The sequence below is a fragment of the Rhinolophus ferrumequinum genome, chromosome 6 (genome assembly GCF_004115265.2).
Source record: "Rhinolophus ferrumequinum isolate MPI-CBG mRhiFer1 chromosome 6, mRhiFer1_v1.p, whole genome shotgun sequence".
Lineage (NCBI taxonomy): Eukaryota > Metazoa > Chordata > Mammalia > Chiroptera > Rhinolophidae > Rhinolophus > Rhinolophus ferrumequinum.
The window spans coordinates 70,060,249-71,213,681 of NC_046289.1; the positions used below are offsets into that span (position 1 = coordinate 70,060,249).

At 39.3% G+C, this 1,153,433-nt stretch overlaps 22 protein-coding genes and 8 pseudogenes across 31 annotated transcripts; 14 read left to right on the forward strand and 16 right to left on the reverse strand.

Moving 5' to 3' along the window:
- Positions 1-300: 300 nt before the first annotated feature.
- On the reverse strand, positions 301-23,317 carry LOC117023147 (transmembrane and coiled-coil domain-containing protein 5B-like). The gene is made up of 11 exons (XM_033107628.1): positions 23,265-23,317; positions 9,135-9,284; positions 8,709-8,826; positions 8,410-8,460; positions 7,780-7,848; positions 6,671-6,727; positions 6,126-6,185; positions 5,476-5,540; positions 2,452-2,527; positions 1,630-1,673; positions 301-499 (listed from the first exon to the last, which is right to left on the reverse strand). Exons 2-11 carry the CDS (start codon positions 9,275-9,277, stop codon positions 301-303), a joined length of 882 nt encoding a protein of 293 aa, XP_032963519.1. The 5' UTR covers positions 9,278-9,284; positions 23,265-23,317.
- A 1,364-nt stretch (positions 23,318-24,681) lies between these two features.
- Positions 24,682-28,879, reverse strand: LOC117023148 (ATP synthase F(0) complex subunit C2, mitochondrial-like; annotated as a pseudogene).
- Positions 28,880-59,427: 30,548 nt separating this feature from the next.
- On the forward strand, positions 59,428-539,216 carry RYR3 (ryanodine receptor 3). Its single transcript, XM_033107698.1, has 103 exons — positions 59,428-59,693; positions 205,508-205,627; positions 237,310-237,417; positions 260,902-260,976; positions 263,243-263,321; positions 269,468-269,580; positions 270,880-270,979; positions 274,211-274,304; positions 278,839-278,913; positions 281,570-281,726; positions 292,785-292,958; positions 297,231-297,352; positions 306,632-306,800; positions 308,158-308,293; positions 310,339-310,434; positions 311,902-312,020; positions 317,768-317,901; positions 319,746-319,987; positions 329,269-329,461; positions 339,775-339,991; positions 343,663-343,767; positions 345,377-345,480; positions 346,692-346,775; positions 348,424-348,583; positions 349,960-350,107; positions 351,253-351,458; positions 352,049-352,223; positions 359,595-359,803; positions 361,445-361,620; positions 362,510-362,546; positions 364,190-364,350; positions 367,131-367,296; positions 373,459-373,545; positions 373,954-374,180; positions 375,614-376,409; positions 378,614-378,814; positions 383,463-383,565; positions 384,352-384,489; positions 400,135-400,408; positions 401,963-402,077; positions 403,617-403,746; positions 404,911-405,014; positions 407,946-408,081; positions 419,051-419,231; positions 420,552-420,660; positions 423,427-423,547; positions 431,552-431,721; positions 434,060-434,280; positions 437,791-437,881; positions 439,523-439,663; positions 440,889-441,052; positions 443,583-443,661; positions 447,290-447,379; positions 448,361-448,507; positions 448,692-448,754; positions 449,891-449,966; positions 450,081-450,204; positions 452,805-452,920; positions 453,466-453,533; positions 454,398-454,519; positions 457,219-457,268; positions 457,653-457,713; positions 459,639-459,877; positions 461,280-461,361; positions 468,888-469,018; positions 475,348-475,668; positions 477,820-478,060; positions 484,991-485,078; positions 485,184-485,276; positions 492,349-492,519; positions 492,817-492,876; positions 494,384-494,515; positions 494,955-495,067; positions 497,965-498,061; positions 499,720-499,826; positions 500,226-500,277; positions 501,263-501,319; positions 502,218-502,317; positions 502,468-502,547; positions 504,015-504,091; positions 506,203-506,276; positions 506,523-506,540; positions 506,966-507,046; positions 507,490-507,578; positions 508,864-508,992; positions 510,903-511,007; positions 512,745-512,826; positions 513,487-514,817; positions 516,743-516,801; positions 517,484-517,655; positions 518,607-518,693; positions 519,904-520,104; positions 522,996-523,126; positions 526,364-526,406; positions 526,881-527,008; positions 527,444-527,504; positions 527,824-527,970; positions 531,813-531,947; positions 533,242-533,398; positions 534,618-534,682; positions 535,124-535,224; positions 537,671-537,722; positions 538,575-539,216. The coding sequence occupies exons 1-103, from the start codon at positions 59,643-59,645 to the stop codon at positions 538,668-538,670; spliced, it is 14,595 nt and encodes a 4,864-aa protein (XP_032963589.1). The 5' UTR covers positions 59,428-59,642; the 3' UTR covers positions 538,671-539,216.
- Positions 120,115-120,710, forward strand: LOC117024052 (ferritin heavy chain-like; annotated as a pseudogene).
- LOC117023261 (60S ribosomal protein L23a-like) lies at positions 208,090-208,558 on the reverse strand (annotated as a pseudogene).
- Positions 539,217-539,687: 471 nt separating the features above from the next.
- On the reverse strand, positions 539,688-681,632 carry AVEN (apoptosis and caspase activation inhibitor). The gene is made up of 6 exons (XM_033107696.1): positions 681,052-681,632; positions 647,682-647,856; positions 549,603-549,673; positions 544,091-544,186; positions 540,962-541,322; positions 539,688-540,189 (listed from the first exon to the last, which is right to left on the reverse strand). The coding sequence occupies exons 1-6, from the start codon at positions 681,295-681,297 to the stop codon at positions 540,074-540,076; spliced, it is 1,065 nt and encodes a 354-aa protein (XP_032963587.1). The 5' UTR covers positions 681,298-681,632; the 3' UTR covers positions 539,688-540,073.
- CHRM5 (cholinergic receptor muscarinic 5) lies at positions 627,327-697,862 on the forward strand. Of its 3 annotated transcripts, none has more exons than XM_033107693.1 (2): positions 627,327-628,166; positions 694,969-697,862. In XM_033107693.1, exon 2 carries the CDS (start codon positions 695,049-695,051, stop codon positions 696,645-696,647), a length of 1,599 nt encoding a protein of 532 aa, XP_032963584.1. In that variant the 5' UTR covers positions 627,327-628,166; positions 694,969-695,048; the 3' UTR covers positions 696,648-697,862. The 3 variants fall into 3 exon arrangements, with proteins under 3 accessions (XP_032963584.1, XP_032963586.1, XP_032963585.1); XM_033107695.1 differs by having other exon boundaries at positions 694,972-697,862; XM_033107694.1 differs by lacking the exon at positions 627,327-628,166 and adding an exon at positions 689,417-689,459.
- Positions 641,707-642,951, forward strand: LOC117024053 (lupus La protein-like; annotated as a pseudogene).
- Positions 697,863-711,640: 13,778 nt separating the features above from the next.
- Positions 711,641-724,178, reverse strand: EMC7 (ER membrane protein complex subunit 7). The gene is made up of 5 exons (XM_033106904.1): positions 723,860-724,178; positions 719,822-719,941; positions 716,202-716,340; positions 714,786-714,866; positions 711,641-712,104 (listed from the first exon to the last, which is right to left on the reverse strand). The coding sequence occupies exons 1-5, from the start codon at positions 724,090-724,092 to the stop codon at positions 711,952-711,954; spliced, it is 726 nt and encodes a 241-aa protein (XP_032962795.1). The 5' UTR covers positions 724,093-724,178; the 3' UTR covers positions 711,641-711,951.
- A 6,678-nt stretch (positions 724,179-730,856) lies between these two features.
- KATNBL1 (katanin regulatory subunit B1 like 1) lies at positions 730,857-795,445 on the reverse strand. Of its 3 annotated transcripts, none has more exons than XM_033109302.1 (10): positions 795,292-795,445; positions 770,924-771,054; positions 769,978-770,018; positions 768,424-768,703; positions 765,379-765,497; positions 764,618-764,668; positions 764,438-764,527; positions 764,002-764,091; positions 763,105-763,198; positions 730,857-730,957 (listed from the first exon to the last, which is right to left on the reverse strand). In XM_033109302.1, the coding sequence occupies exons 2-10, from the start codon at positions 771,038-771,040 to the stop codon at positions 730,946-730,948; spliced, it is 894 nt and encodes a 297-aa protein (XP_032965193.1). In that variant the 5' UTR covers positions 771,041-771,054; positions 795,292-795,445; the 3' UTR covers positions 730,857-730,945. The 3 variants fall into 3 exon arrangements, with proteins under 3 accessions (XP_032965193.1, XP_032965194.1, XP_032965192.1); XM_033109303.1 differs by lacking the exon at positions 730,857-730,957 and adding an exon at positions 736,274-736,949; XM_033109301.1 differs by lacking the exon at positions 730,857-730,957 and adding an exon at positions 756,871-757,836.
- An 11,393-nt stretch (positions 795,446-806,838) lies between these two features.
- EMC4 (ER membrane protein complex subunit 4) lies at positions 806,839-812,159 on the forward strand. Of its 3 annotated transcripts, none has more exons than XM_033106990.1 (5): positions 806,848-807,039; positions 807,351-807,465; positions 810,756-810,909; positions 811,228-811,388; positions 811,609-812,159. In XM_033106990.1, the coding sequence occupies exons 1-5, from the start codon at positions 806,954-806,956 to the stop codon at positions 811,642-811,644; spliced, it is 552 nt and encodes a 183-aa protein (XP_032962881.1). In that variant the 5' UTR covers positions 806,848-806,953; the 3' UTR covers positions 811,645-812,159. The 3 variants fall into 3 exon arrangements, with proteins under 3 accessions (XP_032962883.1, XP_032962881.1, XP_032962882.1); XM_033106991.1 differs by having other exon boundaries at positions 806,853-807,039; positions 807,351-807,473; XM_033106992.1 differs by lacking the exon at positions 811,228-811,388 and having other exon boundaries at positions 806,839-807,039.
- Positions 811,856-898,434, reverse strand: SLC12A6 (solute carrier family 12 member 6). Of its 3 annotated transcripts, none has more exons than XM_033106987.1 (25): positions 896,795-898,434; positions 850,021-850,065; positions 836,806-836,900; positions 835,466-835,597; positions 834,320-834,466; positions 832,700-832,754; positions 832,076-832,206; positions 831,088-831,329; positions 828,902-829,116; positions 827,922-828,080; positions 827,644-827,742; positions 827,332-827,389; positions 825,299-825,473; positions 824,883-825,001; positions 823,624-823,722; positions 822,256-822,375; positions 821,381-821,485; positions 820,796-820,964; positions 819,155-819,350; positions 818,457-818,626; positions 817,792-817,923; positions 816,950-817,057; positions 816,563-816,747; positions 816,044-816,177; positions 811,856-814,903 (listed from the first exon to the last, which is right to left on the reverse strand). In XM_033106987.1, the coding sequence occupies exons 1-25, from the start codon at positions 897,063-897,065 to the stop codon at positions 814,812-814,814; spliced, it is 3,453 nt and encodes a 1,150-aa protein (XP_032962878.1). In that variant the 5' UTR covers positions 897,066-898,434; the 3' UTR covers positions 811,856-814,811. The 3 variants fall into 3 exon arrangements, with proteins under 3 accessions (XP_032962878.1, XP_032962880.1, XP_032962879.1); XM_033106989.1 differs by lacking the exon at positions 896,795-898,434 and adding an exon at positions 880,233-880,466; XM_033106988.1 differs by lacking the exon at positions 850,021-850,065.
- LOC117022818 (protein Hikeshi-like) lies at positions 853,352-853,948 on the forward strand (annotated as a pseudogene).
- Positions 898,435-901,522: 3,088 nt separating the features above from the next.
- Positions 901,523-902,338, reverse strand: NOP10 (NOP10 ribonucleoprotein). The gene is made up of 2 exons (XM_033108710.1): positions 902,200-902,338; positions 901,523-901,901 (listed from the first exon to the last, which is right to left on the reverse strand). The coding sequence occupies exons 1-2, from the start codon at positions 902,251-902,253 to the stop codon at positions 901,761-901,763; spliced, it is 195 nt and encodes a 64-aa protein (XP_032964601.1). The 5' UTR covers positions 902,254-902,338; the 3' UTR covers positions 901,523-901,760.
- Positions 902,339-904,114: 1,776 nt separating this feature from the next.
- Positions 904,115-914,482, forward strand: NUTM1 (NUT midline carcinoma family member 1). The gene is made up of 7 exons (XM_033109223.1): positions 904,115-904,145; positions 905,850-906,555; positions 908,644-908,772; positions 909,893-910,032; positions 910,521-910,810; positions 911,086-911,202; positions 911,548-914,482. Exons 1-7 carry the CDS (start codon positions 904,130-904,132, stop codon positions 913,504-913,506), a joined length of 3,357 nt encoding a protein of 1,118 aa, XP_032965114.1. The 5' UTR covers positions 904,115-904,129; the 3' UTR covers positions 913,507-914,482.
- Positions 914,483-914,559: 77 nt separating this feature from the next.
- On the reverse strand, positions 914,560-922,185 carry LPCAT4 (lysophosphatidylcholine acyltransferase 4). 2 transcript variants are annotated; one of them, XM_033109224.1, is made up of 14 exons: positions 921,924-922,184; positions 920,489-920,631; positions 919,933-920,153; positions 919,448-919,560; positions 919,265-919,325; positions 918,915-918,973; positions 918,687-918,721; positions 918,080-918,134; positions 917,845-917,927; positions 917,463-917,588; positions 916,996-917,128; positions 915,689-915,787; positions 915,207-915,363; positions 914,560-914,933 (listed from the first exon to the last, which is right to left on the reverse strand). In XM_033109224.1, the coding sequence occupies exons 1-14, from the start codon at positions 922,035-922,037 to the stop codon at positions 914,779-914,781; spliced, it is 1,554 nt and encodes a 517-aa protein (XP_032965115.1). In that variant the 5' UTR covers positions 922,038-922,184; the 3' UTR covers positions 914,560-914,778. The 2 variants fall into 2 exon arrangements, with proteins under 2 accessions (XP_032965115.1, XP_032965116.1); XM_033109225.1 differs by having other exon boundaries at positions 914,578-914,933; positions 918,915-918,958; positions 921,924-922,185.
- Positions 922,186-925,831: 3,646 nt separating this feature from the next.
- LOC117023149 (zinc finger protein 639-like) lies at positions 925,832-927,274 on the reverse strand (annotated as a pseudogene).
- A 36,391-nt stretch (positions 927,275-963,665) lies between these two features.
- Positions 963,666-964,604, forward strand: LOC117023757 (olfactory receptor 4F3/4F16/4F29). The gene has a single exon (XM_033108911.1). It carries the CDS (start codon positions 963,666-963,668, stop codon positions 964,602-964,604), a length of 939 nt encoding a protein of 312 aa, XP_032964802.1.
- A 13,159-nt stretch (positions 964,605-977,763) lies between these two features.
- Positions 977,764-978,729, forward strand: LOC117023150 (olfactory receptor 4F3/4F16/4F29-like). The gene has a single exon (XM_033107630.1). The coding sequence runs from the start codon at positions 977,764-977,766 to the stop codon at positions 978,727-978,729; it is 966 nt and encodes a 321-aa protein (XP_032963521.1).
- Positions 978,730-987,439: 8,710 nt separating this feature from the next.
- Positions 987,440-988,369, forward strand: LOC117023840 (olfactory receptor 4F15-like; annotated as a pseudogene).
- Positions 988,370-996,877: 8,508 nt separating this feature from the next.
- On the forward strand, positions 996,878-997,816 carry LOC117023770 (olfactory receptor 4F3/4F16/4F29-like). The gene has a single exon (XM_033108929.1). It carries the CDS (start codon positions 996,878-996,880, stop codon positions 997,814-997,816), a length of 939 nt encoding a protein of 312 aa, XP_032964820.1.
- Positions 997,817-1,009,754: 11,938 nt separating this feature from the next.
- Positions 1,009,755-1,010,699, forward strand: LOC117023151 (olfactory receptor 4F15-like; annotated as a pseudogene).
- A 27,241-nt stretch (positions 1,010,700-1,037,940) lies between these two features.
- LOC117023792 (olfactory receptor 4F6-like) lies at positions 1,037,941-1,038,879 on the reverse strand. Its single transcript, XM_033108962.1, has one exon. The coding sequence runs from the start codon at positions 1,038,877-1,038,879 to the stop codon at positions 1,037,941-1,037,943; it is 939 nt and encodes a 312-aa protein (XP_032964853.1).
- Positions 1,038,880-1,060,650: 21,771 nt separating this feature from the next.
- On the forward strand, positions 1,060,651-1,061,586 carry LOC117023868 (olfactory receptor 4F15-like). The gene has a single exon (XM_033109087.1). It carries the CDS (start codon positions 1,060,651-1,060,653, stop codon positions 1,061,584-1,061,586), a length of 936 nt encoding a protein of 311 aa, XP_032964978.1.
- Positions 1,061,587-1,073,171: 11,585 nt separating this feature from the next.
- Positions 1,073,172-1,074,098, reverse strand: LOC117023857 (olfactory receptor 4N5). The gene has a single exon (XM_033109061.1). The coding sequence runs from the start codon at positions 1,074,096-1,074,098 to the stop codon at positions 1,073,172-1,073,174; it is 927 nt and encodes a 308-aa protein (XP_032964952.1).
- Positions 1,074,099-1,086,866: 12,768 nt separating this feature from the next.
- On the reverse strand, positions 1,086,867-1,087,805 carry LOC117023841 (olfactory receptor 4L1). Its single transcript, XM_033109036.1, has one exon. The coding sequence runs from the start codon at positions 1,087,803-1,087,805 to the stop codon at positions 1,086,867-1,086,869; it is 939 nt and encodes a 312-aa protein (XP_032964927.1).
- An 11,013-nt stretch (positions 1,087,806-1,098,818) lies between these two features.
- LOC117023782 (olfactory receptor 4K14) lies at positions 1,098,819-1,099,754 on the forward strand. The gene has a single exon (XM_033108944.1). The coding sequence runs from the start codon at positions 1,098,822-1,098,824 to the stop codon at positions 1,099,752-1,099,754; it is 933 nt and encodes a 310-aa protein (XP_032964835.1). The 5' UTR covers positions 1,098,819-1,098,821.
- Positions 1,099,755-1,106,406: 6,652 nt separating this feature from the next.
- LOC117023812 (olfactory receptor 4K1) lies at positions 1,106,407-1,107,463 on the reverse strand. Its single transcript, XM_033108990.1, has one exon. The coding sequence runs from the start codon at positions 1,107,403-1,107,405 to the stop codon at positions 1,106,470-1,106,472; it is 936 nt and encodes a 311-aa protein (XP_032964881.1). The 5' UTR covers positions 1,107,406-1,107,463; the 3' UTR covers positions 1,106,407-1,106,469.
- Positions 1,107,464-1,124,742: 17,279 nt separating this feature from the next.
- Positions 1,124,743-1,125,721, reverse strand: LOC117023152 (olfactory receptor 4K2). Its single transcript, XM_033107631.1, has one exon. It carries the CDS (start codon positions 1,125,694-1,125,696, stop codon positions 1,124,743-1,124,745), a length of 954 nt encoding a protein of 317 aa, XP_032963522.1. The 5' UTR covers positions 1,125,697-1,125,721.
- Positions 1,125,722-1,134,193: 8,472 nt separating this feature from the next.
- Positions 1,134,194-1,142,648, reverse strand: LOC117023153 (olfactory receptor 4K2-like). The gene is made up of 2 exons (XM_033107633.1): positions 1,141,764-1,142,648; positions 1,134,194-1,134,286 (listed from the first exon to the last, which is right to left on the reverse strand). The coding sequence occupies exons 1-2, from the start codon at positions 1,142,646-1,142,648 to the stop codon at positions 1,134,194-1,134,196; spliced, it is 978 nt and encodes a 325-aa protein (XP_032963524.1).
- Positions 1,142,649-1,153,433: the final 10,785 nt, after the last annotated feature.

Here is a 1,153,433-nt window from a genome sequence, read left to right on the forward strand (position 1 = left end):
TTATTTTATCTCACTTTAAGTGCAGCTTTTCTTAACATCACAGGGTGGTACCTAGTAAGGCCCCAGGACTCACAGACGAAATTCACAAACACATGAACTCTGGTCAAATATATTCTTTATTGGGAAGGGATGCACTCCAGAGGGAAAGCAAGGGAAGAGAATGAAATGAAGAGGTCAGGCGTCCGAGTAGCAGCTTTGAGTCCAGGCTTCCACGTCCTTCCTGGCCCATCCCCCACACAGAGCAAAACCATGTCCCCTCTCCACTGAGGCGCCATGAGAAGCCCCCCAGGTCGCCCAAAACTAGTGTGGTAGAACTTCTTCCACCTCTAGGGTGAGGAAGGGAAATAAGATGTCCCTCAGCCTGTGCAAGGTGTCCCTGCTCATCATCAGGGGAAGCACATCCACGAGGAGGTCTGGGTTTATGTATTGCAGGTGGAAAAGCACATAACCCAGCAGCCTAATGAGGATCATGACCGTGAAAACAAGATACTGGAAATGCCTGCAAAAGGACATTCATCATTAGGAAAGAGATCCAGTAGGAGGAGGGGAGCCTCCCACTGGTAAATGACTGGCGAATAACTTACTTCAGGCAAAACTGAGGGGGAAGTGGGGGATGGAGACACCAAAGGTAAGGGGAGGAGACAGGTGATAACGGAGGAAGATTGATGTAACGGTCAGGAATTGGATCTAGTTCTCTTGACATTTAAGCCCTCCACCTGCGCAGATGTCCACATAGAAAAGTGAGAGGTGCAAAGAGAAGACGCTCCAGGTGCTATACATGGGGGAGGCCTTTGGGGGATGTCAGAAAATGTCCGTGGCCATCACACTTGGGAGTCTCACAACAAGCGGCCCTCTTCAGGTCCACGATAGCAAGCACTTCTAGAATTTGAAATAAGACTGGCCAGCTCTGACATTGACACCCAGGGGAGATGATTAGGATTGGCTTTTACTAAACATCAAATGACGAAAGAGACCAACTGAAACTATAAAAGGGGTGTGTGTGTGTGTGTGTGTGTGTGTGTGTGTGTGTGTGTGTGTTGTGTGCGCCCAAGAAAGTTCCACCCTGAAAACTGTTTTTTTCAGTCTTCAACTATATCAAAATGTCATAAAGTGACTCTTTTCATTAAAGTGCCACATGTAGCATTTTAGAGTCAGTCTCCTTGTTTCATTTTTTTTTTTAAAGGCACAGAGTTCGAGTGATTTTTTTTTTCCTAAAATTTTACAGCCTGCGGTAAAAATACTAAAAGAATTAAGGCACCCTCAACTTTCTTCCCAGCAAAGCGTTTAGCAGGGATTATCAGGTTCAGGACTGAAAAATAGAAAGGGGCCATACCCAGGACCATAAGAATGGAAAGTGACAGTGAAACGCAACCTGCAGCCTTCATCTTGAACTTCCCAGACATAGACACTTTCTCCAATGACCAAGTCTTGAATAACTGTGGTGTTGAGAAAAAGGAAGGAAGGAAGGGTTGGGAAACATCTGAGGCTGCCTGATATTTTCTGGTTAGTGGCTGTGTTTATCCTTATTCCTTTTGCCCGTATTAAGCCATTCACTTCTATAGAGTGAATGTGGCCTAGACTATGGAAAGGAAACAAACAAGCACAACAAAAAAAGATTCTACCACTTACCGGTACAAAAAGATTCTCCTCTGTTTCTTGGTGATGGTCCTGTCCTGTGGGAAGCAACAAAAGCCATAGCTGTGCCTGTCCACGTGCTCACACGGCAGGCTGGCAGGGTGGCTAAGAGCTTAGACCCAGTGAAGTAGGTATATTGCTGTGAGTCCCCAAATCATGCAGTGGACTTTTGAGTGAGTGGGTGCCGGGATCCTGTCTCTGAGACCAAAGAATGGAAACACGAACCCAGGAGAGGCAGAGTTTTAAAAAGAGGATAGTTTATTGAAAGCAAAGTGTCAGAGCTCCCAAGCAGGAGGGGGTCCCTAATAGGGGTGCCCAGTGACTGAGGCAAAAGCTCTTTTATACGTTCCCTTGCCTATTTGGGGAAGGGGAGCTGGCACCTTCTAATGAAATATGTCCACCAGGTTTGTTCTGCTTGCCCATCCTGAAGGAATTAGCAAAATAACCCACTCTTATCTATCAGATCTGTTCCGTTTGTCAGGCCAAAAGGAATCTTATGATTAACTTCAAGGCACTGTTACATTTTGTCCTGGAGCGAAGGAGTGATTTTAAAACCTAGAGTTTTAGGATATGGCTGTCTTTGTTTATTCCACCAGGGACCTCCCTGTCTACCTAGCAACACACTAACTAACCTGTCTCCCCAGGAGTCAGGCTGCCTGGGTTTGAATCCTGGCTGTCCCATTGTATAGCTGCCATGGAGTGGGGCACAGTACTGAACCTCATTAGTTCCTAACTCTAGAGTTGTTACAAAAGAGAGTGGGGGGCAGGGGAGGAAAGGGTAGAGGAAAACTCCAATTTGGGACAAGGAAGGCTTACCGTGTTGTTTTGAATGGTCTCCACCAGAACAGACCCAGGTTTCTCTACTTGGGAGGAGTTGTTTTGGGCTTTGAATCTGGATAAAAAAGATCAGATCTAAGAATTATGTAACGTTAATCTGAGGGGCTGATGAAAAGTAGTGTTCATAAGTCATGCAAAATCTATGATTATGTCCTAGATACTTGATAACATTCACAGTGCTTGACATTCAAAATTCATAATGGCTCGGCATACAGAGAACCAGAAAAATGTGTTCCAATCTCAAGAGAAAAGAATCAATGAAGAATAGCCCTGACCTAACCCTGATGTTGAATTCAAACTGCAGAAAGTCTATCTCTTGGTGGCAGTTCAAATCTCAGGTCAGGTCTGATATCCTCAGCTGAGCTACTCACAGACTGCCCTGAGCGTGCATGGTTTAGAGGTCAGCCTGCGATTTGGGCAGTTTAGACACAAAATGTGAGACTCTCCATCTCTGGCTCTTTTTATCCCAGAGCTTCGACTATCCCGAAATCTGTCCTCTATTAGCTCAGAAAGACGACAGGTTTTCTCCCAGTGTTTTGTCTGCCCAGTTTAGCCTGCCCTCAGGCTGATAGTGACAAAAATGGGGGGATCACCCCCTGCTATTCCCTTCTTCCAAGTGTCAGCTCCCCTCCAGGATCTGCCTGCTTTTATTCACTCTCCAGTGCCTTCTGATTGTTCGGTTCATTTGTTTTGTTTTGTTGTCCAGAGTTTAGAACTGTTTCCTGCCAGAGGGTCAGACCCAGTACAGCTTACTCAGTCTTTTCATGGAAATCATCAAATAGGGGAAGAAAGGGAGATGTGTTACGGATTCCAAAAAGGTTTTGTTGTCGAAACTGAAAAACTAATTAAAAATTTATATGGAAATTCAAATGGCCGTCAATAGTCAAGATAATCTTAAAGAACAAAAAGTTGCAGAACTTAAGCTACCATATAGCAAGACTAATTGTAATTAGTAATTAAAACAGTGTTGTAGTGGCACAAGGATAGAGATATAGACTAATGGTATAGAATAAAGTATCCAGAAACAGACTCACACCTGACTTATAGGGTCACCTGACTTATAACACAAGGCACCATTGAAAATTCATGGTTTCTTCAATAAATGGGGCTGGGTCAAATGTTTATCCATCCCCCGCCTCCCCCGCCAAAACAAATGGATCTTGATCTCTTCCTCACACCACAGAAAAAATAAATTGTGGATGCATATAAACATAAGTGTAAAACATAAAACAATACGATAATTATAGGGGAAAGCATAGGAGAATAATTTTATGACCCAAAGAAAGCACTAAGCAAAAAAGGATTGATAAATTTGATGGATTATACTTCCTTAAAATTAAAAATTATTGTTTTTCAATAGATTCCATTAAGAGACTAAAAAATGAGAGGCATAGAGTAGACTGTAATACTTATACATGACAAATGACCTTATCAAAAAATATATATGAGGAACCACAAATCAATAGGAAAAAGACTGACCATCTCCCAAATATAGGCAAAAGACATGTCACAGAAGAGGATATTCAAATTTCCAATAAGCATTTGAAAATAATACATCGTCATTAGCAACAAGTAATAAAATGCATTATTAAAATCAAAATTGGGTATCACTACACTCTTGCCAGTATGGTCAAAATTAAAAAGACTAAATATCAAGTAAAAGTGAGGATGTAGAGTAACTAAAACCCGTATACATTTCTCATGGGGGGAGATATTGGTACAGCAACTTTGGAAAATTGTTTGGCTTTATCTAATAAAGCCAAAGATACGTACTGCATGACCCAGCATTCCACTGTTTGGTATACACCCAAGAGAAATGAGTGGATATGTCCAAAAGACATGCATAAGAATATTTGTAGCAGCTTTATTTGAATAGCCCCAAACTGGAAATAACCAAAATGTTCATTTATAGTAAAATAGATAAATTGTGCCATATTTATACAATGGAATACTAAACAACCATGAAAAAGACAAAACGTAGCCACATGTAGTAACATAAATGAATCTCAGTAAGAGACTCACAAAAGAGAACCTACAGAATTCATAGAAAGTTCAAGAACAGACAAAATCAATTAAAAAAGTGATATAAGTCAGAATAGTTACCTTTGCAAGGAGAATTAACTGAGAGGAGTGCACAAGGGAGCCACCTGGGGTACTCAAATTGTTCTACCGTGTTTCCCCGAAAATAAGACCTAGCCAGACAATCAGTTCTAATGCATCTTTTGGAGCAAAAATTAACATAAGACCCGGTATTATATTAATATTATACTATATTATATTACATTATATTATACTATATTAAGGCCCGGTCTTATAGTATAGTAAAAGAAGACTGGGTCTTATATTAATTTTTTCTCCAAAAGATGCATTAGAGCTGATTGTCCGGCTAAGTTTTATTTTCAGGGAAACAGGGCATATCTTGATGTGAGTCATGTGTACACATGGATGTATATGTATAAAAATTTGCCAAACTATATACTTAAGATTTGTACACTATGTGTGTTATGCAATATGCTCCGTAATACAGTTTAGAAGTATAAACAAACAAAAGGCAGGTGTGTCAATTTCTGAGCCATAGGGAAGTCTATAGATACAGAGCATACATAAAAGGGCATCCCCGGGGCCCCAGGCAATGTATCAGATCACCATGTCCTGGGAAAGTGGACAGCACAGATATGCGGAGAAGCATTGCTGGGTCTTCTGACCTCTTTTTAGTAGAATCTTTCCGCTTTGAACCTAACCTGAGTCAGTTTTCATGAATAAAACAACGGAGGACACATGAAAAGAACATAAAAAAGAGACCTTTTAAACCCTGATCGATGAGAAATGCAAGAGAGAAGCCTGAGTGCTGATGATTTTCCCATCTAGATCCTGGAGCGGAGGCTGATTTGCTGGAGGCCAGTTTATAGTGACACAAACTGGTCTGAGAAGTACTTTGCTTTTCAAAGACCACCTGGGGACTGTCACTTCAGTCCATCAGGGAGGTCATCTTTTCAAACTTACACTTCTTTTTCAAGAAGCAGCACCTCCTTTTCCTTTTCCATCTGCCTCAGGATTTCCTGGTATTTCTTCCCATGGAAATTAAAAAAAAATAAAAAAGAATTGTCAGCATCAAGACTTTCCACATATTTCATTACAATGTCATCGATGAAAGATTATCCTAAGACTAATTCCTAATATTCCAAATGGAGCATGCATGAGTGTGCACGCACAAGTAGGACAATACTCCAATAAAAAATTAGGAGATATTAGTGACCAGATGAATATATATGGAAAAAAACAGGAGCTCTCTCTTTGAATCTTGCTCATGTTCAAATCCAAGCTCGGACGCTTACTAGCTGTGTTCCTAGAGAGCATTCCCTAACTCCTTCAAACTTCAGTATATATCCTCTTGACCATAACAGTATCACCCCCATAGAGTTACGGGACAAAATGATTGAGAAAGGTACCATATTTTGAGTGTTTAAAAACACCCTATGTGCCAGTACCTGGTACAAAGTAAATCTTTAATAAACAACTGTGTTGTTGTTGCTGTTGTTTGAAAGGCATTTTCGTTTTTTCCCAGGGGCAGATTTTCTCCTGATGAGAAACCAAGGAACCCATGGCCTTGGAGAAATTATGCCACTACTGACTTTCCCCCAGAGGCAGTGTACCTTTATGTAATGGGCCTGGTCCTCACAGAGCTCATACACAGACTGGTAGTCACTCTCTATCTAGAAAGAGAAGAAAAACAAATCTCCTAAGTTAAATCAGAACCAACATTGGCTGTTCCCTGAGACCCTCACCGGTGCATTGGACGTTTGACTGGTTACCTAGCAACCTCTTACTTGAAGGGGACAGTACCCACATCACAAAGCAGTGATCTCATCATCCTTGGGCAGGATCTAATTTTGAGCAAAGGAAATTCCCCAGGTTGTCATATGCCTCTCAGGTGAAACGTCAGATCTTTCAGGGCACTTAGATTTGGGGTTCAACAATAGTATGTGAGATTTGAGGTAGAGGGGTGTTTAAGAAATCGTACGACCGGTACTTTTAATATAAGCTTTCTTTCTCTTTACCTGCATGTGAATCAGAAATGTATTTGCCAGAGGTTCTTCCTCCCCCTCCCATGCCTCAAGCTATTCTGTCCCTACAACCTTCGGGTATTCTCCCCTTAATATCCTGGACAGACCCTCAATAGAGAAAGTACTGCCTCTACCTTGACTAATTCCTTCTCTTGCTTTGAACAGGACTCGGTTGATGTTTGGAGTCTCACCTGTGGAAGACAGTGAGTGAAAGCGGAAAGTTAGTAGCATTCTTTGTGGAAAACGAATGGGTGATGATCACCCTCTCTCCAAACCAGCAAGGATCCTGATAATAATTTCTATCGCATATCAAGGACATAGTATAACAGTCTGGGATGGGCACTGTTATAAAACCCATTTTACAGATGAGACACAGGAAAGGAGAAGTTAAGTGCATAACTTGTTTCAAAGTCACATTGTGGCAGAGCTGACATTTTAGCCTTGGTGGCCTGACTGCCCAAGTCAGGGGACCTCACCATCCGCCTCCTTCCAGTTGACTGACCACAGTTCAGCAGCCTGTTTCTCTCTTATATTCCATAGGGTGCACTCACATACCATCTGAGTCACGGAGCAAAAGAAAACTCCTGTGCCCAGGGCTCTGACATGGTGCGTTTGACCAAATTGCCATATTTGCCACATAATCTGCAGAGAGCTTCCCGATAGGGTTTCTGCCCTCTGTTGGACATCCAATTCATTCATTCATTCCACAAATATTTATTGGGCATCTGCTATGTGTCAGGCAGTGGAGAAATAGGAGTGAAAACATAGACAAAAATTCATGTCCTCATTGGATTTACCTTCTAGTAGAAGAAAAAGATAAATTGAAAAAAGAAAACGAAAAGCAGATAAGATGGTTGACACATCCCTGTATAACTGTGGAAGTTAGTGTTCTCCTCCTCCATGAATATCTGCATTTGTGTATCACTTAGACAATAAACTTCTTGAGAGCAGCCCCCAGTGGGCAGGTCCCTGTGTTCTGTTGCCTGATGGACGATGAGGTCTCTGGAGCAATTCCATCCACTTTCTCATCATTGCAGTCACCTCTGCCACCAGTGTGACTAATACTGTTATGGGAGCCCTACAGCCATGGGGTAAAGTCGAGGGAACAAAGGACTTTGGCTCAACTACAATAAGCACACACAGACATCCCTCGCCTGGGGGAGTCCTTGAAAGCAGTTCCTCCCCAAACCTAGAATTGACACAGTGTCTCCCAGAAAATCTCTAGGTTTATTTTTCTACTCACCTTCAATTCTGCCAACATCTGCTTTGGGCTTCCTTTATCCAGGTCACCATTCTTAAATCTCCGTGAAATCTGAAATATCCCCCAAATCATAAACCGAAAAAGGCACAGCCATGAAAACCTGGGAGAGTGGCAGACTTGGGGGTCTCAGGGCTGCAGAATGGTGTTTAATGAATTTAGATCCCAGCTAGAAGCTTGAGAGAAAAGTGGCTCCTTCTCCCTACGGAAGCTGGCTGACTTCCTGCTTGCTGGACAGACGTTTTGTTCTCACAGTCAGTGGAAACAAGGCCAGCCGGCCACAAGGAGGCAGGGAGAATGAGGAGGGAGGGAAGAGAAAATGGGGGAGAGTGGTCGGGCGAGGGAGGGACAAATCTTTCCTCCCTCTACAGTCCTGTGGCTCTCACACTGCCCACCTGTGATTCCCAGAGAACAAATGGTGGTGTTCATCAGAGTTTGTTCTGAGAGATTCAGAAGGCTGCAGGGAGGAGGGAGCACACAGATTTTGCTGGTAGCTCCTTCTCCCGTCTGACTGGAGAGTTCAGGAGTTCAGATGACTCGTGGTTCCTAAGCAATGAGCCTCCTTCCAAGAGTGGTCTTATCCTTGGGTCCTTGAAAACCCAGGGCCCACCTTACCTTCTTCTGAAGCTCCACCACATTTCTGCTTAAAATCTCATTACTTCTTTCCTGTGAAAGAAATAGGTAAAGTGGACAAACTGCTCTGCACTGTACCTTCACCCTGATTGGGCCACTGAATTAAGATCTGGGGATCCATACAGAGGATCTGGGGACAGAGTCCATATGGAGCGCTTCATTCCTAGAGCTGCCATTAAACTGCTGTGATTTCTACAGACACAGAAGCCATGACCACACAATGGTGATCCCCTGGGAAAGAGAGCTGCAAACTGCAAGTTTTTCTAGGATGCTCCCCTTACCAGCTTTGCTGTTTCTAATTCCAGGTCCTTCAGGGCTTCCTCCTTCTCAGATGGGATGTGGTTCACCTCCTCCTGCTCTTTGGCTCCTCCTAGTGACAGGGCGATCTCTCTTTCCAGACTGAAAAATAGTTACCCAGGTATGGATCAGTCCTGAGGAAGCAGCCAGGACCCCAGCTTGGGAAGCTACTGCCAAGGTCTCAGGGAGCCAGAGCGACAATGCAGTGGCAATAAAACATCAACCTAATGTGGAGATTTAATGCAAAAATCTATACATAAAGCCTTTTGAGGGCATCACAGTTCGTGTTTCAGAATTTCAATAACACGCCAAGATTCACTGACAAAGAAGTAAACCTTCCTCCCACCTTCTGTCTATCCCCAGGGGCGTTCAGATGAGAAGCCCTTCCCTCACCCGCTGCAAAGCCTGACCTTTGAATAGTTCCTTCTTTTTCTTGAATTTTTCTGAGAAGAACCTGATTTGCCTCATCCAGTCTCTGCATGTCCTTTTCAAGGTCTGAGTTCAGGTAGTTGAGGTTCTGTTTTGTTGCTTCTAATTCCGATATTTCCATCATCTCCTGCCTACAGGAAAATCATCTTCATTACTGAACTTAAGACAGGAAAACAGGAACCCTAAGAAGGTTTTTCCCATAATCTCATTCATTGCCCCATCTTTTGTTGTTACTATGCCTAACCGGCCCTACATTGTAATTTTCCATGATTAATGAATTTCTACAGTATTTTGCATCAAGTAAATTCCTGGATTCAAATCACAGTTTAATTATAAATATTGTAAATGGAACCCATTAAAACACAAATCTTTTATGAAGCAAGATAAATGTATTTTTATACGAATAATTATATCCTAACTTTCTTGTTTTGAAAAAATTTATATGCAAAAACTTATAAAGAACTCATAAAACTTAACACCAAAAAAAACAAACAATCCAATTTAAAAATGGGCAGAGGACCTGAACAGACATTTCTCCAAGAGGACATAACAGATGATAAATAGACACATGAAAAGATGCTCAATGTCACTAATCATCAGAAAAGTGCAAATTAAAACCACAATGAGATATCACCTCTCCCCAGTCAGAATGGCTATTATCAATAAATCAGCAAACAACAAATGTTGGAGAGGATGTGGAGAAAAGGGAACCTTCCTGGTTGTTGGTGGAATCACAAATTGGTGCCATTATGGAAAAATAGTGTGGAAGTTCCTCAAAAAATTAAAAGTAGAACTACCTTATGACCCAGCAATTCTACTTCTGGGTATTTATCTGAAGAAATCCAAAGCACTAATTCAAGAAGATATATGCACCCCCATGTTTATTGCAGCAATATTTACAATAGCCAAGACATGGAAGCAACCCAAGTGCCCATCAATAGATGATTGGATAAAGAAGATATGGTACATATATACAATGGAATATTACTTGGCCATGAAAAAGAATGAAATCTTACCATCTATGACAACATAGATGGACCTAGAGAGTATTATGCTAAGTGAAATGAGTCAGACTGAGAAAGACAAATACCATATGACTTCACTTATATGTGGAATCTAAAGACAGAATAAACAAACAAACAAAACACAAACAGACTCATAGATACAGAGAGCAGAGTGATAGTTGCCTGATGGGAGGGGGTTGTGGGGGTGGGTGAAGCGGGTAAAGAGAGTAAGAAGTAGAATTGGTAGTTACAAACTAGTCACAGGGATGTGGAGTGCAGCATGGGACATACTGTCATTAATGTTGTAATAACTCGGTGTGGTGCCTGGATGGTACTGGACTTATTGGGGGAGATCTCTTCATAAACTGTATAGATGTCTGACCAATGTGCTGTCCACCTGAAACTAGTATAAAATAACATTGAATGTCAATTTTTTAAAATTTTATGGAGTATGCAGAATCCAAGCCACACCTATAAAGCATTTAAAGATCTGCAAGGGAGAGGATTACTCTAGCCCCCTTTTATTATAGTCTCCTAAGGAGTTTATGTTGAATATTTTTCTACCCAGTCAAATAGGCACGTGAACTAGGTGGGGGCAGGGATGAGAAGGGATCTTTTCCCCAAATGAGACTGATTGGCTTTTTGAGACATTAGCTGTCTCTGAAAACCTCACCATTATGACGAAGTCCAAAGAACTAAAAACAAAAATCTTTTCTCCCCAGGCTTGAGGAGATGACGTCCCACACAATTATTCCCTTCCTTATTGGATTGTTGTAGACTCTTCCCACAGTAGCTCCTCTACTGAACTCTTTCATTGTTCTTATTACTTACACATCATCCAATGGGTCCTGTCCAACTTCTTCCATTGTCTATTCCCTAAAATGCCAATACAAACATTTATTATGGAAACAAAGTCCCTAATGTCCAACACAATAATTGGCCCAGGAAGGAGCCGGCAAAAGGTTTGTCCAGGCAAGACAGCCAAATAGAAACCCAGGACTCTTAGACCCTCTCACTTTCCAGGACCAGTTGCTATATTTTGCTGAATTTCAGTAAGCCAGATCACATTTTAACTTAAAATCTCATACATGAATCCTACTGAAGTACAAAATTCTTTTTGTTTTCACAAATTTTCCCACTTGGGCTACCTTTCTCCTTCCTGGCCTGTATTTACCGAGTCCCAAGGCAAGTACTAGGGATACTCAAGCCTGTGTCTATTGGCAAATACACTGAGACTTTATTTCTAGCCCAGACCTTTAGGGCAACTTAGGGAGAAAAATAATAGAAGAGTCAGAGGGTACCAAAAAGTGGGCTGCCTGATTTCTCTTAGCGCCATCCTACTTTCTAACAAGCTGGAGATGTTACAGGCTAAGTTGATCCTGAAATAGCAGCTGAAACAGCAATATGGACAGCAGGCTACAATTACTAGAAGGAAGAAACAGATATGAGTCTCTCAAGGATGGCATCTCCTAACCATTGCACCAAAAGTAAAGTTCAGAACCAAGACCAATCTAAGAAAAAGTACCAAAACTCCTCCTTTCACATTCTAACTGCTCTTCTTTTCTCTTCCCTTTGAAATTTTTTGTTTTAATTCCCTTTTTAATTCCTTATTCCACCTTCTCTTTTCATAGTTCTCCCTGCATGTTCCTGTTCTTTACTTTCTTTACACACAAGGCATACCAGCCTATGATGCTGTCCTCTGAGCTCACCTGTCTCTTCCCAGCGGAGATTTCTCCTTTTCCCCACAAGATTTCCATCTAAATGTCAGAACTTTCAGAAAAGGTATCTCCTTGCTGATTGAGTTCTACACATATTGCTGGATCTGTCATCTCTAGCTGGGTGGGGCAGCGTGTCATAGTGGGTGGGGGTGGGAGGATGGCAAAAACTCCTCCTCATCCCTGTAGACAGAGTGGGAGCAGAGTTCAGAACGTTAGGATAGCTTAATTCTCCTCCTAACCAGCAATTAAGATCTATGGAATAAATATCTGGACACAGTTTAAATCTCTTCTGAAATAGCAGTCAGCTCTATGGAACACAGTTCCTCATTTCCCAGATCCCTAGGCCTAGTCGTAATTGAGATCACTCTAATTTTTCTTCCGTGATCTCTGTGTGGTATGTGTGCAAACATCTGCACCCAGATCTAAACCGTGCATCTCTATTCAATGTATCCAAGAGGTACGGGGTAGTAAAGTCTGAGAGCTGCCAGGAAGAATCTGAGAGATACCTTATTGAAGAGCCAAGCAAGCCCTCCTTCTGACCGAGTTAGGTTCTTGGGGCTGCAAAACAAGTCCCTTTTTCCTAAACTGGCACTGCCAAGACATTGGGAAAGAAAGGCCTCCTATTTCAAGGATGGAGTATGTGGAGGTGGAGCAGGAAGGAGGAAATAGGAGTGTTAGGTCCAGAGACCCAACTCTACTGCCCACTCCTTCAACATTCCCTCTTTATTTTTTGAGGTCTTAAGTTACTGGAACAGTAGGTGAGATTTTACATATCAGTGTCACTCCACTAAGCAATTCTGGATTCCTCTCTGTGTTGATTGAGAAGATGAGGCAGGCTACAGAATGGGAGAGAGATCAATGATTGCAAATCTGTCCACTTCTGTTCCTTATGCTCAATTCACTCCTCTGTGAGTAAGTCTAACTTTTCCCAGGTACATTGTTCTCATCTCTGGTCCCCGGGAAGGCCCTTTAGGACATACCCTGTCTCTTCATGAAAACGTCTTTGCCACATGGTAATATCTGTCATAATCTTCTCCATTCTTCTCAGTTCAGCTCAAATTCTGCTTCTTCAACCCCTTCCAAGCCCCCAATCCTGGCAGAATTAATCCCTCCAATCTCTGTTCTCTTCTTTTGGTGTTTTAGATTGTTTTTAGGAATGTATACACACTGGTCTTCATTCCACAATGAGGGTATGAACCCCTTGAGACTGTGTGTTTTAGTTAAAGCCATTTTGATTCACCCGGTTGTGCTCCTAGGGCACCATTTACACAGAATTCAATGGGAATGGTGCCCCCTGGAGTTGTTCAAGAGGGAAATGGCCCTGGAATGGAGAGTGCAAGTAGGTCGCATTAGCTACAGAAAGCACCTAAGTTTCATTCTATCCTGGCACTTCAAAGTTGTGTTACCTTGGGCAAGTTACTTGATCTCTCTGAACCCAAGTCTTGTGACCTGTGAGATAGGCATTATTTCTACTTCACACAGTTGTGGTGTAGATTAAATGAAATCATATATGTAAAGCTCACAATACAATATATGGCATGCAGAAGTACTTAATTTTCATCCATTCTCCAACACTTGTTTAATTTTTCTATCTCATAAAACTTTTGCACGTGCCTATGCTGAATGTTTTTTTAGAATAAATGAATAAATAAATGACTCATTCCACTCCCTTTATCTAGAATAGGTGTTATTCTCCCCTTCCTTCCAGGACACCTGAGAGACTATCATTGGTGCACTCCCGTTAGTACACTCTCAGAACAGCACAGTACACACTATAGCAGAATTCTCAAGAGAGGACCGTGTTCCCCAGGAGGCTGATATGTAGTCATCAGGGATGCAATTTGAAAGCCTCTGTTAAATGTCCCAGAGTAGTTGCCTCTGGTTGAGAAGCACTGATGAAGAACATATTTTCTCCTTTCCTTAAAGACATTACACAAATTTACCCTCCCCATGAAATCTTCCAAAATGAATACTTTTTAGGTTATTGCCCCAAGTAGACAATGTGCACGTTGAAAGTGACCATTTTTTTCTTTTTGGTTTTGACATCAAGAAGAAAAATGCCACATTTGAAGCTCCTAATTTCACTTGTTAATTGTTGGTATAAAGGAAAGCAATTGACTGAATATTAACCTTATATCCTGCTACGTTGCTATGATAAATTGCTTATTAGTTCCAGGAGTTTATTTTTGTTGATTCTCGTGAATTTTCTACATATATGATGATGACATTTGCAAACAAAGATAGTTTTATGTCTTCCTTCCCAGTCTGTATAGCTTTCATTTTCTTTTCTTGCCTTATTGTATTGTCAAGGACTTCCAGTACAAAGTTGAAAGGAATGGTGAAAGGGGCTATTTGTGCCTTGTACCTGAACTTAGTGGGAAAGTTTCACGTTCTCAACATTAAGTAGGATGTTTGCTATATTTTTGTAGATAGTCTTTATCAAGTTGAGAAAGTTTCCTTCTGTTCTCACTTTGCTTTTTATCAGGAATGAGTGTTGGCTTGTCATTATTATTTATTTTAGTTAGTTTAATAGATCTGCAGTAATAGCTCATTATGGACTTAATTTGCATTTCCCTAATGATTAATGATGTTGAACATTTTTATATTCTCAATTCCTGTCTGTACATTCTCTTTAGTGAAATGTCTCTTCATGTTTTTTGTCCATTTTCTACTAAGATTGTTTTTTACTGTTGAGTTTAGGGGATTCTTTATATATTTTAAATACAAATAATTAGTCAGGTATACTATTTGCAAATATTTCCTTCCATTCTATAGCTTTTTTTCTTTCATCCTTTTAACACAGTTTTCACAGAGAAAAAAATTTTAATTTAATGTAAGTTTATAGATTTTTCTTTTTTTTTTTTTTGGATCACGATCTTCTTGTCATGTCTAGGGCTCATGTCATGTCACCAAGCTCTGTCCCTAAAACTTTCCCCTATGTTTTCTTCTAAAAATGTTATGGTATAAATTATACATTTAAATATCTGATCCATTTTGAGTTAACTTTTGTGTAAGTTGTGGGGTTTATTTTGTGATTCATTTTCTTGCCTATGAATGTATAATTGCTCTAGCACCATTTATTAAAAAAACTATCTTCATGAATTGTTTTGCACCTTTGCCCAAAATCAATTGGCCAGATGATGGTCTTTCAACAGTTTTAGCTGGGTTAACCCAGTTGTGGTGATACAGCATTTTGTTTCCAAATTTCGTGCGTGAATGCTGTTGTAAGTAGAAACTTTTTTTTTCCAATGGCATAGGCAGAATACAAATATGTAATTAAATATATTTTTCTTGGCCTGTCAAGTAACTCTATTAGCCCTTAGCTAATACATATGTATGGCTAATTAGCAAAGTGTTTGGATCTTTCTATGGCATACGAGGTCTGACAGTTAAGTTCATGAACTTTATTGCAAAGATGTTGCTAACCTTTTTTTGATATCAGAGGGATTATTCATTATGAATTTGTACCAACCGGGCAAACAATCAACCGAGTTTACTATTTGAAAGTGCTGAAAAGCCTATGTGAAAAAGTTATGTGACCTGAACTTTTCGCCAACAATTTATGGCTTTTGCATCACGTCAATGCACCAGCTCACACAGCACTGTCTGTGAGGGAGTTTTTAGCCAGGAAACAAATAACTGTATTGAAACACCCTCCCTATTCACCTGATCTGGCCTCCAATGATTTCTTTCTTTACCTGAAGATAAAGGAAATATTGAAAGGAAGACATTTTGATGACATTCTGGACATCAAGGGTAATACGACGACAGCTCTGATGGCCATTCCAGGAAGAGAGTTCCAAAATTGCTTTGAAGGGTAGCCTAGGTGTTGGTGTCAGGGCATAGCTTCCCAAGAGGAGTACTTTGAGGTGACTGTGGTGATTTTTAGCAATGAGGTATGTATCACTTTTTCTAGGATGAGTTCGCAAACTTAATTGTCAGACTCCATATAACATATTTTGAAGTTATGGCTATATATTTATATAATATATAAATATATGTGTGTGTGTGTGTGTGTGTGTGTGTGTGTGTACATAAACTTTTAAAAGTGTGGACCATGTGTTCTTTTTCCTTGGTTTATCTCTGCACAGTGCCAGTGCGTAACCCATGAGTATGAACCATTTGCTGTGAATACATGCCCACTTGCCTTCTTGATACAGTTCCATTCATGTCACTCTAGCAAATAGAATGATATTATATATGTCAAGATGACAAAGTCCTTTTTAACACCTCAGTTTTTTTAAAACAAGATAAGTCTGAACAATCAGTTATTTGGACTTCCCGTGGCCCTCCCTACACCTAGCAGTACACCTGTAATGATGCATCAGGGAGCGCTAAGCTGCAGCAGCTCAGGGAAACAAAGAATTGATGGCTCCTATTTACTGTCCTGAGTTCTGACTTTTTATTCTCAACAGCTTAGTTTTATTGAGAACTGCTCCTGTTTTGTTCCAGTACCAGAGGCTATAGAGGAAGTCTATGCTAATTTGCATAACTGCAGAATGCAGTTTTAACCTTTTTGTTAGAAATCCCACAAGTCTGAAGGATTTGTATCATGCTATTTTAGTTCTCTACAAATATCACATTATCACATCATGGCAAGACAAATTGTTGCAGTGTCAGGAATTAACTCTGTTTTCTGATTAAAGAGAGTTAGTTTTTAGATTGAATTGTATATTTGGAAGAAGGTCAAAAATGTAGATTTAATGTGTGTTAAAGACCTTGCATTCCTCGTTTTGCATGCAAATATATGAAAAAAATAAATCTTTTGAGATTTAGAAGAGATCCACTTATTTTGCATTTTGTATAACTTTTCATAACATTAAGACTAAGTTGTCAATCTAAACTAATAGAACAGAATAAAAAATTTTTTACATCATTAAGAGAGAGAGTTGTTCACAAGGTAACAGTGGAATTGCACAGTTTATAATCGAAGTTTATAATAATACCAGGATAAAAAGATAATGAATGCCTTTATACCAAATTTGGTATAAAGGCATTCATTATCTTTTTATCCTGTATTATTATTATATTATATTGGTGTTTATATATATATATGTGTATATATATATATAGTGCCAAAAATATATAAATGCATATATGGTGCCAAAAAATGTATATACATTTTGAGAAAGGAAAACTGTATTAAAATTGTAATACTCAATATATTCCAATAACAAAAGATGAATACAAATCATGTTTGACTTCTGCAATTGCAAGAGGTGCTCAAAGTGGTTACCATCAGCAGCCAGATACGTCTGATTACGACAAACTACTGCTTGAGCAACGTTGACCAAAGTGTCCACTTATATACATAATTTTGGCACCCCCACTATATATTCCTTCCAACCCATCATGGTAAAAAAAATTTTCTCATGATATTCTTAATATCTGGGAAGGATCTATACCCCAAGAGTCCCTGGATTATTTCTAGGACACTGTGGTCATTTATGATCAAAACAATGACAACATTGGATTCTTGAAAACTCTAAAGTCTGATTTCTCCTCTGTAAGGTCACCTATAGTAGAGAGTGCTGTTGAAAACTTTGCTGGTGTCCTGCCTTTTACATTAGCTGGATTTACTGAAAAAAAGAAGATTTCTGTTAGACCATGTTAGGGATGGTCTGATAACATGCACAGCCCCAAGAATCTTACACACTGTCAGTGTGGTGTACACAGCCATGTAAAACAGTTTGGAGGAAACAACCACTTTTTGGACAACGGGTTTTGGAAAACTGTAAATGGCAAAGTAGAGCAGGTACCCATCCTACAAGCCGGTAATGCGACTATACAACATACCCTAGAAAACTCTTGCACACGTACCCCAGGATAGAATGACAATAATTTTTACCCAGGCTTGTTAACAGCAGACACACTGGAAGCAGCCCAAATGTCCATCAACAGCAGAATGGAGAAGTAATTTGTGATATGCAGCAGAAGAAATAATTGTCAATTATACTCAGTAACAGGGATGAATTCCCTAAATATAATGTTGACCAAAGAGGCAGACCACGGAAGAATGTGTGCGTTCTAATTTGAGACATACAGAGTTCCAAGCAGATTAAACTAAACAATGTATTTAGAGTATATATGTAGGTACTACATCTATTAAGAGAAACGAGGGAATAAGTATCACAAAATTCATAATAGCGTTAATATTCTGGAGGAGTGAGGAGATGAGATCAGGATCGGGGACGGCAGACTTCTGGAGTGTATTTTGTTTTCTGGCTGAGGTACGTGAGCGTTGGCTAATTATTATTACTTAAACACTACACATGTGGTTTTGTACTACGTGTATTGTGTGCTTCACCATAAAACATACAGAGCAAAGGCACCGGGGCTTTGGTTTTCTTTTTAAATATCTGAGTTCCCTCACCCCTGAGAGGTGTGGGCGATGAAGGAGAGGCACGCACGGTTCACAGCTGAAAGAAAGAGAGAGAAATGGCCCTTCCGCAAAAGGCAAGCCCCAGACAGACTTCCTTCCCTGGTCCAGGGGTGAGCTAAGCCTGTTGAAACAATCACTGTGGATCTCCTAAGATGGGAAAGGAATGGCCGGCGCGGTTTGTTTTACTTACGTATGGATGGATGGATGTATATGTGTATTTATTAAATTTATTGGGGTGACATTGGTTAGTGAAATTACATAGGTTTCAAGTGTAAGCAGGTGTGGTTTTAAGCAGAAGGAGGAAGAGGCCCATTTCCAAAAAGGGGGACCTGGTTCTGGGGCTCCGAGTTCACAAGACACCAGTGAGGAGGTGGGGATCTCAGTGATCAGGCCCCACCTGCACATGTTTATAATTGTTTTAGCTCATTGGTAACAACCTTGAAACAGATGATTTCACGTGAAAATCTTGAATGTCAGGTCCTCTAGAAAACAAATTTCATGGCATTGGATGCTATTTAGATGGAACATTTACTCTTCAGTTCAGCACAGTCCCTGTCCCTCCCTATTGGCTTACACTGAACTTGCTAATTGACATGAATGGACCCATGTCTGGAGGCGTGCGAAACACCTGGTTTTCGGGTTCTGTGAGTGGCACGAACTGTGGCCCTTTTGCTCCCAGTGCTCCTGAAACAAGACTGGACATAGCAGAAGCCTAGGCAATGCCCGTGGCAGCCAGACACTAAGTGACAGGGTCTCTGAAGCACCAGTGAGGGCCCCTGGGGCCAGCTCACCTGGATCTGGCGTGGAGGGACTGGGCTGGGTGGATGTGGCCAGAGCAGCCATGGCTGCTCCTCAGGCCGCACAGCAGCCTGTATAGGGATCCTGGTCCAACACAAGGCGGTGGGAATGAGGAGGGAGGAAGTCACGGAAACATGTTGATATTGGGCATCTCATTGATCTTGACAAGGTAGGCTCAGAAACAGACTTGATTGATAAAGAAAGAAAAAGAAACATGATCTTCTTTGCACCTTGTTTATGGTGGAAACATTCATTCATGCCTTTTATGAGGCGTTTTACAATTACCTTTTCTTATGGGAGTTAAAAAAAGATTATATTATCAATGTTTCCAGTCTCTCTCCTCCCACTCAGAAAAGTGAATCTTGTATTTGCTGGTACATCTTCTCTTTGCTTATTGCTCCCAGAGCAGCTCCTTATGACAGGAGGTGGGAAAAGAAGGAAAGAAGCCAATTTAAGCTTCATAATAAAGAGCAGTGATATAGGGAGGGAGAGAAAAAGTGGACTAGGTAGAAAGAGGCTGGAAAGTGGTCTAATTGGTAAATCAGTCTGAGGGCCAGGTGGTGAGCAAGGAAGTTGTGGAGGACAGAATGGTAAATACAAGAGTCACGTCAGTCATAAAATAAGTGGGACTCTTTTAATTAAATTTTACTTGATGACAGACACAAGACAAAGATTGGAATTGCTTGCTATTTGGCAGTAGCAGGGGTGGGAATCTGAATTCTTTGAATCTGATGACACTTAGAGAAACAGGACAATGAGGGTTTAGGACTCATAAGGGTCCCGCCATAGTGTGGGATCCAACAAACCCAGACTGTCTGGAGTAAAGGAGGGGACTTTTAATTAAGAGGGACCTGTGCAACTTTAGAACAGGGCAGACCAAAGAGCAGACCCAAGGGAACAGACAAAACGTGGGCAAAGTCCTACTGGAAGGGAGTCTGCAAGGACAGGGAAGCAGTGAGGTGAGCGGTCAGTGCTAAAGCAGATGATGAGTATTCGCTCTTTATTTTTCTACTGCCTGCAGGGGCGGGAGGCTCCATGGGCAGGGAAACCCTGAGCTTAGTTGCAGCTGGAGTCACTAAAAGTTGCCTCACTATTTGAGGAGAATATTTGGTTAAATATTTTCCATTTATTTGCCTAACCTGACCGTGACTTGCTGGGTATTTATTTGGAATATGAACAGTTGTTGAGTTTTATGATTGTGTGCTGTCCATCATGTCACTGTAAGTATTACAATCCAAGTATTTAAAATTAAACTCATTTAAATTCGATGCCATTTGCATACTGCCTATTGTTTTTATGGTATTTGAGTTTTGTCCATTGTGCCAATAGTGTTCTTTATAGCATTTTTCCTATATCTAGGATCCCACCCAGGATTGCACCTTGCATTTACTTGGCATGTCTCTTTAGTCCCCTTTTATATGGAAACAGTCCTTCTGCCTTTTCTTGTCTTTCATGACATTGATATTTGAAAAGTATAAGCCAGTTGCCTAGAATGTACCTCATGGGACATAATATATACTCTTCTTAATACTAAGAAAAATACTCAGAGAGAGAGAATCTTAGCGCTCAAAGGACCTGTGAAATTATCCCACAATGCTTAATTTTAAAGATGTAGTTAGTCTGCAAGCTAATTTAAAATTAATTTTAAAAGAGAAAATTCAGCCCTTAAGTTTTCATTAGGCAGTTGGCATATAAACAAAGGTTTGGTGAGGGCTGTAGTATATTCAGAAGGTTCCATGGGGGAATCAGGAAACGGAGTGTTGGGAGGACTGGAATAGAGAGAACACAGAGCCTTATGAACCGAGTCCATCTCAGTGGCAGATTACATTTTCTACATAAATGAACATATTATTAGCTCTTTCTAGGACCTGGTTATTCCTTTATCAAGTGAGAAGTCCTGGTGCCTTCCTTCTTGAATTGGGCTGAACTTCTGACTGTTTCCAAAAGTAGAATGCAGTAGAAGTGACACTGACTGCCTTCTGAAGCCAGGTTAGAAAAGGCCGCTCAGCTTCCACCTGATTCCCTAGGAATCCAGCCACCATACTTTAAAGAAGCTCAAGTAGCCCATGGAAAACATCAGGCCCATAGGCCTGGCTGAGCATCTTGGTGACAATCATTGCTAACTTTCCAGCCATGTGAGTGAGAAATCTGGAAGGTCGGTCCTCCAGCCCCGAGTGGAACAGCTCCAGAAACATTATGGAGAAGAAAGTAGCTATTTCTAGTGGACCCTGCCCAAATTATAGGTCTTTGAGGAGAAAAAGAAAATACTGTAACTATTTTACCATCTAAGCTTTGAGTGTGGTTTATTGTTACATAACTGTAGATAATAGCTGTAGTTTAGTTACAATGCTGTCTAACTTTCAGGTGTCACATGAGGAAGAGGCCAGAAACCAAGAGTGAGGTGCTTAGAATCCTTTCAGATAAAAAAACAAAAACAGCGTTCCAGTTCAAGGACACTATAACTGAAAGGATCTGATCAGAACTTTAACAGCGGGCTTCCTACATCTACTGGACCTCATAAGCAAGAGACAGCAGTCACACCTGAATGGCTAAAGCTTAAACACTGACTGGCACCCCAGGCTCACAGCATTGCTCCAGGGAGCTTTCCTGGATTAGCCATTCAACCTCCTGCCCTTTATCCTAGTCTTTCACACTAAAGACCACATCTCAGCTTTGTCCTGCTTCTCTGATTTGTAGTGACCGTCTTCCATCCACTCTCTACCTCACTGTGAGGGCTTAACGCCAGGTACTTGAAACTGGGACACTTGAAAATGTGAAACCTCTACAGCATAGTTCCAAAGTTAACAAAGGCAACAATAGCTATGGTGCCTAAGACCAGCCCAACTCCACAAGAGTCGCTGCACAAAGGACCTAAATCCAGAGATTGTCCTAGGAAAATAAGATCTACTCTATGATAGACATCCCAAATTTGGGTTAGGATTTTCTCCCAGAGGTTGATAGTGGCCCCTGACAGACATAGAAAGAGCTTTCATTCTTTTCTAAAATTTATTAGCAACTCTTTTTCCTGTTCTCAAGTACACCTAGGGAATAGTTGGAAGACTTAATTGTAATTGATAAACTAGAATTAGGTTTCCCTAGAGTTGAGGGCCAATAGCTACAGAATCTTATTAGAAAATGTAATTAATGTATTTCCACTACATTTTCACTTACTGGGCAGGATTGGGGGGAACCAGGACAGTGATGAAAGGCTTTTCATAGAAATTTTTAAAAAATTAGGTAAATTACCATTTTTTTAAGCCTCATTATAAAAGAAAAACACTCTTTTAATATAGTCTTGTTCATCTAAATGAGTAAAAATGTGTCTTGGCACTTTTTTTTTTAATTGCCATTCCTCTTCCTAGCTTTCAAGCAAATTAAGATTTAAGAAAAATATTCCAACTTCCAATGAAATCAGTTCATCATGAAATGGGGAAAATGTAATCTTGATTATAAATGACAAATGGAACAAAGATTACCGTGGCTAAGAGGCAATAATAACATCTGGTTTCTCAAAGAAGAGATCATATTTCACATAGTCCTCTCCACACTATTCTAACAGATGTTACTGCACTGAACTATATCCCCACCAATCTAGTAAAATTCCATAAATTCCAAGTATTCATTTATTTGTAGGAAACCTTTTGGGATTTAGCATCAACCTTTTAAAATATTATTATTTCTGGAAAGAGTGCTGTATCAGTTATGATCAGTTATTAAGGATTTTATCTTGGACCTTTTGAAATAAAGAATCATTGCCGTGGAAAGCTAAAGCAAATGCTCTGAGTAAAGGAGGATGCAGGACAGATACATTTTGAAGTTGAAGAGCAGTCTCCTCTTCATTTTCCAGGGTCGGCCCTCATCTTTGGTGGTAGAACCAGAGTAAACTAGATTGTGATTCCTTAAAAATAATTGCCGAATTAAATGTCATGAAAGTTTACCCTGTTTCCTCTTTATCTGAAAGTCCCCGGCATTTCTTTCCCTGGCAAACACCAAAGTATTTTCTCAAGGTTTAGCTCCTCTGTTAAGCCTTCTGTAAACCCCCAACACCTCGAGCAATTAATTGGCCCATCTTTTTAAATCGCACAGCGTTTTGTATATACCTCCATTATAAATGTATAACCCCTGTTAGAACACGAGCTCCTAGAATGTTGATGGTGTCTAAACAGAAGGCTGTCTTAAAGGTTAAGAGATGAAAGAAGAAAGTGGCACCTGTAATTTCTGTGCAGTGGGAGAATTCTTTTCCAACTCCAGTGCGACCCATATGCTATTTTTCCTGCAGAGGCTTTGGGAACATTCAGAATAGAGACAGAAAACAGCAGCTATATGCAAATCAAGAAACTATTCCCAGTTAATGAGTATATATGTTGGCAAGCATTTTGCCAAGCTTACTTTACAAAGCAAATTTCCTGAGAAAATTAATGGTGACTCTGTTATATAATATCTGAACCTGTACATTTTTTAAAATTAAACTTTATTGGGGTGACAATGGTTAGTAAAGTTATACAGGTTTCAAGTGTACAATTCTGTAATACATCATCATATATCTCACATTGTGTGTTTACCTCCCAGAGTCAGTTCTCCTTCCATCACCACATATTTGATCCCATTTTGAACCCTTACATTTTCAAATCAAAAAACAGAATTCTCTAAAATTGGCAACAAGGACCTTGATACAAAGAAGCAGCCATTTAAGGCCAGACCAGCATGGAGCAGAAATCACTCTCAGAATCTGAGTGAGAAGAAAAAGAGTCTGGAAGTGAAGAGAACTAATTCACTAATTTGTAGTAAGGATGGGTTAGAAATTAATACCCAAACACCAGGTTATATCATTTTTATTTATTCTATTTTGATCTCCTTATAGATCTATCATTTAGCTATACTTAAGTTGACTGAATAGTAAACTATTGTTCTTGCTTATCAATGTGAGGTCAGTCATTCTGAATCCTTTGATTAACTTTACAATAATTAGAAATAATCTCTCAAGTATTATCATAGATAGTAACCTGAATCAAATCAACCTATCCAAAAATTACGAAGATAATCAATATTCTGGTGCTCAGAATGAGTCTACCAGGTAAGCATTTTTCCTTATAGAATTTTCCCTTAACAAAGCCTATTTCTGTGTGAGTGTACTACATACCCTCTAAACACACATTCACCCTCATTTTGTCTTCTCAAGTTACAAGTACAGTGACAGACATATAGTAGGTATTCAATAAATATTTGTTGTATAAATAAGTGAAAAGGGGTTTTCACTTTCACTTTCTCCTTTCAGCTATATCCTCAAAGCAAATTAGTTGAATGTTTGGGTAGTGGATACACTATCTTTCTGTTGATAAATGTCATACAATGAAACTATTGGTACAACAATGACTTCCATTAAATAAGTTGTTTTTTGCTTGTGTCTTTACATCATTATGCGGAATAACTGAGGTGAATGCTGTCTTTTTTTTCTGACAGTGAATAGGGTTTCTACAATTTTTTTTTATTATTAATCAGTATTTATTTGTCTCCTCTGTCAAACCCTGAGCCAACTACTGACCCCAGGCTGGGGAGGTATAAGAAAAGGAACATACATGGCAGACCGGACACGGGAACAGAACTATGGGAGGTGGGGACAGATCCTTCACAGGTTGAAGAGAATGAGAAAGGCCATCAGCAGGCAAAAGAACCCTACTACCTCTGAGAGGGCAAAGCCCAGAATGGCATAGAAGAGCTGTTGTTTCAGAGAAGGGTTCCTGGCATAACCAATGATGAGGCTCCCAAACAGTCCCAGTTCCAGGCCCTTAGCCAGCCACCCCTACTGTGGCAGCCCCATCCCCAATGAACTTGGCTGCTGTGTTGTCCCTTGAAATGGCACTGGTTTGGAAGCTGCGACTAGCAATAAGTGAGATCAGAATATGTGGGGCTACTAAGCTGCTGAGGCTCTCATTTGTCAGTATCTCTGGTCATTTTAGCACCACTGCAGACAGTGATGGGCGGAGCCCTGGGAGCAGCTCTGACCAAGGAGGGGGCGGAGACAAAGTTGGTGCAGGCGCAGATTTTCAGAGGACGAGGGGCTGTGGCAGGAGATAGGCTCCGAGGGCAGAGAAGGCAGAAAGAGCTATACTTTATTTTATTTACTTATTTTTTAATGTACTTTGGCAAAGCAGGAAAAAACTTTTCTAAATCTAATTCAGATTGATTTGGGTGGATGTCTCACAACCAGAATCTGTCAGATTTTAGACTGCTTTAAGCCGTAAAGTACTATCTTTCCTTATGTATTCCTTTAAAAACAGAAAAGTAGATATTTCCTTGTCTGATAAAGACATGCCAAAGTCATAATTGCTACTTGAAATGGGGGAACATGTTAGAAAAATTGTTTTAGTTTAATACTTGGCAGATATGCGTGGTTACACATATTTTTGATTAAAGTATTTGGAACTAGACTGAATGGCAACACAATCAGCTGTCACCATTTCTACTGACACATCAAAATAAAATTGTAACTCTGGGATCAAGGAAAAGTAATGAATAGTAACAGTAAAAAATGTATTTATTAATTGGTAAATTGAGTTGTAGACAGAAACCTTTTCTCAGATTAGAATCAGAGACGTGGTTTATGCAAACATGATCACCTTGAAAGACTGAAATGGTAAATATTTCAATTTATTTTAATTTAATTAAAATAGCCTCTTTTATTCCTTAGGAAAGGTCCTTGTCTTTGAGAGACTATTTTTGTCATTCTCATGCAATGCTTTTGTGCAGTGACCCTAAGTAATAAAACAGCTCTTGAGCTAGAAATAGAAGTATGCTAGCTTGTGCAAAGTCTAACCAAATTCGAACCAAGAGGCAGGAGGGCTCAGAAATGACCTGTTAGATGTAAATGGAACTCCTGTCTCATACCATACAATCTGACCATCAGAGAGAGTGATTTTAATTATACTATGCTAATTAGACTCTTTATTATATGGAATGGAGCCTCAGTCATTGAGTTAAGTGGAAAAAAGTGAATCATAAGGATCCACAAGAACCAAATTTCAAGATCTGAAGCAGGTCTATTAACCACATACTCCTTGCTTTCGCTGTTGGCTAGTGAAGCCTACTCTCATGAGGTCTTGCTTTACTGGGCATATCTATTTCATGGGCCTTTTTCCTTATTTATGAATGAGGAGACTAGTTCCTACTTTATAGGGCTATTATTGTGAGGATTAATGAATTAATTAATAAGAAGCACTTAGAGCAAGGGTACTTTTCTTTAATCCACTCATTCTTCCTTTCCCTTTAGAGCAAAACTTGCAGAAAAAATTGCTTAGTCTGTTTGCCATTCCTCTTCTCACGTACTATCTTGAAACCACCCCCATTAAGCTTTCATCGCCCCATCACTCCACTGAAATTGCTCTTGTTGAAGCTTTTAATACTTTCCACACCGCCAACCCCAATGGTCTCCCTTGGTTGTCTCAGTGTTTGACACAGTTGACCCTTCCTACCTCCTTCACTTCTAGTTTTCCTCCCACTTCTAGTTTTCCTCCCACTTCTAGTTTTCCTCCCACTCCTAGTTTTCCTCCCACTCCTAGTTTTCCTCCTACCTCACTGGGTTCTCGTGCCCAGTTTCATCTCCTGGTTTTTCTTCATCTCCCTGATCTCTAAGTAGTGGTGGGACCCAGGGATAGTCTTTAGACCTTTTTACTTTTCTACCTAGTTTCTCCCTAGATGATCTTCCATTTTACATGCTGACAATTCTCAAATATATGCCTGAAGGACAGTTATCTCCTCTGTTATGTCTAATAGGCACCTCAACCTTATGTCTAAACTAAACACCCGATTTTCCTCCCATCACCTACTTTTCCCATGGTTTTTCTTGTCACAGGAAATGACAACTTTATCTTTCTGGTTGCCCTGTCAGCCTTGAGTCCCCTCTTTCTTTAAACCCCATTTCCAATCTGTCAGCCAGTCCTGATAGTGCTGTCTTTAAAACATATCCAAACCTTGCTACTCACCTCTCACAATTCCCATTACTACTGCCTCAGTCCACGCCACCAGCATCTTTCCCCTGGAGCATTACCGTGTTTCCCCGAAAATAAGACCTAGCCAGACAGTCAGCTCTAATGTGTCTTTTGGAGCAAAAATTAATATAAGACCCGGTCTTATTTTACTATAATAAAAGACTGGATCTTAATAGAATAGAATAGAATAGAATAGAATAGAATAGAATAGTCCAGATCATATATTAATTTTTGCTCCAAAAGATGCATTAGTGCTGATAGTCTGGCTAGGTCTTATTTTCGGGGAAACACGGTACAATAGGTTCCCATCTATCCTGGGCCCCCAACAGTCTGCTCTCAACACAGCAGTCAGAGGGGTCTTGTTAAAAGGAAATCAGGATATGTCACTCTCCTATTTCCCACACCCAGGGGCTTCCCATTTCACTTAGAGTAAAAGTTAAAGTCACCAGAGTGGCCTATAAACAAGGCCCAACACAGACTGGCCCTTCCTTATGCCAACTAACCTCCAACCTGCCATCATAGTTAGCATATCTGAATTCTGCCCATGAGAAGATGCTGAATTGTGAGCTCCGCTTGCCGCCTCTACCGTGTCCCCAATTTCTCACCCAGAACTAGGACATATGCCTGGTTGGGGATGGGGGTAGGGGGCAGGGGCTACTGTGCTCAGAAAAGATCAGAACAACAACTGATAAAAAACAAAAGAGTCTGGAAGAATCACCAGGTTGTTAACAGTAGTTTTCTCTGGGAGGGTGGTTTTTGTTTTGTGTGTTTTGTTTGTCTCAATTTTCTATAATACACAAATAGAAGAAAAAGGTTTGAAAACTTTGTTTTGTAAAAATGAGGACAAAAAATTAGATGTAGAGATTCTTATGCCAGCAGTGTGTCTCCCAAATGTCCAGATAGGAAGCGCCCCACCCCAGGCCTGGGACCTGCTGACCTGGGGGCAGTTGTATTCCTAGAGAGGGGGCAAAATGCATCCATCCCAACATCAATGGGCATTAGGTTCACCCGACTATGAGTAGTTGCACTTGTTGTAATGTCATGATCACCAAGCAACTTTCTGATAATTGAGTGTCCTAGGAAAATTGCCTATAGGGAGAGGGTGCGCTCCCCAAGCATGAGCATGGATCTGCCTGCTGATTACATTTTCTTCATTAAAAATGAAAATACTAGTTTTCTGGGATTGGTTTTTAAGATGATGGAATTTTTTTGCAGATCCTAGCTGAGAACAACCTATAGGTTGTTCTCAAAGCTATCCCATTCAAAAATCCTATTTTCGTCTAATGTGTTTGCCCTCATGTGTCCTTGTGTGGACTCGGGCCCTGAGTCATCTGGTAGCGAGAAGCGGATCTGAATGTTCGTTAATAACGGTAACCAATTACTGGGGCTCATGCAGAAAAACAAATATTTTGTCAAAACTATGGCAGGGAGTAGGAGGGAGAATCCACTGAAAGAAGCAAGTGTGCCTGACAATGACAGTGAAGTAAATAAATCTCTTTGGTGGATAGCTACATGTTAAACATTTATTTCATGCCTGCAGCTGCAAATTTAAATTTTCTCCTTGGAGCGTGAATGACAGGATTTATGCCTGATAATGACTCAACAATTTTATTTGCATAAAAATCTCCTGGGGAGCTTCTTTAAATTGAAATTTCAGGCCCCACTGTCGGACTCTCTGCTTTAGGCCAGCACCCACAGAGAGTGGTCCTAACTGGACTTTGCTGGACTGCTGTGTTACGCATTTGCTAATCCAGTAAGGCTCAGCCACCTCCCCTTGTCTGCTTTCCTCTGTTCTTGTCACTCACTTACCTCTGGCCTGTTTGTCCTACACTTCCCCATGGCCCCTTGGAGCTAGTGCCTGTCAAGCCTCCTTCAGCACTGAGCTCAGGCTTCTATCTTTGGCCCATCCTTACTCCTTGGAACCCAAGGTTTGTGATCATCCCATAGATATTGGGAGCCGTTTTACCATAGGCAAATGTATTCACTTTCAGAATCCAGGAAAGAAATAAAGGCCTCATAATCTGCATTTTCAAATAAGAACTCCAGGAGGTTATGATATGATATGATATGTATGCATGTATGTATGTATGTATGTATGTGTGTGTGTGGGTGTGTCTTTGGATCACGTTTTGAAAACCATTTTTAAAGGCAGTATGTATTTTTCAAGCTATAGATCATAATCCACTAGAGCATCATGGCATCAATATAATGGGTCATTACCAGCTTTAAAAAACAAAATAGTAAAACAGACTAGGACAGAACAGAATAGATCAGAGTACATCACAGAAAATAAAATGTATTTCTGATTATGGATTGCAGTAGAAAAACAAAAGGAAAGACCCCATTAAGGGATAGACTCAGAAATTAGCATAAACATTTATTGAATGCTGATTTTGCTTTCTGTACTGAAACAGTAGGTGACTTTTCCCTTTCTTTCTATGACTATACTCTCTCCTGGGCCAAAGATGTATCTCAAGTTCAGTGTGTAGTTTGCTGTTGCTATGGTGATTTTGATATTGGATCTATCCCACTGCAATTCCCCAACAAACTTGGCCTTCCTTATTTTCTAGGTTTAATTTGAGATTTAATTAGACAAGTTTACAGAACCTTCTTCATTTAAATTGTATTTATTCAAAGATTATCTTGTAGCATTTTCAGTTTAATTCCTTAATGTAATAATGGAGATAAACAAAAATTTGCAAGACTAATTTTAACTGTTCATCAAATTGTTGAGAAAGGATTTATAGGTCATCAAAAAGCCCAGATAACGTGCTTTTTTTTTTTTTATCTTGGCAATGAGGCTACAGAGGGAAGAAGAGGATGGGCAGTGCACTCTGTTTTATTGGGTAGCTGGAGGGATGCCCCTTTAGAGGGTCTGCATTCATTCCCTAGTATTGAGCGTGCTAAATATACGGGGGGGCGGGGGGGCCAAAAAAATGTATACACATGACTTGTATTCATCTTTTGTTATCAGTATATATTGAGTATTACAATTGTAATACAGTTTTTTCCTTTCTTAAAATGTATATACATTTTTTGGCACACTCTGTATGTATATAATATAATTATATTTACTATATATATAATTCCATAATTTTCTCTAAACAGAGAGATATAATTGATTTGTTGTCACTTTTTCTTTAAGTCCAATATTCTATGGTCTCCTACCTCTAAGCAATCTTGAGGCTCATTGTGTCACATGAGAAAAAGGTGGACACTGCATAGGAAAAAAGAGATCATTTTTATTTCAAATCAGAGAGGGTTTTTTTGTTTGTTTAAGCAATTTAGTAAATTCAAAAGTCTTAAAAGAAAAGCTTTATGGCAATAGTAAAGGGATGTCTATATAGCAAATCTCCCTTCTTTCACAGATCAACGTTTTGATGAAAGAATGTCCAAACCTATAGAAATGTTTTGTAAGAGTTTATTTGAGCCAAAACTTGAGGATATGCCCAGAAGCAAGATCTCAACAGATTGAAAAAATAATCCAGAGAGTGGCAGGTTTGCAACTGATTTTATACTATTTGAATCAAAGGAGAAAACGTAAGGAAGTTACATGAAATATATTGGTGGTAGATTAGGGAGGCAGGAGAAAGCAAAATGAAGAAATGTCTAGGATTGTATAAAAAGCAAAATGAGGAACACACACTTCTTTTACATTGGTGAGTACAGGATAGTTAACATTGAACATTTATAGTAAATAGAGGTGGTATGCAGGGAACAAGATAATAAGGAGGGGTTCTGTGGTCCCCTGCTCTGGTGGTTTTGTGCTCTGGTACCGGTGGTTGTGCCTTTGAGGGGTAGGAAAAGAAAATTAGTCTGACATTTCAAAGATAGTATGTTATCCTAGATGCATAAGAACAAAGGCCAGAGCTCACGTAAGGTAAAGACTCACCTTTGCTAAGGAAGTTATAGGCCTGGGATGTGACTACCTGCTATAACTTGCCCAGTTAGGAATCTGTGATCAGACCATCCTGTGTGGTTACTTTTGGTCATGAGTTTGTCGGGCCTGCCATGTGGCCCCCTGAGTTTGTCAGGTTTATTGCGTAGCCTCTTTTTCATTCACACATGCCTGGTGTCTTGATCAAATAGTCTTAGGTGGGGGAAGACCTGTGAGATAAGATGGAAAGTGATAAGCCAGAACTTTTGAACACCTACAGGTTTGTGAAAAGAAGAAAGGAATTGATGGTAAGTCCGGAGGGATTTTGTCTTCTTCTGGAGCCCAAGCCTTTAGTGGGAGTGTGGGGACATTGAGGTAGGTATTGAGGCATCCACAATTCTGGGGCTCAGGGCTGCTTTCCTGAGAGAAGCCTGGAGGAGGCTGCAGGCTTATTGGGGAGACCTGGCCCTCTGGTCTCCAACATGGTGTCAGAGTGATGGAGCAGAGTCAGCTGACTAGACAGGTGAGCCTGGGGTAGTGCTCCTGGCTCCCCACTAGCTTCATCTTGCTGCAGAGGTACCACCTGCCCTGCTGAAGGATTAGAAAGTGCTTGGGGAGCAAGGGCAGTAGGCTAAAGAGGCTCCTATAAAAGGGGTCTTCATGAAGGGGCAAGTGGCTGGGACCACAGACTCCAGGGATGGGTCCCAGGACATGACCGTTCTAGATCAGACGAGTGGAGACCAGCAAGCCCCCAGAGGACACCCACTACAGGAACCCAGTAAGATGCCTTGTGCACCTCTTAAGAAAGAGAGGAGGATTAGAGCATCACCCTGAAGGTTGAGAATTTACCCAAGAGACCAAGTCATCCAAAATGTATGATTTATACCAGCCCCACAAGAAAACTGAACTTTGAATAATCTAATTGCTAAAAGGAGGTTGTTTAAACCCTAAGAGACAGACACTTTAAAAAGCAAGTTAATTAGCAAGGTTCTCTGATACCTAGTGAGGGTGGAGTCTTATAGAAAATTAACTAGATCTTCTTTGTATGTATGAGTATGTAGCCTGTGTTATTTGTTACTCTGCTATATTGGCTGAGAAAACACACATGAAACCCCAAGGAAAGCTTTTTTTTTTTCCTTCAGTTTTGCTTTGCTTGCAAACTATACTTAGGGAGGCAAAGGGCTGCGTGGCCCGTCTACCTGTCACCCCACGTCCTGCCCAGGAGCTCAGGCTTTACTGCCCACCCTTTAAGGTTATGCCCGGTGGACGTTCCTCTCACCCTGCAGTGAATCACTCTCCTGGACCTCTATCTCTTCCCCAACATCTAGTGATGAAATGATCATGTGTGATCTTCCATAACTGAAGTGCAGAGGCTTCAGGCTTGTTTCATTCAGTGGCTCAACAATGCTACCAAGGCCTGGTTTTGTTCCACTGGCTTTGTTCCATCGCTTTGGTCTGTTATCACAGTGTCATCTCAACTCTCAGACTGGAAGAAGACGGCTGAGGCAGCTCCAAGAGTCACATGCAGGCATAATGTCTTGAGGGAGACATTATTCTTGCTGGGCGAGACTAATTCTTCCTGTGTTACCCCAAAGCCCTCTGCAGATTTCTCCTGAGTCTCGTTAGCTGGATTTTGTCACCAGCTTATTCTTAGCCGAATGATGGCAAGGGTGATGGAATTACAAAGGTAAAATTAAACTAATTATCTTCAATGAAATTGGTATTGTGGGATCGACAACAGATATCCACTAACCGTCCCCCATTTTTCCAGATCCAGTGATGGAGGATTCATTTCTTCCTAGTCCTTAAAGTCTTAGTATATTCTTGGAGGGAGGTCCCCAACCTCTTCTGAAACTCTCAAGCTGTTACCATGAAACTCTTTGAGCTTCACTGTGCTGAAGATTCCAGAGCTGAGTGGAGAGAGGCAGGAGCTTTAGGTTCTGAGGGTAGAACAGTGTGGGAACACCACTGAGGAGGTCTGACTCCAGGCACTAACTCACCATATTTTTCTTCTTATCTTGATATAATCTTTTTTTAAAAAAGGAAAAGGCACGCCTCACTGTGGGAGCTAATCTCCTACCTAACTTTTAGAGCCTATTGCGCCAAAAGAGCGTCGCCTCCTTGTCTGGGTTGGCTTGACGAGGTTATCTCGTAACTTCCCTTGCCTTTCCCTGTTTAGCCTTAGGTTTTGGTTTTTCCTCACCAGCTTGACGGAAGGATCAAATTGTCACACTGACTGTTACATATTTACTGTAGTAGAAGATGCAAAGGCTCAAACAGTGGACAGGGAAGGAGTGGGATCTGTGTGCAAGTGAGGACCCCGGAGATGAGCTCAGCAGGAGAGAGGAGCGAAGCGCCTTGTCTGCGTCTGTGCAGTTCCTAAGTTCCACAATGGGTGGGGCTTGCCTGGTTCTCACTGGTAGTTGGACTCTAATAATTTGGAGTCCAATAGGAAATGACTTGCGTTTTATTTGCAGAGTATAGCTCACTTCGCAGCTACAAAGGTCTAAATATAATCTTTAACGGTCCACTCTTATTTTAATTCCTATTACGTAGGTACAAAATATAAGCCCTACTAGAATGTACATATATTAACTTAATGACCAGAAGAGAACATTCACAAAAATTAATTTTTTCAACTAATAATGTAAAACCGGTACTTCACTAAAAGTGTTCTTTTTGTTGGACTAATACACAATGAGTATTTTCATTTTGTTATTATCAACGGTTGTCTTGCTGTTGGATAGCCACCTGGGTGGGAGCATTATTCATTTAATTACTACATATTGGGAATTTGCCAGTTGTCAGGCATGAAGGAACCAGTGGTGCACCAGACAGACATGGTGTCTGCCTTCAAGGAGTTAGAGTCCAGGAAGGATGCCCACCTCTAAACAGACAAGTAGAACATAGAGCCCTTATGGCCATGCATGACTGGAGTGCATAGAGCGCCCCCTGGCAGCACCGAGGGGGCATTCTAAAACCAAAGTGGGGAAGAGGAGGCAGTTGGAGAAAGCCTCCCAGAGGAGGGTTTCTAGGCTAAGAATGGAAGGACGAGAAGGAGTTGTCCAGAGAAGAAAGCAAGGGGTGGAAGTGGGGGGTGAGGTATTGTAGTAGAGGGAATGGTACATGCAAACTCAGGAAAGGCAATGATAACTCAGAGTTTCCTGTACTGACTGAAACCACGGAGTGCTGCTTTTGTGTTCACAGTTGTTTACTGCAACCCATCCTTCCCATTTAAATCCTGAAATAAAACTTGTAGTTCTTGTCCCTTAGTAGGCGTTCAACTGAATAGACTTTTATTTCTGATATGTTTTACTAACAGCGTTCCTAACAAGCTTAGCTGTACATTGAGACTTAGCACTAACTTGGAACCTTTTTTCCCCCATAAAACAATTATACTCAAATAGCTACATGCTGACTTAAATGAAAATCCCAACAATTGGTTTGATCTACTCTACCACAGAGATGTTCCATGGCGTAGAGGGATACTTGCCACGGAGCTTTTTGTTTTTTCTTATGTCCCATTTTAATAGCTTTTAATCTCTTTTCCCCTCAGAATGTCAGCTGTCCCTTATCAGTGACGTTGATGTTCCTGCTCATAGCACTCCTCTCTTTCTTCACCCAGATGTGGCCTTGAAAACCATGTGACCATGTTTGTTAAAAGTGCACGCAGTGTAAGAAGCATACAACTTTGGAGTGAGGAACTCTCCTCTGGGTAAAACATTGCTGCTCTTGGGCGTGACTTTAGGAGCACTTATGATTGTCACTATCCACAATCACTTTTCACTCCATTTCAGTTGTGTTCTAAAGAGAAAAGCTTCCTAAATTACTGACTGTCACATTGGTAAAGTTCTCTGTGTTCTGAATACAGCCCAGTCACCTCATGTTTATTTTCTCTCCTGCGGGCCTGTAAATATCCAGTAGGGAGGAAAGTGGCAGGGTAAAGCTATGATGGTCAGAGATGGAGGTGGGGTGACTAGAAACCATATGATCCACAGAGAGAGGGTGGCTTATAGGGGGAGGCCAGGGAGGGGAGAAGAACCAGAGCTCAGTTCGGAAGCCAGCTTCATAAGCATCAGACCCCAAGTGTGGGTGAATAGCTGCAAACCAACTAGATGAGACACTGGTAGTTAGGTGCTCACCACTTTTTGTTGTGATTATGCTATGCGGTTACCCCCCAAACTACCCCCCAAAAAATCCCCACAAAATTCAGTGGTTGCAACAGCAAACCCTTATTTCTCCATCATATGTCTATTATGTCACCTGTGGCTCTGCTTGGCTTGCCTGGACTTGGCTGGGTTTGTCTCGATTTGGGTCCAGGGTTTGGTTCCACATGAAGGAGGCTGAAAGAGCAGCCATTAGTTAGGGTATGTGGTTCTGGCAGAGGACAGGAGGACAAGAGGGAAAGCAGAAACAGGTGATGTTTCTGTTCAGAACTTGCACCTGTCGTTTCCTCCGTGTGGCCCAGCCCAGAGTCAATGTGCGGGGAAGTCCACTTGATAAACAAGGGCAAGAAGAAAGAATTGCGAACAAATCATACACTCTACAACAATAGTTGAGAAGAAACTTGTTGGGAAAAGCAAAGAGGGTGGAAGCTTAACACTTCAGGATACGAACATGTAGTCAAGAGGGTATCAGGAAGCTCTGTTCATCAAAGGCTTCTGTTAGTTAGCCTGGTCATATGAGTAACCTATTCAAGTCACAGAGTTGGGCAAAAAGGAAAAGCTCTAGGAGAGGCCTGTGTTTCCGAGAGGGATGTTTGGCCCAGCCCAGCACCTGCCCTGAGTTTGGAAAGCTTATCTCACAATTGTGGGGCTTGCTTTTTCATCTTTAAGCACTCAGCCCTCTTTTTATCTTCACTGGGGGTTGATGAAATTCTTTTCTCGCTGGTTGCACAAAGAAAAATTCACCAGCTGGACCACAGTTAAATGTAATTGGATACTTTAACAACAAAAAAGTGTTCAACTTACCTATTTAGCGTTCAGTGATTTTACTCTGTCCATGTTATTTCATTCATGCCTCTTTTCTAGAGTTATAGTCTTTTTATTTTGAAATCTCATCAGTAACTCTCTACCATGATCATTAAGCAAATGTTTCTAGCTGTAAAGGTGATGACATTCTCTCTGGCAATCTGACTTGAAAACTCCAAGTCATCTGAGCTCTTATATCTTATCTGTTAAGTTGTGGAATTTCTTGTGGAATGCTTCTTTTTCCTTCTCTCCATTCCTGCCATCACCTGGCACTTACCACCTCTCACCTGGACAACTGCACTAGCCTTTCGAGAGCCACCTAATCAATCACTACACTACACTCCATCACTACATTATGTTTTCATTTAGCTTTTATTTTGATACAATTTTAGTTCTACAGAAGAGTGTCAAGAAAAGTACAAAGAATTCCAGAATATCTTTAACCCAGATTCCTCAAATATTAACATTTTATCACATTTGCTCTTTTATTCAATAGATAGATAGATAGACCCCATATATGTGTAGTTGACATATATACACATATGACTGTTGTACGTGTGTGTTTATATCCATATTTCTGAACCATTTGACAGTTGCAGGTATATGTCATTTGACCCCTAAATGCTACGGTGTACATTTCTGAAAAAGAAGAGTATTCTCATACATAAGCACAGTGCAATTATCAAAATCAGGAATTACATTGACCTACTAGTATTTTCAAATCTACAAACCTTATTCAGATTTTGGTAATTAATCCAATAATATCCTTATAGCTAAAAAAAAAATCCAAATAACATGTTGCATTCAGTTGTCATGTTTATTATTTTCCTTTACTTTGAAATAGTTTCTCAGTCTATCTTTCATGTCATTAATACTTTAAAGAGTACAGGCTAGTAATTTTATAGAGTGCCTCTGATTTGCAGTTGGTTTGATGCGTTCTCACTATTTACATCACTCTTTTGAAAGCTCCACTCTGACCAGGAAAATACCTTCAGTTTCTGCTCATTATATCCCCAACAAGGCTCATATTCTCTGTTCTTAAGTATCTGATTCTATTCCTCTCTCCAGTCCAACGTTTTATATCCTAGTTAGACTGGACTAAATAGTTGACTATCATCTTTGACTGTTTTTTTTTTAATTTTTTAAAAAAATTTTTCAGTTACAGTTGACATTCAATATTAGGTTCAGGTGTACAGCATAATGTTTAGACATTTATATAACTTACAAAGTGAGTCCCTCTCCCACAACTGACTCTTCTTAAGATGTGCCTTCATACTGAATCATTCTCTCTACTCCCATTCTACCAATTGTTACCTACTACTCTTCATCTTTCAAGAATAAATGCAAATACCACCTGAAATGACTCGTATTTATTTACTCCTCAAACATAGAATCATGCTCACCCTTTATTGAAATTCTCTTGGCTTTGTTTAGGGTTTTATCTGATTCCCAGCAAAATTAGGACGGATTATGAAACACAAACATATGAACACTTAAAATAAGCAAGCAGTAATTCCTAGGAGCCAGCTTCCCACAGTGAAGGCAAGCTACATCAGCAGGATCTCATTCCCTTTTGTGATAAGACTGTAAGACTGAAGGCTCAGGGAAATAATAGAAGCATCTCCATCTGAGCAAGGCATATGACCAAGTTCTGCAATGTGGACCAGGTATAGAAGTACGAGCTGCTTGTTACTATTGGCATAGTGATTTCTGGCCTCGAGAGCCCTCCCTAAACCTGGGGTCACTGATCCCAGCCTTACTCAGTCTCCAGACAAGAGATTATCGGGCAGTCTAGCCCAGGTCACACTTGTGACCAGTCCAGCTCTGACTCTGTGCTACATTTCTAGTCTGCTTTCTTGCTTCTGAAACCAAGTCTCACTTGGTGTTTTGATAACGAGATCCAGTACTTATTGGCTTTCTGTGCCCTAGTAGTAATCTTTTTTACATTCTTGGTCTTCTTTTAACCTTCTGGACTATGCTTTGATCTTACTATATCTTCCCCTGGGAATTGGAGTCCTGCCCATGAATTTGACTAACACCTGGGGTTCTTCTAGATCATAGACTGTTTTCCAGATGCATAACGCCCCCCAGTATTTCTTGGATCTGCCCTATCACTCTGTCCCACTCACCTTTTGGAATAAGCCCACTAGGTTACATAATCCTCATTCTCTACCTTCCCCAGTTGGCAACTTGCTTGTTTTCTGTTACCATCATTTCAAGATACTGGCTGCTGCCTGGTGGACTGGGTTCCCTCCAGCAGTGACACGTGGATCTGTCTTCTGATCCTGGCCTCCTCTTTGGCTGGTGCACTTTTATATCTGGATCCTTTCCAAGGGATCCTAACCTGCCATTCCTGGCTGTAGGTCACCATACTATCTCCCATTACTGCAGAGCATTAGCTAATTAAACAACCATATGCGTGGGCTGTTGATTGCTGGGTCAATGTCAATTTGGCAGGACATCTCTAGAGAATACGAAAGAGCTCTGGACTTGACGCCATTCCACTTCTTTTTTTTTTTAAATCAAGGACTAGAAGGAAGCTAGAGAAAGAATGTTCATCAAATTTTCAGATGATCTGTAACCTGGAAAAATAGTGAATATAGATAGACCTTTGATACTTTGAGAATATTCTAAGACTACTATGAAAGAGCAAAACAAATATCAATGTTAAAATTAATAACTGTAAAGACCTTTACTTAGGCTCTAAATGTAACTCTCTAGAACAGGAAAGGAAAAATCTGATTTACAGTGATTTACACTTGACAATCCAGCAAGAGAGAACTATAAGTGGCTTCTGTTCGCATCATGCTGTTTCTCATTCCTGGGCCTTCATTTGACTTTTCTCTTCCATCTAGAAAGTCCTTCCCCAATCCTTTCATGTGCCCGACTCCTCCTCATCATATAAGACCAGACAATCACCTCCCTCAGAAGTCTAGCTCCTTTTCTGTGTGTTTTGCCGTCATTGTACTGGCCGTATTATGAGGTAGGTAGATGGCCTGTGTCCATGTCCCAAAGGAGACTGTGAGAACTCTGACATCTGGGCATAGGTCTTCTTCATCATTTGTATGCAGAGCTTAGCTCAGGGCATGGCACATACCGTGTTTCCCTGAAAATAAGACCTAGCCAGACCATCAGCTCTAATGAGTCTTTTGGAGCAAAAATTAATATAAGACTGGCTATTATATTATATTATATTATACCTGGTCTTATATTATAGTAAAATGAGACGGGCTCTTATATTAATTTTTGCTCCAAAAGACACATTAGAGCTGATGGTCTGGCTTGGTCTTATTTTCGGGGAAACACGGTAGTAAATGCTGGTTAAGTGAAGGCGCTGGAATGGAACAGGCTTGGTCCTCTCGAGAGCTTCCTCTTCTTCTCTGGGCTTACCCCTGGGAGAACTAAAGTTGTTTCAAGTTACCTTTCTGGATTCCACCTCTGAAACCTACTTTTCATCCTGCTTGTTCCTTACCGAAGCTATTTCACTACGTATCTTGATTTTTAGCTTGACTTGCTCCTTAGGTGTTACATTTCTAACTTTTCCTTGCTTTCTGGCCTCCCCTCATTAGGACTCCCTTTTTTATTTTCTCCTTACCCTGGGCTTGGAGACTCCTCTGTCCACAAGCCCAGATTCTGTTCTTGAGACCTAGCTAGCTAGCCAAAGAGGCATTTCCTTGCTTAGCTCTCCCTCTCCCTCTCTGCCCTCCCACAACACACCCTCTTCCCCTGGCCAGGATAATGGCTGCAGCAGCAAGATCTGGGGCTTTAGTTGACTTCAAGTACAGTACACGTCATAGGTGTCCCACAGATGCTACAAAAGCACATACTTTTGTATAATTCAGTAGAAGTATTACAAATACCATGAGATGAAGTAGCCCCATTACTTGAAACAGATCAGATCCATTTCAGGAATCGCATTAAGGACAACACAAATTTAGTTCCTCCGGAGGAGGCAAACCAGAATGCAGAAAGATTTTCAGGCCCTCTCCTGGGACATACACAGCCTAGGGGGAGATGAGTTCTTTGTTAGAATATCTATCATAGAAAAAAACTTTTTAGAAATTGTTAGCATAGCTTTCGAAATAAAGACTCAATTAAGTGAAGATTTTATTTGCTTAATATCAGGAAGAATGTATTCTCAGTGAAAACGGTTCAAATGCAAAATGGGCTGTTTTCACTATATATTAATACACACACACACACACACACACCGGGGGTGTCAAAAATGTATACTCATTTTAAGCGATGTTATCTATATATTAACCTTCGAAGTTGAATTGAACTTCATAGCAACGTGTAGTATGATGTTCACTCTAAAGATGGTGTTAATCAAATGAAGGCTAGCGTCATTCATTGTGTTACAATTTTAATTTTTTCCTTTCTTAAAATGTGTATACATTTTTTGGCACCCTATGTATGTATACACACACACACACACACACACACACACACACACACACACATATCTCTCCTGGGTCATTGCTCAACACTCTTAATATATATTTTAAGAGTATTAAGAAATGACCCTAGACACCAAATATTCTATAGAGTGTGCACTATGAGAGAAGTTGAACTGCATAATTTCTAAGGTCCCTTTAGCTTCTAAAATTTTAATCCTATGACTTTTAAAAGAACCCATTTCAGCCTATTTTCTATATTTATACATATAATTGTCTGATTGGTCCCACTGTATTGCAAGCTCCTTGAATACAGCAATATATTTTATCTTATTCACCTTTGCTACCCTTATAAAAGTACATACCTAATACACAGATTTGTTCACTAGATATCTGATGAATCAGTGTATGGGTAGATGGATAAATGGATGGACGGATCAAACAAGAACTATGTGGACTCTTCTAGGAGTTTTTCTGTGACCTTGAGAAATTCCTTAAATAGAATTAACAATTAACACAAACTACCAATCCTACTCCCTGCATGTTAGAGGAAATAGCTAATGTAAGACACTGGCAACAGAACTGTTAGGCAAAAACATAGTAAAAGAGTATTTTATCAATGATCTTTGCTCCTGTCTATTAAAATTGACTTTTTTTTTTTTTCAAATTATGGAGTTTTATAGCAGACATGTCAGGCTCAGATGCATTTTTACCTAAGAGTTTATTATTATTATTATTATTATTATTATTATTATTATTATTTACTGTGCTATATTCCTTGAAATGAATCTTTACAGGGTCATAAAGCTATTTTGTGTCATGTGTTAGAATACACTAACTGAACAATACAGCTTGAGTTTTACTACCTAAATTCAATGAAATAAATAAAAAGTATCCACTCCGTTATTAATTGTTAACAGCAGCAGCAGAAGCATAAACACATACTTACCAAGGGTCAAAGCAAGAGATTATTCGCCTTTTTTGGACTAATATAAGTTTGCCCTTGTGGTAGACATCTGTTGAGTTATTTGCCCCAGCCCCTAGTTCCATCCTATGTACCTTATTCACATCTGTAGTTATATAAACCTCAGTTGCCCTCAGACCAAAGCTGGAGTTATCATAGCATCTTTCTCCAAAATCTGAGCTTGCGATTAAATGTCAGGCTCTCTCCTTATAGCTGTGTCCATACATGTCAACTTAGCGCTTACTTCTGTCACATTGCCCAGTGTCTTCTAAATATCATAGAAAAATTTCCTCAGGCATACATTGTTTTCAATTGTCTTTATAATGTGTATGCACATATTATTTGGTCTATGCTGACTGCAGTCTCCTGGAAAGTATTAATATGGAGTGAATATTAATTTAGTTAATATTTGGATTGCAAGTAATATTTGAGGTATTTTAAGAAAAAAATAGGAAATTTATTTCAAGACTATTCGAGTATCTAGTGAAATCCAACAACGCAGAAATAGATAGCAACAGTATCAGGATTAAAATCCTGTTTGTTGATCAAGTGTGTTGCTTGGACAATTATTGAAATTCAATTATTGAAGTTATTAAAATTTTTTCTTATCCCCTGGATATTTTCTATAATTGTTGGTCTTTTTTTCTTTTCAGTTTCATTTCAAGTAGGTTTATGAAGGTTGTCCAGTGTTTTATTTGCCATCTAACGGTGAATGCTTATTTATCAGACAGTCTATCAATCTCAGTACCACAGAATCCCTATTGATGACACCTCTTTTAATATAATATTACAATGAACTTCACTAAGGTTCTTCAAGATCCCAAATTGCTTTCTGAATTCTTTACAAGAAATTAAACAGAAATTATAATTAGATGTTCATTGTTTCTTCATTCTGTAAAAATTTTGTGTTTGTATTTGCTGCATATGAAAACGCTATTTACCAAACTATTGAATAAACAGAGGGACAGCAGGGAATACAAAAGCTTTATCAGAAGCTAGATTAGCTCCATGCCACCAGAGGGCGACCTAATCTCATCACGCAGATGTGTGACTCTCAGGAAGGGCGACTTAGAATGTGAGTGAGCCCCAGATCGTTGAGGAGGGAACATTACAAAAAAGGACATATACTTGGAAAATTAAAATAAGCATACACATGCCCCAATCTCCAACTTTTTCCTATTCATACTTCTTCGTCCCCCCACCACCCCACCCCTCAAAAAAATTCATTCACTAAGGACATATTTATTCTTGGCTGCTTGATATTTTTATTTATTGCCTTGATTATTTTTTAATTCCTGCTATTGCCTCCTTGCTGTCTGAGATAATAATGGAACTATTTCTTTAGGTCAAAAGGTTATGTAGAAAATAATACATTATAATATTTCAACTCATTGCCTAAGATAGAAAGGCATTTGGAACCCATAGGGACCCCTTCCTGTTTTAAAGATTCACTGAGACATTTGTTCCATTATCTTCCCTGTTTCCCTTCCCACTGTTCCTAAAGGAGCAGAGTTTTCATGGTCTAACCCAAATTCCTAACCATGGATTAGAAACCCACTCCCCACTCCTTTGTCCAGTAGTAATGGAAAGAGCTTGTTAAACATACAGAAAGTTTTGTTATGTCCTTTCCTTGGTCTTTTACTTTTCTAGTAAAATATTATAATATGCACTTTTTTTAGCTTCTTTTCAGACATTGCTTAGTATTGCTACCCTGTTTCTCCAAAAATAAGACCTAGCCAGACAATCAGCTCTAATGCGTCTTTTGGAGCAAAAATTAATATAAGACCCAGTCTTATTTTATTATAAGACTCGGTCTTTATAATATAATATGATATGATATAATATGATATGATATGATATGATACCCAGTCTTATTTTACTGGGTATATTACTTATTTTACTATAAGACTGGGTCTTATATAATATAAAATAAGACCGCGTCTTATATTAATTTTTGCTTCAAAAGACACATTAGAGCTGATTGTCTGGCTAGGTCTTATTTTTGGGGAAACACCATATTTTCCAACTTTCCTATGTTTTTGGTGCCCTCTTCTAAAACAAGTAGGTTGTTTGATTTCCTTGTCAGGACTCTCTCGTCCCAAACCCCCTGCATCAGTTTGCCTCTGATGGAGCCAAGTACATCATTGGTGAGGTGGTGGGTGTTTTCTTGTTTACTTTGGTTTTAATTCAAACACACACAAGAGCCATTCAGTTTGAAATCATGCTGATTTCTAGTTCTTCAGCAGAACGTGAAAACAGTAGCCTGCCCTTCCTTGGGTCTCCTACAAGCATCAGATTATTGCCTGAAATCAGCCCTCTGATTCTCAAATTCAGGTACCCTGCAAGTCACGATCACCTCCCTGCTGAAAGATCTTTTCTGGGCAGGCTGCCTCGCAGCCCAGCTTGCAGGGGACTGAGAGAGGAGGAGCCTTTGAAGTTAGGTACTGCTGTCCTCAGGTGCCCATCGCTCACTGCATTCATCACTAATAATATCTCATGAAGACAGTCTTTCTTGGGAAACAAATCAGATGGCCACTGCAATCTGCGTGACATTGCAAATATGTGGGCATTAAGGACTATGTTTTCCTGGCTCCAGACCTGAAAACCAACTCTGCCCTGAGACTTAACCACCAGCCCGAGGACCAAACAAACATGCTGTCTGGTCAATGCTGTGTCCTTTCCGCTCCAGCAGAAGCTCCTGTTAAATACAAATAGGATCCTACTGGATTGAAGGGAATCGTTGCAAATTCAAACACAGCAGGAAGTCAAAGTGGAAGCATGTTCTCTTTAGTGAATGAGTGGCTTTCATGGTTGTCATCGTCATTGTCCTCCTCCTCCACCTCCTCAGTTTCCTCTTCTTCCTCCTCTTCCTCCTCCTCCTGTCCTCAAACTTTGGGCTTTCAATTCGAATGAAAAACGAAGGAAGATAAGATGTGTTGTTTCCCTTTCCATTCTCAGCAAGCACTGTGAGAAACAATTAGTCTCTCTAGTGCTTAGCATATTAAATATTAACTACCAAGTAAGAACAGCAAATTTATTTTCCAGCCCCTCTACTCTTCCTAACACAAGAAATATTAGCTATATAGTTGTAGTAGCAGTAATAGGAGTAAACATGTTTTTTTAGGTCTTTTTGCTGTGCCAGATACCTGTGCTAAACACTTGGCATATATCATTTAATTTTCACGACAACCTTTTCAGGTAGTTTTACTATTATTCCTATTTTACAAATAGAGAAACTGAGGCTGGTAGAGTGGTAGATATTTGCTCAAGATCTCACAGCTTTGACTCAGCACTTGAAACCATACTCTAATCTGGACTTAAACACTGTACCAGAATGGAGCATGTAAGCAAGCAGTACGTCTTGGGTTTTATATCACCCATGACTCATCTATAGTTCATCTAAGAGCCCATGCTGTGAAAATAGGCATCAAGTCCTACCAGTTTCTCTAGCCAAAGGCAAACTTCAAAATCTCCTGGACTTGGTGATGCTATGAACTGAGGAAAGGTTGCAGGCTGGAGAGATCAGTTCTGGCTTCTTGAGTGCAGACTGGACCTCTCTCCTGTCTGTATCCCCCAACCCTGGACTCACGTAATAGCTGCAATAAGCTGAAGGAGGGTGGGTCCCCCAAACTGCTCAGGTTTTAGCCCTTGAGGTTAACAGTAAACTTCTTGAGCCATATGGCAACTATCTCATTCTAAATTCATACATTTTACACAATTGAAGATCAACAAAAATCAATGAGTACATGTACGTGTGCGTGTATTGTGTGCTCACGGTCCTGCTGGCCACTATAGGACATAGAGAAGGAATATGAAACGTGGCCTCTGATGTAGATTTGGACATGAGCAAAAGGGACAGACTTGTGGCTCCATGTCACTCTAAATTGCTCCTAATTCCTGGAGCCAGCCAGTCACTACTAGGGGTACACAGCACTTCCTGGTACAGCAGAAATATAACCAGTGATTTATAGCAACAGTTTTTCAAGCTTAAAAATTATGGAGGACATAGAGAGTTTTGTTTATGTGTGTTATATCTAATGACGTTTATCATATTTGAGATTAAACCAGATAAAATTTTTAATAGTTATTAATTCATTTAAAAATAATAATAAACTCATTACATATAACATTTTATGAAAAATAACTGCATTTTCCACTGAGAAAAATGGCATCGTTTTGCTTTTTTTCAAATATCTTTAATGGATGACTTAATAAAAGAGCATAATTCTCATATCTGCTTCTTCGTTTATAATCTGTTGGGATATGTTGTTTTGACTGAAGGATATGAAGAAAATACAGCTTCACACAGATACGTAGCTGGAAAAGGAGGACCTAAGAGACCCCTTGAAAGCGTTTTGGGGACTTCTAAGGGTCCTCGGACCACACTTTGAGATCACACAGTGATTTTCATGTAGAGTTTGGGCACAGACAGCTTGCATGGCCTGATGGATGCCCAGGATTGCATGTTGGAAGAGGTACAGAAGTGTAATATGACTATGGGTGGCCAATTATGCAGTTACCCGCGTGATAGGATTTGAGAAGTATGAAAAGATGCTCCTGCCCTAATCGTTAGTCCTATCTTTGGGTTAAGACATTGAATGCTTCTATTTAAATGTAAATTTATCAGTCATCTTTTAAATAAACCTATATTAAGTGGCATAACCGTGCAAGACTCAGAGCTATGAGCATAAATGTGAATAAAACAGAATAATAGAAAAATTTATTAACACGTAGTTCCCTGGCGAATGGAAAACATGACAGGTAAGTTTTGATGGGACAGAGAGTGGCTGAAAAAGTCTGAAGAGGATATTATCAAGGACTGATTCAGTCCAAAATTGAGGTAGCCGGCATGGTATAACTTGAAGGACATCTAGAATTCTCATCTGGAAAAGAAAAGTACCTCTGAATATTTATTTCTTGGAGTTATTCAATTCTTTTCAAATGAAAGTGTGCCTCTTTCCCGGCCTGTCAGAGCTATTGGACATTCCCACCTGTCTTTCAAGCTTCCACCAGTAAAACAGAATCACTAGATTATTTATTTATTATTTTGTTTGTTTGTTTGTTTGGTACAATGTCACCACCCCGTAATTAAGACTAATTACTGCCCCTTAGGTAGTTAACCCTAAATTTTCAACATTAACTTACCAAGCTCCTGCTAAACCTAGATCTAAATATATATCCACATATATATTAATACATTATATATATATATATATATATATATATATATATATATATATATATATATATCTACCAATTTATTGAAAGAACTGGACTTATGAGATTGTGGGCTAGGCAAAACCAAATTCACATAGCAAGTTGTCAGGATAAGAAAGCTGGAAATTGTGGGGCAGGAGCTGATATCATAGTCCACAGGCAAAATTTCTTTTTCTGCAAGGAAATCTTAATTTCAGCTGATTGGATCAGGACCACTCAGATTATCCGGGATAATCTCCTTTAGCTAAAGTCAACTGATTGTAGATCATAATCATCATAATCATATCTATGAAATATCTTCACAGCAACACCTCGATCAGTGTTTGATGAAATAACTGAGTACTATGGCCTGGACAAGTTGACACATAAAATGGACCAGCACACCACTGTTTAGTGCATTTGTTTGATCAACTTCTTCCTTCTTAAAAACTTTTTAGGGCAGCCAGATGGCACAGTTGGTTAGAGCGCGAGCTCTGAGCAATAGGGTTGCCCGTTCAACCGTGGAATGGTGGGCTGCACCCCCCACAACTAGATTGAGAAAAGGAAAAACAAAACAAAAATGGTGACGACTTGGAGCTGAGCTGCGCCCTCCACACCTAAGATTGAAGGACAACAACTTGACTTGGAGCTGATGGGTGCTGGGAAAAAAACACACTGTTCCCCAATAAAGTCCTGGAAATACACATTGTTCCCCTTCCCCAATAAAAATATTAAAAAAAAAAGTTTTAGAAATTAAAATTAAAAACAACCTAGAGACTAAGAAAGATAAAGAATAAAGAAAAGTAGAAAGCAAGAAGAAGATAGGAGGAGAAAGCTGCTCAGGTGGGAGTGGAATGGAAGAGACAGAGACACAGAATAAAAGCAGAGAAATTGCCACAGAGGTGTACATATATACAAACAAAATTAAGAGGGAAAGACAAAAAACAGGAAGAGAGAGGAAGAGGGAAGAGTGACTGTTCTTGAGTTAAAATGCTCCCATCACTAACTTTAAACTAGGAATTAGGGAAATAATCATTATTCACAACTCTTCATTTTCCTTACTTTGAACTAAATGGCATGGCTGTCACTGTTTGCCAGGGAGGGAAATACAATTCTTGAGGCTCAAGTGACCTGAAACTTACTAACTTTAGATCCTGGCTGGAGCTGGCCCTTGGGCTATAATTTCCCCATCCCTACACTTTTTGTTGAGATAACGTGTTTCCCCGACCTGGTCAGGGCCTTAGGCTCTATGGTCAGGCTGTGTGGGAGGCATCCTTTAAGGTGGCCCCCAGTGATCCTGTCCTCTGGTAGTCATGACTTTTGTGTTATCTGCTCTTTTGGAGTGTGGGTGGGACCTAGTGAATCACTTTTAATGAATAGAATATGGCAGAGTGATGGGATGTCACTTCTGAGATTAGGTTTCAAAAGATTGTGACTTTCTCTCTCTCTCTCTGTCTCTCTGTCTCTCTCTCTCTCTCTCTCCCTCTCTCTCGATCTCCTTGCTTACTTGTTCTAATGAAGCAAACTGTCATGTTGTAAGCTTCCCTGTGGGGGGGAGGCCCATGTAGCGAGGAACTGAAGGCAGTGTTTGGCCAGCAGTCAGAGAGGAGCTCAGGCCCTCGGAGCAACAGTTCACAAAGAACTGAATCCTGTCAATAGGCACGTGAGAGATGTTGGAAGGAGATCTTTCCCCAATCAGGCCTTCATATGACCAGTCCTTACTGACACTTTGAATGCAGCCTGTGAGACTGAGTCAGAAGACCCACTAAACTGCACTCAGACTCCTAACCCACAGAGATAATAAGTATTCAGTAAAGTCACTAAGTCTGGGGGTAATTTGTTATATAGCAACAGATAACTAATACAGACTGCCTGAATTTAAATCCCACCACTTACTAGCTATGTGACCTCAGGCAGGTGAGTTGAATTCTATGCCTCAGCTAAATCATCTTAAAATGTTGGCAAATAATAATAGCACTGTCTGCACAGGGATACGTATTATAACTAAATGATATATGCGTGCATGTGTATATATATGCCAAAAATGTATACACATTTTAAGAAAGGAAAAAACTGTATTAAAATTGTAATATTTAATATATACCGATAACAAAAGATGAATACAAGTCCTGTGTATACATTTTTTTTGGCACCCCCGGCATATATATTATTAGGTTGGTGCAAAAGTTATTGCGGTTTTTGCAATTATTTTTAACCTTTTAAACTACAATTACTTTTGCACCAACCTAATTATATAACAAACAGTGCCTGCCATGCAGTAAATGCATAGTAAATGTTAGCCTGCTATTGCTACTATTATTACCATCATCGTCATTAAAAGTTTAGGGAGGAATCACTGTACATATGCTTCTAGAGAAACACAATGCCTGGCAATTAAGACTAATTGCTGCCCCTTAGAGAGTTAGCCTTCAGTTTTCAACATTAATTTCTAAAGCTCCTGCTAGCTTCGTGCATTTCTAAATTTGAAATGGCATGTCCACATACACAAGTGGTTTCCCCGAGAGCCTCGTGTCTTGCTCAGCCCAGAATATCCTAAAATATTTCTGAAGTATTTGGGAAATGTCTTCCACTGCTGTCTTTTCATATTTTATTTCCTTCACAGTGATGCAGTTTTACCCAAGGATTTTCAGTGCCCAGTCATGGAATTTCCTGCTGAAAAAATGGAGAAGACCTCTGGCCTCAGGGATTGGCGAGCCATCACTTAAACAGAACACAGAGCAGAGCCTGTGATCTACTCCAGAATCATGCAGAGCTTTTTCCACTGGGGATGCTGACGGGGTCAGAAGGAGGGGAATGTCTGCAAAAGTGAAAGACCGAATGAAAGGGTCATCATCAGTCATGTCCTTCCCTTACCTACAAACGAAGGATAATATTTTACCCTTTCTACTTTTTTAAGCTGTCTTATTAGGAATGAATGAATGAATGTATGAATGAATGAACCAATATCTGAATGATGGTGTCTTCAACACATCTGTTACAGCGAAAGGAAGCTTCAGGTAAGGAGTACATTGATTTTTTTAAACAAATTGTTAACAGATGGAATGCTAAGTACTTGCTGTATGTGTTTCGCAATTTGCAGAAATGGGGCTAAACTCAGATCTCAAGGAATTCTTCCATTCCTAGAGATCCAAGAATGTCACAAATGCACCATCTGTTGACCAAGGCCAGGAAGCTGTCGCTCAAATGGATTTCAATCTATTCTCTTTTGTCCCTTCCCAATTTGTTTTCCATAAGCATGCAGCAGTTGCTGTAATGGATGTAGCCTTAGAAGAAATCCCATAGCTGTGCTGATACTGAGGGAGAGTAAATCTATAAACACAAGTGCTTTGGATCAATCATAGGATCTAATTTGACTATCCCAAATTTAAAGTAACTAAGAGTTCTTTTTCTTCTCTTTGTTTGAACTGGAAGCATCAAAGCCAGGTGACTCGGTCTGGCTTTGAGATCAGATACACTAGGGTGCAAATCCAAGTATAGCTGTGAAACTGTAGGGAGATTCTTTAGCCCTTATTTTCAATCTCCTCATCTATAAAATGGTGATAAAAATGCCTCCATCACGATTGTTGATAGCTGTTATTATGATATGAGAGATAATATTTAAGATGGAAGGTCTGTTCAGCGTTGGAAAGAGAGACTGAAAGCCCACTCTGCCTCTGGGAATGGTGGTTTGAGGAGAATGACATTGCCACTAGAATAAGGCACTTTGCATATTACAGGAGAACCAAGGAATTGTGTTAAGCAGCAGTCCCAGCTCCCTGGCCTTCAACAATGACAGCCAATTTCTAGATCAGGGGAGCCCTTGGCCCAATCAGTGTATTCTTTACTCCTGCAAATGCTACCCTGCCTCTGTTCTTCCTGATCAAAAACGAATCATCCTATAGGGCTGAACTTAATCCTGTTGACTCCATGCAGCCCATTCTGACCGCCACAGCCAGTGGCAGTCTCACCCCTCCAAACAACTTCAGCTCCAACCACTGGACACAGCGCAAGTCCTAACTTCCATTGCTATATTGCTTCCTGTACTATGTTTATACAATGTCTCTGAAATTAAGTTCCAGTTCTTTCCTCAAAGGGAGCAGATTTTTACCTTTTCCAAATCACTCCCAATGGTAGGCACCACGAATTGTGTTCCATGAACTGCTCTTTGGATCTCTGAGTTTGTAGAGGTGACTGAGATATGTCACCTGGGATGACAGAACTGGGCTCTCAGCCAAATCTTGGGCTCATCGCCCCCACACTTGCCTACCAGTTTCAGCCAGAAGAGCCTGTTTTTCACCTGTTTTGCCTTTGGACTTCAGTGTTGATGACGACAGTAGCATATTTATTGAGCATGCTGGTAGACAATGTCCTCGTGTATCTTCTTGGTCCCTACCATTATAGGGTACTTGCCAGCTCAGTTTTCAACTTCCTGAGGGCTCTTCCTGGCAGCCAGAGTAGGTGGTAGTGCCAAAGAATTCACCACCCTGAGAACAGCCTTTAACACTGACTGACTGGAGATAGTATATAAATACCCCAGCTTTCTTGTCCTTCTGGGGGTTGACTCTGAAATGGGCGTTTCTCACTGACTCCCAGAGTTCCTCAATGAAATTAGGCTCCACTTCTTCACAGTGGCAACTGGTTTAATAACTCTCCCCTTACTGACTTCTTTTCCCTTCTCGGTCTCATTTCCTCACTTACAGGTATTTCCTGGAATCATCTCCCAAATCCTTGTCTCATTAACTTAGCATCTATTCATTACCAATCAAGGTTCTAATAGCTTTATAGATATTGACTACTTGTATTCTTTAACCACCCTATTCAATAGTTTCATTTTACTTTTGCTTTGCAAATAGAGAAATTGAGGCAAAAGAAGGTTAGGTGTCTCACCTGAGTTCACAAAGCTAATGCATGTTGATACCAGGATTCAAAGTATAACTTCCCATAATGAAGGGACTTTGAAATTTGTGGATCCAGGTAGATACCCTGCCCATTGGATAACAATCACAGCCTTCTCCAGAAGTCCTTGGCAAAGCTCTTTTTCTCACAGTAACTCCCGGATCTTGCCTTTGCTTTAAATTTTTTTAAGTTTAGGTGACCTTGGTGTGTAGTTTGAAGGGAAGTCTTTACTGGAGGCATTACTTTTATGTCTTACACACCAAACTCTGTTATGGAGGCCAAGCAGGGGTAGTGCAACAGGGAGAAGCAGCATGTCCTGATACCTTGACTCGTTATTTCTACTAGTTCCCTTGCCAGTGTCAGTGGAGGAAGAAGGCCATCGCTCTAGTAATTGTTCCTCCAAGGACGGTGGGACTAATAATAGAGATAGAGATGTTGGGAGGGAGGAGAAGCCAGTTGGTGGGGAAAAGGAGAGTTGGGGGGCGGGCCTTACTTATGGAATGAATTCTGTTTTAGTCATGTTGTGTTTGAAGAAATGGTGATACACGCAGTTGGAAATATTCAGTATGTAGTTAGAAAAATGAGTTTGGAACTTGGAAGAACTGGTAATAAAGATCTGGCCATAAAGGTGGTGGTGGCTGAAGTCATCGAAGAGGATAAGACTTGAGTTTACAGAGAATGAAAGAGATTCAAGGATGGAATCTTAGGGAATGCCTATGTCTGATGTTGGGGTAAAGAATAGGCATAGAAGGAGACCCAGAATAGTGCCATGATTGTCGGGAGCCAAGGTTTCTTGTAACTCTGGCTCTTGCAGACTGGCTCGGTTTGTGATTAACCTGCTTTTGCTCCTAAGGCATTGTCTTTGCCTGCGCCTGGAGGGTGCTTACAAGCTGCTGAGGAATGGGATGGGAGTGGCCGGTTCCTGGACACAGAGGACTGATGATTATCAGGATAATTGGTGGGCTTTGTCATGAGAAAATGACTTTGGGGAAGTTTCAGTGATTTTGTAGTTTCTATGTAGAAGTTAAAAATTTACTTTCAATGAGGTAATGCACACTCGTGATTGTTAAGCTGCACGTACACAGGTGGTATAAATTGGTAAAGGAAAGTAAACTCCGCGCTTCAGGATCACTGAAGACCGGCCGCATCATCATTTTGTGTGAGTGTCTTTTTTCATTCCCACTCCCCCATTCAGGTACTGTTCGATTTGTGGCGGCTGGCACGCCACACATGATATGGACCCCAAGGATGGAGAGTAGTTCCGAGAAATAGTAACTAATCAACAGGGTCAAGTAGTACTTCAAGAGTCAAGTTAGAGAACGAGGACCGAAATTAAAATGTCTTCCTTAGGATGTCTCTCTTAAACTTCGAGGCCTATGACTAGAATGCTGAGGTAGAAATTAAGGAGAGGGAAGGTATGGAAGCTGTGAAAGTGGTATGTAAGGCATGCAATTTAATAAATCAGTCCTTTGTTTTTGTGAAGGCTATTCTAGAACCACCCAGTGTATGGGCTCCACCAATCCCAAAACCTCCTTAACATACTGTTTTAATGTTTAAGTGAGGAATCTTTAAGATGGACCTCAACCTTAACTCTCTGCATTTGGTTTGTTTGTTGTTGTTAGTTCGAAAGAATAGTAAGTAATCCCTGAGAGAACCAGTACTGTAGCGAGTCAGTAGAGAATTCCCACAAATGTGTTGTTTAAAAGAATAAGACCATAGCAAATTCACTTAACCTCACAACTTTATAGAAGACAAAATCATTGTATTTGATGATTAAGAAGACACTCCAGGTTCTTCCTGTACTTCTGGGCCATTACCCTGAATTTCATTACAAAGAAGGCAGAGAAAATAAATACTAGACAAGGAGCCAGGATATCTGGGCTCTAGTCCCAGCTTTCAATCCAGTTCAAGCTCAGAGTTTCCTCATCTTAGAATGAGAGTCATCTTTGTGATGATTCCCAAACCAGCGCTGGTCTCTGAAGATGTTTTCATTTCCTTTGCAGTAAAGGAAAAAAAAGGAAGAAGAGAGAGAGGAAGAATGAGACAAATTGTGTAGTGAATTATTCATAAAGTCAGATTTATATATTTTTAATTCTAAGATTTGTCCTTTCTACTGTTACGCTAAAATGTTCTTTTATAAAATAATAGGCATCAGCAGTTGGATTTTTAATGTGCTTAAATAGCAACCTAAAAAGTTGGCAACCTCATGGTACTGCTGAAAATTTTCTGTAGATTTTTACAAGTTTATGGACACACTGGGCTAGAATGCCTATTTCCTCTTCAATTCTAGATGGAATGTCGTGGGTAGAGTTTTAAATCTTTGACTTTTATTTGGATCTTAGATGAGAGCAACAGGAGTCACCTAGCAACACTGCCTGTCTCCCCAGCTCTTAGTTAGAGTCTGGGAGCATCCTGCCATACTCATACTTGTCAGCAACAGTGACATTGGGAAGTAATTTCAAAAGCAGAACTCACATCCCAGGACACTGGAGCTCTGAATGCCAACAGAAAAATGTGCATCCTTGTAGAGAAGAGACAAAAAAAGATTTGCTTTGATAAATTTCTTGAATCATTTCACCAGCTTGAAGATACTGGAAATGAGATCTGCTCAGAAGAGGCTGTAGAAACAAATTGAACCCAGGGGTTGGCCATAGAAACATTACCCTAGAGCCAGAATAAAGTTATTTACTTATATTTTTACCTACTGAAATGTAGGTCTTACCCTGGCAACTGAAATAAATGACACAAAACTCCATTCATCTCCTTCCCACTGTGTGCCTGCCTACTTCTGCAGGAACTATTAAAACTGTAGCAGGTCAGAGGGAATCGACGCTGGCAGCAGCCTCAATAAATCTGTGCCACTGAACTGCAGGAAGAAGTAAAATGCAGAAATTAGAAATCAAAAGCATTGAGTTTAGTATGAGACGTATCTGATTAAGTATAGTTTCATAAACTGCTAGATTTCAATCTCATAAAGCCCTAGGGAAAACCTGAGGGGTGTGAAGCCATGAATTTCAATATGCAACAGAATACCTTTCTCATTAAAAATGTGGACACAATATAGCTCAGACCAAAACTACCTAGGAAACAAACACTGAAAAGTGGCATTGGTGTTCACCATTAACTTACAAGGCATGAGAGATCTTCCCAGAATGTTTTGCTTATTGGGGCACAAAATTATTTCCTGAAATCAAAAGACATTGTCGTCTTTTTGTGTGCATGTGAGTAAAGACCTCAAGAAAAGATAAATGAGACTGGAACTTCAAGAGAGGCAGGAACAAACAGACCGGAAGAGCAGGCATTGGAAACCAATACAAAGGAGGAAGAGAGGGACTGATTTGCAAGAGATAGCTCAGCATCTTATACTTAGCACTTTTACAGGACACTCTGCTAAGCATTTTCTGATTACTGAATTATTTAATCCTTAAAATTACCTTGAGAAGTAGATATTTTCATTGCCATTTTCCAGAAGATGAAATAGGCTCCGAGAGTTTGAGTCACGTGCTCAGGGTCATATAATCCTTAAATTATACTCTTACTGGGGAGTCATGTCCCAAAGTCAAAGCCTGTGCTACACAATATCCACACTGCAAGTTTGAGGTTAAACAGTGATTGACCTGGTGGCAAATGCAAATGAGCTATGAGACTTTTGGTGGCTCCATCTATTGCTCTAACACACTGTTCCAGCTGGAGTTGCTCTGAAGAAGAATCAGTTCAATAGATGATACATGGTGGGAGGATGCACCTACCAGGCTCCCGCACATGTGTCCAGCCTGCCTCCATCTCTGCTAAGACTCAGAGTCAAAAACCCTCTGGGACAGAGCGCCCTTTTTCAGTGGGTTAGTTTCAGGAGCACTTCACCAGAATGGCATATTAACTCTGACCTTGTTATGTAATCTTCCAATTTTAAGGTGTCAGGGAAAAAAAGACATTACCAAGTGTTCAGCTACAAGAGGTATCCTTAAGTATGGATCCTTGCCTGTTAAATGGTTGTGAAGTCTATAGCTTTTATGAGAGAGATAAAACAGAAAAATTCATCAGAAAGATAAAAATATTTTCCTGCACCTGTCCTCTTCCTAATGAAGAAAGGAATTCAAGTCAAGGCTTTTTGGTATGGCTTCTAATTCCTTGGACCAAAGGAACAATACATTGACTTAGTAGCTTATTGCAATGGTCTTGGAAACTAATGATAAACATTTCTTAACATTAGCAAAAACGTCTTCTTACAGAAGTGTATGCCATCCTTCCAATTGGCACCAAATCAAAGGCAGGTGTCCGTTTAGGAATAATTTCTGTTCAATACCTTAACTGGTGACAATACCTCTTTCCTTATCCCCAGTAAAAGAACTTCACAATTTAAACACTTGAAGAAAAAGCACAGAAAGGTGTTTTTTTTTTTTCTCTTGGCTAATGGAAAAATAAATAAATCTTTAGTCAATATATGGACAGCACTTATGGATACGGTAATGTATCAAGAAAGATGGCAACTAGCAGAGGTCATCCCCCTCACCTCTATAGTTATTCTTTCATTGCCTTTTATACTTTCCCTAGGCAGAAAGTGAGTCAAGGCAGAGCCATGGACACAATGAACAACAGAAATCTATTTTCAGCAAATGGATGACTCCTGCAGTTGAGAGGAGAGGCTGAAATGGATATTGAAGACAGATTCAGTGTTGTGTAGAGTTTAACATATCTTCAGTAATCTGGTGAAGGGTATCTTTATCCAGTGTGTCCTTTAGCTTCTGTGTCTCTGAGCCTGGTAGGTCTTAGTTACCAGGCTTGGGCCGGCCTTCCCTAAGGCTAAACCAGCAAAGATTTATGAGGCTCTTGTCCACAGCGAAAGGAACAGGGTCTTGGGCCAGCAAATAGAATGAAGCTCACGGGCCCTCCTAGAATTAAAAGCACAACCCTGGCCTCATTAACACCACTTGGGCAATTGGCCACCATGAATAATAAAACAGCAAATGAGATACTGAATTATATGACGGCAGCCATTTTTCATCAGTACTTTAAAGCTGTATCAATCTTGCTGATAAAACACACAGAAGAGGCCTGGTTATATGAGAAAATCCTAAGGACCAATACTTCATTGGAGAAGCTGTCAGAGGAGAAAATAAATACATAAATTTTGCTTCAATAATCAGCCTTCAGATTTTGTCAGGCCTTTAAAAATTATATATGTAAAAGGTACAGCAGTGCTGAAAAGACAAAAATGAAAAAATTCTAACGTGGCCCCCTAGGCATAGGGTTGTTTTATGTGCTTTCCAGCCACTATTGGCATTGACTGCATAGCACTTCAGCGTTCAAGGGCTGCCATTTTTTAGGGCTAGTTTTAAACAACTTGAGCATCCCAAAGCTATTTTGTTGCTTTGTGGGCACCTCACCGAAGTCCTGGTAATAGCTGATGGCTTTCTCTAGGGGTTTAGAAATCTGGGAGACTTGTTTTTTGTTTTGTTTTTGTTTTTCCCGATGGGACTGTAGTAGCTGCTTTATCCTCTAAGACCTAAGGTCCCAGTTTTCTAGCACTCTACAGAGTGACTGGTTTTGGGAAAGACTCAGTTTTGAATCTGACATTTTCCCACTTTGCTGTCCTAAAAGTAATGTGGGGTGTAGTGTAAAAAGTACTGGAAAGTATTAGGCTTGAAGTCAGACAATCCAAGTCTGAATGCCAGCGCTGCCACCAACCAGATGTATAAATTTAGACAAATAACTTAATTTTAGTTTTATAATCTCCCAGACTTGAGGGGATAACTGATAACAAAACATATATCAAAGCCCAGTGTCTATCTATCTTATCCTAGTTTCCTGTCTTCCCGCTTTTTCTTTCAACTATTCCTGAGGATAAGGACTTTGGCTGTCATATTCAATGTTATATCTTCAGACCTGGATGAATTAAATCCTAAGGTAGTGAAGTAATTTGAACACCTGATTACAGCATCATTATTGGTGAATTTTGGGGAAATCTTAGAAAATGGAAGAGGATTTCACATAGTGGTAAATGTTTTACTTTCCCCAAACTGTAGGCTGAGAAACTATAGGCTGAGCCCCAGAATAAATCTTCCACTGGGTAATTAGCTCTCTCTGAAGCACACTAAAGGAATGCAGGAGTCATCAAACATCCACGTGGGGGTCCTAATGGTGCTGCAGCACTCCTTTCCCAGGAGTGGGGTTACCTGACTGCTAACACAGGTGGTATCTCAGCTCACGTATCTTGATTTCAGTAAAGTATGTGAAAAAGGCATCTGTGGTCTCCTCATGAACAAGGAGAAAGTTGGGCTGCAAAATAATAGATTTAGATAGGTTACTTACCTATTAAATAATCTTAAACAAAAGTATGAAAGTTAATCCAAGAAGCTGTCTAGTGGTATATACCAAAGGTATGTCATATCATAATTTAGTGATAATTAGCACTTTGGATGGGACACTCTAGATCCAAAAATATCTTAAAGGATCATATATAGATAAAACTAATAAAATAAATTATAATAGGGAGAATTTTTTTTTTTAAGCTGGTACTGATGTACTTGGACATAACCCAAATGGGGAAGACTTGACTTCGGTGTTTCATGTGGGAGAGAAAAAAAAAACAACTAGAAATTCTAGTTAAATGCAAATATAGTAAATTTCACTGGTGCTGCTCCATAGCCTATCCAATGTTAGGCTGCATGTACAGACTGTCCAAAAGAAGGGAGCAAGGGAGGAGAGCACTACAATGTAGGAGGAAGAAGAAAAACTGGAATGCTTATAATAAGACCATCAGAGAGGATGTAGGTGCTGAAAACCATGTAACAGGGGATGGTGAGGGGAAGAGGAGTCTTCAGCCAGGAGCAAAGATTTGGATGGTGGGTCACAGAGGTGAGCATGACAGATGTGCTCCAATATGTGGAGGGTCACAGTGAGCAGATGGTTTGGCACATTCTAGGCAGGCCTCAGAAGAGTCACTAGGACCATGATGCAGCTTCAAGAAGGAAGCAGTTTGGGTACAATCTAAGAAAAAACACATTATTTTTGCATTTCTGATGTCCAGTAGGAAATGTGGGACTGGAGCTCAGGAAAGAGGTCTTAAGGCAAAACCAAGAGAGAAGGTGTGAACTTGGTTGGAGTTTCCAATGTCCTCTGCCACCATCAGCCCAGAATTGCCTTCTGGGATACTCTTCATACATCTTCTGGGTTATTCTTCATCCTAGGTGTCCATCTCCTCCTGATGCCCCTTCTTTTGAATGCTTCTCTTGCCCTGGAGCTTCCTGGCCAGCAGACAGAAGGGGGCACCCTCTGTCCTCAGCTTTAGCAATGATGGATCAGACAGCCTTCAACCCTGGAAAAGGACCTAAGGCTAAGTGGGATGTCTGCAGCCCAAGGAGGAGGAAGGGGTCCCAGTCTACATACTCCCCTCTTTCCCTTTATGGAGTCTACAGAGCTGGCACCCTGAAATTCAGAATAAGTTTAGGAGATGAGGGGTAGCAGAGAGAAAGTGTTCTGATGCCACCTGACCTCCGCATTGCGGATGGAATGGGGAGCCCGGAAGCTTTCTGAGGTAGAGAGAGAAGTTACTCTGTCCAGCAACAGTGGGCAATCGAGGGCTTTGATGAGATGTCCTGACTGGATTTTGAAGGGGAAGGGGCTCTTTCAAGGTGAAGAAAGGGCTATCCAGGGAGTTGTAAAGTTTGTTATAAATGGACAAACACCCTCATTGTACCTTTTCCTCCCTGCCACTCAGAAGGCCACAGGCACACCCCTCAGCCTTCCAAGGTACTCGGGTGGGAGCAAGGCGTTCGAGTTCAACACACGCACGTAAAGTGGGCAAAGCAAGAAGGTCGGTGCTCAGTCTCAGCGCGCTGGAGCTAAGCAACTGGCCTTTGTTTGTGGATCCGAGCAGGGTAGGAGGCACCCTCCGGTCGCCGCGGGGTGAGGGCCTCCGCGGAGTGTGCGGCGCGGCGCGGCGCGGTGCGGTGCGGTGCGGGCAGGTCCACCCGCCCCTGCCCAGGTTCCCCGCGCATCCCAGCCGGCTGCGCGCACCGGCTCTCCGCTGAGCCCGTGGCCGCCGCGCACTTGGCTTGGGCGAGAGGTGAGAGGGGTAGGCGGGTTGCTTGGTTGGCGCTCTGCAGTGCAGTGGAGTGTTAGCCCAGCTCCCTATATGGTTGGGGATTAGCTCGGTGCTGCTGAGGCTGAGCTGGAAGCCCGAAGAGGAGGAGGAAAAAGGAAGAGGAGGAGAGAGAGCGCGGCAGTAGCCAGCGCACGCTGAGCGGCTGCGGGGAAAAGCAGAGGCGCCGGAGGCTGGGGCAGCGCCGACGCCGCGGAAGTCATGGCCGAAGGGGGAGACGGCGGCGAGGACGAGATTCAGTTCCTGCGGACTGTGAGTCTCGGCGGCGGGGCCAGGCGGTGGGCAGGTGGGGAGCAGCGCGGGAGCGGGCGAGAAGGGGCTGCGCTGCTCCGCGGTGCCTCGTACCCAGTGGGTTCTCTGCACCCGTGGGCTGCGGAGGCGGACCAACCACACATCCGCGTGGACACGAGGGGCTGCGTGGCGACCGGCTTCTTTTCCTGCCTGTCCCTTCTTTCCCTACCGCCGTCCCCACCCCAGACCTCCACCTCCACCTCTACCGCTCTCCTGGCAACTTGCTACTTGATCTGAAACCTTTGATGCCCAAACTTTCAGCCAGGGCTGGCTCGTGGTTGCCCTGACCCGTAGGGTCAGAAGTGGAAGATCTGCACCCAGAGTCGGCCGCTTTGTCACCCCCGACACTCCACCCCAGCTCCCTGCCTCAGAGGGGCCCGGGTGCACTGGGGAACAGCCAGAAGGAACCGGCGGGCCAGGGGTGAGCGTGGTGAGCCCAGCGCGAGAAGCGGGCGCAGGCGCTCCATCCCAGTCCTGGGATCGCTCGGAATTCACCCAGCGTTGCCCCTCGGACGTTAAGCACCAAGGCGGCAACTGCTGCTGGAGCGTTGCTTGGCTGCCCCCGTTTAAGAGCAGTGGTTTCTGCTGCCGGCTCCTTCAAGCCACGCAGGTCAGGGAAACCCCCGTTTGTGGCTCCGCGTCACTCAGGTCCCCTCCCTGGCACCGGAGGGCGCTGCTCTGCCCCAGATTTTAGGGGAAGTGGCACGGGGAGGAAGAAGTCTGTTGTAGACACATCAACCTTGTCCTTTAGGAGTTAATGAAAAGCCCTTCAAGGTGGACGACGACCAGGATGGGTGGGAGGCGTTGGGGTGCATCCCAGCTCTGATTTCAGCCAGGTGACCTTGAGAAAATCGCATATTCTGCCCTTCCTAGCCTCAATTTTCTCTTGTGTAAAATGGAGAAACTATGACCAGCGTTTGAGAGTGATAAGGATTAAATGAGATAGTGAATGTCATAATGTTTTGTAAACTGTAATTTGCTCTACAAGTGGCAGATCCTTTTATATGTACCTTTTAGCTCACAGGAATTAGAATGAAATTCTTTCTCTCCCACTCTTCTTCTGCTTGTGTCCCCTCTGACCTAGTCTCTGAAGATCACAATTTAGCTCTTGTCCATCTTTCGGACCATTCCTTCTCCTTCGTGACGTGCTTCCTTACTTCATTCCCTTTCTCTTCCAAACATGGTTCCACTGTCATCGCTGGACCTCCTTCTCATTTGGGAGATATGGTAGGACCCACCACCCTTCTGCTACTGAACTAGCCATCTGATCTGCAAATCCAGACCCCATCCCCCTCTGTCACAGTGCACACAAAACAGCCACACAATTGCCCCTGTTCAGAGCCCTTTTCTTGTCAAGAAGCCTGTTCCCACAAAGCCCTGTGGAATTCCTAGGCTGTCTTTCCAACAGGTGTATTGGATGGGTGGCAGCTCAGGTACTCCTTGCTTTGTGCCCTCCTCAATCAATCGTTTCTTCTGCTTATTTTTAATGATCTTCCAGACATTGTTGATTGAAGAAATTCCCTCTCTGACAGATAGGGTCAGTGTTGAATATATGACCCAGGTGGTCAAGTCAACCTGGTGGTTTTCTTGAGATCCCCCTATCCTAAGAGTGTCTCTTTGCTTCTGTTGCCACCTTCCCTGACTTACATCCTCTACCAGGCAGTATAACTATTTCTTGGTATACCCATCACTAAGGCTCACTGTAGAGAAGTGGTTCTTAAGTTTTCTGTTTCGTGGGCATCCTGCCCCAGATATGAAAGCCCATCCATGGCCCCCTGAGGGGTTCAAGGACCAATGTTAATAACTCCTGTTGCAGAGATAGTGCATATCAGATATGGCTTTGAGGGAGACCTGAAAGTAATCATGGGGCGAGTGACTCCAAATGTGACATTATTGATTCTTTTCTTTCTAGTAATCACCTTAAGTATTTTTTAGGTGTGGTCCTCTGTAACACTGTAAAGCAGCTTAACTTCTTCATCTTTGACTTACTGGGGAGAAATGGGATTATTGGCAGAAAAATAGGTGATGAAACTGAGGAATAGGTGATGAAACAGGAAATCAAGTGACTTGGCCATGGTTGTCCCACAAGGCACTGATAAATGTCATCACATAATTTTAAATTACCACCAGAACCTGGCACTGAGCATTGCTCCAGAGGACATAGTCTTAAGAACACCCTGAGATGAGAACTGTGGCTTTCTGAACTCTGACACTCTCCCTCAATACCCATGAATAGAACAAAATTATTTCTTCGAACTTAATCACCATAAGTTTTGATCTGCATAAAATTTTGACCTTATCTTGCTGCTTTTATGGGAGTCCGGAATCATGGGGTTGTGCTAGCAGAGAAATTTTCTCACCTTTCAATATGCCCGGGTTTGAGAAGTTATTTCAGTTTGAACTTCCTCACCTGCCTTTACCTTAGGGTTTCTTTCTTTCCCCAAACAGTATCTTTTAAAGCATTTTGGCCACGTTCATCATGTAATGCCTCCTCACCTTAACCTTGTTCTGGACCAGAAAGTGGTTGATATTTGACAATGAAATAGAATCCTATCTTTGCAACCATGAACTTTACAGGATTGCCACTCCAGAGAGCAGAGGCTTTTGAATGCACTTTTAAAAAAATAGACCATAGACTAGCATTGTGTCGAGGCTCCTCATCGGGTTGGTGGTTACGGTGTCCTGTGTATTATGATACTGACAAAAATAAAAGCCGCTAGAACTATTGATGCCATGAAATGGGCCAGATTTACCGCAGTAATGACTATAGGTGTGTGTAATGGGGCTTTAGACAGTTGCGAGGTGGTGGTGTTCTCCTTGGTGGCATCCTCTGATACATTTGGAACCCTCCCTTTTCTAGGTAGGGGGCAGGCTCTCCTCAAGGGGTTTGGAGGTGGAAGCATCTCATGTTAACTAAATGTTCCTGTACCGCAAACCTTAAAATGGCTGTGGAAAACATGTCCTCTTCTGGCTTTCTGAAATCACTGGCGGTCATTGAAGTCAGTGAGAGAGAGTCAGTCAGACAGACCTAAGAATTTTCTTTACGGCTAAAATGTTCCCTCCCACTGCTGCTGGCAGTGACATCAGCCTCCCTTCTGATTGCTCGTGCTGACGTAGCCAGTGTCATTGACGTGGCTTTGAAGCGGCTCAGACCTGCTAGCTGCTGATTTGAAAGCAAGAAGTTATGGTGAGAAGAGTTGACAATTACCTTATCTCCAGACAGTTGGTGGAGCAGCTGGCACTGCATCATGCTTTGAAAGTGCCAGGCAGAAGATGTTTTCTCCCCCCAACTTTTCCCCTTAGACGATAGTATCCATTAAAAAAGAAAGAAAAACCTCCAGGCCTCAGCTTATTGTTTTCAAAATCTCACAGCCTTCTCCTTGCCAAACCCCTCTTCATCACAAGGTTAATTGAAACAGAACTCAAAGTGACATAGACATTTGTTTCTATTAATTGCAATTAAAGATTGGTCACAGGTGCCTAATTTAGCCCTCCCTATAGAAAGTTGTCTTCCTTCATACTAAATTCGCAGCTCTCAAGGCCCAAGAGAAGGCACTTGGGCTGAGAGTCAAGACTGCCCCCATTGTTTTGGGTTCCTCCCCACAGGGTGACTAGGACAAATCCCTGATTTGAGCTGTGGCCCTAATGTGAGTTCATGTCCTTCCGGAGCACTTTGTCCCAGGTTGGGATGACAGTGAACTTTCACTTGGTGGTTTATAGGTTTGTGTCTTCCATCAGCAGTCTACTTGCATAACAGCTGCGTGATGCCAGTGTCGTGCTTTTGGTAGCTTTTCCTCAAGGAGGCAGGGGGAGGAGGTGGACATGAGTGACTTCTTCCTTCAGGCACAGTGGCTCAGTGGCACAGTGACAGTGAATAATAATGGAGGGAATGCTAGAATGCAGGCCCCATAGGCCCAGGTGTATGTTGTTGGAGAGCTGGACTGGGCTGTCCTGCTGAATTAGGTTTAATGGTTAAAACGACAAAACTCAAGACTATTTCCACACTCTGAGCCTTCCAATGTCATTTCTCCCCTTCTCAGTCTCTTTTCCATTGGCTTCGGAGAGCTGATCTTATTAAAGAGCCATGTTAGAGTAGCTGGGCACCCAATATCCCCTTCTTTCCAGGGAGAGGCCCTGGGTGGATGTGAAAAGGAAGCTAGATCCTTCTCATAAAGAAATTAACTTGTCAGAAAGGCCATATCAGCACTGGGGGTGGGGGGTGAGGGGGGCAGGGGTTGTGGCTCATGCCTCGGAGGCACTGACTGACCCTGACCAGGGAGGTCCTGAGGGATTTGAAGCTGCTGAGTTCCAGGGGAAGGAGGTGATCATGGTGACTGTGAACTTGGAAAGATTTGGAATGTGTTGTAGCCCAGGGTAAAAGCAGTGAGACTAAGAACAGGTCTGTAGCTCAAGAGGTGTGTCTGATATCTGTGCATCTTTTTTCTTACTGTGTTTCCCCGAAAATAAGACCTAGCCAGACAATCAGCTCTAATATGTCTTTTGGAGCAAAAATTCATATAAGACCCGGTCTTATTTTACTATAAGACTTGGTCTTATTTTACTATAAGACCAGGTATAATATAATATAATATAATAGCGGGTCTTATATGAATTTTTGCTCCAAAAGACACATTTTAGCTGATTTTCCAGCTAGGTCTTATTTTATGGGAAATACGGTATGCTAATATGAATATTAGCAGGACGAGGACATTGCAGGGAAATACGGTTTTTAACAAGTCTTTCTTCCATTTTCAATATTGATTTAGAGAGAAAAAATATTTTTCAGGTTTCTTAGGGTTGACCTGAGGATAAAAAATGTTAAAGAAGAAAGGGTGAGAGGAATTTATCTGGAGAGCCAAATACTCTGATGATTATTTTTGAAGGACTTGTATTAAAATTATGTCTGTTTATTTGCCTCTTTTGCCTGTTTTGTGATCATTTGTTTTCACTTGTTTCTGGGAAGGACATTTTATTTCATAACTTGACTTGTCCTTTACTTTACTACTTACAGAGTTTTTAGTTTAGAAGCTACCAGTTCCATCATTTCTGATTGACTTGGCATCCTCCTGAGTGATTTGTACCAATCTCTTGTATAGGCCAAGGAGGTCCCATGTCTTCAGAAGCCAGTACTTTTTAGTTCATTTCCCATAATTCCACATCCATATAAATCCTTTTAAATCAGCTCTGTCTTTAAGGTACCCATAATACAAGATTCATCCAGTAGGAGTGGAATGATGTGATAAAAAAAATTGAACTTAGAAGCAGGAATTCTTATTTCTAGCCCTAGTTCACCGTGACCTTGAATGAGTCACTTCAGAAAATGGAGGTTTTATTTCCCCCACTGTATGAGATAGCACCTGCTTTAACAGCTTCACAGAAGCGCAGTTAGAAGCAACAGTAATTCTAACAGCACCCCGAATGAGAGAAGCGGGTGTGCTTCATAGAGTATTATCCTGTGTTTCTCCTGCACTGGGAAATCAACTCTGTTTGTGACTGAATCTTGTTGTTGAAAAAGCACCACATTGTCCCTTTCTCTCATATGTTCTCTGCTACAGGTCCTCGCCCTCATCCCAGTGTTGTTAGACCATTTCCAATGTCAGTCCAGCCCCACTGTACCTATCTGGGAAATTACTTGACTAAAGCAACGACCAGCTTTTCTCAAACAACATTACTAACAGACTTGATTGAGAAGGCAGGTCAGTTGGTGCCATAACCCTCAAAAAGCCAGGTAGGCCCACAGTATTTCAGCCATGAAATAAAACATTCAGAGTTATTTTTTGTCTTCTCAGAAAATTACTGGAGCTATTATTTCCCATAGGACCACCTTTTCTTATTGAATCCCGAGTCTCTTTCTTTCAAAGCTATCCTTCCCGTTGCTTCCCTCCCATTTCTTTTATGAGCCCATTCTTCCTTTCCGTCAAAGCACTGGGGCCAGCTCTCCTGTAAACCAACCCTGCTTTTCCTCCCAGGGATTTTGCTGCTTCAGTTACGTCTGTTTGGGGAATCATGGCCTTTGAAAAGTTCCTGTTGGCTGCACTTCGATGAAGCAGATGCTTTTGTGGTGGGAGCCCAGCCAATGCTGAGGCTGCAGGGTACCACTTCTCCCCAAGGAGCCAAGTCTAGTCTTCAGGGCTTCAGGCTGGTGTGTGTCCTCTCTGCCATCCTCTCGTTTGGAAGTCCGTGGGGTATTTTAGGGACAAAGACATTTCCAGCCACTGCAGTTTCTTTTGCTTCAGTGAGTTTTGCCATCATAGCACCTCTTCAGTTCAGAGAGAGGGAAGAAAAAGTTCTGGCACCTTAGTGCTGATCCTGCTTCAGGGATGGGCCTCGTAAGGTGCCAAGATTATTTTTTTTCCCCTCCTTGTGTCATTTCTGATTCCCGATTGTTAGAATACAAAGTTCAGATCAGCTCCTAGACTGATGATGCAGTATTCAAAAATAAAAGATCTGTGCCTCCTCTCCTCACATGCACGCCCTCCCTTCTCTAGCTCAGCACATTGCTGACTCCACAGGAAGATGTTGGGTTATTGTCCTTTAGGTGGGACACAACCTTACAGGTAGGGGACAGTGAGGTACCAGACCCGATTTTCCTGTGTTGGTGGTGTTGTTGTTTTCTTTTTCTTTCATCTTCCACCTCCTTAGGCAGTGAATTCCTCATTGGTTTTCGGCCTTGTCTACTTAAGGAGGTCTTATTTTTATTGGACTCGTGCCCAAAAAGAAGGTGAGCAAACATTATATCCTAAAATCAAATTGCAAAGAGATTCAGAAGTTTCATTCAACATAAGCCATCCTTCTGGAGTGACAGCTGCTTGTTGCTGCTTACTTTATGAGTGCCAAGAAGGCAGGAGAGAGCTCCGGAGACAGAGTTTCTGTTGTCTGTGCAGAATCTTGATGTCCTGTGGACATCAAAGTCTTACAGGACATCATCAGTTTCTCCACTGAGTTCAGTGTATATGTCATGTTATACTATGGGAACCAATCAGTGGATGAGCAAGGCAGTGTAGCTTTAAGGAAAGTATAAGAATAAAAATCTGGGATGGTATTGATTTCAGTGTGACCCATGTACAGAAGCTACCTTTCTCCTTGGTCTTCCTCTGGGATAAGGCATTGATTCCAGAAATTCCTTCTACTAAAATACTGAAATGCAAAATTGTTATCTCAGTGGGTACCATTAATGATTAGCATCATTAACAGCTGAGCTGAACCAGTTCCTGAGGGAATAGAAATTGAATTGGTGACAGATAACAGAACTTGGGAGCACTCCTGAGAGGACAAACCTAAGTGAGCTCTGCACTGGTTCTTGGAGAACCTGAGTAGGAAGAAGAAGCAATGGAGCAGAGAAGTCTGTATTCTGGGGGTGGTGCCAGACAGACTCCATTTTTCTCTACTCGTGACCTTTGATCAGAGGAGAAGAAGCCTTGAGCGACATAGGAGGAAGTGGCCAACCTCATCGCAGCACCGAGAAGAGCACTATTTGCAGCCAGGACTGGTGCTCATGAATACTTTATTTTAGATAATTCAGAATCAGAGATAACAATTAGAAAAAAGAAAGTCTCAGATTTTTATAAGATGAGCTGATTCTACATCAAAGTGATAACTAAGGTGTCGCCTTCCTGAAATAGAAAACTCCACTATCAGTTATATTTTTTATTGCGTTAGGCATCGTTATCCTAAGCAAATGCTCCAGAGTTCCTGAAACCAGCTTAGAACAGTTCCCACAGAAAGAGAGAGAGAGAGAGAGAGAGAGAGAGAGAGAGAGAGAGAGAGAGAGAGAGAGAGAGAGAGAGAGAGAGAATGCCAAGGAGATTCGTATATCTCCCAACACAGCAAATAGGAAAGGCTCTCACTGGAAGGTACAGGCTTCTCAACAGACCAGTGAGAGGGCCTGACATTTGCTCTCTGATAATTTCACAGTTGAGTTCTCTAATGGGCCTGAGGAGTGAGAGCTAAGTCAGTGGGACTACAGGAAGAAATGGAAAATTCTCCATCAATGGCGCATAAATGTCCACAGTGTAAGAAGTATTGATTGCAACGGCTGCACTCTAAGCCGTGGAGCAGATCCAGACTAAATCATACTAGGGCAGTAAGAGAGATCCAGTTGACCACAACTCCGCATTCAACCTAAAGCTGAGTCCAAGAGGTCAAGTCGAAATAGGGCAGCTGGAAGAGGGTGCGACCCCTTCATGTCTGTCATTAGGACACATCGTCATTATGCTTCACTTCAGCAGTGGTTCACCTCCAAGCCATCCTCTCTTCTGTCCAGGCTGGCTAAAAACAAGGAGTCCAAGACTATGTCATTATGATGTCTTGAACAAATCTTATTTCTTTGCAAGAGTCATTTTACTATGAAAAACACACCAGAGAACATACCAGTCAAGTGGGTAAACTCAGAGCTGAAGTAATTGCTCTATGTGGTGGCATTTTCATTGCCAGATACCTGTAAAACTGTCATCCCTTCTCTGGGTTTTAGTCCATCCATTTAGAAAGACATGGTCACGATGATTACATCTCAGAGGTGCCTCGAAAATGGGAGTGAAGGGACTCTGAGGTCTCTTCCAGGAGAACTAGGCATGTATATATGGAGGGAGTAGCTTGGAATAAAAGTTGTTGAGTTGCCCGATTGCCTGAAAAGGTTCCTATCAACCTAATAGCATGAGCCATATATTATAAACTCCAGGGGTCCAGGGGCCCAGGAACGTTCAAGTCAGTCAATTCCAAATCCCTAGGTACCTATAGATCAGAGAGAGCTCCCAAACTTAAACACTTTTGGAGCCAGGCAGGTAACAAAATGTGTGAATTGGGCTTTGTGTGTGTGTGTGTGTGTGTGTGTGTGTGTACGCAAAGAGAGACAGGCCTGATCTACACATTCCAAAAAAAAAAAAGAATCTTAAACACTGCCAGCCAAGCAAAACACATCTGCAGCAGGATTCTGAGCTGCCTGCCAGTTTGCAGGCTTGGATGGAGCCTCAGATTGTTTGAGTGAATGCACTCCCTAGAATGCATGAATATTTTTCTGAGTAGGATCAGGCTTACAATACACATCAAGGTCCTTGGATGAAAATGTCAACATAAAAGACAATGTATCATTTATCACAGTGTATAAAAGAGATTGGCGAGCAGACAGATTAATAGGCTTAATAAATGATAGACTTGATCATCAAAATGAATTCAGATTGTGCTATCTTTTATACAGCCTTTAAAATTGTCGTATGGATATAGATATCATGACATTTAAAGTAAGCAGCATATTCATTTATTGACCAACTTCTCTGTGCCTGGTCCTGAACAAGTTACCGGGAGTGTCACACAGATGAATATGACATCTTAATGTTCGATTACTCCACTGGCTGAGGGTCAAGAGGGAGCCTAGTCTTGTTTTGAGGTAGCAAGGACATCAGTCACTTCAGATGAATTTATACCATTTAATTCAACTTTTTCATATTTTTATGGTACAAAAATTGTATTTTTAAAATATGTGACCTTGGGGAAATTTTTTAACTTCTATGCTTGTTTCCTCATGTGTTAAATGAGAGTCGTGCTTGTCTCAAAGGGTTGCTGTGAGGATGAAATGAGTTCATCCAAGTAAGGTGCTCAGAAGAGAGCCCAACATATAGAAAGTCCTCAAAAAATATGTACTAGCTATTAATATTCTCTCAACAAACAGTGTAAACATTGACATTAGTCACACTAGCTACTCCAAATGTCATTGCACATTCATTTTATAGATGACAAACCCTGTGATTACTCTGTGTTTCTGGTTCCCGACGTTCTGCTTAACTCTAATGTGACCAGGCTTTGTGAGGGGAAATGAGTCTAGAATGTACATGGTCTCAAGAGCACAGATTGCTTGCTCAGTTCTCAGAGGGTCCACTTTGCAAAGCCTCTTGGTGCCAATTAACTTTTCCTCTGGCAATTTTTGATTACCCACATTGATGGATGGGCAACATGATTTGGACAATCGTAAACACAAGTCACCCATTGTCTGTTTCTTTTTTTCCTTTTTTGTTTTTTAACCTCTGTTTTAAATATGGAAATTTCTCTTACTGGGAATTCGCTGTGTTTTCAGCAACACAAGGTCATCCCACTGTACAAGTCTGGCTATGCACCTTTCGGATCTCTGCTCATGTCTGCAGATGTGAAGCATGAATCTAAAGTATGATCCTTGGTACATACTTGAATGCCCTCTCCTCTGAGGGTCCAAGCCTCTGATTCTTACCCCCTCCTCTCAATCGAACATTATTCTCGTCTTTTTTTCCTCTCTGCTTTCCATGGAATTAAGTTGGATACTGTTGGCTTTTTGATCCCTACTAACAATTGTCCCTTCCTTGGTTGAGAGTAGATGTTTACATAGTTAGCATACTCTGCTCCTTGAGGAGTGACAGGTGAATAGTGAAGTCTAGGCTTATGGGCTAATGGTGCCTTGGTTTTGATTCGGTTGTATCACTTTAATTGGCTTTTCATATTCACTCATAAAGCTGGTCCCCAAAACTGAAAGCTTAATTGGGCTAAGTGGATGGAAAATTTTGTTTGAACAATTAATGTGAGATTTCCCCCCAAAGATAGAGAATAGGTGGGCTTTTGATTTCATTAAAGAAAAAAGGAGCTTTCTTTGGTGCTAAATTTTGGTGTTTTGCTAGCTAGCAAGAAGTTTCACTGTTTTAGTTGTGCATAGAAAACTAAACTGTATGGTTGAGTTATTTCATCTATTCTAGCCTCAGTTTCCTAATTTATAGAATGGTGCAAACCATAACTAATTCACCAGGAGGGGTCAGGATAAAACAGTCGTACCCCAAGATTCTCCAGAGCAAGTCCCTGATTACTGTTGGCTGCCTCTTTCCCCACAACATCTGATAATGTCTGGCACTACGGATGTCCCCAGAAAGCACACTTTATAACGTATGAAATGCTGTGAAAATGTCACACATGCATATAAGAATCTGGGCAACAGTGAAGTCTGATGACATATGTATAGAACTCACTATTCTATTCAAATCAATTTTAGATCAAAGTTATTTTGACATATTTATTTTGGTACATAAATGTTATTTTATTGGCTCATAATTAGGCATAATTGTATACAATTCATATAAATGACGATAATTCGTACAAATTTTGCCTACTCAGACCAATCTTTTTTTTCCTCCTTTTGTCAACATTAAAGTCGATGGTTTCTCTGATGCTACATACTATTTTCGGATCCCCATTTTCACGGCCATCGGTGTCAATACCATTATCACATGTAGTCTCTATTAAGAGAGTAGTTAAGAGCTTAAGGTAAAACCGACTTGGGTGTGAATTTTGGATTTGTCGTTTGCAATCTGCGAGAAACTGACAGTTCCTTCATCTCTAAAATGGGGACATTAATAACTTTTCCTGTTACTGTCGACATAATTAGATGTGGTAATGTTTGTAGAGCTGCAATGAGCACAGTATCTAGCTCATACTATGCGTATTTTCTCTTCTGTGCTGCAATATATGATGTGATATAATACATATTTTAATGGTAGAACCTACTCCCCAGTGGCTGGGGATTCCCTTTGCAATGCCCATGCTCAGCCCGAGCTTCTGCAAGATACCTGGGACCCTGAAGCAGCTGCTTTTGCGCGATATGGGGATGTTTGGGAGGTGGGGGTTGGGAGGTAGAAGATGCACTGAAAATGTTTATTTACTATAATTTCAAACTCAATTAATTGGCAGAAAACTTAAATAGCTCTTCCACCTGCTCCCTAGAAGCCTTAGCCAAATGAAAACTTGTGGGTGTACACGTGTTCGTGCTTGATTTTCTGAATGCATGAAGGTTGCAGTCCCAAATCATGCTTTTAACGAACAACAGGGACCTATGCCTGACTCCCAGCTGTCTGTCGGTGATGACAGTACGCTGACTGATCCCGGGGCTTTGCTCTGGTCTCTAGCTGTGCTGAGTGTATGTCACTCATGTTCATGTCTCACTGAGGCTTCCAGAATACACATAAGAAGGCAAATAGCTCATTAAGCTAGGCTTCCAGAACTAGTCTAAACTCCCCAAATCAAATGAAAATTAAAAAGTAGATTTATTGGGGTTTCAGAGTAAAAGATTGAGAGTTAACCTCTCTCTAGCCCGCATTAGGTGTAATATATCCTTGGGGAGGATGTGACCTCTCTGTCCCAGACTCTCTGTCATCATGTGACAAGGCGCATGGAATTCCTGACATTCAGTATACTCCTTTGGGATAAGGCATTATCTCCAAGGCAAACGTATTTGTCTGGAGTGAGAGAGTGAACTTCGGTATTGCTATATACCCCATTTTGGGTTGTCAGATTATCTAGAAATAAATTCTTGATCTGGTAACATGACATTTGGGCTGAAAGATAAGGCATGGTCACTAGGGCACAGGCAGGTTCAATGCTATAGTACAGAACCCTGAATCTCCTAGAGAAATAGAAAGAAGAGAGGGTACATTTAAAAAAATAAAGATGGCGCCTAAAGGATAAGGGTAAGGAGCAAAGAGGCCAAGCATCACTACTGTCATTTTCACCCCAATCTTATTTTGTAGATGCCAGTACCTTAGAAGGGACTCAGTGTTTTCTATTAATAGAGGAGTGATTCTAATGTGAAACTTCTCTTTCTGCACTGCATACGTTTCTTCATCTTTGGCACTTACCCATCATCTAACACTCTGTATTTTATTATCCTGTTTGTGTCTCCTACCACTCAATGGCCAGAATTGTCTTTTTTTCTTTGCTGTATTCTCAGTATTAAGGATAGTGCTTGGCACACAGTAGGTGACTGTAAATCGTTGACTGAATGAATAAACCCTCACACGCTGGCCTTCCAGCCCACATCCCTACCTCACTGAGTCCTCTCTACCTAAGTTCCCCTTTCTGTGCTCTTATGGTTGGGGAGACTGATGTAAGTGAAATGTTTGTTTCCATGAAGATAAAACCCCAACCATGGAATCATCCAAGCTTGGGGATACAGGGACTAATGTCTCAGTTTCTGACCTCAGTGATTATATGATGTCAGCTTATGAAAACTGAGAAATGAGGATGGCTCTGATGTCACATATTTGTGTGCCCAACTCTCAGGACTAAACACACTGATGGGACAGTTCTAGGTCCTTATGGAAATAGACAATGGATTGGGGGCAATTCCATATGAAGCATTTGCTCTATGTATCATTGCTGTCAGTTTGATGACTATTGATATTTTTGTAGTTTTTGTGCATTAGGTGTTTGCAAACTGATCTGTATTTGAGAAACTCAGTTGTTTTGATGTCAGTTTACCTTGGAAAAGATTTCTGTGTGTTTTCAAAATCTCTAGTCTGTACCATATATAAAACAGAAACCATTCTAGATGGCCTCTTTCTTTCCATGAGATTCTTGAGTGCTATAGACAGCAGATGCCGGCCTCCACCACCGGTAGGTGAAGATGCAGTTTTGGAGCAGAACTTAGCCATCATTCAGACATGAAGGGAAGCCATTTTATTAACGGTTCAAATTATTAAATAATTCAGGATTGATTTTTGTTTGGCTTTGAAATGTACCTTACTACTTTCATGTTGCTTAGCTTGCTTTTTACTTTTATATCATCCCTCTTTCTCCCTAGTTCCATTCCTCCTTTAGGACCGAAAGGTTCTTCTAAACCTTCTTCTGAGATTTTCTCCTGCAGGATTCTGAATAGGACTATAATGAGATTCCTCTTTGTCTCTCATAAAAGTCTGTCGAGGTGCTGTTTTCCATGTCTACTAACCTAGATAAGAACTAATACCTTTATAAAAGGTTCATAAGTTATTTATGATTATTATTACTTTTATGATTTAGTATTCCAGTATGGATCTAGGTAAAAACCCATGGCAATCAACTGTTAATTTTTGTGTAGGGAAGCTGGGATGCTATGTGTTATTGAGTCAGCCAGCCAGCCAGTATTTGTTGAGTACTTACTATGTGAAAGGCATGTGCTAGGAGATTTAAAGTTGAGAAAAATATATAATCCTATTCTCAAAGATCTTATAGTAGGAGAGTTAGACATCTAAAGAACTCACAATAAAGTAGGACAAAGAATAAAGTAGGGCAAATAAAGGCAAAAGTTATGCATTCTAGAAGGAATAGTTAATTTTGATTAGGGAGTCAGGGAAAATTTAAAGAGGAATATTAGAACTGGGTGAGTTCTGTAAGATGTTGATCAATGGAAAATGGGCTGAAAAATTATATTTTGGGCAGAAGGATCATCATAAAGTAAAACCCAAAGTTGTGAAAATATATGACATGTTCAGGGAACTGTAAAGACTAGAGCATAAGGGGTACATGGAAAACTCTTGGGAGGTGGGACTGGAAAGCTATTTTGGAAGCAAATCAGGATGATCTGGCCTCCGTTCTTTAGGTAATGAAGAACTAGGTAACATAAATTCAGTTAATGTTAAAGATTTCAAAAAGATATGCTTATGTTAATTTAGTACTGCATGATTTTGGTAAAGTAGAAATATAGATATGGATTATGTAAGTGTGGTTTTTATGTTGGTTTCTTCAATTCATAGTTGGATATCTGATACTTTGAGACTCTAGTTGGCCCTTTAAAGGACAAATATAGCTCCCTTGAGTAACTGCATCTGTAAAGACTTGACTTGAGACATCTGAGACTGTTAGTAAGACAGCACCTCTGCTAACAGGGATCTGGCCTTGCCCCTGGGATGGAAATGAAAAAAAGAGTCTCATGTTGCACCTAAACTACTTCTTCATGGGGTGAGAACTACTCTATAGCCTCAGAAGATGATTGACCTTGGCTTGGGCCAAGGGGTTTAAGATGACAGAAAAAGAAGTAGGAACTTCCAGAACATCTAGAAAATAGAAACTGACTAGTACCACAGGGCTGTAGCCCTGCTAAAGGCCTTATTGAGGACTCTGGCTGTTGAATGTGTAAGTACCAGCAGTGCCCCTCTTACACCAGACTGTTACACTTTGGCTCCTGCACTTCTACCAGAGGCCATCCTTAGCCCATGGGGCACACGAGCCCTCTAAAGCCACTAGGGGTAGAGGGGTAGTGTGATGCAACCTGTTCTCCAATAGACTCTATATCTCTAGCCCTTTGGTGACCTACCATTTGTTCACATCTAATAGTAAGGAAAACTAGGAGATCAAAAATCAAATCAACGCATTTGGATGCTTTGCTTAAAATTTTGCTAAAAGTTTAGTGAGGAATAAGACTGGGAAGTAATTGTTAATTATTGTTGTCTGGACTAATTAATCTGGTTCTTGATCATGTTGTGCAAACTCTGTCTCCTGATACATAACTCTCCCTTTCTCCATAAGACTGAACAGCTCCCTGGAGGCAAGGTCTTCTTTACTTAGTCAGTTTGATCCCTTACAGTTCCTGTCAGTGCTCAGATTCACATAAACAATGGCTCAGTGATTTCATGAATGATTCTTTTTATTCAATGTTTCTACACGATCTCATTGCTTAGACTAGGTGTTCACCAAGTGTTGCTTTAGAACTTTAATGTGTGTTCTTAACTAGTTACTTATAGAAAGGGACTCTATTTTCAGAAATTGCAGGTCCCATTCTGAATTAGACAATGGGAACTTCTAATGGGAATGACTCTTTTTCCATAGTTTAAAAGGTGTGTGTGTGTGTGTGTGTATGCACAAGTCTAAGATTAATCAGAAACTTTAGATTTTTGTTTTTGTTTCTGATATCTCCCCAAGGCCAGCACCACACAGCCAATTGCATGTGCTGAATAAACATTTATAGAACAAGCTAATAAAACAAAATGGAGAAAACAGGAGGAAGCATAAGTTTCTTTCAAATCTGATACCTCATGTTCCAACTAAACTCTACCCCTAGGTCCACCTATGTCATTGATGCCCCTGTGTGGGATGTGATCAAACATCTTTATCTTTCTGGAGTGCTTTTCCAGCTTACCATTGTTCCTGTGTAGGAATGCTTAATTAAGAGGGCCGTTCATCCTAGCGTCTTCCTTCCATCAAATCTTCAGTTATTGCTTCTCAGATCTCATTCTTCAGTCAAGGTCCTGTGCTACTGTTTCAGATGGGACCCTCCTCTGTTACTAATCTACGTGGGATCATTAACACGAGTGCCCCAGATAATACTCTCTTTGCTTTCAGCAAGAGCTTCGTTATAGTTTTGGGGACATTACATATATGCCCGTAGGAGTGCACATATTTCTCAGGTTGTAGTGAAGATTGATCTGCAGCCTTCCTTCCCAGGTGTTACAGTTGGTGCAATTGTGATCTTGGACTTTGGTTTGTGGATCTAATATTGCCCCTCAAATGCCGGAATCATTTTGCAGCTTTTTAATAAAACCAGACTTAGCATTCATTCATATGCGTCTAAACCTGTAAGACTTTCTTTTTCCTCCTCCTTCTCATGCTTATGTATCCCTTTTCCTTCATGCCTTGCTCCCTTTTTTATCTCCCCCCCACACACAGCCAACTTTTTATCAGCTGCTTCTCTGTTTACACATTTCTAGCTCTCTTTTTGCAGTCTTTCTCTGGAAATAAACATGAGTACAAGTACTAGGAGTATCCCTACCTGGAATACTAATGTAAGCCAACTGAGCTCCAGTAAAAGAGATGGAAGGTCAGAGCAGCGGCCGTTTCCCTCTGCTTAGCGACCTTCTGTGGTGTCCACCATGTCGGGGCTGCAAGCTTAGGGACTGTCTCCTGCTTCCTCTTCTTGCTAAAGCCCACTTCCTCCCTCTTGACTTAGAGAAAGTTTCTAGAGAATATGTCAAACACATGGGCTGGTGAATTTTTTTCTCTATTTTATATGTAGGTCAGACCTGGTGTGTAGTTCTAAGCAGGGTTTCCATGAGTGGGTCAACATCAAATATTTAACTTTGTCTCCTCTAAGAAATTGAAAATTTTATGTCTCAGGGAAGCCACTGGCTGAGGGATATGAGTGATGCTAATAAAAGTTCCAAAAGATTTATATAAAAATAAAAAAGTCAGGCTTCAAGTTTACCAGGAGAAATTACTTGGCTCAAACCTATTATCTATGTAGCGTTTTAAAGTTCATTAAACTGATGAGTGAAGAATTAATGGTGAAGGAAACTGATGTTTCTGAAAGGATATTTGTATCAGGCTCATTCATTTTAGTGTGTGGAGAGGTATTGTACTTTGGTGCATTTTGGTCAGAATTGGAGCACATATTACATACTAGAAGCTGGAGCCACATTAGTAAATGCTTACTTTCCACTTCTCAAAATTCTCAATTTTCTTAAGAACAAAACTTTTTGCCATTACAACATTGTCTGTTTCTTACAGTTTGACAAATGGTAGTCTATTTTTCATTTAATGCCTGACCACAAGACAGGTCTCTGCCCAGTGTAAGCAACCCACAAAATGGCACCCACTTGCAGGAGACTCCACAGTCCACTGCACAGAGAAATGTTAGTCTGAGGTTATTTAATGCCAAGAAGGAGATATTTATCAGAATCCAGGTAATAGAGCCAAAAGTTGGGGGTTCGGAAGGTGACAGTTGCTAAATGAAGATGGCAGTTCAAATGGACAAAAGGAAGTGATCCTTGATGTAAATATAAAGACCCTGAGGGCCATTCAGGGCAATTTTCTCACAGAGGCTTGAGGCATTCTGGGCCTTAGTCAGGGTGGTCAGTTTCTGTGTTACGTTCTATGGAGGCACCATCCTGACCAATCAATCTCATAAATAACTTATCTCAAGGTGATGATGCTTGTTGACTTCATTTCAAGGTAACACTTTCTTTGTCCCTAAATTATTCGGGTACACCCTTTTATGGACTATAGTCTCCCATTCACCAACCAAACCTACCTCTGCTCCTTCTTCATGCCTTCTATTTATCCCCATAAATAAACTTACATTAAATAAAGCTAAAAGAGGAGTTTCTCTGTTTTCATTTTCTCTGTCCTTGTAGCTCCCTTTCTGAAATAGTCTCACAGGAACAGTTGCTAGAATGCCATTTTTTGCTACCCAGCTTTCCTCCCACTGACTGACTGTACCTTCCTACACACGTATGGGAAGTGGGAGGTGGGTGATGTTCATAGTCTCGCTCTTCTGTCCTCTGACGTCTCCTACTCTTCTTTGCAGAGTCTACCTGCCCAGTCTTCCTTCACGTCATAGTTCTGTTTGGTATCTTGTGACTGTTTCTACAAATTAACTTGAGCTCGGGTAACCAAGACTGTGCCTAGATAATTTTATTTTAAAACCAGTTTTCAATGTTTTGACTCATGGAAGTGGATTAATAACTGGAATTTTCAGCATGCGAGTAGCAGGATGGCATGGATTGTAGCAGCAGTAAGAAGAGTTGCTCAGAACCAACCTCGCCCCAGGGTATCAGTCTTATGGATATAGTTGCACAGAATTAAACTTTAAACGAGACACCAGTGAAATATTAGTTTTCACAGGGTTCTCTCTTTAAAAAATACCCACTCGTTTAACATTTGTAATCTTCGTTCTGTCAGTAGTTTGGCAAACTTGGGCTATTGCTCATTCATCTCTAATATGAATGGGGCTAGATCATTTTTAAGTTCAGTTCCAGGTCTAATATTATCTCACAATTGTAGTAAATGACATTTTATTTATGAAAAACTATATGCTCTAGTAAGCATTTCATTTATTCTAGTATTTAACAAGAATTTTTTGAGTTCCTGCAATAGACGCTAGGGATGTAATAGTAAACATAACAGTGAGTTCCTGCCCTCATGAAGCCTATGCTGCAGTTAGGGAGACAATGAGCATAAAAACAATGAGTAAATATAATTTTATAGAGAGCTAACAGTTATGATGAAAGTAATACATAATCAGGGGCTAGAGAGTAACAGTTTGTGGAGGTCTGCTGGTTATTTAAGGCAAAATAATAAGAAGGTACATTTTAGTCGAGTTCCGAATGGTACGAGAGGGAAGTCACAGAGAACGTAAGAGAAAAGAGAGAGAGAGAACAGGTCAGAGGCCCTAAGGCTGAAGAGGCTGGTGTGAAATGAGCAAGGAGAAGATGAGGTTAGAGGTAAACAGTCTCTCTAAATTAACTTGAGTTAGGGTATTAAAGATTAACAAATACTGTTAGATCTAACAGGGTCTTCTGAGGCAATTTAATATATCATGTGGGGGTTACTATTCTAAATTATTTATGTATTAACTCATTGAGCCCTCACTTCAACCTTATAATGTAGGTAGGCATTGTTATTATTTCCATCTTACTACAAGGAAACTAAGACTCAGAGGTTAAGAAACTGGTCTAAGTCACACAATCTGTATGTGACAGAGCCAGGTGGTCTGGCTCTGGCTCCAGGGTCTCCACCCTTGACCAATGTGTTCACTGTCTTTAAAAAGTAGGGAGTTGGGATGTTGGTCTGATGAGAAGCCCTTGGGAGGTTTTAACAAGGGAGTGACATGGTTAAGAGCTCTGGCTTCTGTGTAGTAGGAAAGGAATGGAAACTGGGAGAGCTGTTGGAAAGTGACTGCAGTGGTCCAGGTGAGATGGTGGCTTCCACTAAAGTGTGAGCCATATTGGAGGCTGTGTGTGTGCCTCTTCATCTTACTGTATACATGTTCATACATTAGACTTAACCACTTTTTTCAAGACCTTTTTCAAGACCTATACTTTGGACCTTTGAGAAGAATCATCTTTTAAAAATTGATTGATTCTCTTTCAAATAACTTAAAAATTGTCCTGATGTCTACCGCCTTAGGGAACAGTCACATAGTTAAGAAGGCAAAATAACCTGTCCTTACACTCATTCCACCTATTATCTTATAGCTGTTTAATTTGCTGGTCTTCTTATAAAGTAGATCACTAGCTAATTCCACATTTTGGGAAGATGTACTGAAGCATAGTCTGGTTTAATTAAGTAATTATTTGTAGCAAATTAGAAATAGACTCTTAGCTAGAAAACAAAACAGACTCTTAATAGTTTAACTATTTAGAAATAGACCTTTAGTTTCCATGATTTACTTAGTAATGACAATGCTTCTAGTTATTCTGCTGTGACAAGAAATATACACATAATATATATTTACATATTCAATATAATATTTATATAATTCTTCTAATAAATATATAATTAAATAATTCTACTGTGACAAAGAGCATATACTTACAATATATATTTATATATTAAGTGCTGAAAATAAGATATTCAGTGAAATGATCTTTTAAGAGTAAAAACATTCACCTATAAAACAAATCTAGGAAAGTTTGCTACCAACCGTACTTCATTACAAATGTACTTTATGAGGAATAAAATTGATTCCAGAAAGAGGGTCTGAGAAGAAATAGGAAATGGTAAGGAAAACAAAATAAACGAAGTAAACAAATAAAAATGGTAAGCAAGTCTATATTGAAATAGTAGCAATAAGTAAGTTTTGGGATTAAATAAATCAATATATATTCAAAATTCTGAGCAATAAGAGCATATAAACAAGGAAGGAAGTCATTGATTATAAAGAATTCTTAGGTCCTTTTATTGTTATATGAAGGTAAAGATATTAATTTTAGACTTTAAGTTAAATATTCAAGTTAAAATTTCTAAATTAGCCTATAAAAATGTAGAGGTTAGCAAACTTTTTCTATAACAGAGTAGATAGTAAATATCACTATGTACTGTTGTCACAACTCTATTTCAGTTACTCAACTTTGCTCTTCTAGTACAAAAGCAACAGTGGACAACATGAAAATGAATGTGGCTGGATTCCAATAAAACTTTACAAAAACAGGGGGCAGTTTTAGCCACCGCTTTTGGTTTGCAGACCTCTGCCTTAAAAGCTGACATTAGAAAAAGAGAATGGCTGTAATGAATGAATTAATCGCCTATCCTAAGAACTTACAAAAAGAAAACAAAAGAGGAACAACAGAATAAACCCAGAGAAAGGAAGAGAAAGGAAATGATAAAGACAAGAACGGAAATAAATGAAAAGAAAGACCCATAAAACAAAGCCAAAATCTGCTTATTTTAAAAGACTGCCTTAGCCTGGGTGCCCCAGAAACCAGAACCTTAGATAACGACTGAGGTTTCTAATATAGTAGTCCCCACCATTATCTAAGGTTTTGCTTCTCACAGTTTCATATACCTGTGGACAACCACAGTCCGAAAATGTTAAGTGGAAAATTCCAGAAATAAACAATTCATAAGTTTTAAATTGCATGCCATTCTGAGTAACGTGATGAAATCTCTTGCTGTCCTGGTCCATCCCTCCTGGGATGTGAATCATCACTTTGTCCAGCATATCCACACTGTATATGCTACCTCCCCATTAGTCACTGAGTAGCCATCTCAGTTATCAGATAGGTTATGAGAGAGAGAGAGAGAGAGAGAGAGAGAGAGAGAGAGAGAGAGAGAGAGGGAGAGAGAGACAGAGACAGAGAGACAGAGACAGAGAGAGACAGAGAGAAACCACATTAACATAACTTTTATTACAGTATATTGTTATAATTGTTCTATTTTATTGTGAGATGTTGTTAATCTCTTATTGCCTCATTTATAAATTAAACTTTGTCATAGGTATGGATGTATAGGATAAAACAGTTTATGTAGGGTTCGGTACTATCTGCCGTTTCAGGCCCCTAGGAGTCTTGGAACATATCCGCTACTTTTATGTGGGAGATCCAAGCCCAGGGTGCGAGAATGGGTAAGAAGAGTAGCAAAAAGCATAGGGAACTCTCAAATGGAGAGTTCACAGCATGTTGCCTGTCAGCACACTCACCCTGCTGTGTGATTTTTCATCCAAGTTTGACAGTGGAGGAGTGATTCAGAATAGGTGGGCTCCGTGCAAGAGAGAAAAAGAAGAATGTGACACATAAGGTTCGTGTTGCAATACAAAGACTAATAATGCTTCTCGAATTCTGGAAAGACTGATGTAAACTAAAAAAGGCATGAGTAAACAATATTAGGAATAATATGAAATCTGTGATGCAGTAGGAATTTAAAAGATAAGAGAATATTATGAACCACTTTATGCCAATAATGTTGAAAACATAGGTGTTACATCAAATTCCTAAAATAGCATACATTTTCAAAACTGATTCAAGAAGAAGTAGAAAATTGGAATGCTCCTACAAACTGTTAAATAAAATGAATCAACACATTTTTTAAAATTTCCTTCCAAAACACAGGGTTTAGGTAATTTAAAAGGCAATTCTATAATAGCCACAAAAGATCCAGCACCTGATACCTTGCAAAGCCTTTTAAAAGAATATAAAGAGAAGAAACACTCCCAGATTGATGTCTGAAGCCAGCACAGTCTTTAAACCCAAATCAGTCAATGATTATTATTTTTTATACCAATGTTTTATTAGTTTCTGTATCAATGACTATTTAAGAAAGGAAAATTACCAAGTTCACTTTTAACATAGATCCAAAATCCTAAACAGAGTATCATCAGACTGAATTTATCAATAGATGATAAAGATAGTACATCTTGACTGTCAATTAGTGCAGCCACTTTGGGAAAGAACATGGCGCTACCCGACAATATGGTCGAGTTGATCATACGCAAACCCCATGGCTTGGTAATTTTCTTAGATAAAGCCTCTTAACTCATGCACATGAACATGAACATGTGTTCAAGCATGTTCATAGTGTTTAATAACTCACACACCCATCAGCAAAAGAATGGGAAAAAGTATGCATTCCATACATATATGTTCGAGTATCTATACTTATCTACATGTTAATGAATTATCTACAGTTACCTGCAGCAATGTAGGAATATCATAGTGAAAAACGCTAGTCCTCAAAAACTATAAACACTTGGTTTTTCTTATAAACAAGAAAAGCTAAACAATATATTATTTATGGGTATATATACATGTACTAAAACAATGAAGGAAAGCAAGTGACTGAAAAACCTGCAAATTAATGGCAGCTGTTACCTCTGGCAGATGGAACGGGGGGGTGGGGGGGTGGGTGTGGGTGAAGTGGGAGGAGAGGGCTTCCTGAGATTGGTAATATTGTTTCTTATTCTTATATTGGAGGAGGGAACACAAGGGTTGTTGTTATATCGTATATGACATCACACACACACACACACACACACACACACACACAGAAGTATTTTCCAGAGGGAGTTGGGACCACTACATACAGACCCAGAGGGGTGAAGGAGTGTGCGGGGTTCAGGACTAGGGAGGTGAGCTGCTGCTCAGCTTGTGGAGGTGATGGGGGTGTGGCTGAAGCGCAGACTGGGGGGGACACATAGGATACCTGTCCCTGCCTTCTGTCCAAAAAGGATTTTAAAAAAAAATCAAAAAAATGTTAGAGTTCAAAGAGATTGTAAGTCATTTCTAGACCAGATTTATATTTTTTCAGAGGAGGCAAGTGAGGTTCAAGGATGACCTATCCAAAGCCACACAGCAAATTAGTGGCAGGGCCGAAACCAGAATTTAGGTCTAATGACTCACCTGGCCAATCCAGGTGCTCTACACCTACTTAGCACACTAAACAAATGATTCAGCGGGGGAGTAAGAGAATCAACCTGGGAATGGATGGGTGGGCAAGATTTGTGCGTTCTGGGTGAGTAGCAGGTCTGCCCCGCACCCGTGGTGGGTGGATTACTTCAGCATTTAGGAAGGCGGCATATGTTACCTGAGTGCTCCTGCTGGGAGCCTCCCTGACTTCTGGCCCCCGCCATCTGCAAATTTCCATAGTGTGGGCTTTAGAAAACTGACAATTAATGTCGTGGCCTCAAAACTCAAATTTTACGAATTGGGAATAAAATTCAAGATGATGAAAGTTATACACGTAAAAGAAATTTTTTTGCCTGTTGAAAGTTAAGACATGTTCATTCTTCTCAGCTGCACTGGGATTTGGTATTAATTTCTTGAACTAAGCTCTCAGTCCTTGATGCCAGTCTTAGTTTCAATATCTGCTTGATGGCTTGATATCCACTGACTAAGGACTGAAAATATATAATAGGTGGAATTTCCATCATCTGCCATAGTTTAAAAAATAATTTTCAAGGAAAGCCAGTCTCTAGTTCCATGTCCACAATATTTCTAATGATCTTGTTTGTTCTAGTTAAAGCTAGTTTGTATCAGTCTGTGTCCTCTTTCAGAATCCTTCTTCCTTCCCCCAAATTCAAAATCAGAAACAAAATGCCTCTCTTCAAAACTGCATGATTTTCATTTAAAAAAAAAATTTGTTCCACTACCTGAATCTATGTCTCAGATTTCTGGGTTTACATTGCTATTGTAATCAAACTATAAATTTCCCAGCCATACTCGGAGACTTCACCTCACAACCATTTCCAAGGGAATTTCTTATTCATACGCACAGCTCAGAAGTTCTGTTCAAACTCTGTCCCCTAGATCCCTCCTCAAAGGTAATGTTGGAGGACAAATTGCGATCTGTGACAAAGTCTCTAGGTACAATGCCTTATCTCATGGGACTCTAAAGGAACGAAGTAGAAGGCTTTGCAAAAACCAGAGTTGGTGGTTTTTAATGTTCTGTCTTGCTTCGATTAATTAAGACAGATATGAACATGCACAGCAAAGCTCCTTTTTATCATAGAAATGAGAAATTGGCATCAGGGAGCATGATTTTATTACCTTCTCACCTCCTTACTATTAAAAAAAAAAACAAAAAAAGCAGCCCGTGAGCTGATGCATGGAGCGTCATGGTGTAAGCAGAGAGAATCTGTTCCCACGGGTCCTCTGAACGTTCTTCGTTCCTTAAAGGCATGGGGGGTGGCTCTTTGCTCCCCCACAAGCTCCCCGTTTCCCTAATCTGCCATTCTGTGTCAAATGCAAAATTAAATTTAAAAAATCCTTTATCTTTTATCCATTTTCTCTTTTACAGTCTAACAAACACCTCCCTTTGTGTTTCTCTGTGTGGTCTCTTCTTTGTGGTACATACTGCTAAATCTCACAAGAGAATTCCTGTTGGGTTATTTTGTCACGATGTTGTGCTTCTCCCCACCCCCGTTTGACTTCCCAGATGCCCTCATTTCACTGTCTTTTGAAGTTTCCAGCCTTTTGCATCTTCAGAGCAATTTGTGATCATCCTTACTTAATTTTTCACTGTATCAGGAAAAGAGATTGTTGTTATCAGTGAAAAAACATTTCGTTTTCTTTAGTGTTATTTCCTGTCCGCACAGCTTGATATTTTCAAAACAGTTTGCCATTAGTATTATATTCAGTCCCCATTGTTTTGATTCCATTTTTTCAGATGAAGTAAGTTAAGAACAAAGTGGAAGGTGTCCCGCCCTGGGAATGGAAGCAACCTTTCGCTTCGGTTTCTGATTATCTGGTCCAGTTGCAGACAGCTTGACTACTTAGTGATGCAGAAAGCTGGCTGGGTATTTGCATTTTTCCTATACAGTAGTAATTCTTGATATCTTCTGGCTTTAGAGTAGTGATTAGTGTAATGGAGAAAGGTTAAGAAGATTTCCAAAGATGGCAGCTTCTAGCAAGCTTATTTTAAGATTCAGACAATTTTCTGCCAGAGGAAGTCCTAAAATGCTGTCGCAAGCTGAAATTCAAAAACATATATTCACTTGCTGGAATTTTTGTTGTTCCTTTTTACAAAGCAGTTTTACTGCAGAGTAATGAGAGGCTACTGTCTACATCAGCCAAAGAGTGAAAACTCTCTTCCTTCCCTGAAGGTGAGGTTTCAACCCATCCTTGTAAACCTGCACTGAAAAAGCAAATTCCCCTGTTGATGATATTCAACAGCTTGTACCTCGTACCCTAATCGGCCAAATGGTTAAACAAATGTGTTTTAGTAACATTGATTTGAGCCATGAAAAGTCAGTCATTTCTTCCTAGGAAATATTTCCCAGGACTGACTGATCACTTGCCAAATTAAGGATAAACTTAGGAAAATTAGATCCTACCATGGCTGTATCCACTCTGGTATTTCCTAATAAAGCTTTCAGTTCTCCATTTGCTTGTCTTTATATATTAATTCTTAGTGGACGAAATACTTCTTTTCCCCCATAAGAAGTTTTGGAATCAGCTAATTCATATAGATGAAAAATGTGTTGTTGTTTTTTCCCTCAGGTAGATTGTTTTTTCTGGGTGGTTCTTAAAACCACCACCTTCAAAATGTTTCTCAAATGTTTCCACTCACCTCTAACTGTGTTAAGTCTTTTGATGAGTATAATAATATAAACATTTTGAGGATGGTTTGTTTAGGCAATAAGATCTACGTTCAGTTCATTCTATTTTCAATCGGGTTATCAAATCTCCAGCTGTTAGAAAGCTGAAATTGTGGGAGTAGGGAATGTAACTTAATACACAAAATAAGAGAGCAAAACATAAAGGTCATATTTAATAAGTATAATTGAAAAGTCCTGGGCTTAGGCCTGAATACTCATATAGGATGGCAGCAGTCCTGATGCTATAGCTTATTTTCTGAATTTTATTGCTGAAATCCGCGTTCCCAATTCTCCCCACATTTTACTGGTAGGAAAGAAGTGTTCAAAAATGTGAAATTACTTCCCCAAATTTGCAAAGCCAATAAATAGCATAACCAGAAACAGAACTCATGTTTCTTGGTTTCTAATCCATTGCTGTTTTGCAAGTTCAGTATGAAGTAACTGAGTGATAGAGTGGCCAAAATATATGATGCGAACTCAGGTAAAAGAATTACAGAGCTGAATGTAAGCGCACCTAGTCTGTACATTCAATTAATATTAATCAAGTAGCTGCTCCATGCCACTTATGGTGCTAGGCACAGCATTAAAATGGCTATTTAGGATGCCATTGAACATTTATAATTTTAAGCAGCATTTAGAATTTTTTTTTTTTTTTGAAATATCGAAAAACTCCTGATAATATGTCTGTCATGATGTAGCATGGTCCCTGTATCCAGCCAGCCTCTGGGTAACCAGGTGAGGATTCAGCACAGCGTTTCTTCAGTGAGTGGACAGTTGAGTGAGATGGCCTCTAAGGTTCTTTACAGCTCACAAGTCTTCATGGTTCCTGGACAGTCTTCTATACATGCTTTTATAATAGTGTTGGATATGGACTGAGCACAGGAGAAGGGGTGGGTAGCCTAGGACTAAGAAGGTCTCAGACTTCGTTCTCTGCCATGCATGGGCCCAACCTGGGTGCTGGCAAGATTTCAAAGGGAAGGGTGCACAGCTCTCCCCTGAGTTACCAGCACCTCATTGCATCGGGCCACAGGATATTCAAAAGGAAATATATAGACATTTTTTTAATATTGAAAAAATTTCAAATTATGAAATTGGTATACTCTGTTTATAAAAGTTTGAACATTACATGAAAGTGAAAATCCTTTATCATACCCTCCTCCCACAAAGCAGATTGGAATGCGGTGGATTTGTTAACATCTCATTTTTTTTAATAAAAATGGAATTATGTTTACTTAGTTTACAACTTTTCTGTACTTAGATACTTTTTCATGTTAGTATATTCACTTTCAAAAGGTTGTGTAGCATTCCACAGAAGGGATGTATTATAATTTTAAAGTATCATTTACATTTTTTTTCTCTTTCTCGAACAACAATACCATACCAACTTCTAAAGGATACTGACCTTTCAGTTTTTAAGGTAAAAGTGGCAAGTTATTCTTGGAATATAAGAGAGATACCAAATGTGGAGTGGAGGGGTGGAATGAGGGAGACATAGCTACTGGGGAATTGGGCATAGAAACGTATGGAGAAAAAGGAGATTGCAATTTCTCTACAGACAACACTATGACATCCTATTGTTCCTACATACTGACTTTACTGACTTCAGTGGTTTCAAAAGAGTACTACTGAAATGAATGGGGGAAATCCGCTTCTCTTAATTGTGTACCTGAATCTTCAAATAAAACTTTCACCAAAGTATGGCAGTAACCCCTGGAGCTATACCAGGAACCCTAGAACGATTTCGGAGGGCAGTACAGTGGTTTATATGTGGCTTCACCTGCGAATTGGAAAAGCTATATCCAGAGACATCTTTCAAATATTGATATCCAAATGTATTAGGTTGGTGCAAAAGTAATGGCGGTTTTTGCAATTTACTCTTTTAAACCGCCATTACTTTTGCACCAACCTAATAAGAATTGACATGTATTTAACTGCTTTAGAAGTTCAAAATTTTTCAAAATGCCCTATTTTGGAGGGTATCTTGTCGTAATTAGAAATCCTGTTGATATCAGAAAAACTGGTAGGCATGGTTCTTCTGTGACCCTCTCTTGCTAAGACTCCGGAAAGAGCAGATGACAGCCAGCTTTATTTGTGAAGGTCCTAAAAAACAGCACATTAGCATACAAATTGATAATGCTGATTTCTTCTATTAATAGGATTTATTTTTCAGAACAGTTTTAGATTTATAAGAAATACTGAGCCGATAGTACAGCGTTCCCATGTTACTTCCTCCCGCTTGCTGCCTCAGTTCCCCTGTTATTAGCATCTTACATCAGTATGGTCCATTTGTTACAGTTAATGAACTGATGTTGATATATTATGATTAACTCATATCCATAGTTTATTCAAATTTCCTGTTTTTAACTAACGTCCTCGTTCTGTTCCAGGATCTCATCCATTATACCACATTACATTTAGTTGTTATGTCTCCTTGGGCTCCTCTAGGCTGTGACAGTTTCTGCGACTTTCCTTGTTTTTGATGACCTTGACCGTTTTGAGGCATACTCATCAGCTATACTGTAGAATGTCCCTCTGTTGGAACTCGTCTGATGTTTGTCTCGTGCTGAGGCTGGAGTTCTGGGCTTTGGGGAGGAAAATCACAGAGGCAAATTGTCATTTTCGTCACATATCAAAGGCACATACTATCAACATGACTTACGACTCTTGGTGCTGACCTTGATCACTTGGCTGACGTAATGTTTGTCAGGGTTCTCCACAGTAAAGTTGTTTTTCACCCCTTTCCCACACTCCCCTCTTTGGAAGAAAGAAGTCACTGTGTAGCCCGCACTTAAGGACTGGGGAGTTATGCTCCACCGCCTTGAGAGTAGAGAATCCACATAAATTATTTGGAGGTCTTCTGCATAGGAGATTTGTTTCTTCTCCCCTTTCATTAATTTATTTGGTCATTTATTTATATCAGTATGAAATCATGGATATTTATTTTACACTTTGAGTTGTAATCCAATATCACTTTATTTTGTTTGTTCAGATTGTTCCAGCTTTGGTCATTGGGAGCTATTTCAGTTGGCTCCTGTATCCCTTTCATACATCTCCATCCATCTTTTTTATTTTGAGCACTTCCCTACTTTCTGGCACCTGAACATGTTCTAGGTTCATCTTGTGTGTTTCCTGCCACAGTCCTAGAGTCAGCCATTTGTCCTTTCATTGGAGAATGGTATTAGAAACAGAGTTCCAGGTGCTAGATGCGCTTGCTGCTAACTGGCATTTTGCTTATTTTAGGTTCTTTTAACTGACAAAGAAATATATGTGTGTTTACTAAACTTTTTATGCACATATGTCTATAAATATTCTGATATAATAATCCATATCTATATTAAGTTAAACATGAGTGCTTATTGATGTCTCCAAATCTAATACATTACCACATGGATCGTTCTAGGCTTCTCCCTTGCTTATCTGTAATTTCCACTCCCACAGTGAGAAACTTGCCTCCCACCGTCTGCAATCCATTAACTTTATTGTTCAGTTCCAGCCTACGTGTATAGCAGTATCAGAACTGTTTACCCATAACCCTGTGGGAAACAGCTAAGTCCACAGGAGTGCTGGACTGTATGCAGTTGATTTTGTCATTAGTCTTACAGACTTCATTCATTTACGTAGTTACTTAGGTTAGTATTTCTTCCCCTCTCCCTCAGTGAAGTTGTTTCATATATTTATAAATCAATTAGACTCTCTTATCTTCATTCTTTTCTGAGTTTATCTGATCTCCTAAAGGATTTTTTACAAATTGGTGTGCTGTAAAGTTCTATGAGTTTTGACAGATACCCATGTACCCACCATTGCAAGTATCTCACAAAATAGTTTCATCACCATAAAAATTCCCTGTGCTCCATCCTTCTCCTCCTTTCCCTGAGCCCCTGGCCGTCACTGATCATCTGTCATTCTCTATAGTTCTTCCTTTTCCAGAAGGTCATACAGTTAGAATCATACAGTGTGTAGCCTTTCCACACTGGCTTCTCTTGCTTAGCAATATGCACTTAAGATTCCTCCATGTCTTTCTGGCTTGATAGCTCATTTTTTTCTGAATAATATTCAATTGGATGAATGTATCACAGTTTATTTATCCACTTGCCTATTGAAGGACATCTTGGTTGTTTCCAATTTTAGCAAGTATGACGAAAGCTACTCTAAATAATATTCCTGTGTAGGTCTTTGTGTAGATGTAAGGTTTCAGCTCAACTGGATACATACCTAGGAGCATGGATGCTGGAATGTATGCTAAGATAATGTCTTCTTTATAAGAAACTACAAACTATCTTCCAAAGTGGCCTTACCATTTTGCATTTCCAGCAACAATGAATGAGTCTTCATGTCGCCGAGCATCCTTGCCAGCAAATGGTATGTCAGTTTTCTGGATTTAGCCATCCTAATAGGTATGTAGTGACAGCTCATCATTGTTTTAATTTACAATTCCCTAATGACAAATGTTGGGCATCTTTTCATATGCCTTTTGCCATCTGTGTATCTTCCTTAGGTGACTATACAGATCATTTATCCATTTTTCAATTGGATTGTTTGTTTTCTTATTGTTGAATTTTCAGGGTTTGTTTTTTTTAATATATATACTTTGGATACATGTCCTTTACCAGATATGTTTTACACATATATTCTTCCATTCTATGGCTTGTCTTTTCATCCTCCTAACAGCGTCTTTCATGTGTTGTTAATTTTATTATCATTTTCTTCACTCTCAAATAGTAGCTTTAAGGCTTTAGCCTTCTGTTGGTAGACAAGATCAGTTGTTCCAATATAGCCAGTACTGTCTTCCTCCCCTTCCTATCGTGAAAACCATTTTTCTAGATTTTCACTTAACTAGGTTGAAACAATGGGGAGGCAGGTGCACAGAAACCTATGCGATTTGGTGCTTAGTTCTGGCTCTGCTGTATATTGGCTTTAAAAAAACAGTGGTATTTTTCTGTACCTCAGTTACTTTGGATCTGATACTCTTTCAGCTAATGTATGAGATGTCATTCACAAACAAAAGCTTGAGTGTCAAACCATTTGATTGTTTTCGCTGAAGTTCACCATTAGCTACGACAATGACCTGTTCAGGCCAAAGCCTATCCCCACCTCTTTTCACTCACTGTGGTCATTTAGAGAGTCAGTGGTAAGCTGTGACTGGACCATTTCTAGAAAATATGTACAAGCAATTCCAAGTGCCTCACTTAACATATGAGGACTTTGTGGACCCGTTTGCTCTTCTGTTAGTGTATCATAGTTACCCTAGGCTTTGAAATCTTCCCTAGGCCTACCATTAGGTCTCCTTTGGAATGTGCTTGCCACGATGGAAAACCTATCCTGTGAAGTCTTCTTCTGACATTTGTTATACCAAGCAGAAAGGTTTAGAGCAGCAAACCCAGTGTTGTTTCATCTTCTTCAATCCTCTTAGGAATATGAATGTGCTTTGTTTTTTTGTTTTTTTGTTTTTTTTTAGTTTGAATTTCAATAAGAACGACCTAAAATGGCTATGAAGAAAATAGTAATGTACAGCCGAGTATGATTTCTGCCTTAGTAAGATATTTCTAAGTTATTCTATTTGCCAAGGGAAGCAATGGAAAGTTTTGAAGGAGGATATTGATGTGATTTGATCTCCTTTTTGAAGAGATTACTCTTGATGGTGTATACAGAAGAGATGTTAGGCAGACAAGAGTGGAGGTGGAAACACCTGAGGGCGTGATTGTGATAAGCAAAGCTAGAGAATAGTTTGAACTGGGTGACAGCAGTGGATTTGGAGAGAAGGCATCAGAATCGAAGGGAGTTAGAGCTAAATAGACTTGCTGATAGGTTGAACGTGATTGGGGAATAAGACAACTACTGGCGGGTGTGCTCAAGATTGTCACAGTTTTAACACAAGTCACAGTAGTGGGGGATTACCCACTCTTGAAATCAGGGATTAGATTCACAAATCATGAAGGTTCTTTTTAGCTCTAAAGTTCTAGACTTTTGTGATTCTATGAAATACTTCAGCAGAGCAATTTTCCTCCAATTAATGGAAGGTTTAATGGCGATCTTGGTATGTTTTTTCTGCCAGGGCCAGGGCAGAAACTTCAGAAGAAGACATTCTCTATAAGAATAATGCCTCCCATCCTTATGACATCTATGTAAAGAGAGTTCTTTACAGGTAGGGGACATTTAGCTTCTATAAAATAATTTTCTAACTGTATAGCTCTGAGAAATGGAGTCCTGTGACTCCTCCCCTTTGAAAGGTATTTGAAGAGCAGACTGGACATCGATTCATAAGGCTGCCCAGAATCAAAGGAAAGGTTGACATGACCTCTTGAGGTCATTTGTGTGACTCTGGCAAATGGTTTGAGTTCTATAGCAAAAGAAGTTGGCAAATGCAAATTTTAATGAGTATTTATTGTTATTACCTAAAATAACTGTATAACCTTTCATTTTCTCAGATACAGGTGGCCTTGATAAGAGTCCCTTAGAAACATATTCAATCCTGCAGCTGTTAAATTCAGCCTCTTTGAAGCACCTGCCAACAAACCACTTGTAAAGCAACCATGTAGTAAGATGCCCATTTGTTAGTTCCCATTCACCCCAATTCTATCTGTCTTTAGAATCTGGTCTGCACTTCCCCCACTTCTGCTGTAGCTTTGCCTCCTATTTGCTTTTTCTTTCTGCAAACTACACGCATTAAATACAAACATTTCGACTAATGCCACACCTGAAGCCTGGAACCTACCCACGGGAAATACCAAGAGTCTTTTCAAAACCTGTAAATGAGAACATCTTTACAAAACAGAAAAACTGCTAAGAGTCAAGTATCACTTCATAATGCAGCTCTTGACTTCTTATTATTGAAGAATGCCAGTCCTTTCATCTGCTTTGCAAACCTTGTCTATAATTGATTTAATCAGTTTTCTGAGCATGGCATGGAGTTATGGTATAGGAGGGAGGGTAGGGAGTAGTTTCTCACTAGCTATCACATATACTCTTCATAAAATAAGTAGATCTTTCTTTCAGGGAATAGTTTATCAAGCCTGGTCTAGAAGCACGCCCTTTTTTCTGACCCTCAATTTTCTTAGTAATTCACAAGTAAAGTAGTTGGATTTCATTGGCCAATCTATGTTAGACCCACCTTCCAGCAGCATTCACTATGTATCCTGAAAGCCAAGATCAATCATGTCATTATTTGCTTTGGGCAGGTTTGTCATCCTTATATCTTCCAAATGAAGCATGGGATTAGGGAAGATTGTGTTTTCAATATTTAATTATGAAGGTTTCTAACTTGCAGCCATTTAATGGCAAGGAGAATAAGACTCACGTTTATAATAATAGTTAATATTTGTTTAGCATCATGCAATACCTCATTTAGCAGTCTACTACCAGCCCTGTGCGGTGCATATTATTATCCCCATTGAACAGATGAGGAAATGGAGGTTGGGAAATGTTAGATGTTTGTGCAGGCTCACATTGCTGGTAAGCATTAGAGATGGATACGCTACTACCGCGGACACCATAAGACAATCAAAGCCATGATGTTTATCTTCGGACTTCTCTTCTGCCACATGTCCTCATGGAATCTTAAAGAACCAACCTGTAATCCAGTCATAAGACATCAGAATGTTTAGGTCTCCCTGGCTGAGGTTGCTCCCAGCGCAGCTAGCTCCATAGTGTCCCTTTGTCACTCGAGCTCCAGAGGAAATGGCTGCCTCTCACCCCTGGTTGGCGCGGATGCCAGTGATACTCTAGATCTAGAGTGCCCAAGAAGAAAGCTTGGCATCTCCCAGTCCCTATACTGTCCAGGTCCCCGCCACACCACTTAGCTTAGTTATTGGACTTTATCCCTTTTATTGTTTAAAATTCTTTATTTATTTATTCAAAAATTGTTATGAAGTGCCCACTTCGTGCAGGATCCTGTTGTAGATACTGTGAGAGAAACAAAAGTATAAGACCTTCAGCTAGGACAGTCAGCTAGAGATGTCCCACAGATAGATAGCAGAGTGACACCTGAATTTGGGAGATAGATAAGGCCTTTCAGTATAGATCTGGGAGTCATACATATAATGAGGTTCAATCTAAGTACAGCAGCATGGTTTATTGGAAAGAGACCAGAATTTGAAGTGGGAAGGTCCGTGTTATAATCTCATTTCCAGATGCTTGACCTCTGGCAAGCTATGTAACCTCAACTAAGCCTAAATCCTTTATCTCTAAGGCAGAATAACTACCATTCCTGATTCACAACACTGTTATAAAGATAGCAATAAAATATTTTGACAGGCTTTGTAATTTGTTATTAAAATTTTAGTTGTTGTTATTATTATTATTATTATTATTATAAACAAGTGAGTAAAACAAAGTAGGTGGGGCTGGATCCAACATGGAACTGAGCCCTGGTTACTAGCTGCCACTTTAGATGTAAGCTTAGAAGTCTGAATTTGAAGTTGTGAACTTTTCCCTTTGGACAGATGCCATGGCACAGATGGAAGAAACACTGATAGTTCAGAACATAATCAAAATAACTACAATTATGTATGGGAAAATGTTGAATCGCTTGATCTAGCTGAATCTTGGTTTCTCCTTCAATAAAATGTAAATGATTATATAAACATCATAGTTTATTTTGAGGATTAAATAAGATTTAAAAAAAAGTTTGTACAAAACTCCTCAGCATAGCCCCTGGCACAGAATAACCAGGCAAGAAGTTGGCCCAATGACAATTGAGAAGCAGCCTAGTGTTGTGATTGGTAAGCCCTGCCACTTACTGGGACCATTTACTCAAGTTTTCTTCCTTCTGCTCCCTCATCTGTATGTAGATGGGACAGTGGCTGGCACATAGTAAGCATCCAATAAATGCTACCATTTATTACTAGCAATAAGTTTATATAATGAGTTAGTAGTGGATTTGAAACCCATAGAAGCTAAATATTTAGGCAGATGGGACCAAATGGGAATTACCCATCTGTTCTTTCCATTAGTGAGAACCAGTTGTTGAGACTGGTTAGGGCCTGTTTCTCACCATTCTGATGTTCAACAGAGCTAGAGACAAAGGATCTAGAAAAGACAGGTGGACATGGAATTGCCACAGGTGAGCTATTTATAGGTAAAAGTGAGAAGTAGAAGTGGAAGCAAAAATCAGCTGAATTTATTGCCTAAAATTACGTGGGGAAAAGGAGAGATCAGCTCATTTTACTCACTTGAAAGAATGTAACCAAATAAAATATTACTTTTATGGGCTTATGGATTCATTAACTTCAGCAAACATCGCAGTTAGTCTGTCCAACAACAAAAGCTGTTAACTCCAAAACTATAATTAGAATAATGGATTGTTATGATAAGTCACAGTTCATCAAAAATAATTTACAGAAGCCATTGTTACAAGCTTATGTAAGGAGTCTTTAGTTGTATTTGTTATATAAGAAGCACTAGGGTCTTTCTGGGGGCTTACTATTAGCAAATCTGAAAATGCTTTTGTTAAAATCTGGTGATTTGGTGATTTCTGAAATTTAAGTCTATGCAGTCGTCCACTGGAATTGATGGAATAAATGATAAAAATATTAATACTCTGTAAACCCAATCTGTTTTTAAGAGGTGTCATCTTGGATTAGATTATCCGCTCTAGCCCACCCTTGACTGCAGGAAGATTCACTTTGGAAGTGAATTTAATAATAGCGCCATATGCTTCCTTTGTAATTCCATATGCCGATATCTGTGATTATCTGTCAACACTGGCAGAGAGCTCCCCTTCTACACAAGCAAGATCAGGGCTCTAGGCCCAGCTTTAACTCCTGAGGCCCTAGGCTGAAGCCAGGGGTCAGGCAGGGATGACCACAATACATGGATCAAGGTGACCTTGGAGGATTCTGGGAGTGAGGTGGAAATCAGAGGCCCTTTTGAAGAGGCTCCGAGGAGGTTAAGAGACAGTATGGAGGCCAGGGATGCAGGCTAAGATCAAGAGGGTATATAAACCTGGATAGGGAACGATGGAGGAAGAGGTCCCTGGACTTGCACGCTGAAGTATTAAATATATCTTAAGTGATACTCACAAGACTTCACTCCAGCTCTGACATCTGGGAAGCAAAAATTTCTTCCAAGTCTTAAGGAAGTTGTTCAGTAGGACAAGATTGAGGTTTGCTCTGCAGGGACCACTGCAGTATTTAACTTCCCTCTAACTTGGCTTATAGTAAGCATCTAATAAGTGGTAGATAGTAATAGATAGTTTATAGCACGGACAAATAGGACTTTGGGGGCCATAGTTCAGCAAAGTCATTGATTATTAGATAATCTAGCCTCGGAGCTTCTTTGGAAAGGAATGATTCTTTGTGGCTCATGATGTGTTCTCTGACTCTCCTGGAAGTGTCTAGGAAGTAGAAGGTGTGGTGTGCCATTCTTCCCTCCTCTATCCTGCCTGCCTTTACCTGTCTGTTTGCTGCCTCTGCCTTTGCTTTCTTACCAGGTGGCCTGGTACCGGCCGGATACGTGTGGTGTTTGCAGCAAACAGAAGTCTAAACATTTGAAAGGACCTAGAGCTACTTTTCTGCCACTTACCAGACCTAGATTATTTAGGCTCCACTGGACTTCTCTAAAATATCTTCATCTCTATTCTTGAATGATCTGAGAAAGAGTTCCTAAAAGCAAACAAACAAACAACAACAAAAACACACTGCCCCTTTAGGGACTTAACTTGTTTTAGAAAATGTAATTGACACATTGGACCAAGAAAAAAGGTAAGGCTATGCAAATGAGAGCATGACCTGTGTGTCACTCTCATCCCTTAGTGACACACAGGTCACTCCATATCACCCTAATCTGTCAGGACCCCAAGGCCCTCCTATATTTCAAATCTTCTCTGATGTTCAAAAACCTTCAAGTTTTAAAATCAGAATCTAGTTCTCCAGGCTCACCCATACAGATTTCCCAATTTGCTACATTTTTGTCCTTTATGTTATTGTATAATTCCTGTTTAAAATGAGCAATAGTCTTTATAAGTATGCTGGAAATTTTGGAATTCATTTATGAATGCTTCATTAAATAAGCTCTCTTTTCACTAATTTTTAATTACCATTTAAAAACAAATGTACAGGGTATCCTCCCACTCCTGTCATCACTCTTGAACCTGATCATGTTTTGGATCTTTTAAATGAGAAATATTTCCCATGAATGGCAAAATTGTATCGGACCAGATGAGAAAACTTCACTCAAAGGAGAACTACGTCCAAGCTCTCTTTACACCAATATAACTAGTAAGTGATATTTGAAATTGACAGGGGCAAACGACTACACTGCTGCTGCAGAGGGACTCTCCCTCTGATAATGTCCTTCTGTGCTGGCAGATTCGAGTAATGGAAAGTATGGAGTCAGGCTGGGTCCCAATTCCTGGCTGAGTGACCGTTGCCAATTCATTCATCTGTTCTGAGCCTTGCTTTCCTCCTGGGTAAAATGAGGATGCTGATGGGACTTCTTGGACTTGTCCAGAATTATCACAGTGTTGGTCAAGCTATGAGGCCCACAGGAAGTGCTGGTGTGGCCCTCGTGATGGGCACTACTGCCCACCTGTGGTCTCAGCCTCTAGCAGTAATAAGGGAAGCATGCCCAGGGTTTCTCCCCTGGCAAAATCTCTTGGCCTCCATTTGGCTTACTTGAAATTTGTTTGACAGTATCTCTAGCTGACCCATAAAGAGAGGGATTTAGACAAGGCTGAAACGCATCAAATTTCATCCTGTCTCCACAAATAAAAGCCTTTGTCGTGCTAATGTGTAAAAGGGCTACAGAAACATGGTGACTTGACATGATTCAGTCCAGGACCAAGACGGAGCTGTGGCCCTCAATTCCTGCCCAAGTCTAACATTCACAAGAGTTTTGACCTAATTTCCTTGTAATGACTGTAGAAACAAGGGTAACAGTTAAAAATATATATATGGAAAAACAGGAATTGTGTTAATTTTAACACTTTGTTAAATTTTCCTTCTCTCACAGTCCCTAGCACCTTAGCAATAATTCAACTTGTGTAGGTGAGGCCCACTGTTAACCCTTTGGCCAAAAAATATGAAGCTCTGCTTTCTCCTGAGGCATGACGACTATTCTTCTCCCAGAGAGGAGTGACAGTCCTTGCTCACGTGGCTGAGTACTGAACTGTGTGCCAGGTGCTATTCGAAGCACTTTTCAGGGCCGTAGCATATTGTAAGCACACTTTAGAATACTCTAAGTGCTATTCTAAGCAATATTTCCGGCGCTTAGAGTATATGAAGCACTTTTCAGTTTTTCCTCAGAGCCATCCTAGAAGGTAGATACTCTTTACTCCCCAAATTTGCTCTGAATACCTTCTACCACCTTCACGGTTACACCCTAGTCCAGGTCACCATCACCTCTTGCTTGGGGACTATGGTAACCTCAGAACTTGCTTCCATCTTTACTCACTTCCACCTCTTCTACACATAGGAACCAGCTGATGCTTTTAAAACATAAATCAGGTATCAAATCGTTTTCCTTCTCATTATAAAAAGGCACAACAAACAAAAGCCTCCACTTAATTTCCAATGTACTTCATTTTGAACTCCTTACACAATCTTCAAAGCCCCTGCAGGATCAAGTCTTTACCGTTCCACTCTCCACTTTACTCACTTGGCTTCAGCCATAATGGTTTCTCAGTCATCCCGGACACAGCTCTGCCTCAGGGCCTTTGTACGTCCTCTCCCCAGTACTTGGGATGCGATGCTCTTCCCCCATCTTCCTCTTTTCCTCCTCCTCCTTCTTCTCTCTCTCTCTCTCTCCCTCTTTCTCTCTCCCCATTGAAGTTTCTACTCAAATGTAGTTTCTTCAGAGGGACCTTCTCTGAGCCTCTATAGCAAATTGCACCTCTGTCCCTTACCTTGCTTTATTTTATTTATGGTATGTAGCACTACAAATTGAATCTATTTTTATGCATCAATTATCTGTCTTCCCTCTTTAGAAAATAAGCTTCATGAAGGCAGGGACTTTGTTTTGTTCATTGTTGTATCCCAACAGCTAGACTAGTACCTGGCACACGGTAGTGCTATATATAAATACATTTCCTTGAGGTGTTATTTAAGTAAAATCAAATGCACCCATTTAAATGAACACTTTGATGAGTATTGGCAAGTGTATAAACCTGTGAGACTACTACAACAATCATGAGCTAGAACAGTTCCCTAAAAGGTTTCTTCCTGGCCTTATCTAGCAAATCCCTACCCACTGCCCACCCCTTGGCCCCAGGCAATTGCCAATCTGCTTTATATCATTATAGCTTATGTTTGTCTTTTCTAGAATTTCCTATAACTAGAATCCTATGGTATGTACTCTTTTGTGTCTGGCTTCTTTTCTAAGCCATATATATATATATATATATATATATATATATATATATATATATATATAATACATAGATTCACCTCTGTTATTACAGGTACCAGTAGTTCATTCCTTTTTAGTACTGAGTAATATTGCATTATATGGTGCACCACAGTTTATCAGTTCACCTGCTGATGGATATCTGGGTTGTTTATTGTCTTTGCCTATGATAAATACAACTATTATGAACATTTATGTACAAGTCTTCTTGAGGCTATTTGTTTTCATTTCTCTCTAGCAGATACCTAGGAGTGGCTTAACATATATGTGAATGAATTTTACAAATAGGGAATTGGAGTCTTAGAGGGGACAAGTGACCTTCCCAAGAACACACCGCCAGGGAGTGTGGGAGCTGGGTGTGCAGCTGGCTGGTTCACTCCAGAGTGCCCGAGATTTGCATCTTTCCCTGAAGGTTTCTAGCCCAAGGCAGCTAAAGAGTCTCACCCATGTCTCAGAGCAGCCAGCTCTCTGCATTTGGACAGAACAGTAGATTGGGGTTGAGCAGAGGTTGGACACCCACCTTTCTCCTTGATTCCTTTCTCTCTCTCTACTCCCCTTCCTGCTCTTCTCCCGTAGCTTTCTCCTCTGAGCACAGAGCAGTAATATTCAAGGGAAAGTGGCAGCAGCAACTCCTATTCTAACTGGAGCATGTGGCATCATCCCGGCTGACTGGAGGCGTCTCAGCTGCACGCAGCCGGCCAGCATTGCTCATGGGCCTGGACGCAGGTCCCGAGCTGGGCTGGTGTGGCTTTGCTACTGCACCTTCCATGTATATGGTGAGAAATACACACCAGATCTGAGTTTTCCTGTGTGGTAAAGATGTCTTTGTCTTCCGCCCCTGGGAGACTTGCCCAACATGTGACACAGAATGATTACAACGGAGAGACTCCCTTGGCCGTCTACAATCAAACTGGAAGGATGATGAGCAAATATACACCAGGGCGGTTTTTGCAAAAGCAGGATTAAAACTACCTGTCCACACGGGGCTTTCTCCGGTCTAGCAGTGTGGGAATTACATGGTGGTATCAATAGATGTGACTTCACAGAAGAGGATGAGGAAGAACAAATTTCAGGGGTTTCTGTATTATACCTTTTGAGGAGTAGCCAGAGTAGAGAAAAGTAAGCTGCCAGGTTTGCACGTGCCCGGGTCTCAGGCAGCATCATGAATGTAAAGTATGGGCTAAATAAGCAGCAGAAAACTTGCTTCACTGTGAAGTTAACAGTTCTCCAGCCATGGGAAGCCCCTTTATTTTGTGGGTTTTCCCCTCTAGACTAGGAGTGACTTGGCCAGTGGATTAGCCTGTGGTACCCAGTTCCTAGTATGTGAGGAATAACCTGGTGGTGGATTAAAAACACAGATTCCCGGAACCTAGCGATTTGCAGTGAATCAGTCTGGAATGGGGCCCAGGAGTCTGCATTTTAGCAATTCTCAGACGATTTGCATGCTTGCTGTCAGGGACCCACACTTAGAAAAAGAGTGATTGAAACCCAGCATCGTCCTCTGTGAGCAGGGTTCCGTGGGAGCCCCGGGAAGGTAACTGATTGGAGACCAGCTCTGCTCTGGGAGACAGAGCAGTGACGGGGCTTAGCCACCAGCCATCTATGCCTCGTCAGTTCTCACCTTCTTCCGACCATCTTGATGGCATCCCATGGGAAGGGAACCTACAGGTTAATCTTCTGCTACTTATAACACATCACTCCTGCCTCCTGCAGTGTGTCACCTCTTATTTTTTGTACCAAATGCTCTGCAGCCCTTGTAAATAAGAACTCCCTGTTGGCTTGTGTTACTGCATTTATTGTTTGGTATTTTTGTCTTCTGTTCTCTTTTGTCTCGCTGTGTTCCAAAAGGAACAGCTTAGTGTTTCCCCTTCTCCTCTCCATAATAGGGTTGTTGGGAGAATTAAATGAGATAATGCGTGTAAAACACTGAGAAGAGGGCCTGGCACACATAATTACTTAATAAATATTAGTTATCATCATCATGATTATCATCATCATTTCATGAGGATAAACTTGCTTTGTATAAATACATACATATGTTTATACCTTCTGTTCAAATGCCTTTATGGATCCTAGTGTTCTACTTAGCCTGTTTCCCCGAAAATAAGACCTAGCTGGACAATCAGCTCTAGTACGTCTTTTGGAGCAAAAATTAATATAAGACCCGGTCTTATTTTACTATAATATAAGACCAGGTCTTATGTTATATATAATATAATATCATATATATAATATAATATATATAATATAATATAATACCAGGTCTAATATAATACTGGGTCTTATATTAATTTTTGCTCCAAAAGACGCATTAGAACTGATTGCCCGGCTAGGTCTTATTTTCGGGGAAACATGCTAATAGGGCCCAACTCCTAGCCTGACACTGAAGGCCAGCTTCGGCCTTCCTCGTCAATTTTAGCTTTCTCTTTCACGCACAGAGTGTTTTCAGTGAGCTGAATTGCTCGGTGTTCCTTAACATGTTTTCCCATGTGCCTTCTCACACGAGACTTCATGCTTGCAAAGCCCTTTCCGGAAACATCATACACCATGACCATCCTTCAGTGTGCAAGACAAAACACTAAAGTCAGTCCTCCCCCAAAGTTTCCCCCTCCTTCCTGGACAGTATTACTAGTTCCGTCCTGTAGAATCTCAGAGGGTTACCTAATAGTTTATCTGACTTCCCTCAAGCTACCTACACTTTCTACCTTGTGGTAGAATCAGTTAAGCTTGGGTCTTCTGTCCCCTATTAGATAGTAAGGGCAGTGGCTTTCGGACAAGGCTGGGATTTATCTACTTCTTTGTATCCTCACCCTGTCCTAACTGTCCTTTCCCCACCACAGTGACCTGCATATGGTGGCATCTCTATGCACACGGGTTGAACATCACAAGGGTGCCAGGTGTTATCAGTCAGCCTTAGGCACTAAAAAGAAATCAAGTAGCTTATGTAGTTCTTGCCTTCCTTTTCACCTCTCTTCTTGTTTTGCAGAGAGGCTTACTCAGGCTATGTGGCCTCGGCTCCAAATTCTCTCTCTCATCCCTGCTCCGTCATTCCAATTATAACGTCTTGGTTCTGTGTTGTTGTTTGCTTGCTGACATTTGATAACCAATTTCTATGAGTATGTTAAAGACTGATAATGGCTCAAGAGCTCTCTGGTATTTTAACCAGTACTAATTTCTAGAGCTCAGTTTTGGGGAGCAGGGGATCCTTTGGACAGTGGATTCTAGCTTGTGGTATGAGTCCTCCTGAGGTATGGCAGGAGTCACTATGGTGGGTTTCCACATGTGAGTGAAGAAGTGTGTAAAAACATGGGCACAGGAGTGGGAGACATGCAAGCTAGAGTAATGGTGGGAGACTTCAAATATTTGGGCCTGTTTAGGCAGACTCATTTAGCTGAAAAACAGAGTGCCAGACAAGGCATCCGCATGCTCTGCTGTAAAATCCATCTCCTAAGATGTAGAAGAAGTGACAAGACAGAGTTCTTTCCAACAAGGAAGAGCCAAATTGATGAGCTGGAGAAGAAAGGGGCCCTAGAAGAAAGTGATTCTATCCTTGGACCTCATCAGAAGAGATTTAAAGAAGACTTGAGCAAAGCAGGCTTCAGAAGTGTCAGAAAAAGCAGTAGATGTGATTCCATGACATCTAATTCTAACAGGAAGAGGGCTCAGTGATGTTAGGGAGGTCTCAAAAAGTACCTCAGCCACTTGCAAATGATCTCAGCAGAGAATAACAGAAGATTAAATATATATATATATATATATATATATATATATATATATATATATATACACACACACACACACACACACACACACACACATATTCCTAAGATTATTTGCAGTTGCATTATGAATGCCCAGAGAGCTTCCTCAACAGCCCAGAGGCAAAGAGGACACATACCAAAGATGGACAGAAAGACATGTAACCAAAAATAGTATGACAAAGCAGCAGCAATGTGTGAGAACAGTTCCCGGAGGGCTGAGGGTTCAGATCAGCTGATGCTGGTGAAAAATAATGGCAACACTAAGAACCACTTTTAATTAGGTTGGTGCAGAAAGAGGAACCAGAAGAGACAGGCTGGATGCATCTTGAGGTCACAGTGCTGATCTTTGTCTTACGTTTGGGAGAATGAACATTAACTAATAACAGGTAATTGAGAGCTCATGTCTTCTGGCCTCGGTGCATTATATCCCACGGGACCAAGAAGCTGTTAATAAGATCATTGAGTTTCTGACAGAATCTTTAAGAGACTGAAAAAAACAATAAAGTGTTCAGGACTTGGGGGAGAAGATGTGAGTTTTCAGATTTAAAATGGGAAGAAGTAGATTGTAAAGACTCTGGGATAGTGAGTTCTATCAATTCCAGGTAATACTCTAGTATAATATATATTATGAAGAGGGTAGTTTGTGAAAATCAGAAAAGCTATCAATGGTCAGTAGGAGCCAGTTTAGTTCACCAAAAGTACGTCATATCAGAGTAGTTGACCTTAATTTGTTAAGACTGGCATAGTGTTTTACAGATATATATATATATATATATATATATATATATATATATATATCTGCAGATATACATATCTGCAGTTCATAAGACACTTAATTAGGTCTGTTGTGAACCAAATTAAGAAATGTGAACTGAATGATGTCAGAATTGTGCTTGGTAACTAACACCCATAATGAAAGGACACTGGTCATTTATTACTTGCTGGAACGAAAACAATTTTTTCAATGAATTAGGAAAAGTTAACAAAGACATGTTTTTCAATTTGCAGATGTCATGATGTTTTTTTGGGAATAGCTGTTATATTGGATGGCAGAATACAAAATAAAAAGAAAAGAAAGATCTTGACAGTTAGGAATGATGGACCTCATCTAAGAAGAGGAATTTTAATAAGGAATTAATGGAGGGCCCTGCACTTAGTTTCAAAAACCTAAGAGAACCAGCAGCAATGGTACCTGTGAACAGGTCTTAGGGGTTTTAAACTGACAGAAAATGCAATATGAATCAACAGTGTGGTGTGCCTGATGGAGAGCTAATGTGAACACGGGCTACAATGAGATAAAGGTAAGTAAATTAGAGGAGGGGGTTGCTAGGAAAATGACAGAGCTGTTGAGCTACTTTGTGCTCTGTGAGCTAGAAGGAAGCATTGGCCCTATGGGAGTATGGAGACTGGAGACACAGTAAATGGCTTTACTCAAAGTATGAGAAAATTGTGCTATATGTGAGAAACTTGCTATACATGGCCCACATGGGGAACCATTTGACCAATAAGTGGAAAATAAGGGAGATGAATTTCAGCCCATCAAAAGGAAGCGTTTTCTAACAGCCAAGATAAAATGGAGTATCTATCAGAGGGGGAGACAAGCCACCTCATCCCTAGACGGATGCAAGGATATCTGGATGCCATTGGGTAAATTTGGTATCAGAGAGGTCATTCTAGCACTGGGAATATAACGTTTTATTCATTCATTCATTGGAATGCTACTGCAGATGATTTAAGAATTGTGAAAAATAAATAACAAAACATTACTTTTATTTTGTAAGTAAATTATTTTCAGCAGCCAAAGGCTGTGATACCACCTAGTGGTTATGTCATCAAACCAGAAAATATGCAGTTTATTGCCAGATGTTAAATCCGTCACATTGCATTTCTGAAAAATGTTCACAGAGTATAAAGAAAAAAAAATAACCAAGGAATGTTTTGCTATTGAGTTGTGTGAGTTCCTTATATGTTTTGGGTATTAACCCCTTATCAGACAGATGGTTTGCAAATATTTTCTCCCATTCTTTTTATTTTATTTCCCCCATCCTTTTAATTCTGCTGATTATTTCTTTTGCTGTGCAGAAGCTTTTTAGCTTGATGTAATACCACTTATTGATTTTTGCTTTTGTTGATTGTGCTTTGATGCCATATCCAAAAAAAATCATGCCAAGATTTGTGAAGGAGCTTTTTCCCTGTTTTCTTCTAAAAGAAGAAAGTTTTATGGTTTCAGTACTTCCATTTAAGTCTTTAATGCATTTCTAGTTAATTTTTGTGAGTGGTGTAAGATAGGGATTTGATTTCATTCTTTTGCATGTGAACATCCAGTTTTCCCGACACCATTTATTGACAAGACTACCCTTTCCCTGTTGAGCGTTCTCTGCTCCCTTGTCAAATACTAGTTGATCTTATATGCACGAGTTCCACCCTGTCCCCTCCCCCACCTCCCTGAGTTCTGTATTCTGTTTCATTGATGGATGTGACTGTTTTTATGCGAGAGCCATGCTGTTTGGATTACTATAGCTTTGCAATATAGTTTGAAACCAAGAATTGTGATGCTTCCAGCTTTGTGCTTTTTTCTCAGAATTGCTTTGTCTATTTGGGGTCTTTTGTGGTCCCATATGAATTTTAGGATTGTTTTTTCTATCTTTGTGAAATATGCCATTGTAATTTTGGTAGGGATTGCATTGAATCTGTAGATGGCTTGGGCAGTATGGACATTTTAACAATATTAATTCTTCTGATCCATGAACATGTATGTCTTTTCATTTATTTGTGTCTTCTTCAGTTCCTTTCATCATTGTCTTACAGTTTTTAGTGTACAGATCTTTCACCTCCTTGGTTACATTTATTCCTAAGTGTTTTATTGTTTTTGATGCTATTGTGAATGGGATTGTTCATTTCTTTCTCAGATAGTTTGTTGTTGTTAGTGTAGAGAAACACAACTGAGTTTGGCATGTTGGTTTTGTGTCCTGTAACTTTACTGAATTCATTTATTAGTTTTAACAGTTTTCTTGATAGAGTCCTTAGAATTTTCTATATAAAAGATGATATCATCTGCAAATAGAGGCAGTTGTACTTCTTCTTTTCTGATTTCAATGCCTTATATTCTTCTTCCTGACTAATTTCTCTGGCTGGGGTTTCCTGTAGTACATGAATAGGACGGGTGAGAGTTGGCATTCTTGTCTTGTTCCTAATCTTAGCAGGAAAGCTTCGAGTATAATGTTAGCTGTAGGTTTTTCATGTAAATTCCTTCTTCATCTAATTTGTTGAGAGGGTTTATCATGAAAGGATGTTAAATTTTTTCAAATGCTTTTTTTGCATCTATTGAGATGATCATATCATTTTCATCTTTTATTCTGCTAATGTGGTGTATCACATTTATTGATTTGTGTATGTTGAATCATCCTTGCATCACAGGCACAAATTCCACTTGATTATGATGTATAATCCTTTTAATGGCTATTGAATTGGATTTGATAGTATTTTATGAGAATTTTTGCATCTTATTCATCAAAGATATTGGCCTGTAGTTTTCTTTTCTTGTAGGTCCTTATCTGGCTTTGGTGTCAGGATCATACTAGCCTCAAAAAATGAATTTGGGAATGTTACTTCCTCATTGGTTTTTTAAAGAATTTGCTGGAGTCCTTGGGTGAGCAGGTTTTGTGCCTGGGGCCCCAGGTGGGCAGGCCTGGTGCTTGGGTACACAGAGACCAGCCTGGCACCCAGGTCCACGGGGATAGTCCTGGATCCCGGGGTCACTGGGGCAGGCCTGGCATTTGAGTCTGCAGTCTTCACAGGTAGACCTGGGTCTTGGGGCCACGGGGGCCAAACAGGAGCTGGGGACCACTGGGGTGGGCCTGGTATTTAAGTCCATGGGGGCCTAGTATTGGGACAGGCTGGGAGTTTGGTTTCATGGGAGCTTATGTTTCAGGGTGGCCAGCTTGGCAGGAACTTGGGGCCTCAGTGGTTGACTTGGTATTGAGCCCAGCTGGAGCCTGGGTTTGTGGGTACTCCCCTGGAGCCTGGGTTTCCGGGAGCTGATTGGGAGCCTGGGACCACAGGAACCACCTGAATCCTAGAACCTGGCCAGTGCTGGGGTGTGCTGGGTACCTGGGTTTGAGGCAGCACACTGGGAGCCATTTTGGGTGGCAAGAGCTGGCCTGATGCTGGCGAAGGCTGGTGGTGCAGGGGTCTAAAGTGAAATTGGGCACACACTTCACTCTCCTACAGGGAAGGTGTCTCTCTCAGCACTGCCTGGACTTGGGGGCGAGGTGATGGGGGTAATGTGAAACCCCTTTCTACCCTCCTCAATGTGTTTCTTCATATTTTTTTCACTTCACCCAGGTGCTATAATTCGTCACCCGCAACTCTTTGATCTTGTGAAGGTATCTTCACGCACGGATAGTTGTTCAAATTGATGTTTCTAGGGCGGGGCAGGGGCTAGACATTCCTATACAGATTGGCCATTTAAATGGTGGGGGAATCCGATAGAATTCATAGGAAAACCAGAACAATAGGACATTTCATCACAAAAAGAGCTTTTCCAGTTGCAAGCACCTGTACACAGATAGCCATCGGCCTGGTGAGGACCATTTCTAATGAGTGCAATTGTTGGTTGGGTAATACGGGTGCCAGGAAAGGGCTTCTAAAATAACTCTATGAGCCCCAGTTCTTAAGGAGCTAAACAATGCTTGCGTACACTCTGATTTAAAAACAAAACAGCGAAGCCCTTTCTTCATACCTAAATATAGTACAATAAGTTTCTGAGCTGCTTCTGGATCCCTGAAACTATACCCAGTAGCAGAGTTGGTTTGTGTAGTGACAACAAATTCCCCTAAGTTTCCAGATACTGTGCTGCCAGGAACCCAGGAAATCTCCCCGTTCAGCTCACCATTTTGCAGACGTGCAAATCAAGGCTGACAGAAGTAACTGACTGAAATAATTGAGTCATATGGCTTCTCTGGCACAAGCGATCTTTGACATCAGAAGTTGTCCTTCCTCTCACTTAGGTGACACATATTTTCCATAATGAAAGACTATAGGTATTATTAGCAGTATAGGTAGAAAGAGGCAATAGAGGCTTAAACTGAAATAGAATTTTATTTCTATTTCATTATTCTGCCAGTAAATTGCAAAAGCCCTTTAACTTTCTGCCTAATCATCCCATTTGGAAAAACTAGCCTCGCTGCCAATGACAAAAAGACGTAAGGACCCAGTATGAGGAACAAACAAACCCCTGCCGAGTTTGAATTACCTCAACTCGTCCAAATATATAAGTTAGACTAGATTCTGGGTCATAGCCTGGTTTTCCAGCTTGAGAACGAGAGGTTTGTCTCCTTGCTGTAATCGTGCTGTTCTTTCCCGGGCTGGTTCCTTGTCGGGAGGCCTGGCTAATTGCTTTGCAGCTCTCCTTTTAAAGTCAGCAGGGATCGTAGCTGAGAGGGGCAGCAGGGTACAGCTTTCACAATGGTCTGTTAGGCCACATCTACTCCCGGCTTTGCCTCCGGGGCCTACCTGAGGCTGTTTAAGCTGCACCTGCAGGAAGTGATGAGATGGATAACTGCCTCCTGGTCCATGCTAGTGGTGCTCAATTCAGTAATCATGTTCAATAAAACATGGGTGCATCATCCCAATGAGCAACATTGCTTCCAAGAGAAATGCCGTGAGTAGTCTCCTGTTCTACCTCATGGAATGCAGTCTCTTGACCTGCAGCCTCCACAGCAGTCTGTCCTCAGCAGAGGATCAGCTCCTTCAGCAGGGAGAGCAACGGGAAGAAGCTTCCATCTGCTGTGGGGCTGAGGGCATTGACATCTGACTTGCAAGTCTTAAGGTCCAAACTTACGGCAGGCTCTAGAAGAGAAGATTGAAATCTGAAAGAATGTAGTGTCCTGAAAGCTTTCCCTTCCTCAATTTACCTCAAAACAATGGGGCTTTTCGGTCATCATCAGGGACGGTCATCATCAGGGACATTTCCCAAGGCTTGAGGGAGGACCTGAGGGAGCGCTTGCTTTGCACCAGCACTGTCAGAAGGGCTTTACCTGGAGCAACTCCTCTGCTCAGTGGTAGGTAACATGCACTGCTATGTGCCAGATACTACTTTACCCCTTTGTATTGTATGAAATCATGTACTCCTTAAAATAACTCTGTAAGTCCCAGTTTGCAGAGAAGGAAACTGAAACACCAAAATGTTAAGGCATTTGCTGAAGGTCACACGCCTAGCAAGTGGCCACACCAGGCAACCTGGTTCCCAGATGAAGTCCTAACCCCTGTCCTCTGCCTCCGACCATGCACTTAGTTAGCTTCCTCCTTCTAGCACTCTCCTTCCATTCTAGCCAAACCCAGCCACTCTATTGTCCACAGGTACCACGGGCACTCTCCCACCTCTGTGCCTTTGTCCAGTTTCTTGTCCTTGGATGCCCTTGGCCCTCTCCCTGTTTGTTAAAACCTACTCATCATCCATGGCCAAGCTCGCTTACTGCCTCCATGAAGCCTGCACTTCTCTTTCCAGCTATAATAATTTCCCCCCTCCCTGCTCAAGGAGCACATTTATCATAGGATCTTGTCTGTCACCTTCATGACAAGGATCAGTTTGTAATTTCTTTATCTATCTATCTATCTATTTATCTATTTATCATCTTCGCCATCATTTATCTCTATCATATACTGCTCAGGTCTCTCCCTGCCCTACTGTGTAGGAGAAGGAATCCTGTTTTGTTTTTGTTTTTTTTTCTTATCACTGCCTACCCAGTATGCAAATATTCTTTGAATGAATAAGTAAATAAATGAATATATTTGGTACCATTCCTTTAGTAGCGATCACATTCTGCCTTAGGTTTTAGTTCTCTTCGTGAAATGTTTCTTTGCAAACTTCATTATAAACCCCTTGGGCTCAAAGGCTTAGAGCATCGACAGTATCTTATTCACCCCAGCGTCCATACCACTCCTAACATAATGTGCCTGGCACATAGGAAGTTCTCGTCAATGTATGTTTGTTCACTTGAATGAAAGGAACCTCGTGACACTTTCAGCCATCACACTGCCACTTATTTGAATATTTCAAACAAGTGTTTGAAAATGCATCTTTTTCCCCCTGTAGGATCTTTGGTACCATGGCAACCAAATTGGTTTGACTTGGAAGTATGTCTTAGTTGCTGAAGGCTTTTCCTTCTACCTGCTGCTATTAAAACCAGGCACTGAGACACTTTTTAAAAAGGCTGTTGTTCCCATCTGAGCAGATTTGAGTGGGTAGAGCCTTTCACTCTGCGCCCTGTGACATGGTTTTTACCTGGTCGGCACCACCTCCACCTCTCACCCTGCTACTGATGAGTTATTTTGAATCCTGTAATCATGATGTCAGAAAATCACCAGTGATAATTCCCTAGGTGCTCTCATTGGCTCAGAACTCCAAAGTCTAGAACTCTAACGCCAGATGTGCTGAGAAAAGCAGCTGGCAAGTTGTGCTGCTTACAGAATAGACACAGCTGGCCATCAAGGGTGCTGATTCTCAGTTCTTGGCTGTGGTTTCTCATCTTTCACGTAGGTAATCACTATTGTGGCCCAGATACAAAATAAACTTATTGCTGTTGTGATATGTACCCATTTTTCCATTTTCCAGCTGGGCATTTTATGGGAATTATTATGCCAGGATGTTGGCAGCTTGGAGGCAAGACAAGCAAGGCTGTGCGCCAGGTGGAAAAAGTCAAGTAAAATATTCAGAACTGCAGAGAAACCTGGAACCCAGGCAAAGTCAGGTTTAAAGCAACTTTAGACAGGCAGAGAAGAGAGACCTAAGACACTGAAATGAAGATAACTCATAACCAGAGCAATAGCTGTTAGAGAGGGTGCAGCCACACTGTCCATCATCTACATCCTAGGGAGACTTAGGCCCTGGACCATAAGCACCTTGGGGCAGGCAGCGATTTGGGTTTACTTTGTACCCTACTTGACAACCCTCACCCCCAGCTGCAAGAACGGTTCCTGGTACATAGAGGGTGCTCAGTAAGTACTTGATCAATAAATAAATGAGCCCAGGACTGTTATATTCTATTTAATATTTACTTCGTAACTTACATTTAGCAAAAGCATCCATACACAGTAATCTCATGTGATCTTGCAGCAGCTCTTTGAGGAGGTATATTAGCTTGTTTTATGAATGAGGGAACAGGCAGAGAGTTAAAGGGTCTGAGGGACAAAGTGTTGCTCCGCGGGAAAGTGGCATTGCAGGGTGGTGGCCTCAGTCTGGAGCTCCTTCTGCCACTTGGAGTTAGCTGCTTCTCAGAAGACAAGACATCAGGGACCAAGAGAGCTGGGAGCTAGGGACAGACTGACGTCTAGCAGGAGGACTTTTTTTTCTGGGAACCACTGACCAATTCTCCAAGCAGGGCTAGAAGTGAAGCAGTCCCCGATGCTTTGCAAGCTTTGACTAGGATGGCCCCGGTTCTAGACTGCTGCCCATGAGTCCAGGGTCCGCTGGGGAAATGGGGAGCTTGCAGAGGGCTGGGGAGCTGGGCCAGCACTGAAGGCTGGCTCTGCCAGGGCCTTCCAGAGAAGCCGCCCGTTTGTTTACTGTGCATTTCTGCCAAGAAGTTGAGGCCTGGAAGGCGACAGTCGAAGCTTACTCACCCTAGCCACCGAGGCATTTGCCTTCCTGAAACTGCTGTGCAAATGATACATGACACTCACTGAAGCTAACCGGGTGCCAGGAACTGTGCTAACTGCCCCCTATGAGGGTTTCCGGTCAGTGCTCACAGCAGGCCTGGGAAGGTACCATTGCTGTTCCCAAGTAGATGAGGAGACTCGGGCTTTAATAGTGGCGCTGCTCTGCTCACAAAGCTGTGTCGGCTCTTCCCTGCACTCAAAGATTAAACAGCTCGAAGGTCCTGTCCTCATTATGAAGAGGCTGGCCTTGCACTATGTGTCTCCTGCTTCTCCCCATCCACTGGTGACCCAGGGCATAGCTGAGGCACGTCCTTTCCCTCTCTCCTCCTCTCACTATGCCTTTTGCTGGCCTTCCACCTGTAAGGCCCTCCCCTTTTTGTCTCCTCCCACAATTCAAAGCTCTGCTCAAGTTTCACCTCCTCATCAGCCTTCCTGATGACTCCAATCTGAGTTAAAGTTTGCCTTCTCCAAAATCATAAGACACCCTTGCATAACAATAGACACCCTCACATCGCTCATTTTCTCTGTGTTTATATTGGCACCCGATCTGGATTACCCCTCTTTGCAGGCAGGGACATTGTGTCAGTCTGCTCAGGCTGCCATAACAAAACTCCAGAAACTGGGTGGCTTCAAAACACACAGATTTTTTTCGCACATGTTCTGGAGGCTGGAAGTCTGAAATTGGGGTGCCAGCAAGGTGGGTTTCTGGTGAGAGCCCTCATTTTGACTTGTGGCCAGCCATCTTCTCAGTGTGTCGTCACATGATGGGGAGAGAGAAAAAGAGAGAGAAAGAAAGAATTTGAGACAAGAGTTTTCATGATAAGGGCACTAATTATAAAGACGCTAACCCCATCAGGATAAGGGCACTAATACCCCCGTGAGAGCCCCACCCCCATTAACTTCTCCAGACCTACTTCCTTCCCAAAGGCCCGCCTCCTAATATGCATACCATCCGTTACCTTGGGGGTAGGGCTTCCATGTGAATTCTGAGGGGACGCCATTGTCAATAGTAGACAGGTCGCCAGAAGCTCGTGGGGATGTCCAAGAGAGGACTCAACCTGGAGCAGCAGTGACCACACGAGAAAGTCTTCACACGAGAAAGACTTCAAGAGCAAGACAGACGCTGGAACGCACAGGGAGCTCACTGCAAGGAAAGTCCACACTTGAGAGGGAAGTGTGGGCAAACTCAGAGGTTGAGGCGAGCAGAGGAGTCCTGACCAGGGGTATTTATATCTCCTGGGGGCAGGTTTTGGTAACGTCCGATTGACCAGGCTTGTCAGTTTCCTCCCAGTAGTGGGGTCCTCAGTTTCCCTGCTCTTTCTTCCTTATTTGGTTCCTCCGGAACTGTCATGGCACCAGATGCATGCTGGGAGTCACAGTAAACTCAATGCAAATGAGATTATTAGCTCATTATTATTATAATTAGCTAAAGGTCAGGTCCTGGTCCAGGGGATTAACCTATCTGGATGACACAGGTTGTTGTTCTTCTCCAGCTGCAGGTGCTGGATACAGTCATATGTTACTTGTGTAACCAGGGAGGCTCCTCACATTGTATTCTGAGCGGGTTGTCAGTTTCCTAGGTGACTTATCCTGCCTCAACACCATTTCATATTTTTCCATATGTCTCTTTGCCATTGCTCCTTCCTATCGGTGAATTTACTGAGTGGCCATTCCCTTTGAATTAGTTTTCCAGGAATGGTGGGTGGGTTTATGCTGATCAAGTCTTCTCCTTCCTGATCTCTCTTGAATTCACCAATCTGCATCTGCAGGTGGCTAACCTGGGGCATCCTGGTTCATCAACTGCTCCCCGAGGAATACATGGTCATATGGTGTTCTTAGAATCCCTACTTGTTTTTGCTTTCTTTTTCCACCATCTGTATAGAAATCCCAGAGAACGTCCAAATCACGTGCTGCATTTACTCCTAGTTCACCCACCAGATGACAGACTTTCAACAAGTTATTTAACTTCTTTGACCCTTATTTCTGTGTCTGTAAATTCAACTGAGTAATACCTATTTCATAAGGTTGCTACAAGATCTAACAAATGATTCATGATGTAGTAGATGCTCTCCCTATTTTTAGGATAAATAACCGTGTTCATGATACACCGCTGAGTTGAATCTCATCATATAGTATATTGCTCGCCATTTGTCAGATACTGATGTAGCAGCCACTTGATGTTTTGTTTGGTTTTGCTTTTTATCCAGGATAAGTTTCCAGGAGATGACTTGCGTTTTATATTCTGCTGTGTTTTAAATTGCATACAATCTTAGTAAAAGGCACCACCACAGTGCTTCGTTCTGCTGCAGACCCACAACAATTAAATTGGATGCCCTTGAATAGCTCCAAAATGATTAAACTGGGGGCTGTCGGAAGTAGTGAACAAGGAGGAGAGAAAGGCAGTACACGGCCTCACAGTTGCCGTGGTTACGTGAAGATGCAGTTGGTCTCCAGGGTTGGCATGGAGAGTGAGACAGGGAATTGTGTTCTTGAGAATAGTGCTCCCCACCCCTGTGAGCTATGGGGCACTACAGCAACAGGGATGGGCTGTCACTCTCAGAGCAGAGGATGTTCCAAAGTGCCCTAACAGCTTAATTTATAAGCAGCTTAAATGGTATGTGGGGCTGAAAACATAATGTTTCCTTTAAAAATAGCCAAGAGTTCTGACATTGCAACCTTTAAAATACAACGTACCTCTCAAGGGGATTAAGCAAACAGCTATTTCACAGCGAGGGATTTGGTCCTACACCGTATCTGTTTCTAAGTCCAAATACAAAGTGTTTAAGATGTGACTCATGCCTTCCCCCCAACAGCTGCCAGTATTTATGATATTTTGTGAACTACAAGACAGATAAAAGGGAAGTTAAAAACCAAATTTTAATATGTTGGGGTAAGAATAGAGAATAAGGGACCAGCAACTAGAAAGGGTAATTGAAATGTACAGATAAAGAAATCTTATTTTACCCCACGGCTTAAACCACCTTCCTCACAATGACTTCAATCAGGGATTCTGTCGGAAGACGAAATTGGCTGGTTTAATTTGGTATCTTTCTATTTAGTTTGTCAAATCTCTAGTGGAGCAACTAATCAGTAGTGAAACGTTGATAAGATAGGTAACTAGAAAGACGAAGATGTGTAACAACAACAACAAAAGAAATTAAAGGAAAAAACCCTAAATTTTAGACCCTGGATCCTCAGCATCCAAATAATCAAGTAATAACCGTGGCTGCCTCCCCAGCTGACTGACATGTACTAGTTTTAAGCTCATCTCTCACGTGCCTCACAAAAGGAAGTGGGAAATATCCACACTTTGGGCTTCAAGAAAGATTTATCAACCTGCCAGATTAAACATACCCTTTTTGGACAGTTTGAAGTTGTGTCTGGTGGCCTGAATTGAATCTCACTGGGGTTTTATAAAATCGACAGCAAATTTGTGCTCTGAAAGGTAATGAAGTAATGTTATAATTGAGAGCCAGTGAAATATATTGCACTGAACACTCAGTGAATAGAACGTAATTGTGATAGCATGTGTTGGGGCATTTTGGAAGTCTCCCAGAACTCTCCAGGATGTTCAGCAGCTGTATTCAGCTGCTTCATGGCCATGGTCCAGCTGAGTTTTACCTGGCTTCAATCGGAGCTGTAACTTGATACCCTTTGTTTCTAAATAACAACAACAAAAATGCTGTTATTTATTTTTAAAAACTATCTTGGATATTTATCATAATCATTGCATTTATTTATAAAATATTTTATTAAAGCAACAGGTATTTTATTAAACATAGAAGCAAACAGTGTCTAGCAGAGAGGACCCAGCTTTTGGAGTCAGACAGATTGGCTCAATCAATATGGATGAGTTGCAGTTTCTTTAAATCTCAAATTTTTCATTTGTAAAATGGAGATAATAATACCTACCTTAAGGTGTTGCCCTGTTTTTAAGTGAGATAATGCATATGCTCTAGACTGAATATTTGTATTCCACCAAAATTCGTAAATTGAAGCCTAATCCCCAATGTGATGGTTTTAGGAGGTGGGGCCCTTAAGAGGTAATTAGGTCATGAGGGTGGAGCCATCATGATTGGCATTAACACTGTTATAAAAGAGAACCCAGTGCTCTCCCCTTTCTGCCGTGTGGGGTTACAGCAAGAAAGACGTACCATATTATCTCACTTATTTGCGGATTCTAAAGAAAAGAATAAGTGAATGAACTAATCAGAAACAGTTTTGGAGACAAAGAGGAAAAACTGAGGGTTGCTAGATGGGCGGGAGGGGTGGGGGGTGGAGGGGAGGGTGAGGGGATTGGAGGGCAGTCGGTGACCACAGGATGGCCACGGGTTTGAAAATTAATCTGGGGAACGTAATTTGGTGGTTATCAGAGGGTAAGGGGGTTGGGGGGTGGGGGATGAGGGTGAGGGGGATCAAATGTATGGTGATGGAAGGGGAGCTGACTCTGGGTGGTGAACACACAGTGTGATTTATGGATGATGTGATACAGAATTGCACACCTGAAATCTATGTAATTTTACTAACAATTGTCACCCCAATAAATAAAAAAAATAAATAAAATAAAAAAAAATAATTGACATATTTACATATAAAAAAAAAAAAAGAAAGAAAGACGTGCCATCTGTGAACCAGGAAGCAGGCTCTCATCCTATACCACACCTGCCAGCACCTTGATTTGGGACATTCCAGCCTCCAGAACTGTAAGAAAGAAGTGTTTGTTGTTTGTAAGCTACCTAGTCCATGGCATTCGGTTATAGCATCCTAAAGTGACTAAGAGGAAACAAAGCATTGAAAACACTGCTTGACCCATAATAAGCACTCCGGAAATGGCAATTATTGTTTTGCTGCTGTTATTGTTATTAAGTCTTCATTGTTCTGGGGATGGAGGAGAGGTTGATTCTTAAGCTGGTAAAAGAATGAGTCTGGCCATCTGAACTCAGAGATGGAGCATATATGGAGAAGGGAGTTGTTACAGTCCTCAAAGAACCTTAAAACTCCCAAAAGAGGGAAATTCAGCCAGATATGAATAAAATGCAGAAGAGAATGAAAGCAGAGGGTCAGCTTTCCAAGTGAAGCCATATAGGGAATTTTCAAGGATTCAGACTCAAACATGGGAGTCGTGTTATGAGCCAGGCTTTATGTATTTATTTATTTATTTAACATTTTTTAAAATTAGTTTCAGGTGTACAAAACAATGTAATAGTTAAACATTTATCATTTATATCCCTCACGCAGTGATAACCTCCCTCCCCCATCTACTACCCCTCTGACATTGCACACAGCCATTAAATTTCCACTGCCTCTATTCCTAATGCTGTACTCCGCTTCTTGTAACCATTTAAATTGCAGTTGACATTCATTATTGTTCAGCTTCAGCTTCAGGTGTACAGTGCAATGATTAGGCATCTGCATCATTCCTGAGGTGTTCTCCCTAATGAGACAAGTGTCCATCGGATACCCTACAAAATCTTTACAATGTTATTGATTACATTCCCTAAATTGACTTTCGTATCCCCATGGCAATCTTGTGGTTACTGATTGTGCTTTCTAATCCCCTAACCTTCCCCCTTATCCCCACCCGCCCATCTAGCAACCCTCAATTTTTCTTCTGTCTCTGAGACTGTTTCTAATTAGTTCATTCATTTATTCTTTTCTCTAGATTCCACATATGTGAGATCATATGATATTTGTCTTTCTCTGTCTGACTTATTTCACTTAACATAATGTTCTCTAGGTCCATCCATATTGTTGCAAATGGTTAAGATTTCTTTCTTCTTTATGGCTGCGTAATATTCCATTGTATAAATGTACCACAGTTTCTTAATCCAGTCATCTACCGATGGGCATTTCGGTTGTTCCCATGTCTTGGCTATTGTGTATAGTGCTGCAATAAACATAGGAGTGCATAATTTTTTTTCAAATTAGAGTTTTGGATTTCTCCGGATAGATACCTAGGAGTGGAATTGCTGGGTCATAAGGTAGTTCCATTTTCATATTTTTGAGATACCTCCATACTGTTTTCCATAGTGTGAGCCACTCTTTAAATCCACTGAGGTGGGTGGATTTAAACTATGATAGATAACCCTGCCCCCATGTGGGGGTGAGAGAGCAAGCCCAGATGCAAACATTTTTTAAGATTAATCTTCATACAGGAAAATGCATAGATCTTGAGTGTAGAGTTTGAAGACTTTTGACAATTGCATACATCTGTGTAACCACCATCCTGATTAGAATATAAAACATTTCTATCAACCCAGAAGGTTTGTTTTCAAGCAACTTCCCTCTCCCCACCCCAAAGACAACCACTTTCTAATTTCTAGTATCATAGTTTTACCTCATCTGGTGTTTCATATAAATGGCATCATACCATGTGTATTTTTGTGTGTTTGGTTCCTTTTGCTCAACCTAATGTTTTTAAGATCATCCATGAAATTGAGTGTATTAGAAGTTTGTTCGTTTTTCATTGCTGAGTAGTAGTCCCTTGTGTGAATATCCCACAATTTGTTTATTTTCCTCTGGACATTTGGGTTTCCAGTTTGGGACTGTCATGAATAAGGCTAATACGGACATTGACAAGTAAGTCTTCTTGTATGTGTGTTTCCTGTTTCATGGGATAGTCCTTCAAAGTTGTCTCAGATTGGGGCAAAGGGGCGTGTCTTTATATCCCGAGTTTGATCGGTCATTGAATGAGGGCTTTCCCTAGGGACAGAATGTAACTGTGGTTGAGGCAGGTCCCTTTTGCTGGGGAAACTTCTGGAGACAGTTTCAGCTATGAGCTCAACAGCTCTCACCTGCGTCTGGGGGAATGAGGGTCTTGGTCTAACTTGGGTGGTACCCCGCAGCATCTACTACAGCTGTCTAAGGAATGTTCTCTGACTCAAATGTCATGTTGGCTCCTGTGTTTTCTTCTAGAAGTTTTATGATCCTTTTTCATTTATGTCTATACCCCACCTCAAATTTACTTCTGTGTATGGAGTGAGTTAGGGGTTGAGGTTTGTGTTTTTATATACAGACATCTAGTTGTTCCATTACCATTTGTTGAAAAGACATTCCCTATTGGATTTCTTGGTTCCTTTGTTGAAAATCAATTGACCAGATATGTGTGGATCTATTTTTAGATTCTCTGTTCTATTTCATTGATCTGTTTATCCTTACATGAGGCAATGTTTTGAAAGAAATCTAGCACTAACAGCAGAACTCTTTTTGTTGTCAGGAAGGTAACTTGTTAGCTTAGGGAAGCATGGAAGGCAGCCTGGATTTTGCAGGTTCATTTAGGCAGATGTAGACAATAAAGGGCCCAAATAATTAAAACCTGAAGTAAATTGCATGGTTTGTAAATTAAATTGCTCAGAATTGGCTAGGTTATGCCAGAGTTACAAACCAGTTTTGGAATCTTAGTGGCTTCCTCAGAGCTCCAGCAGTGCTTGTCCCAGAACTGGTGTGAGCTGAGTGGCCCTCTGGGCAGCTCTTCTCCAAACAATGCCTGGGACACCTCAGCTGCTTCCATCTTATAACTAAGTCACCTGGAATTTGTGCCCTCCAAGGCTCCATGGATGGGGAAGAGGGAGCTGAAGGACTGCACAGGACATTTTTAAAGCATCCAGCTTAGATAAACTCACTTCATTTTCACTCATATCTACCTGTCCAGTACCCAGCCACAAGACCCAACCTAACTGCAAGGAAGGCCAATGTCACGCAGGGTGTCATGCAGGGTCTCAGCTCCCGCTCCCCGCACAAGAACGCAGGATATGGTGACACCAAAAAGGAACACCAACAGAGCCATAGATAGGGGAGTCATACCACTATATTCTCGCTGATGGCTGGGTTGGAGACACAGGAAACAGGAGCCACACGATCTGCAACCTGCCGTCCTTTTCTCTGCCGACCGAACCCACTTGCTAGCTGCAATCCGCCGTGCTAACTACAATCTGCCGCTTGCTAGCTTAGCCACGGCAGTTATATTAGTGGCTAATGGATAACCGGTAACAGCTGATGGCCATCTAGTCACAGCTGATGGCCCTGTACTGCCCGAGCCAGCACCTTTCCACGTGAGGCCAAGAGCCTGGAGACTGCTCTGTGGGACTCTGTCCCCACAGCCGAGAAATGTAGTCTTTGTTAAACATGAGCATTGTCTCTACCATAGGTGAGCCTGGGAAGAAGTGGGACTAGAGGCAAGTTAGAGTTTGGTAACCTTCATTGTGGGAGGCTTTATAACAAAGCTGTTAAATGCACGAGCTCTAGAGCTAGATTCCTCCAGGTTAAAACCTCCCTCTGCCCCTTACTACATGGGTGACCTTGAGGAGGTCACATGCATTTCCTGATACCTCAGATTCTTTATGTGGAAAATGCAATGGATAAGAATACCTAAGGGGTTACTGTGAGAATTTAAAGGATTAGTATATACACAGTCTTTGCCCAGAGTTACTGCAGTTTCCTACTTCAACAGTGCTTGTCCCGGAACTGCTGCTCGTCCCCCACCCCGGCCGATCCACAACTCCTCACAGTGCCATCAGACTTCCCCTAGACCCCCACTGATGACACCTTTCCTTAGCCACGGGCCATGATGACCATGTCCTCCTCGCAGAACTACCACCAGGACTCGGAGGCCGCCATCAACTGCCAGATCAACTGGAGCTCTGTGCCTCCTATGTCTGCCTGTCCATGTCGTAGTACCTGGACCACGATGATGTGGCTTTGAAGAACTTTGCCAGATATTTTCTTCACCAATCTCATGAGGAGCGGGCACATGCTGAGAAACTGGTGCAGCTGCAGAATCAGCGAGGCGGCCGAATCTTCCTCAGGATATCGAGAAACCAGACTGTGATGACTGGGGAAAATGGGCTGAATGCAATGGTGTGTGCGTTACACGTGGGAAAAAGTGTGAATCCGTCACTACTGGAAATGTACAAACTGGCCACTGACAAAAGTGACCCCCGTTTGTGTGGCTTCATTGAGACGTATTACCTGAGTGAGCAGGTGAAATCCATCAAAGAATTACCAACTTGGCAAGATGGGGGCTCCCGAATCTGGCACAGCAGAGTATCTCTTTGGCAAGCCACCCTGGGAGACAGGGATGAGAACAGCCTTTGGCCGGCTTCCAGTAGCCACAGCAGTGATTTCCCTGGTCACCAAAGCAGTACATGCACGGTGGGGTAACCTTTCCCTTTTCTGTGAGTTGCAACAGATCATCTACTTATGTTCTTTCATTTGTATTATTTCTCCAAATAAAGTAATTTAGTACCCTTCCCCCTCCCCCAAAAGAATTAGTATAGCCCACCCCTAGCACAGTGCTTGGCATAGAATAAGTATTTAGTAAGTAGTAGTTATTATGTACATCCACAGGCATTACTTGAAAGAGTTAAGGTCCAGGGAACACAGTCCAACCCAGCTCCTCCCCCTTCTATTCAGGACTGTATTCCACAGATCCTGAGAACTTTTGTAGGGATCAGAACATCAGAACCGAAGCAGCTCTGTGTTCCTTCTGTCTGTCTCTGAGCCTTATACCACTTTAAATTTTTAAGAGCTTTCTGGAAGAAATGTTGTCAAATGGGTAGAAGCCATACATAGCAGAATTTTGAAAGGATTTCTGGTCCCACATATCTTGGATTATAGATATTTTGAGGCTTACTCTTCAACTTTGACAGAGGTGAATGTGGTTGTTGATTAAGCTGGTTTGCAGTGACAGCCAGTGAAACCCAAGTTGTTTAAAAGAGAAGCAAGTGAGGACAGAGGATCTAGTGCTTCTTTATGGAATAAACTACAAAAGTGTTGATACCCTGAGCATTTGGCTTTTCAGAAGTTATCATCAGAACATGAAGTAGATTGAAAATATGTTTTAGTAATACATTTAATCCAATTGAAAGACTTGCCTGGTGTGCTAAACATATTCTTTTCTTCCTTCTGAGTGGCTATAAATAAATTACTTCACCCCTCTGGGTGTCGATCTCCATACGCATATAAAACGGAGATGGTAAAAGACAGCAAATTCTGATAGTCTCTGGTCAGGAAAAAAATGAGTACCAGCAGTTCTGGCTACTGCTTGGTAATCACAGAAAAGTAGAGAAATGTTTATCCATGATATTGTACAACACTGGCTTTCAAGAATTTGAAAGGTTGCTGATATCACATTCTGAAATAAGAGTGAACAGGACACTTGGTGAATGATGACTAATCACGTGACTATTCTTTATTAGTTTCGAAGGAGTGAAACTAAAGGACCATGTTGTGGGGATTGGGACAGAACAGGCTGAAAAATGCAATTTGGCTTGGTTTAATGTCTGGCAAAAAATGTCTTTTGTCATTATTCTGTTAGTCAAGTCCACTTGACTTTGACCTGAATTATCCTGCCACCCTAGATTTAATCACTCTTCAGTTGGTGTTTTACCCATTTGGAAGCGAACAATGGAATCCATATGTCAGGAAGAATAGAACTGAGACTGAGTCATTGATTTCTGCTCTGATTTCTACACTGGTGACTTCTCTCCCTGAGGACCTTACAAAAAGAAGCTCCCTGCACCCCAGGCTTAGCAAAGGAACGGAGCAGAGAGCCTGCTCCTGGAGGCAGGAGGTAGAACTCAGGATGGGGGTCCTTAAGCCAGTGCCTGTTACTCACACCAGAGAAATCCTCGCAACATTCTATTTTAAGGCATTTTCTGGCAGGGGACATTTATCTTTGAGTGGCTTCTAAAGTTCTTTTATCCAAGGGAAGGCTGAACTAGAGATAGCTGAGCGATTAACTACTAGGGGTGATGAGCACTCTAGAATTTTCTAGGGAGAGGGCTAAAGATAGCAAATTGCACATGCTGTACTTATTTTCAGGACACCAGGGGAGACAACTCATGTTACTTGGGCTCCATTCATCTTACACAATATAGGCAGTCATAGCTAAACATATTGTCAAGCCATACTCTGCATTGCATTTCACAGCCGGTACAGGCTGTACGGTATTCCTCTGGCATGCACGCCAGTCCTTTGGAGCTCATGAAGCGACACGTGTACACTTAAGCCCAGTCTTATACAGAGATCCAAAATTGCCTTCAGCCCGCAAAGCCCTCCCCAGTTCTGCCAGTCTTGGTTAGTACCATGGCTATGAGACCTTCATAGCTGGCTATTTAATAAAGCCAATATTTTTAGGAAAAAGCAGTTTATTCATAATTTATCAAATCGGTGCTGTTGACTCATGATTTTGACTCTTAGGACATATGTCTGAGGCTTTATCACCTTGTAAGGATCAGTTATCTCCTAAATTGTTTATAAACTCCCGAGTTCTCTCTTCTGTCCTTATTTTTTCATACCAATATCCCTAAACCTCCTAAATCTTGAAAGTGTCCCCATATACACATTAACAAAGGCTCTGCTGTGACCAGATTAAGGAGTCCAGCTTGCTCAGCGCACCATCATCTGGTTCCACAAACATTTCCAACCTCTTCCTATTAATCTTAGAATATTGGAGAAGGAAGTGACCTTAGAAATGCCCAAGGCCCATATGTTATAAATAAGAAGGCAGATATACAGTAAGGTGATTTGTTCAAGGTTACACTGGGGATTAGCATCAGAACCCCTGGAATAAAAGCCCCACGAGGTCAGGGATTTTTATTTTGTTTACTGTTGTGACACTAGTGCGCAGAACAGTTGGGGATTCAATAAATACAAGTATTTATTGAATGAATTCATGAAGGAACCAGGCGTGGACCACCAGTCGTCAAAATCTTGGTTCAGCCCTCTTTCCGCCTTCCTGCTCCCCTCAACGAATCTTGCCTTCGCCAACATAATAGGTGTTTGCTCATAGTGTTCGTCCTACCTTGAGGATTTCTCTGTCTGATTCTTCTTTCGAGGCTCAACTCTATTCTTGCAATCATTCCTGACAGCCCCAGATCTCCGGTCTCTCGCTCAGTGGGCTTCCCGTGACACCTGCAGTATTCATGGCTTACTTAACCCCAGGCTGCCATGTTGTCCCCGTGAGGACGTCCTACTGTGCGCCCCCTGCAGCACCCTCCACTGCAGAAGCTTGGTTTGCTGCTGGTGAACCTGGCAATGTCACAGAGTGTGAGGATGGCGATTTTTATTCAGGTTCCTGTAGGCCTCATCCCATCTTTTCAATCCTGTAAATCTGTATTCTTTCACTTAGTTGTATGCCTGCCTTCGTCTATCTCGTGTCTTGAGTACTGGGCAGTGGTAGGTATAATTATTTCCAGAGTTCATGGAGTATACTGTAGCGCAGGAATCAAGGCAGTTCAGAAGGGGGAGGCGGGGCAGCAAAAATTAGAATAAAGTTTGAGTGCTTTTAAAAGATTCGTGAACATTGGCCAGACAAAGAAGAGCAAAGAGAACATTACAAGCTAATGTATCCTACTGTGTTTCCCCAAAAATAAGACCTAGCTGGACCGTCAGCTCTAATGTGTTTTTTGGAGCAAAAATTAACATAAGACCCAGTCTTCTTTTAATATACGACCACGTCTTAATATAATATAATATAATATAATATAATATAATATAATATAATATAATATAAAATATAATAATACCAGGTCTTATATTTTTGTTCCAAAAGATGCATTAGAGCTGATTGGCCGGCTAGGTCTTATTTTGGGGGAAACATGGTATGAGCATGTCAGAGCTTCAGGACATACATAAGAGTAGGGGAGAATGTAGCATGACTGCTAGGTTTGTATTGTTTTAGCAACTGGCTATCTGGTGTTGCTGTCACTAGAGAGGGCACATAGGAAGAAGCCCCCTCTCCCCCAAATGGCTGCAATTTTGAGATATGTCACAGTTTGGGGATATGTCACATTTGAGGTGCCTCTGTTAGGCACTTAGTATTCTTTAACTAAGAGGTCCTTGTTAGTGTCTTCCAAAAATGTCCTTCTTGATTTCATACCCAATAACATGGGTTAACACCCAGTACTTTCATGGTACTCACAGCACCTAGTTCTTTTCCATCCAACTACAATGGTCTAGTGAGTCTCCAGTCAGTGGGAGCGTGGCGGCAGAAAAACCAAAGCAACGTTTGCTCTGTGTGCTCTGCCCTTGTTTGATAAGGGAAGTAAGTGGTGCCTTTTAGGTCCTAAATCTAGGTCTCTCTTTAGGAATCTTGTCCTTGTGAATATGTAAGATACAATTTTTGGATCCAGACTGAAGAGACATGGCTTGACTGCTGATGTTCTTTCATAAACCTTCAGAGGGCCCAGCAACCTAGATCATCTGCCTCGTTATAGGCATTTGAAAGAGTAAAGTGGAGGAAGGAGTTTATGATATAATGCAGGGCATGAGCGTCAGGGTGGGTTTGGCCTGAATTATCTGAATGAAATTCCTTTGCTCCTTTGATCGTAATTCAGTTTTGGGGACATAAACTGAGTACTTTGCATTTGTTTTGACTAATGGTTTGGTAAAGGTTGATTAGGGGTAGTTTGGAATTTCTAACTGCTATATCATCAGCATTTAAAGGTGAAGGGTAACTATGGAAGGAATAGTAAAATAGAACTGTAATATATTAGCCTCAATGTTTTATCTCCACCCTTAGATGGTCCCCACAAAGTATAGAAAGAAGAAAGCTAAACTGTTTCCTGGGAAATTTGATGTAAGACCAGTTGCTCTGCTTTTATTTTTATCCCCCAACCTTTTTATCTATATTAAGGGTTGTTTATTTTCTGGATTTGTACAACACTTGCCATTTCACTCAGAGAAAAGAGATGCTGCTTGATTCGTTAATAAGTGTTTATTGATTACTTCTGGGCCTCTTGGCAGAATTGAATTGGAGCCAGGTGCTATCCCTTTGTGCTCAATGGTAATTTTTTGGGTTTTTCTGAGGTTTCCTTGTAGAAGACGGAGAAATATGTTCCTCTGGCTAACAATAGTGATAATGGTAATTCTCTTTTTTATCCCTGTAAATGCCAGGATACTTAAGCTAGACTGATTATTTTTAGCTGAAGGATGAGCAGTGTGATTCTAGTCATTTGGTTCTGTAGCTACCTCCACTACTGCTTGTATATGTATAGCAAAGAGACCCTGAAATTAAAAAGTGCCTGCGTATCTTCCTAAATTCAAAAACAAAAACAAAACCTTAGAGTGCGTTTAAAATCTGAATGACAAAGCTAAACATTCATCTTTTATGTTATTACTGATTTGGGTCAGGAATGACTTGCCTCTACATCAAGAATTTTCAAGAAATATGCTGACACCAATACCCTTTTTTTCTCTAAATATGTCTACTTTTTAAAAACAGAAACAATATTATTTTTTTTCAGAATAAGAGAATTTGTGGATTTAAGAAGGCTGAACACTTTAGAAAAATCGTTTTACCTTCTATGTCAGTTTTTTTTTTTTTTTTTGTAAGTTGGCAGCGTTTAATTTTATCCAGATAGCCTGATTTTTTTTCCTTCCAACACCACCTGCTTGGCTTGCTTTATGTCTTTCTAGAAGATGTGAATTATGAAACAGAACTCCTGAGTTCTAAGTGGTGTCTTCCACTAACTGTCGTTTTATTCCTTGAAGCCTCAATTTCCTCATAATTAATGACCATTTCCCAATATAGAACAACTTCAAAGGTGTCAGAGAGGCCGTTCTCCTAGAGAAAAATGTTTATATGAATGTACAATGTTAATAATGAGCATTATCACATCCAAGATTGATGAAATTGCCATGAACTGGAACATTCAAAGCTAATGGAAATAAAGCCAACGTGGGCTGAAGAGATAATTACTGGGAAGGCATGGGAAGGATCCCAATGCTTCTGCTACAGCTCCCTGTCAGTTTTATTTTTTAAAACCATCTTAACTATTTTTAAATGTACAATTCAGTATCATTAAACATATCCACATTGTTGTGTGACTAGCTCTGGAACTTTTTCATCTTGCAAAATTAAGACTATGCTCATTAAGCAGCAATCCTCATTTTCCCCTCTACTCAGCCTCTGGCAACCACTATTTTACCTTCTGTTTCTATGAATTTGATTATGTAGTACCTTCTACAAGTGGAATCATACAGTATTGTCTTTGTGACTGGCTTGTTACACTTAGCTTAATGTCTCAAGCTTCATTCATGTTGTAGCATGTCAGAATTCCTTCCTTTTTTAACATTGACTAATAATACTTCCTTGTATGTATATACCACATTTTGTCCATCCATTCATCTGCTGATGGACACCTGGGTTGCTTCCACCTTTTGACTAATGTGAGTAATACTGCCATGAATGCGGATGTAGAGATAACTCTTTGAGACTCCTGCTTTCAATTTTGGGGGTATATATCCAGAAGTGGAATAGTTGGATCATATGATAATTCTATTTTTTAATTTTTTGAGGAAACACGTACCCTTTTCCAAAGCAGTTGCACCATTTTACATTTCCATCAACAGTGCACAAGGGTTCCAATTTCTCCTTTTTCTTGCCAACACTTATTTTCTGTTTCTTTAATAGTAGCCATCCTGAAGGGAAGAAGTGCCTGTAAGCTTTTAATTGATTGGTTCTTATATTTGAATAACTAAGGATCACCAGATATTTGAAGAAAGTTTGAAAAATGAAAAAAAAAGAGAAAAGATGAATACACAGAAAAAATGGCCTTATAGGAAACAGAAATAAGGCAAATACAAATGTGAACAGATACTGCATCTATAAAAGAAGATGCTCTAAAAAATGGAACAAACAACAAAACATTTAAAATATGACTGTTGAAATTTAAAAAAAATATTGAAAGTGTGGAAGGTAATATTGAGACAACTTCTTACAAAGTAGAATAAAGAAAGACAATGATGGAAAACTTGACAGAAAGGTAAGTTAGAGAGAATAAATCCAGGAAGACCAGAAAAAGGGAACAAAAAAGAGAAAAGAAAATTATCAAAGAAGTATTTTCAGATAATTTCCTAAAATTGAAGGGCCAGAGTGAAAGAATTCACTAAGTGTCCAGCACAGATGTATAAAACACGATCACACTGTTTCTGCAAGTTTGGAATACGTGGGATAGACAAAAGCTTTTATGAGCTTCTTAGAATGAAAATAAAACAAACATAAAAGCAGGCCATCCACAAAGAAACAATCATAGTAACAAGGGATGCAATATTTTAATAGAGTTAAAATCTCGAGTTTTTGATTGAAAATTATTTTCAATTTAGATTTCTGTGTCCAGAAAAACTATCTGGCAAGTGCAAGGGCAGAATACAGATATTTTCAGATGTGTTCTAAGAGGAGGAAAGAAAAAAAAAGAAAAGAAAAAGAGAATTTGGAATCATGGAAATGACAATTTCAACCCAGGAGTGTAATGAAGGAGAAACCCAGGATGATAGTGGGATTGTACTGACTGATTAGTAGCAATTAGTCATGATTGGAGCAGGAGAAAAAGTGCTTCAGGAGGGAGGTATCAGACAGTAGGGATAGGTAGGGGAAAGAGATTCTACAGATGCATTACTACCTTCAATTCTTTAGATAATATAAGGATGTGATATAGAAAAGCAATGTAAGAGGGAAAGCAAATGCTACTAGAAACTCCAGGAAAAATAAAAAGCTGTACAGAAAGGAGGTATAATCACATGGTACAACTTAGCTCTAAAAGTGAACAATATTTATAGTGTCACCATTCCATAGAGAATGTTTATTAATTTCAACTTTCAGAATTATAGACAAAGCATATGGAAGATAGTCATGGCTACAGAACCCCATGTAACAGGTATCAATCTTACACATGAAAGCAGAAGTTCAGAATTGGAAGTTGGGGAGGAGAAAAGAAGGGGAGGATAAGGGAACTCATAACTCTTCATTCTCACAGAGTGGGAACCTATACATAGAAGAAGAAATAGAGGTACAGATGATATCCAATTACAAAGAAAAAGAATAAAGAAACTAAAAAATATAATTAATAGATAATTAAAGTCATAACTTCATACAGTACATATGCATATGAACAGAGACCAATAGGTAATCTGCATATAAAATAGGGATTTTGTGTGAAATTCTGAATAATTCTCTTTGTAAAATTTTCTTAATGTTTTTACATTGCTTGTTCAAGGATACAGCTTCGAATTTATGGGCTATTATTCTATGCAGCTGTTTCACCTTTCAGGAATATTTATGAAAATGTAATGTGACAGTGAATTACATGAGAAAATAGCATCCTATAAATACGCTGCCTTAGCACTAAGAAAGGTCACTTTGGCTATAAAAGAGTTACAGTGCAGAGGACCATTTATTTAGGGTATGCTGATCAGTTTCCAATTTCTCCAATTTCAGATATGTAAATTATTGCTGAAATTGTGGTTTATGTTTGTGGTAAATGGATTTTATGTCACTGGATGAGTTGGCTTCATTACTGGAAATCTGCATTTTTATTCCAAGCAGAGTCTTGCTGTTGGGAGACAGGAAAAGAGATGGTCTCAGTATTTAATGTGTTTTTCAAATGAAAGCAATCGTTAAGTATAGCCTAGTTGTACTGTCTATTCAAGACTTACAAAATAAGAGGTTTTGGTTTGTCTGTTATTCTGGCTTTGCCAAGACTGGCTTTAATACCTGTATACCTAGGGGTGCCTAAATCTCACCTGAGCTAGTTACCACCGACTTTCCCAAACCACTCAGGACCAAGTTGCTGCAGAAGAAAATTCCTATAGCATGTTCTACTAAATTGCTTATTTTTAATCTGTTGATTTTATGATACTGAAAATAGGGAAAAGTTTGGTCCATTTGATTTCACAACTTCTCCTTTGCAGGGGTTCGCAACCATGCAGAGAAGAGTCAGCATAGCAGACCTGAGGCCTTCTTTAGAAGGGCCTGCCTGCAAAGCGGGCCCTTGGCTGGCATTTGGGAATTTAGCACTTGTCTCATTTTCTAAGACATGAGTGGTCCATTCTGCCTAAGACTATTTGCACAAACAATATGATTATGCTGAGCACCTGCTTAGTTCCGGGAATCTAAAATAGTGGTACATGCTAGGAAGAGCATGATAAAATAAAAACTCAACACATGATTATTTTAACTCCCAAATGAAATGAAATAGTCCTTGCAGTTTCTTTAGGATCATTTGCCGAATTTGATCATTCACAAGGGATTGGAATAGAGTGAGGGCTCTTCCAGAATGCTCTAACCCATTTGTCTTCTCTCTGCACGTTGCCTCCTTAAGCCTCAGGCTTTTATTCATGCTGTTTCCTCTGTGTGGGATAGTATTCCACCCACTCTTAATTTTTTTCAATTGGAGTTTATTGGGGTGACAATAGCTAGTAAAGTACATAGGTTTCACACATACAATTCTGTAATACATCATCTATACATCACATATTCTACCCACTCTTTACCTTGCTCACTCCTACCTATTCTTTAGTCTTTGGCTAAAAACTGCTCCCTAAGGGAACTCTTCTCCCCAACATAGATGAGTCTCCTTCTACACTCTGGTTGTGTTCTGCACTTAGGCTTCACAACACGCATCAGTTAAATCTGTACTTGTTTCATGTCTGTCTCTCCTGTTGGACTACAACTTGAATGAGGATGGTGTCTTGTTAAATCTTGCAGCCTTAGGATCAGGCAAATGGTAAGCCTTAAAAAAAAAAAAATCTGTTGAAAAGAGGAATGAAGGAAGTCTGTCTTGTTGCAATGGTAAACCTTTTTGGTCTCATTGCATATGTCAGTGTCTTAAATTATACTGACTCATGAGCGTATCCTGAGATGAGATTGGAGTACACATAATTTGTTTGGAAGATGATACAAGGAAGTGTTGATAGGAGAGGTAAGTGAGGCAGGGCAGGGAAGGTATCCAACACAGGATTAGTAGATAGAGGTCACCCCTGTGGGCAGCTGGGACTCAGTCCTGCTCCAGGCCTGGGAGACTGTGTAGACTTGTTTCAACTGAGGGGTGAGGAATTGGGTATTTATTCACTAATTCCCTTTATCTTGTTTGAAGGCTACTCCCTGGATCATTAACTCCCTGATACTTCCAGCCTGTTCCACTTGAGGGTTTGCCGGCTCCTGTAACTAGACAAATCCCTTAGGCAAGGAGTAGAAAATGCTTGTAACAGTAAGACCTCAGCCCCTACTGGAATGGTGTTGAGAGGATACAGGCGAATCACCAACAGCATCTGCTACAGTCAGAACCCCAACTGGGATTGAAGCAAGGAGAACTTATAATTGTATTATATGTTGAAAATGAAAGGGAAAAAAAACTCCTTTATATATATGTCTGGCCCCATATATATATGCAGTTATTATTGCTTAAGCATATTGTAGAGTGCAAGGGCAGTGAATTGCATGAGCAACGGGCACACTACAGATATATAATTGTGGCAATAGCAAAGGTCACATTAGGTATAGAGTTGGGAACTGCAAACAGGCTCTTCTAAGGGCTCTGAATGAGTGGCTGGTACCACCTCACCTCTGTCACGTGGAGCTACCTCTCTCAAGAAGGATACTATGGACAGCATCTTGTCTTTGAGTACGTTGTTTTGTAATTGTCTAAACGTGTTTAGGAAACAATTCTGCTGGGTGGGTGTTAACAGGTAGAATCTGTCTGATAGCTGACCTGACTTCAACAAGGAACTGAAACGTCCCAGGACTGAAGTGGAACTGCGGAGTATTGTCCCATAATCATTACTTGTTTTCAGAACTTCAGCACAAATACAGAGGGTGCCAAAAAAAAAAAAAAAGTATCGACATTTTAAGAGAGTAAAAAACTGTATTAAAATTGTAATACTCAATACGTACCGATAACAAAAGATGAATACAAGTCACATTTCACTTCTGCAATTACTTCTGCAAAAAATAAGAGTTGCTCAAAATGGTTACCATCAGCGTAATTTTAATGCCGTTTTTTCCTTTCTTACAATGTGTATACCTTTTTTTTTGGCATCCTCTATATTAAGAGAATTTTCTCCTTACCTACAGACCTTCCCCTCAGTGCAGCAGTTTTATTTCTACAGCAAGGTTGTTATAAAGACCACAGGACATGCTGAAAACTTACATAACAGGTGTGAAAATGCAACATTCTCCAAGCCATTTCTAGGAAGAAAGGAAGAAGGAACCACACATTAAAAAATGGAGGAAATAGAAAAAAAATTACCATTATAGTGAGGGAAGCGGTTACAGATTTGGAGGACCATAAAAATGAGCCCACTCAAACCCATTATGATGGAGGAGCAAGATGTGAAAAATTTATGGGGTATTTATAAATTTTTGGGGTAGGACTTCAGGCTTAGGAACCCTGCAAATGGTTTTTAGGCTTGGCAAATTGCCAGTTTGGGAAGTTTTGGGAGCCACTGTGGGACACTGGTACAGGATGATAATCTTGAATTCCAAACCAGGCAAACTCCCAATCTTGGATCTTTGGAGCACAACATAGGCTTTCCTGTTGGCTTTCCCGAGCTACGCCAGGGGAAAAAACTAGCAGCTACTAAGCCAGGACTGTGTGCCAGACACAATGTTAGGTGTTTTACAGTATGGTGTCTCTTAACGCATCTAGCAGCCCAATGTGGTAGATGTTGCAGTCCCCTTTTCAGATGAGGAAACAGACCCAAATTAAGCAGTTTTCCGAAGGTCAGTGAACTAGTAAGTGGCAGATTCCAAAGTGTGTGCCTTTGTCCAACCCCAGGTAGCGCAGCTATCTCTCCATTCTCCCAGCAACCTTGGGAAATCAGTTGTGCTATTATCCTCATTTTCCATATTCGGGAATGTGGAAGGCCACACACTTAACACCATGGCAGTGTCTCCTTTCTAGAGTAGAATAGCCCTTTGTATTGGCATGGTGGCTGAGACAGGGGGCAAGGAAGCAAGGCATTATGGGATATAGACTTTCCACTTGAAGTTAACATTGTTTAAAATATTTTCTGCAGAGCCCAAAAGAGATGGGAAATCAGTATCAGAGCATGTTGTAATCTGAGTCTGGTGGTCAGAGAGAGAAATGATTCATATTTTAACTTCTAAATTTCTGTGCAGTTTACGTTGACCCAGATTACAAATCTTTTGTTTTGGGGCCTGGGGCAGGTAGTGGGATATGAGGCACCCTGTTTTGGGGGGTTTCCCCCCCTTTTTTTTTGAATCTTGTTGAGTTTTTTTTCTATCTCGTTGAGTCACAAGTTGTCACTTTGGCTGCTGAGCTGACTTTCCCCTTAGTATCTCTTTGGAGTGCTATCCTGTGAAGAGAACTGTAATTTCAGTGGAAGAATCCTTTCCTTCATTGAATGGGATTCTTGGCTGAAGACACAAACTAATTTGATTCTGAAATGATGCCGCATAGAAAAGCTCATCTTTGAATCTCTGGGGCTTCCACTAACCAAAGATGTGCTGATTCTGTTTTTTATTAAGTCAAGCTAATTTCCAAATAATATAGTAACCAGTGAGGACAATAACAAGAGGAAGGGAAATTAATTTTGAAAAGCCAATTCTGAGAAATGAATGGCAATAAATTTGAAATTTGAAAGGAAGGGAGAGCCAGACTGGTATACAGTATACCACTAGTCGTGAGGAATTTTAAGAAATACTGATGCCATCTTAGAGTTTCTGGTTTAATTGATATGATACTGGGTGCAGCTTTAGCATTTGGGATTTTGCAAGCTCCCCAAACTTTGAGAACCACTGGACTAAAAAATAACATGTATTCTCCAAGGATTGTGGTGTCAAGATAAGTTTTAGAGGACAAACAAGAAATGTTGCTAAAATGCATGAAGAAGGAGGCTTTCGGGTCCAATTGTGAGAAACTAGTGTCCTTGTCCTAGCTGTGCACACAACAAGATGTACCTTTTTATATTAGTCACAAAAGAGGGAATCTAGCCTGAGCCGGTCCCTCCAGCAGTGAACTGCTTCTGAGAGATACTTCTAATGCAGAGATGGTGTTCTTATGCTTTCTTCCTTTCCGGTAGCTCCTGGAGCACTATGTTTATGATAGTTTCTTTCAAAATGAAACTTAAAAGGGCCCTGGATGGATTCCATTTTTATCTCCAACGACTGCTAAATAATGCAATGCACAGAAGTAGTTCAACACTGGGCGTTTTAGCATGTCAGGCTAGGCTCTCAGATAACTGACAGGCAAAGCAGAGGGACAGGCTGAACATAAAATTTGAGCTGGTGATAGAGTCCGTGCCAGACCCATGACTGACAGGCTGCCAGTGACTTATGCAGGAGCTCTGCTAAGTCCTTTCCCTGTAGCGGGAGCCCTGTTTGTCAGACATCCTAGAAATCATATCCGGCTGCTTTATGCGGTGACGAACATTGACGTGATTCACTCTAAGGATCCTTCTTGTTAAGTCTTGTCTGGTTAGCTAAGTGATTTATCTTGGGGACCGCTCGCCTTGAAATTGAGTTATCTGTCCCGCTGTGTCTGTCCCCTCTGGATGTCTGGCCCAAGTGAGTGGGTGGGAGACTCCATCCACCTGTGTTTTCATTCAAGGACGCAGACAGTTTGAATTTATGTCTTTTCTCCAGTGCCTGAAGGGATATAGGTATTGTCTGAAGTGATCCCATATTCAGTTGTTGGCCCACTTGAGTAATTCTGAAAGCTGGACTTAATTCTGTCCCAGAATGACACGCCTCACTAAAAGAGCACTGCACAGGCCCTTTGGGGACCATTCTCATGTAGATGCAAAGTTGGAAAATATATCCAGTCTGGGTGGGTCGGCAGTGGAGGACCTTTCAACTCCTTCTATGTTCTATGGTTGACTGATATATCTGGGAGGGGCATATTTGACCCCTCCCCAGTGGGGGCAGTTGTGGTTGTCACCTCAAGAGACCAAAGCGTTTCAAGACAAACTGTAAATACAGACTATTGTATGAAATCTCCCAATTTTATATGTTGACCACAAATTCATGTTTTTAAAACTCTATTTGAGGCAGACAAAAACTTCTGTCTGGGGCTGCCGTTTCCAATCTCTGTCGGAAGCCACCTCTTTCTATGCCTTTGGGTCTCTTTAGCCTCCAATCCCCACCCCTGTCTCTCTGTCCTTCAGTTCTACCGTGTTTCCCCAAAAATAAGATCTAGCAGGACCATCAGTTCTAATGCGTCTTTTGTAGCAAAAATTAATGTAAGATCCGGTATATTATATTATATTATATTATATTATATTATATTATATTATACCCTGTCTTATAGTAAAATAAGACCTGGTCTTATATTAATTTTTGCTCCAAAGGATGCATTAGAGCTGATGGTCCAGCTAGATCTTATTTTCGGGGAAACACGGCACATACATACGGTAGCATGTATGAGGGATCTAGCCCTTGTGTCAGGTCTCCCTGGTATCAGTGAGATAACAGATGACCTGGGTCCAGAGTCCTGGGAGATTTTTGCCTTTCACCCTTAGATATCTCATTCCATAGGAAAGAACTCTCAGAGAGGCACCTTCCTCCCTCAGTCCCCTTTATAGACTTTGAAACCCAGATGAGTAATGCTTACATGGGCAAATACCACAAACCGACCTCTTTATTTCCTTGGTCAAGAAACTAAACCAGATATATTTTATTAATACTGCTGTAATAAGCAAGGAATAATGTCTGCCACAAAATTGGGCCTTATATATCTTAGAGAAGGAAAAATAATAAATTTAATTTGTATGATATTACATTTGATATACCAGGCTTTTGGTATATCTATAAAATAGCATAATCTATTTCAACTCTTTCTCTAGTGTTCTATCAAGATAAAATATTCAGCTCAGGGCTTCTTAAAAAAATGATCCCTTATAAATTTAAAATAGCTTTAAATAAAATGTATGGCAAACACACGATGTTTACAGACACAATTAAGGGAACTACCTTTCTTGAAACTATTTTTTTTCCCAGTTATATAGATCCTGTAATGTCACTGGTGAAAACCATGTTGATAGCTTTTGTTCTTAGAAACTCTGAAGGTGGCCATTCATCCACAGCATCTGTACCTCGTCGTAGCTGAAGTGAGAGGAATTTTGTGACTTTGTAGTATCTTTATTCTCAAGAACTCTGAACGGTGTTTGGTAACCTCACAGTCAGAACACTAGGGCTCAGAGTCAAAGGCGTTAACACTGAAAATTTGGGTAGTACTAAATGTGCTATCCTGATAGATCCATTTACCGTTTGAAGACCTTCTAGAATAGTTTCACTCTGTATGAAACAAGAGATTTCTCTGTGCACGTGATTTTGAGGGAGAGGAATTTGTCCCATACTATACTCGCCGAGGCAGGAGGGGCTTTGGTTACCTCCTGTAAGAGTGAGGTGGTGACATTAGGAGCCCTGTGAAGCCCCAGAAACTGTGGCAGGGATCGCGAGCTGAGGGGGTGATGGGTGGTGTGGACCCACAGGGGCAGACTTGACCCAGTGGCTTAGGTCCAAGGAAAGTGAGGTCCCAGTCTGGAGGGGCTCACTCACATGGCAGGCTGTGGGTGTTTCTGATGGCCAGGGTACCTGGGTGCCGATGGGGATTGTCACCTGCCCACAGTATGCTAAGAATGGACTTCCCAGATTGTGTTGACATTTTTTGGTTCTCCAGATTGAATGTTTAGTTTCTCCAAACTGTAGCATTATATGTAAATTCAGAATGGTGAGACATCATGGTTATGAGCACAGGCTTTAGAATCCATCACACCTATGGCCAAATAAATCCTGGTGTCACCTTTGTTAAGTGCCCTGCTCTTTCTAAGTCTCTATTTCTCCACCAGAGAAATAGAGCTACATTATAGTGAGATTTATGTGACATAATTTGTATTTGCTTGTTAGTCAATTTAAGGACAACATTTATAGTACTTTTAAGGGCTGCACTGTTACAGTTTAATAAATTAGTGGCTCCAAAGCCAAGCCCTCTTTCACTATATTCAAAAAGATAGCCTGAATTGTTTGTGCGGCACATCTGTACTTGTGCCTTCCCAACCCCCCAGGCAGTGAGAAAAGTGACACAGCAGTTGATAGTAAAGTAAACCTGAAAGAAAGATATATCTATAGCTATCATTATAGTTATAGCTGAAGCTATAGAGATGAGTGTGTATATACACACACGTGTAAAAACAATCAAATAGTAATGCTTCCTTTTTAATAAACTTCTAAAATTGAAGGACAAACAGCAAAATGCACACATCCTAACAGTACAATAAATTACCACAAAGTCCATACACCACCCCAGTCAAGAAATTGAATATTATAAGACCCCCCCCAAGTGCCTCTCATGCTCTTCCCCTCCCCTTCTCACCTCCATCGCCCCAGGAAAATGCTAACCTGACTTGTAACCCCACAGATAAGTTTTACATGTTTTGAAATTTACTTAAATGGAATTGTGTATGTATTGTTTTGTGTCTGAATTCTTCCACTCAGAATTGTATTTGTGAGACCCAAGTGCAATAGTGCTTGTCCTAACACTAAGGTAACCGGAGGTAAACTGGGACCATCCTAGCTTATGTTATTGCCTTGTAATTATTTTTAGCACACCTTTGCATTCTTGAAAGGGTCCTGATGTGCGTAATATATTGAATGACTAACGCAATTTGCCTACCACCAAGGCAAAGAAGTGAAATCCTTCCTCCCCCTCATCCCATAGGCTGCCCTTTTGCAACATTTCCTTTAAGCCCACCCCCGATGATGAAGATAACTGACTGCTCTTTATATTCATGTGCTGGGGGAAAGTAGGTGAGGCCTGAGTGATTTTCCTGCTTAGAGGTCTGTGAAGACTGCAGAGGGCTGAGTTCTATCACTAATTTAACATCTTCATAGAGTGTCTTCCTTCATAAGGAACTGTACAGAACAAGGTAAAGAAACAGGCCAATTTTGTAAGGTTGTGGAGGAAGAGTGCTCGATTTTTTAGTCTTAAAAAAAGTTGGCTTCCATAGCAAGGTGCCTGAGTTGCCCTCCACTGGGTAGTGCTACGGCTAATATTATCACTCTTTCCCTTTCTCCCCTCTCCTCCAATTCATAATTCAACACATTCAGCCTAGAATCTGAACAAAAAAAATACTCTCTGAACCTTCCTTTGTGAATTTTTTGTACCCTTTTCTTACCTCTGATCTCTGAGCTACTATTTGGATCAATCATACTCACTAAAGCCAAGGCAACCTGGGCAGGGACATTTTAAATAAATGATTTGCAAGGCCAGCAGCATGCCTTTGCCAGAGATTTTCCTGGTGACCAGGACATGTTAAAGGCATTGGCAACCCTGGGCCAAATAGGAACTAAGGCTGTTCTTCTCTGTACCGTGGGAGAGGTGTGTCCCTAGAGAATCTTATTTGGCAATCTCTTCTGTGCGGCTATTCTGAGGTCTTACCAATCGTACTGCCTTGTAGGAATGACCATCCTGAAGGGTAATAGAGTTAAGAAACCCCAGATGCCTTCCTTAAGATGATGGAAGCACTAAATTACATTTCTATAATATTTTTAAAAAATATATTCAATTCATTTGAACTTAAAAAAAAAGAGTTCACTCATTTCTCCCACACTCCACCCCCGCCTCTTGTAAACACCAATTTGTTATCTATTTTTTTAAGATTCTACATATAAGAGAGATCATACAATATTTGTCTTTCTATGATTTATTTTATTTAGCATAATGCCCTCAAAGTCCATCTGTGTTGTCGCAAATGGCAAGATTTCTTTCTTTTTATTGTTGAATAATATTCCAGTGTGTGTGTGTGTGTGTGTATCGCAATTTCTTTATCCATTTATCCATCAATGGACACTTAGCAAAGTACTCTATGTATTACATTTATAGAGTACTTTAAACTTCTCAAATCGCTTTCAAAAAGTGTTAATTTTATCCTTGCAATAATAGCCTTGGTGAGGATGAGTGTAACTTTCTTGTTGTGTGAAGTGTCTGTTTTCCATATATATTGCATAATTTTAAGCCACCTGGTAAAATACTGCAGCAGACCTTCCAGAGATTATATTCAGCTCTGTTCGTCTCCCCAGTTGACTACTATATAGCCATTAAAATGGTGTAGAAATTCTGTAATTTCTGACCTGTAGAATACTTTTTTTACATGGAAAAATGTTCACAATATTTTACTTAAGAAAATGGATTACAAAACAGTATGTTTAGTGTGATGCCATGTGGAAAAAAGATTGTTACATTTCTTTAAGACTAAGAAATGTTGTCCTTAAGACTAAACACATTTTTTTCAATAGTTGAATATTTTTGAAATAAGGACACATCTTATCATGTGTGCCCCACCCCAACAAAGTTCTTATTATACGATAAATCTTATATGTGATAGAATCTTGGAATCAATCATTATGATCTCTCTCCCTCCCTCTCCAATCTGTATCTAAATAATTTGAAGGCTATCCACCAAGATGTTAACAGTAATTAAATCTGGGTGGGGGCCTTTGGTGATTTAATTTTCATTCTTTTTATTTTTATCCTTTGTGCTTTTCAAATTTTCTAAATGCATGCATATTAAGTTCAACAATGACATTTTTAAGAAAGATAACATACAAAGCTCAAAGCCCCCTTAATCAGGGCGGTATGCTCTGAGAAAAATGAGGTTCTTCCTCACGATTATTAGGAGTGGATGGAATGGTGAAGCAGCTACGACTAAGTTCTGCAGAAACAGTTAAAGGGGTTTAGGGAGAGATTGGTTTCAGAAAAAGGAAATAGAAGTCAGTTTAAAGGTTGTCTTTCAAAAACATTTTCTTGGTCATAGATATTTCTGTACAATGTAGGAATACCAGATAGGAAAAAAATGATGGAAAGGAATGACACTAATACATTCATACTTGCATCTGTGGTCGATTTCATTCAGAAGTGCCTTCCTGGGAGAACAGGGAAACTAATGGTTTCCATTGTATAGATGAGGAAGGGCGATGAACAGCACCGCTGAAGTAGTCTGAGTAGTAAATGACAATGGAATTTAGGTTTCCTGATTTGATTTTTACTCCCAAAATGTTTTCATAAACCAGTTGCATCAAGTATGGGAAAAGCGCTAATTGGGTGCTTGGTGATTTGTCATAATTGTGTAGAGTCACAGTGTGCCGGGATAAATATCCTTTATCAGCTTAACCTCTAAGACCAAGCCCGATTTATGGTGAAAATATAGACAGTTAGGCTGTTGTTGCTTTGGTTAATATTAGGCTGGATATTAAACAGCTCCGCTAGACTTAGGCCACCAGCGTCAAAGATGTCCCCTTCAGTGTAAATCCCGCACGGACTAAGCGCATGTCAGTCAGAACTGCCCTTAGGCAGGAGGGCTCCAGGGACTACTCAAGGACTCCGAAGATTCACTGCTAGGAGATCAAGTTTGTGTTTTGTCAAGTCTCAGTACGACTTGGTGTTATTTGTTGTTATGAAATCGTATGCCTGATAGGTCCGAGACTAATTAGGTTGACCGTGGTGTCAGCTGCAGAGACGCGTGCAGTCAGCTCACCACAGATGGATTTGGGTGGGCACTGCCTGCCTCAGCCACAAACCTGCCATGTATGACCCAAGTCCACCATCAAATGACTACAGACAGAATTAGTTAATGGCATTTTGCTTCGGTATTTTATTTTAGTTTGTGTCTATTATGCAGCCGTGTAGAAATGAATGAGTGGCGGCAACAGCTGATTTGGACATGAAAAATCTTGATGACTTTGTTTTTGAACCAGGACTCTATCAGGAGTTTTGAAACCCTGTATCTGAAGACAGATGTCTTTAGCATGTCTTAACTGTTTATGTTGGTATATACTCTTTACCCAGGCGTAGGTAGCAAAGTAAACCTGTTTGTGATAATGCTTTTTGTTTTTTAAAAACTTTGAGCAAATATATTTAGTTAGTAAAGTATTTGGGTTTGTGAAGATAAGCAAATCTAAACTCTAAGTAAGATACGTGCTTTTAGCCATGAAGCTAACTCTGAAAAATATACTGAGAAATGCTGGGATTTGTTTTTTCTATTGTTGGTGTCAGGTGTTTTTAGTAATCAAACAGATAAATTGAAATGCCTTTAAAGTATTAACAATACATTTTACCCAATAATGTATATGCCTGATACCTATTAAATATAAACATCCTTACTATTTAAATGTACATACACATACACAAGAAATGAAGATGTGAGTCTCTTCAGTACTAACAGGTTTGATGAAATCTTTGAAGATTCTTCTAGCTCAAGTTGTAAATTTCACTACAGAATAATTCTATAACAAAACTCTCAGTAAATATGTATGAGGATGCATTGACCTAAATTAATGTAATTTTAAAAAACATAAAATGAATCATTTTTCTTTTTTCAGTGAAGTTAATAGTCATAATTTTGTCTCCCATCAGCTTCACCGCTAGTAATTATATTTAAGTATTTCTGTGTATCTATGGCATACAGTGCTGAATTTACATGGTTAATAAGTGGAATTTGTGCATAATCCACTCCACTGGTTTCTCCAATTTCTTCAAAAGATCTTTACTCTCAGTTGGATTTGGCTGCATTTGTCCTTTAAATCTTGGATACTTTCCAGATTAAAACTGGAAGAGAGACTCTTAGCCAGCCACAATTTCAGAGGAGTTGTAAAAAATAAATACAATTACCAAAAAGCATATGGGATGTCTTGTCAACTCCGAGATAAACAGTTGTTTCCCATGGCTATTTCTCACATATAATAGCAGGCCACATGTTCCCGCTCTTTCAGAAATGTTCCCTCTCCTTCTCGGGTGATTGGGAGGCACAAGGATGGTTGCTTGCATCTGGAGTGGTGCCTTTCATTAGTAGAAAATGATGACAGGATGTAAAATCAGAATATGCTTGTGCTGTTGTTTTTTAGCTTATGCTGTTGACTGTAAATGATTGCAACATATTGGTGATCTTGAAAGGGAAGGAACTCACTTTTATTGAACATTACATGTTTATGTGCGACATGTTCATGTGCGATAATCTTCACAACTGCATGGTAAATTCTTAGCCAGTTTAAAAAATATGGGCCTCAAACCTGCTAAGTAACTGGGCCAAGGTCACACAGACGGGGCAGCTGTGACCTGAAACTAAGTTTATCTGATCTCAAAGCTCATGTTTATTGGGCTAGACCATTCTCTTTAGCCGGCTGGTTGTTTATGCACAACAATCATTGAAATAGCTAATTCATTTGGCACAATTAGCGTATCAACAAAATTGGAACCTAGTTATGATTTTTAAATGAAGAATGACTATTTATTGTTCATGACTTTTAAATGTCAAAATTGGAAAACACTAGGCATGAGTCACTGTAAAAAGTGTACAAACCAAGCAAATTATGAAAAACTGAAAAGCATTAACCATTATAACAAAGTCTTAAGGCAAATGAAAAATAGTTAAAAGTTTGTTATAAGTTCATAATAAAAGTATAAGCAGACTGACACTAGTTGAATTGATTTTTGAAAGCAGCAGACTGATTTTTGTTCTTTCTAGATAGAGCATATACCTTTATACATATAATACTTAAGTTTAAAATCTGGTATTTTTTGTTTGTTTTTGATATCAGAAGTCAAGTATTCTAGGGACTATCTCCTGGGGAAACTTGGAAGCACAATGAAAAGAGCGTGAATCCTTAAGTCAGGTGACCTGAGTTTAAGTCCTGGTTCTGTCACTAGCTCTGTGACCTTGAGCACATGGCAACCATGGAAAACCTTGTTTGTCTCATTTGGAAGATAGGAATGATAACCCTTACCTTTAGGTTGCTCCAGTGAGATAATGTTTATGGAAACAGTGTAAATACATAACATGTTCTCTGAGTCAAAGGTGATGAATTTTTTTTTTTTTTTTTTTTTTTTTTGGTCAAACAACAAAGAAAACTTTGGTCTTCTTGGGTGGGTGTTTTTAATATGGGAGGTGGCTTAGCAATCTAGACAAGCAGTCATGGTTGATTTTCATTTTTTAAGGCCACAGTCCTAGCATCAGAGACAGAGGCTGTAAACCACTCTCCTGACACAATGCATTAAGTATGTGGCTTGGAGCTTACCCAGATAAGATGTGACCTTATAAACTCTCTTGTGTCCACTCTCTAGGGATGTTGCTAGGCCTTTTCACTGAGTTATTTGGCTAAGATTCTAGGCCAGAGGTGATTTTGGGACCATGAGGGGTTTACCTTGGCTTTCATAGTAGGAAGAAGAAATAGGGTTGAGCAAATCTGGAGAGCCATGAACACTCTGATGTATTCTTTCAGCCTGTATATATTATGTGCTCGGTAAATAGCTTCTCTGGTAGAAACCATAGAGGTCAGATTAGACTGATGCCTCTCTGATACAAGCAGGTAAGGCCTGTAGGTAGTAATGATATATATTAACAATGCTCATTCAGTTGCAAGTGTCAGAATCCCAACTCAAATCAGCTTGCAAAGTGGGAAACTTATGTGCTCATATAACTGGGTAGTACAAGCGGTGCTGTTGGCTTCAGACCCAGTTGATCTGAGGACTTAGATAATATCATCAGTTCTTTGCTCTACTTCCTTTGGTTGCCTCTTGCTGTCCTCTGCTCCATCTTCAGGCAGGTTCTGTCCATGGGAGAAAGAGGCCATAGTGGCTCCAGACCCACAGAATCCTCACTGCTGAGTATCCTGAAGAAAAGAATGTGTCACTCTCTTCGTCATTCATACTAAATTTGTCAAGGACCCTCAATGGCCCTACTTAGGTCTTGCCTGCCCTTGAACTAAGCAGCAGACCAGGACCGATGTTGCAGCCTGAGTTACCAGCTCACCCCTGAGTCTGGAATGTGTGTCTAGTGTCGGGGGTTGGGGCAGGAAAAGTATCCCAGTGTTTGATTAGAGCACTTTCTGTGCTTTGTCATGGATATATGGAAATAGGAGTCCCATGGGATGCCAATGAAATGCTTTCTTCTCGTTCTACCTTCTCTGATTGAGATGGGTGGTTAGGGACGAAGGAGAGTCAAGGAGTGCATCAACTGGTAACAAATAGGCTAGCTCCCTTTGGCCAGACAGCTGGGCCTTTGGGCGTTCCAGGTCTGCTCTCAGAAATCCTCTATTTTTCCTCCACCTCTGACCTTACCCCAATTCAGTAAAACGTCTGTGATCTGTTCAATCAGCCTGACAGTGAAAGTGTTGACCAAATGATCATCCCAAGAACATTGAGACTAGAGATTTTTTCAAAGATAAGCTTTTTAAGAGCCAAGGGGTAAGAATTATCATGAAATAACAAACAGAAGTTCTCTATTTGGGATCAGGCAGCCCTGACCTGCAACTCCTCAAATAATGCCATGTAGGCAGCCACCTAACCTGCTTCAACAGGCTCCAGCCCTGTGTTCTGAAGAACCAGTTTGGACATCGCTGAAAGTTAGACATCAGATGAGGGAATGCTAGTTGAAGAGTGGAGAACCACCTTAGGCCAGGCCATTGATTCCTTCAACAAATGTTTATTGAATTCCAAACACACGCCATGTTCAAGTCTAGGTTCTGAGGATACATCAGTGAGCAAAGCAAAGTTCCTGCCCTGATGGAGTATTTATTCTAGGACAGGAGAGAAAGTGACAATAAATAAATAAGCAAGTAAATATGTATGTCAGAAGAGAAGTTAAACAGAGTGACAGGTAGGCTGTATATTGGGGGAGGTGAGGAGCTTCACTGGTCCTGATGGAAGAGAGAGAGTGAGCCTTCGAAATATCTGCGGAGAGAGTTCCAGGAAGAGGGAACAAGAAGGGCATGGTCCTGAGGCAGGTCATGCTTGGAGTGACGAAGAAACAGCAGATGAGGTAGTGGGAGCCAGATCACTAGGGGCCTTGGAGCCACTGTGAGGACCTTGGCTTGTACGCTGAGGGACATGGGAAGGCACTGTAGAGATGACGTGCCATTTCATGCTGGTACTAAGACCTGAGTTTGGTAACTTTGATTTTGTGTGATTAGATGGCGTTGAATGGGATTCACATAGCTTCAGACTAGCTAAGTAGAAACCTTGATCCATGGTAGTGGAAGACATGACTAAAGAGAAAATGGTAGGGTCTGTAGAAAACAGGAGTGTAAAATCTAGAGAAAGGCATTTACTCCCCACGTGGCCACTGGATTCCAGATTAGCCATGTGTTATGTATAGTTGTCATCTCAGTAGTGCCTGCACCATGTGCATTCTTTCCAACCCCTTTTCCCTCATTCAGAGAGTCAAATCTAGTAGTGGTATTCTGTATAGCATTGCGTGAGAGTAGGTTTGCCAGATTTAGAGAAAAAAAAAGACACCCAGTGAAACTTGAATTTCAGATAAACAACAAATAACTTTGAAGTGTAAAAGTATTTCCAAATGATGCATATCATCCTATAGTTTATCTGGCAACCCTACTGGCCAGAACAGAAATTGTAGTATTTCTGTTCTGAAGCTCAATTGTTGTTTCTGTAGATTGGAAGAAATAGGTCTTTAAGATTTATAGTCATCTACTTACTCAGTTACCTGTGCCTAGAAATGTGCTCCTCACAGATTTGACAGAAATCCATACTCTGTGCATGTGTCTCCAGATGGGGGTAAAAAAAACCACAATGTAAACATCACTTTTTCATAATGAGCAGGGCTTCACTTTTTGATTGCTAACCCGTGGCCTTTCTGTCTTCATGTACTGACAGGCAGACAATTTCATTATCCAGTTGGCTTGGCCAATGGCCTAGCTGACTGCATTTTGCTTAGAAATACAGGACAGGCTTTCTTGTCTCGGGACACTACCTAGAGTCCTCTCTCTGGCACTCTGTTCTGTGAACACTAGATGCTTTGATCTTTCCAGGTTCTTAGCTCTGTCTCCTTCACTCAGGCTCCCCCTGGATCTCCTCTCCCCCACAGCCCAGCCTGGGACCCCCCACGGCAGAAAGCTGGGGCAGTTGTAGGGCTCACCGTCTCTATTAACTGTTATCCAGTATCTTGAAATCGTCATTTCATAAATAGTATCTTCTTTTTTTTTTTTCCTGTTCTTTCAGGCGGGAGCATAAATCTGGTCCTTTTATCCATTGCGGCCAGAGATGTACAAGTGACAGTATCTTAGGAATTTCTCACTTCTGGAGTTCCAGCTATTCCTTAAAAAAAGATCTGAATTAAGACTCACCTCTTGGAGAGAATCAAGATTATCTTATAGACGAAAAAGGCCTGTATTAGAGGAGGATGTTTACCTGACAGAGTCCTGAAAGAACCAGGGTCCAGTGATCCTGGGATTCAAATTATGTTCCTAGTTTAGAGTAGTCCAATGCAGGTATAAACCCCAAAATGTAGAGGTCAGGTTAAAAGAGATTCTGTTTCCTTTTTTTCATTGTTTGATATTGGACGTGGAAAAATTGTGCATCCCCCGTATAAGCACAACCTGGGGTTTTGTGTACAGTGGTAAATGACAGTGAGAGGAATGGTGTGTACCAAGAGGCTCACACATTCCAGCCGTCTGGGGAATACATGTCCCAGCATTGATTGAGCAGATAATTTGGCCTGGTCTATTAGCTCATCAGACTCAGTGGCATTATTGCTCCTCATGTATTTTTAAATGATACTTTGCTTTTTCAGAACACTTGACATGACAGGCCCAGGCTCCCTAATTTGGAATCATTTGGGATGAATTGAAACGAACAGGCAGGTAGCCGCCATAGTGGAAATCAATTATTCACTACATGTCAAGATGTTGAAAGTGATTTGTTACAAGTTTAGACAAACTTTTTGTCACTAAAGTTCATCCTCATTATTCAAACACAGGACCAGCCATTTATAATGGATTCAAGAAGAAAGGCTAGTCAGGTGAAGGAAGCCAACTGCCCAGGAAGCAATGAGCAGTCTGTGTGTACCTGGTTGCCGTATGTTCATCTAATTGTTGGAGAGAGTTGGAATTGAGATGTCAAGATCTCTCAGAGAAGTTCGTTCTCCACTGTAAATTCTTTTCGGCTTTGGAGTGGTGTCCCTTCTACCTGTCCTTCCTCTCCTCACCCCCTGACCCCCACAGCACAGCAGTGGTGGGAGGGCCCAGCGGGAGATACCATTGCCCACCATCCACCCATGGCTTAGAAGCTGACTTGCTGCTGGCACTCCACTTCTCAGCCCCCTATACCTGGGTTTTTCTTCCTCTGGCTGTTTGAAAGTCTGCTTCCCTAGTGCTGAAGTTGTCTTTCTGAGCCCCTGAGAAAAGTTATGAGATATCCAGACTAAAGTTAAATAATATATTGTTCTTGTCTCTACACAACACATGGCCTTCACCCTGGCATCTTTGGGGTATTAAATGATGCAGGCAAATGTGTTTTGTGTCTTTAAGAATTACGAAGACAGACATAGACATTTGTAATTACAAGGATAGAAGCAAATGAATCTACACGTTTTATTCAAATGTACATAGTGAGAGGGGCGTCTATGGGCATGAGAAGGAATAAGATATAAGGGTGGTTTAGAAAGGAGACATGCACTCTAATTAAGCAGCACCACCTCTTCCCTGGGCACGCTCTGTCTTCAAAATTATTTTTTTAAGTTATTTACTATTATGGCATAGCTGCCAAAATCTGAATCGCAAAACTTAACCACAGTATCAAGTTCACCTTAAAAGTTAATCTCCCTGACTACTGACACAAAAGATCACGAGAGCGTCCGAGGTTTCATGCTTTCTGAGAGGCTGTGTCTTTGTTAGGTAATTGTGTTTCTGAGCAGGTGTCTTCCCTTTGGCTGTACAGTGATGGCTTTTCATGTACCATGCTGGTCGCATCACCTCGGCAATAAACATCGAGAATAGGGGAAAACTGTTTGATACTTTGCAAATGTCTGGTCTGTCTTTTTCATCTTTGGATGTTTGGTGTAGCAATCAGCTCCATGAAGACACTTTAGGGCCACTTAACCCCCGAGAAAGAATTTGTCACAGGTGTCTGTCAAGAAATTTGTATACTGTTGAATGCAATATCAAATTTATGTTTGTTGTGTGTCAGCTACTCCTACTCTTGCCATTCACAAGGCTCTTTAGTGAATAGTTTCTAAGTTAATTAGAATAGCTACTCAGGCATATAGATTATAAATATGACCAATAAGATGCAATAGACCCATTCCTCTTTCAGACATAGTAGTTTCTGGTGAAGGAATGCAGCTTTTCCATTTAATAACCCCTTAGGTCTGAGGCTAGGAAGGGACATGTTGTTCTGGGCACTTGTCTTGCTGTTGACCTCTTCCAAGTGCCAGAGGTATGGTCCTAAGCTGGATCTGGGATTTGATGCCACTCCCCCAAGGGGAGCAAGCTAACAGCCAAAACCCCAGCTCTTTAAGGTTTTAGGAGAGACAGTACACGGTGGTGTATGTTTCCATTAAATAATTTGGTTGTCAGTAGTAGGATCACATTGTAGCCACCCTAACCAACCGTCAGGTCAATGTTTGTTGGCAGAGATCTTCCTGCCCTCTGAGGAAAGGAGAGGAAAGCCCCATGGTTTCCCTTTGGGGCCTAGAGTTTGTCACCAGGGCTCAGGAGGATGGGACTAGGGGGGTACGAGTTTGGTTGGAACTCCAAAGCTGAGCAGTGTGGCTAAATCAAGCTCCTGCTCCAGTTTGCCTTTTCAGAACTGTCCTCCGGTTTTGCATGTTTCACACCCTCCCACTTCGGCAGTTTTCCTGTTTGCAAAACACATTTGCTTGTTAAATGGAGGAAAACCAAGTTTGTGTGCGTTTGTGTCAGGGAAAGTGGGGAGCACAGCCAGTCTTCCTGGGGGAAGGCAGCTGGGGTTACTCTTGATTAAGAGAAAAGGATTCTGTTTAAGAAAATAAGATTCCCTAGGCCAGTTGCTCCATCTTTTTATTCCCTGATGGTCTGCCCGTCTCTGGGCCTGAGAAGCTAGTGTACCATCTTGATAGTTATGAGTTTTTAAAGTATCAAGGATTTATTTTCATAGATGAAATGACTTCTCTTTTGAAGAAAACAAAAATGAGGCATTTTGCAACTTCTTAAATTCTGGCATTTGTGCTTTGGGGTGGGAGCGGGGGGGGGGGGTTGTTTTGCCCTTTAAGGAAAGAAAGATAACTTGTATTTCCTAGGAAACTTGGTCAAAACACATTTGTATTGTCCAAAAATTCTTCACACTAACGTACATGATTCTCAAAAGATTTATGTCTTGGGCAAGAGTTCATCACATATTAGCAACTGTCTCAAAGGATGGACATTAGACAGAGGTGGTATAACACGTGTGATTTCTAAAAAGGCATGAAAGAACTTTGAAACCAAAGTAGAGACTGCTCATTGCTAGCGGAAGAACCATGCTGTTTGAGAGATGAGATAATCTTCTTTTAGAAATAATAATTACAGTGCAGTATGTTAAGTGTTGCAAGAGAGAAGTGCGGTAGGGGCTCAGAGGGAATGGTCACTGCAGCCGGCGGGTGAGAGGAGTTGGCACTGAGCCAGTAGGTTGGTGCAAAAGTAATTGCGGTTTTTGCAATTATTTTTAACCTTTTAAAACGCAATTACTTTGCTCCAGCCTAACAGATATTAAAGAAAAAGTGGAAATAGAACAGGTGATAAAAATCAGAGGAACATATTCCACATAGCGAGAACAGCGTAAAGGAAGACAGCATGACATGAAAGAGCTGGACAGAGTGCATTCTAGCCAGAATTCAGTGTGGCCAGATCAAGCAGAGGAAGATGATCCCAGAAAGACAGTTGGAGAAACTGGACTTTTATCCTATGGAATAAGCTAGACTACAATGATACGTCATGAAAGGTTTTTGAACAGAAGGTGACACCAGATTTGTATCTTAAGACAACTCGCTCTGGAAGCAGTGTAACTGAGTAGTCTGGGAAAGGCAAAAACAGAAGCCCTCAGGCATAAGGCCATTGTCAAGAGATATGAGGGCCTTGACTTGAGGCCCTGGGAATAGGGATGAAGACAAAGTGACATATTCGCACAATATTTAGATGGTATAGAAAACAAGATTTAGAAGTTGAGGCTGTTGAGGAATCAGGGCAGTCTGCTAGCATGGTGGGGCCAGAAGCCAGAACACAGTGATTTAGGATGTAGGTGGAGCTAAGAAAGAGGCAGCCATGAGGATAGATGACTCTTTATTTCCAAAAGCTTGAAAGTGCAGGAAAAGACGGAAAGGTGTGTAGTCTTGGGTGCGGGGAGGACACAGCCATCCTGCTATGTGCTTCGTGATGAAGGAAGCTTAAGCTTTTGGTGGGCAGGTGGGTAGTACCCTGAGTAGATAGAGAGAATAGATGTATAAGGTGTGACAATTAAGTTCGTGAACTCATCCTAGAAAAAGTGCTACATACCTCATTGCTAAATATCACTATGGTCACCTTTGAAGTACTCCCCTTGGAAAGCTATGCACCGATGCCAGTGCCTAGTCCACCCTTCGAACTTTTCGAACTTTTTCTGGAATGGCCATCAGAGCTGTCATCATACTACCCTTGATGTCCTGAATGTCATCAAAATGTCTTCCTTTCAATATTGCCTTTATTGTCAGGAAAAGAAAGAAGCCACTGGGGGCCAGATCAGGTGAGTAGGGAAGGTGTTCCAGTACAGTTATTTGTTTACTGGCTCAAAACTCCCTCACAGACAGTGCCATGTGAGTTGGTGCATTGTTGTGATGCAAGAGCCATGAATTGTTGGCGAAAAGTTCAGGTCGTCTAATTTTTTTCATGCAGCCTTTTCAGCACTTCCAAGTAGTAAACTTGATTAATTATTTGTCCAGTTGGTACAGATTCATAATGAATAATCCCTCTGATGTCAAAAAAGGTTAGCAACATCATCGCAACAAAGTTCGCGAATTTAATTGTCTGACCTCGGATAAGAGCAAGGGGATAATTAGTGGGGAAAGTTTCCTCAGGAGACGGGCACAGGCTGGGAATCAAGAATTAGGTAAAGGAGAGAAATCAAATTTGAAAGAGTTGCTCTGACATCCTGAGATTCCCGAAACCCTCAGTTCTCTGTCTTTTGGTTACATGCCCAATAGACTTAAAATTCTTCAACTTGCAACAAGCATCTTAGAGGTGTCAGTTCCGTTTCTGCTTGCTGTTGACTTTCCTGGAAGGGGCAGGGAATCCATTTCAGCGGAAGTCAGTATCAGTTGTTGGAAGTGGTCTCTGTGCCACAAAACCATCAGTTGGATATTAGACTCTACTGTTGGTAAGCCTAACACTGAGCTCCTCTCCCCCCACCGCACCCCCCTTTTTTAAATCTCTGTGCTTTCCCTTGGACTTTAGTTTGAAAAGATATAAGGAAATAAAGTATCTTTCTGGTGAAGGGCTCTATCACACTTAATGGAAATAGAACCTTGACCTGAGAGTGTGACCATGTGAAATGGATTTTCTGGGCTTCATTTTTTTGTTTTTTAGTCTTATTTTCCCAATTACAGTTAACATTCAATATTATATTCGTTTCAGGTGTACAGCAAAGTGGTTCCCCATTTATATAACTGAGAAAGTGACCTTCATTTTTTTTTTTAATCTCTAAAAGTCCTTAGGCATTAGATCTGATTATTGCTAAGGCTCTTTTAATTCTGAAATTCTGTGGTGGTGTGGTTCTAAGTTGAATCGGTGCCTATTGACAAGATGTGAAGCCGAAGGAAAAAGTGATCGAACGTGTGTTCAGCAGTGAGGGAGGGGGTGTCGGTGGACTGCCTATGTGTAAAATCTCCAGTCGCTTCCTTGGGTGTCTGCAGTACAAGGACGTTTTGCCTGCATACACAGTGAGTGTTTCAGCTCAGAGTATGTGCCAAGCACACTTGAGAACTTTCGGATTTTGCAGCTGAGTACAACACAGCTGGCCTCCTAAATGATTTAAAGTCTTTCTCTCCACCAACAGAATTAAAAGCTAAGAGGCTGTTACGATGCCTCTAAGGGAACGGAGATGCAACCTATAATTATGAATTTATCAGACAATAGGTGACTTTCACAGCAATCCTTAACGTGTTACCCTAATCACACTTTCTCCTTTGGAGAATCCAGCCTTGTTGTCAAGTATTTGAGTTGCATAGAGGGTGGAAACGGGGAAAAGATGTGTCGCTCATCCAACAGTACTGAAAAATAAAATTTCCTGGGTGTCCTCTGTACCTGCAGCTGAGCAGCCCAGAGGCAGAAGAATCGGAGTGTCAGGGGGAAGGGTGTTCAGGTGACCTGGGGGCATCTCAAGACCTGGTTCCTGTGTAAACGCCCCCACAAAAGCTTAATACGTTCTTGTACATAATGTTACTTTTATGGCTATTTAAATTTCGCTAATATTTTTATAACTGCGTATAAGAGCAAGGCAAATCTGTTGTCTTTCTTGTAGGCCGTTCCTTTCAGAGTTCAGGTACCTTCACTTCTCTTCTTATTTGTTCTTGCGACATCCTGATAAGTAGGGTTTATTGTCCTCATTTTGCACATGAGGACGTTAAAGCACAAAATAACCAATTTCAGCTAAAGCAGGTCAGGGACAGGTGGGACACTAGAATCAGGCCTCTGAATATGCAGCACGTTCTTGTCCTTCCCTTTAGAGAGAAAAAAAGAATTAAAATTTGAACCAGTGTTTGCGTTGTGTGCCTAATTCTTTGCCTACCTTATAAGAACGGAATCTATTGGCTTCTGATAAGCCCCAGGATAAATATGCCCAGATACAAGAATTTTTAAAAAGCAAAAATATTCTGGATCAGCACCCACCATTGGTAAAATGGAATCCCATTATGCCCCTTGCCTATATGTTGCAAATGGTAAGTTGTCATTCTAGAAGCATTCGTAAGCCACCCGCGTTGTGCCAAGCAATATACTTGAGACAGGATACATGGGAACAAAAGATATGGCGCCTGCTCTCACAGAGCTCACAGTCTAGTGAGAGACAGAAGTAAGTAAACAGATGATTCCAATTGTATGAAAAATGCTATGGTCACAGCAGTACAAGGTGTCGCGGGAACACAAAAGAGGAGCCTCTAACCCACTTCTTAGGAGTAGTGCTTAGATAGGGAGAATTTCCTTGAAAAGGTGAGTGAGTGAGACCTGACAGGTTAGCCAGGTCAACCAGTGTAAAGCTTTTAGAGAGATTGAAAGGGATTCCCTCGCTATCATTCTATCTAGGACACAAATCTGGAGGTAAGAAGGATCCTAGTGAGTTGGGGGAGAAACTTAAAGCTGAAATTTAGAGTTGAGAATGGTGCTGAGGAGACGGGAGAAAGAGGCAGGGAACACTTTATAAGACTTTGCAGGCTGTGTCGGATACCTTGCAAGGGCCTTATGCAGGGGAGTTTATCCAATCAGGGCTAATTTTTATCGGTCCCTCTGGCTCTAATGATAGGTTGGAAGGAGACAAGGCTAAAGGCAGAGAGACCAGTTTGGAGTCTGTTCACACTCCAGATTAAAAGTCAGGCCTGGACTAGGAGAATGGCAGTGAGAATGGAAGCCATGTGGATGGTTTGGGAGGGACTCAGTGCAGCTTGGTAATGACTGGATGTGGAGAAAGAGACAAAGGAGGGAGGATTTGAGGAGGATGTCTGGGTTTCTGGTTCTGGAAAGGCAAATGGGGAGGTAAGGAACAGCGGAGGAGGTGGTAGTGACTTTGAGGGGTGGTAGGAGACAACAGGCTCACTTTTAGATACTTTTAACTTTTAATTATTTGTAAGAAATTCAAGAATAGATGCGCATGAATTTGGATATATGGAGTAGAAGCCCTTTTGAGAGATTTAGGTTGGAGATAAAGATCTGAAACTTTGGCTGGGGAAGCGAGGCCTTTGGAGGAGATGGGATTACCTGGACGCCAGTGGACAGTGGAACGAGAACGGCAAGCTGTGTGCCATAGAAGGGTAGGAGACTGAGGTGATGAAAATGTTTTAAAACTAGATGGTAGTGAAAATTTCATACTTTCTGTGAATATACTGAAACCACTGAATTGCACACTTTGAAAGCGTGACTTATATGGTATGTGAATTATATCCCGATAAAGCTGTCCTATCAAGAAAAGAGCTTCAGTAAATCAAGAACTTAATTACGGGCGAGGAGTAGGGTTAATGCCGGGTGGGGTCGACTTTCACCTGCTTCTCTTGAAGTCCTTCAGTAATCAGGCTGAACCCATGACATTTCACAGAATTGCTAGTGTGTAGAGTTCATGCTTACAATTCAGTAAGTTAAAAACAACAGACCCACATGAGAAGGACATCTCATTTTCAAAACACACAGGACTGTGAAAAGTGTTTTCTTTGGTATAATAAGCACAAAGCAGCCAACAGCATAAAAGGACTTGGAGGCATCCACGGCCTTTGAATTACCATCATTTTCACATCACTCCTGAGTGAACAGTGTTATCTTTTTTTATCTTTTATTTAACCACAAAATAAACAGAACTTATTCTTGCAAAAATGCCAATTTAAAATCTTTTGACTTAAGTTGAGTGTTGTTTTTTTTTTCCAATATTGCATCCAAGGGCTTGGTCTCAGCCCTCAGCCTCCCAAAGACCCTGCTGAGCTGCTGTCTCCTTGTTGCTTCAATTCTGCCGAGCCCCCCGGGGAGTAAAACGGGTAAGTTAAAGTGGAAGCAATGCAAGGAAAATCCAACCCCAGCCAGTAGCGAGAGCAGATTACACGGGCAGCAGATTGGGGAGAGCCAGGCTCAGAATCCATCTTAGTAATTAGTAAAGTTTAAGTTTTGGGCCTTTATGTTTATAATGATCAGTTCTTAGTAATACTATTATTTTTTTGGGGGGGGGCAGCTTTTCAAATGTAAAGGGTTTATGTGCAGTGTATTAAAACTGGGAACGCAGAGGCTCAAAGGAGTGAATAACACATGGATTAAGTCAGGGAGCCAGAATGAAACCAAGGGCTCCCCTGGCCTGTGGACCTTGCATCTTTTCTTGCTGTGGCATCAGCTGCAACATGTGTCCAGCCGCCCGGTGTGAGAGATGGGGAGCACATGTGTGAAGACTTACGAATTGGACTTGCTGAAGGTCATGTGGAGCCTTAGGTGGAGGCCAAGCCATGTCCTTCCGAAATGAGCACCTTAAAAGCCTCTATGAGTTTCTGATGAAATGTGGCCAAGACCTGGAGGTAAACTTGTCAATAGGCCACTGGGTGACTCAAGCACGGGCAGAGGCCAGGCTTGTTTTGTTGGATACCTACCTCACGAAGACCAGCAAGGCAAGCTGCTGCCATGTCAGGATTTGCCTCCATGAGAGAGGACCCAGGGCCCTGGTCATTTCTGAGGGCTGGGTAGGGGCCCAGGCTGCCAGGATGGAGCCATGTCTCAGGCTTTTCCTTGGCTTACTGAAGAAGCTCTGAAGAAGCAGAAGAGTGAGATTTGGGCATTCGTGTTTAATTCTCTGCTCTGTAGAGGATCAGCATGCTGGTAAAACTAGGCTTGTTAGCAAGAGCAGAGTAGCTCAGGGGCATAGCACAATACGCACTCTTCCATGGTGGCTCCTGTCTAATCAGGTCATGAGTACTCAGTAGACTTTTAAGTTGTAAGTGGTCAAATGTTTACTTTAAAGCTTGCTATTAGGGAAGTGGAATGCGTTTCCAAATGAAATAATGGTGTAAAATGGGAGTCGTTTAGATAAACAAAAATTGAGCTGGAGTTAACTAAATAATGAAAAGAGGGAAATCTAGGGGCATAACAACTAGGCAGTCTGTTGGAGAGGAGGAAGAAAGGAAGTGACCGGGAAGAGGTCATGCTTCTGTGGACGAAAAACATCCCGCCTAAGAGAAAGCTCGTAAAAGTTTATTTGAGCCAAACTGACGACAATTTCTGGGAAGCAAAATCTCAATGGATTGAGAAAATGCTCCGCGAAATGGTGGTTTGCAGCTTATTTTATACATAGAATCAAAAGAGGAGGGTTACATGAAGTCCATTGGTGATAGGTTAAGGAGGTATGAGAAAGCAAAGTGGGGGAAACCTCTGGGATTGGATGAAAGTAATTGGAGAGACAGGTACTTCTTTCACATAGGCGGGTACAGGATAGATAATAGTTCACATAGAGATGTTAATCAAAGGACAAGAATAATAATGAGGGATTCTGTACTTTCCTGCTCTGGTCCAGAAAAAGGGGTTACTGACATTCCAAAGATGTCATCTTACCGTGTTTCCCCTAAAATAAGACCTAGGCCAGACAAATCAACTCTAATGCGTCTTTTGGAGCAAAAATTAATATAGACCCGGTCTTATTTTACTATAAATTAAGACAGGGTCTTACTATAATCATCACTATAATAATAGATAGGGTCCTTTATGTATGCTATAAGAGCCGGGTCTTATATATAAAAATAACATAAGACCAGGTCGTTATATTACATTTTTGCTTCAAGAGATGTGCATTAGAGCATGATTGTCCCGGCTAGATGTCCATTTTCAGAGAAACAGGGTAGGTGCAAAAGACAATCGATCAGGCCCAACTTATAGGCACAGATATGAAGGAAGCTTTTGGCTAAAGATGTGACTTTCCACCATGGCCCACTTGGTTATGGAATTTTTTTATGTTTACGCCGTCTTATGTGTTATTTTCAGACCCCTGAGCTTGTCAGGTTTATATATGGCCCTTTTTCATTCACCCTCATATAAACCGCCTTCAGCCATAAAGAGTGCTGTAAACCTGGAACAATGTCATTCCTAGCGTTGGATTCTCAGATCTAAGACCAAATGCTCACTTTTAATTCCACTCATATAGGGCTGATTAGGCCCTAATCATGCCGATAAACCTATCAGAGTTTATTAGAGTATCAGTTTATTTTTACTTAGAAACATATCTTTCTGATGACTGGAAAACCCCTTATTTGTATCAGTTCCATCCGTTATGTAGAATTTCAGAGTAACCTGATGATCAGATGTATTTAGAAGCAGAACAAAGGAAATGGGGTGGATTTTAAAGGAGGTTTACTTTAGTCATGTGCAATGTGAAGGTTTTCTGCTTGGAAACAGACATGTTTAGTGACAAAAATATGAAATTACTTATTGGAAGTCGTAGTAATTGGATGATTAGTAACATTTTTATTCTTCACCTTCAGGTTGTTTCCCTCTGTTGCGATGCAGCTTCAGTGCATCTTTATAATTGAACAATTCTATTTCATATGGAGCACGTTTTGCATAAATTGCTTCTCATTTGCCTTCTCAGAAAACTTCCTCAGGCTCCAAACTGTGTGGAGTCCTTACAGTCCCACAGGTGTGGGTGATTCTTTCCATCTTTTCTGACTTTGATTGTTTTATGTTTAACTTAGTATCGGGTATTCATCATGAAATTTGGTGTCCACTGAAGCACCTGGAGGAAGCACCAGTAACTAACTGCTCCTTAGAATTTGGGGGATCTGAGTCTTCACTCCCTGGCTGAGTGCTGGGCTTACTATCTTGCCTGCTTATTAAAGAACCACTTATGGAATACTAGTCCCTGCAGAGAGAAATGAAGTGGCATATTACTGTTTTAACAAACATCATGGTCCAGTAGAATAAAGACATGCTAATAAGCAATTGGAATATTATAATTGCTATGCATAGGTATCAAGAAATAGAGGCAATGGACCATAGGTAAAGAGCCTCGGGAGTCTTGGGGAAGGCTTCAGGGAACTACAACCTGATTGATTAGGCATTTGCTAGATGATAAAAGTTGGGGGTGGGAATAGGAGTGAGCTGTTTACATGCACATGGAAGAGCATGGGCAAACAGAGGCAGGAGAGAACCTGGCATGTCCTGGCACTCTTCATTATAAAGGTCATAGAAAGCAGAGGCAACATAGAAGATGAGCTTGGACTTGGACAGGTAAGTGGGAGCCAGATCAGGAGAGGCCTTGTATCCCCTGTGAAATAGTTTAAATATTAGCCTATAGGTTGTAGGAAGCCACTTAATTATTTTGAATAGTATTTTGAAGGCACCTAGTTCTCGGTTCACTTGCATATATTGTCATTCTTCCCTAGCATTGGGGCCAAGTTTGACATAGGTCTACAGACAGGAAAAGTTGCATTTATTCTCTCTGGCAGTGGTTGAGGCAACTCTGCACATTTGTTTTGGTTTTGTTTGTTTTTTTCCTTTTGGGGGTGGGGAAATTTTTTATCATGGTAATATATATAACATAGAATTTTCTGTTTGAACCATTTTTAAGTGTACAATTCAGTGACATTAAGTACTTTCAAAATGTTATGTAACCTTTGCCACTATCAATTTCTAAAACTTTTCCATCATCCCAAATAAAGACTTTGGGACCATTAAGCAGTAACTCCCCGTTCCTTCGAATCCCCTGGTAACCTCTAATCTACTTCTGTGTCTATGAATTTGCCTTTTCTAGATAGCTCATGGAAGTTGAATCACACAATATTTATCCTTCTTTGTTTGGCTTCTTTCACTTAGCAGAATTATTCCAAGGTTTCATTACGAGTCTGTTGTAGCATGTATCAGAATGCCATTCCTTTTTATAACTGAATAATATTCCATTGTATGAATAGATCCTGTTATATTAACCCATTTATCTGTTGGTAGGCATTTGGGTTGTTTCTACCTTTTGGCTATTATGAAAAATGCCACAGTGAACATTGGCCTACACGTATCTGTTTGAATCTCTGCTTTTAGTTCTTTTGGTTGTATACCCAGAAGTGGAATCACTAGGTTATATGATAATCCCATGTTTGACTTTTCGAGGAATCACCAAAATGTTTTCCACAGCATCTGTACCATTTTACATTCTCACTGGCAATGTACAAGGGTTCAAATTTCTTCACATACTTGCCAACGCTTATTTTTCTTTTTTTGTTATTTTGGTTGTTTTGTGTTACTATATCTATCCTAGTGGGTGTGAAGTAAAAATCTCATTGTAGTTTTGTGCCCACAAGTTTGGAGATGTTTTCTAGTGAGCAATACCAAGCGTTGAAGATGTTTGCCTCCTAAGATTAGTGTTCGTGTTTTTGCTATAGAAGGTGATGTTTGATTATAGTCTTACAGTGTTTCCAAGTGAAGGCTTGTAGTTGGAGCATTCTTTCAAGTTTTTTTGTTGTTTCTTTTTTTTTGGGGGGGGTGGGGGACGTTTAAACAGAAAATCCTTTGCACTGAAATACCCTCTAAAGCATTTAGGATCGGTTTGTTAAAACTACAGCTCCTGGCTGTCACAGAATGCCTGGCTACACAAGTGCTACTTTCCTTGCCCTGCTTCAGACCCTCCTTGTCTCTGCCTGGACTAGGGCTGTGGCCTGCCTGCTGCTCTTTCTCTCTGTGATCTCCTCTCCTTCTTCTTCTATGAGCACAAGTGTCAGAATCAGACCCTGGTCTGAGTCCCGGCTCTGCCGCTACTAGCTGTGACACCTTGGACAAGTCATTTAATCTCTCTAAAGCCTGTGCCCTTGCCTACAGAAGGGAAAACAATCATGTCACTTGATTGGCTTGTTGTGAGGACAGTGCATGAATGACAGCCCTGGGTACTTTTGATCGCATATATAGCCTGTGCAGTAATTGTTCATTGAGGCCTGTTACACGGTCTGCACACCCTTACCTTTCTAAAAAACCTGATCATAGAACTTGTCCTACTAGGATTACTTTGGATTTCTACTTGCTCAAAACAGAGTTCAAACTGTGTGGCAGTACATACAAGGCCCTTCATAGCCCAGGTTTGCTATCTCGTTTGCTGTCTCAGGCCTTCTCCTCAGTCCTCTGAGCCACTGGCCAGTGCCGACCAGTGCATTCATATGACCAGAGCTGAGGCCACGTTCTTTCCTCTGCCTGATTGAGCCTCGTATAAGGAACGAGTCCTTCACTCTCAAGCCTCTAGCAAGACCTCTTCTGTATGAAGCCCTACTTGGCCTACGGGGCTGGGTCAGGGCTTACTGATCTCTGTCACCAGTGACACCAGTTGTCACATGGGTGTTATCGCATTGGACTCCTCTGATTTCTCTCATTTATCATAGCCCAATTTATATCATGCACACTGTAAAAGATTTGCTCAAGATGTGAATATGGGAATTATTTCACCTACACAAGTTATTTACAGAAACCAGCCCTACTCCCTTCCCTTGTTGTCTAGCTTGACATGGTTGGTCCGGATTGTAGCAGAATTTCTGTGTCTTAAAACTTACCTGTCTGTCTGTTCATGTGGCCATATGGTCATCAGACAGAATCCTTAAAAGGGAACCATGGATGAATCCTATTTGCAGCTATTGACCTTGACAGTGTTTTTATTTATCAACTACTTTATTGAATACCCAGTTTGTGTGAGTCACTTAATAGCCGCCCTAAGGGAGACATAGAATTGCACAGACATTTCTGTTAATGAGGCTTCTGAAGATAAATGTTCTTACTCACCCCGTGGCTTTGAGGAACGTAAAATCTAGTAGGAGAAATTGCAGTCCCTACTATTTCCTAGAGAGGCCTCGGGAAAGTCTGGCTCCTCGTGGCATCATTGTACTTTCCCAAATAGTTCATCCTTCTGGGGGGGAAGGTGGGGCCATTTGCAGTCCTGACTCAGCTCCTGAATTCCTCGTGAAATCTGAAAAAAAACAAGAGAAATCCTTGTACCAGTTTCCCCGAAAATAAGACTTAGCTGGACAATCAGCTCCTAATGTGTCTTTTGGAGCAAAAATTAATATAAGACCGGTCTTATTTCATTATAATGTAAGATTGAATCTTATTTAACGTAATATAAGACCGGGTCTTATATTAACTTTTACTCCAAAAGACGCATTAGAAGCTGATTGTCCAACTAGGTCTTATTTTCGGGGAAACACGGTATGTTTAAAGTCAAGAGGGAGCTCACAATAGGCAGCAATTCAGAAATAAACACTCAGCAAAATAACCCTGGTCTACAGTGAGTTTTCTGATGCCAACTGTTTTGTCTGAGGTTCTACTAGGTTGAGACTCATTCATTCATTCATTCATTCATTCATTCATTCTTTATAACCTGCCTTCCTGACTCGCATTGTCTTAATAATAAAAGCTACACATTTAGTAACATTCTTTTGAAAAGACATTAATGAAGGGAGTGGTGGGGGAGGAGGTGTGCGTCAAGAGAAAAGTTCTAGCAAAAAGCATAGGCTAAACATTCTTTTTAAAACTAGACCTAAAACTTAGTTCTGAGCTTCTTGACAGTTAAGGCAAAAGAGAATAATAAAGTAAATATTGGGGTCCAAATTAACACTTTGAAATACTGTGATTTCAAAACTCTGAAATCACTTAGTTGAAGCTTTTCCTTTGTGTTTAAGAAATGGGGATTGTAGGCATCCACTGTGCTTCCTGATGTGCTTTAGCTTTGCTTCCAGGTTTAAGGTCGTGTTGGATCCAGCCTTGGGCTTTTGTTCCTGAGTTTGAAAGATAGCAAGCTGCAGTCCCTCACTATTCCACCATTTTTTACCTACTTATTAAAAATGTTGCCCCTGGAAATGGCACCTTGCTGTCCTTTTGGTGGTAAGAGTGTAATGTTTTTAAAGGCAGTTTAGTAGGTACAAATACTCCACAAGAGTTACATGGTTTATTAAAGCTTCTACATACATTTAATTGTATTCAACCTTCCAAATAATCCTCTAATGTTTTATTATCTCCTACATTTAACAAGGATAAAACTGAGACTCATAAAGTTTAAGTAAATCAACAGCTGATTGGTGGCAGAACCAGGGTTGGAAACCAGATCCTAGAATTCTCAGGCTTCATTTTTTTCCCACTCCACCACTCAACAATTATTTGCCAGGTTCCATAGTAACTGGATAGACAGTGGCTCTGATGGATGGATGCGAGGGTCTGGAGAACAATACACAGCAAAGCACTGAAGTAAGTATATGGGTATATGAAACAGTGGATGTTCATTATAAAAGTAAAGTAGTGTCAAAACGTAGTGTTCTACTCTTTCTTGAATTCAGCCCCAGTCTCGTTTTCACAGAGCCACGGTCATAAGGTATTTCTGGTTAAGGATCAACAAAGATTCAAACTGTGATGATTGGTAGTAATAGAGATCTCTGCCCGTAGCTATAATTTTGTGTGATTATGAGTGTTCTCTTCAGTGCATATTTGTGACTAGTGTTCTTTCTTCCTTGAAAAATACATTTTGGGACGATGACTTAAAACAACCTGGATTTGATTTTCTGAAACTGGATGTGGTATGGTAGTGTGTCACTGAAAGTTCCTTAGTGAGTCTGTCTGTCACTAAGCACGACCAGTCGCCAATCAGAGACTTCAAAACAAGAGCCAGAGGTGGAAAGGGAGTAAATAGGCCCAGATTCATTAATATTTAAAACATTAAACTGGAGTCTAGCATTAAAGAGGTATCATAGCCACGTATTCCCTTCCTTTATCCCTGCTAGGAAGTCTTATTCTGGAAAGGAGCTCTGCTTCAAAGAAAATAAATAGCAAAGGTGGCAGGTCTCGAGTAGACTGGAAATGCTGTGTTGGTGAAGCCTTTTGAAATCCACTCTTTCCAGCCAAAGAACTCTCTCTGACCTCACCTCTTCCCCTTTTTCTGTCCTAACCATCAGGTGTAAGAAGCTGCCACGTATTGTCCACTATATTTTATAGAGTAAGCGCCTTGAGGGCCTTACCTCAGACCCACGTCTTTGTCCTTGGCTTGTACCCTGTTTTCCCGAAAATAAAACCTAGCTGGACAATCAGCTCTAATGCATCTTTTGGAGCAAAAATTAATGTAAAACCCAGTATTATATTATATTATATTATATTATATTATATTATATTATATTTATTATATTATACTGGGTCTTACATTATAGTAAAGTAAGAGTGGGTCTTATGTTAATTTTTGCTCCAACAGACACATTAGAGCTGATGGTCCGACTAGGTCTTATTTTCGGGGAAACACAGTGGTAGTAGAAGGCCACCCTGATACTCCTGAGCAATCTGGAATTTTAGGTAAAACATATTGTTCATCATACAGATAGAACTACGGTACATTTCCTTCTTTTCCTACTTCTGTCTTCATCTCTTCATCTCTTGTGTTGCATTAGAGTGAATCAGCTAAATACTGTATCAAATGACACAGTGACACTTAACATGTAATTAACAATGACAGGCACTATCTCAGGTTGAACAAGCTCTGCTCCAGGAACACTTTCATTTTCTCTCCCTTAATTTCCTTTATGAAGATTGTCTTTGTGCAGATATTAAGCTCTTACTTTATAGATTTTAATAATCCTCACCGAGATATTTCAAGTAAACAAACTCTTCTATATTGAACAAACGAAAAACAAAATATCTCAGACCCCTGGTTCTGGGTCTTCCTACATCCATTTAAGGCAAAATAAAATGCCCATTTGGAAGCAAAACGCTAATCTAAGTTTCTTAAGGTTTTTTTATTTTTTCTTTTCTTTCTTTGAAGAGGAAGATGAGTAGGAAAACTCAGATCCGTTCCAATTCTACGATTATTAAATTCATTATTCTTTTCTAGCATTCACATAGACCCAATTAATTCAGACAATTGTTTCTGTGACTTGACTTTTTAAAGTGAATAATAAATAATGAGTTGTAGTTTAGAGGAAACATTTTACTGAAAAAAAGCCAATATTGTTAATATGATTCTATAGGATACTATTTTAGGATTTTCACTAAAGTTTTTTAAATTGAGATATAATTTAGATATATAACATATTAGTTTCAGCTGTACAACATAATGATTCAATAAATACACATATTGCAAAATGACCACCACAATAAGTCTAACATCGATCACCACACATAATTACAAATTTTTTATCTCTTATGATGGGTACTTTTAAGATCTACTCTCAGCAGCTTTCAAATATACAATACAGTATGATTAACTAGAGTTACCATGCATCGCTATGATATTCATTTTATATCTGGAAGTTTGTACCCTTTGACCAGCTTCTCCCATTTTGCCCACCACCCACCCCCAATTCTGGCAACCACCAGTGTGTTCTCTATATCTGAATTAATGTTTTTCATTTTTTTAGATGCCACATATAAGTGAAATCATATGGTATTTGTCTTTGTCCAACTTGTTTCACTCGTGTTATTGCAAGTGACAAATTTCATTCTTTTTGTGGCTGAACATTCTAGTATGTATGTGAAGGTGTGTGTGTGTATACGTATGTGTGTGTACACGTACATATATTTGTAAATATATACATGTGTGTGTATACACAGACACACATACACACACATATATCACATTTCTTTATCTGTTCATTTATCAATAGCCACTTAGGTTGTTTCCATACCTTGGCTATTATAAATAATGCTGCAGTGAATATGAGGTGCAGATATCTTTTTGAGTTAGTGTTTTCATTTTCTTTGGAGAAATCCTCAGAAAAGGAATTGCTGGATCATGTGGTAGTTCTATTTATAAGTTTTTGAGGAACCTCCATCCTGTTTTCCATAGTGGCCACACCAATTTACATTTCCACCAGCAGTGTACAAGGGTTCCCTTTTCTCCATATGCTCACCAACACCTTTTTTTATAAATGATAGCCATTTTACAAAGGTGAGGTGATATCTCACTGTGGTTTTTATTTGCATTTTTCTGAGGGTTAGTGATGTTGAGCATATTTTCATGTACCTCTTGGCCATCTGTATGTCATCTCTGGAAAAATGTCTATTTACATTCTCTGTCCATTTTTAAATCAGATTTTTTTTTGCTGTGGAGTTGTATGTGTTCTTTACATATTCTGGATATTAACCCTTTGTCAGATCAATAGTTTGCAAATAGTTTCTCCTATTGAGTAGATTGCCTTCTCATTTTGTTGAATGCTACCTTTGCTGTACAGAAGCTTTTTAGTATGATCTAGGTTCACTTGTTTATTGTTGCTTTTGCTTTTGATGTCAAATCCCAAAAAAATCATTGCCAAGACTCATGTCAGGGAGCTTATTGCCTGTGTTTTCTTCTAGGAATTTTATGATTTCAGATATTATGCTCAAGTCTTTAACCCATTTTGAGTTAATGTTTGTGGATGGTGTCAGAGGTCCAGTGTCACTCTTTTTCATGTGGCTGTCCAGTTTTTCCAAAAACATTTATTGAAGAGACTGTCCTTTCCCCATTGTATAATCTTGGTGTATTTGTTATGAATTAATTGACCATATATGTGTGTAGGTTTATTTCTGGGCTCTCTCTCCTGTTCCACTGATCTTGGTGTCTGTTTTTATGACAGTACCATACTGTTTTGATTACGATAGCCTTGTAGTATAGTTTGAAATCAGGGAGCATGATGCCTCCAACGATATTCTTCTTTCTAAAGATCACTTTGGCTATTTTGAGTCTTCTGTGGTTCCATACAAGTTTTAAGCTTGTTTGTTTGATCTATTTCCATGAAAATGCTATTAGTATTTTGATATGGATTGCATTGAATCTGTAGATTACTTTGGGTATTTTAGACATTTTAGCAATATTAATTTTTCCAATCCATGAGCATGGAATAGCTTTCCATTCATTTGTGTCTACTTCAGTTTCTTTAATCAATATCTTACACTCTTTAATATACAGGTCTTTCACCTCCTTGGTTAAATTTATTCCTAGGTATGTAATGGAGATGTAAAGTGCAGCATAGGGAATACAGTCAATAATATTGTAATAACTATGTATGGTGTCAAATGGGTACTATATTTATTGGGATGATCAGTTCATAAGTTACATAAATGTCTAATTATTACATTTTATACCTGAAACTAATATAATACTGTATGTCAACTGTAATTGGAAAATAGAAAAAAGCATCTGAAAAATTTATTCCTAGGTATTTTATTCTTTGTGATACAATTGTAAATGTGATTGTTTTCTAAATTTCTCTTTGATAGTTTACAATTAATGTATAGAAACACAACAGATTTTTACATATTGATTTTGTGTTCAGCAACTTTACTGAATTTGTTATAATAGTATCTTAGAGTCTTTACAATTTGCTATATATAAAATACCTTCTGCAAAGAAAGACACTTTTACTTCTTTCTTTCTCATTTTGAAGTGTTTTATTTTTCTTGCCTAATTGCTCTGGCTAGGATTTTGAATGCTATGTTGAATAAAAGTGGTAAGAGTGGGCATCCTTGTCTTGGCCCGATTTTAGAGGAAAAGCTTTCAGCTCTTCACCATGGTATAATATTAACTGTGGGCTTGTCATTATGTTAAGGTACATTCCCTGTGTACCCACTTTGTTGAGCATTGTTATCATGAATGGATCTTGACTTTTGTTAAGTGCTTTTCTGCATCTATTGAAATAATCATGTTTCTTATCTTTCATTTGTTGATGTGGTGATCACGTTGCTTTGTGGATGTTGAACCGTCCTTGTGTTCTTGGAATTAATCACATTTTATCAGGGTGTATGATCCTTTATTGGATTCGGTTTGCTAATATTTTGTTGAGGATTTTTGCATTATTCTTCTTCATGGATATTGGCCTATAATTTTCTTTTAGTGTCTCTTTCTGGTTTTGGTATCAGCATAATGCTGGCCTTGTAAAATGAGTTTGGAAGTGTACCCTCCACTACAACAATTTGGAAGATTTGGAGAAGTATTTGTATTCATTCTTCTTTATATGTTTGGTAGAATTCACCAGTGAAACCATCTGGTCCTGGGCTAAAATTTTTACAAATATCTGAGATACTGCGACCTCATACCTGAGAGTGATTGGAACATCTGGTGATTTCTGTTCCTTTAAGCTAAGGACATTCTTTACTGTTGAAACCTGAGAATTTTAAGGCAGCATCTGCACAAGAACCTTGTCTTCTAGCTGTCAAAGTGGCCAGTGGCTTTGACATCTTGGGAAAGAAACGATAATTCATGTTTAGGGATGAGATACTGCTGGAGTTTGTTTCGTCTTTTCTACCACTGACCCCTTTGTGTTTTCTAATATTCCCTTGAAATAGTTGTTGAACCAGATGATGCAGGAGGCCTAGGAGGCTACTCATTCAATATGTCTCAAGTGTTTTTAAGAGTTATGCCACCAGGTACCCCAGAGTGGTTATAATTTTCTTTCTACTCCATTATTAGGGGTTGATGTGGAAATTTTTGAGGAAGCCAAGGAAACATTTTTTTCAACCCAATGCATATCCTACATTAGGAAAGTGGAGGAGTCACTAAGGCTCCTCGTATAGCTCAAAGAGATTTAATTTGTTTTCTTATAAACTACCTCCCTTGCAACAGTAAAGTTAGCCTCTTCTGAGAAAGGTTTTCAAAAGTGAGATAATAAGTTGCAAGTATGTAGTGCTGTAGGATTCCACTCTTTCTTACTCTTAGGTAGATTCTGGGAGGCAGACCTTGATTATCAAATTTGAGCTTTTAATGGTGCTCCAACGTACTGGTTAAGATGTGCCATGGATGTCACTAATGTTTTTATTGTGGTTTTAATGAAGCATTTTGAAGACAAGGAAAAACTCCTCAAAACTCTGAATGCTTCCCCAACACGTCTCTGCATCATCTCTCAAAACACTATTTTAAGGTACTTCTTTGTACATTTTGCTTAAATGGATTTATTGAGAACTTCTTAACTGTGTATAGGAAAATCACAAAAATCCAATGAATTTAGGATGCTGCTTAAAGTGAAAGCGTTGGCTCTGACAGTTGGCTTTTGGGCAGGCAGAGGTCTGTTAAATATTGTATGACAGAAACAAGATTTCTTTTCAAATATGGGTCATTATCAGTGTTTCTTCGGGAAATGGAAGTAACAGCAATGGGATAAAGCTGTTTTTTTGTGTGTTTTATGATACTTTCAGTCAGAGGTTCTCCAGAGCGCACAGGGCCCTCTGGCTGGGTATTCCTAGGTTGGATTAAGATGAGAGGGGCATGTGTGCAAGTGAGTGAGTGAGATTTCCAGCCAACATAAGGAAGAACTAGGAAAGAGGAGGGGTACGTTGTTGTTTTGTGAGATGCGACTGCGAATAATCTCATGAACTGCTGGCAGCCTCAGAAGAGTGTCTAAATTGCTCTCTTACCACTCCATTTTTTTTAGGCCCGTTTTCCCTATCTCTGCCCAGAAAAAAATGAATAAACACAGGTCTAAAAAAGAGTGGGTCAAAGTGAAGTGCCCTAAATAAAATTATTGACAATATTAAGAATAGGTGAGAATGTGGGGTAACTGACACGTTGCTGGTGGGACTATGAATTGATCCCACCACTTTAGAGGATGAATTGGAAAGTTGTGTTCAACCCAGCATTTCTATTTCAGTGTATCTTGCAAGAACTAAGCATGAAAGTGTGCCCTGACAAAGAACAGAAGTATTTCCATACCATGGGAAACTATGAAGCTGTTAAAAGCAGCGAGCTAGATCTGTCCCAACTCAACACAGAGGAATCTCCAAGATGCACTGAGAAAGGAAAAAATGTTGACATATATATGTGTTTTATGAGGTACCATAGAGTTTCTGCCTTTACGTACAGTCACACACAGATATGAGTGTATGCCTATGTGTGCGTAGGTATGTCTGGAATTTGGCTTTTTCTGAAACTCCAAGAAGGCTTAATTAAATATGTGTTCATGTATTACTGATCTAATTTAAACCTTAAAACAAAAAGAAGAGCATTGTCCCTTTTGTAATGGGACTAGGGAGTTTGTGGTGCAAGGGGAGGTCTTTGCATCATCAAGTGGTCTGTCAACATACTCGTATTTGAGACAACAAATGACTTATTGGAGATAGGAATTATTTCTAATGCTAAGTCAACGGGTTACCCTCGCTCATATTGCTTTCCTTGGCCTTACCTCAGATTTGGCTGCTTGGAAAATGCTAATGTAGCAGCTGGCTCTTGTTTAACTTTTAGGTACCTCATAAGTATTAATTATGCAGTTTCGGATGAGAATAAGTTTATATTTTCTACATGGCTAAAAGAGTTTTTTAGAGAAAGCCAAGATGAATGTCACAAGTAGGAACTTGTAAAAATCATAGGTGCCAATGTAAAAAGGTAACTAGTAGAGCAGGAAAAAAGCCAAGTGTCTGCTCTAAGTTAAAAGGAATAGCTTGATATCTTGGGAGTAGAAAGGATATTATTGAACTACACCAACTTAGTTCTGAAAACAGCACAACTACATTTAACCTGCCACCCCACATCCTGTATCTGCATCATTTGTTTGAGAAAAATTGCTGTTCCAACACTTTTCCTTCCCTCTGGGCTCTGAAAGTTCCTGTCACTTCAGATTCCCACTCCTGAGCTTTGCAACAATGCTGCATTTAAGTCTAGTTTTTTAGGTGACTATGAAACTAGTCTTCAAATAGTGGCAACCATCGTATCCATCAATTTTTGACCATGGGAGCCACTTGTATTCTACTAGATGTGAAGCTGTTTCTAGTCCTGATAGTTCCACATTGAATTAATTGGTTTCTCAATATCTGGCTTATATGAAGTGAGGATAGAAAAATCAATAGACTCCAACTCTTTGGCCTAAATTAATCTAGTCTTACAGCCCTGGAAATAATGCCCATCATGTTTGCTGTATCAAATTAGTTTAACGATCAACCCTTTAACCTGGTTTGTCCATTGTCTGAAACCTATATTGACCTTTTCATCAGTTTTTGACTCATGCAAGCATTCTGGAGGAAGATACAATGGGATTTTCCAAAACATTGCTATCTGTTGTATAGAGATATATTTTATGCTGTATATAGTCATGTATGTATTTTCTGTTAGTGTGTGTAGAGCATAAAACTGCCACTTGGGGTTGGACCCAAGACAGCTCAGCTTGCTGTCTTCCACAGGAAATCCATTGTTACAGAAGAGCATCCTTGTGAGAGTTTCTTTTTGTAGACATTAGCATCAAAGGTTAGGCATGTCCCCAAAACCCTTTATTCCATTATTAGACCATTAGTGTACCTTTAGATTGAACTAAAGCTATTTTGGTCATTCATCATTTCATTTAATAAGTACATAGTAAGTGCTCAAAACTTGTCAGTTACCATGTGCTGGACATAAAAGATGAGAAAGAAGTAATGATACTCTCAAAGAGTTTAAAGGACACTACAGAAGATTAATGTGTAAGTAAATGAATGCAGTGGTAGAAGTGTGAACAAGGGTAAGAAAAGATAAAATGAGAAGTAGCCCACTTAAATATTGATTCTGCAGCATCTTTTGGACTAGTGAGTTTCACATGATTACTCTGTAAAAACTACTTATAGTGTTTTAAAAATAAAATTAGTGTGTGTGAGAAAGCACCTGTCTGAGTAGCTAGTACATTTCAGGCTTTCAATTTATGGTGGCTTCCTCTTTGGATAAATTGATACATTTCAGTTACATTTCTTTTCAAATCTCATTTTACAGATTAGCTTACTCTTGTGTATTTTAGTGTGACTTCCTTAGACAAAACCTCATCCTCTTGATCCCTATACTTAACCTTTTTGAATCTTCTCCAGATCTATTACATTTTTCTTCAAGTGCAACAACTTGAACTGCACACAATGTACCAAATGCAGAAGGACCCTTGTTCTCCAAATCATAGGATAATGTTTTGTATCTTTTTTATGGTAGATGACATTTTGTTGGCCATTTTTTTTTTTTTTTAGGCAATAGCACATGAGGTCACTGTCTTTAAAAATAGTTTGTGATGTCATCAAGTCCTCTTTTCTAACTTGTGCCAGAGAGACAACTCATCAGCAAATAGTAGAATATGGATTATATTTTCAGTAGAAATGTTGTCTTGTGCTTGCCCACAGTGAAATACACCAGTTATTTGTTCACTGATTGTTTGCCGGTCACAGCTTCAGAAGTTATTATTAGCTGCAAGAATTTTGTGCCATCTGCACATTTAAAGATTTCAAAGTATACTTCCTCCAGAAGGTTTTAGAACCCAGTTGAATCCATTTATTCCTCCCTGTATGTCCATGTCTCTAAATCTACCTCTCCTCTATAATACAGAACAACATTGACCAATTCTATGGCAACATTTTTGAAACTAGTTTGACCCATGGAATCCTGGCAACTTTATGAACTATTTCATGCATATAAGAATATATAGTATCTAGATGTAAGGAACAAAGAATAATGATAGAGTGAACACTCATGTACTTGCTATTCAGCTAAAGCAACAAGACATTATCAATAACTAAATGTCTCTCCCTAATTACATCTTCCCTTCCTTTCCAGAGGTAACCTCTGACCAAAATTTTGTATTTGTCATTCTCTTGCTTCTGTTTAGGGTTTGCTACATAGAGATTTTTCTCTAAATACTAATAAACAATGTTAAGAATTGAGTGAGTATTTGTTACAGTGGCCTGTTTCTGAGCTATACTTTTCCATTGGTCTGTATTCTTATTTCGGGCCCCACACAACATTACCTCACTCACTATTAACTTTAAAAGTGTGTTATGTAGTAGGGCAATCTCCCTTCCTTATTCCCTACTATTCTTTCAAGTGTCTTCATTATTCTGGCTCCTTTTATCTTCTATATACTTTTTAGAATTCACTTATTAAGTTAAACAAACACACTGTGTTTTTGTTGTTTCATTGTGATGAATTCATAGATTAATTTGAGGACAGTTGACATCTTTATAATGTCCTTTTATGTCTTTGATCATGGCCCATTTATTGAAGTCCTCTTTAATTTCAGTGAAAGTTATTCTTTTCTCCTGAAATTGATAATTTAAAACAATGATAACTAAAAGAAAGAATGGAATAAATAAGTAGCACATTACCATTTATGTCGGATAAATATACATGCACATAAAACAGTAATCTACACCTCACAAGGACTCATACAAAGGGATGGATACACATCAAACATATTAGGATGTTTTGCCTGTCAGTTTTGCGGAATTGAAGCAGGAGGGAAATTGAATGCTCTAATATTGATTTATGGGCCAAGAGATGAGGAGTGGTATTAGCTTAAAGTTCAAAATGTTAAAAAAATTATATAAGCCCTATAACCTTTCTATTAATATATTTTCCTCATTTATTTGTGGTTGCTGTTGATAATTTAAACCTGGTTATTTTTTAAACTTTGTTTTGTAATTCTTTACTGCTGGGATATTTGCTTTTATGGATGTTGATCTTAGAACCAGCACCTTGTAAAACTCTTAATATTTCTTTTTGCCTTTGGATTAATTTGGGATTTCTATGCAAGAAATTATACAAACTGTAAATAATGGCAGGGTTTTTTCGTTTTGCCGTATTGCACAGTACAATGTTGAACAGTACTAATGATAGTGGATATACTTGTTTTAATCTTTAAAAAGATTTCTTGCAGTGTTTTATCATTGAATGTGACTTAAACACAAATTACCTTTACTTCTTAGTTTGTTCGGGTTCTTTCTTTCTTTCTTTCTTTCTTTCTTTCTTTCTTTTTTTCTTTCTTTCTTTCTTTCTTTTGTTGCTGTTGTTTTGTGAATACATATTCTGATGCTTTTTTTGCATCTATTAAGATCATCGTATATTTTTCTACTTTTTTCCATTAATATGATTGGTGCAAGATCAGAAGGTTATTTATGTACTCAATCTTAAAATCCCTGGAGTATGCTCAATTAGATTATGATATACCTTTTTCTTACTCTATTGGATTCAGCCATTATTTTGTCGTTCTGTAAATTATACTCACAAATGAGAGTAGTTTTTGTCTTCTCCCCTATTCTCTGTATAATCTCATAAAATGAGTTATGGAACATTCCCTATTTATAATCCCTATTCAAAATGTTTTAAGACTAAATTGACTACAACCATAAAATGGTTGTGTAATCATGGACAAGTTATTCAATCTCATTAAGTCTTTCCTTATAAATGAAGTGGGGATGATAATATTACCATCGTCATGGGGTGTCATGGGGTTACTGAGAGGATTAATAATTCAGAAGAAGCATTTAGCTCATTGGCTGACATACAGGAAGCAAGCATACAAAAATGATAGATATGGTCATATTATTCCATTGTCCCTTCTCATCCATAAACATAACTGCTTGTCCTTTCCTTATCGTAAACAGGTGGCCTTTTGTGTGTTATAATTACACAAGAATGGATATTTGAAACCACTAAATGCACTAGGATTAATTCCCTTACACCATAGTTAGAATAACCAAGCATCCCAGGGCAGGTCTGTGGGAGCAGGGGTTTGACCCTTGATTTAACTCTCTTTTGGTCTGGTTTGATGTTAGAGCAACTAGAAATAGGTAGCTCAAAACCAAGTCCCTTTAAATTGTCAAATTATAACTCTTAACAAATTGAGTCCAACCTCATGCAAGGTATTATGGGAAATACAAATAAATATGAGACTTGGTATGTGGAGCACTGCCTTGCACCCGTTTAAACAAGGAAGCGCGTAGGTAAAGATGTGAGGCTCACAACTTCACTGAGGCAGTTCTCTGAGCGGCGGCCCCACATGTGTTTAAGGTTAGACTAGCTCACTGGTTTTAATCCAGGGCTGATTTCCTCCGCCTCCGCCCCCTCCCCCGCCACCTGGGGACATTTGGCAATGTCTGGGGATGTTTTTAGTTGTCAACAACACAGCTGTTGGTGGTGCTACTGGCATCTGGTGGGTAGAGAGGCAAGGGAGACTGCTGAACAGCATACAGTGCACAGGGCAGCCCTAGTAACAAACGATTGTCTGATCCCAAATGTCAACACTGCTACCTTTGAAGTGCACACGTATCAACGTGACTCTCCAAGTCTAGCATCTCTATGGATCTTTTGTGTTTCTTCTTCAAAATTCTAAAATTCCAGGCTCTACCCTTAAAGAATCTTTCAACTTGGTTAAAGCCCTCAAACGTGGATTTTTAAACATGCAGGTGTCGGCGGTCCTGGAAGTTCACCTTAAGAAATACTGAAATAGACCCCGCGAGAGCATTTTAGTAAATGATGCATTTACCAAGTACATAGAGGGCAAAAGGGAAAGAACGGTAGCGCAGCCACAAGAGTGCTTAGAGCTCTGGATTCAGGAGCAAGCCAGACCCATTGGCTTGTTCTTGTAGGAACAATGACTTCTCCAGTCTCTTGCCCTTGTACAGCAGTGGTTTCTTACCCCAGTTGCATGCACAGCACAGCTGAATGGTTTCTATCCATTCGTCATTATGCAGCACTTTGTGCTCGGATAGCCACATCTTCAGGGTCACTTCAGTGAGAAAGATCTGCCATCATTCTGGGCAGCCTGCAAACAAGGCTGAGTATTGTGGATTAAATTATGCTACTGTTCACAGAAATTCATTTATTGCAATCTGGTCTCAGTTAGAGTTGAGAATACCAAAAGGAAATTGCACATCAAGTTTTTTTCCCCCTCTATGTGCCAAATTGTTCTGGCTTTCTGACCATCCATTTCAGCCACGGCATTAATGCCACTTTGACCAAAAACCCATTTGTAGAGATCACCTTTGTATAAAAGGTGCTTTTAACCAATACTTAAATAGCACTTACAATTTTCCAGGAATTATGGTAAGTCCTTTAAATGTATTAGGTGATTTAATTTGCACAATAACCTCTTGAGTAGGTGCCATTATTATCCAAATTTTAAGTGAGGAAACTGAGGCAGAGGGGGATAAGTAATTTTCTCCTGATCACACAGCCAGTATAAGATATTCTTATTCCCCAGCCCATGCTCTCAGCCACTTGACAAAACCAACCCTCCCAAATGTTTTCTGTGATCATAGAATTTACAAAACGCTCATGCCATAGAATTTCATTGCTTAAAAGACCTCTGCTTTTAACTGAATGCTCTGCTTTATACATTTGGATTTTTAGTTCTACTTTATTTCTACAAATGTCCTAAAGCCCTTACTGCTATTCAGTATGAAATATCTGTCCTAGATCCTTACATGGCCACCACATTGGATTCCACAGAGAACCTCTTGCTGGAAACAGAATTACTAATTTCTTGAGAGCAGGAGAGAGAAGAGAAATTAATTGTACAGAAAGAAAGTAGTTTTTGGACATAGCATTGGAATATCATTCAGCAAATTCTCAGTTACTACTTTTGGGAGTATCCATAGAAATCTCCAAGTTTCATTATCTGTGACACGCAGGCTGTTGACTGTAGGATTAAACCAGAGAGAGGTCAAAGCCAGTAACTGGGGTTAGTGTCAGTGAGTGACTTCTGAGTATGTCCCTACAAAATAGAAAATGTTTGATTTCTCAACTTGGTATTATGGGTATCTGTTCCCTATACTTGTTATTGGAAAGTTGACTATAAGGATTAAAGTAATCAATGTAATGTTACCTTTTATTTTTCCATCCAAGAGTGGAAACACAGCTAAAAGATGGTTGTGAAAACAACATCAGCCAAGCAGTTGACATTTCCAGTGTGATGTAATTATATTGTTTCATGCCATTTCATTTTTATATTCTCTGGGAACCAAGTTAGAATTTTTTATACAACTTATTTTTGAGCATTTATGTACATTTTTTTAATTTGGCTTAATATTAGGTAGTTTTCAAATTTTAAATGTATTTAATGCCTTCTTACTTTGCTTCTAATTTTTTTTTAATTTCAAATAAATATTAGATTTGAGGATATCAATGTGAAATGGTTTTCTATGATGCTACTGGCAGAACTAAAGAAGGGAGTGAGTTGGCAAAGAAGTGACATTCAACCATGGTGATGCTGATAACAGACAATTAGCAACACAGGTTATAACTACTGATGATATCAACAGATTACACATGGCTTGGAAATGTCATATTTATTTCGTTTCCTCAAACCAAATAGGTTTTAGACAGAAATTTCAACCATAGCAGTACTTCATTTATCTGGAGGTCACTTATCCAGTATCTGTGAACATTTAAAATATAATTGGTAATCAAATAATAAGCAAAGGCCTCTGAACAGCCAAAACAGATGTCACAAAGCCAAAACATTGAGTGCATGTATTTATTCATGGAAAAGGGCCGTAATTAGCGTGTATTTGTTCTTAATTTAGAATAGTTATTTTAGTAATTAGGATTTCCAGACCACAGCACATTAGAAGGTGGGAGAAAGGAGGAAACTACAACTGTGTAAACAAAAGCAAAGCATTTCTAATTGACAACTAGAAAATGAACCAAATCCTGGAAGTCAGAAGAATTCAAACAGCAGTGCTCTGAGTGTTAAGATAGGCTGCAGACAACATTAAAGACACAACCTAATTACTTAACTTGATTACGATGAGCCCAAGTCGTTAACAACAGTGGACTAAATTATGTTTCATATAGGCTGTTTAATAAAGCAAAAGTTTATAGTCCATTTAAAAAGAGATTAACCCTTTTTTTCCTGAGAAATTAGCAAACAGCCCCTAATAACATGACAATATCACATCAAAAGTGTTGCTTACTTACGATGGTTAAGAAGGTTTGGTGTTGTTCAGAGTAGTCATTGTCAGGGTATCAAGTCCTTTATTGTTTTGCAATACGCAGGGACCCTCCAGTCTGGAATTGGTGGAGCAGGCACAGAATAAACATGCCCACCTTGCTCGTCCACTCAGGAACTCACCGGCCGTGCTGCAGCTACACTCACACAGCAGGGGACGCTCTTTACTGCATTTTCCTGCAAATTCCCTCTTGTTTTCTCCTTTCATCGAGCTCCTGTTACCTTTGGTGATTTCAGCCTATGTGTTGACAATTGTTCTGGAGTTCCATGTAAGACAGCCTGAAAATCTGTTCCATCCCAACACAGCACAGTCCCTGGAGGAGGCAGCCTCAGCATGCAAATGTTATCTCACACCCTGTAGGTTATATTGGAGTGGTAATTGCTAGGTGCCCCGTGTGCCAGGGATGCATTTGAGGGCTTTGTGCTTAGCATTTTTTGAAATTAAAAATTTAGAAAACCTAAGTTGGGTCTCACAATAATAAAAATGTGGTGGGACTTTGCTTTATGTCCTGGCCTGCCAATGGCGTCCATGCCGAAAGCTGGGACCAGTCGGCTCTCGCAGGCTTAGTACAGACAGGGAAGTGACACAGTTATTAGGCTCTGTGAGTGGGAAACTTGTCAGAGCAGGAAGTTTTCTTAGCAGCAGCTCTTCACATTAAGTTGACTTGCATTTTAACTTGCCTTGTGAAAAATAGAAAGTTTAAAAGTATTTCTTATTTTGCTAATTCCAGTTTCAGAGCAATAGGCAAAAAGTGCCTCGTTATGCTGGGTTCAGTGTGAAACCTCCACAGCCCCTACTCTGAGGTCACATTTGTTCAGTGGCAGTTTACCAAGCACTGGCCATGAGCAGAGCACGTGGTCGAGGCAGAGGGACAAAGAAGACAGAACCTCTCCGCCCTCGGGGAGCTTACAGTCTAGTGAGGAAGAGACAGATGAGAAAGCATGTGAATAAATATGGATTGTGGCAGGTGCTCTGAATATAAATACACATGCATGTGCTTGCGTGTACACACACACACACACACACTGGGGGGTGCCAAAAAATGTATGGAAGTGGTCGCTTTAGTCAATGTTGCTCAAGCAGTATAGTTTGTGGTAATCAGAAGTGTCTGGATGCTGATGTAACCACTTTGAGACCCTCTTGTAATTGCAGAAGTCAAATGTAATTTGTATTCATCTTTTGTTATCGGAATATATTGAATGTTACAATTTCAATAGTTTTTTCCTTTCTTAAAATGTGTATACATTTTTTTGCATCCTGTGTGTGTGTGTGTGTGTGTGTGTGTGTATGTGTGTACTAGCAGTGATGTGAACGAGAGTAAAAGCCAAGGACTCTGTCAGCAGTTACATTTGAGGTGTAGACCTGAGGGTGAGTAGCCAGCCACACACAAAAGCTAGTAAGACAGCATTGCAGGCAGAAAGAAAGGAAGGTTCAGAAGCCCTGAGAGGGAAAGGGCTTGTCCGATTCAAGGAACGGAAATAAGGCCAGTGTCAGTGGGTGCCGGTGACATGAAGGGAGCATGATGGTGGCTGAGGTGGAGGTGAAGGCAGCTCGTGCTGGCCTTTGTCAGACAAAAGCTGTTTGGATTTATCTGAAGAAAAAATGGAACTATTGAGGGGTTTTCAGCAGAGGAATGGGGTGATCTTTTGTGTTTTGAGAAGATTCCATTTGACTGCTAAGATGACTAGACTGGAGAGAAGAAGAGTGAAGCAGGAAGGTGAGGTAAGAAGCAGTAGCAGCGGTCAGAGCAGAAGTGGTGAGAGCTTGGGCTGGAGAGTAAGCAGTGAGAGTGCTGTGAAATGGAAAGAGAGGATATGCTTTGGAGGTGGCAGTGATGGGACTGGCTGAGGGATTGGATACTGGAGCGGGAATAAGGGCGAGGGTGGAATCAAGAATCAATCTTGGGTTTGAGGTTTGAACAACTGCGTGAATGGTGGTATTTTCAGCATTGAGGATGAAGGAGAGGAAATTAAAAGATCTATTTTTGGTATATTTTCATTGATGCTTACCAGCCATCTACGTAGAGAGATTTAGCTGATTTTTTCTGATCGCGGTCTCCTCTAGGGAGTGTGGCAGAAGCATGGCAGGCCTTAGGTTTAGTAAACAGCCTTACATTGTGGAGAACAGAGAGCCTGTCTCTCAGTATTTCAGTCTCACATAGTGAATGTCAGTTCCTGTCTCTCCTTGTCTCATTTTGCCACAAAAATAAATATGCACACATACGTATATGTGAAAAGCCTTTTGAGACTCAGAGAAGAAATTCCAGGGGAGAATTCAATGAGTATTGTTTTGATGAAAGTTAAAAGTCAACATCATTGATCCTTATTCTGTACTGGGATGCTGGATTTGGACATTTTTATCAAGGAAAATTAATGTGATTTCTAAGCAGTCATAAATAACGGCAGAAAGTGTTTTAATTTGGATACTGAAGACCAGCTGAGATTCTAAAGGTTCTGAGCCCGGGAGTCACCTTAGTAGGAAATGTAGCAGACTTGCTTTTCTGAAGTCTTTACATGAACTCGCAGGAGTGGTTTCATTGTCATTGGCCAGAGTGGAGTCCTGAGGACAGTAGAGGTGATTTCTGAAGAATATCCCCACTCCTAATATCTATTTTCTATACGAGAAAATTCAAGAATGGAAATTAAGAACCTGGAGAAAATGCCTTTAATTACCATTGGCCTCACTAACTTCTGTTTTCCGGATTCTCTTGCTCAAATTCGTGTTCCCATGAGGACCGGGCAAAAGAGAAGGGTGTAAAAGGTTTTCTTTTAATGTCAAAGACAAAAGAACACTAAGCTCTTCTCTCCCAGACATGGACGCTTTAGAACATGTGCCAACACCTCTTTATACGAGTGAAAATTGGCATAAAAATAGGTTTAATATATGAAGTACCACAGACTGAGTGGATTAAGAAAGAAATCGATTTTTTTCACAGTTCTGGAGGCTAGAAGTCTAAGATCAAGGGCTCAGCAGCGTTGGTTTCTTTGGAGGCCTCTCTCCTTGGCTGTCTTTATTCGGTGTCTTCACATGGCTTCCTTCTGTGCTGCTTTGTGTCCTAATCTCTTCTTCTTACAGGGAGACCAGTCATATTGGATTGGGAGCCAGTCTAATGACCCCTTTTAAGCTTAACCATCCTTTTGAAAGACTTATGTCCAAATACAGGCACATTCTGAAGTACTGGGGGTTAGGACTTCAACATATGAATTTGAGAGAACACCGTGAAACCCATAACAGTATTTCGATGTGATTTAAAACCTCTCTTCCCACACAACTCATTCTACTATAGAAACGTCCAGCCTTTCTTCGAGTGCCTCAGTATTGTTAACTGTTGTTGATTCCCCATTGCTGCTCCTTGCCTCCGCCCGCCCCCCCACCCCCCTCCTGCACTAGTACAGATGTCTTCTAACTCATCCCCGTTCTCCAGTCTTGCCCTCTGCCCAGTCCATCTCCCACACAGCATTCAGAATGATCTAGCACACGACTCTCAGTGTTGCTATCCTATTTGATATCCTTCAGCAGTTTCCCATTTGCTAAGAGATAAAATCTCAACTCCTTCGGATAGCCTTTTGTGTTCTAACCCCCACCTACTTTCCATGTTCCACCCAGATGCACCCCCTCAGTGTCGATCAAGAGCTGTTGAAGCTGCTGAAAGGTGTCGTGCGCTGTACGTGCCTCTTCTCTGCCAGGAGCACCCTTCCTTCCCTTACACACTTTGGAGGAGGCAAGTTCCACAAGGCCCTCACCACTTTGCTCAGCTGCCTCCGACACTGACTCCAACAAAAGCAGTTGATGACAGACCCTTTTATGCCACCATATTGTACTTCTTACCCTGTACAACAATTCTTTACTTGCACCTCTAACTTTGATTAGAATGAGAGAAATGAGGTCAAGAATTATCTTAACTTTATATTCTAGTGTTTAGCCTGGCATAATATCATAATAAGTGCTTAGTAAACAGGAAGGGGAAATACATGCAGGTTTATTAGAGAATCGGAGACAACTTACATTTCACATAGTGGCAATAATCTATTGTTCATTGCTTAGAACTTGGTTCTGATTACTTTAAATACCCATGTTCTCCTCAGCTTCACACAGAGAACCCCCTGACTTCATCCAGCCAGTAGCCATTAAGGTGACTAGATGGTAATGATAACTGAGTACAAAATGACCAGATTCTTCAGAACAGCTGCAATTGAATACCCTATTAATGGTAGGTCAGATGCACAGTCTTTGCCAGAAAAGAACTTCCCTCTCTCCCATGCCCATTTACAAAGTACGTTTTTCTGAGCAAGACTGGGCTCTTAAACTACTTAAGAGGTCAAGTTTATCTTTTGCAGTGCTCTCTGGTCAGTGCAGGTAACCTACTAGTGCTACCTGTGGGATGGACGTGAGAATGCTATGCTTACTTTTGGATGAGATATTCCTCTAAAGCTGCGTTGTCCCATATGGTAGCCACTGGCCATATGTAGCTATGTAAAGGTAAATTTAAAAAATTTAAAATTTAGTTCCTCACTTAATGCTAACCACATTTCAAGTTCTCAATAGAGTGACTAGTAGGTACCATATTAAACAGCACAGACTATAAAACATTTTAATCATCACAGAAAGTTCTCTTGTTCAGCATGGCTCTAAAGCTTAGGTCACAGCTGTTAGTTGGTCATTTGCTTCAGTGGATGATAATCCTAATAAGTACCATTTAGTATGCACTCACCATGTTTTACACTCTATTAAATCTCAATTTGAGCATGTAGAAATGGAGGCTCAGTGAATTAAGTAATTTTCTCCAAGTCCCCAAATTAGAAAGTAGCAGAGCTAGGGTAATAATAAAAATATATTATTTGAAAAATTACTAATTTAATACATATAAAATGTTCCTGCACTATGGTTTCAACTTGCATGTCTTTGGCAGTGAAGTTAAATAGTGCAAAGCTAGTCCTGTGAAGAGGTTGTGTCTCATAGTATGCTGGCTTCAGGTTCCTGCTGCCCACTTTGTCTTGGTGCCCAAGGCCTTGAGGGGGCTGAGTCTCCCATTGAGGGGTCCCCCAACTATTGGCAGCCCCTCAGGAAAGCAGAAGTCTGCCTAGCTGCTAACTACAAGAGAACATGGAGGCATTTTCCTATCCTGACAACTCATTTAGAAGGAAAGGGTTGAGTTCCCTGGTGGCTTTTTCCTCCCCTCGTTTTTTCCAGGTCCAAATTATGTTTAATTGGGACTAAGAGTAGGATAAGACTAAATAGAAGACCCTTTACTCAGAGGCAACCCAAATACCATTGAAAAGAGGCACTGGTTGAATGAGAAAAGACTTACGGAGGCCAATATTTTATTCATGTTTCCATGTGAGTTGTAAAACACCCTGACCGGAGGAGCCTGTTAGACTTCCAAGAGAAATGAGTAAGTATTTCTCAGGAAGGGAACAAAGGAAAAGCCTTTAAAGTGAGATTTGAAGGTGGCTGAACACTCATAAAATAAGGGAATGTACGTAAAATACCAATCATGGGCTGGAGTCTCTACAGATGGTGACAAAGTAATGAGGGGCCTTTTGCTGATGGAGCAAAGGTGAGATTTATCCAGAAATCAATTCTTTCTATAGTTTTACTCTTTCTGAGTAGTTGGACTGCTGAAGAAAATCAGCGAGTAAGGGAACTAAGGCCACAGGAAGCTGATTGTGGGCCCCATTAGGTGACATGTGATAGCACTTTTTTCATGTAGTCAGCTCCTGAGGACAAATGACTTTGTCTTGGTGGCCCAATCTGATTGATTGGAAGTGGCTGCCTGGAGTGTAGGGAGAGAATGTGGTGATGAGTTATCTGCCTCTCCCACAGGTTCCGAAAGGGAAGAGGTGGTACAAATGTCAGGTATTTTGACTCAAGGGTCTGTGAAGAGTGTCCTGGGGAGAGTTGCAGTGCTCAAAACATCTGATGTACAGGGTAATGTGTTGGCTGTTGTATAACAAATTACCTCCAAACTCAGGGGCTTCAAACAACAAACATTTATGATCTCCCTGTTTCTGTGCATCAGGAATGTGGATGTGACTTAGCTGGGTCCTGTGATCCAAGGTCTTACACAGGTTGAATCAAGGTGTTACCAGGGGTGGTAGTGATCTCATTGTTCATCTCAGTGTTTGACTTGGGGAGGACCCACTTCCAAGCAGACTCACCTGGCTGGTACCAGCCTGTGATCCTTGCTGGCTGTTGGCCAGAGTGAGCAGTTCCTGACCACATGCACCTCTCCAGTGGCAGCTGTCATCCACCATAGAGAGCAAGAGAGCACACACAACATGGAAGCCACAGTCTCTTTGTAACCTATCCTTGGACGTGATGTCACACCATTTTTATCTATATTCTTTTTATCTGAAGGAAGTTACCAGGTCTAGTCATACTCAAGGGCCAGGGAGTCCATGAAGGTGTGGGTCCCAGGAGGTGAGAATCATGAGGCCATCTGAGAGGCTGTCTACTGGACAGGATTTTGAATATGTTACAGAAATACGGGGGATGCCAAAAAAAATGTATACAGGTGGACACTTCGGTCAACGTTGCTCAACGAGTAGTTTGCTGTCATCAGAAGTGTCTGGACACTTATGGTAACCACTTTGAGAGCCTCTTGTAATTGCAGAAGTCAAGTGTGAGTTGTATTTATCTTTTGTTATCGATATATATTGAGTCTTACCATTTCAATACAGTTTTCCTTTCTTAAAAATGTGTATACATTTTTTTGGCCCCCCTGTATATATATTTTCTCAGCAATATATTTTAAAATGTAACAATGCCGTGTGTAGTCCCATACTCAATATAAAAATAACACAAATGTCATAATAAAAATGGAAGAATCCTGACAGTTCCCTAAAGTTTAATCAGATTGCTTTGTGTGATACCATCAAGAGCATGGAAGTTTTGACAAGGTGTGTAGGAGTAGGTCAGCAACTTGCGAGCATGGGTCTCTTTGTTCCGAAGACCGACTGTCCATGCTGGCACGAAAGGATTCAGCCAGAGGGAAGCATAAAGACACAGACATTTTGGGAAGAGACAGACAAAGGGCAATCAGAGAGGGAAGTGGGCAGAATAGGTTCTGTATAAGGTAGGAAAATACCCAAAAGAAAATTTAAACCTGCTTTAAATTTGTGCTTAGGGGCTGTCCTAGCCGTCCCTACTGAGTAAAGCATCTACAAGTTCTCTTTCCTTTCTGTCCTCTTGGCCCAGCCCTCACTGTGACTGAAGCATTGAGACCTACAGAGAAGATGAAGCTGCAGCAGTGAGCTATTTTGTTGTCACCTTAGCAGGATCAGTCCTCCAATGGAAGAATGCCAGGGCATCATTTACCCTGCGCGGCTTGACCCAAGTAGGGGTTAGAGGACTCACGTGTCTGACCAAGAATCTGAGACTCTGCGATGCCCTTCTGCACAAAGAAAACATTCTGCTAAATAATTAGATCTTGAGTCTACTGGCTAAGAAGAGTCTGATGATGAGTTTATAACACATAATTGATTCCTAAGACTTGGAGGCAGAGAGGGGAGGGACTGGATACACCAAACCCCAAGCCATGCGTGCTGTAGCTTTGCAGGAGCAAGAGTCGTCCATCTCCTGCCCTCATCTCAGGCTGCCCTAAGTCAAATGTTTCCCCAAGCAGTTTACAAAGACCAGAGTGCTGATGCGAAACTGTGGAGCAGTTGCCTATTACTGCCCAGAGCTCTGCATTCCCTGGTTGTTTTTGTTCATTTATTTGAACACAGTGTCAGTTTATGGACGAATATGTAACCTTTATTCAGACACCAGAGCCTGCCGGGGTCCTTATCTTTGCAGAAGCACTGTCTTGGTCATGCCCAATTCACATGCACATGCAGATGTCAGGAAAGATAAGGTTTCCAGAACACGTGCTTTGAGCCACAGAAAGCAGAACAGCACTGCACGTCTTCTCTGGTAGCTTCTCACCGCTCCGAGGTAGGAGACATACATGGTGACTTTCCAGCTTATAAATTCGAGTGCATATTCCCATACCTTCTGGGTTTTGCAGTGATCTCTGAAAGCCACAGGAAAAAAAGATGCCGGGTAGCCCTTACTGGAAACTTGTTGAAATGGCTGAAACAACCTGAAATTGGCAGGGACAAAGTACAGAGGAGTTGACTTTTCTCTTGATCTGCTCCAGCAGACCCATTTTCTCATTTCAACCCTACCGCTGTGTGGCTTTGGGTAGACGACATATACTCTGAGCCCTATTAGTCTTCTCACCTTTAAAATGCTTGTGAGATTGTTGTCAGTATTTCATGAGGTGCTGTTGAGACAGTGCCTCACAGAACTGGCACTCAGTAAAGGGTGGCTTCCTCCTTCTTTTCTCCAGTGGATAGCAATGGCTGGCAGTCAGTACCTCTATTCAAACCTGCACCCTATTCTCCTCTCCCTCCCTTCTCACCTGCATACACCTTTCAGGATAGTAGCAGTTCCCATTTGCCTAGTAAAGGTTCAAATATAGAAACTGAATGGAAAAGAAGGCCCACTGGCTGCATAACTTTATTAGAAGTTGTCAGGATTTTCAGGAAAGACTAGCCAGAAACAAGCAAACAAACAAAAAACCTGGGGAAAATTATACTGCACATCAGATTAGTGAGGCAGAGAAGCAGGTTACATTAACTCCAGGATTATTAAGTCATCTGTGGCATCTGCAGTGTCCTGGGTGGAAGAGAGTCCTGAAGACCTAGAGGCCAAAGGTCAAATCCAGACAGGAATTAGGGGTAACGTAGCAAGGACGTTAGAGCCACGGGGAAATTGGGAGACTAAAAAATAAAGGCTAAGAATTTGGCTTATTAATAGTTGTTATCATCATACCGTGTTTCACAGTTTGCAGAATGCCTCTACACGCACAATTGTGTCACTTATCACAAGAGCCTTTGGCTGAGGCATTATTACTGTCACTTTATAAATAAGGCTCATAGAAGTAAGGACGTACCCAACGCCATGCAGCCAGCGAGTCATCCAATCAGCACTCAAACCGGGCACTTTGGAATTTCATTTTGGTACTTCTGTTAAATCACCCTCATAGACTGTCTAGGGCCCTAGGTTGAAGGACAGGGAAGGGCTCTGTGCTCTGGCAACCAAACTAGAATTTGAGAGTGGGATGAAACCTTACGGGCCAGGACATGTTTATTTTCTGCTTTCCCAGAATCAGAATTGGCTTCAAAGAATGGGAAAGATCCAACCTTTCTTTGGAGTAAGTGAGCAAACTTAGTGATGGAGTCTGAGAGGGGGCCGAAGGGGAGTGGAACAAGTTGTTTCTGGTTGTTAGGATCAGTCTCGCTGATCAACCAGAGTGCTGACAGTTCATTGCAGGACAGAAATAAGACATTTCTCCCTTAACTTCCAACTTCAAAACACAGGGCTGATATTGTGGGTTTAGATCAGTAATCTGTTGGGGGTATTTTAGATTGTCTAGGTTTCAAGTGGCACCTGAGTTGTCAGAAGAGCAACAACAACGAAATATAGATCATTTTTTCCTTCTAAATCATGGTTGTAACTTTAGAGATGTCAGTGTTATGTCTGTGAAGATCAGAGTTTTCTATTGCTATAAGGAGACATAGGCCATTGAATGATGGGTATTCTTAAAGGACTTCTTGAATAAAATCATAATAGCAATATGAACAAAATACCATTATCCATTGAGTTCTTGTTATATGCAAATACTCTTTGAGGAAGTTTATATTTACTAACTCATTTAATCTCAAACAATGCATGAAGAAATTATTATTTGCATTTCACAACCAGAAAAAATAAATGAAGCATGAAGTTAATAAGATTTGCCCTAGGCCACATGGCTAGATTCAGAGGTAAGATGCCAACCTAGCCACTCTGATTTCAGAGCCTGGTCCTCTCGACCACTCTGCTGTAATGGATTTTATGTGAAAACTGAAGTAGCAAAATCAATCAATGCACAAGACAGACATTTAAAAAAGCATCATAATGCTTTCACCATAATTACATTAAAACCTGCAGCAATGTGTTAGTGCCAGTGGAGGTTTTATCTCTCTGAATGTGTAACTTGTCAGATAATCTCTCCGGAGTCCCAAGGCCAGCAGCATTCTGGCTGTGTCTTCTTTCCTCTTTTCAAAGACTCCAGCGAGGTTTGCTGCTACTGAAACTGGGATTTTCTTCTTAGGGGCAGTGACTTGAATGGTAGGTTATAGCTTCAAAGGGGAATATAGTGAAGCAACAAGTTGTATCTCTAAGCTCTGACTATCCTAAGACCTTTACTAAAACATCCATTTGTCAATTTAAACTGAAGAAAGTTGAGAAGGTTAAGTGCCATCTTAAAGCAAGATTTGTAGAGAAAAAAATAACCTTAACTACTACTTAGATGTCTTTTAGGTATTCTATATCCATTTACCTTTGATCTTGGCCCAGACACAGCTGATTCCACAAGCTTTTTCCAGCTTTGTTGATGGTTACCTTTAGCTATTTGGGCCTTTTATATCTTTCTCCTCTAGAGGAATCTCTCCATAAAACATCTGACATTACATGTGGTAGAAAGAGACAGCATCTGCTTCCATGATTGCCTGGGTGAGAAAGTTCCGCATAGTGATTGCTTGTCCATAAAAAAGCAGAAATCTAGAGTGGGACGTACGACATTCCATAGGTTTAGTGAGAAAAGGACCAACTGGTATACTATAAAGAGAGACAATTTAGCCACCCTAAAAATGTGCATCTCTATGCAAATGTTGACTGCCATTATATCACAAACCGTGTTGTACTTGGAAAATGAGCAGCTGGTTATACATTGTCTTTCTATTTTTGCAACAGTCCACAGAGATTTTAGTTCATGACTCTTTAAAGAGAAAGAAATGAGGACGTTGTTGCTAAAGGACGTATTAGTTTCAGAGGGGCAAACATATGCTTAACATACACACAAACAAAGGAGCTCAGACTGCACAAATTAACCCTTTGACTCAGTGGGAGAGGAACAGTGAGTCAGACGTAGCCTCCCCTTCTCACTGGATCCTTTCTGAGGCTTCACAGGTAAATGAGTGACTCATGTGAATTAGTTGTTGCTGGATGCTTGGCAGGCTGAGGCTGGGGAGATGGAATTACCCCTGATAATTGGCAGTAACTCAAAATCTGAACAACTGGCCTCGTGGGAATTTGGCGTAAGGCTGGAGGATATCCCCCCGGTCTGTTCCTTCAGTTCTTTCTGAGGTGGAGGTTCACTTGACAAAGTACTATGAAGATGCTAGAGTACTGAAAACCGTGGCTCCTGACATCAAGGAGCTTCGGTACAGAGAAGACGGAAGGCTAAGCAGCACTGTTGCTGAGCACACTCACATCAAAGTAGCTGGCCCAAGAAGGCAGTGAGGCATTTGCTTCTAAGACTTTGTTTAAACCAGTCTGTTACTCCATTGCATGCAACGTTGGCCTTTTGTTTCCACCTCTTTTCCTACCCAGTGGCCTGGCCTAGCCAATAAAAACTAGAAATTAAACTGTGACTATATTGGTGTAATATGGCTGAATTTAAACTTAAGACCCTGGGACAGCTAAATAAACTCAGGCATCCTTTCATTGGGTATTTTCTTCGCACTTTCTCCGGGCAAGGCCTTGTTCTAGGCACACAGATGAGTCACACATGATCCCCATCTTCAGGGATGTTACAGCCAGTAGAGGGAGGCAAACAAAACTGTGGTTAGAGAACACGGTGATAAATGCAATCCCAGAGGTATGCAGGGAGCGCCGTGGAAGCACGGGCCGCGCCAGGTTAGATGACGTGTATGTCTTAGAAAATGAGGAATGTGACAGAGACAGACATTCTAGGCCAAAAGAATGGCATATGTAAAGGTTCAGAGGTGAGAGAAAAGCGTGACACTTCAGCAAGTAGCTACAGAGGGCTGAAGTTTAGCATTTGGATGAGGGCTGAGGGGAGATGAGAGCAGGAGCCAGAGGACGAAGAACTTGAACTCCCTCCCCGAAATCTGAAAGTTATGGGCAAACCACTGAAGAGTTTTAAGAGCTGAAGTGAAATGGTCACATTTGTCTTCTGGTGATACCACTCTGTCAGGAGCATGGAGGGTGGATGAAGAGGGAAAAGGAAGGAAGCTGCTGTGGTCACCCTCAGGGCCCCAACTAAGGCAAGGACAAGGGCAGTGGGGCTGGGCAGGAGAGGAGAAGAGAAGGAAATTCTACTTGGCTATGAAAGCGAGAGGTGTTGTGGATGACTTCCAGGCTTCTGCCGCGGGTGTATGCGTGAATGATGATACCTGTCACCCACACGGGGCATGCGGAGGGAATAAGTCTGGGAAAGGAAAGATAATGGATGAGTTTTAGATGAGCTGACTCACAGTGTGTCAGCGACATCCAAATGCAGATGACCAGCAGCCTTCATCCCAACACGCGGGTCTGGGGCTCAAAGAAGAGAGACCGAGGAGTCATCGGCGAAGGTGGGAGTCGAAGCCAGTCTCTTGGGTGGAATCACTCAGTAAGTAATCTGAGCAGAGCAGGGGCCATAGTCTGAGTGGAGCAGGGGCCTGAGAACTCCCAACTGCCGAGTCTCAGAGAGGCTGAATGAGAGGTGAGAAGATGGGAAGACAACTGGGAGAGGAGTACATTGCTTTAGAAGCCAGAAGAGAAGACCGTCTCCAGAAAAATGAAGAGATCTGCAGTGTCCATTGGCACATAGAGAGGTCAAGAAAGACAGAGTCAGAAAATGTCCCCAGATATGACAAATTGGAAGTTGCTGGTGACCTAAAGTGAATGCAATTGGCTGCAGGAGCAGAGATTATATCACACATCATTGAACAAATGGATAAGGCTTTGTCACAGTGTCACAAGGGACAGACCCCAGGATCCTGATCTCAGGATATTGGTTTTAGAAAAGAAAAAAAAAAAAAAAAAACTAGGCAAAACAGTTTACCTTGTTATAACAACGATCAGCAAAAATACTCCATTGCCTATATATTTGCACATAATGCCATGCTAAACAGAGTAGAGGGAGAAGTAAGCACGGTTTAAGCATTCATGGAGCATGAGTATCGAGACTCTAAAATTGAGTCAATTGACCCAAAATAATCTTTTTTAAATGACTGTTTTCATAGAATGTGTTCTCACAGCAGAATTTCAACCGCGAGATGCTTTAAAGATCCCAGAGAAGAGAGTTCTGTAATCCATTTGTAAATAACTGTAATCCAATCTTGATAATTTATGGTAGTGTTTAACCCTCACTTTCACTGAGTCCTTTCTCATATCTCATTTCAACTTCTTCTGCTATATTTTTAGGGCTGTCCTGTCTTTTCCTGACCTCAGCGGATAACAGATGGTTACCATCTTCTGTATATCAATCCTTTCCATACTTGCAGATGAATAATTTCCTTTCTGATACAGCCAGCCCAAAGAATTGATCTTGCAGAAAGCCAAGAAGAGCATTAACTAGTTAATGGACATCGTAGGCAGAACAGACAAGCACATGACAGCAAGTTCTTAATTAGAAAGAGAAGTGTGCAAAATAGTATTACAGCTTGCAGCTGGTTTTATGCTTCCGTTGGTTTGTATGGACGTTTTGGTGCTTTCCATGTGAATCCCTTGACATTTGTATGGATGAACTCCCAAGAGGTTTGGATTCAACGACTCCTGACTTGCTCCTCTTCTAAATATTCTATGGTTCCACATAGACCATTTTCCTTCCCTTATCTTGGTTTGGAGGTATATTTGCTCACGGGAACCTGATAAGGGCAATGCAGAAGAAGTGAGGTCATGAGCGCTTTCTTTGGATTTTGCTGGTAGAGATGAATAGTGTTTTGGGGCTGTTACTGGTGTGGTCAGTTCTGTACTGTTTCAGTTGGTCAAGGTTGAGTCAGAAATCATCAGAGCTATAATTAGTTGTCCTCTAGGATAAAATAGGGGTCTCTCTGTTTCATTGATCTTCTTTATATAAAAGGAGCAAATATTGATGCTTAGTTCTAAACTCATTCAGGGATTTGCAACCTAAGATTATTAAAGGAAAGCCTTTCAATCCCTGGGGCCGCGAATATTTCATAGTGACTAGAAGTTGGCTGTGTTCAACGCATGGATAGGTACCAATAGATGAGCCATGATTTCAAAAGCTTCGAGTACATTTACTTCTCAGTCACACATGTGCGATATCAATTGTATATATTCCCCACATTTTTTTTAAAGAAGACTAAAATTGCTTTCAACATGTGCGATATCAATTGTATATATTCCCCACATTTTTTTTAAGAAGACTAAAATTGCTTTTCCTATTTCCAGGTAAAAATATGTGCCTAAGAAAAAGTAAGTTGGAGACATATTAACTCTGGAACATTGTTTAAGTATTCCGATTCCTGTCACTGAGAAGGAAAAGTGTTAATGTAGAGAGATGGAGAGACCTTGATTTTTCTTCCAAAATGTACCACTGTGCCACGATGAACAAACAGTTCCCTTATACAGTCTGAGGCTCAATTGACCCCAGCTTTGAAGCACTTCAGTTTCTTCAGGGATTCTAAAGAGTGTTATTCATGCAAAATAGTTTTACTTGCTCTCCTTGGAAGTTACCAAAAAGTCGTCTACACTTGCCCAGGAGGGGTTGGGAGTGGGCTGGGGAAAGGAGAGGAAGAAACCTCAAGTATGACAGGTAGTGCCAGGTCCGCTGAGGACATTCTGCAAGTACTTGCTGGCTGGTTGGCTAGTTTTCTGTTTTAAACTTCTCAGTCCATTGCTAATTTATGGTCCCCTAGTTTTGGAAGAGTTTGTGAGATAATGAGTTTCTCCCGCTGCTTGACTTAATAGCTAACAAATCGTCTTCCTAGTCCCTGTACTCAGGGGAAGAAGTCTCATGAAGCAGCATTATATTAAGGCCTAGAGAAAAAAAGAAAAGATAATCAGGCTGTGTTCCAGAGGAGTACACTTAACGAAGGGACCGCACACGGTAGCCTTGGGCATTGGAGGGTCTTGGGTCAACAGTGACCTAGCCTTTGGGTTCTTCATTAAAAGGACATCGGGGCCCGATACCTGATCTTTTCCCCACCATTTTCCTTTTTATCACATCTAAAGCTCACTTAATTTGCCTTGTGATTCCATACCTACATCAGAATACCCGCTAGCCTCCTCTGATTTCTCCAGCTATTATCTCTGACCTGAGTCTGTAGAGGAGCTCTCTGTCCACACTGTGCCTCCGTCACCTGGGGACACCTTACACACCTGCACCCAGAACTCTGCCCCACAGGTTCCTGTTCCGTTGGACTGGGGTAGGGCCCCTGACGTCAGTGTGTTTTAAAAGTGCTCTAGATGATTCTCCTGTTCACATGGGGCTGAGCCTCACTGCTGTATAACAGAGCCAGGTTTATTTATTTGTTTTTTTCCTTATCAACTCATCCCAGTGAGAAAATTTCAGAGGAAAAACCTAGACTACAAATGAATTATCTCTTCCTTTGCTTTCTCACCAAGACAAGCAGGGCTTTGTGTCTTGGAGCTCTGGGGCTTCTTTCACCCTGGGGTGGAGCTGAGACTTCTATGTCCCAAAGTCTCTCAGAGGTGAAAATGTGGGTGGTCCTAGTGGGGAGTGGGCCCTGAGGTTTGCCCAGGGTGAGGCTAGATGGCCAATCCTAGGAAACCCTTGCTTCAGAGGATGGAAGGAAGGGCCTGGGGGCTTAACAGGTCCCAGAGACCTGCAGCCTTGTCCCTGTACTCTGCCTGGGAGACGGTGGTCCTCTGAGAGCCAAGATGCTGGCGGCCTGGGCGCTGTACCTGAAGCGCAGGACCTTACGGACAATGGCCTCTGTGGCTAAGAGCAGTAAGGAAGCAGTGGGTACCTGCCATCAGATGGACCACACAGACTTGGACAGTGGACATCTTGGCAGCAATCTTGATGGACTGAAGACCAGCTGCTTTGCTCCAAGTTTCATGGAATACAGTACAGAAATCTCCTGGGATTATATGCAGCTGTAGGGAGGGGAGGGAAAAGTTTCCCCAAACGTGACTGAAATTGAAATTCCTGCAAGTAAGGATTCAGAGCCAGATGTTATTATATTTATAAAAAAAAAAAAAAAAAAAAAAAAACGATAGGCAACATGGAGATTTTTTTTCATCAGAAGGATAGTGAGTAAATTCTAGTCTCTGTAACAAAAGGAATCCAGCAATCAGGCTTACATGAATTGACTAACCCCATCTCATGTGCTTTTACTTTTATTGGTTTCTTATTAGATTTTGGTTTGGCCAAGAAGAGCTCTGAGGACTTTTTCCTGCAGGAGGATAGTCCCATTTTCTGAGCCTGCTCATAGGATGTAGTGGTTGCTCAGGAATATTTTATGGCAGGGCTTGGGGGCAGCAGTGTTGTCATAATAGGGTGGGGGTGGGGGGGGTCGAGTGAATGGCCCAGGGGTTCGAAGTTGTGTTCTCACTTGACATAACATTGACAGACAATTGGATGTTTATCTTTTATTTAAGAAAAAGGCAGCCCCTCTTCAATTAAAGCTTTCTAGCCAAAGTACCCCCCCTCCCAGCACCAGCCCCAATAAGTTGAGAAATTGAAAAGCAGCATAGCTAAATGGGAGTGGTGACTGAAGCTACTGAGATGCTTTCTTCACAAAGGAGCCTTGGTATAGTGGGAAGAACTTGGGTTTTGGCGTCACACAGAACTGAATTTCAACTGCCACTTAACTGGCTTTGATGGATTTTTGTATTCTTGGGACCTAGCAGTGCATGGCTTATGGCAGGCACTTAAAGGAATGCTGAATAAATTAATGAATAATGGATGAACAAAAGAAATAGCCATCGGACTCCTTGCAGTCACTTAGCATAGCTGAGCCTATGCCCAAGTGTCATACCTATGGAGTGGTATGGGGCAGCTTTTTCATTTTCCGTGTGTGTTTAAGGAATATACATTGGATTTTTGTTGTTTAAGTCTAATTTCTGTTTCGTCTTGTTAGGAAGTCTTTAAGTCTAGCTGTTACATCATTTTTTCCCCTTTTCCTTCTTAAGTACTAGGCAATTATACTTTCAATGTCCTGATTTTTTACAACATCTGCAAATGTCTGAAGGCAAATAGGAAGGGGTATGAGTGAGTGGACTTTGATTTTTGTTCTATTAGGTTGGTGCAAAATTAATTGTGGTTTTTGCAATTTTTTTTTAACCTTTTAAACCACAAGTGCTTTTGCACCAGCCTAATAATTTCTGTCCTTCCATTTTATTAAGGGAGCCTTAATGGCTAGCCATGTCATCAGTATGAGACCTCTCACAATTTTTTTTTTCTTTCCAATTCAAAGGATCCATTGTCTGACCACTGAGAAGTATGTATGATCTATTAATCATAATAGCAACTCAAACCAATAATCCTTTTATGGCTTAACCAAAGACACAAGAGGCATCACATAAGAATGAAAAGGATGCAGCCCTCAGAGCAAAAAGTTTATTCCCAGAGTTAGCCTAAGAAGGGGACAGGGGAGGAGGGTGGGGGGGCATTTTTTAAATAGCTGGGAATCATGTGTTCTCTCTCTATCCCTCTAACAGAATAAGGTTGGTTGGTTGGTTGGTTGGTTGGTTTCAATTCTCTAAACTCAGATTTACAGTCTGTTTGGCGGCTGCCTGGTGCATATGCATCCTTCACCTGGGGGAGATACCGGAAAACAGTGATGTCTCTGGGACTGGGACAAAGGGAACCAAGAGAAAACAATAGTACTCAACTCAAATCTTTACCAGAGTTTTGTTTGCCCAAGGAACTAGTTTTCACCAATATTGTCTCCTGGCTAATCTAAATTTAGAAAGAGACAATTTTTTTTTTTTTTTTTAACTGAACCAGCAGATAGAGATCTTTGGGGGCTGAAGAAGGTGAGAAAAGCTTACCCGTTTGCCTCCTTGATCTCTTAGCTGCAGTCAGCTCAGTCTCAGAAAAAGCAGCTTTCCAGCTGGGAAGTTCTGACAGGCTCACCAAAACTATTGCAGAAGGAGGGAATTCCTCCCCCCCTACAGCTGGACTAATAATAAAATGAAAAAATTGGCACAAGACTAGATCAACAGGAGAAAATGCACATGGGAAAATCATAATAAGATGCTGAGATCATATAATAAGCCTCAAAGAAATGATTGAACCAGGTACCTTTTACTACTATTTTAGACAAATAATGAATTTGTGAGAAACAGTAGTAGTAGTAGTAGCAGTAAAATCAGTAAAGGCATTACAAGGTTTGTTTACACAGGCTTTTTGACTCTGGGTCTGTCTTTTACCTCTTGTGATTAGGTTGTCTATCTGCCCTTAGGAGCAGGGAGGCCACCTGTCATGGAGATTTATTTCCTGCATTTAGAGAGACAGAGGAGAGTCAGATAGCTCTTCCTGCTCCCGCTGCTTCTCAGGTGATTTTAATTCCAAATAATCAATATGCCACATGGGGTGGCTTGCTCTGGGCCTCGATAATGGGCATACTGATAGCTAGATGAGATTTTGAGGATTTCATGAAATATAAAGTGTTTCACCGGTGCCTGGTGGGATCTCCTTATATTTGAATTGCCTGCTGGCACATGGCTTCCGTTAGTGCTGTTTATTCATGGTGTTCCGATAGAAAGAGCTTTGCTGAATTGAAATCTTCAAGTATGGAAAGTCACTGCACACCACAGCTGACTTTTAGGCCCATAATAGACTCTGAGAACTAAACCCTGCGTCCTGAGATAGGAGGATGTGTTTGAGAATTCCTATCAGCAGAAGCAGGCTTGGCTTTCAGGGGTCATCTGTCTCTTCCTTAGGTGTGGCTTAGCATCCCTGACAGTGGCTGGTTTTGATTCCTGACGTTTGCATACTCTTGGTCTACAGTTTTTCTCTCAGATTTGACCCACCTTCCTGATCCACTGTTTCTCCTACTAACCTTCATTCTTTTTATTCAACAAACATTTATAACGTTTGCCGTATGGTAGGCATTAGGGATACAAGACACATGAGATGGATGAGCAGGCTATAATCCTTGCCTTCTAAGTAGAAGAATTCTGGTAAGAGGGCGTTTAGACAGGAAATCCAAGAGTTACAATACAGAGGGGGGAGTTCTCTGATAGAAAAATGTACACAGGAGCTCTTCCTGGAACAGCAAAGGTGTCAGACAGGAATGAGAAATAGCTCAAACATCCCTGTGTTTTTCTCTACAGCTCAGATTCTTCTGGTCCTGTAATATTCATAGCTCTGCAAACCACTGCAGCCTAAAGCCAGTTTAAGCCCATGTGTTCAATGAGATAGGAAGCCCCTGGAGGGCAGATGCCTCACCTGCTTTGTTCACAACTGTACGTTCGCCCAGACCGTCAGACTGAGTCTGGCACGTCAGTAGGCACACAGATATTTCTTAAATGAATGTGTGGCTTAGTTCTGAATGGAGCTGGGAGAAATGGATGAATTTTTTTTAAAAACAAACTGGTCCTGGACAGTTCATAGGGCTTTGCGTACCATTAAATTATGGAAACACTTCTTTTGCCTTTAAGTGACCTGTTTTCAAAGACTCACCCATCTAAATATCAGCCCATACATTTCATTACAGTTTACTAACTTCATCAGGCATCCTTTTTCAGAAAGGCACAGTGTTCCTTAGCTATTAGATTTTGCATGGAAATGGCTGGATGCTTTGTTCTTGCCTTCAGATTTTACAACATATGTCTGTCAATTGGAGTGATTATGCATATATACAGAATAGTTGAGTGTGTTCTACATATTGGGTATTTTAGTTTTGGTTACTTTTTCTACAAATCTTAAAGGAGAAAATTCCAGAAAGTACTCTGTCTGAGGCACTGCCTTATACAAGTAGAAAGAATCTCAAAACTTAGTTCATTCCCCAAAAGAAAAGCAGGTGTGCCACTCTCCTGAGCATAGATACTGTTAGAAACCTGGCTAAAAGTGGGTGGGCTGTCACGGGTGGATTGCATGGCCCAGGGAAGGAGTTATGCCTCAACTCAGAAGCCAAAGATCCCAGAATCGTTGATAAAAGCAAAGGAAGTTGACTGAGAGATAAAGAATAGATCTAATAACATAAAAATGCAGGATTCAATGCACAATTCGCCAAGGTCTCTCAGTAGTGCCATAGTGGAATCAGAATCAGAATCAGAATCGGATGCACTTTGTGTCTTTCTGGGGTCACAGTGATTTCGATTGCATCAAGATGGAGACACAGTGAGAACTTATCAGCATTTGTAATATGAACTTGGGAAGTTGAAGTGTCCTGGTCACCTCTCCTTTTTTAAAATTAGGTTCAAAGCAATGTTAGATCCAGAGACCTCGATTTTCCTTCCATAACTTTATTATTGACCTTTGCTGCCTGTTAGGTTAGATATGAACATTGTAATTTGCTTTAGTAGTCCAGTTTTTTTCCTCATTCATCATCCTTCACCCTGGCTCATGTGCTTAAAGGAGAAAGAAACCAAAGTGGTATGTGCATACACGTACGTATGATCACTCACCTGGCGTGTTCTCATTGGGTGGGAGAGACGTATTCCAAATACAAACATTACAGTATTGTAGAAAACCTTTTTGTAGGAGCTGGAAGAAATGGGTGCTTTTTTTTTAAGAAAAAAAACTTATGGGGCCTGAAATTCTTTGGTACCAACTAGGTCATTATTCTTCCATCCTATGAGACTAGAACATTTTAACAAATTGACCATTATTTATAGGAGAATATGTCATAGGTCACTGCATTATTCCATGTCAGATAGTGACATGTTCTATATGAGAGGGAATTAATTGCCTATGTAAACCCTAATGCCTGCCTGTCTCCCTAATCAATTTAGGGAAAGGCTTATCCCTTTGCCCTCTTCCCTGCAAGTTCCAAAGGGACCAAGATGTGGGGAGACTGAGTAGATCTTATAATCAAGCCCCAAACTCTGCCTTCTTGGCACTGGGGAAAGTTATTAAGAGGGAACAGAACACTCCTTCTGGTTGCTGGAGCAGAAATGGTGCCCCACAGGCTGCAGGTGCCTCTTTTGTTTGTCAGCTTCCAACATAAGTTCCCAAGAATTCTAGCTGAGACTGAGGACTGTCTGGTCACTTCCTGCAAAGGAATAAAAAAGCTTAATAAATTCATAAGTTATTGTAGGCACTGTATTTAATAGGAAATAAAATGACTCATCTGTCATTCAGTGACAACTTGAGTGCCTGTCATGTACCAGGCACTGGGAATATAGTGGTGAGCAAACCAGTATCCATGAGGGTTACGTTCTCTTGAAGGAGTGGAGTGATAAGAAGTATAGATTCTTAGGTGGTAAATGCTAGTTGGAAAAGACGGAAAGGTGGGAAGTGCAGAGTGGGGTTGGGGTTGTTATTTTATATTGGGCAATCAGGGAAGGCCTCTTTAATACGGTGACACTGAGCAAACCCCTAAAGGAAGTGAGGGAGGGAGCCCTGCAGGTATCTGGGAGAAGAGCATTGTTGGCAAAGGGTTTGAGGGAAGATCATGCTTCAAAAATTTAAGCTCCTAGAAAGAGGCCAGTGCAGCTGAAACTAAGCAAACAAAAGACTGATAGAAGAGAAATTGTAGGGAGAAGGGCCTGCTTTTAGGACCTCATAGCCCACAGGAAGAATTCCGCCTTTGTCCTGAGTAAGACGGAAAGCCACTGGAGAGTTTTGAGCAGTGGAGAGACATGAATTCAGTTAGATTTTAAAAGCCTCCCTCTAGCTCCTGTGTAGGGAAGAAATGTGAGTGGGAAACAAGTTCAGGGGTGATTACAATAATCATGACAAGAGATGGTGGCATGAGCCAGGCGGCGGTGGTGGGGATGAGGCAAGGTGGGCCACTTGGCTGTATTTGAAGGTAGAATGAGTAGCATTTGTTGCGGATGTGAGATAAGAGAAAAAAAACGTTGTGAGCAACTTGAAGAATGGAGTTGCCATGTCCTGAGATAGAAAAGGCTACAGGAGAAACATACTTGGGAGAGATGAGAAGGAGTCAGGTGTTGGACACAGTAAGCTTGAGATGCCTATTGGACATCCAAGTAGAGATGATGAATACGCAATTGGAGATAGAAGTCTGGAGCTCAGAAGAAGTGTATTCAAATTTACAAATGTGGGCGTCATTAAGATACATGTGGTTTTCAAAGCCGTGAAACCAAAGGAACTCACCAAGGAGGGCTGTACAGGTAAGAAGAGAACTCTGAGGAATAGTTCTGGACCACGAGTCCAGCATTAGAGAAGACAAGACGGCAATATGCCCGCCAAGGAGACTGAGAAGGAGCTGCCGTTATGTAGTAGGAAAAAGCAAAAGCAAGTGTACTCTACAGCCAAATAAGGAAAGTATTTAAAGGAAGGAATGATAAATGATATCAACTTTGTCTCTTGGGATCCTGAAATTTCCATCTTATTGAATTTTACAACAGTCAATGAGTAGTAAGGAACCAGAAGTAGGAGCCATTCCTGGTTTTGGACAGACTTAAAAACAATAAGTTCCAAAGGTATCATAATGCTAACACTGAAACTGACAACAGCAATCGCAAAACCCTGGAGATGTCCCAGGGACACCACATAATGCCAGCTTCTGAGGGTTGGACCATGCACTAGTTAGCCTCCTCCTCAGTCTAGAACCTTTGGCTTCATAATTTTAAAAATGAGTTTAAGAATATTTGTATGTCTCATAGGGCCATTGTGAAAGCAAACAGGTTATCATAGATCCCTTTATATAATCCCAACTATTTCCATGTTGACATCCCAGATCCTATGAGTAAGAAAATGCAAAAGGATCTTTATTACACAATTTTGATGCATAAGCATTTTTGTTAATTTTATTAGTCGTTTTCAAAATACACAGTTCCGTCATTACGTTCACAGATATTTGTGCTTTTCTACTCAATGTTAGGCACTGAAGATTTATAGGGAAATGAGTGGTTCCTGCCCACAAGGAGCTTAGAGTCTAAGGAAGCAGATAGTCAAAATGATTGCAATTTAGATCATAAAAGTAAATCACCAGTGTCATTAATCCTTGGGAAATACCTGTGGATGGTCTCGTCATCTCAAAAGCCCACTTATTTACTTATTTATTTATTTGTTTTTAGTTAAATTTATTGGAGTAACATTGGTTAATAACAGTATATAATTTTCAGGTGTACAGGATTTCAATTTGTCATCGCTGTGTTCTATTTCGTGCTCCCCACCCTAAATTTAGTTTCCTCCTGTTACCCTATATTTGACCGCCTTGATCCACTTGGCCTTTCCCCTCCTCCCCTCTTTCCCCTCTAGAAGCCACTGTTGTCTTGTCTGTACCAATGTATTTGCTTGTTTCCTTTTGGGTAAAGCCTTAGAATGAGCTCTCTCACCCGTGTCTTTACATATATTTAGTGTGGTATAGCTCTAACTGTATCAATTCCCTGAAATAGTGCCTGAGGTTCAAGACGAGTGGCTAGGACACATCTTCCTTTTTACAGCAATAAATGGTTATAGATTTTCCTCTGCAGTACTCTCTGCACTTACATGTGGACCATGAGATCTGCTGGCCTGCATTCTGTTCCCCGTGCTCCCTGCTCACGAGCTTCTGGGCACCGGTGATGTGTAGCTCTAACTAGAGGGCTGTCATCAGCTGCCTACTGATCTACTTTAAATAGGGCTGTCAGCCATTTTGTTTGGTTCCAAAGAGTTCTTTGCAAATGACCTAGAGAGAAGAGGGACAACCAAGGTGCCCCAGTCATCAACTCAGTGGTGGTAAACATGGTCATTCCGGCCCTTGGGCTGTGCGTCAGGGTGTAAGAAAGAAGTAACAGGGAGAGACTAGGCAAGCCCCATTCATTTTCAAGTTAAAAATTCTTTAGCTGAAGGAGGAGTATAGAAAGAACTTCATTTTGTCAGACATGATCTGTGATAATAATATGAAATCTAAGCAAAGAGAGCCAAAGGCTATATATTCTCGTTCCAGGACAATCACTCAACACCACCACAAGCTGAACCTATGACAGGAATAGCTAGCGCTTATGAACTGCATAGCGTGGAGGGATGCTGACATATGATATACCTTGGATTTTAATCATTTTTCCCTCTCTGCTACAAGTTTTGGGATGATGTTCACTACTTCCAGGGTTGTAGTCATTGGAAACAGAAAAAAAAAATTGTTTTATGGGATTTTTAGCTCTCTGGCTGTTCTCTTTGGCATTGTGCTCTGTGATTTGATTACTTTTCAGTGTTGTATGGCTATGTGAGAGACTGGGAGCTGTCTGTTTTTATTGACACCCTCACCATGGGCCCTAGAGTCAGGAAGACATGAATTCAGACCTGTCGTTAAGGGCAGTCTCTTGGGCTAAGAGAGACAGTTTAGCGCCATGGTACAGAGGACTGGCGTAGGTTCAGATAGTCATACGTTCAAGGTCAGGATCTATTACTTACATGCTGTGTGGTGCTAGGCAAGCTAATTAACCTCTCTGTGCCTCAATCTCTTTATCTACAAATAGAGTGTATTAATACCAACCTTATAAGGTATTTGTAAGGATTATACTGAAATGCTGTAGTGGCACATAATAACTGTTCATTAAATATTCATTCATTAAAATTGCCTAATTCCTCTGAGCTTTGGTTTCCTCATTCTTATGATAGTTGTATTGTCGTGAATGCTAAATTAAATAATCTAGGGGGAAATCTCAGCAGTGTCTGGTATAGAATGTATAGTTGATATTATTATCAATAATAATAATTAAGAAACAGAAACTAGAAACTTTTGAAATGGACCCCAAAGCCTCATTATTGCTTATTACTCATTATTTTTTATGTCAACATCTGTTCTTTCTTTCTTTTTTTTTTTATTCAGTTCTGACTTGTCAGTGAAACAGTGACCCTTTCTACAAAAACTATTGTTCTATGGCTCAGAGTACAGAAATCTCTTTTTTAAATTTGATTCCATGTCCCAATCTGTCAACATGTGTTTACCAAACACATTACGTTCCCGACTTGGATGAGGAAGCAGTTTTCTGTGCTACCAGAGTTTATGCTTAAGTGAGGTTACCAGGTAAAACTCCACCTATTCACTAAATTACAGTTGGGTATGTAATATGCATAATGCACCATGCTAGCGAGGATTCTGATAGGTGTAAACATGAACCAGATGTGGACTCTGCCTTCCAGCGGTCCAAAGGCAGCTGAGAGGAGTGGGAGAGAGAGCACGGATACAGACTACCTGGACGGCATCCCAGCTGGGCCCCTTGCCACCATGAGACCTTAGGCAAATTACTTAACTGTTCTATACAGGGGCTCCTCATTTGTCCAATGGTGGTAACGATAGCACCTACGTCATAGTGTTGATATGAAGCTTAAAGGGGTTATTGTACATGAAGTACAGTGCCTGTCAGGTAGAGGTCAGTAAATGGTAGCCTTTTCAAATTATGTAATATGGTGGGGGTAAGACATGTATATAAATAACCATCGTGCAAAAGTATGGTGATAGGGCTATGAAAATTCAGGGAGAAGGGAGATTACTTGGGCTTCTTTAAACAACGTGGTATTTGAGATCCGTTTGGGAAGAGAGGTAATACATGAATATGGAAAAATAGGGCAAATCGGGGCAGCTTTAGAATGAGAGACAGCATGAGTAAATGCGTGGAGGTGGAGGAGGTCAAGGAACTCTGCAGGGAAGACGGGAAAATGGGTTGGGAAGTGAAGGTCCTCCGATGCTAGCTGAAGAAATTTGTATTTGTTATGTGGACAGTGGCGGGAGAGCCATTGTGGATTTTCAGCACGCAAATGATAAGGTCAGAGCTGGGCCTCTGGTAACAGACAAGAGGAAGAATACTCTGGTCTGTAACCCCCTGGTCTTGGTCTCTAGACCTCCAGTCTCTCCTTCCTCTGGCCCATTTGCTGTAGGATGAGGGGGGTGAAGACTCAGAGACAGGAGATGATGATTTCTGAGCCTGTGTTGCCGAGAGGTTGGCTGTGTCATTAACAAACCTCGGGACCATAAAAGCAGATTGAAAAGGAAGCCTTTTGGTGCATTTGGGGCATGTTGAGGTGTTGAGAAGTCTATGGATTAAGTTAGGAATAGGTGGAGGTCTGGAACATTGGTCTGGAAGGTTGGAGGTGAAGATGGCATAACAACTTCTGAGAATACAACTGGAAGCCTAAAGAATGGATGAGATTGCTAAAGAAAAAGAACCTAAGCCTACCCTTGGGCAATCTTATATTTATAGATGGCAGGAGATAGAGAACATGACAAGGCTCCATCATAAATGCAGGAAAACTAGGAGACTACAATGTTGAATAAAGGAATAGAGGGGGTTCACGAGGGAGCATTTTATGGAGGCTGGACAGTAAGGTAATAGGAATGAAGGAGAGAACAGCCTAGAGTTGGAGGAGACAACTCAGCTGGGTGGGGTGCGCTTTAAAAGTCAGGCAGAGACCTTTTGACTTATGTGGTAGAAAGCCCTTGTGATCCTACAGATATTCTTTCCTGGGGACTTAAACAATTCGCATGCCTCACTGTTAAGGACGGAAGAAGACAGATCTCAAAGATCTGACCATTACTGATTATTGTGCCTTCCAACCTAGCACTTTCTTCTCTTTAGTTTGTCTCTCTTTTCATGTTGATGGGAAGTGTGGTTATTTGATATTGACTGAGTTGAATCTGCTGGGAGCCCTATAAAAAAGGGAAAATTTTATGGTCTTGTTCAAACGAGCTAAAAATGGATTATAAAAAAAACACATAAACTTTTAGTGGAATAAAACCTCAGAGTTATGTTATTTTCTCTAGGAAATAATGGAGATGGCAGTGCCTTCTAGGAACTGGAAGTCTTTCTTTTTTTTTTTTTAATGACTTCTGACATGAAGACAGTCCCTTGGCGCCCCAAATTGAAATTATTTTTTTAATATATATTTAAAAAATTTTTCAATTATGGTTAGCATACAATGTTTTTTATTAATTTTGGGTGTACGAAATAGTGATTAGACATTTATATACCTTACGAAGTGATCCCCCCGATAAGTCTAATACCCATCTGACACCATCCATAGTTATTATAATATTGTTGACTGTATTCCCAATGCTGTACTTTACATCCCCATGAAGGAGCCGGTAGTCTTGATGGAGAGCGAGAATAGCGATAGAGAATGAGAAAGCGAGAAAGAGAAGATTGGGTTCATAGAGTAAGATGGTCTAGTTTGGGAATTTAGAATTAGAATTGTTCTAGGGAATGTTCGTGATAGTGTGTTACTATAGCAGAATGGAAGTAATTAGGTCAAGGTGTTTGCTTTGAACAGCTTGTCCACATAAGCCTTGAAGTTGCTCAAGATGATGGCGAAAGTGGAGTGGAGAAAGGCCATGAGCTGGCCTCTCAGCCATCAGCTCCATTCTCACGCTATTTACAGATCTTATAAAACCTGGTGTACTTTGTAGTATCCTGGCAGAATGCTTTGTCATTGGCAGGTGGTCAATAAATATGTGTTCAAGTCACACCAAAATTTTTATCAGATTTTTTGATTGTCATTAAATGTCAGATAAGGGGTGGGAGATGTATCTAGGCTGTTGATAAACTGCCAAAGAAGACGTGGAGATTGACTATCACCTAGCTCAAAATGTAAGAGTTTTTGCACCAGAGTAAAAGAGGAATAGTCTGAATTTGGCACTGGAATATGTGGGGAGAACGCGAGCTTATGGGGAGAGGAGATACTAAATGTGGCAGCGTTTGCAACCTTTAAATAAAGGGGCTCCCTTGGAAATGGTATTCTCTGGAATTCCCAGGCTTGATTTAAAGCAGAGAGAGAAAGGAAAAGAGATAAGGAGGGAAGAAAAAGCATATCAGTACAGGGATGAGCAAACTAGGTAGGGTTGGTAACTGGAGGGGCTTGTGTTCTGTGTTTTACTAGGGAGTGAGAAGTAATGAGACGGATTGAATTAACTCATCTCATGATTCCATACGGGACTTCGGTGCAAAGATTTCAGTGTCAAGCAGTCGAAGGCTCCAGATGTCTGTCTGTTGAAGGTTTGTGGAGATCATAGCTGCTGTCTGGAGTGAAGGCAGGTGCAAGCTGCCACTCCAGGTGGTGTCTGCAGCCAGGTCAGCACTGAGCATACAGTTCCAGACAGCAGGTGGAAAAAAGTGAAAGTGTCTGGAGAGGGTAAATCTGGCTCTGAGTCCCACAGGCTTCTGTGTGTCGCTCAGAGTGCTGGCCTAGGAAAGCGCTTGTGCTGGGCTGCCCTTCAGCACATGGTTATTGGGCAAGGGACGGTCCGTTTATTGCATTAGTTGATTGGCAGCCTAGGTGATGAGGATGTGAATTACAGGACAGGTAAATTTCAGAAGACAGAGACTCCGAGGCAGCTAGTGCAAGGTCAAGCTATGAGCACCTTTCGGTGGTAAGGGCGTGGGAAAGCGGATCATGGAAAGAGACTCCAAGACAAATATTGAAAACTTTTCCGACTTTCACCAGATCATGAAAAGTCTGGTTCATAATCATGCTCCCGTGATTTCCAAATACCTGTTTTTTACTGTGAATTATATGTAGGTGGAAGACATTTAATATTTCTCAATAGGGGGTCCTGTTGACAGTTTGGACTGAAAGATTATGTTTGGAAGACTGCCTCTTGCCATACAGTCCATTTAACTTGTGAGGCCCTGGTTTTGCAATGTTATGTAGCACTCCTCAGCATTCTGATAACTGGAAGTACCCCCCAAGCCTGCCTGTGCCCCTACAGGATCTGGTGGAGACTCCACCTGGAGAAAAACTTCATTACATTCAGAGATTTCACTGAGCTCATGTTTTGAAAGCAGTGCTATTCTGGAGTTTTCGTCTGTCTCAATTCAAATGAAGACCATGAATTCTGACTTTACTCTAAGCAGAGCCTTTTGAATTTATTACTAACTCAATTTAATGGTGAACAGTGACATTTCAATGCTAGTAAAAATGTGGAGCTTTTCTTCTTCCTCTCAGTCTTCTTTTTCTGTCTGTGATTTGTGGCTTCTCACATTTCCATGTAGCCGCTGACCAATCTCAGGGCAGCAGCAGACAACTTTGGTGGAGTCTGTTGCTACTGAATCTTTTAAACTTCCCACTGGGTGGAAGGATTTTATTTTTCCACATGGCTAGGTACACTGCAGACACCATTTAAGAAAAACCCCATTTTTATTTAATCTACCTTTTCAATACTCTGGGACAAACACTAACACCAGGGGACCTGGGCATCAGACAGGAGCAGGGGAGTGATTGCTAAGGAGGAAGCTCCAACTGGCTCTTCTCTGGTTACTCCTTTAACTTAAATGCACCTGGAAATCTTTCTGGTGTTTGAAGCCCGAAGTCAAGTGATGGTGGAAAGAGGGCATGTACTGAAAGACTGGAGGAACAAGAAGGGAGGAGTTGGTAAGGAAAGTGTTCTCCTCCCAGCCTCAGGCAGGGTTGTGCAAGAGGTGAGCATATTAGTGTAAATGGAGATCAGCCTCGTATCTGGACCATCAACACGAGGATTGTCATTCCAACAAAGTCTCTGAAATTTTAGGAGGCTGCTTTGGGGAATGATGCATAGGACAGCTCCCCGCTCCTTGGGAATTCAGAATGACTCTTCTACTTCACTTCTAACCCTTCCTTCCGATCTGAATCCTCTAGGTGTCTTTTGATCTTCCTTTCCCATGTGTCTAAAACTCATCTCCTGTTACCCTCCGGGTTCCTTCTGTCGTCTCCGGTAAACGTGCTACCCACCACATATACCCCTCCCTGGACAAAACATGACTCTTGCCTCCACTACCCAACACTAAATGGTCTTTCTTTCCCTGCCTCCCGCCTCCCTGTGATCTGTTGTATTCTCTGTTTCCTCAATCACACCTTACTGTTTTATTTCATATCTGGAGAGATTGCTTAGGTTTGCTTTCATGTTCATTCAGTGTTACCATTATCTGCTCACCTGGGTTGTGTGCATTGTATACATGTCTGAAGTGAGGCCCATGCCGTGCATGTATGTAGTGCATCCATGCCATATACTTGTCCCCAGGAGCCCCATATTCAGACTCTACCTTCAGGGAGGAGCTCTGTTATGTCATGTGAATGTGCATGCAGGCGTGTGAATAAAAAAGTCTCCTTTATCTGTATAATATTCAAAAGCACGTCTCTCCGCGTACCCGGTAAAGATACAGCAAGGTGACTCGGGGACCTGGTTCTGCATGTGGAGGCAGGCCCTGGCTGCTTACCTTTGTGTCTCTGTTTCCCTGGCAGGAAGATGAAGTGGTTCTCCAATGCATCGCGAACGTCCACAAGGAACAAAGGAAGTTCTGCCTGGCAGCCGAAGGGCTTGGGAATCGCCTGTGCTTCCTGGAACCCACGTCAGAAGCCAAGGTGAGATGGATTGCCTGGCCTGCCCTGTCCCCTTCGGCCTCCCAAACACTCATTTAAGGGGCGGGGCTGCTGGACGATGCTGAGGAAGGTAATGAGGAAGCAATCTGGAAGGACATATTTATTTTTATTATACGAGTTTCGGGCGTACAACATTATAATTCGACATCTATGTACACTACCAAGTGGCACCTCCAAAAGTTGAGTTACTCTCCATCACTGTCCAACTGACCCCTTTCACCCCTTTTGTCCAGTCCCCAGCCCCTTTCCCCTCTGGTAACCACTGATCTGTTCTCTGTATTTACAAGTTTGTTTCTGTTTTGTTTGTTCATTTAAGAAAAAAAAAAAAAAAAACAAGGAGGACCTACTTACTTTTAAAATAGGAAGCAGATCAGATTTAAAACATCACTGTCCCCAGCCCAGGGAACCCAGAGCCGTGTGAAGGAGTAGAGGGGCTTGCCTGTCAGTGTTCACCAGGGCACAGGGGCAGCATGGAGGTCACTGCCAGCCTTCGTGCAAAAGGTTCTTTTAATGCTCTCAGAACACCTTTTCTTGTTGTTCATTCCTAGAAATCTGAGTGCATGTCCTTAATGCCCAGCTGTCATTTATTGCTCCGGGACTCATGTGTGTGGGCTTGTGTTTCGCAGCGAGCACACCATTTTGAGTTCCGACTCTGCTGAGGTTGTTGGAACTATCTGCCTGCTGTGACCTGGGGACAGAGAGGAATATTTGCACGGTCTCTGCCTATGTGATGACATGGAATGGCTTATCTCTTCCGCCAAACTTTTCTTCCTCCATTATCGGGCTGTTTCTGCTTTTCATGATCTGTGTGTCAAGTGGATCTGTGTGCTCAGCATTCTCAAAGTTCTTAGCAGTCCTGGCAAGATGCTTGTATCAGTCAGGGTTCTCCAGAGAAACAGAACCAATAGGATCTCTCCCTCTTGATAGATAGAGATGGGAGGGCAGGCGGGCGGATGGATGGATGGATGGATAGATAGATGTGGATTTATTTTAAGGAATTAGTTCATGCAGTTACAGGGGTTGGTATGTCTGAAATCTGTAGGTCAGATCAGCTGGAAGTTCAGGCAGGAGTTAATGGTATCTTGAGGCAGATTTTCCCCCCCAGTTTTATTCTTAAGGCCTTCAACTGATTGGGTGAGGCCCACCATATTATCGTGTAATCATCTTTAAAGTCAACGGATTGTAGATGTTAAGAGCATCTACAAAGTATCTTCACATCAAAAGCTAGATTGTCATTTGATTAAACAACTGAGTACTGTAATCGAGCCAAGATCACACATAACTAACCATTACGCCCTCCAAGCTCAGTTTTTCTCACAGAACCTTTTTGTTAATCAATCAGAAAACATTTTCCAATGGGACCAGCTGATTGGCATGTCATTTTGCTGCATGAACATCCCACCACAAACACACATGCAGAGCTTGACGCAATCCTAGAACACCATATGTGCACACACTACATGATGGCCGCATCTCCCAGAAGGCCCTCTCCTCTCGTCACTCTCCCTCTCATGTAAGTCACTGATCCATGAGTACAAACATCTGTCAGTGGCACATCTGGCCAGTACCAGTAGGACAGAGTCACATTAAAATAAATGGCAGGGCAAAGAGACAAGGAAGACTTTTATCTTTTTAAAGGTCTTAGACTTGATTTCCCTGAGGTCTTTTCTCATTTGCTTTTGTTCTTAGCTGGGTATTTTTCTTTTCATTCCCAGCAGTCTGGGTTAATAGGAAGATCATTAGATTAGAAGTCAAGAAGTTAATTCTCAGCCATTAGCTTGTCATGTGGCCATGAGCAAGTCACTCAGCCTTGTGTTCAGTTTTCTCATCTGCAAGATGACGTGCAGCCTGGTGCAGTAGAAAGAGTGTTGACCTGAATTAGAAACCAGTGGTGCCATTTTCTAGTCATTCATTGAGTGGGACATGCGACAGTGGTTTAGGGCACAGGCTCTGGGGCCAGATTGTCAGAGTTTGAAGCCTGTATCCACCACTCACCTGCTCAGCCAGGAGCTTGAGCAAGGTACCTCACCTTTCTGAGCTTAGTTCCCTCATCTGCTTAATGATAATTTACTAGTAACTACCTAGACTGTCATAGTATTAAATGAGTTAATACATGTGAAGTGCATAGCACTTGTAAGTTGCCTAGCACATTGTAAACTGTATATAACCATTGGCCATTATGATTTAATCTTACCTAAACTAGATCACGTAAAACAGATAAAAAACAACTATATATCATAACTTAAGAATGCTTTGTAGTCCCCAGTTATAAAAATAATCATTCATGGTTATTAAAAAAGTTTCATATATGTGGTTTTGTTGGTGTACTCTTGCTTCCTGGAGTAAATGTCCAGGAGTAGAAGTAATGGTGTTAGGAACATGAAGGGTAGTTTTTTATTTACAGTGAACAATTTTTATGTTTAGAACTAGCCAGCTGACACAGTTTAGATGCTCCCAATTTTGTTGGCAACATCCAAAGCATCATAGTCAGAACACAGCCGAACAAGTGCCTTCTTTTCATCATCAGGCCTGATCAGGGTTGACCTTGGCTGTGTCAATGTCATAGAGCTTCTTCACAGCCTGTGTGATCTGGTGCTTGTTTTGGCCTTGACATCCACAATGAACACAAGCATATGTTGTCTTCTATCGTCTTCATGGCTGACTGGGTAGTCAGGGGGAACTCGCTGATGGCACAGTGGTGAAGCTTGTTTTTCCTGGGGGCGCCCTGCCCAGGGTATCTGGGCTGCCTTGGGAGCACAGTGTCTTGGGCCTTCGGAAGGTGGGTGACGTCCAGATCTTTTTTTTTTTTGTGGCTGTGGACACCTTTCAGGACTGCTTTCTTTGCCTTCAAAGCCTTTGCATTGGCTTCAGCTTTGGGAGGGCAGGGGCTTCCTTCTTCGCTCTTGGTGCCATCTTTGTAGGAGCATAAAGCGCATTCAACTGCTTTCCCAAAAGGATACGGGTGGTTACGCCCACTATCATTTCATGAGCATATGTCTCTTTTCTGCGTAGTGTGAGGAAAGTGCACCATAAGAGCTCTTCACAGAGAAATAGGGTCAAGTTCAAAGAAAGGCTAGGGTAGGTATTCAAAATTTCCTGTTGCCATTCCTGGGAGCAGACGGCTAGAAGAACCCATTTTCTGTGGCTTCAGCATTTCCTGCAGTCAGCTGTAGCTACGCATACATCCCTTCTGGCCTGTCCCCTCGCTTTACACTAAATATTTCACCAAATTTTCTACTATCCAATTTCACAGCTAGTTGTGCTGTTCTTAGATTCTTCGAAGCTAACATAAATCGTGCAAGGGAGTAAGAAGATGTATTCCCAAGCCTGGAACTGGACATGAGGCATAGGCCTCAAATACCACTCTTATCAGGCAGCTATAGAGCCAAACAGTGACTTTGGAGTTTCCTTGTCAAGTGTATTTCAAGCTAGATGAAACACAGAGATAGAATTGAGATGCACTCTAAGGAGAAGACAGACCTCAGAGAAAGCAGATATGAGATAAGGTACTCAAAATATATTTTTAGTGTACAAGCCCTGAGAAAAGGAAGTCATATTGAAGTGAGAGTAGAAGAATAAGAAGCAAAAGTATAAGACTATCAACACTTGCTGTAGACAGGGATATTCTTTAGAACTTTGGAGAGCTCTTATGACTTTGATTCCTGCATGCCATGGCCTACCCTTCTTTGAAGGTCTCCTGAAACTGCAGATACTAGCGGACGGAAGCACCGTTATTCAGCATCCCTTTCAACTAAGCACAGCTCCAGGAATTGAAGGGCATCTTGTTTTGTCTGAAAGACTCATAATTATAACCAAGGACCAGAAAACATGGAGAAGAAGCATTGTGTCTTTATTTATAATCGCAGCAAATGTTTATTTATTGTCATTTTTAAGTGTGTTCCCAGGAACCAGAATTTACAACTTTTCTAATTTTCCTCTAGTTCTTACTATATATATGTGTGTGTGTATATATATATATATATACACACACACATATATATAAAACATATATATTATACACATATATATCATACACATATATATTATACATATATATATTATACACATGTATATACACATACGAGGTCTGACAATTAAGTTTGCGAACTTGTTGCAACGATGTGCTAACCTTTTTTGATATCAGAGAGATTATTCATTATGAATTTGTACCAACTGGACAAACAGTTAACCAAGTTTACTATTTGGAAGTGCTGATAAGGCTGCGTGAAAAAGTTTGATGACTTGAACTTTTTGCCAACAGTTCATGACTCTTGCATCACGACAATGCACCAGCTCACACGGCACTGTCTGTGAGGGAGTTTTTGGCCAGTAAACAAATAACTGTATTGGAACACCCTCCCTACTCACCTGATCTGGCCCCCAATGACTTCTTTCTTTACCCAAAGATAAAGGAAATTTTGAAAGGAAGACATTATGATGACATTCAGGACATCAAGGGTAATACAAAAGTTCTAATGGCCATTCCAGGAAAAGAGTTCCTAAATTGCTTTGAAGGGTGGACTAGGCACTGGCATCGGTGCATAACTTCCCAAGGGGAGTACTTCAAAGGTGACTGTAGTGATATTCAGCAATCAGGTATGGAGCACTTTTTCTAGGGTGAGTTCGCGAACTTAATTGTCCTACCTCGCATATGTGTATATCATCTGTTTTGTATCTGCAGTGCCCATCAGGCGTTTTGGGTTCCCCTTAACATCCAGACTCGTGACTCTCATAGACCGCTTGGCACCAGTCTGCTCAGTAGGACAGGAACCATGGCTTGCCTGCTGGGAAATGTCAGGCAGTCCTGCAGGAATCCTTATAGTGGTCCGGGAGTTGGCTTCTGAATCCCCCACCCCAAGAAGACAGGTCAGATGCCAAGAGACGAGGTCCATGTCAGGCAGGTGTAATAGTCCCCATGGCTTAAAAGCCTCGTGTCCCACAGGAGCCAATGTCTCTTTTAACAACTCTACAGTCATAGCTTTGGGGCTCCCCACAAAGGACCACAGCAGCTACAAGAGTCTCCACACTCGGGAATTGCAAAGATATGGCTTCCTATCAGGTGTCGGTAGTGTTCCCAGTCCAGATGCAGGGTTGAACTCATCAGGGTTCATTTTTGCCATAAGCAGTGTTCTCTAACAGCATAATTAACATATCGATTTTATCAGGCTGTCCCCAAAACAAAACTGAGCGGCTAACTGAAGGTCATATTCTCACGCAGAAGGAGAAAAGAATTTCGTAAGCCTGTATCCCACAGTAATCTTTCTTCACTGATAACAGCTCTTTAACTACTGTAGCCTTGTCAGATGTTTGTGGAAGCCCAGTACCTTTCCAAATCCTGACTTCTATCTCTTTAATTATAGGTCATCATCAAAAAGTAGGAAGAGTGTAGGAACATTTTGTTTAAAATCAGTTCAACAGACCAAGATTTCTTTGTTTCACTGATTTTAATGATGATGAAACTGAACTTGGAGAAGTGAAACAGCTTACCCTAGTGCCCTTCAAAAGTCAAGGGCATGTGTAAAGTCTGGCTCCAGGTGTCACGGAATGAAGTTCTGCCCCTCTCTTGGGGAACACTTTGTCTTACTGATTATTGTTTATTTGAAGTAAAAATTACAGTTTCAAATCCAATTTTCAAACTGAAAATTTCCGGAGAAATTTCATTCCTGTTGTTTTCACCTTCTCTTCTGAAAATGAAAAATATTCTACTGTGGTTTCTGAACAGTTGTATAGGCTCTTGAGACCCAGTATTAAACATCTGTGATTGTTCAAACATCATTATGTACATGACATAAATTAAGATAGTATTTTAGGCTAAAAATAATCTATTTTCTATTATTATTATCTTTTGCACGGAAATAGATTTATTTACTATTTAATCCTAAAAAACTAAGCCTGTACAAATTTGCAGAGACAGAGGCTCAGCCTGAGGTTGTATTCTCTTCTTTGAGCTTCTGGTGGATGTTTTAGTGTGTATTATTTTCTATGGACTTGAGATCTTAGTAAAAGCCAAACTAGTATAAAACTTATTTCAAAAAACTCTCTGGTCATTTAATATAAAGAGACTTATAAGTTGAAATTTTGAACTGTTTTTTCCGCATTTATCAGACATATGTGCACTATGCAATGTACAACAGTGGGTTCTTATTAAGTTGGTGCAAAAGTAATTATGGTTTAAAAGGTTAAAAATTGCAAAAACTACAGTTACTTTTGTACCAACCTAATACATCCTCTTGCGTAATTTTTACAACCCTGTAAAGCAAACACTGTGCTCATTTACAAAGAAGGGGACAAGAATTTAGTTAAGTGACTTTCTGAAGATTATTCATTCCAAAATTGAATTCCTGTCTAATGTCTATAATACTCAGCAATAAAACTATCATGGATCCAACTTACGTAAGGATAAAGAAGACATATTTCTCCACGTGATTGGATTTTAAGAATACTTGGGCTTATCTCCATACCTCCTTTCACAACCTTCCCTCATCTGTCCTCTGAATGCCTGACATTCCAAAGTTAAAAATATGTATGTTGCTTAAACAATTAAAATGCAAATGCTCTGAGAGAGAACAGAAAGCAGTGTTAAAATGTTATAGCTAATTTTCTATGGCATCAATGAAATTATTGTATATTTTCTAGAGAGTAGTTTATAAAAGGGGATAATGCAGATTACTAAATGCCTCTATTGGAATATAAGCATGGAAATACTGTAAACAGGAGTCAAAATATCTGCACTGAAGTACCCATCCCGTAGGATCATTATGAAGATTCAATTACAAGAATTCATAATTGTACAGTTGACCCTTGAGCAATGTGAGGGTTAAGGGCGCTGGCCCTTTACCACACCAGAGTCAAAAATCCACATATAACTTTTGACTCCCTCCAAAACTTACTGTCGAACGGGAACCTTACCGATAACATAAACAGTCAACTGGTAAATATTTTGTATGTGTATGTATTATATACTATATTCTTGCAATAAAGTAAGCTAGAGAAAAGAAAATGCCAGGAAAATCATGAGGTTGATCTGCGAGTTTTTCCAAATTGTTGCAAATCTCCAAAAAAATCTTCCAATATATTTATTGAGAAAAATATGCATGTACCCAGTTCAAACCTGTGTTATTCAAGGGCCAACTGTAAAGTATTTAGGATAGTGCTTGACACACCCAAAGTACTATTAGTATTTAAGCAATAGCCTTTATTGTCACCAGCAGAGGGCCAGACAGGTATTAGGGCCTCGGGAACTCAGGAACTGTTGCTTGACTTCAGTTACGTTTCCCATGTACTGAATTAATGAATTAAATAGTTTAAAAGCCTGATTTGAGGATGAGGAGGACATTTGTGACCTTTAAAAGTGAAATAAAAAGGAGAATCAGAGAGAGTAAGTTCGATGAAAAGGGTTAAGCAGTGAGTGAATGGTTTTCAAAAAATAAAGTGAATCAGTGAGATGTAGATTTTTGTTATTGATTTCTAACTTAGCTTTAATATGGTGAGAGAACACACTCTGAATGATTTCAGTCCTTTGCAATTTATTGAGACTTATTTTATGGTACAGCATATGGTCTATCTGGGTGAAGGTTCCATGTGTACTTAAAAAAAAAATCCAAAACTATTCTCTAGTTGTTGAATGTACTTTTTATGACTTTTGAGATGGTTGATAGTGCTGTTGAAATCTTATATATCCTTACAGAGTTATACCTACTTGTTCTATCAGTTACTGAGAGAGAGGTGTTAAGTGTGATTGAGAATTTACCTATAAATCCCTTTAGCTTTATCAGTTTTATTCCATGCATTTTAAAGCTCTGTTTTGAGCTTATATAATCTGAGCTTATATAATTTTTGAGCTAATAAGATTTTTTTGTGTGTTTTCTTGATGAATTGATTCTTTTGTCATCATCAAATGTCCCTGTTTATCCTCGGTCTTATAGTATACGTTGACGGATGTTAACATAGCCACAGCTTTCTAAAGTTACTATTTGTGTGATATATCTTCTTTCATCTTTTTGTTTTCAATTTGTTTATGTCTTATATTTAAGACGTTGTTTATCTTTATATTTAAAGTATGTCCCTTGTAAACAGCATATAGTTAGGTGTTGCTTTTTTGCCCTCATTAACCTCTGATGTTTTATTGGAGTATTCAGTCCATTTGCATTTATTGTAATAATTGATACTGTTGGGTTTTAGTCCACCTTCTTGTTATTTTTTGTTTGTCCCTCTGGTTTTTGTTCCTCTGTTTTTCCTTTTCTGCCTTCTTTAAGTCAAATATTTTTTAAGTATTTCATTTTATCTCCTCTATTGGCTTTATAGTTCTACCTCTTTGTATTTAGTAATTTTAGTAATTTTTTTTTAGTAATTTCTCTAGGTATTACAATATAAATTCTTAACAAGATCTCCCTTGAAGTAATATTATACTACTTTCCTTATATCCTTTGTGCTATTACAGCATATATTTTATTTCGATGTTATCTAACGCACAATACTTTATTATTTTTGTTTCAAAGAGTCAATTGTCTCTTAAAAATTAAGAAAAGGAAAAATAGTTTTTTACAATATCCACATATTTACCATTTTCAGTGCTCTTCATTCTTTCCTGTGTATCTAGATTTCCATCTGGCAGCATTTTCCTTCAGTCTGAATCATATCCTTTAGTATTTCTTGTAGTGCAGGTCTACTTGAGACTAATTCTCCCAGATTTTGTTTCACTGAGAATGTCCTTATTTTTTCTTTATTTTTGAAGGATGTTTTGTCTATATAAAATCCTGGTTTGACTTTTTTTTTTTCTTTCAGCACTTTAAAGGTGGTATTTTGTTGTCTTTCAGCCTTGTGGGGTTTTTTCGTTTGTTTTATTTGCGGGGGAGAGGTTGGTGAGAATTAGCTGTTGTCTTCTTGTTTCTCTGCACATAAGTCTTTTTCTCTGGAAGGTATTAAGAATTTTTGCTTTATCTTTTATTCTCAGCAGTTTAAATGATATTTTTCAGGGTAATTTTCCTTGACTTTACCTAGCTTGGATGTTGCTGAATTTTATGGATCTCTTGGTTTTTAGTACTTCTTTTTTTATCAAGTTTAGAAATTTTGGGGCCACATTTCTTAAAGTATTTTATCTGCCACATTTATTCTCTCCTTCTAGAACCTCAATTACTGATATATTAAACTATTTTATATTGTTTCATAGGTCATTAAAACTTGTCATTTTTTTCTTCAAGTATTTTTCTCTTTTTTCTTTAGTTTGAATAATTCCTATTGACTTATTTTTATGTTTAGTGATTTTTCTTTGATGCAAATGTACTATTAACTCCCTCCAATGACTCAGATATTATATTTTTACCTTACAAAATTTCTACTAGTTTATTCCTAAGCTTTTACATATTCTCAAATTCTTATTCTCTCCTCTCATTATTTCCTTTTTTTCAGAAAAATTCTTTAACACATTTATAATAGTTTTAACTTTTTGACTATGAATACAAATATTTGAATTGTCTGTGAGTCTGATATAATGACTAGTTTTTCTCTTGCTTATAAGTCTCATTTTTCTATTTATTTGAATATCTAGTAATTGTATGCTGAACATTGTAGGTGATACTTTGTAGTTATTCTGGTTTGTTTTATCTTCTCCTGAAGAATATTGTATTTTGTTCTAGCAGCTTGGTCTATTCTATAATAGTTTTGCCTTTAGTTCTAAGGTATAGTCATTGGTCTGGGGATATAGCCTTCCTGGGTTTTAATGAAAATCCTGAAGTGCTTCCTAACCTCCTCTAGATAGCAAGATTTGAACACCAAATTCTGACATTCCAGAACTGGTAGCTGCTGAAATTTTGGCTCATTTTTAGCATTCCAGCTATTGGTTTCTGTTGGGTATCTGGAATGTTGCCCTTTACAACTGGTGAGTTGGCTAAAAATCCAAGGGGAATTTGTATGCTGATTTGAGATGGTTCCCTTCTTTTCAGCCTTCTCCCCTATAATTTCTAGACATGCTGACAGCCCTAAACTCAGGCCTCTGACTCCACAGAAGTTTTGTTTTTGTCTATTTTTTTTCTTGAGATCTATCCGCCATGGACCCCACGAATAGAGGAATGCTCTCGGGAAAATTAATTAAATGTGGATATCACCTAGTTGGCTTCTCATCTTTCAAGAGTCATAGTTCCTCAGCTTTCGGTTGGTCCTCACTGCCTTCAAACAGTTATTTTATAAAATACTTGTCTGGAGTTGGTAATTATCATTATCAGAAGGCTTATTCTGTTGTAAGCATCTCCATCATTACCTGAACCAGAACCTCATCAGTGAGTGTTCACTACTCTTTGAAGGAGTTAAGTGATAAAAGGAAGAAGAGAAAATTTTGAAGCAGAATCTCAGTTATAAAGGGCTTTTGATGATGAGAGACACAGGCATATTTCTAGGAAGAGAGGTAGGAGGGTCTCGAGGAGATATTGAGGTTGTGAAAGAGAACTAATAGATGGCACTATTAACGAAGGATTAAATTGAGTGCCGCTTTGGCACATGCAACAGAAAAAAGAGGAGTTGAGCATACAGATTTGAAATGGCAAGGATGGAGATGAACACAAACCGGCTTATTGTCTGAAGGAAACATGAACTTGTAGAAGCTGCATAGGTTCCTCATATGTAAAAGAAGATGAACGGACTGGAATTAAATTTAATTTAGCACAGTTAATGGAATGCATCGGATGGTGAAGGGATTAAGGTGGGAGAAGTCAAGTGCGACTCTAGAGTTAGGAGCTTTAGCTGCTGTAGAACGCATATTATTTACTAAAATGGGGTATATTGAAGAAGGAATAAGTTACAACAGAGGGTGGTGGTGATGCTTGTGAACTGAATTATGGACATAGTGAATTCAAAAGGCCTTGAAGACATCTAAGAGGAAATTTTGATAGACATTTGGATATATGGATCAGGAGTTTAGAAAAAGAGGTTGGGGTGGAGGTGCTGTTGGCTTAAGGATATTAATCATGCTATATGAATGAGTGGGGAAAATATGGATTAAGAAGAGAGGAGGGCCTAGAAGATGACAATATTTAAAAATTCGTGGAGGAAGAGAATCCTGAGAGATCAGAGGGGAAATAGAAACGTGTGTGATGTCATAGAAGCCACAGAGAGAAAGGGAAGAGTGTCAAGAAGGAGCGTAATCAGTAGGGTAGAATGTCACTTGGAGGTCAAGTAATAGGATGGAACGTGTCTGTTAGATGCAGTGAGATTGAGGCCAATGGCAACCTTGGTGAGAGCTCTTTCAATGGGATGATGAGGGCAGAAGCCAATTTAGTGGACGTGGAGAGTAAGAGGAAAGTAAGAAGATAAAGATAATATTCAAATATTCAAATCACCAGGGCAGACATCTCTGGAAGCGAGAGGGATAGCTGCAGAGGGTCTGACAATGGAAGGATTTTTGTGGCAGGAAAGACTTAAGCATGTTTAAATGTTGGTGTGAAGGTACAAGTGGAGAAAGAGAAGAAAGAGAAACAGATGTGGGAAGCGATGGTTTAGAATGAAAATTGCTAATGTAGAGGAAAGGATTGGTATTAAGAACAGCGATGAGGAAGATAAGTAAAGGAGGAACTCATATTCTATTGAATAGGAAGGAAGAAGGCAAGGATGGGAGTAGACCCGTAGGTTTTGTGCAGAAAGCTTTGGAGAGCAAGCTGCCTTGAGAAGAGTGTAGAATTGTTGAGCTGTATAAGGGCCCAGCACTGAGAAGCAGTCGAGGTGGGTAACCATGGATTTTTAGTGCTACCAATTTTCTGAATGTCCCGTTTTCTGCAGCAGCCCTCACAGTCCCAGCACAGTCAGGGTCAAAATGTTGCCAGGTGAGTATAATAAACCACAGAGGGATAAGATTGTTTAGGAGATTGGACCATGAAATCTTGGAACATAAACTGAATGGGGAGAGAACCAAAGTTAGGAGGGGACTGGTAGTGAAAAGGTATAAGCATGTAAAAATGAGAGTAGTTGAATGAGCAAACAAGCTAGAAGATGAGCGGATGGGTAGACAGTGGAGTGTGTCAGAGCTTTCAGAGTAGAGCATTTTGGCTGAAAATAGTCCTCAGTGTATGACCGTGAAAGAGTGGCTGAACTGAACAGTAGAATATCACTGATAAAGAGGAAGTAAAATAAATGAGAGGCCATGGTATGGTAAGTTATTCATTCATACAGCACGTTACTTTCCTACAGTACCTATAACGAATTCCCACAAACTAGGTGGCTTCACACAACAGAAGCATATTCCATTACAGTTCTGCATGGTAGAACGTGCAATCAAGGTGTTGGCAGAGCCATGTTCCTTCCAGAACCTATAGGGGAGGATCTCTCCTTGTCCATTCATTTCAGTCTTTGGTGGCCCCAGGTGTTCCTTGGTTTGTGGCAGCATAACCCCAATCTCTTTGCCATCTCCACATGGCCCTTTTTCTCTGTCTTCACGTGGTAGTTTCCTCTCCTAATAAGGCCATCGGTTATATTAAATTCGGCTCTACCCTAATGACCTCATCTTGACTTGATTACATCTGTAAAGACCCTATTTCTAAATAAGGTCATATTCAGTTACCAGGGTTAAGACTTCAACATCTATTTGGGGCAAGTGGGGGGCATATAGTGCAACAAATAACAGTGTGAATATTCAAATCACCAAGAGCAGAAACGAAAAGGAGCCCGAGATTTCGATGAAGGTGGGAAGGTCACAGCACAAAGAGAGGGAGTGGACGGTGATGTTACAGGTATAGGGAACTTAAAGAAAGGAGCTAACTTGTGGAAGAGAGATGATCTCGAAATAGTTCCGGATGGGAGAAGGAGGCCAAGTTACCTGAGGTGTGAGAAAATGAGCATCCTGTAGTTGGGAGATTCCCTAAGGGAAGCAGGGTTCTTCAGGAGGAGACAGGTTTCATCTGTTCAGGCAGTTTTCAGGGAGAAGGCAGGGGAGGAGGATGGAGAGTGTTGATGGTGGAGTAGGTGTTCCGGCAGATTTGGACGGGGGAGGTGGGCCAGGAGACTGGAGGGTGAGTGCATTACGGAAATGAGATTACAAAAGAGGACAAATGAAACAGCAGAGAATTTACACGCTGTTAGTTGTCTAAAGAAAACAAAGGTACCAGCATTGGTGGATTTAGTCCTGCAGTTTTCCCGAGGATGGTGGCCATGCAGTGGCACGCAGAAAGTGGAGGCTGGGCAGTCATTCTGTTGGACCAGACATTCTTTTTCTCTTAGCTGCCAGAGTACCTGTTTGCAAGTTCAGGCCTTGCTGTCCAACATGTGGGGGTGACCCAAGGTGGCTGAAAGTGTTCTGTACAGTCCCTTATGTGTGGTGGGTTGGCCCTCTGGTGGTGTCCTGGGGACCAGGACAGCCTCTGTGCATGGAGCAGCAATGGATTATTGTTCAAACTGGGCCAGCGATCATTACTGTTTTGTGCAAACATGACAAAAAGGCTCATTTTATGTTGCTCTGTATATGAATTGATCAAGCTGAAGGGTTGGAACACAAATCCTACTACTCAGATTCTGAAAAACATGGCTGCACATTCCGTTTCTTCCCAATTAGCAGTTAAACTGTTTTCTTTCCGCAAGTTGTATTCCCATTTCTATATCCACATTGAGCCTCATGCTCTGTTATTTCTAGCAGTCAAGAGATGAGAAGGGAAACAGGAAAACAAATATCCAAAGAAATAGCATAAAAGTCAAGTGCAACACAAGTCAAGTTTATTAATGCATTTGTCATTTGCTGGATCCGAGAACCTAGTTAAAGAGAAAATGTAAAGTCCAGCCTTTTAACCCCGGGATCTCTCCTCATCTATATTGCCCTCCTTCCTACTTGAGTTATTTAATACTGTCATGACAACTTATCTGCTTGAGGCAGTATCAGTCCCCTCTTTTTAGTTAAAGACAGTCTGTACCTTCGTGGTGGGAATCTTCACAAAGAATTTATTCAGCGAGTGAAGAGGCACCATCGCTCCCCTGTTCCCTTGTCATTTACTTGCTCACAGCAGCCAAATGGCCCCAGGTGAATCATGAGTAGGTAGTATTCACAGCCCCCTCCTCTGCAGGCTTAGTGCTTTGCTCTTCAGACCTCATAGCTGCTATTTTCGTCTCTGTTAGCAGTATTTTTTCTTCCTCCACCAACTCCTGAACTTGCTAATTAGATCACAGAGATTTGCCCTTTTTCCCTGTGATTAGGAGAGCGTCTCTTTTCCAGTTGTTGCTTTTCCATGGAAGAAAAAGGCTGCATTGCCTTTGTTTTAGAACTTGAGACTTAAGGACCAAAACCATGTCACCTCTCATTTTTATTCCTCCTGAGTATCTTAAAACCTACGGATGAAACTTAAGGCACGGTTATGACCTTTTATGTGATCTTTTGAAGTTATGTAAATAGTCATAATTCAGAGATCAAACTATATTGTTTACAAAGAACACACTGGATAGTGATTCAAGAGATCTGATTTTGCTCGCCCTCTAACTTGCAATAAATCGTTATGCTAAATTGCCTCTCAGGTCTGATTTGCCTATCCACACATAACAACAGTTTTGTAAAGGAAATGCTTACAATTTTTTTTTAGAAGTTAAGAGTTTCAGACGTTTAAGTTGACCACTTTATTTCTCCTTTTCAGTAGTTCATTCAGTTATTTTATTCTTTTTAAAAAGTGACCTGAACAAACTATATGAACGGAAACATTTTATGAATCATTTGTAAACAATATCTTGTCTGTTCTTAATTTCCCGATGTGCAGCAAATAGGTGATTTTAAATATTTCAAAACACAGTGGAGGACTATTTTTTTTTCTCCATCCAAATGATTTCAGAGAATGATTACAAAGTGTTCCTAATGCTGTCATTCCAGGATTTAGCTGCTTTCTCTCTTTGGAAAATTTCAAATCATGTTTCTTCCATTTCACTTAAACTCAGCTGAGCTTTATCCAAAGCCTGCAGAAGATGAGCACAACTTGTAAAAGAAAGCTGTTTGTAAGCCTCCCTGTCACACAGCTGTTCCTCAGCTATGGAGTGGTTGACAAAATTAAAAACAAAACAAAACAAAAAAACCCTTGACCCAATGATTCGTTTCTTACTGGAGCACTTTCATGAAGGAAGTCTGCCTCAATTGCTACTTTAGCACTTCACTGTACATCCCAAGATATTTCTACTTCAAAATAGAACAGCTTATCACGTGTTCAGGATAGTTCAGGTACACTACTGCTTCGCAGCACAGAGGGTGGAATAATTGATCTCTACCCCACCTCTTCCATCCCAATAGCAGTCACTTGAGATTTGAAATTTGAATTATTACTCTGATAACCTGTGAAATCTAGGTTCACACAATTTCACTTCTTTTACCTAAAGATGAGAGTTTTTAGAATTTAATTCAAGCTCTGAGACTCAGTGAACACAAGAAAGTCTAATGTTATCAACCTCTGTTGTAAATAGCTACAGAATATTCCTTTTTTTGGTGAAAAATACAGACAACAAAGATGAGAACTTTTTGATGTTGGTGAGAAAGTTTCCACAACCTCCTCAGATCCCCCTTCAAGTTGGAAATTGAGCACCGTGGTTTTGCTCACTACTTGATTTCCCAGGTAAATTATGTCAAGAATGCTTTATCCTTAAAGTTGATACACCTGCCAGCATGGGGTGGAAGGCATGTGCCATAGAGCTTACCCAGAAGGCCAGTGGTTCTCAGACTTGAGCGAGTGTATCCTTCAATCCCCCCATCCATGCCTCGGGTAGGGCCAGAAATCTGCCTTTATTTCTTGAAACCAACTCCTGCATGATTCTTCTGCAGGTAGTTCTCCGACACACTTTCAGAAGTGGTGTCGGGGCTGAATTTGCAGTCATTGGCTTTACACACGTGTTTCCTTGTTTGACTGAGTAATGACAAAGTAACCAGCCAGTTTGGGAGTGCAGAAGTCATCACAAAGGAAGCAAAGCTCCTCCTTTGTCTTGGTTAGCATCACTTTCACTTACCCACAGAATGCCATGGAAAGTTTTCAATCGCTATAATAGTGAATGAACTTGCTTCTTTCCCAAAATGTGTAAGTTTAATAGGAAACCAAACATGGCTTTCCCCTCCATCTTGTTCAATGAGAACATAAGGACAAATGCCGCTGGAGATTAAGTGGCTAATGTGAAGCATTCATCTTCATAGGATCTGACAGCCTTTGCTAAAGTCACCAAAAGCAAGGACTTTCCTTTCTGAGGTATGGCGTTTCCCCATCAGTTTCTATCAATGTGTTCATTCTCTCTCATGGTGCCAAGTGAACTCATGCATAGTTAACCAAGTTAACTCCTGGTTATCCAGGAGGGGAGAGGAAAGGAAAGGTCATAATCTGTCCTGTACCACTATGCCCTGGCCTCATCGTGGATGGGGAACCTCAAAACCTGGGTTAGTTTCTAGGCAGAGCTGAAGGAAGGAATTCAGGGGAAGGCCCAATCGTGTGAACTTGGATGGTTGAGCACAGGAAATACTTGACGTGGTATTTCCTGGCCAGCTTCACCAGACGCTGAGTGGTAGGCTCGATTCAAGTAGGAAGAGACTGAGTCTCTTAATGGCTTTCTTGTGGCGATCAGAGCTGACTCATGCCCTGAGTGAAAGGTATCAGTGACTTCAGTGGGAGAAGGTTTGAAGAGAGGGGTATCCCACAGATCTCCACAGGTCAGGGAGCGTTTTCATGATTGGCCATCTTCCACACTGAGCATGCTTCCTGGTCAGGGCAATGCTATTGAAGAAGGTAAAGCCTCAGGAGGGGATGGGTCTCTCTATTGTCACGCCACTGAAGCAGTGCTTAGTATTAAGTGAATGTTTTAAGCAGTGCTAAATCTCTGCTTTATGTAGATATTTTAAAATAGCTGTGATGAGTACAACAGGCCCCCATTTGCAAGGAGGCATGTAACACTAATCTTTGCAAATGTACACGTCTAGTGGTGGAAGTTGAGCTCAGACATTGTGAGGCAGTTGGAGGGGATGCGGTGTAGTTCCCTAGGAGGACTTTTTCATATTGGAGAAAAATATTTACACCTGTTATTTATTTCCACAAAGACTTTCAAAAGTGCAAATTTTATGAACCTCTCTATCATGTATTCCTGCCCCCATTTTTTATAAATCCAGAACTTATTTTATAGTGATATGCTTATTTCTATCAAAGCAAGAATTGCATATAGGGGGCAAAAAATAAACACTGCATTTCCACTGTAGAAGTTGGACTCAATCTGACCGTGGGAAGGAGATACTTGGGAAAAAATATTAAACCGTTTGGAGGCCAGGCTGTTGTCCTTGCCCTTCGTCGCTCTGAGCTTTGTGCCCACGTCACATCCTGAGTCTATGAGCCTCGTGGAACTGGTGCTGCAGTCACAGAGGACCCAGTACACTGGAGGTTCTCCCAAAGAAGTGATGCGGATGACAGTTGCACGGAAGGGGACAGCACCGCCTTTGGGCACCCAGTGTCTCTGTTCTCTCTGTCAGCCTTCAGTTCCAGCTTGGCCTTTGCTCAGCTCTCGTGGGTGCCTCATAAGCTTTCCTCCATCTTCCCCTTCCTGTTATGCAATGAAAAGGCCAAGAGTTGCACATTCGCCCATCCTGCAGCTGCTGGATGCCACTGCCTTGGTAACACAGAAAAGCCTCACCATGGTTTCCAAATTCTCTAACAACCACATCATCGGCGAACAGGGCGGAGAGAGTAAATGAGATAGAAAGGAGTGTGTGGGAGATACATGCTGATCAGAGTTCCTTCCACCACAACTAAAGTAAGCCAAGCTCAAAACTCAAACATCACCATTGAGACTAGACTTTCCTACCGGCCCACCCCAGTCAGCTTCCACCTCATCTCTTGATGTCTCTGCCCACCACACCTCCTCTCACTCTGCCATCCTGGACCCTGTGCTCTCCCTCTAGCGGATGCTGTCCCCCTGCCTTATTCATGAACATGGACCACGCCTGCTGACTTCATTGCCTTTCTGACACGCTGCCTTTCCTCTTGCCCCTTCTCTGCTATTTTTCTAATACCCAAGCTCTTCAGAATAACAACTTCACAGTTTCTCAGGGCAACTCCCATTGAAAACTGGGGATTTCGGGGACCCATTACTTATCCACAGAGCTTGTTGTATTGCCTGTGCTACTCGTTAAGCTAGAATTTTGTTTGTGGCCATATTTTTAGGACCATATCAAGAGGCATTGTTTCATTTTTCTCTGCCCATAAACAGTAGGTATTATTTGCTGCCCCTTTGTGTATAGTTTATTTTTCCAGGCACAAGTGTTCCAAGTTTCCACCTTTGGGCACCTTTGTTATTTAACAAGCTGACCATACCAGGCAGGGAGAAAAGCTTGGCTCAATTAAGAACCAAATCTACCATCCAGCCTGTTAGTGACTCTTTTTCCCAGCAGGCAGATTGACAAGCCAGCTGCCCAGCGTTTTGTCTCTTATTTTTTTTTTTTTTTGGCTGCCCCTTCTTCCTTATTTTAAAGAACACATGCTTCACAGCACTAATTTTTGCTAGGTTCTTGGTAACTTCTTCTTCTTCCTTTTTTCTTTCCATTTGTATTTATTTTTTATTAAATTTCTTGGGGTGACATAGGTTAGTAAGAGTATGTAAGTTTCAAGTGTACATTTCTATAATACATCTATATATTGCATCGTGTGTTCACCACCCAGAGTCAGTTCTCGTTCCGTCACCATATATGTGATCCCCTTTTCCCTCTTCTACCACCCTGCCTCTTTACCTTCTGGTAACCACTAAACTGTTGTCTGTGAGTTTCGTTTCTTTGTTTGTCTTGTTCCTTTGTTGCTTTATATCCCACATATGAGTGAAGTCATAGAGTTCTTGACTTTTTCTGTCTGACTTATTTCGCTTAGCATAATAATTTCCAGATCCATTCATGTTGCAAATAGCAGTATTTCGTCTTTTCTTATGGCCAAGTAATATTCCACTGTGTATATATATATATATATATATATATACACCACATCTTCTTTATTCAATCATCTATCGAAGGGCACTTTGTTTCTATGTCTTGGCTATCGTAAATAATGCTGCAGTGAACATCAGGGTACATATATCTTTTTTTTTAATTAAAATTTATTGGGTGACAATTGTTAGGAAACATATATCTTTATGGTTAGGGTACATATATCTTTATGGATAAATATTTTCATATTTTTTGAGGATTCACTATTTTTAATTTGCCAGAAATAATGGATGCCTGGCAGAAAATAGGTTTCTGGGGTGGCTTAGAGTTATTTTTGGTTGGGGTCATATCAGGCAAGGTCATAAATACAACAATTGTGTGCATTTCAAATTAGTGGACTACTCATTTGAGAGAGATTCTTATATTTTAATGAATTCTTTAATGAAAGATCTAGAATAAGAATCAGTTACTCTCCATGGAACTGATTTTCTTTGTTTGGTCCAGTTGCTCTGCAATGTCTCTCAAAGAGGGGTCAGAGACCTCCTATTTTAGAATCATCTGGAATATTCTTTTAAAGTACCCACCTGGAGAAGAGTCCCAGGAATTTGAAATGTTAGCAGTCTTACCCAGGAGATTCTCGAGCCCCACCATGTTTCTGCATTATTTGCTTCCACAGAAAGCTTGTGAATAATCTCTGAGCATCATTAAAAGGATAATTGATGTTGCAAGTGTTGCTCTCAGTTGTATAAATAAACATTCTCTCTAGGAGGGGCTACACTGTAATGGATCTGTTGATCAGTGTTAATTAAACAGACAGTATCTGGGCATTTGAGAGACGGGGCAAAGGAACAGTGATTGTCGGTGTTTCTAGTTCTTTACCATTTTGGGTTGGCGTTTCTCAGCAAGACTTTTGCCAAAGGACAATTTGTCCTGCAATTTGGATTTCCTGCTTCCAGGTGGCAGTGGTACATCCCTTACTTATATAGAAAATGTTTCCACAAGTATTCTTCTTAAGTAAATATTTAATTCCCTAATAGAGGCCTTTTATTTTATTTTTTTAAAATACCAACACTTTTCTATGACTTGATAACCTCTCCCTCTTCCTGTGCATAATCAAGTCCTTTCATCCTTCCCTTTCCTTCTGAATACTGGCTCTTATCTTGGAGTACACCTCAGACCAGCATAGCTGATGCTGTAATTTCTCTGTTCGTAGCTGTGAGTATTTCTGCTTCGTACGTCTCCTTGCACTGTGATACAACAGTATAATGGTTACCAGAGGGAAAGGGTGTTGGGAGGAGGTAGGAAAGGGTAAAGAGGGTCAAATATATGGTGACTGAAGGAGATTTGACTCTGGGTGGGGATCACACAATGCAATTTACAGATGACGGATTACAGAAATGTACTCTTGAAACCTGTATAATTTTATTAACCAATATCACCCCAATACGTTTAGCAATTTAAAAAAAAAAAAAAAGGAACTACTGAGAGACTGCTCATGCTGAGAGAATCCCATCCCTGTGGTTGATTCCTCTGGCATCAGAAGGGACCTTTTTACTTCATTCTTTTAAAAGATATTGACATCTTCTTCCTCTTCTCCCCAAAAAAGAATGTTTTCCAACCGTAAGTTTCAATTTTCTGTACTTTACTGTTTACATATAATGGCTTTTGTTAGCTAAGTCCAAGTGAAAATTGGAGTTCACCTCTTTTGAATAGTTTCCATGTATATTTTCAGAAAGACCCTCTATCCTTTCCTATAGCAAAATATTAAAAAATAAAAAACTGAGGCAAGGTTGCATACATTTGACCCTTTTCCATGATAACAGCTCTGAACACAGATAAGTGAAGTCATTTCCCTCAAAATAGTTAAAATCTGTATGTACACGTGTTTAAAATCTACACACATAAGTCCTTGGCAGACACTTGCCCCATCCTACCCAGAGTCAAATTGCCTTTTAGAAGGGAAAGCTTACGTGGCAAGTCAACCTCAGGTTTTAGAAGTGCATAAAAAGATAGAAATGATCTCACCCGATAGAAATCTCTATTTTTATAAAGCTCTTGATCCCTGATAATCGCACTAACTTGAGTCTGCCGTCTTTGCATTCCCAGTGACCATTCCAAAATACAGAACTCTTTCTGAAATAGTCAAGAACCTAATATAAAGTCCTTAAGTTTTTATTAAAGTATGAGTTGGGAGAGGCCGTAGCCTAGTAGGATGAGAATTCTGCAACCTTGTTATGGGGCCAGGAACCTTCTCTGCAGGCATATTGACGCAGTATGAGTCAGAAAGAGTTGAGATTGAAATTCAGGATTTAAATGCTATTCAGAGCATGTGATTCTAGAGAAGTGTTTCAAGCTTTCTGAGTCTCTGTTTTCTCATCTGTAAAATGGCTATAATCTCTTCCCCAGCAGGGTTGAGGTAAGGGTCAAGTGAGATAATATTTAAAAAGCATTTAGCACAATACCTGGTACAATTATATAGATAGGTAAATAGATACATTTCAAATGTGTATATGGATTCTATCGTTTCTCCATGTGCCCATATAAGTTTTACCTAATTCTTTTGCGTCTCAGTTGAGCCACCTCTAAAATGGTTATAAAGCCATCATCTATTTTAGTAGAAATCCAGAGACTGGGCAACAGCTCGAGATTTAAACATTCACTGTATAACTTCCTTCATTATAATCTAGCAACAGCTTAGCAGAGGTGGCCATGGTAGGTTTAAAAAACATTTAACTGTGTAAATACTTAAAAACCTGGTTGGGATGGGATGTGGGTATTAGTTTGGTTAAGGAGTTGCTCAGCCATTGAAGTATAAACACAATACAAATAATTATGTATTATCAGTAATAGATAGGAAGTCTGTAAATGAGCTCATGTCTGCTGTAGGTGGATGAGATAATGTCTATCAGGGAAATACAAATTACATGTGCCATCTCTGGCTCTCCTGATGCTATGCCATAGGAAATGGATCTTAGCCAACGCCACACTGTACACAAGGGGGCCTGTTTGACCTGGAACATTTTCTGGAGGAGAGAATGATTTTCTGCCCCAGAGTGCTTGGAAATGGAAAGTCTTCTCATCCATGGTCGCTGAGTTGGATTATACCAAGCCATCATCGGGAAATGGTTATCAGTCCTGTTTGGGGCAGTGAGATGAAACGGAACAAACACAGTGCATGGAGAAATCAGGCCCCTGGAGACTCAGTCCCTCTCTGCCTGTTACCAGCAGACATCGTGACCTTGGAGAAACAAGTTCCCTTTGTACACCCAACTTGAAATCTAGAGCCATGAGAATGAACACCAGCCATATTTCTTCCCACATTAGGCAGTCTCAAGCAGCATTAATAATAGAGTATGAAGGTGGGACAATTACAATATTGCCGTCCTTAATAAAATTCAGAAGTTTCAAGGCTTAGCCCTGAATAGAGGTATCCTGTTGGTGAGGGTTGGCTAGTCAAGGACGCCCAACTTTGCCCCCTGAGTTTTGCTGCTGTCTTGTGGTTCTCCTGTTTAATTACCCCCATTTCCATCTTGTTGGTCACAGGGGAGCACTTCACTCTGTTTAATGTTTTGGCTCACCTGTAGACCAAAATTTTTTCCTCACTATACATAATCCAACCAAAACAGGCTAGAACTTCAAATTAACTTTCTTCTCTTTTTTTGGTTCACTAAGGAATAGCACTAAGGAATCACTAAGGAATAGCACAAGAACAGTAAAGATGGAAGAGCCAACGTGTTCCAACATTCTGGCTTAAATTTTCGGATTCTTACACAATTAACATGCTCACTGCTCTTGTCCCTATTTACGTGAAACCCCAGATGAAAGGATGACCTGCCCAAGTGCCTTATTTCCTACCTTCAGGCCTGTCATTGTTTGGATGCTTCTGTAACATCTACTGTCCAAGAAGACCCCACAGGCTGTGTTGACTCTCCAGAATGTGGATCCAAGAATGTGAGATTCCCTTCTCCCAGCTACCTCAGTTCTGCTTCCTTAGCTCTGGCCTCTTTTCTCATAGTCACTTCCTTTCCCCCAGGTGACTGACATTAGAAATTCACCTTGCAAGTAAGACTCTGCCGCCTACCCTGGCAGTAGGGCTGAGTCCATGTATATCCATCAGCCCACAAGTATGATACAACATCAATGGCATTTATCTACCTGCTCAGTCCTGGGACTGGAGTGGGAGGCATAGATAGAAAAATTAGTAAACAGGAATTATCCACTACTTTCTCTTTCCTTTGCACATTTTCTTTACAGACTTAATACTTGACCTTTTTCTTTGGGGAGTTGGGTGAAAAAGCAAAGGAAAGTAAGGAAAGCGGTTCTGTAATGCTGTTTCAACTAATTGAATTTTAAACAAAAGGGAAGAATGCATACAGTGGAAAGAAAGTGGAAAGAATAACTATTGCATCTTGTTCATTCATTAAACAAAAATCCGAGTCCTGGCTCTGTGCCAGGAACTCCCTGCCCACATAAATCATGTTCAGGCCAAGGCTGGCCTTTTCTAGTCATAACATCCTTGAGAGGAATCTGGGTCCTGCAGGACGTATAATTCATACACCTCAATTCAGCATCGAATCAACTCTTTTGCATTGTTTCCTAAAGTCTCATGTACAGAAAAGCTCTCTCTTCCAATAGGTTAAAAATTCCTTAAAGGATAGAAAACATGTCTTACTGTTCTCTTTTGTTCCCCACAGACACTAGTATAGTACTGAATGCGTATTGTTCTCTAAATACTGGCTGACAGCTTGATGGACATAGGAAAAGAAAGTGAGGTTAATTGAGCTGACATTGGTTGCTAGGTCTCCACGAATTCTCCTTTCATGGTGAATATGTGTCATTCTCTCAGATTCTTCTTCTTCTCCCAGATGAGCCTACCTCGCTGACTTCTGCAGGGAGACCTAAACGTAGTCCGGAGACTTCTCCACTCTCTCATCATCATTTTGTTGGCCTGAATAGGAGATTCCAGTGGACAATTTGCCAAGTGTAATTACTGTCTCTGTGTTCCTTCTGACATTTAGTGTGGCTTTTTCTTGATGAATCCTATCTTTTTTGCACTCTTTCCCATCCAGTAGAAAAAAATGATCATCTTCCACTCCTTCCTCGTCTTCTCCCATGTCCAGTTAATCACCAGGTCTTATCCCTCCTAACTTCTCAAGACATTTCAAATTCATTCCTTTCTCTTCATCTCCAGTGCCATTACTGTAATTCATGCCATTGTCACCTCTTAACTAGTTTATTGCAGCAAGGTCCTGATTTGTTTCTCTGCCTTGGTCTAACCCCCTTCACACTGGACCTACAATGATCTTTCAAAGATGCAAATTTGGTTACGTCACTTCTTGCATAGCTTCTTTTAATGGTGCCCCATTGCTCTGAAGATAAAGTCCAAGCTCCTTGACAAGGGGACTCAAGACTCTTCTCAGTCGAACACCTACTTCTTCCTCAACCTCACTTCTCACCTCCCTTTGCTTGCTTGCTTCCCTTTCCTCCTCCTGATCTCCCAAATTGACCATTTGCTTCCCCAACATTCCACTAGACCATACAACTCTGAAAGGCAGGGATTTTGCCTATCCTTACACAAAATAAGAATTTCAAAAATATTAGATATATAATGAAAATTTAAGTGAGTTATTGATGTTTTGATTTTACTGCTCTGTGTGGGATAAAATCTGACATCTATGAGTATTTACTATCACCAGACTCTGTTTTAAGCTCTTTAAACATAAAAATGTAGTTTATTCTGAGAAATAGGTACTATCAAATCTTTATTTTACACATGAGGAAACTGAGGCACAGAGAGACTAAGTTACCTGCCTAACTTCATTAAGCTAATAACTAGTTAGACAGAGATAGGATCTCAGGCAGTCCTGCACTATAGGGTTAACTCTTAACCAATATACCCTATATTGCTTTTAATTAAGTGCCACTGATGCACGTACACGATGTGTCACTGAGGCATGGTTGGGTGAGAGCCACAGGGGTTGACAGAGAAGCGGGACAAGACCCATGATAATGAGAAAAGAAGGGTCTCTTGAATCATAAGCAGGAGATTTGGGGAAAGGACATAGCCAGGCAGGTGAGTGCTCAGTGCAATCTTTCTGCCACCACAGCTACCATCAGCCATATATTCTCAGATAGTGTTCGAGGACACAGAGAATCAGTTCAAGAAGACTTGAGTTTGGCACTTGCTGTTCTACGTATTGGGGATACCAAAAGTAGACTAAGACATAGATTTTTCAAGATACCCACAGTCCAGTGAAACAGACTACATTGCATGAAGCACTGTCTAAGACAAAACAGACTGCGGTTCACAGTGTAATAGAGGGATATCAATCCCCTTCCTTGTAATTAACTTCCCTCTTCATTTCCCTGATGGCTTGACCAGTACAGCCCTGGGTGCTTATTGTGGGATGCTAGGTAGAAAAATGCTAAATGAATCCAGTAATAGAAGTATCAGATTCCCACCATCTTGGATTTAATAAATCCCAGAAACATAATTGCATTGCAGTGAGGAAGATGTTACATATACTTATGGAACATGAAAGATCGTTCCTTCCACTGTTCTTTATATAGTGGAGTTAAATGAATACTTAGTTCCTGGCTTGCCCAGGGCTTTGGCTTTTCAAGGTTTTCTGTAGGACATTTGGAAATGTACGTAGTGCTTCTCTAAGCTAAAGACAGGGCTGGGGAGAGTGATGAGGAGCGACTTCAGAACAGATGTCAACAGAGCAGTTCTCTCCGTGCTGAGAATCATCAAACACATGCCCCATGCCTTCCAGGCAGTGACTGAGGCACCGGCTCCAGAGCGTGGAGACAATGAGCTGGCCTCCTGGGGACTCTCACGCTGAAAACAAATTAGCTGTGATGGACGAGTGGCCTTTGCTCATTCTTGGGGAACGTGGAGGAGGGAGCTCAGGTTGGTGTGGAGTTTAATTAAGGATGGCAGCTGGCATAGCAGGTCAGATGGCTCTGTGCTCTGCACTCCATTGATGTCACAAGTTGCTAGTTGCATTTTGTTTTTCTCCAGATATCCCTGTTGCCCTGTTCCCTCCCTTGCCACTGCCCATATGTTTTTTTCTACATGCAGTTGGAGTGATATGCCCTTCTCCCCAAGCATAGAAAGTCCAGGCAGGGACCACACTCTAGAGGTAGAAAACCTAAACTGTAAGGAAACTATGCAAATGAGTGGCAGACCCAGTGCTCCCATATGAGATTCTTGCTCCCCCTGCTCACTATCCCCTGTTTAAATGTACACATTTGTACCAGTAATTACATTATGACCATTATGACCTTGACACTTTTCATAGCTGGAGGGAAAGAAAAATATCACTGGCTCATGCCTGGTGTCCCTGTTGTTGGTGGTCCTCCATCAGGATGGGTGAGGGCAGTGTTGAGAGAGAGCTCCTGTCTTCTGTTCAAGCCAACCAGACACAGGGAGGAGTGAAAGCTGGCTACAAATCACACAGTCTCATGGAAGGGCAGGATCTTGAGCCCTTGGAACTGTGAAAGTTTCTGTCTTAAAGGAATAAACTAAACATGATTTCTGTAAAAGTGAGCATGAATGTTGAAATCATTTGATTAGCCAAAAGGCACCCTTTACTGCAGACCTTCTGGAGTAGGAAAAAACCATAATGCAGACATTCATGAATAGAAAATCTCCAAATCACATGCTCTAGTGAAGTGGAGGAAGAAAAGAAAACACTCAAACCCAGGCTTTTTTGGCTTCCTATTCTGGTGACGTGAGATCCAGGTAGACTAAGAAGTGGTGGGAAACACCTCTGCAAAATCTGAGATAGCATCATATTTTGCGAGACAACGTATGATATATGTTTATGGCCTAAGGTCTTTAGGGAAATGCTTTATCATATTATCGTATGCCACTTGTAACGTACATGCTATATGTGCTCTAAAAACACTTCCTATGGAGACTGCTCCAGGTTCTAAAGGTGACTTCCTCATTCTCTTTACCCCACCTTTCCAAATTGTCACTTGTTACAGACAACATAATTCTTTATGTAGAAAAACCCTAAACAATCCACTATATGAAACAATAAACAAATACGGTAAAGTTGCAGGATCTAAAATCAATGTACAAAAATCCATTGTGTTCCTATATACTAACAATGAAATTTCAGAAAAAGAATTAGAAAAAACAATTCCTTTTTTCAATTGCAACTAAAAGAATAAAATACCTAGGAATAAACTTAAGGATATGAAGAACCTATACACTGAAAACTGGAAAACATTATTAAAAGAAATCGAAAACACAAAGAAATGGAAAGATATTCCATGTTCATGGATTGGAAGAATCAGCATAGTTAAAATGGACCATATTGCCCAAAACAATATAGAGAATTAACGCAATCCCCATCAATATCCCAATGGCATTTTTTAAACAAATAGAACAAAAAATCATCAGATTTGTATGGAATCACAAAAGACCTCGAATAGCCAAAGCAATCCTAAGAAAAAAGAACAACGCTGGAGGTATCACACTTCCTGACTTCAGTTTGTACTACAAAGCAACAATAATCAAAGCATCATGGTACTGGCAGAATAACAGACACCAAGACCAATGAAACAAAATTGAGAACCCAGAAATAAACCCACATAATATGGGCAAATCATTTTCAACAAAGGAGCGAAAAACATACAACGCAGAAAAAGCCTTTTCAATAAATGGTGCTGGGAAAATTGGAAAGCCATGTGCAAAATAAGAAACCAGACTGCTATCTGCCACCATATACCAAAATTAACTTAAAAAGAATGACAGACTTACAGTGTTTCCCCGAAAATAAGACCTACCCGGACAATCAGCTCTAATGCGTCTTTTGGAGCAAAAATTAATATAAGACCCAGTCTTATTGTACTATAATATAAGACTGGGTATAATATAATATAATATAATATAATATAATATAATATATAATATAATACCGGGTCTTATATTAATTTTTGCTCCAAAAGACGCATTAGAGCTGATTGTCCGGCTAGGTCTTATTTTCGGGGAAATACAGTAACTACAAGACCTGAAATAATAAAATACATAGAAGAAAACATAGGTACTGAACTTATGGACCTTGGTCTTACAGAGGATTTTATGAATTTGACCTCAAAGACAAGGGAAGTAAAAGCTAAAATAAATGAATGGGACTATATCCCACTAAAAAGCTTCTGCACAGCAAAAGAAACCATCAGCAAAAGAAAGAGGCAACCAACAGAATGGGAGAAGATACTGCAAACAACACCTCTGATAAAGGGCTAATATCCAAAATATATAAAGAACTCATACAATTCAACAACAAGTACAAAATAATCCAGTTAAAATCTGATCAGAGTACCTGAACAGACACTTCTCCCAAGAAGACAAATAAATGGCTAACAGATACATGAAAACAATGCTCAATTTCAGTAGCTATTAGGGAAATGCAAATCAAAACCACAATGAGATATCACCTCACATCTGTTATCAACAGGACAAGTAATAACATGTGTTGGAGAGGTGGTGGAGAAAATGGACCCATCATACACTGCTGGTGGGAATGTAAATTGGTGTAGCCACTGTGGAAAACAGCATGGAAGTTCCTAAAAAAATTAAGAATAGAGCTACCATATGACCCAGCAATCCCTCTCCTGGGTATCTACCCCACAATTTTGAAATTTATCCATAAAGATATATGAGGTCGGACAATTAAGTTCACAAACTTGTTGCAACAATGTTGCTTTTTTGATATCAGAGGGATTATTCATTATGAATTTGTAACAACTAGACAAACAGTTAACCAAATTTACTATTTGGAAATGCTAAAAAGGCTGTGTGAAAAAGTTAGATGACCTGAACTTTTCACCAAAAATTCATGGCTCTTGCATCACAACAAGGCACCAGCTCACACAACAGTGTCTGTGAGGGAATTTTTAGCCAGTAAACAAATAACTGTATTGGAACACCCTCCCTACTCACCTGATCTGGCCCCCAATGACTTCTCTCTTTACCTGAAGATAAAGGAAATATTGAAAGGAAGACATTTTGATGTCATTCAGGACATCAAGGGTAATGCAATGACAGCTCTATGGCCATTTCAAAAAAAGAGTTCCAAAATTGCTTTGAAGGGTGGACTAGGTGCTGGCATCAATGCATAGTTTCCCAAGGGGAGTACTTCGAAGGTGACCATAGTGATATTCAGCAATGAGGTATGTAGCACTTTTTCTAGGATGAGTTTATGAACTTAATTGTCATATCTCGAAGGTACCCCTATGTCCTTTTCAGTATTATTCACAGTGGCCAAGACATGGAAACAACCAAAATGCCCTTAGATAAGTGATTGGATAAAAAAGATATGGTATATATACACATTAGAATACTCTGCCATAACAAAAGATGAAATATTGCCATTTGTGACAACATGGATGGATCTTGACATTATTATGCTAAGCGAAATAAGTCAGACAGAAAAAGTCTAAGCACCATATGACTTCACTTATACATAGGATGTAAAACTGAAAACAACAAACAAACAAGCAAAAACTCATAGACACAGACAATAGTTTAGTAGTTACTAGCGGGTAAGGGGGGAGGGGGAATTTTAGAAGAGAGTAAAGAGGGTCAAACATATGGTGATGGAAGGAGAACTGACTCTGGGTGGTGAGCACACAATGTGATATATAGATGATGTATTGTAGCATTGTACACTTGAAACCTATATAATTTTATTAACCAGTGTCACCCCAATAAATTAAATATATATATATATATGTGTGTGTATATATATATGTGTGTGTGTATATATATATATGTGTATATATATATGTATATGTATATATACATATATATATATACATATATATTTTTCCTGAATATGAAGCTCGATCCTGCATCACCAGCTGTCTTTACTCAAGTCCCAGACAAATGAGTTAATTACCTGCAGCAAGAATAGACTTTGAAAACAAAGCAAAAAATAAAGGCTGTTGTCTCCTCACGTTACAGTTTCTCCTTGGTTACATCATTTTCATAAAGAGAACTGGGCAACTTCCTGTAATACCAGAATTCTGGGAGGACTCGGTTTTTTCAGAATTTCTGACAGTAGAGACCATGAGTAGAACAGTTATTTAAGTAGAAAGTACTTAATATGTGAGTCACCCACAGGGCAGTAGCCTTTGCGATAGGATTGTCCATTCTTAGCTTACGGGGTCTTAAAACTTTAATGAAGGGAAATAGTAGGCAGGTCCAGCAAGTGAGACATTTTATTTTTGAGGCCACTGAGGTTGGGGATGGAGAATGAAGAATGTACAAACACTTGAAAATTAAAGGGAGCTTAAAGATCGCCAATGCCATCATCTGTATTTTTAAAATGATGCTGTTGATGCCGAAGAGGTTGTCTGTGCCTTAGGAGCAGGCGTGCTTTAGCTTTTAAATTGGAGCTCCATAGAAACAGCTGTACCTAGCTCAGAGTGTTAGACATAGCTGTTGGCGGCTTCTGTCCCTCATTCCTCATCCTGTTATTCTCTTGGTGTCAATGTTCTGCCAATATGTGGGAAACAAAGGCTTGGTATGCAACAAGATTGATGACAAGCGTCAGTCCCAAAGAAAACAGTGTATCGTGAAACTGGATTGTAAACTCCTGGAGCAATGATTTTTGTTTTGTGTGTCTTTGTATCTTTCTCAGCGCCAAGCACTGTGGTTCACATCAATGTAACACTTAAATAGTTGCTGATTAAAAACATTTTAATTGTGGAAAATATCTTTAATATTTTCATCAACAGCAGAAACAGTGTGCATTTAAGTATATGGATTTTGGAGACAGACTGCCTGGATTTGAAACTCAACAAAGTATAAACCATGACCTTGGGCAGGTGACCCAACTTCTCTATGCCTTTGGTTCCTTGGCTAGCATATTAATCATCCCTACATTATAGGGATGTTGTGAGGATTAAATGAATTAATACCGTGTTTTCCCAAAAATAAGACCTACCCGGAAAATAAGCCCTAGCGTGATTTTTCAGGATGGCATCCCCTGAACATAATAAGCACTAATGCATCTTTTGGAGCAAGGCCTTAATGTAAGACCCGGTTTTATTTTCAGGGAAACATGGTATATGCAAAGTACTTAGACAGTGCCTGGTGGAGAAAGTACTCAACCAGCATTAGCTATTACGAATCAGTATTCAGAGAAGGCTGTCTTTAACTGTTGTTGACAAATGTTCCAGAACGGCATTGAATATCATAATATTACCTGAGCACATAATTAGAATGATTGTTGTATGGGTCATCAATTCTTATAGTTCTAGACATTTCTTTGTTTAGACCTAATATAGCTCTTAGTTTCTTTTATTGCCTCGTTTTACACTGTGATATCCAGGTTTTTTTAACAAGTAAGTGGATTTCCTGTTCTGGTCACCATTGTCTAGAGCCATGTTCTGGTCTGTCCACTGACCTCTTACAGATTACTGGTGATGAGATCCCAGTGGCTTTCTTCCTTTGGTCCCACCCAGCCATCTGTGTAGGTCAGCCTACCCCTCCTATCTTCTCTTTTAAATGGGCCACCAGCCCTCACTTAAATGATCCTGACATCTTGGTCCCTGTTCTCTTGCAACTCGGGGATTTTTTTTTCTCATCCTTTAGAATCCAGCTTGAAAGTCATCTTAACTTGAATAAATCTACCGTTTATAACCTCATTTATGCATTCGTGTAACTGTCATTTTCAGTCTAGGCTCTTTGTCTTTGAGATGTTATTGCATGACTGACCCCCCACTGATATGAGTAGGTATCCTCACTCTGGTTTTATTTCCACAGTACGTTCCGCCAGATCTCTGCATCTGCAATTTTGTGCTGGAACAGTCCCTGTCTGTCAGAGCCCTGCAGGAAATGCTCGCCAACACGGGAGAAAATGGCGGCGAAGGGGTGAGTACCTGAATCATGACCTAGGTGGGGACTAGGACACACCACAGCCCTAAAGTGCATACTTCATGTTGTTCCTCCGGCTTGGAACTGCAAAACCTTCAGGTCCCTGAGATGACCCATGTATAAAGATAGTAAATCTTTCACCTTGCGTTTAATTCTAACTCTTATTTAGCAATTCTAATTCTGCTTCCTTTGGATTAACCAACTTCCACCACCTTCCCTAGTCCTGTTTCCTAACCCATAAACCACCAGGAAATGTGGGGAGTCTGAGAGGGCCGAGAGATGGAAAATGCCTTTTAGGCAGGTTCTTTTTTCTTGGGACAGTCTCATTAGAGATTTGTGATTGCCCCAATGGAGCACAACCAGATTACAACAGGTTGGAAAGAAATTCTACAATTTACTGTAGAATTCAGTCTTTGACATGTGCCCAGAACTCCAGTTTCACTCATGATGAGCAAATACAGAGCTGTCTTGAGTTTCTATTGTCAGTAAAATGGTCCCTAAGTATTCAGCTGAGGGATGATGTACCATATCTCCTGTCAAAAGTTCTTTGGCCAGAGACTTCAGAAAAATTTTTGACTCTCTCTTTCCTTAATGACCCACATCTACCTATAGCCATTTATCATCAAGTATTTTAATTCTATAGCCTGAATATCTCGAATGCAAACACCTCTTTCCATCTCCCATAAGCACTGCAGTAGATGACTGTCCTCTACCAGGTTACTGCAACAGCCTACTACCTGCTTTGATTCCTTCGGTATTAGCCCACCACCACCATTTTTCACTCAGTGGTTGTAGCGTACTTGATAAAACTCAGATCCAATCATTATACTGAACTGTTTTAAAACCCTTTGTCATCTATTACCTTGAGAAAAATTCCAAATTCCTTAACTAGACATAATGCCCTTCAGGACATAATGCCTTTCCTGCCCCTTCTCTCCCCACAGCCCCCCAGGCACTCAGTGCCCCAACCACACTGAATTCCTTTCACTTCCTCAAACAGGACAGTTCTCTTTTGTCTCTGATCATGTGTGTGAGCTAATCCCTCCACTTTGTACTCCTCCCTTCCCTTAGGTAATCTCTACTTCTCCTTCAAGGAGCCAGTTTAGATATTAGATCTGCTGAGAAGCCTTGCTGACCCTGCAAGTCTGGGTTTGGTGCCCTTGCTGGAGCAAAAGTCAGTAAATAGTTCCTATTCTGTACTCAAGTCTAATTCTGTACTGCAAGTCTAATTTTTCGCTTCTTGTATTGGAGAGTACACTACATGTGGGTAGGAACTATGTGCTATACCTACCACAGATTATTCTTAACTTGACTCTAATGAACTCATACATAATAAAGAAGTGTTTCATTGGTGGTAGAAGAGGCAATGACCATAGGCTCCAGAGAACCAATGTTTATGTTTAGGCCGTCTTCTAACTCTTTATGGGAACTCCCAAGTCTTCTAATCTCTTGAGGCCAGTGTGTTCTCATCTATAAAATTAGGATATTTAGTTCGTTTTCTAGAGTCCTTAATACCAACGTTTGTCATTCTTCACTCTTTTCGATTAGAATAAAATACTTTGTCAGCCAACTGAGAATAGCTTTGTTTTCTTCCGTAGAGCGTTAACACCGGTGAGTTTCTGTTCTTTTGATGTTCACTGAAGGCTGTGTGCACTCCCCCTTGCATGGACCTCAGGACCCCATGCTTTCCTCCGTAGGAACACACCCTCAAACATTGCCAGTTCAGTGGAACAAATTTATTTTTAATTGCTCACTCTTTTTCCAAAACTAAGAACTCATCATTTACAGATGTCTTTGGTGAGAGAGACCAGGTTGATTTGGAATATCACTTTCAATGTCAACCCTGCCTACTTATGGCCCTCAGATAGAAATTGGGAAGATACAAGCTATGTTAACTGGAGAATTATCTCTTGGGCATTCTGTTTTGTTCAAAAAGTGCATTTCAAAGGACTTTTTTCTTTATCATTTAGCTTGAGTGGTCCAAGGAGTTCTGTAGATGACAAAGTATATTCAAAAGTTCTGGTTAAAATCCTTGCTGTTCTTTGTTGCTAAGAACTTAATAGCCTTAATTTGGTTTGTCTTTAAAAAGAATAAATAATAATTCATTTTATAAATAGAATGCAAAGACCAACTTAAGACTGAATACTTCATTTTGGAACATAGAATAAGACCTCCCTTAATTACCAGCCATGTTAAATCACAAGTTACAGTTATTTATTTCAGGGACCATCTTTAATTTATAATATTTTAAAAGCAAACCATTAAATCTTATTGGGGATCCATTCTCTTTGAAGGCTTCAGTCCCAAATAAATGATCCATGACATTTTTATTATTAAATATTCCTTGGATAACAACAATCCCAATATTGGGCCAGACTCTGAAATTTCCTGTGCAATATTGCCTTTTTGTGCTATTTTGCCAAACAAAGAAAAGAGAAATCTAATAGCTATTTCCCATCTTGATACATTTATTATTATTATTATTAACTAGAGCCCTTAGAGCTAGAAGGAAGGGACTAGAAAAGAGAGCTGGAGTATAAATGGGACAGTAAATTACTCCCATCTGTGAGATTGGGACTAATTTAAATTAGTAAGATTTTATTATTAATTGGTGACTCCATTAATTAGTTACCTAAATAGCAGCTTCTCTTACTACGTATAACCCTCTTAGAACTTTCTCACAATTCCATCTGGGCTGTCCATCTTTATTATAAGAAATAACATTTTTTAGGGAGGGCCGGTTAGCTCAGTTGATTAGAGCGTGGTGCTAATAACACCAAGGTTGCCGGTTCTATCCCTGCATGGGCCACTGTGAGCTGCACCCTCCTTAAAAAAAAGAAAAAAGAAAAAAGAAATAATATTTTTATACAACCTCTTGAGTTTCATTGTTTTGCCTTTCTGAAATGATTGCTCTGCACATTTACTGTTAGTACTTAATTTGATTTTAGATGATAGTATTCAGCAGGGAAGAAAGAAGAAAAAGAGGAAAAATAAAGGAAGCGAGTTAAAATGACAGACCATAATGATTCTCTGGAGAGCCTGTGGATGTTTGAATGGGATGATGCCTCCTTTGTATGTCAGTCCATTCCGTTTGAAAATAGGCATTTACTGCTTTTAAATAGGTATTATGTTCACTAATGATCGTGACTGCCCACAAACGGGATGCTTTGAAGAGTGTAATTTTTCCTTCTAGCCATAAATTTGTCCTTGTGTGGTGTGTCTGCTCACTGCTGTGCAGCAACTGAACATTTTTAAAAAATGACTTCAGTTTGTTTATTCACGTGATGAGTGTACACAAGTCCTTTTTTGAGGGTTTACAATTCTGCAGCAATCCTTCTCGCTAACAAGGAAAACAGCTTAGTTTCACAACGGAGAGTTTATTATTGAAATGTGGGACCCAGGCTTATGTTGAAAAGGAGAATACATAATGAGGAGAACCTGGGGGCAGAGAACATTTGGGGCCGCGCAGAGTCCAGTCTAGCTAAATGCATCCTTGGGTTACTTTACCTCGGATTCAACGTTATCTGCTTTTATTCTGGGGGAAATTGCCAAGAGATAGATGCTTGGTACTGTGGCCAATTAAATGGCTGAAGTTTGAAGTACAATCCCTGCTTGCAAATATTGAAGTAGCTTTACATTTTTTGATTGGTTGGACTTACAGTATGTGGTATACCCAGCCACCTTCAGAAGGACATGGGGCTAAAGGAGATGTCACCATCTCCCTCTGAGCTCTCAATCCCCACCATCCCATGTAAATAACTTTGAATAGAGAGCAAGTAGCATTTGTAGTGAGAAAAGGTCAGTCTTTGGAGTCTGACAGATGTGTTTTCAGTCCAGGCTATACCAGACCAGGTGCCCTGCGGGGCAAATTATTTCTTCTTTCTGTATCCTACTTTTCACATCTTCAGCATGCAACCTACCTCATTTGTTTGGGTGAGAATTCGATAAGTGCCTACAAGTTCCTGGAGGGGCGGAAATGAATATTGGTTCCTCTTTTCTTCTCTGGTCCACTTCCTCCTGTCACAGATCCTTCAGGCATTTTCAGTGCCTCGAAGGAAGGAGATGTCCATGCTGTATGGTCAGGTGCATATTGAATCTCGAGCTGTATAACTACAAATGGGTTTTTACAGGAATGGGCATACTGCTGCTAAAAAAAGAAAGGCCTTGATTAACACAATTACCAGCTGCATTCTCACTGATAAGGGCTCTGGTTTTCTGTATCAGTAGGCTTAATCATTGTCAGACTTTTATCACTAAAAAAATGAAATTAAATATACGTGTAAAACTAATTAATGTTATGGCTGTCACATTTACGTTACACTTTATGTAATATCATGAACCCATAGGATCACGCTTGACTTGAGATGCTAAAATATCTAGACTGGTAAAACATCATCTGCCTTCTAAACTTGACTGGGAAATGTGACCTGGAAAGATGTTATTTCTGCAAGAATCTTTCTCACAGATATCCTCACTGAGAGGTGGTTCTTCAATTCCCTGTATTTCTGTGAAAATCCCATAAACCCTAAAAAGAACTTTGGGTTCCTTTGATTTGCCCCTGTGTTGAGGGTGGGGAACACTGGACACAACACAGTTGCTAGAGAAATGTACACATACGGTATGGCACATTTGTCATGCCTGAGGACGACGGGCCTGGCCCATGCCTTCGGAGAAGGTAGGGTTTGTCTCCTGGTGTCATGTGACCTTGTAAATGGCCAGTGAGGCATATGCACTGTATTCCTGTAGAGGTCCTTCAAGGACATGTTATGAGATACTTACTTTGCAGCCAAATACGTTCAGGACATTCATCCATCTTATCAAGTCACAGAAAAGGTGACTTTTACACCATTAAAAATGAATCTGCTAAAGACACATCGACCCTGACATTGTTAGGTAATGAACAAATCGAAACAGATGATGAGGAGGGGATTAGGAGCTTTTTCTAAAGTTTGAACTCCGGCCTGCCCAGATTTAGAGCTCTTGTGCGAACTCATCCCGAATGAAGAGGGCTGTTCGGATCCCTCCCTCTAGTCCTGGGGCCTTGAGCTCCCACTGTCAGTTCTATGTGATGGAAGAGAAGGGACACCCCCATCATCCAGATTTAGCCTCCTAACCTGAGGTTTCTGCCTTCCCTTCAAAACTGTCCGAAAGGGGCCCGAATGAGAACTTATTTTGGTATGTGTGTGGGGAAGGAACAAAACTGATGGAGAAACGATGTCCATAATTCTAAATAAACCTCATCCCCATTGACTTTTTTTAAAGACTGCATTCTTTTAAAGAGAAATCATTGAGTGATTCAAGTCTAACAGTAGGCACCAATTACTTTTAGAATGGGACATAAGATTTCCTTTGGAGAAAAAGGACCCAGTCATGTCTGCAGGTAGCGTGACATTAAGTTCCAGGACCTGCTAATATGAGCTTTAACGCCAGTGTAACTGGATGCAGCTAAATCACCCCATTAGGTGTTCAAGTCTGAACTTCCTTTGCACCAATTGGTAAAAAGCCACTGCATCAAGCTCTCCGTATACCTCCGTGGTGCCCCACTCGGGACTTCCCCACCCAGTGCCAGCACCCAGCAGGTTGTTTGCTCATCCCCGGGGGGGATTAGCCCCCATACTGCCTAGTCCGTGAGAGCTGGATGCCATGGTATGAACTTCTCAACCTGCTTTACTTGACCCTGCTTTTTCTTTTGAAAGGGAGAAAAATAGCATTCTGATATTAGATGCTTCCCTTTCTTTTTTTAATCTATGACTGGTCCTCTACACCTGCTACAAAAATAATATTTTTGTATTTACAATATACCAACCAAGTCTGTTTTACAAGCTCTGACATGTAAAAGCTTAAGGCAGTTATATGTCAAAAACTACCCTTCAAAACCTGTCCTGTGTTCAAGTTCACCTTACAGATATGCTCGTGGGACACAGGCTGTTCTGTGACAAAGCTGCGGGTCAGGACGTTTAGATTTAGTCCTAGCACTGCCACCAACTGGAAATTTGACTGTGGGCAAAGCTTTTCCCCCTCTGGGCTTTGGTTTCACCACCTTTAAATGAGGACATGACTTACATGCAAATGCACTTTCTCCTGTGAAGTTCGCATTGCACCAAGTGAAAATGTTAACATGTCCCCACCTCACTTCCTCTGGAGTGTCCCACTGACGATAGCCGATCACCGCTTACCTATGGAAATGTTAGCCTGTTTGTAGTAGCCATTATTCTTGAGACCCTGGCTCCCGTAATTTTAGGTAGAATGAATCAGTGTGTTTTTTCTTTCTCTGTCTTGGTGTATGCAAAGAGAATTTTCCGAACTCCATCTAGGAGAGCAACCCTAAAGCACTGAGTGATGACTATTTAATTTTAATTATTTTGAGACATGAATCCTCTATAAATTTCCTCATGGAAGAATATGGGATGTATTCTGTAGTGTTACAGAATTTTTCTTCAAAGAGCCAGACATTATTTTCAGAAATTAAATAATGAGAGGCCTCCAAACTAAGGTTTTTAGTGTGTTTTTTCACAAACCAAACTGTCATTAAACATATGTCTCTTCTCTTGCCCCTGTTTCTCCCTTCCTTACAGTTCTTTCTCATGTTGTGCTGTGGTTTGAGGATTTTAACCTGTTATAATGGATTTTAATGTTTCTCTGATAAGCTGATACTTATAAAAAAATGTATGCAAATACTTCATATTTTATTTTGAACTGGCCTTTTGATAACAGGATATTTAATCAATATCTAATATGCCATCTGGAAGACCTTACTTTGTGGTAGGAAAGCACCTCTTCGGTATAAGGAAAATCCCGTTGGCTGCAGTATTTCTAAAAAAAAGAAATCCCAAATTGCCTGATGTAGGTACTGACCATTTCCTTTGCATGGACTTTCTTGCATAAATGTAATTAAGAAAAAGTGCTACAGACAAATTTAGACTCTAGCACATTGGTGGCTTGCAAGTTTCCTGATGACATCAGCACTGTACTGGGGAAAAAAAAAAGTACAAACAAACTTTTGCATCTAATGCCACTGCTAGCTTCTCGCTAAAATAAAACACTCACCAGGTGGGAAATCCACTGTCTTTATTCTTATTGAGTTCTTTTTCTGTGTAGTATTAGTAGATTCCTCAAGTTCCTTGAAAGTTTTCAGCAAGACTTGCAGCTCCTGAAATATCCCTTGACTGTTTTGTTTCTGATTTTGCTAGTTCAGTGACCTCTCTGAATGTGTATGTTATTCACTCCTTTAATGTACATGTGCTTTGCATGGACAACTGACTCCAGCTGTATTGAATAAACTGGGCCTTTCACTTGTGAGTGTTCAGGGCAATTTCCATCCTTTGCGCCTCTTCAGTTTAAGACAACACCACTGCCCCATACACGTCAATCTCGTGGAATTAGAGATAGCTGCACACTTAGAAATCCGTTGCCAAGAAGCTTATGTTGAACCGCTACTCTGCAATTAGGAGAATAGCCTTGCGGGTAACTTCTTTTTTTTTTTCCTTCCGGACATTGAAAATTGTTGTAAAAGTCTTTTTTTCTCTCAATATGGTCTAGGTGGCCTGTGGCCGTAGGTTTCCTCTTGGTCAGATGACGAGTGTGCGGCCTTGCCTGAATCCAAGCTCTCAGTGCTTCCAACGTCTCCCAGAACTATAATATTATGCAACTCCAGCTCTGCTCTTCCGTGAGGCTGGAATTCATAATAAAAATGGAAAACACTAGTTTGATATTTTCCATTTCTCAGGCAACATCCCCAAAGTGAACCAGCCAAAGAATCAAATGTTAATTTCAACAGTGAAGAATAACCTTAATAAAGCTATTAAGCTTACATAGCTTTTTGCATTTCTTCATTTCCTGAGTAGAAGCATCTTCAAGTGAAAAGAACCCACAAAATTTTTTTAAACCTCGAGACTGTATCGGGTCCCCCCGCTTTCTGAATATAATGCTTCAGCTTTTGTGGAATTGCCTTTCCTTTGGTGGATTTTTTTCATTCTGAAGTCATTGCTTCATGTCCAAAATCAATATGGCTGTGTGATTCTGGTGTCGTTTGACAAATGTGATAGCGTAGAGCTTCGCTAACATTACACAAACCATGAGGTTCTTTTCATTCTTGCTGTGACCATCAGATGCTCTGTTAGTGTAATTATGTCATAATGACGTCAGTCATCTTAGAAAGCTTGAGTTTTTTTCCCCATGACTCTACAAAAGATGGGGTTTTTCTGTATGTTTGTTTTTGTTGTTTTGTTTTACATTTTAATTACAAAAAACATGTGAATACTTGAATCTTTATTAAAGTATCTTAGAGTTGTGAGGAGGGATTGGGGCGTCTGTGCTTTCCCTAGTAGATGCTAAGTAGGTAAATAGTTCGAGGGGGGCATATTTTGATGAGAGATTTTGCTGAATTTTTTTAGAAAAAATAACTCCAGCTGGGGGGCAGGGGCAGAAATGGGTTATAAAAATGGATTTCAGCTGCATTTTTAGAAATATGTTATCCTAAATCGTAAGATATTTGGATTTAGGAGAAATCTTTTGTTTTTAACAAAGGAAGTCCATTTGGAATTCAAGAAATCCTGGGAGAATAGAAACCCTTCAGTTTATTTATTAGACTTTTCTTTTGATCATATAATTTACTTTTAACAGCTACCAGAATTTAAATTGCATATTTATAGGGAAAATTGAATGAACTTAGGGAAAAAATGCCAACTTATCTCTATTTCATGAAAGTTTAATGAAAGCACCTATTTGGATATTCTGGTAAAGAAAAATGAACTTGGTGCCAGAAAAACCCTGATCTCCACTGGCATTTTACTCTTCACTGGAGTACAAACCCTGTAGCCAGCACCATAACTCTATGATAACTACTGTCTGGCTTTAGAATGGAAGGACCTGGAATGACCAAGTGACATAAATAGAAAGAAAGCAAGAATAAGAACCAGAAGATTTAGGGGGTCTGTGGGGTAAGAAGGCCTCCTGCTCTGTAGGGGGCTAGAATAGCCCCCTGCAGAGGAAGAGGAGGAAGGCTACTGGAGAAGGCTTTTGTTTTTTACCTGGTGTCTTCTGTGGCTGATTCTTAGGCTCGTACTGAGGTGGGAGAGGGGAAGGTGCCCCCTGAGTCTGTTCCCCAGTCCCAAGCTGCTTCCCTGGATGGGAGGGAGGAAAGTGCCGGACCAGTGGGGGCTGGGCATTCTGGCCTGAGCATTGCCACTCTCTAGGCCTTGTCCTGCCCATCTGCAAAATGTGGGCTCGGAATTACATAAGTGGCTCCCAAACCTCTTAGGACACTGTCCCGGGCCCAGTATCTGTCCTTGGGGAAGGATTCCTAAGTCATCAGGGAAATAAGGAAAATAAAAACAATTTAGGAATTGTTTCACTGAGCAAACTTTATAAATGGAAAGATCTCCCTTTTTTCTGTGATTGCCATTTTTGGTAGTTTTATCGTATAATAGTAATAAAGTTGGTTTATTTTCTTTTCAGAAATTACAGTGACAGTGTAGGTAACAGCTTTCTTTCGTGTTTGTTTTTTTTTTTAATGCCCTTTTTGAGTAGAAGGTAAAATTGACAACTATGTTCAGTTTTGTTCCTGTTGTTGAAATTGCACCAGTTCTGGAAGTTGTTAGCCCCTAAGGCCTGTTTGGGGCTTTGTGAGCTCCATGTTTTAAGTAGTTTTACCCAAACACCAGACACATGGTTTGGCTTAAAAACTGTTGCTTTACAAAAAAAATTTTTTTTGATGAAACTCAGATACAAGTCGGCACTCTGGCTTGTTGTAATTATTCACGTCTTTCTTGGCGATCGAATCTCTCTCTGAGTCTCTAGGTGCCAGTTGTGCCTCCTCCTGTTTTTGTTGCGGAGAGAAAAGTGGAACCAGCACGTTAATAAGAATCACCTGCTGCCATCTCATAAATGACATGAAGCGGGGTTCCCCGCGCCCATTTTTCTGCAGGTCTTAAGCTTTTATAGGACGTGGGCGGTGGGCACGAGAACTGGGATGTCGTTCTAAAGAAGGAATACAAAGCTGTCCCAGTGTCGGTGCAGCCGGCACAGGATTTCTGCTGAGGAGCAGAGTAGGAATTTGCTTGAGAAGGTGCTTCCTCTCCTGACTCCCTGACTCCGCTGAGTCTGGCAGAGGCGGGGTTGATGGAAACCCATGGTGTGAGCACTCCTGAAAATACCTGTTTCCATGTCTTTGCTGAGATATTAGATAGGTAAGTTGAATGCATTACTTTTTGTTTGTTTGTTTTGTTTTTAAGAATGAGTGCATCTTTAGGTGGGTTTTTTTGTCGGTTTTTTTGGTGTTTTTTTTCCCCTAAAGTTTGTGACTTGGTATTCGAAATTTTCAGAACTGCTGCGGGGGTACAAAAATCTCCAGATTTTATCTTATCAGTGGGTACAAGTAACTGAATTGTAATTACTGAGGCACCCTTAACCAGTCAAGCAGACAGAGCTATGGTGCTGATTCTGTAAAACTCAGGGCAGCACTCTGCACTTCCCGTTTGGGACACAGTGGCAGATGTGCTTTGCCCCAAAGCACATCTTAGAACTGTCTTCTCATGATACAACCCTGGTGACTTTATGCCCTGACCTCACAGGAATTTTCTCATGCCAGCTTGTTAAAGGAACTGTTTGCAAACCCTAATGCGACATTAGGATTTACACAAATTTCGGAAATAATGACCTTACGTAGTATAATATCTCAAAATCATATTTTTTCTTTCAGCCTTTAAATGAGTGCAATTACATGTTTCTACACCAATTTAATCCAGAGATTTCCAGTAGTGGGGAAAATGGAGCGTGACTATTTAACAAGATGCTAGCATTTCAGAAAATCGTCTCCTCTCAGGGCTGTAAACTTTGTGACAGTCGACTCCCAGTTTTACTCCTCCACCCCTCCCCTTGGGCCTCACTCCCAGAGTAACGCTAAGAGCCTGGGGAGCAGTCTAAGCAGTAGGACCCACAGTCCTCTGACCCCAGGCAATTGACCCTGGTCACCAAGAGAAGGAGCAATGCTGTTTCCCAGTTCATTGTTCCTCTGGGCAGCTGCTTGGATGTGCAGGGCAAAAGGGATAGACATCCATAATTTATTAGCTACACTGATTTCAGTGGGAGAAACAAAAGAACTTCCCAGGCTTGCTCAAGAATGCAGCCTCGAGTTAACCTGTCTACGCAACTCCAATTCCTTGTCTCATAGCCTCAGTCTTTTCCTGTGGCACAAATCCCTTTTAAACTCTTTACGGTGTCTCTCCCAGGTGGAGCTACCTAGGCCATAATTGCTTCACCTCTAACACTATTTACTGTATTTCCAGTCTTCTTATTAGATTGAGCTGTTCCCAAGGCAACCAGAAGTGATAAGTTAACGTGCTGAATGCTGGTGCTAATAGGTCCAGTTCCAACTGAATTCTTGTCTCACCTGATTTTTCTGTGCTTGCAGGAATGCAGAATTCTCCTCAGCTCTGCCATTCCTCCCCCCACGGTCTGTCTGTCCCTACGGACTCATTGACTTATGCACTTAAAAAAAAAAAAAAAAAAAAAAATATATATATATATATATATATATATATATATATATACATTTAATTGTAATCCTATTAATAAACCTTGGCATTTTTCTTTCTTGTGAATAATAAATATCAGTCAATATTTCCCCACACTTACGGTTGTCTTTCCAAACTTATCCCCCAATGTAAAAGGAATCTATTTGTGTCGATCCTTTTTATTTCATTTCTTTTTCCCCTATGGTGCTCTGCTACTAAAATATAATTCTAATAGAAGAAAAACAGCCTCTATTTTAGTTTCTTGTATTAAACTATGTTAAAAAAAAAAAATCTCAGCGGCCCTAATCCCTTCTTCTGAAGAGTAATGTCCCAATTGCTATATCTTGCGAAATGTGCCAACATAATTGAGATTTCCATATTCAACATTCACCCATGACCTATCCAATAAGGGCTACTTTATCCTCAGGTTCTAGCACAAAGCACAGGTATACCCAGCCCCAAATGATCCTGTTTTTAACATACATACATATGTGTGTACCTCCAAATCAAAGACTTGAATATCTATAAGATCTGTTTTAAATGTACGCATTTGACCTGGGAAAGGAGTCTATGGCTGAATCCAGCTTTCCCCGACAAATCAGAGGGGAGGCTGAGACAACACGTCACTCACTCCTCATGTCCCCAGCCTCACTGAAGCTAGGGCCACCTGGATCCAGGCAGTCCAGAGACGTCAGGTAGCATTCTGTCCCAGATCGAGCTCCTACAATTTTTCATAATTGATTTTTTTAAAAAAGTGATCCCCATGGTAGTTCACCACTAAGGGACAACCTGAGTTACCCTGTTATCAAAATTGGTGGCAAGATCCAAACACATGACCAGTGTTCTTTCACCTTCTAAATAGCCTTCCTAATTTATGTCCTTATTTAATAATCTAGTGTTTAAAAAATAACATCGATATAGGACTATGATAATTTGAACTAAGAGTCACTGCTTTAAGACTATTGGAAACTCACGTGTCATTACAATGACCTTTTCGCTTACTGTGTCACCCCATTCCCGCTTTGGTATCATCTTACACTCACATCTCTCTTTAGATACCCAACAACGTATTCCAAAATACAGTCATCATTTTCTCTGTGATGCTCAGAACCCCTCTGCTTGGTCAGAAGGAAAGTACGTTAGCCTCTTTCGAATTACTGCTGATGTCTTGGAGACCATCCTTACTTCCTTGCAGCAACAAGGCAGCCCAGGCCCGTCGTAATGTTTCTGTCACAGATATGAAATTGAACAACTCTTCAAATATCCCTGGGTCCATTTCATGGAGAATAATGTCAGAGGCCAAACTCTGGTGACAGGATGTACAGTGCGTTGGCCCTACTGTGACTGTGGGAGGAGATTGTCGCATGGTACCAAAAGGGAGATTACGTAAAGCTGTTAGTAGTAGAGACCTTATTTTTATGAAGAATATGAATTTAAAGGTCACAATAACTCCAATATACTTCCAGCCTCACTTCTGTTTTCCTGCCTTACTTAAGTATGAACACTTATTAAACTTTTTTTCTCTTTATGGGAACACACTTTCTGTGGTCAGCAGTTACATTGTGCTGTCCTTTCTCTCTTTATTTCAAAAGCACTTAGGGAGTGCCTATTTATTTATAGGCACTATGGAGTATGTCCTTTCCATCCTCTGGTTTCACGGCACAGTTTTCTAGTGTGTTAAGGAAGATCTTCCTTATTTCTTCAAGCTGCATAAACAGCGATAGATACATATTAATTACTAAACGGTAATAAGCTACCAGGAATTTTTATAGCTGCCCTGCCTCAGAAAGGTAGGCTTTTTAAAGCAGCTGTGTGAATAGCACTGCCCACGTGTTAGATGATTCATAACAATTCTAAGAGACACTAACCTTGCAGACAGAGAGAAAAGTAGAATGTTGTAAGTAGGAGTACACAGTGCTGAAGTGTCCCCTTAAAGGCAGGGGACACAGACACTGTCCAGCAAGATCATGACTGGGAACCGTGCAAAGGTGGTTAGAGGATGGAAGCAAATAGAAGTTGTGTTGATAAAGGACATCCAGAGAGAAAACATAGGTTAAGGAGTGCAGGAGAGAGGGAGGAAGATCAAAGAACAAAATGTAATCGAGTTTATCTTCTTCTTCATCGCCCACATGGGTAAACATGTTTGCACACAGTAGGACTCAACAGTGATTTTGTTTTTAAAACTTTCTCCTATTTCCTATCCCTAGGGTGGACAGTGAATGTTTTTCCTAGAGACATAATAAATTAGAGGCAATGTCTGATTTTTCAGGTCAAGGTACTCGGACCTTTCAAACTCTTTGTAGGAACTGTTCATTATATTTTTACCTTCGGTGAAAGAAAATGATTGACACTCTGTGGCCACCGGTCCACCATGTCATCAGAGTCCTGATGAGTGCGGCTGGTTCAAATAAAAACTAGAGCAGTGACTGGAAAACAAATCTGGCTGACAGGGTCCTTTTATGTAAAAAATGAATTTGGCAATGTCAGTTTCTTAGAATTCGGTTAGCTGTGGGAGAAAGGGGAAAAATTAATTCAGAGAAGAAAGGAATTCACCTCTTCTCAAAGTATACTTCTCATCAATCTACATGTCATTAATACCCTGACAAATATCTCCTGCCAACTTGCTCTCTTAAAAGACACTGTAATAAAAAACGTGTGTTAGAGCTGCCATTCTGGCTGTCTCGTTTCCCTGTGGCATCTCTGTTCAAAGAAACGCACAGATGCGTCTAGAATGACCCTGTGTTCAATTTGGAGGCATCCCAATAGCCACCTCTTCTCCCTCAATGGAGAACACTTATCCTCCTATTTCAGAATCACTGTTTGTAAAATTCCAGGCCTAGTGGGGAACCTGTAAGAGTCATTTAATTCATTCCCCAAACACCGTGCATTGGGAAAGAGGGAAGGGAAAATGGTTGCATAGGTCTGCCAGTCTCATAGATCAAAACCTCTTATTTTTCAAGACTTTAAACGCAGGAGATTCCTCAGTTGTCTTCAGTTATGCGTTCAGGATTAAAGTCTGCACCATCCAGGGTCTTTTCCTTCTCATGGCTTTGCGTGCTCACAGGAAATAACAAATTCAGGGTCACCACAAGGGGTCTGCTATGATCCCTAATAAATCTGAGCCATCTCTCAGGTTTTATTTACCCTGTGGACCAAATCTGTGCAAAAAACAAGCCATGCGGGCATTTTCCTGGGAGCAAACACCTTCGTGCTATGCAGGTTCTTGCTAGATGATGCTCAGGACCCAGAACTTCCAGTTTGTTAAATCAGGTTCTGTCTGGCCTTGCATCCTATTGTCCTGAAATACTTCTAGGTGGCTGTGAAAGTAATGACATGAACAGAAATGAGATTGACAGAATCTTCTCACCCAGGAAAAAGAATTCCTGGGTGCTTCCAAGAGGGTGTGTTGGCTGAATTCAGTGAATTACAAACCATGGGAATGGTAAATTTGGCCTGTGGTGGTGGGTGGTTGGGGGATGGATTGTTTGGTTTATAGTTCCCTACTTTAAAAAATGAAAGAAAGAAAGGAGAAGATCCTTTGTCTTTGTGTACCACTTGTGGAGCATTCCCTGCTTTGGTCTTGTGATAGGCAGTGGTGGGGTGTGAGCAGTGCTGAGGGGATGAGAGATGAGAGGTGGGGCTCCTTCCCTGAGTCATGGTCAACCTGCTGACCTTGCAGCCAGAGCATGGCAGTACAGGGAGCAGTGACTGCCATGGGCCCTCTGCCCACCAGGTTCAGCCTTTCTCCTTGGGGTCCTACTGTACTTCCCAGCCTCTGATATGTGGGCCTTCTTTTCAGTCAGGCAATTGGGGAGACTGCCATGATCACTGAATTTGGGGAAGTAGGTTGTCAGCTGCCACACCTTCCTCTTTTTTTCTGAACTTTATTAAAATTCTATTTCGTGATTTCAGCTTTTGACAATATCCCAAGAGGCCTGTGAGGGATTCCAAGAAGGCTCATTTTTTCTTTCCTTTTTTTTTTTTTAAATGTGCGTTTATCTTAAGGGCCTCTACTGTCGTGGTTGGGTTGCCTGAAACTCACTTGAAGGGTTTCTTACGGGGAAACTTCTTCATGAGATCCCATCCTGATGGTGTGGCTTTCTGTAGCTGATGGCTCAGGTATTTCTGAATAAGAGATTTAGATCCATATTAACCATCCCATTGCAAGTGGAAAATTGAGGTGTCAAATTTAAAGAATGATACCTTGTACATGCATAGCGTTTTTATATCCCAAGGTGGAGAGCCCAGGAAAAGCTGAACTTGGCAATGGCCTAGCTGAAGAGTAGAGTATCTGATCTGGAAAAGGTGCTGAAGATAAGGATTTAGTGTCCTGAGTTGGGCTCGTCAGAATTTCCCATGTCGTAAGGGAATTAGAATGGCTAGAATGTTCTTACTGGATTTCTGTTGTCATACTGCCTGGTTCTGATTCCAATCACAAGTCCAGCTAACCTGTGCATGCGCCCTCCCACCCATCCCTGGACTACACTTTCTAAGTTCCAGTGTGCCACTTGAATGATCATTAAAGAAGGAAAAGTGTCCCTGTTACTATGAGTTTACAATCCAACGTTGCTTGGAAAATGCCCCATTAAGTTCCTCCAGTGCCATTTGAGCTGGGGAGTCCCATCTGTTTACCCCTCCTAGAAAAGTGGGGTGCCTGAGCGTGGCATCTTGAATTTAGCCAGAGGGGAGTGTTGGGCTGTAGCATCAGGAGAAACTAGAGCTGGAGTCTGACATCTGAAGGAGGCAGACTTGAGAAGCATGGAATAGTGTAGAAACCAAGGATCCAGGAACAAGGGTGGGATCCAAGATGAAAGGTATGCAAAGGTCACTCAGAAGAGCCAGAATGTTTGGGATCCAAGCAGGAATGACCCCTGCGGCAAGAGATTTTCCCTATGGAGTCCAGAGCTGGGCCTCAGGGAACTAGGAGGGGATCAGAGGTGTCCTGGATAAAAGCTACCTCTTGGATAAAGGTTACCATTCAACACCAGCGTAGGGCTGGATTCTGGATTCAATGCGTAAAAGCAGGCACGTGAGATACGGGTTGCCAGCCATCTTTCAGGCAGGTGAAGTCATTTACTGAGGATTCTAACAAATGATTGACACCTTGAGCAACTGAAGTTTTAATGACTAGTCTCACTTTCATAGCACTCCACTCCCATAAATACACACAGCATGTTGTTACCTCCACGCAGACACTTTTTGTTGACATGATCATGCGAGGATAGTGTTAAAACTTTGGAAAAATCCAGCCAAATGGCTATTTCATTTGTATAGGTTTCCTTATCATTCTTGCATATGTCATATTTGCATATATAAAATCGTTGGAGGCATTTTGCATTCTGCCTTTTTCACAGTGGTATATATCAAACATCTTCTGTGTGTATTTCCATTAGCCTTTGTAATTGTCTAATGGTTGCAGGATGGAACCTCCTGAAGAAAACTCATGGGTCACTAGATGTTATTTAGGTTTTTTCCCAGGTTTTTTGTTGGTCCTCATTATAATTCTCTTATCACAGCAGTGTGCACACTTTTTTTACTTCTTTTGAATTATTCCCAGAAGTAGAATTACTACAGTAAGATTAGGTACTTCTTACGACTCTTTTATAATTACCATATTGCTTTGCAAGAGTTTTACTCAATGCCATCTTATATTAGATCGCACTGGCTAACTTACAACTCTGACAGAATTAGGGTTTCCCCCCAACACACATTTTTTGCAAGTTTAGTTGATGTAAAATATCAAAGTTGCTTTAATTGTCATTCTTTTCATTACTAAAAGAGATAAAATCTCTTCCATATGTTTTAGTTTTATTCCTGATATGAATCACTTATTCATATCCTTTGCCTATTTCTTTATTTGATGCTTATTGGGTTTTTTCCCCCTACATTTCAGTGAGATGTCAACCCTTTTGTCAAAGTAATACAAAGACTATCTGTAGTCTATTAAATGTTGGTGTTTCCATTGTTCTGAAGTTTAGTAATCTTGGTACAATCTGTCTTTTGTTTTCTTGAGTTCATCTGTCACTTCAAAGCATGGATAAGTATTAGGTCTGTAAAGGAATGTGGACTATTTATTACATGATTGTTGTTTTAGAATTTAATTTTAAACTGAAATATCTAACTCTATTATTCATTCAGAATCTAGCTTTTATATTTCCTGTAGATCTTACTGAATGCTTTTCTGATTTGCTATCCACATGTCATAGAGATGTTTGCTCAATAATCTTGCCTTCCACCCATTGTGCTAAAAATCTGCTATATCATATGCTACGTTTCACATTTGTTTGCGGACTACTTATATTGTGCCACAATCTTTTTGAAGCATTATCAGAATGAATTAATTTTGCTCCATTTACTGAAACTTGGTTCCTTTTTAGAATAAAAACTTCTTACTGTTTACATTTCCAGATTAATTTTGTTAAATTCCAAAATACCCTATTGGAATTTTTATTACAAATGCATTAAATCTATAAGTTAAGTTTAGAAGAATAATCATTTATAAATAATACTAGTATTCTCATTCTGTAATAAAGTAGATCTTTCCATTTCACCAAATCAAATTTGATTTTATAGAATAAAGGTTTATGGTTTCATTTTGAAGGGTTAGCTCATTAAGTAAATTCCTAAAAATGTGATACTTTCTAGCAGTGGCAAATAGAATCTTTCATTATGTTTTCTAACTGAAAATACTGGGTTACTTGTTTTTGTTTCTATTATTAGGTGTTATTGTTGTCTTTTCTTACATGGCGTCATTATTATTTAGTTGTCACTTGTGTCAAAATAAACATCCTGGGCAATGGAAATGGCCTCCAACATGTTCAAGAAATGTTGCTCTGTGACCTTCTAGAAAGGCTTCTTTTTTTAATAACCTAAAAGAGTGGAACAGAAATGGGGTAGGGAAGGAAAGGAAAATGAAAGCACATATCCAGAAAATGTCGACATGCCCTACAAGTCCTCCCGTGAAACTTTCATGGATTATGATAAATTCAACAAGGAGCCTTCCTAGAGCCTGGGACCCCCAGTATGGAATTTGGGGTTCCAGATTATAAAAGAAGGTGGTTTAGAGATCTAATAGTCTTGAAACACTTGCGTATGTCTGGAGAGAAACAGAGTAGTCCTCCTTCCTTTGCTACTACATCAGGATTGTCTTACTGTGAGGCAGTGTCCCCTAGGAACCACCAAAAGAAATATCAGTGACAGAATTTTGAAATTACAGGCAAGATTGAATTAACGATGTAGTGGAACATTTTCCCTCTGGACATGGCATCAGGACACACCACCAGCTTTACCCTGCCCCACGCTATCCTGTGAAGTAGTTCTATATATTCTCCTGCTGCCAGTGGTGACAGCCAAGGTCGCTTGTGGCAGGGACACGAATGCCATCCCAGTAAAGTCTCATGGTCTTGAGGTCTGGATACCCCCTCGTGAACTGATCTGTGCAGGCTTCTGTTTAACACATCCCATCTTTCCTGGAATGTTATTCTAGAATTAGCATCAAATAGTAAAAAGGGTTAGTGGAATTTGTAGTTAGACCCAAATTCAAATCCAAGCTCACTGCTTACAAGATGACCATGGGAAAGTTTCTTTTTTCACATTTGTAAAAGGGAGACAAAAGGACCATGTTCTCCCATTATTCCTCATTCATTCAGGACATGTGAATATGAAATATGAAAATGAGTGCCTCTTATTTGCCAGGCACTGATAAAAGGGATGTTGATGTGGCAGAGAACACAACAAAAACTCCTGGCACTCATGCCCTAGGGAGAGGGAGGGTAAAGACACATCAAAAATAACATGTAAATTCGTATCAGCTAATAATGAATGCCATGAGAACAATAAAGCAGAAAAATGTGGCAGAGTAAAGGTGATTGTTCTTTTAGAAGTGGCAATAAGAGAAGACCTCTCTAATGAGATCTGAGCACAGCCCTCATAAAAGGGTGGGGATGAGCTGTGAGAATATTGAAGGAAGAGCATCCCGGGCAGTGGGGAACACATGTGCAGAGATCCTGCAGAGAAAGTGTGCTTGTCTGATGAATAGATGAGAGCCCATGTGGCTGGAGTAGAGGGAGCAATGGGGAGCATGCTCCTGGTAAATAATGAAGGTGGAGAAATAGAAGGGAACCAGATCCGTAGGGCAGGGATTTGCAAGGACAACCAGCAGGCCAAGTCCAGCCGATGGTGTGTTTTATGATATAGCCCTGTAGGGTAAAAATGGCTTTTAAATTTTGAAAACGTTGTTTAAAATAAAGAAGACTGTAACAGAGACCACATGCATCCTGCCAAGCCTGAAATATTTACTACCTGGTCTTTTATGGAGAAAAGTGGCCAACTCCCGATCGCAGAGCCTTAGAGTCCATGGCGAGGATGGTACCTCCGAGTATGAAAAGAAGTCATGGGGGGTGGGCGTGGTCAAACAAGAAAGCACCATGATGGGATTGACATTGACAGTCTCAAAAAGACAGCTCTGGCTGCTGTGTTGACTCAGACTGCAAAAGGAGGAGGGCACAGGAACAAATATACTTAGGAGCCGTTTTCATAGTCCAGGTGAGGCGAGGCAGTAGGATGGACTAGACTGGTAGTAGCAGGGTGCTGAGTAATTGGATACAGAATATATTTAGAAGGAGGCACCAAGGGGGCTTTGGATTGACTGTGGAGTATGAGAGGGAGAACGGAGTAAAGGATGATGCCAAGATTTTTGGTATACACGCGCTTCTTATGTTGTCGTGGAAACTGAGAGAATAACCTTTTCTGCCTCTAGGGTTTGAGACGTCCAGTTTCCCCACCATTTTGCAGCAGGGTTATCTTCCTAAGACAGTTTTGAGTGTGACACTCTCCTTTCCAACACCTACACCAGTGTCCCCTTAGCTGTGGAAGACTCATCGCCCTTCATCATCTGACCTCCCTGCACCTGTGTCCTGATTTACGACCGGCTGGTCCCATTCATGGACCCCAACACTAATCACTGAAATATCTGCTGGTCCCCACATGCACTTCATACTTTCCACCTCCAGGTCTTCCCCCAAGTGGGTTCCTCTTTCTACGATCGTTATAGGTCAGCAGTCCTGGCAGACTGTTACGGCCTACCTTCTCGATAAGGCTATTCCTTAATGCCCTCTTTACCCTCCTGGTCTATTCCAGTGCATTGTGTCTGCAACTCTTTTAACAGAAATATCACTTCTATTTGTAACATGGTTTTTGATACACAAGTCTTATCTCCCCTACGAGATGACACAGGAGCCAATAGAACATATGGTTAAGTCCCTTGTCTTTGTTAAATCCCAGTGCTGCACTTGGAACCTGGATGACTTTAAGTAAATGACTTAATCTCTTTAAGCCTCAGTTTGTGTTGGCTGTAAAATGGCGATAATTACCATAGTGACTTCATAGGACGAATTAAGAAGATGAAATGAGTTGATTCATGTACAACGCTTACTGTAGCTCTGTGCCGGCCATGCCAATTAGAGCTCATTTAATACCAGCTATATCAATTCCCCTGCATTAAGGAGCTGAGGAAATATCTTTGTGTCCTATTCTTTGGTGCTTTGTACAGTGGTTCTGTATGCAATAGGCTAATGAATACATTATGAAAAGTAGAGGGAAATGAGCTCCAGTTCTGGAGTTAACGCGGAGTCCAATTCCCAGCACCACCCATTCAGCTGTATGACATGCAGCAGGACACCCACTGTGAGCTCCAAATTCCTCACATCTGAAATGGGGGAAACCATTTCTACTTTGAAAAGTTACGAGAATGAGCCATGACGGCATGTAAAGCACCTGATTCATAGGATGCGCCCAGAGGTAGCTCTCGCCAGCATGATGATTCTCAAAGCGTCTGCAGAAAGAGCTCCTGGCCCTTGGAGCACTGAAGCTGCATCATTCCTTAAAGCAGTAGTTCTCAAAACGTGGTTGCTGGACCAGCAACGTCGGTGTCCTTTCCCCTGGAACTTGTTAGAAATGCAGGTTCTCAGGCTCCCCTCCAGGCCTACTGACACAAACACCGTGGAGTGGGGTCAGCAACCTGTGCTTTAACCGGCTGATGTACACCGGCTTCTGAGCACACTGCAGTAGCGGAGGGAGGAGTTTGGCTGAGACACCACCAGGGTTTTGCACAGTGATGTCCCACTCAGTCCCAGTGGGGTACTGAAGTCGTGCTGCTTTCCTGTTGTCACCATCGTAAAGGACACGAGGGCCAGATCTTTCTAGTAGTGCCAGAGAAGGGGAGGAGCACAGGCTCTTCAGTGCCACTTTTTGGGGTCAGCAACTCTTGACTGTTTACTTATGATTATTCACAGCATTGATAGAAACGAAAGGGTGACCCCTGGTCAACACCAGGAGATATACTTTAGTCTGTAGTTCAGTTTGAGACATAGGACTAGTTTGGGAGCATACACCTACAACATAAGCCATCGCGAGCTATCAATTCACTTGTAATAACACAAATGTACAGGGAAAACTTCAGCTAGACTGACGAGATGTGAAAATTCTTTAGTATGACTAATTTTAATGTAAGCTGTTGACACATTTGTAAATATAGCAACTAAACTTAGTTCAAATGATTTCAAGAAATTCGGAAATATTGTGAAGAGCATTTAATTCTTTCATAGTATTAAAGTCTGGAGAGCACTTAAGTACTTCCATAGCTGTGGAAAAAGCACAGCCACAGTTGTATATAATTATCAGCTTTCTTTTTTAACATGATGCCACGTTTCTCTTTTTTCTTTTCTTTAGGCTCGTTGTATGACGTAAAAAATCATCCCCTTGATGGAGGGATTCTCTTAATTCATTGCTCATGGCTGTGATGGAGGGCAGACACAGGAGAAGGGCGGAGCCTCAGACCAGCCCCTTAGGCTGTGGGTCTGTAGCTCTGAATAAGATGCGGTACATAAAAGGTGCCCTTGGCATACAGAAGGAAAATGTTAGAATTTTTCTTTATGATTAATTTTAATCTCAGGCTTTGGATTCTCTTTCTGTGTGTATTTGGGGATGGGGGCCTGTGTGCTAATATTTTTTTCCTAAAAGGGGTGTGTGGTCAAAAAAAATTCACTGTCTCTGAGGGCAGGTTAACGTGACAGGGAGAGATTTAGGTAAAAGGTTGAAAACGTCAATACCAAAAAAAATTCTACAGTTTTCTGTAGATTTCAGTTTTCCATGTTACCTACTCACCTATAACGAGAATAAATAATAGTTTTGTCTCATATCATGGACTGTTCAGTTAAGATAGTGATACGTGAATTAGACTAAGGGGGGGAAAAGTAGGAAGCAGACATCAGTGGCTTTATGGTGGGTGTCACTTGTCATGTGTGTCCCTCTCCTTCTGGTTGGGCTGCTACTGAGTGAATGGCCAAAGTGGAGCTGCCCAGTGAGGCTGTAAAGGTACTTAAGGTAGTCACTTGACTGAATTACCTGTCTCTGCATAACTTGCCCTTTTAGAGTCCCGATTTCAGAGCCCTTTCTCATTGGTGAGAGCTGGATAAATAGGACCCATTTAAGTGAATGGGCAGAAGGCATAAGACAGAGTTTTGAAGGGAAAAGACTGCAAGGCAGAATGTGATCAGATGCCTGCCCCAGCTGCCTTTCCATTGCTAGGCTGTAGTTACAACACATTTGTTTCTCTCTCTTCCTCTGAATGCTCCTGAGAAGTTTCAAAGGAAGGTAAGCAGTACCTGTCTCATTTCCATGCTTCTCTGATAGAACAGCCCTGGGTTTCTGCTGATCCCAGGCAGGGGCCATTTTGGGGAAGAGGTCTGGCCCTCTCCCAGCACTCTCTCCCAGGACGTTGCATGGCTGTGGTCATGAGTGTACCACCTCCCACAGGCTGGCCACTCGCTTTTAGAATGAATTCCTTGGGAGCTTTGCAATGCGTCTTTTCTTGGTAGTTTGTCCTCTAGAATTCTTGTGCTGCTTGGCTCTCAGAGAAGACACAGCTGGCCCAGCCCATCCTGACATTTTTCCTCCTCCTTTCCCACAGGCAGCACAAGGGGGTGGCCACAGGACCCTGCTGTATGGCCACGCGATTCTCCTACGGCACTCTTTCAGCGGAATGGTAAGCACATTCGGGTGTCGGCTTTCACCATTCAAGGAGGAGGGGGAAGATGGAGAGGGGAGAAAGTACAGGAAACCAACAAGTGTCTAGGTCAAGTTAACAGCGGGAGTAATACGGAATGTAAATAATTAGAGCACATTATTGTCTTAGCATTTCCTTCTTATAACTTACTTCCATTTGCAGATATGTTTGCATTTGCATGTCTGACCACTCTCTTCCCCACTCCATGAGGAAAAGGACCGTGTCTCTTGCTCTTTTTTTTTTAATTTGAAACCTAATCCCCCCAAGTGCAGTACCTTGACATACTAGATGCTCAATAAAGATTTGTTGAGTTGATGATCAAATAAACTATGGGATAACTGGTTTCTTGAATACACAAGGATAACCAGGAGAGAAGACAAAAATCAATCAAATGGGATTTTTGTGTGAAATGTCTCCTCTTTTACTAGCTAAAGGAAGTGGGATGGTACCTGTTGTTTTCAGTCCTGGAAGAATTTGAAGGTATTTTATTATGTCAATCCAGAGGCAGGAGAAAGCTGAGCCAGGCTATAACTAATTAGAGATCTAGAACCAGCATTAACCCAAATGGTGATAACTCAGTGTCACTTGAAAAGCTTTTATCAAGTTTTAAATAAATTTGTAAAATGCAGGTATTGCAGATCTTTGGCAGGGAGAATTAAGGAGAATACTGTGATCTGAAATTAACTGTAATATGTGCCAACTTCTAGTAACGTTTACTTCCCTACACGTATCCTCCTCACTCGCTGTCAGTGTAAGGAAGGTTTGCCTTCTTTCTCTGGCACTAGTGGAAAACTGTTCCATTCATTCAAGACTTCGTTTTCACACACTGACACCTGCAGCGTGCTGCAAAGTTCATCTCAAAGCCTGAGCTATCATATTGGCAGCGGGAGCCGTGGCTGCCTCGTAAATAATTTACTTATTGCAGCATTTCTTCTCCTGAGTGCTGGTAAGATGTTGACCTTTTCAGCACGAACATTCATCTGTTGTAGTCCTTCATGACAAAGGACAGAGAACAAAAATGACCAAGTGGAAGATTATCCGAGGAGGAGATGGTGAGGGACGTTTAGCGTGGGGAGACTTTGTACCCTGCCAGTCTCAGAACTGAGAGGCAATCATTTGTCTTTCAGAATCTGGTGCTTATCCATAGCGTAGTGAAACCTTAGTGTCTCTCTGTTTCTACCAAAATAGAATAAACAAAGCCTCAGATAGCTCGCTTCTCCTGGCCTTGAAAACTCAGGCTAACACTGTGGTAGAGATGTGAAGGCTTACATTATTTATCATTAGATTTACTGTCCCACGCCTCCCCAGCCCCAAAGATTCCCGTCACAGTTAACCTAAACTCTATACTGGCTAGTTCCTTTTAGGAGCAGCACTGAGGATAAAGCCTGTGTGATATGACTCTGTACAATGCAATGATTCTCCATTTTCCTGCTGCAGAGAACTAGGAATATAACCCAGAAAGCACGTTCCAAGTGCATATCTGCCTCCCAGTATAATTCCAAGGTCAGCGGCTGTGCCTTTCACTAGAGGAGACCGAGAACAAGCCATGGGGTTTTCTTCTTATTCTTCTTTCTTATGCTATTTTAAAAATCATTGTTAAGTTTTGCATGCACATGTATTTTTATAATTGGAAAAAACATATTATTTGAGAAGTTTTAAAGCTCATAGAAAATTTGAAAACCAGAATAAACAGAAATGGAGGAATCATCAGGATCTTCCCCGCTGTCCAAAGAAAACTTCTGTTATCAGTTTGGTGTACTTTCTTTTAGCCTGGTTGCTAGGCATTTAAATTTTGCATACATGTTAACTACACAAACATACTATTTTGTATTCTGTGCTCTAACACACTTGATAAACACAATTAAAGGTAATGTAATATTCCATAAAATGAAGTACCGAAGTTTATCAATCCTTCCGTTATTATTGGTAATTTATGTTCCATTTATATTGTTCCCAATTTAAAACTTTCTCAGAGTATCTTTGAACTAAAGCATATTTAATATTTCAAACTTATTTCTATAACATACAGCCCCATAAGTTAAGTCACTGGGTTATCAGGTAAGAACATCTTTGAGGTTTTAAGTATATTATAAAAGTATATTCCAAACCATTATAATGATGAACAAGATAAGTCCTGGGCCCAGTCACTCAATGTTGACATTGACAACTGGAAGCCAAAGAGTGGTGAGATGCAAACAACTGACAGAAGAGTATGACTTCACTAGCTTCTGCTCTTGTTTCACAGTATCTAACATGTTTGACTACATCAAGATCGCAGACAGATAAACTTGCCTTTGATGTAGGTCTACGGGAACATGCCTCAGGTAAGTCAACATTCCCAGATCTCCTTAGTGGGGTCTTGGGAGAAGGACTTTTGAGAAGGACCCTGAATATGTGATTCGTTGGGGATTCCAAACCAACTAACCAGTAGGGTCAAGAAATGGGTCTGAAAAAATTTTGGAGAATGATAAAGAATGTATGATGGAAACAGAAACTAAGAATAAGAGAACATAATGCTTTAACCGCAGTCTGCCAGTCTCAAAGAAAAACACTTTTTTAGGGTTTTTGAAAGTAAGTAGAGAAGTTATTCCTGATAAGAACCGATGGTCATGCATAACTGCTAAGAAAACAAAGATAGCATAATAAGTGCTGACATGAATGAAGCATAGTGACTAGCTCAAAGGAGTAATCCCATTTTGTTTTACCTATTTTTTTTAATTAGTTTCAGGTGTACAAAACAATGTAATAGTTAGACATTTACACTCCTCACAAAGTGATAACCTCCCTCCCCCAATCTACTACCCCTCTGACATCGTATATAGCTGTTACAATTCCACTGACTCTATTCCTTAAGCTATACTCCACATCCTGTGACTATATATATATATATATATATATATATATATATATATATATACATATATATATATATTTAATTATAGTTGACATTCAATATTATTCAGCTTCAGGTGTACAACACGGTGGTCAGACACCTACACAGTACATGAAGTTGTCTCCCTAATAAGACAAGTGCCCATCTGATACCCCACAAAATCTTCACATTATTGATTATATTCCCCAAACTGTCTTTCACATCCCCGTGGCAATATTGTGGTTACTAATTTGTATTTTTTAATCCTTTTACCTTCTCAGAGATATAGAGGAGTAGCCCCATTTTATTCTCAGTGAACCAGCTGTTTCTAAAGCAGCGTTTCCGGTGTGCATCGATGACGTCCACCGTCATGGTTTTTGCCCTTCCGATGCATTGCCTTTACTCTCATTTACTTAATATTTTTCTTTACATGTACTTACTTTTATACTTAAAATTTTAGAGATAGAACATATAACATTGCTATAAGTGGAAAACTGGTATTACTTGCCATAAAGGTAAATATAATGAAAAGAAATAATTCATTAAATAATTGAAGAGATGTTGGCAAATATTAGAAAAGTGTTAATGATACACACGCTCCAAACTTAAAACTTTCTCTGATAGAATTAGAAGGCTTAAAAGAGTAATACTTGTAAAAAGAAAATACAGTTCTCACATATGATTTAATGTCATTTGTTGTCTTTTACCACCAGTACTATATGTCATATACTTTTTTTTAGTGTAGTCAAAAATATTGACACTCAAGATAACTACAGTTCTATAAATAGTTATATTCATATATAGTTCTATTTATAGTTACAGTATCAAAGAAGGGACCGATTTGCTGTTGGTTATTCCAAGGACCATTGGATCAGTGAATAGAAGTTGAAAGGACATAAACATTTCACCTCAGTGAAGGAAACCACTTTGTCATATCTGCAGTTATCCAGCAGAGGAACAGGTGGCCTTAGGATATAGGGTGCTCCCCGTGCCTAGAAATATTCATGGGCAATCTGACCATCTGTCAAGGGCATTACATATGGAATCTCCACTCAATTTAGAGGTTGGGCTATGTATGCATTGATCAGGTTTCTTGGTGGCACACAGCAGAAACTTATTCAGGTTACCTCAAGCCAAATGATCATTTACTGGCAGGATGTTGGGTGGACCTGCGCTAAAGCTGAAGCCCCAGGCTTGGAAAGGGGGCAGGAGCAAAGTGAGCGCAGGGAAGAGAAAACAGCCCAGGTCTTACTGCAGGAAGAGTCTAACTTGGATGCAGTCTTTAATGTCTTAACATTTTCCCCAGAATAGGAGGAGATTTCATTGTTGGATAGCCATACAAGGACAGAAGTCCATGTGGATGTTCTAAAACTGTGTCAGTTCATACGGGAATGATCCACGTTGGCTGATTTTACAGAGGATGTAGAGAAAGAACTCTGCAGTTTAAACCATATGCACCTGCTGTTTCTGCAGCATGTGCAGTGGTGTCTGAGAATGCCTGAGGAGAAACCCTTTCTCTCCTCCCCTTCTTTGTACAAAGGCAGATCTGCCTCTGCCCACTATGTTTTTTTTCTCCTACAATAAAATTACATTTGAATTTGATTTGAGGTTGCTTTGTTTTCAGCTAAAGCGTTATTCTTAAAATATCACTTTAAGTTGTTGTCAACCTTTTCTGAAAATTACGAAATGAGTGAAGTACCATACTCTCTGTAAATTAGCCTCTAAATATAAACCAGCTGTCAGTCTTGGAGCACATAATCAGAAAAGTCATATGTGGTCATTCTATTTGCATCAATAACATGACTTTAGACTTTTTGAGAGTTGGGGAGAAATTGAGAAATACCACTTTCTAGTCATGCGTTCAGGAAATATGTTTCATTTAAATATTAGAGCCTCCAGTAAAAACAGAGGGAAAATTACAGCAGAGAATGTTACTCTTTCCAGCACTCTTTTCTAAATACCTGAAAATCACATTTGGTATGAATTCTGCTGACAGACTAGAGAAACACATGAACCAACCCAAGTTCAACTTCGCTGATCAGAAGCTGACTCTGGCAGAAGAAAGGTAGCAAGAGTTGACCAGGTGTTCATGAAAAGCTGAAGCCTAACATAATGTATTTTACCTCCCTCACCCCTAACCCATTTCATATTCTCCTTAAAGAAGGCTAACTTGGTATTTGTGATGGAGAAGGAGAATGCATGTATAGCTCAGATACGTTTCAGTATTGCCTGGAATGGGTCTTCTTACTTCAGGAGATTCACTCAGAAGCCAACGGAGTCGCATTCTGTTTTCCTACCAGGTCATTCTATCAGTGCACGCTTAGGTCAGAAACTACTTTCTGAGTTGAAAACAAGTGAAATGCTCAATAGCTGAGTTGAATCTCAGGAGAATGTGAGAAGTTTGGAGGCAGTTTCTTGAACAATTCTGGTATTCCCCCTGCATAGTTGGTAATAAATGGTTTGACTTACTTAACAGAACTGGTGGTCATTTTGCCTTGATTTTGGTTACTGAGTTCTTTCTTTTCTCCCTTTAAAGGTATTTTGTGGTGGTGTCGCTTTTAGCATGCAGACATAGCTTTAGAATTAGATTTAGGAGGAAAGAAATATGAAAAAATAAAAACACTGATAGTGCTATTATGTGTTTTAAAGTCATCAACAGGTCCATGTTCTGTTGATTCTGGTAACAGTGCTGTACCCAGGAGAGGGCAGGAGAACAAGTAGACTCTTCCCCGTGTGCCTCTTTAGGACCCACTTTATCCCAAATGCCTGGGTGGCCCAGAGTACATAATGCATTTAAATACATTTTCCCCCTTCAGATGTCTTGTCATGAAAATTTTAATTTAATCAAAATTTAAGCAAAACAATCATCAGTATTTAGTCAAAATAATGCCTGTACATAGTTTAAAGAAATAGTGTTCCTAGGCTTCTTGAAAAGATCAGTCTCCTGCCCTGCCCTTCGCTGTTCTAGATGGCTGCCTCTCTCTGGGGCAGCTACTGTCAGCTGCTCTAGTATTGTTTGCCACTTGTTTATGAATAATATAGTGTACTGGTCTTTAGTTATTCTTTTCATATTAGGTATTATCTATTGCTGGTCCTAAGTGAATAATAAAAATTTAGTGCTTATGGTCCCCACTCTTCCCTGTCTTCTCTTTCCACCCTCCCAATATATTTACATCTATACTTTATGTAACTACCAAATCAATATTAACTACTTACATTGGTATAACTATGACTTTTATTTGCAAATGAGACTCATGAAATACGATGATCAGTTCACTTTGCTGTATTACTTTTGAGTTTTCCAGTAGTTAATAATTGCCTTATTTGTTTTATTTTCTGTGACCTAAACATTTATTCATTTCTAAACTCTGAAACTTTCCCCTGATTAGATTCAATCACATTAGCTGTTCTAGCAGTTTCATCTTCTCAGAAACATCCACCATCATCCAAGAAATTCCCTTTGCCGCTTTCCTAGATTCCATGTTTCCTAGAGCTCATGTTTTTCTCCCTTCTTGGTTTTACACCTCACTTCAGTAGCTTTTACAGAAAGGATTTATGGGAAAGTTTCTTAATTCCATCTTCACAATTAAGTCATAGTATTCTACATTCGAAAATAATTTTTTTCTCAGCAAGCCTAAGATTTTCTTTTATTTTCTCCTCTTCTATTTTCTCCTAGCTTATGGTTTGGCTGTTGAGATATCTGTACTCTGATTCCCGATCCTTTGTGTGTGACCTTTTTATATTTTTCTGAGAGCTACTTAGATCTGTTTTTCCCCGATGTCTGTAATTCCACAGTGGTACGTCTGGACATGGATCCTTTCTGTTCTAAGTCTCACGGGAATGGAGCCTGGCGTGAATCTCTCTTCTCCACTGTGCTGGGCACTCTGTAGGGCTTTTCAATCAGAAAATGCTTGTCTTTCAGCATTGGGAAAACTTTAATATTATTTCTTTGTTAATTTCCTCCCTTTTTCTGTTCTTGCTTCCAGGAAAGTCTCTAGATTGGTTTTCTAATTTTCTTTTTGCTTCTATTTCTAAACTGGTTTTTTTTTTTTTTTCTTTTTTGGGAAATTTTTCAACTTGATGCTATAACTCTCTTTTCTTTCTCTCTTTTTCAGGATCAAAGAGTTTTTCTTTTTCTCCAAAGGAATCTTTCATGGATACTTTTACAGCTGCCTCATAACTGTAACTTTTTCTTATCTCTGAGATGATGAATTATGATCTCTTAAAATTTTTCCTTTGGATCTGTAATCTTTGTTTTCTCAAAGGCCCTTCCTCCTGTTTTTGTTTTGTTCCTGTTATTTATGTTAGACTTTCTTCAGATGTCAGGTGATCCTTTGTCTTCATTCAGGTTTAGATCAAGGCTAGACGCGCTGTGTGTGTGGCTATGGCTTGCCTATGTGTTAAACCTCACTTTCAGGTAATCTGGCAGAGACCTAAGCATTTTACTGGAGACACCCAAACAGCAGTACCTTTTAACTTGGGTATTTGGCTTCCCTAAAGAGTAATCCTCAAACTAGGTGGGGAGCGAGGAGGGAGGTTCAGTATCGCAGCTGGCATTCTGGAAGCTGAGGGAAGGAGGCAAAGAAAAGGGAGCTTGGGTTTTACAAATCAGGATGTTGAATATTAGGTATTGTCTATTTTCAGCAATACTCTTTCCTTCCTTGTTTGACAGTGCCTGGTGTTTCCAAAACCAGACCTCTGATGGTTAAAGTCCATGGATTTAACTTCTAATCTTCTGTAGGATGGAAGAGGAAGAGTTGCCTGTCTGATGATACAAGACAGAGAAAAGGATGCAGAAAGCTAAATGTTCCTTTAAAACTGTCAGCCAGTCCTCCTGTTTTCAACCCCATCCTCTACTGTTACCATCACAAGTAACTGTTAGCTCCAGTTCCAAAGACTTTACAGGAAATATGCAGCAGGAATGGCCTGATTTCTTGAGAGTAGCTTCTCCTCCATTCTCTTACCCAAAGCCTTGAGTTTTAGCTCTTTCTTTGCTAAAAGCACCTATCTGCTTTCCTTTTTCCAAGATGTCAAGTTCACTTCATTACTGTCAACTTCACACCTGCTGTCTTAGTCTTTGTGGATTTAGGCCTTGTGAAAAATCTCTGATTATTTTTAGTAGAAGTACTGGTGTTTTAGTAGAATTTCATGGGGTTGGAGGCAAAGATAAAAGTCTATAAGTAGTCAGTCAACCAGTGAAGTCAATTCTTAAAGATTTGTTTCTGTGAAGAAAACATTTTTTCTATATGTATTAAAAATACTCAAAGGTTTCTATATTTTGCCGCCTCCAATAGTCTTTCCCAATATTGTCTTTCTGTCTCGAGAGAAAGTGAAAATAATACACAGAGGCAAGAGCAGATGTGGAGCTAACTAGGATTCTTATAGTTAAATAGAAATTGAGGTCTAGAGTATGTGTGGACGTTTGCACATGTGTGAGAGGGAGAGAGAGAGAGAGAGAGAGAGAGAGAGAGAGAGAGAGAGAGAGAGAGAGAGAGAGAGAGAGAGAGAGAGAGAGAGAGAGATTCTCATCAGAAGGAAGGTGAATAAGGGACACTGGCTTCTATGGAGCAAGGACTAACTCAAGGAGATTTTATGTAGGAGAAGCCTGTTGGTGGACCATACATCCTGCTTCCAAACAGCGGTCTGAGGGAGAAAAAGTTCGAATTGGAGATGACCTCATCCTCGTCAGTGTATCCTCTGAAAGATACCTTGTAAGTATCTCCTAACACAGGCGTCTTTCATTTTCAAAATACTTCCCATTAGGAGTGGTTGGCCAAGGCTGACAGTCACACAGGATGCATAGGACAGTGTCCTTAAGCAGTGATTAAATCTTTTACCCTGCCAGGTGGTCATGGGGCCTGGAATTTAACTGTGAGTTACCCTTTCAGATTAAGGTACTACCATGTTTCCCCGAAAATAAGACCAAGCCGGACAATTAGTTCTAATGCATCTTTTAGAGCAAAAATTAATATAAGGCCCAGTCTTATTTTACTATAAGACCGGGTATAATATAATATAATATAATATAATATAATATAATATAATATAGTATAATACTGGGTCTTATATTAATTTTTACTCCAAAAGACGCATTAGAGCCGATTGTCTGGCTAGGTCTTATTTTCAGAGAAACACGGTATGCCCAGCAAACTCTCCTAAAATGCCCTAGGTTCTTCCAGAGAAAGCCAACTATTTACACATTAGCTACCACTACTGTGAATTCATCACATTGTTTAGCTCTTGTCCAGTGAGGAACAAGCCCGAAAGAATGGCATATAGGAAAATAAACTTACATAGGAGATAGAATATTTTAAATGTTTCAGCATGTGGCATGTCGTACCATGTTTCCCTGAAAATAAGATCTAACCTGAAAATAAACCCTAGCATGGTTTTTCAGGATGACATCCCCTGGATATAAACCCTAATGCATCTTCCGGAGCAAAAATTAATATAAGACCCGGTCTTATTGTCAGGAAACACGGTAGTGGTGGGAAGATGCAGGTGAGATTTTGTACCTGGGGATGAATGAGTAGCTATGCAAGCATTACTGACACCAAGCCTTTGGCTGGTGTGTGTGTGTGTGTGTGTGTGTGTGTGTGTGTGTGTGTAATGCCTGAAGATCAGAACTGTCAGGGCTAAGTTTTTCAGCTTCTTAGCACCAATCCTGTTGACAGATTTAACATTGCCTAGGCCGAAGGCTGGAGTAATTTTTCCCACTTGTGAGTTCCCTTCTCCTACCAAGGATAGACATTTCATAACTTCCTGTTGAATCAGAGATCCACCTGAAAAGATGAAGTCAACATTTGTCTGTCACCTCTGTAGCTTCCCTGAATAAAGTGTGCCCCATTGAAGCCGCTATTAGATTGGGTGGAGAAATCTCCCACAGCTATGTGAAAAGAGCCAGATGACAGTACGGCTGTTTAATTCAGTCCTCGAAGTTCTAGGTGAGCTGCTTCCGTCAGAACCGGCCAAGTGATGGAAAGGCTGTCTTATTTCTGTTTCTGCCACAGCATCTCTCAGTATCAAATGCTAACATACAAGTGGATGCCTCCTTTATGCAAACACTCTGGAACGTACATCCTACGTGCTCAGGAAGTGGCGTCGAAGAAGGTGTGCTGTTTTATATGCATGCAGCCCTCAGCCTGCCAGTCTGTCGTGTGCTGTGTACCTTGACATGTTCCGCTGCTTCCCACCTCCCACCTGCATGTCTTGATACACGGTTAGCATGATTTTAGTTCATCCTTTCTCTGATGTTGGTATGCATTATTTTCTGTCCTGGTTTCTGATTACATGAGCGTTCCTGGAATTACTTTTAATCCTTTAGTGCTCACTATTACTTTAGCACTACATGCATTTAGACCTGGAATATGCATTTTGCCTCACCCACTGACTTTTCATTTTTATTTATGGTTACTGGTAATAAGGGTACAGCAACTTCCATTTTAGAGGAGATTATTTGCCAAAAAGGTGATATTGTTAATATTTCTCCCCAATGTATCTCTCCATACAGGAGGGAGAAGGACTTTCTCTATACTAAAGTGCATTTTGCCATTTGTTTCTACTTATAGAAAACCACTTAAAAATAGTAAGTGAAATATTCTTAGTATTTTATTTTTCCCTTGAAGTAAGATCATCAAACTGTGTTTGACATATCCTATTTCTTGGAGCCCGGCAAAGTCAGTGCACCTTTCAAGTTATGTAATAAATATACTCGCCTTAGCTTACTCAGGGGTACGATCACAACTAAGCAGAATAATCAAATGTCAGTGACCTGTGGGTCACTGCATTACATTCTAGCACTTTGTAGGAGGATCAAAAACATTTTTAAATACTCATATCACAGGGCGTAAGACTATTTTTAATCCCGAGCCTAGTGGTTTCAAACTGGGAGAGCCATCCTGTGATATGATGTTTGGAAATGGCAAACTGAGAGTGTCAAGGTGATCCCCAGTTTCAGAAGGCATCATAAGTAAACTGAATAATCAGGAAACAACAGATTTTTTACGGCTTTTGGCAATTCGTGAAAGGCTTTAAAAGGGCAGGATATGTTTAGGCCTCTACTTTGATGACAAAATTAACCTTCAATCATTAGGTAGGTTACTACCTAATGATGTCTACTGTCCATCATTCCCTTTCTATGAGAAATTAAATCTGGGTTTACATCCTTCCCGAGGAAATTATAACTGAATCTTTTCCATGTTAAATTTTTCATTGTCACTGTAGGAATAAAATTATTTCCCAATCCCAACAGAGGGCTGGTGGAGATTCATTAAGAAGTGTTTGCAAATTAGGTCAGAAAGATCCTTATGGAAGTGTTGAGTGCCCTTGTAATATAACCCGGGTAGCTCATCACTTGAGTCATGAGCCTGTCGGCAATGGCCTTTCAGCATCCACTGGCGAGAAACCCACTTTAGCCCCGGAGAGCGTAAGTGATCCTCACTGTGACCCTTCTTCCCTGACTCTTGCCCTGATATATTTCAATGAAGAAACGTTGTGATGCACCAGCACTTGGTAGTTTTCTCTGTGTGAGCAGAATATTGATTGGAAGAGCCTGAGCGCTGTAAGTGATGAACTTCAACTGGGGCGTGACCTTACCATCATGAGATGATAGAGAGTTTAATCAAGAGCAGGATCGTGGAGGGTTTCAATTTTCTAAATAAATTGGCTGTTAAGAATTCCCCTACAGTATGTCATGAATTACTTGAATGGAAAAAAAAAAAAAACAGGATGCAACTGGAAATATTAGTACAGTGAGAGGGAAATTGGAAAAAGACGTCTGAATATTTGGGGGAAGTTTAAGAAAAACTTGCCTTACCTGGATGAAAAAATAAATGAACTAGGGCATATCAGACTGTCCCTGTACAAGATACACTGATAACACCCTTTTCTTCCCTGGCATGACTTCTCATTCCTATTGTTTTCAACCAACACCTGAAATAGTTTGACAACCCCTAAAGTGATCTAATTATGTGATTAAAAAAAAAAATCTTAATACAGACATTGAGCATATTAAGTCCACATGTTCCCGGAGAAAAGAATAGCCCAGAGAATTTTTTTTAATTTAATGGGATAAAAAAAAAACAACACCATTTTTTTGTGCAAGGTGAAGCTCAGACTGGGGTCCCTATCCTGCTACTATGCTCTTTGAATTAAGGCTCAGAGTTTATGACAACTTAATTGGTCATCATGTCCTGGAATCTCATTGTTTCCTATCTATCTTTGTACTCTATGGCTATTGAGATTCCTTTCCTTATTCTAAAAGCCAAGAGCTTACCGATAATGACATCTATGTTTGTCCACTTAGGAATACTGGAATGTCTTTCTGCCTTTCCCTTAATGCTGTAGGAATAGTGCCCAGGTTTGATCTGTGTTTGTCAAATGCATTTGAAAGCTAGCTTCTCCTAAGACAACTCTTAATAACAGTTTGCTAGCCCCCTTCCCAGCACCTTCTTTCTTTGCATGATTGCAATCTGATTTGGATTTTGCCACAAAGTATACACAGTGAGATTGTAAGAACTTATCTAGGAATCTGGTGTCAGATGTATTTACATCATAAGCATTTGGAAAATCCTTATCTTCTTTTTTTTTCCACTCAGCCTCCCAGAACCCCTGCCATCTGGCAACCATCAGTATCTATGAGTCTGTTTCTGTTTTCTTTGTTTATTTTGTTCTTTAGATTCCACATCACATATAAGAGGGATTATATGGTATTTGTCTTTGACTTATTTGACTTAGCATAATATCCTCTAGGTTCATCCATGCTGTTGCAAATGGTAAGATTTTGTTGTTGTTGTTGTTGTTTTTTTTTTATGGCAGACTAATACTCCATGGTATAAATGTACCACATCTTTATCCAATCATTGATGGATACTTAGGTTGTTTCCATATCTTGGTTGTTGTAAATAACTCTGCAGTGAACACAGGGGTACACATATCTTTTTGAATTAGAGTTTTGAATTTCTTCGGATAAATACTCAGAAGTGGAATTGCTGGATCATAAGGTAGTTCCATGTTTAATTTTTTGAGGAAACTCCATGCAGTAGCAACTTAATTTTACTTTTGGTTTTTAATGATATGAATTGACACTATTTTCACCTTATCTTTTGATGTTGGACTTGCTCATTTCTGAAACTCTTTTTAACTTTCAATGTTAGAATTATTTTGACATTCTTGTCTTTTCTGCCTGAGGCCTGAATTCATGGAATCTATAATTTCCCAAATGCCTTCTCTCTTGGTGTTTTTCATAATTGACTCATACCTGCACGAATTTTCCCTTTTAAACATGGTATTCTCTTTATTAACCATGCCATCAGTTCATGGTAGAATCTAATTCTCTTATAGGATACCTACTTGGTGGGCATGTAGTACGTCTTTTCCATGGTCACGATGAGTGTTTGACGATACCATCTACAGACCAGAATGATTCCCAGTACAGGTAAGCCAATAGCTTCTTCCTCCTCCTACATATCTCCAGTCTCAGGTGATACAGACAAAAGAGTTTGCATTTGGAGGTGGCCACGGATGAATTCTGTAAGTGGTGGCCACTGGCAAACCCCACTCCAGCCATGGGTTGCAGTTTATAAACAGGAATGGCAGGACTCTAGAGTTGGCTCAGAGGAATCTCTATATACACGTGCTGCTTCTTCAGCAAGCGGGTCTGTAATTCTCTCCAAATCTCTTCATTTTCTTTGGTTGCTCCTGTGTCTGAGGAGTTTCAGGTAGCATTAATTGTAGACTGAAGCACCATTTTGGTGATGGAAATCAAGCTAATCATTGTAGTAGGTCTGTGCACTTACACAAATTATCCACCAGGCTCTTCACCGGCAAATCCCCTCTATTATTCCCCTTTCATGTGCTTAGTAGTGAAGGTGGAGTCTGCTGATTTTCTTTTGCTTGTTACCAAATAGGACTGGAGAAGCCCAATGTCAGTATCCAACTGGAGCTGGATTTAGCACAGGGGATAGTGCCAAGGGCAACATTTAGAGGGTGCTGCTTTCTTTGGTCCTCTAGTTGACCCCTCAGTGAATGTTTTTCAGAAATTCAAAAACAGAAGATGGAAGACATTAATACAAGTCTTAAATTAATACTGAAGCGTGCTTTCGTATTCTGTCTATCATCAAAGGAACAGAGCATAAAAAAGCTTGGCCCTTACAACGATAGAAATCTTATATACATTTGTAAAAATCTTAGATCGAAATTAGACTGAATTTGGGACAACAGTGAGTCTGGTTTCCTGGAGGTGATACATTGTCTTTGTGCCATGCCTATGAGAACCCTGTATAATGGTTTCTTCTACTATATCAGAAACATGGGACCACATCCACACAATTTAGAAAATCTAAGTCAGGCTTCTACCCAGATTGCACACTGGCTGATTTCAGATGGGAGCCTAAAAGCCAGAGCTGCTGCTTCTCCATCCAGGGCTGGTTCCTTATTTGATGTACTGAAGGACTCCCAGGAACAATGAGCTTGAACAAATAATTGCACATCTGAGAAACTATCCATTGGCAATATGTATCCCTTATTCTGAGTCTTTTCCCACTTGTTCTGTCCTCTAAATATCCTTCATGGGAACGAGATGTGACACAGAGCAGTGTCTAGGACACAAAGAACAGACCTATGGCAAGTGCCTGATTACTTCACTCACTGCCTCCCTGGCACTGGTCCAATGGTTGACTGTTATCTCTGACTAGGGAAGTTAGGAAAACCTGGCTTCCCGTAGAATTAAGGATTCCTTACTCTAAATAATGCTATGTGATCCTATTCAGTTGTGATTTTCTTTTTCTTTTTCTAACAGTGAAAATATGCAAAAGCCTACTACATACTTCCTGTTTAGTGTCTTATTCGGTGTCAGGGGAAAGTTTGCAGGGGGATAAAGAATTGAGTTTTTTAGGAGTGACTTTGGCAGAGTTCTCTACATATAAGATGGAACACGTCAAAACTCACTAATTCCTTCTTCCCATTCCTGTTCTTCTTTTAAGGACAGGAATTTGGAGAAAATGAAATACTAACCTTGTGTAGGGCTTTTACACCACCCCATCCCCACCCACCCACACCTGTCATTAAATTTAGAGTCATATTAGAAGCAGCCTGGGAGAAACTATACTGCTTGGAGAGGCTTGTCGTTTGGTGGGCATTCCTGTTGAGGGGTTCAACAAGATCCTGACTAAAAGGAAATGCTGGACAATTATTTGAACAGAGGTACTGGCGAGAGTGAAACAGATAGAAAGCAATTCCCAAAATGGGTACCATGAAGCAGGCTTGCATGCCATCATTGAAATAAGAATGAAGGTGGTCTTCCCTTAGCTGAGGAGGATCCCATGAGATCTGATTTGTATTTTTTTTTGGGGGGGGGGAGAAAATCAGAGTTAAAAATAAGAATGTCTCATCCTTTCCTTTGTAAAGCATCATGAAGGGGTGAATAAGCAGCTATTCATTATACCGGAACTTGAATTTTTGTGTCAATTGGTCTCTTAAAGCAGGGTGCCTTAGCGTTATTTGATGTCTAGATAAGGTGAATGATAAGGCTTATCACTGTCTTGTGTCATCAGGTAAATCCTCAGAACTGGAAAGGATGGCCAGGAATACTGAAATCCGGGAGAGGACAAAGGAATTGGAAATAGAGAACACACTAGAATAGCCCATGCAAATGATTCCACTGTAATGGGGCCGACTTTCAGGAAGAAATCATTGCTAGTCCTTCTAAAGCCTGAGAGCAGTGATGCTAGATAGAAAAGCTGACTGTCTAGGGTGCAAACCCAAAGTCAATAACCTGGCATTCTGAGCTCTGAACCTCGGCTCTGCCTCCAGCTTGTCAAGCACCCGGGGATAAGTCACTTAGCCTATTGAAGTCAAGGCTAAGCTGTCAGCCAGCCTTTCAAAAGTGCCTCAGCTCACCACCCACTTGACTGTTCTCCTAGGGTGATGATTTGAGAGAACGGGAACAGGTTGTTTCAACTTCTGTAACCTTGTGAGAATGCACAGAGCAAACCACTGCATTTCCTAAGTGGGAAGGACTAACCTTCCAGAATTCTTCAGATATCAGAGGGAGAGAGTTCTCTAATCCTACCACTTAGGGTGAGCCTCTCCACCCTAGAGGTCTCTCCAGCCCTCACTGAGGAGCGAGAAGCATTAGTGAAAATCTCAGCACATTTTTCTGCATCGCTAGGAGGTTAGTGCAGTATCATTACTATTCTGGGCCTGGCACAGAGACACCTTGGGTGTGTGAGCTCTAAAGCAATGTGGGATTTCTTTCCTAATATTTACTACATAGTTCCCAATAATGTGAACATTTGAAAATATTTAGAATGTCTTCTATAATCCCACCACCCAGAGATAACTGCTATTATTATGGTTTTTCATTGTATTTCTGTGCCATTCAATGTATTTTTCTATGCATGTTTACAAGCATCTGTATTTAAACAAAATTTGGATTAATATATGCTACATAGTATTTTGTACATCTGGGTGCATCTTTGTGATCGTTAATTACTTTTTAAAAACACATTGAATTCTCACAGCTATTTTGTGATTCACGTACCCTGATTAGATGGACTTTACAGATGAGGAAACTGAGGCACAGAGAATTTAAGGGACTTGACCAAGATCACACAGCTAACAGATTCAAACTCAAGTCTGCCTTACTCCCAAGCCCATATTTCAGCTACCTCATAATTATACTACTTATTCAGAGAAAAAAATAATAATTACACATTTCCTCTTCACCAATTATCTCAAAAATCTAGATCAAGGTTCTACTGGGGCCTGAGTGATTCCATTGTGATATGTACAAATCCTCTATGGTAGAGGAATGACTTAAATTAGTGAATTTAAATGCAGTGAAATAATCCGTCTTGATTGAAGGTCTCAAGATTCTCAAAAAGTGTCTGGATTCAGAATATCAGGTAATCCAGGGATCACTGTTCCTGAGACATACTCTTAGACTAGAATAGTTCATTTAATTTCTCACAATCTGTGATATAGGTAGGTTGGACACTATTATATGGATTTAAAAAACAGACTTTGCTAATAACCAGATAAACATCAGGCAAACCCAAGTCAAGGGACACTTTACAGAATACCTGACCAGTACTCTTTAGAACTGTCAAAGTCGTGGGGGAAAAAGGAGATATAAGAAATTATAACAGACCAGAGGAAACAGGGGAGACATGGCAGCTAAATGCCTTGTGGTATCCTGGAACAGGAAAAAGAAAAATGGAAAAACTGGTAAAATCCAAATAAAGTCTTGAGTTTAGCTGGTAATGATATACTGATGTTGGTTTCTTAGTTTTGACAACTGTACCATCATAATGTAAGATGATAACATTAGGGAAAACTGAGTGAGACTATGTGGAAGCTCTCTGTACTACCTTTGCAACATTTTTGTAAATCTCAAATTATTCCAAAATAAACATTTCATTATTTAAAAACACATTAAAAGATTATCCTTATTTCAGGAAAGGAGACAACAGTACAGTAAAACAGTAATGAACACTACTGAGCCACTGAGCGTAAAGGTTCTTACTCCAAGCTTCCTAGAACCGTGGAAATGAAATCACACTGTACTGCATATATGTTTGAAAAGTACAAATGCATTTTAAAAGATGTAAACCATCAAGGCACTTAATCTGAAAGAATTGGAGCATTCAGTGTCTGGTTTGATCCTGTGTGACTGGGCTGCTTTGACTCCTGATATGGATATGGAGATGATCCTTTTCATTTTATACCTGATGGTCCGTGAGTCACCATGACATGTATATGGCAAGCAGTTCCCTCACCTTTAGCACTTTTTTCCCTTATAAGAGAAAAGGGGTAAGTGTGGCTCGCTTTGACTCTTCCTTTTCATTTTGCTGACACCGTGAGGGCTTAGAAAAACAGGGGCATGTGAGCAACCTCCGCAGGGAGCTGTTCCCTGCCCGGTGCTGATCAGTGTCACACACAGAGGAGCTAATCTCGACCTCTACTCACAGGAGGATATTCTATGAAGCTGGGGGAGCTGGGACACGAGCCAGATCTCTGTGGAGAGTGGAACCCCTTCGGATAAGGTAGGAGGGTCAGGGTGGTGCTCTTTTCAAAATTATTTCCTTTCCTGTGCCGTCCATTCTCTTAAATATTTCATTTGTTCTCTATCATTTGGCAAACTCTCAAAAATTCCTTGGCACACAGCTAAATTCTGAAATGTCTGTGACTTTGTCTTTAAAGAAACACACACACACACACACACACACACACACACACACACACAATTTCCAAGACCTCTGTTTTGATTCTGAAGCCAGAGAGCTCTGCTGCCCTGAACCCAGCCCTTGGCAGTGGCTGAGTTAAAAAGGGCAAGTTCAGACATAGCTACTAAAAGCCATCACTGTTCTTCTCACATTTGTCGTCTTAAACAGATTCTCTAGAACCCAGGTAAGTCTTTTCCTTCTCAGTAGCTTTGTTGGCTCCAGTGGACAGTTAGCTTTAAATGACAGAGTGGTGCTTTTGATGGCATGAGGTAGGGAAGACTAAAACATCATTGGAAACACAGCTATGAAGAAACAGTATTTACTAGAACTTGTCAGAAGCAGTGTTGTACCTGCATGGACGGAGCAGGAGGCTGAGACTTGGGAGCCATATGCTTGAGTAAAAACAGGTGGTCTCTAAACATCAAACTACTAAATAGAGGATGTAGTTAAGCTCTGGACCTTTGTTTTGCTGAGAGAGATTCAAGTTAGGATAGAGTTAAATGGCTTAGGATGAGAGAGAAGTATCAAGTGTGACCATCTCGGTTTTCCATCTCTGCCTTTCTCTCTGGCTCTCTGCTCTGTCTCTCCCTGAACACATGTTCAAAATAAAAGTCTTTCACGTGAAGGGTATATGCCCCGAGGGGCTTCTCAAAATTATCCATTAGAGATCAGGAGAAAAATATTACAACTGTTCTTGCAGATACACATGTACATTTAAATTTTTACTGAGAAACTCTGGAGACTGCTGGTTTAAAGAATGCTGGTTTTAAGGAGCACCCACTTGTTAGCTGGCTTGGAGCATTTACATTCTTTTTCCAGCCTTGTTAAAAGTCATACTGTTATTCTCAGGATATTAGGCTGGGTTCTTGCTTAATGGACTTTTATTGTATAAAAGTCAAAATAAGTATGTATATGTAGTTCTAGATACCTAGCATCCTAAACATGAAGAATTTAAGCCTTTTAATAATGTACTTTGGATTCATTGGTTCTCCAAAGAGTTGGATCAAAAGAAGAGTTATTTCAAAATTTGGCACATATATCTCTTAAATGTTTAATTCAAATATACAAGGTAAATGCATTACAGATTATTCAGTGGATAATTTCTCCCTGACACTTATCATAACTTGTTGAATGCCGACCTTTTGATGTAGGACCGTAAAAACGTTGGCATTCTACATGAGATCTCCCTTCTCACAATCATCTTATCCTGCTTTACTTTTTGCCATAGAATTTATTGCCTTCTAACATATACCACAATATTTATTTATTTATTTACTTACTTACTTACTTATTTATTTGGCTTGTTTTTGTTTGTTTGTTTACCTTTTATTAGCATCAATTTGATGCTGAATTTACTCCCGGGCCATAAGTTTTTGTTCCTTCAGTTTCTTCTGGGAGAGCTTTTCCTTCTGTGCAACCTCCTCTTCTGGTTTAGGAACAATAACAATCTGCTTTTTCTCAGTATCATCTGACTGTGGCGGGGGGAGCTCATGTGTGGGTTGATCTGCCCGTAAGCTCTGTAAGTTCTGTGCCACATCCTGGGAACTTTGCTTACCTGGATGTGCTCAGGGACCAGAGCATCTACATCTATACCCTTAAACTCAGCATTACTCTGCATTTTTAAGCATGTGCAGCACTCATTTTGGGCCACCGACCATGGGTCCAACCCCACTGTTCGGCCTGGGCACACTTCCCAACTCCACCATTGTAACAACAGAATGGTACACATTGCTTTTGTAATGTGACATCCTTTAGATACTGGGTGGCTTTTCAGATGTGCTTACCCTTGATGGCCTGGGCAGTTCCACGAGTGTTCTTAAAATGAACACGAAGATTTGAACCTCTCGATTTATATGATTTTGTAGGGTCCTCTGGGTGGAGCAAATAGCGAACCATTGTCAGAGGTCACCACAGGCCGCTTACAGGAAGAGAGGTGACTTGTTTTCTTTGTTTTTTTGTTTTGTTTTGTTTTGCCTGTTTCTAGCAAGTGTAAGCTGCACCAATATTTTTACTATTTCTCTTGATGATAGTAAATTTCTCTTTGTGGTAGTAAAATGTTTGAGTTTAGAGGGCACATTTGGAAAGGATTTGCTTTCCCAGAAACAAGTTCCCCTTAAAAAGCAAGCTTCCCATTCTTTTCGTAGGTTTTTGGTTTGTTTTTCTTTTTGCATTAAGACACTTCAGTAGCATGAAGGAAAAATTGGAAGCTTAAGACTTTCAATTACACTAACCATTGCCCTACCCCCGGGATCATGTTCTTTATTGGTATTCTTGAGAGAGCTCATAAGAGAGTGCCATGCTGTGTTGTAAGCAGACAGGAAATCCTAGAGCAAACCAGGAGACTGCTGCTTTGTCCCTTAGGGGATGAAACCCAGAAAATTATAAGTCTTCTACCATGTGTCAGCAAGCACAGGATAAATATTGAAAAGGACTTATTTTCATGTAAATGAATTTCTTGTCTGTTTCCTCTGTGCAGCTGGAGTGGCAGTAACATAAGATGGGGCCAGGCTTTCCGTCTGCGACATCTCACCACCGGCCAGTACTTGGCCTTGACAGAGGACCAAGGCCTTATGCTGCAAGACCGGGGAAAGTCAGACACCAAGTCCACAGCCTTCTCTTTCAGGGCATCAAAGGTAAGGTCTGATGAGGTGGACTTTGACCTTGTTCTAAAAGCGAAAGCTCTAAAACCGCCAGGTAGAACTATGACTGAAAAGAAACTAGGCTGGAGCAAAATGGAACTGGAAATTAGAGCTACGATAATCACTTTCTTCTTGTGTCTTTTGAATTGAGTTCATAGAGGAATGTATACATTAGATGAAGGATGACGTCTTAAGAGAGACTTTGAAGGAGGGTGGAAAGCTCTAGGGAAAAAAAAGGATCACAGGACTGGACATTGTTGCTCAGAGGCTAATGGAAAATGTTGTTGTTGTTTAATACATTCTAAGTTGTGTTCAATACTTTTAAGTTATAGGCTTCATTTCTATAAAGCATCATGGAAACATGAGGTGTCAGTGCTACATTTGTTTGAATCAGGAAGTGATTTCTTTCAGAAAGATGCAAAGAAGGCATAATTCTGGATATGACATCTTCTTGTAGTTGTTTGTATTATACAGTTACTCATACTTTCCTCATCTTTTTCCTAGGTCATCTGTTCTTTCCAGATTTCTTAGTTCTCACCTATCCATCCCCAGCATTCATTCACAGTGAATCCTGTTTTTGTTAGGTTAACCCCAAATGTGTAGTTTTGCCATTTGACATGTATATGGACAGCTATTTTTTTAAACCCCTATCTTTAACATTCAGCCAGGTTTTGACTCCTCATAACTGGATCTAATCGGATGGTCGGGACTGCATGCTGAGCTAACTTCTGACACACAGTTGGGTGCTCTGTCGCTTCATGGTTCTTCTAGAAAGATCATTCATGCATAAGAAAGGCTCCACACAGATATGTGCATGGCTGTCAGGGAGATGGCACCTCCTGAGAGGACAGCACAACATCTCCTTTAGGAGTTTCCTCTGTGGTTTCCTTCCTCTTTGCACTTTTCCAGAAATAGATCTTGATTTGTGTTCTCAACACAATTTCAGTAAAGGGTTGTTGATGATTCTGTTCATGTAGGACTCCGTGTGAAGCTGATGCTGAATTTTCTATGGGGCATCTCTGCTGTTTGAATCAGAGGACCTTTCAGCACTGCCCGTTTTTGTGCAGGCTGTCTGACTCCTTTTTCCCCCTCCGTTTGCAGTCCTTTATTCTTTTTAGGCAGCACAGTTCTTTGGCATATACATGTTTCTCCACCAAATTGCCCTATATCAAAGTTAGACTTTTCCCACACCATATTTTAAACATTGAAAGGGGGCAGCGTCGTCCCCTGGATTCGCCTCAGACGCTATTTTTTACGTGCTGCTTCTCTCCCAGTGGCACATTGGCTCCTTGACTTCTTCCTGGTTTGGTTTTCCGAGTGCATCTCCCTCATGCTCCTCTCACTTTTATTTTTTAAGATTCCCAGCACAAGAAGGATTTAAAATTCAAACGGATATCACATAATAAAACACTGTGGCCTCCAGGAGGTGGTTTAGGGCAGTGCAACTTGCTAAAAGAATCCGTGAAACAAAGGGAAACGTCCTAAGAATAGAGGCAAGCAAGATCACATTCTTCTCTAAGAGACAACTTGATCCTGGTGTATCTGCAGAGGGTGAGCCGGTGTGGGAAGAGGAGGAAGTGGAAAACAAGAAAAGACTCATCATGGCTGATGACCAAGTAAATGCCTTTCTAAGAATGGCAGCTTGCCCTTTTCCGTATTTGAGCTCTACCTCACAGGAAGCTCTATGCTGGCTTCCTCAGACCATTCTAGGTGTCCTGTCTGGGGACAGAACCGTGACACTGAGGTCTTTACCATTTCACAAAGGGACTCCTCTTATGACAGCAGACCAATCAGGCGGCCTTCCAGGCAGCTGGCAGGATTTTATTCCAAAGGGACTCTTCCATTCCATTTCTTTCTTGGCTCAGCCTTGTGGAGCATGGCTCCGCACTGAGCGCCGGTCTCTGGAGAAAGCGGGAAAAGCTCAGAGCACCATAGAGTCCTCATCACACTCCTTCTACTTGGCATCACTTCTGGCCTGTGGGCACATTTTACCCTCAAAAAAGCCCATTCTTATTGTCCCAAGTCCCTCCATTTCTATGCACACGGAGGCAAGCAGCTGATGGCTGAAAGTCATCAAGGTATCATGGGGGCTGCCAGCAGAGTGGAGCTGGATGTAAAAGTCACCCAGGAGTCGCATTGTCCTGTGTCCTTGGCAATGTGGTTACATTTCATTGAAGTCACTATGTTGGAAGTTTTAAATAACTCAGTGCAGCAGTATGCATCCCAGCTACCTTCATTAATTTGAAAGAAACTGAAATTAAAAGGGCCTAGGCTCTGTGACAGGCCAAGATATGGCTGTGTTCCCACAAGAGATCAAGGCTCCCTTGGGACATTTTGTGAGCAGGGCATTTGGCATCTTAACTGTGAAGCTACGCAAAAACAACGTGTGGGGAATGCACAGTTCTGCAATGCCCGACAAAGAGCTCTTGGGAAAGAATGCTAGAGATGCCTTGATTTCTCTAGGACTCCAGATTCTTCCTTAGTAAATGTATTTTTGCCTCACTTGGTACAGGCTCTTCTCCTTAAATGGGCTCTCCAGCACGCTTCCCCTTACTGGGGAATAGTGAGTTCCCCAGCAGAAAGAAGCTATGGCTCCATTTCTCAACAGGGTGAGGGCATGGAGCCATCTTGCCCATTCTTGCCTGTTCTAGGTGTTATGTGATAGAGCAGAGAGCAGACCATGTCTGAGATAGCAGTTCTGGATCTCAGTGGTGGTGCAAGGGTTCGGGGAGACTCAGCAAGGATGCTGGGGGATGGAGATTGTGTGTTTTTTGTGCCTTTGTGAATGAGGTTGGGTAGGGTATTCATCTGATCCTCTCTCTATGTTGGAGAATCTAGGAAACAGGAAAGAGTCTCCCCGAGGGGCACTGTTTAGGCTCATGTGTTCAGGGAGAACACTGGACTAGCTGACTCATTTGGCAGCAATGGGCTTCCCGCTCCATGTTTCCTGGCAGGTTGCATTAGGCTTTGACAACTATGACTACTAAGTTAGGGGCCAGGGAACCGCTGCAAGTGCGTGTTCACATCCTTAGCGAACTGTGCTTAGGAAGAAGATGGCAGGTGAACCTTGTACGCACGGCTAAAACAGGGTTGTGACTGAGCCCTAATGGAAGATGGCCGAGGCCAAACGTGCTGCAGTCGTTGGCCTGGCCTGGCTCAGAGCGAAGCAAACGGAGGTCTTGGAGCAAGCTGTGGGAAACATGCAGAATGACGAGCAGAATGTGATCCTGGTCAAGATTTTTCCCCCTGTCTTTTAGCGAGATGATCGAAATCAAACTGGAGGTCTGGAAAGAATTGTTCCCTCCAAGCTGTAGCATCTTACGTTATTCCTGTACTCTGGAAGGGGTGTGGTATAAGAGAGAGTGTGACATCCGGGTCACGTAGATCTGGCCTTGAGTCTCATCTGTTCTCTGTGAGACCTTGAACACCGTTCTTAATCTAGCTGCAACTCACTGGAAGTTTGTCATAAAAGATTACTATCTGACCCCTTCCTGCCCTTCCATCATATCTGTCGCCACTTATTCACTGTTTGCTTGAGCTCTAGCATATTAATTATCAGTCTTCAAACATGTTATTCTTTTCTCACTGGTAAACCTATACATGCGAGGTCAGACAATTAAGTTCGTGAACTAGTTGCAACAAGGTTGATAACGTTTTTGGTAGCAGAGGGATTATTCTTTATGAATTTATAACAACTGGACAAACACTTAACCAAGTTTACTATTTGGAAGTGCTGAAAAGTCTGCATAAAGAAGTTAGATGACCTGAACTTTTCACCAACAATTCATGGCTCTTGCATCACAACAATGCACCAGCTCACACAGCACTGTCTGTGAGGGAGTTTTTAGCCAGTAAACAAATAACTGTATTGGAACACCCTCCCTACTCACCTGATCTGGCCCCCAGTGACTTCTTTCTTTACCCAAAGATAAAGGAAATATTGAAAGGAAGACATTTTGTTGACATTCAGGACATCAAGGGTAATAATGACATGAGCTCTATGGCCATTTCAGAAAGAGTTCCAGAATTGCTTTGCAGGGTGGACTAGGCAGTGGCGTCAATGCACTGCTTCCCAAGGGGAATACTTCGAAGGTGACCGTAGTGATGTTCAGCAGTGAGGTATGTAGCCCTTTTTCTAGGATGAGTTCGCAAACTCAATTGTCTGACCTGGTAGAACCCCTTTTACCCCTGCATGCACACGCCACCATTAGTGAAGTCCTTCTCATCCTTCCAGACAGGCGTCAAATGCCCCTTACAGGAGGAAAGCTCTGCCACTATCCTCCAATAGGCCCCTGTCCATGATTTCACCATAGCCATCATTAGCTTGACAGGGAGCCCCGGATGACGAGAACCACACAGACCGCTCCCCTTATTTTGCACCCTGGCACCTAGCACAGTGTGTAGCAGGTAGTAGGTTTGAAATTTGCTTATTGGCAGGATATATAAATGTGGTCATGCACTAAAATACAGAGTGAAATCCATTTCATTTTTACCCCCATCATCTTTATAAAAGTATTCTGTTATTGTGTAATGATTTTGGATCGTAACACTATCCCTGTAAACATCCAAGGAGAGAGATATTTTATTTTAAACATCTAAGTCAAATTTCTATGAATTTAATTTCACATCATCTTCCCATGGTCTTGACATTGCAAGGCCATTCCCCAAGGATTGTCAGATAATGTGATTTAATATTTACTCTGGTATAGCAATACTGTCTATTTAGATGTCATGTCTCAACATCAGTTTACAACACTGAATTCATTTCAGAGAAGAGTGAATTACCGTTAAAGCAAGCCTTGTAACATGTAGCCATTTATTTTTTATCTATAGTGAATGACTATAACATAAGTCTTGAATGACTGAAATAGAATCCAAATGTTGCTTATTTTGTTGCGTAAGGTGATAGAGCTATCACTGTTCCCCATTAGAGCAAATGTTTCCTCATTGTATATAAACATTAAATTCCATTTTGTCAACATTTATCGAATATCCCCTATGTGCTAAGCGCTGTGTTCTTGGCCAAACATGACTTCCCTGCCTTCTGTTGAGAAGTGCTCACTGCCCTCTGTGTGTGCACAGATGCTCAGACTGTATCCGCACGTGCCCTTTAACCTCAGTGGCCCAAAACAAGATGGCAGCTAGCCTCATGGTCCATCCCTCTGTGAAAAGATCGGTGCTGACAAAGCGCTGTTTGTGCCAGTCTCTTCGCTCTATTTCCTCACCAAGTTATCAGTTGCGGAAAGAGAGGGTATGGAGCAAAGGAGGGTGGGAGAGAGGAAAAAACATGTAACTTAAGATTCAGTCATCTAGAGATAGCACCACTTCCTGCAGTTTCGTTTTAATAAATCTACAAAGAATTTTTAAAATTTGAATTGATCATTTCCCAAGTCTTTATTGTTCTAATAAAGCCGTCTTTATTATTCACATAAACAGTCAAGGAAAACCATGGACTTCGAAGTAGAATCCTGGCTGTGTCATTTGTTGTTCAGCTTTAATGTCCTTTCTTATACAAAAAAATGGGGATGAAGAAGTGTATCTTGAGAGATTGTTGTGAGGATTCAAACAACAAGAGACCAGGAAGATTATCTGGGAATCTTTAATCCCTTATCCATGAAATGGCAATCGTGCTGCCCACCTGAAGATGATGGTGTGGGGATTAAATGAGGAAGATGGTGGAAAGGGCCCGGTCCAGTGACTTCTACTCCGGAATTGTCTAATGAGGCAGACTAATTCACTTTCTCAGCACACTATAAATGGCAGAGGCTTTGCAGCTACCCAGGCTCCAGCAGTGTCTTGCAATGTGTGATTTCTTTTTTAAGACCTCATATTCAAGGTCATAAATTCAGAAGGGGACTATATTGGTGAGGAAGTGAATCCAAAGATGATTTTTCAAGTTTCTCCAGAGATACCTAGGAAAGAGTGGGCTACCTAGGGCTTCCCTGATGGCTTACTCTGGCATCCATAAATGGGCCCCATCTTTCCACATCTATTTTTCTTATGAAATATTTTTGTGTGCTTACAGTCTGTTGAAAAGAAACTTTCTTGTCCTCTGTGGGCACAGATAGTTTACTTGTGTCAAATAACAACAAATCTAACTCTAATTAGTAAACATGAATTAGGACCTACTCTGTTCCAGATATCATGCTACGTAGCTACTAATGCTATAGCTGATAACTGACCCATCTCCCCTTGCTTCTTTTCTTTTTTTTTCTTTTAATTAAAGTGTATTGGGATGACAACAGTTAGTAAAGTTACATAGGTTTCAAGTACAATTTTGTAATACATCAACTTATATATCACATTGTGTGCTCACCACCAAGAGTCAGTTCTCCTTCCATCACCATATATATTGGACCCCCTTTACCCTCATCTACCACCCTCCTCCCCCCTTACCCTCTGGTAACCACTGAACTATCGTCTGTGTCTATCATATGGTTTTCAACTTTTTCTGTCTGACTTATTTCACTTGGCATAATAATCTCAAGATCCATCCATGTTGTCACAAGTGACAGTATTTCATCTTTTCTTAACCTCCGAATAGTATTCCATTGTGTATATATACCACATCTTCTTTATCCAATCATCTGTCAAAGGACACTGGTTGTTTCCAAGTCTTTGCCACCATAAATAAAGCTGCAGTGAACATCAGAGCACATATATCTTTATAGATAAATGCTTTTGGGTTTTTTGGGGAAATACCTAGGAGAGGGTTTGCTGGGTCATATGGTAATTCTATTCTTAATTTTTTGAGGAACCTCCACACTGCCTTCCATAACGGCTGCACCAGTCTGCATTCCCACCAACAGTGTATGAGGGTTCCTTTTTCTCCACAGCCTCTCCAACACTTATTATTTGTCTTGTTGATGATAGCCATTCTAACTGGTGTGAGGTCATATCTCATTGTGGTTTTTATTTGCATTTCTCTGATGATTCGTGATGTTGAGCATCTTTTCATATGTCTATCAGCCAGCTGTATGTCCTCTTTAGAGAAATGTCTGTTCAGGTCCTCTGCCCGTTTTTTCAATTGGATTGTTTGTTTCTTGGTTGTTGAGTTGTATGAGTTCCTTATGTATTTTGGATATTAGCCCCTTATCAGAGGACTTGTTTGCAAATATCTTCTCCCATTCAGTTGGTTGCCTCTTTGTCTTGTTAATGGTTTCTTTTGCTATGCAGAAGATTTTTAGTTTGCTTTAATCCCATTCATTTATTTTAGCTTTTACTTCCCTTGCCTTTGAGGTCAAATTCATAAAATGCTCTTTGAACCCAAGGTCCATATGTTTACTACTTATGTTTTCTTCTATGCAGTTTATTGTTTCAAGTCTTATGTTTAGGTCCTGGATCCATTTTGTGTTAATTTTGGTACATAGTGACAGATAGCAGTCTAGTTTCATTCTTTTGCATGTGACTTTCCAATTCTTCCAGCACCATTTATTGAAGAGGCTTTCTTTTCTCCATAGTGTGTCTTTTTCTCCTTTGTCAAAAATTATCTGTCCATTTATATGGGTTTATTTCTTGGTTTTCAATTCTATTCCATTGGTCTGTGTGTCTGTTTTTCTGCCAATACCATACTGTTTTGAGTATTGTTGCTCTGTAGTACAAACTGAAGTCAGGGAGTGTGATACATCCTGCATTATTCTTTTTTCTTAGGATTGCTTTGGCTATTCGGGGTCTTTTGTGTTTCTACACTACACGTCAACACATATTAGGACAAGTAACCTGTTCCTTTTTGGAATTAGCATATCATCTAACATAGGGAATATTGTACAGATGAACAGACAAATTGATGCCCACAGACCAATAAAACAAAAACATATTATTTGCACCTTATTTTAAGCAGAGCATTGTTTGGGATACAAAGACAAGGAAATCCCAGTCTTGCTCTTGGAGAGTTTTCAACCTGCAGGGGACAGGAAGTATATCAGCAAAGGATTCATATTGCAGAACCTTGAGAGGGGTGAAGGAAAATGCCATAAGATTAGAGAAAAAGCAAAGGTGGATTTGAGAAGACTTGATGGATAAGATGTAAAGATACAGATATGAGGCAAGAGAATTCCAAGAAGAAAGCATCATGTCAGTAAAGACCGAGAGGAAGGGAACACTTGATATATCAAAGGAACATCATCCAATTTGGTTAAAGGATATGGGGTATGAGAACTTCAGAAATAAGAATTGTATTCTGTATGAACGAGGCAGTTATTGAAAGGGAGTGATTGGATTAGCTCTATCCTTTAGAAAAGTTCCATTTCCAGCAGTAGAGTGGATACATTTGGGGCTATATTGAAGTGTAAACAGAGAGGAAAGTATTAGTTAATGCTCAAATCAGAGGGAGATCACCAACCTGCTTTCAGCCAAATCAGGCTTCTCTATCATATAGCACTCTCATTTTCATGATAATGTGTCATTGTTGTTGTTTAGATTTAGGTTAATTTGGCTTTAGTGTCAGTTTGTATGTCTTAGATTTTGTTGTTGTTGCTCCTGTTCTTTCAAATTAGAAGTGGCCACTACAGTGATTACCATAGAACCTTGGGTGTTGATGCTATTTTGTAAAAGCAAAGACACAGAGAGACACTCCATCTATAAACAGTAATGATCTATTTATCTCAGAGACTCTAGAAAAACAGACCCTAGAATTTATTTTCTTTCGGCGAAGTCATTTTTAAATCAATGAAAAGTGAAAAAAATAAATGAAATGACCATCATCATTGATAATTTGGGAACATGCAATATTCTAATTGTGAGCTCTTCGCAATTACCATAATTATTTATATTTAACTGTTGTAGTGCATATTATTTTTATTTTGCTGCATTGCCTACGGTTAAAGAACAGGCTGGAGATGAAAACTTTGATATATTTAAGTCTGTTACTTGCCTGAATGTCTACAGAATTATGGATATTTCTGAAATGAAAAGCAAATATATATTATTTTGTAGAACAAATGCATTCTTAACCACTTGCCTATTAAAAAACATCGTAATATAACAAATTCTATTTTCCCATTGGCTTTTGTTATAAAACCAGAAATAGTTTCTTTTGGAAATGTTCACCTTGAAAAATAAGTCATATTTAACAATCCAGGAGATGTTTCAACATACATTTTAAATAAGAATTTCTGGTAAAGTGTTAACATTGCTCAAAATGATCAAATGTGTGCAAAATAACTCATTTTGCTTTTATGAAAGTTTGAAGAAAAAGAAATAAGAACTAAAATGAAAAATATATTTGAAAGAAAAAATTACATACACACACACACACACACACACATATATATATATATTCCTTCAATATATGTTTATTAAGAATTGATAGGTGCTGGAAAAACTGTATTAGGAATCCAAAATTAACTTAAATCCGGCCCCTGCCCTTGATTCTTTTTTTTTAAAGATAAATCATGTTTATTTTGTCGGTTAATGTTGGTAGGAAAGCAAATTCATTAGAGAAGAATGAGGAAATAGGTGGAATTCTTTTCTAAGGAGACTATGTTATCTACGTGACTCTTAGGTGGAAAAGGCCTTTTGTTTTTCTATGTCTAAGTTTACTCCCAAACTTTGGATTTGCCTTTCTTTAAGGACGCAGTACCCCCAGTACTGCTCTTAGTGTGTAACCATAATTAGGAGCTCTTTTGGTTCCCAAATCGGGCGAGATTTCCTTAAGTAACACTTGGCAGACACATAGAAGAAAGAAAGGTGGAGAGAAAAGTTATAATGCAAGAGACTCCGTGGGTACGTGAAACAAAGAATCCCTTGATTCTTTTATAGTCTGGCGAAAGGAGAGTGTCAGATAAACAAGCACTTTTGCGATTTGAGTCGCTAATTGTTCAGTAGAGGAATGAGACTGTGCCGGGGAAGTACAGCAAGAGGACTAACTGCCTGCACAGAGAAGGTGACACCTGAGCAGGGTATTGAAGGGTGAGGAGGAATTTGAGCCATGGAATTTGAGCCGGGTTTAAATCTTGGCTCTTTCACTACTTAGTGAGTACTTTGAGCAAATTACTTATTTCTCTGTACCTTTATTTTCTCCTCTGTATAACTGGGATAATATTTGTAGCCACAACAGAGACTGCTATGAGCAGTTAATATGCGCAAATAACTTAGAACGCTGCCTTGTCCAAGATAAGCAGCTCAGTATATGTGCTGCTCTTGTTCCATCATTAAGAATAAGAGTAAAAGTTGTCACAAGCAGAGGGAACAGCATCTACATTTTTTATTCTATAAAATATTCAAAATGCTGCCTAGCTAATGGCTTTTACAAATGAGCAACTTAATACAAGATGCGGAGAAGAAATGGAAATTGGGTAGAACCATTGAGAGGCCCTGATTGATGACAAAGAGACAGAGTTACCGTGCACCACGGGTCTACTTCCGGACTCACCCTGTGACAGGCACCTCAGGTTTTCACCAAGGGGACTCCTACTGCCCAGTAACTCCTTTTTTCCATACTGGAGAATAAGTTTAGTGCAACAGTGTCAATCAAAGAATGAAACCCGTTAACTGCAACACACAACTGAGGCAGCCATAAGAGACTAATATACTGGTTACTACCTTAGACTTAAGGCACAGTAGCCCCTACCAGCTCAGTCAGTTTCTCTGCTGATTTCTATAAAAGATATTTTAAAGATATATTTAAAGCCCCTGAGCCAGATCAGTAATATAAGATAACCAATAAAATTATGGCAGGTACAACTTGCTGAAAATAAGTTAATAGGCCAGTAAAGTGTTAGTCATTCAAGTATCTAAGTCTGGACAAGGAAAGTAGAAAATATAATGAAGAATTCTACAAAATCAGAAACAGAAATCTACCAGCTTCCAATTTTTGCCATAGATTTCAATATCACTAAAGTAACCGAAACTTGAAATCCATTGATTTTACAATTACCAGCCGATAAGGGAAGCAAACCTTTCAGAAATATTGGCTTGGACAGACACATCATGAGTATTTTGGTAATCAATTCTCTGGCTTACAAATTCAGTATAGGTGATTTGTTTTATATGTTATGTTTCTGTTTAATCAGACATGCCTACATTTGGTTTGTTTCATTTTCTGTGAAATAGGAAATCAAGGAGAAATTGGATTCTAATCACAAGCGAGATATAGATGGCATGGGAGTTCCAGAAATCAAGTATGGAGATTCCGTCTGCTTTGTCCAGCACATAGCCAGTGGTCTGTGGGTGACCTACAAAGCACAGGATGCCAAGACATCCCGCCTTGGACCTCTGAAAAGAAAGGTGAGGGGTCAGAAAGGCTGCCCAGAATTGTTTTATACAGTTGGAAGCAACTGGTCAGAATCCGATGGATGTGATGTATGTTCGGTTACTATTCTAAAGAGTTTTTCTGTCTGACAGATTGTACAGCCTAATGTGGTTACTTTGACCTCATATTCAATGCAAAACAAAAGTTCAGTAGTTGGCAAATTTGTGACGAGGGGGTAGAATTTGTTCAATGGACTCTAAAACCTGCACTAAATACCTTGGTGCTATGGTATTTGGGGATTAACCACATCATTGCTCCCTCCATTTCTGTGGATAATTGAGTTACTGTGCAGTTTTCATAATACAAACTAAAGAGAATATCTACAGAGAAAAAGCAAATCGCATGACAACAAGCCCACAGGAACCAACGTGCAGAAAAATGAGAGATTGTGGACTGTTGCTGTCTCCACAGAGAATGTATCCAGATTTGAGTGGTCTCTGACAGCCTGCTACAATGGGAAACTGGCTTAGATACCCACAGCATCTTTTTACCAGAAAGCCAGTTGCCATAAGAGTGTTTCTTTTCTTAAGAACCAAGAAAATAGATGCCAAGGGCATGGTGCTTTTTTTTTTTTTCTTGAAGAACCCTTGCAAAACACAAGTTTGAGTAGTGAAGGAGTCCCAGAATGAGGTCCTAGGAGGCATTGTACATTGGAGTTTGGGTATATCGGCCTAATGTGGAGATGATGAAGAGTCCCAGAATGCTGGTGACTGTAAGAAAGGAGGTTGGGAGCGAACCATAAAGGTAATACTATTAAAGTAAAACATACCGGGAAAACATCCAGAAAAGGGAAACTAAAATTATAAAGAAAAGATAGAAAATAGAAAAAATAAGAGGCCACACAGACTAGCTTGCATGAGCCCAATGCTTCCTCTGCAAACAATTATGAAGACTGGATAAAATACAAAAACAAAACAAAACAAAAAAGAATCGTTTGAAGGTTTCAGCAACCAGGGCACCCAGGACATGAACGCTATAAATCCCACATAGAATGTAAGTGCACTAAAATGAGTTGCACCTTTGTTACCACTTTCCCCTCAGCGTGTTTACTGAGTGTAGCACCAAGGATTAGGGTCTTGTGTTAGCTTCACTGGGCTAGAGAGACACATTAGAGTAAGGTCAGCCAAAGTTCCTGCAACTCGAGGGGCCAAGATTCCAGAGTGAAGGGAGCTGTAGAAACATGAACCTGAAATTCTATATGCAATTTCCCGTGAACGGAATCTTCAGCTGACCATGGATGGGGTGTGAAGCTAAGATAGCAAACAGATAGTGGCACCTGTGAGGGAGAACAGCGAAGCAGAGACATGAACAGTATGACAGAACTAGGGAGACAAAGGTTGGGGATCACGGCCCCTCAAATTGGAATGACTCTTGAAAATACAATAGGCTTTCAATAAATCCAAAAAGGGCTCTACCCCAGGAGTAAGGACTGTATCCTGGAAATAAGGGCAGATTGAAAATAAATGCCAACAAGCCATCATTTACCCTACCAGCCTATCAGAAGAAAGTTAAATCCTCTATAGAATATAATAATACCATGTGGAGCCTTCACAACTTTTCATACCTACTAAGGTATTGATGACATTTAAAGAGAATGAAATTTGTGGACCTTGGCTATAACTTTGGATGGGAGGGGACATACTCAAAGGATCCTGTCTGCTAGTGGAGACCCCAGTTTGTGAGGTTGATTTATTGTGCCTGTCCCTGCTTTTCTGTTCCAAGACCAACATCCCTAGATCCATTTAACTGGTAGAATGGGCATTTGAATTTGGAGGGTGCTGTCCGAAACTCTGTATAAATGTGTAGCCCTTAGTAGGGCTGCCCTTCTCCATTTCGTGAGAAGCAGGTTAAGTTCTCCTCTAAAACTACAAAGGACGTCCAAGTCTGTGTTAAGTATTTTATGAAACAAAACGGGAATCTAGAAAAACCAATAAAGAACAGATGCAATGAAAAACCTGATGAGCAGTGACTCACCTTAAAGGAAGTGCCCTCTCTTTCCGTTCATACCTCGGGCTTCTGCTCTCAGCTATTTGGCTATGTGATTCCTCCGAGAGAAGCAGGACCTTAGGAACCTGTCTGCAGCGATCAGCAGGGCACATCACAACAATATTCCATCAGCTGCATCTCCCCCCATTTCTCATTACTTTCTTATTTGGCTGGCCAGTTTGAATGTGTTATCAGTACAAGCAAAACCTAAGGATTTTGGTCTTTAGGAACCAGAAAGCTAGGGCTAAGATCAAAGTAAACCTACTGGCAAAATATTGCCCAACCTAAACGCAATATTGTTAACCAGTTGCTAGAATGTTGTGGCTAAGTAACATTTTGAAATGGTGACTCCAATGGTAAGGGCATCCTTTGGAACGTTTAAGCTGTAGTGTATAGATGGAATGGAAAGTCTTTTTTCAAAAATGAATATATATTTTTGCAAACCAGTATTCTACTTCCTGTGTGGATTTATTATATCAGGACATACCTTCAGAAGAAAATAATGATAATAATAGTAATAATAATAAATAATAATAATAATAAAGAGATTTTCACATGGAAAGGAAAATAAGTTGTTTCTTCGTGCTAAAAATGAGAAAGACCAAAAATCCTTATTCTAAAAATATTTTGTGAAGCCATATGCTTTATTTATTTGATATAGACGGACCATCAGCCGCCTCCCCAATCACCCAGGACCTACAAATGGTCTTCTTTAATTTACTCACATCAAGAGGAAACCATGCCGGGTACTTGAATCAAGATTTGACCCTGACTGACACTAGAGTCAAACCATCCCAGTTAACATCTGTGCATATTTGACTCTTTTGAGGGAAAAATTATTGACCTCTATACCAAAAGTTGCTAGCTCTACCCAAAAAGGTGATCAATAAGTATGAGTTTGGACAATTAAGTTCGCGAACTCATCCTAGAAAAAGTGCTACACACCTCATTGCTGAATATCACTATAGTCACCTCTGAAGTACTCCCCTTGAGAAGCTATGCACCAACACCAGCACCTAGTCCACACTTCGAAGGAATTTTGGAACTCTTTTTCTGGAATGGCCATCAGAGCTGTCATTGTATTACACTTGATGCCCTGAATGTCATCCAAATGTCTTCCTTTCAATATTTCCTTTATCTTCGGGTAAAGAAAGAAGTCATTGGGGGCCAGATCAGGTGAGTAGGGAGGGTGTTCCAATACAGTTATTTGTTTACTGGTTAAAACCTCCCTCACAGACAGTGCCGTGGGAGCTGGTGCATTGTGGTGATATAAGATCCATGAATGGTTAACGAAAAGTTCAGGTTGTCTAACTTTTCATTCAGCCTTTTCAGTACTTTCAAATAGTAAACTTGGTTAACTGTTTTTCCAGTTGTTACAAATTCATAATGAATAACCCTTCTGATATCAAAAAAAGGTTAACAACATTATTGCAACAAGTTCGTGAACTTAATTGTCAGTCCTCATATGCTTAGCTTCCAGATAACTGATTTGAGATCAATAAAATACTGCTTCTTATAACATTCATTGAGTATCTCTTGTATTCTAGGAAACATGCTAAATGATTTACATGCAAATCATCTAATCTTCCAAACAGCCCTCTAAGTCCATTTGTCAACGGTGTAGTTGAAGCAAAGAGAGGTTAAGTAACTTGTCCAAGGTCACACGGGAGAAGCACATAGCAGGACTAGAACTCAGGTTGCTGATACCTGAAGGTTTTCAAACCTTCTTTCTAGCCCCCTTAAGAAGCAATCGTGTTCAGTTGCTTCCCCACTTTTACAGTAAGTTAACCCAGGGTGGCTGTTCTTAAGGAGAGAAATCCAAGTCTGATCCCAGTAGAGGGTTTTGCTTTAACATGTCTTTCTTCTTCCTCAATTTATCTCTGAAGGCAAAGGCTCTAACAAAATGACTTGTTTCATCGCCAAGAGTAAGGTTTTGTGTTCACTTTGAGAGAAAAATCTATTATAAAGTATGTTTTCACCCTTTCGAATTGGCCATCTAGGCCCAGGGAATTTATTGTAATTCATACCACGGTGGCACATAAAACTTTATTTTCATCAAAGCATCATGTCTCAAGAATGATTCATATGTCAGTCATAGGGCATATGGGCAAAATAACTTTGTTAATGTCCCATTTTCAGAATGGACCCAGGAGATCTTGGTCGCGGAGGAGGTGTGCCAGGGTTGAGGGAAACTATGAGACATGTTGACTGCCCAGCTGTGGAGTCACGTGTAACCTGAACCTGGTGTGCTTGCTCTGTAGGTCATACTCCATCAGGAAGGCCACATGGATGATGGATTAACACTGCAGAGATGCCAGCGTGAGGAGTCCCAGGCTGCTCGGATCATCCGGAACACAACAGCCTTATTCAGCCAGTTCGTAAGGTACGTGAGTTCCTTCCCTTGGTGTGCCTGGTCGTTTCGACTCTGTGGCCTTCCATTCACACCTACCCATCCCCTTTTAATACTGTAAGTGTTTTCAGAAAATAATTAAACACCAGCAAAGAGTTTCATGGGAGAGAGCTTGGGACTGAAATCTATTTCCCACCGGGGGACCTCCTACTGCCCCCTCTCTTTGCACAACAAATGGTCAAGCCCCGTTAGTTATTCAGCTTGGTGTCAGGAGCACCCAAGGTCTTCTCAGGAAAATTAAGTGAAGACAGCTGGAGTGCTTTAAGTCCCTTTTGTAGTAGTGTGAAGAGGGGAAGAGAGGGTAGGAGAGAAAAGAAACAGATCCACTCCCTCTCTGCTCTTGAGAAAGGCTTTCCACATCATTCAGAATCATTGCTGTAGCTTGTATCCAAGTTAATTTGCACTGGAAGCCTTGAGTTATCCAACTACGGCTGAGACTTAAAGTAACTGAACTGCCTGCTTGTATCATAAACCCCACCCCCACCCCCCAGCCTTAGCCACGCTGCCAGAACCAAACTCTTCGGATTGTGTTCACCAATTAGCATGAGGAATGGATTCTGTTGTAAACAGTGCGATGTTCCAAACCATCCTTCTCTTGTGGGAAAATATCTCCAAAGCCAAGAGGGTGTAAATTTCTTGTGTGAATTTGCATGAAATAAGGGGAAAAAAAAGTTTGTTTTTTACTTTTCTTCTTGTAGAAACACTATGAGCCAAGGAATGTGTGTTAGTTAAGATATAAGCTAAGTTGCTATTGCAGTTCAGGATAAACTTTTCTTTTTCTTTAAAGTAAAATTATAGGGTAGATGAATGTTTTAATGAAAATACTCTGGCCACTGGGGCTCGGGTTCCTTCTGTGTTGCTGCTTTGAGATCTCCTACAGGTTTTTATAGTTGTGAAATACAAATTCCCCAGTTTTCTCCCAAACCTACTGAATCAGACACCTGGGAATGGCACCCCAGAAAATCATGTATTAATAAGCCTTCAAGTTGGTGCTGATACATGCTAAGTTTACAAGCCGCTGCCCTGGAATAGAGAGGTCTTAACTTTGGCCCATGTTAGATTCATCTTGGGAGTTATTGATACCCTGATACCCAGGTGGCACCTCAAACCAATTACATTAAAATCCCTGGGGTGAAATCTGAACCCCAGCTTTTTTTTTTAAGATTTTTTTCTAAACGTTATTTTTCAGTTATAGTTGCCATACAGTGTTATAGAGTTTCAGGTGTACAACATAGTGATTAGACATTTGTATAACTTAGTGATCACCCTGGTAAGTCTAATACCCACCTGACACCATACATAGTTATTACGTATTACTGATTATATTCCCTGTGTTGTACTTGACATTGCCGTGACTATTTTTATAAATGACCATTTGTATTTCTTAGTCCCTTCCACCTTTTTTGCCCATCCCCCACCCACCCATTAGTTCTCTGTGTTTATGAGTTTGTTCTGTTTTGTTTATTCATGTGTTCTTTAGATTCCACATGTAAGTGAAATCATATGGCATTTGTCTTTCTCAGTCTAACTTATTTCACTTAGCATAATACTCTTTAGTGCAGGGGTGTCCAAACTTTTTTCAACGTTTTTCACCAAGGGCCATATTTGGTAAAATACACAAACAGCCAGCCCACTCACTCTAGGTGAAGTATGCATTGCCTCACCTGGTTTATTTAAGTAAACTAAATATATTTTTGGAATTTGGGCCAATTAACAATGGATTGCAGACTGTAGTTGGCCCGAGGGCCGCAGTTTTGACACCCCTGCTCTAGTGCCTTCTATGTTATCGCAAATGGCAAGATTTCATTTTTTATGGCTGAGTGGTAGTCCATTGTATATATGTACCACATCTTCTTTATCCATTTATCTATTGATGGACACCCATATCTTGGCTATTGTAAATAACGCTGCAATGAATATAGGGCTGCATGTATCTTTTCGAATTAACAAACACCAGCTTTTAATTAAAGCTCCCCAGGTGATTCTAATATTGAGCCACAGTTGATAACCACTGTCCTGCTATGTTTTCTTTATCCACATGATAAAGAATAGCCTATTGGTATCAAGTCTGAGATCTGTCCTGCAAAAGGGGGAAGAAAGAGAAAGTAGAGGACAACAATTTCTTTTATAAGAGCTATGATCCAGAAGTAGATCATTTTATCTAGAATTCTATTGACTAAAATTTAGTCACACAGCCACACCTAGGTGTGAGGAGGCTGAGAAATATAATCTCTGGTTGGTTGGCCTATGTACCCAGCACAAATCAGGGGTTCTGTTACTAAATTGGAGAAAGTAGGAATAGAAATATGTCTGCCAGGGGATGGAACTGAAGCAAGTCAACCATCCTGTGTCTGCTTTTGGCTCTGACCCTGGTTTCCTGTGATTCCTGAGCAAAGTATTTCTTCCTATCTATGCCTCATTACATCCAGACAGGCCCTTCTTCTTCAAAGAAAAGTTAAAAGAATGAAAGGCTTGATATAGGCAGAAAAAGATAGCTACATCCAAACATGAGTTTTTCATGTAGTCTAGACTGTTACTAGAAGCATCATTTTAGAGGTGGACAGTTTATTTATCTGGCCCCCTATTCTCTCAACCTATGCCCCTATATCTTTCTTAAAAGACAGTGGCCCTTACCTCACACATATACAAAAATTAATTCAAAATGGATCAAAGACCTAATAATAAGACCTATAATAATGAAACCTGGTAAAGAAAACATAGGCTTAAATTTTAATGACCTTGGATTAGGTAGTGGTTTCTTCAATATGATACCAAAAACAAAAGCAACAAAAGAAAAAGTAAATAACTTGGACTTCATCAAAATTGAAAACTTTTTTTGCTGCCAAGGGCACCATCAAGAAAGTAAAAAAAAACAACCCACATAATGGGAGAGGATATTTGCAAATCATATATCTGATAAGGGACTTGTATCTAGAATAAAGTACAGTCACAACTCAACATTAAAAAGACAGATGGACCAATTTAAAAAATGAGTGAAGGATCTGAATAGACATCTCTCTGAAGAAAATATACAAGTGGCCAATACGCACATGAAAAGATGTTCAGCACCATTAGCCATCAGGAGATTGCAAATCAAAACTGCAGTGAGATAACAGCACTTTAGTCCCACAAGGATGGCTATAATCAAAAAAACTATTAATAAGAAGTGAGGGACAGGATGTGGAGAAAGTAGAACCCTAATACAATGCAGGAGGGGATATAAACTGTCACAGCCGCTTTGGAATATAGTCTGGAAATTCCTCAAAACACTAAACATAGAGTTACTATATGACCCAGCAATTTCACTCCTAGGTGTATGCCCAAGAGATATGAAACATAGGTCCATGCATAAAGTTGTCCACAGATGTTCAAAGTAGCATTATTCATAATAACCCAAAGGTGGAAACAACCCAAACATTCAACCGATGAATGGATAAATAAAATGTGCCATATGCAAACAATGCGATATGATTCGTCCATAAAAAGGAATGGAGTTCTGATACATACTACAACATGGATGATCCTTGAAAACATTATTTTAAGTGAAAAAAAGCCAGTCACAAATGATCACATTGTATAATCCCGCTTATATGAAATGTCCAAAATAGGCAAATCTATAGAGAAAGAGAGATTTGTGGTTGTGTAGAAGCAGGGGTAAGGGGAGTGACTATTAATGAGTGTGAGATTTTGGGGGAAGCTGATGAAACAGCTCTAAAATTGATTGAGGTAATGATTGCACAACTCTGTAAATATACTAAAAACCATTAAACCATTGAATCGTACCCTTTAAATAGATTATTGTATATAGATACGTGAATTATGTTTCAACAAAGCTGTTATTTTAAAAAAGTAAGTAGGAGTTAAATGCCTGAAAATGAGAAAATTATTTTTAAACAGCTTTATCGGATAATAATTTACATATCATAAAATTCATCCTTTGGAGTGTACGAAACCGTGAATTTCAATAAATTTAAAGAACTGTACAACTGTCACCACAATTCAGTTGCAAACATTTCCATCACCCCAAAACAATTCCTTATACCCATTGCAGTTTATACTAGTTGCCACCCCAACCTTAGGCAGGCAATTAATTACCTACTGTCTTAATACATTAAATTGATAAATTAAATCATACAATGTATGTCTCTTGAATTGGGCCTTTTTACTTAATATTATATTTTTAAGGTGCATCCCTGTTACAGCTCATAATGGTGTTCAGCTCCTTTTTATTGCTTAAGAGTATTCTTCATGTATGTCTACCAGATATTGATACAGATACACATATAAACACATGTATGTTTATATGTATGATTGTGTGTGTGTGTCTAAACACAGAAGAGAGATCTATACATGTAGATACCTCTATAGCGAAAGACAGATACAAACACACACACACTTCACATTCTCTGTATTTGTCAATTGAGGAACAGTGGGTTGTTTCTATTTTTGGTTATTCTCTGTAATTCTTCTATGGATATTAGTGTATGTTTTCATTTCTCTTGGGTAAATACCTAGGAGTGGAATTACGGAGTCATATGTAAATTTGTTTACCTTTTTAATATTTTTGTGGTAAAATATACATGACATAAAATTTACCATTTTAACCATTTTTAAGTGTCCAATTCAGTGACATTAAGTACATTCAAATTGTTGTGCAACCACCACCACTCTCCATCTCCAGAACTTCTACATGATCTCAAACTGAAATTCCATATCAATTAAACAATAATTCCCTATTCTCCCCTCCCTCCAGCCCCTGGGAACCACCCTTCTACATTCAATTTCTATGAATTTAACTATTCTAGGTACCACGTATAAGTGAAATCATAGAATATTTGTATTTTTGTGTCTGGCTTATTTAACTTCATAAAAATATCTTCAAGTTTCATTTATATTGTAGCATGTGCCAGAATTTAATTCCTTTTAATTCCTTTAATAAGGTTGACTATTATTACACTGTATTTAAACATCACATTTTGTTTATCCATTCATCCATCAGTGGACATTTGGGTTGTTTAACTTTTTATGATTGCACTGGCTACATGCACTACAATGTGGAATAAAAGTGGAGAGAACAGGCATCCTTGTCTTGTTCCTAATCTTAGCAGGAACACATTCATTCTTTGACCATTAAACATGGTGTTAGTTATGGGATTGTTATAGATGCCCTTTATCAGGCTGAGGACGTTCTCTTCTATTCCTGGTGTGTTGAGAGATTTTATTTTTATTATTATTGTTGTTGTTGTTGAATGAGTGTTAGATTGTGTCAAATTCTTTTTCTTTGTCTATGGAGATTAACATGTGGTTTTATCCTTTATTAATAGAGTTCAGTACATTAACTGATTGAGAAAGGGTATTGAAATCTCTGTTATTATTAAATTGCCTATTTCTCACCTAACTGTCAATTTTTGCTTCACATGTTTTGAGCTCTGTTTTGGGGTGCTTATATGTTTATAATAGGTATCTCCCTGATAAATTGACCCTTTTATAATTATAAAATGTCTCCCTTTTTTCTCTATGAACATTTTTTGTCTTAAAGAATGTTTTTAGAGCCACTCCAAATGTCTGTGTGCAGATTATGGTTACCATTTGGCTGGCTCTTTTTACTTTCAACCTATTTGTGTCTTTGAATCTACAAAGTATGTCTTATAGATAGCATACACTGGATTTTTTTGATGTAGTTTGACAATCTTTTCCTTTTATTGGTGTGTGTAACCTATTTATAGATAATGTAATCATTCAAATGGTTGGATTTATGTCTGAAATTCTGCTATTTGTCTTTTATGTCTCATGTCCATTTTGTTCCTCTGTTCCTTCCTATTGCCTTCTTTTGTGTTAAATATTTTCTAGTGTATCATTTTAATTCCTTTGTTGAGTTTTTTGTTAACTGCTTTTTTGACTTGTGTTCCTAGTGGATACTCTAGGGAACTCAGTATGTATTTAACTTGAAAGAAATTAATACAAACTTAACAAGTAAAATAAAGCAACTTTGCTCCAATATTGTTTTATTATTTCCCTGCTCCTTTGAGATATTAAGTATATTACATCTTCAAGTGTTATAAGTCCAGCAATACAGTTTTATAATTATCATCTTATTCGTTTTTCAAAGAGTTACAGAAACAAAAGAGAAATAATATATATACTTATACTGTCTGTCATAATTACCTACATGATTTCCTTTATCAGTGCTCTCTATTTCTTCATGTTGATTCTAGTTACTGTTTGGTGTCATTTTCTTTCAGCCTGAAGGACTTCCCTTAGTATTGCTTATAAGGCAAGCGTGCTACCCAGGTGTGTTGGATAACATGTTCAAGTTCAGGCAGTTTTAAATCTGTCCAAGATTTTACTTTCTGTTTCACAAGGAAGGCCTAATGTTCAGCCAGAGATAAGTAGATAGCCAGGTTCCTTTCTGGTCCTTCCTGAGCAGCCTCGCACATGGTCTTCGCACCCTGTTTAAACTTTGCTAAGAAGCTGGGGGAGGGCATGGGAAAAGCCTCCACCTGAAACACCATAGACTCCCACTGTCCTTACCAAGCTTCATATTTTTTTTAATGCATACTCTCAATTTGTTGTATGCCTTTGGTCAATTTCCAAAGTCCCACAACGTTACTTTGGATGATTTTGTCCAATTTTATCATTATTTTATGGGAGAGATTTGCTGAACTCCTCATTCAGCTATTCTGGAAGTTCCACCCTCAATGGAGAAATTCTTGATTCTCCCAGCCACCAGGATGTTTTAGAAGAAAGGAGGAATAATGAAAAACCAGTGCAGCAAAGGTAGGGGCTACACAAGCCATAGTACTTGAATTTTGCAAGAGCTGGGAAGAGAAAGATTAAAAAAAATAATAATTTGGAAATACGTCCTCTCCTCCCATCTGTTTTGAGAAACCGACAGTACATACTGTGTACAAATGGAAACCAGAAGAAGAGGGTGGCCTCCTGGGAGAGCACATTAAAGTTAAATGAGTAGGGAAAGGGCAAGAAAAAACAGTGAAGAAGAATAGGTTAATGTTTGCATGTGCTGTCTCATCCTCTGTACAGTTGCTGGGAGCTATCCAATACAACAGATGAACAATGCAAGAGATGAGGGAGTTTCAGAAATCCTACTGAGGAGAAGATGCTTGCCTTCTGACCTCTGAGTTTAACCTGAGGAGGCAAACAATATAAATAGTGGTTTTATGGCAATGATGTGGTAAATATTCAGCATCACCGGAGGTCTTACTTGAATTGAACAAAAGAAATCCTTGGCAAAGGTTGGGAATGTAGTGGGACAGTGTCTGTAGGGAGTGGGAAAGGTTGGGACGAGATAGGTTCCGATTGCAGTGAGTTCTGAATTGCGATATTATCTTGTTCCTGTCCCTCTGCGTCTCCTCTCTAAGATTCTAAAGTGGGATGTGAGCACCATGAAGCCATTCAGAGGTCATGTCTATTTTCACTACTGTCTCCAGCGCCAAGCATGTGGGATATGTTCTATTTTGAAGGGAGAGAGGCATTTGCCTCAGTCCAGTGGAGGACTGTTGTACTGATGCTTTTTCCAGGGGCAAGATGAAGCAGTGAAAACCCACAGAACCAAAAAAAAAAAAAAAAAAAAATTAGACCTAGAAGGACCCTGTCGATCATAAAGTGTACCTTTCCTATTTTCCAGGTATAAAGTAAAAGACCGGGGGCTCAAAGGCACTCCAGATATCCTGTGGTTAATGCAGTGACTGTACAATGGGTTTCTCAACCCTCTATGTCGTTGTCCTTTCAAGCTACCAAAAATGCCAACAAACCTCTCCTTTTCACTTTTCATTTTAACACATGAAGAAACACTGTGTACTTTACTGGCATCAATGTCTCTAGTAAACTCAGAGTGGAGAGAGAGCGAGAGATAAAGAGAGAGAGACACAAACTCTGCAACTGAACCAAAAATATTGAGGAAAACGTATTCATCCCTTCACTGAATCTAAAATTTGGAAGTCATTTCTGATTGGGTTTTGTAATCCCAAATCGTCACCTCATGGCCTCATGGCATTCTCTTCGCCACCCTCTTTGTGTCCAAGAATATCTCAGATAGTTACTAACACACATTTCCTGAGCACCTACCATGGGCCAGAGTACACATGAGTGAGAAGGACTTCCCTGCCCTCATTGTACGCACTTGGCATGCTTTTCCACAGATTTGGAATTATTGCCACCTCATAAACCGAGTGTTTTTAGGACTTGTTCAGCCTTTGCTTTAGGCCTAGATAACAATCTTTTCTTTGCATGTGTCCAGTTTAATGTATAATCAGATACCCCGTAAATGCAAAGGGAAACTCATTAGAAATTGACCCAAGGAAAACCTTGAGATTATTTACACACTCAACTTATTCTCAGTCCCCCGGGCCAATGATTCAGTTCCACAGCGGCTGGGTTCGTTTTCCCCTTCCTCTTCTTAGCCTTTGTCCTCAAGGCAATGGGAAAAGGAAGGCTCATTTTGCCATCTGTGGAGGTTTTTGATCTCTCTGTGTTCATGGGATTAATTCCAAGATTTTGGGGGAAGTTATGACAGAGTCAGTGAGACAGAGACCCATTCAGAATAAGGAGGAACACGACAGAGAGAGTGAGAGATGGCGGGAGGGGCACAGAAGGAGGCATTGAGACAGAGAGAAGGATGTGGAGAGATGGGGGGTGCTGAGAAAGAGGAAGGGAGATACGGAGGGAGAGCACACACAGGAGTCAGAGGAGAAAGAGACAGGAGCGTGAAGGAGAAAGACATCCACATGTGGGATGGGGAAGCAAGTGTGTGTCTGCACACCATAGAAACTTGAAGAGAAAAACACACGCTGAGGTATCAAAAAGACACATGGAGAGAGACAGAAGACGAAGATATAGGTGGAGGGGCCAGTGACAGAAACTAGTGACAGAAACTCTCCCAGCCTTACATTTAACCTATTTCAAGAAGAACATGTAATAATACAAAAGAACTATGGGTTAATAAGTTTATTATTTTTAAAAAGTGTTTTTTATTAAAAAAGGGAAAGTGTGGCAGACAGCCAGGGGTCACTCCTCTTTATTTATGAAATGGCTTTAAAATCGAATCAGACCAATGGCCTTCTGTTGCTCTGTTAGTTGGCCAACATCGATTTGTGGTCTTTCGTACAGAGACCACCCCAGGAGCAGTGCATTGTGCCGGGTGTGGGGCAAGTGGGAACCAGGACCTGGTGGATACTTGTCAGGGTCCCCACTGGAGGCCTGGTGCCCTAGCCATGTCCACCTTGTGTTTTTTAGTGGAAACAATCGCACAGCTGCCCCCATCACCCTGCCAATAGAAGAGGTCCTGCAGACCCTACAGGACTTGATTGCCTACTTCCAGCCCCCAGAGGAAGAGATGCAGCATGAAGACAAGCAGAACAAGCTCCGCTCACTCAAAAACAGACAGAATCTTTTCAAGGAAGAGGTAAGTCCAAAAAATTAGAAATTGAGATTCTCTTTTTGTCCTGAGCTGAAATATCCCTATATATCCCAGACACCCTTAGCCTTGTCTCCATGCCTGCACGTGTGTATGAAATGACAGAGAACAAGAAAGCGAGGAGGCCAGGAAGAAAAAGACGAACTGGAAGCTGACCTTCACTGTCAGCCGCCCCTGGTTACACTGGCGGTGGGTGTGGTCACCGTATACATTGGCACATTCTAACCAGATTGTATTTGAAAGCTTCCATGCCACATGTGTATTCAAAATCCATTTTCAATAAATCTCAGCTATTGGACCGTGGCACTGGCTGTGATTCCCAAGTTTTGGAAGGTGTCAGAATTACCTAGGACACCTGTTTGAAAAATATAGATGCCCAGGTTCCACCACATCAGAAATAACTAAGGAGCTGCTTTGAAAGCTGCAGGTGATGCTAGGTCTTAGGTGAAATCTGGGTCCCTAGGGATGAGGCTGGACATGTGGGAAACACTACCTTGGAACTCACGGGGTCCTCGTTCTGGCTCCATCCTTGGCTGTGTGTGACCTCAGACAAGACACGTGCCACCTCTGGACGTGGACATGATGATTTGGCACTAACAGGCCATGGTTGTGCTTCTGTGGTCCCTTGTTCCCAGGGACAGGTCCTGTCCATTGGGAATTTCCAAAGTTAGTGACATGAGATATAGACCCATCCCAGCTGAGTTTTCTGATCTAAGCAGGCTGGCTCTGGAGACATTATTCCTTACAGGCTACTGGAAGTACGTTGCTTTAAGAATAGCTAGGCACAGATGTTTTTACTGGGTGGCATAGTATAGTAATTTAGATGAAACTGTAATTAAAAATACTCTTTTGGTCTTATTGTCTCTAAATCCCACTTTTTTTGAGGGGGTGAGAGGGAGGAAGCAAGCAAGGTTTTCTTCTGTATCTGAATGGATTTACTTGAACTTATTTGAGATTTAAGAGAAGAATAGGTACTATATCCAGGGCTATTTCTGGGTGAGTCAGAGTCATTTCACACCCCACACAGAGCAGGCATTTGTGAGACTCATTTCCGCTCCCTCTTCCTCAGTCTGTCCTTGGTTTGAGGTAAACACGTGGGGGCAAGCCTGTCAGAGGAGACTGCTGACTCACTCCCGAACTGATGCTATTTAGGTATCCGAGACATAAAAATGCATATTTTGTTTTGAGGAGGTGAAAAACAAAACCTAAGCTGGCACCATGATGTTCTATTTGCGTGTTAGCGATATCGGCCTTAAAAAGTGAATGATATGGGAGAGGAAAGAACAGAAGTGATCTGCTTTCTTCACCAGGAATTTTCACTTTTCCCCCCGACTTGCCTTCACAGGGAATGTTGGCCCTTGTGTTAAATTGCGTCGATCGCTTAAATGTCTACAACAGCGTAGCACACTTTGCAGGGATTGCCAGGGAAGAGAATGGCATGGCCTGGAAAGAAATCCTGAACCTCCTGTACAAATTGTTGGGTAAGCATCCACGCAGCCTCTTCCTGGGAAGATTTCCAAGGGTGGTCTCTGTGGGATCTCCACTTCACAAACCAGGATGGTCCTCTAGCCTCATTCTTCGGAAGCCTTTTGCTAACCTAGCCATTCATTCGGTTAACTTAAGTAACTTATTGTACTTTCCAAACTTAGAGCAAGAAGTCAGCAATAAGTGGAAGCAGATGGTACTCAGTTTTGCCAAGACTACCTGTGAAAGCCTTACCGCTCTCTGAATCTCAATTCCTCATCTTTAACGTGAGGGAACAAAACTGAAACATGTGTCTGGCGCCCTCAAGTTCTAGACTTCTGACACACCCACTTTAAGGGTGGCTACTTTCTTAAACTGTGTCCTCCCACTGTCCGCTTATTGGTCAGTGATGACTCCTGCTTATTTTATTGTGGTGGGGGAAAAAAGGTGGTGAGGAAGGATGATCCAGCACCCAGCCGTTCTTCTCATGACACTGAGCGTGTGGTGATGTCCTGGTGCTTGCTATAACCAGTGCCACCACATGGGCGCAGACAGCCAGGCCATGGGAGGACAGTGGTGGACAGTAAGGTGGCCACCAGTGGTGGCTCAGACATGGTGATGAGGCAGCATTGTAGGGCTTTTCTCTGAAGTCTATGTCCCATTAAAGGAAATCCATAAAAAGTTCCGCAGGCCAGAGGGGAGCCCAGAGAAATCAGGCTGGACCCATTCTCAACGTCAAGGGTTAGACTGACTGGACTGCCCCTGTACTGTGTGACCCTAATATTTTGTGATTATGTAGCTCAGACTCAGTAGTAATTATTATAACAATAATAGCTCACATTTACTGAGCTCTGTATGCCAAGCAGTGGAATATCTCTTTTTGATCCTCAGAGCGGCACTTTGAGGTGTAGGGACTACTCTTATCCCCTTTTTATTGAGGAAGAAACTGATGCTCAAACATGCTCAGGGTCACACACGTTGCAAGTGGTAGAAACTCAGGCTTGATCCCAGGCAGACTGACTCCCTAAGCTTAAGCTGACCTGAAAAGCAGTTGAGGAGCTCAGACCAAATTCTGCCCTCCACTAACTGGGTAAGTGCAAAGCAGGGGTCCGGAAGCAAACTGTTCCTTACCCAAATACCTTATAAGCATCTGTAAAACCCCAGTCTTTGAAAATCTGCAACGTGAAGAGTAAGGTACTTGGGACTGACCAGTTTACATGGACTTGTTCCAAAGTTGCATCTGTCACATTGGCCTACGGAGGGAAGGTTATTTCTTGGTCTAGATGGGTGAAAATCGAATGACAGCATATTCTCTCCTTCCCTTAGCAAAATCATCTGCCAATGGTTCTCAAACATGAGCAGGCATCAGAACCAACTGGAGGGCTGGTTAAAACACTGCTGGGTCCCATCCCGAGTTTCTCATTCATTAGATCTGGGATAAGGCCAGAGGATTTTCATTTCTAACATTCTCAGCTAACACAGACATTCTGGTCCAGGGGAGCAGACTTAGGGAACCCCTGCCATAGACTGATGGGTTTGAGATATTTTGGAGTTTCGTGTTTAATTGTTACTTACCTATTAGTTTAACCAACCTTTCCAGCTGTGTTCATTTGGGTGCCTTCCTTTAGCACTGAGAAATAAATTTCTAGTGTGGTTTAAGAAGACATTGCAAAGAATTGAGTTCTTAAGCCACTAATCAAGCAAATATTATTTTCTTGCTTATCGCTATTTGAAGGAATTTTATTAATTTGTGTGTTTATTGTCTCTCTCCTACTTCACGAACGCCAGAATTCTGCTATCGTGTTCCCACTTCTCTTTCTCCTGCAACTAGACAGGTGCCTGGTACATAGCAGATGCTCTGGAAATCTTTGAGTAAATGCTAGATTTTTAGTTTTCTAAATATAGAAACAGGATTGTGTCAAAGGGCTAGGGAGGGGAAGATTGCCATTCCATTCCTTTTAGTTGCTAAGCATATGAAGTATATTTAACAGTTTCCCAAGTTCTTAGGCCCATCACCCTTGTATCCTTTAACCTGTATGATCAAACATTTCCTTGTTTGCAGCTGCCCTCATTCGTGGAAATAGAAACAATTGCACTCAATTCTCCAATAACCTGGATTGGCTAATCAGCAAATTGGACAGACTAGAATCTTCCTCAGGTAAGCATTGACAGGAAACCAGTGGACAAGGTGGCCTTCTTTTCTTTCTGTGAAAAAGAAAACAAGGTTGGATCTTTGAACACTTCTTTTCTCCACTGAATTGCAAATAATGACTTCAGCAAGGACAACAAAAAGGTGCCAAGTCTTCCTTGCACCCCCTCACTTTATTTAACAACTCTAACCAGACTTCAAGAGTCTCTCCTCTCATTTTTCACTCTGTGCTTTCATCTTCATCCCCTGGGTCCTTTAATTGCCTCCCACTCAGGGTCGTGGTCTCCTACTTATTACTACTTGGACTCTCTTTCTCTGGGTTTCCAAACCCTCTCTGGGCGTGGTCCAGCTAACACTTTGGGTTAGAAGCAAGACTGAAGGATGACTGTGGAATGAGAGGAAAGGATGATCCTCCCACCTCCTGAGTCACCCTTGACATCATATCTAGAGCCCTTCATGACTCACAGGGACTTTGAGCCAAGAGAATAGTCACTGTTGTTAAGTGACCAAGTGACCATGCCATGAGGCTCACCGGTTGGCTTCCTTGGAGATGAGTGAACATGACAGGTGTCAGCCCCACTCTGGGAAGCTGAAAGGTTTTGATGCTTTTTGCCATTATCTCCATTATCTCCATTGTCAGGAGCTTGGGCAAGACAGGCCAAGGGAAGTTTTCGCCAGGACCGTCCACCTACACATGCCTTCCTAAGCCTCTGTTTTCTTCAGTAACAGCTCCTTTGGCCCAGGCTACCTCCAGGGTAATTTATGAAAACTTTAAAAAAACAGAATGAAGAGGAACTTTCTCAGTAAAACCAATGAAAATATTGGCCAACTACTTCTGCATTTTCATTATGGTGTTACCCTTATAGAAACCAGGCTGCAGGGGCATCCACTAGTTTTTCTTAAGCCTTCACTTAATACAGAAAACCATCCAGTGTGCCTAGAAAAGGGTGCAAAGCCAAATAGTCTTTATTTAGAGAGCTTGCAATTTATTTGCTACTCCAGGGCATCTAAAATAAAAATAAATTCCAGGACGATTCCTAGATATACTTTTTTTGAGGAACACTCTAAATATTGTCAAAATAACCTGAATGGCCTTTAGAATTTATAGTACACAGGGCATCTAGTTTTCTATCTATTTTTAAATTAAATAGTGCATGGTTCGGTCAACTTAAGAATTCCATTTTATAGCTGCTTCTCTATATTTTGACACAGAAAGATCGTGTCTTCGTCTAGGAAGAGGGAAATGGGGTTAGTACTGAATAAAACGCACCTCTAATTACAGATAGCTTGACCCCAGAGGCTCCTGAGGTTTACCAGAGTGACTGCATCTTTTTTCTGGCTGGAAATATTTAACAGATTCAGAGAATTGATAATATTCTGTGCCCTGAGAATGGTCTTTTCATTCTCAGCTTTTTAACTTATGGTCAATTTGGCAGGTTATTTAATGTCCCGATGACTTCTGTGGCATTCTTGTAGGTATCTTGGAAGTTTTGCACTGCATCCTGATTGAAAGCCCAGAAGCCTTAAATCTGATAGCAGAGGGCCACATCAAGTCCATCATCTCCCTATTGGATAAGCACGGGCGGAATCACAAGGTGGGTATGGAAAAAAAGAACCCAGATGGTGATTGACTTTACCTGTCTTTTCCCTTCCTGCCACTTAGTAACCATTGTGTGTTAGGGGGAGTGTGCTGACTGCTCTCTTTCTTGGCTTTGATAAAAAACAAACATACAAAACCTTGGGAAATCGAAGTTGTGAAAGACCCTTCCTTGCCTAAGAACACACTGTCAGCCAGTCACACTGGATCTTGGATGGTCTCCCTTTATTTCCACCACTTTCCCAAGTCTTGATCATATCATTAGCCCTCAGCACACAGCTGACTGTGTGAGACACTGGGCTGGAGTCCATGCAAGGCCAGCTGCAGGATCCGCTCCCATCCTAGGGTCTAGGAGAGTAGTAAGGAAACAGTTAACACCAAGCCATATAGAGAAGGTATACAAACATCAGATAAAAATTGTGTAGAAAGGAGATGTACAAAACTCAGATAAAAATAGTGCAGAAAGTCACATTATTAAATGAAATTAGATTTACCATGAGTCAAACCAAGTAAAGCAAATGAATCTGCATAAGCCAGGAAGAGGACTGAAGCTGTGTGTCTCTTCCTTTCATACAAAAAAAGCTGTGTGACTTTGGGTCTCAGTTATTTCATCTGTAAAATGGAGATGACTACAATCCACTGACTAAGGTTTCCACCTGCTGTATCAATTTCTTGAGGTCTCTTACAGCTCTAACATCTCTCTCTTTACGGAATTATATGTTGAAAGACACCATGATCTTTGGGAGAAGTCTATTAAAATATGTCTGATCCTGACCTTTCAACATCGGCCCCTCATGCATGAGAGTGCTGCACGGACTAATTAGGCAAGTGCTCTAAGGCTGAGGGAGTGTATTTCAAGAACAGAGGGTATGACTGCACATGAGAGACAGCCGTTGGGCTTCTGCGGAGTGGAGAGAACTCAACTTGATCACTGTCCCTCTCTGCTTCCCATAGTTTGGGGGCACTGCACATTTGAGACACATCTCAGGGGATCCAGGAGAACGAGCCTCTGCAGTATTGCCCACTTAGATGATATGTATCATCCTTAGGAAGCAAAAGATTCATGGTCCTCAGCATCGTGAAATTGCTTGGCAAACGCTAGGAAGAAATATGTGGTCTCTGTAATTGCTTTCCCAAATGTAGTAAATCAAAAGCAGGCATGAGGCTCCAGCTCCAGTGCAGCTTCTGTATGTTCCGACATGTTTCTTCCCATCTGCAAAGTGTAAGGAGAATAATTGATGAGTACCCAAGTAACACATGGCCTGAGCCATGAGCTGCATGCAGGTGTCAAGTGGAAAGCTGCTGTTATGTCGTTGTCCCGGGGTTTCTTTATGATCACACCACATAATGCACTTAATAACCAGCTTTGTTGGGGCATCTTTTAGCCAAAAGCAATAAAACATTTAATGGCTGTTGCTTGGAGGCAAGTTGATTACATTTTGCCCATTCTGCTGTTGAGAAAACTGAGGCCTAATAAGTTCAGTAGTTTGCTAGGAATCAATACGTGGCCTGATATGTTACCCGAGTGCACTAGCAAAGTACTCTTTAATCTTTGAGAGCCAAGACACTGAGAACTTCTGGCAGTGTTGTCAACGTTCAGGCAATGTGGTCTTAGTACGTAGAGAGTCTCCTCAAGGAGGTCCCCTTTTTGTCTTTTGATAGAGTTTTGGATGAAGGCTGACTTGCCATGAATGCAGTTCCTCCTCCCTTAGATTGGATAACTTTTATTTTCAAAAAGAAGCCGGTCTCAGATCATCAGCAGGGGTATTTGCAAAGAATGTGCTGGGTGCAGGCCAGACTTCCATTGCAACACTTTATCTTTGATTGGAAAATGCCACGGTAATATTTTTCTATCCAGGCTGCTCTTTTTCTCCAGTCCTAGGTTTTCAGGTGTCTCTGACCCATTCACTCAGTCTTCCTTCCATGAAGACAGTGACTAAATATATACAGAAATTGAGAGCCACAAGGCACCTCCCAACTCCTCCACCGACACTGACAGTAATAATGAGGACGATGATGGCTCACATTTATTTTCCATTTGACAAATTCCAGGTACTGTCCTCAGCGTTCACATGTATTTTCTTTAGTCCTTGCTGCAATGCCATGAAGTAGCATTGTCCTTAGGTTGATGCAGAAGTAACTGCGGTTTTTGCAAGTATTTTTAACCTTTTAAACCGCAATTACTTTTGCACCAACCTAATATTATTTCCACTTGACAGAGGCAGAAACAAGGCTGGGACATGGCTTTGCGGTGTTAAGGCACTTCCAGAGGCCACAGGGCTAGTTAATGATAGACTAGGACCAGAATTGAGGTCTCCTAACTCCAACTCTAGTGTTCCTTTCAGGGGTCTTAGGCTGAAAGCTGTGACAGTGTTCTTCAGGGTCCACATGTTCTGTGAGAATATGTTTCTTTTTGTGTTATTTTTATAGTTATCTAAGTACAAAACTCTTTGCAGTGAAGAATTCACAATGAGAGGGCATTTTCCTATGAGAAGTTCATGTTTCTAAGACTGGCGTTTGAGGGTCCGTGAAGGTGGTCTTCAGGGTCATGACATTTTTCTTTTTAAAAGTGTTTGTACATCTCATGGGATTGAGCAATGCCTTTCTGTACCATGCTTCCTGCAATCACAGGCTTGGAATGGAGAGTGTTTATGATAGTGGCAATTATTACATTCCCCTTCCTCTCTAAGAGTTTTCAGGTGCTAGCTCTATCCCCACCATGGAAAGGATTGCCACTCATCTAAAGCATGATCACATTTGAGGTCAACAGGTTAGAGAGAAACACAGTCTTTGCAATGAGAAATATTTCTGGCAGAAGTGGGGTGCACTGCCCACCCCAGATTTTCTGAATGCACTCTGCCTCTCACTCCGTCAACATCTCCTCACCTCCTACTTTTCCAAGACACATCAAAATTCTATCTTCCGAACTTAGTTCAAATGCCACTTCGTCTATGAAGCTTTTTCTTATTCCAGTTGGACACGGTCTCTTCTCTTCCATCCTTGTACAACGTGCACTCTGTTCTGTGATGGTTCCACTCTGCCTTTTATTGTAGTTATGTTTCCACACACATTCCTCTCACAGACTCTAAGTTCCTTCTCAGCAGGGATCCTCTTTGTAATCTCCATAATGCCAAGCTCACATGTTAAACACGGCAGGCATTTAGTACACATTTGTTGAAGGTGTAATAAATGAGTAAAAGGAATGAATTAGTAAAGCCAAAATACACTCCCATCTCACCTTGCATGGATGGAAGCTCATGTACGTATATAGATCTAGATACACACACATACATACACACACACCGGCCTCGTCTCAGTCTGAGGCTAATCGGTGGGAGGGCTCCATTCTCTGGTCATTCAGAAACATGGGTTCCTTCCATCTAGCAGCTCCCCCACCCCCTAAGACAGGGCTTGACAGGCTTAATGGGCTTATGAATCTCCTGGGGATCATGTTAAAATGAAGTCTCTGATGTGGTAAGTCTGGGGAAGGAAGGGTGATGTCTGAGCTTTGGTATTTCTGGCAAGCTTCTCGGTGATGCCAGGGCTGCTGGATCACACTTGGAGTAAGGAGACCCTTGGGATTTGTAATCCTTCCTTAGATCTCTACATCCAGCTGGGAGAAGAGACAGTGCATGGAAGACTGTGTGGGTTTTTAGGGACCATTATATCACTAAAGCAAAGTGCCACTTTTCATTGGCCAGAACTCAGTCACATGAGCTCACATTCCCGGGGAGGCTGGGGAATGGAGGCTGTTGTGTGCTCAGGATGCGAAGGAAATGGAGTCTGGTGGCCACTCAGCAGTACCTACCACAACAAGCCACACATGCCAGAGGTTGCTGAGATGTTCCCTCTCCATGAGGAAGTACAGATGACCTACAGGCACAGCGCCTGTACTCCCATGGTGGCCTGGCGCTCTCTACACGTCTTTCACTTTTAATAGAACCCATTTAAACTTTTCAGAAAAGGAGCTGTGTCCCCATTCCCCATTTCACCCAGAGATACGCCTTCTAAAACACAGCCTAAACAATGTCAGCCACAGTTCTTTATGGCACCATTTATTTATAGGTGAGGCACCACTCTGTTAGGCTGTATGCTTTTCACGGAGCCATTTTTCTATTTGTGAGTCTTATTATATGTGGATTAAGCTCTGTTCTTCTCCTGGCTGTGACAGCAAGGCTCTGTGGCTGTCACTCCAAGGCAAAACAGGTGAAAACACGTAATAGGTTGGATAAGTATTTAATATCCTGGTCATTTGTGGCACTTTACTTAGAGTAAGAAATTGTCCTCTGGATTTCCAGTTCCACTGCCCATATGTTTCATGCAATGCTGATGGTAAGAGTTCATAAAACCGCCTTTGGGATTCGTTTCTGCTTGTCCCATAAATGTGCTTTGTGTGTATCTGAAACAGAATCGACACTGGGAAAGTCAGGTAGAAAATTGGTTTGTGAGAATTATGGATACAGATGCCACGAACAACCTGCAGCCATCCAACCTCACTAAGCATTGAGACTTCAGGGGCCACTTGGAAAGACTGAAATGCAACCACCCCCCTCCTGTGGGTACAGCCTGCCACAGTCCTGGCTGTTACTTATACTCTGCTGTTCGCACATTCCTCCCCGTTGGGGAAAGAGGGAGTAGCAGTGCCTGGCCCAGCCACAGTAGCAGCACAAAATCTGAATGAAAGAGGACGCTCGCTGCACAAAGAGACAGGCTGGACGAGAGGCCAGCATATGGTGGGGGCAGCCGGGGCTATTCCCACTTCCCAGGCAGCTGGGAAACAAAAAGGAACAGGACAGGCTTGGTGGCTGGTCTCATCGATTCAGGGGCCAACTGTGCTCTTGCAGGTTTGCCCTCACTCTAGAGGGGAGAAGGAGAACAGGTGAAATGTTTTTGAATACAGATTTTCAGGAACCTAAGGGTATCTTAATGAATTTTGATAATATCACAGCGAGAGACCCACAGACCGGAATCTGCCCTTCTACCGTGTTTCCCCCGAAAATAAGACCTAACCGGAAAATAAGCCCTAGCATGATTTTTCAGGATGACATCCCCTGAACATAAGCCCTAATGCATCTTTTGGAGCAAAAATTAATATAAGATCCGTTCTTATTTTCGGGGAAACACAGTATCACCTCTACCCCACCCACACGAGGCTCCCAAACCTGCCGCACGCGAGGGACCTAAGCCAAGTGGGCATCGAGTGCCTTCTGTGAAGAGCCGTCTGAGTGCCTGCCGCTGGTGGTGCAGAGGGCTATCCAGGCTCAGTGGGAGCATGCGCTTCAGTTTGTGGTCAGTGGGAAGCTTTCCAGCCCATACCCCTGCTCTCGTACAACAACGAGAGGGAATGACGCCTGGATTTTGTATGCTAGATGGCTCACCTCATCCTAGTTTTGTCCCTGGGTGGGACATTAATCTAGGCAGTTCGTCTTCAGAGCCCAGACTCTTATCCACTTTATAAAACAGTAACTACAGGTGACCTGCACAGTTTGGATGCAAGGAGCACAAGATAAGGGCAGAGGGCTGGAAGGAAGCCCAGCCTCATTTCCCTAAGAGGCAGAATGCTCTGGGGCATCACTCACTCATGCCTGGTGATGGAGGGGAGGCTTCTTTGATGCTGAGCAGGTCCTCCCACCTGTCACCCAGCCCTGACCCTGTACAACGCCTACTGCATGTATCCTGTCAGTCAAGTCATGCCTACATTTCCCCTCTGGAGAGCCTGAGGTTTGGGGGTGTCCCCTGCTGCAGGTTCTGGATGTGCTGTGCTCCCTCTGTCTCTGCAATGGAGTCGCAGTGAGAGCCAACCAGAATCTGATCTGTGACAATTTGCTCCCCCGGAGAAACCTGCTCCTGCAGACACGGCTGATTAACGACGTGACAAGGTAAGGCCACCACCGTTATTCCAAAATGGCCGTCTTGTCTCCAGACAGGGAAGGAAGAGGGCTGATCTGAACTCCAAAGCCACCCATCCATCATTTCCATGATGATTTGGACACATCAGATGAGAGCAGGAAAATGTGTGTTTGTACTCCAAGCCTTTCAGCAGAGTTTCTCAACCCTTTCTCCTGAAATGGCCAATGGTGGAGTACATGTCCCACCTGGAGGCTGAAGAATTTACCGTGTTTTATTTTAAACATTAATGCAGATCTTGTGCCTTCTTCATAACATACTCATTTTTATTTTGATATACCAACTTTTTTCTTTAAAAAATCTCTTATAGAATGATGTCCCATGTTGATACTGTGGTTTCTTGTATCCTCTGGCACATGGCCACCTACCCAGGAATATCTGTGAAGGTCAGTGTGAAAAGGGTAGGCCCAGGCAGAACCCTAGGCTGCTGGTCCATTCATGCAGTCGCATGTGAGTCGTGAACTCACTGGGCCTGGATTTGGCCGGCCTAAGGTTCTTCAGCAACTTTCCACCTAGACCCACTTCCTAATTTACAATGGTGAAAGAAGAACCTCCTCCTCTGAAGGGTAGAGCAGTCAGAAGACCTGAGCCATCCACACAGACTTTCTTCTTCTTAGCACCAGCCTGATTTTCCCTGCCAACCCATAATGGGACATCGCCCCCAACCGAAACAGTAGACCTCTCAGAAAAACTCCAAGAGTTTTATCCCAAGCTCTTAACCATTTTGTTGGATACATTAAAACCTCCAGCTCTTGACAAGGTTGCCTAAGAGTGACTTCTTCTTTCATACCTTTTTCTGTCATTTAGGTTGAATTTTATTTTTTTTCAGCTTTATTGAAGTAAAATTGACCAACAATATGATGTTTGAAATGTATAACGTGATGATTTGATATGCATACATATTATGAAAGAATTCTCCCCAAAGAGTTCATTAAGATAGTCATCACCTCACTAGTTGTTTACCTTTTTCCTTTCTTTTCTTTCTTTCTTCTTTCTTTTTTTGTTTTCCTTTTTTCTTTTTTTTTTTCTTTTTTTGTGAGGGGGGGACATTTAAGTTCTACTCTCTTAGCAAAATTCACTTATGCAATATAGGGTTACCAAGTATAGTCACCATGTTTTAACATTAGATTCTTCCTCGGACCCTATCCATTTTATAACGGAAAGATTGTGCCCTTTTCGCAACCTCCCTCTATTTCCAACAATTCCCCCCTCCAAGTCCCTGGCAACCACTTTTCTACTCTGTTTCTATGAGTTGAACTTTTTTTTTTTTGGGGGGGGGGTGTTCCACAAATAAGTGATACCATGCATTATTTGTCTTCTCTAACTGGCTTATTTCTAATGTGACTTCTTAATGCTTTTAAGAGACCATTGTTATTAATAATGCTTGGGTGACAAAGCTGCTGATATGAAAATTGGGGTGATTAAACCAATTTACCAGAAGATAGAACTGGAGTAAGTCATTTCTTTCACTTGCAATAAGAAACAAGGGTTTGTAAGCATGCAATTCTACATTACGTTTTCAACATCTTTATCTATGGTTGCCACTCAGTAAATGTTGGTTGCCTTGAATGGAACATTTCAATACAGAGAGAATTTTTAGATTTTACAATGGAATTAATGTTGCCCTGACACCTCCCACTAAGCACTTGATCAAATGTTGGAGGCTCAAAGCTTATCATACTTTAGAACAACATGAAAAACACAAAATTGCTCTTGCAATGAGGTTTCAGTGGGCCAGTGCCTCATGGTCTGGTTCAATTTGCTTTCTCAGTTCTTCAAAGTCTATAAAGGCCACCTGTCCCATGTTTAATTTCAGTATTCGGCCGAATATCTTTCTGGGAGTTGCTGGGGGCTCAGCGCAGTACAAGAAGTGGTACTTCGAGCTTCTTATCGACCAGGTGGACCCCTTCCTAACGGCGGAGCCCACACACCTGCGGGTGGGCTGGGCCTCGTCCTCAGGCTACGCTCCCTACCCCGGAGGCGGAGAAGGGTGGGGAGGAAATGGCGTCGGTGATGACCTGTACTCCTATGGTTTTGATGGACTTCACCTTTGGTCAGGTGAGTACCTTGCCAAGGCTTTGGCCCCTTTTACCGGGGATGATTGAGGCTTGAATTGTTCGAGTGGAAATGGTTCCTTTCTCTTTAAAAGATAATAGATGTAAGAGTCTCAACTAAATAGATGGTTAGGTGAGAAGAATGTCAGATTGAAAAGAGACTGTCCTGATTTTAAACCATGGCACTGACACGACCAGCTGCATCATCTAGTACAGGTCACTTTTCTCAAATTCAATGTCTGTATCTGTACAATCCTAATCGCATAAGATTTCAGGATTATATGGGCAAACAGGTTAGGAGAAAGAGACTCAGCGTTTATTTACTGGACAGTGAGCTATATACCTTTTAAATATTTTTTCTCTCATTTTTATCTTTACAATGACCCCTTAAGATAGATGATACTGACCTCATGTTACATACATGGAAACTGAGGCCCAAAAATAGTTAAGGAATTTATTCACAGTCATGCTGGAAAGGATCTGGATCGGGCTACAAGTCCAACATCTTGTCAGTGCAGCATATTGCTTCACGATACACTATAAAATGTCTGAATCTGTACCTGACACATAATAGATGCTAATCTCTTAAAAAGAATCCAAAGCTTCCTTTTCTAACGTGCACATTAATGTTTTCCCCTAAGTACGACCATGCTTGTGCCTGGGGAGGAATGGGTTGGCTTCTGCCTAGGTGAAAATGCAAGAACACTCATGCTTTCATCCCAGAATCAGAGCTCTACCCCTGCTGTCCACAGCATGTCTTACCTGCATCTTTTGCAAAACTGCAATTGGAGACATTGTGTCCCATATAGAAATCCCTTATATAAGCATTGTGCTGTGTGCCTCTTGCATAAGGAACCATGACACACATTTTCCCTTAAATCCAGTACGAGGGAAAACTTTGTTTCTAAAAGACAAAACTGTATATTTTTCTTTTGTAACTGGGAAGCCCTCACGTTTTCCTTCTTCCCTTAGCTTTCAGGCTAAAGCTGTTAGCTCAAGCCCTGATGACATGCTTCTTGCAGTTGGTCTTTATTTTCAATTGGTCAGTATGGTTGTGTGTATGTGTGTGTGTGTGTGTGTGTGTGTGTGTGTGTGTGCTGTTTTACATTCATTTTAAACATTTTAAAACTTTTAGGAATGGTGTAAACTTAGTTATATACTTATTGGTCCTGGGTCATTTGAGGGAAGAAAAAGAAAGTCTCTGACCACATTTTGTGGGTCCAAAGGACAGCATGGTACAAACAAAAGCAGATGCAAAATGGCAGGATGATGGGTTAGAGTAAGTGCAAATCTTGTCTTGTTGTTCTCTTAACCTCGCAATTTAATATTCCCTTGTTCTGTCTTCAAGGAGGATAGGGGTGGATCTTCTCAGAATCCCATTATGGGGCCACCAAAGCTGTGGCTGTACAGGAGTAACCTTTAGCTTAGGATATCATCAGATGTTATAAGGTTCTCAGAAAGTTGCCTCTTGGGAAGCGATTTGAGAAGAAAGAGTTGTCGTGCTCACACACATCTGCACCTCCTGAATCTGGTAGGATTGAATCTGTGAAGGAATGAAAGGGATTGACCGGAGAAGATTTTTACCCCACTGTGTGCTGATTGCTGCTCATCTCCTGCCATCTTATCACTATATCACAAGATTATTTTCTGGGCCCAGTCCATACCTGAACAGAACTCCATGTGGGGACTGGTTAAGGAAATATGAAGCACACCCAGGCCCTTGGATGAAACAAATGGGACTCTCATTTCAAAGATAAATTAACCATCCTCAAAGAAAAAAAAATATTGCTCAATCTTTTCCAGACTTTGCAGCACTGGATGGGGCACTTAGCATATCCTTTTGTAAAAATTGCAGAATGAATGCACCAATCAGTCAGGAGGCAGAGAAGCCACTTATCATGCATCCAGGAAGGGTTGCTGTCTGTGCATTTCAGGACCTGAACATCCGTCTAATTGTCTGTCATTCCGGGAGCGCACAGTGCACAGGTGTGGGCAGTGCCCCCCTCACCCCTCTTGTGCTGCCTACTCTGAAGGCCAGGACGGTGACTGTGCCAAGCTCACACCAATTGTCACTAACAGTGGCTCTTATGACTGCACTCAGGGGAAGGAGGCTTGGGACTCAGCTTTTCCAAAGCTGACTGTCTCTACATTACCCACACTTAGTAATAGAATGTCGTACCTGTGCATTCAGGGGAGAAGCCAGTGACTGTAAGATTTATAGCTTTCATGCTCACTGAAACACAAAGCTTCCTTGGATCTGGGCCTTATTCTGAATTCTCCAACCAGCACCCAGGGAACATATATCTTGCACAAGACAGTGCAGGTAACTATGTCAGCATGTGCTCCAGCTGAAGAAATAAGATTTTCCTTAACGGCGCCCACCAGGGCAGCAGTGAATTTCAGACTATCTGATGAAAGGGCAATTATCTGATGAAGAAATGAAATGAGAGTGACACTCCAACTTACCCGTTGTAAGAGAGAATGGAGGGTGCCTTGAGAGAGAGATTGGAAACTGGTGGTGACAATTTTTCTCGTTTTCCTCGAGATATAAATGCCCTGGTCCATTAACTTTAAACTTATCTGTGTGCATAAATTAAGACACTGCCTTGAACTGGTCTTTAATGTTGCAGTCGTTGGGAAGAATTGCAGGGTCCCTAACATTTGTAATTGGAAAGAACCAAGAAGAAACATCATGGCTTTCGAGTTATGCCTGGGTTTGAATCCCCGCTCCTCCACTTTACTGGTTTTTTGACCTTGGGAAGATTACTTAACCTCTCAGGATTACTTGTTTTCCTCAGATAAAATGAAGATATGCTCTATAGCTCTTATAAAATTTAAATGAGATAAGGGACACGAAGTTCTTGACACACACTTGATACCCAGTAGACATGATTTTCTCGTCCCTCATTGTCCATGGAGTCCACTAAAATCATAAAGTCTAAGTCCAGAGTTCTGGGTACCTCACTCGCGACCCTGAGAGTAGCCCCATCCTAAGGGGATAACCCAAGTGTCATGCTAAATGGGAAACGAAGTTTCAAAGTGACATCCTAGGAGCATCAGTGAGCTTTTGCTGTCTAGCAGGACCGTAGCCTTCATAGGTCTATTTAACCACCAAAGCCTATGAATTCACTTTCAAACATCAGCTGTAGAAACATCCCCTTCTCGACCCTGCCCAACCTTCTCTACAGAATCCTGAGTCAGCTCAGCCACTGTGATTTTCCTTTTGGAAGAATGGCTCTTTTCTTGTCGTGGCATCACTTTCCCTCTGCAGACGTGGCCTTCATGCAGCCGTTAAGATCTGAAGTTGGAGGTGATTTGGGAGCAGGGCAGCCTATAGTAGGTTACTGGCTACGGAGCAGTTCCATAGGAGAAATCACACCTATTCTTCCCTTTTAACAACTTTTTCCCTTGCAAAATTGGCATAAGCAGAGGCATTTACCTTCCCAAGAGATAAGTGGTACAAGAAGCAAATGAATGGAGTAAAATTGTGCCTCCTGATTTGTTATGACGTCTGACTCATGAAGATAATTTATCTCTATAGTCAAATTTGTATAAGAGGGTCTTTACCTGTCTCCCTCCTAAGATGGATCCCAGGGTATTGCTATGTCTATCGAAACACACACCACTGTGACTCGGACCTTTTCAGCCCCCCTGCTGTGTGGAGGGGGTATTTGGCTCCGCTCTCTTTCCAGACGCCTAAGTATTTGTGTTTATGTTATAATGCCAAGCTCTGCAGGGCCTGGGGTGATGGAAATGCTGAGTATCCGTCTTTCCAGTCGCCTACATTACTCATCAGAATAGACTAATTCCCACGGGAAAAGATTCTTCAGTAATTTTGAAGATGTGCAGCCAATGATAAAAGAGCTTTTCCCTTGATCTTAAAATGCTAGGCTGAGAATGGCCTTTCCGAGCTCCCAGAGGCCTTTAGATGGGCCTGAACCTCTAAGGCAGGGGAGGTTTCCTCTGACTAGCTATGGGACTCCCCATCCTGTCTCAATGGGGGTCTCTAGGATGACTCAGAGTTCCTAATATCTTGAAAAGCAGTTCAGGTGACTGCGAAACACTTTCTGCAGCAACTTTGCTTTTCCTTGCTAGAGCATCCCATTTCTGTCGGTTGTTTGAAAGGGATCAGAAGCTTATTTTTAAACATATTTGAAAGTGACTGTTTTTGAGCACTATTTTTCAACAAAGGGACTTATTGATTTCAATAACTCAATAAGTGATTTTTTCAAATCACTTCCTGGACTCAATACTATGATTCTCCATATTGGTTTTTTCCCTAATATTACAAGAGACATAATATTCCTATAATGTTCTGGCAGGCTTATCTACTATTAGCCTAGGAATAAAGTTTCTGGAGTTACAAATACAATAATAATAGCATCTATTTTAGCTTACAATGTGTCAGGCACTCTTCTAATCACTCTACATGGAATGATTTATTCAAAACTCACAACAACCCCACAACATTATTATTTTTATTTGACAAATGAGGCAACTTGAGTCCACATAGGTAAGTGAATTGCCGAAGGTCACACAGTTAGTAACTGCCAGAGCCAGGACTCAAGCCCAGGGAATCTGGTTCTAAAAACATCTCTTAACTGGTACACGTTACTGCCTCTTGAGTGGTATACAGGACATTAGTCATTCATTTCATCAAAAGCTTGGGAATAATAGTTGGACCTTACAAACAGTTATTGACGGCATTATGTGGACATCACTGTACCCATTTTACAGATGTAGAAACTGATTTTTAGTAAGATCACAGGTCTAGTTTCTTGTAGCAGATAAAAACTTGTGATTTGAACTCAGCCTTCATGTCTTCAAGACACTTCCCAACCCTACCCCCATGCTATCTCATTACAGAGCAACTGGAAGGACATGTATTTTATTTAAATGTGAGCTACAGGACTTTCCAAACCCTTTAGAGCCTTGAAAGCCCTCATAGGAGCAGCGGTTACTTCCTATAGATGACAATGGATTTATAAAGCAGCCTATACAAAGCAATCTCACAATTCCCTAATTTTCTAGTTTCAGAATCTTCACACTATTCATATTTTAAAACTAGATATACTTTATCAGATGAGCTTTTATAACATGAATATTATATGAAATGGATTCTTTTTTATTCAAAGAGACATCCCATTACATTGCCCTAAGTGCTCGCTAAGAATATGCTTCCTATCCAGCGATTAGCAACAGTCTCTCTTTAGTTTCTAGATAATGTTGGTCTCAACTCTGTGTTCTCTACTGCATATGTTTTAAAAATAGGTTCAGATTATGAGTTCAGTTTGCCTGTGGATGATCTTAGCAAGTGTTCCAATAGCAACTTCTCCTTGGCACCCAGTTTCTTAGGAAAAAAGAGGTACAAGGCAGTGTCGTTTACCACAAGGACACACTTGCTCTTCCTGGTGGTTGTTTTCGACCAAGAAAGAAAGGCCAGACAGAAGAGATTCTTCCAGCCACTGTTTCTCAGAAAGACGTTTGGCCAATATGGCGTATTGAAGGCTAAAGAAATAAAGCTCGGAGCTCAGCCTCTGATGGCATCGAGGCACGGCTATGGATGGAGAGCATCCCCCACGAAAGCTGCTCTTCATCTCTATGGGCCAAGGCTTGGGCTGGCATAGACGCCAACGGTGAGCCCTGAAGGGTAGGAGGGAGGGCCCTGGGCTTACAATTCAGCACTGTTAGTTTTCTCCAAGTTGATATGAGCACAGAAAGGTACAGGTCCTTCTAATTGGTATTTTTAAGGATCTGGATACTTTCAAAGGTAGTTGTCCAACCTAGGGTTTCAGTTAGTTTCTCGTTTTCTCAAATTCACAGAAATCTGTGACTTTGATTGCAGTGATATTGTCCAGAACTTAAACTAATTGACAAAGAAACAATTGAAGCAGGAAGGATTGGTGTTTAATGGGAAAATAAGCAATCTTAAGAGTGAGACAATACAGCAAGATTTGCTGAGTTTTAATATCCCAGGTTCCTTTCATAACAGACTTGCATATGGTAAGGAAAAAAAAGACGCTGGAATCGGGGATGCCTAAACTCCATAAAAGGAGCTGAAAGTAATCAGTCTCCTCAAATGGAGAAATTGGAAATGTGTCAAACCCACGCACTCTTCAAGTTTGGCTTAGATTTGTTCTGTTTTAAATAAGGTTGACTGTAGGTGCTACAATGAGGAACTTGCTCCTCATTCTTCGTAATGAAACAAGGTGTACAGTTATAAAACCAGAGTCTGGGGCCACTGCGGGCTGATTTGCAAACATGCGTTGAGTGTGTTGTGTGCGGTTGCATTGCCGAGAATCCAGGTTCTGTGTTCTGGTCCAGCTTTACTTCTTCACCGCATCTCGTCATGAAGCCCCCACATCAGTCCCCACATTCCAGCCTCACCAATCTAGCATTTGCCTACACAGCAGGTCTTCAAATAACATTATTTGGTTCAACATCACTTTATCATAATGTTGATGAGAAAATAAATTGGTTCTCGGCTGGGGCCACTGCCTGTGTGGAGTTTACACGTTCTCCCCACATCTGTGTGGGTTTTCTCCGGGTACTCCAGTTTCTGTCCATATCCTAAAGCTGTGAGCATTAGGTGAACTAGCGTGCCTAAATTGTCCCGTCTGAGTGAGTGCGGGTGTGAGTGTGAGGGCGCCTTGCAAGGGAAGGGAGTCCTGACCCGGGTGGGTCCCACCTTTCTCCCTGAACTTCCGGAGGAAACTCTGGCCACCTGCAACCCCACACTGGAATAAGTGGGTTGGAAAATCATCATCTTACTTGTTTTTATTAATCTTTCATAAATGCATGTATAGCTCATCTTTATTTCAGTGTTTAATATTGGAAGTGTGTAGGGTCTTTATTTAGAAGTTTGGTGATGTTTTTGTGACCAGAAATATGCCATAGAAACTTAACTCTTATGTGTATCAGTTAGCCGATGGTAAAATTGGCTTCCTTGTATGTCATTTTATTTGAAGTTGGAATTTCCAAAAACCCATGGACCATGTTAATTGAGAGCTTACTGTATGTCATACACTCCTTTTGCATAAGCTGTTCCTTCTGTCTGGGATGCTCTTTCTCATTTATCTAGGGAAACTTTCATTCTTCAAGTCAACTTGTTCCATACTCCCGAACCAACTTGATATCCTCTACCTCTAGAAGGCATCTCCTTCATTCCAATACTTACACTGAATTTTGATTCTTTATTTGAATGTTTGTTTCCCACAGACTATGGACTTCTTAAGGGTAGAAACTAGGTCTTCTGTCTTTGATTCCAGCCCCAAGCACAGTGTCTGGCAGTGTTGAGCCTCATTACTGTTTGCGGAAGCATGCCGGGGGCAGGAGTGGGGAGTTAATACAATATGGTTTTGTCAATCACCAGAAGGGGGCATCTAAATTTATTATTATTATTATTATTATTAATTATTATTAATTATTATTATTATTATTATTATTATTGAGAGTGTAGCAATTTTTACTATTTTAAAATCCATTATTTAGTTTAAAATCTATTACTAGAATAGCAATAACCACTGAAAACATTAAATAATAAACAGTTTAATTCTAAGCTGGGAATAGAATAGATATATGTACAAAATTTATAAACAACTCACCCATCATAAGGGGTTGTGTTTTTTTAATTAACTTTTCATGGCATAAAGTCATTAAAATCCAGTTTCTAATGACTATTTCATTATACAATAAAATGTTCATAATATGGTAAGTTGAAAAATCAAGTTATTAAATACTATCCCAGTTTGGACTAAAAGTGTAAGTGTGTGTGTGTGTGTGTGTGTGTATGAAAGAGAACTGTTTATTATTGAGTAACAATTTTTTCTTGTTCATACTTTCTATATATATATGAGTATAATGAGCGTTTATAATGAATGTGTATTATTTCTATAATCAAGGAACAAGATATATTAAAAAGATTTTTTTCCTGAAACCCCATGTTAATACCTAACTTTTGCCTCTTTGTTACTCTCTTCTCAGTAGATTTGTAAACCTGTTAGGGGGTGGGGGAGTAGTTATGATAATTTAGTTATAGAAATTTCAGAATGGAATGGTGTGACATAGAAAAGAGAGGTAATTTTTTTCACTACTTTAAGTTATGTCAGGAAATGGCAAACCATCTTATGAAGGAGATACGCAACAATAGCGAAAGAGGTCACCAATACAGAGTATAAGTGACTGTGTTTCTCTGCCTATCTTAAGTAATAAAATTCTTTAAGACAAACAAGCAAACTGCTGCTGCATAGTGTAACACCTAGATGGCCTTGCTGTTCTTCACGTTGACGGCCCTGCATCCCATGCTAACGTGCCCATATCACTACCCCTGTGAGGGTTTTCAAGGCTCCAAGTGATTCAGACGAGTCCTGCTTTGTCCTTCCAGTTGGGCTGTAACAAGATGGCACAGGGTGGGTGTGGGGACAGGTCTTGAAGTCATAGAGGGCTGAATTCAAATTGCAAGTCTTTACCTGCTACATGAACCTGTGATTTTAGTAGAAGCTCAGTTCCTACATCTGTAAAATGGGTACATTGATGCCCACAGTGATGCTATCAAGAGTGGTTGATCAGGTACCATTATTATTCCTATGCTTTTGATGAAGTGAATGACTGATGTGCTGTATACCACACAGGAGGTAATAGCACGTAGCAGTTAAGGGGCATATCTAGAACCAGGCCCCCTGGCCTTGAGTCTTGGTCCTGTCACTTACTAACTCTGTAGCCTTGGGCAAGTCACTTACCTTTGTGGACTCAAGTTTCCTCATCTAGCAAATGAAAATGTTGTCAGGTTGTTGTGAGTTCTGAATGAATTTATTCCGTGTAGATTGGTTAGAAGAGTGCCTGACACATTATAAGCCACAAGAAATGCGATTATTATTGTTTTTGTTTCCATAACTTCAGAAACTAATTACTAGGCTAACAGTAGTTAAGCCTGCCAGAACATCATGGAGAGGAAACAGAAGAGAGCAAAAGCAGTCTGTCCATTATTTTCAACTCCAGGCCAGAATCTGGGCACACATTAAACAGGTCGAATTCTTGTTTGTTCTCATTTCTGACAGCTTGCGAGTTTCCTCTGAGACTCATGTCGTCTCAGACGGCCCACTCACCATCTTAGGAAATCATTTCTCATTGCTTGTCTCACACAGTTTCGGAAAGCGCAGTTGCATTTCAAAGGTAGTAGCCTGTCCAGACCTCCTGTGTGCCCTCATACTTCTCACCTCCCACTGGTGGCCTGTGAGCGTTTCTTCCACAGGTCCACATTCCTTCCTGTTGTTCTTTGCTCACTAGGCCGCATTCCCAGAGCCGTGGCCTCCGTCAACCAGCACCTCCTGAAATCAGACGACGTGGTGAGCTGTTGCCTCGACCTCGGAGTGCCCAGCATCTCTTTCCGCATCAACGGGCAGCCTGTGCAGGGGATGTTTGAGAACTTTGGCACAGATGGGCTCTTCTTCCCTGTGGTGAGCTTTTCAGCAGGTGTCAAGTAAGTTATGGCTGTGATCTCATGGAGAGTAGCCGTGACCCCACCCCCCACCACTCCTGTGAGCTGGGGACTGTGATTATCCCCTCAGGGCTTCAGCACCCTCAGCCCAACTCCACCAAGAAAGTGATGGTGAAAAGCGGAGAGCAGGGCAGGGTCATTCACTCCGTACAGACTTGTTGAACACATACCTCCTGCCAGTGGTTACATAATATCTTCAGATAATAAGATAAGTCCTGTGTAGAAAATGACGTTGATAATTACAAAAAGTATTACATGCTCATTATAAAAAATTTGAAAGATACAGTTATAAATAAGACAATAAATATCACCCATGATCCCAACATTTAGTTATAATCTCTATTGGTATTTTGGTGTCTTTTCTTCAAGTCTTTTATTCTACAAATATTGTCTTTTTTAATTGATATCACACTAAATAGGAAGTTTTATGTCTCGATTATTTTTCATTCAGGAATATGTAGTAAGCCTTTTCCTGAGTCATTAAGTATCCTCCTCCAAATGATTCAAATGGCCATAGCGTATCCTTTTATTTGGCCCTCCCGTAATATAGCCATTACTTTGTTGTTAGACTGTCATGCTGATTCCATTTTGTTATAAATTACTATGAACATCCTTCAGCATAACTTTTTGTCTGCATTTCTGTTTAGTTCCTCATAAAAGTAGGTCGAAAGGTATGAACTTTTTAAAGTTTAAGTTTAAAATTACATGGCTGAATAGATTTTCAGTAAGATTGTATGAACGGTTCAGAACTCATTATCAATAACTCTGAAATCTCAAAAGCTCTGAGAAACATAAATTTGTGCGTAATTCATTTCATCACAAAATCTGACCTGAACTCATTTTGTGTGAAAACTGCCATGAACAGAAATGAGGCTATTTTTCGTCTTTTACTTATTCCACTTCTTGTGAATATTTCCATGTTTAACTGTAGAAATATTAATGTGTTTGATTATGGAATACAACCCCTGACTGGAGCGTCTATTTAATATATATTATATGTACCTTCTTTCTTTTTTAAAATCTAAAGAATTCTGATGTCTGAAACATAACTCCAAAAATTTCAGATAAAGGGTTTGGGCTTCCACTCTCATTGTGAATGGGAATACACAATTGATTGGGAACTCATGAACTTTTACTATTATTAGTTATTTTTCATCTGTGCTAATTTGAGGAAATTGCATCTTAAAGTTTTAGTTTTCTATTTGACTACAGATGTGGTTAAGCATTTTTTTAGGCTTGCTGTTTTTACAGATTATTTTAACCCAATATTTTTTGTAAATTTTGTGTTTTCTTCCTTTCTGGTATTAATTTTTTGGGTCAATCTGTTTTAATATATTAAGGTTTGAACTATTATTGGTTTTAAATATTTTTCCCTGTTTGTGATTTACCTTTTTGTACTTCGGTTTTTTTCTATTTTTTTTTCCCTTTTATCAAAGTAATGCAAGTCAAAGAAAATAGCAAGAACTTATAATCGTACCACCCAGAGATAATCATATTGCCTTTTTATTTATACATCTCAATATTTTTACCTTAAATTGGGCTTCTACTCTGCATGCTGTTTTTCTTGCGTTCACTGCTCTGCCTCCTTTCCTTATATCAGTTGGAGGCTGTATTAACTATATTAACTATTTTAATCTGACAATACATTTTAATATCTACAAGGCAAGACCTTATTATAACTTGCCTTTTCCAAAACTTTCTTAGCCATTCTTAATCTCTGCCCATTAAAGAGATCACAGTCAATTGAGTGGGAAACGACATTCAACACAGTTAGGATCTCTCTGGTTTCCATGGTTTCCATGGTTTCTGGTTTCCAAGACAGAGCCTTGAAAAGAGGAGAGTTGTGGAGAGCAGGACTTAGAGCTGGGACCATAAAGAAATGACCTCGGAGCTCCAAACATCCAAGTGATGGGATTTCCAGAGTGACACCACTGCGATAGACCTCAGCACCTCAGGAGATTGATAAACTAAGACATGTTCCCATGTTTTCTAATAGAGCATAAAAATTCTGTTTAAATAAACTATTTAGGAACAAAAAATCATCCTTTGTAAATGATATTCAACCTTTAGAATTTGACACAGATATGCAAACATACACAGCACACAGTAATTCATGTTTGCAAACGTGCATAATGACACAGCATACACATACATATACACAAATCCACACATGCATACTTATAAGTATTCTCATGTAGGTGGATATAGCATATTGAAATTAAACATCATTGTTGGAGATTCTTGTAAGAAATGGAGAACCACCATTGTAAAACTTTGGTAGGGTTGCAACTCTACTCATCACAAACTCAAGCCAGAGAATTTTACATCAGCCCCCATGGACTATATACTAAAGAGTTGACAGTTCTTTACCTGTGTTTCTCTGTTCAGAGGATATTTCCGTGAGAATTTTATCCCAATTCTCCCTTTTTATGTGTGGTGTAACATATTCCTCGTTGATATCCACAAGGAGTATGTAGAAAACAAGGAGAATTATAGAAAGACAGAGGCGTTATAAGCACAGAGAAAACTGATTGAAATAAAGACCGTCTCTCTGGCAATCAGGGTGGGAAACCAAAGTAAGCCCAGTTATACATCTTCCCCACTCCATTCCCTGGAAATAAAGACAATGAATAAAAATCGAAACACAATGTAACAGCATTTGGGTCATCCACCTGATGACTCAAGGCCTTTCTTCTGGGGAAACTGCTCACTCTGAGCAGCCAGTTCCCAGGACCACATTTGCCTGGATGGTTAATGGCCTTTGCCACCCAGCATCAGTGCCCTTCCCTTCTTTATTTTGACCACATCCTGCTCACTGGATTTTACTCCTCATCTGAGAAAAATACTTAGCTAGAAGTCAAATCTCTGAAGAGAGGTCTTTTCCAGTCTGCTGCCTAATGGGCTTTTCTGAGTATTATGTGTTTAGAGAATAGTACATCCAGTCTTGCAAGTTGCATAATGATTTTTAATCATTATTAACTCATCCATCCAATCTTCCTCAGAGCTGTGAGATAGGACTTTTGAGTGTGTGGGATTTTTTGTTTTGTTTTTGTTGTCTTGATGGTTTTGGGTGGGGATTTTTCTCAAATCTTTTCTTGGAAAGAACTGCAGGTAGCAAATGAAGAAATAGGTGACTGAAATGCATCCACATGTGGAGGATGTTTCTAGCATCTTGTCTCTAGGTCAGCAGATCATGCAGCCTTCTCAGTGCATGGGAGAAAGAGAAGCAAAGTTCCAAGATAATAAAAATGAGATGTCTAACCCATTTCTAAGGCACAACTGCTGAGAGAATTTAAGAAACTGAACTGTCCACATGTGTTAACTCGAAAAGTTAACACCGTAGATGTGAGAGATTCTTGCTTAGCGCAACTGAAACAGCAAACCTGAGAGCTTGGTGCCGGAAGCTTGATGTCTCTCAAGCCTCCTCTCTGTCAGGAAAATATCACGAGATATTCCTGTCTTTGGTTCTCAGAACAGGATATGATCTGAGGAGAGATGGAATCGCAGTTGGCCTGCATACTTGAGAAATAACACTTTATTAAAGTACATCCAGTCTGTCACAGGATGTCATTGGTCAGTCAGTGCTGGTCCCATGTTGGAGAGTAACCAGTTTGTTTCTTTTCCCTTAAGAGTAAATGGAATTGATAAACCAATACTTACTCTTACATCAACTGGTCAAATATGATTTGGTGCCGAAACCTAGCAGTTCCTCTGTCTACTACTTTAGTTTGGTTGTGCAAAAAACTAGACAGGGAAACCAGGAACCTAATTCCAAGTTAATTAAAGTATCTTATTGAAAATAAATGTGTGTAATAATAAAATTGAAAAGAAATTATTTCCAATATAGTAGACTATTTGCCTGGTATATAGTGTCCCTCCCAGCAAGGTACAAGGTTACGCCCATCGAGAGAAAGATTCTTCTGTCACAGGAGGATTTAGAAATGTTCTCATTTTTAACTTCTGTGTGGCCTCTAAATTAGATTTCTCTTTTACAGCCCCATTTCCTCCTACTTGCTGAGGTTGTAGTCTTGACTTTGCGACCCCACAGTTATTTTATAATTGCAAACTATGTTGTTAATAACACCTGATTAGCATGTGCCTGCCAGCAGTCATCAAAGAGCAGAAATCTTTTCCAATTAGATTTTCCCGCAGTGAAGTCAAAGGCAGCATGAGTAATTACTAACAAAATCCACAAATCAATATGTACTCTCTTCTAACTGTTATGAATATGCTTTCTCAGTTTTATTCTCACTGTGATTTATGACCGGTATGATTAGTGTAGCAGGGCTTTGATGTAACAGCCCTGTCCCTTTTGCGACAGAATTTTGGATGAGGCATATGTACCTTGGAAGCCACCCAAAAGGTTGAGTTACTCAGGTGCCAGGAAGGTCTTCGTAAAAGGTGGTCTCACCCTGCAAAAAGGCATGATGGCATGGACCACATGGAGAACATTACACAGAAGCTGCAATATTTAGTGAAACTTGGGTGCTACATTTTGGTTTGCAGAAAATTGATGAATTAGTCACTGTAGTAGAATGTATGTTATAGCGATAGTTGAACTTCCCCATAGGTTATTTTCTCATCTTAACATATCTCTTTTACCAGCCCGTTCTAATTTATAAAAACAATAATATCCAAAGATGGTTGGTGTTTGCGGTTGGTGTTTGTTTTCTGTTAGTATCCACCAAGCTTGGCTGAAATTCAGGGAACCAACAGCTTCGCCATTTCCAGCTTGCTGTGGTCGATGCTGTGGAAATTATTGCTGAGATAAATATATTTCTGTGAAGAACATGATGAGCACTGGCTGGATTGCCCTGAGCTTTCATCAAACACTGGCCAGAAAGATTACGAATATGGGAACGTACATAACTCAGATTCTTCTCCCATCTTAGCAATATGGACTAAAGATGCAATTGTGAATCGTGACTTATAAGTTAAATTCAGGTCAGCAAAAGCTTGCTAATTCTTTGTCTTCTTAACCACAGCCTGTATCTTTTTGTTCTTTGGGACACCATCCCAAGTCTCTGGTGGGGAGGTGGGTAACTCAACAGCAGATAAGAGTAATGAGACATCTAGTAACTAAGACTAAAGTGACTTCATATGTTTGCTGATAAGGTTTGAATAAAGAAACCTAGTCAGCCTTTCTGAGCATAGTAAAGCTTTGATTTTACTGTACTTTTTTAATTCGTGGGTCAGTCTTTCAAATCTGGGAATTTGCACCAGGTATTCTCATCTCTTCTGCAAACTGGCAAGCAAAAATGCATACATTTCAAAAGATGAAACTGAAAGTGCTAGAGAGGATTTTTCAGTACAATTTGCTCTGTTTTCAAAATATTAGTCAAGTAAATAGAAAATTCCTCTACACATCCCAAAACTTCACTACTCCCAGGTGACTATTACTGAAGTTGTTGCTCATTCTGAAGTGGGGGTATCTAAAGACACAGCTGCTTGCTGTAATCATTTTAAGAAGCAAAAAAAAATACCTTCTTTGAGAGCTGATGGAATGTCTGAGTTATAGGAAGAACCCCAGAAGATGATACAAGTGCTTTAGTGAAAGAGATTAAATTGAATAATGAAATTGATTTTTAAAATCCATCAATATAGAGAAAAATCTGAGGATAACAAACTAATTTTAATGAACTCAATTCTTAATTTTTTGTTTAAATTTAACCTTTTTTATGGTGCTGGGAGGGTTCAGTGGAACCCAAGGAGCAGGGAAGAATACACCTAGAGAAGAGAGAGTTATATCTATTTGGAAATTTCCCATTTATGAATGAGGCAAAAGATTTAAAAGGCTAATATTAAGTACTAGATAATGGATTTATTGAAAGGAGCAGACTAGGTAGGTGTAGCTTTGTGGTTTCTCCTTCTACTCTTTCAAATGCACGCTCTGGACTTCTGGGTAAGTTCTTGGGCAGGTTCCATAGCCATTATTACTCCTGTTAAGAATAAAAACAAGAGCTATCTTGTCAGTAATTTAAAAGTTCCATCTATTTGAATATGAAAACTCCAGATTTGTATCCAGTTGATGTTTGAGCCTTGCCCCACTTCAGCCTACAGCTTTGAGGCTGGTTTCTTGTCCCTGTCGGTGGAGCTTCGCCCCAGTTAGCCAGCTCCTGTCTCAGATGCCTCGAGAGTGGAGTCCAGGGGGAGAGACGACTGTTGGAAAGGCCCATCCTATGGAGTTGGTGAAGCTGTCTTGTGGCATCAGATCTTTGTGTAGGAGTTGTATAATTGCTGCTTCTTTGTGTAATGGTTGCCTCTTTCTCTTCTGGGGCCCTTCTGTAGTTTTTTGTTTGCTTGTTTGTTTGTTTGTTTTTGGAGAGCCTCAGACTAGGAGTCTCTGACTGCAGTTCCTTGGACACCAGCGTTACCACCTGTGCTGGTTGCTCCCTCAAGCTGACCACACACCTCCCTCTGTATTCCCCCTCCCCCTGCATAGGCCTTTCACCTCCCTCAGCCTATGGGTTTCTCATCTCTGCTCAGTTATTTGCCCTCCTGGGCATAATTCCTTTTGTGGTGGCTGGCATCTGGCTCACCTGGCCTTCCAGGAACACAGTCATTGGCCCTACTTCTGTCCCTTTTTCCCATGAGCCTCCTCCCTCCTTCCCCGCTCTTTCCCCGGGCAAATGTGTCCCTCACCAAATTTCAAGGGACACTTCTAAAGCTTCTGAATAGTTCCTTGAAGCTCGCATTCTTTGACTTCAGGTAGGAGAACCTCCCGCCTCCCTGTCTCCCTGCCAGTTCTCTCCACATGACGTCTTTACCTTCCTTATCCTCGTGAAGGTGTGCGGTGGGCTAAAGCTGACAGAACTGCTTTCACAGTTTTGGGTAGCTCCTCCATAGTTGATCCAGCACCTCACTTCAGTGTGAAAATATTGGCCTTCACTGAATTATCCACCTTTGGGGATTCTGCTCAAAACTCCAAGACAGAGGGGAGGCCAATTTTAATATTCTCAAATAAAGTGGATTTCAGATTTTTTATTTCTTTCTTTTGATATTCCCTACAAACTTATATTTTCTCCCTAGTTCTCTCCTTTGACCTGGTCAGTTTGGATTGCCCAGGAAGGACTACGAGCAGGACCTCAAATGGTGGCAGTGGTTTGTTGGAACAGTCTCTGGGCAGCTGCTCGTGGGCAGTGAGGGGAGGAGCCGTGGGCAGTGGGTGTGCGTGGCACCAGCTGCTGGGAAGCAGGGCTCCTGTCTGGCAGGGCTTTGGAAGCAACCCAGGACTGTTCCTTCTGCCCACTGAAGCACGGCATAAGGCCTTTGAAGATGATGCTTCATTCAGTAAGCAGTCAACACGGATTACTGGCTATGTTACATCATTGTTTTACAGTGTGTGTGGCCATTAGAGGAGATAAGATTAAGATTTATAACCAAACTATCATTCTCCTTTTAATAACTGGATATAAAAGCAGAAAGCATTGTTCTCCTTAAGTGCTACATGGAACTCTACCTTTCTTGATTCGTTATCTGTCCAGAGATGACAGCAGATTTTAAAACGTAAGAGAAATTTTAAAACTAAACAGAACTGGCAAGAGAGCTCATGAATAATTAAGTCTAGAAGTCCTCGTAGGCCATTTACTTGTTCTTGGAATCCATACACTAGTGAGGAACAAAGACTGCATTTGCTGTACAAGCTCCCCGTTCAGCTTCTCCCAAGAAGGATGTTCAACCAGAAGAGGAAGGGGGAAAAAAAGTCCCACGCACATTCTTTGCTCCAAAAGATCCAGTTTTATCCCATAGTTTCAACATGTCAGTAACACAATCTGTTGTATCGCAGCTGAATGGGGAAGTTCTCAGAAAATAATTTCAAGGCTTAGTCATTATTTCCTGAAGTTTCACTAAATTAGTAACATGGCAGGCTAATGATTCAATTTTGTTTTAATGTCATTGTCCATATTTTAATATACATAGATTATGCCCTATTGCAGAGCATTTTATGCAGGAACATTCACAAGAGATTATTGTGGTTCTAATTGTATGTCATTGTTGTTTAGTTCTTTAAAACGGGAAAGTGGGAAGTTTCATATAATTTCTATAATTAATTTCACAACAGCATTTTATAAAATGCTCTTTGGATAAAGAATTTGTATTGGGAGGGGGGAAAAAACCTTAATATCTCTCAGTTGAGAAGATTTTTATTTTCCATTTTCATAATTAGGCATTTCCACAATCATAATTACTCAGCCAACACTGAGACTCTCTTGCAAAGCTGCCCTACCAAAATACTATGTTTCCCCGAAAATAAAACAGGGTCTTATATTAATTTTTGCTCCAAAAGACGCATTAGGGCTTACGTTCAGGGGGTTAGGGCTTATTTTCCGGTTAGTTCTTATTTTCGGGGGAACACGGTATTTCAGTTAAAGGAAGTGAGGCCTGGTGGGAGAGCGGTGCTGTGAGAACTTTGCTAGATCGTACTCCTTCCCCCATATACCTCATCCCCCTCCACGCACATGCCCACGCTATCAGCAATTCCTAACATTCCTAATTCCAAAACAAAAGTGGGATCTGGCTGCTGTTCCTCACCTTCGCCATCATCACCTTGATCCAACCTACCCTCATCTCTCACTGTGACTAGATGCATGTCCGGTGCCTCCAAGCGCTTCCTCATTAGTTGTCAGGCCTGTCTACATAGAGCAACTTGAAAAATATGACATTTCTTCTCCTTAAAATCTCTCAGAAGCTTTCCACCCGGAAGAAAATCCCAACTCCTTGCCGTGGCTCACAGACCCTGCCTGCTCTAGGCCTGGAAGGGTCCAGCCTCATCTCCTGCCCCTTGGTTCTCCTGTTCTCATCACACCACCCTCCACCCAAACGCTTCCCTACCTCAGGGCCTTTGCATGTGTCATTCTTCTGCCCAGAATGTTCCTCCTCCAGATTTTGAACTCATTGTCTTCACCTTATCCCTCACAGGATTAACTCACCCATTTCCTCCTCAGAGAGGCCTTCCTTGTCTCCAATACAGGAGCAACCCCCTGCCCTGAGTTATTTTATATCTCCCTCTTTATTCCCTCATCAAATGCCTCCCAATCGGTAATTAGGTCTATTTGTCTACCTGGATGCCTGCTGTATGCTTTGTTCATTGCTGAATCCTTAGTGCAGAGGACATCGCAAGTCATATGGGCTCAGTAAATAGTTGTTCAAAGTTGTGTGCAGGTACTGTGTGTACAAGTGTGCACTGATTTTTTTTTCTGTGTGCAATTGTTGACCCCGCTGGGCTACATATCTTTGCATGTTTTAATTACATAAAACTTCAGTCATATTTCCTCATCAGTTTAATGGGGTTGCAGTTGATTTTGCAAAAGCGATATTTCTAGTTACAGACCTAGGAGCACATGAAGTTATCACTTGGAAATAGTTCACTTGCACTCTCTCCTCCTTGCAGGGGGAGCTTTGGGGTCTAGCCCTCATCCTAACCTAACCTATAGGTATGGGGCTCACTTTCAGCCAGAATGCTAAATTAAAATATTGAAAGACTTCAGTGTATTGGTAATGAGTGCGGGCCATTACTATGAGCCCCCAACTGTCCTTTCCTTCCTTGGGAGGTCCCTGCGGGCACTGCTGAAGTGGGCCAGGGTGGAGGCCAGCAGGGCAGTAGTACCCCTGAGAAAGACACTGACACAGTAGTGAGCAAACACTTTGCTCCCATTTGGCCCCTTAGGGTGGTGGCCACCTGCTGCTGCTTCCTCAGAGTCGCCCTCATATGGCTGCTTTGGGGAACTGCAGCCTCTGGAGAGTCTCATTTCTATTCAGGTCTCTTGGCCTGTATACCATTTGTGTGTTAATACTCTGGTGTTACTTAATCTTTTGCCTGCGTCTTAAAATAAGAAGTTCCAATTTCCCTCACATCGTTATATCATGCTTTCTTTAATTGGTGTGTGAGTAATCTCCCTCAAATAAAAAGACTTAAAGTTCTCGTGCTATAATGCCAGTGATATTTTCAGAGAATAATGTTATCATCATCACTGTTATTCTTTTTAATACTCTAGTAATCATATGTAGAGGAATGATTTACCTACTAGAGTAAGGACCATTTTTTAAAATGTAGTGGTATTAACATTCAAATTAGCTTGTTGGAACTTAGCTGACATGAGTCCACTGAGGATCTGATACTTGATCCTCTCTCCACTGCTTTGTTGCCTACTTTAGAATGTTTGCTGTGCTGAATCTAAATTGTCACTTCCCAACAAAATGATTTTGGAGTGGTGAGAACTGATCTTGAATTTTCACCTACATGGGCTAGGATATTTTTGTAACCTCTCTCTTCCTGGTCTCTCCAAATGGCACAGAATACGTTTCCTGATGGGTGGACGTCATGGAGAATTCAAGTTTCTGCCTCCCTCGGGCTATGCCCCTTGCTATGAAGCCTTACTTCCCAAAGAAAAGATGAGATTGGAGCCTGTCAAAGAATATAAACGCGATGCTGAAGGCATCAGAGATCTGTTGGGTACCACCCAGTTCCTCTCCCAAGCCTCTTTCATCCCATGCCCCATAGACACCAGTCAGGTAGGTTCAAGCTGCCAGCAGGAGGTCATCCTTCTTTCTGCGTTGTCCTTGTACCATTCTTACTATACATTCTGTAAAACTGTCATGTAATATGAACAATCGCTGTTCCTCATGTTTCCACCGTATGTGTAGCTTGAGCTCTTTAGGGATTTCTCAGCCAATGAACAAGTCAAGTACTTGCTGCATGCAAGGCATTGTACTAGGCTCTGTGAAGCATAGGCAGCAAGATCTCAATACTCTCTGGGAATTCATAACAAGTTGAAGAGGTAAGGAGCAAATGTATTATCTTTTTAAAGTCTAAATGTAATAAATGCAGACTGAAGAGTATGCACAAGTAAATGCTAGGAATGCCCTTTGGGCTATTATATTTCTAGAAGTCTGTGTTAGAGAGGATAGAATTCAATCAGGACCTTTAATAAGCTTACCTGGGGATGGACATCCAGGGTTGAAGTAACCGGAATGGGATCAATAAGGGCTGAGAAGTAAAAACAAGAACTAGGTACAGGTGATAATGACTATTCCCACCTGACTGGAGGAGAAGGAACATTTCAGAAAAGAGCTGGAAGTAAAACAGAAAGAAATGGGATAGCGAGGAGGACTTTGAAAGTGCTGATAAATGAACATTTTTTTCCCCTTTCCAGAGTCTTCATTTTGGGAGAGACACATTCACGTGGTTATGACGAGATGCATACAACAGCTTTCAGTGTTTCCTGCACACTAGTGCTACTCAAATTGTTATTCAAGATGTTAGAGAAATAAAGGAAAAGGGACCTTGTCTCGGAGGCACTTGGGTTCATAGTTGATAGGAATATAAGTCTTTTCGCCTGTAGATGGTCTCGAGCATGTATTTTGCCACAATATTCGTATTTGCGAATATTATGTTACATTCACCTGTGTGTGCATGTGCATGAATTTACTTCTTACCTCCTGCGGTTCATGCTAGTGAAGTCCCGTGGAATAGAAACTGCAGCATTTCTCTGCCTGCCTCATAGAGCCTAGTACAGTCCCTGGAAAGTAGTTGGAGCTGAGAATTTCAATAGGAAACTGGGGAGGCGTTTGTGAGCCAGAGGTCATCCTAGGACTCGGTCATCTGTTTCCTGTGTATTCTAGATAAGAAGCCGGAGGGACAAAGAATTCTTTTAGCTTTTTCATGGACACAGGCTGCTAGGGTCCAAGCAGGGAGAGAACATGAGCAGAAGTGCGATTCCTGCTTCTTCACGCTGTCCTCCCCACTGAGTTGTCATAAAAGTATTCGTGACTCAGAAGAGGCTTCCCAGGAGAAAGGGGCCTCTAAGAGAGTTCCAAAGATGAAGGGAAGTTTTGATGAGGGACGAAAGGAAGGCTTGAGCAAAGAGTGACAAGAGTTTCTAAACATGCAGAACCGAATGTTTGGAAATCAAAGAATGGCGATAAACCTACACGCCAGAAGAACGTAGTTGTCTGGACCCAAAGCTAAACTGGTGTGGATGCTGGAGCTAGGGAAGTGTTGCTGGAAAAATCAAATCATGGGGACGTTCTCGTTGGAAAAGTACACTGTATTATCTTGAATGAGACCTTGTAATATTTTAGAGTCTATAATATGCTGGGAAATTAGTGTCCAAGGAGGAGTTTTAAAAATCGCATGCTCATACAGAATCAACTCCAGGCTGCCGGGAGCACATCCACCAGTTTGTACATTAGGTATCGCTCACTGGAGCTCTGTCCTTACACACGCACAGTGCTCAGTGCTTGAACCACCCCCCTCCACACCTCCACCCGGCCCCCCCGCGCCCCTGGCTGTGCACCTGCTGGAGAGAGAGGAGCCCAGCTCTGAGCAGCCCAGCCCCCACACACCCAGGAGCCAGTTATCAAGCAAGTGTTATTCTGCCCCACTCGTCACCCACTGAGCTCACCGAAATTGTAATTCCGGTTATTTGTGCCAGCCCCTTTCCACAGTTTTTCCTTTCACTGATTCCTCTGACATGCAAATCTAATTTCAGACTGTGATCAACTAAGGAGCACTTAGTTTAACAGATTATCTTAGCTAACCAATAAAATCCAAATACGGTTTGTAATTTGTTTTACTCTTGTAGTAGTTACCTTGGGCTCCCAGTTTGTGACCTCTGTGGAGTGATATGAGCAAAGTACCAGGGAAATACAGAGAAATTCTCCCTGAACGTAACTGAGGAAGACTTCCTAGAGGTGGTGACAGCTGAACTAAATTTAGGCTAACTATTGAGGGTGTTTGTTTTTAAACAGAGCTGGACAGCCAGTAATGCAGTAAAAACAAATGTCACTTAGGAGCTATTGCAACAGGGGAAAGGGGACTCCAGTACCGAGCTGGGATCAATTCTAAATGCAACAACAAGTGGGGATTTCTAACCAAGGAGCAGATTGGGGGTGGGGTGGGGGTGCAGGTCAGTGAGGGAAAATTACCAAGGGGAGAACATCAGGGGCTGGGATGGATTCTTGCTAAACTGACCGAACAGGATTCTAGCCGGAGGCAGGCCAGAGTGATCTGCTGTCACCTGGGGGATGGTAGGGTGTGAGGAGATTTGATCAGACATGGAAGGTGATCAAATATCAAGGGTGGAGGATTCTCGCTAAACTGATTTAGCAGGATTATGGCTAAAACTGGGGTCTTGAGGGCAAGGCCAAGGACAGAGCCTCGTCAAAAAAGGGCTCAGAAGCGCCTAAGTAAAGTCTGGTCCAAGAGAGTCTTTGTCGTTTGCCACGTGGCTTGGAGGGGTGCATGTATGTGAACATATTACGTGTGTCATGGGAGCTATTAATAAGGTAAAGGTTACATATGGAAGGGCAAAGGACTGTGGGACTCTGTGACCTTTTGGAAGGATTTTTGAGAGATCTGAAGAAGAGTATTGTATGCTCGGGTAAGACATCTAGTCTGTGTCTTAGGAGTATCAAGGAACACTTTGGGACACTCAGGAGAGAGTTCCAATGTGGTTTTGTTTTTTATAGATTTATCACTCTGGCCACAGTGTGGAGGATAGATCGGTGGGGTATTGGGGAGACCGATTGTGAGGCTCTTGCAACCGTCCAGGGAGAAAATAATGAGGTTAGTGATGTAGAGGCAGAGATCCTTCAGAAAGATGCTTAGGAAAGTAACATGAAAGATTTTGTGATAGATTAGACTAGGGGCGTGGGGGGCAATGCCAAAAGGGAAGGCGCTAGGATGACTTCCAGGTTTGAAGCAATGATGGGGCCATTCAACAAAAAAAGAGAAGAAAAACAGGAAGAGAGAAAGACTTTAAAGGAAAGACAATGAATTCATCATTGCGTAACACGTTGAGTTCACTTTGGTGGGAAAATGCTGTAGGCAGTTGGAACCATGGGCCGGAACTTCAGGGGAGACCATAGCCGGAGATGTACTTACTTTGGAGTGACCAGCTATGGATGGGTGAGCTCTCCCAAGGAGAGAGCATGGAGAGAGGGAGGATAGGCCCCGGGAAGCATTCACATGTGAAGGACGTGCAACACGCATATCTGCAAAGAAGACTGAGAGAGGGCAGGCAGCGAGGAAGTCAAGAGAGGAGAGAATCTCTGGAAGCAGCTCCTCCTGGGTGATGTGTAGAGAATTCAGGGGGGCACCTGATCCATGTAGATTTTAGGATAGATTGCGGTACAATTGGCTCTTGCGGTTCTGACTTCCCACTTGTTCCTTTTCCTTTTAGGTTGTTTTGCCGTCTCACCTAGAGAAGATCCGAGACAGACTGGCTGAAAACATCCACGAGCTTTGGGGAATGAATAAAATAGAGCTTGGCTGGACTTTTGGCAAGGTATGTGTTCCAGTGGCCAGGCCGAGGTGGAGGGTTGGGTTGCCTTGTTCCCTGGAAGAGTTCTCCAAAGACTTGAATGAGGAGGGGAACCTTGTGAGCCAAAGCTCACTCCTGACTGCCACCTGTCCTGCTTCCGCTGCATGCACAGCAGGCTTGCTTGGTTGTTGTTCTAGCGCAGTCAGGAATGCCAAGAAGACCAGCTCTGCACAGACACACCCAGGAATCAATTTAGTCCCTTCTTACTTCCATATGCTGGTTTCCTTTGTTCAGGGAATATTGAGGGTGGTCGTTCCTCAGCCCCTGCTTTAAAACCCACACGGCCCCCTTCCCTTTCCGAAACAGCTGTCCTCGCTGCATGGCTGGTGAAAAGAGGCTGATGTTCTTGTTTTGAATCAGACTTTGTTTAACATGATTTTTCAGATGTATCACTAAGATTAATGGACACTCAAGGGAGGTTAAGGAATCTCTTTCACGAGAAAGCATTTTTCAGAGAGGCTGTAAATTGACTTTGTTCTGTGATTTGTGCAAGGTCACATCCGAAGGCAGAAGGATAGGGGAGTCCTGAAGCCTCCTATGACCCTGACACTCTCAAATCATGCACGGTCCAGCTTAGTTACTGAAAAGGGTTCCTGCACTCTGACACGTCTGTATTGACAGAGCTACCATGAAATACTCTCCTTAAATCTGACCACCTCTCTGTTGTATGCTCTTATAACACCACCAACCTCTCCTTTAGAGAACTAAGCACAATTGCAATTTTACCTTTATTTCTATGATTCATTTATTATTGTTCCCTGCCCCCATTAGCCTGTGTACTTCCTGAGGCCGAAGCTATTCCAGCTCACCTCTGAACTCCTAATGTCTAGCTCAGTGCCTGCCACATAGTAGATACTCAGCAAATATTTGTTGAATGAATGAACGAATGTCTGGATCTGTGCTGTCTAGTACGGCAGCCATGAGCCGCAGGTGGTTATTGAGTACTTGAAATGTGACTGGTCTGAATTGAGATGTGCACACCAGATTTTGAAGACTTACTATAAAAAATAGTATAAAATGTCTAATAAATTATGTCTTCTGTTAATCACTACAATGGTAATATTTTTGATATATTGGGTTAAGTAAAATAACACTGTTCAAATTCATTTCACCTCTTTCTTTTTGCTTTCCTAATATGGCTACTAGAAACTCTGAAATGGCCAATGTGGTTTACATGTGTGGTGGACTTTATATTTCTCATGGACAGCATTGATCCAGATTTCATAGTCCTTTATGTTCTGGAAAATACTACCATTCAGTAGCATTATGGTTCTATGAATTTGGGGCAGGCAGGAGCAGCTACCACATGTAAAATTGCTTCTCTGGGAAAGTATGTTCTGAATGCAGGCACCTGACTGTAAACAAATCCACAGAAGCACCAGCCACTGGCAACTTGGGGACTGTATGTATCATTTACTAGAGAGAAGATCATCTATTTGCCTATCAGCAAATGGCTGTCTTTGTCTTGCTTGATCTAGATTGTCTGGGCTATGTTTCAAAGTGTGTCCTTTCCTGTTTTCTGCAGCAGTGCCAGCTGTCATACTTAAATTACACTCTTTATGTTGTCACCTAGATACGGGATGACAATAAAAGACAACACCCCTGCCTTGTGGAGTTTTCAAAGCTGCCCGAAACTGAGAAGAATTATAACCTACAAATGTCAACTGAAACCTTAAAGTGAGTGTTTAATTGAGTTGAATTTGGACAAATGCGTGGATGATTTAATGCCTTGTAACTAAACTGCAAAGATATGTCTCTTGCCTGGAAAACATGATGCATTCTGATAAATTAGAGGGTGATTACTCATGCCACAAAAGGATTTGGCATAGTGAATAACTATGATTGTTATAAAGTGAATAAATATGATTGAATAACATTGATTGTTATTTATATATATATATTTCTTTAGAGGTTGTTTGCGTGTTGCCAGGGACAGGGGAAATGGAGGCAGAAAAAAAGAAGAGAAGCTTAGAATCAAAGGATTCACTGCCTCTTGTAGTTCAGGTTAAATCAAGAACCAAAGATAAAGCATTCTAAAAATCAATGGGAAAACACAGTTTGATTCACTAAAATTCAATTGAAAAACAGCTTTTAGTTTCTGTGTGACCCCACCCAAGGTTAAAAGCCTAATTTGGACTATAATTATTTTAGCCCAAGTTGGTATCTCCCATCTTGAATTCCTTTTGTGCTTGTTGCTTGTTCTCTCTGTGTTGTATTTTTGTTCTCTGGTTGTCAGTGTAGAACATGTTAACACTGTGGTTTGTTGGCATGACGATGCTCTGTCACGATGCCCTGTCTCAGGCTCACACATGTGATGTCTTCAATGACCCTGAAGTCACTTGAGGGTGCGGCTCTGATATCTCACAGTGTTAAGCACCTGTGCATACAGGGAGCACACAGTAAATACTTGCTGACCTGTGGATTTGCTGTGAGGATCCTATCTGTTCCCTGGAATCAGAGAAGCAGGATACAATCCTAATGCAAATTCGAAAATGTCCCTAAGTGGGGCTATTAATGAGCTTCTTTTTTTATATTTTTATGCTTGCTATCGTCTAAATCTGGAGCTGGCAAACTATCGCTCATGGGTGAATCTGACCAGCCACCTATTTTTGTAAATAAAGTTTTACTGTAACAGAGCCAATCTCCTTGGTTTGCATGTTGTGTTTGGCTGCTTTTAGTCTATAATGGCAGAGCTCTGTAGTTGTGAAAGGCATATGGTCCACGAAGCATAAACGTTTACATTCTGGCCCTTTACAGAAAAAGCGTGGTGGCCCCATGGTCTAAAGGAATGACTGTTATCTGCTTTTATCAGCTCAGATGCGGGGTAGGGTTCTTGCTGTCCTTTACCTTGCAGCTGACCCTTTACCTTTCCCTCTGTTACGTCGCAGGACTCTCCTGGCCTTGGGGTGCCACATTGCTCATGTTAATCTAGCTGCTGAAGAGTCTCTCAAGAAGGTCAAACTGTCCAAAAAGTAAGTGATTTCTTTAATGGTTCAAGACGTGAATGCTTCAGTTTGAATTTTTAAACTGGGAGAATGGGAGCCCATGCATGAAGGCAGGTGGCAGCCCCAGGTGCTTGCTAGCACCAGCTCAGGATGGCTCCTGTGGCCACTGAGACTGCACCGAGGCCCCCAGACAGAAGCCTGCTGACGGCAAGTGTCCACAGGCTTCCCCTCTGTCCCGACCTACAATACTTTCGTTAGTTTTGAGCCAAAAGATGCGGCCCTCTCAGATGGATGCGCTCTCTTTGGTCTGTAAAACTAGCAGTTGGCCCAGGAGCTTGACAATGGTTGGTAGTCACAGCAAAGATTCTCTCCTCTGGGATTGGGCCAGCCTTATAACTCCGTTGTGGGAATGGTTGTCTCTGCCAAGATGTGATTTGGCCCCCTAAATCTGGACCCGTATGACTCTTTCTCTCACCCGCACATTCACAGAGTCCTATGTGCCGGTACATTCAGATACGCGCTCACTGGAGCATCCCCTGACTCGCGTGCACACTCTCCCTCACAGGCGCCAGCCTTTGGGGCACACACATTCACAGTAGTGTCATAATTAGCTACGAGCCAAGGCAGTGCCAATGTTAATCGCATGCTTCTCTTCTCCTTCTTCCCCGTTAAACTCCCGAGCTTCCAAGCTCCACTCTCAGCGGCTGAGTGCAGCACAGCTGAGAGGCAGCAGCGGGAGGTACCCCTGCTGGCCAACCTGCAGGTGTCAGTGCTCCGCAGTTAATGCCTATTGACGCTGCCCAAGGACAGGCATCCCGAGAAGGTGCCTGAGGGGCAATAGCTTATGCCTACAGTAGACCCTGAATCTCACTCAGCTTAGAGCTTCCTGGACAGAGTGAGCCTTGGTCTACAAGTCATCACTGCTTTTACTTACCAGCCCTGGTCTGGGCACTTAGTGGCCCTGGAGCCATGGCCTCTGGACTCATGTTGCCACATGGCCCTGATCTTCTGCTCTCCTGAGAGTCACTCCATTGTGTGCCCTGGTCCTCTCCATGCACACCGTGCATCCTCCTGCGCTCGTGCTGAGCTTTTTCCCATCTTCACAATATCGACCAAATTAAAAACATTTGAGGCTCTGACTCCTGGACTGGACACACTCAGGTCAAGTGAAGTTCACAAATTCTCTAACGCCATGATTTTTTCTTTTAATTCCCCAAGTAAAGGTTTAACTTTCTAAGACCGAACAGTAATTCTCTGCTCATTTATAAGAAACCATTTGGCTCAATGTCCTGTCCTTGTCAATACGATTAGGACCTTTTTGTCTTTTGAAATGGAATGAAGGAGCCTCTGGTAATATTATAGCTTACTAAATGTGCCCATTATTTGTAGGGCATGTAAGTGTTTTCTTATAAATAAGGATGGATTTACACTGACCATCCACTTTCTCCGACAGTCTCCTTTGAATCTGTCACACACATTGGTGAAAAGGATGGTAGGTAGGTAAGAGGCATATCCATGAACTTCAAACAGAACTGAGCTATCCATTCTGCAACCTGTGACCAGCTGTAGCCTCATTTTCATAGTGTTCTTACCATGTGCTATTGGTATAAAATCTGCAATGGGGGAGGCATACAGATCTGTTCAAAATACTTCTTTTTTTTCCATTTACTTGTAGCTACATGATGTCCAATGGCTATAAGCCAGCCCCTTTGGATTTGTCTGATGTGAAGCTGTTACCTCCTCAGGAAATTTTAGTGGATAAACTGGCAGAAAATGCCCATAATGTTTGGGCAAAGGACAGAATAAAACAAGGATGGACCTATGGCATTCAACAGGTGAGAAACGCTGGGTCAGGCCTGCTGGAAAAGTTAGAAGATGTGATCATCCGTCACCATGCCATTTTTCTTTGGTGGGTGTTAGACTGGAAGGTGGAGGTTGTCCTTGCACTCTGTCCCTCCTGCCTCAGCACATACATTATTTATAGACTCGTGGGACTGGACAGCATTCGTAAGGGTCACAATCACGTGAACTTCAGGAACAATTCCAATTTTGCAGAAAAGGGTGGGCTTACCTTTCCACTGTTAGCCTGGTTCACTTGTGATCGTGTTGCCCTGTGTATGTGCCCACTGGCTGCTTCTGCTCTCATTTCCTCCCTGTCTTGCTGCATGCTTTGTGGAGAGATGAACTTTCATGCCACTCTCCAAGGCCAGGATAAGGCGCGAACAGATCAGCATCACAGCTTAACAGTATTTCTGAGATGTTCCCAAGTATCTACCCCAGAGACTGAAAAGCAAGGATGCTCGCCCAGGAGAGAGGCAAACCAGCCTTCCAAGAAGCCAGTGCCACCTTACTACAGGCCATCAGGCCAAGATTGCTGTGCAGCCAAGATTCTTAGGTTGAGCAGGAGGCAGCCTAAGAGCCAGAGCGCAGCGAGAAATTAGGTGGAGTTTAGAGCCAGGGTTCAGCTCCCAGCCATCTGACACACCTCTCTTCATGAAATGCTTCCCTCATCTTGATAAGTACCAGGGTTATTGTCAGGGAAGTTCAGGGGTAGCTGGGCGCACACATTTTCTTTCATACCTTAGCCTCTGAACCTACGTGTGTGGGATGCAAGAAGACCACAACGACGGAAACCATGGCAGGGAGGAGAGGGAGGGGTTCAAACAGCATGTCAGGCATATTTATGTACAATGACTTATCACTGCAATTGTCACACTTGCCTTCTTAGTCCTCCCTAAGGAGCTCAGGAGGACTCTAATGCAAACATGTGCCAACTGCAATGAAATGGACCCACTATCGCTCTGCCACCTTTTCTCATGTTTCTCTGTGATGTTTCTGTGTTAAGCTTACATTGTGGCATGATCTTCCATACGGGTTTGTTACATGAATCCCCATCTGCCTTGTCTTGGGAATGGAGGTTTCCAACCAATTTTATGCACTTCATTTTATTCATAGGCTGGCATTATTAAAATGTGGGGTTTTTTTAATACTAGCTTTGAACATTAGTACAAATTTTCCATTTATACTCATTTACTCCTGAAGAGAAGTAGTAAACAGGTATGTACATTGCTCAATATCAGGGCCCTGGGGAAAGAGCTAGTAGACTCCAATGAGGAAGCCAGGACTGTTCCCAGGAGTGTGTGAGTGGGACAAGCTGTTTGTAAATGCAAAGTGTCTTTTCTCAGAACCTCTTTTCTCTGGCTTCACGTAGGATTTGAAGAACAAAAGAAATCCCCGTCTGGTGCCATATGCATTACTGGATGAGCGTACCAAGAAGTCCAACAGGGACAGTCTTCGTGAAGCTGTTCGCACGTTTGTGGGTTATGGCTATAACATCGAGCCCTCAGACCAAGAACTAGGTAAGGAGTGGAGATTGTTCTCGCCCCAACTTACTAAACAGGTCCTCTTCTGAGGAAATGCTAACATTGGGTAGGTCTGACTTGCACCATTAAAAATTATATTAGTGCTGAACAGCACTAAACTAAATGGTGTGTTTTAAGAATCGGCGGGGGGCGGGCAGGTGAGGAGAACTGTGTTTGATAATAAAACATTGTCTCATTGACAGATGTATCTGTGACAAGCATGTCTATAACCCAATCTTGCAGGGAATAAGTTATCCTCCAGGGTAGCTGAGCTTTCCAACTTATTTGGTCACAAGACCAAGTTACCTTCATTTCTTGTATTTTCCAAACATGTGAATATCATTAGCTTACTTTTGGACCAGGTAATCTCATCCTTAAGTAAAATTCTAACACTGATTAAAATCACCAGTTTATAATTGGTGAGTATATCATTGCTATCCTATACCCCAGCTGGGTCAGTATTACAAGTGGTTAATTGGATGGATCTAGAGTACGACAAATCCTTGCTCTCCTTGGTTTATTGGCTCGGTGACCTCAAACAACCTCTGAGCCTCAGATTCAACCTCTCTGAGCCTCAATTCTTCATCTGTAAAATGAAGACAATATTACCAACCTCATAGGATTGTTGCTAGAAAAAACTGAGATACCGTGTTTCCCCGAAAATAAGACCTAACTGGACAATCAGCTCTAATGCATCTTTTGGAGCAAAAATTAATATAAGACCTGGTCTTATTGTACTATAACATAAGACCGGGTATAATATAATATAATATAATATAATATAATATAATATAATATAATATATAATATAATACTGGGTCTTATATTAATTTTTGCTCCAAAAGACACAGAGACGCATTAGAACTGATTGTCCGGCTAGGTCTTATTTTCAGGGAAACACGGTACAGTCTCTATAGGATCTACTACAAAGTAATTACTCAGTGAATGGTAGCTTGTATTGTTATTATATGATGAGAAAAATGATGATTATTATATGGTGAACAGAATGTCATATTAGATAGGGGGAGATCTATCTATCATCTTTGTCGTCAAATTCTATTGAGGAATGCTACCTAATTATTAAAGTTCTGTGTGCTCTTTTTCCCTCCTGCACTCTCTACTCCCTTTCCTTCTCTCAATAGCTGACCCAGCCATGGAGAAAGTCAGCATAGACAAGATTCGATTTTTCCGGGTAGAGCGGTCTTATGCAGTAAGATCTGGAAAGTGGTATTTTGAGTTTGAGGTGGTGACCGAAGGAGACATGCGTGTCGGCTGGGCCAGGCCAGGCTGTCGGCCTGACATTGAGCTGGGGGTCGATGACCAAGCCTTTGTGTTTGAAGGCAGCAGGGTGAGTCTCGACAGTGTCCACACATCCTCAGTCCGTTTGTTTTTTCCTCCAAACATTTCCCCGGAAGTTGGGAGTACTGAGTGTCTGGGTCTTGGGCTTCAAAATGAGTGGCCGTCACCACTAGCTAATTTAAATCACTGACTGATCATTACCTATTGATTGTCACTTTGCTCTTTGCTCTGGTGAAGGGGAGGACTGTACACCCAAGTACTTTCTGTAATCACTTGCGTATTTATCATTGCACTTAAGCCCATTGCCTCCACTCCAAAGGAGGTTCACAGAACACTATACAGCCAGTATCTGGAGAAGTCTTACCACTTTGCCCTAGAGGGAGTCCTGCTTGCTGTCATAGCTAACTAGATATTGGGAGACTTGGGCCACCTTTTCTGATGAGCCTTCTGTATGACAGTTTCATTCATCTATAAGTTAGATCACGCCTCCTTGTGACTTGTCCTTGGTAGAGAGACGAGTGCCCTGTAGAAACCAGGTACCATTACCATTTAGGAGAAATTGCTCTTTGGTCATTTCTCCAGCAGTCCGGGGGCTTCTAGGACCTCCAGTTCTCTAAGCCCTGGGGTCTTGTTTCCTAGGGCCAGTGTTGGCATCAAGGGAGTGGGTATTTTGGACGTACCTGGCAGTCAGGAGACGTGGTTGGATGTATGATTAACCTGGACGATGCCTCAATGATCTTCACACTGAACGGGGAGCTGCTGATCACCAATAAAGGCTCTGAGCTTGCCTTCGCTGATTACGAAATTCAGAATGGTAAGTCCACCTACCGCCTGCCCCCATGCCAGCTCCATGAGTGGGAGGAAAATCCAAGGAGAGCTGGGTGAGTTTGTCTACTTCCTTATTTAGGGTGCACTGTCCTTTGCACAGGCCTTTGGTGAAGACTAGCCCTTAACTATCATTTTTGAAGAAATCAAGACAAATAATAGGGATCGTTGGTTATGTACAGCATAAATATAAGTTCTGAACTTCCAGATAAATTGATTAAGAAGTTCTCCTCTCATTCCCTGTCCTGCACTTTGGCAGTTTAAGCTTCCCTAAGTTTCCTAGTATTACAAAGGAAATGCTAATTGCATAAGAACTAACATCCCTGGCAGAATAGAAAAGTCGGTGAATTAAAGAATTATCCTGTTATTCTGATTTGAATTGTCAGTCTGCACGTTTGTGTCCTTGAACTTGTTGCTTTGATGAGAACCAGTGACACAAAAAATTGCGACTTAGCTGCTTGCTTGAATGAAAGACAGTTTATTTTGAAATTCACACACGCTGTGAAACCCAAGCACAGTTGTGCTTATTAATGGCCATGAGTAGACCGCAATCAGGGCAGTGCTTCCAGCTACATAAAGGAGCAGTGGGCGCTTCTCGTTTCCTGTCTACAGAACCACATTGTGCACAAAGGTTGTTGGCATGTAGGAGAAGGAGCACTGGACGGTGAATCAACTGACTCCCTCCTAACCAGCCGTGGGGCTCCCAGAGAGTCTTGGCTTGACTTCTCTGGCTTCACTGTCTTCATCTGTACCAGAGAAGAAGAGGACGAAGCTGCATGAGTTCCAACATCCTTCTCAGATGTAAACTTCTGTGGCAATGACTTAATACCCACCGTGCACACACTGCTGAGCTTTGTGCTGTGCCACCCACTGCTGCTCCGTGACAGATGAGGAGGCAGGGCGCTTTATAAGGGAAGAAGCTGCTCTGCATCACCTGCTCTGCAAGACCTGGCTCTCCTCCCACCTCCGCCCCTCCTAACCTGTGACACCTTGGGTGGACTTGATTCAACATCTTTGCATCTCATTCCCTCTCTGTAAATTATTGGGGCTCCTGATAGCTCCAAGTCTCTCAGACTTTACAAAAAGAAACAGTCCCTGCCTAGAAATCTAAAAAGGAGATAAAACGACATAGGCAAAAGAGCAGCAGATATACAGAACACTGTTTATATAATAATATAAATATTCCCTGTTTACAGAATATTTTTAGCTTTATAAATCACTTTCACACTTTTTACAGATACCTATTATCTGAAACATGCATTTCCAAATGTACCCTAAAACAGCTTTAACAATTTTTCTGAGAGTCGCATATTTGGGGAAATAGAAAGGGTGCAAGTCAGTGTATTTTCCTAGACAGACAGGATAACTAAAACCAAATGGGGTCATATTTTAATGCCTTCTGAAAAGGTTTAAAACCAGAGTTTTAAAGAGAGAATCCTATTTGGGGAAACATGTGGGAAAGATGTTGCCGGCAGAAAGAAAGCTTTGTGGGCTGGTTCACTGGCAAAGGAGAGGAAATGTATAGGTGGACGTGAGGGCAGATTAGATGACCCAGCTTCTGACACTGCTCTTAGGAAATCCCTTTTCCTAAGGTAGTTACCGAGCCCCCACTACAGACAGTGCTCTCTTCTTGAGGCACGAAAGAAAATGAAAAACTGGAAGGTTCAGGCTCATCCCAAGGAAATGAGCTCTGTATGGTAGGAGTCCAAAGCCGGGAGACTTTTTCCTGGCTGTCCTGTACATGAACCAGGGAGGTTACCTACCTGTGAGGCTTTGTCTCAATCTAAGGAAGAGAGAAGAATCTTGTCGGTTGGGCAGAATGATGAGGACTTTGCAAAGTCCAAAGCCTTGCTACTCAAAGTGTGGTCTACTCATTAGAAATGCAGACTATCAGCTCCACCAGACCTACTGAATCAGAAACTGCATCCAGACAAGAGACGCTGCTGGTTCGTAGGTATATATAACTGCAAGTAGCAGCTGTATTAAAGAGTGCATTTTCTAGTTGTAAAAATAAATAAAATGAAAATATGTAAATGTAACTAATAATGTGGGTTAGAAATGGCAAATGACAAATACAGAATTAAAAGCCTATGAGAATGGGATTGGCACTGAATGTTAAATAGAGAATCTGAAATGTCTGCTCCTCAGAAGGGTATTCCCCTCAGAGGATATAACTAGAATATTGCTGTGGAATCAGGAAACTGCAAGAAAGGCTGGAACCGATTGGAAAATTTGCATGTGGAATTTATGGAAGACGAAGCCGGAAAGATAGACAAGATGGCGTTTACAGTCTCGAATACGAAGACTCAGTCTTTTCGTTCACAGTAGTCTTGTCTAGTGTAGGCCAAGCACCCTTGGACTTCACTCTCTCCGACTTGGGATGGGGGGAGCAGCTGTTGTAGGGTTTGAGCAGAGGACTACTATAAAGCAGAGGAACATTTTAGGATAACTCTGCTTTTAAAGATGATCTCTATTGTAATGGAAGAGATGCCTCAGACACTTTTTGTGTACAGGGACATGATTTGACCTTCCGAATAACCAAGTCTATACAAGGAAGCTGTTTTATAGCAGAATTTTTCTGTATTATGCGAGCACATGACATTGTAGTATCGTATCGCACTTTAGTAACAGAGACAGGATAAGGAGGAAGCTCTTTCAGTTCTGTGATGGCTCAGGAAGGCAGCTGAAAAGAAGTACATGTCATTTTTTTAAATAACTGTAGCCCAGAGGCCTGGAATAACCAACCATGTAGCATTTCTCTGTTCACCGTGGAAAGTGGAAAGAGGCAGCAATTCTTGCCTTGAGCTGTTAGGAAGAGCATCTGTCGAAAAGAAAACATTTTGTGCACTGTAGCCCCCATAAAGCAAAATCCCCTATGTGTTTGCGCTCTAGTCTCCAGCTTCCCAGGTTTGATGCAGGCCATTATCCCAGTGGGAGTTGTGCTGTGGGAAGTTTTTAGTCCTTTGAGAGAAGGAATGGGGCAGGCATTAAAATTCACGGCTGTTTTTCTCTCTGGGTTATTTATACATTATCTCTCTCCTCTTCTGTGTCATCGACAAAATACTCTTATCTGTCTCATTAGAATTTTTCTAATCATCGTTCGCTATCCGAGTGCCTGGCCTGGACCTTTACAGCTCTCAGTGTGGTCACCTAAAGGCGTCAAGAAGCTCAGAAGCTTCCACGATAGAACCTTTGCTATTAGTCTTCTCTGTTATTCCAGTTAAAGGAAAGGAAGATAAAATCCTGTACATCCTGCCAGAGACTTCCGAATGTCATGTCTGGAGGAGGCCGTAGTGCCAGGGTCCTGTTCTGCCTCTCTGCCAGGCACTCCCCTGGGGGACGTTCTGCTCCTACCACAGCTTTGGTGTCTGCACGGGCAGACTCCTGGACTCTTACTGCCATTGGCCTGTTGGAGTTTAACAGCCCCCCCAGCTCTGCTGGCAGCTCTTCTGTAGGCAGCAGATGAAACTTTCCAGGAAGTGCCACTACCATCTGCACGCAAACACACTGGTACCAAGGGTCCCCCTGTCATTCTTTCTCCAGATGGGTGTTATGCTTCAGAAAGTGGCTGTAGCGGAGGAAACATGCCTCTTGTTTCCTGTGTTTTCTGCAAGACTTGTGACGATCTCAGTTCTATCTCTGAACTCTACCTTTGTGAGGCTTAGCAGGCAATGAAAATTAATGGGTTAAGTACATGCTGCTGGATTGTGATTGTCAGAAATACCCAGGCAGTCACCTAACCACCTCTCTCCAAGATCTGTTCTTCCATTACATAGTTGTGATTTGCTCACATGTTTTTCTTCAGTTTGAAATGGATTGAAAATAGACCCATGGTTTGGATTTTCTAGAGAACTGGTTTCTTTCCAAACTCCTGAAAAGGTGACCTCTTGGATATCCCCCTTCCTTATCACAAAATCGGTATGAGGCCTGGTGATACCACGTTTATCAGAACCTGGGGTCCCCTACAGGATTTAAGTGCATTTGTTCTTGCCATTACCTTCCTGGATCAACAACTCTATGCACATCTTGGTTCCAGGTAAATGCCATTTGCAGATTTTCTCCTCAAACCTCTTCAAAAATGTCTGCAGAATTGCATCTCTTAGCCTGCATGTAGGGAAGGGATATTTCTGTTTCCCTTTATTTTTCTGTCTTCTTCCTTCTCTAGTCTCATTTGCAGCTATGGGTTCATGGGGTTGTGTGCAAAGTGTAAATCCTTATTTATGAGCATCAGTGCTCACAGTACTGCCACGTGGCCTTACCAAATGGAAATTTTTATCCTGATCAACTTCCGGGAGCCATGTGGCCAATTGTGACAGGTAGCCCTTTTCCTCTAAGTCTGGAGTCTTTGGTCATAGGTCTTATGGTCGTGGGTCTCCAGCTGCCTGATCTAGAGGCAAGCTGGTCAACTACATGACACTTAGGAAAATCATTTGAAAAGTGAAGAAGGAAGAATTCGAGCAAGTCATTGTGGATGAGAATTAGAAAGCAGGCATCCTGGCCTCAGTCCCCAGTGCTTGCTCTAGACTGCTCCTCAGGCTTCCTGTTCACATGCTGGCTCTGCAGCTCACTAGGTGAGAGATCTTGAGCAAGTTTTCAACTTGCCAAGCCTCAGTTTCCTCAGCTGTAAAATGGGAATAATAATGAGGTAAATCTCTAGAGCCCTAAGCCCAGTTTCTGATACTTAGAAAGTACTTGATAAATATTAGCCATTGTACTTTACCATCATTGTTATCCCTTATCTATTATACAGAGTTGTAAAGTTATATGAAGTTTTAATGCCTCAACTAAAGAAGTTTTAGAAATGGAGAGATCGTTAGCTGGAGCCCCTCGAAGGCCAGGCGTAAGGAGCTAATGAATTGTATCCAGTTATCAAGTATTCCCCAGGACAAAAGGGCTAGTGCCGTATGAGGACTTAACCTTTGCTGTCAGTCCTATTTGGGTTTTCTCTTTTCTAACTTAAGATTTGGATTGAGCTTCTCTGCCACTGTTTTACAGAGCTGTCCCAGCTGTACCCAGTTAGCCCCGTGGAAGTCGCCGACACTCTTCCCCTATTTTTGCTTTCACATCCATGACTTCTCATGCAGTGTTCAGCTCTCCCCTGCAGAGACAGGGCTTATACCCTGTAGGGACAGCACTTTAGAATGAGTGCGGCCCTCTGCCCTGGAGCATTACTGCAGTTTAAATCTGTGTCATCATCCACTGTAACACACACACACACACACACACACACCCTTGCACACTGACTGGCAGCTGGTCTATGAGTCAGAGGGTGTGCAATCTTGTTCCAATTTGTCACTTGCCCTTCTCATGACCTTGATGAAGTCTATTAGCTCCTCTGTTTTATCCTCAGTAAAGTGCTGTCCCTTCTGCTGATAGCTTAGGAATGAGGCAGATCCCAAATCCCTGAGAAAAAATGGCTCCATGCAAATACTGCCTTTTTTTCCCTTCTGCGTGTATCCTACATTGTCAGTAGGTCTGTGACTAGGAAGTTATTCATATGACCTGAGTTACTCAAAAGTCCTCATCCCTGTTTCTCCATGGAAGCTTTTACACCTGCTGCTCACTCATTCCACCATTCAAGTTAATAGAGAAGAAAGGAGAGAGCTTTTCTTAAAATATCCTGTCTCTGCTCACATCAGGGCTGGAACGCTTCATGATCACGGCTCCATGGGGGGTGGTTACCTGCCACCCCCTAGCGAAAACCAAAATACTGTCTTGGAATGTTTTACAGTTCAGCATTCGCTCTTCTATATTCCATTTGTCGTTTTCATATCTATAAGTTCCTGGGAATCAGGACAGTTTCCTCTCCTTGCTTCACATCTCCAAGCACATAGCAAAGCCTTCTGTCCCAAAGGGGACTCAAGAAATTGGCCAAAAAGCAATCCTAATTTCAAACGGGAGTCAGATTTCCAAAGGTTCCTTATTTGTGAAAACCTGTGTCTATAGAAAGGAGGTGATTTCACATACCAGAGTCACTAGTGCAAAAATGCCACGAGCACAACCGTGCTCAGGAGGTTGCATGAATAGAGGCTTGTCTGCTCAGCGTTCCCGAGGGCCGTGGCCATGGCCACCCATCTGCTGAGGACTGAGTGGCTCTGAGAGCGGCTCTCTTTATAGACAGCACCCTCATTCTGCTAGGACTGCACTGAAGCTCTCTTATTTAGAAATTACATTCAACAGTATTACATAGTGCCCTAAATGAGTTCATTGCTTCTGAAAGCAACCAATTCAGCTTGTGAGGGATTCTTTTCACTTTCCTGACTTGCTTACATAGAAACTTTGTGGCCTACATAGCACTATATAAGCACTGGTGCTAGGGAACAGTGGTTTTGTCTCTGGTCTCTATGAACGAAACTCTTACTGTTAAAGGTCAATTATCCCAAAACTGGCCTTTAAATTACCCCTTGAATAAACACTCCTGTCCTAGGAGTGACACGAGTTTTCTTTGTTGGGGTGCCAACCTCTGCTTTAGGTACTGGCCTTGGAGCCCTTCCTCCCCTTCCACGTGCTCTGAGCCTCCCAGCCTCCTACACCCTCCCAAATCCCGGATAATTAGTGCTTTCCCGGCTCTGCTGATTTGTTGGTCCACAATTATGATTTATAAATAGCCCACAAAGAAGAACACCAAACAATTTGAAAATCTGCTTTGGTCTGTTCTGCATGGCAGTTTTTTTAATATGTTGAAGCTACAGAAGCAAGATTGAAGAGATAAACTCTAGGAGGGAGGTGAGGCATGTTTGATGGCCGCTGCTCAAAAATCGCATCTTCCCATTTAACAGAACAGTAGGTGAGCGGGGAGGATGGGCGTTTGTAAATGGTGTTTTGTAAACAATAAGTCATAGTGTTAGCATTTAAAGCTTCTTAAAATCATCTTCTCAAATGGGAAGACACATTAGAGCTCTTATTTCCCTGGGGAAGATGCTGAGACCTAGAAAAATTAGGCAATTTGCACCAAGTCGTTCTTAGACTTCTTGTTGTTGTTTTGGGCGGTATTTAAAATTTCCCAGGGCCCAGTAGCAGTTTTAACTAAGGCACAGATGAAGAATTTCACTTTTTCTCTTACTGGTTTTACTTTTCCAACTGATGATTATTTACAGCTTAAGAATAATCTTGGCTGGATGATTGTTTTTCCCCAGATCATTTTGAACGAAGCTACTTTTCTTTCTCATACATCAAGTACAGCCATAGCCTCCACATGGCTCCTGTTGTTGAGTTTATGTGCCAGGGAGAAAGATGAAGGATGGTGTCCCATCTTTCCGACCGGGACTCAAAGCTTTTAAGGAAGCAGAGATTTGGCTTCCTCGCAGCTTCCCGGATGGCGCTGCGGGCTGAGGCAGGGCTGTCTTTCCCCATTCTGCAGGCTTTGTGCCCATCTGCTCTCTGGGACTGTCTCAGATCGGCCGCATGAATCTCGGGATGGATGCCAGTACCTTCAAGTTTTATACCATGTGCGGCCTCCAAGAGGGCTTTGAGCCTTTTGCTGTCAACATGAACCGAGATGTTGCCATGTGGTTCAGCAAGCGCCTGCCAACGTTTGTCAATGTGCCAAAGGATCATCCGCATATAGAGGTAACCTTACACGTCGTCCTGGGTGGCCCTGGCAGCGCAGGTAGGCCAAGGCACTAATAAGCCACTAATGCTCCTGTCATCACTCAGCTGCCTACCGATGTCAGGCTCTGGCTGCTTCCGAGCCACCTCCCCCTGGCCCACAGAGCTGCAGTTGCAAACATCTTAATTGGGGCAGCTTAGTGGCATCTTACAAATGGCAGCCACCTTTCAAATACAACCTTGCAGATCAGCCCCCAAGCCTTTGGGCCACTGTGTCTTCTCCATACGTTCCTGTACCGATATTGTCATAGTACTACAATATTCAGAGACCTTAAGTGTTGTTTCCCTAAGAAAGTTCAGTACCTGTACTTAAGATGATATGTCCTAGACATGATTCTTCTACGCTCAGATTTTGATGTTTTTTAGGCCCTGTTTAATTTCTACAGAACCATTTCCAGCATTTTAAGCTGAGGTGTCCTAGTTGATGATGATGGCTTCCATCTTGCAGGGGGAGCTGAGTGGAGCCAAAGCTTATAAGGAGCCTGATTTGGGTTCTGGTTCTACATCCACTTGCCTCTGTTTGGCCCGTGCCCACCGTGGTTTTCGTGTGGTGTGTATTGGGGAGGAAGGGAGGCTAATGGAAAATCAGACAAACCAACTCCATTGAAGCATTAGATTCAGGGGCTTCCGTCCACCTGACTATAAGTTCCCTTAACTCACCTTCCAATCTAAACTCAACAAACATCAACTCTTAATACCCCCGCTTTCCCCCACAGTCTGACACCATAGAGACTTGTATTTCTGACCCCTGTCTGACCATTACTTTAGAAAGCTGGCTCATAAACTTTGGGAGATCATGAACCCCTTTGACAAACCGATGGAATCTCGAGACCCTCCACTTAGAAAAATCTACAAACCACACAAACATATTTAAGCATACTCAGACCCCAGGATAAAAACTAGCCTCCAGAATGCAAAGAGAAATGCTTAGATCATACGCACATTATTATTATAAGTTTCGGTTGACTTCTTCTTCCCCACACACACACTTTAAAAATCCAGTTTAAATCTTTCTTCCTCCAACCACTTTCCCTGTAATGCTTGTGCCCTGCCACTGGGAATCTCCCCAGTACTTGGAGGGGCCTCGGGAAGCCTCAGCAGTCAGGCTGTGGCTGTGGCAAAGGTAGGAAATGCATTGGTGGGCGACACAGCCCCCCGAGGGAGCTGTGATTTCTCTTTTGAACTTTGGGCTTTCTGGCTTCCTCCCCCATAGATATTCTCATGCCTGCTGACAAGGGAAATCTTTGGGAGGATTCTCTTCTTTAGCCACTTGACCCCAGACCTCAAAGGTCAGCCTCAGTGGACACCATGCTGCATCATCCAGATACTTCTCCCCTGTCTTGCACCTACTTGTTCTCTACCGTTGACATTGCTGAAAACCCAGTGTACATGTCTTTCCATTTCTAATTTCTCTAGACAGAGGCAGATCTGTTATGTTCCATAGGGCAGAGTCCAAGTGATGATAACAATGGTTTGGTCGTCACTGGTGTCAACTTTTATAATTCGCAAAAAGCCTTGACATATGTAAGGTCACTGAGGGAAGGATGGTCAGGGTCAAGGTGAGGCCCTCAGGTGTCAGGTAAGGACCCATGGTGTTTCCAGGTCGTGAGGATCGATGGCACCATGGACAGCCCTCCATGCCTCAAGGTGACCCACAAGACGTTTGGCACCCAGAATAGCAATGCCAACATGATCTACTGCCGTCTGAGCATGCCGGTCGAGTGCCACTCTTCCTTCAGCCACAGCTCCTGTCTGGACAGTGACGCTTTCCAGAAAAGGTGAGGGCGAGACAGAGGTGTTCCTTGTGTCTGCTGTAAAGTTGGCTTTCCGTCTGTCTGTGTCTTACTCTACCTCAGCACAACTAGAACTCAGAGGGTAGGGTGCTCTCTGCTTCCAGTCAGGTAAAGAAATGAGGATGAATGTGTACACCCACGTGTGCATGCACGTGCATGTGTGTTTGTGCAGTGCACAATTAGGGGGCCAATCAGGCTAAACAGGGTGACATCTCGTGGAAAAGTTTCTACTCTTCTTGAGCCCTCTGAATTCCTCACTTCCTTGCAACCTACAATTACTGTTTTTGGAGTAAAAGGAGAAGATGCAATTGTTGTTGCCTTTATGTGAAATTTGAAGCTTCTGGAGGCAAATGCTGCCTTTCTTGGCATAACTATGTCCGATGTCCAACCCAGCAGCTGTGTGACTCTTTTGAGTAAGGTGGCTTCTTCCTTCCTGATAAGGGATATATTCCTTGATGTCTTTCTTTCCTTTAATGTCTTTTTTGTAATCATTAATGTACGTCTGCCTGTCTGGAGCTGTCTGGTCCAGGTTTTCTCTAGAGTTTCACTATCTCTCAAGCTTTAAACAAGCAAAGCTGCCTGAGAGAATGGGAGAACGTATGCAGAGGTATCCCTGCCTATGTTATTACAACTCCCCAGCCTCCCCCAGCTCGAACTTACCACTTGGGCTGCAGGACAAGAGTTAGAAGTCATAGCCCTGGCTGGTGGTAGCAGTTTACAGAGGAACAAGTCCCAAGACCAGCTGGAATCACTCACGTATTGAAAATAGTTTCCTAAACTTGCCTCTATCATTAAAGGTAGATCATTTGCCTGTCAGAATTGTGGGATTCTCTCTACAGCTTAACAACTAAAACATGGATTATCTTCCCCCCAGGAAACAGATGCACGAAATCCTCTCTCAAACAACAACAGTAAGTAAATGTGCTCAGTTATGATTTTAATTATTTGAGTCTTTGCAGTGCTTGATAATATGCCTCTTACAGCAAAGACCTATCTAGAGATCCTCTTTAATTGTCAATTACTGTGTCTTTTAATATCCATCTTGATGCTTCCAAAACTCGTCTACAGCATTTCTCAAATGGGGGAAGAAACGACAGATATTCAGTACAAAACAGAAGCTCTACCTAGAGCATCTCATTGGGCATCACTGTGTACTTTTGCCCGTTTGCCACCAGGGGCCCAGCACTGCCTTTCTGATTAAAATGAACATCATTTGGGGAGGGTGGGATCTTAATTTAATCCATCTGTTTGCTTCTTTATGTGAATTTCCATAAGTCAACTCTCCCTCTCTCTGAGCAGTGCCAGGAATAATGTTGAAAGCAATCCAATGAGAAGAAGGAGCCAGGGACCCAGCCCAGAAGATGGAGATTGCTTTTGGTCCCTTTTCTATAGCTAGACAGTGTCCGAAAACAACACTTGCTAACTTCTTTTTTCTTCTTTCACATTCTTCTTTTAACACCTGACCTCCCCCCCAAAAAAAAAATTCTTGGGAAGACGTGCATGTCACTCCTTCTATAAAATTACCCTGCAATCCCGAGTTCATAGGTTAGCTGCCATCAGGAAAAAGATCTTGCAGCAGCGGTCACACAATCAGAATGTGCAGGGCATTGCGCTGGGCCCATTGCCTCAGCTTCCCACTCAGTTCCCACAGCAACCCCATGAGACGGACGATCTCATGCCCTCTGAGGCACAGAGAGGACACATCCCTCGTCCAAGGCCACACGATTAATAGCTGCCAGTGCCAAGGTTCAAACCCCATTTTGTCTGGCTAACCCTTTTATCTTTTAATCAAATATATATATACACACACACACACACATACATATGTGTGTGTATATATATATATATATATATATATATATATATAACCAACTACAAATAAAAGTCATTTCACTAAGAATAAATATGCTCAGTTTTATAAAGAAAATAATGAGGCAATCACTTACCTTAGTTCTTTAGTTAGAATTATAACATAGGGATACATTTCACAACTGTTATGACACCTGCCAAAAACTGCTGTAATTCTCAACACTTTGTCGTTGAGCCTGGTGACCATACAAATCATGTTTGGCCACAATATGGGCTTTCTTTTGCAGCATCTTTTTCAAGACTTTCAAAAAGAATATCCTGGACTTTCCTGTAGAAGTGGAAAGTATAACAGGGGTTCTCTGAGCCTCGACTTTCTCTCTCTGGGGGCCAAGACAGTGCCCAGCTCTCCCCAGCAGCCCAGGTCTGCCCTGAGGCCCAGGAGAGGGTTCGGGTCCTGTGCAGGTCATTCTGAGAAACTACTGTTTATTCCATCAGCAGTACTTTCTGAGAAAAGGGTGGTAGTTTCTCTGGATGCTAAAGCACAACGGTAAAGAGAAAAATAAGGAAGCCAAAGTCTCTAGTCAGCCCTTCCTCCAAGTCTATAGAGTGCGATGCAATATACCTCTAGAACCACGTGTGCTTTTTAAGAAGAAAGGGCCAAGTGGGCTGCAGCATTATTTCTTCCTCCTGAGCATGCGCCCCCTGACTGGGGGCCACTCACTCCTCTGTGGTCTCTTTTCAGCAGTGCTACTACGCAATCCGCATCTTTGCTGGACAGGACCCCTCCTGTGTCTGGGTTGGATGGGTGACTCCTGACTATCACTTATACAGTGAAAAGTTTGACCTGAGTAAAAACTGTACGGTGACTGTTACTCTGGGGGATGAAAGAGGCCGTGTCCATGAAAGGTAAGGGGGCTTCTCATTCCCCCAAGCAGTCTTTTTCTCTCTAATCCCCACACCCCCAAAGAAGGAAACATCCAGCATCTGTTAAAAAGGGAAAGTGAAGCACAGGCTTAAAAATCCTTAAGTAAACGGTGTAGGGTCAGGGGATACGATGACAAGAGAAGTGTTATTAGAGAAAATAGCAACTTCATCACATATATAAAGCACAACCCAGGGATGGGAGATATAAATGGACAATGGGGAGGTCTGGACTCCATCTCAGACTCTTCTCCATGATTTCCTGGCAAGCCCCAATTTCTACAACTTCCACATAAGACAGAGAAAGATCCCTGGGTGCTTGAGAGTAGTCACTTCAGAAGAAATAAAAAGATGTACCACATCACACAGCAACTGATCAAGTCAAAACTCCACATCCCAAGAGTTTGTCATGGCTGAAAGCATGAAGAACATGAAAGAGACATTACAAATTCATGAATAATAACCACTGAATAGAAGTTAGGCAACTTTAGGGAAAGCACATTTATTTAGGCGTACCCATGCCCTCCCACCAGTCCATTGGTGCTGCCACCAGAGAAAGAATTCTTGGCCAGCTATGCCCCAGAGGTGACCCAGAAGACCATGCCTTGTTTCCACCTGACATTTAATAGACTCTTGCGACATGCGGATATGTGTAGAGATATAATAAGTTGTTTCTCAAGATGACCTTTCTCCCTACAAGGTCAGGAATGTTTTTGTAACCAGTGCTCTTTAGATGTCACTGCCTCATCAAAGGCCAGGGGTCAGGTAACTCGCTATGTCGGGGACCACTGTGGGCAGGTGGTGAAGAGCACAGACTCTGGAAGCACACTGCCAGGGTTTTAAACTGGGTTCCAGTACTTAGTAGAGGTGTGACTTTGGACCAGTCACTTAACCTCCCTGGGCTCAATTTCCTCATCTATAAAATAAGAAAAATAGTTCCAGTTTCATAGAGTGTTATGAGGATTAAATGAGATAATACACAAAAATACCTAGAACAGTGCCTCAACCCATGCGCTCAATAAACATTAACTGCTATTATTACTGTTACTGCATGTCTGTCATGTTATGAGACCCAGAGCAGATGCTATAAACAACATCTGGTTTAGGTTGGAAAGCAAAGTATGTGAAAGTAGTTGACCACTCCAGACTTTCCTCTTTAATCAGAAAAACAAAAGGCAGATGTGCCCATCCCCACTGGATCGATTTCTCCAATTTGCTGGCTGTGCCACGCCAGACAGATTGTTTGAGTTATCTGAGCCTCAGTGACAGCATTTATGGTGAAAACTAACTGACACAATTGGCACCTAGAATAAGACCCAGTACATAGTAGGTGCTCAGTAATTCTTATGTCTTTTTTCTTGTATAACAAGAAATAAATACAGGATCGATTTTCAGGCATTTCAATTTGGGGCCCTTTAAAATACGACTGAAGTGTAGGCGTGTACACGTCACACTCCTACAGCTTTAATACATTATTAATTGAATTGCGTAGTAGACATCAGTGTACTTAGTACTGTAATCACTAAACAGCAGTAGGAACATGACTGCCGTTTCACCTTTATGGAAAGCTAGCAATGGCTATCACTCTTTGCAAGGAGCAGCTTGCGCTGGCCCTGCCTGGGGAGACTCACACTGAGGCATCCGCCTGAGGGGACCCCAGACAGGAGGGGAGGACAGGAAGTGAATATGTTTACAAAGGGGATTACCAGTCACAGGGAAAAGTGATAGACTTCTAGAGCAGGAAAGAACCTTGGAGAATTCTTATCAACCCTTAGTTTTCCAAGGTCAAATTAGATTGACCTTACCATGTTTAGAGGGGCTGCTCTAGTATCACGTAAAGTCCCTCTCTCATTTAACCTGAGACAGATCACTTTGTATTCCTTCAAGCGACTGGGTGCCTCAGAGGGCACCCCCAGGGCCTGACTTAGGAGGAGACCAAATTGACTGCTCCCTGCCCACAGCCCTTGCAAGGGGTTCCAGGATCACCTGGTTCATGGTGCCACTTCTCTAAAGCCCACCCAGGATTTAAAATCTTACAATGAAGGTATCAGGCTTTGGAGCCTTAAAGGCTTTGGGGTTATTAGAGTTGGCTTTTAAATCTAAATAATGGCACCTGTGCTAGAGTTTACATTCTGAGGGTTGGTAGACAGCCAGCTGAGAAAGGCACCCAAGCTGGTAGTTAGGGGAAAATGTAGGGGGGCAGAACTCCAGGGAGCTGGGAAGGGCAGGATGCTGTAGGTCCGGGAGGTGGGAGGCCATCGGAGACAACTCCACCTACTTTGCAAGTCTGCCCAGGCCCAGGCCTGCCATCCTAAGGAATGTGGCTTTGAGTTTCCAAGTGTCTTACAGACTTTTTGTCCTGACACTGGACTAGGACTCTGAACACAGGTTTTTGTTTCTGCCTCTTACACCAAATGCCTGAGTCCGCCTGTGGAGGTCACCCTCTCTGTGCCTCCATTCCCCATCTCTGAGGTGGGAATACTACCGTCCCCATTATCTGTTTCAGAGGGGTGGACTGACGTGGAGTCTAGAAACAGATACCTGAACGTTACACTTTTCGGACCGAAGTAGCCCAATAGATCGCCAAATCCCTAAACTGAGTTGTTCATGCCTGAGGAAACTGGGTTGAAGCAGAATGAATTCATTAAAGAGAAAAAGTTATTGGGGCAAACTGGAAAGCCTGGGATATGTCATCCCCGAGTCCTGATTGCAAACTGCCCCAGTCCCAAACCTGATTCTGTGCCTTTCATCTCTTTGGCTCCTAGTGTAAAGCGCAGCAACTGCTACATGGTCTGGGGTGGGGACATTGTGGCCACTTCCCAACGATCAAGTCGCAGCAATGTGGACCTGGAGATCGGCTGCCTCGTGGACCTGGCAATGGGCATGCTGTCGTTCTCGGCCAATGGGAGAGAACTTGGCACCTGCTACCAGGTACGGGTGGCTTCTCAGGCCCAGACAATGACGTACGTCCCTGGCCTGGGTGCCTAGGGCTCTGCTCCTCGTTCTTCTCCATCCTCAGCATCCCCATCAGAGCATGCAGGGGATGAGCCCGTGGGGCCCCTAAACCATCTCGGGACACAAACACACAAAAGAGCGAAGTGGCTTCGTTTCAGTATGGAACGGGAACAAACGGGGGAGGGGCAGGTGTCATATTTATTGGTTGATCAGATACGCTGGTCCTCTTTCTAGAAGATAAGCAGTTTTTCCGTGGTGGGCTCTAAAAAGGTTGTGCATTTATTCCATAAATGGTTCTTGTGCAACTTTTATTTTACCTGCGCTATAGAAGATGTAAAGTTTAAAAGGTGAACAGAGGTACTCCCCGCTTTAAGGAACACCGATGCTCAAAATATAGACCCATAGAAACTGATTAATGTGCCAGGGAGTATTCCCTTTGCAAAAGGTGATTGTCATTCCCTATGGATTTATATAAATATGCATTTATATAAATAATGTTTCCCTATTTCGTTGACTGTGAATTCTGATAGAACTACTCAGGAAAACCATCAGTTGTACATCATGTCAGTTTACCTGTCATTAAGCACGAGAAGCCTGATTTCCTTTAAGCAGGATCTTTGTCTTTGATGGCCAGGTAAGCTTGGGAAATTACCACATATTCTGAATTTCCCACATTTTGAAGTTTTGCAATAAACGTCAACTTTGAGAAATACTTTAGAAAGAAACCTGCCTAACCAGGCTCTTCTCAACTTATTGAACCAAAAAACAGCTTTTTTGTTTGCTTTTTTTTTTTTTTTTACTTTAACAGTTACTAGTGTTCTATAAGCCTAGAGTTCTACCAAGCATACCTGGGAAGAGCTAAAATAAGGAGTTAAATTTCTATATTAAACCTTCTTGACACTCCAAGGGTAGAGCGGAGAGTCTCACGTATGTGTGGACAGATAGTGTTATCCAAGTTCAGAGAGGGAAGAGCTCTCCTCCGTTGAGAGTGGTCTGGAAAGTGTTCATGACGGAGAAGTCTTGATTTTGAAGCCGGAAAAAAAAAAAAGAATTCGTCCACATGGAGAGAGGGCAGTATACTAGGTTGAAAGAATGGCACAGGAAGCATTAAGGAAATAGGGAAGCAGACAGTATTATGTGTGAGGAACAGTGGACAGACTAGTGTGAGGCTTTATGATGAGTGGTGAGAAAGTCATTTAGAAAGGTAGGGAGGTAGGGACCGGGAATGAGGAGCTCCGGGAAGGTTGCTGACCCAGGACAATGGTACGGCAGTAGTGAAGGAAGCTTAGCTAGCTACAGCAGATAAAAAGCATCCTGCTATGTAAATGGATGAACCCCTAAATTCTAGGATTAGCCCCAGGTCACAGCCTCCAGGCTGTAAAGCCTCTTGGCAGTCATTTCTCTGGCCTGTGGTTGGAGAGATGGCATCTGGAGGGGAGAGATAGAGTAGTTGCCCCAAATCTGAAATGTTTGGTGACAAAGAACAGAGAGACCGATCCCTTTTGGGGGCCCGGGGACAGCCTGGTGGTATGGAGGCAGCTGCCTCCTCTCCAGTACCTCCTTCTCCTCCTGGCAAAAAGTGGAATCATCAACCCATGCAGCAGGCTTGGTCCAGCAGCTGGGGCCCCACCAGCTGTTCCCAGAAAAGAGACCTTTTCGAAACCAGACATTGAGGCTGAATGTAAGATATCCTTCTAATACTTGCTCAAGATTCTACCTTCCCCCCAGTCCCGTGAGAATGCTTACATACATTACTGCTGTCCTTCAGAATCCATTAGCTTTTTTCCCATTAACTTCTGAAATGAGTTTGACTGAAGGGTCCTCCCTGAGCTGCAGAGAGCTCTGAGGCATCTAATAACTTTTAAGGCTAGTTGGGCTTCAAAGGTCCCTAAATAAATAAATAACCCATGGCGTTCACAGCAGCAGTGCCTGGCCTGCCTCAGGGAAGAGATATTCAGGAGATGTTACAACAAAGAGCAGGACACTGCTGCCAGTTTCATTCTATCTTTCACAGTAGTTTCTGGGTGACATTGGGATAGTCACTTGTTTTCTCTGAGCTGCGTGTTGGCACCTACTCCCGGGACACCTGCCTCTACTCCATGCATATAAATCCTGATTTCTCCATTCGGCTTCCTGCCTCCCACAGAGGAATGTGGCTGTGAGTGCAGAGCGTGAGCCAGGCCTCTCTGCACCAGAGCCCTGGGGAGGTTCACACCCAGCCAACCCCCTGTTCATTCCAGGCGTCAGGCGAGACGCTAAAGTGTCCAGCTGTGCCTCTGGTCCCCCAGCAGTGGCATAATTATTATTCTGCAGCGATAGCCATTTTCATTTTTCAATTATCTCGAGAGGAGCAGAGCAGCAATATTTATACACTGGCTTTCTATTCAGATAGGGCCAGTAACCAAAATACTGAGAGACGGATTCTCTCCAACAATATTTTTTGAGTTCCCCATTAAATACTGCTATGTAATTTGAATACCTTTTTCTGTCCCTTGTAATGTAATCATGGGTGAAATGAGAAATAAAATGTATGTTCAAGAGATACTATTCCTCGGTTATTGACACCCAAGACACACTGCTCTGAGAGGTTGGCCGGCTGTGAGATTCAGATTTGCAAAGGGGTTAGCTTTCAGTTCGTGCCAGTTAATATACCCTGATCTTCACACTTAATTAGAAACAGAATGTCTAGATCAGCCAGTGATAAAATGTACCTAAACACAAAGGGAAAAATATCTGGTACTTCACAGCAGCCCCAAATCTGGGCTCACTGCTCATTCCATTAAAATGTAAGTTCCCCATCCAGCGTATAAAGTCCTTGAGGGCAGAGGCCTTTTCTCACGTTCACTGCTGCATCCCGTGTAGGTGAAATACCTAGTGAGTGTTTACTAAGTATTTGTTGTCAAACTGCCCAACTCAGCTATGAAGCCACTATATTCGTTTTTTAATTGCTGCCTAACAAGTTACCACAAAATTAGCAGCCTTAAAAAGCATCCATTTATTGTTTCGCAGTTCTGCAGATTTGACTGGGTTTTCTGCTTAGGTCCTCACAAGGCCAAAATCAGGGTGTTGGCTGGGCTGAGCTGCCTCTGTCTGAGGCTCTGCAAGGAATCCGCTCCAAGTTCGTTCATATTGTTGGCAGGGTCCTGTTGTGGTTGGAGACTGAGGTCTGAGGTCCTTGTTTCCTTGCTGGCCATCAGTCAGGGCCACTCTCTGCTCCCAGAGGTACCCACATTCCCTCTCACATGGCCTCTTCCATCTTCAAAGCCCCAAGGGCGTATCCAACTCTTGTCATGCATTGAATTCACTGACTTTCCCTTCTGCCCCGAGAAGTAGACAACACCTGCCTTTTAAGTGTGCATGTGACTAGATTAAGCCCACAAGGATAATCTATCTTAAGGTCAACTGGTGAGTAGCCTCTCTTATCTCTGCACAGTTCCTTCTGCCATGTAACATACATGATCACAGAAATAACCCCAGGAGTCAGGAGGGCCAGCTAGGATTCTGCTTACCCAGGCACCGGCTTTAACCTTGTGTACACCACCATGAGCCCACACTTCTGTTATCTTTCTATTATAGTGACTGAAGAAAAAGTTCCTTGGTTCGTCGTGATGCGGTTATACTCTGCAGGATAGAAATACACCTACCCCAGGGAATCCTAAAGGCTTTCAGAGCACGTCCTCTTTGCAGGGAGGTTCGAGGAGGGCCTTGGCATTTGGCTGGGTAGTTTATGAAGTTTGCAGGATCCAGTCCCGAGGAACCTGAAAATGGGCCACCCTCTTCAGCCAGTAGCACTCTGTACCAGTATGATTTAGGGCAGCACAGGCAACTTCCAGCTGAATGCACCTCTCTCCCTGTGAGCACAGACTCATGAGCTGGTCCAGGTGAAATTTTCTCAGCCTCCAGAGCTCCCCTTGCATCAAAGTGTGATGACTTGAGGTTTTCGCAATGTCCTAGATGCCACACAATGGGTATTTGAGAAATCTGGGGCCAGCCCAGGTGGATTTTGGCCACCTTATGGCCAAAGTCCCGCCAGCATCAGATCAGAATTTCCTATTTATATCTCTCACCACAGTAAACCCAGAGTCTGGCACAAAGCAGCTGTATGACAGGCACTAAATAATCGTTTGTGGAACATCCTTAACAAAGCTTCTTTCAGACATAGCGAGGCAGTTCTAGCCGTCCTGTCCCTATACTTTGGTTTTACAGACATTTATCCACTCTTATCACCCATGGGTACCTGAAGCTTTGGGGATGAAGTAAATGTTTGCCCCTGAACTATGAGCCCACGGCAGTGTACTGGAATGACCGTGATGGATGCAAGGCTGGGGTTTAACCAGTCTTCCCTGCTTCTTTTAAGTTGCAGCCCTTAAAATGTGTGTTTTTAGAAATCGTATATCTAAATGCATCGAGGCAGTTCATTCTGTAAAGGAAGCCTGTAACAAATACCCTGACAAAAAGAAAATTCACTGTATTCATATTTTATTACCACATAACAAATTACCATAAACGTAGTGACCTAAAACTGCATTCATTTATTGTATCATAGTTTCCACGGGTCAGGAGTCAGGGCACAGCTTGGCAACGTCCTGTACTCAAGATATCACAAGATTGCCATCAAGGGGTCAGCCTGGCTTTGTTCTTTTGCGGAGCTCCAGGTCCTTTTCCAAGCTCACGTGGCTGTTGACAGAATTCAGTTGCTTGCATTTGTAGAACTAAGGCTCCATTTATTGCTGGCTGCAGCCAGGGGCCAGCCATTCTCAGTCTCGTGCAATTCCATGGAATTCCTTCTCACATGTTCCTCTCACAACATGGAGTTTACTTCTCCACGGCCAACGGGAGAATCTTTCTTTCCATTCTGCTTAGATGGAGTCTGATATAATTGTGACCTAATCAAGGGAATAACAGTCCTTTCACTTCTGCCGTATTATGTTTGCTAGAAATAAGACAGGTTCTAGGGGAGGAGATTAGACAACGGGGTAACTCACGGAGGAGGTGCGGCACCTTAGAGTAGGTCCACAACGTCCAATATCCCCTAATTTGGTGAGTCGGGAGAGCTGCAAGAATTTCCTAATGTCTGAATTTGCTTAAAGGCAAAGTACGTCAGTTGGTAGAATTAACTGAACTCCTTCCTCCATGACCCTCCAAGTCTGATCAACAGCCCTCCGTCAAAGTGAGCAAATGATAAATGGAGCCCCAATGTCATAAATAAATAAATCCACATGCCTCATCTAAGTGGCAGCTAAAAGACAGTCAGTGATCCACACCATTTACTGTAAGAGCTAGAATCATAAAGAGAGAGAAGGGGGTGGAGACAAGTCCAGAGGAACCAAATGAAAGGAGGGGCTTTGAGAGAGGAGACAGGCTCTGGAGGCAGCCTCTTCCTGTTATTCTAGGGAAGCACCTCCTGGTCCCTGCCTGCACAGCAGCAAGTCTTAAGCTTGTGGGTGCTTTCCTTTTCCAAGGACATTTGGCAATCTCTGAAGATATTTTTGATCATCATGACTGCAGTGGGGGTGGTGGGCACTCATGACATCTAGTAGGTAGAGGCCAGGGATGCTGAAAATATCCTGCAATGAACAGCCCACACAGGAAAGACCCAGCCCAAAGCATCAGTAGTCCCAGGGTTGAGAAGCCCTGCTATAAAAGGCCTCCTGTGCTTGCCTGACCAATGTCTATTCGCCTTCAGAAATAATACTGAAGTCACCACCCCATCTTTAATTATTAATATCACCTCCTCTGGGCAGGTGTCTCATGCTCTCTGAAGAGCCAGTACATCTCATTGTTCCGTGACCAGGCATCGCCTTTGGTGGCAAGTTAGTGGCTCCCATCTGTGACTGTCTTCCTAAGCACTGGAGAAAGCTGTTGGCTTCAGTTTCATGAATGAGAGAATGAAATGATGTGAAATGGTGCAGCCCCAAGCAGAGAGAGGGAGAGGGTGTGGAAGATGAGGAGCAGTGACACTACCTGCCAGTAGGTACCAGGTGTCTGAGAATTTCTGAGCAGTGGAGAATGACCAGCCAGTGAACTGTCCTCTTGCAGCTTAAGTTAGAGTGAGAGCATTCATGGAAACACCCAATGACGTAGCCACTTATGATTTTATAATTTGGGGCAAACCTCTCCATTTGTTTTGGTTTCCAGGTAGAACCCAATACAAAAGTGTTTCCGGCAGTCTTCCTGCAGCCTACAAGCACTTCTTTGTTTCAGTTTGAACTTGGGAAGCTGAAGGTATTTATCTGTCCCCTCCTCTGATGGCCATGACAAGAGAAGCCATACTGACCATTGGGGGGGAAATCTCAGGACTCAGAAAACAGGGGAATCTGTCACTCCCTCACTTCTCCTCCCACCCCCACCCCCAGACTCCTACACTTGCCTGTAAAATTCTTATGACAGAACATTGGTTCTCATTTTCCCCTTCTCCTTCTGTTGGGTACTGAAATAATTCATCAAAGCTCATATAAACTGTTAGGAAAGGTCTTAATTAATGCTGGCAAAGTCCTTACCGGTCCCTGGATACCTTTGTCTCTCTCGAATTTATACTAACCCTAGTGCTTGTCATGGGCCAGGCACATTATCCAGCCCCAGAATGCCTTGCATGCGTGTTCTCCTCTCGAATGCCTTTCTGCCTTGCCCCAGAACGCGATGCCCCTGTCGGCGGCCATATTTAAGAGTGAGGAAAAGAACCCAGTCCCACAGTGTCCCCCTCGGCTGGACGTCCAAACCATCCAGCCCGTGCTCTGGAGCCGCATGCCCAGCAGCTTCCTGAAGGTGGAGACCGAGCGTGTGAGCGAGCGCCACGGCTGGGTGGTGCAGTGCCTGGAGCCCCTGCAGATGATGGCACTCCACATCCCCGAGGAGAACAGGTAGTGGAAGGGCCCGCGAGGACGGGGCAGGCCCGGGAGGCAGCGAGGCAGGGCCCAGCAAGCCCCGAAGGGAAGGAGCACCATCCTCATTGGCCCAGGGCCCTGCTGAGTCCCAGGATGACTGTCGATTTCCCCAAAGCCTCAGTGCGTGTCCTTTCCCTTCCCCACTTCTGGTCTTGACTCAGAAACAGCAGGATATTCACTGGGATGTGTCTGCCCCAGGGCCTCACTGTAGCTCCGGGTGCCTGCACTCAGGAACACTGCCATGCCTTTAATTAAAAACCCTACTGTGACTGAAAATACATGTTTATTGATGGCAAAAAGGGGACGGATGGGGCATACCTCGCTTGCTTAGAGAACAAAGAATCAGGCTCCCGGCCTTCCCTCATTAAGAAGCCCTCTTGGATCATGGCCTGGGTTCAACCCTGGCTCTGTCATTTTCTGGCTATTTGGCGTTGGGTAAGTTAACTTCACGCACTCCACGCCTCAGTCTCCTCATGGATACAGTGGGATAAATGCCCACCCAAAGGATTGCTGGGAGCGGGGGGAAAAAATGAGATTGTATAGGTAAAAATCTAGCACAGTTTCTGTGTGTAGTATGAAGCAAGTTCTATTTTTATGGATATTACCCCTTGATCTCTTGGACTAAAAAAATAAAGTAATAGAGGGTAGAGGTATTTGATCCCTGCATAGTTCCCTTTTAGATATTTTATTGGGTCACGGGCAGCAATAGGACAGCCATGTAAGCTAATTGTAAAGGGTCTCCAGATCCAGGGGGAGGAGCAAGACAAAAGGGAAAATCTAAGCAAAGATCAGAGCCCCCACAAACGAGGGAACAACACACAGGCAGACAGATCTCTAAAGTCAGGAAGGAGCAAGTGAATGGATTGTGTTCCCTCTCTGGACAAGAGTGCAGTGTGTTTGTTTTCAGGGGAAGGGAAGCCCCAGGAATGATGGGAGAGTGGAGGTTACACAGGTGATGTAGAAGGCAGACTGATGGAGGGCTGCAGCTACATCCTCTGAGGGCCTCTTCCGTCAGGAAACAGGGGGTCCCCTTGAGCCTACAAATGAAAGGACCAACTCACCTCTGTCATATACCTCAAAGTTTTTCAGTGTTGAGATTTGGGGTTTTCCCTAATAAGGAAGACTTTAATGTTTGGCAAGCTAATATCTTTTTTAAGTCTTACAAACTTTTGAGACCCTTCAAGTTAAACATGGTGGATTATCAGGAACTGGGATGTGGCCCGGAACTGGGAGAGGAATAATGATCTAGAAGGGAAAGTGGGACGGAGACGCCTCCATCCTTCTAAACCCTGAATAGAGTAGAAGGGGTTGGGTGAAATCCCTGGGGGATTCATAGAGCAAAAACCCTGCTGAATTCTGGCATTTTTCTCCCTGTGGAGTGGTTGATTGCTTGTGTCATTCATTGTCAGGTGTGTGGATATCCTGGAGCTCTGTGAGCAGGAGGACCTCCTGCAGTTCCACTACCACACGCTGCGACTCTACAGCGCTGTGTGTGCCCTGGGGAACAGCCGAGTAGCCTATGCCCTGTGCAGCCACGTGGACCTTTCCCAGCTCTTCTATGCGATTGATAACAAGTACCTCCCCGGCCTGCTCCGGTCTGGTTTCTATGACCTGCTCATCAGCATCCATCTGGCCAACGCCAAGGAGAGAAAGCGGATGATGAAGAATGAGTACATCATCCCCATCACCAGCACCACCAGGAAAATCCGCCTGTACCCAGACAAGTCCAAGAGGCACGGGCTGCCTGCAGTCGGCCTGAGAACGTGCCTCAAGCCAGGATTCAGGTTCTCCACCCCTTGCGTTGTCAGGACCAGTGAGGAGCACCAGAAGCAGAGCCCTGAGATCCCCTTGGAGAGTCTCAAGACGAAGGCACTGAGCATGCTGAGAGAGGCTGTGCGGTGCAGTGGCGCTCACATCCGGGACCCTGTTGGGGGGTCTGTGGAATTCCAGTTTGTGCCTGTGCTGAAGCTCATTGGAACCCTGCTGGTCATGGGGGTGTTTGACGATGATGACGTTCGGCAGATCCTCCTCCTGATCGATCCCTCTGTGTTTGGAGAGCACAGTGGGGAGCCCGAAAAGGGAGCAGAGAAGGAGGAAGTGACTCAGGTAGAGGAGAAGGCAGTGGAGGCTGGGGAAAAAGCCAGCAAGGAGGCTCCAGTCAAAGGCTTGTTACAGACCCGATTACCGGAGCCTGTCAAGCTGCAGGTAACTTGGGGCCCTTGGAAAGAGCTGAGGAGGGAGACAGTACAGCCCAGTGAGGAGGCTGGGACTGTGGACACTGGCCTGAACCTGGAGGGTAGCAGAGATGTTCAGAGTACCCATCGGTCATGCTCATTCCTGAGACGGAATGTACTCCCTAAGTCTCCCCAAGACAAAGTAAAGATGCCAACCCTCGTCAGTGAGGCCTGCACTGTAGAATTGTCTTTCGGGTACCAGTGATGGATTTGCCCTGGTCTTATCTTTTACCCTTTGGGACTAAAGGGTTCATTTGTGAGATCCTGTCTAGAGAGGGAAAGGAGCCTTTGGCCGTGGAGCACACCAAAGGAACTGGCTCAGCGAGTGACCACACTCATCACCTGCTCTCATTTATTACCAGGCTCTGATCACCAAGCTGATGTTCCACTAGCACTGAAAGAAACTGCCATGTGAGCTAAGGAAAAGGTCAGGCTCATGCAGAGCTGTCCCCTGGGCATCACCGAGGAAACCTCAACACTTCCTAAAACACATTCTTATCAGATGTAAGCTAGCGTCAGGGACGCACTGAAGACAATAACTTTAGTCTTCTGGGCACTGAGAAAAGAAAAGAGAAGTGAAAATGAATAGAGTAGAACAGTCTGCCTCACAGAGTGAGCCTGGCTCAGGCATCTCTGGATTTCAGTTTCTCTCCTCTGCCCCTCACCTACCAATATAAACTTGCCTAGTCAATAGCCATGAGAGCCTTAGCTTTATGATTTGTGACATGTAAATGATACTATAGTAAACCACTAGATTAAAATGCATTTTTATAAAATATTGTATGAAAATGTTTCATAAAATGTACTACAGTAAAGTAATCTGCAGTTGAAGCTCTCTGATCCAATGTGGTTGGATTGGTAGGTGGTCAGTTAATCAAAACATTGAATATAGAAGAGTAGCATAACAAATTTTACACATGTACCTTAAACCTTGTATTAAAATACATAAATGTGCTATTCTACTATAGGGCCAGGACCATTTCTCTAATGTGAGTCTCTGACTGGCAAATAGTCTTCTCTTGTGCATAGATGACACCTGTCATGCACCATCTACAATTGCCTTTTGGGGATCTTTAAAGTAGATTGCACATTTAGAGGTAATTGGAAAGCTGAGTGCAGAATGCTTCTAGATTTTTATGATTTCCCATAATTTGTTGTAGTTGCCTACCTCACACCCAATTTTTAGCATTCTTTTTTTAAAAACTTGCCTTTCACAGAGGTCCCCTAGTCATTCAACTTAGTTTTCCTATTTCATTGGCTCATATAATTGTTTTTTCTCTTTGGAAATTTATTTATTTTTAAGAATTTTATTAAAATACAGCTAACATACAATATTATTTTAGTTTCAGGTGTACACCATAGTTATTCCACAGTCACGTACCTAAAGAAGTGATCACCATGATAAGCCCAGCGAGGCTCATATAATTTTAAGTTAAATGTTGTAATTATAATCACAAGTATGACGCATAGGCTCTGTGTCCCCGTTCACCTGGCGGGAGCAGAGGTGTGCAGAGACTGTGCAGCTAGGGGAGAGTCCTTCATCACCCAGACTGACTAGAGAGAGTCTGGATCCCGTGAGGGTGAAGTGGAGGTGGGTTAATAGAACTTTAATAAAAATATCAGGAATGCAGTAAGGATTAAAGGAGATGAAGTACGGCAAGTGCCTGGCAGAATGTCTGGCACCTACTGCTCAATAAGTTACGGCTATTGTTTTTCTTGTTAGTAGTCTAATAGTGATAAGATTAGTAACAACAATCCTAAAGATCTAATCACAGAAGAACAGTGCTGACAAACAGAAACAGTGAAAGCTGGAAGATGTCAGGAAGGAGCCAGTGCTCGCAGTGCAAGTTGGCAATGGTTTCTGTGCTGAGCTTAGAGCCCTGGGAGGACACTCTCTGAGAAATGCTGTTCACTCTCTCTCTGCAGGCAGGTTTACTCTGTCTTCAGGGAGCTTATTTCCCTGTTGTCCTCCTGGCCCTAGTAGTGAAGAGCTGGACTCTGGATTCAGGCCAACTCGGATTCAAGTAACAGCTCTATGCTTACCATGTGACACCGAACAAGCTGCTTAAATCGCCTAAGTCTCAGTGTTACCATCTGTAAAATGGGGATGTTAGGTGATTCACCAGTTCACATGAAGTATGATTATATTAGCATTTATGTGCACTTTTGTTCCAGATGTGTGAGCTCCTCAGCTACTTCTGTGACTGTGAGCTGCAGCACCGAGTGGAGGCCATTGTGGCATTTGGCGACATTTATGTCTCGAAGCTCCAGGCAAATCAGAAGTTCCGCTACAATGAGCTCATGCAGGCCCTGAACATGTCTGCAGCTCTAACCGCCCGGAAGACCAAGGAGTTCCGCTCACCCCCACAGGAGCAGGTGAGAACCCCTTTCTGAGCCTCTATCCCATTCCTATGGGAGAACTTGAACCCTACGGAATAGGGCACATGAAAGTTTCATGTGCCTGGGGTAGCCACGAGAGCTGTAGGAGATGAAAGACCCAGCAAAACACCAGGAATCAAGCCTAGTCCTATGCTACTGACCTCTGAGGAGCGCCTGCCAATTCCTTTTTGAGTAGGAACATATCCTTCCAAACAAAACTTCACGTGGGGCAGGGTTTCCTTCCTCCCCTCACTCGCTCACACCTATGTCCCTATCACGCAGTCAAATACCAGATCACTGTCAGGACCCAACTTGTGCCCCAGCAAGGATCCACCAGTCAGAAAAATGTCTGTCCAATCCTTCCAGAAGTCACTTACTCTCTTTCAGATCAACAAAATATGGTCACCGTTTCCCAGCGTATAAGAGTAGGTGCACAGTCTTACTCATTTAAGTGCCTAAACCTCCTTGCCCAGTGACTGAGGCCCTCACAAAGCCCCCCGGCCCCATGAAGCCCCCCTGTCCCATGAGTGGGACTGGGTAAGTGAATCCCTTTCTGTAAGGTGTTGCCCTTGTTCTGTGCAATACCCCATCTTGTTGTCAGCCTTGCCCAGATGAGAAGGCTACTTTAAAGAAACTCAAAGTGCTGGTGAGAAACTTGCAAATGAGAGAGGGGAATCTTGTAGAATAAGAGTTGCCATTTGTCCCACTGTTCAGCCGCTCGCGTATATCCTGCAGGCTGCTTGGCCACAGCTCCTTAGGTGTTCAAAAGAGAAGAGAGATCTTTCAGTGAAGAAATTCATTTTCTGTCTCTGAAACCAGATCTTTGGATCTTATCTACATTTCATAATGTAAGCAGCCTGTTCATAAATTGTTGCCGACGTGACTACCACCTTTTTATATTCATGGCACAACTTGGTCCAATTACTTTCCTAACCTATTTTATAGAACATACATATTTATATTGGCTTAAAAATGGACCACATATCTTGGCTTTTAAAAGATTCACTTGAAGGATACTGGCCTTGAAAAGAGCAGGCAAAGCTTATCATCTCTTTGCTGGAGGCAAAATGAGAAGGCCAGTTGGATTGATGGGAATAGGTAATTTTTACTGTGCTGAGGAAAATGTGGTGGGCTTGAATTACTCTCGAAGGCTTTACAAATGTTGTCAGACTGCGGTTAGAATGGCAACAAGTGTGAGCATTCCCCGTTTCATTGGGAACTCGTATTTGTGAATAATGAAAAGGCAGATAATGGGATTATAACAAAGGTGACAGGCTCAGTCCATGGCTCCCATTCAGGCGCCCCTATCACTGGCTGTATGGCCTTCCTTGGGCACATCACTTCACTATACCACAGGGTCTTCAGCCACAAAAGGCACATAACGTTTGTGTCTCCCCCCTGCACCCAGGTTCTTGTGAGGATCCCAAGAGATAATTCATTTAGATTGGCTAGCAGGATACTTGCCATACAGTAAACATTTTTTAAGTACTATGAGCTGTCATTCATTTTAGTGTTAGAGGTATTTGCAGTTGCCTCCTACCATGTTCTGTGACCTTCTGTCAGTGACCCCGTCAGTAGAGTTTATGTATGTTTGCTGGTATCTCCTTATCCCAGCCAGCACTGGGTTTGTCCATCTAACCCCATTCTCATGGATGTAGCTCACGATCCTGACTCCTAGAAGGATCATGCTGACTCCCACCCTTTCTTTCCCCATTCTGCCTTCTTCCCTTCTCTTCTGCCTTCCCAGGGCCTGCTGTCACTTCCGCCTTAGGCTTCTAAACAGTCCACTGAGCAATCATTTCAGACTCATTTCGGAAGGCTGTAACTCAAGAAATTCTTCCCTAATGTGTTAGACCAATGATTCTTGAGCCAACATCAGAAACCCCGGAAGGGTGTAATAAAACACAGATGGCTGGTCCCACTGCAGGGTTTCTAATTCAGTAGGTCTAACATGAGGCCCAAGAATTTGCCTTTTTAGCAAGTTTCCAGGTGATGCTGATGCTGCTGGTCTAGGAATGAAAAGAAAGGGACATCAGTGCTGTCAAACTCAGCTGTCCCGTCTGCCACTCCTCCTAGAGAATGTATTTCCAGAAGGAACCTATCCATAAAGCTCTCTAAATAATTAAGAATTTAATATCCACAAAGGATACGGAGGATTTAGATCAGGTTCAAGGGAGAGCAATGCAAAATCACCTGAAAAATAGGATGCATAAGAATTAGAATGTTAAAACAGTGGTAGGATTATCTCATCCTTCTGTAACCTTTGAGGAGAAAAATAGAGGTTATCAGCACCATATCCGTACAGTATTCAGAGAGATAGAAAAAAAATTAAAATCTTGGGGGATGTAACTAAGGACAAGAATAGGTAAAACTAACATTAGTCCAATGGTGGTTGGCAAATTAGGCAAACATAGTTAGCAAGGCTTTCACTTTGAAAAGCGTGTCATTAAAGGGTACATAAGACCTGCAGCAGAAAATTCGGCTCACTCCCCTTTTTATTATGTTCTGACGTTGGTGGGCCATGGCTTCCTAAGTGTTCCCCTGAAGGAAAAAATCTGTCAATAAAGAAATTAATTTTCTGACTCTGAATCCAGATCTTTAGATCTTATTTTTATTCAATAAACCTATTGATGTATGTTGTTGATATAATTACCATAATTTAACATTGTGGAACAACTACAAAAATTGCTTTCCCAACCTGTTTTATAAATTCAATGTTATTACAAACCATATCGCTACATTCGTCTAAAAAATTGTTTACAGTAGAAGCTTTGACTAAGGGTCTTCCTAACAATATTCAATAAGGGGAGAGTTTAATAAACAATTGTGAATTTTTTAAACCTAGAAACCTAAGCAGAAGGAGAAAATATCCGTTTGCCTGGGTTTTGGGTTTCACTGCCTGAGGCAGCAAAATGGAAAAGATTGCCTTTGTCCATTTCAATCCCTCCAGGTATTCACTAGCCTGGAGTCATAGGTCTATGGGAAGAATTCAGATGTCCAGGAATCTGCATGGGAAATGAATGACAGCTCTATTTTTACCAACTTTTCATTAATCTCTGATACCATGTCTTTCAGTTATTAAGTGAGGCAGCAAAGCAAGTACCTGACTTTGTCACCATCAGAAGTTGCATATTTTTTCATATCCTATTAAAGTAGCTGTAATACCTTGAAATATCATTTACATCCATCACCACTTCAAGATCACAGTGGGTGTGAGACCTGCCACCAGATCCTTTTGTTTAATGAGTTAATAAGCAAGTATATATGTTACTATCACAAATTCGTTTCTTATGATCTTGATAACAAGGTTTCAATATGATTGTTTCTCTTTGTAATCCTCTATACTTTATTTTAAGTATTTAAAATATTAATCAGAGAAGGAAGGAATCATATCATGGATTTCACTAGACTGTCAGTGGTCCATAGTACAAAAACAGTCACGAATCCCTGAGACAAAACTACAATGACACGATGTGGTATATAGAGGATGTATTACAGAATTGTACACTTGAAACCTATGTAATTTTACTAACATTGTCACCCCAATAAATTTTAATTTAAAAAAAAGAAAAAGATGCTAGATTGACTGCAAAACATAAAACCTACATATCAAAAAAAAATACATAAAAAAAATGAAAAGCTCACTGAAAACTGGAAAACGTATTTGGAGCATATGTTACCAGGAATTAATAGTCTAGAAATGAGCAAAGTGTTAATTTTTAAATTAATTTTTTTGATTAATTTTTAAAACAATAATGACCCAACAGAGAAATGGAGGAAGATCATAGAGGAGATATTTATAAAATGTGAAATAAAAATGGTCTTTACGTTTGGTAAAACAATGTTCAACCTCACCAATTAAGTGCAAATTAAAGCAACAGGGATCTGACATTTTTCACCCATTAAACTGGAAAATATTTCAAAGTGTGTTAACTCATATTATCATAATGGAGATGGCAAAGAAATACTCTTGTATAAATTTGGTAATATTAATAATACAAATTGTTGTGAGCTTCCTGGAGAGCAATTTGGCAATTCATGTCAAAAACCATTTAAATATGCAAACCTTTGATCTAGTCATTTTGCTCCTAGCAGTTTATCCTAAGAAATGGTCAGAGTTTGAACAAAAATTATGTAAAAGGCAGTTAAAGTCAACTTTATTTATAAGGATAAAAAATGAAAATAGCATAAATATAACAGGTCACTAAATTTTACACACATTGCTATTCATCCATATGATGGGATACAGTGTACCTATAAAAATCAGGTTAAGGAAGCAAGAAAATGCTCAAGATAAATTGTTTAGTGGAAAAATTGAGTTTCAAAAAATGTTTATATAGGGTATAACCTCAATCTGCATACACAAAAACTGAAAGCTACTAAAATATTAATAGTGGCTATCTTTGGGTGGTGAGATCTCAGTAAATTTTCTTCCTTGGGTATTATCCCAATTTTGTGCAATCAGTAAACTACTTTTACAATCAGAAAAACAGTGCAAGCTACCTTTAAAGATTGACCGTTTAAAAAAAAAACAATTGAGTTCAATAAAATTTGCAAAGAACAGTAAGTGTCTGTCTAAGGCAGGATCTCAGCTTTTGGGACCGACACTGAGAACCAACTAGCCATTCTGTTTTGTCCCTCAAAGATCAACATGCTTCTTAACTTTCAACTGGGAGAGAACTGCCCCTGCCCAGACGCGATCCGAGAAGAGCTGTATGACTTCCATGAGGACCTTCTCACTCACTGTGGTAAGCTTCCGGGATGCAGCTTTATCCAAGACAAGCCTGTTCCTGATTTCTGCATTAGAAGCTAGTGAGGGAAGCGGGGGCCCGGACTGGGACATTATTTTTCTATTTTAAAATTAGAATACTAATTATTCAAGAAATGATTCTATCCAAACCACTTAGATCAGAGAAGATATAGGAAATAATCCTGGCATAATTCATGACTGAAATTCTTTCCACCCAGAAGAGACTTTGCTGAGGTATGAGAAGGAACAGGTTCTATGAAGAAGGAAAGCAAATAACTGATCCTTACATAGACTTCACCCAATTTACTTAACATTAGGTAGTTGGGACTCTACTCCCAGCTGAGCCAAAATTCTGATTCTTTTTGCTTTGCAGCTTTTGCAGTGACATGGTATTATAACTCCTGCCCTTAAGGACTCTGAGCCAGCAGTCCCTACACTGATCCATGTCTGCTGGGCTTAAGTGGCTCTTAACCCCAGCTACTTGTACATCAGTGGATGGAGTAATATATTGGATAATAGATGGTATTTTCATTTGAAATATCTGAATCTAGAGACTCCAGAACCCTTTGGGGGTATAGATTAGAAAGAGTTAAGTCTTGGGATTGAAATTGCTTGATGGTCTTGTATACAAGAAACCATGTTTTTAAAAAATTTGCCAAAAGACATCATATAGGTAAATACTTAAAGTTCCAGAAGGGTGGGAAGCAGAGTTTTCAGGTTCTTTCAATCATATGGTGGTTTCATATACTATTTGAGATTTTCACTCTGTTCTGTGATTTGCTAGGGGTTCCCTTGGAGGAAGAGGAAGAGGAGGAAGAGGACACTTCCTGGACTGGAAAACTCCGTGCCTTGGTGTATAAAATCAAAGGCCCTCCCAAGCCAGAGAAGGAGAAGCCAACAGAGGAGGAAGAGAGATGCCCTAGTAAGTGCCAGTGCCTTTCAATCCTAATACTCCCCCAACAGGGTGCTCTTCTAAGACTTGACTAAAGGCACTGGCTTTCTAACAAACGCCATCAAATAGAGATGGCCTGCTTAGCTTGAAGGATGCATCCGGGCATTCTGTTATAATTGGTGATATTTCCTGTGTATTTGGGGCTATGCTTTTCTTCTGATTTAAGGAATTTGCTTTCAGAGTCTTCTGAAAACTAGTTTAAAATGCCCAGAAACAGATTTCTGTTCTTTTTTCTTTTATGTTTCCATAATCTTCCTCTCCTAACCCTTATTGCTTATGACAGTTTTGCTTGTGGTTCCTGAACATTGACAATTGTCTCCTGTGGAAATAAAATAATAAAAGGGAAGTAAAGGAAATAGGATGTGAGGGTTGAAGGCGGTTGTTTTTAGTTTTTTGGCTGCGATTTTCATAATGTAGCATCCTGGAAGACTTTGACCTTTTGCAACAATGCCAAACCTTGTTCAAATTCATTTCTGTAATCCTTATAGTGTAGGTGACTCCTACGATTTGACACGTGGAAACAAGATCATAATTTCTTCTACAGGGCAGTTTATTGTCTATAAACCATTAACATTTCAAGAGGAAGATTGTCTGCATATATATATTATATATAATCACTCTGCTTTATAGTATCAGAGTCTGCAAATATTTCATTTGTCTAAAGAAGAAGGAAGTTCCCAGGTTTAATATAGTTGCCTTTTATCTTGTTCCCTGTTCCTATCCATTTTAGAATATGCTTTCAAATCATAGACTAGAGCAATAGACTGTCAAGATATGATTGGTTTGTCTGAAAACACTACCCTGGGGTTCATACATCTTATTGCCCTTTATATTGACCTTCTATCTTTGTTAGAGTCTCTCTTAAGAGAACGAATCCTCACCATTTATCAACAGAAGTGTTGAAGCCTCTGGAATAGGGGTGTAGGATACTTGACAGCAGTTGCACTAGTGACCTTTGATCAGTCCCATCGGTCACCATGGAAAGGGTAGGGTGGGTATTTGGTGAGGATATGCCAGCAGGATTCTAAAGGCACAAAAAAGTGAGTTCCGACTCCCTTTGTGGTTCCTGCCAAAGCAGAACTAGAAATAGACCGAGCTGACCTGTATTACCTGCTGAGAGTCTATTTTGAAAGTGGATGTTTCTAATAGAATATGTCACGACTAGGTGTCCTCCAGGGCGACCATTTCATGTGAGGTAAATGGAGTCAGTCAGATGAAGTCACCTGGCTCTGTGAAGTCTCCCTAACTCTAAGAACAGTGCCCAGGCTCCAAGCATTGCAGGCTTTCGCACTGCTGCCGCAGGCCTCAGGCAGAAAGACCACATTCTGTCTCTTCTGGTAGAACTTGCAAGTTTGAGAGACCAACCCTGGGTGAGATGCCATGTCTTCATCCCATGCTGCTTCCATTCCACAAGCAAAATTATGAGAGGTTCAAGCTTTGTGTTGTAAGTCTTCTCTCCTGGAGTCCCAGAATTAGAAATAGAAGTTGGTCAAGCATATGTGGTTGTCAGCATATGGGTTCCCTGCCACATGTTCCAGAGACTCGGGCCGGCATCTTAAGAGAAAAATCTTAGGAATGGTTTAACTGCCACACCCCCGAAATTGTTTTTAACTTGATCAAATGGAGACAGTGTTTCTGAGTAGCTAGCCAGTTGCAATAAAAGGGTCAAAAATTCCTGAAAATTTTGGCGACTTTTTCCATGTTATTGCTTATCTGATTTCTCTTACCTTTGCATTTAAGGCAATATTAAAAATATAGAAAATAACATGCTATAGTGAATTAACAGTTTACCAAATACTTCATATAAACAGTCAGCCCTCTGTATCTTTGGGTTCCACTTCTGTGGTTTCAACCCACCGTGGGTCAAAAATATTTTTTTTCAAGTTACAGTATTGCTGACACATACTATGCAATTTGACCTAAGATGTTGCCTGTAACTGAACATGTGCAGACTTTTTTCTTGTCATTATTCCCTAAACAATACAGTTCAATAACTATTTGCATAACATATACATTGTATTAGATGTACTAAATAGTCGAGAGATGATTTAAAGAATGCAGGAGAATGGCATAGGTTATATGCAAGTACTGAGCCACTTTATAAAAGGGAGTCAAGCGTCTAAGGATGGGCGTTCCGGAACCCATCCTGCACAGACACTGAGGGATAGCTGTATTAGTTGACTGCTTTTTTTACTCTTCCATTGTGTAGCTGAAGGAAATAGGGCTCAAGACTTAAGGGATGCTTTCATTTATTGTTTCCACACTTACCAGGTTCCAGAACAATTTGTAAGTGACTGAGTGTCACCAGCCCAAGGCAATCAAGATGAGTAAAGCTGCGATTTGATTCAGGCCGCCTGACTCTGATTCCACATTTTTTCCACTGTGTCATGAAGCTTGCCAGAGAATTTGTCAGCATATATACCAGGAGCCCCCAGCATAAATATTACAAACAAAATGGTTTTTTAAAACCGTCACCTTTTTATCTTACTTACTATGCCTGAGAGGTAACTCACTACTTGACTTATTGTTATACGTAGGAAATCTGAACCCAACAGAAGTCAAAATTTTTACATCAGAAAAGTCACCCAAGCCAAAGAGTTTTCAATTTCAAGGTGTTGCATTCTTGAAGGTGTTCATTCTTTATGAGCAATTGATGTCGACCAGATGACCTGTGGGGAAACCTCAACTTTTCTAGGAAACAGGAAGCCACAGTGTCCTCATGAGAATCCCGCTAGCTGGCTCAGTGTTGCAGGGATGTGCCTAAACTAACTCAAGCCATACTGAAGATGAAAGCTGTTACAATCTTATCACAAGATTATATGATAATGAAGGTAAAATCTTGTAGTAGCAGCCCAGCCCACCATTCTAGGTCACACTTCGATTTCATATCCCATCCAGTAAATTCCTTAGAAAATCTTTTGCCTGTTGGTTCTAGGCCTGTGTTTCTCACACACTACAGTTTAAGCAGAGTTTCCTTGACTATAAATGTGTAGTCACTGAGTTATTCCTCCAGAAGCATCTATCAACGTACCTGGCACAAAATAGGTCCTCAATAAACGTTAGATTTTTTCTCTCCCCTGACAACTAGACTTGGTGAGCACAGAAATGGGTCAGACTTCTGATCTACGGAAACGTAAGGCAGTAATATGTGGGGATTTTTTGTTTGTTTTGTTTTGTTTTTTTGTCACTAAGTTTGTGGCGATTTGTCACAGCAGCAATAAAAAACAAATATGGGTGTAACAGCGAAACATGAATTCTAGGGGTCAGACACATTATAGAGGTAGGCAACCAATTAGAAATGTGAGGAAGAGGAGGGTATTGTAGATGGTTTTTATGGATCCTTACAAGATGGCAATTGCATTAGCAGATATAAAGGGGAGGGGTAGAGCCTTACTTTTATTTAGCTCCTTAAAAGTTGCAAGAACGTTTCTCACCCCTGTCTCTTTCACCTGGATAGCCCTGCATGGCAGACAAAACAGGCATCATTCGTCCTAGTGTAGAGATGAGGAAATGGAGAAACTGAGGCATGAGGAGACTCCCCCTCATGGATGGCAAAGCAGGGATCAGAACTCATCCTCATGATGCAGGGGCTCCCAGGCCAGCACCCCTCAGCAATAGTTGCATAACAGGTATCCTGCATCTATTAAACAAGCCAGTGTCAGGCCTGCCGTTTGGTAGCCTGTGTTTTAGTGATGAAGAAGAAAGCTTCGTTGTCAGGGGAGAGGAAACCTAACGTTTACTGGGCACCGGCTTTGTACCAGGTACTGTGCTAGATGCTTCACATTCCCTCATCTGATTTTATCCTCACAGCAAACAGGCAGACACAGGGACAGCCAGGTTCCCATTTTGCATACCAGGCAGCTAAGTCTGAGAGAAGCAAAATAATGTGGACAAGGTTCTTGAAGTAAGGAAGAAAGAGAGCAAGTTTGGAATCCTGTTCCATGGCCGGGGCCCCTGCTCTTTCAAAACACTGTGCAGCGCCAGCTGGGAGGGAGCTGCAGGGGTGGAGGGAGAGGACGGCGAGGCATAGAGATTGAGGATGTGGGGCCAGCAGCTTGCGTCATAATCAGATTACTCTGCATACTGAATAAGCATAGAAAGTAAAATAAAAGCAGTTCAATTACTTTCCCCCCAAAGCGAAGACAGAGACCTCAGTGCCCGGAGTCCTTTGCTGTCCCATTTCTGCTCCGTCTTCATTTCAAGGCCATCCCTCCCTAACACATCAGCCACATCATCTGTTTTCTCTCTGCCCTTTTCCCCATTGTCATCATCGGTCATTTAATCACCTGAACATTCTTGAGAAAGTGATTGTGAGGCTGGTTGATTGATTTCAAAAACAACAGGCTAATTATCTCCATATGATGGATGAGACCCCAGGGGGCTGTGGAGATGAACTGGCAGAATCCGCAGCAAACACCAAAGCATCATTTTGCCGGTGGTGTGCAAGGGTGCTTCTGACAGTGAGGGGGCATCCAGTGGCCATAGAAACAGTCCTGGGAGGGGGGCACTTTGCTTCCCCACTGGTCTCCATCCTCCCAGGTAGGGAAGCTCTGGCCAGGGTAGAAAACACTGAGGGAGGGAAATTTAGAAACAGATTTAGCAGAAATATCCAACTGCCATATGACTCTCCATACACGGCCAGTTCTGAGAGCCAAGCTCAAGGCCAGACAGACTGAGGCGATTTGTAGGGTCCACGCCAGTTACAGATCGAGATAGGAGGCTCCATTTCCATGCTCCTTCTCCTGTACAGCCCTCACCCCCGGGGCTGTCTCAGCAGACCTCACCTCTTAACAGGAACCTTGGTTTGTTTAGTAAATTGAAGTGTTTCTAACTAAAGTGAGGATTAGTCTAGCAATGACCATCATTGCTGAGGAAACTCAGTTCCTGCCATGTTGGTTTTTTCTATTCTTACATGGCGGTTGTGAGGGTTAAATGATCATTCAGATGCAGTGTTTAACACACGCTCTGAGACATAGGAAGCTCTTAGTAAACAGTGGCTACTATTATTGTAATAAGAAGTAGAATGTTCTAGCAAGTAGCTTGAACTTTTACCCTTATTCCCCAGCCAAGAAAGCCAGTAGAGAAGGAAACAAGCGTATATATCCAAAAATTAAATATAGAGCTGGGATGAATGAGAGCTGGGTGCCTGCTCAGATGTTCAACAATTTGCTGGGCCCGGTGGTCTCTGCACACGCCTGTGGGGGCCTGACAGCCAGTGCCTGTTCATTGGGCCCTGAGGACATGTCGTAAACAGAGCATTCTTTCTTGTCATGTAGGAACAGTGGTCCTTGTTGTCTTCGCAGGCTTTTCCTTTCAGGTCTTCAGAGCCTGTAACCTTGTTCTCAGTGATTCTGACGGCATCCTTGTTCTGGTGAAATGAGACAGGTGGTACGTACCTATTGCTTGGCCTGGGCCAGAGAAGCCCCTGAGGCCCCGGGAAAGCAGAGAAATTAGCGTGATGAAGTTTCCAAGTCTCCTTGAAGTCAGTGGATTTCACTTTCTCCCTGACCTTCTGTGCTAATAAATAGTAGGTATTTGGCCACTTTGTAACACAGACCAGATTTTCAGACCAGAGGAAGCGCTGGGACACAGAAGGCTTGGGACCTTCCCCAGTAAGTCTCCCCAGCTAAATCGACAGGCTGTTGTGCCATCCTACCCCTGATATAAGAAGCGTCCTTCCTCAGCCAGCAGTCACCACAGCTCACCTCCTCAATGTAAGTGGTGTGTGGTGATGCTTTGATAATGACCACTTACCACTTACCGTGGTCAGTAACCACTGGAATTGTAAGATTTTATTTCTCAATCTCAGCTTTTACCGTTCGTAAAAGCAAGCTGGGTAATGTCACGATAGGGCCGGTTGGCATCAAAATGTGGTAGTAAAATTCTTGGTGCTCATCAATTTAACCCAATGAAGCCATAGGCATTCATTTTAATAAATTAGTACAACTTTTTCAAGAGCTCAGTGAGTCGAATAGACATAGAATCCTAGAATATTAACTTCATAGAAGTGGATAGAGACACAGGGAGGTGAATCAACTTTACCGAGGTCACACAGCCAGAGCTGGAACAAAGGACCCAGCACCTTTGTCACTGAACCATCCTACATTCATTTTCTTCAACATGAATTTAATATTACTAATTTCATTTTATTGGCGAAGAAATCGAGGCTCTAGGAAAGTGAATCATTGGCCCAGTTCAGAGTCAGTTAACAAAAGAGCTAAAGCTTTATGATACTCAGGATTTATTCCTGAACCCATTTCATAGTTTATTAAGAGAGCATCTAGACAGTATAATATAAATTTAAAGTGTTAATAAAGATAACTATTTTTCTGAATTTTATGAAATTGTTGAAAGTACGCAGCTCTAAGATGATAAAGTAGATGGATTTAAATTCCAGCCATGGCGGTCTGAATCCTAGCTCTGTTGTTTACTAATTGTGAGGTTAGGCGAGGATTCGATACAATGATGGTCAATTTTATGTTCTAGTCCTTAGATATTTATATACCTCTCAACTTTTGAAGTGAATATACATACAAAGTATAGCTCATAAGAACTTCATCTCCACATTTGTCATTTCTGATGCTTTCAGCAAAAAAGAAAGAAAAATAAACCCAACTCAGGTAGACTAGCTGATAAGAACTTTACTGACTGGTGTACCTGGAAGTTTAGAGATGGAACCAGTACCAGCTTGAGTTGATCCCACACCTCTGCTCACTCTTCCCAAATTCTCCTTGCTCCATGTTGCAGCTTCGCCTTCAGGCTGGTAGCAAGATGGTGGCTGCAGGGCTGGGCCTCACATCCATGCACAACAGGGTCTAAGGGGAAAGTGCAAACATTTCTCCTGCCCTGGTATTCCTGAAGTAAGGATCCTGAGATCACCTTTGATTGGAGAGCTTGATCACAGGTCAACGCATGAACCCATGAGCATGACTAGAAAATAAAAGGCTAACTTAAGTCAACGGAGCCCCCTTTACAGTGGGGTTGCACCAGCTTTCACTGAGGACCATGGGCCATGAGGTAGAGAGGCAGATATCGCTACAAAATCAGGGTTCTGTTCAGAAGGAAGAAGGGACAAATGAATGCTGGATATGTGGTCAGGAATATTCATTATGCCGTGATGTTTATCATTGTCAGCATTTCATATACTCAACGGTTAACATTGAAATGTAGACGTTCCTAACCATTGATGTTCATAGGGAGAGTAGAGGCCAAAGAGCTGTGTCCCGGAAACTACAGAATATGCTGTCTGTGCTCTGTGTACATTATCTAATTGGCCATTGCAGTTCTGCAGTAGGCGCTTTCTGCTTTTGATGTTCTGGCTTGACAGAAGCTCTGGGCTAGATCCAGGCAGACCTCAGTTGTGTCAGCATTCTGTCACTTCAGTTGCCTCAGCAAAAACTTAGAACTGGATCTCTCGCAGGTCCCTCCTTCTGGGTGTGCTTTCATAGTAGCTTGCTCCCTGAGACCCCACAGTGACTGATGGGTAGTTGTGGGAAAGGACTCAGATAACCCAAGACTTGCTATCAGTGGAAGTACGTTAGTTTCCTATTGCTGCTATAAAAATTATCACAAACTTACTGGCTTTAAAACAACACAAATTTCTTATCACCCAGTACTAGAGGTCACAGATCTAAAATGAATGGGTTAGTAGCATTGCATTCCTTCTGGACGCTCTAGGGGAGAATCTATGTCTTGCCTTTCCCAGCTTTTAAAGGCTTCCTGCATTCTTTGGCAAGCGCCCCTTCCAGCAATGGTATGATTCCCACCTCTGCTCCTGTCATCACATGTCCTTCTTTGCCCTTGATCCTCCTGTCTCCCTCTTATAAGGCCCCTTGTGATTACATTGAGCCCACCCAGATAATCCAGGACAGTGTCCCCCACTCGTGATCCTTAACTTAATCACATCTGCAGAGTGCCTTTTGCCATATAAGGTTTCTTGGTATTCACAGGTTCGGAGAATTAGAAGGTGAACTTCTTTGGGGAGCCATTATTCAGGGAGGAAGAAAACAGAGGTCAAAATACACTTGTTCTTTTCACTTGAAAATGATCTGCCACCTGTTAATGCCTCCAGAGCATTCACAGCATACCACAAGCTGACTGTTTAATCATCTAGAATTTAAAAATAAGTGTACATAATTTAGGTGCACATAATCATTTTTCTTTTCCAATTGTAAGTGTGGGCATTATAAATTGCTTTCCAAGTTCAAGCTAGGTACAGTGCAGTTTTGTTTATCCCCTTTCCTTGATGTAATCAAAAGACTTTTTCCTCCAAACTGACCCAGATTTAAGAGCACACTTGCAGAAATGTAACACCAGCATAGGTTTGCAATCTGCAAACGACAGGGATTTGCTTTGCCAGTGGCCAACATCTGCTCTTTGATAATAAGTACGCACTTCATTGCATGATGGCCACTTGGACGCTGATCTAAATTTAGAGATAAAAAGAAAAGATTCTTTCCAGACCCTTGGAACCTAAAAGTTTAAACCTACACCATGAGAATAAATGACCTTTCTCTTATTATTGTTGGCACTGCAACGCTGGTAATTTGACCATTTTAAAAAGAGTTACACCAAATATTGTGGGTGACTCTAGAGAATTTTCTTGTAAGGTTCACAGAATGGTGGGTCCTGAAGTCCAATAGCAGGTTACAAAACAGCAAATGGAAGAGAGTAAACAACTTAACAAATAATACCTAGGCTCCCAAACTGATGTATTAAGGCTAGGTCTAATTTAAAGACACTCTATTCTTCTTATGTGGAATGTGTCGGATTAGTCCAGAAATCATGTAGTGAAGTAGCTATTTTTCTTTTAAAATACCTTTCAGGCATCAAGTCTTCCTAAATAATACAACGCCTTAGAAATATTTCCATGCTGAGTTAACCTAGACAATCATTTAAAATGCCGTTTCTAGATCATATATTTGATATAATTGCCTAAATGTGACTCTCCCTAATTACACAAATTGCAAAAGTGGAGTGAGCTAGAATGTTAATAATTTCATAAATGAAGCCATTTATAATTGTCAAAGAAACCACATGACTAGCTTCCCTAAGGCATTCTGTTTCCTAGGATTAATTTTGTATCTCAGCAGAAAAGAAGTGTTTGGTTACACATATTTCTTTTTCCTTTTGGAAAAGAACACTATAGCTTTTCCAAAATCACATGAGCTGAACCATCTCGTGCACTTGACAAGGCTTTCATGAGTCAAGGAAATCAGGGGGTAGAAATCCTAGAGTTGCAGCAAAGACTGCAGAAGCAACTTCATTACATTTGGTATAGGCTCTTAAGTGAAGTATTTAGGAACATGTGTGTGTGTGTGTGTGTGAGAGAGAGAGAGAGAGAGAGAGAGAGAGAGAGAGAGAGAGAGAGAGAGAGAGAGAGAGAGAGAGAGAGAGAGAGAGAGAGAGAGAGAGAGAGAGAGAGAGAACGTACATTATGGCAAATGGTAGATTTAAGCTCCCCACCTAACCCTTTTCTTTCTCTTGGAGTCTGTCCCCCTTCAGGAGTCATGCTTCCTAAATGTTTTTGTGTTGTTTTCTTCTTTTCTCTTTTTCAGTGATTAAAGGGTAGCATTTCCAAAGATGAACTTAGAAAAGTAACAGAAATGAAATCATTGTTTAGTTGTAACTGTTCTTAATATATCTGTCTTTCTTTGGTTAAAGAAGAGGTTTAAATTTATCTTGCGAACTGGCTGACTCATTTTGCTGTTGAAATTCCTACCTAAATGTCAGCATTCCCCCACTGATACCAGAAAAAATAAAAGTATTTACTACAGGGACTACTTGTGTGAGCCATCTCTTCAAGGAAAACAGCATTCCAAGTTAGTCGTAGCCAAGAGTCGTCTTTTCCATAAGATCAGTTCATTCATCCCTCTTAACTTCATGATAGAGCTTTTCCTTCCCTACTTCTTTAGTCTCCACGTAATGTGGACCTATTCTAGAAATAAAGACCTTTAGATAAATGACCCATTGGGGGGAAAATGAGCAAGGAAGATCTTACCATTTATTTTCTCAATTTCTATTGAAAGTATTACTGGAGATGTTGTACCTTCTAATGAATTGTCTTATTTGTCTAATGAATTGTCTTGGAAAATACAGTTTTACCCCTTAGTTTTTACACTATTTCTCATTAAATGCTCCACATATATATATTTAGTTTCCCCAACTAGGCTGCTGTGCATAATAATTGTGTCTTGAAATAGTTTAGTTTAGGGTACTTAACCCAATATTGGACACTTATCAAAAAACAATGTTTGATTAATAAACTATTTAGGAGGGACACAACTGGAGGTATGAAGTATGATAACAAAAATATGGTGAATGTTTAAATTAAAAAGAAAATGTATTACAGTAAAAGACACATTACCATTAATCTCCCTCAAAGTACTTCCGCTCACTTTGAACACACTTATCCCACCCATCGTTCTTGCCACTTTCTGAAGCAGTTCCGGAAGTCCTCTTTCATGAGTTCCTTTCGTTGCACTGTCGTGGCTTCCTCAATGTGCTGCCTGAATAGATTCAAAACGTTTACCTTTCATGGTCATTTTGACTTTGGGGAAGAGCCAAAAGTCACACAATGCCAGATCCGGTGAATAAGGTGGATGAGGACACACTGTAATGTTTCTATTTGACAGAAATTGCCGTACCAAAAGTAATGTGTGACACAGAGCCTTTCCATTGTGATCAAAAACTGCAGTGAATGCTGCTGCCAAGTGCCATCCAATGAAAAGGCAGGGCTCTTCAGTATGGGAAGCGGCACGTCAAACAGTAACTGTAACAGTGTGACAAGCTTCAACTTGTTCGGTGTAGTCAGTTGGGTGTGCGCTACAGTTGAGAAAAGGTGTGTTTTAAAGTGTCCCATAAATCATGGATCGCGAAAAATGCATTAACATGAAATGGGTAAATGGTTCCATCCTCCATCATGACAGCACTCCGTGTCACATATCACTTCTGGTATGGCAATTTCTGTTAAATAAAAACATTACGGTGTGTCCTCATTCACCTTATTCACCGGATCTGGCACCATGAGACTTCTGGCTCTTCCCCAAAGTCAAAATGACCATGAAAGGAAAACGTTTTGAATCAATTCAGGACATCGAGGCAGCCATGACAGCGCAACTAAAGACACTCATGAAAGAGGACTTCCAGAACTGCTTCAGAAAGTGGCAAAAATGATGGGATAAGTGTGTTCAAAGCGAGGGGGAGTATTTTGAGGGGGATTAATGGCTATGTATCTTTTAGTATAATAATTTATTTTAAACATTCACTGTATTTTGTCATCACACCTCATAACTCAGCTAGTAAGATGAGGACAGGTAGAAACTTGTGAATGAGATATGTCCTGAGGCTTTGACTCCAGAGCAAAGCCCTCTGTAGTTGACAATCCTGGTTTCCAGTATGAATGAGAGTAAAGTCATTGCTGAAGAGTCAGCCAATGTCAGGGGCAGAGAATTAAGTATCCCCACTCCAGCCTGCAGTGTACCTTTTCTCTCTGTGCCCCATTGTACTAGCTGCAGAGAAGGCTAAACAAGGCCACCCAGCCTCTATGTAGAAGATATGCTACTCCCCTCTTGCTCTGAAGATGATTGATCTTAAACCCAAATTGAAGAGAAAGCATATAGGGCCCTTCAGGCTGGTGGGAAACACTGTGGCAATGAATGAATAATGACCAGGACCCTTGCTGACTGCCAGGATTCAATTTTCAAAATAATGATTCTTTAATCTTCTCCTTATTTCTCAATGTGAGATGTAATACATTTCTTATACTCACATTTGGTCTACCTCCCATCTGGAAACAAACATAGAAAGCATCCTCAGCTGCAGCTTTCAAGGTTCAGGTCTCAGTACTTGATTAGGATCACACAGCCTAATGGAACAGAATTTCATCTTAGCTGGAGGAAAAGCTTTGCCTTTCAATCATGGTCATTACCTCAGTTTAGGCTCTTTAGGCTCTGTGGTTCCCAAACTTTGACACTCTGAGAAATTATCAAAGACCCCAATAAGCTTTACCTTATGTGGATTATATCTATCAATATTACTAAATTCGAATTTAAAACAAATTTTTGGACAATTATTTATTAAAAAATAATAACCCATTACATGTTATATAAATAACATACTTTTATTTAAAAAATAACTAAATTCTTCAATACAAAAAAAGGATGAGGAGAGTGACATTGTTTTGCATTTTTATAAATCTCTTATGTCTGACTTAATAGAAGATAGCTGGATTCTTAGACCTGGTTAAAGGATAGGAAGAAAGTTGACCTCAAACAGATATATATATATATAATAGTTAGAAATAGGAGTATTTTAATAGCTTTTTCAGATAATTGTGGAAATTTTTCTTTAATACTAGCTAAAAACTCAACAAATAGTGGTTTCTCAAAAGTTAATTGCCATGTGGAATCTGAAACCATACTAAAGACATTTTTTTGAACCCGGTTATATAAAAATCCATTGGTGTATCTTGCATGTTGAATGAATCATTTTACCTATGAATGTTTTTGTAACATCATGCATTTTGTCATTGGGAAATTATTGGTTCACGAAGTTATGCAGAGCTTCCAGATGTTGACATCTTTAATTATAAAATGTTTTTAAAATCACATTTGTTAATATCAACAATTTAATAAGAAAAGCCTTTAAGTATTGGAAGGCTGTCAAACTCATGGTGGCAGATAAACTTTTTCCAAAATTCTAGTTTTCACTTGAAAGCTCAAATTATATTATGGCAACAGATGCTATCGACTGTTTTCCTTGAAGTGACAGTCTTTCTTCCTTCATTTTTAAGAAAACTCCTGTCAGTTACCCAAGACTGCTTAACCATAGTTTGTCTGTGGTTCTTCGAATTAAAAATGTTATTCCGTGAAACAAGCGGCAGTTTAGCTCACAGCTCAATCACACAAGTGCTTTCCCTCAAGAAAACCGCTGTCCTTTGACATACAACAGGAGTGCTTTAAACATAGCTCCCATTTTGTCACGTAGGATATTCAAACAGTGTATACTCGAGTTTATTATTAATAAAATTAATAATGTTTATATTTCCTTGAAAACATTCTTATGTGAAACTGGGCGTTTTCCTGGGGATGTGGCAGTGACAAGCAGAGGTCGGCACTCCTGACGTGATTCATGCTAAGACCCCAGCAGCTTTACCCACCATTGCTTTTGCACCATCAGTGCAGCTACCAACACAATGAAAAAGACAAATAACATCTTAGCATTATTATGAAAATACATTTGGCCTTGAGAACTGCCTACAGGATTTTGGGGACCCCAAGTGTCTGTGGACCATACTCTTTATAACTACTGTTATAGATAATATAGTAGTTAACCCTTACAAAGCCCCCAATATGTGTCAGACATGGTTATATGTATTAATTATTTTAATCATTGGATGCACAGGATATACAGAGAGTCTCCTGCCTTCTAGAACATGTGTTTTTTTAACTTCTTGGATCTGGTACCTTTATGCGGCTCTGCCACTGTTTCATGGAAGCTAATTAAAGTCTGAGGAATTTCCAGTAGCATGGCTGTCAGGGGTAAAGCTTCATTTTTCTCAATTCAGTCTAGGTTTGCTTGGTGGGTGCTACATCTCTGGCATATGTCAGGCCACAAAATACACTGTGCTTTTCAGGGCTCTTGAAAATGTTTCTTCCCTCTCCCCATAGTTTTCTTCTCATTTCCTTGTCATTCTTTCTCTCACTTTCTAGACCTCAGTCTCGTGTTTGGAAACCCTGATCAATAAGAATGGCCTTAAATGTCATGCCTTCCACTGAATTGCACCAGTAACACCAGGATGATGGATCTTGCTTTTTCTGTCATGATCTTGGGGTCACATTTTTTTTTAATGAGCTTTAGCTTGGTCACACACATATTTATTTATCTCATTCTCTTATTCTTACCTTGAAGGCTAGTCTGGACAAAGAACCTGTGGGGTGTTTCCTGCTCCATCCTTTCAGGCTATAGGGCTGTTTTCTTTCCCATTTGCTCTCAAGTGAGATGTTTGACTGTAAATGTTCCACTGTCTAGACTATAAATGTTGATTTGGATGTTTAAGTCATTGTGAGGCTAACAGCTCACCCAAATCCTGAATTCATCTGAAAGTCAGGTTAAGGAAAAGCTAATACTCACTTCATTTCGTCATGACTCTGTACAATTCCCTGTTAGAAGGAAGATAGACTTTGAGCTGATTAACAATTCTGACTATTGCTTTTCATGCATGGCAAAGACTGTAATGATGTGTATAAACTCTGCAGAGAATTTGCTTGTTAGTGGTGAGAACTAATTTTTTTCGGCCAAAATATAGGCTAAAGAGGGAATTGTACTTATAGGACTAGAAAGGCTTACATTGGGTCCAAGAATGTCTACGTTTTTGTCTTTCTTTAGGAGAAATGGGAACTTCTACATTTGGCTACTGAGGAGACAGGTCCCTGAGAGAAACTCAGTCTAGCCCATAAATAACTTTTCCCCGCAGGGTTAACATATTATCTAACCTAATAGCTATTAGTCAGCAATCCCTGCGTAGAGAGATCTCTTAGGAACATCTTTTAATGGTGCTTCTCTCTGCCTTCGGTATCCTTTTTTAAGCTTTTTTGGCAAATGTCTCCCTTCTGAACCTAAAATACCCACGGGGTTGATAGACACAGCAGTACGTCAAGTGAATCCTTTATATCTAGATCTCTTCTGGAGCTCTACTTTATGTCCTTATGATGAGCCAGGACTGAATGTAGAGCAGGCATGTGCCATATGTAGTATATGGAGGTAGAAAATTCAATTATTAGAGATGGCACCAATGATCCAAAGCACCCATCTGAGTTCATTCCCAATCCTTTCTCTGATGGACTGTAGGACCTTCATTGTCCCCTGAGCTTTGCCTTTATCACAGGTCTGAATTAAGGATCCCGGTGCTATCCATACCTTACAGGAAGGTGATAGGCAAAGCCAGACGTGGATGCAATCATAATTTAAAAGCAGCACTTCTCACCTCTGTCATGGCACCTTCTGGAACTGCGTGCATCATGATCTGGGGTGAGAAGTGCCTTCCGGGCTGGCCTGGCAGGGTACCTTCTCCTCTGTCCTCCTGCTCAGGTCTCTCTTCTGGTCATCCTCCCACACCACTGCCAGTACTTTTCAGGGCCGTGGAGTCTAACCTCGGCAAGTCCCACAGCTGGTTTGAGTCCCACGAGTGATCTTTACTTATACAGCCAGTGGTATTTCTGTGCAACCAGTAGGAGCCCTGAGAAATTCTGAATTCAAAGTCTTACTGTTTTTCCTCTCAGAGCTTGGAAGGTAGTCCCTGGTGCAGTGCCAGCTGAGTCCTGCCAGAGATCCAGACAGCGCAGTTCAATGCCTGAGGGTCAGGTGTCCCACTGCAAAGCCTTTGGCCCTACCAGAGTATCCACCTCCTATTCTTTTCCTGTAGTATGGCTCACATCTATGTCTTCTGATAACATATTCTACTTGTCTACATGCCATACCCATCCTTAAAAAAAAGAACTTTTTTAGCCTTGACCAACCAATGATGTGTCTTATCGTTGAATGAAGTAGCTGAGGTACGCAGCTCTCCCTGAACCAGGACGGCCACCGTACTGGTCCTTCATATTGTCCTTCTAGCGACACTGAAGGAACTCATCTCACAGACGATGATCCGCTGGGCCCAAGAGGACCAGATCCAGGATGCGGAACTCGTCCGGATGATGTTCAGCCTCCTCCGGAGGCAGTACGACAGCATCGGGGAGCTGCTGCAGGCACTGCGGAAGACCTACACCATCAGCCAGGCGTCTGTGGGCGACACCATCAGCCTGCTGGCTGCCCTGGGCCAGATACGCTGCCTGCTCAGCGTCAGGATGGGCAAGGAAGAGGAGCTGCTTATGATCAATGGCCTGGGGTAGGTCACCCAGTCACGTGCAAGGCTGTCAGGAGGGCTTCCAGTGGGAAAACGGGCTTACGCTGCTGAGTGGCTGTTCCAGAATCCCATCGTGTCCAGTCTCTGTGTGTCCCTCCTGTGGGCATACCCTTGCCACATCGGTCACCTTTGATAACCCAAGAGACCATACCTGCTAATCAGGGTAAAGGGACATTACCAGAAGAAGTAGGGAGGAGTCTTTGAGAAAAACAGTTATTTAGCTTGAATCTGATGAAAATAGCCTCAGGAAGGCAATGAAAATATTCGGAGCAAGGGACAGTGTGTTCACCCCAACAAGAAAGAACCCCTTTGAGCATTCCTGCTTTCGACTGGAAATCTTCTGAAATTCCCTCTGAAACGTTACTACCCACTCCTTCCCTTTTCTCAGCACTATCCTAGAGGGTCATTTCTGTCAACTCTGAGGCACCTTTACCCATAACAATAGCTTGCGTCTCTTCCTTAGAAGCCGTGTTGTCAAAAAGATGGCACTTTAGACATCAAAAAGATTTCTTTTAATTAGATATTGTAGCACTTCCATTTTGCAGATGGGAAAACCGAGACCCCAAAGGTTCACTGAGCAGCCCACAGTTTTACCTAATTAAAATCAAAAACTACAACAGCAGCCTTCCTGCTGCCGAGTATTCAGCCCTTGGGCCAGCAAATTAAATGAGCATCTATCACCAAAGCCCAGAACAGGGACCTTGAGGATACCCAGGTTGGTGGGGGGTGCACACATTCCTCCAATTCATTTCCCTAGGGGAATCTTGTAATAGAAATAAAGAGATTGTTATGGGAAGAGAAAAAAGCAACCGAATTAGCTTCCCCCTCAGGCCTTGCAGTAGACATAGCAGCAGTGAAAGCTGGTGGCATCTCCTCTTGGTGGCTGCAACACTCGGGGGCAGGGGAGTGGAGGCGGGGCAGAGAGCGAGCACACTGCCGGCCTTCACACATCCAGGTCATGGGCTGCTTCTGTCGGTGGATTTGCCTGCAGCTTTAGTTTGTATTGAATGACTTAAAAACGTACTTCTTTTTTTTCATTCTGTTGGTGATTGCATTGGTTTCTGAGGCCTGCTGTCCCAAAACAACATTGGTACCGAATGTACAATTGTCGTAAGAAATGGGTACAGCCTTATCACTAAGAGAACGGAAGTACACAGAGACAGAGATAGAAGGCAAGAGAAGGAAAAACATAGAGGACCCTGAGTACCTGGAGGAAGAGAAATCCAGTGATTTGGGCTACCTTAAAACTATCGCAAGTAACAGGACCAAGGGGCAACCGTTTAATGTCATTAAAATGTTTCCAAGACAGAAAGCAAGTACTTAGTAGAAAGGAAAGAGCCCAGACTATTCCTACCAGCTGAAAACGGCACTCCACCTCTGTTCCACATGACCTAGTGCCTTCTCATTATCCTTTCAGCCTGTCACATTTATATTACTTTACCCTTAGCGGGTGTGTGCATTGTGTGTTCTCAGCCCTGAATTTCCATAGCCTTGAAATAAAAAAGTGCTAAAGTCTCTCTCCGATCCTTACCCTAGAGACATAATGAACAACAAGGTGTTTTACCAGCACCCCAACCTCATGCGAGTCCTCGGCATGCACGAGACAGTGATGGAAGTGATGGTGAACGTGTTGGGTGCAGAGAAATCTCAGGTAATACTACAAGGAAAACTTAGCCAGAATTTGACCCCTGGCCAACAACTCTGGAGGTGAATTGTTTACAGCCATATGGCTGGTGCCCATTGCCTCAGCCACTCTTCCCAGGGAGGGGGAGGGACGGGCACAATGCCAGGAAGGGGCGGAGAGGTGGGATGAGGCTGCCGAATGGCATCCAGCCCGTGTGAGTATCTCGGGGCCTTTTCTGTCTTATTCCACTGGGCTGCATTTACCGGACTCTGCAATCCTGCTCCTTCCCAGTTGGAATTCCTCTGGGCTCCACACAGGAGCCTGGTGTGTTTTGTGCTGCCTCAGGAGAAGGCTGTTTTAAAAGAAAACAAGATCTTAATGATGATCCTGGCAGTGTTCCCTCAGGAGTGTGCGTGTTTCCTCTGTGAGCCAAACTCCTGATGATGTCTTTGCAAGCCCCCCGCCCCCCACAAGGCACCTGCTGTCAAGGGGAGCTCCCGCTGGCAAGGGGAAAGGAGTGGGGATAGGGCCCACCTTGCGTGGGGTTCTCCTCAGAATCAGATAGCTTGTGAAGGCAGTAGATGGGGTATGTCCTCAAATATTGGAAATTCCAGAATGCCTGGGTCCTAGGAAAGCATTGCCACCAGTATTGACAAGCGGGGGTGTGAAGGAAGAACAGAAGCCAAGCTCACATTCTCCCTCCCTTGATTTCTTCTGATCTCTTGGGAAAGTGGACTCTCTCCAGGAGATCCCCGAGCAAACATCTGGATGCCTCAGCAGGCACGCGGACTCTAGGTTTCAGAACTTTACTTCTTCAGGCACCCGCCATGATTCTAATGGGGGAAATCGAGGGCTTTCTAGGATCCCGAGCAAGGTGAACACCGACACCATTTACTGAGCATTATTGGATCCAAAATAAGACATGGCCAGGCCCTGGAGATGCTAATTACTTTGTGAAGCAGAGAAGCCAAACACAGAAAACTAATACATGATGGCATCTCAGTGCTAACTTGTATGAAGTAGATCACAAATGCTGTAGGAGCCCACAGGAGAGCAATTATCAAGGACAGAAGGGGTTGGGGGAGGCTCCCAGTCCGAGAGCTTGATGCTCTTGAGGCTTCCACAACTGTAGGGGCCAGCCCTCACCCAGAGGACTCAGGTTTGGAATACTGCCGGGTCTAGTTGCCGATCACCCATGTCCCTTCTGAAATTTTCTATCAGAGTTCTGTCCATTCTCCTCCTAGTGAGAAACACTAGTGTGGTGCAGGGTTGTGCAGTTTCACGTGACCTCTGAGGATGACTCGGATTCTTGTTTGACATTTATTTCCTTGGGAAAGAAGATATTACAGGAACTATAATTTGCTCACAGCATTTTGGGAAGCCTCTTCTTAGGTGTACATGCGCTATCTCTCTTGTGAATACGTCTTGGAACAAACTGGAAGTAAGGAGAAAATATATTTTCCAAACTGTTGGCAGCTTACAAGACTTCAGTTCTTTGAAGTCAGACTTTTCAGAAAAACCTCATGATAGATTCTTTTCCTTGACACTTCCTCCTTCTTCCTCCAGATTGCCTTTCCAAAGATGGTTGCTAGCTGTTGCCGCTTCCTTTGCTATTTCTGTCGAATTAGCCGGCAAAATCAGAAGGCCATGTTTGAGCATCTAAGTTACCTGCTGGAGAACAGCAGTGTTGGCTTAGGTATGTCATGTTATAACTTCCATATTTGGGTTCAGAGGTGACACTACCCCTACTGACCACTTAGGATATAAACGGAAAGAAGCCAAATGCATGCTGTGGGATTTTTAAATATAAAAAGGACCCTGCCTTCTCTAAACAAGAGAAATAATTATACCAGGTCTCCAACCTAAGTAGAGATGTTGCTGCCAGAGAGCACTGATGACAGATTTGTGTTGCTGTAGTCACACAATTTTACCTCATCTCTCTTGGGACCATGGGCTCATAGTTCATAAAATGCTGTTTGAAGTTGAAGATATAGTGTGGGAATATAGTTCTTCCCGGCCCACTCAGCTGACCAGGAATCATTGCTAATGAGACCAAGGTCATGGATCCAATCTCTTTCTGGCAGGCTGGCTGCAGGCTGCATGCTTGTCCCATCAGCCAACCAGCCAGGGCTTCCCATAGATGCAAGGCAGACTAGACTGGCCAAGAGCAACTGTGGATAAACAGTGTAAATCCATCACCACCACTAGAAAAGCAACACGACACGTATGCCTTGCTCACTGTTCTGAATGTAAACCAAATGAGCTTGTGGAAGACGCAAATACACTCATCTGTGCACGTGAAATCTGAAATCTCAGATTTCCTGTTTATCAAATGCAACCTCAGGCTACCAACCTTTTTGCAAAATGCCACCTGAAGTTTTTCTTAATTCTAGCCTAAGAACTAGACAAGGAAAACCAAAGACAACATTGGATCTGATCACTGTATGAGCTAATGCTGTTTGAGGCTATTTTTAAATTCTAAGTGGTGCCCCCAGAAATGGGCAAGTCATTTTAGCTTAGTTGTTCAAGTGACATCTGAGGCTTTGAAGTGATCATCAAATGGGGGCCGCAAGAAGTTTCATGTGAGAAAAGCACTTGAAAATACGTGTTCCCAGCTGGTCCTGTGAACTGATTTTCAAACTTAACCCGTACTCACAATCAGTAATGAGTGTGGAGAGGAAGGATAACAAATAGAACTGTTCTTAAATTGTTCGGGCAGTCCCCTCGGAGAATAGCGATGACACAGGTTGAGTGTGTTTGCTGCCCTCTTCTGGCCAATTGTGTGCACTGCAATCTCAGCTCAGAGAGAATTGGTCTCTTTGCCCCTTTCTCACTCACTCCTTCTTACCTCTTTCCTCAGCCTCCCCATCCATGAGGGGATCCACTCCGCTGGATGTGGCAGCTTCCTCCGTGATGGACAACAATGAGTTAGCGCTGGGCTTAGAAGAACCAGACCTCGAGAAGGTAACTGGCCCTGGGGAGGCCATGTCCCTACTCTTTCCTGCCTATGGTGCCACCCAACCAAGCAAATGGAGAGCAAAGACTGAGCTCCCATCAGAACCTCTTCCACACGGGGTGGAAATGGGATAGGATGTGCGTAACTGGCAGCCACGCGATAGCTAGAACCAGCGCGTCTCCCATGGGTACGTGGACATTTGTGTATGTGGAGGCTCAGCTTCGCGGGTCTACATGGAACACTACCAGACACACCTGTGGTTCCCAATAAGTTCTGGGCCATCAAATGTATAAGTTCACATACTAAAGAACGAGGCATGACAGAAAACTGTATGACCAGTATACAGGTAAAGAATGCCCACACGTGTCCTGTCCACGCACAAACAAGACAAAGCTGAGCTGCCCACACTGGGCCTGTAAACTACAGTCTGGGTGGTGGTGATGAGCGGGGGCGGGTGCACCTGACCTCTCCCCAACCCATCATGGGACTGTGTCCTGGACCGGATGGCTGACAGAGTAACAGTGCACTTTCTGAGGTGGAGAAGAGCGTTCTATTGTGGGGGAGGAGGACGAGTGCAAGGTCACCCAGTGTGTCGTGGGTTTCACAGTGCGTGGGAGAGAAGCCCCGAACTCTGGCCTGGGGTCGGGAAGGTCACGGAGAAAAGCCAGGAGCTGAGGGGTGAGCAGAAGCTACTCGGCCCCTTTGTTGGGAAGCGCATGCAGGGAATAGATGAGATTCGGAGAGGAGAGCAAGGTGTACTTGAGAACGAGAAATCTGCGTACGACTGGAGCACAGAGTGCTTGCGGGAAGTGTGAGAAATGAGGAGGATTTGTAAGGAGTTGGACGTTGTGCTACCATTACTATTAATAATGGAAGTGCATATGCCTACAGATTCCTACAGAATCACTGTGCACCAGGCCCCATTCTGAATTAACTCACGTGACCCTCAGAACACGCCTTTTTGTTATTGCCCTCAGTGATAGGAGAGCAAACTGAGATACGGAGAGATTAGGTAACATCTTCAGTGCCGTGGGGTTTGTAAGTGTCAGAGCCAGGATTCACGCGTTTGGCCCCAGAGGCCGTGCTCTTAGCTGTTCCGTTACAGGACCTCACTGTCGAGCCAAGAGCAATAAAAACCATTGGAGGGATGTAAGCAGAGGAGCAACACACCATGATTGCATTTTAGAAATCACGACCTGGTTTCAGTGAGAAGAACTGATTGGAACAGAAACAAGAGGGCCTCCCCATATACACACAGACTCAAATGCTATGCCACCAGCAGTATATTGTAACAAAGCTGTTTCCCAGATGCCGTGTATATTCCTCGGCTCTGCTACTCGTGGGACAGACTTCAGTTAAACTCTATCATCCGTGCACTTAAACAGAAATCAATAACACAGTGTTCTCGGTGGTGAGATGACAACTGATGCCTGTATATAAGAGTGGCCAGTGGTTCTCTTACAACGGGACAGTGACACAAAACTTAGTACTCAGCACCCCTCCTCAGCTGCAGTTCATCTTTCCAAATGACACCGCTCCACAAAGACCCCGAGTGTTCCTTGGAAGATGCAAGTATGACAAGTGGAGGCCGGGGGGCTAGGAAAGGGGAAACTCAGGGGCTCAGAGAAATGTGTGAAGGGGGGTGAGGAGGTTCGCAGCCCCCTTTTCAAGTGGTTCTGACGGCTCAATCTAGTGCACAGACTGTATTCAGACCAGTGTCAGGAAATCACCCAAGTTTGGTTCCGTAAGAGAAAGGGGAAGGACCAGTAAATGCTTCTGTTCCTCCCTTCTATTGACCACAATGGAAATTAGAACCTTTAATATTGAACAACGACCCCACCTGCCCCCACCCCCCACACAACACGTACACGTGGGTACTTATTTTAGTGTCTAGTGAAATGCTCTGTACCTGTAACCCTGAAAACTCTGCCAAATCCTGCCTTTATTAATGTTTTTCCTGCCATTTTAAAGGCCACATCAAATCTAAACTTCAAGCAGAATAGTATCCTTACTGGTTTAAGAAGGAAAAAGTGTGACGGTAGTTTATTACTAAGTTTTGACTTAGATTCGTTATTCTTGCAAAATGACTTCGAGTATTTAACATCAGCAAATACATGATTCATTTGACAAACATTTATTGAGCACCTAATATGCACCAGGCCCTGGGGATTAAAAAATGAAAAGACATCATTCCTGACTAAGAGCCTTTTGCAGCCTAGTGGATTCTCCTCTTCCCCGGTATACATATCATAAGAGTAAATTAAAATAACAACTGTATTTCAAGCAACAGTCTATGTTTGCCAGGCTTTTGCCTTGACACCTTCTGAAGCGTAGGCAGATTCTAATATTTTTCACACAATCACAGAGCTGAGCTCTTGTGGCAAGTGTCTGGTAACCTGGAAGCAAAGAGAACACTACCAATCCTAGTCCTTAACTGGCCGTGTCCTCTTCACTAGTCACCCCAACCTTAACATCCTGACTTTTCACTTTGGACAACTGTTGCTGTAGAACTTGAGTACGTACCCCTGAGTAGTCAAGGGCCCACCGACTGTCACCCGTGACTGAATATTTGGTCTTGAGATTCCATGGCCAAATGAACATGGCCAGCCTACATCCACCATTACCTCCCCAGACACAGCCTAGGCAGGCCTATTTTTAAATGGCAGCTCCGTCTTACCAGAACGAGGAAAACCAGACAACTGATAGGAAATGTATATTCCTACATAGCAGTGATCATCAGTCTTGTTGATGATTTGGAAACAAAAATGAATTCGAGGTTCTGGCTTCAAATCTATTAAGTTATATACTTTAAAAGTCTTGGACTCTCTCTAGCTTCTAGGGAAATGAAAGCCCTTCGGGTCCCAGAATTTTGCAGGCTTTACAGCTATCTTTTAAAAAAAACAAAACTTGGGTGCTTACTTTTGTACTGTTCTTGGCAGGTGGTGACCTATTTGGCAGGCTGTGGCCTCCAGAGCTGCCCCATGCTTCTGGCCAAAGGGTACCCTGATGTTGGCTGGAACCCCATTGAAGGAGAGCGCTACCTGTCCTTCCTGAGGTTTGCCGTCTTCGTGAACAGTGAGTGCCAAGTGCTCCATGCCCTCCAGACCTAAGATGGCATAATCGTGGGTACATACAAGGAAAAGGGCATCCTTTACATTGCTTCCTATCCATAAATATGACCAATTCTGCAGGCAGGTGGCAGCTGGTAGAAAAATCTCAGGGAGAGTCAGGCCAGACAAGGACCAAGAGTAGTGTCCAGTGAACAGAGTACTGAGCTCTAGTGGCAGATTCAGCAAGAAACTCACTGCATAGGCTTGGGCTGATCACCTCTCGGGACCTCTTCTCCTGTCAGTAAAAGAGGAAGCTTATAAATATCTTTATCTCACCTATTTCACAGAGTTAAATGCAGCTGAGCCTCCAGATGCTTAGACTATTAAAGGGAGGAAAGGAAGGAGGGAGGAAGGGGTGAATGAATGAAGGAAGGAAGGAATGAATAAAAAATCAAGAATAACTGAATAGTTATAAAAGGTAACTAAACTCTCTCAAAAAAAAATGTTGTAGCAATCCTAACTATTATTCTTCTTAATACAAGTCATCTCCCATTTATAGTAAATTCCAAATCTACAAATTCTGTGGTTGTCCTAGTATAATGTGCTGAAACTACTTTCTTGAAAATGTAACTTGTCTCCTAAGATTCTGTTAAAATACTAATTCACTTGTATTTATATTATAGTTATGATCTTTCTGCCTTCCCCAGTTTGAAGTTCCAGGCTAACAAATCCAGCTGGGCTGGTCAAGTGAATTCAAAAAGGCATTCCATGCTACATATTAGCACCTCCCACGCCTAGTGATGTGTTCAAACAAATTAATTTGCAAAAAAGCTATTGCAGCTAATAAGCAATCATGGCAGTTGGTCTAAGTATGAGAATTTACCTCAAAATATATTGACATGAAGTGACCATTATATTTCCATCTGCTTTTATGTCCCCCATACCTCTTGCTTACTTTTCTACACTGTAATATACTCTATTTTTAATATTGGAATGATTTTCATCATCCTGGTTTTTCCCTTTTCCTGCCTGGGTCCCAGACTTTGAGATGTCTGTGTTTTGTTTCCCTTGGTCTCACCCAGCCCGGTTCTTAATTACCTGTCTTCTGCTTCTCTGTGTATATTCTTCACTATCCCTATCTTTTCGTCACCAGCATCGCTAAACTCTATTTCCTTTGAGGCCACTTTCAAGGTATCCTTTAATATTCTGTTCCACTTCCTATCCAGATAATCACATGTCCAAAATTAATGCAGAGTTACTATGGTAATAGAGAAATTTTTTTGTAAAGTGGATTTTAAAGATTCATAAAGCTCACCAAATGATATAAATATGCTGTATGGCACAAACCAAATCAAGTCAGTACCAGTTTATTCATCTTGCTCACCTTTGCAGTCAGCATCAAGAGCTTTATGAGTCATTTAATGGGACTGCCACTTGGGTTATGAAGGTGAAGGAATCTACTGCTATGCTCCTGTCTAGATCTCTTAGGCTGCTTGTGTATGACCATACTTAACTTTCGAACAAAATGTTTAGTCTGTCCCCTTTGCTTTCAGGGTCTTTTATGCCCTTTTAATATATTCTCTATAGTATTATTTCATAATGCAACAAGCTCTAGCAAGTTCGCCAATCAGAAGGTACACATGCATTTTGATTTAATGTTTGTGTCTCTGTAAAATAAAGACCACATTTGGTTTTGCCAAAGGATGTTAGCTTCTGCTTTCAAAGAATTCACAGTCTAGTAAGGGGAGCAAGACATGGACAGAAGTCATTATAAGTGGAGTAAGGTGGGGACAGAGTGCTGGATGGCTTCATGAGGAGAAACTCACATCCTGGAGAGAAGATCAGAAAAAGCTTCGTGGAGGAAGTGATGTGAGAGATGAGCTTGGTCCAATTCCCAGATGCAGAGAGGCAGAACAGTTGATTCAGTGGGGCAGCAGAATGAGCAGTGCCCTGAGCTAACTCGTGCTGTACTCAGGAAACACAGTGGTCTGTGGGTCCGGATGATAGATACATGAATGACAGTGGTGACAGACGAGGTTTAAAAGGTAGGTAGGAGATCCAACTGCCAAGCTGTAAAGTTGAGTCTTGATTCAGTGTGCAGAGAGCTGGGGAATCTTTTCAATAGAAGAGAGACTGATGGGAACCACTGGGAACTTCTGTGCCCATTTTAGGATAACGAGTTTCTGAATTATAATAGTGGTAGTCGGAGTGGCATGGAGGAGATGCATCTGAAGGAAATTCCAGAGGCAGAATTTATAGATCTAGGTGTTGATGATGATTATGGTGGCTGGGCTTGAGTATGTGGAGAGAAAGAAACAGAAGTCACATTGAAGCTTAGAGAACTAAGGGTAGAGAGAAAAGAAATAAGGATGTGAGAAGGAGAAATTGTTTGAGATAGACGATCATGCACTTGGTTTGGTTCAGGCCATGTTGATTTTGCAGTGTGTGGCCCCCCAAACGGAGATGCCCTTAATTGGGGTTATAGGATAGAGATCAATCAGTCAGCAGATTGGGACTGAGCAGATATGCAGATCATCTGTAATTGAAGTGGTGGGAGTAGACTGTCACGGGAAAGAGCATGCACAAGAGAGACGGAGAGTATGAGAAAGAAAATGTTAGAATCACCTCAACAAATAACACCTAAAGAATGAGGAAAAGGGCTCCAGTACAGCAGAGCGCTGTGCAAGAATTTGGGCTGGAGGATGGGGTCTCTTGGGTTCAAGTACAGCTCTATCGCTTACTAACTTTGTGAATACAGGCAAGGTACTAAAACTTTCCTAGTCTCAGTTTTTTAAGTATATGTAAAATAGTGCTAACAATAGCACATACCACACAGTTGTTGCGAGGCTTAAATGAAATAATCTGTTGAAAACTTAGACTAGCACAGTACCAGAAACATGGTATGCCTGCAGTTGTGTTAGTTGTTATTGTGGTTCATGATCCTTACAAGAGTATTAGGTCATCTGAAATAGGAAGACTCGAATTAATAGATTCTTTGAAATCTGAAAGCCCTTTATAAGTCTTCATGTCTAAGAGGTGATCGCAAAGGACTTCCTGGCCACTTTTGTGGCCTCCGCTCAGCAGTGAAGGGTGAAGGTGTTATGGGTGATCGCGGTGGGTGATGGGGATGGTCCTGAGGGGTGATGATGATGTGAGTCGGGATAGGGGTGATGGATGGTGACGGTGGGTGATGGTGAGTGGGCGGGGTGGTTAGAGATGATACTGGGATATGAGCATTGAGTAGCTGTCATAGCGGGTTTTGGGGGTGAGTGAGAGGGATGGCGGGTAATGATGGTAGGTGTGGTGCTAGTGAGTTGTGGGCAGTGATGAGCAATGGTGGCGGTAGTCACAGTGGTTGATGTTGGGACATTATGGTTGGTGGTGGATGATCATAGTGGGTTGTAGGGATGACTGTGGCCGGTGGCAGCGAGTGGTGATGGAGTTGATGAGAGCGGTGGTAAGGATAGTGGTGGTGATGATAACTGCTCACACTTACTGAGCACGAACCGCATGCCGGTCACTGTTCAAAGCACTTTTAAGTGTATTTACTTACTCACATAATACAAAAATACAATGAAATAGAGACACTTATCTTCCTCATTTTACAGAGAAACTGCCTTGCCCAGAATCACACGGCTCATAGGAGTTAAAGCCAGGATTTGAACTAGAGAAGTTTGGCTCCAGAGGCCAAACATTAGTCAAACCATTATGCAATATTGTCTTGCTAGCACTGTCTCCCTGATCAACAAGGAGAAACAGCATTTTCTCCTTTGAGTTTGTCAAAAGCTTTGGCATTATTGCATTACTGTTCAGTGCTAATGTTTTTTTAAACACTTTTTAAAAACCCTAATCAAAAGCTCTTGCTCTATCAAAATAATAAAACTGGAAATTCATTTCTAACGTTTTCCTAGTTTTTCTTAATGTTTGTATTAAATCTTCTTAAACAAGATTCGTCTTTAAAAGAACTTCTTAAAGCATATAATTTTCTCCACTTTATTTTTATTAACTTGCTGGTAGCCTTGGGGTGTGTTTAACTCTGAGAGTAATGAAGTTGAGAAGCTCCTATTTACCCAGCAGTTGTAAATCCTATAATCAGTTTAGACACAGATATTTCTGGGTGTCTGATTAATCCTTTCTAATGTAGATTCCAAGAAGGGAAAGATTTCTTACCACTCCACAAGAAGAAGGGAGAAAGCTATTCTGTATTCCCTTTGAGTCCTTGGAGTGTTTCAGTGATATCTTCCCCAGGCTACAAACTTGGTTGTAAAGAACACACAATATCTCCTAGCTTTGCTGAATTTCTCTAGGAAGATTTATCATCAGTGACCATAACTTGGGCACCCATCCTATGACCTGTAAAGAATATATGAGAAGCTGTGAGAAGTGACAAGAGACATGCTCTAGAAGGACTACCCTGAAGTCATTTACAAATTAAAGCAGGAAACAGAGCAAAACTAAGTAGAAGTAACAGAAACATACAAGGAATTAACAGAAACATACTAAAACTTCTGTAATCAACCACACCTACCTCCATATTGACACGTGTGACTGTTGGCAGGCCAGAAATGATGGTTCTTACTGGAATCTGGTAGAGTGAATCTAACAATGCCTGGGTAAGAAGGCAAGTGTTGAATAACACGTTGAAGAAAGAAATGGACATAAATTAGCAGTAATGTGGGGAGAGCCTACTGATGGGCCTTTGAGCTGAGAGACATAAATCTTTTAGGATATGTCAATTATGTCACAGTAAAGCTGGAAAAATTATTTTAGGGTCAAGAGTACAAAGTAGCACGTTAGCTTTGAAGGGCATAGTCAATAAAGATGCTTAAAAAATCCGCTGGTTTATTTCTGTTCATGTATTCATGTTTTTAGAATCAGAAAAGATATAATAATCATTCTTCAGTGTGATTGGTACTGAAGACTGGGGATAGTTCTCAAATGTACAATACAATTGAAAAGTTCAGCAAATTTTCAAAGAAACCAATGTTAAAAGATTTAAATAACAGTTTAAGACAGTTATGAACAACATTGCAGTGTTATACTCACAAGACACTTCAGATTAGGGTGGTGAGAGCAGAAGGTAGAATGTGAGATACATTTGAAATATGGCCAGTGGGAGTTGGGTACTTAACATCTGTGTTATACCTTCTCAAGGATTATAAGGCGTGTGCGATCTATTCTTCCGCACCTTCTTCATTCTCCTACTGGACCTTCCTGAATCTCTATGCCTGAGAAGGGGAAGGAAATCAGTCAGTGGGGTGAGGTAAAGGGTTATAGAGACAAAGGCAAGGAAATCTGTAAAAATCTCCATCTGTGAAATCTCAAAGTGAAACAGCATCAAAGCCCAGAAATAAATAGTCAAAACAACACAAGTAATAGAAAATAAATTACGCAAAGAAGCCAATGGCAAACCAATGCTCAGAGCACCAAAATTCGGAAATCCGCCTAAGTGAAAGGACGTTTGGCCCTGTTCTTTTCATGCTCAGTAAATTGTTCATCAGTTCTTCTCTATGGCTCCCTGTTGGGTCCCAGCAGCAGTGCTGACTGCGCTTCTTGGCAGTGAGCTCAAGTGTCCAAAACTCATATATATGTGGATTCCTTATGAGTCATTTTATTGATAAGAAAAGACAATGAAGTCTGATACCTAAATAAAATTGCAGGTTTTAGCTGACATAGTAAAGCATGGCAAAACCTGCTTCATCGACATTATTCACACAAAATGGCAGTATTATGAGCCTCGTGCTCATCACAAGTTGATTTTCATCAGCTCGATAAGAATGCCTATATTTAATGGGTGGGCTCTAGTCTATCTGAGCACCTCAGCTCTGATTCCAGGCTTTAGTATCACGAAAGTTTTATTTCACATATTCATGAAAAAACCATAGACCCAAAAATTCTAGATCCATGGACATAATTGTAAAATGATTCTGATATTCAATACTGGTCTCCAAAATGCTTGGGTTACTGTGTCAGTCCACCCTGAAAGATTTTCATTTAGTCCCTTGGCTTCCAGTTCCACCTGTATGCTGATCATCCACCAAATGTACATTTCCATCCTTTTCCTCTTCCCTAAGCCCCAGACTTGTGTATCCAGTGGCCTACTTGATGTTTCCACTTGGCAGTTGAACCAGGCATCTCAAATTTTGTACATCTTGTGGCTGAATTTTAATTATCTATCCCACACCTGTACTTCTTGAGGATCCCCCTCTCCCTTACTAGCACAACCAACTTTGCAGATATTCAGATCAAATCTTAGATGGCATCCTTGATTCAACCTTTTTCCTTATCGCTACATTCAATCCATCAAAAATTCTGTTGATTCAATGTCTAGAAGATATCTGAAATTCATCTACTTCTGTTCACCTCCACTGGCCACATCCTACACCAAGATGTCATTATCTTTCACTTGGATGACTACAGTTGCTATAGGATTGACTATACAGATGACTATAGGATTGGTTTCCTTGCTTATATTCTCAGCCCTATATCAATCAGCCTCTGCTGCACAAAAAATAACTTCATAATCTCAGTGGCATAGACTAACAAGCGTTATTTCTTGCTCACTTAGCTGCAAGTTGGCTGGGGAACTCTGCTGCAGGTCTGTGGATCTGTTTGGGGTGGCTCTGTTCACTTGTCTCATTCTGGTGTCCAGGCTTGACTGTCTTCTTCACTACTTGTCCTCTGTTCCTGGATCAGCGACTAACATGTAATAAAGTCTCAATGAATGGTTGAATTAATGAGCAAATTGGCAAACAATCCCTGGAATGTTCTCTGTGCTGTCACGGTAGTTTATCGACATATTCTCAGTTCCCTTCCCAGGTTAGAAGGCACTAAGGAGGAGATCCTATGTCCTGACCTCTTGCAATAACTTGTTTATACTGGTTGGCTACCACCATGTTAAGGTTGGCTCTTACCCAAAAAGAGGTATGGAGTCCTGGCCATCACCTCTGCCTTGTAGTTCTCTAACTTAACTAAATGAGAGTATCTGTAGACTCATTCAGGCTGGGCTCCCAGTGCTCTCCCTATTGCACTAGGACTGGACTGGGAATATGTTCATTTCCTTAGGATTAATTGAAATCTGAGAAATTAGTCTCTTGGAAACAGAGGCTAACAATTGATCCAGTAATGTAGTGATGGATAGTCACCCTCAGCTTTCCATCCAATCCTTTCATGCATCTATTGAGTCTCAATGGAGTCTATTTCTTTATTCAGAAAATATTTTGAATGCCTGTTATATGCCAGATGTTAACAAGATGCTTGAGCATACAGGGTTAGATAATTCAGACGTAGGCCCTGTTCTTATTAAATATACAGCCTAGTGAAAAAAACCGACACACACAGATACAAGATTCATTGCTTATACTTGTGTTCAAACGCTTCAAGGAAAAGGACAATGTGTTTGAGAGGACCAGGTTCTTCGGGACTTCTAAGTTGAAGCTCATCCAAAAGGATGAAGTGGAGTTACCTAGGTCAAAGGTTTATGTCAAGGGAATGGGAAGGAAAAGAGCATTCCAGGCAAAGGACCTTAAAACATGGACTGTAGGTAGAATAGAGAAAGAAAAGCAATGGGCTGAAAGTAAAATCATTTCATCCCTACTAATAGTCCCTGTGGTGAAAATGACAGCTTCAGGGTAAAATGGGGCCGAATCATTCCATTTCCTTCAGACTTCTCAGGAATGTGGAAAAGAAAATAGTAATTTGAAGACAGTGTTGAGAGCCTTTGAGGAAAGGTGCTGTGAACATTCACACTGTTATTAAGCTCATTATTCATTTTCCGAACTCAAGCAAAAGCATTGTTGTAAGCCCTTGGGCAAAAGTAATTTACCTCAGATCTCTCTCCCCCTTGAAAAATGCCCTCAGGGTCAACATTCAGCTTCCCTACAGTGGATTTGGTTGACAGTGCAGCCTGCTGAGCTACAGGTAATTAAGAGGAGAATGTTCTCTCTCTTCTAATCATGCCAGTCCCTGTACCTGTGAAGCCTTTGGAAATTCTTTTCATGGTCCCCTCTCTAATTGACAGCAGTGATTGTACCTCCGTTCCTTCCTCTTGCAGCGTGCCCTCTGTATCCCCGACAAATCAGTAATCAAGGAATGGCTTCTGGGTTAGTTGGTGGAGCCAACTTAATTAGCTGAGGTCTGAAGACCTGAGCTTCAGATAAAATAAGGCTAATGTGGCAAATAAATTTTCAATAGCACACTCAGTATAGAACTCATAGTCTGGGTTTCCAATTCTGTTGCATACCGTGGCCCATGTCCCATCAAACTCCATGACGCATGGCTGTGGGAAGCGCTAAGTTGAATTCAGCATGCTGGTAAAGACTCTGGCTGACCCACAAGAGTTTCCATCCTGAGAACTGAAAGAATCAGAGCGCAATATTTAAATAAGCTGATTAACAGGTTTTTTTAACACTTAAAATTTCAAAGTTTTAGCTTCATTATCCTCAAAATGAACAATGAGAAATAATAGGGTGGGTATATGTGCTGCATGGTAAGTTTGGGGGACCAAAAATATTTGAAAGCAGTTAACTATGAGTTTGTAACTAAGGATATTTGCTTGCAAGTATGTTGATTCTCCTGGTGTTTTTCTTTAAGTAGCCCTCCTGTGATTAATGTCTGTCAGGTATAAATGTTAGGATCAGCTTATAGGAAAGCATGGCGGAGGACTTGGCATCGGCACTTTATCTGAGCTCTTCTACAAACTGCACAGTGTCATTCAGCCTCTCGTTGGTTTCTCTTTTCATCAGTTCTTTCTACTGCACCATTATTGTGATTTATTTTACCCTTTTACCATCTCCTGAGAATTTTCCTGACATGGATGTTGGTTTAATAAAAACGAGTTCTTTTTTGATGTTATGTATTAGATGAAACTTGAAGAAAACCTTCCTTACAAAAACTGTAGTCTTGAAGGATTGAACTATAAAGCAGTGAAGGCATACTGATGGGCTGTTTAAATGCAGTTTAAGAAAAATTCTTCTGAATCAAGTACACAATTCTAAAACTTAAAGAGGTATATATGTACAATCTTGAATTTTACCTGCAATGCAAACGGCCACGTGATATAAAAAGGGTATCAGGGGGCCAACCCCTAGACCAGGACGACGGCTGTGATATATGGTAGGCTCTCCAGGGCTGTGAGACAAATCGAATGTGTTCGAGTATGAGTTTGGTGAGAGATGAGCACAAGTTTTAAGCATTTGGATAGCGAGCTCAGCTCCTCTGAACCTCCAGATGTGACGGGAGAAATCTCTGCATACAGGTTAGACCAATATACTCACTCTAACACTAGAAGAGGCATGACTATCTATCTTAACAGGGCAAATAAAGCCCAGTGAGATTATTCAGTGTGCATACTTACACAGCGATTTGCTAAAAAGCTGGACTGAAAAGCCAGATTTTCTGGGTTCCCATTCTAATGCTCTACTCACAACACTCCTAAGTCGATTTCATTAAAATTTTTATTAAACAGACCTTAAACTCCTGTGATGGTTTTAAAATACGTCTGTAAATTCATCAGTGCTCCTCCCTCCTAAAAGTGGAGTCTCATTCTTCTGTTGAGTGTGAACTGGACACAGTTAATCCCTTCTAATGAATAGGATGTGGGCGAAGTGATGATATGTGACAGAATTGTAAAAGGCATTGCAGCTTCTGCCTTAGTCCCTCTCTTGGAGCATTTGCTCTGTGGGAATCCAGATGCCGTGCCACGAGAACCCCCAAGCAGCCCTATGGGGAGGTCTACATGGTGAGGAACAGAGACCTCCTGCCAACAGCCACGTGAGTGTGGAAGCTGATTCTCCACATCCAGTCAAGCCTTCAGAAGACTGCCCCTTGTCAACATTTTGGCTGCAATTTCAAGGGAGGTCCCAAGCCAGGACCACCTAGCTTAGTCACTCCCAAATTCCTGACCTACAGAAACTGTGAGATAATAAGTATTGATTTTGCCTGTGAAGATTTGAGGTAATTTTTTATGCAAGCATAAGTAATGAATACAAAAGTATATCTCAAATATAAGTGCAACCTCTATTATAGATCTCAGTCCTCCAAGAAATATCTAATGATTTTGTGGAAGAGTTTTTCTTCAGGCTTCATCCAAAGTGCAACATCAAAATAGTCCTATTTGTGAGTCTTGGTCGAGAGATAACTTCTCAGACACAAATTCAGCTTTTATCTGAGACAGAAGGTGTGTTTTATGAAGTTGATTGAATAGCTGTAAAACTGCTTTTGACTCTGAGTATTAGCTCTGAGAGGCACTGGCTGTCTCTCTCTACATGTGACAGTTCCACTGCTCAATCTCTTCATTTCTCAGGAAATGAGATCCTGTCTTAGTTGTCTATGGTTCTTCCAAAGAGAAATACCAGGAGAATACAATTCTCCAATATTTAGCTTCCCACAGAGTTATTTTAGGAATAACTAAGACAGCTTTACCAAGTAGGTTTTCATCTGGAGAAATGATTTCAGAAATGCTCTGAGGTCCATCCACACAAACCTGATTGTTCTGGAGTAGGTATTAGACTATGAGAATATAGCTCAGGAGCTAAGGTGTCACTTCACCAGATGTTAATTGAGGTTTGAGTTACCATTCTACCTCCTCTCCAAAAAGGAAGGAAATATCTTTTAAGCTCCCCCTCATGGAGTTAATAAAGATATAAAGTATTTTATTCTCTAAGTCACCTGTGAATTAACCAATAATCAGTGGAAGACTTGGTAGTGTATTTTTTGCCCTTTGAGGACCTAAATATCGTTAAGTAATATGAACAGCACAAATTCCTGAACTGAGAAATAAGATTCTGATTTATATGGGTTAGTCATAATACTTCAACTAAACAGATTCTGACCCAAATTAGCAAAGCTCACCTCTGTCCCCATTCGTGTTACCTCCTAATCTTAAGAGTGAGTGACCAGCTGAGTCAAGCGCTATTCTCCCAGCCTCATCAATTAGAAATAAATTCTGGGGTTGTCCTTTCCAATGAGAAGGAAATAATGCCTCTTTTTCTTAGGTGAAAGTGTCGAAGAAAATGCTAGTGTCGTGGTCAAGCTGCTCATCAGACGCCCCGAGTGCTTCGGCCCGGCCCTGCGGGGTGAAGGCGGGAACGGTCTGCTGGCAGCCATGCAAGGTGCCATTAAGATCTCTGAGAACCCAGCCCTCGACCTCCCCTCTCAGGGATACAAGAGAGAAGTGTAAGTGAATGAAATGGCCTTCTGGCACGGATGTGATTGGCGAGCTCCCAAATATTGTCTGTACATGGACTGTTCAAGAATTGTCAATAACTTCCCCCTGACAGAGAAGGCACAGGTGATTCACAGTTGTGCTGAAAACATTTTCAATCACTTTGTCAAGCACGTTGTTGTCTTGACTCTCCCAGTAAGCCTAGCAATCAATATCACCTTCACCCCCTTTCACTTTCCCTACTCCAGTTAGACGACTTGGCAAAATCAAGAAGCTGGCAAGCTCTTTTAGCAGCACTGCGCCCCCTACAACATGCCACGGGAAGAAGCTGTATAGAGGCTAAAAGACCTGGACCAGCAAGGTCATGGTCACTGGCTAACTCCAGCCTGTTCCCTTCAGCATCTTAAACCTTGGTATCTCATCTCATACCTCACTTTTATTATAAAAAGCGATAGTACTCTCCACTTCCTCTTTGGAAAGTGTTTTGGTTTAATTCCTCAGGTTAAAAAGAGCTGCAGGATATGAAAAATCACAGCATTACTAATCTTGGTATTGAAAAGTTAAGGTGATAGTTGATGAATTAGTGGATTGCCTTGTGCCTTTCCTTTCGTTATGTCTTATGACCATTTCCCTTTCTTTTATCACAGCCTTAGACTAGACCCCAGAATCTAGATAATGGGTATAACTCAACAGAGGTAACTCTCCAGTGGATTGGCTTTTTTGTTTGTTTTGGGGTTTTGTTTTTCTTTAGTTTGGGGTTGTGTGTGTGTGTGTGTGTGTGTGTGTGTGTGTGTCTGTGTGTGTGTGTTTCTTTATTTGTCCTGGCAGGTGATCTAGTAGAGCTAGAAAGAACCTAAAACATAAGCTGTCCCAACTTCCTCATGTAACATAAGAAAAATACTGAGGCCCAGGGTCGCACAGCTTGTTAGCAACCGAGCCAGGACATGGTCTTAGCCCTCCTGACTCCTTGTCCAATGTGCCTTCCATGTATATTCAGGAAGAAAAGGGGAGTGAATGGTTGGTAGGAGCTGTGGGGATTGCGGTATCTCTCCACGAGTATGTATGGTCTAAATGATCAGCTGATGTCAGAACTTGGCCTTAATGTTCATGAGCCCCTAGGAATGTCATGGACAAATACTTAGGTCCTTTGAACTTAGTGACTAAAACCACCTGGTTGACTTCTGGAGAGAGGGCAGGGATCCAAGGGGAAGGACGCCTGATGCCCAGGATGAGCAGGGTAAGTATTTCCAAATCAAGCAGCTCGTGTCTAATGACATGGCCATCCCTGCCAGGCTTTCTCACACCTCCCTGTGTTGGTTCTTTCTCAGCAGCACGGAGGACGGTGAAGATGAAGAAGAGATCGTGCACATGGGCAATGCAATTATGTCATTTTACTCGGCTCTTATAGATCTCCTGGGCCGCTGTGCTCCTGAAATGCACGTAAGTGATAGTGGTCCCAGAGAGCAACTTTGAGGGCGTGAGCCAAAAGCACTTCTATTCTTCTATTTCCCGAATGTAGTTTCTTCTTCTGTCTCTGGCTTTCGCTGACTTGCCTTTCTCTCCTTTCCTTTTAGCTAACATTTAAAGTTGTTTCCATATCTGATACCTGATTCCACAGCTTTCTAAGGAATGTGTGTGTGTGTGTGTGTGTGTGTGTGTGTGTGTGTGTGTTACGTGTTGTTGAGTCAGCTCCAATTCCTGGAGCCCTTCTGACTGAGTGACGTACACAGAGCCCGGCTCAGCTCCTGTAGACTCCTGCCTATGGCGTCTTTTACGAAAGCAGTCCATCTCGTATCTGGTCTTCCTCTTTTCCTTCTGTCTTCTATGTTTCCCAGCGTTATTGTCCTTTCCAAGGAACCCGGCCTTCTCCTGATGTGCCTGAAGTAGGGCTAAGGAATAACTCCTAGGCAAATCCCTGTATTATGTGATTTCTCTGTGGTACCAGTTGGGCACATATTCTGTTTCAAAGTCCCCCCAAAATTGTGACCCCTATGCCTCAATTTGGTCAAAATGTGACCAACTTGGTTATGGCCATCAGGCTACTCCACATGGAAAATCCTTTTTTCTTGATGACCATGGCGTTAGGTACCAAAAAGTAGTCTCTTCCCATGGTTCGTGTTTGATTATTTCCCAGTGGGAAGCTTTGCAGCCATACTGAAAAGAATGCGTGTATTTTTATGGGATGTCTTCTCAGACTTCCAGTATTGACCTAAAAAGTTGTGTTCTTCCTCTTCCCTTTTTCTCCTCTGCTGGGAGTTGTGAGTGACCTTATTTCACATAAGGCTTCACATCGTAAGTGAAAGGAAATAACTGCTTTTTACATAAAACAGAAAAGATAGTCTTTTAAATTAAAAAAAAATAATACTTGGTAATTATTTTGTAAAAAACTGCTTGATTTGCTCATTCAGGGCTCTGGCGCCTGCCTGCCTCGCTCTGCAGTGCTCACTGCATTTGGATTATTCCAGAGCATCTCCCAAAAGCACCTGGAATGCAGATTGAGCTGATATAAACAGTGGTATCTGATGCTGATGAGGTGGTGTATCTGGTCACTGAAAGTTAATAGCGGGTGTCTTATACTTTTTAATTCTAATGTAAAAGCCATTAAAATAGTGGCTTTCAAACTTTTTGACCAAAACAATTTGTTTTGACCATGGTAAGAAATATCATTTACTTTGCCACCTCGTATACCAGAAACAAAATTTACCCTTACTACAGATACTGCACTCTAATTTTTTTTTCTATTCTATACTAATCTATTGCATGCTCTTGAGTGCTAGTCACAACCCACTAACTTGATTGTACAACCCACTCATTGGTCATGACCTGTAGTTTAGCAACTGCATTAAAGCATCTACTCTTATGTTTCTTCCAGTCTGTCGTAGTCTTTCCTAATACCCAATCTAGCCTGTTTTCAAATCCATTGACAAGCGTTTAGGGAAACTATTCCAATATGGAAGAACCTAGATCAAAAGCACTACAGATAGAAGAAAGTCTAAATCTTGGTAAGATATCAGAATGCTTAGGATTCTAGTTCCAACTGTGAACAAGCAGCCTTACCCGCATAGGTGCATTTTTCTATTTCTGCACCTTTACACAAATGAAGGAAGCTTGAAAGGGAGCCAGGGAACTACGAGGGTGTTCCACACCCTTGGGAGGAGGGGAATCCGTTCCCCTGATCACCTGTCATCACTGCAGAAAGCAAGTTACACAGTTTGCTTACCCTCAGGAAGATAGCAGCACGGGATGGCTAAGCCATCAGAGCCCCACCTGGGAAGGAGTGTCTTCCTTACTGCCCCTCGGGTCCAACACATCACATGTCACACATCACACGTCACACATCACATGTCTCACATCACATCTCACACACACACACACACACCCTTTGCAGAACCTCTCCCCTGGACGCCTGCTCTGTGAGTGGTGGTGAGAGGGAAGATGCCATCATCACTGACCCTCTACCCACAGGAGTGAGAGGTGACAGCCAGGGTGAATGCACAGGCATTCTTTCCCTGGGACCTCCGAGCATCATGTCCCAGCGTGCCATCCAGCTGTCCTGGGGGTAGATTCGATCCTGAGCTAGTGGCTACGGGCCTGTGCCCAGAAGCATACCTGCTGTGCCCACGTGCGGGAGGATGTGCCCCCTTACTCACAGGGTGGCCCATTCATAGCTATAGGGATCACGTTATGCATCCCAGAATAACTCCACCGAGACGCTCAAATTCTCCAGGACATTCTCTACATCCCTCTTGCCTACCCCGGTCCCAGTATTAATCAAACTTTTAGGAAGCTGAAATTCATAAACCTTTCTACAGTTAGCAGAATTCTTGATCCTGGAATTATAGCTACATCGTCAAGGCTTCTGTCATGGCCGCTGAGAGCTCCCAGTATTGCAGTCACACTGAGAGTCACCAACAGGCTTCCCCTATGCTGCCGAGACGTGACACGATGACTGCATGACCGTTGTAATCACAGCAAAGGAATCAAATGCCTCCTTGGCATGAATTATTCCCTTGGTAGCACCACTTTGAGAAAATCAAGAGAAAACTCCTCTCTTTCCCCATGGCCTTAAGTGTCTATGGCAATTAGGGAAATTTAGGAGTGTACTCACCCCTTAAAGAGAACCATTTCATCAGCAGAGATCTGGAGGTGGGGTGGCGTGGGGGTGTGACGGTTTCCTTTACCTTATTCTCCACCCCTGCGTTGCAGCTTATCCAGGCAGGAAAGGGGGAAGCCATCCGGATCAGGTCGATCCTGCGCTCCCTCGTCCCCACCGAGGACTTGGTTGGGATCATCAGCATCCCCTTGAAACTGCCCTCCCTGAATAAAGGTAAGAGAAGCGGCTGAAGGCTGTGCTGCAGTCTCCCCAGGGGCCACTCTCTCAGGGTCGGGACTCTGTCCACCAGCTCATGCTCCTTCCAGGCTAGTACGGCAGGCAGGCAGCAAGGGGAAGGTCTTGTCCTTTTTCTGGTGAAGAGTTCTCTCCTCCTGGCTCCAGCCAGCTGCTCTCTCCTCTGCTCCCGTGTCACAGACTCCCGTCCCCTACGTCCCATCGATATGGACTGTCCAGCCCTCACAGTCCTCCGAACAGTCTAAGCTCTGGAAGGAGGCTAATGGGATGGGAACAGTGGAAGCTCTCACCATGGCCTGCCTTCTCCTGCGCCGCTATGTCCCCCAGATTGTACAGCCAGCTGGGGCAACAGACAGGTAGGGCCTGACACAGGCTCCCTTCTGCCACAGTCCTGTGTGCCTGGTGGCCATGGATCATAAACAGTCTTTCCCCCAATGCCACTTGTGACATTTGGCATCAGTCAATGTTAATTTTGCAAAACCTCTACACTCCCAGAAGCGTTCAGTTTCTCCGTGTCACTCCACCTGCTATCCAGGCGGTTTCACTGAGGCAGATGGAGGAATTGAAAAGATAGCATGACTCTGACTGTTACAGTGTTTCCTGAATTGGTGTTCTGCGGAACATTTTTGGAGAAGATATTAATTGGTGCACAAGGGGTTTGGAGTCAAATAAGTTTGGAAATGCTATGCAATGTATCACATTTTGTTCTAGCTTTACTGACATATAACTGCTATAGAATATTTATGTAAGTTTAAGGTATACAATGTGATGATTCAGTACGCACAAATATTGCAAAATGTTTAACACATTAATGTTAGTTAACACATTCTTCACATAATTACCATTTTTGTTGTTCTTCTTATGGTGAGAACATTTAAGTTCTACTCTGCTAGCAACTTTCAAGTATATAACACAGTATTGTTAATGGTCATCATCGTGCCACACATTACATCCACAGAACTGATTCATCTTACACCAAAGTTTGTACTCTCTGACCAACAGCTTCCCATTTCTCCCACCTCTCCCAGCCCCTGGTAACCACCAATCTACTCTGTTTCTATAAGTTCAATGTTTTTAGGTTCCACATATAAGTGAGATGACAGTATTTGTCTTTCTCTGTCTGAGGTATTTCATTTAGCATAATGCCCTCAAGCTCCATCCATATTTTTGCAAGATTTCCTTCTTTTTTATGGCTGAATAATGTTCCATAGTGTGTGTGTATCACACTTCCTTTATCCATTCATTAATCAGCGGACACTTAGACTGTTTCTATGTCTTGGCTATTGTGAATAATGCCACAATGAACGTAGCGGTGCAGATATCTCCTCCAGAGAGTAATTTCATTTCCTTCAGATATATACCCAGAAGTGGAATTGCTGGGTCATATGGTAGATCTGCTTTTAATTTTTAAAGGAACCTCCATACTGTTTTCCATAGTGGCTGCACCCAGTTTGCAGTCCCACCAATAATGCACGAAAGTTTCCTTTTCCTCCTCACCAGCATTTGTTATCGTTTGTCTTTCTTATAATAGTCATTCTGACAGGTGTGAGGTGATCTCCTTGTGATTTTGGTTTGCATTTCCTGATGATTAGTGATGTTGAGCACCATTTTGTGTACTTATTGGTCATTTTTCTGTCTTCTTTGGGAAAATGTCTATTCAGGTCCTTTGCCTATCTTTTAATTAGATTATTTGCTTTTTCGCTGTTGAGTTGTTTGAGTTCCATATATATTTTGGATATTATCTCCTTGTCAGATACATGGTATGCAAATATTTTCTCCTATTCCATAAGTTGCCTTTGTTTTGTTGATTGTTTCCTTTGTTATGCAGAAGCATTTTTGCATAAGATTGATGTAGTCCCACGTGTCAATTTTTGCTTGTATTGCTTAACGTCATATCCAAAAAATCATTGCCAAGACCAATGTCAAGGAGCTTACCCAGTGTTTTCTTCTAGGAGTTTTCTGTTTTAGGTCTTATGTTTCCTTAACTTCTATTGAGTTAATTTTTGTGAATGGTGTAATATAGGGGTTCATTTCATTCTTTTGCATATGAATATCAGTTTTTCCAGCACCATTTATTGAAGATACTATCCTTTGTCCTTTGAGTATTCTTGGCTTCCTCGTCAAATATTATTTGACTGGATATATGTGGGTTTATTTCTGGGCTCTTAATTCTATTCCATTGATCCATTGTGTCTGTTTTTATTCCAGTACTATACTGTTTTGATTACTCTAGCTTTGTAATATAGTTTGAAATCAGGAAGTGTGATGCCTCCAACTTTGTTCTTTCACAAGATTGCTTTGGCTATTCAGGGTCTTTTGTGATACCATACAAATTTTAGAATTGTTTTTCTATTTCTGTTAAAAATGATATTGGAATTTTGTAGGGATTGCATTGACTCTATAGATGGCTTTGGGTAGTATGGACATTTAAACAATATTAACTTGTCAGGTCCATGAATACAGGTTTTCTTTCCATTTATTCATGTTTTCTTCAGTTTCTTTCATCAGCGTCTTATAGTTTTGGGTGTAAAATATTTCACTTACTTAGTTAAATTTATTTCTAGATATTTTATTGGTTTTGATACTTTTGGAACTAAAAGTATCTTTATTTCTTTTTTATGTAATTCATTGTTAGTGTATAGAAACACAACTGATTTTTATATGTTGATTTTGAATCCTGAAACTTTACTGAATTTGCTTATTAGTTGTAACAATTTTTGGTGGAGACTTTAGGATTTTTTATATACAAGATCATGTCGTCATCAAACAGAGATAATTTTACTTTTTCTTTTTGAATTTGGATGACTTTTATTTCTTTTTCTTACCTAATTGCACTGACTAGGATTTCTAGTACTATGTTGAATAGGAATGGTAATAGTAGTCACCCTGGTCTTGACCCTGACCTTAGAGGGAAAGTTTTCCATCTTTCAACATTGAGAATATTAGTTGTGGGTTTTTCTATATGGTCTTTAATATGTTAAAGTATGTTTTTTCTATAGCCAATTTGTTGAGAGTTTTCATCATGAAAGGATGTTGAATTTTGTCAGATGCTTTTTTTGTAACTGTTTAAATGATCATGTGATTTTTGTCTTTCATTCTATTGGTGTGATATATCACATTTATAGACTTGTGTATGTTGAACCATCGTCGCATTCCAGGGATGAATCCCACTTGATCATGGTGCATGAGCCTTTTAATGTGCTGTTGAATTTGGTGTGCTAGTATTTTGCTAAGCAATTTTGCATGTACAGTTGACCTTTGAACAACATGGGTTTGAACTGTCTGGGTTCATTTACACTTGGACTTTTTCCAATAAATATATAATCAGCCCTCTGTTTCTATTGGTTTTGCATCCATGGATTCAACCAATTGTAGATCAAAGACAGTATTTTTGATCTGCAGTTGGAAATCTGTGGATGGGTAGGGCTGACTGTAAGTATTGTTTTATACCATTTTATATAAAGGAGTTGAGTATATGCAGATTTTGGTATCTGTGGGGGATCCTGGAACCAATCCCGTACAGATACCAGGGGACAACTATTGTTAAATTTGCGGGAAGTCAAAGGTTATGTGTGGATTTTGAATTCGTGGGGAGCTGAGCACTCTTAACACCTACATTGCTGAAGGATCAACTGAATATCCATCAGGAACATTGGCCTGTAGTTTTCTTTTCTTGTAGTATCCTTATCTGGCTCTGCTATCAGGGTATTGCTGGCCCCATCAAATGAGATTGGGAGTGTTCCCTCTTCAATTTTGGAACTTTGAGAAGGATTGTTATGAATTCCTCTTTAAATATTTGGTGGAATTTAACCATGAATTCATCTGGTTCTAGGCTTTTCATGTTGGGAGGGTTTTGATTACTGATTTAATCTCTTACTCATTATTGGTCTGCTCAGATTTTACTTTTTCATGATTCATTCTTAGTAGGTTGTATGTTTCCAGGAATTTAACTATTTCTTCTTGGTTGTCCAATTTGTTGACATATAGTTGTTCATAGTAGTCTCTTATAATCCTTTGTATTTGTGTGATATCAGTTATAACATCTTTCATTTATAATTTTACTTATTTAAATTGTCTCTCTTTTTTCCTTGGTTAGTCTAGCTAAAGGTTTGTGAACTTTATCTTTCAAAAAGTTTACTTTTAGTTTTGTTTATCATTTTTACTGCTTTTCTATTCTCTATTTCATTTATTTCTGCCTTGATCTGTGTTATTTCCTTTATAGTATTAGAGTATTGTAGATCTGACTGTATACTTACCTTTACCAGTGTGTTGTGTATTTTCATGTTATTAATTAACATCCTTTTATTTCAGCTTGAAGAACTCCTTTCAGCTTATCTTGTAAGGCAGGTCTACTGGTGATGATTTCCCTGAGCTTTTGTTTGTTTGGGAAAGTATTTCTCTTGCCTTCATTTCTGAAAGACAGCTTTGTTGGTTAAAGTATTCTTGTTTGGCAGTTTTTTCTTTCTTCACTTTGAATGCACCATCCTACTCTCTCCTGGCCTGCAAGGTTTCTGCTTAGCAGTCTACTGATAGCCTTGGGAGGGTGGGGGGGGGTTCCTTTGTATGAAAATTTTTTTCTCTTGCTGCTTTTAAAATTCTTTCTTTGTCTTTGATTTTAGACAGTTTTATAATAATGTATCTTGGAGAAGATCATTTGGGATTGACATTTTGACATGACCTATTATTACCTTCATGAACTTGGATGTCCAGCTATTTCCCCAGGTTTGGGAAGTTCTCAGCCTTTATTTCTTTAAATAACCTTTCTATCTCTTTTCCTCCTCTCCTCCTTTGGGACTCCAGTGATGTATAGATTGTTTCTCTTAATGGTGTCCCATTAGGCCCATAGTCTTTCTTCATTCCTTTTCATTCTTTTTCCTTTTTACTCCTCTTGCTAGATAATGTCAAGTGATCTGTTTTTGAGTTCACTGACTCTTCTGCTTGGTCCATTATATTGTTGAAGTTCCCTATTGAATTCTTCAATTCAATCATTGCGTTCTTCAGCTCCAAAACTTCCATTTGTTTGTTTTTATGTTTTTAAAATTTTTATCTCTTTGTTGAACTTCTCATTTTGTTCTCATATTTTTTCCTGATTTCATTAAATTGCTTTTCTGTGTTCTCTTGTAACTTTCTGAGCATCTTTAGAATGATTATTTGGAATTGTTGGGCAATTCATGTATTTTTATTTCTTTAGGATCAGTTACTAGAAATTTATTATGTTTCTTTTGTGACGTTGTTTCCTTATTCTTTGTGATACATGCAGCCTTGCATAGGTATCTGCACATGAAGAAGCAGTCATCTATTCCAGACTTTATGGATTGACTTTCACAAGGAAAGACCTTCACCTGTGAATGGGGCACATTGGATTATGTAGTCACCCCACATCTAGTGAAGCAAGGTGCCACCTGCAGGGGTTTGTGGCAGCTTTGGGTCCAGGGGTGAGGGGTGATGTATTGTCAACTCAGGCCACCGGGATCCACAATATTGACAACTGTGTAGTCTTTTGCAAGAATGTCAGGAGTGCACAGTGGCTGCAAGAGCTGATGGGGTCCTTAGCTGTGCTTCCAGGTCTAGCGACTAGGGACCAGGGCAGGCAGTGGTGGTGGGCCTGGTATACACAGACTCAGCTGCAGAGACTAGCTGCAGGTACCTGTGTAGTGACCCAGGCCAATTGCAGACACACACATAATGACAATGGCCAGGGCCAGCGGCAAGAACCAGGGCCACCTATGGGTGCACTAGTAGCTTCAGGGACCCTGGCTGTCAGCATCTGCTCCTGTGGCTTCAGAATTTCACCCTATACACAGAAGTGGAGGCCAGTGGCAAGACTCTGGCCAGTGGGGTGCATGTTCACCACTGAAGATGCTAGCTACTGGGGAGCCCAGCAGTATGGACCATTGGCAGGAGACAGGGCCAAAGTTGAGCCCACAAGCAGCTATGGGGCCCTGGCTGTCAGTATGGACTCCCGTGGCTACAGGGTCTCACCAAGGGTGTGTGTGTGGCAATAGAGACTGGTGATGGTAGTCTATTCCCGAATGCACACACGTCAGTGGGTATCAACTTCAGGGTCTAGGCTGGTGTCTTGAACTCACACAGCTGCAGAGGCCAGGGCTGCCTGCGACTGCAAATCCTGGGTTCCGGCAGTAAAGGGGATGGGAATGGAGAGAGACACAGGCAGCTGGACATTTGCAAACATGAAAACCTGTGAAATCTGCCAGGGTTTCATGGTGGCTGTGCTGGCTGTTGCTTTCATCAGTGGCAAAAGCTACTGAGATCCTCTGCAGAGCAGCTCACTGGGAACCGCACTGGCTCCCGCTGTGTGACTGATACAGGTAGCCTCTGCCTTCTTTCTTGCCCTTAGCCACCTTCAGACATCTCAGCTATGCTAGTCTCTGGATGGGTGGAACCAAAGCAGTTCCTTCATGTAGTGCCCTAAAAGGCTGGAGGAGCTGATCACTCACCCCACTCTTCCTTTACCAATGGAGGGAACTCTTTCTAGCCGAGGCGTTCCCTCTTGGTACTGAGCAGTGCCAGCCTGGGGCAGGGGATGATGCAGGCAAAATGAAGCTGTTCTTCCTTCCTTTTTTGTGTGGTTATTCTCAGGTGTTTTGTTCCACTGTGTTGCTGAAGTTTCTTAAGTGGCCTCCTGATCTCTCCCAGTGCTTTTTTTGTTCACAGATAGCTGTCTAATTGTTGATCTTTGTGGGGGATGGAAACAGGGGTCTCCTATACCTCAATCTTGGCCATGCCACTCTCAAAAATATCACATATGTATAACTTCATAATTATTAAGATTATAGAGCTTCTGAGAAAACGTGGTAAAGAAAATAAATGTTGAACTCAATGTTTCCCAAACTTTTTGAGCACAAAACTCTTATTAACATTAAAAATAATGTTCCTCAGAACACCAGGTGTGTCTGAGAGGTTTATCCAGCCTTGGCTGTCCAGATCCAGCTCCCCCTGGTGCTCAGGAGAGGAAAGGCAGACCGCTTCCAGTCGTAAAGGTACCCTTCCCTCCTTGCTTACCCAAGTCTTACACTGGTCACCGGGCTAAAGAAGGTTCTGGGCTGGGTAGTACTACATCTCTGCAGGTCTCAGGGTACCTTATGAAGTACGGTATTTAAATATGCTCTGAGTATGGCTTCATCATTTAGGGGCTGTCTTTCCTAGTTATTTGATGTTAACAAAACAGTAGGAAGAAGACTGTTTTTCTTTTTTATCCTTTTTCAAAATCCTGTCTTTATTCTCCAAGTCAGGCAATTTTTATTTTCTTCGTGTTATTCCCCACTTCATCTTTGAACCTCTTTATTAATATAAAGTTAGAATTATTGGATAATTTGATCTAAATTTCACCTAACTCAGATAATAATTTCAAAATACTAGAGGACTATTCCCTCAGTTTTGTGCTGTTTATGATATAATGGCTATGGAAGTTTATTCTGCCTTACATTTTCTCTCTCCCTTTCTTATGTCTTCCATCAACAAAGCAGGAAATCAAGCCCTGATTCCTGGCATTTGCCCATTAGCGTGGTGTAAATACTCTCACTATGGTTAATTTCAAGCTACCAACATGACGTCACTGAGCACAGAGTTGGAAAGAGAAGAAGACACATAGCACACCATTATATTGCCTTTCCAACATGCAAATACAATAGATGTAAACAACCTCAAGAGTATATGGCTTATAGTAAAATAATTAAGAAGTAATGAATTTTGAGTACTTATTACCTTTTAACATATAATGTACTTAATTGTAAATTTTACATTTTAATAATGGCCGTGTCTAACAACTGGCTCACAAAAGTTCCCAAAATTTTAGCAACCAGCTGTTCCAAGCCAGTATAAGCTGGACCCAGCACAATATTGCATGATTTCCAAAATTCCTATGGCTTGTTAGGATAACGAGACATAGACAAACTCTTTGTCGCCTTTGAGACTGTGAAGATACAAAAGATAGAGAAATGACATTCTCTGTGTGTCTTTCAGATGGGTCGGTGAACGAGCCCGACATGGCAGCCAACTTCTGCCCTGACCACAAGGCACCCATGGTGCTCTTCTTGGACCGTGTGTATGGCATTAAGGATCAAACGTTCCTGCTCCACTTGCTGGAGGTCGGATTTTTACCGGACTTAAGAGCCTCAGCCTCTCTCGATACAGTAAGTGACTAAAATAAGAACAAATATGTTTCCTAGCATTGTAAGTTAGTCCCATTGGATTTAGAAGTGAGTATTTTCTATCTACTCACAAATTACATCTTAGTAGCTTGCTTTAAAGAGTGAGAAAACAGAGGCACCAAGAAATGGAAGGTCTTAATTTACTGACCAGACACTTACAAGTAGATGTAGGGAAACTTGACCTCAGATTTTCAATCCAGCTCTCATCATTTCAGACGTCTCTCACCTTGAGCATTACTTGTTGTGAGCGGCCATCCTGTGCGTTGTAGGATGTTTAGCAGCATCCCTGGCCTCTATCTACGAGATACCAGCAACACCACCCCCCAAACCAATTCTGGGTTTCACCAAATGTTTCCTGCGGGACAAAATCACCCTCACGTGAGAACTATGGCTCTGTGGCTCATAAAATCAGCTGGCTGGCAGCATGATAGTCTGGAAATAATCTTTCCACCCTCGCTCGTAAGTTTAATGCACTGACCGTCAGGAAGAATAGTCTAAGCTCAGGGCATGACAAGAGGCCAAGGGCAAATCCAACTTTGGAAGTCAAGTGTAAGGTAGAATAATCCAACATCAATAGACATCAAGACAGGAGGCCCCAGGAGTTAAAGAGCATAGATGCCTGATGCCCCGAGTCCTGACTAAACAGAAAAACAGTGCACCAGGAGTACTGGGTCCAAGGAGAAAAGACAAATTAAATCAGCTTAATTCCAAAAGCATTTTGCCAGCATGCGGTTGTTTTGAAAAAGCCAGAGGCATATAACTCTGGATCAGTCAAAAAGTTTCTCAAAGGCGCCACCTAGTGTCCAAGGGAGATAGCATTCTGAGCTCTGTGATGGTGTCAGCTAGCCAATACCTTGCCTGCAATGGATTCCATTTGAATGGTTCCTCAGAAATGATGGGCTTACCTAAAAATGGAAAGCAGTACCAGCCCCGATCTGAATAAGAGCTCCATCCCTGTCTGTGGCTTGGGATTAAGAAATGGTATATCCATGAAGGTGTTAGGGGCATGTGATCCTTTTGGACAATGAAAACAATGCTTCCACAGCTAATTTTGTTTTCAGCTTTTCTATAAATTCCTTGATTAAAAAATATTTTTTTTAATTATTGGACATTCCCTAGGTTCCTGATCAAAGCTTTCAACTTTTTATAGATCAGATAAACAGGAAATGCTATTCTAGCATTCGGTGTCCAAATCACATGCTTTTTCAAAGCACCGTTAACAACAGTAGAAGTTTTATAATCAGTTCCTCAACACACATATGTTCATGCATTCTCTTTTGAAAACTGTTAAGCCACTGGACTCAAAGCTCTTGTCCTTCCTCATTTTAACAACTCTCTTATGGTAATAAATGTGAAAGATTAGCTATGTCTTTCAGTATGATTACTCAGGTTTCTAGAAGACAGACTTTTGACAATTAACAAGAACACTTAGAAATGTATACAGTTCAAAGAAAGCAGTTTATCAAATCACAAGTTATAGAAACTATGTTACAGATATAATTACTTTGATAATCACAGAAAATAATAATTCATCTCTGGGAATCTCAAAGTTTCTTTTAAGTTTTGCAGTTCTTAGGGATGGTAGTTAATATGCTGTGGCTATGTTTAGTGTCACTAAGGGGGCCTTCCTTGAATCTAGGCTGTCTGAATGAACACTGTGAGTGAGAATTGCAGCAGTTTTAGAGAAGGTCCTAAGTTTCCTTGTGCACTTTTTCCTATGCAGAGTTAGGTTCCCTGTAGTGAGGTCTGCCCTCGTGTTGTTTATCAGATTGTCAGTAGCTCATGATGCTCATAAACTAAGGGATGGAAGTCAGAGCTCCACTGTCTCTCTGCAAAACTCTCACAAAACCAGCGTGTTTGAGAATTTAATTGGCCTATAACCATTTACTAATCTCAAATCGCACGAGGACAACTTGCGAGTGTCCATCAGGTGAGAAAAGAGAGCTAAAACCGGAATAATAATGTAGTAGCTTGACAGCTGGACTTTGCAGATTTCAAGGATGTCGGGTTAGACTGCTCATCAGCTGATTTTTAATAAGGGTTTAGTTGTGGTTTTTTTTTTGAGAGGAATGGATGTTTATGGATCATTTGAAATGAGTTAGGACCAGCCAGCCTTTGCTTTTCTGTTCATTTTTCCTTTTAACCTGATTTTTTTCATTTAAAATGAGAAAAAGAAATTGGTCTGCTGAGAAGGTGCAAAGTTGTTTGCCCTGTTGCTGTGAAACACGGATATGTGGGAGCTCATGGAAGCTCCGTACATGGGGTAAGCTTTGCTCTCCTTCCCAGAAAGATTAACCAGTGCCCCCGTGCCCTCTCCTAGGTTTCCCTAAGCACCACAGAGGCTGTGCTGGCACTGAATAGGTACATCTGTTCTGCGGTGCTCCCGCTCCTCACGCGATGCGCTCCTCTCTTTGCCGGGACAGAACACTATACCTCCTTGATCGATTCTACACTGCAGACGATATACAGGCTTTCCAAGGGACGCTCCCTCACCAAAGCTCAGAGGGACACCATAGAAGAATGTTTGCTTGCCATTTGCAAGTAAGTACCCCCCTCCACGTTCTTCACCTCTGTGTATTAATCCATGCCAGCTGCATTTCATTGTGTAATCTAAAAACTGGTGAACCCAGTCTAAGGAAGCTTCCAGGCCTTTGCCATATACCAGCCCTCCCCCAAAACATCTCCTCTTAGGATGTGCTCCCCATTTGCTGCAGGCTCTTTCTGATATCTGTGGGGGAGTGTGGGGTACAGCTCAGGCTCTGGCCCTTAGGGTTGGTGGACTAGGTGAGACTGTCTTTCAGGCCTGAAGTATTCAGATTAAGAACTAAAGTTTTAGCTCCTACGGTAGAGCCAGAAGCAGGTTTTTCCCCTCTACATGAGTGGACCTTTACACCGAGGCCACACTCTAAGAGTGTGACACAAAGCAACCGCCTCTAGACCTCACAGAATGGAAGCAAAGAGAAGAAGGAATCTCCAATCCCAGTGGGGAAGTAAGGGCAGTAGTTATCACCACAGCAGTTAGGCATCAGAGCCAACCAAGGACGGAGGGTAAAGTCACCCCAAGAGCCTTGGCTCCTCAGGAAACTATGTCAGGTCTGGCAGGGTCAAAGGAAGAAAGGCTCTTTCAATAGCAGCTCTCAGCAGCTGGTCCAGGACCAGGGTCTCCTCCTTTCAGCCAGTGGTTTCCCGCATCAGCTGCATATTAGAATCATCTGGGGAGCAACTAAGTTAATACCGCAGTGCCCAGGCCGCACCTCAGCCTCCAAAATGGAACCTTTGGGGAAGCGACCCAGGCCTCTATCTCTTGAAGGTGATTTCATAATGCAGCCAAGATTGAGAACCTCTGCTTTTGGTTGTCCTGGAGACAGGACCCACCGGCATCCCCTTCAGCGACCAGCAGGATGTGGTCTCGATTCTTATCAAATACTCGATTCTTGTGTGTTTCCTAATCACACAAGAGATGACTATGTATTGAGAGGCTAGGGCTACCTAGAAAACAAACAATTGATTGGTCCTTTTAGAACATCAAGCTAAAAGGCTATCTTACACTCGTATTTCAAATAGAGCAACGGTCTTTTATATTTAAAATTAAGCTGTGTCTGCTGTCTGTCTATCGTCCAAAGCCTGAAGGCTTCAGCTATTGTTGAACAATGCCACAGGGGACAAGCTGTGTCATTGTACAACACTATTTGCCTGGGGTGTGGAGTGGAGGGTGGGAGGGAGGCTTCCATCAAGGCCCCATAAAAGGGGCTTCTTGCTGAGATCTCTACCAAAGGCATTCATTCCAAGAGTAGTATAGCTGGCAGAGAATTGAGTTCTTTAGAATTTTTTGGTCTCGAAAGAGAGACAAAGTTAGATAGATGCACTTACAGGCCCCTAGGAATCCAGAGAGTCCCGAGGGTTTCCACGCTGCCACTTCAGAAGGAAGAGTAATGGCCCCGTTACTTGGGCATACGTGTCTCTACTTTTCTTCTCCACGGTGGCAAGGAAATAAATAATGAGTTTATGCACAAAGAAATCCTTCCTGTCGGCATCGATTCTGAGATTGGCTGGTAACTGCATCAATAGCTGCTGCGTATCTTATTCTGCCTTTTGCTCGATGTGAACTCAGCAGGTCTCTTAAAAACCAGACCAATCAAAGAGCCCTGTCTCCCAACTTAAGCTATTTCCTAGTAATAAAGTCATGTTGGTGTGACAGACAGGTATTAGCTGCAAATGCTTTTAAGGAATCAGACCTTGGGGAAATTAGAATTTTTACATCAAAACAAAAATTGAGCTAACATCCCTGTTACTACACTCGTGGGAGCTGCCACACTCCTGTTGGCCCGTATGAGCTCTAGATATAGCAGACAAACTAGTACTCAACTAGGTATGTCATTATTTAGTTTTCATAAGTCAGGAATTAATAGAGTTAGAGATTTATTTTATACCTGGATTTTATTCAATTTAGTCAGTCTTAGGTGGTACTATTAGTAAGCTAAGCAACAATGTGAAAAGTTCAGGAATTTTCCATTACAATGATTAGAGTTAGCAACAAGGCCGTTTTTCTTGCTGTGTGGGTTGACGGACCCTTTTCACTCCAGGACTTTTAATCACAAGACCAGCCCTAGGAAAAGTGTGAAACAGTTAAGATTTGTTGTCTGTCTCCATTGATGTCCATCCTCCTCGTTGTAGATGCCTCCAAGGTTTTCTTTCTTGGCATTCCTCAAACGTATAAGCTTTAACCTCAAACGTATAAGTTTTGACTCCATGGCTCCTTAGGCATCTGTGGAGGAATTCAGGCGTTCATGAACTGAACTGACACGCCAAATTGTGTGTGTTGCATATGTGCACTTTTCTCTGGAGAGGATCCAGAGGTTCCACTAGGTTTTTAAAAAGTCTGGCGATCTAATTTGCAACAACATGGATGGACCTAGAGGGTATTTTGCTAAGTGAACTAAGTCAGAGAAAGGCAAATGCCATATGGTCTCACTTAAATGTGGAATCTAAAAACCAAAATAAATGAACAAACAAAACAGAAACAAACTCAAACACAGAGAACAAACTGATGGTCGCCAGATGGGGAGTTTGAGGGGATGGGCAAAAAAGGTGAAAGGGAATAAGAAGTACAAATTGTCAGTTACAAACACAGTCCTGAGGCTGTAAAGTACAGCGCAGGGAATATAGTCAATAATATTGTAATTACTATGTATGGTGTCAGGTGGGTACTAGACTTATTGGGGATCACTTCGAAAGGTATATAAATGTCTAACCACTATGTTGTACACCTGAAATTAATATAATATTGTATGTCAACTATAACTAAAAAATATTTTTTAATCATAAAAATAAAGATTTTAAAAGTGTGGCAATCTAAAAATAAAGGCTAAATCAATGTTGCTTATTTCTCCCTTTTCTATCACAGAATTTACTTGCACCAAATAAGGCATGAGCACTTCGATGATTGTATAAATCGTTCTCTAATTAGTTAATGCACTTGCCTTTTAAAGGAGTTTTCTTTTTAACCCAAGAAATGGTTCCAATAATGAGAATTTCAGGGATCAGATAGTAACTCAGGGGGCCTTAAAAGTTCCCTTCAGATCACACCAGTAGGTGGCCTCAGATTCCACCTATGCAGCTGGTCAACACTAGCTTCTCCCTTTGCAGGGTTCAAGGAGAAGGTCAGTCCTGAGAGATGCCATAAAGCACCTGCCCCTTCTCTCTGTGACATTCTTTGCACACAATCAGTGGCAATATTTTGAATGTGCATGGACCCTAAAATATATTGTCACCTGGGGACTAGAATTTAACCTTAGACACCTCAGTTCATTAGCCATGTGTCCCTCTTTCTATATTTTAACTATAATCAGTCTTTAAAGTGTTTTGTAACTGACTGTGGTTTACCCAAGATCTTGTATTTTAGGAACTAATTGCTTTGAGGCTTAGTTCTAACTTACGGTTATTGCTGAGTGTTTCTTTCTTATTTTATTTCGTTCCGGTTGGGTTTCGTTGTGTTTGTTTGTTTGTTTGTGTTTCATTCCTTCCTTCTGGTTTTCTTCTTCCACACTGCAGTCACTTGAGGCCTTCCATGTTACAGCAGCTCCTACGACGTCTTGTTTTTGATGTACCCCAACTCAACGAATACTGCAAAATGCCTCTTAAGGTAAACCTGTCTGTTGCTAGACAAATGCAGTCCATGACACAGGAAATTTGCCTGCAAAATGTGATGTCTTCACAATTTGGGGAGCAAATTACATGTTAAATGGGTTTTACTCCTTTGTGTTGAGACCTACACAAAATCAAACTCCTTCTTGAGTGTCCAGGTTGAAGAGACTAGATTCTCTGGATTCATTAGCTGCTCCAATTTTCTTTAATTGCTTATCCCCCAACTGTTTGTTTTTTAGCAGAGGTTAGTGAGGGGACTTGGATTTTGTGCCTTCCCACCCTAATTAGGTTTTCAGAACATTTTCAGTCTCAAAAAGCTTTGACAGCCCTGTGATTATTCACGTAAGTACAGAAACTAAAATGTCCCTTTTCTATTTCATACTGTTTTATGCTTTTTTTCCTCTTCTGTAACAGATCTTCTTTTTTGGTTTTGTTTTGTTTTGTTCGCTTCATTATTGAAAAGAAAGGCCATAGAGCCCTCTGGTTTTTTGTTGCTTCCTTCCTGATTTTCTCATAAATTACAAACATTTTACACTAGCACTGCAAGCAGCTGGGCCTGGGTGGGAAGGCACCAAAATCAGCTGCCCACACAAGAGGGCAGTGTTTCTTTTTTTCAATCTTTTACCTCTGAAGCACCGGACATATTTGCATATTCAAAAGTGTCAGCCCTGGCCAGCCACACCTGAAAATTCTGCCTAGTGATTTTAACAGAATTTTTCCTTCTTTTCAGAAATAGTCCAAGCAAGGATTTGAAGAAGCATTTTACTGGGATAAACAGAATTCCCAGAAGCCTTTAGTTCAATCCTGTTTCTATATACCAGTCAGAAAACAGCTTGTATGTTGTCAGGGATTCCACAGCCCTCCAAGGGCTCATTTGTCTCTCTAGCCCTAATGGTCCCAGTTCTAATCTTACAAGGTACTGTAGCTGAAAACCACAGTGTTCACAGGTGTTGCTTCCTTGGCAGGCCTGTTCTGTGAGCTGGATTCTGGTTCCTGAAGAGGCATCATAGATAGTCCTCAATAAGCTCACTTTTTTTTACCCGTTACATCAGCAGGGCTTTTTCTTAGATATGGATCCTACCTGCTGGGATGGGAACATTGACTGTTCACTTCTACCCTCTACTGGCCATAAGTGGAACTGCTGTAGCATGGCTGGGCCATCCCAAGGCTCAAGAGAAAGGAAAGGAAGCCATGGGCATTAATCAATGTAGACAAAATCTTCAGCCCCACAATAAGCTACCCGCCATCCCCTCCACATATCAGCCTTACCCAGGATCTTCCAGATTTATATGCAAAGGTCTCAGAAGAAACGCTTCCCCTACCCCAACTGCCTGCAACAGCACACTGTGACAACTCTCAGAGGGCAGCATTTTCTCATTTGGAGTAGAAATAGTTTCTCTCCATTTCCTAATAACTGCAAAGGGCACATTAGGAGGCACAAGAATGAATTAGGCTGGAGTCCATTAGGCAGGAAAGCAGACCATTCCCACTGGTATGTGAGGGCCTCTCTGTAGACATCCTAACTGTTTCTAATGTTGGTTTCACTCGCGTGATGTTTTATTCTTCCCTGTGTGTTGCTGGTGCCTGTGGACCTTCTCTACCCCACGCCCCTGGTGGAATCCTGCTCGGAACCGCCCAGCTTCTGACGAATCACTATGAACAGTGCTGGAAGTATTACTGTCTGCCTTCAGGGTGGGGGAGCTACGGTCTTGCTGTAGGGGAAGAACTGCACCTGACAGAGAAGCTCTTCTGGGGGATTTTTGACTCCCTCTCCCATAAGGTAATGGCAGTGTTTCTTGAACAAAAAGTGACCCAAGCACCTACAGATAATGATAGCTAATCTCTAGTCAGCCTATACCGTGTGCTGGAACTGTGCTAACTACCTCACAGGTATATCACATTCATCCTTACTCCAACTCCCTGAAATAGGAACTACTCTGATTCTCATTTTACAGGTGAGGAAAAGTCTCAGAGCAGTGGAATAACTTGCCAGACGCACAAAGCTAATCCAGGGAAGAGCGACAACCCCAGTAAATTACAAAACTGTTTCCTGGTTTCAGTCTTGACGACTTCCCCTGCCACCATTCCTTTCTTCCTGCCATTGTGTGGCCCCTGTTAGCTAGCCTTCACCAAGGTCAAGCCTGGAGCACAAGTCCTGACATCTCTGATGCTGGGATGTGGGGTATCCAAAAGACTCGAAGCTACCGTCGGGGAGATTCTTCGCGGCCACCTGTGTGAGGAGGAGGTGGAGGGAGAACTGACGGCCCTTGAACCCAGAGGCTTCATGGACCGTCTGATTGAAATACAGCTTCAACCCTCAGACTTGCCTTCACTTCCCGTAACCCAGTTTGTTTAGAGTTTTGAGGTCATCAGCTGTAAAGGTTGAAAATGAGGAGATCTGGTTTTCTTATAGAAGCCTAGAGCATGTGTATAGCTTACTCACCTGCATTTAAACTGTCGTTATTCCCGTATTCCTTTGGTCTAGTATAAGCAGATCAAAAACTGTCCCTAACCCCATGTGAGGTGGCTGAAATGCCTTCCTGGCCAGATTCAAGAGAGAATGGATGTGATACTGAGCAGTCTGCTGATGATGTCAACATATGAGGGGCCTGGCAAAGTTTCTTATGTCCTCTCCAGTCACAGGTTGGGTCAGTTTCTATAAGCATCTATAGCAGATAAGTTTACAGACATTTCTGGCCTAGTGAGAACCAAGTTAACCCTTAGATATTCTTGAAATTAACTATTTAGGAGATTGATTTAAACCTTGATTGACCGTTTTTCAACTTAACGCAAATGGTGGCTTGAGGGCTTTACAGATTATCATGTCATCCTCCAGGGGTCCCTCAGTGTCCAGCAGAATGTGTCAAAGGGCTCACATGTTCCCCACGTTGGTTAACCTCGACAAGTGAACGCATTTTTTTTTGTTCAGCTAATTGATGAATGGTTCTGCTGGGTGGCCGTGGTTCTGGTTTCTGTACTAACATGGTCTTTGCTTTTCCTCACAGAAGTATGACCCAGATCTTTTCCGAATGGCCCTGCCTTGTCTCAGTGCTATAGCGGGGGCCTTGCCACCAGATTATCTAGATACCAGACTCTCGGCCACGTTGGAGAAACAGATTTCAGTGGATGCAGACGGCAACTTTGACCCGAAACCTATCAACACCATGAAGTGAGTCCAGAGTCATCTCTGAGCTGGTCCTGCATTTCACCCAGTGGCCAGTATTTCTCTCTCACAAGGTAGCAAGAAATTTAAGTGTCCCTTCCTTCCCTCCACCAATACTGCTTGTCACTGCCCTTGACACTACAAGTCACGTCAGGCACTGGACTGCCTCCATTCCTGAAGGATTCCTCCACCCACGTCTGATTATACACTGTAGTATTATACTCCAGGCTTTTTTTGGAGGGTGGAATTGGTTTAATATAAGAGATGGGTGCTCTCCACAAATAAATGTCACCTGAGGCATTGCAAGAACCACTCTGACAAATGAGGTGATTAATTTATTAATGGTTTTTTTGGCAAAATCTTCAGTCTTTGTGAATTAGGCCTTTACAGTTCTAATAACATCAAAACAGCTCCATAAATAATATTCGGCTGAGCTCCAGCAAGGCCTGAGGATATAATGGCAGAACAGTATGGGGTCCTTACCTGAGAGAGTGGACCTGCTCTTTGCCACGCCACGGGATGCTGGAACTTTGGAATAACCCCACAATAGCACCTCTAATTTCACCGTCTGATTGGCCAGCATTCCTCACTGGTGATGATTAGGTCATGGATAAAACATATCCTCAACTTGGGCTGGTGGCAGTTCTGCTCCAGTTATGATTATGTGTCGCGAGGCAGATAGTCTTCCTCTCCAGGTGCATTTTAAATGAAGAGCTCCAGAACTTCTTTCGAATGAGCAGGGAAAGTAAGGCATCCTATATGAGCCCCTTGGACTTGAGGTTTGTGGCATTAGTCCTCAAATGAGAGCCATAGCCTGAGCCCTTCCCAGGGGCTGTCAGCTTTGACACCATGTAAAATTCGTCTTTGGGAAAATTAAGTACACATTCCATCAGACGGAGCCTTTAGCTGAATGGATTGAACATTCCAAACAGAATTGAACCTGTGGTAAGGAAGAGGTAAGAGGCGTGGTAAAACATCCAGCTGGAGTCAAAGATGAAGCAGGTATTGGCTTTGGACACCTTCACCCTATGAGAGTGGAAGAGTGCCGAAGGATAACAAGTAGTGGAATAAATAACTTGGATGCTTCTGTAAACATAGGAGGCAAGGCTATGTACTCTAGCAGTTGTGTGGTAAAGATGAGTGGTTCCATGCTGCCTTGGGAGTTCGGTTTTATTTACGTATACTTCTGATACCAGTATGGTTCTTCGAGTAATGGAGTAATAGAGACCGACTCTGGCTCTGGTAGGCAGAAAAGGCCTCTTTGCAAAAGGGGTCATTATCAAAACCTAGTGATCGGCTGATTAACTCAACCTCAGCAAGGACAGGAGCCAAGGCAGAATGGCCAAATGGACAATGTTCAGGTGTCCCCATGAGGTGACTCTCCTTGAAGAGTCTGCTGTCATGGTCTCACCCAACACAAGATTCAACTTCCTGGGAGAATGAGTCAGAATGGCCAGGTCAGATGCCCCTTCTCAGAGGCAATTCACGTAAGACTACTCAATGCAAGACTTGGTCCTTACAGGAAAAGTGTAATGCAGGGTCTCTGGTCCCGCTCTTGGCTGGTGGACAAAGAATATGGTGAGGCTGAAAAGGAACACCAATGGAGCCATAGACAGGGGAGTCATACCACTATATTCTCGATGGCGGCTGGTCATGACACAAAAGAAAATATCTGCCAGTATCCTAACAAGGAGTCTTTCTGTACCCCAGTCTCGCTGGCGGCCGGGGGAGACACAGGAAGTAGGATCAATATGATCTGCAATCCAAAATCTGCTTGCTAACCATACTTGTTAGCTGCAATTTGTGCTTGCTAGTGTAGCCACAGCAGTTATATTAGTGGCTAATGGCTAACTGGTTACAGCTGATGGTCATCTGATCACAGCTGATGGCCATTTGATCACAGCTGATGGCCATCTACTACCCGAGCCAGCACCTTTCCACGTGAGGTCGAGAGCCTGGAAACTGCTCTCTGGGACTCCGTCCTTACTGAAAGGGAGGCACTCTGACCAGCAGAAGGGGCAAAAACTGCTGGGCCAGCAGAAACCACACGTGCCTACTATACTTCCAAAATTCTAGTATTTAAATAGGAACCACTGAACCCACAAAGGTAGACAATCACTATTTTGTAACATTTAATCCTCTAGCTACCCATTCCTGCCATTCTCAAATTGGAGCTATAAGATGACAGGCCAGTGTCTTTGGATGGAGGGATTCTCCCTGCATAACCTGAACAGGTCTGGCCCAGGAGCCAAAGTGGTTCCTCAGGAGTCACAAGAACGCAGAGCAGCTGGAGGGAGCTATCCTGCAGAGACACCCCCTGATTAGACATGGGTGTGTCTGTGACCCAGCCGGATGGGCCACACCTTCAGCCCAGGAAGCTCACTGTGTCTGGAGACCAGCTTCAGCTTTGGGTTAGCTGGTTGATCAAATCCAACTTCTGAAACAGTTGATTGTTGTTGGTTCTGGCCATCTTTTCAGCACATCCGGCTGAAGTGTTTGGGTGGGTTGTCATTTGTTTTTTTCCTCCTCATTGCAGTTTCTCCTTGCCTGAAAAATTGGAATACATCGTCACCAAGTACGCTGAGCATTCACATGATAAATGGGCCTGTGACAAGGTAGGGATTAGCATCCAACTGACAATTGTCAGGGGGCAAAAACAGCCCCAGAACATTAAAGGGTCCAATCCTGGAAATCTGCCTGATTCCTAAGTGACAGACTGGCCACGCCGAGAGCATTCATTATTTCTGAGCAGCAATTTCCCAGGGTTGGTGGAGGTCAGAGATATAGGCGGCAGCAGCTGGTGGTGCTGCTTTTTTGTATTTCTCCAGAAAATGATCGATTATAGGAGTGTTAACTTTTTTCTCAACATTGCATTTGCTGAAGTTTGCTCCCAAGCATGTGCTTGCGTGTGTTTGACATAAACGCTTAATGCAGTGCAGGAGGAGGCTTTTATTAATACTTTTCTTTGATATTTTTTTAAAGGGAAAATGAAATTGAAAGCATTAACTTTTGCATTTTGCCAGGAAGTTGGACTTTATTCTAGGGAGGGAGGACACACGTCTTCCTATGACGGGCAGCGGTAGACGTCCTAGACACTCCCTTATTAATACTAAGCCTGTCCATCTGGTGTTTAAAATTCCTCACCACATGAGGTCAGCCTGCTTAATAAGTTTAATTGCTCTGTCAGCCCTTTAATGCTGGCAGGCAGAGTGGGAGGAATGTGCCAAAGACATCCAGGATTCCTGTGGGCAGCCATTTAAGGACTGGAGCCATTGCTCAGCTGCGGCTTACACCATGGAACAGTGGACCACATCCCCAGCAAGGCCACAGAAATCACCTCTAAGCAGTGTGCCCTGGAGAGGGGACACCTTGTACCACCGGCTCAGCCTCCGTATCAGTCTGGGCTCAGCTCTTATTCTTTTGTGGTCCCTATTGGGGGCTGAGGATCACGGCAATCATTGTAACTGTGGAACGAGCTAATACCTCACAATTCGAGAGCAAGGGTTGACAAAACTTTTCTGTAAAGGGCCAGATAGTAGGCATTTGAGGCTTTGTGGGCCAAGCAGCCTCCGTTGCAACTCCTCATCTCTGCCCTTGTAGCACAAAAGCAGCCACACACAGTGTAGAAAGGATAGAGCTTGTCTGTGTTCCAGTAAAACTGTAGTTATAAAGCAGATGGTCGGCTGGATTGGGCCCAAGGGCTGCAGTTTGCTGACCCTTGCACAAAAGCATCTGTATTTTCCCACCACGCTTTACATCTGCCATTTGGCCAGCCTGTGAAATAGGGAGAAGTGACACCCCCATTACTTCATAGCAGTGTCCAATTCGTCACTAAGCCATGGGGATTTTACCTCCTTAGTCCCTCTTGGATTTGAATAGTTCTCTTTATCCCTATGCCATGGCTTTAATTCAGGCTACAGTCATCTTTTGCCCAGACCTCCTAACTAGTCTGCCCACGTGCATTTTCACCCATCTTCATGCTGAAGGCAAGTGATAGTTTCAGGATGCAAATTCGGTCATATCCTACCACTGTTCTCCCATATAGCCCCATCTCCTTGTTAAAATCCCTTAAGAGCTTCTAAGTGTTTTTAATATGAAGATCAAAATCCTTAACATGGCCTGAGAGGCACTGCCGAGTCTGGCCTCTGCTGCCATCTCTAGCCTCATCTCTCCCTTCACCCTCTGCCCTCCAGCCACAGCCCCTCCTTTTACCTATCCCACACACACACACACACATGCACATATATGCACACACGACATGTGCCTGAAACCATCTGTCTGAGCCAGGTGCCCATCTGCACTCACACATGTACACACAGCATTCACCAAGTCAGCCTTCAAATACCCGTCCAAGTGTGTATTCCTCGGATGGCTCCTCCCCAGATTTCTCAGATATAGGATCTCTTAGCACCTCACTCTTTTCTGTCCTAGTATTTTTATAGCAATATCACGTAGTTCTATTTCTAATACTTCTACAGTTGTACTAGTTATCAGCTATACATTCATTGCTGTAGTATTTGATTAATCTCTCTTCCACTAAACTGTAAGTTTCATGTTTTTAAGGAAATATGTTTGCTCACCATTGCCAAGTGGGCATTGATTATCTAACAAGAAGAGTATTTTCCTTGTCCTCAAGGGCCTTACAGTCTCGTGAGAGAAACAAAATATACTAGCCATGGTGGCACAAGGTATTCATTGCTGCAATGAGCTTGAGTGCAGGCTTAGAGTACATAGGAGGCGTGTCTGATCCAATATTGGGGGTCCAAGCACACTTCCTCGAGGTGGCGACATCTACCGTATGTGATAAAGGATGGGTCGTTGTTCGGGCACAGAGAAACGAGTGCATTGCAGGCCATGGGAGCCGCAGGTGCAGATCCACAGAAGCAAGAGACCATTTGGGGACTTTAGGGAACCAGAGTTCAACATGGCATGACCATGGAGTAGGGCAGGGAAGCAATGGAGAGAGAAGTGTAGAGAGGTCAACAAGATTTTCGCTGTGGAGTTTGCATTTTACCATGATGGCAGCTGGGAGTCAGAAAATTTTAAAGCAGTGGAGTGCCCTGACAGGTTGATTTTATAAATATCATCTGGCAGTGGTGTACAAAATGGAGTCAGAGAAAGATGGCAAGACTGGTAGCAAAGAGACCATGTAGGACACTGTTGCAGTAATCCAGGTGACAGCTGATGGGGACCCGAGGAGCAGGGCAGCTGGGGAGAGGCAGACAAATGAATAGGTGTGAGAGGTTGAACACAGGTGAGAAAGTGCAGAGGAGAAGGGACTGTCAAGGAAGTTTCCCACATTTCTGACTTAGAAAGTGAGTAGAAGCTGGTGCCATTCACTGAGATAGAGGGAGCCCAAGAGGAAGGGCCACTTAGAAATGGAAAGTGCAGGTTCTGGGTCAGACATGTTGAGAGGTACCTGTAGAAACCTCCAAGCAGAGCTTCAGTAAGTTTGGAAATTAGGAGAGAGATCTAGTCTGGAAATACTGATTTGAGATTAGTCCTCTTATGGACCATAGGCCTAGATTAGGTCACCCAGGGAGAAAGTGCCCCGTGAGAAGGGACAGAAACTTGAGAAAAATACACATTAACAAATGGGCAGAGACAGAGATTGAGAAGGAGCAGCCAGGTGCCTTTGAGCTGTGACGTTACAGAAATCAGGGAGTCTTACTTATCTCTGTATCCACAATGCCTAGGGCAGAGTCTGGTACCTACTGTAGTAGGCATTCAGGCAATGTTTGCTCAATGGCTTTTGAAATTCTTCAACTTCTGTGACTTGAGGAAACATGCATTGCTCCAGTGTCACTGTGGGTTTGGCGGGCGAGGGGTACAAACAAAATCAGCCCCCTCCATGCAGTGGGCAGGGGGTCCTGTCCTCAGTTGCCTTTACCCTTGACTTCTGTGCCTGCCTGTGAATGGGACACACTGACCTGACAAGCATTGTTCTCATGTCTTTTGAAACATCCTGCTGTCTGTAGTGAGCCTGACACACAAGCAAGTAAGTGGAGGGGACAGCAATTAAAACAAGAAGAAACAAAGGAGCAGAGTTCAAAATTCAGGGGGCAGAGAGCCTGATGGCCTTAAAGGATTAATTAGACTTTTGTGGGGGGAGAGGGGGGTGCATTTCCAAGCTCTGTCACATTCCATTATTCCATTCGTTCAGTGAAAATCGCAGCAGAGATATGGGTCAGTAGCAGGGCTCTTTGGGTGCTGAGGATATTTGAACTGAGAACATTTCCACAGAGTCAGAATGGATGGAAATACGGGATTTCCCTGGATGAAAATGTGAAGACACATCCATTGATTAGACCTTTCAAGACGTTAACAGAGAAGGTAAGGAACAGGCCTCGGTAACCCCGAGTGGCCGAGCTGGTTGTCCTGCCGTGGGAACTTTATCAGATGATCAGAGGAGTTCGCGGCACATTCATTCTCCAGTGTCTTAGAGACTTTCAAGGACTCAGTAAACCCCCCAGGAGCTCACCACTGGGCACCAGCCCCAGAACCAGTTTCCAAGAGCCCAGCCTCACGATCTGTCTGTTCTTTGGCTCTGAGAGCCCTTTGGAGAAAGAAGCACCAGTCAGCACTTAGAGGCTGGGCCAAAATGCATTTGCAGTTCACTTGTAACTGAAGTAGGAAGGGCTTTTTTTTTAGATTGTTGGGATGGGGGGAGAGGAGAATTGCTGAAGAAAACTCAGAAAGAAATGATTTCCAGTCATGGAAGACAAAGGGAGCAGAGAAGAGCGTCCCCAAGGAACTATGGATAGGTCTCCTGGGTTTTTTTTAATTAAGAAATTTACTTCAACTCAACTCTGAATTCCTATCTTGCGATCAATGAGCTCCTTGTAAGCTTTAGGCCTAGTGTCACAAGTAAAGGATGGCATGTGTCTCTCTACGTGCATATTGACCATCTATCAAATTGTGCATAGCTCTACAGAGAATTCTAAGTCTAAGGAATTCTATTTCCCAAGCTCAAGGGAGAGCTTCGTGAAGACATGTTTTGGCAAATCCTCTCTTAAACAGCTCCTGGAACAAAAGGAGTCACTCTGTTCTTGCTCCTCTTTACCCACAAACTGGATAATGTCTGAGACATTCCCTCTGGAGGCAGGAGACTGTGGGGCCCTGTGTTTAAAAACATCAGAAAGACTGATTACGTGTTTCAGCTAGGGCGCTGCAGGGGGTCTTCTGACCTTGTAAGAGGAAGGTGAAGGCAGGTAGCACCCCATCCACTGTGAGATCCAGCTTCCACAGAGAGACAGGCCTGGCAGGGTGTCGGGGCAAGCTCTGCAAACCTCTTCTGCTCAAATTTCCTTCTAGGAGAAGGAAATTTATCGGTGGCCGGCCAGAGAGTCCCTGAAAACCATGTTAGCTATGGGCTGGACTGTGGAGAGGACCAAAGAGGGAGAAGCCCTAGTTCAACAGCGGGAAAATGAGAAGCTTCGAAGCATGTCCCAGGCCAGCCAGGTATGACGAAGGCCGACACTGGGCCAGTAGAAGCCATGGAGAATCTGGGAAAGCTCTCCCTGGGGTTTCAGACGCCATGAGCCCTGGGTTCTTTCAGTATCCATCTTTGGCAGCTGATGTCAGGATGTTGGTAAGAATGAGAAAAATAATGGCAACCCCAGTGATTCTGCCTTTGCTTTCCTAGGGCAACAGCTACAGCCCAGCCCCCCTGGACCTCTCCAACGTGGTGCTCTCCAGGGAGCTCCAGGTCAGCGTTGATACTTTCAGAACAGTGTAACTTGCTTTCTAAAACCCCTCATGTGCAGGCTATGTTGCCCTCCAAAGAGTTTTCTTTTTTAAGAGAGAGAGAGAGAGAGAGAGAGAGAGAGAGAGAGAGAGGGAGAAAAGAATGCCAAGAACATATCACCACTAAAATATCAAACTGAAGAGGGCCATACTGCACAGAGCTGACAGGGAAAGTCTCAGCAGAATTAACCAATCATCTAAGAACGTGAGGCTTTGTACTTCTAGCAGGGACATCATAATAACAAATTACTATAGCAAAACCCAAAACAGAACTAATAACAGGAGAAAATCTGTGAAAAACCCCTGGGTTGGGGTGCTTTCCTGGTCCCAGTAGGTCCCCCCAATGATAAGGAAACTTGCATAGCTGGTTGGGATTAACTCGAGTTCTCCATAATGGTGCAGACAAGCAAGCGTTGCAGGATTTGGGGGTATACCTCCAAGAGGATGCAATTAAGAGCCCTAAGTATCTACCTCCCACTCCTTCCTCTTGCACACACTGGTGGCCTAGACGGGCCCCAGCCAGGTGCTGTTACTCCTTGGAGAGTCCATCTGACCAACCCTTTGGACCTTAGAGAGCGTTTCTTTCCAAAGTACACCCTTCATTCCAGGTCACTGTTTTATGAGCTTTATAAAGATAAATTCTATCTGAGAAATTTTGTTTGCAGCGGTTTTCCCCAAGATGTGATTATTTTTCATTTGCTACGCTAAAGGCGTTCAGGGATTCTCGACTTTTCCTGCACCCCCACTTCCAGTTCCCTAAGCTCGGGTCAGGAGTAAGATGTTGAGCTCCTATGACAAATGAAGTGCCACCAGATTGCACTTTCAAATGGAAATGTGTGTTGCTCATAAATGCATCAAACTGCCAGGATAATAAGTTACAAGGGAAGGACAGAATTCGAAATTGTTTTCTGTGTGTCTGGGAAGATACAAAACTAATGAGGTGCATAAGCACAGACTAATTAATGATGAGAGACACTCAGCAATGTGCTGTTAGCATTTGGTGGTCCTCTGTTCCCAAGGTTGCCTGAAATAGCCTGGCAAATCTGAACCCGTTTTTCTTGCTTCCTCTCTGACTATTGCCTCTTCGTTGGGACACAGGGAATGGTGGAGGTGGTAGCTGAGAACTATCACAATATCTGGGCCAAGAAGAAGAAGCTGGAGCTAGAGAGCAAAGGTAAGCCTGGTTCACAGCATCTTGCCAGAAGGTGAGCTGGGGGGCAGGTGTGTTTCCCCAGAAATGCAAAGGAAGAGCCAAATATTTTGTCATCTCTTGCTTTACTGACCCCAGGTGGTGGCAGTCACCCTCTTTTGGTACCATATGACACCTTGACTGCCAAGGAAAAGTTTAGGGACCGAGAGAAGGCACAAGACCTGTTTAAATTCCTCCAGGTGAACGGCATTGTGGTTTCTAGGTAAGTCATCTTCCAGGTGATGTTAGCAGGAGCAAAGCTGGGCTTGTGGGTGTGGTCTCCCCTCTGCAGGTAGTTGCTCACCTGCCTACATAACAGATCAGAGTAAGGACAGTGGTTGGGCCTTTTGAAATAAGAAAATGTTTACTTTGGAGGATGAAGCCCTCTTTCCTGACATAAACAGGACTTGTCAGTAGCAATTTTTCAAAATCAGTTACAGCATTGAGTCGTGATAAATTATACACACAGACCTGAAACATTTAATTTTAACTTAAAACATAAACATGCATTCATTCCCAAATCTTGTGCTGTAGGCCAATGCCTTTTTTCATATGTTGTCCTGTCAATTGGAATTATAAAACGCATCCATATTGCATCCCCAAAGCTTTGGAATTTGGGCTTTCTTAAAGAGTAGTGAGAGTTAAGGCACATACAAAACAATGTAAATGTCTTAATTGAGTATTCTTCTCAATGACTTTTTTTTCTTCCCCTGTCTTTTTCCAGTTTTGTCACCCATACCTACTCCAAAAACAATGGGTTTGGAAATTTTGCAATTGGAAGTCTTTGCAAAATACGCACCTTAGTTCTCATAGAATCAACAGTTCCCTTTGCACCTTTTATTTTGTTGTTTTATATGGTGTGTAATTAAATTGCATAATAACAGTATAGTAAGCATAACTGACAGAAACAGTCTCTCTGAACGAAGAGAACTAAATGATTCTTATGAAGACGCAACTCCACTGGGGAGACTGAATGAGTCATGATCCCCAATGTTGTTTTATCTCACCCTTAGGTTTGTCAGAATTATGTAGGGGAATGTCTTGAAGGAGAATGTCCTTGGCTGCTTACGTCTTAAAAATAGAACCAATTTTCTCACCGGTCAAATGCTGGTGGTGGGCTGTGCTACAAAGGATCCCGCTTGCTGTGTGTGTCCCTTGTAGAATGAGAAACAGGCTAGCAGTGTCCCTCTTCTGATGCTAAAATCAATGTTTGCTGAGCCAGGTGCTGTTTTCTTCTTTTCGTTTCCTATAGAATTTTTGCCATTGGATGGCACGAACCCAAGTAAAAATCTATACAAACATTTCTGTTGTACCTCACACGAAAAGATAGCAAAACGTATTTGTCATTTTGTCGAGCAGCAAAGGTCAGGCAGCAGGAGGCGGCCTCCAGGGAAACGGAGAAAGGCTCCCATCGTCATTTTAATCTTGTTCTTAACACCAAGACCAAGGCGTCCTGTGATTTGCTGATAAATAACTTGCTCACAGAAATGAAAGATTCTTCTTTCCTGTCATGAAAAAGAAAATCAAGGAAGTAGGAGGGAAAAGGAGGAAGAGAGTTGAATTTAGCCAACAGAGTGGTCGTTTACCACGTGCCAGAGCCTGTGGGGGCACTGGGTGTGCCGAGGAGCACGGAGACCCTGTCATCAGGGAGATCTCCTCGTTTCCTGCTACCCACGCCATAGACCTGCTCCATCCTCAGCTTCCCCATCATTCAGTGACAGCCCTTTCTTCCCGGTGCTCAAGCCCAAAACCTTGACTCCTCTGTTTCTCCCAATTGACACACAATCCTTCGGGAAATCTTGATGATTTCTTAATGAAGACGCAACTCCACTGGGGAGGTTCTCCCCTGAAGCTACTCAGAATCTGACCACTTCTCACCTGCTCGGTACTGTCACCCTCATTGCTGAAAGACCCTCCTACCGAGGTACCCGGTCACAACCCTTGTCCCCACAGCCAACTTTCTATCCTAGCAACTAGAGTAATTCTGCTGCAGTGTACGTCATATCATGTCATTCCTTTATTAAAAACTTTCAATCGCTTCCCATCTCAGAGCAAAAGCAAAATTCGAAGGATAGCATACAGGGCCCTAACGATTTACTCCACTGCCCGCCCCACCCCATCCCCACCCCCACCCCCACCCCACCCGCACCCCACCCTCGATTGCCTGGTCACTTCAATGCCATCCACACTGGCCTCAGCCATATTCCTTCAGTTCGGCATGCATGTTCCCACCTCAGGACCGTTACACCTCCACTCCCTATATCCGGAAAGCTCTTTCCCCAGATGTCCATGTGGCTTACCTCCTCACCTCCCTCAAGCCTTTATTCCGATGTCCTCCTCCCAATGAGAGCAACACTGATTATTTAACATTACTGTCTTCTCTCCCCCACTTCAGAGGCACTTCTGGGCCCCCTTCATCCTGCTTCAATTTTTCTTTTCTTCAAAAACTTAACCTTCAGCATCCCATGTAATTTCTGTTTTGTTTTATATATTATTTGTGTTGTCTATAGCTAGCATGTAAGTTCCATGAGGGCAGGGATTCTTGCTTGCTCCTCTGATTTCTCCCCAGCTTAATATTTGTTCAGTGAATGATAAAGATCTTTTTGAAAAATCTTTTCAGGGATTATTGTAGTACCAGTATACCATGCTCAGAGAAGCAGGTTCCAAGTACAAGAGGAAATCAGTCAAATGATGAGTCAGGTCACTGAGACAGAATAACCATTAACATTTGGAAAATTAAGTCGGCACAGGTAGGATTGCTGGTGCACCAAAGTCATGTAGTTATCTCTGTTACTTCCTGGGGCTTACCGGTTTCCAACCTAGAGGTATGAAGGATATGGAGCTGGATGCCTCCTCCATGGAAAAGAGGTTTGCCTATAAATTTTTGAAGAAGATCCTGAAATATGTTGATTCTGCTCAAGAGTTTATTGCCCATTTGGGTAAGTATCATTGTGAAATATCACAAACATGTATGCTTCTCATAATATCAAAGAATTTGATATTTTGTTATCAAGGAATGATGCTTTCATTCTGTATTTGGTTATGATTCATTTAGACATACAGTTCTGGGGAGGAAGCAGTGGCTGAGATTTCCCACTCACCACACTTAAAATATCAGTTTCATCCTTGGTTTCCCTATTGGGTTTGATTGAACCATTTGTCATTTTTCATATAACTCATCCTATTTTAACTTTCCCTTTGTTTTGCTTTGTGACCATGGTCATATGACTTAATCTCGCTTAAGCTCCTTTCTCATTAATAAAGTAGAGAAAAAAGGTAGTGAAACAGTTTAGAGAATTGACACAAGAAATAACTAACCAGCACAGCTGTAAAGTATTTTGTAAAATATAAGATACTTTGTAAAATCAAATGACCTTTTCATTGCCCTTAGAAGAGCTGCTCTGTTTCTAAAATTCTATCTATGACTGTTTGATTTTTGTTTTTTTTAACTCCGGCCAACTTTGTGTTACTCGTATCTTTGCAGAAGCCATTGTCAGCAGTGGGAAAACTGAAAAGTCTCCCCATGACCAGGAGATCAAATTCTTTGCCAAAGTAAGTGTGATTCTCTGTACTTAACCAAATCACTTTCTCCTTAGGATCTGTACAGTTTTGGGTACAAGTTAAGCTGGCCTAACAAAGATATCCAAAATTGTAATGGCTTCAGTCAGACAGACATGTATCTCTCTGCTGTGGAACAGTCTGGAGGCAGGTGGATGGTCCAAGAGGCAGGCAGCCTGCTCTGCTCCATACCGTCACCCAGGGACCCAGGTTCTTCTCTGATGCTCCACCATCTCCTAAGGTGTAGTCTGTGTCAGTGTGATCCAGACAGGCTTACCTGTACCATATCTGTGGGAAAGGGGGAAGGAAGGGTGAAGGCAAGCTGATGCAAAGGAGACTGGGTAATGCATTCTCTAGCTGGGTGATCTTGTGAGCAGCTAAAGCACGAGGATTTCTATTGCTAAGAGAAAGAAGGAAAGAATGAATTTGGGTGCCAGTAAACAGTCTGCCATACAACCCTACTCAGGGAACTAATTTCATGTGAGGCATTGGGGTACCATCCTCTGAGAAGCAGAGACAGAAGGCTAGTAGTGCTAGGCCAGACCTGTTAGATGCTTGCTGTGCCCAAGAAGCCACATCTCAGGGCAGGTGTCCCACAGAACTCCCCTGGAAGTGCTGGCTCGGGTCTGTACTCATTTTCCTTTGGGCCCTTAGTCGATGGCCCTATCCTTTCACATATCCCCAAGGCCTCCAGTTTCAGGCATGGAAGAGGAGTGTGTGTTGGAAACTGAGATTCACTGGATAGAGTTTTTTGGAAACTCCAGGACCAGTGTTCAGAGGCTTTTTACTCACTAAGAATGAACCAAGCAAAGGGCTTTGGCTAGCTTCCTAGAAGTTAATTTTGGGTGGATTTTCCAGGTTCTTCTCCCACTGGTTGACCAGTACTTCACCAATCACCGCCTCTTCTTCCTGTCATCCCCTCTGAAGCCCCTTAGCAGCAGCGGATATGCCTCCCATAAGGAGAAAGAAATGGTGGCCAGGTGAGTCTACAAAAGAAAGAGAAGGTCATAGTGCTGATGGGATTTAGGTAAAACCCCAGATTCCTGGGAACTAAATGGTGAGTCTTGTGGAGAAATGAACTGTAACCTGGTGATTGGTACCTCAGGTTTTGATTATCGTCTTGGTTTTGAAAGTAATAATATTCATACTAATCTGAGTATTAATTTGGCAACCGAAAGAAGTGCACCATTTGAAGGTTTCACTAGGGCCTGGGGAAAATTTATATACTCGGGTCAACTCCTACACTGAAATTTAGAAAAAAGACAAAGGTAATTCGAAAGCTGGAGAAAAGCAAACATACAACTTTGAGAAGAAACAGAGTAACACTGTTTTCAATCCCATTCTCATCAGGCTTTTTAAGATTAAAATTTTTAAAAAACAGAATCAGATCTTACAAGTTCTGGTGTGGATGATTTGAGATTTGAAATCTAGAGCGACATAATGCAATTTGAATTCCTAATAGGAAAAAATTTTTCATCAAAAGCACCAGCCTCTTTTCTCATTCTACTGGGCATAGCCTGTGGATGCCTCAGCAGAGATAAGAACAAAGGGCGTGCTGTGCAATCAGACTAAGAGACGGAGTCCACCGTGCCTCAGGTTCTCTCTTTGATGTATGATGTATGAATGGCAAGGAAGGGGTTAGACTTCTAAATGGCAAAGAACTGAGGACTGTTGTGAAAGCAGACTATCAACTCTTTCCCTAGCATCCACTGATGGTGGACTGTGTACATTATACTTAGTAAGGGCCCAGCTATTAAACATCACCATCTTTGGGAGGATATTCAATCTTAGGATTGACTATCTATTAAATATCTATTAAATCTAGTATCTAGTAAAGTCAACATGGCTAAGCAGTGAGCTCAATTTTTCGTATGTAAGAGTTGTTGCCTGCTTGTGTATCATTGTGAATTATCACAATGCTTTAAATTCTAAGAAAACTGCCTGCATATTATGATCTCCATTTTGCAGATGAGGAAACTGAGGTTTGATGAGGTTCACTGCAGTGCCTAAGGTGACCCAGGGAGTAAGTGAGGGCAAGAGGGAAAGTCCAGTTCTCTCTATCCAGATCAAGTGCCATTTTCCCTGCACTGTAATCACCTGATGTCAGTTATTCAGATAGGAGAACCCCATGCTATCAAGATGAGATACACTTAAATCAGTTACTGACCACAGAGTCCAGAAATATTTTCAGGATGCACCAGTGTGCATTCTGTAAGATGTTAGGGAATAGGGGAACAAAGTGAGATATTCAGATAATCCAACAGAGGGCAGGTGTGTCTGTTTTCTTCATCTTTTTTTTTTTTTTTTACATTATTATGAATTCATGGAAATGTAACATTTGTTCAGCCAGGCACCATTTGTAAGGGTTGGAATAGAACCTGGAGCTGATCAGCCTTGCAAACAGCTTTCAGATCCATCCGTGCGCTCACTGCCCTCCCACAGAAGCAGTCGTGTCTGTACTGAATGTGCTCACATTTCCAGACCCCTCTTGTTTGCACCCCTCACCCTTGCCCCACCTCTTCTGTATGGAATGCTATTCACCAGTGCTTCCCAGACTCTTCCCCCCACCCCGGGATCCCTTTAATGTGTCACCTTCAAATTCTGAGGTGGGAGGGAGGTGCCCGGAGAGCCTGGCCCCTCACTACTCTGGGCTAAGGACGGTGCTTCTACTTAAAGCAAGGGCCCCATGAGGGACAAGAAGGGACCTTCGGAAATTTCAGGCCCTGGCCTTGGCGAGCCTCAGAAAGCATGTCTGATAGCAAGGGGAGCCCCTAAGTTCATGTTTCTTCTCAACCATGTACTTTAGCTAGAAAAGGTCATTTTGTATTTCTAAAGAACATATTTCCACTTTGAAGCATTTCACCAGAAATAACTGAGCTTCTCATCCCCTAGGTCTAACACCGAGGGCCCGTCAATAGCATGTTCAGAAACATTTATGGGCTCTTTGCTAACTGCACAGGGCCTCTCTTAGATGCTGTGGAGAAGAAAACAGTAAATGGCAGAAAATATGGGTGGGAAGTACGGAGTAGGGTCAGAAGGCACAAAAGCATAGCAGATGGGCTTTCCTCGCTTCCGTGGACACGGTTAGGACAGCATCCTGGTCAAGGCCGAAGAAAAGCAATTTCTTACCATGGTTTTTATCTCAACAGAGTAGTGCCCATACCTAAACCATTAACTTGCTTCCAGTCCCACCTTCCGGCCCACCTCCCAACTAAGACCTCACACCCCCAGTGAAAGCTACAGAACGGTTTGGCATCTCACGGCAACAATGGAAAAACAATGCTTCCTTCCAGAATGCTCGTTTACTCCTGAATGTCATACAAATGAACATTTCAGCACATAGAGTCCTAGCAAGAGATGGTTTGCAACAACTGGCTCAATGCAAAGTACTGTAATTGTTGCAGAAGGATTGTTTTCTGTAAGGTGGGAGCTGCCTGCAAGGTCTCTTTCATGAGTCTCCAAGGAGACAGCGAGTCCCTTTCACAATTCTCCCATTAGACAGTGGGAACCACATGTTTTCCTAGTGTGGTCCAGAGGATTCCTGAAAAGGAACACTGCACCCTCCCAGAGCGCCATACTGTGCTCTTTGTTTTACAGCATGGGGGTCGGGGGCAGAGGGAGGAACAAGTTAGTCTTTGAATCTCTGTACCTTTTGGACTCACGTTCTTTTCTGCTTCAGCCTATTCTGCAAACTTGCTGCTCTTGTTCGACACAGAATCTCCCTCTTCGGTGAGTGAAAAGAGGTTTGCTAAAGGCTGCACTCCCCCCTGTAATTATCCTGAACTTGCGTTTTGCCCTTGTCTGCGGCTCCTGAAGACAACCTGAGACTTGGGACGTAGGTGTCACCTAAATTCGCCACAGAAAATTGGTCTGAAGTATGATAAATGACCTCCCTATCCCTTTAACAGCTCAGATTTTCCACCCCAATGAATGTTTTAAGCTCTGCCTCTAACATCCATCATGAAGCAGATGCGTGAGGCCAGAGATAAATGCCTTGTCTCTGAACACAGGCCTGGCACTTTCTGGGTGGGTGGTTTGTGCATATTGAGAAGATTGCATTTGAAAGACAGGCTGGATGGTGTGGGGAGTCACAGGTGATATTTTTGATTCTAGGAAGTGATTCTATTACAATGGTGAGCTGTCTTCACATCTTAGCTCAGACGCTTGACACAAGGTAAGCCTGCCCAATTTTTTTTCAGTACTTTCTCAAGATTCCCTCTCCAGCCCTCTCTTCTCACTTATTATTGTACTGAAGAGAAGATGTGTCACAGCTCTGTAGGAGCTGGAGAGAGGGGGGACACAGGGAAAAGATTCATCTTGCCCTGGCGTGAGCACTCTCGGTTTCCAGTTCACATGATGGGGCCCACCATCGTGGCGTCTCCTGAACGCTGAAACCTGAGCATTTGATCAAGTCTTGTCTTCTTTTACTGAGAAATCCGTCTTTCAGAAGACAAAATATGTATTGTGGCAAAGTGTCACCTTGTACCTAATTCTCCACAAAAAAAGGAAGAGCTGTGGGACGGGTGGCAAGGCCATAGCGTCATCCTGGGAGAGGGGAACCATAGCACTCTGAAGTCAGATGGCCGAGGGAAGAAAAGCAGGGAGATGTGATAACCAAATAATCAGAGACAAAGTTCGGTTTGAGCTCATGGCCTGGGGGTCTGGTAGGCAAGATGGCTGAACAGGAACAGATATCGTGTGTATATAAACACACACACACACATATATGTGTATATATATATATATAAATATATATATATATATATATATATATAATTCTGGTAATATAAACATATTTGATGAGATAAAAGAGAGGAGCAGTGAAAAGGACTGACAGGGAGCTTTCTTTACACATTATGTTGTACCCTTGTCAAAGTTGGAAGGAAGATACACATCCCAAAACACAATGTAGAAAACCGGCCCCAACCTAAAAGAGGGGCCAAAAGATGAAAATCCACCACAAAGAATAGTTACAAAAAAAAAAAAAAGTTAAGGGTAATTAAAGGGGATTTTCATTTTTAGGGGAGAAACAATCACGTTGTAGAAATTCTAGGACAGCACAACGTTTGCATGATCAGACCAAAGCCTTCCAATTGAAATCCCTTGCAATTGGGACAAGGGATCTTTTCTCCCAGAAACATGTGGGATGCCTGGACAGAGAGTTCACTTTTTTAAAAAACGTAGGTCGGTGTGTTTGATTATCATTCCTGAGAAAAGCTGTGACTAGAAAGTTAGGAAAATGGTAGGTAGCTCAGGAATATTTACAGGATAGAAGCAAACCTCACTGACGTTATTTCCTTGTTTTTATTCTTCTGGTTAGTTGGATGATGGTCATGAAAATGCTGTAGATAAAAAGCAACTGTCCTTGGAACAAGCCTATCATAATCTTGTGAATAAGATGTAAAAATATGGAAAATATGACTTGAAGGCTTTGTTCCAATTCTAAGTTTTATAAAATAGTTTTGACGGAAAGCCTCAGAGACCCATAGCTAATCTCCATGCCCACTTGGTTTTGTCAGTGGTCTAAGTTGTCTGTTTTAAAAGGGGCTGATTGTCCCTCTCCCTTCCCCTTCTCCAAGCTAAGACATCGTTGCAAGCTGACAGAAATCTAAGCTTCAGTGGATTTATTTCTTTGATCTCTCTCTCTAAGAGGTCCTGCATCATAGGAGAGCTAGTATTTCTACCTAGGCCTTATAAAAGTTGCTTATCCTATGATGAGCTGCAAGAAAAACTCCCCTCACCCTCCTTTTAATTAGATATTTACAGAAGTATGTAGCCAGCCACAAGGTGATACACATAGCAGGTGACCAATATCAGTTTTATTCTAAATAGTCCTCTACATTTTTTCCTGAAGATTTGAGTGCAGATTCCCTCAAACTGAGCACACCATCCAGTTGCCAGCCCCCTTTGGGACTGTATGATCCAGGTTTCTTCCTGGACGCTCACCGCTCCCTCCATCTCTCCTGACACAGTATCATCGGGTGACGGGAGTGTCAAAAGTCTGCCCAGGTTGCAGAGCAAGTCACCAGTTTCAGGAAGGGGGTTGGTTGGCCAAAGGTTCGGAATATGCTTCTGGTTTTGAACATTGATTGCTTACAGGACTGTCATGAAGTCAGGCTCAGAGCTGGTGAAGGCTGGGTTACGAGCTTTCTTTGAAAATGCTGCGGAAGACTTAGAGAAGACTTCTGAAAACCTGAAGCTCGGGAAGTTTACCCATTCCAGAACACAGATTAAAGGCGTTTCTCAGAATATTAACTACACCACAGTGGCGCTGCTCCCCATCCTGACGTCCATCTTTGAGCACGTTGCTCAGCATCAGTTCGGGATGGATTTACTCCGTGAGTCAGACTGCCATGTGGCATGGATTTATATGCACGTGACCACAGACAGGAAGTGTGTGGCTCATTCATGGAGGTGGCCCTTGAGGGCAGAGTAGAGAGAGAATTATTCCACGCTTTTTTCTTCTTAGATTTAAAAATCAAGTAGCAGACTTGGAAGGGAAGAAATCCCCAGATTTGAGTATCTAATATTTCATCTCTTCCCACTGTTATTCAGGACCAGAATCTTCCACCCGCTAGTTTAGCTCCCAGTCATGGCGTCCCCACTCAATTTGAAAAGCTTTTCTGAGTAATCAATCCAGCAGGAGATGTAGGTTTGTTGCCAGGGTTTTACAGACACCAGTGTTTCTGTTAAGAAGTCCTAACTTATTCATGCAATGCCAGGAGCAAGAGAAAGCTACTAACATTTCCTTACCTGAGTCTTCAGCAGATCATAGTTGGTCGGTTTTGTTTTAATTTGCATTAAGTACATGTACAGCTTCCTTGTGCAAATATTCTGCCACAAAGCTTCAGATGCACACTTTAAATGTTGGTACGTGGTTTAATGCAATTTAACCAGTTGTCAATAGCTAAAGCTGTCTCTCCCATATTCCTGAACAACTGAAAATCTGTTATTTCCATGGGGCTGGGGGGCGGGGAGAAATGGGTGAACATCCAAACTTATTATTTCATGTCATGGAAACAATGTACCTGCTTAGTGAAAAATAAAAAATGAAATTAGCTCTCATTGTGTTAAATTAGTCCCGGCATTGTTCTCAGTTCCAGACATTAACAGGGGCATGTGGACTACAGATTAAACTCTGGGAGTTCCTGAGCAGAGCATGCTTTTCCCTTAGGGATCATGGCAAAATCATGATCTGATTGAACTGCCTTTGGGAAAACATCCATCAGAGTACTTGGAACAGGTGGACATGAGGAATTTTGCTCTGTCTCTGAAGAGGTAGAGACATTGTACATATCTTCCTAAGAAATGAACAAAGAAACTTGAGATTTCTTGCATTCTTCCTTTCAAAGGAAGAAAATATTGCTCTGGATAAAATTTGACTACAGTGTCTCCCTCTGGTGGTGGTGGTGGTGGGAGGAGGCGGGGAATCCCATATGGAAGGACTCGTTGGTCAAACGATTCCTTTCCCTGAGAAGCAATGTGATCTCTATTATAAGCCCCACAGAGGAACTGGGATGGCTCAGTGGAGGATATTTTCCTGCCAGGGTTTTCGCTCCCTGTTCAGCAACAAGCATCTGGGTGGAAAGGGGCTATATTCATTAAAAAGAGAAGGAAAGGGAGAGATATCCTTGGTTCTTGGGTGATGCCAACACATTGTTTTCTGTTGGTGGACCCTTTCCGTGTGAGGGAGGTTGGGATGGCTACACGGTAATGACGGCTCCTTTTTGTTCTTTTCAGTGGGTGACGTGCAGATTTCATGCTACCACATACTGTTCAGCCTCTACTCCCTTGGGACGGGAAAGAACATCTACGTTGAAAGGTAATGAGTGAACAGAAGAGGCTAACACATTCAGGCTCAGAAAAATGTTCCTTGCAGTCTTGAAACACTTAGTAATAGCGTCTTTTCAATCCAACAACATCAAAATGCTCACTGAAGTGGGACGGCGAGCTTGAACCTAGGTTATGAAATATGTGTGGCAATATTAAGAAATATAACGAGGCTGTTGAGATTTATGACTCCCGTGGAGATATCTGGCTAATGTATGTGGCAGGAGGAGCAATATAGCCCCGCTAAATCACATGCTCGTGGCCAAAAAATGTCGAAGAAATAAGTGTTTGTTTCTTCATAACCACAGTTTCCATGTAGCTTCCAGAGTTCTTACGATGAAAGCTAACTGAGAACAGGAGGCAGTTGCTTTAGTGTTTAATGAGTTTCTGTGTGCTACAACCCTGGACCTTGACGATTCTCAGCTGTCAGATCAGCTATAGTTGTAAACAAGGCCACACTTTGTAGCAGAAATGCCATTCCGTAATCTTGAATCTGCACAAGCTGATTTGCAGAGGTGCTTGGGTTCCGCCTTTGTTCTCTAATCCGCCTGGAGCCATGGGGGCCTTTGGTGACCCCTCGCTTTTCATTATCAAATGCCATGTGTTGTGCTGTTCTGTTTAAATCCACAGGGAAGATCAGAAGGATAAACACAGTATTAACCAAACTCTGGACTTAGCCTGATCCTTGGAAGACTTTATTTCCCCATTTTTTTTTTATTTTTTTTTTGCCCTTCCAAATGAGGAGACTGGAAAGAATTCGATCTGTGCTTAAAAGTGCTTAACATCCCTTGGCATCTATGTCCCGCGTACCTTCTCCGTTTATGATGCTTTAATCAAACAAACCAACAATAAGTCCTGTTTCACATCAAAACATGCATAAACTCTAATGGCAGTTTCTCAATAAAGCAAAAACAGACTTTGGCTCCTTCCTTCAAGAACTACAGAACTCATGACTTGAAGTTATGTACTAGTAACCAAAAAATGTTAATGAAATGTCTGTCTTCATGATCACAGCTTCCAAATAGCTTCCAGCGTTGAAGAAATTAGTACAGGAACTAATGACTAATGTGTTTTGATTATTATTTTAATTCCTTCTAGTTACATAGCTTTCCTTATTATTTTAGATAACATATGGATAAATAGCTTTGTCATTTAGGAATAGGAACCAGGCAGACAAAACTTTTAATCATATTTTATACCAAATCGACAAGAGAATTAATAAAATGTTTTTAATTTAATACTCAATTTCACTTAGGGAAGGTGTCTTTAATTCATTTCTTCCATTAAGCATTTGTGACTATTTTCTCAATATCTTGTTCTCTCAGTTTATATGTGTTTATATACATACATCTCTCTGTATGTGTATGTTTCTTTGTATATTTTTTCAAACTTATGCATTATTCTCTTGCTAAAAAAAAAAAAAAGAAAGAAAGAAAAAAGGCAAAGAAAGGTCAACTCTGAAATGTCAGACCAGAAAGAGACTGCTCTTCATATGCCTTTTTATACTTTATTCATATATTCATTCTAGTTTTATTGCCTATCTGCTCTCCATAGCACTGTGAATACTGGTGCCAGTGTCTTACACTCTGTGGTAACAGTCAAGGTTGAAAGAAGCACCTAGATCAAGGCTGTCCCTATTGTCTCTTTGACAGTTAATGAAGCAACGAAGGAACTGAAATTTTTAAATCCTAGAGTTGTGATGCTGCCACTATTAATGACTTTTATTTGCTTATTTTCTTTCCTTTGTATTGGGAAAGTAAGATATACTTATTAAAAAAAAAAATTCAAACAGGACAGAAGTATGTAAAGTTCAAAGCCTACTGTTTTCTTCATCCCAGACCACACTCCCCCCACCATACACACACACACACACACACACACACACACACACACACACCCTGGATCCAATTCCCAAAGGAAGCCACTAGTAACCATTTGGTTTGTTTCATTCCAGGTGTTTTCTACACCTTTGCATTTTTACACATGTGGTATCATTGCTTTGTAACACTGTCTTGTTGGATGAAGCTAAAAACTGCATTTCTTTATCATACAACTCATTTTAAAATTCATCATTTAGATAAAATAATCATTAATTCTCTACGAAAGAATAAGCAAATTTAGTATACTTATATTCCTAGTTACTTAACCTTTGTATCTTTCCTTTTTTTGCTTTATAATTTCTTAAAATATTTACATTCTATTCTAGAACCAGTATTCTCTGAGTTGTTTACATGATTTAGTATATAGCCAATTCTTTGGAATCCTGACCTTCCCATTCCAAAATTTTTATTTTGATTTATCTCTTCGTTGACCAGATTTATCACTAAGTATTTCTTTCTATAAGTGTTCTCACTCTTAAGTCTTTGCATATTTTGGAATATCATCCCTTGATTTTATATCTGAACATTTTCCACAGTACAAAATCCTTGGGTCATAATTTTCTTCCCTCAGAAGCATATAGACTTTGCTTCTTTGTATTCTGGCAACGTATGCACCATTGACCAGGTGATTTATTCCATTTTCACATGACTTTACAGTAGGAAGGGGGAAGCTGGCTGTTCACTGGATTCTTTCTTTGGTTTTAAAGTTCATTAACGTCACTATACTATGTCCCAGGGTTTTTCTGTATCAGTTCTGTATCAGTTCCCTTGGCTTCTTTTCAAAACAATGTGCACCCTCAATCTTCAGAATTGGGTCTCCCTTTATTTAACGAGTCTTTGTTTTATGGTATAGTTGTTGAAATTTCTTTTTTTTTAATCTGTTGTTCAGAGAGGGAAATGATGTGTATTTATTGGCTTTTTCCTTAATCTTCTACATCTCTCATTTTCTCTCTAATCACTTTTAGCTAATTCTTCTTTTCTGTTTTGTGTTTGTATTCTTTTTCTCAAATTTTCTCCGTGTTACTGTTTTTGTTTTATTATCTGTGACTGTATACAGAGTGCTTTTGGTTTGTTTGTTTGTTTCCTAGATAATTCATCCTCTGAGCTACTGTGTTTCCCTGAAAATAAGACCTAGCTGGACAATTGCTCTAATGCATCTTTTGGAGCAAAAATTAATATAATACCTGGTTATATTATATATTATATTATATTACATTATATTATATTAGACCAGGTCTTATTTTCAGGGAAACATGGTATGTTTCTCTTCTATTTCTCAAGAATGGAAAGTAGCATGCATGCATGTATGACTCTGTGTGTGCACGTGTATGTATTCAAGTGGAGGACACTATACAGGGATGAAACATCAGACAACTTCATATCTAAGAAGCTGAGTCAGAACTAACTCTTTCTCACTAACTCACGCAGTGCCTTTAGCCCAAGAGTGCATTCACCCTTAGCCTTGGTTGTCCTCCACAAAAGTAGGCAGCTGGCCCAGGTGAGAAGTTGATGAAATTTTTTAGTGCATTCTATAGTCACAGGACTTTTGCTTAGTGAGTTAATGTATGTTTGTTCTCTACTTGAGATGACCTGGGTCAACAGCTACAAAACAGGTCACTTCTTTCTCTTCCACTCCACCTTACCTCCAGTGGTTTCTCCAGGCTAGGAGTGCAGGTCAGAATCATGGCAGATGGCACATACACCTCCTCTGGTCCTGTCTGCCGCTCTGCAACATGGAACCTGGGCCCCATACACATGTCCAGCTGTTCTTGCAGGGCCTACTCACACCCTTAATCCTCATTGTTTCAAGCAAAACCTGACATTCTGGGCTCCTCAAAAATCTCCATGTTTACTTCCAGAAATTTCTACACTCCGCTCTAGGTCCGGAAAGTGTGTTTCAGTTTCAGCATTGTCACTTGATTTGGTTCATACTTTGTGGTTTGAAGTTATCACAGTTTCTAATTTCAGCATAGATCCAAATTTTTTACCATTTCCCCCCAGTTCTTGTGGGTTTTAGGGAGGATATTACAGTAAAACCCATGGTTTCTCTACCACCTTTTACTGAAGTTTCTTTGACTAATGACTGTCTGTAGGGTTGCAAGGGAACCACTAAATCTTTTCGTTTCCAGCTATAGCTTGAGTGTGCACTATGAATAGAAAAGACCACAGACACCTCAGTGATTGGGTTGACTGTAGGCGGAAAAAGTCATTGAAACATTCTAGAGTCCTCTCTTTTAGAATATTTTTTAATTGAGACAATACTGAGAAGGTCATTAACAAGTGGAGTTTTCAGATACAAAATTTCAGAGAAGGGTAAAGGCTTTTATGCATTTAACCATGGAGAATATTCAAATTCTTTAATATGAAGATACTTTGATTAATTGATAGAGCATTTGATGGGGGTTGGTCAAGAAAGCTAAGTTTGGACATTGATTACATTGAGCATTGAATCTCCATTTTATTTCAAATGAAAACTGTGTTTTCCCCTTCACACTTTAGAGAGATTTATTTCTTCCTTCCTGCCCTGTCCCCTTTGACCAATTGTTTCTGATAGAACATTTCACACTTTCCCTAAACCCCCGAGATTGCTAGAATTGCTTTCTAGAACCATGTCCAGCCCACCTTCTCTGGCCATCTGCTATATGTCGTTACCTCTCTTAGCATTCTCTGGAATAGAGGTGAAGGAGCTTTCAAAATTGCAGAGCTCCAGATATGTGCAAGGCATAATTATTATTACGACGATGAGTTTGTCTCTGCCTATGTCCCTGGCAATTGACATTTGTAAAACAGGAGCCCCCGATCCATGAAATAAAAAAGTCAGAGAATGACTTAGGAAGTAACAAACTGAAAGACAAATTGAAGCAAAACTGAAGTACAAATTGAAGTTTCTTCAATCTGTTACCATTGACCAAGTGCTATTACATGGGGGTGGGAGGGGTGGAGTCTGTACTAGGCAGTAGGAACTGAGGGGGGAAGAAGAAAGAGTTTCCATATCCAGTGATAAAGTCTTCAACAAGATCCTTTGGTCACTGTGGGGCTGCTTCTGTAGCCATTGCTGGGAGTGATCCACACCCACACTGCCCCCTGGGCAGCACTAATGACCAGAGAAGCATTATAACAACAGGCTTTTGTCCAGCTCAATCTCTCTAGGGCCTGGAGGCCAAGGTCATTCACTCTGGTATTTCACAGCCAGGAGCATTAATTGGCAGACTGCAGGGCTTTACTTTTACAGTACGTTAAAGAGAGAGGCCAAGAGAACTGTTGTTTTTATCCTTATTGGCCCAGTGGCTAATTAGCACCATCGTGCGCTCCAGACTTGAAAATGCCTTGTCATGAGCTTGTAGAGACTGGGATTCTCAGTAATTAGTATCGGGGAGAACAGGGACACGCGTCAGTGCAGCACTGGAGAACTATCTTTTGCCTTTTGTCCCAAGGACTGCCTTTGTATCAGACTAACTTTCTAGAAATCCCATGTCATGAGATCATGACTTCAATTTCAGTGAGAGCAAGAGAAAGAGAGGAGTGAGAGGTCTATTAGCACCAAAACAACACAGGACCCACCGTTTCACAGGTTCACCTCCTGGGCCAACTGAAATATGCTTGCATTTGATATTGCCTCTTGTCCTCCCGGATTGTCACCCAGATTGTTTTTCAATCGATGCTCTCCCTATGGCATTTCTTTCCCCTTCACAATTTAGCTCCTTATTTCCTGCTGCTCCTCAAAAGGCAAGACTGAGAAGAAATACTGTATTTCTCCTCATTGGCCGCTGTGGCTGTGAGACTTGACCGAACAAACCAGCCTGTTGTAGTGACATACACAGGCCCTCACTCTCCTCAACTGTCACTGAGAGTGTTGGTCATTCAGGTCTGAAGTTAAAACAATACCCCTCTTCTTAGGCCTTTCCACCACCTTGAGCTTCGCAAAGAAGGGAAGTCATGGGGAAGAAAAGGTGGGGAGAAGGAGTGCACGGTGAGGGAAACCGGACTGTCCTGGGGTCTGCTCAGAAGTGAAGCAACCACTGCCAAAGCTTCCCAGAGAGAACCCTGGTCTCTGTAGTCTCCATATCCCTGCTCCCTGACTCCTCAGGAAACAATGGCTCCCCTACTCACCCGCCACCGTAGAGTAAATGCTTGTTATCCACCTCCAGAGACCCTACGGTTTTGCCATTCTGGCTGCTTTGTGCTGGCGGATGTGTTGGCTGCTGTCGTAGTGAAGGGCAATTAATACAGTCTTGGGTGCATGTTTTGGTGTGAGCAGAAGGGGGAACCCTGAGGGTGGAATGCCTTTCTGTTTCCACAGAATTGCAGTAGTGGGGTAAGCATTTACTCTTGGCCCCAAGTGCACCCTCTCTTGCTGCCAGTTTTCTCCATGGTGGTTCTGTAACATCCCCAGAGATGCAGCCTGATACCCTCGGCGTCCAGGGATCCTGCTAGTGAGCTTCGTATGCACAGCATCAGTGCTCAATTTGAGTTGATCAGTCACAGAGGAAGGCAAGCAAGATGGGCTTGAACACTGTCAGCCCTTCCAATTCTTAATTATAGACCTATTGTCTACATTTTCCACTAATTATCTTTATACCCTGGTCTAACAGAGGACTCATAGTATTTCTTTGAAGAAAGTTTTCCCCTTATTTGGGAACGGACTTCACATATGTAACTCACAGACAGGTGTGTAACCTGTCCGTGATTGGATGCCAGTAGATGGTGGACAGAAGATATTGATGGGTGAAAAGTAGATGGTTCTGGTCTCTCATTCATCAGAAAACATCAGATATCAGGCCCCATCCAGCGCCCTCAAGCCGGCACTGTCACTGCATTGTCTCACTAGCAGAAAGGACTTGCTGGGTTGGGCAGTACAACTTCAATGCTAAGCCCAGGTCTGGAAGGAGGCAGTGTTATTTCAGTACGAGCTCCACTTGGGCCAGCCAGTAGCTGGTTCCTGTCACGTATGCTTGTAGACTTGCTTATCCCCCCAAGAGAGCACAAATCCTCCCAGGTGGAGCCCTAGAAATCTCATCTAGGAGTCCCAAGCATTTGTTTTTGTTTGGTTGCTTGTCTCACAGAAAGACTTAAAACCCAGAGCTTAATATATAGTGGACACTCAAATATTTGTGAAAGTAAGAGAGAGAAATAATAGGTGTCAGAGGTCTTTCTTCTAAATCAAGCAATGTGTTTTAAAGCCTATTGTTTCTATTGCAAGACAGGTCTTTTGTTTGGTGTCCAATTGATGCTTTTGGCCCATTATCTACTGTTCCCACTGGTGAACACAGGCTCCGTCCATAGCAGGAAATAGACACAGAGAAATTACACACAAGATTTCAAAACATTTTGAGAACAAGGAGGATCAAATTCAATTTGGATGCCAGAAAAACTTGCTCTCAGACACACTGGAAGCGAGGAACAAATCTACATAGTGTATTACATCACCTTAGCCAGTTGAGAACTAGCTTCCAAGTAATGAGACCTTTGCAAACCATTGGTTAGTGTTCAGTGAAAGATGGGTGGGGACAAGTGCATGCAACCTTGCTGAGCCCAGTGCCCAGGGATGTCCAGCGGAGTAATTTAAGGGGAAGTGGTCTGAGACATCCTGGGAGAGGGGCCTGGCCTGCCACTTCTAAATGCACTTCTTTGTTTCTAGACAACGTCCTGCCCTTGGAGAATGTCTGGCTTCACTGGCAGCTGCCATCCCGGTGGCGTTCCTGGAGCCCACCCTTAACCGCTACAATCCACTCTCAGTCTTCAACACCAAAACCCCCAGGGAGAGATCTAGTAAGTATCTTCCCACAGAGGTCATCAACCCATGTGCAGAGAGGAGAGCAGCCAGGAAGGAAGGCCACGCAGACAGGGAGCAGCAGCCCTGCACACTAATGGTTTACGGTCTGAGAGGGAGGCCAGAGCTGGGCCTGTGTTGCATGTGTCCTTCTTACTGAAATATTGGGTATGGGCAAGTCCTTTATTATCATTAGACTTTGGTTTCTTCCCATATAAAATGAGGAGACAATATAGTTGATTTCTAAATCCCTTCCATCCGAAAACCTCAGGTTCTCTTGTCCGCCTGTATCTCAGTTCTCCTCCTGCACCTGGAGATGTGACGACTTGTTCACAGCTCCTCTCCACAGTGTCAACAGAAGGGGCACATCTGTACGAATAACCTAATTATACTCTTCAAGTCCAAGGAGACTCTGTTTCCAAGGATAATGACCACATGTTCTCCATCTTCAGGGGAAAACAAAGCATGAAAAAACACCGCAGGGAACTGACATCATGCAAGAAACAAAATTTAACCAGAGCATTGATGCACTAAATTCTAGGCAAATTGTGACCATGAGCCAAATCGGGCGCACTGCCTGTTTTGGTAAATAACATCTTACTGGAACTTGGTCACTCCCACTTGTTGACATATTGTCTGTGGCTGCTTTAGCACTATGTTGTGGAGGGAAAGTCATTGTTCTTGGCTGAAACTCCCCTGTAGAAAAGACAGATTAACAGGAGATAACTGAAACTATTTTAATCACATACACACGTGCATCCAGATACCCCTCAAAGATATGAGGCTCAGGTGGCCAGCGGATTGAGCCTCGTATACCATCCTGAGCTAAGGAAAGGGGTGGGGGTCTGGGGCTTCAAAAGGAAGGAAGGCCATCACAGGAAGGAGAGAAGAAGAAAGGTTTATAGACAAAGGTGGTCCTGCCATGCAGGTGTCTCTCAGATGAAAAAGTTATGTTTGGTAATAGCTCTCTTCTGGGTAGTTCCCCACCCCATTCTAATGTAAGTTTCTTTTCTAAATGTAGGTTTCCCTGACAAAAGGGTAACTTCTCTTTTTTCCAGAGCTTCTCATTGTGCAGTTTCTTAAAAATAATCAGCTCAAAATAATCCTTAATGCCAAAGAGGCCTATTTTGGAGTGGCACATGCTGCAGCCCTCCCACGGCAAAGCTGAGTAGTAGTGGCAAAGACTGTCTGGCTGCAGCTCGTCAAATATTTACTGTCTGGCCCCTTATAGAACAGGTTTTCCTCCCATATTCTACAAGAACTTAGAACTGGAATCCAAGGCAGGTGGTAAACCTGCTTCTGGAGGATGGAAGTCTTCATATGTGGATGAATTGTGGTCCTACTGAAGGGCAGTAGAATAGGTGAGCTTCAAGCAGGAACCTTGAATCAAGCTTGGACTTCAACTACAATGATTTGATGTAACACGAAGCAAAAATTTCCACACCATGGTCTAATCAATATTAAGAAAAAATTTGTAAAAACATAGTAAACTGTTTCAAACCAGAACCATCCTATTCAGAACCAGTATTTCCTTAAAAATATGAATAGGTCATACCAGTAGATGACTAGACTGCATTGCGATTCCATTTAGTTCAAGCGCCCTTTTCAGACTGTTGTGAGATCCTAAGGGAGAGAATTCAGAGAGCCTAAGGGTTCACGCTATTACAAGAAAAGAGGGTCCTTGGCTTAGCGTAGGATAGAATTCAAACATGAGCTGATCTAGAGTTTAAAGTAAAAGTAAGTTTATTTAGCAGAGAGTAACTAAGAAAACAAAGGCCACTCCATAGACGGAGTGGTGGTCTCTAATCGCTAGTGGAAGAGAGACTCCCTCCAACTCCCAGGCTAAGGTTATATGTGTTCTCTGCTTCTATAGAAAATTCACTGGTATGGGGGGAAAGGAGGAGAACAATGGTGAGTTTATCTTTAACTTCAGTGAGCTGCAAGAAGAATAAGGGCAAGTTTGTTTATAACTCTTGTAAAGCACAACCTGTGTTTTCTTTCCGGGGTCTTCACTACAGGGATGGTTCTAATGGAATCTCTAATCTTCCGGAAGGATTGCTCTGTATCATTGATTAACGTCTGCCTGAGTTCTGTGTCTTCGGGCACGTAGGCAGCAGACTTGGAATCCAACCTCTTAGTTTCTTTTTCTGTAAAAATAGTCCTCATGCTTCTTCTCTATGTTACATGTTGTTACCGTGCTTTCCATCTAAGAATGCAGAGTGCTAAGCTTATTTCCATTTGCTTTTGTTACTTCAGATAAAAGAATCACCTTGTCCCCAGAAGTGATCACTAGGATAATTTAGACAAGTCCGCTTCATAAAATTCTTTTCCCGAGCTAGAACATAGTAGAGACTAGTGTTCTCAGAGCTAACTCAGACAAACTTCGCTGAGATGCCTCCACTTTCCAAAGTCTCATATGCAATCTCTAAATTAATTCCCCGACTTCTCAGCCTCATCTCAACCTTTCTCCTCTTTCTTGGACTAGCAAAAATATATTTCCAACCTTGCTTTTTTCCCACCCTCTCATGATTCCAAATGAGTCACATCTTGCAGCTGAGTGGGAGCTGAGCATCCGAACAAGCTTTGGTAACACTGAGAAAGGGCTGTGACATCTGAAGGCAAATGCCAGCTCAAGTGTTACTCCCCGTCTCCAAAGGGACATGGACCCAATCGTGACAGTGCTGGATGTTTATATATTCATTCTGCTCCAACTGTGATTCAAGAAATACTGTCTCTGTATCACAATGTGTAGAGCTGCGGCTTGGGAATGAGAGAGGCCTCCTCTGCTCTTGGGCTCATAGAGGTATGGCAGTAGGCAAAACGAGAACTCGACAAAGACAGGCGGAGGAAACGCTAGGTTGCCTTTGTTGGAGAGGGGAATGACTATCCCATTGTTCCCCTGCTCAAGGACTATGTGAAAAATGTTCCTTTTTATTTTACATTCCTTTACATCGATTTAATAAGACATGCTCAGAAATAGAAAAATTAGTATCCATCCTTGCATACTCGAAAGGAAGAAAAAAGACAAGGCTGTGATCAGAGACGACATAGTTCTTCATTCATCAGGGACATGCTGTGGGGCTCCGTTCCCAAGTGCCCTGAGCCCATGTTTTGCATCATTCAGTTAATCGACAAAGAATGAATTCTGATCATGTGTATGGCTCTTGAAAAGTAAAGTGTCCATGAATATGTATTCTGGGATAACCAGGTTAGCCTGGAGCCAGAGAATGACTGATGGCTCAATGGACTCTTAGAAGGTAGACTCCATTCATTACACAAAGTGGATGGCCGAAGGGATCACAGAGAGGCAGGGATGTATAGAGTGACAAGTGATGTGAGTCTTTGGTTTGGAAATACAATATGAACTGGTTTATGAAGACTTCAGTCAATTAGACATCTCTATTAATTGACAGTTGGTGTTTCGCCAGCAGTAACTCAGATTAGTAACTCTTCAATCCTATAAGATCCTGGAGCATTTTCTGACTCATCCAAAAATTATTCATGTATGGCTAGAAAAGGTTTAATGCTGGTATATGTCAGTCATTCAAAACTAGATAAAATCTTTAGTGATGTGTGACAGTGGTCTATTAATCAGAGTAATTAGGTTGGCCAAAACATCCTAGTCACCAGCCAGTTTACTTTCGAAACCCCTCCTAGAATAATCACCAGAGAGAAAGGAGGGCCAGTTCCCAGTAAGCTCTCTGCCTTTACTGCAAAGAGGTGGTGCTCTCTGGCACCATCTTCTTGAGGGAAGAACTGCTCGGTGAAGAAAATACAACTTTAGAATCTAACTCAGTGGTTCTCAAACTCTAACATACATCAGAATCGGAAATCTTGTTAGAATAAAGATTGCTGAGTCCTACCTGAGCTGCTAGAATTTCTAATTCAGTAGGTCCAGATTTAGAAGGTCCTAACAAGTTTCCAGGTGATTCTGCCACTACTTCGCTTTGAGAGCCATTGATCTAGAAGACAAAAGGACAGTATGTTCTAAGAATGCCCCGGAACAGTCTTATGTCTGATTCTGATAAGACCCAGCTGAGGCTGTATTTCAGGGAGGTAACTCAACAGCATTTATTCTGTGATTTTCTTACGTGGCATTAGAAGAACAAAATACCATCTGAATCATAAATGTTTCTTCCACTCAAAGACCAATTATATATAAATAACTTTTAAAAGTCAGTATAATGACTCCAGTGCAACAACCTCAGTAGCAACTCTGTGTTTTTCTTAGGTAGGAAAAAAAACTTTCCATGATGATGTATTATCTGTGTGACATTTGAACACACACACACACACACACACACACACTCTCACACACACACACACACACAGATATCCCCAAGCCTTCCCATTTATTGTACAGCAAATAATTGTAAACTTCAGTTGTATCTGTGGTGGTTGGCATTGTTCTGTATGCAGAGCTTGAAGGCAGAAAGTCTGACTTCTCTGTCTCTACTGATCTGATACTGTTTGTGTAAAATTATTTTGTTGGAAGTGTCCCCCCAGGCTCCCATATTGATGCCACCCATGATTGTTGTTACTCTGCTGCAAGGTACAGGCTAGACTTGTTCTGGGCGCGTGACCAGCATTGGTGGGGGACCAGGTCTGACCTGTATAATTCCCTTCTGCTGTAAATCATGGGAGTTCAGTGTTCTTTGGCTTTTATGCTATGAATCCTTTCGAATTGTCTACATTTTAAAGGACATTGGTCTATTCCTGACTTCCAAGGAAGAGAGTTCGCTAGCCTTCTACTCGCCAAAGGGTCACAATAATAACAGAAAGTCATCAGTAGGGAGAGGGTGTTAGGACCTCAGGGGGCTTGCTCCACAGCAGGGAGCTCCTCCGGGGCCCTCGTGTTGCAACCTGCCATCCAGTAGAACCACTTGTCTCGCTACAGACTCATTGTCTCCAAGACAGCCAGGATCATTCTGTGTCTCTGCTCCAGGCAGTACAATCATGAGAGAAATCAAAGCAGCCCCTTTCAATTGGCCAATATTTCTAATGGCCGAAGAATTTGCTGTGGCCTCTTTTTCATTTTAGTCCTATGGACCTAAAATCTGAAGGAGACTTCAAGCCAGCTGTAACCCCAATGTCAAAGGGCCTGCAGGCATAACTGACTTCACTAAACATAAAATCTATTTGAAGTCTTCTGCTTTATCCTTTGAAATTTATAGGAACTTTACATTTTACTTTTAGTATCAAAAATAATTTCCTCAGATCTTCTAGTGGAACTGATATTCTGGAAGAATGCTCCATATTTTCCTTTGGCTGTGGTGCCTGGTGCTTTGGCACCAGTGTGAGAAGTTTGGCCTTTGGGTGGAGTCGGCCGCCTGGACCCAGGTGGACTCTGGGGTGGGTGGGGGGCAGTGAGATCAATGGGTGCAGCTCAGAGCTTTGGGCTTGTGCTTCTTTCTGCTCAGAGCCCTTGTTATCTTCTTACCCATCAGAACCTCAGGACGCTTCTGGTCTCTCCTCCTGGCTTGAGTGAAAAAGTGTCCTTAACCTTAAGGAGAACAGGACACCTAGCCCCTGGCTTCTTCTGTTTGCTATTCTTGCATCTGACAACCTTTAATGTTGAACTCTGTCTATTGCCGCTTCATCCTCTCTGTCCTTGTTCATTGAAATGACCTCAGTCATTCAGTACAAGGACAAGATGGGCTAACTCACTACGTCTTGCACATAAGCCTGCAGAGACAAAAAGGCATAAGTGATTGACAGGGAGTCTTGGCACAGGTCACTTCAGGTCAACAATAACTTCTGTTGTAAATGCAGAAATTGACACATATGCGATGTTTTTTCCCCCAGATTTCAATTGGATGGAAAGTATTGTTGTCTGTGGTCCAGCTGAAAGAATATGTGATGAGAGAGGTTTCTTTTTTCTTTTCTAAACAGTACAGATATAATCCAGGTGATTGAACCACAAGCTGGCAACTAAACACCAATGAGTTGCTCTTCTCCTCCTAGTATTGCTATTCCTGCCATTCCTGCAGTGCATCCACTCAGGCCAAGAGGGAGAAGCGCACAGACTGGCTTTATCACAGAGAAGTCTTATGAAATATCTCTCAGCCATGCCTCTGTTGTGCTCCTTTCACCTTATGTTTAAGTGTTGCACCCTGAGTGTGACAGCTGGGAGGAGAACCCAGCCTCTGGAGGCTGCAGTCTTCCGGCAGACAGCTGAAGACAGATGCTCCTCCATGTCCCTTGCTCACTCGTGCGAGGCTCTGGGGTGGGAACTTACATGGAAAGACCAAAGGAAGGGCAGACAGGGTAAGAAGTCGCATCATGTGTGCTTTTGAATTACTGTCCCTTTATCCTTCCTCTTGGTCAGTTCTGGGGATGCCAGACACAGTGGACGAGATGTGCCCTGACCTCCCCCAGCTGGAAGCCCTGATGAAGGAAATCAACGACCTGGCCGAGTCGGGGGCCCGGTACACGGAGATGCCGCACATCATCGAGGTGATCCTGCCCATGCTCTGCAACTACCTGTCCTACTGGTGGGAGCGAGGGCCCGAGCACCTGCCGCCCAGCACAGGGCCCTGGTGCACCAAGGTCACCTCTGAGCACCTCAGTGTCATCTTGGGCAACATTCTGAAAATCATCAACAACAACCTGGGCATCGACGAGGCCTCCTGGATGAAGCGCATTGCAGGTACCATAGATCCTTTTCTCCCTTGGCCCTGGCTCAGTGACCAAGAAGCCCCGATTCTCTTTTCACCTCTTAGTCTATCTTTACACTATTTCCCTCTACACTCCTTAGTTACTTAACAGTAAGATGAATCCACTTATTCCCCTGTAGAACTTCTTGGAGCAAACGCTCCTGCCCCACGCCCCGGCTTTCCAGGCCCCTCAGACCTCCAGGAAGCCCTTCTTGATAAACTCTAACTAACTCAGACAATCGTTGCTATATTCGCCTTTGGTACTTAAGAATCCCATTTGCTCTTACAGTAATAATTGTCCATACTTTCCTGGTAAGTGATCCTGTGTAGAAAACTCACTCTCATCTGGGCTCTACTGTAAGTTCTTAGCATCTGTATGTCCTTTTCTGCTTTCTTAAACTCTCTAACTTATGTTCACAATAGTATCACTTCGTGAGGTATTTTTGGAGTGGTACTAGGGGGTATTGTATTTCTCTGGAACTCATTGCATGCTGTAGGCTCTTAATGAATGTTGTTAGCTGATTTTGTGTTCCTGAAGCAACTTCAAAAAAGGAAAGGCTTGGAAAATGAATAACCATTATTTCCACAGTCAGGAAACCATGAATATTTAGTGTCCTCTGTGTCAAAGTAGAGGCTGAGGAGGTAGAAGCTAAGGCAAAGTCATTGCCATGGGTGGACCTCCTGTTTAGATAGAGGATTCCACCATGAGAGCTGCACCAGTATTGTCTCCTGCACGGACCACACATGACGCACAGTGGCTGGGCCAAAGGGTGCTATCAGCACAACTCGGGGCATTTCCCTTCCTGGACAAATGAGTCGTGTTTCTCTGCAAGACCAAGGAAGAAAAGTTCCTACCTTTGTCCTTTCCCAGAAATGAACTGAGATCAAAATTATAAATATTCTGGGCGCTGATGGCTGCTAGCTAATACATAGATAGGCCCCTGTGAACATGATAAAGGTGCTCTTCTTTTCTTACCAATTAGCCCAAGGATATTGTTAACCCCAAGGCAATTTGTTGAGGAGTCCTAATTTTAAATCTGGGTTAAGGGAAGGAAGGAGATCAAAGGATCAGTTCCCTTAGCTCCCTGGAGGTGCGGAGAGGAAAGACGTCACAGCATGAGGGGCCCTGATGGAACCTGGCCTTTTACTCCACAGGTAAATCCAGGTCCAGCTGGGCCACTGAACTCCTGGCGCTGAAACACAGTTGAACTTAAATAGCTACCCCAAATCACCGACATATGGAATAGCCGTTCTGATTACAGGTCAAAAGCAGAGGTGCCCAGGGCAGCCGGTTAGCTCAGTTGGTCAGAGCACGGTGCTCTTAACAACAAGGTTGCCGGTTCGATCCCCACATGGGCCACTGTGAGTTGCGCCCTCCACAACTGGATGGAAACAACTACTTGACTTAGAGCTGATGGGTCTTAGAAAAATACACTTAAATAAAAGTTAAAAAAAAAAAATCAGAGGTGCCCTTCGTGAGGATCGGGGTGTGAAATGCAAGCCATGATGGCACTAAGTGACCACTTCTTGGTTAGTGCATCTGAGCATTTACCTTCTCTTTCTAACAGTCTTTTTTACAAAAGTAAAGAATAAGGCAAAATGAGATTACAAAGAAAAAGTGCTAGGATGTAGACTGTTGGGGGTGACAAATGTGATTGGGTTCATATACTTTTAACAACAGATTTTTCTGTAAAATAACCAGAAAGCAAAGTGTTGGGTGCCTACTCCTGACTCAGCACAGAGCGGGTCGTCGTGAACAAAAGGCTTCTTGCAATAAATTAATAATCTAGCCAGTGAGCCAAAGCCTGTGCAAACATACTATAAAATGATACAAGATAGTCATTCCAAAGAGCTAAGAGGTATGGCAAATGTCATGCATGCACGAGGATTTCAGGGGTGTCAGGGGCTCTCCGTGGCCTGGAGGAGCAGAACAGGAATCGGGGAGCTTCTCCTGTTGCTCCAATTCCCCGACTGTGGCTTCATGAGAGAGAAGTCCCAAGTGAAGATTAAGGAAGGGAGCAAGGAGCAGGGGCCAACCCGACATGAGCGGTTTCCACAGCCTCAGCTTTCGGTATCACTTCTTTCCTTTTATCAATTGTCATAATATGTGAAATGAGGGGGAGGCCCTTTGTTTGCACATGCAGTGTACGCTCAGCCAATCATCAGCAAGGCCAGGCCTGACCTGCTGAGAAGCCACTTCATCCCAACTCTGGAGAAGCTGAAGAAGAAGGCTGTGAAGACTGTGCAGGAGGAAGAGCAGCTGAAAGCTGACAGCAAAGGGGACACTCAGGAGGCAGAGCTCCTCATCCTGGACGAGTTCGCAGTCCTCTGCCGAGACCTCTACGCCTTCTACCCCATGCTGATCCGCTACGTGGACAACAACAGGTAGGAGGAGCCCTGCGGAAGCCTGTCCACAGGATGGAAAGATGGCGTTGGGTTGTGTCAGAGGTGAGAGAGGGACGTCCCATCTGCCGCCTCCCCTAATAAGCCCTAGTGCGGGACCTTTGGGTAGTGCTTTCCTGGACCAGTGAGTCCATATGGTCCACGGCATGGCCACCCGTTCCATCCTCCACGGCTACCACAGGTGAGAGAGAGTTGGTCAGGTAAGGGCAGCACCAGCGCACTCTGCCCTTCTGCTCCTCTGTCCCACATTCATTCAACAGATTTTACCGACTGTGTCAGGCACTGTTCTAGGCACTGAGGGATAGGTGTGAATAAAACAGACAGACGTCTGGCCTAGGGAGTTTTCATTCTGGCAGGGGAGTGAGGCACACAGACCATAAATAAAATAAGGCTTATATATAATTCATCTACTTATATATTTACTTACGTACTTTACTTATAAAGGTAAATTGTACAAAGCAGAGTGAGGGGAATTACGCGTGCCAGGATGGGGTGGAGTCATAGTTGTCAGCTGATAAGATGAGGTCGGGAACTCTGCAGGTCTGGGGAAGCGTGTTCCAGGAAGAGGGAACAGAGGGTGTGAGCCTGAGGAAGGAGCATGTTTGGTATGTCCGAGGGATCACAAGGAGGCCAGTGTAGCTGGGGAAGAGTGAGGGCTGGGGTGAGCGCAGATGTTGGCGAGACAACACGGGGCCAAGAATGCAGGGCCCTGGAGGCCCCTGTGAAGGCCTCTGGCTCTTCCTCTGAGTGAAATGAGAAGTTGGTGGAGGTGTTGAGCTAATCTTTGATGTGACCTGATTCATTTTTTGGACACTGTGATTACGGATGGAGGCAAATAAGGAGGTGGGGAGACAGTTGGAAGGTCCACAGTGATGTCGTCAAGAGCTGACGGTGCCGTGGAGACAGAGCCGACTAGTAGTGGTCGCCAGGGCTGAGGGTGGGGGGTGGGCGGGGGAGCAGCTGCTTAATGACACGGGGCTTTCCTTCCGGAGTCCTGAAAGTGCTCGAGACATAGATAGTGACAGTGGTTGCCCAACACTGTGAATGGACTGGATATCAGTAAAGGCAAATTTTATGTTATATGTACTTTACCATGATTAAAAAGAAAACAAGGGTTGAGGGTGGCTGGGGCTAGGATGGCAATGGTGAATGTTGACAGAAGATACCAGATTCCAGGTCTATTTTGAAGGTAGATCTCTTGGGACTTCCTGATTAGGAATGAGGGAAAAGAGGAAAGAAAGTCAAGTCAAAGATGATTCTGGGCAAATGGAAGGATGGAGTTTTCATCCACTGAGTTGGGGAAGATTGCGGGTACAGAAGTTCTTTCGGGGAAGGTCAGGACATCACTTTTGCACGTAAGACATTTGAGTTGCCTAATCAATGTAGAAATGAAAATGTTGAGTGGGCGGTGGAATATGAGTCCGGAGTTCAGGAGAGAGGTCTGGGGTAGACGTAGGAATCTAGGAATCATCAACATCCTGACATGTAGTCTTTAGAACCATGAGACTGGAGGAGATAAATACAGGATTCAGGGGGAGAGAAGAGTTCCGAGGACTGCGGCTTGTTCTTTCCAACATTAAGAGGTCGGCAGGAGGGTAGGAACCAGTGACTGAGACTGAGAGGGAGCAACCAGTGAGACAGGAGGAAAACAACAGAATGTTGTGTCCTGGGTGCCAACTTCACAAAGGGTTTCCAGTAGTTAAGAATGATGAATGAAGGTTATTGGTGACGTTGACAAGAGCAGTTTCAATGGAGCAATGGAGATGGAAGCCTCTTTGGAGTGGGGTAGAACAGAATGGGAGAAAAGACCTTGGAGACAGCAATCCAGACAACTTGTTCAAGGAGTTTTAATGTAAAGGGAAACAGACATGGGATGCTAGCTGGAGAGAACATTTTTTAAGATGGGAGACTTATCACTTATTTCTTTGTTAATGGGGATGATCCAGTAGAGGAGAAGCTGATCTTGTAGGAGTGAGAGTGAGAATTCCTAAAGCAATGTCCTTGAGCAGACAAAAGGTGAGCCTCAGGTAGTTCATCTGAGCAGCAGGCAGGAGGGCAGGGAGCGGATGCTAATGCTGGTGGATACATACATACATACATACATACATACATACATACATACATACCATATGTCTATGTCCATATCTATGGGTGGATGGATGGGAGCCTATAGGAATCCTTTTGTGATTGCTTCCCTTCTTGGTAAAGTACGAGGAAGCAAGATCGTCAGCTGAGACTGAGGATGAGGAGAAGCTGCTTGGAGGTCTGAGGAGTAAGGACAAGGTATGAGGTGGTGGCCAGGGGAGTGGGAGAGCAGCCGGACAAGGGAAGTGTAGCGTGATTGCCCGGTAGTGTTAAGGGCTCCACTTGATCTGTGGTCCTGAGATCTGTGGTCCTGAGTTTAAAGTGAGACCCATGAGCAGGTTGTCTTGTCTCCAGCCAATTCAGCTGCTGGGTTCAGGCCCAGAATAGGAAGAGAGTTGGATGTAACCAGGGCTGGGGTTTTACAAAGTGAGTATGACAAAGAAAACTAGGTTGGGGAGTTGAAGGTGTAGGTAAGAGGGTAATTATAAAGACTGACCATGGAATTTAAGCTGAAGACAGAAATGAGGGCAGGAGAGACTAATGGCCATGAATAGGAAAAGGAACAAAAGACGGTTGGTCCCAGTGGAAGTCAAAGATCAAATAGGTGTTTCTATTATACCACACCCTCTTAAAGCTTAAAGGCCTAAAATATAAATTTGGGAAAGTTTAATTTTAAAATATCCCATTGTAACCTATTTGAGACCTCTTGAAGGAATGGACAATGTTATATATTTCTGCTACCTGGATTTTCCTGGGTAATTTGATGGAATATTTTGTTTCAGCAAATCAAAACAATAAACATGCTTTCTCTAAAATAAAATAAAATTTTAAAAATATCCCATTGTAGATATTGAAAGGAGCCAGGAATATTCGGGAGAACATTGCTAGCATTTTGAGTGATACACCATTCTGTCACGGGCAGGAAATAGGATATGCCCACTTTTAGCATTTACTTTGTAAGGTAAATTGTGCTTACTATTTAAAATAATTTACTTACGATTGGTTATATTTACCATTCCCAAATAAACACCTTACACACACTATATATGTGTGTATCTATATCTATAATCCCTTATCTTTCTGTGGGAAATTTTACTCACTTTCTCAAAAGAAATCCTGTTTTGAGAGACATCATTTTAGTCATTTCCAATAACATAAGCATGTTAACAGTTTAGAGAAGGAATTTGTGAGAGTTTGAGGTGAAGACAAAAATGAAAGTAGAGTAAGGTTGCTCCGAGAATAGCTCTTTAATGGCATTTGTCACTATTGATGATCAAGACTCAAGATAGAGTATGTTCCTCCTTCACAGTGTTTGACAGTTGCTAAAAATGGCAATGTCAGAGAGTCTTTGAGATCATCATTAATTAATTCATCCCCACTTTTCAATCCATTTTTCCCTGAACACCAGGAAACATTATGGCCATCTGAGCCTTCATGCTTAGAAATGCTTCCTTCCTATGAGTGTATGAGTGTGCCTTTACCTTCCTCAAGTCTTTCTTCACCCAAAAGAATTAGCTGGCTTGGAATTATGGGATTTTGGATTTGGCAGGAATATTAGAGGTCACTTCCTCTTTCCTCTAACTGGATGAATAAATATCCCCTTCCTTTTTCCTAGCAGTGCATTTCCTACCTCTGATTATCTCCCACAGTTACAGGCGACCAGTACAGCTCTCCTGTATCTGCAACTCCCGTTCTAGTTGCAGACAGTTTGAAGCATTTTGAGCTCAAATCTGTAACTTCTACCATCAGCTCTGATTTTGCTCTTTAGAGCCACATAAAACTACTCCAATTTCTCTTGTGGCAACTCTTTAAATATCAAAGGACACCATCTTGTCCTGTCCTCCTTCACGTTTTCCTCCTCATATTAAACTTTTGTACTTCCTTCAGCCCTGTCAAATTTCTTCGCTATCTAGAGCACTCTTCACTATCTAGAGTAGTTTCCATTGGTCAGTGTTCAGCCTGAAGCTGACCCAGAATGAGCAGGAACTCCAACGTGGTGCTGTCAGAGCAGGGCAAAACAGCTCTCCATCTCCTCACACCAGGAGATAGAAGTTAACATAGGTTCAAAAAAATCTCTCTACAAGATGCAGTGACTTCTCAGCCTCCTATCTGGAAATCAGAAATGCTCAGAACATAGAAAAGAACAACTTTAAATAGTGTGATTTTGGTAAAAACCCATCTCTCAATCTGTTGACAGAATCTGACCAAATCCTGTTTCGTGACTGTCTGTAGCTGTGTCCTCTACAGGAGGCTCAGGAACAAGGCTGACAGAAGCTCTTCCCTCTAAGTCAGTGAACATAGGAGCATGGCTTTACTTTCTTTCAGAACCTGCTAACTTGTTTTTTGAAAATGAAAGTCGAACTCTCCTTATTCTTGCCATCATCCAAGATTTTATTATTGCACTTCTTTTCTCTATTAATATGCTCAGTAATTTCACCCACTTGGGTTGCTTCAGCCATTACTCCAATAATCATTCCCTCTAAACCCAACCTTCTTCGCTACAGCTTTGCATTTTCCAGCTGCCTTTTTGCAGCATGCAGTACAGGTGATGAAAGAGACTCACAGATCCCTTGAGTACCTCTAAAAGGATTAAGCATCTGAGTGTTGAGAGAGATCATGAACTCTATGGAAGACTGGAAGGAGAGAGGAGATAAGCCTGGTTACATTATTTGGTGGTAGAAAGGCTATGGGCAAATAGAAGAGATAAGTTCAGGGTCTTCTAGTCTCCTGAAAATACCATCTTGCCAATGAGAGGTGCAGAGAGTCTGTGTACCTGGGCAAAGACGTTTAATGAGATATTCTTCATGCACACTCACAACTCTGAACCTGAAAAAAGGACTTCACTAGAGGTAAAGAGTAAAGATGTGTCTCTTAGAGGAGTGATGAAAACAAAATTCATTCAGCTGAAACTGCCTTCCCATACGAAGGCAAAGAGATCAAAATCCTCTTTCTTCTGTGAGGAAATGTTTACCAAGATTGTTTTCATTGCTCCTGCTGCTCGCACTCCCTGTGGCTGTACTTTTCCTGGGTAGGGTAGGGTATGACCCCTGCCTCCTCCCACTCGGCATGTGCAAACGTATAAAGCTCATTTAAACCAAAACACTAAAGAATGAACAGCTGGCAGTTCTGATAAAACTTGACACTGGACCCTGAATAAGTGCTTCTGAAAAATCAATATGAGAGAAATCAAAAAGAAATACCCATCTCAAGCCTCAAGTTTGGATTGCATTTGGCTTCTAGTAAGGCATACCTGATTACAGTGGCTTAAACAAATTAGAAGTTAAGTCTCACACATAAAAGCAGTCCAAAGATATCCAATCCAGGACCAGTATGGTTGCTGCTCTTTAGAGACCCTCATTCTTTTGTCTTTCCATCATTAACATACGTTGGCTTCCATATTCAAAGTTACTTTATGGTGCAAAATGCCAGTTAGAGTTTGAACCATCATATTATCATTCCAGACAGGAAGCAGGAAAGTAGCAAGAAGAAGGCAAAAGGACACCTTCAGTTATGTTTTTAGAAAGCTGTTCCAGAAGGCCCATCCAACACCTTCCACTTCCATCTCATTGATCAGAGCTTAGTTACCTGGAGATTCTTCAACGGAAGTTAGGTAATGTGATCTTCAGCAGGGTGCAATGCCACCCTGAATAAAATGGGATTTTGTTCCTAAGGAAGAATGGAGAATGAGTATTGGGTAAACAACCTGTAGTGTCTGCCATATAAAGGAAAGACTAGTTGAGGGAGAAAACAAGAAAGATTAGATAAGAACATCCCTGAGGCTGGAACTCAGGGCAGTAAGGAACTCGGGAGATGAGAAAGGGATCCGAAAGTAGTCTTGGCCTCATGAGTCTTCACCTTTCCTCTTAGCCTGGTGCTCTCCATGAATGGGCAAAAGGTACAGGCTGCTCTGGGCAATTCAGTCTGATGTCCTGGGGTTTCGGGAACTGGCTTTTCATAGCTATTGCCCTGCATGCACCAAGGGACATAGGGTTTTTCAGACCATCCATGAGAGCCAAAGTGTTCTTTAACTTAAGAAAGTCAGTAGACCATTTAATTTCTACTATGTGACTCTATGCAGGTATTTGAAAATGCCAACTCTCCCAGCCCTTTCAAAATATTTAATCCAACTGTGTAAGATACTTAGGGGCAAAATAACTTAGAAATTGACTGAATTCTACTACAATTTAGCCCTCTTGCTATCACTGTGAAGTTTATTAACCTAGCCTGGTTTTTAAAAAAAAAAAAATGAGTAATGCCCATTTATAGGGAATTTCAAAACCACGTTTTATCTCTGCCCATGCACTTCAATTAACAGTGAAAAACATATTGTCTTATAAATTTCATTCTTCAAACTGGCTTTTAAGGAGAAAGGGTGATGCCTGAACTGTTTATAGAGTGCTTAGCATGTCAGAGGCTTCACAATGACAAAATTAGATGTCATAGTGACCAAGACTTTCCTAGTTTTGCCTGCCTTATGTACTAAAGAATGCTTTCCCCAAAACTTAGAGTGTAAACCGTAATCACTTCATCAATTTAAAGAAGAAAAAATCTACCTTCGACAATTTTGAAATGTTGATTTGTGGCATCTGTTTGCTAAGATAATCCTTAAATGCTTTGGTAACATGGAAATGATTATTGTAGGTCCTTCAAAAATATCCAGAATTACATGCCTATATCTAAGCATGGAAGGAATGTATTGATCTTTAGTCTATCAGATGATTGCCTTCTCATGGGAGTACAGTCTTATCTGGATAAATATGTGCATCCAATATTTAGTGAGTGTGACTATTTTAATCATCACTGAATTTCATCTACTTTTCAACTCAGATCTAACTGGCTTAAAAGCCCGGATGCTGATTCCGACCAGCTCTTCCGCATGGTGGCAGAGGTCTTCATCCTGTGGTGTAAATCTCACGTAAGGACACAAGTGGGCCCTGGATTTAGAGATGGCTGTGAAAGGTACAGACCTTGGAAAACTGTCTTGTAATGTTTGCTTTTTTATTCTCCCTACCCCATGTAGAACTTCAAGAGGGAAGAGCAAAATTTTGTGATTCAGAATGAAATTAATAATTTGGCATTTTTAACTGGAGACAGCAAAAGCAAGATGTCAAAAGTAAGTCCTTAGAAATCAATTCCAAAGACTCTTCATCCTTGACCTAAGCTATGTATTTTGGATGTATGAAGGGATTAGCTCCGTGTTGCATTTAGGTCAAACCACCAAAACCAACAGTCTCTACTGTTGTTGCTCTGAGAATGGCTTGGAAGACATTGCCCTCAATGGTCATAAACATTTTATGAATAAATAGTTGCCTGTATGTCAAAAAGTTTATGTGTCAAGACTTGCTTAAGGCATTTGAGAGGTCTCCAAAACCAAAGCTACTACCAATAGTTTAAAATCGTACTACTTCCCATGTAATAGAGCTACAAAAATATATGTGGCTGGAGTCACCTTTTGACTGGTTATGAGGAAATTACCTTGCTTTGAAGATTTCATTAGCAGGATACTTGTTTTCCTCCTATCTCGAACATCCATTAGATAGATGCTTTATTTCAGCTATGCTGACCTCTTCATGCCTTCTGTTTATTTTCCATGTGATTGCATTCAGAAACCCAAACATTTGTCCATCTTCCCACAGGAAATGTTTGAAAAAGGGCATACTGGACATCTGTGTGGGAAAATACACCTAGAGGGAGGCGTGTAGCAGGAATGCAGGAGGGAGAACTGGCCTCCCAGCTCCTCCTGGGTCAGCTCTACACAGTGAAATTAGCTATTTTGATTGGAGCGAATACTCAGACGCACTCTTTCAGGGGTACACACAGAAGCAAGGCTTCCTTAAATGTGATGTTTTCTTACCAGCTGTATGGTTTACCCTCGTTTCTGTTCTCTTGAGAAGTGTGCCTCACTGAAGGTTGACTATATATGTCAAGTATAAGTGACGTGTGTACCTGAGATGTGCGTCTCATTGCTAGTACAGTGTTGCCTTTGAGGAATTCGAATGTGGGGTGTCCATGGGGACCGCTCAGCAAAGATGGCAGTCATATTTGCAGTGAAGGCCCCTGGGCATCTTTCCAAATAACCATTTAGGATGAAAGACCTATAATGTGGATCTGCAGACAAGGGGCTGGTATGACACCAAAAATCAGCACTCAAAGGTTCACCACATGTGGCTAGCTCTGGTCAACTGCACTCAACTCTGAACTCTGGAGCCCTTCCTGCTTTTAGCTATGTTGACACTAACACTTCTTCCAGCACCCAAAAATGGACTCTTAAAGTGTAGAATATGGTATACACTACTTTATAAAGATTGATAAATAAAATTGTGCACATACAAAGGGGGGCGATCAGGAGTATCTATTCACATTCAGGAGGAATCTTTGCTGCAAAAGAACCTTACTTATGGTGGATCCTTTTGTTCTTTACATAACTTTTATTTGATTTTCCAAAATCCATTTTGCATTCAACGTTTAGCAAACACATCTACTGTTCATGTGAGGTACATAAGGTAGGATTTTTCAGAATCCTGCTCCCTGGACATTTATCTTAAGTTCCCTCTGAAGGGTCTTCTTACAGCCATCACAGGCTCTCCTTTGGTGCCGTCCACCTGAATAAATCCTGGGCAGATTCTGTGCTACCTTCAACTTGGAGTAGATCCATTGGCTCATGACTGAACCAGCTAGCATTCATTGTCATTGTCAGCGGATGGCAGCAAAGCAATGGGAATGACTCTAATAGAAGGATTCAGATCCCAGAGGAGCTGAAATGGCAAAGACGTTTCAACCCTCTGGTGACAAGTCTCAACCCTGGATAGTCAGGGTCTTTAGGTTTGCACTTGGAAAAAGATGAGGTGACAAAAAATGACATTTCAAGACCAGCCTACTAACAAACTAACCTGAAATGATGTTCATTCACATCACTGAATGAGGAAAAGGGTTTGTTTGTCTTGTCAGAGGATGGTCATGTACAGAATTTTTGCATCTCCCCTGTTGATAAGGTTAGTCTACAGGAGCAAATGCATTCATTCCATTTCCATTGACATTGTATGCTAATTTTTTCTGAGCCTCACAGGGTAAGGTCAAAGTTACAGTGTAATGGACATGAGGCTACTCCCTAGATGTTAAATAATATTTGCCATGCTCCTCAGGGTAACAAATATTTATATTGTTCCTGTTGCCTCAGTTGAGAGTCAAAGAGTAGTAGTAAATACAACTAGAGACTAAGGCAGCTAAGTTCTACCCTTGGCTCAACTGTTAACTGGCGGTATGGCCTTGACCTCATTCACTTACCTCTTCTGGGCCCCGATTTACCAATCTGTAGAATGGGGTTGGGCTTACTACCTGCCTCCTCTAGGATGTTCTGTTTCAAACTGTATCTCTCGGATGAAATAATATTACATAAGTGCAGTGCATTGTTTCAGACAGAGAGATACCATTCCTCCAAAACAGCAACATAGCCATTTCTGGTAGCTTTTGGATGTGTAACTGCAGATTGAGAGGCCGGGGGGCGCTATTCTTTCTTATTATCAATTGAATCTCCTTTCCCTTTGCCTCCCTGAAATTAGAGGTTCTCTCTACTGCGTGACAGTAATGGTCACTTGTCACTTGTGCTTGCTTTTATCTCCACTCTTAATTGAATTCTGGTGTTGTATAAATGAAACTGACCTCAGTGCATATGGCAGCCATTGCAGAGATGTGTGTACTGGAGTGCATGGCTACACACACTGCACTTGCCATTGCAAATGGAAAGGTAGCAGAAAAAATATACACAGACACACACACACACACACACACACACTCACACACAGACACACACACACACAGTGGATCACATTGTTCATGCTTGTCTAACTGAACATGTTTAAAAATGTGTTATTTTTCTGGCAGCTAAAGCATATTTTTTGGAGAGCTCATTGTATATTTTGTTCATATAGCACCGGTTTGCAAATATATGTTGAGCTAAACATAACTAAGCTGAGCATGTGTTTTTTTTTGTTTTGTTTTTGAACTTGTTTTGTTTTCTGGAAAAATGGCAGCAGCTTCCTCAGAGGGCAATGGTAAGTTAGAATGTATTTAGCCCAAGAAATGCCAGTTCCTTGACCAATATTATAAACAATGAAGGTGTTGTGGTGCAGGAAATATTAGAGTGGTTTGTTGTTTAAAGCCTCTCCAACCCATGAGTGATTTCAGAGTACTGAAAAAGGACAGGGAAGAGTTTAGACGATGTCTTTGAGTTTTTTAAAGGTACTCAGAATTACATGTGTGAATTTTCCTCTTACTCCAATCTCTCCCCTAGTACTCACTCTTCTGTTTCCTACCCTCCCCTCTCCTTCTCTTTCTCTCCTGACCGACCACCCCACCTTTTTTTAACTTTTATTTTTACTCCCTTTGCTCTTGCACTGGTGCAACTCTAGTGCTCTCTCTGTTTCCTTCTCCTTTTCTCCCTTCCCTCTCTCCTTTCCCTCTCCCTCTCCTTCTTCGCCTCCCTCATCCCTTAAAAGCCTATGTTTTTTCCTTAAGTTCACACATAAAATCATCTGTTAGATCATAAACTACTGGGGAAAATAAAATGATTTTGAAGACACAGGAATGCTTAAATTTCTCTTTAGAAAATAAAAAGTTTCAGGCATCATTTTAAAAAAAAAAAAAAAAAAGCACTTCCAACATTAATGAAAATGCACTGAGTTCACTAATCTTAGCAAGATGTGAGGGAAGAATAAAATCAGAACCTGTAGTGTGTAGTAGCCTTTGCCCTAACGTATATTTAAGGTCACAGCACAAGAAGGGAGATGCTCCATCCTTCAGGCTGTAGGGGAAACCTGTACCGCCTTGGATGTTCCTGAAGTATTTTTTTTTTAGCAAACCTTTTAGCAAAAACACACCCATTATCCCTTAGCTCAGATCTTTCCTCCCTTTTTCTCTTAATTAATTTTTCAATTATAGTTAATATACAGTATTAGTTTCAGGTGTACAACAACATAGTGATTAGACATTTATATATTTTTGTAATCACAAATCAGCTGGAGGTGATAATGTTGTGGGTGGAAGGAAGGAAGAAAATTGGGGTCTTCGGTTACCTGGCAGATTGTCTGCATCCGACCCAGGTGAAACAAGGGAGGATGGAGGGGAAAGACTTTAGTATTAAAGCGTTCATATGGGTGGTCAGATCTGAAGATCACCTGGGTCTGACTGGCCTTCAGACCACTCCGGAAGTCTGGTCTCAGACATGACCTCGGCCCAGGGGTGCATTGCTTGGTCTGGGTGTAAGTCCTTATGACCAAATTAACCTCCATCCTAACCTCCCATTCACTCTTCATGCCATGTGCAACTGGCTTCCAGAACGATTGAATTTCTGTTGTGTTGGCTGAGAAACGAGGGCTAAGAAGCTCTGACTAACATGTGGTACCTTAATGCTTTGGGACCCTGCTTATACTAACTCTTCTCCTTGTTTGTTTTCTTTTGTCTTTCCACACAGGCCATGCAAGTAAAGGTACAGGTGAAATGCATGACATGTCTTTTCTGTTCTAGTATTAGAGGTGCCAGGCTCTGGGCCCCCCTCTGCACTGTGATCACCATGGGGGTGGTACAGAATGGATTTCCCACCTGGAAGCCCCCCAGGCCTGCTTCAGGGAAGACAACTGCCTGTCAAAAAGTGAATGTAGGCCTACCCACCCTTGGAATGGGGAAGCCGGGGAAGTCAGCCAAGCCTCGCCCTAACCGAGGTCTCCTTGCTACCTCTGCTCCCTTCCCCAGCTGCCCACTCTGCAGCCAGCACACGTACAGGGAGAGGGACACAGACCAGGCTGGAGAACCCGGAGACACTCCTCTGCTGTGCCAGGCATCGTCCATAGTCCCCTTTGCTGTCAGTGGTCCCAGCCTTTCACACTATACATTTCTGCCTCTTGTACAAGGTTCCCATGATTCAAAGGGAGTTTTCCAAGGACTAACCCCAGGATTTGAAATGAGCAGATAACCATGAGTTTTTGCATAAAATGTGCCTATGGTGGAATAAACCCTGAGACGATTTTCCAGTGACCCATACAGGTTATTACTTGGAAATACTTCTCCATCTCTTCATTAATGTGTGCCTGCTGCCATTGTCCCAAGGTATGTGGCAGAGAAAGGGGGTGTGCAGGAACCAGGTCACATGTAGCTCTCATAAAAGGAAAATGGAGCCACAGCCAGGTAGCCTTGGGTCTGGATGTTGGCTCAGATGCTTACTTGTTGTGTGACCTTAGAAAAATCACTTAACTTTTCTGAGTATTATGTTCTTATTTATAAAACTGACTTGTTCCTAACTCAGAGTTGTTGGGAAGATTAGAAATGTTTTAAGTCGTAGGTACATTAGAATCACATCATATATGCAGCATTTGTAATTAGAAGAACATGAGATTGGCCAAATAAAAGAGAGAGGGAGCACAAAATTATTTAGGTTGTCTATCAAATCCACATTGTTACATTTTGCATATTTACTGGATTGGATATTGCATGTTGTTTACCTTTTATATTTATATGTACAGGGTATCTCGTAGTTTACATACGTAAAACTGGGTTATATCCTTTATGAATGATCTGAAGCATTTTCAAGGGTAATTTAGACTATAACTGAGTTGTGCCTTAAGCACAACCTTTAGAATTCTACCCCTGAGGTAGGACATGTAAGGAAGCTTGCAAATGCTCAGGAAATGACAGACTTCGTGTGGCCTTTGTGTGAGCCAGCTTTCTGCTTTGCTCTGGAACACAAGAAGCCACTGCCTCTCACCCTCCTCTCCTCCCCTCCTGCCCCCCGCCCCCATATTTCTCAGTGCCCCCTCCCACCACTGCCCGGGGTCTGTCCTGCTATTTTGGAGCACCGGTCATGGTGCCACTGCAACCAGTAGAATTCTCTGGCAGTGTTTGGCTAGACTGGGTTTTGCTGGTCAGGGCCTTTGCTGTGGTTTCTCTGATGTAACCACCCGATGGTGCAGCCACCACAAGCTGGATAAAAGAAATCACATCCCTTTTAAGAGCGTCCGTTAATAATTATGAACTTCTCTCACACTTTGGAAAGTAATTAAAGAGATCAGTCCCAAGGCAGTGTTAATTCTGACCCTCCTCTTCTCTCAGAAAGCCAACCCCTTATCAAATGAATTCTGCTGCAGCCCAGGGTCCTGGGCTTACATGCCAGTTCCAGGGGAGGCATCTGGCCTCCCGGCTGCTCCTAGAGCCTGGTGGTTCATTGTAAACTGCAGTGCTGCCACTTCCTTGCTGCAAGCATTCCATGGGCACCTCCTGAAGCAATTTAGTGACTGCCAGTTCTCTTTCCCTGACTGCATTTTCGGCTTCTGGTTACCCAGCCCTCCCACACTTCCTGCGAGTGCCCGTTCAGCTGAGACAGAGTCCTGTGAGTGAGGTACCATGTGGGCAGCTTTGCTCTTTCAGAGTCTGACATCATGAGAATTAGGTTACTGCAGTGCCTTGTCTCCTTGAAATCCCCTCCCCTAACCCAGACCCCATCCTCACCATGTCTTAGAGATGCTGAGGGCTCTTGGTTGGTTGCCTCAGCCCAGGGCATTGGACTCTTCTCGGAATGAATTCTCCCTACAAGGGATGAGAAAGTGTAAGCGAAAGGGGGACGGATTCTCAGGGACTTGGGGAGTTCCAGTCCCTCCCAAGTTCCCCCAGTCAGATCTCAGAGCAGCCCTCCATGGTGATTTATTTCCCTTTTCCTGGGAGAATTTGCATTGCCTTAGGGTAGAGGGTAGGTGTGATGCCGGTGCTCCAGAAAACCAGCGTCAGCCGGGAAACAGAACTGTTCTAGGCTGGCTGCTCTTTCACATGGTTATTGACACCCCTGCATCAGGATTCTCAGTTATTTTCTGGGGTCATTTTGTCGGTGATTAAATCATTCTTTTTGGGAAAACGCCAGTTTATTTGTTCATTCGGTCCGGAAGGGAATGAGCAAAGACTCTAGGTGTCCGTGGTGTGTGTCTGGTCACGTGGTTCTGTGAGCATGCGCACAAGGAGAGGGCGCGGGGATTTTTAAGGCCACCCGGTTGTCCTTGTTTATCACACTCCTTTTACTGTCCTTTGAAATGTAGTAAGGCCTGACCTGTATTGACAGGGCCACAAGGAGGCAGGCTGCCTCGGAGGTGAGGCAGTTCCTTTCAGAATCACTGAGCCCCTCTGTTTATTTCAACCTCATCTCCTAGTCTGGAGGACAGGACCAGGAACGGAAGAAGACAAAGCGGAGGGGAGACTTGTATTCCATCCAGACCTCCCTCATCGTGGCTGCACTCAAGAAAATGCTGCCCATTGGTTTGAATATGTGCACCCCAGGCGATCAGGAGTTGATCTCCCTGGCAAAATCACGATACAGCTATGTAAGTCACCCCCTGCTTTAGTGGAGCATGTGAGGTGAAGATAGGTGCCCAGTCCTCCTTGGGGTGGAGGGTGGGGCCAGGTGAAATGAACCCAACGTGCACAGAGGCAAGACGCCCTCATCTTTAAAGCTGGTTTGGGAGCTAGCACGTGCTTTGGGACAGTCTCTAGTTTCTTTTTTGTTTTTTTTCAATAAAGATTCCGCCAAAACTGGCCATTGGCTGTCCATACATCCTTGTACCCTACTTTACATTTCCACAGTAACCTCTAGGAATAAAATTTAACATCTCTTTCCACAGAGGGACACAGATGAAGAGGTGAAGGAACATCTGCGGAATAACTTGCACTTGCAGGAAAAGGTGATGCAGCAGTAAGAGAACTCACACAGGCTTCCTTCTGGCTGCAGGGTGTCATCCTCCTGCTTAATTTACTCATTTTTCTAAAATCTGTCCTAAGAGCAGTCTCAGCGTACTTGTGTTAAATTGGTAGGACTAGCTCTCTGTCCTTCATTTTGTCGTTTTTTTGCCTTAATTTTTTGTTTTTTCCGTTGCTGTTACAAAAAGGATGCAAAGAGGTATCCAGTAAAGCATGTCTTCCCACCTCCCACTGTGTGAACTAACATCCAGACATATCAGGGGGTTAGCTTAGGCCTCAGAATGTACTGACTGCGGCTTGTTAAACCGGGAAAAGAACACCTGGGGGAAGTTTTGGCACCTCCTACACTAAGAGATTTGAAAACAAAATAACTGTGTGCCTGAGTTAGTATAATAATAATAAAAAACACTAATTTTCTTTTTAAAGGCTGTTTGATGTTTTTCTAGGCCTGCAACTCTGAACTTCTCTTTCCGCAGATACATTATGTCCCAAGATGGAGGTCCAGGCTGACACAAATAGCCTCTTGTTTCTATCCTAAACATATAGGAATGGTAGAAAAAATATACTACAGAAAAGGCAGTAAAAATAAATCCCAAGTGCCAGAAAAAAGAAGACACACTAAATCATAGTACTGAGGAGAAATTGATGTAGTTGGGAAAACTCATAGAGTTCTCTGTACCTCTATCTATGTATTGCAGGGGCTGGGGTTTCCAATAACTTTAAAGGGAGACAGGATAGGACCTAATTATTCACGTTGTACATAAATGCAGAGGAAGAAACTTATATAAAATTAACCTTGAACCAGTGAAACACATGAATGTCCTGGAAAGACAACCATGAAACCACTTGGATATCTTCACCCCCTAGAATACAGGCTGAAATGCCAATAAATAAAACTCCCCTGAAGACAAACTCATATTTAAAAAGTACAAAGTGTGAAATGAAATCTACCACTACCGGAGAGTCAGAAAATGCAACAAAAGGAAGAATTCAAGCCTAAGGAACTGCAGAAAGAAATTTAAAAATAAGTATGGTTAAAATATTTAGAGATAAAGATAGTGATAGAATTCATAAATCAAGGTTTGGACATTATTTTTTGTAAAGAGGGATGATGTTATTGAAAAAGACCTCATTGTTAAAAAATAAAAAATAACCATTGAAATTCACAATCTAATTTATGGGTTAAAAAAGAACAGGCTAGACACAGCTGAAAAGAGAATTTGTGGTTTGAAAGATGCTTTAAGGAAATTAGAATGCAGCACAGAGAAAGAAGGGCTGGAAAATGCAACAGAAGAGTTAAGGGACATGTGGGCTTGAATGAGAAGTTCCTACATAGCATCTACAGTGTTCCAAAAGAAGATAATAGAATAAGAGACAGGTAATAACAGAGGAGAGCCCTGATTGCGATGGAACCATGCTAGGAGTAAAAGGCTTTTTCAGTAAAAGACATACTGGATACTGCTCATTTCATGTGTATGCTTCAATTTTCAGTCTGATGACCCAGCTGTAAAGTGGCAATTGAATCTCTACAAGGATGTGTTGAAGAGTGAAGAACCTTCCAATCCAGAAAAGACAGTGGAGCGTGTGCAGAGGATTTCAGCAGCTGTCTTCCACCTGGAGCAGGTAAGGAGCATCTGCCCTGAGGATTGAGCAAGCCAGCTACCCTGGAGGATACAGAGCTCCGCTCTACACTCAGGCCTTACTTAAGAGTGCCCTTGTAAGACAGAAAACAAGGAGCAAGCTTCATCCCAGCTGATGCCCACGTGTCACCTGGGTGCTTCATGGTACCAGACTCCTCAATTTTTTCCCCTCCCAGTGTTTTACAAATTTTTACCGTTAGCTCACGTGACCCTGCCATTCAGCAATAAACAGCCAAAAGCAGTTGGGAGAAGAAAAAAATCCTAAGACCTCCACAAACTGAATCATCTACTGCTGGGTACCTTTTGCTGACTACAGTTGAGAAGTGAACATTCCTCCAGCATTGAGAAGTCCGGGTTGCTGGTGATCACCTCCTTTCACCCAGTCACCCTAATGCGTGCCTACCCATGTGATTTCTTCTCAGGTGGAGCAGCCTTTGAGGTCCAAGAAGGCAGTTTGGCACAAACTGTTGTCAAAGCAGCGGAAACGGGCAGTGGTGGCCTGTTTCAGGATGGCCCCTCTCTACAACCTGCCCAGGCAAGTATTCTGTCATTTTCTTCTGGCTTGTGAGCCAGTCTGGCCCTGACACACATGATCCAAGAGGTAGAAATTGGAATCCTTCACCATGGAGCTATTACAGTCTGCATATAGTATAATGGCCTGCTAAGGCAATCAAGGTAAGCATAAAAACTGAAAGCAGATGAGATTCCCCAGTGCCCCTTTCCTGCCTCAGCTCACTGGTTTGCACAGTGACGTCAGCTACATAAGCATATGGAAATTCTTTGGTTTTTACCTGCGTGGGATTCTTTGAGGATGTAAAGGCGCCCTGGAAAAAGGGAACTGTTTTCTAAAATACTTTACCCTAAATTCCATCAACAGCTCAAACAATATTTCTCTGTTCAGGTACTTGGATGGCACCAAAATTACCCTCAGCAGGTACAGAAATGTCACTCGAGAATCCTTTAGCACAGTGTATTTGCCTTCAAGGTAAAGAAAGGGCACTGTCCCAAAGGGCTCGTCATGGGCGTGAGGCCTTTGTAGGGCTGTTTGGTCCATACTCTGAAGTCAAAAATATGTGAAGGCTTTTCTGGAATGTGTGTGAACACACGTGCTATGTCATCGTTGGGCAGAGTATCAGTGCAGACTGGGCCAGCACTGACCCCTGAGACTGACTCAGTGTCATCGGTGATGTGACAGCATCCCCATTCTCAGACAATTGCAGAGTCGGCGAGGTCAGATCTGCGATCCACAAACAAAGCTGGCGACTGAGTATCAGCCTCTGCGTCATCAACTTTCAAGTCAATAGGAACATCCTCACCTGGTCAGGAAAAATAAACCGACTGGGACAAGTACATTCTGAATCCCGTGCAAATAAATGTGGGTTTGTGGGGTTTTTTTGTTTTGTTTTTGTTTTTTGGAATATCAGATAAAGGACTATTCCTGTGCTTGACATTTTGCTTTCATCAAATTGTGCATCTTGGCCATCATTTGTCCAGTGTCCTGTCACGCTGTCCTGAGCCGACTCACTAACTGAGATTTCCTAGTGAAGATCTTTGAAGATGGTGGAGAATCAAGGCCTCTGAGACACATACCTGCTTCTACAGGTTTCTCGAGAAAACAGAGGAGTGTCTTTGGAAGGGGGTCGGGCACCACAGAATCAAGCGGCATTCATTAATAAAAAGCTGAAAAGTTAAATCAAGCTGTTACGGGCATGAAGGTTGCCGAAGTCCTGGCAAAAAAAAAGCGAAATTCGTAGCCTGGTAGAAAAAGCAAAAATGCATAGATAGGATTTCTATCTGTTTTCCAGAAGTGGTGAAACATCAGAAGGCATTCACTTTCCCCCTGGTAGATTTATGCCTGATGTTTTGCTAATTTGGCTTCCAGAAGGGCTCGGTTCTAAGCACATGTCTCCAGGACCAGTTAGGCAGACTGGTCCTCAAAAACATCTCTCAAAAACAAGCTTTTTTTTTTTTTTTCCTAAATCCACTGAAAATGTTAATACCATCCTTTCATATTCCGGTTGTTCCTTCAGCAGTTCACCCCTGTGTGGGTAATCCTAAGTGCAGGAATTCACTATGCCCTTGATGAAACGTGGCCACTCACCCCCCTAACCCTGCTGTTTTGGGGGCTTGCCCTGGATTGCTCCCTAGCATGGAGGACTGTAAGGAAATTCCATAACTCCAAAACAAAAACTATCTAAGGAGCTGATGGCAGAGACCACACCTCTCCTCCATCTTGTGCTGATCTAAACTGCATGGAGTCTTCCAAACTAAAGGGCTAAAGGGATTTATTTTGTGATGCAGAAACTGTTTCTCTGATGTTAGTTTTTAAAAGACAACCTGTATGCTTTTCTCCAGACACAAAATTAGCAATTTCTTCCTGAGCACCTTTCAACGGGTTTGGCTGGAAAAGGTTAATGAAAAAACTCAGTATGACAGGCTTATACCCATTTTAATGGTAATGTAACCTGTGGAGAGACCTGTTCATTCTCTGCACATTCCTCCTTTCTTGACCATGATTTAACATTACCATAAAAACACAGATTTGTACAATTTTTTTAAAATGACTCTGATTGGTCAGATTTTGAAGAAAGATGGCAAGGGCTATCTATATTCTTCCTGAAACCGTGACCAGGTCTTGATTGTTGTGGTCTTGACCTTCATCTTCCTTTTCTTGCCTTCCCTCCTCACTCCGCTCCTCACATTTAATAGCCAATTAACTGCTACCCAGTGGCTAATATTCCCAGAAATCAATGCTGACTTATAGGGAGTGAGTGGCCTGTGCCAGTCCTTAGTATTCCCAGACCGCAGGGCCACAGCTAGAACCACGACACACACAGGTGTTACGCTAATGAGTGCCACTCATCTAAGCTTTGCCTTCCGAAGTAAAACCTGGAGCACCTTGCAGGTGTGGTTCCTTGGAGGCCGCTGTAAAGAAGCCACACTTTACTCTTTTCAAGTTTATCTGCGACTAACCCACTCACCATTAGCAGGATTTTCCAAGGTGCCTTAACCTAGTCTCCGTCAGCTGGAGAGGTGATTGGCCAAAAGGAAAAACCAAGTTACCATATTAAGCAAATACTTCTGGACTGTTCCTTGGCCGAGTGAATTATTTCACGTTAGAGAGGAAATGTGATAAAGACCCTGTGAGACCAGAGTAGGTTCCCTTCTAACCACTGTCACCTTCCACTACGGGTCTTCCACTAACCACTGTTAGTTCACTCAGAAGGTGTTCCAGACATTCAGGAAGCACCATGGTAGAGGGTTCTGGTTTCTTTGAAACAAATGCTTCCCTTCGAAATGAAGCCTGCCCTGACCAATCAGAAGATAAGAATTGTACAAAAGTCTGTCCTGCTTACTAACCGTTAATCGCGCAGACTAAAATAAGATGTCCCATGGATCCCTCTTGACCTCACTCTCACCCCTTCCGCTCAGGCACCGCTCTATTAACCTCTTCCTCCATGGCTATCAGAGATTTTGGATAGAAACAGAGGAGTATTCCTTTGAAGAGAAACTAGTACAGGATTTGGCTGTAAGTACTGACTCAACTGGGAGCAGATATGGGTGTGAATGAATTTGATTTTTGTATTCCTGTGTGTGCATTTATAACAGTTAAAGATTCACAAAGAATCGAGCTTGTAAATTTGAAAGGAACTAACGGTATAAATTATCAGGGGAAGCCCTGCTAATGGTCCTAAGAGCCAGAGGATGAATTTCACTTGGAGGCGCTAGTACTCTTACCATCCTCATCATCATCATTAACAGCTAACACCTCTTGGGACACACAGCCATGCCGTGGAAAGTTCATCCTGAGTTAAGTTTTGAGCACCACTGGTTGCAGGAGGCCACCCGCTCGAGCCAAGGCCCTGCATTTCTAGCCAGTAACTCTGCTTTGGGGAAGGCACATTAAAATCTCCTTCCTGCATCTCACATTTCTGTATTTGGCCCTTCAGAAAACTTGTCATGTGCCCTGTCTCTAACAGACTTCATGCTCCAAACTACTTAAAATGGCACCACAGTGCCTCACTCCTCCTGGTTCAGAAAGAAAAGAAAGCCTCCTTTCCTGTGGCCAACAACACATGGTTGTTTTTGGTTTTTTCTTTCTTCTTATTCCTCTCTCTCTCTCTCTCTCTCTCTCTCTCTCTCTCTCTCTCTCTCTCTCTCTCTCTCTCTGACTTTTATCCCTTACTGTTTTGATTAGTCTTGCCCTGTTTCTCACATTCACTCTTCCCCATATTTGTTTCTTTTTCTATCTTTCCCTTTCTCCCCCGTTTCTTTTCCTCTACCCATCTTTTTTCCTTTAATCCTTTCTCCCCCATTTTTATTCCATTTGTCTTTATACCCTCCGTTCTTTTCATATATTCCTGTCAGTGACAAAGACATTTCATTGGTTTTTCCCAGTCTCTTGATTAGTGTGAAGTTGACAGTGAGCCTCCTTGCAGCCCTCCCCTTCTTCTGAACCATTCACACAACCGATGCAGGTCTCACCCATTTACTGAATACAGCGTACCCTGCTAGCTGTACTAGAAAACTCACCATTACCTCTCACATCAGCTGCTATTTGCCTTTCTGCAAAAGGAGATAGAGAAAAGATTCAATAAGAGGAGAAGCTGCAAGGCTTGTAGCTCCCGGACGGCATCTTTCAGGAACAAGATTTTTTAAATCAGGAGTGAGGTTAGGAAAGAGAAATGTTTAGCTAGGTTGAGTCTAAAATAGTATCAGCCCCCAGGTGGCCCAGTACTGTGTGACTCTTGCCCCACCCCGATTTCCAGCCCCATTCTCCAAGAGACATTTCCGGTGTTGGCCGAGAGATCCGGGTTCTCGGGTCACTCGTCAGGGCTTCCCTCCTGAACTCGGGTGCCCAGAGCTTGCATGAGAGTTCTGCTGACTGGGGTCTGGAGCTCCTCAGGCTTTGGCTTTTCCTTTCATTTTATTTTAACCCCAAATAGGAATGTTTCTTTGATTGGCTGAAAAAAAAAAATATATATATATATATCTACACATTTATATCCCCAAACTTGCATCCTTAGGGCTTCTGTCCTGAAATAAACACACGACATAGTGGTTTCTCTCTGTGCTTTTAGTCTGATGCTCTCCCTGCCTTGCGCTTTACCTTCTCTCTGTTCGCATGCAGTTGTGCAGCACGTACGGAAATCCATACCTAAAACCTGTCTGCATTGGTTTGTGTAGAAACCGCCCAAGGTGGAAGAGGAGGAGGAGGAGGAGACGGAAAAGCAACCAGACCCGCTTCACCAGATCATTCTCCATTTCAGCCGCAATGCGCTCACGGAGAGGAGGTCAGCACCGTCGGGGCCTCCTGCTTTTCCCAGGCCCCAGGCACGGCTGCCCCCACATCTCTCTCTCACTGAGGGCAGTGCCTGGAGACGGGGTGCCACCTCTCAGCTGCCTTCTTGCTGGCCACCAGGGAACATCCAGGGGCGCTCCATAGGCAGCAGCCCTCGCCTCGTCATGCCAGACACTGCGTCTGTAGATCAAGCAGCCTGAAACCTTCAGCCCTGGATTCTGAGTGAAGCCAGTGCTGATGCAGACTTTCAGCATGGTTTCTAAGAACCAGGATGGGAGAAGGAGGTTCTTCTTACCTCACTAGTACCTATAATTTAAGAGTGCTGTGGCTCTTAGTCTCTTCCGCTGGGTCCTGAAGGTAGCCCGCTAAATATTTTCTCCATTCTTTCCAGCAAATTGGAAGATGACCCTCTGTACACCTCCTATTCCAGCATGATGGCCAAGGTATACCTGGGTTTTCTGCCCGTTATCTCAGCCTTTGTCTTCCCTTAGACCTCTTCGGACCCACAGAACCTGTCATGTTGAGCAGCAGGCCTGGGATTCGTTCATGACGTGGGCTCCCGGCAGGACACCGTTCATGTGCCATACGAGTGACATTAGTAAACCACTCTACCCTCCTCTAAGGAAACCTCGAGGTTTTGCAGGAACATTGGGTGCTAGTGGCCGGCTTCACATGGCCGTTCTAGGCCAGCGAAAGGGCTTAGGCCTACAGATGGCCCTTGCGCTTCCGCTCAATTTTCAGAACATGTCCAATAGTTCAAACACAAGTGTAGGTGAAGGAAGTTCAGTACATTTGGAAGCAGGCTTAGAAACTAGTGGGAGGTTCTAGTGTTCTGGAAGAGGCAGAGTGACCAGAAATGTTGTTTCTGTGTCACGTAGAAGGATGGTGGCCTCTGGAATGCTGAGTGCTTAAGGGGACTGCTCCTTCTTAAATGGGAAAACGTCGTGTCAGGCGGGAAGGGGAATACATTGGGGTACAGGGGCACCCGTTCCTTTACCAGGTACACCACAGGGTCATGATGAGAAGGGGTACTTGGGGACTCACATCCCCAAATGACTCTGCTCTTCTTGCCAAGCTGGTGCTTATTTAGAAAAGGACAACTCCCTGAACTCCTATCTCTCAATTTCCAGCAGAACTTTATTAGGTCGAAAAGTTCAGGCCTGTGCTTGAATCAGACAAGTCCCCCGACTGTGAGCTCGGTGTTCCCGTTTCTCGTTTCCAAACCCCTTGGTAGCTGCAAAGGTGGCACTTAGAGTAGAATGCTACCCTGCGGTGGCCAAAGTGTTCTCGGTTTTACAAAGCGCTGAGGTCCCTAGGTGCCTGTGCATTACATCCCATCCCCTGCCCCGGCCCCGTGCAGTCTTGTTTATCAGGTTCACCTTTAACTGGATTGTCTGTCTCGTCCTGTGCCTGCACCATGGAACCCAGAGCTGTCAGAGTGGGGAAGACGACGAAGAAGAGGAAGACAAGGAAAAAACATTTGAAGTAAGTTTCCAGGAAGATTGAAGACAGGGTCACCCTCCAAAGCCAACCACGTGCAGGACCTTCACTGGTGGGTGCTGACGTGAGACATGTGGTTCCGCCATGTGTATCTGGTGGTAGAACCCACATGTCTGCCTGGGTGAAGCACACCCGTTAGCCGTGGTTCTGTTGTCTGCCTGACGAGGGAAGCAGGCAGCCAGTCAGTCAGCAAACCACCCCATTATGTTTGTTCTTCTGGGAAAGTTTGATAGTAACAGGGGCCATAGAAGGGCAAATTCAGACACCCCAAAATGACACCGCAAGGCCATGGAGACACAGGGTGGTTTTTGCACTACTATTCTGCAAATGTGATAATAGCTATTTTTATTCTGAGGCAGTGCAGGGCATTCAATCTCCCAAGATAAAAATGAGTTGATTTGTACCCTTGTATTGATAAAGTATGCCACAGTAGAAGTAAATGACTATACTTACAGTTCTGGAAAGCCTTGACATTCTAGTATCCCATATCCGGCAGAGTCCCTGTTAACTGTGGTCTGAGAAGTCTAGAAGTCTAGGGTGTTCTCTATTTTCAGACAGACAGACTCCTGTTGACTCCTCAGCAGGTTTCCTTGTGTGACAGAACATTGGAAACAAACACATTTGAACCTGTGATCACTTCCTATAATTACAGTATAAAAGGGGAATGGAGTCTCATACAAAAAGTGGAAAGTTCCTCATCAAACTATGAGTGCATTATGGGCAGCCACTTTTGGAAAGCTGGGTAGCATCAGAAAATGAACTTCAGAGATCTGCTTTATGTGTGTTGCCTTCCTTAGGCAAGTAAAGATGATCTCTCTCAACGTACCTCACCACCGTGAATTCCCTGAGCATAGACAGATCTTTTCCTGTGTGTTTTATCCAGGAGAAAGAAATGGAAAAGCAGAAAACTCTCTATCAGCAAGCTCGGCTGCATGAGCGTGGAGCCGCAGAGATGGTCCTTCAGATGATAAGCGCCAGCAAAGGTGGTTTCCGTGGTTTCTGAATGGGCCCCTGTAACTACCACAGAGCTGTCACACTGCAACCTGAAGTCATTATTAAAGAGTCCTGCTAAAGCCCAGGTGTGACTTACCCTCTGTTTCCTTGGTGATTCAATCGAATCTTCACCACGGCAGGTGAGATGAGCCCCATGGTGGTGGAGACTCTGAAGCTGGGGATCGCCATCCTGAATGGAGGCAACGCGGGTGTGCAACAGGTAATAGGGGCTCACGGGAGATGGTGCAGACTTCCGAGGTATTCCCACTTGACATCTGTCACACTTCTGGGAAGAGGTGTGGACTCTGCTGCAGAGGGGCCACTCAGAATCACCTTTACTGGTGTTTGTCCTTCGTGGCCAATTATATCAGAGTAGCTGGGAGCACAGATAAAACCAGGCTGGGCGTCGGCAGACAAATGTGTACTTAATCAAGAGGGTTTACCCAGGGTTTGAAGAGAAAAACATTTCATGTTTTTCATCATTAAATGATTTTTTTGCATAAATATGCCGTAGAGGAAGTTTTCTAAGCCTTAAATTTTTATTTCAACCTTTTCACTTAAGTAGCCGCCTTATTGTAACAAAGAGCCTGATCCGTGAAGTGGGATTCATAATCCCACACACCTATTATTTGTGCATTCATTTGTTCACTCATTTCTTCATTCACAATTGTTTAGTGATTGCTGACTATGCAGTACGGCCAGGTTCTGTGCTGGCAGTGGAGAGCATAGCAGTGAGTAATGCAAAAAAAACCCCTGCCACCATGCATTAAATGAGACAGCACACAGAAGCATAGAGCGGAGTGCCTGGCACATGGAATTCATGCAACAATCTGAGTCGGAACTGGCTGCAGCAGACAGGAAAATACTGGTGTTTCCTGGGCACTCTGGGCTCTAGCTAAAAGCATCTGTGTGCACAGGAAAGTGACATTTCAAAGACTCTTAGCATTCGTGAGGGTCATATCCCAGGGCCTATGAGAATCTCCAAGTTCTTAACTACCATAATGAATATAATTTTTCCCAGTCTTTCATTCATCCCAAACAAATTTCTCATTAAGTACTGCTATTTTCTAAGACACCCCTCACTTTCTGTTCTCTTCTATCACGACACCATCAGTTGATTTTCTTGCAGGGCCTTTTTTTTTTTTCTGACAAACAGAATTTTTATTATGCCAGGCAAAGTTCCTGCCTGTCCTGTAACAGAGAACAGAGGAAACAAAGTCTGACTGTGAAAGAGATACTGAGCTCTCAGCGAGGCTCGTTACTGGCTGAGCTCCTGTTCAGTGTGTCAAACTCATGACACGAGCTGTTCAGATTATACCTCAGCAACTAGATCGTGCTCTGGGCGCTTGTTCCCAGATAGGAGCGACGTCAAACAGTAAATGTATGTATGTCAAAGATCTACCGTACTGCCCTAACAGAAATACCCGTGGGCCTTTGTTAAATAAAATGTCCACCCTAAATGATTCTGGTTCTGTAAGTAGAGGGTGGGGCTCAGACACACGGCAGGTTTAAGTCCACGTGCGGCTCACAGGGTGACCTGCTTACCCAGGGTCACAGCCCACGGCCCTGGATCGGACTCAGTGTGCCTGTGTGGCTAGGACTTGCCGCTTCTCCATTACAATAGGAGGGTCGGTGCTTGTGGCGTAGTGTCCATTGCTTTTCCTTTTCAAATGTGTCTCCTTTGCAGAAAATGTTAGATTACCTAAAGGAGAAAAAGGATGCTGGATTCTTTCAAAGCCTTTCTGGTCTTATGCAGTCTTGCAGGTAAATAAGGGAAAACCACTCACGGCATTGTTTAAAACTCTTCGCTATTCAAGGGACACGGAAATGGGATGGGGAGGGCTATAGAATAAACTGGCTTATCACGGAAGTATTGAGAAAGCAAAGAGGCTAGGTGTAGTTCTTCCAGCCTTCAAGATGATACTCAAATAGTGTTCAGAGGGGAACATGTGATCTCTATTAGACACACACACACACACACACACACACACACACACACACACACACACATATCGCGTTTGGCCTTTTAATTGCCCTCACTTCCTTTGTTGTTGTGTTGTTATCCTCAGAACTATGAGTTTCTCCTAAACATATATGCTCATAAAAGTCAAACCAGAAAAGAATTAAAAAGAAGAGGAGCACTTCACTGGGACTCAAAGCTACGTTTTCATTAGATCCCGTAGGCACTTTCTTCATCTTTATCCTAACTAGTCTTTGAGCCTGAAGAGGTATTTTGGTGGGTACATATTTTGACACATCCATTTTGACAGCGCTACATCCTAACATGGGAACATTTTCACATAGCCTAAAAAACAAAGCATTAAACTTTTCATGCATATTATTAGGTTGGGTAAGCCTCCCCTGGTGGCTGAACTCTCTGACAAACAAACAATATGGAACCAAAAGTCAAAAGGATACCATACTTGCTCATTTCAGAAATGAGCTAGAAATCTTTCCAAGAAAAGTGTCAAATCACTCTCTAAGGTCCACATGTATTTTGAACAGTCTGCAACTCATTCTGAAAGAAATCAAAGTTATAATTATCTAGTTCATGTGAAACTCATTTATAATGGAGGGACAGGTGACGTAACCTTAGAGGCCAACTGAGTTCTAACAAGTTTTAAGACATTTTAATGTTTTGGGGTTTTTTTGCTGAGTATAAAAATAATACATATTTGTAAAATATTTATGCACTGGAGAAAATAAAACATTTGAAACGGGTGTTTTGAATGGAGAAGTGCTGCTTCAAAGAAGCTATGTCCAGAAGTCCTATTTCCATATTATCCTCCCTTGACAGCAAAACCAAAATGGAAGGATAGTTTTATGTTATTGAAGAAACCCTTTTTACAGCAGAATCTGGGAAGAACCAACAAGATGGCAATAGGAATTTTTACTGTTTTCTTATTAAAATTCATCTAAATTACAGAGCATTTGTGACTCCTAAAAGGGGGAAAGAAGTGCTGGATTTTTCCCTAATGTCTTTCCTATCTGACGGTCATTTCCTTTGCCCAATGGTAAAAGGAAGGCAGGGGTTTGCAGAATCTTAATGGATTCAACCAAAAGCTTCCCTAAGAGCAATATTCTTATGAGACCTATGTTCTTATATTCTGTGAAACCTTCCAACTGGGGAAGGAATTAGAGTCTGTTAGAGAAGTAGAATGAGCCCCAATTGGAAATAAAATCATACAGTGTCCTCATTACTAAGCTTTGTGGTTGTACTAGGGGTTCCTGACTAAGTAGGATTTGATGGTAGCTGTGACTGAGAAGTTTGAGGAAAGTTGGGACAAAAATGAACACCAACTTGTCATAGGTTCCGGCACACCTAGGGACACCATTACCTCTAGAAAGATTAATCTCACCTCCTGAATGACCCAGGAATCCTAAGGTGTGGCCCTTCAAAATCTGGAAATTTGTAGCTCTCGCCATCAGTATTTATCCTAAGCACTAAAAGCAACAATTCCTTGTGATTCTTAGAGAAAGTCGGCAAATGTGGGAGGTGAACATTACTTAGTGCAGTTTAAAGCAAACTTGCCCTTGAAAAGTCTTAGGAACAAATTGTTCCTTCTTTATTTAGGAAGCCTTTCTAAATCTTCATCCATAAGCAAGGACTCAAACTGAACAAACAATGATAGTCACCATAAGTATTTCTGATCCTCCCCGTGTGTGACAAGGTCTGTGAGCTCCCGGTATCCTTGGGCATCAATGCCTGGCACAAACCCAGGGAACCGCTGGACTCTCAAACACACTGTGATGTATTAGTGCATTTATGACAATACAGGGACAGGATATTCTTAGTCAATAGGTACATTGACGTTAGAAATCCATTTTCTCAGTGTGTGTAGCCCTCACCCTTGCTTTCTTTTGTCTATTACAAGTGTCCTTGATTTGAATGCATTTGAGAGGCAGAATAAAGCTGAAGGCCTGGGGATGGTTACTGAGGAAGGAACACGTAAGTAACTAATGAATGTGAAGGCCACTCTCCCTCATTACAGTCTTAACTATTTCTGGTTAGAGCCCCTGTTTACGTCTTACTCTGCAAGGACTTGCTCCATTTCAGCAAAATATTTTCATCAGTAGCTTTGATAAAGCCAGCGTCCAGTCTGGATGTGTTCATAGCGCCAGCCTTAGCTAAAGACAGTTTATCATAGTGTTTATGGTGTTCTTACTTTGTATTCTGTTTTTCTCTTATCACCAGTCATTGTTCGTGAGCGTGGTAAGTTTGAGTTTCTGGCCTGAGTTCCTACCACGTGTGCATCCGAAGAGACCCAATGTAATTGCCTCGATTCCAACACATTTGAGGCTTGGTGGCTGCATGTCAAGTTTAACTCAGTAGTTTGATGCTTAATTAAAGAAGAGTCTTCCATTCATAGAGCATGGGTTATGGACTGTGAACCATTACTGCCACTAGCCTGGTTGTTTTCCTTACAGTTACATCTGGGGGCTGAATATTTTAGCTTTGTTGGTCATTGTGTCCTGCAGCCTCAGTTCTGAGTTAATCAGGTTCATCAGCATTCATCCAAAGTTCCCCTTCCAAACCATTCTGGGACAGCTCCGTTAGCGTTTTTGCTTTCTTTTGCATGGGCAAGTGTTCTAGGTTAGGAAGCAAACAGATGCTCACCAGTGTTCTCTGTTTTCAAGGTGAAAAAGTACTCCAGAATGACGAGTTTACACGCGATCTCTTTAGATTCCTACAGTTACTTTGTGAAGGACATAACAGTGGTAAGTGGAACAGATTGATTTATCATTCAGGTGCAAAACTGTGATTCAGTTCAGGCTGCCACATGCAGTACAACCAAGTTCTAACTCAAGGACAACAGTTCATTCATTCTCAAGAAGAAGCCCTATGCAAAATCACCTTTAACCCAAGGCTAACGTTATTTACTACCACCAAGGCTAAACTGCTTCCAGAATCTTCACATGGTGGAACGAAACACCCAACCCTTTCTGTCAAGTCCCTTGGGGCTCATTCGGTCCCATTTCTGTTGACACTGGGAAGGGAGGGCTCAGGGCAGCGGTCTGTCCTGCAGGAGACACCAGGACCCAAAGAGGGTGCCCTTGTAAGGCTTTGCACATAGTGTACGTCTTTTGAGTTTAGCCAGGAGAGCGTGACTGGCTCGCTAGGCATGACGGGACAGGCTCTGACCCAGCCCTGGTGTTGTCAGACTTTCAGAACTTCCTGCGGACTCAGATGGGCAACACCACCACCGTGAATGTCATCATCAGCACCGTGGACTACCTTCTGCGTCTTCAGGTGTGTGGGCCCTGAATGGTGGCACTTCTCAAAGGTACTTACAAAAGCTGAAAACAGTTAGTTACACAGGGGCCGGAAGGGCCCAGGATACAGTCAAGCCCCGGTAGGGGAGGTATTGTAATCTATACACACACACTTATGGGAAGTCAAATACAGTAAGTCCTGAGTTAATGTTGTCAGTAGGTTCTGCGACTGCAAGTAAAACGATGTGTAATGAAACCAATTTTACCATACGCTAATTGGCATAAGCAAGAGTTAAGGTCCTAGGACATCTCATCAATGTTACAAGCAAACAACATGGAACAAAACAAAGTTATTTGAGGATCTAGTGTACCAAAAAAGTGTTTTAGATATTTGAAGACTGAAGTGGGGGGAATGGTTAAATGCCACATCATCTAATATAAATGCTGGTTTACTTTCACCAGTGAAAACCTAGCCGCAATGCCCCACAGCTTTAAAACAACCTGTGAGTGAGAACAGATTATTCACTAGGAGAAAGAGTTCCAGAAAGTTGTGGGAATTAAACAAGTCTACACATTCTTAGTGTTGAGAAGTCACTTGCTTTAATTGTTTGAAGGAAAATCCAAATAATAGCAAGAAAATGTACACAAACATGAGAGAGGATCCTCTTTTCTCTTTGCTGATTCTTCATCCTGGTTCTGCCACTTACCAGCTTGGGACCTGGGGCAATCAATCCGTTTAACCTCCCTGTGTTCCAGTTTTCTCATCTGTAAAATAGGTAGGACGCGTCTCATAGGGTGACAGTAAAGACTGAGAGGTTTAATATGTGTAATGTGCTCAGAACGATGTCTGGCGCTTGCAGTGTTACCTATTATATTGTTGCTGTTATGATGATTATTTGGTTGATGATCATAATTATTTTTAATGTCCCTTTTTCATTGTGAATAAATTGTCCTATATCGTAGTCACCGCAGCCCCGCTGACCGCTGTCCTCTCTCCTATCTGTTCTTGCCTGCGGAGGAATATCTGTACTTCAAAGATGCTAGGGACCCACTAGCTCTGCTTCCTCACAGAGTCCTGGGAAGGGAGGGCTCAGGGCAGCGTTCTGTCCTGCAAGAGACACCAGGACCCAAATGGGGTGCCCTTGTAAGGCTTTGCACATAGTGTACGTCTTCTGAGTTTAGCCAGGAGAGTGTGACTGGCTCGCTAGGCATGACAAAGAGGTCATGGAGACATAGGACTCTCTTGTATTCTTCCCTAACATTGAGTTTAACTACACAGACCGAAGCCTGAGAAATACTAAATTCTACTTGTTTGTCCTTAGGAATCAATCAGTGATTTCTACTGGTATTATTCAGGGAAGGACATCATTGATGAATCTGGACAGCACAATTTCTCCAAAGCTCTGGTGGTCACCAAGCAGATTTTCAATTCTCTCACAGAATACATCCAGGTATGTGCGACAGAGTACGTGCTTGAAAACAAAGAGAACATGTTGACACTCCCATATTTTAAATTCCCTAGAGAATATTTGGATGCACATGTGGACTGTGCATCCAGCCCTATTGCTGACAATATTTCTTATCTGTAACTAGGAACCAATAGTACCTACACTCCGTGAGAAGCTAGGGTTTATGGTCCCCCACTGTGACCTGTTCATAGCGTTATCACACTTTATTTTCATTTCTCTAGTTACTTTTTGCTTCCCCGCCCAGACCGAAAACTTTCTGCAGATGGAAAACTTCTTATTCAATTTAAAATCCTTCATTTCTAGCACAATGTCTAGCGCATCATAGGCGTTCAATAAGAGTGGAGAGAGGAGTACAGAAATGACTAATAGAATGAAGGAATAAAGGGATAGATGATGTTACTTTGAGCCCTGAGATGAAAAACAATTCATGAGATCCTACTAATATGTCAGAAATTAACTCTATGGAAAAGATAATTCCAGAAGCTCATAAACTATGTGCAATGGCGGTTAACTCTACAAGCGAATTTTAGGTCGAGTGTCAGGAACTTAGAACATTCTTTTTCCGTTCACAGCATTCTCTGTTCATTGCTACAGTGGTCCAGCTACCATGAAAAGGCATAGAGGATGTATTCAGGCATAATTTGCTATAAAATCAGTAGCCATGTCACAGTTATGTTATATAAATGTTTTAAAGATCCATATGATGAACCAGCTGGCACACTAAGATCTTATGTTCTTATTAAAATAAACACAAAACTAAGACTATCAACTTGAAAAGGAGGTTTTAAGGGATAGATTGATCCAAGGATTCTAAGAACATGGGGAGATAAACCTAGGAACAGGTGAGTCATCTGAAGTGTCACAGAATGTGAAATACCTGGGAAGATCACTGAACAGATTTGACAAGCATCTGATTTGCTCTCTGCAGAACCCATCCTAATCTTCAGAATTTCCCATGGAGCACTTTAACCAAAAAGTAAAGGAACTTATTTTAGGTGAATGTGAGTTTCTTTCAACAATGGTTTTGTTCCAAACAGAATCTAGAGTTTTCTAGGAATCAAACAGCAAATGTACACAGGCTTGTGTGATTTAGGCACTATCTGTCCTGCTCTCCTCTTCCCTGGGAATCCTGCCAAGCCTCTTCTAGGACTGGAGATAGCATCAGTGTTCTTTTCGGAAACTCCTTATCAAAGAGTGATTGGGGGCCCGGTTAAAGGGTAGACACATACACTATAAGGAAAAGTTTAGGATAAGAAGTATTGGTTCAGTAATGATCTTCAATAATAGGCACGGTTATTAACATGGAAAATGAAAACTGGTAATTGTCATCCCTCTCTGCCTGGCTTTCAGAAAACATAGAGTTCAGGTTAATGATAAGAAAATCCTAAAAGCAGTTGAACACTAGGAATATTATTCAGAGTTTTTTTACTTGAGTAGATAGCCATGTGGTCATAGCATTTTACATGTAGCTTTGCCGGATAATAGTGGGTTTTCACATTGGGCTCCATGGAATGCTTGAGTTCCTCCGAACCCCTCGTAGCCAAGGTGTGGATGAGAGTGGGCAGGGGTGCCCTTCACCTCTGTCTCAACCAGAGCATTTCATTCTTTACATGGTGTTCTTCGGTGTCAGATTTTATTTGAAGAGTACATTCTGAGGCTGAAAAAAAAATCTCTGGAAATCACCAGCCTGTGAAATTCCGAGTGGCTTTTGCTAGACACAGGGATCCTCCAATGAGGGAGGAGTAATATGTTGGGAAATATTGAACACAAAGCATGTGACGTTTGGAAGGAGCTCTCTGTTCACGTAAGCTGGTGTCAAATGCCCTTCCTAGGGCACCTTTCAGAGCAGTTGGGGATGTGTAAGTGAAATAAGGACGTGCACTTCTCCACAGGGGCCCTGCATTGGGAACCAACAGAGCCTGGCTCACAGCAGGCTGTGGGACGCAGTGGTCGGCTTCCTCCACGTATTTGCTAACATGCAGATGAAACTTTCTCAGGTACTGTGGCCTGTTCCCAATGAGCCGTTGGTGTGAAATGCTAAGTCAGTCCCCACTCCTTGGTATTCCCGTTGTGGATATGGCTGTGTGAAGAAATGACTGGGAAAACCATGCAGATTAGAACCATGGGTTTAAATGGGAGACAGAAATGAATGCCCCAGACAGGCTTTTGCATGGATGCAGCTACCTTCCTCGTGTCCTACCAACCTACCCTTTTCATAATTGCCTCAACATTTGCTTTTTATAATGCTAATTCCTTTTGCTGCCTTGTCACTGCTTTGTCAGTTCGTAACAATCTACCAGCCCTGTTTGATCTGTCAAATGTCTGCCTATCTCTTTAATTTACGAATCCTTTCTCTCTTACCTTCGCTTCCCCTTTCCTCCCCATCTCTGCCCTTCCTTCTCACTCCCCATCTCTCTGGCAAGAGGAATCGGAATCGCTCAGAGCATTTATTATGAACAAATAAATGTAGTGTATGTAGTAGTTGATTGCCTCTCTCCATGGCAACACGTGAGGGAGAGCTTCAGGATGTCTCAGGCTGATTAGAATAACATTTGCAGCATTAATTTAAATAATGTGTACCTAAAATTTTCAAGGCTGTCACATCTGCCTCCTCTCTTCTGGAATGTGCTATTTAACCCTTTCATTTTTCCCCTTTTGACTCTGGCCTTATGGGAGGAGAGAGTTCTCGGGAGGGCTGCTAATTGGGGGTGATACGTCAGCTGGCTGACTCCTGTGTCAGCCCAGCCTGGGCAGTAGTGTGGTGTAGAGGCTCCGGAGGTAAGAGCCTGGTCCCGCCACCTCCTCACGGGTGACTTTCAGGAAGTCATTTCCCTTTTCTGGTTTTTTGTTTCATCATCTGTGAAATATTGGGACTCAGAATAGATGCTCTCTGAGGTCTCTTCCAGCCTTAATATTCTATATTTCTACTTTGTATATAGGTATGACACACACCAAAGGTGGGGTGAAACCCCTCTGAAATTTAAAGGGTTAGATAAACAACTATGTCTTTGTGAGGGAATCTGTAAAAGAAGTGTGGTCCAGATGCATTTTTTAATCCACCTTCAGATTGCCCACCTCAGATCTTCCAAGGATTGTCTGCCTTCTGTGACGTAGGGTATAAATACAGCGCTAACTTGGCAATGCCCTGTCTGCAAGGCTGAAATTAAAACCAAACAGACTAGTATCAAAACCACCCAGAGGTATAGCCTCAATTTTATACCATTTTCAGGGACCAGTGGCACCCAGATCACCACCAGCTAGAGTCAGGAGAACCTAAATTAATCCAGAACCTAAATTAATCCATTAGAAAAAAAAGGAGAACCCAGTTGGTGATTATAATCTTGATACCTTAATTGGATTGCAATAGTATTCCCCAAAAGCTCACTTGTATTGCTCTGGTATAAAAAATAACATAAGCTGTTAGTGATACCTACAGGCTCTTTGGTGGATTGGGTTGTTCAGTAGTTTTGGACAACAAGTGTTATATCTGCCACATTGTGCTAATAAAAAGGAAAAATGTAAAGGAGAGCTGTTGGCCGAACCCTGCTACAATGAGCCTCCCAATGCTGCAAACAGCGGATGGTACAACGTCCACATTCGCAATGAGAAGGGAGGTCATTCCCAAGATGACGCAGCCTCCACCTAACCTTTCCAGAGCAGGCTCTTCTTGCTCACTGCCCTGGACTTCGCGAAGGGATCGGATAGCTCAGGGGTATCTCCTGTTTCTGTTCTAGGATTCCAGTCAGATCGAGCTGCTGAAGGAACTCTTGGATCTCCTTCAGGACATGGTGGTGATGCTTCTGTCCCTCCTGGAAGGTTGGGCTATTTGGTATAACTAGGCATTCACACAACTGTAATTGGTCCGAGCACTAACCGTACTAACCACACAGATTATCCTTCTGGCAGGTCATTGATGGTGCCATATGACATTGGTTAGAAAGCCAAATTCTCAGCAACAAAAAAATGAGTGAGGGGCACATGGTCTGATGGACAAAGCCTGAAACCAACTCATTTTATGTCAATAGGAAAGCCAGAATGAACTGGGGAAAACCTCCAAGCTTTGCTCTTCCCTATCCTCTCCCTCTCCCCATTGCTTTTCAGTACATCTGGCTGCCAGTGTGTATGCCAGCCATCTAGTTGGGCACCCTCCGAGGTCTAAGGGGATAAAAGGAGCACCACTTATCCCGACATGTCCCCAATAATCTGATAACAGAACCACTTCCCGGGCCCCAGGCGAGATAAAAGGCACTGGTGTAGCCATCTCCTCCTCCCCTTTGTTTCTTTCCCCCTTGGCTCGTAGTGGTTGGTGTAGTCTTTATGGCTTGCTGCTCCCTCCTGCCCATTTCCAAATCATCACAGTCAGGAAAGAGCTGACTGATTGGGCATTTAAGTCTTCTAACAATAGCTACCTGACCAGTAACACGATGGCTTGGGTTTATTGATGTATTTATATGTCTTTTTGAACCTGCCTCACAGGGAATGTGGTAAACGGAACTATTGGCAAGCAGATGGTTGACACGCTGGTCGAGTCATCTACCAATGTAGAAATGATCTTGAAATTCTTTGACATGTTCTTGAAACTTAAAGACTTAACCAGCTCAGACACCTTCAAAGAATATGACCCAGATGGTAAAGGGATCATCTCCAAAAAAGAATTCCAGAAGGCCATGGAAGGGCAAAAACAGTACACACAGTCAGAGATTGACTTTCTCCTTTCGTGTGCAGAAGCTGATGAGAATGACATGTTTAACTACATTGATTTTGTAGACCGGTTCCACGAGCCGGCCAAGGACATAGGGTTTAACGTGGCAGTGTTACTGACAAATCTCTCCGAACATATGCCTAATGATTCTCGCCTTAAGTGTCTGTTGGACCCAGCAGAAAGCGTGCTAAATTACTTCGAACCATACCTAGGTCGCATTGAGATTATGGGTGGGGCCAAGAAAATTGAGCGTGTTTATTTTGAGATCAGTGAATCCAGTCGAACTCAATGGGAAAAGCCCCAAGTGAAGGAATCTAAGCGACAGTTCATCTTTGATGTTGTCAATGAAGGTGGGGAGCAAGAAAAAATGGAACTGTTTGTGAACTTCTGTGAGGATACCATCTTTGAAATGCAGTTAGCATCTCAGATCTCTGAATCTGACTCAACCGACAGGCCAGAAGAGGAGGAGGAAGAAGATGAAGATTCTTCTTACACGTTAGAAATTGAGGGTGAAGAGGAGGATAACAAGTCTTTTGAGTCTGCCTCTGCATTTGCCATGGCCTGTGCCTCAGTGAAGAGAAATGTTGCCAACTTTTTAAAGCGGGCGACTCTGAAGAACCTCAGGAAGCAATACAGGAAGGTGAAAAAGATGACTGTGAAGGAGCTGGTGAAGGTGTTACTCTCTTTCTTCTGGATGTTGTTCGTGGGGCTATTCCAATTGTTCTTCACCATATTGGGAGGAATTTTTCAGATCCTCTGGAGCACAGTGTTTGGAGGGGGCCTGGTAGAAGGAGCAAAGAACATCAGGGTGACCAAAATCCTGGGAGACATGCCTGACCCAACCCAATTTGGTATCCATGACGATGCTATGGAGGCTGAGAGGGCAGAAGTGACTGAGCCAGGTATCGCCACTGAACTAGTACACTTCATAAAGGGTGAGAAGGGAGATGCAGATATTATGTCAGATCTTTTTGAATTCCACTCAAAGAAAGAAGGTGGCTTAAAGCATGGGCCCGAAGTGGGTTTGGGTGACCTCTCGGAGATTATTGGCAAGGATGAACCCCCTACACTAGAGAGCACTGTACGGAAGAAAAGGAAAGCACAGGTAAGCAGAATTTGTTTCCATCATCTTTCTTTATGCCCAGAAAAAGACTTGTCATTAGATCTTGCAATCAGTACTGACACCAATTCCCTAAGAGCCAACAGTGTATTAGACACCAGCTCTCCTACAAGTACCCTGATCTTTTAATTCCAGCTTTGCCATGTCTGGAGAGAACGAGACTTAAATGGTTGTCTGTATGTAACTGCTGAGTGGTCTTTGGTTTACATTGTAGAGTTCAACCATGATGCTCTGTGATGCTCACCTTGCTTCCCCACTTTTGTTAGAAGGTTAGTTCTCGTGGTAGACAAGTTCATTCAGTGAGTCGAAAGCATTGAAAACCAGGTATAGCGTAGGAGACTTTTCCTGTGAGACAATACTTCTACAGTGTCCCGAAAGGTCCAGATGATACCCTATGATTTTGCACAGCGTCCCAGTGAGTTTTATTGTGCTTGGGATATTTTCATTCTTGTGATGCACCCACTATGAAATTTGGACATTGAGTCAGTCAACTACATTAAGGGAATGAGATAACAGTAATTTAGAGCCCTTTGGTTATGGTTGATGGCCCTTGGTCAGCCCTCGGGTGTTTTCCTCTCTTGCAGCATCCAACTCATAGCATCATTCTATCATTAAAGAGAGTATGGAGAGAAGTGCGAAGAGATCAGAGCCCAAAGAAAACTTTTATTCATTCATTACATTAATATTTATTGACTAGTTAATATGTGCTTGTCACTGATTTGGGCTCTGAGAATACAGTGGTGAATGAGAAATGTGTTGTTCCTGTAATTTAGTGGAAAAGATAGACATTGGATAAGTCAGTATAAGTGTGAAGACTGTTAGGAGGGAAGAATGCCAGGTGCTAAGGAAATGTACAGGAGAGAACTCTCCCGTGGTTTGGCGAGTCAGGAAAGGAAGCATCAGAATCATAGGCATTCTTACAATATTAATTTATTTACTCTGTTTTGCTCCCTGATGTAGTGTATGGACAGAGTTTGACAAATAATAGGGACTCATTCAAGGCCTGCTACATGCCAGGCTGTGTTCCTAGGATATGGGAATACATTGGTTAACAGGGGAGACATTTTGCTTTAACAGAACTTAACTTCTAATGGAAGAAGACAACAAATAAATAAGATAATTACCACTTATGACACATGCTAAAATAAGTGAACAAGGACATGTGTTACAGAGTGAATGTGGGCCCCTCTATATATAAGATGGTCCAGGAGGCCTCTGAAAAGGTGTCATCTGAACCAAGTCCTGAAGGATGGCAGACACGTGGAAAGCCAGGGCTGTCACACTCCAGGCAGAGGATAGGGCTAGTGTGAAGGTCCTGGTTCAGGGGAGGATTTGGAAGGTCCCAAGAAAGGAAATGAGGTCCAAGTGTTGAGGTGTAGGAACTACCAAATCAAGTGGCACAAGAGGAGAATGGAGTGAAAGGCCATGATCATGTAGGCTTTGTAGACCTTGGTAAGGAGCCTGAATTCAATTCCAAGTGAAGCGGTCATCAGTCAGAGGGACTGGGTGGTGGTAAGAGAACTGAAGACAAGGCAGGTGTCCTGTCTGATGGGAGCAGGTTCTGGATTGGACCAGGTATGATCCGTGTCCCATTTCTCCCTGACCCTTGGGGCAGCAGGACCACTGCCAAGGGCCCTGAGTGTCCTAGCACAAGTTTTCTCTTTGAGTTGAATCATAACGGGGCAGTGAGGTTTTCAAGTTAGAAATCTGTGTCTTGGCATCTCTCCAGAGTAGCTTGATATGTATGTAGCAGGACACGTAACGTTCCATGATCCTGAGCAAAGCAGAAGCATGAAGAAAGAAAGCCATTGGGACTTCTGACCAAGGAGATGAAAACGGCCAACAATGTGGCCCATCACCATGAACTCACTGATTTGAGGAAAACTTGACTGACTGTTATTTTTGTCTAGGCAGCAGAGATGAAAGCAGCTCATGAATCAGAAGGAAAAGTAGAACCGGAGAAGGCAGAGTAAGTTCTTGGTAGCTTTGTGTACTCAGAATCCTACAGTAGGTAGTTCTCGAGGGCATCTACTATTATATTGCTGTGGTAAATTAAAAACTTGATTTCTATTAATACAAGAAATAGATACTGTGCAAGCCCTGGATATATTTCCTTTAACACCAGCTATCTGATACACACATTCTATTAAACTTGTTAACTTTATAACCCCACTAGTAGGTCAGAATTTCACTCTCTGGTCAAACAAATTATCAAACACCCACATTTCACAACTGCATATGTTGTTGATGATGATATCAAATATATTCAGTACCTATTACATGCTGGGCCTTGTGCTAATACAATCTCATTTAATCTCTACCACACACTTAGAAGAACAGGTGCTATTGCTAATTCGAATGAAGTCTTAAAAAATAAAGGACAACTTTTCTGAAGGAAAACATTGTTCAGCCAAGTTTAGAAGAAGACTACAAACTTATTTATTAACTGATGTACACCTATGACCGTGGCCATCAAAGTGGACACCACTCCTTAAATACAAAGTTGACATCCAGGCGCTGTGGGGTGATAAAGAGCAGAGGTTCCCACCCCTGGGGGAAGAATTACAAGATTTCCCTTTAATTCAGTCTCCCTCTCTGGACCAGGCATCCCGCTGCCCTCCATGTGCTGAGTGGGTTTCTTGTTCCTGCAGCATGGAAGATGGAGAGAAGGAGGATAGAGCCAGAGAAGAAGAGCAAGCCAAGGCCCTATGGGCAGAAGTAACCAAAAAGAAGAAGCAACGGCGTGGCCAGAAAGTTGAGAAGCCCGAAGCCTTCACAGCCAATTTCTTTAAAGGGCTGGAAATCTATCAGACCAAGTTACTGGTAAGTACTTCACCCTGGCCCTGCGCAGATCTCAGCAAAGTGGCCACTGATTTTGTTTCACCATGCGGTTCGCTAAGCTTCCTCACTTTCTCATTCTTCCTTTTCCTCTCCTGGTTTATCTGCCTGTTCCTATTGTGTTGGAGGAAAAGAAAAAGAGAGTCACCTGGAAAAGGCCACACGCTCCAGCTCTCTGACCTGTGCTCTCTTCAAGAGAGTGGGAACTCCTCTTTCTAGCCAGTCCTGTCTGTGTTATGTGGGGCCTTAGCCGATCCCAGTCCAAAGTGCAGAAGTAGTGGATCATTTGGTGCAGAACGAATATTCCTGTGCTAGGTTATGTTCTCACACTAGTCCTCTCGGGCTTTGTCATCCACATGTAATGAGTCCTCAGCACAGCTTGTGATGATGTTTCTCTGACAAACTGCCCACTGAGATACAGGTGCTGATGGCCCGGACATCACCTTCCCGGGCACCACTGGTGAGAGCCCCCTACACAGAGAGATTGAGAGCTTTCTCCACGAGCTACCATTCCTGGCGTCAAGTGCTAACTTTTCCAGGAAAAGGGCAGTGAGGATGAGAACGGTGCTCCCTGAGAGGGGAGAGGCAGAGGCTCTGCGGCCGTGACTTACAAAGGGACATGGACTCTGGGCCACAGGGTCTGGCTGCATGCAGGGTGGGAGCTGCAGGGATCTTTTGTGAGCCTAGATCACTCATAAGTTCCAAATAGACTACTTTCTGCGTGGAGTCACACACACACCACCACCACCACCACCACCACCATTTCTGGTTCCTCCCCCAAATGAGTCACCGGAAGGCCAGGATTATCCTAGAAGAGGTTCCCAAAGAGTGGGAACTAGTCCTGTGTGAACTTCTAACCAGAAGAGATCTATGTGAGAGAGGGAAGTTCTTGCTCTTCCAAAGCTCTTCCACTTCTGTCTGTCCTTTCCTTTTCAGCACTACCTGGCCAGGAATTTCTACAACCTGAGGTTCCTTGCTCTGTTTGTAGCCTTCGCTATCAACTTCATCCTGCTCTTTTACAAGGTGATACTTCAGACATTATTTGCTAAATATACTATATACTTAAAAAAAGATTTATAATAGAAATTAGAGCAAAAATTCTCGTATCTAAAGAAATTTCTAAGAAGCTGGCTTCTGAAAAGGACACGGTCTGCAGCAATGGGAAGAATAGACCTCTTGCAAGGCAAACCAACCGGGGCACAATTTCAATAGTTCAGGCTTGTTCTATTCCTGACTTAATAAATTCTACAAATATTTGTTGGGCACCTACTATGTTCTAGACCCTATATGAGGAACTGTAAGGTATTGCAAAATGTGTAATAAATACAGTTCTTTCCTTGAGGAGTAACAGAGGGCCATCATAGTTGGCCCATATGTTAGAATGATTATTAAGGAAGAATTAACAGGAGTTAGTTTCTGGATATGGGAAAAGAGACTAATCAAGACAAAGATTTTGAGCATTGGTAAGTGGGTCTTGTATACTGTAGGCACGCGTGGAATGAATGAATGATAGGTCCTGGATTCTTGACATAGACTTTAGCTAGTCTCTCTTGCCTCTCTCCCTTCCTATTTAAAACCAGCAATCTCATTTGTATAAAGTATGTTTTTACCCACATCAACCTTCCCCTTGATGAACCAGTGGCTCTTGCCTGTAGAAGAAAAACAGAAGTCTGTAGAAGGGTGTGACAAAACTTGTTTTTGCACATGTTGAAGTTGAAGTGAGTGCCGACAGCATCCAAGTGGAGATATCCAACAGAGAGGTGGAGCTGCGGATGAAAGCCTCCCCAGTGTAGACTTGGGAGTCACCTGTGTGAGAATGGCAGTGGAAGCCATGAATGTTAAGGGCATCTCAGAAAGAAAGGAAAATGTTCAGTGCGTGCGTGAACTTGTGCGTGTGCATGTTTGTGCCTTACCCTCCTCCCGGGCCACAGCATTTCCGAAATGACCTCCTGAGGCACAGACCTCATAGCACATAGAGTATGACTTGCCTAATTTTTAAATTTTTTGCTTTTTCTCAAGAGCTAGCTTTTGTCTCTTAAAATTTTTGTTTGCAATGACTAGAGATACTGGGGGCTCCTCGGAATAAGTTGCCCCCAAAACCTCATTCACTCAGCAAGTGACGCTGAGTCACTACTGTTTGCACAGCATAAACTAGCAATATAAAGTGCGTGGGGAGAGCCCCGTGGCAGAAGCTCTTTGTGACATTAATAAGAGAGTGTGTGTCTTGGGTTAGGTCACTGAAGACCCTTTAGAAGAGGAGACAGAGGACGTTGCCAACCTGTGGCATTCCTTTAATGACGAGGAAGAGGAAGAAGCAGTGGTGTTCTTTGTCCTGCAGGAGAGCACTGGGTACATGGCCCCAGCGCTGCGGGCGCTGGTCATCATCCACACCGTCATCTCTTTCGTCTGTGTGGTAGGCTATTACTGCCTGAAGGTGAGTCGCTGGCCACTCTGCATCTAACCTGACTCCTTGGGAAGAATCTCCATTTTTGAACCCAGCCAGCCCTCTGTTCGCTAAATCTTTGCCGATAGACTACGGTCTGTGGAGCAGCGGCATCACGTAGGAGCTGATTAGACCCGTAGAACCCTGGGCCCTACCCCAGGCCTTGCAAATCTGAGTCTACAATTTAACACGATCCCCAGGGATCTGTATTCACACTTAGTCCCGTTTCTTGCACCGCTTCCTGAACTTCATAGAATCAGTCACCAGGCTGAGGCCCACGAGGCGCTAGTAAAGAGAGGTTCTTCTGATCTTCCAAGTTATGTTGGAATTTTTATAAAAATGCTTTCCACCTTTCAAAACTGATTAGATGTTAATGATTCAAGATAGCAGAAGAAAACTTATTGATGAGTTACTGTTTCAAAGTTACCTGTTGCTGCGTAACAAATGACCCCAAAACTTAGTGGCTTAAAATGACAACATGTTATTTCTGATTCTGTGGGCTGGCTGGGCACGTTTGAGCAGTTCCTCTCTCCATGTGAGGGTGGCTGCACCAGCAGTCATCCGGGAGCTCAGCTGGGCCAGAATGCCCACAGTGGCACCCACTCGTGTCTGGCGTGGTGGTGAGGGAATGGCTGGCAGGCTGGGCTCAGTCAGAGCAGTGGGCCTTTAAGTGTAGTCTCAGGGCATCGGCCTTTCCACGTGGCTTCTCCGTGTTCTCTCTCCAGCGAGGTAACTGGACTTCTTGCACATGGAGCACAAAAGTGAAAGCTGCTAACCCTTCTTAAGGCTTAGGCCAGAACTGGCACAGTGTCATTTCTCCTGCATTCTGCTGGTTCAGGCAAGTCATAGGGCCAGCCCACATCTATTGTTGCCCAGGGAGTGAGGAGGGTGACACAGGACATGCATGCCAGGACACCCGGTTTATCAGGGCCATCTTCAGACACCACTGACAGTTATGCAGTCTTCAGTTGTTCTGTTTTTGGTGTGCTAAGTCCAGTTCCTTTTCTACTATACCACTTTTTTTTTGTTTGTTTGTCATTACTTTTTTTCTTACTTACGTCTCTTTAGTAGGAAGTCTCCTCGGCTGTTCACCAAGCCATCTTCTCCCGGGGAAGAGTCCAGGAAATATATTCCTACACTTGTGGCCCTCACTTCTCCCAGTGGACTATGGTATCACGTAGGAAGTCCAGTTACGCTGCTGGAGGAAACACATGCCTAAACCACACTGAGGTCTCCACCGTCACGATAAAACCACGGGCATGGAGCCAGGAGACCTGGGCTGGACTCACAGCTCTGCCACTTAACCTTGCCATTCCTCTGCTTCCTCATCTGTACAAATGAGTATTGTAATAACACCACCAACCCCTGACAGTTGCTGGGAGTATTAAATGCATTACCACGTGTAAAAGTACTCAGAACACGAGACATAGTAACACCAGAGTGCGTTGGCTTCTGTTCCTTAGGTCAGCAGCATAGAATTCATCTTGTTGGATGGGGTGCAGGTATACTGCTGACGTAGAGAAAAGGAAAGAGAAACACTATCTAGGGAATAAAAATGTACAAGTCCTACTTACAAGGCTATACGCACGCCTACAAGATTGAAGGGGAATGCTTTGAATCCCAGAGATCAGTACTGCTCTCAAGTTTGATATTATTACTGTTATTGAGTAATTTCAAAATACAGCAGAAATTAGCATAGCTTTGTCTTTGCTTCCCCTCCCACATCATCCAATAACGGACAGCAATCATGGATCCTCACGGTGTGCAATGCCTACTATTAGCCTTTGCCACCTTCCTTTCGTTCGTCTTTTGCTTCCTCGGAGTTGTTTCATTGTTTTAAAAAGAGCAAGAGGCAACTCTTTACAAATCATGATCAAATGTTGTCTTTTTGTCTTGGAAATAAAGGGGCAGTGTGGGGCATATGGATATCATGAGCTTTGAGAAACAGTCATTGGAAGAAACAGTTTGGAGACCAAGGTTGCTAACCAGTGGCTTCCCAGCTGAATGAGATGCCCTGGTTCTGTCTGAATTCAGCTTTTCTGGCGAGAGGAGCTCTGGCTATTCTTCTTCTGGGATTTCAATAGTATCCTCTGACCTCACTCTGTCCCGTATTTAAAGAGTGTGTGTGTGTGGGGGGGGGGTCTGGTGATGGTTGGAGCAAGTGGATTATCTTCCCATCCTATTCTGGGTACCTCTTTGGCAGTAGGTTATTATAGCCATGCCACCACATCTAGTCTAAAATCACACATAGAACTATAAGAGAACAGGGAGTGATAGTTGAGGACAAATAAGTGTACTTCTACCTGGCAGAAATTCTGGACAAGAATCTCAAAGAGACAACCTCAATACTGAAAGACTATGAACAGAGCCCAGTGAGTCCCCGCATTCTACCTACCAAACCATGTTTCATTAACCAAACGTCAAAGCCATGAGTGACTATGACCCCAGACATTGAGAGCGTTCAAACATTTCATGGTATTCCTGTGGCTGACCAATCAATACTAGAATAGTTTATCATCATTTCTGAGTTTAACACCAGCCTAGGAGTCGTAGGAGACCTAACACATTTGGCCAAGGGACTCATCTAAATACAGCCTTCTCACTAGGATGGGTCAAGGAGTCCAGTTTGCATTCATAACAGCTGTTTAACCCAAGCCTTAAAGGGTGGCTCAACTCAGATCAACTTTAGAGACGGAGGTGTATTAGCTAAAGGAGTGAGAAGTGATTTATTTGACTTTGGACCCACAATGAGGTACTCTCAGAATCCTACCTCAAAGATACTGCTGCCCTGAACGTGGAAGGCCGATTTCTAAGAAACGCTTAGGAGAAGGTGCTTTCATTAGAGAGCCTTCTCTGAGTGACCAGTGTCTCCCTACTCCTAGGTCCCTTTGGTGGTATTCAAAAGGGAAAAAGAAATTGCCAGGAAGCTGGAGTTTGACGGCCTGTATATCACCGAACAGCCGTCTGAAGATGACATCAAGGGCCAGTGGGACCGCCTGGTGATCAACACACCGTAAGCATCGTCTGCAGTAATAGAAGGATGAGAATACCACCTCCTCCAGGCTGGCAGTGTTGATGCTTGGCCCAGTGCCTGGCACATGGTGAACATCAAGCTCTTCGTCATCCCCTTTCCGTATTTCAAAAACGGCCATTACCCTTAGCGAAAGTGTATTCTAACGCTGGTGTATTCACAATGGTGAAAATGAGAGTAGCGAGACAAATTAATTTTCTGAAAGAAAAGAAATAGGGCTAGATAGGTAAACAAAGGTGACTGCATTGAAACTCTTAGCTGTGCCAATTAAAATAGGCACGTCTGGAAACAAGAATCCTGACCCCTGGGGGAAGAAAATTGCTCCTTCTCCAAAGGTGGCCAGGCAAACTGAGAGAGGCCACTCTACAAAAGCTCAACTAAGCTTTTCAAAAATAGTCTCTAGAAAGGGAAGACTCTATCATCGGGTAAAAAGTGAGCATGCAAGTGAAAAGCCTGTCCCTACTAATCTCTTCAAATAAGGAAAACTACTGAGCCTTGTTTCTGACCTTTTGTCATTACAGTACATAAATTTGGGGGATATTATTAAATAATTTCATTCTTTGGTAAACTTTCTGCAATTATCAGTAATGCTTGTGTCTGTGGCACAAGGCGACAGGGCCTAACAATCCCATTAAAAAGGCAGTTGTTTCCAGAAATTTATCCTAAGGAGGTAATGAGACAAGAACACTAAAATGTCCCAACAAGGATATTTACTAAAATTTTTTATGTGAACTGGTTTAAATGTCCATGCGTAGGAAAATGTGTAAATAAATAGCTGTTTAAAAAAGTTTTGATAAATGAACTTTTAATTTTTTTCACAGTAATGGCATCATAGTACACGTAGTACTTTATAACCTGTTGTTTTCTGTTTACTACATATCACGGAGAGCTTTCTTTTTTAATATTATTTTTGTATTGTTAAATACATATATAGATTTAAAATGTATACATATATTTTAAAGTATAATAGTAAAACGAACTACAAAAGTTAAACAATGGAACATCGCTGAAAGCTTCAAAGTCCCAGGTGTCATTCTCCTTGGTCCGATTTCTTCAACCCCCAGCTACATACTCTCTTGACTTCAGAGATGTTCATTCTTTTGCTTCAGTTTATAATTTTACCACTTAGGTATGTGTCCCTAGATATTGTTTCGACTATTTTTATATAAATGGAATTATATGTATTGAAGCATTTGTTCAACACTATGTTTGAGAAATCACCAATGTTGATGTGTGTAGTCGTGATTTTGTCATTTTCAAAACTGAATTGTTTCCAAACATTTTCAAAACTCATTATATGAGTCTATTATGGTGTATTTATCCATTTTCCTGACAGTAGATATTTCAAGTGTTTTCAGTTTCTGGCTACTGAAAAACAGTGCTACGATGAGCATTTTTATAACTCATGCACAAGTAACAGAGTTTATCTAGAGTAGAAACCCAGGAGAAAAACTTGCTGAATGGTAGGATATGCCACTGTCTGTCCCACTCTGCCTTCCAGCCAGCACTGTGTGAGCGTCCCTGCGTCTCTGCCTATTGCCAGCACTTGCTGTCGTCAGTTAGGTCTGCTAGTCTGCTAGGCGTGCGATGGCATCTCATTGTACATTTCCCTGATTTCTAAAAAGGCTGAGCATCTTATGTTATTTTTCTTGACTATTCATATGTAGGGTATCATTGATTTATGCATTTCCCTTCTGAAGTTCCTTTTGTCTACCCTCTACACTTTAAGGAATATTACCAAGTAAAAAGATGGTTTCTACCTCTAAGGAGCTTCCATCCCTAGTCAAGGGACAAAAACACTCAGACCAAAGTAATATCATCTGCAAAAGGGGTCTTGCCCAGAGCTTTTGGTCAATGGCCTCCACCACTTGTGGATTTTCCACTTACCAGAAAATGTGACCAAGGCTGAGTTGTATGTAATGGACCATTTGTATAAAGGATTTAAGAGAAAGGAAATGTCAGTGTGGACCAAGGAAGTTTGGCTTGATTTTTATTTGTTTTGTTTATTTTAGATACTAAATGGAATACATGAAAAAAAGCAAGTAGAAGAAAAATATACAAAGAAGAAAATAAAAATAATTATTTCCATCCCCCAGAGATAAAATCTACTAGCAGTTTACTCTATAAAGCCAGCTTTTGTTCTTGCTTTTAAGTGGCGTTTGGATGTTTAAGACAAAGAAGCTGCTTTAACTATAAAAAACTTTTTTTTTTAAAGATTGCCACCCTGTTGGAGAGGGGTGGCATTTGCTAAGGGTTATTCTTTTGAGAGGTTCATGAATAGAGGGAGGCCCCCACTTCCCTCACCACCAACTTGGGAAGTTTCTAGAATAGGGGACTGTGTGTTTCAGATCCAACAAGAATACCTCCAGTAAAGGAAAACGGAAGTAAGAATGCATGTATCAAGGGCCAGAGGCTCCTTGGCTGCAATCCAGCCTCACAAGGACCCCTCCCAGGAAGGGTCGATCATTCTGGAGAGGAGCAAAATATTTTCAAGGGTTTTTGCTAGTATACCTGGAAGTGACCGTTCTTTCTTGGCTTTAACAATAGGAAACTATTTTCAGTGGAGCTGGTAGAAGCTATAATAAATACCAGGCAGAAGAAAGAAGTTCCCTCTGTGGGAGGGTAGGTTAGGGAGGTAATGGTACCTCCAAAGGAGACAGGGATGTAATTCCCTGAGGAAATCAGACCCCACAGGAGTTATATGGGGATGGAGAATAGGTGGAAGAGCACTCCGGTTAAGAAAAGCCCTGTAGAAATTAAAGGTGATTCCAGGACTGGAAACTTCATAGAGTTAGGGACCTTGTCTACACGTTGTACCCCTGTATCTCCAGCACCTACTCCAGTTACTGAGAGAAACGAGGTACTCAGTGAATAAAGGTTGAATGCATGCGTTTCTTACAGGGTTCTGTTTCTAGTTATACGGGGATCAATAGACAGGTCTTCTGTCTAATCCTGTCATCACAATTCCTGGCTTTTAACCATAATTTTGAGGTAGAAAATGCAGAGTAGCTTTCCAAGAGTTTCAGAAGTCAGTACAAAGTAGTGAAACTTTAAATCAGTTAATCCTGTGGTGACTCTGAACTTGAAACAAGTCTTGTCTTCAATGAGCCAGGACAAACACCAAAGGGATCGCACACAGATCCAGACACTCACACTGCAACGTTTCTTGATGTGCTTGCCTTGATGTTAAGATCCTTGCTTTTTCATTTTCTTTTTCAGATCTTTTCCTAACAACTACTGGGACAAGTTTGTAAAGAGAAAGGTATGCCCTGTCCGCGGGAGTCAGTTCCATCACCACCAAAGAAATGTAGTAGTTTTTTTTTTTTAAGTTTTCCGTATACAAACGTGAATAAATTTGCTGTTACTGTTATGATGGACTCTCGAGAACAGTCAGTCACAGGAGGGTTTTATATGAACACGTGTAGGTTTTTGGCTTCCTTCCTGTACTCATCTGCCTTACACAGCTTAACACAATCATTGTTTTCTGCATACCAGGCTTCTTCTCGCCTCCGAAAAGATATCAGCCTGAAAAGCAGTTTATCATTCCCTTTATCATTTCTGTTTTCCTTGGGGGTTATTTTTTTTCTCTTTATTTTCATGTTGCATTTTGAGTCATGACTTTATCAGCCCCTCGGGAGAGCCCAGAGTATAGCAAAGCTCTGAGGACATTGGGGCTACAGAAAACGAGGACGGTGATGTGTGGCCCAAGCTCACCCTGTCATCCTCCCTGCTTTAGGTGATTAACAAGTATGGAGATCTGTACGGAGCGGAGCGCATTGCTGAACTCCTGGGTTTGGACAAAAACGCCCTTGACTTTAGCCCTGTCGAAGAGACCAAAGCAGAGGCGGCCTCTCTGGTGTCATGGTACAGAGCTTAGGAGTTAAAATGCAAAATCTGGCAAAAGTAGATCCTTTGATTTTCCAGCCCTTATCGGTGTGCTTAGATGGGGGGAAATCTCAGTCATATTCTTTGTTTTCTCAGGCTCGGGTCTGACTTAGGTATTTCTTCTAGGGTCTAATATATTGGGAGGGCAGCACTGCTTTAAAAAATTTAAGGACCTATCAGCTTTTAGGTCTGATAGAGCTGGAAGAGAAAGACTAATTAAAATTTCAGAGTGTGTGATTCAACCATTCTCGGTCTCATGAGAAACACACGCATACAACTTGGTAACGTTCAGAGCTGTATTTAATTATTAAACCTGAGAGAAGAAAGACAAACTTAATTTCCACACCCCCCCCCATTAAACACATAACTAAATCCTGACATTTATATGTTTTTAAATTATTTGTCCCCCTTTAGGCTAAGTTCCATCGACATGAAGTACCATATCTGGAAGCTGGGAGTGGTTTTTACTGACAATGTAAGTATGGCATCTAGAAAAACAGATTCTGTGCCCTGGGTTCAGGGATGTCATTCGATGCCACAGGGAAGCAAGTGAGGGAAGACACCCAGAGAGGTTCAGCGACTACTTCAAAGCCAGCGTGAACGGTGCTGGGGATACGTCTGTCTTGTGCAGTCGCGTAAGACGGATGGGGTTTCACTTGGCAATTCTTAGGCCCGTTCACAGCACCTAAACAACCGAGTCCTCAAGTGTCCCCAAAGACAAGAAGCAGGGTTCAGGGAGCACATCAGGAGGCACCCGTGCCTGAAGAGCTGCTGCAGTCCTTCTGTTTCCACAGTCCTTCCTCTACCTTGCCTGGTACACGACCATGTCGATCCTGGGTCACTACAACAACTTCTTCTTCGCTGCTCATCTGCTGGATATCGCCATGGGCTTCAAGACGCTGCGGACTATTCTGTCCTCCGTAACTCACAACGGCAAACAGGTACTGGGGGTCACACTAATGCAGCACAGGAGGGACCCAGACATGGATAGGGAAGTAGTCACCAACACAGGAAGGACAACTAGTGTATGACAGGAAGGTACGTGTCATAGTGTGAAATACCCCTTTCTTGGCCAAACACTTGGACTGATAGTGATTGTTTTAATAAAACTGCAGCCAATTAAAAAGAAAATTGTAGCTGTCATTTAAGAGGCATAAGACCTTGATCCAGCGACCCCTAACATTTAGATGAGGCAGGGAAGAGGAGGAAGGGAGGAGGGGATGGACATAGCAGCTCACTTGGGAGACCGTTTGTAGGTCAACCCCTTCCTCCATGGATCTGATACACTCATTGGGGGTGAGCTGGTGGTCATATGTAGTTAGAAACCTCCCCCGGTGCTTCTGATGTATGCTTCCAACAACAACCAATGATTTAGACATGTACACACACACACACACACACACACACACACACACACTATATATGTGTATAGATATGTATGTACATGTATCTCTATATACAGAAAGTTGGAAAGTTGACATATAGTTATACATCTATATACAGATATAAGTGAAAATATACAGTGATATATCTATATAGGCAGGGCTATCTTCATTCTCATCAATATCCAGTCTGTCTTCTACAGTATTCTTAGGGTACATCCCTTGATTAAAATCCTCTAATGGCTCCTTCTGTCAACAAATGCAAACCCCTTAGCATTTCATTCCACACTAAGTGCAGTTCCACGAGTGACATATGTTCCCTCACATCTCTAAAATTTGTATAGGAGAGGGAGAAAAGAAGGAAGTTAAAATGTGCCCAGCTTGGTACAGCTATTATGGAAAACAGTGCGGAGGTTCCTCACAAAATTAAATATAGAATTACCATATGATCCAGAAATCCCACTTCTGGGAATGAAATCAGCGTGTTGAAGAAATATCTATCTACACTCCCATGTTCACTGCAGCATTATTCACTATAGCCAAGATATGGAAACAACCTAAATGTCCATCAATGAAAGAACTTATAAAGAAAATGTCTTATATATATGATGGAATATTACTCAGCCATAAAAAGGAAATCCTGCCATTTGTAACCACATGGATGGAACTTGAGGATATTACGCTAAGTGAAATAAGCCAGACACAGAAAGACAGATACTGTATGATCTCACTTATATGTGGAATCTAAAAAAGTTTAACTCAGAACCATAAAATTGTAGTTGCTAGGGACGGAGGGTGGGGGAAATGGGGAGTGTTGGTCAGAGTACAAACTTTCACTTATAAGATGAATAAATTCTGGGGATCTAATGGAAAGCATGGTGATTATAGTTAAAAATACTGTGTCGTATGCTTAAGATCTACTCTCTTAGCAATTTCAGGTGTTCTCACCACACACAGAAAGGAACCGTAACTGTATGAGGCGGTGGACATGTTAATTAACTTGACTTCAGTCATCATATTACAGTGTATACATATCAGCAGGTTGTAGGCTCAAAAAATACATGAAGATTCCAACTAGAAGAAAAATCAAGTTGACCTTTAATTGTTCTAAAATGAAAAGTGCTAGAACATCAGGTTTATTTCTCCTAGGCTTCTGGTAGTAGCAACAGTCGGTGCTTGTTTTGGTTCGTGGTATAAAGAATGGAAGAAAGCGAGCAATAGAAATTTGCTGTTACATGTAAGGCGCTAAAGTATGGGGAGGTAATACCAGAACTTGTGACACAGATGTTTGCGTAGAGAGTGTTAACGCTTCCTTACGGGTTCCTAGGAGAAAGGGTGCTGTGTATTTTCACATGCGTGTCTAGGAAAGTTTTATCCTATGAAGGTGATGTTTCCCAAAATGTGATCTGTGGAATGCCAGTCCTATAATGTTCTTGGAGAACTATTTTCTTCCCCTTTACTCATATTGAAACTTCCATTTTTACTGATTTGGCTTAAAGGCATTATACAAAATTGTACCTTAAATGGAAAGTTTAAACAATGACATTTTTCTATGGCCTTGCTGAATGACCTCTGGAAAGACTATAAAACAAATGTGCCCAGCTCGTGCCAGGTACTGTTGACAAGCTTACCACTACTTTGTAAGGTAGCCGTTATGCTCATCTGACAGATGAGAACAGAGGCTCAGACGGGCTGTTTCACCCAAGAACATACAACTGCTAAGTGGCAGAAATAGCCCATTTCTTCCTTGGTGCAAAGCCCAGGTTCTGTTTTTCTAAAACCAGCTGGTTCTGTGAGGTCTGCTATCTGAGGTTAGGTAAGATCCTATTCATTGTTCAGGAAGCCGCTGACTCTGGCTCTTCTGCTACTTATCTTAGCACTCATACCCACCCCCCTTTTATGTAGCATCTCTTGAACGCAGAGATTTTTCTTTTCCCAAAACTTTTTTTTTTAATTGGGGAATATTGGGGAACAGTGTGTTTTTCCAGGACATATCCGCTCCATGTCAAGTCATTGTTTGTTTGTTTTTTTAATCTAGTTGTGGGGGGCGCAGCTCAGCTCTAAGTCAAGTTGTTTTCAATTTAGTTATAGAGGGTGCAGCTCACTGGTCCATGTGGGACTCGAACCTGTGAGCTTGGTGTTATGAGCTCCACGCCCCAACCACTGAGCCAACCGGCCACCCACTGGTGGCTCCGCTCCAAGCTCAAACCATTGTTTTCCATCTAGTTGTGGAGGGCACAGCCCATTATGCCATGTGGGAATCAAACCAGCAACCTTGTTGTTAAGAGCTGGCGCTCTAACTAACTGAGCCATCCGGCCGTCCCAAAGGTAGAGATCTCATTGATCTTCACAGCTCCAGCTCAGCACCTACTCCCTCCAGTAAGCCAGGTGAGCAGGTCCTGTGTACTCCTCATTTATGGTACCTCCTAAAGCTGGGGAGTACACATGCCCTGTGACCCCTATAAAGATCCTAAGCAGACTTCTTGGTTATGAAAAATGTCACTTTGCTCAACCATCATAAATAATTCTTATAGTAACTTCAAAGCTGTGACAGTTATCTAGTTCTTGCTTATTTATGAAATGATGTAATGTAGCGACATCTCCCACTCCAAAGAACCTTTAGTTTCTTGAGAAGCAGCATTAGAGTAGAAGCGGCATCGTGAAACCTCAGGTCACTGCTCTCACTGGAAAAAACAAGGTACCCTACTCACGACACTTTCACTATTCGATCCTGAAATCCCTTGGTAGTTTGCATAGGCCCACCTTGATACCCCAGGTATTAGTCTGCTCAGGCTGTCATAACAAAATACCACAGCCTGGGTGGCTTCAAACAACAGAAATTTATTTCCTCAGTTCTGGAGGCTGGAAGCCCAAGACGAAGGTGAGGGTAGGCTTGGCTTCCTCTGAGGCGTCTCTCCTGGGCTCTCACTTGGCCGCCCTTGGCTGCTTTTTCACTCGATCACGCCTCCATGCCTGCAGCTATGCGCTCTCTCTCTCTCTGTGCCCTCATCTCCTCTTCTTACAAGGAACACCAGTCAGATTGGGTTAGGGCCCACCCCAACAGCGTTTTAATGTAGTTACCTCTTTAAAGGCCCTGTCTCCAAATTCAGTCACATTCTGAGCTAGTGGGAGTAAGGACTTCAACATGTGAATTGGGGGCAGGGGGACACAATTTAGTCCCTAACACCCCATCATTACTCTGTTCTCCCAATAGCCTGTTTCTATCTATGGTCCCCTCTTTCCTTCCTCACCTGCAGTATGATGGCTTTCATTGCCGGGGCCCCCCCAGCCCCCTTCTTCCCTCGCTCAGCCTCACCTTTCCTCTCTGTTTTCTTGGAGTCGCCCTTGAACCTTTTAAGGTAGAGAAGACCCACCTCCTTTTCCTCTCTCTCCCCTCCCAGCTGGTTTTGACTGTCGGTCTCCTGGCCGTGGTGGTTTATCTGTACACCGTGGTGGCTTTCAACTTCTTTCGCAAGTTCTACAACAAAAGTGAAGATGATGACGAGCCCGATATGAAGTGTGATGACATGATGACGGTGAGAGCCCGGCGTCACCGGGAAAGAAGGGCTGCGGGTGGTTGAGTTATAGGAAAGGTTGAGACATAGAGATGTCTCGTCCAAAGGCGAGAAGTGTTCTGGAAAGATGGGAGTGATAAAAATGGGTCTCCTGGGCACTCACCTAAGGCGGGGTGGAGTGAGCAGCACACCACAGGGCAGAGCTGGGCATCCTTCATGTACGTTTGTTTGTGGCAAAGATGTGAATTCCCTGTGTCTCAGTGTGAATGGACCTGTATCTGAACGTCCTGGAAGGCAAGCTCTGGATTCCTTGTCTCTGTGAGCTGGAGCAAAGCCCCATGAATCTGGTGCTGTTTATTTCAGCAAGCCAGCGGGGTTCTTTCAGCTGAAGAATGTAACAGCAGTAGGATTGGGTCAGGGGCATTCTCGTCAGGAAGGCCCCTCGTGGGGACGATGAGCACAGCTCCGGGTGAGCCAGCACAGCAGCCCTAGCATCTCCAGATGTTTCTGGTGACCAGATACCGGGGGTGGGTGACAGTGCACTGCCCAGGCCTCTGATCATTTCTCTAGAAAATGGGCAAGACTTCTTTTCTAAAAACTCTCCTGTGCTTCTTGGGGCAGTGCCCTCATGTGACAGCAAGTTACCAGAGCACCAGTATGACCAGCACCCATCTCCATGCTGCCTGGGCTTTTGACTTACCAATCACAAGGCTTCCTTTCCCTCCCACCTAACCATCCAGGCCGGAGAGACTGCGGGCAGCCTGCTCCGTGAGCCAGTGCCCAGAGGCCTGCCCTGGGTCGCACATGGAGCACGGAAGGAGAGAGATCTCTTCTCTAAGGTGTCGCAGGAATCCCAGCCCTCCCAGGTGTAAGGAGACTGCAGAAGTAGGTGGGGCCTTTTCCAGGAGGCTGTAGCTGTGCCAGAAGTCCAGGCTAGCACTCGTAAAATTAAATGAGGGAAAACTAATATCTGGCATATATGCCGTACTCATCAGGGCTTAAAAGTCTTTTAACTTACACACCTTAAGTGGATTCTCTTATGTGTAGCAAATAGTTCCCCAAAAAAATTGTTTTTAATGAGCAAAAACCATCATTCAAAGGCTAAATGTAACCATCTTTCCCTCTTGGTGGGCATCAGACGACCAGAGGGTGTAGTGGGGACCAGTTGGCAGTTGGCAGCAGGTACACTGGCATCATTGAAGAGCGCCCTTCTCCTGCCTCGGGGCTGTCAATACGTGAATGATGGGACTGTGTGGCTAAAAACAAACACCACTCTGCGACTTTGACCTGACTTGCTATTATTTTTCTGCTCCAGTGTTACCTATTCCACATGTACGTGGGCGTGAGAGCCGGAGGCGGCATCGGTGATGAAATTGAAGACCCTGCTGGGGATCCTTATGAAATGTACCGCATTGTCTTTGATATCACCTTTTTTTTCTTTGTCATTGTCATCTTGCTGGCTATCATTCAAGGTAGGGTTGCCTGTTATGTTAAGTAGGAACAGGGCTTAATCCAGTTCTCTTAGGCTGTAGATGTAGGGAGGTAAATGGTTTTAGATAGAGGTTTGTGCATTCCTTTGCTTGTTAATTCAACAGACATAATTGAGCAGCTACTACATATGAGGCCTTGGCTATATATACAGTCAAAAGATACACCCAGGCAGATACAGGCATACCGTGTTTTATTGCGCCTCCCTGACGTTGAATTTTTTTTTTTACAAATTGAAGGCAAGAGCCTGCACCAGCAAAAAGAATATAACTCGCTCTATTGCGGTGCTCTGGAAGCACACCCACCATGTCCCCATGGTATGCCTGTAGGAGAAACGAGAATTCTTACAGAAGACCCCCTTCCTGATCATTCCCCCTCTGAGTTGATAATTTCCTTCTCATTCTGCTTCAATCTCCTCTGATCGAAGCAGATCTAGTCTTGCCCCAGACCTCATGAGTCCTGCCCTCCTCATTTTCCTCCCAAGCAATGGGATGAGGAAGGAGCACAGAGAGGAGCTGTGAGCGTTTGACAGGTTTTCTCTGCTTCTGGGGCAGGGGTACTGATATGTACTCAATAGCTTATCAGGAGTTAGAGGAAGATGATGAATTTAGTTTGAGTCATGCAAGTTGCCTTATCTGTAAGACATGCAGGTGTTGAGGCTAATAAACAGTTAACTATAATAGGTCTTTCAAGGGACAAGTCAGGAATGAAATAGCATAGACATAAACAAACAAAAAATAAAACAATAGAAACGGGACCCATCGTGGTGGCAGTGGTCAAAGATGGGGTGTGGAGATGTCCCAGAAAGAGAAGGAAAGAAACTGAAGGAGAACCCTGAGACATATCAAGGCCTAAGGGGCTAGAAAAGGGAGAGCCCATAAGGAAGACAGAAAACGAACCATAAGGTGAACAAAACAGAAGGGGGTGGGGTTGGAACTGGAGAGGAAACTGTTTCTAGGAGGAGTGAGCAGTTGGCAGCCATGTTGCAAAAAGGTGGAGTAAAAGAAACAATGAGAAATGGCTAGGCGGGATGCAGCATTTGAAAACACAAGTATTTTTTTCTGATTTTGTTGTCATTAAATAGGTCTGCTTGATGATTTACTCTTTTACAAAACAAAGTCGCCTCTGCCATTTTCTCTATCATTCCTCTCCCCTGAATCGATGATTTAAAACACACCTCTGTCTTTGTGTTTAAAATTCCAGGTCTTATTATCGATGCTTTTGGAGAGCTAAGAGACCAGCAGGAACAAGTGAGAGAAGACATGGAGGTATGTTCTTCTGACTATTTGCTCCAACTCTGTTTTTGTATCTCACGACAATTGGAAGTTTTAAATAATAGGTTCTGCTATTACTTAGGGCCAGTCCTAGGCAAAAGGACCAAAAAAGTTTGTTTTCCACACTTGTCTTCTTCTAGATGCCTGTCTACCAGCTCTGGGCATTTCTTCTGCTCTGCCCTCTGTTCTGCACTATTCCACACCCCTCCCTGGCTGTACCCCCTGCCGCCCCACCATGCCCCATGTTTGGGCAGGTACAAGCATCCTCAGCTAGCTAGGCGCTGGCTGTGTGGTACTATTGAGTAGACGACCAATAGCCTGAAGCATCTGAGAAATATTTTTCAGTGTGTCAATTCAAACAGAGATCATGACCCTTTTTCCTCCTTCGGGTAATGCCACGCCTGCTAAGGCTTTTACTGCCCGTTGTTTTTCTAGACTAAATGTTTCATCTGTGGGATCGGCAATGATTACTTCGACACGACTCCTCATGGTTTTGAAACACACACATTACAAGAGCACAACTTAGCCAACTACTTGTGAGTACTCTCGGTCGACAGAGGTAAGGGGCAGGGGACGGAGAGGTGGAGCAAAATCAACAGTGACGCAACTGAGGATGCCATTTCGTCCTATTTCTCTGAAAAGTAGAGGCAATTAGGAAAGAACTTCCAGGAGTCCCCCGAGCCCCTTTCTTGGTCCTATACTTGGCCCCTCCCATGTTGTCTTACATGTGTGTTGGGGACCATGCCCGCTCCAAGCAAAGGTCAGTCCCTCAGCCTGAGGTTAGACCCATCCCTTCTCAAGGTCACCCGACTCCAGCAGTTTTTCATTCTCCACTGGAGTTTTCCTATCACCATACATTTCTTTTTTTTTTTAATCCTAAACAAAGAAAACGTCTGTGGCCCCACTTTCACTTCCAGCAAAACTTGGTGGCCGTGCTCACTGTCCCTAATTTTTCTCTTCCCTTTCTCCTTTGCACCCAATCCAGTCAGGCTTCCCCTCTGACCACCTCACATTTGCTCGTCAGGATGGCCTGTGACCTGCATATTGGATTCTGTGATCAATTTTCAGGCCTCACCATGTCCATCCTCTCCTAGTAATATAATACACGGGCTCTGTGAGCGTGGGAGATTTGGGGATGTGTTTCCACCCTGCTCTATCCCAGTACTGAACGCCTGGCACCCACCCAGTAGGCAAGTAATAAATATTTCAAAGGTAAAGCATTCCCTCGAGAACAAGTTATTCATTGCCTACTGTGTGCCATGCCTGCCTGAGAAACTTGTAACTTACAGAATTGAGAGAGAATATAGACTACCTGAGAGTTCAGATCCCAGAAGGGATCATCTTCAAGAAAAGAAAAATCACTGCTGCGTTCCGCCCCCTGGACTAGCCCTTCCCTGTGTCTACATTGTCAAAGAAAAGTAGAAAAGACACATCTTTTTTTGCTAGTTTAAGACAAAAACACAAGTTTGTAAGTTTTTAAGTAACTTAGCATCCCTTTCCTCAAGTCCAGAGGAGTCCCCATTGTTCACTGAGAGAGTCTGCATCTTCATGGAGGGAGAGGGGACCGAGGTGAATGTCCTTCTACCGTGTTTCCCCGAAAGTAAGACTGGGTCTTATGTTAATTTTGCTCCAAAAGATGCAGTAGGATGTATTTTCAGGGGATGTCTTTCTTTTTTCATGGACAACAATCTACATTTATTCACATAGAGTCATGTCATCTTCTTCTGGAACATCGTCATAATGTACTAAATGCGTCCATCTAGCTGATGATCTTAACTGGGGCTTATTTTTGGGGTAGGTCTTATTTTCGGGGAAACACGATGTAAAAGGTGAGCACATGGCCATGTGCCAGGACCAGTGAACAGAGAAGAGTGAAAGGTGTTATATTATCTGGGTTGGGCCCCCTTTCCAAATCGTCCCCCAGCACTCTGTATCATAATGGTCTACGTTCTGCGTCTCTAGTAGCGAGTTCTAGGGGAGAGAACCCATTTTATTCCTGTTTGAGAAACTCTCCCCCAAAAATGGTGCTTTCTCAAAGAAATGTGCTAGGAAAAGAATCATAATGTCCTACATGCCTGAGTCTCAAACAAGGTAAGATATTGGCCCTGCCTTCTTTCTTCTTCTGATAAAGGAAAAGGGAGGAAGGAAAGGAATGTATTTATAGCCTCTGCTGTGGGCCACAGTCTGAAGCTATAAACCTAAGAATACCTCGAGAGAACTCCAAATCTGGGCCACAGGCTCTCCCCAACCTTAGAAGGGTGGTATTTCTACTTTCTCTTGCTTAGCAACAGCTTCAGAGTCCTTTTCCTAAAGGGCATGAGACTGGTTCCTTTGGACGCCGTCTCTGAGGTCATGTAATGCAAGCTGAGAACTCAGCCCCAGCCTCCCGGGACACTTGTGTGTTCCAGACAAACAGACTCAAACCTTAGACACATCACAGAGCAAGTAAAACCACGCTGGCATTTCTCAGTTGTCAATAATAAAAAGAAAACTATACTTCTGGAAGAATCAGAGCAACTTAGGAGATTGAGTACTTTCCAAAAATTCCATGACATATCCTCAAGACACACATGCCATTTCAATTCTGCATTCTCATGATAAATCGGCCTATTGAAAATTACAGGGTAGGAGTCGTAGTTACCAGTTGATTGTTTTAGAGTAGCATATTTTTAAACAATAAAGGAGTAGCCAAAATGCTTCCTCACAAGTGATCTTAGCTCAGAGTTTGGGGACAGTAATAAAGGAGCTCTCCTCACAAAAAGGCTAATTTTGAGATTAATGTGTATGATTAGAAAGTGATGGTTTGTATCATTATGCCACATTTCCCCGCTTTGAAAAGGCCTAGTAGACGGCATGATGCCAAACAACGTATTTGAACCCTCTCTCCAGTTCATCTGATTGAGTATATGAACTTAGGTTTCCTACCTGCAGTATCTAGTACTATCTTTTTCTCATTTATTATACCTTTTGTCCTTGTTCCAGGTTCTTCCTGATGTATTTGATTAACAAAGATGAAACAGAGCACACGGGTCAGGTGAGGAGAAGAATCATGCCCCCGTGTTACAGTCTCCTTTTCCTATGCCTCGAGAATTGGTAGAGCTTAAGCTACCTGAAATAGAGATGACCCCACTGGTCTGTCACATGCGTTCTCCACTGCTTTCTGCATTATTCCTCCCTCTCTTTGTGACTGAAGAAGCCAAAATTCTAAGGCAACTCCAGTCTATTCCAAAAAACCTCCTGGTTAACCTTCCCAACACTGACATTTTCTAAACCTTTATGGTTACCACTTCAGAGCCAAATAACTGGAGGTGGGGAGAACGTCATAGAGAAAAAGACAATGTGAAGCCGAGTGGGGAGGAGGAGAAATAGCAGGAGAGGCGGTAAAATGCTGTGAGAGTACGAAGGAAGGTTATGTGTGAAAAGGGATTCTACGACTAGGTATGAAAAAGAGAACGAAGGAGGAAAAGGCAGGTTATCAAATATTCAAACATCACTGCATGTGTAGGAAAACGTTACAGCTCAAACATTAGAGAGAGAGGCACTTGGTCTCCTTCACAGCTGGCTTTAGCTCTCCAGGCATCTGCCTAAGCCAGCACTCAATGTCCCCTCTTCATGTATTCCTCTACCAATTACAAATGACATGGAATCGGCCTACTGATAAAGCTTTTAAGTATTTTTAGTGGTGATCACTGAGTTTGAGGGACAGGGGGAGAAACAACTTCTTGCTCCCAAAATAGGCTGGGAATAGAGCAAGAAAGAACATGCCAGTTGGGCCTCATATAAATCCACATCCATATTCCTCCAGGGATACATACAGAGCAAAAACAAACGGGTTTTTAGCTTACTGTGATTTAAAAAGAAGTCCCTTTTGTCCCTGTTCTTTCAGGAATCTTACGTCTGGAAAATGTACCAGGAAAGGTGTTGGGATTTCTTCCCAGCTGGTGACTGCTTTCGGAAGCAATATGAGGATCAGCTGGGCTAGATCGGAATGAAAGAAACTGCACAGTTCTGAACTGTCAACTTACCGTGAAATCCAAATCCTTCTTTTATACTTCTGCAACAGTTTTGAAAGGTGACATTTTCTAAATGCCTCCCTTTAAAACAAGAAAGAGTTTGTTAAAAATCTGTGATATTTTTGAATTGATTGGGCTTTTTGTGCCTAATGGACATAGCCTGTGGGAGATAACCTGTCAAAATGTTAAAAGAAAAACAGGGCTGACAAAAGATAATCAAGGACTCTCCACCTGAATGCCTTCAAGGTTTTCAGTTCTAACTTAACTTGTTTGTCGATGGCATCACCCAAGAAAGGACTAGAAGTAGGAAGACTCGGATGCATAATACATGAAATTCTAAACACTTGACTGTCACATGATAGTATCCACTAGTGACTCATGGTCTGAACTACAAAAAAAAAGACAAAAGAAACAAACCATTGTAACTGCAGTCTAATTTTTTCCCATGGTCCTTGCTAGTGAATGTATCCAGATTCACCTTGAAAGCTTTAAGCAGTTAAAGAAATAGAAAAAAACAAACCAACACTTTGTCGACACTGAAATATCGATTAAGTGCCTTAAAACCTCTTTAGATATAGCTATGCAAGTTTTTTATGTTTATGTTCCCGATGGACGTTTCCATTAATTAGTTGTGTTGATCTTCTGTCTTCCTTTAAGAAACTGCACTTGAAGGTTATTAATACAATTATTTTTTTCAGTAACAGCTTGTCAACTGCTGTTATTTGAAGAAAAGTACTGTACTGAAAAGTCAGAAAAATCTCAATCTTATGCCAAATTGAGTAATGCTTTACGGTCCCTTATAAGTAGTGGAGCTGCTGTGTTTAGGTGACTCTCCTTAACGAAGATGAAGTGCCCACTGCAATAAAGTAATACATACATACCCACCCGTGGTCTGGCCTCTTGTAAAGCACCGCTTCTGGATGAGTCTACAGCCATACTGTGGCTGCTGGGAAAAGGGACATGAGACAAGAAAGGGAAAAACTCCATAGACCAGCCTTTGTTTATTGTGGCCAAATGCATGCCTGTTGCTGCCGCCTGTTTTCTGCAGCAGCAGCACTTGCTCTGCTGTGAACACTGAGAGGAAGGAGGCTGGAAACGAGTGAGCGTCAGCCATAGTATCCCCTGCCCTCAAGCTAGGTTACCAGGCCAGAGCACAAATGCAATGAGCCTCTTAAATGTACTATTGGGATACTGACAAACATAGAGGTAGGCTCTCTGCGGTGAGCAGGACGGGACACACGGGCCTGCGGCATGCTTGTCAATCAGCTGTTCTTGGAGGACAGCGAGCCCACCCTTACGAGGCAGCCCACATTCGTTGCAGGCACGTTTTCTTTTTTTTCTTTCTTTTTTCTTATTTTTTTTTTTCTTTTGGTTAGGAAATCATGCTGTCCAACCAGTCTTCAAGCTCTTCCTCGGTAACATTTTTTGATGTACTTGGTTGCTCCAATTCCATGTTCTTTTCTTCCGTCACAGATGGTTTTGCGAGAACTAGGGAAGTAAAAAAGTAAAAGTAACGTTAACTACTTCACATTAGTCCCAAAATTAAGGGTTAAAGTTTCCCTGGGGTTTGTTCCATGATATAATTCAGCCATAATTATTACTTTGCTCACAACAAGGGGAAATATTCTATTGTTGCTATTCCTTAAGAAGATACAATAATATTTACACAAATTAATAAATTGGGTGGAAATTTGCTCTTCTATTTATTCTGAAGTTGAATCTCACAGTTCACTAGTTTTTTGGGTTTTTTTTTTAAGACACAGCTGTTTTCTTTTTACGATTGTAGCAATCCTGGAAAGGCATCAAAGGTTCTGGAATGCAGCATATGGCTGAGGCCGTGGCCCTGGGCCGCTCCCTGTCAGATGGGCCCCGAGCTCACAGAACATGCACAATGAGGAAGTGGTGTTCTTTCGTAAAAAATAAGCAAGCTGGTTAACTGGCCTGTTCAATCTCCTGCTGCACAGCTGAGGGCTACGAGTATCTTAATGCCTTTTTATGGCACAAGTTCAACTCCCATCCCCAGGTTGAATTTTGTAATCAGACGGCAGCTCCTGAAGCCTGGTACATCGAGTGAGATTTGGAATGTTGTCAGAAAGGTCAGCTCAGGGCGAAAGCAGAGATGTGAGCACAGAAATAGATGTCAGTAGATAATGCCAGATCGATGGCAGACACTGACGGAAACGTGTACGGATGTGACCCCGTTTTCTCACAAAAACACCAGAATCAAGAAGATGAGTGGGGAATAAAATGAAAACCATACCTTCTTCTTCTTGGGCCACCTCCCCATCTTTCTCAGATTCCAGGTTCTGCAGTGTCTGGTCTGGTAAGATGTTATCTGCCACTTTTATAGGCACATCTAAATTAAGCAGCAGATCTAATTCTTCTTCCAGGTGGTCTGCTGCCGACGGCAGGGGGGAAGCAGGTTTCTGAGAACTCTTTGAAGGACCCGGTCTTGGGCCAGCGTTCCCCAGGACCATGGGGCAGCGAGCAGCAGCAGATGTCAGCTCAGAGACAGACCCCCTGCCTCCAGGCCCCAGGGGCCCTTTTAACTGCACCCCGAGCCCCTTGCCTTCATCATTTCTCTTTGGTTTCAGCTGAGGAACCTCTGAAGGAAGGGCGCTCTGAAAGAGACGCAGAATGGCTGAGTTAAAACTGTGAGTCCTGCTGTACGTTCTTAAGTAGAAACTAAAGCTTAGGAAGCCATCAAACTTGGTGGAGTCGAGAACTCACTTCAGACAGAACATTTACGAAGGGTGTCCAGTTTGGGGCTGGCCCTGATTTGGGTAAATGTGGGAGACCTCACTGAAACATATTAGGGCTGCGCCTCCCATTCTACCCACTTCAGCTGTGTGCTAACCCACTCAGAGCTGAGATAAAAAGGGCTGTGTCTCCTCTCAGGCCCGAGAACTGACAGTACCATCAGTCTATCTGAATGTCCACTTAAATCTGGGATGAGACTGAAACATCTGTACACGGCACTGGGCAGGAACTGGCAGATCTGTTCACTGTACTTACAGCACTAATACAAAGGGGAAGGGGCCAATTCAAGAAGAAAGGATGACTCTCAGTAACATCATCTGGGTAAAAAATTCCAGACACAGAAGAAATGCTGTTGGATTACGTGTGTAAAAGGGCAAAAACAGGCAAAACTGATCCTTACTATGAGAAGTCAGGATAGTAATTTGAGGGAAATAGTGACTCAGGAAAGGGGTGGGTTCTGGGGTCCTGGCAATACTGATTCTTCATCAGGACGCTGATTCCATGGTTATAAATACTTAGACGTGTACTTTTCTGTATCTATAATTTAACAAAAGTTTAAAACTCCCCAGATGATTATAATGCAGAGCCAAGGCTAAGAACCCTGTTCTGGAGGGAAGGCCGGGGTAACCAGCATGGACAAGGTCAGAGTCCAGTTCTTTTGGGGGCATTGGCCCCTATTTGTACAGTTAAACATCCCGAGCAGATACAGTTTGCTAGTGACTCTTCAGGGCTTTTAAGACAGCATGACTTTACACACACACTGAAATATTCATCCATCGCTGTCAGTGTGCAGGGCAAAGCTGGGAGGTGGCCCTCTACGTCCATCTTGGAATCATTTAGTTTCCAGGCGTGTGGCATTGGTTTTGTTTTTTACCTCACAGGGGATTCTAATGTGCAAACACAGTTGAGAATAGCTGCTCTACCACGTGGGCAGGGACGGATTTTAAAACTATTTAGCCAGGTTTTCAAAGCTTCTACAATTATTGTATACCTTTACCCTAAGACCTGCCACCGACACAACATCCTGCATTTTCAAATGTTCCCCACTCCTTCTGTTTCTCCTCTGAGTCCTGGGGCCCACGTCACCGTCATCTCAATGGTTCCCTGGATGTGTTCTACCAAAACGAGCTTGTCAGAACCTTGCACACCTCTGGACAGCCACCAGGAAACGTGGCGGTGGGCTCATCACTAAGACAGTCCCAAACACCTATGGAAGCCCCGGGTGATTTCCCATCGGAGGCAAAGGCCACGTTCTCTACTTCTCTGTCCTGCCCTGACCTGTCCTCCAGCCCTGAATTCTACTTGCTGCCCTGAATCTGAGACTAGAAAGTGTAGCAGCAACAACAATTGGGTGGGTAACTAATCCCTGGCTACACTCAAACTTAGCATCACATTCAACTGAAGAACCAAGTTGATCATTTTCGTTGCTAGGATGCTATTTAAAATTAGTATTGCCCAGGATTTCACTTTTTAAAAAAAATTCAATCTAGCCACAATTACATTTTCAGTTCCTTGTGGTACAAGTCCTTGGGCCTCCTCGGTCAATTCATCAATTGCCATCTTACACTCTCCCAAATGTCTGTTTCTAGCCTTTCATTCTGAACTACAAATTTCTATATCCCTTTGACTAGTATTTTCACTTTGATATCTCAGAGGCACAAATCCATAATGTCCAAACCTCACCCTTCCTAATGCTACCTACCACCGAGTTGCACAAACTGGAAAACCTGTAGTAATTCTTTGCCTGCTCACTCTCCGTTTCCAGTCTTTCACCAAGTCCTGTTCATTTTTCTTTCGAAGTACCTCTTGGCAGAGTCCAGTGCTCTGCCATCACCACCCGCCTCCAAGCTGCAGTATCCTTCACCTGGGCCCTTCATCTGCTTCTCCCTCCTCTTGCACGTGCAGATTTCCCTCCTCTTGCACGTGCTTCTCCCTCCTCTTGCACGTGCAGATTTCCAATAAACACCCCCACCCCATCCCACAGTCCATCTACAGCCAGCTTGCTGTTACTGTTGTCATTATCCGTGGTAGTGTTGTTAACGCAGACCTGAGTGGGTCACTCTTCTTTAAATTCCAACTCATGTTCTTATACTTTGCCTCTCAGCTTATCTGTCACTTCCTCAGGAAAGCCATTCCAATCACACCAAAGTAGATCAGGTTCACTATAACATGTCCTCACAGCCCACTGTCACTCTCCTTCCCAGACGTCATCACAGCGTATACATTTGTATGATAATGTCACTAATACCCATCTTTCCCACTAGATTAAGCTCCAGAAGGGCAGGAACCATGTCTGTCTCCTCAACCACTGCATCCTTCCTGCCTCACATAAATACTTTGAGTAAAATACCAGCCTGACTTTATACTTTTACATTCCATTCGATTCCACTACATCTAATTCTTTACAATGTTTCAAATATAAAATGGGTAAAAAAAAAAAAAAAAAAAACAACTCTAAAAAATTATTTCATACTCCCTTAAAACTTTACAAAATGCTACCTGGTACAAAATCCTCAGCGTTACGAAAGGAAAAGCTGGGTCTGAGACATCCTGCAAAGGGTTATTTTTCACTCTTTTTCTTCTCTTGCCCTAATCCATACCAGCTTGAAGATGCCATCAGGGTTTTTACCTGGACCAATTCGGCAGCAACATTGAGTCGGAGTGAGAGAGGCAGTTCTTGAAGGGCTTGAACCAATGACTCACAGTCCACGTAAAATGCTGAATTCTATTATAGACAGATAGATAGATAGATAAATAAATAAATAAATAAATATATGTATACATATGATCTACATTATCAAGTGATGATTACATATGTCCTTTTAGAAAGAAAAGCAGAAGACGATAGAAAGTAACTAAATAAATCATTTCCCTGGAGTTATTTTTAGCTGGGAGTAAGATTGTAAACCACACTTGGTATGATTATAATTTCTATCATTTCCACATTAAGATGAGCAAAACCAAAAGCACCTTCTTGAGCCACAGCTCAGGCTCTCAGGGCAGCAGGAGGGTAGTAGTCACCCCCATATCAAGAATGCAGAGGAACCTGAAAACTAGACCCCCAAAACTGAAAGAAGAAAAAGCACGCAGTGAAACCTAAGTGGACACCTCCCTCACAGAGAGATGGCCGGCCTCCTGGCGAGGACGAAGGAGCTGTCTGGGAGGTGAGGCGGGGCTGAGAGGCACAGCCATCGGAGCCCGCGGGGTGCACACATGCTTCTCCTCCAACCAGAAAGCAGAGGATGGACGGAAACTTACCCTCCAGGCAGCAGCACTCTGAGGCCAACACTAAAAGCTCCCCTTGACTCACTTCCCATTTGCAGAAGTCAAGTCATATCCATGCAATGACCTCACCAACTGACAGTATGAAAAAACATTCCAGATTATCCCATGGCTTAATAATAGTAGAACAGCGGCATCTAGGTGCCCTGGCCACCCAAGAGAAGGAACAAACTAAAAGGGGGTCACAATGAGCTCCCATTAGAGGCCAACATCACTGACTGCCATCTACCAAGGGCGGCCACAGGCCCCGCTAGAACCACGTCTTAGTCTGTAATCACCGACTTCAAATTAGAAGAAAACGCAGGGCTCACTGCGTCTAATCCTGATTCCCCTGCAGGAATGTCTTGGGTAGACGAGTTTATGACTGGAGACAGTCAGTCAGTCATTCCTGGTGCACTCAAGACGAGCCCTGAAACTCAACTGAGACCCATTCTAAGCCCTACTCCCCACAGACATACTACATGGGGATCAAAGGAATCAATGTGGCTTTTCAACGGCCTTTCTTAAATTTTCCAGAGATAGCTAGCTAGCTCTTAGGTAAGCAATGCTGGCCACACCAGATGTGGCATGGAAAAAGGATCTTACATCTAAAAATATATAGTATTTAGGGAGCAGGATGGAGGGTAACAAAGCCTTGATAAGATAGTGGAAAATTCAGTAAGTGTCCGGTCCTTTCCTTGGTTCTGCCCTCAGCACCTCAAGTGCCATGATCAAGACCAGCAGGTCTAAGTCTTTGTTTTCAAGTTTAGAGAAACCCTCTCAACCATGAGAAAGGTGTGATCCTGAATACTTCACACATGGGCAAGTCCCACATCACAATCTAGAAATCTCACGCTTCCCACGGCCAAGGTAAGTCTGCAAAGTCACACATGTAGACACCCTCCAATAAACGAGTAAGGATTTCCTTCTGCGATGGCTGCGACCCTACACCTGTGGCTCTCTTAGGTCTCTGGAGGAGGACTGTGGAGACACGCTGGGGTCTGGCTAAGTGTCCAAACTTCCTCGGCCCGTTTTTGCATCATGTGCAACATGACTACAAGGTACATCATACACAATGAACTTTGTGAGACCGCACAAAGATATCGGGAAGGGCCAGGCTGTGCTTCTGAGCCACCTTCCAAATGACAGACATTCGGCTGTGTCTGCGACTGCAGTGTCCCCTTGCCCCCATTTCTAATTCCCTTCCATCACCCAAGTCCCAGCTGACATTTCACCCCTGATAAGACACTTCAAGCCACCACGGTGATGGCTCCTCATCTCCTTACAGGAGTCCCAGAGCCTAGAATCTGCCCTCAAATGCCACTTTGTAAGAAGACTTTGCTTTTTTCATCACTAGTTTGCCCCCTAAAGGGCTAAAGCGAAAGGCCTTAGATATAAAGTGAGCTGATTTTAAAATAATCGATAGGTTGTTTCTTCCTGGAGTGCCCGGTCCCACATCCACCTGCCGACTCTGACGGTCACCGGCGGTCGGAGGACTCAGCCTGGCCTGCGACAGACACCAGCACACCGTGGCGCTCTCTCCTGTACACGCTGAGGCTGGCAGAGGGAAGCCAGCCTTGTTCCTCTTGGAACAAAGCCCCTCCACCCGACTTCTGTGCCATCAGAGTGCACAGAACTCTGGGTAGTGAGACTCTGTAATCTGAAAGGTTCCTCTCTGTCCAGGAACCTAATTAGACTCTGAGTCTCAGTGTCTATATAAAGGTACACTATTTGGTGAGAAGAGAACCTGCTAGAAACTCCACTTTGCAGCTAAAACATGTAGCCTTCAATCAGACCATTCCACCTTCTCAGGAGCCATAGAACTCACTGTCCATATTCATTTGGGACTCCGGGACCACTTGTGTACACTGTACAGAAGTGTTCAAATCGGGCAACGCTTTGGAAAAAGCTGGGAAGCTTGCCAACCTACAGCTTCTCAGGCCTCACTCAGAACCGGGCTGTTAGGGGTGGGCCTGGGAGGCTAGACCTTTAGAAGCCTGAGTCGGGAACTGTTGTATCTCTCCCAGCAGTTGCTCAAGGAAGCTCTACTGAATAAATAAGTCACTGTGTCAACAAAAATGAAAAATGGAATGAAAAAAGTTTCAGGTGATTGAAAAAAATAATAGATCTATTATTTCTCCCGAAGAAGTTCTCCTCCCACCCTTCCCCTATCACCTGGCCCCACACCATCCAAAGGAAAGATGTGAAAATCTCAGTCACGAATCGAAGGGACCAAGCCCCCTATAGAAACGTGAACCGACACGGCTAAAGCAGAGACCCTGACTGCCAGGCGGCGGCCCCTTCACCCTGCGTGTAAACCACAAAGAAATGAAAGCAAATCAAAGCGATGGTGCGGGGTCCCCTCCCGTCAGGACGCCCTGTGAGGACCCACACGTCTCACTATTAAACTCCTACTCCTACTTTGTCCTCTCTCTTTATTGTCTTGTGCCACTGTTTGCAATGGGGACGGGAGAGCATACGGGAAATTATATATATTTATATGTGGTATACATACATGTATAAATAAATACAATATGTAGGCATATATATATATATAAATTCCTGTCTTTTCCTCTCTCAAGTGAGAAGAAAGAGTGTTGGGACAGGACAGTTCTGAGGGAGAAACAATGAATTCAGTTTTGGGTGGATCCTACCAGTACCTCAACTCAAAATGTTCAAAATCAAACTTGCCTTCTTTCACTCTTCTTTTGCTCCATTAGTGGCATCACCACTGACCTAGTCATCAAGCCGGAAAGCTTAGCACCACTACAAATCTTTCCTGTCCTCGTGTCTCATATCTGGTCAGTGACACACGCTCCCTCGTCCTCTGCCAAAGTCCCATCTCTCGGGAACCCCTTTTCCACCCTCACTGCTCCACACTGTCAGGCCCCTGACTCTCCCCAACACAACAGCCTCCCTTCCTCCGACCTCTCAGCTCCCAGTCCCTGCTCCCCAATGTTGCTGATGTCAAATCTAGCCACTTCCATTTTCGTGCTAAACAAAACTTCTCTTCATGACAGTAGTCATAAGAGCTAGTTTTCACTGTTTCCTGTGTGTCGGGAACTGCACGATAGGGCTTCTATTTATTATCAAATTTAATCCTCATTACAATTCCAAGTTTATATTTTATTGTTAGTTCCATGTTACAGATGAGAAAACAAGAAAAGGAAGGAAGTTAGCCCACGTTGTAGAACCAGGATTCACACTCAGGTTTGTTTCTCCAAAGTCTATGCTCTCACCCACAGGCTCAACTGCCCCCAGGAGGAAATAAACACCAAACTGCTGGTACCGACCGGCCCAGACTGAAGCCTGAAGCCTCCTCCTCTGGGAAAACTACATTGCAGCCACACTCCCCAGCTGAGCACAGCCGGGTCCTTCAGGTCTCCTCATTGTCCTCCCAGGACAGGACCTACCAAACTCACACTCACCCACCAAGGCCCTTTCCAATGCTCTTTTTCCCAGGGCACTGCTCTCAATCACTTCCAGCCCATAATAGCTGTCGCCCACAGAATTGCATTTATTCATTTACTACACCACTTATTTTATGCTGCATTCTTTTCCATTTATTATGTAAATATTTACTGATCATCAGCTATGTGTCAGCCACTGTGCTAATTTAAGGCGCTTTGTATATTGAACAAGCATGGTCTCTGCCTTGTTCATCTTTGAATAAGCTGCAACTACTGAAATAGCTAGTGAATGACAGGTGCTCAGTAATTTGATGAATGAAGAACCTTAGAATCATTTAAAATGCTCAGCATAAATGAAATAGTCTCTGATAGCCAACATGGTTCAAAAGGAGTTGAAATGTAAGTTGTTTGACTTTTACCATATTCCTCAATGATCTCGGTTTATGTTTTCAATTTGTCCTAGAATTGTAAACTGTACCTTGGACATATGCCCAAATAGACTCAAGCAAAGACAACTTTTTTTAATTCCCAACTTTTTGTATATTATAATCATACTCTTTTGTAAAGTGACAGGCAGTCATTTCACCAGTAACATCCCCCCTCTGTCTGTATGATAAGTCAACGTCCCTCACAAACAACTAAACAAAACACCAGCCCAGAGATAAAATGAGCCATTTACAGTGTGTGTACTGAGCTGGTAGCAGAACAAGGAGGAGGCCTTCCCTTTGGGCTTTGCATCTGCTGTTCAGCCACCTGTCTGCGGCTGTGAGCAGACCGTCTAATCATTGTATCAGACAGTATGCTTTAGCCCTGGAATTGGAGATATATGACAAGCCACCAATAATTCTGTGCATTTTAAAGGGGTGAGACTACCTGTCATCTGTCATATGGAAAGGATTAGTGAAGTCCTGCTTGGAAAAGAATCAAAAGTCCTTGGGAAGAAAATACGGCATGAATACAAAGCACATAAAATATTTGGGTTTTATGGACTCATTGAAAGACTTCTATGGTATTTGTTCTTATTTTATAGCTTTCTTCTCTTAATTCTGGAATAGGAATAGCATATTTTCATTTCATCTGCTTATTTAAAGCTATTAAGTTAAGGATTTTCTCAATACCAAAAGCAGTATGGGAGGAAAAATTAATTTTCAACCCTAAGGGGAGTTTTCACAGAAAGGGAAAAAGAAAGCCAGCCAAATGGCAAAGTAATCCTCTCCAAATCATGACTATAAACTTTCTTCCTCGCAACCCAGTCTATATGAGCACTTCACACAGATATGCAGGTTTAAAGGTGACCTCTAGCTTCAAGGACCTGTGTAATTTAAGCTCCCTGAAAATTTTCTGAACAATTTAGGTGACATGAATTACTAAACTCTTTTCCACATTGACACTCTATTTGAACAACAATATAAAAGGTGTCTTCAGTCTTGAGAAAAACCAACCCACATTCAAGACAAACCTTCATCTCACCTGCTCTGGACATGAAGCTTCACCATACCACTCTTTCTCTTCTGCAAACCGGAACTGTGAGAAGGAGTCCCCTAGGAATAGAAAAACATACAATTTTGTGCAAAAGCCACAGAAATACACTCATTTCTCTATATTCCCCTTTTGGAATAAAAGTGTCATTTCTGAAGAGCTAACCATCCCGAATTCAGTGGCATCCTTCAGCAGGAGGTCCTGGCTTCCACATCAATATACCGGTCTGTGCGTGGTGGGCACCTGAAAAATAGTTGGCAACTGCCTTTATTGTTTCATTCAGCTCTAAGTAAGCCACCATCCTACGTGCTCCTTGAGAGACAACTAAGCAGTCAGGCCAGCAGACATAGCCTTCCACCCATACTTAGCATATTTTCATTTTATCTGCCTAATGTATGTGAGGAAACGTAAATTTATGATTTTGGGGATGGGCACAGCAGAAAAGGAAGAACAGAACTGAAGGAAAGCAGTTCTAGGCTGATCCACAATATGACAGACTTAAAACATCTCTTGGAGGTGGGATTACGAACCTCAACCATCACTCCAAAAATCACCTGGTCAGAATGTCAAATGCAAAATAAAACTCAAAGAATGTGCATTAGATTAGTTCATGTGAATCAGAGTGTACTGCTCTGAGTTCTTAGGATAAAGGAAAATAAACCAGAAAGGTCAACATAAACAAGCGTGAAAGACAATCCTGTATAACAAGCTTCGACACATTTTGTAAATGTGTACATATCTGATTATTTGTGTTAGGAGCAGCTAATTTATAAATGAAGAATTATTTCTCTGCCATAGCTTTCAGCATCCTACCTCATCAACCTACATTTACTTCCTATTTCTTCAGACTTTCTGCTCCAGAGTCAGCCTTTTTTATATTCCAAATATACTTATTATTCCATACTATCCTCATTTCTTTTTTAATCCTTCCCTCTGGCCTGTCAGACCGACACTTCTACCTATGCATATCCAATTTATACTTCAAGAGCTCAGGTACAGCCCACTTCCTTCTTCTGATATTTCTCAGGTGATTTAAGCACAGAATTTGTTCTTTACTTCTAAATTAAAAGAGGGAGAAAAGAAGTGAAGAATTCAAAATTAAAGAGACAAAGATAAATTTAAAGATAAAACCTCCACCACCCCTGCCAATTCCAAAACACGAGAATCATACAACATTAACGTTTGACAAGATCAAATTCAAGGCAAACAGGACCAAGAATGACACTCTTTATCACAAAAAAAGGGTTAAATCACTACTCTTAGTCATTGGCAAATCAATTTGATCCCTCAAAACTTACAATATAAAGGATCTGCATAATTAATAAGGTCTTGTATGTGGATGTAGATATGTGTATGCGTGTATGTATTGTGATTCTATTGTGTACTTTATAAATATCTGTGCAACATTAATTTTTAAAAAGTACTATAGAAAGGCCACAAAAACCTCAATACATCCTAAAATATAACAGTCATACAAACCATATTCACTGGTGATAAACATTTGTAGCACATATTAGCCAAGAGTTAATATCTCTTACAAAGACCTTTTGCAAATCAACCAGAAGAAAACCACCTAACGGAGAAACAGGAAAAGAGCCAAGAATAAGAAATGTGAGCAGCTAATATATATATACGAAATAAATAATAAATGAATAAATTAAAAATCAATCTGGTAGGTTTTTTTAAAAACTTGGCCAAATAGCTGAATGTCTTATTCAGTATCATTTTGGGCATTCCTAAACTTTCTATACTCTAAATTATCCTATGATTGCACAGATTACTATAATATATAATCAGCATAAGATAACAGTAATGCAAAGAAGGCATGATATACATATTTATTTTTAACATCTGAATATTCACTTTCAAATACAGGTAAGAGTCCAACAATGGCTAAATAGCTTATTGCAAACCAATCCCTTGCAGAGAACTAGGAACACTAGGCCAAAAAAGAATCTATCTATCTGAAGACATTAGAGAGTTACCACAGCAGTGGGAACATGAGGGACAAAGGTTCCAGAGAGAAGAGAAGTGCAGAGAGTTAAGTCTAACATTTAGAGCTTCTTTTCCCTTTGAGGCATTTGTTAATTTCCAAAGGCCATGCTGAGAGACTGAAAAACTATGTATAAAGTTAACAACCAGGGAGGTTGAGAAACTGCAGAGGGCTATAGCTGGCTAGCCTTAGGACACTGGGCAGACAAAATGGAGTTCAGAGCCCATGGATGAGGATGTCTCAGACAATCAGGGCTTTCAGGGGACCCCTGATGACTACGTCTTACAAGTAGGGAAGAAGTAGGAACAGGTCAGCCCTCACAAAGTCTGAGGCACAGCTGTGAATCAGCTCAATCTTTGCCTACAAGAAGCAAAAGTAAATCCTATTTGGAGGAAAATGACATTATCAATAGCCAAAAATTATCTCTATTATTTTTTATACACAGTGTCCAAAATTCATTAAAAAACCATCAGGCATATCAAGAAATAAGACCAAGATAACAGAAAACTAAAAGGAAAAAAAGATCCACAGAGGTTAAGATATTGGTCTTATCAGACTTGGATTTTGTGATTTTGCAATGTAAAAATTTCAAGATTAGGAAAAACTAAAAATCAGTGACATCCATAAAGTCATCTTTGATTCACATAAAATAAAGTTATACACATAAAAAAAAATACAAAGAAAAGAAAAAATATTTGAGAAAATTAAATACCTAAAACACATCTTGTTTACAGTAATCAAACTTTAAAACAACACAATTTAAAAGCCCTAATGAATAAAGCATATAGAGGCCAATTTTGAAAAATAAGCTTGTTAAAATGACTACTATGGAAAGTCAACCCCCTAATCCTCTCATTGAAGATGAAAGAATGTTCAGACTTGTTCAAATGATGAATTCTAGCACCAAGAGGGCTTCTGGACCATAAGTTACCAAAATTCTTCTTCCTAAAATATATCAAGGAAGGAAAATATATCAAAATATATCAATATACACACAAAAATGATGGTGGTATTACCAAATGTGCTAACCCCCGTATCTTGCACATCAGACATCTGGACATGCAGAAACAATCGGAGACAGCCCTTAAATAACACAATACATTGTGATAACAGTACATTCAATTCTGCTCCTGCTTACTCGCTTGCTGAAAGAGTTCCTGGTCTCACACTAACACAGTGAATCCGACTAAAGTATAAAATGGAAACAAGAACAGTGACAGCCAGCTGTTGTTGATAATGGAACAAACGTGGTGACCTGAAGAGTGTCTTAGGCGTCTCATTCTATTCTAGCCACAATGCTGAGGCTGGTGTGCCTGCAATGAAAGCTGAGATACAGGTGATATTGAAACAATTTTCTTGTATCTTGAAAGGCAACTGCATTGCTCTCATGCCACATTTCTGGAGCCAATATTCATGACAGATTTTTTTCAATCAACTAATTGTGTGAAGCTGCAAAAATGGTAGAAAGTTAGATTATGGGATGGCAGCAATCTTAAGTATGCTTTTGAAAATATTCAGAAAGAAAGACTGTTTCAAGATGTGTACAATGCTTCAATTTCTGGGATTCCTCCACGAAACTCATTGATCATCACACAAATCTCCAAGTGTAGGGGTTAATGAGGAGATAAGTCTTTACCTAGTTGATTACCTGGTCTTTCCCTAGTTACTGTTAGAGAGGACACATTTAATTGCTAAGAGGAAACTTTCCCATCAGCAGTCCTCTATTCTGGCTGAGCAGGTCAAACAACACCTTGCTCTACCCACCTCAGCTGAAAGCCATCATTTATTTAGTGTCACAAATCTAGACAGCAGAATGACTGCAGGAAAAATCTAACACCAGACAGTGGTGAGAAATGAGAATGCTTGCATGTTATCAAAATTAAATCTGGCTACTAAAAATTTTTATAATAGAATTCTAATCATTTTATTGAACTTCCCAATTTTTTTCTTGTATTCTGATCATCCATTCTACGACAGTAATATTTTGCTTTAGCTTCAGCTAAATATGATTTAATACTTGCCCATTTGGCCAAAATGTGCATTTGGTGTACCTCAAATATTCAGTTAGTGACATCCTATGAGGCCATTTTAAAAATAAGGTAGCTTTATATGTACTGACATGTAAAGATACCCATTACTCAACTGTTACACGAAAAAAGTCAAGTTTTAGCACAGTATAAGTAAGATATGTAGATATACATATATACACACAAAATGTAAATCACAAAAATACTAACATATGCATAGAAATAAGTGGAGATCATTATATACCTATTTTTTTAATTTATTGGGGTGACAATTGTTAGTAAAATTACATAGATTTCAGGTGTACAATTCTGTATCACATCATCTATAAATTACATTGTGTGTTCACCACCCAGAGTCAGTTCTCCTTCCATCACCATATATTTGATCCCCCTTACCCTCATCTCCCACCCCCAAACCCCCTTACCCTCTGGTAACCATTAAATTACGTTCCCCAGATTAATTTTCAAAACCCCGTGGCCATCTTGTGGTTACTGATTGTTTTCTAATCCCCTCACCTTCCCCCTTACCCCGACCCTATGTACCTATTTTTAAAATGATTATCTCTCAGAGGGTAGGACTGGAGACTTTTCCTTTTTGCATAATACATTTTCCAGTTGTATTTTCCTTTGTAAATAACAAGCACATGTTACTTTCGGAACTGAACCTAACAGAAGGAAATCTAGAAAAAAGCTGAAGACTCTTGAGGGCCGGGACCATTTAGGAGGCATTCAACATAAAACATCCATAGATCTCAAAGCTGGAACCCCAGATGCCCCTCATGCTAACTCTCACTTTATAGAACAGTGACGAACCTTGGTTCTGAAGAGGCTCAATGAACTGACCAAGGCCACATAGAGAGTTAATGCTCCAGGCATTAACTCCAGGCATACCAAGAACTCTTGGTTCCTAGCATATTTTATTATAGCTATAACTAATAAAGCACTTTCCACTGTCTCCACTAGGATTCCCAACTATCTGAATTTCCTAGGACAAAACCAGATACTCAATAAATATTTTATGACATTTGGTATGTAACATTTGATACGTTGACAATGTTTGAAGATATGAAAATCTAAACTCAAAAATAAAGAAGTCCTCATTTTAGGAAAAGATCACTTCAGAAAAGATCACTTTAAAATAATAATTTTAAAAATGACTGTTTTTATAGAATCCTAAGTAGTCTAATAATGATAGTGTCAGAGAAATAAATATACCAACTCTGTCACAGTATTTTTAATACCCAGGATTCTCACTCTGTCTAAATTCTCAAACTGGTTGAACACATGTCTTATGATTAGTGACAAAGTGGACACTATAAACTTGTTAGAATTCCACAGTACTATGCTTCCTAAATGCTTTCCATCTAGTCAGGGATAACATAGCTTTGAATTTTAAGCTTACCCTCTCAGCCCCATCAGCAAAAGAGAACTTTCAGCCAAGCAAAAGCCCTTAACAACCAAAGCTCTCCAGTGGAAGTTCAGGTTACAAGGAAGAATCTTTATCTGGGCAAAGACTTTAGTTCTGACAATACAGATTTTAGGTGTATATGATGAGTAAGTACAAAAGGTGGAAAATGTGTCCAAACCTAATAATGGCCAGTTCCAATAATTTGGTGGCAATGCCCATAACTGACATCCGTCCTAGGTATTGGGATCTCTTTCTCATGAAATTGGCCCAGACCTCTGTGGTGAGTCCTTTCAGAAACCAATGTATCACTAGTTCTGGATGAGTATTTCATTTTAAGCTCCATGTCCCTGCCTCTTCTTTGTCATGATCAACTTCCTTTATCTCCCCCACAATCCTTAGAAGACGCCCTCAACCAGGACAACATGTCTCTGGGAAATCACAGACAAACTCTATAGGTTGACAACTTCACAATCTTCATAACAAAAGAATATGCCCAGTAGTCACCACAATGGCTACTATAGAAAATGAACCATATCCTGTCTTCTCTCTAAACTTCTCTATCCTCAGCTATGAGAGATGGCATGTGTGGAAGGTCAAGGTGAATCCTATGTCCACTGGCTGACACAGATCATGCAGAGATGATCCACAGTTCAGCCGACAGGACACAAAAAATCCGTGTCACCTCCAATGTCTGGCTTCCATGGATGAACCTTTCTAGATCAAGCACTTCCATATTTACCCTAAAACGAAGCAACAACTAACACTTTGTAAGGAAGACTACACAAGCCACGACAGTGATGAATAAAAAAAGTTAGGTTGAGCCAAAGAACAAGAGAGGTAAGAAAAAAATCTCTCCTCCTGCCCACCAGTGACTTATAATTAACTTTCTCACCAGGTGTGGGGCCCCCAAAGTCCCTGAGCATCAAATATCCACATGGATCACTACATAATAGGATGGGCCTATCTTCCCAATGCCCCTAAAAAGTTGCTCCTATGTAATTCCCCAGGGGACTACATAGAAGGAAAAGACAGATACACTCAGGTACCCTAAAAGCGTTCTAGCCTTTATGAGAGATGGATGATGCTGACATTCTGGAATTTAGAATTTAGCTGTTTCCCCCAGAATAATTGGTGAATATTCTGTTAACCTTGTGCCACGGTACACAATCTGGTAAATTTCTCAAATCAATTACTTTCAGAAATAAGGCCAACATCAAACCCTGGCACAGAAGTGCAAGATGAGAGTAAGTCATTAGGGTGAATAAATGAGAATATAAGATCAATCCTCGGATGGATAATGAAGTCATAAAACTGTAGAATTGGTCTGAAGTAAAATAGTGTGTCAGTTAGGATTAGCTCCTATTCCTGGCTGCATATAACGTAGACCTGAAAAATTATGTCTTAAGCAAGATAAAAGACTGTATCTCTGTCAACTAACTGAAATCGAGACTTAGGTGGTCAAAGCCTGGTATGGTGGTCCAGGCTCCTTCCGGTTCATTGCTCTGCCATTCCTATGGAGGCCCTTCTTGTCCTGTAGGCTGAACTTGCCCTGGTCCGAGATGATACCAGAGCTCTTTACACCCCATCAAAATTCCGGACAGCAAGATGGAAGAAGAGATGAAGAAAAAGGGGCAAAAGGCATGTACAATCTGTCTGTGAAGTTTTCCCACAAACTACCATAGTTTCCACTTATTTCTCTCTTGGCCGGAACTGTACCAGATCATTTCACCAAGCCACAGGTGAAGATACTAAATTTCTTGCATTAAATTAAATGTAAGATATTTAATTTCTTCTCATGTGGCCATGTGCCCAGCTAAGAAACAGGAGTTCAAGGAGAAAAAGGAGAATAAATATGGGGTGGGTAAGCAACAACTGTCTGTGACAAATTATTAGAAGGTCCTACTCAAGTTAATAAGGGTCAGCTTCAAGCGTAATGCTTCGCTCACTGAAGTATGAATTGTCTCCAAGTATTTTAATGAAATACTTGTAACATCCAAACTTCTCAAATTGTAATTAAAATTTACTTATTTCAGAGAATACATGCCTTTCAACTTTTTTTTCCAATTCTGATATGAGGTAAGTGTGGGATAAAATTCTTGTTTTGACCACATTTAACTTCCAGCCTTTCCAGGTCTGCCATTTTACTTTGGTATCCACCTCATGGTTCTTTTTGTCTTCACATAGATGGCTAGTATATATTTTGATGATGGTTGGTATATATTTTGATGCTACAAGTGTCCAATGGTTAAGTGCAGTACAATGAAGCAGAAACGCAAACAGCACATTTGGAAGAATCAGCATTTGTTATTACCGAACACATTTTAATGAGCACGTTTTCGGTCCCAGCGTTATTCATATGAATGATATGCACTGCTTTTATTGGCAGGTCACAAGTTGCCTTCTATTTGGTAGATCTGTTTGAGAATGTCAGTAGTCAGGATGTTGATTCTCCTTAGTTACAGATACCTTAGCGTGGGCTTGGCTTTTTTTTTTTTTAACAAAATTTGATTTGTTATTACTGTACATGTCACTACAGCAGGCTTAGAATGACAATACAGGAATAAATAAAATAACTACAGTTAGTCGAAACAAAGCAAATGAAAATGAGCTTAAAGAGCCCTGACCAAATGAAATATTTAAAACTTTCAGTTAAAAAACTACAGACATTACATACATACCTAATAGCACTAAGAATGTACAGTATCAAGTTTTGGAAAAATCAACGAGTAGTTCACAGTCAGAAGAAATTATTTTAATATTAGTATGTAGTTTTCCTCTGAGAGACATTTATAACAGATACTTGATTTCTACCGCATGTAAGAGAAAGTCGAAAACTAAACATTACTGCATTTACTGCCAACACAGCACTGACTTGCCACAGGTAACCTGCTCCAAAATATCCAATTCTATAGGTCAGCCATGGTATTAAGTGCATGGTTATGTTACCAGTTTTATAAAAGGCCTATATTTCCAGAACTATGTTAGATCCACAAATATCAGCTTAGCTTTCTTTTATCTAAAGTTTCTTTTATCTAGTTTCCATTCTAAAGTTTCACATCTAAAGGACAGAAAGTAGGGAGTTTTAAGAAATTCTAATATACAAAAACAAAGTTATAAGACAGTAACTTGATAAACTGAACAATAGCTTTCTGATTTTACCAAAGGATTCATGAGCAGATTCATTTAGATACTGAGATTCCTTGACGTATTTAAAATGTGACTGAATTTCCAAAAGCTTTACTTAAAACTTTCAGAATACACTTTTTGTTAAATGGATTATCTCTATCAGTGGATTACTTATAAATATCTGTTGGTTGGATGCTAACTCTCAAGTGTTCCCAATTTGATAATGATGTTTGTGTTGTAGTGTATACTCAAAATAAATATGTTGCTTTTCATGCCTATTGTAAAAGCAGCACATTTTTTTTCAAGGTTTCGAAGCTCAGAGTAGAGTTTTCCCAAGTGAACTTTCAGAGTACCACCTACCTCTAAATCATTGGAGTATCTCTCATGTTTTAGGAGTAGTGTGAGGGTAATAAATGTTGGGTTTGTTTTTATTTTAAAGGAAGAATTATCTTCTCAATCTTTTTGCCACCACTATATGAGAAACTTTGGTTAGGCAATGTGCCAGTGGAATCTGTTTACCAAATTCCATGTGACAAGTTTTAGCCATAATTTTTGACATAATTTAACAAGCTTTGTTCCATTTCATGTTTACTGTGTTACCAGGAGACTGTCATTGGGCAGAATTCAGCAAGTTAAGGTCCTAATTTGTTTTAAGCACTCACCTCTGCAAATTTAACCCCATCTGGGCCTTCTGTAAAGCAAATAGTATGCTTAAAAAAAAAAAAAAATTGGTGTATACTTCTAAAGTATAAGGTCTCTTTTTAATACTGCATTATCATATGTAAAAAATGCAGTAATTAAAAAATAACATTATCAAATATGCAGATATTTAAATATCCCCATAACATGTTTCAGGCTTCTCTTGGGCATAGGGAAAGACTGTTTGTTTTTTATAGTTGGTAGTATTCAAATCATAATCCAAAATAAATTTTCCACAATGCATTTAGTTGATGTTCCTCTTAAATCTCTTTAGTAGTCATAGTTTATTTGTTGAGGAACTCAGATCATTTAACCTGTTGGTTTTTTCACTTCCTGGATTTTGCGGATTTTTACTCTTTTGTCTAATCTGTTATTTCTAGTGTTTCCTATAAGCTGGTAGTTAGAACTAGAGGCTTGATCAGATCGAAATTCAATTTTTTGGATGAATGCTTTTTAAATCAGAGAAAATTAATGGAAATGTATAGGGACAGAATCCAATTTTAGATAAAGGTGTAATGTTAGCTTTAAGAGTTATCTGGAGAGGAGGAAAGTATCCCAGACCTACTGTTTGCCTGAAATTTTTAGGAAATGAGTAGCTCCTAAAGTTGCTTATCAGTAATATCACTTAGCAATGAAATGAAAATAAGCTTAAATTATAATAGAGGAAAGTTTTTTAAAAAGTGAAGTGATTGATAACAATGCACAACCTTCATCAATGATGACATCATACAAAATCCAGGACACTAATTGACAAATTTTTCAGATGAGAACAGATTAGATCATGATCACCCAGGGAAATGGTTGTGCACTTGTATCCAGTTTTGAACCCATTTTGTTTTCCAAGGAAAAGGAGTAGCAAGTGGAAGAGATAACAGTCCCTTTCCATGCTACTTTTCCATCTTGGTAATTTAGAACTGGAATGCAAAGAGAAGCAGATTCATGCCTGGAGTAAAACCAGAAGAATTCTGTTCTAGCAAATTGCAAAAAAATGGTGCATTAAATTGAGATTTCTACAGGGTGAATTATAAGACTTCTGAGGTTCTTCAGTGCATGCTCTGGGCTGGCTGGTTGGTGGAGCTATGGAATGGCAGGACTCTTGCCCCTGCAGAGTTCACAAGCTAAAGGAAAAGAAACAGTCTATGTTCCCACCACACAAGGTCCACCACACAATCCAGTGTCTACAAGTTTGGTCCATTCATTTCCTTTGCTGAATATGGCGAATGGACAGTCTTCTTTTCTCCCATTAATCCAGGGCTTCAGCACTAAGGGAGGGGACCCTAAAACCCCTACTACTCCACAGGTATATTTCCAATGAACTGTACAAAGCATTCTTTTGTGTCCTCAACTTACATTTTAGTGAATGATATATATTAAACTGTCATTGTGAAGATGTAAGGTTACTAAAACGGTCTTTCTGTCAGAATTATAATTGAACTGTAAAGTGGTATTTTGTTACAAAATAAAATTTCAATTTTCATCACATCACTTTTCAGAAGAGGATGCTAAGGTTTCTCTTTTCTGGTGGGGAATGAGGAAAAAATAGCTACTTGAAATGTCAATGTTTCTAAACCCAATATACTATATTTAAAACTGTTTAAATGTAATAAGTTCTAGCATTGCTTTCCTTTGGTTTCTTTTCTGGAGAGGTTCATCCTCTGACCAAATGGGAAGTAGATTCTTTTTTCTTTTTTTTAAACACTTGTGACATTCAAAAACTGATAATTCTATTTATAGATGTAAAGTACTCCAAGATAACTTAGTGTCTCTAGAGAAAGAGTGGATTATGTAGTTTACACATATGTTATTATTCTTAACTTTAAATTTTCTGATAACTCATATAAACATGGTTAATTTTTCCCTTTTCTTGGGTTGGATGCTGGGCCTGTGATCAGATGGGATGAAGACCATAGTAGACTGGCGTCACAGAGCTGTACTTACTCGTAAGCAATGAATACTCATAAATTACATCAAAATATATACTAGCCATCTACGTGAAGGAAAAATGGCCATGAAGTGGATACCAAGACAAAATGGCAGAGGTCAGCATTATGTCGAGGGCCATCAATGTAAAGGGAGAGATCTCATATTTAGACTTTCTAAAGTTCTCTAAGCAGCTCTACTCATCAAGGACTATGAACCTCGTGTGTGTGTGTGCGCGCGCGCGCGCGCGACGAAAGGCCACATGATCTTGGACAAGCGAGATCCAAGATGACATGTATGCTCTGACCCAAGACTACGAACCAAATCCCAGAGCTCACTCTCCACTGATCCTGCCGCCCAGTACCAGGCAAGAATCCACAGGCATCAGAACAAATTTTCAGCCTTAGACAGGTCTTTCATGAACACTGCTAGCATCAGTCTCACCTGACTCAATAGTGCCAGATCCAGTAATCATATAATGCCAACAACTCCTGACAAGGAAAGTGGTAACTGGACATGTACCACATGGATATAAAAGAAAATTCACAAAGTATACATCGAAGATTTTAAGGTCCATTTTTTATTTTATAATGCTTAAAAGAAATAACAAAGGTTTACCTGACAGATTCAGTGACACTATTCTATGTCAGTGACTATTCAATGACACTTTTAGAGGTGAAAACTTGGGTTTTCTCAAACATAATCAAGGGTGCCAAGGGAAAAATGAGACCAGTCTGAAGGATACCAAATCAGACCCTCAGACCTAATTTTCCAAAAAGGAGGAGAGGGGAGAAAGAGAGGAAAGAAGTAAAGTAAGCCTCTGGAGAAAAATTGGGGGTTTTAATGTAGGGATATTTTTTTGACAAATCAAAGTACAAGAACACACTTGTGCTTTTATGGTGGTTGAATGATGAGGCTCTGAAGTCAGACGATCTGAGTTTGAATCCTGGACCCACTATTTAGTAGCTGTATGTCTTTAAGAAAGTTGCTTGAACTTCCTAGGCCTCCATTTCCTTTCTGTCAAATGGGGACAATAACAGTTCCTAGCTGTAGTATTGTGAGGAGTAAATGAGCTATGCACATAAACTGTTCTAACATAGTCACTGGCAGGGAGCAAATGTTTACTAATATTTAGTTGCTGTTAACAAAATCACCAAGCAAACAGTATGTAGAAACTATGCCATTGCTCCATCCTGAGATATTCTGTGACCCTCCCCCCCAAAACCAAGTCATGCCAAGTCTCTCCCAAAAATGTCACTTAATTCATCTAAGACTCTGGCTGAGTTCCCTGTACCAGTTTTCGAAAGTTATCATAGCAAAGAAAAAAACCTTTTGCCATGGGACTATAGAAAGAGCAACAGCTGCATGTTGTGATTGACTGTTTGAAAGCTCACATTTGCTTTTTACTATAAAAAATCTCACCCATAATCTTGAAAGTGGATAAGAAGATTAAGGTTAGAAATTTACCTGAGAAATTAACTGCCTTCTAAAAACCAACAATTTATTGCCAAACATCAAGTGTTAGCCTAAATTATGAGGACTATAGAAAGAACCGCCATTGTTCTAAGGCATTCAAAGTACTTTTCAGAGTTTGATGTTAAAAATAAAATTCCTCACCTTCTCCCTCATCCCCACCCCCTCCCATCTAGCAACCCTCAGTTTTTCTCTATAACTCTTGATTGCCACAGGGATATAAAACACAGTTTGGGGAATACAATCAATAGTGTTGTAAAGATTTTGTAGGGTGTCAGATGGACACTTGTCTTATTAGGGAGACCACTTCATGGACGGTGTAGGTACCTGACCACTGCACTGTACACCTGAAGCTGAAGCTCAATAACAATGAATGTCAACTAAAATTTAATATATATATAGTCACAGGATGTGGAGTACAGCATGGGGAATAGAGACAATGGAATTGTAGCAGCTATATACGATGTCAGAGGGGTAATAGATTGGGGGTGGGGGGTTATCACTTTGTGAGGTGTGTAAATGTCTAACTATGACATTGTTTTGTACACCTGAAACTAATTTAAAAAATCCCATATAAATTGTTCCTTTATCAAGATAAAAGGAAAATCATAAACACTCAATATTAAATTTCTTTTACTTAGAAATAATTCTACACCAAATAGTAGTACATAATTTTTCATCACAAAAAAATTTATTCTGGAGTAAGAGGGAAAGACAATCGCAAAATTCACCTATCAGTGTATCAGGATGTTCCAATGACCAAATCAACCTCGTGTTCACCTTGTTCATCTGTATAACTCAGTAATATTAACAAAACCAAATTTGCCTCACAACTATATATTTTTAATGGTACTTGATCATTTGGCTCACATTTGCTGGCGGTGAGGGGGAACCTCACATAGTATAAGGTAACAAAATCTGAATTTAATTTACTTTTTACTTAGATAATACTTAATTGATTTAATACACAGGAAAATTAAAATATCTTCTGTAATAACATACCTCATCTTCCTTTAATAGGAAAACACTTTTTAAGTAGAGAATAATTTTTTAAAACTTATATGAGGCACTTCCGGCTACCTCTTCCCAAGCTATAAAACCAAGTACTTAACGCCAGCCAAGGGAATCTACCTTAAACACTAGAGAAATTCAGTAGAGGGCTGATTACAGATAAATGAAAAAAAAAAAAATCAATGACTTTTCCACATGCTATCAATAAACAAGTAGACAGTGGTTGGGGGCCGGGAGAACCCCTTCATGGCAGCAAAACAAAAACTTATGAAATGTTAAGACCTATATGAAGAAAATGGCAAAACTTTAAGGAAGGATCCTTGTTTACTCATTTAACAAAAATATACTAAGAATCAGACTGTATTAAGTGCTGGAAGTACAAAATTATATGGGCCCGTGACGAGTTCACTGTTACATAAATAAGCACTTATAGAACATACAATGATGAACACACGTCTTACGGGAGCGTGTGTGGGGGGGGAGGGTTGTCCAGGGGATAAATAACTCAGGTTGGGGCACTGTCAGACAAAGGTTCCTAGAAGAGGTGATGCCTGACCTAAAGAATGACAAGGAGTTGGCCAGGCAAAAAGCTAGGAGATTGCAATTAAAGGCAAAGCCAAAATCAGCAAGTGAGAAAGTGCAGGTATTGTGGGTACCTGCATGCAGTTTGGTGTTACTAGAGCATAAAATTTGAGGAAGGAGTAATGAAAGATAAGGAAAAGGTATAAATGGAAAAATATAACATTCCTGGATGAAATCTAACAACTGTAAAAATGTCAATTCTCCCCAAATAAATATTTATGTTCAATGTAATTCCAATAATAATCCTAATTTGGGGTAGGGGGGATTTATCAACTATTCTCTGTTTCATCTTCAGGAGTAAACACAAACAAGACTTTTCTAAATTTTTTTAAATAACAAGGAAGAATAAGCCCTACCTACCAAATAAAAATGCCAGACTATAGAGTCATTAAACAGTATAGCCCTGGCAGAGGAATAGGAAAATAGAGTCCACACTTCAGAAAGAAACCCTGGCATGCAACGTTGTATGTGATGAAGATGACATTTCAAATCAGTGGGGAAAGAATATAACAGCCAATGGGTGGGGCAATTTGTTATCCCTATGGAAGAAAACTTACATTAGGTTTTCACATTTTTTACTACACACAATTTCAGATAAATTTAAAATATAAATGTAAAAAATGAAAATACTAAGACAAACCAGAAGGGAATAATTTTATTATCTTAGAACAGGGACTTTTCAAAGCAAGGCTTCCGTGACACTCAGAAAATCAATAAAGGAAAAGATGAACAGATTTTACTACCTCAAATTGAAAATTTCTGTTAAGCGAAAGATGCTTAACAAAGATTAGAAAGATATATTTAAAAATTACCAACATAAAGACAAAGAGTTAATATGCTTAATATACCAAGAGCACCTGAAAGTCAACTCAGAAAAGATACTCAATAGAACGGAATTGAAGACAAAAGACAAGATTAGACAAATTAAGATAACAGGAAAAGATGCTCAAACTTGCTAGTTGTCAGAAAATTCAAATTTAAACAATAAGAGATAACATGAGACATGAAAATTTTAAGGAATGATACATCCAGGGTTAGTAAGAATGTGGAGAGATGGCTCATTAACATATAGTTACTGGAAACATACATTGGAACAGCCTGTTTGGAAAGATAACTGGGCAGTGCCTCTCAAAATTGACCAAAGCGAATATACTTTTAGAACTCAGTGTATGTGTACAAGCATTATTTATAAAAATGAAAGGCTAGGAACATCCTAAATGTTCATTAATAGGAGAATACTTAAATAACTCACAGGATATTCCTAATACAGAACACGACACAGCCATTGAAAAGAATGAGGATAGGTCTGTAAGACTAACATGGAAGGGTGTTTGTGATGCACTGACAAGTCAAAAGAGGAACCTAAGGAACACCTTTATGTCAGGGTCCCCAAGATCACCCCCAACTTCAGTGATCTGCTAGGAGGACTCATCAGACTCAGCATACAGTTGCACTCATGGCTATGATTTATTACAGCAAAAGAACACAAAACAAAATCAGGTGAAGGAGAAGGTACACGGGGCAAAGCCCAAAGGCACAAGCTCCCCAAGTCCCCTCCTAGTGGAGTCACAGCAGATGTGCTTAATTCCTCCAGGAATGGGGATAGGACAGTCCATGTAAAATATGGTCTACCAGGGAGCCTCATTAGAGAGAGACTTGGTACCCAGGGTTCGTTTGAGGGGCTGATCGCATAGGCACTCTCTGTTCCAAAATTCCAGATACCCAGAAGGAAAGCAGGTGTCCCGCATACACTGTATTGTTTGTACAAACAATTTAGGTACAGTGAGCCACTCTGATCGGTCCTGGGAAAGGTGAGAATCCTGCCAAATTCCAAGTTCCCAGACACCAGCTCAGGGGAAACCTTGCAAACAGGACTTTCTGTGGATCAGCAGTCTCAGGCTTGCTATGTTAACACTTTTCAGTACAACCTTGAAGAGGAAAACTAAACCATATGATAGCAAGAAGACGTATTTAGAATTGGAAGAACTAGGTTCTAACTCCGCTTTAAGATAACTTCATTTTTTCGTCTGTAAAAACTCATTCATCCCTTTATACATTGATTCAGTATTCATTGCGCACCTATTATACGTACACTGTCCCAGATGCAGGTGAATAAAACGGAGTCTGTGCCCTCTTGGAGCTTAAATTCTATCTACGCAGGTAAATATGTCACGTGTCAAGTGGTGGTCAGCGCCACACAGAGAAACATAGCAGGTAAGAACAGCTGGGACCGGGGAGGCGGGGAGAGGACTGCTCGTGCACTGGGCATCTCAGGGAAGGCCTCTCTGAGGGTAAGAGTCTGTGGAGAAGGCAGGAAGGCAGGGAGCATACAGATTTCTGGGGGAAGAGCACTCCAAGAGGAGGAGGAAACATGCAAAGGCCTTGAGATGCTTAGCATATCTAAGGAGAAGTGGAGTCCAGAGTAGCTAATGCTATGGGTCATTACAGGATTGTGTGGGGACTGAAAGACTATGTATAAATGTACTTTATAAGCCAAGTTGGCCTTTCTATTATATACCTTTAATCTAGGGGAGTTTAAGATATTATCTATAGAAAATACTTTTGGAACTCTACTTTTTCCTATTTTGGTAACTCAAGTAAGATGTACTTACAGATATTCAAAAAATTATTTTTTTAATTTATATATACTCGAAAATATACCTTTCAGGAAATAGTTAATTACCATGTATTTTGAACATTATCCAGAGTTCTAAATAAAAACATCAAGAATATATTCTATTCACAAAAGTATAAAAATGGGCCTTTTTTGACTATTGTTCTACAAAGACTTCAAATAGTAAATATATTAAATTCAAAAGCTTTAAGATCCCATTATCCCAATAATAATGGCCTTTTAATCTAAGCCAGTACAATGAAACCTTTTCCGACCAATACCAAGATCATTTCTGTTAGTATCCAGCAGACTTCTGGCTTTTATTGTCCTCTCAGTATGGCTTGTGAAGTCTGTTTTGGTTTTATTGTTCATTTTTGTACACACTACAAGCTCAGCTAAGGACTATAAAATAATATTAGGCTCATTAAAACGTTCATGTTGTCCCTTGGAGTCACCCTTTCACACACCAGTATAAATCCTAAATAATCTGTTTTTCTGCCTCTTCTTCACCCTATTCACCCAATGGGTATGAAATATATTTCTGTATGGAAAATAAAAAAATAAGCATCCAATTTGTCTTCTCATCCCATTAAGTTTTATTTTTATTTTTGAAAAACACTAAAGTATTATTCTACTGAGCTGTGATTTACAAGGGAAAATGATACACAGTGTAATCTGAATTTTAAAAGTTTTTGTTTTGCCTTCCTGTGAAAAATTAAAGCAAATAACGTGCAAATGGTGGTGTTCACCTTCTTCGGGTCATGACCTTTGAGACTTACAAAGCAGCTATACCCCACATACACATATAGAAAATCTGGGGTACAATTTGCTAGGGGTGGGAGGGTCCACAAAGCCAGGCTGTGAAAATGATGTGTAAGCAAACGTGCTTCCCACCAATGGGAACACACACACCACCAATGGGGGCACAGTGAGGCGGCCACACCCCAGCGTCGTGCAACCCCAAACTTCACACAGAACCCGTTTGCCACAGGCGTCAACACACGTTCCCTTCACTGCATGCCGCACTGATCTTACTGGTGGTGCTGATGTGCCGTGACAGTGTCCAGACTTTCTGCCCCTTGATCCTGCGAGTGTTTTTCTACTTCCTCGAGAGAAAAGGGATCATGCAAATGATTTGTTCAGTGGTTTGACGGAAGTACGCAGTGATTTGATTTCTGTGGGGTATGCACGCCACCTGGCTCCACACAAAGCCAAGATCATTTGGGCATTTTACATATACTTTCACTAAAGCAATCATCTCGAGTTTTTTAATTATCAGAGCCCATTCTTTTAATTATCACGTACTCCTGGGACTAGCACAGTTTACAGCACACAGTAGGCAGTTAGTAAATACTGGTTTACTCTATGAATAATGCATGAATCTATGTAAGCAAGAATGAATAAGAAAATGAGTGATGTACAAATCAAAGAATAAGTGGCCTATGTGACATAAAGGGGATAGGGAATAAAATAATAAGTAAAAATATTAAACATGTTATTTTCATGACACCTGACAAAAATATACAGCAGAAACATAAAATACAGAATTATATTTGCAATCAGAACTTTCTGGTAAATAAAGGACCTTAATTAAGAACATGTGGGAAGATAGAAAGATCTTCAACTGCCCTCAAATCTGAAGGATGGATCTCAAAATGAAAATATTCTAACAATTAACAGAATCCAAGGCAAATGAACGAAATGGCACAAATTTATCAGCCGATGAGCTATAAACATGATCACTGAAAAGGGAAGAAGTCCTATAGCTGACTAATTTTTGACAAGGGTACCAAGAACACAATGGGGAAAGGATAGCTTTTCAATAAATGATGTTGGGAAAACCGGATATCCATGTGCAAAATGAAACTGTACCCCTAGCTTAACTACTCACAAAAATTAACTCGAAATGGATTAAAGACTTAAATGTAACACCAGAAACTATAAAACTCCTAGAAGGAAACAGAAAAAAAGCTCCTTGACATTGGTCTTGGCAGTAATTTCTTGAATAAGACACCAAAGCACAGGAAATAAAACTAAAATAAACAAGTGGGATTACATCAAACTAAAGAACTTCTGCACAGCAAAGGAAACCATCAATAAATTGAAAAGGCAAGCTACAGAATGGAAGAAAAATTTTGCAAACCATAAAAGGGGCTAATATTCAAAATACATTTTAAAAAACCATATAACTCAATTGCAAAAAAGGGACTAAGCCAATTTAAAATGGGCAAAGGACCTGAATAGACATTTTCCCAAAGATGACATACAAATGGCCAATAGGTCCATGAAAAAGTGGTCAACATCACTGATCAGCAGGGAAATGCAAATCAAAACCACGAGATTACCTCATACCTGTTAGGATAACTATCCTCAAAAAGAGATAACAAATGCTATTGAGTATGTGGAGAAAGGGAACCCTTATACACTGTTGGTGAGATGGGAATTGGTACAGCCATTATGGAAAACAGTAGGGCAGTCCCTTAAAAAATTAAAAATAGAACTAACGTGATCCAGCAATCCCACTTCTGGGTACATATCCAAAGGAAATGAAATCAGGATCTTGAAGAGATCCGCCACCCATGTTCACTGCAGCTTTTTTCACAATAGCCAAGATACACACACACACACACACACACACACACACACACACACACACGAATATTCAACCATAAAAAAGAAAATCTTGTCATTTGCAACAACATGGATAAAACTGGAGGGCACTATGCTATGTGAAATAAGCCAAACAGAGAAATACAAATGCTGCATGATCTCACTTATATGTAGAATCTAAAACAGAAAATTCATAGAAGCAGAGTAGAATGGTGGTTGCCAGGGCCTGGGAAGGGGGTGGAAATGGGGAGACGTAGGTCAAAGGACACAAACTTTCAGTTCTAAGAAGAATGAGTTCTGAGGATCTAATGTACAGCATGGTAACTATAGATAATGATATTGTATTGTACTGTGTGTTTGAAAGTTGCTGAGAGTAGATCTTAAGCATTCTCACCACCAATAAACAAAAGCAGTTAACTATGTGCGGTGATAGATGTGTTCATTATCTTGATCTTGGTAATCATTCCACAATGTCTATCAAATCATTACATTGTATACTTTAAACATACACAATAATATTTGTCAATTATTTCTTAATAAAGTTGGAAGAACAATAATAATAAAAAGGAAACATGTCCTAAAATATTTACTAGAAAACATGGTTTCAAAATACTGCCGTTATTAATAAGCAAGTTTTAGAAATTCATCCCCAGGGAAACTTCAATATCTAGGAAGAGATTCACACAAAACACCAGCCTTGCTTGTATTAGAAAGTAGTTTTTTCCTGAGGATTCATTGCTTTTAAACCATTTTTTTCGCAACAAATACAAATTCTTCAGTAACTTACTTTTGTTCTTTTTGTACTTTATCTTTCCTGAATAAAAGCCGTGGTCACTACCACAAGGCAAATGAAAAGGACTGAGATGCCGCTGATGGCGGGAGCAGCAGGAGGGAGCGTGCACTCCAGCTCCTCTCAGCTGATGCAGCACCTCTGATCAGCTCTGTGGCACGCACCCAGGGTGCGATCACTCAGAGAAGCCGCTGGAAGAGCGTACGATCACGGTGACCCATCGATGATACCAAGTTCCTTCTCAAGGTTTCTCACACACAAAAGGGTGGGAAGAAAGAACAAGCCTGATGCCGAGAATTTTAAATATCTCTTCACCTGCTCCTAAAAATGGAGGACTGGAAAGAAGCTACTGAATCCAGTCGTATATCCAGAAGGCGCCTGCTCTGGATAATGTGGCTACAGAAACAAAAACGCTGACAGGCCTTTCTCAAGACCTCACTGCTCTTTGCTGGGAAGTTTCCACTCAGAGAAGAGAGCAGGCAAACAACTGACATCACTTTCCTTCCACTGGCAGCTAATACCAAAATCTAACTAACTGTGAAAGAGCACACATAGTTCGAGTGACAGGGTCTTTCCCCATTAGGGAAAAAAATCCCACATCTGACAAATGCATATTCCTTCCCTACAGCTGACTCTTCAAGGTTCGCACTTCAAAATAACACGAAGGGTTTGGGGCATTAATTCTTAATATATATTTTGCAAACTGGAATTACTGGGCCCAGGGATAAAATATACTTTGATACTCATTTTGTATGTTGCTCTGTTGATCTACTGAATCCAATTTGCAAGTCCACTTGCAATGTGTTCATCCACTTTTACACAAATATTTATTAAGTGCCTACCGTGTGTCAGACTAGAAGCTGGAGATTCAGAAGGTTAAACAAAGTCCCTGCTCTCCTGCAATACATAATTCCCCTCTCTGATTTTAGGTAGAGTTTAATATCTATTTCCAGCCAAGATGGAGTACCAGGAACCCAACTTATCCTCCCACCTGAAACTGTTGCGGAAGCGGCGAGGACCGAGAGACTCAGGCACACAGAGATCAGGGAAAACACAGCTTTATTACACCGGTGGGCTCAGCGGGATTGTTCCCAAAGACTGAGCTCTTACCGGGGTCCGGCGCTTTGTTTTATAGGGTTAGGCCTCCAGGTTGGGGGGGAAATCTGGCCGGGGTGCCAGGGAGGTCCGTCCCTAACAGCTGTGATTGCTCAACATTGTTTTGACGGGGAGGCCTCTAACTGCTGCGTTTGCAGGAAATTGCTCCGATAAGGTATTGGAGGAGGAGGAGGAGGAAGGAGGAGGAGGAGGAGGGGGATGGAAGCTCCTAGCGGTGGTGTCCGCAGGAAAAAAAAGTCCCAACAAAACAACCAAAAAATCTGGGGGAAACCAGGCAGAATTCAGCAGATTCCCTGAGCTGAGAAGATGGAACCAAGAATCCAGGGAAATCAAGGTAAATAATCTTCAGGAGAGAATTCAAGATAAGAGGGAGCTTCAGAGAAAGAGAACTCAAGATCTAGGGAGGGTCCCCCTCACGTATTCAGCAAACTCTGATCACTGCCTAAATGTGAGGAACTGCCCAAGGCCACAAAAGAAACACACCCCAAAGGATTACAGGAAGCAGTACCTGGTACCCAAAACAGGGCCACGAGTAGTGCTTGTTCCCACCTGGCAGACTAGAAAATCTTATAATTGCTGGGCATCAGGTAGAGTGGTCTTGCTGCAGTAGTAGGAAGAGTCAACTGCACGCTAAACATTGCTCTGGTCCCACCCAAGGAATCTTAAAAGACCGGAAAGGATCACACTGTTGACAGGATCAAACTATTTCCAAGTAAAACTTAATTTCATCCCAGAACAAAACCACCTAAGATTTTTAGGACCACAAGATTATGAAACACCCAAGAATGTAAAATTCACAATTTGTGACATGCAATCAAAAATTACCTGGCATGCAAAGAAGCAGGAGAATGATTCTCCCTAGTGAGGAAAATAATCAATCAATTGAAACCAAGCCAGAACTGACCGAGATATTAAAATCAGCAGAAAAGGACATGATGGCTTGTTAACATGGCTTACATCCCCCAATACAATCTGGTCCCCACCTGATTCTTCAGCCCTCAGTGCTCCCCACAAAATTCTATACTTCAGCTCGACTGAATTTATTTCAGTTCTTCAGAAACACCGCGCCCTTTCTTGCTCTCACTGTTAATTATCTCCCTTGCTTGTCCATCCAGTGTGGTGTGCAGGAAAAGTATCTGGGGAAAAAAGTCCTGATTTGATGTGTTTAACAATATCCATGGCGTAAATACTCCCACCATGGCCAATTTCAAGCTAGCAATGGTTTAACAACCAACTTGCAGAGTTCCTGAATTTGTAATAATCAGCTATCATGAGCTGGTAGAAGCCTGCATTCATCCTTCCCATCACCTGTCTGGAGTTTAATCTCTCATCCTCAGGTCTCAAGTTCAACAACAATTCTTCTGGGACACGTTCCATGATCCTTCCCATCGAAGTTAAATGTTCCTCCTCTGTGCTCCCATAAGACTCTGCACTTTCACCCCCATTAAAGCACTTATGATATTCTTTCATTTTGTACCTGTCTGATCCATAAACCCCAGGAGGGTAAGTATGGTGCTCAGCTTATTCATTACTGTATCTGCAGAGCAGGAGCACAATAGCCAGCACATAACAACACTGGATGAGAACTGGCTGCAGGAGCGACCGAAAGGAACATGCTGATACATGTAACAACACAGATGAACCTCAATGCATTATGCAATGTGAAAGAAGCCGGACACAAAAGGCTACGTATTATATAATTCCATTTATATGACATTCTGAAAATGACACAGTCCACAAACCAGTGGTTGTCAAAGGCCAGGGGTAGGAAGAGAGGATTGAAGTGTGACGTTTTTGGGTTGATGGAAATGTTCTGCCGTGATATTGTGGTGGTGTGCACACCTGCAAAAACTGTATGCCTAAAAAGGGTGAATTAAACTGTACATAAATTATATCTCCAGAACATAAACTGCTGAATGAGTCTGTCAATGCTGAGGAGATAATGATGAGTAGATTACAGGTCAAATTCCTAGCCAATTTACAGCAGAATGGTGGGGGGAAGGGAACAGCAGTAGAGATTAGATAAACGCACAGTATTCGTTTCCTAGAGCTGCCATAACAAAGTACCACAAACTGGGTGGCTTAAAACAACAGAAATTTATTCTCTCACCGTTTTGGAGGCTAAAAATTCGATAGTATAGTAAGGTATTGGCAGGGCCAGGCGCTCTTGGAAGGCTCTCGGAGCGGATCCTTCCTGCCTCTTGCAGCTTCAGGCGTTGCTGGCAATCCTTGGGCTCCTACTGTGTAGCTGCGTCACTCCAGTCTCTGCCTCTGTGGGCACATGGCCTTGTCCCCCTGTGTCTCCTCTGTGTGTGTCCACATTTCCCTCTTCTTTTAAGGCAGCAGTCTTTGGATTCGGGCCCACCCTAATCCAGCATGACCTCATCTTAACTTGATTATTCTGGTAAAAAGACCTTATTTCCAAATAAGACCATATTCCCAAGTCCTGGGGGTTAATTAAGGCTCGAACATTATCTTTTGAAGGAAACTAACTCAGCCCCTAACATACACACAAATGGCTATGAAACGGGAAAACTAAAACAACACAAAAAGATGTAGAAAGTGCTATGGTTCAGAAGCTCCAGGGTCTTATGAAAGGGCTTCACGGTATTTAAAAAATTGTACTTGAAGTGGTCCTGGAGAGAAGAACATGATTTTGGCCAAGAGATATGAGGGAGGATATTCTAAGTCAAGACGAGACATGTTAGAAGACAGAGGCAGGAAAGGATGATAAGCAGGAAGCAGTCCAATTTATTGAAAGCATTAGCTCTTAAGTATGATACACTGGGAAGGTAGGTGGGAACCAGGTCCAGGTAGCGGGTGGTCAAAGGCCTAAATAAGGAGACTGCACTTCATTCGGTAGATGTTTTAGGGCCACTGTGGGTAGTAACAGAGGTAAAAACAGTGATCTCTTCGCATGCTTGTCCAGGTAACACAGCGAAGAGGCTTATATAATACGACAGGGGACTTTTCAAATGTAGTTCTTCAGACTGCTCACATGACCCAGGTTGCAATTACTGATGGCCAAACTGTGAATTTTCCCTACTGATCCAGTTAACGTATAATATCAGAAATAGAAACAGCGGGAGGACCCCAAACACTTTACTCCTATCTGTATTCTATTTCATTCTGCTGAAATAGTTCCCTCTTGAAAATGCAACCTTAATTCAAAAGCTTTTATATTTATTTGCTTCAGTAAAAGACTTTTCTATTAACTTGCAAGCTACAGTACAACATTTCAGTAAGATTTCTAATTTGTAGAGAAACTAATCTCTTAGGTAATTCTTCTCTCCAAAAGAGTGTTCCCAGAGTGCAAACCAATTCATTCTTTAAGGTTATAAAACTGATGATCCTCGAACTATAGTTAGGTTATTTTTTACATACAAATACACAAAATATAGAATCTAACAGCAATCCTGCTGAAAATCACAGTCACAATGTCAAGGTCACTATTATTGCACGTATTCTTCTCCCAGCATCTATGTCTGTATTTAAGAAACTTCGCCCCCCCACCCCTTCCCTTTTTCTTCTCTCTAAGCCCTTTTCTGGGATGATGCAATTGTAATTGCTCTATGGAAATGAGTCCTTGAAACCCTTTGGGATCTAGAAGTCACCTCTCCCACAAAGCTACATTGCGTCTAAATGTTCTCAACTGTCAGATTATAACTCTAGTGTGAAAAAAATGGATCGAGGTTTCAGAAAAACATTTTTGTTTTAATTTTAAACACAAAAAAAATCTGATTGCATAGTCAGTCAATTAAAGTATCATTTTGGTGTCACGTTTCTCTTCAACCACAATACAATGTCCTTAAGGTCTAAAACTTGACATTCAGCTATAGGCTACAAGTTTAAATCAGATTCTATTTCTAACTCTTCATTTTTCCCTCAGCAATAACCATGAAATACCTCCCTTCCTTTCCCATGTGGATTTCCTGGGTCAGGGCTAGAACGAAGGAAGTGGTGAGACCAATGAGCCTGAGTGCTGCCCCTCATATTGTATTTCAAAACCAAATACAAATCTTTTTCTGACCACAACTGAGAGCATTGTTTCCTAAATTTTCCCACTTCCCTTGCTTTTTTTCTTTACTGAGCTATAATTCATATACCATACAATTCACCCACTTAAACTGTACATTTCAGTGTTTTTTAGTGCAGATGCTCCTTGGCTAACAATGAGGTGGTATCCCAATAAACCCATCATAAATTAAAAATACTGTAAGTCAAAATTGCATTTAACACACCTGACTTACCAAGCATCATAGCTTAGCCTAGCCTACCTTCAAAGTACGCAGAACACTTAAAGTAACCTACAGTTAGGCAAAACCATCTAACACAAAGCTACTTTTATAATAAATTTAATTTTTAGGCATATTGCTTTCACACCATTGTAAAGTCAAAGAATCATAAGTCTGTATATTTGCACAGTTGTGTGACCATCACCACATCATCCCAAAAGGAAACTTGTACCTATCAGCAGTCATTCCCTATTTCATCCCTACCCCCTAAAACCCTAAGCTACCACTAATCTACTTTTTGTCTCGATGGATCTGCCTAGTCTAGAGATTTCATATAAATAAAATCAAACAACATGTGGTGTCACCACGCAGCAGTTTAACCTCACCACACAACAGCTTAACCGTTTTGTTTCCTTCTACCTGCCCCCAAAGAAAGGAGAGTCTGTAAGATGGATCCTTTCGGGGACTTTGCTAAACCTTTGTGTTGGCACCCTATGCCTCCCTGTTTGGTCCCAGAAAGATGACTGGACTGTCAATGACGAGTAAGAATCCTCACAGAAGGAACAACTCAAGCCAGGCGCAGTCACATGGGGACCAACAGCAGAACCCACGGGGTTCACAGGTGGGCACAGCCCCCCACCTTCCTCAGGCTAAGGAGAGCCTCAGCCTCTGGCTGCATTCCTTCCCGAAACCTGCAAGGGAAGTGATTCAATGAGGTGCTCTCCATCTAGTCATATGCATGTAGGTTTTATCCCTTGGGGAAGTTGAGACTTAGGGTCCAGCTGTCTGCAGGCAAGGGTGATTGACTCAAATCGGTTTTCTATTATGATGTACAGAATTCACAGATCTTGAGATTGACAAGCTCTATCTCCTTTGCTTCCCCACCTAACTAATAAAAGTTATTGCGCAGGCCCGAGCAGGTGCCACAGCCCAGACCTTGAGGCTGCCGGTCCCGTGGCCTCCACATTTCAACTCTATTCATGGCTGCTGTCTTTTCTTAACCCTGCGCCGCCCTCCTCGCTCCCCACAACTCTCGTCACGCTGGACGTGACAATGTGGTCCTTTGTGACTGGCTTTGTTCATTTAGCATAATGTCATCAAGGTTCATCCAGTTATAATATGTATCAGTACTTCACTTCTTTCATTGCTAAATATTCCATTGTTTGAACATAACATTTTATTCATCCATTCACCAGTTACTATCGCTTTACTTTCTTTGAACCCCAGATTGTGCTTGCTTTTATACTTTATGTAAAATAACTGATGTCTGCCTTAATCTTAGGTGTTTACCTTTAGCAGTCTCTCCTATAGTTTGATGATCAATTTGCCCTCCACAACCTCCCAGAATTCCTAAAGCAATTATCACGTATTGGAGTCATTCTTCATCCTTTGGGCCACGAGATTTGAATCCCCTTCCTTATGAAACAGGGTCCTCCTCTTATTATCAAAGCAGACAATGCCAGCTATTCCCTTTTCATTTCTCTTGCTCTAGGACATAGGCACATAAGCAAGGCCATGTTGATTATAAATACTCATCCCTAGTGTTTGAATCAAAAATTAATGACAAGAGTAAGAGACCATGCAGAATCCACTGTTAGTGTTGGATGGTAGCAACCACCACCGGTTCCTATGAGGACAGAGCAGTGTCCAGTGTTGATGACACAGGTGCTCACGGTACGAGTGGCAGTGTCCCCATGTGCAGCAGTAGCAGCAGCAAGCTGTCACCTGATCAGCTCTGCAAAATAATTTGAGGCCCTGTTCCTGGCCTTCTAGCCTCGCCGCCTGGTGCTCGGGCCCTTCCAGGGAGGCTGTGAGCCACACAATACATTTTTAATAAACTTCTGCTCTCAAATTAGCTTAAGTCAGTTTCTGTTGCTTACAATTAAGACCTTGATTGATAGAAAATCTGGGTCTACGTAATTTTACGTATTTTTGGCATTATATAATCGCATTAACTATGTTTCCTCAAATTACTGATGGGATCCTGTGTAAGGAGACATATTCAGGAAAAATATATGTCCTAGTAATACTTTGCATTGTATAGGCCGTCACTGATTCTACAAGAATGAAACACAGATGGCACAGTATATATAAAAGAAAGAACTGCTTTTCATTGCTTGCTTGCTGTGAAACCTCGGGGGCCTTAACCTCTCTGGGACTCAATTTGCTCTTTGGAAAAATGAGGATAATAACGCTAATTCAGTCGGGCTATTTGCAGGATGACAAATAATAAGTATAAAACACCTACCCTGCTATCTGACTGCTAAATAAACTTTCATAGTCCTACCCTCACAATCTACCCATCCCCTTACAGTCAAATTCAAAGCAATCTCCAGCAGTTCTTTCTTCCAAACTAGGGAAAAGGAAAGTAACATTTATTCTTATGCCCAATCCAAACAAATGTATGGACTCCAGTGAAACAACAGCTTCTTTATATTTAGTGCACCAGTTAGCACACTCTCTCCCCCATATTTCTAGTATACTGTCTTTCTTGTATTTCTAGATTTTCTAAGCACCTATTGTACACAAATTACTGTTCATACATCCATGAAGGCATGTATTCATATTAAGTTGTAAAACCCTATTTTATTAATGCAATTCCCCTAACAAAAGAAAACGAGTAAGGTCGAGCTTAAAGCTACTCCACTACCTTAGAAGAGGTCCAAGGTTCCCGGGCCTTCTTGATCACAGCTGGAGTCAGAGGCGTGCGAGTGTCTGCTCTCCTGTGAGTGTGAGATAGGTGGGGCAGAGGGGCGGGGGAGAGGCAGGGAAGGCACACACTAAAAAGGACACGGAACGTGCACCACGAGGAGGTAGAAGCCCCCTGCTCCAATGCTTTACACGGAATAAGAGAGAGATCTGAGGGGCTTTAGATTATCGGATTCAACTGCCTCATTTTACAGACAGAAAAAATGAGGCCGAATTGGTTTACTGACTTTCCTATGACAAATAACTAGTTAGCGGTAGAGCAGGAAGCAAGCCCAGGTTTTTCTAGGTGATCGTCCAGTGGTCCATCGCTTTCTTCCACCAAACCATGAATGAACAGAAAGTTGTTTATGAACATGGACTGTCTCCCCAACTTGGAATCCGGAGCACCACTGGTCTCGTATTACAATATTCCAGATGCCCCCAGGACATGCCCCTGCTTGCCCAACTCCAGTTCTCTGCTGACACATACCAGGCACTAAGTTAACCATCCATACAGCCAGGACTTCAAATGATGGCACTGGAGGCTGTCACTTTCCTCCACACTCAAACGTGGCTGTGTCCCAAGAGCAGCCACCGAGGGCCAGATATTATTACATGCTCTAGGAATTTTAAAGTGCATCTCAGAGGAAAGCTTAGGGCACTAAGGTCAGTTATTTTGCTTCCAAACTGAATTATGCTTTTTAAATGAGATGATGTTTCTTAAGGGACATTGTCAACCCTCTGGCTCCATGTTTTTCAAACATTAAAAATGTTTTTGCCGGGGGCCAGCCCGGTGGCTCAGGTGGTTGGAGCTCCGTGCTCCTAACTCCAAAGGCTGCCGGTTCGATTCTCACATGGGCCAGTGGGCTCTCAACCACAAGGTTGCCGGTTCAACTCCTCGAGTCCTGCAAGGGATGGTAGGCTGCGCCCCCTGCAACTAAGGTTGAACATGGCACCTTGAGCTGAGCTGCCTCCCGGATGGCTCAGTTGGTTGGAGCGCATCCTCTCAACCACAAGGTTGCCAGTTTGACTTCCGCAAGGGATGGTGGGCTGTGCCCCCTGCAACTAGCAACGGCAACTGGACCTGGAGCTGAGCTGCGCCCTCCACAACTAAGATTGAAAGGACAACAACTTGACTTGGGAAAAAAAAAAAAAATTGTTTTGCCAAGACAGCTCATCAAGAAGGTAGGAAATGTGATTTTGTTTAGGGCAGCATGTTGTAAAATTCCTCATAATTTATCAAGTAGTTGCCTTGGAGACAGAGATTTCATGTAGCTATGTGTCTTTCATTCCCCTCACCTCATCACTGTGACAACTGTACACAAGTTAAAATATATCAGTTTGTAAGAATCAAACAGAGAGCAAAGATTGTTTCCCTGAAGTCTTAATAATCCTTAAAAATAATAAAGCATTAGAAATACCCCTGCAGCACTATCCTAAACAATGAAATTCCCAACACCCAAATAAACAACATATGGAACAAAGCTTTAAACATAAAAAGAGGTGAAAGTGCTAGAAGAAAACATGGGTAAATCTTATTATATTTTATAATGTTGAGGAAGAAAAAGACCATTATAAACACAATACAAAACTCATATAACTCCATAAAATCTAAAGTGTCTGTATAGTCAAAAAACTATGAAGTCAAAAGACAAATGACAATGTAGAAGAAATATTTGCAACCTACATTAAAAGACTTTTCTTCATCTGCTACAATGTACACTTTAAAAATCAAATTTTTAAAATATTTGTGGTAAATAAAATAGACATAACATAAAAATTACCATTTTAATCATTCTTAAGTGTATGGTTCAGTAGTAGTAAGTACATTCACGTTGTTATACAACCACCAAAATCACCCATCTCCAGAACTTTTTTATCTTCCCACACTGAAACTCCGTACCCATTAAACAAAACACCCTCCCTTTCCTTCCCCAGCCCCTGGCAACCACCATTCTACTCCCTGTCTCTATGAATTTCATAACTCCAGATACCTCATATGCATGGAATCATACAGTATGTGTCCTTTTGTGACTGGCTGATTTCACTTAGCATAACGTCCTCAAGGTTCATCCATGTTGTAGCATGTGACAGAATTTCCTTCCTTTTTAAGGCTGAATAATGTTCCACTGTATGTATATACCACATATTGTTTACCCATTCACCCATTGATGAGCGTTTAAGCTGTTTCCTCCTTCTGGCTACTATGTACAAGTCAATTTTTTAAAAAGACAAATAATCCAGTGAATGGACAAAACTACAGGAGGGCTGAGTCTTGGTTTGTGCAGTGGACTGCTGCTGGGCGGGGAAAAGAGAAACCATCTAAGAGGGCAGCGGTCACGTGCGTCTGGAGTGACAAAACTAGAGATTTGAAGCATGACTAGTTTCCCTCACATAATTCTTGATGAGTTGTGAAGCTGCTTCAGAAAGTAAAGTGTTTTTACACATTTTTAATATTCCCTGCAGCAGCCTTCCGCTGCTCTAAGCTGCCTGCCTGGACTGTCCCTCAAATTATCTCCCTAAGTACCAGTTCTTTTGTTTGTTTGTTTTTTGACACTTGAATTTGTTAGTGATCTGGTTACCAAGTTACATAGGTTCCAACTGGCCATCTCCTACCCCTATTTTTCCGTTGAGCCCCATTATTTTAACATGTCAATTTGTAGAAACCCAAGTTTATCGGAGAGCCATATAAGCAGAAACATCTTTATTTCCACACCCAGGAACAAAGATGACATTTCGTGCCAACTACCTTGGAGAGAGGAAGAAAGCTAAGTTAAAGGCTGGCAATTCAGAGAGTAAGACAAACGTAAAATGTGCAGGAAAAAAAAAAAATAAGAGCTCTCATGTGAATGAACTATTTGCCCATTTGTGATTATAAAGTGATTTTACACTATAGAAAAGCACAAACAGTAATGCGGATATGTGCTGAATGTTATCAGTTCAAGGTTTCAACAAGAAAGCAGAACTCTTGTCTTCCCTTAACAATGATGCTACTTGTGTAAGACACAAAACTGCCGTATGCAAAGGTACTGTCAGCACACTCTCCCTTGGAATTAGCAACTTAGTTTTAGAAGTAAAAGAATTTGGTTAGATGCTACAAGTGTCAGCTATATTCCTATCCCCATCAAGCCACCAGTTAAAAAATCATCTAAGTATTTCATTTGCAAATGTTTCAAATCAAACCATCTTTGGAAGGACTAAAATGACTGAATCTATCAGGATAAAAGTATAAACATCACAACTTTGCATTTACCTAGGACTTTTTTTTTCTTAAGCATTAGAAACATTTGCTCAGTAAGCAAGGTGCCACCTGTTAAAATATGTCTGTGTTAGGGGTCCCCTTGGCATGTGTGGAAGGCACACATTCCTTTCCTTTCTGTGAGATGTGTCAATAGGGAGCTAGTGGGAGTGTTAAAACAGACGAGGTGGGAAGGAAGCTGTGCGGTGGCTGTGAACTTTGCCGGACGTCTATCAAGGTGTTGATTTAGAAATCACCAGCAGGAAAGAACAAAAGAGAAATGAAAATAACACAAAGCCGACACATTTACTATACACCCAACACCTACAAGGCACGGTGCCTGGCGCTGTAAGGACAGAGGCTACAAGTGGGTGGAAGTAACTGGGGCCGGACGTCCGCCTGCAGTATTTGGGTATATTCAACGAGTCCAGGGCCACAGAGATGCAGGGCCCAGGCTTCCTCTCACAGAGCATGAGCAGGGCTACTGTTCTGGGGTTTTTAAAAGTGACAGGGAGAGAGAATGCACCTCATAAAATACCCAACTCCCCCCAAGGGAGCCTTACTCGTTATGCCAGGACATCTATCTAACGGGACATGCTGGTGAGGCTGGAAGAGCAGGAACATTTTGCAGAAGGACCAGGGCATTTATTCCTGTAGGGATACACCTGAAGAGAAATGGGGGCTTCCTGAAGCCTAGTCAATAACGAAGCAGCTCTGACGAGAAGCAGGAGACACACCAGTCCCACCGCCGCGACTGACTAGTTGTCACTTCAGTTCCCCATTGCCCACTTCTGAGCAGACATCATGATCATAAATATTCCCTGTTTAAGTGCTTTGCGCTCTTTGGGAGAAAAGCAACTTTAAATCAATGAGTCATTGTGACTCAATGTTGAATTAGAAAGGAGAAGCTAAAACAGGAGAACAGATCCCAAAATGAAGCTGAACTGAACGCAATTCATTAAAACCTTCTTTCAAAAATACAATAGATATTAAATAAATGTTCCTTATTCTTCTCAGGACAAACACCAGCACAGCTGCTTTTTCTCATCAAACCCAGTGTCAAAACCACCTTTGTGCCAGCGCTCTATGGAGGTCAAGTAAACTACAGGGTTAAAACTTGTTCCACCAACTAGGTGTCGCCATGAAGGCAGTAGACAAAAGCCCAAGACGGATGCATCATGCATCGTGGGGAACAAAGGAGGAGAAAATGCACAACAATGTACAACAAAATCAACAGCATCACTAGCTATTTTCACCTGTACTTTGCTTCCTTTTCTTTTTGATGAGATACATTTAAGTGATAAAATATTTTAGTCTTTCACACAGCACTATACACCTTCCATTCAAAGTGACTTACAAGTAATGCAATGTCTGGAAAAAGAGATATACATTTTATTCATCGCAGCAAGACCAAATGGGAGAATAACTCTTTGCTAAAAGCGTAAATTACATTTAAAAGGCTCATAACACCAGCATGGGTCAGGGAGCTGTGTCCTACACAACTAGACTTTGAAACAATGGCGTGAACCGAAGAGGGGGGCGGGGGGGAGGGTGGAAGAAAGGGGGGGGAAAAAAGAATCATCTTAGCAAACTTCCCATTACTCAGTTGTAATAGCTGGTGCCTTACACGGCTCCTTTGTGTCTTCTCAGTTGTATACCTAGAGAGAGATGTTAGCTCAATTGTGCCTGAGAACTTTCGGAGACAGAGAGAACGCGGTGGACGACGGGGGATAAAACGCAAGTCAGTTCACTATTTTTATGCTGGATCTTCTAATAACTGAATTTGATGAGGGGAAAGGGAACAAACTCTGGGTAGTCTTCAAGAAAGCTTTGTGTCACCTATATATTTTCTGCATTGTGTAAATTATCTGTGAATCATTGCAACCACCATGAGGTAACGGAAACCAGAGAACCTGTGTTTAAACCTCAGCTCCATAACTCATTAGCTCTCTGACCTTAGTGAAGTTAATTAATATATCTTAACTTTCTCCTCTGTAAAATAAGATTTAATACTATCTACTTCATAGAGCTATTGTTAAATAAAAACACATGTCTTTCAGAAGTGGTATAATAAAGACTAGTGCCCCCTGCATGACCTCTCCCTGTTCACCACTTTACAAAGGTAACACAGCATAGCTGGAAGGTATCCTACATAACATGATACACAGTTTTCACTTAGCATTAAAAAGTTATCATTTATGGAACAGGAGTTATTAAAATTAGGTTTATGAATACTTTTCATTGAAAAAATGGAGAAAGGTAACATATTCATAGAAAAGTTATTTAAACATGGGCATCTAAGTGAGATTCCTCACAAACTTACTGTCTATAATATTAAGGACAACTCTTGGTATAAGGGCACAAGTACAATATTAAACATCACCAAGCACAGATTTCCATCAAGCTGTAATTTCATCCCTCTCAAAGACGGCACCTTAGTTGAAGTTCTGCCCATTTGAAATGCTTGGCTGTTCTAATCTTAGCTCTCTCATGGTCTCTTTTAAGGGATAAGCTTGTCTTTTGCTGCTAATTGAACAAATCAATCATCACAATCAACTAGTGATATATGACACGCATGTGTGCTATACTTCCACGGATGGCAAAAGGAAAATACTGGGTCCCTATAGGCCAGTGACTAAAATCCATATTTGACAAGAACTTTCTAAAACTCATTAATGAAATCAATCAAATACTTATTTATAGGCTGGATATACAGTTTAAAGATTATCAGGTAAAAAACATAATAGGAAAAAGAATAAAATAAAGAGGTTTTAACTGAAACACAGCAGCCATGGCTTCTTTTTGAAAAAAAGGCTGAAACCGAATGTTAAACTTCTAAACTGACTGGTTTTAAAAAAATATACACACAGGTTCCAAATAATACTAATTTTCAAATAGTCAACACTACAATTGTTCCGTTAATGAAGGAGATAATAGAGACAACCAAAACATCATTAATTTGGGACTGTACAGCACATTACAGAACATAAGGGGTTCTCAGCAGATTTACATTTCTAATTATGTTTTGCTAGATCTAATATTAAAATTACCTTGCAGTATTTCCTACGCCTCATGGTGGGGTGGCTAGCAATATGCTGAGTGGCAAACGCAACGAACCTGGAATGAGATCTACCACAGGGGTAACTCTCTCATATACACATTACGTAAGTCAGTAAAGTTTATACGCTTCCTGTAAAGCCGAAAACCAGCCCACTGAGGCAAGAATATAATTAGTCTTAATATTTTGACCAAGAATATAACTAGTCTTAGTATATTGAGTGCTGTTCCCATAAAAGGCAAGAATGCACTCTCTTCCACCTTTCCTAGAACACCAACAGAGACCTGACAAATGAAACGATACTCTCCTTGCTCTTGGTAAGAATATAACGTCATCCGAGGGTACTTGACAGAGACTCAGATCTACAGAAATCAATGTAGAGTGCTGGCCATATAAAAGCACATTTTTCTTCTTCTCCCTTAATTTCCTACAAAGACAACTGATGTTTAAAGCAAAAATAACAACATAGCATATGTAGAAGTGAACAATAGCACAAAGAGTGGGGAGGAGGTGAATGAAATTATCCTTAAATCTGAGGAGTGGGAATGAAATGTCAGTTCTCCCGAAATTAATGCATAAATTTAATGAAATCCACCTCAAGATAGCAATGAGTTCTTTTACAGTAGTTTTATAGTCATTCTTTATAAAGTTTGAATGTGAAAATCAACACACAGGAACAGCTAGGAACGCACTGAAAAAGAAGAACCATGAGACCTATGAAAACACATTAACAGGCCTCTCTGATTAAAACAGTGTAAGGCAAGCTGCAGCAAGTGGACAGAGCACTGGCCTAGGATTCAGGTCCATGAAGTTGCTCTTGGCCTGACCACAAGTAACCAGACTGATCTGATGACTAAAATCAGAAAAAAGGCATATAGGAAGAGGAACTCTTCAGAGCAAAGTCGAAGAGCACGCCACACCCCATTGATTTAATCATCGAGGACTTTCTGAGCACTCTATGTGCCCATGAGGCAAAGCTCAGTTACACTTGGAGGGTAAGTCACGTATGCCCAGCACCCAGGGGATGCTTGATAAATCCCTGTTAAAACAATGATGGGTGGCAAAGCTAGGGTTAAAATGGAAACGTGCTTAAGATAGTAAAGGAAAAGGGTATAGAATCACACAATTTTTGCTAACCTAATTGGCCAAAATACATGTGAAGTGAGATGGGCAGTAGAGCTCATGATGAAGGTTTATGAATGGAGACAGTGGAAATGATGATGATGATAGCAGCTAATATTTATTCAGAGGTGACTCAATTGCCAGGCATTGTGTTCTTTATGTGGATTATCTGAATAAAGGTAGAGTTAGCTTTACAAACAAACAAACAAACAACAACAAAAAAAAAACAGCATATGGCACACACATACAGAGATGCCAGTGGAATAGAAAGTCCAGAAATAGACCTCTACCTAGCATATGTTAGAAATATATCTCATACCACAGAGGCAAAGACAGCCTTTTTAATAAACAGAATTTGTACACTGGATAGCTATTTAGAAAAATATAAAATTAGATCCATTCCTCAAACTATACAGAAGAATAAATTCCAAATGACTCAGAGATCTAACTGTAAAATATGGAACAACTACTAGAAGAAAATATAGGTGAATTCCTCTTTAACATGAATATAAGGAAAAACTTTCTCGCTGGGATTTAAAACCCAGATGTGAATGTAAGACCCAAAACCATAAAACTCCTAGAAGAAAACAAGAAGTAAATTCTCAGATATTACCCATAGTAATATTTTTACTGATATATCCCCTGAGGAAAGGGAACCAAAAGAAAAAATAAGCAAATGGGACTACATCAAACTAGTTTTTTCACAGCAAAGGAAACCGTCAACAAAACAAAAAGACATCCTACTGAATAGAAGATATTTGCCAATGATATACCTGATAAGGGGTTAATAGCCAAAATTTATTAAAAACTCATACAACTCAACACAAAAATTAAAAAAAAAAACAGTCCAATTAAAAAATGGGCAGAGGACATGAGACATTTCTCTAAAGAGGACATAGAGATGGCCAATAGACATGTGAAAAGATGCTCAATGTCACTAATCACCAGAGAAATGCAAATAAAAACCACAATGAGATATCACCTCTCCCCAGTCAGAATGGCTGTCATCAATAAATCAACAAACAACAAGTGCTGGAGAGGATGTGGAGAAAAGGGAAACCTCGGGCACTGTTGGTGGGATTGCAGATTGGTGCAACCACTCTGGAAAACAGTATGAAGATTCCTCAAAAAATTAAAAATAGAACTACCTTATGACCCAGCAGCTCTACTCCTGGATATTTATCTAAAGAAATCCAAAACACTAATTTGAAAAAATATATGTACCCCTATGTTTACTGCAGCGCTATTCACAATAGCCAAAATATGGAAACAACTGAAAGGCCCATGAATACATGATTGTATAAAGAAACTGTGGTACATCTATACAGTGGAGTATTACTCTACCATAAAAAAGAATGAAATCTTACCATTTGCAACAACATGGATGGACCTAGAGAATATTATGCTAAGTGAAATAAGTCAGACGGAAAAAGACAAATACACATGACCTCACTTAGATGTGGAATCTAAAGAACAGAATAAATGAGCAAACAAAACAGAAATAGACTCAGAAATACAGAGAAAAAACTGATGGTTGCTAGATGGGGGAAAATGTAAAGAGATTACGTAGAAAGTACAAATTGGTAGTAACAAAATAGTCAAGGGGATGTGAAATACAGTATGGGGAATGTAATCAATAATGTTGTAAAGATTATGTAAGGTGTCAGATGGACACTGGACTTAGCAGGGGAGTCACTTCATAGATTGTGTAGATGCCTGACCACTGCTCTGTACACCTGAAGCTGATGTGGAATAGTACTGAACGTCAACTATAATTACACACACACACACACACACACACACACACACACAGGGTGCCAAAAAAATGTATACACATTTTAAGAAAGGAAAAAACTTTATTAAAATTGTAATTCTCTACATATACCAGTAACAAAAGATGAATACAAGTCATGCAATTACAAGACATGCTCAAAGTGGTTACCATCAGTGTAATTTTAATAGTTTTTTCCTTTCTTAAAATGTGTATACATTTTTTGGCACCCTCTGTGTGTGTGTGTGTGTGTGAGTGTGTGTGTGTGTGTGTGTGTGTGTGTGTGTAGTCACAGGATATAAAGTATAGCTGTGTGCTACCGGGGGCATAGGGAACAGAGTCAATAGTATTGTAATAGCTGTGTACGGGGTCAGATGGGTAATAGACTTGTTGGGTTATCAAATTGTGAGGAGTGTAAATGTTTAATCATTATGTTGTGTTTGTACACCTGAAACTAATTTTTAAAAATTGGAAAAATAAAATAAAATCCAGATGTGAAAAAAAAGATAATTTGGCTACATAAAAATGAAAACTTTTGGAGAAAATATTTGCAACATACAACAGAGATACAGGATTAATACCTCTAATATGCAAAGAGCTTTTTTAAAATGGCAGAACAAGAATAAAATTCCTACAGAAAAATAAAGGGCAAAAAAACGATGAAAAGATAATTCACAAAAAGATACAAAATGGCCCTTAAGATATGAAAAGATATTCAACTTAATCCACAATTAGAGAAATGCATATCTGAACCATAATGAAATATTATTTTCCAGCAATCATACCGGCAAAAATTGAAAAACTTGATAATGACTGTTGGTAAGGTTATGGGGACACCGACACTCATTCATTGCTGGTGGGAATGCAAAATGGGACCTCTATGAAGGACAACTGTCATATCTAATAACTACATATGCCTTTGCCCTTTGACCCAGCAATCCCATTTCTAGAAATGCACCCTGAAGACAACCCTCCAGCAGTGTGAGTATAGGTGCACATAGCTATTAATTGCACTACAGCTTATAACTGAAAAAGACTGAAAGCCACCTAAATGTCCAACGACAGGAGAATAAACTATCTTATATCCACCCAACAGAGTACTAAGCAACCATTAAAAAGAGCAAAGATCTCTATGAACTGATGTGAAGTGATTTCCAGGAGATAGTTGAGTGTAAAATACGCGTAGAAGCAAAGTACAAAAAGAGTACTATGTAAAAATAACATGCTACCTTTTTTAAAAAGTAATATCTTCATTGAGATATAATTCACATACCATACAACTCACCATTTAAAGTGAACAACTGAATGGTTTTTAGCACCTTTAGAGTACAATTTTAGAACATTTTCATCATCCCAGAAAAAAACCCTGTACCCACGAGCCGTCACTCTTCATTTGCCCCCTGCATCCCTAGGCAACCACGCTTTCTGTCTCTACAGCCTTGCCTATTCTGGACACAGTATGTGAGAAGGAAGAAGAAAATCAGAAAACATACATGCCTATCCTTGCAAAATGAAACATAAGAAAGAAACGCTAGAAAACGTGAAGGAAATAACCCTACAGGAGGTGGAGGAAGCAGAGTGGAAGAGAGAGAGGAGGCAGCGCAACTTCTCTGGGTGTGTCTTGTACCATTTTAACTTCTGGAATATGGCAATGTTTCACATATAATTAAATCAGTAAGCGTGAGTAGGGGAGGAAACACCTAAAAATGAAACAAACAAACTCCTTTGTATTTTAAGCGAATATCCTGACCACACTGAAGGAGGGTGGGATAGAGAAAGAACTGATTCCAGAAATTCATAAACATCATAGTTGACTGTATACTCTGAACTGTGGGGGCAAAACAGAAATCCTGAATTCTCTCTAATAGGTTTTTTTTTTGTAATGGTAAATGGGAGAAGCAGTTTGGAGACTATTCTAGATGAATTACAGGATTGAGCAAATAAGTGAAGGAGGAAAAGACAGGCAAGCAAAAGGCATTTTCGATGTGTGGGATGCTACTTCCAAATATGTGAGACTCGATATACACACATTCTTCAACTCATGAAAGAATTTTGTTGAGCATAGTTAGAGTGCCTGAGTTCTCCTCGTGAGAGAAGGAACATACAAATATGGAAGAGGGGAAGACTATAAAGAACCCTGGTGGGGACAGATTGGAACTCAAAGTACTGGTGTGAACTCAAGGTTACCAAAAACATGTGTATGTAGAGATATATACATGCTCATGTGTGCACACTCATGTGTATGTATGTGCAGTATATGTATGTACATACACACACATACATGTATTCCCTAGTTCTAACCACCAAATTTAAGTTCATTTAGGTCCGCATATGTACTTTTAAAATCAAACTGATGATCTAAATCTAGCAACCTTTTTCTAAATGTTGTTTATTAAATAATTTAGACAACACAAGTTGAACATTACTATAATTTGTGTCAAAGAAAAACAGAGTATTTTATAAAATTTAATGAAGCATGTTATGTCTTCCCAGTCTTTTAAATTACAGCATCTTTCATATAATTGAACTTTTTCTTATAAATTATATGGTTTCAAAATGACTAAGAACATCCTCACTGCAGAGAAAATTAATCTACCTTTTTTAATGGAGGTCAATGCTGTTGGCTTCTCATCATCAAACACATGAAAGCACATGCCTCGTTTTTGTTTGCATTTTTAAGAAAAGATCCAGATTAATATCTTGCTGACGTAAATTTTCTTAGGAAAAGAGAAAAATAAATCGCAGACTCTACTGCAAACATCAATAAGGCCTAAAAACACTGGATAACGGTACTATCAGTCATGCACCAAATGGAAATATAGTACGGTCATTCTAACCTTCGAAAGATGCAGTTGGTATTTCTCCAACAGTAGTTGTGCAACTTTGGTGTGTATCAGGAGCACCCAAGAAGGCTGTTTAAAATAGAAACGCCCAGGTCCTCTAACCAGAAGCAGTTAAATCAGATTCTACAAGGTCGAGTCAAAATCTATACTATTTTTCCTGAACCTCAGTGGAATAGCAATTCCACTTAGAAAACAAGAAGGGTTTGGGAATGGACCATAGGAATGCTGAGACCTACTTGGCGATGCCTTACAATCTGTGGCTCAGAGTAAGACCACAGGAGGAAAAGACAGGCAAGCAAAAGGCATTTTCAATGATGTGTGGGATGCTATTTCCAAATATGTGAGACTCGATATACACACATTCTTCAACTGATAAAAGAATTTTGTTGAGCATAGTTAGATATTTAGTCTCATTCCCTCCACTATTACATTACAACGTACAAATAAGAATAATTCCTAGCAAACTCGAAGGCACTTCCCATCTAACAGCAGAATTGGATTTCTAATGAATGTTAGGTCAGTGTCACTTCCACTGAATACATTTAAATTTCCATTTCCTATTCTCTGATTACCACCTCTCGTCTCTGGCATCTTCCCAATGTACCTGCTCTGTAAGAGCCCTTCCCAATCTCTTAGTCCTTCCCTACCGGTTCCCTGCCTCAGAACTAACTGACCACATGAGTTTACTCACTAGCAATCCTCACTGCCTTCCATGCTGGCCCAGCAAATGCTATCCCTGGGTTCCTGATATATCTGCTTCTATATGCCAGCGGGTACTAAAGACAAGCATGACATACGGATTTGCCCTACATTTTGTTAAATTGTAAAGTACACATAACATTAAATGTACTATTTTAATCACTTTTAAATGTACCGGTCCGTAGTGTTAAGCATATTCACAGTGTTGTGCAATCATCTCCAGAACTTTTTTCTCTTGCAAAACTGAAACTCTGTTCCCACGGAACAACTCCCCATCCATCTCCTCCTCCCCACCCCCGGGGCCCTGGTAAACACCGTTCTACTTTGTTTTCCTGGGTTGTAAGAGTCTAGCTATCACATATAATTGGGATCATACAATATTTGTCTCTTTGTGACTGGCTTACTTCACGTTGTCTTTTTTTTTTTTGTCCATACCTAATGGCACTCCTTTTTATAGCAGTCTCATCCCCAAACCTAATGGATATCTTCACCCCAGCACTCTCTTTTATCTCTCTGTTACTATGTTTAAAAGGGTATGCTCCTTTTCTTGTGGTAAAAGCAATCCATTTTCAAAGCAGAATACTTGAAAAACACAAAGAAAAACGGCATTGGTTCCTGAATTCCTACTACATAAAGATAATTAACATTAGTGATGTCAAAGTCTTCATAAGCTCCTTATGGTTATTATTTTCTATGTGTCTGTGTTATATACAGATGCAGGAAGAAAAAATGTTTCACAAACTGCTGTGAAAACATACATACTAGATTTTTCTTTCCTACTTTTATCCATCCTACTACTGATGTCTGTCCTTATCCCTGCAGTTTCCTCCATGTTTTGGGTCCACACCTGCAACAGTCATTAACTGCTCGCTCTTCCTGCCTTTAGACTTGTACCTCTAAGCCACGTGCCATCTATTTCACCAAAAAGTCTTCCTAATTTGCAAATCTCGTCGTCACTCTTTGCTTAAAACCCCTGAAACGCCACGATGTAGGATCTTTGGGACACCACAGAGGGCACTGTTTTCTGCTCCCTGCCTGACTCTTCAGCCTGACCCTGACCACTACCTACCTGCCACCATCCACTCTAGTGACAGGCACATCCCCCCTCCGACCTCCAATGTACTGGGATGTGTCTCTCCTCCATGAGCTGGCTTTTGCTGTTCCTTCTCTCTGCAATGACTGTCCCTTATTCTTCTTTATCTAGCTCACTCCTCCACATTTTAAAATTAACCATTTTCTGCCTTCATCATACCCTTCCAAAAAGGGTTCCTTTTGCTCACCCTGGCATGAATGAGTAGCCCTCTTCTGATGACCACAACAGCCTGGACACTGCTCTGCTACTTGACTTACCATCTGGCTCCCTAATGACTCACTTGTGTGTGTGTCCATCTGACTCACTAGACTGTGAATCTAAGGGCAAGAGCTACCTGTGATTCATCTGTGGATCTCTAGCACAGTGGTGAGTACGTAAAAGGGACTCGATAAATGTTTGATGATGAATTTTCTAAATATACTTCCTCGTTTTTCAATTTTCGATTGCTAAACTTATGTTTGCCCTTGATAATTTTTTGAAAGCTTTTCTACAAAGTCTAGCTTCAACCACTTATTGTGACCATAATTCTTCCCATTGAATTTTAGTTTTAAAAACCAAAAGTGACACGCTACAAGGTTCTTATTCTCTTTAGGCTACTGACAGAGAGAGGCAAAGTAATTAGGTTCCACCTCCCTAGAGATTAATTTCAAATCAAAAAACATGTACAGAACACCTATTTCGTGCCAGGCTGGACTCAGCGCTGACAAACCATGGCCTTTGTTAGCGTACACTGACGGCGGGCCCTTAGAGAGCCTTAGAGGTTAGCGTACACTGACGGCGGGCCCTTAGAGAGCCCTATGAGGGAAGCACAGATTACAGGAGAGAATAGCTGTTCATGTTTTCATATGTTTTTCTAATTATAAAAGTAAAAAAAAGAATTTTTTCAAAAATACCCATAAAATATTTACAGAAACCTAAAACTACTTGCTATTTACCCATACCAAGGATAAACCCTCATTTTATTTTCATCCAGTCATGTTCTGTGTTTACAATTTTATCCAAATTGTACACATTTTAAGTATACCATTTAAAATCAATATTAAATGACAAACGTTTCCAAAGTTACCATATATTCTTCTATGACCCAAACTTAATGACTGTATAATAGTTCCTTTTAAGGTTATCACACAATTTAACCATTCCAATGTTCGTGGAAATTTAGATGATTTCCCATTTTTCATTGTAAATGATGATTCCTTAATTTTCTCACTCATAAATCTTTATCTGACCCTCTATTTCATTTTGAGGGATTCAGAATAATAAAGTTATTGGAAGAGAGAAACTTTTTTTATATCAGGAAACATTGCTATAATGCTTTCCCTAAATGTTCTATCGATTTTATATGCCATTAACTACATAATTAGAGTGCCACTATACCTTCAACAATATTGAACATTACCTTCTCATTCACATTTTATAATGAAATGGTAACTTACTTTTAACTATTTTAATCTGTATTCCTTTGATAAGTATATGCAAATAACATTCAATCTCACTAGTTGACAGCCGTCTCTATTCCTAACAGTCGTAGTTTTAAAAGCTGGCTCTTAAAAGACTAGTCAGAGGAATCCTGCTGAATTAGTTCATCTGATAACACCTAAACAGCTATCCTCATCTCTCACCCTGCTAACCATGTTCTGCATTTATAGTTATTATTGTTGAATACTTAAAAGCCTACAAAGTGATGACTATAAGCACTGAGATAGATCCCACTTCCCCTACTTCTTACCAGTTCCCCTTATTTAAGTGAATATGGATTCCATTATCTACATGTCTATTTCCTTCTGCTATTTATCACTCTCTATACCAGGTCTTTCTTTTCCAAATTAAAAAAAAAAAAGTCTCAAGTATCTTACTTTGAACTTATACTACTTTTGAAGTGACTAGTTATTGTTTCAAGACCTACGCCAGCATCAGCACTTTCCCTTGTTGCCACCTTGTTAAGCCTCCTGGGCTCGGATAGCCTAATGGTGAGAAAACTTGTCCTAGCCAGACAGAATCTCCATTATAGAAAATTTGGCTTCGGAAATCAGTGTGCCCTGATAATGTGTCTTATATTTAGGTAGCATGAATTCCTCTGGCATCAGAACTCATCTTCAAATATAGTTGACATCTCTTTAAGGTATAACTAGCTTCGCCAAGTAACCTGATGTGAGGACAGAGTCCCAGAGAGCAGTTTCCAGGCTCTCCGCCTCACATGGGGAGGTGCTGACTTGGGTAGTGAATGACCATCAACTGTGATTGGTTGGCCATCAGCTATAACCCGTTGGCCAATTGGCTACTGATGTAATTGCGGGGCTGCGTTGATTGGTTGGTTGGTTGTCAGGCAGAGAAGTGAATGGCGGACTGCGGATCATGTGGCTACTACTGCAGGTGTCTCGCCCAGCCACCAGAGAGAATACAGTGGTATGACTCCCCTATCTACGGCTCTGTGGGTGTTCCTTTTTGGCCTCACCATATCCTGCCTTCTTATGTGGGGAGCGGGACCAGAGGCCGCGCAGGCCGCCCCGCACAACACCTGACCTCTTTCAAACTGACTTTTATTTTAGAACATTTAAAGAAATATGTTGGCTTTTATTTTTCATACCTTAACAACAATAACAAAGAATTCTTATCAATGCAATCATTTTAGCAGGATGTACCTAATCTGTCTAGGATTATTTGTGGTTAACAAGTCTGGAATCTTTGAATTTATAGAATATAACCCCTTGAAAAATAAATTGTGTCATGTAAATTACGTAACCAATTATTAGTAAATTACTATTTATTAGTAAATTACTAATAAAGCCTGATGCAGGGTAAGATCTGATTTTGTGGATCTGACTTAACAATCTTATTCTCTGTATTATCTCGAAGACCTCTTCTGAACAGCTTATTTCAAGAAATGTGTTTTCTGCTTTACTTCTGATACTTTAAAGTTTCTTCTTTTGTTGTTGTTGCTGTCATTGTTTTGTTCTGTGACCAAATCCTTAGATATTCACAATTTCCTGTACAAAACTCATTCAAAGTTTTGTTAGGAATGAATAAGTGAATGAATGTTGAATTTATACCTGCTGTCCAGGTATTTTCATCAGTATCATATATATGTCCAATAAATATGAATTTAAAATAAATCTTATGCTTTCTGAGTTAACCTAAGAACACATATTTTAAGGATGCACATGGTATTTTATAATTAGAATTCTTTTACAAGATGAAGGCAAACTACATTAAAAAGGGATAAGCTAAAAAGAATAAAATACAAGCTTGGTAATTACTATTCTTTGTTCCATTTCAATAAAACAATCTTATTAGGCAGGAAAAAAAGAATAATATAAGACAAACATTGTTTTACCATTGGAAGGAATAAGTACTTGGGCATTTATTCTATCACTGAAAACATGTGTTTAACTTGCATAATGTTAATGAGAATTATATGTAACCTTACAATAATAGTCAAGCAGAAGCATTCATGAAAAATAATCACAGTTACTTCATCTTGGCATATTAATTGATTTATTCTGTGACTTATTAATTGATTTATTCTATGACAAATTCTAAGACGTGCAATTGCAAGAGCCTGCCGTGTTACAAAAGTCAAGCAGATTGGCAAACTTATTTGGTGAAAGCCCAAACAGTAAATATTTTAGGCTTCATGGTTCACATAGTTTCTCTTACAACTACTCAACTCACTGTTATAGTGCAAAAGCACCGATAGGCAATAAGTAAATAAATGGGTATGGCTGTGTTCCAATAAAACGTTATTTATAAAAGCAGGCAATTGGCCAGATTTGGCCCTTGGGTGGTTATTTGTTAACCTGTAATATAGAGTATCTACATCTTTACTAACCATTTACTGAATGCCTAGCATACAGGGCACACAGAGTAGCAGGTATGGTCTGGCCCCACTCTCCAAAAAGTAATAAAAAGCTGCGCAGTAAAATAAAACAGCACAGACTGAGCATAAATAAGTTGAAAAGAGGTAGGATTTAGCAAGAAGAAAGAGGGGTGAAGCAGGAGGTGCTCCCAGTGGAAGAAAAGAGCCGAGTGAAAATGCAGAAAAGCTTTAGAGATCATGAAAGTATGCTACAAATTTTGAGAGAAATTCTGAACAGGTGTGAGATTTCCGGTTAGATGGGCAGGTCTACAGGAAGTAGAAGGGAAAGTTAGAGGCTATAGATCTAACACAACTCTCCAGAGCAGCGTTGTCCAGTAAAACTTTCTGCAATGATGTAAATGTTTTGTATCTGCACTGCCCAGGATCCAGCCAGCAGATTCAGTTCTCTTCAATGTTTAGTCAAAATGGAAGTTCTCTGTTCAATAACGCAGTGGTACTACTATTAAAAAATGTTCCATAAACCTCACCATAAGCCACTACAACAAAGGCAAGAACAATTTAAATTTAATTTAAATTGTCAATTTAAATTTAGTTGTTGTCAATTTAAATTTAGTCTCTACACAAGAAAACTTGAAAGCTCTGATATCTTACAGCTCACATTATGAAGGAAACTTAAGAGAGATGCTCCTAAATGAGATTTGACAACAGAAATGAGTCCAGCAAGGTGAAAGTGGGAGACCCACTTGAGGCAGGGAAGGCGATCCTGAAAGACTCCGAGGTAGGGAGTCCTGCAGCCAGCAAATCTAGGCTGAAGAACGCATTTTGAGGACTAATAAACAGTACAGGAGTGTGAAGCTGAATGATAGGGGACAGTAAAACAGGCAGATCGCCTGCCAAGAAGCAACTGACTAGGGGAGAGAAAATGGGCTCTTCGTGGCGCGTTAGAACCAGAGAGGTGGAGAATGAGATGCCTGACCCAGAAAAATCAATTATGTCTAACATATAAAGTGTGCATGTTTTATCACCTTAGCACCGACATGTAAGTCTTAGTTGTTCTTTGACGCATTCTGCTCCCCAGACACATTTTAGTTCCTCCCAGGTCGTTGTGTGGACTGTTAGTCACCAAGGCACAGAAATGTTAATCCCAGTCACCCAGGAAGTCTAACGTCATACTGCCAATGTCCTGACTTCATATTTTGAGTGATGATTTCAAGCACTCAAAGCTAGCTGTAGGCTGTCTTGCGACTGACAGGACTGGGGCCAACCCATGGGTCAAAGGAAAGAAAGAAAACAACACTGTGTGGGACTATGCTGTTGCCAGTCTTGTAAGCTACCAAAGGAAAGAAGGCTAGTAGGTTACAAAGCTGCTAAATTTGCAAATGTTGAAGGATTCATCGGCTTTTTTAATTGTTTAAACAAACCATGAAACTAAAGCAAGAATTCTCCACCACCATTACAAAATTAGAATCTGTTTCAGCAAGCAACTTAAATTTGCACACAAAATGGAAAAAAAAAAAGGCATCACTGTGACTAATTACTCTTTACTACCCTTTTCAAAGATAGATCAAAGCACCCGCTAACAAATGTCAATTTAATCTTACTGCTAAAGATTAGCAGCAGGTGATAAATGGGAAACACAGTGTCCCTCAATACACAGTGAAGCAGATCAGTTTAATCTTCACTTATCTAAGAAGGGAAATTTATTCAGAACAAATAGGAACATAAGGCATTAAACTTCTAGGGAAATGAATTAAAAGTATATCATTACAGATTGATGAAAACAAGTACACTCAGTTATAACTCGTGCTAAAAAAACCCCAACCAGTCCTTTCTTCCTAAGTGCTTGCAAATCAATTGCCTGTTTGAGACCTACCAAAGGAGTCCTATAAATGCACCAGCATCTTAAGGAACAGATTAGGAAATTGTCCTAACATGATACAATAAGTCCCCAAGACAAGAGAAAAAATTAACAAGTACCTTCCATCATTTTATAAATAATCTTCTGCTATCTTTCTCTGTCCCTTTGTCTGTGGTTTTCCTAATCTTTCAGGAGTGAGCAGAACTATGTCCAAAAGTTGAAAAGATTTTATTAGTGGAATAAAGATCTGACTCAGGATAACATCTTGACACCTAGCCACTTGAGACAAGGATGTAAAGCATGGCACTAGTACTATTTTGGGTCCATCTGCGACCAAGAACCACTTTAGCAATCCATGAAGACAGTTTATTAACTAAATACTAATTTCAAGTCCAGTTGAGGCCAAGTAAAAGTTAGGTCCTAGACACAAAGAGTCTTTCTACAAAAGAAAGTTAGCATGAATAAAATATGCATAAATTATAATCCATAACTTTTCACACAGATTTTGAGTAAAATAGTCCCTCTTCCTTTCACATAAAACAGCCTATAAATACTTTCTTGCTAAATGTAAAATGCTATGGGAATAGTCACTGGGGAACCAAAATTAAGATTATCCAAGTAAATATGAAATTCTGAATGAAAAGTAATCTCTTATAATTTAAGAAACACTAAGGGACTAAGGGCTGATTTCATAATCATGATAACCATGACTGTCATGACTTCATGATTTTCAAACATACCCTTTTCTTCTCTATGCAGATCCTATATTTTACTAACATTATACAACTGGCTCCTTAGAAAATACAGAAGTGACAATTTCCTGTAGGTGCTTTTCTTTCAGAATGACTACCAATGACGTACAGTATTTACAATGAGTATATTGTCTATAGTCTGAATCATAAACCATTATCCTTCTTTATTTAAAAAAAAGACAGCTTTCAAAAGCTGAAATTTACATATTGAATTCTATTTATAGGATCATTTGTATGGGTTTATTTTTCAGTTATTTCAGTCAGCACATAACCATCAGACTAAGCGACTTTTTAAAATATTTTTTTTTATTTATTTACCAAAAAGAAACTATGCTGAAGCTCTAGGGGAACATGGTTAGATCTAAGTGTTCTGTCCAGCTTCATGCAGAGGAATCCTAGGTCAGGACATATGACAATTATAAAGCGGCCGATAACAAAAGGGTTCAGTATTTCAATAATCATTCCAAGATGGGGCGCTACCACAGAAGAAGCCAGTCATCACCATGGTACAACAAAACATTCAATCCGTAGCTTCATCAAATGACTGTAAACCTGGAAAGTCTAGAATATAGAATGGAAAGTGAATTTTGTTTTCCAACTGTAAGAGTCAGTCTGTTAAAATGACTATTTTTTCCCCGACAGATTTGTCCGATTCCCGTTATCTTTACAGTACTGATGAGCTGTTGCCCATGATTCGGTCGCTTTCTAGCATGACTACATCATACGTTAACACTGGCTGTGAGGAAGGTCTCAATGAGAAACTTTTAAAAGCTAAAAGGAATCAAAAAGAATTTCACTACAACAAAATATGTGGTCAAAACACTACATCCTTTAGGGTTAAGGCATCTAAGGGGAAGAGTTACCTCCAAAATAACCTCAAAGATCCAAACTTACCAAGATACTCATAACAGATGATTTCTCTTTTCTAAAGAAAATTCATCATAAAGGAGACCAAACGCAATAATAAATGTGCAATTCTGTTAAATGTGTATGGCCAACATACTTTTTATGACTACACATAATTTTAAACATAACTTTTAACTTTAAACTCCCTCAATGTCAGAAAAGGTCCTAAAAGTATTTGAAAGAGAAAATAGTGAAGCCCCTTTCAAAATGTTACTTGAATTAAAAAAAAAAAAATCACCAAGTCAGTTAATAAGTCATTTCTATTTGCACTGAAGATTTGAAGCACAAGTTATTAAGATATATATAAAATGGCTTACATTCCACTTATCAAACATGTTTGAAATTAAAAATCAGCATCAGCAAAAACACGGAACAAACCCATAGTGGTAAAAGATTGGTTTGAGAAAAAGAATTTTCATTGCTAAAGAAATCCCTCTTGATTTTCCAGTCAAGATGGCAGAAGAGGTAAACAATATGCTTGCCTCCTCTCACAACCACATCAAAATAATTACAACTAAACTACATAATAACCATCACTGAGAACCACCTGAACACTAGCTGAACAGAAGACCTAAAACTAAGGACATACCAAAGAAGCCACCTCGAAACTGGTAGGAAGGGTGGAGACGTGGAACGGGCTGGTCCCACACCTGCATGTGACAGCTGCCGTGGGCTGTGTCCTTCACAACTAGACTGAGAAACAACGGCTTGAACCGGAGTGTGGAGGGTAGGGCAGAAGAAAGGAGGGAAAAAATTAAATTAAAAAAAAAAATTTGTGAAGTCTTTGAAAAAACATATGATCAAGATATAGCAGTGGCGGTTTAATAGTAGTCAAATTGAATTTGACTGCTGAATTGTGATTTAGCCTCTTAACCATATGTTACTGCTTTGCTCTAGAACAGATTTTATAATGAGCTATTGTCAGAAATAATTTATTTCCTCCTTTTTTTTTATTAATTGGCAACAGTGCCAAACATCTCTCTCTTGGTAATTTTCCCCAGAATAAAAGCAGATAACATTTAATCAAAGGTAAAGTGACCCAAGGATGACAAAAGTTCTCTGCCCCCAGGTTCTCCTCATTATTTATTCTCCTTTTCAACATAAGGCTGGGTCCCATGTGCTACAGACTGTAGCTAGGGACATTTCAATAATAAACTCTCTGTTGTGAAACCAAGCTGGACACCTTTGTTTTCCTTGTTAGCGAGAAGGATTGCTGCAGAATTGTAAACCCTCAAAAAAGGACTTGTGTACACTCATCACACGAATAAACAAAGTGAAGTCATTTTTTAAAATGATCAGTTGCTTGCACAGCAGTGAGCAGACACACCACACAAGGACAAATCTATGGTTAGAAGGAAAAATTACACTCATTGAAGCATCCCGTTTGGTGGCAATCACAATCATTAGTGAACCTAATACCTATTGAAAAGCAGTAAATGCCTATTTTCAAACGGAGTGCACCGCTCTGTATTTGCTCATCATGAGTGAAACTGGAGGGCCAGCCTGGTGGTCCAGGGGGTTGGAGCACCGTGCTCTGAATGCCAAGGTCACCAGTTCGATTCCCACAGGGGCCAGTGAGCTGCGCCCTCTACAGCTAAGATTGTGAACAACAGCTCTCCCTGGAGTTGGGCTGCCATAAGCAGCCTGATGTTGGTGTGAGCTGCTGTGGGCTGCAGTGAGCCGCTGTGAGCGGCGGACCGATTACGGGCGACTGACTGCCTCAGCTGGGGGAAGCGCAAGGCTCATAATACCAGCATGGGCCAGGGAGCTGTGTCCTACACAACGAGACTGAGAAATAAAGGCTTGAACTGGAGGGGGAGGGTGAAAGGGGTAGACAGAAGAAGGTGAAAAAAAAATCAGAAAGGAAAGAGGAGAAGTTACAACAGTTTCCACAGAAATACAAAGGATCAGACAAGAATACTATGGAGGGGCTATATGCCACCAAAATCAATAACCTAGCAGAAATGGACAAGTTCTGAGAAATATATTACCTTCTATTACCTTCCTAAACTGAATCATGAAAAACTGGAAAATCTAAATAGACAAAATAACACTGATGAAATTGAAACAATCATCCAAAACCTCCCTCAAAGTAAAACTTCCAGGAACAGATGGCTTCATAAACATTCAAAGAGGATCTAACCACCTGTCCTCTCAAACTCTTCCAAAAAATTGAAGAGGAGGAAATACTCCATAACTCATTTTATGAGGCCAACATATTACCCTGACACCAAACCTGGTAAGGATAACACACACAAAAAGAAAACTACAGACCAACATCTCTGATGAATAAAGATGTAAAAATCCTAAACAAAACACTAGCAAATCAAACACAATAATACGTTAAAAAGATTATACATCAAGATCAAGTGGGGTTCATTCTAGGGGTGCAAGGATGGATATGCAAATTCATCAATGTGATACACCACATAAACAAAATAAAGAATAAAAATCATATGATCATATCAATAGATGCAGAAAAAGCATTGTATAAGATACAACATCCATTTATGACTGAAACCCTTAATAAAATGGGTATAGAAGTAAAGTACCTCAACACAATAAAGGCCATATATGACAAACCCTCAGCTAATACACTTAATGGTGAAAAACTGAAAGCTAGTCCTCTACGATCAGGTACAAGACATGGATGCCCTTTCACCACTGTTATTCAACACAGTACTGGAAGTCCTAGGCAAAGCAATCAGGCAAGAGAAGGAAATAAAAGCCATCCAAGTTGAGAATAAAGAAGTAAAACTGTCACTTTTTGCAGGTGACCTGATTCTTTATATAGAAAACCCTAAAGAATCCACCAAAAAACTATTAAAAATAATAAACAAACACGATAAAGTTGCAGGATACAAAATCAATGTACAAAAATCCATTGCATTCCTATATATTAACAATGAAATTTCAAAAAAAATTAAAAAACACATTCATTTTCAATTGCAACGAAAAGAATAAAATACCTCGGCATAAACTTAACAAAGGATGTGAAGGACCTATACACTGAAAACTATAAGATATTGTTAAAAGAAGTTGAAGAAGGTGCAAAGGAATGGAGAGATATTCCATGTTCATGGAATGGAAGAATCAACATGGTTAAAATGACCATATTACCCAACGCTATATACAGATTTAATGAAATCCCCATTAAAATGCCAATGGCATTTTTTCAAGAAATAGAACAAAAAAATCATCAGATTTGTATGTAATCACAAAAGATTCTGAATACCAAAACAATCCTGAGGACAAAAAACAAGGCTAGGGTTATCACACTCCCTGACTTCAATTTAAATACAAAGCAACAATAATCTAAGCAGCATGGTATTGGCAGAAAAACAGACACACAGACCAATGGAATAGAATTGAGAACTCAGAAATAAATCCACATACAAGGTCTGACAATTAAGTTCACAAACTTGTTGCAACCACATTGCTAACCTTTTTTCATATATCAGAGGGATCATTCATTATGAACGTGTACCAAATGGACAAACAGTTAACCGAGTTTACTATTTGAAAGTGTTGAAAAGGCTGTGTGAAAAAGTTAGACGACCTGAACTTTTCGCCAACAATTCATGGCTCTTGCATCACGACAATGCACCAGCTTACATGGCACTGTCTGTGAGGGAGTTTTTAGCCAGTAAACAAGTAACTGTATTGGAACACCCTCCCTACTCACCTGATCTGGCCCCCAGTGACTTCTTTCTTTATCCAAGATAAAGGAAACATTGAAAGGAAGACATTTTGATGACATTCAGGACATCAGGATAATACAATGACAGCTCTGATGACCATTCCAGAAAAAGAGTACCAAAATTACTTTCAAGGGTAGACGAGGCACTGGCATCAGTGCATAGCTTCCCAAGGGGAGTACTTCGAAGGTAACCATAGTGATATTCAGCAATGAGGTATGTAGCACTTTTTCTAGGGTGTGTTCGCAAACTTAATTATCCGACCTCATATATATGGGTTTATTATATATAATAAGATAATCCAATTTTTGACAAAGGAGCCAAAAACATACAATGGAGAAAAAGAAAACCTCTTCAATAAATAGTGCTGGGAAAATTGGAAAGCCACATGCAAAAGAATGAAACCAACAGCTATCTGTCACCATACACCAAAATTAACTCAAAATTAATCAAAGACCTAAATATAAGACCTGAAACAATAAATTGCATAGAAGAAAGCATAAGTACTAAACTTATAAACCTTGAGTTCAGAGAGGATTTTCTGAATTTGACCTCAAAGGCGAGGGAAGTAAAAGCAAAAATAAATGAATGGGACTACATCAAACTAAAAAGCTTCTGCACAGCAAAAGAAACCATCAACAAAACAAACAGGCAGCCAACTGAATGGGAGAAGGTATTTGCCAACAACACTTCCGATAAGAGGCTAATATCCAAAATACAGAAAGAACTTGTACAACTCAATAACAACAACAACAAAAACAATCTAATTAAAAAATGGGCAGAGGACCTGAACAGACACTTTTCCCAAGAAGACATACAAATGGCCAATATATGAAAAAATGCTCAACTTCCCTAGCTATTAGAGAAATGCAAATCAAAACCACAATAAGATACCACCTCACACCTGTTAGAATGGCTATTATTAACAAGACAAGTAGTAACAAGGGTTGGAGAGGTTGTGGAGAAAAAGGAACCCTCACACATTGCTGATGGGAACGTAAATTACTACAGTCACTATGGAAAACAGTCTGGAGGGTCCTGAAAAAAAATTAAGAATAGAATTATCATACAACCTAGCAATCTCTCTTCTGGGTATCTACCCCAAAAATCTGAAAACATTTATCCATAAAGAACGTAATATTATTCACGGTGTCCAAGACATGGAAACAACTGAAGTGTCCTTTGATAGATGATTGAATAAAGAAGAGGTGGTACATATGTATAGTGGACTATTACTTGGCCATAAGAAAAGATGAAATACTGCCATTTGTGAACACATGGATGAATTTTGAGATTATCATCCTAAGCAAAATAAGTCAGACAGAATTGAGAACCATATGATTTCACTCATGTGTGGGATATAAAACTGAAAACAAACAAACAAGACAAACAAAAACTTATAGACACAAACAACAGTTTATGGGTTACCAGAGGGTAAGGGGAATGGTAGAAGAATGTAAAGGTGGTCAAATATATGGTGATGGAAAAAGAACTGACTCTGGGTGGTGAACACACAACGCGATATATAGATGATGTGTTATAGAAATGTACACTTGAAACCTATATAATTTTATTAAGTAATGCCACCACAATAAATTTAATAAAATATTTTTTTAAATTGATGGGAAAGGAAAAAAAAAACTTGGTCCTAGTAGATTAGCTAACAAAATGTTGTTTACAAATTAGTATTTTAAATCTACTCTAGAGATTTTGTGACACAAATCATCGTAGCATTTGAAGACTTACTGTCCAGATCTTGATGAAAATCACAACAAAAATATTGAACCTGTACTCCTTAAATAAACTCAGTTACTACATCTAATTACAGCTATTACTAAATATGGAGAAGAAAAAGCACTGAACATTAGCTCGCAGTGTCAGATTCTACGATTGTATAATTATGAGATCACATTTTTCCTTTACATTCATTACATATTCTTCTTGCTTTCAATTCACTTTACCACCCTCCTTCAAGCTCCCATTCAGTGTATCACTTTCAGGAAGTCTTTACTCTGCTACTAACTGCTTATGGTACTCAGTGTTCAAAGATGAAGTTGTAATTTGTGACATGCTGTTTTGGGAAGATGTTCTTTATTTTCACGTACGTGTATGAATTCTTCTCAACCAGATTATCCTGAGGATTTCTTTTATTATTTGGGACTTCTCTAATGTTTCCACCAAAGTACTCCTTTTGTCAGAGGATCTACCACAGAATGAAAATTTATTTGAAGTCATCTGTTTGATGAAGTCATCTTACATTTAAAATTCATTTGAAATGTAAGATTCAACACCATAGTATACATTTGTTTTAAAATAAAAATAGAAATGTTGTAGCATTGGAGAGAATGTGGAGAAATTAGAACCCTTGTATACTGCTGGTGGGATTGTAAAATGTGACCACTACTGAAAACAATATGGAGGTCCCTCAAAAAATTAAAAGTTGAATTACCACATGATCCAGCAACCCCACTTCTGGGTATATATATCCAAAAGAGTTGAAAGCAGAGTCTCAATTTGATACCCATGTTCATAGCAGCACAATTCACAACAGTCAAAAGGTGGAAGGAACCCAAATGTCTACTGACGGATGGATAAATGTGATATGTACACACAATGGAATATTACTCAGCCTTCAGAAGGAAGGAAATTCTGTCACATGCTACAACATGAATGAACCTTGAGGGCATTATGCTAAGTGAAATAAGTCAGTTGCAAAAAGACAGATGCTAAGTGATTCCAATTATATAAGGTATCTAAAGTAGTCAAATTCACAGAAACAGAAAGTAGAATGGTGGACACCAGGGGCTGGAGGAAGGGGGAAGAGGAAAGTTATTGTTTGATGAATACAAAGTTTCAGATTTGTTGATAATGTAGGGTATCCAATGGACACTTGTCTTATTAGGGAGACTGCTTCATGAACGGTGTAGATACCTGACCACTGCTGAAGCCGAATAATATTGAATGTCAATTATAATTTTATATATATATATAATTTTATATATATATATAAATATATATTTATATATAATTTTATATGTTGATATATATGTATATATATATATGCACAGGATGTGAAGTATAGCATAGGGAATAGAGTCAATGGAATTGTAACAGCTATATATGATGTCAGGGGGTAGCAGATTGGGGGAGGGGGTTATCAATTTGTGAGGGGTGAAATGTCTAACTATTATGTTGTTTTATACACCTGAAACTAATTTTTTTAAAAAATAGCTTTCAGGTTTGCAAGATAAAAAGTTCTAGAGATCTGTTTCACAACAATGTTAAAATACTTAACACTACTGAACTATACACTTAAAAACGATTAAGATAATAAATTTTATGTTATGTTTTTTTTACCACAATTTTTAAAAAGTGTTTTTAATCACTTCAGTTGTCCCAAATCTTTAAGTCAAACTGATGTTACCATATTTACTCAGCACACACAAACACCTACTGAATGAAGTTGCCTCAAAGTCCCACGCAGCCCTGAATGTGGCTCACAGGACAAAACCTTCTACTTCTCCCACATCCTCTGCTCAGTTCAACACTTAGCAAGCAACTACACTGTGGTAATGGCAAGGGAATATCATGATTAATAAGGCCATGACCTCTGCCCCTGAGCAGACCAGAGAAACCCACTGCACCTCGCCCAGTGCTAGGAACTTACTGTGCAATGAATTGACCTGCAGTTCTCCTCAATTACCTGCTTTGTTGGAAGCGAAAAGTGGGATTTCTCTGGGCTGTAGTTTCTCTACACAAAGTTCTCATAACAGTAAGCACAAAGAACAATAGCCACATGTGGGACAGAAGTCAATATAAATTTTGAAACACTCGATTAACCAAAAGTTATTTCATTAAAAGAGAAACACTTGAAATAAAAATGACAGAAAGGTCCTTCCAGTAAAGCAGATATATAGAGAATCCTTAAGGGATGTGTTAGCCTAACATAGCAGGGAGAGACTCTCCATAGCAACAGAAATGAACAGAAGTTGCCCAATGAAATAGAAATGTGCAATCCAATGTAATGTAATAGAAAATTTGCGCCTGAGATAAGTATAAAGAAATGTACTATGTACAAATTCCAGCACTTTGCCTATCAGACCAATTGCATTCAGTTCTGGGCAATGTCTCATGACAGCGCACGGAGTGGTCCCTGAGCGGTAATCATCCATGTGACTTTCCAGTAGGTCTTTTGTACACTGCAGTGTCAATTTTGTCATCAATCCTAAGTACTTCGTCTTGGTACAACCACAAGAGACTTAGTCCAAAAGAACAAGCTGACTTTCCTTAATAAAGGTATACTGGTGGGTTACGTTACCACAGAAACCACTTTACCTCTAAGGTAATCTGATAAAATGGGCATTATGGAATAAATGGCTTTCCTCCATCCTCAGTGCCTCATCGCAGGCCTTCATCATTTCTGGATTACTGCACGAGCCTCCTACCTGCTCTCCCTTCCTCCAGTCTCACATGCGTCAAACCCATCCTAGTTTATACTCCGAGTTAATCTTTCTAAATTCCAAAACTTATCATGGCACACCTCTGCTTAAAACCATCAATGCCTTCGGGATCTCTGACACAACATGAGAGGAGGCTCTTTACGATTTAGTCCCTGCATGGCACATTTTTTAAAAACCTTTATTTTTAAATAATTTCAAACTTACAGAAATGTTGCAAAAACAGTGGAAAGAACTCATCATTTTCATCCCAATTCACCACTTACTAACCCTTAGGACAACCTTAGTGAGAACAGGAACAGTATATCTTCTTCATAGTGCCTGGCAGAGTTGATAGTCAATAAATTCATGGAAGAAATTAATCTGTAAGTGAATGAAGCAGAAATTAATAAAGGGCCCAACTTCTGGTTAGAGAGAGTGGACTGAACACCAATGTCACCTCTACTCCCTTCTGAACTCTCACTTAAATAACTGTTAGACTTTTTTTTTTTTAAGCCTAAATCCATAAGGACAAAGAGAAGAGATGACAGCAGCCAAATTTGGGGAAGTAATTGACCTTGAGAACCTCAGTCCTGGGAACCTCAGAAGGGAGCCCAGAAGAGAGGCCTAAGAAGGGAAGCACAGGTTATCTCTGAATATATGGGTGCAGGATGGCTGCAAAGAGAAAGGATGGCTGGAAAAAAAACCTTACAATGAGCAGTGAGACTCCTCAGATCGCCTGCCCAACAACACGACACAATCACGTAACCAACCGACCGTCCCTCCAACGCCAGCAGAAAAACTTCTCCAGAGAAATTCGTTCAGCGGATAGGAATCAACTACTCTGTACCAGGCTCAGTCCTAGATGTCCATCAATCTCTGAAGAAACAAAGCTAAGGCCCTGCCTCCCTGCTTCCGTTCTAATAGAGAGAGAAGCAAGCAAGTGAATCTGTGGCAGATTCAGGTGACAGCTGCTATGGAGCAAGAAGAAGCAGGGCAGGGGACAGGGAGTGTGGTGTGGTTCTCACTACAGAGCACAAATCTGAAAGAAAGGAGAAGTGAGCCATGCTGGTATCCAGAGAAAGAGCATTCCAGACACAGGGGGATGGGTGCACAGACCTTGAAGCAGAAGCAAATTCAGTGGGCGAACAGCAGGGCAGCTGCGTGGTGGGGTAGAAGAAGATGCAGGGGCAGAGGGTGCCTGAGATGGAGTGAGGGGCCAGACGACAGAAGGATCCACTGAAGCAACGACTCCCCTCCAGGACACTGGAATCACCTGAAGAGCTTTCAAAAACTTAGGTGAGTCCCATCCCAGAGTTTCTGATCTGAATTTTGATTGGTACTGGGTGTGGCTGGTTGTATTTTCGAAATCTCCGAAGGTGGTTCTGATGTGCAGATTAAGTTAGAACCAAGAAACTGGGGGAACTCTGGATTCTGCACTAGGCATACCTGGGGGGTGCGGTGGAGGGGCTCCATGAAAAACGGGAATATTAAGTAAAGGTGACAAACTCAGGATCCAGCCTGCCAGCCGCTCTAGCTTCTTTTCCCATCTAACTCCAAGAAACCACTACAGAAAATACTGGTAGCCCGACACGTGCATCAGTTGGGAGACTGATATGGACAAAACAACAATGATTGTTCCCTGTGTGAGGAAGGGAAAAGCCAAACAGCTGGGGTACTCCAAGGTTTTGAAAACTGAGCAATGTACCCCAACTAACAGAACAGGAAAAGTGAAAAAGCATCACGAGAGGTTGACAGCAAAATATAAGGAAAACAGAAATATCTGTGATATGTAGATGCATTTGGGGACTACTTAATTCTATAAGTAATTTAACCATGAAGTATAATCACTCAGACTCCTTGAAAACAATCATTTGGAACAAAAATGATAGTTATGCTATGTCTGTATGGATGAGAAATATTGTAATAATGAGTTTCTATCAGGTAGAAAATACATGAACATTTTAAAGGCTTTTCATTTTTGAGAACGACCAAAAGAAATCTTTTTAAACTATACATGTAAACATACTCAAGTATATATACAATTAGATATTAACATGAGACCAGGCTATTTCTAAAAATATCTAATATACATATAAGAATATCAAATAATGTCTCTTATTTGTCTATAGCAGCTGTCATATTTGCTGTAAAAACTGGTCAAGCATCACTAAACTAATAAATATATTTGTATATTTAAAAAGTAAAATTTAAATACCTAAGTGTTAAAGAACATTAATATTTTAAAGATGCTGTTGATGCAGGAGGCATAGTAATAAAGAAAGTAACAATACTTCTAAGTAACACTCTTAGTACCATTCAATAAATAGCTAAAGGCACTGAAAATGTAAGAAAAAGAAAGCCATCACTGTACTCATGGATCCTGTGGCAGGAGCTAGAGATCCAAAGACTGCATCTAAAATAAAGTATGGTTTTTGAAGGTTGCTTAAATATGACAATTCAACTCATTTCAAAAAACATTTATTGATGTCCGAGTGTATGGCAAGCATCCTGCTAGGTGCTGGGATCTCAAAGGTGAAACGCACCGCCTGCCCTCAAGGAGCTGAAAAGTTGTACGGGAGACAGACACCCAAACAAGTCATTACAACCGTTTTGAGGCCACGGGTCCAAGGCAGAGAGAGGACACAGAAAGGAAGGATCGATGACTGCCCTGGGGCATCAGGAAAAGTTTCAGGAAGGAAATGAAGATTCGGGACAGTGTTTAAGGGAAAGGGAAAAGTTGACTGGGGTAGGGGGGAAGTCAGATGAAACAATGGTAAAGGAAGGTAGAGAGTGCGGTATGTTTAGGAAACTATAAGTAGTTTGCTTATCGTTAAAGGAGGGTGAAGTTGTGAGAGAGGAGGCGGGAGACCGGTCAGATCTTGAGATGTCGGTGTCTTCAGCACCAAACCTTTACCAAGGCCTCCATACGGGAGGGAGGCAAATACTGTTTGGTCTCCTGGGCTCCACTTGCTTCACAGTGTTCCTAAAACAGTTTCTTAACAATTTACTTTGACCATGTTGATTTAATACTTACTGCCATTATTCTCCGAACCAAAAATTAAATATGGTCTGAATAAGCCTTCGAACCCCCGCATTAATTTCCCTTTTCCTCCACGGGGGGTCTCGCATCTCATTATTCTCGAACCCATACTCTTCCATTCTCTTCAAACCTGTTGTCTTGAAGGCAGGAGACATTTTACCCAAATAGCCCCAGATATATACGAAACAAATTTCCTTTCCAATCTATCTGAAGAGACGTAGATTCTCAACTAGAAGCTCTGAATCCATCTCCTTCAGCACATTTTCTCACATAACCTCAATAATTCTGTAACCTCTATGCAGTTGCTAATTCACTCTCTTTCTGAATTCACCTAGCTTCCACTGAATGTAACAGTGGACCCTTGTCAAGAACTCTTCTACTGGTTTTATGTCTACTGTATTTCCAGTTTGTGGTGAACATAACAGTGGTTGCTCTTTAGGGTTCCAGGAGAAGCGGCGTGGAGATAGAAACAAAACAAAATGATCTGTGGTATTAATTATTTATATTACATATGCCCTCCTACTTCCTTCCAGACTTAGATCAACAGATTATTACCCCTTTTTCTTTAATTTCAATCTCATCCTTTATGGCTTTTTCTCCTCAACGCACCAACGAGATGTTTCAAATATTCTACAATCCATGTGCACCCTTTCCTTGGACTCGTCTCTCTCCCTCAAATTCTACCTCTTCAACCAACTTCTTAAAACAAGCCACATTTCCTCCTGTAAACCTTTTTCCTCTCCACCAGAAACTTTCTTCTAGTCTCTATGCCCCTCTCCCCTGAACTCTTCCTCTGCACATCACTTACATATTGACACTCCCTAGGAGTACCTGTCTGCACAGATTTCCTCATGAATACTCACTTCCTTTTTTGTTCTCAGACACGTTCTATGTACCTCTATCAGGTGTTGGTCATATACTTACACACCCATCCACTCCATTAACCTGAAATCTCCTCAAAGACAGGAACCAAGTCTTGTTCCTCTTTGTACCCCCACTGACCTCCCCAAGCTCCTAGATCAGTGTCCACACACACAGTGTTGCTCAATAGATGGTTCTAGAATAAACAATAAGTTGGTAGCCAAAAGTTACTACGAATTATTTGTATTTTAAAAATACATACATGAGTAATATTAAGATAATTCTGTTTATATTTCTTACAAATGAAATTTATTTTGAACATTTAACTAAATAATAAAAGTTACAGTTCTTATAGTTCATTATAGTTACCCTCCACAGCATCCAGTTCATCCAGTCTCAAAGGCTAGAAAAGGTTACAAGATATTCCTTTAGCCAAATGAGCCAGGCTGACCTCAAATGCTAAATACTTTATAACAAGCATCTCTAGCCTCCACAAGAGGAATAAGGAAAATTTTACTATTTGTCTTCTCCCAATTAAGAAGGCACTGAGCAAACAAATAAGGTAGAAGAAAATGGAGATAAGGGCTACTTCTTAAGTTCTAAGACCATGTCCATTAGTGAAGTATCATACACACAACAAACATAAAACAATTACAAGAAAAAATTGTTTAGGGAAGACCATGATAGCACAGGAGGAAAATTTCATAGATGTTTTTCCTCTGAGCAAAAATGTATCAAAGCAAAAATGTATCTTAACTAAGAAGGATGCTTCTATTCTTCAGAGAAATCATTCTCAACTCCGACTCCACCTGTAAAGCTGGGTAAGACCAAAGCCAAACATTAATCTCCTAAATACCTACCACACACAATTCACTGTCTCCATGCAAGTAAGCACAGCTCTAGAGCTCAAAAATCCATTCAATTTTAATAGCAAGATCTCTAGATAACCCAGGGTGTATGTGGCCGAAGTAACAAAAGATGTATTTTAGCACCAAATTCCGTCTACCTCCCTAGCTTTAGAAATGAGAGTCTGTACCAAGGTGGCTGTATAGATAACAGCGGCTCACAAACAAGAAGAAGAGGGGGATTAATATTATCTTCAATTAGAAAAATAAGTTCTGTTTTCCACATCAAAAAAGAAAAAAAATCATGCTGGGTTTTAGGGATACAGACGGAGAGTTGGAAACAGCAAAGTACTGAGAAGACGGCAACGTACCTTGCAACCTCGTCCCTGAGCCATTAGAAGAGGACGCCTCAATTTATCCTACTTTTCCTGTCTACAGAGATGCCTGTCCATTATCTGCAGCATCCGTCGCTTTGTTGGTGAGAGGGAAACGACAAATTAAGTCTCATTCACCGCAATTTCAGTATTTCTTCTCTTTCTGCGTCAGACAGCAACACATTCAATGGCAAAAAATCACAATGAAACTTTGAAAAGATATGAAATTGCATTAATAAGAAACAGTATTGACTTTTTTTAAAGGAATGGTCCTCCAAACAGCATAAATGGAAAAAGAAATTAAACATGCATTAGGTTTTTGTATAACAACTCAATTTTACCTAAGTTTCCGAGATGGTTGAACCAGATACGGAAATGAAACCGTCCAACTGAGGAAAACAATATAGACAAAAAATTGGTCAATCCGCCAATAACAGTATTTCAGTGCCTAACGTGGCACCATAAGAAGACAGCTACATACACACAACACCAAGTGTGACATGACCTTTGTCCACACGGCGCTAAAGAGGAAAACAAAACACTGAAAGGACACCCCGATTCCCGAGTATCCCAGTATTATTAAACAAGAGTTTTCCATCAACTTCTAGTCTCACAAACTCAACTCTTAACTGAGATGAATTAACACCTGAGTTATCAATGTCACCATTTCTCCATCACTAGATTTCCCACTTAGACAAGCCCCCGAAAGGACCACTGACAATTACCAGTTATCTTTCCTACAGCTTTGCATTGGAAAGAGTCCCAGGCATCTCGAACAGTGACTTCCTGCCCAAGAATCTGATACAAAATGATAGACTTACCTTTCAGATCCCATAGAGAATACTGATTATTTAACATCACAGTATTATCTTTAAAAAAAAAAACCCAGCACCTACAGTCTTGCCCATCAGAAAATCCTACAGGGTTTATGCTGATCAGCATTCTAAGTGCTCTATTAGGTTTATTTTTGCTTAAACTTTTCTCTTAGTAACTCAAAGAGACGACTGAAATATACTTGGGCATAGGATTACATATTTTTTTAAAGTCTAGATGGCAACCAAAATGTGAGTGAGAAGGAAAATATAAATTAACTTTTTGGTTTGAGCATATAATTACATTCTTTGTTCGAAATGTAAGCAGACAAGAATCTCATTAAATACATGTGCCCTACTTGCCCCTAATACTTACAAAATCTGAAGGCATAATCCACCACGAGCAATGCTTAAAAATCATAGAAACCACAGAGAATGACATCCTAGGCCAAATGGCATCTCACGCAGTTATCTGATCTAACCTTTTGCCTTCAATACTAAACTAGTCATGAAGAGTGATAGAAACTTCATTTAACAGAGCATCATGAATTTTAGAATGTTGAGAATAAGATGAGCAATGAAGCAGAAGTAATAAAAAGAGGATAAGAAATATGGGGGAGGGAAGAGAATGGGAATTAAAAATAAAAGCACCATTCTGTTAAATCACACACATTACTTGCTTTTTCAAAACCAAGCACTATAGTTCATCTGTCTCCCAATCAGTAAATTATGTTACCTATTCTTTGGCAACCAAAGAGAGACAGGGGTGGCCACGATTGTCCTAAATAGTCAGTGATGGGACATAATACACGTAAGAGAAGCTAAGAATAGCAATAAGCAACTAAAACAGTTGCCATGTGTTTCATTTATTTATCGTCTTCAAATACAAAGTACACTCTAAAAATTAAATTGAGATAACTGGAAAAAAAAATCTATCTTTAAATGATCATTTATTGAGTCTGCGAAATTTCATTTAAAAATCTATTTTTATGCTTTCTTAAATGGAAAATGCTGGGCTAATGTAACCGTCTGTGGTGACCCTGATCAATCATTATAAAGTGACACTCTTAGACTACTGATACCTGTAGGGTTGTTTGCCTCTACAGCCATGAATATTATTAATTATTGCTTTTGGGGTGTCTAGTTTCCGTCTTCTCCCCTGACACTGAAGTTTGCTGCTGTCATTCCTAGCAAGTGTCAACATGCTTGTCCCTACTTTCCCTGCCCGGCTCCAATTTGCTGACCCTACTTTTGCAGCCTCTGTCTCTCTGCCCCTGCTATTATTCCCTCACCCCGAACACCCTTCTCCAACACTACCCAGACCCTCCTTTGCCAGCATGGTGTCTCGTCAAACTTTCTGATCTCTGTCGGTGTGATAGCTGATGACAGGTATTTCCGTTTAACTTTAATTTGCATTTCTTTTATCATGAGTGGGTTCAGCATCTTATCACATGGTTAATAACCATTTGCATCTCATTTTCTGTGAACGGTCTGCTTAAAGCCTCTGTCCATCTTTAATAAGATTTTTAAAACTCATTAACTACATTGAGAATCAGTTCTCTATAATGTAAATTACTATCCTCCCCGTCAAACCCTATCTCCATGCACATAATCATTCGTCTTTTAGCTTTGGTTATGTTTTTTTGCCATGCAGGCATTCTGAATTTTTATATAATCAAATTTAACAGCGTTTTCTTTTATGGTTTCTGGATTTTGTGTGAAATTTAGAAAGACCTTCCTCGTTCTGACATTAGAAAATAATTTGTCAGCGATCTGTTGTAATACTTCTATGAGTTTTATTTTACATTAAATGACCCACATCGACTTTATCCCATTATACTGTATCAGGTTTGAATCCCACTTTTTTCCCTGTTGGTGACTCCACTACTTGGACCAACCAACATCATTGATTGACAAATCCATCTTTTTCCCAATAATTTGAAATGCTTTGGAGTTTTATAGGAGGTTCTTAGCTTATGTCATGATTGCCTGGTGCTTAGGATTTCTGGGATAATGACATTCAGATAAACTAGAATTAAGACCAGTTTAGACTTAAGGCATTGCCTTACACCCTCTTAAAATACAAGAATTTACTCTGTGAGCTCCTCAGGACAGGTATGGGGACACATGTACTCTTATGCGATTAGCACACAGTAACTGTTTAATATTCTTTGAATAAATAGTGATCTACATTTGTTAAGACCAAACATAGATTTAAATTCTCTTAGGGTTTGGAGAAGAGTTGCATCATTGCTGAGTAACTGTGTATGTCCCAAATGGCAATTCTGCCAAGCTTTGCTGTCCCCCCCCCCCCCCGGGCCCTTCCTTGACAAAAGTCTCTAAGTCTAGTCAATATCCAGCAACCTCACCAGAGTCCATGCACATTTAATCACAATTTAACTAGTTACATTTACAACCACTATGAAAAATGATTTTGCAATTTCTTACAAAATGGCACAAAAATCAACCCTATGACCCAGCATTTCCAATCCTAGGATTTACCCAAGAGAAACAAAAACATGGCCACAAAAAGACTTGTACATAAATGTCCACAAAAGTTTTATTCATAAGCCCCAAATTGGAACTAAATCAAATGTCTATGAACAGGAGAACTGACAAATTGTGCTATCTTCATATGATAGAATTCAACAATAAAGAGAAATAGAGTACATAGAACAACATGGGTGAATGTCAAAATCATTATATCGTGTGAAAAAAGCAAGACATAAAAGAATACATACTGTATAATTCCACTTGTATGCCATGCAAAAACAGGCAAAATAATGGTGACAGATATCAAACCATGGTTCCCTAGGGAGGGGGGCGGGAAGAGGAGAAAAGCATTTCTGAAGTGATGGCAACGTTCAGCAATTTCGAAAAGTTCAGGATTTGCTGTCCCTGGACTGGCAGCTCCTGGGAATTGTTAGAAATGTCACTTCTCAAGTCCATGCCTGGACCTGCTGAATCTGCAACCCTGGGGGTGGGTGCAGCAGTCGGTGCTCTAACAAGCCATCCAGGTATTTCCCAGGTTCACTAAAGGTTGAAAACCCATTTTCTACATCTAGTCTGTAGCAGTGATTAGACGGGTGTATACAATTGTCAAAGCTCATCAAAATGTTTGCTTGGGATCTGAGTATTTTATAAAGTAAATTATGCCCTGATTTTTAAAACTTGGATATGCTTCGTGAAATGTTATCTTTAACGCAAATCTACCTCCTCCTGTTTTCCTTATCCTGGTAAAAGGCAACACAATCCACCTCGAAGCTTGAATGAAAAAATTCCCTCTTCTACTCCATTACTCTTTGCAGTCAATTACCACATCTGGTCAACTTACCTCTGAAGTGTCTCCCCGTTTCAACTCCTACCCTCCATTTCTAATCTTTCTAGTCCCAGCACCCTATTTCAAGACACCTTCATTTTTTACCTGATTTAGTAGCACAACACATATCTCTCTCCTTGTCCGATTCAGTCTCTAAATTGCCAGAGCTATTTCTCTGTCAGCTCAAAGTCTTCTTGCTGCTTTTTAAAAGTCCATAGCTTCCTTCTGTCTATCCAGAAAATAAAGTCTACACTCGCTAATGAGGCATCAAAAACCTGTAGCCACCTGGTCACAGCCCAATATATCCAGTCTCATCTCAAGCCACCGGCCCCTCGGACCTTACACTGTACCACCAGCGGCACCGTGGAGACTTTCCCAATATGCCAAGCACGTTCTTGCCTTATCCTTCGTTCAAGCTGCAAATCATCTCTCAAATGCCATCTCTCCCCCTTCCCTGCCTAACGTAATCCCAGCTACCCATTAAAATCCAGATGAAACATCACCTCTTTTGTAGACGTTCCCTATCTTCATACCCCAGGCAGAATTAATTGCTCCCTTCTCTGTGTTCACATTTTCCTACTTCAGAGAGTATATATCTATCTATGCCTCACTTTTTTTCATGCAATTTCAATATTCACATCTAGTAGTTTTAGGTAATCTCATATCACTCCCCACACTTATCACCTTTCAATAGGTTCCTATTACCTACTAGACAATGTTCAAATTCCTTAGCAGGAAGCCCAGTACAAATCTATCTTCAGGCTCCTTTGTATCTCTAACCAACTGTGTTGCCCCGAAAATAAGACCTAACCACAAAATAAGCCCTAGCATGATTTTTCAGGATGACATCCCCTGAACATAAGCCCTAATGTGCCTTTTGGAGCAAAAATTAATATAAGACCTGGTGTTATTTTCGGGGAAACATGGTAGCTCTCACCATTCCCTATAGTTTAGTCCAAGAGATAGCCCTCAAAGTCCCAAGCTCTCTGGAGTCCCCAGACTTTTTCATGTGCATCTCCCTCCGCCTAGAATACCCTTCTTCTCCCTCACCCCCTCCTTTTTCCCCATCTCCTCCTCTCATGCTCTGCTGAGAAAGCAGAGTGCTAAGAGTCAAACTACAACAAACCAATAACAGGTTATTAGGTATAAGAACCAGGAAGAAGCAACAAAGATCAGAAGCCAGGTAAACGAGTCAGAGCAAAAAAAAAAAAAAAAAAGAGGCTGAGATGGTCTTTCCCAGCACATGCTGGAGAAATGGGTAAAGCACGGTGTCTGGCCTTGAGAAGCGCAGTTTAGTGGAGAATGAACAGACATATAAACAAATTTCCATAATCCAGACTGTGTGTGACAAGAGAATACGAGAAAAGATATATATTAAATATACAAAGAGAAACATATTTAAACAAATCGAAGGCATGTCCTTGTGAGATTTAAGCAAAGATCAAAGAGATCACGAAGCACAAGATGCTGCTGAACGTGTCAGTGTGATAATGTACTAACTACTAAATTCCTATTGAACTATTTGCCCTCAGGCAAGTCATTTAACCCTTAGGAGCCTCAATTTTCTCATTATAAGAGAACTTGATCAGATGTGGAAGTTTCTTATAGCAATAAAATATTTACAAACAAAAGCAGAATCCTGGACACTGAATATATGCACTTTTACAACATAAGGGGAAAGGAGAATGACTTTTGGATATTCAGCTATACTGGAAAATGAAATCAATATATAGATGGAATTCTATATGTCACATCAGTGAAAATGACGTTGAATTTTAAAATCCTAAAAACTGCAGCTTATAATGGAGCTGCTGACACAACCTCAACCACAGTCGCAAATGCACTACCATAATCAGGTTGTTATGGCAACTAGAATACTTGGGTTAAGAAGAGGAAGACAGAGTCTGTGTGTAGCAGATTTTATTGCCACTCCCATTACAAGTATTAAGATGTTTTACATATAATCTCAAACTACATTCTTCACTTAGCACACAGTAAGTCTCTTGCTAGTGTTTTGAGATAAACAAAAAATACTAAAATGGGCTTCTTAAAATTGACTCTACTGGAGGGGTTCAAAGAGCACCCAGCCAATGTCTCATCCCAATGCAGCTTAACATCCCTCCTCTAGGAACCCCTTTATCTCTCAGTATGAAACCAGCTATTCCCCCTGCCCACCAGCTCCATTTTACCTCCTCTCCCATAACTACTTTAGTAACTATCACACTAAGAATTACATTATTCATTTATATGCCTGTCTTCCTCTCTTCATGTCAGCTGCTTGGGCACAGAATTTCTCCTTGGTCACCTTCATACATCCTAGAACAAAGCAGGTATTTTGGGTGCTAAACTGTTCAACTGAGGACTAACATATCAATTCTATCAACTAATGAATATGAAATCTCTCTACAGAGCAATATCACAATTTTTCACCTTATCAAACAGATTCCGTGTCAACCATTTCATTACTCTTATTATTCTTAAGAATTTATCTTATGAGAAAAAATTAAGAAGTAAACAGTTTGTCTCATGGAAAGACCTAGAGGCTGGGATTCCATTTCTTAGGGTTCTACTGTTCTACCACATCTCCTTATTAACCCGTTGTAAGATCTGCGTCCTTGGGGAGATGCCAGCCTCGCAGGTGCTCAGCATTCTCATCCAGAAAATGAGGCATCGGGACTATCTGAGAAGAGCCCTTCCTGCCTATGAGGCAGCGTGACCAAGTATTGTTTCTTTTTTTATTGGGGAATATTGGGGGGCAGTGTGTTTCCCCAGGGCCCATCAGCTCCAAGTCGTCCTTCAATCTAGTTGTGGAGGGCGCAGCTCAGCAACATGTCCAGTCGCCGGCAACCCTGTGGTTCCGAGCTCGTGCTCTCACCAACTGAGCCATCCAGCCTCCCCAAGGAATTTTTTTTAATTAACGAATTTGAACATGTCAAAGTCTTTAAAGAAATTTTTCTCAACCAGGTTGAGGCATGGGGGGCGTGGAGGAGTAACACCACATACATTCCTAGAGTGTTGTTTTTTTTCCAAGCCATACCCCATACAGGAAGATTGATTTATCAACTCCTTTCCTATTACCCTGGAACACCTCACCTGCAAGGAGAGAGGTTACGATGAGTATGTGTTGCATGTAAATAGTGGAAGAAAAAAACAGTTTAAGAACCATCATTTAAAACACAGAAAAAGGCCAATTTGCTAGGATAAGATACAGGAGTACGTTGATTCTCATATATGATTGTACAGTATTCTTTCACTTGCCTCAAGTATTTGAGGAGGAAACAATTACCAGATCCACAGCCCATCTTGGTCAATATTCTCTCTTGATCGTCCCCTTCCCAAAGCTGCTCCTCACCCAGCTACTCCAATTTCAGCAAATAGCATCTCCATCCAGTTACTCCAGACACTAGAATCATTCTCAACACTTCACTCTCCATCATCCGCAGACACACAACTCATTAGCAAGTTCTATCTCCCATGCTCCAAAACACTCCTTTAATCTACTTCTTTCCTTTTCTATTATTACCTTAGTCTAAGGAACTGTTAAGGACTAAAGGTCTGTGTGCCCCTACAATTCATACTGTGTTTCCCCGAAAATAAGACCTAGCTGGACAATCAGCTCTAACGCATCTCTTGGAGCAAAAATTAATATAAGACCTAGTCTTATTTTACTATAAGACTGGATATAATATAATATAATACATAATATAATATAATATATATAAAAGACTGGGTCTTATATTAATTTTTGCTCCCAAAGACGCATTAGAGCTGATTGTGCAGCTAGGTCTTATTTTCGGGGAAACACGGTACATTGAAGCCCTAACCTCCCCCACCACAACCACCACAACCACCACAACCACCACCGCGTGATATTAGGAGGTGGGGTCTTTGGGAGGCACTTGGGTCCAGATGAGGCCATGAGAATGGATCCCCCATGATGGGATTAGCGCCCTTATAAGAAAAGGAAGAGACAGGAGAGTTTCCTCTCTGCCATGTGAGGACACAGCACGAAGGCAGCCATCTGCAAGGCAGGAAGAGGGCCCTCACCAGAACCCAACCATACTGGCACCCTGAATTCAGACTTCCCAGCCTCCAGGCCTGTGAGAAACAAATGCCTATTGATTAAGCCACCCAGTCTGTGGACTAAGATAAAAACTGTCATACTTTGCTTATATCATCACAACAATCTCCTTACTGGTCTACCAATTTCTTAATTTCTTACCATGCCACACAAGATTCAGAGAGATCTTTTAAAAACAGCAAATAATGTTTAAGGCGTGTCCCTGCTTAAAACCTTCCTGTAACTTCTCTCTCATTTACTGAATATCTTCACACAGTTATTATTTTCACTTCTTCATGCCCACCCTAAAATGAATATACCATTTCTCACTCATAGAACTCTACCCTAGAATTTATCCTAATGGCTTTATATATTACTCCCTACTCTGGGGGCTTTCCTCTGACCTCTATCTTTCAAGTAATTTATAAAAATGTTAAATAAAAGGTGAAGGGGGATAAGAGGTTCAAACTTCCAGGTATAAAACAAATAAGTATGGGGATGTAATGTACAGCATGGGGAATATAGTCAATAATATTGTGATAGCATAGTATAGTGTCAGATGGTTGCTGGACTTACCAGGGTGATCACTTCTTTAGGTACATAAATGTTAAATAACTATGGTGCATACCTGAAACTAATGTACGAATACTTTAATAAATAAAAAAATCTCTTTAAAAAAGTTAAATGAAAATTGTCTCTACTACTAACGGGTCTCCGAAACTCCTGCATTCTAAAAACTGATGTCTATTCCTATAGTTCTCTTGCTGGCTCAGAGAATCACCCATTCACTTAAAGGTCCCCAGGGTTATTTATATATTTAGCTATTTAACAAAGGTTTTAAATAGACTTTGTTAACCTCAGAATAAAAATTCCTTTCACAGTGAGAGGCAACAAGCATTTATTTGAGATCAATAAGAATAGCTATTGGGGACCCACTGGTTCAGACAGAAGCCCAAATAGAGTTCCGATTAGGAGACAAAGGCAATAGATATTTATGAGAATTGCATCAGAACAGTTGTAGCAGAAGGATGGCTTTTCTATTGGTACAGATAATATAACATAGTGATGTTAATTCTAAACAAAGTTTTTAATTTTCATTCCAGTAGTCATAATATTTGCTTTCTTTGTTATCTTTGCAACAGCTCTTTGGGGTATAATGTTGCTTTAGTGTCAGTTCAAAGGTTGTTTTGCCCTGTTTTAACATTCCAAAGATTTGCATTATAAGATGTGCAAAGCAGTTCCTCTGGCATGGCAGCTCTGGCTCCATTTTAAAGTGGCTCTAAATTTATTATTTTTTGACAACTTCAAGGTATAAACTTTGTCAAAATATTTTTTTTAAATCTAAAACATAACCCACTTGCTTCTATTCATCTATATAGTTAGTTATTTCTGAAACCAAGCTCCCTTTCCTTCAATAATTGTTCACCTAAGTATTCAAGGATGCTATGCTTTTAAAAACAGATCTACCATCCAGAAGGTCACTAATCGATTATTTTCAGAATTCCCGCTGGAACTTTTATTACAGACTAACAAATTGCCAGCCTTTCTATATCATCACTGTTTATGTTGAAATATTTTGTTTAATGCTTTCTCAATTTCACCCTTAACTTCTTTTAAAATTCAAAATTGCCATTTAGTTCAAAATATTTATCCACATAAACATTCTTATGAAGTCGTGTAATCATTACGCTGATAATAACTGAGTCAAAATTTTGGCCTTCCCAATATGGAATAGATACCACTAACGATAACTCCAGTTATACAGTCTGGATTAAAAAAAGAAAAAGAACACTAAAACTCAGTGTATAAAGGGACTGGTTGGACTAAATTATCTCTGAAGTCCCTTCCAGCATTAAAATTAAATTAAGTTCCACAATAATAGTGACAACTGCTGACATTCATTGAGCACTTGCCCTCTATGTCTCAGGCGCTGTGCTCGGTATTTTTCATGGATCACTCAGAATAAGTCCACAAGCATGTTACTACTTCTCTATTTAAACAACCTTAACATACAAGAAATGCAACTGGGGCATAGACCTTTTCTTTAAAAATTTCTCTCATACAAAGCAAAGTGGAAATGAAAGGTCCTACGTGGTAGGGTTTGCCTTGTTCCCCAGCACTGGAAGAGGCTGACTCGTATGCAGTGCTTCCCTAAAGATTAGACGCCTAGAGCTGCTGAGAAGAGCATCAGAAAGCAAAAACCAGCGTCTAGCCAAATAATCTTACTTGCCTAGAGAACGGCTCCTTGCCAGCCTGATGAAGGTGCAGCGTCAGGCTCATCCTGAAAGCAGCAGTGGCCTCACTATAGATAACGAGCTACAGAAAAGTTCAAGAGTGCTAGTGGAGCTTCGATAAACCAAGTAATTGGGGTCTCAAAGGATGTGAGATGGCCATGCCTAAGAAGCAGATTTGTGGCCATGTGCTCACACTTTAGTGACCCCGATAGACTGCAGGGATTTTAGGGGCAAAGACCTTACCTTTTTTTTTTTTTTTAACCTACCCCCAGGACATAGCATAGTCTAGGACCTGGAACATAAAAGAACTTAATAAATATTTAAGGAGAAATGCTGGTAACTGATCTCCTGGAGAATGTTGATCTATTCCCCTCAGTAGGGTGTGCCTGTAAAATCAGAGCTTTCTAAAGTGTGGTCTGGAGACCTCTAGTGGAAGTCTGCACTTCACTGAGAAGTCAAAACCTGGAGAAGGGCAGATTAGAAAGGGCCAAACACCAGGACACAGGTTAAGGCCAGAGATGAGGGAAACAAGTGAGTGCTATGATAGAGTAATGAGCTAAAGAAGTTTAAAAATGAAACATAAAACAAGTCCAAATAAGACAAAAATGCAGTCTTTATCTGATACATACGAAGGAAGCACTTGTTGCCTAAATTTTATTGTAAAGTACAACAAATCTAGTTCATAATCCTCTCATAGCACCACACTTAAAATTTTTTTAATTTAACATGAATGACTAGTTTTCTAAAATACATCGCTATCTGAGAAATTATAAAAGTATAAAATGAACAATTTTAGATAGAAAAAATAAATCACCCCTTTATAAATTCTAAGCACGGAAGCTAGGAGGAAAGCAGTCCTATGTTAAATTCACTGTCTTCTTCTCAAAGAGTCAACTCGTAGGGTCATCTGCCAGTCACCTGCAGTCTCAGAGAAACCGCAGATCTCATTTTGGTCGAGTGTTGGTTATACTGGAAAGACAGCATTCTCAAAATCATACTGAGTCTCACACTTAAAGAACGAGTCTCCATGATCTTTTTTTTCAGTAGGGAATCCTACTCGATTCATACCACAGTTCAAGGTCTTACTAGCCAGGTCAACTTGAGCAAGTTACTTAACCTCCCTGTATCTCACTTTCCTCCTTTATAAAATAGAAATGATAGTCTCTCCTTAAAACTATGAAAAATACATGCATTATACTTTCAAAGAACGTAAAGTAGTGTTACGTACCAAGTAAGGAATCAAGTATTTCTTAATTACTACAATTAATGAGTTCAAATTATCTAGAATGACCGAAGTAAGCCAACAAAGATTTGATGTCTTTAACAAGAGCAACAAAGAAGCATATGTATTTTAGAAAGAGCTTTCATGATTCTACAATACTCTCTTAAATGCAACATTTTTCTTGGTATGTTAACTGAAAAATCATCACACTTAATTGAGAATATAAATATTTAAAATGCCCTAAAAATAAGTAGTTGCCACAGAAGAAATCCTTAACCACAAACTCTACTCACTTAAGAACTAAAGAACAGAAAGAGGGGACTATTTTTTATTTATAAAAGAAGTTATAATTTTGCAAAGACTCAAAAACAGCTGAGAGCATATGGACGAAATGTTCTTACAAGACAGAGCTTTGAGGGGGGGGAAATCATTTATATTATCATACATAAAATTCTTTAAAAATCTATAAAGCCCATGAAACTTCTGAAGCTATATGGTCAACTGTATAGTGGAAACGGCAAGTTCAAATTAAATATGAGACTAATGGGAGTTGCACAATAGGAGACAGCATTGAAACATCTGAACAACAGAAAACTGTGCTCTCTTATATGCATCAAAGAGAACACAAACTCCATTTCCCTCGGACTTTCTCTCCTCTCCTCATATGGGAGGGGGTGGGTAGGCAGACAAGCCATCCACCCAACTTGCCACTAGATCAATTAGATTGCTGAACAATGTTATTCACAGAAACAACCCCTTCCCTCAAAGCATGAAGTCCATCCTATAGCAAGTAAAAATAACTGTAGCTTTCTGAAAATAAGATCAATGTGAGGGATACCAAGAAAAAAATCTTGGAAGAAAGTGTTTCTCACAATGGCAGAAGTCACCTATGTTTGGTTGCAAACTCTACAGGTGCTTGGATCAATGTTTTTCTATTAATTCAGTGTATAGCTAGTGCACTGGGAGATAATAATTTGAAATAGAGTGAGGACTTGCACCAAAATACAGTCACAATCTATTATTCTAATTCCCTCTATAACCACTCTGTCACCAACCATACAATGGTCTCTCGTAGAACCTGGACATTTGCAAATTACTTACCTCATGCTGAAAAAAATTACAGAGACAACTTAGAAAAAGCAGCATTTTGGCTCACCTTTTTCTATTCAGTTTTTTCTGAATATAATGGTCACAATAACTACTTACTGAGCTTTCAACAAAGCACATATGTAGGTAAGAAACACATATGTATACTCCTTGTTCAGTAAGATTTAAGGGACAACATACAATGTGAGAACATAGAAAGTGCGACATAAAGCTACCACTCATGCCATACATGACATGTGACAGGAGGGCAGTATTCGCTATCCCTCCACAGAAACGGGAGCATGGTCCTCAGGAGTGGATTTGGGACTGGGTAGATTTTCCATCTATGCCCTTTTAATGGCTCCCCATATTTCACCTCCCCTAATCTATTTCATCTAGTCAACTTGGAAGGCGGAAGGGGTTGGGAGAAGAAACAGAGAGAATCTGCATGAGAATGAATTTCAACAGGGGAGAGTACAGCACACAAGTTATTTCAGGACCTCATGTTACTGCATTCCTGGAAAACTTTAGAGAGCCAAATGTTCTGCTTTTTCAGAAAGGAGCTGGGGATTCCAATCTTATAGGAAAATAAAAATTCATAGGAAAAGAAAACTCTGATATTATTGGGGAAAAAATATAATGATTAATATAATACATAGATATTATATAATTATGTGTAATTATATTAGTCATTGGTCTTCATGAACACAATGGTTCCATTTGATTTTTACTTCTCTCTTTTTCACATCTTCACAGAACTCTAAGTCACATTCCAATGTTGAAAAATGACTTAATAATCATTGGCTTAAATTAAAACTTGGAGTATTTATAATAGGACTGTTCTGTTTTTGATGAGGTAAACAAGCAAGATGGTCTTTCTTCAAACAATAAAGTAGAAATGACTCTGGAATGTATTTGATTGAATTTGCCCAGCCCAAAAGTTAGCCTCAATATCTTGGGGTGGAATCTTGAACTATGTATTCCAGAACAAGTCAAGAAAAACTTATAGAAAATCATGAACCTAACCAATGACTACCCGTTACCATATAAAATCACATTTTTTTTTGATATCATGAATAATGTTATCTGGAAAAAAGTTCAAGAAAATATTCTAGAGATATGTTCTCTCATGTAGACAGTCATATTATAAATGTGTGTAGAAGACTACTATGAAACTAAATTTTACGTCTTTCTCATATGTGATCATCTAAGCCAATGTTTAAAATTCAAAGGCCTAAAAACTAAATATAAAGTGTAGACTTTGTCTAGATTCCAATTTGAAAAACAAAACTACTGTAATGAGATAGTTTCTGAGGCATGAGAAATTTGAAATAGACTAGATATTATATGACCCCAAAGAACTATTAACAATTAACCCCACTGTTAATTGTTAAATTTAATTATTGTTATTGTTAGGTGTGATAATGGCATAGTGGTCATATGGGAAAGTGTCCATATTTTTTAAATATACATGTATGTGGGGTTGAAATTAGATTTACTTTAAAATATTTCAGCTAAGGAAAAAAACTAAATGAAGCTAATATTGGCAAAATCTTGGTAATTAATGAATCTGGGTAACGGGTTTATAGCAGGCCATATATTATATTCCCATAGTTTTGCATAAGTTTGAAGTTTTTCATAATAACTTTTTAAAACATTTATAAGCATTCTATTGTCCAGAAACACTCCTAAAATGACCCTATGGATAAGTAGAAAAACCATCTTGTGATATTTAAAAAATGAAGTACAAAAATTATGAAGTTTACATTTTTAGATCTATTCTTTTACACAGCAACTCAGAATTCCATCTAATTTAAGAACATTTTAAAGTGAAGACCCTACTAAAATTTTGTACCAGGTGATGATTCATAATGCTTTATTCCAAAGCAACAAAATGCATGGGCCCAAAAGATTGTAAAAACAGGTGTGCATTTCATAAAAAGCAGCCTTTTTCCTTCTATAATTTTTTAAAACTCACAATATACTTTTCTATCTCAAAGATTTTTTAAAAAAATTATTTCCCCTCTTTAGGAAAAAACTATCATCAGAAAAGAGCTCAGCAAAATTTCTGCAAATGCTGCATAGGTAAAATACAGAGTACTTTCTTTCAGCCAAAAGAACTAACAGGAAAATGAAAATTATCAAATGCATTTTGGAACCTTATTCCAGCTAACTGTGCTCAGCTCTCTTTTTCCTCCCAAGACACGTCACTTAACTGTCTGCCAAAACAACTCTAGCCCATTCTACCTGATCACATTCCAGAGCTGCAGCTTTCCTGGATTCACTTCTCAATGACAAGCTGCTCAGAGAGCACCTATCAAACCAAATGTGTTCATCCGCTGCTTCCTTTTCCCTTTCAGGGCATACTGCTGTCCATCAGGAGAAGTAATTAATGGGTTTATTATGTATGAAAGCGTCATCCCATCAGTGTGCTGTCTGATTTGAATAGCTCAGAGCTGCTCTTCATTCATGCCAAGTATGCTCACTGTCCGGAGATATTGTAAAGCTGTACTTCTTTGGGGATTTTTCCCTCTCTATTCAATAACAGTGTACCAGAACTATGTTACAGAAGCACCAGGAGGACAGAAGAAGAAATCCCTTCATCCTCTACAGAAAGGAAGCTAACGGACTGAAAAGTTGGTAAAGGGAAGAAAAACAAGGAAAGCAAGAGAGTGCAAGAGAACATCCATGCTTGTAGTCCAGATAATTTCTAAAGCAACTTGATTCGGGAGCTTGTATAATTCTGAAACATGGACAGAACTTTTCCAGAAGGTAAAACATCTATAGGAAGAATCAGGATTTCTCATTGCTGAGACATTCAATGAATTTTTAATAAGTTCTGAATACTCAAGTTGTCCGTGGTCAGATCAACAGCTAGTACCAGAAAAAGGCAAAATTCACCCTCTATTTCTATAATCCTATCCAAATGGAATCTTCATCTGTTGCATGCTGTCCTAACTAATGCTATAGGATCACCAGGAATACAGCTATAGAGACACTGCAAGAAATTACAGTGCTGAAAACACGACAGGAAGTAGAGAAGGCATTTCAGGTATCGAAGCTTAATATTTCCAACCGGAGTTCAAATTACTGAGCTTCAAACAAACCACTGCCAGGTAAGATTTAATTTTATAACATTAATTTATATCTTGACTACTGAAACTAAACCTGCTGATGCTGTGAATGAGCCAGCAGATTGGAATTATATGCAATCCTTCCTTCAGTGTTATGCAGATTGATTTAAGACTTCTGAGGTAAACACTTGTTTTCACTTATACTACATAAACTAACCATTCCTAACGAGATAATAAAACACCGAAATAATCCAATTCAATTTTCAATAGATGTGTCCCATCTTTGTCTTCATTTTTAAATTCCCAATTTTGTTTTGTTTAATAGCTTGAAAAAAATGCATGGAGGGAGCCCTGAATGGGGCGGAGAGCCATGCACAGATGCTATTTACCGAACATGTTCAAATGAATCTTGTTTCCCAGGGTAATTGGTAAAACAGAAAAATTAATGCATTTTTAATATTATTTCTATTAACTCAAAAGAACAAAGCTCAGTGACTGATTTTTATCGTGACCAAGAAATAGCAAGCTGTGATGTCACTCTCATTCACACTAAAGAAAAACAATCTCTAGTAAACCAGGATATAACACTTCAGTAGAATGGGGTTAATTTACCCTAAAGGTACTGGAGGTGTTTGCATAACAGTCTAAGTGAGGACACTTTTCTGATTTAACAATAGAATAAAAAGATGCTTGGTATTTTAACATCTCAAAAGCTTTAACTCAGATCAATGGTAAAAGGCAAAAAACTACTGAAGCCATCAAAAAATTCTGAAGACTACAGTGCCTTTTAGAAATTCCCTAGAAATCACCCCATAAAGAGACTTCTAGAGCGACTATCCTTTTATATATACATATACACATATAGAAAGGACTGTCAGAATTTTAATTCCCTACATAGATTTTTAGCCAAAATTCAACCATATTAGTTTTCATATAAGTCAATAGGAAAAGTTTAAAGCTTAATCTTTTTATGAGAAGCCTTACAACAATATATTTTTGTTATCTCAGAAGACAAGAGATAAGGGAAACAAAAGCAAATCACACCTAACTATAGAGATCTGACAATACAAGGAAATTTATCAGAAGTAATTATTCAGTACTTGTGTAAAAAAAAAAGTTAAATTTGAAATTATACGCTTCCATTTCACTGAATTCTTTCCTTTTTTCAAATTTTAATAGAGTGAATTACATGATCCCATCACTCTTTTCAAAAGTCTATAAATAACCTTAAATATCATAAGACTTTTGCATCTGAAGTCATTACAGAAAGTCACCATTTTCCAGAACCAAAGGAAAGCAGCAATTTAAAAACAAGCAGTGACAGTGTCACGTGCCAATTCATTGCAGAGAAAAATATTTATTTATTAAGAAATCTCAAAATACTTACTTTGTATACCAGTCCTAACTAAAAGTGAAGTATTATTTTTACCTACGTTGAGTCTTACCTGAACCCTTACGGACTCCTTTTTCCTTTTCTTCCTTATTATGATATATTTTGCAAACTGACAGGCTTTGAAAAGTTGTGTATATTTTGTAAGTGAAAATATTAGTCAATGTTTCAACTCATAATTAAAGGATTTAACTTTGACAAAAATAGGAGATTGATAATATTATGTTCAATTTGCTTCCAATAAATAGAATTGAAGGAGGTATAAAATTCTTTCCCTGAAGTCTTCTGGATTTTATTTCTTCATTGTAATGTACACAGGAACTCATATCCCACCAGGCTGGGGACTTTGCTTCTATGACTTATCTCGTAATGACAATGGATGGGCAAACAGATACCACCCTCCTCCCCTTTAGCCCTGGTCAGCATCAATCCCAAAGAATCTTCATTTTCTTTCCTATCTAAATCAAGGTTTTCCTCTGTCATAATCCATTCTGAATAATGATTATTGAAGTTTAAACAGAAGCTTTCAAGAAAAAACAACTCTCCAGTAATTTGGAATAATCTACATTTTCCTCTTTATTTTAGTAAACAAGTGAATAAAAAATATTAGCTAATTTTATCAATTAGCTAAATTTTATCAATTAGCTAACTTTAGCAATGATGTGTTAAAAAGCTGAAAATTGCTTCAACTTTAGCATCTCATGGGTATAAATGGATAAGGAATTTTAGGCTAGTACTTGAAGATTTGGTTTATGGGAGTTCTGTCCTCGTGTTGATTGATTTAACAATTAAAAAGATTTTGAACATTCAATGCCTTCCCCAACTGTTTCTATAATTTAAAATGTATTTTATGCATATTTATAATACTTTTATATAAGTAATAGGAGTGTGTATCATTGGTTTCCTTCATTAAAATGGAGCAAATAATTTGGCTACAATATGTTTGCAGTGATATTACTATATCCTTAGTAATTTAAATCATCCAAAAGCTATAAACTTTTTATTTAAACCATGACAAAATAAAAGTAGGTATATAGATGAAAATAAAATAAAACCATTTTAGTGTCTTTGTTGACTTTCTTTTAGATTCTTATGTCATCTTTGTCTGAAATAGCAGGAAATAGTTTTGTATATAAAATTAGAAATATACATAAAATACATGTTTAAGTGTTAACATTTAATTTAAAGGGACTGACATTACATATTATATTGAAATCGATAAATAAATATTTACTGATATCTGCATTATTGTCACTTTCAAATTTTTCCTTAGAATTTTTGAAAAAATGTCTTTCATCCCATTATAATGGGAAAGATTTTCAAGCTTAATTCAACAGGGTATTTCAACTATCCAGTATATTTGTCCCTTATTATGGTTAATTTATTTGCATGACGTGACCAAATTTGAATAAGGATCGTGGTTCATCATAGAGATTCATCTCCTCTCCAGCTTCTTCCTGCTGAGAGAGAATAATCTTTGGTTTTTGACATTACAATCTGTAGCTGGGGAAGCGGTGTGATATCAAACAGATGATTATATCCTTTCAGTGGGAACTAGCTGCAAAAGAGATGTGAGAGCGGATCATTTCAAGTCACATCAGAGAGACACTAAATAGACGAATGAGAGGAGCCGAATTAGAGAAAGATGCTTTCATTGCATTTGTCACTCTTACAGCACCACTACTAAAAATAAAAATACCCTTTCACAGTTTACTTCATTAATAATTTAAAAGACAATCTAAACATCATGTTAATATAATTCACAGATGATGATAAAATGGGAGTGAGGAAAATACCAGCAAGTAACCCAACAACAATGGAAGAGGAATCTCTAGGGCTGAGGAACAAGTGCACAGTTCACTCTGGTTCAAATACAAATACTGATGCCACGCAGGAAATTCAGAAAATTATCAGTACGCGCAAAATGAGACAGAATTCCTCTGAGAAAGAGACTCTTAAATACAGATTATAAAGTGATCCCATGACATAGATTAATTAGTATGTGGCACAAATGGTAGTATTGTAACACAAAGGTGGGGCGGGGACAGGTGAACATCCTTTTAAGACTACGAATTCAAAAAAGAAGAGGAATCTCTCTAATAAGCCCAACTACTGTGTTCTATGAACGTCTTCAACAAAAATTTACAAAAAATAAAAGTAATTTGGGAGTTAGAGCGCAACAAAAGAGACAAAATGACTGCTCCTCTTACAAACATACACATATATAGACCATCTCTCCTCTTTTATACAGCTCCAGCTGCAAAGGACAAAGCAGAACAACCAATCCTTCCACGCTGAACACAGGTGCAGTTTATTCTTTGATTAGTCACAATAGCCTCGATTCAAAACATCAGTCATTTGTATCTTACCCTCCTAGACTCTGAGCCTATGTAGATTATGTGTGAAAAACTAACTCCATGAATAAATACAAGCCAAGCTGAAATCTTGCTACCCATAATTACACAGTTTGCTTGAAACAATGGTATGTGAGAGTATTTTTAAAGCATTTTTCCAGTCCTATGTACTGGTTAATTACTTTATTGTTCAACAGTTGTTTGAAGATCTTGCCATCCTCCATTTTTCACATGGTATTGGAGGTATGAGTGAAATAATTCAAGAATTCAGACCAATCAGAAAACATAACCACGAATATAGACCCATAGTTTGATGTCACACTGTTCAGAACTGCAAGAGCTTCCTATTTACTGACTATCATTGTATGAATGTATAAACATGCTCCTTTGAGTAGCAAAAGTCAAAGACAGTTTTCAGTTCAGTTATACCAATTAAAATCTTTAGCTGTTTACAGAATTTTCTTGGTGTAATAATCTAAATATGCTGGTGGATGCATAATGAAATCTAAATCGGGCTTAGTAGTACATAACATGGTGCTACTCTAATATTTAATCCTTCGTAGCTGCATGTCTTCCTTCATATGTGTGGCAAGGATACAGTCTTCTGCATACCTAATTTCTGGGTAACCTGTAGTGATACCTACAGAAGGGTTTTCCATGCCTAGGAACTTCCACAGCACTCTGATAACACCTCTTTTATAATGCTTTGCTAGATTGCATTGGAAATCTATTTATAGACTTACCTTGTCTTCTAAACTCTGCATCCTCATGGGTGAGGGCCTCAAGAATGAGGCCCATATCTCATTAATTTCTCTATTCCCAAGGTAAGCACAGGACGGACTAGTTAATCAATAGATGTGTTAAGTGAATGTGGAAATGTATCCTACTACATTCTCAAGTGCAATCGCATCAAGCACGCAGAAGCGTAGTGATCCTAAAATATTTTACCTCTGATTCAACTCACTAGTAATGAACAAATAGGACAAGTACAGAAAAGTCCTAATGTAGGGAACTTTCTGGAACAGTCATACTGAAATAATGGCTACAAATAGATCGTATTTGTTAAGTATATTATATGATATTAGGGGTTGTGCAAGTACCTCATATTTCATATGCAAATTTGACGTGCAAATCACATTTGCCATACCATATTGTTATCTAGAACTTCATCAATAGTCCAAAAGGATCTAAACTGGCCCTGCTATTAAAAAATGATTATAAGATAATTTGGATAAGCATTTTGCAAAAGAAATTGAAGTACTACTACAATCTGCTTTCTACTCAAAAGATGAGAGTGGGGAAGTGACAAACTTAGAAATCTTACATTTATTTATTCTATGCCCTTTCCCTCTCTGAGGGGTAAGCCTATGCAAGTATCTAAGTCAAATCTCCTTTCTGAGTGTAGAGCCACAGTATCAGATTTATGTTAAATCTATGCCAACAATAGTGATCTCTTTCAAAGTAGGGACAAAGGCTAAAACCTATGCTGCACCTCATCCTCTCTGACAGAAAGAAAGGTCAGAAGAGTGGTGAAGTGAGCCAGCCTCACTCTAGAATTCATCAATGTGTGTTGGGATGGAGTCAACTATAGTCTCTAGAGATGCTTAGGGTATGTGGACAAATGCATTCACTAAATCCTCACAGAAATCCAGGGTTTGATGTTGGTGTGCACCACTCAAGATTTTTTGACCTTTGATATCCCACCATTTTTTTAGCTGTGTTACATTCTTTCAAACAAGATCTTAGATAAAACATTAAAATATATAAAGCGTATGAAAGCAGATCTAGCCTGGTCGGGTTGAAATGGAAAACCTAGAGCCCTGTTAGCTAACAGGTCTCCTTCTCACCCCATCTCTCCTTGCTCTCCCCTCCACACACTTATTGGACCGGCTCCAGTTGTTGTAATTATTCTGCCATCTAGAGGGTCCACAAAGGTATTCTTCTGCATTTTAACACATGTAATGGAGACACTGCCAAATACTCTAAAATTCCTGGAATGAGTTATGTGAAGCCATAGTCTTTGCTAGCCCTAGTGGGCACAGGTTGCAAAACACTGCTGCTTAGGCATGCAGAAGGCTGCTCAATTATTCTGTTGTTTCAACAGTGATCAAGCAACCACCATCTAGGACTCAAATAAATTAAAAGTTGATAAACAAAGACTGAACGTCTATAATTACAGTTAGAATATCCCAGAAATAGCTAAAATTAACAAAACCTCAGAAAATTATATCATTTGCAATCAAGAAGTACGGCATGGAAATGAAACAGTGAGACTCTGTCATAATAGGAGTCAGGATTCAGTATGTGAAATCAACAGAATTTAATTGTTGGAAATACCAAGAAGCCCCCTTTATAATATTCTTTCACCTATAACATTGTGCCCAATATTCTAGTTGCCTTTAGTTGATTACAGGTTTGTGGGCTCTGTAACTTACTTAGAGAGATACAGCTCAAGTATTTAAACTACAAACCATATAAATATAACTAAAATTTATATCCAGCAGGATATATTGATTTTAAGCAACCTTTTTTTTTTAAGAGGAAATATGTTCCAACCCCCCAAAAAAGCATGTTTCAATTATGGTGACATAATTATGTTATGTCATAATTTATTATGTAATATTTTATTATGATTATGTAATAATTTATTCATTTTCATTCATTGATCATCTCCAGCACTATTTCTAGTTACTAAGGAATTCTCATAACTATTATTCCAAAATCTCAAATGATTTCTATTTTGAACCCAATCTCCCAAATGACCAATGTCTTTTTCCCCCTTAAAATGCTTTAAAATCTTTTGCAATATATTCGTGAGATTCTATTCATTTTTTAAATATTTTATTATGAGTTACTTCAAACAGATAACCAACACTATATACTAACCACCCAGTTTCAATAAATATCAATTTTTGCCATCTTTGCATTAGACTTTTTTTATGGACCCTCCATAAATAGGTGTGGGAAGAAAAACTCCAGTAGACAATACTTAAGTATGTTTACAGCTAGTTATAATTTATCCACCTTTAGTAAGTTTACAGCTAGTTATAATTTACCCACCTTTATCAAGGTTTTTAAGTATCAAGAGAAGGAACTTTTGTAGCCATAGTTATACAGCTATCTTCATTACAAATACTTTAAATGAATGTAAATACCAAGACAAAGACTTTTTAAAAAAACATTTATTTACCTTGCCTATCTCAGATCCCCAGCTAAACTTTTGAAATAAATGTCCTAGACAACAGAATCATAGGCTAGTTTCTTTTATCTTCCTCTTGTGTCAGCATCCTGTGGTGTAGTGACATCCTAGATAGAAGTAAAATAATCAACATTACAGAGTCCCTTGGGTAGAAAAGCAACTCTCAACAGTGATTTCTTTTTCTCTTTCTTTTTTTTTTTTTCATTAAATTGATTGGGTCAACACGATTTCTTATGTAGAAAAGAGATACCTAAACTCGTGGTGGCAACGGTACAAACTAGTTATAGTAAGGTTAATACCTTGTGTGTAAAAAAAAAAAAAATTGCATTTTTGGCTCATCAGTACCAAAGAGCTAGGGTTGAAAATATGTATCTCCTCACTCCAACGACAGAAAATTCACACATTTTCCTTTTAAAAACAAAATACATAAAAACCACAATAATAACTCCACTTAAAAGGAACACAAAGGCTGGACTTCTTACAGTGAGACAGGGAAGCTTGCCTTCAGGATAACCATTCAGAGTGATCCAGTGCTCTCACCTTGAAAGACACAGTTTCTCATATTCCGCTACCATAGAAAGATCACCTGATCAACACGTCAACAAATGCTGAAGATGAGACAGTCAAACAAATCCTCCTCCTACTCTCCCCTTGCCTTTATTCACAAGCACAATAAAATACTGCACTTCACAATAAATTCCAATTTTATACATTCATGGTCTCTCTCATTAGGAGACTAGGAGAGCCATTTGAGAGTCAGGCTGTTGTATCTCAACCCAGTGGCTTCATTGAACACAATTCACATGCTCTCCTTCCCTCAAGGACACTTTGAAAAAAGGACAGTCCATGCGTATTTGCCTCCTCATTGCATCCCTATGTCTACATCTGTGACATTTTGAACCTTGAACCTTTATTACTACAAAGGGAGAATCACAGGTTCTCTAGTATACTCTAAGTTTCCGATAATATGACCTTCAGGAAAGTTAAAACTCCCTGTTACAACGGCCAGGCTTAAATCAGAAAGACTATTTCAAAATTCACTGCTCCTATTTAAAACCACAAATAAATTAAATAACTAAAACCACAAATAAATTAGTCCAGAAAAATTTGAGGATCACAGTAAATGATGAGAGAAGAACATCCCTCTCTAGGCAGAGACCCAATGCAGACTGGCCATTCTGAACAAAGCAATACTGTTGCATCATTACTATTTCCTGAGCACCCTCTGAACATGTTGTGGTCCTAGATTATGGTGAATCAATGTGGACAGGGGAGGTCTCTCAAGGATTAAAAAAAAAGAAAAGTAAATTTAAAAATTGTAAACAAAAATACCAAATGAAAACTAAATCTACAAATTGGTCTCTGAAGTTCTGAGAAAAACAGAAATTATCCTCAGTTTTTGCCCTTCCCAGGGTTCCTACACCCAAGAAACATTAGAAGGATATAAATTACAAAAACGGAAACCAGTGAGTAATACTCATTTCTACCCTGAATCCCAAGTCTAACAAAAACAAACATGTAAAATAGAGGAAAGAGATATATGTCCACATCAGGCAACAGTAGGGAGTAGAGATAGTGGAACAAGATAGACCAAAAAACAGGCAATAGATAGGATCTTCTGGCTTTTATAGTACTCCAGGTTTCTTTCTCATCCTATAGGAATTTGGATCAGGAAAGTCTATACCCTTGAGAATATTCATAATTTTTAATTCTGAGAAAATGATCTCTACTTCCTCTCTATAAACCAATCTGATTATAGTTTACCCCAAAGGACACAACACCAAAGGAATCAACTCAAATTCCTCTCCAAAATAAAAAATGCAATTTAATGGGTTGTCTATTGCTATGATTTAGTGATCACGTTATGAACCTACAGAAAAGATGCTTACCTGAGCGATTCATTGCCAAAAATATCTATATGGCCTTAGGTTAAACCCCAGCTAATATGAGTCTCAGTTTCCCCACCTGAAAAGTGAAAGATTTGGACCAAATACTATTAAAATTGTTTTGTTTCAGGGTATAATTATATGATGCCCCATAAAGAATGAGGAAAAAGGCACCAAAAGGTTCAAACACACCAACTGCACTCAACTAAGAGTAGCTATTTTAGTACCCTTGATAATCTTAAAGGGCATGTGCAGAGAAGCAATAGGGACCTTAAGCGGTGAAGAAAAAAGCAACTTAGACGTGGCTGTATATTTTTCTTATGTCAGCTGCTAGTTGCTGGCATAGCAGGAGCAATGCAAGAGATTTAAGATTGGTATTAGAAGAAACCACTCAGGTGAACACTAACTTGTTCTAGCTATGAATTCATTATGCAATGATGGTTCTTAGTTCTTAGTTCTCTGTTCTCTGGGTTTCAAAACAAGAAAACAACTCACTTTTTCTCTATGATTTTGGGTATTAAAGTAGAAAAAAGCATAAGGATACCAGGGAAGAAGACAAGATATTCTGGTGGAATTAGTGCTATTTTGGTTTTTTTTTTTAATGATCTCATAGGAAACTAGTGTGGCTTATAGCAACCAGCCAGCGTGGAGATGAGATCCATGAAAATCAAATATGTAGAGCTGAAGATACATTATTTTAAAGTTACATCAGGCGCAGCAAACTCTTATTTAGAGATTATACTATATAGCTGGCAGACATGCACACTCCTACATAGACCGGTTTTAATATCTTTTTGTTAGCAGCATAGCTTTCAAGTAAGTACCAGTGCACTGGGAATGTCTTAACTTGACAAGACCTCACCGAGCAGCCAGCTCTAAAATGATTTCACTTCACCTGTTGCTTTACTTATATAAGGGTATCCTAGTATAGTCCCACACATGAACATTCCAAATGGACTGCGTCTCAAGCAACACTCCCTTTGATTTCTCCAGTTGTGGTCTGATGACCGTATACGATGTGAACATAAAGTATGAATATTAAACATACGTGTGTGGGTTTCCTGGGAGAGGTACCCTGATAGCAGGCAAAGCATGAATGAGTATATAAAAGCCTTGGGCATTAAAACAGGCAGTCAAGTACCTAAATGGGAAAGAAAATGGAGTGCCACAGGATAAAAAAGAAGTGGAGGTCTAAAGATAAAACTTGTCCCACAACTTGGTCCATTTATCATTATTAGCTGTACACAGAGAGAGCCCCAAATTAATTCCTGCTCTACGTAGTAGTATAGGCTACTACTTGGGAATCTTAAGTAGTATAGGCTACTACTTTGGGAATCTTAGCTAATTCCCAAATCGCTTTTATACCACATGCAAATTAAAGCATTACTAACTTGCAATACCGTGCTGACTTCAAAATATAAGGGGAAAAAAAATATAGCTTTCATGTACTTAAATCTAGCCTACCCTAAAAATGACATCATTCGAGCTTCCAATCAAAACTCAAAAAGACTAACATGGAATTCAGAATACTTTGCAAATAAGTGCTCTCTCACTTTAAAATAAATTAAAAATGCTCACTGCTCTACTTAGGTTAAACTGAGTTTATGTGTGAATATTAAATCACAACTTTTTCTAAGACTCCTTCAAGCGCTGGCAGCAATCCCTCTTGATTTTCTCTCAAAATTACAGAGAGAAGATATCTAAATAAGAAATCCAAGAGGTAATGTGAAAAATATTAACAATAGTGATGTCTTGTCAATTTCCCTAACATGAAACAGATGAATTTCATTTACACATACACAGCATACATAATTTAACACATAATTATCTTTTTGCTTGGGTTAATAATTATCAGCAGTGAAGAAAAACTCATTTCCATATTAAAGCTCCTGAGTATATTAGAGTTCCTAACTGTCATAATAATACCAGTCAGATAGTTGAAATAAATCCATACTGTTTCATAATTTTCAGTACAAATGAAACAAGTAGGAATAAAACAGTAATGCTCCCATTGTCATGATCAGATCAGAAGGCAACAAACTATCCAACAAAGATAATGTTTTTAAAGTAGCCAAACGTTTTATTGTTTTGTTTTTTTTACCACAAAGGGAGGAAGGGAAACATAACTGTTCCCAAACCATTTAATGACTCATTTTCTATGCAATCCACCCAAAGGGCCCATTGCTGCACAGCCAACTGTATGCATTCTGCAGAAGGCAACAGTTCAGTATACAGAACAGTAATGGGTTTCAGAATGAGACGGAGAGGAAGTCATACCGCAGTTCTACAACATACTAGTTATGTGACATGGGGTGAATTATCTAGCTTCCTTGACCTTAATATGCCTCATCCGGTCCAATACCAACCTTGCAGGGTTATCATGAAGTTAGATAAAATACTGCACATTATATACCAAATTCCCAGCCAGGTGCCCTATAAGTAAGAACAATTTTAACACATTTATTTATGCGTACACCTCATCTACATTCCATCGACCCCAAACTAAGGTAGTTATTGCTATTCAACCTAATTCAAAAGTTGGTCCCAATACATATCACAACAATGCTGCCTCTTCCACTGGAAATTTCTGCAAGACCGCCCTCTCTTCCACCTCCATCTCCTCCCCACAAAAATCCTACTCTGACGACCCCAAGAATTAGAAATGCTAAGCTCTGTTAAAAAAAAAAAAAGAGGAGAAAATAAATTATTTCTGACAATAGCTCATTACTAAAATCTGTTCTAGAGAAAAGCAGTAACATATGGTTAAGAGGCCAAATCGCAATTCAGCAATCAAATTCAATTTGACTACTATTAAACCGCCACTGCTATATCTTGATCATATGTTTTTTTAAAGACTTTACAATTTTTCCCCCTTTCTTCCGCCTCTCCCCGCAACCCCACTCCAGTTCAATCTGTTGTTTCTCAGTCTAGTTGTATAGGACACAGCTCCCTGGCCCGTGCTATTAGGAGCCTTGGGCTCCCCCCGGCTGAGGCAATCCGTTGCTGGTCAGTTGGCCGCTCACCGGGACATCAGCGTTAGGAGCACAGTGCTCCAACCACCTGAGCCACCTGGCCGGCCCAGAAATTTTTTAAGTGCTAGAAATCTTTACCCACATCTAGCACTCTACCAAATACTATTGCTCCAGATTTTCTCTTACTAAGCTCAAATATCTAAACAAAAATACATTTAGATTATGGGGCTGCTGAGAATAGCGGTAAGGAATAAACGCTTATGTCATGCATCAAAGTGTCATGACGTTTTTCCCTTATAAATCTAAAAACACATTAACCACATTCTCTCTTTGGATCAGCCCCTATTTGGACAACACCCCTGGAGCAACAATTATTACCCTAGAATTATCCCGACTTCTAAGGGAGATCAGCCAAATAGTTGGCATTTGCTGAAATGACTGCTGAGTCACTGAGACATGTCTTCTTCTCATCTATCAACTCCTACTGGGATAGCTTTTACAAGATTGCATCTCTTAATTCCATAAGACACCATGACTGTCTCTTGCATAAAAAAGAACAAAATTAAATGAAGATTTTTCTGATCAATAGATTTTAGACATGTGTATACAAGTCATTTGGAGTGTAGCTAATCATATACATGCATATACACACAGATATGTACACATGCATATAAATATACATACATTTTATATACACATATATGTAGCTTTTTGGTAGCCACAAACATGGAGATAAAATAAGTGTTTTGTAACTGATTGATGAGGAAGAAATTAAAATCAATTATTGATGTTTTACCTTGTTTCACAAATGTATCCTCATTAACCCCATTCAGTTAATATAAATGACTCCACTCTTCAGAGAAATTGAGAGAAGAGTCAATAACACAAGAACAGCACCAACAGTAATATAGATAGCTCTGCAATAAAGCTTGAACAAACAACAAGGTCAAGTATTTAGTCATCACAGCTTGACCTTTTATCTGAGGCCATTCTCAGCCTCACTCAGAGAACTGGCTCCCCTGAGCCTTTAAGGAGAAACACGGTATTTGCATAGCCTCAAAATTATTCCCCCAAGGTACTTACTTTTTACTGTCATTGTTTTAATATAGCCCACAGATTCCTTGATACTCACCCCTCTACTAGGTAAGCTTAATTCCCATATTCTCGGTGTGCGTAGGACTTGGTCACTCACTTCTAGTGAAAAGAGAATGGGAAGTAACTTTACATTGGAGAAAGTTACCATCTTACAGATACCATCTCAATCAAGTGATCAAAGTTAACATTATCAGTCATATCATGTTAGTATCATATGTCCACTGACATGATCCAACAAGAAAGGCATATCCTATCTGTGGTATTCTCCCCAAAAATCCATAGCCTAATCCAGTCATGAGAAAAACCCAAACTGAAGAACATTTTACAAAATACCTAACCACAAATCTTCAAAAGTTTGGTCGAGTCCAGAAAAGAGTAAGAAACCATCACAAATTAGAGGAGACGAAGGAGATAAATAAATGCAATATGGTATCCTAAGTTGGAACAGAAAAAGGACATCAATGGGGAAAAAAGGGGGAAATTCAAATAGTCTATAGTATGCCAATCGTCGTTTCTTAGTTTTAATAAATATACTATGTTTATGTAAGATGTTAACATTAGGGGAAGCTAGGTGAAGGTTACATGGGAACTCTCTGTATCTTTGCAACTCTTCCGAAAAATTTAAAGAGCATTAGAAAGTAAAAAGCTCAAAAAAATAATTGGGCTTTAATGTCACTTAGTATTAAATGAATCCACAGGCAAGATATTCTGTAATTCGACCACTTTCCTCACTTGTTAAAATAGAAAATGTTAATAGTGAAAAAAATGGCTACTCGGGGAATAAAATCAGTCATCAAATCAAGTATTATTTTAGACTTTACTTTGCCATGACACAAATTTTTAAAGGAATAGATCAACATGGATGACACCTGAGTGCCTCTGGAGATAATGATAAAATTCAACAGGTTGGACTGCCTAACAGACTTTAACAGAAGCACTGAGAAAAACCAAAGACAAAACTCGTGGAATTAAATAAAGTTAAAATCAGAAGCTCTCCATGCAAACCTCTCTGATGAGTTCAAAAGGTCTGATGACTGAGGAGTATAAAAATTTATGTAAAAGCAGATCCATTTATATGAAAGGCTTCCCAACTGGTGCAACCCTTGATGATATAAAAGAAAGATTAGAAGATAAAAGTCAAGCACAAAATATTCAAATACAAAAACATTACACAAAGCATTTAAGGGATCAATATTTGCAGTTATCTCATAGTACTAACTTTGCTAAAAAATTTACAGACACCTGCCCAAAAGCATGAAGATACACACCTTCTAATAATACTTCTCAAGGAAGATTACTTTGCAAAAAAAAGCGGGGGGGGGAGAAAGCAAAATAAAGTGTAAGCTAAATTAAGAGCTAAACAAGAAGAAGAAAAACGAAAGATTACAGATGCTGAAATGAAAACTCTAGAAGAAAAGATAGGATGGTTGCTGAAATTTGGGGATGACTTAGATGATCAGACCTATCGAGAAGATCCACACTTCCTTTTCTCAAATTGTGGGGGGAAAAAATGGATAGACTTTATCAGGGAGCAAAAGAGGGACTGATTCTATTTAAAGAAAAGGCTAAAGGGGCACTAGAGAAAGCCAAAGAAGCTACTAATGGTAACCTATAATTAAAGAACAAAGAAGACACATGGGTGTCCTAGAAGGGGTAGGAAAAGCAGCACTGAAAAAAAAAAAATCACCGGAGGATCAACAAGAATCCCTAAACAAACAGAAATCAAAAGGTCACAGATTTAAAGGAAAAAGAAAAGGAATTAAAGCTGCCAAGGCTGGGTCTCTTAAAGGAAAAGTACAATTTCAGGGCAAGAAAATGAAAGTTAACGGTGATGATGAACATAATAAAAATGATGGAGCTGGACCAGTAAAAACAAAGAAGAAACTGCACCAAAACAACAGAAAACACAAAACGGTGCAGGAGACCAGTAGTTTAGCAAACAAGTTGCTTTTATCTTTGGAGGTTTAAAAAAAAGAAAAGTAAATTAGGCCTACTTCAATGTCCACCTGTAAGAAAGGAAAGATTTTTGTGTGGTTTAACCTGTTTTTTGTTGTTGTTACCCAAATAAAGATTTTTTTTTTAATGTATAGTTCTGTTTGTATTATTGTAAATATTCCAAATAGCAAAGGAAGTTTCTTCCATTAAATTGTCTTTGTAATCTGAGAATATAGTCACAAAACTAATAAAATCCATACCATATGAGAAGAGAGAAAAAAATGAACTGAATCAGTCCGGGCAATATAACTATCCTGCCGTTTCACAAGAAGCAAAAGTTCAAAGTTTAATTAAGAAGTATACGCTGGGGCCCGCCCGGTGGCTCAGGTGGTTGGAGCTCTAACTCTAAAGGCTGCCAGTTCGATTCCCACATGGGCCAGTGGGCTCTCAATCACAAGGCTGCCGGTTCAACTCCTCAAGTCCGGCAAGGGATGGTGGGCTCTGCCCCCTGCAACTAAGATTGAACACGGCACCTTGAGCTGAGCTGCTTCCCGGATGGCTCAGTTGGTTGGAGCGTGGGCTCTCAACCACAGGGTTACCAGTTCGACTCCCCCACGGGATGGAGGGCTGTGTTCCTTGCAACTAGCAACGGCAACTGGACCTGGAGCTGAGCTGCACCCTCCACAACTAAGATTGAAAGGACAACAACTTGACTTGGGGGGGGGGGGGAAACCTGGAAGTACACACTGTTCCCCAATAAAGTCCTGTTCCCCTTCCCCAATAAAATCTTTAAAAAAAAAAAAAAGTACAGGCTGCTAGAGTGATAGGCTTTCTTTTCCCTTTCAGACTAATTTCTGGCAAAGGGATATAGAGGCCAAAAAAACAAATGTCATTACAATTAAAGTCTCCCTCCCAAAATTAACTTTCTATAAAATTACATTGAAGAAGATATATAATAACTTTAAATGAAAACAGGCATAGACAACTATACTGACCAAACTGTGGCCTAATCATTTCTATTTGTTCCACTTAAACAGAGCTTACAGACTTGCACATAAAAGATTTTTTATTAGGTACATGGTTTTCTATAATAATGCTCCAGTGCTACCTGCTCACATTGTAAACATTTTTCTAACTCTGATTACATAGCAGCGACAATGGCTATCCTTCATGGCACGTGGCAGACACTGAGATAGAGGAGAAAAACAGGTGAACAACTCTAGGTGGCAAAGTTGGGGAAAGGGAGAAGACTTTGTTTTATGGCTTAACCCAAGTCCACCAACTTTTTTAAATGCTCAGAAACTCAGACCACCACCACTGGTTATTCAATAAACAGACTCAATAATCAGTTATATTTTACCCAAGAAGAACTTCTAATTTCTCAGAAAAGGATATGGTTGGCAAATCCATTGTTGTATGTCTAGCATTCAAGGAAAAAAATTACACTTTATTTGACTTTAATGAATACAGCTCATTAAGTTTTCAACAACAAATTTCAGATAAATGCTAAATCTAGGCACCTTGGTTACATATGAAGCAGAACTAAAATCAGTGGTAAATTTGAGATAAGACACGGACATCATCGAACCAAGCACTGTTACTTCGTTCTATTCTTGCATTTCCTACTGAGAGAAATAGTATTGCCTGAAGTTAAACAGAAACATCCTAGAGCAGCATGCAAATCCAGACCTGTTCAACCTAGAGGCCTGTGCTCCTTATATTAAACCATATTGACAAAGAAAAGAATGTAACAGCCTAAGCTGAATTTAAATGTCCACTATCAAAAATCAAAATTTTCAATGTTGATAAGTTATTTCTAATTTTGGTTACTTTGGTACTTAATAAATATATTATATACTAACAAATAAAAATAGAAAACTGAATCACAAGGTTACATGCTCTTTAGAAGACTGAAATGCAAAGCAGAGTAATTATGCCAACTGACTCCACTAATTTCAAATGGATGTGAAAGTTTCAGTTATGCCAGGTAAATAAGTTCTAGAGATCTACTATACAGCATAGTACCTACAGTTAGGAATACCATATTGTATACTTAAAATTTGCTACAAGGGTAGATTTTATGTTAACTAGTCTTAACACACACACACACACACAGGAGGAAACTTTGGGAGGTGATGGATATGTCGATGGCCTTTATGGTTTCACAGGTGTACACTTATTCTGAAACTCATCAAGTTGTACACATTAAATATGTACAGCCTTCTACATGTCAATCATACCTCAATAAAGTGGTTTAAAAAAAAGAAATGGTTGTAACTGATAAAATTTAACACATTTCAGAAAACAAAACAAAAACTCAACTTTTAGGAGAAAATATAAGAAAACAACTGTGATCCTGAGGGAAAGATAAACAAAATCATAAGCCAGTGCACCTAACTGCTGGGTTAGACTAGAATTATTCATTGCCTTCAAACATTTATGCAGTATCTTTTATTGCCTGATACTGTCCTAGTAACTGACTACACAATTGATTCAATTAAATCCACAGACAGCCCACATGATAATTTTATTGCACTGCTTCAATTTTCCCCCTAAATCTTTTAGAACAGCTGATAAAAATTGAAGCTAGCCAGCATACATTTTACCTCTTCTATCTTGAATAAAAGTGCTTTTAAACCCATAATTGGCCAAAATGCAGATAATAAGAGGAGAATACTCATCTGACTGGCAAAAAGATGAGTCACCAGTCCCTAAACAGTCAGTGAGTGGATGCCATCAGCAAACCTCCACCTGAGGTGGTTACGCTGTGTGTCACACAGAACATAACGACATCAGACTGAATCTGCTCTTGTGACTCACACTCTAATAGTCGCTCCACTTAGTCTCTTTCCAACTATTAGGTTGGAAGAGAATTCATCACTTTGTTTCATAATCTGGTATAGGTACTCAAAAATACAGGCAGACAGAAAGAAAGGCAGAACTCCAAAGCAACATAAAAGTTGGGGGGGAAGAGGGAATTCACAACAAACTGTCTAAAAATATTATTTTCATTTTATTTCACTGCTTCTCACACCTTTATACTTCAAATTTTTTTAAACATGGCAATTTTTTTTTTAATTGAGGGAACTGTAGATTCATATCCAGTTGTAAGAAATAATACAGAGAAATCTCATACGTTTGGCCCAGGTTCCCCCAATAATAACATTTTGCAAAACTGTAGTACAGGGGGGCAGACTGATGGCTCAAATGGTTAGAGTGTGAGCTCTTAACAACAGGGATTCGATTCCCACATGGGCCAGTGAGCTGTGCCCTCCACAACTAGATGGACGACAATGAGCTGCCAGTGAGGAGGCCTTGAGTGCTAGCTCTTAACAAGGTTGCCGGTTCGATTCCCACATGGGATGGTGGGCTGTGGCCCTGCAACTAAAGGTTGAAAATGGAGACTGGACTTGGAGCTGAGCTGCACCCTCCACAACTAGATTAAAAGACAACGACTTGACCTAGAGCTGATGGGCCCTGGAAAAACACACTGTTCCCCAACATTCCCCAATAGAAAATTTAAAAAAAAATTTTTTTAACTTAAAACAAAAAAAATCTATAGTATAATATCACAACCAGGATATGGACATACTGACACTGACACAATCCACCAATCTTATTCAGACTTCCCCAGTTTTATTTGTGCTCACTTGTGTGTGTATGTGTGTTTAAGTTCTCCACAGTTTTATCATTTGCATAGGTTTGTGTACCCACCACCACAATCAAGACGATGATCAGGACCACAAGCCTCCACCCTGTTGCCTATAATCACATCCACCTCCCACCTTCCCATCCCTCACCCCTGAAAACCACTAGTCTGTCCTCCACCCATCTTTTAAACTCTTGTGCCACACCCAATAGGGTGTAGCCATGTATACAACCAGCCCTGCTCCAGTACTTCCTGTAACTACTCTCCAGCTTCACGTTGTTGCACATTGCTCAGGATGGGAGTCCATCTTATAAAACAGCTTGTCATACTGTGTTTCCCCGAAAAATAAGACCTAGCCGGACAATCGGCTCTAATGAGTCTTTTGGAGCAAATATTAACGTAAGACCCGTCTTATATTACATTACATTATGTTATTATATGAGACCTGGTCTTATATAATAGTAAAATAAGACCAGGTATTATATTGACTTTTGCTCCAAAAGACGCATTAGAGCTGATGGTCTGGCCAGGTCTTATTTTCGGGGAAACACAGTGGAAGGAATGAGTTTTGCACCTTATTGATAGACTGTCCAAAAGCAAAATAGAAAAGTTTTGGTGTTCAGGTGTATATGTCTCTAAATGTGTGCATATCCACTAATATGCACATTCCTGGCTATAAAATAAGGGGGCGAGAAACAACATATATTCTAGAAATTCTTAGCTGTGTATAAACATAAGTATCGATTCCTCTGAAATCAAAGAAAACACTGCTGTCTCTCAGACTGCCCAATTGAGAGGGGCAGAGTTCAGCCTTTTTTGTTCCGGTAAAGGTTTTCATTCATTTCAACCACAACTGACGTCACTCTACATCAGTACATAGAAGCCTTGACTTCTACTTAATGTCATTTTTTTTCCCTTGCAAACCATTAAACACAGTGTCCTTTACTTGGATTTAAAATCCAAAGGCCAAACAATGAATTGTTAGTTACCAAAATGCCATTTAAAAAGAAGCGTAAATAAAACAATCTGTGCAACTTTCATAGCACTAACCAGTATGCAAGCAATTGGAATTCATACCTGCAGAGCTGAGAAGAACACTGAAATCCGTCCCCCTCTGAGATTCTCCACTTTCCTTATCGACCTCTTTTTCAGTATCTTGATATCGATCCCAGTTAGAGACTATCTTTCTTTTAGAATAATTTCCCTGTTCATTCTCTTCTCCATAGGCCTCTGCAGCACTGTCATCTTCAACCTGCAATCATTAGAGAAAAATCAATAAGCAGGCAATGTAAACCTAGACTTTAGTGGCCTTAGCAGTAAAATAAAACCAAAAAAATAGTACCTAGGTATCACAACAAAGAGCACATTTACAAACCAAGCTCTCTGAGGATATTAAATAATATTTCAAGATAATCCCATTATACCAGAGTATACTTTCAGAGTCACGTTTTCATTTAGCTTTGAAAAGGAAATCTGGTGAGTTCCTACCTAAAAATGTGTGTAACTGATATCGCTAAAGTCTATCCCAGTGTATCCTATTTCAGTAGTTGTTTCCTCTTATTGAAATAACCAAGACTGTAAGTCTTAAGCTCAAAGGACTTTAGGATGGAAATCAACTCTTTCAATTTACACATTTTGTAAACACCCTCCAAGAATATGTTCTATTCTGAGCTCTAAATGGGAACCCTGCTCAGATGTATTCAGGCTTAGGCATTAAAAGGTTAAGAGAACATGAAGAAAAATGCAGAATGTGAGAAATTACAAAAGATAACAGGCCTAGTTCCTTCAGCAAATAAATGGTCAGGGGGAAAAATGGAGAAGGAAGAAACATATAGATTAATAGAGCTTAATGAACATAGCCAGGTGTGATGTTGGGACCTTATTTGTACTGTGATTCAAACAATGTAACTAGAGAAACTTACTTATGAGACAATTGGAGAAATGTGAACAATGACTGCATATTTGACTATAATTAAGGATATTGTTTTATTTATTTATTGTTTGGTACGATACCAATATTGTGTTTAATTTTCATGTTTTTATCTGTTAAAAATAAATATTGAACTATTTATGGATTTAAAGATACAACATGTGGGATTTGCATCAGAATAACGGATGGTGAGGAATGGTGGATAGAGGTGAAATAATCTGGGCATAACTGGTAACTGCTGAAGCTAGATGATGGGCACATGAAAATTCATTATATTATTCTATCTACTTTTATATGTGTTTAATATTTTCCAAAATAAAAAAAAATTGAATTTGAAAAAAAGAGAGGCATGTAGAATCTAAAGACACAGTTCAAAAAAGTATCCTTACAATCATGAAATCTTATCAAGAAAAAAACTTGTGAAATATACTAAAGCAACCCATCTGTACACGATGGTTTAGTATCGACTTTTTTTTTTTAGTAAGTTTTTATTAATACAGAAACAGGGCATGTGCATTGCAGAAAAAATTATGAGGGAAAGACAAGCAAAAAAATAAATGAAACTCCCATATTCCCATCACCTGAAAGTACCACTACTGACACCTTAGTGCATATACTTCCAGATTTTTTTCTATTTATATATTTGTATATACTTTTTTGGTGTTGTTTTTTTTTTTGGTAACCAGATTTCTCTTATCAATATTCTACGCCTCTCCATTTCAGTAAATTTATTTCATGTAACATCCAGACTATTTCCAAATTTCCCTGACCCCAAAAATGTCCTTTACAGATGGTTTGTCCAAGCCAGGATCCTATTCAAGACCCTGTACTGTATTTCACTGTTGCTCCTTAAGTCTGACTCTATTTTTGTGACATTGATTTATTGAAGAGACCGGTACAGGTAGATTACAGAAAGATTATCTTCTGTCTGGCTGCTTCCTTGTAATATTTGTTTATAGATTAGTTTATCGGAAATATCAGATTTTAAAAAATCCAAATGCCCAATGGAGTCAAGCGTAATAGCTTTTTGGCTAAAATACATCATATATGGTGCTCTGAACCTTATGTTATATCTCATCAAATGACAGATGATAAATGGCTGAGCCGACATAAGTAATGCTAAGATAAAACAATGAGCTTGGGGGAAGACTGACCCGCCCACTGGACAGATATGTTTCCCCCTTGCATCTAGGACTTTGTCTATGTGGTGTTATTTTTGTCCACCACCAATTTCTCATTCCCCATCAACCATCCAAACAGATTTAACACTAGTCACTAATCCTACCTGAACCAAATTTTATAAGTTTTCATGAAACGCTGGAGTAACTGACCTTTCAAGATCACTCTCAGCCCTCAAATATCATCATAAGCCACCTTGACAGCACACACACACAAAAAGGCAATCTCCTTTATAATCTAAGCATTGCAAAGATTGCCTGAAACCTAGAGGTTTCCTGCCATTCCTAAAAGTTTCTCAAAACAAAAAGATGCTAGCAGGTTACAGACGTGACCGAATGAGATCTGCTATGTATATAACAAATACCAGAAACAGTCTAAAGAAAATAGCTTTGTAACAAATGAGAATTTGGGGGCTAGAACTAGAGCTGAAAATACTAGCAGGGTTTAATGTGGGAGAACTCAATATTCTTTTGTTGGCCCACTGGGTAAACAGGATTCAGGGAGACTTCACCAGTTAGTACAAAACTTCTGAACATACTTGTAGCTATAACATATAGCAAAAATGTAAAACTGGACAAAGTAACTAGCTTGATGTAAAAGAGGATTACAATATGAAATACCCGAGTAACTATTAACTCAATGAAACAAGCGCTGACATAGGAGGCAGGAGACCTAGATAGAATTAACGACCCTGCCATCACCACCATTCATATTTACAAAGTGTTTAGAATAGGCTGGGCTGCACACAGATGAATGACTCGCTAATCTCCAACTTAGAAAAATCACTGAACAAGGATCTCATTATCCCCACCAACCTGCAGAAACAAGGAGAGTTGTCATTAGCCTCCATCACAAGAGGGCATTAAGAAATAATCATGTTTAGAAGACAGTTGATGTAACTTAAGAGAAAGGTGTATCTTAAAAATTCCTAAAGACTTTGTTTGGTTTATTTCGCAAAGATGAGACAAAATAAAATATGCAAAGCCCCAAGATAAAGAGAAAAACAGAATAAGAGAATACTGATAAAAGAAATGTGAAAACTATAAATATACAAGCATCATTATTATGTTAACAGCATCATTACAAAATTCATCTTGCATACACTGAAAACTATCAGATATTGATGAAAGAAACTGAAGACATGGATGGAAAGATATTTTGTGCTCATGGATTGGAATAATTAATATTGTTTAATGTCCACATTACCCAAAGTAATCTACAGATTCAATGCAATCCCTATCAAAATTCCAAAGGCATTTTTCACAGAATTAGAACAAACAATCTTATAATTTGTATGGAACCACAAAGAGCCAAAATAGCCAAAGCATCTTGAGAAAGAAGAACAAAGCTAGAGGTATCATGCTTCCTGATATCAAACTATATTGCAAAGCTACAGTAATCAAAACAATATGGTAGCAGCATAAAAACAGACACATAAATCAATAGAACAGAATGGAGAGCCCAGAAATAAACTCACACATACCCGGGGTGTCAAAAAAATGTATACAAGTGGACACTTCGGTCAATGTTGCTCAAGCAGTAGTTCGCCGTAATCAGAAGTGTCTGGATGCTGATGGTAACCACTTTGAGCACCTCTTGTAATTACAGAAGTCAAACATGACTTGTATTCATCTTTTGTTATCGGTATATATTGAGCATTACAATTTTAATAATTTTTTTCCTTTTTTAAAATGTGTATACATTTTTTGGCACCCTCTGTATATAGTCAATTTATTAGAAGAGAGCCAAGAATATACAATGAGGAAAAGACAGTCTTTTAATAAATGGTTTTGGGAAAACTGGACTGACACATGTAAAAGAATGAAACTGGACACCTATCTTATACCATACACAAAAATCAACTCAAAATGAATTTTAAAAAGTTTTCGAAAGTAAGACCTAAAACCAAAAAAATCCTGGAAAAAAACACAGCTGGTAAGCTCCTTGACATCAGTTTTGGCAATGACATTTTGGATTTGACAACAATAGCAAAAAACAAACAAGTGGGACTACATCAAACTAAAAAACTCTGCACAGCAAAGGAAACCATCAATAAAATGAAAAGGCAACCTAAACAATAGGAGAAAACAATTGCAAATCATATATCTGACACACCCTCTCTTCCCATAACTGATTTTAAAAGCAATTGTATAAAACAATGTGCATAATTAGTTTTCTATATGTTATAGGTCCAACAATACATTTGCCAATAACAGCTCAAAGGTGGTAAGTGGGAGCAAAACTTCACTGAACTAAGGAAATGCCTGTAGATGGCAACTACAATATACAGAAGCAAATGAACAAAACTAGAAGTAGTAAATAAGAAGTCTAACAAAAGCTGTAAGTATATGCTTACTCTTCTTCCTTCTCTCAGTCTTTAAAAGATAAAATTACATAGTAATAGTTGTAACAATGTATTGTTGGTTTTGTAACAGATAGATGTAGTATGTAGAACAATAATACCATAAGAAGGGGGAAGGGAATAACCTATATACAGGAGTAACATTTATCTCACTGGAATTAAGTATAAATCTGAAGCATATTCTGTTAAAATGTATATAGTAGGCCCCAGAGCAACCACTAAGGAAATTACTCAAAAAGTAAAAAAAGTCATTAAAGAAATTAAAATGCTACATTAAAAATATTAATTTCATGCCCATGAAAGCAGTAAAGGAGGTATAGAGGAATAAAATATACATGAGACATCTGGAAGGCAAAAGGTAAAATGGCAAATATTCAACTATATTAATAACATTAAATGTGAATAAACAATTCAACCAAAAGGCAGGTACTGACAGAATGATTTTTTTAAAAATTCAACTTTGTTATCTACAGGAGGCATGTTATATTCAAAGATTAAAATATCATATACTTCAGTATAGGATGGAAAAGGATATTCTATGCAAACAGTATGCAAAAATGAGCTGGAGTGGCTACACAAATATCTGGAAAAAATAGATGTTAAGGCAAAACTGTTACAAAAGAAGGACATTATACAATGATAAAAAGGGTCAATGTATCAGAAAGATATAACTATAAATATGTAAATATATGCTCCTAACAATAGAACCTGACAAAATATGCAGCAAAAACTGACTTGAAGCAAGAAATAGTACAACCCTAACAGTTAGAGACTTTCACACCCCATTGTCCATAATGGATAGGACAGCTAGACAAAAGGTACCACATGCACAACAGAACCAACAAAAAGATTTATGCACTGAAGCTGTGGTCCTGTTTAATGTACAATAATTTACATTAACTTACATTCCGCTGAATTGAACTGGCCAGTCTATGAACTAACTGTATGTTTGGGCAACGGTCTTTTTAAGATATCTGCTTACCTTTTCTTTCAAAAAAGGAAACAGTCTGCTAAGAGAATATTTAAAGATTATCTTTATCATGAAGAGCTCTCAGATAAGCCAGTAAAATTTGGGAAGTGACGAATAATACACAACAATGAGACAACAGGTCCTATTTAAGGCCTTGTATATTCAGGAACCTAGCTTTTGAAGGTTCTACCTTTCCCTGGAGGAAAGGGCTGTAGAAAAGACTTTCCTGCTTTAATCTAATGAGGAGGTTGAAAACAATCACACATTTTTCAACAACATACTATATTCCTCACAAAATGTAATTATACCATAGAAGGGAACAAGTGAGATAAAAAGATATAAGAGAGAACACATTTAAGGAAACCCTCCAACAGAAAGTTACTGGAAACTAATTTCAGCAATCAAGTAATAATGTCAAATATATCCAACCAAAAATGTTACAATGTGTATAACTAGAAAATTATATTAATTTGCCCTACTTTAAAATTTTAAACGGTTATCAAGCTTTAAAATATATCATTGATAGTCTAATTGCCAACTTTTATATTTATAACCCTATTAAGGTCATTTTTATCTTATACAATCCTTTAGACCAGGGGTGTCCAAACTTTTTTCAACTTTTTTTACCAAGGGCCATATACGGTAAAATACACAAACAGCCGGGCCACTCACTCGAGGTGAAGTACGTATTGCATCAACTGGTTTATTTAAGTAATCTAAATATATTTTTGGAATTTGCTGCGGGCCAATTAACAATGGAGTGTGGACCGCAGTTGGCCCGCGGGCCGCAGTTTTGACATTCCTGCTTTAGACCATAATCATCAACTGATGCTTCATTTTTTTTAATTGTCTTTTTAACAATATAAAAACTTATAACCCATCATAATTAAAGGGTTCAATGATAGCTCTTCGGTATTAGAAAAGTGTTCTAGCAATAGTAATTGCATGTGTTATTTCAAAAAGCTAAATTTCAATAAAAGTTTTAATTAAAAATGTACATATATACTATATACCTAGAATACAGGTATACTAAGGAGGACGCTTCCATTTGTCATTGTGTATTAAATACACATTAGAGCATGATATTTGAAAAAATTAGTAAATGTACTTATATATTAGTAAATGTACTTATACAGATATATGGCTTATATCTGTATTATCCATTGAGACTAGAACAAGATACAAAACACTGTGGCTATTAAGAATGAGGGAAAAAAAGTGGTACAGGCTATATTTGATTCGACTGTTTCTCCAGCAGAGAATTGTATACAGCCTCCTTTCTTGTCCTTCCTCGTAACCAGAATATGGCTGAGAAGAGGGGCTAGAGGGATCTGAGAACAGAGAAAATGGTGACCCAATCCTCAGAGCAGCTGTTTAACGACATTGCTCACAGATCTCTTCACTCATCCCGAATCCTTATATCTTATTTCTCCAGGTCCTTATATCTTTCTCACATGAGTAATTCTGTTTCAGAGAGTAAGCTAAAAATAGGCAGCATAGAACGGTAATTGCCATTTGCTGGCAGCCCTCACAAGGCTAGACTAACTGTAAAGCCCTGGCGAGTTTTATTCTCCCATGATTTAAGGGCAGTTTAGGAAATTAAACTGCAGTAACCTTCATTGGACTAATTGGAGGTTTTAAACTATACTTTGGGGAAGTCCTTTTACATGGAGTCCTTGTGGAAAGGAGGACAGGAGCAGCAATAGAATCAGGTTCGTTTTATCTGCTTTACAACGTGAACTTCATGTAAGAATTCAGGCTAAAACAGGTTTTAGAAACTACCAAATCAATCAGCCTTGCAAGTCCCAATTCCCAGGTAAAATTCTACGAATTAGATTAGTGTCAACAATTTTTGTGGTAAAGAAGGCACTAAATGGAACTACAATGAGGACAATTTGATTCTTGCTGTGGTTATGACCTAAGAAAAAAAAGTAATGGTTTGCTCTGTTGAGCTATTGAATATGGAGACACAAAAACTAGAGATGCAATTAAGAGGCATTCCAGTAAAAACTTTCCTTTGTTAAGTAACTTAATTTGAGGGTTTTATATACACAAAAATGATCAGCCTTTATATGAAGGCTATATGTACACTCTGAGCATTCCTGAGGAAGGAATGTACAAAACATACTTTCCCCGGCCCGAGTCACTGACAGTTTACTCTTTTCCCTAAGGGGGCGCTGATAGTTCAGGTGCCTCTGTCCCTGGTGCATCTTTCTGGAATTTCACCACACAGGTGTACTGCTGGACATGGCCAGATTTTCTTTTGATTCTGTCTCAGTTAAATTTTCACCTCTCTTATCCACCAGCACAGGACTGGTTTCCTTGGTTACTGAGGTTTGACTGTCATCACCTTCCATTTTTCAGAGGGGGAAAAATATGAAAAAAAAAAATCACGGACTACTAAATAGCTGTTGTTTATCTGGCCAACTTTGAGATGCTCCCCAAATCCTCACGTCACCAGAGGCTGAAATACTAATTAACAAGTAAAGAATTATAGAACCAGAAGGCATCTGGGTAGCCCTGGTCCAGTCCTCGGCCATCCAGGCAAAATCATGGAGAAATCACGTTAGGCGAGTCTTGGCTACCCCCGGGTCTGTGACTGTGTTCTCTTCCCAAATTGACCACATTGGTTGCTTCATTAGCACAAATGTCCCATTCCTTATTCATTATCATTGCTTGTTCTAAATTTCTTAAATTCCCCACAACCGTTTTTAGTGGTTATAATCAAAATGGGCTCGGTAGATGTGACTCAGCTAGGGCCGCCACCACCACACCCCAAGTTCTGAAAATACAGTCACCTTGATAGTTCCTTCTCACACACATTTCTTTCTTTAAATGGCACTTACCTTTCCTCCTGGCTATCCTACAATACATCCGAAGAGGACTGCTTTTGTTCCTTAACTACACAATTGCCAACATTCCTTCAACATGCATTTCTTGAGTAGTGAATAAGTGCCAAGCACCGCGTTAGGCGTAGAGAATTCAAAAACAAATAAGAGGAGGTCCCTACCCTTCAAACCCCATAGTCCTGTGGGGAAATTAGAAAAGCAAACATACATTTAAAGCAGTGTGATCTGCGCTATAATAAAACATTCAAAAGGTGTTATGGGAGCCTTGAAAAAGCGCCAACGATGGAGGAAAGAGAGATGGAGGGCATCTTCAGGACCAGTCTTGTGAGCCAGGGAGAAGTAGGAGGAAGGCATTTCAGGTTGAGGAAACAGGATAATTCAGCACTGGCCGTGGACACAGGGCCTGAGATTAGTCTGTGAAGGAAATTGCCACCATCTCCTGCTGGAAGGCGGTTCCCGGGCTCAAAAAGAGAATTAGCAAAGAACATGCTTCTAATCGAGGGGTAACAGCTCTTGAAAACAAAACCCAGGGAGGTCATCAACGGGAAATTTGAAAAAGGAAAAACATGTTCAAGGATTCTAGGAAGACAAAGCAGTAGCGGCAGTTTGTTAGGCTTTCCAAATCCCTCCATCCCCAAAAGAACCACGCAGAGGCTCAAGGATAGCAAAAGCAAAACTCCATGGGAAACATCTACAAAAACCAAAGTGGCAACAAAAAAAAAACAAAACAAAAAAAAGCCGAAAAAACCCTGGGTGGCTAGGTATCTCCACCAAGCCCCAAATGCGAGCAGGTAGCAACAGTCCCTAAACCTGCGTGGTACCAGCAGTCTGAGAGGAAACCCAGGAAAGCGTCAGGGCTTCTGAGAAACCTGAGCATCCCTAAAACAAACAACAGGTGCTCACTAGAAACTCTCCAGTTTGGCAGGCCCATTGAGAACAGTCACTAAAAATGTTGGCTCTTAGGCACTCCCATAGCTGGTGAGTACAAGTTCACAGGAAAGACTGAAGGGGTGAGTCTGGGCCCACAAACTCCCAAAAGTAACTGGGCAAAGCTCCTTAGCAGGACAAAACTCCACTCTAAAGAGAAACTGCTGGGGACAGAATCCAAATTGAGCAGAACAGGGACCCAAAAAAAAGAGAAAGAGAAAAGAAGGGACAGATTTGGGGGGTGGTTGAGGGCAGGAGGCAGGGACATACCAGAGTTGAGGTCTATATTTTCACACTTCGAAATAACAGTACAGGTGCTCCACAACCATAAAACCTGAAAAGCTATCCTTAAGAGTGTCTCCTTTTTAAAAGTGGGGGAAAATTGATTTCACAAGAAAATCAGGAACAACAAAAGATCATGGTCAAATCCCATACTGTGTTGTTATTATAAGGACAAAGATACTATAAGAATAGCAGCATTTTTATAATAAATTCCACAAAGCACCCACAAATGTTTTATTAGGATACAATTTCACTATTTAGGTACGTAACTAGTAAGTCCCCCCTCAGGCTTCAGGGACAAAGGATAAAAAAGAACAGCTGTTCAGTCTCCATCCTGCTCAGAGACATCAATACATGGGGGGGAAGGGGGAAGTGAGGTGGAAAGAACCTGAGAACACAAAAAAAGGTAAACCAACCCAGGAAGCAGTTGTTCAATGACCCAGCTCATAGGACTCATCACTCCATCCCTTTCCTTCTCCAAGTTCTTATCTCTTTCTCATAGGTGTTATTTTGTTTCAGAGAGTTTGATAAAAAGGAGGCATGAAAAAGTAATTACCAGTTGTTAGCAGGATGAAGAATATGGACAGTACTACTCTCCTCTCCATTCCCAACTCCTCAGAGGCTCTTACCTTTCCTTCAAACAATATACCCCAGATCTGACAGTGACCCCAATGGGGGCACAGAACTGGAGGGAATTTTTATGTCCTAGGTTGTTCGTCAGAATGAAGTTCACAGTACCGGCAGATCGGCGAGGGAGATTTTTTTAAACTTATGTAGTAAACTCATTCTAACAAAGAGTTTACTGTGACAGACTCTGTGACAGCCACTGTGACAGACTCTGTGGGTATTTATCTACCTCACAGCGTCACTTATCTCCTTTCTGTTACTTCATTCTTTGCATGTGGCAGTCTCTTTGCTCTCACAAGTGTCCCCCTTTTCCTTCATACTACACTTTGGTCAAAAGTATCTCAGCAATATCTCCTGAGCTGCAAACATAACCTGAATCATTTATAAAATATTTCTAACAGGGATTTTTGATCCAGCCAACAAACCTGTGAACCCCACTGTTAGCTAAACCCAAGAGAACTCCCTTCTCTGATGAGCTGCTCCATTTTAAAACAGCATACCGTGTTTCCCCGAAAATAAGACCTAGCCGGACAATCAGCTCTAATGCGTCTTTTGGAGCCAAAATTAATATAAGATCCGGTCTTACAGTAAAATAAAAAAAACATGTTCAAGGATTCTTATAGTGAAATAAGACCGGGTATAATATAATATAATATAATGCAATATAAAATACCGGATTTAATACCGGGTCTTATATTAATTTTTGCTCCAAAAGACGCATTAGAACTGATTGTCCAGCGAGGTCTTATTTTCAGGGAAACATGGTAGATATACTGACAAAGACAAAAGGTTTGTTTCTTCTTTACATTCCAAGTTCTAAACCACTGCCTTCTAATCATCTCCCGGGCTTACCAAAATAATATGATTTGCCACGTGTCTTTTCACCTGCCATGAACACACCCACCCATCCTGGATTCACCCACTTAGTTCCACTTGTTAACAATTCATCAGAAAGCCTAGAACAGAGTGATCAACTCTCCCTACAAAATGAGACAGCCAAGTAACCACCACTATGTGCCACTTCAAACAGCTTGGAGACCTAATCCTCGTTCCAATACAGTGAAGCAGTTTCCTCAAAAAAAAGTTCCTTCTCATCAACTATTTTGAAACATGTATCACTTCAGATTTTTCAAGCAATGTCCCTGTTACCATGTATCCATCAATTCTAATAAGATGCCAATGACCAAGACAAGTGATTTCAGTAAGCCTTATTCAGAGCTTCCAAAAGGATTGAAAACTTTGTTACCTGCCCACTATTTATTCTAACAACACTTAGAAGAATTGTAATGTCATATACAGTTCTTATATAGGCTGTTGTACTTTATTCAATGCAAACAGCAGGTTCAATAAGTTCTAGATTTTCTTATTAAGTCCTCTACTCTTTTTCATGCCTCAAAATAAAGGTTTTACTGCTAGATAATGTCCTTTTCTACCTTTAGAATAGACCTTCTTACCAATACCTTTACAAATTTGGCCCACAATATTAATCCAAGGAGGCAAATTAGAAATTTGCTTGAAACAAAATCCTCTTCCTTTCTTAAAGCATCCTTGTAGACCATCTGGTTTAAGACCCAGGGTTTCAGGGATGAAATCAGCTTCAGAAAAGGACTTGACCAAGCTCTTAGCAGAGGAAGAATGCAATCCAAGGCTTTTGCAAATAAATCTCTTTACTGAGCAAAATCTCAGTAAAATACATCATTGCCTCCAATGTTTCTAGCCTCTTGGTTTCTAAAGCCTTTGTGAAAGTTCTACCCAAAACTTCTGACTACCAGTAGAGAAAAATAATGAGACTGTCTAAAGTGCAGATGAAATGTAGCAAGCCAGAGACTAATGATTCAAGAATCATCTTCTAATGTGTGAAACCACTTTCCCTAAATCAATGACACTATCTTGCATCTTTCAAAACTCATTCTCATTCAATTATCTTATTTAATTTCAAGGAGCCCTGGAAGATAGGCATATCTTCCTTACACATAATCAATTATACATACACAGATGAAATACAACTGCAGTAGGTCATGGACCCACTCCAAGAACTTACCAACCACACAAGAGAACAAATCTCTGACCAAAACTTACTCCCTGCAACCATTCATTACAATCACTGAAAACGGCAAGGGTCACTTTTGGGGAATAGCTCAATAGTAAAAAGTCACTTACAGTCAGAATAAATATGACCAGCGACTGGGGAAAGAGGGACAAACATAATCGACGACAATAAAGAAAAATACGCAATTCAATAAGGGAGTTAGTGAGCATTTGCAAAAATTGTCAGAAGTACCTCAGAGCAAACTAAAACAGAAGATGATGTCAACTGGTGAAAAACTGGTAAAGTGTGAAAAAAGGAAACTCTACCAAACAGATGTAATCTAAATCTTAACCTAGTCTTGTTAATTAAAGGATTAATGCCACCATCTGGTAGAACACACTTCTCGTACCACCTCACAAGTCAGTCAAACAGACTGCATTTCTCACTGTGCTTCCATTGGTGACTGGTGTAAACTACAGCTGTGCCACTAGAAATCCGTGTGCCTTCAAAAAGCTCCACACATTATTACCTCATTCGGGTCCCTTGACTACATTACACTCTTACTCTCCTTGTAGCAAAAAGCTGTAAGTTTAACAAGGTCAAATTTCAGAAGATACAAGATAATACCTCCACAAAAAACTTTTTCAGTTTTTCTGTCTTTAGACAAGGGCCATATTCAAGCCCTAGCCAGTTAAAGCTGTTTAATTTAAAAACTGTTTGAAAAGAACAAATGGGCTATAATTCTGTTCCTTTTAAGCACTCATTTCATGTGGGACAGCCCCCATAAACACACGCTGACCAAATGATGAAGAGGTAATCACTAGGCCAATCATGTGAAAAGTCTGTACATGTTATTTTATCTGACAATTAGGAAATAATTTGATGTATGCTTCCACCTTCTCTTGCTTTCTACCACTTGAAGCTCCTCTTTTGAATTTATCCAACTCGTCAGTTCTTCCATGATGAATACAATTGTAGAAAATGCATAACATTTCTTCTGTGGGCTGGCTGCATTTTTTGTACATTAAAATCTTTTCTCTTCAAGAGTACTCACACATGACAACATCGACATGAAGAGAAAAGGACGGGACGCTCACAGCACTCTTGTCAGCGAGCTCCCTGCAAATCCATAGAAATCAAACGACAACAACTGCAAAAAACACATTTAGGGATTTCAAGTGCAAATATTTTGTAGCGGGAATAAGACAGCATTGTGTGCAACGAAGACAAGAGCATGCATTAAACCTGAAATCTACTTTTGCCACACAATGCATGACATTTGAAAGGCGCTCAGCTGGCAAGCTCTTCTTTTGTGGCTGAACTGCATTCTCTCATTCCTCAGCCAGCATCTGACATCATGGCTACACATTAGCAAAAAAGTCTTCCTTCCGCCGTACTACTTTAACCCAAATTGAGAAGAAAAAGAAAATGTACTTTTCAGAGGTAGATTCGAGAGACAAATCCCCCCCCCAACTGCCCCCACCACACCACTCCCTGTGAAACGACGGAATACTATACTCTGCATTTCCCTTCTGCAGCCCTTTTCAAGTGTGACCTTTAGGAAGCTCTTCCAACACTGGGGAGGAAAAAACTTTAATTAAAAGAAAGGGCAGCAAAGACGCCTGAGGAAGGAAGAAAGCTTTTTACCTTGCATTAGAGAAAGCTGGATTTTCTCAAAGCTCCCAACCCACAAGGACAAAATGCAAATCCCAGGATGAGGATTAGACAGAGCACACAAGCTGAGGGCCCTGAGGCTGGGCCCCAGCCTGGGAGCCTGAATGACTGACTGTATGTTAGCAAAATTCCCTTGGAGCCGGCAATACTAACATTATGTGCCCCTTGTCTTTTCTACAAGTGCGAGGCTCTGTGTGCTTCATAGAAATTTAAAGAACACTTAATTCCACCTTCTCTAGATCCCCACCAACAGTGTCCAAATACTCTTTTGTGGAAGAAGCACAAATTAAACCCTAGTATTGCTTCCCTCCAACAGGAGGTCTGTGAATTTAAAATTGTAATCGAGGATTAAACTTGAAAAAGCTACAGCCTGTTAGGACATGAACTCTAGCTTTGGCAGGAGGGAAATGCTACATCTTCCTGTAACATGCTTAGCACAGAAAGGTTCATCTGCCCCGAAACAGTGCCCCCCACCGCGGGATTTCTCGGGAGGCAACACTGACTAAATAGAAGTAACTTGAAATGTAAAGCCCTTGCTTGAGAGTAACACACTGTCATCAGAATTCTGACAAGAATAGAAGGTCTGAGGTGCGATACATCATTAAGGTAATTCTGGATGCGGTGTCTCAGACAGCCCTAGAGAATAAACGGGACAGGAAGAGGATGCTGGGAAACAGAGAGGGGCTATCCCAAAGAAAATGTCACAATCACCAGCAAGATAAACCTTGCTTCCTCCTACACAATCCCCAAGACAAGTCTTCAGGCTTTAGCCATGGCAATTCGGTGCATTCAAGGTGAAAAAGGGAAACTCCTCTTTGTCTTACATCTAATGGTCCTGGAGCCACACAAACAACATAAGAGTGAGATTCTACAAGAACAGAGTCCTGATCCAGAGCGGGGATGTCCTTGGCTGAAGTACACAATTCGCTTTTAAAAAGAAATCACAGATTTACAAGTCTGCCGAATGGACAAGCTCTTTTTCTCTTTCACCTCTGAAGAGGAGTGATGAACCACTCCTCTTCCCAAGTATTTCAAGTGAAATACCCAAGTATTTCAAGTGAAAAGCAACAGTCCTCTCAGTCTGGAATACTTACTTTTGCAGAATCTGATAAAAATCATAACATATAATAAAATACATATAGCAAAATACAAAGTTCTATACAAAGTTCTAAGAGTTTAGACAAATGGAGTCATGTAACCACTGTGTTTCCCTGAAAATAAGACCTAGCGGGACAATCATCTCATGCGTCTTTTCGAGCAAAAATTAATATTATATTATATTATATTATATTATACCGGGTCCTATATTATATAAGACCTGGTATTTATTTTACTATTATATTATACCCGGTCTTATATTACTATAAGACCCGGTCTTATAGTAAGATAATACCGGGTCTTATATTATTTTTTGCTCCAAAAGACACATTAGAGCTGATTGTCCGACTAGGTCTTATTTTCGGGGAAACACGCACCATCACAGTCAAGAAACAGAACGGTCCCATCCCCTGAAAACTTCCAACACCTGAAAACTGTCCACCCCTCCAGACTTCTCTCACTTCACATTGTACATTCATAGTAGACCCGTCCATGTCACTGTAACTGTAGTTCATTCCTTCTTATTGCTAAGTTGTAGTTCATGATATAGATGGATCTGAGTTTGTACATCCATTCACCAAAGAATCTTTGGGTTGTTCCTGGCTTTTAGCAATTATGAAAAAAGCCATTATAAGCATTCACACACATAAGCTTTCATTTCTTTTGGGTAAATACATTAACCTAAGAGTAGGACTCCTGAGACATGTGATACGTGTATGTTTAACTTGATAAGAAACTGCCAAGATTTGGTATTGTCAGGTTTTGGGGGGGTTTTTGTAGCCATTCTAATATACGTACAGTGGTTTCTCAGTGTGATTTTAATTTGGATTTCCCTAATAACAAATGAGGTTCAACATCTTGTACTATTTGCCATCAATATATCTTCCTAGGTAAATAGTCTATTTAACTGGTTGGGTTCAGACAGCAAGTTTGTTTCATCTTTTGTGGGCCATGGTTCCAGTATCACCTCAGTACTCAATAGGCTTTTGCTGCTTCAAGTCTGTATCCCCTTCTCATAGCTCAGACCAAGCCCGGGGCTCAGGCCAGTTCATACAAAGAGAAGATCCCCTTCAGCTCTGTCCTCTCCAGGACTCTCCCAATCACCTGGCCCAAAGGTGGGATTTCTCTTGGGAGTTCCAGCTGCCCACATTGCCCCTCAAAAGAAAAGGCAGAGAGAGAAAAAGAAATAAAAAGAAGCATTCTCTCACACTCTGGATGGCAGGGGCCCCTGTTCCCAGTTCTGCTGGCCAGAATGACAGGATTTCTACAGATATTTTAGCTGCTGCCACTACCACCTGCCCAGGCTCTCTAAGGGGTCTGCCCTGCCCCACCCCCATGATTCCAAAAAGGGAGGGACAACCCTACACTTTCCAACTTGCATTTTCCTGGTTTTCTGGCCAGAAAGATGGAATTTTTCTAGGATTTTAGCTACTTCTGTACCACCATTGCAGTTCTGTGGCGAGCCTGCCTCGAGGACAGGGAGAAAAGAAAAACAATGAGAAACTCACCCCACTGCCCCCGCCCCATACAGATTGCTTCTTTGGGTTTTCACTCCCTTCTCAATTTGCCAGCTTTTCTTTGCTTTTCTGAGTCCCCAAGTAATCAATCTGTCCAGTCTTCAGTTGCAATCAGCAGGAGTTAGGTTGTAGTGGGCTCCCTTCATCTTGGTCCTGTCTGCCCAGTAATTTCACCGTTACTTGCTGAAGCAGCGTCTCTCTTGACCACTTCACATTATGATAGCTTCTGCACACCTGAGCCAAGGCGCCAGCCCATTTCCGCTTCCACTTGACGGTAGTGCCAGGGCCAGAGAAAACCCCATCACTAATTCTTATGGAACCATGACAGCCAGCGCACATTTTTATCCTCCTCTTAGGTGTCACTATTTATTTCATACCCTTAAAAAATTCGACAGGAAAGAAAAACCAAACTTCCTGACTTCAGGAACACTGTCCTATTCTAGACCCCTCTGTGAGCCTCCCTCCCAATCACACCACGCTAAAAATGCCAGCCGGGTGGTTAACTATTCATTGTAAACAGCTGCTCATCAAGTTTGTTGACAGAGGCTAAGAAAACTAATCTACACATGTTCAGGCTATTGAAGACATCAAAGAAAGAAAAGCATGTTAGAAATTCTGACAGATGCTTCTTTCTTTTGCAAAGACATTGAAACTCATTCTGGCTGTTTCCATTGTTGGCAAAATACAGGACTGTCGTGTGGGGGACCCTGCTCGCTGTGCCATTTGTCATGCAGGGCGGCCTGCGGGGTCTCTTCTGGGGTGTCAGGTGGGGTCTCTGGTCCCGCTCCCCACATAAGAACGCAGGATATGGTGAGGCCAAAAGGGAACACCCACGGAGCCATAGGTAGGGGAGTCATACTACTATAGTCTTGCTGGCAGCTGGGTTGGAGACACAGGAAGCAGGAGCCACACTGTCCACAACCCGCTGTCCTAACTGTAATCTGCACTTGCCAGCCACCATCTTCTTGCTAGCCCCCACTTGCTGCTAACATAGCCACAGCAGTTATATTAGTGGCCAATGGCTCACTGGTTACAACTGACGGCCAACTAGCCACAGCTGATGGCCATCCAATCACAGTTGGTGGTCATTTACTACCTGAGCGAGCACCTTTCCATGTGAGGCCGAGAGCCTGGAAACTGCAATCCTGGCTCTGTCCCCACAAGGACTGTATCTAGGGAGGAGCCCCGAGAGTGGGTTTGGTTTCAGAGGTACAGCTAAACTTACCTTCCCTTTACTGCTTCTAGTGGTAATAGGAAAAGCGTAAACCTGCTAACAGAAAATGAACATGAATGTTTCCAGAATCCTGGATGTAACACCAGTCTGAAATAGAGTCCATCATTCAGTGACATAACAAATAGCTACTGAGCGCCGATGCTACATCAGGCACTGTGTAATGTGTGTGGAAAGCAGCAGCGAACAAGACAAACTCCCTTCCCTCGTGGAGCTGACGTTCCACTGGAGGAGTCCAACAACAAACAAATGAATAAATAAATATATAATGTTTGCATAAATACATAACACAGTGATTTTGAGTAGTGACAAACACTGTGGGTAAGGGTTTAGAGAATGATGAGGGCACTATTTTATATAGAATAGTCAGGGAAACCTCTTCAGAGATAACACTTAACCAGAAAGGATACGGGAGCAAGCCATGCAAGGATCTGGGGGTAGAAAGCAGAATGTTCCAGGCAGCACGTGCACAGGCCCTCAAGAGAGAACAACCCTGTCACATTCAAGCATCAGGAAGAAAGCAAGTATTATGGCTACACTGGATTGAACTTGGAGGAAAGAGCAAAGTAATGAGGTCTAACAGGTGAGCAACCATCAGATCATGAAGGGCCTTATAGGGCACGGTGAGAAATTTGGATTTTTATCCTAAATGATGGGAAGGCAGACCTACGGAGACATGAAAATGCAAGGTTTAATCTAACAATCTTTCTCACTCTCAATCCCAACCAAAAAAATTACTTTCAAAATCACAGCTAAACCTAATTAATGTTCAAACCCACTTCAAACTCAGTATTAACAGACCAAGAAGTCAAAACAAAGTCAAATCACAAATTTAAAGATGAATGAAACATAATTAATCCATCTCAAAAATAACATTATTTATAGTCCATAAATAATACTCTCAAATGCCAAAGTTATTCCTTTTCTACTAGAAGAGAAAATTGAAAGACCATACTTAGCTTTTTAGCTTGTATTTTTATTATAAACATCTTCAAACACAGTACACTAAATCCCCAGGTACCCATAGCCCAACTTCAATATTATTGTTATCTATCTCTCCTGATTTCCTCAAACACACACACACACTTTTAAATGTGTTTTTTCTGGAATTTTTTCTTAATCTCAAACACCTATCATTTCATTCATGATATTTCATTATGTAGCTCTTAGGTTAAAAATTTCTTTAAATATAAACACAAGGGCAGCTGGTTAGCTCAGTTGGTTAGAGCACATTGCTCTTAACAAGGTTGCTGGTTCGATCCCCACATGGGCCAGTGTGAGCTCAGCCCTCCACAACTAGATTAAAACAACTACTTGACTTGGAGCTGATGGGTCCTGGAAAAACACAAATAAATAAATAAAAGTTTAAAAAATATGTTTTTTAAATTTGTTTAAAATAAATAAACACAACACCTTATCATATCTCACAAAAGAATCTCTTAATATTATCTACCTACTGTTTCCCCAAAAATAAGACCTAGCCAGACAATCAGCCCTAATGTGTCTTTTGGAGCAAAAATTAATATAAGACCCAGTCCTGCTTTACTATAAGACCAGGTCTTACATAATATAGTATAATATAATAAATATAATATAATATAATATAATATCAGGTATAATATAATACCAGGTAATAAAATATAACATAATATAATATAATAAATATAAAACCGGATCTTATATTAATTTTTGCTCCAAAAGACACATTAGAGCTAATTGTCTGGCTAGGTCTTATTTTCGGGGAAACACGGTAATCCATGTTCAAATTTCCTTCAAATGTCTCTTTCTTTTTATTTCTGGTTTGTAAGAACCAGGATGAACAAGGCCAATGTATTACACATGGTTGTATGTCTCTAAAGGTTCCTGTTATCTGTATTTGTCCTATAAATTTCCCATACTCTGGATTTGACTAATTGCTTCTTTGTAGTGTCCTTTAACTTGTTCTTCTATCCCACTATTTCTACAAACTAGTAATTGGATCCTAGTGGCTCGATTACAGTCCATTTAGTATCCATTGGTGATTATTGTTTAGATCTATTCGTTCATTAGGAATTGAAAGTGGCAGTTTTCTAATTCTATCATTTCTTCTGCATTTACTAGGTGCAATTGGTCTTTTTTTTATTTTTGGAACTTTCATCAGCAACTATTTGATTATTCTGAAGTACAGTTCATTCAGGAAAGGATTATTGCTAAATCAATTCCTTTAATTTACCAAGGTTCAGAATTGTGCACTGTTACCTAAGCGGCCTCCAAAGATAATCAATGTGGGGATAATATTAAAAACTCATATTTGATGTATTTCAATCCATTGCATTTATTATTTTTATTGATGCTCAAACAGTCCCATCTACTAGAAGCTCCAGTAACCTTTAATAGTGTTCTTGCTTTCTGCCCCACACCAGGACTCAGCCTTTTCTCTGATATGCCTGGCTCCTTTAAGTGGGAAATGGTATTTAGAAACTAGTCTGAGTGGTAAGAGTGTGCATTGTGACTGAGTTGTCTTTGCTGCTATGCTTTTTTAGTGGAAAATACACACTTAAAAAAGAAATTACATACTTAAAAAGATAAAACTAAATCTAATATCTTATAAATATTTCCATTTAAATTTAACATTACAGAGTTTTTACCTAGTTGTTTCAATTTTATATTAGTATCTCTTTTGTCCTGCTCAGAAAAATCTGAATTACTAACATTAATATAATTTCTTTCACCCTACAATATATATTTAATAGTGTCAACATAATGACATCAATATCATTAACAATAATACTAAACACAGCTTAAAATTTCTCTTAGGTATTACATCCTTAGGATTTATCCGATGAGGGATACACAGTCAAAATATCATTTTAAAGTCACCTGAAAAAAATTCATCTCTGACTAAACCACACTTGATAGATTCACTTGGGGTTTTTTTGTTATTTTGTTTTGTTTTCAATTTTTACCATTCAGCTTTAAAATGAGGATTTGATCACTCTCTCTCTTTACCCACATTTTCCTACATATAAGCACAAGTCAATACTCTCAGTGTTTGCAATGGCAGAAAGAATGAACCTGTCAAATGGTTTCTACCATGCTGATAATCAAGACACAGAATCCACTGCAGTATAGTCTTGTATCCTTCGAAAAATGGCTGATTCTAGGACTGGGGCAGGAAATATACAAGATAAGCGTGGAACACCTCTCACACTCACACACATACACACACACACACTCACGGGTGTGTAAAAGGAGCACAGGAGGCAACTGAAAGAGCTCACAAAGGCCAAAACTGGAACAATTTGAGCAACAAAATTAATAAAGTGGTATTGGATTATAGCCCACAGTACAAAATTATTATCCCCAAGTCCATACTAGTATAACCAAATGACTGAGTAAGTAAATAAATGGGGTAGACAAATCTCCCATGCAGAAGCATTCCAAATATTTTATAGATACTCCATCCTCAACAAGAGAGCAGTGCCGAGTACAGTATGGAAGGGAGATGGGAGTAACTGTACAATGAAGAAACCTGACAAACACCCTTGGCCAGGTGATCAAGGTCAGCAACAACAGTAACAAATTGTGTTGATAGTATGTACTCTTGATACGATGTAACGATAATGGTATTTTACCTCCCAAAGCCCATAACCTCAGTCTAATGATGAAAGAAACATTGGATAAACATAATATTGAAACAGACAGATAGTTAGTAAGAATGTACCAATATTGGTTCATTCATTGTAACACATGTACCATACTAACCTGAGATGTTAATAACAGGGGGAACGCTATATATATTTATATATAAATTCTCTCAATTTCTCTGTAAATCTAAAACTTCTAATCTGTAAAATCTATTTTTAAAACTATATATGCAGAATACATGAATCGAGATCACCTGCCAACAAACGCATTCACCTTACCCTATTGCTATGAGTTGTTTCAGATTGATACAACGAGACTGAAAATTAGCTTCTAAATCAACTAAGCAGTGGAGACTGTCTTTGATTTTTTCTGAACAAGCACTACCCACCCTCTACCTACATCTTAAGTACATGGACAAGTTTATGAAATATTTGTTAGGCATATTTACCTATAAATAAGTTCACAACAGCAACATCAAAAATCACTATCATGGGGGAAATGGAGCTGGTGATAAGAATAAAGCAAACACTACATATTTTTAAGTCTGAACTGAACAAAAGTATGAATGCTATATCCCAGAGCCTAAAATAATCCAGAAGTCTGAAACAATGGCCCAGATACAGGCGAAATATAGGTGTGACAAACTGTATTTAACTTAAGACACTTGTTGGGGGGTTGGTGACTATTTTAGAGGAACAAAATGTTTACTATTGACCATAGACAAGATTTTTGTTTTTCACAAGAGGACATGGATGAGAAACACTCACAGAGCATAATTCCACCAGAAAAGATAGGCTGAAAGATAAGGACTCCACTACTTGTCAACAAAAAGTTTTCTTATACCTTATTAAATATATCACTTTCTGCCTGTGATAAGCAGAAAGATAGCCCCCCCCAAAAAATGTCTGTGACCTAATCCCCTGAACCTGGGTATATGTTAGGTTACACAGCAAAGGGGAATTAAGGTTGCTAATAAACTGACCTTGAAGTAGGGAGATTACCCTGGATTATCCAGAAGGGCCCAATGTAATTACAAGAATCCTTACAAGTGGAAAAGAGAGGCAAACGAGAAAAAGGGAACGAGGTGTTACCACAGAAGTAAAGTCAGAGAGATGCTATGTTGCTAGCTTTGAAGACAGAGGAAGGAGCCAAGAGCCAGGGAAAGTGGGCAGCCTCCAGGAGCTGGAAATGCAAGGAAACCCATTCTCTCTCCCTGGAGCCTTCCTGGAGTCAAACCCTGCCAACAACTTGATTGTAGCCCAGTGAGACCCACCTTGAAACTCCAGAACTATAAAATATAAATTTGTACTGTTTTAAGCCACTAAATTTGTGGCAATTTGTTAACATGATAATAAAGCAACAATAAAACACGAATACACTGCCTATAGAAAGCACTCTCCTGCTTCGAGAGTCCTTTTAACCCAGTATCAGGTGGCATTTTTACCACATGCTAATTAAAGGAAAACAAAAAATGTTATTCCTTTGTGTCAAGTAAACAATCACAAATAAAAAGAGAATTAAAAGATCAGGAACTAAAGAACTGATATATGTAAGCTACAGCAAAAAGCAGGATGGAGCATTCATTCAGTAATAGTCAGGTGGCCTTAGCATTAAAATTCCTTTCAGTTTCTTATTCTACTTCATCTGAAGTCTTCACATTACACGACTGAAAATATATATATAATATATATATATATATATATATATATATATATATATATATATATATATATATTTGTGGTAAGTTAGCCATCTGTACTAGTCACCTTGAACTACCGTAACAAAAGACCACAGACTGAGTGAGTGGCTTAAACAACATAAAGTTATTTCTCACAATTTTGGAGGCTGGCAAGTCCGAGATCAAGGTACCACCAGATTCAGTATCTGGGGAGGCCCACCTCCTGGCTTGTAGACAGCTGCCTTCTCGCTCTGCCCTCAGGTGTCAAGGAGAGAGTGCTCTGGTCTCTCTTCCTCTTCTTATAAAGGCACCAGTTGCATCAGATTTGGCCCCACCCTTATGACCTCATTTAACCTTAATCATCTCTTTAAGACCCTATGGTCAAATACAGTCACCTGGGTTTGGGGCTTCAACATATGAATTTAGGGGGGACACAAACATTCAGTCCATAACACCATCAGTAATCATGATTTAGGTCAGAAAACAAAAAAGGGAAGCTATTTTGCCAGAGAATCTCAATTAAGGAAAAACTGTCAAGTCATATAAATTATCATAAACAAAAAGGAAACTGGGACTATAAAAAGCTTCCAAATTGCATATTAATATTCAACTTATATATTCACTAATATATTAATATATGTGGAGTTATACAGAAAAAAATGGGCCAATTGTATGTGTTTATACAATGTATAGTCAGTTCCTGCACTAAAAAAGAAAGGTGCCTCTTTAATTTGTTTTTTTAAAATAAACGTATTTAAAGATATACCAGCTTTGGAAGTGGGGAGGTAATGATGGCTACGGCACCAAAAAGTCACCATATATATATATATATATATGTAAACTGCAACTGTAAATTCAGTGTCTACAGTTCAGAAAATTAAGAAGGTAGTGGAAATGAAAGTCAATATATCAGAGGAGGCTAATAACACAAAAGAAAAGTACAACTCCCAAAGTTTGTAATTTATTCCACAAAATTTATTCTGTCGATGTAAATTCTACCTTGACTCTAAGCCATTAATGCTCAGTAACAAATGAAACTATTGAAATTTCACAAATATGATAATACATACAAGATGTGGAATTTACAATATACGTCAGTTTCTAAACATCTATGGCAGACAAATATTAATTCATTCTTATTCTTCCTCTCTTGTACAACATTTAAATGTGAAAGGCCTTTAAAAGACTACTCAGTTTTAGAATGCCATCATTAGTTTATAATCAATTAAATCATCCTCATAGATTTAAAAATTAAGTGTTAAATTGAGGTGTGCTCTGAGTCAACATTTTCACCTAGAAATACCTATGTTAAGGATAAAATATTAGACGGCATATTACACTCACACATTCACTAATTATCCTTGCCTGAATTACCCTTGGCCATGACATACACACTGATATTAGTCAGAGATGATGCCCACACATCCAAAAGAGAAGAAACCACATTTATAAAAGATAATTTTCTACTGTAACTTATTTCTCTGCTTCTTACTCTTCTTTTTCCTCTATGGGTAACACTGTACTACTCTAACAAAAAAAGGGGAGGAGAAACACAAAAGAAAATGATGAGTGTACATCGTTTCTCAGATTTTCCAGTGTAGTTTGAAATATCAACAATCTAGGAAGCAGTCGAAATTGAGAAGTAAAGAATTATAATCACTATCAAGATTTTGTTGCTACTCTTGTTGTTTTAACCTAGTCAGCTAAGGTTTGAACATACTCCGGTTTGCGTGCATTCCATGGTTGTTCACTGGATGACTAGTACAAAATGAACGTTACTCCCATTTGGAAAAATGTTGGGCTGCTTACTCCATCTGCTGTTCACTGCTAAAATTGTGCTTTGGTGGCTGGTTTCATTTCATCTGTGAGGAGACAGACACACATTCTGTGCAACAGATGAAGGCTGGGAGTGGCCTGAAATTGCCTTGTATTGTTGTTTTGGACATGGACAAGGGTCTAGTTCAACTTTCATTTGATGGATGACTCGATTGTCCTTTATTTGATTAGGCCAAAAAGCACTTACACATCTGATGTTAATTCTACTACTCATTTCTTGTTTTTAAAATAAAATCCTTTAAGCAGAACTTTTGTAGAGGGAAATGAAGCATCACCACTTCAGTCATGTTTCAGCAACCCGCACTTCCAGAATGCGTCCTTACAGAGCACATCTGAATCCAACACTTAATTTTTTTTAACTTATCAGGATGATTTAATTGATTATAAACTATAATGGTGGCATTCTAAAACTGAGTAGTCTTGTAAAGCCTTTTCACATTTAAATGTTTTATAAGTGGTAGAGAGAATGAGGATGAATTAATACTTGCTTGTTATAAATGTCCCAAATTTAGAAAGCAACTGAGAAGGGAAGGCAAATGGGAAGCATATGTTTCCAGTCTTGTTAATGTCACATATCACAGTGGCCCACTTAGAACTCCTTAAGTTTAACGAACTAGGATTTGGGAAACGGGAGTACGGCTGTTACCGCCTGGGGAGTACAGTATGGTGATGCCACACACCCTTTAGGACACTGGGCAGGAGGCTCAATTCCTAAGTCATTCAGTAGAAACCTTAAATCCCCACCTCCATGTTTATTACTCCACCTGCTGCCATCTCAAAGAGTAATAAGATACGTACTGAATAAACTAGAAAAGCTGAAGTCAACAGATCTAAAGGATGAAGGATAACTCAGTGTAGCCTAACCATTTGCTATATTAGAAAGATACATATGCTTGATAGGAAAGCACAAAAAGTACGTAACTTCTAGGAGGGGAAAAAAACTATTCAAAATTAGTTGTTTTGGTCATTCATAAACAAAAAATCAAATCTCATCCTAGAAGTCAGAAACCTCAAGTTCAAGTATCAATCCCACCACCAACTGCTTAGCTGTATCCTTAAAAAGGCCTCACTCCACCCAACTGCTGTTTTTTCATCTGTAAAACTACATTTAATACTGCCTGCCTCTTTCACAGGGAGCTTCTAATAATCTTTTAAAAGTGAGGATTTCTTTTACGGCTTACTCTAAAGAAACAGTTTGAGTTCATTTAACTTTTATTATTTCCTTAGTCATAGCAATGTCTCATGGTAATAAAGTAACAATTCTAATAGTACAGAAAGATATAAAAAAAGAAGGAAAAGTTCTCTCATCTTCCTTGTCTCCTAGTCTTACTCCCCAAAGGTAACCGTATGTTCCCCATACAGCCTTCCAGAAGTATTCCCTGCATATAGATGAATATCTTCTTCTCACACAAATGGAATGATACTGTACCAACTTTTCTGAAGTAACTGTTTCCCTCAGTATTGGACATTTTCCATATCTCCCCCATTCTTTAACAAATGCATGGTATCCCTCTGCACAGACACACCATTCTTTATTTAACCAGTCCTTCTCAACAGAGATTTTAGGAAGTTGTTTCCAGATTTTGCTTATTTTAAACAACACCGCAATGAACAATCGTCTACTTGTATTTGCTGACTTGTTCATACATAATCTATAAAATAAATTGCTAAGTACAGATTTGCTGGGCCACCGGCTAAATTTTGATGTCAAATTGCCTCATTTATGGATTGTATCAACTCCCAACAAGAGAAGAGTATCTAAGTACAGCCAATACTGAATATGAGCAACACTTCTTTAAAAACATCACTTTAAAGCCTCTTTCTGCATACCATGTTTCCCCGAAAAATAAGACCTAGCCGGACAATCAGCTCTAATGCATCTTTTGGAGCAAAAGTTAATGTAAGACCCAGTCTTATATAAGACCCAGTATTATATTATATTATAGTACATTATATTATATTATGTTAGATCCAGTCTTATATTATAATAAAATAAGATCGTGTCTGATATTAATTTTTGCTCCAAAAGACGCATTAGAGCTGATTTTCCGGTTAGGTCTTATTTTTGGGAAAACACAGTAGTTTCAGCAGGAAATTTATTGCCAAGGAAATTAACATAGATTTTTAAATATTTGTAAGCAACCTAGTTTACATTTCCACCATTTCTTTCAAGTAAATAAAGAACCTACAATTTCCATTTATCAAAAGAAACAAAATTAATAAAATAACAATTTTTAAATAAAGGCACAAGATATTACAGAAAAGACACTACAGGCTGCCACAACCTGAATAAGGCCAGCCAGCATCAAGGGCCTTTATATCATTACCGTTATTACCCTAGAATTTTACCATTATGCTAAAAATGTCAATGTCTCTAATTACTAGATACTTGTCTATGTTCCCCATGTTTTAAAGGTGTTCCTATGACGCTAATATCTTTTTCCTAGAATGATGTGTAACAAAAAATTATGCATGAGGAAAAAAAAATGAGGCACAAGAAATGCTGTGTACTGAGTTGGTCCCGACCTAATTTTACAGCATAAAGGAGGACTACTAAAATGCTGGTATACTTTAATTTTTCCCTGCTAGATTAGAAAAAATATTCTCCAATCCCATTATTCTAATACAGAATAAACACAGCACAATTTTTAAATAAATTCCTATTTAAATTCTAAAAAAATCTACTCTGCCAATTCATCACTAATAGTTTAAGAAATAGTTAAGAAAATCAAAAATAAACACTAAAATTACTTACGGAATCTAACATTTCATATATCATAATAAAAAACACAGAATTATACAATCAGCTCAAAAAAAAAAAAAAAACTTTCTATTTAATAATTGACCCAAAGAATGGCAAAGGTGAAAAGTGGCAAGAGATCCAAAGTATAGACAAAATAAGAATCAAGCTTGAATAATATATAAAACAAATAAGTTTAAAACAGATAACAAGTGAACAAAATAGTGAAAAGGCATTTACTATAGATACTAGACCTCAGGATAGTATAATTCGTGATTCAGTCTCAGAGTTTAAAAAAATCTCGTTTGCATTAAATTGGAAAGTTTAATAGACTTAGAACTAGGAGAATATAAAATCCAGTGTGATTAAAGCTCTTGTATAAATCTGGCCCTTGGGGGAGCAGTAACTTTTTAATTACTGAGCTTTCAACCACCAACAGAAGGGTACTCGAACTAGTATAACAAAGGCAAATGAAACAGAAGGGGTCCTCGTGTCATGAACTCCCAACATGACACTGCCTAAAAACACACTGTCTCTGGCTTGCTCCATTGACCTTCTAAATACCTTCTATGTGCTATAACTCATTCAACAAACATTTACTGTACTCGCTGTATGGTACAGTGCTGTACCATATACAAGCCTTCAAGTTGCTTACAATTAATGAAGGAGATACCCAAGAAGTAAATAACTATAATAAAATGAGGAATGAAAATAAGTGCTATATTTATAAAGTACAATATCGCTAAGCGAGGAAAACCAGAAGCTTCACTCAGAAAGGTGGCATGTGAACTCAGCATGCAAAGATGAATAAGATTTTGAAAAATGGAAAGTGTAAAAACTGTAACAGTAGAGTGTGAGTTGCAAACTATAGAATTCTGGCTAACTTGGGCAGAAAAGGAATTTACTAAAAGAATTTCAGGTAGCTCATAAAACTGATGAGAAGTCTTTTTTCCCCAGGTGAGGGGAAAAAACAAGCAGGAAACAGGCATCTGAGAACTGAACCATAACAGAAGTAAACATAACATAAACATAACAGAAGTAAACTAGTTAGGATGCCACAGTAACTGCCATAGTGAACCTCTAATTCTCCTACATCTATTTGTCACTGTCTCAAGATTCATAGCCTAATAAATGATGTCCCTGGGTTGATGGGCAAAATCTCGATAAGGTTAGATAATAGTATTGCTAATTTTCTAATTTTGATATTGTGCTATGGTTATGTAAGAGATTTCCTTGCTTTTAGGAAACGCATACTGAAGTGTTTAGGGATAACAGGACATCATGTCTACCATTTCCCCGTAAAGATTTTTCTAATCTTTATTTCTTTATTTAAAAAAGAATATCTTGTGTATATGTGAGAGAGAAACGGAAGAAAGGACAGGTGCCTAGACTGTCCAAACTAACATGATCGTCTGGGGTTTGCAGACAAGCTTCTAAGTGATCTGTTAGACTCCAAAACACACATTATTGTTCACCATGTGGTATCCCCCTGAAAAAAAGATTTAAAAAACAGAGGTTGAGGGAGAAAATGAGAGAAAAAATGAAGAGAGACAGGCAAAAAGCAGACTACTTAGTAGGTTTTGAGAAGTTATACGCTAGTTACTAATTTGTCTGTAAACTTATATTACCTACTACCTTGAAATAATAATTACAATTTGTCCATAATTCTTCAACTCAGGCTTTCAAAGATGCCACCCACCAGAGTGGACACTCATCCTCACACTTCAGCAGCACTTTTCCCCTCCCCTGCCCACCAGGAACCCAAGTGGAAAACTCAGATGAGGTGAAACCTGAGCCCTCCTCCCTGACAATTCTGTCTAAACACCAACTAGTTTCAGTCCACTTCCATACTGTAAAAATGAAAAACAAATCAACTGTCTGCTTAATTTCTCCTTCCAGTGTATGTAAAGTATGCGCTCTTCAAATAACATTTTCTGGTCACCTCTTAATACCATGATTCTCGTGGCTGTTAAGAAGAAAAAAATACTTTTTAAAATTTAACAGGAATTGTTCTACAAAATCATACTGACAAAAAAAGAAGCAGCAAACCAAAACACAATCTGGCAGTGAGGTGAAGAACAGTAATGGAAATTGAAAAGCAAGCGTTGTCTTTAGAAATACACTCATTTTTCATCAAGCTTTGCTTCCAGAAAACTCATAACTTCTTTGGAAGGACCTGAAGTTTGTGCATCTGTAACAGGGGTTAAGCCTTCTTCAGTAATATAAGACTAGGCTTTAATAAGCCCAACTATTAAATGAAGATACTTTATTTTATTATCAGCCTTATAGTAAAAGGAAAACATGAGGGTGAAATATCCTAGTCCTCAATATCATGAATCCAACTCCTGGGATGTGAACTTGAGATTCACAATAGAATGAAGGATTCCAAACCCACTATTCAAATGAAATTCACACTGCAGTATTTTGAGAATGTACTTTGAGAATGAATACTAGCTAAATAATTTAAATTTTCCCAAAATGCAGCTAATGGTCCTTTTACACCAGAGATTATAGAAATCTAAATATGGTAACTAATTATTTCACAGAATACACATCCATTAACAAAATCTCAGCTAAATAAAGAAATGGGGGGAATCACGACACTGATAACCCAAGAATATACTGGGGGTGCCAAAAATATATATAAGTAGACACTTTGGTCAACGTTGCTCAAGCAGTAGTTCGCCGTCGTCATCAGAAGTGTCTGGACACTGATGGTAACCACTCTGAGCACCTCTTGTAACTGCAGAAGTCAAACATGACTTGTATGTATTCATCTTTTGTTATTGATATATATTGAGTATTACAATTTTAATACAGTTTTCCTTTCTTAAAATATGTATACATTTTTTTGGCACCCTCTGTATATGAATTTTTGGTAATAGTCCTGTCATTCCAATTATACTTTGCTTAGGTTAATTAATATTACAACGTGTTTTCTATCCCTTAAAATAAGTTTGACTTGGTACTAAAGAAACAGGGATCCAATGAATTTGTATCAGTCCTTATAGCAAAAGGACACAAAGGTAGGACTAAGTGTACTACAGGGAATTCATTCTAGCAATCTCCTACATATTTTTTAATTTCCCCAAAAAAAAACAAAAACAAACCCTCTGGGTGAATGAATACATGCAATAAACAATCTTACTTTTTAAAAAAAAAAGTAAGTAATATGTAATGTGATCTTAGTCAACAGTCTTCAAAATGGAGTACACATACACCCGGGGGCTCATAAAGATTTTCCAAGAGCTATATGAGCAAGGATGCTTTCAAGGGAATCAAGTTTCAGAGAATCAGTGTCCATATTCTTTCCTAAAAGCAGTGTATCTTAGACAGCACTTAAGGACAGGGCAACTCCTTCTCAGCCATTTTCACTCTGTGGTGCATTCCCTGAGCCCCCAAGCAAAATGGTAATTTTAAATATAGTTACCGATGTTGAGGAAGTACAACACTAAGGACCAAGTAAAAAATCCTTTTGCAAATCAGGTAATTTCCAATTCCTTGCTTCCAAAAAAATGATGGAGGTCCTAATCCAGTTGTCAGCTGACAGATCATTAAAATTTTTTTATAATGATTTTGGTATATACTTAGAAAGGTATTCAATCAATCTTGACCCATTTACTCTTTAGGCACCAATAATGTTATTCTTAGCAAGCCTAAATACGAACAGTACTTCTGAATCTGAAAAGTGAAAGGGGACCTAGAGGTCACCATCTCAAACCAAAATGAATGAATAATCTTTCCAACATCTCTTCATCCAACTTTGCCTGAAAATACAATGGTGGTGGTAACAGTGGTAGAAGCGGTGGTGGCTGCAGCCATTATTTATGTCCCAGGCACTGTGCCATACATTCACCTGCACTGACATACTGAATCAAACTGTGAAGTGAGAAAATCCTAAAAGAAAATATAAGATGGAATTATTAAGACCATTCCAAAAACAGGATAAAACCCTAAAATTTTAATAGAATGGGTTACAATATTAGCATAAATCAAAAAAATGTTATTCATTCTCTAAATGACAGACCATAACGTTACTCAATTTATAATAGTTCAACAGCAATGAGTAAGACAGAAAAGAACCTTCATTCACTCACTTCAAGTTAAAGACACTTGTTATGTGTGCCAGACACTTGAGTAAGTACCAAAGTTACCATTACTACAATTACTATTAAAACATGATGACTACAGCCCAGGTGTGTCTACTTTGTTCTCAAAAAAGCAGTGATTGCTTCACAAAAGTGTAAAAGAGAAAACATAGTGGATTCAAGGGCAGCTTGATGTAAATCCCAGCTCTGCCACTAGCTGATAGCTAAAGGCAAGTCAGTTAAAATGTAAAAATGAAGATGTTATATATATATAAATATATATATATATCAAATAATATATAAAGTTATTAAGTTGCTTAAACAACTTTAACTTTCTTTAAATAAGGCTGTAATAGTTATAAAGTTATACATACAGAGGGTGCTGAAAAAAAGGTATACATTTTAAGAAAGGAAAAAATTGTATTAAAATTATAACAATACCGGGGGTATCAAAAAAATGAGGTGCTAAAAAAATGTATACATATGACTTGTATTCATCTTTTGTTATCAGTATATATTCAGTATTACAATTTTAATAGTTTTTTCCTTTCTTAAAATGTGTATACTTTTTTTGGCACCCCCGGAATATAAAAACGTTACGAAGACAAAAATGTGATATATAACATACACTAGATTGATCTGCATCTCATTTCCTGATAAGCTGACCATAATGCGAACTTCATATCTCGCTCAAATTTTACTTATTACCTCCCTTAATCCTAACAAGGTTAAATATGTTACACTTAAAATCTTAAGGTTTATGATTTTTTTCCCAACTCTGTATTTCAGTATACAACTACTATCTTTAGGAATGTTTTACCTACTGTGCCCTGAAGGTATTGTAAATATTTCAGTAATAGGAAATTTTGCCTCAATCGAAAAAAAAAAAAGAATTGTTTAATCTATGCACATGAGAATTCAAAACATAAAGACAGTTCTGTACTACAAATGTTAAAGTAACAGCAGAACAGCTCCTAAAAAGGCAGTAATCTAACTCTTTTAGCTGAGACATCAGTGGAGTAAGTTTGCCCATATCATTCCCTGTTCCCATCTCTAAATTTCCTTACGAACGTGTGAGGAAGACTGATCAATCATATTGTTATTAAAAATAAAACCTGACTACTGAAACATTTAGAGATTGAAAATTCAGAAAGGTGATGGCCAGTGACCCCTGATTTCTACACATACATATAATAAAAGAGAACTACACTATTTTTTTTTAAGTGAGAGAACTATGTATCTGATCCCGTCCCGAAAGGGCATTCTTTCATTCAATAAACATTTACTATGCGCCCAGTGTGTGTCAGGCATTGCACAGGCAGTGAACACAACAGACCAAAACATGCACACACACACACACACACAATCCCTTCTCTCCTAATCACAGGAATGTCTCCCGGTATTGTATGGCTGTCCATGACCAAGCCCTGGCCGCACCCCCATCGCACAAGGGTCAATCCCACTGACACCCCACCCGGACCCAACGAGCCCCCGAGACTTGCTGCCTTGACACACAGCCTCGATCCCTGGGTTCTTAACCATTACGGGCCCAGGACCCCAAGCGCAGGCTGGGGATGCCCTCGGACCTGACAGTTCCGCGCCAGCCCTTCGGGGAGGAGACGAGCGGCGCACACTGGGACGCGCCACGTGCACGGCCCGGCGCGCGCCCTCGCCGCCCTCCGCTCGTCCCGCGCAGGCGCCGCCCCCGCCCCCGCCCCGCGCGCCTCTTGGAACTCCGGACTCGCGGCTGGGACCCCACCAGCCCGCTTCCGCGGGGCCGTGGCCCCAACCATCGCCTCTTACCGGCGCTCTGGCCTCGGCGCCCCGGCCTCCCGTTTCCCGGCGGCCACCTCGTGGGGCGCCTCCTCCTCGGCCTCCGCGGCCGCCGCGGAAACCCCGACCGCGGCCCCGGCGGCTGCCTTCGTCCCCGCCGCCGCCTCTCGCCACCGCCACTGTGGCTCCCGTCCGCTCGCGGTCGCGATCCCCGCCAGGCCGATTGCGGCCCGGCCGGTGTCCGTGGCCTCCCCGAGCTCCTCGCTGCGCCTGCATTGGGCCGCTGCTGGCGGTGCTGAGCGAGCAGGCGCCGGGCCGCCTTGGAGACGCCCTCGCCCCACCGGAAACGGGCCTCACGGAGGATCCGCGAGCGACGGGCCTCCGGTGACAGCGAGCGCGGGCTGCGGGGCCGAGGAATGAAGACGCCCGCGGCGGGGGCGGGGCGGCCCCGGGTCTTGGCAGGTGGGGCGGGAACCTGGCCTCGGGAGGCTTGGGGCTCAGATAATGGCTGACCAGGGGAAGCTGGCCGAGGGGGACAGGGGTGGGTCTGCGGGAGGGACCGTGGTAAGTAAAATGACAGGTTATAAAGTATAAACAGTTTGTATAATACAAACTCGTTTTTAAAAAAATGGCTTATTTGCACAAGAAAAAGTCTAAAAAGGTGTGTGCTTGAATGTTAGCAGTGGTTAACTGGTGAGATTTCCAACGAGTTAAGTTTTCTGTTCAATCTGATTTTCAAGATTGAATGTAATTTTTTAAATTATACTGAACTGGGGTTCAAGGAGGAAAAGAGGAGGGTGGGTCTCAGGTGACGGGTGTGGACTGCAGCAAGCAACTGGTAGAGAGAACAGTGCAAAACTATTAGATGGATAGAATGGGTTCTGAGGTCCTTGAAAATGTTTGTAGAAATGACTGCTTTAGCTCACACTTACTGAGCACAGGAGTATTAACTCTGTTCACAGCGGTATAAGGTAGGTAGTACTGTTATCCTGATTTTGCAGATGAGGAAATAGCCTTAGGTTAAGCAATTGTAGCACAGCTGGGTAGTGCTGCAACCGGCATTCTAACTCAGGTAGTCTCATTGCAGTCTGTGTGTGTGTGTGACTTATTTTTTAATTAAAATTTACTGGGACGACAATGGTCAACAAAACTATATGGGTTTCAAGTATACAATTCTATAATACATCATCTATATATTTTATTGTGTGTTCACCACCCAAAGTCAGTTCTTCCATCACCATATATTTGACTCCCTCTTCTACCATCCTCTTCTCCCCCCTTACCCTCTGGTAACCACTGAACTAGTCTATGTCTATGAGCTTTTATTTACTTGCTTGTCTTGTTCCTTTGTTGCCTTCGGTTTTATATCCCACATGAGTAAAATCATATAGCTCTCAACTTTTTCTGTCTGACTTATTTCACTTAGCATAATAATCTCAAGATCCATCCAAGCTGTCGCAAATGGCAGTATTTCATCTTTTATGGCAGAGTAGTATTCCGCTGTGTATACATACCACATCTCTATCCATTCATCTATCGAAGGACATTTTGGTTGTTTCCATATCTTGGCCACTGTAAATAATGCTGCAATGAACATCGGAGTGTGTCTCACTTATTAAGTTTTTGAGGCTCATCTATGTTTTATGATTTAATATTTCTTTTTCATTACTAAGCAGTAGTCCATTTTATGGATCCAGTCTATATTTTTAACCAAGGGGAAGAAGGGCAATACGTGGGAGCCATTTTTAACTTTGTATTATAAAAACCACATGAAAATAATAAAAACAAGGGCTAAAATGTCAGCATAGCAAAACAAGTGTTTTCTTTTTTCCCAGTCTTTCCTGCCCCTTTCTTATACCCATACATAGTTAACACTATTCATTGCTTCAGTTGTCTACTACCATGTTTCCCCAAAAACAAGATGTAACCGGAACATAAGCCCTAGCAGGATTTTTCAGGATGACATCCCCTGAACATAAGCCCTAATGCGTCTTTAGGAGCGCAACTTAATATAAGACCCGGTCTTATTTTCGGGGAAACACAGTATGTGTCAGGCACACTGCTAGGTATGTCCTGAAGATTTTTTTTCAAACACTATTGTCCCTGCTTTCAAATAGCTCACTCCATAATTTGTAAACAGATGATTGCCATAGTGTGCTGAGTGCAGTGAGAGGTTCAAGATGAAGGCCGGGGAGACGGGTGGGGAGGAAGAGAAATGAGACTATGCCTAAATAGTCATTGCCCAAGACTTCATGAGAAATAAACTCGAGCCAAGGCTTGATGACTGAGCCAAAGTTTGCCTGGCTGATAAGTGAGAGTGGGAGAATTTTCCAGGCAGAGGGAACCACTAAAAAAGCATTATAAATTGGAAACAAACACAGTAACACAGAGCACGTACTATGCACCAAATGCCATTCTAAGTCCTTCCCATACAGCACACTTCAGTTAAACTTCACAGCAGCCCTATGTGGTAGCACTAGCATAGTCCCTATTTTATAGATGATCTAAAACAGGTGTTAACTTCCAAAATTACACAACTAGTAAGTAATGGAATCATTGGAACCCAGGGCAATCTGGCTTCAGAGTTTATTGCTCTTAACCACTATATTTTCAAAAAATTATCTATGGAGGAGAATTAGAATTCTAGGCAGAGCCATTCTAGGAAACCACTGGAATAGTCCAGGCCACAAATAATTAGGGCCTGAATTAAGTTGGGAGTCAAGGAGGCAGATAACAGGACAGATAGGAAAGGGGAGAATAGGACTTTGTGTCCAATTGTTAAGTGGGGAAGTCAGAGTGAGAAGTTCGGGGTGATGCCCAGGTTTCTTGCTTGAGTGACCAAATAGTTGACACCATTAGTCAAGAGAAGGAATACAGGGTTAGGGGACAGGATGCGTCAGGGGAGGTTGTCAGCATATTAGTATTTTTTAACTGTGTTCTGCATTTTTCTGTATTGCTTCTTTGTCTTAATAGTTAACATTTTTGTCAGCAGACACTTCTCACACTTAACGTAGTTCTGTTTTTTCCCCTCTACTCTTCTCCACCCTTTCCCTTTTTATTTATTCCTCGAGGCCCTATTTTCCTCCCCTTTTTTTTCCTTGTCTCTATGTAACGCAGGAGTTCGACTCCTGGCAGTTTCTTGGATTCAGTAAGGCCGAAAAAAAAGACAATGGAGCCGTAGGTAAAGCGTTCATACCACAGTTATATTCTTGAGGCCGCCAGTGGAGATGCAGGAAGCAGCATCCGCCAATACCCCAACCAGGGGTCTTCCTGCACCACAGTCTCACTGGCAGCCCAGCAAGACACAGGAAGTAGGACCCGCATCGGCAACATACGCACTTGCACCCCAGCAGTTTTGTAGCATACTGAACAAAAGTGGCTCACAGCCAGCTGGTTACAGAACGGGAGAGGGAGGGAGGCGTCCAGGTGGTCTGCGCCATGCATGGGCTACAAGCCAAGCCAGTATTTTCCCATGGGAGGCCAAGAGCCTGGAAACTGCTCTCTGGCCCTGTCCCAACACTCTACTTGTGAATTTAAGACACAGTGGCATTCAGGATTGTTATTCATCCCCATGCTAAACTCAAATTCAGTAATCCCACCTCTAGAGAAACTAAACAGCAAGATGGGAAGAGTAACAATGATTTTACCCTTGCCTCTGCGCACCATAAAGGAGCAAACAGGAGATACAGACAGATACAAGTACTATATTTAAGAACCCAGTGGACGACCTGCGCCCCCAACCCTTATGTGGCCAGGAGTGATAATGGTTTGGTATGTTGTCCTAATTCTACAGTCAGTGACATAAAGGTATTTGGAAATGGGCCACGGTACGGTGGGAACTTGGACACCACAGAAATTGGGAAATAATCTGTAAATCAGGGCTTAGCTGGCAGTGGGGATGGAAACAGGTCATTAAATATTTACCAGCACATCACTGATTTGGCCTCGCACCAAGATGAACATCCACATACTAATCTCATGCCAGACAACATAAATCGGTTTCTCAACTTTGGCTCGCTTACAGATGAATCATTTTTTTAAGGTGGCAGCTTGTCCTGTGCATTGATGTGTAACAGCATCCTGGCCTCTACCCACTACAGTCGTCCCCTCTTATCCACAGGGGATATGTTCCAAGACCTCCAGTGGATGCCTGAAACGGGATACTACCAAACCCTATATGTACTGTTTTTCCTATACATACCTGTGGCAAAGTTTAATTTATACATGAGGCACAGTAAGATATTAACAAAATAAAACAATTAGAACAATATGCTGTTATAAAAGTTATGTGAATGTGTCTCAAAGTATTGTACTGTACTCACCTTTACACTTAAAGAAAGCACTTTATTCATTATGAGGTGAAAAAGATCAGATTAAGCCAGCTACATTAGGGCATATTCATTATGCTTGATACTTTCACTTAGCAGTTCATTTAAGACTCAATACTGTTGAAAGGTACATATTATTATGTTTTATAGATAGATTGATTTATGGATAGTAAACATCAAGCATTTACTTTGTGCCTTCTCAGTATTCTAAGAAGCACTTTACTCATATTAACTCATTTAATCTCCATAATATTCCTCTGAGGTAAATACTATTATTCCTAGCTCAAGAAAACTGAGTCACAAGGGAATTGAATAATTAGCTCAATGAGTGACAGAACTGAGATTTATACCCAGACAATCTGGTTTCATAATCTGTTTCTGTAAGTCAAAGCCGCAGATGCCAGTAACGTAGTCCAGGGACTACGTTCCTCTCCCCTCTCCCATCTATTAATTCAAGGTTTTTTTCAATTCAACCAGTAGTGTTTAGGATTCGGAGAATTCTGGGGTCCCCTGAAAACACTTCCTAATTGGAGGACATTACTAGTGGGGTTCTTTTAACCAGGATGTGAGTATGCTTTCCTCATTTAAGTCTCATCTGCATGGAAAAGGTGTCATCAAAGACGAAAATGCCACACAAGTACCTCCTGTATTGCAAGAAACCAGAGACCTTTTGATTTGATAACAAAGGGAAGGATGATTTTCTGGTATTGCTTTTACTTCATAATCCTAATTTTAAACATTGCATGAATAAAATATTCAGTTTTCCCTTAGTATTCATAAGATATCAAAACAAAGTGCTGAATTACATAGGTAGCTATTTAAGAAAATAAACTGTACTTTTTGCATATATGTGACCAAATTGAAAAAAAAAAGAAACAGAAGCCAACTCCTTTAGGCTATAGTTCTCAAAACGTATACCAGCAACACAGCATCACCTAGGAACTTGTTAGAAATGCAAATTCTCAGGCCTCATCCCAGACTCAGAAACTCTGGGGATGAAGCCCAACAATCAGTGGTTTAACAAACCCTCCATCATGCGATTCTGATACTCAAGTTTGAGAACCACTGTCTCAGGATAGTTTTTGAGCCTTCAGACACCACAAGAAAACCTATATTCCTAGTCCAAGACCACTAGGACTTACTTATAAGAGAGATCTTATAAGCTCTCACTGTTTGATGAAAGTAGATGTTATGATAGGACTAAAAAAAAAAGAAAAGGGGTGGCCAGTTAGCTCAGTTGGTTAGAGTGTGGTGCTGGTAGTGTCAGTTCGATCCCCACATGGGCCACTGTGAGCTGCGCCCTCCTTCTAAAAAAAAAAAAAAAGCAATTCCACTTATAATAGCATCAAAAGAATAAAATATTTACAAATAAATTTTTTAAAAAAGAAAAACATTGTCTCTGCAAATATAATTTTCGTGAAACAAATGCATCTTTCTGATTCTTCTCTTCGTAGGCAGGCAGGTTTTGTCCTGTTTAGTTGATTTTTGACACTTAGTATTATTAACAATGCAAACTGGAAAACACTGATATGGTTTCCAAAAAGATATCTTTTTATTCACTACATGTTTTCGAACAGCTTGCATCCACTGTGGAGGAGTACTCACGGGCTCCAGGAAGGGACTTTGGCTGGATCTAGTCTATCAAGCTAGAATTCCCCAGCCTAGAACCTGGAAAGATGAGGAGGGTCTGTCAGGTCACCATGGTCTTTGGCCTCTAGAGCTGGGGTCAGGGGCAGAGAACTCCCAAAAATAACAGAGCAAACTCCTAAACAGAGAATTCACAACTTGATCCCTTCTTCTCTCTGCTTCCACCCTCACTTTCAGATGCTGACCTTGCTTTCAATTTCACATGGAAGCAATCAGAAAGTTTCCATTGCTGCCATTACCACAACTCGCCACCTACCTACATCTGTATCCATGTACTCTGCCTCCTCTCCTGTTACTATAGAGGGGTCTCTGCTCCGGTGTGAGGCCAGTGTGTCTATTTTTGCACTAGATCCTATCACCTCCTTCAGGACAGACGCCTCGGCAGCGACTGCCCCCACTCTCTCCTAGTGTCAGTTTTTACCTTCTAATGGATCATTCACATTAGCACACAAACATGCTATATTTCCACCTTTCTTTTTAAGAAAATTCTTGACCCCACATCCTAATCCAGTTTCTGCCCCATTTCCCTTACATAGCAAAACTCCTCAGAAGAGTCATCTATAGCACTGTCGCCAATTCCCCCATTTGCTCTCTAATCCTTGCCACAAGGCTTTCGTGCCCACCAAAATGACTCCTCAAGGTCCACTGTAACCTCCATGCAACCAAACCTAATAGTCAGGTCTCAGTCCTAATCTTTCTTGTTTTATAAGCCTCATTTAATACAGTTGATCACTCCCTGCTCCTTGACGTTCTCTTGTTGTCGCTTCCTGAACAACATGCTATCCTTGGGAATTCAAATGTGAATATATCATCCATGCCATGAAGTCTGTTGGGAAGACTTGGAAAGTACAGTCAAGAGCATCTGGACTTCCGGATTCTCACACACGCATAAATCCATTTGTGGCAGTATTCTGCAGACTGTTTCATGTCATAGCACATGTATAAAATGGTATTTTCCCAGTACTCTGGCATAACAAGACAAGACTGACCCCAACAGAAGGCGACCAACCCAGGCAGCTCCAGGCCTGAGGTGACAGAGTGCACGCACGGAGTGGCTCCAGCTTATGCCTTCATGTAAAGCCATCCCACCTCTGTTTTCCTTTCCTACAATAAAAATACAATCAGCAGATGTCCTCAGTAATAGACTTTTCTGTCAAATAAATGTAGTGTAAAGGCTCAACTTAATTCTAATATCCTCTTTTTCTTAGAACTGTGAAAGATTAACTCCTTCAGTTCAAGAATGATTGTATAACTCTTTTCTATGCTCCACGGCGTAGAGCACAGTGGTGAATACAGGACATGTTTTAAAATACGTGTCACATTAAAGTTCTGCTCCATATATTATTGCTTCAACATTGAGAAGTCATTTCTTAATCACGATATATCTTTAGACAGTATTTCTACACTATCAATCAAAAAAGGTTAGTAGACATGACTTTAAAATAGAAACCAGAAGAGTCAAGTCCAAATCCTCCTTTACTCACACAGTCCGTCATTGGAAGTTCTTACTGATATCTAACCCGATGTTACCACGAGTTTAAACCTACTTTCTTTTTCATATTTTTTTCCTTTGAGAAATAATTGACCTATAACATTGTGTAAGTTTAAGGTGTACAATAAGCCTGATTTCTGTTGATTTGTCCCTGAAAAGGAAGGATGGGAAAGAGTATCTCATGAATACTCTACAAGATAACAACATGAGCTGGTTATGATAGAGTCCTAATAGCACTGGACGATAGATGCTATTAAAGTTTTCCTTTATGGTTGCTATGGAAACAGTGAAGCATAACAAAGAGAGGTTGGGGCATAAAGCTTCTCAGAGAAAAGGTATTTCAGAAAAGCAAGGTCTAAACTCATCTTATGCAAAGTCTTCAAAGTAATGGAGGCCACTCCACAAGGAAGGGGACTCATTTGGTACACAGTGTTACCTTTTCGGGTTTATACGAGGTCTGAAAATTAAGTTCGCGAACTTGTTTTCAACGATGTTGCGAACCTTTTTTGATATCAGAGGGATTATTCATTATGAATTTGTACCAACTGGACAAACAATTAACCAAGTTTACTATTTGGAAGCGCTGAAAAGGCTGCATGAAAAAGTTGGACGACCTGAACTTTTCGCCAACAATTCATGGCTCTTGTATCATGATAATGCACCAGCTCACACGGCACTGTCTGTGAGGGAGTTTTTATCCAGTAATCAAATAACTGTATTGGAACACCCTCCCTACTCACCTGACCTGGCCCCCAGTGACTTCTTTCTTTACCCGAAGATAAAGGAAATATTGAAAGGAAGACATTTTGATGATATTCAGGACATCAAGAGTAATACAACGACAGCTCTGATGGCCAGTCCAGAAAAAGAGTTCCAAAATTGCTTTGAAGGGTGGACTAGACGCTGGCGTTGGTGCATAGCTTCCCAAGGGGAGTACTTCGAAGGTGACCGTAGTGATATTCAGCAATGAGGTATGTAGCATTTTTTCTAGGATGAGTTCGCAAATTTAATTGGCAGACCTCGTATGTTGTTTTTCTTCGTTTGTAATTTATTGACAACAAAGAAGCAAGAAGCAATCTGCCAAGGTTGGGAACAGGGAGACTCCTATTATTCTGGGATTCTTTGTCCTCTGTTCAACGGTGACAAACAAACCTGGAGTATTTTCTCTCTGCTCATGCTGACACGGGAGAAGTAAACAGTCTCAACAATGTGGTGGAAAATGGGAAATTTTAAAGTTTGAGTAACTAATAAGAACGTAGAAGGATTCTCACCCCCCAGATAACCACTTATATTTCATTTGCCTCTATAACCCCCAAAAAATCAATCAGAGTTACCCCTCCATAAACACAATCTTTCTCTCAAAAAATTTTAATGATTCAAAAAGATTTTTGTGGAAGGCTATTATGCCTGACCAACACTGCTGAAACTCAGTTTTCACACTCAACTATCACCCACAAAAAGAAATCAATCCTTCAGCTGTGGAATCTAACTCATGTCCTAAATGCCTTTGTAGAAAGATTTGTCCATTTCCAGCAGCTCAGTAATTAGGGGAAAGTATTCTCTCAAAAAGGAGGCGGGGGAAGAAAGCAAATAGAGTGGAGCAAAGCTGGAAAGGAAATCTGGATTAATTTCAAACAGGAGAAATACAATAAACTCAAATGTCCTCGGAAGGCAGGGGGTATCCCGTGTTACTGCCGCACACTTCAGTTGGAAAACTCCAATTTCAATAGCACCCTTATAAGCTACGGTTCCTCTTTTCTAGGAAGTTCAGAAATTATCCTCAGCCATGTTGTTTCAAGTATGGCTCATGGATTAGCCGCAGAGAGCCCTGGGAGCTTTTGAGAAATGTGGTTTTGCAAGCCCCAACCTCCTGCAATTTCACAAGATCTTCCATGTAATTTGTTAGCATGTTACATTTTCAGAAGCACTGATTCTAGTCTAACATGCTCCCAGGTAATGCCACTACTACCCATCTATTGATTGCACCATGAGTAGCCTGGCTGCACATGAGAATCACCTGAGGAATTCCAACACCACGTGATGTGCAAATCCTCCCACACCGGTTCAGAGTTCACAGGTCTGGGGTTGTGGCTGGAACATTAGTACTTTTCTAAAGCTCCTGATGATTCTAATGAGCTGCCTTTGATGTGATCCACGTTCCTCGACAAACCCTTCATTTTATAATAATTACAACCCCAAACTGACATTGTAATAGGACCTGGTGGTTTCCCTACATTATCTTATTTGGGGGTCCTCAAAACAACTCTGGAAGGTAAATAGAGCAGATACTGCTACACTATTTAACAGGTGAGAAAACAGGACTCAACACTGGCCAAAAGCTGCTTTCACTACACTTTCAGAGCCACTAAATAACTGCTATTTCCCTAGCTGACAATAGAGGAAAGTTGAGGTCTAAAAAGTAATACAGTATCTGATGTTTTCCATTGTGAGTCTATAGAAAAAGGTTGAAAGGATTTTATAGGATAAATCATCAATTCCAATCACTTAATTTTATATGTGAAGGTCATATGAGGAAACTAAGGCCTAGAGATTTGTCTCAAATCACAAGATTAAAGCCAAAATGAGAACTCAGATCTCCATGCTCTCAGTTTAGTATTTTTCCTACTAAACTGAGTGTGATGCATGGATTCCACAGGATACTAACTAATGTTCCTGAGAAAGGTTAGATACGCTAAGCCACCTCTGGGTTAAACCAAATTGAACAGTGTTCTTCACTGCAGGATCTCGCAGTCTTCCCTGGGCTAAGGTATCTTTCATATCTCTGACAGCTTTATGTATAACATATGGCATCTTTCTCAACTTACTTGACCATGGAACCATTTTTTGCCATCAAGCATCTTGAAGTAGTCCTATTCCAACGAGCAGACTTTGTGGAAGGCTGTGTTAGCCTTGGCTGTCTTCAAGGTTCTTCTGCTTTGCTGGTTGGGAACAATTGGATCTGCCCCTAGAGGTAGAACAGCAGCTACACAAACTGGAGGGAAGGTATCATTAGACCAGGAAGCATTCTCCAACAGCCAGCACAGAGTAGCCAAAGTATTGCCTCATCACATTATCCCACCTTGTCCTTTAACGGACCATGCCTCAGACCTATTCCCACAACAGGAGGCATGATTTTGATGTCCTTCTTGCCAGATCCTACTTTGTAATGAACATTTTTCCCCGTGTCAGGCACTGTGAGAAACACAACACGGATTATCTCATTTAAGCCTAAAACAATCCTGTGAGGTAAGTACTCTTATTATCCTCACTTTAAAGTTTAAAAGTCTGAAACTTAGACAGGTTAAGTAATATGCCCAAACAGTAAGTAATGGAACTAGGTTGTGAACCTGAAGCTGCCCAATGCCAGATTCAGTTGTATGATTATGAGATGATGTTGCCACTATAAATCATCTTCTTTTCCATTTCTCAAAGTATTTACTCCATTTACCAGAGAGAGTGAGACAGAGAAATAGAGAAAGACATTTTTAAGGAATTGGCTTTCATACAATTGTGAAGGCTAGCAAGACTGAATGTGCAGTGTCGGCTAGCAGGCTAGAAATTCCAGCAGGAGTCATAATCTTGAGTCTGGAGGCATAATTCCTTCCTCTTGGGGGACCTCAGTTGTTTCCTTTATGACCTTCAATTGACTGAATGAGGCTCACCCACATTATGGACGGTAATCTGCTTTACTAGAAGGCTACTGATTTAAATGTTATTCATGTCTAAAAAATACCTTCATAGCAAGATCTAGACGGGTTTGACCAAGCAACTGGGTACCAGAGCCTAGTCGAGTCGACACATAAAATTAACCATCACATTACATAAAACACAAAATCAGAAATGTAGATGTCTTAGATCCCATAGTCCAATTTCCTTATTTTTGCAAATAAGGAATCAGGTCAGAGAGGATAAGCAGCCAGTTTATACACATGCATTCCCAGGCTAACACGCACACCCAAATTCCCAGAACCTGTCATAAATTGTTCACTACCTTCTAATGAAATTAAATGGAAATTTAAATCCTTCCAAAACACCATTTATTTTTCTTTGGAACATTTGATCAGAAAAACTCAGCAAGCAGTCAGTTTGTTTTATTATGTCTCTAGACTAATGCCCCCAACACCCTGGATGTTGGGACCACCTTCAGAGCAGATGGGGAGTCTGGAAACAGCTGACACTGTTCTCCCAGAAAGGAGTTTTCTCTCAAGTCTGCTCCTGTCCCTTCGGCACCCACCTCTAACCTTCCTAATCTCATCTCACTTCTGAAGCCTTCTTTTTGCCTGCGGGCTTACAAACAAGCTCTTCCCCTCTGGGGCTGAAACATCTCCCCACCCCACCTCACCCATGCCTACATAGTTAAAGCCCATTTCTGCTTCAAGTCTTGGCTTAGAAATTTTTTCCTCAGGATGTGCTTCCCCTACCCTCACTGGAATGGGCTGGACGTCCTTCACATGTGCCCCTACAGCATGCAGTACCAACACCTAGATATTTATCTATCCCCTCTAGTGTCTTATTCCATAGTGGCCCCAGCATTATAGTGTGTCACATAACAGACAGTCAGTAAGTATTTATTGGAAGAAGAAAGGAAGGAAAGAAGGAGATTCTGTAGGCCCCTTCTCACACTATACAGCTTAGGTCTGAGTCTGTGATGGCACTTGCCCAGATAATTGTAGGGTACAGAGTAGAGTAACTTTGGTTTTTTCAGGTGCTGGGGAGTCTCTGTCTAGTGACCTGACATCCTTGGGATTTACTTTGCCAGTTTTTGGGTGTTGATAACACCAAGGAGTTATTGGTTTAAGGTAATGGGAGACTGGACCAGGGTGGCAGCAGCAGGAATGGAAAGGGACCATTCAGAGGGATATTTCGTGAATAAATCAGCCTGCATTAGTTAGGATGTGAAAGACAAGGGTGCAAAATGAGGAAGGTGGGAGAATCTGGTTTCTGTCACAAGACAATATCATCAATTCCATATTGAGCTTGAGATTTTAAAAACTCTTGAAATACAGTTTAAAATACAAAACAAAGAAAATCTATAACCCTTCACAAATTTGTCATCTTTATATCAATTAATGTCATCAAAGAAGTGCCAAATCTGGCCAGCAGACACGCTGCATGTTTTGAGGGTCATCAAAAAGACTCTTTTCCCTTCACTATCTATCATGTCATGGTGCCTGGAATTTTGTAATTAACATACTATTTGTCATATACCATCAAATAAATATTGTATTTACATGTTAGCTCTCTGGAAAGAAAGATAAATGGTAACAAGTGGTTACCTGTAGAAAAAGGGGATTGGGAGCTTGGGGGTCAGAGGTGGGAAGTAAATTTATAATATCTTTTACCATTTGCCCTTTGGTATCCATTGACACTTTTTTTAATCATGTACATAAATTTTTAATCTAGAAAAGAAAATTTTCCTTTTATTTTTAGAAGTTGGAATTTTTCAATAGGGGATTGATTAAATAAATTATAATACATCCATTTAGTGGAATAATGTGCCATCATTAAAATGCAAAAAAACAGCTTTGATCCAAAGATTCACTGATACAAAAGAAGTCTATAATAATTTGTTAAGTAAAAAAATTGAGTGTAAACACTAAAAATCCACCCATTTAAAAATAACTGTATTTAAATGTTGGTTAGTGTATGCAGAGGGAAAAGCTGTCAAAATACACAATAAGCTGTTAGCATTGAGTACTGTTAGGAAGACAGAATTAGAGGAGACTTTCGTTTTCCAAATTATACGTTTTGACATTGCTTGTACTTCTACAAGAAGCGTATTTCTTTATAATCATATAAAAAGATAATTCAAAATATTTCAATGACATTGCAATTAGTCCAAGAATGAAGGGTCATCATCTTCAGCAGCTGAGGCAAGTTTCAAACCCTCTAAATGAAAACCAGGTATCCTGGGAGTTTGTGCATCGTCAGGAAGAAGTGTCATAATACAGTCTTGGCTCACAACAGTGTCTCAATAATGTTTAATAATTGAATTTATAATTAAACTCAGTGATGTTTAATAATTGGACTATACAGTTGGTACAACTTGTCTTTTTCCCCAGTGCATGGTTCCCCAGACTAGGTTTCCCCAGACTAGGTTCTTATCACCAGCTTAAAAAGTGTCTGCCCTTAAGGCCATTGCAATCTAAGGTAACTTAATCACATCTGCTTTTCCCTTATTACCACTCCCCAGCAATCCGAGCCTTTTCTTTCCTTTGCCCTCACTTTCCCAGGCCTTTCTTAAAATTGCCTATGGGAACCACAAGAGGGCAGCATCCTCATGAACAAGAGACACTCTCAGGCATTAGAAATCATAAAAAGCAACGGGATATTAAATTGTTATCAAAACTTTAGAGATTTCTGCATCTTGCGCTGAATATGTGTGGGACCACATTTACTATTTTGTTAGAAATTATAAACAATGAGTGGAAAAGAAATTCATGCTGGCGAGTGAAGCTAATGTATTTTCCTCTCTTCCAGAAGCTGTCTGAGAAGAGGTGAGATAGAAAAGAGAACAGTCTAGAACCTGATTTACTCCTAATGTAAATTCTTGCGCCAGGATGGAAGGAGACTCTTACCACAATGCAAGCATTGTCAATGGCACCCCAGTACACCACCAGCCTTTGGAACGCCATGGGCTGTGGGAAGTCATTACCGTTGCCATTGTGACGGCTGTGGTAAGCCTGATCACCATCGTGGGCAACGTCTTAGTCATGATCTCCTTCAAAGTCAATAGCCAGCTGAAGACAGTTAACAACTATTACCTGCTCAGCTTAGCCTGTGCAGATCTCATCATTGGGGTCTTCTCCATGAACCTCTATACGACCTACATCCTCATGGGACGCTGGGCTCTGGGCAGTCTGGCTTGTGACCTTTGGCTTGCACTGGACTACGTGGCCAGCAACGCTTCAGTCATGAACCTTCTGGTGATCAGTTTTGACCGTTACTTTTCTATCACAAGACCCCTGACGTATCGGGCCAAGCGTACCCCAAAGAGGGCCGGCATCATGATTGGCTTGGCCTGGCTGATCTCCTTCATCCTCTGGGCCCCAGCGATCCTGTGCTGGCAGTATTTCGTTGGGGAACGCACGGTACCACCAGATGAGTGCCACATCCAGTTCCTCTCTGAGCCCACCATCACTTTTGGCACTGCCATTGCCGCCTTCTACATTCCTGTCTCTGTCATGACGATTCTTTACTGCCGAATCTACCGGGAAACAGAGAAGCGCACCAAGGATCTTGCTGACCTCCAGGGCTCTGACTCTGTGGCTGAAACTGAGAAGAGAAAGCCAACTCACAAGGCTCTGCTCAGGTCCTGCTTTAGCTGCTCTCGGCGGACACTGGCCCACAGGGAAAGGAGCCAAGCTTCCTGGTCGTCCTCCCACAGGAGCATCTCCACCACTGGGAAGCCATCCCAGGTCACCGGCCCAAGCACCGAGTGGGACAAAGAGGAGCAGCTCACTCCCTGTAGCAGCTACCCTTCCTCAGAGGAAGAGGACAAGCCCACCGCTGAGCCTGTTTTCCAGGTGGTCTACAAGAGTCAGGCCAAGGAAAGCCCAAGGGAGGAATTCAGTGCTGAAGAGACCAAGGAAACTTTTGTGAAAGATCAAACTGAAAAAAATGACTATGATACCCCAGAATACTTCCTGTCTCCAGCTGCTGCTCATAGACCCAAGAGTCAGAAATGTGTGGCCTATAAGTTCCGATTGGTGGTAAAAGCTGATGGGACCCAGGAGACCAACAACGGCTGTCGCAAGGTGAAAATCATGCCCTGCTCCTCGCCAGTGTCTAAGGACCCTTCAACGAAAGGCCTCGATCCCGCCCTCAGCCATCAAATGACCAAACGAAAGAGAATGGTCCTTGTCAAAGAGAGGAAAGCAGCCCAGACCTTGAGTGCCATTCTCTTGGCCTTCATTATCACATGGACCCCTTATAACATCATGGTCCTCGTTTCCACCTTCTGCGACAAGTGTGTGCCAGTCACCCTATGGCACTTAGGCTACTGGTTGTGCTATGTAAACAGCACTGTCAACCCCATTTGCTATGCACTCTGCAACAAAACTTTCAGGAAGACCTTTAAGATGCTGCTTCTCTGCCGATGGAAAAAGAAAAAAGTGGAAGAGAAGTTGTACTGGCAGGGGAACAGCAAGCTCCCCTGAAAAGTTAATAAGTCCCCTCAAAAGAAAGACCATGTCAACTTCCTCTGAGCATGGGCAAGCTGATTCTGGTTTGTTTGTTTTCAAAACAGGTATCTGTCATGTTGAGTTCCTGAGGACTTTGTGAAGGCTCAAAGTCTGTGGCCAAAATGAAGGAGTCACAGCTGCCACAACTGCTGCCATATTGAATGATTCTTGTCTGTGACTAAGGTTACCTGGTGCCACTGGAGTTTGCCGTTGAAGAAACAGACTCATGGCCCTTCACAAGAGGCGGCATGCTGGGTCACAATGAACAATGACTGAGGGAGCTTTTGGCTAACCTTCTATGAGGAACAGCAGGGACAAGTTGGAAACCTGCCAGAGAGTTTTGTGCCATACGTATGTGTCTAAGAAGTTGTCTTGTACCAGTGAGAACCAGAAGAATGTAAGTCAGTGTCACCTGTTAACAAGAGTGGTATTCAACCAGCTTCTAAGGCTATCTTTATAAGCTGATCAGTATTTATTTACAAAGTATTTATTACAGAGCTATTGTGTGTTCTGTACTGTGGTATGTTTTCCTGTCCCTACATCTAAGCGAAGCTCTTCACCTTCACAACCAATGCCGATTTCTGGTACCCACTGAAACCATGCTGGTCCCCACAGAACCATCCTTCCTCGCAAAATCCTGGGTCTGGAAAGACACTGAAACCAAACCACACCCAGTCCTACAGAGGGGCCTCTATTCTGCTAATAAAGATGATCAAGTCTCCGAAGTCAGTTATTCTAGTTTTTACCAGTGGGAATTTTTCCTTTTATCTAAACAAATACTGTGTGTTCTATTTTGTGTCCACTTGAACCCATTTATTCATGCTCTGTTCTTAGGAAGACTAGCTGTAAAACAGCCCTTCACTGGGTAAAGATCTTCTCCAGCCTACTCCATCATGGTTCTCTGAAATTGTTTTCAGAGGTCTTACCTTCTAATCCCTTCACAAGGCAAACCTGAGGCAAAATGCAGAAAACAAATCTGAGTTTACTTCATGCTTTTGACCTTCTTCCAGGGCCCTTCAGCAGACTCCAATTCACACCCAGGCAGAAGCAGGTCACTGCGCAGCCTCTAGCCAAAAGCGGAGGGCATAGCAGGAGAAAGGTTTTCTTATTTTTTTATAGATCCTGCAATCATGGCTCAGAAATGACTTACTTATTCATTCCTCTCCAAATTCATGGTCAAAGATGAGAAGTCCAGAAAAGTACAGTCGAGGTCCAGTGAAGCTGGCTATGGGCATTAAAAACGAAAAATCTTTAAAAACAAAATGTAGGTCACAATGATGTATAAAAATAAGTCCCCAACATGACATTCATTCGAATATCAGGATTAAAAACCAAATTCAACTGAAATCTGTGTATGTAAACAAACTGAATCTAAGATATTTCTTTGATAATCCTGAAAATTAAACCAGTATGCAAGAAATTGAAACTACAAAATAGTGCATGCACTTAATGAAAGATTCACAAAGAAAGCAGCAGTGTAGTACACGAGAGGGGGTTTAAAGATGAAGCACTCCTGCCAGAGAGAAGCTCCTTATTTAACCTGTTGATTCCATCTGCGGTTGTGTTCAAAAAATCTCCAGACTTCATTTCACTTAATACAGGCCAGTTCTTTTTCAGTCTCGTTTGCTAAGGGGATGTAAAAACAACTAGTTTAGTTGTCCTGGGAATTAAGTATGTACTTGATATCGGAGACCTTCAACCTACCACTGAAAAGCAAATCAGCTTCATCCACGAAGTCCCAAGAAGGCTTCAGGGCTTTCAATAGAAACCCAAGCCGCTCTTCCAGCCCTACAGGGACTTGCTGTTGGGGTGACACATCTTGGAAGCAATGTAGCTGCTAAGGCTTTGTGAAGGGCAGGTTGACACCTGCCAAGAATTTGGTAGAGATTAGTCATTAATTGGCTCAGTCCTCCAGGAAAGACTCCCAGGCCCACGAGATGCCAACAGGGTGTGATTCCATGAGCAAACCTGCTCCACCAGCTCTACATAAACAGTTGGTTCTCTTAGTTTAAGGCTTTGATTCCTGAGGAAAATGAAAATCTCTCCAAGAGAATAGCACTTCGGGGGAAAAAAAAAAAAAGAAAAGAAAAGAAAAAGAGACTAGATAGCACTTTGATCCCACATTGGGCATTCACTGTTCACCGAGAGAAACAAGCTAATTCAAACAAAAGAATGCAGAACCGGCAGGAGGTGGGGGGCAGGAAGTTGGCGGTATACTTTTCACACTCCACAGTTGCCTGGGATTGAGCCTTTTTGTTCATCATTTGTGCAATTAGTTGAGAGGCCTATGCTTCCTTCTTTATCATTGACTTTGGGAAGCCACTAGTTTGGCACACTACCTATGCCCTTTGACATAGACCAAAAAAAAAAAAAAAAAAAGCCCAACTACTCGGGGAAACTGGCACAGGGCCTCTGGTAGGGTCCTTAGAACGAACAGATCCAACTAGAAAGTCCAGGGACATGGGCTGACTTCGGATCTCAGACCTTGGCTGTCCCCAGTCTCCCAAGCTGTCCATGGTAAACCAGGTACAGCGTTGACTAGCTACGTAGTAAATGCTGCATCGTCGCTCACATTGTGTTTCTGCTTGGCTGTGAATTTGATGGCTTGTCGAGGAATCTGTTTTCAGTACAGTTTTTGGTTAAAGCATTTTGTCAATATTCCCGGCCTCTGCTTTTCTCTCTTGGTGAATGTCCTTTGAGAGCAATAATGATGATCAGCTCTTTGTAATCGTGAAATCTGTACCTAATCTCTGGATTCAAATATCCAGGTGTCTACTGTAAATACTGGGATCACAGCAAAGGATGTGGAGCCTGGGCTGCTTTTCTGTATCATCCGAGCATTATTCTGGATATTAAAGAAATTTACCCACACAGTAGTCCAATGTGAAACACACAAATAAGAAAATGGTCTCAGGTTACCCTGATGGGTCCATCTGTGTAGAGATCCCACACATACTTGCATGGCCTGGCCTTTTAAGAAGGAAGGAGTTAATACACAGTATAGATACATGTTCCTCTTGCTACCTTTGTGATTTCCCCCTTGGCTCTCAAGTTACCAATGACCAAATTGAGATGAAATAATGATAAGATTCCTGTGACTACACTTCCCTTTCCATCCAGGACAAGGGAGCTGGGCAGACCTCAAACCACAGCTTTTAGTTGGTACAGACCCCACAACAAAACAGAATAGTAGCATTGCCTCTTCAACTGCTGAAAAGGCATGTGTATACTGATTAAAAACAGTGAGTTCCTACTGACATCTGCAATTCCAACCCTATACCACAGGATTCTTCCCTTTCCATATTTGTATCTCCCTTCTCCAACAGTGAGAATCATCATTTGCTCATCTGCTCAATTTGCTCGAGGCTTGAAGAAGTTCAGAAGTGCAACACCCATATCATTGTGAAAAACCAACTTTTTAGTAAAGTTCCAATATTTGTTTGCAGTTCTTGTTGTCTTAAAATTGAAGGGATATAGTCAAATTCCTATATTTAATCATTGCTTCTGTTTATGAGGACACAGGTAGAACAAGTTGAACAACTCTAGAGACAATTAAGCAATAATAAGTAGAAGGCTGACATTTAAATATTCATATAAGATCAAAGAGGGCACATCCAACAGGGTAAATTACCCTCCCAAAGAACTGCACTGTCCCCCATCTCTTGATGAATTAAAGTGTGTGTGGGGGGGAGGGGCTACCATCTTAAGTTTTTCTGCGATTACTGGTTTCCAAAAAAGAAAAGAAAACAAGCCAAGACCCAGCTCTGCTCACTGGCCTTGACCATCATCCAGACTGACCCACATTAGGGTGCTTATGGCAACCTACTTATCCACAAGCCCTAATCTTATTTTATGTGGCCCTTGAATCAGCCTCCTACCACCAGATGCCCTCACGAGTGCCCTTAGGCTCCTGCTAAGACCAATTCGCCGAAGAGTTTCATTTCCCAGTTCCTGGCAATGGTTTTCTAGAGAATGATCCTGCGTAAACGCACTCCCAGCGGTGTCCTAGCAAAGGAATGGGCACTCTGACCTAACAAGCAGCGGCTCATACTCAACCCCCTTATCCCCAATATCACTAGTGGAGGGGGCCCTTATTTTTAGTAGTCCCACATATACCCAAAGATAAGCTTATAGACCAGCCACTTCCAGTCAAAATTCGTGAAGCTGTTGGCCATGATGTACTAACTATAGCCAATTTCCCTACTGTACCTTCCAGTAGACTGTAGTGGAAAAACAACACAGGCTGGCAGACAGCAGAGGAAAAGGTCATACAGATTTAAACTGGGGACTTGCAGGACCACCCTTCTGCCTGAAAAACCAGATTGCGTGGTTGAATCTTTTGGCAGGTCCTGTGGACCCAGAAGTAGGGCCAAGCCAGGAGAGTCAGAAACAAAAACTATTCTAGGTTTTTGGGGTTTTTTTTTTTTTTAAGTTTGTTTTATAGTCACTGTATTTTACAGTATGGCGATTAATAAATAATACAGATTTGCTTGGAAAATAAATAAACAAATAAAATTACCATTAATTCTATCACACAGAGATAACCTCTGCTAATTATCTCAGCATTTATTATTGTAATCTTTTTTTCTACGTTTAGACATACACTTTTTAAAACATACAGAGCTGCTAAGTACTGTTCGGCAATCCTTATGTTCACATTTTGCAGATGGGTCACTCAAGCTCTTCCAAAGCAGAAAATCATAAGGCTTCAATTAATACGGGGAGCTCCTATCCATAACTACTTCTGTCCTTTTTCATCTGTTAGAAGCACCCAGTATAACTTAGTCTACAGGGATTACTGCCCTCTGCAATTCTGAACGTGAGAAGAACCAATCATTACCTGGAGGGATTTTTTTTAAGACTTATATAAAGTCTAAGTTGTAAAATAACTGTTATTTGTTTCCTAGGGCTGCCATAACACAGTGACACAAACTGGGTGGTTTAGAAAAACAGAAATTTATTATCTCACAATTCCGGAGGCTAGAAGTCTAATATTCAAGTGTCAGCAGGGCCCTCTCCCTCCGAAGTTGCTGGAGAAGGATCTGTCCCAGGCCTGCCTCTCTCCTAGCTCCTGGGAGCCTCGAGTACTATTCCTCGGTTTGGTGATAGCCATCCATCTTCTCTCTGCGTCGCCTCATGTTATCTTCCCTCTGTGCATGTCTGAGTCTGCGTCCAAAAGTCTCCCTTCTATAAGGACACCCGTCATATGGGCTTTGGTCACCCCAATGATCTCATTTTAATTCCCTCCATAATGACCCCATTTCTAAATAAGGTCTCATTCTGAGGTACTCTGAGGTACTGGAGATTAGGACTCCAATGTATCATTTTGGGGGACACAATTCAACCCATAACAATAACCAAGCAAGAAAAAGACTGTCCAGTTTCCTAGATGAACAGACTGTAGACCAATGCTGCGTAATACACATGGGAAGGACTTCCGAGCCACTACTGAGAAGATCAGCAGCGTCCTCGACTCCATCACAGAGCCCTGGCAGGACAAGGCAGTCTTGACTGGCATAGGACAGTTACCTAGTATTTTCCAAATACATGTGTGCCTCTTCTCTCCTGGCCGGAGCAAATGCAAGAAACTAAAGCAATGGAAGCAGTATTTAAAGCTCCTACTATGTTTGCAAGGAGCACCTCTGGAGGCTTTAGTCCTGCACATCTGGAGCCTAGCTTGACAGTGTGCTCTCTGAGAGAGCAACTTGGAAATTCTCCAAGGGAAAGTTTCCTTCCTAAATTCCCAAGCATCACCTCTCAGGGGCTCTGAGGGCTTAAATATCAGAATAGAACAAAATGAAGACCTTGGGCTATGCACTATCTATAACCAGGATGAATGGACCATTAACTTGATCCTGACCAATTTCTTAAAACTATTAATGAAAGCACTTGGGTGTGTTTTTTTTTTTATCTCCACAGTGAATAAGTTCTATTCAAAAATCAGTAACCCTCGTTTCATTTTTACTCAGAATCCTTTTTCCTTTCTTTTCTCTATTTGTCACTGCAGTCACCTCCTCCAATGCCCCAAACCTTTGCACCCTCTTTCCTTCATCATCTTCTGAGATCCACTGTCCAGGCAAACCTGATTACTCCTTTGTTTGGTAACTCATTTGCTCAGCAAATAATTATTGACCTATGTTGAAACCTATGGATGCAAAAGAGAGAAGACACTGTCCTGCCCCCCAAGTACAGAGACTAACAGAATGAGGGCCAGAACCATGATACAGAGAATCACTGCAGTGAAGACTGAAGGTGCTCGTCCTCCCCAAGCACAAACACTTCCCTTCTCCAGGCCTCTTTTGTCCCTGCTCTTTGGCACAGATGGGGACACTAGCACCAAAGTCTGAACTGCAAAGGGTAGAGCCGTTACATGATCGAAGAAAAAGGGTGAGTGAAGAGTGACAAAGCATGGCTTACGTCCAACATTCCATTTAGAAGTACAGGCCTCTGGTCTTTTCTTCCCATTGGTTCCAAGTCCCTGGGCCACATGCCAAGATGCTATGCCTTTCAGAAAGTAGTCTTGCCCTATCAGGAGGTAGCCTAACCTTCTCATTCCATAAGCCAAACCCTTCTCAAGGATACAGGTCAGGTAGGAATGTAGAAATTAGAGGAGGTGTCAATAGAACCCTGCAAGGATACTTTCAAAGTCAATACATACAACATATTTACATACATACAACTTGAAGCAGGGAAGACAGAAAAGAACCACAAGTTCAAGGTAGGAGCAATTAGTTCAGAGTGGGAGGGCTGAGAGCCTACCTAGAGTTAAGAGCACTCTGAGAAGCCTTGAAGAACAGCAGAAACCACCTTCCCACCAACTAGCACCAGCTCCAAAGAGGATGAAGGGAAAGATAAGCCATCTTTATGCCACAGACCTCTGCTGAGCCACAGGATTTAAAGCTATGAGGTTGGACCAGAGGTGGGCAGGGAGCGAGGCAAGAGGAACGACAAGGCTTGTTTTTCTTCCAATGAACATATTATCTAAGTTTCCGGGACCCTGAGATTTCTACTAAAGATTCTAGGCTTTTCGGCAATGATTTTCATACCACAATATGCTCGAGACTGCCCGGTGACCACGGCATGCCACACACAGTGCTTTCCCTTGTATTTTGTCCTGAGAAGAGCAAGGTGTGCTCTTGGGGAGGTAAGGTGAATTCAGGCATCCAGGGGGCTTGTACCTCTCCAGGTCCTCTTCCCTCTTCTGGAAGTGCTCTAGCTATACTGTGCTTTCAGTTTCTTCAAGAACTGACTTCCCTTCCACCTCATCTCATGGGGAAGCTCCTCACCCTTATCCTTTCTTCTCGCCGCACCTCGTTTTCCTGATTTAGGTTCGTGTCAGCCTACAGATAGAGGGTGGTCTTTCATCTTACCTTCCAGTTCACTTTCTCAGGGTTGTGGTCCTACATTTGCCCTCTACCTTTTCAGCCAGGTTTCCATGTTATGAGGTTTCATAGCACTTTGGACTTTTCCTTGGAGCACCCATTAAGGTTTTCATTACACATCTGTTTGTTTGGTTGATTGTCTACTTCTCCCACTAACCTCTAAGTTCTGAAGCCATAGTTCATGCTATTTTACTAATCACTGTGTCATCTTACTTAAAACCTTGGCACATAAAACAGGATAGATGCTTCAAAATGCATTCTTTACTAAGAAGGTATATGCATACCTGAGGTAGGAGATGGCGGCAAGACAAAGTTCCTGGATTTTGTGGGGTTTTTTCTTTTTTCTGTTTTTCTGGCATGGCTTTGTGGTTCCCTGAAAATCAGAAGTTTATTTCACTATGGGTCTCTGACCTCTGTCTAATAATTTGAGTTGGGATCGCAGCAATATATTATGAAGCCATATGTGACAGCTACTCAAGAACTGTTTCATAGGAGAGACTGAGATTCCTTCTATCCTTCCTTGAGTACAGGAGGATTGTATTTCTAGTGGCTTACAGTCCAGGGTCCAGGGAGGGAAATCGGAGAGGTAAACAGGTAATCCGATAAAATTAGTGCTCTAATGGTCTAAGTATAAGGCATGGAGACAAGTGGCTCAGCTCCACAGCTTGGGGGCATCTGGAAGATTTTTGTTGAAAGTGATTTCTACAGTAAGTCCTGAATAAGATATAAGAGGTAGACAAGGGAAAGGACAGGAGGGAGGTAGAGTTGAGAGAAAGAAATGATCCAAAAGGCCCAGAAGTGAGTGCACATATAGTGGGGAAATGTAAAAAATTCAAGATGTGGGAAAGAAGTGAGTCTGTAGGGACTGTGGTCAGGAGATTTATCTTGAAGTCCATAGTCTATAGAGGGATGTAACAGGGGAGTGGCCGCATCACATCTGCCTTTGAGAAAGATCTTTATGTTTACAGTGTCTGAAGCTCCAGGCCTTGCAACCTAGGACAACTGCTTTCTCTTGGAAGGCAACTTCTCTTGACTACACCACCCTTCTCTTTGAGGAGTGCTTGGAAGGAGCGAGGCAAGGCAAGTCCCTAGATCATGACAATAAAGGTAGGCAGAGGGTGGACAAGCTGGAATAGATGTTTGGCTGTGTTGATCCCGGGTATATGAATGTTCAGTTTTTTTAGTGCAAGAAAAACACTACAGGAAGCAGTGAACAGGATTTGCTCTATGTTACCAGCTGGTGAGCTTGGGTAAAATTTAACCTGTTTCCTCATCTGAAAACTAATATTATTAATAATTACATACATTGAGGACTTACATGCATAGGGTTAGTGTGACTATTAAATGAGATAATACATGTGAAGTGTTCTGAACAGTTCTCATAAAACAGGTATTTCCCCTATTTCACAGATGAAGCTTTTGGTCCGTTGTACACATGATAAAACTGAGGCTCAGCAAGGTTTCCCAAGATCATACAATTAGTAAGTGATGAAGCCAGGGCACGTGTTCACCCAACCTCTCCCTTAAGTCAGAAAGTTCCTTCGGACCCATTCATTCAAGATGGATATGGAGACAACACAGCAATTTTGTGTGACTAAGGGAAAAGGAGGAGGCTTTCAGCGGGTTAGAGAGCATTTTGATCAGCTCTGGAAAAGTGTGTAAATTACGCCACTTGGATTCAAGTGACAGAAACCTACTAGCTAATTTAACAGATAAACATGATTCTATAGGATGGAGCAATGCTCCATGGACCCCAAGGGTGAAAACACAGCCACCTCAGGAAAGGATTTGAATGAAGGTACAGTTCTCAAAATTCATCTTCTCTTTCAGCTCTTCTGTACATCTGCTTCATTCTATACTTTCTCTCTGGAAACTGTTTTCTTTTGTTGTAGTTTACAGGATAGAATATATAGACATGAACATCATGTAAGTTTACATGTTGCAATCTACTCCACTAGCTCCTCTGTTTTAATTTCAAATTCCCAAGGAACACCCTTCAGCCTCACCTGGGTTAGATGCCCCCCTGGACCAATCAGCTAAGCCCAGAAAAGCAGGGCCACATTCCACAAATAGAGCTGTTGGGAGAACACTCCTTCCGGTTGCACCCATTCCTCAGGGGAGAACCAGTTACAAGGGGTAAACTGGATAACAACTCAACAGATGTACATTAAAGAAAGGAAATCTCTTACTGTCAGAGTTTAGATTTTCCTCTCCCCTTCCCCACAGTCCGTGTTACTGTATCTCATTTCCTCCTCCACTGATACCTTATTGATCCTACCATTCTTCACATTCTGAGAATAAAATCATTTACTTTTGGGGATAGAAAATTTGAGAGACCGCCAGTTAGGTGCATATACAAACCATCCTAAGATGTGACTTTTTGCCCAATTTTTTAAGAACTTTCAAGAAAAGTAAATCTGATAGTCAGTGGCATTTGACGATTTTGTTTACCATGTTAAGAAATTCTTCACAACTACAGCTGACCCTTGAACAAGTTGGGGATTGGGGTGCCCACCTCCTGCGCAGTCAAAAATCCATGTATAACTAGTCGGCCTCGGGCACACACAGATGCCTAACCGTGGAGTTGACCCTTGAACACCTCAGGCTTGAACTGCACAAGTCAACTGAAAAATCATGTATAACGGACCCACACAGTTCAACGCCGTGTTGTTCATGGGTCAACTGTAATGCCTTCTGCTGCCATTCAAGTCCATTTCCTTTCTCAGACTTCATGGAGTGGTACACAGCTGACCAAAGTTTGCTTTAAAGGGATTAACAACCAGTTGAGAAATCCCCTCAGCATTCTCTTTACCAAACCGCAAAAATTGGACCCTTCAATCCTTCCTAAATTATATCTAATACACTCATGAGGTCAATAGAATCATTTGGGGGAAAAAAATTAATCATTTGGATAAACATGAATATTAATCACTGGCAGCTTTCTTCTAGATCTCCTCTGTGCATCCTTTTACAGGCTAAAACTGAACACATTACTCACTTAGAATAGATGGTATGTAAGGGGTTAGAGTGCAGATAGTAGGGGAAGGGGTGCAAGAGGCTTTCACAGAATCCACCGCAGGAAGAGTAGCTGAGCCTCCATGGAACTGGAAGGTTATCTGGCAGCTAGCTACTCTCTCCAGCTCTCTGGGGTCATCATGTTCTCCACCTGGCATTTGTTATACTCTTTGGTAGCCAGATTCTTTAGACTTGCAGATTCCACTGTTGATTCTGCTTACCTGCGGCTCAGGTCAACATACTGCCTTCTATGATCCAGTACCACCCCACTAACTGGCTCAAGTCCCACCCTCGGTCCCACCAGCTGTGGGTGGAAAGGCTGGTCCATCCAGTCCTGTGGAGAGACAAATGCAAAATGGTATATTTCTTTCTTTCTTGTGTGTAATGGAAAGATTCCATGATAGCAGTTATTGCAAGGAAGCTTTCCTCATGTATCTTCTCATGATCCCTTATGAATCATCTCATCACACTTCTAGAATGATTCCATTTCTTAATCTTCATGCCAAATTTTCATGATCATTTAATTCTGAATATTATCTAATGTTTTTACTAGTTTAGAAATACTTTTTAAAATCCAAATGTAGTAGTTCACTAAAAGTGAGAATAAATGAGTTACATTCATATATATGGAAAATTGATTTCAAAATTACATAAGGAGATAGATATGAATTTTTAATAATTACTAATTTATTAAATTTTAGTGGAATTAAATGCCCTGTCAAAAGTTTTCTATTGGAAATGCTCTGCACAACTAGTGTTTATGGCTCAACCCATTCTTCTTCTTTACTACTTGACCTTAATTTATTCTTCCCTCTTCTCAGCTTTGCTTGTCTGGCTGGCTCAGTCCTAACCAGACTGTAGCCACTGTGAAAGGCTTCGGTTCCCCTATGCTCCCATAATACAGTTAGTGTTACTGTGTCAAAAAAGATATGCTAATATTTGGTGGTATTTGGGGAGGATTTTTTCTAAAATAGCTCTTTTGACTCTTTTGCTGTATTAATTGATTTTAAGTTTTATTTTTCAAAATGCGTCAGAAATCCACAAAAAAACAAAAAGTTGACATTTTGACTACTCTATGCATTTAATAACAATTTGAGCTGCTTTGTATATAAGTGACATTATTTTTACGTGTAAAAATTTGGGTATATTCATTCGGATATATCCGACCATCGTGACAAAAGGGTTAATATTTTATCATCTTTTTTTCAAGAATATTAAAACGATGTTTATAGTTTATAGGCAACATCTGCATTTTGCAAAACCTATCTTCAAGTTCTCCTGAATAAAACACTTTTTACCAATCGGATATTCTCATATAATTTATGAATTAAAAAATGATGATAATAATCACACTTAAAGTGCTACAAGAAGAGCACAGTACAACTACTAGGTCCTGTCTAAACATACTCCTTGAACTGAACTAGAGGACTCAGCCACTAGCTACCACTGTGTTCCCCGAGATTAGTGCTTAGCAGAATTTTTGTTGGGTTTAAATACAAAATGGTACATACACGATTGTAAACACATAAAAATATGTCTATATGTGACCTGAAAGACAATAAACAAAAATTAAAATACTTGTTTTAATGTTTTAAAGATATTTAATAAAGAGTTTTACTATTTTCTTTTAATTGAGCACTAAAAAGCCCCCAAAATTCCTGAAAGTCTGAGTGACCTCTTAAATAAAAAGCTCTCCTTTATCATTATTGATATTCATTGTTGGGATCTGGGAACCCTTCCAAATACTAAAAAGTATGCTGAATAGTTGCTTCTTCCCTCCTGTAAGAGGAAACGCAAGGGAAAAATAAGATACTTTACTACTCTGGGCAGGGTAGGTAAAATCCTGAATCTTTTCAAAATGTTAATCAGACCCAGGGTGAGTCCTGAGGTTTCGACTCCTGCTTAAAACTTCAGTGTTATATACACCTGAAACTAATATTAAAAAAAAAATTAATTTAACTAAAAAAAAACAGGGGCCGGCCCAGTGGCTCAGGGGGTTAGAGCTCCATGCTAACTCCGAAGGCTGCCGGTTCGATTCCCACATGGGCCAGTGGGCTCTCAACCACAAGGTTGCCGGTTCAACTCCTCGAGTCCTGCAAGGGATGGTGGGCTCCGCCCCTTGCAACTAAGATTGAACATGGCACCTTGAGCTGAGCTGCCTCCCAGATGGCTCAGTTGGTTGGAACACGGGCTCTCAACCACAAGGTTGCCAGTTCGATTCCTCGAGTCCCGCAAGGGATGGTGGGCAGCAACCCCTGCAACTAAGATTGAACAGGGCACCTTGAGCTGAGCTGCCACTGAGCTCCCAGATGGCTCAGTTGGTTGGAGTGCGTCCCCTCGGCCACAAGGTTGTCGGTTCGACTCCTGCAAGGGCTGTGCCCCCTGCAACTAGAAACGGCAAATGGAACTGGAGCTGAGCTGTGCCCTCCACAACTAAGATTGAAAGGACAACAACTTGAAGCTGAATGGCACCCTCCACAACTAAGATTGAAAAGACAACAACTTGACTTGGAAAAAAGGCCTGGAAATACACACTGTTCCCCAATAAAGTCCTGTTCCCCTTCCCCAATAAAATCTTAAAAAAAAAAAAAAAAAAAACTTGGGTGCTATGAATTCATTCAGGACTTCCTGGCAAGAATGGATAACAAAGATTTGTTTTGGACAGTCATTTCTCAGGTTTAACTTCGTAGATGTAAAAAAAATTTAAACATAAAACTCGCCTTTTAAATGAGATACTATATGTAGACTGAATCTAAGAAAGGCCCTAAAAAAAAGCAACATAATATTCTGTATCCAAATGGGGAATAGCAGAAAGAACCCAAGGAAGTAAAAAAAGAACATGTTAGCACTGAACATATGGTTCTTATGGGTAGGAAATAATGGAACTTGGGTAAAAATGATAGTGGAATTTTAGATCTGAAAAGGAATTTACAGGTCTTATCTAAATCTTTCAATTTACAGATGAGGAAACTTGAGGACCATTTATTTATTCATTGAACCAACACTTACCATGTGCCTACACACTCAATACTGGAAATACAATAAGCAAGACATGGTCCAAAAAGGGAAAGTGACTTGCCCAAAGTCACAAAGCAAGTTAGCTGCTAAATGGGCTCTTTGCACTGAACCCAATATTCTCTAATAATATATAATCATTCCTGCACCTGTTTTTGATAAACTAAGCATTTGATGAAGGTTCTATGCAAAGATTTTTATACACAATTGATGTAATAACATTCCTCAATATAAAGGATATCTATATATATGATATATATATGAATATATATATATGAATATATATATATTCAGATGGTGTTAGAATCTATGTAAAATAGCCACAGTTTCTTAATTAACACATGAAATGGTAATTTCCTTGGAAGTGCTGTCTAATTTCTTGGTCCTTAGGTAGTCCATGTGCAAATTTTGACAATCTTGATTTTGAAATTTTTCAAGATGACTTCTGGTCATACAACTATGACTCTTAACTATATCCTGTCACCTTTAAATTACAACTTTCACTCAACTAGTGTTGTAATATTTTAGTCATTTTTCAATAAACGACTATTTTAAAAGACCTAGTTCTAACATTAACCAGTTTACTCACCTTAACCAATCAATGTAACCAGTTTGGTATCTTTGGTGTTATAATACAAACACAGATATAGTTAATAAAATGTCCTGCATTGGAATTTATTTCTTTAAAAGAAAACTTACGTACCTCTACTACAAGAGAAAAAATAAGAGTTTGGAACCAATCTTTTTTTTGTTTTCTTTTGCTGATTTAATAACTTGAAGAAAGCGACAGGGGAGTTCTTAAACAGGAAAGGATAGGCGCCCTCTACTAGAAGCAGTACCATAGCCTCAGAGTTCCTCTTTAATTAAAACCACCGATAAGACGTGAAATTTTTGCAACTTACTGAAATGAAGTTTTTGAGATACTCCTGATTGGAAAACAGTCATTTCTATTCCAACACCTCTGAGAATCAATGATGGGAGAAGTGAGGGGATTCAAAAGCTACCTGTGCTGTACTACCAATATGACGACATGGAGCGCTAAGGTTGACTTTCCATCCTCAGACCCTAGAGGGCCCTCCTGCTGCGGCGCGTCCTTCCCCTGGCCATCCACTCATCATTATTTGTGCTTCCTCCCTCCAGGAAGCTCCCCTGAGGACAGGCACTGGACATTATCTCTGTATCTTGCCCTGAATCACAGCACATAGCTGACACTCAATAATGAATGCCACAGACGGTAACCAGAATTTAAAAATTGATAATACTTATTCTTATTCACATATCCATACTCTGAAACTAACTATAATAATGAAAATTGAAACTACATCAGGGACATGTGGTCCTACATCAAAAATCAGAGTATGTTAAATGGCAGGGCAGGGCTGAGAATTTTGAAAGGTCTAGCTAACACAAAAACCATGGTGCATGCTGCTCTAAAAACATCAACCACTTCTTTTTAAGCAGAAAGGGTCAATTTCAAGCCTTAGATAATAAAAGAGAAGAAAACTGTCTGGAATAAAAGAAACATTAAATGGAAAAAAATGACAAGATAATTTCCCCTCTGGATTAAGACATTTTAATATACATAATGTATAGTACTTCATATAATTTATTAATGTCATTTTCTATAGAACACTGTAATTAATTCAGTGACATCAATATTGACCTCATACAGACAAAGGATGAAAGCTGGGTTTTCTTGTGTACCAAGTACAGAACATGTACTAAAGTTATCACACACAACGGTTGTAAGAGATCAACTTTAAGGATGACTCAAGTTTACAGTAGTTGCTTCACACGGTTTTCCCTCCAGACTTGGATGCCACCCAGTGTTGCCGTGTCTGTGCAAATGCCAGCTCCAGACCACCCAACTACCTCCTTTTGCCAGCCCCACTTTTGCCTGTTTTACTGCTGCCGCTGCTAGACTTGCCAGATGATTTTGAAGAGAAGAGTCTTGTCATGAACTCAGAAACATCAGGCAATTCATGGTTGGAATTCAGCATATTCATTGACTGCTCCATCTCCTACAGGAAGACAAAGCACAATGGTATGAAAGGCACAGGGATCCTTTGAGTCATCGAACAACTAACATTTCCACTAAGGAAGGAGAGGACTAAAACAAATAAAAGGCACTGGTTCGAGCAACAATTTAATGTCATACCCAACAGCACTTCAGAAACCATGTTTCATATCTCCTTTATACCACTAAGCATTTTATTTTACTCCTTAGTAAATGTCCAATAAATGCTTGCCTAGGATTTGATTCAGCTTGTTTTTATAAAGGACATTTTCTCTGATAATGGATATATGTGATCATATTTTTGCCATCTTATTTTGTTTTCTGATTAAAATGCTTTCTGATTGTTTTAATGAGTGTTTTTCAAAACTCATGGTTTTTCTAGATGCATATAACCAGAATATCAAGGTATCAGACAAGTTTGGAAGATAGCTGCAGTATTTCCAAGACTTGATTCCCAAGGCCCTTAGTAATAAGTCTATGCTGTATGACTTGGGTGACCTCATTTACAGCACCGAAAGCAAGCAACACAAGTCAGTGGAAGGACAGGACTTGTGGAAGGATTTGGCACAGTCTGTTTTGAGGTTTTCTCATCGCCCTTATTAAGCCAAGTATCTATAAAGCACTGTTCCACTTTCAACAATATTAATGTAATATCTGCTTCATTTGAATTTTGTGTGACATTACAAAAGTGAACATAAAATTGTGTTAGTTTAGACATGAAAAAAATAGCAAATAGCATTATTATCTATTATGTAAAACTGAACAACATTTGAGTATTAGCTTGGGCTTTCTCCCCAAAGGTAGAATTTATACATGGGTTTTCAAAGAGAAAGTGCTTTTACAAAAAAGTCAGGAAAAGAAACATTATAAACATAAATCAAATATGTTAACATGCCCTAACAATCAAGAATTAAATGTATATGGTACCAGGTCTCCAGTCCCTGCAAAAATATACCAACTCTATTTTTGAATCTGTTCAATTCTGAAGCTCTTGAATGAACAACTTTTTATATTGCTTACCATGTGCAAAGCACTTTGCAAGTAATGAATTTCTGATGTTGCCTTCTGTTGATGCCACAGAGAGTTAATTGGCTTAACACATACAAGGATTGCATAGGATGTATACTTTCCGGACAACACTGAAGTAAATATGACAAAATTTAGCAATAAAATATTTTGAGGGCTGGCCCGGTGGCTCAGGTGGTTGGAGAGCCATGCTCCTAAAGCCGAGGTCACAGGTTCGATTCCCACATGAGCCAGTGAGCTGCGCCCTCTACAGCTAAGATTGTGAACAATGGCTCCCCTGGAGCTGGGCTGCTGTGAGCAGCTGGAGGTTGTCACCAGCTGCCGTGTGCTGCCGTGGGCTGCTGTGCTGCCGTGGGCAACCAGAGAGCGGGCCGGTGCCAGTGAGTGGCCGGCAGCCAGTGTGAGTGGCCGGCAGCCAGCGAGAGCCTGCTGTGAGCTGCTATGAGCAGCCAACTGACTGCCTTAGCTGGGGGGGGAGGCGGGAAGTGTAGACTCATAATACCAGCAAATGGGCCAGGGAGCTGTGTCCTACACAACTAGACTGAGAGACCATGGCTTGAAACCGGAGTGGGGGTCGGGGGCAGAAGAGGGGGGAAACTACTTTGAAATCTTTCAAAAATACTTTGAAAATACTTTCAAAATACTTTTGAAACATCATGAAGCTTTCTTTTTCCATGAAGCTTTTTTCTGGCCATTCCAGCTTGCAACAAACTGCCTTACCTTTTATAGAACTTACGAGCAATCGTCTCCTACCTCAGCAAACATTTTTATTTTATGTATACGTTATTTTTTCCCATTGCGCGCCGCACGCACACGCGCGCGCGCACACACACACACACACTCTCCCCTGATGCAAGAAGAGTTTTTAATAAATCCTCCATGTCCTACATTTAACTGGGTTATGAGTTTGTTGACGACAGGGATGACATAATCATTCATTTGTGTATTCCCCAGGACCCAGAACCGAGAAATTCATTAATACATGTTTTTACAGCAACGAATAAGAGGTCAACACATCAATATATTAAATAAAATGGAAATAGTCAGAAGATATTTGTTGATGGTTTTTGGGTGGAGAATGGACAATGGTTTTTTAAAAAACTGATAATCTGATATAAAAGCCAATATTTAAAAAAGACAAAACGGCACTAAATTTGAAGGATCCTACTTGATAACTCCTCTCCCCCTTCCCAAACCAGGAGTTTTGTGGTGAGGAGTCTGAAAGCCTCTCTTCTATTTTTCTCCCTTGGTTATTCAAATGTCTTTTGTGTGTCTGAACACATAAATAAATGTGTACTCTGAAAAGTTTTATAAAGTAAGGATAGATTATAAGAAGCTATCATTTTCCAAAAGATTTGGGTTAGGTGTACCAGGATCACTATGCAGTACTATTTAACAAGCGAGGCACACAGAGACTAGTACTAAGTAGAATGCTTTAGCTATGTGAAGAGACGCAGGTCTTTATCAAGCAGAATCAACTGAATGTATCTGGTCCAATGGAAACAACAAATTAAGCATAATACTGTTCTAACACAACCTCTAGATGAATTTGGCTTAGGAATTAAGATAAAGCTGCAAAGACCCAAGCCATCCAGCCACACTGGCTAGACCAGGCATCAAAATATGGTTCAAAAATCCATAGGTGGGCATTCATCTTACCCGCCTCATGTCAGGATCACTTGTGTTGACCACTTTCGGCAGAAGCACAAATATCAACAACGGAAGAACCATCATCATAACCTGTGGGGGGAAAAATTCAGAAAACGTTTTTTCCCACTTAACAGTAGAACAAAACCTGCATTTAGCAACCAGTGATAAAATTAAAGATTTAAATGTTGTATACAGAATAAAACTAGCAGCAACTACCTCAACTCTACTGAACTAGCCCTGTTGATAGCAAGGTACTCCTCGATGACTGACTGTTGCAGAATCTAAGAGCCTTATCTATACATGTCTGGTTTTATAGACACCTCACTCCATATTTGCGCCACCTATCATTTTTGCCGTTTACAGTCTTATTTAACACAAATAGTTTGCAAACGTAACTATCCTCGTTCTTCAGTCTGCAGTCTGGCACTGGGATTGGTGATCCTGATGGGCAGCTTGGCTTCTCTTTCCAGATGACTGGAGTTCTGGGAGGAAACACTGTATTTCCCCTCTCATTAATGTATATCCTCTAAACCTGCAACATAATACTAAGCAATTACTTTAACAGATCAATTTAAAAAAAAATGACCTAGAAGCTGATAGTACTAGATATGCTTCCATGTAATTTCAGAAATGAGAACGTGGAAGATACTCCTCGGTAAGTGTTGGAGTCTCAGTGCTGACTTCTCCCATCCACTCTACCCTCCTGCTTCTTTATCCCAGATAGGAGATTGTAGGTACTAATTTATTCCTCTCTAGAGCATGTATAACCCCAAACATTCCTTTCCGTGATCTAAATAGCTATCGCAAAGAATATGATCAAAACTTAGACAACTCTAACATAATTCAACTTTCAAAAATAAAAAAACAAAATCAATTTGTTTCTAAAGAATGTATTCTATTATTGTTATTCTAATTAGTGGTTAGCATCACATCAGTTTCATAATACCAAATACTTAAATTACCACAGAACAACTTCTCTCTCACTACACATGCCAAAAAAAAAAAAAAAAAAAAAGAGGGAAAAAAAGAAAAAACCTTACTTATGCCATGAATAGGGCCTGGCTAATAAGTGAGGGCACACTCACCGATGCAGGTTATATGAAAGAGGAAACAGCTCCATATATGACTTACCACATATGCTTCCTCTATTTGAATTTTAAAACATTTCATCATAAATAAGTATTTATCCAATTTCTGTTGCACATTTCAACATCAAATCTACCATATTCTAGCAATTCTCACTATATTCATTTTCATTATATAGCCACCAAGGCAGTATTTTCCTGAAATCCACAAATTATTCACAATTATCCTTCATCGAACAAGCTGACTTCAGCTTTCTATCTCACAGGGATGAGAAGTGTTCAACTGCCTGGAAGCAAATTAGAGATTAGTAAAGACATTTTACTGTAGCCTGATACATACCATTGGGTTCATCAGAAAGTCTGTCCAGCCCCATGATTCCCTTTTAATAAAGTAAGAAGGTGGACCTGAAGATTTCATTTGGAGAGGATAGGGCAGTCTGACCACTTCTGATGTTTTGATGTAATTCACATATCTTGCTCTGGTAAAGCAACATTAAAAAATCATCAGTAATCCTACTAAAACATTACTAGTTAAAAGAACTGTTTACAATATATTAGCAATGCCTTATAACCTTTAGCTTTTTCCAAATACTTTGGTATCTAAACTTTTTATCTTGAAAATCTGATAAAAGGTGCATTATCTGTACCACTAAAATATTTAGCAAAATGTAAAGAACACACGACTTGGAATCAAGAGACCTAGTTTCGAGCTGTAGCTGTTATAATCTGGGCTTGTGGGGTTAGACCTAAGTTCTCAACTTCTTTGGTTATATCAAAAGTTCTTTTAGACTCCTTCCACCTTTAAAGTCCTTTGATTCTATTTAGTAATGAATTTATTTTATTATAAATATACTAAAAATGCTGGACTTGATTTTTTTGATTATCTGAGATATGCACTATAGAGTGCACCCAATTTTCAAGGCTATACAGGAAAAATTTATGATTTAAGGTAGTCCCACAACAGTGCTGTAGGTAACACTGTTTTCACAGAAATGCCACTAATTTTAATCAAAACTTTCACCTATGTTCACACATATACCAGCTTACTTTCTGAAAACTGCCTTCTCTATTTTCTCTATCACTTCCGTCTGGAAATTCTACTTGACATGTGTTAGACCTTTTCATTCTTACTTCACATCTTGTTAAATTCTCACTTTCACAGTACACATTCCTTTATAATATAATAGTGTAGGTTAATTTTTTTGTGATTAATCCTTCAATTCATCAAACCTCTATTCAGTTGCTTAACACATTCATTGAGTTTTGTATTCCAATGCCTACATTTACTGTAGACAGTCTATTATTTTTTCAACTATCTATGGTCTATTTTGGTAGTATTTTGTTTCTTATGGCAGAAAGTTATTTTATTACTTTAAGCATTTTAAATACACCTTCAACTACTTTATAGTCTATATCCAATAATTTGAATATCTAAAGTTCTTGGAGGTCTGATTCATCTGCTAACTCAATGTGTATTGTTTTCTAGGGTATTTTATAAGTAAACTCTATTTATACGTGGGCCTGGGTAGAGAGTATCTCCCTCCAGAGAGGTTATGAATTTGTCTCTGCCAAGAGCCCAGTGTTATAACCAGGGACCATCTTATTAGTTGCTCAGCTTGGAGGTTTCCAAATCACGCAGGAAGTAATACATTCAACTCCGAATTTCAATGAAGGTTTAATTATGACTATCAATGTTCAGGAGACACTCCTCCCTGCCTCCCAAAACAAGGGCCAGATCGGGAGTCTGGTCTTTTGGGTTTTAGTACCAAGGGTCAAAATGGGAACCAAGTCTAAGATGCCAAGCAAGTCCAAGGCTTGCCTCCTACCTGCACACTAATAAAATCTAAGCCTTTTGGATAGAGAATATTAAAACCTCCAGGTAGGAAAGTGATTTATAGCTTATCCCTTGGCAATCTGCCTCACATTTTATGGAGCTATACGTTCCAAAAGAAATGTCTGTCAAATTTTATCTAGCATTGATAAGGTTTTACATTCTGCCAAAATGTCAGAAACAGAAGTCCCACATATATTTGAAACTAGCTCACCAAATATGCTTAGAAAACATTGGTCAAGAATATTAAGATCTTATATGAATCCCACTTTATTCTCTACTCTGTCCTACCCCAATTATTAAAATGACAAGGGCCTTGTTTTTTGTTGTTGGTTTTTTAACCTATGCTTCAGGCATCCAATCCTCAGGAATGGATGTGAGAATATGAATCCCACTGCTGCAACTACTCCTTAAATGCTAAAACATGAAGTACTCTTTACACAAGGTAAAAAAGCAAATAAAATTTATACTTAGAAAAATATTTCTATTTTCTTAGACTACTTTATTCAAAATTGAAATAGAGTAAAAAGAATAAAAATAAATTACCGTTTTAAATAGACAAGTACCCCCCTTTTAAACAACTCTCATTCCCTCCAGTATTCAGTGTTTCAATATTAAAAAAACTTTTTAACTTACATATAATGTATACTGTAATTTACATACCCCCACTCCAAGACTGCAATTCAAAATATATAAAAAGTCATGATAAATCCTTTAAGATTTACATACTAGAATTTTACCTATGTGTATTTTTTAAAATCTTCATGCCTCTAAAAAGACATGAGAAAGTCAGTACCTAATGAGGTTCATCTACTTTGAAACAATCCACTTATTCCATCAAAGAATATTTATAAACATATTTGCAAGGTATTACCTTCAATTCAAGCTTCACCCTTGCTCTAAATAGCCAACAGCAAGAAATATGATTAGAATTGAGACAAAGTAGAATCAGACAAGAACTGAACTTCAAAAAGAGGGGAAAAGTAATGTGTTTCTAAAGAATATATTTTTAGTGCCATCATGATACTAGTTTCATGATAATATTAAGAATTTAAAGTATTACAGAATAACTGTGTCTCTTCCCTATATGTGCTAAAAGAGAAGGAAGAAAACCCTACCCCTCCATCAGCAGAAGCTGGTTATAAAAATGATGGCAAATCTATCAATAGACTAATACGCAGCTGATATAAAGGATGAGACAGCTCTATGTGTTACCCTAGAACTAATTTGAATTATAGCATATTTGCATATTATACTTTGAAAACTTCCAATGTTAAAAAAAAAAGCAAAGAAAAAAGGAAAACATCTTAGGAGTAAACATTAACTCAACTGTACATATTATGGTACTAGCTGAATACATCTCTATATCAGCTTGATTTGGAGCATCTACAAATCAACCTAAATAGGCTTGGCACATACTGAAAAGGTCGATAATAACATACAGCTCCTCTAACCCCAAAATTATTTTTGCCTACGCATGACACGTGCTTTATTACAACAAGATGGTGGAATTTTGTGGTAGCTTAAACGAAGATACATTACCATTTAAAACTGTTTCGTATTTGTTCATTATACCTCAATAAAGCTAGAAAAAAAACAAATAAATAAAATTGTTTCATATACTTCCTGGTCAGATTAGACCAAAAGGACACTATTAGCAGGTAACAATAAAAAAATAAATAAATTGGGAGTTATAATAAAAGGCTGAATCTGAACACTGTGGACACCTACACAACTAGTTCCACCTGTAAATGGGTTTGTGGCACGGCCTGAATTAGTCCAAAATTCTTCTCACCTCAACTGCCAAGCATGTGTTCATGTACTTGGAAATTCTGAAACTTTTTCCTAGTCTGCCAGCCTTTAATACTATGCTTTTCTTTTTCTTTTCCTTATCATGATCCTCACAATGTGATCTATGGTTTTCCTAAGAAATACTAAATTTCTATTGCAATCTAAATATTCTTCAGAAAGGAAGAACTATGGAAATTTATAAATGTTTTAAATGTTTTAAGGAATACCTATAGTTTAAATTAAAGATTTTTCAACCTTAATTATAAATTCTAAAAGGAATATATAATCAGGTATTCAGTAGGCTACAGTTTGACAAAAATGGAATCATTTGCTCGCACCTCATTTTTCCTTTTGAAGTAATATCCACTCGGACGGGATCAAACCTGTAAGCAGGAGATATAACTTCCACTACATATGATCCAGAAGGTATGTCATGAACCACAAAACTCCCATCTGTCCTGGAAAAATAAAAGACATATTTAGTCACTTCTGATCAACAGCTTATTATTTTCTTATGTTTTAAATCATTTTATGTTTCTTATGTTTAAAATAACTGTTAACTCCCAAAGCAACTCCCCCAAGAATGACATTCAGAGTAATTAGCAAAAAACAAACAAACAAACAAAAAACCCCAAAACTAGCAAGAGCTGCCCCACTTCAATTTCATAATTATACTGAACAGGTTCTGAAAATACCTCAGACACTGCACAACAGCAGAGAACCCTGACATAGAATGTACTCCGACTCCTTCTGTGGGATAGAGATAACAGGTGACAGAAGCACAGTTCTTATTTTGAAGCCATGTCTTCATTCAAAGGAAACACCAATATACATTATTACTACAATGTGATTAGTTCCAATTTTGCCAACCCCCTCCAACAATTTCTTAACTAAAATAGCTTTTTTTCTAGTTTCAATATGCACTTCCTTGTTTTTCTTTCTTTCTGTTTTTATAGTTTAAACTATCTACCTTTTCCTAACCGATTTCTTCTAAACCTACTGGACTTAGAAAACCATCCTATCCAGAGCTGATAATTTTATGTTCAAGATCAAAATTAATTGGTTTTGATAAGGAGAAACTGCCATTCTAAGGAAAAAGTTTCTGTTTCAGGAAAACAAATGATTTTAAAAGAACCAACTTTATCAGAGAATTCCCAGAATTCTAGTAATATTTTAAAACAATGCTTCTTAAATCATTGGGCTCTTTCAGTTAAAAGGAATAACTGATCCTGCCAAATCTACAGTATTTACTAAGAAGAGGCGGTGTTCCTTGCTACTTCCAAGAACACACTAAACTAAAACAGAAATGAAATGTAAACACCGAGTTAACTTATTCCTGATCTGGATGTCTTTCATTTGCCCTTCAGATCCACTCTACACCCTTCTCGTTTCTGCACACTGGAAGAAGAGAAGAAAATGAGCTTAATATATTTCCCTTCTAGTTCTCTCACTGAGATTCCACCTGTGACTGGCTATATCAAGGGACACAGCTCCTCTCAAAGGAGTCCTTTCTTCCCTTCTAGGTTCTAGTAACCTTTACTTCCCTTTCTCCCTTCGGGTTAGAGATGATGACAGTCTTGAGGTTGTAAACTCTAGGGAACTGCACAACTCCAGGGTTGTTTCCCTACACCATGACTACATTATTTAATCCTTTCGTTAAACTATACTTGAGTTATTCTAATTGGAGTGTATTTTCTGTTTCTTGATGGGACCCTAACTGAATGAATTTCAAAACATTTTTCTGGGTCCAGAAAAAAACAAAGGTACAAATAACAGTGGAAGTAATTGCCTAAATAAAAAACAAATAGATCGTTCATCCTAAGGTACATATTTTACTTTAGAAATACAACACAATACTTTTATAGCAAGATTTTTAAACTTGGCTTTAAATATGTACTCTACAAGATGTAGGCCTTGTATAGTATTAAAGGTTGAATCCTGATTTGAAAGAACAATTACATAAAAGCGTTTTAAGATAAGTGGGGAACATTAATTTTGTTGAATCAGTAATGGTATTGTGTTACTTATTTAAGGTTTTATCTTTTAGAGACACAAAAAGATTGTTTTTAGAAGTAAAATCATGTTTAGGATCATCTTTAAATATTCCAGAGAAAAAACAAATGAGGTGCAGAAGAGACATGAAACAAAACAGTAGATTGTGATGGGTACCTAAGGATCCACTAAGCTATTGTTTATTTCAGTGTGTCTGTAATTTTTCATAATAAAAACTTCAAAAAAAGTATAGTACATAATCTCATTATGTCACAAAACTGAAAACTACCTAAATACTCAAAAACAGGGGACTGATTAAATAAATTATGGTTTATATACACAGTGATAAAAGCAAGAAGTGGCATGGGAAGTCCTCAGTCAAAACTCTCATCTCCATGCACTGTAAACCTGAAGCTGAAGTAGAATAATACTGAATGTGAACTGTAATTATATATATATATATATACATATTTATATGTGTGTATATATATATATATATATATATAATCACAGGATGTAAGGTACGATATAGGGAATATAGTCAATGGTACTGTAACAGCTATGTACAATGTCAGCGTGGTAGTATACTTGTGGGGGGGTTACCACTTTGTGAGGGGTGTAAATGTCTAATCATTATGTTGTTTAGTACACCTGAAACTAATGTAATAAAAAAAATGATAAAATGAAAAAAGAACTGTCATTTCCATTAGCCAAGTCCCAAGTCCCATCCAATAAGCATAAATATAAGTCAAAATTGCATGCTAGTTATACATAACACGTGTAAGACAAATTCCCTAACCCTTCTCCAACAAGTCCGCCACCATAAGCTCCTCATACTAATTCTTAATCAACCTTTCTACACACAAATAGGAGAATATAAAATGGTAACAGAAGCTGCTCACAAAATAGTAAATGAAAAAAAGCAGGTTACAAACTACTATAAATTGTATTTTACTATTAAAAATAAAGGCCGGTTTAATAAAGAACTCTGACCAAGGCTGTAAATGCCAGTTACATTATTTTCAGTATTGTTGGTTATATTCAAATTTTCCTTATAATAAAGCACACTTGTGATTCAAAAAAGGCTGTAAAAGATACAATAAAATGTTAGGGGTTGTTATCTCCACTTTTTTATTTATATTTTCTTCAATAAACATATCACTTATATGTTATTTTAAAATAAAATAAATGCTTTTTAAAAGAATTGTATACGGCAGAAGAGAAAATTGAGGTCAAATGTTCAATTCAGGCTAATTGTCCACAGTTAAAGGAGCTCTTTACCATTAAAACATCATTAATTAGGGTAAACCCTAAAGAATGCCCTAATGCCAGATTTTAAATGACAAATAGCATGAAAATAATGGTTGTAATTATTGTAAAATAATTTTTGTCACTTTTAATCTGTTAAAAGCATCTGTCAAAGGCACCTGGGTGATCTGAGTATTTGCAAATCATATTTAGAATTACATGTCCACATTTGTCTGGTTTTCAGATACCACCTACTGGTGTACAAATCCACCACAGAAACACTTTCTTGCCTGAATATTTTTTCAGTTCGCAGTTGCACTTTCCAAGCAGCGACTGAAAGATTTGAAACAACTCATAATCGTGCCCAGACATCTGAAAAGCAGGCTGCCGCAAAACAAGAGTGCTAATAAAATCAGCACGTCTTTTAATATAGCCTGAAATCCCATTTCTACTAAGAGCTAGAAAGGTCAGGTGCATGTAAGCAGTGTAGAAAAATTCTAGTCTCACAAAAATGCCAAGTGTTATGTTGCAAACCCCTCGATGAATTCAAGTGTAAAAAAGAACAACCCCACCTCCAGGCAAAAAAAAAAAAAAAAAAAATGCTTAGATTTGGGAGTTCAGAGCGCATTAATTTTAGAAGCAGTAAAAATAGTCTCCCAGTCTAAGTCATCATTAGACGCCCTTTGGGCTTTCAGAATTCCCACTTGCTTAGCATCTTTCCACACAACGTCAAGCTACCAAAAAAAGACTGAAATGAATGCAAAAAGTGGCCAGATTCCAGGGGAACCAGATGAGACGCAAAGGGAAGAATCCAGCAAGAGACAAATAAGGGGTCCACCCATCCCTAGGGTCCAGGAGTGGTCGTCCCCACACAGGGCCAAAATGGAGTTTAACATAACTGACCCACCGCTCCGGCCTTGGGGCGAGCACCTGCTCTCCTCATGTCTGAGGTACGGGACCGGGAAGGGGAAAGCGCCCGACGGCCTCCCAAGGTCTCCCCGCACAGACCGCTAGCGGCGCCCGCCCCTTCACCCTCCGACAACGACGTCGTCATGTCTTGACACTAAGCTCTCCTAGGAGAAACTCCCCTCGGGCTTCCATCCCACCCGCTCTCTCGCTGCCCTCAAGATGCTCACTTAAGGAAGCCGACGTGCTCTTCTCCGTCTACCAGCACTCGGGCCGCCGAGATCCAGTCCTGGGGCTTCACCCCTGGGACAACCGCACGCCCTTCGATCTTGAAGCGATCTCCTATGCCCCCCCCAATCCCTCCCGAGCCCTCGGCAGAAGCCCCGGGCACCTCCGAGCTCCGGGCATCCCCTGCTAACAGCAGCAGAAGGGCGACGAAGAAGCCCCACAGAGTAGCCGCCATGACAGCAGCTCTCAGCGGGTCGGCCGGCAGCTCCGGAAGCCCTCCCCGTCTCCCGGGCGCCGCCGCCGCCGCCGCCGGCTGGTGTCGTCATCACTGCTCGCCCGGTTCTGGCGCGAGCTGTTGGCTCAAACCCGAGGATAGGAATCTTCCGCCAATCGACTTGCGAGCCGAAAAGGAGGCGGAAGTGCCTCGCGCTTCCAGGTGTTTGGACGTCTGTCTGAGGAGCACGTCAAGTGATAGGGGCCGCCCGCTAAGCGAAAGTGATGTGCGTGTTGCTGTGGCAACCACGGAGGTAGAGGACCTCAGCGAGTAAAAGATAATAAGATGGAGAGGGACGAGGATCTGTAGTAGTATCTGCAAATGAGGCTCCGGCTTTGGGAGAAATAGATCCAGAGCGTTTAAAAAAACTTGAGAGATTCCCCAAGATGTATGAGATGAAAAGCCCCCCCACCCCGTTTGTGTGTTCAAAGGAGATAGTATCTCTGCATAGAAAATAGCTGGAAAAATACGTAAAGTTTTACCAAGGGTTGCCTCTGGTGAAAACGGAGAGTTGGGGGACATTTATCTGACACTACACCATCCATCCTGTTTTGAATGTTTTATGGTGAACATAACAACGTTGGGGGCGGGGTAACCTGCCAATGTTGGGCATGGGGGCTAAGCCAAGATTTCAGAGATCTCTACGCCTTTCATTTTCTTGATGACAAAAAGGGAAATGATTTGCCCAAGGTTTCTGTTGGCCTTAAATATTACCCTCTCTACTACCAATGCCTAATGAAGATTATTAAAGGAAACGCATGTTTTTGCCCTGTGAATTCTTAGGGTTAGCTTCCCAGGAGAGAGTAACAAAAACTGGGGTCGGGGAGGAGGGATACAAGAGTACTCTGAGCCCCTGGCATAGGTAGATACTCTTATTCTCCTGAGCATCAGCAACTGCCTCTTAGGGGTACATTGCCTGAGTCTTTTGAAGGTAGCCATTCCTTCACATTTGATCTTTGGAAGGAGCAGATCTGCTGTAAAAAGTTTATCATGTGCTACAATGCTCCCCACCACCAACCGTCAAAACTATGTTAAACTATGAAATAAAATTTCACTTTTCTAAAATGATACAAAATTTACAAATATGCTGAAATAAAAATACCTTCATCCCCAAATTTTCTGATTTTCTTTTACATACTTTAGGTGACTGATTTGCTGATGTCTTAGACACATGTGTAGTTTGAGTAATAAGTAATTGGTGTTGGTCTTAATACTGCCAGAGAGGAGCTGGGAAGTTTACTTATGTGAGGCAAAAGATGGAAGAGAACAAGCAGCAAACAGCAACTGAGCTCTCCGAATCCTCATTTCTGCCTTTCTCTTTCTTCCTGTAGCTTATTGTCACTCTAATACCAAAGTATCCAATGATTTGAACTCCTCAAATGCCAGGCTTATACCTCCATAGTCATTAGATGGAGAGAAACCTCAGAAATGTTTTCAGGTAGTGTGAAATTCTGTTATCTGTTTTGTTTTTGTTTTTTAGGCAGACTATAGGAATTGTATAGATATTCAATGCCAATTTATACAAGAGTTATTCCAGAATGCAGCCCTTACACTCATGCCTTATAAAAGAAACTATAATTTTAATGAAATAATTTGGAAATATTTTGTACTGGACTTGCTCTGTTTGCCAAGCCAGATCCACTTTCTGCCCTTCTCTCTGCTTTGTGTCATGGAAGGCTGGACTGTGAAGGATTGCAAAAACTTGGTTCCTTTGCCCTCTGGGTGCTTCCAGTTGGGTTCAGCCAATAGGAGGTATCAATAGCACATCCTTTTCAGTTTCCATTGCCATTGTCCATACTCCCAAGTTTAATGAAGGAATAATTTACAATCACCCCTTCAAGTCTTTCATCTATTTCCTGCCATGGTCCTGACCCATATAGATTTCAAGCATACCTACTTATCTCAATTATAGAAAATATCTTGAAAGTGAGAGGTAATCAGTTTATTATCCAGGCTTCTTGCTTTTTTTTTTTTGTTCTGTTTTGTTTTTTGCTGCCTGGCTCTTGGCTTCTTCCTCTCACGGCCACAAGAGGGTGACCAAGGATAGAGACAGAGCACTCAAAAACCATACGAGGCATTTTCATAAATGTTGGATTATACCAACAGAGGTTAACGCTGGCTTTCACAAGTAATATTTATTTCATTTTCTATGATTTTTTCAATATTTTTAGAAATATAAATTATAAAACTATAAATCTATTTTTAAAAATAAAGGCAGCAGCTAAAATTGCTCAAAGTATATAATAGAATTTACTTCGAACTCTTACAATTTGAATCAGCCAATAAACAGCCGCCGTCCTTATCTAGAATTTTCATGATCATTTAAAGTAGCAATCTTTGATGACGGTGTTAGCCACCACCCCCACCCCCACACCCATCTCAATATTCTGTTTGTCAGCAGCTCTCAGTGTCACCATGCTTTTGAAACTATTCATATGCTGGCTGTCATAGAAGAGATAGCTGGTCATTAGGTTTGACTGCAAAGTAAAGAGGATGATACCCTTGGCTACTTCTCTTATATTAAATCAATGGGTTGTGTTTTTTTCTTTAATAGAGTACAGGCATGCCTTGGAGATATTACGGGGTCAGTTCCAGACCACTAAAATAAAGCAAGTATCACAATAAAACGAGTCAATTTTTTTTTTTTGCAGGTGGAGAGAATTGCCTTCACTTTGTAAAAAAAAAAAAAAAAAGCAATATCTGTGAGGCACAGTAAAGCCAAGTGCAATAAAACGAGGTGTGCCTATAATACCAGCAGAATGCGTAGGAAATTTCAGCTGTGCTAGTCCCCAAATACCCTGCTATTTGTCTGAAGTGATTTTTTTGCTCTTTGTGTTTTCAGCCCTCATTCACTTACTTCAAGTCGATTAGTTAATCTTTTTCATTCAAGTAAACTGGAGCCAATTCCCTTAATATTTAAAAATGCCCATCATCCACTAAGAGCCTGGGTTTGGCTTTTTGAAGTTCCCTATGGAAGTCTTCTGAAATGGGATGTGTTATCCACTGTTCTCAAAGGGAGTACCAGAGGCATCTCACTTGCCTTAATGTCCTGCAAAAATAAATTCCAATTGAAAGATTTCACTTTCTTCATTTTACTCTAAGTTCTCATCCCCTCCACCAATTCTGTGAAAAAAACCTAAGTAAAATAAATTGGGGAAGTGTGAAGTTATGCCAAACTTATAAACGTGAAGAGGAAACAATTGTCTTTGATAAGAGACAAAATTCTAAACATCCCAGGATGTTCTAGCAAAAGCACTTTGTGAGCATTAAAATATATTGTTAGCTACTGTATTTGAAAAATAGTGAATAAGAAGCCAAAGCGTTAGAATGAAGGAGTTATGTAACACTAACTACACTTTGTGCTTTGGGGTTCTTCCGGCCTGGTGGACCCAGCTTCTCCCTAGGCTGTGGCTACAGTAGAAGAATGTTCAATGCACCACAAGGGCTGAGACTAAAGGATTGGCTCCAAGACCAGTCAGAGAACCTGAGACGTACAATAGTAGTTGAATTCAGCTTTACACAAGGCATCCCTGAGACTTCCTTGCTCCATCCCTGTGCCAACTCTCGCACACACCCGCCTTCATAAAGTATTAGCCCTCTATTTACATCTATGCATAATAAGTCTAAAAGCAGGATCTTTTTCATGCCTTGATTTGAGTCTTACTGTCATTTTTTAAAAACTGTGGTAAAATACACATAAAATTTACTATCTTAACCATTGTTAGGTGTACAGTTAAGTAGTATTAAGTATATTCACATAATTGTGCAACCAATTTCCAGAACTTTTTCATCTTGCAAAACTGAAACTCTGTACCCATTAAACTACCTCCCATTTCCCCATCCACAGCCACTGGGAACCACCATTCCTACCTTCAGTTTCTATGAATTTGACTACTCTAGATAGCTCATACAAATAGAATCATACAGTATGCGTCTTTTTTTAACTGGCTTATTTTACTTAGTATAATGTCCTCAAAATTCATCTCTATTGTAGTATCATGTGTCCTTTTGTAGTATCATGTAGTATCCTTTTTAAGGCTGATTAATATTCCACTCCACGCATATGTATATACCACATTTTTTTTTTTATCCATTCATCAGTTGGTGGACATTTGAGTTGCTTCCATCTTTTGGCTACTGTGAATAGTGCTGCTATGAACATTGGCATACAAGTATGTTCAGATCCCCACTTTCATTCTTTTGAGTATATACCCAGAAGTGGGATTGCTGGATCATATGGTAATTCTATGTTTAATTTTCTGAGGAATCACTGTACGTTGTCCACAGCAATGGACATTTTACATTCCCACTGGCAATGCACAAGGCTTCCAGTGTCTACATCCTCGCCAACAACTGTTATTTTCTGCTTATTTATTTATTTTTTGTTTGTTTTTATAATAGCCATCCTAATGGGTGAAAAGCAGTATCACATTGTGGTTTTGATTTGTATTTCCCTCATGACTAGTGCTATAGACTGAATGTTGTGTCAAAATTCGTATGTTGAAATCCTGACTCCCAAAGGTGATGGCATGTGATGGGCCTTTGGGAGTGACTAGGTCCTGAGGGTGGAGCCATCATGAATGGGATTAGTGCTATTACAAGAGAGACCCCTTGTCTCCTCTGTCTCTTGTCTTTTCCACCATATGAGAACACAAAGAGAAGATGGACATCTATGAACCAGGAAGCAGTCTCTTTCACCAGAACAAAACCATGCCAGTGCCTTGATCTTGGACTTCCCGGTCTACAGAACTGTGAGCAATAAATTTCTTTTGTTTATAAGGTATCTAGTCTGTACTATTTTGTTATAGTGGCCCAAAGGGACTACAACAACTAGTGATATTTGAGTATATTTTCATGTGCTTATTATCCATTTGAATATCTTCTTTGGAGAAATGTCTATTCAAATCCTTTGCTCATTTTTTCAGAGAGTTGTTTTTTGTTGTTGTTTACTTATGAGAGTTTTATATATTCTGAATGTTAACTTCTTATCAGATATATGTTTTACAAATATTTTCTCCCATTGCATGAGTTGCCTTTTCGTTTGTTGATAGTGTCCTTTGATGTACAAAAGTTTTTAAATTTTGATGTGGTCCACTTTGTCTATTTTTTCTTTTGTTGCCTGTACTTTTGGTGTCATATCCAAGAAATCATTGCCATTCCAATGTAATGAAGCATTTTGCTATGTTTTCTTCTAAGAGATTATTAGTTTTCTTAGTATCTTTTTATGAGCACCTTTTCCGTGTTTGTTGAAAGATTCCTCTGCTTCTATGGGATCTAAACTATTCATATTTTTATAGGTAGATTTTTTGATCAAGGGTTTTCTTTTTCTCAATCATATCACTTTTGGAGAAGCACTCTGTCAGAATGTAGAACAATTCCTAGGTATAGATTCTTCTAAAAATGACAGTGCTTCTCAATTTTCCCATGCATACATCTGAGGATTTTGTAAAATCATACCATCATACCATCTGAGGATTTTGTAAAAATATACATTCTGATGGAGAAGTTTTAGGTAGAAGCTAAGGTTCTGCATTTCTAACAAATTCCCTTATGCTGCTAGCCCATGGACGACACTTTGAGTGGAGATGTGTGGGAGAGAGCGGTGATCATCAAAGTATGGGCCTCTATTCAAGGGTGGACTCTGAGGACCCTCCAGTCCAGATGCCAAAATACAAGTTATTTCTTTAGTTCTTATGATCACACACAAGCAGTTCCACAGAGTTTCATATAGCACTAAATGCTATATTTTGTGACTTACTAAGAGCTATTAGAATTTGGTATTCATGAGCTACATTAGCAGAGCATTAGAGTTTCTCACAGGGCCTTATATGATTTCAGGGGGCCTTAGTCACTTTTGCCTTTGTAGAGCCCTTCCGCCATAAAATGTTTTTAAAATCTATTTTATGACTGCCTTGGTAGAAAGACAAATATAATCCAGGCAGATTCATTATTGTATATTCATTATATATATATATTATATATATTGTTTTATTTATTTTCTTATTTTAAAAGAAATTAAGACATATTTGTGGGCTCCTAAAAGTCTCCTGTGCCCTGGAAACTGTGCTTACTGTGCATAATACATAAGTTGGCCTTGGTTTAGTGAAGACTGTAAATCAGAATTCCACGAGGAAGACTGGCAGCCATACAATACTTGGCAGATTGCCGAGCTCCCACCATTAATGAGCAGAGGCAGATAGTTAGAATTCCTACAGTTTTCAGACAGGAAGCTGGGTGAAACACTGCATGAGCACTGTTGTGAGTTGGTCATAATTTTCAATTGCTGCTCTTCCTACTTTTTAATTATGAATCACTGTTAGTGCACTGTATCTGTTAATGTAGGAGTTAACCCTAGAAAGTTTAGTGATATAAATCGATATATTTTTGTCATAGTCTTCCAAACAGCAGACATTAAGACATGTATTATTGGGGGCTTCTGCATACCTGCGCAGTGCGTCCGGGCTGGGCGGAACCAGGGTCACCCTGTGCTACAGACGGCGCAGTGAGGCTGAACAGCTTCCTGGGCCAGCGTTACCATGAACTGGCCAAGAACTGGATCTCCACAGTGGGTATGTGGGGCCCTGTGGGCCCGTGGGGCTGGTGTGGGCCACCGACTGGCGGCTGATTGTACACTGGGTGGCCTACACCAACGGCAAGTTTAAGGACAACGAAACCCTCTGGTGCCTGGTGGTGATGCCCACTGCATCCCGAACAGCCCGAGCCCTCAGCGTGGACCTGGAGGAGATCCACAGCGTAGGACTTTCTATAGTTTCTGAAAATAACTCTGATGCGTGAGTGCACACAGCCTTAAACTTCATTCTGAAACCTGGAAGAAAAAAAGAAAGACATGTAGTTCAAATGTCATTCGGTCCTTTAATAGTAAAGCAGATATATCATTTCCCACAGTGTTTTTTTCAGTTGTCAGAACATGTCTGTAAGTTCATAGTCTTCTCATAAAATAAATACAAGTGATTCGTGACTCACACATGGTGTTTTCTTTTTCTGTACTGTGTTTTACGTTTTGAGGAATCAACCTGAATGTTGGAGATGTCGTCAATGATGGTAGGAGTCTAGTTAGAACCTGATGCTAAAGACATGGTGGCAAAGTATCTTGAATTGGTTGGCTGAGTGACAAAAAGAGATCACAGTAATTTCAGGAAAGATGATCCATGATGGAAGGGCAAAAGTCTGGAAGCATAAGGGGAGATTGAAAAGAATGCTGGTCTCTCGTTTTGGCCCAATGAAAATGATACTGGAGAAGGGATTTTGGATGCATAGCTGACCTTCAAATTGAACTTCAAATTTTCTTTTATGCTAGTATAGAGTATCATTTCCATGTGTGATCAGTGTGTTCAACTTCTTTCACCCTGGCTGGCCTATTTGAAAGGTCACAGTTGTAAACTGACATTTGTCCTCTAAAATTTGGAACTTACACCCAAAAGTAGCTACAGCAAGGAAGTCCTACCAGGAAAATATATCTTCCTAACAATGACCTGACTCGTTATCTTAGCTTCTGCCTGCATTTGATTCTCACTGTATCCAGCATTCAAGGTTAACATTGGTGACAACTGGACCACTGGTTAGTGATGCATTTGCTGTTTTTCTCTTGGGTTCCAGATCAAATTCTGTGAGAAAGGATGGTGAAAAGTAATAGTATACCTTGAATAAGGAGTATTAGAACCCACCCAAAGTTCTTTGGCAGTGAGGACACAAATGTTCTTTTTCCTTTTAAGCTTCAAAGGAGCAAATGAATAATGGGAAGTGAGGTACATTATATTTCTCATTTAAAGGAGACCTGTTAACAAACACCAGGTTTTTAGATGGTTCTGAGCAACTCACAGAGAAAGCAGACAATGTTTAAAACTTTACATCTGGTTACTATGACATCATGCTGATGAAATTAATGTAAAATGGAACACTTAGAATGCTTCGACAAAATATAAGATCACATTCCTTTTTCTATCATTTGGGCCTCTGTATTTGAACACCCCAAATAAATCTCTCTATATAGAATTACTAAAATTTTTAAAGAGAAAACAATATGAAGCATGAATTTAGTCTAAGTCATATAATTCTAAGCTCATCTGTACAGAAAATAGCCTGACACATGACCTGGCCATAGAGCAAACACAGCTTACATTAAATAGCGAGGCATCGTGTGAACTTCCAGAAAATAGCAATCAGGGAGTAATTATCTTAAGCAAAGGTTTTGGCTGATTTGAGTAAGAAGTTCTGATAAGGGGAGAGAAATAGATTTCAGCTTACTATAGGGAAGAACTTTCTAAGTCAGAATAGAATGTTGCCATGGAGTGCCAGCTGTCTAGCAAAAATAGGCCACTTAGCTACTCAGTGGAGATGCCGTAAGGGAGAAATCAAGTAACATATGGCTGTACATGATGGCTTTCATCTGGGATTTTGTGATTCTGTAGTTGGAATCTGAACAGTTGTTGTTTGAAACTCCTTTCGCTCTTCTTATGGTGGTTACAGGAAATACAACCATCATTTCACACATGCCAAATGAAAAAGACTCAACACATACCAAACAGAGTGCTACGTAGCTATTATCATTAATAAACAATTTTTTCAAGAGGAAAAAAGAAAAATGAGATAACAATCAATTCCATTACGTTCGGTCATACTACAGATGTTGCCAATTGATTAATTCTATAAATTTAGACAGGATGATGGTTTGGAATTCTTGCATTATTATTTAGCCACTCTCAAATTTCCTGTGAGGCCCTAAGTAAATCTACAAACGTGAGAATGTCATTCCCAAAACCACCCTCCTATGGTTCACAGACCTCAGTGATCCTCAAACTTCTATGTGTTAGAAGCACCTGGGAAGCTTATTAAACATCAGATGGTACCCACCCACAGCAATTCTGACTCAGTGGGTCTGGGATGGCGCCCTGGGTATTTTCATATTTACAATCTCCCCACGTGATTCTGATGCACCCCACGTTTGAGAACTGCTGACCTATCTCAGGAGAAAGCATTTGCATTAAATAAGTAGTCTAGTAAAGCTCTTAAAAAAACAAAGTGTGACATAAATGCTGGGCTTTATTTTTAAGCAGAATGTCCACATATCAGGATACTAACCAATTTCTCTCCAGATCCAACTCAACACTTAAAACCATGTAGGGGTTAAGAATACACACACAGCCATTGGAGTCAAACCAGGATTTGAATCTTGAACGTGTCGATTACTAACAGTGAGACCTTGGCTGAATGGCTTCACTTTGCTGAGCCTCAGTTTCCTCATGTGGAAAAAGCAGGAATTACAGTACGTATCTCAGCAGGTTGTTGTGAAAATTGAATGAGATGATGTAAGTGAGGCATGTAGCACAGCTCCAGGCACGTGGAAGCACTCAATAAATAGAAGTACTATTGTTATTATGGTGACTAATCACTAGATTATTTCAGCGTGACCTTGCTATAATTAATGAAGAATTAGAAGTAGGATCAATTTAATGAGCTTTCTGTGACCATATATTTGGTCCAGGGAAGGGTGAAACATACATGTGTTTCCATTATACACACTACAATCTAATTTTTTAAAGTAATTTTATCTGTTCCCTTTCATTCTTCATTTGTTTATGTCATTTAGAAGTTAGAAATAAACTTCCCCTATAATTACACAGGGAAATCATTTTACAGAAAGAAATTAATGGCCCGAAATGGCCACCTGTGTCAAATTCTAGGCCACAAAATAGGCACAAACTATGGAAATCCAAGATTTGGGAGGCTGATTTTATATCCCTGACAAAAGTTCTGCCTCAAAACCAGAATGCTTTTCTAAGACAAACAATAAATTAGTCTTACAGTAAGAGGCACATGTCTTGAAAACAGAAAGCAAAGTGACAACAGTAATCAGCAAATAGCATTAATCATTGTTCTTTTAGCTGGAGTGCTCTGATCCATTAAATTCAAATGAATATGAACAATTTTCAGACAAAGAATTGTCAGCAACTATGTTTACAACAGAGCCGTTCAATTCCCCTATCCCAGACTTACCCAACTCTGGTTCTCAAAGGTCCCTAATGTTCTTCTATAAATACAACTTTTCATTTCCCAAACACTTTAGGATTTGGCATTGGTACATGGTGGGAGGTGAGGTGAGGCAGAAAAAGGCCCAGAAGTTAACAATTAGGTTCCTGAACAGAGCTGGGTAGTGCTGACCATAGAGTTGCTGAGCCCCCAACTCTCATCCCTCTCTGGGAACTGGTCAGAGGAGAAACCAATATGGTGGGCACAGCCCCCTTCACGCCCGATCTAGAAGTCGTGATGCTGATGAGCTGCTGGTCCCCTGGGTTTTATCCTAATTATCAGCACACATCTATCAAACAATGAAACTGTAGAGGGTACTGTGCTGGTGCAGCAAATCCCAATGGCAGTAACAGAGGGTTTGCAGATGTGCTCAGTGACAGCATGGCAAGGTCCTGTTACAGGAGCTCTATTACTGAATGATTCTTCCCTTCCCAGAAAAACAGGTGCCAGTTGGTGGCTACAGCCAAAATGAATGAAAGACTGATAAGTACAGGCTCCTGGGTCTTATCTGAATATTCTGGTTTAGTCAAAGCACCCAGTAGCCCTGTGTTTCTTTGTTTACTTATTTATTCAACATATTTGTATTGAATATTTCTTATTTAGGAGGCATGGAGCTGGGAGCTGAGGAGACAAAGGTGAGTTGAACAGACTGATCTTACCTAAGAAGCTACTGACAAGTAAACAGGTAAAATGCAGTAGAGCCAATTGTACAATTACCGTGTACCATGATGGGGGCATGCAGAGTACCCACGGAGCACAAAGAAGGCACACCTGACATAAACCAAAATTGGACGTGAAGAATAAGCTAAGACTCAAAGATTCAAGGAAGAGTTCTTTTAGGAGGAGGTGGGGAGAACGGTTGGAGGGAAAAGGCAGAGAGGGAGGGAGGAGTGTGCTTGGCAGAAGGAAGAGCGAGTTTGAAAGCTTGGAATTGAAATTGCAGGGTAGGGTGTGTCAGGCAAACTGGCTGAAGAATACACTAGCACCGTGTGCGTGCGTGTGTGTGTGTGTGTGTGTGTGTGTGTGTGTGTGTGGTGAGATGAGGCTGGAGAGGAAAGCAAAGCCAAGAACATCAGGGCCCAGTAAGCCAACGTTCTTTATCCTGAGGCAACAGACAACTACAGAAGTATTTTAAATCAGAAAATGACTTGATCTTCTTGCCAGTTGGAAAGATCCCTCTAGTTATTTGTTACAAAAGATAAGGGAGAAGACAGTGATTCTGTTAAACGCCTGCTTCCAAGACAACTTGCTAAATAGGTCCCTAAAACATTACCATCGAAAATAGTAGCCTATAGTATTATTTTCTAACTTTACTAAAATGACATTAAGGAGCAAGGAAGGTCCAATTAGGTCACTAGCAGTAGGGAGATGAAGTGATTAAATCTGACAGGTGTGGGCCAAATTGAAGAGGGTTGGGCTTTTTTGTTTCTGCTGTAGGTGTTGGTACTTTCACCCCTTCCTTATCTTTCCAAAGCCTGTCCAATCCCAGCCAACTGTAAAATAGGAAGAACACTGCAGTTTGGTCGACATCAGTAACAAAACTATTTCAATTAGAAAACAAAGATAAAGACATTCTACCCACAGTAAGCTTATAAAGTATTTGTCTGAACAAATCTGGTATTTGATCTGTACTGCCTGAAGTTGCTAATTTGAGTACAGAGACCATGTTTCCCAGATTCCTTCCGACTAAGGTAATCAACTTTTATCCAACTACACCCACCAAAAAGAAAGACATCAAGAACACTCAATCCCTCCCTTTACATGCTTTCTGCCACTTATTTCACTCCCTTTTTTTTTTTCTCATGGGTTTACCTCCTTACAGGCCCCACAAACCCTTGCACACAGCAGGTACATATACCAGGGTCTTTTTTCAGTGAAGGTATGGTTTTAAATCTCTGCATTTATGTGCATAACAATCTGTTGGCCACAACACACTTGAAAATTTAATTCCGGGTTCATACTCTCCCAAACTTTTGTGTTGAAACAGAGAGGAAAAGTCAAGTAGTAGGAAATTCTACACAGATTAACCCAAAGGATTTCATCCTCGACATGGACGAAAGTGTTATCAAAAAAAAACCCTAATTGTGCTGATTTCATGTGCCCCTCCTATTGCAAAAACTTGACGTTTAAAATATTTGAAATTTTAATTGCTGTCCTTGTAGGGTAAATGACAGATGCCTGTGCTCTGTAGTACTCCCAACCTATGCCACCATCCTTTACATTTCTGAAAGAGCAGGTGACATGGTGATAGTCCCGAAGAAAACCTAAGACCCAGGCTGGCAGGCGGCTGCCTGAGTTCAGCAGGAGAACGTTCTATTCTTAATTTTCATTTTGCCATCTAAGGGAGAAACTCGTGTTAGCTTATTCCTTATGCTAAAATCTCCGTTTAAAACAAACAGACACAACAAAACACAAAACGACTGCAGGTTTCTTTTAGAGAGGCTTCTGAAGTTATTCTATTTCGTTTTTTTCTTTGTATCTTGCTCTAACATTCAAATCAGGAAATTCTGATTTGTAGCATTTTCCACTTTACGTGGTGTCAATACTCCCACCCAAACCAGTTACAACTATCAGGTCGAGCCACTGGAGGCGGAGCTGGGATGTGCACAACTTCCCGGAAGGTGGTGCAAGCTGGTTCCTGCATACCGATGCCTGTGCGCAGAGTTGAGCCATACCAGACAACTCGAGCCAGACGAGTCACCCCTGCTTAGGATCCAGTCATGGTGGAGTAGATACGAGCTGTTCCTGCTCTTCCCTGCCCAAATTACTCACTCCCAAAATTGTGAGCCAAAAAAAAAAAAAAGAAAAAAAAAGATCGTTTTTTACTCCACTAAGGAAAAAAACAGCTTCATTGAGATATAATTCATATGCCATATAATTCAACCACTTAAAGTGTATAATTCATGGCTTTTAGTACATTCATTGAGTCGTGAGTTCATCACCATAATGAAATTTAGAACATTTTTATTCCTCCTCCCTGTGTCTCCCCTTTAGCTGTCACTACCCAATCCTCCCACCCACCCCACCCCCATCCCTAAGCAACCAATAATCTATTTTCTGTCTCTACCGTTTTGCCTGTTCTGGACATTTCATATAAATGGGATCATACAACGTGGTCATTTGTGACTGGCTTCGTTCACATAGCATAATGTTTTCAAGGTTCATCCATGTCGTAGCATATTTCAATACTTCATTCCTTTTTATTATCAAATAATGTTCCATTGTATGGATATACCACATTTATGATACCATTATTTATCCATTTAGCAGTTGGTGGGCATTTGGGCTGTTTACCATTTGTCTTAGTCCACTCAGGCTGCTATAAGAGTGGGTGGTTTAAATAACAAACATTTATATCTCACAACTTGGGAGCCTGGGAAGTCCAAAATCAAGGCCCAGGCAGATTTGGTGTCTGGCGACAGCCTGCTTCCTGAATCATAGACGACTGTCTTCTCACTGTGTCCTCACAGAGCAGCAGGGGCAAGAGAGCTCTCCAATGTCTCTTTTATAAGGCTACTACTAATGTCATTAACGATGGCTCCGCCTTTATGACCTAATCACCTTCCAATGACCCTAACCCCCAATACCATCACTTTTGGGGGTTAGGATTTCAACATATGAATTGGAGGACAGACGACACAAACATTCAGTCCATAACACACTTTTTGGCTCTTATGAATTATGCTGCTGTGGACATTCATGTGCAAGTTTTTGTGGGCATATGTTTTCATTTCTCTGGGGTGTATAACTAGAACTGCTAGATCATATGGCACTCTGTTTAACTGTTTGAGGAATTACTGGACTGTATTCCAAAATGGCTGCACCATTTTACATTCCCACCAGCAGTATATGAGGGTTCCAATTTCTCCACATCCTCGCCAACACTTGTCATTATCCATCTTTTTTATTATAGCCATCCTGGTGATTTTGAAGCGGTATTTCATTGTGAATTCAATTGGCATTTCCCTGATGGCTAATGATATTGAGCAACTTTTCATGTATTTATGTCTCAAATAAATCTTTTTTTGGAGAAATGTCTATTCAGATCCTTTCCCCATATTTTAATTGGGTTGTCTTTTGATTATTGAATTGTATATATTTTTAAATATATTCTAGACATAAGTCCCTTATCAGAGATATGATTTACAAAAATTTTCTCCCATTTGGTGGGCTGTCTTTTCACTTTTTTGATAGTGTCCTTTGAAGCACAAAAATTTTTGATTTTGATGAAGTCCAATGTATTTGATTTTTTCTTTTGTAGTTTGTGCTTTTGGTGTTCTATCTAAGAAAATATCGACTAATCCAAGGCCAATGATTTATAGCTATGTTTTCTTCTAAGAGTTTTATAGTTTTTCAATCTTATATTAGGTCTTTGGTTCATTTTAAATTAATTTTGTGAATGGTGTGAGCAGTCCAAATTCATTCTTTTGCATGTAGATAACTGATTGTCCCAGCAACATTTCTTGAAAAGATTATTCTTTTCTCATTTGTTTGGGCACCTTTGTGGAAAATCAATTGACCATAAATATGAGGGTTTTGTCTGTAGAATCTCAATTCGATTCCATTGATCTATACGTCTATTCTTATGCCAGTACCACCTGTCTTCATCACTGTAACTTTATAGTAAGTTTGGAAATCATGAAGTGTGAGCCCTCCAATTTTGTTCTTCTTTCTCAAGAATTTTTTGGCTCTTCCCTTTCATTTCCATATGAATTTTAGGATGAGTTGATCAATTTCTGCGAAGACAGCTGGGATTTTGATAGTATTTACATTGGATCTGTAGAACAATTTTGGGAGTACTGCTATCTTAATGTGTTCCAAACCATTAATGTGGGATGTGTTTCCTTTTGCCTAGGTCTTCTTTAATTTTTTTCAATAATGTTCTGAAGTTTCCAGAGTATAAAATATCTTTGTTAAGTTTATTTCTAAGTATTTTTTATTTTGGTGCTAATATAAATGGAAATTTTAATTTCATTTTCAATTTTCTCATCACTACTGTATAGAAATATAATAGATTTTTCTATGTTGATCTTGTATTCTGCAACCTTGCTGATATGCCAATAAATTTTAGGGCAATGGACAATTGGAACACCAATCATTCACTAATTCTATAATGTCCACTTTAACCTCTTTCTTATCCTATTATTCTTATCCCATTGCCTCTGCTTTACTTCAGGGCCTCTCCCCTACTGGCCTGGGTCATCCCCACAGCCTTCTAACAGATTCCTCTTTTACTGAGCCGCCTGCAATTCCTTTTCCATGCTATTGTCAGAATGAGTTGTCTAAAACATAAACTTTGCATGAAATTTGCTTGTTTTGAATCATTAACTATTAACTGAAATTTAAGGACTTGAAATATTATTCTCACAGCTCACAAAATCTTTTATTATCTTCCTCTTCATATAAACTCTCCTGTCACCTTCCACAGTGTACCTTCTGCTTCATGCCACCATGCCGTGAGATACACCAATTACCTTGCTCAACTCGATCACTCCTACTCATCTGCCTTCAACTTGGGATACTTCCTGTGAACCTTTTCTTTCTAGTCTCCTTTCCCACAGTCTGTTTAGATGTTCTTCCTTTGTGAGCCCATTAAGTCCTATATTTCCCTCCATTACTGAGACTAACACACTACGCTCAAGGTGGAAAGTGCTTGAGGGGAGAGCCAAGTCTGATTGATCTTCGTATTCCTAACACCTAGCCTACCAATAAGTAGGGTCCAAAGAAAAGATGAGAGGATAAGAAATTGAAGATTGAAAACGGTTAGTTTAACTTCAGAATTCAGTCTCCAAACTCACTTTTGGGGAAAGAGACAGAAAATGGAACCATTGGTTCCTCATCCTGAAGCTTCCCATTACCAAAGGAGGCAGACTTTTGTGAAACTGACTCTCACTCATGAAATGTACTCTTGGCAATACTTTTCCCAGGAAAATTAGCCTCCTGTTCATTTTAAGGATACTATAGGGGGGAGGTAGGCAGAATGCAAGGCTCCTAAATTAAGGAATTAGAAATTTCAGGTTAGAAAGGAAGACAGTATCATCCCTTAACTTTGTCTTCAGATTAGGGGATTTATTTTCATTTTGTGACTCTTACTACAGGGCCTCCTAGTTACAAATATAATGAATGAGGAAAGGGCTTTCTGTGTTACTCTTTTTACATATTTTCTGCTCTATGGTTATATTTGAATAATGAATACCTTTCACATATACAAAGAATGTACAATGAGACAAATTAATTAAACTGTAGTAAAAACAAATCACTTTAGATATAATAGCATAATTGTTTCTTTTCTCTTCCTTAACTTAGGGCACAGGCTTATTAGAGTTATTTTAGCATCAATTTTCTTAAATAGTTTTGTTTATCTTCACTAGGGTATTGGTGGGTTATAATTTAGCCACAGATTAGATCTGATCTTGCCAATTTTGATGCAAAAAAGGTTTTAATATCTACTAAAACCTCCACAGTTAAGGAAAAATACAAGCAGAAACACCTTTGAATTCTTGCTATATTTAGCAAAAATAACTTTAAGTAGAGCTTTTTATTTCTTTGCTCCACCTATCACTGGAAAGGCACAGAACCATGGGAATGAGTTTGTGTGGTGCTGTAGTAGCAAAGACACATGATTAAAAGTATATTTAAATATAACAGGTATGAACATGTAAGATATATTTTAGATTTTATAGAGAAATGATTGCTATCAAGAAGTAAGACTTAGTAGAAACTGATCAAAACATCTATATAAGATTTAATATGTATAATACAAAAGAAAAAATATTAGGCATATATCTTGAGAGAATAAAAGATTCTTTGAAGAATCATAAAATTCATGTATATGTCAAGGACGATAGTAATACCTATTTAATTAAATTCCATTTTCGAAGGTCATTGCTTAGCTTGCCTCCACCCCTCTTTCCTACCTCCTTTCTCTTACTATTCTTGGAGAGGAATATAGCTTAATGGTTAAGAGCACAAGTTCGAGAGTCAGCATGCCTGCTTTGCCACTTTTGAGCTAAGTAACCTTGGGCAGGTCAGTTAAATTCTCTGTACTTCCATTTCCTATAGGACAATTATAGTACCATACGGTTTTGGGGAGGACAAAATGAGTTAATACATGTAAAGTCCTCTGATCACTTCCTGGGAGTGTTAGCTATTATATTATCTCCAGTAACTTTTTCTTCTGAGGGCCTTCAAATACAGCAAGGACTATTAGGCTTCTAAAAGGGTGAAATATTTGTGTTCTTTAGCATTGTTTTTGATCAGCAGTAACATATGTACAATATCAACAAGAAGTCAAATGATTAGAAAAATGATTACTAATGTAAAACTGCAATCAAACACTAATGACTCCTGGGAGAAAAATAAGGGGGTTGGGGAGGAGAAAAAAATATTACCTGATTCTCATAAATCTGACTTGGGCAAACTGTCTTGGGTAAACAGGTATAAAATGTTAGAAGAGCTCAGGAGTGGAAATCAAGATTTGAATGTAGGAGTCAAAAGTGTGCTTGTGGGGACATGATTGCTGGTGCTTCACAGAAATGTTTACATTCTCTAAAAGTGCAGAAGGAAGCACAGATGGAATCAAGTGACTCAGCAAATCCTGTTAGAAGGTAATCGTTCACTGAGTACTCTTCTAAATAAAGTGGAATATTCCCATAAGTACAGAAATTCAAAGCTTATAATCAACTAGCTGTTGTATATTTATTCAGATCGTTACTATCTAAAGTATATTTTAAAATGGGCAGGTTAGGCTACAGTGAATGACCTAATCTTATTAAGCATTAAGGATTTAGCTCAGCTTCCGGCCCAGGTTTCAGAAATATAAAAAAGGTTTCAGTTAACATAAAATATTACCTAATCTGTCTTTCTAAGCTAAAGTCGTCAAGATACTCTTCCTCTGTGGTGTCAGAGCAGAAATTGTATAGTATGTGGAGGACTTATCACAAACCAGAGTTAATTATCATTTTGGGGTGCTGAGCTGAATTCAGACTTCTCTTAATGCACGTAAATAAAACCCACTTCATCTGATAATCTCTCTGAGCCTCAATTTTCTGAAGTATTTAAAACTCTGGGTCTCCTGATTCTAGTTCAGTGCTCTTTCCCCTCTGTCACAATACTTGAGACGCTGCATGTGCTAAGGAACAGCTTTTTCTGAATCCATAAAAGGAAAAACTCAAATTGCCCAGAACGTAAACAACTTTTTCTGGAATTAAAAGTTCAGCAATTTCATTTGCGATAGTTCAGGGAATGTATTTATTCCAGGCTAACCACACCCGTACACAGGGAGTGCTATTGGCCTATGGCTTTATCTTGTGCATTAGGAATGCAATCTGTAGTCATTGCATAACCGCTGTACAATGCCAATTCCACCAGGCAAAGATATTATAGCTAAAATAGTATCTCAGGGAAAAGGAGATGAGGGGTAAGTGTATTTAAAGGCTGTGATTTTATATAATTTTTTTCCTATAAAAGATTATGGCATCACAAACCCAAAGGAGATCTACAGTTTTGTTTTTACCTATCACTTATAATTAAAATGTGACTTTTTCCTGAAAAGCCAAAAGTAGCAATTTATTTTATTTTATTGTTTTTGTTTTTATTTTGTTCTTTAGATTCCACATGTGAGATCATACGGTATTTGTCTTACTCTGTCTGACTTACTTCACTTTGCATAATACCCTCTAGGTCCATCCATGTTGTCGCAAATGTTAAGATTTCATTCCTCTTATGGCTGAGTAATATTCCACTGTATATATGTACCACATGTTCTTTACACAGTTATCTATTGAGGGGAAAAGGGTTGCTTCCATATCTTGGATATTGTAAATAATGCTGCAGTGAACATATAGGGGTGCATATACAAATTAGTGTTTTGAATTTCTTTGGATAACTACCCAGAAGTGGAATTGCTGAGTCACAAGGTAGTTTATTTTTAATTTTTTAAGGAACCTGTTTTCCATAGTGGCTGCAATCTGCAATCCCACCAGCAGTGCATGAGGGTTCCCTTTTCTCCACATCCTCGCCAACATTTGTTTGTTGATTAATTGATGATAGCCATTCTGACAGGTGTGAGGTGGTATCTCATTGTAGTTTTATTTGCATTTCTCTGATGATTAGTGGTGTTGAGCATCTTTTCATATGTCTAGTGGTCATCTGTATGTTCTCTTTAGAGAAATGTCTATTCAGGTCAATTGGATTGTTTGTTTTATTGGTGTTGCACTGTGTGAGTTCTTTATAAATTTTGGATATTAACCCTTTATTAGATGTATTATTGGTAAATATCTTCTCCTATACAGTAGGTTTTCTTTTCATTTTGTTGATGGTTTTCTTTGCTGTGCAAAAACTTGTTAGTTTGATGTGGTCCCATTTGTTTATTTGTTTTCCCCTTGCCTGAGGATATATATCAAAACAATATTACTAAGAGCAATGTCAGAGTTTACTGCCTATGTTTTCTTCTAGGAGTTTCACGGTTTTCGGTCTTACATTTAAGTCTTTAATCCATCTTGAGTTTATTCTTGTATATCAAAGAAGAGGGTGGTCCAGTTTCCCCAACCTTTTATTTCATAGATTGTCTTTACCCATTTGTACATTCTTGACTACTTTGTCATAGATTAATTGACATATAGGTGTGGGTTTATTTCTGGGCTTTCTAGTCTGTTCCATTGATCTATGTGTCTCTTGGTATGCCAGTACCATGCTGTTCTGATTACTATGGCGTTGTAGTACAGTTTGATACCAGGTAGCGTGATACCGCCAAGTTTGTTCTTCTTCTCAAGATTGCCGTGGCTCTTTGGGGTCTTTTATGGTTCCATATAAATTTTAGGATTGTTTGTTCTAATTCTGTGAAAAATGCCATTGGTATTTTTATAGGGATTGCATTTAATCTATAGATTGCTTTGGGTAGAATGGACATTTTAACAAAAATAGCAATTTAGAAAGAGTGTTGCTGCAACAATTCATGAAAAAAAAAAGTGGAAAATGGATACTTAGAATTTGCCAAGTAGCCATTTACTCAATATGACACAATCACGGAGGGCATGTGTATTCCAGTCGACTCATACTCTAAATTAAATACAAACAAGGATGTACATGGCATGTAGAAGAAAATCTAAAAGCAATGTATCATAAAGGAAGGTGAAAAAAGTCAACATTATTTTTAGCAAAAATTTGAATTATATTAGTTTCTTTGATGGAGCATTCACCTCAGCTTCCAAAGGTATTAATGGCTAAACAAGATAGTCATTATTGCTAACTACAGGCACTATGTTGTACAGAGGATCTCTAGAATATCTTCATCTTGTATAACTGTAACTTTATAGCCACTGAGAAACTCTCCATTCCTCCACTCATGCCCTGGCAAGCACCATTCTATTTTCTGCTTCTGTAAGTCTATTTTAGATACTTCATTTAAGTGGAGTCATGTAGTATTTGTCCTTCAGTGACTGAGTTTTTTCACTTAGTATAATGTCTTCCAGGTCCATTGTGTCACAAATAGTAGGACTTCCTTCTTTTTTAAAGCTGAATAATATTCCATTGTATGTATAAAACTCATTTTTAAAAAAGCCTTTTGTCTGTTGATGATCATTTGGGTTGTTTCCTTATCTTGGCTATTGTGAATAACGCTGTATTGTGCACTTAAAATTTTGGTAAGAGGGTAGATCTCATGGTAAGTGTTCTTAACACACACACACACACACACACACACACACACAAGGACACAAGGAAATTTTGGAGATGAGGGATATGTTTATTACTTTGATTATGGTGATTGTATCACAGGTATACACCTATGTATATGTCCAGACTCATTAAATTTTATGCATTAAATATGTGCAGTTTTTGTATATCAATTATGTCTCAGTAAAGCTGTAAAACAATTAAAATAAACTTAAGATGATCTAGAAATGGTGTAACCAGAATTCTTCTGGGTCAAGTTTTTATGAGGACAATTTCCAAGCAGCTACCCATTAAACAAGTCATAATATGCAGGGAAGGATAGAAAGAATCCAAGACAAAATGTCCTTGAAAGTTGTACCTTAATCCACTTGATGACACTATTCTCAAAAGACATGTGGATAATGAACTAATATATAAGTATGGATATCATATATTTAACTTCGAAGTAAACAGAGATGGCCACAGTATACAAAACTCCCTATTAAACTTAATTATTGATTGAGTTTTGATTATAAAGGTCTGCAGAACCTGTAAATACAAGGTAAATAGCTTTACTCTTAAGCAGCTAGTCATCTAGTAAAACATAATATGCACTACATAAAGAAAAAACTTTAAAATGTTCAATATACTACCCTACTCATTTGAGTACGAAATTGCTTAGATCTGGGGCTTCCTAAAAGTATACATCAGAACTAAGCCTTCAAAGTCTTTTTCATAGTACGGTTTTAGAATCTCAGTACATTTAGCATTTTAGAACAACTCTTTGAGTAAATTGTTGCAGCCACTATGGAAAATAGTATGGAGGTTCCTCCAAAAATTAAAACTAGAACTACCATATGACCCAGCAATTCCACTTCTGGGTATTTATCCAAAGAAATCCAAAACACTAATTCTAAAAGATATATGTATCCATATGTTCACTGAAGCATTATTTATAATAACCAAGATATGGAAGCAACCTAAATGTCCATCAACAGAAAACTGGGTAAAGAAGATGTGGTACAAAGATAGAATAGAATATTAATCATCCATTAAAAAAAAGAATGAAACCTTGCCACTGTGACAACCTGGATGAACCTAGAGGATATTACGTTAAGTGAAATAAGTCAGACAGAGAAAGACAAATACCATACAGTTTTACTTGTATGTGGAATTTAAAAAAACAAAATAAATGAACAAACAAAACACAAACTCATAGATAAAGAGAATAACTTGGTTGTTGTCAGATGGGACCAGGGTGGGAGGATGAGTGAGAAAGGTGAAAGGGATTAAGAAGTACAAATTGCCAGTGATAAAATAGTCATGGGGATGTAAAGTACAGCACAGGGAATATAGTCAATAACATTGTAGTAATTATATATGGTGTCAGATTGGTATTAGACTTATGGGGTCGCTACTTCATAAGGTATGTAAATGTCTAATCACCATGTTGTATACTTGAAACTAATATAATATGGTATGTCAACTGTAACTGAAAAATAAATTTAAAAAAATAAAGGGGCATCTGAATTAAAAGAAAAAGAAAGAACTTTTTGAGGAGAGGGACTGTGCCTAACCTTTGTGCTTAACATCAACAAGTACATAGCAAGTAATCTGTTGATTATGTACAGTCTCACTGTCTCAACCAGTTGACCTCATTACTCACTGGGTATCTGGTAGCTCAATGCCTCTGTTTGGCATCCGGAAACAATGCCATGTAATAAACAGAGAACTTTAGACATAGCCTCCATCATACCTGTTAGCAGTCACTGGGACGTAAAACCACCTTTTTAATTTTCCAATAAATGTTTTGGGAAACTTACTTGTTATATGACTTTTAGGGAGCTGTATAATCAGAATGACTAATAGAAGAAATTTCTATTAATCTAACTTGAAGAAAAAAAATTCCATAGATTCAACTTTAATTTTGAAGCTGTGTTCTTTATATAAACACTTGTTAACAACTTAATTGTTGAATGTTGAATCAAATATGTTTAAGTATCTTTAAACGTTTGGCTTATAATAGTTGTATATGTATATTCCTAAACTATCAGAGTTACAATTTACTCAGACCACCGCTAATAAATATTATTAGAATGTACTTGAGGAAGCTTTTCCTTCTATATAGTCAGCTGTTGCTTTTTTCTTAAAAGAAAAGATGGATCAAGAGATAAAAGTAGCAGACATGAAACTCACACCACATGTGATATGATAAATGAGGGGTGTGCCAGCTGCTACAAGCAGCTCATGGAAGCTGTGTACATTTTATAAATATCTTTTAATTAAAGTATTTGATTTCAAAGATATACTGCAGTTCCTCAAATATCATACTAGTCAACAGCTGAATTAACATTTAAAAGAAAAGCCCTAAGTTTTATGTCATTTAAACACAAAACTTATAACTGAGTCCTCCTATATCAGCTTATATTTTCAAAGAATTATTAGGTCCCACTAACCTAATAAAGATAACAGGAAAAAAAAAAGCCAGATTATTTCTTTTCATTTCATTTAGTTCTAATTAAAAAAGTATCTCATTTGTCCAAGAAAATCTTAAGAAGATATATGGTGTAATATTATCTCAAACATTAGCTACCGTGTTTCCCTGAAAATAAGACCTAGATGGACCATCAGCTCTGATGCATTTTTTGGAGCAAAAAATATAAGACACGGTCTTATTTTACTATAAGACTGGGTCTTTATAATAAATGCAATATAACATAATATAATATGACATGATATCAGGTCTTATACTAACTTTTGCTTAGTGCTTTCGGGGAAACACGGTACACTCTTGAAGATTACACCAAACATGTCAATAATTATAATTAGTATAGCTAACATTATTTAATTGCAAACATGTCAATATTTAATGAAATTTACACAAAATAACTAGTTTACATAATTTACCAAAGTATAATTTCTAATTATCACCAGAAACTTTTAAAACAAACTTTAGGTATTTCATATTTTGAAAATTTGTAGAATGAAGTCATTACATGTATTAATTTAACTACATGGATTCAGACAGAGCAGAATTGATTGATGACATTATTAGATGAAGGCAACAATAAATGGTCTTTAATCAATACTATCATTCTTAAAAACCTAAGATTTATTTTGTTTCAATTGCTAGATAGTCACCTTTCAAAACTAATTTTATCTTTTTTTTAAAAGGTCATAAATAACAAAAACTAAAAAAAATAAAAAATACTTGAGTATTTAAAAATCTTTAACTAGAAGGGGACTAACAATGTTCCGTTGCTCTGATTTGCTGTAAATTGGCTCAGTAAGTGTGAGTGAAAGAAAACAAAAGTATACTAGATTAAATCACCAATAATTTATGTAAAGAATAAAGTTTAATTGTTGTACTTTGAAACATTTAAATGGTACTTTGTGAAAGCAAACTTATATAAAATGTAGTCTTAGAATTGATGAAGACTAAGGAATGTTGCCTAGTTAGTAGTGTAAAAAACTAATACATTACAGAAGAATGATATTCAATAATAGTGCACCCATTTGTAAGAAAATCGCCCTCTCTTTACTCTGCATAGATATAATAATCTTTATGGTTGACTATAGCTTAGGATAGTAGGTTGAGCCTACCCATAGGATAATATTCACTATATGTGTATGTGTGTGTGTGCGTGTGTGTGTACACACATATATACATATTATTAGCTTTACCTACTTCTGTTGCTATTATTCAGCATTAATTAATATTTGCTCCATTTTTAGCATTAAATTGCCTCCAGAACAGCATGCAGATTACTTTTTAATTAAGAATATAGAGGTGAATACCAAGATGGTGCAGTAGGGAAATGCCGTGCTTACCCCACATCAAAATCACAACGAAATTACAAAACAACCATCATCAAGAATCACCTAAAATTTTGCTGAACCAAAGCTCTACAAATAAAGACATGCAGAAGAAGCAACCTTGAGACAGGTAGGAGAGGCAGAGATGCAGAATAGGTTGGTCCCAACTTGCATGTGACCATTACAAATTGGGAGGGATATTTTGGCTGTGGAGGTCCCCTGAACCCCACAAAGGAGCAAGACGTCCCAGCCCCAACCCAGCCCAAGATTCCAGTGCCAGGGAGAGAAGTCCCCACAATTTCTGGTTGTGAAAACCAGTGGAGTTTTTGACTAAGTGAGACTGAGTGCGACTGCACTCCCAGGCACTCCTCTTAAAGGGACTGGCAGACTTACCCACCAATGGAGTCACTCACTCTGAGCTCTAGCACTGGGGCAGCAGCTGGAAAGGCAGCAGGGACAAATGGTGGGGAATTGAGTTGTCCGGCTTGGGATGGGGGCTGGAGAGGCATCTTTCTCCTGGATGGAAGAGCTGGCAAAAGCCATTGTTTCTTTGTTGAGCCCTTCCCCTTTCTGGCTTGCAGACACAGGTGGCCATATCTGAGTCTCTGCTGCTCGTTCACCACTCCTTAGCGATTCGAGACCCTGCCCTGCCCAAATTTCGGGCACACCCAGGCTGCTTTCAGTGGCTTTTTTTGTACACACCGCTTGCCTCAGCTCAAGCTGCAGACTTTCCTAGGATCTCTCAAAGGTTCACTGAACTCAGACAAGCAGCATCTGGCTTTAATGTGTCCTGTACCTCTGGCTGAGCAGCCCTAAGCTCAGCACTAGTGGTAGTTGGCTTTGGTTCGCGGCTTGGCCACTCAAGGTGCATCCAAGCAAGGCCACAGGTGGCAGCCTTCTCCAGATTTCTTTGTGGCTCCTGCCAGGTGGCCCCGGGTGGGGTACAGGCTGTGGCTGAACTTGACTTACAGCAGATCCCCTCCAAGGTGGTCCTGAGGCTGGTGCCCCCAGTGTCCAGCTTCAAACTGCTGTAGCATCACCCAGCCACCTCCAAGTATGACACACCCAAGGACCAGATTGGGCAGGCACCAAAGTCCTACAGAGGCAGATCCTGTTCTGTAGGGTCAGCCCCTGCACAACAACTCTTCCACTGTAGTCAAGGCCAGTCCTCACAACCAGTGAGCCCAAGGGTTAGTCCCTCCCAATTATCTACCAAAGCTCAACTACAAGAGAAAGGCACACACAACCCACAGAAGGGACACACCTGGAGTATGTGGCTCAGGTGACCAGAAAGACTGTGCCACTGAGCCCCAAAGCACACCTACTGTATAAGGCCACTCTACTAAGACCAGAAGACATAGCAGCCTGACCTAATACATAGAAACAAACACAGGGAGGCAGCCAAAATGGGAAGATAAAGAAACATGTCACAAATAAAAGAATACAACAAAGCTCCAGAAAAAGAACTAAACAAAATAGAGATAAACAATCTATCAGACGCAGAATTCCAAACACTACTTATAAGGATGCTCACTGATCTCAGGAAGAATTTTAACAAAGAGATAGGAAACATAAAAATGGAGATAGGAAACAAAGAAGAACCAATAAGAAATAAAGAATACAATAATGGAAATGAAGAATGTAGTACAGGGAATCAACAGATTAGATGAATCAGAGGATCGAACCAGTGACGTAGAAAATAAGGTAGCAGAAAAAACCCAAACAGAACAGCAAAAAGAATCCAAAAAATTGAGGAGAGTTTAAGGGACTTCTAAGACAATGTCATGTGTACCAACATTCACATTATGGGGGTACCAGAAGAAGAGAGAGAGCAAGGAACTGAAAACCCATTTGAAGAAATGACAAAAAACTTCCCTAACCTGTCAAAGAAAACAGATATACAAGACCAGGAAGCACAGAGTCCCAAACAAAATGAACCCAAAGAGGCCAATACCAAGACACATCATAACTAAAATGGCAAAGGTTAAAGACAAAGAGAGACTCTTAAAAGCAGCAAGAGAAAAGCAGTTAGTTACCTACAAGGGAGCCCCCACAGGACTGGCAGCTGATTTCAGACCCTTTGCAGGCCAGAAGAGACTGGCAGGAAATATTCAGAGTGATGAAAAGCAAGGACCTACAACCAAGATTACTCTACCCAGCAAAGCTATCCTTTAGAACTAAAGGACAGATAAAGAGCTTCCCAGACAAGAAAAAACTAAAGGAGTTCATCATCACCAAACCAGTATTACAAGGAGTCTTTAAGGGACTTCTTTAAGATGGGAGGGGGTTAGGGATGGGTGAAAAGGGAAAGGGATTAAGAAGTAAAAATTGGTTGTTACACAGTAGTCATAGGGATGTAGGGTGTAGTATAAGGATTGTAGTCAATCATACTGTAATAACTATATATGGCACAAGATAGGTATTAGATCTATCAGGATGATGGAGGGGAAGGGGTTGATGGCAAGGTGAGAAAGGTGAAGGTATTAAGAAATACAAATTGGTAGTTACAAAATAATCATGGGGATGTAAAATATAGGGAATATAATCAATAACATGGTAAAAACTATGTAGTGCCAGGTAGTACTAGTTAGGGGGATCACCTCCTAAATTATATAAATGTCTAACCACTATGCTGTACACTTGAAACTAATATAAAATAATCTTGAATGTCAACTCTAATTGAAAATTTTAAAAAGGGGGGAAAAGATCAATAATATTGAGATAGCATGGTACAGTGTCAGGTGGTTGCTGGACTTATGGTGATCACTTCTGTAGCGTAGGAAATAAAATCAATAATGTGGCAACAACACTGTATAGAGGTAGGTGGGTACTGCTGAGTAACTATGATGTATATCTGAACTAATATATTGTATGTTAGCTGTAGTTTAATAAAAAAATCTTTAAAAAAAAGAGGTCTTTCTAGGTAGTGAAAATAAATTAAAATAATGTATTTAAAAATATACATATAGAACCTAAAGAACACTTATTTAGGCAGAAGAGAAATTTATTCAGTTACATGCACCTGAATAAACAGCCTCCATAGAAAATGTTTTAAGAGTGATAAGGTTATTAGAAACTGATTTATTTGGATAGGGCTGAATCTTAAAAATCAAATCTTAGTTCTACACTCACTGAATTTTTATGTATTGCTTAATATTATGTCAGTTTCATACATAAGGACTGAACTACTGTTTATATAGAAAATTATGTTTGATGGCTAGAGGAAATATACCACAGTATAAAAATAGAAATTTTGTTCCCAAATACTTAGGATTATTTAAACAAATCTACTTTTCTTTTCAAAATACAAAAATTATATTTCCCCTTGTAAGACTTCGTCCTAACATTTAAAAAAAAAAAAGTAATGATTAGCAATGGTGAAAGAAAACAGAATCCTATACTAAGGATGCTTCAAAAGTAATTCATAAATATTTTTCGGCCTCTTCCAATATCTCCAAAGAAAATTAACAGTAACTTCTCAGAATATGAAGGTTTGACAGGGAAAAAATTTTTTCTGTTACCTTCAAACTTTTATAGTGTATGGAAAACAGGAAACAATATACCCGTATCAGCATGTACAAATCCATTTGTATTAAAAAATGCATACACACAAAAGAAAATATAGAAGGATAAACACAATTGTTTCTCTAGGTGGATGAGATTATGGGTATTTCATTTTCTGTTTATTATTCTACTTTCATAAGTAAATATGAACTACTTTAGTAATTTAGTATAGTCCTCACTTTCACGGATCTTGTGTGGAAAGTAGAAATCAAACCATAGAAAAACAAATGTAACAACCTCTAAGAATCAAACACATTTTAGCTAAGGTTTTATTTTGTTGTAGCATGAACATTTATCAATTTCCTAAAACAAAAAAGTGAGAGAAGAAAACTGGGTATTTTTATTCTAGAATTACTCATTTTTAGCTGTTACACTATCACAAGTAGCTTCAGATTACTAAATTACTTCCTCATACAATGTATGCACAAAGATGTCACACCCTTGCATTTATTCATAAGAATTAAATGCCTACTACTTGGCAGGTTCTGTGCTAAGGACGGGATGTGTCATAAGAGCACATAGTCTCTGGTCTCATGAAACTGTCAGTCTAGCTGGGAAGATAGATAATAACAATTACAAAACACTAATAAGTAGTGTTAAGAGAACAAGGTTGAGACAACAGTTAGGGCAGAGACTTCTAACAGCTGTCAGAGAAGGCTTCCCAGAAGTAGTGTTTAAGCTGAGACCTGAGGCTAAGAAAGTGGTAACTGAACGTAGGAGAGAAGAGTGTTCAGGCAAATGAAGCATTTGGAGAGAAAGTGTAATGTTTTCTGGAAACTGAAACAAGTTCATTCCAGCTGGAACATTGGAAGGGAAGGAGGTGTTGAGGGATTGTAAATCGCACTGTTCAGACTCTCCTAAGAGTCCTTAAGGAGTGACATGGTAAGATTTGGGCTTTTACAGACTATTCTAGGGCAGCATGCATGGAGAGTAGGTTGTAGGGATGTAGGGCCAATGCCCGAGTCAGGAGGCTGCTGGAATAATGTAGACTAAGATAATAGCAGGAGAGGTGAAGAGACGTAGAAAGATGAAATAGGGGTGTGGGGTGTACCAACAGGATTTGTGATTTGGAGATGATTCAAAGATGATTTACAGGTCTGTGGCTTGATAATTGCTGGTATTAGGGCTATTCAATGAGAATGGAAACCCAGGATCCACCAAGAACAGACTTTTTGTACCTGTATAGGTGTGGTGGGGGAGGAGGGCTGGTAGAGTTGGTGGAGGGGAGTGGAGGTGGAGAATTAGGTCAATTCTAGACATATTTAATTTAAAGTATTGGTAAGGCTTCTGGTCAACAGTAGGCTGTTAGGGTTTCCAGGCGGGAACTCCCACCCATTCTCAGGAATTCTTTTTCGCTTTCCTGTTCCCAAATCCCGAGATATAAACTGTTTTCTGTTCTCCACGATGAATTATTTCCACAAAGTGACGGCCAATACTACCAACCACCTGGGTTCAAGGAGCCGATTTTCCCGATTTCCTGACCAACTTTTCTCAGTATTCATGAATGGAACAGCGAAAAAATTTCCAGAGAACGGGCAAGGATTCCCGCCTGGAAACCCTAGCGATAAATAGGGAAAATGCTTACGAGATACATTGTGAGTAGTATGTTTATTTCCCATTGTGGGTATTACTGGGTTCAAGGAGCCAATTTTCCCGATTTCCCGACCAACTTTTCTTGGGATTCGGTAACGGGAAAGCGAAAAAAATTCCTGAGAACGGGCAGGAATTCCCACCTGGAAACACTAGCTATTAGAGTTAAGCTTTGGGAGAGTCAAGTTATATGCAGATTTTTGACTGGGACGGGGGATGTCAACTGCACTGTTTTATACTTAATTTTTACTGATTTGATTTTAGCATACTGTTAAGTCAATAATCTGACCCAGGGAAAATTATAATGACTACAATATTTGAAATATTTTAAGTACAGCACTGTAAAATATACTCAGTATACTGGGTATATGATATGCAGTATTTTATTGCTCTACTTGGTGCTGTTATTGAATCAATCAATCTATATTACAAATTAGAAGCATACAGTGTTTAGGGAGGAACTTTTTATTCTATATTCCTGTTACAGAATAAAAAAGGAGAGGAAATAGTGTGTCACAAAGTTTTATGACAATTTTCACGGCTAGAAGAATTGGAAATTTAGGAAAAAAGAGTAACATAGGAGTAAATACCTACCTACAAATGTCCAACAATACTATTTCCATCTGAAGAAATCCGGACAATAAAAATCTGTATTGAAAGATAAGAAGTAGTGCATCCAAATGGATCACTGCAGTTGAGTCAGCTGCTTGTGATTCTATTTTTTTTCTTTCAACAAAGGCAACTGACATTACCATCTTGTTCTTAAATAGGAAGAAAGATAACTGAGAATAACTAACAAAAGAACTATATTTTGCCTTTCAGACTCCTTGACTAATTTAACTAAATATTTAAATGATTTCTATTATCAGTATATTTAATAGCTGATCATTACTCAAATTAGTTATCCATTAATGTTAATTATATCAATAATTTGCAGAAATGTTCTAAGTTTGAGGAAATCACTATTCCAAAGGCCAGAAATATAGCCTTGAACCCACACAACGATTTTTAAGATTAGGACATGACATGTACCAAGTAAATTTAGGGGGATTAGGATTTAATTCCTAGGTATCCCTTAGACTTCAGTGCTGATATTAATGATTAACCAAAGTGGATGTAGATATTTATGTCCAAGTTCTCGAATCTCAGGATTCATGTAAATAATCCATGTCAATTATCTTCGAACTTAATACCAAAAGATTCATTTTGAAAACCATATGATACTGCCTGCTTCCTAACTTTTAACCCTTATTCTGATCATGATCACACATTACAAAATCCATTCACTTCACTCCTAGTAGAACAAATTACTTGGTTATAACCCTCTATCACCTTAATAAACTGCCTGGCCTTAGACTTGCGAAGCCAGGAAAGTCCAGGACAGAAAACGTAAGAAGGCAGAAGAGGTAGTAAGACATAGAGGTCCCGGGTAGTCCCTCCGTTCTGTATACTGCTTGGCAGTACAGCAACAAATGGGCAATGACAGACAGCAATTGTTCTAATCTAGGTCAATACAACAGCCAAAATACTTTGTAAACACTTTCTTTGGCTCTTTCTGGAGATCAACACTGTTCTGATTAAATAGTATGAGAAGAGCCTCATAGCAACAGAAGTGTTCAACAATACTTACTTATCTAACATCCTTTATCCAAGAATCTTAAAAATCACCTAACACTAGTCATAACTCAGTAACTGAAAGAGGTAGGTACTAAGGCAAACTGCAAAGGCCAAGGACAGAAATTAGGAGTGTGTGCTACTGAACAATCTTTGTGAGCTAAAGACTCTGCCGTCTTATATGCTCCGAGTATATAAAATAGTGTTATCTACTCGCCTTCAACAAACTCGAAGTTAGGCACAAGAACTGAGTGTTAACAGGATAGCACCTTTTCTTACTGTTCTACTTGTATTTGTACTTAATTTTTACTGAAGTTTGATTTATAAAGTTAGATTTTTAGAAGATACTGTTTAGTCAATGATCTTACTCAGAAAATTATAGTGACACAGTATTTTAGATATATTATTTTTAATATTATTTTAAATATTAGATTAAAAGTCTAAAGTCTACAGTATCACATATACCAATTATTTGAGTTATCTATTTGAGGTGAAGGGTTTATGCTAAGCTATACACACCATCTTCCTTGTGACCAAGAGCTGAATTTGTGAGATGGATGCCTAAGAGAAGGTGCAATCTGTAGCCATGAGTAAGTTCTGTATGAGTGTAAAGTTAATGAACCTATAAAAGGCTCCAGCTTCTGTCCACAGCCTCACTAGCACCATGCTCTGAGTTAACTGGTTCAAACTGTTAGATAAAACAGTGATAACTAAAGGAACAGGAACAAAAAAGGGTTATAGTTCATCATCTTAAGGTTTCACAGGGATGACGCAGGTTTCCGATTCAAATTCCCACCTCCTGAAAATCAACTTCTTAAATAACTCAACTCTCAAATCAGAGAAGTGCAGTAATGTGAAATTATTCTAAAGAGTTAAGAAAATAGCCAATTACTACAAATGATGTTCCCTGTGAGGAATAACACATAGCTATATGAACTGTAGCTACACAGAAGAAGAACTCAGTGAAAGGTAACATTTTTAATATTTTTAAAGCAAGAAAGATGCTTGTTGAGGACTCACATCAGTAGTTGCTAATTGGGTAAATACTAAAGACATTCAAGTGCTTGAAGGATTACTGCATAGAAATTTGATTACTAACAATTTCTTTGCTCAGATGCCTTTTGGGCTCATTAAAGACGAGATGATGTACCAACCAACAGTGGTATTTAAATCTCAATCATTTTCAAGATAGGCTAAGATATACAGCTGTGAAGACATTCCAGAAGTGGGTTCATTGACACTAAAAATGGTATTTAAAACAAAAAAAGACCTCATATAGTCTGCTGGCATTTCATACCAACCATTGGAGGAGGTAGTAATATAAAGTATTGGAATTTAAAATACAAGTCAGCACTAACTGTAAACATTTCTAAATCATTGTATGCAATTCTTTAAAACATATGTAGTCAAAAAGAATTAGAATTCATATAAAATGAGAATTTAAAAAGCAAAAAATAGAAATATTTAGTGAATTTACTCAAATGAAGGAAGCTTAAATGATACAGAACTGAAAATATTAGAAATCTATATACAATAGAAAGTGAATATAAATTAGCCAACTCTATGAACATTTCCAGCAAAGCATTCATACAAATACATATTCACCTTTTCTTTTACATAGGAATAACACATACATACACGACATGATGATTCTGGCAAAAAAAATCAGAGATATTAAAAATATCCTCAAGTTTTAAAGATGGTTTGGAGTAAGTTTTAACAACATTCTATATGAATGGAAACCCCTGATTTGAGTCCATGATTTTATCATGCCAGAAGCATGGTTGGTTTTAATTTTTTTAAAACAGACATTGGTATCATACACATTGGCTTATTAATTAAGGCATTTTGTATACACAGTATCTCAGGATGGACAAAAAACTTTTAGTATTGATTATTTGTTATGATGTTTTAAACTTTCCAAGTCTTTATAACATAAGAAAATAGCTGCACACATTTGAGTGTTTTTTATAAAACACAATCTTAAAAAAAGTAATGATGATTGGTCTTTGTGGTTCCTAGTAATAAGTTGTCTTATGTTTTTCACATAGTATAAAGTATATTCTTATGCAGGATTGCATTAAGATCCAGTAGTTCTTAAACAATGTCACCAAATACCATATAAATCCCAAACGCAGCAAAGGTGAACAATCTTCATAGTGCACTTTCACCTCATTGAAGTTGAAGCTGCTCCTTTCGGTATTTTTCCACTTCAATGTGAAGTAGATTGTTAGGGTTTCATTAGTGGTTTCATTATGTGGTTTAAAAAAAAAAAAAAAAAGGTTTTGATTTCTTCCATAGTTCACAGTTCTCTGATGAGACATTTTGGAAATCATATAATCCAGGGATGTTTTGAATAATCAAATGCTCTTTACTAGATGAAGTCTCTCAATGCAACTGTAATAAATAAGCATCTACATCCTTAGAGAATAAAACAAAAACATTTTATTAGCTAGTACAGTAAATACACATATACACAACCCACTTTCTTCTCCCTTTTTGTCACTTGATTTACCTTAGTTTCCCTTTAAATCTTTTTGAGGGTAAAAGATGTGTCTTACTCAACTTTTTAATCTGCATTTGTTTAGCACAAGGCCTGGCACAGAGCACGTCCTCAATAAATGTTTGCTAAGTGCTGAGTAAATGGTTTGGTTCCTATGATCAAGCAACTCTGCTTTTATAGTTAGGCCAAGATCACTAAATCGTTCACAGCAATTCCTTCAGTACTATATAAACTCTAAGCCAGTTTGATGACAGCCTCTCTTTCTGATTCCTACCCTCAAGAAAATTACAACTGAGGATTTAATATTGTAAAAGAGGTTTAATCATAGCTGAAGGAACTTTGTAGAACTTTTAATCACTCAATATTGTCTTTATCTTAATCTCATGTTCTCAGCTTCATGTTTATAAAGTTTCTCTTTATAAAAAATTAAAATCGAAAACAAATTTTCAAGGAAACAGTAATTTTTCAATTCTATTACCAAGAATGTAAGACCACTCCAGAACAATGTGATATATCATGTATGTTCTAAAAGTTATGACCCAGCAATTCTACTCCTAGGTATCTATCTGAAGAAATCCAAAACTCTAATTCAAAAAAATTTATGCACCCCTGTTTATTACAGCACTATACACAATAGCCAAGACATAGAAACAACCGAAATGCCCATCGGTAGATGACTGGATTAAGAAACTGTGGTACATTTAAACAATGGATCATTATACAGCCATAAAGAAGGAAACATTACCGTTTGCAACAATATGGATGGACCTAGAGAACATTATGTTAAGTGAAATAAGTCAGACAGAAAAAGACAAAGACCATATGATCTCACTTATATGAGGAATCTAAAGAAAAGAATAAATGAATGAACTAATCAGAAACAGTCTCAGACAATTAGTAACAAGTGTTGGAGAGGCTGTGGAGCAAAACGAACCCTCATACACTGTTGGTGGGAATGCAGACTGGTGCAGCTGCTATGGAAGGCAGTGTGGAGGTTCCTCAAAAATTACGAATAGAATTACCGTATGACCCAGCAATCCCTCTCCTGGGTATCTACCCAAAAAATCTAAAAACATTTATACATAAAGACAAGTGTGCTCCAATGTTCACTGCAGCTTTATTTACTGTGGCCAAGACATGGAAACAACCAAAATGTCCTTCGACAGATGAATGGATAAAGAAGTTGTGGTATATATACACAATGGAATACTATTCTGCGGTAAGAAAAGATGAAATAGGACCATTTGTGACAACATGGATGGATCTTGAGATTATAATGCTAAGCGAAATAAGACAGAAAAAGCAGAGAACCATATGATTTCACTGATACGTGGCATATGACCCAAAAACAACAAAAGAACAAGACAAACAAATGAAAAACAAAAACTCATAGACACAGACAATAGTTTAGTGGTTACCAGAGGGTAAGGGGGAAGGAGGGTGGTAGATAAGGATAAAGTGGATCAAATACATGGTTATGGAAGGAGAACTGACTCTGGGTGGTGAATGCACAATGTGATTTATAGATGATGTAATACAGAATTGTACACCTGAAATCTATGTAACTTTACTAACAATTGTCACCCCAGTAAACTTTAATTTAAAAAAATAATAAATAATCGTGTATCACCTTTAAAGTGAAAAAATAGTCAACCAATCTTTAAAAACAAAACTGAAATAAAACGGAAGAATTAAAAAAAAAAAAAGTCTCAGAGACATAGAGGAAAAAACTGAGGGTTGCTAGATGGGAGGGGGGTGGTGGGGAAAAGGGGGAAGGTGAGGGATTAGAAAGCACAGTTGGTAACCACAAGATTGCCACAGGGAAACAAAGTCAATTTGGGGAATGCAATGAATAATGTTGTAAAGATTTTGTAGGGAATTCGATGGACAGTTGACTCATTAGAGAGACCACCTCAGGGATGATAGAGATGCCTGATCACTGTACTGTACACCTGAAGCTGAAGTTGAACAATAATGAATGTCAACTATAATTTTATATATGTATATATATAGAAAGAGAGAGTTACAAGAAGCGGAGTACAGCATTAGGACCAGAGACAGTGAAAATATAATGGTTGTATGCAATGTCAGAGGGGTAGTGGATGGCGGGAGGGGGGTTGACACAGTGTGAGGGATATAAATGATAAATGTCTAACTATTACATTGTTTTGTGTACCTGAAACTAATAAAAAAATAATTTAATTAAGAAAATAAATAAAAGTTCCATTTTCTATCAGCTTTTACTTTATTTCCCCACCCCAATTATCAAAAATACAACAACAGAAAAACACTTCTGAGGAACTGATTTCTGTTTACAAGATTTTCTTCATCGTTAAGAATTCTACAAAGTACTCTTTATTTAGAAAACCTTGAAGACTCCACCAAAAAGTTATCAGAAACAATAAATGGGTACAGTGAAGTTGCCGGCTACAAATCAGTGTACAAAACTCCGCTGCATTTCTATATACTAACAATGAAATTTCAGAAAAAGAAATAAAAAAAAAAATTCCTTTTACAATTTGCAACAAAAAGAATAAAATACCTAGGAATAAACTTAACCAACGATGTGAAGGACCTGTACACTGAAAACTATAAGACATTTTTAAAAGAAATCAAAGACACAAAGAAATGGAAAAGCTTTCCAGGTTCATGGACTAGAAGAATCAACATAGCTAAAATGGCCATATTACTCAAAGCAATATACACATTTAATGCAATCCCCATCAAAAGCCCAATGGCATTTTTTAAAGAAATAGAACAAAAAAATCATCAGATTTGTACAGAATTACAAAAGACCCCGAAAAGCCAAAGCAATCCGAAGAAAAAAGAACAATGCTGGAAGTATCACACTCCCTGACTTCAGCTTGTACTACAGGGCAACAATAATCAAAACAGTATGGTATTGGCAGAAAAACAGACACACAGACCAATGGAACAGAATTGAAAATCTAGAAATAAACCCACATAAATACAGACAGATAATTTTTGACAAAGGAGACAAAAACATACAATGGAGAAAAGAAACCCTCTTAAATAAATGGTGCTGGGAAAATTTGAAAGCCATGTGCAAAAGAATGAATCTAGACCGCTATCTGTCACTATGTACCAAAATTAATTCAAAATGGATCAGAGACCAAATCATAAGACCTGAAACAATAAACTGCACAGAAGAAAGCATAGGTACTAAACTTACGGACCTTGGGTTCAAAGAGGATTTTATGAATTTGACCTCAAAGGCAAGGGAAATAAAAGCTAAAATAAATGAAAGGGACTATATCAAACTAAAAAGCGTCTGCACAGAAAAAGAAACCATCAACAAAACAAAGAGGCAACCAACCAAATGGGAGAAGATATCTGCAAACAACGCCTCCGATAAGGGGCTAATATCCAAAATATATAAGGAGCTCATACAACTCAACAACAAAAAGACAAACAATCCAATTAAAAAATGGGCAAAGGACATGAACAGAAACTTCTCCCAAGACATACAGACGGCTAACAGATACATGTAAAACTGCTCAACTTCACTAGCTATTAGGAAAATGAAAATCAAAACCACAATGAGATATCACCTCACACCTATTATAATGACTAGACAAATAATAAGTGTTGGAGAGGCTGTGGAGAAAAAGGGACCCTCATACACTGTCGGTAGCAATGTAGATTGATGCAGCCACTATGGAAAACTGTATGGAAGTTCTTCAAAAAATTAAGAATAGAATTACCCAGCAATCCTTCTCCTGGGTATATGCCCAAGAAATCTGAAAATATTTATTATAAAGGTATACATATGTACTCCAATGTTCACTGCAGCTTTATTTACAGTGGCCAAGACATGGAAACAACCAGCGTTCTTCGATAGATGATTGGATAAAGAAGACTGTGGTATATATACACAATGGAATACTACTCTGCCATAAGAAAAGATGAAATACGGTCATTTGTGAGAACATGGATGGATCTTGAGATTATTATGCTAAGCGAAGTAAATCAGATAGAAAAAGTCAAGAATCATATGACTTCACTGATATGAAGGATATAAAACTGAATGCAACAAAGGAATAAGATAAAGAAAGAAAGAAAAACTGATAGACATACACAACAGTTTAGTAGTTACCAGAGGGTAAGGGTGGGACAATGGTAAAAGAGGGTAAAGGGGGTCAAATATATGGTGATGGAAGGAGAACTGACTGTGGGTGGCAAACACACAATGTGATATACAGATGATGTATTACAGAATTGTACACTTGAAACCTATATAATTTTACTAACCATTGTCATGCCAATAAATTTAATTAAAAACAAAAAGAATTCTACAATTCTTTTTCTACAATTCTACAATTCTAATTCTAAAATTATAAACAGTGGTAACACACTTCGTTGATATACCATTTTGCTTCTTTTCTTGAAAGTATCCCAGAAAATTTTTACACGTTAGTCCATAACATAAATCCTCTTTCTTAGAATATTGTATTTTTTTAAACCGAAGAATGGTTTTATATTTCTGGCTAAAGTACACTGATGATAGCAGCTTGCTCAGTAAAAGGATGGAAATATTTCTTAATGATATTTTTTTCTGCAATTACATGTATTTTATATACCAGTGTTTTCTGGAGTTTTAATATTAATATCCAAGCTAGCAATGTACCTTTTCCTTCAAGAGGCAAGAAAATCAATAAATACCAATGTCAAATCATACTGTGATTTGAACAGTTTACTTTCCCAACGAGCATGGTATTAGCAAAAGCCAAGTAAAAAAATCATACCCCCAACTCATTTAATTGTATTCCTCACCTCTTGCTTTCTTTCCTGAGTGTCACTGGTCTTTTGGATGCCTTCCTTACCTGGATTTTTAACTTTTTTTCAAATATTTTTATTTAATTGGAACGAGGTCATTAAATAACCTCTAGCACGTTATTTTTGTGGCTGTATCTGAAACACATTCAATGGCTAATAATTCTTGTGTTCCCTGCCAAAGTCACATTCGTATCCAGAAGACATTTGCAAATATGAAATTGACTTTAGACCTTATGAGTACTGAATTATTCTGCCTAAAGATTTGGAAGAAGTCATTTAAAAATGTACAGTACTATTGTATTATATTAATGTATAATATTATTTCTATATTTTAATTAAGCTTAAATATTGATTTTAACCTTAAATTTTAAAGCTTAAATATAGATTACCTTAGCTATATTACCAGTATATCCTGGAACCAAAGTAAGATGGTTTTCTTGCTCCCACAACCCACTTAATTGTTCTTTTAAAATCTGAATATTTCTAGGAGAAAAAAAGAAAAATTAGAATATAAATATACGATATGGATTTTGGTAGTAAATATTTTTAAATTTAAAAATTTTCAAGTATTTATCAGAGAAAATTATACTATTTGAAATCAAGCAACTCTTTAAAATAGTACATACCAATCATGAAAATTAAAGGTTACATAGTTGTTAACCCAAGTAAGAAAACGAGGCATTGGAAGCATTTGGACACCTGTTCTTATATATGAAGTGTGAAATTTTGAGAGACTAAAAAGAAAACTATGAACTTTAAGGAGATTGTTGGGAGTTGTTTTTGTTTCTTCATGATAATCTGGCTCATTTAGTAGAATACCCACACATTTTTACATTGAGGCAATACACAAATTGTAATGATTATAATATAGGTTTTAGAATTGTAATCATCCACAGTCGATTCTCAGGTTAATGCCTAGGTAGCCACAGGACCCTGCAGGATGCCTCCATTCCTGTGCCCATTACTTACTCCACTAAAGGCCATCATCATCTCCTTCTCTTTCCCTTACTCATTATAATGGACACGAGGGTTAAACTACTGCAGTGCTTTGGCCTTCTAAAATGAAAAGTAGGGCTCTCCTAAAAGAGATACAGGGGGTTACTGGTCTGTGGAATTCAACTTCCATGTGTAATTTTCACATGGACAGTATCCTAATTTAATATTTCACTGAAAATGAAGAGATTATATACTGATGATCATGGAATAAAAACATCACCAAGTTTAATCAAGCTGCTTTTCTGAAAAAAATTTTAGTAGCATGAGGTTATCTTTAAATGTATACTCACCCATCATTTATAATTTCTGTTTTGGAAGATAGTTCTGACCACCACCTTTTTATGACTGCTTGAAGCCAGTTTAAGCCAACTATTATATACCTGAAATGACATTTTGTTACAAAATTCAAGTGTTTTCATCCAAGAAGCCTTTACTAAAGAAGATATTCTCCCCTACTCAACACACACACACACACACACACACACACTTTCCCTCTTTAAAATATTTATTTCACTACTTTCACAAAACTGTATTTTTTGTTAACTTGTTTATAGATGCTTTTGTAATTGTTCTCTAGTCACTTCTTTTCCTAATTGGGCTATAAGCAACTTGAAAATAAAAACCATGTATGTCTCACGGAGCTCAGTCTACTACTATGCACTTACAAGGCACAAAACGAAGGATGCTGGAAGAGAGAAATGAATTGAGATGCAGATTACCACTTACTCTTCAAACTTGCTTTTAAGTAGTGATTTTACTAGCGGCAACAAGTCTACACAGCAGCCAAGTGAGATGTACTGTTTTTCTTCCTGTAAACTAAAGAAATAGTAAGGTATGAAAAATACGAACAGGCCATAATTTGTCCTTCTGTAAACTTATTTATTTTCTGAAAAATATTCTTTTTACCTATTGGTGAGCACAGGAAGGCAATCCACCACCACTCCAAGGTCTTCTATCCTGTGGGTACAAAAAGAATAGCACTGCTCAGAAAGCTGATTTGCTCCTTTACTTTCATATGATGACCTTCACACTGCTTTTGAGAAACCCATTCATTCAACAAATAATCCCAAGTGTCTCTGATGAGCCAGGTGCTAGGGGTGCAGAAGTAAACAGAGATAGGGCTTGCATTCTAATGTGTGTGTGAGTGTATTTTGAGGGCTGGGAGAGAAAGCAGAGACAGACAATAAACAAATAAATAAGTGAAATATACAGAGCATGTTGATGATGGTAAGTGCTATGAGAAAAATAAAACAAAAAGATATAGGGAGTGAAGAAAAATGTACTTTTAGATAAGGTGTCAAGGAAGGCTTCATTAAGGTAACATTTGAGAAGGGACTTCAATACAGTGAGGAAGGTAATATTTAACATTTTCACTCAAAGGTGATTTTTAAAGGGTTAGTTTTCCCATATTGGTATCGCTTCATTTTATAGATAAGAATCTTAGAGAAGGTAACAGCTTTGTTCAGTCTGACAGAACAGATGGTTTTCTGTATTTTGGTTACTCTTAGACTAGTAATGAATGTAATTTAAACCAAATTGTCTCTACTGAAGCTAAACAAAGAAGTTTAAAATTTTAGCCACTAATAACATAAAAAGGAGGAGGCATTTCTAGATGGCCCATTGAAAATTACTTTTATTGAACAAAAAGCATAAAAGGTCACACTTACCTCACCAAATAAGCTACAAGTTCAGTTATACTTCTCTTTTTCCAGAAAGTTAAAGCTACATTCAACCTCAAATTCCTGCTGAACAAAACTTGTGCCATCGTTTCATGGTCCTGAGAAACCTGAAAGGCAGTAATCTTAATTTCTTAAAAGGCACATTGAAACATAGTATAAAACCATTTTTTCAACTGAATTATTCTGATAGACATATTTTAAAATTATACAAAGGTGACTTTTTACTAGTCCATACAAAAAAATATTGCTGTTGAACATAGTAAGTGAATGATCTGAATAAATTTAGGACCTATTTATTTTTTACCAAAACTTTTTCTTATTTGCTACCATTTTTCTTTTAAATCTCAGTAACTTATGAAATAAATTATTTTTAGCTCACCTATAAACCTACGATTCAATTTATAATATAGATAAAAGGTAAATACATAGGCTAGTCATTACTTACTGAATAGCATGAGACGGGAACAACAAAAATTCGGTTCTGTGACAAGTACACTGTTACAATCAGCTCTAATGCGTCGTTTGGAGCAAAAATGAATATAAGACCCGGTCTTATATTACATGCAGCCTTATATTATAGTAAACTAAGACCGGGTCTTATATTCATTTTTGCTCCAAACGACGCATTAGAGCTGATTGTCCGGCTAGATCTTATTTTCAGGGAAACATGGTATTTAAATGCATTCACTCACTCATTTTTTTCTATATTATAAATATATTCCTGGTGTAAAAAGTTTAAATAATGCAGAACTGCATAAAATTAAAAGTAAATACTCTCTACCTACCCACAAAAACATCTAATATCAGCGCCCAGAAGTAATTGCCATTAATAGACTGGTATGTATCTTTCCAAACCACTTTCTACACAAGGACAAATTAGTTACATGCAAAACTAAAACACTGTAATATCTATATTTTTGAAAACCTTGCTTTTTCACTTACGTATAAGTATTATGAAGATTTTTTTCAATGTCAAAACATAGATCAACATAATTTTTAAAAAACAATTACATATACTCCATCCAGTCTTTATGTACCATGATCTATTTAGATTGATTCTGTTTTTTCCCTATTAAAACTATGCAATGAACATCTTGTGTATGTAAATATGTGCACTTGTACAAATACTTCTGTAGGGTTAACTGTAGAACTGGAACAGCTAGATCAAATATTACATATATTTGAACTTTGACAAAATAATATGGCATCATTTTTAAATATAGGTTTTTAGAGGAGGCACTAGTCCATCAAGAAAAGGGGTCTAAAACAACAAAAGAGCAATCAATAAATCTATTAGTTGAGTGTGAGGCTAAGAAAGGTTTGTGAAAAGTATAATAGTCAAAATCAGAGAGCAAAGTAAAAAGAGGGCCTTGAAAAAATGACTAATTCAAATACACAATTGAAACTTTTAAAAAAATACATTAGCACTCAATATGTTTATTCCCTCAGTTCAACTGAAGAACCACCTGGGTTAATTTTTCCAGAAATCAGGACAGATTTCTGGGTTATATAGTTATATGTTCTTTTCCTTCAAGGCATGCAGCTTTTATGATTATCTGATTAGTGTTGGCCTCACCACTTCTACAACTACATGAAAGTAGGGGCAGTATCTGTTTTTTACCCACCAATCTATTTCCTCAGAGATTTTAGAATTCATTACACAGTAGGAAGCCTCAAATATCTGTGAATGAATTAGTATGACAGTGATTCTCTTTAACACTAAGGTTTAGTTACCATCCTAATCTCCAGGGTCCATAATTCACTATTAAGTCAAATTTTCCTTCTTTCCTCTTTTCTCAGATACTATACACACTTCCTTCACTCCTCCTAGCATTGCTAACTTTCTATCAGTCCAGGATCTAAATTTTTACGAGAATATTTTCACTAACAAAAAGACTGGGTTTTTTTGCATCGTTTCATTATGCTTTGAGTTAATGACTTTATTTTCTACCTTTCTGTCATCTTATTTGCTTGTAATCATGATCCTAAATGTGATGCTCATCGTCATTCACCTACAACACGCACGACCATTTTAATTTACTTTTTCCCGGGTTGTATGCCACAGAAAATGCTTTCTAAGCTGTCAGGCCAGAGAGAAACGGTACGAAGTTTACCAGATCATACTTAAAGGAATGAAGGTGCATACAAACAATGTAATGTTATGTATCTATTTAAAAATTGTAGAAGCGTTACTTAATCATATGAAAAAATATCTAAATTTATTAAACATCAAGTTATCAAACAATATGTACAGTGTGAAGAGAAAGGATACATCAAAAATTTAATACTGTTATTTCTAAACGTCAAGATTATGGATAATTTTTTTCCTTTGGGTTTATTTTCTACAATATATACAATAAACATGTAATAATGATTATTACAAACTCATGTGTGTTTACAAATTTTATCAAACCATTCCTTCAATGACCATTTTTATTAAAAATGACTTTTTGGAAATTTAATTTACATACCATAAAACCCATTAAAAGTATGTAATTCAATTATTTTAAATCAGTTTATAGAGTTGTGCAACCATCACAACAATCCAGTTTTAGAATGTTTTCATCACCCCCGCTAAATATTCCCTTGACCCTATTCAAACAACTAATTTTGTCTGAACCAGAAGAGCAGCACATCTTAGCAGACTTGCAAAACAAAGCTTCTACTAAGCAATTACGAGAGCTGAGCAAAATGTGCCTGGATAACTGGCTTTGGTGGTCCCCTTTTTAGGTAAGATTTCTTTTCCCTTCCGTAAATCTCAACTGGCCTACCTGCCATTCTGGGTATTTATAGCAGCTTGTCAATCATGTCAACGCATCTCAGATATCACTAACTTAGAGAAAAGGAATAAACTACTGATTCAAATTTGGTTAATCTGGAAAACTGTCTCAGGGGGTTAAAATTATTCAAATAGGTCTGAATTCAATGGGTGGCAAATTTTTCTGCTAGCAGAATATGGCAAAGAAAAAAAACCCAATAGTAAAAATAAACAAAACAAAAACCCAATATCATAGCATGAATAAAATTACTTACCTCAGAAAAAAAACCACTATATTTTGATGATGGGCTTTCTGTCTGTGAAGAACCAGAATCACTGGAGTTAAGCAAATATGTTCGACCATCATGGTGTAATTTTTCAGGCAGGTGGCCTGCACAAGCCAGTTCATTTTCTTTATTTGCCATGTCACAGCCCCCACTTCTAGGGGACTGTTTTTTTTTGTAACAAGGATTTAGAAAAGGATAATGAACTTTCTTTCTGTGATAGATCACCTTACGTAGTTTATCTGGGCTTTTCACAGCTTGTCCAACTGTTCTGTAAAAATAATTGATTTTCTTAAATGAAAAAGAACCACATGAAAACCTTTAAGTTTTTAAACAAAAAGATTTAATAGGCCACATTTTGTGATCACAATCCACAACAATTACAAATAAATAGAATTTTAAAAATCTTAAATCATAGATCAAAGAGGGAAATTACAAACCATTGAAAAGCAATGAAAAGGATATTTTATACCAAATGAAAATGAAAAGAGGGATAATAACTAGATGCTTTTAAAACGAAATATAGGCCATTCTGGGTATAAGAAAATTATAACAATTTCTAGTCACAAACTTTTTCTAACAAAACGACAAATAATTATACATGCTTGAATGTTTTAAAGTTTATTTTGATTAAGTTGAAGTATATTTAATTTTGTCTGAATAAGATAAACCACAATAGATTACATCTCGTAGTTTAGGATAGTGACTCTCAAATGTTTTGTCCTCAGCATACTTTACACTCTTAAAATTTCTTGAGGTCTCAAAAGAATTTTTTTAATGCGGGCAATATCTATTGCTATTTACTGTATTAGAAGCTAAAACTGAAAAAATCTGTTAAATTTGCTTAAAAAGTGATAGATTCGTTACATATTAACAGAATATTTCACTCCTAAAATCTTGTGTTCTCTATATTTACATACACACACACACACACACAGAAGAGAACGGCATTGTTTACATCTTTGCAAAATCTCTAATATCTAGTTTAACAAGAAGACAGCTGTATTCTCCTATCTGTTTCTCCAATCTATTACAATATCAAATAACATGTAGCCTCTGGAAAACGCTACTGTACACTTGTAAGAGAATGAAACTGAAGAAGGTGAATAATGTCTTAATATTGATACAAATATAGTTTTGACCTGAAAAACTCCCTGGAAGTGATTCAGGGGCCCCCAGGGTCCTGAGACCACACTTTGAGAATCAATGGTTTAGTAGAAAATGCCTCTGAGAACCAGAGGTTTGATAGAAAGTTCAGCAGATCTGAGAAGCAATGCTATTTTTACCACTTTCTGGGTGTATAACCCTGAACAAATCACTAACCTCTCTGATCTTTAATTTTTTCTTCAACTGTTAGGGGACAATAATACCTATCCAGTAGGACATTGTAAGGATTAGAGATAATATTGATGTAGCACAAAGGAGCTGTTTGACAGTAAGTTAAATATTATTATAATAAAAGAGAACACTTATTTTTTCCCTATTTTTACTCTTACCCAGCTTTCAGTATTTGCAGTTTCTCACAAACTTTAAAGATGCTCTTACCTATTTATGTAAGCAGCCAACTGTTTTGGAGATTTCTTAACCTGAAAAATAAAATAGATAGTTGCAGCATATTTAAGTTCTTTAACAAAGCAATGTAAACTTTGTGATTGACATCAACAAATCTGAAATTCAACAGTTAAGTTTTTCAAATTAAAGCTTTTTCTGTTCTAATGTTCTATCACAATCATTCGTTACAAGAACATTGTATATAGGTGTTTTTGACATATCTATCTCCCTATTTTCCATGCCACTAGTCACATATTATACTTATAGGTGCTTAATAAGTTGAATTCCAATATGGTTTAAAAGAAATTTTACCAGGTCTAATATGCCTTGCAATAGTGAACAAAAAAACACCGGAGATTCCTCTTAGATGTTAAACTAAAACATTAAAATTATATCATACCACAACAGTATACTGTCCAAAAAGCTTTTAGAGCTTTCAGAATATAAAGTTTTCAGTATTTCATTAATTCTACTTAATTCTGGCAAGTTAAGCAGAATTAGTACTTCCCAATGTTTAAAGTACTTAACCAGAACTATCCATAGACCTAACAATTTAAACTTCTGTGATGGACTGAAAGATTGTCTCCCCAAAATTCTTATGCTGAAATCCTAAACCCCAAAGTGATGGTATTAGGGCTTTTGGGAGGTGACTGGATCATGAGTAGAGCTTCATGAATGGAACTGGTGCTCTTACAAAAGAGAACCCAGGGAGCTCTCTCATCCCTTCCACTATGTGAAGACACAGTGAGAAGATAGCCATCTATGCACCAGGAAGTGGGTCTTCCCGACACCAAAAATGCTAGGACCTTAACCTTGGACTTCTCAGCCTCCAGAACTGTGAGAAATAAATTTTTGTTCATAAGTCACCCGGTCTATGGTATTGCTATAGTATTCGCAGCCTGAACATGTCTTACCCATTACCTAGAAACCATGGACTTACCTCCTTCATGTTCTTATTAGTAAAATTAGATATTCTTTTTCTAGGAAGATCAATGGAATGATCCTCAATATTGTTACAAAAGTTTCGTTTTTTAACATTGTGGGTTTCCGATGCCATAATCTCTTGAATACCTAGACAACAAAATAAAAATAATAAATGTAAAATACAAAAAGCAAAAGAGTCTAATTATTTCCTTAATATACATATAAAAATACAACAGCAGGTCCATGCTATGTAAGAGGCTTACGAGTAAAGCTGAGGATCACATGGTTCTAATTTATATATTTTTAAAAACCTTACAGAGGAAGCATAAGGCAGGGCATTCCAGGAAATTAAATCTTTTTCTTTCTGTTCTCATTCTTTTAGTTGCAACCAGTAACAATAATATGGCATTTTTTATTTATTTTTGTTGCCAACACAACATTTCAATCTCCTATTTTCTGTATCACTAGCCACATATTAAATTTAAAGTTTATGAAATCCAGTCTGTATATAGTAGTGGTATCTATGGCATCCAAATGTACAGAAGCCTAAAGTTTTGGAACCAAATCACATATACAACCACAAGCAGCCAGAGGAACCAAAATCAAACTATATATATATATATAGTTTATATAGTTTATATATATATACACACACATATATCTGACTTGTTTTATGCCAAATCCTTACATTTTTGTTTCATTCTTGAAGCTAGCTCTCCAAACCTTTCCTCTACCTTTGAAAAAATAATCCACTATGCTATTCCTCAAATATATCTTATCCATGGACAGCCCTTCTACCCATACCCCCAGGTTAAGAAACCTTTAGGATGATGGGTGGCTGGTTAGCTCAGTGATTAGAGCGCAGTGCTCATAACACCAAGGTCATTGGTTCGATTCCCAAAGGGACCAGTGAGAAACAACAGCTTGAGCTTGGAGCTGAATTGACTGTGGGCAGCCGTTTGGCTCAGTTGTTGGAGCAGTGTTCATAACACCAAGGTCACCGGTTCGATTCCCACATGGGCCAGTGAGCTGCGCCCTCCAAAACTAGACTGAAAACAATGACTTGACTTGGAGCTGAGCTGCGTCCCCCAAAACTAGATTGAGAACAACGACTTGACATGGAGCTGATGGGTCCTGGAAAAACACACTGTTCTCCAATATGCCCCAATAAAAATAAAAAAAATAAAAAAAAAAAAGAAAAAAGAAACCTCTAGGATGAGACTTTTGTAAAAAGTAAATAATTGCAGTAATACAATAAGCACTGACAGGGGACACCCATGTGAGTCAGCAAAGTTTCACTAAGGAGAGTCTTAACGGACCAATAGCATGTGCATAACTGAAAGGCATGAAGCAACACAGTTTCTTTGGCAATACCCTAAGTAGATGCATGTGACTGGAGCTTATGCTGGGAGTGGCTGGAGCAGAGTGAGAAACGAGGCTGGAGATATAGGCAGAAGCTAGATCACAAAGGGTCATGTCCACAAGGTAAGCATTTTTTTTTTTTTTTAAAGAAAGGGACACTTTTAAAGATAGCAGACTAAACACATGCAATTACTTCTACCCTTCACTGAAACCCTATTACAATGACAGCAAGGGGTTTTTAAAGACATAAAACCGTAAGGACAAGGAAGAGGAGGTGATGGCAACAACATTTTGGAAATTGCAAAGCAGAAATGACAAATGCCTTAGCAGATCAGAGAAAGCCAAATCCTAAATCAGCTGTGAGGAAATGTAAAAAGCAGAATTCCCAAAAGGTTCAGGCATTAGCAATACTGAGGACATCAAGAAATGGGGATAAAGGTGGGCTTAAAACAAGCACGATGATTGAATATCTATTCAAGACACAGTTAGAACCCTAGATCCTGTTCCCTATTACAGTAAAAAACTAGAGATTTATTGTATGGAAAATTTTAAACAAAGTCTTTGGGATGGGGAACTCCAGGCACAAATGAGGGTGAGAAGAATATATTATAAACAGGGTATCAAGTGAAAATTTACATACTACTACATGTTGAAGACCTCTAACCTTCTTTCTACCACTTGCAGCACAGAGGCTTGCAGCCAGGCTTATACACTCCAGAAAAGAGTGTGGAAGATCAATCCCAGAGGGAAACACACAGACATACATACACATCTAAAAATATTGACCATCAGTGATGGTCAAAGTCCCCAAAGAACTGTTTTATATCTTGATTATGATGGTAGTCACCTAACTATCAAAATTGTACAATACAAAGGGAATTTTCATTATATGTATATTTTAACTCAATAAACCTGACTTTCAAAAAAATTCTCTAGACATAAGAACTGCATCCATAAAACACAAATGAGACAAACAACCAACAAAGGCTCTTGGAAATTAATCACTATTAAAGTAGACCCTTGTTTTTGTCAAAATATGTAATCTGATTATTAAACAATCTATAAAATAGTCAACTTTCTAGAACCCAACTCATCAATAAATCTGCCTCTATCACAAATGAATCTCGAGAAATAAAAGTAATTAGAGAAAGAGGTCTCTAATGTCATTCATACTTTAAAAATAAATATTTTAGAATGATAATCAAAAGCATAATAGTTTGAAGCTGAGGTAATGGTCCTATTTCATTAAAATTATGACATTCCTAAAACAGTAATATCTGATTTAAGATTTTACAAAATTTAAAAGATACAAAAAACAAAGATTACTGAAGAATGCTAGTTGGAAAACTAATTTTGAAAGCTTAAAATGGGTGATGTGACAACAATAATTTCCAATAAAATAATAGCTACCACTATTTTATCACTTAACATGGAACTATCGATGCTTTATACTGAGTATCTCACTTATTCATCAGTACAATCTCTGATGCAGATATTACAATCCCCATTAAAAAAAAATACAGGTTTTGAGAACTTAAGTAACTTGCCCTAATGTACCGAAGACATTTTATGTTTATTTAGGTCAAAATTTGCCTGATCCTGATCAGTGGAGGATGAATTATAAAATTTCTCATTTGGAGGCTATGTGTTTGCTGAACTCTGTGCCTGAGGAATGCTTTCCCCTGTGTGTTCTTGTTGCTTGCTTCCTTACAACATTTTCGAGTTCTTGCTCAAAATACCCCCTCCGCAGAGTGACTGTCCCTGAGCCACCCTCTAAAACAGCAACCTACTTTCACATCTCTTATCTCCTTACCTTACCCTATTTTTCTTGATGACACTTATCACTAGTAGACATATATATTTGATATTTGTCTGTTTATCGTATGTCTTCTCCACTAGAATGTAAGCTCCACGGAGGGCGGGTGGGAACTTGACTGCTTGTTCACTGTTGTGTTCCCAGGGTTTACAACACTGCTTGGCATATGGAAAGTGCTCCATGTGTACATGTTGGATGAATTAGTAAAGATTCCATTCTATACTATATAAAAATGATGATTAGTTGAAACAGCTTTCACCTTCTGTCTTTAGTTCAACCCTTCCTAATAGTCTGTATCTTTTCCAGAATCCTTTATCCATAGATTAGCCCTGCTTATTACACACTTACACACACACACACGCACATATGTATTTTTAAGTCTATAGAATTTGAATAGTTTTCCTTTAGAAGAGAACATTTCTTGATAGTCTATCTTCCTTTTATACGGGAAAAATGCTCATTTCTTCATAGGCTAAAACAGTTTTTTAAAGCACAATGTCGCCGTTTTTAAATAGTGAAAGACTTCACATCATTAGAAAAATGGAAGTCAAAACCACAGTGAGAAACCACTTCACAACCACTAGCATGGCTATAACAAAAACAACAGACAATAACAAGTGTTGAGAAAGATGTGGAGAAACTGGAACACTCACACATTACTGTGGGAATGGAAAACGGTACAGGAGCTCTGGAAAATAGTTTGGCAGTTTCTTAAAATGTTAAATATAGATTTACCACATCATCTAGCAATTCCACTCCTACATATTTATTCATGTGAAATGAAAGTTTATGTCCACAGAAAGACTTGTATGTAAATGTTCATAACCCCATTATTCGGAATAGCCAAAAAGGTGATAGACCCAAATGTCTATCAACTGGTAAATAAACAATGTGTTATATCCATTTGGAATACTACTCAGCAACAAAACGGTATGAAGTACCGATTCATGCTACAATATTTATGAACATAATGCAAGTAAAAACAGCCAAACACAAAAGACCACATAGTATATGATTCCCTTTATACGAAATGTGCATAAAAGTAAAATCTATAGACAGAAATGGTTGCCTCAGGCTGGGGTGGGAGTGGGAATAACTGCAAATAGGCACAAGGCTTCTTTGGAAGAGGGTAGGGTAATGAAAATGTTCCAAAATTTGATTGGGTTGATGATTGCACAACTCTGTACATAATTATAATCAGTAAACTGTACATTAAATAGGTGAATTTCATGGCATGTAAGTTATATTTCAATAAAGCTTTAAAAAGTGAAGGAAATTATCAAAACTCTAAGGGTAAAGTCTCATTACAAAGGATTTTTACACTACAAATTCCATTTTGCTTTATGCCTTATGCATTTGGTAGTACCTTCCTTAGGCAATAATATAGGATTATCCTTTTCCTCCAAGAACAATTGACAGTGCTACTCAGATAGTTTAAAGCAACTGTTGATTTCCAAAGTGCCATTTGATAATATACAAAAAGGGAATAATCGAAATGGGATCAAGAGTGATTGAAGACAGGGATTATAGAAAATAGAAAGACTAATCTTTTAATGAAAAAAGAATAAAAGAGAACAAAGATAAAGCAAGGGCTAGGAGGCAGTGAGAAGAGACCAAAATAGTCACCTTACTTATAACTATTCTGCACATTGACACAGTGTATATTTTCTTAAAGACAGTATAGTAATCGCTGTAGGTATCTTCTTGAGAAGGTAGAAAAACTGGCACGTAGAAGGAACTGGAGGGATGAATTCCCTTTATATAGCAGCCATCTCCTGCCAGAAAGATGAAACGGGCTCTATTCATATAATTTACTACAATGGCTGCCAAATCAACAGATTAAATAGCTCTAAATGTTAGATACTCCCTACCTCTCCCAGGGAGACAAGCTCATCAGACAGGAATGAAACATGTCTGGACTTTTGTCTCTAATAACTGAAGTTATGGGTCAAGAGCAAATTAACTTAGGCTTTCTTTTTATGTTACTATACTATAGTATATCAATTACTTATATTGTATTTAACTCTGCAATTTCACTAGGCAGTTTCACGCCTCTTCTTGAAAAACAAAGCATGGTTGTGTACAAAGAATTATAATAATTAATATTCCTGGTATCAATGATTCTCTTCACCACCAACATAGTCGCTCTCGTTATTACAAAGGGTGTGTATGGTATTTGCCCAGAGTCTTAACGCTGAAAGTTTATAACCACTATCTCATAATAAAAATACATAAAGAGGTTTTAGAATTTAAAGCTTCAGCCTATTTTTTTTTTATCCAGAGAGATCAAGAAGCTTGCCCAAAGACAATTAGCTCGTCAGTGGCAGAGTATAGGGCATAGAATCCACTGTCATTCTACCACATCTTTGTTTTCATTAATTGAATCCAATTCATTCCCAAGTAGAGTCAACATTTTCAATCTTGAATAGCCAAATAAGATGAGAGTACTATTTTTCTGAGGAGATGACCAAAGAGGGACAGATGAACATAAACTATAAGGGATGCCTACTTCCCATCCTTCCCCTCTTGTCTCTTCGAAGGCCCCACACGGGATTTACAGGGCTTAAAGAGAAACCATAGCTTTCTTTAAGAGGCAGCTGACACACAAAAAATTGAAAGGATGAACTGGACTTTCTTCTTTAAGAATTTCAGTGAAGGGGAGAGGAACAGAAGGTAAAGATGAGATTTTTCTGGGACACTCTTTAGGGCCTGGGGATACTGATTCCTACCTCCTAAATTCAGCTACTTTGGTATCTGTAGCACTTATGTTTAATAATGGAATTTGAATCAGGTTAAAAAAACAAGGAGATACAAAGGGAATTGAGAAGGCCAGGGTTGATCTAAATGGGATCAGTGCTTATTAATATTTTGTTAAATATTAAAAACACTATTTACAAGGAATATTTTGTGAAGTGGAAAGTTCAAAATTGATAGTATTTTTAAAAGCAGGACAGAAAACTGAATGTATAGTATACTCTTGATTTTCCTATATATAAATATATGTAATCAATTCATTCGAAAGGGCTCTATCAAAACAGATAGTTATTAATTGATGGTGGAATTACAGGTGATTCTTTTTCTTCATTTACATGTTCCTCTGTTTTCTACAATGAACATGAATTATTTTCATAATCTGAAGAAATAAATATTTTAACTTAATTAGGTCACTACCTTACTTACAAAAAGCTACTTAATTCTATAACTCCCTTATGCGAAAAAGGTATAAATGCCAATACACAGAGGTAGCATTTCATAGGAAGAATTTATTTTAACTTTTCCAAAATTAGGGCAACTCCATCTAATTTTCTCAATTCTTGCCTTCTCACCTCATTTGGGACTTAGCTCCCACAAACACTTTTATATCTTCGATTTCTCCCTTTGAACTGATTCCTCCCCTTCTGCTTTCAAACATACTCAGGTTTCCCCTATCAACTCCTATACTCTTTCTCTACTTCTCTTTCCTGCCAAATTTCTACAATGAGTGCTTTTTAGTTTCCATTTTCTCTTTAACCCTTTATAACCTTGCTTTTATTTTGCCCTCTCATCTGAAAAAAATTGCATCTTCAAGGTCACCTGAAGCTATAAGGGAGGCTTCGCAGCACTGAGGAAGCTCACCGAGGTCAGCCACGCCAACTCCACACACTGCTCCTTCTTCACCACCATTCAGCTTGTCCTTCATTGCAGTGCTCCCCACCCCCTTCATCTTTCTGTTCACAAGACACAGCACTATCTTGACTCCCCTTGTTCTCTTCTTACTCTCTTTTGGTTCCTTTTCCTTCAACAACTCTTTTCTCTCTAAACGAAAATTGGAAAAATATTCTTTCATGACTAGCCATTTCTCTAGACCTATTCTCTCCTCTGACTTCTGTTTTCAGCTTCCTGATCTGCCATGGCTAGGTCCATCCAAGTCAATATATCTAAAACCTCTTCCAATGTCAAACCAACTAGCCGCCCTTCCTATTTAACACATTTTAAATTATTGGTATCAAATTTCTCTCTGACTAGAAACCTGGAAGTTATTTTGACTCCTCTCTCCTTCCTTCCAACCAATCACTAAGTCTTCTTGAATCTTCCTTCAGGGATCCATTCTGACCTTCCCGTTTCTACTGTCAGACCTCTAGCCCCATCATTTCAAGCGGAAATTACCGTAAGAATTATTTGGTTTTCCTGCCACCACTCTGCTCCTGGTCCCCACAAATCATCCTTTACAACCAGTGCCTATAGTGTTCATGGCGAAATCCTCAAATGTCCAATAGTTTCCTACTGTTTCCTACATAATTTCCCAAATTATGTTTAGATATCCACATAGATTTTAATGGATGTTTTACTCTGTTCAAATAAGTTTGAATATGCTGCATGTTAAACTACTTCTTGGAAATTAATTAAATACACTAAAAAGGCTCTGAGAAGCTTGCATAATTTTATTTAACTCTGACCCCCAAACTTAGCCACCAACCTACTTTTTTTTATTCTGCCAGATACATGTAAAATTTGAAAGATGCAGATGTTCCAAGGAACATAATTTGTGGGACTGATTTACTACACCAAGACTAAACTATTTATCTAAACGTCGAAGGCCTTCATAATCAGGTACCATACTATTAGAGATTAATAATTTTTTTTAAATTATAAGTGAAAAAGAGCAAACTGCGCCTCCCCCCCACCCACACTACTTTTTTTTTAATATGGGGAGGACGGGAGGTTTTTGTTAAAGGAAGAATATTCCATTGCATTGGTGTTAATCAAATAACAATATCATAAAGCTTACCACATGCTTGCCACAGGCATTGCAGAATATCATATTATGCCTTCTTTTTATAGGTGAGGAAACTGAGGCACAGAAAGATTCCATAATTTGCCCAAGGTCAAACAACAATAAAGTCTAACAGGACTGGAACCTAGGTGTTCTGTCACCACTGCCTCCAAGCTGACCCAGTACACGATACAGCTTCTCAATAAGATTAAGGGTGACTGTGTAGATAGACAATGCAGGTTTTAGCTTGTGAGTTTTGGCCGGTCATTTATTCTATTCTGAATCTGTTTTCTCAAATGACGAACGGAAATATAGTTGTAAAGATCAAAATGAGGTTACATGTAAGTTGTTATTGCTATTATCATTCATAGTATTTATACAATATACAGTATACACACACAATTCTGGTATTTTGGAAGGCAAATTTGACAACTTGGTACAGCAAGTAAACTATGGTTATATCTTGTCACTCAGTTTACAGTGACTATATAATTGATCACCAAAACCAGGACACATTTGAGAGTGAAACGAGATATTAAAAATTATGATGGGTCAATAGGCATAAACCAGATTTGTTCCAAGCAAATTCAGATGTCTAGTCACTCCAACTTATTTAAAATGTTTACTTTTCTAGATGATTTTTAAATAATTTTTTCTATAAGAATTATCAACTACTCAAGAGAAAAAAAATTACTGATACACATATGTAGTAATTCTTGATAACATAGACAATATGAGAATAAATCTCAAACACGTTATGCTAAATGAGGGAAGCCAGACTCAAGAGGCTAAATACCATACAACTTCATTTCTGGGACATTAAGAAAAGGCAAACTTACGGGTAAAGAAAAGCATCAATGGTTGCCAGAGTCTAAGGGAAGGCAGAAGGTGACTACAAAGGGATAAGAGGCAACTTTTTGTGGTGAGGAACGTGTTCTATATTTTGATTGTGGAAGTGATCACACAACTGTGTGTATGTCAAAACTCATGTAAATGATATATCAGTAACCTAATTTTTAAAAATTGGGGTGCAGAGCACATGTCATTCATGGCTTTTCACTAGGCTCCTTGGACACTCACTTGACAGAAGTGACATGGCTCCGCTGGGGCCATATCCATTCTTTTTTCCTCCAAGCAACTGGTCTACCTTTTAGTCCTGGAGGTTCCAGAAATGCTCCTCAAAGCATCTGGAATACTGATGTGTTTTGACTGGTGATGATTCAGGCCAGCTCTTCTGGCTTTCTCTTTGTTCTACTCAGCCATGTGGGCTGCGTCTGGCCCTGACAACCGGTGAGATGCCCTGAGTGCCCTTTGTGTGCAATGAGGTGGGGTGAGTGCTCTCACTTGGAGGCCAGTGGGAGTTTAAAAACCTTTATCTGCAAAGGCCTTCAGGCTCCTCCTACCTCTCCCAGCTCTCTGGAAAGCTTTCTGCTTACTATGCAGTAGGTATCACCACTCACTACCTGGGTGAAAAATTAAAGACTCATCCAACCTGAAAGCTGGTGTAGCTAAAAGATCAGGTCAAAAAGACCCATGTTCAAATTCTCACCTTTCCCACTTAACTAGCTATGTGACCTTGGAAACAGCTGGGCCTCATTTTCCTCATCTATAAAAGTAAAGATATTTGTGTTTTTACCCTGATTTACTCCAAAAGAATAAGAAAACATGCGGACAATAAATTAGGGTTTCTGTTGTTGCTGCTGTTGTTGAACACAGGAGGAAACTAGAATAAAGAGAATGGGGGGCGGGGGTAAATAAGTTAACTACCAAACTGTTAAAACCTTAGGAGAGAATGTTTTAAGTCATCAAAGTGATTTCAAAGTAGTAGGCACATTGGGGGGTGGGGGAGGAGAAAGCAGAGCCCTAACACTGGAACTTCACAGAGAGATCAAGGGAGTCAGTTTATGAGAAGATGGCAAAAACTTAAACTAACCACATTAAAGCTTTCAGAAAAGGAAAGAGGGCAAAGGGTAGGGACTAAGCTCACTGTAAGCATCCTTAAACACAGAAAGCATATTTTATAACATTAGATCTCATTTTCCAAGCTTTTGCTATTAATACTTCCTGCCTCTCCTGATACTTGATTTTTATGGAAACAAATGGTTTCTTCTCCCGGAAAAGTCCCTTTCCCTCTTTTCCATTTCATCACACCTTTTTGACTATAATGATTGAGATCAAATCTTCCTCTCTGAAGCATTTCTTGATTCCTATCTTCACTGATCTCTTCTTTCACCACCTTTTTAAGGCACTTAGTTAATATCACATAGTTTAAGACTTTAACAATTAATAAATAATTGAGGGCTTAAATGTAAGCAAGACATTTAGCACTAACTGATCCAGGTGTGTGTGTCTCTTCTTGCCAACTAGACTGCAAAACTTTTCATGGGCAGGGACTGATTTCATACCTTTACATATACAACCTAAAAGGCAATTCAACAACTCTTAGTTAATTTAAGTATATACAAAAACATCACACATATATATGTTATATCCTCCAGTGAGCAAATGAATATCATCATAATCAAAGTCCTAGTATTTTTAGGTTCATTTTTTAAGTGATTAACAGAAAGAAAGCACATGTATTCAATTCAACATGCATTTACTGACCACCTACCATGTTTTAAGAGATGAATAAGAAGTACATATCTTAAACAAAACAAACAAAAAACCTCATAGATACAGACAACAGATTGGTGGTTACCAGAGGGGAAGGAAGAGTGGGAGCAGGATGAAGAGGGTAAAAGGGATCAAATATATGGTAACGAAAGACTAGGCTTTAGGTGGTGAGCATACAACAGAGTATACAGATGTCGCATTATAAAGTTGTACACCTGAATTTTATACAATATTATTAACCAATGTTACCCCAATAAATTAAATAAAAAACAAACAAATGAAAAAAAAAGTAGTAGTAGTACATGTCTTATTTCTCAAGAAGCTCATGGCCTAATGGGGGAAAAATGACAAGAAATATAAACAATTAAGTGCTCTAAAAGAGAAATCGATAGTACAGGTTGCTAAAAAAGCAGCAGTGCATCTGAGAGGCTGCAAAGCATCCAGGAATGTATCTCAGGTCACACTACATCTGAGTCCTGAAGACAAACCAGAAATTGTACAAATGAAATGAAGGCAAGCTCTCTATTTAAGCAAACATAGTATTAATAAAACTCTTATGTACTCAAAAATTAGAATCTAGAGCTTTCCTTATTTCTATATTTTTAGTTCTTCAGAAATGATGGTTCAATTTAAGCATTAATAAAAAGCAAAAACAGATACCGAGCAGATGGGGAACTTCATAAAGGATTAGATCAGATTGACAACATCCAAACCACTCACTACGCAACTTTAGCATCACAAAAAAAGGAGAAACCAGACATGATATGTCTCCTAATGTGACATAACATAAAATACTACATAACATTACTACTACTAAGTATTTTTGCCAAAAAAAATCTAACCTGAACATAATCAAGCCTCAACTGCCTGTTACCAACTACCAGTTTAAAGAAAATACAGAACACAGACGGGAACCTAATAAGTACTACCATTGGGGATGTAATTAGAAAGATCCAGAAAAATAGAAATTCTCTGGGACACAAAACTGTTTCCTCAACAAATACTTGCAAGAAAATAATAATAATAATAAGAGGAGGAACCTATATATTAAAAGAGACTGTATCAACTTAATACAATGTGTGGATACTGCTTAGCTACTAGTTTAAAAAACAACTGTTGTATAAGACTCAGGAAAATTTGAATATTGGCTGGCTATGTGATTATGGAGTGATATGTTTACAACTCTAAAGTAAAACTAACACATAATAAACTGTACACAAAGTATACTTATGTATACAGCCATATATATACACCCAATAAACAATTATCATAATCAAAATAATGAACCCATCCATTGCGTCCAAAAATTTCCGGTGCCCCTTTGTAATCTCTCCCCAACCATTTGATCTGCTTTCTGTCACTAGAGATTAATTTGCATTTTCTAGAATTTTATATAAATGGTATCGTGTAGTATACACTCTCCTTTTAGGGGGAGGGGCAACAGTTTCTTTCACTCAACATGCTGTAACATGTATCAACAGTCTACTCCTTTTTATTGTAGAACAGTATCCTATTGTGTGGATAGATCACAATTTGTTTATCCATTCACCTGCTGATGGACATTTGGGTTGTTTCCAGTTTGGGCTATAACCAATAAAGCTGTTATGAATAGTCATGTACAAGTCTTAGAATGAACAGATTTCATTTCTCTTGGGTGATTACTTACAATGGAATGGCTGGGCCATATGGCAGATGTTTAACTTTTTAAGAAAACTGACAAACTTGTTATATCGTTTTGCATTCCCATCAGCAGTGTATGCGAGTAAAGAATTATTAGTCATTGTTAATTACTTATAATTGAATGGTATTGTGGTAATGTCTTTAAAAAAAAAACTCTTTTAGAGATACATAACCATGTTTCTCCGAAAATAAGACCTAGCCGGACAATCAGCTCTAATATGTCTTTTGGAGCAAAAATGAATACAATACGGTCTTATAGTAAAATAAGACCGGGTCTTATGTAATGTAATATAATATAATATAGTATAATATAATACAATATAATACCGGGTCTTATATTCATTTTTGCTCCAAAAGATGCATTAGAGCTGATTGTCCGGCTAGGTCTTATTTCCAGGGAAACAGGGTACATCATACAGATGAAAAGAGATGATGTTTAGGGTTTGCACAGAGCAGGGAAAAATCAGTGAAACAAGAAATGTTGGTAACTATTGAAGCTGGATAGTTGGGATGTTCATCACACCATCCGCTCTGCTTTCCTATGTGATTAAAAGTTAAATGAAATAGGTAAGCTACTAGACTACTTGAATGAGCATAGCTTATTTATGGGCTCTACGTGTAGCAATGATCTGCAATGATCTAGTTAAAATGGCCTGTCCTTGCTCTGGGGATAGAGGTACTAGTTTCCCTTTAATGGCCACAGATGCAGTCACCTTTGTGTCTGTAAGAGCAATGTGAAAGTCAGGTGGGGGAAAGAGACGGAGACAAAAATGGTTGTGTGCAGGAAGACTATGTCCTGTCACTCCGTCTCTCACTCCATACCCCTGGATTTGGGGGCAGAAGGAAGTGTGCTGTATAAAAGAAAACAATCAGAAATAAATATGGATAAAAAGTCTCTCACTTTAGGATATCCCAACAAACACTGAAGGCTTCCACAGAGGTGAACTGCAAAGCTGGGGAGCAGCAGAGAAACCTGTTACCTTATACTCCGTGTACACCCAATTTGCATTTCCTGCAAGTATTACTTATCTTAAAACTAAATTAAAATTAAAAATCACCGTAATTCAACCACCAATAATATTCTGGTGTTTTTTCTCTCATGCAGTTTAGTTTTATATGCTATATATTTTGTCATTAACATTACATTTCCTACATAGTAAAAAGTCTCTTTGAAAGTGATTTAAATGAATATAGTCTATCACTTGGATGCTGCTTATTTTTTGTATTACAGAAAATACTTTGATGAACATCCGCATATTTGTACATATTTGATTATTTCCTTTGAATAAGCACATTACTAGGTCAAAAAATATTACAGAGCTCTAGAATACGGTAAAAGCCCTTTCATATAATGTGACTGGGGGTGGTAGCTGGTCACAAAATCATTTCAAATGAGGATTCACTTTCTAAAACAGAGATGTACACATCTACCTTAAACATTTTTATTTAAAATCTAAAAATCATGTATTTGCATCATCTATGACTTCTACTTTGGGTTTCTTTAAAGTGGCTCAAGAACTTAATGATACAAAGCATTATCAGTGCAAAATCCTAAGTGGTTATAGTTTTACTTCACTTCTCTTTAGCTTTCTAACCTACACTGAATTTGATAGGAAGTTTTTGAATCACTTGCCTTCATCTTAAATTGTTATACTTACTATATTGGGTAACAAGGTAAGCTTGGTAAACGTGGCAGAGATGGGCAGCTGCCCTCTAGATCCAGACTCCTGCCAATAGCAGTGAGAATGGCCACTACCAGCACTCTTGATAAAAGAAGATTCTGTATTATCATTTTTTTACCTTTGAAAATATGACAGAATAAATAACACATTTTCGTTTGCTTCTGAAAGATTTAACATGAAGTTGTCTTTTCTCATGATTATGATTAAATAGTAAGGACTAGGCAGTATGTCGTAATGGGAAACACAAGTCCTGGAGTCCGACTTCCTAGGTTTGAGTCCTGCTTTAAGCATTTACTAGTTATGTGATCTTAGGCAAGTTACTTAACCGCCTATTTTCAGACTAGTGTTATGAAGATTAAATAATCTACTTACCACGATATCTGGCACATGGTTAATCACTCTGTAAATGTTAGCTATTATTAGGTTATACATATATATCACTTAATGAAGCAAGTTGCCTTTGGTGTAAAAAACATGATTTGTGATGTCAGCAAATTCTATTACCAGTTCCTAAATTTGTTATATGTTTCTTTGTATGTGCACATGTAGCATGAGGGGGAAAAAGACTGAAAGGATAAATGTTCTTTCTAAAAAGTTACCACGGTATTACAGTTGAATCTTTTTTCCTATTTATTTTTCTACAGCATTAAGGATGAATCATTTATTTAGCTTATTTTTCTGTAACAACTTTGTACAGTAAAAAAAATTGACATTTCAAAGAAAAGGATTAAGTTTCTTTTTAACATAAGAGGATAACACACTAATAGGAAATAAAGTTTCTTAAGCCTTTGAAACACACAAATTCTTAAGTTATGTAAAAGAACACAAAATAATTGTAAAATTATAAAATTCTGTGACCTGAATCACTTTAAGGTAGAATTCTTGGTGTTATTATACAGCTACATCATAGCAATTAGTAGTTTCCTGCCTCGTTTCTATTCATACGCTTAAACCTCCCAACCTTTCCTGTTGTAAAATTCTCACCATCACCACGTTTACGGTGGGAGAAACAAAAACAAGCAATTAAAATACAACATATGAAGAATGGCTATATCCCTCATGATTCTGATTTAGCTAAAGAGCTTAGGAAAAAAATTTGCTTTATGAGTTAAACCATGAAACAGATATTTAATATAATTTTAGAGGCTAACAGTTTTTAGTACAGTGGGACTCACCCAGTGATTCTCAATGAGTGTTTCAATAAATTTTAATCAAAGTGTATAATTTGTTTTCATAACTATTACAAGAGTGTTCAAAACAAATGTTGGGCTGAACAGATCATGTGACCCAGTGTTGAGCAGGTACAACTTATCACTAGAACTGGAAAAAAGAAAAAAGAAAACATACTTTAATGTCAAGCCAGATTCAAAAAAAGATTACATGATTGCCTCAGTGAGACACTTCTTTCTTAGGTGGATTTGGGCAAGGGGTAGGGAGGGGAGTTAGGAAGGCAAACACTTGTATTCAAAAAATGACAAAGTGAATGGTATGTTAACTGTGCTTTTTATAAACTATTTGAGACACTATTACACCAGTAATGATACATTCTGTTGACTAGTTTTGTTTGGAACCTTTTAATCCCTGCTAGATTCTAATCTAACTGAAAATTAACATTTTGAAAGAATGTGTCAGATGGGGCATAAACTGGGGGGAGGTGAACAACATGAAAAAAAGAGAAGCACAGAAACAAATGCTTATTCATACATTATCCAAGGAAAGGGTGCTCCATCAAGTTACCTGGATTCTCTTGTACACTTACTAGGTTTATTCCGATCGAGGAAATGAATTTACCAAGTTAACAGAGCCTGATAATCATTAAATATTCAAATCATAAAACTAAACCCCCTTAATCTGATTCCATGTTCAGAACAACTCAAAACCCTTAGTACCTGGAATAAACCCTGAGGTTATTTTTATCGGCTGAATGATGACTCATCATACCACCCTCTCTTAATTCAGTTTTCCATGGAAAGCTGGTTTGAGAAATAATATTAAATTCAGGAAGGCAGGCCAAGCATGAAAAGACAGATTTTGGGAGATTCAGTGAGTACAACATGATGATACATCATTTCAATCAATTAGACCAAACTGAATTCCAACCTTCTTATGACTAAGTCACCCTGGAATAAAATTTACAAAATTGACGCTACACATGAATTATTAACACCACTGCAACCATCACTTCCTCAGTTTTAATAACTAAGCCCACTGAATGTACTACATTAAGGAACTAGAAAAACAAAGTTAACCAAATTCTGAGAGCTAGGTGGTTGTTTATAATCAACTTTATCAGTAGTTTTGAACCAAAAGACTGAACTTTTACAGTGACTTTATGCCTGGAAAAAGGTGGACAAGGTGCTGAACAGTATGCTACCCCATACGTAAAAATATATGTGAGTGATTGCATATATATTCACTAAATGTCTGGAAGGATACACAAGAAACAGGGGACAAATGTCACTTCTAGAGAGAGGACATGTGTGGCTGAGAGATGAGGTGAGAGGAAGATTTTTCCCTCTTGGACTTTCTGAATTTTGTATCTAAATGCAAGTATTATGTTTCAATTAAATTAAAATGTATTAATAGTATATTATACAACTCTTTTTTAGTTTATTGGGGTGACAATGGTTAGTAAAGTTATATAGGTTTCAAGTGTACAATTCTGTAATACCTCATCATATATATCACATTGTGTGTTCACCACCCAGAGTCAGTTCTTCTATCACCATATATTTGATCCTGTTTACCCTCATCTACCACCCCCCTTCCCCCTTACCCTCTGGTAACAACTATTGTCTGTGTTTATGAGTTTCGGTTTCTTTGTCTTGTTCCTTTGTTACTTTCAATTTTACATCCCACATATCAGTGGAATCATATGGTTCTTAATTTTTTCCAACTTATTTCCCTTAGCATAATGATCTCAAGATCCATCTATGTTGTTGCAAATGGCACTATTTCATCTTTTCTTGTGGCAGAATAGTATTCCATTGTGTGTATATACCACGTCCTCTTTATCCAATCATCTATTGAAGGACACTTTGGTTGTTTCCATGTCTTGGCCACCATAAATACAGCTGCAATGAACATCGAAGCACATATATCTTTACAGATGTTTTCAGATTTTGGGGTAAATACCCAGGAGAGGGATTGCTGGGTTATATGGTAATTCTATTCTTAGTATTTTGAGGAACCTCCACACTGCCTTCCATAGCGGCTGCACCAGTCTGCATTCCCACCAACAGTGTATGAGGGTTCCTTTTTCTCCACAGCCTCTCCAACACTTGTTACTATTTGTCTTGTTGATGATAGCCATTTTAACTGGGGTGAGGTGATATTTCATTGTGGTTTTCATTTGCATTTCTCTAATGATTAGTGATGTTGAGCATTTTTTCATATGTCTATTGGCCATCTGTATGTCCTCTTTGAAGAAATGTCTATTCAGGTCCTCTGCCCATTTTTTAATTAGATTGTTTGCTTGTTTGTTGAGTTGTATGAGTTCCTTATATATTTTGGATATTAGCCTCTTATTGGAGGCGTTGTTTGCAAAAATTTTCTTCCATTCGATAGGTTGCCTCTTTATTTTGCTGACAGTTTCTTTTGCTGTGCAGAAGCTTTTTAGTTTGATATAGTCCCATTCACATACAGCTCTTCTTAAATGGTTCTGAATCTTTGGGAAACTTAAGTTTCTTAAGCCAAGCAGACAATTATCTTAGCATGTTCTGGTGAATATCCTTTACTCTCCCTGTTAGAATATTCTGATATTTTTCTGGGAATATTCACAGGGAGGAAAAATATTCTAATGCTTTCTAATTGTCTCCTCCAATTCAGAAATGGAAATATACGTGCACACATATGCAATACTCTCAGGGCTGCTGTTTGTCATATCAAATGTCACCCACCCAAGAGGATTTCTCTGACCACCCAATCAAGAATAGCTCCACCCTTACCGCCAATCAATCTCTATAGCAGTACCTTGTTGTTGTTATTTTCTCCATAGAACTTATCATTAGGCGAAATTAGTTTGCTTATCTGCTTATTGTCTGTGTCCTCCCACTAGACTAGGAGCTCCATGAAAGCAGGAACCATGTTCACTGTATCTAGAATAGTGCCTTGCATATTATGTGTGCTTAATAAATAACTGATGAATGAAGGACCATATCAAAAGAGATATGGTCAGTAAAAGATAATGGTCAGTCAGGAGAGAATAGTAACAAAATATTAAAAAATATCAGTGGGAGAATGCCCAACGTTGGTAAACATTAAAACTCTGCCATGATATTCCAGTTCTGCTTTCAGATACATGATAGGTTTATACTAACCCATCATCTTGAAGTTATGCATGGTCATGTGACTTGTTCTGGCCAATGAAATATAAGCAAAAGTCTTTAAGAGCCTCTTTGTGTGATTCATTCCTATTACCTTCCCAAGATCACACTAACCAGAACAGTCCAGAGATTAAGGTTCCATCTGTCCACATTCCTGAGCAAGGACAACACAGAACAGAGCCTCCAGACAACTGACATGTACCACGAATTGAGGAGAAATAAACCTTTGTTATTATAAGCCACTGAAATTTCGGAGTTGTTATTGCAAAATAACCAAACCTATCCAGACTGATAAACCATCCAAGCAATGTTGTGGGCGCAGAAGGATGTAGTCAGCCTCACTGAGAGGTCAACTGATGCCACTAAATACACATACTTAATTTCCCTCTGATTATTACTTAGTTTCCAAATAGGTCTACCAACAAGGAGAGAAAAATTGTTTAATGGAGTTTAAGGATCCTGTCCCTGATGGTATTTTTCAGTAAATTAATAATTCACCCAAATTATGAATGCCACTGTATACAGTCTCCTTGAGAAATAGTCTGCCAACCTTTCCTTATCTGGAAACATACTTTCTAGGTGAGAATACATAACTGTGCTTTTTGTTTCATTATTATCTATACCTATTATTCACTAATTAAATTCTTACTGTGTCCAGGTCACTGTAGAGGAAACAGACTAGAAAGATAGATTGGCTGAAATGCAGAGAAGTCCCTGAATGTAGTCAAAAATCTGGACTTGATTTTGCAGTCAAAATAAACTCACTGAGAAGCTCTGTATAGGACTCATACAATTAAAAACTATTCTTGAAGGTCATTTTACATGGCAGTAGTAGAATTAGGGTGACTGGAACCAGAAGGCCAAGAGTACTAGTTTCCAACTGCTGTGACATGAATCTTCTATAGATGAAAGATCAAAATTTAAATTTATTTTTGTTACAACACTAAACATACTGTTAATGGTGATATTAAGTGGTATAGGGAATGGGAAGGGCATAGGTTTTTGCAAATAAGAGTAAAAGGCACACTGAATAGTCAAGCTGGCACCAAAGTAAGATTTTTTGAGGGGTGATCAAGGTAGTAATTACTTAATAGAAAGGCAACCAAGTGAACAGTGGACAATTTATTATCACTAGGAGGTATTTTTATGTTGTAGGAACGACTGGGTTGTAATCAGATTGGTTTTTATTCTGAGTTCTTTCAAGGTACTTGGAGCATCTATGTAGTACTCCAAGGAGCTTGTCTTTCCCTCAACAACAACCCATTACTTCATTCCTTCACTCATTCAACAAATATTAAGTACATGTGACAGGCTAATTACCATTCTAGGCACAGGGGAAACATCAGTGAACAAAACAAACATTTCTGCCCTCCTGGAGTGTAGGCCTAGTAGCATTTAAATTTCATTCTAAAACTTCTAGAATCCTATTATATGGGAGTAGCTTTTACAAATGAAATGTCTTTGGAGGAAATAATCTATGATTAATTCAACTAAGATGTGAAAGACTGATAGTTTCCCTAGAGCCTTTTACCCTTGACAAGTAAATACTTCACAGATTCATAGGCTCTTACAGTTGGAAAGGACCTTGGAGATGATTTCAATTTACAGATAAGATTAAAGGATTTCACCAAGAACACTCAGTGACTAACAGAACAGGGCTTAGAACTGACTTCCTCCAGTGTTAGTGCCCTTCCCAGAGAACATCTAACTACCTGTTTTAAGATTATACCAGTGAGGGCGGCGGAATGGCTCATTTGGTTGGAGTATGAGCTCTGAACAACAGGCTTGCCAGTTCGATTCCCACATGGGCCAGTGAGCTGCGCCCTCCACTAGGTTGAAGACAGCGAGTTGCTGCTGAGCTCTGGAGGGCAGCCGGCTGATGGCTCAGTTGTTTAGAGCGCAAGCTCTCATCAACAAGGTTGATGGTTCAATTCCCGCATTGGAAGGTGGGCTGCGCCCCCTGCAACTAAAGATTGAAAACAGCGTCTGGACTTGGAGCTGAGCTGCGCCCTCCACAATTAGATTGAAGGACAACTTGGAGCTGACAGGCCCTGTAGAAACACACCGTTCCCCAATATTCCCCAATAAAATTAAAAAAAAAAAAAAGAAGATTATACTGGTGAGAAGAAGAAATGCTAGAATGGGCGGTCATGATTCATACACAGGTGGTAGGTTCCGGTATGACTTGTTCATAAGGCAAAAAGAATTTCAGGCAGTGTGTAAAACTGAAGGAGAGAAAGGTGGTTGGTTATAGGGGAGGCAAACTGGGGGAAACTTTCAGAAGACCCTTTCTCTCTTCTCTACCTTCACTGTGTCCCAAGAACAAAGATAGGAAATATAAAACTTCTCCAAAGTTAACAGATACTAGCTATTAGTGAGAAGAAACTTGGAGATGAGCCAAAGTAGTAAACACAACATTTGACCAACAATGTCAAATTACATCCTATGCAATTTGAAAAGTGTATGTTCCCAGTAAAAGTACCATTTGTATTAGGTTTAAGATTTAAGATTTTTTTAAAAAAAGTTTACTTTCCTAAATACATTTTCCAGAAGCATCAACTTTACTGATATAGATCATCAAGCATAATGATTGATAAAATAGCAATGTAATATTGACCAGTGTGATGTTATAAGGTATCCCATTACTAGACAAGCATTTTTAAAGATAATTTAAAAATTATCTTCTCCCCACAGACTTACACTCACCTCTTGCTTATAAACTGTAGCAATCGATACATTTAAAAATCCCCAACGAGTCATTTAATCAATCTCTCAAAGATCCATCACCAACAACCTTGAGCCTTTTTTAGTATTCTAATAGAAAATATATTTTTAAAAACCTTTCCAAGAAAAATAATAGGGAAGACTTGCTAAGAAGAAACTGAAAGATACGCTTAGTACAAAAAAAAAAGTTAAAAAAAAAGAAGAAAATCAAAGTAAGATTAAACATAGGAGTTTTAAAAAGAATGCGAGCTGATAGGCATCAAAGAGCCTCATTAAAAGCTCATTATGTGTCTCTGTGAATGGCAGTTTACATACCTAAAATTAAAAGTATTCTGAGAATCTAAATGTGTTTCAGTAGCTCCACCATTCTTTAGCTTCCCAGTTTTAAAACCTGAGATACAGTAGACTTTTAACTCCACTGTTTTCTATAGTTAATCAGTTATCATTCTAATATTTTTTCCTTCAAAATGTCTCTTTTGAATACAAAGCAAAATTCCCAATGTCAAAAGAATACATACAAAAAACAAACACTGACCATTAAAAAGAATGTTTTTTCAAAGAATGAGAACTACTCAGGATATGCTGAGTCAAAAAAAAGACCCAACCACTACAGAGAGAAAAAATGCGTAATCCTACTTTTATAAAAAGGAAAATAACTATTAGCATAAAAAAAGATTTGAAAGGAGCAACTACATGAAATGTTAACAGTTGTTCTTTGTATGATGGGTTTGATAACTGGGTTTGTTTTTTTCACACTTTCTCTACATTTCCTAAATTTCCCACAGTGAACATGCACTATTTTTAAACTTAGAGAAATGTCATTTAAATAATTATCTCATTTTACCACTATTTGTCCATTCTCATCGCTCTCATCCTATCTCCTTACAGTCATCTCAACAACAGCCTCTTTCTTGAGGTTTCTGAGCCAGCTTCTCCCCAAGTTTAATACTTCTTGTCCTCATGCTCCTAAAATTCATCATTCATACTTATCTACAGTACATGGAAGCAGAGCTGCCCATACAAACAATCAACTCAAAACAGTGTTTCTCAATCTCAGGACCGCTGACATTTGGGGCAATTATTTCTTAGGGAGGAGCTGCTCTATTGTGGGATGTTTCATTTGTAGCACTCCTGGCCTCCTCTATCAACTAGATGCCAGTAGCATCTCCCACCCCCAGATGTGACATTACCAAATATCCCCTGGGGGCAAAATGGAGAACCCCCGTTGAGAACCATCCATTTAAAAGTTTTAAAACTTCCAAAATCATGTCTCTGTCTGCTCCTAAACATATAATCAAACCTAAACTTCTTTGACATATATCTTATACAACACTCCTTATAGTCTTGCCCACATCTTTTTTTTTTCCTCATTCTTTTTAATTTATTGAGGTGACAATTGTTAGTGAAATTACATAGATTTCAGGTGTACAATTCTGTATTACATCATCTATAAATCCCATTGTGTGTTCACCACTCAGAGTCAGTTCTCCTTCCATCACCATATATTTGAGCCCACATCTTATTTTTCCCAATAGGAATTTTCCAAATAGACCAGACTTAGCGTTCTCTAGAAAAATCATTTTCATTCTTAATTCCAAGTCTTTGAATACAGTTTCCTCACTGAAATTCCCCATTCATACTTCTATTCAATGGCCTATATCCATCTTTCAATTCTCAGTTCTTTGCAGTAGCTTTACTGATATGCTCAGTTCCGCTCAACATACACCCACTGAACTAATGAAGAGTCTCATATGTGTATAGTTGTTTATTCATTTGTTAATCTCATATCCCAAACTAGACTAACCTCCCTCAGGTTTGTTGCTCAGGCACATTTCTGTGGCATAGCCATTGGGCCTAACAATGTGTTGGGCATAGAGGCAATCAGAAGCTTGATAACTGATGAATGAATTTAAGTGTGCAGCTGTAAACAGTGTAAACTGACCTTTTCTTATTAAATGATTTTGCTTTGGAACCTTATTTCTTGTCGTGGAGCTATTCCAGGTACACTGTAACCACTCAATAAGTTTTCAGAATGAAAACATTAACACATAATGGTATATTTTAAGGAATATAAAGGTTTTGAACTGTCCTCTGCATTTCCAGGAATGGATAGAAAGGAATTAAAAGTATAAAGTACAACACAAACACAAACTTCATGAACTCCATTTATCTTAAAATATCCAGTGAATTTTTTGCTCAGTACACAAAACTTAAAGTATGGTCAACAAGAGCAGACAACCGGATTTTATAGTGTGTTAATATATGTGTACACAAACACACCTTACACATATATTATATCCCCAGTTGAGAGAAGTAAAATAAATGAAAGCGCTTTGTGAACTAAAAAGAACCACATATAAAGAAGGCAATAGAGTAACATAGTTAAAAGCGTGGAGCCAACCTGCTTGAGTCCCAATTATATTAGCTGTGTAACCTTGTATGTTACCACTCTGTGCCTCAGTTTCCTCCTTGTCAAATGGGGATAATATTATAGTATCTGTACCAAAGCAAAGCTCTCAAAACAGTGCTTAGCATATAAGAAGCACAAAATAATTTTTAACCATTGTTATTATTACAATGCTAGTTATTAGCCAAGTAAAAGCCTCAAGTTCTAATTCAACTGTGAAGCTGGTTTTACAAAAAGCAGGATAAGCTATTTACACAAGTTTAAGCTACTATGTGGATCAGTTTCTCAGAATTGTTGCTAGTGCTAAACTGGTCATTATTACAGAATTTGCTAGGTTTTCTTTTTTTAATCTGCAAAGAAATTGACATAGACATCTCTGTTTTCACGGAGCTTTACAAGCCCCAAGAAAACAAATCAACTCTTTATCTCCATATTTAAGCCAATTTAAGAGCGCAGTACTGTTACTGAACAACTTTTCAGAAAATACAATGAGGTTTTTAAAGTTGTAATCAGCAATTCTTATGCAGTTCTCAAGTTTTTGTCCTGCTGAACAAAAGCTTATCTGTCAGGGAACCAAGGACCCGTCAGAAAATAAGGAAATACCACGGCCGGGCCCAGGCGGCTCTCGGGAAAACCTGTCCTCAAACAGATCGCCTCACGCGTTCCGTCCTTCCCCCTCGCCGGGGTGCAGATGTCGGCTCCACCCGAAGATAAATAAGTGACAGCAAGTTCGGTCCACGCCTCTCCCGGCCCGGACCCCTCGCGCCCGCTCACGCCCTCCAGCGCCCGCAGCCCCCACCCTCCTCGCCGCGACCGGGCAGGGGCTTTCCCCCGGGAGACGACGACCTCGCCGCTCCGCCCCTCGACCCCGGCAGCCCAGCGGAGAGCCCGGCCGAGCCGAGCCGAGGCCGCCGCGGGCCTGAAGGTGGGCCCAGGACACCGCCAGGCCCGAGGAAAAGTCCTGCCCCCGACAGGGCAGCGGCGGGCGCCGGGCTCGCACAGGCCGGGCCGTCACTTACCGGCGCCTCATGGTACCGCGGCGCCTCAGCTCAGTCCTAGCGCTGACGAACTGCGCCCGGAAGCCTAGAGAGTCCCTCGGCTCCCGGGCCAAGCCCCACACAGGGCCATTCAAACGCGGCCGCGCGCGCGGCCCGCCGGGATTGATCCCCCTTGAGCGATTCGCAGGCTCCTCCCAACGCTGGCACCGCCCCACTCGGGTCGCGCAGGAGGGAGTGGGAAGAGGACGTGTGGCCACAGTGCCCCCTGGTGGCCACAGGCACGCACGATAGTTTTGCTACTGCGCGATAATACTGAGCCAGGAACTGAGGATGGTAAAAGAATTAACCCTGCGCTTGTGACAGTCTAGCTGGGGAGACGGTACCTTAAGTGTTGTACGAGGAGGTTCAAACAATCTGCTATAAAAATATGGTGCAGGAAATGATGTATTCACTCCTATTTAAATGCACTAAGACAAAGTATTTAAAAGCATGGATTTTGGAGCTACGTGACCTTGGGCAAGTCATATAAATTCCTGTGTGCTTTGGTTCCCTCATCTGTAAAATGGGGATAATATTAGTAGCTGCTTCGTCATTATGAGGATTAAATTAGTTAATACATGTAAAATGCTTAGAGGAATGTACCTAGCACGTGGTAAGCATTATATAATTGTTAGATTTTTTTTTGTTCCTAATTTTTGCCAGACTCTGTCAGACTCTTAAGAACACAAGAAATATGTATGATGCAGACCCTGTCCCCACGAGGCAGGCTGTTTCTTTGGGATGGGGAACACTCGAGTATGAGGTTAGGTTTGGGCCTGTCCGTGACATGCTTTTAATTACTGAGGGTAATGCTCTTCATCTTAGTGGAGACAGAGTCTATCCATCTTCAAAGGTTAGTCACTGGTCAAGGTTAACCAAATTGTGACAAGACCAAGTTTATCTTTGGTGGGCCTATCACCAATTAAGTAGTGCAATTTGATGGAACATTTCCTCACTGCAACAATCTACATCCTTTGATTGACTTTTTAAGGCACTCCTTTCAGAACTCTCCAGGGCTTGCCTAAGAAGCAGGTTGGTTAAGTTCGGTTCAGCAATATTTTTGAGGGCCCACTACGTACCAGGCTGACATTGTACCAGGTGCCACAGATAGCCTTGAGGAGCTCACAGCGGCTTGGGCAAACAGGGAAAGAGCTGTTCCAATACACTGTGGTGAGTGCAGTGATAAAAGGATCTGGTCTAGAAGCGATGGGAGTTCAGAGCAATGGGAGGCCTAGGCAGATAAATTAATCAGAGCTATGATGTCATTAGGTGAAAATAACAATGGATTTTTCCTCTGTAGTAACAGGATTCTTCCTTAAGGCAAAACATTAAGTAATGGTGAAAATTTGGGGCACTACTTTGGGTCTGTGGGAGAAATATTTTTAGGATATGTTTTGCATAAGCAATGCCTTTGAGAGCCTCTCAAATTATACCAAGCACAAGCAGGCACATGCCTATGCGTGGGGCCACACCTGTTAACAGGTGGGAATGTTGAGAGAGTCCAGCAGGGTGAGTGAAGGAAGCAGGAGCCCTGGGTTCTAGGTGTGTGCAACTTAGAATATTCCGAGGATGACTTTCACTAAGTAGGTATGCTGTTTTAAAGAAAATAAAATTCAACACACGGGTGAAGTCACTTTCTCTCACGCTATTTCTTTATCACCATCATTACCAACAGGAATTTCTTGATGACCCACTATGCAAAGGCATTGTTCTGGGCCTTCACCAGAAGAAGGCGAAAACAGTGTAAGACATAGTACTTATTCTCGAGGGAAGCTGGATGATGAAGTATGACAAATAACGGAGTCCTAAGACCCAGGAAATCTGCTCTATCAACATAGAAGGATCTCAGCTAAAACAAGGCCTCCGGTGGTCTGAAGGCTGGAGGAGAATCTTGATGGTTTCATTTCTAGACCTTCTTAGGGCATAGTGTCTCAGGCAGATTCATCTCCATGCTCAGGTTCTGAGGTTTACCCCAGGGAGGAGCAGCCCTGGCCCGTAGATCTCATGTGGCTGCCAACTGTCAACTTAATTTAAGGTAAAAAAAAAAAATGCCTTTGTATTGCTACTTTTGAAATATATACCATTTTAGTGATGAAAATGCAGGCCAATTTTCTTTATTGACACTTTTCAGTCAATAAAGTTGAATTTATTTTCCTTTGGAGCTCAGTCAAGTTTTTTTTTTAATGGATAAAAAAAGGTACAGCCCATACATATTTTTATTATCCCTGTGCCAGTCTTTGTGCACAGAAAGGTGGTTTATAAATGTACATGATAAAAATGGCAATTGAAACAAACAAGCAAATGGCATAGGCATTGAGGAGGGAAGTGACAGAGTTAGAAGGATTAACCTCTCACCAGGATGCAAGATGGCTAGTGGGAAGGAGGGAGGATTGATGGCGAGAACTTCAGGTATGAAAGTGTTAGATAGGGCAGGCCAGAGGTTCAGGGAGCCAGACCATTAACTGTGGTGGATATTGTTCTCATCAACTCAGACTGATGCCAGATCTGATAGAGGACATGCTTGAAGAGACCTAAAAGATAGCAATAGTTCATCCATTCTATAACATAAGTCACTACATCCACTGCTCAGCCAACAGAACTCCAGAAAATTCCATGGAAAATTCCAGGCAGTTGATTTTGGCAGTCAAAGTGAGAAGTTTTTCTGCTCCTCCCTTCCCCACCTTCCTGTGCAGACTGGGGAAGGAAGTAAGAGCAGTAGGGAACGTTTCTGATAAGGCAATAGCAGTGGAAATCAGCACATCTCACTGCTGATTTACAAGAGTCATGATTTTTTCAAACCCCACCACAGTACTGATGGCCTCCTTGGTGGCAGAAGCAGCAGTGTTTTTTTTCCTAAATGTGAAAGTTTATTGGTCTTTTTAACTATTAAAAAATACATGCTGGTTGTAAAACAAACAAAAACACAATACAGAAACATGTATGAGTAAATACAAAAACGTACATGTATATAAATACAAAAACACATAAATACAGATATAAATACTAAAGACCTCCTTGTAATTAATCTCTTTCCAACCCTCCCCAGTCTACCAGAGATTACTCTTAACAAGTGGATCTTTCTATGCATTTGTATACATGTGTATAAACATACATATAAAATGGGCTCACAGTGTAGATATTGTCATGTAACCCAGTTTTATTTAAATCTAGTTTTAATAGTATTATCACAAATACTATTTCATGGACAGCAGTTTCATTCCGTGTGTGTGTGTGTGTGTGTGTGTGTGTGTATGGTCTTTTTCAACAAAAGCAGCAGCTTTGTGTTTTGTTCGGGGGTTTTTTTTTTTGGGGGGGAGATGTTGACTGGTAGGGGATTCCGCTGGTAAGATGTTGAGACAGTTTTTTTCTGATGCAGCTCTGTACCCTTGACAGCTCAGCTGGGAAGCAGGTGACAATATTTGACATTTATAGATCTTCAAACCTGAATCCTCAGAGACCATTTCCTTTCTCCCCCAAGTAGATTACCAGCAATTACGGTACACTGTCACCAAGTGGAAGATGTATGGGGCAGCACGTTAACGTGGAAAGAAGACTAGCTTTGGAGCTTCATCTCTATTAGAAGACTAGATCACTGCCTTTGGGCCCTTTCTGCCCCGTTTTTACCTTAAGTGCACAATGGGGGTACTACTACTCCTCTCCGGGGATGTTGGGAAATAGGATAACCTATATAAAACACTACACTAGTAGCTAGCACAGTAATTGTCTCTCTGTAAACCTCCCCCCACCCCTAACTTTGTCTGTTCAGCGATTTTTCCATGACAGAGTATACAATATGGTTGACAGCTGCCTCGGAAAAAACTATCCTCAGCTGGAAAATTCAGCACCAGCTACGGTGTGTTGGGGGTGGTGGTGAGGGCTTGGAGGGATGGGCAATGCTGGGGAGACAGACTCTTGGAGGTACTGAGGGCTTGGTAAGCAGTACAAGGTATCTGGAAAGTAGGACCATACACAAAGTAAGTCTAAACATGGAGTTGCCTAGGGCGTTCAGTACTACTGGGGCTGCTTAAACAAACAGGGATGGTGAAGCGGAGTTCCAGGGCGGGGGAAGGCAGGAAGGAAATGAAATGGGCAGGGCAACAATTATTAAAAGCAGGAAGATATCCTTGGGAAGGGGACTTGAAGGCGCACAGCAGGCTCCCAGCCTCAAGAGAAGGGAGAAATAGGAAGACTGATTACCACCTAGGTCCACTTTTTGGAGCTGAACACAGAGGCAAAACCATACTTGCAGTAACAAAATTGAATCTGAACCTACAGTGGCTCAAGTTCCTACCCCAAATTAGCTGTGTCCTTCGGAACACCAGTTCTGCAAGATGTTGATAGATTGATAAAAGAGAATAAAGGAAAACAAAAGGCTTTCTTAGCAACAGAAGTTTGGTAACTGCTGGATTAAACAAATATTTCTTTCCGTAGCACTTCTCAGATTTTAAAATACTAACACTGTGAATGTCTAAAAGCAAAAAATATGTAGTGCTGTTCAAACTTACCTGAACTCCGAATCTTGTAAAGGAGAGATCACAAATATTCTAAAGAATTATTCTTGTCTAAAAGGAGTAGCAAGACTAGTCAGGGTCCTGGGGAATGGGATATGGCTCCAGCTGCAGGCTGGGTGGGGCTAACTAATTACATCTGCAATTACATCATGACCTTGGCCGGGGCTGGATGAAAGCCTGTTAAGTGTCTAAATATAAATAAAAAATGTCTGGGAGTGTTGAAATTAAAATGTCTATGGAGGGCGGCTGGATGGCTCAGTTGGTTAGAGCGGGAGCTGGTTTGATTCCCACATGGGCCAATGAGCTGCGCCCTCTACAACTAGATTGAAGGACAATTTGGAGCTGATGGGCCCTAGAGAAACACAGTTCCCCAATATTCCCCAATAAAAAATTTAAAAAATACATCTATGGAAATTATTTTTGTTTTTTTTTTTTTGCATGGTAGGATGTTATCTTTTTTTACTTATCTGTATTTTCCATTTTGTACAATAAATGTCCTTCTTTTATAATAAAACGAATTTTTAAAAATCACTTCATTAAAGGAACCAATCATAGCAATTAGGAAATTAAAACTTTTTGCACAAATTTTTGAAAGTTTAGGATTTGATTTGGCAGCTTTTATTACTTGTTATTATTTCCCACTTAAGCTAACTTAATTCATATGCATGGAAACTCTTTTAGAAAGAAACTTGTATTATTTTTCTAGGGCTGCTGTAACAAAGTACCTGCAACTGGGTGGCTCAAAACAACAGAAATGTAGTCTCTCTCACTTCTGGAGGCCAGAAGACCAAGATATTGGTAGGGCCATGCTGTCTCTGCAGGCTCTAGGGAAGAATCCTTCCTTGCCTCTTCCTACCTTCTGGTGGCTCTAGCAATTGTTGGCTTGTAGCTGCATTCCTCCAATGTCTGCCTCCATTGTCACATGGACTTCTTCCTGTGTATGTGTGTCCTCTCCTCTTCATATAAGAACACTAGTCATTAGATTTAGGACCCACCATAATCCACCTCATCTTAACTAATTACATTTGCAAAGGCCCTATTTCCAAATAAGGTCACGTGTTTTTGGGTGGATGTGAATTTTTGGGAGAAATCATTCAATTTACTACAAGAAATAATTTAGTCCGCTAACCCTTAAAAATGGAAATTAGGGGGCAGTTGGATGGCTCAGTTGGTTAGAGCGCAAGCTCTTAACAAGGTTGCTGTTTCTATTCCCGCTTGGGATGGTGGGCTGCATCCCATGCAACTGAAGATTGAAATCAGCAACTGGACTTGGAGCTGAGCTGCACCCTCCACAACTAGAATGAAGGACAATGACTTAGAGCTGATGGGCCCTGGAAAAACACACTGTTCCCCAATATTCCCCAATAAAAAATTTAAAAAAAAGTAAATTAGCATATTCTGGAGAGCCTATTCGAACCCATCAACACTGTATAACCTCTGTGTAACTGTATAACCTCTGTAAGCAATCCCAATTGTATGACTCTCATACAGAACTGCGCTGACAAGGTACCCGGAGATGTTCACAGCAACACGTTTTGTAGTAGTGACAGATGGGAACAACATAAATGCCCATCGATAGGGGACTAGTTAAATGAATTATTATACATCCATGCTGTGTATATTCTAGCCTTTAAAAAGAATGAGGTAGATCTGAGTGACAGCCATAGGAGACATCCAAGATAAACTGAAAAAAACAACAAAAAACCCAAATCAGTGGAATGTTTAATATGTTTCTATTTATAAAATAAGCTCCTATGTATTAAACAACCCTACATTTGTGTATATGTTTTAAGGGATGGCTTTGTCTTTCAAGTACCAAAAGGTACTTATTGTTCTTCAATTCTTCTGAAACCCACTTCATCTTTCTATTAGTTTGCTTGGGCTGCCATAACAATACCACAAACTGGGTGGCTTAAACAACTGAATTTTATTTTCTGACAGTTCTGGAGACTGGGAAGTCCAAGATCAAGTTTCCGGCTGATTTGGTTCCTGGTGAGAGCTCTCTTCCTAATTTGTAGATAGCCACCTTCTCACTGTGTCCTCACTGGTTGAGTGAGAGATCAAGCTCTCGTCTCTTCTTATAAGGACAGTAATTCTATTATGAGAGCCCCACCTTCATGACCTCAAGGAACCCTAAGTACCTCCCAAAGGCCCCATCTCCAAATACCATCACATTAGGAGTTAGATCTTCAACATATGAATTTTGGGAGGACACAAACAATCAGGCAACCCTCCTTCCAAAAAATTCAGGCTATAAAAAAAAACCAGTGCTTTCTATCTGAATCAATTGAGGCTTTTTAAAATTAGCACATAGGAGAAAATGCCACAAAGGACCAGGATTGGCCATTCAGATACGTGATGTAGAGACAGTTTAGTCCACTTCCAAGATAGCTGAAATTAATCACCAGAAGGAATCCAGGGATCCAAGCTTGAAGAAACACGTTAGGCCATCATAATACATCATTATGACTCATGCTATGGTTCACTCTAATCCTTTAATGGGATCTGTGGGAATGGCAATCCTTCCAGCTTTCTAAACAAGGGCTGGAGGGAAGTGCTATAATGGGAACTTGTTAAAATGTGAATTGCACAACCGTCCTTCTGAAAAGAAAAAATTAATTGCTAAGGAAGAATGGTATTACTAACCGACATTTCCCAGCACCATACTAGTTTGTGTCACTGCACAGCTATGAATCAGAAATTGAAAAAATTTGTAATCCACATAGAAATAATTCAGAAACCCAGCAATAACTAGCAAGGTAGGCTCTTACAAAAAAAAAATTTTTTTTTCCACTAAATGCAAACAGATGAAATGGAGGAGAACTTGTCTTTTGTTAAGACCCTATTACTGACATGGAATAAATTGCATCATGAATAAAATAGTGTAAGGTGGTCCTTTTCTGAAGGCAATACCCTGTTTCCCCAAAAATAAGACCTAGCCGGACAATCAGCTCTAATGTGTCTTTTGAAGGAAAAATTAATATGACCCGGTACTTATTTATAATTTATATTATATATATATATATTATATTATATTACACCCAGTCTCGTATTATAGTAAAATAAGACTGGATCTTATATTGATTTTTGCTCCCAAAGACGCATTAGAGCTGATTGTCTGGCTAGGTCTTATTTTCGGGGAAACATGGTAATAAAAGTAGAGTTAAATAACACAAATAACTGGGAATTTGCAATGGAAGCCCATTTTACTAAAGCTGCCAAAAGGCTTAAAAGCTTTAGGAACAGTGAGGATAGCCAAATAGAATTATTATAGAGACATTATTAAATGGCATATACTAAAAACTTTACATATTACCTAGAAAAGCTTTTATCCTTTAGAGGGATGTAGTTCTGTAAATCTGGTGAAAATTTCCTCCTTCATGTTTCAATCCAAATGAAACTGCTCTGAAGAGAATAGCATGAAGTATTAAAAGTAATCAACTTAACTCCTAAAAAGGGGTGGGGGGCTTAAAAACAAAAACTGTGTAGGTGGCACAAATTATAAAGTCAAACAAGATAACTCGTATAACCTATGGAATCCTGGTGTGACTTTTCAGTTTAATTAAAATCGTATTTGCTCAAAGGCACAAAGTAAGGGAAGTTTAACATTTACAAGTTCAAGTTCAGTATTCTCACTGAACTTCTCACTATTTTCTAATTCAAGTTTAGTCTAGTGGGAAGCATACAGGGAGGCTCTCAAAAACTAATGATTGTTTAAACTAGTTTGTGTACATTCAAACCTTCTTATTTTGAGCAATTAAATGCTCTAGGTCAGGGGTTCTGATTCCTTGCTGCACAGCAGAATCACCTGGAGAGCCATAAAAAATACTGATCCCCCATGTTCCACCCTACGCAAATGACTTAGAATCTCTGGAGGTGTGGCCCAGGTATCTTTTAAAGAGCTCCCCAGGTGAATCTCCTGTGGACCCAGGACAGAGAACCATTATGCTTTCGGGTTTAGAATCATGTCATGTTATAAGGGGGGGTGGAGAGAGGACAAAATGGGTAAAGGGGGTCAAATGTATGGTGAAGGATGGAAACTAGACTTTGGGTGGTGAGCATGCTATAGTACACACAGATATCGAGTTATAATGTTGTATACCTGAAACTTATATGTTATTAATCAATGTTACTTCATTAAAAATTATATTTTCCTTTTTTAAATTTTATTTTTTAAAATATGGATATAACTGACATAACATTGTATTTGTTTTAGGTGTACAACATGATTTACGTATGTATTTATAATTAGTTTAGTTAACATCCATCACTATACATAGTTACATTTTTAAAAATGTATATATTTTTAAATCCAAAGTGATTCCTACACAATGCAGAGAACTAGGAAAAGAATGGGAAAGAACAACTTAAATAATCTAAACTTCCATTACTCCTTTATGTGTTTATCATTTGAGTCTTTTTTCTATATTATGAAAGAATAATATGCAAAATGTTTTAAAAAATATATTTTAGACCTAGAAGTTCCCTTAGGAGACATCTAGTATAAGTCTCTTATTTTATAGATGAAGACATTAAGGCCAAGAAAGTTCCTAACTCAAAGTGACTCAAGTGGTTCATTTGGAGTCAGGATTAGAGAATCTAGGCTTCCCTTTATTTTTCTTGCAAAACACAATTTGTGTAAAAACTTGAATCCTCGCAAGTTTAGTTCTAACTTACAACTCCATTTCCATTAAGGATTACTTCTAATGATATTCTAATAATCTTAAAAACAACAAGCAGTTTTACAGAACGCTTTCATCTTTCTCCTGAATTCTAGCATGCATACCACCATCTGCCCCTATAGGGTTCTATAGAACACTGATTCCATTGGACCCTAACAGAAGTGATAAGAAAAAAAGGGGGGGTGTTCTAAATCAGGTAAATTGGGAAACAAAATTAAAGGAAATTCTTTACTGAATCATTTCTCATAGTTTTAATATGTTATACTAATAGCACTGAGAATTTCTGGGGTATATGTGCAGAATATAACGTGTAGTATTTCTTGAACTTATTTGACCTTGGAACCCCTTCCTTAGCTCAGTGCCCAAATCTTCATGCTCTTTGGAACATGTTTTAGCAAATAACACTATGAGGATTCCTAGGATAAATGAATAGAAGATCTGGAATACTCTATTGAAGCCAGAGCAACTTTGATTAAGGTTATAGTTAAAAATGCTTTAAAGAAGTAGGGGAGTACTTTAAAAGGGGAGGAGTATATGATTCAAAGGACTAGCATATTTTAGTGTTCCTTTAAAATGTATGAAAGAAGCATAACAAGAACGACTTGAAAATCAGACGAAATTCCATGAAAATCATTACCACAATATAACATAAAACATTTTTAACGTATTCTTTCCCTTCTAATTTTTAGGTGTTTTTTTTAACATAAATGTAATTATAGTAGACACACAGTTTTATATATGTGCTTTCAATTAATTGACTCACATTCACTAAACATTTATTTAGTACTTTATATGTGCAAGGCAATAATAGGCTGTGGAATCAAAGACAATGAACATATAGTTTCTACCCTCAAGGAATTTAGGGTAGGGTGAGGGTGGTAGAGAGAAGTCCTCAGAGGATGTCAACAAATAATGCAATTCAGTAGGTGCAACTATGCAGAAATTAGTGGGACAGAGGAATGCCCAATAGGGCCAAGACCCTTGTGAAGCTTGAGATGAAACCTGAAGGTTCATCAGATTATGTGATGAAGGCAGGAAAGTAGAAAGAAGCAGGAAAGCAATGTACAAGCTGAGTCTTCCTATGATTAGATAGCTATACATTGTAGAACGGATTGGAAGGGGAAAAGCCTTTTTCACTCCTGCCTTATTCACACACTCCTCTATGAACACGTATTTCTAAAATCTGAAAACAAAGTGGGGATGGTAATCCTCAGTGTCTCCAGATCACCATCACCTTCAAGGGTCTAAAATCTTTAGCTGGCTAAGGAGGCTCTTTTCAACCTTACCTCCCAACCAGCGTCACAGCACTCCAACCTGTTCCCCCACCCCACATCAAATAACGTGGAGTCAAAGAAATACAAATTTTAAAAATAATTCGGTACCATATTCAAACTGGCAATTAAATTTTTAAAAATAATTTTGTAGTAGCCGGTGGAATGTAGATTGGTACAATTTTTCTAGCGGTTTTTTAAGTGAAAATTCCTTTAAAATATGCATACTCTTTGATCCCGCAATCGCACTTCTGGGAATTTAACTTAAGGAAATAAGACCTGCAAAGAGGTTCGCAGCAACACTAGATATAAAAGGGGAAAATAAAACAGGAAACAACTGAAATATCCAATAATAGGTTAAATTATGATTAGTTGTACAACTTAATACAAAATCCAATCACTACGAATAATGTAGATTATTTAATGACATTTAAAAAAACACATCATGCTCCTGTGGCGAGCACTACTTTTAACCTCACACAACAAGCTTTGAAAGATTATCCAACATTTACGTATGAAGAGGTTTGAAACAGAATTTAACAAAGGTCACACAAGAAATGAAGCCAGGATTCAAAAGGCCAACTGAATCTTGAGCCCACGAGCCTTTCCACGCCCACAATGCCTTCTAGCTTTTGTGCAGAACGGGGATAGATATACCTCGTCAAGTTACTGTGAGAATTAAGTGAAATAATGAACAGAAGGCTCCTGGAATACAGTGGACAATCAATACTCGGAAGCTACTAAATAACTCTCTCAAGGTCACACAATCCGTGGTGAAAAAAGGATTTAAACCGAGACTGGAACCTTGTATTCCCGGGAGAGCGAAGGAGTCCAAAAAGGTTTTCTAGGCTTCAACTCCTAACGCAGTCAGCATGGCCTTTCCTTCTGCCCCATAAAGCGCACCTCCGAGGTCAGAGACCTCTCTTCAGAAAGAAGGGAGCGCGCGAGATCGCTTTTGCAAGACTTAAGTTCTGTCGCCTTTTCTCACCTCCCAGCCTCTGTACCTCCAAGAACTGTCTACGCTCTGCCACCCAATTTCCGGAGCGGAAGTGACATCTACACACACGCGCCGGAAGTGGACTGGCAGAGTGAGACCGGAAGTCGCGGACGCCCTGGGGGAGAGAGCCTCGGCTACACCGTAGAGTGAAGAGCTTCGCTGCATTGGTAGGCGGCCCTTGCCATGACGGCCCAGGGGAGCCTGGTGGCCAACCGAGGCCGGCGCTTCAAGTGGGCCATTGAGCTGAGCGGGCCTGGAGGAGGCAGCAGGTGAGGACCCTGGGCGTAGCTCGTAGAGGCTTCCCCACAGAACTGCCCCCGATGGAACCTGAAAAGGATGGGTAGTACCAAGACGACTCCTGGGGAGCTAGCGGTTTCTCTGCCGTGGAGATTTCTATGCCCAAAGGGTGCTTATTGCAGTCCTCCCATTATTAGGTAGGGGTCTGACGATCCCACAGGAGGGCTTGATCTAATCTGGGAGGTGCATCTGAGGATCTTTACTCCTATGATTAGAAGAACAGGAAATGTGGGTTATGAAATGTGGGAGTCTGCAGCCTTAGTTTCTTGGTTTGGTTCTTTAGGGGCCGAAGTGACCGGGGCGGTGGCCAGGGAGACTCGCTGTACCCAGTAGGGTACTTGGACAAGCAAGTGCCTGATACCAGCGTACAAGAGACAGACCGGATCCTGGTGGAGAAGGTACAGAGGTATAGATGTCAAGGTCGTCTTTGGGCTAGTCCTGACCTATACACTCTCTCCTCTCCCAGGCAGCATATGCATATCTTACTGCAGATGGCCCTTATCCCAAATACTTGGTAGCTAAAATGCTTGAGATTAGTGTTACAGTAGTTTATGTATCAGCTCCAAAAATACTGAATAATTAGAAAACGAAGACTTTCAGAACATTAACAATAGAAAGTAGTTCGAAAATGATCTGCCGGTGGCAAAACCTTTCAGTTGAAGTCATCCTTTTCTACTTTAATTCCCTTATACCACACAACCAATCTATCAGGATCTTCTGTTTGCTTTACCTTCAAAATAGATTCAGAATCTTACTACTTCTTACCTTCACCTATCATCCTGGTCTAATCCACTACCGTCCTTCACTCAGATTTCTGCAATAGACTGAAAAAAAAATCCTTTTGAAGTATAGTTTATGTACAGTAAACTGCATTCATTTAAATTATAGTTTTTCAGCTTCAGTACTATTGATATTTTGGGCTGAATGATTCTTTGTTGTGGGGGCTGTAGTGTGCACTGTAGAATTTAGCAGTATCCCTGGCCTCTCCCCATTAGATGCCAAAAGTACCCTTCCCCAGTTGTAACCAAAAATGTCTCCAACATTACCAAATGTCTCCAGGAAGGCAAATTGCCCTCAGTTGAGAACCAGTGATTTAAAGGGTACAATCTGATGAGCTTTGATCGTGGTATACCACCATGAAACCCCAACCAATTTGAAGGAGAACATTTTCTTCATCCCCAAGATTCCTTGTGCCCCTCTCTGTGGTAGACCTCTAACTGGTCTCACTACTTCCACCTTGCACAGCAGCCAGAATGATCCTTTTAATCATTCCTACTCAAAACCTTTCTGTCGCTCATTTCACTTAGTGTAAACGCCAAAGTCTTTATAATGTTCTACATAACTCTACATTGATCGAGTCTCTTGTAACGTCTTTTTCATCTCCTACCACTTTCCCCTTTGTTCACTCCAGTCTAGTCAGACTGTGGTCTCCTTGCTGCTTCCTCAATATGCCAGGCAAGCTCTCACCTCAGGCTTTTTGTACTTGTTCTTCCCTCTTCCTGGAATACTCTTCCCCTAGCTACCTTTATGACTTGTTCCCTCATCTCTGTAAGTCTCTCAAATGTTACCTTCTTAGTGAAGCCTACCCTCATGGCACTCAACTATTCTATTTTCCTATTTTATATTTCTCCATGTCATTCATATATATGATATAGTTTACTTATTTTGTCTGTTCATTCTTCAGAGCTCCATAAGAGCAGGATTTTGTCTCTCAAGTGCCTAGAACAGTGCCTGCACTTTCTTTCCTCTCAGCCTTAATATTGTTCAATACCAAATGATCTGTTTCATGAAATTCAGGCGATTGTCACATGAAAATGACAGAGGTGATTTCAATTCTTTTCTTGATAAGTATCATTTTTCATCTTGGCATCAAATTGTAACATAATACAAGATAGTAAAATTATTAAAATGGCCCAATTTTAAAAGTAGATTATCATAAAATACCTCTTTTAGAACCATTCTGACAATTTGATATTTAAACTTCCAAATAAATGATCTTCTATGTAAGACACATTAGGGAACTATTTAAGTATGGCCATTTGTTTTTTGATGTGAGTAAACCCAAATGGATAGTGGTGTATTATTATTTTTATATAGCTAGATTAGCTTTATTAATATTTTGTTTAGGAGTTTTGCATTAGGGTCATGACTGATACTGGTCTATAAACTTTTCTCTTAATGCCCTAGTCAGGTTTTGGTATTTATGAGGCCCCATATGAGTTGTACAATGTTCATATTCATTCTCTGAGTTTGTATAAGATTCGCTTTATTTTTTCCTTAAATATTTAGAATTTGCCAAGGAAACCACCTGGGCCTAATTATATATTCAGTTTCTTAAACAGTTATAGGACTATTTATATTTCCAATTTCTTCTGCTATTTAGGTAAGGTGTATTTTTGCTAGGAATTTATCCATTTCCTAAAATTCATAATATGATCACTTTAGTATCTTTAAGACCTATAGAGATACCCCTTTTTTCATTCCTGATGTTGAATATTTATCTTCCATTCTTTTTTTCTTGTCATGCTCACCAGTAATGGTTTTATTAATCTTTTGAAAAAAACACCTTTGGCTTTGTTGATTTAAAGACAATTTCATTAATTTCTGCTCTCATTTTTATTTCCTTCCTTTTCCTTTCCTTGGGGTTCTCTTTCTAACTTCTTGAAATACCATGTTTCCCTGAAAATAAGACCTAGCCGGATCATTAGCTCTAATGCGTCTTTTAGAGCAAAAATTAATTATGACCTAGTATTTATTATATTACATTACATTATACCCAGTCTTGGGTATAATTATACCGGGTCTTATATTAATTTTTGCTCCAAAAGACGCATTAGATGGTCTGGCTATGTCTTATTTTCGGGGAAGCACGGCAGATGGTTACTTTATTTTTAGTCTTCTAATATGTATTTAAAGTTATAAATTTCTCAAAGCTCTAGCTATGTCCCACAAGTGTTAATGTGTTTTTGTTATCAGGTAACAATATTTATATTTTCCATTATAATGTCTTTGATTCATGGATTACTGAGAGTACATTTGTTAATTCCAATTTATAGGGATTTTCTAGTTATCTTTTTGTTATTGATTTCTAGCTTAATTGCGTGGTAATCAAAGAATATGTTTTGTATAATTTGAGTTCTTTGAGAGTTATTGACACTTCCTTCATGGCTCACTCTCAGCACGTGGTCAGTTTTTGTAAATGTCCCATGTGTGTTTGAAAAGAATGTGAATTCTGCAATTGTTGGGTGCAGTGTCTATGTATGTCAGTTGGGTTAAGTTTGTTAATGTCATTCAAATCTTCTATATCTTGTTTTGTTTGTTCTATTAGTTATTGAGATGTGGTAATCTCCCACTACGTGGATTTATCTTTCTTCAGTTGTAGATAGGACAATGATAGATGTAGAAGTACATGGACAAAGCAGAGAAAATCTATCTGTTGCTAGAATTATGGGGGTAAATGACATCAGGAAAACCTATAGGGAAAAACAAAACACATGGTGAGGATGCCTTATCTTTAGTGGGAGAGCAAGCTTCCTGTGGCAACATGGAGGTCAGAGGTGGTGGAATGGAGGTGTCAGCTCAGTCAGAAGCAGAATTGATAATTGTGTTCATTTGACTTTAATATTAGTGATACAATAAATGTGAGACTGAGGGTAATGATTGGAGGTTAAAATTGTCTTTGTTTTAGCGCTGCTGGGACATTGCCTTGGGTCCCCTCAAACAGATTCCGATGAACCTCTTCATCATGTACATGGCAGGCAATACTATCTCCATCTTCCCTACTATGATGGTGTGTATGATGGCTTGGCGACCCATTCAGGCACTTATGGCCATTTCAGCCAGTAAGTATTCCTGAAATAATAACCCTTCCCAAAGTTTAAGAATTAAATGCAAATTCTTAGGCGAAACCCATATTGGATTTTTGGCGAGGCTCTTGGCTAGTAACAGGGGGAGGTTGTGTAGGGTGATGGTAGTGGTGTTGACATGGTGGGGAAAACAGTTGTTTATCGTGGTTTTTTGCTCACTTTTAACGATCTTCCTATTTGTGATCTTACTATGGGGTCTGTCTCTATTATTGATACTATTTTAATAGATGGCCTGATTCATGTTGAAACGAAAAAAGTTGTTTTGTTTTTGACGCTTTCTGTTACTCCCAACAGCTTTCAAGATGCTAGAAAGTTCAAGCCAGAAGTTTCTTCAGGGTTTGGTGTATCTCATTGGGAACCTCATGGGTTTGGCATTGGCTGTTTATAAGTGCCAGTCCATGGGACTATTGCCTACACACGCATCAGACTGGTTAGCCTTCATTGAGCCCCCTGAGGTAAGGCAAAAGAACAGTTAGATTTGGGGCCAGTTGTAATGCACAGTAAATAAAGAGCTGACCCATTTGATGGTGGGGATTAGAGTTGATATCAGAGCTCATTTCTTAAGAAATAAGATCCACTAGGAAGTTATCTTTTTAAGGATAAAACAAAATAGTACTTGATTCAGGAAATTATTTCACTACTCATTCCCACTTACCTGTTTACTCTTTGTTTCAGAGGATGGAGTTCAGTGGTGGAGGACTGCTTTTGTGAACCTGAGAAAGAAGCCCCTGGTGCCTAAGTACTTGGATCTCATTTACAATGTCTTTTATGCCCAGTGGCTCCTCAGTAAGATTTACCCCTAATACTACCACTCATGCTGAGAAGAACCAGAAGCGCTCTTTTCTCTGTGGTGAGGAGACACATCCTAGAAAGACAATGTGCATATCACTACAAACAAAGAAACTATACCATAACCCTTGAATGAAAATAATGTAGAAAACTTTATTTATGTTTCCAGTATAGAGCAAAACAACAAATAAAACCATAACTATGTAAACAAAAGAATGGTTGCTGCTAAATCAAGAACCACAGCAGCATCTCCTTTCAATAAATTAAATGGCTGAGAATAATGCTTAAAAAAAGTTGTACAAGTTTCCCTTAAATCTACTTTCCTTAGTATTTCACTTTTATTTAACACAAGCTGGGACGTAAAGATTCTGTTGGAGACACTTGTGGAAGATGTGAGAAACTAATGCTGGATTCTGATTATACATGATGAAAAGAAATAAAGCAGACCAAAAAAGAGCACATAAATATGCTTACAGTGTAATATCCACAATACTACTTTAATATCCACAATAATGGACTTTAAACATGTTTAGGGGGAATGAGGACTGGAGGAATCGTTGGGGCCACAGGAATCTGAGGCAATGGAAGATGCAAAGTGGTGATCTTCCCCCTGCCAAGAGGAACCTAGTACCTGTCAAGCAGATATCGCAGTTCAAACTTCAGCTTTTAAGACAGCTATAGAAGGCAGAGGGCCAGCAAGTAGAGAATGCATGTTATACCCTGCCCTGGTAAAGTCATAGCTCAGACTTAAAAGCTGGATCTTACTCAAAAGACAGGAGGAGATCTTTCCTTTCTCTTCCTTCTTGAAACAAAATCCCTTCCCCTAAGGTGCATTCTTACCAAGTTTTCGGTATTGCTTTATTTGCAGTGATTAAAAAAGACAAGACACTGCAGACAAACAACATAAGCAGCATATAGACATGAAATGCTCTAGACAGAGAGGAGTTTAAATCTGGCCTAATAACCATTTTCCCACATAACAGTGATTTTCTGTTTTAGAGGCTGTAGTAGTGGCTATATAGTATCCAGCCACTAATTCCCTTATTCCTTTAAGAGATTCTTAAGGAGCTCCAATCACAAAAAGCTCTTTTAAAATTAACCTTAATTTCTGCCCATATTTTTTCTATATGGAAAAATATATATATGACTTTGGCCAGAGAGTGTGTATATGCGGAGGAAATCCTGGGCAGGCCAACCTTGAGAGCATGGATGTTTAATATCTTGGGTCCTGGGGGACCTGTCCCACTACTGCTAGACTCAACTAAGCAATGGAGTGTTGCAATGCAAGTTGTAAACAATGCTTCTACCCTCTGCAGGAAGGAGCAGAATGAAAAACATTCTGTCTGCTTTGTTACCCTGACTGGGCCTGGAGGTGGAAAAAGCAAAGGGAACAAATTGAAATGACTCAGTTTCTTAAGCCACATTGAAGGGTTTTCTCCTCTGTAGGGTCAAATGAATAGTCTCCTGGCACCTAAGTCAGCTTGCTCCATAACCTGTTGGATAATCAAAAAAGGGGCACTATTTATCATTAATATAGTAAGACTCAAAAGCAGACATGACTACAGGCAAGATAGTTTCTCTAAATAACGTATCCTGTGAAAGAAAGGAAGATTTCCTATATCTGAAATTACCATTCAGTCACACTGGGTCATTTCCCTATGCTTGAAAGCCAGGTGTTATGTGATCAGTGAATCAGCAAATAAAAAGTTAAGTTTGCACAAGTATTTCCTTGACACATTTAGAGCTAAAACTGCAACAGCAGAAGACTTGGCTTGGGTAATCTTGGTTTAAAGCCAACTTTCTGCAGTCAGAATGAAGAGTAAAATTGAAAGTTCTCAAGTCTGGGCATTTAGGTAAGTGCCTCAGATCTTCACTATGGCTTTAGAAATGAGTCTACAGGGTTCTTAGTGAAAAAAGTTTCTTGAATCAGGCCAGTGCCAATTGCATGCCACTCGGTGAAGTAGGTAAGCAGAGTACCAGCAGCTCAATACCTTTGGCACTACGGAAGGAATATGGCTCTAGAACTTCCAATTTCATTGTTGGATCCCCCCTTAGAAAGATAGTAGAAACCCTTTAGGGAAGGATTTTAGCTAGTCTTCCTGCTGTTCCTATGGTTGTTGACCCGTGCCTACTAACCCAGAGGGCATAAAAGGGAGAAGGAAATGTGAACCTACTGGTCTATGTGCATCATCATCTCTAGCAGGTAACAGCTTGTATGTTTGCCCATGTCACGTAGGTAACCAGACTATCAGTAAATCTCAAGAGCCAACTTTTGGAGTTTCCTTAGTTTGGTTATTTGAAAAGAACCTGGAAAAAATAACTTTTACTCCACTTTTAAAAACAATTTCCATGGTAACACTCCCTGTATTAAAGTCTTAACCACAGAGTGGGTTTTGAGAAACAACTGAAATAAACACCAACGCAGTATGTGTACTTAAACCTGGTATTTTGGGGAAAAGCTCGTTTTGGAGGAAGAAGCAGCCGTATTTCAGTTTTTGCATATTAGTACCCTAACATAAAGTTAGAGTCGTGGAGAACAGTGAATACACTCAAGAAAACTAGCTTAGAAAGGTTTTCTTCTTGGCTTGCTATAGGTTATCTTCACCAGAATGTCAGATCCCCATATACTGGCCATGAATTCCTTCGTATGATGCGGCTGTTTCTCTGACTGACTTAATGGTGTCATCAATGAACCATGACTTCCGAGACTCATCTTTAATGCTGGATATATACTTGCCTTTTGTCTTCAGTTGAATTTCTAATCCTTTCTGCCTATTCATTTGACTGGTTGGTGTACCTTGTTAATTGCTTTCAGCTGGTATAGACATGGCTTTAGGACTTGCCCATTGTTCTGATGCTGAGGGAATATTTGCTTCTTCTGTGAGGATAGCAGATCATATGGGAGCAAAGTGCAGATCTATTTGTACTTTTTCACACAAGTACTTGAGGCTCAGCTCGTCAAGAGTTCAGTGTGCTGTGCACAGAACACAGGCCTCTAGTTGATGGGTGGGAGTAAAGAGCCGGCACTTCCATGGAGGATGGAAGCCTTTTCGGAAAGATGAAGCCAAGCAGAGTCATTAAGGAGTAGATTAGGAATAAATGGTGATCACTTCACTGCCACCACCGCGGACAAGGAGGACGCGCTCCAGCCCCTCGGTGAGCACTTCTAGGAACTCCATGTCTTCAGAATTTGTCAAGGAGACACACAGGCAGAAGAGCACACTTAATTACCTGGTATGTTAATCAGTTTATCTGATTATAAAGCTGCAAAATCAACACGCTTGTTTTAATTATACACGCAGAATTAGAAGATTGAACTTTGGATTCAATTTAACCTTGTGAAGTAATCCAGGGATCTAGTACCTTTGCATATATAATAAAAGACTTCCCCATTTGTTAGATTTTTTTTCCTTAATTTTTTTTTTTAAATGGGGAAAACCCACAAGTAATGTTATTATGTAGCAAAATAAGCCAAAAAAGAAGAAAAGGCCACAACAGTGCAGTTTGTAAGATTCCTAGAGAGAACCCAAATAATTTCTAAGTGAAGCTGCTCAAGTCGTATTTTTCTGCCACCTTTTTTTTCTTTTAACCTCTTTTCCTTAATGGGACTGGTGGAAATGGGCCAGTATATGCCACTGCAGTGCTGAAGGGGTACCATAAAAGCAATCCTGGAATCAAGAGTATGAGAAAGACTCTTTATCTCTTTTGTTTTCCTCTCAGAGGAGATTCCACTTCAACTGCTTCTCCCCTAACTCCATCCAAAAGAAAGAGGCTTTTGCAAGTGGGTAGAGCCTGAAAAGGAGAAAAGATGTAGGTATTCCATTTCTAGGACTGTCAGAAAGGGTTCTAAAATACTATTAGAAGTTATGTTGCAAACGTACTACACTGTTTCCCCAAAAATAAGACCTAGCCGGACCATCAGCTCTAATGTGTCTCTTGGAGCAAAAACTAATACAAGACCCAGTCTTATATTAGACCCAGTCTTATAGTAAAATTAGATTATACCCAGTCTTATAGTTAAAATAAGACTGGTCTTATATTAATTTTTGTTCCAGCTAGGTCTTATTTTCAGGGAAACACTGTACCTAAAAAGTCTCTTTAGTGTTCAGAGAGAACAAATTATACCCCTAGCTCCCCAAAAGGACATTAATCTCACTATTTTGTAAGAATCCTTGCCTAAGACTTTTAAAAATTTTAAAAGTCTTCCCTCCTCAAGAAGGAAATGTGGGCGTAGACAATGATTTATATAGTTACCTCGTGGTCTCATCTAAGACGCAAACAGAATTTCCCCTACTAGTAGCTCCATTCTTGGAAAGGATACAGTTTTCATCACCCTCAGGGTTTCGGGGTGGCCCTGGCATATTCAACAAAACCAGTTTTGCTTCATGGGACTTGTTAACTATAACCTCGTTGAGTTTCACTGCTGTATGCATTCGCCTCACATTGGACTGATCCCTGGGAGGGGGCGGGAGGGAAGGGGGAGAAACATGGTTAAGGCACAGAGAGAACTAGGCATCTAGTCGGCCTTAAAAACCGAGCTACTAAGCTTTTTTGCTTGGAGTAAACATAATGGAACAAACAAAATGATTTCCGTATAGCATTAGCAGCTTGAGTTTTCCCATTCTATGCTTGTTTTATACTAGGAACACCGTACGGAGAAGGATGATTAGCTAGTATGCACTGTTAATGGCACTCAGCTGATATGCACAGGCAAACAAGAGAGATGGCTGGACTTGGACTGAAATGAAGAACAGGATCCTGTGAATCCAGGCAAAGTCACACCTGTGGCGCTGAATAGGATACTATGTTATGTGATGAGCTTGTGAGTTGGAAAACTTACGGACGCATATTAAGCAGGTCCTGGAATCCTTCCATTGACTTGGCTTTCTGCCCCCGGGATGCCATATACTTGTCTTTCGTCCAAGTCATGTGCACCTTCTCCTGATAGGTTTCTGTCTCTTCATCTTCATCAGAGCCAATGCTGGTCAATCTTAGCATCGAGTTCCGGTCTTTCACCAGCTGTGCCTGAGGAAGGCCCAACACAGCTGTGACTCTACCGAATTTTCCCTTATGCTTCATCTTTCAATTATTTTGAAACAATAATGTGATTATATTGGAATAACTGATAAAGTGAGAAGGAAAGAATCTCATCTTATGAGAACAATACAGTATCATCCCTTTCAGTGACTTCATAGGGCAGGATTAGATTAATGCAGCAAGGTCTCACCTCTCTGTCCCGCTCTGTTTTGGACAGTCGCATGTGCCGGAGCATCTGGGACCTTTGCTCCATCATCAGAGTACGTTCATAAGTATAAGCTGATATGTCACTGTCATGCTGCCACATAAATCACACCGAGTGGGCAATAAACACAAAGAAGAAAGAAGGATGAACCATACATTTTCATTTCTACACACTAAATTAAACCAGAGAAGGTATCACAATATCAGCTTGTTTCACTCCTATTTTGTTCAGTAGCTGAGCTACATAAACACAATACTGTGGATTGTGGCTCAAATGGAACCATTACATATGTTTCCTTAAAACACAAAACGTAACTTCCAGCCTTTCTTTTTAATACTGCCAGTTTATGAAAAAAGAAACCTATCTGATATTAGCATGAATCTAGAATTAAAATTTACTAAAATTATATTAAGCGACAAGAATCTGGCAGAAACATAGGGCTGTATAACTAACAAACAAACAATAAAGCAAAAATAAAAAAAAAAACCACCAAATACCGGGTTTCCCCGAACATAAGACCTACCCGGACAATCAGCTCTAATGCGTTTTTTGGAGCAAAAATTAATATAAGATCCGGACCCAGTCCTATATTAATTTTTGCTCCAAAAGACGCATTAGAGCTGATGTCCAGCTAGGTCTTATTTTCGGGGAAACACGGTACGTATCACATACACATTCTACTTATCTAGATCAATATATTAGGGTTTTGTTAGAACTAAGGGATTAATCCATATTTGCAGCTGAAGAATTTCCCAAACCAGAAAAGGTTCTAGGAAGACAGGATAGGGGAAGGGTGGTCTCTTTGTTCTCAAAGTCAGCTTTCTTACCATCTCCACCACTTCCACCTCTGCCTCAATGCGCAGGTGATACAGGAAGGTGGCCAGGTCCTTCTTCATCTGAATACTGTTGTCCTCTAGTTGGGCTACTGTGAAAATCCGTATGTTGCATTTTCGCCACACCTGACCAAGTACCATGCATAAACGGAAAATTAGGTGCAAGAAGGCAAAAAAGAGTTATTTCCTAAAATATACGGCATTTTTGCCTAGAGCAACCTTGTTATAGGATCAGGGTATTTATTCCTACTTGCTACATTATTGTACAAGGGCAAAAGCTTGACTAGGAAACACATGAAATATTGTCTTAAGGAGTTGTTCTTAACAAGAAAAAAACTGGCAAAAAGAAAAGATGGCATATGCTACATTAAGAGGGGGCTTTGTTCGGAGAGCATATTGATGACGCCATGCATACAGACTATGTGGGACTATATGGGCTCATATGGAACTTGACCAGTTTGCAAAATTGCATTTCGAAATAGGAATTACAGAGAAAACTATTTCTCATAAGGCTGACACTGGGATCATGTGAGAGCCAAGAATAATCCCCAACTCTTCTGATTGTAAGTGCTAATACTATATGATCAAAGAGAAGAATTTATCTAATAAACAGGACAGAAGACAAGGAAGAAGGACTTTTAAAAAGATGTCTAACGTGCCTTGTGCTGTTTGAGCAGGAATGGTAACAGCATGAGCATCCCCCCGTCGTGCACAATCCACCACACGTCAATGTGGCCCTCAGAGAACTGCTCCACGTTACTGGGGAAGAAGGAGATGTTCTTTGCCACCAGCAGGGCCAGGTGGGCAGCAGTTGTCACTCGCACTGTGCCTAGGGAGAAAAACAGAGAAAAGCCATCAGGAAAAGCAGAGAAGAATCCTTAGGACTGCCTTGCTTCCCACCATGTCAGGAAAGCAGGGATAATATTCCCTTCCATTTCCTTGAGCAAGGAGTCCCATAGTAGGTTATACCTCATCAAGTAGCAAAAATCACTGAGAAAAATCTGAAGCGCTAATGGAATCAGACTGAATACCAGGATGTGCATTACTAGATCTGTTCTGTTTATTACACTGCTAAGGGGGGAATATGTGAATTTGGGAGATTTTGAGGCTGAGGGACAATCCTTCCAATTCCTGTGAGAATGTCAATGTGGCCATTTTCAGAGATAATTCCTAACATAAGACTTTGACAGAGATAAACGTCATGAACATAATGTAAAACTGAGGGGTTGAGCAGAATAAGGTCATTACTATTAGTAGTTATTTAGATGCCCTTGGAGGATGGGGTTAGGATAACAGGGATTTAACTACGTATATCCTCTACTTGGGCCCCCAGGATGGTACGACAAGTGTTTTGTACCAATAAAAGTCTTCCAAGCTCGAGCATCTTCACTCTGACGCCAGCCATTAGGCCATCCCATCACCACCGTGTTGTGCTTCATGCCCCCAAGGCCACATGACTGGATGAGGTGGGAAATGCCCTCTTTCAGTTTGGCAGCGACCACCAGCTGGCAGAATCCCTTCACCTTCTCTGCCTCCATTAGGTGCTTTATGGTCTGAAAGACAGAATTTCAACACTGAGTTGTTTCATCCTGAACTTTTAACCTATTATTCCTCCATATTTTATTCCCTTTCCAAACTCTGCATAAGACCACATCTCCTATAGGAAAGTACAAAAAGTTATCCCAATGAAATTTCATTATCTTTTGTCTTTTTCACTTTCTAAGTGCTTATTTCTTATACAGGTGGTTGTCTACATGTAGTTCCTCTGCCTTTTCTCTATTCTGCTCTTCTTTCTTGGTAATGCACACAAAAAATCAAGACTATGACTCTTCACAAAATGAAGATTCAACATTCCTTCTTAACTGGCCAGGGAGAGTGTGCCCACGATCACCTTCCTTCCTCAGTCCCACTCATGCCCTGATTCACACGGCTAGAAATTCAATCTGATCATTCAGGCTCACTTTAGAATTTTCTCAGGTATGTTTTCTTTTTTGTTTCTCCTACTTCCGTATCCTTTTGGAAATTTTAATGGTGATTACTGATGACATTTGTACTTGATTTACTTTTATTTATTCAAGCCAATTTGGGGATGACATTTTATTTCGCTTACTCTACTCTCTTGGTGGAAAGGTGAAGGGAATAACTATGTGGAAAATGGACGTGACTTTCCTGAAGGCAGATTAAGTCTGTTATGTAGCAAAGATAATAAGCAGGGTCTCTTGATTTTCAACTCTGTGCTTTTTATATATTTTTACCGTCATTTTGGACCGTTTCCTCCCCCCCTCCCCCAGCATTTCTAGATTTAGCGTTTCAAAACATTCCAAAATGAGATCTAGTGAAAATTTTGAAAAGTAATTGAAAATTTCTCCAAACAAGGGATTAATTCTATCATGTATAATAAATATTAGAGTGAAAAACTACTTTCTTTGGGGTGGCTGGTGTGCTCAGTTGGTTAGATCATGGTGCTAATAACACCAAGGTTGCCGGTTCAATCCCTGCATGGGCCAATGTGAGTGGTGCCCTCCTTAAAAAACAAACAAAAAAACTACTTTCTTCTTCAGGGAGAACTTTAATATTAAGCAAGCTAACCAGAAGTAGCAAAGAAATCTTGCTCATGATACCACATAGATTAATAAAGAGGAAGAAAAGTTACTCATTATTCCTTTTCAAAAGATTGAGAAGAACCACTGCCATATTTCAAAGGATGGATTTGTTTACCTGACTTCTCTCAGGGCTGAGTCAATGTTTGGAGTCTATTTGGAAATATTGCTTAGCCTTAAAATCTTATAGCTTAGTAATGCTTTAAATAGGAAGAAAGAAAACAGTACTATCTTCCGGCTCATCTTATTATTTTAGAGAATTTGACTGCTCAAAAGTCAGCATTCAGAGAGAAATCTCCTAGATCACTCAGGAAAGGGATTTAGATATCTGAGACTTACTACTAAACATCTCAAAACCCTAAGCTAAATTCCACTAAGTCAATAGCCTTGACTCTTACCTGCTCAGCAGCTAAAGCTTCCCCATAGTTCTCCAGGAAGTTCCCCACAATAACGGAACCCACGATTGTGAGACCCTTTCCTGCTTTAAGCTGCGAAGCAAAGGTGAGGAGGCGAGGATGCTTGACGTGTAAGTCTTCATCTAGTTTCAGCAACACGAGCAACTGAGGCCTGTAGAGAAATTGGTGGGGGTGGGGGTGGGGTAGGAGGGACAAAACACTTTGGATTAGGGGAATACAATGACAATTCTACCCTTTAACTCAGGAGATCTGTATAAAATATGTAATTTGACAGAAGGAAGAGATTAGAGGAAATGATAGGACAAGAAGTATAGAATTATTTTGAATCTTTCCAGTATTATTTCAAATTGACCAATCTTCAAAGAAGAAGAAAAATGGTAGACATCTAGATCATAAATCACATGACGAAGAAAAAAGAATAAAGGAATCAAGGATTTGGGACAGTTCAAAAAAAGTCGATTACATCAATGTCTTGAGTCACATGATTTCCTTATCCTATAATCAATGAAGCACACATTTCTGTTAACTATGCGCCAAACACCACTAAAGCTCTGTTGATTTCTTTACCTCCAGTTTTTAGTATGTGGAGGTCCTTCCTCCAGCCGAAGCAAAGCAAATCGGGCTGCACTCAGGGACAGCCCACGGATACCATCACCCCATTCTTTCTCAGCTCTGGGAGGAAAAGGAGAAAAGAGCAGGGACAGATTTAAACAGCAAGTTCAATAGCAAAACATAAAGTGTATTTTTTTCTGAATCTAAAACTAACATGCACAAGGCAGAAGATTAAAATTCATACTGATTTTTATATAATGTTCTTTACCAGCATGAACTCACTCGTAAGCAGATCAAACCTACTGTTCATCAACAGACTGTACGTACTGTTACAACAGTTCAGAATAAAGGCTGGAAGGGTCACTCACTTGTCCTTCTATGTAACTATTCAAAAGCAACAATGTTAAATAGCAATTTGAATTAGGAAATTAATACAGATCCAAAGATTATTTTGAAAATAATGGGAGAAAGTAAAATTCAATGTAATCTTCTGATCAGGGTGTTATTATTGCCAATTTTTGGAAGTTGTTAGTCAAGTCTTAGTTGTTACTTAGTTATTCAGGACTAATTTTTTTTCATTTCAGAGACAACCCCTTGACTGAAGAAGTAAGCAAAAATATTTATATTTGCGTTATACTTTAATACTCATTATTATTATTTGGATATGTCTTTTACTTATTTTTTCATTGGTCCATTCATACTTTCTCAACAGGTTTCCCTTGTCATCAAAAGCTTGTGGCTGTAAAATGATTAAGAGAATCAGGGGTACAGAATTGAGTTAGGAATGAAGTTATCTGGATCCTTAATGCAATTTTCCTTGGGCTGGCTGTAACTAAACTATGCGGTTTTGATTCTTTTAGCAGTGATCAAGGTTAAATCTACAGACTTACCCTTGGTACTCGATATACTTGTAGATCATACCAGCTATTACCATAGCTACGATGGCATAATACCAGGAAGAAATGAACATCAGAGCCAGACAGATACTCATTCCCATGAAAGAAAGGGCCCTAGAAAATTAAAAACAAAAACACAAACAAACAAATGTTTTTCTAAGTAGTTAAAAAAGAAGCCTGTGCTAGCGGTGCTTCTTAAACTGTGGTGAGGGGTTATATTTTCTGAAAAAAAAAAAAAAAATCCAATCTACTGCAGACAGAACTTTCGAAAAATGCAACATCAGAGAGTTAGACAACTATATTTACTCAAGTTCTTCTGTGAAATGAACTTCTTAGTGCTATGATTCATTTCAAAAAATAAACAGGAGAGCTATTAACCTGGGGATTAGGATCTAATGAATATATAGGGTAAAGAGAAAGAGAAAAATAATAAAAGCACAGTAGTAATACACAAAAAAGTTTTTTTTAACTAAAATTAAAGCTAGAAAGAGGACTGGAGGTGTTAAGACCAGTTGAAGATCTAAATTTTTGCCAGATAAAGTTATATCAATGCCCACTGCTGATAAGTGAAGCAGCAAAGGGTCAAGAAGAAAGTTAGGAAAGAGGAATGTAACAACAGCTCCATACAGGATATAGTAAAGAACTTTTAGTTATGAGAGAAAAGAAATGGGAAAGAGATGCAGTGGTAGCTAAACACATGATGGCTCCTGTAGACCGGGGAGACTTGAACACGATAGCAGCAGCTGTAGTTAACATTTCGTTGAGAGCTTTACCGTGTACCAGGCACTGTGCTAAGCACTTCAGATTATCTCAAAACAAGCCCATGAGACAGATAATAGTATTAGTCCTATTTTACAAATGAGTAAGATGACATTTTCGTGGGTATGTGCTTTGTTGAAGGTTACAAAGCTAGGAAACAGCAGCGCTGACATTTGGACTTAGGTCATCTGAATCCAAGGCTCGCACTCTTAACTACTAAATGAAACTGTCATAAGGAAGAGGTTTGAGAATGAAACTGATGAGAATATGAGAGCAAAGACAGAAAGTAATGAAGTCCGGTGCTTAGCTAAGAGGGAAAAGAGATATACAAAGGGAAGTTTGTTTTAACCTGAAGAATGTAGCAGGATGGAAATATTTATTACACACAGTTTTGATCTTTATTCTCAATTAAGTGCTATCAGTTATTAGAAAGCAATATATAAAAAAACATGGTGGTAGGTTGGGAATTCAGGTGAGCATGAAAGTTGAAAGAGCTGGCCAAAAAAAAAAATCCTATCAAGAACCCAGAATCTCCTAGTTTTCTAAGTTCAAAGATGGATTCTTTCCAAATGTAGGGAAAAAGAAGAAAAAAATCAGACTTACCAGTGGTAGTAGCGGAACCGGGGTCTCCAGTTGGGTGTTCGAAGTAATGTTTGCAAGGCACAAGCCAAGTTCACAAAGAGGTAACACATGAGAAAAAACCTGGCAGAATAAAAAACAGAGGAATGACTACTATTGTAAAATGATTCTTCAAGGGCTATTTTAAATAACTGGGGACCTCTGCTGTACTGAAGCCTTTGTTCTAGCTCACTCGCCTTTGATTCAGACTAGGAAGTAGAGAAACAAACTTCTCCCTACAAACCTACTCACCCTCCTACGCCCTCTTTCAGCGATGATACAACCACTCCTCACCCAGATGTTCTTTTTCGTTACTCATCCTTGTCCCAATTCACTTATCAAGCCCTATTCTACATATTGAAAAATCTACCACTATCACCTTAGTTCAGACTCTCATTGCTTCTTTGCCAGATTAAACAAGCCTCCAATTGGCACTCCCAGCTCAATTTTAGCTTCCTTCGAATCTATCTTTTATACCAAATTGATCATTCTAAAACATAATCATTTTGTTCTCAAAGGATTACCCCCTGCTTCCAGGTAAAAGTTCCAGGTCCTGTGTGATCTGGCTCGCCCTCCTTCTCTGGTCTGCTGCTCTCCCCCCAACACGCACCTTTCACTCTGTGAAAGCCAAACAGCTTGCAGCTCTCTAGACGCACTGCATTATTTCTTCCCTCAATTAGTTCACACACTTCTCCTGCCCGAAGTAGCTCTCACTCCTCTGTTGCTTAGCAAACAAGTAACCACTCCTCCTTCAACATACAAGTGTCACTCCCCCCAGAACACCTTTCTTGAGTGTCCATACATTTCGACGCCTCACTTAAGGGCACGTAGAGCACTCAGTGTGTATCTTTCCCCCAGTATTCATCACACACAGGGATCGCTGCTTTCTTTCTTCATCTACCATCAGTTCTTTAAGACTGTGTCTTACTCATCTTTGTATTCCCAGCACACTGCCCACTGCCAGGTAGGTAGTGCGCCATTAGTAAGTCACCGCTAACAGTAGTAGTAAAAGCTACCACCTCTTGATGATGATCAGAAATGAAGGCAAAGAACATCTGAAGTGATACAGGTCGGAAGAAACTATGACAATTAGCCTTAAACGAAATTTCTCAGGAATATTTATATTATTTAGATGAAGTTACACCTGCACATGGCTCACTCTGTTGTTACCACTACTGTTATATGCCTGATGAAAATCAACATGTACTATACATCACACAAGCAAGACAGTAACTGGATCTTACATGGAGAGAATTGGGGCCACCAGATCCAGGGAGGCGATAAGGATTCCCAGCTCTGCAATGGCTGCAGTCAGAAGTAAAGCCCACGTAGGCTCCCCATTGGCTTTGCTGTGACCAAACACCTGTACAGAGAAGGGAAATATCAGACATAGAAGGGTGGGAAGTGTTTGAGTCAATGCTCTCTGATTCCTCTGTGCTAGTTTCAGACATCTGAAAGACAATAGTGTTACAATGGTGCCATGTTTTAAACACCTTTACCCAACTCACATATAAATTCATACTGAAAATTTAGAGAGTCTTATACTAAAAGCTCAGATGTCTTCATAATATATGATCTAGTAATTCTTAAGCCTATGAAGACCACTGTTTCTCCTAAGACCTAAGGAAAAAGGAAGAGGACATAGGAAAGGGTCACTCACCCTCAGGAAGGGTATGATGTTATCCTTGGCGATTGCCTGTAGGAGCCGCGGTGCACCTGTGAGGCTCTGAAGTCCAGCCCCACAGGTTGAGAAGAAGGAGCCAATGACAATCACCCACGGGGACGGCCAAGATAAGGTACCCACCACCAGATTACCTTTCACAGCATCCCCAAACCTGGGAGAGAAATAAGAGTGGGGAAATTTAATCTGGAAATAACTTGAGTCTGTTTGGTGCAAGAGGCCTACCTTTCGGCTTATCTTGGCTTTCAACATGCCCTCCTCACTAAGCTTAATTATTTCTAGCTTTTGATTAAAAGTGAGAGATGCGTGACTTCCTTTCACTTGAACACTTAGAGGCCACTGCAGAGTTATCATTTGGCCTAATTTCAACATTGTTGTGTCTCGGAATAGGGGGCCTGAGGAGAGGGAGAGAGACGGGGGAACTGCTGGTGAGTGGAGCAATCAGAACACGCACGACATTTATTGATTAAGTTCACAGTCTTGTATGGGTGTGGTTTGAGGTGCCCCCAAACAATTTTAATAGCAACATCAAAGATCATTGATCACAGATTACCATAACAAACGTAATAACGAAAAAGTTTGATTATGAGAATCATTAAAATGTGACACAGAAACATGAAGTGAGCAAATGCTACTGGAAAAATGGTGCTGATAGACGTCGTTGATGCAAGGTTGCCATAAACCTTCAATTTATAGAACAAAAAAATACAAAACTCAGTATCTGTGAAGAGCAATTAAGTGAAGTGCCATAAAATGAGCCATGCCGATTATGAGGGTTCCTTCCTGTCCTCAAGAAACTCAATCTAGTAGGGCAGAGTGATATGAAAACAAGTAGCTGCAATACGGTATGGTAAGTGCAATGATCAAGTACGTTCAATATAGTGGTTGAACAAAGGGAGGAGCGGTCATGTTTAGATGAGTCTGGGAAAGCTTCACAGGATAGAAGATACTTAGTCTAGTCTTAGAAGATGACTATAAGTCATTATAACCCATTCTAAGCAAAAGAAACCTCACGGACAAATATGTGGATAGATGGAGCTCTGAAACAACAGGCACATTTAAGTTATTGCTGGAGCATAGAAAGTTTATAAGGGAATGGTGGGAGATGGGATTAGAAAGAGGTAGACAGGACCAGATCAAAGTAATGGGTCTTAGGCGGGCTCTGAAGCAGGAAGGTTTGTACAATCAAATTTTGCGTCTTAGAAAAATCATTCTGGTGGCAGCATGGAAGAAGGATTAGAAGGTTGTAAAACTGCAAGGGTGAGTATTACAATAATCTAGGCAAAAGATCTTAAAGCCCTGTACAAAGTGATAGGGATAAAGGAGAAAGAAGAGTGGAAAGAATGAGATCTATTAAAATGAAAGGTAGAATTTACAGGACTTAGAAACTAACTGGATGAGGGAATTGATAGAAAAAGTCTACGGTTTCTGTTTTGAGAAAGGGGTGAATGGTAAGGTTATTAAATCCCCAAATGGGGAAATGGGAAGAGATATAGCAGGTTTCAGGGAAAGATTTTTCTAGGAATTTCTTGCAAAAATGTATTTTATATGCACAGGTGAGATGAAAGGAAAAACACTCAGCAGCCTTCATGAAGGAAATAAAGTAAGTTTCAAGCTTTATTTAGAATGCCCAACATATAGGTACATACCTAATGTCTCATGAAGGAGATGCTAGAGATACTTGAAAGTTATTTTTACTTGCCTTCCTTTACTTTTGGTCTTAGTTTTCCAACAGCTCTTAATGTACAGAGAAGTCCTTATTATTCATGCAAATTCACTACTATGTTGAAAAGCTATATTCATTGCGTTTCACATATTTATAACAATATACTGGGCCATACTACTCACTAGTCTTTTTGGGAAATATACTGCCCATATTATTTTCTGATCGTTATGGCACGGTAGATACCTCGAGTTGGGTTTTGAGTTTACAACTGTCCTGGGGCTGTGTGGGATGATCAGACACAATGGAAGACAGACACATAATTGTCACAAAGAAACCAACTACTCACTTGTCTCTGAGAACAACGCCTTCAATACATGCGCCAAAGAGGACAACATTACTTAAATCTACCATATTGAGAGTTAAGGAAACTGACATTCCCCCTTTAAGATGAGACAGAAATATCACTCAGATATTTTTTTGTATCAGTAAATGAGTTGTTAAATTCACTAATTCTATAAATCCTTTCTTGAATTTTAAAAATGAGGTGGGTGGATTATCTGGTGAGAAATATGGTTGTAGAAAGCAAGTATACTGATCACCCTAATTCTACTTGATATTCTTATGACTGAGACCCAGGTTGGATCCATGAAAAGGATACAGACAAAGGAGGTGGTCAGAATGGCAAGGATAGTGCCAATGGGAATCGACTTTTGAGCATCTTTCAGATCTCCAGATCTGTTTGATCCAGCCATGATACCTGCAGAGAAGGAAAAAAGAACAGATTAATTTCTTGAGTTCCTGGACATTTTGAGATTCACACTGACACCAAAGACTAAAAGCAAATCTAGGAACCCTGGGAATATAATTCTGTCTCTTGGGAAAAATCACTCCTTGGGTCTGATATCTTCTACAATAAACAATAGCCCAACTGCTTACCTGTGACAGAGGGAAAGAAGATCCCCACCAGAAGAGTGAAGGAGGTGGTTATGTCAACAAGGACATACTCATGATTTAAGCTCCCTAAAACATCAGAAGATTTGGCTGAAGGCTTTTCAAGGATCTCTCCCTTTGGTAGATAATTACTCCAAAGATTCTCTGCAGTGGGAAAAAAAGGGGGATATAAGCAGCAGCATGGAAAGAAGATAATTAGTAATTTTCTACCTAAACAACCTTCTAAATCAAACTCCATATATATATATATATAGATAGATAGATAGATATAGTTTTTAAAGGTATGTTTGTTTCTACATGAGCACACATATATGCACATACATATGGTACAATAAAGCACACATAAATAAAAACTAATGCCCTTTCAAATATAATTCGACAGAATGTTATGGTACATACAAATGCAGTTAGGTGTACTAATGCAAATTAGTAAAACTTAAGTAGACTGAAGCTAAACGCCCGTCAAAGCATTATTTTTACTTATCAATGCTGTTTCTAACACCTTAGTATAAACTTGCTTACGTGCAAAGAAATTTGTGGACCTAACAGTTAGAAGTCACTTAAGGAAAGTGATTCAGAAATTTAGCTGAGTTAGGAAAACACATATGCAGATGTGGTGACATTAAAATATAATAGAACCATTCTAGCTGTCACTGCAGGAAGAACACTAGCAATTTCACAATAACACAAAGAATATTTTATTATCTTATCATAGGTTAAAAGTGATTTGCTCAGCTCTGCTCTCAAAAGGAGGTAATTTTTAGCAGAAAACACTGCAGGGAGTCCTGAAAAAGGACACATTCACTAATAAAAAAGCAGAAAGTGTTGGCTTAAGAACTGTGTGCTGAGCTTAAGAGAAGTGGCACCTGCAGTGAGCCTTCATGGACTACAGAAAAGTCTAATATGGTAGAGCCCATTTTCCTCAGAGAAAAAGGAAAACCTTGTCCAGAAATCTCCTAACTTACCCGTAATGACACCACTAGCCAATCCAGGAATGCCCTGGATTGAAGTGACATTATTGTGAACAAAGTATTCGTCACAGGTGGCATTGAAAAACTGACTTGAGTTACAGAAGAAGCCCCATAACTTTGATGGCACTGTCATGTTGTTCATTTCCTTGGTCTTAGAGCAAATGTCAATGTGTCTTGATGAAAGGGTGCGGTTACCCAGCATGCAGACCCTAAGTAAAAACAAACAGGGAGAAAGATGAAGCAAAGGAAAAATATTTTTTAAAAAAGGAGATGGGTTAGGTAATAAGTTAGTAAATAACAAATCTGTTAGTAAAGGAAAAAAAATGTCTTATCTCTAAGAGCTTCTACTGTCTTGGATGGGAAAGAAACAAATATTTATTAACTAGCTCTGTTAATGGTGACTTACATTTTCTGCCACTTTAATCCTTACAGTGCTCTCATATATAGTATTTCTATTTTGTGGATGGAGGAACTGACGTTTAGGGAGATACAAGTAGTCTGCCTGAGGTCATACAGATGGTAAATGGTAGTGACAGAATTCGTGCTGACTCATCTTCCAAAATTTCTAGGTTATTAACCAATTGTTAGGTCTAAAAGAATTCTAGACTCCTTTTGTTCTAACAAGAAAATAATTTCCCCTAATTTTATTTTTGGCCCATAAAAGCCTTATGTTTATAACAAACCCCTTGAAACGTTATGCTAAAGGTCAAACCTTCTAGCTGCTATTTGGAGGAAGACAGCTTGGCTAGAATTAGAAAGCACATACTTCTGTGGCCTAAGAGAAAACTGTTTTTGAATTTAAGCCTAGACCCAGTGGGAGTGAGGGTATTTAAGGCTAATACAAATATTCACTGCTGATTTTATCTTTTTCTTTAACCCAGAGATATAAATAAGAACAAAGGAATAATACACCCACAGTTAAAATCCCTCTCAGGAAGAACAAAGCAACTTTTTAAATCTGCAAAATGATAGCATACATACACAATGAACCTTGGGCCCAATACTCAGCTTCAACAACTCTCAACATTTCCCAGTCTTGTTTCATGTACTCCTCTAAGTTTTTTTTTATTTTGTTTTGCTGGAATATTTTTAAAAAAAACATCACACATCATGACCTTTTATCCACCAAAAAACAAAAAAAGAGAGAAGAAGCATCAACAGAGAACTGGGAACAAAATGGAATTTCCCAAGTTAAGATATAGCCAGAATGCAACCTTAGTATTTATATGACTAAAGTGGATCTTCAGCTAGTCTGCAGTCCCTAGATGAGCAGATTAAGAATTTATGATGGAATCTACTGCTGACATCATTTATCATAGTAGAAGAAATACTTACTGGACTGGGTGTAAGAAAAATTGCAGGGTTTGAGTTTTTGCTCTGCCATTAATTAACTTTGGGGCAAGTTATCTTATGTACCTGATCTTTCATCTTGAAAAAAAATCTACTTTTCTGTAATCAAGATAAATCAACACAGGACTCATGAGCTTGACCCCCGGATGATCCAGATGACATTTCAAAGACAATCCCTACACCAAGCACTGATCAGTCCCTAGGCTACTAGTCAAACGGAAGACAGGTAAGCCAGTGATTACAGATCTGTACAAATCCATTACTACTTCAAAAAATATACTTCAAGGTACCTGCACTACTCATGATATAAAATATAATCTACACACAGATAAATAGAAATGCAAATGATGTGACATTTATTTCCCTTTATTTTATAGGAGTAGGAAGTCCATTATGGTACTAACAGAATTAAAAATTTAATGAATTACACATATTTAGGTAGGAGTTTAGGTTTCCTTTGACTCTCTTGATTTTTCAATAATAAAAGGAATCCAACATTTAAATACTTTATAAGGTTGCTGACAATAACTATACTGTTTGCAAAGCCCTTCGTGAATAGTTCAAACATGCACAATCATTATCAGAGGGTTTTGAAAAACCATAATATCGATACCCAAATGATGGTTACAGTTGCCAGTTCTATGCTTGGAACATAGAGAAGACAATCAACATGACATAGTTTACTGGGCAGCTTCTGCCTAGATGCCAGCTGGGCTTATCCAAAAGGAAAATCTCAGAGAGACTGAAATTCTGACTTGAAATGATCACATCATCAGATATTGTCAGTGACTACTGAGTAATAATGGTTAATCAGAGAGACAGACACGTACGGGAAGTGTGGAGGGGCAAAAGACGACTTAATGGCTCCAGCATAGATGGCCAAGATGGACACAATGACACAGGCCAGAAAGAGTGAGGCAAACTTGTTCACATAGCGTACGCCGATGAATACCACCAATACCATGAGGACCAAGAAGGCTGTGCCATAGACACGCATGTTATTTAGCATGGCTGCTGACTCCTTGAATGCATCATCACTACGAAAGATGGCAGCCCGGGGGACAATATATACCTGTTAAGCAAAAGAAGTAGAATATGAGGTTATTTCAAAGTAATCAAGTAAAAGGATGTTGTAGTTTGCATTTGCCTTCACAAAGGAAAGCAAAGCTGAGACAGAAAATGGCTGGAGACTTAGCTTAATTCCATAGGACCTAGAATGCCTACAGAAATGGGATATCACTGATTTTTTTAAAAGTCTACATGATTCTCTAACCACCTATATTTCCAAATGGAAAAATAAGGACTACATTAATAAGTTATCCAAAGGGTTATATAAAATAATTGTACCAATTCTCTTGGGTCCTACTTCTGCTATCATTAGTTTAAATAGTAAAAAATATATCCCAGTGAATAAATAAAAAAATAAAAAAGGTTTTATTTCATTGGGATAAAGGTATCAAAAAAGATAACTTCATTTCACTTTTTCCCCATTAGCACAAGTCTTGCTCTAAGACTTTTTAACTTCTTGGTTGAGGTGGTAGAGTGGTAGTGATTGAATGGAGGGGAAGGAGTAGGCAGGCAAAAAATACCCTCAACCTTTCTGCCTCATAGTCACACTAGGAGGCCTATGTGTGCCTGTAAAACGTGATACAGTGAGGCACAATCAAACGAGGTATGCCTGTAACAGGCTACCTGATTACAGTCAATCACTTGATTGTACCTATACCTGATCTCTCAGAAGATTTGATATCAAAGAACAAAATAAATCCAAATCTATGTATTTTCCACACTGTAAAACACAATTAAGTCATTACTCACCAAAAAAATTTCAATGGCACCAAGGATATACATAGCTGCTGCAAATGTGGTACCAAGATAAAAGCAGAGGCCAACAGCCCCACCAAACTCTGGGCCCAGTGCTCGGGAAATCATAAAGTATGAGCCTCCAGCTAAGAGTCAAAATAGAAGGTGGTCAGGATAAAGAAAATACATTAGTAAGAGGAATGTAAATGAATAGTAAAAAGAATAAAAATATGCACGAAAGATAAATGTTTCAGGTTTTTGAAAATGCTGAATGTGATAAAAAGATTTGCTAGTAGGAAGTAAAAGATGAAACCTTTATGGTGGGATATACTGCACAACTGATGCTCCCCAGGAAACAGCACGATTTGCCAGTATTAGAAAAATATCAGAGAATATTTACTACAGGCATGAGATAGCCCGATAAAATATATTCTAAGTAAAAGAACCTAACAATGCAATGGAAATTAAAGATTCTAGCCTAAAAAATAGATTTTTAATGAAGGTATTCTAAAGTCAAATTGTATTAGTGTCTATGGCCAACAGACTAAATAGTATTCTATTCCTGGGAAGTGTGCACCTCTGGCTTTCCAGCATAAACATACAGTAATCACTGATGTCCTCTGACGTCCGCCTACTGACCTGGCACCACCCCATTGGTCGCAATGGCACTCATGGAGATGGCAGTCAACATTGTCTGTAAAGAAAGGGAAGGGAGAAGAAGATTGTTACTGTATGAAAAGGACATTCCTGTACTACTTTCCCATTTATGGACCTCAAAGCACTTACCAAATATTTACCTCTATCTACTTTTATGGAGGGAGTTGTCTGTCATACCTAATGGTATGGAAATGAGGTGATGTGGTTCAAGTCATTACATTAGTCACACTGTTACTATCTGGAGTGTTCTGTTAAAACGCCGCTACCTCATAATCAGCAGGTTAGGTGCTATTAAGAACCACGGATTTCCCTGGATCTCCTAGTTAAAACAACTTGGAAAACAGACTAGAAAGTGGCTAAAGACTGGCTACAATAAGAACGATATTCAGTACAGAAGGAAACTATTGAAGACTTCGGAGCTCATTAAGAACTGTATTTTAAAAACATTACCTGGTAGCAGAGTACAGAATGGACTGCAGATAGGGAGCAGATGGAAGCAGAGTGACTTGTTAGTAGGCTGTTATAGTAGTTCAGTGAGAGGTTTAAGGACTACAGTGGTAATAGTGGAAATATAAAGAAAGGGCTGAATGTAAGAGATTTCAGAGGGAGACATGATTGGCCTTGGTAGTTGACCGGATGTGAGAGGCAATAGGGAGCCGAACATGGCCCAAAAGTTTCAAAACTAAGAAAGTGAAAAAAAAAAAAAAATGATGGTACCAATCATTTTAAGTTGTTAGTGATATGGACTATGGCTGCTTACCCTGCTCTGTATAGTACTCAGCTGAGCACAACGCACATGGAGGGGATCAAATACATGGTGACGGAATGAGAACTGACTCTGGGTGGTGAGCACACAATGCAATAGACAGATGATGATGTTATAGAAATATACACTTGACACCTATATAATTTAACTAACCGATATCATCCCAATAAATTTAATTAAAAAGGTAAAAAGAATAATAGAGGTCAGTTGATAGTTGAATAAAATAATAATTTAAAAAAATAATCTGTCAACTTTTAAAAATTCATATATGTGGTTGGGAAATATACATACAAAGAATTTTAAATTAAAGGAAGATCAAAATGTTCTCAGTATGGTGGAGAGAAGACCTGGAAAAAACACCTGAATTTCTGGTGAAGAGATACCGGATGAGACTTCCAAACAAAACAAACACTCTTCACCCCCGAACAACAATCAGTTTCGTTTTTCAACACAATACTGGAGCAGTACATCCTATTTTCTAACACATTTTTCTGTTCATAACTTTGGTGCTATCAGGCTCAAATGGTGTGTATTCCGAATCCTTTGTAGGCTGTATTTTCTACTTCCTGTAGAAGTTTTCCATTATAACTTCTAGTACATTACATTATACATATAAACAGTGAATAACTGACACTAACTAATGAAAATCCTGACACTAAATAATGAAAATCCTGATACTAAATAATGAAAATCCTTTCAATTTTAATATCAAAATGATCTCTCCTGTTGAAATGAAGCTAAGTATTCTTTGTTTTATTCCCAAAGACGTCAAGTGCATACACTCTTGAGTGCTTGTAAGGTTCTATGTTATCTCCAGGAGACACATCAGGACTTACACAACAGCAGCAGATAAGGACAATTGCAAAGGACTGCAGAACTCCAGCTGTGCCCACTACCCATGTAAGGCGCAGAAACAGTATCACTCCAAAAATATTTTGTAGACACGGGAGGTAGACACCCATGAAGGTACCCATTTGGGGGGTCTGGAAACAAAGATGTTGACAAAAGAAAAAATTATATAATCATCTAAAAGAGATGTCTTTATCTCTTTACTTCTATATAAAAACTTGCTGCCAAGCTACCTTATTAATCTCAAAGCAATGTCTTAAAAGAGGCACATATAAAATCTCCATCTTACAAATGTCTATCCCCATTGCTTTTATTATTCCTAGAGCTATACATTTTTACATTTCATAGGTCTCTACATGTTTTTATATAGGCATCTGACTACAAATAAACTTTTAAGTACACCTTAACAACTTATAATTATCTGGTATTCAAAGCTTTTAGCTTTCTCTTTTCATTTAAAAATAGAATAATGGCTTGATCTTCAGAATTTGGTATAAATTCTTCATAATAGTTGGTAAAATAAAGATCTGAGAGTCACTTTACCCCTTATCAACCGAAAAGATAACTTGTAATACTGTTCCATATTTTCATTTTGAGAAAAAACCCGGTATTTGGTCTTTGAAAAACCCAACAACTTCACAACAAAGAGACAGCATTGGCAGATGGGCGTGGACACTCTTCTTTCGAAGTGCTGTTCCCTCTGGCTGGAGTGCTCTCCCCTCAACTATCACATGGGTCACTTCCACACATTAGTTAGGTCTCTGCTCAAATATCACCCTATCAGAAGGCCTTCCCCTGACAAAAACATAGTAATGCCCTCGGCCCTGGCTTCCTTGCTGGCCAGTCTCTTTACCCTGCTTATTATTTTTCTTAGAGCATTTATGAACACTTAATATGTTATATATTTTAATATAGTTAAAACAGCTTAAGAACTGTGTCGCCACACTAAAATTCAGATTGCATGACAGTGGGACATTGTATGTTCTGTTGGTGCTATGACCCCAGTGCCCAGAACAGTGCCTGGCACATATCAAGCATTCAATAGTTATTGAGCATAGAGTAATGCCCAGGGTATTTCCTCCTTTCTTACATAAGGGGCTCTTTTTATTTATCCTGGTTTTCTAAGGCCTCACCTTGGTGGGCTTCTTTTTCCCTTCAGTGATGTTCTCTGCCTCTTCATGTTCCTTTGCTCCTTGAGTCAGATTAGTGTAATTGGCCATGCGATTGAGGAGAGAAGACACCTTTGGTCTGGTGTCCATTTCTTCCTATAAAACCAGAAGTATGGAAAACATAAGTGATGAAGAATACACTAGAAATAAGGATCAAAATGACCACTCTACCAGAAAATTGCAAAGTGAGAGAATATTTCACAAGTAAACATTTTAAGAAAATTTATCAATGAGACTTTATTCCTCCCCATTAAAATATCACACTTTATCAGCGGTACATGAATCCTTATAAATTATTAAATGAAAAGCCTTATGATTTTTTCCAATAATTTAACTTTACAGTAAAAACAAAATCATATTGGCCCTACAGACAGTTGTAACCTCATAAAGAACATTGATAATATGATCTTTAACCATAATACCTCCCCTTTCTTTAGGCTACTAACATTCGACTAACGTTTATGGCTATTATTTATAGCACCAAGAATAGACAGGTCCATGAAAAACTTCTGTGATTGAAGTTTTCACCTCAGTTTTAATATTCACCTCAGTTTTAAATATTCACCTCAGTTTTCACCTCAGTTTTAAATATTTAAATAGTTTTCACCTCAGTTTTAAATATTCACCTCAGACCTTTACTTGATGGAAGCTGAGAGAAAATATCATTTAAAAAATAGGCACAATAGGGGGTAGGGGTTGACACAGTGTGAGGGATATAAATGATAAACGTCTAAGTATTACTTTGTCTTGTGTACCTGAAACTAATAAAAAAAAATAATTAAAAAAAAATAGGCACAATGAAAGAAGTGGCACTCACATCCAAAGCCAAACAAAGGCAGTGCTGGAATAAAGTAGATTCCTTTCAACAACCAGGCTGCAGAGCCCAGACTGACTAAGACATACAGCTCCTCTAAATCTAGCAGTCTGTTCCACTACACTGACTTTTGGTTAATAGTTCGAAGGTAATTGCTAGTCTTCCCAGAGTTGAAGAATATACTACTTTATACTTAGAAGATAATTCCAAAGGAAACATTGAAATCCCAACTGAATTAGATAGCAAGGTTCTCTATATGCCTGCAATGTAAACATTCCTCTTCTTTACTTCATAGAAATTTGATTTAATGTCTACTCATTAATGAGCAATAATTAGATCGTATAGATTAAATCAATTATAATGACGTTATAAGTATTATAACAGTTATTAGATTATCCAGCCTGTGCTGTTTTAAAACTAAATGAGGTAGAAAACAGTATCTTGAAAACTGTTCCTGAAGTCTCTTCCCTAGTTTCCTCCCAAATATTACCTCAAAGAGTGCCAAGTTTTTATCAAAATATTCATCTCCTTCTTCATAATTGGAATTATTGAGATACGCATTTCGAGCTTTCCTATGCCCATCATCTGGAAAAAAAGTAAAACAAGTTAGTTTTTCACTGGTATTGAAGAAGCACTGGCACAAAACAACTGTACATTGTCTCTGCATCAATAGAACCCATTTTCATATCCAAATTTTAATCTGAGAGTGGTAGAACTCAATCAGCAGCGCTTGGAAAATGTGGCTCCCTCTCCAACAAGAGCAAAAACAAATCTCTAAGAAGTAAAAATGGGTCATTCCTTTTCTTAACAATATGAAGACTTCTGGAAACACTATTCTCTTAGGATTCTAGCCTAACAGGCTCTCTTAAAGTCACCGAAATACGGGATGAAAAAAACCCAGAATACTTACTGAGTAACTAACTACTGAACACTATGCTAGACTTGGGCTACTTTCCACACTGTTGCTATTGACAATGGCAGTAAAAGCTCTCTGCCTCCAGGGCTGTTTTGTAAATTGCCTTTTGTAAATGACATCAGGTCATTTCACCAAGTATTATTTTTATACAAACGCTTGCCACATATTTTTTATGTTAAAAGATGTACCCCACAAGAATCTGGTGAACCAGATATGAAGAAAAAAGAAAAGAGACTGGGTTCCCTAAGACAGTAGTGTTTGTTATCTGAGCACTTACTTAACTTTGATTCTTTATTGTGTAAGTTATATAATTACAATTGTCTGGTAGAAGAGAAATAAAGAGAATTTAAAAAACATGCAAATGTCATTTAGAACTAAGATTTTTTTTTTTTTAATTTTATTGGGGAATGTTGGGGAACAGTGTGGTTCTCCAGGGCCCATCAGCTCCAAGTCGTTGTCCTTCAATCTAGTTGTGGAGGGCACAGCTCAGCTCCAAGTCCAGTTGCCGTTTTCAGTCTTTAGTTGCAGGGGGCACAGTCCACCATCCCATGCAGGAATTGAACCGGCAACCTTGTTGTTGAGAGCTCGCACTCTACCCAACTGAGCCATCCGGCCACCTCTTAGAACTAAGATTTTTAAATATTGAGGAAATAGATACCAATATAAAATTTTTTAAAAATTAAAGTTCTATAGCCTTAAATATATACAAGTTGAGCTTGGGAAATAGGCAACATGCTATCAAAATAATTGGGTCATGCCAAAGAACAGAAGAGCCAACCTGAAAGGTTTCCCACTGGCTAAAAGTGGAATAACATGACCACTAAAAATAGATAATGCAATGGATTGAAATGCAAATATATGAAACATCTAAAATGATATTTTAAAAATCTAGTCACTGTTTCAGAGTTGCCAAAAAAAACACATGTAACTCTGAAAAATAATAAATGTAAAGAATCAAGCAGTTATCCTTCCTTTCCTTTACCAACTGTATTTCAGGGTAACTAGCTAAATAAAATTTTATTGTAAAATAAAATCCCAATTTTCAACCCCTAATGAAATAATGGATCTAGGCAATGACCATCAACGGTTGCTAAAACCATGAGGTGAAAGGCTGAAGTAGAACTTTATAATGGATGGATCAGGGTGATCTGAAACCACTAATCAATCTTAACATTACTAAAAGTGGGACAACACAATCTCCTAATGCAATACAATGAAAAGTACACTGTGCAACCTTTGATGTATCCGGACTAAAACAATGGAAGTTAAATCTAATCAAGCCTTTATATCTAAGGGCCAGTTCACAGAAAACAGGAGGAACATGTTAAACACCACCAAAAAATGCAATCATCAACTTCAGAATGTGGCAAATTCTACATGAGAAATATCTGATTTCTTCAACAAACAAATGGCATAAAATAAAAAAGGTGAACTTATAAATTAAAAGTGACTTAAGAGATATACCGACCAATTGCAAGGTATGAAATTTGTTAGAATCCTGACTCAAACAAATCAAATGTAAAATGATATTTTGGAACAATTAGAAATTTGAATATGGACTGGTTATTCATTTTTTTAAGGGTAACTAAAATCATACGATATCTGGAATTTTCTTTATAATATTCCAGGAAAACAGTTAGATGGGGGCTAAGTTATTGAAGCTGGGTAATGGGTTCATGGACATTCATTATGATAGTCTACTTTTCTATACCTTTGGAAATTTCCATAAAAAAAAGTTATTAAAAGAAAGGAAAATGTAATTTTCCTCTCTGTAATGGTTCCAGAAAATTCTAAAGAGAATGACACAGATTAAAATGATCACTTTATTTAATAACTCATTTAATAAATGAGTTATTCATTTATTCAATTAATTCAACAAGTATTTATTAAGTTCTTATTGATATGCTGGGCACTATTCTAGGCCCTGAGCACAGAGCAGTGGGCAGGCAATTAATGATGCTGCTATAACTGTGAGTATAGCGAAGTAACAGAAGACAGAATATAAGTAAAAACAAAAAACAAAAAAAGGGGTTTCAAGAAGCAATAAGTTCAATGAAATAGGTACTGAGATAGATTATGACTGGGAAAGGGAAGGACAACTTCAGGTAAGATCACTGGTGCGCAGGTAAGCAGGCTCTCCAGAATTTAAAAACAAAGAAAAATACTGATTTCTAGTATTTGCCAATTTCCATGGTGTAAATACTCACACATCCCAATTTTAAACTACTAATGTGAACTCAATGAACATGGTTTTGGGAGAAAGTTCAACTGGCTCTCACGAGCCGGTATGAGCCGGCTGTAGCATATCCTTGGTGTAAGTAAGGTGGTCAGGAAGAGCCTGCATTTCAGGCAGAGGGAATACCAGTATCTCACAGTCTGTGTGGACTAGGAATATGGGCATGGCTTAGTGGACGCTCCACTTCACAGTCTCCCACGAGCCACCAGTCAAGCGTCTGCCAGGACTGGTCTCATTCGAAGGCCCTGGAAATATCCACTTCCAAGCTTATTCACATCTGTTGTTGGTGGGATTCAGTTCTTTTCAGGCTGTTGTCTAAAAGCCTCTTTTAGTTCCTTGCAACATGTGCCTCTCCACAGGACAGCTTACAGCACAGTAGCTGTATTCCCTCAAAGCAAGTAATCAAAGAGAGCCATAGAGAGAGTGCAAGAGAGATGTCATGGTCTTTTGGTAATCTCATTTTGAAAGTGACACCGTTTTTGCCATATTCTATTAATTAGAAGAAGTCATTAAGTCCAGCCCTTACTCAAAGGGGAGAGGATTACACAAGGGCATGACTACCAGGAAGAAAGCCAATCGAAGAGGCTGCTTACAACATCCATCCATCCACCCACCCATCCATGCATCCATACATCCAGCCAGACAGCCAGCCATGCATCCATCCATCCATCCATCCAACCATCCACCCACCCAGCCATCCATCCACGCATCCCTTAAAATATTTGAGGCAAACATGGATAGAACTATAGTGAGAACCTGACAAATCTACCATTACACATGGAGATTTTTAACATACTTCTCTCAATAAATGATAAAGCAGATAAAATAAGCAAGGGTAAAGAGATTTGACTAACGCACTGAATAACCTTCATCTAATGGACATAATGTTCTGTATCCAAAATTAGAGAATGTACATTTCAATCAAACATACATGGGAAGTTTATAAAAAGGTACATACTAGATCTTAAAGACTGAACAAATTTCACGTCCGTGAATTTGATCTATAAAAAGAATTAAGTAGGAATTTAATTATTAAAAGATAAGTTTTAAATTCCTTGTAAATTTAGAAATAAAACAACTCAAGTTGTTTAGAATGCCAAACAACTCAAGGATAAAGACTAAAACACTTAAAAATTTGAATGACACTGAAAGCACCACCTATTGAAACTTGTAGGATCCAGCAAAAGGAGCACTTCAAAAGAAAGTTACTGCCTTAAAATTTTACATTAGTACAGTAAAAATAAAAATTATATGAGTTACATACCTATTTTAAGAAGCTAGAAAGACAGCAGAATAAATCCCAAGACAACAGAAGGAAAAAGACAGTAACTAGCTATCTTTTGGTTAAATGTTCTTTTCTGTTTTACGTAAATCTCTTGTAAACAGCAAGAGCTGTATTTTTAAAAATCTGACAATCTGTCTTTTTAATTGTCAAGTTTAGTGATCAACCTTTGCAATATTTGGATTAGATTCCGCCTTCTTTTTATTTATTTGTCCTTCCTTCTCTATGATTCATTCTCATTTTCTCTTTCTGGATTTTTTTAGTTTGTTTTTTTCCCTTATTCCATTTCTCCTCTCAGAATTTCCATTCTTTCTATTCTTTTAGCAATTATCCTTAAAATTTTACCACATATTTTACTTAAAAAAAAAAAACTGTTAAGTGAGTTAAACAATAGCTTGTCAGCCTCCCAAACAACACAAAGACTTTCAAACACTTCAGTTCCAACTCTCTCCTCTGGACTTACATTTTATTGTTCAATATTTCCAGTAGTCTATTTTTTTTTTTTTACTCCACAAGTAAGACACTGAAATTATATCAGCAAGACAACATTGCCTTGGGTCAAGGGCCATGTTTACCCTGTCATTTGTTCAATATTGTTTGTTGCTTTTCAGAGTACTAGTCTTCTGGGATCATTTGCCTTTTACTTGAGGTACATTCTTTAGAATTCCTTTCAAGGAGGGTTTCTCAAACTCAGCACCATAAAATGTCAGATCAAATAATTATTTACTTGCGGGAACTGTCCAGTACATTGTAGGATGTTTAAGGGCTTCCCTGGTCTCTACTCACTAGGTGCCAGTAGCATCTCCAGTAGCGAGATAAAAAAAGGTCTACATACTTCCAAATATCCCCTAGGGGGCAAAATTGTCCCTAGTTGAAAACCACTAGTTTAGAGCAAGTTTTGTGGTGAAAAATGTCCCCGGCTTTTATATACCTACAATTGCCTGTAATTTGCCCTTATTCCGGAGTGTCCTGATAAGCATAATTCTAGGATAATAAAACTTTTGCAAACACTTTAAAACATTGTTATCTGTTTTGCTGTGGAGAATACTTCTGCCATTCTGTTGTTCCTTTCATGTCTTTTCTCTGTGGCTGCTTTCAAGATCTTTTCTTAGGTGCAGCTTTCATTAAGGTATGTCTAGGTGTAGTTTCCTTTTTGTTCACAAACACTCTTCACCTGTTTCTAATCTACTGTTTAATTTCTTCATTTTTTTAATATCAATAATTACATATTTCTTTTAGAAGTTCTATTTGTTCTCCTTCTCTGTACAGTGTTTGATTCCTGAGTAGTATGCTCATCTTTCCTAATTGCATCCTTTATTGTTTTAATAGTTTTGTATCCCAGACTCAGGACCATTTCATCCCTCTTGAGGGTTACAGGAGTAGGAGTCCCAGCTTCAGCACACCATTTCCCTGCAGTTCAACAGCCTTACAATATTCTTGCTATAAAAATCTGGCCTCAGAACATTCCTGCCCCATCCTGCTGCCTACTGGTCCAAGCCACCTCCTAGCAGCTCTGGCTCCCATTGCTGCAGTCCTGACACATCTGTTTGGGACCACTTTACTCTCAAGTTTCAAGTGCAACCACCTTAACTTTCAGAATTCTGGTCCTGGCTATTTCTCGTCCAACTCCCATTTGCTCACTTGCTTCCTTTTGTAGAGGCAGAAGAATGTCCTTGGAGACTTTGTCTACATTTATAAGACCAATGATGCCTCCAAGATTGTCCTACCCAAGGTCTACCTGCAGTGGTGCTGTGGAATGGGAGGGTCCCACAGAGCTCCTGGTCAATCAGGCAAGGAAAACAGTTCTCATTAGGAGTGGTTAACTGAAAGGCATGGATCAATCAGGCATAAAATCAGGAGTGGTTATACAGAAAGGCATCGATCAATTCTCGGTCTGAATATCTTGGTGGGAAATCATGCAGTACAGCATGTACAACCTTCAGAAGTCTGGGTCACTACTATGAACCCAGGAAACCCCAAATGGAATGGGAGTTCTAGAATTTCTGAATAGCAAAAAATTCTTATTCTGCAGGAACTAAGAACTGAATCCATATGCTAGGGCTGTTTCTGGATACCAAGAAGATTCCTTTGGAGGATATCTACTGAGACTGGCCTCAGTAATGCTTTGAATTAAATGGCCTATCAGATCACTATTATGTTTCTTACTTTCTCATTTTACTATCCAAATAATGCTGACATTACTGTGAAACTCACCAGCGTTTCATTACACAATTCAAATGAAAACTGATAGGAGTACCATTGGTTCTACTAAAGATTTCAGATTTCCATTTTTTTATGGTACACATTTTTTTGTAAACAAAAAAATGGTTACCAAATGTCTTGCTCTTCATAAAAACTTTACTGTTGTGGTGCTATCACTTCTATAATGTTGCTTTTGTCAATTACCACTTACACTGCAGTGTGTGCCTACAGTAAGTCTCAAATTCTTCCCTTAGCCTCCTGGTCTTGTTGAATGGCCTTTTGCTGGTCTGAGCTGGTCAGGAGAGAAGCAAATGTATTTAATTTTCCTTTGCACAGGTCTGGGTTTGAATTATACGACTATGTGAAAATGAAAGGTTGTCTCAAATGTTATATATTATGTTTTTTATCTTTAAGTTTATTTGAATCAGTAGCCAAATAAGACACACATTATGATTGGTTGCTGTATCTCTTAAGCTTTAGCCTTCTCTTTTTCTTTGCAATTTATTTGAAGAAATATGTCATTTGTTCAGTAGTTTCTGATGGTCTGAATTTTGATGATGGCATCCATGTGATGTTTAACTTTTTCTTTTTAAGATAAAGTTTATTGGAGTGACAATGGTTAAAGAAGATGTGGTATATATACACAATGGAATACTATTCTGCCGTAAGAAAAAATGAAATAGTGCCATTTGCAATAACATGGATGGATCCTGAGATTACGCTAAGCAAAATAAGTCAGAAAAAGTTGAGAGCCATACGATTTTACTGATATGTGGGATATAAACCTGAAAGGAACAAGACAAAGAAACAAAAACTCATAGACAGACAATAGTTTAGTGTTAAGTTTTTGTTGTTGTTATTTCCTATAAATTGGTGGTTGGGTCTAGAGGTTTAACCACATTCAGTATTTTTAGGTGGGAGAGGGAGGAAAACTCCTTCGTAGTGGTATCTTGATCTTCTATCAGGAAGTACATGTCATCTGGTTGTTTTTCTCTCTGAGATACTAGCAACTATATTGATGATTAATGCCTGGATTCATTGATTTATGAGGGGTTACAAAATGATGAAATTCTGATTCTATTATATTATTATTCTTTCATTTATTAGCTGAAATACTTTTATAATGAGCCACTTCTAATATCCTATTTGGTTATCCATTGCTATAGTTAAAGCCAAGCTAAACATTTCATTCTTTCCCTCTCTTAACCAATTCTCAGAATAATGAATTGGTTCACTAAAATACTCCATAGGTGACCAGTTTTTTTTAAGTATCATTATGAATCCATGAATTTAAATATTGGATATGTTACAAATCAAATGTTTTTCCTACCTCTATTACGGTGATTGTATGATATTCCTCCTTTAATCTGTTAATACACTGAATTACATAAATTGTTTTTTAATGGTAAATCAACCATGTCTTTCTAGCAGACGCCCAACTTGGTTACAGACGCAATTCTGAAAATATATTGCTTGATTCAGATTGTAAATATTTTGTTCAGGATATTTGTATCTGTGTTCGTAAGTAAAACTGGCCTATATTTTACTCATATTGCCATTGTTAAGTTTTGGTATCAGGGTTATGCAAGCCTCCAACTGAGTTGGGGAGTGTTTACTTGTTTTTCTATTCCTTGAAAGAAACTGTAGAAAAGCAGAATTATTTTTCCTTGAATGTTTGGTAAAACTTGTTAAAATGCCAAGGCCCGCTGTTCATTTCCTATGTTGCTTTCTAAAATTTTTTAAATTGAAAATTATGCATATATATATAGAGAGATAATAAATCATAAGCGTACAGCTTCTTTATCACAATAGCAGTTTCACCCTTTCACACATTTCCTCAGCATGACCCTGAGTTTTGTAAGAGATCTGATGAGTCAGTGGGAACAGCAGGTACATTAAAATAGCTGTACCCTTTTGACAAGAAAAACATTTAGAAGGTTTGTAAAATGCTATTATAAATTCTATGCAATAGGCAAGGCAACTGAACCAGTTTTTCACCTACTAGGCCAAATTATCCTACATGAGTTTTTTATCAGAGAGCTGACAAGATTTTAATTCAAGCTATCAATGCTTTTTCTGAGGAACTATAAGATAATTAGAAAATAAAATATCATCTTTCACTCTTTTGGAAACATTTTAAAAAATAAATCAGTCTTTTAAGGATTTTGAGGCTGTAGTTAAAACAAAGATAATTAAAATGGGAGACACAAGATGGCAATTAGAGCATGAGGGAAAAAAAAGAGCATAATCTGACCCAATGAACCTAAGAGAGAGAACCCAGGATCACAGATGAACTTACCTGAGGATCTGGCCAGAAGGCTTTGGATAAATTGTCAGGCTTGTTTAAAATTGAATGCAATTGTAGGTTGCCAAATGAAATTAATGTCTGGAGTAGTCTTTTTGCAAATACTATCAGGGTTTTTGTCTAATACTGACTAAGAGAACCTTTCCTTCACAATCACACGCGATGTCTTTTTGCCTACAATTCACCTGTTATCTTTCACTACAAATGCTTAATTGGAAACAAAATCCAGCTTAGTAACACTGGAACAGTACCACCTCCCCGAACTGTACATTTCATTAGCTAAGTCCTTCTCTACCTCCATTACACACATGTTCCTGGTCAGATGATCTACTCTTAAGCTTCTCTACCTGTCAGCATATATCCGAAATACAAACAACTTAATAGTTTAGGGGGAAATATACTTTTTCATGGTATGGCAAAACCTTCTGATGAAGTCTTAACCATTCCTGATCCAAATATAACATTTTTATATTCAGAAGACTAATTTTGAACAGTTTAAATAAACTATCCAATATAAAAATATAAAAACGAAGACGGTAACAGCCCAATACCATGAGGTTCGAACCCCGGTGATCAGATTTCTAGCTACTAGGTTGGTTCAAAAGTAATTGCAGTTTTTGCAGTTATTTTTATCTTTTTAAACCGCAATTACTTTTGCACCAACCTAATATATGTGTCAAACCATTTCCTTAACAAATATTTATTTAACACTTCGGGCGTCAGGTACTGTTCCAGGATGTAAACTACTCAAAGGAATGAGAATACCAGAAACTTATGTCCTTAACCTTGAAAGAGCAGAAAAGGAGTATCCCAGTTTCTTTAATTAATATTCTGAACCTTTAATAAAAGCAAACAAGTCAAGTACTTCACCTACTTCAGAATTTTTGATAGCTTATATTTTTCTACAGATGCTTTGCACATATTCAAATAGCTGAAAGTTCAGCAATGCACAAATAAAAGTAAGACTCAAATCAAAAGATACACACACACAATGGCTGTCAATATATTTAAAAGTACTTAACCTCACTTATAAAGAAGTACAAACTTAAGATGACATTTTTTACCATTTAGGTAAAAAAAAAATTATGATTGATAATACCTACTTTTTAAAAACTTTGCTAAATTTATTAGGGGTGACTGATTAATAAAATTAAACAGGTTTCAAGTGTACAATTCTACATCATCTGTATACTGCATTGTGTGTTCACCAATCAAAGACAATTTTCCTTCTGTCACCATATATTTAACCCCCTTTACCCTTTTTTACCTACCCCCCACCCCTTTTTCCCTCTTGTAACCACCATACTATTTCCTGTGTCTTTGTTTGTTCATTAGTTGCATGATAACCTCAAGATCCATCCATGTTGTCGCAAATGGCACTATTTAATCTTTTCTTATGGCCAAGTAATACTCCAACCCGTGTATATATACCACATCTTCTTTATCTAATTACCTATGGAAGGACACTTTGTTTCCATTTCTTGACCACTGTAAATAATGCTGCAATGAACATATAGGGGTTCGTATATTTTTATGAATAAATGTTTTTAAAATCCTCAGGTAGATACCCAGAAGAGGGATTGCTGGATCACATGGTAATTCTATTCTTAATTTTTTGAGGAACCTCCTTACTGTGTTCCATAGTGGCTATACAAATTTACATTCCCACCAGCAGTGTATGAGGGTGGGTTCCCTTTTCTCCATAGCCTTTCCAACACTTGTTTGTCTTGTTGATAATAGTCATTCCAACAGGCGTGAGGTGGTATCTCATTGTGGGTTGTTTTTTGTTTTTTTTTCCATTGGGGGACAGTGTTTTTCCAGGACTCATCAGCTCTAAATCAAGTCGTAGTTTTTCAATCTAGTTGTGGAGGGCGCAGCTCAGCTCTAAGTCAAGTTGTTTTCGATCTAGTTGTGGAGAGCACGGCTCACTGGCCCATGTGGAAACTGAACCAGAGATCCTGGCGTTATGAGCACTGCTCTCTAACCAACTGAGTCAACTGGCTGCACTCATTGTGGTTTTGATTTGCATTTCCCTGACAGCTAGTGAAGTCAAGCTTCTTTTCATATACCATTTCCCCGAAAATAAGACTTAGCTGGACTATCAGCTCTAATGCGTCTTTTGGAACAAAAATTAATATAAGACCTAATATATTAAAAATTAATGTATTATATATTATATTATATAAGACCCAGTCTTATATTACAGTAAAATAAGACTGAGTCTTATATTAATTTTTGCTCCAAAAGATGCATTAGAGCTGATGGTCTGGCTAGGTCTTATTTTCGGGGAAACACGGTATCTGTTGCTCATTTGTTTGTCTTCTTCGGAGAAATGTCTGTTCAGGTCCTCTGCCCATTTTTTAATTGGATTGTTTGATTTTTGGTGTTGAGTTGTATGGGTGCTTTATATATTTTGGATATTAGCCCCTTGTCGGAGGTGTTGTTTGCAAATATCTTCTCCCATTAGGTTGGTTGACTCTTTTTGTTTTGTTGATGGTTTCTTTTGCTGTGGAGAAGCTTTTTAGTTTGATACAGTCCCATTCATTTATTTTTGCTTTTACTTCCCTTGCCTCTGAGGTCTAATTTATATAACCCTCTCTTAGTCCAAGGTCCCTAAGTTTAGTACCTATGTTTCCTTCTATGTATTTTATTGTTTCAGGTATTATATTTAAGTCTTTGATCCATTTTGAGTTAATTTGTTGTATGGTGACAAAGAGTCTAGTTGCATTCTTTTGCACATGGCTTTCCCGTTTTCCCAGCACTATTTATTGAGGAGGATTTCTTTTTTCCATTATAGGTTTTGGGCTCCTTAGTCGAAAATTATTTGCCCATTTATATATAGGTTGTTTTCTGGGCTCTCAATTCTGTTCCATTGGTGTGTGTGTCTGTTTTTTTGCCAATACCATACTGTTTTGATAATGATTGCTTTGTAGCATACAAATGTAACCTGAAGTCAGGGAGTATGATACTTCCAGCTTTGCTCTTTTTTCTAAGGATTGCTTTGGCTATTCGGGGTCTTTTCTGCTTCTATGCAAATCTGATGACTTTTTTGCTCTATTTCTTTAAAAAGTGCCATTGAGATTTTGATGAGGATTGCATTAAATCTGTAATACGGCCATTTCAACTATGCTGATTCTTCCAATCCATGAACATGGAATATCTTTCCATTTCTTTGTGACTTCTTCAATTTTTTTTTTAATAATGTCGTGTAGTTTTCACTGTATAGGTCCTTCACTTCCTTTGTTAAATTTATTCCCAGATATTTTATTCTTTTTGTTGCAATTGCAAAAGGAATTGCGTGTTTTTTTTTCTATTTCTTTTTCTGAAATGTCATTGTTAGTATATAGGAATGCTATGGATTTCTGTACATTGATTTTGTATCCTGCAACTTTACTGTATTTGTTTATTGTCTATTGTTTCTAATAGATTTTTGGTGGAGTCTTTAGGGTTTTCTATATAAAGAATAATATCATCGCAAAAAGTGACAATTTGATTTCTTCCTTCCCATTTTGGATAATACCTACTTTTGTGACAGGGAGCTGAGTATGCCTCCTTACTCCTTATTGGTGGGAATTTAAATTTATGTATCTTTTTGAAACTGGACATACCCTTTAAGCAAAGAATTCCACTGTTAGGAATTAATTCTACCAATATACTGGCAATGAGAATGCAAGGATATATGTACAAGATGTTCACTGCAACATAATTTGTAACAGTAAAAACACCTATAAATAACTTAAATGCTCATGAATAAGGAAGTGGCTGAGTAAAATTATAGCACAGGAATACAACAGATTACTATTCTACCACAAAGAAATGAGGGAGATCTTTATGTACTGATAGAAGATATCCAAGATAATGTTAAATAGAAAAAAAGGAAGTCACAGAACAGTTGTATATTTCACCTGACAGAAAAAGGAGAAAAAGTCATATATAATATGAAAATGTGTAATTAAAAATTTCTAGAAGAATTCCCAAGAAAGGGTCAACAGTCCCTCAGGGGATTAGAGGTGAGATGGTGGGAAGAAGATACTCTGGAGGGCTTTTACTTTCTTTATAGTATATATTTTTTTGTTGTCTGAATTCCTCACCTGAGTATGTTTTATTTTTATGTTTAAAAGTGTATCAATTCTGAGACGTCATGAAATTCTTGTCAAATTACAAGCTTACTGCAATTTAAATAAGTGACACCTAAAGAAAATCAATTCATTTCCATAACTTATTTCACAGATAAGGAACAGGAATATCAATTTCTACGGCTCACTTAAGGCCATACTATTTATGAAGTACTTTCAGTAATTAAAGTGAAAGTGAGTCTAAGACCAATAAAAATAATAGGAAGGGAAAAGTAGCTGCAAAGCCCAAGACATTATAGAGTATTATATCTTCTTTTCAAAATTATGTAAAAAACAAGCTCCAATCCTTACAGATTCTTTTAAAACCACAGACCATGTAAAATTACCTTTTTTATTTTTTGAGGTATAATTGACAAACAACATTGTATTAGTTTCAAATGTACAACATGATGATTTGGCACTTATATTAAAATTATTTTTAATGTAACTAAATTGAGTCTTAGCAATCAATTGCAGAAGTAGATTTCCTAAAACTTACCAAGTTGAGAATAGAAAGAGCAGGAAAAAAAGTTGAGTGAAAAGTAGAAAAGGAGGGGATAGAAAATAAACGAGAGAAGGAGTAATATCTTTTAGTATAAGTGGGGAAAAGGGTAACTTTAGAGAGTCAATCCCCACAGTAATACTATACCTAACAGCTGGCTGTGTTCCCCTGTGATGGAGTTCTGACTCGGGTCTGAAAAACAAACAATTGAAAAGAAAAGAAAAAAAATGAATGACTAAAGCAAATAATTTCTTAAAAACCAGCAACAAAAGTCAACCAAGGAAATAAGCAAAAAAATTTTTTTAGTGCTCAAGAAACATTAAAGAAAGGATAATAAAAATATAATGAACTATTATAAAAAATAAGCACATTGCTTCCATGAAAAGTTAAACAATAAAATTACCACACAGCCCAGCAATTCCACTCCTAGGTATATATCCGAAGGAAATGAAAACAGGGACTCAAACAGACACTTGTATGGCTATGTTTATAGCAGCATTATTCCCAATAGCCACAATGCAGGAACAATCCAAATGTCCTTCAAAAAGTGAACTGATAAAACAAAATGTGGGATATACTTACAGTGGAATATTTTCAGTCATAAAAAAGGAATGAAGTTCTGATACATGCGACAACATGGATGAACCTTGAAAACACTACGGTAAGTGAACTAAGCTGGATGCAGAACAAATATTTTATAATTCTATTTATATGAAATATCTGGAAAAGGAATATTTTCAAAAAGACAGAAAGTAGATTAGAAGTTATCAGGGGCTGGGGGAGGGAGTGGAAAATCGGATGTTATTTTTTAATGAGTACAGAATTCCTGTTTGTGATGATGCAAAATTTTGGAAATAGTGGTAATGGTACACAACATTGTGAATGTAATTAATGCCATGAATTGTGCTCTTAAACATGGTGAAAATGATAGATTTTGTGTTATATATTTTACTACAATAAAATGTAAATTAAAAGAAGATAATCATACAAATTTGACCAAGCCATCTCAGTTTCATAAAGTAAAAGGATGATTTAGGGCTTACAACACAGTTCCATTTTCTCTTCAATGACAAAGGAACATATGACATGTGACCATAGCAGCTCAAAATCAAGACATAACTAAAGCAGATATGTTCTGACTTGACTTTAAGATAAAAATGACAAACTGGATTTTATAAACCTTTATCTGTTCAGTAATCTATCATAAAATTAGTGGCCATAAGCCAAGTTCCTAATGCAAGACATACTGACAATCACTATTTCACAAACCAACCATTTTCTTATTTTAAAGGATTAAAAGCATTAAGGGTTAAATAAGGAAAAGATTCAGCTCTACTTTCCTAAAAAATTAAGTCTCTTGAGATATAGGGGATTACATCTGGCTTCCTGGAATGTGTCTGGGAATAAAAATTTCAGACCAGGGGTGGGGTGGGGTCTGTGAAAAATGGGAAAAGAAGTTACATCTTTATTTTTATAACCTCTAATAGAAGTTCAGTATTTTCTCCAAATGTAATGTAGGCAACAAACTACATAAAAATACCTGTAATTTTGTCAACAATAAATAACAGATATTTTCATGTCACACTGCAGTTGCTGCACATCTCTCAATATCTTTTAGGTTCAATACTACTCTGAAATTATGGTAATTATTAGAATGATTGCTAGGTTGTATTCAATGTATTGATAAAGAAGCACTTATATCATTAGATCACTAGTTTAATATTTTGATAACTGTACTTTAGTGTAATAATGTTCTTTTTAATCATATATATGTATTTATATGTTTATTAGTGTAGCATTTAAAAACATTCTGAAAAGGAATTTGTAGGCTTCAGACTGCCAAAGAGGTCCAAGATCCAAAAATATTTAAGAATTACTGTTTTAGAGAAAATTCAAATAATATCTTCTATGGTGTTTATAAACATAAATGTTTACTTAATTAAATTGAACACTTTAAGCATCACAGAGACAAAGAACCAATGAGAATACTCAACAAATTCTGGTTTCTGATGTATAGTACGTACTAGAGTATGTAGTATACTCTACATACGCTAATCAAGGAAATAAAATAGAAACCTGATTCTGACAAGGAAGTGTTAAATGCTATGTGTACATTTTAAGATATATTTTTAGATCTTCATCCTAATTTGGTTTTGAAAAAGAGAAATTCCACAGTTTTCTATTCTAACATATTTTCCCAACATACCAGCATGTGAATTTCCAGTTTTAATTTACACTCGTCTTATATCCTATCTAAATCAACAATACGGTTCACTAGTGAATTCTACTAAACATTCAAAGAAGAATGAACACCAATCCTTCTCAAATTCTTCCAAAAAACAGAAGTGGAGGGAATACTTCCAAGCTCATTTTACAAGGCCAGCATTACCCTGCTATCAGACAAGGACACCACAAGAAAAGGAAATCAATCACAGGCTAATAGCCCTGATGAACATAGATGCAATAATCCTCAAGAAAGTATGTATTAGCAGACCAAATTCAACAATACCTTTGAAGGACCAAGCACCATGACAAAATTGGATTTATCTCATCACGAGGAAAAAAAATTCTGTTAACTATGCATGGTGACAAGTGTTAAATAGACTTACTGTGGTGATCATTTTACAATATATATAAATATCAAATCATGCTGTACACCTGAAGCTAACATAATGTTTCTATGTCAATTATACCTCAATAAAAAAAATAAAGGTTAAAAAAAAGACTATGGATTGCTCTTGCACATAAGACAAAGTAGGAATAACAGTGCATAGTAGTGAATATATTAGATGTTCCCCCTCTCCCCCTCTCCCCACAGCACCCCTCCCGGAGAAGGGGAAAATTCAGGCCCCATCATTAGAGAAGCAAGTGTATAATGGTATGGAAGAAGAGTGGAGAAAGAAACAGAAGTTTAGAACCAGAAGAACTTTGGTCATCTAGATCTACTCTAGTGATTCTAAAAGAAAAGTTCAGAGAGGCGTTATCAGCATCTTCTGTTTTTCTTCCTAAAACCATACTGATATCCTTCTCAAGATTTTGATTGCCAGCTACTGTCTGCCATGTCTGCCTTTATTGCTCAGGTCTGCTAGGACAGAACAAAGTTGAGAACCTTGGATCTTAATATTTATAGTTGAGAAGACAAATACCTGGGTTGATAGACGGCCACAGCCACATCACATTACTGCCAAAGAGAAAGGTTAGAGAGATAGTCTTGATGTCTTGAGAACCTATGTTCATGCTTCTCAGTACTCTGTAATTCTAACATTCTAAAACAAAGTACAATAGCCTAAAACAAGTTATCTGGAATTGTTAGGGAATGTATCTATGAATAAAAAATGGAAAAATAGTCGCTATGTAGTGGCGAGGCCTGCATTCTCCGAACTATTTTGCAAGGTTCTTAGGCTCTACTAGCGTAGTAGCCCAAGGACTTCAGTTCCGGTCTTCAGGTCCCTGCCTGCTGAGCGGAGCCGCCGCCACCATGTTTGGCTGCTTGGTGGCGGGAAGGCTGCTACAAACAGTTGCACAGCAAGTGGCAGAAGATAAATTTGTTTTTGACATACCTGATTATGAAAATATCAACCATGTGGTCGTTTTTATGCTGGGAACAATTCCATTTCCTGAGGGAATGAATGGGAGGATCTGTCTACTTTTTCTACCCTGATTCAAATGGATTGCCAGTATGGCAACTCCTAGGATTTGTCACAAATGGGAAACTAAGGGCCATCTTCAAAATTTCAGGTCTTAAATCTGGAGAAGGAAGCCAACACCCTTTTGAGCCATGAATATTGTACGAACTCCATCTGTTGCTCAGATTGGAATTTCCGTGGAATTATTGGACAGTCTGGCTCAGCAGACTCCTGTAGGTAATGCTGCTGTATCCTCAGTGGATTCATTCACTCAGTTCACACAAAAGATGTTGGACAATTTCTACAGTTTTGCTTCATCATTTGCTATCTCTCAGGCCCAGATGACACCAAGTCCATCTGAAATGTTCATTCCAGCAAATGTGGTTCTGAAATGGTATGAAAACTTTCAAAGAAGACTAGCACAGAACCCTCTCTTTTGGAAAACATAATTTGAATAAAATAATTTTTAATGGAAAAAAAATAGTAAAATGGAAAAACATCTCACATTACTCAGGCAGAGTAGGTGTGAATTTAGAGGTGGGAATATGAATGACTTTTTTTTCTTAAAAAGAATTACGTCCTTCTGTACTGTATACTTCCTTGCCTTTTGAGCTGGGCTTAAGTGATGTATATGCATTCTCGAGCCACGCCAGGACTCTTCCTTTGAACACCCCATTTTGAGATGAGTACAAAGAAGTCTTTTGTGTAGTTCGTTCCAAGTTCAACTTAAACTTTTGTTTTTCATTTAATATAATTAAGGGATGGGGAGCTGTCTTTACTTATTCAGTAAGATGGATATTAAGCCCCAAGACCTGTAGATGCTTCATTAATACTATATGTAAAAGCTGAATTAAGGGCAAATCCAGGAGTAAAATGGCTCACGAAGCCAGTAGAATGAAACCTGGCATGCCTGTAAAAACCATAATTGGTAAATGGGTTTAAGCTGAAGGGTGTTTCTGGGTATGCAATCCAAACTGTGTAGAGCAGTCAACATTGTTGACATATGTCTGGGCATCTTTCTATTGTCCTATATCCGAACACTCCCATTTAACATGTTTCTGCCTTTATCACAGGAGAGGGCACACCCCAGTTTGCCTGAGACTGGGAGTTGTCCCTAAATGTTACGCAAAATGACATTTATTTTAACCAAATTACTTCCTGCAATAAGAACAATGTGCCAATAATGTAACCACTTTTACTCTTCGGTGGTCATAATAAATCAAGCTACTCCTATATAACCAGGCAATACTCAAAAGCCTGTGATACTCTACCGGTTAAAATGGTAGTGCAAATAAAAAATAAAACATACCTTTACACAATCAAAAAAGTGAACTCAAAATATTTCCTCATTAATAATAATGATATAGTAGTTTTACACATAAGGCACTTGCTCAGATTTAATTTATCCTGCGTAAATGGTAAGGAACAGAGATTTTATTCAGTTTCTTGTTAAGTGCCTTAGAAAACAGACAGAGAAACAGGTGTTACTCACTTGCAAAACTACCTCTGTAAACAGTTTTTCTAAAAAGCTTTATTATTTCCCCTAGTTTGTCCATAGCAATAGCCTTTTTCTAAATTTTCTTTGATAATCACTTCATATACTACCGTTGGTAGTGAATTTGAAGCAAATAAAGCTAAGCTTGTATCTAAAACTTGCATGCAAACCTCAGTGTAGGTTTGTCTTCATTAAAGATAGAATGAGTCATTTCATTAACACGATAAATAGTGAAAACTAATTGTTTAGACGAAGACATAGGTATGACCACATGTATACACCTCAGGACAATTAGCTTATTATGCTACTGTCTAGATTATCTAGACATACTACAAAAACTATTTCAAGATACCACATACCTGAAACCACCAGTCTTAACACATTTCTAATTTTATAGACTCTGAATTTTAAAAAACAAAGAAGCACTGTCATCATAAAACATTTGACTCAGATTTAGGCAAAGATGATTAAAGATGAAAGCAAAGACAAGTACTCTAACACTCATATTTTTTAGATTCTGCCTCTCTACATGGGTAGGTCTTCATTGAGAGACAAACCTGAGAGGGAAAACAAGTTGAAATAAGGTAAAACCTGAAAAGCCTATGCTCTTCATTATAGATTTTGAACTTACTGCAATTAAATTAGATAGACCGGGGAAAATTAATGTGATTAACTGGGTTTAAATAAATAAATGGTTGACAAATATCAGGTAATTTTAGGCAAAGTAAAATTAAGCAGTAAGATGGAACTATAAATACATACAAAAAGTTAATAAATCATTAGTTCTTTATGTTTCCAGTCTTACCCCATGAAGGAGAGTCAAAATATCCTTCTTTGAGTTTTAATATAATAAGAATACTAATTTTTGAAAAGGCATTTAGAGTCTACTTCTGGCCAAAAAAGATAATTTCTGCTGGGATTTATAGTTTCGTTCAAACTATGTGACCATGTCCGGGATCTGTGTAGACAGCTAACCATGGAGAGAATAAGCTGTGGCAGCAGCACTGAATCATGGACTGAACTTCATGTGCAGTGCTACTGCTCAGTGCACCTTCTATAGTATATTAATAGGGACTTGGTGAGATATGGTTTGGGGCAGGGATGGTAAGTAATTTTGACAAATCTGTTTAATAGTCAAGTCGATTTCTATAATGTACAATTTATCAGATCCTGCAATATGCTAATTGTTGCTTAACTAATCTACAAAAGAAGAATATTTGGCATTTCTGAGTATATCAGAAGAGATAACTTGTTTTTCATCAAACACATTGTGTAATTAGTGTTAGATGGTATACACTTTGAGAAACGTTCAACTAATTCATATTAATATACCAAGGTTAAAATAACTCCCTGAATCATCAATCCTATTTACTCATTCATTCATTCAGCAATATTTCCATTAAGCCAGTATTTTCCAAATTTGCCTAGTCAAAAGAACCGGCTGGAATATTTGTTAAACTACAAATTCCTGGGTCACGTAACTAACCCTAATGACTCCATCTCATGGGAGGATCCCAAGATTCTGTAGTTTTATGAAGTGCCCCACAACTATCACAAAGCTTCTTTCAACCGCCCATCCATGGAAACATTTGAGTAACTGGTAAGTGCCAGGCATTGTTCCATAGGCTAGGAATACAGCAGTAAGTAAGAGACAAATTTCCTGTTCTCATGCAGATTTGGTGAGATAAAGAATAAAAGAAAATGGATAACCACAATTATTTTCTTTTATAACACTTATTATAAGCCAAAATGAAGAAGAGTGAATGGAAAGGCTATTTTGGATTGAATGGACAGTAAAGGCCTTTCTGAGGAAATAATCTTTCAGATGAGACCTACATGTAAGGGAGACAGACAAGAGGATCTTGAAAAAGACTGATCAGGGCAGAGTAGTTATGCAAAGGCCCTAAAATGGGAATAAACTTGGTATGTCTGGGAAACATTAATGTGGCGAAAGCACGGTGAGTAGGAAAGAAGTTTAAAAATACAGGTCAGCAATTAGATAACAGATACATGTTGTAGTATTGCAGACCATGGTAAAAAATGTGAATTTTACTTCAAAAATGATGTGAAACAATGGTAGGTTTTAAGTAGCATGACAGGTCTGGTTAACTTTTTAAAAGATGCAGGCTGTTGGTTGGAGAATGGACTGTGGAGGGAGTAAGAGTAGAAACATGGAACCAATTAGGAGTCTACTGCAGATATCTTAGAAAGGTATGATAATGACTGTAGTGAAGATGGTGAAAATTGAGAACGTGATGATATCTTCTGGAAAGACAGCTCATGAGTTAGTCTGCAAAGGTAATGTCCATGTTACTCTAAAATTTGTAGTTTTTTTCATTCATTTATTCAATAAATATTTTTGAGCATCTTCTACATGTGAAATGTTATTCTAATTACTAGAAATGCAGCAATAAAATCCCTGTCAAAGAGCTTATGTTTGTGGGGAAGAGACAAACAATAAACAAATAATGTACTACATTATATGTCAAAAGTGATAAGAATTATAAAACAAACAAAAAAAGCAGAGTAAGAGAATAGAGAGAATGGGGGGAGGGGATGGTTTCTGTGCTAGTTTAGATACTGAGTCTAAAAGGGTCTCTCAGATAATGTGACATCTGACCAGAAACTTCAAGTGAGCCCTCTAGCCAAACAAACATCTGCAGGCAGAACATTCTAGGCAGAGAGAACCATATAAAGATCCTGAAGCAGGCACGTGTTGGCACGTCCAATGAATAGCAAGGAGGCCAAGTTACCAGACAGAATAGCGGGTTAAAAATGACAGGATACGGGGTAAGAGATGGATGTGTGTGGTGGGAGAGAGGGGCATAGATTATGCGGTGCCTTTGGAGGACATAGTAAGGACTTTTGATTTTACTTTGAGTAAGCTAGGAAGCCACTGAGAGGTTTGGGTTTGTTTTAACATGATCACTCCAGCTGTTGTCTGGAGAGTAGCTTGCAGGAGGCAAATGAGGAAGTAGAGGAATTAGGAAACAGAAGGCTTTTGCTATTGTCCAAGAAAACATAATGGTAGTTTGGATCAAGTCAGAAGTACTGGCGGTGGTCAGATGCTGTGTATGTCTCAAAGAAAGTATTCACAAGATTAGCACGCTGATGGATGGAATATGGGGTGGGAGAGAAAGAAAGGAGTCAAAGTTTTTTCTAGAGCAATTACATGAACAGAGATGCCATTTACTGAGTTGTGGAACACTGGGAGAAGAGCAATGATGGTGATGATGAGTGAAACTGGTAAAGAGAGGGCCACTGTGATAGTTGTGCAGCTGTCCTGGAGCAAACACACGAGGCATAGTGAAAAGAGAACACAGGATTTGGAAGCAGATAAAGTTCAGGTGACGTCCTAGCTCTACCATACACTATTCATGTAACGCTGGGAAAATGGTCTAATATTTCTTAGCCTTAATTTACTATGTATACAACAGGAATACTACTACACCACAGAAAATTATTGTGAGGATTACAGATGGTAGATACTCATTAAATAGTAACTATGAAGAAAAAGATATAAAACTGTCAGTAAGATGACACAGTCAGAAGCAGAAATTGCAACTCTTTTTCACAATATGTCATTAAATATTTAATTTTAATATAAAGGTTAAAGGGGGCAAAAGCATTTAAAGCAATGCTTTACATTTCTTCTTAGCTGCTAAAGCTTCTGCAATTTGGAAACTGAATGTACAGCATAAAAAGGGATAATTTGTAACAAAATAAATGAAATGGGAGAGGTTAAAGGACTGAACTTGCATAGATGAACAGAGATAAGATGCAATCAGAAGAAAAAGAACAATTGTACATATGAAAGTTTTAGTTGCATGAACCTAATGGTGACCACAAAACAAAAATCTATAACTGAGACACGTAACAAAGAAAAAGAGAAAACGGAGGGGGAAAAAAATCATAGAACACCACCAAACTAAAAGAGCCCACAGAAACACAAGGGAAAAGAAAACAATGAAACAATAGAACAATCAGAAAACAAAAGATGAAATGGCTGTAGTACATCCTCATATATCAATAATCACCCTAGATGTAAACGAAGTGATCTCTCCAATCAAAAGGCACAGAGTAACAGGACGGATTAAAAAACAAGACACAACTATATGTCGCCTTTAGGAGACCCATTTCAGCTGCAAACACAAACACAGATTCAAAATGAAGGGGTGGAAGATGATACTCCAAGCATCCAAAGAAAATCAGGTGTAGTCATACTTATAACAGACAAAATAGATTTCAAGATAAAAAAGGTAACATGAGACAAAGATAGGCATTTCATAATAATAAAGGGGAAAACCATCAAGAAGACATAACACTTTTTAATACCTATGTACCAACCTGGGTATACCAAAATATATAAAACAAATACTAACAGACCTAAAAGAAGAGACTGACAAAAATACAATTATAGTAGGGGAGCTACATACACCATTGACAGCAATAGATAGATCAACCAAATAGAAAGTCAATAAGGAAATATTGGCCTTAAATGACACATTAGACCAAATGGACATAGTTCATGTTTACAGAGCTTTACATCCCAAAATGACAGAATATACACTTTTCTCAAGGACAGACCATGTGTTAGGGAACAAAACTAATACATTTAAGAAGACTGTAATCATACCAGTCATAGTTTCCAACCACAATGATATGAAACTGTAAACAAGAAGATATCTGGGAAAACCACAAATGTAGAGATTAAACAACATGCTACTGAACAACTATTGGGTCAAAGTGGAAATAAAAGAAGAGTCAAGTCAAACGAAAATGACAAAACGACATATCAAAATTTTTGGAATGCAGCAAAAGTAGTACTGAGATGTCTAATCATTACTGGCCTATCTCAAGGATCAAGAAAAATCTCAAACAATCTAACATTTCACTCAATCAGAAAGGAAAGAGAAGTTAACAACAAACACCAGAGAAATACAAAAGTTTATACAAGAATACTATGAAAGGCTATATGCCACCAAATTCAACAACCCAGAAGAAGTGGACAAATTGTTAGAAATATATAACCTTACTAGACTGACCCATGAAGAACTGGAAAACCTATATAGACTAATCAACAGTCAGGAAATTGAAACGGCAATCAAAAACTTCCAAAAAAACAACAGTCCAGGACCAGATGTCATCACTGGTGAATTCTACCAAACATTCAAAGACGATTTAATACCAATCCTTCTTAAATTCTTTAAAAAAATTGAAGAGGGAATACTTCCTAATTCATTTTATGAGACCAACAATACTTTGATACCAAAACCAGGCAAGGACAACACAAAAAAAGAAAACTACTATCTCTGATGAACATAGATGCAAAAATCCTCCAAAAAATATTAGCAAATCAAATACAACAATACATTAAAAGACAATACATCACTATCAAGTGGGATGTGGGATTCATTCCAGGAATGCAAGGATGGTTTAACATTTGCAAATCAGCCAATGTGATACATCACATTAACATAATAAAAAATAAAAAGCATATCACAACCATAGATACAAAAAAGGATTTGGCAAGATACAACATTCATTTGTGATTACTCAATAAACACTCAATAAAACTCAACACTCAATAAAACACTCAATAAAATGGGTATAGAAGGAAAGTATCTCAACATAAAAAAGGCTTTATATATGACAAATCCTCAGCTAATATCATACTCCACAGTGAAAAACTGAAAGCTTTTCCTCTAAGGTCAGAAACAAGACAAGGATGCTCACTTTCACCACTGTTATTCAACATAGTACTGGAAGTCCTAGCCAGAACAATCAGGCAAGAGAAAGAAATAAAAGGCATCCAAATTGGAAAAAAAGTCACTATTTGCAGATGACATGATTCCATATATATAGAAAACCCTAAAGACCCCACCAAAGCCTATCAGAGACTATAAACACAGTAAGTTGCAGGCTACAAAATCAATGTACAAAAATCTGTTGCGTTCCTACACACTAACAATGAAATAGAGAAATGAAGAAAACAATCCCATTTGCAATTTTAACAAGGATAAAATACCCAGGAATAAACTTAACAAAGGACTGTAGTAGGACCTATACAGTGCAAATCTCAAGATATGAGATAACATCTCACATCTGTTAAAATGGCTACTACCAATAAGAGAAGAAATAACAAATGTTGGAGAGGTTGTGGGGAAAAGGGATCCTCATACACTGCTGGTAGGAATGTAAAATGGTGCATCCTCTACAGAAAACAGTAAGGAAGTTCCTCAAAAAATTAAGAATAGAGCTACCCTACGACCCAGCAATCCCTCTTCTGGGTATCTACCAAAAAAATCTGAAAACCTTTAACCATAAAGATGTATGTACCCCTATGCCCATGGCAGCATTATTCACAATAGCCAAGACATGGAAACAACCTAAGTGTCCTTTAATAGATGACTGGATAAAGAAGATGTGGTATGTATATGCAATGGAATACTACTCGGCCATAAAAAGAATGAAATATGCTATTTGCAACAACATGGATGGATCTTGAGAGTATCATGCTAAATAAAGTAAGTCAGATGGAAAAGAACAAGAACCATATGATTTCACTCATATGTGGGATATACAGCAAAAAACAACAAACAAACAAACTCAAAGACACAGACAACCGTATGGTGGTTATCAGAGGGGAAGGGGGATGCAGAGGATGAAGCAGGTAAAGAGGGTCAAATATATGGTAACAGAAGGACTTCAGACTGGGTAGTGAGCACAAAGCAATATGTAGCTGACGCGTTATAGCACTGTGCACCTGAAACTGATGTGTTATTAACTATTGTTACCCCCAATAAATTTAAATTTTAAAAAGCTCATAATCTAATTGAGTCAAATCAACATCAGGAACTAAAAAGAATGGTTACAACAGTATCTTACATTTAATAACATTTTAAAGTTTTAAAAATGTTTTTACATAGTTCCTTTGATTCTCATGATAACCCTGCGATATTGGTAGGAAACATATAAAGAAGCTAAATTAGGCTCAATGGTTTGGCCAAGGCATACTGAGTATAAATTTCAATGACTGGTTTGGACCTGGATTCTGATTTTTCTATATTATGCTGGTAGTTCTCAAAATTTAGGTATAAAATTAGTATCAGTAATACAACTTTTAATTATCTAGGGATGAAATAACTATGGCTAAAGAAATTAGGGGGCGGCCGGTTAGCTCAGTTGGTTAGAGCATGATGCTCATAACACCAAGGTTGCTGGTTCGATCCCCACATGGGCCAGTGTGAGCTGCACCCTCCACAACTAGATTGAAACAACCACTTGACTTGGAGCTGATGGGTCCTGGAAAAACACTTTTAAAAAATAAATAAAAATTTAAAAAACAAAAAAATCACATCAAATTGCTTTCAAAAAAGAAATTACAACTAGCATTTACAAAATAATTAAACTACAAATCAGCAAAACAGGTATCCAATGTGTAGAACTACACAGGAACCACAGATGACCTATTATGTCTACTGCACCATAGAGTTCAGAAACACTGCTTACCCCAGTAAGATATCCTCCCCTGAACCCCACAGGGCATGAGAAGAAGGTAAAGGGACACCCATGTGTTTATGAAATCCAATAGAGTCAGGGCTAAAAGGGTAGAGAAATTAGGAGGAGATAAAGATCATCAACCTAGAAGAGTAAATATGGTTCCGTTTTTTAAATAACCGGAAAATAAGCCCTAGCATGATTTTTCAGGATGCTCGTAATATAAAATAAGCCTTACTGTATTTCCCCGAAAATAAGACCGGGTCTTACATTAATTTTTTCTCCAAAAGACTCATTAGGGCTTATTTTATATTACGAGCATCCTGAAAAATTTCCAATTAGATCTTATTTTCGGGAAACACGGTATGTGAAAAAGTTTAGTAACCAAACTATTTTATTTCTGTTATTTTCATACTTCTAAAAGAATACAAGTATTCATAAATATTGTAATTTTATCTTAACAAGTTTATTAAATTCATTTTGTTCTAAACATCTTGGTAGATATTTAACTATGATTTTAGATGAGCAGGATGTGATTTCGCCTTCTCCCTACACCCCTGCCATTAACCCTGTTAAGTGAAAGTCAAAACACCTTATCAAATATCATTTTTTTATGTCTGTGCTGGTGTATCTTTAACATCGCTTCAAAATTTGATGCTCTGTTTTTTTAACAGGCTCAGAGCCTTCGCTTGGCAACAGTATCTCGCAAGATTAATATTGTGTGCATTACATTTATTTTTACTTTATACTCTATTTATGGCAAGCATGCTGGCATTTCATTTAGCGACAGCTTCCTTTGTAAAGGAAACCAGAAAAGCAGTTACTCAATTTAAAAAAAATTAAATAAATGTAAAGATAATATATAAAAGTGGAAAAAATATACCAATAGTCATTAAATAACTAAATTTAGGGAGAATTTCCTACTATCATCATACTTAAAATGCATAGCAACCATGTGAGGAACAGTTTATTCCCATGTTCCAGAAGAAACTAGCTCTGAGGACGCTGAACTGATTTGCCCAAGGTGGTATAACCAACAGCCGGTGGTATACAGCCATCAGTGCCGCTAGGGTCCAAAGGAGAGGAGCAACATGCATCAAGACAGTGTAAGCTTTAAGGAGAACTTTCAGGAAGAACTCGAAACTACAGGGGAGGAATAAACATGGCACGTCTTGGATGGAAAACAACTGAAATTCTCCAAATAAAAGTCTAAAAATGAAAGCTGTACTTTAGGAAAGGTAGCATGAGTGCAATACACAAAGTGAAATGAATGCCGGATTTATTAGAGACAAGCAGACCTACCCATTATTAGACCACTGTAGTTTACCCATATGGTAACAAACATCTCTAGCGAGGTCTCTAGAATAGCAGTAATATGTAGATTTACCATTAATTCAACCAATACTCTAAATGCCTACCATATGTCAGGTGCTGTGCTAGGCACTACAGATACCAAAAGAGTGACCCTTTGTTCTCAAGACATTTGCAAAGGAAAGAAACACAAACAATTATAAAACAATAAGGAGACATTTCAGTCAGAGACTGACAATAGGATATAAATAACGGAGAAGTTTTGGAAAATGGGAAATATATACCTACTAATATACCTGTATATAATATTAGGTATATGTTATACCTAATACATAATGGTATATTAGTCTGTATCGTATATACCATATATACAGAGGGTCAAAAAAAGTATACACATTTTAAGAAAAGAAAAAACTGTATTAAAATTGTAATACTCAATATATACAGATAACAAAAGATGAATACAAATCATGTGCATACATTTTTTGGCACCCTTGGCATGTAAGTAAATATAGTGTATCTTATAATATAAACCTAATTGACACGAAAGGAGAAGAGAGTACTATCATATACCAAAAAAAGTGGGTAAGAGAAGCAGAACCAGTCAACATCTGTGTTTCCAACTTTTGATTCTTCCCCTTCCCTCATTCACCAAACCCAGTGGATTTTAGCTTCTACGTCCATCTCTTCTTTTCCACTGTGCTGCCACCATTTACATTCTCATCCTTTCTAGCTTGAGCCATTAAAATAGTTCAATCATTCTCCCTGCCACCAATTCTTCCATCTTCAAACAATTCTGCATTTTCCTCCATATTAATAATCCGAAAATCTCCTTTTATCAAGTTGCTTCATTGCTTAAAAAACAAAATAAACACTTTCAAAAGTCTCCAGGTGACACTGCTAGAGTCCCCAACCATTCTGTGAAGAGATGTTCTCACTTCTTATTTATATCCTGACATCATGTGTGAGGTACTAATTCAAGTCCCTCCAAGGAAAGGGAAGGGTTGCCTTGCAGGCTCTGCCTCCATTCCTACTGTGAATTCTCTGGCTGGACGCAGTGCTGGTATCAGAGGGTAATGGCTTAAACACCTATAAATAGATCCTAGCTTACGTGTTTGGATCTCTTGGCTTATAGGACGAACTCCAAAAACCTCATCCTGGCTTTCAAGTCCCTTTATAATGTAACACTAGTTTATTCCTCTCTAACCTTACCGTTTGCTGTTCTTAGTCATGAAACCTCTCTGAAACACTCTCTGAAATGCTTTGTGAGCCTTCATTCTAGACCCATGTGTCTTTGCTTATGTCAATTTTTCAATGAAAATTTCCTTGTCTTTCTTCCTCATTTGCCTGACTACATCCTTCAAAGACGCAACTCAAGTGCTTCTTTCCTCGGGCCTACTCTGAAGTTTAATTTTCTAATATTTGATCTTCCTCTGAACTGTTGGGTATCTGCTGCCTTGTACTTTCTTTTAATTAATTAACCTATTAATTCAAGAAATATTTACTAAGAACATGTACATGTCAAACTATATGCCAGGGCACTGGAGGATACATGAAGATGAATAGAACATAGCAGCTACCCTTAAGGGGCTTGTATTTCGTAGTACATATGGGTTAGACAAGTAATTGTGTCATGGTGATTACAGTACTATACTAGAGATATAAACAAAGAGAATGTTACAGAGAAGCCACTAAGGAAGGAATGATGTTTGAGCTCAGTCCTAAAGGAAGAGTGTTTGTTTGGTAACTGAAGAACATACCAGGAAGATGGAACAAATACTGTATTTCCCCCAAAATAAGACCTAACCAGGAAAATAAGCCCTAGCATGATTTTTCAGGATGCTTGTAATATAAGCCCTACCCTCAAAATAAGCCCGTTAAGATCATCAGCCAGATGGACGCATTCATCAGCCAGATGGACGCATTTAGTATGTCTGTTGCAACACACGACAGATGTATTGAATTATAAAATAATATTAATATATAATTAAATATAAATAAATATTATTGACATTAATACTTAAAATAAATGATAATATAAATTATAATTATTTGTAAATACCCAAGCAGGGCCTCTGGACAAGAGGTAAATGCGGGGGCACCCCCATTCGGGACCCCCTCCCGCTTGGGAGCCACAACCTCTTCTCCTGCCTCTAATAAGCTATACTCTTTTTTTTAAAAAAAAAAGAGGTAAATGCGTATGTAAACAGATGAACTCCAGACTTACTGCTGAATGACCAATCGGAGTACAGATACAACACACGAAAAACGTGCCCATGATAACGAATGGACATGGTTGTGTCTAATATGAATCTTCATAATTCAATACGTCATGTCTTGTAACGGACGTACTTAATGCATTTTTGTGAAATAAAGAAACGTTTTCTGAATTTTGGTGCCTGCAATTTTTCCTTGATTTGTGTGGACCATCATTCTTAAATGTCACCATTTTTGTTGCCACTCCTGTCTCATAAGTCTTCAATTAACACTTGATTTAATGTTAGATTTAAAGGGAATAATATTTCGACCCCCAGACAAGATGAGTGCAAAAAGAAAGAGCTATTCCGTTGAGTACAAGAAAGGAATCGTGGAGGAATCCCAGGGCAAGAATCTTACGGCTTTCTGCAGAGAGAAGAAGTTGGATCTCCGAATGGTCCGAAAATGGTGAGCAGAGTATGATAACCTCAGTCAACAGGTGGACGAGGGAAATGCTAAGAAGCGTAAGTGTGGATCAGGTCGGCAACCATTATTTCCTGAGCTGGAAGACATCTGTGAATGGATTGCTGACAGGAGAGCAAAGGCTTTGGTTGTGTGCAGGGCTGATATTCAAGTATTTGCCCTTGCAATGGCACCACAGTTAGAAATATCCCCAGGAGAATTCAAAGCATCACAACACTGGCTGGATGGCGATATCAACTATCTCTAACAAGAACGACAACACTGTTCAAGCTAGAAGATACTGGTTATTAAACGTTCACTTGCATTCAAGTCCTTTGTTGACGGCATCGACTTTTCTAAATACCAACTCTCCAACATGATTGCTATGGATGAAACTGCAGTGTTTATGGGCCAAGGATCTCAAAAGACAATTGATCAGAGGGGTGCCTCGTCAATCTACATTCCCTCCACTGGTTACCAAAGTGCACGTGTTACCTGTATTTTGGCAATTCGTCTGGATGGAAAGAAAGCCCCACCTCTAATCATCACTAAGGGCAAGAAAGATCAGGTTGAATGTGTTTCAGGCATTTATGTTCTTGAAACCAAAAGCCTGGTGCACACAAGCAGTTATAAGGAAGGTGGTCAATTTAATGCTGCCACTTGTTTTGCAAGGTGGCCAAAGAGACTGCAAGTCTGGGATTCAGCCAGCACTCACCGCACTAAAGACATGAAGAACTTCCTTTCAGAGAGAAGAATAGATCAAATAATGATTCCCGCAGGAATGGCTGACTATCTCCAGACTCTTGATATTGGAATAAACAAGCAATTCAAGGACCGTTTGCACATGGAAATCAATGACTACATTGAAAATAGAACGGAGAGAAATCAGCATGGAAACTTTGTGAAGCCTAGCCTGCAAGAGGTCGTGACTTGGGTGAAGAATTCATGGAATAAGATCACTGACAGCTGTGTTGCACTACGAGCAGGCTACATGGACAAGAAGTGCTCATTTAAGGAGAGCTCCATTGCTGGACATGAGAGATTGGGGCCAATGGTTCTACAGAAATGGAGTCGCAAGAAATCCAAGCTGGAATTCGGGGTTTGGCGAGTTATGCCGATGTTCCAGAAGAAGATGACATGACTGTACTTGAATAAATGTAGATTTTTTACATGAATAAATGAATAAATGTAGATTGTTGTATATTAAAAATAACATATCCCCTGAAAATAAGCCCTACTGCACCTTTTGGAGCAAAAATTAATATAAAACCCAGTCTTATTTTCAGGGAAATACAGTGTGTGGAAACAAGAGACATTCAAGAACATCCATTATATCTGATGTGCAGTATGTATGAAAGAGAGATCGACAAAGAGCCTGTTCAGTTGCGGTGTTCTAGTTCATGAAGGCATATGTAGGATCTGCTAAGCAGTATAGATTTGATTCTGTGGGCAATGGGGAAACATCACAGGGTTTTAAATGGAGCAGTAAAAGGATGAGATTTATATTTGAGACAAATTCCTCTGGCAGTTACTGTAACGGATGGCTTTAGGAGCCTAGACTAGAAGTGACAAAAGAGTAACCTGAACTAATGTAGTAGCAATGAGGATGGGGAGAAGAGGGCAGATTTGAGAAAACTTGGGAGGTAAAATGGGCAGCAGTTAGTGAAAGACAGGGAAAGAGAGGGAGAGGTCGGGGAAAAGAGACTGTGTATTTTAATACATTGAGAAGAAGGAATCAATAAAGTAGTAGAAAACACAGGAGACCGGAGGCAAGAAAGACGCTAGAGCACAGGTGTACAGATGAGAACTGAATAAGAGGAAAGACCAAGGTAAAGGATAGGTGCCAATACAGATGTTGGTAAGAAGTTGGGAAGAGGTGTTTTGGAAATACAATCTACTCTGTGAAGTAGAAGTGCAGTCATATGCTGACTATAAGGAACTGAAGGAATGGGGGCTTAATAAGCATTTTAAGTTTTGTGAGAAACTTAGATAAAAGAGATTAACTAGGATCACACGGAAAAAATTCTGAATAATGTTTAACAGTAAGTTAAGGTTGGAAATGGTGAATTTGTGGTGGTACCAATTCTCACAGCCGTGAGATATCCCCTTACATTCCCTACCCCCCACCCTCAGCAACACAGCTGCCAAGATTAAGAATGAGAGAAGAAAAATTAAATAAATAAATAAATAAATAAATAAAGTTTTTTAAAAAAGAGGATGAGAGGAGACCAGTTAGTCAAGCTGGGGTTGAGGAGTGAGTGTGGGGGTGTCCTGTCTGCCCATTATAAGTGCTTTGAGGGCAAGAACTTTGTTTAAATGTTGTTGTGAAAATAATTTTTGTAACAAAGCTTTGTGCATGCTATAAAAATTCAATACATGTTTGTTAGTTGCCTAATGTGAAGTTATTTCAAAGAAAAAGACCCAGAGATAGAAATTCAGGAGTAGTTTCAATAAAAGGTTAACAATGGAAATAATTTTATAATCATCATCAAAACACAGAGTCAAAAAGGATAAACTTTCCTAAAGAGAAAGGAGCTGAGATCAAGTTCCAGAAATACTAGAGAACAGAAGTACAACCGTAGAAGGAAACAGAGAAAAAATCATTGAAAGAACTATGACAGCAATGCTGTCATGCCAAATTTCTCCCAAAGAATCTAGACACTAAAAGGATGAGAAAGTTAATTAAGGTAGGAAGTAGTGAAAATGCAGTGCCACACATGACTATGGGAGCAGAGAACACTACACACAAGTCCTGAAGAAATTTATAAGAATTCATTTAGCAATCTTCCCTCTGATCCACCTGAGTTGTTTTAACAAAAAGGTGGTCAGACAACTGCAGCCAGCAGGCACACAGCTGAAGCTTGAATGAATCAAGAACCAGGACCAGCCATAAGAGTCTTACACAAGCCACTCAAGTCCATTTCTTGCAGCAGAGGCCAATGGTAGTGCAGGGAGGGGGACAGTCTGATGTTGGAGGAGGTGGAACGGATGGCACTGGGGGACAATATTGGGTTCCAGGCATAAAACAGTCAAAGAAGACACAAGGAGGTACAAGCAGATCTGCCACATCCTTCGAATTCTGGTGCGTATGCTAAGTATAAGCATTAGATTAACAGAGGCCCTTGAGGAAACTAGTGCTGTTTAGCAGAGTGTCCCAAGCAAGAGAAATGTTTTTAGAAGGCTACTTTTGGGGGCTTCAGATTTGCGTAAAGAAAATGAATATGATACAAATTATGTTCTGAACTCATGTGAATAATTTTGTTAAAACTCTTTCTAGATATATGGGAGCATCCACTAGAAGTTGATGAACTCATCTGTAATGAAGACAGTTGTGATTTTAATGAACAGTTAGTCTGTACACTTGGACAACAGCAAGCATAATAGCAGAAAGCAGATTTAATAAAGCCCACAGTATAGCATCAAGACAGTTTCTTGGGCCAAATCCACAAACTGATCAGCCAAGAAAAGTACAAATGATGAGAGGGCAGTACTTAACACAGTTAAAAGAAAAACTTTTAGAAAAATCTCACCAAAAAGTAACAGAATAAAAGGATTTAGGGATTGTTGCAAATATTCAAGAAGATTGTTGATACCTTACGTCCCTCTTTGGCTTTGTGGACGATTCAAATTATTCTTCATGCACTGTAGAAAAACATATTTCATGTTTCCTTCATTTTAAAAGATGGTTTCGGAAGAATAAGGCCTAACCATATATACTACATCCTTAACAATGAGGGCAGGAATTGACCCAAACACCCAAATTCTAAAAAGCTAAAGAGCTAAGGAATTAAGGAGCTAAAGCTTTGCATTATGGGGACTAAGAGGATATGATAAACATTTCTGGTATTTTCAGAGCCTGCACTGACTTCATGGCATGGTCAAAGATTCATAATTGCTCAATGCAAGCTGAATTTATCATTTTTCTCAATTTTCAAACATACAAAGAAGTTAAAACAGAAACTATTGTGTATGTTGAAATTTTAAAAAACATCGTTTTTAGTGTGTGTATGCACACACACACACACTTTTTGATTATTAGTAAATGTGTCACGATCTACCATAATTTAAAAAAATAAATTGAATCTTAACAGTATCTAACCTTTTGAGACTGGCTTCTTTCATTCAGCATAAGGCCTTGAAGATTTATATAAGTTGTTGCATGTTATCAGTACTTAGTCCCTTTATTTAAAAAGTTTTACTAAGATATGATTTACATACCATATAATTTACCCAGTTAGTTTTCAATTCAATGTTTCTTCATATATTCACATTGTTGTGCAATTGTCACCAAATTTTACAATTTGTACCCACTAGCAGTCAAGCTTTACCTTACTCTGCCACCTTGCCCAGTCCAAAGCAACCACTAATATACTTTCCATAGATGATATTTTCAAGGTTCAATCATATTGTAGCATGTATCAGTACTTCATTTGTTTTTATATTCTATTATATGAATATAACACATTTTATTAATCTATTAATCTATCAGTTAGTGGACATCTGCATTGTTTCTTTTTTGGCTGTTATGAATAACGCTGCTGTGAACATTCCTGTACAAGTTTTTGTGTGGACAATGTATTCTCATTTCATTTAGGTATATACCTAGGGTAGAATTGCTGTGTCATACGGTAGCTCTATATTTAACTTTTTGAGCAACTGCCAAACTGTATTCCAAAGTGGTTGTACCATTTTATGTTCTCACCAGAAGTGTATGAGGGTCTCAGTTTTTACACATCCTTGCCAACACTCGTTATTATCCATCTTTTTGATTAAAGCCTTCCTGGTGGATGTGAGATGGTCTTTCATTGTAGTTTTGATGTGCATTTCCCTGATGACTAAACATTTTGAGCAGCTTTATATGTGCTTACTGGCACTTTTCCCTCTCACGTCCATTTGGAAAGCTTTCACTTCTTTTTCCTCCCGCAATTTTGAGGTTTTGCTTTGACTTAATTAGTACTTTTACATCATATTATTGAATTGTTCCCTGAAGTATGTCCCTTTGGGTTAGAGTCCTTACTTAGCATCTGCATAACACATACCCAGGGAGTCTGTCCTTTTCCACTATTTCTGTCTCTTTGATCTTGTGATCTCTGTTCTGGCTCATTTATTTCATTAAAAACCTTTCTTAAATATTCTCAGAGGGGTTCGGTGGGTAACATACTCTCTAAATTTTGGTATATTTGTAATGCATTTCCCCCTTGTAGGGGATGACATTTTTACTTTTTCTCTTGGTAATCTGTGGATACTCTTCCACTGTCTCCTAATGTCTGGTGCTGTAGACTGGAATTCTGATGCCAGTCTGATACTTTATAGAGGTAGTAAGTTCTATCTGGAAGTCATCAAGATGAATCCTTGGTATCCAAAAATTTTACCAGAATAATTCTAGGTGTGTGTTTTTCATCACTGATCTTCCCTGGAACTTCGTTCTGTAGCACGAAGTGTTTAGCTCAGGAACTTTTTTTCTATTTGTTTAATTATTGTTTCTCCCCAATTTCTTCCCTTTTGTTGGATCTTATATTAGTCATGTTAAGTGTCCTGAATCTATCCTCCAAGGCTCTTTCTCTCTCTGTTTTTTTCAGTCTCTTTGTACTTTTGGCTCTGTGCTTTGAAATACTTCTTCCACTTGATATTCCAGGCCAGTATATGATCATATTCATTCCTTTATTGGATAATTATGTACTGGGTGCTTACTATGTGCAAGACAGTGTTGTTGGCATTGGATGCTGACAACATATCAGCAGTGTCTACAAGAGAGAAAGTTCCTGCTCTTAGGGTGCTTACATTTCAGTGGAGGTGGTAAAAAAAAAAAAAAAAGTGTGTATGCATAGATCACGAGTCATGTGGTAGTAAGTATTTAGCTGAGAAATCATATTTTTGCTCAATTAAGTCTTTTTTATACTTCACTGAACCTCCTTAAATGCTCCTATTATTTATTATTTTCATATTCAAGCTATTGTCTCCTCTGGCATTTCTCTTTAGCTGGTCCACTACACTACATTGTTTATTCTAAGTAATTCTTCTCTTTGTGGTTGCCTGGCTTTCCCAGATGGGTTGTTTTCTTTGTTACCTCAGAGGGGCTTAGGTTTCGTTGCTGAAGGACCACAGGTGGTAGGAGTCTCAAGATAATAGGAAGGCAAAGCAGTCTCTACCCCATAGGCGGGCAGCGCAGCAGGCAAACCACCAGCCCCGTGGAGGAAGCAGCTGGGCTCTCAGGTGTCCTAACATCTCCCAGCCTCAGGGATGGGGAGATTACAGTCCCCTGGCTCCTTTCCTTTCTCCTTCCCCCAGGAGTCCATGGATCTCTACCAAGCCAGCTCTTTCCTGGATCTGCCATTCTTATCCTCACCCCCAGGCTCCTGTCCAGCCCGAGAAACAAGTCCTCGGCAGCTCTCCCTGACAGAGCTCCCACAGAGCCCAGGCTTCCCTTGCACCTAACTGTTCACTGGATCCAGGGCTATTTGACTCAAGAGAGGCAGACAGAGGCTGGAATTAGGAACAGACAAAAAGTTAAGATTTCACTTTCCCAGAACTCTCTCTGAAAAATAAGTCCTGTTTAGAGACTAATCCTAAAAACATTCAAATCTTGGCAGGTAAGTCAAAATTTTAAAAAGCCGCTGCGAGGTGCAAACACTTGTGGTTTGTACCATTATCAACTACTGCCCTAAATGTTAAACTCTGAAAAAATGAAGATCTTAATGTTAGTCTGATTTAAAGGATATTGACTCGATGGATAAATCTCAAAACAACTGTTGCATAAAAGCAGTCAGACACAAAAGAGAGTACATACTGTATGATTCCATTCATATAAAATTCTAGGGAATGCAAACTAATGTACAGTGACAGAAAGCAGATCAGTGGATCCCTAGGGACCCGGGAATTAGGTGAACATATTATAAAAGGGTACAAGGAGGGCCAGCCCAGCGGCTCAGGCGGTTGGAGCTCCATGCTCCTAACGCCGAAGGCTGCCGGTTCGATTCCCACATGGGCCGGTGGGCTTTCAACCACAAGGTTGCCAGTTCGATTCCTCCACTCCCACAAGGGATGGTGGGCAGCGCCCCTGCAACTAAGATTGAACACGGCACCTCGAGCTGAGCTGCCAGTGAGCAACCAGATGGCTCAGTTGGTTGGAGCGCGGGGCTCTCAACCACAAGTTTGCCAGTTTGACTCCCGCAAGGGATGATGGGCTGCGCCCCCTGCAACTAGCAACGGCAACTGGACCTGGAGCTGAGCTGCGCCCTCCACAACTAAGACTGAAAGGACAACTTGAAGCCGAATGGCACCCTCCACAACTAAGATTGAAAGGACAACAACTTGACTTGGAAAAAGTCCTGGAAGTACACACTGTTCCCCAATGAAGTGCTATTCCCCCCCAACGATAAAATCTTTAAAAATAAATAAATAAAATGAAAGGGTACAAGGAAACTTTTGGACGTGGTGGAAATGATTATCTTATGATAATGGTTTCAGGGGTACATATACTTCAAAACTCATCAAACTGTACACTTCAAATCTGTGTGGCTTAATGTCCATTATATCTCAATAATAATATAATATTTCAATGATATAATATAATATTTCAATAATAAAATAAATATTGACTGGGAAGAATATTTGCAACTTACATCACAAAGGCTGACTGATATCCCTAAAGAACGTCTAAAAATAAAGAAAAACACCAACAGGTAAGAGATATGTACAGAAAGTCACTGAATTTTTGTGAGTTTGAAATTTTCCATAATAAAAAAAATATTTATATATATATGTAACTTTCAAAAAACTATTAAAACACTATCCTTTACCCCCACATAAGTCACAATACATTTGAAGGGATACAAATATAATTTCCAAGCCATTTCAAGTTCAGGGCATACTGCAAAGTACATCTGAGTGCCGATGGACACTGATCAAAGTTGAGGTAGACAAATTAGGCAAATCATCTTGGGGAAAATGAATATTAGTCTGGCCTTGAGGTGATGTGGGTTTGTGCAATTTTTTATGGTAGGCAGGGAGTACAAAGCAGAAAGACGCAGTTCAAATGAAGAAAAAGATATGAACACAGGCAATGTGGTGGGGGAAATATGAAGAAAGCTTTTGACAAGTACTCTTACTATCGGTTCGCCATTTCTAATACAACCATTGAAGTCTCTTGTCACAGAAAGGTATACTGCAGCAAAAAGCACACACAGGAAAGGAAATGAGATATAACTCACTATATAGGTTTTGGAATGATCAAAATCATTAATGTCATTTATGCACCATACTTAACCTTTACCATGTCTATATTTTAGACCTATTTTTCTCTAAACAGACTTGTATCTTTACCAAACTTCATTCTAAGTAATAAGATCCTTGAAATATTACAATTTTTTCTAATACACTAAAGTAAATATATCTTTCATACCTTCAGTAGTATATTTATTCTTAAGTTATAATAAAATTCAATTCTTTCACTTACTCCATCTAACCATCTTTTTTCATCACTTAAAATCCTTAGTCTTTAAGCCTCCTATTCCTATCTCACTGATAAGTGTGTCTCCCTAGCAATTTAAGTAGTGGAGAGTTACTAAAGGATTGTCACACTAAGCCAAGTTCCTTTCCTATTCAGATTTCTCAATTGTTAACATTATTTGGAAAAATAATCTACCTTTGGAAATATTCTACACCAAATAAAAAAGCAACCCTACGAAAAGGTGGAAAAGGTAAGAAAAGGTGGAAATAACAAGTAACTTTCAATTAATTTTGAGAAATCCATAAAGACAAAAGAAATAGAACCTAAGAATTATTAACTACTGAAACAACAGAGCAGCCTAGTTCAGAAAACATAACTAATTATGTGAGTGTTTAAAGTAAAGACAGTGTGAGGTGGTGAAAGGAAAAAAGGCTTAGAGTCTCAGAGACCTTAAATTCCACTACCACTTAAACAATATCTTGGCACCTCATTTTCCTCATTTCTAAAATGGTGATAATGGTACCTGTACTGCAGTATGTTGTGAGGATTAAATAAGCCAATATTTGTAAAGTGCCTGGCACATAGTAGGTGCTCAACATTACTATAATGTTGATAACATTAAGTAAAATTATTTCATGTTTCAACCTGGCAAAACCAACAAATGCTATATTCTTTAAAGTTTATTGGCTTATAATACTTCTGGGGGGGGTTGGGCTTTCTGACAATGATGGAATATTAAGGGTAGGGAGGGCGGCAGAAAAACATTCTTCATCAAAACTTGAAAGATAAACTTCTCATAGTGACATTTTTAAAACATGCAAACCTGAATTTCTGTTTGTTGGGTTGGTACAAACCCCATTTGAATAGTTAAAAGGACCAAAATAATAAATAAAGCTTTTAAATCTTCATTAAAGATTTTTTTAATCAATACAAAGAAGCTCTTTAGTTGTCTATTTAAACCTATTTTTTTTTTAATTTTATTTTTTAAATTTATTGGGGTGACAATTGTTAGTAAAATTACATAGATTTCAGGTGTGCAATTCTGTATCACATCATCCTAAACCTATTTTTATGTGAGTCAATATAAGGAGGTAGTCATATCACCATCTTTAGAACATCAGCTTTCATGGGTCACGAGCAGAGCTAAGGTTTAGTTAACAATCTAACATCTTGCGAGTTCTTAATAAAATTTAAATTCCATTTCACTCTCATACCATTCGCTCTCATACCATTCATATTACTTGAGAGTTAATGTTTGGAGATGCTGTTCAATACCAATAAAGGTTCCCTTCTTTTCTATTACAGGTCTGTTTCTGAAAATTTCCTTAGTACCCTATTTCAAAGGAAGGAGAAATCTTCCAATCTGCCATCTGTATCAAGTGAAAGTAAGTCCAGCAGTCAAATCCTAATCCATACACACTATAAGAAGATCTGCGGAGTGAGGGAGAAGAGTTAGAAAAATTGCTTCATAGAAATACTTAATAAATATTTAAATAAGTAAATATATGTAACATTCATACCTGATTAAGTAAATGCAATAAACAGTAAAACTCTGTTGTATTGTTCCTATTTTAAAAAATCAGATTTCACAATGCTCACATCAAAGTCCTGTGGCCCATGCATATTAAGATATAAAACAACTTTCTCTTATTCTTAAAAACCTAGGACTCAACATCATGGTGTGTGATGGAAGCACAGAAAACTTAGAAGTTTGAATGTTGGCTCTGCCACTACTCGCCATGTAGCCCGAGGCAAGTTACTGTCAATAGCCTCAGTTCATCTCTAAAAAGGCAAAACACCTACTATCCCCAGAGTAGGGAAGAGGATGAAATTGATGACACTTCCTTAAGTAGCCTCATCTCTTAGCGCTCTTTCCCGCATGTCCAATGTGCTAACTACCTTAAACTTGTTTCCCACAAGCTCTACGCCTTCCTGTCATAACTTCTTAATTGTCCCTATTGCTGTAATCTCTTTCTCTAGACCTCCCTTCGAGAATCAGTTGTGTCCCATCCTCTGAGATACCTGTCCAGGATCCTTTCCAGGTAATATTATTACTCTCTCCATCATCTGTTATCCAAAGTGGTTTCTTTTTGCTCTTATTAAACCACTGATCACAATGTAAAAAGTGAAATGTTGCTCTTATTTTTGAGTGCTGTGTCACACGTGTTAAGTGCTTTATATTCATTTTCCCATGTAATACACAATCACCCTGTAAAGTAGGCTCTGTTATTACCTTTGTTTTATCAATGAGTAAAGGCTTAGAGAAGTTAAATAACTTGCCCAAAGTCACTCAAGTAATAATACAAATGATCACTACTCTTAACTAGTAATACCACGTTTCCCCAAAAATAAGACCTAACCAGAAAATAAGCCCTAGCATAATTTTTCAGGATGACATCCCCTGAACATAAGCCCTAATGCGTCTTTTGGAGCAAACCTTAATTTAAGACTAGGTCTAATTTTGGGGGAAACACGGTAATTAGAAAGGAGTGGGATTCAAAGCCAGGTCCCTGGCTCCAAAGCCATTTTGCTGCCTTTGACGGGGAACTTACAGTTCCTATGCCTTTGTAGCTTTGGGAGAAAAAGTACAACACCTAGCATGATATTTGCACTGAACATGTATTTGGTGAATAAAAAAAAGGTAGAGAACAAAATCTAGTCACTGAATTGCCCATTATGTGCAATTCACCTGGATCTGGAGATACAAAAATAATCCTACAAGGTCTCTACCCTCAAGAAGCCCATTGTCAGTCAGTCTATTGTGGGAGAGAGAAGTAAACAGGGGATTGCAATACAGAGTGTAACGCGTGCTATTTCTGTAGACAAGTTGCTGAGAAAACATAGGATAAGGCACCGAAACTGGACTGGGGAGGAGGAAAACAGTCAAGAAAGTCTGAGTTTCTGCCTTTCCCTTTGAAACCAAAATTAAGCAGGGTTCTACTAGACTGGCATTCTAGCTGCTAGCATGGCAGGGATTAATGTACTTTTAAAAATTAGTTTATATCTATATTTGTATTTCTACTTTATTTCTAGCTCAAACAAATCTCGTATTTTTAAAAAACACATTTTAAAATTTATTTATTTAAAGGATGATCTGCTTTCTAAATATGTTCAATTTATATGATAGTAAAATTTTTCTCACTATATTTTTTAATGAAGGAAAAACACTTATCGAAAAAAAGCGACTGGTTACATAACTGGCTAGGATTGTAAGTGCCTGCAACAAAACCACAATCTAGGATTTTAACTCAGAACAAGTTGCATTCCAAGCAACTATCATGCTTCCCCAAAAATAAGACCTAGCCGGACAATCAACTCTAATGCATCTTTTGCAGCAAAAATTAATATAAGACCCAGTCTATATTATTATATTATATTGTATTATATTATATTATACGCGGTCTTATAATATAGTAAAATAAGACCCAGTATTGTATTATATTATATTATATAACACCGGTCTTACAGTAAAATAAGACCGGGCCTTATATTAATGTTTGCTCCAAAAGACTCATTAGAGCTGATTGTCCAGGTAGGTCTTATTTTCAGGGAAACACAGTACTCCAAATATTCCAAAAATACCATCTATCCTCAAGAACATTCTACTCCTAAAAAAAAAAAACACCAAAAAAACTTTTAGGTTTTTCCCATATTCCTCTCTTCTTCCCCTCTAATTTAACCCTACAATAAAGATAAAATACAATTTAGGCAATAAATTCCCATCAGTTGTTCACTTACCAAACAACAGTTCATTCAAGTGGACACATTCTAGGCTGTTGTGTAAAATGCCCAAATAAAACGCCTATTAAATTCGAGTTAGATTATATCTGTCACTTCTTCCTTGTCCAAAACAATTACTATGGAAGAAAGTAAATTACGCCTAGCAATATCACTTTTTATGAAGTTGGTCGCCATAAAAAAATTGTATGGCTTTTCTAGATGGTTACTAATAGATAAAATGATTTCAACATTGTTCTCATCTGAATAAAGCAGATTTCCTCAAACACTATGGAACCAGTAAAGATGACATGATAAAATAGAGGTGGTGAAGAAATAAACATGAGAAATGAAATGAGGTACAGATAGACTTGTTTGCATTTTGTGAAATTCATGAAGACGACAGCAAAGACAAAAGCCTAAAGGGATTAAAATCTAAGGGCAGCAAACATAAGCAACTAAAGTAAGTGCAGCTTCAAATACACAATCCTGAAAGAGAACCTAATTTCTTTGCGCTAAAGTTGTGGAAAATCAGGTTCAAGTTCAAAGTAGGTTAAGTTACTTTCAACTTCTTATCACCCTGACTCTTCAGCAAAATGAAAGTAACCTGGCAGACAGAGTTTCCATAAAACCTTCTTTCTTATCTTCCCCTAGTAAATTCTCTCACTAGAAGAAAAAGATAAACAAAAGGAAATTTGTTTTTCATAGTCCTTATCTTTAGACATTCTTAAAAATCCAGGGAGGCTTGGTAAGAGGAGAGACCAAACAGCTGTTTATAGCAAGGAACTGTGATGTTCCTTGCTATAGGAAAAAAGTTAGAATCATGTAATTAAAAGGAATTTGAGAGATTATTTATTTCCTTAGCCTTTATTAACACACTAGAAAAGTTTTTGACAATTTACACACTTAAAAATAAAGGGCTTCAAACTATGACTATATTTAATACCATAATATTACGATTTTAACAGCATGTTTAAAAATTTAAAACCACAATTCCCCCAGGAAGTGTAGCTGTTACCATTAAAAGAAAATAATAGGATAATCACATTCATCAAATTTATTAAACCTGATGCTATGCTAGTCACTATAATGATCTATTGTACTTTTGTTCTTTCATTAAAGAAGTCTTAGACCATTCACTATTAAATTACTGTTTAACTGGTAAACTGAGGCAAAATACTGAGTAACTTGAGAAGTCTCAAGTGCCAAGTCCACTGTACTAAATTACTGAACCATGCTCTCTCTTTATGTACTTTTCCAGATATAATTTAAACTGTCTCAGCAAAAGGTGAATTCTAAATTCTGCATAAATTGACTTTTACTGTGCCTTTCTTTTTGCTTGAAAACTCTTTTCATACATTGCCACAGATTCAATTTCACCTGTAGGTAATGAACACAGAGCTCATTGTGAGATAAAACAAACCAGAATGTGAAAAAAGAGAAGTTATCAGATATACAAGTGAGTGAAACATTTGATTGAAAAACACTTTAACCACAATACTTTTTTCTCCATCCTGAAGGAGGTCTTTTGAATATTTCAGTTACCATTTCTTTCATGAACAACTCTATAGGTTCCAAAAGCTCCAAAAAGTTGAGTCCTTACCTGGTTCATCTGAATGCTGAGTCCGGGCTTTTATTTCTGCTAAGCTGGTCTCCTCTTGGGAGACAGAAGCGGCTGCCCCCTCCTCTGTGTCCTCTACCTTAGTCACGGTAAAGTGTGGCATTGTTTTAGAAATCTTGTGCTTTTTCTGTATTTCAACTTCCTTCCAGGTTACTCTGCCTGCCTACTCCTTGCTGTACCCCTTTTTGAGTCTGCTCACTGCCTCCAGGACACTGACGCTGGGAATCGGGAAATACTTTCAGCTCACGTGATCTACAACCCAAGGGAGGGGAACACTGGAAGACACGCCTTCCAGAGTGTTTATCATTCAGTTAAAAGGATTAGCACTCCACCCCTTGCTTACGGTTATTAAGCTCAAGAATCCCAAGAACTGTTTCGGCTGCTTTCCCAGAGCTGCCAAAAGCTGGAGAGTGGGCAGGATTCATGAACTGCAACCCACTGTTGTACCCACCCCCTTGTTTTCTTCACTTAAGTTATTTCCACCCCTATGCAGGCATGATCTCAACCTTTGCCCTCATATTTCACACACCAGAAAGATTAGGGAACAGTTCATTTTACAAACTTTCCTCTTTAAAGAAAGGCTGGCACTACCTCAATTTAGGAAATGAAACACAATTTGTAAGCTTCTATTGTTTGATTTCAAAGCAAATAGTCATAAATAAAAGTTTTTTATCTTTCAGATGAGAATATTCATTCATAAAGTATTTAATGAACACCTACGTATTTTATACAAGGCATAGCTCTAGACACTGTAGTGTATGCAAGGACATCCAAGAAGGGACATTAACTTTCCCCAAAGTCCAAGTTTGTTTAAAAGAGCAAAATATTTTTAAAGGGAAGAGTTCAGAATTTTTTGTATTGGCCAGTTTAAACATGGTGTTTTAAAGAAAAAAATATCCAAGAAACACCCCTGATTAAAAGGTGCATACACTTTAAAGAACATACTTCACTCTTGGTATACTTTATCAGATAACTGTATCAAGTTCTCGGTTGATGACTTTATATAGTATGAGGCCCTATCTCTGCTCTGAGAGGAGGGAGTTTAGTAATTGAGCCCTGTGTGAATTTCCACGTTGATGATGTAACACAAGGAATGATGTTAGTTAACACCTGACAAGCAAGACTGTCCGAAATTTAACTGAGAAGGAATGATGGTTTATAATCCTCATTTATTCACATAGTATGATACGTAACACTTCTAAAAGTGAAGGAAACCAAAAGTTGTCAAAGACCTACTTTGTACTCTTCACTAGAAGCTTTCCATTATGATCTCATTTAATCATCAGGCTAAAGAACTTGCCCAAAGTCACAGTTTGTAAATGGTGAAGCCCAACTTAAAAACTCCTCGTTGGTAGGCAGCACAGGAGTTTCATGGGGAAAAAAGTCACACACACTCACCAAAATTTTATTTTATGAGTTCCTATGTAGCACTGGCTGCACACTGGACTCACCCAGACAGATTTCAACAATTCTAAGACCTGGGTCTCATCTTAGATATTCTGATTTAACTGCTCTGGAGTACAGCCAGGGCAACAAGACTTTTATAATAAAAGCACCCCCCACACACGCACCCTGCCATGGTTCTAATGGGCAGCCAAGGTTGAGAATTACTGCTATATGGGAAAGAGAAAAGTTTGTCACCTGTTAAGTCTTTTTAACTAGTTTTTATCCTTGAAAGGAACTATATCAGGTGTGGTAGTGCCCTGAGTGATTTCCATATTTACAACTTAGTTAGCTAGCCTACTAATTTATTCAAAGGAACTTAAAACACTACCAAATTGTCAAAGATTTCAATATTAATTCTGGGTTCCAAATTCGTTAATACTTTAGTGCCACTGGATATTTCCAATGGGACCCTGCCTTTCATATTTATCTTATAAAGAGCTGAATTACAGCTAATCTATAATTGTAATTGATGGACAGAAACAATGACTTGTGTTTATAAATCTGTGCACAGCTTGTGCATATAAGCTGATGTACAAGTATTATGCTGTCACCTCTCTAAAAAATTCCCCAAACTAAACAAGTAGGAAGGTAACAAATTCCTGTTAATCTATGATAGGAGTAATTTATTTACCAAATTGATGCTTTGGTACCACAGTGGTCAGCAATTTCACAATAGTTCTCTCCTAGAGTGAAAAGTAGATAAAACTGCAGGGGCATTAAAAAATTGGAGGAAAAGTTAAAGTAAAAAGTTAAAGAGTTGTGGGAGGGGTAGCAAAGCTGAGGTGTGTGAGTGCTGTGTATGGGGAGTGGTTAGATAGAGAGGGTGGGATATAAGAAACAGCTATTTAAAGTATAATAAATGACCACAATGAAGTATCAGTACACATCCACCATGGTGTCTAAAATTGGTAAGACCGACATCACCAAATTTGGTGAGAATGTGGAACAAAAGGAACTTTCATACACTGTTACTGGGAGGTAAATTGGTTCACTCACTTTGGGATAGAGTCTGGTACTTTCCCCTACAACCTATAACTTGCACTCCTAGGTATTCACCCCCAATATGAAAACATATTCCCACAAAAGGACTCGTACAGAATGTTCATAGCAGTTTATTACTAATAGTCAAAAACTGGAAACCCAGGTGTACATCTATAGGAGAATGGATAAACAAACTACGATATATTCATACAAAGAATTACCATTCAGCTAGACTCGTAAAAAAGGAATGAACTAGTGGTACATGCAACAATAAGGATGAATCTCAAAAACATTATGCTAAGTGAAAGAAGCCTTAAACAAAAGAGTACATACTATATGAATCCACTGATGTGAGGTTTTAGAACAGGCAAAACTAATCCATGGTACCAAAAAAACCCAGAATAATGTTTGCCTCTGGGGGATGAAGGTGGCGATTAACTGGGATTAAGTATGAGAGAACTTTCCAGAATGATGCTAATATTCTTTATCTTGATAGAGTTTAGAGTTCCACAGGTGTATGAATTTGTCAAAACTCAGCCCATGTTCACTTAAAATGTGCGTATTTCATTGTATGAAGAGTTTGCCTCAAAAGAAAAAAAACTGCAAATACTGAATTCTAATTAATAACACGTGTTTTGAAGTAGTTGGGGGAAGTGAACTAATGCCTTCAATTTACCTTGAAATGCATAAACAAGCTGGATAGATATGTGAAAGGACAAGTATAATAAAATGTTAATGACAGACACTGGATGGTGGGTGTATTTTTTACTACAAAAGTCCTTCAACTTTCTGTATTTGAAATTTTTCATAATAAAATGATGAAAACAATACAATGAACTGACATCATTATGAAAATGAATAGGCAAGGCATAGACTGGGAGAAAATATTCACAAAACAAATATTTGACAAGAACTTGTATCTAAAATATATAGAAATCCCTTACAACTCAATAATAAAAAGACAAAACTCAATACAAAATGGGCAAAAGATTTAAACAAACAATTCACAAAGGAAGTTACACAAATGGCTAATAAACACTTGAAATAGTGCTCAACATTACTGGCCATCAGGGAAATGTACATTAAAATCACAATTAAAACTGTTGGCTAGGATGTAGAGCAAATGTTAGTGGGAATGTAAAATGGTAACCACCACTTTAGGAAAAGGTCTGGCTGTTTCTAATACATTTAAACACACATCTACCCTATGACCCAGGAATTTACCCTATGACCCAGCAATTCCTCTTCTAGGTATTTACCCAAGAGAAATAAAAGCATAAATTCAAAAAAAAATTGAACAAGTATGTTTATAGCAGCTTTATTCATAACAGCCCAACAGGAAACAGCCCCAGTGCCTGTCAGTAGGATAAGGAAACTGTAGTATATTCATGCAATAGACTATTACTCAACAAGAAACAGGAATGACCTACTGATAGATCCAACAACACGATGAATCTCAAAAACATTATATATTATAAATTATATATTACACATTAATTATATGTATACTGGCGTGTTTAGGGGTGAAGCAAAATGATGTCTGCAACTTACTTTGAAATGCTTCAAAAATAGATGACTCAATGAAAGAGATAAGTATGTAATAAAACAAGTGTAGCAAAATGCTAATTGTAGCATCTGGAAGATAAGAATATTGGTGTACACCATATGATTCTTTCAACTTTTCTGTATGTTTGAAGATTTTCGTAATAAAATGTTGGAAAAAAATACATTGAACTTAAATTAAGTTCACTGAAATGTAAAGTTCTAAGATCTAAGTATAAAGCACACCACTTATGGGAGAAATTCTGTTTTATGTAAAATTTAGGCAGTCACATAAATGCTTTTCCAGTACTTTGATTTTAGAGTGTTGAATGTTGTTTGAAATGAGAGTCATCAAACAGGTTTGAAATATTTACATTTTTACAAAAATCTATGGTATTTTTCAAGAGGTACGATCTAAGGCCAGAGTAGGGCAAAGGGGTTTTATAACGACATTACTCCACTATACATTAGGCCTATATACTCATATTATACACTAGGCCAAATATTATACGTTTTATTTTACTAATTAGTTTGAGTAAAACACTTTATTTGTGACTATATTATGTCTGATTTTTTTTAAAAAAGCATGTGCATTCTTTAGAAGAATGGGACTACTTTGGGTAATATTTCAAAAGTAAAATTTACCATGAAACACTACCCAATTACTTATTTTTAATCATAGCTAGGTAACAACTCATGGTAACTAGTGCTTTGTTTTATTCAACTAATTTATTAAATAAAGACAAGTTAGATTTGGTGAAAAGACCGAAACAATTAAGGGAAAGTCAATGGGAAGTTATTTTCAACATAAGGATTCTCTCTGAGATCGTAATACATTTTTATACTATAATGTATCATGAAAAATCACTCAATTTTAGAGCAAATCATTCATGTACTTCCTCTGAGAACTGCATTGTACAAAAGCTATCCAAATAATCTAAAACCACACAATCTCATTGCTGAAACTATTCTGAAAAAGAATGTAGTCATTCATGCTAAAAATGGATCTGTGATACAAGAAAACTTCTATAAGTAAGCAGTAAGCAAAATCCCTGAAATTAAAAAGCCACATACATTTTGAATACATGAGTTTTACCAAATGTCATTCTGTTTATTCTTGGGAGAATCTTGTGGCTATGATACTGAGGTTTTAGTAACATGTTCACTAACATTCTTTTTTTAAATAAAAAAATGCAATTAAAGCTTGATCAAAGGTGTCAGCATGTTATTAAAAAGCTGGAAACGTATAAAACAGAACAGACTAGATTTCATGAGCACGCAAAATACAGACTTAATTCATCTTATCTGTCTACACCTTTTCACAGAATTCTCACTCTCTCTCTTACACACACATCATAAGACAAGGTTTTATGCAAGTACCTTAAGTGAGCCTGTGCACACACACTCCTGTGTGCTCACACAAGTTCAGTGGGAGTGCTGAGCAAAGAACAACAGATTCTGATTTGGAAACAGATTCAAACCTTATGAAGCTCTCCTGAACTCCTGTAGGTTGAACATACCATTCAGAGTGCTTTGTCCACTACTGAGATTTAGTCACACTTAACCTTTAAAATTATAACCAATTAATAATTTTGTGCTTACAGTATTTGGTTTATTAGAAATAGTGTTTTTAGTAAAAGAAGTGGAATCTATTTCCAAGCAGTTGCTTTTAATGGAGTATGTTAGTACTTCAGAATATTTAGTGTGGACATTCTTATTGAACCATTGTAACGACTGGCCAGCAACTAAATATGAGGGGAAACTAACTACATTATACTTTAATTTTCTTGATCAAACTAATTTTCCTGATCAAGGTAAATTTATAAGAAACTTTGAGCTATAAAGATTACGTTTTATCCTGTTGTAAACCCTTCATGCTCTTTGTTCCATAAATCTTTATACCAATAATCCATCCTACTGAGAGAGATGTGTGTGAGAAGAAAAAAATCTGAATTTCTTTAAAATACCTGAATTATAACTTCAGATATGGAGTTATATGGAGAGATGAAAGAGACCATATGTGCTAGAACAGCGATTCTTAATGAAAATTTCAGACTTGCATGAAAGACTAACCTACTTCTCCCTCCCCCATTCAGATACTCCTGCTTCAAAGGGCCACCGGTAGGGAAACACTAACTCACACGCCCTTGAATGTAGTATCGTTCAGGTTAGGCAAACGTATGAAAGGCTGTGAACCATTGTTTTAGAACAGTACTTTGCAAATTATCTCGGGTAAAGAAATATTTTTCTTTAAATTTCCAATCCATTGTGGGCTAAAAATTTTGTAAAAAAAAAAAAAGTAAAAGTGAAATACCAGAAAAATGAAATGAAAATGTACAAAACACAAGTTCCAATTTTTATTATTAGATTCAACAGACATAAAATTGCTCTATCAAACTGCTATGCAAGTTTCTAAAACTCTCAATTTCTGAACTTATCTCCTTACAGACAGCTAATAAACAGCTCATGGGCCAGCACTCTCTGCATACTATACGCAGCTCTATTAGAGAATGTTGTAAACATTTTACTAAGAGAGAATGAGTAGTTCACTACTTAAATTTAGAGCTATAACTGGAGCCTGAAAAGTATACGGACTCTCATTCTTGAGTAGACGTATATATATTTCCTTATTTTCCATATTCAGTAAACCCTTTTTTCCCCTCAGATGCGGCAACATGAAATATTAGTTTAAAATATCAACATGGTCACGAATTCTAAATTTTACCTTACAATTTAGACAATGATAGAAAGAATTAAATGAATTAATCAATTATTTTGGTGAGGACCAACTACCACAGATAGTAAGGACTTAAGCCTTCTAAATCTCAAAATTCCGTAAGACTGTCTATGAAAATGAATTTTTATAGAATGGCGTCAGTGATGAATATATAATGTATTTGGAGGCTAACAACTGAAAGATAATACATAAAAAACATTATTTTCTGATGGATTCATCATAGTATTGTAGAGTAAGGGAGACAAAGATTTGTTCTCCAAATCAAACATCAGGATAATTTCCTGCTTTACTGAGGCTGAAGGAATCATGCATTTATTCAATCTACCAGGGTTGCCAAAAAAAGGCAAAAAAATGTATACACCTTTTAATGTACACATTTTTTTCTGGCACCCTCTGTATATTTGAAAGCCTACAATGTGCCAGAAAATAGAAATGCAATGGAGAACAAAATACTGTTCTGCCCTCAAGGAACTTGTTATCCAATTAAGTCTTGTTATCCAATTAAAGATAAATAAAAGGCAATATAAAACCAGGACTGCACAGTATAAGCATATAAAGAAGCTTGAGACCACAACACTCTATCACTCTGCCTGGTTACTTCTTCAGGGACTTAAAGCTGTGAGTCTTCGCTAGAGGAAAGACTGGTAGGAGAGCTGATGGCTTGCTACTTGAATTTCATAGCTATGTCAGCCATTTTGACTGCTGACCCAAATACGAAGAAGGCATTATCAAAAGCCTCTGAGGATTCAGAGTCCTCAGCTTCCACCGTTACTTCTTCCACAATATTGCTACTCTCTATATAAGGCTGCCCATCTCTTTCATTAGTCTAATGTCATTACCGCCTAGGTGTGACGGAACCAAGATTCACCAACCAAAGAGGTACAGTCAACGATTCTATTTCTGATGTATGATATGCCATTCTTTTATTATGAAATACTTGCAAGATGGGTTTCTAGTCAATACTACAGTGTAAAAAAGGCATATGAGGGTGGCCCGATGGCTCAATTGGTTAGAATGTGAGCTCTGCCTGTTCGATGCCCACATGGGCCAGAGAGCTGCACCCTCCCCAACTAGATTGAAGACAATGAGCTGCCGCTGAGCTTCCTGAGGGGTGGCCGGATGGCTCAGCTTGTTAGAGTGCAAGTTCTGAACAACAGGGTTGTCGGTTCAATTCCCACATGGGATGGTGGGCTGCGCCCCCTGCAACTAAAGACTGAAAACAGCGACTGGACTTGGAGCTGAGCTGCGCCCTCCACAACTAGACTGAAGGACAACCACTTGGAGCTGATGGGCCCTGGAGAAACACACTGTTCCGCAATATTCCCCAATTAAAAAAAAAAGGAAAATGAAAACACAATTCAAAATAAAATTCCGTGGTTAATTTTCACATAGAAAAAGTGTGTTTTTCAGTTATTACTTCCTTCCTCCCCCTGCAACAAAACTCCATTTTAAAATAGATCTACTGAGACTCCGGTCAAAATATGAATATTCATTAACTTTAGGACAGATGGACTAATGTAACTAAATCAATAGCTGTTGACGTAATTCAGCACTCTACACTGCCCTAGGTATCTGCAGATAGATAAATCATTTGTGTAAAGGAGTGAAATACACATTGTTAGGCCAGATTTCCTTTTAGAAACATAGAACCTTAAGTTACTCAGGAAACATGTCATTTTATTACCCACCCCCCATTTCCTGTCATGCCAATACCAGGCAAAATAATTGCAAAAATATACAGAGAACATAAAAACTGCATTTCTTTTATGCTTCCTATAATCTACTATACAACTGCAGCTTAATAAATGTTTCAACAGAGTCAACCACTGTTAGTAGAGAAAGGGTAATAACACTGATATTAGAATCACACATACCTGGGTTCAAGTCACTATTCTTCGTTTATCACTTGTATGCCCTTGGGCAGCTTACTTAACCACACCAGCTTTAGTTTTCCCCGGGTAAGAAATCCCATCTTAGCTCAGAAGGAAATAACTTTTTTTTTAATGAAAAAATATCAGAACAGATGATTTTTCAGGAAAGAATTAACTTTATCTGATAGGGAAGAATGTTTTCTACTTCCAATTACTTACTAAAATTTTATTTGGAAATTAGCACACTGCTAAACTAGAAAAAAAATCAACATAACATCATTTTTTACATTCATTTTAGGATATAAATTAGCAAGCTATGAAAATAAGTATTATTTCTGGGTATTAAAAAAGCTTAAATATTAAATACTAATGCTCTCAAAATAAAGATGAATTTCAGTTGTTCAATTTGTCATAGCTCCTCAAATTGAAAACGCACATGCATATACAAGAATTTTTAACTTATTAGTGTTTTCTTTTTTAAACTAGCAATATGAAAAATAAATAGCCTTGCCCCAAAGTAAAAACAGACTTGTCTGGTAAAATGGAGGAAATTCTGGTGCCACTTTGCCAAAAATTAAAGCTATCTACCAAATGGTTCCGACTGTAAACAGATGGATGCTATCAATTGAATATCTTGCACGAATTTCTCAAGGTCATGAGAAATGTAGTAAGGCTTAGCAATGCAGTAATAAAAATGCAACACAGAAGTTGCCACTGATAATTTAGCAAGGAAACTTAAGACTGAAACGCAGTTCTGAGCTAAAATAGCAGGAAACTTTAAAAACAAAACAAAAAAACCCACTAAAACTACGATTCAGACCTAAACATACCTGTCATTTCCTTATAACGTAATACAGCTTTTATTTTCTATTTCTGTGCTTTTCAACTATAAAAACTTCAATTTTAGAAGGAAAAAAAAAAAGCTTCAGCCCTAACATTTTTCCAGTTAAGACATCCAAAGGTAACGTCCACGTTTTGCTTAGCCTCTCAGATTGATTTATTTTACAGTATTCACTTGATTCTGAAATTTTGTTTACTGTAAATTGCACCAATGATTTAATGATAGCTTAAAATTCTTCAAAAGTAAAATGCACTCGAACATCAGAAATGTTAAAAATGATAAATATACACCTTAGAACAGAGCAAATATGCTAACACTATTATCTATTAATCAACTATTGAATTTCTGTAGTTAAAGCAAGGTGCCGTGCGTGTGTGTGTGTGTGTGTCTGTGTATACTGTATGTTCTGCAGTTTTGTGCTCATATCTTCATATTTAATTGCTGGGATTCTACAAAATACACCAAAGCACTAATCACTGGGTTTTAATTGGAATATATCTTACTGTTTTCCCATTTATTTATAACAGTTCATTAATATATTAAAATAATACACTGTTTTACATATTCATAAGATAAAATGCTTTCATAATTCCTACAATATAGCTCTCCAAACCTTCATACCTACTGTTAAGAAACACATTACCAAGAACTTAAAGACATATAAATTACATTATTCTGAGTTTTACAAGTCTACCAAATGCAGCTGTGCTGATTGTGTCAGGCCAAAAGGGCAGGGTCTAGGGGCTGAAATCCAGTTTGCCTTTACCAGTGAAGCTTGGAAGGAATGCATTTTTAGAATTTGTACAAAGGTCTTGCTAGTCCACAAGCATTTGTTAGGCAGAGGGGGAAAAAAAGAGTCCACTATCCAAAAGTTTACAACATATTGTTCTTAGGTCATTCATTATAAATTGCCTTAAAAGTCAGCTATAGAAACATTCCCCTTATTCTAACAGCCTTAACCCTTTTGCCGAGATGGTCGGATATGTCCGAATGAATATTTCCATCTGCTGACTGTGGATGGAAACTTCCAGAAAGAAAATTTAGGAACGCCAGATGTACATTTTTCTATATTTTTGTTTTTCAAGAATGAGTAATAGGAAATTTTTATACATAAAAATGTCATTTATATACAAAGCAGCTCAAGTTGTTATTATTAAATGCATAAAATAGTCAAAATATCAGCTTTTTGGTTTTTGTGGATTTCTGAAAAAAAACTTGAAATCAATTAATGCAGTGAAAGAGTTAAAAAGGGAAAGCATGACTTTTATGAAGCTCCCAGGTCCCCAAAAGTGTCTTTCTCCTTCTTTTCCATTCCAGTACAGGTAATATCAAAGCAAAGCTTATGAGAATCTGGAATCAAGAAACATGCCATTGAGGAAAAGAATGAGGCCCCTGGTGTAATTAGTAAGGACATAAAAGAGACCACTAAAGATAAAAGAAGCTGAAGCAATCACTTTACCAATCACTGGTATTTAATCAAATTATTTAGAGCATTCTATGATAGACTATATAAAAGAAAGTACTTTCTATAAAGCACCTTGACTGCAGTTCAACCTTTTAAAAGTTTTTATTATAGAAATTTTCAAATATACAAAAAAGCATAGAGAACAGTAAAATGTATCCTCTTGTACCTTTTACTCCAATTCAATAAATTATAAACGTTTGCCAATCTTGTTTTGTCTCTCTCTCCTCAACTTTTTTTGGGGGGAGTACATTTCATTTCATCTGAAAATACTTCAATATGAAACTCCATAGATGAGGTCTTTATATTACCACACAGTCATAAATATACGTAAGAAAGTCCACAATTAATTCCTTAATATCGTTTAATACCAAGTATATGATTCCATTTCCCTGATTATCTCAAAGTGTCTTTTTACAGTTGTTTTGTTCACATCAGGATCCAAAGTTCACACATTGCATTTGGTTGACTGACATGCTTTTTATCTGTAACAGCTTTCGCTCCCTTTCCATCACTCCTCCACTCCATGCTATTTATTTATTGAAGGATCCAGTTATTCAATAAAATTTTCCACATTCTGGATTTGGTTGATTGCTTCTTGTAGTGTAAAACAGCATATTATACAGTTTAATCATTGGCTATGGAGTATGAAGATGGGAAAACAGTTGTCGTTTATAACCAAAATGTTTCAGACAAGTTATACTGAAAATCCTTTAAAAAAAAAAAATCTATCAGAGGATGCTATCAGGTGAACTTAGATATCAAATCCACTTATTTTTTATAAAACTATCCATCTTACTACCTTATACAATGTTTTGGCTCACTATCAGAATGCCAAAGTAAAATGGATAGTATTCAAAAACCAAATAATATGAAAGGTATATTTAAAAGAAGGGTAATAATTCCCTGCGATCAGCAATACAATGGAATTCACTTATTTTGGTTTAGGGCAAAAAACTAGAAGTTTTTTTGAAAAGTATTAAAAAAGTGCTTTGTACTTTGAAACATGTTCCTAAGGGGAAAAAAAAAAGCTTTTGAAGTTTCTTGGTCAAACATTATTCTAATTTAAGCCTATAAGAGACTGAATAGCACATAGAATTAATGGATCAGCCGAGGAAGTGAAATGTCCATGTGTAATGTAATGGTTGCAAGCACAGATTAACATTCTGCAAGAACTACTGACATTTAAGGAAAATTCTGCTGTGCCTTATCCCCTTGGTGAACTTCTGCTCATCCTTCAAAGCCCAGTGCAGGTGGGAAAGTTCTTCCCATGTATGTGGGATTAACCACTTTTACCTTTCTGAGCTATGGTCCCTCAACTCCAGCTGTGTATGAGAATACGCTGAAAAACTTTTAAAAACTATTGATGCAATTAAATCCGAATCCCTGAGAATGGGCAAAGATATTTTTTAAAATGATCTCTAGATCATTCCAACATGCAGCTGATTGAAGCATCACTGTTCTATTAGGTACATTTCATTTGTCTTTACCACAGTATGTTTTTAATTTTTGTTTATATTTCTGTCTCTTTTTTTTTCACTCTAGAAGATTTTCGGTTCGGTATGTATTTACTGAGTACAAGATATGTATGACATCATTATTCCAGGTGCTGAAAATACAAAGACCACTTTGTATGCCTGTCCTCCAGAACCTTACAGCCTAATTGGGAAAGATAATATGTAAACAAAACAGCAAAATTAAGTGAAATAGGTGCTGCTAATTAATAGTCTGTATATGGGGTGTAGGGACATAAAGAACTAATCTATTCGATTTGGGTATGGGGTTGAATCAGAAAAAGTTTCAGAGAAGGTGACTCCTTGAAGGAAAGACTTAATCTAAATTATTTTTGCATTTTTACCACCTGGCACCCTTCTATAAAAACTTAGTAATAGCCAGCCTCAAAGTTGGTATAGTCAGAGCTCCTTGACTCAACTGGCTTTTACTTCTACCCCATTTCAGAAACCCACTCCCAAGGTTGTACGCTGTCTCATGTTAACACTGGAACTTCTGAACTTCTGTTAACACTGGAACCCACTCTGAAACCATTAACTCCAACATTCAACTGTCTGATCAGTCTTTAATCCTTCTACTCCTTCTACTCCTTTCACAACTACTTTACCTCATCAAGTCCTCTAGTCTCTTAGCATTTCCATTTTACCTCCGTTCATCATTTCCTTTGCTGTATTTTTATCTTTTTTTTATTTTGCTGTATATTTTTACTGTTGCATTTATCATACAGCATTATAATTTATATGAAAATTTGTTTCCTTAATTAGATCATAACATTCCTTAGAACAGTTACTGGGCTCTTTTCATCAGTCCTACTCTGTTCCTCAGGGAGTGGACTTAACACCCAGAACAGGGCCTGACTCATAAATGCTCAGTAAATGTTTGGTGAAGGAATGGATAGTGTTCTTGTTATTTTCACCACTATGCCTGAGCTCTCCAAAGACGGAAACTGTATCTTACCTGCATATTTCCTATAATTCCTAGGAGAGGGCCTCACACATATAAGAGCCTCAGGGAGCATTTATTGAATTGTAAAGGGTTGAAATGTATTAAAACCTGTATAAGATATATAAAAATATGTTCCCTGCTCTTTTTTGGTATTACGATTTTAACAATCATTTAAGATAAGCAAATGGTTGTGAGACAAATGTAAAAACTGTTCATCATAGCAGAGACAAAATGAAATAAATGGAAAACACTGGATAGAAGTCAGGAGGCCTACACTTCAGTCTTGGTTTTGCCACTCTGTGATTTACAAATAATCGTCTCTGTAAGCCTTAGTTTCCTCATTTTTTAAAATGAGGCTTGACCAGAATTCCATTCTTGATCACCTGAGGTTCCCAAACATGCTATGCCTCTTAAAAATTTTTTTATTATAAAAGGATAAACTCTCAATATAAACAAAAATTGTATATGCCCTTCTGAATTGTTTAAATAAAGGAAAATTCCCACTCTCCACCTTATTTTCAAAACTCTCCAGAGATATCCACTATCAATAGTTCCTTCTATATCTTTAAGACGTTCTTCATGCATAAGCAAGTACAGTGCCAAGACTCTTGATTTTATTTACCCACTAGACAGACCCTTAAGTTCTAATGAAACTCTGACACAATGAAAGAACTATAAATACTTTGATAGCAAAAATACAATTATCTATTCAAAACGCCAACAGTAGAAAAAAAATAGAACATAGAAATAATTATTTAAAACTTCATGTGTCTCCCCCCCACCCCCAACTTGTTTATACATTGTAAGTAAAAGGTATATAACAAGAAAAGAAACTTAAGGTGGTAAGCATCTTTACAGTAAGAAATGTGGGAGGCATGGGAGTTGTGGGGAAAGGATTGATAATCATACCAATATTACAATCACAGAAAAATGTAGAAAGGCCCCCCAAAAAACAGTCACAGAATTCTAAATATTAAAATAGCAAACACAATTCTGAAATACACTATGAGCTTAAGGATAGAGTCAACTGTAGAAAAGGAATTAGCTGTTTTCCTCTACTAACTCCAGTCCAGAAACAAATGTAGATTAAGATATGTCCTTGATTTTCTTTTGAAGATCTATGTGTAATGAGGGCATCCGCATATTATGAGGCTGAAGATGAAATAATTATTTTTCTAACCAGTTCCCTCTAATGGTGGAGAAAATATTTCACAGGATACCAGTCATCATAAGAAATTTTTTTTAAAAGAAAAAGTAGTTCATTGGGAAAGTAGGAAACTAGTTTCCTGAGAGTATGGGGGGGAAATGTGATGTAATGGCTGGATAGTTAACTTCCCTTTCATCTAGTACCAGAGAGTATTTAAACATTAAGGAATGTGTTAGAGAGCCAAGCTTTCTGTATCCACCTAAACAGCATATATTTCACCTAGATATGTCCCCTGTTTTATTTTACCCCTATAGTATTAAACGATAGCATTCTGGACTGTAAAGAATGCTTACAGGTAAGATAGTGGCCTGGGCAAGGATCCTGTTCTGCACGGCTACCACATTATGGAAATAAGCCCACTTTTAAAAACAGAATACAAATACAATTCCATAACATATAAGTCACAAGCCTCACAATACTTAACTATAAATTACCTAATGACAATTACAGCAGTAAAAAAAATTAACACAGTCTTTACCTGGTATTTTTACAACCTAAATACAGTATAATAAATAAAAACTAAAACTGCAATTTACAATTTGGAGGAAAAAAGTGATAAATTATTTTCATTCCATAACGTAATTTTAACACTGTGGTACACAGTGTAAAGTTTGTCAAATTGAAAATAGTTAATTCCTTGGGTACTAGTCTAGTCAGGGGACCACTTCTTAAATTATATAAATGTCTAACCACTATACTGTACACCTTAAATTAATATACAATATCGAATGTCAAAATAAATAAATTGTAAAAAAAAATTAAAACCAAAAAAAAAAGTTGGTTAAGTCCAGGAACCAATCTATAATACCTCCATTAAAAAATGTTTAGTCGAGGATAAGTGAATTCTAGAGGACTATAAACTTTACCAAATCTACTTTATCTCCAGACATTAAAAAATACAAACAGAAACAAGGAACTAAAATCATTCTGGTTTCCTGCGCCCTTTAAGTTAGGAGGAACAGTATTTCCTGACACCGGAAAATCGCTTTCACAAGTCAGTGGCTGAAGCTATGGTTCTCAAATTTGGGTAGAATATCATTTTTAGGAGTCTTTAAGATTCTTATGAGAATTTTCATTAGCAGACATACATCTACATTAGCTAGAAAACAGAGCCAAATATAAAGACTGCAAAACTAAACATATAAAGCAGTACAGCATTTCTCAAACTTTTCTACTTTAGAGTCCAAAAAATGTTATGATCTCTCCACTTTATTCATCTCTCTCTTCCATCTCCTCTTCCTAGTAAATCCAATGAAAACTTCCAAGCCAGCTGACACAAACTGGTTCAGGAAATTAAAGTCTGCAGTGGTCCATCTAAGTCAGAAGTGACTTGTGTGTTACTTTCTGACTACAAAGGCTCAATACTCAATACATACCATTTATAGTTCAAAGTAAAAATATCATGTAGGAAACAGGCCCTAAAAGCCTCTTTAGAATTTCTCCATTCAACAGGACAGCACACTAGATCTACCCAGACTCACCCAGAATGAACTTAGCTGCATGAACCATTCTTCGTAAAATACAAATTTTTAAAAAGAATTTTGTGATACAGTATCTGAAGTCTTTGTAGAAAAGCCAGTAACTAAGATATGATCAATAACTACTTGTAAGTGGCCTTCAAAGCTGACTGTACTAATTAGAGCCCCAAAGCTAGCTCTGCACTAAATTTTACAATTTAGGATTCTGTGCCAAAAAACTATTAAATTATTTGCCGTTCATCCTTAACGAAAACACTCATTTGAGTTCTAAGGAGACAAAAATGATCAAGTAAAATTAGACATCTACTTTTCTTCTTGCCACATACCTTCCCACATGCCAAATGACTATTGCAGAGAGCCACTATGCTAATCATTCTTCCAAAGGATTCCTAAGGATCTCAAAAAGAGGTACATTGGTTCCTGATGATTATTGTATAATAGAAAAATGATCTCCCAGAAGACAGTCATCCTCCATAAATAAGCCAGCAATAAAAGTATCCTGTCATCTGTGTTTCTACTTACCCTCTGTAACATCCTGGGGGTTAGAAGTCCTGTCACTGGCTGGATCCAGTGCAACAGTGGCCAGTGAAGTGGTGGCTCCAGACATCTCACTCATTGGCTCACTACGGCTTGTTTCAGGCACACTTTCCCGGGAGCTAAACCTTACCCGGGAACTGGATCGGGAGCTGAGGTCCGGGCTGGTGTCTGACATCCCTGGAATATCATCGATCTTTGTTGGTGTCACCATGAACCGAACAGAAGCCATCTTGGTGGTGGTTTCTGGAGGATGCATTTTTCTTTTCCTTTATAAGGGCAAAGAAAAACCCCGCAAAATCTTTCCTCCTACGCTAGCTGCTTTTGATCGCAAAAATAGAAAACTTAAAAAAAACTTAATTATCTTGATTTACACCACACAAACAGCCCCAAATAAGAATCCTTATATTCAGAATTCAAGCAGTGTCCTAGAGAGTGCACTACCAGTAGCTGAAAAATATTTAAGAAAAAACAAAACAAAACGGTGCCTATCTCCTGTAACTTCGTTCCTTCAGAATGAAGAGCTTTCTAGCTATCTCTCCTGATCCAGGGCCGCGGGCTCAGTGCCATGGTCTTACGAGTTCGCCTTTCTCCTCTCGACCCCCCGGTTTCGGCCGAGGTAGTTAGTCCTTTATCTAGTAAATGTCCCACGGTTCTAGTTGAGCAAAGTGCGCGCGGGCCCACCCTTATCATGCAAATATAGCGCAGATCAGATTGCGAAACGGTGTACACCCGGCCACCTGTTGTATATCAGGTGAATACCTCACAGGTCTGGCTGGGAGGTGTGTGTACAGCCACCCGAGGTTTTTGAGGCCGATAATCCACTTTGATCTTGTGGGAGAGGTGCGCATGCATAACGAGAAAAATATCCCACACTAATGTACGGAGAATGAGGACAGAAGGGTGAGCAGAGGAGGATACAGGGGCAGAGCAGATTCCTGTCTCCGAGAGGTCTACGGGGGTGGCCCGCCCGCCTGGTTTTCTGGCAGAAAGGTCCCTGGGATCTGGGAGGAGGCGGCTAGCGGATCGCGACAACTCGGACTGCAGTTCAGGGTCGTGGCAGGTCGTTGCTACTCCACTGAAGCCACGATCCGCTTTCTGGGTTTCTCCTGCGTTTGACAGGACCGGTCAACCCTTTGACCGGAGACGCTTTCTCCCCTACCAGGTCGCTGGTACTGGTTAGCCCCTCGAGGTTCTTCCTTCGGGTCCTAGCAGAAGAGGAGACGGCCTCGCGGGCTGGCCCTGGCTGATTAGGAGTGGGCGGCGCGGCTGAGGGACGGACTTCGCAGGTGCGGGATCCCGGCGCCAGCTGATGCGGGGTGCGCGCGCAGCTGTTGTTTACAAGCTGGTAACTGTTTCCGAGCCGCAGCAAGCGCAGGCGGGCTCTGGCTGCCGGGGAGGGCGCCCCTTCCCTGGCCAGACGCCAGAGTAGCCGTTACGTGACCTCGCCGTTCCCGGCCCCGGGCCCGGCGGGCTTTGCCCGCGCCGCCGCAGCCCCTCCCTTCCCTCCCGGCTTGTTCCTCATTCGAGGTTAACGGTCCGAAGAGAAGCGGTGTAGCGATCGGAGGGCGGCACCGTCCCGTGAGCGCCGGGAGCCCCGCCCAGCCTCTGCCGCCCGCTATCGGACGGAGAGGGATGCACGCATGCGCTCGCCTGAGTCGCAGCGGGACTGGGGGGCGAGGGGCGGGGCCTAACGTGGGAGGACCGGAGCACGATGGGAATTGTAGTTGGGTATAGAAGACTGAGCTATTAATACGTACACTAGAAAAAACAAATCCTTTTCCTTCTTGGTTCAGCCCTCTCGCACCAACTCTGGAGGCATCTCAGGGAGCAGGCAATGCCCCTTGCCTCAGAACCTCAAAAACCCTCTCTTCTTTAATAAAAGCATCTCCGAAAATACCATTCATAATTTCTTTAAAAATCACAAACCTCCCAATACCATATATCTAGGTATGACACTTATTGGAATTTTTATGTAGAGGTCTCTTCTAAAGCATTGTATCCTCAAGTTTATGCATTTTGCCCCCTTTTCCAGTCCTTAAAAAAATGCTGTCTTTCACAATGTATATTATATATCTATTAAATCACGTTGTACACCTTAAATATGTACCATTTTGTCAACTGTATCTCAATAAAGCTGGGGGGAAAAATCCTATGTTCACTTTCTACTCAGACTGAAAATTCCGTTAACGAAAATATCTTTAATTTTAGACCTAGAGAAAATACTTTCTCTTGACTCCATTCCCAGTGTTTTCCGTACTACTGCCACCAGAGTATTTTTCTTACCATGTTCATTTAATGCACAAATAGACATGTTCAATGAATTTTGGCTCCTCAGTGTTTCGTTTGAAAGTTATTTCCTATAGCTTTGATCATGACATTTAAATTTAACAATCTGGGCCCTGGCTTTGCCTGTGTCCTTCCTCTACACCAATGGAAATGTTTTAAGCATCATCCTTAGTAATAAAATCAGAACTGTGTTTAAGACCTGAACCAGGAAATTCCCTTTTATCAAATGACACACAAAGTCCACACTCTGGTTAAAAAGATCCACATAACAAAATGAGAAATAATCTCCACTTAAAATGTAAACCCCCTCAAAACTAGGTGCTTTATAATGCTTGTGCCTATTAATTCAGGCTCAGTTTGTTGTTGTTGTTTTTCTTACAGTGTAAGTTTACGGTAATTGCGTGGAGATATTAATTTCAGGAGAAAATAAGTTTCCATCCTAAAGAACTCAGACCCTCGCCCAATAAGGCTCCGTTTCCTACCTTGAGGCAGCAAGAAAGTCACCTCCCTGAGGGATGTTTTTTTCCTCAGGCAGGCCTGTTCATTCAAATCTCAAAGACTTTCCCCTTACAAAGAAATGCTGGCTTTCTACAACCAATTTTGCTTCATACACAGAGTGTTTTCATTAACTTATATATACTACCTAATACCTAATAGTATAACTCTTAAGACTCCCATTTCTGAGCACGTCTCAAATGTTAATACCTAGGGTACCAAGGAAAAATCCTTGGTATATTCAAACCAGTTTGCCTTTCTTTTCAAATTCAATTCAGAATATTTCCATGTTAGTCTTCTCATTTCAGTCTACACAGAATGTAGCATGGAACAAAGCTAATCTTTCTTTGGGGAGGAGGAGTAAATTATAAGGACAGAATTACTGTCAACATTAAAAAATACTGGTAGCAGATTTGATTAATTGATTTTGGTGCTTAAGAAACTTCCAGAGCAGATCCTTTTTCTTTTTCTTCTGAATTTTTATGAGTTTGACTCAAAACTGACAACAATGCCAGGAAACATCTGCTCAGCAGCTGCTTTTTCTAGCCATTTGCAGAATTTTTAATATTTCTTCAATCATTATCCCCTTAATGGGGCAAGAAAAGTCTTTAAAATCCCTCAGATCCAATGCTAAGAACCTGTAAGTGACTAGGCTAAGAAATAAAAAATTATTGACAGGAAACAAATATTTTGTTTCACCATTCCCATATGTTTAAGTAAATAATTGACTTGAAAATCATGTCTTCTATTAACTGTGACCCAAGTTTAGATATTTTTTCTTTTTTTCTCAGCAGTCAACAACTATCCTGAACTTCTCTGCTGGGATGGTCAGACATCAGATTCCAAGAGAAACATATCTATCCCTTTGCAGGGCCAGTCTGGATAAATCAAATTTGTGCTGAGATAAGTTACATCTGCTTCTGGAGTCTAGAATCTTGATGCAGTAGAAAAAGAAGATTGTAAAATTAGAACACAATCTCCACAAAGCAATTCTTAAATCTGTGGCATTAAGCAAACATTCAAATCCAATGTCAAAAGCCATGAATGAGATGATTGGGGACATGAGCGGATTAACTTGACAAGGTGAGGTAAAAGCAAGCTAGCATTTCTTGAATGCCAGCCAGTATACAATATTTTGCCTCATCATCCCTCTAATATAAAGCAATTGAATTAAAAATTTATGGTTGCCCTTTGACAGAAGCTCAAATCCTTAAAAATCTCCCAGGTTTCTTTTGTTATTAACCACCAACGATAGCTTGAAAAACAAAATCTCCACTTCAATCTCTCATACCTCATCTTTTAAATTCAGATCCACGTAGAGTTCCACATAGCAGCTAGCTCCCAGAGAGAATATAAAGTTAGGTGTATGTAAGACAATTCCTTGATGGAGAGAATTAAAAGACTGCGACTATTTCCAGAGGAGCAGTAAATATGCACAGAGGCATTCATATTCATAATGGTGGAACAACACTGTGGATATATATCCGCCACTGAACCCAATCTGTTATAGAGTTGGAAGAGAACTTAGAAATGAAGAAAAAATTGGGACTAAATAGGTTAAGTGACTTTCTTAAAGTTATGCAGAGAGGAGCGCATCTTGGTCTCCTGACTTCCAATTCACTGCTTTCCCTCTACAATATGGTTGCTATTATTTTCAAGCAACTCTTCCATTTTAAGTCAAAATGTCACTTCAAGGGGAATGATAACAGGGGTATTTTTCTGTAAATGCTGACAATTATGTAAATCTTTCTCAACCTTTCTTTCCCTTCCCCAACACCCTCCTGTCACTAATACAGCACTACTCCTGCTACAGCAACGACTTAGGATTTTCTTCCAAGTATTGTTGTGCCCCTGGGTACACTTCCCTCCCATCTCTCTTCGTTTTTTGTTTTTTTAAACCACGTCCTTCTTCCCACAACATACAAAATAAGAGCTCTTTCAAATCATTTTAATAACCAGACAGTATGTCAAAACAGGAAAAGAAGATTCAAACTTGTTCCCTTTAAGGTGTATGCTACCATGATTGCCTCGCACAAACATGATCAAAGGTAATGTTGACACCAGATTCCAAAAAGAAAGGGTGGTAACAAGGCATCAAGGCTCACAGATTGCAGCGCTTGGGTTCGGAAAGTCTCAGAGGGGTAGCAGGCGGCATGAAATTAAGGGACCCTCAGAGGACAGGGCGCGGTTGCTGGGTCATCAGCACCTTGAAACGTTTCTTGATGGTGATTCGGTGTCGAGAGTATTTGTCGTCTGGGGAGAACCGAGCAGGATGGGCCGAGCAGGTCTGTTGTCCCGTGGGGTCAAACTTCTGCTCCAGGAAGAGAGAACATAATCTCAGTACAGGTGTGGTGAGAAAACTCAATCACTGGCGTCATAAAGGAGATGGAGGCTGGGATGGGGAGGGGGACGCGCGGAAAATGATCATAAGGAAGACAGAAGACGCGACGGTCAAAGTAGCACTCATACACTCCAGCTACTACCTTACCACGCCTGGCTTCTGGGCTTTCCAACTCCCCCCACTCAGCTAGGCAACTCCGCGGCTGGTCTCAACCGCTCCACCCACCTCCACTTTTCGCCATGCCTATTTACATGTTTCCTTTTCTTACCTTCAGGGTATAGACCCGCTCTCCCTGTTCATTGAGGTAATACTGGAGAAACATGACCACGATGAAGACAGAAGCTCGAATTCCGTCAGCAGCTCAGTCTAACAGTCTCTCGTGTTTGCCAACTTCCTTCCTGTGTAGCCGGAAGTGTCTCTCTCAAGGTATGCTGGGAAATGTAGTTCATTTTAGGCTTTTTTCCAGCTGGGCAGAAGGGGGCGCACTAGTGCAGGACTTGGCCCAGTTGCAATCCAGTTGCAACCTTGTAGACTTTGGTGCCCAGTTGCAACTTTGTAGGCCTTCTAAAACACATGGAGGGTGCCCACTGTGTGCCAGACACTGCTAGGCGTTAGAGGGGGATAGGGATGGATATGAGTTGAACATTAGTGAATAGAATCCTGTCTTTATCGCAAGATGCACACCCATATCAGGGGCAGTGGATTTATAGTGCGTTGAGAAACAAAGAGCTCCAGGATTCAGAGCCCCTTTACCTTATGGAAGAGGGAAGGTTTTTCTTCCCTCCCCTCTTTTTCTATCCGGTTCTCCGGCCCTATTTCAAAATATTGGCGGTAAAGAGTGCATGATGGGTATTTAATATTCTGCACAGCAAAGAGAGCGTGAAGTTGTTTTATGAAACTGGTGAAGTATGTTTTAGTGATCGAACCAAGATTCAAACTCAGGTCTCTCTACCACAAACTCAGCGCTTATAGTGGTGAGTAGCTAATAATAGCATAATAAGATGTACCTTCTAGGGGTTATTTCGAATGTTTTAAAGAACGTGTAGAAATTCTCCTTATAGGACTCTAGTTTAAAGAAATGAAAACTGGAGCCCAGGTAATATTACAAAGATGACCTTTGCAGTATTATTTATAATGTCAAAAACATTGGAATATACATTAATGTTATAACCAGGAAACCTGAAAAAAAAATTTTTTTAAAGAAACGTAAAACGTAATGATAATACGTGTTTACTTGCAGTGCATAAAATATCTCTGCAAGGATTCACAGGAACATAATATTGGTTTCTTTGGGAACAAAGAACTTGGTTCCAGGGGAAAAGAGTGGGAGAGGGAGACTCGCTGTACACTGTTTTGTATAGTTTTACTTTAGACCCATGCTAATGTAGTTCCCACTTTAAAAATTAAAATTATTTAATAAAATTTTTAAACAAAAATAATTTAACAAACAAAAGGACTTTTTGGCCTTGAAATTTTAGGTTGAATGCCTGTCTTTGATAGAATGGGGCTTTTCAACCAAGGGTTAAGGCTAAACCTTCTGTGGACTGCAGAGCTGATGGTGGACTATTTGGGAACTGCAGGACAGCTTTCCAAGGAAATGATATGCATACAGCAACCAAACACCCTGGGTCTTCCCAGACAATCCTAATTTCAAGCACTCCGTTCTCCAGATCCTTAAGTACACAGACTGTGTGTTCTGAATTTGGTTCAGAAAATACAGCGAACATTGAATTAAATCAAGGGTCTGCCACAACCTTCTATTAATAGGAAGTCAGTTACAGAACTGGGTGGGATTTAAGGGCACAAAACTAAATATACTGGTGAAGAATTGTGTAGGGAACGGAGATGTACTAATAAAACTATAATGTTGGGAATCTGAAAATTTACAAATTGCCCTAAAGAGGTAGACAACAATTGTGTTGCCAAACTCTGGTTTGGTGGGAATTCCTGGTTACTGCCAATTTACCAGAGCCTGCTGTCGAATATCTCCCTACCCCAGCCCCACATTCCCCTATCCCCTCCCCCACTGCAGACTTCCTTGAGTTCTAGATTCCAGTTCTGTTTTGATCTGATCTTTATCCTCTCCTCCTTGGATCCCTGTGTATCTACTGGAGCCAGGTTACTCTCTGGGTCCTCAACCTGACTGTCTCATTCTGGAGGCTTCCAGACAGCCACAGCTAGTGTCCAAACCTGAGAGGATGACTTCAGATGGAGGTAAGTCTGCAGGTGATGCAGAGGGTACCCCACCCCCTGCCACATCCTTGGGGATTCAAATTTGACACTTTACCTGGGGACAATAGGGGTCTTTGTACTGACCTAGAGGGACATGAGAATATAGATGCTACCAAAAAAACAATCACACTTGGAGAGGCTGGGAAATAAGTTTGTGCCATGAAGACTGGGGGTTGGGAAAAAAAAGACTGGGGGTTGGGGAAGTAAGAGGGCCCTCTGGGATGCAGATCTAAGTACCTCAGAGGAAAGTGCTGAGTATAGAGAAGGGATGGCAGTTAGCAACTTGCTTCTCTGGAAGAGGGACCCCGTTCAACATGTGTTTGTGTGGCAGGGGCAGTGGTATGTGTGGCACAGAGAGGGTTCAAGTGGAAGTCCCAGGATTCTGGGTCTTCTTTTGGTAATTGGAGCTTGTTCTAGAATTTTCCCCTGAGAGAATTGTGCTGGGGTCACTCTCGATGTATTGGGGGGTCAGGGTGGGGTGGAGGTCTTAGCTGGAGAAGCTGTTCAGTGGGGTTATCTGTTGCCAAGTCTGTGGAGAAATGCCTTCCTGATAGCTAGACTGGAAGGTACTATAAGTGCCTCTGCTCAGAGCCTCATGGCTCCTTCCAGCCCCAGAGGTGGCTTCTCTTTCAGTTCAGGGAGGAGTTCTCCTTGATTCCCCCAGAGCTAGAGGAGGTGGATCACTCCAGCCAGAATGAGAGCTGGGGCTTCCCTGAGAAGCTCTCAGTTTTTCTATTTTTTTGTGAGGCTCACACCTTCAGTCCTATTTCATTGCATCCGAACTTCATGGAATACTCCTGGCCCTCTGCTCTGTTGTCGAGATGACACATTTGCTCATATTCCGTGTCTCTTTCATGGTCAGGGAGCGGAAGCTGAGTGTTGTTAGTTTGCCAGGGGAATAGTCTTTATAAGAGGGGGAGGAGAGTAGCATGAAATTAGGCAGATGATCTATTATTATTATAAAAAGTCCTAGGAGACACATGTCCTGATTAAGTAACGTTTTATGTATTTATCCTCGGTCTCTGACAAGAGCCCACATAAGCTCCTTCTTAGCAGGTACTGTTTCAGACTTCATTGTCAGTGCCTTGTTCTTGGTGGATCCTATATTTCTGATAGGGAATCCAAGCTGGAGGACCACAGATAGTCTGCAATGCCAAATTTTAACGTGTCCACCAGCTACTTAAAGCTCTGGAAACCTCCCTCCCCACACAGCCCTCCCCTTGTCCATATCCTGGCCCTTATCTCTAGTCATTTTTAGCTATTATATAACAAAATTTCTGAGAACCAAACATCTGATCCACACACCCTCTCCTGGGAACAGCACTTCTGTGAGTGGTGGCAAGGACCACAGACCAGCTGGGAGCAGAGTTCAGGTGGTTTGAATGGGTTTGGAATTTGTATGACTATATATTCCAGATGTACCTGTATCCTCTGTGGGACGTGTTATGGAGTATGAGCTCATGGGTCCAAGAGTCACTGCTACTTCTCTAGTGCAATGATTTCCAACCGGGAGTAAGGAACATCAAAATCACTTGCAAACTACAGACGTTCCCCTCCATATATACCCTTCCTTACCTGTTGAGAATCAGAGCTCTGATTTTTCAGTAACTGAAGTGCAACTCTGATAATGTAGCTTCTGGTCTGCTTTTCTCCTACTGCACTCCCTCTTTTTCTTTGTCTCAACAGCATCTCCATTGCCTGGACCAGATATGACCATGATACCTGGCACCGCCCTATCTCCCTTCATGGCACTTCCCTTTCCCCCACCTGCTCCTGGCCCACCAGACCAACCACCCTGGGAGCTGCCTGCACAGCCCCCTATGCCTTCAGCTTTCCCTCCAGGCAACTCTTTGATGCTCTCCGCTTTCCCTAGCCCAATGTTGGTGACAGAGGATGGGGGCCCTGGCCACAGTGGGGCTGGAGCTGGCAAAGTCATTGTCAAAATCAAGACAGAAGGGGGGCCAGCTGAGGCCTCTCAAACTCAGAACTTGATCCTTACTCAGACTGCCCTCAGTTGGATTGCCTCAGGTGCTCCCTCTGGGGGCCTCGAAGGTCCTCCTCCTCAGTTTGTGACAACTTCTAACATGAAGACCTTTCTAGCTACTAAGGCTGTTGGAGTGAGCCAGGAGGGCCTCCTAGGCCTTCCTGCTCAGACTCCACCGTCAGCTTCCCAACTGGCTCTCCCTGTGTGCCCGGAAAACGCTTGGCCTGTGCCACATGGGGCAACTGGAGGAGGTCTGCCAGCCACCCAATCCCAGCCCTCACTGGGTGACCTCTCCTGTACCTCCAAGGGTGTTTATGAGAACTTCCGACGCTGGCAGTGCTACAAAGCCTTGGCCCGGATGCACTTATCCCAGAGTCCTGATGCAGAAGCTCTTTCCTGCTTTCTTATGTAAGTGGGGAGACCTGAGATTAATTATCCTAGGGCTTTTCAATAAGGAGGGCTTTGGGATGGACAGAAGAGGTTACGCTATAGGAATATTCAAGGGCAGGTCATGAGGGTGATGGAGAGATGCTCTGAGTACCAAAAGCATGATGATGATGATGATGACGATAAGCCTTTTCAGTTTTTAGCAAGCCTTCAGTTGTGTGCTCTCAAGTGATGCTCACAACCCTGTGAGTTCAGGCAAGCATTTAGTCCTCATTTATAGATGAGAAGACTGAAGCTCAGAGAGGTTTCCTACCATACAGTGAGGAGCAGTGGTTGGAACTTGGGTCTTTGACACTAAGTGCCAGGTCCTCTCATTCTATTTTAACACCTTCGGACATTGAGTTGAGCCATTCTAACGGGCCAGGATAAGGTGTGACTCATTCCTGTGGGAGAGGATGGTGCGGGACCAGACAAAGGACCTTCTGTGCGTCACCTCCTCCACCGCTCCCTATTTTATTCAGGAGAATTCAAATCAAAATGGGGAGGTGGTAAAGCTTGCTGAGGTGAAGGGCCTAGGCAGCACCACTCTCTAGTTTTGGGGTCCAGGCTCAACATTTCATATCTTTACCCTCAGTTTTCTCCTCTGGAAAGGGGATAGTTATTTGTGTCTCACAGGGTTGCTGAGAAGATGAAGTGAGTTGATATATGTGAAGCACTTAGCAGAGTGCCTGGCACAGAGAATGCTTCACTAAATGGTACCTGCTGCTGTTGTTGTTATTATTAATATTATTATAAAAAGTCAATCTAGAAGAGGAAAAAACGCAAAAGGCCAAAATCTCTTGCTGAAGAGTGAGTGGATGCTTAGCCAAGGAGCCCAGGGTCATGGGCTCTCTTGTGTTTATAAAACAGAGTCATTGGCCATCTGGGGAATTTTCTCTTCTTCCCACGCAGACCTGTTGCCCCTGTCACTGCACTCAACATTTTGTGTAAACCACTACATAACACATTTTTACTGAATTTAAAAAACATACACTCTGTTATCTCTAGTTGCTGAACTCTTTTTCTTCTTTAATACTTTTTTTATTGGTAGACTAAGTGGTTTTCCACATTAATTTTAGGAATATAAAATCAAGTGCCATGAAATTCTATCAGGATTTTGTTTGGAATTGCATTGAAATTATGAATTACTTTTTGTTGTTGCAACTTGAAAATCATTTTTTGTGTATTTTATAATGGAAAATTACTGATACTTTTTTTTGTAAGTGGCTGAACTTACAAAGTATTAAGTATAGCTCATCTTACCTACTACCTGCTTTCTCCAGACAGCTCTGAATTCTCTCTTGGAGGCGGGCAGTCTGAATTTCTAACTTCTGCCAGCACTGCTTTTGGTTTTGGCCTATTCCTGCTCTCTACACTTAGGGGCTTTGGGCAGGGTCTCCCCCAAAGTGCAGTCCAGACCCTCTGCAACAGTCACCTGGGAAGTTGGTATCAGTCCTGGGATCCTCGGGCGCTGGAGTCCATATTTATAACAAGCTTAACCAGGTGATCCTAGGCACAATAAAGCTTGGGGACTCGGGAAGTCAGGGAGGCAAAAATGAATCAAAAAGAACTTACAGAGCATTGATATGTGACTGTCTGGGAGGCATATCCTGGAGGCAAAAAGCACTTAAAAACCAACAAATAAAAACACACAACCTTTAATTAGAGATTCATTTGGGTTAGTGGGTGCCTTTTTAAAAATGCAAAAAGCCTAGTGGGCAGGGTTAAGCCTACTTTACAATGAAACCCATTAATTTAATAATGTGAGTATTTTCTTCCTAATGTTTAGGACAGCACTGTGAGAATTAAAGGGTGGTTAATTTCAAAAGATGGGGAGAAGAATCATCTGTTTGATTTTGTGGGAGATTTGTAAATTTCAGTGGGACGAAAGAGGGCAGGATGGTCAGTGGATGGGAAGTTGGGAGTCTGAAAGCCTAATCAGAAGCGGGGACGTGACGGAGTGAGGGCCACTAGATCTGAGGAGGGGCAGGGTGTGTCTATTAGGACAGTATCAGGACAAGTGGATGGGGGGACACTTGTAGAATGTGACTGACTCAATGTGGATTTTAGCCCAGTGCTTCGTTCCCTGGCCCGGCTGAAGCCCACTATGACCCTGGAAGAGGGACTGCCAAGGGCTGTGCAGGAGTGGGAGCGCACCAGCAACTTTGACCGGATGATCTTTTATGAGATGGCAGAAAAGTGAGTGACAAACTCTCATTCTCCCAACAAGGGCTGTGTGGTGGGGAGGGTTGGGGGCAGGTAAGAGAGGCTTGAGTCTGGGTATGTGGATGATTATTAAAAGGGATTCTAGGAAGAGGGGTGTAGACTAGGATAGGGTTTCCTGGATCATTGCTACTTCTTTCACCACCTTGGCTCTAGAGTTTTTCTGTTCCTATATCCTCTTGGAAGCGCTCCCTTTTCCAGATCTTGAATTATATGGGAGCCTTGATATTGCAGCTCTTAGGACGGGATTGGAGCTCAATTGGCATAAAAGTCCATGCTGAAGGGACCTAGCAATGAGGAGGTAAGCTCCATTAGGCAGGTTCTTTCCTATCTCACTGACCAGGCAGCAAGTGGCTATGGCTGCAGACCTTGGGACCACCCCTCCTCTGGAAATAGTGGCACAGAGGTTGTTTATCCCTATCATCCCAGGAAGGGGCTGGTTCTTGAAGAGGTTGGTCAGGGGAAGCCACGGTCCCAGATGCCCAGCATGATCTCCTGGCTCATACCCCCCACTTCTCTCTGATAATCTCCTTTGTTAACAAAGTCACTGAGGAAGATGAACCCTTTCCTCCAAGCTTAGCTTCCACTTTCTCCACCAGATCTTCTGGACCTGTACCTTCTATAGTGACCCTTCCAGGGCCCCGTGCGAGTCTAAGGACTCCTGGATCTCAGCACTGCCTCCTAGTGGGAACTGCTTTGAATTGCAACCCCAGGCCCTGCTTCAAGATTTCAGCCATTTTTTACGGTTGTAGGCAGGGATAGATGAGGCTTGGAGGAGGAACCTGCTTGTGGGATCCCTGAATGAATTCAACAAGTCTGTATTAATTGTTGCTGTATATCCTCTGTGATGCTGGGTGAGATATGATATGAAAACATAGAAGCCATGGCTCTGTCCTGGAGAAGCTTACAAATTCTAGATTATTCATTTTCTTAACAAGCTTTCCTAAACGACAGCTGCCGGTGAAGGGACTATGTGGTGACCTTGTGAGGTTTCCCCAGAACTGTTATTTGGCCACCGTGAGCAGCTCCTTCCTGGTCTCTGGGTTTCTGATGGGTCTCGTCTCAGCACTGCTCAGGCCTTCCTCCCCTTCTGCAGGTTCATGGAGTTTGAGGCTGAGGAGGAGATGCAGATTCAGAACACACAGCTGATGAGTGGGTCCCAGGCCTTGCCTCCTGCAGCCCCTCTGAAACTTGATCCTCCAGGGCCCCTGGCCCCTGAGGTTTGTCAGCAGCCAGGTAAGTCTACCAGTTCTGACAGGAGCCTTAGGCTCAAAGGGAAGGCATACAGAAAGCAGTCACGGGTTAAGGGAGGCATTGCCCTTGCTTCTGTCACTTTCCCTCCAGTGAGTGGCATTTGATGTACCAAACAGGACAAACATAGGAGGCTGGGTTCTCAGATTCCCTTGGTCCCAAACTAGGTATTGATTTTGGCCAAGTAACCAACTACTCTCTCACTGAGATTATAAATGCACCCTATAATACCTCATTGGTCTAAGAAATGGAGGCTAGATCAGGGGACTTCTTGGAATTTCAGGGTTTCCAAGATTCTACATAAAGGATTCTCTCTTAGACCCTCCAGCTCCTCAATCTTTTCCTATAGCTAGTACTTTTCAGGGTGGCCTGGTCCAGCCTGGAGCCATTTCAGTGTACTCCCCTAGGGTTGGGAGGCAGAAGTTATAGTCTCTGTACCACTTTCCATTTCTCTTTTCCATCTCTTCCCTTAGTGTACATTCCTAAGAAGGCGACTTCCAAAGCACGGGCCCCCCGCCGGCGGCGGCGCAAAACCCAGAGGCCTCCAGTTCCTGAGGCACCCAAAGAGATCCCACCAGAAGCTGTGAAAGAGTATGCTGACATCATGGAAGGGCTGATGGGGAGTCACTTGGCCACTGGGGAGTCAGATGGAAGACAGGAAGAGGAAGAAGAGCAGCAGCAGGAGGAGGAAGGGATGCATCCAGATCCAGACCTCCTGAGCTACATTGATGAGCTGTGTTCTCAGGAGGTCTTTGTCTCCAAGGTGGGCTGGGTCTGGATGTCTGGTTTCTAGCAGATCCTGGGGTGGGAACTCCAGGGAACCAAAGGTCTAGGGTTCTGCCTGAGGCAGGTAGGAACTAGGCTCTATTCCATACTGAGAAATGTGTGTGTGTATACGCATGTGTGTGAATGTGTGGAGCTGGTCATGGTTTATAACAACCTGGGAGAGGGGGTGGGGGGATCCTGGCTTCTCTAGAGCTTTGTGGCTCACAGGTTATCTCCTGTCAGACTCACATCACTTTTCCTTCTGCTCCCCAGGTGGAAGCTGTCATTCACCCTCAATTTCTGGCAGATCTGCTGTCCCCAGAACAACAGAGGGATCCTTTGGCCTTGATTGAGGAGCTGGAGCAAGAAGAAAGACTCAGTCTTGCCCAGGTAAATTTGGGGGGTAGAGACTATCAGAACAAGAAGCTCGCATGAAGTTAGCTAACCCTACACTGTGTTGGATGGTATGGTTTCTAGAGATGAACAGCTTTAGGATTGGGCTTTATATGCAGAAGAAGTAGATAAAGGACTGAGGACACACGGGAAAAGGGGACTGTAAGGGCTCAAAGCGTGGGAATGAGGCCCAAGAAGAGGGAAAAGAAGAGCTACGGTATCTTGTCATTTAAGCCACTTGCTTGCATTCTCTGCCCTGCCCAAGTACCATCTTCTTACCACCCACTCAGTCACCCCTCCGACAATCATGTGTAGCACGGTATTTGTCCATTCTCCTTCCAGCTGGTCCAGAAGCGACTCCTGGCCTTGGAGGAGGAAGAGGATGCCGAGGCACCTCAAAGTTGCAGTGGAGTTCAGTCTGACTCAAGTCCTTCCTTTTCTGACGAGGATGAAGATGGGGGTGGGAGACTTCGGCCCTTACCTGGGGTTCGGGTGGCTGGGGGCCCCGTTCACCTTGGAAAGGCTGCTCCTCCAGGAAAGAGGGCAAAAGAAACGCATGGTGGGCAGGAACGGGCCCCAGATGGCCTGAAGGGAATGCACAGGGATGGGAACACCCTGCCATCTCCCAGCAGCTGGGACCTGCAGCTAGAACTTGCAGCTCCACAGGGAACTCAAGGGTCTTTAGGTACGAAGAGAAGAGGGCCTGGGAAGGTTACAAACCAGATGTCCCCACATCAGAATGACCTGGGAGGTGCTGGGTCCCCTGGGCATGACCTAGTGGCTGATGGGACTCCTGAGGCTCTGCCCCTTTGCTGGCAGGGAGGCCCCCAGCTTGAGATGGTTCCCAGTTTGGATGTTGGACTTGCAGAGCCGGCTCCTCTGCAAGAACAGAGCTTAGAAAAGCAGGTCCTGGGATTGCAGACAGGACAACAGATAGCGGGTCTTGGAGTGCCGTCTCAAGGGAATGAGCTGTTTGCAGTGCCCCAGGAAGGCTCTTCAGGAGTCATGTGGGGAGATGACAGAAGTCCTCCCATGGTTCAGAGTTATGAGCAGAGCCCTTCTAGAGCAGCTGGGGACGGGGATGGGGCTTCTCTCAGTCCAGGACTTTGGCTCAGCAGTGAGATGGACGTCATAGGCTTGGAGTTGCCCTTACAAATTGAGGAGGTCACAGAGAACTTCTATGATGGGGAATGTGTACCTGAGCACCAGGGAAGCTGCCAGGTACTGGGCTCCAGAAGCAACATTTCTCTGGGTCCTGGAGAAACCACAATACTTGGGGATGTGGGAAGCAGTGCAAATCCCTATGGAAGCATAGATGCCACAGCTGCCCTAGAAAAGAGAAACCATAGCTCAGCCTTGAGGCTTAAAGAAAATCAAGACCAGAGCCTTGAGACTATACAGGAGCCCAATGACCTGTGGGCTGACAGTTGCCTTCTGTCACTAGAAAGCAGTATTGATGGCTCCACAGTGGTTTCCAAAGAAACCCTCCTGCCTACCTGTCAAGGCAATATCCTTATCCAGGGGACCCAGGATGCCTCCTTCTTCCCTGAAGCCAGCCAGGAGGCAGGGAGTGGCAATTCCATGTCCTCACTGTTGGAAACCACAGACCACAGCAACATACTAGACGTTAGAGATGACTGTGGCCTCCAGCTAGGGGTCAGCGAGGAGACCTGCCCACCAAATTTTTATTCTTATGACCCCCAAGGAGAGGACACTGATTTGCCCAAGCCTAAAGACCTTTCTCCTTTACCAGGGAATCAAGAATCTTATGCATACGGGACCCCCAGATCCACATCTCCCCAGGGCCTGGGGAGCACTTCCCCTCAATGGGGAACCAGGGATGCCTTAGGTCTGAAAGAAGCCTCTCTTGGTAGTGAAACATGCAGTTCAGCAGATGTGGCCAAAGCAAAGGAGGAGGCGGGGGAGGAAGATGAGGAACTCTCCAACTTTGCCTACCTCTTGGCCTCCCAACTGAGCCTGTCACCGACGGGTCCTGCTCTCAGTCCTCACCCTGTCTCAGGCCCGTCGTCTACAGGTCAGGAGGCCCAGAGAGCATCCCACTCCCTCTCTGCTGAGGCAAGAGGCCTCGGCCAACCTCCATATGTTGTTGCCAAGTCTAGGAAGCAAGCTCTAGTTGGAGGTCCAGTCCCTGCTGAAAAGAGGGCCTACCTGGGAGCTAAACTTGAGGTCTCTGGGGAGAAACCTCCGGTTCTCGGAGCAGTTCGACCCTCACAGGCCCCTAAGAGAAGGCGTGACAGTTTTGTCACGGGCAAAAGGAAGAAACGACGTCGTAACCAGTAGGGAACAGCAGGACCATCCTATCCCTCATGCCAGTCCCTAAAGCATCACCACTCCCCCCTTCCCTCCCTCCCCCATTCCTGGGTTTCACCCCAGCCGCATACCAAGCAGGGACTAGTTCTTAACCATTTTGTGGTTCTGTAAAAGTGGTGAGTGTGGGGGAGGAAGTTCAGACAGGCCAGGTTGGCAGTGGTGCCTTGGGTGGGAGGTGAGGGGGAAGTACCTTTGGAAAAAGTTGTATGGGGAAAAAAATCAATAAAGATTTTGTTGTTAGAAAATACTCTCACATGTGCTCATTTAGGTGGGGTAGGATGCTGTAAAGAAAAGGTGGGGTGGCCCTGGATTTTACAGATTGACACCTTTCCAGCCTCATCTAGGTTCCGAGAAGCCCCAGCACCGAGAAGTCCCCAGCGAGCACTTCATTCCTCCTTTCATCAAAGGGCTGGACTTGGCTGTTGGGAGGGCTTCTCTGGACAGCCTGTCATTATCTGTCTCCCTTTAAAAGTCTATACATGTTACGAGATGCTCTGTTTTTTACCTGTCAAATTTCTGGGATAGGTATCTAATTTTCTAAGTCTAATTTTCCATAATTGTGTCTAGACATAGCACCTTTCTTTAGGAGAGCCTTGTTTTCTTCTTCCTTGAAGAGAGGCTGGACAGAAGGGATTTCAATGTCCTCAACTCACCCCATAGCAGAAAAACCCTCCTGTGTGGCTGGTCTGAGAGGAGGCATCAGTCTCAGTAGGATATTAAATATGGAATGGTAATTAGCTAGTTTTTAATTTCTAATGAGGACAGAACAAGAGGGAATAGGCTGAAAAGAGGTTCATGAGGAAGCCTGTTAAAATGTGTGTATGTGGGGCATGATAACACGAGGGAAGGATATGAGAGTCGCACGATTTCTGTGCAGGAAAGCACCCTGTCCAGCTGCAAGTGCAGAGGATTCATCCATGGACAAGAGTATGGACCTTGGGAACCTTCAGGATTGTCCAATGGGAAGCCGGCAACCATTAACCGCTTTTCTTCCCAGCTAAGGATACCACCAATGTGACCGAGCTTCATTTTTTTTTTTTAAATAGATATAGATATATATTTATATTTATATATAAAATAGTTTCTTACAAAAAAACCAAACAAACAAAAAATGAAAATCAACTTAAAAAAACAACAATAACAAAGAATCAAGCAGGAGCAGAGAGGACTTGAGGCCCAGGGGCGACCCCTGGAGCGGCCCTGAGTCTGCGGGCCAGATGCGAGCTGGGGAGGTCCAGGCGCTCAGTCGCCTTTCTGCTTGGGTGCGTGCACAGTCCCATTGGCCAGAGCAGCGGGGCTGCCTGGGGATGAGGCATTTGGTGGCTGGGAGGGGCGCAGGTAGGTGCTGAAAAGCTTCCCATGGAGCGGGTCACGGAGGGCGAAGTCCTGGAACTGACCTGGACAGGTAAGAGTGAGATGGGAAAAGTAAAAAGGAGAGGAAGAGGATGCCCTGCTCTTTTCTCAGAAATGGTAGGTATGTCCTGTCCCTCTCATCTCTGCTTCACTCCTCAGTCTATGTTTCTGCTCTTTCTGCCTTCCCAGCTGGTTCCTCCCATTCTTACCTCTCAGATACTCTGACCCCTGGCACTGGCCACCAGGTCATATCCCCTCCCAGCCCAGTGCTGATGGTACCCTGAATGCCCACGCGGGCTGAGAAGGCAGTGACTCACAGAGGGAGAGGCCTTGGCAGGGTCCCGCCTGGCATAGTTCGGCATGCAAAGTCGCAGCAGCAGGGCGGGGTGACCCCAGCAGCAGGTGCAGGATGGTGCTGAAGCCGTCTCTGTACAGTAGGTGGCTAGTCCCCTCTCCTTGCTCTTCGGCAAAGAGCTGAAAGAGAGAAGTACACCAGTTACGCCCTCTCTCTATATCGTCGCCCCACAGTGCCCCACAGGTCTGCTTAACAGGCTCCTCCTCTTCCAAGAATATAGAGCACAGGTGTGGGTCCTTTCTGTAGGAGAATTCTAACTTCAGAGCCGCTGCCCTCTTCCTGTTCCCAGCGATGCCTTCACATAGAGAACCTGCGGCTTTGCAGTTTGTGACACGAGTGTATAGCATGCATCTACTATCTAGAAGCTACTGGTAACACCGCACCACACAGGCTCCTGGGTTGGGTGAGCATAGCCACTACGTTCCCCCACTCCTGCCCTCATACCTCAAAGGCCAGGAGAGTTAGCTCCTCCAGGTCCCTGCCCCCATCCAGAGCTGCCAATGCAAGGGCCACATCTCGGAAGTCCACCAAACCATTGGCATCCTGGAGGGTGAAAGAGAAACCAGGGCAATGCGCAGACCAACCCTGCAGTCTCCCTTCTGCTCTGGATTTTGGCTCCTCTTCTCAGTAGAGGGGGTGTGGTATGTGGTGTGGTGCGGGGAGGGGTGGGGGGTGAGGGGGTGTGTGTGTCTCTTGTGTCTGCTGCCCTCAGAACCCTGTGCCCTAAACTCTCCAGGTCCCTGATAATTCTCTCAGGTCATGGTTTTGCTCAAGCTATTTCCCCAAGTGACCTGGTGACAAAGCTCTCCTATAAAGGGATCTCCTAGGGAATCCCTTGGGAATACAGGAGTTGTAAGTTTCTGACATACCATTGAGGGCATTCTTGGCCCCCAAGCTGGAAAAACTGGTTCTTTTCTGATTCATCCTATGTGGGAAAACTGGTCCAGCAGACTAAAAGGGGGCCGTTGGAATAATTTCTTGCAAAAAGCACAAGGAGGTCTTCCCCAACAACTCTATGGGGGACCACGGCATTCAGGGTTTGCTAAGTGGGGAAGCTCCTTTCAGGGACAGTCTGTCCCAATCTAAGGAATCAACACACCTGGTCACTCTTGGTCCCTTCAGAGGACTTTGAGAGCCATGGTCTGCATCTTAAATCAAAAAGAGCTCCGTGGAACCACTGGTAGTTGTTCATAAACATTAAGAATGTTCTGGGACAATATTATAATTTGACAAGAAAACCTGTAAGTCCCAGGAATATACAGTTTGCCAAGATTCTTGAGAAAGTTCAGGAATTTCCCAGAGAAGCTGTGGGATATTTTAAAATATTTGCCCAAGTATTGCAAATGCTTCTGGGTCTCACACTCTTAACCATGTAAGCTGTGTTGTCCCCGCCATTCCACCTTCCCACCTAACCTTCATGGCTCTTCTCTGAAACACTCACGCAGTGTCCCACAAGGTCCTATGATCTTTGCCAAACTCTAAAGTGGTTTCAGAAATGTATGGACCTCACAGATTGATTATTTCTCCATTGTTCCTTCCCACAGTGGTTAAAACATTGCTCTGCAATGCACTGGATACACTATTAAAAAAAAAAAAAAGATTCCCCAGCAGATCTCAGAAGATGGCTATCTCACAACAGCGGTTAGAATATCCAGTGCAGACTCCAAATTGGCCATCCCATGAGACTGACATGGCCACTCAGATACCATCCTTAATTCTGAACCCTGCGCTCTGCATCCCAGCTCCTTTACCTTCTGGAAGAAGCTAAAGGCACCAGCCACGGTCTGTGGGTCAGAGAGCTGTAGCTGCCTAGCAAACTCTTCCCGGCTGATCATTCGGCTCCGGCCTGGCTCTGCCCCAGTGTCCACATAGCCAGGAGACAGCCTACAATGAAATTGTTGAAGCAGAGAGCTGACTCAGTTTCTTTCTGGGCACACCATCCAGCAGGACCGTGGTCCCAGCCCTGAGAGTTATCCAGCACAGGTACATCTTGTGTTTTCCTAAGGTGTACTCTGACGCAGTCCTTGGACAGCCATTCCTACTTTTATCTTGGGCTATTACGTATCTTTCTTTCTTCCTCTTTCCTTTTTACTCCATTATCTTTTTTAAAATTCCTCCATCTTCCCACTTTTTAAGACTTTCCTTTGTCCTTCCCATTTCTCCCTTTTCTCTGTCTATACATGACACTGCCCATATCCTCATTTTCAAAGTCACTTACCCAGCCTTGCGAAGCACCTTTCCCAGTTCCCAGAGCTGTGGCTCCAATGCTACCTTCAGGCGACCCACCACAATCACGGGCAAGCTCCCTACAAACTCACACTCGGTGGCTGGAATGCCCAGGGCCCTACAGGATGAAAAGGGATGGAATGGAGGGGGACCGAGGCAGAAGAATCTTTTGAGGGTTCATTACTGACTGACCTGCTCACTACGGGGAGGACATTGGATCCCTTTAACCCCCATCTCCGCCCAGTCTCAGCTGTCTAATAGCCCTTCCCACTGCCACTCCCCCATGTTGACCTCAAAACCTCCACCCTCCACCCCGGCCTGTGATCCCTTTGCCCTGTTTATCTGCTCCAGGAAATACTTTGTGGGACACTCACTGTGCCATAACCCTCTGGACATTGTTGGCATAGAGGGTGGGGTCCCTGCTCTCCTCCGGGCTGGGGTGGTACACAGGGAGGAACTGAAACACACACACACACACACACACACACACACACACACACACTGCTCATCAGGACCTCAAAGCTGGGGATGACCACCCCCACCCTCCTTTCCCAAAGCTTCAGGGGTTAGCGGATGCCCATTCTCACACCCCAGCCCTGGCGGTCATACCTCCACATCAACGATGCTGCAGGGCTGAGCGGCTGTGAGCCAGAGGACTTTGAGTCTAAGAAAAGAAAGACCTCAGATGCTCACCAGTCTCTCACTATGGGCTCCTCCCACCCCAAATAAGGGAATGGAGAATTTCTACCCACTGACATAAAAATGTACTCCTAACCATATAGTCAGCTGGGTAAATGTACAGTTGGGAGACAAAGGGAAGGGCCTGAAAGGTGGTAGGCAAAGTGAGAAGTGTTGCAGGGATATGTCAGAGGAAGAACTGCAGGTGAGAGGAGGTTTGAGTGATCCGGGAAAGGGCAAGAGGCAAGCCTGGTGGTGGAGGTTCTCAAGCAGAGACGACTGGAGAAAATCACTTAGAAACAGGAAAATAAGTTAAAAGGAGCTATGATCACAGCACGAATGATTAGGTGGGATAGCTGAAAGCACTCCAGATCACACCGGGAGGTCAGAAAACAGTGGGAAACAAGCATCTCCTTCTCTAGAGGTCTCTTGTCCGAGAACGAAGGGTCATTTGCTTGGTCTGGAGATTGAAAGATGGGCCAGGAATTCTCTGATGGACCCTGCTCCCCACCCTCACACCAGGAATACCAGAACTCACACTCCAGGGCCCCTCCATGCCCAGCTGGTAGTATCCTATGGGAGAAACAGAGGTGAAGGGAGAAAGGCATTACTTCTCTTCCCTGCAACTGGCTAATCCTCTTTCAGCAGAGGCTCCGACCCCGCCCTGGCCCCACCCCCACATGCATGTCCCATCACGGCACTCACAGGTTTCACCCAATGGGGTGAATTCATTCTCCCCCTCCCCACTTCTTGGACTAAGACTCACCAGACTGTTGGGGTAGCGGATGAGGATGGGCTGCACAGGGACCCCTGCAATGAAGGCTCCTAAATCCCATTTCCACCCCCACCCCCCAGGCAGAGGTTAGTACGTGGAGGTAGCTAGAGGGCATGAAGTGTAGGAGTCTGGGACAGTTCTCACATGAGATCTGGCTTTGCTCCGTTTCATTTATAATTTTCTCTCTGACTTCCTGAGACTTCTCCACGTCAGCTAGGCGGTTGGTTCCCTGTCTCTCATTCCTCCCCCATCCCTCCACTTTTTGGGTTATTCCAGAGTCCCTATCCAAATTTGAGGCTCCTTTTTCCTACAGCCCTATCACCCACTATCGTTTTATTCACCTGGTTTGAATTTAAGCAAAGCCTTCTTGTTGGAACAGGTGCCCTCAGGAAAGAATAGTACCTGAGGAATAAAACCAAGAGACCGCAATGAGGTAGGGTAGGCTGAAGGGGAGCAGAGAGGAAAGCGAAGCCTCTTCAGGAGCACATAAAAGGTGAGAAGAGAGTCCTAAGACTCGTACCCACCTGGGGCCACTTGCCTCCTGAGGTAGCCCGCCTTCGGACCTCCTCCACCACTCTGCGCCGAGAAGCCGGGTCATGCCGGGATACGAGGATGGCTTGGTTGAAGCGAAGAAGGGCTGGGGTCCAGAGAGGATAAAGATTCCTATTCAGGGGCATTAACACCTGCAGTCTCCCCGTTCTCGACAGTAGGAGATGCTTCTCAGTTATCTCTTTGTCCTGGTGACCCTCCTTTTACTGTATGTTGTCCGATTCCGGACTGACCAGAGCTCCCTCCAGCACCCTCTCTCTCTAAGCCCCAGCCCTCAGAGTCTAAGAGGTAGTATCACAAATGGTGTTAATTTGCATTTCATGTGCATCAGTTAATATCTCTTCTAACTTCTCCCCCGCCCCAACCTTGAGGCCAGTTCTCTCCAGAGTGTGTCCATCTGATTCCTGTTTTTTCCCCAGAGTGGTCATCTCTCCCCTTGATCCTTCCTTCACTCTCTCACCTCCAATGACAGGCACAGAAAGGTTCTCAGCTCGGGAGACAACCTTGGGCAGGTCACAGGGCAGCAGAACAATGGGGTCAAAGAAAGTAGAGTGGGGGGCGGCCACAAGGACAGGGGCTTGAAGGCGAGAGGCCCGCTGACCCCGAACACGAATCCGGAGGAAGCCCAGAAGGAAAAAGAGCAGGCGGCTGAGGCCCAGTACTCCGTTGTGGCACACAGTCCTGCAGAGCAAGGGGCGGCGTCAGTGGAGGAGGCAAGTCTGACCCTCACTCACCCCTAGGCTTTGGCACCCAGGAAAGCAGGTACCTCTCTTTTGCCCTCTATTACTCTTACCAAGAGGTGGAAGTCTCTGGCTACTTTGGGACCTCTCAGGGCACATCACTTAGTGCTGAGGTCCTGAGTACCAGGTCTGAGCCTGGCTGACTCATCTCACCTCGCCAGGCTGGGTACGAGAGCTTCAGAACCCTCCCTCCTATTCTTCTCAAAGAGGGAGCGGAATGAACAGCAGGAAAGAGAAGTGAGAAACAGGGTTTCTAGTGGCTGATCCCCCACTTACTTTCTCCATCCTGTAAGTGGCTCCTGAAGCTCCTCCTCAGTCAGACCAGCTACTTGCAGCCAGGCAAAGGGCCAGAGGAGAAAGAGGACGATAAAGGCCAGAAGCACTCGGATGGGGGCCAGCAGTGCCCCCAGGAAGTAGAACTGCAGTGGGAGAGAATGCCACTTCAGGGCTGGAAGAAGTTTCCTCCAAGGCTTCCCCCATCGCACAAGGATAGACACAGGAGCAGAGAGCCACTGCCCACTGTAGATCAGGTGCGAGGCGATGTGGGAATAGGAGGGGGGTTGGAATCCAAGGTGGGATGAAGATACCAACGAGGGCAAGAGGATAAAAGATTAGTAAGATCAGGGGCCTCATTTTCCCATCTTTCAGTAGGTCTCCATCCCACCTATAAAATCGAGTGTCATAAGTGCATCTAGCACTTGGAAAGGCTGTTAAGGGGATTTAATGATAACCCGTGTAAAAGCCCCAGCACGGTGCTTGATGTGCAGGAGGCTAGAGATATTTCTTTCTCTTCCATGTCCCATTCCATAAATAGCTCCTAGGTCCAACAGAAGCCTGGTACATGGCTCTTTCTACTTTGGGCCTGGGAGGCGGAAGGTTGGAACACACAGAGGTTGGAACACACAGAGGTCCACTTTTCAGGACACAGGCCAGTCTGTAATTCTGCCCAAGGACTCTCCTAGTACAGGGGGATGGGGGAGAGAAGAACTCAGCCTCTACTTCGCAGGGTAGGGGTTGCCAGGAGCCAGGTGACTCCATGGGCTGCCCTGGGGAAGAGTGCAGGTAAACAAACCGAGCCTCAGGAGGTCGCCTCAGGGGAGGTGATGGCTGCAGAAACCTTGGACACTCCCCACACTTCTCATCAGTTCCGCTAGGTTGGTGCGACCCTGCACTTCCTGTAGCCAACCCCCTTCTCAGCCTCCCCCCCACCCCCACCAGGAGGTGCTGCAGTGCGGGGTGGGGGGGAAGTGGAAAGAGGGGGCGTTGGAAGGGCACAGGGGCGCAGGCTCCGGGCCCAGAAACCCGTTTCCTCTAATTCAGAGCCTCCGAGAAGCATTCAGCACGCCCCTGCCCCCACCCCCGGCTTTCCGTAGTCTCTAACTCCCTCCTAGCCCATCGGCCTCCGCAGGATGTAATCCGCATTCCCCAGAATCCTCCATCTCCCCTACCCCTGAATTCCCTGCAGTCCTTCATCCTCAGCTAGTCAATTCTTCCACACCTTGGAGTTTGTCTATCGCCCAAGGCCGCGTCCTCTCCAGGACTCCCAGCTCACCCCACCCCCGCCACCCCCACGTGCGCACCCCCCGACTCCCACTCCGCAAGCCTCTTACCCATCTCCTTTCTTGAGCTCCATCCCCACCGTTGCCAGGGCTCTAAACGACCTCTTTTTCCTGTCCCACAAGTCCTCCCGACGTCCCCTCCCACACCTTACCTTAACCTTCTGGAGGCGGGACAGATGTAACTCATGCACGAAGGGGTTGGGGGGTGCTGAGGGTCCGGAGGTGGGCTCGAGGGGGGACCAGTCCCCCGGACTTCCCTGGCTCATAGCGGCGGGAGGAGGTGGGAAGGAGGGCGCCCCGGCCTCAGCCCGGCCCCCGGCCTCGCTCAGCAGAGCAGCAGCTGCAGGCTGCAGCAAAGCGGCGGCAGCGCTCTGGCCCCGGCCCCGCCTGGTGCGGGGCGCGGAGGGGCGGGGAGCAGGCGGCGCGGCGCGGCGCGGCGCGGCCCGACCCGCGTTGTCAGGGAGCCGGCCGAGGGGCGGGGCTTCCAGCGCCCGGGAGCTCCAGCTCCTCCGCGCCTGCTGCCGCACCCGCATCCCCTCCAGCCATTGTTCCGCAGCGGCCGGATGCTTTGAGGCCTGCGGGATGCTATCGGGTCTGGCCCTGCGGGCGTTCCTCTCTGAAGATCCCGCCGCCTCCTCCTCGCAAGCCACCAGCTAGGAGCGGGTTTGGGGCCGCGAGGTGGGTGCGGGGTGGAGAGCGCCCTCCGACCGGGCTCACGCGTGGAGGTCACCCTGCGAGCGCAGATCGGGGTGGGGCCCTCGGGCGGATGGAAATGGAAGGGCAGGTGCACAGTGCGCGAAGGCCGGCAGTTCGGAGGCGGGGCAGGGTCCCTTTCTCCCCGCTGCCACCCCTCCTTGCGGGACGACCACCTATCCTTCCCGTTCCCCGCGATGCCATCGCGCGAGGACTCAAGGCGCTCGCGCCCTCTGGCGGCCGCGGTGTGCCTCACCTCTCCGCATGCGGCAGCGCTAGGCAGGGCCGCCTGTTCTGGTGTGAGGACGCGAATCCGCCAGGCACCAGCAACCCCCAAGATGCTGGCCCCTATAAGTCCGACAAGGCAGGGGCGGGAAAGGGTAGTGGGAACTGGGAAAGCCCTCCTTTTCCTTCTAGTGTCTCTTTTCTGTGCCGATCTGTCTCCCTCTCTCCACTGTGTGAGTGAGAAGACAGATACCCTTCACCCCCAAACTCCAAACTCTCTTAGAAAACTCATAAACTGGTGAGCGCCTGTTTGTGTCAGGTGATGGTGAGATCAGAGAATTGGGTGGACTTTGATACCCACAGCCAGTAACACAATCAGAAAGATAATACCCGTGACAAAAAAGTGGTAAGAACCTCATTGCGTGTGGAAAAGAAGCTGCCTTTGGTTCACCTTGTTTTAGTTCTCTCATCTGTAACCATGTCAGTCATCATTTCATGAGGGTAATGAGAACAATGGCAGATCAATGGGCTGCTGGGTCATCGGGTGCCATTCATCTTTTTATTCTGCCAGTGTTGATAGGCCAGAGGTTTCATACGTTTTTGTCTTCTTAGTAGAGTAACTCTTTGATTGGGATTTATAGTGGACATGTTGGTAATTTCTCCCCTTTCTTCCTTAACAGAATCCTGATTTCGTTTCAGTATCTAGCTGCCTCCGTGCCCATTTGCCTCAGGGGCAGCCAGGTTGGGGTTGGAACTCATCTGAGGTAATCCTTTTCTCCGGGTCAGTAACTGATTTATAATAAAATGGATGTGTGACTCTGGACAATGAGACATGAAGGGAAATCTGCAGAGGAGCTTCTGGGAAAAGTTTCCTCGTTCTTCATGAGAATGCCTTATAAATTAACACTCTCTTTTATCCTCTGGATGTTTCTGAAAGTGACACCTGTGACTGCTGGAGCCATGTTGCAACTACCCCGAGGATCAACTACCCACTAGGATAGCAGAGTGGTGAGATGCAAAGAGTCTGGATCTTTGATGACAGAATTGAGCTGCTGCACAAACCAATTTGAAGTCTGAAGTACTTCTGGATTTCCTGTTATATGAGAAAATAAATTTCCTTGCTTGTTAAGCCAGTTTGAGTCAGAGATTGCTTTATGTGCAAAACCACTGTGTTAGTTTTCTATTGCTTTGTAACAAATTGCCATACAATTAGCAGCTTAAAACGCTTTCATTTATTATCACATTTTCTCTAGGTCAGAAGTCCAGACACAGCTTAGTTAGGCCCTCTGCTCCAGGTCTCACATGGCTGAAATCAAGGGGCCGTGTGTTTTTCTCTCCTGGCTTGACTAGGGAAGGACCTGCTTCCAAGCTCTTTCAGTTGTTTGCAGAATTCATTTCCTTGAGGCTGTAGAATTCATGGTAGCTTGATTCCAACAGCCAGCACCAGAGAGAGTCTCTGCCTGCTTTGAGTCTGTGTCCTCCGCACCCTCTTTTAAAGGACTCACCTGATTAAGTCAGGCCCACTCAGGATAATACTGCTTTTGATTAACTCAGAGTCAACTACTTAGGGATGGGGGGCCTTAACTGCATGTACAAAATCCAGTCACCTTTGCCATTTAATGCAACATAATCATGTGAGTGATAACCGATAGTCATGTTCTGTTGTCATAAGCAAGTCACCGATTTGCCCTGAACTCAAGAGGAGGGAATTCTACAAAGGAATGCATACTAAGGAGACAGGAATCTTAAGGCCACCCTGGAGGGTGTGTACTACAGACACTAACAGATTCAGGGTCCAAGATGAAGATTGTTTCCCTATTATGGAGAAATGCACTCATTTTTCCTGAGTAAAAGTAAAATTCTCTTGTTCAGAGTTTATTGTTTAACCATTTCACACAATTATAATAAGTGATACTGAAATGCAGATAGAAACAAACGCTCTTAAGCATAACAAAGGGAACTAAGTAGATCATGTTATCTCAAGGGAGACTTTCCTAGAGGGTCATTTGAATTAGATCTTTATGAAAAAGCAGTTGTGAAGAAGTTGGGGAGGAACGAAACAGAAATAGCACTGAGTGGCAGACAGGAGAAAGTTAATGAGGGTATAAATGCACCCATGTGATCAGGTTTCTGGGATGAGAATGGCAGGAAATTAGGTGGGGGAAGGAGATTGAGTGATACTGTGCAAAACCTTTGAAGTATTCTAAATAATTCGTGCTTGTCCCTACCTGTAGAAAAGAGTAAGCCAAGGTCAGTTAAGATACGGCAGGGTTCTGTAGAATTTCCATATCCATCTGTATAATCACACATATTGTGTGTTTACGTATATAATGTGCGTTCTGTTTATTCAGCTTGCAGATAATATTTGGTGTTTATACAGATTTCTAGACTCTTTGGAATTACTCCGTGCAGTAGTATATAGCATATTGGACCCCTGCGGGGGGGCCCTCATGATGGGATTAGGGTCCATATAAAAAGAGAGGCCAAAGAGCTCATCATCTGTCTCTGACATATGAGGACACAGTGAGAGGCTGTCATCTGTAAGCCAGGAAGAAAGCCCTCACTATAAATGGACCATGACCTCAGATTTCCAGCCTCCAGAACTGTGAGAAAATAAATTTCAGTTTCTCAAGCCACCCATGGTATTTTGTTATGGCAGCCCAAGCTAAGACACTGTCAGTATGCTGTCATTGTTTATCTCGAATGTACTGTTTAAATGTAGGCCTACAGAGGCTGGAGACATGACTGACACCTGAAGTAATCTGGAATGATTCCAGATCTATGCAAACTTACTCTCTAAATGAATGGGAATAGCTACTGAGTCTGCTTGTGTCTGAAGGCAGTTGTGTAACTAGGAGTTCTTGGAGTTAAATTCCATGAAAAATACAGTTTATTAAAGGGTAAGTAATAAAAATGTCCAACTTAAATAAATGTTCTTCAAACTCAAAAGTAGCCACAGCAATTGTTTGAAACTTGGACCCATAGTATATATTTTTTTGAGAAGTGTTTTATTGCTGACATTGTTCAGAATTGCTGGTGCGTAGTGATAATTAAATGCTGACTGATCGTTAGACAGTTTTATTATTTTAATTTAATTTTTCCAAAATGTCATATTTATTATTTTACATTAACATTATGGAAGTTAAAGAGAATAAACTGTCTCATGGATTGGAAGATGACGTAATAATTCCCTTTAATTTCCAAACCTCATCAAGCAGTCACTACATTTATGAGGTAAGTCAGCTGAATGCTTGAAGTCTAGATGAATTTTAAGATCTTCAATTTATCCTGTTGAGTATTGACAGTATTGACATTAAAAAATCCTTTCACATAAATGTGAATTTAAATATTTGCAATATTCTAGCATACTTGAAAAGCATTTCCCACAGTCATCACAAACATGAGGAAACACTTTAGTATGTTCAATGGCAACATGCCTGTTAACATCTGTATGAAGTCTACTCTGAAAACCACATACTTGGCACACAAAGAAGTTTTTACATTTGTCAATGGTAATTTTGCTCAAGAGGCTGTACTGTCCCATGTTCTCTATTGTTATACTTGTCACTCTATTAATTTACATGCATGTTCATTTACCGCATGGCTATGCAAATCTTCCAGACCATTTGTTTCAAGTTCACATAGCTGACACAAGTACTGTTCATCACAGCTGTGCTGCTGGAAATGTAGGTAGAGTTCACTGCTTGAGAATTGTACATCGCACTGCTCACACCAATAAAGGTGATGACTAAAATGGGTATCTGCAATGGGCTGGCTGGGGTTCTCAAAAATTACTGTCTTATAACCACAGTATATACAAACGTAGGGATCCTCTTCATGCAGTTGGACGTGTTTGATCAGAAGCAGGTTGGCAGAGAAACTTTTCCTCGCATACGCGACACAAATTTGAATCAGTACACTTATGCTTCAGGATCATATGCTGCTTTAAATCAGAAAGATATTTGCTGTTGAACTCGCAAAGTTCACATTTATAGAGACTGCTGCTATTAGTAAAGGCCATTTCTGCTGGGCATTCAAAGCTTGGCTCTTGTCAAGAATCTCACAGTTTAGCCGGTGGCTCTTCATTAGTTTGGTCTTGGAGACTCAGAGAGGTATTGTTTTCTGTCTCTATCATAATCTTCAGAAACTGCATGCACTTTTGCAGCAGTCGGAACATCTTCAGCAGTGTGAGCTTCTATAGGACTCTCCTCTTGAGTTTGTTGGTGGACTGATTCAGGTGAGTCACATTCTTCATTACAGATTTCAGTATCAGCAGATTTTTCCGTAGACAAGGCAGTGTGGTCTAGAATTCTAAGTGTGGGAGTGGGAAACAGATAGTTCTGATTTCTGTTTCTGGCCTTGATTCCATCTAAATTTTGGCAAGTCATTTGATGTCTCTGTATCAGAATCATTATCTTTGTCGTCAAAATATTTTAAGTCTGGTTGTCTCATACAACAGATACTGTATCAATCAGAAAAAAAATTCCATTGAATCCATCTGCACTTCTGTTTATACTAAAGGAATCTGAATAACCAGAAGGGTGTAAAAATCTTCCTTTTTCTTTTTTTTAGGATACTCATGCATATCTTTTCAATTTGGTTTTATTCTTAATATGGGAGAGGAAAAATGAATTACAGGGAAGTTTTCACAGATGGTAAAAAATGCCGGTCCCCGGGACCCTACCCCACCACCCCGGCGGGGCCAGAGTGTGGGTGGAGGGGCTGCACTGCCCCACCCCCGCCACACGCTCACCACGGGGTAGCACTGCTCTGGCCCTAGCGTTCCTTGGCTCTCTGCCAGGCTGTTTATTATTGTTTTTAAATTGTCTACAGACAATGCATGCTCTTACCCATGCTCCTGGGGTTGACCGACTCCATTAACCTACCTTTGATAACCTACTGACTCCATGATCTGTTAGGTGCTTGTTTCATAGAACCACTGGTCTAGCTCAGGAGACTAGGAAGATTTGGGGGTTGACTTGATTTAAACATATTCATTGGGAGGCTCCAGCCAGATCCAGGTGGCATCATCTAGTAGGCCTTTAAAAGTGTGGATCTGGCGCTTGCGATAGAGAGAAAGATTTTGAAATCTATGCGTATGGTGGAGAAATTGAAATCAGGATTGTTTCCCACATACTTTTGGGATCAGATGTATAATATTTCTGTTTGTTTCAGAGGTGCCTTAAGTCAGGAGGGAATTCTTCTGACAAGCCATCTTGTCTGTTTTCAATTTAATTAAAAAATATTGAGCAATAGGTATGTACCTGACACCAAGCTAAGTGCTCGGAGTATGTATATCTGGGCGAGTTGGACTTAGTCTATTGTGGTTGTGCAACTTGAATTCCATCTTCCTCATGCCATCTTATTCTTGAGTCAAGATTTATACTGACAATTTTTTGAAATCTCAGTAAGTAAGAGGCTCATTTAATGCCAAGCTAGGTTCTTTTTGGGGGCGCTAACAGGCTGGACTGCTCTTTCTTTGGTAGGGACAGTACATGTTCTGTGCCTTCATCCTAGGTACACTAAGAATGTCCTTGATGAGATTATACATTGAGGAAAAAGAATCACAAACTTCACCATGTTCAAGAGTGTTCAAGACAGGATTGAAACAAGAAAAAAAAGTTTTAGAAGGGAACTTACTTGTACTTCATAAGGGCACATGTGAGCACAGGAGAAGGGGTGATTCCATCTCTGTGGTTCTGAGTGTACCACAGTGCTGAACGTGCCTATGTTTAATAAATGTTTTCTGGTGTTTGAGAGTCTCAGACTTAAAAAAAAAAAAAGCAATAACTGATGTAGATTCTTGGACATTGCCTGTTCATCTATGATCACCCATGTCCAGGGGCGTGGAATAGTGGCCATTGATCACTCTACCTGAGTAACTACTCTAAGATCTGCATTCACAGTGATCTTTATAGAATACCATGTCACTAACAAAAAAAATATCTTTCATATTTATGAAGATACCACTACTGTTTGAACTATTTTTTTTTCCAGTCTTGGTGTTAGATTTACATGAATCCTTCCTGGGAATAATGGTATGAATTTGCATTGTCAGAGTGGGTGTGGGTCAGAATAAACAGCCTTGAATCTGGCACCACAGAATAGTTCATGGGACTCCTTTACTTGGGGCACACCTCCACCCACCCTTCTCCACACACTCTGTCTATGTTGGCTGCCTCTGCAGCCATTTCCTTCTACCACTTCTTCGTCCTGAGCTTTCATGTTCTCTGGTGGGAACCAAAGGGTTCTGTTTCCTGCCTTCTTTTCCTCTAAGAAATACAATTTAAGTTTTGATGAAAGATACAAGAACAAGCAGTGAAGTATGGGAGAGAACTAGGTTAGGGACTGTGTATGGAGAGGGGGAAAGCATGAGGTGGAGGTGGTGGGATGTGTTGAGGCAAACCTGAGCACGAGTTCAGGTATTAGTCATATCCATAGTGCCTAGCACATTGCCTGGCAGAAAGTAAGTGCTTCACAATTGTTGGTTAAATGCAAAGTAATATTTACTGGTTTATTCATGCCGTATTCCACAAAGTTCTTTTGTTGGCTACAATCAGAACATATACGATAGAATATAAACAAGATCAAAGAATTAGAACCAGGGAAAATAGAAGTAAGGATAAACAAGATGTTACATTCAGTAAGAGATTAATTTATTTGATTTCCTCTCAGTTTTAAAATTGACTTTATTGAGTTATATTTTATGTTGTAATTTTTTTAACCTTTTAGTTTTGAAATAATTATCAATTTATAAGAAGTTTCAAAAATAGTACACAGAGGCCCATGTATCCATCTCCCAGTTTACCCCAATGGTTACACCTTGTATGACTATAGTGCAATATCAAAAGCAGAAAATTGGCACTGTGTGTATATAGTTCTATGCTATTATATCTCATGCAGATTAGGGTAACTACCACCACAAGCAAGACCTCGAACCATTCCATTATCACAAAGATGTCCCTTTTGTTACCTCTTTATAGTCACACAAACCCCTCTCCTCCCTACAATCCTTCATCCCTGGCAACCACTAACTAATCTGTTTTCCATCACTGCGGTTTTGTCACAACAAGAATGTTGTACTAGTGGAGTTATGCAGCGTGTGACTTTTTTTTTTTTTTTTTTTTTACCTCTTCAGGGTGGCATTTTTCACTTAGCATAATGCTCTTGAGATTCATCCAAGTTGTGTGTTTCGATATTTCGATCCTATTTATTGCTGATTAGTATTCCATGCAGTGGATGTACCACAGTTTATTGAACCATTCGTCCACCGAAGGACAGTTTGGTTGTTTCCAGATTTTGGCTGTTACAAATAAAGCTGCTGTGAAAATTCATGTGCAAGTTTTTGTGTAGATATGCATTTTCACTTCTCTGCGATAAATGCTTAGAAGTGTGATTGCTGGGTTGTATGGTAGTGCATAATTAGGTTTAAAAGAAACTGGCAAACGATAGCTGTCCATTTTACATTTGCACAAGCAATGTATGAGAGATCCAGTTGCTCGACATCCTCACTAGCATTTGGCACTGTCACTATTTTTTATTTTAGCTGTTCTAATAGGTATGTGGTTACATCTCATTTTAATCTTAATTTGCATTTCTCTAATGTTTTGGTGTAGAATTAACCCCTGGTCGTTCACAGAATGTAAAAACATTTACGAGACTCTACAAGAGTAAGAAAAGATTTTTTTGAAAGTTAAAAAGAGAGAGAGAGAGAGTTCTGTTTGGAACTGGCAGAAGTTTTGCCAAAATAGTCTGAGAGGGAGAGCTGAGGAAACAGAGGGGTAAGAGAGAGATACTGGCAGAAGTTTCCCAGGGCAGTCTGATGGAGACAGCTGCAGAGATATTTGGGTAAGAGAGATACTGGAAAAAGTTTGCCAGGGCAGAGTCTGATGGAGACAGCTGCACAGATGAGTGTCGGGGTTTTATATTTTTCCAGGCAGCATGTAGGGTGCTTCTCAGCTTGCAGGGGGGCTGCCATTACAATTGTCTTCTCCTGGGACCTATCCTGTTTCCGTCTATGATGGATGTCAGCTTGCAGGGAGTTGCCATTGCAATTGGGAACTGTTGTGTTTCTGCCTTTGATGGATGTAAGGTGCTTGTCAGCTTGCAGGTGCAGTACTAGCCAGGGGAGTCAGAGCCAAGCAGTTAAGTTTAAGCTGGCTTCCGCCAGCTTACAAGCTCGCTCCTGTTAACTCTTTGCCTGTCCCATCCTGCCAGCTCACAAGCCCGCTCCTGCTAACTCTTTACTTGTCTCATCATCTAATGTCTAGGGATGTTGCACAACTTCTCTGTCATTGATTTTTTTTTTTAAGTTTCAGGTGTACAAACCAATGCAATAGTTAGACATTTTACCCCTCACAAAGTGATAACTCCCCTCCCCCAATCTATTGCCCCTCTGACATCGTATATATCTATTACACTTCCATTGACTCTATTCCCTATGCTATTGATTTTTAATCTTTTTTCAAAGGCTTCTTCCTCCTGAACCATGATAACCCAGGGAGACCACATGTTAATGTTCGTACTTGGTTCTAATTAATATTTTTCCTCCTTTTACTCTCCCTGGGAGGGTGGTTATTTTTTGTAAAAGTCTCTGTGTTTCCTTGCACTCTAGCATTTCCTGGGGTGAATACTAATAAGGCTGTTTATGACAAAGAATTTTCTGAGTAAAAACCCTATAGCATTTTTGTCACCCGGAGACAGTGTTTGGAGACAAAAATGTTCGAGGGAAGGCATTTGTTCCTTCATGTTCTGAATACATTTTTTCTATATCTTTTTGACTCTGTACTGGATTTTATAGTTTATTTTTTATCTTAGGGTGCAGATTAGCCATCAGAAACTCTGTGATGTAATACTTAGGAGTTAGGCTCCAGAACCAATCTGGATTTTAATTTCTGGTTTTACCACTTCTGAACTCTGTGACTTTGGACAAGTTATTAAAACTCACTGAGCATTTGTTTTCTTATGATGAGAATAATATTAGCAATTACCTTATAGAGTTTCTGTGAAGATTATCTGTGTGTTTCAGGTATCTATTGTCGTGTTACATCTCATCCCAAAGCTTAGTGGCTTCAAACAAGAATTATTTATTACTCGTCATGATTCTGTGGGTTGACAGGTGCCGTAGACTGAATGTTTGTATCCCTTCCAACACTCATATGTTGAAACCACACCACAAAATGATGGTATTAGGTGGGAACTTTGGGATTAGGAGGTGATTAGGTCATGAGGGTAGAGCCCTCATGAATAGGATTAGTGTCCTTGTAAAAAAAATTCTGGAGAACTTCACTGTCCCTTGCACCACGTGAGGACAGTGAGAAGATGGCTGTTTGTGATCCAGGAAGCAGGCTCTCAGCAGACACTGAATCTACCAGGGACTTGATCTTGGACTTCTCAGCCTCCAGAACTATAATGTCACTTTAGCTTTTATTTTTTATGATACATTTTACTTTTCTAAACGGTTCAGGCCAAGCATCTTGTAAAATTCCCAGGTTCTTGATTTGTTTATCTCTTCATACTACCGTATACCTTGCTTTGTTTTTCCCTGTATTTCCTGTGTGCATTGGAGGTTTAGACGCTTCATTAGATTCAGTTTGAAGGATTTGGCAAGAGTACATCATAGTTCATGTTGTGTATTTGCTATTGCATTACCTAAGGAAACAATAAGGTCAAGTTCCTTCCACTATTAGTGAGGGTTAAGGTAGTAAATACCAGATCACTCCACTGAGGGGCACATACTTTCACCTTTGCAATTAGAAATTAATCTGTGTGGTTTCAGATCAGTTACTTATTGCTGCATAACAAACCATTTCAATATTGAGTGGCTTAAAACAATCACATATTTAGCTCGTGATTCTGAGGGTTGGCAATTTGAGTTCAGAGGGCAGTTCTGCTTTCAGCTGGACTTCATCACACATCTATGGTCAGCTCTGGATTGGTTAGGTGGCTCTGCTGCCTGTGGCATCTCGAATCTCCTCAGCATGCTAGTTTATGTTAAGTCTCATGATAATGGTAAGATTCCAAGAGAGGAAGTGGAAGTAAGTGAGGCCTAGCCTAGGAACTGACACGCTGTCACTTCTTCCACGTTCCATAGGTCAAAACAAATCACAAGGCCAGTTGAGATTCTTAGGAAAATAGACTCCATTTCTTGTTGCGGGGAGCTACAAAGTCTCTTTGCAAGAGGCATGGCTACAGGGGGAGAAGAACTGGAACCAGTTTTTACAATAACTCTACTATAGGCATTATATTTCTTATCAATCTCTCCTAATGAATTTGGCATCCATTGATGATTCCCACCTGAATCATTTATCACATTGTGGTGACAAAAGGATGATTTCTTAATTCAGTCATTTCTTCTATATTTTCCAGCTAGCATTCATCTGTAAAAAGGTCATTCCTTTATTTCCTTTTCTCTTTTTTGAACATTATAGGCAACATTTTAATAATTATATAGAAAATATAGGCTCATAAATATTTAAACAATACAGAAATATGCAAAGTAAGAAGCAAAAACCTTCTGCAGTCCTACTTTTTAGAGGGACGCATTCTTTTAATTTTGTGCCTGTTCTCTCATATATATAAAAATACATATTATACATCTATGAAACAAAAATGTGATCTTTACATAACAGTCTGATTTCAGATGTTTTGAAATATCAAAATAAGCATCTTACACTAATTAAAAATACTAATACTTAAAAACAGAATGAAGCAGCAAAATAGTTTCCCCCAAATTTGTTTTTCCTCTTACATTCTTAGTTTTTCTTAGAAATGTGTATTGTAAATCCAGCATCACCAAGCACCACTTTCACATCCAATCAGCCAGCAAATCCTATTTAAATCCTGTCATTGTCCTTGGATAGCAGTATGTTGTTTTCAGCTTGGCCCACGAGCTACTCTTCAATCTGCTTGCTCCTATCATACCCAACTTCACCTTTTGATACTCACTCTTTCTGCCTCAGTCATATTAGATTTCCGTTTGTTCCTTGAACTCACCACACTCTCATGGCCTTTGAACATGTGGTTCCATCTCCGGACACTCTCTACTTACCTGGCCCCAACCAGCCTGTACCTGACTATATCCTATCTACCCTTCAGCCTCAGCTTAGACGCTATCCTCAGGCAGGCTTTCTCTGACTCCCAGACTGGTAATGGTTCCCCTATTTTGTGTCCCCTAGTTGTTGAAAGTGATTGAATGTTTCTATTCATGGTCAGATGATAGGTGCCAAGAGGACGCAGTCCTCCATTATCCATCAGTGTATCCTCAGGGTCGGCACAGCATTTGGAACATAGGTGTTCAGTAAATGTTTATTAAATGAAAAAAAAAATAGAATGGTGTTCTGGAATACTGGCAACCAGTATCACAATCCTGTTTCCAACCATTGCCCCTTCTTAGCCTTTTGTGCTCTGCCTAGACCCTCTCGGACCCTTGGTAAAACATTTCTGCATACTTTTTAAAGCAAGCACCTGCAACTCTCTTAGAAGGATGGTGCTTAGACTATTAGAACTGCTCCCCCCACGTCCCCTGCTCAGCCTTATTAAGGTATCATTGACAAATAAAAATCCTATATATTTAGGGTGTGCACTGTAATGATTTGATAGATGTATACATTGGGAAACGATCACCACAATCAAGTTAACACGTCCATCACCTTACAAAATTAGCTTTTGTGTTTCTTTTTGGTGAGAACACTGAAGATCTACTTTCTTAGCAAATTTCAAGTATACAATACAGTACTGTTAACTGTAGTCACTAGGCTGTACACTACATTCGTTGAACTTATTCATCTTATAAGTGAAATTTTGTACCCTTTTACCAACGTCTCCCCATCTGCCCTACCCCTCAACCCCTGGCAACCACTGCTCTATTCTCTGGTTCCACGCATTCAATTTTTAAAGATTCCACATGTAAGTGAGATCGAACAGTATTTACCTTTCTGTGTCTGGCTTATTTCACTTAGTTTAACTTCTTGGTTTATAGCCAAAGGAAATGAAATCAGTATTGGAGTTGCCTTGCTCGGGCAAAGACAAAAGGAAGTGACCCGGAGTTTACATTCCTCCTGCACCAGCTCTCCCAGTTCTTAGCCTCTGTGTAAATATGAAAGCCCAGCTCCTCTGACTCCAGTCGGGATGAACTCTAAACTCTGAGCAATAATCTGCATTCCAGAGGTCCCCTGAGGCCTCAACTTCGTTTGAGATTGCACCCTTTCTTGGCTTTCTCCCCTTCCTGTCCTGCTTCCCCAACTCCCTTTACTAGTTTCTCTTGGGAGAATTATCTCTCTCTCTGTCTCTCTCTCTCTCTCTCTCTCTCTCTCTCTCTCTCTCTCTCTTTGTAAGAACTCAGGAAATACTGTTCCCATTAGCCATTTAAAAAAAATTTAATGTTTTAATTGAGATATAATTGACATATAATATTGTATTAGTTTTAGATTTACAACATAATGATTTTTCAAATTGAGGTATAATTGACATCTAACATTATATTAGTTTAGGGTGTATGATATAATGATTTGATAGTTGTATACATTGCAAAATGATCACAATAGTATAGTTAACATCTATAACATAATGATTAGATATTTGTATACATTGTGAAATGATCACGATAAATTTAGTTAACATCCATCATCCCACAGTGTCAAATATTTTTCTTGTGATGAGAACTTTTAAGATCTACTCTCTTAGCAACTTTCAAATATACATTGTGATATTATTAACTATAGTCCATCATGCTGTATGTTACATCCTTATGGCTTATTTATCTCATAACTGGAAGTTTATACCTTTTGACCACCCTCACACATGTCTCCACACCCCCGCCAATAGATTGGCAACCACCAATCTATTCTCTGTATCTATGAGTTCAGTTTGTTTTTTAGATTCCATACACAAGTGAGATAATACAATACTTGTCTTTTCTCTGACTTATTTCACTTAGCATAATGCCCTCAAGGTCTATCCGTGTTGTTGCAAATGACAAGATTGCTTTCTTTTTACGGCTGCATAATATTCCATTGTATACATACATACCACATTTTCTTTATCTATTCGTATGTTGATGGACACTTAGGTTGTTTTCATGTCTTGGATATTGTAAGTAATGCTGCTATGAACATAGGGTACAGACATATTTTTGAGTTAGTGATTTCATTTCCTTCAGATAAATACTCAGTAGTGGCATTGCTGGATGATACGGTAGTTCTATTTTTATTTTTTTCAGGAACCTCCAAACTGTTTGTCATAGTGATTGTACCAGTTTACATTTCCTCCAAAACAGTGGACAGTGCAGTCCTCCAAAGTAGTGCACAGTGCACAGTCCACTTCTCTATACCCTCGCCAGCACTTGGGGACAGTTTTCTTAATAAATTACTTGAATACTAATTTTCATCTTAATCTGCTGCTGGAGCACCTGACCTAAGACCCACGACAAGCTTGCTTCTGACTCAGGACACTTGATCTTGCTTTGTCGTCCTTTCTTCATCCAGGTCGCTGTTCAGATGCCCCAAAGAGCTCTTCCTGAACCCCCAAAATAAAATAGCACCTCCTGTTGCCTTTCATCTCATTAACTTGTTTTATTTTGCTTTCATAGCACTATTGATCTCTGAATTATATACTTATCTTTTTGTTTATTGACTGTTTCCCCAGTGTCTGCTTCATGAGGGCAGGGACTATGTCTCTTTTGTTACTGCTGCTCTAGAACTGAGTACCTAGTGGCCCTTAATAAAAATCACTTACATGAATCACTTACTCTTTAGTATAGGAAGGAAATGTAGTAGTGGAAAATTTGGGTCAAAAGAATAAAACAAAATTCCACTGCTGAAACTTATAATTTCTTGAAAATTGTATGTACTCTTTAGACTTTTTTTTTTTCATTTTGCAACTATTTGTCTGAAATAAATGTTTTAAATAGTGTTGCATGGTAGCTCTGTAAGATCTTCAAAGACTAGTGCCATTTTCTAAGTTCTCCAAGAACTTAACACTATTTTAGATGATACAAATGATAATAATATGCAACAGAAAGAACATGGAATTGCAGTTATAGTCCTTGTTTTCTGCAAACTAGCTCTGTAGCTTTGGCCATTATACCCTTCTTGTAAAATGGTTGGGTTGGGCTGGATCAGTAGTTCTCAAACGTTTGTGTGCTTCTAGGTGCATAAAAATTTTCCGGCTCAATCTTACAGATTTTAATTCAGGATGTCTGCGGTGGGCCTCAGAACCTGCATTTTTCCATAAGCACAGCAGGCGACTTAGAAACAGTCTGTAGACTTTTAGAAAACTGGGCAAGATGTTCATTTATTATGTCAAGCATTCCACAGACTTGGGCTCTGCTATGTGTTCTAGAGTCTGGGGATATAGCCATGAACACAGTCAACCAATTTCTATTCTCCTGGAGTTTCATTCCAAAGTTGTGTGTTTGTGTGTGTGTATGATGGGAGACACAGACAAAACAACTCCCATAAAATATATCTATGAGTATAGTGTCAGATGGTGCTAAAGGGAAAATTGAAGTAAGGATAGGGCATAAAGAGTGCTGAGCAAGTTGGGGTGGTGGTAATTGGAGTTCTAATCAGGCAAGACCCACTGAGATGGTGACCTGTGAAGAGACAGGGAGTGAAGGATGAAGCTGACTGGGAGAAGAGTGAGTGCAAAAGGCGCTGAGGAGGGAGTTTACCCGGCATGTTGGGGGATGGGCAAAAAATGGAGTGATGGGAGGAGAAGAGTAGGAACTGTGGTGGGGAAAATCCAAATCACATAGGGCCTTGTAAGTCATTTCATCGTCTTAAGTTTTACTCTGAGCGATATCAGAAGCCAATGGAGGGTTTTGGGTGGAGAAGAGACATAGTCTGTTCTACTCTTTAAGAGACTCACTTCAAAGGTGGAAACAGATGTGTGCTTAAGTTCTTCATTTGTGTTAGCTAATTTGGTTCTCCCTCTAATTTGGGGGTCAGCATTGGAAGCTTATGTAGCTCCGATATCTCTATGCAACATGCTGTGACATCAGCTTTATCAATAACAAAAGTGATGTTTGGACTCCAATCACTTTATTTATTGTCTCTATTCTTATTGGTCATAAAATAGAAAAGGGGTATAATTTGGGGGTCATCTCAAACCAGTTTTCTTTGCAGTACTTCCCTTAGTTCTTAGTGTTAATGGGGGTTTTAGTCCAAGTTTTTCTTAGGTAAAAGCACCTTGTTGGCTGGTTATTCACAAAAGTTACAGTAGGTGGCAGACACACTCTATCAAAATCAATCTCCACAACAGTTCTAAACGAGAAGCCAGCATGTGCAATATCTCATTTAGAAATCAGATTGTTTTTGTTTAGGCTGTGTCGTGTGGGAGACCCTGCTCGCTGCGCCATGTGTAGTGCAGGGGATCCTGCCGACTTCGCCATGTGTCATGCAGGGTGTCATGTGGGGTCTCTGGTCCCGCTCCCCACATAAGAATGCAGGACATAGTGAGGCCAAACAGGAACACCCACGGAGCCATAGGTAGGGAGTCATACCACTATACTCTCACTGGCAGCTGGGTTGGAGAAACAGGAACCAGGAGCCACACAATTCTCAACCCTCACTGCTCCACTTGCAGACTCAGCCACCATCTTCTTGCTAGCTCCCCCATTTTCTGCTAGCGTAGCCATGGCAGTTATATTAGTGGCCAATGGCTCACTGGTTACAGCTGACGGCCAACTAGCCACAGCTGCTGGCCATTTGATCACAGTCGATGGCCATTTACTACCTGAGCCAGCACCTTTCTATGTGAGGCCGAGAGCCTGGAAACTGCTTTTTGGGGCTCTGTCCCCACAGGCTGCTATAATAAAGTTCTATAGACTGAGTGCTTTTAAACAACATAAATTTATTTCTCACAGTTCTGGGGCTGGAAGGCCAAGATCAGGGTGTCGGCATGGTTGAAATCTGGTGAGGGCCCGCTTCTGGGTTGTAGACGGCTGACTTCTCATTGTATCCTCATAGGGTGGAAAGAGAGTGAGAAAGCCCTCTGGCCTCTTCTTATAAGGGCACTAATCCCATTCATGAGGGCTCCATCCATGTGACCCAAAGTCTCCACCTCCAAATACCATCACATTGGGATTAGGATTTCAACATCTGAATTTTGGGGGAACAGTCAGTCTATAACACAGATCCACCAGGCATAAGGAGAACAAGAAACAGTTATTAAGCACTTAATAATTGCCAGGCAAGTGCTAAGCACTTTATATGTGTTATCTAAATTAATAAAGTCTTATAATATAGAAATTATAATATTATTATCTTTGCTTTGCAGATGAGGCATTTGAGCCTCGTGGGTTTAGGAAAGGTGTTCAAATTTGCCAGCTACTAAGTGGAGGTTTCCCAAATTCATGCACTGAATTGCTGCCCTCAACTGCTTCAGTGGGCACTAACTTTGTTGCATTAAAGGAACCAAAGGATAAAAGGAACACTCAGGGGAGTGAAAACTGTGAAAACTGCAGTTAAGGGTTTGAAGGGCTGCCATGTGGGAGCAGACCTACTCTGTGCAGCTTTAGAGATGGACCCCAAGCCAATGGGCAGGCAGTTCTCCCACAGAGATAATTCATCACAAGGAAGATTTTTCTAACAGAGCAGACATGGAATGGGGCAGTTGGTGAAATAGTGAGCATCCATGCCTGGACAAAGATTTGATTTCTCTTGATAGTTTTGTTAAATTCTCAGTTTAACATTTAAAAAGTTATGCTGATTGCCTGGCTAAGACGGTCAGTTTGGGTTCACATCCTGGCTCTGCTCCTTGAGGGCTGTAGACTGCAGCAGCTAGGTGGGGTTGATGGGACAGACTTGGTACCTAGACACTCACCAGATATGTGACATTGGGCAAATTGCTTAACTTATTTGTGACTCAGCTGCCTCATGTGTAAAAACGGAAAGTTACAGGGTTTCTTATAAAGTTGTAAGAATTTCATAAGTTGATCGAAATGGCCTCTAGTAAGTACATGGTAAGCATGACCTATTATTTCTTGATTTGTGATTGTCACTGTTATGGAAAAGCCTGAAATTCGGCTTGAGATTCTATATCATCTCCATGTAATGATATTTACTTCTCACAGATGAGACTAATCGATTATGAGGCAATTAGCTTGGCCAAGCTCATATTTGTATAATAATAATAATAATAATAACAACAATAATAGTGCTGAAGATGATTATTATGACAAACTAATTAAAAATCATAGAGACAAATAAGAAGGCTACATAATAAAGTCAAAGAGATAGTATTTTTGGATTTATTATCATTTAACTACTCAATGAATATGTTTATAGAACTTACTGTATGTGCCGTGTACTTTTCTAAGCATTTTACCAATATTACCTTACTTCAGACTCATAACAGTCTTATTAGGTAGACTCTAGTATATTCTCTACTTTAAAGACGAGGAAGTTGAGGCATAGAGAGGTAAAGTAAGTTTAAGTTTATGCAACTAGTGATGCAGTAAACCCAGACTGGCTAACCCTAGAATCAATGCTCTAAACTAGGGGTGTCCAAACTTTTTTCAATGTTTTTCAACAAGGGCCATATTTGGTAAAATACACAAACAGCCAGCCCACTCACTCGAGGTGAAGTATGTATTGCCTCACCTGGTTTATTTAAGTAAACTAAATATATTTTTGGAATTTGCTGCGGGCCAATTAACAATGGAGCGCGGACTGCAGTTGGACCGCCGGCCGCAGTTTGGACACCCCTGCTCTAAACCAATATGCACTGTCTCTCTCTTAACAGGGTCTAAAGAGCAGCTGAGGTCCTTTTTTTTAGGAGAGAAGTAGGAAGGCATGGGTGATGTGTGGCAATAGGAAGAAACAGCTCATTCATTCATTCATTTTTTTTTTTTCATTTGCTTCCTAGGCTCAATTTGTTTGTACTCAGGCTCAATTGCTATTCCAGATAGTTTATGAAATCAACTCAGCTTTGTTACTTAACTGTTCCAGTTTAGTGTTTAGATAGTGAATCTGTCCATCAACTCTGCAGCCAATTCATGGCTTCATTGGTATTATTGAAATGATTTTCCTTCATTATGTAAAGGGCAAGAGCAATATTTCTGTTTACGGATTTACCATTCAATGAACAAGATAAAGAGACCATGTTTACACCTGTATTCATTTTGTACCCACCAGAGAATGTCCTGAAAGATCACACACTAAACATCTCAATTGTTCTGTTACTTAATCAAGGCTAGGACAATCACCCCAATCATATGCTAATTTTGCCACAAAATTGTGTCAGTGGAAATTGCTTCCATTGACGCAAGTATTCAAATTGCTATAGACTGTAGAACCTCCTAGGTTTCTACTGGTTTGATGTTTATTTTTGGTTGGTTATGTATCTGTAGATAAACGTAGAGTACAATGAATTTCCTAAGGGTATAATGTTTTGTATAAGTTACAAGTTCCTAATCTAGATATTTGTTCTTTTTTGAAGACATTTTGAAACAAAGGGAGGCTTTAAGTACCATGCCAACCCACAGTCTCCCGGGACCCTCATACCAGGAAAGCGGGAGAGTACACCTCTAGCCACAGGCTAAACAGAGGTGAACCAGGAGTTAAGTTTACTGTTGTCAGATAGGGGGTCTTGGAGATAGTCTCTGCCAGGCTGTTTATTTTCTGTGAGTACGAGTATATATGAGGTTGGCATGAACTGTTTGTGATTCAGGGTTAATCTCTCTCCAGTCTCTATCATTCTAAGCAGATATGCTCAGACAATGCTGCACATTGTCGTTTTTCTGGTAGCAAGAGCCAGATGAGAGATATCATCTCAGACACAGGAGGAATTTGTTCTTTGTGTACTTCATTACCAAGTAAATGAACACCTAGGGTGACAACGTGACAATTTTCTGGACAAAACAATTGGCTATTTTGTGGTTCAGTAGAATGTGTGTTATTTATACCCAGAACTGTTTATTAACAACTTTACCTACCAGAATAGAAGATTATCTAGTAATTACTAGTATGCAGCATAATTTTGACATTTGGCTAAATTCTGAGATTTTGAACCCTGAGTTAGATCACCCCTTCTATCATTTATTGTTTTCTTTCCTTTTCAACTTTCTTTGGGTTCTTTTCATTATAATTTCTCTCTCTCTCCTCTCTCCTCTTTTTCTCTTCATTTTTTAAACTTAAAAATGCTTCTTCATGTTCTGAAAATCTCCTTGAGTCAGGTCTCAGCATATATGAGTTTCCCAGGGAAACCTTCTCTAATGCCCAGATTAGATTAGGTAGCCTATTAAAAGTATTCACACCTCATACAATCAATCAATTCACTGAGTAGTTAATGATGTGAATGTAATCGTGTTTATATTTTTGATGTTCATTCTCCTCTCTACCATTAGACTTGATGAGGGCAGGGGCACAGTTACTTCTTTCATTGCTGAATTCCAGGTTGGCACATAGTAGTAGGTATCAACAGTTATTTGCCACGTTTTGGAAGGTTTTTATTTTTATTTTTTATTTTTTTAAAAATATTAAACCTGGAAGGGACTGTCAATGGTTGTCTAGTCCAATTCTCTACCCTTTTCTTTTAATTTAAATATAAGAGAGCTAAGGTCCAGATAGGTGAAATGACTTACATGAATACATAGAACACAGGTGGCAGAGCTAGGACTCGGAACCTAATTCTCTTTACCTTGTATTACACGGGTCTTTCCTCCTTACATCCCCTTTTGTCAGTCCCAGTATCTAACAAGTCAGGAAGAAATCTGTCCAACATGAAGGGAATATTTCTCTTCTATTTAGTTTAGTCCAAGTTATCTTAGGTTTTCACAGCCTTATTTGGAGATAATTTTTAAAATGTTTTTTGAAGTATAGGAAACAGTTAAGGGATAGAAGTATTCGTAATACAACATTAGTGGGTCATGTACACATACACATATCAACCTTGAAGCTACAGCTTTCCTTAGCGTTACACTGTTCAGATGGTAACAGGAGAAAAGGAGGACAAGAGCAGTGCCTGGTAGAGAATATTGTGCTAAGTGAATTCAGTCAGATGGAGAAAGACAAATACCATATGATCTCACTTATATGTGGATTCTGAAGAACAGAATATTGATAAACGAACAAACAAAACAGAAATAGACTCAGAGATACAGGGGGAAAGGAAACTGAGGCTTACTAGGTGGTAGTGGGGTGGGGATGGAGGCGAAGGCAAAGGGATTAGAAAGTACAAATTAGTAATCACATTATAGTCACAGGGATATGAAATACAGTTTGGGGAATATAAGCAATAATGTTGTAAAGATTTTGTAGGGGGTCAGATGGGCACTTGTCTTATTAGGGAAACCACTTAATGGACTGCGTAGATGTCTGACAACTGAAGCTGAAGCTGAATAATTAAATACACAGCAACACACACACACACACAGGGTGCCTCAAAAATGTATACACATTTTTAGAAAGGAAAAAAACTATTAAAAGTATGCTGATGGTAACCACTTTGAACACCTCTTGTAATTGCAGCAGTCAAACATGACTTGTATTTATCTTTTGTTACTGGTATGTATATATTGAGTATTACAGTTTTAATATAGTTTTTTCCTTTCTTAAAATGTTTATACATTTTTTTTGTCACCCTCTGTATAGTCTGGAGTACAGCTAGGAAATAGTCAGTGGAATTGTAACAGCTATATCAGGGGTAGTAGATTGGGGGCAGGGGGATTATCACTTTGTGAGGGGAGTAAATGTCTAACTACTACATTGTTTTATACACCTGAAAGTAAAAAAAAAAAAAAAAAGAACAGTGCGTTGGATGCTAGAATAATCTGATATGGAATTCATAATCCTCACAGATCTCTGAGGTTGATCTGGCCATTAGGAAAGTAGTTCTCTCTGTCCTCACCAATACACGAGCCTTTCTCAAACAGAGAGAAGCACTTCACCCAGAAGAAGAACCAGGGATTTGAAAAATCCATCCTGAGCAGGAAGAATTATGAGACATAGTAGGATCATAGGTATTCCACAGAGGCTATTAGCCTAATAGCCAAGGGCACTGTTATTAAAATAGTTCTCCTTATTTTTATATGGAAATGAGAAGTTAGCATAAGAGCGTTTGTATGAGAGCGTGATGTCTTAATAGTACATTACTTGCAAGACCCAGGGGGGAATCATTTTATTCAGCCCTAGTTTCTGCTTTAATAGACTGCTACATTGCGTTTTTTATAAGTGGTTTCGAGGGGCAGACGGATGGCTCAGTTGGTTAGAGTGTGAGCTCCGAACAACAGGGTTGCTGGTTCAATTCCCACATGGGATGGGGAGCTGCGCCCCCTGCAACTAAAGATTGGGACCGGGAACTGGACTTGGAGCTGAGCTGTGCCCTTCACAGCTAGATTGAGGGACGACTACTTGGAGCTGATGGGCCCTGGAGAAACACACTGTTCCCTAACATTCCCCAATTAAAAAATAAATAAATAAAATAAAATAATTATTTCAAAGGCAAAAAATTAAAAAACAAGTGGTTTCGAAATGTATAAAGAGTAAGTAGAGAAGAGCAATACAACAATGGAAGAGATATAAATAAGTTTAAAATATTTTGATTACTCAGATGGAAGAGTTAAAGGCTAAAGAGTAAATCAAGAAACATTTAAATAGAACTTTGATCAGCTGTTCTCTCTCTCTCACACACACACATTAGACAATAAGTTTGTTATATAAATGGAGGCCTAATTATATGGTATATTTTCTTGATATGATTTTGAAGACATTGTGAATAGCTACTTGAATTCAATGCTTTAGGGACTGATTTTTTTTTTTTTTTTTTTTTTTGAAAGGGACAGGTTGATTAAATGGCCAACAGGCAATTCTTGAAGCTTGGGGGATTTTTATTTTTTGCTTTATTAGTAGTAACCATGGCTGAAATATATTTTGAGGGGGACTATGTAGAACATAATTCTAAAAATCATGAAAAAAAAATCAGTTTATTATTTTAGCTTATAGAGAGCTACTGAGAGTTTAAGGAAATAGAACAAATCATTTACTTAATGAAAGTAGTAAACAAAAAAGAAGCTCTTCTCCTCCAAGGAATCTAAAAACAACCCAAAAGTTATTTTAGTTTTATAGACTTCTTCCAAAATAATAGTGCTGGTTTGGGATGAATCAGCCAAGGAAAATTTGATTTATTTTCCTTCTTCCTTGGTTATGCTCTGCAATCATTCTTTAGAGAATATCTTACCAAATCTTAAGCAGTTAGTTGCCACCTTTATACTGACCTATATTCTAGGACAAATCCAATACTATTTAAAGGAATAACAACAAAATGCAGTAATTAACAATGTAAAATCACAATGGTTAACATCCAAGTAAATATTATCAGGCATATAAAGAAGTAGAAAAATATGACCCACAGAAGAGAAATAAATCAATAGAAACATTCAGAAATGACAGAAATGGTGGAACTATCAGAAAAGAATGAAAAGTTCACCAAGGCACTGATAATTAAATTGCAGAAAACCAGTGATGAGGAGAAAAATTTAAAGGCAGCCAAATAAAAAGAATTTACTGCATATAGAATGAGAGCAAATAACTTCTCATCAGAAACTGGGAAATCTAGAAGACAATGTAGAAATATAAAAAATTCAAACAAATCAACAAGCAAGCAAACAAACAACTTCCCCATCCCACAACTCACTGTCATGTAGAATTCTCTATTCAGTGAAAATATATTTCACAATTGAAGATGAAATAATGACTTGTTTTTTGACAAACAAAAACTTAGAAATTTCATCTAATGCAGAATTACACTACAAGCAAGTTAAAGTACTTCAGGCAAAAGGGAAATGATATGAGATAGAAATTTGATTGTACGTAAAGGCATGAAGAGCCGTAGAAATGGTAAACGTGTATGTAAACATATGACTTACTCCTCAATTTTCAAATCTCCTTACAAGACTGTTTAAAGAGAAAATAATAAGTGTGTTATGAGGACAATAACAAATGTAGAGATACATTGTATGACAATAGCAGAAAGGACAGGAGAGAGAAAATGAAAGTTTCTTATACTATATGTGAAATAGTAAAAAATTATTTGAAAGTATACTGTAATCAGTTAAAAATGTATATTGCAAAACCTTGTGGTAACCACTAAAAAATAAATTAAGAAAACACTAAGACAAATCATATAAGCCAATTCTTTGCAATAAATCTATTGATATGCCCCCCCCCCCTCTCTCTCTCTCATCTATCCATCACCGATTCTGTTTCCCTGGTGGAACCCTGACTAATATATGAGTACATACATATCATGCCAAAATAAGAGAAAAGTGGATTTCTAATGTGTTTTTAAGGCATAGTGGAGTGTGAATTGTTTTGTTATTGAATTATATAGCAGAGCATTATATTTATTAGGCAATGACACTAGCTGTGCTGAGGAGATACAATATATTTCATCATTATTATCAGTCTAAGTACTCATCAGAAAGCAGTGGTAGGAAAAATTCGAACCCTTAAAATGGAATATCTTTCTACAGCAGAATTTTTTCCAACAATAAAAAATGAAAATGAGGCTACAATCAAAGTAAATTTTCAAGTGATTTATTTGTTTACCAAGCAAGGAAATTCATTTACCAATGTAGAGTTAATTAAGTCATGTTTGATTGTAGCAGCCAAAGAAATGTGACCAGATAAAATAAACTTGTTTAAGACTATTAGATGTTCTTGTTTGTTTGTTTTGTTTGTCTGTTGCTTTCAGTTTTATATTCCACATATGAGCGAAATCATATGGTTCTCAACTTTTTCTGTCTGACTTATTTTGCTTAGTATGATAATTTCAAGATCCACCCTTGTTGTTGCAAATGATAGTATTTCATCTTTTCTTATAGCTAATTTCATTGTATATATATACCACATAACTCATAGACACTATCCTCTGGTAGTGGTTACCAGAGGGTAAGGGGGTGGAGGGGGCGGTAGAAGAGAGCAAAGGGGGTCAAACATATGGTGATGGAAGGAGATTTGACTTTGGGTGGTGAAAACACAATGAAATATATAGATGATGTATTAAAGAACTGTACACTTGAAACCTATATAATTTTATTAACCAATATCATCCCAATAAATTTAATAATAAAAGAAGATTATTTGCCTTTCAGTATGAACAGTTGCTTGTAGAGTTGGGGACATTTGAGCAACATCAATAGTCAATTAAAAAACAAGGCAAGTTATTTCAGGTGGTTTCCCTTGGCTGTTGATAATTTGACAGATGTTACCGATACTTGTCAGTTGTCATTTATTTTAGGAGTCAATGTCAAGTTTGAAGTGGCTGAAAAATTAGCCTCTGTGAATACTTCGTTTGGAACAACTATAGGTGAGAATGTTTTCAAAGAAATTGAGAAAACATAAATTCAGTACAACTTGAAGTGGAATTTGCTAAGATGTATTACAACTGAGAGTGACACAAATAAATAAATGTGGGCAGTAAAGGCCTTCATTGGACAAATTTTTAAAGCTTGTGAAAATGTGAGATGTTTAAAACCTACAGTTATTCATTATACTATTAATCAGAAGGTACTTTGTAGAAAATAGTTGAACATATCATATATTTACTGAACCAGCGGTATCAAAGGTAAACTATTCAGTCTTGTGTTGTAAAATAAAGCTGAATAGCCTGATTTTCCCCTATGATGTGGCAATTTGATAGCCTAGCAAGAGTAACGTTTCACTGCAATTTTTTGAGCTCAGGGTCAAGACTGAAAATTTTCTGATACAATATGTATTAATCAGTTCTATATAGGAGAAGAAAAGAAAGACACACTATGTCTAGATTTCAGTAAAGTGTCCCTTAAGCTAATATAAAAAAATACACAAAATTAGATGAATTTGAAACTTCAGGGACACATAGTCCATACAGTACCGATTTAAGGAGAATTGCAGGGAGTAAAGAATACACTTATGCTCCTGTTGTTCTTCAACAATATTTTCAATGATTTAGATTTAGACAAAAAAAGGTGAAAATGAGAAAAGTTGAGAATTAAATAATGAAAAAGAATTATACTGGTTGCAAACTCATGTTAAATCAAGGATTTTGGGATTTCCCCCTCCCAAACCTCAAAAATAACAAAAATTCAAGATTTAAAATAAAAGCACAAGGGGAATCAAATCCCACTTGGCTGTGTATTGCCAAGTGGCCAAACCCCTCTTGTACCCACCCTCTGTGCTCCTTGACAAGCTGCTCTGTGATTTTGGTTATATCTTCACTCCTGAACCCAAGGTGCCCACAGTTATTGCCAAGAATCTTCAGCTCTTCTCAGACCACAGCCTTCCACGCACAAACTGCTGGCAAGTTCTGACAGTACTATGCTATTTCAGGTTTTCATATCTCTACATATGTTGCTTCCTCTTTAAAATATTTCTTTGTCTTTCTCTCGTCCATAGACTGAATTCTTTGAGGGAAGAATCCATACCTCCTCTTCCTTCTCCTCCTTCTTTTGTATAATTATCAGAACTTGGTAGATTAGAATCTCAGTTAGTGTTATTGGAAGTGATTTGAACTCCATGATCCTCTCACCCTTTCTCTACCTTTTTTTTTTTTTAAAGATTTTATTGGGGAAGGGGAACAGGACTTTATTGGGGAACAGTGTGTACTTCCAGGCCTTTTTTCCAAGTCAAGTTGTTGTCCTTTTAATCTTAGTTGTGGAGGCTGCCATTCAGCTTCAAGTTGTTGTCCTTGCAGTTGTGTAGGCTGCAGCGGGAGTCGAACCAGAAACCTTGTGGTTGAGAGGACGCATTCCAACCAACTGAGCCATCCGGGAGCTCAGTGGCAGCTCAGCTTAAGGTGCCCTGAGTCGAGGAATTGAACTGGCAACCTTGTGGTTGAGAGCCCACTGGGCCATGTGGGAATCGAACCGGCAGCCTTCGGAGTTAGGAGCATGGAGCTCTAACCGCCTGAGCCACCGGGCTGGCCCTTCTCTACCTTCTTGATCAATGGTCTACGAACACTTAAAGAAAAAATATTTTGTTGAGAACACTAACTATACATTGCAAAGGCCACAAATGAAACAGAAAATATACCCCACATAAAACTCATAAACTTTTGGCAGAGAAATAGGCATTTAGAAGTAAGAATGTTGATGAAAATACATAGATCAACAGGTGAATTCAGGATAGCTTTAATAACAAGGATCTTTACAGTTTTGGTGGCTCTTTTTCTTGGATTGTTGTTGTATTTGCTAAACCCCAGAACACATGTGTTTTTCTTTTTCAAACTGCTCAAGTGCATGTATCTAGGAAATAAATATCCAGTTGTGGGTATTTGTGTCTGTATTATATGTATGTATATGGGACAACAATAAAGATGATTTCCATTAAAAAGTAATTAAAAGATATTTCATGAACCTTAGGGCTTCATTTTGCCTTAAGCCCTGAGATAGAAAAATAACCTCATAAAGTTTATTTATTCATGAGAGATCTCTTCCCCTGAGTGAGCCATTAACTGTCTCTTCCTATGTTGCTCTGGGAAAGTCAATCTTATTCTATGGGACCATTTCCAGCACAGAAGTCATATGTTCCCTTTTCTACTTGGTACCACTTTTCACTGGCCTCTATATTGCTAATTAGTTACCTCTTTTCTACTCTGGGGGAATTTCAAATCGCTCCATATGCCAGTGTGATCTTTCTGAAGATGCTGTTATTTCAGATCTTTCTGAAAATCTGCTAGAGAACAGGTGGGTGAGAAAGATGGGCAAAACAGATTCAATCAGATTATTGTGTTTTTTGACTAAGATATTTTCTGGTAACTAAATCGCAATTTGAAATCACCACTGGGTATTGCGGGAGAGAGCACCCAGAGGATAAAGAGTTGAGAACAGTGGTTGAGTCAATAGGCAGGGTTTGAAAAATACTTTGCAAGGAATCTAATCTGGTCCTTTAACAGGGACAGAGAGAGGGTCTCAGGTATTCAAGGATAAGGACGCTAGTGTGGGAGAATCAGGCACGATCCATGAGGCACATAGCAGTGTAAATAACATTAGGATGCACATGGAATGTTTAGATTTAGCTCCTGATTCAGATTAGTTTGGTGGTAAACATTCACTCTAGGGTTGATAATAGTATTTGGTCTTGGTTGTGGGAGACTACTTCTCTGTGGAACAAGCAAATAGAAGTGTGCAATTTAAGCAATGTTGCCAAAGAAGCAGGGATTGCATATTTTTTCTTCCTACCCTGATCATTTAATCAGTTATTATAATAAGTGATTTAGGAGAAAAATTATGAAGGATTGCTGAGGTCAAACATTCTCTCTAATTTCTCCAAATGTAGCCTAGTCTTCCTGAATATTCAGAGAACTTTGATATCTGATTACTTGTATATCCATTTTTCATTCAAGAAAAAACACTAAACACTTCTTCAGTTTGTTATGTTTCCAACACTGCCAGGTGCGGGGGAGGGGACACGAGGTGAGGGTTGGAATACAGAGAAAAACACCAAATTTCTTCCCTCCATGAGCTCACAGCCTAGTGTGGGAAATAGGCTCAGAAGCAGAAAGTTACATTGTTATCACTGTGCACCTGGAACAGGAACAGCTGAGAGAGGGAAAGGTGAGTAAGGAGGAATATTCTTTAGGGAACAGTCATTAGAATAGAAATGGAAAGTCAAATTTATGGTGAGGGAAGAACTGACTCTGGGTGGTGAACACACAATGTAATATATAGAAGATGTGTTACAAAATTGTACACTTGAAACCTATATAATTTTACTAACCATTGTCACACCAATAAATTTTAATTAAAAAAAAGAATGAAAGAAATTTGGTTTCAAATTAAGGATCTGCCATTCTCTATCCATGAGGCTTTTTGTCAGATATATGCTGGGAAGGAAAACTCACGCCCTGTTGTCATGAGATTAGCTTGTCCTCCTAAAGCCTTTCACTGGGTGTGGGCTAGGGCTCTTTAGAACTCTCAAGATATAGCTAGTTTTTAATTCCTTTTCTGTATTTTCCCATTTGGGCATGTTTTAGTCTCTAGTGTCAGAACTTGAGGGGAGTTTCTATGACCATTCTTTTTTCTTTTTTCCTTCTCTTTTATATGATTCTTTTCATCACTTTGTCTTTCTCTATTCTTACTCCTTTGCTTAATTGTTTTGGTCTTCTTTACCATTTTGTCTCCTTACCCCTGACCATCTTTCACTTTCTTCTCTTTATATGCTTCCCTCATCTTCTAAATTATCTTATTTAAACAATTACATTAATTGCAAAGAAATTAATTCAAATTAAGAACACTTACTGACTTACCAGAATTAATAATTCTGCCTTTTGGAAACTGTCCTAGGATCTGAGGAAGAAGACAGAGATGAGTAACATGGGAGCCCTGCTTTCTAGTGCTTGAAAACAAAGGAAATACGTCATGCACATGTAACTATACCACAGGGCAAAAGGTGCTATGAAAGTGTGAAGTGCTATGGGAAAGGAGGGGAAAAAGATTTCCTTTTTCTAGCTAAGAGAATTGGGGAGGTTTCATGAGATGGGTGGCCTTTAAATTGGGGTGTGAAAAATGAGCAATATTTCAAGGTGGATGAGGCAGGGTATTTTACATAAAGGGGACAGTTTGAACAAAAGGAGGAAAAGAAAGTGTCAGAGATGGTGAAGGAACTGATGTGGCTGAAGATAGGGTGAAATAATGCTGGGGCCAAAACACAGAGGTGCTAGATACCACAGTTTTTCTTTAGCCAGTGGGAAGTCACCAATGTTGAGCAGTAGAGAGGCAGAGCTAGTGCTTTCCTAACGTTAACCTGCAGCAGAATGGGCTGGTGTGGGCAGACTGAGGTCTGGCAGCACTCTGAGTTTTGCAGGCCCCTCGTATTTCCCATTTCTGGTTGGTTAATCTTCACTCCTGTACCACCTTGAAGCTCTAATCTACTGATTCATTCCATCTTGCTTATTTTGGTGTCTCTTCCCTGCCTCCCTGGATCCCACTTCATTTCAACCAGATTCCAGATAGATCATGGAAATTTTTGATTTTTTTTCTTTCTCAAATACTGAAACTCCAGGATACCTGAACTTTTCCTTGGCTTTTGGGGTTTTTACATATTTATTTGATGGTGATATGACTAAATGAAAACAGGGACAGTAACAGGCAGAAATAATTTTAAACACCTATTTGAAAATCCAAAGTTCACACAACTTGTTGAGAGTATAGCCACTAAAAGACAGACCTTCTGATTTCTAGTAGTTAAAATTCATCTGTCACTACTCTAGTGTTCTTTTCACTATAAGCAAAAAGATTCATTACGTATAACATTTCTTTGTATCTTTACACTTTTTTTTCTTTTCACCTCTTGGTTCAAAACAATACATGGCCCTCTTATTTGACAAGGCTAACCTTTATCTTTTTTTAAAATTAAATTTATTGGGGTGACAATGGTGAGTAAAATTACATAGGTTTCAAGTGTACATTTCTGTAATACATCATCTGTATATCACATTGTGTGCTTTATCTTTATTCTTGATTTCATCCATTTCCACTACTCCAGAATCTTATGATCAAATTATCTCTGACTCTTCTGCCCTTTCATATTCTCCTCCACTGGCTCCTATGAAATGCTCATTTCTCCTGTTTATTTAGTTGTTAAAAAGACCTTTTATTATGGGCTCTCTTTTCTTTCTATTTTTAAATTTTATGCTCTCAATAGACTAATAGTTAGTCAATAGACCAACTTTCTTAACACCCTATGTTAACCTTAACCCTCGGCAATCTGAGTTCCTCTCCCCATTAGTCATTCATTCATTCATTCCATAAATATTTATTGAGCACATCTAGTGTGTTAGGTATATTCTAGACACTGGGGATACATTAGTGAAGAATTCCTAGAAGGTCCTTACCTTCAAACTCCTTTTTTGTTTTTTTAAAAAAGAATGAAATCTTACCATTTGCAACGATATGGATGGACCTAGAGAACATTATGCTAGGTGAAATAAGTCAGATGGAGAAAGACCAATACCATATGATCTCACTTATATGTGGAATCTAAAGAACTGAATAAATGAGCAAACTAATCAGAAACAGTCTCAGAGATATAGAGAAAAAAACTGAGGGTTGCTACATGAGAGGGGGGTGGGGATGAGGGAGAAGGTGAGGGGATTAGAAAGCACAATTGGTAACCACAAGATGGCCACGGGGATATGAAATCAATAATGTTTGGGGAATATAATCAATAACGTTGTAAAGATTTTGTAGGGTATCCGATGGACACTTGTCTTATTAGGGAGACCACTTCATGGATGGTGTAGATGCCTGACCACTGCAGTGTACACCTGAAGCTGAAGCTGAATAATACTGAATGTCAACTAAAATTTTATATATATGTGTATATATATATATATATATATATATATATATATATATATATGGTCACAGGATGTGGAGTACAGCATAGGAAATAGAGTCATGGAATTGTAACAGCTGTATACGATGTCAGAGGGGTAGTAGATTGGGAGAGGGGGGGTTATCACTTTGTGAGGGGTGTAAATGTCTAATTATTACATTGTTTTGTACACCTGAAACTAATAAAAAACTTAAAAAAAAAGAAAAAGAAAAGGAACCTCCTGCAGCAGGAAAAAATTTTTTCAATTACTGTTGACATTCAATATTATAATTAGTTTCAGAAGTACAGCATACGAGTGGTTGGCACTTATATAACTTACGACGTGATCCGCCAAATAAGTCTAGTACCCATCTGGCACCACACATAGTTGTTACGATATTATTGACTATATTTCCTATGCTGTACTTTACATCCCATGACTATTTTGTAATTGCCCATTTCAAAAACCTATTTTCTTACTAATGATTTCAGAAACACTGAATTAATCCTTATCCTTCTGACTCTACTGCAATACTCTTCACCTCTTGAAATAATCTCATATGTTGGCTCTAGAGCTCTGAACTCTCCTGGTTCTCTGATACCCTTTCTCTGCCTGCAGCACTGTTTTTGTTTCCTTTTCCCATACTTACACTTGGGCTTTCCAATAGCATATCTGACTTTCTCAAGATAAGTATTTCTTGTGGCTTCTATGATTATATCTATGCAGATTATTGCCACATGGATTCCCTTCAAGGAAGGACGTGTGGCCCAGCTGTGGGGAGTGCCATTAGCAGATGGCCTCTACTATCAGCTCCCTGGCATCTGCTTCACCAGTGTAGATCTCTGAGGTCATACCCTGCCATAGCAGTCCACCGGTGGTGGGTGACTGCGTGAAGGAGTATAAATGCCCAGCTATTTCTAGCCCACACGTGCAGTTGGATGGAACACAGCTCACTTCAGAGCTTCATGTGGTGGGGCTTTGTTGGTTCTGCTTTGTAGTTAGACTTCTTCCCTTGCCCGGTCCTGCTTCCTCTGACTTCCCTTTAAAGGTGTTTACCTCTAATAAGCATGTTGTACCCTACACTCCACTTCAGTGTTTGCTTTTGGGGAACTCAAACTGCTACACTGTCCTCCCCCGCATTATTTTGCAAAACCATTTTTGTCAATTTTATATCTTTGTCCATGGGTGACATTGGACTGAATTTTTTTCTCATATTGCCCTGGTCAAATTTTAGTATCAACAGTATATTAGTATCATAAAATAAGGTAGGGGAGAAAGTTTTCTCTCTATACAGTTTCTGTGAAATATAATTACTGGTTTCCTGATTTTGGGGTAGATCTTGTCAGTAAAACCAGAGTTGTGTTTATGGGAATATTTTAAAAATTAGATTTAAATTCTGTAATTTCCTTAATGTAGTTAAAGTATTATTTAGGTTTCCTATTTTATCAGTTGTGGTCCCCATAGAAAACAGATAGCACTCTTAAGTAAAGTAATAGAAGGAAGATTAATAATGAAAAAGCTATTTAGAAAGAATAAGATTAAGGGAAACCAGTAAAAAGAGTGGTGGTTGCTGGAAACTGTAAAAGTTATAGATGTACGAGAGGGCTAATGCTGTTAGAGAGAAATGCAGCCATTGCTATCCTGAGGCCTGGAGGGGACTAAGTCAGGAAATTAATATTCGCATCTTTCATTCTCTCTTTTTGGCGTCCTATTTCTTGTCAGTCCCTTCCATTGACCAAAAACAACCAACAGTGAGAACAAGGGAGCACAATTTATGCAGTCCTTAAAGGTCAGGCCCAGAGCAGGATGGAGAAGGGAGACAGCAGATCTGGAAAGTAGATCTAGAATATCCAGCACAGTGAGTTTTGGTAAATTATGTTTTTTATAGATATTTGCTCTTATTATCAGATTTTGAAATATGTTGGCAAAAGTTGTTCATTGTAGTCTCTTATATTTTTAATGTCTGTAACATTGCTACTTATATTCTCTTTCACTTTTTTTACAGCTTATATTATTCCTTTTTTAAAAAATTATTCTTTTCAGTTACAGTTGATATTCAATATTATTTTATACTATTTTACAGCCTAGTGGTTAGACATTTATATAATTTATGTAGTGATCCCCTTGATTAGTCTAGTACCCACCTGGTACTACACATAGTTCTTACAATATTATTAACTATATTCTCTATGCTGTATTTTACATTTTCATGACTATTTTGTAACTACTAATTTGTATTTCTTAATGCCTTCATCTTTTTCACCCAACCCCCTAACCTCTCTCCCCTCTGGCAACCATCAATTTGTTCTCTGTATCTATGAATCTGTTTCTGTTTTGTTTGTTTATTTATTTTGTTCTTTAGATTCCATACATAAGTGAGACTATATGGTATTTGTTTTTCTCAGTCTGACTTATTTCAATTAGCATAATACGCTCTAGGTCCATTCTTAATATTATTTGTGTGTGCCAGCTTTTTTTCCCCTGAATCAGTCTCTTCAGAGGCTGATCAATTTTACTTGTCTTTTCAAAAAAGCCTTTGTTTTTTGTAGATTCTCTTTAGTTTATTTTTGTTTTCTATTTTATTAATTTATATTCTTATTTTTATAATATCCTTCCTTATTCTGTCTTTTTGTTTGTTTTGCTATTCTGTTTACTACTTTTAAAGATGGATACTTAGCTCACCAATTTTTAAATTGTTCTTTTCTTCCTTTACTATAAACAGTTAGACTATATATTGCCCTTTTAATACTGCTTTAGCTGCATCCTGTAGGATTTGGTATGAAATATTTTTATAACTCAGTTTAAAATGTTTTCTAATTTCCATTGTGATTTTATTTATGACCAAAGAGTTATTTAAAATTATGCTACTCAATTTCCAAAGACATGAAGATTTTTTAGTTATCTTTTGGTTAATGCTTCTACTATAATTTCAGTGGATTAGAATGTAGTCTGCATGGTAACAATCTTTTTTGAAATTTATTATATTTGCCTTATAAAGGAGTATAGTATATGGAAAATTTTTATAACATTCTATATTTGAAAATATGTATATTCTGCATATATTGGCTACAGGGACCTATATAATTCAGTTAGATTAATCATATTTTCAAATTTCTCTAACTGGTATTTTGTCAGTTTGTCCTGTTGTTCACTGAGAGAAGTATGTTTCACTCTCCCACTAATTCCACCAATATATAGGATTTGTCTGATTCATCCTGTAGTTCTGCTAGTTTTTTCTGTATGTTTTTAGGCTATGCCACTAGGTGCATACAAATCATACTTGTTATGTCCTTTTGTGGAATTGAATTTTTTCATAGTTTGAAGTGAATATTTAAGAATGCTTTTTGCCTTAAAGTTTATTTAACTGAAATATTACTATGTTAGCTTTCTTTGTTAGTATTGCTTGTATACCTTTCCCATACTTTTATTCCCAACCTTTCCTTCTTTCTTTCTTTGTAAATATGTCTTTTGTAAATAACATATTGTTGAATTAAAAAAAAACCTGACAGTTCCTCTTTTTTTATTGGAGAATTTAGTCCACTTACATTTATAGTAATTTCTGGTCTATTTGGGATTCTTTTATCTTATTTGTTCTATCATTTCTATGCTTTCTTCCCATATCTTGCCTTTTGCGGGACTTAAATATACATTCTCATTTTATTTTTTATTCTCTCCTTGTTTGTAGATTATACATTCTACTTTTCTTCTTTTAGTGATTGCACTAGAAAAGCAGCAATCACATTTAACTTGTTAAAGTGTAATACAGGCCTATCATAGAATACCGTGTGAATAGTGCTTCCTGGAGTTATGCAACATGGTGACTCTGAGGACCTTACACATTTTAACTCCATTTGTCAACCTCTCAATTTATTCCTATTGCTGCCATGTGTCTTAATTCTCTCTCTTTCTTTTAGAATCCCACAGTGTAGTATTAAACTGTTTCATACAATCTTTATTTATAAGTGGCCACATATTTGCTCATTATTCCTTCTTGCATTTCAGAACTTGCATCTGGGATTACTTTCTTTCTGCCTGAAGTACATTCTATAGAATTTCTTTGGTTAAGTTCTCTGATGTATTTTGTTTGAAAACATTTTTCTTTTGTTCTTGTTTTTGAAAGATAACTTTGTTGAATGTGAAATTTTAGCATGACTGTTATTTTTTTTCTCAGTATGTTGAACATGTCTGCTGTTCTCTAGATTTCATTGTTGATAATGAAATGTTACTTATGTGTAACCATTGCTTCTTTGAAAATAATTTGCCCATTGTGGCTGCTTTTGAAACCTTCTCTTTTACTTTGTGGTTCTGTCCTGTAAGATTACCAGACAAAATACTGGATGTCCAGTTATATTCGAATTCAGATAAACCAATTACTAATTTTTAATATGAATTTGTCCTGTGCAATTTAAACATCTAAAAAATTATTCATCATTTATTTGAAATTCAAATTTAACTGAGCATCTTATATTTTTATTTGCTAATAAATCTAGTAACCCTAGTAGTGACATATGATTTGTCTGGATAGGTTTTCTTTTTGTTAACCTTATTAGGTATTGTTTGAAAATTTGAATTTGTGGAATTTGAATTTTGGAAGGTTCTTAACCATTGTCTGTTAAAATATTGCTTTACCCCATTTTTCCTCACTTCTTCTAGAGCATCAGTTAGGTTTATATTAGTTTTTTTCTTTTTGTTTTACTTTGTTCTCCATGTTTCTTAATCTATCTTATATTTTCCAGTTCTGTTCTCTCTGTTACATCTTTAAATGTAACTTCCAATTCACAAATTCTACCAATGACTATATCTTCTATGCTCTCAATTCATCCGTGAGTTCTAAATTTTAAGTGTTATTTTCAATTTCTATAAGATTTATTTAGTTCCTTTTGAAACCTGTTTCTTCAATTCTCCTCCTCCTCCTCCTCCCCCCTCTTCTTCTTCTTCTTTTTTCTTAGTTTCCGGTGTACAAAGCAATGTAACAGACATTTATAACCCTCACAAAGTGATAACCACCCATCTACTTACCCTCTGACATTGTATATAGCTGTAACAACACCATTGACTATATTCCCTATGGTGTACTCCACATCCCATATATATATATATATATATATATATATATATATATATATTTGTATATATACATATATATAAAATTATAGTTGACACTCAATAGTATTCAACTTCAGATGTATAGTGCAGTGGTCAGGCGTCTGCACAATCTAGGAAGTGGTCTCTCTAATAAGACATGTGCCCATTTGGCACCTTACATAATCTTTACAACATTATTGATCATATTCCCCAAAGTGTATTTCATATCCCCGTGACAATATTGTGATTACTAATTTGTACTTTCTAATCCCTTTATCTTCTCCTCCATCCCCACCCACCTCCCTTCTAGCAACCATCAGTTTTTTTCCCCTATATCTCTGAGTCTATTTCTGTTTTGTTTGCTCATTTATTCTGTTCTTTAGATTCCACATATAAGTGAGATCATATGGTATTTGTCTGTCTCAGTCTGACTTATTTCACTTAGTATAATATTCTCTATGTCCATCCGTGTCATTGCAAATGGTAAGATTTCATTCTTTTTTAATGCTGAGTAATACTCCATTGTATAAATGTAACACAGTTTCCTTTACAATTGTCTATCGATGGACATTTTAGTTGTTTCCATGTCTTGGCTATTGTGAATAGCTGCAATAAACATAGGGGTACATATATTTTTTTGAATTGTTTTGGATTTCTCTGGATAGATGCCCACAAGTGGAATTGTTGGGTCATAAGGTAGTTCCATTTTCAATTCTTATATGTTCTTGTTCTCTGTTTATATTTTCACTGGTTTATTTAACATATTAAACATAATTATTTTATTCTGCATCTGATCCTTCTAATATCTTAAGACATTGTAGGTTTGTTTCTTCTCTCTCTCTCTCTCTCTCTCTCTCTCTCTCTCTCTCTCTCTTTCTCTCTCTCTCTCTCTCACTCTCTCCCTCCTCTATTCATTTTCGATACGGTTTTCAGTTTTGTTTTTTTTTTAATGTGTGTATATTTAGTGATGTGTTTATGAGTTATTTTTTCCTCCTTGGAACTTTAACTGTGGAAATTGTTTGAGGCTTTGGATGAAGATCAAGATTCAAAATACATACACTTTTGTTTTCAAGCTCTCTGGGGCATGAGGTGGGTGGTTTATTCCCAGTTCTCCTTTTAAAGAAGAAAGACATTTTGAAGTTCCACATTTATTGGGGTGATTTCTGTATTAGATTTCCACTTTAATTTGACCATGGCCTTTTTTTCTGAAACTATTGTTTGTTTTTTTGTTGTTGAGTTATATGAGTTCCTTATATATTTTGGATATTAGCCCCTTATCGGAGGCATTATTTGCAAAAATCTTCTCCCATTCAGTCGGTTGCCTCTTTATTTTATTGGGGTGACAATTGTTAGTAACATTACATAGGTTTTGGGTGTACAATTCTGTAATACATCATCTATATATCACATTGTGTGTTCACCACCCAGAGACAGTTTTTCTTCCATCACTATATATTAGATCCCTTTTACCCTCACCTGCTACTCCCCTCCGCCCTTACCCTCTGGTAACCACTAGAGTATTGTCTGTGTCTATGAGTTTTTTGTTTCTTCATTTGTTTGTCTTTTCCTTTGTTGTTTTCAGTTTTATATCCCACATATCAGTGAAATCATATAGTTCTCGACTTTTTCTGTCTGACTTATTTCGCTTAGCATAATACTCTCAAGATCCATCCATGTTGTTGCAAATGGCATTATTTCATCTTTTCTTGGGGCAGAATAGTATTCCATTGTGTATATATACCACATCTTCTTTATCAAATCATCTATCAAAGGATACTTTGGTTGTTTCCATGTCTTGGCTACCGTAAATAAAGCTACAATGAACATTGGAGCACATATATCTTTATGGATAAATGTTTTCAGATTTTTTGGGTAGATACCCAGGAGAGAGATTGCTGGGTCATATAGTAATTCTATTCTTAATTTTTTGAGGAACCTCCACACTGTCTTCCATAACGGCTGCACCAATCTGCATTCCCACCAACAGTGTATGAAGGTTCCTTTTTCTCCACAGCCTCTCCAACACTTGTTATTATTTGTCTTGTTGTAGTGTACCAAAATTAATTCAAAATGGATCAAAGACATAAACATAAGCCCTGAAACAATAAACTGCATAGAAGAAAACATAGGTACTAAACTTATGGACATTGGGTTCAAAGAGGATTTTATGAATTTGACTCTAAAGGCAAGGGAAGTAAAAGGTAAAATAAATGAATGGGACTATATCAAACTAAAAAGCTTCTGCACAGCAAAAGAAACCATCAATAAAATAAAGAGGCAACCAACTGAATGGGGGAAGATTTTTGCAAATAATACCTCCGATAAGGGGCTAATATCCAAAATATATAAGGAACTCATATAACTCAACAACAAAAAAACAAACAATCCAATTAAACAATGAGCAGAAGGCCCAAATAAACATTTCTCCAAAGTGGACATACAAATGTCCAATAGACATATGAAAAGATACTCAACATCACTAATTATCAGAGAAATGCAAATAAAAACCACAATGAGGTATCACCTCACACCAGTTAGAATGGCAGTCATCGACCTTGGCCTTTTCTAAAATTTATTTTCAGGTGTTGACATTGGGTTTTTGTTTTTGATCCCTGCATCCTGCTAGGACTTGAAAATCTAAACTCAGAATCACTTGATTTGGCTTATGGCCTTAAGAGCAAAAATCTGTTTCAGTTCTCTGCTTATTTCACTGAGCTCCCACCTTTAATGAGTTTTTAGCCCAAGTGTTTTTATTTTCTTGCCATTTATTGATATGTTTAATAAGATAACTTTTGTGCAGCATTTTTAGTTTTCAGTGGGAGATTGGTTTAGATAAATGTGCTATACTGTCAGAAATGAAAGTGTCCCTCTTCTCTTGAATAAACATTTGTTTAAGGCTCAAATCTTACTGCCTGAAATTATGTTAAGACCTAAAAATTTCTTTTAGAATCACAAATGTAGGGATCAATGTGTTATTTTTGTGTTTAAGAATCTCTTTAATGTACTAGATTTTTGAACGCATCTGTTAGGAACCAGCAGTGGTAAACATGCACATGCTTTATTCATGTGATGCTGACATCTATATTTTTAATTTCTAGCATGTGTCAAACTTGTAAGGTTTATGTCTGTGACCATTAGTTCTGTGAGTGTACTCTAAAGCTAATGTAAAATTATCACTAAAACTGTAAAGTGTCCATAATTAAAATGAGGAATGGGTCTACAATATTACATTTTTGTTTTACCACATTTAAAAACTAACTCTTCCAGAGGAAGGTGACCAAGATTATAAGTGAATTGGATACAATATTATTTGATGCATCTAAAAAGGAACAGAAGTATTTTGCTCACAAAAGATTGACTTTGGATTGATATGAAGGCTGTCTTTAAATATTTGAAAATTTGGCATCTAAAAGATGGATTTGATTAATTCTGTATAACTTCAAAGGGCAGAACTGGGACCAACGGTTAGAAGTTAGAGAAAGCAGATTTCTTCTCAATAGATAGAAGAGCATAATAATTATTGATGTCCAACAACAGAATAAATTGCTTCAGGAGCTAGATTGTTTTCTATTAGTGAAATTGTTCATGGAGAGCGTGGATGACCACTGGAATAGAATTTTACAGAAGGGGTTTCTACCCTCTAAGAATCAGTACTTCAGTGCAATTCTCCATGATGCTTGAATTTCTGGGCTACAAATTTGTCCCTTAATATATTCCACTTGTATTACTGTTTGTTTTGACCTTTTCCCTCAGATTTTAAATAACTTGTGATTAGGAACCTTACTTTATGTTTTTCTACCCATAGCAGATACTGTTTTGAATATATTTGTTGATGTTTGTTCTGAAACCTATTGCAATTATGTTTTTGTTGAAATTAAGTGAACACTTTTCAGAAGGTATGTTAGACATGCTGAAGTGAATGATAAACACATAGCAAATATAACATTTCAAAGAATGAGAATAGGTCCCTTTAGAAAGAGAAACAAAATTGGAGAGTCATTTGATGAGAGAAAATGATCTTGGGTTAACATTGAAATCCCAACTGGCCAAGTGAAATACCACATTCATTTATCCATCCATCCATCCATCCATCCATCCATCCATCCATCCATCCATTCATCCATCCATCCAACAGTTCAAATATCCAACTATCCACCTAATAATATTTATGGAGTTTCTTCTACCACTAGGCATGTTGGTGAACAGAAATATATTCTATTATTAAAATATTTTTGTGGGGTCCCTGGAAACTTCTGGATGTCCAATGGCTAAAAAACAAGCTACATTTTTCTTTTTTATTTCAGTAGCTGTATAAATTTCTGAGTACTCCCGCCTGCTAACTTAAAACTTAGATCAGCTTTCACAAATTTTAGGATTAGTTTTGGATGAAGAATTAGAAATCCGATTAGCTTTGTGATTTGCTTCATGTGTGAAAGTCTATTTGGATTATTTATAAGGTGGCCTAATATAAGTCTCATTTAATAAACTTCTAAACCATCATGGAGATGCCCACATTGTCCATACACTAGTTCTTGATCCCAGAAAGAGCTCAGAATACCTGGTACAGGGAGAAAAATTCAGCCTCCAAACTAGCATTTTGAAGTCTCTGTGGACTAGTAGATGTAACAATTTATTGCCATATAATACTTAGAACTCTGTTTTCCTTTCATCTCAAAACTCTGTTGAAATTCTTCTTACATTTCTCACTTGAAGTGGCCCCCTGATGTCAGAGGCGAACCCATGGTGATATTTTAAACAGAGTCAATAATGACAAGGGAAGTTGGTGGGAGATGGAGTGAGATTAGGATCAGTGGATTTAGAGTCTTCATCAAATCTAGTTAAATACCAATGTGTTCATGTTTGACCAAATGAAAAGAGGTGATTGTCAATTTTCAATATTTGTACATTCTTTTAAATAGCCAGTATGGTGGTTTTGTATTGTGTCAATTTGGCTAGATTGAGCTACATCCTCCAGAATTCCTTTCTCTATATGCTTCAACTAGGATGGGTTGCAAGAGAGATTCTTTTGCAATATTTCAAGGGACGAAGTGAAGCAGCAGCCATATTTGTAGCTCACATATGTTGCCGTTTCTCGTTGGTATGAGGCAGTGATCAGGACTGCAACTGCCAAAACTTCTTTGGGATCCTTCTTTAGTTTCTGTGACTTGAGGGCCAGCTGTGTGATTGGCTCAGTGGTGAAGGGCCCTGGCTTCTGCAGTACATCTACACCATCAAGGTCAGAGGCAATGAGCACTGACACTGGTTTTAATCTGTCATTGCAGCTTTAGTTCTTGCTTGTGGGTTCCAGTTTATTGTTATCTCACCCCCCGCCCCCCTCACCCCCAATTTTACATCCATCTTTTCTTTCTGACTGCCTGTCCTGTGGACTTCAAACTATGGGATCAGAAGCAAAGGCACCAAAGACTTACAGAGACTGCTGAATCAGCCTCCATGATTATGTGAGGTCAAGTTTCTGTCATGATCTCCTAGTGGTCCTGCTTCTCTAAAGAAACCCTGTCTGATACAGCCAGTAATTCCAATTTCTTATTTTTCCTGTTCTTTCAGGCAAATTTGGAACCCAAATGACTGAAACCATGGGGGTAGAAAATCATTCAGTGGTGTCTGAGATTGTGTTGGTGGGACTCACCAGTTCTTTGAAGATGCAACTAGTCCTGTTTCTAGTTTTCTCTGTGTTCTATGTAATGGGTATTTTAGGAAACCTCCTCATTGTGCACACCGTGATCTCTGACTCCCATCTACACTCCCCCATGTACTTCCTGCTGGCCAACCTCTCCTTCATTGACATATGGACTTCCTCCATTGCAGTTCCTAAGATGATTTCTGATCTTTTCAAGGACAGAAAAGTAATCTCTTTCCAAGGCTGCATTGCTCAGATGTTCTTCATTCATGTTATTGGAGGAACTGAGATGGTTCTGCTCGTCGCCATGGCCTTTGATCGTTTTGTTGCTATATGTAGGCCTCTTCACTACCTGACCACCATGAACTTCAGAACTTGTATTTTACTCTTGGTGGCTGCCTGGACCACTGGGATCATCCACTCATCGATCCAACTTGTATTTGTTGTAAATTTACCCTTCTGTGGCCCCACTGAAGTGGACAGCTTTTACTGTGACCTTCCTCGATTTATTGGGCTTGCCTGCACAGACACTTACAGATTGGAGCTCATGGTCACTGCTAATAGTGGTTTCATCTCACTGGGAAGTTTTTTCATTTTGGTTATCTCTTATATTTTCATTTTGGTCACTGTTTGGCAACATTCTTCAGGTGGCTTGTCCAAAGCCCTCTCTACATTGTCAGCTCACATCACAGTGGTGGTCTTATATTTTGGTCCATGCATTTTTATGTACACATGGCCATTTCCCACAGTGCCAGTGGATAAATTCCTTGCTATTTTTGATGTAATTATCACCCCGTTTCTGAACCCGGTCATCTACACTTTTAGGAACAAAGAGATGAAGGTGGCAATGAAGCGAATATTCAGTCAGGTATTGAGCTTCAGGAAACTGTTTTAAGTGATTTTGATATCAAGCAAGTCAAGCATCTCTAACATTTTCTGCCCATGCTACAGACATTAATCCAAGGAAATATAGCACCAGAAATGCTTAGCTATTAGTTTAATTACTAATGTCCAGCATTTTCTTAATGTGTTTTCTGCCATTACCAAGGAGGATATGGTATTCTTCTTTCTTATGCAATGTGATGAAATAAAAAAGTATTAATATGGGATTGGTTCCACATTTTCTTGCCCCTCCTGGATAAAGAGAATTCTGGACTGGCCTTTTGTATCTCTTTTCCTACTCTGTTCAGAGGAGGATCCTCCCTTATCAGATTGATTTTTGGGTTTTGTGATGCAGCATCTGAAGAAAAGTGCTTTGCAAACACGATAAAATTTGCAGTTATTAGGGACAGGGTTTTTTTTTTTTTGAGATTTGTAGTGAGATATGTGGGAGTAGCTGTAATGTGTGAAGAAAACAGATAAGAGATAAAAAGGGGATTTTAAAGGGATGTAGTCTCTTTCTTACCCTTCAATTATTACCTTTCAATAAATGAAAGCAAAGAATTCAAGTTATTTTAAATTACTTTTGATTTTTTTAATAAAAAAATCACTGGGTTATGAATTCTTAAGCATTTCAGCTAGTGCATGTGGTAACTATAAATTAAGCCTTATAATTACTCCAATTATTTCAAAAGCTGTGTTGCTGTGCTGTCAGGGGATTTGAACAATGGGGCCAGGTAATGGGCAACGACAATGACCTATTCAATACTTCTTTCCCAGCTAGTGCTAATCCTTGCTTTAATTATATTGAAACCAGCAATGATTCCTCAATTCGATAAACTTTTTTTTCAGTGACGTAGCAATAAGCACAGACTCTTAAGCCAGACAGCCTGAGTTGAAATCTCAGCTTTGCTTTTTACTAAAACACAAATTACTCAACCTCTTTATACCTAAATTCTGTCATCTGTAAGATGGAGATAAGTCGAACCATTGAAATTTGTGATAGTTGACTGTTTTTGACTTACAAAAATGGCAGGTCCTTATGGCTAAAGGCACTTCCTCATAAGGTGTAAGGATGGACTGAATTAATATTTGTAAAATGCATTAACCAATTCTTGGTCTATAGTATTATATAAGCACCTGTTCAATAAAATGAAATAAAACATTAAAACCACTCCTCAGTTTTGATGACCTTTTTCCGCACTGTCTACAGATTATTCCTTTCTAACTCCATTCATCAGACCTTGATTAATAACTTGCTCTTTTCCTAACAAGACTAGAACATTTTAAATGATGAAATTCCTCAAATATAGAGACTTCAAAATGCCACAATTTACTTTCTACATGTTCTTTCTCTTATTTTCAAATTGTCTTTTTATATGCTATGCAGTAGTTCTATCAAGGTTGTTTTGGTTATCTTTGGCGTTTTTTAATGTACTGGAAGAAGTTACCAAGCTGACTAGGTTATAAAAATTTATATAAATAAGAATTTTATTAATCAGAAATGGTATTGAATACTCACTATGTTTTCAAGCCTATGCCAGAAAATTGTGTTGGAAAAACTAGAAAATTGTGTTAGAACTATACCACTCAATAATTGTAAAAAGGGACAATGGGTCTATGAGGCGAAAAATCACTGCAGGTAAATAAGGGGTGTGGTAAGTTGGGCAGGCTCAACAAAAGGGTTTGAGCAGAGGAGATTTGTGAATTTGTGAATGCTATGGGGCTGAAGCCCATGCTGACCAGTCTTCTGAGGTAAATACATGCCCTGGGAAGGAGAGAAGCTCATGGAAATCTCTGGAGGCTAAGGGCAGGTTGATACCACAGGACGGGATGGATACCCACTCTACTTCATTGCCTAACCAGTGTCCCCAAAGCCTGAAAAGATTTGGCCCTGCCAGCTCCATTGACCCCTTCTCGTTCTTCTTAAACATTTTGGACTTTCTGTTATTTGAATACACCAAGCTCTTGGTCTGAGACCTGTACACTGGCCCTTCTTTCCACTGGCAGACTGATTTGTCTGGGTATATTCAGGGCTGGCTCCTTCTCATCATTCAAGTTTAAGCTTCAGGTTTTTGAACTTCAAGAAAAGACTTCATAACTAAAGAAGTTCCCTCTTGCTTTTCTGCTCCAGTCATTCTCTATCATATGCTTTGTTTAATGTCTTCATAATTTTATCTCTATTTGAAAGATTGTTTTGTCAATTATTTTTTTCTCTCCCCAGGAAAAAAAAGAGATCCATAAGGCGAAAAACATGATTTTTTGTTTTTTGTCCTCAGAGGAATGGCTGGCTTACAGTGAAAAGTCACTAATTATTTGTTTTTGTCCAAAGGGTAATGGTAAATAAAAGCTGAGAGGGGGAAATAAACAACTCTTGCCTTCCAAATCACAAGGAATGGAAAGGAATGGGAAAATCTAGTATATTTAGCACAAATGTTAAAATAAACTTATTCAGGATAACAAACTGGTGGAGTCTAAAGTACGTTTGTAGGTTAAATATAGGTAAGCACAATGAAAAAAAATCACTGAAAATAATTTCATTCAAATATAACTGTCAAAATTTTGTTATATTTCTTTTAGGATTTTCCTTTATACTTTTAAAAATTGTACAAAATATGATCACATTGTTATACAATCCATCTAACAATATTATATGTAAATCATTTAACAATATGATATGTAAGTTTTTTCATGCTGACAAATCTACCACTAGCATGTAATTCTTGGTGGCTATGTGGTAATCTATTGTATAGATATAGCCATGTAACTTAAGTCATGTTTTCATGGCTGACATTGAAGTTATTTTCAATTAAGTCAGTTATCAAGAGCTCTGTTATGAAAGATCTTGACATACTTCCTTATCTGTACACAGCTTTGATTACTTTTTAATGACACTTAATATAAATGAAATTGCTGCGCCAAAATGTATTCGTAAAGCATGGTTACTACCGCAAACGTGCCCTCTAAAAAGGTTGGGTCAATTTAAAATTCCATCAACAGCAGTGAATTAGAGCACTAGTTGCTCCACCTTTGCAAAAAAATGGATATATAATTAATTTGAAAAAGAGAAGAAGAAAAAAGATAACAAATGTTATATACTGATAACATAATTAAAAATTTTCTACTTTTTCTTTGAAATATTACATATTTACAAAATACGTAACACGTATTTGAGTTAAAAAGCATAAGATGAATACCTATGAGCCCTCCCATCATTGCATCTACTTTCCCATTCCCTTTACTCTGCCTTCCACCCAGAAGTAATCACTATTCTGGATTTTTAAATTATGCTTCTTTTGTTTTTTGAAAAATAATTTTATTAAAGAAATATGTGTCCATAAACAATATGTTGTTTAACTTTGATCATTTGCAAAGCCCTTTTTTTATAATTAAAGTTTATTGGGGTGACAATTGTTAGTAAAGTTACATAGATTTCAGGTGTACAATTCTGTATCACATCATCTATAAATCCCATTGTGTGTTCACCAGCCAGAGTCAGTTCTCCTTCCATCACCATATATTTGAGCCCCTTTACGCTCTTCTAACATCCCCTCCCCCCTTACCCTCTGGTAACCACTAAACTATTGTCTGTGTCTATGAGTTTTTGTTTCTTCATTTGTTTGTCTTGTTCTTTTGTTGTTTTGGTTTATATACCGCATATCAGTGAAATCATATGGTTCTCTGCTTTTTCTGTCTGACTCATTTCGCTTAGTATTATAATCTCAAGATCCATCCATGTTGTCACAAATGCTCCTATTCCATCTTTTCTTAGCGGCAAATAGTATTCCATTGTGTATATATATCACAACTTCTTTATCCATTCATCTATCGAAGGACATTTCAGTTGTTTCATGATCTGTCACCATGTACCAAAATTAATTCAAAATGGATCAAAGACTCAAGCATAAGATCTGAAACAACGAACTGTATAGAAGAAAATATAGGTACTAAAATTATGGACCTTGGGTTCAAAGAGCATTTTATGAATTTGACTCCAAAGGCAAGCGAAGTAAAAGCTAAAATAAATGAATGCGACTATATTAAACTTAAAAGCTTCTGCACAGCAAAAGAAACCATCGACAAAATAAAGAGGCAACCAACTGAATGGGAGAAGACTTTTGCAAACAGTGCCTCTGTTGAGGGGCTAATATACAAAATATACAAGGAACTCATGCAACTCAACAACAAAAAAACAAACAACCCAACTGAAAAATGGGCAGAGGACATGAAGACACATTTCTCCAGAGGACATACAAATGGCAAATAGACATATGAAAAAATGCTCAACATCATTAATCATCAGAGAAATGCAAATAAAAACCACAATGAGATATCACCTCACCCCAGTTAGAATGGCTATCATCAACAAGACAAATAGTAACAAGTGTTGGAGAGGCTGTGGAGAAAAAGGGACCCTCATACGCTGTTGGTGGGAATGCAGACTGGTGCAGCCGTTACGGAAGGCAGTGTGGAGGTTCCTCAAAAAATTATGACTAGAATTACCATATGACCTAGCAATTCCTCTCCTGGGTATCTACCCAAAAAATCTGAAAACATTTATACATAAAGACAAGTGTGCTCCAATGTTCACTGCAGCTTTATTTACCGTGGCTAAGTTTATATACATTCTTCTTTAAAAAATATATAACTTATCAGAACTCATTCAAGAAAAGATTTGAATATATATTTTTAAACAATTTATCTGTTTTATCATTTCAGTTTTAAAATTCAGTGCCATAAAGATTTTTTATAATAGTTTTGTTATTATTTAAAAAATAATATATGTCATGTATGAGATATGACAATTAAGTTCACAAAATTATCCTAGAAAAAATGATATATGACTCATTGTTGAATATCATATGGTCACCTTCAAAATACTCCTTTTGGGAAGCTATGCACTGCCGCCAGTACCTAGTCCACCCTTCAAAGCAATTTTGGAACTCTTTTTCTGGAATGGCCTTCAGCACTGTCATCGTATTACACTTGATGTCCTGAATGTCATCAAAATGTCTTCCTTTCAATATTTCCTTTATCTTTAGGTAAAGAAAGAAGTTATTAGGGGCCAGATCAGGTGAGTAGGGAGGGTGTTCCAAAACACTTATTTGTTTACTGGCTAAAAACTCCCTCACAGATGGTGACGTGTGAGCTGGTGCATTGTCGTGATGCAATAGCCATGAATTGTTGGCAAAAAGTTCAGGTCATCTAACTTTTTCACACAGCCTTTTCAGCACTTCCAAATAGTAAATTTGGTTAACTGTTTGTCCAGTTGGTACAAATTCATAATGAATAATTCCTCTGATATAAAAAAAGGTTAGCAACATCATTTTGACTCTTGATTTGGACTGACAGAAATTTTTTGGTTGTGGAGAATTGGCTGACTTCCATTGTGCACTTTGATGCTTTGTTTCAGGGTTGTATTGATACACCCATGTTTCATGACCAGTGATACTATGTCCCAAAACATCACCTTGCCTCTCCAAAAGGTCTTGGCAAACTTCGACTTTGTTTTTGTTCATCGGTGAACTCCTTCGGGATCATTTTTGCACACATCTTTCTCATGCCACGATTTTCAGTTAAGATTCTCCTGTTTCTCTATTGATGTTTACTTTGTCTGCTATGCTTCTCACAGTCAGTCGGATTTTGACACACAAATTTGATGAGTGTTTGCTATGTTTTTGTCAGTTCTGCTCGTTACTGGCCGCCCTGAGCTCTCTTTATCAATGACGCATTCTCTCCCCTCAGAAAAACATTTGTACACTGCCGTTTTCTTCATGGCATTATGCTCATAAACTTGGACTAACATGTTCCTGATTTCACTTCCACTCTTGCCAAGTTTAACAAAAAACTGAAGTTTTCTATTGTGTTGGAAAAATGCTGTATTTAATCAATTTTTGCTATATATATTTAAAAATTATTATATTATTTCATACAAGTTTAAAATACTTCTGATGAATTGAACCCTTTTTTAGTGCAGTAGCACTTTCTGCTCCTAATAATGTCTTTTGATTGAACATACTATGTTGTCTGACATAAATATAGCCATGCGAGTGTGGTTTTTTGGCATATAATTTTCTTATTATTTTACTTTCACCTTTTCTGCATCTTTACGTTTTTAAGTTATGTGTCTTTTAGATGCCACATAGATGGATTTTAAAGTCCATTTTGATATTCTCTACAAATATGTAGAGCTCAGACAAGAGCTTTACTTCATTGAATTCTTATAACAGCTGTTCATTGGTAGAGGCTGTGTCTATGAGGGATGAACCATTTGGATACACTGATTGATTGTAAAAATTATTCTAAACGATATCAGAAAACATTATTTGAACATATTTTAAAACAAATATTTATTAAATATTGACTGCTTGTTCTGCATTGTGTACCATTATTTGCTTGCCTTTACAGATTAGGTTACAGCAGGGTGTGGTAGTGTTTTGGAGCTGATCAATTGTAATTCTTTGTAAGTAATATGAGGCAATAATACCTGAAGAATGATGGTAATAATAGAGGCAGAGAAAAGGATCATAGGATTATGAAGGAAAAATATAAGAACTTTTTTATTAAATGTGGTCAAGGAAGGCTTTTCTGGAAAACATGTATTTGTTTTAAAACTTTCTGACATAACAATTCCTCTTATACTCCAGTAATTAACACTTTTAACTTGACAGCACTCTGATAGAAAATTTCTATAGTCAAGGTCCTGAGTTTTGGGTCTTGTGGGACTGAAAAGCACCTAGAAAGCCAAAACTGCTGAGACAGTAAGAGACAGCTTTATATTTTGTGGTTTCTCATTTGCTGTTACCTCCTTGTTCTCTTTGAAGAGAGTATTTTTGCCATGAAATCTCTAGTTAGTACTAGAGTAGAGTAATACTTTTTCCCCTTGCAGCTGCATCTCAAACATTCTAAAGTGTTGGATTTTCTCAGTCACTTACTTCTATTGACTCATTTTAAAGCCAAAATATTTCTGTATATTCATCTAAGCCACCACTAAATCTGGTACCCTGAAGATACTTGTCTTTCTTTTGTACTTTTGTCCTTTGTATTCCCTGGGTGAAAATCAGTGTGGACTCTGAGGTATAATTCCCAAGAAAAGCCAATCAAGGAAAGGCTGGCTATTCCCAAGACTCAGCCCCATCATTTGGTCACCAATATTCAAGTTGCTAATTAGAATCTTTTTTACTTTAGAAAAACAATATTAAGCTCTTTGTTTTGGAAAAAGTTACAATCTCAGTCAGAATGTGAAGCTGTTTTTCCCTGAACCTAGAAAAATGTTCCTACTTCAACTACTATCATGTAAAACATATGTAAAACAAATGTTTTACTGTTTACCAGACTGGACATTAATCTACCCTATCCATCAGTGTCTCTCCAAAAATTGCTCAGTAATTATTTCCATTCTTAACTTATTCTACAGTTTAATTGTTATTTGACATATTTGTTATATATGTATTCTGAACAAGGCACGAAGAGGGGTGTCAAGATGAGTAAGCTCTGGCTGTTAAGAGTATTGGGGAAGATGGTTCTGTAGGAGACCACAGTAAACTGGATTTTGAATGAAGGCTGGGATTTGGCCCAGAATAGGGGCCAAATCCTCCAGGAGGAGGAAACAGCATGACATTTTCATCTTTTCCATGTCTTATTCCCGTCTATTCCCCTATTCTGCATTTCCTTTTAGTTTTTCATGGTAGATAAATTCCTAAGTAATGGTTTTAGTTTCTGTGTTTTATAAACTCCCATTTTCTGCTATTTGGTTCTCAGCATCCATCAAACTAATTCTTATTTTTCTCCTTTAGAAATTATATATCTCATATAATGGTAGCTTTCTATCTTCCTACAAAATTTGGAGGAAATTGATCCCCCATCTGAGGCGAGTAAATTCTTTTTGGTCTAACTCAGGTAAGGGAGACTTCTGGCTCCCACTGCTTTTTTTTTGCAAATAGGATTAATGACATTTTCATCCTTGAGTGTGAGTCTTTTCTAGGGCTCAGAGAAGATTCAGCTGTGTTGTTTTTGATTCAATACAGATGGAGCAGACTGTGGATTACAGTAAGCTACAGTTCTTATGTGAAAACTTCACCATAGGAAGCTAAGGTAAGGTATAGGCACTGTTTCAGAAGTTAAGTGCCAATTTGTTGATGTCTCTTTCTGGTGTGTAATGCGGGCAGGCTGAGAGTGGGAGAGTTATAGCAGCCTGGAATAGTTTAGAAGCATGGCATAGTTAGGGACATATGTAAGTAAAATTAAAATAGTATAAGAATTTATATAAACACAGGTAACTGCATTGATTTCTTCCTAACATCTCATGTAGAAGTTGCTCAGTACGTAAATGGTATAGTTAAAAAGGGTCTGGAAAGGATAATTCTGGTGGCTAGGAATTTAGAAGTGACTATATCTGGGCAAGAATGACATAGCTGAGGTCTTTGGATAACCAGAGGACAGTATGAGGGGAGTAGATAATTGAGCAGGAGTAGAAGGCAGTATGACAAGAGATAGTAGAAGAGCTGGAGATGGGGTGGTAGACACCAACGACCCACTTTGCCTTTTGTGAAATTCTATTAAGTACCTTAGTAGTAAAATCCTCATGCCCTTGAAGTTATTTTTGACTTTAAGTTGTCAGGGACTTACAGAGTAGTGTAGTGAAGAAAACCTGTACTCTGAAGTCAACTTGTTTTTTAATCTAATGTTTTAAATTAATATGTTTTCTTTAAAGATAAATACATGTGCAAAATAAAATGTTTATAAAAGTGTGAAGAAGAGAGAAAAATCACCCATAGCCTCTTTATAGAAAGATAGGAACTGTTAAATTTCAACATTTTCTTCAGGTATTTTTTAAATTCACTTGCATCTTTAATACTACTGTAAGAATTGGGTTTGAAACTGACATTTAGCTATGCAAAATTAGGCCATTCATTTAATCTCTTTGAGTCCTTTTTTAAAAAAATTAAAGTTTATTGGGATGACAATGGTTAGTAAAGTTACATAGATTTTAAGTGTACAATTCTGTAATACACCATCTATATACCGTGTTTCCCCGAAAATAAGACCTAGCCGGACCACTAGTTCCAATGTGTCTTTTGGAGCAAAAATTAATATAAAACCCGGTATTATATTATAATATAATATTATATTATAAGACCGGGTCTTATATTAATTTTTGCTCCAAAAGATGCATTAGAGGTGATGGTCTAGCTAGGACTTATTTTCGAGGAAACATGGTATCTTGTGTGTTCACCATCCAGAGTCATCATCTCCTTCCATCACCATATATTTGATCCCTTTTACCCTCATCTACTATCCCCTGCTCCCCTTACCCTCGGGTAACCACTACACTATTGTCTGTGTCTATGAGTTTTTATTTCTTCATTTGTTTGTCTTGTTCTTTTGTTGTTTTCAGTTTTGTATCCCACATTTGAATGAAGTCATGTGATTCTCAACTTTTTCTGTCTGATTTATTTCATTTAGCATAATAATCTCAAGATCCATCCATGTTGTCGCCAATAGCATTATTTCATCTTTTCTTATGGCAGAATAGTATTCCATTGTGTATGTATATCACATCTTCTTTATCCAATCATCTATCGAAGGACACTGGTTGTTTCTATGTTTTGGCCACCAAAACATATACATAATGATGCAATAACATCAGAGTACATATATCTTTATGGATAAATGTTTTCAGATTTTTTTGGTAGATACCCAGGAGAGGGATTGCTGGCTCATATGGTAATTCTCTTCTTAATTTATTGAGGAACCTCCACACTGCCTTCCATAGTGGCTGCACCAGTCTGCATTCCCACCAACAATGTGTATGAGCGTTCCTTCTTCTGCACAGCCTCTCCAACACTTGTTATTATTTGTCTTGTTGACGATAGTTTTTATTTTTCAGTTACTGTTGACATACAATATTTTATTAGTTTCAAGTGTACAACACAGTGATCAGACATTTATACACCATATGAAGTGATTCCCCTGGATAAGTCTACTATCCATCTGACACCATACATAATTATTACAATATTATTGACTATATTATTGACAAGGCTGTACTTTACACCCTTGTGACTGTTTTTATAACTGGCAATTTATACATCTTAATTGAATTTTTATTTTAAATTTTAATTCTTTGTTATCTTTTAGAGAAAATTTCACTTTTCTTCAAAATCAGCTCATTGTGAAAGAAAGTATTTGGGATAAGATTAATTCTAAATCTGGAGCCTTAAAAAAAAATCAAACTCTTATGTCAGCTTTTCTTTAATCACTTCCTCATAAAGCAATAAATAAGAACATTGTTATTGGGAGTTACAGTTTACTTCAAACCCCAATGCCATGATATTTGTTTGACAGATTTTTAGGCATTTTTCTATTGTCAAGTTATTAGTCCAAAAACGTTCAACAAGGAGCCTAACACTGTGGATTAGGTAGCATTTACATCCCTGGAGAGATTAGAGAGTAAAAAATATCAGATTAGACTGGATATATTGAATGAATCTTGGAATTGGATCGTTGACATAGGTGATTTCTGAAGCTTCCTCTCAGATACTATAATTTATATGTTTAAAGCACATATTACGTATACATGATATTGGGCAGATGTTGGATACAGGGCTGCTGGAAGAAGCAGATGCTAATATTTTTTATGAGTTTAGAAACTCAATATTGTTTTTTTAATTTATTGGGGTGACAATGGTTATTCCAGTGGTGCGATCAGTACTTATATAGCAGATGCTAATTTCAATAAATAATAATAATAATAGTATGTAAAAGGATTCATGAGCAATATAAACAAGACTCTTTGGAACTGATCAATTCAGCTGAGTTTAAACAGAGGATGGTTATTCTTCAAATTCAAAGTTGAGGCTTGAAGATTAGGTGCAATGGATACATAAGATAAAGATAATGAGATGAAAATCATGAAGGGAAACAAAATAGGGAGGACAAATTCAGGAGGTATAATACGACAAATAGAAGTTCCAGAAAGATAAAAAGGAACTGGTTTAGTTTAAATGGAGAGAGGAGGTGAGAAAAAGGGGGAGAAAGGTATTTTGAAGATCTCATTTTATTTGGTGTAGGGAAAGCAGGAAGGAAGTAAAACATGTTGGTAGACAAAATAGTTGGCATCTTATTTTAAAATAGAGTGGAGAACCACGAAAAATATAGAAAAGTATAGTAAGACTTCGTGTTAATAAGGGGTGGTGGTGATGAAATGAATACTGTCGAAATCAAACCAGCAAAAATTAAACGTGAAAAAAGTTAATCTCTTTTTGCTGATGATATTATTGCAAACCTAGAAAACCCAAGACATTTCAGTACAAAACTATTACACACAGACAGAATGCAGTAAGGTGACTATATATAATAGACAAAAAGAAATAAGTATTTCCCATTCTAGCAAGAAGAATCTAGAAATGGAGATGAGAAAAGGTATTCTTTTCATAATGCCAAAAAATACTATAAAATGTATAGAGTAATTTAAACAAAGAGGCATGGGACATATATGAAAAAAGGGTAAAATTTTATTAAAGTCCACGAAACAAGGTTTGAACAATAGATATGTTCTTGAATGGGGAGACACATCATAACAATGTTACTTCATTAAAAGTTAGTAAATTAACGCAATCCAAATTAGAAGTCTAGTGGAATTTTTTGGGGGGCTTTGATAAAGTGATCTTAAAGTGTATATGGAATAATATATGCTTGGGAAGTGCCAAGAAAGTATGAAAAATAAGAACAGTGAAGGAGGGACTTGCTTTATCAGATATAGTGACATAGTATAAAACTACTTTTGTCAAATACCCTGTTATTTCTATAGAAATAGACAAATATATCTATGGAAACAGAATACAGAATTCAGAAACAGATCCCAAAATATCTGGGAATTTAGCATAATGCAAAAATGGTAGTTAAATTTAGCAGGGCAAGAGTGGGCCATTTAACACATAGAGCCATTACAATTTTATTCACCTGGAAGAAATTAAAAATGGATTTATATTTAAAAAATACACAAAAATAACAGAGCACAGTTCTAAATAAAATGCGAAAAATTAATAAAATACTGGAAGAAAATCTAAGGGTGTACATGTGTGATCCAGGGGCAAGGGTGGTCTTAACTAAGAGTAAACCCAATAGCTATAAAATAAATAATAGCTCTATTTAATCATATAACACTTAAAAACTTGAGTATAGCAAAAGAAACCACAAACAAAATTAATAGATAATTGATTTAGAGAAAATATATAACAAATGACAAAAGCTCTATATCTATAATATCAAAAGGGCTCTTACAAATTGATTTTAAAAAGCACAGTAGCAGATTAGAAAAGACATGAACAGGCTATTCACAGAAGAGCAAATCCAAACTGCAAAAGTTTAGATGTTCAAATTTATTGGTTGTCAGGGAGACGAAAATAAGAGTAACAATGAGCTATCACTTTACACCCAATATACTGGCAACAATTTTAAAAAGTGTTAACATTTAGTCTGGTGGAAATAAGTGCTCTTACAGCCTTTTGGGAAGTCAATTAGGCAGAACTACTAAAATTAAAAATATATGTACTTTGACCTTGTGATCCCACTCCTGGGAATCCATGACACAGAAAGAAAAGCATTAATACATAAGAATGTATGTATAAGGATATTGCAGTAGGATATTGTCTGTAGGGTCCAAAAAACTAGGAACAACGTAAACGCTTAATAATAGGGAAATTAGTCAGTAAAATATGGTCTACTGACACTGAATACTAGGCAGTCATTAAAAAGAAGAAAATAGAACACATCTCCAGACAGTTCTCTGTGCCTTTTTGCACATATTGCCATTCTATGGCATATTTGAGTATGGAAATTAGGAAGTATAAGTCTATTTCCTGATGTTCGCCTCCTTAAATTTTTAGGTGCCTTTGCCTACATTTTCTTTATTATACACTAAAGCGCAAACTAGATTTGAGGCACATGATTAAATGATACCAAACATCTATGCGTGGAAAAATTTCTGGTGCTGGCTCTCTACAATTCTTGTACTGCGTAAACTCGAAGTAACTGTATACAATGACAAGGTGATCTTTACTTTTTGACATTTGGGTAATTCCATAGCCAGGACTTCCCTTTCAACTTAAAAATTGTTTCCTCTCTTTTATGCTTTTCAGGTACCTTCAGAGTCACCCTAGCACACAAAGTTGATGGATGAAGGAAATTACTCTGTGGTGTCTGAATTTTTGTTGCTGGGACTCACCAATTCCTGGGAGATTCAGATTCTTCTTTTTCTGTTTTTCACAATATTTTATATAGCCACTATGCTAGGAAACCTTCTCATTGTGCTCACAATCATCTTTGACCATCACTTACATTCTCCCATGTACTTTTTGCTGGCAAATCTCTCCCTCATTGACACAGGTGTTTCCAACATTGCAACCCCAAAGATGGTTTATGACCTTTTTAGAAAACATAAAGTCATCTCCTTGAATGGGTGCATAACTCAGATGTTCTTTATTCACACTGTTGGCGGTACAGAGATGGTGCTGCTTATAGTCATGGCCTATGACCGATACATTGCTATCTGTAAGCCCCTCTACTACCTGACCATCATGAGCCTAAGGATGTGCATTTCTCTTTTGGCTGTTGCTTGGACCATTGGACTCATTCACTCTGTGGCCCAACTGGCTTTTGTTGTAAACTTACCCTTTTGTGGTCCCAACAAAATGGATAGCTTCTACTGTGATTTTCCTCGGTTCATCAAACTTGCATGTACAGACACATATAGCTTGGAGTTTCTGGTCACTGCCAACAGTGGTTTCATCTCCATGGGCACCTTCTTTATCTTGATTGTATCTTACATCTTCATCCTGGTCACGGTTCGAAAACATTCCTCATGTGGTTCATCCAAAGCCCTCTCTACCCTCTCAGCTCACATCACTGTGGTGGTCTTTTTCTTTGGTCCTTGCATTATTGTCTATGTGTGGCCATTCCCTACCTTACCCATAGATAAATTTTTAGCCATCTTTGATGCCCTTATCACTCCTTTTATGAATCCTATTATCTATACATTTAGAAATAAGGAGATGAAGGTAGCAATGAAGAGACTACTTTGTAAGGTTTTAAGTTTCAGGAAGCATTCCTTCATGCATAATCCAAGAAATTCAGATTGATCTTGGTTATTTTTGGAAATTAATCTCTTTAGTCAAATTTCACAAATCTTTCAATTTAGTAACTGATTTCAGTATCCACTGTGACATTTCTCCTCAAAAACTCTGTTTTGATCTGGTCACTTTTTCATAGGGACCCTTGCTCTAAGGATCCTGAAAATATTGAGGGGAGTAAATTCAGCCTTGGAATATAGTGTCCTTCTTGTTTGTTATTGAAAACTTTCGTGAAGGCAGAAATCTCACATTCTGGGCACATTTTCCATTAAAACAAAATGTTGTATACTCTTTTCTTTGGTAATGATTCTCAAAGACATATCTCTTTCAATCTACATATGTACTAATATTCATGCCTTCTGAGTTTCTCAGTGCCTATATACATGGAGGAATATACACAATGAAGACAATTGCCTAGGTAGTTTTAAGAATTTGAGGCTTCTACCAACTGGATTTGCCCATCCACACTCATTTAGTTAGTACTAAGGTTTTTAGATTTAGTTAGGATTGGGTGAAATTTGGGATAAACCTGAGACCAGAAGATGTAAATTCCTACACCACTCGGTGTGTATGGTAATTATGTTTTACTCCAATTATTTCCTAAACAACAGTCATTTATTTATATGGCAAAGAAAACTATGAGACTATTAAAATATTATAAGTAGAATTAATATTTTGAAGTAAAAAAGAGGTGGCACTAGTTTATAAATAAATGAATAAAAATGCAGAAGATTTCTGTATTAGGTGAACTAGGTTATAAACAAATTAAAAAAGCAAGTAAGAAATGTAGACATTACAAAAGAAAATTTATTACAAAATTGTGTATAAATGAAGAGATATAAAGCTATAATGAAGAAGTGTATTAAACTTTCCATGTGATAAACTATATTATATATAATTATTTTTAAAAATAAATATACTGTTCAAAAATAGTATATATAACTATTCAAAGAATGTCTCACTGTTCTTTCTGAGTTACCAAATGAATGGGGGAAAGCATTATTATATTCACATGTCGGTTAGGTAACTTGTTATGAAGCTTGGCCAGCCATCCACGAGCATCCAACTGATCATCAGCAACAATAGATTGTTAGTAAAGGATGGGAAGAATAATGTTCAAAGCTGAAATGAATGTTCCTGACAAATCTTTACCTTCTCCCTGGCACAGATTTGCCAGTGAACCTCAGGTAAAAGATCAGACCTTCACAAGCTTGACGAAAGATGTGTTGTCACTCCTCTTTTGTAGTTCTTGCCTTCATGTATTAAATATCTTGTCATCCTACTTTTTAAATTGAGATATAGTTGATATATATTTTATTAGTTTCAGGTTTACAACATAATGATTCAATATTTGTATATATTGTGAAATGATCACGACAAAATCATGTTAATATCCACTACTACACAGTTACACATTTTTTTCCTATGAGAACTTTTAAGATCTATTCTCTTAGCAACTTTTAAATATAAAATACAGTATTAACTATAGTCAGCATGCCGTACATTACATCCCCAGGACTTATCTATTTTATAACGGCAAGGTTGTACCACAGTTTTTAAAACTAGCTTTCCTTTGGCGTATATAGAGTTTGTCATAAAATTTTACTGACAGGAAGCAAGCTATAATACATCATTGTGCACTTTACTGATTATTTTCTTAGAATAAAATCTTAGATATGTAATTGCTGGGCAAAGTGTAGCCATATTCTTAAGGCTTTTGTTTCATATTACTAATTGCCCCAAATGAAGAGGATTTTGTTTAAAGATTTAGACAATAATCTAATTGTTTTCATTTTCATTCAAATCAGTATGTATACAAATTTTCCTTGATTCGTTTATAATTTAAAGCTTACTAGCTTTCTACCTTTTTACAATTTAGGGCACCTGGTTTGCTAAGAGTTTGCATCAAGAAAACATGCTGTATTTTGTCAAATGTTACATCTTGTGTAGAACATTTTGTTTCAGACTTTTTTGTCTGTTTTTGTTTTTTTGGATGAGCTATTCTTTCAATCTGAAAGTCAAATATTCTTTTATTTCTGGAAAGTCTTCTTGTAGTCAGCCTTAAAGATGTGTTTTGTTCTATTGTATTTTCCTCTTTGGGACCTCGATTATGTATATATTGAATCTTTTATATCTATATCTTTTCCCTATATCTTTTAATCTTTGAATTCATTACCATTTAATTTGGTTCGTTTTTATTTTTTTTAAAGATTTTCATTAAAATATAGCTAACATACATTATATTAGTTTTAGGTGTACTCCAGTTATTCAACATTTGTATACCTAAAGAAGTGATCACCGTGATAAGTCCAGCAACCATCTGACACCGTACCACGCTATCACAATATTATTGACTATATTCCCTGTGCCGTACATTACATCCCCATGACTTATTTGTTTTATACCTGGAAATATGAACCTCTTACTCCTCTTCTCCTCTCTCCCCCTTTTTAATTTTTCAATTACAGTTAAAATTCAATATTATTTTTTTTATTAATTTTAGGTGTAGAGCTTAGTGGTTAGACATTTGTATAATCTAAGAAATGATCCCCCTGACTAGTCTAGTACTCACCTGGCTCTATACCTAGGTATTACCATATTACTGAATATCTTGCCTATGCTTTACTTTACATCCCCATGACTACTTTGTAACTATCAGTTAGTAGTTCTTACACCCTTCATTTTTTATATCCTGCCCCAACCCTTCCCATCTATCACCCAAACAAATCTAGTACCCAATAATATTATTGACTGTATTAGTGACTATATTCCTTATGCTATACCTTACATTCCCATGACTACTTCTTAACAACCAATTTGTACTTCTTAATCCCTTCTCCTTTTTTCAATCATCCCCAACCCACCTCCTATCTGGCAACCATCAAAATGTTCTCTGTATGGGCAGAGGACCTGAATAGACATTTCTCCAAAGAGGTCATACAGATGGCCAATAGACATATGAAAGGATGCTCAACATCACTAAACATCAGAGAAATGCAAATGAAAACCACAATGAGATATCACCTCACCCCAGTTAGAATGGCTATCATCAAGATAAATAATAACAAGTGTTGGAGACACTGTGGAGAAGAAGTAACCCTCATACACTGTTGGTGAGAATGCAAATTGGTGTAGCCGCTATGAAAGGCAGAGTGGAGGCTCCTCAAAAATTAAGAATAAAATTACCATATGATCCAGCAATCCCTCTCCTGGGTATCTACCCCAAAAAATCTGAAAACATTTATCTGTAAAGATATATGTGCTCTGATGTTCATTGCAGCTTTATTTACAGTGGCCAAGACATGGAAACCACCAAAGTGTCCTTCGATAGGTGATTTGATAAAGAAGGTATGGTATATATACACAATGGAATACTATTCTGCCGTAAGGAAAGATGAAGTAATGCTATGGGTGACAACATGGATGGATCTTGAGATTATAATGCTAAGCAAAATAAGCCAGACAGAAAAAGTTGAGAACCATATGATTTTACTGATATGTGGGATATAAAACTGAAAACAACAAAGAAACAAGACAAACAAAAATAAAGAAACAAAAACTCATAGACATAGACAATAGTTTAGCAGTTACCAGAGAGTAAGGGGGAAGGGTGTGGCAGATGAGGGTAAAAAGCATCAACTATGTGGTGATGGAAGGAAACCTGACTCTGGGTGGTGAACACACAATGTGATATATAGATGATGTATTACAGAATTGTACACTTGAAGCCTATGCAACTTTACTAATCGTTGTCACACCAATAAACTTTAACTTAAAAATTAAAATTAAAATTATAAAAAAGAAAATAATGTTTTCTGTACCTATGAGTTTGTTTCTGTTTTGTTCTTTAGAATCCACATACATATAAGCAAAATCTTACTGCATCTGTCTTTCTCTGTCTGACACTCCACTCAGCACCATATCCTCCAGATCTATCCATGCCATTGCAGATGGCAAGAACCCCTTCCCTTCCCTGGCTGAGCAATATCCCATTGTACGTATGTACCACCTCCTCTTTATCCATTGATCCATAGATGGAGACCCAGGCTGCCTCCACATCTTGGCCATTGTAAACTATACTGCAATGAACGTATGGATGCACACATCCCCTCAAAGTAATGTTTGGGTTTCTTGAGGGAAATATCCTGAAGGGGGATTACTGGGTCATTCCCTCTCTTGTTATAGCCTTTGTTTTAAAGTCTATTTTTTTTGGTATAAGTACTGCCATGCCAGCTTTTGTTTTTTAGTATTTTTCATTTCCATTTTCATGAAATATCTTTTTCCATCCCTTTACATTCCATCTGTGTGTGTCTTTCAATTTGAAGTGAGTCTCTTGTAGGCAGCATATGGAAGGGTTTTGTTTTCTTATCCATTTTACCCTCTTTTGTCTTTTAATCTATTTATATTGAAAGTAATTGTTGATATATATGTAGCTATTGCCATTTTATTATTCATAATGTTGATCTTTATTTTTTTTTTCCATTTAAAGAAGTCCCTATAACATTCCTTGTAATACTGGTTTGGTGATGATGAACTCCTTTAGCTTTTTCTTGTCTGTGAAGCTCTTTATTTGTCCTTCAATTCTCAATGATAGCTTTTCTTGGTAGAGTAGCCTTGGTTGTAGGTTCTTGTTTTTCATCACGTTGAATATTTTTTGTCAATCCCTTCTGGCCTGCAAAGTTTCTGTTGAGAAATCAGCTGACAATCTTATGGGAGTTTTCTTATAAGTCATAAGGGAGTTCCCTGATAGTTGCCTTTCTCTTGCTTTTAGGATTCTCTCTTTGTCTTTAAACTTTGTCATTCTAATAATAATGTGTCTTGGTGTGGGCCTGTTTAGGTTCATCTTATATGGGACTCTCTGTGCTGTCTGGGTTTGTATATTTATTTCCTTCACCAGGTTAGGGAAGTTTTCAGTCATTATTTCTTCAAATAGTTTCTCAATCTCTTGCTTTCTCTCTTCTCCTTCTGGTATCCCTATGATGAGAATGTTGTTATGCTTAATGTTGTCCCAAAGGTTTCTTAAACTATACTCATTTTTTTTGGATTCTTTTTTCTTTTTGGTGTTCCGATTGGGTGTTTTCTGCTATCTTGTCTTCCAAATTGTTGACTCAATCCTCTGCTTCATCTAGTCTGCTGGTGATTCCTTGTAGTTCATTCTTCATTTCAGTTTTTGTATTCTTCACTTCTATTTCTTTTTTATTGTTTCTATGTCCTTTTAAATGTTTGCTATCTCTTTGTTGAAGTTCTCACTAAGTTCCTTGAGCATCCTTATAACCATTGTTTTGAACTCTGTATCCGGTAGGTTGCTTGCCTCCATTTTGTTTAGTTATTTTCTGGGAGTATTCCCCTGTTCTTTTATTTGGGATGCATTTCTTTGTTTCCTCATTTTGGCTGCCTCTCTGTTTATTTCTATGTATTAGGTAGATATGCTACATCCCCCACTCTTGGCCTGTTAGCTTTATGTAGTAGGTACCCTGTGTGGCCCAGTGGCACAGTTTCCCTAGTCACCTGTACTGGACACTTCAGGAGTGTCCCTTATATGGATTGTGTGTGCCCTTCTGTTATAGTTGAGTCTTGGTTGCTATTGGCATGTCAGTGGGTGGGATTGACCCTTGGGCTAATAGGCTGTGGGGTTTTGCCACATGCACAGCTTACAGGCTGCTGTGTGAGGGGCTTATCCCACTGAGTGGGATTCACCCCAGTGTACTCTGGCCCCACCCATTGTGTGTGCCACTTGTGGGGCTAATTGGGTGGTGCTCTGCTGCGGTCTGAAGCCAACCTCCAAGAATGTTGGTTCTGGGGCCTCTTGGGAGGGGCTCCAGTGCAGGTCCAGGTCACCAACTGCCTGTGACCAACCTGGAACTACCTGGCAAGAACTACAAAGTGATCTGTAGTTGTTCATTGCCTGTGCTAAACCTGGAGTCCATGCTGTGAACTGAGGATGTCTGCCAGCAGTAATGGGCCTGGGGTAGCTCTGCAAAGTTCCAGGACACCCTGAGGCCTGCTGTCACCTGCTAGCTCCCTTTAGGTTCAGCCACTGATAAAGCTCATGTGGCATGGAAGTTGGGTGAGGCAGGATCTCAGGGAGTCAGTAGAGTGGGAAGAGTTGTGGTCTCCAGGTTAATGTAAATTCTGGTTTGGTGCCAGTGCTGAGCCTGGAGCTGCTCAGCAAAAGTCTCAGAGCACACTGAGGCCAGTTGCCACCCACCTGGTGTCTGTTGGACTCTGTTAGTTTTCCAAGAAAGAGTGCAATGCAGGTGGGGCTAGCTGCTCCTGGAGAAATTGCCTCCAGTGTTGGGTGGGGTTGGGTCCCAGTGAATCAGCAGGGCAGAGCTCCAGACCTCACCAGACCAATCAGATTCATATTTGGCCAGAAGCATAGGGAAAGGGCTCAGTAAAAGATAGATGGCACCAGCCCACCAGCTGCATGGGTGAAGGACCTCTCACAGGGAAAATGCTGACTTTCTCCAGCCCTCATCCTGAAGACACACAACTCAGTCTGCCCCTCATATGTCTCTGACACCCCCCGAGTTACTGTCCCTCTGCTGGAGCCCAAGGTGAGTGACTGGGAGTGAGAGAGTCTGTGCTCGGGTGCTTTAAGAGGATGCCTGTGTTTCCTGCCACTTTCCATCCCACCGGATTGTTGGAATCCCCACTGTTTTTCACAGCCAGATGTTGTGGGGGCTTCTCTTCCCAACAGAAAAGCTGGGGAGGACAGTGTGGGGCTGGAGTCCCTTGCTTGTCTAGGGGGAATCTCTGTGGCTGATATATCCCTTCCAGTTCTCAACCACCACATGGAGGTTTGGGGTTAGCCAGGTCCACGTCTCCACACCTCCTACCAGTCTTGACGTGGCTTCTTCTTTATATTCTTAGTTATAAAACTTCTGTTCATCCAGACTTCAAATGGTTCTTCAGGTTGACTGTTCTATAATTTATTTGTAATTTTAATGCATTCACGGAAGGAAGCCGGCACAGTGTTTATTTGCTCTGCCATCTTGGATCTCCTCTCATTTGGTTCTTATCCTCATTTTTATCGCTCTCTTACTGTGTTTTAGCAGTGTCTGCTTTCCCTTGGTCTCTTTCCAATTTTGTCTTAATACTAGTGACGAATAATTTTTTTCTACTATTTCTTTCTTGAGATAGGTCTGTTCATATTTAATCTCTTTTCTGCTGTATCTTTTTGAGCTTTTAAATCTCTGTGCCTTTTATAAAGTTGATCAATTATGTAAGTTTTAAAAATTCATGGTGAAATATTTGGTCCTGATTCTCATTTGCTCTGTGGCAATATTTTTTCTGGAGTTTTCTCCCTCCCACTTATTTTCATGTTTATTTCTCTTTTTTAATTGTGTAGATCTTGTGCTGGCCATTTTTATTGTTAATTTAAAAAGTTTTTAAATTAAAATTTTTTTTCTTTTAAAAATCACATCACATTTATTCAGTATTTTACAGCTTAGAAAACACAGTTGTTTGTGGTAATCTTATTCTCTCTTTTCTATTTCTTTTTAGGTGAAAATTTAGCATAAGTGTTCCAAATCAGTAGTTTTTAAATATGTTTAGCTTGGGGGTTACTCTTCATTCTGTATCCCTGTCATTTTATTGTGGTTGAAGGCTATTTAACAAAAAAAGCTTTCAATGGGAGTCAGAAGTTTTTGATCCTAGTATAAATTCTCCCACCAATTACCTTTGTGATTATGAGCAGGTCACTTCCTATACCTCTTCCTATATAATTATTGCACTGATAAAATGTGGATATTGTACTAAATCAGAAATAAATTGAACCGATGGCTTATCTCTGAGAGTTCTTTATCCCTAAAGAACTGTAATTTTGTCTTTACCTCTCCATATGGGCATTTATCCTTCAGTTCTTTTTCTGGATTTTATATCTATAACTGAATCATCACTATTATTTTCTTTCTTCATTCAACAAGTGTGAAGCACTCATTAAATGACTGGTTGTATTAGTCACTGTTGGTGATTGTGATGGAGGTGGGGGTTACACATATGAACCAGATGTATTTCCTGTACCCAATTACACTTTAATTGGAGAGATGGAAATTTATATAAGAGGCAAAGTGAAATAAATGCTAATGGTGCAGAGGGAGTATAGAAATGTGGGCAGATTTGGAAAATTTCACAAATGGGGGCACATTTGAGCTGGACGTTAAGATCTGGATTCTATGAGTTGGAGAACAGAATGACAGAACTTTTGAAACTTGAAAGGAAGAAAACTTTTGAAATCTAATTGAGCAATATGAATAACAGAACAGAGACTCTGGAAGCTGTATGCTGTGCATGAAAAATTGTTAGATGGTCATAGGAAATCACAATTGTGGCTGAAATCACAATTACTCATAAGAAGTCATAGTCAAAGGTATTTGAAGGTGAACTTATGTGTTATTGAAGTAGAACATACTGAGCAGAAGGATATAGGAAATATCCATGTAATACTAGAAGACAGCAGATGAGAAACAGGTCCAGAGATAGAATTAAATTAGTAGCAATAGTTTTGAAAACCATAATGTAATTTGGGAACCAGCAGATTCCTCTAAGTAGAAGTCCAGTGTACATGTGATGAGGATTATTTGGCTGTGTGAGATATTAATCTTATGATTGCTTTCATGGACTGGAGGCTTTATTCCTTGAACACCAATATTTGTGTAAGCAATTCTTTTCCATTTTCTTTCTTCCTTTTTGAAAACTGATCCTGATGTCTGAGGCAATGGATGGAATGAATCACTCCACAATATCAGAGTTTGTGTTCCTGGGAGTCACCAATTCATGGGAGATTCAGCTTCTCCTTTTTGTCTTCTCCTTTTTATTGTACTTGGTAAGCATAATGGGAAATCTTGTCATTGTGTTCACTGTAACCTTGGATGGTCGTATGCACTCCCCCATGTATTTCTTCCTGGCTAACCTCAAAGTCATTGATAGGTTTGTTGCTCGATCACAGCTCCTAAAATGATTTATGATATTTTCAAGGTGCACAAAACCATCTCTTTTTGAAGATATAGTACTCAGATCTCCTTCGGTCATGTTGTTGGAGGCACTGAGATGGTGCTGGTCATTGCTATGGCCTTTGGCAGATATGCGGCCATATGTCAGCCTCTCCACTACCTGACCAATAAGACACAAATGTGTCTATACTTTTTAGTCACTTCCTGGGTCATTGGCTTTATCTGTTCATTGGCTCAATTAATTTCTGGTAGATTTGCCTTTTGTGACCCTAATGTATTGGACAGTTTTTATTGTGCCCTTCCCTGGCGCCGTAGACTTGCCTGAATAAACACTCAAGAACTGGAGTTCATAGTTACTGTCAATAATGGGCTAATTTCTGTGGGATTCTTTGTCTTGCTGATCATAACCTACATCTTCATTCTGTGCACTGTTTGGAAACACTCTTCAGGTGGTTCATTCAAAGCCCTCCAGACGTTGTCAGCTCATATCATTTTGGTGATTCTGTTCTTTGGGCTGCTGATGTTTTTCTACACGTGGCCTTCTCCCATGTCACACCTGGATAAACATCTTGCTATTTTTGATGCATTTATCACTTGGTTTCTGAATCTATTCATCCATATACTCAGGAACAAAGAGATGAAAGTGGCGACGAAGAGACTGCAGTCATCTTCTGCATTACAGGAAGATTTCATAAATGAATTGGCTTTGAAGACATAGAACTACAGATTCTCCGTTATGCTGGTTGCAGAGAAAACATGCAATTTTAGAAAAATACTCAAGACTTAGGCCATGTTATATGCCTAGAAATCTAATATATATTAAATGACAGTATCTATTTCATCATTAAATTAGAAATGATGTTATTCTTTGACACTCTGTATGTCAAAGTGTGAAAACCCAAATCATATATCCTTTGATTTGTCCTTGTACATGCTCTAAGAGAGTGGCATGTAATTGAGAAAATAATATTTTATCTTTTTCCTGTATCGGATAGATTATTCTATTGATAGATGGAATATGCATTTATATTTAATCTATTAACTACCCATCTTGATTTTAATTCTGTTTGCTTCTTGTTTCCCCAGTTTTAACATGTTTTGCCTCCTTATTAGGCTCCTCTATCTGTCATTATGGGAAATTGTTAATCCTATGTTAGAATTTTGAACTTAAAGCTAGAATGGATAACCACCACCATTTGTTCTAATCCCCTCATTGCACATGCTAAAACCCAGGAATTGAGGGGTGACTGCAATTTGCCCAAAGGCACACAGCCAGAAATCAACAGAGAGGACCAGGCACCAGAAACAATGCCTCTGGTTACTAGGTCTGTGCCCTTTCACTTTCAAATCAATATTGAATTTCAGTTTCTACTAACATTTCATCTTTCAACTTTTTCCTGTAGGTCTATTTAAAGAGAGAGCGTTATACCTCTCATTGTATTCCTTCTTCCTACTAAATTGTCATTGACATTTAGCACTTCTTTATTATTTCTAAATCCTTTCCTAATTTTCACCACTACCATATATTTTCTTGTTCAGATCCTATCAAAGCAGAATTCTAAACCATTGTGTTAATTATGAAAAAAGAGTTAAAAATTCATGATTAATAGTATTTTTTTTTTTGTCTACAGTGGTGTTCAGAATGATCTTTGATTAAATGCTATTTTGTAAGCCTGAAGTTTCCCCCAAATACTTACAATTAATGTTATTCCTTTTTGTGTGTGTGGGAAATAATATGACTGATGAATTGTGCACTCTGCTTAAGTAAGTCACACTGAGAATGCTGTGTTTCTCCCATAAAAATAAATTTAAAATATTTCAACAAATAAAAAATAAAATATTTATAAAATATGTGTACAGGTTTTCTTTTTCCAGAAATTGTGCAGCCTAAGTCTAGGTATTGTTGTAAGTGTTTCACCCTGAATTTTATGAAGCAGATACCCTCATTATCCCCACGTCATAGAGGAGGCACAATCTGAGGCACAAAGATATTAAATGTCCTCAAAGTCTGTTAAGTAATAAGCCTGGACTCAAAGTCTTATAGTTTGGAACCAGAATCTGTTATCTAAACTCCTGCACTATAATGGGTCCCTGGTAATAAATAATATTAGAATAACTCATTTACTTGAAAATAATTCTTATTTATGGGCCTACCTTACAAATGGGGACCCCATCACCCCCAAATGTAGGAGAAAATACAGCCTGGTTTATGAATAGTTATGCATGTGATGCTGGTATCAGCTGTAAGTAAATGGTCATTGCATGAAACTCGACTCAGAGACTATCTTGAAGGATAGTGGTAAAGGAAAACCCTTCTAATGGGAAGAATGTCAGGGGATACCTTTAGTTGTATACTTCCTTTGGAAGGAAAGATGGCTTTTGGCACAAATCTTGCTAATTTGTGGGTAGGCCTTCTCGTTTGTTTAGTTGTGCAGGGCCCAAGAATGAATAAGCTCATAAAATCATTAGGGTTCTGGGGAAAGGTTTGTAGCTGGACTTCTCAGTAACGCACAGAAAATGACAACATTCGTGCCCACATAAAAGCCCATTAGAAGTTAGGCACTGTACAGCAACAAAATGACCTGCCCCTGTGGATCTCAGTCAGCCTGCTTTCCCAGCTGTTCTAGAACTGCTTAACTGGCACTAAAAGTGGCCATAGCAGCATAGTAGACATTTCTGCATAAAATCAACAACACTAATTTTCCCTCACTAAGGCTGATCAGCCTGCCATCACTTCCGAGTGCCCAAGCCTACAACCAAAAGTAAATGGACAACACCCTGTATAGGACCTTGTCTCACACTGCTCTGTGAGAACTAGCTGTCTACCTCGTTACAGGAACTAGAGATAAACCCTTGTTTTATGGAATGGGGAGATACTTATCTGTACAGGCATATTGATCTCTATCTCTAATCTCACTTCATGGAGATAAATATTATATATATATAAATAAATACATCTTATAAATATATATTTTATATATAAATATATTATAAATACTTTTAAATTATGTTATAAATATATATCAATTATATGTAAATGTATGAAATATATATTACTATAAAGATATAAAATAAGCTATAAATATGTTTATAATATATATGTAATATATTTATATAATGCACGTTATTTATTTATTTATTTATTACAGAGCGGCTTTGTCTTTCCCACACACTGTGTTGCCAGCACTACCATTTATTGATTCATGGAATATCTTTACTGTCTTATCTGTTGCTGTGATGCTACATTCAATATTGCATCTTGACATAATTTTATAGAAGTGAAGTGTGACCAGGCGCTTACACCCATGGCATTTACTGGACTTACTTGTGCTCCAACACCCAGAAACAACTGGCTTGATAGAGTAGTGGAATGGTCTAGAGAATGCTCAGCTTTTATACCAAATGGGAGGTGAACACCTTGCAAGTTTAGGATACTGTCTATTTGATGCAGAGCACGTCTTAAACTAGTGGCTGACTATATCTCTATGTTAAAGCTGGAATATATGAACCTAGTGTGGAAAAAGTCACTCTAACAATAAGACCAATTTAATTTGCTGGAGAAATTTATGTTTCCTATTATTTTTGTGAATTTTGATTTAGCAGATTCAGAGGGCTAGCGCCCCAGTGAAAAATGTTTCCAAAGGGAACACAGCTGAGGGTGGTCTTTGACCACTCTGGGCTCCTCATATCACTGAACCAGCTGAGAGGAAAGGACCTGACTCTGACATTTGTGGGAACTGAGGCAAGGGTCCATAAGCTTTACACACACACACACACACACACACACACACACACACACACACACACACATCTGAAAGTTATAAATCAAGGTAACAAAATCTTGAGTACATTATGTCCTATCCTTCTATGTTGGTAAATATATATGTATATACACATACATATTGGGGTGCCAAAAAAATGTATACGTATGACTTGTATTCATCTTTTGTTATTGGTATATATCGAGTATTACAATTTTAATACAGTTTTTTCCTTTCTTAAAATGTGTATACATTTTTTGGCACCCTTTATATATTTATATGCACAGCAACATACTACTTTGCATGCTATTTTGTTATCCAGAATTTCATTCAACAGTGTGTTATGGTTGTCTTTAACTATATAGAGTTTGAACTTGCTTCTCAATGGCTTTAGAGAATTTGACTGTATGGATGTATCATAATTTCTTTTATTTATCATCAATATATATTTCAGTCATTTAATTCATTTTTAAGCTCTATTCACCGGAATGAAATTTTGCATAGCTAAATCTTTTTGCACATCCATAATTACTCAAAATACGGTTTTATAAAAATGAAGTCTTGTGTACATTTTTTGACTATTTAAACTATATTAAAATTATGCACATTGGCATTTTGGGAGATGATCAAGATGATTACAGTTAACTTTTTGAATTAATACTTACCAATTTTCAGAGATTAGTTCTAATGGGTAGCTACCAATATTTACATTTCTCACAAAATAGCATAAAGCTTTTAAACAAAGATATTCCACTCTTGCTTCCTTCTTTCTCTCTGGCGTCTTATTATTAGTTTTTAGATCCTTTGGTTTCTCTGGTCAAACCAAATAGTCCTCTAGGGGCAAAGTCCCTTGATCCATAAGCTCTTTCTAAACTATTGTGCTTTAGCAGTCACTTGGTCTTAGCAGTCACTTTAGCAATCACTTGGTCACTGTGCTCTTGAGTGTAATTAGCTTCACTTCTTCTTATGACAGGATTTTGTATGACACTTTGTGTTGGAGAACACAGGGAAATCTTAGACTCCTGGAAGATGCTGTTCTCTTTATACAGGTAAAACGGAAAAATGTAAATAAATTTAACAATGCAAAAAGTGGCTTTAGTCCAGATATAATTTTGTCTTTGGAATTGCTATGAATATGAGCCAGACCCTTAGTACTTGAGTGTTATCCTAAAGCAAAGTAGATATTTTCTAGGATAAGGAATTGAATAGTACAGAAGAATAATTGTGAAAGTTTATTGACATATTGGGAAAGGTTAACTGACACAGTTTTTAGTTAGACTCTCATTGTACCTAGAGTAATGAATGTGAAAGATATTAGAAAAAGTCAAATAGTTTTGTAATATTTTGGATTCAGCATAGGGTGCAATTAATCACTCTGTTCCTGATGCTGATTAAATGAATGATTTCCACCCACTTGATAAACAGGCAAGAAAAATTGATGACACACACACATAAATATATATACATATATATCTATATATATCTATATATATGAAGTGTAATTGGATTTTTCTTTCTTTTGGTTTTTCAAAAGAAATGGGGATAAACTGATCATCTCTGAAAAGGGAAGCAAATTTTATTAGGAACTTACAAATTTACAAAAGGGAAAAGGAGTTCATAGACATCCGAACAGAAATAAAAGACATGGAGACCAAAAAATCCAAAGCTGAATAAATAATTTTCAATGTAATGTCACTTTAAAATATGATGTGAAAAATTAAAGAAACAACAACAACCCACAAACAATCAGGAGATTGAACTAGTTTTCTTGGTCTCTTAGGTAGTTTAGAATTAGAGTGTTTTGTATTAATTTTGTCTCTAAGCAGTAAGTAGAATGAAGAAAGGTGACAAATGAGAATTTTTTTGGATGGAAGGGGGTCAGTGAGAAAGGGATTCTAATAGTTAATGTAAAAGGTATTGAGTTTGTTGAATTTTACAAACAGAAGACTAAGGGGTGTCTTAATTTGTTGCATTCATGTACTCAAAAAGTTTTTTGAAAAGAACACAGAATTATTTATTTTTCCCACAGTTAGAAAAAGTAAAAATAGAGGTCTTAAATTAGAGAAGGCAGGATTTTACTTGGGTATAAGGAAGGTTTTGTGACAATTTGAAAGATAAAATGCAGAGAGTTTGAGATGAAGAAGATGTTAAACCAACAATATTTTTAAATTGAGGAGGCCATTTATATGGACAATAATTTAGATTAGTACCTTGTTCAAACCTAACAGCTGTCTGTAGATCCCTTTGAACTTGATGAGTATTATTTGACTGAGGTTACCAATATCTCCTTCATTTATAAAGGATCAAATGTTTGGGAATCTGTTTGGAGAAATAATCAATTCTATATGGATCAGGAAAAAAGATTAATGAAACAGAAGACAAAGAATTAAACCTTGCTCTTGCATCATGGATATTTAATTAGTTAAAAAATTATGAATATAGTTAAATGTGCAAGAAAAGTTATTTAAAAAGCATAGCCAATCTATAAGAGAAGATTTCAGAACACCATTATTCAGGAGTTTTTTCCATATGGGTAGATGATTTTTAGGTGAATAAACATCATATCCTTGTGTTTCCACCTAGAAACTTCTCTATGACTTTTGCTCTGGACTGAGATTTGGATCCTGACTGTCTCAAGTGACTTTAAAACTGTGGTGACCCACACTTTTCAAGTTTCTGTATTTCCTGATATTTGAATGGATATATTTTCATACTTTTAGTACATCTAGGTTCCATATTTATATCTCATTCTGATTTAAATTCACTTTTCCTAAAATTCCCAGTTTTTACCTAGTTGGTAGGGATTAGAGAGCCAAAAGGCAAACAAATTCACAGCTATATGTGCATGCCTGATAAAGGCTTATTGAGAAACTCTCCCAAGAGTGTTGGCACTTAAAAGACACCTGAAGATATAAAACTATAATTTGTTTACAATTATAGAATTTCTGAAGTGTATAATGCAAACCATGGCTCATAAACTACCTTTTATTTAATAAGGTAAACTTTATTCTTCCTTTCTTTGTCATTATATACATACTTTCCTAATTTCTTCATTCTTTTTAGGTTTTCCTTTTAATCTCATTTATTTCTTCTTTTTCCTTAATTTTTCCTCCCTTTTATAATCCCCTATTTTCTATTTTTCTCTGTTGCTTAGGCACTGTGCAATCTCTTTACCCATCTTCCTTAATTATATAATTAGGCATATTTCCACGTATTTTTAATTATCCAAATACATCCTCTTCTATTTTTTAGCATATATTTATTTCCTGAAATATTTACATATCTTTATTATGTACCTGGTGTGATCCTAAGTTTTGGGATACACTGGATAACAAGTCAGATATATTCCTTAACTGTATGGGCATTGCAGTCACATGCGGAGAGAGAACAAACAAAAAAAAATCAATGAATTACATTTGTAGTAAGTACTACAAAGAAATAGTGTTTTTTGAGAGCCAATGTATATGCTCTACAGAGGATGGTTTTTATTTTGATCACTTAAAGACTATGAATGTTATTATCTTCTATTATTATGTAGAGGGAGCTAATCATAATATGTTATTGAAATGTCTTTTAGATATGGGATTTTGATGCTCTCTGCTTACCAATACCATTTCATCTTCTTTTTTATTCATTTATCTCATGTGATAAGCACTATTATGAACAAGTGAAAGAAAGAGAAGTAAAATGAGTGTTTACCAAATATTTACATAGTAATCCATACATAAAAAATACATGAATACAAAACTTTAATTTTTTTATCCCTACCACCTACTCTGCAAAGTTAGTATTATTAATTTCAAGTTTATAGATAAACTGAAGTTCAAGAAGTCAAGTAACTTGCCCAACGTCATCTTGTTAGTGGTTGAATCATAATATAGATCTTAGTTTTCTGAATCCAAAGGCCATACTTTTTCCTGTACTATGGTTTCTTCTCTAAATAAAACTAAAATTACAAGTTAACGTGATAAGTACTTCCACAGAAGTTTGAACAAAATGCTTTTCACTACACCATGACGCCCTGCAGAGTTTTAAGCTTCTCAGATCATGTGTTAGGGGAGTGCTTCTCAAATTATTTTTTGTGAAAACCAGTTTTCTCCCCCCAATCCTTCATGGACTGATACTTTAGTAAATACAAAATCATAACTTGGATTTTGCTGTGATATAAATTGCTGGAGAAGTTTCCAAACACTCTCAACTTATGCACCTAACATGATTCAAACTGGTAACAGAAAATTCATGGACCTGTACATCTGTGTGGGCCACTTTTTCATTGCTTCAGGGAATCCAAATATGAATAAGTCTGTCTTCAAGAAGCTTACAGTGAGTTAAAACTGTACTCATAGACACAGACAACAGTTTTGTGGTTACGAGTGTAAGGGGGGAGTGGTAGAAGAGGATAAAGGGGGTTAAATATATGGTGATAGAAGGAGAACTGACTCTCGGTGATGAACACACTATGTGATATATAGATGATGTATTATAGAAATGTACACTTGAAACCTACATAATTTTACTAATCCATGTCACCACAATAAATTTTAATAAAGAGAAAAAAATTGAAAAAAAAACTGCACTCAGTTTACTAAAATACAAGAGATAGTAAAATAAATGCTAGTAATATAAAGCCAGACCTCACGGATAAAGTTCAAAGTTAACGAAACTTAAAGATAAATATGTTCCAGAGGTAGGGAGTCAGAAGGAAGGGTCCGTTTGCCAGAATAAAGCTTGTGGTCTTGCAAGTGGATGGAATAGTTGAGAATTGGTCAAGAATTTTATGTGACTGGAGCCAGGCTATATTAGACTTGAACCAAAAATCAAAAGAATTTGGGGTTGAATTCCTATTATCCACATTGACCAATCCTGTATCGCATGAAAAACATCATAGTATCTACCCTGGGAGGAAGTAGATGGGTATTAAATGCAGAGAAAACCAGGTGGTATTACCAGTAACAATAAATACTATAATAATAAAGCAAGACTTCATAGATGTGGTAAACATTTAAGTAATATTTAAGATAAATACGTCGGCAGAGATGGGGACTGGGGAGGAGAAGGGTCTGTCGGTCAGATGAAGGTTTATAGGCTTGCAAGGATTGCAGTAGTGATTAGCTCTATGTGACTGGGGCCAGATATTAGTTTTGAAGCAAAAATAAAAAGGTTTGAAGTTGAGTTCCTGTTACTCATGTTCACATCTTGTTTCTCATGAGTAATATCATGGGATTAACTCTGGGAAGAAACAGAGGGTATTAAATGCAGAGACAACTTTGTGGTAGAGAACAGCTCCATATGAAAGCTACCAATTTCTCTGTGACAACATTTCAGAGGCCCTGAGCATATCAGGTCAATTTAGAGAAAGACTTTCATAACTTTGATCTCTCTCCTAACTTATTACATAATTCTCATAATTTACATTCTCAGGTTGCAATGTTGACAGAGCCAATGGATGAAGCGAATCACTCTGCAGTGTCAGAGTTCGTGTTCCTGGGACTCACTGATTCCTGGGAGATCCAATTTCTCCTCTTTGTGGTCTCCACTACATTTTATGTGGCAAGCATGATGGGAAACTCCCTCATTATGCTCACGGTGACTTCTGACCCTCACTTACACTCCCCCATGTACTTTTTGTTGGCCAATCTCTCCTTCATTGACCTGGGAGTTTCTTCTGTCACTTCCCCCAAGATGATTTATGACCTTTTCAGAAAGCGTAAAGTCATCTCCTTTAGGGGTTGCATCACTCAAATCTTCTTCATCCATGTCATTGGTGGTGTGGAGATGGTGCTGCTTATCGCCATGGCCTTTGATAGATATGTTGCCATATGTAAGCCTCTCCACTACCTGACCATCATGAGCCCAAGAATGTGCATCTTCTTTTTAGTGGCTGCCTGGATGACTGGCCTCATTCACTCTATGGTTCAACTGGCTTTTGTGGTAAACTTACCCTTTTGTGGTCCTAATGTGTTGGACAGCTTTTACTGTGATCTTCCTCGGTTCATCAAACTTGCTTGCACAGACACCCACCGACTAGAGTTCATGGTCACAGCCAACAGTGGATTCATCTCTGTTGGCTCCTTCTTCATACTGATAATTTCCTATATCATCATCATTCTCACTGTTCAGAAATACTCTTCAGATGGTTCATCCAAAGCTCTGTCTACACTATCAGCTCACATCACTGTGGTAGTCCTGTTCTTTGGTCCTTTGATATTTGTTTATGTGTGGCCATCTCCCTCCACACACTTGGATAAGTTTCTGGTAATCTTTGATGCAGTTCTCACTCCTTTCCTGAATGCTATCATTTACACATTCAGGAATCAAGAAATGAAGGTGGCAATGAGGAGAGTATGTGGACAGCTCGTGAATTGCAGGAAGATCTCTTAAGTGATGGCTGTATTGTGAAGAGCCCTCATTGATTAATGATGTTCATTATTGATGGTCAAACTCAGAGAGAAGCTCTTGTTTGATTATACACACTGATTTGATTATATACACTGATACTGAATCCATTTTGTCTCTCACTCATGAGGGCGGGACATTCAATTTTGAAATGAGAGAGTTACATATAAAGTATTTGTAAACCAGAGATTATAGTAATCTTGAGCCTAAATTACTAAGGAATAATATTTATATGAAGTAATTTTTAGGAACACATAAGAGGGCAGGCTTTTTTAAGGCCATCAGAATGCTGATCATCCTAATTCATCCTAATTCTTCTAATCCATCCTAATTCAGTACAACTTAATCTTAAATTGGCTATATCTGCAAACACCCTATTTCCAAATATGGTCATATCATAGGTATCGGGCATTAGGATTTGAACATATTTATTTGTTGGGCACAAATCAACCCATAACAGTAGTATAGAGAAAAAGGGTGGTTGTAGCATAGCTACCTATTAATCAGAATGAAAATATATTTAAAATAAACAGAAGGCTGTTTAGCTCTTTTATAGGCAATTAACTATATTTTTAAAATAATGGAGAATATAAAGTCAGCATAAGACACAAAAAGTTATTTTTGTAAGCTAAAAAAATCTCTGCTAACTTAGAAGATTACACAGAAGGTAAAGAATAATATTTACTATCATTAATCAAAAGGAGAATAATTACACCAAGATAAATTTGTCATGTCATTCTAACAGAGAGAAACCCAAGTTCAGTATTTTTTTTTAAAATTAAAATTTATTGGGGTGACAATGGTCAGCAAAACTACATAGGTTTCAAGCATACAATTCTATAATACATCATCTATATATTGCATTATGTGTTCACCTCCCAGAGTCAGTTCTTCCATCACCATATATTTGACCCTCCTTATCGTCTTCTACTATCTCCTTCCCCCCCTTACTCTCTTGTAACCGCTAAACTGTTGTATGTTTCTCTGAGTTTTGCTTGTTCGTCTTCTTCCTTTGTTGAGTCTTACATATAAGTAAAGTCATATGGTTCTCGACTATTTCTGTCTGACTTATTTCGCTTAGCATTATAATCTCAAGATCCATCCATGTTGTCACAAATGGTACTATTTCACCTTTTTACCGCAGAACAGTATTCTATTGTATATATATCACATTTTCTTTATCCAATCATCTATCGAAGGATACTTTGGTTGTTTCCATGTCTTGGCCATCATAAATAATGCTGCAATGAACATCAGAGTACATACATCTTTACGGATAAATGTTTTCAGATTTTTGGGGTAGATACCCAGGAGAGGGATTGCTGCATCATACGGGAATTCTATTCTTAATTTTTTGAGGAACCTCCATACTGTTTTCCAGAGCAGCTGGATACTTTTCCAGAGTATCAATTTACATTCCCACCAACAGTGTATGAGGGTTCCTTTTTCTCCATAGCCTCTCGAACACTTGCTACTATTTGTCTTGTTGATGATAGCCATTCTGACTGGGGTGAGGTGATATCTCGTTGTGGTTTTGATTTGCATTTCCCTAATAGCTAGTGAAGTTGAGCATTTTTTCATATATCTATTAGCTGTTTGTATGTCTTGTTGGGAGAAGTTTCTGTTCATGTCCTCTGCCCATTTTTTTAATTGGATTGTTTGCCTTTTTGTAGGTTTATTTGTATAAGTTCCTTATATATTTTGGATATTAGCCCCTTATTGGAGACATTGTTTGCAAACATCTTCTACCATTCGGTTGGTTGCCTCTTTGTTTTGTTGATGGTTTCTTGGAAAGACATTCATGTTCATGGATTGTAAGAATCAACATAGTTAAAATGGCCATATTACCTAAAGCAAAATATAGATTCAATGCAATCCTCATCAAAACTCCAATGGCATTTTTTAAAGAAATAGAACAAAAATCACCAGATTTGTAGGGAACCACAAAAGACTCCAAATAGCCAAACCAATCCTAAAAAGAATAATGCTGGATATCATACTCCCTGACTTCAGCTTGTACTACAGAGCAACAATAATCAAAACAGCATGGTATTGGCAGAAAAACAGACACACAGACTAATGGAGTAGAATTGAAAACACAGAAATAAATATGGACAGATAATTTTCGACAAAGAAGCCAAAAACATACAATGGAGAAAAGACAGCCTCTTCAATAAATGGTGCTGGGAAAACTGGAAAGCCATGTGCAAAAGAATGAAACTGGACTGCAATCTGTCACCATGTACCAAAATTAACTCAAAGTGGATTAAAGACCTAAACATAAGACCTGAAACAATAAACTGTATAGAAGAAACCATAGGTACTAAACTTATGAACCTTGGGTTCAAAGAGGATTTTATGAATTTGACTTCAAATGCAAGGGAAGTAAAAGCTAAAATAAATGAGTGGGACTGTATAAAATTGTAGTCTTGCTTCAATATAGTGTTTTGTGGTAAAAGCATTTCTAATTTCTCAACAAGAACCCCATCAAAACTGAGCTGGGCAAAGTGCCAAGAGATTAACATGTATCATTATTTCTTTTCAGACTCATATATATTATAAATATAAATACAAATATAATTTATATATATATAAAACCAAGGTAAACAGCATATACTTCCTGAACCTTATATAGCTTTTTATACCCAGTGGTTTTATTTTTCACTGTCCTCTTTCAGATGCTGGAATAACCACACATTTTATCTGGGATAATTCTATCCTTTTATTCCTCTCAATAAACAAAACCAGATCCTATTACCTTGTGTAGTCAATCATAATTTTTTTGACTATGATTACTTCTATTACAGTCTCAATAACCCATTTTATGATTTTAACCAAAGTAACTAAGTTTAACTTCATTGCCAATACTTGCCCCCACCTCCCGCCCACCACACACACACATGCAAAGAAAAAACAGAGCCTGACGATCATTTACTTATAAGTGGTAAAAACTGATTTTAATTAGGAACTATTGCAACAGGTGCAGGACACCTCAGTATAGAACTCAATTCTCAGTACAATTAGACCAAGTGGGGATTTACAGCCAAAGAGCAGAATGGGCTGAAAGCCCAGATGCTGTATGGAACATCCTATGTAGTTTGTAAAACCTAAGGCTGGAAAGTTTCTTGGCTTTATGATATAAAGATTCTAATCCTGAAATTTGGAAACAAGGTTCAAGTGATGTGACAGTTAGAGTGTAGGTTTACTGGCTAACATGTTGATGCGGTGTTCCTGGGTTCATAAGAGTTACAAGCCTTAGAATGATGACACTCAGTGCTCCTCTGACGGGGTATTTCCATTCCTTACTGATCATTAGTCCACCAACCAAGCAGAAAGGAAGGCATCAATAAGCTGTGTCCATCTGATAATGTAATTTATCCTTTGCCCTAATTGGTAAGTATCTCATGTGACTAAATATTTGAAAGTATTCTTTCTGTGGACCAATTAAACAATTGTGATGATGGGACTTCCATGGGGTCATGGGAGTACTTAACAGTATATATTAAAAATGAAACTGTGCACATATTTCCTAGAAACTCCATTTCTTATTACATATCCTTTGAGAGAACTTGCATGTATTTATAAGAAGACCTGTAACAATATTTGTTATTACTTTGTAAAAGCAAAGATTTGGGGGAGACAACCAAGATGGCAAAGTGGGTAAACACTGTGTTTATCTTCTCTCACAACCACACCAAAATTACAACTAATCTACAAAACAACCTGTCATGCAGGGTTTCAGCCCCCGCTCCCCGCACAAGAACGCAGGATATGGTGAGCCCAAAAAGGCACAACAACGGAGCCACAAATAGGGGAGTCATACCACCACATTCTTGATGGTGGCTGGTTGAGACACAAAAGCAAACATCCGCCCAATGAAGGCCCCCAACGAGGGGTCTTCCTGCACGACTGTCTCGCTGGTGACCAGGCGAGACACAGGAAGTAGGATCAACATGATCCACAATGTAATCCGCTTGCTAACCGCACTTGCTAGCCGCAATCCGCTGTCCGCTTCTCTGCCAATCAACCAACCAACTAACTTCACTTGTTAGCTGCAATCCATGCTTGCTAGCATAGCCACGGCAGTTATATTAGTGGCTAATGGCTAACTGGTTACAGCTGAAGGCTATCTGATCACAACTGATAGCCATCTACTACCCGAGCCAGCACCTTTCCATGTGAGGTTGAGAGCCTGGAACCTGCTCCCTGGGACTCTGTCCCCACACAACCATTACTGAGAATCGCCTAAAACCAAGCTGAACTGAAGCCTTTCAACTAAGGATGTGTAGAAGAAGCCACCTCCAGACTGGGAGGAAGGTCAGAGATGCAAAACGGGCTCATCCCACACCCGTGTGTGACCATTAAAAATCTATGTCATGCAAGGCGTCCGGCCGGGTCTCAGCTACTGCACCCAATACAAGAACAGGATATTGTGAGGCCAAAAAGGAACACCCACGGAGCCATAGGTAGGGGAGTCATACCACTATAGTTTCATTGGAGGCTGGATTCACATGACGTGCGACCTGCTGTCTGCTTTTCTGCCAACCGACCGACTCTCCTTCTCGACTCCCCTCGACTCTCCTCGACTTCCCAACTTAGCTGCGGCAATTATATTATTGGCCAATGGCTCAATGGTTACAGTTGACGGCCAACTAGCCACAGCTGACGGCCATCTATTACCTGAGCCAGCATCCTTCCTCAAGAGGCCGAGAGCCTGGAAACTGCTCTCTGGGGCTCTGTCCCCACAGTTTCGTACCTATGTTTTCTTCTATGCAATTTATTGTTTCAGGTCTTATGCTTAAGTCTTTGATCCATTTTGAATTAATTTTGGTGACAGATAGCAGTCCAGTTTCATCCTTTTGCACGTGGCTTTCCAATTCTGCCAGCACCATTTATTGAAAGGCTGTCTTTTCTCCACTGTATGTTTTTTTGCTTCTTTGTCAAAAATTGTCTGTCCATATTTATGTGGTTTTATTTCTGGGTTCTCAATTCTATTCCATTGGTCTATGTGTCTGTTTTTCAGAGCAGAGATTTTCAACCGTTGGCTCATTGCTGGACATTGTTTCGTATGTACTGGGGGAGTCCCATTTGAAAAGGGAATATTTAAGGGAATCATTCTTTTATAAATGAAAAGTAAACCTTTTATTGATTTTATTTTTATGCATATTTTCTTGCTAGGTTTGCCTGGTTGGGGCTCCTGAAAGTGCCAAAAAGATATGGAATAATTGATATGCACTGGGGGTTAATCCTGGGAAGCTTCTGGAAAAGGAGAGCATGTTTTGAAAGGTAAAAAAGGCACCAGGCCTTGTCTGCTGTTCCTTCTGCTAGAAGTATTCTCAATGCCCCCCGGTCTCCCATGCTGGCTCCTCCTCACCCTTCAAATCTCAGTTACCTTGACCACCCAACATAAGCTAGAGTCAACCCTGTTACTCTCTTTCATGGCATTTCATTTTAATATGAAAGCAGTTCAACAACTTCCCTTGCCTCTTCAACATTATGTTTGCTTGAGCTTTTTGAAATTTATGGTAAAATCCACATGGTTTTGATTAAATGTCTTTACACTCCCCAGGCATTCCGTTTCATTTTAAACTACCAATGAGTGAGTCAGCATTGTTAGGTAAAATTGCCAAAGTTGATGCTCTTAAAACAGCTGGTCTCTGTCTTGTTTCCTCTCCGGTGACTTATTACAAGATTTTTCTTTCTGTTGTTTTTACCAAACCAGCTGGGTTCCAAGGACAATTCCCCTGACTACATGAGCTAAGTTAGCAAATCCAGGTTTCTGCAGCAGCATCTGGTCACTGTTCTCCAGTGCTGTTAATTAATTACCTTTTAAATTCTTTCAGCTTTTTATATAATAGCAGTGCTACAAGCAGAAGCTCAGTTACCAACTGGAAACAGGTAGGTAGAAAGATGGAAAATCAAAATAACAACAAGAAAGAAAAATGGACGTGGTATATTCAATTCAGTTCCAGAAAAATAAATAGTCTCAGTGGCAGAATCTCCATTTGCAAACATCAAATAAAATTTTGGTTGTAGTTAGATAGGTTATAATGTAGGGAGAAAGGCACATTCTACCTTAGGGAGCATACAAGGGGCTATAGATTGTGGAGAAATGCAAATAACTGACTTTGACTTTTATTTGGTGTAGGAAATGTGTCATAGGTTTGCAGGGTAAAATAAAAGCTTGGAGGAGAGTCTGGGTCAGTACAATTAGCATATGTAGTGTAATTAGCATAGGAAGGGACTTGGGGGTTCAAATGATAATTTAGAAAAGGATTTATTTACTTTTTATTTCATTAACCATTTTGATTGGAGTGAAGAGAATTAATAACCCACAGAAATTAGAAGTCAAGACCACTTACTTACTCTGTTTTATTTCTGTGTTTACAGAAAATTTTTTAAAAAGGAAGAAATCCACTTGACTAGTTCTCCATGGTATTTTTTGGGGACTAACATCAAATGAAGCACACAGAATTTGGAGAAGGATTAACTGGTAAACTGTCTTCCTGAGAATGTACCTGACCCCACCTGCATGTCTAATTACACACCTGCCATCATTTTTGACTATGATATTAAAAAAAACGTGCTTTAATGGTAGTAAAGGGGAATTAATCCTTGTTCTATAGTCTACAGTTGTTGTTTTCTCCATCTCTAATTTTGGCCACCACAATGTCAAATAGTAGATGTAGATAAGGTTCAGAGAAAGTAACAAATTTAGGAATCCAGGCATATGAAAATTGATGGTAAGAGGAACGGTGAAAGGAAGGAAAAACTTAATTTGGTTACTTAATTCAAGTACAATAAGGATTTATTTAAAAGAGTTCTTGAAAACATCTTTATTTTACTTTCACAGAGCAACAGACAAGGGAATATAGGCTTAAAACAAAGAACTAGAAAGTTCAGTTGGAAGCAGGGAAACAGTTTTGAACTATGAAATTGATAAAACATAGGACTAACCAAACAAGAGACATACACAATTTTCAGATAGCTTGTCTTAGTTGTGATTTAGATATGCTACTGATGTATTATTATATGTGCTGGATCAGAAATTGACTTGCATACTCACTGGTTATATTCTGTGGATATACACTAATTCTCTCTATTTTCTTCAAATGTAAACTTTAAAATGGATGAGAATCTCTTCTGGGAGACTGACTAAATCCATTTTGTAAATCTACAAAAGAAATGATGGTGTTTAGAGCTAATATTAAAGAGTTACTTTAATAATCTTTAATTGAGAAAAGTATGGTGGTAGATGAAAGTCCTGGAGAACAAAACATTCAGTGTTCTTTTAGAACATACTCAGTTTTCTCAGAGCAAAAATTGGCTCCTATCACACTTTCCAGGGCAGTTGCGATGCCTTCATCTAGTTTTGTGTATTCAACCAGGAACAATGTTTTTGAAACTCTGAGGACACAAGCATATACATGTTAATATCTTCTGGTACTCAGTTCTTTCCTTTGCTTTTTTTCCTTTGTATTAGGTTGGTGCAAAAGTAATTGCGGTTTTTGCAATTATTTTTAACCTTTTAAATCGCAATTACTTTTGTACCAACCTAATAGATTATCCAACCCACGTCCAGACTCCCCATTTTTCCTGTTTCCTTGTCCAATACTTTCTTCTGAAGTGTCTCATGTAGGTTTATTATACTTGGACAGTACCTCATGTTCCAAATCTATTTGGCTTTTTATACTACCAAAACTCCTATTTGCTTAACCACCTATATTTGGGTTAGCTGCTGCTTTCAAAAAGTGATCAGAAAAAATAATTTACACAAAGATGGGAAAGACTTGTCATTTCTTATTGCCTAACCATTGGGGGGACATTAGTATATTATTTCCCAGAGGTATTGCTTGGGTGCCTAGAAAAAGTCTACCTACCAAATCAGGGAATACATTAGGTATACAGCCAACATTTTTGTGTGTAGAAATAATTAATTCTTCCACAAAATTTACATTTTTATGAAGTGTGGTTATTATTGGCTCCTAGTATTTCTAAAAATGACTAGTTAGCAATTGTTTAGAAATCTTTCTTCCTTTGCTCCTTTCTTATTCATCTTTTGTCTGTCCATTTGTTCATTGTCCTTCCCTCCCTTCATCCATCCATCCATCCATCCATCCATCCATCCATCCATCCATCCATCCACCCATCCAGGTAGATGCAGTTACTTATTCACCCCTCCAACACATACTAATACCATGTGATGGGGGTGGTGCCGGAACCTGGGACAATAGAACAAGGTAAAACACTCTGACTTTTCCCTGCAGGGCTTCTCAGCCTTGGTACTGTTGACATTTGGAGTTGGGTAGTTCTTTGTCGTTGGGGGATATACTGTTATCCTGGGCATTGCAGAATGTTTAGCAGTATCCCTGACTTCCACCTACTAGATGCCAGTAACAACCCTGCTCTTTCCTCCACCCCCTGTCCTGGTTGTGACAACCAAAAATGTTTCCAGACATAGTCAAATATACCCTGTAGTGAAATAAAATATCCTTGATAAGAACGCTGTTTTGATGAGAGACATGTAAATGGCATATTGCCCTGCATTTTATAAGTCTTATAATAAAGGTGCACATATTGGGGATATATTTGGATATATTCTGTCTTTGTTCCCACCTCTGATCATTGCTAATATACTTCTGCAAAATAATTCTTACTTAAATCCCAAAAGGAGATCATATATTTCAGGAAATTATTCATCATAACTCATGATTGACTTCTTTTGTACTACAGTGACTTCTGGTATTCCATGTGATAGATCCCCATTCAAGTAAACTATCCAGCCAAATAGCTAATTAGACTTTAATGTTGGTTTTTCTACCATGCAATTTCTGTTGAAATGACTTGCAAAGATCTTTAATATAAATGCTCTTTTTAAAAAAGTAGTTATTAAATACTGAACTATTAAAAATGAGCGAGTGTATAGATCAGGGTGTGAAGAACCGGAATTTGTAATCAACTCATCAAATTGTTTTTTTTGGGGGATTAATGAAAAATTTTGATGACTTTTAACTGAGGTTATTATTATTTCTATATTAGTAGTTTTCCAAGCACAGACCTTTAGTAGTTTATATAACAAACAGAGGTTGGCATTAGTTAAAATAAATAATATTCCATTAAATCTTAACTAGGTATGAGATGTTTGTACTGATTTGCTCATAATATAGGCCTCTTACTGTTATACTTTGCTTACATAATTTCATTTGTTGATACTCCAGTACTGTTTTTTCTTAAATTCTAGATTGACGCATGTCTTACTTTAGGTTTTGGAGAGTGGTGATGGAATGTCATGGTTCTTTATGTATTTTTAATTCTAAATTTGAGGAATCATTAGAATATTGCTTCAAATGCTTTCCTCCTCTTCATTCAGTCCTATAAAACTTTGATTATAGGAATTCTTTACTTATTGGCCATGCGTGGAAGTGGGAGGAATTTGTAATTACTTTTTTGTTGAGGTTTCTGATAATCAGTAGATTTCAACCGCAGCAGAGTTTTATTATAGTGTTGACAATTATTAGCTCTTTATTTTCAGTGATAAATGTTTCTCACTTTTAATTTACCCTGGCTACATACCTATAAAAGAGAGGTTGTGAAGGATTAACTTTATCTCTGGCTCACTTTTTTTTAGAGATGCAGAGTAAACTTCTTAAATAGAGGTACAACTGACACTTCGCTGTAATATTCCAATGTTCACCTTTGGGGGTGTGCAGTCGAGTACACTCAGACTTCTGTCACAGTTCTAGATGTCTTGACAGAATAAATGCACATAACACAGAAAAAGAATGACTTCCCTGTACCATTGGTCATCCGTTGTAGTATAAGTGGCTAATATATTCTCTAGGAGCTATATCTGAATCTTTGTTCAAATGCAATCTGGTCTGCCCTTGGTAAATTGGTCTGTGTAGCCAACCAGAGAAGAGACACGTTTTGTCTTTTCGATACATGCAGCACTGACAGTAACTGAGTTGAGATTATTCTGGCTGGAAGTAGAAGCTGACCTTTCTGTAGCTCTAGTATTTTGCTCTTTATTTTTATTTTTGGATATGTTTTGGGTTGAAAACTTTGTCACATTGTGTCGAGAGGTCCATGACTTAGCTTTAAAAAAATTAGAGAATAGTTTGTTCTTTTCACTCAAAAATTCCTACTGGGTCATAGCAACACTGTAGCCTGTACTATCATTTTGCTAGTGAGTTCCATGTCTTTCTACTTGAGGTGTAAGGGATCGCTCTTTTTTATTTCCCACAGACTCCCTTCTTAAAGCTTCAAATACCTCCTTATTCTAGAGGCCTTATTAAATTTAGTGACTAAATGTATATTTACTCTGTTAGTACCTTTAATAATTTTTATTTTCATATGAAAACTCTGAAGTGAGATGTGCTATTTCATAATCTCTAAATGGCCAGAGTTATTTATAGCCCTGGAAATTTAACCATGCATCATGTCAGTATGTCCAGGATATAACCACCTCTCATTACCTCTATCATTATCAATCTGGTCTAAGACACCATCATCTCTTGCTTGGATTATTGCAATAGCTTCTAATAATCTCCCTGGTTCTATCCTTGAGACTCTAATGCGTATTCAATGATGCAGCAGTCGAACTGATCCTTTAACAATGTAGGCCAGATTTTGTTCTTTCCCTGTTTAAACTCCAGTTGCTTATCTCATTCGAATACTAACCAAAGTCCTACGGCTTATAAGGCCCTACTATACACACTACTCCCCGTGCTCCGTGCCCCAAACACTCATGGTTGACCTCTCTGGTCTCCTTGTAGTTCTTTGAACATACCAAGTCAGCTCACACCTCAGAGCTTTGACTCTTGAGCTGTCATCTCTGCCTGGAATATTTCCCCCCAAATACATTTATGGTTTGCTCATTCACCTTCTTTAGCTTTCTGATCAGTCAACTTATCAGCAAGAAGTTTCATATCAATTCAATTTAAAAAAAAGTAGTACCCATACTACCGTATTCACCTTTCTTGCTTAATTTTTCTCCTAGTGAAATCATTAACAGAAACCCTATATATCTTTTTGAATATTTATTTTTTAATTGTCTCTTTTTTTCTGCCAAAATGTAAATGCCTAAGGATAGGGACTTCTGTCTATTTTGTTCTTGGCTATATTCCTACTGCTTAGACTACTTCCTGGTACATAGTAGGTGCTTAATAAATGTTTTTTGAAGGAAATGAGTTAATAGATAGGACCTAATTCAGTCCAATCATTCGTTTATTCAAAATCTTTTTTTTACTACCCAATATTTGCAAGGTACTATATGGGGACAAAAATGTAAAGTCATGATGATTTATAAACTTGAGCAGTTTACAACCATATGGAGGAAAAAGACATGTGACCAACTCTAAATAGTAAATGTGGATGTATAGGTAGGTCATGAGGAAGGTAAGGCAGATGAGTTACCATTTGGCTTGGATATTAATGAATTAATCATATTTTGGGGAGCATAGAATAAGAAGGTAATTTCTGGCTTCAGGAATAAAAAATCAGAGTCACAGGATCTTATAAGTCTCTTTGTCAAAGAATAGTCCTCTTTGGCCTATCTGGTATATGAGATTGATTATTACTCCTCCAGAGAGAAGATAGCTAACATTGTTCATACTGATAAAGAAATTTAACATTGAATGCCCTTTGTTTATGGTTTCATCAGGTGCACCCATGGCTACCAGTCCACTAGATCACTCACCGTTCCTCGTGCTAGCAAGACCACCTGACAAGTTAGTTACCCTCATGTGTAATGACAGCAATAGTGGCCAACAGGATGTTATTTGATTTTTGTGAAATGCTCAGGTAATATTTGACTTCCAAAATTTATATACTTTTTCATAGAGGGTATTAATATAATAGTATAATTGAGTAGTTTCATTTTCTCCTTTAGGTAACAGGCGAATGCCACCTACCAAATGAACCAATGTATGGAGCCAACTACTCTATGGTGTCTGAGTTTGTGTTCCTGGGACTCTCCAGTTCCTGGAGATCCAGCTTCTTATTTTTTGCTTGTCTTGTCTCTTCTATGTATTTAGTATTATGGGAAACCTCCTCATAGTGGTCTCTGTGACTTCTGATCCTTATTTACATTCCCCCATGTATTTTCTGTTAGCCAATCTCTCCATAATTGACCTGATATTTTGCTCCATTGCAGCACCCAAGATGATTTGTGATCTTTCAGGAAGCGGAAGGTCATCTCCTTTGGGGGTTGTATAGCTCAGATCTTCTTTAGTCATGCTGTTGGGGGCACTGAGATGGTCCTGCTCATTGCCATGGCCTTTGACAGATATGTGGCCATATGTAAGCCTCTCCACTACTTGACTGTCATGAGCCCACGAATGTGCATTTTGATTTTAGTGGTTGCCTGGACCATTGGTCTCATTCATTCTTTGGCCCAATTGGCATTTGTGGTAAACTTGCCTTTCGTGGCCCTAATGTAATAGACAGCTTTATTGTGACATACCTCGGCTCATCAAACTTGCTTGCACAGATACCTATAAACTGGAGTCATGGTCACTGCTAATAGTGGGTTCATTCCGTGGGTGCTTTCTTCTTGCTCATCCTCTCTTACATCTTCATCATGGCCACTCTACAGAAACACTCCTCAGGTGGTTCATCCAAGGCTGTTTCCACACTGTCAGCTCATATTATTGTCGTGGTTTTATTCTTTGGTCCACTGATTTTCTTCTATATGTGGCCCTCTTCTTCAACACATCTGGATAAATTTCTAGCCGTATTTGATGCAGTTTTAACTCCGTTTCTAAATCCAGTCATTTACACGCTCAGGAACAGAGAGATGAAAATGGCGATGAGGAGAGTGTTTAGTAAGCTTACAGGTTTAGAAAAAATCAATAAATGGCTTTATTGAAACACAAAATTTCCAAGTGACTATTCACAGTTTTTTTGTCCCTCATAGCCAGTTCTCATGAAGAATGCACCATTTCTCTGAGGTCTTATCTTGTTCTTTTGTTTGAAACATTTTCCTTTGTTTCTTCATTTTGCTGACTCTGTGTTGGCTTCCATGCATTAGGTAAAACAGCCACCTCTCCCAGTCTTAAAGGAGTCGCTTCATTTTAGAGATAAACCTTACTGTTCGACCCTACCTTAGCTCTTGGTTTTTTCTCAAACCTTTGTAATTTCCAAGCAGCTTGTTTTATTTTTAATGGCTCCCAGTAGTTGAGGATGTGTCCGGAGCTGTCCGTGTCCCAAAGGGAAAGATCTCAGTAAGCACCTTGATTCACCATGATTGGGATTCAGACCCTCAGGTAGCAGTTTTAAAAGTAGGCAAATATATACAGTCCTGTAGGATCACGAGGTAAGCCCCGCTGACCACCAGGGCCAGGCCATCTCCTGTGCGGCAGTTGCAAAAATTGGAGATCCAGACGAGTATATAAGTGCCTGTCTGGGAGATAACTGTGAGCTGCGTGAGGCTGAGAGAGAGCGCAAACATGCAGGCACCTGCCTGTGTTCTGAGAGCACGTCCGTCTGACATGTGGCCAGACCTGAAGGCTGCCTCTCAGGCTAATGCTCCATGACAAGCAAAAAAACAAAGGAGTCTCTCTCACACCAAGTCGGGACAGCCCTTGATCACTGCTGCCACGCTGGGCCCAAGGGCAGGTGAATTCCAGTGCATGTGCCCTTGAAAAGCCATTTCTCAGATCGTTATAGCCTTGAGGGTCTCGTGGACATGAGCCCCGCGGGTTTTCAAACTAGATGTTTTAGGGGCTTGTCTCTCAGGTGCAGGTCTTAAAGTTGGGGGTGCCTGATGTGGGGTTTGAACCCTTTGCACCTCAGGGAGAAGCTCCTGTCTTGATTTCCCTCCTGACTGTGGGTCTCTGAACCAGCTGTGGGGTGTATGGTGCGACTGTGATGCAGCCTCCCCTACCTGCTTAGATGTGGGCCTTCTCTCCTTGGCTCCACTTATATGAGTTACTCAGGCAGGTTTCCGGTTTTTCTCAGAGGAAGTCGTTGTATGTTTGTGGGAGAGGGTGAGTATAGGACCGTCTTACATCGTCATCTGAGACTGGAACTGGGATTGTCTTTGTGCTGTACATCACTGAGTGTTCATGGACCGTCACCACCATATGCTGGGTCTATTTTGTTCTCACTGAAGAATGGGCGACGTTCTTCCCTGAAAAGAAAGAGGGACTTTTATATTAAAGGCATAAAAATCAAGATAATATTAACCCTTACGTTTCAGTTCCCAAATAATTGTGCCAATAATTTCTTTCACACATATTAAATAATGATGTAAATAAGTTTGTTTCTCAGAAGAAGCATATTACTGTTTTCAAGCTATACTGCCCTGTAATTGGTACATTTGTTAAAATTCATTATCTGTTTGTATCCCACATCTCCCTTTTCTCCTGTTCTGCTTTGTTATTTCACCTTTTGGTTGAGTAAAATGTAGCAATCATCTTTAGGATCTGTGGTTACATACACATTCTAATTCACAAATCTTGCTTTCATGCTTTGTTCCATGTGTTGAAGAATGTTCTCGACTTCTTTTTCAATCAAGTAGATGAGGTGTTGACAAACTTTTTTGTAAAGGGCCAGATAGTAAGTAGTTTTGTATTTGTGGGTTATATAATCTCTGTTGCAACCATTCAGTTCTGCTCTAGAAGTATTGAAATAGCCATAGACAACACATAAATGAATATACATTGCTGAGTTCCAGTAAAACTTTATTTACAAAAACAGGAGGCAGGCCAGATTTAGGGTGCATAAAATACAGATCTGCCTATTCCCCCAAATATCACGTGTTTGTTTTAAATCAAGAGTCTAAAATAAAGTGCAGTATAGCATCACACAAAATTTGCGGTTAAAATTCAGAAATTCTGGTTCTAACAGCACCAATTCACATGCTGTGTTATCTTACCTAAGTCACTTAACCTCTCTGAATTTCAGTTTCTTCAAAGGCTGCAATAGAACTCACAGATTTATGGTTATGACTAAGTGAGATGATATTTGAAAGGCTTTATCAATTGAAAACTTAGCCTGGGTTCCTTTCCTGGATTGTAACCATTTACTTGGAGTCTATCAGCTTAAAAATAAAATTTGTTTTATTTTCTAACGCACTTTAAACTTACCTTCTACTTTGTACTCCCCCACCCCCACCCAAATATCTTGTGATGTATCTCCATTATCTTATCTTTTCATAGTATTGTGGTATGTACCTTCATTGCCTTGTGTCACCTGTCAAACTGAAGATTTAATTGTTTACTTCCTTTTGCAGTCATTGATAGAAATAATAATGGTAAATATTCACAAAGTACATACTATGTGCCAGGCACTACTCTTAGCTTTTTACCTGTATTAACTCATTTAATCCTCATAGCAATCCTTGAGGCAGATATTATTATCACCCCATTTTACAAGTTGGGAGATGGAGGAACAGAGATGTTAAATAATTTGTCTAATATTTGTAAATGGTAGATTTGAGTTTAGATCTAGGCAGTCTGGTTTCAGAGGCTGGATTTTTAATCATTATATTATTTTTCTTCCTACAAAATTTGTTTCATATTTATCACTGGACAGGCCTAGCTTACCTTTCTTCATTTAGAGCCAATGTGTCTATATTCTCTGCCCCCCATATTGATGATAAATATGTCGATTCCTTATTGATGATAAAATAATTTCTAATGAAATAAATTATGTTATGAACACAGTTGAATTATATTATGTGCATAGAGCTCAGCCATTATATACTAAATATTAATTAACATGGAAAGTTGCTCAAGACAGATTAGTAAGTGAAAAAAGAGGTAACAAAACAAGATTTAAAATTTGACCTGTTTTTAAAATAATGTATGTACATAAGCCAACATGTTAATAGTGATATTTCTCCCTGGGGGGATATAAGTGATCTTTTATTATCTTCTTGCATTTGTCTGTAATTTTAATATTTTTAATAATAAATGTTATAATGTAATAATGAAAGAAGCTACTAAAATAGTCAAATACATTTAAAAAGTCTTTTAAACTTTGGTATATTTCACAGGTTTTTGATGTTGAACCTTGACAAAGGCATTTTGCTAGGCTACGTAAATCATAATCCCTGGTGGTTATTATTTGCCTTCATACTTGGCCTCTAAAAGAATTCTAAGCCATGAGTTTTAGTCTCAAAAATTGCCTTTTTCCTAGTATGTCTTTGGTGAACCTATAGATCATTATACATTTTATCATCCTCTCTGATAGGAAAGTATATCTTCTTAGTGGTCTGTAGATCCTTCATTCATTGAATGAGTTTAGGTCAACCTCCGAGTTTGGTGCCATTGGAGATACGAGGATGCTTTTACATGCTACTGCTGTACACTTTAAAAATGGAGGTTACAAAGGGAATTGCTACTTCTCTGCATAAGTCATGAGACAATACACTTTGGACTGGTTGATTCCAGTTTTAACCTTGTGTAGTTATTGTTGAAAATACGATTGAGACCAACTGGAGTTGTCATCACCAATGTCCTTCATTGCACTGAAAACCAATCATGCAGAAGAAAGTTAAAATTCTCTTAGCATTTTTATGAAGTAGGCAAATATGATAATATTTACATGGGAAAATAGAGCAGAGTTCATATAATTGGCTTATGTGCCTCTTAATGATAACTGTCTACTGTATGCACAGCAGTGTTCCAGGCCTTCTGGATAGATGCTATATAAATATTATAAGCTGCCCTTGACTTTGGAAATTTGCAGTCCAAGGGAATTGGGTCTTTGGAGAAAGAAAGATAGTCTATTTTCATCATAAGTTAGTGGAAGGGAGACAAAAAATGAAATGAGAAAAAGACTTCCTCCATGTGGATTTAACAACAGTCTGGAATACAGGGCAAATTGACCTTATACTCTGAACAAATCTACATGGTACTGATTGATTAGATTAATAGGCTTCCAAAGTCAGAGATACAGTCAAGGGGAAAAGCACATTAAGGAGAAGTCAGAAGAATGTCGTGAAAATCCCTAGAGGTGGATGTAGTTTAGGCACCTATATTTTTATCTCTTAGTCGTCATTTAATTAAAATTACTATTTGTAACCTGGACGTATAAGTCTCTGACGTATGGTATTTATTATTATTATGCTTTAAGCTGGTATGAACAAACATTTTTAGAGCCCAGCCTCATCCATTCTGATCAAGGATTTGCAAATTCCCTTATTGTCTCCACACCAGGTAAAATTTAAGGGAGCATGTTAAATTAAAAAGCATTGCAATTAATTACCTTATAAGGAGAGAGACTATGAGCCAAGGAAGTTCAAATGTTTCTGAAAGTGTGATTAATTTTAATTTGAGAATTACATTTATCTTTTCCACTGAGCCAGAAAACTGGAGATGGTATGGACAATGGAGTTTTTGTATAAATGAGAATGTCCCATTGCAGGGAGTAATACTATAAGGCCCTTACAAAGGTGCTTCCTCCTGCTACTGTCCCCAAATAGAACTTGGGAGTAAGATGGAGTCATTATAGAATGCCAAAATTAGTTTCCAACATCAAAGAAAAAATACTGAAAATGATATAGATGTAAATTACACAAAGATAATCTCTGGTATTCCCTGTTTTGTAGCCCAGGATGATTTTAAATAGAGTCTTGTTATGATTTTACATGAACTCAACCACCATTGTAAGAACAAATTGACTACAATTCTAAATCAATACTGCCAGGAAAATTTTAGAAAAATCACATAGAATACCTCTAATATATGCCCATCTTCCAACAATATAATCCTGGTAAACCGCTAAAAATTGGGCAAGTGTGGGAGCTAAAATCTCATAGCCCATTTGAATACTTCCAAATTGACTTCCTATTATTAATTCTTGCAATGGGATATGAATATATGTTTGTTTTTGTATGCTTGTTTTCAGAATGATCAAAGTCTTACTCTGTTACAGATCTATGGCTCTGACACTGGAAAAATTTTACTCAGTTTTATGTTTCCCACATGGGGAATCATGAAACTCTCATTAAAGAGCTCTGCAAGGTATTATCACTTACACAAAAGCTCCACTCTTCATACCATCTCCAACCTTCTGGCCTAGCAGAAAAGACAAATGGAATTCTCAAGTGGAAATTATCGAAACTTACAGAAATATTTGAACTTTCCTTGCTCACAGTTTCTCTCCTTATGAGTTAGCAACAGGCCAATCTGTGCATCTAAGAATATCACCTGATGTTAAGACTCCACTCTGTTGCAAACAGATGTAGCCAAATACTGTACTCAGTATTATCTTCAACAGGTATGACCATCTTTTCCTCATTCTCCCGAGAAAACCTTGTGTGACCTAAAACCTGAAAATTTCCCAAAGGAATCACTGATTCACTTTTTTTGGCAGTATCCAAATGAAGATTCCTATAGGGGGATTATATATTGGAAAATGTGGTCAGAAATTTGTATTAACCTTAGCCAAAGTTATACATAACTCTGACAGCTCTTGAGACTCAATAAACAAGTATTAACATTTTAGGTATGTGATAATAGACAAATAGCTTTATATTTTCTATTAGCTAGCCAGGTAAGTTATGCCTGTATTATTGCAGCACTTTTTGCTACACTTGGGTAAATATATGAGCCAGATGGAACAATTAATCTCTAAATTGAAGAAGATGGTTTACCTGGCTCACTAAAGTAGGTAAATAGATTCAGGGACACATTACCTTAGCCTGATAATTTTAAAGTATGTCACTGAAACATTCTGTAATACTTAATTATTACATTCCTGAATTTCTGTGCATTGAAACTGCAAGTAATTTCCAAAGTTTTAAATGCTGTTATATAACCACTGTCATACGACATGATTCACTAACTCATCATTTGACAAAAGGAGCATGGAGATGATTCCCTAATTGTACTCCAAACTTTGTTTCTGTGACAACAATGCCATCAGAGCTCCTGACAATGATGTAGATCAGGAATGAGACTACTTTTTTTTCTGACACTTTGGTTTGGCCAGAGTACAGTCATCAGTTATGCAAGACTGAGAACCGGAACAACCATTTCCATCAATTGTGTAACTACAGCCAGGGAATATCTTGTCATTCACATAACACTTTTTTCTGCACCCAGAGCCTCGCTTTGCCTGCATTACCTCCCTTCCCCTATTTTGGAATGGTGTTCTCCCTCTCTGCAGTAAGTCAACTATATGGTTTACTTATCATAGCAGATTTCTTTATTTGAGCAGGGTATTCCTGCAAAAAAATCCTTAAGTTTACTAATAAATGCTTCAGAACATTTTATTTAGGAAATTCCTAAACTGAGAATGTAAAAAAATTATACCATTCTTTTCTAGTCATAAGCAAAAATACTATAAAAAGTTCTAAAATGTGAAGATTTTTAACACTTGTAATGTGAATTTTAAAATTCATCTTTACTGCAGAAATAGCAGGCCAGTGGGTGTCTATTTACTTCATTCTCTCAGATCAGAAACCATAGTGGTAGTAGCCTCAAAGCAAGATTGAAAGGAGGCTAGACACTTTCTCCTAGTGTGTGTCTGCACATTAGTCTTTGTTTCTTATTTTTATTTGATTTCTTAACACGAAAAAATCTTGAGTCCATTTTTGAGATAAGAGTCCTTCTATCTTTTATTGAAATTAGTTACCACTCAATACATTTTTATTTCTTTTAATACAACAAACTGAAAACCCTCAAGTTAATTATTTTAAATGAATAACTCAATTTGTGATAATGCAATTCAATTAGTTTTAAGGATTTTAATATCTAGTATACTCAAAATCAATTATCCTAGAATGACAAAAGTCATCCAGCCTTTTTAAAAAAACAAACAAACCTGGAAAATTCATGTAAACATTCTATTTAGCTATGTTGCATTCATATAAATATCTTTCAAAGGTAAGTTAATATTTTCCCTGAAGGTATAGTCCTCATCTAAAAAGGAAAAAATATAATCCCAAAAGAGCTTTTTCAGCTCCATTCTTACCACTTCCCATCAATAGCCTTGGAATTTATCCAATTTCCTTTGCCAGAAGAGGATTTTTGTTGATTTTAAAGCTAAAATGAGAAAGTTAGTTTATGTTGTAAATCAGTCTTGTCTGGTTTGAAGCCAAATGATGACTTATTTGCTAATTTAGTTTTACCCTTTTTGTCCTCTCTCATGTGAGTTATTTCTATATTTTCAAAATATTTAAATACAAGTTTGTCTATATTATCTGGTTTTTTAGCACATTTTTGTGTTTTATCTGTATCAGCCATGTATACTGAGCTATATCCCTATTGAGTTTTAATTTCCTATAGGTCACTAGTTTCAAATGGGAGGAAATAACCCTCAAGCAAGATATTTATTATCTATGATTTGCTGCACTAGTGGGAAAGGAAGAGGGGAGAAAATTGTTATTATAAACAATTATTCCTACAGCTACACCAAGCTTCAAAGACAGAGAATTCAGTTATTTCTTCTAGTAAGAGAAAGTGCAAGAGAGAAAAAAATACATGAACTTTTGTTTTCTCACATACATTTTTATAATTTGTTCTGCAGTTTTTTGATAAGATTCTTGTACTCTCTGTATGTACAGTTTTTAAATGACTTTTAATTTGATTTGATTATTTTTTCTTGATAATCTGACAATTTTATGTGATTGTTTTATGAATAATTGTATCCATATTTGGAGCAAAAGAAGTCCACCTCTCAAGAATTTGTGACTTGACAAATGCTTTATAACATTTGTCTTCTGAGACCACCTTTTCCCTCCCCTTCAAAATCAACTTCTGCTTGTATAAGAAGTGTTTGAGGTGAAAGCACTAGAAAACTTGTTGACAATACTTTTGTTTATCTCTTATATCAGAGTCAAATAGAGAAACTTATTTCACACTGTGTCAGCCTTAGGATTCAACTGAGTATTTACAACTTTATTTCATGAAGAACACCCTCAAATCCAATCACCTTGGTACAGTACTTTCAGTATTCTTGCAGACCAATTTCTTTGCCATGAGGCAGCTAGAGTTGGCCAATGGAAGCCCCGGAGAAGAATTTTTCCTCTCCTTTCAACATCATTTGACTACACTAGAGGAAAGACTGGCTTTGCTACCTCAGTCTAAGCAGGTCTTACTCAAGGCAACAGGGAAATATTTTCTGTTAGGAAAAATTGAGTATCATTTGGAAATTGGCAAAGAGATTATTGGGTGCCCATTCAATGAAATGCTGGGCATTGTTTAGGGGATCCTCTGGGATTATGTTGTTCTACAGGAATGTAGAACATTCTTTGATTAGGCTATTTAAAACCCTATAGATAGAATTAACTTGTAGAAAACTGATAATAATGCACATGTTTTGAGCAATGAAAATGATTTCTGTTCACGGCAATGCAAATACATTTGGTCCAGTAGAGAATATACATCTCTGTAGATCAAATCCCAATTTGAACTAGTTTTAACATCTTACTACATTTCCCTCATGAATTGATGATTTTATATGAGCATCATGAGTTTAGCTTTTTGAAAATTATTTTTTAACTTCTCTATCCTGGCAAACTAGCCTTGCAGGCACTTGTTTAGACCTGAATGAGTGACACAATCTAGACTCTGGCACCTCATCTGCAGTATACCACCAACAGCTAACACAGAGGGTTAGTGCTTACTTATCCCATCTATCTGGACACTGCCAACCAATCAAAAAGTCAGAGACTTTGTTTCCCTCAGATGGGGCAGAGTTAGATTATGGACTTTTGGCATTAACAAACCTACTCCTTTTCTCCACTTTTTCTCCCAACTGCCAATCTTTGATTTTTCAGTCTGTTGCTAAATTGGATTTAATAAAATGTTTCCATTCAACAACTTTACAGTCTCTTAATTTTTATTTTACTACACCGATGAATGTAAATTGAGACTAGTTAGAAGCAAAAGCAAGTGCTTTATTTAAAACTATTACAGTAGTGACTCCCTGAACAAATTTTAGCGGAGGTTTTTATTAAGGCATGGCTTAGAGAACATTTTGTTAAAATAGAGTGGGGTGATGATACAGCTTGTCCATTTCACCATTCCTGTGATTTTTTTCATGACTGACCAACATGGTTCAGTGTGATCATTGCTTGTGATTTGGTTTTGCTTCTAAGCATTTATTACACTTCAGAATTTATTGCTCTTATTTCCTTTTCTCAGTTCCTAAAACTGGTTTTAGATACTGAGGATTATATAAAAGTTCATGAGTGGAAAAGTACAGCTTTACACAGCATTATATGACCTTGGGTCCTTACTCAGTAATTACATGAATTTCCTTTGCCTTATCTCATTAATATTTCCAGCAAATTTACAGGAAAGAAAAGAACAAAACAAAACAAATTGGCTCTCTCTCAAATTAGAAATTGGCTGCTCTCACTGAAAACCCCAAACTAGAAATTGGCAGCTCTCACTGAAAATCCCAAAGAACAAGTTTTACCTTTAAGTTTTTGGTGTACCTGTGATTCACTGGTAAAGTAGTCTGTCCTATTGTCCTCTTTTGAAAGTTGCTATCTGAGTTGCAGACACCATATTCTGAAATAAAAAGGCTTTCTGGTGTTTGAATTGAATTGAATTGCAGTTTGTTGAGCTGCAAAGAGAATAGTGGACTCAGAGGTCAAAGTTTTATGACTAGTAAGAAAATCTATAAAATTTAATGGCAATGGGCTTACTTATCACAGGAGTAGTAGTAAGTAGTTTTATAGCTTTAGTGAACAAATTGTACTTCTAATAACAAATATATTTTGTTATAACTTCATTGAACAACTGCAATTCTCTGTTGAAAATATAGTTGCCATGTTAACTCATTAAATGATTCATTTATAAGTCTTTTCAACAATCATCAGTAAAATAGAACTTAAAATTAAGAAAACAAATTATATATGTAATTTCCAGTTTTATTGAGATAGTATTGATATGTAACATGTATAAGTTTAAGGTACAATGTGATGATTTGATACCCATAGGTAAATCAATAAGTGTGATATACCACATTAATAAAATAAAAGATGAAAATCATATGATCATCTCAATAGATGCAGAAAAAGCATTTGACAAAGTTTAACATCCTTTTATGATATTCTCACCAAATTGGATATAGAAGGGATGTACCTGAACATAATAAAAATCACATATGACAAATTCACAATGACTATCATACTCAATAGTGAAAGTTTGAAAACTTTTTTTCTAAGATCAGGAATAAGACAAGGAATCTCACTCTTACCACTCCTGCTCAACATAGTACTAGAAGTCCTAACCAGAGCAATTAGGCAAGAAAAAGAAATAGAGCATCCAAATTGGAAAGAAATAAGTAAATTGTTTCTGTTTATACATTATTTAATCTTATAAATAGACACAGACAACAGTTTAGTAGTTATCAGAGGGTAAGGTAGGAGAGGGTAAAACGGATCAAATATATGGTGATGGCAGGAAAACTGACTCTGGGTGGTGAACACACAATGTGATATACAGATGATGTATTGCAGAATTGTACACCTGAAGCCTATGTAACTTTACTAATAATTGTCACCCCAATAAACTTTAATTAAGAATAAAAAAAGAAAATCCCAAAGACTCCACCAAAAAAGTATTAGAACTAATAAACAAATTCAGTAAAGTAGCAGGAAACAAAATCAACATACAAAAATCACTTGCATTTCTATATACTAACAACAAACTATCTAAAAAGAAATAAAGAAAATAATCTCATTTACAATAGTATCAAAATGAATAAAATATTTAAAAATAAATTTAACCAAGGAGGTGAAAGATCTGAATACTGAAAACTATAAGGTAATGATGAAAGAAATTGAAGAAGACACAAATAAATGGAAAAAGATTCTGTGTTTGTGGATTGGAAGAAAATATTTTAAAATATGCACATCACCCAAAGCCATCTACAGATTCAATGCATTCCCTATAAAAATTTCAATGGCATTCATCACAGAAATAGAAAAAAGCAATCCTAAAGTTTTTGTGGAACAACAAAAGACCCCCAAATAGCCAAAGCTATTCTGAGAAAGAAGAATAAAGCTGGAGACATTACATTTTTTGATTTCAAACTTTATTACAAAGCTATGTAATCCAAATAGCATAGAACTGCCATAAAACAGACACATTGATCAATAGAACAGAATCAAGAGCTGAGAAATAAGCCCACACATATACAGTCAGCTAGTATTTGACAGGGAGCAAAGAATACTTAATAAGAAAAGCATAGTATCTTTAATAAATAGTGTTGGGAAACCTGTATATTTACATGGAAAAGAAGCCAAGGAGAAATAATGAAATTGGATTCTTATCTTATACCATCACAAAAATTAACTCAAAATGGATTAAAACTTAAATGTAAGATCACAAACTGTAAAACTACTAAAAGAAAACAGAGGGAAACAAAGTTCTTTGACATTGGTCTTGGCAAAAATTTTTTTGGGTACGACATCAAAGTATGAGCAATCTCTTTGCATGTGGAATCTACCTGAAAAGATGATGGAGAGAGGAGAGCACTGGAGTCATGGCTTCTGAAGTATGGAGGGATTATTAACCAACCTCTCATTCTGAAAATATATACTGACTTCCACACCTAGTTGTAAACTTTGGGTGATATACAAATGAAAAATTTAAAGCATTATGTTAATAGCAAAAGAGTCTACAGATTACAGATCAAGGTGTTTACCACTGCTATTTAAAAGGACAGATCTCTAAGTACCATATGATCTCACTTATTTGCGGATTCTAAAGAAAAGAATAAGTGAATGAACTAATCAGAAACAGTTTGGGAGACAATGAGGAAAAACTGAGGGTTGCTAGATGGGCGGGGGGGGGGGGGGGGTGGGGGGGAGGGTGAGGGAATTGGAGGGCAGTCGGTGACCACAGGATGGCCACGGGGTTTGAAAATTAATCTGGGGAACGTAATTTGGTGGTTACCAGAGCTTAAGGGTGTTGGGGGGTGGGGGATGAGGGTGAGGGGGATCAAATGTATGGTGATGGAAGGGGAGCTGACTCTGGGTGGTGAACACACAGTGTGATTTATGGATGATGTGATACAGAATTGCACAACTGAAATCTATGTAATTCTACTAACAATTGTCACCCCAATAAATTAAAAATAAATTAAAAAAAAAAAATAAAAGGACAGATCTCATTTCATTCTCTACCTGAAATCCTTGACTTCTCTAGATAATACTAGTCCTTCGTTTTAACTTCTATTGGTTTTTCTCACACATTCAACAAATAATTTTCTCTACAGTTCATATGGTATATATTGAATATTGCTTTTATATTGTAGACATTATGTGTGTGGTTTATGTCTTTCCAATGATTTATTGAATTTGTAACATACACAAGTTAGAAAAAAAAAAGCCTCTGACCATTATGAACTGGAACTGTCAAGAAAATCTTTATGAATTAATTGAGAACTTTTATTGACTTTTGAGGAGTAAAATATAGAGAAGCAGAAATTATGGTGTCATAACAAAAATGCCTTCAAATATTTTACCAGTGTTGTGTCCTTCCAATGAGCACCAAAATAAGAAGAATGAGCACTCAAAGTAAGGCAGCAATGAATAATTTCATTTCTGTGTACAGTTTACTTCTAACATTTAATTGTTCACTTATTTTGGTTCTATTTAGTTGTCATGCAAAATAATTTAGTGAAAATAATAGGTAGTTTGCCTACATGCTGTTGTTTGGTGTCAGTTTTAACTCAGAAAAATCACATTTTTGATTTTGATTTTTCACTCTTGCTTCTTCAGTTATTTTCTACAGGATCTATAATTTCTGGATCAGGAATACAAAGGCCGGGGCTCCGGTCCCCGTCTGGCACTAGTGTGACTATAAGCAATTCCATTAATATTTTTGAGTCTCAGGTTTTTCATCTGAATAATGGTCAGTTTGGACCAGGCCATCTCTTAGATGGAAGTATTGGTATAATTCCACTGGATGGTTTTTTTTTTGTGTGTGTGGTTTTTGTCTTCCATGAAATTTATACATTAATCTACATTGTCAAATTTATTGGAATAAGTAGTTCCCAATATTCCCTTATTATTTTTAAGAATATCTTTAAGGCCTGCAATATTTTCTTCTCTCTCATTCTGAGTATTGGTAGTTTGTGTCTTTTAACTTATCAACATGGCTAGAGGTTTTTCAATTTTCTCGATTTTCTCAGAGAACCATGTTTTCATTCCATTGATTTTTCTCTTTTTTCTGCTTTCTATTTCAATAATTTCTGCTCTCATTGTTTATATTTATATTCTTCTGTTTTATTTGTCTTTAATTTGCTTTTTTAAAAGTTTCTTTAGATGGAAATGATAATCATTCATTTGAAACCTTTTTTCTTTTCTAATACAGACATTTAGTTCTATTATTTCTCTTTAAGGACTACTCTAATTGCATCACAAACTTTCATATATCTTGTTTTCTATTCATTCAGTTCAATATACTTTCTAATTTTTCTTTAACACATGAGTTATCATTTCCATGGAAGAAGTCCAGATATCATTCTGTAATTGATTCTAATTTATTTTCATTGTAGTCAACAATCTACTTTGTATTATTTGAATATTTTTAAATTTATGGAGACTTGTGTTATGGCCCATAAGACAGCAGGTTCCAATCTCACCTCGCATTGAGCACTGAATAAAACCTGCAGAGCCTGGCCCCTTGGGACAGATGAGATCATGGGAAAGGAGAAGGCTTCCATTTACAGCTGGTACTTCTCTGTGAGATTGGGAATAAGCACGTAACTGAGGGTTTGTTTTTTCCAAGAAGGAAGCAAAGGGGGCCTAATCCCCATAAATTCAGAGTGCCTGTTGTGAAGCCACATTCCATCTCACTCATACTAAGTGCTGAAAAACTGGAAAAGCCCAGTCTTTTGGGTCAGCTAACAATAAAGAAAAGGCATGGGTGTCCTCTTACAGCTGGTACTGTTCTGAGACACTGGGAAAAAACCACAACACGGAGACTTTTCCTCCAGGAGGAAGGAAAGGAAGTGAAGAGGACCTTGTCCCCAGCCTTTAAATCACACATTCTGAGGGACTGGCCTCTATGTTGTTTCATATTGAACTCTGCTGACTGGTGAAGGTCTTTCCCAGTCAAAACCTGTTCATAAAGACTGGGGGAAGAAGCTGCTTCTTCAAATGCACAGACAACAAAGTAAACCTACAAGGAACATAAAGAATCATGAAACATGATACAATCCAAGGAGAAAACCAAATCTCCAGTAATTAATTAAAAATAAATGGATATCTGTAAATTGCCAGACAAGTAATTCAAAATAATTATCTTTAAAAAGCTCATTGAGGGACAAGGGGATGGCTCAGTTGGTTAGAGTGCGAGCTCTGAACAACAGGGTTGCTGGTTTGATTCCCACATGGGCCAGTGAGCTATGTCCTCCACAACTAGGTTGAAGACAATGAGCTGCCACTGAGTTTCCAGAGGGGTGGCCGGATGGCTCAGTTGGTTAGAGCGTGACCTCTTAACAACAAGGTTGCTGTTTCAATCCCCGCATAGGATGGTGGGCTGTGCCCCCTGCAACTAAAGACTGAAAACAGCGACTGGACTTGGAGCTGAGCTGTGCCCTCCACAAGTAGATGCAGGACAACTACTTGGAGCTGATGGGCCCTGGAGAAACACACTGTTCCCCAATATTCCCCAATAAAATTTATTTAAAAATGAAAAACACAGCTCTTTGACTTGCAGGAGAACATGATAGGCAACTAAATGAAATTAGGAAAGCAATATATGAACAAAATGAGAGTATCAACAAGAAGATCGATATGATAGAAAAAAGAACCAAATAGAAATACTGGAGCTGAAGAATCCAATAACTGAACTAAAAAAATTCACTAGAGGGGTTCAAAATCAGACTTGATCAGACCAAAGAAGAAGTCTATGAACCTAAAGACAGGTTATTTGAATTTATATGGTCAGAGGAGCAAAAAGATAAAAGAATGAAATAGAGTGATTAAAGCCTCAGGAAGTATGGGACTCCATCAAGCAAATAAAGCCTTTTTAAAGAAATAATGGCTAAAAACTTCCCATATTTAGTGAAGAAAATCAACATGCAGAATCATGAGGCCCAATGGACTCCAAATAAGTTGAAATTAAAGAGATTTACACAAACACATTATAACTACATTAGTAAAAGTCAAAGACAAAGAGAGTACTTTGAAAGTAGCAAGACAGAAGTGACTCAGATTATACAAAGTAGCCACCATAAAACTGTCAATGGATTTTTCAAAAGAAATCTTGCAGTTCCAGGAGAGTGGGATGATATATTCAAAGTGCTGAAAGGGAAAAAACTGCCAAACAAGAATACTATACTTGGCAAAGCTGTCCTTCAGAAGTGGAGAGATGAAGACTTTCCCCAAAAAACAGAAGTTGAGGGAGTACATCACCCTTTATAAAAAATGTGAAAGGGAGTTCTTCAGATGGAAACAAAAGTATGCTAATTAATGGGATAAAAACTTAAAGTATAAAACTCACTATTAAAGGTAAATATATAGTCCAATATAGAATATGCTACTACTCCAATAATAGTGCATAAATCACTTTCAACCATTTGATAAAAGTTAAAAGACATCTTTGTCTTGTGTACCTTAAACTAATTTAAAAAAATTTAAAAAAAAAAAAAATAAAAAAATAAAGAAAAAAAGTTAAAAGACAAAAGTAATAAAAGTAATCACATTAATATCCACAAAATCAAAAGATGTAAATCGTGAAATCAATAATATAAAGTGATGTGTGGAGTGGGAGCTAAAAGTAAAAGTGTAAAATTTTTGTTTGTGATCAAAGTTAAGTTATCAGCTTAAAATAGACAGTTATAATTATAAGAAGTGTTATAGTAAAGCCTCATAGTAAACTCAAATAAAAAACCTGTAGTAGATATACAACATATAAAGAGAAAGGAATTAAAACATATCACTACAAAAAAAAAATTACAAAGGAAGACAGCAGGGGGAGAATAAAAGGAATGAAGGAAATACAAAGCAGTTAGAAAACAATGAGCAAAAAAACAATAAGTCTGCACTTACCTATAATTATTTTAAATGTAAAAGGATTAAATTTTCCAATTAAAACATATAGAATTAATTACTGAATGGATAAAAAATATGATCCAATTATATGTCACCTATAAGAGACTCACTTTAGCTTTAAGAACACATGTAGACTGAAAGTAAAGGGATGAAAAGTGATATTCCATGCAAATGGTAACCCCAACAGCACAGGAATTTAGACAAAGGAGACTTAAAATAAATTGTCACAAAAGACAAAAAGGTCATTGTATCATGATAAAGGGGTCAATTAATTAAGTAATTAAGAAGATATAACAATTGTAAATATTTATGCACCCAACATCAGAGCACAAACGTACAAAGCATGTATTGACAGAAGGAAGAAGTAGACAGCAGTACAATAATAGTAGGGGACTCCAATACCTTACTCTCAACAATAGATAAATCATTAAATGTAAATGAATAAAGAAACAGTGTATTTGAACAACAGTATAGATCAAATGGACCTAAAAGATGTATATAGAAATTTTCATCCAACTGTAGCACAATACACATTCTTCTCAAGGGCAGACAGTACAGATCACATGTAAAGCCCCAAAACAAGTCTTAACAAACTTGATAAGATTAAAATCACTTCAAGAATATTTTCTGACCACAATAGTATGAAACTAGAAATCAATAACTGAAGGAAAATTGGAAAATTCACAAATATGTGAAAATTAAACAACACCATATGGAACAACCAATAAATCAATAGGGAAATAAAATAATAAATTACAAAAATGCAAATGGAAAAAAAGAAACATAATATACCAGTACTTATGGAATGCAACACAAGCAATTCTAAGAGAGAAGTTTATAGTAATAAATGCCTGCATTATGAAAAAATAAGATACAACATGGATGGATCTTGAGATTATTATGCTAAGTGAAATAAGTCAGACGGAAAAGTTGAGAACCATATGATTTCACTAATATGTGGTATATAAAACTGAAAACAACAAAAGAACAAGACAAACAAATGAAGACACAAAAACTCATAAACACAGACAATAGTTTAGTGGTTACCAGAGGGCAAGGGGGCAGGGGGATGGTAGGTGAGAGTAAAGGGGATCAAATATATGGTGATGGAAAGAGAAATGATTCGGGGTGGTGAACAGATGATGTATTACAGAATTGTACACCTGAAATCTATATAACTTTACTAACAATTGTCATCCCAATAAACTTGAAAAAAAGATCTCAAATTAACAACCTAACTTTACACCTCAAGAAACTAGAAAAAGACAAACAAACTAAGATAAAGTTAACAGAAGAAAGGAAATAACAAAAATTAGAGTAAAAATAAATGAAATATAGAGTAGAAAACAACAGAAAAGATTAAGAAAATTTAAGAGCTGGTATGCTGAAAAAATAAACAAAATGGACAAAACTTTTGCTAGACTAATAAATAGAGAAGACAGAAATAAATAAAATTATAAATGAAAACATTACAAATGGTAAAAACAGAAGACAAAGTATCATAATGATTGCTATGAAAAATTATATGCCAACAGATTAGATAACTTAGAAGAAATGGACAAAGTCTTAGAAACATATAACCTACAAAGATTAAATTGTAAAGAAATGTAAAATCTGAACAGACCACTAATGAGTAAGATTAAGTTAGTAATCAAAAAAATAAAATAAAATAAAATAAAAAAAATAAAAACTTTCCAACAAAGAAAAGCCCAGCATTAGATGGCTTCACTGGAATTTCTACAAAATATTTAAAGAAGAATTAATGTCAATCTTTCTCAAACTCTTCCAAAAATATTGAAGGGAAGTGAATACTCCCAAACTTATTTTACAAGGACAGCATTACCCTGATACGAAAGCTAGACCATGACAGTACAAATTCCCATGGGAAGATCAAGTAAAAGACCAGAAAGACTCTATGACTGTCTTAAAATAAACTTTTATCTTTTGTAACTGCTGGATTATGTCTTCTGGGGGTAAAAATTCTAATATGTGGATGGCTGAATTACAAGGCAAATTGAGTTCATAGCCTCATACTGTCTGTTAAAGTTATGAGATTGATTGGGAAGAGGTAAAACCTTGAAAATCAAAATGGGAATATTGGCAAATTCCAACACAACTAGGAAACTTGAATATCTAAATTTTTCTGATCCTTTTTTACTGCTGGAAACATCTTTACTCTATCTGAAGAGATTTGTCTCTGATTATCTGAAGAAACTGTAATGATCTCTTTTGAGCTGGTTGCCGTACAGGGGACTGCTGATAATCCTGAGTTTCTGCTACCATTTTTTCACATTACTCTTACTCTATAGCGAGACTCATGTCCCAGAAATCTCCAATGTGTCAGGGACCAAATGAGATTCATTAGAAGATGCAATACATACCAAAAGAATTGCAAGATTTTACATATTTATATCAACAGAAATCTGGATCATATGTATGAGAATGGTACCTAACGGTGTTGGACCAGATGGAAGGAGTATAATTTTGGATTGGGCCACATTTTATGATGCTATGGCATTAAGCAATGATTTTGTGTTTAATATGTTAGCTCAGATGGCTGACAGTGCCTGTGACAGTTTACTTTATTTGGGTGACTACAAACTTAGACTCAAAGCTAGTGTACATATAATAAGGTTGATCTGCCAGAACCTCTTAGTTTACTGTAGAAGAAGGCTGAGGGAGATTGTAATACTTCAATTGTTGATGCAATTTTCCCTCTCTGTTATTCAAATTATTATCTACTTTCTTTGTTATTCAAGGACTGTCTTTTGGCTTCATGGTCAAAAAAAATCTTAGGTCCTTGCGTCGGCAGCACATATACTAAAAAAAAAATCTTAGGAGGGGAAGTAAATGGTAATTTACAGAAAGAAATGCTACCCCCAAGTGACCCATTAGCCTCTTTTCCCCTTTGTTATCCTGGGAAAACCAAAATGATTCTAGGAGACAATTCCCATAACAGAGTGATTTCTGGCTAGCAATACCAAGTCTCTGAAGTTCCACTTGGTCACTACCCAAGCACAATTAGTGCTGTTAATTAACTGCCTTTATGATGGCAGTATTTTGTGTACCTCTTTGCACAGGGGAGAATTTGTGCAACACACAGAAATTTTCTCAGTTGTTCTGACTCCCTAAAGATGCAGTTGCCCTATGCCCTGAGGCAGAGGATCACATTTTCCTCTGTTCAGAGCCTTTCAGTATTAAAAATATTCGTGCACTGATGAGATTGGTTTCCATCAATGGTAATTGAATGTAGGCCTCCAGAGAAGAGTGACAAAAGTGGTTATAGGTTGCAGGTTTTGATCATGGTGAACCATTTGTTCACCATGCTTTGACTTTAATTTTATTTATTTATTATTTTTAATTGCAAAATAAAACATGATACAGAAATGGACATAAAACAAATTTATAGCTTAATTGATTTTAAATTCAATTTGTAGGGGTGACATTGGTTAGTAAAATTATACAGGTTTCAACTGTACAGTTCTACAATACATCATCTATATATTGCATTGTGTTTTCACCACCCAGAGTCAGTTCTTCTATCACTACATATATGGCGCTCTTCGCCTTTACTACCATACCTCCTCTCCCTTACCCTGTAAACACTAAACTGTTGTCTGTGTCTATGAGTTTTTGTTTGTCTTGTTTGTTTGTTGCTTTCCATTTTATATCCCACAAATGAGTGAAATCATATGGTTTTGACTTTTTTTTGTCTGGCTTATTTTGCTTAGCATAATAATCTCAAGATCCATCCATGTTGTTACAAATGGCAGTATTTCATCCTTTCTTATGGCCAAGTAAAATTCCACTGTATATATGTACCACATCTTCTTTATCCAATCATTTGTGAAAGGACACTGGTTGTTTTCATGTCTTGGCCACCGTGAATAATGCTGCAATGAACAGAGGGGTACTTATATCTTTATGGATAAATGTTTTCAGATTTTTTTGGTAGATACCCAGAAGAGGGATTGCTCGGTCATATGGTAATTCTATTCTTAATTTTTTGAGGAACCTCCATTCTGTTTTCCATAGTGGCTATGCCAATTTACACCTCATACATTTTGTTGGAGTACCTGTTATCAATTCTTGTGCGTACGAGGTCGGACAATTAAGTTCGTGAACTCATCCTAGAAAAGGTGCTACATACCTCATTGCTGAAAATCACTGTGGTCACCTTCGAAGTACTCCCCTTTGGAAGCTACACACCAATGCCAGCATCTAGTCCATCCTTCAAAGCAATTTTGGAGCTCTTTTTCTGGAGTGGCCATCAGAGCTGTCGTTGTATTACCCTTGATGTCTTGAATGTCATCAAAATGTCTTCCTTTCAATAGTTTCTTTATCTTTCGGTAAAGAAAGAAGTCATTGGGGTCCAGATCAGGTAAGTAGGGAAGGTGTTTCAATACAGTTATTTGTTTACTGGCTAAAAACTCCCTCACAGACAGTGCCGTGTGAGCAGGTACATTGTTGTGATGCAAGAACCATGAATTGTTGGTGAAAATTTCAGGTCGTCTAACTTTTCACGCAGCCTTTTCAGCAGTTCCAAATAGTAACCTTGGTTAAGTGTTTGTCCAGTTGGTACAAATTCATAATGAATAATCCCTCTGATATCAAAAAAAGGTTAGCAACATTGTTGCAACAAATTCGTGAACTTAATTGTCAGACCTTCGTATGTGACAGAACCACAATCATAATTAGATAGTTTAACAATTCTGTTTTAGTAATTGATAGAACTAAACAAGAAAAACAAAGATGATTTGAGCAATAATGTCTATCAACTTGACCTAGTTGGCAATTATACTATACCCAACAACAGCAGAATACATATTCCTTTTAAGAGCACATGTAATGTTTACTAAAATAGATTATAAAGTTAATCTCAAAAATCTTCAAGCTATGAACCTTAACAAAGTATTTCTTCAATGATCATAATGCAATTAAATTAGAAATCATCACCATAACATCTGTAGAAAAGTCCAAGAATATTAAAATTAAGTGTCACGTTTTTAAATACTTTTAAGGAAGAACTTGCAAGGGAGATTGGAAAGTATTTTGAACTAAATTATATCACAATTTGTTATGCAAGTAAAGCATAACTTAGAAATTTATTGCTTTGATCTTAGAAAAGAAATAATTTTAAATGAATTATCCAAGTTTCTCACTTAAGAAGCTAGAAAAAGTCAAGCAAATTAAATTCAAATATACAGAAGGAAATATTAGTTAAGAGAAGATATCAATGGAATAGAAAATAGACAAAATATGGTAAATTTATCTATTAGTCAGGATTCTTCAGAGAAAAAGACTGATAGGATGTCTGTATTTTTGTGTCTGTGTGTATTTATTTTAGGGACTTGGCTCTCACAATTGAGGAGCCTGCCAAGTACAAAATCTGGCAGGCTGGAGACCCAGGGAAGGGTTGATGTTGCAACTTGAGTCCAAAGGCAGACTGCAGGCAGAATTTTCTTGTCCTCGGGAGATGTCAGTCAGTCTTAAGGCCTTCAATTGATTGGATAAGACAACTGACAGTATAGATGATAGTCTGCTTTACTCAAAACGTATTTAAATGTTGATTTAAATTCATTTACTTTTTTAAATATTATTCTCAGCTATAAAATACCTTCCGAGCAACATCTAGACTGATGTTTGACCAAGTACCTGGGTACTGTGGCATAGGCAAGTTGTCACATAAAATTAACCATCACAATCACCTGAGTCAAAAAGCAAAATCTGAATTATAGTTAGAAAGGGCCTCCTTATTTCCATATTATAGACAATTAACACACACACGGACAGAGATACCATTAAACCACTTGTTTTGGTTTGAACTTGATTTTTAGAGATTGCTATTTTTCTTTTAATTTAATTTTATTTTGAATTAGGTAAAAACATTTACATGACTTCAAAGTCAAGACTATGAAATAAGACTTATTCAGAAAAGTCTAGTATTTTTTATTAAAATTTATTAGGATGACAGTGATCAACAAAACCACATAAGTTTCAAGTGTACAATTCTATAATACATCGTCTATATATCACATTGTGTGTTCACCACCCAGAGTCAGTCTAGTGTTTATCCCTGTCCCTTGACCTGTTTCCTCCTCTCTCCATAAGAAAACATCTTTTAACTTTGTTTGCCATTTAAAATATATTTATATAAGTATTTATAAAATATATATTTATAAATTATATACACATATAAATTTAATATATGTATCACCATTTTAATATAAAAACTAACATCCTAGAGACATTCATTTGCACCTTACTGTTTTCACTTAACTTATACCCAGTAGATTCCTTTAGAGTAGAATTTGGAGATATTCCTCAATCATTTTTATAGTTGCTTAATGTTCTTTTATGTATAATTTATGCACATAATTTACACAGTTCTTACTGTCATTGAGTGTTTTCCATTCTTTTGCTATTAAAAACAATGGTGCAACAAATAAACTTGTGCAGTTATTTTGTATTTTTGCAAATGAATTCTTAGGTTAGAATTAGGACTATTGGGTCAAAAGTTAGTAGTGTGGTACTTTTTGTAGATATTGCCAAGGGATCATACCATTTTGTATTCTCATCAGCAATGCATATGAGTGCTCCTTTCTGTATAGCTTTGCCAACAGGTTGTATTATTAAAGTCAGATGTTTGATATCTTATAGCTCAAAACTGATATTTCAGCTTAATTTTATTCTGCATATATCTTAACATGAGAGAGCTTAAATACGTCTTCATGTATTTAAGGATCATTTATATCTCCTTATATGTCAACTGTAAATTCATATATTTTGCCCATTTTTCTATGTTTGTTGGTTTTTAAAAAAAGTTCTTTATATATTATAGCAATTATTCTTTGTGATGTGAGTTGCAAATACTTTCCCCTAGTCTCTCATTTATCATTTTTATATTTCTCATAATTTTATCATGCATTTAAAAAATTAACTTCATGTAGTCAATATTATCAATCTTTATCGTATTCGTGGATTATAAAAACATTAACTCATGTGTTCTTTAATATTTGTATAATAAAAAAAGTATTTATGCTTAAATTAATTTAGAAATTATCCAGGAATATGGCATGAGGTGTAGCTCCAATACTTTTCTCATATTGCTATCCAGTTATTCCACCATTATATTAACAGTTCCTTCTCTTTTCATGGATTTGAGATACAGTCATGTTATATAGTAATTTTCTTATGTGTTCTTAACCTACTTATGGAGTTTCTAATCTCTTTATGTGGAGGGGTAGTAAACATAATTTTAATCCTCTTATCATATAACTCTCCTTATCTGTTAATTCAAGCCACACTTTGAAAAACAACATTTCTTTTCCTACTAAGAATATTTAATCTGTAATTTTAGCCTGGTTCAGTGATTCTTGCTGGAGAAAGGAGCTATTTATCAGAATCACTTGTCAAGCTTCTTTTCAACCTATATTTTCCTCTATTTCTATCTTAAATCTTTTGCATGTCTTAGGATAGTTGAGTGTACATTGAGTACACACTTGCACATAACTATACACACTTCCACTTACAACTACAATTTCCCCCAAAGGAGCATCTGTTAAGATTGCAATGTGTCATATCCCTCAAGTATGTTGGGATAAAATAAAGGTTGAGCACTTTTGGCTTGTTAATATATAGAATTTATAGAACAATGATAATAGTACCTAATATTTATATGATTTACATCTATCATCTCATTAATCCTGATAATAACCATATGCGTAAGTGTTATTATCTTCCTTTTGCACATGTGAAAACTGAAACTTAGGAAAATTAACAATGTGCCCATAGTCACACTTAGTAAGGGGTAAATAGAGTTGAACCCATCTCTTTTTTATTTCAACGCCTGTGTGTTCTAGCCATGGAAAATTACATAGATGGATACAAATGACACACTTTGTGCCAATATGTTGAGAGACTTAAATCTCTCTAAATACTTTTTACTACTTATGAGCTGTTGTTATATACAAAGGGTGTCAAATGCCTACTAGTCAAATTTTATGTTGGCAGAATAATTCTTCCTGTAACTCCTGGTAATGCGCTCATGGATTATGAGTTGTTATAGTGATAGGAGGTGAAATGAGAGAAGTTTCTTTTTTAAACCGCTTAAATGTTGACTTTAATATTTAGCATGATAAATAGTATTTGTTTTCACTACTTCGTTAATCACAGTTATTCCATAACCCTTGGGTATTATACTTTTCTCTTCATTATCCTGAATCCCATTCCTTAGCCGTGTACACTAAAGCTCCATATTACTCTTTTCAGTCTTATAAAAATTTAGCAATTTGAATTTTTCCAAGTATAAAGAGAAGTCTAACAGTAAAATAAGTCATGAACACTCATTTTAGTTCCCTTTTGCTTGTCATAGTAATCATTGACAATAAAGAGAATGAGATTTCTATTGTGAGATTATTTCTGACATGAGTGATTGGTTGAGATGTTTCTTTAGAATCAACATATGCAATTTAGAGTTGACCTTAGGTGTTTACTGATGTGAAACCATTTCATTTCACTGAGATAGAAGAATTGACTTGACAGTTATGTCTCCTTAGGAAATATAATAAGGATGATGGTTGACCAAAGGGTTCTTATTTGCAGCAAAAAGATTTTCTACCATAGTAACAAGTAAGAATTCAGACATGCTGTTCTTCAGCAAAAGGAATTTCTCATTCACTTAGTTAAGGAATCTCATTTCCTGAGTATATGCTGCTGAGGAAAAAGGAATAATACGGGATTCTCAGTTATAGGGGTCCCTTCACCACCATAGGTTTTGTAACGCACATCTCTGACTCTTCAAAAATGATTCAAGAAGTTTTAGAAGAATTGTATTAATTCTAAGTTAAACATTAAGTGTAGGTTTATTGAAGAAGTTTTCCATAATCTTACACATTGGTTGTAACAACCATGAAGAGCCAGCTACAACTGAACAGGAAAAGTTGTCCCTATGCACTAGATTAAGCTTAAAACCAACCATTAGACTGTTAACGTGTCTTACGCATCTTTTACTCTTCTTTAAAGAAAAACACTTTAATTCTTTATAAGTTTCAAAGAGTAAAATCAGGAGACTTTGGTTCTAGCACAAATTCATTGTGTAATTCTTGGGCATGTCATTAAAAATCTCTGGGATTTAGTTTTCCTGTTTTTAAAATGAGTTCACTGGATCAAAAGCTCTCCAAAAAAATTCGCACAACTCTGAGTATGATTTATACCTTTATGTGAAAGAAATGTCCCAAACCAGGTTTCACTGGGGTTGCACAAAGGAAGGAAAGTGGTGGGTAAGAAGTCTGGCTCTGGGGAATATGGGGAATAGGACTCTTTAATAGAAACGAATAGATTAGTTTGGAAGATTTATGAGAAAGACTTGACAGTTATAACACTTACTAAGCTGTATAACACAAAGGTTATCCTTGCTAATATTATTCATGTAACTTTTCTAAGTATTTATGCTGACTTTATAGGATCCTTCCATTTTTCCTGAAGAAACAAACAATTGGATACAGCCAAATGGATTTTTACTAATAGGAGCATCTTATTGTCAATAAAATGCTACAAATTGGTTAGTTCTGCTAATATATTTAACTTTCATTATTCCATTAACCTCTTTCATAACTGGAAGATACTATAGCAATTTTCAGAACAAATAAGAGTGAAGATTTTTCTTTTACTTGCACATTCTCTTGAAACATAAAAATTCCAAAAGAATAAAATGTATAACAATTGTCCTCCTTAGTAAATCACTTGGTTAATTAACAACCATTTATGAAAGTGACCAGAGGCAGGTGAAGAGATCTGGAAATAACTAGCCTGAACTTTGAGTACTGAGACTAACTCTTATAGTCTCAAGAGAAGATTCTCAAAATAATCTTGTTGAATTAAGGGATATTGTCACAATCTCTTGGCTCACTTATGTATTTTTGATCCCTCACTGAGTCTAAAGGTAAAATTTTTAAGAATCATAGTAAAACAATTAAATAAGATAACGTTGTAAAATTAAAATACAGATGGGTTAACAAGACAATGAATAATAACACCTTAGATGTTATAAAAAAGGATAGCTTTTAACATTGATGACCAATTTTGGAGAAAATATAGGAAAAATATTTTGACCAATAATAAGAAAGTCTCATTTCTTATCATTTATCATTTTATTGGGCATGTTTAATTACTATGCAGAAGTTCAAAATGAGCTGAGTCACCACAATTAGTGTTCCTTCAATCAGCCATTAAAATACACATCCAAGTGATCTCTCAGTTGTGTTCCTTGATCACCAGACTTTCCAGGTTTTACCTGAAACATGTCAATCATCTTCTTTGTCCTAAGCACCCTAGCTTAAGAACAGCTACATTAAATAAGCTGAGATCTGAGTGGGTACCTTTCTTTAGGTAATAAAGAAAGGTACCCAAATATGGTTCCCTTCAAATATGTTTAGAATTGTAGATACTCTTTTTGGAGTAAATCAAGAGATGCTTTAAGGAAGACTGCATAGGCAACAGAAACTTGCTGTTGAGAAAAATGGAACACGAACAAATATCGCATAATGCAAAGTACTAGAATCTATTTGTAAAATAACATTGTTTGAAATCCATTAATAATCAAAGACTGAAAATAATTCTTAAGAGTTTTAATATAGAGTTGCCTTCCTATTTATCTAACTTAAAGTACAATTAGGATGAGAATAGTTTCTTCCTTGATTTTAATGTCTGCTGGTTTATATAAAGTCATATTTTATCCATTGGATACACATAATTTCTATAAGAAATATTAACTGATTTCCAGTGATGCATTTTATCAGTAAGAACATACTGATAAAGGGAAATCATATATATATGTACATATCTTTATTTATATATAGGTACAAAATAACCACATGAAAATTGAATGTAGTCATTGATGGTTACTACAATTTAGGTTTGTAAGTTGGACAGAAAACACTATTTTTTATAACTAACAAAAATTGTTGCAACTCTATCTGAAAATGAAATTCTTTGATTCAATACCTCTTTTCCTGTGGACTTCTAAGTTTTCCAAAGCAATAATGAAATTGTACACATTCCATAGTGTTCATGGTGATCATGAGGGTTCTTTTGGTCCAACACATTAATCTTATGCTCTTATCAATGAAATCAGTTATGCCATCTCCCTAGAACTTACAACTTGTCTAATCAGTCTTCTCATTGCAGCTTTCATATCTCTGTTCCTTAAAGTATAGATGACAGGGTTTAAGATAGGAGTAACAACAAAGTCCACAATGGAAAAAAAATTATCCAATGACTTGGTAGGAAAAGGCCACACATAGAGAAACATGCATGGAACAAAAAACAAAACCACTACCATGATGTGAGCTGACAAAGTGAAGAAGGCTTTGGACAAATCATTTGAAGAACGTTTTCTGACAGTGACCAGAATAAAGATGTATGACACAATTAAGAAAAAGAAGGTGCCCACAGATATGAAGCCACTGTTGGCAGTGACCACAAATTCTAGTCTGTAAGTGTCCATGCATGCAAGTTTCATAACCCTAGGAAAATCACAATAAAAGCTTCCCATGTTATTAGGGCCACAGAAAGGTAAATTGATGACAAAAAGAAACTGAGACACAGCATGAATCACCCCAATGGTCCAAGCAACCACTACCAAAAGCATGCACACCTTGGGATTCATGATAGTTAGATAGTGGAGAGGCTTGCAGATTGCAGTGTACCTGTCATATGCCATGGCTATGAGCAGCACCATTTCAGCCCCTCCCATGACATGAATAAAGAACATTTGTATCATGCACTTGTGGAAGGAAATGATTTTACAGTCACTGAAAACATCAGATATCATCCGAGGAACTGTGGTAGACGAAAGGCCCAGGTCAATGAGTGATAAGTTGGCCAACAGAATATACATGGGGAAGTGTAAGTGAGAATCAAAAATTACTGTGAACACAATGAAGAGGTTTCCCAGGATAATTCCCACATAGAATAAAGAGAAGAAAAGAAAAAGAAAAAACTGCATTCCCAAGGATTGTGCAAGTCCCAGTAACACAAACTCAGTTACCACAGAGCCATTTATTTGGTCCATTGAATCATAAAGAAGGGAAGACTCTGAAGTGACCTGAAAGAAAAGAAAGAAGGAATCAACTTTGAGGTATTGAAAATAATGTATTACCCTCTGGTAACCACTCAAGGGGGATGGGGGGTGGGAGATGAGGGTAAGGGGGATCAAATATATGGTGATGGAAGGAGAACTGACTCTGGGTGGTGAACACACGATGGGATTTATAGATGATGTAATACAGAATTGTACACCTGAAATCTATGTAATTTTACTAACAATTGTCACCCCAATAAATTAAAAAATAAGTAAAGAAAATAATGTATTAAATGTTGATAATTTAAAATTGGTTATTAGCAAATATTTTATTTAATTGATAGGAAACTGTTTACAAAATAATGGGAACCCAGGGTATAAAAGAATTCCTGTAGTATGACCAAAGCTGCACTCAGAGGCAATCTATTGTTGTAAATGCTCTCATTTATTCAAATACATGAATGAATCAGGCAACTTAAGAAGTTAGAAAAGAATGCAAAAAATAAACTCAGAATCAGGCAACTTAAGAAGTTAGAAAAGAATGAAAGAAAATAATAAATATTAAAACCAAAAATAAATAAATATTGAATCCCAGAAAATTGGGAGAATGTGTATGAGCATATAAAAGTGGTTTTTAAAAATAAAAAATAGACAATCTTTTAAAAATATAATCAAGAATATAAGATTAAATAACAATTAGAAATGAGTATAAAATGCCTAATAACAGTTAAAACACCTTTGAAGGCTGATTACTATATGTGCTTAAAAACAGTCTACCCCAAACCAACACATAAATCGTACTTGAATTTGAAATGCTGTAAGAGACTAAAGATTGATATCTTCATCATATATATATATATATATATATATATATATATATATATATATATATATATAAAGAGTTCAAACTGTTCAATAAAACCTCCAAGACCTAATAGATATATGGACAAATTATATGAAGAGAGAATTCAGAAACGTAATCTATATATGTATATGTGTGTGTGTGTGTATTTCTTCCTTAGAAATCTAAGAAATAAGATAAAATATAATTTTTCTATTAAATTAGAAAATACTTTTACAATTATTATTATCAACACTGGCAAAGTCTCAGTGAACTAGGCACCATCATACATTGCTGGAGGAAATATAGACTGATTGAAATATTTTAAAAATTTTGAAATCATTTATCAGGAATCTTGAATCCACACCATTTAGTTCAATAATACTCCTTATGAAATTCTATTTGTACAGAAAAAATTTTTGGCACAAAAATGTTCATCATACTTTATAGTGGTAAAACTTTGAACAATTTAAATGCCAAGCATTAGGTTGAAGTGTATTATAATATATGTACATAAGGGAATGTAATACAGTTATTAAAATAAATGTTAATAGAAGGATTTATAATAGCATTAGGAAGATTTTTCTTTATAATATTAAGTGCAATAAAAGTTAATCAATTGCATTGTTCAAAATTTTTAAATTGTTTAAAACTACCATTAGGTAATTGACTTTGATATTTTAGAGCATTAAAAAAAAATCTCCTTTTAGATTTTTTTTAAAATTAAAGTTTATTGGGGTGACAATTGTTAGTAAAGTTACATAGATTTCAGGTGTACAATTCTGTAATACATCACCTATAAACCCCATTGTGTGTTCACCATCCAGAGTCAGTTCTCCTTCCATCACCATATAATTGATCCCCTTTACTCTCATCTACCACCCTCCTTCCCCCTTACCCTCTACTAAACTATTGTCTGTGTCTATGAGTTCTTGTTTCTCATTTGTTTATCTTGTTCTTTTGTTGTTTTTGGTTCATATACCACATATCAGTGAAATCATATGGTTCTCTGCTTTTTCTGTCTGACTTATTTCACTTAGCATTATACTCTCAAGATCCATCCATGTTGTCACAAATGGTCCTATTTCATCTTTTCTTACCGCCGAATAGTATTCCATTGTGTATATATACCACAACTTCTTTTATCCATTCATCTATCGAAGGACATTTTGGTTGTTTCCATGTCTTGGCCACCGTAAATAAAGCTGCAATCAACATTGGAGCACACGTCTTTATGTATAAATGTTTTCAGATTTTTTGGGTTCCTTTTAAATTTTGAAATACCTTTTGATACACATATTATATTTATGTTAGATTTTTTTTAGTTAAAAAAAGTACAGAGAGTTGACGGAATGGTTTATTAAGAATGTTTGAAAACAAGGACTGACTCATAATTATTAGAAGATAAGCAAACTAAGGAAGTAAAGGATGCATACTTTTCTAATCCAATTAGCCACTTTCATAAACTGCCAGAAATTGATTCATATATGAAATTATTAAGGGGGGGATATAGCAAAATAAGTAAAGAGTCCTGATTAAACTTCTTGGACTTTGTATAAAACTACTATGAAGTTGAAACTTCTTAGGGCATTTCATCCAGGTAACTGACAAAACATTTCCCCTGTTTCACTTTGATCAGGGTTGATCATTTGGAATTAATTCTGATAACCATGAAATAACTATAAGGAAATATTGAGAGACACAATAAATGGTCAAATAAATAAAGGCAATACATTGCAATGGAATAGAAGAGATAATACTTTGGGAAGAATATAGCAGCTGGGGATGAGTAGATTTGATTCCTTTTTTATTTCACAATATGTAGTTATTTTTGTTGCCTCTAGATCTTTACATTGTCTTCTACCTTCTGTCACCTAGATGTTTTCCTGAATACTCTTTCCAGCATTTTCTCTGAAAACTATGTTTTACCATTTTCAGTTCATTCATACTACTATCACTGGACTTCTCATCCATATTAAAATCATGCATGTCACAGGGACATAAGGACAAAGGATTTGGGAGGAGAAATTAATCCTGTGAGCATTATAGAGTTACTAAGGCCATCCCTGGAAGATTTATAGCAATGCTGTCTTATTTGCTAAGCAGAAAGTGTTGACTTCCTAAACTCACTGTCCATTTCATTGTCTTTGGAGAAATAAAGTTGAAGCTGAATAATCATGTTGACTGTGTAAGATCAATTGTTTTAACCTATTAAACGAAGATAAAACATATAAACCCAATACCTTTGGACTCTCATCATGAAAGTGGGTATTTCATTTTATAAAAGCAATTAAAGTCGCTGAGTTAATTTGTCAGATTTGAAAATTCCTATTGCTATTAAGTTAGTGCTGCAGAAATGGTGCATATATTGGAGTTAGAGTGATAATTGAGTTTTTTAAAGAGGAAAATCCCACAATACATGAACCTATTAGCCTAAAGTCTCAAAAATTCTATTTATACCATGTAATTTAATCTATTTATAATCTTTAATCATTCTAAAATGGGACAATCACAGTACAAAATGTGGAACTACGAGCGTAATCAGTGTGATACAGTTACTCAGTCGTATGTCTAAGGAATAGGCAGGAAAGAAGCCCTAAAGACAGAGGAGGAATGAAGATGATTTGCAAATACAGTAGGAGAATACAAGGAGGAACAGGAGAAAGAATAAGAAGAATCCTAAAGGAGAAATGAGGAGGGTAAAATGATGATGAAAAGAGGCGTTGATGGAACATTGGGCATCTTTGCTTAAGTTGCCTGTTGTGGTTTAAACCAACACACATTGGTGCACTAAGTGTGAACTTTACTTGAGTTTTCATTCACTGCTGTAGGTATGTTTTGACTGGAAGGGTGAAAAGTAACAGTAAAGTTGTAGGGAAAATAGTCAGTGATATAAAGAAAAGTTGAGACTTTAAGCATATGAATAATGGATGTGACAGAGGGCTTTGGTAGAATGGAGTGGGCAGTTGGACATGGTGGTTCATCTAACTGATAGGTGAGTCATCTCTAAAATATTGGGAAGTAATTGATTAAAAAATCCCTTTAGCTTCCAGACAGTATTTTACTTACCCTACTTCTAATATTTACAGCTTTTCATAAATGTAAAATTTTTAAAATTTTACAGAGACCCTTTCTGCTTTGGAGAAATTTGGAGACCCTTTCTGCTTTGTCCAACCCTGTATCACCTGCCTAGCACCTAGAAAAAGCTCAAGAAACATTTGTTGAATGAATTTTCTAGAAATAAGTACTTATTTATATAAGAAACAAAATAGTAGCCCTCCCAAATATATAGAGAAAATGAATTTAATAATATTTAATAATATCTTCTCCACAAGCTTGTACTTTCTGATAACCCAGTACATGCACGCACACACACACACACACACACACACACACACACACACACTGAGGTAAGTGAAGAAAGTCCCACCCACCCTTTCTGTCACAAACATCTGGATTTAGGAGCTTGTTTGGAGAAAGACCACACACTTGGTTTCTCTGCCTTCTTAGGAAACACGGGTGACATCATGAAGCCCCCAGGAGTTCTTCAAAAGTCAGGTCCCCATAGAGTTTGCCATTTCTCTTATTAGAGATTTAAACAGTCATTCAGGGCCTGGGGAGACATATTTTTAAACAGAAAATGTAGATACATATTAAACAAAAAAAATGATCAGAATTTAGGTTTGTACAGAAGCGGGAAAGAATTTTGAGATTACCTCAAAGTTAATTCTATCTACAGGTAGAGAGACAACCAGTGAGGTGAAATGGCTAGCGAGTGTGTTCACAGCAATATATTCACAGAACCAAAACTAGAAGTCAGCCTAGTTTCCAGTCCAATGGTCTTCCTCAATAGTTCTCTACACCTGTTTAATAGAGAAAGTCATGAAAAAAGCAAGAATTATTTATATTTGAGAGGCTCACTCTAACCTAATTGGAAGGTCCCTATCCATCCTGAGTTCTTTATTCATTTAAAATAAAATTTGTCTTCCATTCCACTTTTCCCAATCCCTTTCCTATTTCTTCAAACACCCTGGCAAGTCATTGGACAGTTCCGTTTCAGGACTTTTAGCCACCAGCTTCTCTGTACCATCCCATGACATGGGACAGTTTTGTAATTTAAAAGTATCTTTCCTACCTGCTTGTTCTGTCATAGGATGTACATTTTTAGAAGAGAAATTCAGAGAGCTTAGTCTTCATTTCTGTAAAAAAATCACCCCCCACGAAAGAAAAAGCTATATATAAGATTCTTCATAATGGGAAAGAAGCTAATTAGTTACACAAAAGAGTGACCCACTGCTGCCATAGAGACAACCAATACCCAGACCATTATTAATTTCTCTTGAGGACCAAATCTTTGAATCACATTGACTTCCCCAGAGAAAAATATTGAAAGAATTGCCTGGTGATGAAACAGAGGGAGAGAGGGAAGGTTTTGAGGTAATGTGCTGGTTAGTATAAAAGAATTCCTATTTGAAGTGGGTGATCTTGACATAGGAATTATATGGAATGACTGAGACCAGGGTGTGAAAATACATCCTGAGTAGACAGACATACCTTCACCTACAGTACCATGAATGAAAATTGAAGAAATAAATCTACACTCCCACATATGTTAAGATAATTCTTATCACTGATAACAGGAGAATAAATTGTTTCCTGTTATCAATTATAGCAAATGTTTACCTGGGAATGTCCACCTGTGCTCTCAAACTTTGGAATGTTGTGGATGAATATGTTTGACCTTTATCCTTCGTGAGTTTCCTGGATACAAGACAAATTTATATTTTATTGGATCAATTTCTTAAGAAATCATGGAAAAACAGGTACAAACATAAAAGAAAAAACTGTAGGAAGTTATTTGGAGTAGGAAGTTATTTGGAGTTGTCTGTAACAGGAACTTGTTTATCTAAAAGGGAGACAATCATTTAAAGGACCTATAACAAAGTAATGAGACAAGCCTAGTAGATCTCTCTGGAGAAGACTGGATTTATCTTCGATGTGGCGATACAAACAATCTGATCTCCAGGATATCATGGAGGCCTGAAAGTTTCAAGGCTCTATTTTTGTTTAGAGTTGTATTTGTTCAGAGCTGTATTTCCTTATCTCTTGTTCAGAAACAAGGGAAAATCATATTTTCTAGAATAGCAGCAGAATGATGTTTGGCCTCCAATTAATTTTTCAAAAATAGTGACATTCCAAAAATGTTTAAGTAAAGATAAATACTGGAGAATGATGCAGGCAGAAATATTTAAAAAAAAAACAAATAGAGATGCATGGTCAGTTACATGAAATGTGGTATACATACGACGAGGTAAAACAATTTAATTGCTTATTGCTTAGAAGAAGCACAACTGCTCTGAGATTAGCGGAAAATTTCTCCTTTAACTCCACTCTCCCACCAGCGGGCTGTTCTGCCACACAATGAACAGTATGGAGTCCATAAGTCATTCTACCATGCCAGTATGCCCCTGTCCTGATGTGCCTTTGTTCTAACGGGGAGACTGGGGGGTACCAGGCAGAACAGCATATTAAGATGAATGAAGGAGAATCGAGGCAGAAATAAAGTCTCAGGGAGTTGGCAAGTATAGGTACAGAGCATGCTGTGATTTGAGGCCTATGTCCTGGGGCATGGATCATGGTTTTGTTTGGCAGTGGAGAAGGCTCCTGGGCCAACAGAGGAGCAGGAGTTGTAATGTAGGATTCATGAGACCAGGAATATCGGAGAGGGACCAGTGATGTTCAGGCTGTCTCAACTGAGATTGGCTCAAGATTTGAATTGGCACAAGCCTGCAAAAGGAACCCATCAGTAGATTTCATTGCAGAGAATTAATGAGATAGAGGCGGAGAAAATTAATTGAGAAGAGAAAAGGAGAAAGAAAAGGGGAGGAAGTTCTTTAATCCTATGACCTTTGATTGAATGTAAAAAGAATGCTCAGATTCTATTCAATAAATTATACCCATTGCTAATTTCTTACTTTTTGTTGGGTTTATTTATTTATTTATTATTAACATTTTTGGGGGTGACAATGGTCAACAAAACCACATAGGTTTCAAGTGTACAATTCTATAATACATCATCTACATATTACATTATGTGTTCACCACGCAGTTAGTTCTTCTTCCATCACCATATATTTGACCCCTTTTACCTTCTTCTACCATCTCCCTTCCCCCTTTCCCCTCTGGTGTCAACTAAACTATTGTCTGTGTCTGAGTTTTTTGTTTCTTTGTCTTGTTCCTTTGTTGCCTTCAGTTTTATATCCCACATATCAGTGAAGTCATATGGTTCTCGACTTTTTCTGTCTGATTTCTTTCACTTCATATAATAATCTCAAGATCCATCATTTTTACTGATAAATATTTATTGAGCATTTCCTATCTGTTGTTACTGATGCTATAGCTGTAAACAGGAAGGACACAGTCGCTCCTCACTTGGAACTTAGAATGTAATGAGGAAGACATACACTGAAGAAGAAATTATGAGCATGATTAGTGTCACAAAGTGGTAATAGGGAGTGCTATAATAAGATACAATGGAAAGAACTTTCCTGGACCCAGGCTCTGGGAAGTCTTTTCTGGTAAAACGATGTTGAAACAGATTTGAAGAATGAATACATGGTAAAAGGCAAAGCATGAAGGTCAGATGTTTCAGGCAGAATGATTACCCAGTGCAAAACCTCAGTGATGAGAGAATTTGAGTTTGCAGACAAGTCAAAGAAAAAAAATTTGGCTCTGGAATTGCAAGGAGAGAGCAAGTTGTCTGTGAGGCTGGAGAGGGGGATGGGAACCAGGTCATGATGGCATGATAAGCCTTGAAAAGGAGTTAGTATTTTAATTTAAGGGCAGTGGCAAGTAGTATGTGAAGAGTCTTAAGCAAAATAATGACATGCTTAGATTTATATATTTTAAAACTCTCTGTTACTGAAGTGTAGATAATAGGAATTAAGGCAAACAAGATTTGAAGTTGGAAGAGTATGTAACTTAATATTCTATTTGTAAAATGATGTGTGAAGCCTTAAACAAGAATGGTGATATTGTAGAAGAAAATAAGGGGTGTTTAGAATTTGAAATTAATAAGACTTGCTAATTAATTGAATATTGGTATCAGGGCAAAGGATGAGTCCATTATTACTCCAAGAGTTTGGGTTGAGCAACTGAGTAAATATTTGTGCCATTTTTTATGACTAGGGACTCTGAAAGAGCAGGTTTGAGGAGGAGATGATTAATTGAGTTTTAGGCTTGTTGAGAGGGAGGTGGCTGTCAAACATCCAAGTACGTGGGCAGTTCGATTTGTGGATTAGGAACTCAGGAAATAATACCTTAGCTTTGAGAGCACCTAACTCTTAGATGGTAATTAAAGCCATAGGAATGGATGCCACCTAGGGACAGAAGATAGAGTGAGACCAGAGCAAAGATGGCATTCTGAGGAACACAATCTGGTGGTTGAGCAGATGATGGAAATTCAGGAAATTGATACTGGGAAGGAATTCCCCAAGAGGTAGGAGGAAAACCAGGATACTGTGGTGCTGCAGAAGCCCATAGGGTATTTGATGGAGGCTATGGTTAGCAATGATTAAGTGAAAAAGAAATTCCCTTCCAGGTGAATAGCAAAGCATTAGAAAGACGTATTATTGATTTATTTATACAGAAGCCAGAGATGTTATTGGAAAGGTTCCTGGAAACCACAGGACAAAATAACACAAGCATTAGTTTTCTTTTATTTGAGCAGATTTTATTTACAGAGCAGAAGAAACAAACACATGAAAAAGTTATGTGTAAGTTCAATAAAGCTTTTAATTTCAATTGTTGAAATTTTCAATTAAATTGAATGTCTCATCATTTTTGGCTTTAGCTTTATCTAAAACTATCAAAAAAAATATATAAACTGTTAGGGAGATCTTTTGCCTGACCAGGAAACTATACTCAAGGAAAATGGGACTTGGGTGATTATTCTCCTATCAAACAGTTATTATTTCTAAGCCTTTTTGCCCCCCTTTGAGAATATACAATGATGATTGAATATTGAAAGGTCTTCCTTTTTAGAATAATGGAGAGGCAGAGAAAAGCGCAAAAATCTCTGGTCTGTATTTATCTAAAGTATTGATAGTGTTAAAGAAATTCTCTTTTCTACCTACAATCACTTAATCTAAACACAAAACTAAAACAGCATCCTAAACTGAGAAAGCTCAACATAAAATCAAGTCTAAGTTCAGGGCTTAACATATGAAGGTCTGACAATTAAGTTCGCGAACTCGTCCTGGAAAAAATGCTATATACCTCATTGCTGAATATCATTATAGCCACCTTCAAAGTACTCCCCTTGGAAATCTATGCACCAATGCCAGCACCTAGTCCATCCTTCAAAGCAATTTTGGAACTCTTTTTCTGGAATGGCCATCAGAGCTGTCATCATATTACCCTTGATGTCCTGAATGTCATCAAAATGTCTTCCTTTCAATATTTCCTTTGTTTTCAGGTAAAGAAAGAAGTCACTGGGGGCCAGATCAGGTAAATAGGGAGGGTGTTCCAATACAGTTATTTGATTACTGGCTAAAAACTCCCTCACAGACAGTGCCATGGGAGCTGGTGCATTGTCGTGATGCAAGAGCCACGAATCATTGGCGAAAAGTTCAGGTCGTCTAACTTGTTCACGCAGCCTTTTCAGCACTTCCAAATAGTACACTTGGATAACTGTCTAGTTGGTACAAATTCATAATGAATAATCCCTCTGATATCAAAATTTTAGCAACATCTTTGCAACGAAGTTCGCGAACTTGTCAGACCTCCTGGGCCCACGTGAGTGTGTTTCTCACATTTTTTTAACATATATAATGGAAATATATATACATACACACACACACACACACACACACACACACACACACACATACATATATATAAAATGCAGCAATAAAAAAATAAGGAAATCTTGCCATTTGTGACAACATGGATGGACCTAGAGGATATTATGCTAAGTGAAGTAAGTCAGACTGAGAAAGACAAATGTCATGATCTCACTTATATGTGGACTCTAAAGAACAAAATAAATGAACAACAAAATAAAAATAGACTCATAGATACAGAGAACAAACTGATGATTGCCAGGGAGAAAGGTTGGGAGCTGGGTGAAAAAAGTGAAGGGGTTAAGAAATTCAAATTGGTAGTTACAAAATCATCATGGGGATGTAAAGTATAGCACAGAGAATATAGTCAATAATGTCGAAACAACTATTTATAGTGCCCAGTGGGTAATAGACTAATTGAGAGATCACTGCATAAATTATATAAATGTTAACCACTATACTATACACCTAAAACAATGTTAAAAAAACTGAAAAAAAATATTCTTGCTTTACGGTAGCTATTTTCTAACAGGAATGTTCACATTTCATGTAATTTAAAAATTTATTTGTATGAAGTTGTACATAATATCACCTTATAATATTTTTAGACTGCAGCATCTGTAGAGATGTCTCCTTTTTTCCCCTGGCATTGGTTATTTGTGCCTTTTCTCTTCTTGATCAGTCTTGCTAATGCATTGTCAATTTTGTTGGTTTTGTGAATAATCAACTTTAGTATTGTTGATACTTTGGATTTTAACATTTTTAAAATTTTACTAATTTTTGCTTTTATTATTTTCTTTCTCTACTTTCTTTAGATTAATTTTTTTGAGATGGATAGTTGGATCATTGGTATGCATCTTTCTTTTTAAAAAATATGTGCATATATGATAAAATCCCTGCAAGTATCCCCGCATTCCATTTGTTTTTATGTATGTATTTTTTTATTATTATTCAGTTCAAAATGTTTTTTAAAGATTTTTCATTGTGATTCTTTTTAAAACATGGATCACTTAGAAGTGAACTGTTTTTAATTGAGATGAGTTAAATGAAATTCATGTGTTTAGAAACCAAATGGACAGTAGGATCTCATTTTGTAGTCTCTCAGTACAAATTAAATAGTCTAGCAAGAACTCGATCAGGATGCAGTGTTGTTATCCTCCTTCCATAGAGAGGTATGAAAGGAAGTTATATGCAGGTTTCAAATCACTTATGAATAAATGGTGGCTCCTAAAACTAAAGATTTATATCAGTGAACATAGCTGAGATAATTTTTTCTTAAAATATTCCAAGAAGCCATCATACCTCTCCATGCATGTCTGAGTGATGCTGCCATGATCATCCGATTTAGGGCAATATCTCTTGATAGTTTGCACTTCTTATTTTATAATACTTTAGGAAATTGAAAACTATAACTACAATGTATATATAGTTTTCAATAAAGATATATATATATCTTTATTAGATCAGTTATGTTGTCATCAGGTGCCTTTTAATTTACTGACATAGAGACAAAGATTGATATGTCATCATTAATTTTTAGATATTGGTGTATGGTCAGATCCAAGAAATCACAACTTTCTTCTTCTGTTCGTAGGTGTAAATTAGAAATTAAGATATTGTAAAGGTGTCAATATAATTTTATTCAGCCTTATATAGTAGGTGTCCTGTGGGGCCCAGTGGCAGAGTTTCCCTGGTCACCTGAGCTGGGCGCTCCTTCTGTGTGCTCTTCTGTTATAGTTGAACCTTGATTGCCATTGGCCCATCAGTGGGTGGGATTGACCCTCAGGCTGACTGGCTGTGGGGTTAGGCCATGTCCACAGCTTATGGGCTGCTGTGTGGGAGGCTTATGCCACTGGGTGGGATTTGCCCCAGCAGGCTCGGGTGCCTGTTGAGACAACCCTTAGGCCACTTGTGGGGCTAATTGGGCTGTGTTCTGCCGTGGTCTGAAGCCAACTTCGAAGTATGTTGGTTCTGGGGCCTCTTGGGAGGGGCTGTGGTGCAGGCCCAGGTCAGCCACTGCTTGTGACTGGCCAGGGGGGATACCTGGTAGGAGATACAAAACGATCTGAGGTTGTTTGCTGCCTGCACTAAACCTGGAGCTGCATGGGGGAGGCCACCCTACTAACCAAGGATGGCTGCCTCCAGTACCAGGACTGGGGAAACTCTGCAAAACTCCAGAATACCCAGAGGCCTGAGGCCAACTGCCAGCTCCTTTATGGTTCAGCTGCTGATAAAGTCTTGTGTGGGGAAAAAAACACCTTGTGTGGTACACAAGTTGGGTGAGGCAGGATCTCAGGGAGTCACTCGAGTAGGAAGAGTTGTGGTCAATGTAGGCTCTGCTTTGGTGCTAGTGCTGAACCTGAAGCAACTCAGCAAAAGTCTCAGAACACTGAGGCTAGTTGCCACCTGCCTGGGGCCTAGGGACTCCAATGGTTTCCTGAGAAAGGGTGCAATGTGGGAAGTGCTGTTTGCTTGTGAAGAAAGTGCCTCTAGTGGTGTGTGAATTAGATGGGGTGGGGTCCCACCTGAGTCAGCAGGGCGGAGCACCAGAGCTCACCAGGCCAATCAGATTCAGATTTGGCCTGTGGGGGCGGGCTCAACATACATGGGAAAGATGGCGCCTGCCTGCTGTCTGCACAGGAGAAGGACCCTTCACCGGGAAAACCAATCTGCCCCCTGTATGTCTCCAAGTCCCCTCAGGTCACCGTCCCTCCGCTGGAGCCCAAGGTGAGTGCCTGTGAGTGAGTGAGTCTGTGCACGGGCTGTTTAAGAGGACGTCTAGGTTTCTTGCAGCTTTCCATCCCACCCAAACAGTTGGGATCCCCAGTGTTTTTCACAGCCAGATATTGTGGGGCTTCTCTTCCTGGCATCAGTATTCTGGGATGGAGAGCCTGGTGTGGGAGGCTGGGATCTCTTGCTCCTCCGGGGAATCTCCATGGCTGAGATATCCCTCCTGATTCTCATCTGCCACAGTGAGGTTTGGGGCCTGTTCTGCATCTCTATACCTCCTACCAGTTTTGATGTGGCTTCTTTATATTTTCAGTTATAAGACTTCTATTTGGCTAGACTTCAGATGGTTCTTCAGGTTGATTTTTCTATAATTGTAATTTTAATGTGTTCATGAAAGGAAGCAGGCACAGTGTTTATATACTCTGCCATCTTGGATCTCGCAGTCGTTACATTTAATAATTGTTTATACCTGTGCCCAGTTCCCACTCTGATTTGAAGGCCCGTTCAAACATGCAGTGTTTTACATTGTGTTTTATAGTAATTCTAGAGATTAGTGTCTCAGTTCCCTGGTTTTCCAACTTGACAAGACTTAGATTTTAGAAAAATTGCTTAAAGTAAATTCTACAGTTTATATAGTGTGATTCTTTTTGTATTTAAAAAAGAGATATATATGCATAGAAAACTTTTCAAAAGACACAAAAGAAAATGTTTAACAGTGATTACTTCTAGGAAGTTGGGAAAGGAGAGGGGAATTTAATACTCATACTTCTTGAAATTCTTTTACCATATGTGTGTTAATGTTGAATAAACTAGATAGATATATAAAAATACCTTAAAGTAATGTATTTGTATTTTAACTTGGGATTCTTCACATCATAATGTAAAGAAGCTACTTTTACAATGGAAATTTCAGGCATCTTTTCAGTTTAATAGGCAATAAAATTTTGAGCAGACAACATTGTCAAGACCTCAAATCATAAAGGCACATAAAGAGTTTTCTTCTACAGTCAGGTATGAGATTTTAACATTCAAAAACATTTTGTTTTTGTTAACAAGCAGAAGGTAGTCAATAAACATTAATGATTAAAAGAATGAACCCACGTTTCCCACTCCCACAGTGATATTACTCCCACAGTAGTAATCATCCCTTTGACATTTCTCAACTCTAAAAGGCATTGACATGCATTATGTATTATGTTTAGGGATTCTTTCACAATCCAATACCAACTAATTCGTTCAGTCAAAAAATCTGTGTAATATCATGGAAACCAAATAATTGGTTTATCAACTAAGTTTTCCACTTCTTTTTTTCTTGTAATGTTGAATGTGCAGATTATGAGGCTCTGCCAATTCAATTAATTTGACAAATAATATTTAAATCAGTGATTGTTGACTGATGTATTTTGTACATATTCAACAATAATAGATGAGTATATTATTTTACTTTTCAACTACTGCTTTAGCATTTAATGTGTATTCCAAATTAGACTTCAAAAGGGAAAGTTATAATAATGACTCACAAACTGTTCTAAATGAAAAGACTTCAAAATTAATATAATTTTGTCCTATGGCAATTCTGTCATATTGATTATTTATTTTTGCTTTAATTCTTCCAGTAACAGAAAGCTCATTCCCTAACCACAATAATAATTTCTCGAAAGTTGACATATGTATACTTTGTTCTTTCATTCATCACAATTTCATTAATTATATTTTTACACAGATTTCAATTATTTTTTGAGGGACTAATTTCTATTATTAATTACTCACTTGGTCATTTGCTTTGTATAAGCATGATTTTTTAAAAATCACATTTAATTTATATCCTCTCCGTATCTCTGAGATTTTTAAACAATTAACTCACCGCATTTCTCAGCTATTTTTGAGCTCCCCAGATTAGGCTCACGAAGAACTTGGCATAATATTTAGTAAACAGGAAATGATTAATAGCAACTTCAATAACAACATTTAAGTTTGCATATTTGTTTTAGTTGAAACTATGTGTTTAAAAGGAATTCTTATTATAGCTTTGAATGCCCATGATTAAGACATGTGAGACTGAGTTTTGTATTTGTTTAAATTTCTTTTATGAGCAGTATTCCAACCATGTAGTATGTGTGGCATTGAGGCAGAACCCCAGGGTTATGTGAATTCTTGCCTCTGTCCTGCTACCAATGTTAAATGAATCATGTGCTGTAAATGATCATTTTTAATCTATTAAGTAAAAAGTATATATTCATGTTTTTACCTCATTGCCTTGTTATAACTGTGATGTGAAATATTTGTCATATTGATTATAAAATTTAAAAACTACATAAACCTTGTTAATGTGCTATAACAATGACATGAAAAGGAGATAGTAGGGTATAGTGGTTAATTCTACGGTCTCTGAAGTTAGACAGATTTGGATTTGAGTCTTGACTCCACAAACTACAGGGCAGCATTGGTCAAGTTACTTATTTTACCTGAGACTTAACTTCATGAAAATGGGAATGCAAGCATGGAGTTTCTCACATAAGCCTTTTTATGGTGAATATGCTCCACCATAGAATTTGAAACTATGCTTATTTAATTTGTTAATAGTTATTCCCTGTTCATTGATATTAGTTTTAAACTTAACTTACAGGCATTCTACTGCCCGGAAATACTGATTCTCCTTTAAAGGATTCCTCAAGTGTGCTTGGTTATACAAATCTTTCCTTGTTTTTCTTTAATTTAATTTTGCTTTGTGCCGAACTGCTAATATTCCATCTTTCTTCAGGCCATGGGGATTCAAAGGTAGAATTCCCAAGATGAATGGATTGAGGACTGTTAAGTCACCAAAGTATCTGGTGGTTACTAAGAGCTAACATTTGTGTTGGAGTAGCTCTTATTCCAGCTATGTCTCAATAATGCTAACAGGGAATCAAAATGGAAAGATTTTTAAGATGATGCAGGCTTATCGGCAGATACTGCTTGCTGATATCCTTTCTTCTTTTAGTTTTTTTGGGGGAGGGGATCAGGTAAGTGAATAAAATAAAATTAAAATTGGTAGTCTGCTGAAATTTCAGAATTATATGGCTTTTCTGTCTATCAATGCAATAAACATTTATTGAGTACCTCCTAGGTGCTAACTTTTAGCAGGGGAGAATTAAAACTTGTTTCAGGCTGCATGGGATGTTCTGTATGTCCAGTTTATCCTCTGATTTATGGGAAGATTTTTTTTGTGTGTCTGGATCATAGCATATTCCAGGAGGAACTAGAATAACATGGATAGTTGATTATTATGTGCACTGCTTTGGACTATGCCTAGCTGGTTTTTGAAAACTCATTAAGAGCTGTATTTTTCCTTCCATATCCCATACTTTTGGGATGAATTCTGTTGGTCATTGATATTTATTCAAGCGCATTTCACAGAGTACTGAATTTTCTACTCCAGACTTCATATATTACATTATACTTGAAGGAAAATCTAAGTGTGATGATAGAGATATTTCAGTATTCATGCTGTTGGATGAGCAAATAGAGGAATGGGATGGAATGAAGAGGGGTAATATTCTACCAGCCATTTCAAGTTTAGTGAATACTCCTCTGGAAATAAAAATGTGTTATGGGCATGAGTCTCACTTGATAAAATATACTTTTTAGATTAGTTAATTATACTTTAGTGCTTTAAAATCTTCATTATTCAGGCATAGAGAAAGTGAATTTGAAGTTAACAGATCAGTGCATTCAAAATTATTAGAGGAATATCTAAACTTTCATAGAGGGATTGGTTTATAGAAAGCATAAAACTTGTCTGGTGGGTCACCAGAATCTTGCTGGATACAACCTGGGCCATTGAGAATGGAGTCAGTAGGGGAATGCGAAGAAAACAAAAATGAGAGAGGCTTTCCGTCATTCTGCTTCCTCACTGCCAGGATCATACTGTGTTCCTTTGTGATAGCGTGCTTTAGATCGACTTAAGCAGAGGAGTGAAGAGAAACTCTGGTTCCTCTGGTCAAAACATAAATTCAACATGCATATTTACTGTAGAATTTTCAGAGTTTTATTTTTTTTTGCATTAGACTGGCATTAGAAATGTTGATAAGTAGTTATTTCATACTCGTAACATTTCTTTAAAGTCATGAACAATACATTTGTATATTATTGGGTAGATCAGAGTTTTTAGTGATAGGGAATTTATTCGAAAGGAATCTCTACAAATACTTCTACAAATATTCAAATAATCAGATAAAAATCCCTAAGAATGTATTTGTCAATGACTTCAAAGCTTTTATTCTGTGGAAGAGGTTTTAAAAACATTTTTTTATTTTAGTTTTTCCAAGAGACCGTTTCAATTGGTCAGATGCCATGAATATCAATTATATAAGCATGGCAACATTAGTTTTAGAAATTTAAGGGGAGTGCAGGTTGAAAAATGTCATATTCGTTTCAGTTATTTCTAACCTGTATTAAAAAGATAAGGAATAATAAAGAAGGGAAGACTCATCTAAGGAGTTAGAGAAAGACAAAAAGTTGTGTATGTGTTCATAAACATTTTGATCGCTTTGAACTAATCAAGAGTACTAGAAGGAAATTAATGAATAGTATAAAATAGCTGGACAGTGACAATATTCTGTTTACTTTTTGACTATTTCATTTTTTATTGGAAAAAGACAATTTTTCACAGGTAGAAATGGCTGACAATAAAAATAATTTACAAGGAGGTATACACTGAGATAATTGTAGGTATCAACAGAAGAACATGGAAGATAAATCCACAGTTCAGGTTAGAGATAGTTGAAAATGTGAAAGAAAGTCCTTAGTATGTTGATGATGACTGAGAAATATCACCATGACATGGCTGGTACATGGCCAACAACATTCAGAACTTCTGCTGCTGCTGCTGCTTCTAGCTCCTGCTTCCTTTAAGGAGAATCAGAAGACTGATTAGAAGCAAGTAATGCAGCTCTGAGCTTTAGGATGCGAGGTCTGGGGAGTTCCCTGAACTGATAGGGTTCAGAGATGAACGGACAAATAAATCAAAGTTGTGTGGAGGAATCTGAAACATAATGTAGTGTGCTTCCTAAGATAAAATTAGGATATAAATATTTAGTCAGACAAATATTTAGCCAATAAATAAATAATAAATTCACCTGGATGGTGGGGTTCCTGGAGGGAATGTCAACATCAATGTTGAGGAAACAGCATGAACCCAGCCTCTCAAAGACATGGATTTAGACAGTAGACCCTGAAGGCAGCTTCCTTAGCACCATAGGTTTGAACAGTGCTGCACGCTTAGTAGGTCTCTGTTTTCTAACTTGCTTCTGCATGTTATTTTGTGGCAAATGGTGCTAGCTGAAGTCTCTTCTATCAATTCTTTTTCTTTCGTTTGAACCTCCCTTAAACTTGGTTGGATTCACTTGATTGGCTTATGATCAAGTGAAAGGCAGGTGTGAGGGATTCATTCACCCTGCCAGATGCTTAAAACAATTTTTTCTGATTGACAATGTGCTTGGTCATTCCATGGACAGGATCAAAAATATAGGATAAAATATTACATACCAAGAAATTATTATCCTTAGATTATCCATCCATTCATTCCTCTATCCACGCACTCAGAAACATTTATTTAATACTTACCATGAGCCAGAATTTCTTAATAAGATACTCTCTGTCCTTGGGGAACTCATGGATGTGGCAGGAATGACATATAGGATGGTCAAATATCAATTATAAAGTAGTATAAACATTATGCTTATACAACATGGTATGAGACGATAAAAAAATATGGTCAACTGCAGCTGGAAGAAAGAAGAAGCTGTACTTGCGGAAGTGATGCATGAATTACAGGTGAGAAGTAGCCAACAGAATTAAAAGTGCACATCTATCAGTACAGTCTTAACAAGCAAGCAAGCAAGCAAACAAACATTAATAAACAAAAAACAGGGTTATATAAGTAGTTCAAGAAAATTGGAGAATACTTTGTGGGCATAGGGGAGAATCAAGATGTGAGGCTAGGAATAGACAGAGGATAGATAGACAGATCACCTCTTTGAACGAGTCTAAACTTTGTGAAGGAGTAAAATTCATTGAAGGAGTTTAAGCAGGATTGTACCTCTCAGAGACTGCCTTCTCCTTTTTCTTTTCCTCTCTAAATTGCCTATTTCTCTTTTCTCCATTTTTAAAATTTTATCTCTGTTATCTCTTTCCCTTTTCCTCTTTTTAAAAACCTCCATTCTTACACACACACACACACACACACACACACACCCCTCCAGAAAAAGATAGTGGTAAAAATACTATAAAAATATAAAGGTTGTACCTTAAAATGGACCCCTTGATGAGAATTTTTGCTATACTAATAGTTTTTATATTGATAAAAAGAGTTGATTACTTACCTGTAAAGTTTTATTTCATTTTTTCAGTATTTGTGTTGCATTTCTTCACTTAACATTCTGTACATCTTGAATTTTCACACTTGTAAATTCAAAAATTTCTGCTTTTTATTAACAAATGTTGATGCTTTATAAAAGACATCTAAAATGCAGAAATACGGATTTTAGGAAGTTAAAGCATATGTAATCAATCACATTTGACTATATTAATAATTCTTAAAAGTTAGGCATTTGTTCTTTAAGATGTTTTTATGTGTATACACACCGAATCATACTACTGATTCTATTCTGCAATATTTTTCACTTTAGGTCTCTTATATAGATCTATACCATTGTTTTAAATAACTGCATAGTAGTTTATATGATGTAGCTGCATAATAATTTGATTTAAAATTCTGTATTTATATTTTGGTTATTTACAATTATTTGCTATTGCTATTGAATACTAGTGTACTGGATATATATATATACATATATATATATATATATATATATATATATATATATATATATATCAACATATATATCAATGCTGTGCAATTAAACTGTAGCATTTCTTTTTGGTTATGATACTTTGTCCATGAATTTAACCCTCTGTTCAGGGTTAGGGGCCTTAGGGACCATTGTTATGGCTTGGATTTGAATGTTTTGAATTCCATTAAATATTACTAATTCCCACTCTTACCAATAATGCATAAAAATTCCTATCATAAAGATTCTTTTGAACACAATGGAATTAATCTCTTTCCTTTTTCTTTTTTTTTTTTTTTTGTCTTGCCAGTCAAATTTTTTTTTGTCTAGGGAAAAAGCACTGAAATAAAACAAAGCTGTTTTTTAAAATTGCCATTTCTTTATAATTGCATGTCTTTAGATGAGTTCGTCATTTGCATTTTTTCAATTGTCAGTGACCTATTTGTGTGTTTTTCTTTTTAATCAAACTCCCCATTTTGGAGTTAGTACACTAGCATGTTTTGGCATAAATCATCTATACTCTTACTTGATGACAATATTACTTTTTTTTCTTCTACTGAACTCTATCAACTGAACTCAACTGATCTTAAACTAAGAAATCCTGGATTTGGAAAATAAAGGAGAAGAAGCAACAAAAGCACCCATTTATTTTCATTACTTAGAGAAATGATTGGTAATTTCCTTTTATTATCACTGAGTCTTTAAAACAATTCTTTATCTTTTATAATTGTGATTATTCTGAATGTACATTTTACATTTCAGAATATGCATCTTTTAATAGCCACACACTTTGTGGTCAAGGTATTAAAAACACCTGGCAGCTCCTTGCAAGTTACATCCATTGTCATTCATCGCAGTGATTGTCCCATTCTCTGATTAAATCCTGCTCTATTTTTTCCATTTATTGCCTATAACATTCTCTATCCAGTGCCCAATTGGTGGGGGCTCCTAGCATCACCCCTGTAGGGTTTCCTTTTGGCTACAATACCCGCTCCATGTCCATAACCCTCAGGATGTCTGTTCCTGCATGGCCTGGATGCCCCCAAGTCTATTCTTGGCTACATATAGTGTCTGTGGTGCTCCCACTGGCATATGCTATTTTCCTGCCAAGGTGGTGCAGATGGCATCCAAGCTGGAGCCTGGGCATGATTTCGCATAGGGAGAAGTGATGACATAAGAAAGAATGGTTGTTAGTGGTGTGGGACCTGGAAGAAAGCTTGGTGGTGGCAGTGCAAGTGGGGAACAGTGGGGAACCCATGTATTCAATACAGGTGTGGAACAAGCATCAATAATGTTTGGCTGTGAAAAAGTATAGTAGTTTAGAAAAAATAAATTAATATATTATTGGAACTCATGAAATTGATATTTGACTATTTTTGACCTACTGAAATACCAATTTCATATTGTGCAAACTAATAAATATATACACTCAAAGAGCAATCTGTTGCTTATCCTTTATTTCTATTTTCTAGGATTAATTTTAAAAATGTCTTTTGCGTACATTTTCTTTCACAAGCTGCTTTTTTAAAAAGGTTTATTATAAACATAGTCATGATATTTTTTATGTATAAGCTTAAGTGCCTTTCCCAGTTGGATGTACTATTATGTTGTATCTTAATTCCTCATTATTTTAATTTAGGTTATTTTTAATTTTTCCTTTTTCTAAATAATTATATAACGTTTGCCCCAATAGCTAATATTTTAGCTAACTTGTAATACCATAAGAAAAATTTATTGTAATGGGAGTCTATAATTATATTTTAAATATTTGATATATATTTTGAAATTGTGTTCTGAAGAAATTCTATGAATTTGTAGTCTGAAATACAGAGTATGAAAGAATTACAGAGTATGAAAGCACCAACATCATTATTTCATTGGTCTGTCTCAATGGCTTTTTATTACTTCTAAGATATAGACCAAATTCTTTATATACCATGTATGATTCAACCTTGATCGGACCCTTACTGGTCTTCTTTTATTTATTCCAAGTTGTTCTGATTCTTCATATTTTAGAATAGTTCCCATACATTTCCCCTTGGTAGATCACTTCCTAGCCTTTCTCACTTACTTAACTCCTATTCATCATTTAGATCTTAGCACAAATATCTTCTTTCAGACCAGGGCAGATGGCGCTGCTATGAGCTTTTATAGTTCACATAGTTCTTTGTTCTTTTCTTCAAATAACTTACTACCATTATAATCACCTAGTTAGATAATTAGTTATTCAATGTCTAGCTTCACAACTAGACTACAAACTACATAAAGACAGGGTGTATGTTTTATCCCAGAATGTGGCAAAGTGCCGGTATATAGGAGGCTTCATGGTAGCTGATCAATGAATATTTGTTAAATGGATAAACTATTGTATGAGTTTTCAAAGAACTTTTGTGCCAGAGAGTGAAGAATATTCTTTAATATCAGAATTTGAAACACAATAACATTTGCTGCTTTCAATAGCTCTGGTGTATTCCTTTATAATTATTTTTATTTGTTCCTTTCAGGTCACACTAAGTCAATGAATAAAGCAAATTACTCTGAAGTGTCTCAGTTTGTGTTCCTGGGATTTTCTACCAATGGACCAGTGCAGCATTTTCTCCTTGCCTTCTCTACAATGCTTTATGTAACAATTATTCTAGGAAACCTCCTTGTTATGTTTACAGTGACCTTTGACCCTCATTTACATTCCCCCATGTACTTCCTTTTAGCCAACCTCTCATTTATTGATTTGTGTCTTTCTACCTTAACAGTTCCTAAGATGATTTCTGACCTGTACTCTGGGCACAAAACTATATCCTTCAAGGGCTGTGTCACCCAGATATTCATCCTCCACATCCTGGGTGGCTCTGAGATGGTGCTGCTCATCGCCACGGCCTTAGACCGATATGTGGCCATATGTCAGCCCCTCCATTACCTCACTGTAATGAGCCCAAAAGTGTGCGTTTTGTTTCTTTCTGGTGCTTGGATTGTAGGCCTCATTCACTCAGTGGCCCAGTTAGCTTTTGTTGTCCATTTGCCTTTTTGTGGTCCTAATGAGATAGATAGCTTTTATTGTGACCTCCCTTGGTTTATCAAACTTGCTTGCACAGACACCTACAGAATGGAATTTCTGGTTACTGCCAACAGTGGGTTCATTTCCATGGTCACCTTATTCTTGTTGATTATCTCCTATGTCTTCATCCTGGCCACTGTATGGAAACGCTCTTCAGGTGGTTTGGCTAAGGCCCTTTCTACTCTGTCAGCTCACATCACTGTGGTGGTTTTGTTTTTTGGACCATGCATCTTCATTTACATGTGGCCATTTCCCACAGTGCCAGTGGATAAGTTTCTAGCCTTTTTGGATGTTATGATTACACCCATTCTGAATCCTATTATCTACACACTGAGGAACAAGGATATGAAGATGGCAATGAGGAGACTGAGTAGTCAACTCCTGAATTTGAGAAAGAGCTAAATAATTCACAAAATTTCAAACAACTTTAAGTAATGCAAATGCTTAAATAATTACAAAAATTTGGGGCTGTTTTTTCTAAAGTCACAATTTTATAATATTCAGAATAGATCATTGATTATGAAATTACATTGAATAATCACATTAACTCATTTTAATAAGTTGTTTGGCAACTGAATTAAAGTCCCAGAAAATGTTTATGGGAAGTTGCTGAAAAAACATAGATTATAGACTTAGAATCTGCTAAAAGTATGACCTCAGACGTAAGACTGCCTGTATTCAAACAAATTAACTTAGGGCCGGCCTGGTGGCTCAGGCGGTTAAAGCTCCATGCTCCTAACTCGAAAGGCTGCCGGTTCGATTCCCACATGGGCCAGTGGTGTCTCAACCACAAGGTTGCCAGTTCAATTCCTCGAGTCCCCCAAGGGATGGTGTGCTCCGCCCCTTGCAACTAAGATTGAACACGGCACCTTGAGCTGAGTTGCCGCTGAGCTTCTGGATGGCTCAGTTGGTTGGAGTGCGTCCTCTCGACCCTGTTCGACTCCTGCAAGGGATGGTGGGCTGTACCCCCTGCAACTAGGAACGGCAACTGGACCTGGAGTTGAGCTTCGCCCTCCACAAGTAAGACTGAAAGGACAACAACTTGAAGCTGAACGGCACCCTCCACAACTAAGATTGAAAGGACAACAACTTGACTTGGAAAAAAGTCCTGAAAGTACACACTGTTCCCCAATAAAGTCCTGTTCCCCTTCCCCAATAAAATCTTTAAAAAATTAAATAAATAAATTAACTTAGAGCTAATATACTCAAACTTTTGAGGGAACTATGAAATACACAACTCTCCTCTGATTTAAATTCAGGATATGAATAATCAAATTTATATTTTTTTCTGAAAGACAAAAATTGTGTGAGAGATGATTTAAAACCTTAAGGAAAAGGAACAGAGTGGGATAAGTGGAGTAAGCAGAAGATAGATAAGGTAGTGTAATAAGGGGAGATTGTCATAAGGTAGAAGGGAAACGAGGGAGAGCTTCAGAGATAGCCTGTTTCATGTATTTGGCCTGTGGCTACTACACTTACCCTTGCCTGTCTCAATGCCAACGACTCAAGTCATCTCCAGTTGGTCTAGAGCAGGGAAATTTATATTGTTGTTTATTTCATAATTTTTGAAACTCAATGTCTATGCCTCAATCAATCAATTCTTTAAACATCAAAAAATGTTGATCTGATCATTTCATAGCTGATATTACTATTATTATCCAACAACTACTCTGTCCAAATTGTTTACTGACAATTTTTCTCTAGTAACTTGTTTGACTTTTCTTGCTCAAGACATGGGTCCAAGTGTGTGTGTGTGTGTGTGTGTGTGTGTGCGCGCACACGTGCACATGCAATATGTAGAAATTGTGAAACTAATTTAACTTATATTTTACTATAATAATTAGAAGACTGAGCCAAATCACTGCTAAATTATGAAAGGACTCCATATTTTCAGTATTTGTGATTAAAAAATTCTTTCTGTATTATGTAATCAGTAATATTTTATGTTTTTCTTTCTTATGATTATTTTGTTGCCTAATATTTGTATTTGTAATGGATTCTTGTTAGGTACATTAAATTAAAAGGACAAATATAAAGCCAGATTTATGTTTGAGCAATTTGCCATACTTCTGAAGCTAGCAAAAGGCAGAAGAAGACTAAAGTTCTAAACTCAAAAATTCTGAAGGGCAAAAATGAATGACCCGAAATCTTTCAGACTGAAGAGAAAGAGATCCATTAGAATCATAATCGAAACCTGGAAGAAATATGTCCAAGGAGCAGGTACAAACGAGAAGTGTACTGAGTCTTATCAAAACTACAATCTAAATTCAAATAGACTCAGTATTTGATTGCATTGGGGTGATTACGCCTTAACCTTTTATGCCTCATAGAAGAAAGAGTAAATATTTTCTGAAGGAATATATCATGTCAGATCTATATGATCTTTTGTGCACAATGTCTAAAATACATAAAATAATTATGAAACATGCAAAGAAGCAGGGATATGTGATTCATAATTAAAAGGAAAATAGTTAATCGAAGCCAACCACAGATGGCTTAATTGTTGAAATTAGCAAGAGTGTAAGATAATTCATATGTTTAAAAAAGACATTAAAATGTTGAAACATGGTAAAAACAATGAAGATTTTCAACAGGGAAATGGAATAGTGAAGAAAAGACCAAATGATATTTTAGAATTGAAAGGAAAACGTATGAAATTATGAATTTCAGTGGGCTTAAAAACAGGCTGGACACATACACACGCACACGCACACACACACACACACACACACAGAGAGAGAGAGAGAGAGAGAGAGAGAGAGAGAGAGAGAGAGAAATAGTAATTATTTTATTTAAGGGTTTATACCTCAGACTCTATTGGGAATGTTGCAAAATTCACAGGATCATGTGATCTCTAAAAAGCAATATGAAATTTAAAGTATATGTGGCTCCATGGATTTCAGATAAGAGATGTAAACTTGTATATATTTTTGAGCTATAGTGAAGGAAGAATTCTTAAAAGTTTTGTTACATGTAATAATGAATAATTCACAAATTTTGTACATAATCTAGTTGCTTGCAGGCCATCTGAACACTGCAGTGAATTAAATGGATAGTTTATTCTAAAATTAGACCTTTCGGCCTCACTTTCATAACACTTTCCCCCTGCTTTTATTGGTATAGATAATAACCCCACTAGCCCATTTATAATTAGAAAAAGAAGCAGCAAAATCTCCAAAGGTTGTTAATACATCCATCTTTATAGTTAATGTATATCTTCTAAAGACAATTACACTATTTCAGAAATGGCTAAAACATGAAGGTGAGGGAATGACACTCTTTGCAGATTATAATTATGATTCAATTTTTTTTCTGATGGGATGGGAAATGCTTAATGATTACTTTTTATACTGCCTCTTCAGTTAGGTAGGTAGCTAGAATGTTAACTGAGAGACTAATTTATCCGTTTGTAAAAATAAAGATAGCAATATTCAACGTACTGACATATTGACAAAAATTGAGAGAAGATCTATGTGAAATGTTTTGCTCAAGGAAATGCTTAGCATAATAGAAAATTTCAAGATGCAGTGGTGGGTATTGAAATAGCAGCATCAGTAGTAATAAGTAACATTAACGTTGTTACTAATTTCAAGTCATCCTTGGGCACAACCAAAATCATAGTTACAAACACTGGCCACATATTCCAAATCATTTTTCATTTAATGATCAGCATATGATTGTGGAATATGATTGAATTGACACAAAACTTACATCTAGAAATACACATGATTTCCTTATGTAAATTGAGGAATGCTTCCCAGGCCCAAGTAACAGGACAGGTGTGGCTAATTTAGGGAGCTTACAGTGGACATTCTGATAATATAAGACTCTGAAATACCTATAGAAATCCATATGCTAACATCATGGTCTCTTAATGGCAGCTTTAATCTCTTTGTTTCTTAGAGTTTAAATGGCTGGATTTAGGAGAGGCATGATGACCACATAAAACACAGCAAGAAACTACCCAGGTTATGCTGAGTGGCCACAGATAGATAATGATGCAAGGTCCAAAGAATAACACCACCACTGCAATGTGGGCAGTACAAGTGGAGAGAGCCTTGGATGCCCCATCCTTAGAGCGAAGGCTGACAATAAACAGAATGCAAGAATAAGAGATCAGCAACACAATGAAGCAGATGGTTGCCAGTACTCCACTGTTAGCATTTTATCAACATTTCTAGAATATAGGTGTCCATGCAGGCTAGCTTTCCATCAATGGAGTATCACAGAAAAAGCTATCCAATTCCCTGGGTCCACATAACCTCATCAAGGAAGGGTATCTATGATGCAGCATATCTGCAGGATGACTTTTTGTTGTTCATTTCCTTCTCTTCTAATTGTTAGAGAACTTTTGCTAAATAGACATTTGACTAGACTTGAGTGATGGGAGACTCTGGACATGTTCCAAGCCTTTACCTAAATTTAATAGTTACTGCCATTTTCACGATAGAGAATGAGAGCAGTATCTCATGGTCATACTGATAAACTCACTTAACAGAGACTGTAATCACTCATCAACCACCACCAGAGATAGTAGCAAAAGATTTATTCTTATTTGAACTTAAGAATCATCCTTGATGTGAGCCTGTTACTCCTGGTACACTGTTGTAATCATACATCATCATCCTGAGACATGTGTCAATATTCACAACTGACTGGGGAGGTACTGGAATGCTTCCTGGCCAGTGGGCCAGCTACAATGCATGAAGATGATGATGAAAATTTGAGTAACTGCCAAGCAAAGTAATCACAACAGCATAAGCTGAGATATGAGAGTTAAAACCCATGCACACAATCCAATAAGATCAAAACTTGAACAATTCCTACTGGGATTTATATTATTCATTAATGTGCAAGGTGGAGGAAAGAGGCAAAGTTTAAGTAATTATGTATGGAAATGAGTTGTTGCCAACTTAAAAAGTATATACAGCCCATAGGTGTTGTTGGTAATTGGTTGAGAATGAGCGGTAAATATCAATGGTTCAAACCAGGATAGTGGTTATGTTAGAAAGGGCTACTCTAAGACCACTGACGAAATAAGAATTATAATTTGGAGTTAATTAATTATTGCACAAAGAGAAATTTCCTTTGTAAGAATAGGTTGGCCTGGCGCTTCTTCCAGACTTACGGTGTAAACAGTAATTGGTTAGTGGCACTGAAGACTTCTGGTTAGCAGACTGCTCGTAATTCTCAGTTAGTGTTGACCACCTAACTACAGATGGCTTCTATAAGGTAATAAGGAGGCAATTAAAAGCTGTGTTCTTTTCTTTTGCTTCATTCTCTTTTATATCAACTGCTTGTTTGAAAGAAAACTAGAGATTATTAAGGCAACTTAAACTGGGTCTAAGTTGTTTCTTCGCCAGTATTTGAAGAAGACCATATTTGTTGTTTGTTTGTTTTTGTTTTTTGGTCATGCCATGTTCTCATGGTCAAGGAGATTAAGAATCTCAATGGCTTTAAATTTGTACTCATATACTCCTGCAACTTCTAGGCAATGAAGCCCCTAATCAATTACCATGAGAAGAAAAGGCAGAAAACCTAAGCCTGATTGATATAATTTTAAACAAAGTCAAGACATCTATAAGCTAGAAATTGTTGTGTAAGGAAATCAGGATGGAAAAATTAAGTGATGTACTCCGCTTAATTATTGGATGTACTCCGCTTCCCACATTTTCAACAGTACTGATGATCTTAGACCCTTAAAAGATAACAATTTCTGTGTCACTAAAGACTCCTTTATCCCTACCTTCAACTTCTTTCCAGGAAGTTATGGAACCTTGGGATGTATACAGTTATGATTTCCTCAATCTGCCATTTTCAAAGCTAAGTTTTCTTTGATGCTTGGTGCTCCTCATCTTTCTTCTGGCAGTCTGCTCAAAGAAGAAACTGATATAGTACTATGTCTTAGAAGAACTGCTAGATATAAACACATATAGCACAGATCCTTTACCTTAAAGAACGTGCTAATAGATTGGTAAGTCAAGATTAATAAATAGAACATTGAACAGCAAAATTTAGCATACAATTGAAGGTTACAAACTTCAGATGATTAAAGAATCAACATGGACAGGACAGATTGGTGAAAGTGCTATGGAATATACCAAATTTGATTGAATGATAGGTAGATTCTGCAAAGATGTTGGAATAAAGGAATGTAATTTCAAATAGCAAAACCCTTTCAGCACAGGGCATGAAAGAGGATAGTGAGTGGTGTGAACTAAAGAGACCAGGCAGATAGAGTCTGAAACTTGGCTCTATTAGTTATGAAGTATGGGAACTCAGTCAAGTTACAAACTCTGAGCCTCATGTATTTTAGTATCTAAAATGGATTCCTTGTATTATAATAGTGTTGGTTTGTTTATTCAATGCTTGTTGTTGTATATTTCTGGATAGTATCCAAGCAAAGTAGCCCAGATAAACAAAGGAATGTATAATCTGTAAAATAGTGATAATGTACCAGATTTAGTTTATTCATCACATCAGATATACACTCTTGGCTTTTTTCTAGCTGGAGTATCCATAATAATGACACCTTTGCCTCTGCTACGTGGCCAAGGGACCAATGTCATTGCTTCTATGGGTTCCTCATTCTCTCACAGGCATGATAAAACATTGCTTTTTCTCCCACCAGCACTTCACCTTGGGTTTCCCACCTCTGGGCTCCTGTCTAATTTAAGTTTCCTTCTTCCAAAGAGGAGCTTGAGTTAAGAATCTGTGTGTAAATAGTTTATGTGAGAAGGAGATCTCTGGAAGTAGTAGAGAGGGACCAAAGGAAATGAGAGAGGGAAGGAGAAAAAAATCAACATAAATGTACATTTTTGAGGTTACCAAGGAGAGCAAATGTTTATGTCATTTGCCTGCAATGTGTAAGGCAGTGGTCTACTAATGGAATACTAGATTCACTAAACTGTAGACTAGAACTTAATTTGAGGGAGAACAAGATATCAAACAAATACTTAAGTAAATAAACAAATAATTTAAAGCTATAAATAACTTCTGTGGAAAAAAATGTATACAGTGCTCTGAGAGAGTTAAAGAGGGAACAATTTGGATTTGCAACTCAGAGAAACCTCAACAAATGAGATCTAAGATCTTCTTCAAATACATACAAATGGAAAACAAGTGGAATTTTAGAATAGTAGCAAATATACATAATCTTATTGTATTCACATGTGATTTATCATATAAACTAATTTTATTTTTACTTTTAGTTGAGTGCAAATAACTTGCTTACGATCACAAAGCTGTTACGTGATAGAAGTAGAATTCAAACCTGAATCAGAGAATCTGTTCTCCTAGACACTATATTGTGAAAGATGAAGAAAAAAATAAGGTAGAAGACACCAGTGGACCAAAGAAAATTATGCAGGATTGTGCTAAGAGATCCATTGACAGTTGCCTTATTGGCCTTTGTTCCGCTTATTCTATGAATACCAAGAAAACAGTGTGTGTGTGTGTGTGTGTGTGTGTGTGTGTGTGTGTGTATCTCATACACAAGTGCCAAGTACAGTGAAAATTTAAAAATGCTGCTTGAGGATACCTATAACAGATCCATTTAAAGTCAAAGTCCTGGTATATATCTATAAGGCCCTACACTACCTGGTCCTTCTTTATTTCTTTGACCAATTTACTACTGTTCTGTGCTTCATTTACTTCATTCTATTTATCTTATATTCCTTGAATGTACGAGTCATGCGCTTGCCTTATGACCTTTGCAGCAGTTGTCCTTCTAATGGGGATTTAATTCTCCTAGTCGTCCTTATGTGTAATTCCCTCATTTCCTTCAAGTCTTTGTTTAATATGACATTCTTAAAGATGCTTTCTCTATACCAACCATTCAATTTAATACTGCAACCAGCCCGACCCTCTGTACTCACCATAACTCTTAGTTTGCTCTACTTTTTCTTATTTTTCTCCCACTGCAATCATTAGCTTTGAAGAATGAATGAGCTTATTTATTATGTTTATTGATTACTGTATATTGAGTATTTTCTGTCTTTCCCTACTAGATCCTCAAAGGCACGAATATTTATTTTGCTCTCTAATTTGTCTCTAGTAATTTGAACAGTAAATGATTATGTGTAATATGTAGTCAACGTCTGTGAAATTAATAAACAGAATGATTATGCAATATGTCTTGGGCAAATACATGTCATCAAATATATGTGGTGCCCTTTGGTGTGTCATATCAATACTTCTTAGTCTGATATGTTTATTTCTAGGTGTGAACATTCTCAAGATCATTTGATACAATGGAAGTTTACTGTTGTAACTTTCTTATATGATATATGGAAAGATATAATATAGAAATTAGACTGTGATAAGTGAAAATATAAAGTATGTATTTAAAACTCTAGAACAATCACAAAGAAAAATATATAGCTAACAAGCTAATGTTATTAATATGAATAAATTTAGATAAATAATAAATATAAATAATAATATAAAATAACACTAAAGTATCCAAAAAAGGCAAAAAAAGACAAAATTGATAAAAACAGATAAAACATATATAAATAGAAAGATTGTCAGTTTTCACCAAACCATATCCATAATCATGATACATGTAAAAGGCCTAATAACCTAATTAAACACGAGATTGTTGTATTAGATAAAATACATGTTGCAGACAACAACCCACCATTAAAAATAAAAACTCATATAGGTTAAAAGCAAAAGGATAGAAAAAGAAAAACTATGTTAATAACATTACTATTTAACAAAAGATTGGTATATTAATTTACTATTGCTGTGAAAAATTACCACAAACTTAATGACTTAAAATAGCAAACATTTATCATTTTATAATTGGTTAGGTCAGAAGTCTGATGCAAGTCTCACTGGGCTAAATTCACAGTGTTGGCTGAGTTGCATTTCTTTCTGGAGAAGCTCTAGGAGAGAATCCATTGTCTTACCTTTTCACTTAAACCAAAGAGAGCAGCAAGAATGGCGAAAAATAAATAAATATAAAATATTTCACAAGAAAGCAAATCTTAATCCAGCCATCTCAATAGTAATCTTATTAAATGTAAATGATATTTTATTTTTTACTATTATCATGCATATATGTATATATATGACAAGCCCCACAAGACTTACTATTTTTTGTACAGTCAATATTAAGTGTATACTTATTTACATATATCAACATATTTAACAATCCACTTGTTCTTATTTTTTATTCTTTCTTTCTTTCAAATTAGTCTTTCTCTCCAGGATTATTTTCTCTTACCCGGAAAACAGCTATTAATATTTATTTAGTGCAACTTCTTAGGCAACACATTCACCATTTTAGTTTTTTCTGAAAGTGTCTTTATTTTACCTTCATTTAAAGTATATGTTTTAATCTCATATAGAGCTTTAGGTTGGTATTATTTTCTGTCAGCACAGTAAATGTCATGCCATTGTCCTCTGGCTCCCACACTTCTGTGTTAAAAAAAGCTGTCGTCCTGCTGTTCATTTCAAGTCAACATGTGTTTCCCCACCCCAGATGCTTCTAAGATTTTCTCTTTATCTTTTATTTTTATCTTTCTTCCGTTGATGGATTTGGGTCTTTTATTGGTCTTTATTCTTCTTGTGGTACACAGAGTTTTTTTATATGTGAATCGATGTCTTTTATCAGTTTGTAAATGTTCTTGGTGATTAGCTCTTCAAATATTGCATCTCTCCCATTCTCCCTTTTCCCTATCCTACGTGGACTTCAATTGCAAATCTGTGAGACATTTTCATTGTTATCTCATATATCTCTAATGTCCTTTTCCATTATGCCTATTTGCATTTCAATTTGAGTATTTTATGTTCACATAAATTCTAGTTCACTCTTTAGTCTTCTACATTTATTTGAATTTTAAACTCATCTAATGAATTTTGATTTTAGATTTTTTTCAATTCTAGAATTTTCATTTTAATTCTTTTTATAGATTCCAATTCTCTGTTCAAATTCTCTATTTTTTTAAACCTGTTTACTACTGTTCTTCTATTATTTTGAACATACTAGTCATTATAATTTAATGTTATTTTTATTTACTTTCATAGTCTGGATAATCTCTGCTTATACTTTAGATATCTTTTTGCTCTTATTTTTGGATAACATATTTCTATCTTTTGGTATTTCTAGTGATTTTCTATTAACTTATGGTTATTTAATTAAAAATTTGAAGTTATGTAGCCTTCCCCAAAAGAAGGTTCAGCCATCTCACTACTAGATCAATATAGTGTAGGTTAATTCCCTTAATCCAGTGTGTCTCAGCTGGGGCAAATTTGCCCTCTAGAGTATATTAGGCTAAATGTAAGGATACTTTTGGTTGTTACCACTGAGGAGATTCTACTGGCACCTAGTACATAGAAGTTGGGAATGCTGCTGAACAATCTACATATAGTACACAGAAAAACCCCCACAACAATGAATTGTATGGCCCCAAATATCAATAATGCCAACGTTGAGAAATGTGCTTTAATACAAACAGGTATTTTGTTGGGTTTAAGCTGATGTGCAGCCTTCATAAGACTAATTCTATCTCTATGGTTCATCCATAGACATCCAAGATTAAAACTGAACCCTGATGTATTCTCAGGACTTCTGATTTACTTATGTAAGATTTAAATTTAGAGATGATGGAAGTGAGCATAGAGACAACAGAATATAAGGCTTCCATTTTGTGTGGGGATATCTAGCAGTACTAGAGTGGCTCTGGAATTTTCCCGATGATAAGCCATGTTTCAAGTGCTATGACCCTGGAACCAGCAGTCAAAAAATGACTTGTGTATTTCCTAGCTCCATAAATGCCACGAAGACAGTAACTCCCTAGATACAAACTAATTTGTTGGTAATTTTCTGGGATTTATTACTAGTTGCCACATCAAAGGCTACTCTTACACCCCTTTCCATAACATTGTAAACACCTAATGCCTTATCTTACCCCCATTAAAAAAAAATAACCAGAGTGGTTTAGTTATCTATAGCCAAATAATTACTGACACATCAAATACCTGTCATTATTACATTTAGTGTAAAAAGATTTTTGAGTGAATTAAAATTCTTCTCTAAGATTTAAAAAATAATAATTTTGAATAACCACAAAACTCTCAAAAAGTTTAAAATATGAAGTTAAATAGTATCATGACAGTTTCCCATGGAATATAACAGCTTTCTTTTTTTCCGTCCACCAAATTAGGAAAAAATAACTAGGTCTCTAAGTGCCCATAAAAAAATACTTAACAGAATGATACTTTTTATTTAATAATATTTTAACATAGTCCTTTATTCAGAATCTTTAGTATCATGCCTTAAGTCAAAGGAAACTTTAGTTATTCTTGGTTAATGAAGTTTAATGGCCTCTCTTTGAAATTTGAATAATTGAACTACTTGCCATCACCTAAAATACAAGATTTTGACCCTACCGACCAATCCAACTTCAATTCCTGTCACTTTCCCACTCATTACCTATGTTACAGATACTCCATTATGCTGTATAGTCTTCAAGTATGCCAAGCCCATAAGATCTTGTGTCCTTGTATTACTCATCCTCTCTGCCTAAAATTTTCTATCCCCAGATAATTGTATGGTTATTTCTTTCAAGTCATCTGGATAACAGCTAAATGCTACTCAACAAGATCTTGCCTAACAATCAAAAATAAAGTAACTGTTATCTCCTAGTCAAACTCTACCATAACATTATTTTTCATTTGCCTCAGGGCAATATCTTTTTCAGATATTATGGTATTTTCTTTTTCAATTTAATTATTCAATTAAATAATTCAATTTAGTAATTCAATTTAACCTGTCTATCTATTTAAATGTAACTCCAGGAGGCCTGGAATCTTACCTGTCTCATTTATACATCTAAAAGAATGGTGCCTAAAAATTGGAAGGGGTTAGTAAATATAGTATTTGTTAAATGACTGATTCAGTGCATTAATGAATAAATAATTTAATTAATTCCACCTGGCCCTTTTCCTTTCTTGTTTTTGTCATTGTCCTATTCTGTTCAGCAAACCATGTGCCGACTCAATAATCTCCTCATGGAAGCTTTTACCTCCTGGTTGCGAAGTGTGTAAATCACAGGGTTCATCAATGGAAAGATCACTGTGTGAAAAAGAGAAACCACCTTGTCAGCTGGGAAAGCTCTGAAGGGGCGAGTGTAGATGAAGATGGCAGGTCCAAACATGAGAAACACAATGATAATATGTGTGGAGCATGTGGAGAGAGCCTTGTTCTTGCCCTCAGAGGAGGACCCACGTACACGGCAAACGATGACTGAATAGGAGGCCAGAAGGCCCAGGAAGCACAGGAGGGTGAGCAGGCCACTGTTGGAGACCATCAGAAGCTCCACCACAAAGGTGTCTGTGCAGGCCAGCTTGATGACTTGCGGCACATCGCAGAAGAAGTTATCTAGCTGGTTTGGGCCACAGAAGGGCAAGTGGAGAATAAGGACCACCTGTACAATGGAATGAGCAAAGCCCCCAAGCCACAGAGCCAACAGCAGGGCATAGCAGGCTCTACGGTTCATGACAGTTGAATAGTGTAAAGGACGACATATGGCGATGTAGCGGTCAAAGGCCATCACAACAAGAAGGAACATCTCCCCACCTCCAAGGAAGTGCAAAAAAAAGAGCTGAGTGATGCAGTCTCTATAGGAGATCACTTTCTTCTCAGAGAGGAAGTCCACCAGCATCCTGGGAGCCACAATGAAGGAGTAGGATGCATCCAGGAAGGCCAGGTTGCCCAGAAAGAAGTAGAGGGGGGCTGTGAGGCCAGGATCTGATCTAATGGTGACAATGATGAGGAAATTTCCAGGGAGGATGATGAGGTAGAAAATTAAGACTAGCACAAAGACCAGGAGTTGAGCATCTTGAGACTGGGTCAGACCAAGGAGGATGAATTCTGTCACAACTGTGTTGTTTTCTCTCTCCATCACTCCTCAGTCTGCAGAATCACAATGAGCAAAATATTATCTGTATAACCACCTTTTTATCTGTTCCATAGCTCTTCTCTGGATAAAAACATTTGCCACATCCAACATTCCTTAGCTAAAAACAACTTACACCTCGTAACTATCCTATGTTTTGAGTTAATCTTTCTACACTTCATTTTCCAATTCCCCTAAGACACTGTTCTTACAGCCACACTATTTTTCCCATTTAAGTGCTTCTGTAGGACTCGGCTACTTTGCTAGGGGTACCGAAAATAAGACCTAGCCAGACAATCAGCTCTAATGTGTCTTTTGGAGCAAATATTAATATAAGACCCAGTCTTATTTTATTATAAGACCTGGTATAGAATAGAATAGAATAGAATAGAATAGAATTAATATAGTGTAATATAATATAATACTGGGTCTTATATTAATTTTTGCTCCAAAAGACACATTAGAGCTGATTGTCTGGCTAGGTCTTATTTTCGGGGAAACATGGTATATTAGAAATTTCCTGATTAAAACAGAACCATTATCAAAATTGTCAGCTTTTGTTTCATTTGATTTTCATTGTTGTTATTGTTAGTGGTGGGGCACTATCCCTAATGTTTAAATTAGTTGCTGGGTTTTAGTCCCTTCTTTTCATTCTCACAGAGCAAAATGTTTGGCAGGTGTTCCTTTCCTTCAGTTCCTGTAGAATACCCAGTTCCTGGCTTGTAGCTACGTGCCTTGTTTTCTCAATTTGTGCCTACTAGTTGCCATCACCTTGTACTGCTTTGGCACCCTGCCTCCAAACTGGCCACCAGGATCTCAAGAGACCTACCTTTCTCCAAACTCATAGGTATTACCCTGGTTATACCCCTAGTTGGGTCCCATTCCTACATCTGAAATCTTTATTACTGCTAATCCATTCTTATTTACTCACCATGTATTTATAATCTGCTTCTTCCTCAGATCTCATAATGATAGCCAATGGTATTCTTCCCACAAATGTTTTTATGTGATATAGAATTTATGAGAATACATAAAATATTTGGACTATCTCAACTAATAAAATCAAAGCATACTAGGGCTGGAACTGGCCATATAAAACATATAGTCTAATATACTCATCTGACAGATGAGAAAAAGAAAACAACTGCAGTCAAGATTCTTAAATTTGCAATAGGTTTTCTTTGTTCTCATTAGTGAGTGGCAGGAAAAAATGTGTGTATTCTTGAGTTTAAACTGATTAGGAAATTGTTAATTAGTGTCTCATCAATTGGTGTTAATTTATTACTTAGGTACTTAGATAATTAATCATGATATTGCTTATGTAAATATTTCCCCTATTTGGGCAATAATCTTGTCTACATATGAATTTTATTCATGTTGGAGACATCAAGAATTAAGGCTTAGGCTATACAATGGTCTTCAGTGGGAGTGTGTTCACCCCAGAGAATGCACAAGATAATTCATCAGGGTGCATAAAAATAGTGGACCTTCTCTCTATATTATTATAAATTAAAATCTTTTTATATTTGTGATTTTTTTTCAAATTTTTATATTACTATAATGTGGAAACATTTTATAAATAAGCACACATATATGGTATTGTCATATCTGTGTATGTTTGACTGTTGGAATGAGTGATTTAAAAACTTAAAGATTGCTAATTATAACAAAATACTATAATTTAACATACAACAATATTTTCCTTGATTTTTAATTATATGCAATATTTATTTTTCAAAAGTGTTATAGATACAATGTAATACAATTTAGCAATAAAAAAGGAATGAAGTACTGACACATGCTACAACATGGATGAACCTCAAGGACATTATGCTATATGAATGAAGCCAGTAGCAAAGGACCACATATTGTATAATTCAAGGTGTGCATAATATCCAGACAGGGCAAATCCACAGAGACAGAAAATAGAAGAGTGGTTGCCTAGGACTAGGGGTAGGATTGGGAGTGACTGCTAATGAATATGAGATTTCTTACTTAAAATCATTGAATTACACACTTTAAATGGTAAGTTTTATCATATGTTGATTGTATCTCAATAAAAAATTTTTTAAGTGCTATTGAATGTGGCGGGGAAGACTGGAGAGGGAAAAATTCCAGACTGAAATTAGACAGAAATTATTGGTAGTATCCCTAGAAAGAGGAGTTAGGAAGAGAGAAAAGAAAGAATAAAGAAAAATCAAACTTAAAAAGTCCATACTGAACTCATAGGAAATTTAAGCAATACGCTGGTGTTTTAGGGCACACTATTAGGAAACATCAACACATTTATTCTATTTCGTTAGTAACATTTGTAACTAGCAGCCAAATACTATGGAAGAGGAATTTGTAACACATGGGCACATATTTGTGCATATAAATACATATTCACATGTGTAAACACACACATAGTGAGTTGAAGCAAATTGAAATAGGAAAAAAAATATCTTTGGTGATCTTCAAATTAGTTTAGGAGCTGAGCTTCCTTCTGCCTTTTACCCACTCAGGTACCTGTTGACCTCCACATTCATTCCTCATTGTTTCTATAGAAACCTGCTCTTAGTGAAGTAAATCAAAGTAAATCAATAGCTCTCATTACCTATTCTTACGTTGGGTGCGTTCCAGGTCCTCAGTTATTTCATGCTTCTTTGGGTTGACAATTCCAGACACAGGCAGCACTCTCGAGAGTTACAGTTTCTTCCATTTTCCTTTTGCTTTTATTTTCTATCATCCATGTCTATTCCCTGTCTTGTTACTAATGGATGGAATACCATACCACTAACGTATTTAATCCACTTTTTTTCTCCTATTCACATTTACATATCTTCTGTTCTGGTGATTCTCAAATTGTGCTCATCACAGAGACTGAAGAAAGATATGCCTCAGATGGACATTACTCTGTCCCAAACTACATTTTGGAAAAAACAAAAAAAGTCCAAAACAATGGTTCTCAAAGGGACAAGCTTTTTGTTCTATGTAGTAAGGAAAGGCAAAGAAGTATTGTCAGTGTAGGCTAAGGTAGAGACCTGAATGCTTTCATTTCTAACCTTCCTTGTTACTTAAATTGATATGAAGACACATGTGGCACTAAAGTTGCACAGGTAGAGAGGGTGCCCATATCCGTCCCCTTTCGCAGAGTGCAGACACACAACACGCATTTGGTTAGTAACATTTGTTCTATTTGGCAACACTGAGCGTGCCGATCAGCCCAGTTCCTAATGCCAGGTGTGTGGGGACCTGATCACCATCCCAGCATCTCATTATTTCATCTCTCCCCATTCGTGTCCCCTTGCTTTTGTATTTTTCGTATTTTCCCAATCTCTTCCTACTAATTCTATTTTCAGAAACGTTTTCTCAATTCTTCTTCTGATTTTTTTTTTCACAAGCCAGTGAATTTCAAATATGTGCAACTGATGTAAGGGTAAGTATCTGGCTTTTTTTTAAATTAAATTTGTTGGGGTGACAATGGTTCGTAAAATTATACAGGTTTCAAGTGTACATTTCTATAATACATCATCTATATATCCCCTTATGTGTTCTTTTGACTTAGCTTCTTTTGTTCATTTATTTTGATTCCAATTTCTCTCCCTTATCATGTCCCTTGCTTTTCCTTCCCCATTGCTCTCTTCCTTATCATTCTTTTTCTTCTTTCTCTCATATGCCCACATTCTTTCAGTCTTAAATATTTTTCACTTTGTTATCTACATGTATTCTGTTTCATTATATTCAATACCTGTCTTTCCGTTAATTCTGAGACAATAGACTGTTTTTCTCATTCCAGTGGAGTGAACACTGTAGGTGCTTCCTAGGTGTTCCATTCCAATGAAGTTCTCTACAGATAGATATTGCTTAACTTGCTCTTCAGTGCTAAGCCTTCCTCCTGAATATTATCCTCTTGGAAATTTGCTCAGTCTCAACCACACATTAGTTATTTCACATTCTCTCACATATTTTGTCCTTTATAACTCATTCTGATAAAATGAAGTGACTTATCTTTCTGCTTTAAAATAAATCTCCTTAATACCACCCCTGCCAAGATGAATATAGTAAATGAAAGTCTGAAAATAACAGTGTGGTTTCTGGCGCTGTTTTGATTCTATATTTTAAGTTATTAAGTATACTGTTACGTAGTTCTATAAATTTTGAAAAATGTGTATAAGGCTGAAGAATATCAAAAATATTTAATTGATACTAAGGTTGAGGATTATATAAAACTTCATTCAAGCACAAATCTTCATGCAATTGCTTATCAAATATATGGGACAGTTAAATTATATGATGGAGATCTCTATTGTCCATTAATATTCTAAGGTTTTAAACAATATCATGAATGTTATAGAAAGAGCCCTGGTTTGGGAATTATTCTATCTTATTTAAGTTACTATTTCTGTAATTTAATAATTGTATAACCTTAAGCAAGTTAGTTTTTTAAAATATATTTTTTTAAATCTATAAAAGAGAAATAATATATCCACGCTTTCTACTCTGCAGGTTGATATAAAGTTCAAATGAGATGATTAGCAGTCAATTCATATCTACTTAAACTGAACTAAGAATACATTCAATGATTGGACAAATTCTAATAGAAATGATACATAGACACTGTGTCAGTAGATCTTTTGTCATTGCCCTGGAAGTAATCCCAGGGAATGGTGGTGACCATTAAATCTGAGTCACTTCTGGGTGAAAGTGTGGAGGTACAAGGAAGGGTCCATGCAAATTTTTCTGATTTAACTCATCTATGGTTTGTGAAGTAAGTCTTTCTTGTTTTAAGATCCCTAACTCTAAGCCTTATATTGGTGTTTGCTAGGACCATATGCAAGAGAAGAAACTCATGCCAGCTGGGTATGTGAACAAAAAGATTTGCAACATTGTGAAGTCACTGAAGTTTTTCTCTGAGATTCAGCCTACCATTTCCGACTTGTGATTTCTGATTTCCTCTTCCTTTTTATTTCTGACTTATCATGGGGAAAAATTAGTTATATGTATAATATCCAAATGTAAATCCAGATGGTGAATCTTCCAAAGATATTGGCATTTTCATTTATTATATTATGCCATTTAAGGTTTTAGCTTCTTTAAAATAACATTAAGCATCAGGAGGATGTGATAGGAGGAATATTTGAGGGACCGGGTAGAAAATGCTATAGATCTTACATACCTGAGTTTAGATCTTACCCTTTCTCTGTTTCTGCAGCATTGTCCTATTCTCATTCATTTTAAGGCATCAGATGTCCAAGACAGATAGTATGATTCTTTTTAAATTTCTTCTTCCTCTTACTTTCTTTAAATACAAAGAATGACCCAACATTTCACCTTGTCAGGGGTCCAATGCTACTCTCAAACAATTGGCTATCCTCTTTCTTCTGATGAAAAGGAGATTATGGGTTATTCCAGATTTTTTCCTTAAATATATATTCTTGTGGTGGAATATTGATAATTCTGAAATTTACTCTACTAATTTGTGATGCAATAGGGAATACGCCTTGGGGTTTTACAGCAACCTTAAGACTGCAGAGAATACTTCTGGTGCTAATTATTAGAATGTCAGCCAGGATTAGAAAAGGAAAAATACAAAAACATTTTAAGGATTAAATATTCAAAACATGTGAACCCACTGGGTCATGTTAGATTTTGAATTTGACATTTTATCAGTAACAGTGATAATGGAATGGCACATATATTTGGTAAGCATAACAAAAGTAGTTAAGCCTGGGGAGGTTATTTTAGATCTTATTAAACAATTCATGTAAGTGATGAGAAGGCATTGATGTTAATAAGTAGTTAAGTAGTAAGATTAAGTCAATGGTAAGTATGTTAGTATCTGCATATTTCTGGGCAGAAGACCTAGGTAGAGAGAGAATATATTATGCTCAAAAAAGATTTTTTAGGAATAATTCTCCTTAAGTAAGAGAATTTCTTGGTGTTTTATAGACTAGTTCCTCTAGTACTGTGCCCTCTCAAATAAAAGAAGAAGTACTCTGTTGTGATCTTCATAGCGACTCACTTTTTTTGAACATGTAGTTCCTATGTTCTGCTATAGCAAAATGAAGACCTTTCTGTTTTTTTAATTAAAAAATATTGCAAAGAAAAGTATTTAATCATACAAAAAATCCATTTTACTTAGTTTTTTTGTTATACATTAAAATAAAAGATGGGATAAATCTGAGTCACATTAAAATGAAAATAACAACATTTATAAAAGAAACACAATATACAATCAAGTATACTTTTATTCAAGTGTTATGTCCAGTTTAGATGGAGAGGCATGGGAGATGTTGAAAAGTGGAAGAAAGAGATCAAGAGATGGAGAAAATGTCATTTGTAATTTTTTTCTACAAATATGTGCTGCAAGTAAATAACTTTGAATATATGTCAATTTGCATGAATGAAAGTGTATCTGTAAGATAAATTCCCAGAAAGACAGAAAGCAAGAAATATAAAATAATTGGAAAAGAGAGAACAAAGGGGGGGAAATGGAAAGACACACATGGAAAAAAATAAGAGAAAAAATGAAGAGACTACAGCCACAGAGATGCACATACCTCAAAATCACACATACAGATACAGAGAAAGGAGAAAAGGGGAATGGGAAGAGAGAGAGAAGGGGGAGAGGAAATATGATAGACCTTTGGAAATGCAAAGTCTTTTGTATTTTGTGTTTGTTTTTTATATAATGTTAAAAGTGAACTGGCATCTTAAGATGCTTAACGAGAGAGATGGGAGGACTATGGGTGGATCTGGGCCCTTTTGTTAACTCTCTAGTCTTGACTTCCTGTTGAACTCTATGGTAACTTCCGGGGAGGGGATGCGAATAAAGGGGGGAGCCATGTTGCGCTCCTTTTTTCCTCCCACGTGGGTGGCTGGTGGCCAAGACTGGCCAGCGAGTGTGCACACACTCCTTGGTTTTGTTTCTTTTTCTTTTTCCAAATAAACTGTTTTCTTTTGGTGGATTAGCTGGAGAATCATTTGGCCAGTTGATAATAATTATGGACTTCCCAGGGATCTCACTTGTCAGAATTTACAATGCTTTAGAACTGACTAAAAGTAATACTGAAATCTTAACTACTAGTTCACAGTAGACCTCTCTTCTCTGCTGAGAATTTTTTTTATCCTTGGCAACATTATAGCATTAAAAAGGAGTGTGCGTGTGTGTGTGTGTGTGTGTGTGTGTGTGTTAATGAGTATCTCAGATTGACCTGTGCTAGTTTACTAAACAAGGCATCCAGTAATGGTGAAAATGCCATAAGAATGGAACTTAAAAGACAACATTGTAGTCCTGGCTCTACCCATGATGGTTGTTTCTTGGGATTATGTTACAAATTTTCTCAGTTCCCAATTTGAAAAGTTGGAAATGTATATTTTTTTATGTCACAAAACGTTTTGAGTGTTTCATTTGGAAGGCTTATTGTGTAGGTGGGTGAGCAATTCGGCACTGATTATGATACCCAAGATTCTTGGTCTGAAGGATTTGACATTCTAGTGGAAAGAGCCAGCCAAGAGCAATGAAAATAGGAAAAAAAAAAGTCAGAGAATGAAAGACTGTAACAGTGATATGCTGGAGAATGAATGGAGACAAGTAAGGTATTCTTTTAGATTGAGTATTAGAAAAGTGCTTTCTGGGGAGGTGACATGTAAGCTGAGGTCTGAATAACTACAAAAATGTAGCCATGGGAAGACCTGTGGGAAGGGCATTCCTGGCAACAAGAAGAGCAAAAACTAAGACCATGGAGGAGGAATGAACTGGTGTGTTAAGGAACAGAAAGGAGACCGTGGTGGGGAGAGGGTGGTGGGCAAATGGAGGAAAAGTGCCAGCAACATCAGAGAGGTAGGCAGATGTTGCACAGGATATGACATTTGATCATTGTTCTAAGTGTGTAATTATAATGGGGACTTTTGTAATCTGAAGGTCACTCTGGCTACTGTGTAGAGAATGAATTTGAGGAAGGCAAGTGTAAACAAGAACAGTTTGGAGATTTTGTAGTAACATGCACAAGTGGTGTTGGGAACTTAGCCTGGGGGAGAGTGGGAGAAGGAGGTGCTAGTAGAACGAATAAAGAGAACTTGACATGTATTTTGATGGTAGAGACATTTGGACTGGCTGGTAGATATGTCTGAGAAGAGGAATCAGGAATAACTCAAGATTTTAGATGGAGTAGCTATGAATAGTATTGCAATTTAATAACATAGAAATGACTCAGACAAGATGAGATCAGTGATAGGAAAAAAACCATACTCTTTTAAACCTACATCTAATTTTTGCATAGGAAATATGCTTCATAAACATTCTTTTTAAAAGTAAAATATTATATTCAGTGAGAAATCTACCCATCATAGAGATATCCATAACCCATGCTACAAGAGAGGAAACTTAATTTCTTGTGTAAATTTCAAAACTGTGACTATATAAGTAAATTTTTATGTACATTTATTTTTCCCTTTTGAACATGTATTTGAAGCGTACTGACAAGAAACAAATTCTGAGATGTTCTAAATTAAATTTCAGCCGCTGGAGAATAAGAGAAAAAGAACAGTTAGTCTGTTAATAGCTGGGGGGCCAGATGACAAAAGAATGCTCACATTCCTGAATATGTGTTGGAGCTTTGAATCAACACCCAGGCATCTAGCAGCCCACCACGGGATTGCACTGCATTCTGCATATGCATGAGCTTCCACAATTGTTGCCTGTAACCAAATCAAAAGCAGTAAATATTTCTCCCTTACAGATGATGCTCCTATCATAGAACTGCTCCCACCCATCTGTAGCAAATGTAAATTCTTTGAAAACAACTTACTTAATGAACATTTGGGTTGTTTTAATTATTTGACTATTATGATTAAAGCTGCTATAACGATTCTTGTGTGGACATGTGTTTTCATTTCTTTTGTGTATATATTTGGAGTGAAATTGATAGGTCACCTGGTAATTCTACAGTTAACATTTTGAGGAACTGCCAAAATTCTCTCCAAAATGGCTGCACTAATTTACCTTCCATCAGTAATATATGAGGGTTCCAGGTGCTCCTTGTTATTGTCTGTCTTTTTATTATACTCATTCTAGTGGGTATGAAGTGATATCTTACTGTGATTTTGATTTGTATTTCCCTAGTGACTAATGCTATTGAACATCTTTTTATGTGTTTATTGGCTATTTGTATATCTTTTTTGGAAATGTCTATTTAGAACCTTTGCCCATTTTTAATTGAGTTATTTGCCTTTTTATTCTAGAATTGTAAGAGTTATTTATGAGTTAAGTCCCTTGTCGGATAGATGATTTCTAAGTATTCTCTTCCATTTTGTGCATTGTCTTTTCACTTTCTCCTGATTCATTTATGCTGGGTTATTGTTTGTTTATCTTGTGATTTTTTTTTTTATTGTAAGTTTTTAGTTTTAAAACCTTTCTGTGAGAGTTCAGAATAGCGTGCTTTCAAGGAGCATTTTTTTCAGTGAATATTTGTGTTTACTTCTGCCAAATGTCTGAACCTACACCCTTAAGTAGCAAGTTAAAAAAGTAAATTCTCACCTTGATGTGATGGAATGTACAAAGAATCTAATGACAAGCCAAAACCTGTTAGGAAAGCATTTATTTTCATCTTCTCCAAGAATCCAGTTTGAGATAGATTTTTGTTTTCTATTTGCTTCTGTTAGGCAGCCTTTATTTAGATTTTCTCTTTTATTCATAATTGGATCCCTCAGCATGGCCTCCCATGAATCTCCATCTCTGTTCAGGCTCAAAGCCCAGTCCACACTCCTCTCCCAGGTTTTTAGGATCTCTAGGCAATGGTATTCTGTAGATGTTCTCAGAGTAGGCAGTGGTTCAGTGCTGGTTTACCTTCCTGTAATGAAGTTCAAACTTCATACTGGGCCTCAGCCATGATGTTTACTTTCTTTTAACATCTTTAATAGACTTAAAAAGTTATTTTAAGTGATTCTAGTAATTTAAGATGTTTTGTAAACAGAGGGGTTCAGACTCTTGAGTATACTATATTACTAGACACAAAAATCTTACATAGTGCTTTATCAAATGGAGTATAATTTCATCCACCACTGGATATATATTTCACCTTATAAATGATTATGATTCCTTTAATATAGGATGTGCTGTAATGTAAGACTGAGACTTTTTTGTTTACTACGTAGAGATAGAGTTTAATGTAACTTTTTTCAGCAAATATTCTGAACTTTTTTCTTCTCTTCCATTTGCCTTAAATTTTTTCATGTATTTATTCTCTTGAATTAATTAAAAGACTCTAATCTGTGTAATTCAATTGTTGAAACACCTTATGCTCTCATGTACTCTTATCTTTTTAACAGATAATATCCCACAATAGAGGTACATATTTGTTAGTTATAGGTCCAATTGAGTAATATTCTGCTAGAATATAGTTATTTCATCTTATTAAATTCCTTCAATAAGTATGTAGAAACTACTGTGTACCAATATGTGTGCTAGATAATAAAGATATATGGAACTTATAGCCTAAAGACAAAGCTGATATTAACCTATAATTACACGAGTACATAATTACTACCATAATTTATGCAAAAGATGGAAATGAGTAAAATAAAGAAACCTAAACTGGCCAAGGACTATCAGAAAGGTGTTCTAAAATGTAGTATTTTTATCTGGGTTCTATACTCTAAAAGAGAGTTAGCTGGGTGAAGAGGTGATAGAAAATCACTCCTGATGAAGGGAACAGCCTGGAAATAGTCCTAAGTTAAAAAGATACTGATTGGAGGGCAGTTGGTGACCACAGGATGGCCATGGGTTTGAAAATTAATCTGGGGAACGTAATTTGGTGGTTACCAGAGGGTAAGGGGGTTGGGGGGTGGGGGATGAGGGTGAGGGGGATCAAATGTATGGTGATGGAAGGGGAGCTGACTCTGGGTGGTGAACACACAGTGTGATTTATGGATGATGTGATACAGAATTGCACACCTGAAATCTATGTAATTTTACTAACAATTGTCACCCCAATAAATTAAAAAAAAAAAAGATACTGATACTTTGGAGAACTTGAAAGAAAGTCAATGTGTTTCTAACAAATGAGAAGGGGTAGGTTGGAGCAACACTCCAAGGGCAGGCCATCTTATGTAGGCTTTGGAAGACCAGTTAAGGATACAAACCGAAGTCTTAATGCCAGAAGACAGTTTTATTCAAGAAAGAAACATTGAGAACTGTTGTTTTTTCAGATTTGTCTATACTTTATTTAGTATAGCTAGAGAATGCCCTTTTTTGGGCTGAGGAGTCTAAATCACCTTGCACTGGTATATCTATTACTTGATAAGAATTAGACAGTATTCAAAATAACTGTGATATGCAAGGAATGTACTCTTAGATATCAAAAGTTTATACAAACATTTCTACATATCAGTGCAAGATGTTAAAAGAAAAGAGTTTATACAAAAATTTCTGCATATCAGTGCCAGATGTTATGGTTTTGACATTTGGACAAAACTAGACTGCTTGAATTCCAGCTCACACCGTAACGATTGAATCCAAAAATTCATCTGTACACTCATACCATACTAAATCTTATCTTTCTGTCAACAGAATTCAAAGCAGCATAATAATTTCCATTACAAAACTGGCAGTCTTGTCAAGACATAGTAGGTGCTTAAGAAATGGTAAAAATAATATTTATTTTTTCTGAAGAAGAGCTAAAATAAAGAGGTTAAGCTTCTTCGTGGTTTTCTATGACACACAGTTAATTCTGTGTTACTAAACTGTATTTTAATGACATCACTTGGATGCTTGTAGAGAATGCATTGAATGGAGGAAAGAATTTGTGTGGTGGTTTAGGATCAATTACAAAGCTATTGCCTAGAGCAGGCAAGAAATATTTTGCCTTGAATTGGGAGACAATATTTAAGATTAATTAACCAACAATGAATATGGGATTCCCAATTTAGCATACATGTTCCCCTCCTCAATACTCACAAGCTAATCAAATTTAGCTTATAACTGCTAAATTATATATATATATATATATATATATATATATATATATATATATATATATATATATATATATATAACCCTTTTCTATAAGTAAAGATTACAAGCCTAAAAGAGGCAAATTTAACTGTAGTTTTATATAAAGCACTTGGAAAGAAAAAGTTACATGGTATATTGCATAAAATCAAAAAGTATGCTTCTACTTTTATTTATGGAGGTTTGAAAGTCAACTCTGCATACTTATAATATTTCAGGCAGCTTATGGTTTCGAGGCTGTTCTTTATAGTTCTATTGAAGTTGTCCTTCCAGTGTTTTTTCCCCCTCTGATATCATGCATTTACTCTGGCATCTTACATTCACTATACTGTCACATTTAATTATTTATTCTTATTTTTTGTCTCATTGGTTCAAGAGATTACAATCATATTTTTCCTATTTTTGTTAACATTATTTCAATCATGATGTACCTCACTTAATGATAACATAAGTTTATAAATGTCATTAACAGTCTAAATCTATTAAAATCATCTCTAATAGTATTCACCACATGTTTTTCATATTTATTTCTTCACTAGTAAATATATATTGATTGTCTATGTAAAAGTACTCAATGACTACATATGTCAATTTGGCTACAGGCCACTAATTTTCATTATGTGCTATAACAGCATTATATGAATTAAAAATACTTTATTAACTTTTTTCTGTACTGGTTATGATTTTAACATAAAAAGAGTGAAACCATGTATTACATATAATCTATTCAAATTCTGTTAGCTTAGTATTTGAAAGTTGTATTAATTATATAGTGCTAAAATCTAGAAGTTCTGTGTGGAGCCAACATGTACGAACCATAATTGTCTCATGGCCCCTTGCATTTTCTGATTTCTCAGTGTGTAAATAATAGGATTCAGTAAGGGTGTGATCACAGCATAAAATACAGAAAAGATTTTATTGCCTGAAAAACTACTGAATGGCCAGGCATAGATAAAGATACAAGGTGCAAAGAACAGGGTGACTACAGTGATATGTGCGGACAGTGTGGACAGAGCCTTGGATAGCCCTCCAGATGATCTTTGCCGTACAGTGACCAGGATGACAGTGTAGGACACAAGCACGAGGATGAAACAGATGAGTGAGAGCAGCCCACTGTCAGAAATGATGAATAATTCCAAGGTGTATGTTTCGATACAAGCAAGCTTAATCACAAGGGGAAGGTCACAAAATATGTGGTCTATGACATTGGGACCACAGAAGGGCAAGTCCACTGTTAATACCATTTGGCTCATGGTGTGTATAACACCAATTATCCATGAAAGTATCACAAGCCCAATCAGCAACCTGCGGGTCATGATTGTCCTATAGTACAGGGGCTTACATATGGCTACATATCTGTCAAAGGCCATGGCGATCAAAAGAGTCATCTCAGCACCCCCAAAGAAGTGCATAAAGAACATCTGGGCCATGCAGCCTCCTACGGAGATGGTTTTGTGTTCAGTGAGGAAGTCTGTGATCATCTTGGGTGTGGTGACACTGGAGAGACACATGTCTAAAAACGAAAGGTTTCCAAGGAGGAAGTACATGGGCGAATGAAGCATGGAGCTAAATGTTACTGTGACCAGAATGAGAATATTTCCCAACACAGTAGCACCGTAGACCAAGGAGAATGTCACAAAGAAGAAAATCTGAAGTTTCCATTGTCCAGAAAATCCTAGTAAAATAAACTCAGTCACTAGAGATCCATTCTTAAGATCCATTTACTCAACTCAGAAAAATCCCAAAACTTCTTTTATACAAAGAGAATAAAAAAAAGCACAGTTAACATCAGTGTAGTTCTATTTAATGAATAATAGTTGTTGGTATGAGAGCATATAATCTTAACCATATCAGCACATCATTGTTTATAATTTGAGATTATTTTATGGGTCACGTCACTTTGAAACAATATTCTTATAATTATACTCATACAGTAATTAAAGAACATTTGAAGGAGTGGAAGTTTCATTTTCTATTGTTTTATTCTATCATGATACTCTTTTGTCAATTGATCTTAACTTTGTCACTAATTTGCTCATGTAGAAAAATTAGGTAAGTAGTTAAAGTAGTATTTGTTTCACTTTTTATTATTTTGTTATTATTTTCTGTACCCTTGGAGATTATGTTATCACAATATATAAGAAAAATAGGATTTGGAAGATGAGGGAGTTAAACTGTCCTATATCTCTGAGGAATTTACAAAGGTCATTTTATGGTTCTGAAACACATGAACAAACAAGTGCACACACACACACAAGATTAGAGGCTAATTTATACATTGAAGAGAGTCTTCAAATTCATTAAAAATAATTTTGCTTTTCAAACAAAACAGAAACAGACTTACAGATGCAGGGAACAAGCTGATGGTTGCCAGTTGGGAGGGGGTTAGGAGTTAGGGTGAAAATGGTGAAGGGATTTAGAAGTAGAAATTGATAGTTATAAAATAGTCATGGGGATGTAAAATAAAGCATAGGGAATAGAGTCAATCTATGGTAATAACTCTGTGTAGTGCCAGGTGGGTACTAAACTAGTCAGAAGGATCATTTTGTAAATTATATAATTGTCTAACCACTATGCTGTACACCTGAAATTCATATAAAATAATATTGAATGTCAACTGTAATTGAAAAATTTTAAAAAGGAGGAAAAAGGTGAAGGGGAATAAGGTTCAAAATTCCAGGTATAAGATAAATAAGTCATGAGGATGTAATGCACATACAGCACAGGGAATATAGTCAATAATATTGTGATGGCATGGTGTGGTGTCAAATGGTTAATGGACTTATCAGGGCGATCACTTCTTTAGGTATATAAATGTTGAATAACTATGGTGTACAACTGAAACTAATATAATATTGTATGTTAGCTATTTTTAAATAAAAATCTGTAAAAAATAATTTTGCTTTTTAGTTTCTGTTGTGTAGTGTATTGAGAATTTCAAAAAATATGGGCTCAACCTCAGATCCTTTTGAACTTGTTTTCTCTAATCCTTGTATTACCATTCCTCACAGTGAGGTGTATGTATGTTGTGTGTAAATGTATGTTTGTGGTGGTTTAGAAATAAATAGGGAAATGATTCAATCCTAATATGCAGATTTTGCTTTGGTTGTAATATATCACACTAAAATCATCTTAGCTTTTTAGACATTGTTCATAGGATCTGGTGTGATCAAAAATGATCAGTAACAATTACTATGTGCTAAGCTCTGTTCTAAATGTTTCACATTAACACATTTAATGCTCATAATCCCAAGTATTGTTATTATCCTCATTTTGCCTATAAGAAACTATGGCATAGAAGTATTTAATGACTTACTCATGGTTACACAGCTAAGAAGGATCAAAGCTGGTATCAAGCCCAGTCAGTCTGACACCAGAATCTGGGCTCATACAAATGCACCATACATATTGCCTCCAAAATTAAAGGAATATATATTTATGGTCGATTTATTAAGTGTTAATTGAATTCGTATGTTCAATGTGAATTCCTTAGGAGATATGATTTAACAAGTTTGTTGGAATCCCTTTATGTTGTAATTAACTGCACTGTTTTTCTACAGAATTAATCAATGCCCTATGTTTAGAAAGTTTACGATCTAGAGCGACATAATTATCAGACAACAGTATATATAAAACGTCTAAAGAATTAGTTCTCTATAACATTTTCACTTACCTATTCTACAGGCTCAGTGTGAGGAGCAATATGTTCTCAGGATTGTTTAATACTAAATATCTACCTTTCACTCTCTGCGATTCTGCAGGCTATTTTCTGCCTCTTTTATAAAGATATGAACTACTTTGGAGGCAGATTGTTGGAGCTCTGGGAATCCAAATTTCAGTGGGAGTTGTTAAAACTCTGAGGCTGCTGCCCTAGCATGACCAGGAGAGATGATGACACTTGTATGTGGCCCTATGATATGCTATTGTTGTCCCTGAGCACTGGCATGATTAAAATAAGCATGAGAGTGTGGTTGATTGGTCGTGATATCATAAGTGTAGACATCTGATTTAATGGACTCCTACTTTCCCTCACATTATTCCCAAGCTATCCTCTCACCTTCCATCTAACAATTTGTGGGTAATTTTTTAGATTAGTAATCTAAACTTTTATATTTAACTAATTATATATATATAATTAATAATCTCCTAACTTTTCTGAAGACAACATCTACAATATAAAAATTGATCTATATGTCAATAAATTTACTACTAAAAGCATATATTATATACAATATGAACATATTCAGAAAGTAGAAATTTTTAATATAAAGTTAAAATAAATTTTATTAAATAATTTAAAATGTGACATACATTAATGGAACAGCTAACACTTTTATGCTCATGAAAAGGGTAATAATTATTTTTTTGATGTAAGTAACCTGTATGAGATTTTCGGAGAATATCTATATGGCAAAAAATAGTTTCATAATCATTATCATTTTTACTGTAAAATATTAAAATAAATTCTTATTTTACAAAGTGTGGCTTTTACAAAATTAATCATATGGATGATCCTGTGTGCCATGTTTCCCTGAAAATAAGACCTAGCCAGACAATCAACTCTAATGAGACTTTTGGAGCAAAAATTAATATAAGACCTGGTCTATAATATATATATAAGAATATATAATATAATATAATATAATATAATATAATAAAATATAATATAATATAATATAATATAATATAGTATAGTATAATATATAATACCAGCTCTTTAATATAATATAGTATGATATGATATAATATAATATAATGTATATAATATACTACCAAGTCTTATATAATGTAATATAAGACCAGGTCTTATATTAATTTTTGCTCCAAAAGATGCATTAGAGATGATTGTCTGGTTAGGTCTTATTTTTGGGGAAACAGTCCTTTGCACCACAGGCTTCATGTCTATTTTAATAACTTGCCAACAAAGATTTCATGAATCAATTTGAAATTGGTTGACATCCCTGTCACTTACAACCAAGTCCTTATTTAATTCCAGTCAAATTTACCACTTAACCCATGTCTTAATGTTCATTTTTGTCATAGACATTGCTTTTATTTTAAGAGTCATTACAGTTGATGAAACTTCTTGATATACAAATATTAAAGTCATCCATACTCTCTATAAAGCAAAACTTCTTCCCACAAGACATAATTTATTCTATCACTTGACTTGCAAATCAGAAATTATTTCTACGTACTTTTCAATATAATTTGTTGATATGGAATGTGTTTTATTTATCATCATTTTGCTCATTTTAGCTATTTTTACAGTGGCAGAAAACAAGTATTTTCTCAATGGAATGTGACTTTTGTCCTTTTTCTGTTAGTAAACAACATTCAAAAACACTGTTTATTCCATTTAGTGAAAAATTCGAAGCCTTCCATTGATTATCATGTGACTATTACTATTGCAAAGAAAATCATAGAGATTTATTTTGGTTTATGTATTTACTTTTTAAATGTTGTGCTAATCATAGTCATTAGCTAATATACCAAGGTACATTATAAATTGGCAAGTTCATTGTTAATAATGGAAGTAAATCTATATTATAAAGTAATGTTTCTTAATAATTTAGAATGGTTTTAGCCAGCTTATTGTCAGTTCTGATAACTCATTGTTCTTTTACTTTGTGATTTACCTGACAAAGAGTTCATGTTATGTGTAGAATTGTCAACTCAGCCATAATCATTTACATGAATCTTAATAATTAGATTTATCTATGTTATCTTTTGCCTAAACCTGATCCCCTTGGTTAGAATTAATAACTTCCTTTTTGTTTACCCATGATCCATGCTACAGGGCACCATTATTCCAAGTCTAATTTTTTGTTCATATATTTGTTTACATTTTGTGAAGTGCCACTAACCAAGCTATTCATTGAGGGTTGCAACAATGTCTTATTTTTCATTTCTTTTTTTTTAAAGTTTATGGGGGTGACAATTGTTAGTAAAGTTACATAGATTTCAGGTGTACAATTCTGTATTGCATCATCTATAAATGTCTTATTTTTCTTATTCTGACTAGATCATTGCACAATCTCTACCGCAAGATCAACTTAAATCATCTCAGGTGAAAGTCTTGGTAATTGTGATATTACTGTATGCCACAGTTATCACTTACCACCAGCAATGGGGCCTGTTGCCATTGGCTTTGTGAGTGATTTAATTTCAAAATCCCAATCTCAGCATTTGTTCCATAGGACCACTTCTAATAATAACTGTGCTAGTTTGCATTTATCCAGAAGTCTGTGAGATCAGGATTTGAATGCAAACAGCTTTACTGGGGGGATGTGAGTCTGTGAAAAGCTGGTAGTTTCCTGTCAGAGTGAAGAAGTGAGACAAAGGAGGAGTAGAAGCCAATAAACAGTGCATCATCAAGCAATCTGCCACTGTAGGCCACTGAAACAACCCCACTGTGGAATTCTGGAAAACAGTATAAAACTTATGTTTAAGAATTATCTAGCCTATGGAGAAAGGGAGCTGGGGTATTGATTGGCATTGGTTCAAGATTGCTTTCAGCGGCATTAATTCCCCGAGTGTTTTTCTTCTACCTACCTAACATGAAGATAGAACAGATTCAACCAATTGATAAAGAATGGCAAGTGCTGGCATTTGGACTCAATGAATACTTGTAAATAAATGTTATACACTGCGAAGATAAGGGCAAGATACTTACAAAATCTGCTATACTAGGGCAAGTCCCAGATTTATATATATTGTCCAGACTTCTCTCCTGAAGTCCAGACTTACATATCCAAGAGACCATACGGCTTCCCCATTTTGATTCAAAATTAGCATTTCAGAGTTAACCTGTTCAAATTACCCTCTTGATTTTTCTCCCAAGTATCTACAAATATAGCTTTTATGATTTATTTCATGGCAACTTTATCCTTCTAGTTTCTTAGGCTACACTACTTGGAATCATGCTTGACTCTTCTATGACACTCACAATCCATGACAATTTTCAGGAAATCCTCTTGGTCCTAATTTCAAAATATATCTAGAATCTGACTACTACTCACTTGTAGTATACCGTCCTGGTGTGAGCCATCATCACAACTGGCCTGAAATTGTGAACTTCCTACTTATCTTGTCTCCTAGTTTCCATTCTTGCCTTTTTCAACAGAGCAGTTAAAGCTTTTCTAAAAGACGTCAGATATTACCACTCCTCTACTCAAAACTCACCAATTACTCCCCATTTCACTCAGAAGATAACGTAATGTGCTGATCATGTCTTACAGAAACCTACATAATCTGCGCACCACCCACAAGTACTTATCTGACCTCATCAACTACTTTCCACTTTATGCCACTTTAGTCACAGGAGTTATTTGACCACATCAGGCAGCACCCACCTAACCGCCTTTCCACTGATTGTTCTTCCTATGTTTTCCTTTCCCCAGATATACACATGGCTAATCCATCTCCTCCTTTAAGTCTTTGACTAAAAGTCACCTCAAGGAGGCCTATTCTTAACATCTTATTTTTAAAAACCCAACCTAAAACCCCATCTCAGGCATTCCCTATGTCCTTTACCCTGCTAGATTTTTTTCCTTAGCCCTTATCATAAATTATTCATTTGTATTTATGTGTCTGTGTTTTCTGTGTGAATGTAAGTACCATGAGGAAAGAAATTCTTATTTATTTTATTCACCAGTACCTCCTGAGAATGTATACTACGTGTATAGTTTGGTGTCCTCTTGTTTTGATCTTTAACAAAACACCATGAATTCTTCTCTGCTACTGAAAATTCATGTGACTAACTAAACACTTTAAGCCTCAGTCCCCTCATTTGTAAAGTAAGAAGATGTGTCTCTCTCATTAGGCTTTTGTGATGATTAATTGAAAGAATCAACTTAGAATAGTGTTGACATAGAGGAAACACTCAAGATATGTCAGTTATTTAAATTTATATTGCTATTTTTATTATTAAATTATCCATTTCATTCTACCTGACCAAGAGTTTGATACATTTTTTCTAAATTTGATATGTGAATAACATTATATCTTGTAAAGTTTTAATTGTTTGATGTTTATTAAGGTAAATTTTTAAATATTTATGGGTCTGTTATTTCCTTTCTTTTTAAAAATAATTTTCTTATATTCTTTGCTCATTTTTCTCTTCAGGTTTTCTTCTCTTATTGATTTGTAAATACTTTTTCTATATTGAGGATCTTAGGCCTTTATCAGCAGAGGACTATAATAGAACTTTGTATGGATTAGGAAAAAAGTGCTTCCATTTTAGCAGATCCAGGCCTGGCCAGGATGTATTGTTTGTTTGATGGTTGGGGCATAGGCGGGATGTCAGTCCCCACAGACCCTTGGGCCAGTAGGCTTTGAGCAGTTACAGTCTGCAGAACTCTGTGTAGTGAATTTGCATGTCACAACGTTGGAAATACAGTTAACCAGTTTGTAGCTGGATTTAAATTTTAATGTGATGCTTTCTAAAGTATTTTTTAAAAATATTTTTGTCTATATATTTTTTCACTTTCTGAATTCTTCTATTGTTGACTTTAGTGTATTGATTAGGGCTGTACAGAGAAAGAGAGAGAGAGAGAGAGAAACAGAGAGAGAGAGAGAGAGATTATAAGGAATGTCTCATGTGATTCGGAGGCTGGCAAGTCCAGAATCTGCAGTTTAGACTGACAGGCTGGAGTCCCGGGAGAGTTTATGGTGCAGATGAAGTCAAAGGAGTCTACTGGAGAATTTTTTCTTGCTTGGGAACGTTGGTCTTTTTGTTCTATTCAAGCCATACCCTGATCGGATAAGGCCCACCTACAATATAGAGGGCAATCCGCTTTAGTCAGAGTTCAGCAATTTAAATGTTAATCTCATCCAAAAACAGCTCCAGGTTGACACATAAAATTAATCATCACATTTAGTAAATCCTTCCCTACCTCCAAATCAAGTATTCACTTCTGTTGGTTGTCACAAGCTTCTCTATAATTCTTGGCTTTACATAATATATCTGTACCCACATAATGACTTTGTATCAAAAACAAATGACACTGATGCATATAGCATACTTATGCAATCTTTCTTTAGCAATTATTCTGTGTGTTTTAAATAGAGAAGCAGAAACTTAGAAAGGTTCCGTGATTCCTTTTAAGTGAAACACAATTATCTAATGCCAAGTTAAACGTGAGATTTTTTACTACTCTCAGATGATGTCTTGGCATTAAAATCCCTTATAAATTGGGTTGTGCTTATATATCTAATATGGGATTGAAATGTGATTATCATTCATCAGAACATTCTCGGATATTTTTAATCAGCATACGACCACTAGCAGAAAAAGCCTGAATTAACTTCAAATAATCTTGGGTAACAAGTAGAAAATTATAAATGATGTGCAAAGTAACCCAGACACCAGGAGATTTCATTATACATGACCATATGAATCTGGAGAAAGCAAATTTTTTGGCACATATAAACCTGATGCTCCTGGTAGAAATAAGCTTTCTGCAAAGTGTTATGCTTGATCAAAGTTACATTAAACAATGTGCATTGTTGGTATATTTTCAGAATGTAACTTGTTAATTTGATTATTTAAAGAAAAAGCAACCACACAATGTGATCTATAGATGATGTATTATAGAAATGTACACGTGAAATCTATATAATTTTGCTAACCTCAATTGTCACTCCAATGAATTTAATAAATAATTTATGTATATGAAAAAAGAAAAAGCACATTTTATACTGTATTAATTGGATAATGACACATATTCTGCTTGAATTATTAAAATAATTTCAAATATGTTTATATAATCTGACAGGTCTTTAAAATTTTTCTTCCTTTGTCACTTAGGGAAATGAACATGATTCATTACCAAAAATTTCCACTAGAATGCAGTTTACTCCCCAGCCTTAATTGTGGTAATTGGCCATGAATGGCCCATCTTTAAGGGCCCATCTTAATTTGAGAGGAGAAAGGATATAGATATTTATATCTGAAGTCCAAGGAAGACTCAAATTTGAAGTTCTCTAGCTTGTTAAAGTGGTGCTTTTCCTGAATTGTTTTTTAAAAGGCAGGAGAAAGACATGATTAAATCTTCCCTGGAATAAAAATATGCATGTTTCCACTGGTTTTTTTCAAGGGCATTAGATTTGAAATACAAATTGAATGATCTGCTGTGTCAGCACTGAACATCTTAACTCCAGGTTAGTAAAGAGATTTTGCTATGTAGTTAGTGAATATGTGTCTGAAAATACAAGTCAAATAGAGACTAATTTATTCTATGATCTGTGCAATAAGTCATTGAAGTAAATCATATTAACTTGTCAGTTAAAATTAAATTTATCTTTATTGTATTTGTTTAAGTAGTATTTGTAGGTATACAAAATTGACCTTTTTTTAATTACAAATTCAACATTTGTTTAATAATCTTTAAAATGCCTTTGCAAATCAAAGAGTTCTTTGAAATTACAACTCATATAAGTCTATTATATTCTATTTCATAAAAATACATTTTAAAAACGATTTATTGATATATAATTTACATGTCTTAAAGTTCACTCATTTTAAATGTACAATTCAATGTTTTTTAGTATATTTACGGAGTTGTACAACCATCACCAATATCTAAACTTAGAACATCTTTTACTCAATAACGAGTTATATGTTTTTTATTATTTTTGTTTCCTGAGGTTTTCATTTGACTATTTCAGATTTCCATTCACTTAATCTGTATAAAACACTAAATTAAACACAGTTATGGTCTACGTTTACATTTGAAATTTTTCATAGTCATAGAAAGAAAACCAATATAAGTACAGCCATTATAGTTTGTAATATGTATGTTAGGATGGGTGTCAGGATAATAACCAAACTTGCAAAAGGTTCCTGGATTGTGATTATATCCATTGTATCCACAGAGGTGTTTAACTTCAGATTCATAATCCTGGTCCAAAGTGGGGTAGCATCTATTACCAAAAAAGTGTTACAATTATATCTTTTAACACAAAGCTTTTATAAAAGCTCAAGATGAACAAAAGGAATTTTGAGTCCTATTCTGACAAAAGCCTGGGTGTGATTGGTGCTTTTTGAATGGACTGAAACAGATATAATAAACATTTATTCCTATTGATTTAAAAAATCTGTCACCATATTGTATTCACATCATTAGAATATTTCAAATCTAAAGTATGCTAATTTAGTTCCCTATAAAAATCTTACAAAACCCAAAACTGTTATTTCATGTTATATTCTCCAGTTTTGTAGAGACTAAATACAATAAAAACTCACATGGAGGATAGTACTGCATCTTTTGTGAAATTGTTCATGAAGACTATTTCTCAATGCCCTTATAAAAAGGTTTATACAATATCTTCCTTTTAGTGAGGAGAGTGAGGTACTAGTTTATTTCTCATGATAAGCTAATAATGAAACCTATACATCCCATCCTACTTCTTCTGGAGGCTCAGAGCTACATTTTTAAATTAAATGCTGGATTTATCAGTCACTCATGAATAATTGTGAAAACACTCCCCCCAAAATTATTGCACAGGTGTTATGTTCTTTCCCTATTGAGTGGTCCTGAAAAATATCTCTTTCATTGAAAGCCACCCTAAAATCCTCTCAGAAGTGGTGAGTTTATAAACAACAAATCTACACATGTGTAGATCATTGGCTTTTTAATCTCAAACCAACTGATTAAATAAATGACAAGAGCAATAATAAAAAATTGTGAGATCAGGGAAATTATATAAACCCTTGTTTAATTGATTTATTTCCCTTTATACTGATCGGTTTTTATACTGAATTAAGTGAGATGGAAAACTGCCTTGGTGTTATATAGATATGGTCTGAATGAGTGAATGTGTGAATAAGCAAGTGAGTAAGGAGAAGTCCTGGTAGAAATCAAAACTATGAGAAATGTCATTCTATAGATCACACACAACACACTAATGCCACTCCCACCAGATTATTAAACAACATACATAAGTTCACTATTAGGGAGCTGTCTTATATTTATATATCATCCCAAATATGTTTCATACTCAGAACATGCGTGTTTTTTTTTTTTTTTTTTTTTAGCTTAAAACAATCTTTCTCCTTTTAACTTTGTCATCAAGGAATGAAATGTACTACTTCTGTTGGCATCAGGAAGGAGCTATATTGATTGGTGTTTAGATATGCAGACACAGCCACACACCAAAATACCTTTGATTAGATTTTGTCGTGTTTTTGTGTGGGCAAATGGAGAGAAAGGAGGAGAGAGACTGATAATGTATATGCAATTGTCTGTTTTACATGATGACATTGTTTTTTAAATTGAGCTTTAATTTAAATTTTTAGGTCTGATACTTAAAAACAATCACCCATTGGTCAATGATATTGGCACAAATAGACAGAACATAACACCATTTAGAAAATCTTTATATTCTCAACTCTCCTAAGGATTTTTGGTTCACATTCTGTACTTGATTGATTACACATTTTACCATGGACAAAGACTAGAGAAGTGAGAAAAAAAAATGTTCCCATAACTCTCACCTATCCTTGAGTCTCCCCAGATATCCAACTACTTCTAACGAAACACTGAAGTCTGAAAAAGTAAATATTCATGTTGTTATGGACTTGGTTTTAATCTTCCATATATTGCATTTTAGATTATCTCTTACAAATTAAAAATTATATTCAGATAACACTTAGTTGATGACTTTCTTGTACCTGGTAATTGACACTTACATCTCTTTATGTAGATTTGGAACAAAATCTGAAACCTGAGATAATGGACCTGCAAAATTACTCCTTGGTGTCAGAATTTGTGTTGCATGGACTCTGTACTTCACGGCATCTCCAAAATTTTTTCTTTATATTCTTTTCTGGGATCTATATGGCCACTGTGCTGGGTAATGTCATCATTGTTGTCACCGTAATTTCTGACCCTTGCTTGCACTCTTCCCCCATGTGCTTCCTGCTGGGGAATCTATCTTTCCTGGACATATGGCTGGCCTCATTTGCCACCCCCAAGATGATCAGAGACTTCCTTAGTGATCGAAAGCTCATCTCCTTTGGAGGATGTATGGCTCAAATCTTCTTCTTGCACTTTATTGGTGGGGCTGAGATGGTACTTCTGGTTTCCATGGCTTATGACAGGTATGTGGCCATATGCAAACCCTTGCATTATATGACCATTATGAACTGGCAAACTTGCATCAGTCTAGTGTTGGTTTCATGGGTCATTGGCTTTGTACACTCCATCAGTCAAGTAGCCTTTACTGTGAATTTACCTTATTGTGGCCCCAATGAGGTGGAGAGCTTCTTCTGTGATCTTCCTCTCGTGATCAAGCTTGCCTGCATGGATACCTATGTCTTGGGTATACTTATGATCTCAGACAGCGGGTTGCTTTCCATGAGCTGTTTTCTGCTCCTCTTGGTCTCCTACACTCTTATCCTCATCACTGTCCGACAGCGTGCTGCTGGTGGGGTAGCCAAAGCACTCTCTACTTGCTCTGCACATATCATGGTTGTCATGCTCTTCTTTGGGCCCTGCATTTTCATCTATGTGTGGCCTTTCAGTCGATTCTCCATAGACAAGATCCTCTCTGTGTTTTACACCATTTTTACTCCATTCTTGAACCCCCTTATCTACACATTGAGAAATAAAGAGATGAAAACATCTATGAAGAAACTGTGGAACCAACGTGTGACTTTTCATTGAGTTCCAGCTTTCCATAGTGCTACATGTCCTTACACAGTCAGAAGGTATCATTTATTTAATATGACTCTGCTCAAAGATTTAATTCTATCACTATATTGGCATAATTTATATTGTGTTATATTATAGAGAATAATTTATTTCAACTAAAATTATATATATGTACATATATATAATGTTTGTATATACATATGTATATATAATTTTATCATATATATTCAAACCCCCACATACATTTTGGGAAGAATTTCTTTAAAAAAACAGATTTCTCTTACTAGTGTATTTTATCTAAAAACTGATCAAAAATGAATTTCCATTTTTTAATTATGGTCCAACACAGTAAGGGCTGTCAGTTCGTAGGCATTTAGATGTGAGACATTTGGTACAGGGGAGCTAACCTGAGCATAACTAATGCCCTGTAAATCTTTCTAAAGGAGAAAAAACAAACAAAGAACACTCTTTCAAGATCTTATTGATTTAAAAAGTATACTTTTTCTTATGAATATGCGTTATACTAAATCTTTTTATTTAAAAAACGAATGCATGCCAGTGATATTAAATTACAGAAGTTAATTTTAGCATGGAAAAAATCAATATTTTATAGCTAAATATTTCATGGTAGAAGCATAAGCTATAGTGTCACTATTTCATAAACATTGGATTAATAAATTAATAAATTTTCACCCAGAGTCCATTTTAAACAAACACTGCATTTTACTGAGTTGCAGTGGGGAATCATCTATCAGGAAGTATGTTTGAATATCACAGATCTTATAATTCATTTTTAAATGCTTTTGGATCCTAAATAGATAATCATAAACAAGATAAAATTTCCAATGGTATTTTTTAAGGGAGTAGAACAAAAAATCATCAGATTTGTATAGCATCACAAAAGACCCCGAATAGCCAAAGCAATCCTAGGGAGAAAAAAAGAACAATGCTGGAGGTATCACATTCTCTGACTTCAATTTATACTACGAAGCAACAATAATCAAAACGGTATGGGATTGGCAGAAATACAGATACACAGGCCAATGGAATAGAATTGAAAACCCAAAAATGAACCCACATATATAGGGGGATAATTTTCAACAAAGGAGCCAAATACATACAATGGAGAAAAGAAAGCCTCTTCAATAAATGGTGCTGGGAGAATTGGAAAGACACATGCAAAAGAAGAAACTAGACTGCTATCTATCACCATATATCTAAATTAACTCAAAATGAATCAAAGACTTAAACACAAGACCTGAAATAATAAATTGCATAGAAGAAAGGATAGGTACTAGGCTTGTGGATTTGGATTCAGAGAGGATTTTATCAATTTTATTTCAAAGACAAGAGAAGAAAAAGCAAAAGAACTGACTCTGGGTGGGGAACACACAATGTGATATATTAGATGATGTATTACAGAATTGTACACTTGAAACCTTGTAACTTTACTAACCATTGTCACCCCAATAAACTTTAAAAAAGAAAAAGAAGGTAGCCTTAAAATAAATAAATAAGTAAATAAATAAATGGAACTATATCAAACTGAAAATCTTCTGCAGAGCAAAAGAAAGCATCAACAAAACAAAGAGGCAACATACCAAATGGGAGAAGATATTTGCAAACAACATGTTTGATAAAGGGCTAATATTCAAAATATATAAAGAACTTGTACAATTCAGCAACAACAACAAAAACAATCTACGTAATTAAAAAATGGGCAGAGACCCTCATACACTGCTGGTGGGAATGTAAATTGGTATAACCACTATGGAAGACAGTATGGAGGTTCCTCAAAAAATTAAGAATAGAATTACCATATGACTCAGCAATCCCTCTCCAGCGTATCTACCCCCAAAAATCTGAAAACATTTATCCATAAAAATATATGTACACTGATGTTTATTGCCGTATTATTCATGGTGGCCAAGACCATGGAAACAACCAAAGTGCCCTTCGATAGATGATTGGATAAAGAAGATGTGGTATATATGCACAATGGAATATTACTTGGCCGTAAGAAAGATGAAATACTGCCATTGGCGACGACATGGATGGATTTTGAGATTATCATGCTAAGCGAAATAAGTCAGACAGAAAAACATCAAGAACCCTATGACTTCACTCATATGTGGGATATAAAACTGAAAGCATGAACAAGACAAACAAACAAAAACTTACAGGCACAGACCACAGTTTAGTGGTTACTAGAGGCTAAGGAGGGAGGGAGGATGGTAAAAGAGGGGAAAAAGGGTCAAATATATGGTGGTTGAAGGAAACTTACTCTGGGTGGTGAACACACAATGTAATACATAGATGATGTATGATAGAAATGTGCACTTGAAACCTATATAATTTTACTAACCAATGTCACCCCAATAAATTTAATAAATAAAAAATAAAATAAAATACTTTTTAAAAGATAAAAATATTACCAGCACACCAGATATACCTTCCTTTTTATCTTTCTTCCAGTGACTGCATTGGCTGAAAAGTAACAAGTATGCTGACCTCTAACACAATTGATTAACTTTGTCTATTTTTAAAATTTATTTAAATGGAATAATAAAGCATTAATTTTTATCTTATTTTTGCTCAATATTGACGCATTTTTTGTGTACAGTTATATTTTTTTAATTTTCTTTGGTATATAGCATTTGATTTTATTAATATACTACAATTTATTTGTTCGTTCTATTGTTAGTGGGTATATGGCTTGTGTATAGTATGGTGCTACTAAAATGGGACTGCTATAAACATTTCTGTACATGCCTTTTAGTGAGTATCTGTGTTTTATGTGTTGGTATACAACTAGAAAAGAATAAGTAGAATTAGTGAGTGATAGAGTCTGTGTAGATTCAACTATTATAAATATGGCCAATAGTTGTCCAAAATGGTTGTCCAAATGTATGCTCTCAGCAGTCGTGCATGAGAGTTCCTGTTGCTCCACATTCTTACTAATACCCAGGACAGTAATACTTTGTATCACATTGTAATTTCAAGGTTCATATCCCTCATTATTAATGAAATTAAGCAAACTTTCATAAGCTATTGAGCACTTGAATATCTTCTTTTGTAAAGTACCTTATTGAATTTTTGCCCATTTTTCTTATTAGTTTGCTTTTTAAAAATTAATTTGTAGAACATCATCTATATATGACATTGTATGTTCACCAACCAGAGTCAGTTCTCCTTCCATCACCATATATTTGATCCTTTTTTTCCCAGCATTTTGACCTGAAAATTCTAGCCATCCCTAACTCTCTGGACTAAAGAATATGGGACTTAATGGTTAAACTTTATGATATTTATCTTAGCTTTTTAGAGGCCTTTTCTAGCTTATGGATTTCTAGTTGCTGCTACAATTTTGTTGATCTCAGAGTAAGTCTTTAGTAAATTAAGAGAAAAGACCAGTCTCAGCTTCTGAGCCTGTTTTCACTTGTGGTGTTGTAATGAATAGGAAATGGCTATTAGACAAACAGTCATGAAAATACTGGCTCTCTCTTAGCCTCTCAGTTTCATCGTCTATAAAATGGGGATAAGATAGGTTACCTACCATAAATGCTACTATGATCAATGTCAAATTTGACACTGAAAGTCGTTGGCACTTATTAGACACTCAAAAAGTGACCATTATTGGTTTAGGTTCTTTCTAAATCTGTTATCAGAAAGAAAGCATTGTTTTGATCAATATAGAGGATATGATTGAGAGTGTATTTGTTTGGACTATGAAATCAAAAATCAATTTATTGTATTACGAAAGAAAAAAATCTTTAAATAATTATTATGCAGATACAAAAGCACCCATATCTAGGGTAATCTATCATTAAATTACAATACATTTATTCTCCAGAAAAGCTTAACTATAGTTAGAAAAATCATTGGTTCTAATAATTATACGAGTAATACCTCCTCACCTTGAACATTTTTATCAAAGTCTCTATATTCATGAAATACCTACTAAAACAGCAACCTACATACAGGTGTATAATTCTATAACCCTGCAACTTGGTGGAAGGAAAAACTGAGATGTATAAATGAATCTTGCCTATGTCACTAATTCATTGAAATGTTTCCACAGATTATATTCTTTGGGCTTGAATTTCCTCAGTGAAAAGTGAGGAGTCTGGGTTAAATTATCTTCAACAACACTTCCTACCCTGAAAGTCCATGACTAAGTGTTCTCTAGCCCTCCCTTAATCTGAGGGCAATTCTTTTCTTTGTAAATTGATCAAAACATCAGATGATTCCTAATTATTTTTCGTAGCTGTGCAGCATTCTATTTTATGGATGTACCAGTAATATATTTTGAGAGTCTACATTGATAAACATTTAGGTTTTTATATTTCGATTTTTTCCATAGTTTGTTCTTAAAAGCAATGTTTGCAGTAAATCCTGTGCATATATTTTGTTTTACATATGTGTGAATATATCTGCAAGATAAAACACTAGAAGTATGATTACCAATTCAGGGTTTTAAAATGTTAATGATATCGAAAAATTTCCTTCATATATTGTACCAATTTAGAGATTTAATAACAATATCTGAGGTTTTATCAAAACCTTATCAATGCAGTAAACTATCAGACTTTTGGATTTTTGCCAATCATATAGGTGAACAAGGGAATCTCACTGTACTTGTTTTTTCTTATATGTTAATTTTAACATTTATTCATATGTTCAAGAGTCACTTGCTTTACATTAATAACACCTATACGCCCAATCATATACTTTGCTGATTTTTCTACTGGCTTGTTGTTCATTTATTTATTGATTTGAAAGAGTTCTTTCCAAATGAAATATATTACCCAAATAATACTGCTTTTTACTTAGTTTTTCTTTTGACTTTATTTGTGACAGGCTTTAAAACAAAACAAAACCTATGTGGAAAACTACGTAGTCAGATTTATTAACTTTTTTTTACTTTATGACTTTTGGATTTTTTTGGTCAAACTTAATATGACAGGTTATGACTATGCCTCATCACTAAAACCCAAATGGACCAACAGTAAAGGAAGAATTAGAAAGTTGAAGAATGTATCGCTAGCACTATGAAGAACTGACAAAATTAAATAGCCACTCATAAATTCTCATTTCCTTCCTCCTTCTTCTCCTCTTCTCTCCCTCCCTCCCCTTCATTTCCCCTTTACACTCCTACCCCTCCTCTCCCTCAGAATGAGAATACTGAGCATCAGAGCACTGAAATGACTTGATTTTTCAAGAGTACTATCAACACTTCTCTGTTTTCACCAGCAGAGCAGAGTTACAAGGGAAAAATATGCTAGCAACGATATCATGACTGCTTTAATGTTTATTGTATATTTGAAATATTTTTGGCACTGTATAAAAATATATAAAAGTTAGTCAAGTATAAAAGGTCATTGTCGTGTTTGACATTATACAAATAAATTTAACCAAAAGTCTAAGTTCCAAGAAACCTTAGCTAAGTAGTATCATGCATGGTTCAAGAAGACTGTCTGTATCTAAAACTCAGCTTGTACTAGGACTTAGAGTTAATATCTATGCACATAGCCACTAACATATCTTAAAATATACTTAAAATACTGAATCCTGAGAGATGACAATATTTTAGGAGACTACATTGGTAAACATTTAGGTTTTCATAGTAAATTGCAGGCTTTCTATTTTCTGTTAAGCAATTTTTTTTCATTGTTAGAATACATTTAGTCTCTCTGTTATGAGGCCTTTTTCATAATGCCAGTCTCAGGAATAAGTACATAATAAAACTTTTGACTAGCAAATGAAGCAAGAATTAATAGCTTTCTTAATTTTTATTGTTAGAGTTAGATGAATTTTACTTTCCCTCTTCTGTTTTCCAACAAATATGAAAAAACAGATTTCAGATTTGATCTTCAGTTGCAAATAATTTTTTGTCACTTTGTGCATTTGCATGTTTTAGGTATATATGGCATTAACATTTTCTCTGAACTTAAATATTCAACACTGGCCATACTTGCAAACAATTTAAAAAATATTTGCAATTTTCTATGAATAATGTAGAATTTATTATAACCAATTTATCCTACTTAAAAATATGTAGACTTGAAAAATATACTGCTGATAGCACAAAGTATCTAGAAAAGGTTTTTAATGAATACAAATGTATATCAAATAATATAGAAGAACACAGAAAAATTTTATTGGAACATACTAGTAGAAAGAGAAAATTACATATAACTAAATGTACAATTGAATATCCCAATATTCAATACATAAGGAAAAGATAAAATAAGTGTATACTAATGAGGCAAAATCCATGTTGTAAAACACAATATTTTTTCTACAATGTCAGTATATGAAAATCTTGCTATGAATAAGTTGAATGAAGATATCAGACATTCAATTTGCTTATACATTTTGATTGCAAGGTATAAAAATATCACTTCCGTTGAAGAGAACCACAAGTTTAGTAACATAAATAGCAGTTTATGAAGATTAGAATCTCTATTCTTTATAAAATATTTTTTAAATTATTAAAATTTTAAAGAGAAATTGTGCTTTTGAATTATAAGCAATGAAAAATTGGTTAAAATTGTATTTAAATATTAACCAGGACGTGATTTTATACAATTCCCTTGCACTTAGGACAAAAACCCAGTTCTATAACTCAATAAGCCATACCATTAGCAACAATAACTGGCGTGACGCTGTGATTCAGCGGAGGCTCTTTATTCTCATTCAGGACTACGTTCCTTTGTGGTGATCCCTAGTTTTTCCAGGAGTTCATATGATGGTTTCTCAACTTTTGCATGGCTGATTTAAAATCTTCATTCCTCAGAGAGTAGATGATGGGATTCAACAGGGGTGTGCAAACAGTGTAGAACACAGAAAGGAACTTATCCACAGGAAGTCTGCTAAAAGGCCATATATAGAAATAAATGCAAGGCCCGAAGAAAAGAATTACCACTGTGATGTGGGCAGTTAATGTGGAAAGTGCTTTGGATGACCCACTAGAGGACCGGCGCCGGACAGTGATCAAAATGATGGTGTAGGAAATAATTAAAGCCAGAAAACAACTCAGTGATATCAGGCCACTGTTAGTTAGTGTCATAATTTCCATTTCATAAGTATCCATGCAAGCCAACTCTATCACCAGGGGAAGGTCACAAAAGAAGCTGTCTACCTCATTGGGGCCACAGAATGGCAGATCCACTGTAAAAACCAAGTGGCTGACAGAATGAAGAATACCGACAGCCCAGGAAATAAACACAAAGATTATACATAGTCTCTGATTCATAATCGTGCTATAGTGTAGGGGCTTACAGATGGCTATAAATCTGTCATATGCCATAGCTACAAGCAACATCATCTCACTCCCAACAAAACTATGAAGAAGGAATATCTGGGCCATGCAACCCTCAAAGGAGATAGTCTTGTGCTCAACAAAGAAGTCAACAAGCATCTTGGGTGTGGCAAAGTTAGATTGGCAGATATCAATGAAAGAAAGGTTACTGAGCAGGAAGTACATAGGAGAGTTCAAATGGGAGTCAGAGGAAATGATGAAAATAATCATGATGTTGCCCAGCACTGATGTCGTATACACTATAGAGAAGATGGCAAAAAAGAAAAGCTGAAGTTCCCAAGAATTAGAAAGTCCCAGAAGCACAAACTCAGACACCACTGATTCATTTGTGTGAGCCATGTATCCAATGTACAGTTACCTAAATAAGAGAAAGTCAGGAAAATATCACTCACAATGATTGGCACTATATCTAATATATATACAAAAGAAATATGACAAGCGTTCAATTAAAAGTCAATTTTATTTAATAAAACCATATAAATAATCAATTTAATAATATTTAACACCTATGTCGCTGTGGAAACTGGAAGAAATGTAAAAAAAGAAGATTACATATGGATCCTATCATAATTAAGAACATAAGATACACATCTTAAGAATAAAAATATAAAATCAGAAACAAGCAAATATAAATGATACATTAATACTGTAAATATTACCAAGAGGAAAAAAATTATGCCAAAGTGATAAAGTAAGGTATCATGGAGTAGATATTATTTTAAACTAAAACTTTTTAAAAGTTTGGAACTAAGAAAAATAAATAAAATAAAAAAAGTTTGGAACTTGCTAACCAAAACTGAAGGAAACAGCTATTTCGGGAAGGGAGAATAAGGATAAAGATACAAAGAAAAAAATATGAAAGATGTACTCAGGGAGCTGTGAGTTGAGTGGACTGTCTAGAGGAGAGGGTGTGCTAAAGAGCAATAAAAATGAGGTTGAGAACGGTAGATTAGGAGTGGTAGATACAATTAGCCTTGAATTTAAAGCTAAGTGGACTCGGTTAATATTCTTGAAATTGAGACTAATAGAGTGCTCAATAGTGTTTTTAGAAGCTTAATAGAAGCAATTTGACGTTTTATAGAATGAAGAGGCAATGGTGATACTCTGAAAATTTATTTGAAGATTGAGAGCATTTCTTAAATCCTTTAAACAGATAATCAGTTAATCAGAGTTTACCTTGTGTCACATAAAGAAAGACCAATTTTGAATGAATCACCAATGTGAGTTTAGTCTCTTCTAACTGTCTTTTGTCTCTTTCTAAACATGCCTAACATGCCTGGATTTATCAAAATCTGTAATACCTTTTAGAAACAGTTCTTACACGGTGCATTTTGAACACATAATAGATTTTCAAATGAAAAATTTAAGTAATGTATAAATTGCCTCTTAAGTGATTTTGACATTTTGCTTAACACATCGGGTACAATGTGGCCACTTGGTTCCAGAAAAGAAAGCCCTACAACCTGCTGTGGTTCTGGAAACATTATTGGCTTTAGCCTTGTGTACTCAACAATATATGATAGGTATTTATTTGTCCTTATACTTATTAAAGGTATGCACCCTGTATTCTTCAGGGTTTTATTAGGACCAAGTTATTTAGATATAACTAATATAATAAATATTTCAAAATTTAAAAGCAAAACATTTACAGTTAACCATAATTTAACCAATTAAAAATATTTAAACTATTTACAAGATTTTGTTATGTTATTTTAACCTGATTGTTGAAGCACTAAATGCTACCCTTTCAAGAGCTTCCATCTTTGCGTTTGAGTTATGATATTTAGTTTTAAGAAGAATGCAAAACTTAAGTTACTCAAGAATATAAACAGATCAATGAGGCATGAAGTGACCTCAGGACAAATGTCCATCATAGGACTCTCATCTCCATGCGGAAGATGGGCCAATCCTGGCATGTCTGATCATGTATTTACATGGACAGAGGAGAGGAGGCAAATGAACATTGGGAAGGAAAGAGATTCCCATTTCTAAGACTAAGAAAGATCCTAAAGAGCTACAGCTATTAATTAAAAAAAATTACTCTATGAGGGATTTCATATAGCATTGAATCCATGTGTAAAGCTTGCTAAATATTATGGTAACTTAGTAGGATAACATTAAAGAGAGGAGCAGGGAGAGAGTGAGAGCGAGAGCAAGAGAGCAAGAGAGCGAGGTAAAGAGAGAGAGAGAAACGGAAGAAGAGGAGGAGGAGAAGGAAACATAATGCTTAACACGTTAGATAAAGTTAACAGTATTATACATTCTTTAAAGATTATCTTATCTTTGAAACATCATTTTCTGAAAATATCCAAATTTCCTACCAATTTCATCTTTCCAATATGTAATAAATGATAAGGTTTGTCAGTCTTCATTTTTCAAAATATAGGAAACAGCTAGAAAATTCTCTCCCCACTAATTTTCAATGATTTCTTAATCTAAGTTGAACAGACCGGGTTCAACGTTATATTGCATCTTATTCTTAACAATTAAGGTAGGTACCTATTAGTAAAGATAAATAACATTTGCCACTTACTAGCCATGTGACTGACCTTAGAAGGCAGCTAGATTATCTCCAAGGCTATTTTCATCTCCAAAATTCTAAGTACAGAGGCAGTTATATTACAGAAACATAGGTAATTTATAAAAGTCACTCAGAAATCCTTGGACTATACACAGAGCATCCAGAAGCTTCTTTATTAATGAATCATTCACTTTTTCATTGTCAGTGTATCTCAGAGATAGAAGTGTTTTCAAATCACAAAATACACCATAAGAGAATTTCTCTATTCCTGGTATAAGACCAAGTTTGATACTTAGAAATTGCTGTTTTGTTAATATCCATCTCTAAAGTATGTCAATAGAACACCCAAACCATAAATAGCCATGATTTTTCTTGTCATTATTTTGTCTTATAATAAACCTAGCAGCACATTACTCTACTTTGTGTAGCTACTCCTTCTTCATTCCAGGCAAATTTTAATCATAAATATTTGTTTAACAAATGGCTAAGTAGTCTCTGAACAGAAAGCATAAAAGGGTCGGAGAAGGAACAGATAATGGCTACAGCATACTTCCCTTTGTTCATCAGATAGTGATCCTATTATCATCAGACTTTTGCTAAGCCAATGCAGTGGGAGTCATATAGACAGAGAAGAGAACAGCTATTTATCTCTTCCAGATGGCATTGCCTATTTGACTGAGAAAAGAATAACTTTCCCTTTGCTGTCTTCTGGTTTCTAATTTTGCATCTAGAAGGCAATTTACCAATTATTTGTTTAGTCCAAATAATGTGTTCAAATGCATGTATAACACTTACACTTTTAATACTTCCTCCCAGTCCTTCAGTTCTTCCTTGTTTGCTCCAAATTTGATATCCTTCTGTTTCTAAGCTTCCCACTTACGGCTATGTGCCTTCATACCAAAAATATTTGCAATATACTCTTGATGCATTTTTACCTGGGCCCTGCACTAAGCTGTGCAAACCCCTCAGTTTCTGCTCAAGGTAGTGAGGGCTCTGCTCTTCTTGCCTGTGACCATTCAAATACAGTATCCTAAGGTCAGGCAATATAAAGCCTTCCATCCTGATTCCAGGAGAAAGATTTCATTGGGGAAGTGAGAAACCACCCTTTAGAGATCTGAGGTCATCCTGCGGTGAGAGTAATTACATTTTACAAATAGAAATAGAAAATAAAAAGTTTTTTAACCAACTAGTTGGTACATATGAAAGCAAAAAATTATTTCATTTTCATTAATTCCCAGTCAGCAAAGTAATTTTTTGACCTCTAACTTCCTGTCAATAAAACAATCACACACACACCATCACACAAGCTTACAAATGATCAAAGCCTCCGGGTGCTTACCTCCAATCATAAGGACCTCACTACTTCACATAACAGATTAATCTATTGTTAGGGTGCTCAACTGGTTCTGTCACCTGTAGTTTAATAGAACAAATTTATTCCCACGTAGGCATAATCATTCCTCAAATATTTAAAGGTGCTCTCATTTCTTCTCTGTAACAAATCTTCTATTCTCCCCCCAAAATATATCAATTGTATTTTATAGAATAAGTTTTCTAGATTTCAAAGTGTTGTGATGTAGATGTAATTTTCAAATGGTAGTCTTTAAAGAAGTAAATTGAAAACAAGACTCCTTACCACTTATGTGTATGTATATCCCCTAGTAAAATAGTCACATACCAATGGCACATATTGCAGCATTGATTGAAAGAGATAGATACTGGAGGGGTGGGGGGAAACTAAGTATCTATAAATTTGAAAGTTAAGAAATATAATATTTTAGTGTGATAGAATACATTCCATGATTAAAATAATTAAATTATATTTTGTATGTGAACACGCTTAACATTGAAAACATAAAGTCAAGGGGTAAAATAAAGATTGGTAAAATTATTAACATTATGTGCACATTTTTATAACCAAAAAAATGTATAGACACACTTATCAAAAAAAAGTTTTAAAATATGCAGAGGAGTGGTACAAACTCTAAACAGTGTAGGAAGGCATACTATAAAGGAAAGGGTCAAAAGTTGTATAAAAAGGACTTAAGCTGAATCAATAATATTGTATATACTTTTTAAATGTCTAATTAATCTATGGAAAATATTAATATTTATTATAGACATAACGTTAAATTTAGAAAAAGTTATTTAAAATTTTTATTCCCTATGCCTTTGTATCATGAATATTTGCAATTAAAAGTGATCTTCAAAAAATTAGAAATAATACATTTTAAAGAGCAAAACTTTATAAATTACAAAGAAAATATAATGGAAGAACAGTTTCCATTCACAATAGAAACAAAATAAGATAAAATATAAAGTATCTGGGATAAGTTAATCATAAATATACAGGTTTTATGGGATGAAAATTTTAAAATAATGAACATATTAAAGAGGACTGAAAATATAGTGAGATATGTATTTTTTATTAATTAGATTCAGTTTTGCAAAAAATAAAACTCTCTAAATTATACTCTAAATATAATATAAATATAACGTAACGTCCTTTAGAAAATAGCAGAATTATTATTAGACATTGACAAAATTATGCTTTGGTGTATATTTATATCTAGAGGGTTAGCTGTTTTATAACTGTAGTATTTTAAATCTTTTTTTTTATTTAGGGGGAATCTCCATCTCCACAGTCTGAGTTTGTGTCGTGAGATGTGGTAAGCCTTTTTTGTTGAAGCAAAGGTACCTGTAACACTCCCCCCCAGTCCTGGAAGACAGTGTGGGCATATATTATATGTATGATTGGATGATGTTACTCAGGACTTTGAATCTTAAGGGAGATATAAAATGAGTAAGGGACGGTTTAAAAGAACTATTACATTAGTAACATAATGTTGGATTTCAGTAGTAGTGGTTCAGGGAAGACCCAGTGTCAATAAAGTCGTTTTTACCAGACAAACATGTTCTCTTTTGTTTCATGCTGCCTAACTTCTAATGATATTTGTACATTTCTGAGGCTGCTTCTCCAAACTTACCATCAAATATGTAGGTAATGTAAAATGCTTCTAATAGTTACTTTAGGCTTAGGTTGGTCAGAATTGTTTCTTTTGCTTGCAAAAAAAAAGAATCATTATTAAAGTCATCTATAAAGGTTATTAGGTAAAGCAATTGTGTGAAAATACACAGGAAATATTTGCAAGAGAAAAATAATCAGAAGTAGCTCTATCAAATAAAATATATTGGAAAACTTGAAAATTAAAATATTTTGATATTTAAAAACATATAGAGAAAGAACAGTAAATGAGACAGAAAGCATCCAGTAGTAAAACCAAATATATATATAATATAGTTTGTAATGGTAGACTTGTTTATTTTAAGGAAATACAGATTATCAAATAAGTAGAATTGGTGGGAAAATATGAATTTCTATCTTTATGCTGGTTCTGATAGCATAATATATTTCAGTTGGGTCCATATATTTAATTTAAAAATTTTGTAAGAGTACTAGAAAAAAATGGGTGAAATACTTATGATCCTGGAGTTAGAGAGTTCTTTTAAAGCATGACATTGAAGCCATCAAGGATTGATTTACTGCATAATATTTTTAGATTTGGTATATCAAAGAAAAAACCACATTAAACCTTAAGTAACAATGCCAAACCAGAAAATATGTGCAAACCTCTGACCAATAAAAAAACTAATACCTTATAAATCAAACTACTGTTAGCAATGAAAATGAAGATATATCAATAATGAAGTAGAAAAATAAGCAAAGGCATACACAAGTAGTTCAAAGGAACAGAAATACTATACAACAAAAATGAGGCCATTTCACAGATTAAAAAGCTTCAAAATAATTAGGGTGGCAGATGACATGTTACTCTATAGAGAGAACCATAAAGATTCCATCAAAAAACTATTAGAACTAATAAACAAGTTTAGTAAGATGAAAGGAGACAAAATTAATATTCAGAAATCAGTTACATTTTTCTACACCAATGATAACTATCAGCAAGAGAAATTAAGAAAACAATTCCATTTACAATTGCATCAAAAAAATAAAATACCTAGGAATAAATTTAACCAAGGAGGTAAAAGAACCTATATTCAAAAAATTATGAGATACTGAAGAAAGAAATTGAAGAAAACACAAATAAATGCAAGGATATACCTAGCTCATGGATAGGAAGAATTAACATTGTTAAAATGTGCATACTACCCTAAGTAATTCACAGATTCAATGCAATCTCCACCAAAACACCAATGGTATTTTTCATAGAACTAGAACAAATAATCCTAAACTTTATATGGACCCCAAATAGCCAAAGGAATCTTGAGAAAGAAGAATAGAATTGCAGGTATCATGCTACCTGATATCAAGCTATACTACAAGGCTATAGTAATCAAAAGAGAATGGTAAATCGGTAACTACAATACTGCCATGGGGATATGAAAGACAGTTTGGGGAATATAATCAATAATGTTGTAAAGATTTTGTTGGGTGTCAAATGGGCACAGGTCTTATTAGGGAGACCACTTCTTGGACGGTGTAGATGCTTGACCACTGCACTGAACACCTGAAGCTGAATATTATATATCAACTATATTTTAATATATATATAGTCACAGGTTATGGAGTACAGTATAGGAATGAGTCAATGGAATTGTAATAGATATATATGATATCAGAGGGGCAATAGATTGGGGAAGAGGAGATTATCACTTTGTGAGGGGTGAACTGTCTATTGCATTGCTTTGAAACCTGAAACTAAAAAAAACCAGAAAACAAAAAAACGTGGTACTGGCATAAAAACATACACTTATCAATAGAACAGAATGGAGAGCCTCAAAATAACCAACACCTAGGTGGTCAATTAATCTATGACAAAGGAAGCAAGAATATACAATGGGGGTAAAGACAGTCTCTTCAATAAATGGTGTTGGAAAAACTGGACAGATACATGCAAAAACAAAGAAACTAGACCACTTTCTTACACCATATGCAAGAATAAACTGAAAATAAGTTAAAGGCTTAAATAAAAGACCCAAACCATAAAACTCCTACAAGAAAAGATAGGCAGTAAACTTTTTGAATTACTCTTAGTAATATTTTTTTTTGGACATGTCTTCTGCAAGGAAAACAAAAGCAAAAATAAACAATTGGGATTACACCAAACTTGCACAGTAAAGGAAACCATCAACAAAATGAAAAGGTAATGTACTGAATGGAAGAAGATATTTGCCACCAAATGATAAGGGGTTAATATCCAAAATACAGAAAGAACTCATATAACTTAACACCAAAAAACCAAACAATCCATTTTTAAAAATAGGCAAAGGATTTGAATACACATCTCTCCAAAGAGCACATACAGATGGCCAATAGACATATGAAAAGATGTTCAACATCACTAATCATCAGGGAAATACAAATTAAAACCACAACAAGATTTCACCTCACACCTGTCAGAATAACTATCACCAATAAATCAACAAACAACAAGTGTTGGTGAGGATGTAGAGAAAAGGGAATCCTCATGCACTGTTAGTATTGCAAGTTGGTGCAGCCACCATGGAAAACAATATAAAGGTTCATCAAAAAATGGAAAATAAAACTATTATTTGATCCAGCAATTCCACTTATGGGTATTTATCCAAAGAAATCCAAAACACTAATTTGAAAAGGCATATGCACTGCTATGTTCATTGCAGCATTATTTACAATAGCCAAGATATGGAAGCATCCTAAGTGTCCATTGATAGACAAAGTGGTTTTTTTTTTAAAAAGTATATACAATGGAATATTATTTGGCCATAAAAAAAGAATGAAATCTTGCCATCTGCAACAACATGGATGGACCTAGAGTATATTATGCTAAGTGAAGTAAGTCAGACAGAGAAAGACAAATGCCATATGGTTTCATTTGTATGTGGAATCTGAAAAACAAAATAAATGAACAAACAAAACAGAAACAAACTCATAGGTAAAGAGAACAAATTGATATTGCCAGATGGAAGGAGGGTTGGGGGAATGGGTGAGAAAAGATGAAGAAGTACCAATTAGCAATTTACAAAATAGTCACAGGGATGTAAAGTACAACATAGGGAATGTAGTCAATAATATTGTCATAACTATATATGGTGTCAGGTAGATACTAAATTTATCAGGGTCATCACTTGTAAGTTATCTAAATGTCTAATCACTATGTTGTATACCTGAAACGAATATAATATTGTATGTCAAATGTAATTGAAAAATAAAAATAAATAAATTTTTAAAAAAATTAGGGTGGATTTAGGGGAAACATATTTTTAAAAATTCATTGCTAATCAGAGTCTTATTAGAAATACACATTTCATATGTGTTTGAATACATTTAAAGCAGAAAAACACAATATTCTTAATTCAAAAAAGATAAAGAATGCTTGATTAATAAAGCATTTTCAATTTTATTTAAAGAAGTACAAAACAAACAAAAAAGAGAAATTTGAAAAATAAAGCTTTTTTATTGTTAGTTAAATTGGCAACTGGGAAAGAAAAGTCATGCATTAGAGACATATGGAACACCATGAAAAAGACTAATATATGTATAATTGAAGTCACAGAAGAAGAAAAAGAGAGCAAAGCTAAAGAAATAGAGATCCTGGCTGAGCGTTTTCGAAAACTGGAGTACATATCAAGCCATAGAATCAAGAAGTTCTATATACATAAATAGAATACATGCAAAATCATAATACAGTCTCTAATTGCTGGGACAGGAAGTACAAATTCCACAAGTGCATCAATGAGAATTTTGGACAGAGGGCTCAATCTTCTATTTCCTGGATGTGTGTATTTTAGCTATTGGTAACACAGAATTACATGGTTCAATGCATATTTTACATCTTGGAGTTCTCCATTTCAACCAAGTTGGGTGTAATCCCAATGCTAGCATCTTAGCTGAGTCTTTAATAGGACATTCCATAGTTCTTTGTGTCTGGAAGCTTCCCAGAAAAGTGGATGCCATGATGGGTTCCTATTGTCACATCTCTTCACTATAAATCCATTAGTTACACCTTCCTCACTATAAATATTTTGATCTGTAAGTCCAGATGCAATCTTCATGGAATCCCATATCTATAAATCAAACATTCTGTAAGCTCTGGCATAAAGTCCTGGCAGAGGGACTGCAGGCAGAGAAGGAAAACCCATATCTGGAGTAGGAGTCAATTCCAATAAAGACAATCACTAATCACTACCCACTGCACAGAGGAAGGGGTGTGATGTATTTGACTTGCTGCTGAATGGATAATGTCTCTCTGGGGAATGGCACCATATCAAGTTCTGAGCATCAGTCCCTTCTGCTGATCAAGTCTTCAGGAGCAGAAGTAGCAGTTACGAGATCAACCCTGATAAGAGGAAGTCCATGCTTTTGGTCTAAGTTGGGCATTGATATGAGATACAAAAATCCAAACACTTTTTTGACCATCCTCATTCTTCTCTGATATTCCAATTTTGATCTTTCATGACCACTAACACACCAGCAAAGTCATTTTTCACTTTCCAGAAATTCATATTTATTTTTACTTATGACCAATATTCCATCCAAATTTGATAACTAAGTGAAATGTTTATGGCTCTTTCCAATAATAGAATTTTCCCTCACCAGTGTCCATTAGTGTCATTTGCATGGGCTGTAATGCAGCAGGACTCCCATTTTTTTGGCTTCCACCATGACATTGAATCGAGATAGCCAGAGAAAGCCTCCCATGTGGCCATAACATTAAGCTGAAGTAAAGGTATTGATGCAACAATAGTAGGTGATATGGGGATATGGACTATCTGTTTGTACTGCTTACCTGCGCCTTTATACCTGCTTCAGCCTGGTCCAGATATACCGCTTCCAGTACATGATGGCTTATTGTAATGACAGCTAGAAATCGTTACTTGTTAAATTTGATAAAACTTAGTTCGTGATGAGCAGTGCTAGTTACATAGTTACTTGATAACCCAAGGCCAGGAACTCAGTCTTTTTTTTTTCTTTTTCTTTTTTTTATTATTAGTTTCAGGTGCACAAAACAAAGTAATACTTAGACGTTTATCATTTATATCCCTCACACTGTGTCAACCCCCCTCCCCCCATCCACTGTCCCTCTGACATCGCACACAGCCATTACATTTCCACTGTCTCTATTCCTAATACTGTACTCTGCTGCTTGTAACTATATACATTATATATATATATACACACATATATATGTGTGTATATATATATATATATAACATATATATACATATATATAAAATTGTAGTTGACATTCATTATTGTTCAGCTTCAGGGTCAGGTGTACAGTGCAGTGATCAGGCATCTACATCATCCCTGAGGTGGTCTCCCTAATGAGACAAGTGTCCATCAGATACCCTATGAAATCTTTACAACATTATTGATTACATTCCCCAAATTGACTTTTGTAATCCCGTGGCAATCTTGAGGTTACTGACTGTGCTTTCTAATCCCCTCACCTTCCTCCTTATCCCCAACCCCCTCGCATCTAGCAACCTTCAGTTTTTCCTTTATATCTCTGAGACTGTTTCTGATTAGTTCATTCATTTATTCTTTTCTTTAGATTCCACATATAAGTGAGATCATATGGTATTTGTCTTTCTCTGTCTGACTTATTTCACTTAACATAATGTTCTCTAGGTCCATCCATGTTGTTGCAAATGATAAGATTTCTTTCTTCTTTGTGGCTGCGTAATACTCCATTGTATAAATGTACCACAGCTTCTTAATCTAGTTGTCTACCGATGGGCATTTCGATTGTTTCCATGTCTTGGCTATTGCATATAGTGCTGCAATAAACATAGGAGAGCATAAAGTTTTTTGAATTAGAGTTTTGGATTTCTCCGAATAGATACCTAGGAGTGGAATTGCTGGATCATAAGGCAGTTCCATTTTCAGATTTTTGAGATACCTCCATACTGTTTTCCATAGTGGCTGCTCCAATCTGCAATCCCACCAACAGTGCACAAGGGTTCCCTTTCTCCACATCCTTGCCAGCACTTGTTTGTTGATTTATTGATGACAGCCATTTTGCCTGGGTTGAGGTGGTATCTCATTGTGGTTTTTATTTGCATTTCTCTGATGGTTAGTGAGGTTGAGCATTTTTTTCATATGTCTGTTTGGCATCTGTATGTCCTTTTTAGAAAAATGTCTCTTCAATTCCTCTGCCCATTTTTTAATTGGGTTTTTTGTTTTTTTGGAGTTGAGTTGAGTGAGTTTTTTAATAAATTTGTGATATTAACCCCTTATCAGATATGTCATTGGCAAATATCTTTTCCCATTCAGTAGGATCCCTTTTTGTTTTATTGATAGTTTCCTTTGCTGTGAAAAAACTTTTTAGTTTGATGTAATCCCACGTTTATTTTTTTTCTTACTTCCTTTACGCAAGGGGATATATCAGTAAAAATCTTACTCCAGGTAACGTCTGTAAAGTTTCTTCCTATATTTTCTTCTAGGAATTTTATGGTTTCAGATCTTACATTTAAGTCTTTAAGCCATTTTGAATTTATTTTTGTATATGGTGTAAGGAGGTGGTCCAGCTTCATTTTTTTTGCATGTGTCTGTCCAGGTTTCCCAGCACCATTTATTGAATAGAATGTCTTTCCCCCACCGTAAATTCTAGCTTCCATTGTCATACATTAAATGGCCATATAGGCATGGATTTATTTCCGGGCTCTCTATTCTGTTCCATTGATCTATGTGTCTGTTTTTATGCCACTACCATGCTGTTTTGATTACTGTAGCCTCAGTTGCATTTGTATATACCAATAATAAAACATCAGAAGGAGAAATTAAAAAAACAATCCCATTTACAATTGCTTCAAAGACTATAAAATACCTGGGAATAAATTTAACCAAAGAAGTAAAAGATCTGTACTCAGAATATTATAAGACACTGAAGAAAGAAATGAAAGAAGATACAAATAGATGGAAACACGTTCCATGTTACGGATAGGAAGAATTAATATAGTTGAAATATCCATACTGCCTAAGGCAATATACATATTCAACACAATTCCTATCAAACTACAAACGACATTTTTCACAGAAATAGAACATATAATCCTAAAATGTATATGGAACCATAAAAGACCCCGGATAGCCTCAGCAATCTTGAGAAATAAGAACAAAGTGGGAGGTATAACGATACCTGACATCAAATTATACTACAAGGCTACAGTAATCAAAACAGGAACTCAGTCTTTAATAAAGCCCCATAGCATCCTGAGATTTCCTTTTCAACTGGCAGGTAGTTCTCTGCTGCAGAATGGAGGACTAGTTAGAAGTAAATAAGTATACATCTCCCTATATTGGCAGTGTAAATTACCAGAGTGAAAAATTAAAAAGCAAATCTGATATTTTAGTACATGCTAGATGCTGGGATTTGTTTGTTTAACAACAACAATAACAAATCAGAAATAAAACAGATAAAATGTTAAGTAAGTCACACCAGAAACCTCACAGACAGAATACATCAACCCATGAACCAAGTCACAATTCCAATCTTACTTGGATGTTGGTCCTTCTAACTCCAGCATAAGTTGTACATATTTACCTTAAAGGTACATAACTAATAGTATTAAAAATAATTCACAACAAAAAAGTACCCTGATCTTTATAAAATCAGTCATCATGACAGAAGTATATAAACTGCAAGACTCTCAAATTATTCAGTGGATGTCACTGGAATCAGAATGCATGCAAGAATTTCACGTGAATTAGATTTTCACGGCTGTTTCCCTTTCTGTTTTTCAATCTGGATATATTCATCCAAAAACCACCATGCGAAATTGTAACACAGAATACACAGAGAGAGAATATGAATATGTCAGCTGTCTTGTCAACTTTGCTTTAACTGTTTTGTCGAAAAGTTCATTTGAAAAGCAGTTTTCATTGACAATTTTTAAAGTTTGAAAACATTTTTATAAAAAGTCTGAATATGTTCAAATGATAGCATCTACCGAGAATGTCTTTGTTTGGCAGCAGAGCCCAGTAATCACGTTATTCCAGGCCCTTATCAATGTTCATATCATATAAAATTGTACTTAGGTACCTAAGTAACTTAACTATTAACTTCTTTGTGTATCTACCTATGTCTTCACCTTAAAATATGGAGGGTCAAATATCATCATCTTTATTCTGACAAAAACTGTAGTGAAAATCCATTCTAAAATTAATAAATCAATTTAATAATTACTTGTTGTAAAGAAGTGATCACATACTGATTAAAACAATAATTTAGAATTTCTCTTGATTCATAAAAGCTATGAGAAGTGAGAAAAACAAGTTTCTAGAAGTTTGAATTAATATAAGAATCAGTGTAGTTTTCTAGTAGAAGTTACTTTTAATTTTCCTAATTAATCCTGATACACACTAATTTTGTGCAAATATATACAGACACAAATATTTAAAATATATAAAATAAAAATTTGCCTTTCAAATGAAATGAGTCAATTGTTAGCTCAGGAGCTTACCAAACCCCTTCAACAAAGATATCCAGAGGAGTTTGTCAGAATGGTCTTAAAATAACTAAAATTTACTGAATATAAATTCAGTAAACACTTTATATGGATGACTTTATGCTTAAAGAACTCTATGGTGTATGTATCATTATAATCTCCTTTTACAGACATAGAAACTGAGACTAAGACTTTAAATATTTTCCCAAGTTTACACCATGAATGAACGACAGAACTGGAATTAAACAAAGGTAAAAAGATACCTGAATCTAAGACTTTTACTCCTATACTCAGGGTGGGTTGAAATTCTGCAGAACCTAAAATTTATAGATTCTGAGCGTATTTCTTTTAAAAAAAAGATAAATAAAAGGTTGTTAGGGCACATTCCACAGCCTTGGAGGAAACCCATGCAAAAGAGCGGGTATGAAACTTAGGTTTCAATGTAAATCTACTATCATTACACTGTATAGTATTCTGAAATTCTCCTCAAACATTTTTGGAAGTATACATCATTTATAATTTTTATTGCCATTACATTTACCCAATTCCTTCATTCATGTGTTACAATTTATATTCTATCTGTTTTTATCTACACCTGATTTTTAATAACTTTTTTCATCTACATCAATTATTCTGCTTAATTTTACAAGACAGTTTTTACAACTTTTAGAAGCTCATAGGTTTGGCATTGCCAAACTTCATGGTTCCTCAAACACCTAAAGGAAGTTGAAGTTGCTTGTCAACATAGTCTTCTCGTAAATTCTCAATATCTGAATACTCCTTCAATGGTGTAATTGGAAATTTAGACCATTTAAAGCTTTTCTGGACATGGCATGTTTATATTAGCTGGTATGTTTATATTAGCTGGTTTCCGTTCATCTAGCATGCTTTGCAAAACATTATTCTATCTTTGGATGCTCTGGTGGCAAATGGCATGGTCTTTACTACACTGTTTAAGGAGCCTATGGCCATGTCACTGTATTACGCTTGGTAAAAGAGTATCAGCAGCATGTTGAGATGACATGGTGATACAATAGCTCCTAATTGAGATTTGGGTGTTTATTTAATATGTAGAGATATCTTGTATGTTGACTGTCCATTATGAGCCAACAGAGAAGCTAGTGGGTAGTTCCCTTTATAAATGGAAGTCATCTAGCGGCTGTCTTTTCATCCTCAGCTACAGGGCCTTACTGTCAATCTAACTACTCATCTCATTATTGACTTGCTTTACAGAGTTGTCTGCTGATCAATTATATCTTTGAGGGTTTTGGCATATAAATGTCCTTGAGTTTTAGAATTCTCCATACAAGTACTGAAGGTTGCTGATATCCCTTTAAAAAGATTCCACAGTTTTATATTACAAAAAACAATTCATTGAAAAAATATTTCCTGTTCAAATAAATACGTTAGTTGAAAAAATTACTTGGGGCATTTCTAATACACCAGCTAAACATTTTCTACATAAATGAGTTTCTTGATCCTGAACATATTTGCACATGTAACTGAAACGGAGAGAAAGTTCACACCACAACCTAAATTGATCCATTTGTATCACTATTTCAAACAGAATTATGCTCTCGTTTTGAGAGTATAAACAGCTGTAGTTTTTGTGTTAATACTGTAGACATTTTACCCAACAATTTCAAATATGACTAGCTTTGAAACTTTTAAACTGTAAAATCGTTCCCTTGTTTGCTTAATACATGAATGAAGAAAACACACACACTGATGAAGAAAAAACACATTCTTCTTATCATTTGGCTTCAAATTAAAAGTTAGGAACTTCCTTTTCTCAACTTCTTCCTTATCAATGATAATTAGTGCATATATAATTCTTGGTTTTCTCTATTTACTCAATAATGCGAGAAAAGAATAACAATTTGATATTTATCAAATACTATGGTTGCAAACAGATCTTTCCTCTTGTGGATACAAGGTGGGTAATATACTGGACCCCATATTTCGTAAGTATCATTTAGTAAATTCCAAATAACAGTTAATTTTTTACCATCATTTAAGGAAGATGATTTGCGAAGCAGACATTCAGGAGAATTATTTTTCATGAACTTCAATGCTTACAATTGCAGTACAGACCAGCAGGTGGTAGTAATACCTCGTGTACCTTAAAGCTAATCTGGAACCCAGTATTATTTAAAACCGTGAAAAAAGACACCTGTTTGTATACAGAAACATGCTTAGGACATTGACAATGTATTACTAAGCACAAAATTGGACCTTGAGATTATTATGCTAAGCGAAATAAGTCAGACAGAAAAAGTCAAGAACCATATGACTTTACTGATATGTGGGATATAAAACTGAAAGCAACAAAGGAACAAGACAAACAAACAAAGAAACAAAAACCTGTAGACACAGACAACAGTTTAGTGGGTACCAGAGGGTAAGGGTCGGGTAGAAGCAGGAAAGCGGGAACAAATATATGGTAGTGTATTATAGAAATGTACACTTGAAACCTATATAATTTTACTAACAAATGTTACCCCCAATAAATTCAATAAATAAAAAATTCTTATTTTTTCATCCAAATACTAAAAGGAAAAAGTAATTTAACCAAATTGTAAAGCAATATAATACTTTTAAATAAAAGCATAGACTTTCCATAAATTCACATATTATCATAAACTGTATCTCTTAATTTAATTCTAGTTTTAACCTCCCAGGCATTAAGCTGCCAGAGTTTCTGTATGAAGCAAATTGTACTGCTTTAAAACTTGTTTCATAATATTGTCTTATTTGTTGAATTCTCCAGGCTCTTTACTCATTCTGCCTTATCAGAAGGACTTATAGCTTTATTTCTTTCCCCTTACCAGATAAAACTGAGTGGTGGAGATTTCTCTAGGTACTTCAGCATTTTCTTTGGAACTCATCAACATTTGTAATGAAATATAGAGGATGCCAAAAGAATGTATACACATTTTAAGAAAAAACAACTATTAAAATTGTAATACTCAATATATACCGATAGCAAAAGATGAATACAAGTCACATTTGACTTCTGCAATTACAAGAGGTGCTCAAAGTGGTTACCATCAGTGTCCAGACACTTCTGATTACGGTGAAATACTGCTTGAGCAACGTTGACCAAAGTGTCCACTTGTATACATTTTTTTTGGCACCTCCGGTATATCCAGGGTTTTTCTTTAATAGAAGAGATCACAAATTGGTTTAAATGTTAAGTATGAATGATCCAGGGTTGTATGTAGAAATCATTGCCTATCTGTCATAAGTTACTCTGATAGCAGTATTGACTTTCTAAGGCTGATAGATATCGAAATCTTACTAATTTGTCATACTTTAGGGACAACTCTCTGAGTAACTCTGTTGCAAGTTGTATTAATGCTATCTCCTAATTCTCCTTTAATCTGTACTTCCTCTTCTCATTTTTGTTCCTTTAATAAATAGAATATTAATGTAAAGTTTCCTAACTAAAATAGTCACTCTTGGCATTTTTATAGATATTCTTTTCTTCTGGAAGAAATTGTTCCTGTCAACTTCTGGAATTTAAAATATAATATAAACATATGCATGATGATAGTTTTAACATGAGCATACCTTGTATTTTTACAAATTTTGACCATTGCAAATTGCTATAAAAACTCCAGAAATGAGAGCCTAGCAAATTCTGTGTACTCAAAAACGGTGGTACTTAATGCTTAGAATGTCAAAACTAGAAGTCAAAACTAAAAATAATGCAAAGGAGTTGCCTTCCTGGAATTTAGGAGCCTATTTTTCAGTTTCCTCATGGCTGTCTTCACTTCTTGATTCCTCAAAGTATAGATTACTGGATTCATAATGGGAGTAAAGATCATATAAAACACAGACAGGATCTTATCTACTAGAAAACTGCTTAGTGGCCACATGTAGACAAAGATGCAGGGCCCAAAGAACATGAAAACAACAATGAAATGAGCTGTGCAGGTAGAAAGGGCCTTAGATGACCCTTTCGAAGAATGATTCTTGATAGTAACCAGGATGACGACATAAGAATTGAATAAAAGAATAAAGGAGGACAAAGCAATTATGCCACTTGTTGAGATCATAAAGAAGCCTAGGACATAGGTTTCCACACAAGCCAACTGGAATACCACAGGAAGGTCACAGAAAAAGCTGTCTATGTCATTGGGACCACAGAATGGTAACGTGAGAGCAAATATGACCTGACTCATTGAATGCATGACTCCCACAACCCAGGATGCCACCACGAGGGCAATGCACACCTGGGGACTTATAATTGAAGCATAGCGGAGAGGCTTACATATTGCAATATACCTATCAAAGGACATAACCATAAGTAAAATTATCTCCGTACCAGTAAAAAGGTGTAGAAAAAATATCTGAGTAATGCAACCATCAAAGGAGATGGTTTTGTTTCCAGTGAGGTAGTCTGTAATCATCTTGGGGGTGGCAAAGGAAGCAAGAGACATATCAATGATGGAAAGGTTGGTGAGCAAGAAATACATAGGTGAGTGCAGGTGAGAGTCAGCTACAGCTGCGATGATTATGAGGCTATTACCCACAACCGTTGCTGCATAAAACAATGAAAACACTATGAAGAAACACATTTGTAGTTCCCAGGAATCAGAGAGTCCCATCAAAACAAATTCAGAAACAGTAGATTTATTGGCCACATCCATTTTCCTGAGTGATAGATGGGATCCTGTATCAAGGGAGGAAAAAAACAAGTGAAAGAATAATTCTATAGAAGCAAAAACACATTTTTTTAAGAATTCACTTTCATAGACTTTGTTTCATCTATGAAAACTTACCTTTGCTATTCTTTCCAACCTCATTTGGTATATTGGTGTGAAAGATAATTATAGGATATTAGAGATCATAGTGCAATCCACGTAAGTCATAGATATTGAAAATAACACTTTCCCTCTGGTATTAATAGGCAATCAAACTGAAATTATGTCATCCTGAACAAATCTACTTATCCACAAATTTGTCCATCCATCCGTCTATATAATCCTAAAGATAATAGCTGACATTAAGTAAGCACTTACTCTGGAAGGACAATGCGTTGCACACTTTAGTCATTTAGAATTCATCCATATGGATAACCTTACTGAAAGAATATATACAAATGATATCACACATAAGTGACATGAGCTATCAAGCAACATTATAGCAAGATTTCAATGAATAGTTGCAGAACTCTTATAAATTTCAAGAGAAGATTTATTAACATATTCACAATAAAAGTTATCTAGTTGAAACCCGTCAGAAACAAAGAGAAAATTAGTTTTGCTGATATTTATCCAGCAGAAGAAAAATGATTTATTATCATGTTTACTACAATATAGCCAGCCATACAGCCTAGGGAATGGCATTTAGTTTCTTTTCTTCTCAATTTCTTTTTTGTTAAAATAGAAGTCTGTTCCTCCTATAAATATTTATAATTCTATTACTTAAAAATTAACCTTCTCTCTGAAAGGATATATCACATCATTTTTATGGGAAAGAGCTCAAAGATCAATCTCTTTAGTCCCACCCCTCTTTGAATTCTCCCTTTATATATACCAACATGTGTAAATCATTTTATTGATCTTAGCCCCATGGAATAGGGGTTAGGAGATGAAAGTAGGAAGGGCAGACATTTAAAATCTTTCAATAGAAATTATTGGTAAAACACTTTTGCTTACCAGATCTATAGCAGAATCAGTCCTTTGGATAATTCAGAGTGTTAAGTAGACTCTGACAGAGAAGTCAGAGGTAATTTCAAATAGGAGGTAATTTCAAATATAAATAAATGACCTAGTTGAATCATTAGTTGTTTAGCAGCTGTGGATAAAAGGAATGTGGTGGGGACTTGGGAATTGACCAAGAAGTAGTCTTGCAGTGGGATTTATTAAACAACAAAGATGGTATTATTTGGTTCACAACAGGAAGATACATATTTCAAGAGACTTATGGGAACTTACAATGATTGTTTTACCTGGACCTGAGGGATTCAGGGAACAAAAGTTGGGAAAGCTATCATTTAAGAGGTAGCATGAACTATCAACTCAATAAATTTTAATAAGCACTCTTGTTCTGCAGGCAGTGGAGAACACTTGTAAAATCCAAAAACATCCACTTCTCCTTCAAATAATTTATAGTTTCTTTGGAGATATTGAACACATAAAACAATTGCTTAAAAAAATTCAGCCAAATAAATCAAGTGTTCAACCAACTCTCAGAGATAATGAGTGAATTGGATTTTAGATAAAGAAAAATTTATAATGTGCTTAATTAATCAAGAAGGTGTTCTTGCAAGAGAAATGTCATGAAGATGACCTGGCAGGGAAAAAAATCATACACAAAATCAAAAGGAAATAATAGGTGAGGAAATATTGCAATACATATGGCAAAAATGTTTTCTATCTCTAATGTGTAAAGAATGCATGTAAATTGATACAAAAAAGATTCAATAGCACAAAACCCAGCCAGGGAAAATAAACAGAGAATTCCTAGAATAAATTATACCTAATAACCTCTGAGAAACATTTAACTTCATTAATGGCCAAGGAACTGCATATTATGATAAAAATCAATGCCACTTTTGCCCATCAGATTGATCAAAATTTAAAAGAATAATAAGGGATATTCTCTTCTGTTGTTGATGAATATATGGATTGCTGTTAAAAACAAACCCCAAAACCTAAAACTTACTACCAAAATTAAAAATACACTTTTCCTCAATGTCCTTTGACCAATAAATCTTTCTTTTAAGAATCAATTCATAGAAATAAAAAACACTGTTTCATGAAACTATCTACAAAGTTACTTATTTTAGCAGAGCAAGCAGTGGGAATAATAAGGAAAAATATATGATGACCTATCAGTAAAGAAGTAATATAAATTACAGAATATCCACACATTAATAAAAAGTGTAGCTGTAATAAAAAAAGTTTGATTTGAATATACTGCCCTAAAAAATATGTCCATATTGTATTGTCAAACGAAAGAAAATTGATAAGTAATGTGTATTATATGTTCTTAATTTTGTAATATCTAACAATAACAAAGCAGACTATGCTGTTAAACATCTCACTGTCTTATTTCAGAGAGTGAAAACAGAGAAGAAGATGGCACATTTTCTTTTTTATGTGTATTTGGATATTTTTCACTTTTTACTATTTTTTATTGTGGTAAAATACACATAACATGAAATTTACCATTAGTGATATTAAGTACATTCAGAACATTGTGCAACTATTACCACCATCTAATTCCAGAACATTTTTGTCACCCCAAAAGGAAAGCCTATATCTATTAATCAGGCACTCCCCTTGAAAACATTCTAAATAAAACAAGTTAGGTATGTCTTATTTTTCCTAATGCCAAATACCAAACTACAAATCCAAAAAGCTCACAGAACACCAAGCAAAATAAATGACCAAAATAACTATACCTGGGCTTTACATCCTTAAACTATATGAAAGCAAAGACAGAAAAAATCCTGAAAAAGAAAGAAAGAAAGAAAGAAAGGAAGGAAGGAAGGAAGGAAGGAAGGAAGGAAGGAAGGAAGGAAGGAAGGAAGATGAGAGATATGAAATAATTGAATTGAGATGAAAGAAATACAACTTTTCTTTGATAGTTCTCTATTAGTTGATACTAGATTCTTGATTAGTTTATTTTTGACCACTATATTTATAATTAGTGGTAATAAAAACACACAACTACTTTCATAGTTGGAGTTCAATTATTCCAGATATAATTTTTAAATGAATTTTTAACTTTATAAAGTATATTTCAGGAAGTAGTGTCATTCATGAACTGCTTTTCCTACTCCTGCCCTAGCTCCAAAAATTCACCACTGTCCCTTGAAGTGGGCCCAATTTTATTCCACTAACTAACTTAGTCATGGGAGAAAAAAACCACCAAAAACGCAAAATAAGAATTGACAAAGGAGAAACAACTAGTGAAACAAAGGAAACGTTAAAATTAAAAAGAGCTGATCTTTAGTACTTTATGCAACTAATTTTGAAAATCTAGATGAAATAACTATGTTCTTAAGAAAATCACAGTTTACCAAAATTGCTCCAATAGAGATACAAAGCTCAAAAAAACCATAGAAGAAATAGAGGATGTTACCAAGGAACAAATCCATAAATTCTTCATGCACAGATGGTCTCACGGGGAAATTCTAACAAAGCTTCAAAAACCAAATAGTCCTAATGGTACAAAAATTTATATTCCAGAGAATATAAAATGAAGGAAAATGTCCAAATTCACACCAATTCAACTTAAAATGTGTATAGATTCAAAATCTAAGACCTAAAGCTGAATACTTTTAGAAGAAAGTATAATGGAAAATCTATGTGGTCTTGGATTAGGCAATGATTGATTGATTGATTGATTGATTGATTGATTGATTTTTAGCTAGGACACATAAAATGTGAGTCATAAAACAAAATTTGAAAAAATTGGACTTCTGGAAACAACCAAAGTATCCTTCAACAGATGACTAGATAAAAAGATGTGGTACATATATACAACAGATTATTACACGGCCATAAGAAAAGATGAAATACAGCCATTTGTGACAACATGAATGGATCTTGAGATTATCGTGCTAAACAAAATAAGTCAGACAGAAAAAGTTGAGAACCATATGACCTCACTTATATGTGAAATATAAAACTGAAAGCAGCAAATGAACAAGATGAACAAAGAAACAAAAACTCATAGACAGAGACAACAGTTTGGTGGTTACCAGAGGGCAAGTGGGGGTGGGGCGGGTAGAAGGGGGTCAAAGGGATCAAATAGATGGTGATGGAAGGAGAACTGACTCTGGGTGATGAACACACAATACAACATATAGATGATGTATTATAGAATTATACACTTAAAACCTATATAATTTCACTAACCAGTGTCACCCAAATAAATTCAATAAATATTTAAAACATGAAATGAATATGATGTGAAAAATATTTTACAACCCATCTTTGATAAAATTAAGAATGCACCTTATTTTTCTTTAATCCTTAAGTCCCCTAGAGTAGATTTCCCAATTTTAAAGCAGTACAATAAACTCCAGAAAAATTATTGTAGCTTATATTAAATATTCTTGTAATCTATATTAAAGATTCTAAGGATCCTAGAGTTGTGTACAATAATTCTCATCCATAGTCCCATTCTATAGAAGATGAAACTAAGACCAAGGACACAGCAGCTTTTTCAAGGTCATGCTAATGAGAGGCAGAATCTAGGTCATTCACCTACAAATATGGGTATATGTTTATTTCTAAGCAGTAGCAAGTTATTTTGGTGCTATGACATTTAGAGAATCATTTTTGTAACAGAAAGCCATATTATATATAGTAAGTCCTAAGGGATCTGAGCCATTTTCCCCCTGGTTAAACACAGTATTTGACTTAAGGAACCCATGAAATTGTGATCCTTCAACATATTTGATATAGCTAATAACTGGAGTTTTTAGAACATAAAAATCATCTAATAATATCTATTTATTTTACAGATGATAAAACTGAGAACCAGGGAATAAAGTGACTTTCCCAAGTTTGTATACCTATATAATGACAGAGTCTAGCCTAGAAAGTGTTCTCTCTCTCTCTCTCTCCCTTGAACAAAGTTTAGACTATCTTCAAGAGCATTTTGGTCATTGTCATTTTGAAATGTTTAAAGCATAACAGTGAACTCCTGTAAGCACAAATAATTATCCAATTGTCTGTCATTATCAAAGTTTATATAATATTGTGCTAGTCTGGGTTTATATAAAGACAGATTTTATATATATATATATATGTAATATATATTATATATAGATGTATGTATGTAATGAATAAATGTAAAGAGTTGAATAGAAAGATAAATTAATCATTAAGTAAATGGATGGGCAGATAGATGAATAAGTGGATGAGTGGATAGATGGATGGCAGGATAGAGGTATAGTATCTCAATCATTACAACAATAGAGACAGTTCTCTAAATTGAATCTGTGTATATGCACATTCTTTCAGCTGAGAATCCATGGACTATAGCATTTTGCAGAAGGGCAAAGGGAAAAGTGAATACAGTTTGGAGCCAAATAGACTTTAGTTTGAGTCATAGCCCTGCCACTTACTAGATCCTGGGTTTTGAGAAGTTACCACAACATTCCAGTCTTCAGTTTCAAGTAATGTGTTAAATATATACATGTGTGTGTGTGTGTGTGTATATATATATATATATATATATATATATATATATATATATATGAGAGAGATAGAGAGGAAATATTTCTTAAAATCTAAAGGAATGAATATACAGCTTAATATGTATTTTTTATTTATTTTTAAATTAAAGTTCATTGCAGCTTAATATATTGACTCAGTAGTCTCTATGTCTGTATATTGACTCTGTACAACTGTAAATTGCAATTGTGTTACTTGTTTAAAATTGTTTAAAAAGTTACTGGATTTTGGTAGGGTTGAAAAGGTATACTATTAAATATATTTCTTGTGATGAAGTGCAATCAGTTCAATTTACTAATGTGTTTGATAGTAACTGGGGAGATCTACTAATGAAATAATGTTAGTGAAAAATAATTTAAAAACCCTTTATTTATGACTCTGAATATTCTAAATCTGTCCTCCTACCTTCTCAACCTTATTAGACTAACTTTCAAAGTTGGGTTGTTCGTATTTCATTCTGATTAATAGCATATGGTTGGCTGACCAGGGTAAGAAATGTTGCATATTTTTTATGTCAGGCTATGAATTCTGTGCTCCAGTTTACATCCTAACACATACACTGCTAGCATATAGCCAAATAAGTGCCATGGGTTTCATTATATGAAAATTAGCATGTGCTTTAAAATAAGGTTCCAAATATTAGGAAAGCAACATGGGGAAATCACCCCAAAGACAAAATCTAGTTGGCATAAGCACCAACCTAAGGAAACTTGAGTAAAGGACTATTGCTGTCTCCAGTCTAAGCCCTCCATTGATGGGGTCTTCTCCCTTCCTGCCTCATATCTTTCATTCTCATTGTCATAGAGAAGCCTAACACCGAGTCCAACAGTTCACTGTAAAAGATAAACCTAACTAACTATTTCAGGATACTGAACCTAATTTCATGATACTATGCCTTCCCCTCCAAGTTATTGGCCTAACTGAAACTGTCAGTAGTGTGGTTCTGTAGAGTCATTTTGTTACTCTCTTCCTCGCTTGCCATCTTCCTTTTTGATTGATGAGTCTTTGCAGTGCTATGCTTTGATTCCTGTCTCTTTATCTTTTCTTGTATCTGCCATAGGATTTTTTTCTTTGAGGTTACCACGAAGCTTGCAAAAAAACCCAGTCTATTTTGTTATAACAGTCTATTTTGAGCTGATAACAACTTCAGTTGCACACAAAAACGCCACACTTTTACTCCCCACGGCACACATTGTAGAGTATCGCTATCAGAATTTAAGCAGGTAAAATAGCATGTGCAAAGTCCCCAACAGAACTGAGCCTGGCACACTGGAGGAAAAGGAAAATTCTTGTTCAAGGGGGAGAGGGATGCAAAGTGGGGCTGAGGTGGTAAGCAGGATCCAGATGATTCCTGTCCTACATCACATGGTAATAATTTGTTTTTGTATATTCCATGAGCACATTGGTACTTTTCTCTGTGATCCATAGAAATGGAGCTTGTCACATTACAAGGTTTTAGTAATAAATCTGTGAGAATCAATACATATGTGATCTTCATGAACAGGGGAATGTGCAAAGTCAAACCAGCACCAAATCAGAGTACTCCACCCTTGGAGAGACAAGTGCTGAGCAGTCCATGCCTCAGCAGGGATGTCCAGGTCTCTTCTGTAAACCTTCCTTCTCCTCCCCACACCCCCAGGTATTCTCTGTCACCTTCGTTACCTTAACACAAAGGCTTCCACCAACTTCTATGTCATCCCCCAATAAAAATCCATCCACATCCCGTCAGGGGAGCAGTCATCAATAAGCCAACAAGCTCATTTTAGGGTATGGGAGGAGAAAGGATTCTGGGAAATAGTTTCAATGTGCAAGATGTTGGCAGAAGAAAAGCAACAAAAGGCAGCCCTATTTCCAGAAACTGCTGGGCTAACAGTTGCAAGTCAGCTCACCAAGATTTAGTGTGCTGGTTAAGTATGTATATTCAAAGTTATACAAGAGAGAATGGAAAGAGACAAAAAGAAATGAGATCATTGTTCTCTTGTAGCTCCAATATAGTCTTAAAGTGCAAACTGTGTGCTTAGCACACTTGTATCCACCACAGAGAAAAATAAATCAGATAAAACTTCCATCAAATCACTTGAGAAAGCTGTAGAAAGTTCTCAAAACAGGAGCTGGATAAAAGCTGGCCTGTTGCTTATAGTCTGCCCTCAGTTACTCAGTGATTCGCTACTGTCTCTGCAATTCATATCTAGCATCCAATGCTCTGGCAACTTTCTTTCAGGACACTGTTTCCACTACTACTACTGATTTTTTTTTTATTAAAGTTTATTGGGGTGACAATTGTTAGTAAAATCACATTGATTTCTGGTGTACAATTCTATAATACATCATCTATATATCACATTGTGTGTTCACCACCCAGAGTCAGTTCTCCTTCTATCACCATATATTTGATCCCCTTTACCCTCATCTACCACCCTCCTCCCCACTTACCCTCTGGTAACCACTAAACTATTGTCTGTGTCTATGAGTTTTTTCCTTCATTTGTCTTGTTCTTTTGTTGTTTTCAGTTTTACATACCTCATATCAATGAAATCATATGGTTCTCGACTTTTTCTGTCTGACTTATTTTGCTTAGCATGATAATCTCAAGATCCACCCATGTTGTTGCAAATGGCACTATTTCATCTTTTCTTATGGCAGAATAGTATTCCATTGTGTATATATACACCATATCTTCTTTATCCGATCATCTGTCGACGGACACTTTGGCTGTATACATGTCTTGGCCACTATAAATAAAGCTGCAATGAACATTGGAGCACATACATCTTTACGGACAACTGTTTTCAGATTTTTTTGTGCACCACTACTACTGATTTAACACCTTGTTCTCTAGAAATAGTAAACCACATGAAACTCCTGAGTTCACTAAGCATTTGTATCATTCTCTGCTTTTGCCCATGCTGTTCCTTCCCTCTAGGGTACTTTCCCCCAACTTGGCTTTTCAAGTCTTAGATTCAGCACTGCCTCTGAGATGCTTCCCCGGACTCTGCAGCCACATTAGGACATGCCTTTTCCTAAGTCTCCATATTAGTGTGTGCAAAATTACATCATGAAGTTTATGACACTGCACTATAATTATCTTTTTTTATTATATATAATCTTGTATAATTTCTTTAAGGGTAAGGATAATGTCTTATTATTTCTGTTTCTAAATGTCAGACAAGTTCCTGATAAGTAAGAAGAGGCAAAAATCAATTTCTTGGGTTATCTTTACTGAGAAAGGAGAATAAGGTGCCATCTTTTCGACAAAGGCAGAAAAATCCTATTTAAAATAATGTCATCTCTTCTCTGCTAACTAATGCTGAACAAATCCAACAAGAGGCTGATCCTACCCTCCTACGTTAAAGATACACTTGGTGCAATATACAGAGGATGCATTATAGAACTGTACCCTTAAAACCTATATAATTTTATTAACCGATGTCACCCTAATAAATGTAATTTAAAACAATGCATTTGGAAGAGCTAACATAATTTTTCAATGTATAGTGAAATGCAAATGATTAAAAACAGGTTTCTACTGGCATGTAGTCAAGGAAAGAGAACCAGGACACAGGAGAGAGGCATTAAAGAAAAGAAGACAGAAGTATGTCATATTTTTATACCCTAATTTGGCTTAAATCTTCATACAGGAATAATTTGTAGGAATACCAATGTTCCCTGATGATTCAATAAGAGCTGTTTGTTAAGAGCGAGCCATCAATAGTTGGGGGCAAGAGTGGATTACATCAAAGTGAGAGTTAGAGCTGGAAGACAGTCATAAGTATAGAGATGGAAAAGGCATACTACACATTTTAAGTTTTTTTATTCAGGATCACAAACTACTGGGGTAATACACATGAATGTAGTGGTCTGGTGCAAGACAAAAACAGATGAAATCTCTGGTACTAGCCCAATCTAAACACTTAGCTACAGCTTGGAATTCTGGCTCAATGTTGGGAAGTTTGTGTTTGTTTTGTCTTTTAAGAAAATCCATCAAGCTTTATTTTTTTTGTGTGAAATCTCCCACTATGTAATTTTATTAATTAGTTTGATTTCTTTATAAACCTTTAAGGGAAAGACAAACATGTTCGGAATGCAGACACTTGCAAATTGCAACCTGTTGACTTGCAAACTCTGCTTAAAGAATGATGACAGTGCAATATATAGATGATATAGTATAGAAACATACATTTGAAACCTATATAATTTTACTAACCAATGTCGCCCCAATAAACTTAATTTTTTAAAAATCCAGAATATGTAAAGCGAAAACAAAAATTGGGTATGATCCTGATTTGGTAAAGTTTTCAAAATAAATTCAAATAAAAAAGAAAAGTTAAAACAAAAAGAATTATGTGAAAACTAGGATAAAGGGGTTAATTAACTTGCTCAAAACCATAAGCATAGTAAGTGATGCACAGCTGAATTCAGATCAGGCAATCTGGCTTCAATGGTGATAGTCACAATCTTTACACCAGGAGTTCTCAGTTGTGTGTGTGTGCGTGCATGCACATGCATACACACACACACACACACACACACACACACACACACACACACACACACGTACCACAGACCCCTTTGGAAGTTTAGTTATCAGTGTGTGTTATAAGGACACAGTTTGGGGTTTAACTGATTCCCCAGGAATGGGCTCTACCACCAGAAATGCCCAGGTAGAGATTAGGTCTTTATCCTAATGTTTCAGGAATATCATAGCCAGATGAAATATCTGACTTGAAGCTATTTTTATGGTACCAATTTTTTTTTTAATTTATTGGTATTAAAAAATTGTTAGTAAAATTACATAGATTTCAGGTGTACAATTCTGTATCACATCATCTATAAATTACATTGTGTGTTCACCACCCAGAGTCAGTTCTCCTTCCATCACCATATATTTGATCCCCGTTACCCTCATCTCCCACCCTATGGTACCAATTTAAATAATTTCCTGAACAAGAGTTTTACCATGTCTCCAAATAAATAATTCTTATGTTTTCATAAATTTGAACGAAGTTTTTCTGCCTAGAGTTGAAAGTTTTTATTAACGTGTTTATATAAAGTGAATAGATTTCAGCCATTTGCAACAACATGAATGGATTGTGAGATTATCATGCTAAGTGGAATAAATAAGTCAGACAGAAAAAGTCAAGAACCACATGATTTCACTCATATGTGGGATATAAAACTGAAAGCAACAAACAAACAAGACAAACGAATAAGCAAAAACTCATAGATACAGCCAACAGTTTAGTGGTTACCAGAGCGTAAGGCAGGGAGGTAAAAGAGTGAAATATATGGTGATGGAAGGAGAACTGATTCTGGGTGGTGAACACACAACGCAATATATAGAAGATGTATTATAGAATTGTACACTTGAAACCTATATAATTTTATTAACCAGTGTCACCCCAATAAATTTAATATAAATAAACAAACAAAAAGTGAATACATAATTGTCACCATTCATTTCCCAATTAATATTTTTAATAAATCCAATTATATAAGAATTGAAAGCATTTCACTACTATATTTTGAATGGGTAAGAGAGACAAAACACCCAAATAATATTTTATCATTTTTTAATTATGTAACTTTAAAACATTATTGTGATAAAACAAGACACTGACCTATTGAACATTGTGTATTTATTATTTCCCCCCTTTCATACAATTTGGAATATATTTTAACTTAAAATGAGTAAGAAACCTCCAAAATGTAATACTTCTTTTGAAAAATACAGGCATACAAAGGACAGCATTAACTACAGAAACACACAAAAGATTAATAAGTGGCACAAATACAACATTTCAAAATTCGTTAATATTAGGTAAATTAACAGATCCTATTACAATCTTAAGATCATGTCCTTTAAGTTCAAGTAAGCACACCATTTTCCATTTCAGTAACCCGATGCTTTTATACATATTTAACACAATAGCAACAATAACAATAATATTATCACTATTCATTAACTTTTAATGAATGCCAAGTACTGCAAGTTGTGTTACATGTTTTTTGGCTAAATTTTCACAACATCCCTAGTGGTTAAATATTATGTGCACATTTTATAGGTTAAGAAACTGCAACTTAGAAACACTAAAAATACTTGCTCAAGATTGCACGAGAAAGTGGTGGGACTGTAATTCAACCTGCAACAAACCGATCCTATCTAATTGCTAAATATATGTCCCTCAAAGACAGAAAAACAGATCTTGTGCTTTAATGGATCTCCCGCACCCAGCCAGGACTTTAAACAGAGTAGGTGCTCAATAAATTATTGAACTAAAGATGGAAATTTTAGAAACTTAGTTTATATTTAAAAACAAAAGTTATAATATTTGTTGAAGAAAGGGAGCAAGGCAAAAGTACAGTTCCATCTTAACATTTTTTTCTGTCTGACTAACTTTGAAGCACGAAGGAAGAGTTTATGATTTGATTAAAAATGAAGGAATAATCCTAAAATTTATATATGACAAAAGACCCCAAATAGCCAAAGCAATCTTGAGAAAGAAGAACAAAATTGGAAGTATCACTCTGCCTGAACTCAAGCTATACTACAAGGCTGTAATAATCAAAACAGGCACATAGACCAACAAAACAGAATAGAGAACCCAGAAATAAATCTTCACTTATAATGTTAACTAATCTATGACAAAGGAGGTGAAAATATACACTGGAGTAATGACATTCTCTTCTACAAGTGGTGTTGGGAAAACTGGACAGATACAGGCAAAAAAATGAAACTGGACCACTCGCTAATAACATATACAACAATAAACTCAAAATGGGTTAAAAACTTAAATGCAAGACCTGAAACCATAAAACTCCTAGAAGAAAAGAAAGGAAGTAAACTATTTGACATTAGTCTGACTAAGATGTATTTTTTAATATGTCCCCTTGAGCAAGGGAAACAAAAGCAAAAATAAACAAATGGGACTATATCAAACTAAAAAGCTTCTTCAACAAAACAAAAATACAACCCATTGAAGAGAAGAATATATTCACAAATGATATATCCAATAGAGAGTTAATATACAAAATATATACCATGTTTCCCCCAAAATAAGATCTAACCAGAAAATAAGCCCTAGCATGATTTTTCAGGATGACATCCCCTGAACATAAGCCCTATTGTGTCTTTTGGAGCAAAAATTAACATAAGACCCAGTCTTATTTTCGGGGAAATACAGTAAGAAACTCATATAACTTAATAACAAAAATAATAAACAATCCAATCGAAAAATCGGCAGAGAATATGAAAACACATTTCTCCAAAGAAGACATACAGAAGGCCAACAGACATACAAAAAGATGCACAACATCACCAATCATCAGGGAAATGCAAATCAAAATCATAACAAGATACCACCTCACAACAATCAGAATGGCTATTATCAAAAAGTCAACAAATAACATGTGTTGGTGAGGATGAGGAGAAAAGGGAACACTTGTGCACTGTTAGTGGGACTGCAAACTGGTGCAGACCTTGAAGAAAACAGTATGGAGAGTCCTCAAAAAACTAAAAATAGATATACAATACAGCCCAGCAATTCCACTTCTGGGTATTTATCCAAAGAAAATGAAAACCCTAATTGCAAAAGATATATGCATCCCTATGTTCATTGCAGCATTCTTTACAATATGGAAGAAACCTAGGTGTCTATCAATAGATGAATGGATAAAAATGTGATATATGGGCGGTCGGTTGTCTCAGTTGGTTAGAGCGCAGTGCTCATAACACCCAGATCGCCGGTTCGATTCCCACATGGGCCAGGGAGCTGCACCCTCCAGAACTAGATTGAAAACAACAACTTGCCTTGGAGCTGCGCTGCGCCCTCCATGACTAGATTGAAGACAACGACTTGACTTGGAACTAATGGGTCCTGGAAAAACACATTTTTCCCCAATAAAATTTTTTTAATGTGATATATATATATATATATGAATATTTTGCAGCAATGAAAATGAAATCTGGCCATTTGGATAACATGCATGGATCTAAAGGGTATTATATTAAGTGAAAATATCTGGCAGTGAAAGACAAATCGTATGTGGTTCATTTATATGTGGAATCTAAAAACAAACAAAAAACAGACTCAGAGAAATAGAGACCAAGGGATGGTTACCAGAAGAGGAGTAGGGGATGGGTCAAAAGGGGAAGGGGAATATAGTCAATAATATTGTGATAAGTTTACATGGTGACTGATGATTACTAGAATTAGTGAGGTGATTATGTTGCAAGGTATAAAAATGTCAAATCACTATATAGTACACCTGACACTAATATAACCAATATAAGATTGTACTACCAACTATACTTAAATAAAAAACATACATTTAACATTTTAAAAAGAACTAAAAATGAACTAATATTTCAAATTAAAAATATGGTTTTATTACTAGCTACAACACTACATTTCTTCATAAACTTCTGCACATTATTTAACTTCAGATATTATGTATTTGATTCTGAGGTTGTTTGTACTGAAGCATGTTGAGACCATAAAGCCCAAGATAAATATTAGAATGTATTAATGCCATTTCTGTCTTTGCAAGGCAGGGGCTTGTGTTTTTCCTCAAACTACTCACAAACTGAATCCATGATGACAGATTGTTCCCTGAACTCTTTTCATGTACTTCAGTTAATTCAGCCTACCAGTATTGCTATTCATAGAAATCAAAGTATGAGGCAATCAAATGTAGTTTTCCACTTCCCATGTTTCAAAGGAAAACTAGAAAGTGTTCTCTTTGTTTTTCTGCCACAGTCTTAAAGACATCCTAAACTAGAATATCAAAGCTTGTGTGCTAGTGGTTTGACTTGAATGAAATCATTTTTCAAAGGCATACTACTTAAAAATCACATGCATTTTGGATGAAAGTCTACATGGGTAGGAAGGAAAAAGAAAATGACATTTTTAGAATCCATTCTGTGCACTTTACATAAAATAGTCACAACAAACAATTAATCTACTGATTTCCAAAGACTATTGTTATTCTTCTTCTTCTTCTTTAGTTTTAGGTGTACAAAACAGCATAATGATTAGACATTTACATCCCTCACAAAGTGATATCCCCAACAGGTCTACTACCTATCTGATACCATACATAAGTATAACAATACCATTGACTATATTCCCAATGTGTATTTTACATCTTATAACTAAATATATATATATATATAATATATTATATTATATATAGTATAGATTGCATATATACCATATATAATATAATATATAATATATTATACATAATATATATTATATATACATATATATTTTTAAATTATAGTTGACATTCAATATTATTTTATATTAGTTTCAGGTGTTAAGTGTAGTGGTTAGGCATTTATATAATTTATGAAGTGGTCCCCCCAATAGGCCTAGTACCCATTTGACACCATACATAGTTTTTACAACATTATCCAAAGACCGTTGTGTAATAAAAAATATATTTAACATAATCAGTAAAAAACAAATTAGGGAGAATTATGATATATATTTCTTAAATTATTTTCATTTTTTTCTTCCCACAGGTTATACTACTTTGAAAATGAGACCCAAAAACTTATACTAAGACTAATAATATTTCAGAATATTTTATTTGGAAATGAAAAACATCATAAATTTAATAGTTAATAATTTTCCAAACATTTAGTTTTAGTGTTAAAAGAATTTATCACATCTATAATATTCAGTCATGTTTTGAAAGTTAATCAGATTTGAGTAGTTTACTTTCTATGGTTTAAACTTAAAAATTTTTCATTTGATTAATTATTTGCTATATCAATTATCAAGTGTGATAACAATCTGCACACCTATTAGGAAACTATTATTGTTAAATTTCAGATCTTGTAAACTGGTCTTCTTCATTAAAAGTTGACTCAGAACTCATTGGACCACTGAATCAAGATTGTTGAAAATATTTGTAAAAATTTCTTCACAGTATCAATTTATCCATAAAAATATTTTACTGCTATGAACAAAAAACTGTTATGCCCAACACTCTTAATTAAAGTTCTAAAAGTATATACCATCAGAGTACCACAAAACTGTGCAGCTGACTGGGAATGTTTTGCATTAGAAGACAAGTGAACAATATTTATCTCAGGCTTCTGTAAGTAGTCTTAATCTAAGATATGTTTATAGGATTCCGGAGTCTGTGAAACTCTGAGTTTATGTTCGCAATTTTGATGATATGTGCATTTTTCTGTGAAAATAAGCTATAGATTTCAAAAGATTTTCAAATGGATTCATAATCTCAAAAGGATTGCAAACACTGAACTAACTTTTAGGCAACATTTTTCACAGCTCTCAACCCTGGGTTTTTTGGGTTTTTTTCCCCTGAATTTAGACTAAATGACTTGAAAGGCAGATTCTAAGTTTAATTTTCTATTGCTCTAAGAGTAGATATTCCTATCTGATACTAAATCTCAGATAGGAAGTCTCTATTCATTGCACTGAATATCTTGGAGTAGTTTTCCCAAGATTTGAATATTGGTTACTTAGTTTCTTCATCACAGCTATCTTCATTTCTTGGTTTCTCAAAGTATAGATAATTGGATTCAGAAAGGGGGTGAAGATGGTATAGAAAACAGAGAGAACTTTGTCCACCAGGAAGTTTGTGAAAGGCCACACATAGATGAATATGCAGGGCCCAAAGAACATTAACACGACAATAAAATGCGCAGTGCAGGTAGAAAAAGCCTTAGATGATCCTGTGGAGGAATGGTCCTTGATAGCAACAAGAACAATGATGTAGGAGGTGAGCAAAAGTAGAAAACTTATAAGAGCTATCACACCACTGGTTGAGATCATGAAGATTCCAAGGACATATATATCTATACAAGCCAGCTGGATGACCACAGGAAGGTCACAGAAGAAACTATCTATAACATTGGGACCACAGAAGGGTAAATAGAGAGTAAAAGCTAACTGGCTTATTGTATGCAGAAAGCCCACTGTCCAAGAAGTTACCACAAGCCCAACACACACTCTTTGGCTCATAATTGTTGAATAATGGAGAGGTTTGCATATGGCAATGTACCTGTCAAAAGACATGGAGATCAGCAGTACAATCTCCGTCCCAGTGAAGAGGTGCAAAAAGAAGATCTGAGAAATGCAGCCCTCAAAGGAGATGGTCTTGCGCTGAGTAAAGAAGTCCATGATCATTTTCGGAGTGGCGAAGGAGGACAAGCACATGTCAATGAGAGACAGATTGCTGAGCAGGAAGTACATGGGGGAGTGAAGGTGTGGGGTAGACAGGACAGTGAACAAAATCAGGCAGTTGCCAAACATGGTCATTAAATAGAAAATGGAAAACATCACAAAGAAGAAAATCTGGAGCTCAGGAGAATCAGTAAGTCCAAACAACACGAATTCAGACACTCTGGAATGGTTGAATCCCTCCATGGATCTGCAGACTTTGCTCTAATGACAAAATGGAACAAAATGACAGGGTTAGAAACTGTGAGAATGCTATAATTACATATGAAGGAGTTATGATATCAGTTAATAATTTACTAGAACAATGATTACCACAAATCCAACTAATAACTATCTCAGTAAAGTTTTTTCTTTTTGGAGCCACTTAATAATTGCTATCAAATAACACTTCAATTTGGACTTCTTGGTTTTGACCAGCATCACTACATATTAAGTTATATTCATTTTATACCCAACAGTAATATTCCTGTTCTGAATACTAACTAAGGAGTTACATAATCCATATTTACAGAGGATGGTTATGCTAAGGTAGTATACTCTATTTAATAAGTCAGATAAATAAAAATTTAAATAAGGATCAAAATATCAAAGGTTCCTATTAAAACCAAAAGAATACAATTATGTTGAAATCTCCATTGTTGAGGACTGGCTTTAACTAGCACTTTAACATAATGATATCAAAAAATCTATTTAGTATCCTATAAGGGTAATAAATGACTTTTCATTTAAGTAACTTCCCATTTTCTTAGCTACAGAAAAATCCAGTTCCATTCTCATTTTACTTGGACATTTTCCAATTGTTTTTTCAGTATTGATAAGTACTATTTTTAATTATTGATATATAAATGATGAATTAATTTTTGAATTCCATGAAACTACTGATGACCAAAAGGTATACCTGGAACATATGAGTTATTCTTAACTTTGTTACTTTTTAATCTCATGGAAATATTTTGTAACAAGAGAGAAAAATCCCTCCTTTATTTCTCCTCATGCTACTCAAACACAGTTATTATTATTTTTTTTTTTACACTAGGGGGAAAAAAATAGATTCCAGGACTGGGCCAGGAAATATACAAGATGAGTGATGGGTATCTTGTAGTATCAGAATATAAGATGCTCAAAACAAAATAAAGCAAACAAACAAACCCACATTGATGGTGGTATGTCAAAGTGACACCAGAGCCAATTGGAAGAAGAAAAGAAAGATACTTTAAGGACTCAGACTCATTTTTCAATTTATACCATATTCCAAGTTCTACAAATATCTCCTATGACGTTTTTCGTCTAAGTGACCTGCTGTTTTCCCACACAAAGAAAGAAAATCTGGCTCCATCCTCATTTACTTTAACATATTCAAATTGTTCTGTTAATATTGATAAATATTTTTTAAAATTTGTCAGAGAACAATATTCCAGAAATCTTAAAACTGGACTGTGTCAAAGTGGTTAAGAGGGTTAAGGTGTTCTTGACCTGCTGTGTGATCTTGATGATACCTCAGTCACCTCTCTAAGATTTGGCCTCTTTTCCTGTGAGAAGTAAATTAGATGGTCTATATAAAGCAGTAAAAATATTTCTTGGGTCACATTTAAGAACTCTCTAGGTTTCACATGCAAATTTAAGAATACTGTTCAAAAATAATCAGCTTGTTTTATTTCATTAAAAATAACAATAATAATAATTGCAGTAAAATTATCTAACTTAGTTTGAGTAATTCAAGGACTTAGAAAATGATGTGTGCTTCCAAAATAATTTCATTTTTTTCAAGTTAATTTACTTCTTTTCATATGAAAATCGAGCACTTTAATATACTAAATGCATTGAAAATTCTCACATATTTGAATATTTCTTCTATTTTCCTAACTTAATAATGTAACTATTAACGAGAACATGGAAACTATTATGCCTAATTTACAAGTATATATAATGACTATGTTATGTATTCATTGTAAGTGAATAAATAGTTGTCAAGTTTTTTTCTCGTGTCATCACCAGAAGGGATTCTCTAATATCTATTTAATGGAACCATTTTTCTTTATGTCTTCAAATTACATATGATTTTTTCTTTACCACTTCTCTATTTTCTTTGCTTTATACAATCATTAAATGAAAAAAAATTGCTACCTGAAGAACACAAACTACAACTGCTTCTCAAGATCCTTTATATTATATCCAGCTTTTAACCTACCAGTTATTCGTCAGGAATCAAAAACACCATATTCTTAAAGATTCACATTTCTACTGAAATCACCATGGTCCTTAGTAAGCATCAGAAGTCTGGAGTATGGATATATATTTTCTCTAGTCTTGGTATTGAAAGCAGTGACATTTAGGAGCTCAAGGTTTAGACACTACAATTTGCTTGCAGTGGGAGTTATTAAAACGCTGAGCTGACTTTTCCCAAAGTTGCAACAAGAACTGTAAGGTGTGTCTTTACTATTTAAAGTGAAGATGCACATTTATGATGAAACCGTGTTCATTAGAGAAGGCACAACTGAAACTGACCTAGGGGAAGGAGAGCTTTGAGCAGTCATTTAAGGAGCAAAAAATTGCTCCCTTCAATATGGAAATATGTCACCTTTCTGCCCCAATGTTCAATGTCCCAAATTTGAAAAGTTACTCTTTTAGGATAAGGCACTTTGTCACCAGCAAATACTTGCTTACTGAAAGAATCATGTAATGGAAGAATCACGCATTAAAGTATTTTACAGGACATTAAAAATTTGTACAGGCTAAAATTGGTAGTTACAAAATAGTCATGGGGAATACAGTCAATGATATGGTAATAGGGATGTATAGGGCCAGGTGGGTACTAGACTAATCAGGGGGATCACTTCTTAAATTATATAAATGTCTAATCACTGTGCTGTACACCTGAAATTGATATAAAATAATATTGAATGTCAACTGTAATTGAAAAATTAAAAAGGGAGAGAAAGGTGAAGGAGAATAAGAGGTCCAAATTTCCAGGTATTAAATAAATGTGATATATAGATGATATATTAAAGATTGTACACTTGAAACCTGTAATTTTACTAACCATTGTCACCCCAATAAATTTTAATTTAAAAAAATAATAAGTCATAGGGATATAATGTACAGCATGGAAAATGTAGTCAATAATATTGTGGTAGCATAGTACAGTGTCAGATGGTTGCTGGATTTATGGTGATCACTTCTTTAGGTATATAAATGTTGAATAACTATGACCCTTTAATCTAATATAATATTGTATGTTAGCTATATTTTTAATAAAAGTCTTCAAAAAGATTAAATTACAAAACTAGTACAAGCTAATAGGTGTAATGATAATTGCCACCACAGGTAGGTGAAATCTGAGGAAAGGGAAGTTAGAAAGTCCAAAAAAGAAGTAAAGACAGTTGTTGTGCAAGTACCCCAGACTAATGGTGTAAGAATTAAATTATACAAATAAATGTAAACCATTAAGTATAATGCCTGGCACAGAGAAAATGCTGAATAAAATATAGTACAAGGAATATCAGAGGTGATTATAATTATTAACACTATTTTTTAAGTGTCCATGACACGTAATCCAGGAAGATACTAGATGTGGATTCTCAACCTGAAACCATAACTGAGTTTTGTCATATTTACTTGAAGGCCAATCACTTATCTGTACAGGTTTGCTCTTCAAACACAACTTTCTTCTCAAATATTTCAGTGATTTGAACTCTTTACAACTACCATACTTATCTTATATTTCCCTAAGACTATCAGTGGAGCCCAAGGAAATCCTCCCTAGCTGACCACATTTCTTTACAGCTTTGAAATAAGAAAACATGAAGCTTTGTTTTTAAATTTTTTCTCTTTTTTTAAATTAAAGTTTATTGGGGTGACAATGGTCAGTAAATTTACATAGATTTCAAGTGTACAATTCTGTTATACATCATCTATATATCACATTGTGTATTCACCACCCAATTTTTTTTTTTAATTCTCATCTGTTAAGGATAAAGAAAGGAACTGGTTTAAAAGAAGAAGAAGAAGAAATAAAAACCCAAGCCTCATTTAAGCGGTCAACCCTCACGTAGCAGAACATCCACTGTGGATAGAGCCAGTCTCACAACTAGTCAGTCTAGGAGTCAAGCCCACCTATTGACAAGCCAAAAGCAATTAAAGATCAACTTTAACAGGACAATATACACAACACAAGAGTCACCTTTGGAACACACACACAGGAGAAGAAGGAATTGGTGCAAGTCAAACATAAAGGACACATACTACATAAGATAACCCAGCAAAAACCAAAAACCCTAGGGGATCTACCTAATACATCAAAGCAAACACAGAGAGTCAGCCAGAATGGGGAAACAAAGAAACATGTCCCAAATAAAAGAACAGAAGAAACCTCCAGAATTGGAACCAAATGAAATAGAGGTAACCAACCTATCAGAGACAGAGTTCAAACACTGATGATAAGAATGTTTAAGGCACTTAGTGACGACATAAAGAAGGATAGAGAAATCATAATGAACAACCAGTTAGAACTAAAGAATACAATAACTGAAATAAAGAACACACTTGAAGGAATTACCAACAGGTTAGATGAAGCAGAGGATCAAATCAGCGACTTAGAAGACAAGTTAGCAGATATCACCTAAATGGAACAACAAAAAGAAAAAAGAATAAAAAACAATGCAGATGGTTTAAGAGACCTCTGGGATAACATCAAGTGCAACAACATGTGCATCATAGGAATACCAGAAGGTGAAGAGAGGGAGCAAGGGATTGAGCACATATTTGAAGTAATAATGTCCAAAAACTTCCCTAACCTGGTTAAGGAAACTGACATACAAGCCCAGAAAGTGCAGAGAGTTCCAACCAGGATAAACCCAAACAGGTCCACACCAAGACACATTATAGTTAAAATGGCAAAGGTTAAAGACAAAGAGAGAATCCTAAAAGCAGCAAGAGAAAGACAGCAGGTTACACACAAGGGAACTCCTATAAGACTATCAAATGACTTTTCTACAGAAACATTGCTGGTCAGGAGGGAGTGGCAGGAGGTACTCAAAGTGATGGAAAACAAAGGCCTACAACCTAGATTGCTTTATCCAGCAAGGCTATCATTTAAAGTTGATGGAGAGATAAAGAGCTTTCCAGAAAAAAATAAGCTAAAGGAATTTATTACCACCAAGCCAGCATTGCAGGAAATATTAAAAGGGCTTCTGTAAACAGAAGAAAGATGAAAACAATCTAACTATACATTTAAAAAATGGCAATAACTATGTACCTATCAATAATCACTTTAAATGTAAATGGATTAAATGCTCCAATCAAAAGACATAGGGTGGCTGAGTGGATAAGAAAGCAAGACCCTTGTTGTACATGCTGTATACAAGAGACTCACCTCAGATCAAAAGACACACACAGGCTGAAAGTGAAGGGTTGGAGTAAGATATTTCATGCAAATGGAAATGAGAAAAAAGCTGGAGTTGCAATGCTTGTATCTGACAAAATAGTCTTTAAAATGAAGAATATATTAAAAGACAAAGATGGGCACTATATAATAATAAAAGGATTGATCTGACAAGAGGACATAACCTTAATAAACATCTATGCACCCAACATAGGAGCACCTAAATACATAAAACAGATATTGACTGACATAAAGACAGAGATCAACAGTAACAATATCATAGTAGGGGAGTTCAACACACCTCTGACAACAAGGGACAGGTCTTCCAGACAGAAAATCAATATGGAAACAACAGCCTTAAATGACACATGGGACCAGTTGGATTTAATCAATATTTTCAGAGCATTTCACCCCAAAGCTGAAGAATACATGTTCTTCTCAAGTGAACATAGAACATTTTCCAAGATAGACCACATGTTAGGCCACAAAACAAGTCTTGATAAATTTAAGAAAATTGAAATCATACTAATTGTCTTTGACCACAGTGCTATGAAATTAGAAATCAGCTACAGGGTAAAAAAACTGGAAGACACACAAATTCATGGAGGCTGAATAACATGTTACTAAATAATGAATGGATCAACCATGAGATCAAGAAAGAAATCAAAAGATATCTCGAAGCAAACGAAATGAAAACACGACGACCCAAAATCTATGGGATGCAGCAAAAGCAGTCCTAAGAGGGAAATTCATAGCATTGCAGGCCTACCTAAAGAAACAAGAAAAATCACTAATCAACAGTTTATAGTCACACTTAAGGGATCTGGAAAAAGAACAACAAAATAAGCCCAAAGGGAGTACAAGGAAGGAGATAATAAAGATCAGGTTGGAAATAAATGAAATAGAAACCAGAAAAACAATACAAAAGATCAATGAATCCAAGAGTTGGTTTTTAGAAAAGATAAACAAAGTGGACAAACCTTTAGCCAGACTCATCAAAAAAAAAGAGAGAGAGAAGACCCAAATTAATAAAATCAGAAAAGAAAGAGGAGATATGACAACAGATACCACAGAAATGCAAAAAATTTTAAGAAATTACTGTGAACAACTGTATGCCAACAAATCAGACAATCTGGAAGACATGGACAATTTTCTAGAAGCATACAACCTTCCAAGGCTAACTCAAGAAGAAATGGAAAACTTGAATAGACTGATTACCACCAGGGAAATTGAATCAATAATCAACAAGCTCCCAACAAACAAAAGCCCTGGACCAGATAGCTTTACAGGTGAATTTTACAAAACATTCAGAAAAGAATTATCACCTATTCTCCTCAAGCTATTCCAAAAATCCAGAAGGAGGGACGTCTCCCAAACACATTTTAAGAGGCCACTATCACCCTGATCCCAAAATCAGACAATAACACTACAAAAAAGAAAACTACAGGCCGATATCTCTAATGAACATAGATGCAAAAATCATCAACAAAGTATTAGCAAACAGAATTCAGCAATACATTAAAAAGATCATACACCATGATCAAGTGGGATTCATTCCTGGTATGCAAGGGTGGTTCAACATCTGCAAATCAATTAATGTAATACACTACATTAACAAAATGAAAAATAAAAATCACATGATCATATCGATAGATGCAGAAAAAGCATTTGACAAAATCCAGCAGCCATTTATGATAAAAACCCTTAAGAAAGTGGGAATAGAGGGATCATATCTCAACATAATAAAGGCCATATATGACAAACCCACAGCTAACATCATACTCAATGGGGAAAAACTAAAACCATTCCCCTTAAGATCAGGAACAAGGTAAGGCTGTCCACTTTCTCCACCGTTATTCAACACAGTGCTGGAAGTTCTAGCCACAGCAATCAGACAAGAAAAAAAAATAAAAGGCATCCAAATTGGTAAGGAGGAAGTGAAATTGTCATTACTTGCAGATCCATGATACTATATACAGAGAACCCTAAAGACTCCACCAAGAAACTATTAAAACTGATAAATGAATTTAGTAAAGTAGCAGGATACAAAATTAATATTCAGAAATCATTTGCATTTTTATATACCAATAATAAAATATCAGAAGGAGAAATTAAGAAAACAGTCCCATTTACAATTGCTTCAAAGACTATGAAACACCTGGGAATAAATTTAACCAAAGAAGTAAAAGATCTGTACTCAGAAAATTATAAGACACTGAAGAGAGAAATTAAAGAAGATACAAATAGATGGAAACACATACCATGCTCATGGATAGGAACAATTAATATAGTTAAAATGTCCATACTGCCTAAGGCAATATACAGATTCAGCGTAATTACTATCAAACTACCAACAACTTTTTTCACAGAAATAGAACATATAATCCTAAAATTTATATGGAACCATAAAAGACCCTGGATAGCCTCGGCAATCTTGAGAAATAAGAATGAAGTGGGAGGTATAACGATACCTGACATCAAATTATACTACAAGGCTACAGTAATCAAAACAGCATGGTACTGGCATAAAAACAGACACATAGACCAATGCAACAGAATAGAGAGCCCAGAAATAAATTCACGCCTATATGGTCATTTAATCTATGACAATGGAAGCAAGAATTTATGGTGGGGTAAAGACAGTCTATTCAATAAATGGTGCTGGGAAACCTGGACAGACACAGGCAAAAAAAATGAAGCTGGACCACCTCCTTACACCATATGCAAGAATAAATTCAAAATGGATTAAAGACTTAAATGTAAGATCTGCAACCATAAAATTCCTACAAGAAAATTTTACAGACATTACCCTGAGTAAGATTTTTTACAGACATTAAGACATTACAGTAAGATTTTTACTGATATATCCCCTTGTGCAAAGGAAGTAAGAGAAAAAATAAACATGTGGGATAACATCAAACTAAAAAGTTTTTTCACAGCAAAAGAAACCATCAATAAAACAAAAAGGGATCCTACTGAATGGGAAAAGATATTTGCCAATGATATATCCGATAAGGGGTTAATATCCCAAATTTATAAAAAACTCACTCAGCTCAACTCCAAAAAAACAAACAACACAATTAAAAAATGGGCAGAGGACATGAAGAGACCTTTTTCTAAAAAGGACATACAGATGGCAAACAGACACATGAAAAAATGCTCAACCTCACTAATCATTAGAGAAATGCAAATAAAAACCACAATGAGATACCACCTCACCCCAGTCAAAATGGCTATCATCAATAAATCAACAAACAACAAGTGCTGGTGAGGATGTGGAGAAAATGGAACCCTTGTGCACTGTTGGTGGGATTGCAGATTGGAGCAGCCACTATGGAAAACAGTATGGAGGTATCGCAAAAATCTGAAAATGGAACTACCTTATGATCCAGCAATTCCACTCCTAGGTATCTATCCAGAGAAATCCAAAACTCTAATTCAAAAAAATTTATGCACCTCTATGTTTATTGCAGCACTATACACAATAGCCAAGACATGGGAACAACTGAAATGCCCATTGGTAGATGACTGGATTAAGAAACTGTGGTACATTTATACAATGGAGTATTATGCAGCCATAAAGAAGAAAGAAATCTTACCATTTGCAACAACATGGATGGACCTAGAGAACATTATGTTAAGTGAAATAAGTCAGACAGAGAAAGACAAATACCATATGATCTCACTTATATGTGGAATCTAAAGAAAAGAATAAAAGAGTGAACTAATCAGAAACAGTCTCAGAGACATAGAGGAAAAACTGAGGGTTACTAGATGGGAGGGGGATGGCGATAAGAGGGAAGGTGAGGGAATTAGAAAGCACAGTTAGTAACCATAAGATTGCCACAGGATTGCGAAAGTCAATTTGGGGAATGTAATCAATAATGTAAAGATTTCATAGGGTATCCGATGGACGCTTGTCACATTAGGGAGACCACCTCAGGGATGATGTAGATGCCTGATCACTGCACTGTACATGTGAAGCTGAAGCTGAACAGTAATGAATGTAAACTACAATTATACACACACACACACACACACACACACACACACACATATATACATACATACATATATATATTTACAAGAAGCGGAGTACAGGATTAGGAAGAGACAGTGGAAATGTAATGGCTGTGTGTGATGTCAAAGGGATAGTGGATGGGGGAGGGGAATTGAAACTGTGTGAAGGATATAAATGATAAATGTTTAACTATTACATTGTTTTGTGCACCTGAAACTAACAAGAAAAAGTTATAAAACAACAACAACAACAAAATAACCAACCAACACAATACAAAGATTTAGTAAATCCAAAAATCTAACGTACTTGCCTTGGTTTAAAACAAAAGGTAAGTGTATATCATTATTGCTAGAGTTACCATAAAAAAGGCAAGAAAATTAACAGAAAAATAACATAAATACAAGATAATTCAGAAAGAGAGAGAATGAAGGAGTTTGGGGGGGGCATTATGAAGCTGTTCTGTATCTCTGTCACATGACTTGATACATGTGCTAACATTCATAGAACCTGCATACCAAAAGCAACCAAAATCAATTTTAGTTTATGATAATTTATGAAGTAAACTTTTAAAAAGCAAAACCAGATAATTCAGTACAGTGGCTAGTTACAAAATAAGCAAACAAAACCAATGGCTTTCTTATAAATCAATTCATTGTTAAAGTATACAGTAAAAACTGTATAATGAATAATGAGTTATAAAAATAGGAATAATGTGAGTAAAAACTGTGATGTATCTATGTGACAACACACTATATTACTCTATAAAAGGAAAAAAACGAATAAATTGAAATACGTACTGTGATATTGAATGGAGAAACCCAATATTGTTCAACACATAAATTCCAATGAACTCTATGTAAATTTATGATTTAACAAAATAATTTTCAAAATTTTTCTAGAAAGCAATCAGGTAAGAGAAAACAAGAATTAGAAATAAACTATAGTTGACATTCATTATTATACAGCTTCAGCTTCAGGTGTACAGCACAGTGGTCTTGCATCTACACTGTCCTGAAATTTAAAAAAAAAAAAAAATGAAAGAAATTAGAAATAATATTTTTACTATGCAGAAATGTATAAAACCATAATATTTAAATAATATGAAAGAAGCATGTGATATGACTGAAAAATTAATGTAAGGGAACTGAGAGTACTAAAAATATATAAACTCCCAAAATATAAGAATTTGCACTATTATAATATTTACAGTATTATAACCTTAATTAGTAAAAGGGAACTTTCAGATAAAATTAAGATTGCTAATCAACTAATCTTAGAATAGGGAGATAATCCAGGATTATCCTGGTGGGCTCAATATAATCACATGAGTCCTTAAAAGCGAAAGAAGGATTTTGTAGATATCATCAAAGTAATTCCACAGTTTATATGGAAAGGCAAAAATTCTGCAATAGTCAACACAATACTGAAAAAGAGCAAAATGACAGGACTCACACTAACCAGTTTAAAACATACTATGAAGCTGCTTAAATCAAGACAACATAGTATTAATGAAAAAATAGATACATGGATTGATGGGACATGATACAGAGCCTAAAAATAGACCCACACA

Coding starts and splice junctions, on each gene's coding strand:
- LOC117023857 (XM_033109061.1), bottom strand. CDS start 1,074,098: ATGGAGAGAGAAAACAACACAGTTGTGACAGAATTCATCCTCCTTGGT.
- EMC7 (XM_033106904.1), bottom strand. CDS start 724,092: ATGGCGGCTACTCTGTGGGGCTTCTTCGTCGCCCTTCTGCTGCTGTTA. Junction 714,867..716,201: donor ACTTTCTGATGAACCCAATG/GTATGTATCAGG, acceptor TTCCCCCCACAG/GTTATGATGATGGTTCTTCC. Junction 712,105..714,785: donor GTGATCCTGACATGAGGCGG/GTAAGATGAATG, acceptor GTCTTCCTGTAG/GAGATGGAGCAGTCAATGAA.
- CHRM5 (XM_033107693.1), top strand. CDS start 695,049: ATGGAAGGAGACTCTTACCACAATGCAAGCATTGTCAATGGCACCCCA.
- LPCAT4 (XM_033109224.1), bottom strand. CDS start 922,037: ATGAGCCAGGGAAGTCCGGGGGACTGGTCCCCCCTCGAGCCCACCTCC. Junction 917,928..918,079: donor GCAGCATCGTTGATGTGGAG/GTATGACCGCCA, acceptor TGTGTGTTTCAG/TTCCTCCCTGTGTACCACCC. Junction 917,589..917,844: donor GTCCAGAGGGTTATGGCACA/GTGAGTGTCCCA, acceptor TTCATCCTGTAG/GGCCCTGGGCATTCCAGCCA.
- LOC117023147 (XM_033107628.1), bottom strand. CDS start 9,277: ATGATGGAAATATCGGAATTAGAAGCAACAAAACAGAACCTCAACTAC. Junction 6,728..7,779: donor AGATGTTGGCAGAATTGAAG/GTGAGTAGAAAA, acceptor TGTCTTCCACAG/GTGAGACTCCAAACATCAAC. Junction 6,186..6,670: donor AAGAGAAGGAATTAGTCAAG/GTAGAGGCAGTA, acceptor TTCTCTTTCTAG/ATAGAGAGTGACTACCAGTC.
- SLC12A6 (XM_033106987.1), bottom strand. CDS start 897,065: ATGCATCCTCCAGAAACCACCACCAAGATGGCTTCTGTTCGGTTCATG. Junction 828,081..828,901: donor GGCTAGTGGTGTCATTACGG/GTAAGTTAGGAG, acceptor TTCCCACTGCAG/AGAATCTTTGGAGTAATTAT. Junction 821,486..822,255: donor AAGTATATCGAGTACCAAGG/GTAAGTCTGTAG, acceptor TTTTCCTCCCAG/AGCTGAGAAAGAATGGGGTG.
- LOC117023153 (XM_033107633.1), bottom strand. CDS start 1,142,648: ATGGAGGGATTCAACCATTCCAGAGTGTCTGAATTCGTGTTGTTTGGA. Junction 1,134,287..1,141,763: donor TGAGAAACCAAGAAATGAAG/ATAGCTGTGATG, acceptor GTAATTTTGCAC/ACACTAATATGGAGACTTAG.
- LOC117023152 (XM_033107631.1), bottom strand. CDS start 1,125,696: ATGGATGTGGCCAATAAATCTACTGTTTCTGAATTTGTTTTGATGGGA.
- LOC117023757 (XM_033108911.1), top strand. CDS start 963,666: ATGGGGGTAGAAAATCATTCAGTGGTGTCTGAGATTGTGTTGGTGGGA.
- LOC117023841 (XM_033109036.1), bottom strand. CDS start 1,087,805: ATGGATCTTAAGAATGGATCTCTAGTGACTGAGTTTATTTTACTAGGA.
- LOC117023782 (XM_033108944.1), top strand. CDS start 1,098,822: ATGGACCTGCAAAATTACTCCTTGGTGTCAGAATTTGTGTTGCATGGA.
- KATNBL1 (XM_033109301.1), bottom strand. CDS start 771,040: ATGGCATCGGAAACCCACAATGTTAAAAAACGAAACTTTTGTAACAAT. Junction 770,019..770,923: donor CTAATAAGAACATGAAGGAG/GTAAGTCCATGG, acceptor TTTATTTTTCAG/GTTAAGAAATCTCCAAAACA. Junction 764,092..764,437: donor CTTAAAAGCAAGTTTGAAGA/GTAAGTGGTAAT, acceptor ATGTCATTTCAG/GTATATAATAGTTGGCTTAA.
- LOC117023770 (XM_033108929.1), top strand. CDS start 996,878: ATGGATGAAGCGAATCACTCTGCAGTGTCAGAGTTCGTGTTCCTGGGA.
- LOC117023150 (XM_033107630.1), top strand. CDS start 977,764: ATGGATGAAGGAAATTACTCTGTGGTGTCTGAATTTTTGTTGCTGGGA.
- LOC117023792 (XM_033108962.1), bottom strand. CDS start 1,038,879: ATGGACCAAATAAATGGCTCTGTGGTAACTGAGTTTGTGTTACTGGGA.
- LOC117023812 (XM_033108990.1), bottom strand. CDS start 1,107,405: ATGGCTCACACAAATGAATCAGTGGTGTCTGAGTTTGTGCTTCTGGGA.
- EMC4 (XM_033106990.1), top strand. CDS start 806,954: ATGACGGCCCAGGGGAGCCTGGTGGCCAACCGAGGCCGGCGCTTCAAG. Junction 807,466..810,755: donor ACCGGATCCTGGTGGAGAAG/GTACAGAGGTAT, acceptor TCTTTGTTTTAG/CGCTGCTGGGACATTGCCTT. Junction 811,389..811,608: donor CCTTCATTGAGCCCCCTGAG/GTAAGGCAAAAG, acceptor TCTTTGTTTCAG/AGGATGGAGTTCAGTGGTGG.
- NUTM1 (XM_033109223.1), top strand. Junction 908,773..909,892: donor TTTTATGAGATGGCAGAAAA/GTGAGTGACAAA, acceptor CCCCTTCTGCAG/GTTCATGGAGTTTGAGGCTG. Junction 910,033..910,520: donor TGAGGTTTGTCAGCAGCCAG/GTAAGTCTACCA, acceptor CTCTTCCCTTAG/TGTACATTCCTAAGAAGGCG.
- RYR3 (XM_033107698.1), top strand. CDS start 59,643: ATGGCCGAAGGGGGAGACGGCGGCGAGGACGAGATTCAGTTCCTGCGG. Junction 431,722..434,059: donor CCTCAGCCTCTCTCGATACA/GTAAGTGACTAA, acceptor GCCCTCTCCTAG/GTTTCCCTAAGCACCACAGA. Junction 478,061..484,990: donor CGCTACGTGGACAACAACAG/GTAGGAGGAGCC, acceptor TTTTCAACTCAG/ATCTAACTGGCTTAAAAGCC.
- AVEN (XM_033107696.1), bottom strand. CDS start 681,297: ATGCAGGCGCAGCGAGGAGCTCGGGGAGGCCACGGACACCGGCCGGGC. Junction 647,857..681,051: donor GCGCCGAGGCCAGAGCGCCG/GTAAGAGGCGAT, acceptor TAATGATTGCAG/GTTGAAGATGACAGTGCTGC. Junction 544,187..549,602: donor AAGCTTCATGTCCAGAGCAG/GTGAGATGAAGG, acceptor TGTCTATAATAG/AATTCAGCATTTTACGTGGA.
- NOP10 (XM_033108710.1), bottom strand. CDS start 902,253: ATGTTTCTCCAGTATTACCTCAATGAACAGGGAGAGCGGGTCTATACC. Junction 901,902..902,199: donor AGCGGGTCTATACCCTGAAG/GTAAGAAAAGGA, acceptor TTCCTGGAGCAG/AAGTTTGACCCCACGGGACA.
- LOC117023868 (XM_033109087.1), top strand. CDS start 1,060,651: ATGAATAAAGCAAATTACTCTGAAGTGTCTCAGTTTGTGTTCCTGGGA.